Genomic DNA, 1098145 nt, shown 5'->3' with positions numbered 1-1098145 from the left:
ACCTGGCATGTGCAGAATTTGCACAGAGCAAAAAATAACAAACATGTTATATTTACCTGCCATGTGCAGTGGTTTTTGCACAGAGCAGCCCAGATCCCCCTCTTCTCAGATCCCTCTTTGGCTCTCCTGGCCCCTCCCTCCTGTTAAGTGCCCCCACAGCAAGAATCTTGTTATGGGGCAACCAAGCCGAGCCACTGCTCCCTGTGTCCATTCAGACACAGAGCAATGGCATGGCCCCGACCCCTCTATCTCCTCATTGGCTCACTGACTTTGATTGAACGCAGCAGGAGCCAATAGCGCCATGCTGCCGCCTCAGCCAATAAGGAGGGAGTGTCCCGGGCAGCTGTGACCCTCCTGCAACATTGCTGGATTGAGATGGGACTCAGGTAAGTATTAGGGGGGCTGCTGCACAGACGGCTTTTCATCTTAATGCATATAAAAAAAACCTTCTGCCTTTACAACGACTTTAACAATCCATAGTCCTGCATTCAGCAAATGTGCAAACCCTATGTCCTTTTCCTCACCATTTCCACAGTGACAGAGCTTCTCACTATCACAACTATCAAACTAAAACAAATAAATGTATTTCTTTTTAGGTTTAGATAAGCCTCATGCAATGACAAAGTTATTGCAAGATCAGTAGGTCTTTAGCCAAAACTTGCTCAAAAAAGGTTACAAAGGTGCAGCTGACGAAATAGTTAAATTTGCCTTCTGCTCTGGTTCCCAGGAACTCTGGACCATATACTGTATTACCTTCCAATGGTCTTTTTTTTTTTTTTATTTGCACAGTGAGTAACAATGAATGAGAAAAAATACTTGTATGCAAACAGGGGCATGGCTTGATGTGGTCTGTTCATCAATGAGGCTTATAACCTGTTATAACCTAACACACGGACAGAGACCTGCTTTTTTATGCAAAAGATGATTGTGTTCTATTTTCCTTGTTCACACTTGAACGTAGCCCTCAGGTGAGCTGCGGTGCAGAAATCTGCAACATGTCTACATTTTTCCACCTGGCACTGAAGCTCACCTGCAGATCCTTTTCTCCTTGCAGTGCTACACACCACAATTGAGCTGCAGTGCATAAAAATGAATAACATTTCACACAGTGATAATTCAAAAAAATTACGAAAAAACAGTAAAAAGCTTTGAAAGCACAATGTACCACTAACCAAAACACTGACCAGAACTGACACTTCCTGCATGGTAAAACGCCACATTTTAATATGCAGAAATCGTGAACCAGCCTTTAACCACTTGCCGACCGCTTACTATATATATACAGCGGCAAGGTGGTGCGTACAGGCAAAACAACGCATGGGGAGGGTGCTTTGGGGTGCCCGACGCTGTTTTTAACAATGCATATTTTAAGCACTGATTACTGTAATAATGTCACTGGTACCCCAAAAGTGTCAAAAATGTCAGTTAGGGGTCCGATCTGTCCGCCGCAATGTCGCAGTCCCGCAAAAAATCGCAGATCACCGCCATTAAAAAAAAAAACAATAAAAATTACATAAATCTTTCCTGTAGTTAGTAGACGTGATAACTTTTGCGCAAACCAATCAAAATACGCTTATTGCGATTTTTTTTTTTTTTAACAAAAATATGTGGCAGAAAACAAATTGGCCTAAAATGTTAAAAAATTTTGATTTTTAAATTTTTTTTTTTTTGAGAATGTCATATAGCAGAATGTAAAAAATATTGTTTTTTTTTTTCAAAATTGTCGCTCTTTTTTTTTGTTTATAGCGCAAAAAAAAATCGCACAGGTGATCAAATACCACCAAAAAAAAGCTCTATTTGTGGAAAAAAGGTAGTCAATTTTATTTGGGTACAGCGTAGCACGACCGCGCAATTGTCTGTTAAAGTAACGCAGTGCCGAATTGCAAAATAGGGCCTGGTCATTAGGGAGGAAATCCTTCCGGTCTTAAAGTGGTTAATATGTGAAATTACCCATGCCTACAGACTCCTAATATGTCAATCCAGCACCTGGACAAGTAGCACCGCCCCCCGACTATGCATGCGTCCGGACCCCTAATCTGCATGCAGGAGCATGGAGTTCAATGGGGCTTTTTTTTTTTGCATCACCTGATTAGAGCCAGAGGCTCTAACAGGGCGATGCAAAGGGTGGACCCGGGGCGCAGAGCAGTGCGTCCCGAGCCCACCCATTGTGTGACAATAGCGAATGAAAATTCGCTGTTGACACACGGATCCTCCTCCTGGCCAATCAGGGAGCGGGTATGATAAGCGCTTCCTGATTGGCCGCAAGGCAAACCCCATGCCATTGGCCGAGGAGGAGGCAGGAGCATGAGGACTCGTGGAGACGACGGGGGATTGAAGAGAAGCCGCAGCCGTGACACTGAGGAGAAGGCGCCGCCGCAGCTGCTCCAGGGCACACTGCATTGAAGGGGGCATGTACGCTGGTCACTGCATTGAAAGGGGGCATGTACGCTGGTTACTGCATTGAAAGAGGGCATGTACGCTGGTCACTGCATTGAAAGGGGCATGTACGCTGGTCACTGCATTGAAAGGGGGCATGTACGCTGGTCACTGCATTGAAAGGGGGCATGTGCGCTGGTCACTGCATTGAAAGGGGGCATGTATGCTGGTCACTGCATTGAAAGGGGGCATGTATGCTGGTCACTGCATTGAAAGGGGGCATGTACGATGGTCACTGCATTGAAAGGGGGCATGTACGCTGGTCACTGCATTGAAAGGGGCATGTACGCTGGTCACTGCATTGAAAGGGGGCATGTACCCTGGTCACTGCATTGAAAGGGGCATGTATGCTGGTCACTGCATTGAAAGGGGGCATGTACGCTGGTCACTGCATTGAAAGGGGGCATGTACGCTGGTCACTGCATTAAAAGGGGCATGTACGCTGGTCACTGCATTGAAAGGGGGCATGTACGCTGGTCACTGCATTGAAAGGAGGCATGTACGCTGGTCACTGCATTGAAAGGAGGCATGTACGCTGGTCACTGCATTGAAGGGGGCACGCTGGTCACTGTTTTGAAGGGGGCATGCTAGTCACTGTTTTGAAGGGGGCACACTGGTCACTGTGCATTGAAAGGGGGCACACTGGTCACTGTGCATTGACACGGCCGATCACAGATCGTGGTGAATGGCCAATCACAGCGGCCATTCACCACGTGATCAAGCCGTCCAATGAGAGATGATCTCATATGTAAACATATGAGATCATCTCTCATCGCCGGCGCTCCTTCCTCACACAGACACTGCAGTGTGAGGAAGGAGGGGGAGCCGACAGCTGCTGGGGACACAGACAAATGTAATCAGGGCACTGATCACCAGTGCCCTGATTACTAAAGGTAAAAACATACACACAGTGCCCCCCCATCAGTGCCCACAGTGCCCGCCATCAGTGCCCCCATCAATGCCCACAATCAGTGCCCATAGTGCTGCCAGTCAGTGCCCATCAGTGCCTGCTCATCTAGGCACTGATGAGCACTGACTGGCAGCACTATGGGCACTGAGTGTGGGCACTGATGGTGCTGCCCATCAGTGCTCATCAGTGCCGCCCATCAGTGCTCATCAGTGCCACCCGTCAGTGTCCATCAGTGCCATCCGCCAGTGCCCATCAGTGCCGCCTATCAGTGCCCATCAGTGCCGCCCGTCAGTGCCACCTCTCAGCGCCCAGCAGTGCCACCTCTCAGTGCCCAGCAGTGCCGTCTATCAGTGCCGCTTATCAGTGCCGCCTATCAATGCCGCCTATCAGTGCTCATCAGTGCGGCATATTAGTACCTCCTCATCAGTGCCCATAAGTGCCACCTCATCAGTGCCCATAAGTGCCACCTCATCAGTGCCCATAAGTGCAGCCTATCAGTGCCCATAAGTGCAGCCTATCAGCGCCCATCAGTGAGGGAGAAAAAGTTATTTTCAAAATTTACTCGCAGAAAATAAGAAAAACTTTTTTTTCTTTTTTTAATTTTTCTGTCTTTTTTCTTTATTTTTGTAAAAAATAAAAAACCCACAGATGATTAAATACCACCAAAAGAAAGCTCTGTTTGTGTGAAAAAAATGATAAAAATTTCATATGGGTACAGTGTAGCATGACCGCGCAATTGTCATTCAAAGTGTGAGAGCGCTGAAAGCTGAAAATTGGCCTGGATGGGAAGTTTGTTTAAGTGCACAGAAGGCAAGTGGTTAAAAAAAAAAAAACATTTTTCATACATAGAGATGACTCCTGCCTGTAACATGATTTAGCACTTATGTAACTGGAATTAAGCTGAAGCAGCTAGGTAACAGGTCAGCTATTATTCTATGAAGATAACACGGTACAGTTTTTTGCCAATGACTCTTGCCTATAACATGGCTCAGCAGTTAAGTGGCTGGAATCAAGCTGAACCAGCTAGGTAACAGGTCATCTATTATTCTATGAAGATAACAACATTGCTTCCACATCCTAGAGTCTGATTAATCAAACTAGCAGACATAGGCAGAGAGCGGTAACCTGAGGCTTTGTGAAGGGTGACAGGGTTCAACAGGCCTGTAAACTCAAGCAGGAGAAATTGTAAAAAGGCCATTTACTGCCAGCTTCCTTTCAGTTGCAACATGCTTTTCTATCTGTTCATCACAACACTGCTAGTTTTCAAAGAAGGATGAGTTTTAAGCAAATAAGAGAGAGACTTTCAACAAGTATTGCTAAGATGTGGCTGTCTGGGAATTAAAATAAATCCACCCAAAGAATTTTATACAGCCAGGAACTGGAGAAAGATTAATTTAAATATAAAGATTTTCCAACATGCACACCTTAAAAGGGACAGCCATTATTTAAAGGACAACTACAATTTTTCTATTAAATTCTCCAGCCCCCCTAAGCCCCATAAACAAATCTATCCTAGAAACCCCAACATCACCACCACCCCAGTGCTTGTTTATCTTTCTGTGGCATTACAGCCTCCAATGGTGTACACACTGGATGGAGAATCTTTCTCCAGGACTGGCCACCTTTGCTCAATAATTTCCCATAGACTTGAATAGTGCTGTACTGCTAGCCCTACAAGTCCCTACTGTAGCAGTACATCTTCTTTAAGGAGTTAGTACACAGAAGTAGATTTCTGCACCCAGGATGTAAACACAATGGGGGGCCACCGCCATAACTACCAACTATCCTTCTGTTGCACCTTCCTAGCTAGGTGCTAGAAGAGAGTATAGTTTTTGGGTCTTTCTGCCTGCCAGGAAGATTGTCAGGCAAATTTAAGTGCTCTCTGCCTACCAGGGAGCAGGATCGATTGATAGGGTCTGCTCATGGTGCTCAGGTGCAGCTCAGCTTGTCTGAATGTTTCACACTGGCCCAATAGGGAGGCAAATTGGATAGTTAGAGGAAACCTGACAAGTGAGGGCACAGGCATTGTTATAGGCTTTTGGCAGAGGAAAGTGCCTCAATGCATGCTGGATGCCTGTATAAATGCCGGGGCCACATGTGCTCGGGGTCTTTGGCTGGACAGCAGGTCCCGGAGGGAGGGGGTGACTGCCCCTCCTCAGTAGAAACTGCCATGCAGCCTTGGGTGGTCGACCTGAGGGCCTGAAGTTAGAAAGGAGCTGAACCCAGATGTCCTGCAGAGCTGACTGGAAGGGAGACACTAGAGAGGATCTGAGTCTGCCTATAGTGAGTACAGATCTGTGTCATCGGGCCTGTCTTGGGAGGGCCATCCCTTCAAGTAGAAGAGTCAGTGGACGTCAGTCAAGGGGGTGCTAGGGAGTGTCCTGAAGATAAAGTAGTTGCATTAAGTCTACTGCTGGAGAGAATAAGAAGACTTCCATACAAGTGGCAGTATAGTGAAAGCAGTTTGTCTGCTTCCACAAATAATCTGGTGAGGGCAAGTGAGAGTTGTCCTTATCTACTGTGAATAGTTCAGTTGGAGTATCCCACTATTCCCTTCTCCCATCAAAGTTCCACAATAAATTCAAAACCAAATACCCTAGACTGTTTATTGAGCAATGAGCAAACGGGAGTATAGAGGGGTATGTGAAAAACCCCCAGCAACTGTCTGCAGGTAATCAGAGGGAGGCCTAAGTAGTCAACGTGCAGCAAGCCCTACGGGGACAGTGCTACACTTCCAATGATTGTTCCTTTTTTAAAAGAAAGTTTCTCTGTCCCTCTTTCTTCCTTCATCTAACCTCTTGGTTATTCAATTTGTTTATTTAAAAGCTGGTATAAATAAAAAGTATCTGTGTAAAAAGCATTTATTTCTTTAACTAATCATTTTTGTTATTCAATTTTTATATGGTCCGTACCATGGAGGAATGGTTTTTACCTACATACTTTAAGCTATAAAGTGTCCTCTTTAATTATCTGAGAAATGTAAGATATAGGACCACTGGTGCTATGTAAAGGGAACTGTGCACCAGGTTGGGGGTTAGATTTGTTTAGGGGGGCTAGGGTCTAGGAAAAGGTTGATGGTTTTTTATAGAGAAAATGTAGCGGTATTTAATGTACACATGTTTGAATTCAATCAAAGACATCTACATGAGTTATGTAGATAAATGTCATAAAATATACTGAAACTGCACAGTAAAATGCTATATAAAGCAAGCAAAGCAGACCGTGTAAATATAAAAACACTCTTTAAAACTGTTGCATATAATCTTAAATAGGTTTATTTGGGGGGGGGGGGCATAAAGGGTAAGTAACTGTAAAACTGCACTTACCCTTTAAATTCACTTTTTTTTTTAACCAATACTTTTCCTAAATATTAGTGTTTTAAAATACATAGGTTGGGAGTTTTAGTGAAATATAAAACCAAAGTAAAGAAAAGACTCTTTACTGTGCTTCTGCTGTTGGAGGTGGTAAGAAGAAAAGGGTGAAAAAAACAGTTATAAAATCTCCATTAGTCCAGTTACTCAACTCAGGTCAGTCTTTCAGTTCATAGGTAGGCTCAGTTCCTGGCACAGCAGCACCTCTGTCATATGTGGTAGGGAACAACACCCAGCTGTACATAAAATAAAAGGAGGAAAAACACCAGGCCCACTTCTAGTGTAGTAAAGCCCAAATTACAAGGGTAAAATTATAAGGGGAAATGCACAAACATACAAACCACATAATATCGCAATAGCACATTATGATTTTAATTATGTAATTATACTTTTTGATTCCTTTCACATATCAGTTCCTGATACAATCACCGGTCACAGCCCATTTTGTCACTCTAGCACACGGCTGCGTCCAGCGGTCCAGAAGGTCATTTATTTCCCTACTACTGCAGGGCTCTGTCAGTGTTCCACTGGGAAATATAAAACTTATGAAAATATATATATTTTTTAAACTAAATGTGCATTTATTTACAGAGATCTATACATCATACAAATGCAGATGGCAAAGGTATTTCGTTCCAAAGGTGGTGCTGAGGCTTGTTGATTTATGGTGTTTGATTGTGAACTTTCAATTGATAAATGTTATGATGCTCTTATTAATACATCACTATGACAGACATAGGAGTGCTTAATTTTTCAGTGGCAGAGCATGCTGGTAATTATTTATTCCAGGTTCTTATATAGCGCTGTCAATTTACGCAGCGCTTTACATATACATTGTACATTCACATCAGTCCCTGCCCTCAAGGAGCTTACAATCTAAGGTCCCTAACTCACATTCATACATACATAGTAGGGCCAATTTTATGCAGGATCCAATTAACCTACCAGCATGTCTTTGGAGTGTGGGAGGAAACCAGGGTCCCGGAGGAAACCCACACAGGCACAGGGAGAACATGCAAACTCCAGGCAGGTAGTGTCGTGGTTGGGATTTGAACCAGTGACCCTCTTGCTGCTAGGTGAAAGTGCTAACCACTACACCACTGTGCTGCCCGCTGCTGCTATCTATTTAGAACTAACTGAATTAAATTGCTAAAGCACTGATTATCATGAACAAGATATAGTTTTCATAATTTTTCATTCTGTGTTTCATCACAGTGCTACTGATCCAATGCAGCCCCTTTGTGTCCACTTGCGTAGAATTCTGCTGCATGGCCTTTCTCAGAGTTGGTTTTCTGGTGGTGACAACAGTGGACCATGTCAGCATAAAGCATGTTACAATGGCCATTTGTAGTTTTTGAAAGTCCATGTGACGGAGTGACAATGCAGGAGCACAATTGAGAGACAGGGAAAGAGCGTTGTCACCCAATAACAGGAAGTGATTGAACAAAGACCTTTATGGCAATTCACTAAGTATTAGTTTAATGAAAGCTGGCTATACTTACATGTATTCACTATTTGTGCATTGTTTCAGATTTTTTTCTTCTTCTACCTTCAATTTGTCGGTTGTATGAAAAGCATGCCACAGGTTTTACAAATTGTTGTAAAATCTTGCTATTTTAAAAAAAGACAGTTTGACAACAGGAATAAAAATAAAAAAAATCATAAACCTTTACAAATTGTGAATTGATATCTCCAATTGTGAAGTGTCTACACGAGGGAACCTAAAGTGCTTTCAAAGAATTTCTACAAGAGAGCACCTAAAGTACTTTCCTCGGACACTTGATATTATCACTGATCTTAGCCTCCTCTTCAACCAATTGAGAGTTCACCTTATCTCACAGCCACCGTATATGAGTAGACCAGCGTGGCCTTCTAGTATAGTAAAGGAGGTGGAGGCCAATATACCCTCTACTTTATTTAGAGCACTGCTTATACTGGCATAGCCTCAGTCTTTAAAATTAGATCAGGAAAGTTTAATCCGGTAAGACTTTGCCTCTGTAGTGAGACAGGTTGGGAGATGAACATTATTATGACAATCTTCCTCGTTCATCTTGGAGGAGGTGCATGTGCACTTTCAGTTACCACAAGTCTTCAGTTAGTGCTTAACTACTGTCACACACTTAAGCAATTTAAATTAAACATATGATATTAAATTTGCTATTAAAAATAATATTCCATTGAGCAGCCAATAGGTAGGGGCAGGAAGTGGTAAGGGATGGGGACAACCTAGATTTTCAAAGAAAAGTCACAATGTGATTAATCTTTCTTCCTATATCTTTGGATTTATTGACCATTTTGACATATTGTTTTCACTGACGGTCTATTCATCACATATTTATTTTAAAATGGCTCAGTTTGATGCAGTTTAATCAAAGTCATATTTTCCAAGTACTGTTTCGTAATACAGCTTACAGCCTGCAATTTCTTATGGTGCTCATTTTTATTTTCAAACTCAGTAGAAGATGAATGGAGAGAATTAGTCTTCTTTCACAGATGTTGGCTTCACGAACATAATACAGTCTGGATCTCCAGGGCTATTATAATGTTAGAGGAATCAGGGCAAAAGCCTTATTTATGGCCTTCATATCATGTTGTTTCCTTATGAAAGCAGATCATATTCATTTGGAATATGAGTCTAGAGAATCTGGGTTTGCTCTAGAATTTTGAGATTTTATTTATTTTTGGCACCTAATATGATTTCACACTGATCATGAAACTTATTTGGGATAGAAGGCTCCCTCTAGTCCATTTTCTACATAGGATATCAGGTATTTAACCTCTTTACGACCGCCCGCCGCAGATGTACTGCGGCAGGCAGCCGCTCCCAGGCAAATCTCCATACATGTAAGGTGCTCGTTCTCAGGAGGCTAGAGGGCGAGCGCGCACCACCGGTGGCACGCTCCCGCCCCTGCTCATCAGCAGGGAAGCCAATGCACGGGTCGGGTGGCTCCGATTGCCGCCTGACACCTGCGATCATTCCCTGCTGAGAGAGAAGAACGGTCAGCTATTTTAAACACAGCTGACCGTTCTTCTCCCTGAAATGATCATAGAGCCCATGTGATCCTTTTATATAAGATCACATGTTTCTATGGCAATTTCAGAAGCCACACCCCCACAGTTAGAATCACTCCCCTAGGCTCACATTTAACCCCTTGATCACCCATAATGTTAACCCCTTCCCTGCCAATGTCATTATTACAGTAACAGTGCATATTTTTAGCACTGATTACTGTAGTAATGTCACTGGTCCCCCCAAAAGTGTCAAAAATGTCAGTCAGGGATCTGTTCCCCACAATGTCACAGTCCTGCAAAAAATCGCAGATTGTCCCCATACCAATAAAAATGACATACAGTAAATCTTTCCCCTAGTTAGTAGACGCGATAACTTTTGTGCAAACCAATCAAAATACGCTTATTTTTTTTTTTTTTTTACCAAAAATATGTAGCAGAAAACAAATTGGCCTAAAATGTTAAAACATTTTGATTTTTACTTTTATTTTTTTTTTTTTTGAGAATGTCATATAGCAGAATGTGAAAAATATTGTTTTTTTTTTCCATAATTGTTGCTCTTTTTTTGTTTATAGTGCAAAAAATAAAAATTGCACAGGTGAACAAATACCACCAAAAGAAAGCTCTATTTGTGGGAAAAAAAGGACATTAGTTTTATTTGGGTATATTGTTGCAGGACCGCGCAATTGTCCTTCAAAATAACGCAGTGCCGAATCGCAAAATAGGGCCTGGTCAGGAAGGGGGCAAATCCTTTCGGTCTTAAAGTGGTTAAAATATAAAATCTTGCTTTCCTGGCTTGGTTACTATGATAAACTTGACTGCAATGCAGGTGCACTGAGAAGGTGCATTGGGAGGCCATTCAGAAGGAATCTGTAATGAACAGCACCCCATGTCAAAGATGTTCATCATGTGCATGTTATCACAGTTTGTGTAAATAGGCTATGAGGGGAAACTGTCTGAGGGTAGTATGGGTTTTAAGTTAAAATAATTGTTTTTTTTTGCCTACATCTGCAAATATATGTTAAGAAACACTGTCTGCCACCTCTGGAAATTGTGGTCCCTAACTCTAGTCTCACATCTTGCAACATATATAGCAATAACTATACATTCTGGATGAACCCTCTGCATACTGCTATATATAACCTTTCTAACAAACTTTGCAAAAAAAAATGTTCACACATATTACAATACATGTTTAACCACTTCCTTACCGAGTCATGTAAAATGACGTCGGCAAGGTGGTTGTCTAGATCCGGGCCGCCGTCATATGACGTCGGCCCGTTCTAGCTGCTACTGCGCGCCCCCGGCGGCGCGCAGCGGCGCGATCAGGGATGAGGCTCGTCCCTCGGACATAGCCCATCACTGATCAAGGTAAACAGCCAATAGAAATTGGCTAGTAGTAATAGTAAAAGATAAGCTGCGCTGTATGTTGAACCATCAACTGAAATAGTCCATAAAAAAGTCCAATGCCAAATAAAGGTTTTGAAAACTTGTGCAGGTACCCCTTACCAAATAGTTGATATAGAAAAGCCAGGTGATGAATATTCAATTATCCTCACAAACGGGACACACTATTCACCCAATGACATTGGGGCTTCTCAGCAGAGGGCGTTAAGGTAAAAGAAATTGGACATCATAGTGTAAATCCAGATTAAAAGGAGTTAAACACCAAAAATTGATATTCAGGCCCTGTTCAGGTACCGCTTACCAGAAATAAGTTGATGTAAGGCCAAACAGTATAAGGAGACTCCAGGTATGCCTCAGATAATGAGGATCGAGGGACCTTAATGATGTCAGTATGGAACTCCAGCAACGTGTAGATTGAGTGATGAAAAATAAAACAAGGCAAACGCCATAGCGTAAAACCAAAAAAACAGGACAAAAAACACCCAAGTGATGTGCACACAACAGGTCTCGTGAGGGAAGAGTCAGTGCATATGGGGGACCAATCACCAAATAAACTCCATAGGTACCCCTTACCAAACACTAAAGGGTTGGGAGCAAAACAAAGGAGTATGTGGGGTGTCAAACCAATGAAGATGGCTGCTTACCGGATGGATAGGAAAACAGAAAAAAGAGGGACACCAAACATGCAGACCAAAAGACCAGTGGTGTGTATGGGTACTCTTACCAGCTTCAATGGTTAAACAGGCAGGGATGTGAAACTCAGCTCAGATTCCCAGGAGAAAAACGACCAGCTCAACAGATGATTGAATGGGTAAGGGAATCCAGTAATTGACACTCAAAACGGGACTTCTCCAAGGGGCTCAGGGCTCAGAGGTAGATGAGAGGGCAGCCAAAGAACACAGAGGAGAGAGCCATAGTGTAAAACCCCAATAACATTTATTGTAGAAAAAGAATAAAACTTACAAGCGTCGGAAGAAATAAGCATGTACAGGGAGATGTGCGAGCCGCCGGCCGGACGGCTCCGCTCGCCCGTCCTTCAAAGGTGGATCACGTGGGGATGACGTCAGCACGCCGCGTCCTGACGCGTTTCATCAAAGATGATATTATCAAAATAGAAATTGGCTGTTTACCACGTGATCGGCTGTGTCAATCACAGCCGATCACATGAGCGGCTCCAGCACGAGCCGCTCGTTCTCTCTGCAATGCGCGCCCCCGGGGGCGCGCAGAGCAGCGATCGGGGACGAGGCTCGTCCCTCGGACAGAGTCGATCCCCGATCTAGGTAAAGAGCCAATGAAATTGGCTCTTTACCACGTGACCGGCTGTGTCCAATCACAGCCGGTCACAAATGTCAACAGAGAACACGGTAACTAGCTGTCACCGTGTTCTCCTCCTCACACACTGATCCTGTGTGAGGAGGAGATTGTGGTAACAGCTAGTTACCAACTACAGTGCACCCCAACCACACTGATTGCCCCCCCCCCCCAATAAAGAGCACCTGTCACTAGCCCATCAAAGTACCTGAGTACCTGTCATCAGGTACTCAGATGACAGGTACTCGGGTACTCTGATGGGCTGGTGACAGGTATTCGGGTACTCTGATGACAGGTACTCGGGTACTCTGATGACGGATACTCTGATGACAGGTACTCGGGTACTCTGACGGGTACTCGGGTACTCTGATGACGGGTACTCGGGTACTCTGATGACGGGTACTCGGGTACTCTGATGACAGGTACTCGGGTACTCTGATGACGGGTACTCGGGTACTCTGATGACAGGTACTCGAGTACTCTGATGACGGGTACTCGGGTACTCTGATGACGGGTACTCGGGTACTCTGACAGGTACTCGGGTACTCTGATGACAGGTACTCGGGTACTCTGATGACGGGTACTCGGGTACTCTGATGACAGGTACTCGGGTACTCTGATGACGGGTACTCGGGTACTCTGATGACAGGTACTCGGGTACTCTGATGACAGGTACTCGGGTACTTTGAGTACCTGTCAACGGAGTACCCGTCATCAGAGTACCTGAGTACCTGTCACCTACCCATCAGAGTACCCGAGTACCTTCCACCTGCTCATCAGAGTACCTGACGCCTGAAGTACCCAAGTACTTGCCGCCTGCTCATCAGTACCCATCACTACTCATCAGTACTCATCAGTACCTATCACGTATCAGTACTGATCATCAGTACCCATCAGTACAGTATCACCTATCACCTATCAGTCAGTGAGTACTACTCATCAGTACCTATCACCTGCCTGTCACCTGCCCATCAGAGTACCCGAGTACCTGTCACCTGCCTATCGGAGTACCCGAGTACCTGCCACCTGCTCATCAGTACCAGAGTACCTGTCACCTGCCCAACAAAGTACCCGAGTACCTGTCACCCTTCATACAGCCACCATGTCCAAGTCCAAAAAGGTTTATATACGTCGTCCGTTTAAACCTAAATACCGGTGTTATGGTAGCAGATAGCTGCCATAACCCTGGTATTTTTTTAAACGGTGGACGGTTGGCTTTCCGATAAGGGTGGTCCCAGCGGCGGATTCGCCGTGGGATCACCCTTCCGGGATGGCGGAAGAGGCGCCCCCCCCCTCCCGACGCGTTCCGGTCCTTTTCCCCGCTTACCGGACCCGCCGGCAGCGGGGAAAACGATCCGGTCCCGAATCCTCACAGACAGGATGTCGAGTGAGGGCAAGCTTGCCCTCACTTGACTCTATGGTCTTGGAGGACCGGAGCTACGGAAAATGTTGTTGCCTAGCAACCAGTTTATAGGTCCTTTTTTTTTTTTTTTTTTCATTTTATATTATAATTATTATTTTTTTTTTTTTTTTTCTATCTTTTAGTGTACTTGTGAGATCTGAGGACTTTTTGACCCCAGATCTCACAAAAAAGAGGTCCTGTCGTGCCTATTTCTATTACGAGGAATATTTACATTTCTTTTAATAGAAATAAAAATGATCAATTTTTTTTTTTTTTTTAAACGGTGTAAAAATAAAAAATAATAAATAAAATAAATAGTAAAAAAAAAAAAAAAAAAAAAATTAAAGCGCCCTGTCCCCGTTAGCTCGCGCGCAGAAGCGAATGCATACAGAAACCCCGCCCACATATGTAAACGGTGTTCAAACCACACATGTGAGGTATCGCCGCGATCGTTAGAGCAAGGGGAATAATTTGAGCCCTAGACCTCCTCTGTAACTCAAAGATGGCAACCTGTAGAAATTTTTAAATTGTCGCCTATGGGGATTTTTAAGTACCAAAGTTTGTCACCATTCCGTGAGCGTGCGCAATTTTGAAACATGACATGTTGGGTATCTATTTACTCGGCGTAACATTATCTTTCACATTATGGAAAAAAATTGGGCTAACTTTACTGGTTTCTTATTTTTTAATTAAAAAAAGTGAATTTTTTCCAAAAAAACTGCGTTTGGAAGACCGCTACGCAAATACGGTGTGATAAAAAATAGTGCAATAATCTCCATTTTATTCTCTAGGGTCTCTGCTAAAAAAAAATATATAATGTTTGGGGGTTCTAAGCAGTTTTCTAGCAAAACAACTGATTTTAGCTTGTAAACACCAAATGTCAAAAATAGGCCTAGGCAAGTGGCTAGGATGCATGATGATGCTCCTTGGATGTTCGGCCCCTCTATATGGCTAGGCTGTGAAAAAGTCTCACACATGTGGTATTGCCATACTCAGGAGGAGTGGCAGAATGTATTTTGGGGTGTCATTTTTGCTGTGTACATGCTATGTGTTAGGAATATCCTATAAATTGACAACTTTGTGTAAAAAAAAAAAGTTTTCATTTTTTTCCCACATTTTCCAAAAACCTGTGGAAAAAAATGATATGTTCAAACGACCCATAATGCCTCATAGAATATACGTTGGAGTGTTTGCTTTCCAAAATGGGGTCATTTTGTGGACTTTTCCATTGTATTGGTGCTCTAGGGCCTTGAAAAGTGTGATAGGTAGTAAGAAAGTTTTATGTGTATTTATGCTCCTAGAACGCCTGAATGTGCTTCTTGGACGTGGAGTCTCTTTTTGTGGCCAGGCTGTGTAAAAGTCTCACACATGTGGTATCGCCATACTCGGAAGGAGTAGCAGAATGTATTTTTGGGTGTAATTTTTGCTGTGTACATGCTATGTGTTAGAAATAGCTTATAAATTGACAACTTTGTGGGAAAAAAAAGAAAAAAAAATTTTTTCTTCATTTTCCCAAGAATTGTGGGAAAAAATTACAACTTCAAAAAACTCACCATGCCTCTTACTAAATACCTTGGACTGTCTACTTTACAAAAAGGGGTCATTTGGTCGGTATTTGTACTGTCCTGACATTTCAGGGCCTCAAGAAAGGAGATAGGCAGTCAGTACATCTGGTGTGATCAATTTTCAGTAATTGGTACCATAGCTTCTAGACTCAATAACTTTCACACAGACTAAATAATATACACTAATTTGGGTTAATTTTACCAGAGACATGTAGCAGTATACATTTTGGCCCAAATGTATGAAGAAAAATTTATTTTTTGCAAAATTTCATAATTGAAACTAAAAAAAAGTGTTTTTTTTTTCAAAATTTTTGCTCTTTTTTTGCATATATCACGAAAAAAAAAAACCCCAGTTGTGATCAAATACCACCAAAAGAAAGCTCTATTTGTGTGAAAAAAATGATAAAAATTTTGTTTGGTTATAGTGTAGCATGACTGAGCAATTGTCATTCAAAGTGTGAGAGTGCTGAAAGCTGAAAATTGGTCTGGGCAGGAAGGGTGTCTAACTGCTCTGTATGGAAGCGGTTAAGATGGCCAACTACATCAAAGTAATTCCTGTATGGCCAGTCCCTAACCCACTCTGCAAAATGCAAAAGCTACAGTAGACACAATGCCAACATGGGGCAAGCAGACACAAATTAGGGGATATCCACTAGGTTCATGTCTGGACACTGACCTGCAATGCAACAGAAATAAGCTATACCTGTGCTCAGATCCCAATAGCTTGTACATGGATATAATCCATCAGGTGCGAGTTTGACCACTAACACTAATGCTAACACTAGACATTCTGGATGAACCTTTGCACACTGCTACATACCTTCCTAGCAAACTATATGCTATATATAACAATACAGAAATTAAGGCCTCATTCACACTGGCATACTCATCTGTAAACCCGTGCAAAGGCCTGCCTTCACCTGTGTGGGATGCACATGTAGTATGTGCAGTCGCATGCAGGTAGCATCCTGTTCAGATCAATGAAAGGTGTGTGGTTGCATGGACCTGCATGGATCTCAAAGCTCATTTCTAACTATACATCTGCGTGGGGCCGATGCACAGATCATAGCACAGACATGCTTCATTCTGATCCGTGCATCAGCCCTGCACAGATGTATGGATTGGTACACCATGTAGATGAGGCTTATGAGCAGGTATACCTTGGAGGTAGCCCCTATCCTCTAGAAAGATAAAGGAACGTACCAGAAGTCCAAAACCAACCAAATGGCATCTTTAGACTTTCAATATACAGTGTATATGCACAAACTCCAACAAAGTGTAGCACCCTCCTAGGTAGGTACTAGGTAAAAGCATCTTATGCTCCTTCTGCTTATCAGGGGAGCCTGATCTATTAGGTTGCCTGTTGCATGTTTCCAAATGTGATTCACTGGGTCTGAGGGAGTGTCCCCAATGCATCCAATAGGGGAGTCTGTTGGACAGTGGAGGAAACACAGCCAGTGACACATTGGCTTTTGTGGGAGTCTCAGTGGGTGGGCATTCTTGCAGTGCATCCTGGGATTGCTCATAAAAGCCAGGGGGACATGTGACAGGGCGTCTTTGGCGGGAAGCAGTGTCCCAGGAGGAGGCTGACGGCTGGTCTCTCCTCCTGTTGCATGAGGAAAGTGGTCTTAGGCAGTAGGCCTAGTGAACCAGGTGTGGAGCTGAGCTGCAGAGGATCCAGTGGAGCTGCTGGCAGAATCCTCTGGGAAAAACAGTGTCTGTGAGTACCAGGGGACTTGTCAAAGGGTCTGCCCAGGAAGGGGGACCACACTGGTGAAGTCAGAGAATCAAGGGGTCAGCTCACACAGAGTGTCAGATTAAAGGGGGTGCCGTATAAAACCCTGAAGAGTATGGACAAAGGAGGTGCTGAGTAGGACCCTGAAGAGCGATTCACAGTACAGTACAGTTCATCTAATTCTTCTTCACTTAGTGGCAAGGTGTAGCAGCGGCCTTGCTGCACTCAGCTTTATTCAGAAGTCCCAGCAATTGTGCATAATTTATTCAGTTGGAGTATCCCACTAATCCCTTCTCCCATCCTAGTTCTCCAATAAAACAACAAAAACCCAAACCCCTGGACTGTTTTCTGACTGAGCCAAGCACTTAGAATATGCTATATTGTCAAGTTGTTGCTATGGGTAACCCAGGGGAATCCGTAACCAGCAGCTCCCATGGGAGTAGTGCTACAAAAGCAAAGTAAAATGGCAACTGAAACTGTTGAGATAACATTTTAGGAAAACTGTCTTTTATAGGCACAGTAAGACATAATCAGTTTATCAACACTACAAAGTAGGGTTGCACAGATAACGGTATCAATGCCGATACCAACTATTTGAATGAGTACTCGTACTTGTGCAAAATTAATGGGGTCAAATCGCCTTGCAAAGAATCGCATGTGATTTAAACAGGAACGCGGTGCAATTCTTGTCTGAATCACATGTGGTTTCCCCCACTGCTCCTGTGTGAACCCATGTTTGTCAAAGTGACTTCAGCCTGGGTTCACTCAGGAGCGGTGCGGGAAACTGCATGTGATTCGGACAGGAATCGCACAACATTCCTGTTCAAATCCCATGCGATTCTTTGCAGTGCGATTTGAGCCCATTCAATTTATATTGGCTCAGATTGCAGCACAAAGGTATGGGTAATCAGTATCAGCGAGGACTTGAGCACAAGTATCGGTACTCTACTTGTCGATAAAAATAAAATATGGTATAGTTGCAACCCTACTACAAAGCAGGAAGCAAAACTTGCTTATAATATAAGAGAGTGACCAGCGCTATGGAGTACTACACATAGAGGATATAAATTATCCTAAAAATAGGTGTAAGCTGCAACCCTTGGGGTGCAAGGGTGAGAATAAAGTGATAATGCGCGAAAATTGGTACCGGCGCTACCTGGACGTGTGACTGAAAAAACAAACCTCGTGATGCACAGTACAAAATGAAAAGGTGAATGTGTATAACGGTGTGACCTAAATTAATTGTGGGTGTGATCTTGTGGATAAAAAATTACCATAAATATTGCTAGCAAAATAATATTATTTTATTAGAACAGTGCAAGTATAAACAAAGAAAAGACTGTGCGTGTAAGTGAAACACTCCAAGTGAATCCTGAGGGATAATGACTCCTCCCAACAGGAGTGGAAACCTGAGTGATCACAGACAATGTCTAAGTCGACTTGTAAGTGTCAAAGAACTGGGTCTATATAAACCAGAACCTCAGTTGTTGTTATCCGATGCTGGTGAACACCACAAAATTGTGTATAAAATAAATAAAGAAAGGTACATGTGCTCATCCAAATATACCACTAGGTGGCGTACTGGTAATACGACCTGTGTGTGGTCCCCACTGCTTGTGTGGTTATGGGGTTCGGACTCCGCTTCTGGAGGGCTGTGAGCTGATGGTCTTGCTCTAAAAGCTCCAACAGAGATGAAACCCCATGATATACAAAATGCCAATGCAGTAGTGTAGAAAGACGATATGCACTCACTCGTTAGCTGATCAGCATCAGAGAAAAGCTTGCGCCGCTCCAGTAGACGTCCTTCTGACGAAACGCGTAAGGCGGAGTCTGAACGTCATACGTCACTTCTGGGTATGGAGCCGAGGGAACGCGGAAGCTTCCCGGCGCAAGCTTTTCTCTGATCTTGATCAGCTAACGAGTGAGTGCATATCGTCTTTCTACACTACCGCATAGGTATTTTTTATATCATGGGGTTTCATCTCTGTTGGAGCTTTTAGAGCAAGACCATCAGCTCACAGCCCTCCAGAAGCGGAGTCCGAACCCCAGAACCACACAAGCAGTGGGGATCACACCCAGGTCCTATTACCAGTACGCCACCTAGTGGTATATTTGGATGAGCCCATGCACCTTTCTTTATTTATTTTATACACAATTTTGTGGTGTTCACCAGCATCGGATAACAACAACTGAGGTTCTGGTTTATATAGACCCAGTTCTTTGACACTTACAAGTCGACTTAGACATTGTCTGTGATCACTCAGGTTTCCACTCCTGTTGGGAGGAGCCATTATCCCTCAGGATTCACTTGGAGTGTTTCACTCACACGCACAGTCTTTTCTTTGTTTATACTTGCACTGTTCTAATAAAATAATATTATTTTGCTAGCAATATTTATGGTAATTTTTTATCCACAAGATCACACCCACAATTAATTTGGATCACACCGTTATACACATTCACCTTTTCATTTTGTACTGTGCATCACAAGGTTTGTTTTTTCAGTCATACGTACAGGTAGCGCCGGTACCAATCTTCACGCATTATCACAACTTGCTTATGTTGTGCAGTAGCAAAAAAATATCCCCCCATATACAGTACATATTTCTTACAAACTGTACATAGAAACATTTTAATCTTTAACCCTAGTGATTTTTTTTTTTTTTTTTAGTACAATCACACATAGTAAAAAGACCTCTTCTTAAATGTATCATTGAAACAAAGTGTAGCAGCCCTTTAAAGCTTGCCAAGAGTTAATGATTTCCTGGCATCTATTACCAGCATATCTGGAATTCTTTGTAAAATAAATTCCTCTCAAGCTGCTTTTTTTTTCTTTTTTTTTTTTACCTGCAACTGGCTTTTCTCTAAGTATTACTATTTAATACTAACAATAGAGTGTAAACAGTTCCACAAACGTGCTAAAATTTTCTGCTGGTAAAATTCTTTAATGTGTTTATAAACCCAATCAGTGAGGTATCCTACTAGCTCTAACATTTTAAAAGTATTTTACAATTTTTAAACCTGCAGCTTTTATTAGAATAAAGTGGGGTACACACTATAAGAAAATTGGGCAAAAGATCGCCCAATTTTCCTCCTTGTTTACAGCAAATCTGAACCGATAAAATAAAATTCATATGAAAATTTTTGTAAGACAAAGATTTTTTTTGTTAGTTTATTGTTTCTGATCATGCGCAATCTTTTGTCCCTGATTTTCTCATACGAAAATGGTACACATTAAGCGAAAATAGTTAGTTCTTTTCCTATACGAGAAAAAAATTGGAGCTTGTCCCTTTGGAAATCTTCATTCAGGTCGGAATCGGCTGTAGAAAGTTGTGTACACACTATGCGAAAATCGTAGGAAAGTTCCTTAGGCGAAAATTCTCATTCTCAGTGTTTAGCCTCTGTAAGGTTTTTTTTCTGTCTGTTCCCCCATTGGTGAGGTTTCCTTTAACTTCCTGTGTGATCAACAGGAAAGGAAATATGAGGAATCTTTGCAATAGAGACACAGATAGTAGCAACAGCACATTATTTTGAATTGCGGGGAAGAGTTAAAATATTTTTAATTGCTGTTGTATCTTGACTAGGGAGATTCCCGTCTTCCTCCATGGTCACTGTGACGGGAGTCACTTTGGGCGGGGGGCTTATGGAACCTTAGAGATTACCTTAGATAGGCTGGTAAACTCCTTGTCCAGCTTCCCCAGGGCCTCCTATTTGTAAGTCACCCTGTGTCTATTAGAGTCACAGGGTGACCAAGAACCCCAGTTGGGTCTGCACAAATCAGACTCGCTGTACAACCACACTGGACTCAGCATTTCGTGTTACCCCGGTTATCCTGGGTTCTTTATGTGTTATTCGTGTTGAAAGAATGAAGGGCCTCTTTCATATGGGACAATAATATTTCTGAACAATAGCCCTCAAGAAATATATGAAGATAAACAATTTGACTTTTCAGATTGCTAGAATATTGTAGGAGCGTCTCATAGACCCTTGCTAGATAGTGAGGTGTAGTGAGGTTTGTTATTGTTAAGTGCCTGTATCCCATTGTTCTATTGTTTCTGTCTGCCTTAAGATCAACCTATTATGGGATGTATATGTGTATGTGTATTAGCTGCTCAGGGGGAGGGGGGTTGTCCCAGAGTGTACAGTAAACCCCCGCTCCATCGCGGTTCAGTTTTTGGGGTCCCGGTATATTGCTTTTTTTTTTTGTAATGTTATTTTACTATATAAATCATTAAAAATGAAATATTTTTGTGTTTTCCATAGCTCTTGCTATGTCTCTCAGTATCTCTTATGTGTTTAAATGAGTTTCTATTGTTTTAAAAGTGTGTTTAAAGACCTTAAAATGCTTTTACACGTACAGTGACAGTAAAAAAAAAAAAAAAAACATGCCTACAATGCATTTTAATAGGGTTTTTCTATTTCGCAGATTTTCACTTTTCATGGCTGGGTCCGGAACGTAACCCCCGCAATGGAGGGGGGTTTACTGTATATATCTTTGTGCCTGTGTTTGAATAAACAGTTCTTATTCTGGTTTGCTCCAAAGCTGGTATTGTCTAGTTAATGGGGTTACTATAGCCAGATTCACGGATCTCGTGTTCCAGAGCTTAGGAAGCAGCTTCTTGGCAGGGATACCCAGTCAGGGTATCCAGGGTCCATCAGTCATGACAGTCAGTCAGTTGAGTGCAAAATAAAAAAGTTACTTTTTGGGTTTTGATACGCTTTAGGGTCTTTAAAAAAATAGTGGCTTAATAGGAGGAGGTATTTTTAAAAACACAGCAAGAATCACACAAACCTTATGTACCTCTACCCCCAGAGGATGGTCCTCTGTTCTTTGTCTCGACTTTTTACAAAAACCTCAGCCCCTCTAACACAACACGTTGAGTGTAGAAACATACAATATCACAGAAAATGACTGAAAGTAATACTTAGTACACAGTAGTAGCACTGTTTTAAAGAAAATGAGCACCAAACCAGGTAGTAAGCGTAAACCTAACATATTGGTAACAAAACAAGCATAAAATGGATTGACAATGGTAATACACTAACTAGCAAACAAAGTGATTAGCAGTAATGACTAGGCATAAGTTGACATTTGTTGTTCAAATCAGCATAAATAGTTGCAAAGCCACCTGAAGTGCAGAAAGATTAGTGGTAAAGTTTATTCTACCAAGTGCTGGAACTATACTGTCAGAGCGTATTTATGGCAGCTATGCTAGTTCTAGACCGACTGGGTATGCATTGTCCAAAAGAAAAAAGGAGTATGGTAAAGGAGGAGACAAGGGAACAAAGGGGACTTGTTGAATAATTATTATGGCAGGGGCAGTCCTTTGAATGTTCTTTTGCTGGCAATCATTGGGATCCTGTCACATACCTGGTCTTGAGTTGACGATGATGAGAGGGCTTCCTTTGCGGAAGAGTGCACAACACCCCTGGAGATGGTGACAGGAGATGCTGAACCCAAAGAACCATGGATTACCAGCTGTATGGTAGTGAAATGGATCTGCAGTAGTGATGCCTCTTCAGGTGGAAGATAGGCACTGTAAGGCGCAGGCAGAATGAGGCAGGAGACGTGGTCATGAACAGAAGTCAAGGTCAGAGAACAGTGGTAAAACAGGAGCGCAGGCCAGTTCTTTGGAACAAGCCGAGGTCAGAGCCAGGAGAAAAGCAAGAGTATGTCCAGAAGCAAGCCAGGTCGGTAACAGGAAAACCAGAAGTAACAAGCGCACGGGAACATGGATATCAAGGAGCAGGAAATGAGTCAGCAAAGTCTGTGAGCAACTGTCATCCTTATAAAGGCCAGAGAGCACCAAGATCTATCGCACGTGGCCTGCATCAGTGCGCACAAGAGTGTACAGTGAACGAACATTTGTGCGCTGCATACGAATGTGATTATGCTGGGTATTAACAAGCGTGCCAAGCCTTTAAACCAATCTTCTCTGGCTTATCCCCTGACAGGCCCTTTAAAAGCATTGGTGCATCTAACCACTGTCCCAATAACCTGCATGCAGTATAGGCACAGTATAGTCTTAGCACAGGCGCAAGGTAGATGTGGTTCAGATGCAGTAAAGTTTAGGCGGTATAGAGCCGGTATAGGTGCAGTCTAGGTTTGGAATAATAGCATTATAGAGTGCACTATGGGTGCATTATGGATTGGGTACCCTTGGTGTCCTGGTCGCAGTAGCTCAGTCCCTGCTAGCAGTATCATCAATGGGCGAATAGCCCTCTCACCATTCCTTGGGATTCTGCTGTGATGTGAGCGATGCTGCGCTGCCCTTGGGTGTCCTCACCTCCAGTCCTAGACTCAGATTTCTGCTGGTATGGTCTCCCTCTGAATTGTGCTCTCTTGAACTCCCTCAGCGCCTACAGGAAGAACTTTCTTGGGCAGTTTAATAAAAATCATCTCTTTGCATAATGCCTAGTAGGATATGTAGTTTAAGGAGTCAATTGGTCCCATTATATGGCTGTCATCTCATGCTACAATTCCCAGGATTCTCAGTGCTCTGCATTGAAGTCAATGGGCTTGCTTTTCTTTAGCACTCCCCCTACTGGGCAGAAGAGAAGACAAAAAGGCAATGTCTCCTTCTCCATATTGATGTAGCCAAGCACCTGGCTACACCTACATACAGGAATAGGGTAGAGTCAACGTTCTAATTTTAATAAATTACTTTTACAGCACAGTTGCCATATGAAGAATTTTGTATCTAGATGGCATAGTGGAGGTAGCTAGTGAACAAAGCAGGTTTGTGCACTCATGCTGTCAAAGGTTATATACTTCGGAATTTATTTCTCTGTTTTAGCAGCTACTGATCTGATAATGTGTGACAATGATGGCATTGTGCGTGGGATAGACTTTAAAACAAATCAACAAAAAAAACAGTAAATAATATAATCCCTCTTTACCCCCCCCCCCTGTTTTAAAGCGGTTGTAAAGCATGGCTGGTTAAAAATAAAAAAATAAAAAACACCTGAAAGGCAGTTATATAATGTGCTAGTATGCATCACATACTTACCTTAGAACAAAACCCTCCCACAGCGTGCTGTCACCACTGAAAGGGCTGACATCTTACCCTGGTCTTTCTTCTGGGTTTGCACACTCCAGCTGTGTGATTAGCTGAAGCCGTGATAACATCACTCGGTCCGACACAAAGCTCTGAAGTTCCGGGAAGGTAGCCAGACCTTCAGAGCGCATGCACCAGTGATGAGGGTAAAATTTTCCTAAACGGTACATGTTTAGGAAATATTCATTTTAGCTACAGGTAAGCCTTTTTATAGGCTTACCTGTAGGTAAAAATCACAAAGTGGGCTTTAATACCACTTTACGATAACAAGCAAGCTATTACTTTTTCTTTTTTATAAAAATTTTAGTTTTTACTATACTTAATATGAACATAGATAGTCATTTCATCAGGCAAATTAATAAGCAAATCAGGATGGTCAGGACGTGTGGCAAAGACAAGAGCAAGCATCTACGATGCATGTTTTACAGCGTTGAACTTACCCAGTACATTCATTTATTTAAACAAGTTGGATGGTTTTGACAGTAGGGGCACATTCACCTTCTGCTGGTGGACTTGTTATCAACCCAGGAGAACAGAGCTACAAAAAAGGCCATTTTATGATAACAGTTTAGATCAGTGGTGGTTAACTTGAAAATTATAGAGGGTCCCAAGTGTGACCCCCAGAGGACTGCACAATAGCATGTTTTCATGTGTTGACGTGTATTGTGTCGAGTTAGGCAGCTCATTCAAAATGAATAGGCTGATATGCTCCAGAATTTCAGTCCTGCTGCAATGTACTACAAAGCATAAGACATACCATCTGTATATAATCGACAACTGTTAATTTTTTGGTGACAATAAAGTTATTTTTCAAACTGTGCTTAATAAATAAGCCCCGGTTGGATATTTATTGGTTACAAGCCAAGTGGGAATAAAAAATAGCTTTTTTACTCTGTGGTTCTGTCTCCAAGGTTCTTTTTTGTTTCTGGTAACCCAATGTACACTGAAGATAAAGTGGGAGCAAAATAAGCACTGTAGTTGGTGGCAGTGATAGTAACTTTCAGGTAAAGTCAATGACGACAAAAACAACCCCCAAAATTGGTGTAAATGGCTGCACTAATAACCTCAATATTAACACTGGTATCAGTTGCTGCAATAATAACCCCAATATTATTATCAGTGACGCAATATTAACCAGCAGCATTGGTGTCAATGGCAGCAATATTAATCTTTAATGTCAGTGGCAAAAAAAATAAAACCCATTAATGGTTTAGTGGACACAATAATAGCCTTCATCAATGATGTCAGTGCCTGCAGTAAAAACCCCCAGCACTGGTGTCAGTGACAGAGCTATACACCCTCTTCAGTGCTGGTCAGTGGCAGTGGCCATTACCCACCCTTGCATTGCAGATCTGAGGGAAGTGTTGTATTTCCCCAACCATGCCTTGTATTGTTGATCTGTGGTGATGCTATCAACCACTCCCCCCTTGTATTGCTGGTAATTGAAAGTGCTTTTAATCCTTCCTCCACCTTGCATTGCTGGTCAGTGGCTGTGCTGTTATCATTAACCCCCCCGTACTGTTTGGTGGAGATCACTTTGTCTGACAATACTATAGGTGTCCTTTCAGTGCTAGGTGCTTGAACGCAGAGCATTCCAGAACCCAGCAGTCCACAGGCCACACTTCAAGTTGCCCACAGGTGCTCAGTGGGTGGCAAATCCAGTTCATGATATGGCATAGAGGGAAGCAACAGTGTTGTACACCAGGGGTTTAGATTATGTCATCAAGAAACTTACACATCCAGTTCTGTTAATATAGTATAATAATAATATTAATTATAAAATACTTTACTTCCATTTAGATTTTATATTTCAACCCTGCAGTATACTGGCAAAAACCCACCCTCCCTTTTTAGCTTTAACCAAGAACATATATGTGTAGCACTGTCCCCGTAGGGCTTGCTGTATAATGACTTCTCAGGCCTCCTCTGATTACCAGCCACTTATCCTCTGATTACCAGACACTTCACCCATCCCTTCTTACACCTGTTGGCTTCACACAATAAACAGTCCAGGGGTATTGGTTTTTTAGTGCTTATCCTGGAACTTGGATGGGAGAAGGGAATAGTGGGATACTCCAACAGTAACTATTCACAATGGATAAGGAAAACTCTCACTTGGCCTCACCAGATGCTTGTGGAAGCAGCTGCACTGCTTAATCCATACTGCCACGTGTATGGAAAGGGTTAAGTCTCCTTGCTCTTTTCTTTCCAGCAATATACTTGATGAATCTACATTATCTTCAGGACACCCACTAGCATCCACTTTGCTGACACCCATCTACTAACTCTTCTAACTGCAGGGGTGGCCCCCCTCAGGTCAGGCTCCTTGATACAGATCTATACTCATTGTACTGCTGAATCAGATCTTCCAGTGTCTCCCCTTTCAGTCAGCTTCACTGGACCTCTGGGTTCAGTTCCTCATTATCAATCTCTAGGCCCTCAAGTTGACTACCTGAGACCACATAGCACCTCTACAGAGGAGGAGGCTGCTGCTCCCTCCTTCTGGCACTCCGCTATCTAGCCGAAAGACCTTGAGCAGATGTGCTCCTGGCATTTATACAGTATCCCAGCATGCACCGAGGCACTTTTCTTTTGCCAAATCACCAGGGCTGTATCAAATGCCTGTGCACTCATTTGTCAGGTTTCCTCCCACTGTCCAATATGCCCCCCTATTGGAGCAGTGTGAAACACTCTGCAGACAGAAGTTGCATCCTGAGCACAATGAGCAGACCTCACTAACAGATCCTGCTCCCTGGTAGGCAGAGAACAATATAGATTTACCTGCAATCCTTCTGGTAAGCAGACAGAACTCAAAATTATACTTTCTCTCTAGCACCTACCTAGGAGGGTGCTTCATCTGTATGCTATCAAAATTCAAAAAATAAACCATACAAGTCAAACTAATGGTTATCCTTCACTTAATGTATATTAGTCAAATAGAGAAAGATCTTTAAGTGGAACAGTATAGAGTAAAAATAATCTGACCTTGTTACAGAGTTATGTGCACATTGTTGCTGTAACATTTCACAATCCACAAATTCTAGAATAAGCTATCATTCTCATAGCTACCATCAGGAGATTTTCCACAGGAAAAACAAATCATTGGTTATCAAGGTTATTGCAGATTTAAGATCACATATGGCAGCACAAATAGAAGGAAGAATGTACAGGTGTGCGGTGTCAAGGATAAGGAATAAAGAGGATGAGAAAACTCTGAAAGTGCAGGTTTTTCTTTAGAAGAAAATAGAAGTCGCAAGAATTACAGCATACTGTGACATAAGGAAAGGGGAAGTCGTCGAGGGGCGATATATTTCTGGCATTTTGTTGGTGACTGGGAGAAGCCCTTTACCTGTGAGTTAGGAAACTTAAACTGTTTAGTTAGTGCCTGGTTGGCAAGGGTTTATTTTCTGTTTTGTTTTTTTATTTTCATGCAACCTTATTAATAAAACTGGCTACAAAGTCAGCTTTTAAGAAAAGTGGTGTCTTTTTTTTTGTTTCACTTACCTTGTTTTTAATGAAAATTAACTTACCTTCCTTCCTCTTCCTCCTTATGCGGCCGCGGCCCCCGACTTCACTTCCTCCTTTGTATTTCATCCTGGGAGAAGAGCGTCATCAATCCCAGGATGCAATGGGAATGACTGGTCGCTACTCTGATTGCCGATCGCAATCTACGGCGCATGCGCGAGATTGTGATAGGCATTCTGGGTAGCTGAAACCAAGAAGAACGACACAGTGGAGGGACACAGCGGCTTCAGACGCCCACACCAGAGATGGCCGCGCTCTGCAATCAATTTTAAAGATTTTATCTTAATTAAATTACTGTCCTGGACTGTAATGTGGGGTTAGTGTAATTTGGGATAGCTTAGGATTAGGGAGGTATTTTTAGGTAACCGGAACTCTACTTTAAGGTGCAGTTCAACAGAAGTGAACAGAGGCAGCTGCAAAGCGTCAACGCCTGCCAAATTCTGCAGGCAGTGTTTTTTTGCCTCGCAGCAACATGAAGCAACGCTGCAGCGTGAACAACTCTTTTTGCTCCCTATTGTGACAATTTTGTTTGGCATTTATTGGTGTTCAGGAAGTGTTAAAAATTGAACACAACCACCTATTTTTTAAGCATGTGGGAAAGAGCGCTTAGGGTTTATGTGCATTATAGGTCCTAAACTTGAGTTTTTGGCTTTTTTTTTTTTTTGTCAAAGCTCTGGTTAGGGGAGCTTCAACCTCCCTCAATCTTCCACTCCTGAATGCAGAAGAATCATGTTCAGGATGTGAACGTTTTGACCGCCAGCTACTGGAAAAGGTGAACCGCGGCAAAATCAAAGTGTGATTTTGCCACATTTTGAATTTTCCCGCTGCCAGTGATCAAAGTAGGCTATGTGTACGTGAAGCTCTATGAAAGAGATTATCGGACAAATGATCTTCCGTTTTTTTTTTTTTTTGCATTCTAGTCTCCATGTCGAAAATGAAGAGGTTACTTATGTTAAGAAAATTCTTATTAAACAGAATAAAAATTAGAGACTGACGTATTGTATTTGTATTATATTTTCGGACAAAAACTGTGCTAATTAAGCAAAAATCTTACAATCTGGTATGAGCAAAATTTTTATGTTTTCTGATCTAATGTACTTAGCTTAAAAGACAGCTTGGGCAGTTAGTGTTTTTAGAAGATCAGCAAAGATTACACACTTCTTTCAGTACACGTTCCCTTTCATGTGCTGCATTGCCATGCAAATTTTTAGATGTCTCAATAGATTTCTCTTTAAACACATGGCAAACAGATCCAAAATACATGGACTAAGATTTATGACGTGTTTGATAAAGCATGGTGCAAAATGACATTGTTGAGAACCAAACTTTGTTCTTCACGTCAAATGCACATGCTTTGGGTCAGCCTAAGTTATATGGTAGGATGCAAAGCCCAACATTTTGATATATAAAGAAATATAAATAAATGTATATATGGCTCCTGGATATAGGGGGATGTAGTGTATATATTTCTCTGCTGGAGGGGGGAGAGGTAATATACACTATATTACCAAAACTATTGGGATGAATTCCTTTAAACACACATTAACTTTAATGGCATCCCAGTCTTAGCCAGTAGAGTTCAATATTGAGTTGGCCCACCTTTAGCGGCTATAACAGCTTCAACTCTTCGTGGAGAGCTATCCACAAGGATTAGGAGTGTGTCTATGGGAAAGTTTGACCATTCTTCCAGAAGCAAATTTTTGAGGTCAGGCACTGAAGTTGGAGAGAAGGCCTGACTCACAGTCTGCGCTCTAATTCCTCCTAAAGGTGTTCTATCGGGTTGAGGTTAGAACTCTGAGAAGGCCAATCAAGTTCCTCCACCCCAAACTCGCTCATCCATGTCTTTATGGACCTTGTTTTGTGCACTGATCCAAATCAATTGGTGGTGGAAGGGTTAAACTGTTATAGCTGCAAAGGGTGGGGCAACTCAATATTGAACCCTACAGACTCATGGCTGGAATACACGGGCCGAATATCGCCCGATCATTCAACCACCGACTTATGAAAAAGTGTTCCTTGGTCGAAAACGTTGCCAACATACACTTTGACCGCCGACCATCGAAACAGTGCATGCATGATGATGTTCTACAGATTTTAAATGAATGACCTTAACACCAACGTATAGAATATTGTTCGTTCGTAAACGAGACGACAGAATTTTTCGTTTTTTTCAAATGGGATTTTTCATTCACAATATAGATATCGGTCACTGATGGCTGCGCATTAACGAGTAGAATATCGGCTGATCCTTCGCTGAACGGAAATTTTCGGCCGAATTTCTTATTGTGTATTCTGGCCATAAGACTGGGATGCCATTAACCACTTGCCGACTGCCTAACGACGATTTACGCCGATAGTCAGCCCCTCAAAGGCAAAGTGACGTAGGTCTACGTCGCTAGCCTGTGAGGCTCTAGGGAGTGAGCGCGCGCCGCGGGAGGCGCGCTCCCACTCCCGCTTGCTCACGGACCCCCCCGCGCGTGTGCCCGGCAGCCCCGATGTCCGCCGGGCACTCACGATTGTCCGTTAAAGCGGGAGAAAGGCAGGCGATAGCCACAGCCAATCACAGTTAGAAACACGCTCCTAGGGACACACTTAACCCCTCCCTCTCAAATAAAGGTAACTCCTTCCCTGCCAGTGTCATTTTTACAGTAATAGTGCATATGTATAGCACTGATTACTGTAGTAATGTCACTGGTAACCCCAAAAGTGTCAAAAATGTCAGTCAAGGGTCCGATCTGTCCGCCGCAATGTCGCAGTCCAGCAAAAAAAATCGCAGATCGCCGCCATTACTCGTTAAAAAAAAAAACAACAAAAATGACAAAAATCGTTCCCTTAGTTGGTAAACGCAATAACTTTTGCGCAAACCAATTAAATACGCTTTTTGCGATTTTTTTTTACCAAACATACAGTTGTGTTCAAAATTATTTAACCCCCACTGAAATTGATTGTTTTGGCCAGTTTGACATTGATTTTGATCATTCAGTCATCCTGCTTACAATTAAATCAAAGAGGCACGTGTAGGTCAGACAAATATAACATAACATTTATAATGAAATAACCACAAATGTCTTTTCTGTGCTCACGTCATTATCAGTTTTATTTAACCCCCAAGTGACATTCAATCTTAGTACTTAGTACAACATCCTTTTACAGTTATAACAGCTTTTAAACGTGAAGCATAGCTTGACACAAGTGTCTTGCAGCGATCTACGGGTATCTTCGCCCATTCGTCATGGGCAAAAGCCTCCAGTTCAGTCACATTCTTAGGCTTGTGCACTGCAACTGCTTTCTTTAAGTCCCACCAGAGGTTCTCAATCGGATTTAAGTCTGGTGACTGTGATGGCCACTCCAAAATGTTCCAGCCTTTAATCTGCAACCATGCTCTAGTGGACTTGGAGGTATGCTTGGGATCATTGTCCTGTTGAAAGGTCCAACGTCTCCCAAGCCTCAGCTTTGTGACGGACTGCATCACATTGTCATCCAATATCTCCTAGTACTGAAGAGAATTCATGGTACCTTGCACACGCTGAAGCTTCCCTGTACCTGCAGAAGCAAAACAGCCCCAAAGCATAATTGACCCCCCGCCATGCTTCACAGTAGGCAAGGTGTTCTTTTCTTCATAGGCCTTGTTCTTCCTCCTCTAAACATAGCGTTGATCCATGGGCCCAAACAGTTCTAATTTTGTTTCATCAGTCCACAGAACACTATCCCAAAACTTCTGTGGTTTGTCCACATGACTTTTGGCATACTGCAGTCGACTCTTCTTATTCTTTGGAGACAGCAAGGGGGTGCGCCTGGGAGTTCTGGCATGGAGGCCTTCATTACGCAGTGTGCGCCGTATTGTCTGAGCAGAAACTTCAGTGCCCACATCTGACAAATCTTTTCTCAGTTCCTCAGCAGTAACACGGGGACTTTTCTCCACTATACGCTTCAGGTAGCGCACAGCAGTCGAAGTCAGCATCTTCTTTCTGCCATGACCAGGTAGCGTTTCAACAGTGCCCTTTGCCTTGAATTTGCAAATGATGCTTCCTATGGTGTCTCTTGGTATGTTTAACATCTTTGCAATCTTCTTATAGCCATTGCCCTTCCTGTGAAGAGTAATCACCTCTTCTCTTGTCTTCCTGGACCATTCTCTTGACTTCACCATGTTTGTAACCACACCAGTAAATGTCTAGAAGGAGCTGAGTATCACAGTCATTTTAAAGCTGCCTAATTGGTGCTTATTAGGCTTTATTGCTGCTCCCTGATATCCACAGGTGTTTTCAATACCTGATTGAAAACACTTCAATGAACCTCTGTTCTTCAGAGTGGTAGTCTTTAAGGGGTTGAATAATTGTTTCAATGAAGAATTCACAAAAGAAACATTTACTACTGTATTACAAAACCAATTGATGTCATTTTAGTTGCATATGGTTCTTTAAGAAGTCCTTGTAGGATTTCATTCTGAATACAATTACAAATGTACACTAAATTCCCTAAAACCCTTTACAGCATTGGGGGTTGAATAATTTTGAACACAACTGTAGGTAGCATAAAACAAATTGGCCTAAAATGTTAAAAAATTTAGATTTTTACATTTTTTGGGGGAATTTCATATAAATAAAATGTGAAAAATATTGTTATTTTTGCAAAATTGACGCTCTTTTTTTGTTTATAGCGCATGATCAAAAAATCGCACAGGTGATCAAATACCAACAAAGGAAAGCTCTGTTTGTGGGGAAAAAAGGACGTTAAATTCATTTAGGTACAGTGTTGCACGACTGCGCAATTGTCCGTTAAAGTCACGCAGTGCTGAATCGCAAAATAGGCCCTGGTCAGGAAGGCGGTAAAATCTTCCGGGGCTTAAGTGGTTAAAGTTCATGCGCGTGTAAAGGAAAGTGTCCCAATACTTTTGGTAATATAGTGTATATCGATGTTGGATATGGGGGTGGGGGTAGTAGTAAATATATGGCTGCTGGAGGGGGAGAGGTATGGCTTTTAGAAAGAGAAATGTCGTGTATGCTGTATATGGCTGATGAATTGGGAGAGGTTATGTATGGTTGCTAGAGTAGATCATACACTATACAGTATACAATTGCGGGATAGGGGTTAAAGTTATATATAAATTGCTGCTGGAGGGGAAAGAGGTAATGTATGCAAAGTAGCTGAAGGTAAGTGTTTCGGTATCTATGGGTACTGAATGGGGTGGTGGAGTATACTTGGCCGGTAGAGAAAGGAGGTTAAATAAGTGACTGCTGGGGAAGTATAAATGTCTGCTAAAACAATGATGCTTCATTTCATTACTGCTATACTGTGAATTGCACATGAGTTGTCATACAGTATTTCTAAACCTCAGATCAATGATTCTCAGCACTGGGACCCTTGTCCCAATAGTTTTTGGGGAAGAGGCAGAAGCATTCTGTGCCAGTCTATGCTAAGGATAGTCCAATCATTTCAATTTGTTTCAATTTTAATGTTGGGATTTATTGGCAGCAGACTGACTAAAGCTGACATAAGACAGATCAAAACTTGGATGGTTAAGCAGGGACCAAAAAAATTTCAATCCATTTATGTCAGTTCCCACACAAGATAAATCAATCTAACAATCAATTTCTGTTGAACTGGAATGTTGGAACTTTCGTCGATCAACAGCTGATCAGTGTATTCCGACAGCAGAGGAGACTCACTGTCAGAATACAAAGGCACAGCGGGGAAAATTCTTCCATCCATCTAGCTTGTGTGGATGGAGGAATCCACTTGCTTTTTTCCATCAGCCTACTGGCTTATGAAAAACAAAAACAAATCATCCATGGCCAGCCTTAAGCAAACCATAGATGACTAAGTTTTCTTTCCTTCCACCACGGGTGGTGGAAGAAGACAGCACCATTGTCAATCTGGGGGGGCAGGGGAGTGTTAAATGTACTAGCAAATATAAATACACTGAAAATGGAAGCCAAACTCCAGCTCACATTTTATAATCAGTTACAGCCATTTTTTGTTTTTTTTTTTAGGGTAAAGGTTTTACATTAATAATTGCTGATCATTGAAAGCACCCCTGCCAGTGTAAAACAATTAGTCTCATCCCTGCAAACTGATACATCTGGAAGATAGCATTTTCTTTTGAGAAACAACGGACTTACTGACTGTGTCATCAGATAAAATAGAAAAAGAAAGCCTAAAAAGAAAATGAATGCAGCCATCACATCTAAGAATTGGTAAGCTGCAATGTATTAAAATGTTTGCTTTTGGGTTTAGGCTCCTTGAAGCCAGGGATTGATGTCAATGTACAGTATGTAAATTGTTCATGCGTTATAAATACCTGAAATTAATAAATGGAGTTAGAGAGTTTGACGGTAAGGGGTAATTTTCAGGGTTATAATTAAGGTTCAAGACGGGTTAGGCACTAAAGTTTTATTTTAGAGATTTGTAAGAGGCAGCCTAAAAGTTAAATTAAGGCCAAGTATACAGGGGTGTAAGGAAACACATATTGCACATGTGGAACTGAAAGCCCAACACTGAAGGCTAACAGGTGTATTGACCATAGTTTGAAAAACCTAAAGCCCCGTACACACGAGTAGAAATTCGGCCGGGAAATTTTGTCCGACGACCGATCTGCTGGTTTTCGGCTTGTTAGTATGGTGCTTCCGACAGCCGACTCCGACTTTTCGGCCGAAAAAATCCTGGTGTGCAGGCTATAAAATTTTTGTCGACCGTCAAAACACGTCCGATTTTCGTCTCATTAGTACAGATTTCGATGGGGAAAAATCTTATGAGCAAGACTAGGCATGCTCAGAGATGAAATAACACAAAGAAAGCAATCCAACACATGACATCACTTCTGAAGTAGAATTCTGTCGTGCGGGAAAATTTGTGTGCAGTATAGAGCACATTCCAACCAACAGACACCACTCTGGACAAAAGACGGATGACCGGTCGGCGGAAATTTGTTGCGTGTGTACGAGGCTTAAGAGTATTACTAAACCCAGATCCTGCATTCACTATATCTGGTCTCCCACAGTATACAGAACATGGAAATGCAAAGGTTTTAGTAAATATTAACTGCTAAATAATTTTTTCATCAGCAGTTAGAGGAGTCTGGTGACTTCTATCAGTGTCTGGGTAAAGCTTGTAGGAGGAGTTTTTGCTCTCCTGTGATTGTCTACAGCAGCCTTTTTCAACCAGGGTGCCTCCTGAGTTCTTCAGGGTTGCCTTGGCAAAATGCCTAAAAATTGCAACAAACTGCCACAGGTTTTTACTTTGCAGCATTACAACCCTGGGCACCGTGCAGGTCAAGCCACTGGCACCCTGACAACCAATTACATCACTGGTTGATAAGGAGAATGACGGGGGCTTGCATAGCATCCTTGTTTACTCCTTCCCTCTCCATCAGCACTGGGGTCACATTGGCAAGTAGAAGAAGAGAAACTGAAGGAGAAGAGAAACGCTAGAATACTATTCAGTACCAGTTTGCATGGCACATGTTTTGGATGTTGCTGCTACTGTATATGTAAAACTATTAGTTTTTATTTACATTGCAGAATGGAGTGCCTCGAGATTTGTGCAGAATTTTAAAGGGTGCCGCAACTGAAAAAGGTTGAAAAACACCGGTCTACAGGACCCCTGAGCCTCTATCTGGCCCTTTGCTGATTACATGCATTCTCCCAAGAAAAAAAAAAACTCTCTAGCAATACACACCAAACTGAGCATGTGCGGGGGTGTGGCTAGGATCTGAGACTGAGTGGACGTGTGGCGCCTGAGCTCCGCTCCTTCTCGCTTCACTTATCAACTCACTCCTTCACCCTTGGTTTCAGTAAGACTTGTGGCTCCCCGCAGGCTCCTCCGCTGTCCCCGGGAAGGATCCGCTCCTCTGGGAGGCAGACGCGCCACCCTCGTTACTCTCCTCCCGCGGCGGCCATCTTGGACACGAGGTTCCCTGCACTCATGTCGGTAAGCACACAGACTATCCCTGCCTCGCAAGAGGTGGTGGTTCCTTCCCCCTCGGACATCCTAGAAGCTATAAAAGCCTGCAAGGACACTTTTACTGCAAAAATACACTATCTGGCTACTGATAATTGTCTTATTCGCCACGATATTGACAAGTTTAGATACTGGGTGTCTGAGGTCGGAGGACCCCATTTCCCAGCTCGAGGATACTACCAGAGCTGACTCCAGGGTGTTAAATGCCCTACAGAACCAAGTTAGGGCACTGCAGAAGGCAGTGGACACTGAGAACCGGCTCAGATGCAATAACATCCGCATTTTGGGCTTGCTGGAGGGGGCTGAGGGCCCTAGGCCTGCTGAGTTTGTGGAGTCTTTTCTTACCACCCTGCTAGAGTTGCATGCCATGCCACCTACCTTTGTGGTGGAGAGGGACTACAGAGTCTGGGCTAAATGGCTAACGGAACCCTCTACGGCGGGGATGGAATAACTGGGTCCCCACCTAGATGGATCTATCTTAATACCTTGCTATCTATCCCATGTTGCTATCTGGCCTTAGTCAGCTGCTACTTGACCACTTGCCCCCTCCTAGAGCATGAGCTGTGCCGATTCTTATGCCTATTCTTATGTTTCAATGATACCAGACTTCTTCTTATTGTGTAAGTTACATTTTTTCGTTGATACTTATTTGAAATTTCTCTATGTTTCCTCCATCTGTACCAATGCTCAGATGTTATGTCTATGTTTTTGTGTCCTTTGTTTCTCTTTAAAAAAACAATAAAAAGAAATTCTAAAAAAAAAGAAAATGAGCATGTGCAGCTTGCCCCCTAGCTTCTGTTCTATCAGGAGATGGTATGGGGACAGTGGAATAAGAGGAGGATCAGAGAGGACCAGATCAAACAGCCTTTTTACACAATGCAGAGGAGAAACCCCTTAGGTTCCACAGTGAGTATAACAAGCATGCCTTATTGCATATACAGACTGATTTTACTGTTGCGGGTTTAGTAACACTTTAAGGAGGGAAGCAGGGGGAAAAAGAAGCCAAGAGAGCCAAATTGAGAAGAAAAGAGGAATAATGATTGGTCCAAGATGAATTATTAAAGGACTAAAATACTACATGGGTAGGTTATGGATGCAAGGAACAGCAGGTTACCAGAAACATAGTGACTTGTATCAGGTGAGTGGCTGGTGCACTACAGAATCCTTTGGATGAAAGCAGGAGCCCGGGGCAGGTAGTCTGTGTCCTCTGAAAATAGTTTAAGGTTTTTTTTATAATAGTGACTGGACTGTAACTTTTATATATCCACGTAACAAGTTAATACTTGCTGGAATTACCAACTAAATATTAATCGGTGAATAAAATTATATCTAAAGCCAATTTTGTTTGTTTTCTTTGTATTGGATATATATACTCTGATGTATGGACTTCTGTAAAATTACCAGATGTAGGTATCAGTTTTCCTACTGCTAAAAGGTAATGCACTTTGAAGACAGGTAGGAGCAGCTGTAGGTGAGATAACCATGTCATAGGAAGCCTAAATTTTGTGGCCTATTAGGGGGATGGTGATTTTCTGCACTGTCAAAACAGTTTGTCCATTGTCCATGTTAAGGTGTTGTTGGATGGATGGAATTGTTTTACATTCAGTAAAATGTATTTAGAAACCACTATGTGGGACTGAGTCTTCTTTTCTTTCTTTAAATGAACAGTTTACCTATATATTGCCTATAGAGTTTTAAAGGTATGCTAATTGGCTCTGTAAGGAATGTTTAGCTGGCCTGTACAAGTGAGGACACTGTGTTGGAGCTTGATTTGGCCCTTTGTATCACCTGAAATACCTGGCTGACATTCCTGGTTCTGCCCTCCCCCCCTGTAAACTGACCACAGTTTATCATGGCTGTTGAGCTGTGACACCGTGGTCAGTTTACGTGCCTCCATCATCCGCTCTGTCCTCTGTCATCCTCTTTCCACTCCTCCCCTCTCTCCCCCCTCCCTCCCTCCCTGTTCGCTCCCTGATCCTCCCCTCCTGCTGTAAAAATAACGGTTTGCTTTCTTTAGTTCCCTCTGTTAGATGACATGATGCTCCCCAATGTATGTGATTTTTAAAAATATGCTGCCTAATACCTTGTTTCACGTGACCGCCAGCTGGTCTCCTCCTCTCTTCGTCCCGGCTGACGTCAGCAGGGGATACTCAGCCCCTCCCCTGCAGCTGTCAGATCGGGAGAGGAGACCAGCAGGCAGTCATGTGAGCGCCAAGCGGTGCTCAGAAATAAGGAATTAGGCAGCATATTTTTATAAATCAGATACACTGGGGAGCATAGTGTTATCTAACAGAGGGCACTATAAAAAGATAAAAAGTGGCTTTATAAACACATTAAAGCAGATTGACCACTAGGGGCTGCAGCTTCCTACTGACCGGAGTGTAGCATCGCCCCCCTTGTACTAGCGTGAATAGAGATGTTTCTCAATACCCTTGTCTATACTGTACTGTGAATAAGTGAGCTGTGAAAAGTGGGTTTTGGGTCTCCATCCCCAACCCTTCCTACGTCTAGAAATTTCGAATAGCCCCTGCAAATTCTGAAGCTTAGACAAAACTGCTGGAAGTTGAGGTTACAAGCTTAACAGGAATATATAGGGTTGTCACCTCATCACTTTAAAACTAAACACATATTACACAGGTTCTGAGACTAATTTAATGCTGCTAAGGCACTAAGTGAATTTAATTACCACCTTAATCAGCCACAGAACCTGTGTAAATAACATGCGTTCTGGGATGAGGTGGCAATCCTAGGAATATAGGGGTCATTTTCTATTGGGGAAACTTTCATTGCAAGTGACGATTGACTAAGAAAAAATTCCCCTTACTTTGGGATGATTTCCTCTCTGTTCCTGTTGTCAGGCCCATCTTACAGAATGGGCAGTGACCCAGGCCCAGCAAAGCATTATTCCTGATTTCTGTGTGCATCCCGCCACCAAACTTGTGGTGCCAAGCGCCTGTAGGCCCTGCGCTGCTGTCAGGTCACCTGGCAACTGCAGGAATGCCTGTCCGCCTCCATGGGAACATGCACACACAGGACAGTCAAGTCTGACTCCCGTCCGTGTGTGTGTTCACCGGACCCAGCCGACGAACGTGGAAGCTGTCATTAGCCTGGCACTGTTGTACCAATAAATAACGCCTTATCGATAATTTGCATTTTTCTTCTTGTGGGTGATTGTGAAGGCAGGGCCCCAGTGCACTGCATTGCCCGGGGGCCTATTATGCTCTTAAGATGACACTGCCTGTTATGGCTACAGGACAGGAGGAGGGAAACCTCACCCATATATATTATAAATAAATTATGTAATAGACTTTAACTATCATATATCTAAGTATTTAAAGCTTTAATAGTCTATAAAAATGTGCAACCTCTATAAATCTGTAAGGTGCATTCTGAACAAGTAAAGTTTGTTGTACATGTTCTCGGCATTAAATGATTTTACCCTTGGGTCCAGCAGCCAAGATCACACTCTTCTTTTAAATGTAAAATTACGTGTATTAAAACCCGCGCTAAATATATAATAATAAATAATAAATAGTGTCACCTGCAGCCGCTGCTCACAAGGTAAAAAACCAAGGAAACATATAAGATGTATAAAACAGCGCTACTAGGCATATAAATAATCAAATAAGATTAGTAAAATATAAAGTGCATTAGTGACAACCTCTAAGATCAGTCATAATATAAAAATAACAATATACCAAATATAAAATTATTTTAACATAAATAAAATTGCTGTACTTAAATCATTAAAGTCCAAATTTAAGGTGCAATAAAATTGTATCAATTGTGCAAAATTATTGTGCAAACAGTGCTAAATAAAGTGCAGTCCAAAAAAAGGAATCTTCACTTGAAATACGTATTCGTGCTGAATAAAAGTGCTTGTAGTGCTCCACACAAGTGCCAAAGTGCCTCCACACAGATCCCTTTTGGGGATGCACTCACCAAATTCAGGATATAATAGAGCCTTAAATCTGCAGTAGTTATTGCAGTAGTTATTTCAGGACGCTGCTGAGGACGTACTATTACGAAACGCGTACGGGGTGTCGCGTCACTTCCGGTTCCTATGCTGAGTCGTGGACCACATCGCGTTCCACACGCTGATTTCCACCGCTCATTTTGTACTTCATCCATGTGAGTACCCTTGATCTTATTTCGTGTATAATAAAACCCCCATTTGGCAATATTACACTATGTGCCTTTTCTTTGCACTTTGAACACCTGTTCCATCGATACCCCATCCAGACATCTGGAGCACATAGCCCTTAGCCCTGGGACACCACCAGACCCCAACTCCCCCAGGAATCCTCCCGTCTGGGTATCCCCACAGACGTCCAATCCAGGACCTGTAAAGGAGAATAGGATCCATCCATCTGATTACTACATATACCCGCTCTATACCCCTGTGTGGGGTGGGTATTTCTGGTGAGTGTGCCATCTATCAGAGGGGTCACCAAGCACCTCACTACCCACCACGGGGTCACTTATTGTGTTATATCCACACAAAGATTGTCACTTATTTATTCATCTGTCATCACTTGGACATTTCCAGTCACTTTATCACCAGTTTATTTTGCATATTTTACACTGGACTTCTTTTTCTACCACTATTTATATATTTATTTATATACGTCACCAGTTTAGGTTGGCATACACTTATTCCAACCTTGTATTTTCACGGATATTGGCACTTTGAGCTTATTGGCATTTTGCCCATTGGTCTATATGCACGTGTCACTTTGAATTTATGATTACTTGTATTATTATTTATATCGTATATCACTTGTGATCACTTATGCACTTTTCTTATTATCACAATTATAGTTGATGGTGATATATATATATATATTAATTGTTTATGCACTAGGCACTTTATATTTTATTTTTTACCTGTGCTTCCCATTGTTACACCATTCGTATTTCTACCTCTCTCCTTTATCTTGGCATTTATCAGTTTTAACTATTTATTGCCACTTTTAACATATAGGTTTTTACATATGCTTCATTATTAGACAGCGCCACTCCCCCCACCCCTTTCTCATACCTTTTATAGTCTTTTGACTATAATTTAGGGAGGCTGCAGTCTTACATTTTCCCATTTATTTACATCCGTATATTCCATAAGCGCGGAGTTTATTACCCACACCATGCATGTAAAAGTGGATGGAACCTACAACTGGATAGCGGATTTCACTGACTGCAATATCAGCCTATATCTTAGACACAACTATGCACGGGTTATACTTATCAACTGTTTATACCACTTAAAGTGTTTATCTGTAGCCAAAACTTTTGATTTCGGATAGTGTAGGGAAGGTTAAAAAACCCTGACATTTTTTGTTTCTTTTTTGCCGTCTGGATTTACATTCATTTCCTGTTTTGGATATACAACAGAAAGTATGTGGAACTAAGTGAGGGGAGATCCTAGTTAGAGAGTTGTCATCTGACCAGGTGTTTGCATTGCAGGATTTCCTCTTTTCTGCTCTGACGACAACTGAAAAAATTCTGAATTTCCCATCACATTCTATTGTCAATGGTGACCACGAAAAATAGAGAGGCTCCTTACCATGTCCAAAAAAAAAAGTTTTGGCTTTAAGCTTTAAATCGCTCTTCATATTTTAGCAGGACTGTGCTGATTATCTTCTCTCTGCATGGAATTGGATAATGGGTAAAATAGGAAGACCCCCTAAATTCCTCAGGTGATAGTTTTTAGCATGTTGCTCTAGCCTCTCACATTGCATAGCAGTTAGCAGTTTTGATGGAATCAGCTGCTCAGGAAGAGTTGATAGGGGCTCCCCTTCTCTAGCTCGTCAGACTGTCTTTAATAGGAGGGATTCAGACAGGTAATTCCTCTGTATCCGACCTTGAAACTTGTATTTGACCATATGGCAAATTAATGATCATTTAGGTTAAACATTCCCCAAGTAAAGACTCTGCAGTAACAAAACACAATAAGCTATGACCTAATTAGTAAGTACTGCAAAGTGTAATTATATTAAATGCAGCAAACAATATTAAATATTAGTAGCAACACCTCTTTAAAACCCTCACAAACTATGTCTGATGTAAGAATGACACACATCACTACAGAATAATTGAAGCAATAGCGGAACCATTCCACGGTGTACATTAGCATGATAATGAATGTTCTCACTTCAAGATTATAATTATGTTTTTTTTTTCCTTCTCTTTCTCTCACAGTCTAATTAATTATGAATAGAACTGGAAGGAGCAGTACAGACATTGTATTTCTATTTATGGCTGAGCAAAGCTAGATAATCTCTAATGGACCTAGGATAGGAATTATATATGGCAAGAGCTCTTTTTGAACTGGCAGCCTAAGCAGTAAAGACTGTTGGGGTGATTATTTTTTATTATATTACATATATTGTATATGAAGTATATTTACTTAATTAAAGCAGGTAGTTTTGCATTAACATTGTGAATTACACATGTATTAGTAATTAAGCAGTTTAGGTTTATCCATGTATTGTTCAGTTCTTGACAATCATAAGGAACGGGAACAAAGTGTAGCACAATTCTAATTAATTGCACAAAGAACCTTGTGGAGTATAAGACGTATTAATGGTCTTGGTTAACTATGCTGTCTTATTAATTAAGTCACATTTCATTTTCAAGACATTAGAGAAAAGCCATAATCAGTGGCCCAAGTAAAGAAGAATTGACAGGGAAAAGATTCCAGCAAAATCTGTTATTTATTCATGCTAGTATTTATTTGCTTATTATGCTGGGAAATGCTTTTTCACGAGAGTTAAAGGTCAAATCCAGCTCCTCGAGATTGGCTGATGTTATTTCGTAATCATGTGTACTGGGGAGGGTGGGGATGTACTAATATATTTCTCACGTGTAGCAGTTTAATGCTCAGTAGCTTGTAATATAAACGCCCAAAAAATTACTCAAATGTTTGGCTAGACTATCAATGGCCATAAAAACACACAAGGAGATTTATCACATTTGCTGCAATGTAAAAGAAAGACCGGAATTGTGTTTTATAAGAAAGATTTAGTATTGAGATTGCAGCTGGATAAATTAATTTCCTCTCCTGCTTTTTAGAAGTGGGACTGCACCAATTTAAAGGATACCTAAACCCACAAACAAAAATATAATATGTTTCAGTATGGTGGTCCTTAGATGTGATGGCTGAGGGCTCATTCACACCAGCCGCTGCATTCCAACTCAGCGACTGGTGTGCGGTGGGGCTGAGATCAGCGCAGTGATGATGTGCTGAGCTTGGCAGATTTCCTTTTTTTTTTTTAAACTAACTTTATTGAGATGTCACACAGACGTCTCATGAAGTTCAATTGCCAGCCATGGAGTGCGAGGCAGTGGATTGCCCCGCACTGTGCTGCACAAAAAAAAAAAAAAGAAAATACTGAATTCAGTACTTTATTTTCAGCACATCTACCGCAACCCATTTTGCCTTGTCCATGTGATGGGACTGCGCTGGAAAAGCTGCGCAATTAAGTCCCACTGCATGTGGTGTGATTTCTTGCCATAAACGCAACGGCCTTGTCACTTCCTGTTAGCTTAACAATAAGCATAAACAATTATATTTCTTCTGTAAACTGGCAATCCCAAATGTAACATGAACAATAACAGAAATGACTAAGTCCAGACTGGGATGGCAACTGAAGAATGAATGTAGTAAGGTAAATATAAAGGAAATAGGCAGAAAATAAAAAATAAATAATGCAGATACACATTCAAACATGTCCTGGTCACTTCTTAAAAGTGAAACTGTTTTATGTAAACACCATGATAACACAAAAATATTAGATATGTTTATATAGGATTCCAAGCATTGAGACCAAAAGCACACTCAAAACCTTCACTAATTATGCTTTGGCATCATAAAAAACCCAGGATACGCCTGGAACACCTTCAGATGCCTAAGGATGAGGGGGGACCGGCCTTACCAAACCAATGGTTATATTACAATGCAGCACAATTGCAAAATATGGTCCGAGTCATGACGCAGCAATGGAGACAGCAGACCCCTCTTCACTCCTTAGACTCGATGATGTTAAACATTCAGCAAACAATTAATACACAGGACATCCGGGCAGCCTTAGAGGTGCTACTATTGAGAAAATCTAACAAGCTCTTTCCCATGTATGCCCTAATGCAAACAATTGGGAATAGGTCCATAAGGATAAATACCACCTATAGTCCTATTTGGGGAAATGCATCTTACCCAGAATTGGCTAAACTACAGCACGGCTGGAGGTGGAGAGAGTTTAAAGTCATCTACTTATACCAAATATTTGCACATGGAGCATTAAAAATGTTCTCCGATCTACAAAACCAATTTGCTCTACCCAGCTCAATGCTCTTTCATTATATACAATAGCAGCATGTCTTTAAAAACCAGGGCTCTGGATTCCCGTGGTCCCACTCCTCTACACCTGTCTTCAATCTGATTTAAACTATGTCCACCAATAAGGAGGTTATCTCTAAATGCTATGCCATGCTACTCATCACATTTCTTGATAGCTATCCCCTTAAAGTAGAGACCCAATGGACCAGGGACGTACAGTATCTCACAGAAGTGAGTACACCCCTCACATTTTTGAAAATATTTTATTATATCTTTTCATGTGACAACACTGAAGAAATGACACTTTGCTACAATGTAAAGTAGTGAGTGTACAGCTTGTATAACGGTGTAAATTTGCTGTACCCTCAAAATAACTCAACACACAGCCATTAATGTCTAAACTGCTGGCAACAAAAGTGAGTACACCCCTAAGTCAAAACGTCCAAATTGGGCCCAAAGTGTCAATATTTTGTGTGGCCACCATTATTTTCCAGCAGTGCCTTAACCCTCTTGGGCATGGAGTTCTCCAGAGCTTCACAGGTTGCCACTGGAGTCCTCTTCCACTCCTCCATGACGACATTACAGAGCTGGTGGATGTTAGAGACCTTGCACTCCTCCACCTTACATTTGAAGATGCCCCACAGATGCTCAATAGGGTTTAGGTCTGGAGACATGCTTGGCCAGTCCATCACCTTTACCCTCAAATTGGGATTTAAACGACTTTGAAAGTGGCATTGCTGTTGGTGCCAGATGGGCTGGTCTGAGTATTTCAAAAACTGATGATCTACTGGGGTTTTCACGCACAACCAACTCTAGGGTTTACAGAGAATAGCCTGAAAAAGAGAAAGTATCCAGTGACAAAAATGTGTGTCCAGTTGTGTGGACAAAAATGCCTTATTGATGTCAGAGCTCCGAGGAGAATGGGCAGATAGTAGAAAGGCAACTGTAACTCAAATAACCACTCGCTACAACCGAGGTATACAGAATACCATCTCTGAATGCACAACACATCGAATCTTGAAGTAGATAAGCTACACCAGAAGTAGACCACACCGGGTGCCACTCCTGTCAGCTAAGAACAGGAAACTAAGGCTAATACTAGCACAAGCTCACCAACATGCGACAATAGAAGATTGGAAAAATGTTGCCTGGTCTGATGAGTCTAGATTTCAACTGGTACATTAAGATGGTAGGGGTCAGAATTTGGTGTAAACATGAAAGCATGAATGCATCCTGCCTTGTATCAACAGTTCAGGCTGGTGGTGGTGATGTAATGATGTGGGGGATATTTTCTTGGCACAATTTGGGCCCCTTATTACCAACTGAGCATCATTGAAATGCCATGGCCTACCTGAGTTGTATTGCTCACCATGTCTATCCCCTTATGACTACAGTGTGTACCCATCTTCTGATGGCTACTTACAGCAGGATAATGCACCATGTCACAAAGCTCAAATCATCTTAAACTGGTTTCTTGAATATGCCAGTTAGTTCTCTGTACTCCAATGGCCTCCACAGCCCTCAGATTTCAATCCAATAGAGCACCTTTGGGATGTGGCAGAATGAGAGATTTGTATCATGGATGTGCAGCCAACAAATCTGCATCAACTGCATGATGCTATCATGTCAATATGGACCAAAAACTCTGGGGAATGTTTCCAACACCTTTTTGAATCTACTACAAATAATTAAGGCTGTTCTGAAGGCAAAATGGGGTCCTCCCCAGTACTAGCAAAGGTGTACCTAATAAAGTGGCGGTGAGGGTATGTTATGGTTAGATGGAAAGGTATGGAGGTTATCTGTCCCTCAAAGGGGCGGCTGTAGATTACCCCTGGTCTCCCTTGCTAGTACAGCGGTCGGCCAGCCAGAGACAGTTCCATGCACACTGACAACACAGGCTCATTCTAGGGGATGTCTTTCGTGAATTTATTGCAGAGAATTTGAACAGGAGAGGGATAATTGTGCAGAATACTATGAAACTATATCAGAAATCAACAGGAGGTTAAACATCTTAGCACACACCTTTATACTTGCAGGCACACATGAAAGTTCCAAAGCAAGGTCTTACTCACCATGTCCCAGCAGCTGTCTACTTCCACATGACACTCTTCAGTGAAGGAGAAAAAAGATCCTTCTCCAGATCTGGTCTTTAGAACAGTGCCCTCCAGCAAAAATCCCATTAGCAATTTTCTCCAAGTCCCCAGCCCAGCCCCTGCTAAGACTCAGAATGCAGCAACTTTTGTCTCACATTACCTATCTCCCAGGGGCAGTAGCCCCAGGAAAAAAGGTACCCTCCTAGCAGAGGAAGAAGACTCTTTCCAGGCCTCCCAAACATGTATCCCCTCTCCAGCCACTATCTGGGGCACCTTCTCCCCAGGGATTGGCTGGGGTCCAATAAATATTCACAAATCATTGGTGAATTCTCCCACTCTGTTTTCAAGGTTTCTTCCATAGGCAGGCAGGAGCAACCAACCACTGAATTTACAAAATCCCAACCAGACCAAAAAAAAAAAAAACAGATCACCACTTTACAGTAGAGTAAAGACAAAAACTAAATTTAGCCTAATTTTCTGGGGACAGTGCTACACCAGATATTGCATTAGACACGTTTGCCTTGGACATTCTCTGTCAAACACTTCTCCACCTCCATTCCAAAACCCACTCTTTTTATTTGACTAAAGCTGGCCATACATTTACAGTTTTTTTTAATTCAGCGTACAGCCTGAACAGAAAAAATCTAACAATTCCCCCATCCAAGCTATGGGTTTGCATATTCTATGGGGCCAAATTTGAGCTGGAAACTTACCAAATTAGTAAAGGACTCTTTTAAAAAAATTGCAGCATGTTGAGTTGCATTGATGTGAAGGGGCACCATTGAAAACAATGTGACTTTCATTGTCATGCGATTATGTGTGACTCAAGTCGCATCTAACGCAAATGGAGCCTAAAAAAATCTGAACAAAAAAGTACATACAGTCAATGTGAAGTATCCCCTGTGCTACTGGCTGCAGTGTACAGCTTCTTTGACTAGGGGAGGGGGGCAGAAAGGGAGGGCATAGTTGCCACTTTTGACAAATGCCTATGACAGGACTATGGGCTTGTAATAACCCCCCCCTCCCCCCACAGCACTGGGGGAATATGGATGCAGAGGTAGGGGAATCCTGCAGCAAAGAGCTCAAGGGACATTTTGAATTGACTGTAAGTGCTATCCCTTGTGGTGGTTTCTTATGTTTTCAATAAACCAGGATTTACCATTTTGCTAAACCTTTATGTATCTGTACTGCTTCGACTAAAAAAAGTAGGTAGATCCCCAAAACCTTCTTTTTAAAATGTAATTGTTAGTGCAAAAAGGATCAAGGATAGTACCCAACTGTGTTTAAAGCAGCTGTAAATTGTGCTACTGTCCTCTGTAAATGAAACACAATATTTATGGCGTTCCTCAAACTTCCATTTTCATGTGGAAAATTGTGATTCTTTCTTTCTGCATTAAGTCACCTTTTTATTAGCGTCCCAGAGCTGAGTCGGCATGAACCAGAGCAAAAACAAGCAAGGAAGCAAAGGTTGCTCATTTCTACACTGATTTTTGTAAAAATTGTAAAATGTCATATGAATCATGCAATAGAAGGATCAGACATTTTTTTTTTTTTTTGAAGGTGTTGGTTGGTGGACGAAATGTAAATGAAAACGTTAGTTGTGTTTTGCATTTTCAGCAGTTCTCCTTTTTAAATATTATCCAGCCTTTTAATTAAAGCTGAGCCCATCTTCAATTACTAAAACAGACAAGAGATCAGAACATTAACAGGTTACTCTGTGTCAGTAAAACTGCTCCTTTTATGTTTCTCAATCTGTTTTATCAGATAGGAGTACAGTACTTTGTGAGACATCTGTTTTTTTTTTTTACATCATGCTGTTCAAAGCATATCTTTTTCTAAGATAGAAAAGTAATGTGTAATGCCTAAACCAATGACATGAAAGGTCACCAGCGAAATGTGTCATCTTGGAGCAGAAGGCCACAAACTGCACATTGATTGATTCTAACAGCTAGACTAGAAATTAGACATAAATAATGCTGGGTATTTATTATAGCATGAGTAACCTCATCGTTGCCTAAAGTACTTACTTGCTTGTATAACATGAAGGTAATTTTTGTAATATGGTATACAGCATTCTGTAATTTATATAACATATACAGTATAACTACTGTTTATTTTTTTTTAAATATTTATTTATTTCAGGTACTTATATAGCACTGTCAATTTACGCAGCGCTTTACATATACATTGCACATTCACATCAGTCCCTGCCCTCCAGGAGCTTACAATCTAAGGTGTTCCTTAATAAAAACAACAAAATATTGTATACGCAATTTTAAAAAAAGGAATTCATTACTAATTTGCTTCCCAACAAGAAAGTGGTGTGGTTTTAATCCCTGTCAGGGAATATGAACATCCTAGTCTTAACTAAAAATCAAGCCTTAATTACAAATGTTAAGTAAACCATAATTACAGTGTAAGCACCTTCAGCCACTTTTAAGTGCACCCAGAGATCCTTGAAACCAGTAGCGTTCAAATCTACAAGATTCAATACTTTCTGCTAATGAGGAACACGGGCATGACTGCTCCTACTCAGTGCCGGATTTATAAGGAGCAAAAGGGACAATTGCCCGGGGCCCCCTGAGAGGGCCCCAGACTTCCGGTATAATGAAATTTTCCTTTGAGACTTTAAGTGATTGTCTCATTTTCTTTTCTTTTAAAATAACACACATTTTATACTTACCTGCTCTGTGCAGTGGTTTTGCACAGGGCAGCCCGGATCCAACTCTTCTCAGGTCCCTATTCGGTGCTCCTTGCTCCTCCCTCCTGTTGAGTGCGCCCACAGTAAGCAGCTTGCCATGGAGGCAACCGCAGCTCCGTGTATCCATTCAGACACGGAGCTGCCATGCGGCCCCACCCCCTCTCTTTCCTGATTGACAGCAGCGGCAGCCAATGGCGCAGCTGCTGTGTCTCAGCCATTCAGGAGAGAGTGAGTCCTGGACAGCAGAGGCATTAGTGGACTTCGCTGGATCTACATGAGACTCATGTAAGTATTAGGGGGGCTGAGGGAGGACGGTGCTGCACAGAGAAGGATTTTTATCTTAATGCATAGAATGCATTAAGATAGAAAACAATTTGGGCACGAATCTGCATGATTACCCCCTAAGCATAATTACTCCCTCCTCCCAGTACAAATCCGCCTCCCTGATGAAATACCTCCTCCCGATACAAATCTCTGCCCCCTACATCACCCAAATCCCCCAAAAAATCACCCCTCCTAGCACAAATTCCACTCCTCCACTGTCTTCCCTTAACACAAATTCCCTCCCCCTCTACCATATCACCTCCTCTATCACACCCTCTTTCCCCCAAATTGACCCTTCTAGCACAAATCCTCTTCTCCCATCCCCCTCCCAACACAGATCACCCCTGAATCACCACTCCTGGCTTACACACCCAAATTTACCCTTCTAGAACAATTCTTACTCTCTGCTGCCCCCAAAGTTCCTCCTCCCAACACAATTCCCCTCTCCCCTCAATCACCTTGGGGTACCCCCCCCCCCTCACATGATACCACAGTGCCCAGGGAAGCCGCCTCCCCTGCCCAACTCTTGTCTCAGCCCTGCATGAAAGACTAAGTGCTCTGTACCTACTGGCGGTTTAGAACTGTTTAGAACAGTGTCCTCTAGATGATACAGTTTGAGTTAAAGTTTTTGCAGATGCTAAGTGCAGGAAGAAATACTTTTTGTAAATATTGTAAAAAGAAAGAAAAAATCTTCTACCTGCAAATTAATGTCATAATGTGCTAGTATACATTGTATACTAGCACATTATGAAAGACTTAGGCAGGGTTCACACTGATTTGAATTGGATGGGGATTTTCAATTCGCATGACAGTAGAGTGTGACTGGCTCTCAATGAAGCTGGTTCCCACACCCCTGGGATGGCCGCGATCCATATTGCAGAAAGGTCCGGTGCATCTTCTGGTCCATTTCAGGTGCAAATTCAACCAAAAATTTGGACCTGATTCACACCTGAAATGGTGAACAGGCACGTACCCGACCCTCTGCTGTGAACCGCGGCCACAGCTAGTGTAAACCCAGTCCTACCTGAAAATGAAGCCCTCCACTGACAGGTCTTCCTGATGAGGCTGCACTGATAGGTTGCACTGGTAGGCGGTACTGATGGGCAGCACAGATAGGTGGCACTGATGGGCTGTTATAGGCAGCACTGATAGGTGGCACTGATAGGTGGCACTGATGAGGAGGTACTGATGGGCACTGATTGGCAACACTGATGGGCGCTGATAGGTGGCACTGAGCACTGATTGGCAGCACTGTTGGGACTGCACTAATAATCAGGACACTGATAATCAATGCTCTGATTATCAGTGGCAATGTCCCTTTAACACAACCCGGTTATTGTCTCTCTTCCTTTCTCCTCACGCTGTCAGTGTGAGGAAAGAAAAGCTGATAACCAATTTGTGTTAACATCCTGTGATCAGCTGTCATTGGACACAGCTGATCACTTGGTAAAGGGCCGCTGTGATATCCAGAGGACTTAGCGATCACAGAGGGCGCCGCTCGGGTGCCCCCTGCAGCGCGCCAGTGACGTGCTCTGTGACCGCCGAGTCCTCCAGCGCGATGAAGGGAGAACGTCCATGTACGCCCTCCTGGCAAAGTTAGCCGGCACTGTAGCCATCTTTCAGCTTTAGCATGGGCAGGAAGTGGTTACCACTCTTTTCTAGTTAAGTAAAACCATCCTCAGTTTTAGGAAGTCTGCACAGGTGTTGATTCCTCAATTTTTCATGGCTATGTACGTATATTGAGGAATTTAGACCTCCTATCCTGTTCTTCGATAGTCAACTTCTAAATGTTCTGTGTCTAACAATGCTGAGGTAACTCCCTGGCACTCAATAGAAATGAACAATTTGGCTTGGAGAAGCCACAAACTGTCTTCAAAATTACAGAGCAAGTCCAATTATTTGTGACTAACTGCTACTAGTCAATTTCCAATTGCTGTTTGACTATATTAGTAGTTTAACATTCTATATTATTTGCAAAAAGCACACTTGTTTAAATTCTTTACCAAAATTTGTATTTTCAGTTGAGAAATCTTTCCACTAAAAATCAAGCCAAGCCAAACTGAATACAATATTACTGGCTAAAGGATATGGTCACAAACCTGATCAATTCAAACTGAGTATATTATGATGAACTGTATAAACAAAGGGTGCCCTAGGTGAAAAATGCAAGGCAAAATTATCAGTAGATCTAGAAATACAGGCAGATTTTATATACAGATTTTGATATTGCTGTAAAATCTAAACCTGGCATCACTCCTTCCACAATCTCCTCTTCCAGTAGGTTGTCCAATGATATGAAAGGTCTTGGTGACATATAGAGAGACTTGGGAGGTTAGAAGAAGTGTGCCCAACCTCAACTTTTATAAAAAAAAGATGAGATTTGTATATAATTTCAGTTGCAGTTTGAATTTGTATATGAATTCAGTTGCATTTGTATTGTCAAGGTTTGTGACAACTTTACCTTTAAAGAAGAAGTCCAGCTAAAATCTTTGTTCTAGTTTTTGACAGAATTTGGAAGGCTTGGTAAAACTGACATCTCAGATGTTTATTGCCTTCCAGAGAGAATTGCCCTCTCTCCCAGCCCTGGAGACACAACAATAAGTGAGCAAAAAACAACCTACCTTTAGAATTTGTTAGCAGAAAAGCAGCCCGCGTTGGAAAATGTCCTGTGTACTCCAGTGAAGTTCTCTTTAACGTTACTATATTAAAATTATATAGTGGATGGAAAGTTAGATACAGAAAGCCTAATCAATGTTCTTCTATATATATATATATATATATATATATATATATATATATATATATATATATATTATATGAACCTTAAATCCTGAGGAATGTGACCATTTTGCAAAAAAAACTTTTTTCATGTCTAATTTGAGTCAGTCTCAACACTAAATAGAAACCTTTCATATGCATTCAACATCTGTTGGTTAAACAACAGGACTATTCATAGGTCTCAGTAATATTTACACCTGGTGATTGACTAGATAAGTAAGCGGATCCTGTTAGTGTTGTACTGATGAAAATGTATTTTAAACAGTAATGAAAAACCTCTTTGGCTTCCAATTTTTTCCTTTTAGAGATAACATGTTTTTGAGAAAATACTTTTACATTCAACATCAAACATAAAAGAAAATTAAAATTATTTGTTAAAGTCGTTCTAAAGTAGTTTGAAAAAAGGTTTGCAGTTTTTTAACTTTTAATCCCTTCTTTTGAGCCAGTGATGTGCCTGTGAGGAGCATCACTGCTCTCTCTCCTCACAGGCACAGAAGCAGCAGCAGGAGCTCAGAGGATTTTCAAAAAGGATTGAAGGATTTTCAAAGAGGATTGAGCCTCAGTCTCGGACAGCTGATTAAATAGCCCTAAAAGCTGGCTTGAGCGGGCTTTTGGGGCAGGAAAAAAGAGCGGGAATGACTCCCATTCGTATTTAAAAATAGAGGTAAGTCTGTTACCTCTCTAGTAAAACAATATAGTGCAAGCTGGCCCAACCTACATGAGAGTGGCAACTCTGCTCTGAATTTAGAAGCAGTGTGTAGGGCTAGCCCCAGAGGAGCCACTGAATTGTTTTGTGATTTCTATGCACACCTGAAGATGACATACTTTGCTCACCCAGCACTTACTGACACACCTTGAGGTATTTTAACCACTTCAATACAGGGCACTTTCCTCCCTTCCTGCCCAGGCCAATTTTCCCCTTTTAGCGCTGTTGCATTTTGAATGACAATTGCGCGGTCATGCAACACTGTACCTACACCAAATTTATGTCATTTTCCCCCTACAAATAGAGCTTTCTTTTGGTGGTATTTGATCACCTCCTGGGTTTTTTCCTTTTTGCTAAACAAATAAAAAAAGACCGAAAAGTTTGAAAAAAAAAAAAGTTTTTTTGTTTATGTTATACAATTTTGTAAATAAATAAGTTTTTTCTTGCACTGATGAGCGCTGATGAGACTGCACTGACAGGCACTGATGAGGAGGCACTGATGGGGTGGCACTGATGGGGTGGCACTGATAGGCGGCACTGATAGGCGGCACTGATAGGCGGCACTGATAGGCACTGATAGGTAGCACAGATATGCAGCATTGGTGGGCACTGATAGGCGGCACTGATAGGCGGCATTGATGGGCACTGATAGGTGGCACTGACGGGCACTGGTGGGCACTGATAGGTGGCACTGGTGGGCACTGATGGGCGGCACTGATCGGCACTGACGGGCGGCACTGATGGGCACTAATGGGCACTGATAGGCGGCACTGGAGGGCAATAATGGGCACTGGTGGGCGACACTGAAAGATGGCAATGATGGGCACTTGTGGGCAGCACTGATAGGGAGGGCACTGGCGGGTAGCACTGATGGGGAGGGCAATGGGGGGCTCCCTGAGCCCTGATTGCTATCCCTTGTGGCCATAGTGGGCACATGGTAAAGAGCTACGTCAGTAGTCTCTTTACCGAGATCGGAGATGCAGGGTGTCAGGCTGACACCTCGCATCACCGATCGCCGCTCTGCGCCCCCGGGGGGCGCCCAGAGCTGTATTATCCTGCCGACGTCATATGATGTCCGGTCAGGATAATACAACCACATTTCCGCCGTCAATCTGTTATAGGGCGGGCTGGAAGTGGTTAAAGAATTTATTAGGCCAAGCAATTGTGCTTATGCAAACGCTCAGTAAGACATACGGTTACTCTCAGATGTGGTTAAACACCTGCAGTGTTCTGACTAACAGTAATTAACAGAATCAAACTGAATTTATATAGCAATATATAAAGACAGTCCTAATTTACTATAAACAGTCCCCGTTTTCTCATACTAGCCAGGTAACGTTGAATTAAAAAATATTTTATATATGTCAGAATATTTATACTGCTCTGAATATAACAGTGTCTATTTATGTCAATAAGCAAAGATCTGTGAGGTAGGAGAATCTCAACTTATTGCCACAAATAAATATATAGCGAATTCGTTTTTAATTGATTAATTTCTTTTTAAAAGCATATACCAATCTTAGTGAGTACAGTCTACAGTATGGAATATATATAAAATATTTATTCACAAGACATGTATTCACAATAAATGATAAAACAGGAAGTGACACAAAAAGATAACTCTACATAAAATACTAACTTCAAACAATAAATGCAATGTGATGTTTAGCTCAATAATGAAAGTGAAAATGAAACAAAATGAAAGCAAGATTACCTTTTCTCCAGGTATAGCATAAACCATATGTAAGTGTTCTAAATAATCAGACCACAATTGTCTGCGAATGGTGTAGCCGATAGTCACTCCACTACAGATGGAGCGAGAATAAGCCACGCAAAACGGAAGACTAAAATCGCAAATAATGCGCTAAATCTGATATTAATAAAAATGTATAAAAACAAAAATCAGCTTTTTAGAGAAAAATCTACTATGGTTTATACGGCTGGGATTGTAATCTTATTACCCTTAAATATGCAATATAAAACATATAAGGAAGGAAATAAACAATTGTTAAATAATCAAATAAACAGCAAGATTATATTTACCACACTTAAGATGGCTGCTAGCTTCAAATGGTCATTACCAGAGTCCATAAGATGGATGCCTTCTTAAAATGGTGGCTTCCCTCCAAGTTTCAGATAAATGATGGAGCAAGATGGAGTATGTTCAGATGAGTATATAAATGGATGTAGTAGTGTGTATGTTGCAAGTGTAAGGGGTGTTGTCAGTATGTGTCCTATTACATCTGGGTTCTTCTTTTTATATGGTATTGAACAAAGGACTATTAAAATTACCATAAGTTAAACCCAGAGGGAGGAACATTATCCCCATTGGTTGGGATATTCTACCCATTAACTGGTGAGGTCATAGTCACGCCTCTTTAATAATTGACCCAATACTTTGGATAATAAAGTTAAATGATAATTCCTTTATATTCAAGATTAACCATAAAAGCAACATAAAAACGTGTCCATACTCTCAGTACATACATAAATGTCCATGTAATCTCCATCATGCACCCTGGCAAGTAATGCCATTTCAATAATTATATTTTTAATACAATATATATATTTATATTGGAAAATAATAAATTATCCCAAGACTGCATTTATTAGTATTATCTCCACAGGAGGCAACATTGTACTGCTCATTAGATTCAGTATTTAAAATAATTAGCCCACACAATAAGACCACTATTCAAAGATAACCTTTGACCTCTTGGCTAGTGAAGATCCATGAATTATTTGAATTCTGCCATCACTGTCAGACATAGTGTCTGGCTTTTAAGATTTATATTACCTTAAAAATTAAACACAAACTTACATAAAGTGAGGTAATTTGTATTCACTCTTTATCTAAGTAAAATTACTATGTGCAAGAATATAAACCCAACATATGGTAGACAGATAATTTCTAAATATGTATATGCCTAACATAATATAATGACATAATTATTGCTAATATCTGCTCACACATAATAATGTATCTTTACAAATATATAGTTCAAATGAACCTAATGAATACACTATTGTCCATTGTTAAAAATACAGATAAGATTACAAGCTAGGCTAGCCATAGTGACTAGTATGGTGTTTCGCTAATTGACTCTTATCTGATGAGATGTCCATGTACCACTTATTTTATGACTATATAGATACACAGATCTCTGTTGAAATTCTAGACTCTTTTGTAACAGACATTTTGCAAAAGAACATATATGAACTTTCATTCACCTCCAATCAAAATGGAAGCTGCACTGTTCAAAATCCCTATACATAAGATGGAATACACATGGCCTTTTAAATCAATTTTTTTCTATTATTTAATCCCCAATAACCCTGACATATATACGTATATATATAACTTCCCGCTGAGCGCCCTGGGTGTTCGCGTGTTCAGCAAACACACGAACACCCGATGTTCGAGTCGACTATACGTTTGACACAAACATAAAGCACATCACTAGTGTGAATCCAGCCTAAAGTAGCGCAAAGTCGGTGTCGCTCCAATTTGAACAGTTCCATTGCTGACATAGGGTGCAATCTGTCAAATCCCATGACAAGTCGCTCCGGTGGGAACAGGCTAAAGTGAAAAACTGTACACCAATGTCAGTATGTGGAATACTTCTACTTGGTGATCACATTTACCCTAAGGCCTGGTTCACACCTATGCATTTTTTACACATTTTCAGTTTTGCGGAAACACACTACAGTCCATTTAACATGGTTCCCTATGGGTCACGTTCACATCTGTGCATTTTATGCAAAGGGCCAGGGGCCAGCAGGTTGTTTTTTTGGTTCCATGGACTTCAATGGATCAAAAACATGAAAAATGCAAAATGCACCTGGAATATGCATCAACTGTTGCTGCCATTTACATTCTGAACTTTACTGCAAACCGATGGACTATCATTGTATGGACTTTTTTAATTGACGTCTTGGCTGTAATAGTGAATATCCTCTGCGCCAGATACATTGTGTTTTCTTATCAATTGCAACCTACATAGGTGTGAACCAGGCCTTTGACCTCATCTGCGCAGGTCCTGAGGCATCAGACTGTTTACTTTATTTGTGGAATTTGATTGAAATGTAACAAGTGACATTTCATTATGGTCTATTTCTCAGAGGCATTGTAATGCAGTATTTTGCGTCACAACCCACTGCAGTGAAAAAAGTACCACATCCATCAAATAGTATACTGACATGCCTGCCAGTGGAAGCACTTTGGTAAAGAGATCACAGGGGATCTTTAGATATGCAGCCTCAGTGTGTCTTTATCCATGGGGCCACATATATGCATTGCTGGGTTTGTGCAGAGAGCACACTGCACAGAGTGCTAATGTTCGGGAACTTGGAGGCCCGGTGTCCTGCCGAAAACTCCAACCTACCCAAATCTCCAACCACGTTATTTCCGGTAAGTGTACACTGGGAATAATTGGAGATTTCGAGCAATTGGTGTTTTCACACAACACCAGCAGCCTATACACCCGAGTACATAGTATAATTAGTGCAGATTCTCACACCGCCCGCTAGTAACCAAAAACATGGCCGCCTCCAAGGTGGCGACAACTACCGGGCGGAGTAAGAATCTGCACTAATTATACCATGTACTCGGATGTATAGGCTGCCGGTGTTGTGTGAAAACACCAAGTGCTTGAAATCCCCAATTATTCCCAGTGTACAGTCACCGGAAATAACGTGGTTGGAGATTTTGGGAGGTTGGAGTTTTTGGTAGTACACCGAGTCCCCATCACCTGATCACTGTGATAGCCTCTGATTGGTTATCACAGTGATCAGTCTCTGTATAGTCCGCCCATGTGTTGCTTTCTCCTCCTGAATGGAGAAAAAGGTACATTGTATCTTTTTCTCCTTGCTAGAGGAGAACAGTGTAAACAAAGAAGTGTGTGTAAAAAATAATTAACCACATCCATACCGGGCCTTTTCTAGCACTACTCTCCTACATGTAAAAATGATCTTTTTTTTTCTAGAAAATTACTCCCCCCAAACATTATATATAGCAGTAACCCTAGGGAATAAAATGGTGGTATTTGCATCTTTTTATGTCACCGCTATTTGGGCAGTATTTTTTCAAATGGGATAATGTGAAAGATGATGTTACGCTGAGTAAAAAGATACCTAACATGTCATGCTTTAAAATTACACATACTCGTGAAATGCCGCCAAACTTCAGTACTTAAAAATCTCCATAGGCGGTGCTTTAAACATTTTTACAGGGTACCTGTTTAGAGTTAGAGGAGGTCTTGGGCTAGAATTATTGCACTAGCTCTAAAACGTTTGTGGCGATACCTCACGTGTGGTTTGAACGCCATTTACATATGCGGGTGCGACGTACATGTGTGTTCACTTCTGCGTGTTAGCACATGGGGATTAGGGTATTTTTTTTTTTTTATCGTGTATTTCACTTTTATTTTTTATTTTAACACTTTCCCTTTAAATTTTTTATTTATCACGTTTATTCCTATTACAAGGAATGTAAACATCCCTTGTAATAGGAATTTTTTAAACGCGATAATGTGAAAGATGATGTTACACTAAGTAAATAGATACCTAACGTCACGCTTTAAAATTGCGCACACTCGTAGAATGGTGCAAAACTTCGGTACTTAAAAAACTCCATAGGAGGGGCTTTAAAAAAGTTTACAGGTTACCTGTTTAGAGTTACAGAGGGGGTCTTAGGCTAGAATTATTGCTCTCGCTCTAATGTTCGCAGCGATACCACACATGTGTGGTTTTAACGCTATTTACATATGCGGGGGCAACGTACATATGTGTTTCTTCTGCGTGTGAGCACACTGGGATGGGGGGTGCTTTAAATTTTTTTTTTTTTTTTTTTATTGTGTATTTTACTTTTATTTTTATTTTTTTTTACACTTTCCCTTTACATTTTTTTGGTTTATCACTTTTATTCCTATTACAAGGAATATAAACATTCCTTGTAATAGGAATAGGGCATGACAGGTCCTTTTTATAGATAGATGTAGTGTCTATAAGTCCCCACATCTCTCCTCTAGGCTGAAAAGCCTGAGCTAAAAAAAAGAAAAGGATCTCAGGCTCTCCAGCCTAATACAGGGCAGTGTTTACAACTGCTGGGGCCAGACGTGACATCATAACGTTGCGCCTGGCTTCCGAGAGTCATAGGGATGACCGGGGACCATCTGGTCCTCGGTCAGCTCTATGGTAAACTTCCGCTGGTGGCTGTTTCATTCCATGTCTCGCCGATCGCACAGGCGAGGCAGTAGAAGCACCAGAGGGCAGCAGGAGGGGGAGGACTTTGCACGGAATTGTCGCCAGAAAAGGATGATATCTGAATGATGATCTGAATAAAGAAAAAATAGCTAGACCGGGATTTGGCAGTTAAGGAGCAAAGGTCATGGTCACAGTCAGGAGCCAAGTCCTGGGAAAAAAGTGTGGGAACTCACCCAAGACCCCCACCTCAAAAATAAAAAAAGTGTGTGTGTGTGTGTGTGTGTGTGTGTGTGTGTGTGTATGTATGTATATATATATATATATATATATATATATATATATATATAATATGTACTTCTTTTTTTAACAAATAAAGTGCAACATTTATTGTAAGTGCCAGTTTACAAGGACACCTCCAAAATTCACATGCTTTAAACAAGTAATATAGAACAGACGTAACAACAAAATAATTCAACCCGTATGCTGTACTAACCAGTGGCGGCTGGTGCTCAAAATTTTTGGGGGGGCGCAAAAAGAAAAATGTAATAGGTATTGCTTCGCGTCAAAAAACGCAGTAAAAAATTGCGTGACTTTGAAGTCATGGTACAGGCATGGCATACGTGATGGTACAGGCATGGCATAGGTGATGGTACAGGCATGGCACAGGTGATGGTACAGGCATGGCACAGGTGATGGTACAGGCATGGCACAGATATGGTATAGGCATGGCACAGATATGGTATAGGCATGGCACAGGTCATGGTACAGGAGATGGTATATGCCCCCTTTCAATGCAGTGACCAGCGTACATGCCCCCTTTCAATGCAGAGACCAGTGTACATGCCCCCTTCAATACAGAGTTCAGCGTGCGTGCCCCCTTCAATGCAATGAACATTGTGCTGTGCCCCCTTCAATGCAATAAACACTGTGCTATGCCCCCTTCAATGCAATAAACACTGTGCTGTGCCCCCACAATGCAGAGTTCAGCGTGCATGCCCCCTTCAATGCAACTGTGCTGTGCCCCCTTCAATGCAATGAACAATGTGCTGTGCCCCCTTCAATGCAATAAACACTGTGCTGTGCCCCCTTCAATGCAATAAACACTGTGCTATGCCCCCTTCAATGCAATGAACACTGTGCTGTGCCCCAACAATGCAGAGTTCAGCGTGCATGCCCCCTTCAATGCAACACTGTGCTGTGCCCCCTTCAATGCAATAAACACTGTGCTGTGCCCCCTTCAATGCAATAAACACTGCGCTGTGCCCCCACAATGCAATGAACACTGTGCTGTGCCCCCTTCAATGCAATAAACACTGTGCTGTGCCCCCTTCAATGCAATAAACACTGTGCTGTGCCCCCTTCAATGCAATAAACACTGTGCCCCCTTCAATGCAATGAACTCTGTGCTGTGCCCCAACAATGCAGAGTTCAGCGTGCATGCCCCCTTCAATGCAACACTGTGCTGTGCCCCCTTCAATGCAATAAACACTGTGCTGTGCCCCCTTCAATGCAATAAACACTGTGCTGTGCCCCCACAATGCAATGAACACTGTGCTGTGCCCCCTTCAATGCAATAAACACTGTGCTGTGCCCCCTTCAATGCAATAAACACTGTGCTGTGCCCCCTTCAATGCAATAAACACTGTGCCCCCTTCAATGCAATGAACTCTGTGCTGTGCCCCAACAATGCAGAGTTCAGCGTGCATGCCCCCTTCAATGCAACTGTGCTGTGCCCCCTTCAATGCAATGAACACTGTGCTGTGCCCCCACAATGCAGAGTTCAGCGTGCATGCCCCCTTCAATGCAACTGTTCCGTGCCCCCATCAATGCAGAGTTCAGCGTGCGAGCCCCTTTCAATGCAGAGCGCCACAGCATTGTCCCCAATGATTGCAGAGCGCCACAGCATTGTCCCCCAATGATTGCAGAGCGCCACAGCATTGTCCCCCAATGATTGCAGAGAGCGCCACAGCATTGTCCCCAATGATTGCAGAGAGCGCCACAGCATTGTCCCCAATGATTGCAGAGCGCCACAGCATTGTCCCCCAATGATTGCAGAGTGCCACAGCATTGTCCCCCAATGATTGCAGAGCGCCACAGCATTGTCCCCCAATGATTGCAGAGTGCCACAGCATTGTCCCCCAATGATTGCAGAGTGCCACAGCATTGTCCCCCAATGATTGCAGAGTGCCACAGCATTGTCCCCCAATGATTGCAGAGCGCCACAGCATTGTCCCCCAATGATTGCAGAGCACCACAGCATTGTCCCCCAATGATTGCAGAGCGCCACAGCATTGTACCCCAATGATTGCAGAGCGCCACAGCATTGTCCCCCAATGATTGCAGAGCGCCACAGCATTGTCCCCCAATGATTGCAGAGCGCCACAGCATTGTACCCCAATGATTGCAGAGCGCCACAGCATTGTCCCCCAATGATTGCAGAGCGCCACAGCATTGTACCCCAATGATTGCAGAGCGCCACAGCATTGTCCCCCAATGATTGCAGAGTGCCACAGCATTGTCCCCCAATGATTGCAGAGTGCCAGCATTGTCCCCCAATGATTGCAGAGACCAGCGTGCGTGCTCCGTTCAAACTTACCTGGCGGCGGCGCGGCTCAGCTTCTTCCTCCTCTTCTGCGGCGGGTCCTTCTCCCTCGTCGTCTCGGCGGCGGGAACCGGCGGGCGGCCTCTCCTCTTCTCTGAGCGGCGGTGACGGTGAGTGATTCACGCACGCACCGGCACCGCCCCCATTGCAACGTCAGCGATATCCTGGATGATGATTGGTCCAGGCTGTAAGCAAAAACAAAGAAGAAAGCCGCTCAGGTGCAAGTTCAGCACTCGGTGCAGGTCAGATCCGCCATCCAGGCATGTAGACATCCAAAAGAGAGAGACCGCACTCAAAGATGTTAGATAAAAATCCTTAGGACTCCTTTATTCTCCATAAATCCAATATGGATTTATGGAGAATAAAGGAGTCCTAAGGATTTTTATCTAACATCTTTGAGTGTGGTCTCTCTCTTTTGGATGGTCCAGGCTGTAGACTGGACCAATCACAGCCAGGATATCAGAAAGTGGGGGTGTCCAACCGCAAAGACTTGCGCCCAGGATACCCCCCTACCTCCCCAGAAGGCAGCCAATCGGCGCCTCTTCTGGGAGGTAACCCCACCCCCCCCCAGCCACCAGTTCCTTGGGTTCAGGCCGGCGAACCCAATTTTTTTTTTTTAACAACTTTATTTGTTCGTTTCGTTTTTTTTTTTCTTTTTTTTTTAGGGGTAGGGGGGGCGGCGCCCTAGCGCCCCCTATGCACGGGCCGCCACTGGTACTAACAAAAAAAAAAAACACAATGTGTGATAATGGTTCCCTCGCAGGGAATTTCTAAAACAAACAGTGAATAAAAAAAAATTTTAAAAAAACGTAACACAGTCCCTTAGAAAATATCCCACAAACAGGAATAACGTTTCCCTTGCTGTTCAAGATGATCAACTTTTTGAAATTTAGTATCATCTGCATTGCGATGTGCGGTCAGCCATTTTGAGACATATGGTAAAGGATCCCATAAATGCATAGGAAAGCCAATGAGACTGATAAACAAGAGAAGACAGGCGTTCAATGCCAAGCCCACTTCTAATGGGTGACATAACCAAATTCTTTGTACTGAAGATTTTCCGTAACCCCTGCACCCCCATTATCAATGAAATCTCTGAAACCTTCACATAAAGAGAAGAGGGAAGCGCCTCTTGAGTGTGGCAAAAAGCACAATTTATTACAAGACAATGTAGTAACTTACATCTAAGTAAGCTGGTAAGTGCATGGCTCTCCGAGGGCGGCTGCTGGAGATTGCATCCAAGTATCCAGGTGTCCAGGCGTAGGCTTAATGTCCAGGAACTGGTGGAGACTTAGCTCAATCGTTCCGGAAGTGCCGTGCAGCGGTGGAGACTTGTGCGGCGGCCGGGAGTCAGCGGAGGCGTCTGACGTCACAGGTAGGTGTGGGCAGCCTGGGCTTCACAACTAGTTTCAGAGCATGCGCGAGAGTCCTGTCCTGGACCTGCGCTCTCCTTTTTCAAGTGTCCAGACAATGGTGCTGAGCAGTGTATATACCCCCCGAGGGGGGCGTGTTCAATAACAATCAATCAATCAATTAGTGCAGGTGGGAGCAATGAGAGTCTTACAGCAATGCAAGGAGTCAGATGGAGGACTCCCAGATGGGTAAATTAAAAGTTAAGAAATGTAAGCTTAAAATTATATAAAAGTATATAAAAGCTGTATGGGTGAAAATAATCCAATGGAAATAAAAGGAATATATTTGCTAATAGGTTAATACATTATCTCTAAGGCTCCGCCTCCACTGCCGCGGCTACGAATTCGTGCTACTTCTAGCACGACTTCGTAGCAAAAGTAAACTTGTAAAAGTATGGCTTGTAGTATGAAGAGGGCTTGATCCGGATTAATCATATTGTCGTTGGTTAGGAAGTATTCGGTGGCTCTTAGTCCTACGTCGTGGGGGATGGACGTATATAGAGAATTTACGTCTAAAGAGAGCCATAAATACTGCTCTTCCCAGGTGTATGGGCCCAACATCTCCATAAGGTGGGCTGAGTCTCGGATGTATGATGGGAGGGCTTGGGCAAGGGGTTGGAGGAAGGTGTCTACATATTGGGAAAGGCCGCTGGTGACGCTATCTATGGAGGCGACTATGGGACAGCCAGGGGGGACGGTGGGGTGTTTGTGTATTTTTGGTAAATGGTAAAAGTAGGGTGTTTTATAGTAGTTTCTATTCAGGAACGATGTTTCTTTTTGATCAATAATGTTAAGTTGATTGGCAGTGTTTATGAGTTGTTGAACCTCAGTTTGGAAATTTGGTAGTGGGTCCTTGGATAATGTTTTGTATGTATTTTTGTCGGAAAGTAATCTGAGGGCCTCTGTAGTGTAGTCTGTTTTATTTTGAATGACTATGCCCTAGTCGGCGGGTTTTATGATGATATCAGAATTCTGAATGAAATTTTGAAGAGACAGTCGCTCGCCACGGCTTAGATTTTGTGGTAAAGATTTGGGAGCCTGGGCAGAGTCATCACACATCTTTTGTAGATCAGAGTATACTACTCTGTAAAAGGTTTCAATGTACAGGCCCTTGGAGCGAGTGGGATAGAAAGTGGATTTGGGACATAGGGAAGTGTGTTGCACTTCCAATATATTTGGCCATTCCATAAAGTTTAGGGCCGGTTTCCACTAGTGCGACTTGATGTGCGACTTGACACATGTCAAGTCGCACAGCAAGTCAAAAGCCATTGATTTCAATTCGGCCCGTTTCCACTGCCGCGACTTCAGTTGCGGCGACTTCAAGGGTAGTTCGTGCACTACTTTTGAGCCGGCTTCAGTGCGACTTCCCTCTATAATGAAAGCCGCAGTTTACTTTTGCTATGAAGTCGTGCTAGAAGTAGCACGACTTCGTAGCCACGGCAGTGGAGGCGGAGCCTTAGAGATAATGTATTAACCTATTAACAAATATATTCCTTTTATTTCCATTGGATTATTTTCACCCATACAGCTTTTATATACTTTTATATAATTTTAAGCTTACATTTCTTAACTTTTAATTTACCCATCTGGGAGTCCTCCATCTGACTCCTTGCATTGCTGTAAGACTCTCATTGCTCCCACCTGCACTGATTGATTGATTGATTGATTGTTATTGAACACGCCCCCCTCGAGGGGTATATACACTGCTCAGCACCATTGTCTGGACACTTAAAAAAGGAGAGCGCAGGTCCAGGACAGGACTCTCGCGCATGCTCTGAAACTAGTTGTGAAGCCCAGACTGCCCACACCTACCTGTGACGTCAGACGCCTCCGCTGACTCCCGGCCGCCGCACAAGTCTCCACCGCTGCACGGCACTTCCGGAACAATTGAGCTAAGTCTCCACCAGTTGCTGGACATTAAGCCTACGCCTGGACACCTAGATACTTGGATGCAATCTCCAGCAGCCGCCCTCGGAGAGCCATGCACTTACCAGCTTACTTAGATGTAAGTTACTACATTGTCTTGTAATAAATTGTGTTTTTTACCACACTCAAGAGGCGCTTCCCTCTTCTCTTTATCTTCTGCTCAGAGTCGACTTCACTCTCCCGGACAGCAGCCCTGAGTGCCTTGTGACCCATCCATCCATCCATCCTTGGATCCACCCCGTATCTGCTTATCCTTTATTGGATTCCAGGCCATTTATTTCCCTTTTATCCTCAGAGACTTGCACAATGGACGTATAATCCCCACCTTGTGCTAATTTTCAGTACAGCCCCTAACCACACGCTGAATATTGTCCTGGCCATTAATTTAAGACATACCACTCCTTACTGTATTGTTATTGTATATTCCTCTGCATTATCTATGAGCGCCATACCACCTATATATCTCTATCTGAAACCCTCACAGATCGGGGATGCAATGTTAAGATGGAATCCCTTGCACAGCTGCTCCAGCTTCATCTCCCCTTCAAACCAAGGAATGTACATCTCGATTGGCCAGTGTTCGGAATTCAGGATGTCAGTTTCAGAGACAAGAATTTCAAATTCACCTGAGTGTGATGAAGCTGCAAGTCTGTTGCTCATAGTTAAAGCATAAAGCCTGGAGCGTAAATTGTCCACCAAACATTGATAAAATTTAGGGAGATTTATCCTCACTTGGCCTTTTGTACTCTCTGGATAGATGGTCACACCTTTGAAATTCCCTTTATCGAGAGATTCCATTACTTCTTTCAGATGTTTGCCAGGCATGTCTTTCATTTTTTTCAATTGCACGAACTGACGGATTAATCAGCTGGTAGACTCAAGGAAGTGTGATGTCATCTCTTTGAAGGGCTTCAGATAACAGTCCCATTTCCTGAACAGCATCTGCAACTCCAGCAAGGTTTAACAAATAATTTTCTGATGCCAGGACCTTATTAAGGCCACTAAATAGAGATTTCTGCTTACTGTTATGAGCTGAATATAAGCTTGCTTTCATGCAATGACTGTGCAGTGCAGGATATGACTCCCAAACTGCTCGTATAGCTCTCTGGCTTAAAGGAACCCACCTAACTGAAAAAACGTTTCCAATTTTAAGACTTTGTACTTTTAATTCTTTTGCACATTCAGAGAGGTTTTTTGGTGACTGATGATACACAGCATACAACTTCTCAAAAAATGATGTTACATGATGAAGACCAGAAATCGATTCAATTGTATCTGAAATGCACAAATCAAGTCTATGACACAAGCAGTGCCATTTCACAAGCTGTGGATCTTTTTCACTAAGTCATTCCAGAACACCTGACTTTCTTCCAAGCATTACACTTGCACCATTGCTACAAACCCCAATCAAGTTTTTAGCAAGAAAGTCATTACTGAACCCATGTTTAGAAAGACAAGCAGGAAGAGTGACTTCAATAGACTGTGCATCTGCTTTAGGCAAATCAAGCAAATCGAGAAAGAAAGTGACTGGGTCTTTTACGTTAACAGAGTCACGAATATAAACAATTACACTGAATGTGAAGAAACTATAGTAGAGTCATCAATATATACAGACATTTTTGGAGCCTGCTCAATAATTGCCTTGCAAAGCTTTTTTCTTATTTCACTGGCAATCTAATCTATTATTTGTGCAGCTGTATACTCACTATGGAGACTACATCCTAAGTCTGCACCATTTGCAACTTGCAAGCTGATAAGATTTCGGAAGTCTGCGAAAGGGCGATTTTGTTTTGCACAATAGTAGTCAGTGCGAAATACTTTAGTGGTGGACGCAAACTTATGCTTCTGCTGTTCTGCAATGTTGGATTGCAAAATCTCCTTTCTAGATACAGCTTGAATATCTCCTACCTTTATATGTGCTTCTGAAATCTTATATATATATATATATATATATATATATATGGATTTCTTTACGCAGTGAGGTCAACATATCCCTTTTTGTTCTGCCATATGGAGTAATCATACCCATGCTCAGTGGCGTCCGCAGAACTTTTTTCAGGAGGGGGGCAACATTGTAAGGTTATCCATGCTCCACCCCATTTCAACAATGTCATGAAGGGTAGGGGCACAGTCATTATACTTTTTTTCAGTATTTATTTTTAAAGCATTTGTTAAAAAAAAAAAAAAGATCCTGTTCCCTTAAAGCATGTTATACAGCACAGTGCTTTGCTGTGTAATTTGGCCCCTTCTATCGCCTAAAATACCTGGCTGATCCTGCCTGGCTATGTCCTCCCCACTGTAAACTGACCACGGTATACCATGGTGGCTGAGCCCTGACACTGTGGTCAGTTTATGTGCCTCCTTCATCTGCAGCCCTCCCATCCTCTCTCCCCTCTCCCTCCCTGCCTGTCTTCTCCTGTGTCAGTGCTCTCCCTCCCTTCCTGCTGCTGTAATTTTATTTAAAGTTTCATTTCCCGGCTACAGTCTGTTTAATAATCCTGTGTGCCCCTGTGTCTGTTTTATAAAAATAAGCCATTCCTTACAAGTTTTCAGAGCGCAACTCGCCACTCTCTCCTCCTCTTCCATTCCCCTCCCGACTGACATCAGTGAGGAATCCTCGGCCCCGCCCGCTGCAGGCAGCTGTCAGACGGGGAGAGAAGAGAGCCGACGGGTCACATGCGCAGTGCTCGGGCCTCTGAAAACTGGTAAAGAGTGGCTTATTTTTTTTTAGAACAAAGAAATCTGTTCCCCTTGTGGTGGGACTTTTCAGGCACTCAAATTAATTTACACGTATAATGTACAAAAATATATTTTATTTTATTGAGAACATAATAATGAATTCATATCTTTTTTTAAAACACATTCACAGACACACAGGCACAGAGGATTATTAAACAGACCAGACAGGATGGTATAAAGTGGCTTAACAACCACTTGAAAGGGGGAAGTTGAGATTCCAGGGGGGGCATCTGCCCCCCCTTGCCCCTACCTGCGGATGCCCATGCCCGTGCTCCATTCTTTTGAAATAGATACACCCTATGAAACACACACCAAGGTGTTTACCCTCATGACCAGGGCTTTTTCTCTCAGAAAATAGGTGCGGGAACTCAACCATGACGCCCCCCCCCCCCCCCCACACACACACACACACACACACACACACCCTCCAAACTGCATCAACTACTGTGCTGTTCAAATTTTACTAAGAGTGGAAGGGTCTTAAAGGAGCAATAAATACCAGGAATGCATTACGCACAGAGTGCAGAGTTCAGGGGTGCGCTATATACAGAGTGAAAAGTTAAGCCTTCTTCCACAGCTGCTAACCTCTGCATCCCCCATCCACATCTCACCTTCACCCCTGTTCAGGTTTGACCTCTACATGCAACCCCCCCACTACTGCCTCCACCCCCCCCCCCCCCCCCACCTTAAAAGCTCCAACAACTTCCACATGCCTTACTATTATTGCTGTATTAAGCTGCAGCCGCCTCTAGTACCTCCCTGCACACTGTAGGTGGCTCCACCTTTTCTACTTGCTGGGAAATCATCCAGTGGGGGTGTCGGCATCTGCACTGCACCCTGGGCACCTACATCTCCCTTGTCCCCATCCTGCACTAAGTGGGAGCCGCTCAGAAGATCAGATCTGTGGGAGACAAGCTGTCCCTTGTAAACACAAAAGCCGGGCTTCTGTGTGTACAATTAATAGGGCTGAGCAGAAAGCAGAGGACCTGAGCCAGAGGTGGTGGAAATGAGTTCCACTAACTTCCAGCTGAAAAAAGCCCTGCTCACGATACATATTAAATCCTAAAAGGCCATTTTCTACAAACAAGGGTACTTTTTTTAAAATTTTAGCCACTGATTCTGGTCCCAACATTCTGGTAGAAGAGTTCTCTCATGACATCAGCAGCTGTATCTTTAGTAACTGAGTCAACTACAGCTGAGTTACTGACTGGAGTAGTTTCTGCAGAGGACCCTGGGTCATCCTGCTGAAGCGGAGGCTCACACTGAAATGTGAAACTTGCAGACTCAGTATGTGATTTTTTTTACTGGAAGCCCTTGAGAAGAAATCTATAATGCTGCCCTTTCGTTTGCTCATTTCTGTACAAATAAAAACAAGAAAACAAGAAATAAATAATTTACTGAAAAAGGGTGGAAAAGGAGGAACACACATTGGGTTCTGTAGTAAAACTAAAACATGGCAAAAACCTTTGAAGCCAAAATGGTAATCAAACAATGTCTTAATAATGTAGTATTTTTTCCATTACTCAGATATATAGGTTTTGTGTTCTGCATGCATCTTGAACACCACTTTTTGCATATCACTCTGTTTATTTTTGTGAATATCTCATTTTAGTTTATGGCATTTGCATTAAATATTTTAATTAAAATTAATACATTTAAAGCGTAACTCCACTTTTGTTGAGAAAAAAACACTCCCCTCTGGGTGATCTCTGTACATTGCAGGGATTTCAACAAACTTTGTTGCAGATTTATAACTTTTGTTTTTCTGAAGAAATCATTGTTTGTTCCGCTGTGACAGCTGCAGGGCTCTAATGAGGAAAGCTGTTGGGTCTCCTTTAGACGTGTTCCTAATGGACATTTTTGTTGCAGGGGATGCCAGAAATCTGACTTGTATCTTAGGCAGACTTCTGGAAAAATTGGTGAGCCAATCACACAAGCAGGAAATTATGTTTCTGGGGTGTGATCAGTACACATTCCGTGTACAGAACAGCTCCAGGTAGCCATATTGCATTTTCAGAAAATTACAACAGCTGCAGATCGAAAAGGAAAGGTAATTTTTAATAACATTCAATTACAATATGATTTGTGTCGCAATTGTATATGCTATATTGTTTTTTCTTTATTTGTTGATTTTTTCCACACGAATGTGGAGTTACCCTTTAACCACTTAAGCCCCTGAGGATTTGGCTGTTCAAAGACCAGGGCCTATTTTGCGATTCGGCACTGCGTGATTTTAACGGACAATTGCACGGTCGTGCGACACTGTACTCAAATGAAATTGATGTCCCTTTTTTCCTCAGAAACAGAGCTTTCTCTTGGTGGTATTTGTTCCCCTGTGCGATTTTTACTTTTTGCGCTATAAACAAAAAAAGAGCGCCAATTTTAAAAAAATAACAATATTTTTCACAATTTTTGTATGAAATTCCCCCCAAAAAATGTAAAAATCTAAATTTTTTAACATTTTAGGCCAATTTGTTTTCTGCTACATATTTTTGGTGAAAAAAAATTGCAATAAGCGTATTTTGATTGGTTTGCGCAAAAGTTATTGCGTTTACTAACTAAGGGAAAGATTTATGTCATTTTTATTGTTTTTTTTTTAACTAGTAATGGCGGTGATCTGCGATTTTTTTTTTTTTGCGGGACTGCGACATTGCGGCAGACAGATCGGACCCTTGACTGACATTTTTGACACTTTTGGGGGTACCAGTGACATTACTACAGTAATCAGGGCTATACATATGCACTGTTACTGTAAAAATGACACTGGCCGGGAAAGGGTTAACTTTATTAGACATCCAGGGGTTAAGTGTGTCCCTAGGGGAGTGCTTCTAACTGTAAAGGGCGTGGCTTTTAATGTAACCACAGAGACATACAGGGGCGGACTGGGCCGGGGGGCAAGGTGGCAATTTTCCCCCGGGCCGATCTTATCCCCCCAGAAAAGGCCGCTGCAGCATCAGCTCTGTTTCTTCTGTAACTAAAGTTTCACTATTGACTTGGATGGTTGGTGACCGGCCAGTGCAGTGCCGCTCCGGAGACCCGTTCAGACTGGTTGCTAGATCGCCAGCCGCCTGGCGTCTAGCAACCAGTGATGTCACAGTCCAGAAGAGGAAAGAGGCAGAGGAGAGGACCCAGCATGCAAAGCGGTGGAGGATCTTCCTCGTCCTCCCTCGCGCCGATGACTGGCTCCACCCACCTCCTCTCTCCATCTTCCACTGTGTGGCCGCTGTGGAAGAGAAGGGGAACTATCTGCAGGAATCCAAGAGTGAAGATGAAGACAGCAGAGCCAATATCCGAACCACCTCTCCAGAGTGGCAGAGTCAACCTGCTGCCTGAGGTGAGGTGTTCGTGAGCAGCAGAACAGTGAGTGACTATCAGTGTCATGTGGAGCATTGCATTTTTCCCTGTACTTAGCTAGCCCCTTGCACTATATACCTATATATTGATGTCTAGCTGCTCCTGGCACTATATACCTGTCCAATACCTGTATAATACAAGTATGAGACAGGTATATAGTACCAAGAGCATCTAGACATCAATATACAGGCTGTATACAGCCCAGTAACATTATTGGGTCCCTGAGGTCACATAGGGCTTCCCCTTGTGTCATGGGAGCATGAGCTGGCAGCAGAGGTCACATGATTGGATCTCAGGAAGGATTCATGCTGGGACTTGTAGTCCTTTGCTTTTGGGGATGAAACCCCCAAAAGTGAAGGACTACAGGTCCCAGCATGAGCCCCTCAAACCTCAGCATGTGTCACACACCCCTGATCCCCCAACTAGTGAAGGACTACAGGACCCATTCTCCCAGCTTAACCACTTCCAGACCACCCACCACATATATACTGTTGCAGGGTGGCTCGGCTGCTCAAAATCACGTACTGGTACATGATTTTGTGCACAGGTCCTAGGGGAAGCGACACAGCAGGAGCCAATCAGCAGGTTCAGCAGGACCACCCGCGATCATGCAGGAGAATGACAGAATGGCGGTCTGCCTTTGTAAACAAAGCAGACAGCTGTTCTGTCACAGAGGAAGATAAAGATCTTGTGTTTCAGCTAGGCTGAAACACAGATCTCTCTATTCCTCTAGTACATTCACTCCCCCTACAGTAAGAAAGCACACCCTAGGAGCACACCTAACCCCTTGATCACCCCTAGTGGTAACCCCTTCCCTGCCAGTGTAATTTATACAGTAAGGGCTCTTTCACACGGGCGGTCCGATCAGATCCGCCTGTCAGTTTTTTAGGCGGATCTGATCGGATGCCCCATTCAGCCCTATGGAGCATGTCCGCTGACACCCGCTGCCATCCGCATCCGATCCTGTCCGTGAAATGCGGACGGATGGAAACCCTATTTTTCCATCGGATCGGATGGGATCGGATGAGAGCGGACAGGCGGTCCGCTCTCATCCGATTCCCCATAGAGAGCAGCGGGGGCTGTGACATCTCCCTCTCCGCACTGCAAGCGGAGATGGAGCTGTCATCCGCCGGCTCAGCGGGGATCGCGGATCGATCCCGCTGAGCAGCACGGATCCGCCTACAGTACTGATCACTGTATTGGTGTCACTGGTCCTCAAAAATTGTTGCTACCCATGTCAGATTTGTCCGCCACAATGTCGCAGTCCAGCTGCAAATCGCTGATCGCCGCCATTACTAGTAAAAACAATTTAAAAAATCCATAAATGTATCCCATAGTTTGTAGACGTGATACATTTAGCACAAACCAATCAATATACACTTATAAGGATTTTTTTTACCAAAATATGTAGCGGAATACATATTAGCATAAATCGATGAAAAAATTGTATTTTTAAATTTTTTATTGGATATTGTTGGCCTTTTTTTGTCTATAGCCCAAAAATCAAAACCGCAGAGGTGATCAAATACCACCAAAAGAAAGCTCTATTTGTGGGAAAAAAAGGACATCAATATTATTTGGGTACAGTGTTGCACGACCGCACAGTTTTCCGTTTAAGTAACACAGTGCCGAATCGCAAAAAATGGCCTGGTCATTAAGGGGGCAAATCCTTTTGGTCCAGAACTGGTTAAGTGAATTGTGTACAATTACTTTCATTTGTTAATTTTATTTTTGTTAAACCTCCTTTGTTGCTTTTAAAATTAAATTATGATACCATGTTGTATCATATTTGTCTTGCTATAAAACATCAATATCCATTTTGAAACCAGGAATGCATGGATGGTGAGCGGATTTGGTGGTTCAATGGGCTACTTGACTGGACTTGCCCCCCAGGCCTAAGGCTGCCAGCCCTCCCCTGGAGACATACGATCCTACATAGCAGGATTGTATGATCTCTGTTCTTACATCAGGGAGAATGACAGGCGGCTTTGTTTACATTAGCCGCCTGCCTTTCTCCCTCTCCAGCGGGAGATCGCGAGTGACTGGCGGACATTGGAGCCACCGGTCACTCGCGCTGGGATGGCAGTGGACGAGCGGGGGCAGGAGCCCCTATTGGCTAGCGGGCGAGTGACATACCTATACGTTACTTTGCCCAGGGGGGGCTGACCGCCGCAGTATATGTACTGTACTTGCGGCGGTCGGCAAGTGGTTAAGTTCCCCCAAAAAATGTTGATGCTTTCTTTCCCTTGGCTGTACCTGCTGCTTGAGAGCCTCACTAATGAGTTGGCCTGGGGTCTGTGTGTAATGCAGTAGGCTGCCTGTTCCTTTCACTTCACAGAGCAGCTCCGCGCGGCTCCCGCTGCACTTGGACCCATGGCGTCACTTCCCCAGCAGCGAGCTGCACTAAGCTGCTGTGAATCATTCCGGGGGAAGCTAAAGGAGGACTACTGGCAGCTGCATCTTTATCCTTTGCAGAGGCTCTGCTTCGAGCCTCTGCTCAGCCTCAATCAGTCTGCAGCACTTACTATTGTGAGCTGTGTCAGCAGCTGGTGGTGTAGCGTCTGTCACACAGTGGCAACTCTAGGAACAATATATGGGGGGGCCACATAAGATACCACAGTCAAAACTGGGGGGGGGCACTCAAATTTTTCACCACTATATCATACCACTGGAAAAAACTAAATAAGTATATATAAATAAGGTTACAAAATACAAGAGCAATGCAGTCTGCAAAGATACCTTTTTATTGTACTAACTGAACACTTAAAAGACAATCTTTCAAGAGTTTTCCTTGTTTCCTCAGGTATTTCTTCAGACCCTAGAAAGAAGAAAACTCTCAAAAGCTTTTCTTTATAGCTTAAAGCAATTACAGCAAACAGTTTACGCAGTAATAGCCCCCAGTATTGGTGCCAGTTTATGCAGTAATAGCCCTTAGTATTGGTGCCAGTTTACACAGAAATAAAGCCTAGTATTGGTGCCAGTTTACACAGTAATATAGCCTAGTATTGGTACCAGTTTATGCAGTAATAACCCCTATTATTGGTGCCAGTTTACACAGTAATAACCCCTAGTATTGGTGCCAGTTTATGCAGTAAATACCACTAGTATTGGTGCCGGTTTACGCAGTAATAAAGTCTAGTATTGGTGCCAGTTTACGCAGTAATAAAGCCTAGGATTGGTGCCAGTTTACGCAGTAATAAAGCCTAGGATTGGTGCCAGTTTATGCAGTAATAGCCCCTAATATTGGTGCCAGTTTACCCAGTAATAAAGCCTAATATTGGTGCCAGTTTACACAGTAATAAACCCTAGTATTGGTGCTAGTTTAGGCAGTAAATACTCCTAGTATTGGTGCCAGTTTATGTAGTAATAAGGCCTAGGACTGGTGCCAGTTTATTTGGTAATAAAGCCTAGCACTGGTGCCAGTTTACGCAGTAATGAAGCCTAGTATTGGTGCCAAATTATGCAGTAATAAAGCCTAGTATTGGTGCCAGTTTATGCAGTAATAAAGCCTAGTATTGATTCCATGCTCTCAGCGCGCTGGAGGTAGGGAAGAATAGTGAGACCTATCAACCACAGTGATGAAAGTGTTAAGGCCAGCCGCGACAGTGGCAGGGGTCTTAACACTTTTATCAACTTCATGGGAGATCTTTGTGATTTCTTCGTTGGTCTCCTGCTACAGTACTGAACACCTCTCCATCCGATACTCCTTCCCTCCGCCACACACCACAGCGAAACTAAGGGGGAAGGCTGCTACAGCACACCTCTCCATCCAGGACTCATGGCTTTATAGCAGGAGTGCCCAAACTTTTGAGGAGTGACTGTGAGGGCCACTTTAGCAACTTGGTAACCGGTCGCAGGCCACAATGAGCAGAGCAGGCAGGTGACAGGTCGGTGTTCACTCAGCATATGCAAAGCAGTCATGGACACAGCCCGCTCTTCTCTATGGGTTCTCCAATCCGCTCTGACAGATGGAGAGGGATTCCCTTCTGTTTTTGTTAGTGGATCGGATTGGAGATAGGAGGGTGAATACAGACACAAGTCTGTTTACATCTGACACTCTATATAGAGATGGAGGGTCCGATTGGGTCCACCTGAAAAACAAACAAGCAGACTCGATCGGACCAATCGTGTAAAAGGGGCATAAAGCTGCTTTCACACGGATGCACCGTGGTTTACCTGATACTCAACATACCTCAATCTTCACTTATTCCTCAGGATTCCTGCAGGTATCGCTGGCTGCTGCTGTCCACCAGGCGGTTATGGCTGATGGCTGCTTTTGGCTGTCCCTGGGGGGTACTGCTGGTGGGTACTGCTGGTAGGTACTGCTGGTTGGTACTACTGGCAGGTACTGCTGGCTGGTACTGCTGGTGGGTACTGCTGGCTGGTACTGCTGGTGGACACTGCTGGCTGGTACTCCTGGCTGGTACTCCTGGTGGGTACTGCTGGCTGGTAATGCTGGCTGGTACTTCTGGTGGGTACTGCTGGCTGGTACTGCTGGTGGGTACTGCTGGCGGGTGCTGCTGGCTGGTATGCTTGGTGGGTACTGCTGATAGGCACTGCTGGCTGGTACTGTTGGGTACTGCTGGCTGGTACTGTTGGTGGGCACTGCCGGCTGGTACTACTGGTGGATACTGCTGGCTGGTACTGTTGGTGGGCCCGGTACTGCTGGTGGGAACTGCTGGTAGGTACTGCTGGTGGGTGCTGTTGGCTGGTACTGTTGGTGGGTGCTGCTGGCTTGTACTTGTGGTGGGTACTGCTGGTGGGTACTGCTGGTGGGTACTGTCGGTGGGTACTGCTGGCGGGTACTGTTGGTGGGTACTGCTGGCTGGTACTGCTGGCAGGTACTGTTGGCTGGTACTGTTAGAGGGTCCTGCTGGCTGGTACTGTTGGGGGGTACTGCAGGATTGTTCCCAACCCACCGTCCATCCCAGAGCATCAGTGTAAATCTGTGACAGGAGCGGTGCTGGAGGAAGCATGTGGCTGCAATAGAGAGCAGAGCCGATGCTTCCTGTATTGCTCCTGTCACAGGTGGAGGCGGAGTACATTTGGTATCACTCCACCTGTGACTGGAACCGGAACTATACAGGTAACATTGGCTCTGCTTCCTCTAGTGCCGGCTGAGCGGCTCTGTTTTTCACACACACAGATGCTACAGACAGCTCGCGTACAAAGGCCAGTTACAGTCAGTCCTGCAGGACATGGGTGTTAACGGGGTCAGGGTTCCTGCTGTGGAAAAAGTACAGGAACGCCATTCCCATGTGTCCCTTCAGGACTCGAGCCTTGGACACAGTCAAAAATCAAGTTAAGTGTATTTTAGGTAGGATTAAAAAAAACATTTTTTTAATCCAATAACAGTGTCAGTAAGTGTCAGTGTCTTTTTGTGTTTTAGGTAGGATTAAAAAAAGCAAAATGTTTCTATTGTTTCTGGGCCCTTCTATAGCAGGAGGGCGGTCCAAACATTTTTTCAAAGAGGGCCAGATTTGATGAAGTGAACATGCGTGAGGGCCGACCATTTTGGACGGCAACCCACTGCAGGGGAGCATGAGGAGTGCCTGCTTCTCGTATGGTTGTCCTGACAACTTTTCAATGTTCTGTTTACTACATTGGCATCATTCATGACTATTATTGCTGCCATCGGTAATCATCATGGGTGGGTTCATATAGCGCTTATAAGTGTTTAACCCTTGTGTGACTGATACTTTTGAACATCCCTCCTGGAGTGTTTTGTTCCAACACAGCTACTACTTGACCCCCCAGGTGTTATGCCAATTATCATGGAGATGGCGCTGACCCTGTCATACTAGCGCCAGATTTGTGTTTTTTAGTGCTCCCTGTGACGGGAGTCACTTTGGGCATGGGGGTTGTGGACCCCAAATTCCTTTAGAGAGGTTGGGGGGCACCATGCCCAGCCTTGTGGGGCTCTCTTATGTTTAAATCACCCTGCATCTGTTATGGATGCAGGGTGACCAGGAGGGTGGTGAACACTGAAAAATGGTTTGGAAAACTACAAATGGTGTTCACCATCACTGGAATTTAAGGACAGATGGGTGATGGGTTGAACTGCTTCATATTTGTCAGCAAGGTCATTTGTTCCCTTTGCCATGAGGTCTCTGAGCAGGAAGTCCAACTCCTAATATGGTCATTCCAGGAAGTTCAATGGGGAGACGGGCTGGCTAACAATGTTGCTTTTTGTCTGAGGTGGCTTTCCATTCACCTATTGTCAGGTGTGCTAATGACCTCACCTGTTGTCTGCTAAGGGATGTATTGACACGCAGAGTAATGTGTATTGAGGGCTCGTTAGGGAACCATTGTTCTGTGTCTGACTATTGTGTACATTGATTGCCCCCTGGGGCTTCTGTCTCCTTGCACATGGCAGTCCTTCTAGTCAAGCTATCTGACCAATCACTGCTGATTCATTTTCGAGCCCTCATTTGCATGGCTGGAGAGGACCTTATGGGGAAATGCAGGTACTGTGAAATTGACCAATGGGAAAGCGGTTGTTGGGGGAAGGATGTTCCAAATTCTGTATAAAAGTGTGCTGTGTTCTTCCAATACATGGTCTTCCTGTTTGAACTTACATACAGCTTGCTTGGTGTTTGTTCTAATGGATTCCGGACGGCACATAGCTGTAGTTCGGATCCCGGATCCTTGGTTGACCGAACCATCAGACGTTGCGATCTGCAAGCTGACTCACTAGAAATAGAGGAGTGTCGGGAGAGCGGAAGCGAGCGAGCAAGGGTCTCGTCACACTCCCTAATCAGGCTAAGTCTGAGGCCATATTAAGGAAGGGCTATAAAGCTGGCAGGGGCGGGCGGTGGGTGTTAACAATAGTGTATTCACAAGTAACAGGAAAAATGGAATTGGATGCAGTGGGCTGGGATGGACCATCATTTTGAATATGTCATTTAAAAAAGTAGCATATATGAGGATTCATAAGATTAATGGTAAAATAACTAATACGGCATACGTGCAGTCCTGTGGCGTTGAAAGATCCAGAGATCCCAGGGGTCAGGGATTCACGGGGGTCACAACAATAGATTTTTTACACATTTCCTGTGGGGCCGTATTAAAGCGGACTTTGGACATGCCTTTTCTATAGGTACAAATAACAAATAACATACACATATTTGGTATTGCTGCAATCATTAGAAACAGAAACCTTTATTTTGGTGGTAGGTTTTGGTAATAGCAAAAAATATTTTTACTATTTTGTGCCAGCTTTCCTTTGATAATAAAAAAAATCAGGAGATGTGCTTTACCATTTACCATAAATTGATAGCCCTGAAAAAAAAAACCAATGTATAATTCACCTGGATACACTAAGAAGTTGTGATGATACTGTATGTGTATGTGTGTTAAGACTTGTTTTACCCTCCGTCATAAAGGGGTTAAAAAGGTTGACAAGAATTTTTAGAATGACATTAACATGCTAAATGTTAAGGTCATTCTAAAAGTTATTTTCAATCTTTTTAAATAATAAGCTTTTTATCAAATAATACCTGTCATGATGATACTTGCTCAGGCACTGGAGTGACAACTGTCTTCCAGTACTGCTCAATGTCATATGCCATGCAGGCATGGTACACTGTTGTCACTATCAGATATCTGGTACAGAATAATGAAGGCCAGTCAACGCTGGAGCAAATGCATGTAGACAGAAAGTGTCTGAGAGCGACTGCAGAAGACGGCAATGCTGAGGTGCAAAATAGAATGAAAAAGGAAACACAATTTTTATAATAATAAAAAAAAAAGTAATTTATTTATGAATATTATTTATGGTCTATTAGAATTTACTACTACTACTACTATTACTACTGCTATTATTAATAACTATTACTACTATTATTATTATTATTACTATTACTACTATTATTATTATTATTATTATTATTATTAATAAAATGGCTCAGTAAAGTAAAACCTTACACAGTTTCCTCTTAACGTGTTTGTAGCCAGAGAAAAAGGGAGGTATTGTCAGACTCAGAGGTGGGGGACTTGAGTCACATGACTTGACTTAAGACTTGGTATTCAAGACTTAAGTCACCAGTTTGAGGACTTGAGATTTGCTTGACTAGATTTGCTTGACTAAAATTAATAAAAGACTCGACTTGACTTTGACTTGGTATTCATGACTTGAGACTTTGACTTGAGACTTATGACTCGAAATGACTTTACTTTTTTAAGTTATTAAATATTTGCATTTTCTCAAGATGTGTTAAAGCAAAATTAATGTGCCTGTTATGTTTCTGACACCACAGTAACTTAAAAAACCTCAGTGTGTTCTGATTTTTAGGACACTGGCTGTTTAACAATGGAAATACTTAACATGTTTTTAGTGACTGTGATGTTGAAATATGACCGGACGAAGGATTTTGAGCTGTTTTGGCATTCAAAGTGTTTCTTTAATATGCCAAGAAAAAAATCACTAAGCAGTTTTGTTAATGTTGAAAATAAAACAAAACCTTTCCTGACCACTGACTGATTTAAATTTAATTTAAATTTAACTGATTTAGCTGATTTAAAGGTGAAATTTGGGGTAGATCAGTATTTTGACTTGATTTGTGACTTGACCAAAATAAATGACTTGACTTGACTTGCTTGACTTCTACCAGGGACTCGACTTGACTTGCTTGCTTTTTGCCACAGTAACTTGGGACTTGCTTGAGACTTGAAGGTTAAAACTTGAGACTTGCTTGTGACTTGCACATGTGTGACTTACTCCCATGTCTGGTCGGACTATACAGGCCAGATAAGGAGCATACAGAACAATATATATAAAATTCCAAATGTATTATGCACATATAAAATCATAGATGCTATATGCATCTACCATATAAAACATGTCCCCAATTACATGAAAATTGCATACACTGTGGTTACATGACAAGCACTACAAAAAGATTCCTCATAATCCAATGCGTTTTGCTTAACATTGCTTCATCAGTTCTTGGGGAGCCAGAGAGTACTTATCTACAACAAAAAAGGTTCATTATTTATATGTCTATATCAAACACAAAGTACACATATCAATCAAAAGGAACCTTCAGATCACATATATGCAAAACTCACCTCAAAGAAATAACTACATAGATGCATAGTTCTCCCCCAGCGAGCGCTGAGGTGCACAGGGAAAGGTTGACCAGAGAGATCCTATATATATTAAGAAGATATGTTTGTTTATATTATATCTATTTACCTATTTACACCCCCCTCTTATAAGCATACTCATCAATAATTCTTAGTTTATTTGAAGGCTATATATGACCAGATCCCCCTTATTAATTTTAGACAGTCTGAGAATGAGTCAGGGTGTTCTGGATATTGTGCCTGTTATACGCGATGTTGGCCCAGGGGGTCCCTTTAATCAGAAAATATGTATTAAATTGACACAAAATTCAGTTATACTTTGAGTGTGTATCCCTATAGACTTTTTATACTGTACATACCGTGTTTCCCCAAAAATAAGACCTACCCTGAAAATAAGCCATACTGTTTTTTTCGGGGAGGGCTGCAATATAAGCCATACCCTGAAAATAAGCCCTAGTTTAAAGTAGATATAAAATCCTAGAATCCACTCTATTACTATTTTATATAATATTCAATGTGTGATTCTGTATTATAATTGTGTGAAATACCTTCGGTACCTGAGTACCTGTGAGTATCTGTGAGTACCTGAGTATCTGTGAGTACCTGAGTATCTGTGAGTACCTGAGTATCTGTGAGTATCTGTGAGTACCTGAGTATCTGTGATTACCTGTGAGTACCTGTGAGTATCTGTGAGTACCTGTGAGTATCTGTGAGTACCTGTGAGTATCTGTGAGTACCTGAGTATCTGTGAGTACCTGTTGCTACCTGAGTGTCTGGGAGTACCTATCACTACCTGAGTGTTTTGCGTCTGACCGGGCGGTGCGACTGAGCGTTGTGCGTCTGACCGGGCGGTGCGACTGAGCGTTGTGCATCTGACCGGGCGGTGCGACTGAGCGTTGTGCGTCTGACCGGGCTGTGCGACTCAGTGTTGTGCGTCTGACCGGGCTGTGCGACTCAGTGTTTTGCGTCTGACCGGGCTGTGCGACTGAGCGTTGTGCGTCTGACCGGGCTGTGCGACTGAGCGTTGTGCGTCTGACCGGGCTGTGCGACTGAGCGTTGTGCGTCTGACCGGGCTGTGCGACTGAGCGTTGTGCGTCTGACCGGGCTGTGCGACTCAGTGTTGTGCGTCTGACCGGGCGGTGCGACTCAGTGTTTTGCGTCTGACCGGGCTGTGCGACTGAGCGTTGTGCGTCTGACCGGGCTGTGCGACTGAGCGTTGTGCGTCTGACCGGGCTGTGCGACTGAGCGTTGTGTGTCTGACCGGGCTGTGCGACTGAGCGTTGTGCGTCTGACCGGGCTGTGCGACTGAGCGTTGTGCGTCTGACCGGGCTGTGCGACTGAGCGTTTTGCGTCTGACCGGGCTGTGCGACTGAGCGTTTTGCGTCTGACCGGGCTGTGCGACTGAGTGTTGTGCGTCTGACCGGGCTGTGCGACTGAGTGTTGTGCGTCTGACCGGGCTGTGCGACTGAGTGTTGTGCGTCTGACCGGGCGGTGCGACTGAGTGTTGTGCGTCTGACCGGGCGGTGCGACTCAGTGTTGTGCGTCTGACCGGGCGGTGCGACTGAGTGTTGTGCGTCTGACCGGGCTGTGCGACTCAGTGTTGTGCGTCTGACCGGGCTGTGCGACTCAGTGTTGTGCGTCTGACCGGGCGGTGCGACTCAGTGTTGTGCGTCTGACCGGGCGGTGCGACTCAGTGTTGTGCGTCTGACCGGGCGGTGCGACTCAGTGTTGTGCGTCTGACCGGGCGGTGCGACTCAGTGTTGTGCGTCTGACCGGGCGGTGCGACTCAGTGTTGTGCGTCTGACCGGGCGGTGCGACTCAGTGTTGTGCGTCTGACCGGGCTGTGCGACTCAGTGTTGTGCGTCTGACCGGGCTGTGCGACTTAGTGTTGTGCGTCTGACCGCGCTGTGCGACTTAGTGTTGTGCGTCTGACCGCGCTGTGCGACTTAGTGTTGTGCGTCTGACCGGGCTGTGCGACTTAGTGTTGTGCGTCTGACCGGGCTGTGCGACTCAGCGTTGTGCGTCTGACCGGGCTGTGAGATTGTGAGTGTTGGGTGACTGACCGGTGTCAAGTGAGTGGAGCGGAATACCAGAGGGTGAGAAGGTAGCGTTAGGAAGCCAGGAAATAGCCACATAGGATAGACTTAAATCGCTGAATCCCCATTAGATTAGATAGTAGGTACAATGCCCGGCGGTGTGGAGATGCGACTCGGTGTACATCTTGTGATATGTATGCGTTCCTCGGTCATGCGATCGAGGGCGAATACAAATGCGCAAAATGTGAGCACGTTGCTTCCCTGGAAGCTCAGGTCCTGAATCTAGGGAAGCAGCTGGCAACACTGAGACGAATGTCCATACCGGAGGAGAGCCAGGATTGTACCAATCAGGTGCAGACAGGGGCCTGCACAGAGGTGGGCGGAGTATCGGAGGTGCAGGCATCAGAGCAGAGCAGAGGGGTGACAGTTAGGAGGGGTAGAAGGGGACAAGTCAAGGAGGCTGATCCTGGGCTGGAGCACCCCAATAGATACGCCTCGTTGTGTGATGTTGGGGAAACCAGTCAGGGACCAGCATTGCTGGAGCAGAGCGACGCCCCTAGCTGCCAGGGGACGAACTCCTCCAGTGAGGCCGGGAGAAAGGGAAAGGAAAGACAGGTGCTGGTGGTAGGGGACTCAATTATTAGAAGGACAGATAGTGTAATCTGTGACAAAGACCGTGTGCGCCGAACAGTCTGTTGTTTGCCGGGCGCTCGGTTCGGCACATCGCGGATCGGGTGAACAGATTATTGGGTGGGGCTGGGGAAGACCCAGCTGTCATGGTACACGTGGGTACCAATGACATAGGCAGAGGAAGACGGAGAGTCCTAAACAATTTCAGGGACTTAGGCGCTAAGTTGAGGACTAGGACCTCCAAGGTAGTATTTTCCGAAATACTACCCGTACCTCGAGCCACACCAGAGAGGCAGCGGGAGATTAGGGAAGTTAACGAGTGGCTGAGGAGCTGGTGTAGTAAGGAGGGTTTCGGGTTCCTGGAGAACTGGGCCGACTTCTCAGTCGGTCACCGGCTCTTTGGTAGGGACGGATTGCACCTAAATGGGGTGGGTGCAGCCGTACTGGGTGAGAGGATGGCCAAAAAGTTAGAGGGGCTTTTAAACTAGGGAATGGGGGGGAGGGTACAGATGTAGAATTAGCCAGTGGAAAGCAAGTTTCAGAGGGCAGAAATGGGGGCATTAGCGGTAGGGTGTTCGGAGCCCCTATACCCAGGGTGGGTACGGGGAAAAATCAAGAGAGCAGCCTAAAAACATCAAAATTACGAGGCTTATATACCAATGCCAGAAGCCTGGCCAACAAGATGGGAGAGCTGGAGCTGCTGATGTTTGAGGAGGACTTAGATTTTGTGGGGATAACTGAGACTTGGTTTGACAGCTCTCATGACTGGATGGCGACCATTCAGGGGTATTCCCTTTATCGCAGAGATAGAGAGGGTAAAAAAGGGGGAGGGGTATGTTTGTATATTAAGAACAGTATACAGGTAAATATGAGGGATGATATTAATAATGGAGCTATGGACGAGGCAGAATCCCTATGGGTAGAGCTTCAAAGGAAAGGCACGGTGGGGAAGGTAATATTGGGCGTATGCTATAGGCCCCCAAACCAGAGGGAGGAGGGTGAGGTGGACCTCATGTTACAGATAGGATTGGCAGCAAGGATGGGAAATGTCATTATAATGGGGGACTTTAATTATCCTGATATAGACTGGGCAGAAGGAACCGCGCATTCAGCCAAGGCTCGACAGTTCCTAAATGTTTTGCAGGACAATTTCATGGGTCAGATGGTGAATGCACCGACAAGAAACAATGCGGTACTTGACCTACTGATTACCAACAATACAGACCTGCTCACGGATATAGAAATACGGGACAACTTAGGGAACAGTGACCATAGGTCAATTGGTTTCAGTATTAATTACAGTAATAGGAAACACAAGGGTAATATAAGGACACTGAATTTCAAAAGAGCCAATTTCCCTAAACTGCGCTCGCTGCTAGAAAATATCAAATGGGATAGAACCCTGGGAACAAAGAACACGGAGGAAAAATGGGAGTGCTTCAAGAGCATACTTAACAAGGGGGTGGGCCAGTGCATTCCACAGGGAAATAAATTTAAAAGAGCAAAACTAAACCCTGGGTGGCTAAACTCCAACATAAAAATGTATAATAGAGCTAAAGAAAAGGCCTTCAAAAAATACAAGACTGAGGGGTCATTGGCAGCATTTAAGCATTACAAAGAGTGTAATAAGAAATGTAAAGATGAAATCAGGGCGGCTAAAATGGAACACGAGAGACATATAGTGGAGGAGAGTAAAAAGAACCCCAAGAAATTCTTTAAGTATATAAACAGTAAGAAAGCGAGGCCAGAACACATTGGCCCCATAAAAGATGATAAAGGAAAAATGGCCACTGAGGACAGAGAAAAGGCGGAAGTGTTAAATAATTTCTTCTCTTCAGTCTTCACAAAGGAATCGGGGGGCTACACGAACCCCGCTTGTAAGGCCGAACTAAATAATACACCTCAGGAAGTGCCGCCATGGCTAACAGAGGATAGACTTAGAGCTAAATTAGAGAAACTTAACATAAATAAATCCCCGGGACCGGATGGCTTGCACCCAAGGGTTCTAAATGAGCTCAGTCAGGTGATTGCCAGACCATTATTCTTGATCTTTAAGGATAGTTTACAGACAGGTATGGTGCCAGCTGATTGGAAAAAAGCCAACGTGGTACCAATATTTAAAAAGGGGCTGAGATATATCCCGGGTAACTATAGGCCGGTCAGCCTAACATCAGTAGTCTGCAAAATTTTGGAGGGGATGATAAGGGACCACATACAAGACTTTAGTAATGAAAACGGTATTATAAGTAGTAATCAGCATGGATTCATGAAAAATCGTTCATGCCAAACCAATCTATTAACCTTCTAAGATGAAGTGAGCTGCCACTTAGATAAAGGTAAGCCTGTGGATGTGGTGTATCTGGACTTTGCAAAGGCCTTTGACACCGTTCCCCACAAACGCTTACTGTACAAACTAAGGAAGGTAGGTATGGACCATAAGGTGAGTACCTGGATAGAGAACTGGCTCCAGGGGAGAGTACAGAGGGTGGTGATTAATGGGGAGTACTCGGATTGGGCGGGTGTGGAAAGTGGGGTCCCCCAGGGTTCTGTCCTGGGACCAATCCTGTTTAATTTATTCATAAATGATCTAGAGGAGGGGATATCTAGTACAATCTCAGTATTTGCAGATGATACTAAATTAGGCATGCCAATATCTTCTATGCAGGATGTGGAAATCTTGCAAGCACACCTGAACAAAATAACGGGGTGGGCAACTACATGGCAGATGAGATTTAATGTAGAAAAATGTAAAGTAATGCACTTGGGGGCCAGAAACCAGAAAGCAAGCTACTCACTAGGGGGGGAACCTCTGGGTGAGTCTAGGATGGAAAGGGACCTGGGGGTACTGGTAGACAACAGGCTTGGAAGTGGCATGCAATGCCAAGCCGCTGCAAGCAAAGCCAACAGAATACTGGGTTGTATAAAAAAGGGGATTCACTCCAGAAATAAAGAGATTATTCTTCCACTCTACAAGACTCTGGTCCGGCCACATCTGGAGTATGCTGTCCAGTTCTGGGCACCGGTCCTCAGGAAGGATGTGCTGGAACTGGAGAAAGTCCAGAGAAGGGCAACAAAAATAATTAGGGGAATGGAGGACATCGGCTATGAGGAAAGACTACAAGCACTGAACCTATTCTCTCTGGAGAAGAGACGCTTGAGGGGGGATATGATATCAATGTACAAATACTGTACTGGCGACCCTAGCATAAGGAACAAACTATTTAGAGTAAGGGAATACAATAAGACACGTGGCCACTCACTAAAACTAGAGGAAAGGCGGTTTAACCTTAAAGTGCGTAAGGGGTTCTTCACTGTAAGAGCGGTAAGGATGTGGAATTCTCTTCCGCAAGCAGTCGTATCAGCGGGGAGCATTGATAGTTTCAAAAAACTATTGGATGGACACCTTAAAGACCACAACATACAGGGGTATACAATGTACGGTTAAAAGCAAACACACACACATAGGTTGAACTGGATGGACTTGTGTCTTTTTTCAGCCTCACTAACTATGTAACTATGTAACTATGTAACTCGGCGCTCAGCTGATCCCTCGCTGCTCTTCTCCTCTTCTCATAGATGTCAGCAAGGACCCCTCTGCAGCGTTCAGAGCGGGTCACAGAAGTGCCGAGTATTATAATATAATTGTGTGAAATACCTTTGTTACGGCGCCGCTTGGCGCTTCTGTGACCCGCTGAACTGCAGAGGGGAGGGACTGAGATCACCTGCTGGGAGAAGAGAAGAAGAGCAGCGGAAGATCAGCTGAGCGCCGAGCGGCGCTGTAACAAAGGTATTTCACACAATTGTAATATAATACTCTGTGCTTCCGTGACCCGCTCTGAACACTGCAGAGGGGAGGGGCTGAAATACCCCACTGACAGCTATGAGAAGAGGAGAGCAGCGCTGTACCAAAGATATTTCACACAATTATAATAATGAAACACACTGGACATTATTATTAAAACGGTAGTAGAGTGGATTCTAGGATTTTACAACCACTTTTACTAGGTTCACATAGGGGATTCCCTGACAGGCAGGGAGGGAGAGGGGGAGAGAAGACAGCATATTACACAGTAAGACCTACCCCTAAAATAAGCCCTAGTTTAAAGTAGATGTAAAAACATGGAATCCACTCTATTACTGTTTTATATCATGTCCAATGTTTCTGTATTATAATTTTGTGAAATACCTTCCGTACATCGCTGCTCGGTGCTCAGCTGATCCCCCGCTGCTTTTCTCCTCTTCTGATAGCTGTCAGCGGGGGATCTCAGCCCCTCCCCTCTGCAGTGTTCAGAGCGGGTCACAGGAGTGCCGAGTATTATATTATAATTGTGTGAAATACCTTTGTTACAGCGCTGCTCTGCGCTTCTGTGACCCGCTTAAGAACTGCAGGGGGGAGGGGCTGAGATACCCCGCTGAGAGCTGGGAGAAGTGAAGAGGAGCAGCGGGAGACCAGCTGAGCACCGAGTGGCACGGTAACAAAGGTATTTCACACAATTATAATATAATACTCTGCGCTTCTGTGACCCGTTCTGAACACTGCAGAGAGGAGGGGCTGAGATACCCCGCTGACAGCTATGAGAAGAGAAGGAGAACAGCGCTGGGTATTTCACAATTATAATACAGAAACTCACTGAACATTATATAAAACAGTAATAGAGTGGATACTAGGATTTTACAACCACTTTTACTAGCTTCACATAGGGGATTCCTGACAGGCAGGGAGGGAGAGAAGACAGCACATTACACGATAAGACCTATCCCGAAAATAAGCTCTACTGTGTCTTTTGGTGCCAAAATTAATATAAGACCCGGTCTTATTTTCGGGAAACACGGTATATAACAACCCATTACATACCCCCGCATTAGTATGTAGCCTGGTAGATACTCAATCATTCAGATTCCCTTTACTGTATGGTAGTCCTGTCATCTATTTATACATCATTCCTTTTATGTCACATTTTTAGATCTATAGTCCCAGAACTACAACAAACAAAAAGGGGGGAGGGGGAATATCCTTTAGCTGAATTTCTCACATTTCCTTAACAGATAAGGGGCGGATATAGCAATATAGACAAAAAGGTAGGGTTTCCGGACGTTATTACCTGTATCTCTCTAGTCACATTAATCTCTCAGGTCAGCTGTTTTTTTTTCTGTTTCTTTACAACAGGGATGATAGCCTAGTGATTGCCTTATTTACTCTTAAACTCTGTGTTTGTAGCCAGGTACTTGGCTAATGGAGAGTAATAAAAACATTGGTTGCAGCTGCTCTATGTAGCTGCTGCCCTGCGGTGCTGAGCTGGCTAACAGTTATTTGAGCAAGAGGAAAGAGCTGAGCATGAAGAGTTCAATAGACTGAGACCCTGTTCACACCTGAGCGTTTTTCAGCTCGTAAAACGCTCATCTCTGAAGTCTCAAAACACCCAAAAAGCAAAATTCCATTCATTTCAATGACCTCTGTTCACATATGTGTTCAATGACCTCTGTTCACATAGTGTTTTGTCCACTGAAGCAAAAAGCTTGAAGCTGAAAAAAGTACATGAGCTTTCAAGCGTTTTTGTTAGATGTCAATACCTGCTTCCAAACACCTGCAAAAAACGTCTGAAAATGATACGCTCAAGTGTGAATGGAGCCTGTGTCAGGCAGCACTGCACTGTGGGAACTGTGGTCCAGAGGAGATAGACTCTACTGTAATCATGAGCTTTTGAACTCCATTTTCCAGAGGAAGATTGCCAGGAGGAGGGTGACGAGCTGTATTTTCTTAAGCTGTACAGGACACAGCTTGCTCTTGCCATGAGGGAAATTGGGGCGTGCACATTGCTGTCCGGTGTGCATCTTCACTGCTGCATATTGGCGGGCTGAGTGAGATGATGTGGAGTGCTGAGTTTGGGGGTACTGACAGCCAGAGTCTCCTGGGTGCACATCAGAGAGTGGACTAATAACTGTGTGTGACTGGATGGTGAGATGCAACATCGCTGGGACTAGTGAGCTGCTCCTGTGCGTATTTATTATCTGCTGCTAGAGAGACTGTGCCCTTAGGGAACTGACCATACTGCCATCTACTAGTCTTATTGCTGCCTGCAGGCTTGACTGGGACTATTCTCATGTTACCAGAGGTACAATTGGGCCCCAGCGCTAGCGGGCTAAAATGTTAGGACTAAAGACTGCCCCTTTACAGCTGCTACAAAGAGACCTTTTCTTAATGACTATGCCAAGAGGTACCTCAGGAGACTTTACACCATATCCTAGCCATCCTCCTATAGTGCACTCTAGACTAATTACTGTATACTATTATTAATCATATTGCAGTTGATGCTTATATGCACTGTTTATTGCTGACTCATGGGTTAATTCCAGTCTAGTGGTACAGAACTCGCTTCTAAATTATTTTGGAATAGTAATTATGCTGTCTTATTATACTATTATACTTATTACTCTACCTTCTTTATACTCATTTATGCTGAAATCACAGTATACTCTAACCCATACCAATGCATGGCCTTCATTTACCACTAAACAGTGTTGTGTCTGTTTCCTTACACAAATTCACAGTTGAGTTAAAGATATCCACACCTGTGTTCCTATAGGTGCGTACAGTAGCTTTCACTGAGCCAGGGACTGAGGTTGTTCTTGGAGTCGAGGTGCAGAACAGAGAACCTAAATTACTAAGCGTCTCCTTATGGGGTAGTGCTACATCCTATTCTTCCATTGCTCCTGTTCTGATGCTCATGTGCCATTGCAGGCACTTTTGGCTCCAGACATGGGTAAGCATGGGCCCCCTGACCAGTCTGGGACTACGCAGCTCCATATGCAACAAACTGCGATGGTGTTTTTCCTGGCACCTTTTTATCAGAATCAGCAATAATTGTTCCAGCAGTTTGAGCTACAGTAGATCGTCTACTGTATCGGACTACACAGGCTTGACTGCGGGGCCATGACTGTGGGGCCAGTTTACGAATTTTCCTTCCTTGGACTACTGCAGACTGGGAACTTCCCACAAGAGCTGCAGTTTTCAAGTTATTCTGGCCCAGTTATCTAGCCATTACTATTTGACCAATGTCAGTACATTTTCAGCAAGTACAAAAATATACCCGTTGATACTGCTATAATCCAAAAAAGAGAAAAGGGCTATTCAGCACCCCACTCCTGCGCTCAGAACCCGGTCCTCAGGCTGCCTCAATCCCGGAACTCGTACTCATACTTGGCATCCGTTATGGCTAGGCTTTGCTGCCCCTTACGACCGGGGCGGTCGACCAGACACTGTAGATACAAAACAAAGAAAGGGCGCACCAGCCAAGCGCATTATCCTCAGCGAGTTTATTGATAATATTAAGATAAAAATCAGCTGCTCACAAACATTCGTGAAAATCAAGCACATCAATTCCATAGAGCCGCCTCATTGCAGGAGTCCGATATCTCATGAAAGCAGAGGGCTGACGCGTTTCGAGGCCGTGCCTTTTTCTCAGAGGAATTGATGTGCTTGATTTTCACGAATGTTTGTGAGTAGCTGATTTTTATCTTAATATTACTGATACTGCTATAAACCTGTTGTTCTTGCAACTTGCTGTGTACTGAACAGAAAATTTGAGTTATCCTCTGTAATCTACAAAACAACTGACCTTTTTACAGTGAGGAAAAAAAGTATTTGATCCCCTGCTGATTCTGCACGATTGCCCACTGACAACGAAATGATCAGTCTATAATTTTAATGGTAGGTTTATTTTAACAGTGAGAGACAGAACAACAAAAATATCCAGAAAAACGCATTTCAAAAAAGTTATAAATTGATTTGCATTTTAACGACTTGTCGCTAATGTTATACTGTGGCAGGTCGGCTCTGTACATCGTTTTGTGAAGCAGATAGTGGGGGCAGGCGATGTCCGCCCGGGCACCCGCGATCACTCCCCATGGAGACCTAACAGCGGTCTGCTGATGTAAACACAGCTAACTGCTGTTCTGTCAATGATGAACACAGGGATCCTGTGTTCCTCCTATTTAGGAACACAGGTCTCAGTGGTCATCCAATAAGTATATCCACCACACAGTTAGAAGGCACCCCCTAGGCACACATTTAACCCTTTGATTGCCCCTGGTGTTAACCCCTTCCCTGCCAGTGTCATTACTACAGTAACAGTGCATTTTTTTTAGCACTGATTACTGTAGAAATATCACTGGTCTCCCCAAAAGTGTCAAAAGTGTCAGTTAGGTGTCCGATCTGTCAGCCGCAATGTCGCAGTCCCGCTAAGAATCGCTGATCGCTGCCATTACTAGTAAAAAAAAAAAAAATGAAATTAATCTATCCCTTAGTTTGTAGGCGCAATAACTTTTGTGCAAACCAATCAATGCTTATTGGGATTTTTTTTACCAAAAATATATAGCCGAATACATATTGAAAACATTTTTTTTTTTATTGGGAATGCTTTATAGCAGAAAGTAAAAATATTGTTTTTTTTTTTCAGAATTGTCGCTCTTTTTTTGTTTATAGTGCAAAAAATAACCACAGAGGTGATCAAATACCACCAAAAGAAAGCTCCATTTGTGGGGAAAAGGGACATCAATTTTATTCGGGTACAGCATCGCCCAACCACGCAATTGTCAGTTAAAGTAACGCAGTGCCGTATTGCAAAAAAAAGCCTGGTCATTAAGGGGGTAAAACCTTCCGGTCCTTAAGTGGTTAATGAGTGAAATAAGTATTTGACCCCTTCGCAAAACATGACTTAGTATTTGGTGCCAAAACCCTTGTTGGCAATCACAGGAGTAAGACGTTTCTTGTGATTGGCCACCAAATTTGCACACATCTCAGGAGGGATTTTGTCCCACTCCTCTTTGCAGATCCTCTCCAAGTCATTAAGGTTTCGAGACTGACGTTTGGTAACTCAAACCTTCAGCTCCCTCACCATATTTTATATGGGATTAAGGTCAGGAGACTGGCTAGGCCACTCCAGGACGTTAATGTGCTTCTTCTTGAGCCACTCCTTTGTTGCCTTGGCCGTGTGTTTTGGGTCATTGTCATGCTGGAATACCCAAAAACAGCCCATTTTCAATGCCCTGGCTGAAGGAAGTAGGTTCTCACCCAAGATTTGACAGGACATGGCCCTGTCCATTGTCCCTTTGAGTTGTCCTGTCCCCTTAGCAGAAAAACACCCCCAAAGCATAATGTTTCCACCTCCATGTTTGACGGTGGGGGTGGTGTTCTTGGGGTCATAGGCAGCATTCCTCCTTCTCCAAACACAGCGGGTTGAGTTGGTGCCAAAGAGCTCGGTTTTGGTCTCCTCTGACCACAACACTTTCCAGTTCATCTCTGAATCATTCAGCTGTTTATTAACAAAACTCAGATGGGCCTGTATATGTGCTTTCTTGAGCAGGGGGACCTTGCGGGCGCTGCAGGATCTCAGTCCTTCACGACGTAATGTGTTACCAATTGTTTTCTTGGTGACTAAGGTCCCAGCTGCTACCTTACCTGTCTCATGATCATTGAAACTCCGCAAGGTGAGATATTGCATGGAGCCCCAGACCTAGGGAGATTGACAGTTTTTGTGTGTTTCTTCCATTTGTGAATAATCGCACCAACTGTTGTCACCCTCTCACCTAGCTGCTTGGCGATGGTCTTGTAGCCCATTCCAGCCTTTTGAAGGTCTACAATCTTGTCCCTGACATCTTTGGACAGCTCTTTGGTCATGGCCATGGTGGAGAGATTGGAATCTGATTGATTGCTTCTGTGGACAGATGTCTTTTATACTGGTAACAAGCTGAGATTAGGAGCACTCCCGTTAAGAGGGCGCTCCTAATGTCAGCTTGTTACCTGTATAGAAGACACCAAAGAGCCAGAAATGTTGCTAATTGATAGGGGATTAAATACTTATTTCACTCAATAAAATGCAAATCAATTTATAACTTTTTTGAAATTAGTGTTTCTGGATTTCTTTGTTGTTATTCTGTCTCTCACAGTGAATATAAAGCAAAAATAACCTGAAAAAAGATAACTAATGCAGTAACCTGGCTTATCTGGTTCACTTCGCCCCCTACAGGAGTAGGACACCAGGCAGAAAATAATTCTGGCTACACCCATGAGCAGTCCCAGGGGGTATACTCCCTCTCTCTGCTATAGTCACTCTTTTTTTCTGCCTAGTCAGGAGAAGGGACCTATATCCTTGCTGGGAATATTTGGTCCTGGCAAAAAGTTTTTAGATAGAAATTTTTTTTTCTCCTGGATTTCTTCCTGTGAGATCTACAATCAACTGTTGGACTGGGTGATGGGCTAGATAATCTAGATCCAGTGGTCCCCCCGGTCTGGCCAGCAAGCGCGCACAGACCTCAGCTCCACGCTAGGTTGGCCGCAACACAGCCCCACTGGACAGGGGCTGGCCTGCGAGGTAAACACCTCGCAAGGTCGTCTCGTCCCGAGTCGGTGTTCCTCCTGGCCGACAGCCCCCCATTTTAATAGAGAGGGGTTCTGTCTGGAGCAGTGCCCGCCTGGTCCCTGGTATGGTGAGTAGCTGTCCCCCCTCTCCCCCTGGAGGGTTTTGAGTTGGACGTGGGCCCCTCCTTGGGATGGTCAGACCCCCGGGTTCTCCTCCTTCCTGTCGCAGGCACTCCCCACCAAGTCCCTCATCCTGCCCCCCTTCACGCTGTGGCTATTTGAGTGGTCTGGCCACTTTCCTGGGATGGGGATAGGGGGCAGCGTGCTAAATGGTGATGGGTGGCCAGGGGGGGCGCCGCTAGTGACCGGATGATAGATTGTGTACAGGCTCCTGCCAGGGCTCCCTGTTCTGCCTGGATCTGTCCTTGAGGCCTGGTCTCCCTCCTGGGCCCCTGTAAGCCTCGTGGTGCTGCACAGGGCCGCCATTTTGTTTTTGCCTGTGTGTTTCTTTATACGGCTATTTTCTTGTGGTTTGCCATTGGAAATAGCGGTCATGACAGCAGAGCCCTGTGGGCGGCGATTTTGGCGGTGGGAGCCCCTCCTCATCCCCTGGTGCTGACTCCTGGATAATTTGACTTCCTGATCGCCGCACGTGTAGTGCCGATTCTCCTGGTGGCCTGCAGGTGCCTGTTTCTGTGGATGGTGAGTCTGGTGGGGTCCTTAGCAGTGTGCTCCACTTTTTGTGGGGTCCCACTGATGACTCATGGAGTCTTTGGAGCACATTTCCCCACCTGATCCCCTCTCTAAGGCTGCGGGGCCCTCCGGGTCCCAACCATCCATCCATGCACTGACGGTGGCCCTGGAGTCCCTTATGTCCCGGGTGGAGGTGGCTTGTGGGTGACGGGCTAGCAAAAAGTGCCCCACCACCTTCCTCTGCCTCATCTGTCTCATCAGATCCTGAATCTGATTCGGCCGACACGGACGTGGGTCACCCTGGTGGGTCTGCAACCACATGTCTGTAATCCTCTGATAGTGAGGATGATTCCTCCATGTCTGCGACTGCGCATGAAAAGGCACTGGTAGATGCACTGATTGTATCCTTGCATGAGACCCTGAAGATGGAGGATGCAGCTGAAGCTGCGACGGAGGCGCAGGTGCCCTTTGGCACTCACAAGCCATCCAAAACGGCAAAGGTGTTTTCTTTCCCTGCCTATTTTGACAGAATTGTCGCTAAAGAGTGGGGACGACCAAAGCATTCCCGTGGGGTCCCTAAGTGCTTTACTAGGCGTTACCCCTATTATGAGTCCCTTTTTAAGAAGTGGACTGTGCCACTGGTGGTGGACCCTCCAGTTTCCAGATTAAACTAGGCAACCATGATTTCGGTTGAAGAGTCCCCGGCCTTTAAGGATCCAGCTGACCGGAAGGTGGAGGCTGTGACCCGCACTATGTACACTCTGGCTTGTTCGGCAATTAGGCTGGTATTCACCATTGCCCTTGTGTCACAAACTCTGACTGAGTGGGCTAAGCTCTTACACCATAACCTGGAGGGGGAACAGCTTCCCGCTGCCTTTGCTGAGCTGGCGGACCAGCTAGTCCAAGGGCTGCAGTTTATCTGTGATGCCTCTGGATGCTTGTAGGAAAAGAATTAGCCGCACATCCAGGGATTCCAATAGGTTTCAAATACCTTTATTTCCAAAAAGTTGCAAGTGATGACACCAAAGACACCAGCATGAAGTCTCGTAGATGCGTTTCACACATACATCTTGTGCTTAATCATTAATAGTAATGATTAAGCACAAGATGTATGTGTGATGTGCGGCTAATTCTTTTCCTACAAGTGTTCTCACGGAGGCGGGCCGGGGCCAGCACTCTACTGGATATCCTATCTCCTGGCAATCACCACACACCAGTGGCGGCCCGTGCATAGGGGGCGCCAGGGCGCTGCCCCCCTACCCCTAAAAAAAAGAAAGAAAAAAAAATGACAAAGCGAACAAATAAAGTTTTACAAAAAAAAAATTGGGTTCGCCGGCCTCTGTAATGGAAGTGGTGGCTAGGGGGGGGGTGGGGTTACGTCCCAGAAGAGGCGCCGATCGGCAGCCTTCTGGGGGCGTAACCCGAGCGCAAGTCTTTGCGATTGGACACCCCCACTTTCTGATATCCTGGCTGTGATTGGTCCAGTCTCCAGCCTGGACCAATCATCATCCAGGACATCCGATCCCTGACGTCACAATGGGGGCGGTGCCGGTGCGTGAGTCAGTCACTCACCGTCACCGCCGCTCGGAGGACGAGGGAGAAGCCGCTCACCTTCCCGCCGCCGCCGCCGCAGAGAGGACGGACTGGATCGAGGAGGGAAGAACCCGCCGCCGCCGCCAGGTAAGTGCATTAAATTGAAGGGAGCACGCACGCTGGTCTCTGCATTGATTGGGGGACAATGCTGTCGGCACTCTGCATTTATTGGGGTACAATGCTGTAGGCACTTTGCATTTATTGGGGTACAATGCTGTGGGCACTCTGCAATCATTGGGGTACAATGCTGTGGGAACTCTGCATTTATTGAGGTACAATGCTGTGGGCACTCTGAATTTATTGGGGTACAATGCTGTGGGCACTCTGCATTTATTGGGGTACAATGCTGTGGCACTCTGCAATCATTGGGGTACAATGCTGTGGCACTCTGCATTTATTGGGGTACAATGCTGTGGGCACTCTGCATTTATTGGGGTACAATGCTGTGGGCACTCTGCATTTATTGGGGTACAATGCTGTGGCACTCTGCAATCATTGGGGTACAATGCTGTGGGCACTCTGCATTTATTGGGGTACAATGCTGTGGCACTCTGCATTTATTGTGGTACAATGCTGTTGGCACTCTGCAATCATTGGGGTACAATGCTGTGGCACTCTGCAATCATTGGGGTACAATTCTGTGGCACTCTGCAATCATTGGGGTACAATGCTGTGGCACTCTGCAATCATTGGGGTACAATTCTGTGGCACTCTGCAATCATTGGGGTACAATGCTGTGGGCACTGTGCAATCATTGGGGTACAATTCTGTGGCACTCTGCAATCATTGGGGTACAATTCTGTGGCACTCTGCAATCATTGGGGTACAATGCTGTGGGCACTCTGCAATCATTGGGGCACAATTCTGTGGCACTCTGCATTTATTGGGGTACAATGCTGTGGCACTCTGCAATCATTGGGGTACAATGCTGTGGGCACTCTGCATTTATTGGGGTACAATGCTGTGGGCACTCTGCAATCATTGGGGTACAATGCTGTGGCACTCTGCAATCATTGGGGTACAATTCTGTGGCACTCTGCAATCATTGGGGTACAATGCTGTGGCACTCTGCAATCATTGGGGTGCAATTCTGTGGCACTCTGCAATCATTGGGGTACAATGCTGTGGGCACTCTGCAATCATTGGGGTACAATTCTGTGGCACTCTGCAATCATTGGGGTACAATTCTGTGGCACTCTGCAATCATTGGGGTACAATGCTGTGGGCACTCTGCAATCATTGGGGTACAATTCTGTGGCACTCTGCAATCATTGGGGTACAATTCTGTGGCACTCTGCAATCATTGGGGTACAATGCTGTGGGCACTCTTTATTTATTGGGGTACAATGCTGTGGGCACTCTGCAATCATTGGGGTACAATGCTGTGGCACTCTGCAATCATTGGGGTACAATGCTGTGGCACTCTGCAATCATTGGGGTACAATTCTGTGGCACTCTGCAATCATTGCGGTACAATGCTGTGGGCACTCTGCAATCAATGGGGTACAATTCTGTGGCACTCTGCAATCATTGGGGTACAATTCTGTGGCACTCTGCAATCATTGGGGTACAATGCTGTGGCACTCTGCAATCATTGGGGTACAATTCTGTGGCACTCTGCAATCATTGGGGTACAATGCTGTGGGCACTCTGCAATCATTGGGGTACAATGCTGTGGGCACTCTGCATTCTGAAAGGGGCATGCACGCTGAACTCTGCATTGTGGGGGCACAGCACAGTGTTCATTGCATTGAAGGGGGCACAGCACAGTGTTCATTGCATTGAAGGGGGCACAGCACAGTGTTTATTGCATTGAAGGGGGCACAGCACAGTGTTTATTGCATTGAAGGGGGCACAGCACAGTGTTCATTGCATTAAAGGGGGCACAGCACAGTGTTCATTGCATTGAAGGGGGCACAGCACAGTGTTTATTGCATTGAAGGGGGCACAGCACAGTGTTCATTGCATTGAAGGGGGCACAGCACAGTGTTCATTGCATTGAAGGGGGCACAGCACAGTGTTTATTGCATTGAAGGGGGCACAGCACAGTGTTTATTGCATTGAAGGGGGCACAGCACAGTGTTGCATTGAAGGGGGCACAGCACAGTGTTTATTGCATTGAAGGGGGCACAGCACAGTGTTTATTGCATTGAAGGGGGCACAGCACAGTGTTCATTGCATTGAAGGGGGCACAGCTTCAAAGTCACGCAATTTTTTTACTGCGTTTTTTGGCGCGAAGCAATACCTATTACATTTTTCTTTTTCCGCCCCCCCAAAAATTTTGAGCACCAGCCGCCACTGCCACACACTATACACCTGGAGCAGTGTCTTTCCTTTCTTCAGTATCCTGGCCTCTTTGGATGCGGTTCCCCTGATGGCTCGCCTCTCTGTTTTGGCATGATCCTTTGGTGTGTTTTTTGGCTCAAGTGCTAGTCTGTGGATCAGACTTCAAAAAAATCCTTGACTGATCTTCATTTTCAAGGAGATTGCCTGTTTGGAGCTACCCTGAATGACATAATTAAAGGTCTCATGGGGGGGGGGGGGAGAGTACTTTTCTTCCGCAGGCTGCTAAAGGCAAGGAAACTCGTAGATGTGGGCCTTACTTCTCAGCTCACAAGACGTTTTTTCATCCCTCAGGGTCAACTGACAAGGGCTCGAAGTCTTTCAGGGTCTCTTCTAGAGGATCCAAATGATCCTGGTCTGGCAAGCCAAGATCGGGGTTCTCCAGACCTGGGGACAAGGCTCCTTCTGCTTGAAGGTGCACTCTCACCCGTATCAGGGGTGGGGGGATGTCTTTGCTGGTTTCCGGACCCGTGGACTTCCTGGGTGCAAGACAAGTGGGTCCACAAAGTCATTTTGGCCGGTACAAGATCGAGTTTCGCTCTTGTCCCCCATCAATTTGCGCCTGTCCCCAGACCGCTTACAGGGCCTGTTTGGGGCAGTACAAGATCTGTTCCTTCAAGGGGTGATTGTACTGGTTCCGACCTCGGAATGTTTTCAGGGTTTTTACCTAAACCTGTTTACAGTTCCCAGGAAGGAAGGCAAAGTGCGTCCAATCCTGGACCTCAAGGCGGTAAACTACTTTGTTCAGGTACAGAAGTTCAGACTGGAGTCCATTCGAACGGTGGCGGCATCCCTGCGTCAGGGGGTTTTCCTCATCTCTATCGATATCAAGGATGCCTACCTTCACATTCAAATATATGCCAGTCACCCACGTTTTCTCCACTTTGCTGTGGGAGAGGAGCATTATCAATTTTTAGCGTTACCCTTTGGTCTCGCATCTGCTCCTCTGGTCTTCACAAAAGTGTTAGCCCCGATGCTAGTTTTGCTATGCCAATGGGTGATTGTGGTACTCGGCTACTTGGACGATCTCCTTCTGTGAGTGGAGTCTCCCTCTGCTGTTGTGGAAAACCTGGAGATCACAATACGAACTCTGCGAGAGTTTGGCTGGATTCTGAATTTTCAGAAGTCTGCTCTGATTCTGTCCACAAAGCTGGACTATCTGAGCCTGACTCTGGACTCGGCCTTAGCCAGATTGCTCCTTCCTCTAGACAAACTCCAGAAACTACAGGCTGCAATTTGCCTCCTGCTGTCCAACAAATGGTCATCCCTCCGGACTTGCATGCGAGTGCTGGGCCTGATGGAGTCTACTTTTGAGGGGGTTCTGTTTTCACAGTTCCATACGAGGTCCCTGCAAAGGGAAAAATCTGACCAAATGGGACAAAACTCCATAGTCTTTGGACAATCAGATCCGGCGGGTCGGAGTTGGGGCACGAAGGAGTCCCTGATTTGGTGGCTTTGTTTTCTGGCGTTTCGGCTGGGAAATTCCTTCCTCCCCTTGTATTGGACAGTGGTCACCACGGATGCCAGCCTGTCCAGCTGGGGAGGCATCCTCAGCAAGCATTCTGTTCAGGGGATCTGGATGCTGGAAAAGTCCAGACTCCCAATCGATGTCTTGGAACTCTGGGTGATTAGACTGTGTCTGGATCATTGGATGGATCATCTTCAGGGTTGCCCAGTGCGCATTCAATCGGACAATGCCACATCTGTGACTTATGTTAATCACATTCTAAGGTGGGCAGAATGGTTTGTTTCAGCCCTCTCCGCCGTACACATTCCCAGGGTGCAAAATTGGCATGTGGATTATCTCAGTCGGCAGGCGTTGGACCACTGGGAGTGATACCTTCATCTGGAGGTGTTTCATCTGCTGTGTCTCTGTTGGAGCACCCCTGATGTGGATCTGTTGGTGCCTCGGCTCAACAGAAAAGTGCAGAGGTGTGTGGCTGGGTCAAGGGATCCTCTGGTGGACGCCACAGACACGCTGGTGGCCTCGTGGGGTTAGTTTCGTCTGATGTACGCCTTCCCTCTTCTCAAGATTCTGCCAAGACTTCTATGCAGGATAGAGGCAGAAGGGATTACGGTCATCTTAGCGGCTCCGGACTGGCCTCGCAAAACTTGGTACGCCGATCTGGTGCAGCTGGCCACCGACATTCCTTAGCAGCTTCCGCTCAGGGAGGATTTGCTGTCCCAAGGACTGATCTTCCATCCAGCTTTACAGTCACTGGCTTTGACAGCTTGGCTGTTGAACACCAGGTGCTGAAGGATAGGGGTTTATCTGATTCAGTGATTCCTACACTGTTGAAAGCTAGGAAATCTACCTCTAGGAAGATCTACCATCGTACGTGGAAGACGTACATTGTGTGGTGTGAGTCTCTTGGGGTTCTTCCGCACTCCTTCTCGGTGGCTCAGATCTTGACCTTCCTTTAACAGGGGGGATGAACAGAAATTGGCCTTGAGTACCATCAAGGGCCAGGGGTCGGCTTTTGGTGGTCTTCTTCCAAAGACCTTTGGCCACAAACTCCCTGGTGCGTACCTTTCTTCATGGTGTCTGACATTTGGTCCTCCAATGTGGGCTCCATTGCCACCTTGGGACCTTAATTTGGTGCTTCCAGCTCTACATAAGCCTCCCTTTGCTTACACTGTCCCAGAAGGTGGCATTTTTAGTGTCTTTCACCTCTGAACTGGCGGGGTTATCCCGACATTCAACACACCTGGGATACAGGGATAAGGTGGTTCTTCGCCCCTGTTCGTCGTTCCTTCCAAAGGTTGTCTCTGATTTTCATTTGAAATGAATTTTTTTCTTGTTCCCACCCCTCATGTTTAACACTGCTTTGGGATGTCCCAATGGTTATGAATATCAGGAGCTGTGTCCGTCAATGAACGAAAGAGAAAATGGGATTTTTGACTTACCGTAAATTCCATTTCTCTGAGGTTCATTTACAGACACAGCACCCACCCCTCTGTGGAGTTAAAATTCTCCTGCCACTGCATGTAACAAAACTGAGTGGCTATAGCAGAGAGAGGGAGTATACACCCTGGGACTTCCCATGGGTGTAGCCAGAATTATTTTTTGCCTAGTGTCCTACTCCTGTAGGGGGCAGTATAACCCAATGGTTATGAATATCAGGAGCTGTGTCCCTTAATAAACATCAGAGAAATGGTTTTACGGCAAGTTAAAAATCCCATTTTTTAAATCTTGAAGCCAAAATCTTATTGTATACTTTATAACACAAATGTTATGTTGTTGACTTCACAGCCAAATCTTAGAATAAAGTCTTGCAGAGTACAGATAAGCTATTCATTTGTGCTGTATTCAAGCCAAAATATGCACAAGACAACTAATCTTGTGAAAGGTTGCAGAAAAAAATCATAGCATGAATAGGATTAAATGGTTACAAGAACTGCTGAATTACTAAATACTGCAATTTTAAACCAACCACAATTAGTAATTTCAGCGAAATCTTTTGTTACAGCAATGCAAGGTTTCTTTCATGTAAAACTGTATTCAGGTTATGACAAGCAAACTATGCCTGACACTATACTGTAGTCTCTGTAATTTCCCTGTCCCTACCTTGCCACCCACCTCTTTGATCTGCTGCTAAAGCTACCCTGAATTCTATGCAAATACTGACTTCATGATAGTCGGTATTTGCATAGGCAAATTAATGTATATCGAAAACTGGGATCTTTGGGATCCCTATATTTGGAATTTGTAAAGAAGAAAATTATTTATTAAAAATATTTGGAATAATATTAATTTGGCAAGATACATTACATATTCTACAAACTATAGCTGCATTTAATTTGCATTTCTGTGTTACATTCTCCGTTGAACATAAAATACAGAATCAGGTTTTTTCTTTTTACAAACAAATGACCAAATGAAGTCTTTTATGTGCTAAAAGATCAAAGTAGAAATTGTTTTGCCCCCAAAGTATTTAAAAAATTTTGAGTAAACTTGTACATTCCAGAACTTGAAAGTTTTGCCTTATTTTGATTACCCCTGAACATAGGAAGGTTGAAAGTGAGATATAAGATATTTTCATTTAGCACTAGCAATATAATTGAGATGTGTGTTCTATTCTATTTTATATCATTTTATATCTTTTATGTAGATAAATGAAATAGATTAAAGTGATTGTAAGGTCTTGTGGTTCTTTTTTCTTTAAAAAATAAAAAACGTGAAATACTTACCTCCTCTGTGTAGTTGGTTTTGTACAGAGTAGCCCAGATTCTCCTCTTCTCGTGTCCCTCTTCGCTGCTTCTGGCTCCTCCCTTCTGATGAGTGCCCCCACAGCAAGCAGCTTGCTCTCGGGGAACCTGAGCCGAGCTGGAGCTCTGTATGTCTATTCAGGCACGGAGCTGCCATTCGGCCCCGTCCCCCTCTCTCCTGATTGGCTAACTGAGTTTGACAGCAGCGGGTGCCAATGGTGCCGCTGCTGTGTCTCAGCCAATCAGGAGGGAGAGGACATGGCTGGAGTGAGATGGGGCTCAGGTAAGTATTAGGGGGGCTGGGGAGGCTGCTTCACACAGAATGATTTTTTTCTTAATGCATAGAATGCATTAAAATAAAAAAAAACCTTCTGACTTTACAACCACTTTAAAGTAATACTAAACACACACTGTTTAATTTACATTGCTCCTTTTATTTCTGTACCTTTTTTCCTAATCGAGATACAGCTGTCACATGACCCAGCTCTTTCTCAGCCTGTTTGCATGGAAAAATAAGCAGGAGGAGCTTCTTGTCCCCTGCTACTGTCAAACATGTTAAAAGAAAAAAAAAAAAAACAGCCTTTAGAATAAAGAGTAAAAATAAATAAATAATATAAATAAATGGTTTTAAATTGTCATACAAATATATATTTGCGAACAAATCTTTATTATTTTTGGCAATAAAATGGTGTGAGTGGTTTTCTGCCAGTCACACAGCTCCAGCCTGTGCCTTAGAATAAGAGGGAGATTAAGCCTCCATCAATCTACATGTAATGTCCCGCTCCCATTGTGTTTAGCTTGTCAGTAGACATGGAGGAGGAGGGAGGGAGTGGGCTGTCATTTACCACTGTGTATACTCCCACATGTGTGACTCTATAGTGGGAAAAGTAGTTCCAAAACATCTGAGGTGCCAAGGTTCGCCATCACTGCTATAGTCACATGGGCTGCTCAGATGTGATAGGGAGGAAATACTCAGTAGAGAAACTTACTGAAAGCTGTGTGAGAGCTGCCAACACTGCTCTGCAAAATCCTTAGCTGAATTGAGGACATGAACAGAAGTACATGAATAACCAGTTCTGGACCGGAAGGATTTACCCCCTTAATGACCCGGCCATTTTTTTGTGATTCGGCACTGTGTTAGTTTAACGGAAAACTGCGCGGTTGAGAGACACTGTACGGAAAAAAAATGAATGTCCTTTTTTTTCCCCACAAATAGAGCTTTCTTTTGGTGGTATTTGATCACCTGTGCGATTTTTTTATTGTTTGCGCTATAAACAAAACAAACAGCGACAATTCTAAAAAAAAAAAAAAAAAAAAACAATATTTTTCACATTCTGCTATATAACATTTCCAAAAGAAAAAAATTAAAAATCATAGTTTTTCATCCTTTCAGGCCAATTTGTATTCTGCTACATATTTTTGGTAAAAAAAAAAAATCACAATATGCCTATTTTAATTGGTTTGTGCAAATGTTATCGTGTCTTCAAACTAGGGGAAAGATTTATGTCTTTTTTTTTTTTTTTTTTTTTTTAATAGCAATGGCAGTGAGCTGCGATTTTTACCAGGACTGAGACATTTCCACTGACAGATCGGACACCTAACTGACATTTTTGACACTTGGGGGGACCAGTGACAATACTACAGTAATCAGTGCTAAAAATATGCACTGTTACTGTAATAATGATATTGACAGGGAAGCGGTTAACGTAGGGGTGATCAAAGGGTTAAGTGTGAGCCTAGGGGAGTGTTTACTAACTGTATGGGGGATGGGCTTGTGAAATGACCACAGAGACCTGTGATCCTATATAGAAGGATCACAGGCGCTCTGTGATCATTGTAGTAACAGAAAAAAGCCGCTCAGGTGAGGCAAAGCACTCTGGTGCAGGTCGGATCCGCCATCCAGTCATCAAGTAATCAAAGAGAGAGTTTGACCGCACTCAGGAGTAGATGAAATGGAAGTGTTTTATTCCCCATTGGTTATGAGTAAGCAATCTGTAGAATCGTGAAACGCGTCAACCTGTCCCATGTCTGTGTGATGCACTGTATGTATTCAAGTTTTATGGGGAATAAAACACTTCCATTTCATCTACTCCTGAGTGCGGTCATGCTCTGTGATCATGTCAGAGAGAAGAACGGTCAACTGTGTGCACAACAGCTGACCGCCCTTCTCTCTCAGCGGGGGAACGATTGCGGGTGCCCGGCGGCAATCGCGGCCGCTGGTCCCAATGTAGAGCTACGTTGTTTCGCTCAGCTGAGCCAGCCTGCCGCAGTAAAACTGCGGCGGGCGGTCGGCAAGTGGTTAATTGTATAGCAAAATTGAAAAATTAGACAATATTCCACATAAATCCCAATGGTAAGTTTATTGTGTGTAGTTGGCTGTCTAGAGATCTATGATTAAGCCCTAGGAGGAGCGAAACATGTCAGAGGGATGTGGCCTAAGGGTGGGGACTGTGTCAACTGCCAGCTGCACACAATAAACTTACTAGTGGGAACTCTGTGGAGTGCGGCCTCATTTTCTGACTTTGCTATACATACCAAGTGTAACTGAACCGCAACCCACACTGTACTTTTGGACTTCCGTCAGTATACAGCTTCCTCCCAGTCGTGAACATAGATATCAGATTTTCCAGCGGCCCCCATACAAAGTTAGCCGACAACTTAGCTTGTAATGGAAGCTTCTCCTTTATTGAACAGTTTCACACTCAATTTATACACACATGAGCACATCCCCCTCCTGATCAAATTACTCCATCAGGTCAGGGGTTGCCTGATTACATTATCATATACAGATGAAATTGTATACAGAAACATAATTAACATATTTAAAGAACAACCAACACAAACAGTACACTATTTGCACTCAGCAACTAACAGATGACAATGATGCAATCAACTTGAGCCAATTAACTAGCAGACGGTCGTCCTTGAGCTTCTGAAATACAATACACATTATCATATTCTCAGTGTCCATTAAGTATCTGTCTTTCACTTCAAGTGACGGTAAGTACTGTCACTCCAAGCAGGACAAGCTCCTGAGGCCAACACCCGGAGCAGTGGGCGTCCTGAGATGCGGTTTTAGGGGGGGTTGGCGCAGAGCAGTCTTTCTTTTGACATCATTGAATGTATTTTAAATGCATGCAATGTAAGTACTTGAATTTGAGTTGGTATCAAACGCTAGCAGTCCCTGAACAGCAGAGCTCAGAATGTCAGCGGGAGAAGCAACAAAAACAGCCAGCCAATCAAATGGGCTGCAGTGCAAGGAGCTTGCTCATAGCAGGAGAGGGCAGAGACATGGAGAGATTGGTTCATCAGTGGGGTGCTTTTACTGTCCAGTCACAGAATGCTGGTTGGCGTGAGGAGAAGACCTGTAGGTGAAAGTGAAAGTGAAACTGCAGCAGGGAATGATCAGAACCCCTTCCCTGCTAGACAGGCATCTGCTGTGTGGCAAAGTTGTAAATCTCAGGGCTAGATAGACAGAAATACAAATCCTTTGGCAGGTAAAACAGCTACTTAGTACAATATTTCATCTGCATATTTAGCTGTTTGTCTGGAGTTCAACTTTAAATTGGAACTGAAATCTCTAAAGTCACCTTATCTTCCCCAGCACTCAACAAATAGAAATGCAGACCTTGGATCAGATGAGCGTTTGCAAAAGCAAGCTTGTAACAGCCCAGCAGGTCTTTTCTTAAATCGTCTTTCTCTGATCCGGCTGAGCACAGAACAGTGTCTGCACTGGTGAGCTGTATAGACTTCTGTGGGTTGCTGGTACATTAGTCCCTGAGCTACTGGCAGGAAGCCCACAGAAGTCTATACAGCACACTGGTACAGGCAGTTATCAGGCGGCTCAGACAGAGCAGGCGGGATAACAATCATTATTTGCATTCTATGGATTTTTATACTCTATGGGATCAAATAGCAGAACAGTAACCTTGCCAGCCAAGAATACATGGAGTGTCAATGTTAGCAGGACAGAGCTAGGTTCTACAACCTTTAATGACCTTTGTAAGCTTACAGAATAAGAAATGATTAAAGTGCATAAATGTTTATTGAAATATGGTGCTACAAGGTTATTGCTTCCAATTCTGATTCAACACATATCTACCATTAGCAGTGCACACATTTTCTGTGTCAAGATCTTTATATTGTTAATAACAAATGCGATAGGAGTGCATGTTTAGATTAAAAAGCTGTTGTCACAATCATGCAATAAATCGTTTTGTTAACTTTATTGCCACATAAAGCATAAATAAAAAGTGTGGGCCCATTACTATGAAGGTCAGTGTTATTATATAATAGTCTGGAAAGGCCTGACCAGCTCTTGATACTGTTAAGACAATTTCAGAATTTATGTATTAGAGATTTGGGCTGCTAGGGCACTCCAAAACTTTCAAATGCATGCTCTGGCACAACCAATGCTCGTATTCAGTCCAGGAGACAGTTTAGATTTTAGTGTGCAGAACTAATGAGTTTATTTTAAAGTGTATCCAAACGCTTAAAATTAAAGTGGAATTAAGACTAAAAATAATATTTGTAAAAAAAAAAGCTTTAAAGTAGGCTTTTTAAGACAGAAACTATTGGTCATATTTTTTTTATATCTATTGGGGCCAGCTGATTGCATGGGCAATTTTCTGGAAAAGCCAGAAAAATTGATTGAATGTGTGTGGGGGGAGGTATGGATCAAAACCATATGCCATTGGAGGGTATCATCCTTGTTTTAAACATATATTGGAGAAAAAAGAATACGTAGAGCTTTAAATACCCCTTTAAAGCACAAACCAATACAATGAATATATAAAAAATACAAAATATTTTATTAATTGTTATCAATAAAATCTAATAAAACAGTCATGTGAAACAAGCTTGCATATTTTTTCTTCCAAGTACACCCATTGACAAAAGGCGCTGTGTAGGATTGAGATATAGGATATTGGTCTACGCGTTTCGTGAAGAATACCACTTCTTCGGGACCACCTAGCTCTTGAAAGATTATAGAGATTGTTTATAAAAGGTAGAAAAATATATCAATACCATTCATAACCTAATATAATGATATATTTTCACAAGAAATTATTATGAAAAATTCACTAAAGTGAATGAACAAAGAAAAAAAAAAAAACATAATAAATTAATGCAAAAACACTATCCCTCAGGACAGAGCTGGAGAAAGAGAGAAAAAAAATGTTTGTTTTACAAATAAATATTTAATTATTTGTACCATGGCTGTTGAAAATGTACAAATAATAAAATATATATTTGTATGATCAATAATTTTCTTCTCTCTTTCTCCAGCTCTGTCCTGAGGGATAGTGTTTTTGCATTATTTATTATGTGTTTTGGGGTTTTTTTTATTCACTTTTTTAGTAAATTTTTATTATGATTTCTTGTGAATAAATATGATAATGTTATGAACTTTATTGATATATTTTTATACCTTTAGAAACAATCTCTGGGTTTCGAAATTCTGTTCGATATTTAAAGTGTTTATAATAAGCTAAAATGCAAAGACTTCAGCTGAAGATGGAATACTGACCTTCTTAAAATGATCTTTGAATAGGATGCAATAATATGCATCCCTTAAGGACTAAGAAGAGCTGTAACAGTCTTAATTTACTAGATGGACAATTGAATTTAGGAATTCCACTGGGATTTTTTTTAATTCTAAGTGTTTGCTTAGATCCATGATATTTGTAAATTAGTCTACAAGAGCCATTTGGTGTCCTGACAAAGAAAAAAAATCTTGTCCTCTTTCCTCCTCAGTAACCTTGAGAATAATTTTGCTATGAAAGAGAAAGAACTGAGGACATTATGGGTTGCTGAAACACTGGATAGAACTGATCAGGGGTTAGCTTGAATTTGAATGGTGCTCCACACTAGAGCTCTCCACTAGCAGTGGCTGAAGACCCATATGTGTATGTATCTGCCCACTTCCTTTGCAGTGTGCTAACCAAGGCAATGCATTTTGGAGATCTGTCTCCTTTTCATAAAGCTTTATGCCAGGCATGGCAATTTTACATAGTTACACTGGTCTAGCTTGAACCAATGTAAGTTTGCATGTGCATACCTATGGAATCCCCGTGGAAGCTAAAAATCACTGTAGCAGGCCCCATTACTACAGTGATCTAGACTAGCTTCTGGGTCCTATGCAAGGGCATCATTTAGAGAAAACTTTGCATTTTCTCTATGAATGCACAGCATTCTCTGATTGGATGAGAGGGAGGCAGGATTGGCGACATCACAATCTATATCTCCTTCAACCAGAAAACACTTTGCATTCACTAATAAAAAGGAAAGTGTTCTCTGACGCCCAAGCTGGGTGGGAAACTTCCTGATGGGTAATTGGCTCTGTCCAAATTGGCTATAGTTTGCACTTATGTGAGATAGGGACCTTACATTTTAAACTTCTATGAGGGTAGGGCCTGATGTGAATGTACAGTATATAAAGTTGATGGTGCCGTGACTGTACTGTGCTGTAACATAGCATGGTGACATTTCAGGGACTTGGCATTTGGTGAGCTTTTGTCACAAGGATGAGGGAGGGGTCCCTAACTGAATTAAGCATTGGTTACATCAGATGCCCAGGTTAAGCCTCCATTTAAACCTTACTGAATCAAGGATTGCCTACCTCAGATGCTTAGATTGAGCCTTCATTCTGCCCAAATTGAGTCAAGGATCGCCTACATTAGATGCTCAGACTGAGCCTCCATTCCCCCCTGAGCAAAGAATTGCCTACATTAGATGCCCAGGTTGAGTCTCCTTTCCCTCATAACTGAGTCAAGTATTGCCTACACCAGATGCCCAAGTTCAGCCTCCATTCTGCCGGAATTGAGTCAGGTATTGCCTACATTAGATGCTCAGGTTGAGCCTCCATTCCCACCTGAGCAAAGAATTGCCTACAATAGATGCCCAGATTGAGCCTCCACCATTCCCACATAACTGAGCCAAGGATTGCCTACACCAGATGCCCAGGTTCAGCCTCCACTCTGCCCAAATTGAGTCAGTGATTGCCTACATTAGATGCCCAGGTTGAACCCAATTCACATAAATAAACTGAGCATTTTTCAGGCAATTTGTAGTGGTTTTGCATGTGTACACACAAATTGTTAAAGAATTTTGCCAGCTTTTTTAGCATGTGTATGCAACCTCGGGCATTTTTGTTTTGAGGGAGGAGAGGAAGGCGAGAACAGAAGAGAACAATTTAGAAACAAAATCGCCTGTGTCATGCATTTACTGGAGCGTTTACTATGTGAACAAAGATGCACAACATAGCTCTGAAAAAAAAAGCTCCTGTACCTTTTTGTGCTGTGATAGAATAGAATAAAAAAAAGAATGGAATTCTTGATGTTGAGCATTGTCACATATAGGAAAATGCTTGAAAATGTGTAACAAAATGGTCAGGTGTGAATGGGGGACGAGGGTTGCGTTATATCAGTGATTCTTTTGCTGGCTATTTGTTGCCATCAACAAGGTTGCTAAAAGAACCCTCACCTACTTCTATGGTGTCACTCTGTCGAAACTCCTTCATTCACGAGCAAGATTGCTGGGTCAGTGAGGGAACAATAGCCATTAGTGAAAGTGGTGTCTATACCACTGTAATTGATGTTTCCACAGCAGTGGAATTGCCAGTGTGACATCAGTAGTCCATTGGTTGTAAAGTAATCTTCCTAATTCCTTTTTTCCCTGCTGTGTTCCAATTTTCTGTTAGAGGGTGGCTACATTTGTTTTCCATGGTCTATTGTATAGAAGAACATAGTCACACTTTCTTGTTGGCTCTCAAGGTGGACTAGGGACTATGGAATTTGTAATGTGCATAGAGCAGTGCATATGACCACAAATTAACATGCGCTGCTTGTTCCAAACAATCAGAGGCATAGTTGCCAACAGCAGTGGCAGCTGGTGCATTATAATTTGGGGGGGGGGCTTCAAATTCACCACCCCCTCCCCAGCAGGACAGGCAGGCAGCTGGCCAGCCGGCAGGCAAACGCACCACCCCCCAGTGGGTTGGATGGAGGGCAGACAAATTCAGCCCCCCCACCTCCCCCAGTGGGCCGGACAGCCAGCATTCTTATCTCCTCCAGCCGTCCGTCACCTCCCTCTTTTAATGGCCAGTAAAATTGGTTCTCTTTTCAGCTAATCAGGAAAGGGGTCTCACAACCCGCTTCCCGATTGGCTGGGAGGAGAATCAGTGTGATAATAGCGAATATTCATTTGCTATTGTCATACAACTGGGTGGGCTCAGGGCACATTGCTCTGTGCCCTGAGCCCACCCTTTTTTGAAGCCTATTAGAGCCTCTGGCTCTAATCAGGTGCTTAAAAAAAAAACCCTCATTGGAATCCATGCATCCAGCGCCCTGCCTGTAGGTTAGGTGGCCGTATGCATGGATGGGGGAGCGGCGCCCTTGCGCCCCCAATGGACAGGCCGCCAATGGCCAACAGTCCCAAAATTAGCTTGTCCCGAGCAGAATCTTGAAAATTAGGCTTTGTCGTGGACAGCTGAGAGTTGCCAGTAAAGAGAGTGGGAAAAGGAGAAATTCAGGAGCTAACATAGGACATTACAAAAATGCAGAAAAAACACAGTAAGAAATTATTTAATTAAAAATTAATTACAGGGCCATTAAGTCGTGGATATGTATGGATTATTTGAAGAATAAGCGTAATGTTTAGTGTCACTTTCTAATTGTCTGTGTTCACACTTGTGTGCTCTACATTCTATACTCATAAAAAGTACATGAGCTTTTTTTTTTTTAGCATATTCAGACGTTTTTGGCCCTATAGACTTCAAAGTGAGTGCCTGTAAATGCACATTTTTGTGCCTGAAGAATTCTCCTCTTCTGTTAGAACTGTTGTCCTCCCCTTGCACAGTCCACGAAACAAACACCTGAAAGTAGTATTAAACCCTCAGCGTGTTTTTAGCTTAACACATTGAGCACAATAAAAGACATGGGTGAGCAAATTCGGGGTGGAGGTACTTGACAGGCCTGCACAGCGTCCTGACCTCAACCCGATAGAACACCTTTGGGATGAATTAGAATGGAGACTGAGCCAGGCCTTCTCATCCAAGCTCAGTGCCTGACCTCACAAGTGCGCTTCTGGAACAATGGTCAAACATTCCCATAGGGACACTCCTAACCCTTGTCGAAATCCTTCCCAGAAGAGTTGAAGCTGGTATAGCTGCAAAAGGTGGGCAAACTCAATATTGAACCCTAGAGACCAAGACTGGGATGCCATTAAAGGTCATCTGCGTGCAGGTGTCCCAATACTTTAACAATATAGTGTAACATCATATCAAGAGTCCGTGAAGACTTAAGTTACCTTAGGTAAGACTCCCAAGCTAGCTGTCTGCACGGGACCTGACCCTCCTGCCTTTTAACAAGGATTTTTATACAATGAACATAAAAGATGAGAGAAAAAAATGGGGGGGTTGGGGGTAGGGAAAAAAAGTGGGGGGTGTACCAGGGTAGAGGGAGCCTGGATCAACAGTCGATAATTGGATCAATAGTTATCGGCCATGCCAAAGTGCTCTAGCCGGGACCCCGTTGGTCTTGTAGCTCCTTATATGCGGTAGAATAGAAAAGAATGACCATGGATACCACGTATCACAAACTTTTTCTGCCTATGGTTGAAAGAAGCTGTAGGCATTCCATGCGTTCAATGTCATTCATTCTAGACATCCATAGAGATACGGGAGCAGTGATGGGTTGTTTCCAGAAGGCAGGAATGCAACCCCTATCAATGTACCGTGAGCGAGAATTTGTATTGTGAAAGCCGTTCACTATTGAGGTGAAGTAAGTAACTCATTATTATTTATTTATTATTATACAGGATTTATATAGCGCCAACAGTTTGCGCAGCGCTTTACAATGTGAGGGAAGACAATACAGTTACAATACAATTCAAAACAGGAGGAACTATAGGGCCCTGCTCGTTAGAGCTTACAATCTAGAAGGGCGAGTCCCCAGATCCACTGACGTGAGTTTGAGTACCAGCTGACCTACTTGGTCCCAAAACATATGGATTTTTGGACAGTGCCAGAAGATATGTAAGTAAGAGTCTTTTTCTCGCCTACATCTCCAGCAAAGTTTATACATATGCGGGAAGATGGCATAGAAGAGCTTACCCAGCACTTTCGGTTTACAACTTCCAATGCTGCTGGCTCCTGCCCTCTCATTACAGCTTCCCTGAACTTCCCTGTTTTTCATATGAAAGAGTAACATTGGACAGTGCAGTATTGAGCCTATGTGTTATCTTGGAGAAGGGACGAGCAAGAGAGTGCCTTGCGGCCTTAGGCTATAGAACTGTGTGTTTCTAATACCCACTTGCCAACCACCCTATAGCACTTTTAGGGCTACAGGGCGGCCGTTGTGCGCAGGATCAAAAATACAGTATATACGTGATCTTGCACTTCAGGGTAGGGGGCACGAATACGTGCCGCCGACGGCTTGCTTCCGCTGTGAATATACATAGCGGCAGCTGATCAGTGGGTATGGCGAACTCGATGTCCGCTGGCATTCGCCGATTATCCTGCAGAACGGCAGTCATGTAAACAAGGCAGATTGCTGTTCTGACAGGAGGGAAGGCATGGATCCTGTGTTCCTGCAAAGCAGGGACATAAATCTTTGTCTTCCCCTAGTAAAAGCACCTCGCACACTGTAATAAAACACTGGCTAGGCACACAGTTAACCCTTTGATTGCCCCTAATAAACCCTTTCCCAGCCAGTGTCATTAGTACAGTGACAGTGTATATTTTTAGCACTGATCACTTTATTAGTGTCACCGGTTTCCAAAAAAGTGTCAATTAGTGTCCAATTTAATATATCCCATAGTTTGTAGATGCAAAATGAATCAATATACGCTTACTGTGATTTTTTTTGTTTTACCAAAAAACATAATACATATTGGCCAAAATTGATGTATAAATTAGATTTTTTTACACTTTTTTTATTGGGTATGTTCGATAGCATAAAGTAAAAATTGTTTTTTGTTTTTTTCAAAATTGTCAATCTTTTTTTGTTCATAGCGCAAAAGCATAAAAACCGCAGAGGTGATCAAATACCACAAAAAGGAAGCTCTATTTGTAGGTAAAAAAGGATATGTTCTTTATTTGGGTACAGCGTTATACGGCTGCGCAATTGTCAGTTAAAGTAACGCAGTGCCATTTTTAAAAAAATGGCCTGGTCATGAAGGGGGTAAACCTTTCAGGGCTGAAGAGGTTAAAGTAATTGTAAAGGCTCGTGTTTTTTTTTGTGCAAAATAACACACGTTATACTTACCTGCTGTGTGCAAGGGATTTGCACAGAGCAGCCCAGATCCTCCTCCTTTTCTGGGGTGCTCCAGCATCGCACCTGTCTCCTCCTCTTCATCGGGTGCCCCCAAGGAGAGCCCCTTACCCATGCGTGCGTGCTTACGAATCCCGCTGCTGTGTCGATTGACACAGACAGCGGGACTCGGCCGCTCCCGTGTCACTGGATTTAAATGACAGCAGCGGGAGCCAATGAGGACTCAAGAGTCAAGACAGTGGCTGGAGCCACTGGGCTCATGCTTGTCACTGGAACGATCAGGTTCAGGTAAGAATACCGGGAAGGGGGGGGTCTGGGGGGCAGCTGCAGCATCACATTTTTTTCACTTTAGTGTATAGAATGCATTAGGGTAAAAAACCCTGAGACTTTACAACTCCTTTAAAGCGTAACTCCTCTTTTGTTGAGAAAAAAACATTCCCCCTCTGGGTGATCTCTGTACATTGCAAGGATTTTAACAAACTTTGTTGCAGATTCCTACCTTTTGGTATTCTGAAGAAATCACTGTTTGTTCCTCTGTGCCCCTGTGCTGAGTGGGTCAAATGGGAGTGGTTTAATAATTATCTATCAGCTGTGGCAGCTGCAGGGCTCCAACGAGGAAAGCTGCTGGGCCTGCATCCTTTTAGACGTGTTCCTATTGGGAGTATCTCACCAAAAATGAAGTTTTTGTTGCAGGGGATGTCAGAAATCTTAGTGCAGACTTCTGGGAAAATTGGTGAGCCAATCACACAAGCAGGAAATTATGTTTCTGGGGTGTGATCAGTAGACATTCTGTGTACAGAATAGCTCCAGGTAGCCATATTGCATTGCATTTTCAGAACATTACAACAGCTGCAGATTGAAAAGGAAAGGTCATTTTTAATAACACTCAATTACATTACGATTTGTGTCGCAATTGTATACGCTATATTATTTTTTCTTTATTTGCTATCTTTTTTCTTTATATTTTCCCACGAAAGTGGAGTAAGAGCCGGTTCACACTGGGGCGACCTGTCAGGCGACCTGGTCGCCTGACAGGTCGCCGTAGGTCGCCTGCCATAGAGAAGCTGTGGACCCGTTCTAATAGGAGCGACACAAGTCGCTCCGACTTAGAAAAAAGGTCCGGAGCTTCTTTGGGGCGACCTGGAGCGACCTGCATTGACTTCAATTATATGAAGTCCGTGCCGGCCGCTCCGAGGTCGCGGTGCGAGCTGCGCGCCGCGACTTCACAGGTCGCCCGGCAAAGTCGCCTCGCCCCAGTGTGAATGGGGTCTTACCGTTTAGGCAAAAAAAAAAACTGCACAGCTTGTTTTTATCTTTAGATGCTACTTTTTTTGGTAAAGGTGAACTAATCCTCTAATATCTCTGGAAGCTTGATACATGTGCAAAAATGCTTCTAAAATCAAGAAGGCTTTTTAAAAAAAATTCTTCAAAAATCAGCAGGAATACGTTCTGCAAAGGTGTGAATGCTGGCGAAAGAAGATTATTTTGTAGACCTAGGAGGTTATGTCAGTATTGTAGGAGGTTATGTCAGTACTACATGTTTACATTATGACAGTATCACTCCAGTGGTGGCGGCAAGCAAAGCACTGAATTAATTCAGCTATTAAAAAAAAATGACTAACCGTTGTAACAAACTGTAACAAAAGTAAATGATCAGAGGTAATATTGACATTGCTGTGTGAGTGTGAAAGGCTTCAGTGACAAGGCTGAGGCTGGACTTTAGGAAAGTCACATGGGGAAGTTCAGAAGTAGAACTTGGCCCTTCACCAAAATCCCTCCCCCTCATTACCTCTAGAACAGGGCTCCACTTCATTTAACTCTTAACTGCGGCCAAGCTAGACGCTTTTTTAAAAGATCAATTTTACTCTTTTTATCCACCCCATTTAACACATCCAGGATAAATACATGTCAGCGTTGCAGTTTTAAAACAAATTAATATATTGCCTGCAGACGAATGTGCAAAGTTATGCAGTGCAGCAAACTCATTCTCTTTTTTTAGAGGGATCTATGAGAAATATAAATTTTAAGTAGAATGAAAGCTAAAAGCATTATGTTGCCAATGGAAAACTCCCTAAGGTTAGGTTCACATCTATGTATTTTATTCGGGTGTTTGCAGATCCACAGAAACGCACTAACCTTAGGGCTCTTTCATGCAGTCCGCCTCCGTAGGCGGATCTGTGCTGCTCAGCGGGGATCGATCCGCCGATCCCCGCTGAGCCGGCGGATGACAGCTCCGTCTCTGCTTGCAGTGCGGAGAGGGAGGTGTCACAGTTCCCGCTGCCCTCTATGGGGGATCGGAGGAGAGCGGACCGCCTGTCCACTCTCATCCGATCCGATCCCTGAACAGATGGAAAAATAGGGTTTCCAGCCGTCCAGATTTCACGGACAGGATCGGATACGGATGGCAGCGGGTGTCAGCGGAGGTGTCTCGGCTGACATCCGCTGCCCCATAGAGCTGCATGGAGGATCCGATAAGATCCGCCTTAAAAACTGACAGGCGGATCTGATCGGATCGCCCGTGTGAAAGAGCCCTTACTTTCTATGGGTACTGTTCACATCTATGCAGTTTCCTGCGATGCCTTTTTTGGTGAATTTTTGGTGCATTTTCCTGCAGGAAAACAGACACCTCCTAGCAGCATCAACAGTTGCCAGAAAATACAAGACATATTTAAAAACGCATCAAAAACATGAATGAAAAAACAAAAACCATGCCGGAAAATGCACTGCAAAAATACATCACCTGCAAATGCTCGTTTGGCTGTACATCTCCTATGGATCACAGGAGGAGTGCAGTTCCTCCTGCACTCCTGTGACCTGGGAGACGCTGAGAGCGTGAGCTGGCCGCTCCCCACCCCTCTACAGCCCAGCGTTCCAATGAGCGGGTAGAAGGCAGAGCGGAGAGCTGCTGACAGTCAGCTCTCTGCTCGGGGAGCTGTCAGAACCGAGCGATTGGCGGTGTTCGATCGCTCGGTTCTCAGTGTAGAGGGAGCTGGGGGACCGATGATGCATCCACCTAGGTAAGTATAAATGGGCAATAACCCCAGACCCCATACTTCTCTTTTAAAGTATTACTAAACCCAGGACCCTGCATTTACTATATCTGGTCTCCCACAGTACACAGAACATGGAAATGCAATCATTTTAGTAGAGATGGGCTCTGGCATGTTTGAGTTCACACGTGCCCGATTCCGTCAGGAAGCCAACACTGCAGTCCACTAATCACAGGCAGTGAGACATTTCCTGATCAGAAGCTGCACAGACCGGGAGATGTCTCAGTGCATGTGATTAGTGGACTGCAGTGTCGGCTTCCTAGTGGGATCGGGCACGTGCAAACTCGAACACGCCCAAGCCCATCTCTATATTTTAGTAAATATAAACTGATAAATACCTTTTTTCATCAGAAGTTAGAGCAGTCTTGTGACTTCTATCAGTGTGCAGCCAAGCACTGGCTAAAGTTTGTAGAAGGAGTTTTCTGACTGCCCTATGAGGCTTTAAGACCCCTGACCCTCTGTCTGGACAGTGCTGATTGGCCCTGTGCTGATCACATGCACTCTTTCAAGAAAAAAACCTCTCTAGCAATACACACCAAACTGAGCATGTGCAGCCTGACTCTTTAGACTCCGTGTTATCAGGAAATTATTAGGGGACAGTGGAGGATCAAACCGCCTTTTTACACAGGATTAACCCCTTAGGTTCCATAGTGAGTATAACAAGCATGCTTTATTGCATATACAGACTGATTTTACTGTTGTGGGTTTAGTAGCACTTTAAGTAGTTCTGAACTCAAAAAGTAACAAATTGCTATATATAGGGAACATTTAGAAATGTTAATTGTGTCTGAGCAGCAATATACCTTTTGTCTTGAATTCCTCTTATAAATAGTAGCTCACTTCCTAGCATGTGAGGATGCCTAGGCACTCCTGTGTCTACAGCTTCATACCTGCCCGCAGTGTGAGACCTAAGGCATTGTTGCCTCTGTCTGCTAGTTTTAGGAGATCTGGAGTGAGATTTGGTAATGTCAAGGACTTGCTGCCTGCTGTTCTCCTTGCTGGAGGATCTGAAATGAGAAAGCAAAGTCCTGCCTCTACCAAGATGGCCGTCTCCACATAGAGACACAGAGCAGAACAAGGCATGGTGAGTTATAATGAGGGAAAAATAATTAGGTAGATAATTACAGTGCAGAGCTTTAACTAAATAAATACATAAGAAATATTCATAACAAATACATACATAAAGCATCCCAATAGTGTGTATACTGTATTTGACCTCTCTGACCACTGACCAGCGACATCCTGATCCAGGGAGGGTCTGTGTTGTACCAAATACCTTCCACTTCTTAATAATAGACTTCACTGTGCTTCTAGGCATTGATAACGCCTTTGACAATTTTTTTGTATCCATCTCCTGACTTGTGCCTGTCCACAACTTTATCCCGGAGATCTTTTGACAGTGCCTTGCCACCCATAGTTGATTGTTTGATTCAGTTGCACTACCAGGGACGGAAATGCTCCAGGAAAGCTCTTTTCATGCTGAGCTAATCAAAATGACCACAGCTGATCGCAGTTGATAGTCAAATGGCTTTGTATGCCATTGAGAAGGTGATTAGCTGCACCTGATTAAGTTTACAAGTCTTTTTTTTTTTAAGAGGGAGGTGATCCTTATTCCAACTCAGCAATTCTGCTTTATATAGGTGCTCAAATATACTTCATAGTCCCCCCAAAAAGTTTTTATATAAAGAAAATACTTATATGCAGCTGTTTCCATTGCTGCTCCATTGATTGAGGTGACACCCTAGGACAGGGAGTGTGTTACTGGCCGTGGGTACCAGGTAAAAAGAAAAAGAAAAGAGAGAAAACTTTACATCTAAGGATTGGTAAACTTTCATACATAAGTTTTGAGTTTTTGGGTTTAATTGTGTTGGGTTTTCCCTCTTAATGACCAGGCCATTTTTTGTGATACGGCACTGCATTATTTTAACTGACAATTGCGCGGTTGTGCGACGCTGTACCCAAATACAATTGATGTCTTTTTTTTCCCCACAAATAGAGCTTTCTTTTGGTGGTATTTGATGTTTATTTTTTGCGCTTTAAACCAAAAAAGAGCAACAATTTTGAAAAAAAAAAAAAAATAATATTTTTTTACTTTCTGCTACATAAACATTCCCAAAAAAATAAAAAATTTTCATCATTTTAGGCCAATTTGTATTCTGCTACATATTTTTGGTAAAAAAAAAATAAAAAATAGGGGTATATTCACTGTTTTGCGCAAAAGTTATTGCGTCTACAAACTAGTAATGGCGGCGATCAGCGATTTTAAGCAGGACTGCGACATTGCGGCGGACAGATCAGACACCTAACTGACATTTTTGACACTTTTGGGGGGGGACCAGTGACATTACTACAGTAATCAGTGCTAAAAAATATGCACTGTTACTGTACTAATGGCACTGCAGGGAAGGGGTTAACACCAGGGGCGATCAAAGGGTTGAATGTGTTAATAGGGGGTGTTTTCTAACTGTGGAGGGATGTATTTACTGAATGAACACAGAGCAACCACTGCTGCTGGACCCGCTGATGGCTCCCCTGTGGTGAATGGGCACGTGCGCGCCCCAATTAGCGGTCCCCCGAAGCGACGTACAGTTACGTAGTTTCGCAGGACAAAGCTGACCTGCCGCAGTATATATATTGCTGGCGGTCGGCAAGTGGTTAAATTAGCCAAGGTTATTTTTCCACACAGATTGGAAAAGTAAGGAACCTTTACACCTCATGCATACTTGGTGATTAGCCCCGGGGCATGAGGCTCCTGCATTTAGGTGCGGGTGGAAGGTACCATGCAGCCCCACTGCCATTAGACTATAGAACTCTATGAGAGGCTGACAATCGCTGTACCTGGATGGTACACGGAGCGATACTTGTGTTTAATGCAGTATGTGTCCAGAGATTGTATCCTTCTTTGAAATTAAATGCCAATGCTGGTCCTCTGGGTTCATCTCATCTCTCCTCATAGCTGACCAGCCTGGTAAGTCCAGTTTCTTGCAAAATTGTTCCAAGTCTTCTGGGGAATTTTAATCTAGCTGATCGACCCTATTTTTGTCCTATCAGACATGCCGGAAACTCCAAAAATATTGTATATTATGTGTTCTCATTTGCTCCAGTAATGGCTTAAGGAGTCTTCTTCTTGCCAAGTGTCCAGAGATGAATGCCTAGAATGCAGACTGCTTTGGTTCCAGACATTCATCCCTGTAGCTATCACTCTCTCATAGAGTTTGACAGGCTGCCGATGTGCCATCCACTGACACCTAAACGCCAGAGCTTGATGTGCCAGGGCTAATCATCCAGTATGAATGAGGCCTTCAGCAGGGAATGTATGTTGTAAGTGTTTTTGTGCATTTACCCCCAAAGGCAGTTAAGCAGCTAGTTTGTTTTTGTGCATTTTTGACATGTTTTAATGCATGACTACAAGTCTACTAGAAACACGTACTCCAAACAGGCTGCATAAACAGAAGGAGAGTGAAGGCCCCACCATGCTAGATACTGAAGATCTAATATAAATAAAGAGGTGGCAGTGACCCGGCCTCCAGCTCACTGAAGTAAAAAGAAGAGCATGAGTTTGGAGTAAAGCCTCGTACACACGCAACGATTATCGGCCGACCGATCGGCAGTCTTTTGTCCAGTGTTGTTGTGTTGGTTGAAATGTGCTCTAGACTGCACACGAATTTTGTCGGCCAACAACAACCAACTTCAGAAGTGATGTCATGTGCTGGTTTACTTTCCGTGTATTTTTTCTTCTCTGAGCATGCCCAGTCTTGCTCATCAGATTTTTGTCTGCTGAAATCTGTACTGACTGACGAAAAATCGGCCGTTGTGGTGACGGCCAACAGAAATTTTATAGCATGCACACCAGATTTTATTCGGCTGAAAAGTCGCAGTCGGTTGTCGGAAGCATCATACTAAAAAGCCGAAAATCGGCCGATCAGACGTTGGCCGAAAATTCAAGGCCAACAATCTTTGCGTGTGTACGGGGCATTAGACTAAAGATGAGTTTGGAGGGCACCCAAGCTCATCTCTCCATGTGAGGTACGGCCCTTGCGCTAGGTTGGAGTAGAATATTCCCATTGCACATATTTCCTGGAATGGTTTGAATCAAGTGGGTGCTATGGCAACCGCCATGACCACCACAACACCATGAATCCTCAAAATAACCTCCAATAAATTATTAAAGTAAACTCATCACAGCAATTTACTGGTGTGATGTGATCGCTTTAATACATGTAGTGTGCTGGAGATATATGCGTTCACTTAGGCTACGTTTAGACATGCGGCTAACACTGCCACACCGCTAAAACGGATTGCTTTTCAGAGACGTTTGACAGGTGATGAGGAGGCAATGTATCTCCTCACTGCCTGATTTAACCCTGTGAATGCTGCACCCATATCCATTACATGGGGTTGCAGGGTGGTTGTGGTGCAGCCCCATTTAACTGAATGGGTCATGTTTGGCAGTAGTACTGGCCAGCAAATGTGACAGATATAATTTTTGCTAGGGCATGTGTACATTTCTGTCTGTCTGCCTTAAGGCTACATTCACTCCTGATCGTATCATTTTCAGGCGTTTTTCAGGCGTTTTTTGCAAGTCTTTGGAGGCAGACATTGACATCTAACAAAAACACTTGTAATCTGCCAAAAAAGAAGCTCATGTACTTTTTGAGCTTCAGGCATTTGCTTCAGGCGACAAAACGCTCATATGTGAACAGAGGCCATTGAAATGAATGGGATTTTGCTTGTTGGACGTTTTGAGACTTCAGAAATGAGAGTTTTACAAGTTGAAAAAGCTCAGGTGTGAACAGGGCCTTACAGCTTACACAAGCCCATTGGATTGCAAGCTCCTTGAGGACAGGAACTGATATGAAGTACTGCATGAATTGTCTGCATTACATAAATACTTGTAATCAATAAATACACTTTTAGATGTCATTCACACTGGCACTCCTGCAATTAGTTATCCTCCCAGATAACGTTTTTCCTTATTTTAAATATCTCTACTTTTCGCTGTGTTTACATTAGTTTCCATACATTCAGCGCCATTAAGGCCCTTTTCACACAGGTGATCTGATCAGGTCCGCTTGTCAGTTTTTCAGGTGAATCTCTTCTATGGAGCGGAAGATGTCAGCAGACACATGTCCGCTGACACCTGCCGCCATCAGATCCGATCCTGTCCAACAAAAACAGGATAAGGGACCTATTCCCCATCCGTCTGGTAGATCAGATTGGATGGAAACGGACATCCGATTGCCCTATAGACAAGTGCTGGCTGTGTCTGTGTACACTCTGCATAGCGGAGCAGACACGGACCTGTCATCTGCCTGCTCAGCAGGGATCAGCAGAGAGCTCCCCTGCTGAGCGAGCGGATATGGCTTCATGGAGGTGCCTGGGTGAAAGGGGCCTTAAGGCCCGTACACACGATAAGAAAATCTGTATGGAAAATTAGTCCGACGACCGATCTGTCGATTTTCGGATTGTTAGTATGGTGCTTTCGACAGCCGACTCCGACTTTTCGGCTGACAAAATCCTGATGTGGAGGGTATATAATTTTTGTCGTCCGTCAAAACAACGTCCGATTTTAGTCTCATTAGTACAGATTTAGACGGAAAAAAATCTTAAGAGCAAGACTAGGCATGCTCAGAGACGAAAGAACACATACAAAGCAATCCAACACATGACATCACTTCTGAAGTAGAATTCTGTCGTACAGGAAAATTCGTATGAAAATAACCTCTTCACTTTCCACATCAGACTAGCATGCCACAAAAAACGGACGACAGATCGTTCGATAATCTGATCGTGTGTACGGGGCTTTAGGGTCCTTTCACACGGGATTTCCGTCCGACGGACTCCGTTTTGCTCAACGGGGATCGATCCACTGATCCCCGCTGAACAGGCGGATGACAGGTCCATCTCTGCTCACTGTGCAGAGACCGAGCTGTCAGATCCCTGCTCTCCTCTATAGATCGGATGAAAACAGACCGCCTGTCCATTTTCATCCGATCCTCCAGAAAAGAGCGCCGTTCACAACCCCGCTTGCACACTTTTCGGATGGAAAATAGGGTTTCCATGCGTCTGGATTTCACGGACAGGATTGGATCAGATAGTGGGTGTCAGCGGAGATGTCACCGCTGACATCTGCTGCTCCATAGAGGTACATAGAGCATCCGATCAGGTCCACCTGAAAAAATTGACAGACGGACCTGATCGGAAAGCCCGTGTGAAATGGGCCTTAGAGTGTCTAAACTGGATCCTGGACAAACTGAATTCTGTTTTCTCTAAACACAGCTAAAATGACCACACCTAAATGCAGGTAAACGCACAGTGTGAGTGACGCCATTGAGAAATCATTCAATGCATTTATATACAGTATGTCTAAAAATGTCCTATGGCCTCATGCACACAGGCTTATCTTTCTGGACACCGAATGTCTTAATGACTTTGCAGCAATGCACCGATTTCCAAAAGTAGTTCCTGAACTACTTGGCGACTTCAGGGGTGACTTTGATAGACATCTGTGCATGAACCCGCACAGATGTCTTTCAAGTTGCCTCCGAAGTCCGACTGAAATGTGGCTTTGAAATTGTAGTTCAGATGAAGTCGCATGAATTCAAAGCCATGCTTAATGTGAATGAGGGGTTAGCACCGGTTCACACTGATGTGGTGCAAATTTAAAATGACAACAGTGTGAATTCGCAGTGCGATTTTTTTTTTTTTTTTACATCGCAATGCGAATTCTGCATAGCAAGTGAGGTTTCCATGAGAATTTGTGAGGGAAGTGGTTACATCTGCGATTTTATTTTCTCTAAAGTCTAGGCAAAAGATTAAAAAAAATTGCAGTGATGTGAACACTGGACTGCGAATTCAATCCGGTTCCATAGAAGTCTATGGAGCTGAAATGGGCACTGCACCACACCGCACTAAACCCGCACAAGATCCTTTTTTGAACCGGATCAAAGTTGCACTGCATATACACTATATTACCAAAAGTACTGGGACACCTGCCTTTACACGCACATAAACTTTTTTTATGGCATCCCAGTCCGTGGGATTCATTGAGTTGGCCCACCCTTTGCAGCTATAACAGCTTTAACTCTCACAGTCTCCGCTCTAATTCATCCCAAAGGTGTTCTATGAGGTTGGGGTCAGGCCAGACGAGTTTCTCCACCCCAAACTCACTCATCCATGTCTTTATGGACCTTGCTTTGTGCACTGGTGTGCAGTCATGTTGGAACAGGAAGGGGCCATCCCCAAACTGTTCCCACAAAGTTGGGAGCATGAAATTGTCCAAAATGTCTTGGTATGCTCATGACTTCACTGGAACTCAGGGGCCAAGCATAACCCCTGAAAAACAACCCCACACCATAGTTCCCCCTCCACTAAATTATAAGGCCCAGTGCATAAACCAAGATCCATAAAGACATGGATGAGCAAGTTTGGGGTGGAGGAACTTGACTGGCCTGCACATAGTCCTCACCTCAACCTGATAGAACACCTTTGGGATGAATTAGAGCAGAGACTGTGAGCCAGGCCTTCTCGTCCAACATCAATGCCTGACCTCACAAATGCTCTTCTGGAAGAATGGTCAAACATTCTCATAGACACACTCCTAAACCTTGTGGACAGTCTTCCCAGAAGAGTTGAAGCTGTTATGGCTGCAAAGGGTGGGCCAACTCCCATATTGAACCCTACGGACTAAAGAGCCATACACACTATAAGATTTTCTGAAGACTTTTTCCTTTAGATTTACCAAAACCATATAATATGAGGCCAAACCTAAACACTTTCAATTTGTATGCAATCTGGCAGGCCCTTGCAATACATAGAAAAGGTAAATCTGAAGGAAAAAGTCTTCAGAAAATCTTATAGTGTGTATGGCCCATAAGACTGGGATGCCATTAAAGTTCATGTGTGTGTAAAGACAAGCATCCCAATACTTTTAGGTATATAGTGTGTGTGAATGGCCTTCTTTGGAAATAATGCTTTTTTTACATGACATGTCAATCTATGCTTTTCGGATTCCATCTGATCTGCATAGAATGTGCATCAGTGTGAACCGGGAGTTATTGTCAAAGCTTCATTGAACAAGTAGAAGTTAGAAGCTGATTGGTTACTATGCACAGCTGCCAATTTAATAAATCTCCTAATTGTGATGCATTGTAACAAGGCATCGCACTGCCCCTGCACAATGTAAACCAGTGCGTATGTGTTTTTACATGCAGTTGTTGGGGTGAATGAGCTCTGTGCTGGTTCATACATATGCGATGTCAGACATTGCATGTGATTTCCACCACACTGCTGCGCAAATAACATTCGATGTCTGTGCGATGCGAATTTGCATCGCATTTGGATCAGAATCGCACAGGACCCTTTTTTTGGTCCGCACCAGAATCCGATCACATGGGTGTTCACACCTATGCGATTCGATTCCTGTCCGAATTGTCACTTCGCACTGCGATATGTGAACTAATCTGGGGGTGTCGTTAACTTTGTATTGAGACCCCCAGCAGTTCGCATATGGCAGTGTGAACTGCCTGCGAGTCAGGTGTGATGTGGGAACTGGCAATGGATTCTCAGGGCTCCCACGTGGCACCAATGTGAACTGACACTCATATACACATCATGGTGGGAGTAAGACCTGAAGTGTATGGTGTGGAATGGAGATGAGATTGTACAATGAAAGCTTGCAGGCAGAAGAGGAGCTGTGTGTGAGTTGTGTATAATCTGTGTGTGAGCTGTGTGTAAGCTAGGTGTGAGCTGCGTGTAAGCTAGGTGTGAGCTGCCTGTAAGCTAGGTGTGAGCTGCGTGTGAGTTGTGTGTGAGCTGTGTGTAAGCTGTGTGTATGCTGTGTGAGTTGTGTGTAAGCTATGTGTGAGCTGAGTGTGAGTTGTGTGTAGGCTGTGTGTAAGTTGTGTGTAAGCTGAGTGTGAGTTGTGTGTAACTGTAAGCTCTGTGTAGGCTGTGTGTGAGTTGTGTGTAAGCTATGTGTGAGTTGTGTGTAGGCTGTGTGTAAGTTGTGTGTAAGCTATGTGTGAGCTGAGTGTGAGTTGTGTGTAACTGTAAGCTCTGTGTAGGCTGTGTGTGAGTTGTGTGTAAGCTGTGTGTGAGTTGTGTGTAAGCTATGTGTGAGTTGTGTGTAAGCTGTGTGTGAGTTGTGTGTAAGCTGTGTGTGAGTTGTGTGTAAGCTCTGTGTAGGCTGTGTTTGAGTTGTGTGTAAGCTGTGTGTAGGCTGTGTGTGAGTTGTGTGTAGGCTGTGTGTGAGTTGTGTGTAGGCTGTGAGTTGTGTGTAGGCTGTGTGTGAGTTGTGTGTAAGCTGTGTGTAGGCTGTGTGTGAGTTGTGTGTAAGCTGTGTGTAGGCTGTGTGTGAGTTGTGTGTAAGCTGTGTGTGAGTTGTGTGTAAGCTGTGTGTAGGCTGTGTGTGAGTTGTGTGTAAGCTCTGTGTAGGCTGTGTGTGAGTTGTGTGTAAGCTGTGTGTGAGTTGTGTGTAAGCTGTGTGTAGGCTGTGTGTGAGTTGTGTGTAAGCTGTGTGTAGGCTGTGTGTGAGTTGTGTGTAAGCTGTGTGTAGGCTGTGTGTGAGTTGTGTGTAAGCTGTGTGTAGGCTGTGTGTGAGTTGTGTGTAAGCTGTGTGTAGGCTGTGTGTGAGTTGTGTGTAAGCTGTGTGTAGGCTGTGTGTGAGTTGTGTGTAAGCTCTGTGTAGGCTGTGTTTGAGTTGTGTGTAAGCTCTGTGTAGGCTGTGTGTAAGCTCTGTGTAGGCTGTGTGTGAGTTGTGTGTAGGCTGTGTGTGAGTTGTGTGTAAGCTCTGTGTAGGCTGTGTGTAAGCTGTGTGTGAGTTGTGTGTAAGCTGTGTGTGAGTTGTGTGTAAGCTGTGTGTAGGCTGTGTGTGAGTTGTGTGTAAGCTGTGTGTGAGTTGTGTGTAGGCTGTGTGTGAGTTGTGTGTAAGCTGTGTGTAGGCTGTGTGTGAGTTGTGTGTAAGTTGTGTGTGAGTTGTGTGTGAGTTGTGTGTGAGTTGTGTGTAGGCTGTGTGTGAGTTGTGTGTAAGCTGTGTGTAGGCTGTGTGTGAGTTGTGTGTAAGCTGTGTGTAGGCTGTGTGTGAGCTGTGTGTGAGTTGTGTGTAGGCTGTGTGTGAGTTGTGTGTAGGCTGTGTGTGAGTTGTGTGTAAGCTGTGTGTGAGTTGTGTGTAAGCTCTGTGTAGGCTGTGTTTGAGTTGTGTGTAAGCTCTGTGTAGGCTGTGTGTGAGTTGTGTGTAGGCTGTGTGTGAGTTGTGTGTAGGCTGTGTGTGAGTTGTGTGTAAGCTCTGTGTAGGCTGTGTGTGAGTTGTGTGTAAGCTGTGTGTAAGCTGTGTGTGAGTTGTGTGTAAGCTGTGTGTAGGCTGTGTGTGAGTTGTGTGTAAGCTGTGTGTGAGTTGTGTGTAGGCTGTGTGTGAGTTGTGTGTAGGCTGTGTGTAGGCTGTGTGTGAGTTGTGTGTAGGCTGTGTGTGAGTTGTGTGTAGGCTGTGTGTGAGTTGTGTGTAAGCTGTGTGTAGGCTGTGTGTGAGTTGTGTGTAAGCTGTGTGTAGGCTGTGTGTGAGTTGTGTGTAAGCTGTGTGTAGGCTGTGTGTGAGTTGTGTGTAGGCTGTGTGTGAGTTGTGTGTGAGTTGTGTGTAGGCTGTGTGTGAGTTGTGTGTAGGCTGTGTGTGAGTTGTGTGTAGGCTGTGTGTGAGTTGTGTGTAAGCTGTGTGTAGGCTGTGTGTGAGTTGTGTGTAAGCTGTGTGTAGGCTGTGTGTGAGTTGTGTGTAGGCTGTGTGTGAGTTGTGTGTGAGTTGTGTGTAGGCTGTGTGTGAGTTGTGTGTAGGCTGTGTGTGAGTTGTGTGTGAGTTGTGTGTAGGCTGTGTGTGAGTTATGTGTAGGCTGTGTGTGAGTTGTGTGTGAGTTGTGTGTAGGCTGTGTGTGAGTTGTGTGTAAGCTAGGTGTGAGTTGTGTGTAAGCTAGATGTGAGTTGTGTGTGAGTTGTGTGTAGGCTGTGTGTGAGTTGTGTGTAAGCTAGGTGTGAGTTGTGTGTAAGCTAGATGTGAGTTGTGTGTATGCTGTGTGGGCTGTGTGTAAGCTAGATGTGAGCTGAGTGTGAGTTGTGTGTGGGCTCTGTGTAGGCTGTGTGTGAGTTGTGTGTGAGCTCTGTGTAGGCTGTGTGTGAGTTGTGTGTAAGCTGTGTGTGAGTTGTGTGTAAGCTGTGTGTAGGCTGTGTGTGAGTTGTGTGTAAGCTGTGTGTGAGTTGTGTGTAGGCTGTGTGTGAGTTGTGTGTAGGCTGTGTGTAGGCTGTGTGTGAGTTGTGTGTAAGCTTTGTGTAGGCTGTGTGTGAGTTGTGTGTAGGCTGTGTGTGAGTTGTGTGTAGGCTGTGTGTGAGTTGTGTGTAAGCTGTGTGTAGGCTGTGTGTGAGTTGTGTGTAAGCTGTGTGTAGGCTGTGTGTGAGTTGTGTGTAAGCTGTGTGTAAGCTGTGTGTAGGCTGTGTGTGAGTTGTGTGTAGGCTGTGTGTAAGCTGTGTGTAGGCTGTGTGTGAGTTGTGTGTAGGCTGTGTGTGAGTTGTGTGTGAGTTGTGTGTAGGCTGTGTGTGAGTTGTGTGTAGGCTGTGTGTGAGTTGTGTGTGAGTTGTGTGTAGGCTGTGTGTGAGTTATGTGTAGGCTGTGTGTGAGTTGTGTGTGAGTTGTGTGTAGGCTGTGTGTGAGTTATGTGTAGGCTGTGTGTGAGTTGTGTGTAAGCTAGATGTGAGTTGTGTGTGAGTTGTGTGTAGGCTGTGTGTGAGTTGTGTGTAAGCTGTGTGTAGGCTGTGTGTGAGTTGTGTGTAAGCTGTGTGTAGGCTGTGTGTGAGTTGTGTGTAGGCTGTGTGTGAGTTGTGTGTAGGCTGTGTGTAAGTTGTGTGTGAGTTGTGTGTAGGCTGTGTGTGAGTTATGTGTAGGCTGTGTGTGAGTTGTGTGTGAGTTGTGTGTAGGCTGTGTGTGAGTTGTGTGTAAGCTAGATGTGAGTTGTGTGTATGCTGTGTGGGCTGTGTGTAAGCTAGATGTGAGCTGAGTGTGAGTTGTGTGTGGGCTCTGTGTAGGCTGTGTGTGAGTTGTGTGTAAGCTGTGTGTGAGCTCTGTGTAGGCTGTGTGTGAGTTGTGTGTGAGTTGTGTGTAAGCTGTGTGTGAGCTCTGTGTAGGCTGTGTGTAGGCTGTGTGTGAGTTGTGTGTAAGCTGTGTGTGAGTTGTGTGTAAACCATGAGAAGAGGAAGAAGAAAAGGAAGCAGGTCCCTTTAAGGAAAGGCCAGGGAGAATTGTGAAAGCTATTTGTTTGGTGTAAGCCTTGGTTGGATAGGTGCCATCAATCTCTTGCAGAATCACAGACACAGAAGGAGCCAAGCAAAGCACAATCACAAACTTGCTGCTCTGGAAAGCCGTGCAGAGCAGAGGGGAGCCGCTCCACAGTCACAGACATCTTGTAGACGGAGCCCGGGGAGGAGAGGGATCGCTGGATTTATAGAGCCGGGATCGGGCTGGATCTACAGTGTGTGTGCCCGGAGATCACTGCGATCACACGGGGCTGACCTCAGCCATGATGGATCTGGAGGTAAGACTGCAGCTGACACCGGGATCCTATGGCTGCCGGATCATCGCCGGATTCATGTTTTGTTTTTCTGCTTTGCATCAGGAAATGTGATGATGATGATGTGTGCGGCACTCCGGGCGATCATGGCACAGCGATCGGGGGAGGGGTGCCGGGCACACATCGGAGGACGGATCGGTGACAAGTCACCATTGGTGGAGTTGTGGTCGGATTTGGGGCCGCTCCATTTGCCGGGAAAGTCTAGGCTGCTGCGCACATTACAACTTCTCCCCATGAGTGGCCTGCAGGCTCCAACCCTCCGATCATCATTGTTATTATTCCTGTAGAGGGGCTGAGATCACTCAGGAGGAGAGGGTGTGATGAGCACAGAGCAATGCGGCTCCGGGGGACACACAGCTGCCAAGAAACAGCAACTTTGTCAGCTGGGTGACACAGCTTCCTTCCACACACAGCTATGACACCAGGCCTAGTGTACACACAGCCTGCACTAACTTCACTACTACAACTCCCAGCATGCCACTGCCTACACTACTGGGCCACTCATGTGCTGACACAGCACTTTATAGCTCACTCTCCTTTCACATCTCTCTTAGAAGGCTTCTATTTGGAGGGACTTTCTCTCATATTCCTTCTCAGTTGTCCCTCATACCTTCTCTGGTCTTGTTGACCCTCATTCCTTCTCGGTTGTCACTAGTTCCTTATTGGTTGGCCTTCATTTCTTCTCAGTTCTGGATTGCCCCTCGCTCCTTTTTCTGTTGGCCTTCTTTTCTTCTCAGTTCTGGGTTGTCCCTCGCTCCTTCTGGGTTGTCCCTCGCTCCTTCTGGGTTGTCCCTCGCTCCTTCTGGGTAGTCCCTTGCTCTTTCTGGGTTGTCCCTCGCTCTTTCTGGGTAGTCCCTCGCTCTTTCTGGGTAGTCCCTCGCTCCTTCTGGGTAGTCCCTCGCTCCTTCTGGGTAGTCCCTCGCTCCTTCTGGGTAGTCCCTCGCTCCTTCTGGGTAGTCCCTCGCTCCTTCTGGGTAGTCCCTCGCTCCTTCTGGGTTGTCCCTCGCTCCTTCTGGGTTGTCCCTCATTCTGTCTCTGTTGCCCTTTGTTCCTTCTCTGATTCTCAGTTGCCCCTCATTCATTCTTGGTTGCCCCTGTCTCCTTCTTCTCGGTTGCCCCTGTCTCCTTCTTCTCGGTTGCCCCTGTCTCCTTCTTCTCGGTTGCCCCTGTCTCCTTCTTCTCGGTTGCTCCTGTCTCCTTCTTCTCGGTTGCTCCGGTCTCCTTCTTCTTCTTGGCTGCCCCAGTCTCCTTCTTCTTCTTGGCTGCCCCAGTCTCCTTCTTCTTCTTGGCTGCCCCGGTCTCCTTCTTCTTCTCGGCTGCCCCGGTCTCCTTCTTCTTCTCGGCTGCCCCGGTCTCCTTCTTCTTCTCGGCTGCCCCGGTCTCCTTCTTCTTCTCGGCTGCCCCGGTCTCCTTCTTCTTCTCGGCTGCCCCGGTCTCCTTCTTCTTCTCGGCTGCCCCGGTCTCCTTCTTCTTCTCGGCTGCCCCGGTCTCCTTCTTCTTCTCGGCTGCCCCGGTCTCCTTCTTCTTCTCGGCTGCCCCGGTCTCCTTCTTCTTCTCGGCTGCCCCGGTCTCCTTCTTCTTCTCGGCTGCCCCGGTCTCCTTCTTCTTCTCCGTTGCCCCCGGTCTCCTTCTTCTTCTTGGTTGCCCCCGGCCTCCTTCTTCTTCTCGGTTGCCCCCGGCCTCCTTCTTCTTCTCGGTTGCCCCTCGGCCTCCTTCTTCTTCTTCTCGGTTGCCCCTCGGCCTCCTTCTTCTTCTTCTCGGTTGCCCCTCGGCCTCCTTCTTCTTCTTCTCGGTTGCCCCTCGGCCTCCTTCTTCTTCTTCTCGGTTGCCCCTCGGCCTCCTTCTTCTTCTTCTCGGTTGCCCCTCGGCCTCCTTCTTCTTCTTCTCGGTTGCCCCTCGGCCTCCTTCTTCTTCTTCTCGGTTGCCCCTCGGCCTCCTTCTTCTTCTTCTCGGTTGCCCCTCGGCCTCCTTCTTCTTCTTCTCGGTTGCCCCTCGGCCTCCTTCTTCTTCTTCTCGGTTGCCCCTCGGCCTCCTTCTTCTTCTTCTCGGTTGCCCCCGTCGCCATCTCAGTTGCACCTCCCATTAGGTGTCACTCACACTTTTGATTAGGGCTGTCAGTGGATTCCTGTGGCTGGTTAGCCTGTAGAAAACAATAGCAGGAAATGAGGCTTTCTACTTCTGTCACATGGATCTTCACATCCAGCAGTTACCTGTGGCTAGGGACAGATAACCAGTCCCGGATAAAACTAGGCCGAGCGGCCGCAACTGTTTGCACACAAGTGTGCCGCAAGCCGCAGGAATCTGCTGACCACCAAACTCTCTAAATTATAGCATTGTTTTTTTTGGTATTCTTTTGACAAGCGATTCATAAGAAAGTAATGATAAAACAGTACTTGTGGGTTTAACCAACCATTTTTTGCATATTTGTTGTGTAACTGGTGGATGGGCTGGGGAATGTCCTTTGCCTATATACATTGTGCTTTATGCTGCCCCATCTCTGGAAGTTAGGTGTGATTGAAGGACCCTGGAACACCGATATATACTAATGACTGGTTCTGGCATTCCAATGGTTTCTCTTTTATGTGTGGTTCTTTAATAAAAATGTGAATTACAGTCTAAATGTGGAAAAGTGGGATTTTATAATTTAGTTGGTCAGTGGTGAAAAACAATTTTTGGGATAGTGAAGGCTTCATTCCTTAAACCTGTTATTACACGGTATGTGTTTAATTATATTTATAGGACATTTCTAAATGAATATAATGAGGTTTAATTGACATAATTCACGCTGTGCACTTACCTCTGCTCACTGCTTTTCTATATTTTCTTTGCAATAAAAGATATGGATATTTAATTTACACCTATTGCAATACAAGCTGGCCAACTGCGTCAAGTAATCCCTCTTTAGCCAGCGTTACTGCAAACGCTAATGTGGGCACCATGCCAACCTGGGGCAAACAGACACCCAATGGGGGAGAGCTACAAGGTTTAGGTGCATCCAGATCAGCCATGTTTAGAGCACATGTCATTTTGTGCTTCCAGGAACAGATTAGCGCCTCTAAATGCATGTAAAGTAAATGGCTAAGAAGTCGATCTTGGAAAGCATAACGTTTGTTTATTCGTCAAAGATTTTTTTTTTTTTTTTGTTAAAATAACCGAATCGAAGGAGGCTGGTGTGAAAATAGCCTTAAGCTGCCCATACAGTTCGGTCAGTTCCTGTTAAAGTGGATGAAATCTGTTTGGTAAGTTGGCCTGTCAGCCCCACTCAACTCATCAAGTTGACTTTTGTTGAAGTTGCTGGGTGGAAAATCTCAGCCGTACAACAGCTGCATCCAATCAGATACAAGCACTGTTCTGGTAATCTGACGGCGCGGTGTCAGTTATCAGAATACAATAACCGGCACTGAAGATTCATCCATCCATGCTGTTTAGTATGAATGGGGGAATCGTGTATTGCCAACTTAAGATTTAGGACTGTCGTTGGGACTAGGGAACAGTTGGCAACTACTGAACTACTTCCAGCATTATTGGAGGGGCTGCATTTCTAATACGTACAATGGGGACATGTCATGATGCTGTGTATTATATTTTTATGCAAAGGTCATTTTCCACAATTGTGCATAAACAAAGTGTATGTAATATACACTCACCGGTCACTTTATTAGATACACCTGTTCGATTGCTTAGTAACACAAATTGCTAATCAGCCATTCACATTGCAGCAACTCAATGCATTTAGGCATCTAGATGTGGTGAAAATTACTTGCTGAAGTTCAAACCGAGCATCAGAATGGGGAAGAAAGAGGATTTAAATGACTTTAAAACGTGGCATGGTTGTTGGTGCCAGACGGGCTGGTCTGAGTATTTCACGCACAACCATCTCTAGGGTTTACAGAGAATGGTCAGAAAAAGAGAAAATATCCAGTGAGCGGCAGTTGTGTGGATGAAAATGCCTTGTTGATGTCTGAGGTCACAGGAGATCAAGAGTATTGGGATGATAGAAAGGCAACAGTAGGTCAAATAACCTCCTTGTTACAACTAAGGTATGCAGAATACAATCTCTGAACGCACAACACATCGAATCTTGAAGCAGATGGGCTAAAGCAGCAGAAGACCACACCGCATGCCACTCCTGTCTGCTAAGGACAGGAAATTGAGGCTTCAATTTGCACTGGCTCACCAAAATAGGACAATAGATGATTGGAAAAAACGTTGCCTGGTCTGATGAGTCTCGAATTCAGCTGCAACATTCAGATGGTAGGGTCAGAATTTGGTGTATACAACATGAAAACATGGATGCATCCTGCCTTGTATCAACGGTTCAAGCTGATGGCGGTGGTATAATGGTGTGGGGGATTGTTGTAGCACACTTTGGGTCCCTTAGTACTAATTGAGCATCTTGTAACCGCCATGGCCTACCTGAGTATTGTTGCTGACCATGTCCATCCCTTTATGACTACAGTGTGCCCATCTTCTGATAGAAACTTCCAGCAGGATAATGAATGCACCATGTCACTAAGCTCAAATCATCTCACCACTGGTTTCTTGAACATGACAATGAGATCACTGTACTCCAATGGCCTCTACAGTTACCAAATGTCAATCCAATAGAGTACCTTTGGGATGTGTTGGAATGGAAGAGTTGCATCATGGATGTGTAGCCGCCAAATCTGCAGCAACTGCGTGATGCTATCATGTCAATTTGGAGCAAAATCTGAGGAATGTTTCCAACACCTTGTTGAATATATGCCAGGAAGAATTAAGGTAGTTCGGAAGCTAAAAGGGGGTCCAACCCGGTACTAACACGGTGTACCTAATAATAAAGTGGCCGGTGAGTGTATATTCATTTGTTATGAATGCATGTAAAATATTCCTTTTTTTAATGATTTTGCTTTATGTGACCCTTAAAGGATAAGTCCAGGCAAAACCTAACTAATGCTAAACCTGCTCTGTGCCACATTCTAAGACGATTCTATCTAACCCTGTAAAAAAAAAAATCGCTATACTTCCTTTTTCTGGTCCGGTCTCCAGCGACGGAAGCTGTGTGCAGGAGAGAACCGACAATGGTTGTGAAATGAAGGGGAAGTGACGTCACCCGTAGACTTACTATGGCAGGGCTTGACAAATTTGCTTGAAATCTAGGAGCCAGCTAAAAATGTTAGGAACCGTTTTTTTTTTCCGCGCATGCCGAACGGCTGGCTTCTGTCGGACTGGCTGCCATACACATGGGCCAATGGCGGACAGTGTTTAATAAACATTCTGATGTTTTCCGGCATTTGACACGTGTGTACTTGGTTTACTACTTCTGAGAGATATTAAAGGAACACTCCAACCACCATGACTACTTTAGTGATTTGAAGTGGTCATGGTAGTAGGAGTCAGAAACACTGCACATGCTGGGATGAATACAATTATGTGCTGGGGGCTAGTTGCCTCCCCTAGAAGACGTGGCATACTGCTGGTGGAGAGTATGGGGAGTGGCGCTGGAGGTAGCATGCAGAGCCGATGCTTCTTGTATCTCTCCTCTCACAGGAGGAGTGCATTAGATATAATTTTGCCTATGACGGGACAGAGCCGGAACTATACAGGAAGCATCGGCTCCATTCTGTCACAGCTGGCACACAGCCAGAACATCACGCGGCACCTGCGGGAGACACCGGGATCTTGCAGGAAACTTGGGATGTCTGGCGACAAGACACCTGCCCCAGTGTAGCCCAGGTGCCAGGCCACAAATTCTAGTCGCATATGTGACTTGGTACCTGGGGTTTGTCGAGTCCTGTACTATGGGGCTTCCGTTGTCGGGTGCCTCCCCTGCACCCGCCTCCACGCTGAAGCCGCCGCTGACAGCTCAACATGGGACCAGACCAGATTGGCTACGGAATAGGAAAGTACAGTGATTTTTGCTTTACAGGGCTAGATAGATTAGGTTTAGAATGTGGCACAGCAGGTTTAGCATTAGTTAGGTTTTGCCTGAACTTATCCTTTAAAATATATGGCATAAAGTATTTAGGGAATAGTTGTCCTATTGGTAGAAAGTATACTCGGGGTACACGATTGTCTTCAATGAATTTGGAAAATAGTTGTGTTCATAATTCATAGTAAAAGGACTCTATACTGTAATCCACATTGCTCAGTGAAAGCCCAAACACAACTGGTTATTAGGATTATTTTGTGTAAGGAATTTCAGTTGGTTCACATTGTAACCTAAATGTACCCTCAATGTAAAATAAAGGCATATTCGAGTCTGACCCACGTATATCAAAACTCTTGGTTGTCTCCAGGCTTGTATTTTACCATAGCCAGACGTTCTGAATGCCTACAGCATTGATATCAAGTCAGCAGTCTTGTGATTGTGTACAAGGGTCAACATTTATGTGTGCTTTTTAAAACCTTTTTGGCTAGGCGGAAAAATTGTTCTGTTTATATGCGTTACTGAACTTGCATTCACTAGTGTAGGGAATATCAAGTGGTAAAGCCTCCCCCTTGTAGTGTGTGAAAATGACTGGAAGAATCCTTTGTGATGGCGAGCTGTCCGCACTGATGTAACTTCAAGTTGTTTGCTGAACATTGAAATTCCTGACAGATGACTACATGGATGTATGGGGCTGGAAAGTAGCCACTAGTAGTATCTTTAAGGCTCGGTTCACACTACGGCGCTCCGACTTAGGGGGGCGACCTGTGAAGTTGCGTGCAGCGCGACTTCGGCACGACTTGCACGGACTTCATAAAATGAATGTCTATGCAAGTCGCTCCAGGTCGCCCCGAAGTAGTACAGGACCCTTTTTCTAAGTCGGAGCAACTTGTGTCGCTCCTATTAGAACCGTTCTGTACTACACTATGGGAGCGACGGTGTGTGACTTGTTAGGCTGACCAAGTCGCCTGACAAGTCCTACCAGTGTGAATGGAGACTAAGGGCCCGTTTTACATCTATGTGTGCATTAACACACAGTTTTGGTGATTGCTGTGATGTGTTGCCAGTTAATTTTCATTGGGCCCATGTGTGTCTACAGACCAAAAAAATGGACCTTCCTCATTTTCATTTGTGACCTAAAGGGCATCTCCTGATCAGGGTGAAGACTTTAACCACTTACCGCAAAGTAACGTATATTTACGTCGGCAGACTTTGCGTGGTTATACCGGGGTGATGCCTCTATCACGGTGAGGCAGGCTCCCGATAATGCAGCTCGGGAGCCGTTCGATCGTTACCCCGGCGAGCAGGACCGCCCCTCCCGCGGCTTTGCCCGGGTCTCCCGTCCCACCGGGAGACCCGACCACCCAGCCGGCACATTCGCCGGCTAGATGGAGTCCCGATCTAAGCCGGATGCGGCTTAGATTGGGCCTCAGATGACGTATACCGGAGGCGGCGTCCATGACGTCACGTCCGGGTTACTCTGCTGCTAAAGGCGGCAGATTCAAAAAAACGAGTGTATTCAAAAATGCCGTTTTCGGCATTTTGAATACATGGAAGTGTAGTGGAGGGGTCTAGGGTCTTTTTAGACCCTCCATAAAGAGTACCTGTCACTGCATATTGCTGTCACAAGGGATGTTTACATTGCTTGTGACGGCAATAAAAGTGATCAGATTTTTTTTTTTTTTTTTAAAAACCTGTGATGAAGTTAAAAAATAAATAAAATAAATAGGAAAAAAACATTTTTAGCCGCCCCTGTCGCCGTTAGCTCACGCACGAAAGAAAACATATATGGAAGTCGAGCCGCAAATGAAATCCCTGTTCAAACCACACATGTGAGGTATCGCCATGATTGCCAGAGCGTAAGCAATAATTAAAAAAGAGCTACTCTCCAATTCTAAACTGGTAACCGTTAAAAGATTTTAAAGCGTCGCCTATTGAGATTTCTATTGACCGTAATTTTGTTGCCATTCCACGGGTGTGCGCAATTTTAAACCATAACATGTTGGGTATCTATGTAATCGGCGTGACATCATCTTTCACAATCTAAAAAAATGGGCAAACTTTAATGTTTAGTTTTTTTTTTTTTAAATGCAGTGAAATGTGATTTTTAAAAAAAAAATTGGCGTTTTAAAGACCGCTGCGCAAATACCACGTGACAAAAAAATATTGCAATGACCGCCATTTTATTCTCCAGAGTCTTTGCTAAAAATATATATATAATATTTGGGGGTTCGAAGTCGTTTTCTAGGAAAAAATACTGGTTTTAACTTGTAAACAAAAAGTGTCCGAAATAGGCCTGGGGCTTAAGTGGTTAAGGTTTTATGAACACTATACCTTACATTAAAGTGGTTGTTAACCTCAGACATGAAATACAAACAAACCATTTGCTTCTATAGTGTGTACTTGTCTCAATTAAGAGACCTAAGTGTGACTTTTGTCTACTGCTTCATTCATATGCTATCTGCATGAATCATCTCTGACAAGTTTTCCTGCCAATGTAAACAAGGTGGACCGCCGTTCTGTCAGAGAGGAAGTTGGAGATCTTGTGTTTCTGCTAAGCAGAAACACGGATCTCTGTCTTCCTCCAGTTAAGCCACCCCCCCCAACACAGTTGGAAAGCACTCCCTAGGAGTGCACTTACCCCTTCGATCGCCTCTGATGTTAACCCCCTTCCCTGCCATTAGTACAGTGCATTTTTTTTTTTTTAACACTGATCACTGTATTAGTGTCACTGGTCCCCAAAAAAGTGTCAGATGTCAGGTTTCCAATTTGTCCGCCGAAAAGTCGCAGTCCTGCTAAAAATCGCAGATCGCCACCATTACTAGTAAAAAAAATTAAAAAAAATATCCCACAGTTTATAAAAACAATACATTTTGCACATAAAAATAAAAAGACAAATTTTATTTGGGTACAGTGTTGCACGTTCACGCAGTTGTCAGCTAAAATAAAGTGCAAAAATGACCTGGTCATAAAGGGGGTAAAGCCTTCTGGGGCTGAAGTGGTTAATAAAGAATCATGGATTTTTTTTTTTTTTTTTTTGCAGGTTAAGGTGTGCTGTTGGCTAATACAAAAAGAATGGGCTGCCTTTATGGAGATTACATTAACGCACAAGAACGTGTTGCGTTGATTGTACTGTAGTTGTATGTTGAGTGCCATTCTAAATCCTCATTAATGCAATGCACAGGTCTGAGTGGGCCTTCCAACACTTCTAATTTGGTTTATAAAACCAAAGGTTGTGCGTATACCCTGCAAACCTCACCAAGTCTGGGTTTTCGCCCCGGCTTACACATATGCGATGAGTGCACTGCTCTGCAAATCACATGTGATGTCTGTGTGTTGCGCATTCAGCCGTACAGACTGTATGGCTGAAGTCGCATCGCATTCGGACCAAAGTCGCACAGGACCCTTTTTTTTGGTCCGCACCGGAATCTGATCGCATGGGTGTTCACATCTATGCGATCCAATTCCTGTCCAAACTGACAGTTCGCACTGCGATAGGCAAACTGATCTGGGGGTGTCATTACCTTTTTATATTGACACCCCCAGAGATTCACATATGGCAGTGTGAACTACCTGCGAGTTTAGTGCGATGTGGGAACCCGCAGTTGGTTCACAGGGTTCCCACATTGCTTATGTGTGAACCGGCCCTTCTACATATAGTAACTCCTACACTAAAAATAACAAAATAAGGGAAATGTTACCATCACAAAAAATCTGACTCTTTCCTTTTGTAAACCCACTTTAGATTATAAGTTCTAATGATCAGGGCCCTCTTGCATTGAATTGTGTGTGTATGTATGTACGTGTGTATGTATGTATGTATGTAATATATATATATATATATATAAGCAGGCCTCGACAATCCCCGGGCGCCAGGTCGCATTTGCGACTAGAATTAGCGACCTGGCGCCTGGGGTGCCCAGCAGGAGGTGTCCTGTCCCTTTTGCGCCCCCACCTTCTTTCCCGAGTGCACGGACTTCCACGCCGTCCATAAATTGAGGCCCCGTCTTTTCGGCCTTCTTCTGTGAGATGAGAGGCTAGTGGAACTGGCGCCCTCTTGTGGTGGCCGGGAGGAATGCATGTTCTCAATGCCTTCCCTCTCATCTGCTCTTTGGAAGGAGATGGGAAGTTTTTGCAGTCTTCATCTCTCTGTCCAGTTACCTTTTGCTTAAAGGTAAGTGGACAGGGAGTGTGGTTATTATTATTAATTTATTTTTTACATTTAATAAAAATAAAAAATATTTTTTTTTTTTTTTTTTAAATAAGAATTGAAAAAAAAATGAAAGATTTTTTTTTTTTTTTTTAATAATTAAAAAAAAAAAAAACATCTTTCATTTTTTTTTTCAATTCTTATTAGAAAAAAAAAAAAAAATCTTTTTTTTTTTTTTTTTTTTTTTTTTTCTCATCGCCGTGCCACAGCCGAAGGCCCCTTTCACACGGGCTGTCTGATCAGGTCCGCCTGTCAGTTTTTCAGGCAGACCTGATCGGACCCTTCATTCTCCTCTATGGAGCGGTAATCTGCCGCCATCTGATCCTGTCCTCCAAAAACAGATGGATGGTGGTTCTATTTTCTATCCATCCCGTGGATCGGATCAGATAGCATCGGATGGAAAGAGACAGACAGTCTGTTTCCATCCAATTGCGCTATAGAGGAGAGTGGGGTTCTAGTCGTATTTTATGTGTAAATTTAGTATCCATTTTATTAAATAAAGCTTGGTTGTTAGTTTAAAAAAAAAAAAAATAACTGGCTCCTAACTTTTTTAGCTGGCTCCTAGATTTCAGGCAAATTTGTCAAGCCCTGATATATAGTGTATTCTAAAGACTGGAATCTGGTTGCCAGGGGTAACACACACTTTCTTTTAAGCAAGGCCTATAGTGCGCTAATAGTTAACAGGCCAAGCGCATGTTTGAATGCCACCGCATGTGGTGTTGTATTTCACTGATGGAAAAACTATATAGTTTTATTGAAATTACCATCTGTGTGAAACAAAAATGGAAATTTTCATAATAGATTTTCTTTAACCGCCGAAAGCCATGTCCTCCGTGATGCTGTCCCTGTTCGGGAACACAAGTGCTTTTGTTAATTAACGGGTTAGATTTTTGATTACACGAGAGACACTCTGTACTATTTTCTGTTTAATGGAATAAAGGCTTACCTTGCTGGGAATTCATCCAGTGTACGGATGAATCCGAACTCTTAGAGCAGCAAGGACAACTGCCAGAGATGCTATCTGAGTAACCTGCATTTTAAAGATGAGCTGTCAGCATTTTTGTGGAAAAGTCATTTGACTTTTTTTTTTACAGATCCTGCTTAAGGCTGCAACTGCCTTTGGTGTAAAAATCTGCCCACAGTGTCATGACAATAGAGAAAAATGTCAAGTTGCTCCATGACACATGGTGACATATTGAAATCAGGTCGAACGGACCTTGTGCAGGAAGGCCTTGCTGAGTTGTTGCATACGCAGAGGGTGTATTTGAAAACTAGCAGGACTAGAGTCGCATCTGGGTCTGTTCTATTTGGAGGTATCACTATAAATAACCTTAAGGTTTACTAAACCCACATCATAAAAAATAAAACTATCAATAAATGATTTATTACATACTGTTCATACTCGGTCATTATGAGATTCACTTTCTGTATTCTACAATAAACCTGTATGATCCTGCTGCTCTCTATCGCCACCTTCTGTTCATGTCCCCAATTCAGTTGTAGTGGCAACTCTGCACATGCTCAGCTTTCAGTGAGTTTCTATGCTGAGCATGTCCTCCCTATCACATCTGAGCAGCCCATAGGACTATAGAGTCACAAACAAAATGGCCCCTGCCCCCAACTATGACTGGCCTTCATAGCAAAGAGTCATGCAGTGGTAAATGACAGCCCACTCCCTCCTCCTCCATGCCTACTAACCAGCTAAACACAATGGGGGTGGGATAATACATGAAGATTGATGGAGGCTTCACCTTCTTCTTCTAAAACACAGGCTGGAGGGGCGTGACTGGTAGAAAGCTGCCCACACCATGTTATTTCCACAAAATAATGAAGATTAAAATATATATTTGTATGACAATTGTAAAACCTGTTTATTGATTTTATTTATTTTTACTCTGTAGTCTAAGGGCTGTTTTTTTTTTTTTTTTTTTTTTATCAAAATAATTACAGTGCCTTTATCCACATATAGAAATAGGAGGGACAATGTAAATAAAACAGTGCATGTTTAGTATCTTAGTAAAGGCAAGGTTTTGGTGGTGTGTTTTTTTTTTTAATTGGAACTCAATTATCTGATGAACACCTTGAGAATTCATTGAGAATTGCTACTGTATCTATCGGACCAGATATTGATGCATTTGTTTACCAAAAATATGTCAAATATCGCACTAGTTTTATATTGCCCTCCTCCCTTTTTTTTTTTTTTTTTAACTTTTTTATAAAAAACCTTTTAAAAAAAAAAAAAAATGAAGTTTTATTCCTCCAAATAGGTACATTATCTCTATCTGTGATCTGCCTGACTTTGTCTGCTCATCAGCTATCCTTCTGGTTTGTGTCTTTTATGTGTTGCCCAAGCTACTTCCTCTTCTTCCAATGTTGCCCTGGAAGGTCAAAATTTTGGACACCCCTGCCTTAAACCAAGCTATTACTTACCCTACTTCTTTTATCCAAATATTGATTGGTTTATGCCACCAATGTCTCCAATTGGTCTAGAGCAGCCTTTTACCCCATGGGATCCCTTAAAATAATTTTTGGGTCTCTGAACTTTTGCTTGACAGGTTACAATACTTTAGTGTTGTAGATATTAAAAATAAGGAATGTGCATACTTGGAATATCTGACACTCAAAGACAAATCATTTTTTTGGCCCCCTTGCATTGGTGGTCAGTGGGAGCAAGAATGAATCCTTAGTGCTGTCACTGGTGCTATCCGGGAACCTTCGAATCCCCAGGTTCCCACATCACCCCTCGACTCGCAAGCAGTTCACACTGCTGTATGCGAACTGCTGGGAGTGTCAATGCAAAGTTAATGACACCCCCAGATTAGTTCGCATATCGAAGTGTGAACTGTCAATTCGGAGAGGAATCTGGTCGCATAGGTGTGAATACCCATGCAATTTGGTTCTGGTGCGTACTGAAAAAAGGGTGCTACACAACTTTGGTCCGAATGCGATGCAAATTCAGCTATACAATCTGTATGGCTGAATTCGCATTGCACAGACATTGCATGTGATTTGCAGAGCAGTGTGGTATGAATCACAAGCGATGTCTGACATTGTATATGTGTGAACCGGCACTTACATTGATGGTAATTTGGAAGAATGCTACTCTTAGAAACCGTTTAAAGATGATGTGTCAATTGTGAGAGAAAAGATGAGGAGCTCCACTAGTCCAAGGCCACCTGCCCTACCCATTGATGTTTGCCCCAGAACTATGCAGACACGATTAGGCAGGGGGTCAATCCATTGCTTTTTACTCAAGGGACCCCTAGAAATCTCTGGAGCAACCCTGGTTGGGAAAGGCTGGTCCATGATATTTAAAGAGAAACTGCAGTCTCCGATCATAACTTGAGATAACAACAAAATCAAACCCCTTACAAGTCGCTGCATCTACTTTGGCACAGTGGTAGGTTCTATGTGTTTGTGTAACTTTTACTCCTCCTGACTTCTGGTGGCTGCCATTATTGGTGTGGGCATGTGAAGCCGGCGCTGATATACTTCTTTGTTCTTGCGTAGCCTACTAACCGCATGCACCTCCTGTTCTCATGCCTACGCAGTGAAGACACTGTGCAGCTTGCATTGTTTATAACAGATTACCATAGCAATGGCAGCGTCGGCGGAAGTTTGCACCTTATTATGGTAACCTGATGCAGGGGACTCCCGGCTGTGAATCATTTATTCCATAATGGTGCCTGACTCCACCTGTAATTGTGTCATTTCTGCTTTGGCAGAGGATGCCCGTTGACTCCTGGGATAGATGACACTTATCCTAGTCAACTGAAATCCTGGATGACGTAGATCGCCGCGGCAGAGGGGACTGGAAGTAGCGGCAATTTAAAAACCAGAAGGTACTTATTAATAAGTACATTAAAAGGCAATAAACAGTAAATGAGGAGGTATCTGCAATTTTATTGGGGCAAAGTTGTTCAAGAGGGTGAAACTCTGCTGTACAGTATATCGAGGAAGCACAGTACCTTACCTTTTCTTCACTACTTACTTATGGGATAGTGGGCAGGATTTCTTATGGGGCAGTAGGCAGGATTTCTTAACCTTATCTTAAAATATTAAATAAGACACCTTCAGACTTCAACTTTGGAATTAAAGAGGCCGCGGCCGTTTATTATTTCACAAATAAAGATCGATAAATCTTTTTAAACTTGAATAAAACAGCAGTATAGAAAAACAACCCGGTCCCAACGACCCAGGTTGCCATTAACAAATAAATATATCAAAACATCCAAACACAAATACAAAATAACGTCCCCCTTCGCTGTGACCGAAGGTGACCCTAAAATAACAAACTGACCGCGACAAACAAAAACAGGGGGGGGGTGGGGGGGGAACCGCTGGGCTGACTTCTTCCTTCTCCTGTTGACTGGCGACGTGACGATTCATCTGTGAGGAGGCCCGTTAAATAGGACCACTTGAACTCTTCTGACCAATCAGATTCAACTCTTCTAGGCGGGAAAAAACCCGGCTCAAACTGGTAAGGGACTTATTCTCCCTGGATACTGGGTAAACTAACTATCCCCTATAGCCAATCAGCTTTCTTCTCATCTGACAGGCTCTAATCTGCTTAAACACTAACTCAGCCTATTCCTTACTCTAAACTATCCTCACCTGCCACTTCCCCATAAATAAAAGAGGCCATTCGTCCCCTTTTCTTTTTATGGGGCAGTAGGCAGGATTTCTTAACCTTATCTTAAAATATTAAATAAGACACCTTCAGACTTCAACTTTGGAATTAAAGAGGCCGCGGCCGTTTATTATTTCACAAATAAAGATCGATAAATCTTTTTAAACTTGAATAAAACAGCAGTATAGAAAAACAACCCGGTCCCAACGACCCAGGTTGCCATTAACAAATAAATATATCAAAACATCCAACAGGCAGGCGGCTCACACCCGCCTGGCACACCCCCAACACGCGGCCTCTTCAATACTAGTACTCAGGTTGGCATTAAAAGTATCAAGGCCAATATCTGATAAGTGGGTGTCATCAAACCTGTACAGCCCACTAGTACCACCCTCCAACTCCCTATGCCTGAAAGATAAAATCCCGACGACCCGCAGCAGCTTTTCCAGAGCCCTGTTGACGCGCTTACGAATTTTTTCAAATGGTCTCAAGTAACAGTGCTTGAACCAGGCAAGTCTCGGGATGACCTCCGAAAAAACCACTGTCATAAAAGGAAACGACAACTTTAACAATTGTAGGTCATCCCGGATTGCAAAAATCAGATCCAAAGTCCTAGCTCTACCTACATCATTCCCCCCAAGGTGTACTACCAGTATATCCGGGGGGGGAAGAAACTGCAGAAGTCTAAAAATTTCGGGACGAAATTCCGACCACAGCATTCCTCTCTTGCTAAACCACTGAATCCTATAAAAATTGGGATCTAAGCCAAGGTTTTCACCGTATGAACGTCTTCTGGCTCGTGCACGAGCCCAGTGCACGAAAGAGTGTCCGATGATCCATATTGTTAGGCATCGTCCTGAAAATTTTAACAAACAGTGTCAGGGCGGATATAAGATTGAAAAACATCCGACTTCCATCTACCCAACTTTTTAACAAATTGATCATCAAGACCCAATCTCGCAGCTTCAGTAGCGGCACCGATACGAAAGGAATGGGAAGTCAACCTTTCCTTATCCAGCCCCAACTGAACGAGACACTTCTTAAAAACAGCATTAAATTGATAGCCAGTTAATGGCCTACCATCCTGATGATTGAACAAGAATACGGAACCGTCCGCTCTAATAGCCAAAAATTTTTGCAGTAAACGCACCGGACATATTGACGAGTTTCGGAACCTGTGCAATTCGACACGCTTCCCAACACCCAACTGATCCGTCTTAGAGAAACGTATCAAAATGCTACAGGCCATGTCAGATAAAATTGCGTCCGAGACAAAAAGACCGGAGCTAAACGTCCTATTAGTCGGCACTAGCTCAGAAATTCTTAGTGCCGCAAAAAACATTAACGAAAAAGCCGCCTGAAAAAGGACCGACTCATAATAAGAAAAGCAAACGGACGACGTAATTGAACACAAATTCACCAAAAGTGAGACAGTGACAGGCTTCCTGGAATCGGGCAAAAAAGTCGCCTTTCGATATCCCTTCATGGCTTGACGCACCGTAAAAAATGAAACACATGAAGGGAAATTCCGTAACTTAACAAAAAACGATACTCCGGCCAAAATTTTGTTCACGTGAGACCACGCATACCCTCTATGGAACAATAAATTTAGAAATGACAGCACCAAATGTTCCGAAAAACTATCCGGGGATACACCCGATGACTGAAGATGCGACACCCATAGAGACCATGCAGATTGGTATCCTGCCATGGTCGACGGAGCCAAAGAGCGCAATACATTCCTTGCCACCAAATCTAAACTATGTACCACAGGTGGCTCGGGTAATGACAGCTCAGCTCGTCCGCTTCCGGAAACAGCGTAAAAAAGCGTTCCATCTGTAAGCGAGACAAAGCATCCGCCAAACCATTATCTCTGCCCGGGACGAAAGTCGCCTTAATCCAAATATTAAAGGACAAACATTTAGACACAAGATAACGCAATAACGCAATAACAGGAGGGGATTTTGAAGATAAACAATTGATAGCAAACATCACCCCCCTGTTATCCGTCCTAACCATCAATCTCCTGTTCCGAAAGTGATGGCCCCAGACTTCCAGGGCCACCACAATTGGAAAGAGCTCCAGAAGAACACTGTTACGTGTGAAACCCAACTGAACCCATCGCGGACACCAGCGGTCGGCGCACCAGTGTGTGCGCCAAATGGCGGCGAAGCCAACCGAACCCGCTGAATCCGTAAAAAGGCAAAAATCCTTGTCCAGGATGAATTCCTCCTGCCAAACACTTTTGCCATTGAAATCCGACAAAAACTGGAACCACACTAACATATCTTCCCTGACCTCCTGAGTTAACCTCACATGAGAATTGGGCGACTTGAGACCCGCAATCGTCGCATACAGCTTCCTGGAAAATAGCTTACCCAGGGGAATGACCCTGGAAGCAAATGCCAGCAAACCAAGCAAGGACTGCATCTCCTTAAGACGAACCTTACGTCTCCGGATCAGAGACAATAGACAATGTTTGAGTTTGGACACTTTCTCTCGCGGGAGCCTAAACTCCATTACCTCTGAGTCGATGGTGATACCTAAAAATTGAATGCAGGTAGACGGCAACGCCGTTTTCTCATGAGCCAACGGGATCCCAAAAAGCTCGCACAACTGTACAAAACCATCCAGTAAGCGCAAGCAGTCCGTAGATCCCGCCCGCCCCAAGAACAAAAAATCGTCCAAATAGTGAACGATGTCGGTCGAATCACAAAATGTTGAAACGACCCATTCCAAAAAGGTTGCGAAACATTCGAAATAAAAACATGACAATGAACATCCCATAGGGAGACATCTGTCAAAATAAAAATTGCCCGAAAAGAAAAACCCCAGGGAATTAAATGCGTCCGGGTGTACCGGCAGCAGACGAAAAGCCGATTTAATGTCAGCCTTGGCCATCAAAACCCCCCTCCCTAGGCCCCTTAATTTCACTAGGGCATCGTCAAATGAGGAATACTGGACCGTAGCTAAATCCTCGCTTATCTCATCATTTAAAGAATCCCCGAAAGGAAACGACAAATGATGAATAAGCCTGTAAGTATTAGGCTCCTTCTTTTGGACAATGCCCAAAGGGGAGATCCTAAAATTCCTAAAGGGGGGGACCGAGAAAGGGCCAGCGAATCTACCCAATTCAATTTCCTTACTCACCTTTTCCTCCACGACTGATTCCAAACCCTCAACAGACCTAAGATTGTCCACCAACCTACAACCCTGACCGGAAAACTTGGGCAGGGGAAAACCATCTGTAAAACCCTCAGTGAGGAGGTTGGCTTTCGCCCTGTCGGGGTAACGCTGAAGCCACGGGAGCATGGCGGTGAGGCTCACTGGGGTTACCGCCTTTGTGCAGCACACCCGTGGCCTGACCCCCTTGCCTCTTAAAGCACTTTGCGATGGGGTGGGCCCCAGAGCAAAAAGCGCATTCGTGCCTGTACTTGCATGAACCCGGCCACTTGCAGACGGATTCATTGAAGTTAAAGCACACTCCTTTTCTAAACTGCAAACCCGAGGAGGAGGCTTGGGGCTGCTGGCTCGGAAAGGGCTGCCTGGGAAAAATTGACCTTTGTGGGAGAAAAAGGTCCAGCCAAAGGCTGACATCCTTTACTCCCCACTTCATAGCGGGCTGCACCGCCAGCTTTTGGCGAAACGCCACGTCGTACTGAAACCAGGAGGTTCCGCCGAAATTTTTGTACGCTTCCAGTATAATATCGGCATGCTGAAACAACCCGACGCTTTTAGCAGGGAAACGTTCGCACATAACCGACGAAAAAATAAAAAAGCCCTGCAACCAGTTGTTGAAAGACTTGGAAATAGGGCGCCTCCTCTCATCATCGTCCTTCTTATCTGCCCTAGCAACAAAATCTTTAGCGGAAGGTAATAGTGACAACATATCCATAAAATGTCCCTGCCAGATCCTCTCCTTAACGGACTCAGATAAGTGGAAACCTAACGGGGACACCTCACAGGTGAGAGTTTCCCTAAGGGAAGTCTCCGGCAGATTCTGCGCTTTAGCTAGGAGGTAAGAAGCTGACATATCGGAATGTAAACTCTGGGGCCTATGAGGTTCAACCTCCAAATTGCCCATTGGGGGAATCCATACATCCCTAGGTGAAGGAGCAGGCTGGGGAGCCACCATGTCGCCCGATATAGTAGTAGTGGGGGCAGACATGGCAGCTGGGGATGGCAGCACAGTAGCAGGGGTACTCGACCCAGCACCTGTGCTGGTTTCTAATAAGGACTTAAAGTCCTTCAGGAAAGCCTGTAATAATCCTGACATGGCAGGCAGGGGTGCGCTGTCCTGAGCAACAGCGCCCCTGGTGGTGTGTTCCGGTTCCGTGTGTAATGTTCGGGGGGGCCTAGTGACCAGGGAGGGTGCTACCACATTCTCCACGAAGATCTCCTCACCTGATCTTGCCGGCGCGATCCCCTCCGAGCTCCTCGTCCTGCCGACCGATCTTGCCACCGCCGACTGGGCCCTCGCTCCGTCACCCGGAGCAGGTCTTCCCGCTTGGCCGCTCCTCGGCGATGCTCCGCTGCCCCTCCCGGCTCTTCGGACCTCCACCGGAGGGGAGAAACGATGGCGCGGATTGCGCCGCCTCTTCACCGGCCCGATCCCCTGGCCGGCTCTTCCGGGTGTGACGCGCCTGCTCACACCGCTTCCCGTGACGTCTTCTCCGCCCGTCGTCGCCGAGGATGACGCTCTTCCGTCCGGGACCGTTACGTCAGCCGATCCCCGTCCGACTTCACTTCCGGCGGCCGCTCTCGATGCCGGTCCCGCTCCATCTTCTCCTGCCGCTCTACCGGAGTCCGCGACGAGCGGCAGCTCGAGACACCGCCGGACCCAATCTTCGCCTCCAGCCTCACCCGCCCGCTCGATCAGTCTTCTCATGAGGCTCATCGCTCCTGAGGTAAGTTGAAACGCCTGTCTTCTCTTCTTCTGTCTTCAGCCAGGACCGCTCCGGAAGCTTCCGTTCTTCCACCCGATGACGCTGGGCTGGTACCGCAACAAAAGGGGAAGCCGCTGTCACCCGACGATGACCCTCCTAGACCGCCGCTGCACCGACCGCTCCTTCCGTCTGGGAACCGCTGGGCTGACTTCTTCCTTCTCCTGTTGACTGGCGACGTGACGATTCATCTGTGAGGAGGCCCGTTAAATAGGACCACTTGAACTCTTCTGACCAATCAGATTCAACTCTTCTAGGCGGGAAAAAACCCGGCTCAAACTGGTAAGGGACTTATTCTCCCTGGATACTGGGTAAACTAACTATCCCCTATAGCCAATCAGCTTTCTTCTCATCTGACAGGCTCTAATCTGCTTAAACACTAACTCAGCCTATTCCTTACTCTAAACTATCCTCACCTGCCACTTCCCCATAAATAAAAGAGGCCATTCGTCCCCTTTTCTTTTTATTCTACTTAACTAAAATGAAAAGGCAGACATCTGTAAATTTGGAAAATAATTGGCCGCGGCCGTTTATTATTGGTTTTAAAACTTTATTAAATAGATAATAAAAACATACAACACTCTTAGAGTCCATTCAGACTAGCGCGACTTGTCAGGCGACTTGGTCGCCTGACAAGTCGCGGTCAGTCACTCGCCATTGAGTAGTACAGGACCCGTTCTAATAGGAGCGACACAAGTCGCTCCGATTTAGAAAAAGGGTCCTGTACTACTTTGGGGCGACCTGGAGGTGACTTGCATTGACTTCAATTATATGAATTCCCTGCAAGTCGCGCCGAAGAGGTTCACAGGTCGCCCCACAAAGTCGTGTCGCGCCAGTCTGAATGGGCTGTTAACAACCCAGCCACCACGGCTCAGGCTGCATAAATAAATATTTCAGATAAAATCATCACTTCCAACAAATACAGTAAAAACCGCCCCACTCTGCTTACGCAAAGGTGACCCACCACATAAAAACAGCCGCGACAAGGGAGGGAGGGATGGGGAACACCACCGGTATGCCTTCTGAGGTGAATGAGCCCCGCTGAGGCGATCTCCTTATATAGAGCTCTAGAAACTTCTACAGCTGACACTTGCCCCTATAGGTGCCCTGTCCCCTGCAGAGATGTGTGACCTCCCACTCCTGCTGATTACCTCAGGATAGCCCTCTTCTTCCCGCCCTTTTTTCCATGAGGAAAAAAAGTAGGGAAATACTGAATGGCCTAAACCTGACCTCCTTCCCGCCACTCTCCCATGAGGAAAAGGGGATCTATACAGCCTTCCCTTTTCCTCTCATTCTGCTCCTTTCTACTCTCTCCTTCAATTCCTATGTGGCTGTCACCCACCCTACCTATTTCTCAGCAGTTTAGATACACAGCAAGTATTTATATTCTAAACTGAAATTACAGTTATTACATGACATGTAGAGATGCACCGAAAATAGCGTTATCGCCATTTTGCCGATCAGAGGAAAAGGTGGCAATAATAGCGTGGAAACCGCATGAGATTTTGCTGCAATTGTTTTTTGCCACGACATTACTGTGCTTATTTGTTTTTCATGGGTCATGGTGAGGACGTGCGGAACACCCCAAACCTCATATTTTACATGCGCTGTTTATTCTGGTTTATGTGAGTGCAACTATTATGTTTTAACAATAAAAATTCGAGTTTTAAAACTGTATTGCACTAGTGGATTCCCCTTTGTTTTTTCCCTATATGTACATGCGAGAGGAGATATCATTTGAGGACCCCCTACACTTTTATTTTGTCCATGTACTTGTAGCCCTGACCATGCAAATGGGGGGCATCTTGTTGGGGTGAGTTACCAGCTGATGGGAGAGGGATCACACAGGGGGTGGATTTAAGTGGTGTCCAACATTCAGCACGGAGCTCCTTTTTTCACACCTGTCACTACTTTAGCACATTTGATTAATGAACTGTGATTTATTTTGTGCACAATTCCACCTTATGTGTTTATTTTTTATGATTATTTGTTGCAATATTGTATTTTTTGCACATATTTATTTGAACACATTTCTTTTGAAGTGTTTTTGCGCAGCTTGTGGGAGTTTATTTTTCACGCTTTTTTTTTTTTTATAAAGATAAGGTAGTGGCTTCTAAGTGATGTATTAGCATCGTTTATGAGGCCAAAACATTTCAAAGCACGCGCTCAATGCTCCTGATCGGTCTGACAGAGTGTTGTGCGCATGCTCCGAAACTCATTACGGCTCCCATGCTGACGTCCCTACCGCCTTGTGCAGTCCACGACAAGGCGTATGTTCCACTGCTGCCTTAGATGACCGGTCCTATCCTGGTCTTTGTACCATATTCCTCCTATCGCTGCTGGTCAGCCAGAGGATTCAGAGCCACAGGAGCAAGAACCTAGGCCTTCATGTGATGGTCAGATGAGCCTGTCTTTTTTTAAGTGTAATTTTATCTTGTTGGCTTAATAAATTATCCTAATACTGCACTTAGAAGAACCTTCTCCACTACCTTATGATATTAATTTAAAAAGTCCAAAATAATGCTATATATCAGTATCTCACAAAAGTGAGTACACCCCTCCCTCACATTTTTGTAAATATTTTATTATATCTTTTCATGTGACAACACTGAAGAAATTACACTTTGCTACAATGTCGTTGTACTGTCCACTCAAAATAGTTCCACATATCCATTAATGTCTAAACTGCTGGCAACAAAAGTGAGTACACCCCTAAGTGGAAATGTCCAAATTGGGCCCAAAGTGTCAATATTTTGTGTGGCCACCGTTATGTTCCAGCACTGCCTTAACCCTCTTGGGCATGGAGTTTCTCAGAGCTTCACAGGTTGCCACTGGAGTACTCTTACACTCCTCCATGACGACATCGTGAAGCTGGTAGATGTTAGAGACCTTGCGCTCCTCCATGTTCCGTTTGAGAATGCCCCACATATGCCTAATAGGGTTTAGCCATGCTTGGCCAGTGCATCACCTTTACCCTCAGCTTCTTTAGCAAGGCAGTGGTCATCTTGGTATGTATGTATATATATATATGTATGTATGTGTGTGTGTGTGTGTGTGTGTGTGTGTGTGTGTGTGTGTGTGTGTATATATATATATATATATATATATATATATATATATATATATAATATATATATTTTTTTTTTTGTGCCAAGTGCATCCTGCATTTTTGGTTTCGGCTCCAAAATTGGGTGCATCTCTAATGGCATGACATCGGGAATAAGCCACATTGCATGCAAATGGGCCATCTTTTTATATGGCTGCCAAGGCACCCAGGGTTTAATTTCTAGAATAAGAATATTTTATAAATTGGTCTAGTTATATGATTTTTTTTTAATATAATTCTGCAATAAAGAACACTTGTGTTGCCCGTGGCATCCACATTTTCCTTACAGTGAAGGAGCTCATGATAAAGGCCATTATGGACCTAACCTACTGGATCTATTTAGCATTCCAGCTGAGCTTGGGAACTCTTGTGAAAGTTCTCTAGGTTTGTTTGGTTTTGACAGAGGCTATAAAAAACATCAAAAGCAAATGACTTTTCTCTTTCTAGACATGTTAAACTGAAATCTGAACTCTACTGCAGCCATAGACTGAAAGTCATGCAGAAGTGTGTAAGGCAGAATGCTTCCTCCGGCAGGCCTGGGGTTAAATATTTCCCAAGCTTCCATTGGAATGTATATCTAGTTGTGTCAGCCTCTCTTGACATCTGATACTAAGCACTTTGCATATCAATCTTCTTACACTAGCACTTGTGCTTATTGAGATTATCTACCCCCGCCTTCTGAAATATATCAGGGCCCTTTTCATTATGCCGGTACATAATTCAGATTTGACTAGATAAAATCCACTTGACACATGGGTCTTGCCTATCTTCCCACTTTTCAGACAAGGTGTAAATATATTGACAGTATTTTATGTACTTTGGAATAGAATGCTCTGCGAATTGCATACCATTGTCAATCACGTTATTTGTTGTGCATTCAGCCTCTTAAAATATTGCATTGCTGACACATTACTTTCCAGCTACCAGCCTTAGTGCAAGCTTAGAAATATTGGGATTCACATTCAGACCTTTCTGTTTTGTGATGCATTAGGCAGTGTAAATAGGGGTTCACGTTTGTCCAAATAAATGACAAAATTTAAATGTTTATTACAGTAATATCATACATGCCGAGCCATAAAGTTATGCAATTACTTGGAAGCTATAATGAGCTCTCAGTACGTTCTGTTGTTACAAAGATCTGCTTTCAGTATATTGCTCAGCTTGGAGGATATTTATGTAGCCCTGAATTAATAGACCATTGATATGAACATGTGATCTTTTTATCCTTCTAATGAATTGTTTTATGTGGCTACGTTCCTGGAAGATGTGCTAATGTCATGCAAATACTACAAAATCCATTAACATAGGTGGTTTGCAAGCTGAATCAAATCTAGTTAATACATGGTTTACTTTACTAGAATGTTCTGTAATGCTTTTTAAAGGAAATTCTATGTGCATTTCATACACTTTTATGTTCGAACATCATAGTTACATAGTTAGGTTGAAAAAAGACACAATTCCATCTGGCTCAACCAATAAAAAAAAACAGTAAAGAAAACCCAACCATACAATCCCATATACACAATCCTATACCCGCAGTTGATCCAGAGGAAGGTGGAAAAACCCAGCAAAGCATGATCCATTTTGCTACAGAAGGGGAAATAAATTCCTTCCTGATCCCCTGAGAGGCAATTGGATATTTAACAAATTTACCTATAAAAGATTTGTACCCACTTATATTAACTACTTGGCATCTGCGCTATAGCCGAATGACCGCTACAGCGCGGACCTGAATTGCCGGGAGGGAGTACAATGACTTCCTCTCGGCAACGAGTGGCCTGCGTGCTCCCTGCGGAGCGCGCCCGGCTTACTCTGTGATCAGCAAGTCCATGACACTCGCCTGATCACAGATCAGAGATTGGGGGCGATCCCGCCCCCCTTACCACGTGATCAGCTGTCAGTCAATGACAGCTGATCATGTAAAATAAACAGCAGCTGGCGATCAGCTGTTTTTTTTTTTTTTTTCTCCTCACACGGTCAGTGTGAGGGAAAAAAATAACGATCGCCGGCTGCTGTCAGAGGAACATCGGTCCCGAAGAAGAAAGGTATAATTTGTGCTCCCAGTGGCACCCACCAGCGTCACCTACCAGTGCCATCTGCCAGTGCCCACTAGTGCCACCTACCAGTGCCCACCAGCGCCACCTACCAGTATCCCCTATCAGTACTCATGAGTGCCACCTATCAGTGCCCTATCATAAGTGTCCCCTACCAGTGCCTATTAGTGCCCATCAGTGCCACCTATTAGTGCCCATGAGTGCCGCCTATTAGTGTCCTTCAGCGCCACCTACCAGTGCCCATCAGTGCCACCCTATCAGTGCTGCCTTATCAGTGCCCATCAGTGTCACATATCAGTGCCTATTAGTGCAGCCTACCAGTGCCTATCAGGGCCGATCAGTACCGCCTCATCAGCGCACATCAATGAAGGAGAAAAAAATTACCCGTTTGCAAAATTTTATGATAAACTATAAAACCTGTTTGGTTTTTTTGGTTTTTTTTTTTTCAAAATTGTCGGTCTTTTTTTGTTCAGCAAAAAATAAAAACCCCCAGTAGTGATTAAATACCACCAAAAGAAAGTGTCCTCACCCAAGCCGGTTCAAGAATCAGCTCTCGGGTGCAGTTGCTGCCTCAAGAATCAGCTCTCGGGTGCAGTTGCTGCCATCTTCACAGCCGGTTTTCTACTGCACATGCGTGAAACATGGTGCACTTTCTCAATAGGCCATCTGCAGTGAGGGCTAAACTCGGCAAGAAGCCTGTCAAAACCAGGTACCTGCCTCCCCCCCCCCCCCCCCCACAAGGTGCCAAATGTGGCATCGGAGGGGGGGGGGCAGACAAGTGGAGCTTCCCCTTTTGGGTGGGGCTCAGCTTTAAGTTGGAAGGAAGCTGCACTATTCTGACATGTCTGTCCCCTTTTTTTTTTTTTTTTTTTTTTTTTTTTTATTATTTTTTTGTAGCCTGTGTCCATATCTGGCTGTATTATATCTGTCGATGGTATTTAGCTGAACTTATCGTACTCCTCAGCGCTGTCACAGATGATTATCTGCTGTCCAAGGTCTACTGATATGTTGAAGCCATTTAATAAAAAATGAAGTGGTGCTGTTGCACACAGTGACTGATAAGTATTCATATTTTCTTCTCCGAGGAAATTTTAAACTGATTTGGACAAGTCCACTTTTTTCTATTCTTAGTTTTCACATTTTTGTATAAATGGCTTTCATAATTGCAGTTGTCTTCCAGCACTGTTGGAAATGGATAAAGTTTTATTGAAAATCATAAACCTGGTATCGGCATCCCAGTAAGGTCATGGGGGCAGTGGTGTATTTAGGTTTTGTGCTGCCCTAGGCCTTACTAAACTTGGGCACCCTCTAATTTAAATACGACCCACCCCTTCCTGTCTGCGGTCTGTCCGAATGTCCCCACCGGTGGATATTATCACAGCGCAGGTAGCAGTGTGACCGCTTTTATGGGGGTGCCAGACTGCTTTGCCTCCTGGAACCTGCCCTCCAGCCCAATTTGCCCCATAAGACTGGCACTATACTAATAGTGTAGCGAAAGCCAGCGGGGGACCCTTTCCGTGCGGGAGCCGGGAGTAGGCTGTTTATTTTTCGTGCGGGGTGCAGCTTTTTTGCTGCCCCCCTTTAAAGTGCCGCCCTAGGCCTGGGCCTTGTTGGCCTAGGCCAAGATACAGCACTGCATGGGGGGAACCATGCTTGTGTCCAATTATAAAATTGTTTAACCACAGAATTGTGAGCATGTTTATTTTTAGCCACTGGTCACATTCAAACAGACATTTTTGTAGATTAGGCTAGAAGTTGAAACCCATCATCTTAGTGGTTACTGTGGACAATGTGTTTCCACTTTCTGTACTTTATTATTCATATAATGTTTACACAAAAACATTGTAGAGATTATTGTAATGGATGTGTATGCCTTGGACTCTTCTAGTTTGTGGCCTTTTATAGCTTTTTCTAATTGTATCTCCTGCTTCACGTTTTTGGCAACAAATAGAAAAGAGACAGGTGAGAGGAATTGTATGGTCCTTCTGTGTTGCAATAGATCTCCACCAGGGGTGATACATTTTAAAATGATACATAAGAAGCCTTTTAGGATTTTTTTCTAGGAGCCAGCTTCGTTGACAACTAGAGGAAACCTCAAAAGTTAGGTGCCAGTTGTACATTTTTAAGGAGAATTGGCCACCTGGCTCCTGGAATTTGTCCAGCCCTGATCTCCATTGATATCTGTCTCAGACAGAGATAGAAAAAATAGTGAGGAAAGCACTGCATGATGCACTTTTTTCTCTGGTGCCTCTGCTGTTTTACTCAGCATGACATCACTGTTGATGCATAGAAACCAACACTGTACATTTTTCTATAACTGTGTTTTTCCACCCGGGGTGCCACAAAAAGTCCTCAGGGGAGGCGCGGCAAAATTACTTAAAAGCCCCGTAGAGTGCGATCTGAAAGTGTTCCTCTGTTAACAACTGTGTCCAGAGTGGAAGAAGAGCGCACAGCCCGCACTTATTCTCGGCTCTCTCCTCCTCTGTTTCTGTCACTACATCTGTCAGCAACCCAGAATGCTGTGTGGGCCTCTCGCCCATATCCTACCAATCGATGACGTCCCTTACTAAGGACAGATCAGGTGGCCTATACAGCTTTCTGGTTTGCTGACGGAAGTAGTGCGAGGAGAGATCCAGGAGGAGGTGCGGACTGTGCTCTCTCCCTCCTCTCTGTTCATAAGAGTTAACAGAGAATTCTTGATTACCTCCACCTATCTCCTCTCCACACTGCTTCTGTCAGGCAGCAGAAATCGTGGATGGGGTCAGTAACCATCTGTATACAGACAGAAGTGTTGAGAGCTGGAGAACACAGCCTACGCCTCCTCCCAGCTCTCTGCTGCTGTCACTACTTTTTGTAGTGATGAAAGGGATGTGGTGAGATGGAAAGTTTTGGTGCTGGGGTGGATTTGGGAGGGGGGAGGGTTTTTGCTGGGGAAGGGGGGGGGGGGTTTGTAAAGAGGAGGGGATTTGGGGGGGGGGTTGTGCTGGAAAGGGGATTTACAACTTTTAGGAGGGCTCAAATGGCTGGTTTTGTTGGACTCTTGGTGACTAATAGAGGGTTAAATAGAATGAATTGGCTTCATTAGTCCAAAAGCATGCATCAGCAGCAAGTTGTGAGAGAGCCAACTGCTGATTCATGCTTTTGAATTAAAGGAATCTGTGCATTTCAGAGTTTATTTTAACCCTCTATTAACCATCAGAAATCCAATAAAAACAGAAGTTTGAGCCCTGAGAAAGAGGGAATCATTAGACCCTGACATACATTGGCTTGTTGCCTTTTGGATTTCTGTTATGAAATAAATACTTGAACTTCTTATACATTTGGTGCAGCAACATAAACCCAACAGAGTATGTATAATAAAAATAGGAAGGATCTACATTTTAGATGCATAATAAAGAGAATTTGGATGAGACAATTGCATGCCTACAGTTTGGAAACGAGAATAACCTTAAGAGTCGGCTCACACTAAGGCGACACGACTCTGTACTACTTCGGGGGCGACTTGTGCATTGCCATGCACCACGACTTCGGAGCGACTTGCATGGACTTCACATAATGGAAGTCTATGCAAGTCGCTCCGAAGTCGCCCCGAAGTAGTACAGGACCCTTTTTCTAAGTCGGAGCGACTTGTGTCGCTCCTATTAGAACGGGTCCTGTAGCGGTCAAGGGAGCGCGACTTGTCAGGCTGACAGTCGCCTGATAAGTCGCGCTAGTGTGGACCGGGTCTTGAGCTGAACTCCAACTTTTGATACTTTACATAGTTTGTTTGGGCCAAGCAAGCCCAAACAAACTTTGTCCCTCACTAACCCGTGAGACTGCTGGATGTGCTGTATATAATGTATGTAGCTGAGGCTACAAAGAGCATACTGCACTGTGTTCTGGTTGCAAGCCGAGACCTTCCTGTCTCATACCCAGAACACAATAGAGTCTATCTGATTGGTGCTCAGCCATTCAGAAAAAGCAATATACTCTAGCAATGAATACAAAGCTTCTTCCTCTGATTGGTGGAGTCAGAGGTTGTGACCTCATCAGCCCCCCTCTCTGACTTAGCCAATCAGAGGAAGCTTTGTATTCATTACTAGAATACATTGCTTTTTCTGAATGGCTGAGCGCCGATCAGATAGACTCTACTGTGTTCCAGGTATGAGACAGGAAGTCTCAGCTCCAACCCAGAACACTGTGCCTCAGCTACATACAAATTTTATACAGCACACCCTGCGACCTCACAGGGTAGTAAGTGACACAGTTTGTTTGGGCCAGCTTGGCCCAAACAAACTATGTAAAGTGTATTAAAAGCTGGCATTCAGCTTTAATTGTCATAGGCATTTGTAAAGCCAAATCAGTTAACCAAAGAACATTTAGGGCAGGGGTTTCCAAAATTTTTAATGATAGGGCCAGTTTATTGTCCTTCCGACATTAGAGAGGGCAGACTGTGGCCAGCGGCAGTGGAGATTTTCCTGGCATCAGTGGGCATAAAGCTCACTGTATTTGGTATTCGAGGGAATTGGGATTCTAATGCTCCAACATTGGTATCGTTGGGAGGAATAGTGGTCTTAATATTGGTGTCAGTGGGAGAAATCGTGCTTCATTGTTGGTGTCAGTTGGACGAATAGGGTCTCATATCAGTGAGAGGAATAGTGCCTCAAGGGCCGGATAAAGACAAGCAAAGGGCTACATCCTGCCCTAGGGTCTCAATTTGGAGACCACGGATTTAGAGGATCGATTAGGGCATAGAATCTGGAAAAAATAGGTATAGGCGTGTGTGTATACATATACAATGTATAGAATCACATAATTTATTGTAAATATCACAGGAATTCCCTGGGATTTCAAAAAGTGGTGACCAACACATTAGTTAGATATTGGTTTCCATGTGCTTAACATGCATATGGCAGATGCAAAGCCTTCAAGCCTCCCAGTCGATGCCTACCTTGGGGAACTGCTTTGGGTGGACCTGAATTCTGTGACGTCACCACGTACCAACCTGCAGGCTAAGTCCATGGCTGTGTGTTTTTATTTGCCTTCTAACGTTTGTCTTCCTTGGGATGATCCGTGGAGCCATTGAAGGTATTTAAAAGATATACCGCACTTGAGTGGAATAATCTTACCAGGAAGGAGCATTCTCACTGGAACTTTGGGAGTTGAATACCCCAGCTGGCTGAAATCCTACAAAGATCCAGCCTTTCTGGTGTGTGTGTGTGTGTGTTTGTGTGTTTTTGTGATTGAGAGCACCATATGAAGCACTGATGTCTGGTGAATCACTTTTCACTCTCATAAGAGCACTTTAAATCAGACCTTTTGTTTTAATTAGAGTTTTTTCTTTTCCTCATTTTCTCTATTTATGGACTTAGTACAGACTTCTTGAGTATTTAAATGTTAAGTGCTGTATAAGGACATATATCTAATTGTCATTTAGATTGCACACTTATTGGATGTTTTTATATAATGCTTTAGGTTGAGTATTTAGACTTTTATAAGTGGCAACATCTTCACATATATGAATATTGAATTTTAAGGTGAGCGCAAAATATAACTTTTTATAACCATCCAAAGCCTTCACTGCATGTATAAATCGTTTTTATGAGATCAGTGCGCTTTTGAAAAAGGTTACAGGCTTTAAAATTGTTAAAGGTTTTTAGCAAACCCATAATCATAGGCTATTTTATTAAGGCCTGGCCTGTATATGCTGCCATTTCTGGCTTGCTTACTTTGCCTCCTGCTGACTTCTCTGCATACACTTGTTAGTCTGCATCTAAGGCTCCATTCACACCTGAGCGTATCATTTTTGGGGCGTTTTTCAAGCGTTGTTGCAGGTGTTTGGAGGCAGGCATTGACCTCTAACAAAAACGCTTGTAATCTGCCAAAAAGAAGCTCATGTACTTTTTTGAGCTTCAGGATTTTTTGCTTCAGGCGACAAAACGTTCATATTTGCAGGCATTAAAATGAATGGTATTTTGCTTGTTGGGTGTTTTGAGACTTCAGAGATGAGCATTTTTACGAGCTGAAAAATGCTCAGGTGTGAACAAGGCCCAAGAGGGAGAAATGTGGGTTCAGTGTTTCTGATGGATGCTTTACACAATGATTTACTTGCATCCCTTTCACTTGCATAATAAGGGTAAGTGATACAGACCTGATAATCAAAGAACTAGTATCCCTTTGTTTGAATCTGGGGACTGGAGTAAGGTGTGTCAGTGTCACCAGGGCCATGGTCAAACAGACATAGTACATGCAGGACATTCTTCGCAAAAATATTTTTAGGTGATTTAAAATGTGACGCATAGAAATTTTGTTAAAAATCATTTTAACATCTGTAACATTTTCAGAAGCACACGTTCTCCTCCTTTAAAGCGTAACTCCACTTTTGATGAGAAAAAAACATTCCCCTCTGGGTGATCCATGTACGTTGCAAAGGATTATAACAACCTTTGTTGCAGATTCCTAGCTTTTTAGTTATTCTGAAGAAATCCCCATTTGTTAGTCTATGCCTCTGTGCTGAGTGTATCAAATGGGAGTGATTTCATAAATATCAATCAGCTGCGCACCTGCAGGGCACTAATGGGGATCTGCTGGACCTGCATCCCTTTTTAGACGTTTTCCTGTTGGGAGTATCTCACCAAAAATTACATTTTTGTTGCAGGGGATGCTTAAAGCGGAGTTCCGGGCACAAAATCAATGTTTTTTTTTTTTTTGTGCGCGTCCGCTAGTTCTGGATAACCTGAAAAGGAATTGGATAGTTAGGTTTTTTTTTTTTTAAAAAACTCACCTTGTAATTGTAGATCGTAAATACTCACCTCAGGGTACTTCCTCCCTCGGAGCCGCGGCTCACCCCGTCACTTCCTGCCTCGCGATGATTCCTGGGAGCTGAACGTCATAGCTCCCAGGAATCAATGCGACGGCACCGGCCCCGCACGTCATTTCCGGGCGACGCCGCATTCCCCTGCTAAACAGCTTCTGGGCCAGCTTCTGGGCTAGCCATTGTGGAATGTGCTAGCCCTGACTGTCCCGGGGGTATGCTTATTGAAAAATGACATCTGTGCCCGGAACTCCGCTTTAAAATCTGACTTGTATCTTAGGCAGACTTCTGGGAAAATCGGTGAGCCAATCACACACGCAGGAAATGATGTTTCTGGGGTGTGGTCAGTACACATTCATGAAGTTAACCTTTAACCACTTGCCGACCGCCGCCCGACTATATGCGGCGGTCAGCCCCTCCCAGGCAAAGTGACGTACCGGTATGTCACTAGCCTGGGAGCGAATAGGGGGTGAGCGCACGCCGCCGGAGGCGCGCTCCTGCCCCCGCTCGTACCCTAAGAAGCTGGTGCGTGTGACCGGCGGACCCGATGTCACTCGCGATCGTCGGGTGGAGAGGGAGAAAGGCAGGAGGCTAATGTAAACAAAGCCGCCTGTCATTCTTCCCTGTGTAAAAGCACAGATCACTTGGTCCTGCTATGTAGGACCATTGATCTGTGCTGTTACACACACAGCCACATCCAATCACCGTAAGAAACACGCCCCTAGGGACACACTTAACCCCTCCCTCTACAATAAAGTTAACCCCTTCCCGCCCAGTGTCATTTTTACAGTAACAGTGCATATGTATAGCACTGATTACTGTAGTAATGTCACTGGTACCCCCAAAAGTGTCAAAAATGTCAGTCAAGGGTCCGATCTGTCCGCCGCAATGTTGCATTCCCGCAAAAAAATCGCAGATCGCCGCCATTACTCGTTAAAAAAAAAAAAAACAATAAAAATGACAAAAATCTTTCCCTTAAGGCCCGCACACACGTGCAGATTTTTCGGCTTGTTAGTATGATGCTTCCGACAGCAGACAGCGCACTTTCGGCCGAACAGAATCTGTCGTGCAAGCATTAAAATTTTTGTATGCCGACACCAGAACGGCCGATTGTTCGCCAGTCAGTACAGAATTAAGGCCGACAGACAGCAGATTTGCAAGACTGGGCATGCTCAGAAAAGAAAAAACACAGGGAAAGTTAACCATCACATGACATCACTTCTGCAGTCGGCGGACAAAATTCGTGTGCAGTCTTTTGCACTTTTCAGCGGACACGACAGCCCGGGGACAAAAGACGGCCGATCGGTCGGCCGACGATCGGTACGTGTGTACGGGGCTTTAGTTAGTAAACGCAAGAACTTTTGCGCAAACCAATCAAAATACGCTTTTTGCGATTTTTTTTTTTTTTTTTTTTTTTTTTTTTTTTTTTTTTTTACTATTTTCCATATAAAAAAAATGTGAAAAATATTATTATTTTTGCAAAATTGTCGCTATTTTTTTGTTTATAGCGCATGATCAAAAAATCGCACAGGTGATCAAATACCACCAAAAGAAAGCTCTGTTTGTGGGAAAAAAAGGACGTCAATTTCATTTGGGTACAGCGTCCCACGACCGCGCAATTGTCCGTTAAATTCGCACAGTGCCGAATCGCAAAATAGGCCCTGGTCAGGAAGGGGGTAAAATCTTCCGGGGCTTAAGTGGTTAAGAGCATTCCCTGTTGAAAAATTGGGCTGATTAAAAAAAAAAAAAAATACATTCTTCCGAAATACCTTGAAAATACTGTCTGGAAGACGAACAAAAATTTAGCATGATTTTATGTAAACGTTCCATTTAAAATATGCATACCTTACCTAATTGGAATAAGTTTGCCTATCCAGTTCTATTTGTAATGATATATTATTTAGGTAAGCAGACAACTGAGAACATCTGCACATTTCTTTCAGCATAGTAGAGGTTATGTTCTTAGTAGTCTCTGTGGAACCTTTGCCCCATTTATTGCTTGGCCTCCTTGCATTCTGTTTAATGCTGCTTACGCAATGTATGTAACTTCACCTTCCCTCCTGCAGAGTTTCACATTTACCAATCCTAGCTTGTAATCAGAAGAGAAATATATTAAAAAAGAATAGCGCACACATGCAAAAGAAATGATTATCAAATATGAAGACAATCCATAAATAAAAATGGGTTTGCTCCCCCAATTTTTTGCTTGTTTAATCAGAAGAGAAAGTCAGGGTGAGCACAGTGATATGTCTCACATATCGGTGCCAAGGCAGACTAAATGGTACTGCATCAGGTCTGGACAAATCTTACCCACAATGAGGAGCTAGCTTTTAAAAAATGTAGGAAGCCAGCACTATGCAACCTATATATGACTATATAGATAGGTAGTTAGGCAACAAATTAAAGGAAAACCTATGTTTGTCAATTTTGAACAGAATTGACTTTAACCAATAAATGGTAAATGTACATTTTGCACGAAAAGGACCCCACTGCATATAGAAGTTGTGATACTCCACGCTGCTTTTGTTGCAGACCATACACCACAAAACAAAGCCCCACAGTGAATATCCATCAGGATGCTCGAAATGGAAAGCTCCCAGAGTTACCACACTGAGAACTTAGAAGCTCTTCTTTATTCCGGAACACCTTATCGGAATATGAAGCTTTAAAAGCATTACTCATTGGTCAGCATAGTTCCATAACTGTCCTGACCAATAAACTCTTGCCATTGTAGGCATTATTACTAGCTGCCACAATGGCAGCACGGGGCATCATGGTCTGAAGGGGTGGCCAGGATATTTGGCGTTTTTTGTTTGCCTTTTCATTTTTGTGAAAAGCTGACCTTTTAGAGCCGGTTCACATATGAGCGACCCGACTTTCGGTGGCGACCTGTGAAGTCGCGGTGCGCAGCTCGCACTGCGACCTTGGAGCGGCCAGCACGAACTTCATATCATTGAAGTCAATGCAGGTCGCTCCGGGTCGCCCCAAAGAAGCTCCGGACCCTTTTTCTAAGTCGGAGCGACTTGTGTCGCTCTTATTAGAACGGGTCTACTACTTCTCTATGGCAGGCGACCTACGGCGAGCTGTCAGGTCTTAAAATTTGCAATAAAAATACAAAATCTTTTGTCACTAGAATTAAATATACAGCAATATATAGACAAAAGTATAAAGTACGTAGAGCTGGCAGAGGACTTTCCATCTCCAGTGATATCATAGAACCGTATACAGAACTAGGAGTCCTAGTAGAGTATAGTGGGGGAGCAGAAGAGCATATAGCATTCTATAATATCCATCAAATAGTCTATAGAGCTGGGAGCGGGCATGACACGCCACCAATGATGTTGTTGAACAGTACAAAGATCTGGAGGGGAAAGGGTGTCTTGCTGCTATTGGCATCACATGGTATTACAGAATTTGGTAAAGGTGGCATGCTACCGGTGACATCCTAGAACAATGTATATAGTTGGGGAAGGTGTGTCGCACTGCCACTGCCGTCATATGTTGGTGTACCAAAATGGTGAGGCATGTCCTGTCTCCAGTGATGTCAATGGCTGGAGTTGTGAGTTGTGGGCCATCCGGAGTGCCAGGGGTTCCATGCAGCACTCCCCAGGGGCCCTATGGCAATTGGTACAGCTCACCCCCATCAGCTGCCCACCTCCCACTCCACACTAACCCATAACAAAGCCAAATGGTGTCCCTGGGCCTGACCATAGAGTTCGCTACCCACGGAACCCACCTCTCCTCAACAACTGCCTCTGCGCACAGTGACACTGTCCAGCCAGTAGAGGGGAGAGAGCCAATGACAGTAACTGGCATTTGTATAACATTTTAGAGATTTGTAAATTGGCAACTAGAGGCCGGGTAAATGAGTTGCTTCAGTGATTCTTCATCTTTGCTTATCAACTCTTGAGATAAGCTTTTAGCAACACAAGGGGTGCATAGATTTCAGTTGGTCAACCAACTCAGGTTTGTATTGTTGGAAGCAGCAATAAAGAACAACCATTGCGCAGCACTGCAAAGCAGAAACCAGCACCTGTCTACGTGTATTGAAAACCTTTTACCCAAAATGGTTAGCTGTGGCCACGTGCACTGCTCTTTGAACTCTACAATGTCCATAGTCCCTAGTCCATCCCAAGAATGAGCAAGAGAGGGTGGCTACACTCCTACATACAGTGGGACCATGGAGAACAAACGTAGCCGTCCTCTAACAGGAAGCAGGGATTTCCTCTCACTTCCTGTTTTGGCTATCGGACAGGAAGTGGCGGCAAATCTCCGCAATGGGACACCGATGGTAAAAATAAACCTTACAGGGTTTATAATCCTCTTTTACTCCATCCAAGATGAAAAAAACACAATACTGCCTATAATTCTAATTTAAAAATAGATCTTTAAATAGATTTTTTTTTCGAAACCAGGATTTAGTGCAACTTTAACCACTTGCCGACTGCCGCACGACTATTTACGTCGGCAGTCAGCCCCTTCCAGGCAGAGCGACGTAGGGATACGTCGCTAGCCTGTGAGGGTCTAGGGAGTGAGCGTGCGCCGCCGGAGGCGCGCTCCCGCGCGGTCACGGAATCCCCCCCCTCGCGCGACCAGCGGACCCGATGTCCGCCGGTCACTCGCGATCGTCGGGTGGAGAGGGAGAAAGGCAGGCGCCTAATGTAAACAAGCCGCCTGTCATTCTCCCCTGTGTAAGAATGGAGATCATACGGTTCTACTATGTAGGACCGTTGATCACTGTTCATACACCTCAAGCCACATCCAATCACAGTTAGAATCACGCCCCTAGGACACACATAACCCCTCCCTCTCAAAAAAAAGTTAACCCCTTCACTACCAGTGTCATTTTACAGTAACAGTGCATATGTATAGCACTGATTACTGTAGAAATGTCACTGGTACCCCCAAAAGTGTTAAAAATGTAAGTCAAGGGTCCGATCTGTCTGCCGCAATGTCGCAGTACCGCAAAACAAATCGCAGATCGCCGCCATTACGCGTTAAAAAAAAAAAACAACAAAAATGACAAAAATCTTTCCCTTAGTTAGTAAATGCAATAACTTTTGCGCAAACCAATCAAAATACGCTTTTTGCGATTTTTTTTTTTTTTTTTTTTTTTTTTTTTTTTTTTTTTTTTTTTTTTTTTTTTTTTTTTTACCAAACATATGTAGCAGAAAACAAATTGGCCTAGAATGTTAAAAAATTTTGATTTTTACATTTTTTTTTTTTTGGGAATTTCATATAAAAAGATGTGAAAAATATTGTTATTTTTGCAAAATTGACGCTCTTTTTTTTGTTTATAGCGCAAAAAGTAAAAATCGCACAGGTGATCAAATACCACCAAAAGAAAGCTCTGTTTGTGGGGGGAAAAAAGGACATCAAATTCGTTTAGGTACAGCGTCGCACAACCGCGCAATTGTCCGTTAAAGTCACGCAGTGCCGAATCGCAAAATAGGCCCTGTTCAGGAATGGGGTAAAATCTTCCGGAGCTTAAGTGGTTAAGAATGTTGGATAGAAAATGAAAGTAATGGACATGAATTTCAGGTAGTTATTGCTGCAGCTGAGGAAAAAATCTGCATTGGCATTTCTGCATTTAATAAAATACCAGAAAATTGAAGATGAAGCCGGTAACATAAAGATGCCAAATCAAAATCCAAGGTAAAATGTGCAATAGTAACTGAAAAGATGTACCATCTGCAAATACATACATTATACTTTTCCTATGAAAGTGAAAATGTATAAATATACCTAAGGCAGATGAGAATATAAATCATTAACAAGATGTAGACCTAGGTTTTCTGAGGAGGTCTTTAACCTCTCATCATTTTACATTGCATGACATCTTCATTGTGGTAGACACCAGGGTGTATGAATTTAAATCTTCTACAATTCGGCCATCATTTGCAGCCTATGGTTTGTTTGATTTTTTTTTTTAACCACTTAAGCCCCGGAGGATTTTCCTGCTAAAAGACCAGGGGGTATTTTGCGATTTGGCACTGCGTGACTTTAACGGACAATTGCGCGGTCGTGCGACGCTGTACCTAAACGAATTTGGCGTCCTTTTTTTCCCACAAACAGAGCTTTCTTTTGGTGGTATTTTATCACCTGTGCGATTTTTTGATCACGCGCTATAAACAAAAAAAGAGCGACAATTTTGCAAAAATAGCAATATTTTTCAAATTTTTTTATATGAAATTCCCCCAAAAAAATGTAAAAATCAAAATTTTTTAACATTTTCGGCCAATTTGTTTTATCCTACCTATGTTTGGTAAAAAAAAATCACAAAAAGCGTATTTTTATTGGTTTGCGCAAAAGTTATCGCGTTTACTAACAAAGGGAAAGATTTTTGTAATTTTTGTTGTTTTTTTTTTAACGCGTAATGGCGGCGATCTGCGATTTTTTTTTTTTTTTTTTTTTTTTTTTTTTTTTTTTTTTTTTTTTTTGCGGTACTGCGACATTGTGGCGGACAGATCGGACCCTGGACTGACATTTTTGACACTTTTGGGGTTACCAGTGACATTTCTACAGTAATCAGTGCTATACATATGCACTGTTACTGTAAAAATACACTGGTAGTGAAGGGGTTAACTTTATTTGGGAGGGAGGGGCTGTGTGTGTCCCTAGGGGCGTGCTTTCTACTGTGATTGGCTGTGGCTTGAGCTGTAAGGACACTGATCAACGGATCTACATAGTAGATCCGTGTGATCAGTGTCTTTACAGCGAGGAGAATGACAGGTGGCTTGTTTACACAAGCTGCCTGCCTTTCTCCCTCTCCCCCGACGATCGCCGAGTGACCGGCGGACATCGGGTCCGCTGGTCACACGTGCGGGGGGGGTCCGTGACGGCGCGGGAGCGCGCCTCCGCGGGCGCGCGCTCGCTCCCCAGACCCTCCCAGGCTAGTGACGTTAATTAACGTCACTCTGCCTGGCAGGGGCTGACCGCCGCAGTAAATCTACTTGCGGCGGTCGGCAAGCGGTGCTAATCTTTCTTCAATAATGGTGTCATGACTAATGGTGTGGTGAGATTATGCTGGTCATACATGATCTTCTACCATAAAGATTAGGGAGTTGTTTAGGATGGCTCTCATTTGTATAATTAGCAGGCTATTAAAATTTTGATCTGTAGCATTAATCAAAAAAATCCAGCATGGAAGAAAATACTACTCTTATGAGACCCTGTGAATGCTGAAATTTTGTCTCTTGATTATAAAAAAAGATATTTAAAATGGTAGTAAACTTTAGCCATCCACCAGTCGAAACACAAAGAAATACACTGATGAAGGTTTTTAATTAAGGAATACACATGGTGGAGTGTCTAAAACTATGGGATGTTATATATATATATATATATATATATATATATATATATATATATATATATATATATATATATATATATATATATAAATTTAGATAAAATTCTGTTTTTTTTATTGTGAATTTTTTTTAAACTAGATGTACAAAATAAAGATAAGGTAAAATAACATTGGTAGGTAAAATACATTTGCCAAGAAATAGTGACCTTGGCATGACTTCTGACTTTGAAAAAAAATTGTACCTGCAAAATAAGCGAGGAATACTTACTAGAGGTGCACCAAAATTTCGGCAGCCAAAATATTTCGGTTGAAAATGGTGTTATTGGCATTTTGGCAATAAGGGAAAAAGGTGGCAAAAATGCATGCAATTCTGCAGCGATTTTTTTTTTTTTTTTTTTTTTTTTGTGCTTATAGTGTGTTTTATTCTTAGGTCATGTGACTCAAAAACCTAATGGGCGCGTTATTGATGCGTTCTAGCTTCATTTTTAATGCATTTCAATGGGAAAGTGCTTGGGTTTTTTTTTTTTTTTTTTTTTACTTATCTACTTTTTACCAAAAATGCAGCAAGCCGACCTTGTATAACCACAAAAGAAGCGCAACGGACCAGTGTGAAGACGTGTAGAATTTAAAGGGAATACATTTTTCTTGAGCTTTTCTTGCGCTAAAGGTTCCAATAATGGCTGATTATAAATGCATATTCATTTAAACTCATGATATTAAGTAAAAAGTCGAATATAATACAATTCTATATATAAAAAATATATATATATATATATATATATATATATATATATATATATATATATTATAATATCAAAGAAAAAAAAATAACAGGTGTTTTCGGCCAAGTGCATCCTGCATTTTTGGTTTCGGCACCAAAATTTCCATTGGTGCACCTCTAATACTACCTTTCCCACTGTCTGAGCTGCCAGAACACCTCTACCAGTGAGTAGCTGGTTGTTAAGGACGTGGCAGGTCCCAACTCCCTAACTAGTGACTCGTGCTGACAAGCAGGGATGCCCTGTTGATAGCAACATGTAAATAAAAGAGCCAACAGTACAAAAAAAATTACATACGTCTGGTATGGAATTTAGGGGGGACCTCCAAGACAAAAGAAAAAGTGAGATCCCCTCTCTAAATTTATGCCAGCCCCTTATCTGAGCATGTAGACCAGCAGGCCAGGAAAAGGGGTACAAATGTGCACCCCCTAGCAAAGCTCCTTGTCCTTATGTTGATGAGAACAAGGTCCTCTTCCCTACAATCCTGGCCTGGTGGTTGTGAGGGTGTAGGAGGGGACTTATTGGAATTTGGAAGCCCCATTTAACCCCAGATCCAGTTCCCCACCATGTAAATGAGTATGGGTTACATAGTACCCCTTATTCACCCCCTAAAATGACAGGTGTAAATAAAAAAGTTTTTGACAAGTCCCTTTTTAAAAAAACAAAAACAAAAAAAAAACACCTTTAAAAATGATGTAGATTCATTATTGGTCACAATGAATGCCGCCTGCAGTGGGATTTGGGGGGCCCAAGTGAGCAATGAGCTGATCTAGAAAAAGCAGAGGGATCTTCCTGGCTGTGCAGTGTGCTAGAGCTGTGTAAACCATAAAACTGGCAAGACCCAATTACAGATCACTTGGCAGGAGAATTACTAACCACATTTTTCAGGTGAATGTTTATCTGGTGGTCTAGAGTTCTTCCTCTTATGTTGTGGGGGTCATTATTGGGAGTTGGCATATTTGAAATAAATCTTAGCAATATCATGTCACTATGGTCAAGGTACCTTGATGCTGGGAATATTGAGCTAAAACGTGTTAATTGATTTCAACATCAGATGTTTGAAACAAAAAAAAAAAAGAGAAAAAAGCAAGGATCAGAGGTTAGCTCCCCAAAGGGAGATGTGTTAGGACTTTTGAAAGGCGGATGTTAGCGCTGTCACTTCTTGTACCCTTACAGGGAGTCACTGAAGCAGAAACTGACACTGTCTGTAGAGGAGACTATAAAAATGATCTGGCTAAAAGCTAGGAGGATTTCCCCAGTGACTGAGCAAGGACATTCAATTCTGAGGTTGCTACATTTTTAACCTGTTCATTACTGAACATTTCTTGTGGCCCTAGTCAATTACCTTAAAGCAGAATTAAACCCCAATACAAACATTTATTATATTGCAGCCCACCAATTCTTAGATGTGATGGCTGTATTCGTTTTCTTTTTTAGCCTTTCTTTAATTTTCAATAGGTGATCCAACCAGTAAGTCTGTTTGTTTTTCAAAAGAACAAGCATTCTTTTACCACTGATGGGGGTGCTTCCATAAATAGGGAAGTCAAAGTAGTGTAAATCCACACCACGTCTTTCTGAGGGCCCATTTATACTCGTGCGTTGTGGCAATGTGCAGTAAAACACACATTTCTGCACACCACTTGCTCTATGTGCAGCTCGCTGTGATGCCTTTGAATGTGAATGGCACTCTACATTGTACAGTAGAGTCCAATGCACCACAGCATGCTGCCATGTAAATACTGTGCGTTGTGGTGTGCTGTTTAATTGAAAAAAGGATTTTTTCTTTTTTTGTCTGCTGTGGTGCATTGGACTTCACCGCCCTCCCTCTTCACCTCAATCAGGGGGCACTTTGCATTAAGGTTTTCCCTGAATAGCGGAAATGCCTTGCGAGTGACCTCCCCACTACAGTGCAGTCGTCTAGTTCTGGGAGGGTGTCACCCCACCCTCTACGTGCCTCCTGTGACACGCGTCAGGTGATCGGGGTAAAGAGCCTATCACAGTGGCCCGTTATCATGTGATCAGCTGTGTCCAATCACAGCTGATCACATGTAGATAGACTTGCCAGTTTGCATTCCTTTCCTCCCACGCTGTGTCTATAGGAGGAAAGGAGATCCGTTAACCGGCAAGCCTGTCAGTACATTGTTTACACTGATAAGGGCACTGACCATCAGTGCAGCCCATCAGTGCCACCCATCAGTACCTCCTCATCAGTGCCACCTAATTGACCATTGGTGCCTCCTCATTAGGCTCCATGCACACGGGACGTTAGAAAAAACGTCCTGCAAAGCTATTTCTGACGCCGGGAAAAAGCAGCTGTTAAACGTGCTTTCAGTAGCTTTTTCCATTTGCGTTATTGCACGTTTGGCCACGTTGCTTTTAGCAGCGTTTTTCTGCCTCCATTCAAAATCAATGGTTCCCTATGGGAGCCTATTGATTTGAATGGAAGTCGGATCCGACTTGCGGCGCGACCTGCACTGTGAGAATCTTGAGGGGGAACTCCACGCCAAAAATGGGGAAAAAAACTGCGTGGGGGTCCCCCCCAGGTTCCAAACCAGGCCCTTCGGGTCCAGTATGGAATTTGAGGGTAGCCCCCGCCGAAAAAATGGCGTGGGGTCCCCCCCAAAATCCATACCAGACCCTTATCTGAGCATGCAGCCCGGCAAGCCAGGAAAGGGGAGGGGACGAGTGAGCGGCCCCACCCCCCCCTGGACCACACCAGGCCACATGCCCTCAACATGGGGGGGTGTTGGTGCTTTGGGGCAGGGGGAGCTCTGCACCCCCCACCTCAAAGCACCTTGCCCCCATGTTGATGAGGACAAGGGCCTCATCCCCACAACCCTGGCCGGTGGTTGTGGGGGTCTGCGGGCAGGGGGCTCATCGGAATCTGGAAGCCCCCTTTAACAAGGGGGCCCCCCAGATCCCGGACCCCCTCCCTATGTGAATGGGTATGGGGTACACTGTACCCCTACTCATTCACCACATAAAAGGCAGTATATGGAAATAACGACAGGAGACGTTTTGGAAAGTTTATTAAAAATCTTCATCCGGCTCTTCTTGTGTTCTCCTCTCCGGGGTCTTCTGCTCTTTTGCTGTCTGAGATCAGGAGTTTCCCCCCCCCCCCCCCCCGCAGTCAGTAAGCACCAACAGGCATACATTCACCCCTTTGTTCACCCCCAGTGTCAACCCCTTCCTTGTCAGTGTCATACAGTAACAGTGCATATTATTTAGCACTGATTTCTGTATTCGTGTCACTGGTCCCCAAAAGGTGTCAAAAATGTCAGGGGTCCGATCTGTCCACTGCAATGTCGCAGTCCCGCTAAAAATCACTGATCGCCGCCTTTACTAATTAAAAAAGAAAAAAAAATAAGTCCAAAAATCTATAGCGTTTGTAAACGCTATAACTTTGCTCAAACCAATTAAAGTATGCTATTTGGAATTTTTTTTTTACCAAAAATATGTAGCAGAATAAAAATTGACCTAAACTGATAAAAAAAAAACAATTTATTTTGATTTTTTTTTTTTTTTTTTTATTGGGAATGTTTTATAGCAGAAAGGAAAAAAAATGTTTGTTTTTTTTTTTTTTTTTCAAATTGTCGCTCTTTTTTTTGTTTATAGCGCAAAATCTAAAAACCACAAGAGGTGATCAAATACCACCAAAAGACATCTCTATTTCTGGGGAAAAAAGGACATCAATTGTATTTGGGTACAGCGTCGCACGACTGCGCAATTGTTAAAGTAACAGTGCCGAATCGCAAATAATGGCCTGGTCATTAACGGGGTAAAACCTTCCGGATCTGAAGTGGTTAAATACTACCAAAAGAAAGCTCTATCTGTCTCAAAAAAAAAAGAAACCTTTCATATTGGTACAGTGTTGCATAACTGCGCAATTGTCATGCAAAGTGCGACAGCACTGAAAGCTGAAAATTGGCCTGGGCAGGAAGGTGGCCAGCATTGAAGTGGTTAATGCACATACTACAATGGAATGCTTAGGCATGAATCAGCCCTGAAATGTTTGTGACATTTAGGCTACTTTTTTGTGTTGTCCCCTTTAACCACTTGCCGACCGCCGCACGACTATTTACTGCGGCGGTCAACCCCTCACAGGCGCGCTCCAGCACGGTCACGGACTCCCCCCGCGCGTGTGCCCGCCGGGCACTCGCGATCGTCCGTGACACCGGAAGAAAGGCAGGCGGCTGATGTAAACAAAGCCGCCTGTCATTCTTCCCTGTGTAAGAATGGAGATCAGACGGTTCTACTATGTAGGACCGTTGATCTTTGTTCTTACACTAGTAGCCATGTCCAATCACCGTTAGAAGCACGCCCCTAGGACACACTTAACCCCTCCCTCTCCAATACAGTTAACCCCTTCACTGCCAGTGTCATTTTTACAGTAACAGTGCATATGTATAGCACTGATTACTGCAGTAATGTCACTGGTAACCCCAAAAGTGTCAAAAATGTCAGTCAAGGGTCCGATCTGTCCGCCGCAATGTCGCAGTCCCGAAAAAAAAATTGCAGATCACCGCCATTACTCGTTAAAAAAAAAAAAACCACCAAAAATGACAAAAATCTTTCCCTTTTGTTAGTAAACGCAATAACTTTTGCGCAAACCAATCAAAATACGCTTTTTGCAATTTTTTTTTTTTGTTAACCAAACATATGTAGCATAAAACAAATTTGGCTGAAAATGTTAAAAAATTTAGATTTTTATATTTTTTTGGGGGGAATTTCATATAAAAAATGTGAAAAATATTGTCATTTTTGCAAAATTGATGCTCTTTTTTTTGTTTATAGTGCATGATCAAAAAATCGCACAGGTGATCAAATACCACTAAAATAAAGCTCTGTTTGTGGGAAAAAAAGGACGCCAATTTCGTTTAGGTACAGTGTCGCACGACCGCGCAATTGTCCGTTAAAATCACGCAGTGCCGAATCGCAAAATAGGCCCTGGTCAGGAAGGGGGTAAAATCTTCCGGGGCTTAAGGGCTCTTTCACACGGCCCGCCTCCGTAGGCGGATCCGTGCTGCTCAGCGGGGATTGATCCGCGATCCCCGCTGAGCCGGCGGATGACAGCTCCGTCTCCGCTTGCAGTGTGGAGAGGGAGGTGTCACAGCCCCTGCTGCTCTCTATGGTGAATCGGATGAGAGCGGATCGCCTGTTTCCATCCCAAATCTAGGGTTTCCATCCGTCCGGATTTCACGGACAGGACTGGATGCGGATGGCAGCGGGTGTCAGCGGACATGTCACCGCTGACATCCGCTGCTCCATAGGGCTGAATGGGGCATCCGATCAGATCCGCCTAAAAAAACTGACAGGCGGATCTGATCGGACCGCCCGTGTGAAAGAGCCTTCACTCTGGTTAACGACAGATCTTTGTGGTCACACGCTTCCACACACCTCAAACAACAAAACCTAGTAATTATACTTTTAAATAATGTGTATTAATATCAATAATTTCACAGTGACGATTTTAATAACGGATGTAATATACAGTAAACCCCGCTCCATCGTGGTTCCGTTTTTGCGCTCCATCGCGGTTCCGTTTTTGCGGTCCCGGTATATTGCGTTTTTTTTTTTTTTTTTTTTTTGTAATGTTATTTTACTATATAATCATTAAAAATGAAATATTTTTGTGTTTTCCATAGCTCTTGCTATGTCTCTCAGTATCTTTTATGTGTTTAAATGAGTTTCTATTGTTTTAAAAGTGTGTTTTAAAGACCTTAAAATGCTTTTACATGTACAGTGACAGTAAAATAAACATGCCTACAATGCATTTTAATAGGGTTTTTCTATTTCGCGGATTTTCACTTTTCGCGGCTGGGTCCGGAACGTAAGTACAGGGGGGTTTACTGTACTGACAAAACAATGGCAATCTGCCACGTCTCCCGAAATCTAGATGTCCTTGCCCTTGGCCTGTGTTGCATCTCCGAAAAATCCAGCCCTTTTTCTTTCTCCTCTTAGAAATTTTGCTTTTCCTCCATATCTAGGCCAACTCCTAGCTTTGTTCATAGCCAGATATTATCACAATTTCAGACCTATTGCGACATATTGTGGAAATATGTAAGAAGATCTAATCAGGTGGACACAAACCTTTCCAGCTTTGTCTCATGTTGTGTACAGATGGGAAGTGGTGGTGTTTGACAAGCTACCTTCTTGGCAAATGATCTCATTGTGCATGCTGGCAATACTTCTGTTCCATCAAGGCTTCAACCTGTTGTATGACACAGCTTGAATCTGAGAAAAGAATTTCAGAGAGTACTGACAGCTGTTCTGCACTGGATGAGTCACAGCACACCCACGGTTTGGCGAAAGTACTGAAATGTTGTTGCCAGGATCATCCAGTTCATATTTGTGAAACCTGTTCAATAAAAATCTTTTGATTTAGAAAATCATTTTAGCTATACACCTCCATATCTTCATGTTTTAGTCAAAACAAGTGTATATAGTTTTTAGCAGAAGAATGAGATTCCAGAGATAGGCTTGATTGGAAACCGTGAGAGGAATAGTCACATTTTGGCCAATTTGTGCTGAATTCGCCAAAGATCCAGCCATGGGTGACCTTGTTGGCACCATCCAGATCAACAAAAGTCGATTTAAAGCGGAGTTCCAGCCTTTTCACTCACCTGTCCAACGGTCCAGCAATGCGGCCGCCCGAAGCCTCGATCCTCTTCCCTCTGGTCTCGGCGGCCCTGGCATCACTGCTGTGGGCACCCGGCTGTGACAGTTTGCGGCTTCACAGCTGGGTACCCACTGCGCATGCGCGAGTCGCACTGCACGTCTTGATTGGCTGGCAATCTTCTGGGACCTCTGACATGTCCCAGAAGATTGCAGGGAGGGAGGGGGAGAGGAGAACTTCCGTTCAGGGCACCGCGGCGCTCCGAGCGGAAGTGGGAGCGGGTACCTGTCAAAACTAGGTACCCGCTCCCCCCCAAAAAAATGACATGCCGAATGTGGCAAATGTAGGCCTGAAAAGGCTGCACGGAATGATTTTGCACTGGGCAGATCCCAGGTTGAGGCTGTTGGAATCACCAGGTCTGGCGACCACTGACAACACTGAAAGGAGTTGCAGAAATGAAAGACAAGATTGTGGCGTAGTAATGGAGGATGGCAGGGCTTAATGCAAAAAGGATCATCTAAAACCAGGCAGAAGTCTGGGTGGGCAGCAAACCATAATCCTGGTCAGAGGCAAGCTGAGTCCTAAACGGTTATCAGATACTGTAACCAGAAATCCTGAGTGGGATCACAGAACAGGAGCCTAGAAAACAGTCTCAGCCTGAGATACTTGCTCAGGCAGAAGCTGAGCACCTCCTTTTATAGAGCTAGAGGTAAATATCAACCAATGGGCATGATAAACCTAAAACCACTAGATGGGATGGGTGCCCTCTTGGGGAACACTCAAGGGCAGCTATAAAGTTCAGACATTAGATGGCGCACTTCCAGAGAACACTTGAGATTAACACCTGTGAATTGTAGACGAGGCTGCAGCAGGATTTGAAGGAGACAGAACATGATGGGGCAATCGGCGAGGCCTGGCATTTGCCCCATAATCGTTGCATTTGAATGAAAGTACTGAGATAAGCCACAAAACCTTTTGGCCGTGGTGTCCATGCAGGATAACGGAGCCTGCAAAACATGGGTGTTGAACTTGGCTTTATAATTTTATATCTAATGTTTGATGCCCCGAGTGCAGTTCTACAGACTCCTACACTTTACAGCCTTTTTAGATGAAAGCCAAACCTAATGTGAATTACTGCAGGGAAATAATACTAACTTAGCTTCCCTTCACACAGAGCGTGAAGTGCTAGTTAAAGCTAAATATTACTGGTGAGCAAGGGGGACGTTACTCAATTACCAGGTCGAACTCAGTCACCATGGTGACCAGAATTTGTCTGAACTTGTACTACAGATCTAATGAAGTAGTGTTAAAATCAAAGAGGGTGCTGTCAAGGACTACCAGATCAGCTGGAATAGATGAATGCTGTTTTATCATAACTTACTTAAAATGTTATTAACAACAGTAAAATCAGTGTGTATATGCAGTAACGCATGCTTATTATACTCACTGTTGAACCTAAGGGGTTAATCCTCTGCATTGTGTATAAGGCTGTGTGATTCTGTCTTCTCTGATCCTCCCCTTCTTCAACTGACTCCAACCCATCTCCTGATAAAACAGAGAATTCGGAGTCAGGCTCCACATGCTCAGTTTGGTGTGCATTGCGAGAGAGGTTTTTTTTTTTTTTTTTCTTGGGAGAGTGCATGTGATCAGGGCCAATCAGCACTGACCAGACAGAGGATCAGGGGAGAATGAAAACTCCTCCTACAAGCTTTATGCAGAAACTCATAGAAGTAATAAGACTGCTATATCTTGCCGATGAGAAAAGGTATTTGGAAATTTATATTTACTAAAATAATTGTATTTCCATGTTCTGTGTACTGTGGGATACCAGATATAGTGAATGCAGGTTCCTGGGTTTAGTAATACTTTATCATTGGTTTATCAAGTAGTTCAGTTTGTTAGTTGGTAGAGTTAGGATCTATTTATTAAAGAGCAGTAAAACCTTGGTGCGAGAGTAACTTGGTCTGAGATTGTTTTGCAAGACAAGCAAATGTTTTTCATAAATTTTGACTTGATAATTGAGCGATTTTTTGATATATAAGTAGCGTAACAACTGAGTATAAAAGAGAAGAGAGGCGCCTCAAAGTGTAGCAATATGGTTACATTTAATGAAGGTACAACATTTAGGCCCCTTTCACACATACGGTCCGTTCAGTTCATCAGTTCAGTCACGTCAAAATGTATCAGTTTTCCATCCATTTTTCGTCAGTTGTCCGTTTTTCATCCGTTTTCATCCATTGTCATCCGTTTTTCATCCGTTTTCATCCGTTTTTCATCCGGGCATTCACCCGTTCAAAAAAAACGGACATTGACGGATGAAAACGGATGGTAACTGATGATCATCCGTTGTCATCCGTTTTTACATAGAGATACATTGATGTCCGTTTTTCATCCGTCAACGGATGGATGAAAAACGGACAAACGGACAGCATGTGTGAAAGGGGCCTTAGCAACTCACATAGTTTGATTAAAACAGACACATCTAAGTATGCAGGCATCTGGGGTAAAGCTGTCCACATAGACCATCCTCCACACCGCCTTCGACGTCAGTCCACTTTAAAAAATAATAAATGCACATATTTTTGCAGGAAAAAAATGTGCATTTATTATAATTTTTTTACACAGGGGTTTGCAAAGCATTGCACCCATGATCAGTGAATCACTGATGTAATGTCAGGCTCCTGCTGAGTTTTCTTTCAGCTCTCTGTCCACACCAGGGTACTGATTTTCAATTGGAGAGCTGGAGGTAGAATCAATGGACTTCGAGTGCGGTGATCACATGTAGTCCACTGAGAGCAACAAGTCTGTCTGCTATAGAGGCAGATGGGACTAGTAGTTTATTCAGTCACAGGGTTTTTGCACATGGTACTGATGTGTGAACTACTTCTGGCAGTAAGTTCCTGAGTAAAATCGCTGTATAGTATATGCTTGTTCCTGCTTGCGAATTTCAAAGTGTGATTTACACTGATTTTCCTCATGTCACACATAGGGCAGCTCGTTCACTTCACTTCAATGGGCTGCCCTATGTGCATTTGTTGCCCAAAAGAAGCTCCTGCAGGATGGCTTAAGTCTGGTACACACAACCCACCTGACAGAATGAAATAAAAACTCAGGAGCTCGCTGTACTAATTATGCATGGTTAGTACAGTGATTCCCCCCCCCCCCCCCCCCGCCAGAGCACAAGTATTGATCGGGTGCTGGTTTTCCAGCATGCCCATTTGGTAGCCAAATGGCTGGCCTCTGTTGAACAGGCTGATGTGTACACGGGCTGAATGTTGGCTGGTTTCTTTTGAACCGGTCGATAATAGGCCCGTGTGTTCCAGGCTTTAGAAAGAGGTGTTTGAAATCAAGAGTATTGAGGTAATCTATTCACAATGCACTATTTACATTTCAATGTTGCCTGGACTTGGACTTAAAGCAGCAGAAAACTATGAAGAGAAAAAAAAAAGCTTTCCCCCTGCAAGGCAATAACATAATGTGTTAGTATGCACTTCATACTAGCGCATTATCAAAGACTTACCTTTTATAACAAAGCCCTTCAGTGGCACACTGTCACTCCTGCAGAGGCTTCCATTTTCACCCGGTCTTCCTTCTGGGTTCACATTAGGGATGCAACGATCCGACTTTTTTGGACCAGATACCGATATCCGGCATTGTGAAATCACCGATACCGGAACCAATCCGGAGCTACACACAAAGCAAGCGGCTGCAGTACAGCGCAAAGCCACTGCTTCATGTGTACGGCTCCTCCATTCACAGGCGGAGTGCATCGGATATCACTCCGCCTGTGAGCCGGACCTATACAGGAAGTAGCGGCTCCCATCCTATACTACTACTGCACCTAGTAAGGGATGGCTGAGCCGTTACCAAACAAAAAACCAGATCGGCCAGTGGATCGGTCAATGTTACCGATCCCGCGATCCATCTAAAATGGCCATATCGGCGCCGATATCCGATCCGAATATCGGATCGGTGCATCCCTAGTTAACATACCCTGGCCATTTTAGTGGCCGAGCCGCGATGACGTCACTCCTGCACGTGCACATGGGAATCTCTGCCATGGCACACAGCTCTGAAGGAGCCCATGCACCAGTGACATCACTGCTGCTTGCTTGAATATCCCCTAAACGATGAACATTTTAGCAAATATTAATTTCACCTACAAGTAAGATTTATTATCTTACCTGTAGGTAAAAATAAAAGCAGCGGGTTTACTACAACTTTAAAAAATAAAAACTTAAGCTTATTTTTAATTAGGCATAAAGAAATATATTTCCTATTTATGGAAGGCATAAATGGTAAAATAAATTGGAGAGTAACCTACAATCTGGATTGTAGAGTTGATTTCATTGCTCTTGACTTGTGGAATCCGATTTCTTGGAGGTGCTAAGGGATTTCCAATGTTCAATCCCTCGAGAGAGCTGCATCTCACGGTTGCTGACTGCGTTTCATTGACGTTGCCCTCACATGCAATTTGGTTGAATTGGTTTACGTGAATGTGTTGTCTCAGTAAGTTTAACACCAGAGGTTTTTTTTCAATCAGTCAAGTCATGCGTTCTATTTATTTCATTCACACGCAATGAGGGTTCAGCAGGAAATGTGATCAAAGATTTCAAATATTAGGTGAGTTGGGATGAATCGTGAAGTTCTTACTTTTTCCCAGCACTTGAAAACCCTTATGTATTTCAGGATAAGAAAAATCACAGAAGCCACATAGTTATCCAAAGTGCTAGGAGTATAGCACTGCAGGTACATTTCGGCTTGAGCAAGACTAGCATTTGGAAGCTAAACCGTATCGATTCAGACTAACATTAGAGGTAATTTGTTTCTATAGTGCACAAGTCAGAAAAAATCCTGGAGAACCACTTTAATCTACAAGAAGCAAAACTCAGTGTTCTCAATAGTATCATTAAAGTGTTACTAAACCCAGGACCCTGCATTTACTATATCTGGTCTCCCACAGTACACAGAACATGGAAATGCAATAGTTTTTGTAAATATAAACTGCTAAATAGCTTTTCTCATCAGCAGTATATAGCAGTCTTGTGACTTCTATCCGTGTCTGGTTAAAACTTGTAGGAGGAGTTTTCATATTGCACTGGCTGACCAATCAGGATGCAGGAACCCTGCCCCTTTGTCTGGACAGTGCTGATTGGCCCTATGCTGATCACATGCACTCTCCCAAGAAAAAAAAAGCTCTCTAGCCATACACACCAAACTGAGCATGTGCAGCCTGACTCCAGTAACTCTGTCTTATCTGGACATGTTGCGGAGACATTGGAAAAAGAGGAGGATCAGAGAAGACAGGATCAAACATATTTTTACGCTATGCAAAGGATTAACCCCTTAGGTATCACCGTGAGTAGAACAAGCATGCTTTACTGCATATACAGACTGATTTTACTGTTGTGGGTTTAGTAACACTTTAAACACTTAACCACCACCCCGGAAGATTTTAACCCCCTTCCTGACCAGGGCTTTTTTTGCGATTCGGCACTGCGTGACTTTAACGGACAATTGCGCGGTCGTGCGACGCTGTACCTTAGCGAATTTGATGTCCTTTTTTTTCCCACAAACAGAGCTTTCTTTTGGTGGTATTTGATCACCTGTGCGATTTTTACTTTTTGCGCTATAAACAAAAAAAGAGCGTCACTTTTGCAAAAATAACAATATTTTTCACATTTTTTTTTATATGAAATTCCCCCCAAAAAAATGTAAAAATATAAATTTCTCTTACGTCCTCCGACAGTCGCCGCCTCTTCATATTCGTCACATATGGGGTATTAGACTTTGCTCCGAAGGAGTAGCTAGGCAACAGAATATGTTAACAATAAAGCTTTTAACATATCCCACCCTCAAGGGGTGGTCCCCTCAGTCAATACCCTCCTACTTCCTGCAACCATATCTCAGTTTTAATGTCTAGCTTGTCAGGAGTGGCTGGCTCTCTCTGTGCTGGGACTTTCTGTCCCAGACTCTTTCTTCTTTTTAAAATTTTGTTTGAGTTTTCTCTCTACCTTTACTTAGCTGTTATTTTTGTCAGCATTAGTTAGTTCTTCGGACGAAGAGGATCATGCAGACTGGGTCTCGGGCTGATCCCCCTGATCGCAGGTCGTGGGTCAGTGGCTTCCCAGTCTGCCTTCGAGCGTTCAGCCAGGTAACGCTCCTGGCACAGTGAACGACCCATCCCTGTTCGGTGCAGGGATGATTGGTGAGGTGGCTACCTCACTGGACGCTGTGCGGTTTCTTAACCCCCATTTTGTGCGTCTTGAATGCGACTCTCCCTGCCTCATGTGCAGCGGCTTGTTCGCCTGTGCGGGTCCCCCACGCCATGTGAGGTAAGTGTATTTATGTGGGGACCTGTCTGTCTGGGGGGGTGTCAGTCTGGGACTGTGTAACCTGCCTTTAATCACACTGCTTGTCTCCCTATCTCTCGGCTGCATGCTGTGGGCTGCAAGGGGGGGGGGGGGGGAGATGTGTGACAGTCTGTGTCAGGCTGATCAGTGTGTGAAGCTGTGTGCTGTGGGGCATGTTTTTTGGCATGTTTGGGCACTGTACAGCGATCGCTGCGGCGATCTGACATGTATTCTGATACTGGAATGTAATGTGTGTTTTTTACTGCACTGTGGAGCGGCGGTTTCGGCGCCAAACGGCGCCATTTTGCCTGCTCCCGCTCCGGCCACATGTTTTACATGCATGGCGGCCATTTTCTTGTAGCCTCCATGGGCTTACATAGAGCGCCCTGGCAGCATCACTTCCTCTTCCCTGGAACACCGATCGAGGCAGCAGCAGCGGCGAGGGTCTCCTCAGGTTTTACCCTTCTGTTCTTGCTATCCATTGCCTGTGTTCAGTTTGCATATTCCCTGTGGGGGTCTTCTTGTGCTGAGTGTGGTGCGGTGGGCTGCGCTTGCCGCGCTTGCTTAAAAGGGGCAGTTAACCCTTTGTTGTCTGGCATTACAGGGGCAATGGACTCTCAGGAGGGAAAATTTCCTACAGCCTTGGTGGAAAGCCAGGGGACCGCTGTCTCCCCCCCAGAGGGGGATTTGGCCACTATTGTGGCTGGCCTTGCTGCTCAGGTGCAGATGCTGGTGGCTGCTCAATCTACTAAAAGGCCCAGAGTTGCTCTTTCCTCTGATTCTGAGGGTGAGGGTGATAGGGCTGTTATGGCAGGGGCCTCCTTATCGGGGTCCCGCTCCTCTCTTGATCTAATAGGGTCTGAGGTGGAGGCTGATGTTGAGGGGGTTGATAATTCTCCCCCTGGCTCGCCTGAAGAGCTTGCAATCATGGATGAGTTGATTGCTTCCATAAAGCAAACGCTGCGTTTGCAGGATGAGGTGTGTCCCCCAGCCGCCTTGGCGGCTTATGGGACGCAGAGAAAACGCAGGACGCCGCAGGTTTTTCCCTGCAATGATGATTTTCAGCGCGCTGTTAAGGAACAATGGCGCAATCTACGCAAACCTTTTGCTGTACCAAGTAGATTCAAGCTGCGTTATCCTTTTTCACCTTCCACTGATGAAAGGTGGTGTGTGCCACCCCCAGTGGATCACGCAATTGCGGTTTTAAACAAAGCCACTGCGATTCCTGCAGAGGATTCCCCGGTGTTCCGTGACGCCACGGATAGGAGACTGGAGTCTCTTACCCGTCATACTTATTCTGTTACGGGTTCTATGCTTAAGGCTCTGTTTGCTTCTCTCATGGCGGCCCAGGCGATCGCAAGTTGGACGCAGATGCTTAGGCGCGTTCTAGTGGCCGATTCGGCCTCTCCAGCGACCCTGGATATGGTGGATCAAATCCACCAGGGTGTCATGTATCTGTGTGATGCGGACCTGGACCTGGTTCCGTTGGCTGCACGCGTGCACAGTGTGGCGGTGTTGTCTCGCCGCCTGATTTGGTTGAAATGTTGGTCGGTGGACCAGTCTTCACGTAAGACCTTAGCCAATCTACCTTATGATGGGTCTCGCCTTTTTGGGGAGTCCCTGGATGTGTTGATTAAGGGGATCACCGGGGGTAAGAGCACTCATTTCCCCAAAGCTAAGGGGGCTTCTGGGAAGAAGCATGCTAATTTTCGGCCCCCTCAGGGGTCCTTTCGTGCCTTTCGGCCGCACTACAAGGGCAAGCCGTTCAAAGGTCAAGGCTCTCAGAAGAAGCCCTGGTCTGGTAAACAGAAGTCTGGCCAATCCGGATCTGCAGCCCATAACAGTGCGGCCTGAAGGGGCGCCCTCACCCAGTTTTGGGGTGGGGGGACGCTTGCTCGGTTTTCTTCAGCCCTGGTTGGCCCGTGTGCGGGACAGATGGGTTCAGGAAATCGTTCGATCTGGTTACAAGATCGAGTTTCTCTCTCGGCCGGAGAGCAGATTTTTTCCCTCAAATCTTCAACTGTCTCCAGAGCATTTGCGGGACCTGCACCTGGCGGTGCGGGACCTGAGGGCTCAGGGAGTGGTGGTTCCGGTGCCTCATCGGGACAGATTTCGGGGGTTTTATTCCAATCTGTTCACCGTGCCCAGGAAGGAGGGCAAGGTTCGTCCAATTCTGGACTTGAAGGCTCTGAACCGCTCTGTGCGGGTTCGCAAGTTCCGCATGGAATCCCTGCGGTCGGTGGTGGCTGCCCTGGTTCCGGGGGAATTCATGGCCTCCATCAATTTGAAGGATGCGTACCTTCACATCCCCATTTTCGAAGGTCACCAGAGGTACCTTCGATTCGCCATTGCGGAGGATCACTACCAGTTCGTGGCGTTGCCTTTTGGTCTCGCCTCGGCTCCACGGGTCTTCACCAAGGTGCTTGCACCGGTTCTGGCATTGTTGAGGGCCCAGGGCGTTTCTGTCCTGGGGTATCTAGACGACATCCTGGTTCGGTCTGCGACCAGCCAGGGTCTGGAGGAGGACCTGTCTGTCACGATGCAAACTCTACAGGAGTTTGGTTGGACGATAAATTTTCCAAAGTCGACGCTGAGTCCGTCGGTTCGTCTTCCCTACCTGGGAATGATTCTGGACTCGGTACAAGCGAAGGTCTTCCTGCCGGAAGACAAACTCAGAACTCTTCAGGAGGAAGTCAGGTCCCTCAGGGACGTTCCGCACTCGTCTTTAAGGACGTGCATGAGATGTCTGGGATTGATGGTCTCGGCCTTCGAGGCGATTCCCTTCGTCCAGTTTCACACGCGGGGTCTCCAAGCGGAGATCCTGTCCAAGTGGGACGGGCGACCTCAATCTCTGGATCTTCGGATCTCGTTGAGTCATCGCACCAGAAGAGACCTTCTGTGGTGGCTCCAGTCCCCGATGGTGTCCGGGGGCAAGTCGTTTCGTCCTATCTCGTGGACGGTGATCACCACGGATGCCAGCCTGTCGGGCTGGGGTGGTGTTCTGGGCGTTCTGTCTGTCCAGGGGACTTGGTCGGAGGGAGAGTCTTCCCTTCCAATCAACATTCTGGAATTGCGTGCGATAAATCTCTGTCTTCATCGCTGGACGGACCGGCTGCAGGGCTGCCCAGTTCGTGTGCAGACGGACAATGCCACGGCGGTGGCCTACGTCAACCACCAAGGGGGCACCAGGAGTGCCCGGGCGGCTCGAGAAGTGGCCGACATTCTGTCTTGGGCCGAGACTCATGTCCCGGCGATAACGGCAGTTCACATTCCGGGGGTGGAGAACTGGCAGGCGGACTATCTGAGTCGCCAGACCCTGGATCAGGGGGAATGGTCTCTTCACCCGGCTGTCTTCCAGATGTTGTGCGCGAAGTGGGGTCTTCCAGATGTGGACCTGTTCGCGTCTCGTCTCAACAACAAGGTGAGAAGGTTCGTGGCAAGGACGCGCGACCCTCGGGCAGACGCGTCAGACGCGTTAGTGGCCCCGTGGCATCGGTACAGGCTGATGTACGCGTTCCCACCGATTCAGTTGCTGTCCAGGTTCCTTCGCAGGTTACTCTCGGAACGCAGCACGGTGATTCTTGTGGCACCGGACTAGCCTCGCCGGTCCTGGTACGCAGACCTCGTGAATCTGGCGGTCGACGCCCCTTGGCGTCTACCTCTTCGAGACGATCTACTGTCTCAGGGACCGATTTACCATCCTGCTTTACAGTCGCTGGCTTTGACGGCCTGGCTGTTGAGACAGAGGTCCTGAAGGAGAAGGGTCTCTCTCCAGAGGTCGTTCATACTTTGATCAACGCTAGGAAGTCTTCCTCTGGGAAGGTTTATTACCGTACTTGGAAGGCCTATTTTGCCTGGTGTGAGTCCAGGGGGTTTTCACCCCGCACGTACTCGGTTTCCCGTGTGCTGTCTTTTCTTCAGACGGGTGTTGATCAGCGTTTGGCGCTGGCTACGATACAGGGTCAGGTGTCTGCGCTGGCCGTTCTGTTTCAACGTCCCGTGGCTTCCAACTCCTTGGTTGGCACTTTTATTCAGGGTGTGCGGCATCTGGTTCCTCCTAGGAGGGATCCTTTGCCCCCTTGGGACTTGAATCTCGTTCTATCTGTGTTACAACGTGCTCCTTTTGAACAGATCAGGGAGATCTCGTTGTCTATGTTGTCCAAAAAGGTCGCCTTTTTGGTGGCGATCACTTCGGCTCGCAGAGTGTCGGAGCTGGCAGCTTTGTCCTGCAAGTCTCCGTACCTGGTTATTCATTTGGATAAGGTGGTCTTGCGACCTAATCCTTCTTTTCTGCCGAAACGAGTTTCGGAATTCCATCTTAATGAGGATATTGTCTTACCTTCGCTGTGCGCGAAGCCCAAACATCCAAAGGAGGTGAGATTGCATTCTCTGGATGTTGTTCGGGCGATAAGGGTTTACCTTAAATCGACTGAGTCTTTTCGTAAGACTGACTCCTTGTTTGTTCTTCCAGAGGGTCCTCGGAAGGGCATGGCGGCTTCGGCCTCTACCATCGCCAAATGGATCAGGCAGACCATTGAACAGGCCTATGCTTTGCAGGGTAAGGCTCCCCCTGTCCCTGTGAAGGCGCACTCTACTAGATCTTTGAGTACGTCTTGGGCCTGTCGTCATGGGGCTTCTGTAGCCCAGGTGTGTAAGGCGGCGACCTGGTCGACCGTGCACACTTTCACAAAATTCTACAAAGTAGATGTTCAGGCATCGGCGGATGCTTCCTTTGGCCGCAAGGTTCTTAGTGCGGCTGTTCCATAGGGCCCCTTGTTGGGAACTCCTGGCTGTTGGGATAGTTTTTGTATCCCCTGGTTTTTTGTCTTTTCCTGGGTTGTTGCTCCTGTTGAGCACTTGTTTTTTTACTGTTGCCCAGCTGGTTTCCTTCCTTTGGTAAGGTTCCTTTCTTTGATGCGGAGACTGCGTTGCCTTTTCGGCGCGGATGCGTTTCCCACCCCTCATGTTTGCACTGCTTTGGGACGTCCCCATATGTGACGAATATGAAGAGGCGGCGACTGTCGGAGGACGTAAGAGAAAACGGAATTTTTGTAAAATCTTACCTGTAAAATTCCTTTCTCTGAGTCCTCCGACAGTCGCCGCCCCCGCCCCTCTTTTGGGGTTTGGTTGTATACTCTACTGCTATTCCACTAAAACTGAGATATGGTTGCAGGAAGTAGGAGGGTATTGACTGAGGGGACCACCCCTTGAGGGTGGGATATGTTAAAAGCTTTATTGTTAACATATTCTGTTGCCTAGCTACTCCTTCGGAGCAAAGTCTAATACCCCATATGTGACGAATATGAAGAGGCGGCGACTGTCAGAGGACTCAGAGAAAGGAATTTTACAGGTAAGATTTTACAAAAATTCCGTTTTTTTCACATTTTTGGCCAATTTGTTTTATGCTACATATGTTTGGTAAAAAAAAAATCGCAAAAAGCGTATTTTGATTGGTTTGCGCAAAAGTTATTGCGTTTACTAACTAAGGGAAAGATTTTTGTCATTTTTGTTGTTTTTTTTTAACGCGTAATGGCGGCGATCTGCGATTTTTTTTTTTTTTTTTTTTTTGCCATACTGCGACATTGGGGCAGACAGATCGGACCCTTGACTGACATTTTTGACACTTTTGGGGTTACCAGTGACATTACTGCAGTAATCAGTGCTATACATATGCACTGTTACTGCAAAATGACACTGGCAGGGAAGGGTTTAACTTTATTGGGGAAGGAGGGGTTAAGTGTGTCCCTAGGGGCGTGCTTCTAACTGTGATTTGACATGGCTACTGGTGTAGGAACAGAGATCAACGGTCCTACTTAGTAAAACTGTATGATCACCATTCCTACACAGGGGAGAATGACAGGCGGCTTGTTTACATCAGCCGCCTGCCTTTCTCCCTTCACGGCGGATGATCGCGAGTGACCGGCGGACATCGGGTCCGCCGGTCACATGCACGGACTTGCTAGGGAACGAGCCGGGGCAGGAGCAGGCCTCCGCGGGCATGCACTCGCCCGCTATTGGCTCACAAGCAAGTGACAGGCTAGTGACGTATATATACGTCACTTTGCCTGGCCGGGGCTGTCCGCCGCCGTATATAGTGGTGCGGCGGTCGGCAACCGGTTAAGGCCTCATGCACATAGATTTACAGGGGTCGTACAGTGTGCAGGGCCTGTGTAATTTACCTAGGACCAGCTGCTGCCACAGACAACCACACACTGTCATAAATTTGAAGATGTGGCTGTATGTGGACATATGCTCCAGATCAAGATCGTGTGCTTTTATCCATTCTCCAGTGCATATCTGCATACAGCCACATCTTCTAATTCATCTTATTGGTGGCAGTATACGGCAGCAGCGGGTCCCAGGAAAATGATTACGCAGGCTCTGCATGACCGCTGCACGGCCAAAAGCTGGAATGTCAGAGATTGAAACGCAGTTTATATTATCTGAAGTGCTGAGATTCCACTATTTTCTGACCTGTTTTATGATGAGGCGGTGGAGAAGAATTACACGTTGGTGCGTATGTGATATGTGGGAGTGCAGAGCACAGCGTCATCAGTGCTCAGGACTAATTCTGGAGTCCTGCCAGGGGTGTAAGGGAGTTCATACGGTGCATTTGTTTCCTTTGTGTCAGTGTTTTGCTTAGGATTTAGCATAGATATGAAAGATAACAGAAGTTCCTTCCGCACAATGCACCTTTCTTGTTCTCCTTACAGCTTGTCAGCAGCAAGCGAAAGGTGAGATGATCCATAGTTCAGCTCACAGAGAATCCCTTTCTTCCGGTCTCATGAAGAGCAGTCCTTCATCAAAATACCTTTTGATACTGAAATACCTGTTCACACTGTCCTAGCCTAAACAGCCCCTAACAACCACTTACAAAGCCATCCAAAACTCGGCCTCCAACTACAAAACCAATCTAGTCTCAATATACAAGCCAAATTGTTCTCTTCATTCCTCCCAAGACCTCCTGCTCTCCAGCTCCCTTGTCACCACCTCCCACGACTTCTTTCAAGCCTCTTCCATGCTGTGGAACTCCTTACCCCAATCTGTCCGACTATCTTCTACTCTGTCCACTTATAAGGCAATCCCTAGAAACCTTTCAGAGAAGCCTATCCTGCCCCCACCTGTATACTTGTATTTTCTCCATCAGCTCATCCACAACAGTTCTTATCTGTTGTATTACTTGACCCTTCCTCTTAGATTGTAAGCTCTAATGAGCAAGGTCTTCTGATTCCTCCTGTAACTGTAAAGTCTACCCTCATGTTGTAAAGTGCTGTGCAAAATGTTGGTGCTGTATTAATCGAGTATAATAAAAATTTTAAAGCAGACCTTCACCCTCGTGGTCCATCTTCCACCATCTCATCCAAGGCCTTCTTTCTGAAAATTGAAAAAGTAAAAAAAAATATATATAATTTATTATTATTTTTTTTTTTTATTTGTAGTTTACCCTTATATGTGGAATTCCAAAAGTTCATTCAGTTTTCAAATAATTAGATTTGAAAACCAAATGAACTTTCTTAAAACATTCTTTTCCTAAGAAATTTTTCGTCCAAAACTTCTATCGATCAATGGCCAGTTTTAGAGGGAACGTGTTGGAATAGATATAATGGAGCTTGCTGACTTGATCCTAACCACTTCCGGCCTGCGCTATAGCCGAAGTACGGCTACAGTGTGGACTCGAATTTCCGTGAGGCCGTCTTTAAACAGCCTCCCAGTAACAGGCTCCCCGCGCGCATCGGGGAAAATCTGTGTCGGCCGTGTCCCTTGGACACAGCCAATCACAGATCGTGGTGAATGGCCAATCACAGCGGCCATTTACCACGTGATCGGACCGTGCAATGAGAGATGATCTCATATGTAAACCTATGAGATCATCTCTCATCTCCAGCTCTCTTCCTCACACGGAGACTGCAGTGTGAGGAAGAGGAGAGCAGATCACATTACAGAAGAGGGGAAAAAAAATGCCACAACTGCCCACAGTGCCCCCCATCAGTGCCCACAGTCAGTGCCCATAGTGCTGCCAGTCAGTGCCCATCAGTGCCTGCTCATCTAGGCACTGATGGGCACTGACTAGCAGCACTATGGGCACTGAGTGTGGGCACTGATGGTGCTGCCCATTAGTGCCACCCGTCAGTATCCATCAGTGCCGCCCGTCAGTGCCGCCTCTCAGTGCCCAGCAGTGCCACCTATGAGTGCCCAGCAGTGCCACCTATGAGTGCTCATCAGTGCCGCCTATCAGTACCTCCTCATCAGTGCCCATCAGTGCAGCCTATCAGTGCCGCCTCATCAGCGCACATCAGTGAAGGAGAAAAATGTATTTATTTTCAAAATTTACTCACCGAAAATAAGAAAAACTTTTTTTTTTTTTCAAAATTTTCTTTCAAAATTTTCTGTCCTTTTTTTCTTTTTTGTAAGAAATAAAAAAGCCAGAGGTGATTAAATACCACCAAAATAAAGCTCTATTTTGTGTGAAAAAAATGATAAAAATTTCATATGGGTACAGTGTAGCATGACCACGCAATTGTCATTCAAAGTGTGAGAGCGCTGAAAGCTGAAAATTGGCCTGGGCAGGAAGGGGGTATAAGTGCCCTGTAGGCAAGTGGTTAAAGTGGGTGTAAAGCCTAAATTTTTTTTTAACTTATTGCATTTCCTGCATTAAAGTATAAAGGCAAACCATTTTTTTTTTTTAGTTTTGGATTGAGAGGGTAGGGATTAGAACACCTGTCAGTTTTTATTGTGGTCTGTGCCCCCGTTATGGCGATTCAGCATTCTTTGTCTTGTTTACCCTTCTCATTGAAAGTAAAAAAAAATCCCATATTTTGGGTTGTCCCCAGAAAAGTAATAGAGGGGAAATATTTTAATTGAGATACTAGTTCTGGTCACCTGGAGGTCCTCAAGAGATTCCCTTAATTTGCAGAGATTTCCTCTCGTTTCCTGTTTGGCTATGGCACAGGAAGCGAAGGTAAATTATCCAATGGGACAAAGATGGCAAAAAAAAATCTTACAGGGATCCCTTACTCTATCCAAAATGAAAAAGGAAAACATGTTGCCTATAGCTTTACAAATAAGATAACAAAAATGTATCTGTAGTCATTTTTGCCCCTTTATCCACCCCCTTTATACTTCCCTGCCCTGAGCCCTCACTCGATTACACTGAGATATTGCTCCACAGCAGAAGTACATTTCAGGGCTTTTCCTGTCTACTGTTATTTAACCACTTCAGCCCCGGAATTTTTTACCCCCTTAATGACCAGGCCATTTTTTGCGATTCGTCACTGCGTTACTTTAACAATTGCGCGGTCGTGCGATGCTGTACCCAAATACAATTGATGTCCTTTTTTTCCCACAAATAGAGCTTTCTTTTCGTGGTATTTGATCACCTCTGCAGTTTTTAGATTTTGCGCTATAAACAAACAGCGACCGTTTTGAAAAAAAAAAAACACCATTCTTTACTTTCTGCCATAAAACTTTCCCAATAAAAAAAAATTAAAAAATCAATTTTTTTTTTTTACCAGTTTAGGCCAATTTGTATTCTGCTACATATCTTTGTTAAAAAAAAATCTCAAAAAGTGTATTTTAATTGGTTTGCGCAAAAGGTAAACTATGGGATAGATTGGCTTGGGGCATCATCTGTCTCTTGACTTCTTTCTCTCAGACTCGAGCCTTTGGCTTGGGGCATCTCTGACCCTTGGGTGAGACCCTGTCTCTCAGATTCTTTGCCTTTCCTGTCCTAGATAGCAGGGTGCAGATGTGCACCTCTTGTCTCCCTTACCATCACTGACCCCTTCGGGAGGATGCCATACCATCTGTAGTGGCTTTCTCCTCTCCCCACTTTCCCCCTTGGCTGTGACAAAGGAGCAGGGCCGAGCCATGCTGTCTGTCTATAGCACTGGATGGGGACCACGGAAGAGGAGGATCAGGGCTGCTCTGTGCAATACCATTGCACAAAGCAGGTAAGTATGAACTTGGTTATTTTAAAATAAATTATTAAAATAAATTGTACATAATATTCACGTTAACCCAAGGGCTGTATTCTTTACCCTTGCCCCACAGCTTAGTGAGTGAATCACCTAGTAAAAATATGTAGGTGCGGTGTCCTGACAATGCAATGGCTACGTGTGTTTTCTAGGCAATGATTCTACAAATAGTGAAATGAGACCTATCATGGAGTTCCTCTAAACTGACATATCCATTAGTTACAGTGTAGGGAAGATGCAGAAGGAGCTTGGAAAGTATAATTATTTTTTTGTTTTTACATGCATTTACATATAGATCTGTTTAAATGCGTTGAGGTCTTTCACACAGACTTTTCCCTAGCATCATACGTTTGCATACGTTTACAGGGTATCTAATCAATCTGTGGATTCTCAGTATTCCCTTTTTTCTAAACTCTATTAAACCGGGTGCACCTCCATGCCCAGTGTGCATTATATCATTTAAAATGATCAAAAATTCCCTCAAAATGTTTCTGTGTGTGTGTCATTGCCCGTGTGAATGAGGCCTTAAAGAAGAACTCCAAAAATAAGATTAGTTTAAACGCTGACCTTGGACCAGCGTTGCTCAAACCAATTATCCAAACGCGACATGTGTTAATGGTGAAGCTGTCATTTATTAGCCTATAGTACAATACAGTAACTTGCGTCCTTTTGCAGCATGTGCTCCTTGCCCTCTGTATGGGACAGCAGGCAGGAGTTTATTCACCCTTACTATACTTAAATAAAAATTGGCCGCTGCCGTTTTTATTATTGGTTTTAAAACTTTATTAATTAAAATAAGCAAACACAACACACTCTTAACGGCCACAGAATCCTTTTTTTTTTTTTTCTTTAATGTCCCCCAAACAGTGACCCTTCGACCTTTATACATCCGCTAATCCTGTTTTAGAGAGTGAAATAATAGTTAGGCAAGCATAAAATCTTACTTTTATAAAATTTCTCCTGAGCGCCGCCATCTTTGTGCGGGTTAGCCGAGTCTGCTGTGCGTAAATGTCTGCCCTGCTTCTGGATTCTTGTGGGAGGAGGCCGGTGAATCCAGCACGAAATCTCGCGCATGCCCAGTACTATGCGATCGGCATAGTATTTGTTTCCATAGGGACGGACTGTGCTGCGCCTAACATCGCATCATTTCCTGTTTGGAAATAATGCGATGAGAGGAGCGGCCGGTGTAACGTGAGAATTACCTACCCTGTGAGAAAAAACTACCCTCGTCACTTCCGGCCAGGAACAGCTGCGCATGCTCACAGCCCCGGATACCTAATGGAACAGCTGAGGAGCTGACTAGTGCGCATGCACACTAGTATGAAAAGATCACGGTGTACCGTGAAAAAAACCTACCCACGCGGCGGTTACATAAAACAGCTGGGCTGCAATACGAGTCATCTCCGCTCCTGTCCCTGTCACTTCCCTGATCTGGGCTAGTAAATATAAAAGCGGCTCTCTGCTCCGTGATTTATCTTTTCATACACCCGCCGCCGCTTTTATATTTACTTGCCGAGATCAGGGAAGTGACAGGGACAGGAGCGGAGATGACTCGTATTGCAGCACAGCTGTTTTAATGTAACCGCTGCATTACATACAGTGCCGTGAACCGGAAGTGACGAGGGGTAGGTTTTTCTCACGGTAGGTAATTCTCACGGAACACCGGCCGCCTACGTCACTGCCCATTGCATCCTGGGAGCGACGAGTAAGAGCTCCCAGGACGCATTGCGGGACAGGAAGTGACGGCGCGGGCCACGGCCGAGGAAGGAGGAAGTGGATGTAAAGGTGAGTATATTATCCTCTGTAATAGGGTAAGTAAAAAAAAAAAAAGCCGGGAATATCCAATTCTTGCTCAGGTAACGCTAAGGAAGCGGATGCCATAAAATCTAGACGCATGATTTTGTGGCCGGAACTCCGCTTTAACAACCCAGCCACTACGGCTCAGGCTGCATAAATAAATATTTTCAGATAATTATTAAATTGGAAGTTATGAATTTTAAGAAAACCGTCCCCCTTTGTTTAACCACAAAGGTGACCCACCACATAACAGCCGTGACAATGGGAGGGAGGGATGGGGAACATCACAGGTATGCCTTCTGAGGCGAATGAGTCCCGCTGAGACAAACCCCTCTTTTTATAGAGCCCCTGAGCAGTTCTAGAAGCTTCTCCAGCTGTCACGTGCCCCTGCAGGTGAGACTTGTCACCTGCAGCGCCACTTAACCTCCTACTCCAGCTGACTACCTCAGGATAATAGCCTTCCCTTCTCGCCCTTTTTCCCTGAGGAAAAAAGGAGGGAAACTTCCTGACCTATCTTTGACCTCCTCTCCTTCCACTCTCTCATGAGGAAAAGAGGGCATAGTCTGCCTTCCCTTTTCCTATCATACTAATGAGCCCCACTTGCTCCACACCTCCACCACTCAGGAGAAGTCTTTTTTTTTTTTTTTTTAAATAATACAAGGCTATATTAGGACGAGGCGGAGATCTTGATGTCATCTGGTAAAGCTGGATACACACTATCCAACTTTTGTGGTTAGATTTCCTTCAGATTTACCTTTTCTATGTAGTGCAAGGGCCTGCCAGATTGCATACAAATTGAAAGTGTTTAGGTTTGACCTCATATTATATGGTTTTGGTGAGTCTAAAGGAAAAAGTCTTCAGAAAAGCTTATAGTGTGTATGGCCCATTATTCTTTTCCTCGTTATTATTCCTATTTAGCATCTGTAAAACACGATGAGGCGGAATTTGTCAAAACTGGAGCAGCCAGAATGTGGAGCGGTTATCCATGGCAACTAACCAGCTTCTATCTTTCATTTTCGAAACCTAACTGAACAAGCTGAAGAAAGAAACTGATTGGTTCCTATGCACTGCTGCTCTAGATTATGTCTGCTCCAGGTTTCATGAATGGCCCCAGTGTGATTTACAGCTTTCTGTAGTCAGATCAGTGGAAGATGAATTCTGATTGGTTGCTGTTAGTGCTGTAATTTTTTGTATATCGCGCTTTTGTTTTCTTGAATTTTATAAACCTGTGAGGATAGTGTGTTTTATACTCCGAACCTAGCAGACTTGGCAAAAGTCCAAAGAGGCATAAGGGCATGTGAGGACTCGAATACCACAAATGTTTCTAAACTACTCAAACCTGTTTGGAGGATTGGAGGAACAACCTTGGTAAACCTCGGCCTTATGCAATAACTGAGGCCTGTGGAAATGTATGATCTTTGTAATAATGGTGGAAAATTTGTGCAAGCTACTGCTGTATGTTTTAAAGCTAATAAATACGTGGTAAACATGTCAGGCAAACAGTCTTTGGACATGAAAGATGTTCGCTGACCATGAAGGGAACCTTTCTGTTTTTCAACCATGGATGTATACTTAGGGCATATTTTTTATTTTTATTTTTTGGTGAAACTGATATTCCCGAACATTTTTTGCATGTGAATATTTCTGTTGAGAGTGATTGAGTCATCATCCATGAATGTTTGGTGGAAGTCATATTCACTACTTTATAAATATGCTCCACATTCTTAACTTAACCACTTTACCACCGGAGGATTTTGCTGTCTGATGTCCAGGCCACTTTTTGCGATTCGGCACTGTGCAACTTTAACTGACAATTGCGCGGTCATGCAACGCCGTACCCAAACGAAATTTACGTCCTTTTTTTTCCCACAAACAGAGCTTTCTTTTGGTGGTATTTGATCACCTGTGCGATTTTACTTTTTGCGCTATAAACAAAAAAAGAGCGTCAATTTTGAAAAAATAACAATATTTTTCACATTTTTTTTTTATATGAAATTCCCCCCCCAAAAAATGTAAAAGTCTAAATTTTTTTAAAATTTTTGGCCAATTTGTTTTCTGCTACCTATGTTTGGAAAAAAAAATCACAAAAGGCGTATTTTGATTGGTTTGCGCAAAAGTTATTGCGTTTACTAAGGGAAAAATTTCTGTATTATTTTTTTTTTTTTTTTTTTTTTTAACGAGTAATGGTGGCGATCTGCGATTTTTTTTTTTTTTTTTTTTTTTTTTTTTTTTGCGGGATTGCGGCGGACAGATCGGACCCTTGACTGACATTTTTGACACTTTTGGGGGTACCAGTGACATTACTACAGTAATCAGTGCTATACATATGCACTGTTACTGTAAAAATGACACTGGCAGGGAAGGGGTTAATTTTATTGGAGAGGGAGGGGTTAATGTATGCCTGGTGCTTACTGACATGTGTGGGGGGAGGTGACTGAGTGACACAGGGACAGATCACATGTTCAGCTATGCTGAACCCTGCAATCTGACCCTGCCTGTCACTTAGGAGATCCGCCCGCTCTGTTTACACAAGCGGGCGGATCTCCAGACTCGATTCCCCGACGATCGGGGAAGAGCGGCGGCGATCGCCGCTGCTCCTCCCCTGGCCCGACTCCCGCTGTGACTGAATACAGCAGGAGCGAGCATCCGGCGGCGCGCGCGTGCCGCCCACGAGGGGAGGAGTCCAGCGACGTAGGTCTACGTCGCTGGACGATAACGAGCCACATTGCCGCAGTAGCAGTAATGTGAGCAGTCGTTATGTGGTTAATAGTCCAATCCATACGTTTTTTTTTCCCAGAAACTGTAGCTTAAAGTGGAACTTCACCCAAAAGGGGAAGTTCCATTTTCCTCCCCCACCGCCAACCATATTTGGAATGTGTGTTGGTTTTTTTTTCTAGGGGGGTGGTGGGGACCAGGTGCCTGATTTTCACAGGTACCCTCTCCCACTCTTCACCGGCTTAGGCGATCCAATGTGAAGTTGGCCTCTCCCTGCAGCCTCTTGTCACAGGTCCTAGGAGACTGTGGGGCTATTCATGGGATGCAGCCCAGCTCGCGAATGTACAATGGGCACCCAGCTGTGAAGCAGCAAGGCGTCACAGCCGGCTGCCCACAGTTACAATGCCAGCATCAGGGACCCAAAGCTATATCGAGATCCTAGAAGCTGGTACAATGGCATGTTTATGGTGGCATAAGTCATCTAGCTAATATTTGCAACATGCTTTCTTTTTTTTATGATGCCATGCAGGGGACATCCTGTTTTTTAGATTGTCATCAGGTAGCATTGTCTATGTTGAACAGGCCAAATTTTGCAACACCGTGTCTATTAAAGGCTGTAGTGGCTGCAGCTAAAGGAAGCGGCACTCCTTCTATTTGTTGGGAGCTGACATTTAGGTTGAGGGTCCTTCTGTCATGGTACAATCAGGGGAGGGCATAGCTAGAACTTAAAATGTTCAAGCATGAATGAGCGCTTTCTGAAAAAACCTGAATGTTCAGAAGATGAAATCTAAAATAAATGAATGCCTTTTAATGAAGATAATATGCGTTTGTTCAAATTATACCCAAAAAGGCAGAAGAAGCAATTAAGAGATAGCACACTAATGTTTCCATGTATGCCTGTTAAGGCCATTGTTCTGAATTACGCAGTCAAATCTCTAGGATGGGTTGCTGCAATTGCATAATTTTGTGATATTTATTTTATATGCTGCAATGCTTCACATGTTACATATGCGTTTGCTTTTTTTTTTTATAATCACTTAGGTCCCCTTTATGGAGAGATATGGGGTCTATAAGACCCCAGATCTCTCCTCCTACCTTTTTTTTAAAAAAAAAATTTTAAAAAATTAAAATAGATCTTTTGTTTAAAAAAAAAAAATTGTTTACTTCTGCCCTAGACTGGAAGTGACATTTTGACATTGTTTCGGTCCTCTTAGATCATAGAGGTGATCGGAGACGACCTGGTCTCTGTTCACTTCTGTAACCAGCTGCACAAACCTTCAGATGGTTTCCGGTGGGGGGAGGGCAGATGATCCCTCCCTGCTGCTTCTGAAAGCGGTCCAGCTGCTTTTTTTTTTTTTTTTTTTTTAAGGCCCCTTTCACACGGGCTTTTAAATCGGGTCCACCTGTCAGTGTTTCAGGCAGACCTGATCTGACCCTCCAGTCTCCCCTATGGAACGGTGGATGTCATCGGTGATGTGTCCGGTGACACCCGCCGCTATCCGATCCTGCCTGCAAAATCCAGATGGATGGTGGTCCTATTTTCCATCTGTCTGGCGGATCAGATGAAAATGGACAGGGTTTTTTTTTAATCCAATTCCCCCATAAGGAAGAGCGGGACTTTGTCCATTCTGCACAGTGAGCGGACACCGACCTGTCATCTGCCCGCTCAGCAAGGATCAGTGGAGTGATTCCCGCTAAACAAGCCGATTCTGTGCAACGGAGGCACCTGTTTTAAGGGGGCATTAACCAGAGTTTAGTTTCACTGAACCAGAATGCTGTAAGCTTGTAGATTGTGAACATACTGGCGCCTTAGCAATACTCCTATATGCCTTTTAGAGAGTGAGATTGAAGACTACAACTCTCATGGTTGGCGCAGTCATCAGTTTGTCCTTGCATTGCCTTGCATGGCAGAGCTGAGGATGTTCTATGGTGGCTATGAAGTCACAGCTCTTTGCCTGTATACATAAGCCCAAGTGAGCTTTATTGTATTGACAGAAGAAAATCCAACCCCATTTCACCTGAGAGCAAGTCAAGCAGTGACTATTTTAAGTACGGTATGTCACTGCTGAGCCTTTTCATGGCAGAATGCATCATCGTTTACTGGCAGACCGCTTTAAGTGGATTCTCCTCTGTCTGCTCTCTGTATTTCCAGAAGCTTGCTCTGTGATCTTTCTGATTGGGGTTATACCATGAAAGCCTCACATTGTCCCTGCAGGAGAGCAATTTCTAAACATTACAGTGCAGTCAGCCATAAGCAATTTCTATTACAGCAGGATTCAGGCCAGCACTTGCATGTCATCAGATGTAAGAAAGTCGTTTCTTTAAAGTGGCTTTTTGCCAACTCACTTTAAACATTAACGGTCATATTTCTTGTTTAAGAATTTGTCTTCCCTCTTATGCTATTAAATAGGGAGGAAAGAGGATGGGCTGTGAAAATGGAAAAATCCGGCTGGTTCACTCCACAATTTCTGAGTTCCAGATACGTTTTTTTGCGTATGCATTAATGCGTTCGATGTTTTTTTCATTGCTTTCCATTGCTTTTTTTTATTTTTATTAATTTTTTTATTTATTTTGACACTTGAAAAATTTAAAGACAATCGACTTCCAGTGTGCTTTAGGTGTATACATGTGTTCCGATGCGCTCGCATGCGATTTGCTGTGTTCTAAATGCATTCAGTACAGAAAAAATGCAGCATGTTTTACTTTTGTTGACTGCACTGGTATGAACTAGGGCCATTGGAATACATGGGAATACATTGTGCATGCATTTTTGAGGCATATTAATGCACTGTACAGCATCTGGTGTGAACCAACTCTTAAGTCCGGGTTTACATTTATGATGCAAATGGGTGCATTTCTCATGCAGAGTTTTCCTGGAGTTCAGTGACATTTTTTTTATTTTGCGATTTGAGCTAAAGACAGTGTGGTTGTAATGCAAATTTAATGGGTTTTCGGATGGGATTGGGCAAAGCTGCAATTTCTGCAAGGGGGGAAATTTATAAAAATCCACACACATCTGAACACAAGATGCGATTTCAGTGCAGTTTCCATTGATGTCTATGGAGAGGAAAACCGCACCGCAATGCACTAAACTCAGACCCTTTTTGTTGCTGCATCCCATTCGCATAGCAATCGCAACCCATAGATGTGAAAAACCGTCATTTCACACAATGTGTTTTTGGATGAAATGCGAATCAAGGCTTTTTGTAATGCATCAAATTCGCAACAGATTCGCATCAGTGTAAACCGGCACTAAAAAGGGATCGATAGAACTAAAGAACTAGAGGCATAACCCCGGTACCGTTGTTTAGAGCCGATGGTCACTTTCCTGTAATAACAACCGATGTGGCTAAGCAGCCGCCTGGTTGTTATTACAAGAAGCAAGAGGGAACTCCATGTACCCCCCACCGCCTTCCATGGCTTGCCTGCGTCTCCCTTCCCACCGGGAGAATTGGCTGGCTAAAGACCCTAACAAAAGCCGGATTCAGCTTTGATCGGGTCTCCAATGTAGAAAACCGGAAGGGATGTGTTTCTATACAAGTGCTGACATTTTAGTTGTTGTGATTTTTTTTTTTTCAAGCCCCTCCCGCCGACTGGACGCAAATATGCAGTCTCGACTTAAGGGGTTGAACCTGGGTGATGCCTGCAGCTAGAGGCATAACCCCGGTACCATTGTTTAGAGCCGATGGTCGCTTTCCTGTAATAAAGGAAAAAGAAGGGGGAAGGTGTATGGCGCTGCCAAAAAGTGCTGATGTTTCTGTATGTCCAAAAATAGGTGTTAAAGGTGTATACAATATAAATCACCACTATAAATAAAGTGTCCAGTGCATCGTATGTGTATTCCTAATAAATATGTGCAATACTGTAGGATAATTCAACTCTGTAAATGATAAATATTTGTGCTAAACTGTGAGAAAAGGTGGATACAAATTAGGTGAGAATTGGTAGGTATACAGTATGATAAGAAAAAATATATAAAATGTATGAAATATACAAAATATAAAATAAAATATAATATAAAAGGTTGGATCCACTTAAAGCCTTATAATCATAAAATACAGAACATCAAGTATGGCATAAATAAGGTGCACAGTAGGTATATGAATATTATGGTAACAATAGTGCAGGAATAAATAAGTCCGTAACACCTAAAAAAGGGGCAAATAGTCCCACAATGCTAAAAAAACTTTTCCTAAAAAACAGGGCAAAAAGGTGACTTGAGTGCAGGTGTTCTGATGATAGGTATTAAAGGTGCTCAGGTATATGGTGACCATTCAGTGCTCCCCGCACCCCTTGGACCGCACTCACCAGAACTATATACCCCTGCAGGGGTATCAGGCCTTGAATCTATGATCCTGGGTTTCCTCCACTGACCATCAAGGTGGTTGGGTGGTCCAATTATCTGCCCGAATCTTGTAAACCCGGTTCCTTGGAATTGGGGTCCAAAGGTGTACCGATATATGGGGGAAGAAGGCTCACATAGAGTAGTACCGCTTTTAAAATACTTTATTAAATATCAGAAATTAGGTACTCACAAACGAATAGAGGGTAGTGGCATGAAAAAATAGCAATAGTAGCGCACTTCCGGGATGCCGTGCGTTCCACAGGGCGGATGTGCGTTCCACTTAGGCGGATGTGACGCGATGACGCTCTACGTACGTTTCGTCGTGATGACGTCTTCATTTCATTTCATTTCGCTTTCCTGTAATAACAACAAGCAGCGGCCTGGTTGTTATTACAAGAAGCGGGAGGGGACTCCATGTACCCCCTACCCCCCCACCGCCTTCCATGGCTCGTCTGCGTCTCCCTTCCCACCGGGAGAACCGGCTGGCCAAAGACCCTAACAAAAGCTGGATTCGGCTTTGATTGGGTCTCCGTTGTAGAAAACCGGAAGGGATGTCATGACATCCCTTCTGGTTACGGGAGCCTTAAAGGCGCCAGATATATAAAACATTACAGCATTCAAAAAAGCCAAACTTGGCGTTTTGAATGCTTTTAAGTGCAGAGGAGGGATTTGGGGTCCTTTTTAGACCCCCAGATCCCTTCATAAAGAGTACCTGTCACTGCCAATTACTGTCACAAGGGATCAAAAAAATGTTTTAAAGGAACAGTGTGTAAAAAAAAAAAAAAAAAAAAAAAAAAAAAAAAAGAAAAAAAAGAAAATTAAAGCACCTTGTCCCTCCCTGCTTGCACGCGAGCATAGAGACATGGATGGATGGGGGAGATTGCTTTGAATAATACAAATACATGAAATGGCATTTTTGGTTTGTGGTGCTCAGATGCAGTGCATTTCCACTTTAAGTACTGGTTACAACTATGAATAATTGTAATGATCTATAGATTCTGAACTGATCCAATCAGCATGGGACCCAGAAGCTAGTGGAGATCATTGTAGTAGTGTTGCCTACTACTGAGATCTCCAGTTTCCATGGGGATCCTGTATGACATCTACATATTTACATTGTACTAAGCTGGGTCAAAGAAAAATTCCCAGACCTAAATTTCAGCTTTAAAGTGTATGTTACCCCAACATTTCATATTTGTGATACTGTATCTCCTGTACCATGTACTTGTTGGTAAAAAGCATCCTATTCTTTTTGCGTTGCTTCCTTTTGTGTGAAATACCTGTTGATCCTGCCAGTCTCTCTGCTTACCTTTTTCCAATTGACTATGTCAGGGCATGAGGGCACATCCATCCCAGCATGGTCAGTTTTCTACTTTGCATTCTACTTGAGCGCACAGCCTACAGCTGGATACACATGATACAATTGTCTTTAGATTTTTTCCTTTAGATTTTCCAAAACCATATAATATGAGGTCAAATCTAAACACTTTTAATTTGTATGCAGTCAGGCAGGCCCTTGCACTACATAGTTGAAGGTAAATCTAAAGGAAATCTAACAACAAAAGTTGTATAGTGTGTATTAGGGATCGACCTATTATCGGCAACACCGATATATCGGGGGCCGATATGCACTTTCCCTGATATATCGGAAGCGGCCCCTGAGGTTACCGATATTGCCAATATATAGGGAAAGTGCTTGTACCGTGGTGATGCCTGCAGCTAGAGGCATCACCCCGGTACCGGCGTCATTAGCCGACGCTTGGCTGACTTGTAATGACAACCGATGCGGCTGAGAAGCTGCTCAGCTGTCTTTACAAGCAGCGGGAGGGAACGTTACCCCCCCCTCCCACCGCCTTCCGCAGCTCGCCCGGGTCTCCCGTCCCACCGGGAGACCCGGGCATCCTACCTCCGCCGCCGCCACCGCCGAAGAGAAGACCGAGGTCTCCATGTGAAAAACCTGGAAGTGATGTCATGATATCACTTCCGGGTACTTGGTGCCGAATTTAGAAAACTGACCGCATTCAAAACAGCCAAACTTGGGTTTTTTTTTAATGCTTTTCAATGCTGAAGAGGGGTTTGGGGTCTTTTAGACCCCCCGAGTCCCTCCACAAGAGTACCTTTTTAGAAAAAAAAAAAAATAAAAAATTTTTGTTTTACATGTCCGAAAATATCAGCAGATATCGGCCGATATCCGATGACCAAAATATTGGTATCGGCATTAAAAAAACGGTATCGGTCGATCACTAGTGTGTATCCAGCTTACCTGTACGCCAGTGCTGACACACTCCACTGCCCAGCTCTTTATGGTCAGTGTACTGTTGTTTCTCTATGCTGACATACCCCCCTTATGTATCTGAAAGAAGGTCATGTGATCACTTATGCAAAAAAAAAAAGGTATGTTTTTCTATATCTAGACACAGACATTTTGCCTTGCATTTCTATTTTAAACGGTAAGGAGGTGAGGGTTCACTACACTTGTTTGGCTAAGATTCCCCTGTGGATCACAGTAATGCAGATGCAGATGCAGAGAGGAGTTGATCCATTTGCTGCTTCTCTTTTCACTGTACAATCACAGGATAGTGTTTGTGAGGAGGGCACAGTGAAAAATCAGACCTCCTACCTTACACTGAATACACACACACATAATCTCCTAATACAAGAAGGAACAGAGTGAGCCAGTTCTTCTTCTAATGGAGAAGCACATCTACATTCACAAACATAACAACGTAGGTCTTGTGGACATAGGATGTTTAGTTTCCTTAGTGTCTCTCCTAGACTCCTTTCCTTTTGGCTGCAGCGATTTGGCAGAAAAAACGATTGACTCTTGTAAACTCGTGTAACGTGTTTGGGTGCGTTTTATGATTATCAAGTGCTTGGGCATTATTTTAACTGGCCAAAATATTTAATTTTAGGTTTAGGTGTGTGATGCTTTTTATTTTTTTCTGCCAAAACTCTGCTGCTCCTGGACTCACTGGCTGTGGCCTTTTCTGTCTCTAAATGCCCCTGCTTATAAACTCCTCTACACGGCTATGTGTTCATGGACATGGGCTAACATGCAGGGAAATTTAGAGGCAGGAAAAAAATGGCTAACACACTCCTAGGAGCAGCAGAAAAGTCCAGTGTGCTTAAGGCCTTGCCGTTCATTAATAGCTAGAGTTCTAGAGTCTAGGAAGGATTCCGGATTGGGCTGGGCTGTGCAGTAACTGTTTCTCATCCAGATGAAACTGGCTCTATGGAAGTTGTATGCACCGCATAGGACACAAGGTCAGTGACTGGCACCCTCTGTTCAGAGGGAGTGTCTAAGACAGTCATTAGGTCTTGTAGAAGACTGGGCATCTGCAGACAGGAAGTGTGCTTGCCAGTGCTGGGACGAGGTCATCCAGGGCAAGGATGCCAAACTGCACCCCCCCTTCCCTTAGGGTTAGGGCAGGGGTGTCAAACTCAATTTTATCGAGGTCTGCATCAGCCTTCTGGTTTCCCTCAAAGGACCGGTTGTATCTGTAAGACTAGATGTTCAGAGCCCCCCACTGCCCCTTACATCAGATATCAGAGTCCCCTCCACCATCAGAAGCCGAGCCCCCCACCCTGTCATATTATATTCATCCCCCTTTCATTGTATTACTGCTAGGAAGAAGCTGGTGGCGGAGCTGGGAAGCAGAAAGTGCAGGGTCTGGAGGAGGACCAGAGGAGGGCTGGAGTCATCTGCTGGAGTCTGCTGAATGTTGAGACCAGGGGGGTGCTGTGGCTGAAAAGAGAGCCCCAGAATCTGTAGGATCTCTCATGCGACTGCTCAGGCGGTGGGGTGGGGACATAGACGAGCCTCTCCGAAGCTTCATGGAGATGCACTGGATCTGGTGGAGAAGTTCTGTTCTCCTCTCTGCTGCTGATTGCAGAGACTAGGTGGGGGCATAGATGAGGGGGTGCTGCAGCTGCAGGAGAGGTGCAAGAGCCACATGAAATGGCCTGGCGCGCCGCATTCGACCCCTGGGCCTTGTGTTTGACACATGTGGGTTAGGGTCAAGGAGCCCCCCCATCTCTGCAATAAACCATTGTGCCCAGGGCAACCGTCCCTCCTGCCCACCCCTTGTCCTGGCCCTTGTGCCTGCTTCAGTGCTCTTCAATTAAAATTCAGAGGCAGTGGGGTAGAGAACATTTACTGCGCAACACCGCTTTCCAGCAAACACGAGAGACCGAAACATGTAAAGCTGGAGTTCTTGTTTAAAATAAAGTAGTCATGGCTGCCACAGTTACCCTTCATATCACCTATAGATTTTCCTGGTTGTCTGAAGGTGTTTTGGATGCCTTTTAGGCTCCGTTTCCACTATTGCGACTTGTTGTGTGACTTGACACATGTCAAGTCGCATGACAAGTCAAAACCCATTTTCTCTTACGTCCTCCGACAGTCGCCGCCTCTTCATATTCGTCACATATGGGGTATTAGACTTTGCTCCGAAGGAGTAGCTAGGCAACAGAATATGTTAACATTAAAGCTTTTAACATATCCCACCCTCAAGGGGTGGTCCCCTCAGTCAATACCCTCCTACTTCCTGCAACCATATCTCAGTTTTAATGTCTAGCTTGTCAGGAGTGGCTGGCTCTCTCTGTGCTGGGGCTTTTTGCCCCAGACTCTTTCTTCTTTTTAAAATTTTGTTTGAGTTTTCTCTCTACCTTTACTTAGCTGTTATTTTTGTCAGCGTTAGTTAGTTCTTCTGATGAAGAGGATCATGCGGACTGGGTCTCGGGCTGATCCCCCTGGTCGCAGGTCGTGGGTCAGTGGCTTCCCAGTCTGCCATCGAGCGTTCAGCCAGGTAACGCTCCTGGTACAGTGAACGACCCATCCCTGTTCGGTGCAGGGATGATTGGTGAGGTGGCTACCTCACTGGACGCTGTGCGGTTTCTTAACCCCCATTTTGTGCGTCTTGAATGCGACTCTCCCTGCCTCATGTGCAGCGGCTTGTTCGCCTGTGCGGGTCCCCCACGCCATGTGAGGTAAGTGTATTTATGTGGGGACCTGTCTGTCTGGGGGGGTGTCAGTCTGGGACTGTGTAACCTGCCTCTATTCACACTGCTTGTCTCCCTATCTCTCGGCTGCATGCTGTGGGCTGCAAGGGGGGGGGGGGGGGGAGCTGTGTGACACTGTGTGTGTCAGCCTGGTCAGTGTGTGAAGCTGTGTGCTGTGGGGCATGTTTTTTTTAAAAGTGTTTGGGCATACACAGCGATCGCTGCGGCGATCTGACATGTATTCTGATACTGGAATGTAATGTGTGTTTTAATGCACTGTGGAGCGGCGGTTTCGGCGCCAAACGGCGCCATTTTGCCTACACTCGCTCCGGCCGCATGTTTTACATGCATGGCGGCCATTTTCTTGTAGCCTCCATAGGCTTACATAGAGCGCCCTGGCAGCATCACTTCCTCTTTCCAGGAACACCGATCGAGGCAGCAGCAGCGGCGAGGGTCTCCTCAGGTTTTATCCTTCTGTTCTTGCTATCCATTGCCTGTGTTCAGTTTGCATATTCCCTGTGGGGGTCTCATTGTGCTTGAGTGTGGTGCGGTGGGCTGCGCTTGCCGCGCTTGCTTAAAAGGGGCAGTTAACCCTTTGTTGTCTGGCATTACAGGGGCAATGGATTCTCAGGAGGGAAAATTTCCTACAGCCTTGGTGGAAAGCCAGGGGACCGCTGTTTCCCCCCCAGGGGGGGATTTAGCCACTATTGTGGCTGGCCTTGCTGCTCAGGTGCAGATGCTGGTGGCTGCTCAATCTACTAAAAGGCCCAGAGTTGCTCTTTCCTCTGATTCTGAGGGTGAAGGTGATGGGGCTGTTATGGCGGGGGCCTCCTTATCGGGGTCCCGCTCCTCCCTGGATCTTGTGGGGTCCGAGGTGGAGGCTGAAGTTGAAGGGGTTGATAATTCTCCCCCTGGCTCGCCTGAAGAGCTTGCAATCATGGATGAGTTGATTGCTTCCATAAAGCAAACGCTGCGTTTGCAGGACGAAGTGTGTCCCCCCGCCGCCTTGGCGGCTTATGGGACACAGAGAAAACGCAGGACGCCGCAGGTTTTTCCCTGCAATGATGATTTTCAGCGCGCTGTTAAAGAACAATGGCGCAATCTGCGCAAACCTTTTGCGGTACCAAGTAGATTCAAGCTGCGTTATCCTTTTTCGCCTTCCACTGATGAAAGGTGGTGTGTGCCTCCCCCAGTGGATCACGCAATTGCGGTTTTGAACAAAGCCACTGCGATTCCTGCAGAGGATTCCCCTGTGTTCCGTGATGCCACGGATAGGAGACTGGAGTCTCTTGCCCGTCATACTTATTCTGTTACGGGTTCTATGCTTAAGGCTCTGTTTGCTTCTCTCATGGCGGCCCAGGCGATCGCAAGTTGGACGCAGATGCTTAGGCGCGTCTTAGTGGCCGACTCGGCCTCGCCGGCGACCCTGGATATGGTGGATCAAATCCACCAGGGTGTCATGTATCTGTGTGATGCGGACCTGGACCTGGTTCCGTTGGCTGCACGTGTGCACAGCGTGGCGGTGTTGTCTCGCCGCCTGGTTTGGTTAAAATGTTGGTCGGTGGACCAGTCTTCACGTAAGACCTTGGCCAATCTACCTTATGATGGGTCTCGCCTTTTTGGGGAGTCCCTGGATGTGTTGATTAAGGGGATCACCGGGGGTAAGAGCACTCTCTTGCCCCATTTCCCCAAGGCTAAGGGAGCTTCTGGGAAGAAGCATGCTAATTTTCGGCCCCCTCAGGGGTCCTTTCGTGCATTTCGGCCGCACTACAAGGGCAAGCCGTTCAAAGGTCAAGGCTCTCAGAAGAAGCCCTGGTCTGGTAAACAGAAATCCGGCCAATCCGGATCTGCAGCCCATAACAGTTCGGCCTGAAGGGGCGCCCTCACCCAGTTTTGGGGTGGGGGGACGCTTGCTCGGTTTTCTTCAGCCCTGGTTGGCCCGTGTGCGGGACAGATGGGTTCAGGAAATCGTTCGATCTGGTTACAAGATCGAGTTTCTCTCTCGGCCGGAGAGCAGATTTTTTCCCTCAAATCTTCAACTGTCTCCAGAGCGTTTGCGGGACCTGCACCTGGCGGTGCGGGACCTGAGGGCTCAGGGAGTGGTGGTTCCGGTGCCTCATCGGGACAGATTTCGGGGGTTTTATTCCAATCTGTTCACCGTGCCCAGGAAGGAGGGCAAGGTTCGTCCAATTCTGGACTTGAAGGCTCTAAACCGCTCTGTGCGGGTTCGCAAGTTCCGCATGGAATCCCTGCGGTCGGTGGTGGCTGCCCTGGTTCCGGGGGAATTCATGGCCTCCATCGATTTGAAGGATGCGTATCTTTACATCCCCATTTTCGAGGGTCACCAGAGGTACCTTCGATTTGCCATTGCGGAGGATCATTACCAGTTCGTGGCGTTGCCTTTTGGTCTCGCCTCGGCTCCGCGGGTCTTCACCAAGGTGCTTGCACCGGTGCTGGCGTTATTGAGGGCCCAGGGCATTTCTGTCCTGGGGTATCTGGACGACATTCTGGTTCGGTCTGCGACCAGCCAGGGTCTGGAGAAGGACCTGTCTGTCACGATGCAAACTCTGCAGGAGTTTGGTTGGACGATAAATTTTCCAAAGTCGACACTGAGTCCGTCGGTTCGTCTTCCCTACCTGGGAATGATTCTGGACTCGGTGCAGGCGAAGGTCTTCCTGCCGGAAGACAAACTCAGAACTCTCCAGGAGGAAGTCAGGTCCCTCAGGGACGTTCCGCACTCGTCTCTGCGGACGTGCATGAGATGTCTGGGATTGATGGTCTCGGCCTTCGAGGCGATTCCCTTCGCCCAGTTTCACACGCGGGGTCTCCAAGCGGAGATCCTGTCCAGGTGGGACGGGCGACCTCAATCTCTAGATCTTCAAATCTCGTTGAGTCATCGCACCAGGAGAAACCTTCTGTGGTGGCTCCAGTCCCCGTTGGTGTCCGGGGGCAAGTCGTTTCGTCCTGTCTCGTGGACGGTGATCACCACGGATGCCAGCCTGTCGGGCTGGGGTGGTGTTCTGGGCGTTCTGTCCGCCCAGGGGACTTGGTCGGAGGGGGAGTCTTCCCTTCCGATCAACATTCTGGAATTGCGTGCGATAAGTCTTTGTCTTCATCGCTGGACGGACCGGCTGCAGGGCTGCCCGGTTCGGGTGCAGACGGACAATGCCACGGCGGTGGCCTACATCAACCACCAAGGGGGCACCAGGAGTGCCCGAGCGGCTCGAGAAGTGGCCGACATTCTGTCTTGGGCCGAGACTCATGTCCCGGCGATAACGGCGGTTCACATTCCGGCGGTGGAGAACTGGCAGGCGGACTATCTGAGTCGCCAGACCCTGGATCAGGGGGAATGGTCTCTCCACCCGGCTGTCTTCCAGATGTTGTGCGCGAAGTGGGGTCTTCCAGATGTGGACCTGTTCGCGTCTCGTCTCAACAACAAGGTGAGAAGGTTCGTGGCAAGGACGCGCGACCCTCGGGCAGACGCGTCGGACGCGTTAGTGGCCCCGTGGCATCAGTACAGGCTGATGTACGCGTTCCCACCGATTCAGTTGCTGTCCAGGTTCCTTCGCAGGTTACACTCGGAACGCAGCACGGTGATTCTTGTGGCACCGGACTGGCCTCGCCGGTCCTGGTACGCAGACCTCGTGAATCTGGCGGTCGACGCCCCGTGGCGTCTGCCTCTTCGAGACGATCTACTGTCTCAAGGACCGATTTACCATCCTGCTTTACAGTCGCTGGCTTTGACTTCCTGGCTGTTGAGAACGAGGTCCTGAAGGAGAGGGGTCTCTCTCCAGAGGTCGTTCATACTTTGATCAACGCGAGGAAGTCTTCCTCGGGGAAGGTTTATTACCGTACTTGGAAGGCCTATTTTGCCTGGTGTGAGTCCAGGGGGTTTTCACCCCGCACGTACTCTGTTTCCCGTGTGCTGTCTTTCCTTCAAACAGGTGTTGATCAGCGTTTGGCGCTGGCTACGATAAAGGGTCAGGTGTCTGCGCTGGCCGTTCTGTTTCAACGTCCCGTGGCTTCCAACTCCTTAGTTGGCACTTTTGTTCAGGGTGTGCGGCATCTGGTTCCTCCTAGGAGGGATCCTCTGCCCCCTTGGGACTTGAATCTCGTTCTGTCTGTGTTGCAACGTACTCCTTTTGAACAGATCAGGGAGATCTTGTTGTCTATGTTGTCCAAAAAGGTCGCCTTTTTGGTTGCGATCACTTCGGCTCGCAGAGTGTCGGAGCTGGCGGCTTTGTCCTGCAAGTCTCCGTACCTGGTTATTCATTTGGATAAGGTGGTCTTGCGACCTAATCCTTCTTTTCTTCCGAAACGAGTTTCGGAATTCCATCTTAATGAGGATATTGTCTTGCCTTCGCTGTGCGCGAAGCCTAAACATCCAAAGGAGGTGAGATTGCATTCTCTGGATGTTGTTCGGGCGATAAGGGTTTACCTTAAATCGACTGAGTCTTTTCGAAAGACGAACTCCTTGTTTGTTCTTCCAGAGGGTCCTCGGAAGGGCATGGCGGCTTCGGCCTCTACCATCGCCAAATGGATCAGGCAGACCATTGAACAGGCCTATGCTTTGCAGGGGAAGGTTCCTCCTGTACCTGTGAAGGCGCACTCTACTAGATCTTTGAGTACGTCTTGGGCCTGTCATCATGGGGCTTCTGTAGCCCAGGTGTGTAAGGCGGCGACTTGGTCGACCGTGCACACTTTCACAAAATTCTACAAAGTAGATGTTCAGGCATCGGCGGATGCTTCCTTTGGCCGCAAGGTTCTTAGTGCGGCTGTTCCCTAGGGTCCCTTGTTGGGGACTCCTGGCTGTTGGGATAAGTTTTGTATCCCCTGGTTTTTTTGTCTTTTCCTGGGTTGTTGCTCCTGTTGAGCACTTGTTTTTTGCTGTTGCCCAGCTGGTTTCCTTCCTTTGGTAAGGTTCCTTTCTTTGATGCGGAGACTGCGTTGCCTTTTCGGCGCAGATGCGTTTCCCACCCCTCATGTTTGCACTGCTTTGGGACGTCCCCATATGTGACGAATATGAAGAGGCGGCGACTGTCGGAGGACGTAAGAGAAAACTGAATTTTTGTAAAACCTTACCTGTAAAATTCCTTTCTCTGAGTCCTCCGACAGTCGCCGCCCCCGCCCCTCTTTTGGGGTTTGGTTGTATACTCTACTGCTATTCCACTAAAACTGAGATATGGTTGCAGGAAGTAGGAGGGTATTGACTGAGGGGACCACCCCTTGAGGGTGGGATATGTTAAAAGCTTTAATGTTAACATATTCTGTTGCCTAGCTACTCCTTCGGAGCAAAGTCTAATACCCCATATGTGACGAATATGAAGAGGCGGCGACTGTCGGAGGACTCAGAGAAAGGAATTTTACAGGTAAGATTTTACAAAAATTCCGTTATTTACAATTAGGACCGTTCTAACTGCTGCGACTTGAAAAAAGGTTTTTGCACTACTTTTGGGCGACTTCAGTGCGACTTGTTCCTCATAGAAGGTAGTCGCACTGAAGTCCCAGAAGTAGCCTCAAACAAGTCGCGCGGCTTTGTAGCCGCAATAGGGGAAACGTAGCCTTAGACAATAGTTGATGTCTGATCCTGGTAAGAAGGCGACTGAAGTCTATAGGCAGCTTATGAAATCTGTAGACTTTCTTGCTTGACCTATCTCCTGCTCAGTAGCTGTTCCCACTAGCTAGAGCTGGGACCAGCGTTCTCTGCAGAACACACCGATATGTATGCTCGTGTAATGTAAGTATTCATGTCTGTCTGTTTGTCAGTGGGCCAAGACATGGTTGAGTGGTCAGATCATTTCCTAGTGTTTGACCTGTGTGTGACGTGTATAGCCAGAGTTAGACCCAGGACTTTCCCACCCTCCTAGCTGAGGTGATGACAGCACTAGGAATTGTTCCCCTACATTCAGAGGTATAGTACACATTTCCTGCTCTTCCACTGTGTACTCCCTTATGACATATCCCTTCGTATGCCAGAGAAAGAGAAAGTGCACATGCTTTCTATTGCAGTCTGTTTTGTTTAGAATTTCATCTTGTGTATATTTTCAGAGTCAGCAACCGGTAAGAATCCAGGTCTCCTTTTGAGATTCCTTTCTCGATGGTAACTTTGAGTTCCAAAGAAGCAATTATTGTAGGCATTAAGAGATCTACTTTATATAGTAATACTCGACGTGTGTCTTAAAGTAGAACTAAAGGCAAAACTTTATTTTGGTACAGAGGATTATTTTCCCTGGCAGTTTTTGTGACACATTGGGGAGATTTCCCTTCACTTCCTGTTCCTGTGCCAAAGCAGGAAGTGAGAGAAAATCCCCCAAAAGGAAGGAATCCCTGGTCGCCCCCAGAACTGGTATGCCCATGGAAAGATTTTCCCTCTATTCCTGTTTTGGTGACAACCCAAAATTTGGTGATCATGGTAAACTGGATAAATGGAGAGTGTAAATCTACCTAACGTAGACACAGACAGCAATAAGGCCTGTTTCACACAGTCTTCAGCTTGTATAAGAGCAGTGTGAACAGCAAGCTTTCACAAGGATTTGAAGAGCTTTTAGCAAGCTTTGTTGAAATGTTTAAACTCCAGTTTGTACATGTTGAACGCAGATCCTAATAGAAGTGCTGGCTGTCACAAGCTGCTAGCAGGCTTCAGCAGGCTTTCAACAAGCGTCAAGTGGTGCTGGAGCCTGCTAGAAGCTTGTTTAAAGTGACAGCCAGCACCTCCATTAGGATCTGTGTTCAGCATTTACAAACTGGAGCTGAATGGTGCAATGGACTGTATCTTGGTGCCATCATGCCCAAAGCAGGGCTATGGGACCCTTAATTGGTCTTGGTGATGTTGGGATCTTAAACCACTGAAGCTTACAGGAGAAGATGCTGCAGGAACAGTCTACCAATGCAGAGGGGAGCAGGATCACATAAGTAAATATACTTACCAAGTCCCCTAGGCGTAACCCTTCCAATTCGGGAACATTCCTGTTCACACTAAGCTCAGTCACTACATACGCTACGTCCTATGCTCAAAAAAAGTATGAGTGCTTTTTTTTTTTTTTTTTTCAAAATATATTCAGGTATTTTTGGCCCTGTAGACTTTGGTATAATTGCCTGTAAACACACAATACATGCAGTTTTCACCTGAAGAACTCCTCTCCTTCTAAATATATTTTCTCCTTCCCCTGCCCAGACCAGCAAACAAGTTTCTGCATGTGCAATGCTTACAGGCTTCAAGTAAAAAAAAATGATAAATGCACATTTTTTTTTAACCTGCAGAAAGATGTGCATTTATTATTATTATTATTATTATTATTATTATTATTATATTTTATTTTTTTTTTCTTTCCCTTCAAAGTGGAATGAAATCCTCCTATCCTTTTCAGACAATTAAGCTGCCATCTCGGCCTCTGTTTGATCTTCAACTGCCATGATGCTGCACATGTGATCAGTTATGACTCCAGCCATTGGATGGTTTAACAGTTTGGTTGAGAGCACAAGCAATGTGACCGTTCCATTCCAGACATGTGCCGTTGTAACGTGAGAATTACCTACCCCATGAGAAAAACCTACCCTCGTCACTTCCGGCCAGAAACAGCTGAGCAGCGCAGCAGTGCGCATGCTCACAGCCCCGGATACCTAATGGAAGAACTGAGGAGCTTACTAGTGCGCATGCGCACTAGTATGAAACGATCACGGTGTACCGTGAAAAAAACCTACCGACGCGGCGGTTACATAAAACAGCTGTGCTGCAATACGAGTCATCTCCGCTCCTGTCCCTGTCACTTCCCTGCTCTCGGCAAGTAAATATAAAAGCGGCTCTCGGCTCCGTGATTTATCTTTTCATACAGCCGCCGCCGCCGCTTTAATATTTACTATCCGAGATCAGGGAAGTGATAGGGGTAGGAGCGGAGATGGCTCGTATTTCGGCACAGCTGTTTTAATGTAACCGCTGCATTACATACAGTGCCGAGAACCGGACGTGACGAGGGGTAGGTTTTTCTCACAGGTAGTTAATTCTCACGAAACACCGGCAATGTAACGTTTTTTTTGAAACTGTTAAATGGATGGCTTTAGTTCCACTTTTTTAAATTTTAAAAATTTGGTGGCTATAACTATTTGGGCCTACATTTTTTTTTTTTTTTTTTTGGGCTAGGCCAGTTTTTTACAAACTTCACTTTCTGGAAAGTGAGTTCTCAATTCAGGGGTTTCCCTCTAAAAAACATTGCCCTGTCTACTGATGTAACCGCTTCTAGATCACATGTGTCAAACACCAGGCCCGTGGGCCAAATCCGGCCCTCCAGGCCATTTCATGTGACTCTCACACCTCTCCTGCAGCTCATGTGCATGTAAAGACAGGTGTCCCAATACATTTTCATATGGCCCTCGCACCTCTCCTGCAGCTCATGTGCATGTAAAGGCATATGGCCCTCGCACCTCTCCTGCAGCTCATGTGCATGTAAAGGCATATGGCCCTCGCACCTCTCCTGCAGCTCATGTGCATGTAAAGGCATATGGCCCTCGCACCTCTCCTGCAGCTCATGTGCATGTAAAGGCAGGTGTCCCAATACATTTCATATGGCCCTCGCACCTCTCCTGCAGCTTATGTGCATGTAAAGGCATATGGCCCTCGCACCTCTCCTGCAGCTCATGTGCATGTAAAGGCAGGTGTCCCAATACATTTTGATATGGCCCTCGCACCTCTCCTGCAGCTCATGTGCATGTAAAGGCAGGTGTCCCAATACATTTCATATGGCCCTCGCACCTCTCCTGCAGCTCATGTGCATGTAAAGGCATATGGCCCTCGCACCTCTCCTGCAGCTCATGTGCATGTAAAGGCATATGGCCCTCGCACCTCTCCTGCAGCTCATGTGCATGTAAAGGCATATGGCCCTCGCACCTCTCCTGCAGCTCATGTGCATGTAAAGGCAGGTGTCCCAATACATTTCATATGGCCCTCGCACCTCTCCTGCAGCTTATGTGCATGTAAAGGCATATGGCCCTCGCACCTCTCCTGCAGCTCATGTGCATGTAAAGGCATATGGCCCTCGCACCTCTCCTGCAGCTCATGTGCATGTAAAGGCAGGTGTCCCAATACATTTCATATGGCCCTCGCACCTCTTCTGCAGCTGCAGGAGAGCTCCAGCCCTCCTCTGGTCCTCCTCCAGACCTTGTACTTTCTGCTTTCCAGCAATGCCTCAAGCTTCTTCCCAGCAGCAGCACAAGGTAAGGGGGGTGCACTGTGATGTAAGGGAGGGTGGGGAACTCAACTTCTGAAGGTGGGTAGGCTCTTGACATGTTATGTAAGGGTAGGGGATGCTCTGAACATCCAGTCTTACAGATACAACTGGCCCTTTTGAGGGCAATCATAATGCTGATGCGGCCTGCGATTAAATTGCGTTTGACACCCCTGTTCTATATTATTATTATACAGGATTTGTATAGCGCCAACAATTTGCACAGTGCTCTACAACATGAGGGCAAACAGTAGCTGTACAATACAATTTAATACAGGAGGAATCAGAGAGAGCCCTGCTCATTGGAGCTTACAATCTAGGAGATTTGGAATTTCTGCTTCCTAGGTCAGCTTCCTGCTCACCCAGTAAAGGCGATAATGTGGATTTATTTGAGGAGGACAAAGGGCTGACATAGGAAGTTGCATTATTTTATTATGCTCCATTCACATCCTGGCATTCTGGATCCCGGGCAGAATTGCTGCGATTCTGCCTGCGATTCCTGAATAGCCGCAAATCGCAGGACGTGCTTGCGAACCCGTTGCTTTCAATGGCACCCCAATCGCGGCGCAATTTTGCCACAACTGTCCCCCGACAAATCACGGTTAAATCACAGAAACAGAATCATGGGACACCGGTCGCCCAAAAGAAGTTCCGGTATGGCTGTGAAATGTGGGAAATGTGTGGCTGCACAGAATTCCATATCCTTTGGCAGATAAAACTGTAAACATATATTCATTTCAATCACGTATTTAGGTGTTCATCGCTTGTGTTAGCATGCTGTAATAATTATAGATGCCAACTAAGCTTTGGTCCTGTGTTGAAATAGGACAATGTTTCTTGAGGCAGTGAAACTGGTTTATTAGGTTTGTATTGTGGATATTCCAAGCAGGAAATGGGTCACTTTTAATTATACATAAGTATCACTTGGTTGGCACAGTGCCCGCTGGATGGTTTTTATCAGAAATGTACACACGTCAGTCCGTTTTACAATGGCTCTGTCTAGACAGGCTATTGTAAATTGGATCGCCAAGGCAGGAGGAGGTGTAAACCCTGGACAAAAAATTCCCTTTTCCTAAAATAGGTCCCTGAAGATTTGAAAAACAGGTGTCTTCAGAGGCCAGTGGATCATTTTATAGGAAGATAAAAAAATGCATCTGCTGTACAGTAATCACCAGGCGTGCGACTTGACATTTTTAACCCTTTCGTGACTGAGGCTAATTTTGTAGTGTGTAGATTCAACCACTAATGGCTTTTTAACTGCGTTGTATATTGCAAGTATTAAACCATTTGCTGAAGATAGGTGGTTTGTATTTCCTTAGGTAGCACGCTTATAAAATGATATTCTTAATAGGAAATATTAGGAAAAAAAGCCTTAAAAAAAATATTCTTCAAAATGAGTAATGTTTGCTGCTTAGATACAAGCTCTAAACACAACCTCCTGTTTGTCTGGAATGTAGGGAGGCCACACATACATTGTCACTTACAGTTATTACTTGGCTTCAGGATAAGTACGCACAATTCAATTTGTAAATAGTTGCAGTTAGGCTTAGCATTAGCATAAATAGAGAAATTGGTTAATCCAAAATGACAAAGTGCCGGTTCACATTGGTGCAATGCGGGAACCCTGCGAATCCACTGCGGGTTCCCGCATCGCACCCAACTCGCAGGCAGTTCACACTGCCATATGCGAACTGCTGGGACTGTCAATACAAAGTTAACGACACCCCGAGATTAGTTCGCATATTGCAGTGCGAACTGTCAATTCAGACAGGAATCGGATTGCATAGGTGTGAACACCCATGCAATCCGATTCTGGTGTGGACCAAAAAGAGTCCTGCATGACTTTGGCCTGAATGCGATGCAAATTCAGCCATACAATCTGTATGACTGAATTTGCATCGCACAGACATTGCATGTGATTTGCAGAGCAGTGTGGTGTGAATCACATACAATGTCTGACATCGCTATAGTGTGAACTGGCACTAAGTGCCGATTCACACTGATGCAATGTCAGACATTGCATGTGATTCACACCGCATTGCTGTGCAGATCACATGTGTGATGCAAATTCAGCCATATAAACTGTATAGCTGAATCTGCATCTCATTCCGACCAAACTCGTGCTGGACCCTTTTTTCTTTTTTTTTGTCTGCACCAGAATCTTGATTCCTGTCCAAATTCACAGTTCGCACTGCAAACCCATCTGGGGGTGTCATTAACTTTGTATTGACACCCACAGCGGTTCGCAGAGGGCAGTGTGAGCCGCCGGCGTTTTTAGGTGTGATGCGGGAACCCGCACTGGGTTCGCAGGGTTTCCTACATCACACCAGTGTGCATCGGCCCTTAAGGTCCATTCACACCAGTATACAGGGGTAAAGCCAAGTACACATGGGCCAAATGTTGGACAACCTTAGCCAGATCAATAAAAACTGTCTGCAATTCGCCCGTGCGTATGGCAGCCGGTCTGACAAAAGCTGGCTACTGCCGGATGTGCATGCTGGAAAATCAGCGGCCAATCAGCACTCTCAGCCAATGGTTAAGAGTGCTGACCAGAGTGTTCTGGCGGGGGACTCCCCCAGAACACAATAGCTCACCCGGGGAGATCCCTGTACTAACATTGGATAGTTAGTACAGCGGCTCCAACCGCTGGGTTGAATGGAAAGAAAAACGAATGGTGTGTACTAGGCTTTAGGTGTATTACCACAGTGCAAAATAATATTATGTGGATGGCACATCAACGCATCTGTCTGACACACATATCTTACAGTAATGCCCCATACACACGTGCAGATTATCTGAAGACTTTTGTCTGTAGACTTACCAAAACCATATAATATGAGGTCAAACCTAAACACTTTCAATTTGTATGCAATCCGGCAGGCCCTTGCACTACATAGAAAAGGTAAGTCTTCAGATAATCTGCACGTGTGTATGGGGCATAACTCAAAATGTTCCATAAAGCTATACGAAGTGTTGCGGTGTACTTAGAGAACTTGCAGCCTGATGGTGTGCATTGGCAGCCTGTTTTTAAGAATGGGCTGCCCTAGCGCAATGCACAACATAACCCACATGCATCATTTTGGTGTGAAAGTCATTATGCGAATGCAAGAAATAAATGCAAGAGGGTTGATTTTACTAAAGCTGGAGAGTGCAAAATCTGGTGCAGCTGTGCATGGTAGCCAATCAGCTTCTAACTTTAGCTTGTTCAATGATTGGTTTCTATGCAGAGCTGCACCAGATTCTGCACTCTCCAGTTTTAGTAAACCAACCCCACTATTTTCTCCAGCTTTGATCTTTGATTTTTCTCTGCTGCACTAAAGTTACATTTAGGGCTCATGCAGAAAAGCGCAGAGGAGCTTGGAATGACGGGTATCTGCGTCCAAGCTTGCTCTTCCATTTGGATGCGAGGGCCACTAACTATACAAAACTAAAAGAAAAAGTTCTGGTTATACATTCTCTATAATTTTTTGTATAATTTTTTGTATTTTTTTTATATCTGTCTGAAGTCCTAAATTACTCTGTACCAAGCCTTTCCCACTCCTGACATGTATACCACGTGTTACCTTGCTTTCCAGACAAACCTGCTCTGCTCTGTTCCCTATTTACATATCTCTTGAGGCTGTTACTTTGTATATAGTTTAGTTACATCTTCTTGCATGTGTTTTCAGTAGTTTGCATATTAGGTTGTTGCTGCTGTATATGTCTTGTAGTAAAGTGGTTGTAAACCTCAGACATGAAAAATGAACACAGCATATCCTTCCATAGTTTGTACTTGTTTCAGTCCAAAGCACCAAATGTAATTTTTTTTTTGTCACTTTCCTCTGCTATGTGCATAAGTCATTTCTGACACGTTGTGTGGGAAAGGGGCCTCCAGCACATAGCTTGTAGTTGACAGCCTCAGCTGTGCATATGTCCCTATGAGATTGTGTAGAGGAGGGTGTGTCACTTCCATCCACTCAGGTCTCAGATTACACTTAGCTTCCCTCTCTTAATTATGCAGTGTGTGACATCAGAAGCCTGCACCCTGCCTCTTTAAATGAATGGCACAACTTGTTTCCAATTTGTATAACCAGAGGCCTGTCACTTCGCTGTGTATATGTATAGGTTTACAACCACTTTAAGCAATAGTATAGTTTCTCTTTGATTTTAGATTGTAAGCTTATATGAGCAGAGCCCTCCTGCTCGAGTTGTATTGAAACTGTACTATCTTCCTTTATATTGTAAAGTTCTGCGCAAACTGTCAATGCCTTATAAATCCAATAGTTTTTTTTTGTGTCATGTTCACACCAGAATGCAGCGTTTGCATTTCAGAGCTTTGCAATGATATGCAACATGCTTGTATAATATTGCACCTCTCTATATGGCTCTGCATGTCACTGCACAGTGTGCCGCCCTGCTGTACAGTGACATACATGAATTGCCACTTTGTGTACTTTACATAGAGTTAAAAAAGGGAGCTGTGTCATGAGCTAAAATATGAATCACAGCGCCCCCTGCTGCATTTAACTACAGCCAAAGTCGCTGCTGCCTGAACACTAATCCGCTTTGGTGTAGTGTATGGGCTAGTGTGAACTGTCCCTAAAGGACCTCTATAGTCCCAACATACACTTTCATTAAAAAACCGCAGCATTGTCTTAGAAATACAAATCAAGCTTACTCTAAAATCTCTCTTTAATGTTTTGTGTTCTGCCTGTCTGCTGGCGATCTTTCTACAACTTCCTGGATTCCCTGCATGCTTTGCAGCTTCTCCTCTATTTAACTTCCAATTCCAAGGACTACATAGCCCATGGTACTTTCTGCTTGTAAACTGTGATGCTTGTACTGACTCCGCCTCCCAAAACTCCTCCTCCTCCTCAGCACCTCCTCTGTAGATCAGAAAGCTGGCTCTGTGAAATGTGTGACACAGCAGTGACTACTCTAAACTTACTGAAAACGTGTCACAGAATACAAGGAAGTAACTGTATGGGGATCTTCACAAAGTAAGTTTACAAACTTCGAGATCATTCAGATTAATAGGAGTGGGAAAATGATATATTCCTTTCCATATTGGATTTAATTTTGACTATATATGATATGCTTTAAGGGCTAAATGCTTATTAGTATAAATCATATTATTAATATTATCAAACACATTTCATAAGCGATGTATCAGACTCCTAGTATATGTCTAACCAACACATTTAGTATAGCGTAGGCAAAGGTGAAGGCGCAAACAAAATCGCGGTTCGCATGACGCCCCAAAGAAGCTCTTGTACCTTTTTTGGGCGTCATGCGACCCGCGATTTTGTTTGCGCGATGTTACCGCGATTCGGCAGGCGGAAATCGCGGTAACATCGCACAGTGTTTGGGATGCCATTGCAAATCAACGGCAACGCACAGGCGTCCCGCGATTTGCAATGATTTCCGGATCACGGGCAGAATCACCGCTAACATGTGAACGTAGCCTTAAACGTCAAAACGCTCAGATGTGAACAGGGGCCATTGAAATGACTAGGATTTGTCTTGTTGGGCGTTTTTTGAGCTGATCCTAAAGCAGAAAAACGCCCCAAAAACGCCCTAAAACGCCTACATGTAGGAAGGGATGCAAATAATCCATTAGGTTATATACAACAAATATTTATCGAACATAGGCTAAATTTATATTACTATTTAAATTTTCCAACTTATCCACCTTTTCCTTCACTATAATATCTTTACATAGTACCACTCACTGTACTTCTTAATTTTAGCATCCCATTTTATTTATTTATATATAAAATCAAACAAAACAAGACAAAAAAAAAGAAAAAAGGGGGGGGGGGGGGTAATGACCAGAGATGGAGGATATAGATTTCTACGTCAACCCTACTCTACTTTGTAAGCATGATCAGCCTGTCAGGAATTGTTTCCCTTCCTCCGAGATAGTAAAAAGGTTCCATATACCCCAAATTTTATTGTATTGTTCTTGTTTATGTTGTGAGGATAAAATGAAATCCTCCATTTTACTAATATTCTCCACTTTCCGTATCCAATCGGACACTAAAGGACCCGACATTCTATCCAAAATTTAAAAAAAAAAAAAAAGGCCAGACATAGACTTTTTGTAACTTTTAGTACCGGTTCACACATGTGCGATATGAGACATGACATGTGATTCGCACTGCACTGCTCTGCAAATCATTTTTTGTTTTGGATTTAATACCGCTTTAATCAGCTGTCATTGCTCAGATGTACATTGGCTGCAATAATACCTTTCTAACTAAATTATTAAGGGGCCCACCTGCATAAATCAATTCTTTGATGAGTAGCTTAGCATGGAGCAGTAATGGTAACATTGCTCCGAGCTGGAGATCCCTTTTTAGAAGCATGCTGATCATATGTTGAATATTAGATGACTGCGATATAATTAGAATATTAGTACTTTATCATTGTTACAGTGCAGGAGGTGAAAAGACCTTGGTCTACTAAGGGAAAAGTAATGTGCTTGTTGACATGCAGACAGTGTAACAGAGTGTGAATGGTATCTGGGAACAGGGACAGGGAGATTTGCTGTAATGTTTACAGAGAGGATTCATTGGTATGCTGTGAGAATGAGATCATCCAGGGGACATTGCAAAGTGACTGTCAGAGCCAACCTACTCTACTACTTTATTGGTTCAAAGAGGTAAAATGTTCCTTTTTGACATTTTTGTTTTTGCGATTTATTAAAAGACCACTCTAGGCCAATGCAGTGGCAGGATATTGCTCAAAAAAATGAGTTGCTGAAATTGCGTATTGTGCTGCGGTAGGCAATTCGGTGGTACGCAAACCTCGTACCGAACCTTGAAATGGATCTATATTCCAATGTTATCCTAAAGTAAACTGGTAACCAGGCTATGGACATCTATATATCTACATTTTCCTAACCACTTCTGGACCGGAAGGATTTGCTCCCTTAATGACCAGGCCATGTTTTGCGATTTGGCACTGCGGTACTTTAACCACTTAAGCCCCGGAGGATTTGGCTGCTAAACGACCAGGGGGTATTTCGCGATTCGGCACTCCGTGACTTTAACGGACAATTGCGCGGTCGTGCGACGCTGTACCTAAACGAATTTGGCTTCCTTTTTTTCCCACAAACAGAGCTTTCTTTTGGCGGTATTTGATCACCTGTGCGATTTTTTTGATCACGCGCTATAAACAAAAAAAGAGCGTCAATTTTGCAAAAATAATATTTTTCACATTTTTTTATATGAAATTCCCCAAAAAAAATTTAAAAATCAAAATTTTTAACATTTTCGGCCAATTTGTTTTATGCTACATATGTTTGGTAAAAAAATTGCAAAAAGCGTATTTTTATTGGTTTGCGCTAAAGTTATCGCGTTTACTAACAAAGGAAAAGATTTTTGTCATTTTTGTTGTTTTTTTTTTTTTTAACGCGTAATGGCGGCGATCTGCGTTTTTTTTTTTGTGGTACTGCGACATTGCGGCGGACAGATCGGACCCTTGACTGACATTTTTGACACTTTTGGGGTTACCAGTGACGTTTCTACAGTAATCAGTGCTATACATATGCACTGTTACTGTAAAAATACACTGGTAGTGAAGGGGTTAAATTTATTTGAGAGGGAGGGGCTGTGTGTGTCCCTAGGGGCGTGATTCTTACTGTGGTTGGCTGTGGCTTGAGCTGTAAGGACACTGATCAACTGTTCTACATTGTAGAACCGTGTGATCAGTGTTTTTACACCGAGGAGAATGACAGGTGGCTTGTTTACACAAGCCGCCTGACTTTCTCCCTCTCCCCCGACGATCGCCGAGTGACCGGCGGACATCGGGTCCGCCGGTCACACGCGTGGGGGGGTCCGTGACAGCGCGGGAGCGCGCTTGCTCCCCAGAGCCTCACAGGCTAGCGACGTAGACCTACGTAGCTCTGCCTGTGAGGGGCTGACTGCCGCAGTAAATATACTGTGAGCAGTCGGCAAGCGGTTAACGGACAATTGTGCGGTCGTGCGATGCTGTCTTAATAAAATTGATGTCTTTTTTTTCCACAAATAGAGCTTTCTTTTGGTGGTATTTGATCACCTGTGTGATTTTTTTTTTTTTTTTTTTTTTTTGCGCTATAAACAAAAAAAAGCTACCATTCTGAAAAAAAAAACCCAATATTTTTCACATTCTGCTATATAACATTCCCCCCCAAAAATTAAAAAATCAAATTTTTTTTAACATTTTAGGCCAATTTGTATGCTGCTACATCATTTTGGTAAAAAAAAAAAAAAAACGCAATAAGCGTATTTTGATTGGTTTGTGCAAAAGTTATCGCGTCTACTAACTACGGGAAAAATTTATGTCATTTTTATTTATTTATTTATTTTTTTTTACTAGTAATGGCGGCGAGCTGCGTTTCTTCTTTTTTTTTTTTTGTGGGACTGCCACATTTCGGCAGACAGATTGGATCCCTAACTGACATTTTTGACACTTTTGGGGGGACCAGTGACATTACTACAGTAATCAGTGCTAAAAATATGCACTGTTACTGTACTAATGACACTGGCAGGGAAGGGGTTAACACTGTGGGTGATCAAGGGGTTAAATGTGAGCCTAGGGGGTGTTTTCTAACTGTGTAGGGGATCGACTCACTGGATGAACACAGAGACCTGTGTTCCTAATAGAAGGAACGCAGGATCCCTGTGTCCATCACTGACAGAACAGCTGTCTGCCTGGTTTACAAAGGCAGACTGCCGTTCTCTCTCCACAGGGGGTGATTGCGGGTGGCCAGCGGACATTGTACTTGTCTGGGTATATGTGAGGGTTTACATCCACTTTTAAAGTTCCTCAAATTTCTGTGTTTATTTAAAGTCAGCAGCTACAAAAACTGTAGCTGCTGACTTTTAATAATCACCCACCCACCTGTCCCACGATCCAGCGGTGCACTCACCCCAGCTGTTTTCACCCTATGTCCTCTCTTGGCAGCGCTGGCATCTTGACTATGGGCACCCGGCTGTAACAGCTTGCGGCTTCACAGCCGGGTGCTCACTGCGCACTCTCATGTGTCCGTGTATGTATATGTGTGTGTGTGTGTGTGTGTGTGTGTGTGTGTGTGTATGTATGTGTATATATATGTGTGTGTGTGTGTGTGTGTGTATATATATATATATATATATATATATATATATATATATATATATATATATATATATATATATATATATATATATATATACACATTTTTTTTTTTCCTTCAAGAATCCTGAATTTCTCTTTTAACCACTTGTCAACTGCCGGCTGCAGATATACTGCGGCAGGCTGGCTCGGCTGCACGAACTGATGTATAGGCAGTGGGGAAGCCGATCCACGGGGCTGGCGGCAATCGCGATCGCTCCCGGTGGAGAGAGAATGACGGTCTGCTGTTGTAAACACAGCAGACTGTTATTCTCTCTGGAATGAACACAGAGCACCTGTGATCCTTCTATTTAGTATCACAGGTCTCTGTGTTAATTCCTCAAGTCCCTCCCCCATACAGTTAGAAAACACCCTCTAGGCTCACACTTAACCCTTTGATCGCCCCTGGGTTAACCACTTCCCTGCCAGTGTCATTATTACAGTAACGGTGCATATTTTTAGCACTGACTTTTGCGCAAACCAATCAAAATACGCTTATTGGGATTTTTTTTTTTAACCAAAAATATGTAGCAGAATACAAATTGGCCTAAAATGATGAAAAAATGTTGGTTTTTAATTATTATTTTTTTTTGGACTGTTGTTTTTTTGTTTTTTGTTTTTGTTTTTTTTTTTTTTTTTTTTTTTTTTTGCAGAATTGTTGCTCTTCTTTTGTTTATAGTGCAAAAAATAAAAATCGCAGAGGTGATCAAATACTGCCTAAAAGAAAGCTCTATTTGTGGGAAAAAAAGGACATCAATTTTATTTGGGTACAGCGTCACAGGACCGCACAATTGTCCGTTAAAGTAAAGCAGTGCCGAATCGCAAAAAATGGCCTGGCGATTAAGGGGCAAAACCTTCCGGGGCTGAAGTGATTAAGCCCCCGTTCACACTAAGGTGACCTGTGAGGCGACCTGGTCGCCTCACAGGTCGCCGTAGGTCGCCTCCCATAGGGAAGCTGCGGACCTGTTCTAATAGGAGCGACACAAGTCGCTCCGACTTAGAAAAAGGGTCCGGAGCTTCTTTGGGGCGACCAGGAGGCGACCGCCATAGACTTCAAGGTTATGAAGTCCGTGGCGGCCGCTCCGAGGTCACGGCGCGCTGCTCGCACCGCGACCTCGGAGGTTGCGGTGCGACGTAGCGTCGCCCCTATGTGAACGGGGGCTTACTCTTTACACATTTTCTTCTTTCATGACTATATTTTGTATCAAGTGTGAGTTAATGCATATTTTTACATGGTAAAACTGGCTTTAAGGGCCAGTTCACAATAAAAGGAGTTGCAGGAAACCTGCGTCCCGTGTACATTTTCCTTTCTGCATTAACCACTTGCCTACTAGGCCTATTTTTGACATTTGGTGTTTACAAGCTAAAATCAGTTGTTTTTGCTAGAAAACTACTTGGAACCCCCAAACATTATATATATTTTTTAGCAGAGACCCTAGAGAATAAAATGGGAGATTATTGCAATATTTTTTATCACACCGTATTTGCGCAGCGGTCTTCCAAACGCAATTTTTTTGGAAAAAATTCACTTTTTTTAATTAAAAAAATAAGAATCCTGTAAAGTTAGCCCAATTTATTTCCATAATGTGAAAGATAATGTTACGCCGAGTAAATAGATACCCAACATGTCACGCTTCAAAATTGCTCACGGAATGGCGACAAACTCTGGTACTTAAAAATCCCCACTTTAAACATTTCTACAGGTAGCCATCTTAGAGTTACAGAGGAGGTCTATGGCTCAAATTATTGCTCTTGCTCTATGGTGATACCTCACATGTGTGGTTTGAACACCGTTTACATATGTGGGCGGGGTTTCCGTATGCGTTCGCTTCTGCGCGCGAGCTAACGGATACAGGGCGCTTTAATTTTTTTTTTTACTATTTATTTTATTATTTTTTATTTTTACACCGATTTAAAAAAAAAAAAAATTATCATTTTTATTTCTATTACAAGGAATGTAAACATTCCTTGTAATAGAAATAGGCACGACAGGACCTCTTTTTTGTGACATCAGGGTCAAAAAGTCCTCCGATCTCACAAGTACACTAATAAAGATAAAAATGTAAAAAAAAAAAGGGACCTTTTAAGCCGATTGCTAGGCAACAACGTTTGCCGACGCTCTGGTCCTCCAAGAGCATAGAGTCGAGTGAGGGCAAGCTTGCCCTCACTCGACATCCTGTCTGTGAGGATCCAGGACCCGATCGTTTTCCCCGCTGCCGGCGGGTCCGGTAAGCAGGGAAAAGGACCGGGGAGGGGGCACCACTTCCGCCATCTTGGAGGGTGATCTCGCGGCGAATCCGCCGCTGGGACCACCCTTATCGGAAACCCGATCGCCTGCAGTTTAAAAAAATACCAGGGTTAATGCAGCTATCTGCTGCCATAACACCGGTATTTAGGTTTAAATTCAGGACGTATATATACAGTGGCCAGTAGGGAGGTGGTTAAAGGGCACAGCAGTTGCGATCTGCAGCTGGGTGTCAATATTAAGTTGATACCCCAAAAGCAATGCGTTTGCCCACACTGGATCACATGGTACAGATTTTAAATGCGATGCGGTTGCGTTGATGCATGCTCTACATTTGGTGCAGTGTGATTTTGGCCTATTCAAAATGAATGGTTTGAAATCGCACCGCACAGGAATGCACAGGGCATTCCTAGGTGGTTCCCATTGAAAACCGGCCTTAAAAGAAATTCTCTAAAGCTGGTCTCAAAAAGCCTCTAACCTGCTCAGATAGGACATAGAATTTACAGTACAGAGCACAACTTATTTTTATTTTTTATTTATTTATATATATATATACACACTTTTTTTTTTCTCAGGAAAGGTTCTTTTTTTATTTCTAATGTTATTTGCCAGATAAGAAAAAAAAAAAAAAAAGGGGTATAAGTTCTTCAAGAGAAGTTAACCATAGTATAAAAGAGAAACCAGTTTTGAAAAGGAAGTGTTAAATCTATTTTTCTCAATTTACTCTTGAAGAGGAAGTATTAAGAGCTCGCTTCCTCCTTTTTATACAGTTAGCTGGCACCAAAATGTGAAAGGCTGTGACAGAACGAGGACTGTCTTGTGAACTGCAGATGTCACACAACGGAAAACTGTATTAAAGAGAATCCGCCACTTTGCTGATTCAGACTTCTGTAAACCCCCCCCCCCCCCACCCCACCCACTGATATTCATTTTGCACCACTTATCCATAACTCTAGGAATTGTCAAAAATACTTGGTGCTTCTGGGAACCACCCAGGATGCAGTGCCAGTCACCAGGCCCAAACACTGTTGCACATGGAAGGGTTGCAAGTCACCATGTCAAGGCTTCGAAACTGATGGAGAGGAAGCTTACATAGGTTTGAACCTTTGGCTCCAGGAGACAAACTGAATGGCGGGGAATGATCAGCTCTTGAAAACGTCCAGAGTTGGGCGAAACTCATCAAGCAGTCAAATTGTTTACAACATAATGCTAGTACAGCAAATCACATGATCATCTAAGAGGTGGAGTCTTGCAAAACAAATCCACAGCAGGATTGTCCTGAGTGTGTCATCTTGTGCTAGATAAAGGGGTCAACAGTGTTGGTTTGTAGACCCATTGTTGTTCCATGACAGTACTAACAGGAGGAAACAGATTGTTGGTAGATAATAAATGATTATTTCTGAAATATTTGGGGTTTTAAACAAAATCAGTAAGTGCGTATGCAATGTATTATTATTTTTAAAGGACAATCCAATTATGTACCTCACAACAAGTGGCAAACTCATGCTCTGGTCTTAGTCTGACTTGGGTTCAGCCAGTCACTGTGTTGGCTAACAATGGCATACGGCACATACGTGGCAGTTTCCTAGTGGGACCAAATGGGTAAACTGTCTCCAAACATGCCCAACAGGGGTGCAACTAGGTCCTATGGAGAAACCACTAGACAAATGCAGTAGGCTACAGTCTGATGTGAGCTATGTAGAAAGGCATATTTTATGGGAAAGGACGATGTGAGGGAAGGGAGCCGTTAGGTCTAATTTTATATAAAGACAGAGTTAAATGTTAAAGTGACATTAAAGATGTCCATATTTTCAAAATCTATTCTATAGTCATCCACTACTTAGCCCTGGTTCACACTACTGTGATTTCAGATGCGACTTAAGTCACACAGAATCACATGACAAGGGAAATCACATTAATTTCAATGATGGCCATTTAACTCAATGCAGCACAGCATGGCTCAATTTTGGAAAAAGGTTCTGCACCACTTTGGTGTGATTCCAGCGTGATTTTGTCCCTAAAGACTTCAATGGAAATGCATCCACATGTGACTTGGCATGTTTTGGATGAGATTTTAGCACCCATTCACACTGGCGCGACACGACTTGCTGGGGCGACCTGTGCGTGCACCGCGACCTCTGCGCGACTTGCACCGACATCATATCATTGAAGTTAATTCAAGTTGCCTCCAGGTCGCCCCAAAGTAGTACAGGACCCTTTTTCTAAGTCGGAGCGACTTGTGTCGCTCCTATTAGAACGGGTCCTGTGCTAATCAATGGCGAGCGACCCACCGCGACTTGTCAGTCGACCATGTCACCTGACAAGTCGCGCTAGTGTGAATGGGGTCTTAGTGCATTTTCCCCACCACAGCAGATATGTTTATTTTTGGCCAAAACCAAAAACAGGCATGAAAAGCGCATCAAAAGCACATCAAAAATGCAACTAAGTCGCACTGCATTATCGCACTGAAAATCTGATCTGATCTGATCTGAAAAAAAAACTATGTTAAATAAAAAAGAAGATGAGATGAGAAAAATATACAGGCTGGGCAGTTGGAGCTCAGTGATCAGAGAGACAGAGAGAGAGAGAAACAAAGTTACAATTTACAAATAAACTCCTGAGCAGAGATAAGTGCTGGGAGGGGGGCCACACAGGGAGGGGGATTAGTGACAACTGTCTTTCTCAACAGATAAAAGCTGATAGCAGGGAGAGGGACAGATCAGATTCAGGTGCTGGAGGAAGATTTCTGTATCACTAATCCCCCTCTCTGTGTGGGCCCCCCCTGTGAGCTCGGGCCCCCTACAAGACGGCTGGTGGTCCCCCCCCTATCAGCGGCCCTGATGCACATTACAAATCCCATAGTGAATAGTCCATAGGCCATCTCGGGAGTGAGCAAGAGAGGGTGGCTATGTTCCCACATATTGTAGGAAAGGGTGTCAAACTCCATTTCATCACAGGCTGCATAAGAATTATGGTTGCCCTCAAAGGGCTGGTTGCATTTGTAAGACTGTCCAGAGCACCACCACCATCAGGAGACAGGAGTCCCCCATTATGCCTTACATCACAGTGCACCCCCCTTATCTTTTGGCTCCTGCTGGGAAGAAGTAGCATGGCAGAGCTGGGAAGCAGAAAGTGCAGGGTCTGGAGGAAGACCTAAAGTGGGCCGGAGTCTGCTGAATGCTGAGACCAGGGGGGGCATAGATGGAGGGGTACTGCACGGAAAAGAGCAGGATCTGGTGAAGGAGTTCTGTCCTCCTCTCTTCTGCTGACACAAGGTGGGGATGCAGATGAGGGGGTTGTCGCAGCTGCAGGAGAGGGGTGAGGGCCACCTAAAAAAGGCCTTGTTGGCGAGAGTCTGACACATGTGCTGTAGGACCATGTAGAATAAATGTTGCCACCCTCCAACAGACCGATCACAGCAGCAAAAAAAGAGGCTGAGAGCCAGAAGGGGCTCTTTTACGCTTATAATGCATACCTGAATATATATATATTTTTAAACCAGAGTTTGATATCCCTTTAAGAAGTTTATGTAAGGAAATTTGACTTGATATCTGCCTCCTGTAATCCCCTGAGCAATAGAGGACCAGAACAGAAAGCCAGCTGGGCTCTGCAGTACTCATGTGCTCAGAGTGAATTTGCTGACAAGTGCAAAGCGTGGAATGAGGAAAGAAGAAGACGGATTGTTTTGCTGCTCCAGGCTGGGGACATGTTTGACCAGTCTATGCTACCTCTGCTGTCTGAGTCAAGGGCCTGGATCACAAGACTGACTGCGCAGAATCCCACAAATGGGCAATTCCAAATCCTGTATATTTATACATAGTGCGGTTTCTAATCCAGTACTGCTTAGTAGAATCATTCTTCAAGGTTGGTGCCATGTGATATGTGCTTTTTCCTCCTCTCTCTTTTATGGTTTGATAAACACTGAAAGAGATGCATTCATGGGTATATAATGCATTATTAAGAAGAGTTGAAATACATTTTTGTAGACCATTTTGCCTTTTAAAGATGTTTGCTTTAGTGATTTGTGACTGAGATATGAAATGATTTGGTGGGTGTAGCTGCAAGACAGACAGGAGATTAGTGCTGACTCATCTCTGGGTGAAATGTCCCCTTCGGTCTTTGTAATTCAGCAGCTAAGAAGTAGAAAGACTCTTTCATGAATGCAGAGATGTGTGGGATTAGATTTATTGGACAAATCAGGGTAAAGTCCACATTTATGTTTCACTTTCATCTGTGGCTTACATGGGAGTGATTACAAGGCCACGTAGTCCCCAAATCTAGCATATCACATAGGAGTCCACCTGAAATATTGAGTATTTAACCCGATACCTTAAAGCGGAGTTGTCCCCCCCCCCCCCCTCTCCAAAAATAAAAAAGCTAGCAGCTACCACATACTTGTATTATTAGGACACTTGCCTATCCTGGAATCCAGCGATGTCGGCACCCCAGCTAATGTTTTCGTCGGGTGCTGCCATTGCCAGTAAGGGAACCCAGCAGTGAAGCCTTTCGGGCTTCAGACGGTTCCCTACTGTGCATTCACAAAGTGCGCTGTGCTTTCTTATTGGCCCTGGATTATTCCTATTGGCTCTGGAAGGAAGAGGAGGGGGGCTGCACTAGTGATGTACCGCGCCGCAGCAAGGGTCCGACAAAAGTTTGGGAAAGGTACCCGCTCCCCTCAAACAGTGCCAAATGTGGCACTGGGGGGGAGGGGATCAGATAAGTGGAGGTTCAATTATTGGGTGGAACTCTGCTTTAAGTTTATTTAAAGTGGTTGGAAACCTCCCATATATGCCCAGTGAAGTGAAACGCCTCAGATAATACACAGATAAAGTAAAACTTATGTAGGAGGATTTGTTTTATCTGCAGTCTTCTCTTGTCTACACCCCTTCAAAAGTGCAGATTTGTGATAAAAATCCTTCCTTCTACATCTGTGCAGAGCAGAGAGGAGGGGGTGGAGAGCTGCAGTTACATTGTGTGTCAGCTGATTGGAGGAAAGGAACCCCCCCTCCACATAGGCAGAGGAAGGAAGGAAGGAACTGTGTTCTGAATAGACAAGCTGTGTGCTGAGCTCCCTCCCCTTTACAAATGTATCTCATGTGTTGGAAACATTTCTCCGAAGTGACTCATGCCAAGAGAGGAACGAAGCACCAGAGAGAAACCACACTAAAGCTGGATACACAATCATACAACTTTTGTTGGTAGATTTCCTTTAGATTTACCTTCAACAATGTAGTGTAAGGGCCTGCCAGATTGCATACAAATTGAAAGTGTTTAGATTTGACCTCATATTATATGGTTTTGGTAAATCTAAAGGAAAAAAATCTAAAGACAATTGTATAGTGTTAATGGCCCATTAGACTGCTTTCACACCTCCGTGTTTTGAATTGCAGACAGATTTGTCGCCATCCTGCTAGTGATTTCAAAGGGCCAAGGTGTGAATGACAAATTGCAGAACACACATTTCAGATGCCATTCATTTGAATGACACCTAAAATCGCTGCAGAACCGCACTGAGATGGCCACATATTTGCGTGGATTGTAATTATTTGCACTGTGCAAGAGCACGTGCCCTGCGCCCCCCCCCCAGCACAGTGACTGGCGTCTAACTGAAAGCTCCCGATCACTGCATGCAATCAGGTGTTTTCAGATCACATGACAGCCAATCATGGTGCTTACATGATCTTAAGCCACGCCTTGCCTCCTGGCATCTTAATCTTCGAGTCGGGAGGCACGGCGTGAAGAGGTTAACCACTTGCCGACCGCCGCAAGTACATATACTGCGGCGGTCAGCCCCGGCCAGGCAAAGTGACGGATATATACGTCTCTAGCCTGTCACCGGCTTGTGAGCCAATAGCGGGCGAGCGCGCGCCCGCTGAGGCGCGCGCCCTCCCCGGCTCGTTCCCTAAGGAGTCAGTGTGTGTGACCGGCGGACCCAATGTCCGCCGGTCACTCGGCGATCGTCGGTGGAGAGGGAGAAAGGCAGGCGGCTAATGTAAACAAGCCGCCTGTCATTCTCCCCTGTGTAAAAATGTAGATCAGACGGTTCTACTATGTAGGACCGTTGATCTCTGTTTTTACACTAGTAGCCATGTCCCATCACAGTAAGAAACACGCCCCTAGGACACACTTAACCCCTCCCTCTCCAATACAGTTAACCCCTTCCCTGCCAGTGTCATTTTTACAGTAACAGTGCATATGTATAGCACTGATTACTTCAGTAATGTCACTGGTAACCCCAAAAGTGTCAAAAATGTCAGTCAAGGGTCCGATCTGTCCGCCGCAATGTCGCAGTCCCGCAAAAAAAATCGCAGATCGCCGCCATTACTCCAAAACACCAAAAATGACAAAAATCTTTCCCTTTGTTAGTAAACGCGATAACTTTTGCGCAAACCAATCAAAATACGCTTTTTGCGATTTTTTTTTTTAACCAAACATATGTAGCATAAAACAAATTGGCCGAAAATGTTAAAAAGTTTTGATTTTTACATTTTTTTTGGGGGGAATTTCATATAAAAAAATGTGAAAAATATTGTTATTTTTGCAAAATTGACGCTCTTTTTTTGTTTATAGCGCATGATCAAAAAAATCACACAGGTGATCAAATACCACCAAAAGAAAGCTCTGTTTGTGGGAAAAAAAGGACGTCAAATTCGTTTAGGTACAGCGTCGCACGACCGCGCAATTGTCCGTTTAAAGTCACGCAGTAAAAAATCGCAAAAAACCCCCTGGTCAGGAAGGGGGTAAAATCTTCCGAGGCTTAAGTGGTTAATACGGGTTTAGGAGCATCAAGTGTTTGGACATGCATTGATTCCATTAACCAGAATATATTTATTTTGCCCATTGGAATGAACGCTGAAACGCTAAACACATCTAGCCTTTTTGAGCACGTTTGCATGTGTTTTGGCACGTTCAGCAGTTTTCTTTTTCTGCTCAAAAAGCTCCTCTCCTGAATGCTCAAGTGATGTTTTTTTTTTCCCAGCCTGCAGACACTATTCTTCTAATAGGCCTCTAACGCCTATGTAAGCATGGACACATTGGCTTACCTAGAGATACTTTAACAGGCTAAAAAAAAAGAGCCAACACTTTTAAAACTTTTAAAAAATTTTTTAAGCCCGGTGTGCATGAGGCCTTAGACCTGGCAAAGTGCATGAATACAAAACTCTTGGAGGAAAGTGACAGAATTTGGGTCCCAGGAATCAGCTGGTATACCATGCAAGTATATTCTATTCTGCCTCTGTCTGTTGTCATTATTTCCTTTTGAATTTGATGGAGTTTGGAGTGTATAAAGAAGGTGTGTTTATACTGGAAAGTAGTGTCATCCCTTTTCCTGTCTGCTAGGAGAAGAATTTTCTTGTTTTCATTCAGACGCTGTCATAATGTTCCAGACACTTTTTAAAGCCTGGCTAGCCTGCCACTTCAAGTCTCAGTAATTGCTGTCTCTGCATCTTTCAGAGGGGTCTCTGCTCTAAGCTAGCTAGGCACAGAGGAGTTTGACGAGATGAAAGGCAGGAGATGTTTGTAAATAGGACCGGGCCGGCTGGTTATTTAGGCAGTGTGACAGTTTGGCAGCCTTAATAAGGGGTTTTTCTGCTGTTCTACTGGTATTTTTCCTTTTGGGAAACTACGATTGACTGAATTAAATCCGGGTTTGTTTTTCTTACAGGTAGTAAAATTTTCTGCTGTGTTTGTTTTAACTTCTTAATCTTTTTTGATAAATCAGAAATTGCTATCGGATTTTCCAGCAGTCTCGATTGATGTGCCAAACACACATTGTTAGTTTCATTTCTAATTATGATCTGATTTCAGAATGGCAGCAAAAGTTCTGCCCAATCACTTCTCCATACAAACTAATAAAAATTTCTGGGCTGCGCTGTCCTAAGTCTGGCACAAGGCAATGTGCCTTCTGTCCTATGACCTAAAAAAACATTGCACTTTTTGTGCAGAGAGACGTACTGCAATACGTTGCAACACATAATAACAATTACACACAGCTGGGAAAAAAGAGAAAACGCTGTGATGTGTTTGAACGATGCATCGCAGGACGCAGCAACATGGATGCGCAATGCACCCCAGCGCTCTTATGTTATGTATGCTCACTGGTGTGATTGAGCCCTAATGCCCCGTACACACTATAAGAAAATTGGGCGAACGTTTTTGTCTGAGAACGATCATACGATTTTCTGATAGTGTGCGCACAACTTTCGACAGCTGATTCCGACCCTCCGAACGGAAATTTCAGAAGGGACAAACTCCAAAATGTTTCTCGTATGGTAATGGGATGAACGATTTTCACTTAACCTGTACTGTTTTCGGACGAGAAATATCCGATACGTAAGACTGATCAGAAATAACAAAAAAAAACCTTTGTCATATGAGAATTATTGTACATTATTTCTATCATCGATTCTGTCTTGCTGTGAAACATCGAGGAAAACCGGCTGATCCTTCGCCCTATTTTTTCAGTGTGTATGGGGCGTTAGTGGCTCGAACACACACGCAAGTTTTTTGAATTGATGGTCAAAATAAAAACAGACATTACGGGACATTCAGATTACTAAGTATAAGTGTATAAGCGTAGTAAAGCTGACATCAGTTGGATCAGAAAGTTTTTTTTTTTTTTTTTTTTTTTTTTTGATTTTATGGTCAGAATAAAAAAGACATTACAGGACACTCATATTACTATGTACAGTATAAGCGTAGTAAAGCGGACCTCAGTTGCGTCAACATTTTATTTTTTAATTTATAGTCCGAAAAAAAGACATTACAGGGCACTCGTATTACTATGTATAAGCATAGGAAAGCTGACATTAGTGTGATCAGTTTGCACCAGATCGAACAAAACAAACCTACTAACGTTTAAAAAGCAGTATAGTATTGTGATGCTTTGGCCCTATCATGACTTTGTGGGGCTACAAAGCTTCATATTAAAGAGGAAAAACCATCATCACGGCCTAAATTAAATTCTGTCCATTTAGTGAGGCTGCATTCACATGTCAGCGTATTGATCGCGGGCAGAATCGCCGCGATTCCGCCCACGATCCGGAAATCATTGCAAATAGCGGGACGCATGTGCGTTGCCCGTGATTTGCAATAGCACCCCAAATGCTGTGCGATGTTGCCGCGATTTCCGCCTGCCGAATCGCGGTAACATCGCGCAAAAAAAAAAAACCACGGGACGCATTACGCCCAAAAAAGTACAAGACCTTCTTTGGAGCGTAATGCGTCCCGCGATTTTTTTTGCGTGATGTTACCGCGATTCGGCAGGCGGTGACATGTGAATGTAGCCTAAGACCCCGTTTACACTGGGGCGACTTGTCAGGCGACCTGGTCGCCTGACAAGTCGCCGTGGGTCGCCTGCCATAGAGTAGCACAGGACCCGTTCTAATAGAAGCGACACTAGAAAAAGGGTCCTGAGCGTCTTTGGGGCGACCTGGAGCGACCTGCATTGACTTCAATGATATGAAGTCCGTGCCGGCCGCTCCGAGGTCGCAGTGCGAGCTGTGCACCGCGACCAGGGCAGCCATCAGGGGGGGACAGCCCATACACATGTAAGGGGCCCAGGCGTTCCGAGGGGCCCGGCCGCCCAGGCCCCAACCAAGGAGACCAAGTAGTTGCAGCTGCAGTAACTAGCAATTGCTAAAGCATAGCGGCTGCAGAGTAAACCGATGCAGCTGAAGGGATGCCTCTTTGCTGGATTGCGTTGTCTCTTTGCTGAAAATATGAGGCTGTCTCTTTGCTGGATTGGGATGTCTCTTTGCTGAATATATGAGGCTGTCTCTTTGTTGGATTGGGATATCTCTTTGCTGAATATATGGGGATGTCTCTTTGATAGATTGGATTCATTTTCATTTATTAAGTTGTAAGAGTGTTAAAATAGAAGTGGGTGCACTGAAGGACTCGGTGGGATGGCCAGTGGGCCGATTCAGTGGGACGGCCAAAGGGCGGGCCCTGCGGAATGTTAGTGGTCAGGCCCGGTGGGGCCCAGGCCTTAAGCTGTGTAAGGGGCCCCAAAATTTCTGATGGCTGCCCTGACCGCGACTTCACAGGTCGCCCCGGCAAGTCGGGTCGCGGCTATGTGAACCGGCACTAACTGTCCTTGTGTAAAAAATAAATAAATAAATAAATTAAAACCCTTGTCAATCCATGGAGTCCAAAGTTGTCTACCTTGTCTTACCATGAACCACTCTGCTTTCATGCTTCCTTTATAGGACTTCCCACAGACGAGACTTTTGACGGTCTCCACTTGCTCAGTGGGGATCGCTTTGTTGAGAGGACCAGTCCGTCTCCACTCACTATGCTGAGATGGACTTGTCAGAGTATCGCTCTCCTCTATGGGAGATCAGATGAAAACACACCACCTGTTCGTTTTCATCCAATCCCATCTGATCCGACCCCCCTGCATGGGACGGATGGCGAACGTATCGTAAGGTATTTTCAGCGGATCTTGTCGGATCGGATGTCAGACTGGTGTCAGCGGACACATCTGCTGACATCCACCTCCATATCGAGGTCAATGGGTGGCCCAATCAGGTCTGCCTGAAAAACGGGCAGGTGGACCCTATTGGCCTGATTGTGTGAAAGGGGCCTTTAAAGTGGTATTAAAGGTTTGTGTGTTTGTTATTTAAAAAAAAAAAAAAAGTCATACTTGCCTACTTCTGTGCATTGGTTTTACACAGAGCAGCCCTGATCCTCTTTTTTCTCCTCCCTCTTGACTAGTGCCCCCAATAGCAAGCTGATTGCTATGGGGGCATTGCTGCATGCTCCCTCCTGAGTCCTGTTCTTTGCGTCCATAAGACACCTAGAGCTGCAGCTCAGCCCTGCCTCCTGCTCTCTCCTTTTTGATTCACTGCCTGTGAATGACAGCAGGGGGAACCAATGTCTCAGCCAATGAGTTGAGGGAGTCCTGGGACAGCCAAGGCTCTCATGCACATCCCTGGACCGAGGGGGGCTCAGGTAAGTATTAGGGGGAGGGCTGTGAGGGGAGCAGCAGTGCTAGTAGAACCATTGAGAAAGGCATTTCCTTTCATAGGGTGACAATGTTCTTCAGTTTGCAGTGAAATCATTACAATGTTGCCACTCTTGCTGCTGTATTTGCCTAGATGCTGGCACCATTGATGGCACATCAGTAAATAGCCATTCATAGCTCAACGCACAGCCTTTTATATTGACACTACATTATTCAATTTGCAGGAGCTTAGAGGAATTCCCTTTTGGATTAAGAAATTATTCTGAATAATGTAAAAACCCTTAGTTCCCCCCCCCCCCCACCCCCTACAACACTGTCAATGAAGTTGCAGAGGAAATCCAGTTTTCCTTTTGCATTTTGCCATGAGAAAAAGTATAACAAAAATCAAAAGGGTAAATTACTTCTAATTGCTTTCAAGACATTAAATGTGCGCAAATGGCCATTTACAAAATGTACAGAACAAGAACGTGAGAATATGTTTCTGCCCATGTACGCAAAAAATGCGTGCATGCGCGAACGCATATGCGCGAAAATATGCCAAATACATACAAAAAAAAAAAACAGTTGAAAATGTAGGTGCTCTAACAGGAGTATCGTGTGCAAGAGGCCTAATACAGAAAGTGTGCTACATATGTGCACAATCAATAGTGGTACCTTGGTCCTATAATATCGAATATGTATTAGAACAGCAGTCACTAAATGGCGGCCCGCGGTCCATTGGCGGACCGCACAATACTTCCACCCGGACCGCTACCTGTATTCAGCCCCCTCCTCACTGCGGCTCCCAGCTCACTTGCAGCCGGTGTCCTGTCGGGCCGCGAGTAGGGGCGTGGCGTGACGTGACGTCTCAGGACCCACTTCCCGATTGGCCAGGAGGAGGATCCGTGTGACCATAGCTAATATTCATTCGCTATTGTCACACAACTGGGGGGGCTTGGGGCGCAGTGCTCTGTGCCCTGAACCCACCATTTTTTGAAGCCTATTGGAGCCTCTGGCTTTAAAAAAAAAAACCCCATTGGTATCCATGGATGGGGCGCCCCAATGGACAGGCCACTACTGATTGGCACCTTTTGTGATTGCAAAAAAGTGAAATGTTAAAAAAAAAGTGTTAACAATTTATTTACATGTAATAAAATGACAAAAATAAAAACATCCCCATTGCCCTGTGCACACACGCGCACGTGCACACACACAGGAATGCACACGTAGAGTGCACACATGTTGTCTATCTCCCAGCATGCTAGATTGAGAGCAGTAATTCTAGGTCCCTCAATTACGATTAACGCTAAACTGGTGAGCTGTAAAGGTATTTAAAGAGTTATGGATTTCTAATTTTGGGTAACATTATTTTTTGCCATTCCATAGATTTACTGTACACTACCTCTATCCTCATTTCTTTGGTTGGGTATTAAATTGTGTTTATGTGCTTGAAAATTATTATTTTTTTTTTTTTCGGAAAACATAAATTTGGTATACAGATGCTTAAATGTCATGCAATTACCATCTTTTTATTCTACAGGGTCTTTGCTTTTGGAATGTAGACTTTAAAATGTTACTAAACCCAGGAGCCTGCATTCACTACATCTGGTCTCCCACAGTACACAGGACATGGAAATGCATTTATTTTAGTAAATATAAACTGCTAAATGCCTTTTCTTATCAGCAGTATATAGCAGTCTTGTGACTTTTATCTGTGTCTAGTTAAAGCTTCTAGGAGGAGATTTCATTCTACTCTGACTGTCCTATGAGGCTGCAGGACCCCTGACCCTCTGTCTGGACAATGCTGATTGGCCCTGTACTGGTCACATGCACTCTCCCTAGAAAAAAAAAACTCTAGCAATACACACCAAACTGAGCATGTGCACAGTGACTCCAAAGGCTCTTTCTTATCAGGGGATGCATTGAGGACAGTGGAAGAAAGGGGGGATCAGAGAAGACAGTGGAAGAAAGGGGGAGATCAGAGAAGACAGTGGAAGAAAGGGGGGGGATCAGAGAAGACAGGGCCAAACAGCCTTTTTCTACAATGTGCAGGAATAACCCCTTAGGTTCCACAGTGACCATAACAAGCATGCTTTACTGCATATACAGATGTATTTTACTATTGTGGGCTTAGTAACACTTTAAGTAATTTTGACGTGTGTGAAAAATGGGGGGGAAAAATGCCCTAGAGGGGAAGTGTGGTAAAAATGTCTGTTTATCTCTTTGAAAGGTAAAAGAAAAGGTCTTTAGTTAGTAAACTGATGCTCCTTGCTTATGGAGCATTTTGCTCATACTGTGAATATGTAGGCAGAACATAACCTAACCGGAGACCGCAGAGAATATCATGGTTGTACAGTCATAACTCGTGTAGAGTATTGTTTTGCTGAGTGCTGTATATTAGCAGTCATCCTAGTCTAATATACACCTTCATTGGGAAGCCATCCAATACTCTATGATTGGACACAGCCACCAGCTCTAGAGGATTGATTAGATCTTTTCTCTGACTTGCCCCAATCATCACTCAGTATTATTGATAAACAGCAGTCAAGTTTTTTTTATTATTATACTATCACAGTCCCGAATAACACCTTTCTCTGTGGATGGGCATGCACTTTGATGTTTTTTTCTAACAGAATCTTCCCAAAAAGATCAGCTTCAGAACTATCTTTCCATGTACGCATTAAGCTTAAAAAAAACAAAAAAAAAAACGCTGGATAAAAAGCATTAGTAATAGCTTTTTGTAGCAGCAATTTGGGAGCATTAGCCTCCTTTTATACGGGCGGTGCGCCCGACGGAGTCTGTTCTGCTCAGCGGGGGATCGATCCGCCGAAAAATGCTGATAACCACTTCTAGGAGCTTAAAAAAAATGCTAGTGTGCATGCTAGTGCGCGTCGACAATTTGGGAATTTTCGGCTAACGTCCGATCTGCCGATTTTCGACTTGTTAGTATGATGCTTCCGACAACCAACTCCGACTTTTCGGCCGAAAAAAATCTGGTGTGCAGACTATAAAATTTTTGTTGGCCGTCAACACAACGGCCGATTTCGTGCAGTCAGTACAGATTTTGACAGGGAAAAATCTGATGAGCAAGTCTGGGCATGCTCAAAGAAAAAACACAAAACAAACCAACACATGACATCACTTCTGAAGTAGAATGGCCGAGAAAATTTGTGTGCAGTCTAGGCACATTCCAACCAACAAAACACAACTTGGACAAAAGTCGGACGATCGGTCGGCCGATAATCGTTGCGTGTGTACGAGGCTTTAAGCCTGGTACACACAATCAGATTATCAGACGAATTTTCATCAGTTTTATGTTGCATCTCATCTCATAGTCTCATATAGAAAGTGAAAATATTACTTTCATATGAAAATTCTCTAACGACCGAATTCAACTTCAGAAATGATGTCATGTTTTGAATTGATGTGTATGGATTCTATCATTTCTGAGCATGCGTAGTCTTGCTCTTACGATTTTTTCGAACTAAAACTGTACTTATTAAACAAAAATCAGATGTTGTTGTGTGCACATACGATAAAAATGTTAGTCTGCACATTCAGCTTTTGTCATAGGAAAATTTGTAACGGGCTGTCCAAAGCAGTATACTAATGCCTCGTACACACGTATCGATTATTGGCCGGGAATTTTCGGCCAACGTCCGATCAGCCGATTTTCGGCTTGTTAGTATGATGCTTCCGACAACCGACTCCGACTTTTCGGCCAAATAAAATCTGGTGTGCAGGCTATAAAATTTTTGTTGGCCGTCAACACAACGGCTGATTTTCCGTCAGTCAGTACAGATTTTGGCAGACAAAAATCTGATGAGCAAGACTGGGCATGCTCAGAGAAGAAAAAACACACGGAAAGTAAACCAGCACATGACATCACTTCTGAAGTAGATTTTTGTTGGCCGAGAAAATTTGTGTGCAGTCTAGGCACATTCCAACCGACAAAACACAACTCTGGACAAAAGTCGGACGATCGGTCGGCCGATAATCATTGCGTGTGTACGTGGCATTACGATCCGAAAATAGGCAGATCGTTCATCGGACTAAATTTTACTTCTGATTTTCTTATCGTGTGTATGGCCTTAATAGTGTATATTTGTAGCCTCTAGAAGCATCCTGGCTACAACAGACTGATAAAATAAGGTGGATCTAGCACGCATAACCATTAAATTGGAAGTAAACTGTTTGCGCTATCCGTCCATTGAGCAGTGTGCCGTGACTGTCATATCCACTCCCTGGGGCACTGCGCTCCAATACCGCAAGACTACATTCTGCACCTCGGGAAATAGAAGGAGGCTTGGCTGAGAAATGATCACGCATGCATGGGATTAAAGCAAGGGCTACATAAAAGGGCCAAACTTTCTACTACAGACACAGAAAACACTTACAGCGGATTTCCACCCTTAAAGTAGAACTTCTTCTATAAGTACTCCTGACCCCCTTGCCTGCCACATTTGGCATATCATTTTCTTGGGGGGAGGAACAGGTACCGAGTTTTGACAGGTACCCACTTCCGCTTGGGCCACCTAGGTGGCTTGAGCGAAAGTTCTCCTCTTCCCCTCCCTGCAATCTTCTGGGACACATCAGAGGTTCACAAGCTCAGGAGACAAACCGGTTTATACAAAGTCCTGCAAATGGCTTAACAACCGCTTTAAGATAAAAAGCCTTCTGTGTGCAACAGCCCCCTAATACTTACCTGAGCCCAATCTCTATCCAGCGATGTTGCACGAGAAACTCAGCTACCTGGGACTCTCCCTCCTCGTTGGCTGAGACAGCAGTGCGGCGCCATTGGCTCCCACTGCTGTCAAAGTCAGTGAGCCAATGAAGAGAGAAAGGGGGTGGGGCCAGGCCACGGCTCCGTGTCTGAATGGACACAGGGAGCAGCAGTTTGGCTTGGTTGCCACCATAGCAAGCTGCTTGCTGTGGGGGCACTTGGCAGGAGGGAGGGGCCAGGAGTGCCGAATAGGGAACCCGAGAAGATCCAGGCTGCTGTATGAAAGGGGCCTAAATGCTATACACATGTAGCTCTTCAATGTACGTTCATTTCAGTGGCCAGAATAAGGCTCTATTCACACTTGTGTGACTTGTCATGCAACTTGGACATCAGAGTTGCATTACAAGTCGTTCCCCATGTTTTCCAATGATGGCCATTCATATATGCATGACTTAAAGTTGCAGCGACTTCAGAGTAGTTCATGCACTACTTTGGTCTGACTTTCATGCAACTTAAGGTCTATAGACATCAATGTTAAGGCCTCATGCACACAGGGCATTTGAAAAACGAGCTGCAAAGCCAGTTCTGACGCCAGGAAAAAGCAGCAAAATTGTGCTTTTAGAAGAGTTTTTTGTATTGGTGTTAATGCACGTTTTAGCCACGTTTAGCAGCCTCAATCCGCCCTCTTCTATTTTCCAACCTCAAATCCAACTACTACAGCTTAGAATGTCTGACGCGGCCTAACGCTGTATGCATATGCAGCCTTTAGCAGCGTCAGGCATTTTTACAGCCGAACGCTGCTGCTCCAGAACGCGCTGGCCCAGGGTTTTTTTTTTTTTTTACAGCTTGAAAAGGCCTATGCCACATACAGCTCCTAAAAGCCTGTGTGTGCACGAGGCCATAGAATAACCCGGAGGGGTGTTTTTACAGCCTAACGCTTCTACACCAGAACGTGCTGGTCCTGGGTTTTTTTTTTTTTTACATCTTGAAAATGCCTATGCCGCTTACAGCTCCTAATAGCCTGTGTGTGCACGAGGCCATAGAATAACATGGAGGCGCCTTTTTAAGCTGCAAAAAAAAAAATGCCTAATGCTCCTAAAAGCAGCTGTAAAAATGCCCTGTGTGCATGAGGCCTAATCCTCAGAATGCATGAAAGTCGTACCTCATTGTTGTTATACAATGCAACTTGCGTGCAACAGTTGTCCATTATCACTGGTCAAAGCCAAAGTCGTATGCAAGCTGCACCCATCCAAAGTTACACTCCAAAGTCTGCGCAACTTTTGAGTCATACAAGTAAGAATGGAGCCCTAATTCATATTCTGGCCAGTGGAATAAATGAACTCCCAAATGCTGGACACGCCTAAACGAGCATATAAAATGGTGCATTAGGTGAGTTCTTTTCTTTTCAGCTGCTTTTTTCCTGCCAGGAGCAAAGGTGTGTAGAGGAGCTGGCTAAGCACCCAGTGTGCATGAGGCCTAAATGAGTAAAAGGAACAGATCATCTGGGTATTCTATGGGAAGAAGGAAACCACAACCTGGAGTCACCGGGACGGTCTATTGTGGAGACCAGGGGCTAGAATGAAATGCTTCCATAATAATTTTATATATATATATATATATATATATATATATATGTAATCTCTCAGATATATTATATCTCACAGTATTGTTTACTCCCTTGTGGGTGATCGGTGCTGTGTGTAGCAGTGCAGTGGCTGGCGGATGTGGTCCCACACAGGGGAATACTACCTGCATTGTGGTGTCTGTGTTTTTTTTGGGTTGTGTTTCCTGAGATGTTTCTTTTTTTTTTTTTTTTTTCTCGTGTCTGGTTTTACAACACGTTGCAATTTTCATCATCATGTTAAAAGTAAGCTTGTTCTAATGTCTGCTTAGTTCAGTGAAGAAACCTACTTTGTGTTTTATATTCTAATCAAAAGATGATTTTTTATAGTCCGGCTGTTATTTTCAATAAAAGAATCTTCTGCTAGCAGTTAAGTAATGTGAGGTCCAAATGATTTGATGCTGCCTGTGCAGTGTCAGTGCTGATGTATTTAAGTGCCGGTTCACACTAGTGCGATGACCGATTTATCGCATGGGATTCGCACCGCATTGCTGTGCAGATCACATGCGATGTCTGTGCGATGCAAATTCAGCCATACAGAATGTATGGCTGAATTTGCATTGCATTCAGATCAAAATGGTGCAGGATCCTTTTTTTGTTCTGCACTGGAACACCCATGCGATCCGATTCCTGCACCATTCCACAGTTTGCACTGCGATGTGCGAACCGATCTGGAGTCCTAAACTTTCTATTGACACCCATAGCGGTTTGCATAGGACAGTGTGAACTGTCTGCAAGTTCTATGCAATGCGGGAACCGACACTGGAATTGTGCTTGTTCCCGCATCGCACTAGTGTGAACCAGCACTATGGGTCCATTTATACACGAACGTTGCTGCAACACATGCGGCAAATCGAACTTCAACAATGCATGGCAATGCACCTGCTCTATGTGTGATGTATTGTATTGTGGTTACATAGTTACATAGTTGGTGAGGTTGAATAAAGACAAAAGTCCATCCAGTTCAACCTGTGTAGATGTGTGTGGCTGTAATCATCTTGCATACCCCTGAATGTTCTGATCCTTGAGATGTACGTCTAAAGCCCCGTACACACGCACAGATCGTCGTCATACAAACGTCGGCGGACGAAAGATCTGCCGATTGTACGCGTGTTAGTATGGTGCCTCCGACAGCTGTCTGCACACAATCCGCGGACAAGAGTCTTTCTTGCAAACATGAAAATTTTTGTCTGCGGACACCAGAACGGACGATTGTTCGCCTGTCAGTACAGAAATCAGCCGACAGACCGCAGATTTGCAAGACTGGGCATGCTCAGAAAATAAAAAACACAGGGAAAGTTAACCATTACATGACATCACTTCTGCAGTCAGCTGAAGTCTGCGGACAAAATTCTTGTGCTGTCCTTGTGCTGTCTTTGCACTTTTCAACAGACACCGACATCCCGGGGAGAAAAGACGAACATTTGTATGACGACGATCTGTGCATGTGTACGGGGCTTAAGAGTCTTTTGAAAGCCACCATACTACCCGCAGAAACCACCTCATGTGGTAGAGAATTCCACAATCTTGTAGCCCTAACAGTAAAGAACCCCCCACGTTGCCTGAGGTTAAAACGCTTCTCCTCTAATCGCATTGTATGCCCCCGAGTTCTCATGCAATCCCTTCGACTGAACAGCTTTTTTTCTAAGCCTAGATCCCCATTTAGATATTTAAAAATTGCTATCATGTCCCCCCTCAGGCGTCTCTTCTCCAGGGAGAATAAATCAAGCGATTGCAGACGCTCCTCATAATCAAGGTTCTCCAATCCCCTAATTAGTTTAGTTGCCCTTCTCTGGACTCTCTCCAGCTCCAACACATCCCTTCTGAGGACTGGTGACTAGAACTGGACCGAATACTCCAGATGCGGTCGGACCAGAGTTTTATAAAGTGGAAGGATTATAGTCTTATCTCTGGAATACATCCCTTTCTTTATGCATGCTAATATTCTGCTAGCCTTGGCAGCTGCCGCTTGACATTGCATGCTGTTGCCTAATCTATCATCAACCAAGACTCCCAGATCTTTTTCCATTTTTGATTCTCCCAAGGGTTCCCCTCCTAACGTGTATTGTTCTTTTATGTTTCTAGTCCCCAAGTGTAAAACCTTACATTTCTCCACGTTCAACCTCATTTGCCATGTCTTTGCCCACTCCGTTATTTTGTCCAGGTCATTCTGTAGGATATCTGCTTCATGCTGTGCTGTTATTGCCCTGCCTAATTTTGTGTCATCTGCAAAAACTGATATTGAACTACTGATCCCGTCCTCAATGCTGTTTATGAATAAATTGAACAAGGTTGGTCCTAGGACTGAGCCCTGGGGCACCCCGCTTACTACCTCAGACCAGTCTGAGTACGCGCTGTTTATTACTACCCTTTGGACACGCCCTTTTAGCCAGTTCCGTATCCAAGAGCAAACCCTGCTGTCGATACCTGCAGACCTTATTTTATAAATTAAGCGCTTATGTGGAACTGTATCAAACGCCTTAGCAAAATCTAGGTACACCACATCCACTGGTCTGCCCCTATCTAGCTCACAGCTCACCTCCTCGTAGAATGTTAAGAGATTGGTTTGACAAGAACGCCCATTTGTAAACCCATGCTGGTTACTACTGATGATGCTGTTGTCCTTAGCAAACTCTACGATATAGTCCCTTATCATCCCCTCCAGAAGTTTACATACTACTGATGTCAGACTGACAGGCCTGTAATTTCCCGGTATATGCCTCTGACCCTTTTTGAATATCGGAATCACGTTAGCTTTCCTCCACTCCCCTGGTACATCTCCTGTCCTAATACTGTCCGCAAAGATCAGGAACAGTGGTCTGGATATAACCTTACTGAGTTCCTTGAGTACTCTCGGATGTACTCCATCCGGGCCTGGTGATTTGTTTGTGTTGAGTTTATCCAGCCTTTCCCTGATTTCACCCTCTGTTAGCCATAGTGGCAAGTCCTGTGTATTACTACTAACCATACAGTCATGGTCAGTGTACCCCTCCGATTCCTGTGTAAAGACTGATGAGAAAAAAGCATTCAGCACGGTTGCTTTTTCAGTGTCCTCTGTAACCATCCCCCCATCATCGCTAATTATGTGTGCAATATGCTCTGCCCTAGTTTTTTTGCTGTTGATATACTTAAAGAATTTCTTTGGGTTTTTTTTGCTATCCTCCGCTATTTGTCTCTCAAAGTCTATTTTAGCCATCTTGATTTTGTGTTTACACTTCCTATTTGCCTCCTTGTATTGGTCGAAAGCCAATACTGTGCCCTCTGATTTATATTTCCTGAAGGCCAATTTTTTTCCCCTAATAAGTTTAACGCTCCGGTTTAGCCAGCCAGGTTTGGCTTTGTCCCTTCTAAATTTTCAATTTATTGGTTCAATTTATATATGTATGTATGCATTGAGCTGTGGCCTGTTGACTATTGCTGACATTTCGTAGATGTGTGATGGGGCCATAGCCTCTATTCATATGTTTTATTGTGTCCTTCTCAAGGAGTGTTTTATTATTTCATCACTCTTAATGAGTGTGTAGCGCCGCTTGATGTTTTAGTTCTCTGAACTTATACATCCTATTGCGTATAACTAAAACGAAATAAAAATTTGATGCCAAATATGAATGATGCTGAGTGTCCGGATCACCGCCATGCCAGCGGCCGGATCACTGCCATGCCAGCGGCCGGATCACCGCCATGCCAGCGGCCGGATCACCGCCATGCCAGCATCCTGATCACCGCCATGCCAGCTTCCTGATCACCGCCATGCCAGCTTCCTGATCACCGCCATGCCAGCGTCCGGATCACTGAAATGCCAGCGTCCTGATCACCACCATGCCAGCATCCTGATCACCGCCATGCCAGCGTCCTGATAACCGCTATACCCTATACCAGTGTCCTGATAAGCGTCATATGCCATACCAACATTCTGATCATCACCATATGCCATACTAGCAACCTGATTACTGCCATACCATAGTTTGTAGACTCTATAACTTTCACACAGACTAAATAATATATACGTTTGGGGTTATTTTTACAAAAAAAAAATAAGTAGCAGAAAACATTTTAACCTAATTTTTATGAAGTAATATTATTTGCAAAATATTGTAACAAAAACTGATAAAAAGGCATGTTTTTTCATAATTTTTGGTAGGTTTTTATTTATATAGGAAAAAATAAAAAAACTCAATTGTGATTAAATCTCACCAAAAGAAAGCTCTATCTGTCTCAAAAAATGATAAAAATGCCCTTTGGGTACAGTGTTGCATAACTGAGTAATTGTCACTCGAGGGGTGACCGCACTGAAAGCTGAAAATTGGCCCGGGCAGGAAGGGGGTGAAAGTGTCCGGTATTGAAGTGGTTAATGTCTGTCAGTACCCGTACCCCTTCCATATTGGATTCGGTGTTATGTGACAAGCTCCTCTGTGTGAGGAAGATGGAAGGTTTTAAAGATATTCTAGATGTTTGAGAATGATTTGTAGCGGCTTTGTTGGATAGCGTGATAGCAGTTTGTCAGAGCAGCCAATTGCTGAGGTGACTCCATTGTTTTGACTTATGCTCATCTGTCACAATCCATTTCCATAGAGGTGTTCACAAAGTTCTCTACAAAACACACAGATGTATGTATTTGCAATTTTGTCCATAAGATGCCTCGGAGATTTCGTCTTCAGTAGATATAGAAGCCCAGTTACTGTTATATGTGTTAGGCTCTTGTCAAATCAAATAGATTAATGTCCGTTGGTAAATTAAGCCTGGGAGAGCTCTTGTTTTATTTGGAAGTCAGTGAGTGAGGACCTAGCACCATGATTTGATCTTTCCTGCGCTCTCATCATTTGTTCAGCATGATATTCTTTGACAAATTGCAGTCTCCACATGGTTAATAAATGGATTCACATGGTGGCATGTTACTTTGTTTTACATACATTTCTTTATATCAGGTACTTGTATAGCGCCATCCATTTACACAGAGCTTTACATATACAGTGGGTACGGAAAGTATTCAGACCCCCTTAAATTTTTCACTCTTTGTTATATTGCAGCCATTTGCTAAAATCATTTAAGTTCATTCTTCTTCCTCATGAATGTACACATAGCACCCCATACTGACAGAAAAACACAGAATTGTTGACATTGTTGCAGATTTATTAAAAAAGAAAAACTGAAATATCACATGGTCCTAAGTATTCAGACCCTTTGCTCAGTATTTAGTAGAAGCCCCCTTTTGATCTAATACAGCCAGGAGTCTTTTTGAGAAAGATGCAACAAGTCTTTCACACCTGGATTTGGGGATCCTCTGCCATTCCTCCTTGCAGATCCTCTCCAGTTCTGTCAGGTTGGATGGTAAACGTTGGTGGACAGCCATTTTTAGGTCTCTCCAGAGATGCTCAATTGGTTTAAGTCAGGGCTCTGGCTGGGCCATTCAAGAACAGTCACGGAGTTGTTGTGAAGCCACTCCTTCGTTATTTTAGCTGTGTGCTTAGGGTCATTGTCTTGTTGGAAGGTAAACCTTCGGCCCAGTCTGAGGTCCAGAGCACTCTGGAGAAGGTTTTTGTCCAGGATATCCCTGTACTTGGCCGCATTCATCTTTCCCTCGATTGCAACCAGTCGTCCTGTCCCTGCAGCTGAAAAACACCCCCACAGCATGATGCTGCCACCACCATGCTTCACTGTTGGGACTGTATTGGACAGGTGATGAGCAGTGCCTGGTTTTCTCCACACATACCGCTTAGAATTAAGGCCAAAAAGTTCTATTTTGGTCTCATCAGACCAGAGAATCTTATTTCTCACCATCTTGGAGTCCTTCAGGTGTTTTTTTTTAGCAAACTCCATGCGGGCTTTCATGTGTCTAACACTGAGGAGAGGCTTCCGTCTGGCCACTCTGCCATAAAGCCCCGACTGGTGGAGGGCTGCAGTGATGGTTGACTTTCTACAACTTTCTCCCATCTCCTGACTGCATCTCTGGAGCTCAGCCACAGTGATCTTTGGGTTCTTCTTTACCTCTCTCACCAAGGCTCTTCTCCCCCGATAGCTCAGTTTGGCCGGACGGCCAGCTCTAGGAAGGGTTCTGGTCGTCCCAAACGTCTTCCATTTGAGGATTATGGAGGCCACTGTGCTCTTAGGAACCTTAAGTGCAGCAGAAATCCTTTTGTAACCTTGGCCAGATCTGTGCCTTGCCACAATTCTGTCTCTGAGCTCTTCAGGCAGTTCCTTTGACCTCATGATTCTCATTTGCTCTGACATGCATTGTGATCTGGAAGGTCTTGTATAGACAGGTGTGTGGCTTTCCTAATCAAGTCCAATCAGTATAATCAAACACAGCTGGACTCAAATGAAGGTGTAGAACCATCTCAAGGATGATCAGAAGAAATGGAAAGCACCTGAGTTAAATATTTGAGTGTCACAGCAAAGGGTCTGAATACTTAGGACCATGTGATATTTCAGTTTTTCTTTTTTGAGTTTTTTTTCTGTTTTTCATGAGGAAGAAGAATGAACCTAAATGATTTTAGCAAATGGCTGCAATATAACAAAGAGTGAAAAATTTAAGGGGGTCTGAATACTTTCCGTACCCACTGTATTTTGCACATTCACATCGGTCCCTGCCCTTCTGGAGCTTACGATCTAAGGTCCCTAACTCTTCTTCATACCATACTAAGGCCAATTTTCAGAGGATCCAATCACCACTTCCCTACTGGGCACTTTTATCCCCTTCCTGCCCAGGCCAATTTTATGCTATCAGCGCTGTCACACTTTGAAAGACATTTTCTTGGTCATGCAACACTGTACCCAAATGAAATTTTTATCACTTTTTTTCACATAAATTCTTTCTTTTGGTGTTATTTAATCACTACTGGGTTTTTTATATTTAGCTAAACGAACCCAAAAGGTCCAAAAATTTAGGGAGGAAAAAATACAAAATATTTTTCATAGTTTGGTATAAATTTTTGCAGGCAGGTCATTTTTCCTCCTTTATTGTGCGCTGATGGGCACTGATTGGCGGCACCGATTAGGCAGCACTGATAATGAGGCACTGGTGTGCACTGATTGGCAGCACTGGTGTGCACTGATTAGCAGCACTGATGAGGTGGCACTGATATGCAACACTGCTAATGAGGCACTGGTGTGCACTGATTGGCAGCACTGGTGTGCACTGATTGGCAGCACTGGTGGGCACTATTGGGACTGATGTCCCTGTAATAGAAGCCGTTTATCGTCTTTTCTCCATTTTCCTCACGCTGTCGGTGTGAGGAGAGAAAAGCCGATAACCGGTTTGCGTTTACATCCTGTGATCAGCTGTCATTGGCTGGCAGCTGATCATGTGATAAAGGGTTGATTGGCCTTGACTGTGATTGGCCTTTTACCCCGATCTGTGATCAGCCGAGTCTGAAGGACTCAATCACAGTGCGCAACGCCCGCTTGATGCAGGGGTGTGTGGGCAGCGTGATCACGGTAGGACATCCATGGATGCCCTCCCGGCATTAGAAGCCTGCGCTGTAGCCGTCTTTTAGCTATAGCATGGGGGTAAGTGGTTAACCTACTAGCATGTCTTTGGAGTGTGGGAGGAAACATAAATACCCCAAGGAAACCTGCAAACTCCAGGCTGGTAGTGCCATGGTTGGGATTGGAACCAGCGACCTTTGTTACATCAGTAGGTATGTCTGCATCTGAAATGAAATGGAATTCTGATATCCAGAACAGCTTGTCGGCTTCTCCTTTATTGAACTGACGTAACAGGATGAGAGACAAAGGCTAATGAACGGTTCCTTCACACTTCTGTGTACATTAACCCATGCGATTTAGTACATGGAATCTTGTTGTATTAAGGCAGGCCATGTATTTTGGATGATTTTGTAGTAATCTCCACCTGCAGCATTTTTATCAATGCAGTGCATCACCGCAATGTATGGTATGATGCACTGTAGCGCAGGTGCGTTTGCAGCCACTATATGTATGCATAGGGGGCCATTCTGAACATGCATTGCCGTAAAATACACAAACTTTAAGCCAGCCAAAAGTAGAAGTAAAGACTTTTTTTTTTTTTTTTTTTTTTGGAGGGTATAACTTATAACGCTATTTTTTTTTTTTTTTTTTTTTTACATCTGTGTCCCATTGTGGAGATTTTCCTTTACTTCCTGTCCCATAGCCAAAACAGGAAGTGAGATTAGATGATCCCCCCTCCCATTACTTTTCTGGGGAGAACCGAAAATTTGGGGGTTTCTTTTACTTTCAATGATAATGGTAAATAGGACATATAGGATGAATCTCCATAACTGGGGCACAGACAGCAATAAAAACCAAATAGATGTTCTAATTCATCTCCACTCTATCAGAAACTAAAAAAAAAGTTTTGCCTTTTAGTAATACTTTTAAAGCAGAACTTAACCTTCCTATCATTTAGAGCCAAGACAACTGCCATCTTGGCTTCTGTTGGATCTGAGGTTGCCGTGATGCTGCACATGTGATTAGTTATGACACCATGCATTTGAGGACTTGACAGTTCAGTTCAAAGCACAAGCAACTGTTCATTCATGCTGCTTACCTGTGGTGCTGTAGTACTCTTCACCCCTATAGCAAATCCAGCGTAGTCCCACTGAAATTCACTGTTTGTGTGCCGATCCTGGGACATGTGGTGTAAGTATCCCAGGAGGCTGCAGGCTCAGGTACACATCATTATGGCCTAGGCCAGTGATGGTGAACCTTGGCAGCCTAGATGCTTTGGAACTACATTTCCCACGATGCTCATGAACTCTGCATTGAGCGTCATGGGAAATGCAGTTCCAAAAACATCTGGGGTGCCAAGGTTTGCCATCACTGGCCTAGGCTAACGCTAAAAAAACACTAAAAATGAGGAAAATTTAAAATCTAGAAGCAAAAAGTTCTCCCTATTCTGCTTGGGGGAGGGAGTGAGGGAGGGGCTTCCTTTTAGGAGTTAAAGTATTTTTTACCCCAACAGTTCATATTCCTGACCTGTACTTGTATGATAAAATATTCTGTTCTCTTTGTATTGTTTCCTTTATGTGAAATCCCTGGTGTCCCTGCTGATCCCCCTTCCTTTTCTATTAAAAACGGACCACACTAAGCAGGAGAGCACACCATGGTCAGTTATCTAGCTATGCTGCGAAGTCGGTGTACTCTCCTCCCAATGATTAGACTTGTTCTGACACACCTCCCCTGCACAGCCTTTCACTGGGAAGCTCTGTGTACTGCTGCTTCTCCTCCCCCAGCTCTTATTTAGCTGAGAACAGAAGGAAAGTGATCACTTATAAAAAAACGTATTTATAATGGTATTTTTTTTTTTATATCTCTAAAAAAACAATATTGTGGTTTCTATTTTAGGCTCGGTTCACACTATTGCGATGCGGGAAGGCTGCGAATTCGCAGCCTGTTCCCGCATCGCACACGCACCCCCGGCAGTTCACACTGCCATATGCGATCCGCTGGGGGTGTCAATGTAATCTTAACGACACCCCCAGTTTGATCGCATATCGCAGTGCGATCGTGCAGTTCGCACAGGATCGGATCGCACAAGTGTGAACCGCTGTGCGATCCGATCCTGATGCGGCAGCAAAAATGCCTCCTGTGCGTCTTTGCTGCGGGTGCGGTGCGAATTTAGCCATACAAACTGTATGGCTAAACTCGCACCGCACAGCTGATCGCATGTCATGTCGGAGCAGTGCGCTCCGACATTACATGCGAACCCGGCACACGCAGAAGTGTGAACCGGGTCTTAAACTGAATCGGTTGTTTTACAAGGTGATCGTTTACAATTACTTAAAACTGAGTTCCACCCCCCCCCCCCCCACATACTGTAGCTGCTGACTTTTAATATTGGGACACTTACCTGTCCTGGAACCCAGCGATGGCTGCACCCCAGCTGATGTTTTCATTGGCTGTTGGGTGCTGCCGCCACCATTGCTGGTAAGGAAACCCTGCAGTGAAGCCTTGCGGGATCACAGCCGGTTCCCTACTGCGCATGTGTGAAGCTGGCCTGGCGGCGGGCAGGAGGAGGAGGGAGGCCAAACTGGTGACTGCGGCGAGGTCCAACGGAAGTGGGGACAGGGTACCTGTCAAACACAGGTACCCGCTCCTCCCCCGAAAGGTGCCAAATGTGGGGGGACGGCATCAGATAAGTGGAGGTTCCACTTTCGGGTGGAACTCCGCTTTGAATGCAGTAAGCCATACTATCCAGTCTGAATTCAGCCCAATAGAAGATGGATTCTGCATGTTTGCTTTGAGTTACCGCCCTCATAAAAGCTTTATTCAAAAGAATTTAGTCCTTTTCAATTACTTTCCCAGCGCAGTGTGGCTCATTATCTCATATTTAATTTTTTATTGTAACATTCTCCAGTGATGTAAGTCGGAAGCGATCCAGCCATTCATGTTGGTGATAGATGAAGCCTGACAGATGCGATAATCAGTCTGCAAACTGTGGCCAGCGAAGACATCAGTGACTTTCTGTCAAGGTAGCGCAGTCCTTCTCCGGGAGCATCTTGATTCTGCATTTATGCAATCAAACAGCCAGTCCAGGCAGCGCATGTAGAGAAAGTAGGTTACACATAGGAGAAGTCATAATTAGAGGTGATTGGGGAGACAGAGCTATTAAAAGTCCTAAGTAGTTTTTCAACTCCTAGAGGCATCTGGAAAGCTGCCACTGTTGCCATGGAAACAAAGGAATAATTAGTTGCTGCCAAGGCTGGGGAAAAACACTCATATACTTCTGGCTACAGTACAGTCTTATGTAATGTGCAGTGTATGTGGCTCAGACAGTCAGGAAGCTCTCTGATATAATTACACACCCCTTGCTTCAATAACTAAATAACCCTTTCAGGGCTGCTCACAAATACATCAGACATTACTTTTGGACTTGCAGAAATGAAGAAAGATTGCCGTGCCTGCGCATTTTATAGCTATCAATAAACCTTTTTAGATTTTTATTTATTTTTTTACATTTTATACAGCTTACATCAGTATCAGAATGAAATGGAACATGCAAACTGTACTGTAATTAACTGCTTCCCGTCTGCCCAATAGCAGTTTTTCTGCTACAGGGCGGCAGCTGTGTGCTGGATCACGTGTATATATACATTATCCCTCATTTCTGGGCAGGGGGCGCACATGCGGGCCGTCCGCGGCTCACTACCGTTGTGCTATCCTTCAGCCGTACCAATCGGCGGGTGCCTGGTACTCGATGTCCTCTGGCACCCGCCAATCGGACACAGAACTGCGATCTGCCTATGTAAACAAGACAGACCGTCATTCTGACCGGGGGAAGGGATGGAGTTTGTGTCCCTGCAAACCAGGGAATAAAATCCATCTCTTCCCCTAGTAAAAGCACCTCACACAGTTCACGTAATTACTGGCTAGGCACACAGTTAACCCTTTGATCACCCCTGATGTTAACCTCTTCCCAGCCAGTGTCATTAGTACAGCAACAGTGTATATTTTTTTTAGCAGAGAGCACTGTATTAGCGTCACTGGTCCCCAAAAGTGTCAGAATGTCTGCTGCAATATCGCAGTCCCGCTATAAGTCACTGATCGCCGCTATTACTAGTAAAATGCTTATTGGAATGTTTTTTTATTAAAAATATGTAGCAGAATACATATTGGCCTAAATTTATGAAGATGAAGATTATTTATTTTTTTTAAGTTTTTTTTTTTTTATTTTTTTTTTTATTATTGCATGTTTTCTAGCAGAAAGTATAAAACTAATTGTATCTTCTTTTTTTTTTTTTTTTCTAAATTGTTGGTTTTTTGTTAATATTGCAAAAAATAAAAATTTAGAAGTGATCAAATACCACCAAAATAAAGCTCTATTTGTGGGGAAAAAAGGACATCAATGTTATTTGTGTACAGTGTCACACGACTGTGTAATTGTCAGTGCCATATCGCAAAAAATGGCCTGGTCCTGAAGGGGGGTAAATCTTCTGGAAGTCAAGTGGTTAAGCAGTGGATGCATTGAACCGATTTCATCAAACACATTAAACACAGTGGAATCACATGTGCAAACTGTTTTGCCTGCCAAAAAAATTGTGATTTCTATTCATCCAATTTTCCAGCAAGGTACCCCTGCCAGACACTGTATCCAGGTCCTCAGCATTTACTTTCTCAACTGCAGTCCAAGCAGTAGAGCTTGATGAATAGGCTCTGATTGGAGAGTAAAAGTTGCAATTTTTAAGATTCACAGCACAATAAAGCTGGATTATAGTTCTGCTCCTTGCTCTCTTTTGGCTTAATATGGCATAATATGTTCAGATTACTGGAGGCTACTTGATGAAATGGTTTAAATATCTTTTCCCCATATTTTTAATAAATATAATATGTTCAGATTACTGGAGGCTACTTGATGAAATGGTTTAAATATATTTTTCCCATATTTTAATGAATCTGTGAATGGATGAAATGAGCATCTTTAACGTAACGTAAATGAGCATCTTTAACGTAAAGTTTTAAGTAAAGTTTAAGGCTAAATTCACCTTTTAGAATGTGTTACACGATACACCAGTATTCAGGGTGTAACATTGTCCTAACTCCTCCCCCCCTTTCCTTCAGCACCCCTGTGACAGCGGGCAGGGGTCCTTCTCCCTGCACTGCTTGTCACATTTCCGAAAAGGCTCTGCCCACACAGCTGTGTCATTCATTCACTGAATGTGGAAGCTACAAGTCCTGTCTGACATTGCGGCAGACAGACTTGTAGTTTAAATGCTCATAATTCATTCACTATATGTTCTAAGCTTCCATTTAAAAAAAAAAAAGAATAAATGCATATTTTTGACCTTAAAAAATGTGCCATGTATTACTTTTTAATTAAAGGCGAACTTTAAAAGTCAACCTATGCAAAAAAAGCTGCTCCCATCCGTGCATGTGATTTGAAAACCCAAAAATCTTCCTGACTGAGCATGGGGGTAATTCTAAGCACTTCCCCCACTGGACTGACCACTTTTTAAGTAGCATGAAATAAAAAGAACTCCTATCCTTTCTGTACAGATCAGAAATATTTTGCCACTTTACACTGTCAGGCAACTGAGGGACATTGACCGGCACAGTGGTGCTCTGCTATCCTCACCCTAAAGCCAGCCGTAGACCGTTTAAAATCTCTGCCAGTAGGGCTGCACTGATATAGTACGAGTACCGATTCTTGTGCTCAAGTACTCACCAATACGAATTACCGATCTATACCTTTGCAGTGTGATTTGGGCCCATACAAAATGAATGAACGCAGGCGGAAGTCACTGTGACGAGACTGGGTTCACAGAGGAGCAGTGGAGGAAACCGCATGTGATTCAGACAGCAATCGCACCGCATTCCTGTTCTAATCACATGTGATTCTTTGCAGTGCACTTTGAGCCCATTCATTTTGTATGGGTCCAAATCGCAACGCAGCGGTATTGGTTTCAGGTATCGGGAGCATTAGTACGAGTACTCATGCAAATCAGCAGGGACTGGCCGAGATTCGAACCATGTATGGACAGGCTGATTGTACCCAAGTTTATTGATCGATCAACTTGAGTACAACCAGCATGTCGGGTTTTTCATGCGATTGCGGTCAGCAGCTATAGCTGCAAGCAATAATTACTGTGTTCTCCTGGCAGGGACGGCTCCTCGCATCACCCGGCCTGGAGAACACAATAGCTCCATGGGAGGAACTGACTACGTTGATGGGGGAATCTAGTAATTTCTTTCTTGCAACCTTTGGTTGCAAGTAAGAGACAATCTCACCGTCTATGGCTGGCTTAACTGGTCTTTCAGTACATCTAACTTATTGAAGATGGCATTCCAAACATGAAATGAAATAAATCATGTTCGTGGTATCACAATTCAGAAACGGACATATAGGGAAGGTTCAATAAGTAACAACTAATTGAATCATTTAGCCACTTGCCTTCTGTGCACTTAAACCCCCTTCCCATCCAGACCAATTTTTAGCTTTCAGCGCTCTCACACTTTGAATGACAATTGCTTGGTCATGCAACACTGAACCCATATGAATTTTTTGTCCTTTTTTTCACACAAATAGAGCTTTCTTTTGGTGGTATTTAATCATCTCTGGGTTTTTTATTTTTTACAAAAAAAAGAAAAAAGACAGAAAATTTTGAAAAAAAAAAAGAAGTTTTTCTTATTTTCTGCAAATAAATTTTGAAAATAAATAAATTTTTCTCCTTCACTAATGTGCGCTGATGAGGCGGCACTGATAGGCTGTACTGATGGGCACTGATGAGGTGGCACTTATGGGCACTGATGAGGTGGCACTTAGGGGCACTGATGAGGTGGCACTGATGAGGAGGTACTAATATGCCGCACTGATAGGCGGCATTGATGAGCACTGATAGGCTGCACTGAGAGGTGGCACTGATGAGCACTGAGAGGTGGCACTACTGGGCATTGAGAGGTGGCACTGCTGGGCACAGAGGTGGCACTGACGGACGGCACTGATAGACGGCACTGCTGGGCACTGCTGGGCGGCACTGATGAGCACTGCTGGGCGGCACTGATGAGCACTGCTGGGCGGCACTGATGAGCACTGAGAGGTGGCACTGATGGGCACTGAGAGGTGGCACTGCTGGGCACTGAGAGGCGACACTGACAGGCGGGACTGATGGACACTGATAGATGGGCACTGATGAGCACTGATGGGCGGCACTGATGAGCACTGATGGGCGGCACCGATGAGCACTGATGGGCAGCACCATCAGTGCCCACACAGTGCCCATAGTGCTGCCAGTCAGTGCTCATCAGTGCCTAGATGAGCAGGCACTGATGGGCACTGACTGGCAGCACTATGGGCACTGATGGCGGGCACTGTGGGCACTGATAGTGGGCACTTAGTGTGTTTTATTTACCTTGTGTAATCAGGGCACTGGTGATCAGTGCCCTGATTACATTCCTCTGTGTCCCCGACGGCTGATCGACTCTGCTCCTTCCTCACACTGCAGTCTCTGTGTGAGGAAGGAGCGCTGGCTAAGAGAGATGATCTCATATGTTTACATATGAGATCATCTCTCATTGCATGGGCCGATCACGTGGTAAATGGCCGCTGTGATTGGCCATTTACCACGATCTGTGATTGGCTGTGTCCAAGGGACACGGCCGACACAGATTTTCCCCGATGCACGCTCGCGGGAGCGCGCGGGGAGCCTGTCTCTGGGAGGCAGTTTAAAGACGGCCTCCCGGAAATTCGAGTCCACGCTGTAGCCATACTTTCGGCTATAGCGCGGATGTGAAGAAGTTAAGAGCCGGTCCACACTAGCGCGACTTGTCAGCCTCACAAGTCGCGCTCCCTCGCGGTCCATTGACCGCTACAGGACCCGTTCTAATAGGAGCGACACAAGTTGCTCTGACTTAGAAAAAGGGTCCTGTACTACTTCGGGGCGACCTTGGAGCGACTTGCATAGACTTCCATTATGTGAAGTCCCTGCAAGTCGCTCCAAAGTCGTGGTGCATGGTAATGCACAAGTCGCCCCCGAAGTAGTAAGGAGTCGTGTCGCCTTAGTGTGAACCAACTCTTCGTTTTTTTGTTTACCTTAAAATAACGACATGTATTTACACTGCATCTAAATGAACCTTTCAAATTAAACCAATTTCCTGATTTTGTCGGAATACTAAAAATACTTGGAGAGAGAAGTGAACCTAATGTAGGGGCTTTCCTACTAGAAAACCTACGCTTACTATAGTCTCATGATGTTGTCAGTTGTTGTAAATATATTTACATCAGTCACCATGTAAACTTGGAAACTTCTTTTCATAATACTTTCCACATCTTTATATTCCATTAAGAAAGTAGGTTTATTGGTCGTATCCACATATTTTAGACTTTTTTCTCTCAATTGGTTTTTGTATATACTGTTAATATGTTTAGTTATTCTTTTCCTGAACTGAAGTTTTGTCTTCCCGACATTAAAACATCCACAATTACAGGAAAGAAGATCTACAATCCCTGTGGACTTGCAGTTAACAAAATGCTTAACTTTAAACTGTTCACCATTGGGTAGGGTAATGATTTTTCTGTTGTCCATAAATTTGCACCGATTGCAATCCCCGCAAGCAAAAGTTCCTGTATATTTACAGGTATCCTTTCTGTTAAGTCGAAATTCGCTCTGAACGAGCTTGTCCCTGAGTGAGGGCGTTCATCTAAAAGTGACAAGAGGTTGTGAGGGTATGAATTGTGATATGGACGAATCCATTTCAAGGAGATGCCAGTACCTGTGCAAGATGTATATGTATTGTACATGTTGCGCAGTGTACTGGGTTATAATCCTAACTTTGTTGTCTGTTTTTATATGTCTTTTTTTAAAAAAGTAATTGGCAGCACGATTTGGACATGGCCTTTTTTTATAGGCTTTTTTCAATAATTTCATCGAGTAGCCTCGTTCCAAAAGCCTATTTTTGATGTTGTTTGCCTCAACTTGAAATCATTTGTCTGTGGAACAATTTCGTCGAGCTCGGATGTATTGTCCATATGGGATGGATGAAATAAGTGGCTTAGGGTGGAAACTAGATGCCTGAAGTATTGTTCCCAGCTGTTGGGTTTCTATATAACTGGGTGAGTAATTGTCCATCATTTGTTTTGTGGACGATAATGTCCAGGAGCGTGATGGAAGTAGTGTCATGTGACATAGTAAATTTTAGATTTTAGGAATTATCCATGTTGATGAAATCAAAAAAGGCGGTCAACAGAGGAAGAGGGCCATCCCACAGCATGAACATGTCATCGATGTACCTATGCCACGCTAAGGCGTGGCATGTGTGCTTCGAAACATCCTTATCTGCAAATAGGGCTTGCTCCCACTCCCCCAGGTACAGGTTTGTGTAAGTGGGGGCGCAACAGGTCCCCACAGAAACACCCTTTACCTGGAGGTAGTGGGAGCCTAAAAAAGAGAAAAGAACAAAGTCTAACAAATCCAAAATGAAGTGATTTAAACAATCGATCATATCTGCTTTTCTGCGACAATACGTGTTGTACAGGAACAATCCCTCTGTCATGGGGGATTGAGCTATATAAGGCCTCCACGTCGATGGTCACCTAAATGGTCTGAGCATTGACATGGAGGCCCTCCAAGATGTGGAGAAAACGTAGTGTATTTTTTTTTCCGCCATCTGTGTCCTTGAAAAGTGAACTGCAACTGTCTATCTCTATTGATCCTGTGTTTAGCAATGAACCATTGTTTTGCATTTAATAAAAATGACTCATTTATAAATCATTGGACTTCGGTTTTAAATGGACCTCCACTTTGAGGCCTCTGAGTAGTGACCTAGAGCTGTCCAATGGAATGTCAGTTGAGTCAAAGCTTTGTGCATGGAGAATGACTGACTATATTTTGCAATGGGATCTTGTTCTGATTTATTTTTGTCATTGATCCATTCGGCGTTCAGCCCATGTTATATGTGGGCAGACCTACGTTTTTGGAAAAAAACTACTGGTTTGCCTTTCATTCTCCTAATGTATATTAACCACTTGCCGACTGCCTAACGCCGATCTACGTCGGCAGTCAGCCCCTCACAGGCAAAGTGACGTAGGGCTACGTCACTAGCTTGTGAGGGTCTAGGGAGCGAGTGCGCGCCCCTGGAGGCGCGCTCCCGCGTGGTCACGGACCCCCCCGCGCGTGTGACCGGCGGACCCGATGTCCGCCGGTCACTCGGCGATCGGCGGGGGAGAGGGAGAAAGTCAGGCGGCTTGTGTAAACAAGCCACCTGTCATTCTCCTCGGTGTAAAAACACTGATCACACGGATCTACTATGTAGATCCGTTGATCAGTGTCCTTACAGCTCAAGCCACAGCCAATCACAGTAGAAAGCACGCCCCTAGGGACACACACAGCCCCTCCCTCCCAAATAAAGTTAACCCCTTCACTACCAGTGTATTTTTACAGTAACAGTGCATATGTATAGCACTGATTACTGTAGAAATGTCACTGGTAACCCCAAAAATGTCAGTCAAGGGTCCGATCTGTCCGCCCCAATGTCGCAGTACCGCAAAAAAAATCCCAGATCGCCGCCATTACGCGTTAAAAAAAAAAAAACAACAAAAATGACAAAAATCTTTCCCTTTGTTAGTAAACGCGATAACCTTTGCGCAAACCAATCAAAATATGCTTTTTGCGATTTTTTTTTTTTTTTTTTTTTTTTTTTTTTTTTTACCAAACATAGGTAGCATAAAACAAATTGGCCGAAAATGTTTAAAAATTTTGATTTTTACATTTTTTTGGGGGGAATTTCATATAAAAAAAATGTGAAAAATATTGCTATTTTTGCAAAATTGACGCTCTTTTTTTGTTTATAGCGCGTGATCAAAAAATCACACAGGTGATCAAATACCACCAAAAGAAAGCTCTGTTTGTGAGAAAAAAAGGACGCCAAATTTGTTTAGGTACAGCGTCGCACGACCTCGCAATTGTCCGTTAAAGTCACGCAGTGCCGAATCGCAAAATACCCCCTGGTCGGAATAGGGGTAAAATCTTCCGGGGCTTAAGTGGTTAATACTTTCTTGGACAACAACAATTATATATATATATATATATATATATATATATATAATATAATTTATTTTTTTATGAATTATTATACACCTCTTTATAAGGGATTGCCTTTTTTTTTTTCATAATAAAAATCTACTCCTGCCCTTGGGCTATCTGAAGGGGGGCAAGAATACACTGCCCAGGCAGAGTAGGTGAATGAAAAATGGTTTTGAATAACATATACACCTAACGTGTCCTACTTCTCCTTTCACAAAGCATACCTCAGTGGTAGGTTTGACCTAGGAACTATTCCATATTTTTACCAATACACATTTTTATTGTAGACATTTGGTTTCTGCCCTGTTTCCACTTTTCATTTTTGTGTGTTTTACATACATTTCTGCATTGTACATTTTTGCTAACTGGTAAGGATGCTTTTCCCATAGTGATCTCACGAGGGATTGTGTTTCCTGGTTTTCTGTGTATGGAGTTGAGAAAGCATGGTTGCCACAGTCTTAGGCCCCTTTTATACGGGCGGACCGATCGGGTCCGCCTATCAGTTTCTCAGGTGGACCCAATCAGACTCTCTGTTATCCTCTTAGGAGTGGCAGATGTAAACAGACGTGTGTGTTTACATCTGCCAACATCCAACCTGATTTGCTAAAAACAGACGGATTGGGATCTGTTCCCAATCTGTCTAGCAGATGAAATTGGATGGGAGTCAGAGGGAAATGGACACGTGGTTCCGTTTACATCCGACTGCCCATAGATGAGAGCTGGCTGTGTCTGTGCTTGCTCTAAATAAATGGAGTGGACACAGACCAGCCATCCGCCTGCTCAGAAAGGATCAGTGGACAGATTCCTCGCTGAGCATGCAGAGCAGAGTCTTCCCCGTGTGGAAGGGACCTTAAGCTGGCCATAGATGGATCGTTTTTTTTTTTTTTTTCTTGATCAGTCAACCGACAGATCAAAATAAAAAAATAAAATAAACCAATTCCTCCATCCACCCCCCTGTTGCCCTATGGTACTCTGGCAGTGGGATGCCTCCACTGCCAGAGTACACTGATCAGCTCTGCGGCCAATTAGCTGCAAGCATTGATTGATTGAAAGTATACCGGCAGTCCTTTTCCTCCCAAACGGGAATGACCATAGATGGATTTAAATTCTGCCTGTCCCTGTTGAACCGGCCAAATTTCATTCGATGTACGGCCAGCTTTGAAGGTGGCTGAGAACATGGCAAGTATCACATCAGGTGAATTTTAGCTGAGCTAACCTATGATGGGCTCAGGCATGTTTTTAGTACAATCTCAGTATTTGCGGATGATACTAAACTAAGCATGCCAATATCTTCGATACAGGATGTGGAAACCTTACAAGCGGACCTGAACAAAATAATGGGGTGGGCAACTTCATGGCAGATGAGGTTTAATGTTGAGAAATGTAAAGTAATGCACTTGGGCGTTAGAAACACGAAAGCAAGCTACTCACTAGGGGGGAAATCTCTGGGTGAATATAAGATTGAAAAGGATCTGGGGGTTCTGGTGGACAACAGGCTTGGCAGTGGCATACAATGCCAAGCCGCTGCAAGCAAAGCCAACAGAATACTGGCATGTATAAAAAAGGGGATTCACTCCAGAAATAAAGAAATTAGTCTCCCACTCTACAAGACTCTGGTCCGGCCACATCTGGAGTATGCTGTCCAGTTCTGGGCACCGGTCCTCAGGAAGGATGTGCTGGAACTGGAGAGATTCCAGAGAAGGGCAACATAAATAAACAGGGGAATGGAGGGCATCGGCTATGAGGAAAGACTACAAGCACTGAACTTATTCTCTCTGGAGAAGAGACGATTAAGGGGGGGATATGATATCCATGTACAAATACTGTACTGGCGACCCTAGCATAAGGAACAAACTTTTTAGAGAAAGGGAATACAGTAAGACACGTGGCCACTCACTAAAACTAGAGGAAAAACGGTTTAACCTTAAAATACGTAAGGGGTTCTTCACTGTCAGAGCAGTAAGGATGTGGAATTATCTTCCACAAGCACTGGTATCAGCAGGGAGCATCGATAGTTTCAAAAAAGGGCACCTTAAAGACCACAACATACAGGGGTATACAATGTATGGTTAACAGCAAACACACACACACACACACACACATCATAGGTTGAACTGGATGGACTGATGTATTTTGTCAACCTCACAAACTATGTAACTATGTTCGGATTGTACATGCCAGGAAGCCTTCACTGCTCAGGCATGTTCGGATCATACATGCCAGAAAGCCGTCACTGCTCAGGTGTGTTCGGATCGTACATGCCAGGAAGCCGTCACTGCTCAGGCGTGTTCAGATCGTACATGCCAGGAAGCCGTCACTGCTCAGGTGTGTTCGGATCGTACATGCCAGGAAGCCGTCACTGCTCAGGTGTGTTTGGATCGTACATGCCAGGAAGCCGTCACTGCTCAGGTGTGTTTGGATCGTACATGCCAGGAAGCCGTCACTGCTCAGGTGTGTTTGGATCGTACATGCCAGGAATCCGTCGCTGCTCAGGCGTGTTCGGATTGTACATGACAGGAAGCCGTTGCTGCTCAGGTTCGTTCCGATCGTACATGCCAGGAAGCAGTCACTGCTCAGGTGTGTTCGGATCGTACATGCCAGGAAGCAGTCACTGCTCAGGTGTGTTCGGATCGTACATGCCAGGAAGCAGTCACTGCTCAGGTGTGTTCGGATCGTACATGTCAGGAAGCAGTCACTGCTCAGGTGTGTTCCGATCGTACATGCCAGGAAGCAGTCACTGCTCAGCTGTGTTCGGATCGTACATGTCAGGAAGCAGTCACTACTCAGCTGTGTTCGGATCGTACATGTCAGGAAGCAGTCACTGCTCAGGTGTGTTCGGATCGTACATGTCAGGAAGCTGTCACTGCCCACTGCCAATCCTAGGCAGCGTGTGTATGCGCAGCTGTGGGCCGGGAAATGCCTCACTGCCTGTGATTGGCGGTGTGCAGTGTGCAAACACACCTGAGCCCATCATTACTTGTAACAATGGAATGACAAGGTGCCATGTGTTCGCCCACAACAAGTTAAAAATGCATACAAGAATGCACATTACGTGCATTTTCATGCGCTTCCATAGACTTCAGTGGGCCAGAAAATACATAAAAATACATGTAAAACAATTTTTAACAACGCAGTGTGCAAATGTAAATGGCCTTGTTGGACTTTGGTATTTTTGCGACGTGTCTTTATTATGCGTTACACAATGCACATAAAAATGCAAAGGTGTGAACCAGGTCTAATAGGGACACTGCTAATGGTATAAAGGCCGTCGGTCATATGCGTCGTTACCTATAACTATTGTGTGTCAGAGTGCCATAGCCAAGAACAACCTCTGTTAGAAGACTTCCTCCTGTCGGGTAGGATAGAATAGAATATTTGAGCCTAAAATCATTTACATATGTCGGAATGCAGCCTGTTGCTGCTGTAAGTAGAGCCTGGGGTTGTGAAGGGAAAAAAAGGAATAGCATAAATAATATTCTGTTCTTTTATCACATTTCTCTGTAGCAAATCATAGTACTTCAGGCTTCACTTTATTTAGCTTTGAAAGCACATATGACTTTGTAGTTATCATGCAAGTGTCTGACACGCGGCTATAAATATACATTCTATTCTGGGTAGCCGTTTTTTTTCTTCTTCTCCTTCAGGTAAAACGGGTAATTGGATGGCCATATGGAAGAGATGCTTCTAATGGAAAGCTTACTTCACCAGGGAAAGTACAGTATCTCTGCTTAGAGTCAGGAATAAAAATAAAAAGCAATCAATAGCTGTAAAATGCCTTGGATGGAAAGCACTTGGCATACAGCTATAGACCAGCAAGATCTCGCATTGTGCGGACACATTAACATAGAGTTCTTGGGTGCTCGGTATTTTTAGACCAGAGAAATGTTAACATGGGGAGTCTAAAGAATTCACAAAAAGTTCTTTGATAAGTGTTCTTGCAAACACTTTACTGGCTTTAGTGCAGTCTGCCAGTTTAATGCACTATGGTAGTCTGCTTTCCTCGGTCTCCTTCTGGGCTTTGCTCTTGATTTAGTTAATGTGTAACAATTAGTCACAATTATATTTGCACATTTTTCTCTTGTGTGTATAGTTTACAATAGCAATATCATATTTACTCTAAACTGATAATATCTTGCATAGGCAATCCATGTGTTTTTAATCTCTCTTACTAATCGTAGCTGGCTCTTTTAAAGCTGAACGCCATGCAGATATAAATGACATAAATGAATTTTGCTTTGTACATCGTTAAATTTATTTGCCAGCAGTGTATGCTCCTGAATTTGACTTGGTATCGCAGCCTCTTACTGCCCCTGTAAATTATACATAGTGGCAATAATTAACACCACCTTTTTGCCTCATTAAATAACAACCCGCAGTGTCGAGACCTACCAGTCCTCCTCTACCATACTGGTCATCAGCATCCTCTTTCACTTAGGTTTTCTCCTACATTTACCCACTACCCACCCACAGCCTATCTAATACCAAGTCCATCTGTGCCAACCCCGGCATAGCTAGCCAGGGGGCCCATAGCTTGTTGAATTTGCCCAGATTTCCCCTATGTTGATGGATATACTTCTCCAGCCTTTCCCCCACCTGAGTGATCCATTCCTTGACCGTCGGAGGGTTTGGAGAGATCCAGTGTCTCAAGATCAACTTCCGGGCTTGAAACAGTGGCCTGTTTAGTGATCTCAGGAATCTGTACCTTCCCCAAAATACCCAACAAACAGAGTTTAGGATCCTGCTGCAATGTAATTCCAAACATCCTCGACAATGTACAAAGTACCTCCCTCCAATATATATGAAGCTTCACACCTCCACAATAGATGTATCAAATCTCCATGGTTCCTCAGACAGCTAGTGCACAGGGCATTGTCACGTCTACCCATTCTATGCAATTGTGCAGGAGTATAGTGAGCTCTGTGAAGTATATACAGCTGAGACTTTGTGCCACATTCAAAGAACTCGCCTGTACCGCCTGCAAAGCTTCCTCCCACTGCTCTTCCTCAAAAGATCCAACATCCCGCTCCCAGGCGGCAATCATATGCAAAGGGTGTCGATCTAGAAAGGAACCCAGTAACAATGAGTAGCAGTGTGATATAAACCCTTAAAGAGAGTCCACTTCTTAAATAAAATGAAAGACAGGGGTGGGGGGAACTGCACCCATATATCCACCCCTCTCTGGGCTCTAACTGCGTGCCTAAGCTGCAAATAGTAAAATTTCATATATATTGGTAGGTGATAGGATTCCCTCAGGTCATCAAAGGACCTGAGGGTGCCTTTGCAAATGATTTGTTTCAGGAGGGTAACACCATGCGACTGCCACCTAGCTCAATGGGGCACCTTGGCCAGTTCAGACAGAGTACCTGGGATTGTTCCAAATTGGGCTGAAACTAGTAAACCAAAGCGGATCTTCAGGCAGGGGAAGGGGCAAGACCTGTGCTAAAGCGTGTCTTCAGGCAGGGGAAGGGGCAAGACCTGTGCTAAAGCTTGTCTTCAGGCAGGGGAATGGGCAAGACCTGTGCTAAAGCGGATCTCCAGGCAGGGGAAGGGGCAAGACCTGTACTAAAGCGTGTCTTCAGGCAGGGGAAGGGGCAAGACCTGTATTAAAGCATATCTTCACTGCATCTGAGCACCACAAACCAAAAACGCTATTTAATTTTTTTTTTTTTTTATTATTCACAGCAAACTCCATCTATCCATGTCTTCATGCTTTATTTTGCTGAGAAATCACTTTAAAAATCACCCCCAGCATTTCTGGCTGTGGCCATCTTGAGTAAGGGCAGATGATTCATGTAGCATGCCCTTAGCTCAAGTATGCATACAGTAGAGTGTGCTTAGCTAAGAATACCCATGTTCCTCTCCTCCCCTCCTGAAGACTCCTGGGACATATGACCTAATTTGCCTAGGCAGGAAACCAGGAAGTACCTGAAGAAATGTAAAACAACAAGTTTAAAACAAGTAAATATGATACTTTCCTATCTATTTACTAATGCTAGCAGTACAAGTATTAAAAATAATGTTGATTTAGGAGAGTGAAGTCCCACTTTAATGAATGGTGGCAGAGAAAAACCCATATAAAAATATAAAACACACTGAAAATGCACATGTCCTAAATAAGGATGAAGAAAAGAGGGGAAAACGCACTGGAATGCATAAAAAATGCACCAGAATGCATCAAAAACCTGTGCAGAAATACATCCAGAATGCAGAACTTGTGGCCACAAAGCTTTGAAGGAGAACTAAACCCTCCTATCCTTTACCGCCAAGGAAGCAGCCATCTTGGTCTCTATTTGATCTGCAGCTGCCGTGGTGCTGCACATGTGATCAGTTATGACAGCAGCCATTTATTAGCTTGACAGTTCAGTTGGGAGTCCAAGTGCTGTGACAGTTATCATTCATGGCATGCTTTGAATGTAACGCTCTTGCAAAAATGTTAAAGCATTTGTTACCCCAACATTTTATAGTCTTGATATTTGCCTACTGTACCATGTACCTGTATGAGAAATTATCCTGTTCTCTTTGTATTGCTTTCTTTGTGTGAAATCCCTGGTGTTCCTGCCAGTCCCTCTGCTTTCCTATTAAAAACTAAGCAGGAGAACACACCGTTGTGAGTTCTCTAGTTATTCTGGTAGCTTAGTGTGCCCTCCTCCAATGATCAGACTTGTCCTTAACTTTGTGTCTTATCACCGTACATGCAGGTAGTTTTCCAACAAATTGAACCACATTCAACCATTTTTCATGATTGTACTGATGAAATACTCTTAAAATGTAACCCTCTCTTGACATGCCCCATAATCTAGATCAGTGTTCTTTATTTGGGGATTTGGCAACATGTAAAGCACACGCTCACAAGCAATTAAAATCTCAACTGAAGTTAAATTCTTAATTATCATTGTGTCAGAGGAAGGATCGGACAACTGCAGAGTTACAAATGAAATAGTAAAGCGTTTGAGGTGGTTACTTTATTAAAGTAGAAGTACCTTTCCATTTAAAAGCCATTACATTTTTTTTGAGAGAGAGTTAAAAACTTTTTTTTTTTTTTTGTCGTGATTAATCACTGAATCCACAGTGATCCTTATCAAACCTTTGTAAGGTGCTCATAAACAACCTCCATAAAAGTGAATGATGCACCTTTTTTAAACTTGTGTTATTTAAGCCACTTCTGTTCTTCTAGACTAGAAAGTGATTATATACATGCCTGCCATGGTTGGAGATGCATATTATCACGCAGGGAGACTTAGTACAAAGTTAAAAATCTCTCTGTCAATGAAAAACCTCAAATGACGTCCACACTAGGCATGTGCTACCATCACCATTGATTGGTTGAGGGTGCTGATGCTGTCATAATTTATATACACATGGGCAGATAATGCCTGTTCATTGTTTCTAAGGAATATATCTGCCTGTGTACTGACTCCTTTTACCCCAGGGGCTTTAGTGACTATTGAGAGACTATTGCGGGTTGATTTACTAAAACTGGAGAGTGCAAAATCTCGTGTAGCTGTGCATTGTAGCCAATCAGCTTCTAACTTCAGCTTGTTCAACTAAGCTTTGACAAAAAAAAATGGAAACTGGTTTCCTTGCAGAGCTGTGTGTGTGTGTGTGTGTGTGTGTGTGTGTGTGTATATATATATATATATATATACATACAGTATATAAGAGATTATGTGTGTGTTTATATATATATATATATATATGAGACTATGTATGTGTGTTTAATATATATATATATATATATATATATATATAAATGTTTGTGTGTGTATGTATGTATGTATGTATGTATATATATATATATATATATATATATATATATATATATATATATATATATATATATATATATATATATATATATATATATATATGGATTTCGACAAGATCTGCAATGAAGAGTGGACTAAAAACCCTCCTGAGATGTGTGCAAACCTGGTAACCAGCTGCAAGAAACATCTTATCCCTGTTCTTTCCAACAGGGGTTTCTGCACCAAGTACGAAGCATTTTTTGCTTGCGGATCAAATACAGTACTTATTTTACTCGCTGAACTGCAACTCAATTTATAACATTTAGATTGTGTATTTTTCTGAACGATTAGTTAATATTCTGTCTCTATCATTTAAAATACACTTATGATAAAAATTATAGACCCTTTATTTCTTTGCAAGTGGGTAAACTACAAAATCTGCAGGGGATGAAATAATTTTCCCCACTGTATACTGCTGATGAGAAAAGTTTATTTAGCAGTTTATATTTACTAAAATAATAGCATTTCCATGTTCCGTGTATTGTGGGATACCAGATATAGTGAATGCAGGTTCCTGGGTAACACTTTAGGGACCCTTCTTTAGTTGTGCACTTCACTGTTGCTTGACAAGCTAAATAAAGGCAAGCGAAAAAAAATACTAGGAATTCCTATACTGAATACTGTCATTACAGGTATTCACTTCATACAGTCACAATACAGTGGGCCTTTAACTGTGATCTTTTGCAGGGATTTCTTTTAAACCTTTAAAACAAGAGGGTTCCTTTACAGCTTACAATTGGAGCTGCAACTTTTTGCAAAAGCACAGATCATGTGACTTTTTTATAGCGAGATCAGTGAGTAATTATGTATGTACAAGGGTCATTTGGCAACAGAAGTCTAGCAGGAAACATTTATTTCAGCAGTCACTGCAGTTGGCTGTTACTCTATGCTAACCGAAGAAAATATTCATTCAGTAAAGCAGTCCAGAGATCAGTGATGATTTGCAAAATGGGACAACCCAGTCAGTCCGCTCTCCTTTACTAAAGTCAGAGCAAAGGCTGATTCCTGATTGATTGCTACAGGTTCCAACACATTACTTTTTGTCTAACTGTATAAGCTTCTATGTGGATGAACTGAAACTTCGACACTCCTGGTCTTGTAATTTTAGAGCCGGTTCACACTGAAGTGGCACGACTCTGTACTACTTCGGGGGCGACTTGTGAAGTCCTGTGCACCGCGACTTTGGCGCAACTTGCACGGACTTCATAAAATGAATGTCTATGCAAGTCGCTCCGAGGTCGCCCCGAAGTAGTACAGGACCCTTTTTCTAAGTCGGAGCGACTTGTGTCGCTCCTATTAGAACGGGTCCTGTAGCAGTCAATGGACCGCAAGGGACCGCGACTTGTCAGGCTGACAAGTCGCGGCAGTGTGAATGGACTCTTAAAGTAGTTGTACACCTTTAGACATAAACAAAAAACACATCCCACCCCCCTTTCACTGATCTCTGGGGTTAAAAAAAAAACATTTTTAAATACCATTTTTTATTTACCCAAAGCGGGGGTCACATGAGCACCCAGTACTGGGTACTTCTCTCTAGACAAAAAACGCTAAAGAACCCCAACAAAGAAGTTCTATATACGGAGGAAGGTGAGCCGGCTCAATGCAGTATATCCAAGCAACTTTATTATAACCAAGAAGTGAAAAACACACATTGAAGCTACAACAGACTACGTATATAGGGTAAAAATGACAAAGTTGCCTTTTAAAATGCACCTGAACCGAATCAAAATACAGTGAATTAGGTTAGACAGAAAAATATGCACATGTAAAGGTCTGGCTCCGGCAGGTAGCAGGTAACCTGAGTGATGTCAGCTGCTCATGAACATGCAAACTCCTTGCACACCTCTGGAATTGTTGGATTCCTGGTCCATCACTGCATTTTGTGGTTTGCTACATCACTACAGGACACAGTAATGACAGGAGCCAGGATGTGGAACCCCAGACCTTGCGAGAAGACGCTCTGGTTCAGTGCAAGATTATTTTCTCACAAGATGTGGTGGAATTTTGGTGGAAGGCTCATGATACCACCCGTGTCCTCGCTGTGGGAAAAAGCTGGGTTATAAGATACGTATATATATTTTTTTTTTTTATCATTAAGTGCAATTGAAAAATAAATATTGCAGAATTTTTAACATAGGAGAGTACATGGTCAATGGTCACTCTAAAGTTGAACTCCAGCTATCCTTAAAAATTACTTTGCAGAGGGACTCCCCGACACTTCCAAGGTTACATGCTCATTTTGACTAGATGGTGATAAATAAGTAAATAAGGTGACATACTTCCTGAATTTCTCCCCTATCCACTCTCCAACCGGAATTTTTAAGATCCTTTGACATCCTCCTGTAAAATGCTGGATTACTAGTCTTGCATTTTACGTGATGACGTTGGAGAAGGGCAGCCCCTGGACTGTGGGAGAGGTCTTACAGTGGGGTTAAAGCCAACGGGAGTAGGAAATAAGGTAATCAATTTGCCTATTTCATCACCCCATAGACTAAATGAGTAGTTGACTCTGATCTGATCTATATGTATGAGGCTCTGAAATACTTCACATTGGCCTAAACACCCCCAACAAATGTCTTCCAATCCCCATAAAACAATGGCTTGAACTATCTTTTTTTTTTTTTTTTTTTTTACCTTACCACAAAATCAAGCCTCAGGACCTTCACTTCAGTTTCTTGTGCTTTGCTTCATTTTATGGTATAAAAAATTGTAATTTAAAGTCTTTAGATTTTAATTGCATGTAAAGTGTTAAAATAGAATGCTGATGGTTGTGTGGTGTTAATTATTATTGATTAATATAATATAAATGTTACAGTTAGCAGGACAAATAATGAGTACAATAATGCTTCAGGGTTTCTATTGATTAACTTTTTCAGCACATTATAATTTGACTTTTTTCTACTCCAGGACTCTAAACCTTTATAATCAAACCTTGTTTGTATTTTTAGGTCAAATAAGTTTTTTTTTTTTTTTTTTAACGTTTTAGAGGATAGGATACAAACGTTGAGTATGTGATATCAAGGTATACAGTAAAACGGGTAGATAGCACAAACTTTGGTCACATGGAGGATTCTCCGAAAGAGAATGGAAAGCCAAATACAAAAACAATCTGAACAGTTAAACCGGTTAATCGTGGGTTTCTAGGGCTCGTAAGGAGGCCTTGGAAAATGAAATATTAATATCCACATAAGTTATTCACTTAGTAAATGAAAACTACTTACTTGAAAAAGCATTATCTGTTAATAACCTAACATATAGTAAATTCCAAAAATCTTGGGACGCTTGGCCTTATCTCACCTCGGATAATAGACTGTCCTGAGTTTTTCTGATCCAGAGGGTTGGGGCGGGACCTCCTCTGTCCTGGAGACATAGATCCCTGCGGGTTCCGGACGGAGGAGTCCTGTCACGACTTCGGATCAATATGTACTGTCGCTATATTTTGTCGCACAAATAATCTCTATATTCTAGACTGGAAATTGTTTACACTGTTTAATCTGTTTATACTACTGTTTTATTGCTCATTTTCATCTACTGTTGTCCTCCACGTTGGAGTATTGTTAACTCTGTAAAAATCAATAAAAACTTATTGAATGAAAAAAAAATATCCACATAATACAAAAGAACTTGGCATCGACTTTAGAAGCCCTTGTTTGTATTTTATCAAGAAATTCCCCATAGTACTCCAGATAGGGCCTCATTCACACACCCATAGTTATGTACAGTTACTAAAATGATGTACAGTAAACTAGGGCTGAAACAACTAATCGACAAAATCGATAATAATCGATAATGACAATCGTTGTCAACGATTGTCATTATCGATTAGTTGCTCCGTCGATTAGTTGTGCTGCTTTGTGAAGTTTCCCCGCCTGTCAGCGAGCTGATGTCAGTGAGGGAGTGAATCATATCGAGGTGAGGCAGGAAAGAGGACAGAAGCAGGAGAACGCGAGTGCCGAGATTAGAGCTACAGTGTCCTGTGACTGTCCATGCAATGCAAAAAATATAATAAAAGCTTCTCCAGATAAAAGTTAATATTCCTTATAAAGTGCAATATTCTAATAGAAAAATAAGTGATTAAAAACGTCCATATAGCACATAAAGGGGGTCTTTCTATGCTGCCTATTTCATATCTATGGCTGACATGGACATTTTTATTCACTTATTTTTCTATTATAATATTGCACCTTATAAGGAATATTAACTCTTTTATCTAGATAAGCATTTATTATATTATTTACAGTATATAGGAGCTTAATTAAGAAAAAAAAAAGTTTTGGTATAAGGCTCGGTTCACATTTGTGCGATGCGGGAAGGCTGCGAATATGCAGCGTGTTCCCGCATCGCATCCGCACAAGAGGCAGTTCACACTGCCATATGCGATACGCAGGGGGTGTCAATTAAATGTTAACGACACCCCCAGTTTGATTGCATATAGCAGTGCGATCTGACAGTTTGCACAGAATCCGATCGCACAACTGTGAACCACTGTGCGATCCGATCCTGAGGCGGCTCAAAAAATGCGGATGCGCTGCGAATTCAGCCATACAAAGTGTATGGCTGAACTCGCATCCGCACATGAGATCGCATGTAATTTAGGAGCAGTGCGCTCCGAATTACATGCGATCTCGCAAAGCGCACTAGTGTGAACCGGCACTAAGTGCTGGTTCACACTACTGCGAGTGCGCTGATTCGCACTGCACCCGCACAAAAGTCGCACATGACCCTTTTTTTCAGCCGCATCAGGATCGGATCGCACAGTGGTTCACACTTGTGCGATCCGATCCTGTGCGAACTGTCAGATCGCACTGCGATATGCGATCAAACTGGGGGTGTCGTTAACATTTAATTGACACCCCTGCATATCGCATATGGCAGTGTGAACTGCCTCTTGTGCAGATGCGATGCGGGAACAGGCTGCGAATACGCAGCCTTCCAGCATCGCACAAGTGTGAACCGGCACTTACACTCTGTTTGCTCATTATTATTATTTTAAATAAATGAAAAAAAAAGGCATATTGAGTTTTTTTATTATTTTATCCGATTAATCGAAAAAAATAATCGGCAACTAATCGATTATTAAAATAATCGTTAGTTGCAGCCCTACAGTAAACCCCTGCTCCATCGCGGTTCAGTTTTTGCGGTCCCGGTATATTGCTTTTTTTTTTGTAATGTTATTTTACTATATAAATCATTAAAAATGAAATATTTTTGTGTTTTCCATAGCTCTTGCTATGTCTCTCAGTATCTTTTATGTGTTTAAATGAGTTTCTATTGTTTTAAAAGTGTGTTTAACCACTTTACCACCGGAGGATTTTGCTGTCTTACGTCCAGGCCACTTTTTGCGATTCGGCGCTGTGCGACTTTAACTGACAATTGCGCGGTCGTGCGATGCTGTACCCAAGCAAAATTTACGTCCTTTTTTTCCCCACAAACAGAGCTTTCTTTTGGTGGGATTTGATCACCTGTGCGATTTTTACTTTATGCGCTATAAACAAAAAAAGAGCATTTATTTTGAAGAAATAACAATATTTTTAACATTTTTTTATATGAAATTCCCCCAAAAAATATGTAAAAATCGAATTTTTTTAAAAATTTTCGGCCAATTTGTTTTCTGCTACCTATATGTTTGGTAAAAAAAAATCCCAATAAGTGTATTTTGATTGGTTTGCGCAAAAGTTATTGCGTTTACTAAGGGAAAGATTTCTGTAATTTTTGGTGTTTTTTTTTTTTAACGAGTAATGGCGGCGATCTGCGTTTTTTTTTTTTTTTTGCGGGACTGCGACATTGCGGCGGACAGATCGGACCCTTGACTGACATTTTTGACACTTTTGGGGGTACCAGTGACATTACTACAGTAATCAGTGCTATATATATGCACTGTTACTGTAAAAATGACACTGGCAGGGAAGGGGTTAATTTTATTGGAGAGGGAGGGGTTAATGTATGCCTGGTGCTTACTGACGTGTGGGGGGGGGAGGTGGCTGAGTGAGTCAGGGACAGATCGGATGTTCAGCTATGCTGAACACTGTGATCTGTCACTCCCTGTCACTTAGGAGATCCGCCCGCTCTGTTTACACAGGCGGGTGGATCTCCAAACTAGATTTCCCAGACGATCGGGGAAGAGCAGCGGCGATCGCCGCCGCTCCTCCCCTGGCCCGACTCCCGCTGTGAATGAAAACAGCGAGAGCGCGCCTCCTACAGGGGGAGGAGTCCAGCAACGTAGGTCTACGTCGCTGGACGATAACGAGCAACTGTGCCGCAGTAGAGGCACAGTGAGCGGACTTAAAGTGGTTAAAGACCTTAAAATGCTTTTACACGTACAGTGACAGTAAAAAAAAAAAAACAGGCCTACAATGCATTTTAATAGGGTTTTTCTATTTCGCGGATTTTCACTTTTCGCGGCTGGGTCTGGAACGTAACCCCCGCAATGGAGGGGGGTTTACTGTAATGCTAAATTAAGATGCAGTTGACATGGTTAAAGAGGACCTTGTATCTCCTTCTAACATGGTAATACCTGTGTCTGTGTTGTGAAGAGCTCAATCTGGCCCACTTTGTGAAGACCAAAAACTATTGGCACTTTTCCACTGCAAGTACCGGCTAGTACCGGCTCGGCTCTACTCGGCCCTGCTTGGCCCGGTTTGCTTTTCCACTGCGGTACCGCATGGTATAGTGTTGGAACGGTTCGGTACGGTACGGTATAGGTTTGCTTTTCCATTAAAGTAGTACTAAAGTTAAGTGGGTGGGATAACAACGGGGTGGGTGTGATTCTCTGACCAATCAGTGGCTAGTAGTGACTGCATGCAAAGGATTGTGGGATATGATACCAGTTTGGTACCTGTTGGAACCACAATCGAGTAGGTACTGTTTTTTCAGAGCCGTACCGTACCGTTCGGTTCCATGCAGTGGAAAAGCAAACCTATACCGTACCGTACCGAACCGTTCCGACCCTATACCATGCGGTACCGCAGTGGAAAAGCACAAAAGCATGCCGAACCGGTACGGTTCCATGCAGTGGAAAAGCGCCATATGGGTCCAATTTTTGTTTCCTTTCTTCTCCATTCGTTTTTTAAATCTGCTTCATTGCTTAGTTTACCGCTAAAATCCATTTTGCCTAGATTTGGACTAAAAGTGAAATTGTGTTTTACACAAAAAAACATATTGCACTGGTAAACTTTGACTTTTAAATGGTTTTATCTCCCCAGGTTTATTTGTTGGATAGAAATAGTTTTATATTTTGTTTTTTACATTTAATAAAAATTGCAATGTTTTAGAGGTGGGAAACAGACCAGGAATAGATTTCTTATTTGGTCTTTTATCTGCTTCTTTGAAATTGTTGGTGTTTTCAGAACAGAAAGTACATACAGTATATTCTATCTATGGGCATTATTTTAGGACAGGTCTTTCTTTGGAAAATAACGGTTTTCTCATTTGCATTCAAGGCAAATAAAAAGTTTTGCCTAATCCTATCCCCCTGAAATCCCCAGCAGCATATGTTTAAGTTTCCTACTCACCCCTGCCATGTCATTAGGGGCCGAGAAGCAAAGGAAATCCTTTTTTCTGGGTATGTGATAGTACTAGGCCAGTCACTGGGGTAGTCCACAGCTCTGTGTAAGCTAAATCTCCAGCATTTTTTTTAACTCACGCAGGACTTTCTTTGTGCTTCTGGTGGGGGGGGGGGGGGGGGCTCATCAAATAGGTACTTGTACTGTTGGGAAGGTCTACATTGCAATAAACCTGGTGGCTAAATAATAACTGAGTAATAAGCTTAGAGCCTTTTCACAATGAGGCGCTGCTAAATTGCCAGTATAACGGTGAGCACTTTTCAGGTACATTTGAAGAGCTTTTCAGATGCTCCTTTTCATTTTAAAGGAGGGGGGTATTCCAAACATGCTCCAAAGATGCTGCTTGCAGGAATTTTTTTGCACCCCCCTGCCAGCACAGGTGCGCCCCAGTGTGAAAACATTCATTTACTTTAAAAGGGATAGGTTTTTGTGAGCTTTCCTGGTGCTTTTTTTTTTTTTTTTTTTTTTAGCACCAAAGCACTTGAAAAGCTCCTTAGTGTGAAAGGGATCTTAATTCTACCATAAACCTTAAAAGCCCTTTCACACTGAGGCACTTCTAAACTGCCCATACTAAACGCTTTTTCTGGCATTTGCGGTGCACTTTTTAGAGGACACGTGACTCCAAAACTTCTCCAAAATCCATTATGAGGCGCTTTTAAAGCGCTTTTAGGGAGTTTTCTGGCATTTCCATTGTTTCAATGGAGAGGGGCATTTTGAGTCATTTTTTTTTCTCCAAACATGCTCCAAAGATGCCAGCGCACCCCCCCAGTGTAAAGGCTTTCATTGATTTTAATAGGAAGCAGTTTTCATGAGCTTTTCAGGTGCTTTTTTTTTTTTTTTTTTTGCCAAAGCACTTGAAAAAATCCTCAGGGTGAAAGGGCTCTTATATCTGGCCTGGGGAGACCAAAGGAGTCACAAATCTATGGGGCTGTAATAGGCAGGCACAGCCAGGACAGAGGGGACAGCACTGGATGTAAACATTCCCCGTATCGCTCAGCCGTTCCGCATCTGTGGAATGGGAGGGTGGAATTGGTCAGGTGCAAAAAGGATAACTGCACTTTATTTTAAAGTGTGCTTATCCTTTAGATATAGATTCCAGTCTGCAATTCAATCCTATGTTCCATATATTCTTCTATGGGGATGAAAAACTGGAAGAGTTTCAAACATGGTGAGATTTGCTGTTTTATGGTGTGAATGCAGACCTGCAGATGCTCAGAATTCTTTCTTGAGTGACTCTTCCACAGCTACTTTCCCAATGGTCCGTACACGTGATCCGAAATTTGGGATGAGTAATACTGCTTTCGAAATGATCGTACGATAATTGGATCGTTAGTACAGAGCTTTCGAGAGCCGAAAACGACAGTTCATCTGATATTATCCAGTTGGACAAGCAAGGACATTTTTTCGTTTAATCAGTACAGTTGTCGTCCGAAAATACAACACAAATGCACTACAACACATTATATCACTTCCAATTCTTTATTTTGTCTTTAATAACCTCTCCATTTTCGATATGTGACTAGCATTAAAAAAAAAAAACGTAAAATCTGTCATCCGATTTTTGAATCGTGTATATAGGCCATTAGACTACTTAGTAGACCATACTATACATACCTCCTTAATTTTCCTTAATTCATTTAAGGCATAAAGGTCCAAGATAAATGTACCGTATTTTCCGGCGTATAAGACGACTGGGCGTATAAGACTACCCCCCTATTACATGATCTACCAGTAATACTTATACTTAGGTTACCTTGGAGATATTCTACTCGGCGTATAAGACGACCCCCCATTTTTGGGGGATTTTTTTGAGGTTTAAAAGTAGTCTTATACACCAGAAAATACAGTATATATTACATTTTTAAATGTTTTTATTGCCATCACTGAGCTTGGTAAGATAAAAAACAAAGTGAGATAAATTGAGTTACATTTTTTAAAGAAGTTTATTCCTACTCCTCTGCTAGTGTTTTACAAAACGTAGTTGTGTAATACAGGAACCAGAGCAAGGAGCCATCTTTATGCTGATTTTCAGTTGAGGTTAGTTTAATCCTTACAGTGGTGAAGCCACAAGAAGTGAAAACCCTCTGGAGATATACGCTAAAAAAAAAAAGGTCTCATCCTATATACTACGGAGAGCATTGTTTTTCTCTCCTGCTGAAGTACATTTTAGAACGTTTTGGGAATTTTCGAGAGTACATGCTCGTGTTTGTACAGAGAGAATATTCTTTTGGACTACTCCTAGTGAGACCACAAAATTTCACTTCTGAAATTGTACACAGAAATCGGTAGGTATTGTAGCTAAGCTTCTGTATCTCAGTTATTCAGTGTTTTATTGTTTTTACTAAAGAGGGCCAGTTGTTGCCAAACTAGCAAAAAATTTAACCAGCAAGGTTACATACTCCTCTTCCCAGGTTATTTTTCAGTTTTCGGTGCTGTGATAGTTTGACAAATACTTGGTCATGCAGTAGTGCAAGGAATTTTCTATAAATTTTCAAGGCAGAGCTTTCCTTTGGTTGTTTAATAGTCTCTGGATTTTTATTTTTTTGTTATTTTTTTATTTTTTTACAATTTAAAGGTAAAAAGCCAAGCTATTTAAGGAAAAAAAAATATATATATATATATTCTTATTTTATAAAACTTTTAAAGTAAAATATTAAACAATACAGACACCCCTCAAAGTTTCCCCTTTTTGGAAAGTAGACAGCCCACGGTGATTTAATTTTTGCATGCTACTATTGAGGTGGTTATGAAAATGGCTACTTCAAACAAGACTTCTTATTTTACTTCACTTTAAATAAAGGAGATTTAAATGTGAAGTCAGCCTGACCTGAACTCTGGTACAAGAAGGCACTTATTAGCCCTGCATGAGTAATTTTCCATGAAGGGTTAAATAGGCATTCTGACAAAAGAACTGTAATTTTACCATGGGCCGCAGTGTGTGATTATATATTAACCCTAGTTGATTTCTTAAAAGACTAATTTTCACCTTTTGCATTTGTTCACTTTAACCACTTCACCTCCGGAAGATTTTAACCCCTTCATGACCACAGCATTTTTTTTTCTACAGGACTCCACTGCTTTAACTGACAATTGCAACACTGTATGCAAATGAAAATTTTATCTTTTTTTTTTTTCCCCACAAAAATAAGCTTTATAAGGTTTTTATTAAAAAAAATTTGTGATATAAACCGAAAAAAATCGAATTTCTTTATGAATTTAGGCCAACATGTATTCTGCTACATGTCTTTGGTAGAAAAAAAAAAAATTCCAATCAGTGTATACTCTTTGGTTTGCGTGAAAAATATTGCGTCTGGTATAGATATTGGGATTTCTATTTATTTTTTTTCATACTAGTAATGGTGGTGACACTGACATCTAGGGATGTAACGATATCAAAATCTCACGGTACGATACAATTTCGATATTGACCTCACGGTACGATATTTATTGCGATTATTGTGGAAAAGCTCACGGTATTGTTAAATAGCTCACGATAGTGTTTTGTATATAAATAAGCAATGATAACAAAAACTTTCTGAATGAAGTAAAATGTCTGTGCACTTTTCATATGAAAAAAATGCATGGACCCGCTGTTTTATTGCTTTGGCTCCAGTTTCATTCAGCCATTTGCCCAAAAGATTTCAAAATGTTAATATCGGAAAACTAGGCAGGTCAACGAGTGCCCATTTCTACTTGTTTCCATGCCATCACTCACCCTGAAAGAACTTTTCCTTTTGGGTTTCACCTGCCAGTGTTAGGCAGGCAGCTTGTGAATGTCTGATCACATATGGCAGCCGTTTACGGCTTCATGAGAAAGTGGACAAACCAGTAAAGGGAAACCATTTAAGTCTTTGTACATCTCTCTATAATCTGCTACAAAACAACATCGCAATATGCCGAGCGATGAAAATAAATTCCAAGCCACAGGCATAAGATTATTCAACGAATCCTTGACATACTACGGGGAGATAGCTATATACTGTACAAACTTCTGTTCAGAATGCCTGTGGGCACCATCAAGAGCGCCCCCTGTCACATACCCTTGCAACAACATCTAAGTAGCTCAGTGATCAAAGGATCGATTCCATAGGGGCAGGTAGGACCTCCATTTGGTGCCAGCATCCAGATCAGCCTTGTGACAGCCTAAAGGCTAGGAGTTTTAGTCATTCAGCAGTACACATAATAAACTCACCGGCGGTCCGGTGTCACTGCTGCTGACTGTCTTGCCATGCTGTCGCGCTGTGGTGCCTGCCTGGAAGGAAGCTGCTCCGCCGAGCCCGACTCCGCCGCTCTCGAGCGCTGGCTCCGCCTCTGCCCCACAAGCCCGCCCACCCACACTGCTCCAAACCAACTGGCAGCCGCTCGCCTTGGCTCGGCCAGTAGCAGTGCAGCATAGAGGTGAGCGACTGCCGACGAGACAGACCAGTCAGAATACTCAGAGACGAGCGGCCGCTCTGCTGCCTGCAACCGTGCACCCACCACGACGATATCGGGCCATGGTAACAACCGCGATACCGGTAATATCGTTACATCCCTACTGACATCAATAGTGACACTAATACAGTGATCAGTGCGAATACTATACACTGTCAGTTTACTAATGACACTGGCTGGGAAGGATTACCATCTAGGGGTAATCAAGGGTTTCATTTGTGCATTCCAGTGTTATGTGGTGCTTTTACTAAGCAGTCTTGCTTTTTTTTTCTCCCCTGCTTTGAAAAACGCAAGATCACCTGTCAGTGTTCAGACACACAGCTCCCTTCCCTGAATGACGAAGTCGATCAGCGGGTTCCAGCGATCAATCATTGGCTGGCACCCGCTGAACGGCTTGTGCTGTAATAATTCACAGCACTTTCTGGGAGCGCTTATCACCTATCCGATACGTGATTCAGTGCAGACCGGCTGCCCTGCCACAGTAGATCTGTGTGGAGTGGTCAGCCAATGGTTAAATACTCGGTCATTCATTTTTTTTATTGTACGGTGAGTGCTATGGTCGGTTCACATTGACAATTTGCATAGAGTCTCTCTGATTGGCTCTGTGCATTTTGCCTGTGATCTGCAGTGTCTGACAGCTCGATCACAGGCGCCCAATTCTGCTCTGTTAACAAGGACATTATGGGACATTATGGGAAACATCCTGTTAAAAATAAATTACACCCAAACTGGCCTTTTACAGCTGAGCCCCTGAAATTACATTAAGTAATATTCTGGAATATTAAACTCTAGTTAAATTTAGAAGTAGAGGATTCAGCTGTAATATTTACCATATTCCTTGCTTTGACAGGCGTTTCCCATGCCATGTGGTGTCAGGTCCCCTGAAGCCTCATCTGTAAAGGGCTCTGGCCTGGAGTCACATGTTTATGTGAACGTACAATACAGGACCAATTGTCTTGCATTGTATATGAGGGCCCGTCCACAACCTGGAGTATCAAAGTGAAGAAGTGAGTATTCGAAGCCTGCTGAATCGAGAAACAAAGGTATTATAGAGGACCTCCAGCCAACCCCCCACATTTTTTTTTTTTTTTTTTATGACCCCACTTCCCTGAAGGTTGTATCTGCACATTTCTGATACTCACCCATTCTGTGGATCAAGCATTGTCCCTCTGAGATTCTCTCATGCCCGGCCAAAGCTCCTTCCCGAGCCGCCACATTCTCTCTGACGCCATGGAGAGGCCAGCCGACTCTTCTGTGTTTATGGAGCGGCCCACCGACTCTTCCGTGTTCATGGGGAGGCCTGCTGACTCTTCTGTGTTCATGGAGCGGCCCGCCAGCTCTTCCGTGTTCATGGGGAGGCCCGCTGGCTCTTCTGTGCTCAGGGACATGTCGATAGGCCCGTGACGCGCATATCCTAGGAGGCATAGCGGGCAGTGTGTAAGTCAATCACCTAAGGCAAATAATGCTCATTGAGAGGCAGGCAAGATTTTTTCCAGAAAAAAGGTAGAAAGCCCGATACTTCTACCAGGATGGGAGGGGTGGAATAGAAGGAAGAGCGTGAAGGTCCACTTTACCTTATTTTTCTAACAGCCTTTTAACAACACTTCTAGGTTGCAACCACACATGATCTACAAGGGTGTTTTACAGGATCTTGTGGCAAGCTTCTACTAGCAAGATTCTGTGTAGATACAAGTAAAAGAAATACAGCCAGGTGCATGAGCCTTGTGAGGCCACTTCAGCACAATTGAAGTGTTATCTCCGCATGATAAATTAGGGCCAAGGTGTTAACTGGTTATAGTTAGGGTTTTCAACAGCTCCTTTTTTAAATAATTCCTTGCTTTTCCATTAGACCAGAGTTCTCCTTTAAAGCCAGTTACTCATTAGCTGCCACTGCATATACACGCTGTTTGCACAGTCCATAACACAGGGTTTTCAAAACTAAGTTCCGTAATTTTGTCTGTACTGTTTAGTTGCCGTGGATTCATTCTCAATCTGCTGGGTTTGTCCATTTCTCTATCTTGAGGTTTGCAGTTGTGAAGTGATTAGAAAAGAGGAAGGAGGTGAAGTTGGTAAAGGTTAACAATAGCTTGGCTAGCTAGTGCTTCTTTGGCACAGAGCCCCAGCAGAAAGCCCAATGTCCGAGGAAAACATAAAGGGAAGTTGTGGACACGTTCACCGCAAAGCTGCTAACATTTCATAAACTACAGACAAGAACACGCAATATAGGGTGAAGAGCATGGTGCTTAAAGCCTAACCCCAGCCCAAATGTTTATCTTAATATAGAGTGGGGAAGAGGTAAAAACTTCTATTTCTATGTGACTCCATTTAATGTTCTGACATTGTTATTGCTATTTTTTTTATAGTTAGGACATATTCTAAAATTTTTAACCACTTGCCGACCGCCTAACGTACTTGTACTGTGGCAAGTCGGCTCCCCTGCGGGAAATCAGGTACCTGTACGTCATTTAAGGCAGGGGCTCCAGGGGGCGCGCGCGCTCCGCCGATTAACGCGATCAGGCGTTGGTTGGCTAGAGGGGGAGCCAATCAGTGGGGGTCCGGTGGATCTGATGTCTGCCGGCCACCCGCGATAGTTTCCAAGAGACACAGTACTATGCATACATACTGCCTATGTAAATAAGGCAGATCGCCGTTCTGACAGGGAGGAAAACAGATATCTTGTATTCCTGCTAAGCGTCATTAGGACAGTAACAGTGCATATTTTTTAGCACTGATCACTGTAATAATGTCACTGTCTCCCAAAAAAGTTTCAGACGTGTCAGTTAGGTGTCCGATTTGTCCGCCGCAATGTCTCAGTCCCACTATAAGTCACTGATCATTGCCATAACTAGTAAAAAAAAAAATGAAAAAATAATAAAAAATTCCATAAATATATCCCAGACGCTATAACTTTTTTGCGCAAGCCAATCAATATACACTTATTTGGATTTTCTTTACCAAAAATATGTAGCAGAATACATCTTGGCTTAAATTTATGAATAAATTAGATGTTTTACATTTTTTTTTTATTGGATATGTTTTATAGCAGAAAGTAAAACATTTTTTTTTTTTTTTTCCCCAAAATTGACGCTTTTTTTTGTTCATAGCGCAAATAAAAGCCACAGAGGTGATCAAATACCATCAAAATAAAGCTCTTTTTCTGGGAAAAAAAGACATTAATTTTATTTGGGTACAGCTTTGTATGACCGTGCAATTGTCAGTTAAATTAACGCAGTCCTGTATCGCAAAAAAATGGCCTGGTCATTAAGGGGGTAAAACCTTCTGGGGCTGAAGTGGTTAATGTACCAACATTTTACCGGAATCCTTGTTGTGTTGTCCATTTTACACGTTCAATATTTCCCCTAACAAAGCCATCTCCTTCACTCCTCCTCACCTGCCTGACATAAGTTTTAGGAAACCTGTACTAAAATAATATAGAGACTGTCCTTTCTGGCATTCTAAAGTCACTGGATGTATGGTTGATTCGCTGATCCAGTTATGCTAAAACTTTCTGAGATGCAGACGGAGCTCAGAAAGTGCTTTACGGAATGTGGGGGTCCTTCTCCTCCTCACCGGCTCCTGTCAGATTTAAATTAGGCACAGCTGTGTGTGGCTGCGCTCGCACCACCACCATCATTCATTCACAGAGTGTTGTAGATGAGAAAAATAAAAACTACCCGAAAAGTCCCATCAGCCACAAGTTATAGAGGGAATGTAGTTCTCAATGGAAAATAAGTGCAGTGATGTCACCACGCTTGTAGTCCTTTGATAGTTCTTTGGTCCTCCTGAGCTGGAGGAAGAACCTACAGGAGGCAAAGCATTACACCCACGATTCACTGATCCATGGTTGCAATGCTTTGCAGGCTTAAATGCAAAAAAAATAGGTACACATTTTTGTTTTTTGCAGTATGGGTGCATTTTATTATTTTTTTGCAAAAGGAAGAATTCCATTTTAAATCTATACACTGCCAGGGAACTAGTATCTTTAAAAGAAGTTCAAGAATAGCTGACCAAATTATTGGTGAGGGGACACCCTGGACACCTTTGCTTCCATTGTGCTAGGTGCTGGGTGTCCAGTGTGCCTTAAAGGTGGGGTGGGTTCCCTACAGGCTGCCTATCCATTATAATGCATGTGCTTCCACTGTGGAGGCTCTCAAAATTTAGAGTTAGGACTACAGAAAATACCGGGGTGCCTTGAAGGGGCTCTGTAGCTTACGGATGTATTTGCTAATGTGTGCAGACTAGACCCCTGGTAATGCATACTGTTAGACAATACAATTTAGTTGGTTGCAGGCTGGTCGGTAAGTTCAGCAGGGAATTTCTCTTGTTTTGCAAGAATGGCAGACCCATATTTCTTTTAGTATACATTTACTTTTGTTTAGGAGACCAGTTTATAGCAGGAATATGATGGTTTTATTACTAGGAGTGAGGGGTGTTAGATTTAGGACATAGGTATATAGAAATGATGTTCTAGTCAAAAGGCCTTGTTCACAGCTGAGAATCAAGTCACCGGTTTCCCTGGAAAATACGGTTTCTTTAACCACTTAAAAACTGGCTAATTCTGACATTTCTTGCATACATGTAAAAACCTGAATTTTTATGCTGGATAACTACTTGCTGGAGAATAAAATGGTGGGTGTTGAATTTTTTGTTGAATTTTTTGTTATGCCATACAATTTTTGCGCAGCGTTTTATCAAACGCCAATTTTCTGAAAAGTAGTGTAACACCCAATTTTTTGGTAAAATATAAAAATTGTTACTCCAAGTAAATAGATACTTAACATGTTTAGCTTTAAAATTCCATACGCCGATGGAATAGTGACAAACTGCGGTAAAAATCTCCATAGGTGTTACTTTGAAAGCCTTTTGCAGGTTACAAGCTACACAAAAGGTCTGGCGCTAGAATTCTCTCTCCTCTCTCCTCTCTCTTCTCCTCTCTCCTCCTCTCTTCTCTCTTCTCTCTTCTCCTCTTCTCCTCTCTTCTCTCTCCTCTCTCTCTTCTCTCCTCTCTCCTCTTTCTCTCTCCATTGGCTTGAACTTTTTTTTTTTTTTTATATAATTGAATTTATCTAAATAACAATTGTGTACACTGTACATTTTTTTTTAACTCCACTTTATTGCTCACAAGGGATGAACAACATGCCTTGTGATAGCATGGGCTGTGACAGGTCCTCTATTAGACCCCAGATCTCCCCTCCAAACCATCTGATGAACCAAGATCGGTTTGAGCAGATGCTTTACAAGCTACTAATGGCTTGTGAACAAACAAACCGGAAACAGAACTCATGAAATCCTTGTCCCTTATGGTTTATGATGTCAAATAGAGGGAGGAACAATGGAAGTTCCTCTCACTCTGTCTGGTCGCATCCGTACTGGTCTCTACTGGTCTCTAAAGGCAGCAGAAGGCTGCAGGCCGAGGGGTGGCTTTAATCATGGCTGCAGCCACAATCCAGATTTCACCATCACCTCCCGGAGGATGTATACTGTATATACGTACAATACATTGGTCAGGAAGTGGTTAAAGTAAATCTAAACCAAAGATCAAAAATCGAATATGCAGCAAGACTGTAAAGCTGAAATATAAGTTTTCCTTTTTTAGGCCTTATTTACTTTACCTCACTCATTATGAATGAACAGCGTTGTCATCCTAGAACTGGATTAAAGAACACTCCCTTATTTTCATCTCCATAACCCATAGATGAAAACAAACTACTTTGACTGCTGCACTTGCTGTTCTTACCTGACAAGATTTCTGGCAGGATCAACATTTTTTGCACTTATCAAACAGATGGAACAACAATTTCTATGGTATATGTAAAAGACCATAAGGCAGGAAATAAGATAAGTTAATTGTTAGGGTTTACATGCACTTTAAAGGAAACTGGGATTAAATATGTTAGCTGCCATTGGTTCAACAAAATGGTGGCCGTCTGCACACACTGACTCCCTGTTGTATAATTGTGAATGAGATGGGTAAAAGATGGCTTTAGCTCCTGTTCTCCACCTGTAGAGAACTCCTCAGATGCGTAGAGCAGGAGAGCCTGGCAACCGTGGGTGGAGGGGAGCACTGCACTTCCGGCTCTATGAAAGGAATTGCCTGCACCACTTTCACTTTCAAGCCAGGAGGTGGCTGAAGAAAACACATTGATGGATATTCCGGCAGCCATCAGCTTGTGGGTAAAGGTTCACGCTTTGGATGTACGTAGTAGGTCCAAAAAGCTGAACTAGTTAAGATGGGTATACTCTAGGGATGGGCTCAGACGTGTTCCAACTCATCTAAGTCATCCTGCCAGGAAGCTGTCAGTGCACACCACCATTCATAGACAGTGAGGCATTTCAACCAGCGGGTTAAACGAAAAAAAAACCTCTCAAATCCCGGCATCACCATAAGCGAGGTTGATGCAGGGATACCTCCCACTGTTGTCTTTCCCCCACCCCCACACCATGCTGTGCCGTGTCAGAATACACTGATCAGCCTTGCAGCCATTGGATGCAAGTCCTGATTGAATGCTGGTTTTCCAGCAGCACCGTTCAACAGAAGCTGGTACTTCGTGATAGCTTGGTACTTGTATATCCTACTTTACACAGACCTGTACTGCAGAGTAATGCCTCGTACACACGCAACAATTGTTGGCCGTGAATTTTCGGCCAACGTCCGATCGGCCGTTTTGTGGCTTGTTAGTATGATGCTTCCGACTGCGACTTTTCGGCCGAACAAAATCTGGTGTGAATGCTATAAAATTTTTGTTGGACGTCAACAGAACGGCCCATTTTCCGTCAGTCAGTACACATTTCGGCCGAAAAAAGTCAGATGAGCAAGACTGGGCATGCGCAGAGAAGAAAAAGCACACGGAAAGTAAACCAGAACATGACATCACTTCTGAAGTTGGTTGTTGTTGGCCGAGAAAATTTGTGTGCAGTCTAGAGCACATTTCAATCAACACAACAACACTGGACAAAAGACGGCCGATCGGTCGACCGGCCGATAATCGTTGCGTGTGTACGAGGCTTAAGAGAGGATGGTGACCATTTTTTAATGAGTTTTAATTAGTGAGTGCACTAGGTCTAACGAATATGGCTGCAGAGTCATATTTAGACATGAAAATTGAGGTAAGGTTATGTAAATTGATTTTTAGTACAACATCTTCCTGATTGCTTATTCATTTCTGTGACTTCTATTGGGCTTTTTTGGATCAGCATAACAGGCAGTCAGCAGGTCATTAATGTAGCCTACACAGCACAGATTTCCTTTTTTAAAGAACAATTTTTCAACAAATTAAGATTCTTAAAAAAAAAAAAAAAGAAATTCTCATCTTCTTTTGAAATCTCATTATTCATCAAGCCGTTTTAGAGAAAGATCCTCTTTTATAACCACTGGGTTGGTGTTACAGGAATTCTTCCTTTTTTACCATTGTTTGACATTTTATGAGGAAAATGTGTGATCAGCGTGTGATTACTGTAAATTTCATCTCGGGGCACATTATGCCTTTATAGAAGCAGGAAAGTAAGAAAGTTTGGCACCTTCTCAAGAATGCAGAAAATATGAACACAGAGCTTCGGACTCTGGCAGCAGTGATGGTACAAGGAAAGACTGTCCAGATCCGACAAAATTTTTGTATTCAGTGTTGGGCTGCCGCCTACCGAATGGGCAGTCTGGACATATTATCTTTGATGCCTTGTCTCTAAAGTTTTCAGCCGGTTGGTTATAGGAACTTTGCACTTATCAGAAGCTATTTCAGGGTTGATTTACTAAAGGCATGTATACTGTTATACAAGGATATTCTCACCAAAGCTTAAAGAGGTTGTAAACCTGAAAAAAAATGTTTCTTTTTTTTGCAAGCTGTAAGAGAAACACATAATGAGCTAGTATGCACTGCATACTAGCTCATTATGAAATACTTACCTTAGAACGAGCCCCCGCCGTGCCATCCGCTTACCTATATGACGGGAGACATGTCCAGTCGCCCGTCTTCCGGGATCGCGGCATCCGGCCATCTGATTGGCTGGAGCCGCGGTGACGTCACTCCCGCGCGCGGGAGCCGACGGTCACGGCACGGGTCTCTGAAGGAACGGCACCAGCAGCTGTTCCTTCAGAGCGCATGCGCCAGTGACGTCACTGGCTGCATGTAAGGTAAATATCTCCTAAATGGTACATGTTCAGGAGATATTTACAGTACCTATAGGTAAGCCTTATCATAGGCTTACCTATAGGTAAAAGTGTCAGAGGAGGGTTTACTTCCTCTTTAAGGAATGAGTAGAAATTTGACTTTGCAAAGAATATCTGATCACATGCAGAAAAAAAAACAACAATTTTGCTTGCACATGATTGGATGTTGGAAGTCAGCAGAGCTTCACCTCATTCACTAAGCCCTGGAGAAAATTCCTTTTCAGGCCTGGTTCACACCTATGCATTTTTTAGTGCATTTTCAGTTTTGTGGAAACACACTACAGTCTGTTTAACATGGTTTCCAATGGGTCACGTTCACATATGTGCATTTTATGGAAAGGGCCAGAGACTTTTTTTTCTGGTTTTTGGTTCCATAGACTTCAATGGATCAAAAACAAGTATTTAAAAATGCAAAATGCACCTGGAATATGCAAACTGCATAGGTGTGAATCAGGCCTCAAGGTGAATAAACAATATTGCATATGTAAACAAAGCCAAGGGGTGGGGTTTTCCCATGTCATATTTAAAGATGGCGATATTTGCTGTCAAAAGCATACTTAACGCACAGGAACACACATAGCAGAGATGATGTATACTACACCAGTATGTGAGTTGAAGTACAGCGTGTTCATAGCTGATGATGTCCCTTAAAATATTGAGAAAATCTGTACCTTATGGATTGATGCTTTTGGTAGGTAATATAATTTTGTTACTTTCCACTCAATAGCTAAAACTGGCCATACAGTAGTAGATTTTCAGATGAATGTTCGTGTGAACATTCGTACAAAAATTTGCATCAGGGCATTTGATGACTCAACTAATGTCATTTGAAAGTACTTCAAATAAGACCTGTTTTTGTAACATTTTGGAGTGAAAGGACTTGCCCATCCGAAAATTACAATAACTGTTAGAAATCTATTCTTTCGAGAAAACAATTTCTATCTGGCTCCTTCAAATTTTAGAGTCACTGTGGTTAAAAGCTTATCTCAATTTGACCAAACTAGCCAGTAGAATATGAAATTGAAGAAATGTTCTTAAAAAAAAAAAAAAAAAAGTTAAAACAAAATTCTACCTGTGTATGGCCAGCTGAAGTCTAACTTATGATTAAGCATACTTTCGACAAGGGTGACTGAGACGAGAATCATTTTGTATGGGAGAGTGTTTACAGAGCAGGAAGATAAAATTGCCGTAATTAATGGAAAATCAAGCGCAGTGCTGAAGAGGTCGTGTATAATTATACTATGAGTTCAGGTGTGTAATTCTGTCAGCGATAGCACAACAGCTTCAGATGACAATAGCGAAAGATGAATTATGGCAGGAAATGTCTTCTTTGCCAATCAGTCGATCCTACTGATGGTGATGAGCTTGCAGGAAAAACTGAGCCTTTAAATTCATTTTTTTTATTAATACCAAACAGGTTTATACTTAACGGCTTTGTGTAATGGAATTGCAGAGCAGCCCTGAACTGCAGAGCAACCCTGAACCTCCTCTTCTAGGGTCCCCCGCCAGTACTTGTGGCACCTCCATTTCTCAGTGTGCCACCATAGGAAGCTGCTTCTTATTGCGGCACACCTGCAGGCTCGACCCCATGCCACGCTGCCTGCGTCTATAGACCCAGACAGCACAGCTCGGCCCTGAGGCCCTCTTATCACAGAATATAACTGGCAGGAGCCAATTGCCTCAGTTGCCCTAGTAAAGCCTGTGAGACTGGGAAGTGAAAGGAGAAAGCCACTGCAGACAGGCACAGTGCGAGAACGAGCAAGGACTTGAGGTAGAGGGGGGGGGGTATACCAAGAGGGGGGTATACCAATGACAGAGCACTATTCTTCCCACTAACATCAATGATGGGGCACTATTCCTCTAACTGATTCCAATGAATGGACAATATTCCTCCCACTGACAACAACAATTGGGCCCTTTTCCTCCCACTGACAATATGGATGGGGCCCTATTCCTCCCACTGACAATGATGGGGCCCTATTCATCCCACTGACGACAATGATGGGGCCCTATTCATCCCACTGACGACAACGATGGGGCCCTATTCATCCCACTGACGACAACGATGGGGCCCTATTCATCCCACTGACGACAACGATGGGGCCCTATTCCTCCCACTGACGACAACGATGGGGCCCTATTCCTCCCACTGACGACAACGATGGGGCCCTATTCCTCCCACTGACGACAACGATGGGGCCCTATTCCTCCCACTGACGACAACGATGGGGCCCTATTCCTCCCACTGACGACAACGATGGGGCCCTATTCCTCCCACTGACGACAACGATGGGGCCCTATTCCTCCCACTGACGACAACGATGGGGCCCTATTCCTCCCACTGACGACAACGATGGGGCCCTATTCCTCCCACTGACGACAACGATGGGGCCCTATTCCTCCCACTGACGACAACGATAAGGGCCTTTTCCTCCCACTGACGACAACGATGGGGCCCTATTCCTCCCACTGACGACAACGATGGGGCCCTATTCCTCCCACTGACGACAACGATGGGGCCCTATTCCTCCCACTGACGACAACGATGGGGCCCTATTCCTCCCACTGACGACAACGATGGGGCCCTATTCCTCCCACTGACGACAACGATGGGGCCCTATTCCTCCCACTGACGACAACGATGGGGCCCTATTCCTCCCACTGACGACAACGATGGGGCCCTATTCCTCCCACTGACGACAACGATGGGGCCCTATTCCTCCCACTGACGACAATGATGGGGCCCTATTCCTCCCACTGACGACAATGATGGGGCCCTATTCCTCCCACTGACGACAATGATGTGGCCCTATTCCTCCCACTGACAACAACGATGGGACCCTATTCCTCTTCCTGCTGTCGACCGCATCATGTCATTTTTTACTCCCACTGATCACCAAGCCTGAGCCATTTTTACTCCCCCTAACTCTTTCTAAATGCAGAACTGTAATACCATGCATAGATTTCCAAAAATCTAATTTGGATAGTGTGCATCTGCACAAGTACATTGCCAAACTAATTTCTGCAGACATCCTATTCTTCAGTCTGCTGTCACAATTGGTTCTCATCTTCCTAGATGCAGCAACCATATTGGGATTCGTAAGAATACTTATTACATAATCCCATATAGTTAATAGTTAAGATGTAGGCCTTTGATATTGGTTCCCAAGTACAGAGCTAATGGGCTGAGGGTAGTGTGACTACAACTCTGACACTTCAGAGGAAAAGGGCAACGGTCCACATGCGTAGCATTTGGGGCATGGGAAGACCACACAAACAGGTCAACCTTTGGCATAATAAATATGTTTTACATAGTAAGGAAATACTTTTGAGTTTTTAAAGAAATCATCTGATCAGATCTGACTTATTGCCCCATATTCATTTTTTATTTATTTTTTTATTTTGGATACAGTAAGGAATAGTAAAACCCATTTTTGTGTCCCATTCAAGGGATTCCATTGCCTGTCCTGTAGACACAACAAGAAGTAGAAGGAAATCTCATCAAAGAGGTCTCTGAACAAGTGTCCCCATTGTAAGATTCCCCACTTAATCTTGCGCTGGTGTCAGTTCAAAATTTTTTGTTTTTCTCTCACTTTCAGTCCCAATGAGAAGACCAGAAGAGAGTGTGATTCTCCCTAGCGGACAACAAGAAAACCTGCCAGGGATTCTAACCCCTCTCCACTCTATATACAACTAAAAAAAATATGCCTTTAGATACACTTTAAACATTTCGAAGTACTTCCATGTTGATTATATTCAGGGGCATATATAGTGTATATAGAGGCACACATTTGAGGCATTTTTGTAGGACCCATTCACGTGGGCTTTGTATGCTCTGTATAATTTTAAGAATTACGTATTTTATTCCTGATTGGACAAGGTGGAGATTGGGTCGTCACTGCCCCACCTCTCCGTCTTGTACAGTTAGAGAGTGCTTTGGATTCATTCAGAAATTATAAAGCATTCTCTGAATGGCTCCCGTGCTAAGTGATTGACCTGAGTTCCCATTGCAGCAGAGCCGCTGCTCAGCATGGAACTTGGAAGCAAGGGGAGATCACTGGAGCCAAAGTGTCTACTACAGCGAGTTCCAGCTTCCAGGGGGATCGGCCAGGTATGGTATCTGTATAGTTACATTGCTGGACTAATGCAACTATGTATAAAATATCCATACCTGGAACTCCATATTTAAAGGCATAGTTCACCTTTACTACAAAACTTTCTATACAGATAAGGGATGTCTATAGCTAAAAAAACAAGCTGTGCAGCTTTGCCAAATACGGAATAACACCCTTTCTATAGGCAGAGTCCATTTAAGTACCTCCTGAAGCATGACTTGGGAAAACTCCCAAGACGTTGCCAAGGACGTTGCGGAGAGGCCAAGCTGTTACTGTTAACCTTCACCATCACAGGAGTGCCAAGGACTTTTCTAAGAGCGCTATTTCTCTTCTGATACAGTAGCTCTAAGCTCAGTGTTTGAGAACTCACTCCTGTGATAGTGAAGTTGAAGAGTAACAGCTGGGTCCTTCTTAGCAGTGTCCTGAGAGTTTTCCAGTCAGGCTTCATGAGGAAAGTACACTCATAACAAGGGCATTATTCAACTTTAATCAGAGCTGTACAGTTTGTTTTATTTACGGACGTCTTTTGTCTGCATAGGCAATTTTTTGGTAAAGGTGAAATAACCCTTTAAGGCAGTGGTTATCAACTTATGAGCTAATGGGGGCCTCAAATGCACCTCTTGACAGCACCAAAGGGCGGCACATAATATTCAATATACAGTGGGGAAAATAATTATTTGATCCATTGCCGATTTTGTAAGTACAGTACTTACAAAGAAGGTGCAACTAAAGGCAGTGGCCAGCCGCAACCAGGCTGGAACGCAAGCCGGAATGGAGAGCGTGTCCAACCGGCGCCATGGCCGTGAACTCGTCACACAGTCGGTGGTGAGGTGGGCGGCAACATGTTTTGGAGACTCCTAGCTCCTTTGTCAGACCGAATAGGGGGAACAGGGATGGCATAACTGTATCTATAGAGTGCAGATGGAAGAATTACAAAATCTCCATGGGATCAAATACTTATTTTCCCCACTGTATGTAATGACTGACGGAAATATTTTTGACTGGGGATGCTACAGAAAACAATATGAAACTGGGAACATTTTACATGAGGCTATTAGAGGTCAATGCTATTTCCCTAATCAAGTGATGGCGAACCTTGGCACTCCAGATGTTTTGGAACTACATTTCCCATTATGCATATGCATTCTGCAGTGTAGTTGAGCTTTATTGGAAATGTAGTTCCAAAACATCTGGGGTGCCAAGGTTCACCATCACTGCCCTAATCAATGTTCTCACTACAAACTGCTGAGGTCTCAGGGCCACACCTCGTATACCAAAGGGCTGAATGCGGCCCTTGGGATGAAGGTTGGGCACCAGGGCTTTAAGGATCGGTAAGCTGATAGATATATATCTATCTATGTATATACAGGGAGTGCAGAATTATTAGGCAAATTAGTATTTTTGAGGATTAATTTTATTATTGAACAACAACCATGTTCTCAATGAACCCAAAAAACTCATTAATATCAAAGCTGACTATTTTTGGAAGTAGTTTTTAGTTTGTTTTTAGTTTTAGCTATTTTAGGGGGATATCTGTGTGTGCAGGTGACTATTACTGTGCATAATTATTAGGCAACTTAACAAAAATCAAATATACAGTATACCCATTTCAATTATTTTTTTTACCAGTGAAACCAATATAACATCTCAACATTCACAAATATACATTTCTGACATTCAAAAACAAAACAAAAACAAATTAGTGACCAATATATCCACCTTTCTTTGCAAGGACACTCAAAAGCCTGCCATCCATGGATTCTGTCAGTGTTTTGATCTGTTCACCATCAACATTGCGTGCAGCAGCAACCACAGCCTCCCAGACACTGTTCAGAGAGGTGTACTGTTTTCCCTCCTTGCAAATCTCACATTTGATGATGGACCACAGGTTCTCAATGGGGTTCAGATCAGGTGAACAAGGAGGCCATGTCCTTAGCTTTTCTTCTTTTATACCCTTTCTTGCCAGCCACGCTGTGGAGTACTTGGACGCGTGTGATGGAGCATTGTCCTGCATGAAAATCATGTTTTTCTTGAAGGATGCAGACTTCTTCCTGTACCACTGCTTGAAGAAGGTGTCTTCCAGAAACTGGCAGTAGGACTGGGAGCTGAGCTTGACTCCATCCTCAACCCGAAAAGGCCCCACAAGCTCATCTTTGATGATACCAGCCCAAACCAGTACTCCACCTCCACCTTGCTGGCGTCTGAGTCGGACTGGAGCTCTCTGCCCTTTACCAATCCAGCCACGGGCCCATCCATCTGGCCCATCAAGACTCACTCTCATTTCATCAGTCCATAAAACCTTTGAAAAATCAGTCATGAGATATTTCTTGGCCCAGTCTTGACGTTTCAGCTTGTGTGTCTTGTTCAGTGGTGGTCGTCTTTCAGCCTTTCTTACCTTGGCCATGTCTCTGAGTATTGCACACCTTGTGCTTTTGGGCACTCCAGTGATGTTGCAGCTCTGAAATATGGCCAAACTGGTGGCAAGTGGCATCTTGGCAGCTGCACGCTTGACTTTTCTCAGTTCATGGGCTGTTATTTTGCGCCTTGGTGTTTCCACACGCTTCTTGCGACCCTGTTGACTATTTTGAATGAAATGCTTGATTGTTCGATGATCACGCTTCAGAAGCTTTGCAATTTTAAGAGTGCTGCATCCCTCTGCAAGATATCTCACTATTTTTGACTTTTCCGAGCCTGTCAAGTCCTTCTTTTGACCCATTTTGCCCAAGGAAAGGAAGTTGCCTAATAATTATGCACACCTGATATAGGGTGTTGATGTCATTAGACCACACCCCTTCTCATTACAGAGATGCACATCACCTAATATGCTTAATTGGTAGTAGGCTTTCGAGCCTATACAGCTTGGAGTAAGACAACATGCATAAAGAGGATGATGTGGTCAAAATACTCATTTGCCTAATAATTCTGCACTCCCTGTATTTATTACATTATTTTGTTTTTTGCTTTAAAGAGGAAGTGAACCCTCCTCTGACACTTTTACCTATGGGTAAGCCTATGATAAGGCTTACCTATAGGTACTGTAAATATCTCCTAAACATGTACCATTTAGGAGATATTTACCTTACATGCAGCCAGTGACGTCACTGGCGCATGCGCTCTGAAGGAACGGCCGCTCGTGCCGTTCCTTCAGAGCCCCGTGCCGTGACCGTCGGCTCCCGCGCGTGCGCGGGAGTGACGTCACCGCGGCTCCGGCCAATCAGATGGCTGGATGCCGCGATCCCGGAAGACGGGCAACTGAACATGTCGCCCGTCATACAGGTAAGCGGACGGCACGGCGGGGGCTCGTTCTAAGGTAAGTATTTCATAATGAGCTAGTATGCGATGCATACTAGCTCATTATGTGTTTCTCTTGCAGATTGCAAAAAGAAAAAAAAATGTTTTTGGGGTTTACAACCTCTTTAAATTTGCTGTGTGAGGTTTTTTAAACATGTGGTTTTCTTGTTACCAATCGCCAATTTCTCACATATTTATTCAGAAGACAGAAATGAAGGCAGACATGAAGCAAACCACCTGGCTGAAATAGTACAGAATCCGTATAGCAGGACGGTAAATGGTTGCAGAAGAATGGAAAATAAAGTGATAAAACTTGAGCCTTTTCTTGTTAGTGGCTGCCTCAATCTGTCAGCAGTAGATAACAAAACAATTTATCACCAGCTCCTGATCTGTGGCCTAGCGTCAGAACAGCCCCCTCCCCCAGCTCAGTTTCATACGCCAACTACTAACATTCAGGGCACATGTGAACAGGCCGCAGAGAGGAAGTTGTGACAAGTGTACAGTGCTGCAGTGTGACTGCTTTGCTGCAGAAGAAGCTTAGTGGAGCACAGGTTACATGACAATAAGGAAGTCTGCTCGCTCCATCTAATTGTTTAAGTCTGGAGGGCCGGCCCGGGTGTACACTTCACACGTCTACACGAGGCATGTGTTTTGCTGGCCTCCCATGTAGTACGTTATATGTTCGACTCTGCTGTATGGACTGCTTCACTCTGTGTCATAGCACAGCTTCAAGATACATGGGGACTAGTGCAAGTAAATCATTTCTTTGTATTCTCTATTTCTTTATATATATTGCCTTTGTGTTTTCCGATCATGGGAATGTATAGAATGTACTGTGATGAGTCAGTGATGTGCGTGTATGTGTGTGCTCTTCCTTTTCTTCGTGAGTAATTCCATAATTACATTTTACATTTAAAAGCCTCTGTGCCCCAGCAAAGTGCACATTAAGATGCTTTGATGAGAAAGATGAATAGCTGCCAAGATTGAGAAAAGAGTCTTGACTGTGTTAAGAGTTCATATATATTTTAAAGACGAGCGTTGTAGCAGAAAAGTGATAAGTGGATTAGTCTTGTCTTTGTGTGTGCCTTGGTCCTGATGTGGGTCATGGGCCATCAAACTGGGCATCTGAGGTTACTGGCCCACTTCTTGTAGTCTTCCTTGGCCTTAAGGCCTGATTTACACCTATGCAGGTGCGTTTTGCGTTTTTCAATACACATTTTTGATCCATTGAAGTCTATGGAACTAAAAACACAACCTGCTGGTCCCTGGCCCTTTCCATAAAATGCACGGATGTGAACGTGACCCATAGGAAACCATGTTAAATGGACTGTAGGGTGTTTCTGCAAAACTGAAAACGCACTAAAAAATGCATAGGTGTGAACCAGGCCTAACGAGGAGGCATAACCTTTGCACTGAATTAGTACTTTTTTAAATTTTAAAGTGGACTAAGTATCAAATATACATTTGGGGGGGGGGGGGGGGCATGCCAGCAGCATGCTATCACTGTTGCAGAGGCTTCCATCTTTACCCAGTCTTCCTTCTGGGTTTGCAGACTTCAGCTGTATGACTGGCTGAGCCGCGATGATATCACTCTCGGCTGCGACACACAGCTCTGAAGGAATGGCATGGGTATGCCGTTCCTTTAGAGTGCATGTACCGGTGACGTCACCGGCTTCTGGTGCCTAGATTATCTGCTAAACAGTATACATTTAGGGGATATTTATTTTACCTACAGGTTAGCTTTATTAAAAGTAAAAGGTAAAAATAAAAGCGGAGGGTTTACTACCATTGCTTGCTTTTTTTTTTTTTTAACAATTGGTTTACTACCATTTTAAGTGCATGTACGCTAAGTAATGCACCAAACTGACCATATGCACATAGATTCCTTTCGTTCAGCCTCCACCCCTTACGAGACTCCAACAGATTGCCCCATTCATGCTAAACATGGATGGATTAATCTATCCCTGCCATCTGGGTATTCTGACAGCCGCAGGTCAGAACACAGTAAACAGTGACTACAGGTGATTGGCTGCACTCACTGTTTGTCTGCCCAGCATCTTTTGGCACTTTTCCACTGCAAGTACCGGCTCGGCTCTACTCGGCCCTGCTTGGCCCGGTTTGCTTTTCTACTGCTGGTACCGCATGGTACGGTGTTGGAACTGTTCGGTACGGTATGGTTTGCTTTTCCACTAAAGTAGTACTAAAGTTAAGTGGGTGGGATAACAACGGGGTGGGTGGGATTCTCTGACCAATCAATGGCTAGTAGTGACTGCATGCAAAGAATTGTGGGCTATGGTACCGGGTATGGTACCTCTTGGAACCACGATTGAGTAGGTACTGTTTTTGAGAGCCGTACGGTTCGGTTCCATGCAGTGGAAAAGCGCCGCCGTACCGTACTGTTCCTACACTATACCATGCAGTACCAGCAGTGGAAAAGCACAAAAGAGAGCCGAACCGTTCGGTTCCATGCAGTGGAAAAGCGCCATTTGATCTTCAAATCAAAGTTTGTCAAACCGGATAGTTCTGACAGTACAGGATCAAATTTCAGCTGATTCAGCAGGTAACAGCCAAAATTCAGCTTGTGAATGGCCAGCCTAAATGTAACACATGAAGGATTGTAATTTGGCAGAGATCTCTCCAGATGGTTTGCCCCAACTTTGTTCAGGCATTATCCAGGGACACTATCTACTTCCTGGACTGAGGTGCTTACTCAAAAATGACCCAATCACATAATTCTGCTGCCTGTGTAGTTCTTGGCAGTGTAGAGATATGACTGACACAGATCAGCTCCTGTTGTAGTCTCTCACCTTGAGACATAATATAAAGGTAAGCTGGCCATAGATGAGTCTGTGATGGAGGAACAGATTCCTTGATCCATGCAAGCGAGGCGGATGGAGGGAACGCTGACAGTGGAACTCTCCAGTGTCAGAATACACTGATCAGCGTTTACAGTTGATTGCCAGCTGCCACCGCTCAACAAATATTTTCCAACATTCCTGTTCTATTGATCAACTTTTGTCAGCCAGGGATGGCCACACGTGTATTCTTCCTGATCTTGCTGGTTTTTGACCCACCTATTGCCAGCTTTACAGTGTTGCAGTTTGATCACTGAGGGAAAGAATGCTTCCTCTTGCCTGCAGCGGCTAATGGCGCTTCAAGCTGGCTTTGAAATGATAAAAGACAAAGCTTGTTTGAAAACATTTAATGTTGCTGTATATTGTAACATGACAGCCATTTATTCACATAGTATTATAAAGTTACTGACAAATTTTAGGTATAGATATTTTTATTGATACAGAAATACTAATACGATAAATATAAGATTGCGCTAAACTAAAACCACTGTGATAGTAATGAAACAATCGTGCAAAATACAATAAAGTGCATATTCAACATAAAATCATGTTGTAATAAAGTGTCCATGAATAGTCCATATAATTATAAGAGCGGATAAATGAATATGGATAAACGCTTGATAAACTTGTTGTATAGCACCATACACCTCCACCAAATCACCACAGGTAGTGTATGCGCTTACCAGAGATCGTGGACCCCTTGTTATAGGGGGTCAAACAGGCATATCAGATCAAATACCCGACATCAGAAACAGGCACCGTCTCCTCACATTCACTGGAGATCCCAATGTGTTTACCTAGGCAATGGGCTTCCAAACAGCATTTCCAAGGGAAAACAAAAATGGACTCGATAGTGAAGTAAGCTTGAACTTGGAGTTTATTAAGAAGATTAGGTGCACTTACATTTAGTAGGTCAAAAACGAGCATAAAGTCACATATTGCGGTCTCCGGTTCTCAAAAACGCCTTCCGCGTTCCACGAGTTTGTAAACCGGAAGCCGGAAGTTGACCAGAGGTTGGGTCGGCGTAGTCACTGGTCCTAGTGTCCCGACGCGTTTCGTAAGCACGCCGGCTTACGTCATCAGGGGCATAGATATTTTTACACAGCTTTCCAGCTTGGACCAATGTCACTATGCATATATCACAGCTGTGGGATCCCTTTGGACCAGAGGCTGAAAATCACTGTAGTAGACACCACTACCCTGGTGAGCTCCATGGGCTTCTGCATCCTCTGCTGAGCGTCTGCCCTGCTGCATTGTGAGCACAGGGGGCATCGTTCAGACATCGCTTTGGATTTCCTCAATGCATGCAAAGCATTCTCTGATTGGATGAGGAAGACAGCATGACATCACCGCCGCCCCCCCCCCCCGTCACATCCAAACATAAAATAATTTGCATTCATTGGAAAAATACAAAGTAATATCTGAATGACATGACAGCAGTGACGAGCAGACGACTTCCTGTGTTCCCAACGCAGCAGGGAGGCCACTCAGCAGGGAACCCAAAAGCAAGTGGAAATCTCTGGAGTAGCGGTGCCTACTATGATTTCCAGCTTCTAGATTGATACCACAGGTATGGTATGTGCATAGTTGCATTGGTCCAAGCTGAAGCAATGTAACTATGTAAAAGGATCTACAGTATATCTGGAATTGTTCTTTGATTTAACGGCTTAATTGTTGACCAATTTCTGCCTAATTAGCTGACATTCTAGTTAAGGATGGCCCCCAGCTGACCAAAGACGATTTTAAAAATGAATTGAGCCAGGTAGAAAGTTATTAGCCAAGCAGTGACTGTTTCAAAACAGATGTAGTCCCTGTTCGGCAGTGCTGCCACTATTCAAGCAGCGGTGGGTGCCAGGCTACTGAATGGGATGCATTGTTGGCTAGTATGGTTTGCTTTTTTGGACAGTCATCATTGCCAAGTTCCTACTAGCTCCTGGAAGATTATTTACTGCCATTATAGACCAGGTAGTTAACATCCGTCTTTTGCACAATTCCATACATAATGAATACCTGGAACCACCAGCAGTAAATACTGGCTTAATAAAAGAAGAAAAGTCTGCCTAGTTTGATGGGTGATCCTTCGTTTATCTTGCCTTCTGTGAGGCCTTGTTGGAACCCTGAAACATTATGTGGTGATTCTAGGTCAAAAACTACATAGGAGAACCCTGCCTTACTAACCTATCTATTACCCATCATGCTTCACAACAACCTTTGAAATGCTGACGGTTTGGTGATCAGTGCTAAAAATCCTGACTCAGCTTATGAGTCAGGCAGCTGTCAGAGAGTGCAGTAGGTGAGCCTAAATAAAAGAAGACTTTTGTCAAATTATATGGATGTTTTACTGTATCATTGTCTAGCTTGTAGACACAAGTTCTCTTTATGTATAGCAGAGTTGATATGTATATAGGTGAAATATAGGAGGATTACGAGTAGCAATAATTCGATTTTACCTATCATTTTGATAGTACAGAGTGAAAAATAAAAGCAAACTTCTGATTGGCCTTCAATTTTTTTGGTCTTCTTTTTTTTCTTTTATTAATCAACCTTTTAATATTTTTATTGAATCTGCCCATTTTAAGTTATAGAATTGTATAGAAATTTTACTTTATTATAGTCCCTATATTCAGCCATATTTTTTTCTTTTTGCCAGTGTTGTGAAATACTGATTTACTTTACTAATTTACAGCCCATTTAGACTGGCGCGACAGGATTTTGTGGGGCGACCTGTGAAGTCGCGGTGCACAGCGTGCGCGACTTGCACGGACTTCATATAATTGAAGTCAATGCAAGTCGCCTCCAGGTCGCTCCTAAGTAGTAGTACAGGACCCTTTTTCTAAGTCGGAGCAACTTGTGTCGCTCCTATTAGAACGGGTCCTGTGCTATTCAATGGCGAGCGACCGACCGCAACTTGTAAGTCGCCTGACAAGTCACACTAGTGTGAATGGACCCTTAAACCTATGAATAATGTCTCATTGAATTCATAATTACTTTCAAGTAAAGCTGGGTGAGGACATTCAACTATATACATATTTGTAGTTTGCAGCCTCTGTGGAGTAATTAATCTTCAAAATTTGTAGCGCAAGTTTCTCAGCTTTACCTTTACTTTATCTTTGTGGCTCAGCTTCTCCCTGCCAATAGAACAGGTACACCAGAAGAGGGGAGAGATCAAAGTGCTGAAACCAGAATTGAACAACTTCACTTCTTCTATTGTGAATTTGAAAATAATCCCTCTGTCCAAACTAATCTTGCCCATAAAAAGCCTGTACCCTTAAAGAAGCAAGTGAATAATAAATCTCTCTTGCTGCTGCTGAATGCTGCTCTGGTTCATAACGTTTTTGACTGAGATCTGCTACAGAAATGGACACTTTCGACTGTGAAGTGGAGCAGCAATTGGAGGCACCAGTGGCAGGAGAGGGGAGTATTCAGTTACTTCTGTACTACTTTTTGTGTGCAATTTTAGTTTCAGAACAGGATTGCTTCAAGGATGAATTTCGCCACAGTGGCTGTAACTGCAGAGGTTAAGGGCCCTTTCATGCGGACATGTATTGGTTGATACCCACCAACATCTAATCTTGTCTGATCAGCTAAAAGCAGATTGATGGAGATCCGTTCCCCATCTGTCTGGCAGATCATTTGGGATGGCATTTGGGTGCAGACTGACAGGTGGTCTGTTTACATCTGTCTGACCGCCCATAGAGGAGAGCGGGCTCTGCCTGTGTCTGCTCTGCATAAGAGGACACAGGCACAGAACATGGACCAGCTATCTCATCTGTTTCAGCGGACAGATTCTTAGCTGAGCAGGCGTACTCCATCGGAGCCCACCTCGTGTGTAAGGGGCCTTTATTGTACTGTATGTTATGAATCTACAAATATTTGAATGCCCATCGTCTGGCCACAGTTCTACTTTAAAACAAACCCTTATTTAGGTTCTTTATGGTACTTTGTGTTTTAATACTGTATTGTTTTACACAGTAAAGCTGAACAGACCGATATGAAAAAACGTTATCTAATTTAGTATGGTATTAATTATGAAGTCTTCATATTTTTAAGATGCTGCTGGTGTAGATACCTGAATTGAACTTGACTTCATCCCATTTAAATCCCCTGTACAGTAGCTTTCTGACTGGAAGAGGGAGAGAGGCAGCCCCAGCATCCAATCACCTGTGCTGTCTGCAAATGTACTCTCATACTGAAACTTCTCTCCCTCCTTGTTTCTGCTGTCAATCAAGGTACTGGCTGATGACGGGGTCTCCCAAACTGCAACACCAAAAGTGGTATCGCTCTTCTGGCTGTACTGTGTGCCACACAATTGAATGGATAAAAGTTCAAATCTCTCTAGCATGTAAAACTCCTGTGTATTTAAATGTATGCCCTAAGGTTAGCTTTATTGTTATTAACAGTTCATATTTTGTATCCTCAGATACCCAGTGATGTGACCAAAGGCTGAATAATCCCAGGATACTCTCTGGCATCCAATTTCTACATTAGGAATAAAGTACAAGCCTGCCACTCAATATGTCTGGATCCGCACAGCCAGCGACCCCAAGCAGGAGGGCTCCAGAGGCCCGTTACACTCCACATGCTATTCCTTACCCAATACAGTTACCCCGTACCCACACGGTAAGAACTTTTTAAATAGAAGGTTGTCTGCATTTAAAATGACGCTGCCTGTTCTGTACTTAAATTGGCCCTGTGAGGTTGCACAAAATGCAGAGGAAAGTTCCTTGCAATGTAAGAGGTTTTGAACAACTCTATCGGGCAGCCCCTGACACTTACCTTCCTTCCATTCCAGCACAGAAGCTACAGTAGGAGGAATATTGGAAACTTGTGTCCCCTGCAGTGCTGTGGTTCAGTCCTCCAACCACAGGTTACTTACAGGACTCGGTAGTAACATAGGAGTCAGAGGATAAAACCATGGTACAGGGCAGGGGGCACAAGCATCTGACACTTATACGTAAGAAAGTGACATATGGAGGCTGCAGTTCAGGAATGGAGGAGACATGGACCATAGGAGAAGTGACAATAAATTCTCTTCTATTGCAGGAACCTTTCACTCATTTTATTTAATTATTTTTTATTTTTTTAACTCGGGCTCATTTTAAAAATTGTTCCTAAAAGTAGCTTCAAGAGTGCTAAAGTGCACACATTTGTAAACTTCTTGTTCTGTCTTTTGGAGACTTTGTGACCCTGTGAACAAGTGTCTGGTAGGTTTATGAGTAAGGTGACATCTATCAAAACTATGCTTTTTACAGCTGAAGGGGGGAACCCCTGTAAACACTGTAGATCCAGTGATGATTTTACAAACTTGTATGACTCTTTTGCCAGCCAGAGTTTATTTTGAAAATGGACTGAGTTATAGCATTTGCATGCAGGTCCTGTGCAGAGGACTGCGCCACGATCCAGCGTTCAGCCCAGCAGATAAACTATTTTGCTCCAGGGTGTTCTGATCTTGCAGCAGCATTTTCTGTCAGATCACATTTTAAAAAAACATAACTGGGATGCTTCAAGTTGGTAGCTACAGCTCTAATGCCATCTCTAACATCATAGGGGTTTTCTGTGAGCAGGCCAGAGCTAGGCGACAAAAGTGAATTTATTTAGCAAGTGATTTGTTTTAATTAAAGTAGAACTATAGGCAACACTTTTTTTTTTTTTTTCATTTTGGATAGCGTAAGGACGAGTTTGAGAACCCCTGTAAGGTTTATTGTTGCCATCTTTGTCGTATTGGGGAGATTTACCTTCACTTCGTGTCCCATAGCCAAACAAGAAAAGAGCAGAAATCCCTGTAAATAATAGAATTACTTGGAGACCCCAAGGTCACCAGAGCTGGTGTCCCCACTGGAAGATTTCCCCTCTATTACTTTTCTGTGGACAACCCAAAATGTGGGTTTTTCTTTTAGGTTCACTTTTAATGATAATGGTAAACGGGGCAAATAAAAAGGGTAAATCTCCCTAACTGGGACACAGAGAGCAATAAAAACAGACATGTTCTAATCCAACGCCACTATATCCAAAACCAAAAAAAAAAAAGTTTTGGCGTTATACTTTAATCCAATATGCAAATTTGTCTGAGGCATTATTATGCCAGTCTATAATTGAGGTGAGTCGTTCTTGTTTATAATATTCATTGAGTTCTGGGAGACCCAATCCTCCATTCAATTTTTTATTTTATTTTAGTTGATCTACACAAACAAAAGCTATTTTTAAATTCCATACACTGTAAATATTTTAAAAATAGTTTACGGTCTTTTACAATATTGTAGGAAATTAAAAAGGGATATTCTCTGTATTAGGCTCCATTCACACCTGGGTGTTTTTGAGCGTTTTTCAGCTCCAAAAACGCTAAAAAAAAAAAAACGTTCCAAAACGCCCAACAAGTAAAACCCCATTCATTTAAATGGCCCCTGTTCACATCTGAGCATTTTGCAAAACGCCTGTAGCTGAAAAAAGTACATGAGCTTCTTTTTGGGCTAATTACCAGCGTTTTTGATAGATGTCAATGCCTTCCTCCAAAAACGCCTGAAAACCGCGGTAAAAATCACGGTAAAATCGCGGTAAAATCTGCGAAAACGCTACGCTCAAGTGTTAATGCAGCCTTCGGGTCAATTTCTAGGCAGTATCAACATTTAGAGAAATATAATTGTACCCATCCAAAAGGTATTTGAAATGTACAATTTTTTTACAGTATTTTCTATATCATGCAATAATGGCAGAAGATTGTTTTAATGTTTAGGTTAAGGCTGGTCACAGATGATGGGCAGGCTTCTCCCCAAGATTTGGATACAACTACCTGTCTTCTAAAATGCTGGAACCCATTGGTGACTTTAGTAGACCTAAAGACAAAACTATTTTTATTCATTTTGAATACAGTAAGGGAGGTTTATAACCCCTGTTAGTTTTTGTTGTTGTCCTATTGGGGAGATTTCCCTTTACTTCCTGTATCCTGTATTACTTCCTGTATCAAAGCCATAACAGGTAGTGAAAGGAAACCCCTCCACAGTGAGGCTTACCAGAACTAATGTATTGTACTTTTACTTTCACTTTCAGGAGTAATAAATAGGACAAAGAGAGGGTGAATCTCCCTAATGGGGGCACAGACGGCAATATAAACTGAAAGGTGTTCTAACCTATCTCCACTCTCCACAAAAAAACAAAAAAGGAACAATTAACCAGGTGGAACAGATTATTTTAGATAGTTGTTACCTCGCCCTTCAGTAGCCCCAAATGGCCTAGTCCTGACCAAAACTTTGGGGTGTTATATCCACTAGCGATGGGCCAAACGACCCCCCTGTTTGGGTCATGGAAGAGCTTTCAAACGTCGCAAATGTTCGCAACCGAATAATGAACCCCATTAAAGTCTTTGGGACCTGAACTGGGAAAATCCAAAATGCCCATTTTGAAGGCTTTTATGCAAGCAATTGGGCATACAATGGTTAATAGGGGTCCAGGTACTGCCCTGGGAGAAATGTATCACAGAAAAAAGTTTGTAAAAAACATAATTTTTAAATGAGAAGTGATTTACTGATGCTTAAAGTGAAACCATAAAAATGAGAAATGACGACGCTAAAAATGAAAAATTCCTTTAAATATAATGCCTGGGGGCCCCCTTAGTCTGCCTGTAATGTGGCACATCTGTACAGTGTATAGAACCTGCTGCAGCAATAATTACATTTTTTAAGCCAAAAAAAATGACATTTTCCATTTAAGCTTTCTTTATTTATTTTATAAACAACGGCTTGGGGAGCCAGTCTTTATGATGAGACCACAATTTAGGGCACTTGGAACAATATTAGAGATTTTTTGGATAAATTGTGATATCTCTTTCGCAGACATTGGATAGAAATAACTGGTGCGGAAAAATTGGGCTTTGGGTGTTGGTGGTGCCTTCACACCGTAACCCTATAGAAGTACTCTGGATGAAAGCAAGAATTGGCCTTGCTGTTAAAATTGGTTCTTGGGTGTTGGGGGTTGATTGTTCCCATGAAACCTACACTAACACACTGAAATATACTGCGTTAAACGTGCAGTAACGCACTGAAATATACTGCAGGATCTCTGTCCTGACAAATTAAACTGACACTAAAGTAAAAATGAATGGTCCCACTAAACTCACACTGCATTCTCACTAGATTCACACTAAACTGATACTCTACGCTGACAATAGAATCACAATAGCACATTACAGCACATTAACTCTCTAGTAGCACTGAACGCAGCCCTGTTTGATCTCTCTCCACGCCGGTATCACACTACAAATGGCCGCTATGGGGAGAATATTTTTATATGTGGGGCGGGACTAAGAGCAGTAAGCCATGATTGGGCACAGTCGTCATTACTTTCTCCAATCGTGGCTCTGACAATCGTGGCTTTTCTGATTGGGAAAGCTTTCATTACTTCAACCAATCAGGGCTTCCAATGCACTGTGCGGCAGCGCAGTGCATTGTGGTCGTTTGGTGGGTTGAACGACCTGACAATTTAAGTGTTCGTTGAGCAGGTAAACAGCCAATGTTTGGCCCAAACTCATGCTCGGGCCAAACCATTCACCTAGTTGTAATGGCTACCCTAAGATGGGGAAAATATTGCATTTTGGTATTATTATATGAATGAAGAGTTTTCTGTCAGTCTATCTTTTTTTAATGAAGTGTGCACAGCTCTTGATTTTGATAAGTTGATCTTGAGTCCCGGTGTAACGTTAGAATTCCATACCTCGTTAGATTTCCATATCCTTGTCACTTCCTGTGTGAAACAGCTGAGCAGCGCAGCAGTGCGCATGCTCAGAGCCCCGGATACGTAATTGAACATCAAAGAATTTGACAAGTGCGCATGCTCGGAGGGCATGAAATAATCACGGCACTGTGTGTAATGTTATACTTGCGGCGGGTACATTAAAACAGTTCGGCTGCAACATCAATCATCTCCTCTCCTATCGCTGTCACTTCCCTGATCTCGCCTAATAAATATAAAAGCGGAGGCGGGTGTATGAGATGTAAATGACGGCGATCGCGGCTCCGTGATCCGCTTTTATATTTATTACCCGAGAGCAGGGAAGTGACAGGGGAAGGAGCGGAGATGAGCCATGTTGCAGAGGAGCTGTTTTAATGTAACCGCCGCAAATGTAACTACCGTGAGAAATCCATACCCTCCGTAGGTGCACCGGAAGTGACGAGGGTATGGTTTTCTCACGGGTATGGTTTTTTCACGGAACACCGGTTTACACTGGTGTGATGCGGGAAACCCTGGGAATCAGTGGCGGTTCCTGCATCGCACCAGAGTTGCACAGTGGTTCACACTGATATCTGCAAATCGCTGGGGGTGTCATTGTAAAAATAATGACACCCCCAGATTGGTTCGCAGATCACAGTGCGAACTGTGAAATAGTGCAGGAATTGGATCACGTAGGTGTGAACCAAAAAAAGGGTCCTGCACCATTTTGGTGCAAAATACAATGTCAGCCATACATTTTATATGGCTGACATTGCATCGCACAGACATCGCGTGTGATGTGCACAGCAATGTGGTGTGAATCATATGCGATGTCTGGCATCACACTAGTGTGAATCGGCACTGTAACTTAATACGCAGGTAAGAAAAAGTTATTTAGTAATATTTGGTCTGGAGATTACTGTTCCGGTAAATAAGAGGAGGAAGCTAACTACATACTGTCTTCCATATGGTAAAGTGCTGCACAAACTGTTGATGCTATATAAATCCTGTAAATTAATCACAATTTAAAACTTTTGTATATACATTTTGTATGTGCATGGCTATCAAAGTTTATTTATACACAAAACTTTTAGATAGTGTGAATAAAAATTTGATTTCCTGTCAGATTTTACTGCCTTTAGAGACCTTACTTCCTCTTTGGTAAAAGGGTTGTCCCCAGGACAGGAAGTGAGGCAAAATCTCTCTGACAGCAACACAGACGGAAGTAAAAATGCTTTTATATGAAAAAAATGCTTTTATTTTAAGTTAAGTAGGGGAATTCTAGAACCTCTGTCAGTTTCTTATTGTTGTCTCTTTCCCTGTTGTAGATTTGGCCTCATTTCCTGCCTGGTAAAACCTCCCCGAAACTGCAAGCGAGGGGGAACGCTCCCTTAACAGAGCCTTGGATGGCGGTGAAACTTGATAGAGGTTCTAACCTTACCGCATCCTATCCAAAACTAAAGCTGGGTATAAACTTGCCCATCCCTGCATCCGCACAAGTGATGTGAATGTAGGGATCATCCCCATGCTACTGTGTATTCTGACAGCGAGGACTAACCACTGAGCTGGAGGTTTTTTTTTTAGTTCTTTGAAACTTGTTCTCTTGTGCCACTTTTAAGTTCCGTAGTCACAAAGTGTGTGTCCTTTACATGGATGATTTGATAAAGAAGTTCACAGTCATTAGAATACACTGACCCCTGCTTTGTGTCAGCTCATGATCTCATGTCTGGGGGCAAGCCGGAACCTCTGGCATATATTTTTTAGGGGAAAACCTTGTTCAAGCATTTTAGGACCTTTCCGGCTCAGGACTATTCTCCGAAAGTGACACCAGGCAGCATGTGCTTGTATCGTTGTTTTCCTCTCTCCCGAATTTGGTTTGCAGGGCCCAACTATAGTACACACTGGATAGATTTGCTGCCCTGAGGGAGGTTGGATCATGCTTGCACACCAGACTGCACTCTAATGTCTGTAGCCCCTTTGCCCTTGCACTTGGGAATTACCGTATCTTCTGAAATGTATTCGAAGATCAGAGGTCCTTTTAAAATTCTCTGCAGTTTCTTTTGTCTGTTTCAGAGAAGGCCTGTTTGATGTTGTTTGTTTAAGATAAACCACATTTCCTATTCTAAGAGATAAAGACAAAGCTTCAAAGTCAGTCTCTTTTGGTTTTGTAACTGAACTTCCCTTAAAGTGACACTATCATCATAAATAAAGTACATAGAACATTTTCTTTTTATAGAGCAAACATTTTTTATATCACACAGAGGATCTTTATATGCCACTTTGTTCTGTTGTAAAATTAAGAAAAGGATATACTTTTTTTTTTTTTTTTTTTCTCTCTATTTTTCTCTCCTCCTCCTCGTCTTTCCCCTCTTCCTTGCTCTTTCCTTTATCCCCTTTCCTACTCTCGCTTTTCCTTTTTCATTCTTAAACGAAAAACAAGTGGTGGAAGCGATAGACCTAATATTGCCAAACTGTTGATTTTTGCAAGTATGTTTTCTTCCATGCTCATGTTTGACGTTTCATTTGACTTGCTTGTATATTGTTTTAGATGTCTCACTTTCCCTGCTTCAATAAAAATGTATATTTGAAAAAATAAAAAGGATATACTAGTAAAGTGTATCTTTATAGTTTCAGGGGAGCGGCTGAATAGTTAGCACTTCTGCCTTGCTGCATGGATCCAATTCCAACCATGACACTACTTTGCATAGAGTTTGCATGTGTTTGTATAGGTTTGCTCTGGGTACTCTGGTTTACTTCTACACTCCAGAGTTGGTAGGATAATTATCCTCTGTCTACACTAACCCTAGTATGTTTATGTATGTGAGATAGGGACCTTTTTTTTTCAACCAACAGGTTGAAGGAAGCAAAAATGAACCCACGCAATTGATGTGGATGGGGGAAATCACTACTCCTGAGCAGAATATAATGATCAGTACTGCCGGCTATATCCAGGTGCACTGATCATTCATGAAAAAAAACCAACAGGCTGGTTGTATACAAATTGATCAATCGATCAACTTGTGTACAACCAGCTTGCCCATACATAAATCAAAATTTGGCAGTTTACCCACGTTGGATTAATGCACAGATCTGGAAGAAATACACAAAGCACTCCAAGATTCGAGTAAAACTACGCATGATTAATGTTTTTAGACAACGTGTACTTATCCTGGAGTTCCGCTTTGACCTTCACTACAAAAAGGAAACCTGACTTTTTTTTTTGTGGTTACAGGAAGCAATTGCTTTACGTTGAGCAATTTTATTTTAGAAGAGATGTATGTTTACTGAGTAACGTATGGGTTGTCCCAGGCCTCTCTCAGTACCTGCATGTTTTGTGCCTTTATGGGTATACAAAAAAAACTTTCTTACATGAATGCTCATGGGGGTTGCTGCACAGGCCAGTGATCCACTGCTTAGATAGATCCTAACAGAGGGAAGTGGGGCTTTCTACATTCGCACATTTTCTTTTTATGGGTTTCCTGTTCTGTGCATTCCGCAACAGACGGTTTAGAGACCACATCTCTCATCTATATGATAGGGTTTCTGAAACTGCTATCCTTTTTTTTTTTTTTTGTTGTTGCTGAGATGGACATTTTTTTTAGATGGTTGCCAAAAGTGTGTGTAGTTTGATATCCGTTTAAGAGGGCTTTTTTCGAATGCGTTAAAATCTTTCTGCTTACTCATGAAAGGGAATCGGTGGGGGATAGGTGTCAAGCTTATGACCTGATTCCTCCAGGGGTTACTAGGGGTTCCTTGAGGAATGAGCAATTTCTGCCTCTCAGATAAGTTCCCATTGACACTATTGATCTTTTTAGCCATCCGTAAAGGGGGTAATTCTTCCCAATGACCACATGTGTAAGAAACAATCTTCTCACTGATGATATTAATGAGACCGGAAAGTTATATCAAGGGTTCCTCTGTATTGAAAGGGTTGAAAAAGACTGCCCTGGAGCATGCCCTCATCTTTTCCTGACTTGATTTTTGTAACTTTCTTTTCATTGGTCTTCAAATGAGCAAACTGGTACCACCCCATTCCATCTTAAATTTGCTGTTTAACCCATTTTCATTTCCTCTTGCTTCTCCAATGCTACTTTTCTTTGACCCTTTAACTGACTTCCAGTTGCACAGAAAATACAGTTTTACTATGCAGGCTTCTCCAACCTGACCTGTTTTTACACTATACACTCCCACCTGCAATTTTGTTTGCATGATTGTCCCATGGAAACTCATGTTGCACATAGTGCAGCCCATACACTTCAATAGGCTGCCCTATGCATGATTGTTGTTTCAAAGAAGCCTAAGGACCAAATTTTTACCCCAGAGCCAGGAATGATTTTACACTTGCATTTTGCTGCATGACAAAATTGCACCATGTATTGGCACCCAAACATGCGACCCACGTTTTTACCACGATTTGGAATGGCAGCGGTTCTGCCTACGTTTCCAAATTGTCCATATGTGAACAGTTCCTAAAAGCTCACATATGTAGACAAACATTTATTCCTTTATAAAATATTATTTTTAGCTATGAAATTAGCACTGCTTCCCCCTCAACCATCAGATAAGGTGCATTTAAATTAGGGAGGAAAACTGGACTTGATAAATTAGTAATGTAGGTTTGCAAGTATTTTAGAAATGGGAAAATCATGGTGTTACTGTACACATTTCATATACAGTAAGATACCTTTTGCTTATGTCCCACTACAGTAATCTATTATCACAAGGTTAATGGAAAAACTTAACATCTTTGTGTTAATAATTGACTTTGAATCGCCTAACAGGGGTTGTTGTCATGTGTTATTGAACCCTATTCCTCAGACTGTGAAGCATTATCCATAGTACCCCCAAAGAGACACTCTTGGTTACTAAACAACTGCTTTTACCTAGCCCCCTTTCCTAATTTTTTTTTTATTCAATTCTAAATATAATTTATAATATAATTTATATTTACAAACCAGTGGTCTCCAATCTGTGGCCCTTTGCCTGCCTATATCCGGCTCTTAAGACACCCTTCCTCCCATTTGATACGAGACACTATTCTGCCAATTAATCTCAACAATGGGAAACCCATTTCTCACACTGACACCATCAATGGGGCACTATTGCTCCGAATGATGCCAACGATAGGGTACTATTCTTCCCCTTCATACCAAATGTGGCGATGTTTACTCCTACTGATACAGGGAAAATTTGCACTCCCGCTAGGCACAGTCCGGCCCCCCTAAAGTCTGAAGGACAACAGGAGACCCCTGAATTAAACAATACAACATGGAGACTGCATGTCATCCAAAAAAACTACATATAGTCGGTGATATACAAGCTTACTTGAGCATTTTTCACCTTGTTTGCCTCTGCCTGACTACATTCAACATGCAGAATCCCATTCTTGAGAATTGTCCCTGTTCACATTTGTAAGCTCAGTTGCTTTACACCCTATGCTCCAAAAACGACTTGAGCTTTCTTTTGAGCACAATTAGGCATTTTTGGCCCCACAAACTACGATGGGGGGTGCCTGTGCATGTGTGATATGCACAATTTTGCACCTGAAGGACTCCTCTTGTCCTTTAGAATTGCTCTCCTCCCCTTGCCCAGGAAACAAACATATGAAGCTTGATACATGTGCAAAAATCCTTTGAAAACACTTAAAGTGATGGACAAAATGTTATAACAGTAATATGTTCACATGATGTCAGAGAAAGTGGTGTAATTTGCATGTTGGTAGATTGATTTTCTGTTATTTTCCCAGTCTGTGTTATTTATTCTATGTAGTATTTTAATAGGATGCTATGGTTTATTACAGTACACTATTTATTTAATCTTATGTGGTATAAATTGCTGGTATTGGTCATTTTTTTTGTTGTGCCTTGTTATTGTGATTTTTGTGTTGTCTTGTTGAATGTAATTGTTTTTTAGATATTTTTTCCTTTTGGATTAATAAAGTAATCTGAATCTGATCTTCTATACAAATACCATCCCACCCTCCCTGGTTGAAACCCTGCAAACTTTGTTTGCTAGCAAGGGAGCAACAACAGAGCAAAATTTTTCTGGTATGGTGTAGGAGCAGGTAAATATTATTTTTGCTATCTAAACAATCCTGTCATTGATGAGTTTCCATTGGTGAAAGGACTGTGTGACATGGGCATTCATGCTAGCCAATAGAAAATTTAAATAATTTGTGCATTTTTGTTTTTAAAATTTTCTATGTAGCAAATGGTAAATATGCAGGATAGCCCATAGCAACGTGCATTTTCTTTTCCATACATGCCAGATAAAATAGGATTTTTGACGAGGCATAGCCTGGTGACCATATACTGTAAAGTACTGGCATTAAAAAGAGGCAGTCAGGGAGTATATAACATGCATATGAATATTACATTCTGTATATATATACCAATCATTAAATAGTCTGGCTGAAAAAAGACACAAGTCCATCTAGTTCAACCAATAGAAGGAAAAAAATATAATACACACACACACACACTTATATATATATATATATATATATATATATATATATATATATATATATATATATATATACTGAACACAATTCTAAACGCAACACTTTTGTTTTTGCCCCATTTTTCATGAGCTGAACACCAAGATCTAGGACTTTTTCTAGTAAGGGCCACTCTAAAATGTGCATTGGAGGGGGGGGGGGGGTTCTCCTCTTCAATGGCTGTATGAAGTTGCTGGATATTGGCAGGACCTGGAACGCGCTGTCGTATACGCCAATCCAGAGCATCCCAAACATGCTCAGTGGGTGACATGTCCGGTCAGTATGTTGGCCATGCAAGAACTGGGATGTTTTCAGCTGCCAGGAATTGTGTACAGATCCCTGAAACATGGGGCCGTGCATTATCATGCTGCAACATGAGGTGATGGTCGTGGATGAATGGCACAAAAATGGGCCTCAGGATCTTGTCACGTTATCTCTGAGCATTCAAAAGGCCATCAATAAAATGCACCTGTGTTCGTTGTCCATAACAAAGCCCATACCATAACCCCACCGCCACCATCGGCCACTCGATCCACAACGTTGACATCAGCAAACCTCTCACCCACACAACGCCATGGCAGACCCGCTGTCCGCCATCTGCCCTGTACAGTGAAAACCGGGATTCATCCATGAAGAGAACACCTCTCCAAAGTGCCAGGGAGCATTTTACCACTCGAGTCGATTACGACGATGAACTGCAGTCAGGTAAATAAGCATGCAGATGAGCTTCCCTGAGACTGTTTCTGACAGTTTGTGCATTAATTCTTTGGTTATGCAAACCAATTGTTGCAGCAGCTGTCTGGGTGGCTGGTCATAGACTATCTTGGAGGTGAAGATGCTGGATGTGGAGGTCCTGGGCTGGTGTGGTTACACGTGGTCTGCGGTTGTTGGATGTACTGCCAAATTCTCTGAAACGCCTTTGGAGACTGCCAATTGCATGCTCCCTTAAAACTTGCGTCATCTGTGGCATTGTGCTGTGTGATAAAACTGCACATTTTAGAGTGGCCTTTTATTGTGGCCAGCCTAAGGCACACCTGTGCAATACTCATGCTCTCTAATCAGCATCTTGACATGCTACACCTGTGAGGTGGATTTATTATCTCAGCAAAGGAGAAGTGAACATTAATACAGATTTAGATAGATTTGTAAACAATATTTGAGAAAAATAGGCCTTTTGTGTACATAGGAAAAGGTCTGAGATCTTTGAGTTCAGCTCATGAAAAATGGGGCAAAAACAGATGTGTTGCGTTTTATAATTTTGTTCAGTGTATATAGATGAATGACACTTTTTGCTACAATGTAAAGTAGTGAGTGTACAGCTTGTATAACAGTGTAAGTTTGCTGTCCCCTCAAAATAACACAAAACACAGCCATTAATGTATAAACCGCTGGCAACAAAAGTGAGTCCACCCCCTAAGTAAAAATGTCCAAATTGGGCCCAATTAGCCATTTTCCCTCCCCGATGTCATGTAATTCATTAGTGGTACAAGGTCCTAGGTGTGAATGGGGAACAGGTATGTTAAATTTGGTGTTACCGCTCTCACTCTCTCGTACTGGTCACTGGAAGTTCACCATGGCACCTCATGGCAAAGAACTCTCTGAGGATCTGAAAAAAGAGTTGTTGCTCTACATAAAGATGGGTTAGGCTATAAGAAGATTGCCAAGACCCTGAAACTGTGCTACAGCAAGGTGCCAAGACCATACAGCGGTTTAACAGGACAGGTTCCACTCAGAACAGGCCTCGCCATGGTCGACCAAAGCTGTTGAGTGCACGTGCTCAGCGTCCTATCCAGAGGTTGTCTTTGGGAAATAGATGTATAGGAGTGCTGCCAGCATTGCTGCAGTGGTTGAAGGGGTGGGGGGGGGGTCAGCCTGTCATTGCTCAGACCATATGCCGCACACTGCATCAAATTGGTCTGCATGGTTGTTGTCCCCGAAGGAAGCCTCTCCAATGATGATGCACAAGGAAGCCTGCAAACCGTTTGCTGAAGACAAGCAGACCAAGGACATGGATTACTGGAACCATGTTCTGTGGTCTGATGAGACCAGGATCAACTTATTTGGTTGAGATGGTGTCGAGCGTGTGCGGCAGCAACTAGGTGAGGAGTACAACGGCAAGTGTTTCTTGCCTACAGTCAAGCATGGGGGTGGGAGTGTCATAGTCTGGGTCTGCATGAGTGCTGCCGACACTGGGGAGCTACAGTTCATTGAGGGAACCATGAATGCCAACATGTACTGTGACATACTGAAGCAGAGCATGATCCCCTCCCTTTGGAGACTGGGCTGCAGGGCAGTATTCCAACATAACGACCCCAAACACACCTCCAAGACGACCACTGCCTTGCTGAAGAAGCTGAAGGTACAGGTGATGGACTGGCCAAGCATGTCTCCAGACCTAAACCTTGTTGAGCATCTGTGGGGGATCCTCAAACAGAAGGTGGGGGGATCCTTTAATGGAACGTGGAGGAGCGCAAAGTCTCGAACATCCACCAGCTCTGTGGTAATGTCATGGAGTTGTGCAAGAGGACTCCAGTGGCAACCTGTGATGCTCTGGTGAACTCCATGCCCAAGAGGGTAAGGCAGTGCTAGAAAATAATGGTGGCCACACAAAATATTGACACTTTGGGCCCAATTTGGACATTTTAACTTAAGGGGTGTACTCCCTTTTGTTGCCAGCATTAATGCTAGACATTAATGGTTGTGTGTTGAGTTATTTTGAGGGGACAGCAAATTTACACTGGTAAATAAACTGTACACACACTACTTACATTGTAGCAAAGTCTAATTTCTTCAGTGTTGTCACATGAAAAGATATAATAAAATATTTACAAAAATGTGAGGGGGTGTACTCACTTTTTGTGAGACACTGTGTGTGCGTATACTATATGGGCTGAAAGGTTTAATTTGAGGGTATGTACATCCAAATCGGAGGAAGGGTTTAGGAATTACAGTAAACCCCACTCCATTGCGGGGGTTACGTTCCGGACCCAGCCGCGAAAAGTGAAATTCCGCAAAATAGAAAAACCCTATTAAAATGCATTGTAGGCATGTTTTTTTACTGTCACTGTACGTGTAGAAGCATTTTAAGGTCTTTAAACACACTTTTAAAACAATAGAAACTAATTTAAACACATAAAAGATACTAAGAGACATAGCAAGAGCTATGGAAAACACAAAAATATTTCATTTTTAATGATTTATATAGTAAAATAACATTACAAAAAAAAACGCGAATTACCGGGACCGCAAAAACTGAACCGCAATGTAGCGGGGGATTACTGTACAGCTCTTAGGAATAGCCAACCCCCTTTTTTCAAGGGACCAAAAATATTTGGGCAGTTGAATCAAAAGCTGTTTCATGGCAAGGTGTGGGCTACTCCTTTTTGTTATTTTTTCATCAATTAAGAAGATGAAAGGTCTGAAGTTGATTCTAAGTGTGGTATTTGCATTTTGGAATCTATTGCTATGAACCTACATCATGCATTCAAATGAGCTGTCCATGCAAGTGAAACAGGCCATTGTAAAGCTTCAAAAACTAAACAAACCCATCAGAGAGATAGCAGCAACATTAGGAGTGGCCAAATCAATAGTTTTGTACATTCTAAGTAAACGAGGAAAAAAGAACGCACTGGTGAGCTCAGCAACATAAAATGGCCTGGACATCCATGGAACACAACAGTGGTGGATGATCGCAGGATCCACTCTATGGTAAAGAAAACCCCATTCACATTCAGACAAGTGCTGGACACTCACCAGGAAGTGGGCTTATCATTTTTAAAGTCTACAATCAAGAGAAGACTTCACGAGAGCAAATGCAGAGGGTTCACCACAAGGTGCAAACCATTCATAAGACTGACGAATAGGAAAGCCAGATTAGACTTTGCCAAAAAACATCTAAAAAAGCCAGACCAGTTCTGGAAAAGCATTCTTTGGACGGATGAAACTAAGAATAATCTGCACCAGAATGACGGGAAGAAAAAAGTGTGGAGAAGGCTTGGAACAGCTCCTGATCCAAAGCACACAACGTCATCTGTAAAACGTTTTGTAGGCACTGTGATGGCATGAGCATGCATGGCTTCCTGTGGCACCGGGTCATTGGTGTTTATTGATGATTTGAAAGAAGACCGAAGCAGCCGGATTAGTTCTACAGTGTTAAGAAATATACTGTCAGCCCAGATTCCGCCAAATGCAGCAAAGTTGATTGGACGGCGCTTCACAGTACAGATGGACAATGATCCAAAACACACTGCAAAAGCAGCCCAGGAGCATTTGAAGAAAAATAATTGGAATATTCTGCAATGGCCGAGTCAATCACCTGATCTCCACCCCACTGACTATGCATTTCAGTTGCTGAAGGCAAAACTAAAGGCAGAAAGACCCACAAACCAAGAACAACTGAAGACCGCTGCAATTAGAGCCTGGCAAAGCCTCAAAAAGGAGGAAACCCAGTCTTTGGTAATGTCCATGGGTTCCAGCATTCAGGCAGTCATTGCCAGTAAAGGATTCTCAACAAAATATTAAAAAATCAACATTTTATTTATGATTATATTAATTTGTCTAATTACATTTGAGCCCCTTAAAATGGGGGGGACTGTGTAGAAAAAAAATGGTTGCAGTTCCTAAAATTTGTACTTATTATTTATATATATATATATATATATATATATATATATATATATATATTTAATATATAATATTAATATATATTTATGTTCAACCCCTTGAATTAAAGCTGAAAGTCTGCACTTCAAATTAATTTGGATTGTTTCATTTTCATTTTTTTCTAGTGGCATACAGAGCCAAAGTATGAAAACTGTGCCTTTGTCCAAATATATATGGACCTACCTGTACAATTCTATACCCACAGTTGATCTGCATTCATTTTTTCTCTTTAGGATTTTTTCAATCCGTTTTCACCTGGTGATCTGGCCAGTAACACACCTCCTATACAGGGGCACATTTGGACAGCAGCATTGTTAGTTTGGGGGGAGGGGGTTGGTAGATGGGACTAGCAGATTTAGATACAATAACAAATTGAATCCAAAATCCAGGTCACACTTTTTCTTTTTCTTTTCCTTTTGGGATAAAAGGTCTTGCATAAATAAATAAAAGCTGACAATTGTATGCACCCTTGTAAGTGCTAAGTACTTTGTCTCATCCCTTTCTGATACAATCTGCAAGCGAGCTTGTTATGTTTAAAACTACCAGACTTACTGGCTGGATCATCAGATGAAAATAAGGCCGGCCATAGACAGGAGTGATTTTCTGATGGGGGAATCAGCCCATGGTTGCAAAAAAAAAAAAATAGCTTGATTCGCCCATCGATAGTCAGTGTTGATGGTGGAAACCCTCCCACAGAGCTGTTGTGTTCCCCCGGCGGGGGACACGGGGGAAGCCATCCCGGCTGGGAGAACACAGTGATTATGTAAAATCTGACAGGCTGGTTGTACCCAAGTTGATCAATCGATCAACTTTGGTGTATTCAGCCTGCCCAAACAAGGTTTGAACTGTCTGGCCAGCTTAAAGGAAAGAAAGCCTAAAAACAAAAAACAAATGCAGCCATCACATCTAAGAATTAGTACGTTGAAATATAATAAATGTTTGATTTTGGGTTTAATATCGCTTTAAGTAGGGAAAAAAAAACCCCTAACCACCAAGTCTGCTACGAATATTGAAGGGAATTTAAAAAACTTTATTTCAGATTCCCAACTGCTTCTCATATGGCATAATTACAAACAGCCTCTTCTACGTACTGGTGAAGACTCATTCATACTGGAGGCATTGTCATATACTTTCCACATTTTTCAGCTCAAGCTAAATGTGCAGACAAGAGAAAACCTATTGTTTTCAATAGGACCTTTTCACACCAATGTGTTATGTTGCAGGCATTGAAAAAAGTCCTGCATGTATAAGCCATCTCCACATACTTTGACAGGAGCATGATAGGTTAGATAAAGATGTAAGAAAATCACTATAATATTGCAGGTTATTTTAAATGTTAGGATCCTGTTATGTCTGCTGTAATAGTATATATAGTACAGCGCTTCTGTTCATGTTGCAGTTGCTAGATAAGGGCTCTGTTCCTTATCAGGATATCGTTTTTCTTGATATATGGAGATATATGAAAATATTTGAAGTTTTCCTTGTATTTTGTAAATTCTAAAAAAATGTGTCCTGTTCTGTTCAGGTACTGCTCCGGTCCTTGCATTTGAATAATCTAGGCTAGAATGAGTCTACAGTGGCTCTTGTGATGCCTTCGGGGGTTGGTTTTTATCAGAGCACACAAGTGTGTTCAACAATTGACTGGAGCATGTGTTTGTAAATTAAAGGTAGGCCCCCAATGAGCTATAATCCAAATCCCTCTACTTCTGCTCTAATTTTAATGCAGAGTGCACAAACCTGATTTACAGTTTACTGCTAGAATGCATACCTCCCAACTGTGCCTCCTTTGGAGGGACTTTCCCTATTTTGGATCTAGGGCCGTTTCACACTCTTGCGAGTGCGGCGATCGCATTTGATATCGGAGCACACTGCTCCTTCATTACCTGCGATCGGATGTGCGGTGCAAATTCAGCCATACACTTTGTATGGCTGAAATTCGCACTTCACCCGCACAAAAGACGCACAGGACCCTTTTTTCCAGCCGCATCAGGATCGGATCGCACAGTGGTTCACACTTGTGCGATCCGATCCTGTGCGAATTGCAAGATCGCACTGCGTTATGCGATCAAACTGGGGGTGTCGTTAACATTTAATTGACACCCCCTGCGTATCGCATATGGCAGTGTGAACTGCCAGATGTGCGTTTGCGATGCGGGAACAGGCTGCGAATTTGCAGCCTTCCCGCATCGCACAAGTGTGAACCGGGACAATCCCTGTCTCTCTTTCATCCTCTGTTGTCCCTCTTTGGCCATATGAAATGAAAAAAAAATGTATTGACTATCAAATGTGTTTTACTGCACTAAACCTTTTATCTAGCCTTTAAATTCTTTTCGTTTATATTAAAAAAAAAAAAAAAAAAAAGAAAATAGAAGAAAAGTAGTGATAAAATTGGAGATAAATCAATCATTTCTGCCCGTTAATCCTCACGATCTGCATGGCTTGTTCGTGTCATTTGCCTTCATACTTTGGGCTATAATGTGCCTCACAAAGTTGGGAAGTATGAGAATGCATTCCTTTGAGTATTGAGATGTAAATTAATTTTAAATGTGCTTGCACAATTATGGTTGTTCAGGTGTATAGTATATACATAGATGTACTGCAATGAAGGAGTGCATTTCTTTTATATAGCAGGCCCTTCCCAAACACTACTGGTCATCAGCACTCAGATGGCAAGGTCTCAAGGTCAAACCACCAACAATTTTTGTCTGCTAAAGTGTAGACTTCCTCGGGACAGAATTACAGCTATTATAGAATTATTTATACACACTATGTACCTGGTTCAGGACCACTATCATGAGCCATAAAGGTACACCCCAATGCTGCAACTAAAAGAATGAAAAATTGTTTAAAATTAGCTAAGAGGGAAGGAGTATGCTGACACATTGGTCTATTCCAGAAACAACTAAACATTAAAATCTGTGTTCAACCCTGCTGGAGACATAGCGCCTTGTTTTTAAATCCACATTGGGGCTGATTTACTAAAACTGGAGCGTGAAAAATTGGGTGCAGCTGGTAGCCAATCAGCTTCTAACTTTAGCTTGTTCAAATGAGCTTTAACAAAAAAAATCTTAAAACTGATAGATTTCTAAGCAAAGCTGCACCAGATTTTGCATGCTCCAGTTTTAGTAAATCAACCCCATTGTCTTTCTTTGCAGCTCTACATCAAAATCCCCATAAACGATTTTGATGCTGAATTCCTTTCACCAGCAGACTTGCACCTGAGATAGAGTTGTGGACATCTTTAAAGTGCTGAGCAAGTTGACTTGTAGATTTGGATGTCAATATATCACAAATGTATTTTGCCTATTTTCATATCTCACGTTCTCTTTTCCCGCTGTAATATTTCTGACAGAGATTGCGCACATGGCAGATCACCCTTGTTAATCTACAATTGTTAAAGGATAATATCTGGCTTGTTTCCATGCCATAATTATCCCCAAAGTAGGCTTTAACACCACATATTTGTAAATATTAGTGCCGCAAAAGTACATACCGTTATTTTCCCTCTTTGCTAACCAAACCTTAGTTGGGGTAAATTCGGTATGAGCCAATGGTCAACATTTTTTTTGCTCTTTGAGCAACCGTATGAGGGCAAGGACCCACAGTTGCTGCCATCTGGGGATTATCTGGAATCCTTTATTTTAATATATTCCAGTGTCCCCATACTGGGTCACCAACCTAGAATGTTTGCTTATGTAATTTGCCTTGCTATTTTATCTTCTTTTCCATCAGCTGCACCCTATCCCTATTAAGGGCTTTTAATTTGCTTCTTCTTAAAACCCCATAGGGATGGCCTTTTTGTGTTAATGTTTTTGCTTGTGGGCGAATCCTGACCTGCTGAGCTGAGAGGAAGCGTGGTTTTTCCTTGGAAACAGGCCTTTCAATGGTGCATTCCAAGCGCTTTGAAAGCCACCTCTGGTGTGAGCGGAAGGAAGGCTACCTAGGCATCAGTGATCTATCAGCTATTTTACCCTTTATCCTAGGCGGAACATCCAAGTGTCATTAGCCCATTCCATGAGAGTGGAGGGCATTAAGTGGGGGTGAGTGGCTTGGCAAAGGGGTGTGGAACAGAGAGGCAGTGGACCTTTTTGGTGTTTTCTTCATTCTAAAGTCACTGGAATCTCACCGGATCATCTACACTTATCACTATTTATCTTCAGTTTGGTGTTAGATCGTTCATGAACTTTTCATATTGGACTGTTTCAAGAGTTTTAAACCTAAACATTTTTTTTTTTTTGGTGTCAGTGTTTTTTTGATTTGGATTGCTTATGCACCTATCACTTATACACGTGTCACTATGTTGGATGTTATATGTGCGCAGCTAACCGCTTATACTATTTTCGACTGTTGTTTTGAGGTTGTATTTATTTAAGTTGCAGCACTTTGATTTATTCACTTTATCATCCATATTTATTTGCTCATATATTGATTTCACTATATATTGATTTAGGAGATATCATTTTTTGAGTAACATTTTTGAGCGCGAGAGCTCCAACTATTCATTTATCAATGTTTTTGCTTTAGCTTGAAACTTGGCACTATGAATGCAGTTTATCTGTAATCGGAGATACCACACAGTAGGCATTCCTCAAATTAGCACTTGGGAGTGGTGGCTGGTGGCATGGAAGAGCACATTATCCACAGTGGGCTTTCTGAATGTACTTGTTAAAAGCCTTCTGTCTTCAGTCTTAAAGGTTAGGTTCAGAAAGGTAATAAACCTTTGTCAACAGAAAATGTTGGATACATGTACTCTAGTCCACAGAAGAGAACTGGGCATGGCTATTAACTTACTATTTGTTATGGAGACATTCCTGTACTATTGTTACTGGGACGAAGGTTGGGAAAAAGTTTACAGGTGTCATTGGAACAGGAGTATAGGCATTATCTTCCAATAGGGGCATACGTTTTGGTGACCTCTATCAAATGTGGGACATCCCTTCACTTTGGGGAGATTTATAATTGCTTACTAATATGTTTCCTGGGGCAGAAACCCGTTAGATGATCTAACCCTTCCCACTCTATCCAAAACCATTTGGCAGGATTTCTACTTTAGATTTTACTGGTATGTGACTGTCTATAAATAGCATGTGTATTTATATCTATACATATCTTCCTGGGCATTTAAGGATATAAGATGGCAGGCTTCCAGGGTGCATCTAATAAATGTTGTTGCATTGTGTACTTTTAGATCCCTTGTGACATCTGAGGATGTGGGAATCTTTCCTAAATGATACATTCAGGCTACACAATGCATTAAGACGCCAAATCACGCTCATACTGAAGGGGCAAAGCCTCCTCTAGCGGAGCCAATCCATTTGTAGTGATTAATGAAGATATCCCGTAATATTGGGCTGCAGGGTGCAGCTGTAATGTATCAATGATATATTTATGGCTACTAATGTGGGAACACTGTGGGATTATCATTTTAGTGTCCTTGTTTCTTAACACATGCTTTTTATTCTTTCCCCTGGGGGAGGAAAGAGCGGTGAGCCTCAAAAGAAATCCATGGTAAATCAGTTTTAAACCATACAGACCAAGACCACATACCCATCCTGTAGGACCGCTCTCTTTAAGTGAAAATTACTCTAAAAATACGTTAAGACAGCTTAATTTATGGCAGTTTCCCAGGGATGCCTGGAGAATGACAGCATCATCTGTAAAATCTGTAGAAGTGAATTACTCTGCGGACTGTGAGTAGTCCGTATTAGATATGGTATCTTCTCATTTATCGCTTCTATGACCTCACTTTCCCATCTCTGTGTGTACCTGTGTGGGTATGTATGCAGTGATCTCATGCTCTCGGCACTGAAAGAGATGCAGAGGTTATTTGTCATAGTTGGAGCGATGCTGCAGATGGAAAGTTATTTAGAAATGAAGAAATCCTTGAATATGGCCTGTGGCTTTGAATGCATCAGCAGAGAACTCTGCTATTTGATCCAGCCAGTGTGTCAGACTGTGTGATTATGCTATCTAGATGATGATGCTATTCTCAGGTTATTTTGGGTCATTGCGTTCAGGATGAGAGGAAAGAAGAATGGTCCTGCTTAAATAGCTCCTTACAATGGAAATATTTGAAGAATGCTACGTGCTTCTAATTAGTACCTGAGCAATTATTGTGCAAAGGCTAGTAGCTAATGACTTTCATGCCAAGCCGGAGGTAACACATGGCTATAGATGCTATTATTTATATATTAGTTTATGCTGCATTGCTAATGGTAATATCCTGATTGTTAGACCGAGGTGTTTGCAGTGCTTTGTCATAGTGCTGATTATCTTTTTAGCTGTGATAGGTTTAACCTGATTGCTCTAAAGAAAACTGTACTCTATCAGGTTTATTCAGCACAACAGTGCAAAAGCTAAGATGGCGTTCAAACAGGGCAGTACCTCATAGCAACCAATAGCCAACCATTTATATATTGGTGGAGTAAATTGATTACTATCTTGTATAGTTCAAGCATTCTAAATTACAACTATATTACACTTTTACTCAAAGAGGACACACTGAGACATAAAAACAAGAATTTAAGTATTTGTGAACCCTTACCTTGTAGGGTCCATGCACAATGGGCTTAAAAAATGCTGCTTCTACAGGAGTTTTGCGTTTTTTTTTTTTAAATCTTCTCCTGCCTTTACAAGCAGCGTAAAATTATCCTATGTGTCCATGCACATTAGGGCGTTTAGAGCAGGGCTCGACAATTCCCAAGCATCGGGTAGCCATTACTACTCGAAGTTGCGTCCTGGCGCCTGGGCTTTTGTCAGCTGCCGCATCCACCTTCCACTTGCTGACGACGCTATAGACTGAAAGGTCTCCCAGTTCTGGGAGGGCATTTATTACTCATCAGTGCAGCCTATCAGTGCCCATAAGTGAAGAAGTTATTTATTTGCAAAATTTTATAACTGAAATTAACAATTTTTTTCCCCCAACATTTTCAGTGTTTTTTTCTTTTATTTGTTTAGCAAAAAATAAAAAAACCCAGTGTGATTATTACCACTTAAAGGAAGCTCTATTTGTGTAAAAAATTATTATAAAAAAATTCATATGGGTACGTCGTTGCATGACCGTGCAATTGTCATCCAAAGTGTGACAGCACTGAAAACTTAAAATTGGCCTGGGCAGGAAGGGAATGAAAGTGCCAAATAGGCAAGTGGTTAAAAAACCAGGCTCCTAGATTTAAAGCAAATTTGTCAAGCCCTGGTTTAGAGGCATATTTCAAGTGGGAGAAAGTTTAGAGGCAAAAAACCCTTCACAAGTGCATTTTTAGGAGGAGTTTTCAGGCAGAAAAAATGCTAAACTATAATGTTTTCCACGTTTTAAAGGGCCTGACCAGTTGCCATACACATGGGCCGAATGTCGGACGCTTTTTATTGAACCGGCCTAATATCGCCTGACATTCGGCCCATGTGTATTTGTCATTGAGATGAAGACCATGCACAGTAGAACAATGACATGAATGCAATTGCTGGATTCAACTAACAGCCTTTTACTAGATGTAAATAAGCAGTGTGTTTGTATCCATAATGGTTCATGTAGACTGACGTTGTTTTTCTGTATTTGAAGCACACGTCAAGTTCAGGTCTGCAGATTTTCATTTGCTTTATAGTGTTTGAAAAGGCATGTTTTTTTTGTAGTTTTGGCTAGATAAGGGAAAGGTTAGACCCTTTGTTAGGTATTTATTGCTGTTTGTGTCCCTACTGGAAAGATTCATGTCATGGACATGCAATAGTGTCTGGCACGTTACCTTCTCCTCTGTCTGCATTAGAGGCCAGACTCTCCTTCTGGCTGCTTTTTATCATCTCTCCTCCCTGTTTGGCTCCACCTCAGGCCATTCCAGGAAGTCTATATTAACCAGTGCACTGCAGGTCTACTTTGCTGTTCAGTGTTTGTTAGCTTGTGTTCCTGTCTGCTGTGTGCTTCACCCACCTTTCTGTGTACCGACTTTGGCTCATCTCTGACTACTCCTGTTTGCCTGTGACCCTGACCTTTGGCCTGTCCCTTGGTTACCCTCGTCTGCCTGTTGCCCCAACCTCGGCTTACCCATCACTATTCCTTGTGTCCTGAGTGTCTGCTTCCCCTCTCTCCCTACGGAGCGTGACCCGGGGGACCCCAGGGGCCGCGACCTGGGCCCAGTTGCAGCAAAGTCCATCCTCACCACTAGAGGCTCTGGTGAACACCTGCTGGGTCTTAGAATCAGCGCCCTGGAGAATCTTGGGCTCACGTTTCTGTCCATCCGCAGCAGTCCGCTATTGGGTTCACTACCTTGCGGTGCACCCCTGCCTCCAACAGGGTGCAGTTGTCACCTGGCCACAGGTGACCTGACACTTCAGCCCTCTGTTTGTTCTGGTGACTATTGTAACCGAGAAAGAAAAAGATGGGAAATCCAAAATTTGAAAGTTATCATGACAGCATATAAGGGGAAATCTTCAAATGACGTCAAATGTTCTGATGACAACTGTCTAAGATGGGACTTTATCTGAATTTGGGAAGTTTCCTCTCACTTCCCTTTTGCATCTCTAAAACAAAGTGAAGGGAAATCTTCCCAGCTGTACACAGATGGCAAAAAATAATCTGACGGAGGTTTGAACACTTTCCTGTTACATCTAAAACTAAAAAGTGTTGAGTATACATATAGTTTGTAGTAAAAAAATAAGCTGCGCTGTATGTTGAACCATCAACTGAAATAGTCCATAAAAAAGTCCAATAACAAAATGAAGTTGTGAAGACTTGTGCAGGTACCCCTTACCAAATAGTTGATATAGAGAAGCCAAGTGATGAGTATTCAATTATCCTCGCGGATGTGACACACTATTCACCCAATGACGTTGGGTGAATAGTGTCCACCTTTGAAGGACGGGCGAGCGGAGCCGTCCGGCCGGCGGCTCGCACATCTCTCTGTACATGCTGTTTTTCTTCCGACATTTGTAAGTTTCATTCCTTTTTTTATTAAACTTAATTGGGGTTTTACACTATGGCTCTCTCCTCTGTGTTCTCCGGCTGTTCTCTGATCCACCTCTGAGCCCTGAGCCCTTTGGAGAAGCCCCGAGTTGAGTGTCAATCACTGGATTCCCATATCCATTCATCCATCTGTTGAGCTGGTCGATTCCACCTGGGAGCTTGAGCTGAGCTTTACATCCCTGCCTGTTTAACCATTGAAGTTGGTAAGAGTATCCATACACACCACTGGTCATTCGGTCTGCATGTTTGGTGTCCCTCTTTTCTCTGTTACTTATCCATCTGGTAAGCAGCCATCTTCATTGGATTGACACCCCATACACTCCTTCGCTTGCTCTTTATTCATTTAGCATCCGGTAAGGGGTAGCTACGGAGTTTATTTGGTGTTTGGTGTCTTATTCCCCCTTATGCACTGACTCTCCCCCCACGAGACCTGTTGTGTGCACATCACTTGGGTGTTTTTTGTTTGTTTTTTTGGTTTTACGCTATGGCGTTTGCCTTGCTTTATTTTTCATAAATTCGACCTACACGTTGCTGGAGTTCCATACTGACATCACGAGGTCCCTCGATTCCCAACATCTGAGGCGTATCTGGAGTCTCCTCTTACTGTTCGGCCTTATATTATTTTATTTCTGGTAAGCGGTACCTGAACAGGGCTTGAATATTATTTCTTGGTGTTTAACCTCATTTAAGTTGGTTTTACACTATGGTGTCCATTTTCTTTTACTTTAATGCCCCCTGCTGAGAAGTCCCAACGTCATTGGGTGAATAGTGTGTCACATCCGCGAGGATAATTGAATACTCATCGCTTGGCTTCTCTATATCAACTATTTTAGGGGTACCTGCACAAGTCTTCACAACTTCATTTTGTTATTGGACTTTTTTATGGACTATTTCAGTTGATGGTTCAACATACAGCGCAGCTTATTTTTTACTATTTATTTTGGAGTGTCTGTCGCACTTGAAGTTGCTGCTTATTATTGGTTTGAATTAGCGCAGTTGTTTTCTTTAATTTCCCTATACATATAGTTTGGTTGTGTAATGTGGACAACCTGTGTGAGAGAGTATTTTTTTGATTGACCTTCTTGTGCCCCCTTACTACACTGCTTGGCATTATTGAGATCCATTACCATTGCTGACAAAGCAGGTGAAATGTAGCCATTGGCATGTGCACTTGAAGACATGTTACATAGCTTTACAGTCGAATAATTTTAAATAATATAGGGTCACCAAGCTATGCAGTGGAATACCATTCTTGCATGATGTCTCCAACTTACAAGCTGACCTCAATGCACTGTGTAATTGGGCAACTATGTGGCGAATGAGGTTTATTTTGATAAATGTAAAGTTATGCACTTGGGAACTAAGACTATGCATGAATCTTACATACAAAGGGGAGTACAACTGGGAGAATTCATGCTGGAGAAGGATCTGGGTGTAGTGCTATATCATACGCTTAATAGCAGGCAATGCTAAGCTGTGGTTTCCAAAGGGAGCAAAATCCTTTCTTGTATTGAGCGGTATGGACAGCAAAGAGACATCATTTTATCCCTGTGCAAATCATTAGTAAGACCTCATCTGGAATATGTGGTTCAGTTTTGGGCACCAATTCACAAAACAGGATATTAGGGAACTGGAGACAGTGCAGAGAAGAGCAACCAAACTGATAAGAGGCATGGAGGAGCTCAGATATGAGGAAAGATTAGAGGAACTGAATTCATTAGCTCTTGAGAAGAGGAGATTAGGGGGGGAAATGATCAACATGTACAAATACATAAGGGGTCCATATAGTGAACTTGGTATGGAGTTATTTACTTTAACGTCATCAAACTGGACAAGAGGGCACTTTTTGCGTTTAGAGGAAAAGAGATGTATTCTCCAAATACGGAAAGGTTTATTCAGTAAGAGCTGTGAAAATGTGGACTAGACTCCCTAAAGAGCTGGTTCTGTACATATATATGTAAAATAACAGGATACTAACATTTATAGGTCAAGTTGATCCAGGAAATAACTGATTGCAAAATTGGATCATGCTTTGCTGTTTTTTTTTTTTGCCTTCCTCTGATCAACTGTGGGTATAGTTTTCTGTATATAGCATTGTATCTATTTTTCCCCTCTTTTATAGGTTGAACTAGATGGACTAACTATGTACCTATGTAAAAGGCAGCAATCCTCAATAATGGCTGTCTACCCGAGCCAAACAAATGTGCACTGAAGTTCATTTTTTTATAGGATTTCCCAAGTCCCCCAGTTATGATCTTCTGGCTTTTGCAGCCCTCTTACAAATTCTTCCCTTGTACCCAATGAGGAAGGAAGGCGCTATTTATGTATATAGTCATCACCTAACACCATACATGACTCTCTAACTACAGCAAGAAATTGTTTCAGATTCAGAATACTTTATTAATTCCAAAGGGAAATTATTAAGATACAATTCATTGAGTTACATTCAATAAAGTCAACACAAAATCACAATAACGAACAAAATCAAGACACAATAACAATAGAATTACCAGTAACCGCAAACTAATACCAAATTTATTTTTATTTATTACAGGTTCTTATATAACGCTGTCAATTTACACAGCGCTTTACATATTTATTATTCATTCACATCAGTCCCTGCCCACTAGGAGCTTACAACCTAAGGTCCTAAACTCACATTAACACATACACATACTGGGGCCAATTTAGACAGGAGCCAATTAACCTACCAACATGTTTTTGGAGTGTGGGAGGAAACCAGAGTACCCGGAGGAAACCCATTCAGGATAAAAATAAATTAACACTGCACTGTAATAAAACATACCATCCTAATAAAACTTTTTATAGAAACACCACTTTTTCTAACCTCTTAGCTCCAATTTCTATAGCAAGATTTTGGTTATTTTGGCCACCTATAGTTTGTTTTAGGACTTTAGGGACTTTCCTATAGACAACTGCATCTCAAAAATTAGAATATCAATACAAAGTTAATTTATTTCAGTAATTCAATTCAATAAGTGAAACTCCTATATTTTATATGGATGTGTTACACACAGAGTGATATATTTCAAGCATTTCTTTTTTTTATTTTTATTTTGATGATTATGGCTTACAGCTAGTGAAAGCCCAATATTCAGTATCTCAAAAAATTTGAATATTACAGAAGACCAATGAAAAAAAAAATATATATATTTTTATTACAGAAATGTTGGCTTACTGAAAAGTATGTCCATGTACAGTATAGTATGCACTCAATACTTGGTCGGGACTCCTTTTGCATGAATTACTGCATCAATGCGGCATGGCATGGAGGCAATCAGCCTGTGGCACTGCTGAAGTGTTATGGAAGCCCAGGTTGCTTTGTTAGCACCCTTCTAAGAAGCTTGTCTGCATTGTTGGGTGTGGTGTTTCTCTTCTTCCTCTTGACAATACCCCACAGATTCTCTATGGGGTTTAGGTCCAGCGAGTTTTCTCGCCAGTCGGGCACAGTGCACAGTGATACCATGATCATTAAACCAGGTATTGGTACTTTTGGCAATGTGAGCAAGTGCCAAGTCCTGCTGGAAAATGGAATCAGCATCTCCATAAAGCCGGTCAAGCAGAGGGAAGCATGAAGTGCTCTTGAATTTCCTGATAGAGCGTTGCTCTGATTTTTGGACTTGATAAAACACAGTGGACCAACACCAGCAGGTGACACGGCTCCCCAAATCATCACAGACTGTGAAATATTTTGCATTTCATTTGGAAATCAAGGTCCCAGAGTCTGGAGGAAGAGTGGAGAGGCACAGAATCGAAGTTGCATGAGGTCCAGTGTGAAGTCTCCACAGTCGGTGATGATTTTTGGAGAGCCATGTGTTGGTGGTGGTCCATGCTGGTGTTGGTCCATTGTGTTTTTTTATCAAGTCCAAAGTCAGCGCAGCCCTCTACTTGGAAATTCTAGAGCACTTCATGCTTCCCTCTGCTGATCAACTTTGTGGAGATGCTGATTTCATTTTCCAGCAGGACGTGGCACCTGCCTACACTGCCAAAAGTATTTTTTTGAGATGCACCTGTATTTCTAGTGATGCCATTGTTTGTCATTGACATACACATATTTAGCGGATATGCATATGGTTCAGATATTATTAGATATGTTGGCTATCACTATATCTTGCATTGTTAGGACTGACTCGCATGTGATTGAAGGGGACATCCCACAGGGTCCTTCTACCATCTATTCCAGGGATCCTCAAACTGCGGCCCTCCAGCTGTTGCGGAACTACACATCCCATGAGGCATTGTAAAACTGACATTCACAGACATGACTAGGCATGATGGGAATTGTAGTTCCTGAACAACTGGAGGGCCATAGTTTGAAGGCCCCTGATCTAATCCTTGCTGTTGGCTTTTCCTATGACAGAACCTGTGAATCGCTAGTTCTCTCTTACATTTATTTCATCACCTTGAAGATCAAACCAGATATATTTTTTAATGTTATGTGCTGTTTTATATAGTGCAACATGTATTCTGTTTTCATTGGCCCTTTAAATAGATCTTTTTTCCACTCTGTGCTTGCATGACCCCAGAAGTGACATCAGCCGTGTGACTCTTAGTTTCATCCTCCCCGCATGCTCACACACTTTGAAGAGGGTCCCACATCAATATCTACATGGCATAACTGTGCTTTCATGGAGCTTACATTTCCCTAGAGGACATAAACTGTAGACAGAGCATGCTGCAGTCATAAAATACTGAGAGCATTCAGGCTGTTAGCTGAACATCTAGAATCTGTTAATAAAAAGAATAAAGGGCAGCATGGAGCTGCACCGACTTCCCCCGGCAATATGTCAGTGTGTGAATTTGTCCTCAATTCAAAGTCTAGGGCACAGAGACTGTACTAATGGTAACATTTGGATGTAAATTTACAGGGAAAGCTTTAAAATATACTAAAGATCCCTGGTATATTTTTAAATGAATAAATGATTGGCTGCAGCTTGTAGTATATGAACAGCTCTTATTGTCATACTTGATATTTACCTTTTTTATGCAAGTTTGCTTTTTATTATAATATTGCCATTTTTTTCTAGGCATATCCATGGATGCATAATAATATTGTTTTACAGAATTTTATAGTGCCACTTAAACATCATACATTTGCTGTATTTTATTTATTTGATTGAATTGTAATATAGTGGAAGTGCAAACTCACAGTTGGCTTATTTCATGTGGGATTTTTTGTGGTTTTGCATTTATTTGATTTTTTTTCAGTCTTTTTTTTTTTTTCTTCTTCTTCTTCCTTTGAAACTTAAAATAATGAAGCTAAATGAGGGGATTTTTTTTCACAACAGGTGAAATCTGTCTCTTTCATATTACAGGGAAAGGTCCCATACGCACAATGAATTTTCAGTTCCCTGAAACAGATCTAACATAAAAAATGAATCTACAAGTGTTCATAGCAATGTATCACTTTTGGCACTTTTCCACTGCAAGTACCGGCTCGGCTCTACTCAGCCCTGCTTGGCCCAGTTTGCTTTTCCACTGCTGGTACCGCATGGTACGATGTTGGAACGGTTCGGTACGGTACGGTATGGTTTGTTTTTCCACTAAAGTAGTACTAAAGTTAAGTGGGTGGGATAACAATGGGGTGGGTGGGATTCTCTGACCAATCAGTGGCTAGTAGTGACTGCATGCAAAGGATTGTGGGATATGGTACTGGGTATGGTACTTCTTGGAACCACAATCGAGGTGGTACTGTTTTTGAGAGCCGTACCGTTCTGTTCCATGCAGTGGAAAAGCGCCGCCGTACCGTACTGAACCGTTCCTACACCATACCATGCGGTACCAGCAGTGGAAAAGCACAAAAGCGAGCCGAACCGTTCGGTTCCATGCAGTGGAAAAGTGCCATTTGAGACTCTGGTCTCCTCTCACCCTGCTGGTAAAAAAATAAAAAATGTAATTGCACAGGGTACCTGTTTTATTGTCAATACAATGAAAACTATCTTCATTTAGTATAACATTGAATTAAATGATATACTAAATAACATATACAGCCGTGGCTATTAGTTTTGAGAATTACACAAATAATTGTTTTCACAAAGTCTGCTGTCTCAGTTTTTATGATGGCAATTAGCATATACTCCAGAATGTTTTATAAGGAGTGATCAGATGAATTGCAATTAATTGCAAAGCCCCTCTTTGCCATGAAAACAAACGTAATCCCATAAAAAAAACTTCCACTGCATTTGTGAAGAAGGCTTTCAGGGCGCCCAAGAAAGTCCATCAAGTGCCAGGAAGTTTCCTACAGTTGATTCAGCTGCGGGATCGGGGCACCGCCAGTGCAGAGCTTGCTTGGGAATGGCAGCAGGCAGGTGTGAGCGCATTTGCACCCATAGCGAGGAGAAGACTTTTGGAGGATAGCCTGGTGTCAAGAAGGGCAGCAAAGAAGCCACTTCTTTCTAGGAAAAACATCAGGGACCGACTGATATTCTGCAAAATTACAGAGATTGGACTGCTGAGGACTGGGGTAAAGTCTTTTTCTCTGATGAATCCCCTTTCTGATTTTTTTTGGGGCATTTCCTCAAATCATACAGAGCTGTTCTCTCAGCTGTCAAAAAAAAAATGTTTATCAACATTGCTAAGGGCTCTTTCACACGGGCGTTCCGTATGTCCGTATATCACCCCATCCGTTTGCGGGTGATATACGGACATAATGCATGTCAATGGGATTGCGGATGTCAGCGGATGACTATCCGCTGAAATCCGATTTGCATCCTTTCAGTTCTGTTCCGTTTTTTGGAACAGAACCCTATTTTTCTTCCGTTAAAAAAACGGAACGGATGCAAAATCGAATGTCAGCGGTGTCATTCGCTGACATCCGCAATCCCATAGACATACATTATGTCAGTATATCATCCGCAAACGGAGCGGATGACACAAGTGTCATCTGTGTCCGTGAAAAAAAAAAAAGTGCCACAGCGGAAGAAGAAATCGAAGCAGCCGTGTGAAAGAGCCCTAAGGCTGGGAGATAACTGGCGGTTGTTACAATATTTTATGTCAACTGTATTTGCACAGCTGTCTTTTAAACACAATTTTTTGGAGAAAAAATACACTTCAATTAATTTTTCTAAAAAAGCTAAACAGTAAAGTTAGCCCAATTTGTTTGTATAATGTTAAAGACGATGTTACACCAAGAATGGTGAGAGAATCGTGATCTTTATTTCAAGCAAAAACAATGTGATTCTCATTTTATCCGGAATCGTGCAGCTCTACTTGATCCCATTGAGAACTTGTGGACCATCCTCAAGAGGCGGGTGAACAAATAAAACCCCATAAAATTCTGACAAATTCCAAACCTTGATTATGCAAGAATGGGCTGCCATCAGTCAGGATGTGGCCCAGGAGTTGATTGACACCATGCCAGGGTGTGAATTTCAGAGGCCTTGAAAAAGAAGGGTCAACACTGCAGGTATTGACTCTTTGCGTAAACTTAATGTAATTGTCGATAAAAGCCTTTGACACTTATAAAAAGTGCTTGACATTATACACCAGTATACCATAGTAACATTTGACAAAAAGATCTAAAAACACTGAAGCAGCAGACTTTGTGAAAATTAATATTTGTGTCATTCCCAAAACTTTTCGCCATGGCTGTAGAGTTACGTCACTCTCATATGTTTACAATTCTAAAAGCATCAACTGCCTAGTGTTGTCCAACCTAGAAAAGGCTTGGGTTGGAGTGTCTGCTAGGGACAGCTCTGGAGAAAAGGTGAGTATTGCAACGAATATTGCTTTTTTTTATTTCCAAAAGGGCTGAGCTATTTATTTTTTAATTTGCTCTAGAACATCACATGATTTAAAGGGAATCTATATGCTTATATATCCTTATTCTCCAAAAATAATCTATATACATGCACTACTTAATGGCTCTGTAATCAATTTTTTCAGGAAATTGTTTCTTAAGGTGTTTCTCTGCCTTGCAGCATGCTTGCAATGTCTAATCCTCTCTTTCCTCCATCTGTTTGGAATGAGCAGTGCATGGTAATAGCAGTCATGTACATTGCTCTATACACACTACTCCTCCCACAGTCCATAATTTATCTTGAGAGAGAGCAAGAGAGGCTGGCCACGTTCTTCTTCCTGTGAGACCACGGAGAACAAGCTTAGCCACCCTTTATGTAGAGCAACAATTCTTTCATTCAGATCTTCAGAGATCTTTGCCATGAGATGCAATGTTGAATTTCTAGTGACCAGTATGAGAGAGTGAGAGCGATCACACCAAATTTAACACACCTGCTCCACATTCACAACTTAGACCTTGTAACACTAACAAGTCACATGACACTGGGGAAGGAAAATGGCTAATTGGGCCCAATATGGACATTTTCACTTAGGGGTATACTCACTTTTGTTGCCAGCGGTTTGAGTTGTGACGTAGGGTCCGCCGGTCACACGCGCGTGGGGGGTCCACGAACGAGCGGGGGCGGGAGCACGCCTCCGGCGGCGCACGCTCGCCTCCGGCGGCGCACGCTCGCCCCCTAGAGCCTCACAGGCTAGCGACGTAGTACTACGTTGCTTTGCCTGTGAGGGGCTGACTGCCGCAGTAAATATACTGACGGCAGTCGGCAAGTGGTTAAATACATATGCACTTATTTGCCCCTATATCCAGTGCTGTCTTCACCTGTGCTAGTTCTTTTCCGGTCTTCGGCTCCCGGGTAGCACTATGATTTCGCAATGGACCCATGGCCTCCTGGGACCTGTGACACATTCGCAGGAGGTTGCGGACATAGAAGGGGGGCCCAACTTCCACTCCACCTGTCTAGGCTTTCTGGGTGCAAGTGGACTGGGTAATTGTCAGTGATGGGTAACTGTTTAAAAGTGAAATTCTGTTTTAAACTAAGTTATTATGTCACTTTAAATTTAAGTTTTGCATAATGTGTTTTATTCAAGGTACGATGTTTTATGACCTTGTTCGACCTTATTTTTATTGTGTTTCATATTTCCAGGGGGCTTATCACCCAACAATGCAGCATTTTATTAAACATGGCTTTTATTTTCTGTATATAGCGAAGCGTTTTCTTGCCAGTTAATCTCAGCTATGATTTTCTTAGAGCTTACATCCTTAGTAACAATTATCAGGCATTGTGTATGTATGCTTGTAGAAAGCATTTAACACTTACACCCTGTAATAACAGAGTAATGAGTTCAAGTTAGATGACTGCCAGAACAGGTTAAGGCAGTGTGCGTCAGTAATGTCTTTTGATTGGAGAGATTGACAAGCTTTTAACTATATCCTTGCGAAAGGTAATTGTGTTGCATGGACTCACTAAATGCAGTTTAGCTAATAAATGATGTTAAGTATTGCTCTATAATGTCTGTAAAGACTAACTAATGCATGCAGATCATCTCATGTAGGCCTCCAATGTCTTTTCCTACATAAGACCGGCTAGTAAGGATGTTTTACCCGATTATACCACACTTTAGGTACAAAGGTTTTCTTTGTGTGTTTCTCACACCCTACTTTTCTATTCTTTGTTGCTTCTCTAACTACTAAACAATTGAATAAGTTGTTTGAGTAAAATTTACTAAAACTGAAACAGACATAATCTGGAGCAGCTTTGCATAGCAACCAATCAACTTCTAGCTTTCGTTTTCAAAGGTTAACTGAACAATCTGAAGCTAGAAGCTTACTGGTTACTATGCACAGCTGCTCCAGATTCCACCTCAGGTTTAGTAAATTCTCTCCACAGTATTTTTCTCCCATTAGCTGAACTAATCTTAATTACCATATATACCCAAGTATAAGCCGACCCGAATATAAGCCAAGGCACCTAATTTAACCACAAAAAACTGGGAAAACGTATTGACTCGAGTATAAGTCTAGGGTGGGAAATGCAGCAGATACTGGACCCAACTGGACCACCACGAGACCAAAACAGGGGCTACGTGCATGGTACTGGAGATTCAGGGCTGTGGGCATGGCACTGGAGATGGTTTAGGCATGGCACTGGAGATGGTTTAGGCATGGCACTGGAGATGGTTTAGGCATGGCACAGGAGATGGAGTGCTGCGGGCATGGTAGAGGAGAATCTCCTCTACCATGCCCGCAGCACTGCATCTCCTAAGGAGATGCAGGCGCTGCGGAGGAGTCTCACTTACCTTTCGGTGAGGCGCCTTGAATTTAAAAATGGCGCCGACCGGCACCAACACGTCACCGCGCATGCGCCGTCTGCCAGGGAATACCCAAACTTGTACGGGCTTTCCCGAGCGGCGGCACATGCGCACTGACTGGGGAAAAGGTAGGTTAGACCTTGACTCGAGTATAAGCCGAGAGGGGCTTTTTCAGCATAAAAAAGTCGGCTTATACTCAAGTATATATGGTATATGTAGATATATATATGTAAAACTTCTCACTAGCCGAAGACATGACAAAGTGCTTGCTGTGACCCTTTTTATATTTACTTTGTTACTGGGTCCTCACTTCATGTATGTGGTCCCGTTCAAAATCCATACCAGACCCAAGGTAGGTAGGAATCATGTTGATACCTAGTTTCACTACACTAGTGTGAACCTATCCTTAAGGCAATGTACAACCTATTGTCTGAAAATACAAATATGGTACCTTTGTGACTTTGAAACTGGAACCAGAATCTTGGCTGGTATGTGTGACTTCTCCTTCCTTTTCAGTATCACAACTGAGGAGCACAACACATAGCAGTCTCATTGTGAAATAACAATTCCCCCCACTGTTCTGTATTTAATCATTTGAAAACCAAGCCATTTCTGACATTCCTCATATACATATTACATGCATTTGTTTTGCAGAATTACTAAGAACCCATGAAAAGTACACATTTTTTGAAACTCAGTTTACTGTCCTGCAGACTGAGGGTGATTGTGGCCAGTGGGAGTAGAAAATGCCCCAACATCAATGGGAGTAAAGAATGACCCAACGTTGCTACCAGTTAGAGGAATGGTGCCCCGTCATTGGTATCAGTGGGAGGAATAGTGCCCCATCATTGGTATCAGTGGGAGGAATAGTTCCCCATCATTGGTATCAGTGAGAGGAATAGTGCACCATTATTGGTATCAGTGGGAGGAATAGTGCCCCGTTATTGGTATCAGTGGGAGGACTAGTGCCCCATTATTGGTATCAGTGGGAGGACTAGTGCCCCGTTATTGTTATCAGTGGGAGGACTAGTGCCCCATTATTGTTATCAGTGGGAGGACTAGTTCCCCATTATTGGTATCAGTGGGAGGACTAGTGCCCCATTATTGGTATCAGTGGGAGGACTAGTGCCCCATTATTGGTATCAGTGGGAGGACTAGTGCCCCATTATTGGTATCAGTGGGAGGACTAGTGCCCCATCGTTGGTGTCAGTGGGAGAAATAGTGCCTCATTGTTGGGGTCAGTGCAAGGAATAGTGCCCTACTGTTGGTGTGAGTGGAAGGAATAGTACGTCAAGGGCCAGATAAAGGCAAGCAATTCACTTTCATGAATTTTAGTGCATACAAGCACAATATTATTATAATTATTATTATTATTATTAATAAGGATTTCTATAGTGCCAGCAATTTACGCAGCACTTTACAATATTCGAGGGAGACCATACATATACAATACAATAAAATACAAGAGGATTTAGAGGGCCCTGCTCAGAAGAGCTTACAATCTAATGGGGTGGGGCAGGTGTTACAAGAGGTAAGAGTAGGGAATGAGCTGATCAGTGGCGTACCTAGAGCATTTGGCACCCGGGGCGGATCCTATATCTGGCACCCCCCCCCCCCGACTTTAAAATGTAAAAACACCCACAAAAAAATTTAATGTTTTCAAGAATATTTTTTGCACAAATTTCACAGCCCCCCTATCACAGTGCCCCTTGCAGTCTGCCCTCCGTCTCTCTAATCACAGTTCCCCCTTTTGCACTCTCTGCCTCCCCTGCACAGTCCTACCTTCAGCATAGATAGATAGCTAATATTAGCAATGTGTTTAAGTTTGAGTAAGAGATTGGAGACTTGCTAAAGGAGATATTCAGAGACTACAGACATGATACAGGAGATGGTCAGAGACTACAGACATGATACAGGAGATGGTCAGAGACTGCAGACATGATACAGGAGATGGTCAGAGACTGCAGACATGATACAGGAGATGGTCAGAGACCACAGACATGATACAGGAGATGGTCAGAGACTGCAGACATGATACAGGAGATGGTCAGAGACTGCAGACATGATACAGTAGATGGTCAGAGAATGCAGACATGATACAGGAGATGGTCAAAGACTACAGTCATGATACAGGAGAAGGTCAGAGACTGCAGATGTGATACAGGAGATGGTCAGAGACTGCAGACATGATACAGTAGATGGTCAGAGACTGCAGACAGGATACAGGAGATGGTCAGAGACTGCAGACATGATAAAGGAGATGGTCAGAGACTGCAGACATGATACAGTAGATGGTCAGAGACTGCAGACAGGATACAGTAGATGGTCAGAGACTGCAGACAGGATACAGGAGATGCTCAGAGACTGCAGACATGATACAGTAGATGGTCAGAGACTGAGGACATGATACAGTAGATGGTCAGAGACTGAGGACATGATACAGTAGATGGTCAGAGACTGCAGACGTGATACAGGAGATGGTCAGAGACTGCAGATGTGATACAGAAGATGGCCAGAGACTACAGACATGATACAGGAGATGGTCAGAGACTGCAGACATGATACAGGAGATGGTCAGAGACTGAGGACATGATACAGTAGATGGTCAGAGACTACAGACATGATACAGGAGATGATCAGAGACTGAAGACATGATACAGGAGATGGTCAGAGACTGCAGACATGATACAGGAGATGGTCAGAGACTGCGGACATGATACAGGAGATGGTCAGAGACTGCGGACATGATACAGGAGAAGGTCAGAGACTGCAGACATGATACAGGAGATGGTCAGAGACTGAGGACATGATACAGTAGATGATCAGAGACTGCGGACATGATACAGGAGATGGTCAGAGACTGCAGACATGATACAGGAGATGGTCAGAGACTGCAGACATGATACAGGAGATGGTCAGAGACTACGGACGTGACACAGAAGATGCTCAGAGACTGAGGACATGATAGAAGATAGAAGAGCACTAGGGGGGGCGGAAAACACAGACGAAGCAGAGAGCACTGGAGGTGCTGAAGGGCACGGTGGGGGGGGGGGGGACTGGAGAGAATTAAGAGAGGGTTTGGAAAGCATTGTAGGGGGGTTGGAAGGTGCAGGGGGTGGATTGCACTGGGGGGGACAGGGAGCACTTGGGGGGGGTGGGCAAGGGAAATCAGGGGGGTGGAGAACACTGGGGGGGACAGGGAGTACTTGGGGGGCAAGCAGGGAAAACCAGGAGGGTGGAGAGCATGGGGGGGACAGGGAGCACTTGGGGGGCGGGAGAAAGCACTGTGGGGCGCTGAAGCGCATGGGGGGGGGGCTAAAGAACAGGGGGGGTCTAGTGCACTGGGGGGAGAGGGGCTAAAAGCACTGAGGGAGGGATTAGGAGCACTGGAGGAGGTTAAGAACTTTGGGGGGCCAGCAAAGGAAGTTGTATAGGAGGGGGATGGGGCAGCTGCATATAGATGAATTGATCTTTCCCTATTCTTCCTGCAGGAGGGAGAGAAGGAAAATCAGTTATTCAGCAGCTGCAGGAAGAATAGAGAAAGATGAATTCCTCTATATGCAGCAGCCCCATCCCCCTCCTATCCAGCACACACTTTTGCAATGGGCACTCACCTTCTTCCCGCTGAGGCTCCGCCCCCTTATTCCCGCCGAGGCTCCGCCTCCTTATTCCCGCCGCGGCTCCGCCCCCTTTTTTCCGCCGTGGCTCCGCCCCCCACTAGCAGCACGGACTGAAGGAGCTGCCAGGCACTGCAGCTGCCTTCACACTGCGGGATCTGTCTGACTCTGAACACACCGGGCAGGACACCGGCTGACACCCCCCCAGTGAGTGGCACCCGGGGCGGGCCGCACCCCCGCCCCCCCCATTGGTACGCCACTGGAGCTGATGGCAGATTAGTTGGTGTATACCAGTAGTCTTTACAGGTTACTAGTTTAGAGATAAACAGGACTAGAATTTTTGCTCTCGCTGGCACTAAAATTATTGCTCTTGCTCGCAATTTCAAGTAATATCCTTCTTTTTAGAGAAGTTTGAGTCACAATTACATGTTATGTTAATCAATTCTTAGATTCCTAAACCTTACATCAATGACTTTAAGGTCATTGTAAAAGACATAAGGGCACTCTCTGCTCCTGGAGGAAAAGAAGTTCAACTTTCAAATAACGAAAGGCTCCTTTTGCAGTGAGAGCTGTAGAAATATGGAATATCTCCTCCCTTTCTCTCTTTCTTGCCTCTTTTTCCCTTTATCTCCCCCTTTGCCTCCCACCCTTCACTCTACTCCCGACCCCCCCTTTTTTTTTTACCCCCCCATTCCTGTGACTCTGTTCTTACCGATACTCTCTTTGCCCCTCCTCGAGTTCCCAGCCTACTTCCCTGCAGCTTGGTACTACCCCTAGAGACTTACAAGGTTTATTTCACCTTTAAGTGGCACCAGCACCGTGTAGACTCATTTCTGTTATGTTCATTGGTTTTACTATTTCTCCGGTTTGTCACAATCTTCTTCTGTTTTATATGTATTATCAATGTTATACTTTTGCCCTGTTATAAAAATTTGTTAAAACAGAAAATATGAAACAGACTTCCACAAGACCTAGTTTTAGCAAACGCCGTAGATTGCTTCAAAAAAAGGTTGGATGTGTTTCTAACATTGTCTTGGTATATAATATAATAATATTAATAAGTAACAACGTAGATTGTAATTCCAGGTAGCATTTGATTGCCATTGGGGATTAGAAAAGTCTTTTCCAGTTAAAACAAATTGGACAAGTGCCAGAATTAAACATTTTCTGCTTTGACTACAGGCTTGGGTTCTGGTATTAATGCGTTTTATTTATTTTTTTTGGTTAAAATGGAGTGGACTTGTGTTTTTCAACCTGATTCTTTTGTTTAGTTGAGCAACAATGAAACAGCATATGCACATGAATAGTTCAGTGGTTTCAACTCACTGGTGAACTAAAACACATTACTTTTCAAACAAATAAGTTTCTAAAAGGTTAAACCTCATGACAGCCCAGACTGTGAAACTAACCTTTCGTAAGGTGAGCATGTGTTCCCTTACCATTCTTGGTTTTGGTTTTTTGTGTGTGAGGACTATAGGTTTGGGGAAAACTAGTGTGATAAAGAGGGGGTGATGCAAGGGGAAGAGAATTGTCGGGTGGGTGAGGAAAATCAGGGAAAGAAATGAGGAAGGTGGTGAAAGGAAGATGTGTTGAGGGGAGGACGATGGTTAGAGATTCAGAGGAGAAAGCGGTCAGGTCATTAGAGGGAGTATGAAGAAGAGATGGGGAGATGGGCCATACTCTGCTCCCACCACTGCACCCAGTGGTTTCTTTTTGACTGTATTCTTCAGAGTCAAGTGCCTTCTGGCATTCTTTTGATGTGGTATACTGTATCTATGTGTACCATGTGGACCAGAGTTAGTCACATTTGTCATGTAAAGGAAAGTTTCCTAATCTTGGTCTCATTCTTTTTGCAGAACCACATGTCTGCAAGTGGTGAGCTTCTTTATTTCCTAATTACCAATATGCATGCCCTAGCAGTGTATTCCTGAACTTTGTTTATCTCATGGTTACTGTGAAACTGTGTGAATGCATCAATGCAGAGCTTGGATTCATTGAATGAGTTTACCAAAAATGGAAATATTGCTGAATATATAGCCTCATGCTACATAACTAAGCTCCATTTCATGCTGAAGAAACTAAATTATTAATATATCTTAAAATAGATAACTATCTTTAGATACATTTTTACTCCAAAAGCATTTTCTTAAAATAAATTTGATAAAAATAAAAAAAATCAGATTCAAATAAAAAAAAAATTTTGATTAAAAAAAAAAGCAAAATTCATTGATTTTTTTTTTTATCCATCCTGAACCCAGTGTTTGCTTGGATGCAAAGAACCCCCCCCCCCCCCGGGAGGGAACGGGACTTTTAAGGCCGAAAATAACACCACAAATATAAATTAAAACATAATTTTAATGGATAAACATAAAATCAATGTAATAGTAGAGATAAATACATATATCACAATATAAAGTTGTAAAATCTTGTCATGGTGGGACAAGGAAAATGGTGGAGCATAGATTTCCAATGGGTATCCGACACCCTACACTTTGCAATTTATTTGGGATGTTGGCCATATAACACCTCGCTCTACCTAGATGAGTGCCCCTTCTATGCTTGGATGCAAAGGCTTAGTGCAGGTCATTTTGCAGTGATGATCTTGTGAGTTATCCTTATGCTCTGGCAAAAAAGCGCTACAGATCTGCTTTACTGGCTCACACTAAAATGAAAAACAGTTTCTCTTCACTATAAAATAAATAACATCCGAAATGTCTGCGGGAAAACATCCAGGAATGACTAGCTGAAAGCAGACCGTGCAGTTCCCCTTAATGATGCCTTAACATGTCATTTATTTGTAATGCGCTTGTTCGGTGACACTGACAGTGCCTCAGTTGACATGTCTGTGCAAGATAAAGATGGATAGAAGATGGGAGAGGCTTCCTTCCAATGCATGACTCATTGGACATGACTTCTAAAACGCTGCAGGCTTGGAACACATTTACTGGCTCCTCGGGTGATAGATAATTCCTGTGAGATCGGATCCGTGCCCTTGCTTGTACCTCGTCCTCTCACAGGCATATAAATCCCTGTACAAAGTAATGAAGCCCAGAAATGTGGCGCAGTACTGAAGGGCTTTGCCCCATGACACCTGCACTTGCAGTGAAGATTTTGCATTAGACGGATTTCCACCACGATTAGACAGCATGTTCCCCTCTACATTTTTTACTTTCCATTTGTCTTTTGCTCTGGCAAATAGTGCGAATTGCCAATTTTTCTTGGCAGCTGTGGGGGAAGACAAAACACATTTTCCACAAACTTACTGTACAAATATATTAGCCGAATACTGATAGTCTGGACTTGGACATTTCTATTTCCTAACGTTATGGGCCAAGTCTTTGTGAATTTCTTTTCTTTTTGTTAAATCTGGCACATTCTGCAACCAGGAAGGCAAAGACAATGGGAATGCCTTCATGTCTAATATTCTGGAGCGAACAATGTGAGCTGGAATAATTTATGGCAGTTTGCATCCAAATGTTGGCCAACGCGTGACATATAACTGCCTAAAAAGATTTTTCTGTATTCTCTGCAGATTTCTTGCAGTGTCTGGGACCATTATTTCGTTTGGGTTCAGTTTTTTGGTGAGAAGTAGCTGTTGTTCATGTTTATTGCAGGGCTAGAATACATTTGAACCCCTAATCAATTTAAAGTGTATGTCTGGGCAAAGTAGAAAAGATGTGCATTACATCTCGACAATACATACATATGTTTTGTCTCTTCAGAATGCTGCAAGTAAGAAAACCCTACCAGAAATCCAGTAAGCTCTACACTTCTGTTACGTGCTGACAACGCTGCTTCCATTGCATCAGATTCTCAAGCAGTGTGGTCAGCTCTGACTAGTTCTCCCCTGCTTGACTACACACTCCCTTCCTTATCGAGATGGGGTCCAGCTAATGAGAACAGGGCAGGGCTCAGAACACTGCTTTTTGTTTTAAAAGTGAAATGGTACTCCCGCACGATCACTGTGTGATGGTACATGTAACCAACTGCTGCAGGCACCGATCAGCCAATCTGCAGCCCAAAGTAACATAATATGAAACGGTGGTACTGCGCTGTGTGCATATGCTAAAAATTCCCTTACTGTGAATACTACAGACACAAAATATAACCACAATTGATATACCAAATTCGATGCATACACAGATATGGAGATAAAAGCTAAAACAAATAAAAATCAGAAAAAGGGAACTAAAAAAAAAAAAAAGCGTCAATGTATCAATCATCAAAGTGAGTCCATATAAAAACGTGAAAGAAATACAGTCCAATGCGCATCCAAAAGGTGCATGTACATCCCTTCACCCAAAGTAGAAAGTGACTGGTGTCTAGAAGATCCAAGAAGGTGACACCTCTATGTGTACTGGCCTCTCACCTTACAGCTCTAAGGTTACAGCAAAAATAGATAACTTTAAGTTCTTCTCACTGTTTCCCGGGGTAATCCTGTTGTGAACCCAGCTGATGGTAAACTGTGATAAAGGGATGGGAATCCCGTCTGAAAAGATCTGACGGGCTCTCCAGATATATCCTCCATAGGGTAATAGATATAAAAAAAGAAAAGCTCCCAATAGTGTAAAACTATTTCACAATTTTATTGGAATCAAAAGCAGCTGAAACACTCACATTTCAAATGGTAGCATAGAGTACATCATCCACGAGCCGCAAGCTCGTCCTCTGCAAACTTTTCCGGTATGCCTATCACTCGGACCTAACACGTAGCGTCACACCCACGTGACTTCATCAGGATACATATACAGTATCTCACAAAAGTGAGTACACCCCTCACATTTTTGTATATATTTTATTTTACCTTATATGTGATAACACTGAAGAAATGACACTTTGCTACAATGTAAAGTAGTGAGTGTACAGCTTGTATAACAGTGTAAATTTGCTGTCCCCTCAAAACAACTCCACACAGCCATTATTCTCTAAGCCGCTGGCAACAAAAGTGTGGATGTGGGCCGCCTCAAATCCTTCTGTCTCTTCATGTAATCCCAGACAGACTTGATGATGATGTTGAGATCAGGGCTCTGTGAGGGCCAAACCATCACTTCCAGGACTCCTTGTTCTTCTTTACACTGAAGATAGTTCCTAAAATGACACTGGCTGCATATTTGGGGTTGTTAGCCTACTGCAGTATACATTTTGGGCCAATGACACGCCTCCTTGATGGTATGGCATGATTGATATATATCGTGTGTATGTGTGTGCATATACATATATATATATATATATATATATATATCTTGCACAACCATTTCCAGTTTTTCACAAGGGAATTCTTTGTTTGCTTCCGGTTTTGCCACCACTTGCCTATACTCTATATTGCAATTCTCCTGCCCTCCACCACTTCTCGTAAGAACACCTTTCTGTTTTCCCCCCTACTCCTGCAGATTATACATAGAGAGTTGCTCCCCAAGTGCAATCTGAAAATCTTGTCTGTCAGTTTGACAGCTGGGTCCCGCTCTGTCCACAAGGAGGGTTGACCGCAACAGGGCTGCTTAGACACAGAAGGACTAGCTGTCAACATTGTCTCAATAACGTTGTGTCTGGTGCAATTCATGCTTGCTGTGTAGGTGCACAATTTGTCATTCTTGCCTATATGAGGGAAAAAGGATAAACAGATGTAAATAATATAGTTTTTTTTTTAATAGCGTGTCTTCATATATTTAATCTTTTTACAAATATATATTGAAACTGCAATGCTGTTTTTATTCTACAGGATGCCAATCTGCTAGAGTATCAGCACCATCCAAGAGAGTACAACCCTCATCTAGGTCCTAGTTCTGTTCTTATGCCACAGAGAAGGCGGCCATCACTACTATCCAAATTCCAACCAGGGAATGAAAGGTAGGATCACACCATTGTTGTCCTTTGTACAGGCTTTCACCTTAATGTTCAAAATCCTCTTTCTAGTATCCATAGAGCAGAGAGCAATGTAACAGCATCTATGCATGTTTTGACGGCTCAAAATGAATCGACTCAGAAATCTGCTGGTCATTAGGGCTAAAGCATCACATACAGTGGAAGAAATGTCGTAAAAAGCCTAGAATTCCAGTTGTATTGACTAACTGCCTGACAGTGTAAACATATGCAAATATGAGATCAGATGACAATAATTTGATGGATTGTTGTTTGGACAAGTCTGGAATTTTAGACAGTTCATCATCAGACTTGAACAATTTATGGTAATATTTGACAATCGCTTGTATCCAATCTCTTTCTGAAATGTCCACATGTGGGAATATTCAGGATAGGTAAAGAAATTTGAAAAGATCATTTAACCTTATACCTGTATATAACTACTAAAATAAATACCCAACAGTCACTCTCCAGAGTGTGACTGTTTATTGGCATAACACCAGCTAACATATTCACAGATCTTATCTTCCTGGGTACCTTCCTTGCACGTCATTGAAGTTTGCACCTATTTAATAAGGCTCTTTGTTTCACCCTACTGTAAATATATGCTTCAAGTAATTGATATTTATAGTGTATTAATAGCAATTGGTTTAAAATACCAACATATCTGCAGGGCTCTTTTCATGACTCTCTATTCCCAGAATAAGCTGAATGACAGCGCTCTACTAAATTAACAAGCTCAGATGATGTCTAAGGGGGATCTCATTGACTGCTGGTATATTTTCAATGCAGTACTGGTGGGGCAAGATGCTATGTCAACTGACTGTATTTTAAAAAATATACAATGGGAAAGTACTTTTTAAAGTCATACTAAACACGCACTGTCTAATTTTACATTGTCCCTTCAATTTCTGTATGTGGATGATGTCACTGTAATTATTTTAATTTGAGAAAAAAAAAATCGAAGTACCTTTTTGCTAATTGATATCTGGCTGTCACATGACCTAGCTTTTTGCCAGCCTGTCTGCAGGGAAACGTAAGCAGGAAGAGATTCTAGTCCTCTGGTGCTAGTCACATGTTCAAAATAAAAATTAAAAAACAGCATTTGGAATACAGAGTAAAAACATAACAATAAACTGTTTTAAATTGGCATACAAATATATATTTGAAATAAAATATTTATTATTTTGGTGGAAATAACATGGTGTGGGTGGATTTCTGCCAGTCACAGGCTGTGTCACGTCCCTCCAACATATTTCTTAGAATAGGAGGGAGGTGAAGCCTCCATAAATCTACATAGAATATCCTGCCCCCATGTGTTTAGTTGGTTAGTGTACATGGAGGAGGGAGGGCGTGGGCTGTCATTTACCAAATGTGTGACTCTATAGTCACATGGGCTGTTCAAATGTGATAGGGAGGAAATGCCCAGAATAGAAACTCACTGAAAACTGAGCATGTGCAGAGTTGCCACCACAGCTGCAAAATCCCCAGCTAAATTGGGGACATGGACAGAAGGTGGAGATAGAGAGCAGCAGGATCAACCAGGTGTTTTGCAGAATACAGAAAATGAATCTCATAGTGACTAAGGGACTATGAACAGCATGTAATACATAATTTATTGATAGTTTTAAAAGATGTAGTTTTAGTCACACTTTAAAGTTCTGTTTAATAATTAAGGGCCCCTCCCCCGCATAGATCCATTACTTTAAAGAATGAGAATAATAATAATAAAAAAAAATAGATACAAACACATTGGTGGAAAAAGGAGTTGGTTAGAATTCTTACTTTTTTCCTGTTTTCTGTAGTGCAGTAGGTGACATTGGAACCTGTGGGTGATCTCCAGGGGAATGCCGAGTAGCCCAAATCATACAAGATAATGCTGTCATACAGTGCACTAGCATGTTCTCAAGAGATTTGGGCTTTTTTGGCATTGCTCAGGATATCACCTGATCAGTGCCATCTTAAGAGCATTGAAGGCCCCCGGGCAATGCAGTGCACTGGGGCCCTGCCTACACAATCACCCACGGGAATAAAAATGTAAATTATCACACACACAGACGGGAGTCAGACTCGACTGTCCTGTGTGTGCCTGTTCTTGTGGAGGCAGACAGGCATTCCTGCAGTTGTGGGCTCCCCCTCCATGGCCCAAGTTGCCTGACAGCAGCGGAGGGTCGACAGGTGCTTGCCACCTGCTAAGTTTGGCAGCAGGATGCACACAAGAGTCGAGACCAATGCTTGGCTGGGGCTGAGTCCCTGGGCAGGTGGGGCCCCCCCGGCAAGTGGGGCCCCCGGGCAACTGCCCAGCGTGCCCATTCGGTAAGACAGCCCTGCACCTGATGGTTGCTGACATCACTCTCGCTTAGATGGCAAGGGCAGAAGTAGGGGACTAAGGTAAGTATATTAATTACCTTTTTTTCCTTGACGGTGTTTTTTTTAAAAAAAGAAAAAACATTTTTGGCATTTTATGATGGTTGAAGAGGACCGAACTAAATAAGAAAATCTACAATTTTAGTTCAGGATTTGCACAATCTATCTATGTAAATGAAGGAAGACCTGTCTGTGTTTTCCAGTCAGTTTCAGTTTCCTTTTATGTTTCTAGTCCTTTCAGAACATTGGCAGTATAGACTGGATGTTCCAAATGCCGAGTAGACCTCTCCGTTTTCAGAATGTCATCTAGAAGGCCTAGTAGATAGATTTTGCTTGACACTGAGAAATAATTAATAGTAATCCCTGCCTCTACTGTAGATAGCCTATTAAACCACCAGAGCCTTGAACAATAAAGCTGTGTTTTAATTTTAGTTCATAAATTATTTTAGTTCATAAATCACTTGCAGTCTTCATATACATGCAATCGCCAAAAAATGTTCTCTGTCCCGTGCCTTTTTATCAGTTCAAAAGTCATGCAAATACTCAGATTGTAGGCACTTTATCTCCTTTGACGTCACTGACCCAGCTAATAAGAAGGTATTGAAATTCTGCATTCTGTGGTGTCAAACCACAGCAAAATGAAGTCATAAACCTTAGTCAGTGCTACCAGGATTACAGGGTTTTTTTTTTAACAGGTAAAATAAAACAAATGTTTCGGATAGAGAAGGGAAGGGACAGACCCTTATTGTTTTTTGTGTTCCTGCTGCTGTGATTTACTCTGTTTCCTGGTGTCTATTGTCACCAGGGCAGAGGGTGGTGCAAAATCCAAAATGTTTCAGTTGTCACTGGAACCAAAGTAGAACCAACACCTTTCAGTAGGGGCATCTAACAACTGTCTATAGTGAGTTTCCTCCTCCGATTTGAGACATTTTTTCTTTGTGTTGTAACAGAATTTGAAGTAAAATCTCCCAAATATGACAATCCGTTCTTTCTTTAACTAAAAACAAAACCTTGGCTTTAAAGTGATTGTAGTCTTGTTTTTTTTTTTTTTTCCCCTATAAAAATATTAAACATGTTATACTTACCTGCTCTGTGAAGTTGATTTAGCACAGAGCAGCCTAGATCCTCCTCTTCTCCATTCCCTCTTTGGCTCTCCTCACCCCTACCTTTTGTTGAGTCCCCCCACAGCAAGCAGTTTGCTATGCGGGCACCCGAGCTGAGTCACAGCTGCCTGTGTCCATTCAGACACAGCGGGACTCTGTCCCCTCTCTCCCCTGATTGGCTAGCTGACTGTGATTGACAGCAGTGGGAGCCAATCAGTTTGGTCTGACTCTGGGATTTATGTCGAAGGACAAGTTTCGTAAAATGTCTGAAGAAATATGGAGACCAGAACAGTAGCGTAAGTCAACAGGAGATCTCCAGCTTACTCACCCCAGAGGCGACCCGGAGTGATGGAAGGAGAGAGTCCCTAGATGGGAGTAAGTATATACAGGCCTAAGATCCTTCGTTATCTGGTAAGAGGGCCACCTACCCCTCTTAGGAGGTGGGGGGAAGATATATACCTGTCTTTCTGACACTAGGAGTCTGTTCTTGAGGTGGCTGTCTTTACGTCCTAACTATTTATCTGCTGGTAAGAAGCAAACCGGAACAGGTGGTGGGACATCAGGCGTTTATACTTGACACATGGTGGTCGTCTGAAGCATCACTCTTATTTTATCTGCACCTATTATTTGGACTGTCACTGGCTTTTGTTACTGCACAAGTTTTTGGACTGTAGATATCAACACCTGTAAATTTTTGCACTTTTGGGTTGCCTTGGATATTTCCTGATGTGTGGGAAACTTCTGTAAGGCATACCTATACTACATTTTTAATGTATGTGGTATTTATGTAGTTTTTGGCACTTTGTTAATTTGCCTTTTGATTTGGTTTGATACTGCTCACCACTATACAAAAGTGAGTCACACCTCACTATTCAGTGCACCAGACTTTATTTTTCATTTTATTAGTATTGTCTGTAAATGGATTACATAACCTGGAAGGCAGATGATCCAAAGGATTTAGCCAATACACACAATGCAGAAATTGAGGATTTTTTAATGATTAAAAGTTTATCTAGCACCAAACTTTTTTTTTGGCTATAGTAAGGAACATTAACAGCTCATGTCAGGTTTTTTTTTTTTCTATCTTTGGGGAAATCAGCTGATCAATCTATTTATCTGTCTGTTTACCAATTTATCTATGTGCATTTATGTGCAGAAATTGGGGTTTTATGGTAATTCATTGCTAGTGATTTTTCCGTACCCCAAATGATATTATGTTTGTGCAACCTGTGTAAAGAGAAAAGGCAGTTTTAGGATGTTTTGTAAGGTTTTCTCTCATACTAGTTTCATAAAATTGCCAAATTACTCGCAGACTCTGCCTAGATTCTGCTCTCCTGCTTTCAGCTCTGCCACTAAGGAGGGCAGCATTGAACAGGGGGGATAGAGAGGGGTGGTCTGACATTATGAATAAGCAGGATGAAAACCCTGGCCGCCTAGTCAACCCAATGGGTTTTAGGGAGATGTGTCCCGTACATCATTAGCACAGGCTGGCTGTTGTAATGTCCTCACAGTGGTTACAGACATTGCAAAATGTGATAAGCGGTATTTGCAAAGATGTTTGCCTAGACGTAATGGGGCAACAACTGTTGTAGTTTCAGTTCCACTTTACTTTTGGAGCAGTGCCAGTCATATTAGCCTATGTCAGAGCTACCGTAATGTAAATGTCACAAGAGCCACTCTTTTACACCTCTAGGCTAACTTATCTGCTGAGAGCTCTGAGTAGAACCTCGGCTTCGTTCTGAAAGGCCAGGCATTAGGAATCGGTATTCATGATCGGTTTATCGGAAGTGCAGGTTGGCTGAAAACAGTTTTTATTTTTATGTGCTTATAGGCCTTTGCGTTTCAGTAATCTAGTAACGTGTGTTAAATTGTTAGAACATCCATGTGTTAAAATTGGAGCAAAAAAAATAAAGTGTACATGTTAACAGCCTCAGCATCCTAAAATAGTCAATTCAAAAGAATCAGGGATATAAACAACTGAAATTATGGACAAATTAAGCCTGCAAAATTTGAGTTCTACTCCACCAGCTCTACATAATGAGCCAATGTAATAGTCAATAAAGCCATCAGACTATGTTCACACTGCTCCGACACGAAAGTAGTACGACTTCCAGTCAGACTTTGCCCTGCCACTTCAGTTCAACTTTGATCCAACTTATTGTGACTCTTTACACTCTATGGCAGGGATCCTCAAACTACGGCCCTCCAGCTGTTGCAGAACTACACATCCCATGAGACTTTGTAAAACTCTGACATTCACAGACATGACTAGGCATGATGGGAATTGTAGTTCCTAAACAACTGGAGGGCCATAGTTTGAAGACCCCTGCTCTATGGCATTGAAGTCGTATCAAGGTCGGACCGACTTGCGTCGGACAAGTTAGGACAGCTCTCCTAGGGAACCATTGATTTATACATGTCCTGTGACATGTGCTCTCAAAGTCGGAGTGTATGTCGCACCAGTGTGACTCTGGTCTTTGTTTAAAAGAGCACCAGTAAAGTTTAGGAGCTGGGAGATAGTTGGACCAAGCTCTATTTCGACAAGACAAAAGATTAAATTCCCATTGATTTTGGCTGCCTGTATTTTAAAGCTGTTAATTATTTCAGTAAGCTTTTTACTCTAGGCTAAAGCCTGGTACACACCACTAGTTTACATGAAACAAAGCTTTGAACCCCGGTGGGAGTCGCTGTGCTAACTATAGCAAGTTAGTACAGCTATCTCCCCCACTGAGCTGTTGTGTTCTGACAGACGGCCCCCCCCCCCCCCCCCTGCCAGAACACTCCGATCAGCTCTCTCTGCCATTGGCTGATAGCGCTGATTGGGAGTCGGTCAGCTACTGGTTTTCCAGCATGATCATCCCAACAGAAACCGGGCAAAGCGGCATACACATGGGCCAAATGTCTGACTTTTTCTTTTTGGGACAGGCCGATGTCTACCGACATTCGGCCCGTGTGTACGGGGCTTTAGCCCTCTCTTGTTCCAGTTTTCTAAAATGGTCCTCTCACTGTTTTCATTGTTTTATAACCTCCTTAAAAATATTTTGTCTATTATACTGTATCTACCTTGAGTCAAGTGTTCCAATCTCTTTTTTGTCCTGGAGCAACACAGTGTTTTGCCTGTTCCAATCTCTACCGTCGGCTATTGATGTATTTAGTTTCTTTTACACAGTAAGGCTCCATTCACACTGGGCTTTTAGCCCCCGTGCATGAGGCTCCAGGGTTTAGGTTTAGGCAGAGGTGCACTTGCGTTTAGGTCCGAATGTGCACGGGGGCAAATGCCCAGAATGAATGCAGTCTGCATTCCAGGCATTTTTTCTATGGGTGCAAACCACCCTAAAAGTACTGCTAGGTTATTTCTGCCTTTTCATTCTTAAAAAATCATTAAACTTGTGACTTGTCAGCTAAACCTTAGATTTATTTTGTGCCAGATAAGTCCCCCATATTATGTCTGGAACTGTATTTTATTTTACGCAATATCTCCACAGAGGTTTAGTGCACTGTGAACTCCTCTTTATCTTTTGCTGTTTTGTCATACATCCTGTAACCCACGTATTTTAGGAGTGTAATACACTGATGTGTTCATTTCATAAGCAAATTCTTCTGAGACTGAATCCTCCTCCACTGGAACAAAAAAAAATGTATTGAAGATCTCTACACTAATGCAGAATTCCTGTATGCATATCGAGGCTTTTAGTTTTCATGCAGTCTAGTCCCCCTTGAACTTATTTGTATGTATAGAAAGTAGTGGTTCTTGCAATCTGCTTATTCTGTACTTTTACTCACCCTATTTGAGCCCCCCCCCCACCTTTTTCCAACAGTCATGTGAGCTCTTCATGGTCCTGTCACTGTGCATGACCAGAACTGTGGGTTGGTCAGGCATCCCAGAAGCTACCTGGGACTGACTGACGTCATTGACTGCAAGACTGCAATTACCTTGCCATATAATATACCTTCCTCCTTTTTTAACTTTATTGAAGCATCACAAAAATAATTTTACTCAAATCTATGTAGTCCATGCAGTACGTTGGCATGTGGTGACATGTGTGGTGTTGCATAAAAATGTAGACATACTGGATTTCTATACAATGCACATCACTGTTCATCTATGGTGTGATATTCAGGGTCTGGTGTTCCAAGGAGAACCAAAGAGTTCAGCCTCAAAGGGGTTGGTTGTAGACCCCTGGGATGACTTGGATTGTCCACCGGAAAAGAAATGAGGGAGGTGGGAGAATGGGAGAGTGAATGACTGAAATATACCAATTGCCTCAAATTGGCAGGGAAGTAAATTACAGCAGTATGGCCTCATGGGGTAAATACACACAATCCTCTGTGACTGGCAGAATGAGATGCTCTTAATGCCTCAGGGGTCCCAATCCTGGATCCTTTATGGGGTTATTATGTGGGTGCTGAATCAGGTGAGTTGGAGAATGCTTTTAAGAAAAAAAAAAAAAGCCAGCCGGTGGGTAGAGGAGCCCGTTGTCGCATGTTTAAGGAAGGACCGCGTCATCTGTTTTATCGTGCAGCAGATATCTCATGTCTTTAAATTGCAACTTCTTCAGTTCAAGGTGATACACTGATGTTCCGTTATCCCCTATGCACTGTGTTGTCACAGTGAATCATTGGAATACTCCAAGTACATTAATTACCCTGACAGCACAGCACATTGGGGATAATGATAAACCAGACTGCCCTAAACCTTTCTTAAACACACAAGAATGGGCACCTCTGCTGATTGGACAACTGGCGGGCTTTTTTAGATTTTATCCAACTCACCGGTACGGTGTAAACAGGCATTTTTTTTTTCTAGTTGACCTTGTGTTGAGCCTTTATTCATCAATGCTGACTTCCCTAAATTTTACTTGGGGCTCTACAACGGTAAGGCAAAACCTTACATCATAGGCAATATTTGTTATAGAACATCTTGGCATTGTAAGTATCACAAGTACCTAACATAAATAAGTTCTTAAACAATATACTTGGTTTCATGAAGTGGTTAAAAACCCTCACATATACCCAGTACAGTGACTAGCATCAGGTAATACACAGAGATGAAACAAATCCTCCTATGTAAGTTGTACAGGTTTGTCTGCAGCTATGTGTCCTCTACATCCATTCAAAGTCCAGAATTTACACAGGATTTCTCAGCTCTAAAAAGCAGAGGGCAGGGATCTGAAGTCTCACAGCGCAGATCTCAGTAATGACAGCTCAGAGTCTTGATTGTAGGGAAGGGGCACACCTCCCTCCTTACAGGCCACTATAGCTGCTAGCAGTAATCACTGTGTTCTCTGGGCAGGGACAGCTCCCCACGCTCCCCCCCCCCCCCCTGACGGCAGAACACAATAGCTCCAAGGGAGGGATTGCCTTATCACTGACTGTGGTTGCAGGAAACAAAATCACATCATCTATTGCCTGCCTAAGGATATCATTGCCAGGCTGTGTGCTGGAGCTCTCCTCCCCTGTCACCTTTTTATCTTTTGGTGTCAGAAAAAGCTGTCAGAAGTGACTCATGCTGATAGCAAAGGAATACGGCAGCAGAGGGAAAGTGCTTTAGAAAAGAGGCCTTATAGAAGTATATGCTTTGTTCATATTTTATGTCTAAGATTTAAACCACTTTAGAGTGGCATGGGCTTGAATGACACCTTTGTTTGGGGCCTACTGCGATTTCTTGAGAGAGACTTAGTGGGGTTTCCTGTGAACAGCTGCAGGCGGGAAGCCCCATTTATAGCAATGAATCACTGCATGTAATCGGACATGCAGTGATTATCTGTTGATGATTGGCCCTGGCCACAGACTGTTTCCACAGGTAATCGCATATGACCTATTACATTCGAATGGCTGCGGGGGCTTTCAATTTATTATTACTTGAATAGGATCCCTCGTTGCTTTAAATGGGAAAATCACTCTGTTTAAGCAGCTATACATGTTTTGAATCGATAACCTAATGCCAGGACAAAGTCATCCGGCGCCCAGGGTAAGGATGCCAAACTGCGCCCCCTTCCCTTAGGGTTAGGGTCAAGGTGCCCTCCCATCCCTGCAATAAACCATTGCGCCCAGGGCAACCACCTCTCCTGCACACCCCTTGTCCCGGCCCTGTGATAACCAAACCATTAAGCCACTGCCACTGGTCCCCTTTGATCGGCCTTGTATGGATAATAACTTGGGTTGTACCCTAAGCTCATGTATGTGTTGTAAAATATAACATGCCTGCAGGTTATTTTGTGTTTTCCAAATCTCTTTTTAGAACACAATAGTATATTTTCTTTCCTTTGGGGCTTATATGGAGCTCTGTATGGGACTTGAAGTTACTTTAGCCTTTTTCCTCTTAGTCGCAGTGCGAACTGTCAGTTCGGACAGGGATCAGATCACAAAGGTGTGAACACCCATGCCATCCGATTTCTGGTGCGGACCAATAAAAAGGGTCCTGCACGGCTTTGGTCCGAATGCAATACAAATTCAGCCATACAATGTGTATGGCGGAATTCACATTGCACAAACATTAAATGTGATTTTCAGAGCAGTGCGGTGCGTATCACATGCGATGTCTTACCTCGCTATAGTGTGAACCGGCACTCAAGAAGGTGACACCTGGGAATATGTTGGCTCGTACTCTGCATGAATGATCATGGTCATATCTTTTTCTTGCTGTGATTATGTGCATAGATCTTGAGGAAGCCTAGTAATTCTTATGTGGCACTTAGAAGCAGCTCAACATGTATTAAAAAGGCAGTGGTACCCACAGCCTGAACAATGCATCTATCATCCATCCTGCATTTGAAATAAGGAAAAACTATAGGTATGTTTCGGGAGTGTTGATGTGCTTATTATATATGTATCGCGGATCACCATTCTTTATATGTATATTTAAAACCGTATTTCTACCTGATATAATAGGATCATACTCCTTTATTGTGGTATTTGTAATGATAATTAACATTCAAAACTTGGGTAGATTTCAGTCTATAGTGTTTCTTGTAAAAATCAGTGCTAAATTGCATAAAGCCAGTCTATTAAATACCAGGATGTGTTGCTCTGTACTGTATTTTCCGAATGATCAGGGCTCCCTCTGGTTCTCATGAAAAAATCTCATATGCAAAGAGCTTAGTTGCCTGGAATCAGAGCGGAGTCTTCTGATCCCAAGTCAAATGTTTGTGCTGAGAAATGAGGAAAAGTATGAGCCTGCTGCAAGTAACGATTTCACTGGGTTGGGGATTGAGGAGAATTCCTTGCAGCAGATACAATATTAGAAGGAGCATCTATTACAAAGCAAAGAAATTAATGAACAGCTCACAAGCCCCATATGATGAGTGAATATTCCCTTTTTTGGCCAGACAGAATGCGGGACTCAGCATCAGTGGAACTGACCTGAAGACCAGGCTGGGAACCATTAAATCCATAATGGCATAGCTGTCTTTTTCTGTTATCTGTATATTATACACATGCTGAAAAATGAGGGCCACTTTTTTTTTTTCTTTGCAACTGTTGGTTTGTCCACAGCATGGTTTCTCAGCTAGGGTTCCTCCTGAAGTTGCTAGGAGTTCCTTGAGGAATGGCCAAGCCGGCAGATGACAGCTCCGTCTCCGCTTGCAGTGTAGAGAGGGAGGTGTCACAGCTCCCGCTGCTCTCTATGGGGGATCGGATGAGAGCGGACCGCCTGTCCGCTCTCATCCGATCCCATCCGATCCCCAGGACGGATAGAAAATAGTGTTTCCATCCGTCCAGATTTCACGGACAGGATCGGATGCGGATGGCAGCGGACATGTCACCGCTGACATCCGCTGCTCCATAGGGCTGAATGGGGCATCCGATCAGATCTGCCTAAAAAACTGACAGGCGGATCTGATCGGACCGCCCGTGTGAAAGAGCCCTAAGGGAGTAATTCTTCCCAATGATGACAAGAGTAAGGAGCTGTCACAAGGCTTACCTTTGTCGGAGTCTGTAACGCAGAGATGTACGCTCACCCTTGCAGATATCCACAGTCCAGGGTGACCAGGTAAGAAAGCCACCTGGTGCTGTGAATTTGTGCACGGGGGCTTGGCAGGGAAGGTGCTCCAATAAGCAGGACCGGCAGGAATACAATGGGAAGGGAAGTCCAGGAATAACAGGAGTCAGTGGATGACACAAGTCCGGATAAGGTCGCAGGAACAACAGGGAGCAAAGGTAAGGATGGAAGCCTGGAACACACGCTTAGGAAACAGGAACAAAGTCTGTAAAACTGGAACAACGATCAGGAACAAGGATCAGCAACACAAGCACAAGGAAGGATCAGCAATGAACTGACAATGCTCTAAGGCTACATTCACACCTGAGCGTAGCGTTTTTCGCGCGTTTTTTACCGCGATTTTACCGCGATTTTTGCGGCGTTTTTTACCGCGATTTTTACCGCGATTTTTGTGCAGGCGTTTTTAGATTGAATAGAGATCAATGGAAAACGCCTGTAATCTGCCCAAAAAGAAGCTCATGTACTTTTTTGAGCGTTGGGCGTTTTGTATACAGCGTCAAAACGCTCAGATGTGAACAGGGGCCATTGAAATGAATAGGATTTGTCTTGTTGGGCGTTTTGAGAGCTGATCCTAGAGCAGAAAAACGCCCCAAAAACGCCCCAAAACGCCTAGATGTGAACGGAGCCTAAGCAAGAGACAGTGTTTTATAGCTTGCTTAATTGAGCAATTAGCTTCAGGTGGACAATGATAGAGAAGAACACAGTCAGGTGAAGTCCAGCCCCCTAGTGCTGCAGGCAATACTAGATTAACAAGACAGGATCCATATGAGCTGAAGTGTGGCTCAGTGGTAGGATAACAGGACAGAATGTCAAAGTACACAGGTTCAAATCCCATGTCAGGTACTTAACGGTGACCACGCCTGACCGTCTGAAAGCCACGGCGAGAACTGTGACAGGAGCATTCTTCCCACTGACTGTCACACTAATGTGTCATGAATTGTAGATTTTTAATTTTTAGCAGGGGTTCACCGAGACCAGAAATTTATTTCAAGGGTTCCTCTGTGTTGAAAAGGTTGAGAAAGGCTGCTCTACAGCCTTCAACTGACATGTGCATGTTGATAATAAATGATGGGCCTTGATTACCTGTTTCCTATATTGTTTTGTGACTGGACAGGCTTGTGAGCATTTAAGCTATTTTTGAGGTCACTAATTCAATGACCATGCCTTTACGGTACTTACAACTGGCAGCGTTCTAATAATATATACCAGCCGTTGCTGCCTCTTACCAAAAGATGTTGGAATAATGACCTATAATTGTGTTGCTTAAAGAACAACCCTCTTCTTTTGTGGCTATCATAGTTAGTGAATTCTGCTATGTTTTTGCCAATGTACACATTTTGTATCTAGCACATACTCGCTGATTCTTACCATAACCAATTTTGGACTTGGTAATACAATATACTGCAATAGATTTTTGCAGAATAGCAAAATTCTCTAAATAGTGTCTTGCTGCTGAAAATTACATCTTGTTGTTTTTTGGTCATTGTTATCTAATCCTCCAAGTCTGACAGTAAAGACCAAAGATGAGAACAAAAAAATAAAAAAATTGTGTACTCGCAATGTCTGACTCATGCTGGAGATGGGATGCCACATCCAGTGACATCCTACATGTATTCTGATCATTCCCCTCCTTACAATCCTTTTTGGCTGCGGTATGTTGGGTTGTTAAAAAGTTAATTCGTTCTAAGGCCCGGATCACACTGGTGCAACATGCGCTCCGACTGAGAGCACATGTCACGGCACAGGTTGCACTCAATTAGGCGCAATAGAACCGTTCTAATAGAATCGACTGGAGTCGCTCAAATTTAGCAAGGTTCCTGTACTACTTTTGCTCCGACTTCGGCACGACTTGCATTGACTTCTGATAAAGAAGTTGTATGCAAGTTGTGCCGATGTCGGCTTCAAAGTCGCGGCAGTGTGAACTGGGCCTAATACTGGACAACTCAGCAGTTACTTACTTCAACAAAACATACCCAGTAAGACAAATAAGAGATCTATTCCTCGCCACTTCAACGCAGCCAGAAGTTGTTTCTGGAATTATGGAAACAACCTCATGTCCCCTCAATTGCCCCATGGATAGCAAAGGTCAGTGATATTAAGCATATGGAGGACTTTGTTGACTCCAAAAAAAAGAACTCGCTACCGACTCAGGCATGCTTGGTTTTATTGGAATACCTTTTCTGCTACTTCTGAATATAAAGCACTGACTGTCCAAATTTAAATTAAAAAACAAAACAAAAAAAAAAAAAACAGATATGAGTTGGGTTCTGGAGGAAAGGTCAGAGGAGGAGGAATCCCCTCAATCCTCACTTCCCTCTTCCTTCCCCCCTCTTTACGGTTTCTGTCCCCCATAGATCTCTGGTTCTCTATTGTTCCTCTTGTTCTGGAATCCAGCCCCTTTTCCTCAAATATTTTGAAAGCCACTATTTCATTAGTGGTCACACTTGTTCGAATGTTTCAAACTGTTAAAGATGTTGTAAAGCACACGTGTCAAACACAAGGCCCGTGGCGGCGAATGCGGCCCTCCAGGCCATTTCATGTGGCCCTCGCAGCTTCTTCCCGGCAGCAGCACAAAGTAAGGGGATGCACTGTGATGTAAGGGAGGGTGGAGGACTTTTGACATTTGATGTAAGGGGAGGGGGTGGGTTGCTCTAGACATCTGCTTATAAGTATTATGAGAATACTACGATTCTATGCCAGTTGAAAAGGAGGGTCGCACACCACTGGTATCATCCACAAGAAACTTTATTGGAGACTTCAGACAGAACACCATGGGAGAACCATGTTCTCGCTGAGCAGTCTCCAGTAAAGTTTCTTGTGGATGATACCAGCGGTGTGCGACCCTCCTTTTCAGACTTGCAGTAGACACATTTATAAACTCTTACAGATACAACCGGCCCTTTGAGGGCAACCATAATGCTGATGCGGTCCGCGATGAAATTGAGTTTGACAGCCCTGTTGTAAAGGCTTAAGGTTTTTTACCTTAATGCATTCGCTGTATAAGGGTAGAAACCCTTCTATGACCACCCCCCCCCCCCCCCCCCAAATACTTACCTGAGCCTGATCTCAGTCAGTCACTGTGTCCATGAGCAGCAACGCTGTTCTCGCTCTCTCTCCTCACTGGACATGGAGGCAGCAGTGGGAGCCATTGGCTCCTCCTGCTGTTAATCAAATCCAGTGAGGAAGGAGCAGGGAGCGAGGCCAAACCATGCTGTCTGTGTCTATAGATGAACACAGCCTGGCTCAGGATGAAGACCACATGTGTGCCCCCATAGGAAGCTTCCTATGGGGGCACTCAGAGAAAAGGACAAGCAAGGAACACTCCCCAGAAGAGGAGTATTGGGGCCGATCTGTGTTGCACAGAGTAGATAAATGTAACCGGTTTATTGTTTAAAAAAATAACATTTACAATCACTTTAAACTGTTAACCTTTTATTTAATAGAACCGTTTTAAAGTACCTGAATTAATGTTGTCATGTATTAGATACCTGCACAAGACTTATTGATTTTCTTGGGATTTATGTCTGTGAGAACACTATCCCCACTGTATGAGCTTTTGCTTTAAAAATAAAGAGTGCAAAAAATTATATTCCCAAGATGTTGTAAACTATTTGTTAAATTCATACCTGGGAACTTGCAGTTTACAACTTTAAGTGCTGCTCTCTTAGTGCCACTTCCCTGAACTTCTGGTCTTTACAGGAAAGAATTAACATTGGAAAGTGCAGTCTTAAAGCAGAAGGGGAGTGCTATGTTTTTTTTATAAATGCACACCGCATAAGAAGACACAACTCTAGTCCCTGCATACAAGGGTGGCTCTATAGCAGTGGTCCTCAACTCCGGTCCTCAGGGCCCACTAACAGGCCAGATTTTAAGTATTACCTTGGGGAGAGGCAGACTAGAGTACTGCAATCTCTGAGCAGCAAATTATATCACCTGGGATGTATTTCAGTTATCTTGCAAACCTGGCCTGTTAGTTGGCCCTGAGGACCAGGGTTTAGAACCACTGCTCTATAGGACACTGGAAGAGAAAGGAGCCACCCTGAATTGGGAAACCTGGGGGGCAGACAGGGATTAAAAGATAAAAAATCTGCATTATCCAGTAAGGCTGCATTCACACCTGAGCATTTTGAATCGAGGGCAGATTTGCCATGATTCACCCTCCAATTTCAAAACGACCAGGTGTGAATGACAAATTGCAGAAGGCACATTTGAGATGCCATTCATTTAAATGGCACCTAAAATCGTGGTGCGGTTCTGCTGCTATAAATTGCGCGACAATCGTGGCAGAACCTCACTGCGATTTTAGGGTAAATTTAAATGGATGGCATCTCAAATGTGCGTTCTGTGATTTGTCATTTACGCATGGGCGTTGTGAAATCGTGAGCAGAATCGTGGCAAATCTGCCTGTGACTCCATACGACAAGGGTGTGAATGCAGCCTTAGTGATTAAATCAGCTGCTGAAAGTGCTTAAAAAATGGAGGGTTTAATAATACTTCTTATGCTGACAATGAAAATAATGTGATAGTACGGGCATAGACACCAATCATTTTCAACTTGTATGGTCCTGTTAGCTGCTTCTACATTGTTTAGAAAGTAGTTGTTAGATATAGTAAGTGAGTTTAAAGCATAACTCTACTTTTGTTGGTAAAAAAACATTCCCCTCTTGGTGATCTATGTACATTGTGGATTTTAACAAACTTTGTTGCAGATTCCTACCTTTTGTTGTTCTGAAGAAATTCCTGTGTGCCCCTGTGCTAAGTGAGTCTATTGGGAGTGGCTTCATAATTATCGATCACTTGCTGCACCTTCAGGGCTCTAGTGAGGAAAACTGCTGGGTCTGCATCCCTTTAGCCGTGATTTCCTATTGGAAGTATCTCATTAAAAATTACATTTCTCTATCGTTCATTGACAGACGCAGCTTCATATCTTCTTGACCATTGGGTTATGCTGCCTCCTACAGGAGTAGGACACTAGGCAGGAAAAAGCTTTCACCACGCCTATGGGGCTGTCCCTGCAGGCATAACCCCACACACTCTGCTACAGCCCTCAGTTTGTTTCTGCCTAGTTTAAGAGTAGGACCTAGTTCCCTGCAGGGACTTCAGTCTTAGCTGTTATTTTTGGGAACCTTTTTTTGTAATTTTAATCTTTAAGTAGAGTTCTTGGAGAACTGCAAGCAACAGCCGGCTAGGTTTTGGACTGGATTTTCTAGATCCTTAAGGTCTTCCAGCCTGGCCAGTGAGTGTGGCCTCGCCACGACAGAGCCCCGCTGGGCGGGGACAAGCCCGCGAGTGGACCATCTCGCTGGGACGCAAACTACCTGGAATGCCCTGAGTCTCAGCGTACCCCTTGGCTGGCAGCATCCCCATCCCGGGTGAGAGGTATTCTGTTCAGAGTGGCGCCCACCTAATTCCGTGGTATGGTGAGTAAGTGTTCCCCCAATTCTCTGGCAGTCTCAGGGAGAACGTGGGCCCCCTCCATGGAATAGTCGGACCCTCGGGTACCCTTCGGTTCCCCTGGCCTCTCGGGTATACCAGGCCCCCCCTCAGCTGCCCCCCCCCACTCCCATGACAGGTTCCTACTTTTAGGGGGCAGATATATTGCGGCCGCTGCGGCGATTCTGCGGGGGGGGTCATTTTGGGTGTCCTCGAGACCGCATGACGCAACGTGGAGGCTGCCATTTTGCTGTAGACTTGCCTTGCATTAATGTCAAAATCCCTTATTGTAATGTATGGGCAGCCATTTTCTAAATCTTCCCCATAGGAATGCATAGGGCGGCCATTAGCTTGTGGTCCACGGTGCTGGACAGCGTAGGCTGGCATCAGACACTCTAGGCATGACCTAGGTACTTTCACTTCCTGTGTCAGATCGTTCTTTCTGCTGTACAGATCGTTCCTGCAAGCCTCCTGATCGGTCTTGTAATGTTTTTTGGGGTCTCTTGTGGGTTTCCTCAAACACACTGCTAAAAGACTGTGTTAGGCTAGGACTTGCTGTACCACCAGTGCAGCGTTGCAATCGTGTTTTTGCGACTTTTTAAAGTGCCACTACATCTTTTTAAATTTAGTGTAAATGGAGTCCGAGGACAAAATTTCACCTACAGACCCCCTCAGTGTGGCTGCGGAACCCTCTGGGTCGCAGCCCCCGTCAGCTTTTACAGCAGTTTTGTAATGCCTGATGTCAAAAGCAGATTTAGCGTTAAAAAGTGACGCTAGCCATAAGCGCCCTTTGCCTTCGCCTCCCTCTGTTGTATTTTCAGATTCAGAGGCAGATGTGGCCGCCACAGACGCACCCCACCCTGGTGGCTCTGTGTCATCGCATTCTGATGCAAAGAGGACATGTCCTCGTGAGCCGCTGCACGGGAAAGCGCATTGGTGGAAGCACTTATAGTTTCAGTGCAAGAAACTTTAAAAATGGCGGATGAGACTACAGTGTCAGGAACGCAGGTGACTTTTGACACCCGCAAATACCAGAAGTCGGGCAAAGTGTTCCCCTGTCCGGAACTTTTTGACAATATTGTCAATGAACAGTGGGGGCGCACCAAGCACATGTTAGTGGTGCCCAAGCATTTTAAACGACATTATCCCTTCGCGGATAAGGTCTCCACTTGGTGGACTGTGCCACCAATGGTGGATCATCCAGTTTCCAGACAGAATAATCTACTGTGGTCCCGGGTGGAGGAATCCCCGGCCTTTACGGACCCCAGTGATAGAGAGATTGAGTCTCTGTCCTGCCATTTACCATGTGTTAGCGGGCTCAATATTGAAACCAATTTTTGTGACCACCCTGGTGTCACAGACCGTCACTGAATGGGTGAAGTTACTAAAAGGTGTCTTGGAACGGGACAGCTCTAACCGGGCTGATTGAGCTCCTGGATCAAATGGCTCAAGCCCTTCTGTGTATATGTAATACGTCGCTGGATGCGGCTCTACTGGTAGCCAGAGTGTCCGCGGTGGGAATTTCTATTAGGTGCATGGTGTGGCTAAAAAGCTGGTCTGCAGATCAGGCTTCCAAAAAGGCTCTTTCTGACCTACCCTTTATGGGCGACAGGTTGTTTGATTCCTCCCTGGATAAGTTAATCAAAGGCCTTAAGTGGGGAGGGGGGGAGTACTCTTCTCCCTCAAAAGGGCAAGACACCATGTGCTAGACGGGGGGCCTTCTTTTACTGCTCATAAGAGGCTTTTTTACACCTCCGTGTCGCAAAAAAAAGGAAAGCCATTCAGGTCTTCTGGAAGGGCCTGACTCTGGACTCCGCAACTGGCGAGGGTCTTTCTTCCCCCGGACAAATTGCAAAAATTGCAGGGAGCGATCCGGTTGTTAGCAAACAATCTGTCCTCTCTGCAGACTTGCATGCGGGCCTTGGGTCTGATGGTATCAACCTTCGAGGCAGGTCTGTTTGCTCAGTTCCGAACGAGATCCTTATAAAAGGAGATTCTCGTAAAATGGAACAAGGATCCAAAATCCTTGGATACTTTGATTCGGTTGAGTCGCATCACAAAGTCTGCTCTTCTGTGGTGGCTTCACTCGTCAGCACTTCTCCAAGGCAAGTCCTTCCTGCTGTTGTATTGGACGGTGATAACCACGGAAACCAGCCTGTCAGGCTGGGGAAACTCTGTGCCCAGAGATCCTGGACAGTGGAAGAGTCTAAGCTGCCGATAAATATCTTGGCGCTCAGAGTGATAAAGATTTGCCTGAGTCATTGGATGGCTCGTCTGCACGGCTTCCCGCTCCAGATTCAATCGGACAATGCCACGGCCGTGGCATACTTCAATCATCAAGGGGGCACCAAGAGTGGTGTCTCTTGTCTCGGGAGGTGGCCGAGATTCTGGATTGGGTGGAGAAAATTGTCCCAGCTCTTTCTACTGTGCACATCCCAGGGATGGAGAACTGGCAGGCAGATTACGTGAGTCGTCAGGTGTTGGATCAGGGGGGAGTGGTCCCTGCACCCGGAGGTGTTTCGCCTCCTGTGTGTCCGGTGGGGGACACCCAATGTCGACCTGTTTGCTTCTCAACTCAACAAGAAGGTTCAGAGGTTTGTAGCCAGGTCGAGGGATCCTCTGGCTGACACTACAGATGCACTGGTGGCTCCTTGGGGTCAGTATCGGCTGATCTATTAGTTCCCTTCGCTAAAACTCCTGCCAAAGCTGCTGCACAGAATAGAGGTGGAAGGGATTACAGTCATTCTAGTGGCCCCAGACTGGCCTCGCTAGTCTTGGTACGCAGGCCTGGTAAGTTTGGTTGCCAATGCTCCTTGGAGATTTCCTCTCAGGGAAGATCTGCTGTCTCAAGGGCCGATCTTCCATCCTGCTTTACAGTCGCTGGCTTTAACAGCGTGGCTGTTGAAAGCCAGGTATTGAAGGATAGAAGTCTTTCTAACTCTGTGATTCCTACACTATTGAAGGCCAGGAAAACTACTTCCAGGAAGATCTATTATTGTGCGTGGAAATTGTACATTTCCTGGTGTGAATAGTTGAAAGTGCACCCTCGCTTGTTTTCGGTAGCTAGGGTTTTGACTTTTGATGGTTGAACACCATTTGGCTTTGGGCATTATCAAAGTCCAAGTGTCGACTTTGGATGTGTTTTTCCAATGTCCTTTAGCAACGCATGACCTGATTCACACTTTTATTCAGGGGGTGCGTCATATGGCACCTCCGAGGCAATCCCCCGTTACCTCCGTGGGATCTGAATTTGTTATCGGTTCTTCAAAAACCTCCTTTTGAGAACATTAGGGAGATTCCCCTGCTTACAATATCTCAGAAGGCTGCCTTTTTGGTGGCTATCACTTCTGCCCGCAAGTTGTCTGAATTGGCGGCGTTGTCTTGCCGTTCACCTTATCTGGTGGTCCACAGAGATAAAGTGGTACTTAAACCTAAGTCGTTTCTTCCTAAGGTGGTTTCTGATTTCCATTCGAATTAAGACATTGTGCTGCCTTCACTCTGTCCTAAGCCCAAGCATCCCAAGGAAATTGCTTTGCATTGTTTGGATGTGGTTCGGGCAATTGGAGTTTACCTGGCGGCTACTGAATCTTTCAGGAAATCAGACTCTTTTTGTCCTTACCGAAGGACCTCGAAAAGGATTGGCTGCGTCTGCTGCGACCAAATCCAGATGGATCAGGCAGACGGTGGTTCAGGCTTATTCACTGAAGGGTCATGTTCCTCCTTTCCCGCTAAAGGCGCATTCTACTAGAGCGCTGAGTGCCTCTTGGGCTTTTTGCCATCAGGCGTCAGTGATGCAAGTTTGCAAGGCGGCAACTTGGTCGTCTGTGCACACGTTCACAAAATTCTACAAGATAGATGCGTTGGCATCTTCGGATGCCTCTTTTGCCCGCAAGGTTTTGCAGGCTGCTGTTTAAAAGAGAACTTTTTTTTCTTTTTGAGGGTGTATGTTTTTTCTAGGTGAACTTCAGTTGTTCCTGGTTGAGTTCCCTGTTACCCGGTTGGCTATGTTTTAGCCTTGGGAAATTGCGTTCTTCTTTGCATTGTTTTTTATCCTACTCCTCATGCAAATACTGCTTTGAGACATCCTAATGGTCAAGAAGATATGAAGCTGCATCTGTCAATGAACGACTGAGAAAAGGATTTTATGGTAAGTAAAAAATCCAGTTTTTTGTTGCAGGGGATGCCAAGAATCTGACTTGAATCTTAGTGTAGACCTTTGAGAAAATCAGTGATCCAGTCACACAAGCAGGAAATAATGCTTCTAGGGGGCGTTTTGTACACAGAACACCTCCAGGTAGCCATATTGAATTGCATTTTACAAGAAATTACTGCAGATTGAAAAGGAAAGCTCATTTTTAATAACATTCAATTACAATATGACTTGTGTCGCATTTTTATACGCTATATTATTTTTTCTTTATTTGCTATTTTTTTCCCACTTGAAAGTGGAGTTGCCCTTTAACAACTCCACAGGTAAAAATGACCTCTCTCTTTCCACTTGGACTGGAGCTATTGTTTGACTGCACAGACAGTCTCTTCTATATTCTTAGAGCAAATATGCAACATGGCCTGGTTTCTGGTGTATAGTGTATGTAGTAATAAAAATACTTTGCAGTTGGTATTAGGTAATGTAATAAGAATGTCAAACGGTTTACTTTGGATATCAAGAGGAAGTCGTTGTTTGAGGTCTTTGCCATTAGGAATTTATTGTGCCATGTTTCATCATATTCTTGATTACAGAGAAAAGATCATAGCTGCAGGTGTATCTTGTGGCAGACAAAGGGCCATAGTCTGCGGTATTCTACTGAAAAGAAAAGTAGGCTGCAGAAGGGCCACACAAGGATAACTTTGTTTTTGTGTAAATGCTTGCCATTGCCTAATTTAATTTGAGATGTGTGGCTCATACCAAGATTCGGTTGGATTAGATTGCATTCCTCTCCTTGCTTAGTCTGCTTTGGCAAGACTGAGCATGAACTGGGTGTGAATTTCTGCAGAACTGAGATGCCTCCAGCCTCTTATACTTAGTGCTCAGTAACGTTTGTTTCCATTGCCTAAACTTTACTTGTATTCAATGCTCACTCTGAGAATTCATAGTTCTACTTAATTGAAAACATGCTCTCGGGCAAAGTTGTTGTGGTTTGTATCCTATGTTGCCCTTTAGCAGAAACACATTGTGATTCCATATCTGACTCAGCTTTTTTCCAAGGAATGGAAGAGCTAACCATAAAAGCCATGTAGAGAGCTATATAGGCCAAATTAATTGCATGCCGCTGCCAGAACGTGTCCCATAAACCCTCTATGCCTCATATTTTCAGTACATAGGCATTCTGTGTTGGTGGTAAAGCAGTTTCAATGGGTGCCCTATAAAGAGAAAAAGAAAATTATATTCCTCTTTCGTTCATCGACTGACACGGCTCTCCATAAATCATAACTACTGGGTTATATCGCCTCCTCCAGGAGTAGAAATAAGCAGAACAAAAAACACCTGGCTACACCCATGGGCTGTTCTTAGATTGTTATATAACCCCCCCTCTCTGCTCTAGGTAATCAGTTTTAGTCGGTCTAGTCAGAAGTAAGGACCTAGGGTCCCCGGCTGGGATCTCTGGTCCTAGCAATTTTTTTCTCCTTCCTTGCATCTTTTTTGTTTTTTCTCTCGGGAGATCTACAATCACCTTCCGGTCTGGGAGACAGGCTGGATAATCTAGATCCAGTGGTCCCCCCAGCCCAGCCAGTGAACGCGTGCAGACCGCAGCTACACACTAGGTCGGCCGCGACATGGACACACGGACAGAGGCTGCCCCGTGAGTTAAACATCTCACAGGGTTGCTTACGACTGGGCTAGGGTCTGAGTCGCAGCGGTCCCTTGGCCGACAGCACCCCTACTTCGGTGGCGAGGATTCTCTCTGGAGTGTTACCCGCACCATGGAAGGGAAAGTACAGTACCTCCTCTCCCCTTTTTGGTGTTTTTTTTGGGGTGGACGCAGGTAACATCGAGGGATGGTCAGACCTGCCTGCAGATTCCCTCCTCCCATCCCTAAAAATCCCTCCGTGAGCTGGGCTTCCCCCACTGCCATTCCCCTCTGTCTGGACCTAGAATCTGGTGGGGGTTCCAGGGCAGAGGATGCAGCAGAGACCCCTGGGGTCTCCCCTGCTATGCCCACTCTGTAACAGTCATGGGATAGTATGTCCTGATGTGGTAGTCTGGAGGGGTCCCAGTATAGGAGAATCCTAGGTGTATGCCCCACTGTTTGCAGTGTGGGTATAGTTCAGGGGGGTCCTAGTGCAGAGACCAGTGCAGAGTGCGCAGCAGAGTGTCCCGTAACGTGTCCTACCTTCAGGAGGGGGTACCCTTGCAGAGGGTGTAGCATTGCAGAGGACACAGGGAAGATCCTGGCAACATGCTGTAGCTGGTAGCCCAATGATTTCACGGGGGCCATTTTACCTTAGTCTGGCTGGTCTCCGATCGGCAGCCATGTTTATGTAGCCTGATGTCACAGGGCCATTTTCCCTGAGCCTGGCTGGTCTCCAGCTGGTGGCCATGTTTGTGTAGCCCGATGATGTCATGGGGCCATTTTCCCTTAGTCTGGGAGACGCAGGAGACGATGGAAGCCTTGTGGGGATGCCGAAGCTCCTCCTCTTCCTCCTCAGTTTCCTCTTCCTGTACCCAAGACATACAGTATCTCACTAAAGTGAGTACATCTCTCACATTTTTGTAAATATTTTATTCTATCTTTTCATGTGACAACACTGAAGAAATTACACTTTGCTACAATGTAAATAAATAAATAACTCAACACACAGCCATTTAGCGTCTAACCTGCTGGCAATAAAAGTGAGTACGTCCCTAAGTGAAAATGTCCAAATTGACCCCAATTAGCCATTTTCCCTCCCCGGTGTCATGTGGCTCGTTAGTGTTACAAGGTATCAGGTGTGAATGGGGAGCAAGTGTGTTAAATTTGGTGTTATCGCTCTCACTCTTTCATACTGGTCACTGGTAGTTCAACATGGCACCAGATGGCAAAAAACTCTGAGGATCTGAAAAAAAGAATTGTTGCTCTACATAAAGATGGCCTAGGCAATAAGAAGATTGCCAAGATCCTGAAACTGAGCTGCAGCATGGTGGCCAGGACCACATAGCGGTTTAACAGGACAGGTTCCATTCAGAACAGGCCTAGCTGTGGTCGACCAAAGAAGTTGAGTGAAAGTGCTCAGTGTCATATCCAGAGGTTGTCTTTGGAAAAAAGACGTATGAGTGCTGCCAGCATTGCTGCAGAGGTTGAAGGGGTGGGAGGTCAGCCTGTCAGTGCTCAGACCATATGCCGCACGCTGCATCAAATTGGTCTGCATGGCTGTCGTCCCAGAAGGAAGCCTCTTCTTAAGATGATGCACAAGAAAGCCAGCAAACAGTTTGATAAAGACAAGCATACTAAGGACATGGATTACTGGAACCATGTCCTGTGGTCTGATGAGACCAAGATAAACTTATTTGGTTCAGATGGTGTCAAGCGTGTGTGGTGGCAACCAGGTGAGGATTACAAAGACAAGTATGTCTTGCCTACAGTCAAGCATGGTGGTGGGAGTGTCATGGTCTGGGGCTGCATGAGTGCTGCCGGCACTGGGGAGCTACAGTTCATTGAGGGAACCATGAATGCCACCATGTACTGTGACATACTGAAGCAGAGCATGATCCCATCCCTTCGAAGACTGGGCCGCAGGGCAGTATACCAACATAACGACCTCAAACACACCTCCAAGACTACCACTGCCTTGCCAAAGAAGTGGAGGGTAAAGGTGATGGACTGGCCAAGTATGTCTCCAGACCTAAACCCTATTGAACAACTGTGGGCATCCTCAAACGGAAGGTGGAGGAGCGCAAGGTCTCTAACATCAACCAGCTCTGTAATGTCCTCATGGAGGAGTGGAAGAGGACTCCAGTGACAACCTGTGAAGTTCTGGTGAACTCCATGCCCAAGAGGGTTAAGGCAGTGCTGGAAAATAATGGTGGTCACACAAAATATTGACACTTTGGGCTCAATTGACATTTTCACTTAGAGGTGTACTCACTTTTGTTGCCAGTGGTTAAGACATTAATAGCTGTGTGTTGGGTTATTTTGAGGGGAAAGCAAATTTACACTGTTATACAAGCTGTACACTCACTATTTTACATTGTAGCAAAGTGTAATTTCTTCAGTGTTGGCATATGAAAAGATATAATAAAATATTTACAAAAATGTGAGGGGCATACACACTTTTGTGAGATACTATATGAACAGGGATGGCGTCCATGGTGATGCTGGGTCCGAATTCTCTGTGCTCTTCTGATTGGTAGGGTGAGTCCTTGGGGGTCCCTGTTATCTCTGCTGATAGGTACCCTGAGCCTTGGGGGGGGGGGGGGGGATCTTTTAGTGGTGTCAAAAGATCATTTTTGTACTGCAAGGTCTTCCTTTCCTTATGGAGCCTCAGGGTCACATCTCTCCCACTTACCCCGTCATGGAGGTGGCAGGTCCCTCGGAACTCCAGCTTCCCATGGTTGCACTGGCGGTGGTCCTGCATTCCTTAGTGTCCTGGGTGGAAGTGGCGTGTGGGCAAAGGTCCAGGAGGAGGCGTCCCCTGCCTTTCCCTGCTTATTCGGTCTCATCTGATTCTGAGACTGATGCCACCTTCCGTCCAGGGGGGCTTAATATCATACCCCTATATCCATCCCATAGTGAGGATAATTCCTCCATGATCGCAGCAGCCAATAAAAAAGCACTGTTGGATGCACTTATCATTCTAGTGCGTGAGACTTTAAAAATGGAGGATGCGGCAGTGTCGTTTGGTACGCATAAGTCACCTCACACTCCAAAGGTGTTTCCTTATGTGCCTTATTTTGACAGGCTTTCCTGTAAGGAATGGGAATAACCAAAATTACCCTTGGTGGTCCCCAAACGTTTTGCTGTATGTTACCCTTTTGAGGAGTCAAAACTACCATGATCCCAGTAGAGGAATCCCCATCCTTTAAGGACCCGGCTGACAGGAAAGCGGAGGCTGTGACACGCAGCATGTTTTATATGGCTGGTTCGACATCGCAGCCAGTCTTTGCCTCAGCCCTGGTGTCTCAGACCCTAACTGAATGGGCCAAGCTTTTGTGCCAAGTCCTGGGGGGTCAGCAGGTCCCCACTGCTTATGTTGATTTAGCAGACCAGTTGGTCCATGGGCTGCAGTTTATTTGTGATGCAGGTTTGGATACAGCTCCTTTGCTGTTCAAACTTTCTGTTTCAGCGGTGGGGATTAGGCGCATACTGGGGCTTAAGAAGTGGACCGCAGACCAAGCCTCTAGGAGAACTCTCATTGATCTGCCCTTTCAAGGCAATTGCCTGTTTGGGCTACCCTGTATGACATCATTAAGGGTATCATGGGGGGAGGGGGGGGAGGAGAGAGTACCTTCCTGCCAAAGTCTAGGAAAGGGAAGGAGCCTTGTCACAGATGGGGGCCCTACTTCTCAGCACATAGAAAATGATTTTGTGCTGGGACGGAGAATAGGGGAAACTGATCTTTCAAATCTTTCCCGGGAGGTTCTAAGCAACCTTGGTCAGGTAAGCCTAGAGTTCGCTTCTCCGGGCCTGCAGACAAGACCCCTTCAGCATGAGCCTCCTTCATGAGCGTCAAGGGGATCCGCAAAATTATTCTTTTGGGGGTACCCATAAAGTGGGACAAAGCTTGTCCTTTTCAGGTTTTTTAGGTCCTGAGTCTCCTTGTGCGGATTTAATACCTGCAAGGTGATGTCTGAACTACCGAAGGTCCCCCCTTTCCCTGTCCAGGAAAATGATTTACCTAGGTCTGATTCTAATTCTGACCAGGGTGGTCCTTCCTCTGGACAAACCTCAGGAACCACAGGCCGTGATTCACCGGCTGCTGTCACACAGATACTTCTCTCTCCCATTTTGCATACAGGTTCTGGTCGTGTCCACCTTCAAGACAGTTCTGTTTGCACAGTCCTACATGCAGCTCCTTTAGCAGGTTCGGCTCCACAGGAGGATACCGAGGTTCTTGGCGAGATCACGGGTTCCTCTGGCAGATGCCGCAGGCGTCCAAGGGCCATGGTAAGGGCAGTATCCTCCTCGGCTTAGGCTTAGGTAGATATACAATTGTACTATGTAAGCCATTTATATAACTAACAACTGAACTGAATTGATGCTGATATCAGCCTCCAGCAATATCCTGTGTATCAGACTGGTAGAAACAGTAAGCACATGGAGCCAGGAATGGCTTTGTTACTTTGTAAAAGCATGCTTAAAGGGGAGATGAGGTCTCAATAGTGTAATGCTACTTCTTTTCAGGTTGTACTCCTTGGGCCTCATGCACATTGGACATTATCAATGTTTTTGAGACATAAGCTTTTCTGGGAGTATAATTTGCTAAAAAACGCCTTCTACAGCTACAGCTTTCATCTGACGTTTTGATAAACGCTGAATAGCCACATTTTTCAGTGTTTTTCTTTTTTTATCAGAGTTAGTGCGTTTTTACAGCTGAAAAATTACTCTTAAAACCTACTAGTTCTGTGTTATTTTTTTCCAGCCAGAAAATGCCCCTGCCAAAAGCTGCTGATAACAGCCTATGTGTGCATGGACACATAGGATAACATAGTGGGGAGTTTACTGGCTGCAGAAAAAAACGTCTGATGCCAAAAACAGGGGCTGTAAAAACGTCCAGTGTGCATGAGGCCTTAAGGCCCCATGCACACGGGGCGTTCAAAAAAATGTACGTCAAAGCTAGTTATGACGCCGGGAAACACGCGTTAAACAGCGTTTGTCTAATTATGTTAATGAGCGTTAAGCCGCGTTAAGGCGTGTCAGCGCTAAACAGCGTTTTTTTAAAAAAACAGTCCTCCTCCATTTTCCACACCCAAAATAACCACAATGCAATGTGTCGATGCCATTTTGGTGGGAGAGAGAGAGAGGAGAGAGCATTTTCAGATCCGCTGAGAGTGTTTCTTGTATTTTCGGAGTATTTTTTGCATTTCTGAGTCATGGATCCTGTTATGCAGAAGGTTGATGAGGCGATCCTGCTCATCATCTTGAGAAGGATGCGTAGAAGGAGACAGTTGGAGGAGGAGAATGAGAGGAGCAGACGGCGAAGGTTCTGGGTGCATCCTGTCATGTCGCAGCGTCTGTCCGTGGGGTACTTTACCACCATGTACACCCAACTCCGCATGTATCCGGACAAGTGGTACAACTTCTCACGTATGTCCGTTCCGCTTTTCGATGACCTGCTGGAGAAGCTCAGGCCAAGGCTATCCAGGATGGACACGAACATGCGAAGCAGTGTGTCACCGGAGGAAAGGCTGCTTGTGACACTTCGGTAAGTGAAATAATTTGTGGGTGTTTTGTCTAGGGTTAGTACTTGGGTTAAGAGGGTTAGGTGGTGAGGTCCTAGTTAAAACATATTTTCAATGTATTTTTGAAAGATAGATATATTCTTTTATGTAATATGTAATAATTTTTTCTTTAAATTTTTATTTTTGGTTTCTTGCTACTGGCCAAAGCTTTGTCTCCTTGCACCACTATTTTCTGCTAGGTGTCTCCACGGTGGCCAAAATTGTTAAGGAGACATGTGCGGCAATATGGGAGGAGTTGAAGGAGGTGGTCATGCCGGAGCCGACTGAAGAGATGTGGGAAGCAGTTGTCGACGAGTTTTGGGAGAAAACTCAGTTCCCCAACTGTATCGGTGCCCTTGATGGAAAACACATCAGGATGAAGAAGCCCCCCCCCCATTCCGGCTCTGCATACTTTAACTACAAGAAATATTTTTCTGTGGTACTCCTGGCATTGTCTGATGCCCATCTTCAATTCCTTGCTGTTGATGTAGGAGTATATGGCAGCCAGGGTGATGCCCGCATCTTCCGAGAATCGGCCTTTGGACGTCGGCTACACGAAGGACGACTCAACATACCAACAAGCAGGCCACTACCGTGTACAGAGGAACCAAGCTTGCCATTGGTCATGGTGGCCGACGAAGCATTTGGACTGGCAGAAAATCTGATGAGGCCATACAGTGGCTATGGACTGAGTCATACCAAACGTATATTCAATTATCGGCTGAGCCGTGCTCGTCGTGTTGTGGAGTGTGCGTTTGGTGTGTGCTCAGCAAAATGGAGGGTTTTGCTGTCATGTATGCAACTGGATGTTGACAATGCCATTAAGGTTGTCCTGGCCTGCTGTGTTTTGCACAATTTCCTAAGGAGAAGCGACAGGAGCACCGTTGAACCAGAGCCACGTAACCCCATGCACCGCGTGCAGTTTATGGACTTGCGAACAACAGCACGAGTCATGACCATCAGAGATAAGTTTGCGGATTTCTTTGTCTCGCCTGATGGGGAAGTGGCATGGCAGGATAATTTTGTCTAAAATCATTCATCTTGTAAACTTTGTGATATCTTCACATACAGCTTTTATTAAACATTTATGTCAGTTCTTTTGATGTCTATCATTCTTCCATTGTTCCAGTTCAATGTTGCATGTGGCAAGTGTGTGCCAGCCCTGGTCTGTGCATACACTTGCCACATGCAGAAGGAGGTGGGGGGTTTCCTTCTGCATGTGGCAAGTGTGTGCCAGCCCTGGTCTGTGCATACACTTGCCACATGCAGAAGAAGGAGGGGGGTTTCCTTCTGCCTGTGGCAAGTGTGTGCCAGCCCTGGTCTGTGCATACACTTGCCACATGCAGAAGAAGGAGGGGGGTTTTCACAGATGCTGGTAGGTGTATCCTGACTGATCGTCATGACTTGACCGCGGTGATTTCGCACGTGGGTAGCTGATGTCAGGATGCGAGTGGGTGGCTTGGGGCTGTCGTTCTTGCGCAACCTCATGGTGGTAAGGGTGTCCAGGTAAGTTTTGTGGTGGGTAATGGGTAGGTGGTTGGAAGAAATCAATGGAGGAGTGGGGTGGGAAATAGGAGAGCGGGGACAAGACAGGTGTTGGGTGGCGTTGCGGAGGGGACAAGGTAGGTAGGTGGCGTTGCGGAGAGGGGCGGTATTGCAAGTGGGGTGTTAGCGTTGCTGAGGTCCCAGAGGGCATTGGGGGATCAAGAAAAGTGTTGAATGGATCGTTTGATGGTGGCGGGCCACCACTTAGTTTAGCATGCCGATATTGTGTAAGAATGGCGAGCATGCGATCCATACAAAGCTTTTCTTCGGGTCCCCCAATGTCCTCCAGGATGTGTATGCAGTACGGCAGAAGGCGGCGCGTGCGTTGCCAGGATCCAGGAACACATCCACACTGCGCCTCTCCTGCCGCACTTCCTGCAGCAACGCTAATACCCCGTCCTCGTTTTGAAGGACAATACCGCCACCCCTCTGACGCTGATTGCGGCCACGGCCACGCACAGCGCCACGGCCAGGCACACACACCTCGTTGCCACGGACAGGTACCTCGCCACGGACACGCCCCACACCACTATCGGCAATTTCTTCCACTGGAAATTCCAGGTCCCTGGATTCCTGTTAAGAAAGAAAAAGGTTCAGTTTGTCACATACATACAATGAAGACAGACTAGACAGACACTAACCTGTATTGTGGATTCATCGAGGACATGAGATCCACTGGATTGGATGGATATGGTCATGTCACTATTTTCAGTGGCAGCACTGGGGGGTCTGTCTTCTGACGGATCTTCCACCTCCTGTCTAGCATCCTGTGTCAGGTCCGCAATATTAGATGTTGTCCTGAAAAATATATAAAAAAAAATGGCTGTGCAACTTACTCTCTACTGCTGTCTATCATAGCTTGACGCAGGAATGCCGTATGATTGTGGTAGACATGTCGTCTTTTGTGGGAGGCAGCTGCACCACTGGTGTTGGCTTTTTCCTCCTCAGTCAGATCCCTCCTGACCCGATCACGGAGGGACTTCCACCTCTTTTGGAATATTTTGCCTAAGAAAAGTGAAGTAAGGTTAATATGCATTCTTTGTAATTATACAGCACACAAGTCATGCATTTCAGAAAAACTTACTTCTTTCCTTCTTTTCTGCGGTACTTAATCGGTCCCAGCCTGGTGTAAGTGCCTCTGAGATGTCCATCCATGTTTTGGATTTCTTTATCCTGTCGCTGTAGAAAGGATGGGAGACATCCCACAGCTCAAGATGAGCCTCAACGGCAGAGATCAGGTCTGTCTGACCTATATCAGCAGCCATTGTCCCTCTCTCCTGTATGTCCACAGAGACACACCCACCCACACGGCTGAGCAAAGGACACTTGGGAAATGTAAAAATGCATTTCCTGTGTTTTTACTCCATTACAGTGACCAATCACATTTCTAAAAATTTCTACAGCTTAATAACGCCGGACGCGGTAGAACGCCGATAAAAATGTTAAGTAGCGTTAAATAGCGTCAAGCGCTTTTAACGCTCTAACGCTGGGCCTCAGAACGCGCAGGCCGTGGGTTCTTGTTGCAGCTGAAAAACGCTTAGGCCACTTACAGCTTGAAAACGTCTTTGTGTGCATGAGGCCATAGAATAACATGGAGGGGCGTTTTTAGGCTGCAAGAAAAAAACGCCTGACGCTACTTACAGCGGCGTTAAAAACGCCCCGTGTGCATGGGGCCTTAAGCAGTACACAACTCCTCTCACCTCACCCCATGTTTTTTTTTCTCTTTTATCTGTGTTCTTGGGTTCTTTTCAAAATGCATAGTCACCTATACTGCAAATCCAACACTGTCCTGCTATGAGCCTCTGTGCAGCTTCTAGGTAGCAGGTCCCGCACTGTCACCCTAGTCCCATTCAGGTGCAGGCAGCCAGCTCCGATGCCGTGCAGAGTAAACAAGCTGCCTGTCATTCTCCCCGGTGTATGAAGGATGATCATACGGTTCTACTATGTAGAACCGTCGATCACTCTTCATACATCTGAAGCCATAGCCAATCACAGTAGAAAGCATGCCCCTAGGGACACACACAGCCCCTCCCTCTCAAATAAAGTTAACCCCTTCACTACCAGTGTATTGTTACAGTAACAGTGCATATGTATAGCACTGATTACTGTAGAAATGTCACTGGTAACCCCAAAAGTGTAAAAAATGTCAGTCAAGTGTCCGATCTGTCCGCCGCAATGTCGCAGTACCGCAAAAAAAATCGCAGATCGCTGCCATTACGCGTTAAAAAAAAACCCAACAAAAATGACAAAAATCTTTCCCTTTGTTAGTAAACGCGATAACTTTTGCGCAAACCAATCAAAATACGCTTTTTGCGATTTTTTTTTTTTTTTACCAAACATAGGTAGCATAAAACAAATTGGCCGAAAATGTTAAAAAATTTTGATTTTTACATTTTTTTGGGGGGGGAATTTCATATAAAAAAAATGTGAAAAATATTGCTATTTTTGCAAAATTGACGCTCTTTTTTTGTTTATAGCGCGTGATCAAAAAATCGCACAGGTGATCAAATACCACCAAAAGAAAGCTCTGTTTGTGGGAAAAAAAGGACGCCAAATTCGTTTAGGTACAGCATCGCACGACCGCGCAATTGTCCGTTAAAGTCACGCAGTGCCGAATCGCAAAACACCCCCTGGTCAGGAAGGGGGTAAAATCTTCCGGGGCTTAAGTGGTAAAAAATAAATGAGGCTAAACATTTTTGTATCAACATAAAAAAAAATTGTTTAAAAAGTGTTTTCCCTTTTTTAACCACTTAAGCCCCCCGGAGGATTTGGCTGCTAAAAGACCAGGGGGTATTTTGCGATTCGGCACTGCGTGAATTTAACGGACAATTGCACGGTCGTGCGATGCTGTACCTAAACGAATTTGACGTCCTTTTTTTCCCACAAATAGAGCTTTCTTTTGGTGGTATTTGATCACCTGTGCGATTTTTTGATCACGCGCTATAAACAAAAAAAGAGCGTCAGTTTTGCAAAAATAACAGTATTTTTCACATTTTTTTATATGAAATTCCCCCCAAAAAAAAGTAAAAATCAAAATTTTTTAACATTTTCGGCCAATTTGTTTTATGCTACATATGTAAAAGAAAATCCCAAAAAGCGTATTTTGATTGGTTTGCGCAAAAGTTATCGCGTTTACTAACAAAGGGAAAGATTTTTGTCATTTTTGTTGTTTTTTTTTTTAACGCGTAATGGCGGCGATCTGCGATCTTTTTTTTGCGGTACTGCGACATTGGGGTGGACAGATCGGACCCTTGACTGACATTTTTGACACTTTTGGGGTTACCAGTGACATTTCTACAGTAATCAGTGCTATATATATGCACTGTTACTGTAAAATTACACTGGCAGTGAAGGGGTTAACTTTATTTGAGCGGGAGGGGCTGTGTGTGTCCCTAGGGGCGTGATTCTAACTGTGATAGGCTGTGGCTTGAGCTGTAGGAACACTGCATAGTAGAACCGTATGATCAGTGTTTCTACACAGGGGAGAATGACAGGATCTCCCTCTCCCCCGACGATCGCAGAGTGACCGGCGGACATCGGGTCCGCCGGTCACACTCGCGGGGGGGCTCGCTCCCCAGAGCCTCACAGGCTAGTGACGTATATATATGTCACTTTGCCTGTGAGGGGCTGACCGCCACAGTATATCTACTTGCGGCGGTCGGCAAGCGGTTAAGTGATCACATTCCCTCTGTTCTCAGCTGCATAAGAGCTGGGAAGAGGAGAAGCAGCAACACACTGAGCTTCCCAGTGTAAGGCTGTGCATCGGGGGCATGTAAGGACAAATCTGATCATTGGAGGAGAGTAAGCAAAGTTCCCAGCATTGCTAGAGAACTGATCATGATGCGCTGTCCTGCGTAGTGTGATCAGTTTTTAATAGGAAAGCATAGGAACTAGCAGGAACACCAGTAATTTTACATAAAGGAAGCAATACAAAGAGAACAGGATACTTTCTCCTACAAGTACATGGTACAGCAGGCACATATCAGGAATATGAAGTGTTGGGGTAATAAACGCTTTAACTACAGTCTGCATAAAGGCCTAGCAACTGTCTGTGCTTCTCTGGCCGGGGGAGGATGCTGTAATTCACCTTTTAATTGATATATAATAATTTCATTATCTTTTACTAAATTCACCAATATCGATAAATTTCAGAGTACAGCTTCTATTTGTATGATTCTTTGCAGTAAAACCATTTGATCATACTTTGGCAGTTGTCAGTAAGGTTGTATGGCTCAGAAAAAGTGACGTTTCTGGACCATGGAACACGTTGAATTGCATTTCTGTAGGCTCAAGTTCAGATAATTAAAAATATGACCATACTGGCAACTGAGATAAAGAGGATGGCAGCTGCACAAGATGATTAGCAGGCTGGAAATAATGGCATAGACAAAATCTCAAAAACATAAACGAACTGAGCAGGTGGTAGAGATGTTAGGATACGAGAAAAATCCTAGACTTTGATTGGTACTTACTAGATGATGACATTGGATGACTGCTTACACTAGTCCAGCCTTTTTTTTTCAACTAGGGTGCCTTCTGGGCTCTTCAGGGGTGCCTTGGCAAAATGCAAAAACATTGTATCCAATTGTCAAAAATTGTCAGCATGCTGGCAGATGGATCTTGTCTCTTTTTTTTTTTTTTGTTCCACAAAGGTTTTAATTTCTGCAGCATTACAACCTTGGGCACAATGTGATCCAGCTGTTGGGATTCTAACTAACGATGATGTTATAAATTGATAAGGAAGACATTGAGCACCTGAGGATGTCCTTGGTTGCCCTTCTCCATCTGCACTGGGGTCACATTAGCTGAATGAGGGAGGGAGAGGAGAAACACTGGAGTACTAGTCAGTACTAGTGTGCAAAGGTGTATAAAATAAATAATCTCTAATTTTGAGTATCCTATGTGTGTGAATGCCGCTGCATCATGTAAAACTATTCATTTCTTTTACATTTTAGAATGGGGTGCCTCGAGATTTTTGTGTATAATTTTAAAGGTTGTCTTGACTGAAAAAAGGTTGAAAAACACTGCTCTAGTACAGAAAAACAAGCCTTTCCCTGTGCAAGGATGCTGTCCGTTCCGTGCAGGTGGTGCTTTGCATTTTTACAATGCAGATACTTGTTTACTTTTCTTCTTTTTTAACTTTATTGAAATGTCACAAAGAGAAATATCAGTCATTTTCATGCACCGCATCCCAGTGGGGGTTAGAAATGCACAGATAGACTTCTGGAGAACTGATGTGAAGCGTGAAATTTCAGTCAAGCTGAATTTTTTCACACCTCTCTGCTCCTTTGTAGCGTGAACAGGGAACATAGAGAACTATTGTTTTCTGTGTACCCTTGCTGAGATACAGTCAGGTCCATAAATATAGGGACATCGACACAATTCTAATCTTTTTGGCTCAATGGATTTGAAATGAAACAAACAAGATGTGCTTTAACTGCAGACTTTCAGCTTTAATTTGAGGGTATTTACATTCAAATCAGGTGAAAGGTGTAGGAATTACAACAGTTTGTATATGTGCCTCCCACTTTTTAAGGAACCAAAAGTAATGGGACAATTGGCTGCTCAGCTGTTTCATGGCCAGGTGTGTGTTATTCTCTCATTATCCCATTTACAAGGAGCAGATAAAAGGTCCAGAGTTCATTTCAAGTGTGCTATTTGCATTTGGAATCTGTTGCTGTCAACTCTCAATATGAGATCCAAAGAGCTGTCACTATCAGTGAAGCAAGCCATCATTAGGCTGAAAAAACAAAACAAACCTATCAGAGAGATCGCAAAAACATCAGGTGTGGCCAAATCAACTGTTTGGAACATCCTTAAAAAGAAAGAACGCATCAGTGAGCTCAGCAACACCAAAAGACCCGAAAGACCACAGAAAACTGTGGTGGATGACCGAAGAATTCTTTCCCTGGTGAAGAAAACACCCTTCACAACAGTTGGCCAGATCAAGAACACTCTCCAGGAGGTAGGTGTATGTGTGTCAAAGTCAACAATCAAGAGAAGACTTCACCAGAGTGAATACAGAGGGTTCACCACAGGATGTAAACCATTGGTAAGCCCTTAAAACAGGAAGGCCAGATTAGAGTTTGCAAAACAACATCTAAAAAAGCCTTCACAGTTCTGGAACAACATCCTATGGACAGATGAGACCAAGATCAACTTGTACCAGAGTGATGGGAAGAGAAGAGTATGGAGAAGGAAAGGAACTGTTCATGATCCAAAGCATACCACCTCATCAGTGAAGCATGGTGGTGGTAGTGTCATGGCCTGGGTGTGTATGGCTGCCAATGGAACTGGTTCTCTTGTATTTATTGATGATGTGACTGCTTACAAAAGCAGCAGGATGAATTCTGAAGTGTTTCAGGCAATATTATCTGCTCATATTCAGCCAAATGCTTCAGAACTCATTGGACGGCGCTTCACAGTGCAGATGGACAATGACCCGAATCATACTGCGAAAGCAACCAAAGAGTAAGGGAAAGAAGTGGAATGTTATGCAATGGCCAAGTCAATCACCTGACCTTTATCCGATTGAGCATGCATTTCACTTGCTGAAGACAAAACTGAAGGGAAAATGCCCCAAGAACAAGCAGGAACTGAAGACAGTTGCAGGAGAGGCCTGGCAGAGCATCACCAGGGATGAAACCCAGCGTCTGGTGATGTCTATGCGTTCCAGACTTCAGGCTGTAATTGACTGCAAAGGATTTGCAACCAAGTATTAAAAAGTGAAAGTTTGATTTATGATTGTTAATCTGTCCCATTACTTTTGGTCCCTTAAAAGGTGGGAGGCACAAATACAAACTGTTGTAATTCCTACACCGTTCACCTGATTTGGATGTAAATACCCCCAAATTAAAGTTGAAAGTCTGCAGTTAAAGCACATCTTGTTTGTTTCATTTCAAATCCATTGTGGTGCTGTATAGAGCCAAAAAGATTAAAATTGTGTCGATGTCCCAATATTTATGAACCTGACTGTATGTTTTTCAAATGCAGAAAAATGTAGGTCTTGGCACACGTGTGATGGAGTTGACTTAAGTGTGCAGTAAAGACCTTTATTGAAATGTGTTAAACAGGTTTCACTAATAACTCTTGGCTCCTTCATTAAGAAAAATGTTGCCAATATGTTTCATAAAATGCATGTGTATATATATATATATATAATCTAAAAATTGGGAAACCGGGTCAAGGCTTGATAAAATATGGTTAAAAAAAGACTTCCAAAACGGATGTAAACATGGACTAAACTTCAAAATGAAAGGAAAGCAAAGTAAAAATAAAAAGGGGGAAAATATGAGCCACTCAGCAGGTAAGTTGTGTCTGCTGCCTTAGTGTAGACACAAAGGGGGAGATTTACTAAAGCTGGCGCACAGAGAATATGGTGCACTGAGTTGTGCATAGTAACCAATCAGCCTCTAGGTTTTATTGGCAAAGCTTTATTGAACAAGCTGAAGTTAGAAGCTGATTAGTTTTATTAAATCTTCCCCAAAATGTTCATGGTTGGCTTAGGCCCCTTTCACACTTATGCGACTTGCCCTGCGATTTGGGACTGCAAAGTCGCATAAGTCATGAGTACCGTTCATATTTGTGCGACTTCAAGTTGCAACAAATTCAAAGAAGTCCCTGCACTACTTTGGTCTGACTTTGATGCGTTTTGAGGTGCAATGAGATATGCATTGCTTCAAGTCCAGAAAAAATTGTGGTAAAATCACAGCAAAAACACACGACTTTTAGGTCGCACAAGTGTGAAAGGGGCCTAATGCTTAATAGCACTTTGCTGTTTCTGGATTTATTTTTATAACCGAAGACTTAATTATATGTGCAGAGTACCACAAACCATAAGCCTGCAGGTGCCACCAGGAATAGAACAGTAACTACTGTCTAGAATGCCCAGGTAATAATAGGCCTCACCATCATTCCTCAGCCTATTGCTGCATTGAGTGTAAAATTCTAATAGTGGCTGCTGACTGACAACGTGGAGATACAACGTACCTCCCTTTTTAATAACTAAATTGGTAGTGGGCACAGTACTTCGCCATCTAGTTCAGAACGGGAATCAAATTCAGCATATCCAGCTTGCAATCATGTTCTCTTCGCACTGTTAGGCCCCTTTCACACATGCGGACCGTTCAGATCCGCTTGTCAGTTTTTCAGGCAGATCTGAATGGATGCCCCATGCATCTCTATAGGGCAGCGGATGTCAGCGGAGACATGTCCGCTGACATCCGATCCGATCCTGTCCGTCAAATCCGGACGGATGGTAACCCTATTTTCCATCCGTCTGGTGGATTGGGTCGGATGAGAACGGACAGGCGGTCTGTTCTCATCCGATTCCCCCATAGGGGACAGCGGGGATCTAACACCTCCGTCTCCGCACACAGAGCTGAGACAGAGCTGCCATCCGCCTGCTCAGCGGGGATCAGCGGAGACGGAGGTGTCTCCTCTGCCCCCGCCCCCTCTGGAAGAAGACAGTGATTGTTGCTAGTGGCTATAACCGCCACTATAGACGATCGCATGTAAAACCTGGCATGCTGGTTGTACCCAAGTTGATCAATCAATCAACTTGGTACATTCAGCCTTCCCAGACATGGTTTACATCTTGGCCGGTTACTGCTAAACAGCTGAGATTCGAACCATGCAAGACAAAACCAGAAAAACTCACAAACCAATTTGCTTACCCACTGAATTAACTTGTCTAACAGTATGCGTTAAAAACAGGGGTTTAGGAACTCAACCTCCAGTAATTCTAGCTTTGATATACTGAATGTATTTTCATCATGCCAATAAATCTTATTTTAATGTTCACCAGAACTCCTACAAGTCACAATTTTACTTTGATGGTTACACCTTACGTTCCTGGCTTAAAAAAATCAGCTCTTGAATACTAATTACATTACTGTGCCTATAAGAGATATGTCTTATATCCATAGCTATACTCGTAATAATCTAAATTTGGAGATGCCTGTGATGCCACTGTGGTAGTAAATATGGGCATATTTAAATTCGTGTGTTTGGTTTTTCTTGACATCCTGTGTGGCATGCTTTGTCTGTATTTTTGTCTGTGTACAATTTTTAAAAATCATTTTAACTAAAATCTGATTTAAAAAGTAAAAAACAATATATCTTGTTTTTCGTAGAGTTTGGGTATTTTTTCGAGTTTTGATGCATTTTCTTCTTAACATTATGAACAGATTTCTAATTGTATTTCCAATCGTATGTATTTTTTCTATCAAGTTTATAAATAAAGGTTTTTTTATTTTTTTGTTTTAAATCCCACCATAGTGTCCCTTTGTAAGCAGAATTCAGCCATTTGGGTACCACTTTAGCACAGCATGATAAGTGAGTTGATATTTGGGTCCTTGACTCTGGAAGAGCAGATAAAATAGATGAGTTGTTTTTATGCATTTTTCCTTTGGCTTCAGCTTCTGTGACTTTCCACACTATGCAATTCATGTCCCCGCAGAGTCTCTGGTTATGAATAAGTCATACTCCCATACCTCCTTTAGCTCTGTTAAAATATTTAGGTCTGTAAATGAGCACATGCCTTAAATGCTTAAATAGGATGTGACTTGCAAGAAGACTCAGATGTTTGCTATGGGATATCAAGCCTGTGTCCTTCTTGAGAACTTCCCTCTGGTGACATTACAGAGAGGTCACTGAATGCAGGCACATGTATACATCTAAATAAACAAGATGGTGGGGGACAAGAGAAATGCCTGTTTGTATTTATTATAGAGAGCTTTTAAAGCAGTTATTTGATTTGCATGTTGATTCTTCATATTTATACTCCTAGTGTTTCACTTTGTTAAACCTTAAGACTTGATGTCTGATTTAATGTAGCATGTTAACCACTTGCCGACTGCCTAACGCAGATCTACGTCGGCAGTCAGCCCCTCACAGGCAAAGCGACGTAGGTCTACGTCGCTAGCCTGTGAGGGTCTAGGGAGCGAGCGCCCGCCCCCGGAGGCGCGCTCACGCACCCCCCCGCGCGTGTGACCAGCGGACCCGATGTCCGCCGGTCACTCGGCGATCGGCGGGGGAGAGGGAGAAAGTCAGGTGGCTTGTGTAAACAAGCTGCCTGTCATTCTCCCCGGTGTATGAAGGATGATCATACGGTTCTACTATGTAGAACCGTCGATCACTCTTCATACACCTGAAGCCACAGCCAATCACAGTAGAAAGCACGCCCCTAGGGACACACATAGCCCCTCCCTCTCAAATAAAGTTAACCCCTTCACTACCAGTGTATTTTTACAGTAACAGTGCATATGTATAGCACTGATTACTGTAGAAATGTCACTGGTAACCCCAAAAGTGTCAAAAATGTCAGTCAAGGGTCCGATCTGTCCGCCGAAATGTCGCAGTACCGCAAAAAAAATCGCAGATCGCCGACATTACGCGTTAAAAAAACCAACAAAAATGACAAAAATCTTTCCCTTTGTTAGTAAACGCGATAACTTTTGCGCAAACCAATCAAAATACGCTTTTTGTGATTTTTTTTACCAAACATATGTAGCATAAAACAAATTGGCCGAAAATGTTAAAAAATTTAGATTTTTACATTTTTTTGGGGGGGAATTTCATATAAAAAATGTGAAAAATATTGCTATTTTTGCAAAATTTACGCTTTTTTTGTTTATAGCGCGTGATCGAAAAATCGCACAGGTGATCAAATACCACCAAAAGAAAGCTCTGTTTGTGGGAAAAAAAGGACGCCAAATTCGTTTTGGTACAGCGTCGCACGACCGCGCAATTGTCCGTTAGTCACGCAGTGCCGAATCGCAAAATACCCCCTGGTCAGGAAGGGGGTAAAATCTTCCGGGGCTTAAGTGGTTAAAGAGCAGAATTTTAAAGTATACATTTTGTGAACTATCCGCAAAACCCATACCCCGCCTATGTTAGTGGCAGCGTCCCATAGATTTTGGTAATGCCTCTTGGTGTGGAATTGTTTTCTTACTTCTAATATTAAATTCGATTAATTAAAACCTAATCACTTCTGGTTCTGGCATTTAGCAAAAAGGAACTGCAGATTTGGCTGGAATGATAGAAAATAATTACCAGACTTGACCACATAGAGTGAAGATAGAATGCGTTTAATACATTTAAATTTATATTTTCATGGTGTGTAATGTTCTGTTACCTTATGAAGGATTTGTTATTTTATTAATTTCCTTACATTAGATTTCTCTACATTGTGACTGGTGTACATTCATTTTGTGTCCTTTTATTTTATCTGAAACGTTACACATTTATAGCGGTAACTTTTTAGTAAACATGTATTATTGCAGCCGTCATTCAGGCCCCGTTCACACTGGGGCGATCCGACTTCCCGGGGCGACCTCATAGGTCGCGGCGCGCTGCTCGCACCGCGACCTCGGAGCGGCCGGCACGGACTTCATAACATTGAAGTCAATGCAGGTCGCTCCAGATCGCCCCAAAGAAGCTCCGGACACTTTTTCTAAGTCGGAGCGACTTGTGTCGCTCCTATTAGAACGGGTCCACAGCTTCTCTATGCCAGGCGACCTGTCAGGTGACCAGGTCGCCTGACAGGTCGCCCCAGTGTGAACGGGGGCTAAGGCTACGTTCACATCTTGGCGTTGCTATTTACAGGGGTTTTCAGGCGTTTTTATGGGCGTTTTTTCAGGCGTTTTATAGGCGTTTTTGTGCAGGCGTTTTTAGGTTGACAAGGGACCAATGGAAAAAAAATAAAAAGGCCTGTAATCTGCCCATAAAGAAGCTCATGTACGTTTTTGAGCATTGGGCGTTTTGCTTAAAACGTCAAAACGCTCAGATGTGAACAGGGGCCATTGAAATGAATAGGATTTGTCTTGGGCATTTTTTGAGCTGATCCTAGAGCAGAAAAACGCCCCAAAAACTCCCCAAAATGCCTACTTGTGAACTTAGCCTAATAAAAATAAAAAGCAAATTATTAAGGCTCATGCACACAGGATGTTTAAAAAATGGCAGCACTGCTGCCAGGAAAAAGAAGCTGTAAAAAGGTGCTTTTAGCCGCGTCTTTGACTAGCGTTCATGGGCGTTTATGCACGTTTTTTGGTGTTAGCATTTTTGGGCATTTTTACAGGAAAAACGCTGCCTACGATGTAAAAATGCCAAAAGCTGCTAAAAACGGCTCAAAGCTTGTTACAGCGTTTAGCTGCATTTTTTGGCCTTTTGCGTTTTTACAGCTCAACAGCCTCTGCTCCTGAACGCACAGGCTGTCGTTTTTCCTATTGCCCCTAAACGCTAATGCCTCCAAAGGTTTGTGTGCATTGACACATAGGCTAACATAGAGGGGAGTTTAGAGGTAGTAAAAAAAAAAAAAGTCAGATGCCCCTAACAGCAGCTGTAAAAACATCCTGTGTGCATGAGCCCTAAAAAAAAAAAAAAGCCAGTGGGCTTTATCTTCTTCATCTTTTTAATATTAATAATATAATATTTATTTATTATTATTATACAGGATTTATATAGTGCCAACAGGTTACTCAGCGCTTTACAATATAAAAGGGAGATACAATACAAAAAACATACAAGAGGATTAAGAGGGCACTGCTCAACAGAGCTTACAATCTAATAGGGTGGGGCAAGTGGTACAGAATGTTGTAACTTTGGGGAATAAGCTGATGGAAGTGATCAAAGATTAGTTGGAGGCATGATAGGCTTCCCTGAAGACATGTGTTTTCAGGGATTGCCTGAATGCAGCTAGAGTAAATGATAGCTGGACAGATTGAGGTAGAGTGTTCCAGAGGATGGGAGAGGCCTTGTAGAAGTCATGGAGATGAGCATGGGAGAAGGAGACAAGGGAGCTTGAGAGCGAGAGGTCTTGGGAGTAGCAGAGAGGACAGTTTGGGAGATATTTGGAGACAAGATTGGTGATGTAGCTTGGGCCAGAGTTGTGAATGGCTTTGAATGTGGTTGTTAGTATTTTGGATTTAATTTTCTGGGTGATCAAAGCCAGTGTAGAGATTGGCTAAGAGGGGTATCAGGCAATGAGCGGTTGATAAGGTAGATGTGTCTGGTAGCAGCATTCATGATAGATTGAAGATGTGATAGACTATGGAGAGGTAGGCCTATGAGAAGGGAGTTGCAATAGTTAAGACAAGAGATAACAAGGGAGTAAATGAGTAGCTTGGTGGTTACGGAGGTGAAGTCTACAAACTTTTGACAACTATTGGATTTGGGGCTGAAAGGACAGGTTAGAGTCTAGGATTACACCTAGTACCCTGGCAGAGGGAAGGGATTTATGGTTACATTGATGGAAAAGTCATAGAGGGGGGCATGGGGGGGGGGTGGGGGGAATACAGGTCCTTCTCAAAAAATTAGCATATTGTGATAAAGTTCATTATTTTCTGTAATGTACTGATAAACATTAGACTTTCGTATATTTAAGATTCATTACACAACTGAAGTAGTGCAAGCCTTTTATTGTTTTAAAATTGATGATTTTGGCATACAGCTCATGAAAACCCAAAATTCCTATCTCAAAAAATTAGCATATCATGAAAAGGTTCTCTAAACGACCTATTAACCTAATCATCTGAATCAACTAATTAACTTTAAACACCTGCAAAAGATTCCTGAGGCTTTTAAAAACTCCCAGCCTGGTTCATTACTCAAAACCGCAATCATGGGTAAGACTGCCGACCTGACTGCTGTCCAGAAGGCCATCATTGACACCCTCAAGCAAGAGGGTAAGACGCAGAAATAAATTTCTGAACGAATAGGCTGTTCCCAGAGTGCTGTATCAAGGCACCTCAGTGGGAAGTCTGTGGGAAGGAAAAAGTGTGGCAGAAAACGCTGCACAACGAGAAGAGGTGACCGGACCCTGAGGAAGATTGTGGAGAAGGACCGATTCCAGACCTTGGGGGACCTGCGGAAGCAGTGGACTGAGTCTGGAGTAGAAACATCTAGAGCCACCTTGTACAGGCGTGTGCAGGAAATGGGCTACAGGTGCCGCATTCCCCAGGTCAAGCCACTTTTGAACCAGAAACCGCGGCAGAAGCGCCTGACCTGGTCTACAGAGAAGCAGCACTGGACTGTTGCTCAGTGGTCCAAAGTACTTTTTTCGGATGAAAACAAATTTTACATGTCATTCGGAAATCAAGGTGCCAGAGTCTGGAGGAAGACTGGGGAGAGGGAAATGCCAAAATGCCTGAAGTCCAGTGTCAAGTACCCACAGTCAGTGATGGTCTGGGGTGCTATGTCAGCTGCTGGTGTTGGTCCACTGTGTTTTATCAAGGGCAGGGTCAATGCAGCTAGCTATCAGGAGATTTTGGAGCACTTCATGCTTCCATCTGCTGAAAAGGTTTATGGAGATGAAGATTTCATTTTTTAGCACGACCTGGCACCTGCTCACAGTGCCAAAACCACTGGTAAATGGTTTACTGACCATGGTTTTTACTGTGCTCAATTGGCCTGCCAACTCTCCTGACCTGAACCCCATAGAGAATCTGTGGGATGTTGTGAAGAGAAAGTTGAGAGACGCAAGACCCAACACTCTGGATGAGCTCAAGGCCGCTATCGAAGCATCCTGGGCCTCCATAACACCTCAGCAGTGCCACAGGCTGATTGCCTCCAGGCCACGCCGCATTGAAGCAGTCATTTCTGCAAAAGGATTCCCGACCAAGTATTGAGTGCATAACTGAACATAATTATTTGAAGGTTGACTTTTTTGTATTAAAAACACTTTTTTTTTAATTGGTCGGATGAAATATGCTAATTTTTTGAGATAGGAATTTTGGTTTTTCATGAGCTGTATGCCAAAATCATCAATATTAAAACAATAAAAGGCTTGCACTACTTCAGTTGTGTGTAATGAATCTAAAATATATGAAAGTCTAATGTTTATCAGTACATTACAGAAAATAATGAACTTTATCACGATATGCAACTTTTTTGAGAAGGACCTGTATTATCAGCTCGGCGTTGGAGAGATTTAATTTAAGAAAGTGGTGCGACACCCATGCTGATATGTCCGTTAGTAAGTTAGTAATGCGAGCAGAGACTAAAGGAGTGAGGTGAGGAGTAGACAGCTAGATTTGGGTGTCATTGGTGTAGAGATGGTATTGGAAGCTGTGGTATATTATCAAGGGACCAAGGGAGGAGGTGTAGATAGAGAAGAGAAGAATCTTCAATCTGCTGCTTGAAAAAGTAGAGTTTAGGGTGGTGCCAGAGCACTATTTAAGAAACAAAATGTAAGATGTTTGAAATTGTAGGTTTTTTGCACTCTCAGTGTTAAAAAAACATCTACAGTGAGCACGTCCCTATATTCACATAACTGGCCTTAATAGTATTTTTCATTTTTAACATATCCGAATACAGTATTTGAGTAAGGTTTAAATTGCTAAACAATTGCACCAATTTTGTTATGGATTATTAAAGAGAAGTGATAATAAATGACAGATTAGATTGATTAGAGATGAGTACATTTAGAGCATATCTGTCATCCTATTCACACACTGGTGGCATTTAAATGTTGTATTGCACTTACAGTATCTCACAAAAGTGAGTACACCCCTCACATTTTTGTAAATATTTTATTATATCTTTTCATGTGACAACACTGAAGAAATTACACTTTGCTATAATGTAAAATAGTGAGTGTACAGCTTGTATAACAGTGTAAATGTGCTGTCCCCTCAAAATAACTCAACACACAGCCATTAATGTCTAAACTGCTGGCAACAAAATTGAGTACACCCCTAAATTAAAATGTCCACGTTGGGCCAAATTAGCCATTTTCCCTACCTGGTTTCATGTGACTCGTTAATTTTACAAGGTCTCAGGTGTGAATGGGGAGCAGGTGTGTGAAGTTTGGTGGTATCTCTCTCTCTCTCATACTGGTCCCTGGAAGTTCAACATGGCACCTAATGGCAGGATCTGAAAAATAGAATTGTTGCTCTACATAAAGTTGGCCTAGGCTATAAGAAGATTGCCAAGACCCTGAAACTGAGCTGCAGCACGGTGGCCAAGACCATACAGCAGTTTAACAGTACAGGTTACACTTGAAACAGGCCTCGCCATGGTCGACCACAGAAGTTGAGTGCATGTGCTCAGCATCATATCCAGAGGTTGTCTTTGGGAAATAGACATATGAGTACTGCCAGCATTGCTGCAGAGGTTGAAGGGGTGGTTAGTCTTTCAGTGCTCAGACCATACACCGCACACTGCATAAAATTGGTCTGCACGGCTGTCGTCCCAGAAGGAAGCCCCTTCGAAGGATGATGCACAAGAAAGCCCGCAAACAGTTTGCTGAAGACAAGCAGACTAAGGACATTGATTACTGGAACCATGTCCTGTGGTCTGATGAGACCAAGATAAACTTATTTGGTTCAGATGGTGTCAAGCATGTGTGGCAGCAACCAGGTGAGGAGAGCAGACAGGTGTGTCCTGCCTACAGTCAAGCATGGTGGTGGTGTCATGGTCTGGGGCTGCATGAGTGCTGCTGGCACTGGGGAGCTACAGTTCATTGAAGGAACCTTGAATGTCAACATGTACTGTGACATACTGAAGCAGAGCATGATCCCCTCCCTTCGGAGACTGGGCCGCAGGGCAGTATTCCAACATAATGACCCCCAACACACCTCCAAGACGACCGCTGCCTTGCTAAAGAAGCTGAGGGTAAAGGTGATGGACTGGCCAAGCATGTCTCCAGACCTAAACCCTATTGAGCATCTGTGGGGCATCTTCAAAGGTAAATTGGAGAAGCGCAAGGTCTCTAACATCCACCAGCTCAGTGATGTAATCATGGAGGAGTGGAAGAGGACTCCAGTGGCAACCTGTTAAGCTCTGGTGAACTCTATGCCCAAGAGGGTTAAGGCAGTGCTGGAAAATAATGGTGGCCACACAAAAGATTGACACTTGGGCCCAATTTGGACATTTTCACTTAGGGGTGTACTCACTTTTGTTACCAGCGGTTTAGACAATAATGGCTGTGTGTTGAGTTATTTTGAGCCGACAGCAAATTATCACCGTTATACAAGCTGTGCATTCACTACTTTACATTGTAGAAAAGTGTGATTTCCTTAGTATTGTCACATGAAAAGATATAATAAAATATTTATAAAAATGTGAGGGGTGTACTCACTTTTGTGAGGTACTGTATTTAAAGAGAGACATGCTTTCCAGGTCATATGTTCAGTATGTTTCTTGTGTCGCAATGTTCAGATTCCTTACTATCATAAATGCCTGTCTTGTTGAGTGCTTCAGTTTGAAATTCAATTTAACCTTTTATATGTTGGTCTTTCTCCAGGTCACAGGAACTGCATGGGAGAGGAGACCCCCATTCATACATGTCTGACATGAGCAAGGCATCTGATATTGAAATGACTGAGACAAAAAGGCCTAGACTGGATCTTCTGCAGGAACCTCTAATCAGACACTCACAACTTATCAGCCAGAGCCAACATTCAGCCAATGAGGAGCTGAGCAAGGTAGTTAAGCTAGAACGATTAAATCATGTTTTAAAAGGTGTGTAAACATTCAAATTCCTACTGTCCAAGAGACTGATTGAAAAACCTGACAACTAACATTTTCTCCTGGTGGATCAGCCAGGGGTGAATGGTGCAGTCTCATGGCACACACACAGTGTGTTTGCTTCCCGATTCAGCTGCAAGTGGGTTAATTGTTTCTTTTGAGTATGCCTAGACGTGAGGTATAATCCTGCTGAAATATCCCCTTTGGAAGACTTCCCCTTACTTCTTGACCCGTCAAAACTCTATGGTTGAGTCTCCCCAGCATGGAAACCTACTGCAATAAAAACTTGACAGAGGAGCTAACTCTTCTCCAGTCTATCCAAATCTATAATAAAATTTGCATCCTGGGTCTTTCAGGATCCAATCTTTAGGCTTGATGCCATGTGAGCTAATTTTCATTTTGTTGTCATGACTTTCTCCCCTCCATTGATCTTTGATTCATATTGTAAGTTCTTTCCGTACTGGGCACACCTAGGTTTGTTTTATCTCACTTTTATTGACGTAGGTGAGTCCAAGTGACCATTGTTTATACAGGGTTACAAGAATGGTGCCATTTATGATTTTCTCTGTTATCATTCTATTCCGTTCAGGGGAAACACAATCTGTTTCCATTTATAAAGTGTTATTCTTTTCTCCACTGAGGATGGTACGGAGATAGTTGGAATGCTGTTCAGGTTGTGCTTTGGGATAAGGACTTGAGGAAAACCAGCTGGCCTTCCTTTCTGTGTTTCATTTGGATAGTGGCCACAAGGGAGAAAGGGCAACACATTTTTTTTTTTTTTTTTTCATTAACCCAGGTACTGCTGATACAGCTTGGTTTTTTTTTTTAGTACCTGAATGAATATATGCAAAAGCACATATCGCACTGTATGCCTGAGATGAGTCCAGAAAGGGTGTTGTTGGCTACGTCTGATACACCAATTTTTAAGTTTGTGGCTTTAGGCTGGATTACTTGCCATTTTGTTGCTTTCCTAACTCAGTAGGTGTAATTGTTGTAGACTGTCCCTAAAACATTAAGTGTGGGGAGTTGTACTCTAGCTGATTCATTTCCATTGTAAAGTAGGTGAAAATTGTTTCCATTAAAAAAAAAAAAAAAAAATCATAACCGTTCTGTGGTTGAATTCCATACTTTTTGCATTGTAACCTTACATCCTTTTAACTGTATGGTTCAGATTCTACATCAGTATGACCACAAAAACTCTCCATAGATGAGATTGTTTCTGATATATACAGTATGTATTTACATGAAATCTAAAGAAAAGTGTGAATAATAGAAAAGTGTGTAGGTTATGAGCAAATGTGTTCTTACAGAAATACAGTGGGTATTCTGCCATTTAGGATTTTAGAAAAACTATTGTAAGGAAATTGTTAGTGTTGAACATACAAATCTGAATATTTATTTCACAATGCATTTAAAATTATTTCCAGCTTTATTTTGGTGGGCAGTGCACCACTTCTACTGTATAGTATTTATCTGTAAGGCCCAGCTGGTCATGTTGGAGAATGAGTGTGAATGGAAACCAGTGAGTTTCTGCGCAGCCACTCGCATACTGCAAATAGAGTAAAAGAACCTAGGCTAGCCATACACAATTCCGTTTTCATCAATGGAATCTCCAATTTAAACTAAACAGCATGAATGGAGGCATCTTCACTGCTGGCTATTGTATTCTGTCAGCTGCCGACATACGCAGTCAACAGAATACCCGTATATAATATAAGGTCCGCGCTGTGATAAAGGAGGCTGCTAGCAGAAAGATTGATATGCAGAAACCCCTATGGAACCATACGGAACTATAAAAATAATCACCTGCAGTGCAACAGAGTGCAACAATTGGTCACATACCTATATAAAGTATAATATATAATCAACATAAATATAAATGCGTCAATCCTAAATTGCAATATAATGTTACAATAAAAATAAAGTATATACAATGAGACACATGAGATAGTGTGTGTGTATATGTGTATATATATATTTATATATATATATATATAATCTCATAAAAGCCATTCATGTCTAAACCGCTGGCAACAAAAAGGAGTACACCCCTAAGTTAAAATGTCCAAAGTGTCAATATTTTGTGTGGCCACCAATTTTTTCCAGCACTGCCCTAACCCTCTTGGGCATGGAGTACACCAGAGCTTCACAGGTTGCCACTGGAGTCCTCTTCAACTCCTCCATGATGACATCATGGAGCTGGTGGATGTTAGAAACCTTGCGCGCCTCCATCTTCCGTTTGCGGATGCCCCGCATCTCTTTCTGGCACATCGCTCTGTTGGAAATTCTGAAGGATCATTTGATATACCTCCCAAATTACACAAGCTATGTGCCAGAAAGAGACATCAGAATCGTCTATGTCGTCACTTTCCCACGAATCGCTCAGTTCTTCAAGTAACTCAGTTTCGCTGTCGCTGTTTTCCAGTTCGTCTAAAAGCACTTTTGCCCAAAAAGAATGCTTTTTGGACGCCATGGTCGTTCGAAATTTTCCAGGCACAAAGCACTGGAAAAGCACAGGCAGGGCACTGGAAAAGTCACGAGGTGCAAACCTGTGCTGAAATGGCATGATACAGTGTGATCTGTTAGGAAAACCGCTTTGTATCACTTCTTTTGTGTATTTACACTTTTGAATTTGCTGCCGGTTCCACCCCCCCCCCCCCTTCGTCGCAATGTTCGCAGGTAAAGCCCCGTACACACGCACCGATTGTTGGCCGACCGATCGGCCGTTTTTTGTCCAGTGTTGTGTTGGTTGAAATGTGCTCTAGACTGCACACAAATTTTGTCGGCCAACAACAACCAACTGCAGAAGTGATGTCATGTGCTGGTTAACTTTCCGTGTGTTTTTTCTTCTCTGAGCATGCCCAGTCTTGCTCATCTGATTTTTGTCTGCCAAAATCTGTACTGACTGAGGAACAATCGGCCGTTCTGTTGACGGCCAACAAAAATTTTATAGCATGCACACCAGATTTTTTTTGGCCGAAAAGTCGCAGTCGGTTGTCGGAAGCATCATACTAACAAGCCGACAATCGGCCGATCGGACGTTGGCCGAAAATTCACGGCCAACAATCGTTGCGTGTGTACGAGGCTTTAGGGAACCGGAAGGCAAGTGCCAGCAATCGGCCGTGCACAGAGCGGGGAGAGAGTGTGAGGACGGTGGGGGGTCACAGGGAAGGTGAGTAACATTGCGGGGTAATCCCTAGTGTGGCTCGGGGTTACCGCTATTGGTACTGAACCCCGAGCCACACTCGGGAATACTGCCAGGGGGGTTAAAGTTCATGTACATGTAAAGGCAGGCGTCCCAACACTTTTGATAATATAGTGTTTATCAATGCAAAAACCGCTGTAACTCGCATAAAAAGCCTATGCTGACCGATATCCTCCAGTAGTGTCACGTGAGCACTAAAGTCTCTAAAAAAGTCTAAAAAACATGTTTCAGCCGATAGGTCCCCTGAAGTGTGGCGCTGCAGGTGATTAGCTTTATGACAAAATACCTGTGACCGCATCTAATTGGCTATATTCAATCTTCAGCCGACAATTTTTCACCTGTCTTGAATTTTCAGTTGAAGTTTGTCAAACTGGGTGGTGCCAGCAGGGCCACTTAGAGCTTCAATATGGTCTGATTTAGCAGGCATCAATCTAAATTCAAGCTGTGTATGGCTAACATTACTCCCAAAGGAACAGGTAACCTGCGATGAACCTTACTGTTATCAAATGCCACATATACGCAATGCTGCTTTTCCTGGAGCTATATCAGGCTTAGCAAGTGTATCTTATGTTGTAACACACTGTGTAAACTCTTGGCGCTTTATAAATCCTGTATAATATTAATATGTGCTGGGAATTTGGGTGTGTAAAGAGGAAACAGGTTCAGAGTGAAGGCCCTTAGGGCTATGCTTTAGCTGCTTTTTATTACTTTTTCTGCTCTAAATAGAGCTCAAAAGACACTTGTATATGAGGATCATCTGTGTGTTGAAGGGTTAATTTACAGAATAAAACCATAAAAAAATGCCTGTTTTAAATTTGATCTAAATGTTTCACCTGTTTAGACAGTAATCGCTCAGCTATATTAAACTCTGCTTTAAAATAGAGCTTGGGAAATAAAATCTTTGCTGCGGTGGCACAGCTAGGAACTAGATTGGTGTCTTGTGGTCTACTTGGAGTTTGTCCAGCATTGTCCCTGCTTGATGCATTTCAGTACAGCTCTGTTATGGGAACACTAATCTGTTGCTGGGATTAACATCTCAGAGTTTCCAGTGGGCCGGGCCTCCCCCGTTATTCATGAAACTGGCTGGGACTTGTATTGACCTTGGCAGAGATCCCAGTTGGCTAGGAGGTAAAATGGCACTAGCATAATCCTTCGATGCAAAGCGTGGGAGGGGGAGGCTGAGCACTGACCCTCTCTAAAGCTGAAGCACTGTCAGGATGTGTAGGAGTGGATTCAGTGTTCAAGCAGTCCATCAACAAAACCTGGAAATAACGCCTGGCGAGCCATGTCTATCTCAATTTTTGGATAATGAGAAGCACTGGAAAACAAATAGATGCTTTTACTGGCAGCTGGCTGGCTGTTTTCTTCCAGGAATATCAGCCGTCAGATGCAGTACTGTTAGCAGTTTTTAACCTGCCTTTAATTTGCTCATCATTTGTCTGTTTCGCTGCCACAAGAAGCTGGCAGACATGCAACCCCATCAGATATTCATGAATACATTCCAGCATGCTGTATTGACCAGCAGTAATGCTTGTTTATTATACAGAAATCAAGGAATAGAATTAATTGTTGCTGCTGGATATATCTGCTCATTTGCTGAAATAAGGATATATAACGTACATTATTTTTTAGGATATTTCTAAATATTCCCTGTTCATGCATAGTTTCCGCAAATAACAGGGTAATTTACTGCATTCGTTTTGTTTTTTGCATTAATTTTTTTATTACATTTTTGAAATTTTCTAGTTTGCACTTTACATTTCAAAATGCATACAAATTTCAAATAATTTGCAAGCGCATTTTTAATGCATTGCTTTATGCTGCTTCACTGGAGATTGGGCACTTCTTGTATTAAAATATTTGTAAAATGTATGTATTGTGCATGTTCCACGTGTTTTAGCTGGCTTTCCAATGATCTCTGACCGATATGTTTTTGTTAAAAATAAGGCCCCTTTCACGTGGGCTTTCCGATCAGGTCTGCCTGTCAGTTTTTCAGGTGGATCTGATCTGTTATTCCATTCACTCCTATAGGGCAGTGGATGTCAGCGGTGAAATGTCCGCTGCTATCTGATCCAATCCTGTCCGTGAAATCCGCACGGATGGTGACCTTATTTTCCATCCGTCTGGCAGATCGGATGGGATCGAATGAAAACTGACAGGTGGTCTGTTTTCATTCAACCTCCCCATAGAGGAGAGCGGGGCTTTGACAGGTCCATCTTAGCACAGTGAGCGGGGGAACGGACCTGTCATCCGCCAGCTCAGCGGGGGATTTATACCCCACTAAAGAAAGCCGAGTCCGCCGGGCGGAACGTCCGTGTGAAAGGGGCCTTACTGTTAACGGTGCACTTGATGGGGAAAATGCCAGGTGTTATTGATTGGTCTTAGAATAGTTGCATGGCTTTTATATGTATGCAGGTGGTACATTAGCTAAAAAAAAATTCTAAACTCTCAGTAGAAATAAAGGGGTTGGACAAAATTATGGAAACAAGCACAAAATCATTCCCTAAAATATGGTTTTGGACCGCCTTTCGCATCCAAGACTACCTGAATTCTCCTGGGAATTGACAAATACAAGTCTTGGATGGTGGATAATGGAATCTGATACAACTATCTATGCAAAAATCCGGGTCACAATGCTGCACAACATCCTTTTTTCTTTCTGTTAGTTGACAATGTCGACCACAACTGTTTTCCCGGAAACGGTTTATGCCACCATAACCTTAATGATGTAACTTGTGACACCGTAAATAAATTGGCAACTTCAGTCCCAGAGGCAGCAGCTAAATGAGCACCAACAATTTGCCCTCTTTGAAACTCCGTATTACTAACAGCGCACGCAGTAAATCACAAAAGTGAGGCTTTCCCGCCTGTTAGCCAGGTGTCTCATCACACAGCAGGAGCAATAGAATGTTACATCACTTATACTTTCAAAGCAAAACTGGTAGTCCTTTTATATTTTTGCCCAACCCCCGTAGGCAGGCAAGTTCCATCCATTTTCCTGTTTATTAAGTCAGCAGCTACAAAAATTGTAGCTGCTGACTTTTAATAAACACACACTCACCTGCCCCATGATCCAGCGATGTGGCAAGCGGGAGCCTCGGTTCTCTCCCAACATCTCCCCGCGGCGCCGGCATCACTTGTGTGGGCACCCTGCTTTGACAGCTTGCAATTGTCAGGGGGTCAGGAGGCCTTAAAGCAGATATTCTACTTTTGGGTGGAACTCTTCTTTAAAGTGGTTGTAAACCCTCACATATATGACGTGAACAGCCTCAGATGATATACAGGGATGAAGGAAATCCTCCTTCATAGGTTTTACTTATTTATCTGCAGTCTTCTCCACTCTACAACTTTTCAAAAGTGCAGATTGTGGTAAAAATCTTTCTTCATCTGTCAGCAGCACAGAGAAGAGGGTGGAGAGACTGCAGTTATGATGTGTGAAAGCTTATTGGAGAAAAGGAACACACCCCTCTCCACACATTTGAAGTGTTGTGAATAGACAAGCTCCGTTCTGAGCACTATTATTACTATTTACTGTGCTGAACCTGAAATTTAATTCCACCTGAGATACTATCTGCAAACCTGTGTTCACTTTGTGTGAGTTTTCGAAATTCTTAAAACATACAGGCATCTTAATTGGCTTTTTACCTCAGATGGCCCTAGAGATGCGATTTGTGTGACTGGTAGTCTCGATGGGAGCAGGCGTTGATCGAGAATAGTTCAGTATTCTCTGTACAATTTTGCACTAATTACTATCTTTGCATCGCCTCGCTCAGTCATGTGAGTAAATAACACACTTGCTGCACTGTACCCATGTATAGTTCCTTTTTCCCCTTTCTCAGTGCTCTAATTTGCACTCCATTTTTTTATTTTTTTTACCTATATTCTTCAAGGTGAAAAAACAAAAACAAAAAACCTTGTAGAACCACTCTTAAGCTGAAGTCCAGAAAAAAGTAAAATATTTCCCTTGCAGCAGGGCTGCACAACTCCCACCCAGTGTCAGAAAAAGGTCTAGTCTTTAAGAGGTTAAACTTCCTTTCTCCCTGGCAGAGGGAAGGAAAAGATACAATGTAATCATTTTGTTTATAGTTACTGGGAGACTTAATGCTGATAGGCGTTTGTTTGTGGGAGGCTTTTTTTTTTCCACAGCTGTTCTCTCTGCAGCTATGCAAAGAATCGAGCATATGTCAGGTTTAGATCGTTAGGGGGGGGTGAATCGAGATCGCGATTTTCATACGATTAATCGTGCAGCTCTACTGTATTGTCAGTTACTAATCAGATTCAAGCCCACAAGCCCACAAAGGAAACTGACAGTTTTGGCCCAGGGGAATGAATGCCTCTGGTTTCCAGAGAATTGTTAAAATGTGTACACAGGAAAATATGGCAAACTAGGGCTGTTGCACATAGAAACCAATTCCATCCCAGTTTAATTTTTCAACAGAATACATCTACTTTTTTAGGTTGACAAAAAACTCCACTTATCCTTTAGTTTTTCTTGATTAATGGCTATGTGGCAAGTGTGCAAATAGTAACAATCCTCCAGGAAATCAGCCACTAGCCCTCTTAGAGCTGGTTCTCATAGGCGCGACCCGACTTGCCGGGGCGACACCGCGACCTTGGAGCGGCATGCACGGACTTCATATCATTGAAGTCAATGCAGGTCGCTCCAGGTCGCCCCAAAGTAGCTCAGGACCCTTTTTCTAAGTCGGAGCGACTTGTGTCGCTCCTATTAGAACGGGTCCTGTGCTAATCTATGGCAGGCGACCTGCGGCGACTTGGCAGGCGACCAGGTCGCCTGACAAGTCGCCCCAGTGTGAACCGGATCTTAGACCTCTTATTTGTGTACTCTCAAATAAATAATTGGTGATGGCACTGAAGATTGGCAACTGATATAGCATCATTACTCTTCTATGCTATGTCTCACTATAGACTGTTCCATCATATGAAGTCAGCAGCTGTTATATTGCTTACAACAAACACTGAAATTGAGCTCTTGGTTGCAACCGTTATATCATTATTAAACAAACTGAATAGCATTGGCCCAAGGACAGAACCCTGGGGCACACCACTCACAACTTTAGACCATTCAGAGAATGAGTCATTCATCACTACTCTCTCGATCAGCTCATGGAACCAGTTTACAATCCATGTACTTATTTTCATCAACTCCAGCAGACTTTTCTTTATAGATTACCACTTGCCTACTGGGCACTTTCACCCCCTTCCTGTCCAGGCCAATTTTCAGCTTTTTGTGTTGTCGCACTTTGAATGACAATTTCACGGTCATACAACACTGTACCCATATTACATTTTTATCATTTTCTTGAGACAGATTGAGCTTTCTTTTGGTTGTATTTATTCACCACTGGCTTTTTTTTTTTTTTTGCTAAACAGATTAAAAAAAGACCAAAAAGATTTTCTTAGTTTCTGTTATAAAATGTTTTAAATAACTTTTCTCCTTAGCTGATGTGCACTGATAGGCTCCACTGATAGGCACTGATGGGGAAATCCGTATGGGCGCTGATGAGGAGGCACTTATGGGCACTGATGAGGCTGTACTGATAAGGGGCTTTAATGGGCACTGATAGGTGGCAGTGATGGGCGCCGCTAATAAGCTGCAGTGACAAGCACTGATGGGCACTAACAGGCAGCATTGATGGGCACTGCTGGGGATGCACTGATAATCAGGACACCAATGATTATCAGTGTAGATGCCCCCTGTGTGGTTTGCCACTTACCGGCTCTCCTCACATACTGTCAGTGTGAGGAGAGGACTGACGGTAATCGGCAGATCTTGTTTACACTGTGATCAGCTATGATTCAACACAGCTGATCACATGGTAAAGAGCCGCTGTGATTGACTCTTTACCCCGATCTCTGAGCAGCTGTGTCTGAAAGACACAACGATCACAGAGCACCCCAGGGGTGCACAGGGAAGCAGGGTCCTGCAAGGACATCAATAGACGCCCTCCAGGAAATGTGCGACAGCGCTGTAGATGTCATTCCGCTATAGTGCGGTTGGGAAGAGGTTGAACATTTATGAGGTACTGTATCGCATACCTTTAGGAAAATCTAGATAAGCTATGTCCACTGGACTTCTGCCATCCAATTTCTCACTTATTTCCTCATAGAACAATACCAGGTTGTTCTGACAAAATGGTCTTTCATAAATCTTTGCTGGTTGTCACTTATGATACCTTTATCACAGACCAGTTTTTATATACTGTAGAGTTTTTTTTACCATCCCCTTAAATACCTTACATACTATTGATATCAGGCTGACTGGTTTGCAGTTTTCAAGTATATATCTCAATCCTTTTTTTTAAATTGGTACCACATTTGCTGCACACTAATCAGTTGGTATTGTTCCAGTCAGTAAGGTGTCTAAAAGGTGTCCTAAAAATTAGAAATAGTGGCTTGGTTATAACTGAGCTAAGTTCCCTAAGGACGTGTGGGTGTAAGCCATCTGGACCTTGTGATTTGTTCACAATAAGTTTCTCTAGTCTTTTTTGCACCTGGTTTTCAATTAACAGTGGTATCTTATGTGAAACATCACCAATATTACTGCTGAAACTATCAAACCTATCTTTTTCATCTATAAAAGCGAATGGAGAAAAAATAATTTAATATATCTGCCTTTTCAGTCAATTGTGACTAGTTTCTTGGGGTCTATCTGTTCTTTCATAACCTTTTGACTACTGATATATTTGAAAAAAAATGTGGGATTTGTCATACTTGGCGTAGCAATGTGTTTCTCATATATTCAGTTTTGGCCGCTCTGACTACTCCCCTGCATTTCTTATTGCATTCCTTGTAAATTTTGAATGCCAAGGGTGTCCTTTTCTACTTTTTAACATCTTGATTTTTCCTTTTTATTTGTTGTTTTGTTTTATGTTAGAGTTTAGCCACATAGGATTTCATTTTTTTTTTATGCTTGTTACCCAATGAAACACTAATGCACCTGTTAAATTCATCTTTAAAGAACTCCTACTTGTCTTGTATGCTTTTTATTGCAAGTATCAGCCAAATGAGCTTTAGCTCTACTTCTCCTATAAAGTGTTACTAAACCCAGAACCCTGCATTCACTATATCTGGTCTCCTACAGCAGCCTTTTTTATCCAGTGTACCCAGGCACCCTGGGGTGCCTTGAGGTTTCTTCAGGGGTGCCTTGGCAAAATAGCTAAAAATTGCCCAAAAATTGTTTTAAAAAAAAAAAAGTTTTCTATGTGCTTAATTTCAACCTTCTAACTGCTGGCGTCCTAACGACCATTGGTATAATCAATTGATAAGGAGGATGTCAGTTGCCTGCATAGCATCCTTGTTTCACCCTCCCCTGCCCCTCACATTAGCTGAATGATAGAGAAAAATTGAGGGAGAAGAGAAACACTGGAATACTAGTCAGTACCGGTTTACAAAAGTGTATTTGCTTTGGAAGATTAAATTACCTCTTAACGTTGGGTGTCCTACTTAGACTTGTGGATGTTGCTGCATTATGTAAGACTATTAGAATCGTTTTTACATTTTAGAATGGGGCGCCTTGAGACTGTCCATAATTTTTAAAGGGTGCCTTGACTGAAAAAAGTTGAGAAACACTGTCCTACAGTACACAGAATATGGAAATGCAATTATTTTAGTAAATATAAACTGCTAAATACCTTTTCTCATCAGCAGTATATTTCAGTCATGTGACTTATCAGTCTCTGGCCGATCACTGATTGAAGCTTATTGAAGGAGTTTTTATTCTCCTCTGACTGTCCTGAGAGGCTGCATGACCCCTGACCCTCTGCCTGGTGCCATTTACATGCACCCTCGCAAAAAAAGAGAAAACTCTCTAGCAATACACACCAAACTAAGTATGTGCAGAATACCCCAAGGCACCCCCAAGGAGATGGATTGGGGACTGTGGAAAAATAGGGGGATACGAGAGGCCAGAATCAAACAGCATTTTTACACAATGCACAAGATTAACTCTTTGAGTTCCACAGTGAGTATAACAAGCATGCTTTACTGCATATACAGACTGATTTTACTGTTGTGGGTTTAGTAACGCTTTAACCACTTGCCGACCGCCGCACTACTCCCTAGACCCTCACAGGCTAGTACTACGTCGCTAGCCTGTGAGGGTCTAGGGAGCGAGCGCCCCCGGAGGCGCGCTCCATCGTGGTCACGGACCCCCCCCCCCCGCGCGTGTGACCGGCGGACCCGATGTCCGCCGGTCACTCGGCGATCGTCGGTGCAGAGGGAGAAAGGCAGGCGGCTAATGTAAACAAGCCGCCTGTCATTCTCCCCTGTGTATGAATGGTGATCATACGGTTCTACTATGTAGGACCGTTGATCACTGTTCATACACCTCAAGCCACAGCCAATCACAGTTAGAATCACGCCCCTAGGGACACACATAACCCCTCCCTCTAAAAAAAAAAGTTAACCCCTTCACTGCCAGTGTAATTTTATAGTAACAGTACATATGTATAGTACTGATTACTGTAGAAATGTCACTGGTAACCCAAAAAGTGTCAAAAATGTCTGTCAAGGGTCCGATCTGTCCGCTGCAATGTTGCAGTACCGCAAAAAAAATCGCAGATCGCCGCCATTACGCGTTAAAAAAAAAAAAACAACAAAAATGACAAAAATTTTTCCCTTTGTTAGTAAACGCGATAACTTTTGCGCAAACCAATCAAAATACGCTTTTTGCTAATTTTTTTTTTACCAAACATATGTAGCATAAAACAAATTGCCCGAAAATTTTAAAAAAATTTGATTTTTACTTTTTTTTGGGGGAATTTCATATAAAAAAATGTGAAAAATATTGTTATTTTTGCAAAATTGACGCTCTTTTTTTGTTTATAGCACATGATCAAAAAATCGCACAGGTGATCAAATACCACCAAAAGAAAGCTCTGTTTGTGGGAAAAAAACGACGTCAAATTTGTTGGGGTACAGCGTCGCACGACCGCGCAATTGTCCGTTAAAATCACGCAGTGCCGAATCGCAAAATAGGCCCTGGTCAGGAAGGGGGTAAAATCTTCCGGGGCTTAAGTGGTTAATTGAACAAGCTGAAGTTAGAAGCTGATTGGCTACTGTGTACAGCTTTACCAGATTTTGCACTCTCCAGTTTACCTAAATCAATACCTTTGTCTTTCCCAGGGATTTGATCACGCTAAAACACGTTAATATGCATTTCGTTGCTGTGTGTCAAACATTTTGGATACTTTGCATTTATGAGAAGATTTATTTGAAATTACCTGGTCCTCTGCTGTTGTCAATGGTCCCTCTATCTGACTCCTATGTCACTACTGTGTCCTGTAATGATATAGGGGTTCTGCAAGAGGAACCAGTGAGTGCAGTGGGGGTCAGAAGAGCAACACTACTGGACGATTTGGTTTCTGGAGAAATGTAGGCAATGTATTTACAATCTTCTTTGTAGGTACAATTTTTATTGGCAGTTTTATCTAAAGTAGAAGTTCAGACAACTGTATTCTTACCTACACTGCCGCTCCAGTCTGGTCACGTGATCGCTGCAGTTCAGTGACATCACCCCATAGGCTTACTATGGGGCATCTGTTGTCGGCTGCCCTTCCTGTACACTGAAGCCAACACTGGAACCTGATCATGTGACCAGACCAGGGTGGCTCCAGACTAGGTAGGTATAAGCATCTTTTCTTTACAGGGGTAAGATAGAATAGTCTTAGGATGGGGGACGGGAGTAGATTTAGCATTAGTTAGAATTCGTCTGAGCTTTCAGATTAACAGATTTACTTTATATGTTCTTTGTCGGGTCTTGACCCTCATGTAAACCTCTCCGCACAGCAGAAAGTCTTGTTTTAACATATGGGCACTTACTGTACAGACACATACATACAGTTCCATCTCTTAGGTGCAAGCATTTGACTAACAAATTATGGCACTTTTACACCTAAAGTTTCTCCGTATGACTTGCCGGTATTATCTAGGTACAGTCGAAGGTAAAATAGTTATTGTCTGTCTGTACTAATTTGGTTTTGTTTAGTCACTTCGTTTACAGCAATACATGCAGTGGAGTCACTCCTCCAATTCTAGCAAATCCAGTGGTTGGCGGTGTATTTATGGAGTATATTTTACAGCAAATTAGACTTTAAAAAAAAAAAAAAAGCATGTCTTGTAACTATAAACTATATAGGATAGTATTGTTTTTAGAATAGGACACTGATTCTTTTTCTTTTAATTTTTTGCAAGTTCTTGTTGCATATTACATGCCTAGTGTGTAGTGTAACACGTGTTTGCCTATGGTTCTCAAATTGCTATATAATAAACTCTTATATATTGTACAACGTACAGTATCTGATCATTTATTATATGCCCTCTTCCCGGTGCCCCTTTCTTTACATACCATGTAGTCCACATCTCTGGGTATATTATCTGTACATGAACAAGAGTATGACCATGTGTTCAATAAAAGGTTCTCATTACACCGAAGTGGAATGTTTCCTCTTTATAGGCGTCATAACAGGAAATGTTTGTATGAGTGTGCTGGGTCTTCATATTTATACAATTACTTTTACACATGTCCCATGCTTCATAGGGCAGGCATGGGAAAGACAATAGTGCTGTTTTCTTTTGTCAATAAATGGTTCCTATTCTCATAAAACTGAACTAAATGTCTACAGATGTCTCCAAAAAGTCTAATGTTTTGTGAACAATGAAACCCTCACTACTTAATTTCTTGCTGCATGTAGAAACGATAGGCATATGTTTCAGGGGTATGCCTACTGTCCGCTAAGTGTTCTTGTTTCTTCACCTGAAATGTAGATATATTGCTACAAAACCATTTGCACCACCAGGAGACAGTAGGTAGCAGCAGTAGCTGCGACTGCAGAATTTTTGTCCAAAATGCATTAGCAGATTTTATCACCTGTATGCTGAAATTGTAAATAAAAGGCTGTTTTGGGCTTCGGATGCATTTCTGCCTTCTGTCTACTGGTTATGGAGCACTGGTGGAGCTGGGTGAGAGATGGTTTAAGTGGAGTAACATTGCATTATTATTCCTGCTTTCTACATCATCCTTGGCCCCTCTAAAAAGAGATAGGGCTTGACTGGACAAAGAGGGGAACAGGAGCTCTGCACGTGCATATCTCACTCTAGCACAGGCTTTCTCAACCTCTTAACCCTGGAGGAACCCTTGAACTCTTTTTTTTCTGATCTCTGCAAACCTCAAGCATAATTTTTTAATCTACAGCTCTCCTAACGTTAGCGTGATTAGTGGATTGTAGATATAATAATAAATTGAGGATTAACTATTAAATCATACCCCTGTGCAGTTGTTCTTAGGTGAAAACTCCAACTTTCCACTGGTCTTCACTGAAAAACCAACTTTGTATTTGCATTCAGCGCAAACCACACTGCATGGATATTCAGTGCATGTACATGTTTTTCCTTTTTCAAAACATGTTGCACGTGTGCAAGTACTAAAAGCAACCATCAATCAGAAATTACCAAAAACAACAAGAACACCAGCAATTACCAAAGCAACTATGAAGAATCAATTACCAAAACCAGTCTTAAAGCTCAAATTACCAAAAGCAACCATCAACCGGCAATTACCAAAACCAACTATAAAGCAGCAATTACCAAAACTATCAACTATCAAACTTAATAGTTCAGCATAGACTTATCCAACTGCAAAGCGTTTTTTATATTGCCTTGGCTTGCCCTACCCTGAAATTTGCATGTATCCCAAGAGTCCCAGACTGATGGCTACCATAGACATGGTCACTGAAAGGCTTTTCACATTTGGTATGACTAGAGAAATTGTTGTGCACAAGAAGAGCAGAGAGGGGATATTAAGGGACAGTGGTAGGTTAAAATGAACTTGTGCCTTGGATAGTTCTGAAGACATGGATCTTTATCCTGCACATTACTTGTATTGACAGTAGATCACTACTGGAATTATTGTAGCAGGAAATCAGAGTACAACCCTTGTAAGCACTGGGTTTTTCTACTTACCTTGAGTAGTAGACAAGAGTCCTTCCATCCTACTCTTCTGGCTTTTAAAGAGCACTACTCCCTTTCTGTGCTGCTCTCTCACATTAGGAAATCTACTTGTACTATTGGGCTGGCATCAATCCGCCCGAATTGAAGCCACCGTTGAACATATATAAATTGCCTGTGGATTTGTTGGGGAATTCCCACGAACCCTAGAGTTCTTAGAACTGCAGTTGTGATGCCCTGTTTTAATAATGAGCTGCTATAAAAGGGTAGTAACAGCAGTTAAAGTGCCCTTACCCCCTCAACCATTTTATCATTTTACTAAAGCAAAATTACATTTTAATTTCTTTGTATTGTATGCTAATTTTTTTCTTCAGGAAAGTTTTTATTGTGTAGACCTGCTGAAAATGTTGCTATTCTGTATATAAAAGTATATAATGGACAATTCACAAATCACTACCTTTTCTGTAAGGTGACTATTGGGAAGATCAGAATAAGGACTCATTCCTAGTGGAAATAAAATAAGGAATTGCGACATACAATAATGATTTGATAGAAATTTAAATATTCATCTGGTAAAACAAAGTTTATAAATGCAAAGGATTTCACAGAAATGTGAGTTTTATTATTTGTTAAATGTTTTTCTGTGAAAATTATCATGAGATAATTTAACATTGGAATGTAATAAACTCATGTGTCATTGTAAATTGATGCTAATATCATTCATTTGCACTAACATGTTTTCCCTATGGACTTCAACAAGCAGTTGGCTGACATACCTTATAAAAATGAGGAGTAACTGTCAGGCTTACATTTTCTTTTAGAGAATCACTTTGTACTATGCAAAGAAATTAAATTACTCCATCAGACATTCTCTATCCTGGTCTCATGAATTTAATTTACAAGGCAGCCCTTATACCCTGTGATAGTCTTGCTGGGGTGCATGTACTACTGGCTGGGATCTTTTGTGCTACATTGTAATAATAGAAGTACTACTTCCCATTGTCATGTCATTCTAATTAAATCTAGGCCCTCAGGCTGCCCATAGGACTTTTAGGCCTTATGCACACAAGTAAAATAATTTCTGCTGTTAGAGGTGTATGGCATGTTTTTTTTTTTCTTTTAATGCCTCCTAGAAGCAGTTTTAGGTTGTCTAATGTGCATATGCACAATGTGTCATTTTTAGAACAACGTTCAGGATCATACAAAAGAAATGCTTCAAACCTGTGTTCTGAGAGGAGTTTTTTTAGCTCAATTTACGCCAGTATATGTCTAAATGTGAATTTATGCATGTACATTGATTCTAGTGGCTAGGTGGCTAGAATAAAGGAATATTCTACCAAATAGAGTTTATACTCCTAAAAATCTAAACGCAATACACGTCTGTATGCACATAAGGCTGCATTCACGTGGCCGTAAAAATTTTACTGATGTTATTACACGTCTTTTCCAGGAGAATAGTTCCTTCGTAATTATCAGTAAAATACTTGTGTATAGATACATTTAAACATGTAAAGTCACATATGCGTACATATTCATTTTTTGCCCCCTCTGTTTAGACTTAATTTACACGCTTACAAATGCACACACTTTCATTTATATGCTAATCTTCTATAAACCGCTGGCAACAAAAGTGAGTACACGCCTGAGTCAAAAAGGATCTAAATTGGGCCCAATTACCAATTTTTCCCTCCCCCCGGTGTCATGTGACTCCTTAGTGTTACAAGGTCTTAGGTGTGAATGGGGAGGAGGTGTGTTAAATTTGGTGTTATCGCTATCACTCGCTCATACTTGTCACTGGAAGTTCAACATGGCACCTTATTGCAAAGAACTCTGAGGATCTGAAAAAAAATTGTTGCTCTACATAAAGATGGCCTAGGCTATAAGAAGATTGCCAAGACCCTGAAACTGAGCTGCAGCACGGTGGCCAGGACCATACAGAGGTTTAACAGGACAGGTTCCACTCAGAACAGACCTCGCCATGGTCGACCAAAGAAGTTGAGTGCACGTGCTCCACGTCATATTCAGAGGTTGTCTTTGGGAAATAGACGTATGAGTGCTGCCAGCATTGTTGCAGAGGTTGAAGAGGTAGGGGGTCAGCCTGTCAGTGCTCAGACCATACACCACACACTACATCAAATTGGTCTGCATGGCTGTCGTTCCAGAAGGAAGCCTTTTCTAAAAATGATGCACAAGAAAGCCCGCAAACGGTTTGCTGAAGACAAGCAGACTAAGGACATGGATTAATGGATACATATCCTGTGGTCTGATGAGACCAAGATAAACCTATTTGGTTCAGATGGTGTCAAGCGTGTGTCGCGGTAACCAGGTGAGGAGTACAAAGACAAGTGTGTCTTGCCTACAGTCAAGCATGGTGGTGGGAATGTGATGGTCTGGAGCTGCATGAGTACTGCCGGCACTGGGAAGCTACAGTTCGTTGAGGGAACCATGAATGGCAACATGTACTGTGACATACTGAAGCAAACCATGATCCCCTCCCTTTGGAGACAGGGCCGCAGGGCAGTATTCCAACATAACGACTCCAAACACATCTCCAAGACGGCCACTGCCTTGCTAAAGAAGCTGAGGGTAAAGGTGATGGACTGGCCAAGCATGTCTCCAGACCTAAATCCTATTGGGCATCTGTGGGGCATCCTCAAACGGAAGGTGGAGGAGCACAAGGTTTCTAACATCCACCAGCTCTGTGATGTCGTCATGGAGAAGTGGAACAAGACTCAAGTGGCAACCTGTGAAGCTCTGGTGAACTCCATGCCCAAGAGGGTTTAGGCAGCGCTGGAAAAAAAATGATGGCCACAGAAAATATTACAATATTATTGACACTTGGAGCCCAATTTGGAATTTTTTCACTTAGGGGTGCACTCACTTTTGTTGCCAGTGGTTTAGACATTAATGGCTGTGTTGAGTTATTTTGAGGGGACAGCAAATGTACACTGTTGTACAAGCTGTACACTCACTACTTTACATTGTAGCAAAGTGTAATTTCTTCAGTGTTGTCACATGAAAAGACATAATAAAATATTTTCAAAAATTTGAGGGGTGTACTCCCTTTTGTGAGATACTGTACATATTCGCCAGCACATCAAGGATCTTGCACAGCAGTCCGAAGAAACTATTATTGCAAAAGGTTCACATTGTGATGAGTGCAACGTTTCGGAGTCACGCAGGACCTCTTCACAAGCCTGACGAAGGGTTCCTGCGTGACTCTGAAACTTTGCCCCTATCCTGATGTGATTCTTTTGCAATAAAAACTTTCTTCGGACTGCTGTGCAAGATCCTTGATGTGCTGGCGAATATGTATGTATCTGTGATAGATCCAGTGTCCAGCTGGTGATCGCTGCAGGACCCACAACTGATGTGCCTATATCCAGGAAGGTGTGCGATAGGAATATGAACTTTTCTGATCGTGTGATCGCCTTTCTGCTGACTTCTGGCAGCATGTTCATGAACCCTTAGATGTACTGGAAAAAAGCATACGTTTAGCATCTGCCAGGTAGAGTATTCGAAGGACAAAGATACCTCTAATGTACCCCTCCTGAATTAAAGCAATAATAAACCCCAAAACAAAAAAAAAAAATGTAAATTGCAGCTCACTGGTTATTAAATGTAGTGGTAGCATTCGTTTTATAATTTTTTTTATGCTTTTTTTTTTTTTTCTTTAGTTTTACTTGATGATCCTTCCAGTAAGTCTGTTATTTTTTAACTTCCTTTTACAGACCAATCTGTCCAGACAAAGTGGCAGTTAGAGACGGCCATTTACCACTGACCGGGGTGCTTACAATGATCCACTTTTATTATGTAAAACCTTGAAATAAACTGCTGTAACTACTGAAAAAGTGTTTTCTGGAGTTCTGCTTTAATTTGTTAGTCAAGTCCATCTTATTTTGCTAATTTAACACAAAGCTCTCCGCAGACTGACAATGCTGCTGTCCAAAGGTGCCTGCTTTAATACTCCACCCAGAATACAGACAACCCAATACAGGAAGTGTGTTACTGGCTGGATCACCAGGTGAAAATAGAGAGGGAAAAGCCTAAAAACAAAAACGAATACAGCCACCACATCTGAGAATTTGTAAGCTGCAATATATTACATTACATTAATTTACACTATCATTTCCCTATCCTAACTTTGTATGTCGCAGAGCTGTGTGCAGCGGTGAGGGCTCCGTACCAAAAAGGAATTCTGTTGGGGTGGAGTAGGAGAACTTTTTTCTAAAAGGCATAGTTGTCCTTTAATGGTTATAGGTTATGTGGCCTTGTGTACATGATAATTTGAGATCCGTTAAGGTCAATTTCAGATTGGTTTGTGTTTTGCTTTTATCCTGCTGGTCTCCTGAAAGATAACATAATTTGGATTTCGTATCAAAGTAAGAGCTCTTGCTTAGGTTTCATTGTGCTTGGCTATAGGTGGAAACAGTAGCAATGTTGATGTACACTATCAGTGTCTTCTTTATCCTGCACATTACTTGTATTGACAGTAGATCACTCCTGGAATTATTGTGGCAGGAAATCCGAGCACCACCCTTGTAAATACCATGTTTTTCTACTTACGTTGAGTAGTAGACAGAGTCCTTCTATCCCATACTTCTGACTTCTAAAGAGCACTCCTCTCATCCTGTGCTGCTCTTTAGTGACAAGAGATAACATTTTGATTTTGTATCAACGTACGAGCTCCTGCTTAGGTTTCATTGTGCTTGGCTATAGCTGAAAGCAGTAACAATGTAAAGCCCCGTTCACACTAAGGCGACCTGTGAGGCGACCTGGTCGCCTCACAGGTCGCTGCAGGTCGCCTCCCATAGGGAAGCTGCGGACCCATTCTAATAGGAGCGACACAAGTCGCCATAGACTTCAATGTTATGAAGTCCGTGGCGGCCGCTCCGAGGTCGCGGCGCGCTGCTCGCACCGCGATCTCGGAGGTCGCCCCGGGAAGTAGCGTCGCGGTAGTGTGAACTGGCGCTTAATGTACAGCTATCAGTGTCTTCTTGCAGAGACTTGGAGAAACGGTGTTACAGAAACAGCATCCAAGTTGCCAGATGTATGAAATATAGAAATTAAGTATTTCTTTTCTATGAGCATTTCATGCTGAGTGGTGTCTTCTTCCCATGTGCAGCGTCCAAGTAGACAGGTTAGAAAATACTTGTAGAATGTCTTATTTTCTACCATAACACACAGTATTTACAATTAAGCCCTGGTTCACACCAATGCGATTTGACAGTTCAAAATCACAAGACAGGTCGCACCCTATTTGCGGCAATGGAACTGTTCAAATCGAAGCGACTTTGACAAAGGTTCCTGCACTACATTTATGATATTTCATTGCGACTTGCATTGACTTCTGTTAATTGAAGTTGCAAGCTGCAATGAAATTGCACATCAAAATTGCACTGATTGGCGGCTTTGAAATCTCGCTGAAGTAGGGCGATTTCAAGGCCTCACTGATGTGAACCAAGGCTAATATGAGCTGAAATATATTTTATGTGTATTTCCCTTTTATTTTATTGAAATATATTCCATTGAGACATTTAGAAGATGATACCAATAAAACTCTTTTTAATCATCGAAGGTTAGCACAGTGTACAACTTGTTATATTAAATAGAAACTCTGCATTAACTCAAAGGTATAGTTAGATCCCAAGGTAAAGGAGTAGTAAAGTTAGAAGGTTTTTTATGTTAATGCATTCTATGCATTAAGATATAAAGCCTTCTGTGTGAAGCAAGCCCCCCCCCCCCCCCAGCACCCGGTAATACTTACCTGAGTCCCATCTCTTGTCTAGCGGTGTCCAGGAGTCTTTCGGCCGTCTGGGACTCTCCCTCCTGATTGGTCAGGGACACAGCCGTGGCGCCAGTGGCTGTCAATCAAAGTCAGCCAATCAGGAGAGAGGGGGAAGGGCCAAACTGCAGCTCCGTGTCTGAATGAACACAGGGAGCTGCAGCTCGGCTTGGGTGCCCCCATAGCAAGCTACTTACTGTGGGGCACTCAACAGGAGGGAGGGGCCAAGGGCAGCAAAGAGGGACCCAAGAAGAGGAGGATCCAGGCTGGCCTTTGCAAAACCAACAGCACAGTGGAAGTAAGTATAACATGTTTGTTGTTTAAAGAAAAAAAAAAAGAGACTTTACAATCACTTTAACAAATTCAGTTCTTTGAGGGTGGTCCTATCAGTGGGCAGTCAATGCCCTCCACTATCTAATGTCCTGGAATAAGAATACAGCCTGGGAATTTAGATTCGGCACTGCATTACTTTAACGGACAATTGCACGGTCGTGCAACACTGTACCTAAGTAAAATTGATGTCCTTTTTGTCCCACAAATAGAGCTTTCTTTTGGTGGTATTTGATCACCTCTGCAATTTTTATTTTTTGCGCTATAAACAAAAAAATAGCGACATTTCTGAAAAAAAAAAACAACAATATTTTTAACATTCTGCTATAGAACATTCCCAAAAAAAAATAAATAAAAATACATTTTTCATGCTTTTAGGCCAATTTGTATTCTACTACATTTTTTTGGTAAAAAAAAAAAATCGCAATAAGCTTATTTTGATTGGTTTGTGCAAAAGTTATCGCGTTTACAAACTAGGGGTAAGACTTATGTCATTTTTATTTATTTTTTACTAGTAATGGCGGCGATCTGCGATTTTTAGCAGGGCTGCAACATTGCAGCAGGCAGATCGGACACCTAACTGACATTGTTGACACTTTTGGGGGGACCAGTGACATTACTACAGTAATCAGTGCTAAAAATATACACTGTTACTGTAATGACATTGGCAGGGAAGGGGTTAACCTAGGGGTGCTCAAAGGGTTAAGTGTGAGCCTAGGGGAGTGTTTACTAACTGGGGGGGGATATGGTTTGTGAAATGATCATAGAGACCTGTGATTCTATATAGCAGGATCACAGGCGCTCTGTGATCATTTCAGAGAGAAGAATGGTCAGCTGTATTTACAACAGCTGACTGTTGTTCTCTCTCAGCGGGGAGCGATTGCTGGTGGCTGTTGGCAGTTGTGGCTGCTGGCCCCGTGGACCGGCATGCCCGCTGCCTAGTGGGGGGGCGGGAGTGTGTCTCTACGTCGGTAGGGCTGTGTCGGTTCGCACAGGAGAGGCTGCCTTCCACTGTAAATGTGCGACGGGCAGTCTTAAAGCAGTTAAGCAAGGATAAGGATGATAGCTGCAGACCCTGCACCCATGAAAACAAGTCAGCAATGGCCTATCCCAGTGGTTTCTAAAATGCGGACCAGGGGCCAGATATGGCCCTTTTTTTGCTTGTATCCGGCCCTTAGGGCACTATTTACATCCACTGATTCCAACAATAGAGCATAATTCCCCCCCTGACATGAATGAAGGGGCACAATTCCTCCAAATGACACCAAAGATGGGTCACAATTCTCACAATGACACCTACAATGGAGCCTAATGACATTAATGATGGGGCACAATTCCTCCCAATGACACCAAGGATGGCCACAATTCCTCCCACTGACACCAATAATGGAGCACTATTCCTCCCACTGACACCAAAGAATGGGGCATTGTATATTCTCACTGACGTGGGACCTTTCCTACTCCCACTGGCCACAGTCCGGCCCCCCTTAAGTCTGAAGGACAGTAAACTGGCCTGTAACGGAACCGCCGACTCACTCTGTATTTGTGGTCTTCCGTCAGTAGATTTTCCCAGGGGCCCTCATACAAAGCTAGCCAACAACTTAGCTCGTACAAGTTTTGGAACCTTTTCCTTTATTGAACAGTTTTACACTCAATTTATACACACATGAGCACATCCCCCTCCTGATCAAATTAATACACACGGGTCAGGGGTTGCCTGATAACATTATCCTATGCAAATTAAATTGTATACAGAAACAGAATTAACCTGAACTAATTATCTGGCCATCCGGACAGAGCAATGAGAGGTCATTAACATTTAATAATTGGGACAGGCAGACTTAACACAATCCACACCCCAGCTCAATAGATTGACAATAGGACAAGACTACCAATGACAATCTGTCTGTCTACATGGAATACACATCTAGGTGTCACAGACTCCATGGCAACAGGCCACAGTCTCACAGTGCAAAGTGGGATCAAATCTCCACATTTCTTGAGAGACACTGTTGAGAAATATCACTCTCCCATCTGAAGCCTTCCAAACCATTCTTTAAGCGTCCCCCAAGTATCTGTCCCTCACTCCCAGTGACGGTGAACACAGTCACATGGCCCTTTGTTTAAAAAGTTTGGAGACCATGGCGTATCCCAAACTTCTGTCATCACAGGTCTCCATTCACAATTGGTTTACATAAGAACAGAAATAGTCATTCTTGTTTTATAACTGTTGAAGCTTCCCTACTGTATAAAAATGTTTATTTGCCTCTTTATTTAGCTTTACTTTGTGTGGGTCTCTTAGTCTGAGCTGAGTGGCCCCATTAGACCTGAGCTAAGAGACCTCACAATGTTTGGAAGTTGCTTCCTTGTGTGTGTTGTCAGTAAGGTCAAGGAGCAGACGGGGGGGGGGGGGGGGGACTGTAGGACATTGGGTGCCTCTCACCTCTGACTCTCGGGTTTGAGAGCCAAGATCATATTGTTTAAAACTAAGGATCTTCTGTAAGTAAACTTTGCTCTTATTATAATTTAGAGTATTTTTATATTTTATCATGAGTCGAGTTAGGATAGTAAAAAGGTTAAAGCTTTACAGGTCAATATTTTTATTAATAATACTTCAATATCAACTGTCTGTTAAGGGGTAAAGCTTAAACTGAAAGGAGTCACTGTTAGCAGTGTGTTTGGTTGTGCAGCAGTAAATGTCTCCATATAATTTATTAAGCTGCACTGTGGAATCTCTGTGCAACAGAGGAAGGAATGCTGGGGGAAATTCCAGATACGGTAGAGAGCAATAATAACAACTGTCTTTATTTATTAGAATAATTAGCATAGCTGACGTGATTTCCCTGAATGTGCTGTGCAATCCTTTTTGAAATTCGGCACAGATTCAATTAGGCAGATTTTTTTTTTTTTTGTTACATATTTTCTCTTCTTCTCTAGCTAAACAGATGAATTATTCATATTTAAAATATATTTGTAAACGCTTTTCTTGCACCCATAAATAGAAACCTCCCACTTGGCACTTATGTGGAATAGTTTGCTTCTCTCTTTGATATTTTCTGCATGTTGATTATCCATTGTTTCCAATGGGGGTACAAGTATGAGCGGTAGAAGCCTACTAATGGATATTTGGTGTGGGTTTGGGGTGTGGAGACATTTGCTAGTCAGGTCTGCTTAACAAAATGTCTGTAAAACACAAAAGGGTCTATTTATAAATGTTTGCACGCAAGATTCATACATCTTTAACCCAAGATTTATGCATTTTTCTAATTGGAGTCGATTGGATTCAAATTCTCTCTGAAGAGGCCCTGCTATGGTAAGGCGCATCAGTACACATGTGGTGCTACTTGGACTGGGGTCCAGTTTTGCTGCCTTTGTCTGCTGCTGTATTTGGGTCGGGTCTTCTTCGCTGTGCAGGAGAATGTGAACCACAACTTACATTTTACGCAGTCTGCTGTTCTGGGCAGCTGAATGTGTTATGGAACTTTATGGCCATTGTACTTCATCGGATGAGACTATCCAAGTTCATATCCAAACTCGTGTATTACATTACAGCTTGATATTGACTACAGCACCTGAGCCTTTTGTGCAACATTTGTCATTCATGTTAAGGCTTGTAAATTGTTGAAGTACAATTTAATTTTAATGCATAATGCACCATGTGTAGTGGGCAAGCTATTGCTATTAGGTAGGAAGAACTTATAGACATGGCCTTTGTACATACCGTTCCATACAATAATAGTATGTCTTTTTTTTTCATCTGCAGTATCTACATTTGTTTGAATGGATATACAAGTCTTATATACTAACCATCACATTTAGGCTGAGCGCACATATACTGGTCTGAGCAATTTACTTGGCAATTTCATGGTGAATTACTTATCTGCTATTCTTGTTGTTCATGTTGCATGGTCACAATCTGCCATCTGACTAAATTCTTCACATAGGTTGACATCGTGTCCAACAGTGCTTTATGTAATATACCCTTTAGTGGGGCTCAACTTTGTTTGCAGATTCAAACAACCTAGCAAAGATTTTTGTGAGAACATTGTAGTGCAACTAAATATACAATTTACATGTTACTCTGTTTTGAACAGAATTTGCTTTAGACCTAAACCTTTTGAGTGAATTAAGTGAATTACGTAGGTCTATACATGATACTATTTTCTATTATACTGTTTTACTAGTGAATAGTGCTCTCCTATTGCAGTGTGTTGTATTGTAGTTACATTACTTGCCTGATATTTAAACTAGATTGTATTTTATTTTATTTCAGGTACTTGTATAGCGCTGTCAATTTACGCAGCACTTTACAAATACATTGTACATCAGTCCCTGCTCTCAAGGAGCTTACAATCTAAGGTATTTGGCAAACATATCCATAACAAGGCCCTTGTTCATTGCAGAATATGTGTTGAGAATATATATATATATACACACCGTATCTCACAAAGATGAGTACACCCCTCACATTTTTGTAAATATTTTACTATATCTTTTCATGTGACAACACTGAAGAAATTACATTTTGATAAAATGTAAAGTAGTGAGTGTACAGCTTGTATAACAGTGTACATTTTCTGTCCCCTCAAAATAACTCTACACACAGCGACCAATGTCTAAACCGCAGGCAACAAAAGTGAGTACACCCCTAAGTAAAAATGTCCAAACTGGGCCCAGTGTCATATCCAGAGGTTGTCCTAGGGAAATAGACGTATGAGTGCTGCCAGCATTGCTGCAGAGGTTGAAGGGGTGGGGGTCAGTCTGTCAGTGCTCAGACCATACGCCGCACACTGCATCAAATTGGTCTGCATGGTTGTTGTCCCAGAAGGAAGCCTCTTCTAAAGATGATGCACAAGAAAGCGCGCAAACGGTTTGATGAAGACAAGCAGACTAAGGACATGGATTACTGGAACCATGTCCTGTGGTCTGATGAGACCAAGATAAACTTATTTGGTTCAGATGGTGTTAAGTGTATGTGGCGACAACCAGGTGAGGAGTACAAAGACAAGTGTGTCTTGCCTACAGTCAAGCATGGTGGTGGGAGTGTCATGGTCTGGGGCTGCATGAGTGCTGCCGGTACTGGGGAGCTATAGTTCATTGAGGGAACCATGAATGCCAACATGTACTGTGACATACTGAAGTAGAGCATGATCTCCCTTCAGAGATTGGGCTGCAACATAACGACCCCAAACGCACCTCCAAGATGATCACTGCCTTGCTAAAAAAGCTGAGGTTAAAGTTGATAGACTGCCCAAGCATGTTCCAGACCTAAACGCTATTGAGCATCTGTGGGTCATCCTCAAAAGGAAGGTGGAGGAGCGCAAGGTCTCTAACATACACCAGCTTGTCATGGAGGAGTGTAAGAGGACTCCAGTGGCAACCTGTGAAGCTCTGGTGAACTCCATGCCCAATAGGGTTAGGGCAGTGCTGGAAAATAATGGTAGCCACACAAAATATTGACACTTTGGGCCCAGTTTGGACATTTTGACTTAGGGGTGTACTCGCTTTGGTTGCCAGCGGTTTAGACATTAATGGCTGTGTGAGGAGTTATTTTGAGGGGACAGCAAATTTACACTGTTATACAGATGCACACTCACTACTTTACATTGTAGCAAAGTGTAATTTCTTCAGTGTTGTCACATGAAAAGATATAATAAAATATTTACAAAAATATGAGGGGTGTACTCACTTTTGTGAGATACTGTGTGTATGTGTGTATATGCGTATATTTATATATTGTAATACTTGGGGGTGTTTAACTTGAGTGCAGAGCCTACCAGTGAGCTTAGTCCACGCAGTTGTGCCGTTTTAAGGGCTTGTTGGCCCACTTTTATTAAAGGAAAATATAAAGAAACATAAGTCCAATAACATAACAGTTGCCCATGCAGGGGTTTCAGCTTTCCACAGCAATAATGTAAATGAAAAATCCAAAGCCACCTGGCTCTCTAGAAGCACCGCTGCTCAGGCTTTAAGCCTCGACCCTCTTGGCCATCTAACAGAGTTCCTGTACAAACACTGTACCTCCGTTAGCACACTTTCTCCAGCTTCCTTCCTGTTCCAGCCCAAAGGCTCACCATCTACTCGTACCGTGCAGACATGCTTCCTTCTCCCTTGCACGCCAGGACTCCTCGGGAGGGTGGAGCCCAGAACACTGGTCCTGTCTGTCTTAAAAGGACCAGATCCACCTGCACAATCAGTGTGCTGGCTGTTCCTAAGACCTGGTCCCAGGATTGGAGATTTCCTCCCACCCAGATCGCTTGGAAATCTCCAGACTCCAGGTCCCCAACTGGACTTTATCCACCATAGGGGAAACTGAAAACCCAGTCTTCTCCCAGTAAAACAGTCCTCCTGGAGCCTCTCAACCTGCCTGGTTGATAATCCTGGGAGAAATACCTGCTCACCACTAGTTGCACTGCCACTATATATATATATATATATATATATATATATATATATATATATATATATATAGCACAATCAAACTTTATTTTAAAGGGTTTGTAAAGTCAGAAGGATTTTTATTCTTTTGCATTTTATGCAATGCATTTTATGCATTGGGATAAAAAAAACCTTCTGTGTACAGCAGCCCTCCTCAGCCTCTATAATGCTTATAAGAGCCTGCCCTCGATCCAGCAATGTCCACGACTGTCTCAGCCATCCGGGACTCCTCTCCTCATTGGCTAAGACACAGCAGCGGTGTCATTGTCTCCCCCTGCTGTCAATCAAGGTCAGTAGGTCAGTTAGCCAATTAGGAGAAAGGGGGGCGGGGCCGTACTGCAACTCCATGTCTGAATGGACACACAGAGCTGTGACTCGGCTCAGGTGCCCCCATAGCTTGCTGTGAGGGCACTCAAAGGGAGGGAGGTGTCAGGAGAGCCGAAGAGGGACCCAAGAAGAGGATCCAGGCTGCTATGTGCAAAATCAACTGCACAGTGGAGGCAAGTATAACATGTTTGTTATTTTTATTGAAAAAAAAAACAAGCCTTTACAATCACTTAAGTGCCGGTTCACATTTGTGCGATGCGGGAACGCTGCGAATATACAGCATGTTCACGCATCGCATCCGCACCTCTGGCAGTTCACACTGCCATATGGGATAAGCTGGGGGTGTCAATTAAAAGTTGACTCCCCGACATCAGATCGCATATCGCAGTGTGATCTGAAAGTTTGCACAGAATCGGATCGCACAGTGGCCTCCATCATCCGTACATGGAAAAGGAACCACCAGGACTCTTTCTAGAGCGAGTTGCCTGGCCAAACTGAGCAATCGGGAGAGAAGTGCCTTAGTCAGGAAGGTGACAAAGAACTGGATGGTCACTCTGACAGAGCTCAAGCATTTTTCTGTGGAGAGAGGGGAACCTTCCAGAAGAACAACGATCTCTGCAGCACTCCACCAATCAGGCCTGTATGGTAGAGTGGCCAGACGGAAGCCACTCCTCAGTAAAATGCATATGACAGCCCACCTGCAATCTGCCAAAAGGAACCTAAAGGCCTCTTCGACCATGAAAAACAATATTCTCTGGTCTGATGAAACAAAAATTGAACTCTGTGGCCTGAAAGGCAAGCGTCATGTCTGGAGGAAACCAGGCACCGCTTATCACCTGGCCAATACCATCCCTACAGTGAAGCAGCATCATGCTGTGGAGATGTTTTTCAGTGGTAGGAACGTGGAGACTAGTCAGGGTCAAGGGAAAGATGAATGCAGCATTGTACAAAGACATTCTTAAAGAAAACCTGCTCCAGAGCACTCTGGACCTCAGACCGGGGCGAAGGTTCATCTTCCACCAGGACAACGACCCTAAGCACACAGCCAAGATGACAAAGGAGTGGCTATGGGACAACTCTGTGAATGTCCTTGAGTGGGCCAGCCAGAGCCCCTACTTGAACCTGATTGAACAGCTCTGGCGAGCTTGGAAAAAGGCTGTGCACCGATGCTCCCCATCCAACCTAATAGAGCTTGAGAGGTCCTACAAAGAAGAATGGGAGCAACTGCCCAAAAATAGGGGGGCCACGATTGTAGCATCACACTCAAAAAGACTTGAGGCTGTAATTGATGCCAAAGGTGCTTTAACAAAGTATTGAGCAAAGGCTGCGAATACTTATGTACATGGGATTTTTTTCCTTTTTTATTTTTAATGAATTTGCAAAGATTTCTAACAAATTTCTTTCACGTTGTCATTATGGGGTATTGTTTGTAGATTTTTCAGGAAAATATTGAATTTAATCCAGTAAGACTGTACAAAATGTGGAAAAGGTGAAGCGCTCTGAATAATTTCCGGATGCACTGTAGTCTGGTGTTTTTAGTGTACAAGAGTGTAAACCTACAATGTACAGCAATAATACATGAGAGTTTATCATGCACAACAGAGATTGACTATATCCATTAATCCATTATCACTTTAGTCTGCACATTTTAAAAATAGCCCTTCTAAAAATGGCAAGCTTGAAATGTAAAATGGTCTCAGCAAGATCCTTGAAAGCAGAATTCAGACAGTTTTATAAGATATTTAAACATCTTTAGAATAAAAGGCTTGTGTTGAGCCTTCAGAGAGAACAGGGAGTGCATAATGCAGCTTTCAGTAATGGAATGCTGGCAGAGGATGGTAGAAAGAGAGGTCATCTGGGGACACTTAACACCCTCTGTTGCATATCACTATCTGTCACTCTCAAGTCTTTCAATTTGCCTTTGCTCTGCTGGAATGAAATAATAAGATGGTTTTGGCTGGATCTCTGCAGCATAAAAGATATAACTGGAGACTCCACAGCATTACAAGGACACAGAAGTAATACAGGCGTACTGTCAGTTGCTTTGGTAATCTTAATTACTGTGGAAGTTAAAAAGGAAAAAAGAAAAGGTAAATTCTGCAGAATAAACAATGAGAAAGGGAAGGTTTGTATCTTGTTGGCTGCCCTAGAGGCCATATATGTTTGAGATGGATTATACTTGGCACTTAGAGCCGCAGACGGATAAAAGCATTTCATTGACAGAGGAATGCACTGACTGCTGCCTCTTCTGCTAACAAACATATTAATGATTCAGAACGCTGATGAGGCACTTTCTCCCACACAGAGAAATAATGGCCTCCTGGTCATTTTAATTGCTTTTCCTTAAAACCGAGACAAATTTTCTGTTTATTTTAACTCGGGGTATAAGGCCTGATGGGTTAGTAGATTGCTTAAAATATCAGAACTCCAGTCAAATGTAAAATGGGGTGCTTTTTACCTTTCATGTGAATAGTGAAAATGTGCCAGCTGTTTTCTTATTATGGAATGCTTGAATGCCTATAGTTTCCATTCATAATAAAACTATTATCCCCTGCACATAAGATGAAATTGCTGATCAGTTATAAAATGTCAGTAGGCAGGTCCTCCTTGTCTATCACTGACTTTCCTCTGACTGCTTCTGTGCTTCATGAAGAGCAGGATGAAGGTGGTACTTTGTCTGGTTCTATGTAGGAAGCCCACTTGCCGACCGCCGCAAGTACATATACTGCGGCGGTCAGCCCCGGCCAGGCAAAGTGACGTACCGGTACGTCACTAGCCTGTCACCGGCTTGTGAGCCAATAGCGGGCGGACGAGCGCGCGCCTGCTGAGGCACGCACCCGCCCCGGCTCATTCACTGACAAGTCAGTGCGTGTGACCGGCGGACCCGATGTCCGCCGGTCACTCGTGATCGTTCGCCGGGAAGGGAGGAAGGCAGGCGGCTAATGTAAACAAGCCGTCTGTCATTCTCCCCTGTGTAGGACCGATGAGCTCTGTTTTTACAATAGTAGCCATGTCCCATCACAGTTAGAAACACGCCCCTAGGACACACTTAACCCCTCCCTCTCCAATACAGTTAACCCCTTCCCTGCCAGTGTCATTTTTACAGTAACAGTGCATATGTATAGCACTGATTACTGCAGTAATGTCACTGGTAACCCCAAAAGTGTCAAAAATGTCAGTCAAGAGTCCGATCTGTCCGCCGCAATGTCGCAGTCCCGCAAAAAAAATCGCTGATCGCCGCCATTACTCGTTAAAAAAAAAAAAAAAAACACCAAAAATGACAAAAATCTTTCCCTTTGTTAGTAAACGCGATAACTTTTGCGCAAACCAATCAAAATACGCTTTTTGCGATTTTTGTTTTACCAAACATAGGTAGCATAAAACAAATTGGCCGAAAATGTTAAAAAATTTTGATTTTTAAATTTTTTTGGGGGGAATTTCATATAAAAAAATTTGAAAAATATTGTTATTTTTGCAAAATTGTCGCTCTTTTTTTGTTTATAGCGCATGATCAAAAAGTCGCACAGGTGATCAAATACCACCAAAAGAAAGCTCTGTTTGTGGGGAAAAAAGGACGTCAAATTCGTTAAGGTACAGCGTTGCACGACCGCGCAATTGTCCGTTAAATTCACGCAGTAAAAAATCGCAAAAAAACCCCTGGTCAGGAAGGGGATAAAATCTTCCGGGGCTTAAGTGGTTAAGGATTCCATCTCTGTCCTTACTGACACAGTGCCCATGTATCTTGCATTAGAGCAGCCTGCATCTGCCTAGACAAGCTTCACCAACCTTTTCCATTGCACCAAATCTACCTACAGTTTCCTGTGGACACACAACATTACCAACATATTGTACTTCCATTTGGCCTGTCCACAGCACCTTGGGTCCTCACTATGGTGCTAGCACTTGTCCTAGCTCACTTTCAGGAAATCCCCATTGTGGAAAATCTGGATGATCCCCTGCAAAAAGAACCGTTGGTGCAGACTTTCTAGAAATCAGCACTGGATTTGATTGCTTAGAATATTTGGGCTTCATCTTTGGGTATGGCCTTGTTCAGGGTCTTCTTTCCCACGGACAAACTCCATTCTCTTTTCTTCCACATTCAGACCCTATGGTCCAGGAGCCACCCAACTATTCACTTTTGCATGAGGGTTCTGGGACTAATGGTTGCCTCCTAAGGGAGTACCGTACAGTATGAACAGATTCACGCCAAACCATGGCAGTTAATATTCTGGCACAGTGTTACAAGCATTCTCTAGTTTGCCCCATGCACCTGAGCAGCAAACCAAGGCTGGCCCTGGTATGGAGGATTTCCATTCGAGTTCTGGAATCCGAAAATCCTTTTTCCTGATTGCTTGGAAGGTGCTCATGATGGATGCCTGCCTGCTGGACTGAGGAGTCCTGGATACTCTTGGTGCAAGGAACTTGGCCATCTGAGGATATTTAGCTTCTGACCAATATTCTGAAACTTAGGTCTATTCAGTTGTTCATACATCAGCAGACCTCTTAGCTTTGAGATCACCCGACCAGAATTCAGTCAGACAGCACAACAGCAGTGGCATAAATCAACATTACGGTCCTAACCACCATACACATCCCAGTGGTTCAACCACTTGCCGTACCTGTATGGCGGTTTGCGTAAGCGCTCCTGGGGGCATGAGCAATTGCTCCCTGTGGAGAGAGAACTACGGTCTTCTGTTGTAAACACAGCAGACCGTTGTTCTCTCTGGAATGAACACAGAGCGCCTGTGATCCTCCTATTTAGGATCACAGGTCTCTGTGTTGATTCCACAAGCCAACTCCCCTCACAGTTAGAAAACACCTCCTACGCATACACTTAACCCTTTGATCGCCCCTTCCATGCCAGTGTTGTTATTAACAGTAACAGTGCATATTTTTAGCACTGATTACTGTAGTATTGTCAGGGGTCCGATCTGTCCGCCTCAATGTCGCAGTCCCGCTAAAAATAGTAGATCGCCGCCATTACTAGTAAAAAAATGAAAATGACATAAGTCTTTCCCCTAGTTTGTAGACGCGATAACTTTTGCGCAAGCCAATCAAAATACGCTTATTGTGATTTTTCTACCAAAAACATGTAGCAGAATAAAATTGACCTAAAATGATGAAAAAATTTGATTTTTACATTTTTTTTTTTATTGGGAATGTTACATGGCAGAATGTAAAAAAGAAGGCCTGGTCATCAAGGGGGTAAAGCCTTGCGGTCCAGAAGTGGTTAAAATTGACAAGCAGACTTTTCTCAGCCTCCTCCCAGCCTCCAATGGGATGTTGCCGGATTTTAACTAGGCTCTTCAGAAACTGCCCTTTGAACTTATCACTTATATTCCCCGGTGTATCCTCATTTACAAGATTGTCTTTCTCAATGTTTTCACCATTGTGAGGAACATCCCTGAGGTAGCTGCCTTATGCTGTAAAGAGCCCTTCCTAGTGATGCACAGGAATAAGGTGGTCTTGAGCCCCAAGACCTCCTATTTTTACCCAGGTAGTTTCTGCTTTCCACCTTAACCAGGACATTGTTCTCCCAAGGGAATTTCTCTCCACTGTCTGTGTGGTATGAACTGTACAAGTCTAAAGCCCCGTGCACACGAATAGATTATTGAACGATCTGTCGTCTGTTTTTTGTGGCATGCTAGTCTGATGTGGAAAGTGAAGAGATTATTTTCATACGAATTTTCCCGTACAAGAGAATTCTACTGATGTCATGTGTTGGATTGTTTTGTATGTGTTCTTTCGTCTCTGAGCATGCCTAATCTTGTTCTTAAGATTTTTTTCCGTCGAAATCTGTACTAATGAGACGAAAATTGGACGTTGTTTTGACGGACGACAAAAATTTTATAGTCTGCACATCAGGATTATGTCAGCCGAAAAGTCGGAGTTGGCTGTCGAAAGCACCATACTAACAATCCGAAAATCGACAGATCGGTCGTCAGCCGAATTTTCCCTACAGATTTTCTTATCGTGTGTACGGGCCATAACTCTCTGCTACACTTTTTTTTTGGGCTCAGAGGGTTGAAAAAAATGGGCAGTTGGGCTGTGCTTTTACCACGCATGACCACCAACTCTTACACTGCAAAGGTAGCCGAATTGGGTTATCCGCTTTCAATGGTGGCAAAGCTTTGCATTGTGGAAAGGCAAAAATTATTCCACTGTAGTATTCAATAGGCAATACCACCACCTAAAATGACCCATTCAAGTGAATGAGTCCACAACTCAACCACAAGCCAAATGTTAGGCTTGTGGTTGCAGTGTGGTATTCCCATTCAAAAAGTTTGTTTGGCTGTCATAAAAGGCATTCAAGAGGTGCAAGTATCCCCTTCTGGATGCCTGTCAACCAAATCTGTGCTGCTCTGTGAAAAACAATTACTTGCAGATCGCTTTTCACAGACCAATAAAGGTGTGGACAAGTTCTTAGACAGTCATATTCTCATGGTCATTACATGGACATCCTACCTCTTTCACAATTTCCTGGTGGATTGGACAAGTTACTGTTAAAACCTATAGTCTGAAGGATAAAGTTTTGCCCTTCCCAGCAATGGCACACTCAACCAGATGCTGAGGCCTATTTCAAGGACCTGTTAGCATTTGTTTGCTTTGTTGCCTGCCCCTCAAACTGCTTTTAGAGATCTCATCGTCAAAGTTTGAGGTTCTGTGTCGTATAATGTACAATTAAAAGAGAAGTGCAGGATGTAAAAAAACAAACACCTATGCTTACCTATGTGGCTGCACCATCAGTCTACTGCAGTAGTATCCCACCGGCTCTAAGACTGAGAACTGATTAATCACATGACCGCATTTCGCTCAGTTCTCAGTCTTTACTGAGCACTGTCAGTCACTGTCTCTCTGCTGTGCCCCTCCAGCACTCACTGGAGCGCTGAGCTGTGGAGGAGGCAGCTGGTTAAGGTTCTCGGCAGCAGGTGCAGGGCCTGAGCCAGCTGATGCTCGGGCATCTGGGTGGATCCTGATATTATTGCCGGGATATATCCAGAGGCTGGAGAGACGCTGTGATGTCCACTGACAGCTGAATTTAGCCTGCTGTTGACTGAATCTCAGTCACAGGAGTTAAAAATGAAGGCAAGGCACTTCTATGACCCAGGTGAGAAGTATGGCCAAAAAAGCTTTGGCCATACTTCTCTTTTAAGAAACTTAGGATTTTAGTTTTACTTGAAAAATCCTTTACTTGGATTACAGTACTGAAAACTGGTCTCCCTTCTGTTTCTTATGTTCCACTCCTATTATTGTTTGTTAAACTGAAAAAAACAAAGGGTTGCTGAGAGTGGGAGGAGTCATACAGGTCTGCCATTTTGCCAGTGTCCAGTCTCCTGAAGGCAGCTGCATAACCCATAGTTTATGACGCATATCCTATGATCCTATGTTAATGCAGTAAAAGAAGTGATTACAGGTAGAGCAAAACATCAAACAGTAGTGGTCCATGCACTAGAGCCTACTACATGGACTACTGCTGTTCCCAGAGAGGAACATTGCCTGGGACAAGGGGCTTTGTTTGGGACTTGAGCTAGGTGTCTGCAGCATCCCACTAACTAGGTGTGTCAGAGGGGACAGAGCCATTCACAGAGTCAAAGCAGAACAGAGAACCCGTCATATCAAATGGCTCCTCCGGGGATGTGAGATTGCCAGGGCAGTGAATACAAAGAAGAGGAGAGGCAGCTTTTCTGTGGACCTGGATATATTGAGGCACTTTTAGCTGTGGATCTGGATATCTAGATACAGCCAGGAAGGGCTGTGAATGTGGGTTACCCCTATATGGGGAGAGATTTCTGGTGAGTGGAAGAGTGGGAGCACCGTGTGGAGACATCGGGCGCACCGCATGTTTTTTTCTGAAACATCAGATCAAACGTTTGTTCAATAGCACTAGAAAAAGGACTGGTTAAATGCTCACATGTTTTGGAGCACTATTTACAGCGCTTGTCACCTTTTTATTTTCTGCATTTGGTTGAATTAACAAAGGATCATTGATCTTACTATATGCAGCACTGGTCAGTTTACAAATGTTATTTGCACAAAAATATAAAATTATGTATTTGATTGAAGACACTGTTTAATTACTATATCAATTCTAGATATTGCATAATAATATTATTGTATATACAAAGTTTTTTGAAGTACATTCACTTATTTGCACACAAATTTCCATAGAGTACATATTGGTACAAGCAGCGCCATATCCACTTTAAAATACTATACCTATCTCTGACCTTACTTCCGTAGCGGTTACATTGGAGGCAGCAGCTACACACACAGACACACACACTAATCTCTGTCCATATCGTGGATTCACCCATCTAATTGCACACTTCTTGCTTTAGCAATGTTGTAACAAAATGTTATTAGGCTTCGTTGCTCCTGATGATGAAAAAAAAGTTTATACTAGTGATCGACCGATATGTTTTTTTTTTACCGCTGATACTGATATTTTGGTCATCGGATATTGGTATCGGCCGATATCTGCTGATATTTTTGGGCTTTTTTCTTTTCTTTTTTTGTCTACAGGTACTGTGGTGGAGGGATCTGGGGGTCTAAAAGACCCCAAACTCCTCCTCTGCACTTAAAGCATTCAAAACGCCAAGTTTGGCTGTTTTAAATACTGTAAGATTTTGAATTTTGCGCCGCCAGTACCCGGAAGTGATGTCATGTCATGACATCGCTTCCGGGTGCGCGGTGGCGCCAAATTCAAAGAAATGGAGATGGGAGACCCGGGCGAGTCGCTATAGGCGCTGGCCGTCCCCTCCCACTCCTTGGAATGACAGCCGAGCGGTTCCTCAGCCGCATCGGTTGTCATTATAAGACAGCCGACCGTCGGCTATGGACACCGGTACTGGGGTGATGCCTCTAGCTGCAGGCATCACTCCGGTACAGCACTTTCCCTGAAATATCGGCAATATCGGTAAATCAAAAGTCGATTCCGATATATCGGAGAAAAAGTGCAGATAGGCCCCCGATATATCGGTGTTGCAGATAATCGTTCGATCTCTATAGAGTTTATACATAAAATGAGAAACCCTAACCTGCCATATAAATGTCAGAGAATGGTTGGACTGGCTTGCATCTGCTAATTTTTATAAGTCCCTGAAATGAAAGTCGGCAGTGAAATATATGCAGTGATAGAGGGCCATACTGAGGACTTCCCCTAATACCTTTTGTTTTCAGGCAACATACAAGTTCCAAAACTACAACTTTGTAATGTATATATTGGGAGAACAGTGAATCCATAAGGACATGAACGGCATACCAAAGAACCATTTATACTCAGCCCCGATGCTGTGCATACTGTATCTGTCCCCTAGCGTAACATTGTAATATGTATACTGGATGCAATAAAGGGTACCACAAAAGGCTTGTGAGTTGAATATAAGACACCCTTTTTACTTGCTTACAAATACTTTAGGATACCATTGACATGTATTTTTGTCACCCACATTTTTTATTTTTTTATTTTTTTTGAAGCGTGGATGCGAAGGGGAAAGTCCAGGTATAGAAGCATAGCAGTAAAAGACATTTTTGCAAAACACTACACTGCAAAACTGAGGGCTGCTGAGTTGTAGACTTGTGCTTTACAACCACAAAGAGTTCGTAAACAAGCCATTTTGAAATCAAATGAGTTGTCCCTTAAGTCTGCTTTCCATATGTAGGCTATGTCTCTTTCCATCATTTTACAGCCTCAAAAGGTTCTCTTGTTCATTTCTCGACCCCCTTCTGTCTCGGGGTGAGCTACCTTGAAGTGGTCACTACTGTAGGCTAGTGGATGGACACAAGTTAAACATCAGAGCCTTAGGGAGTAGCCATAGAAGATTAGCAAACTGAGTTTGCCTGCGAAAATCCTGCTGGGTGTCAATTTTGAGAGCGAGAATAGGCGTTAAAATAGGCAAAGTGGTGTGCTTATGAAAAGCGCCTCTTTAAGTTATTAACTTAAAACTTTAAATCATTAGAAATGGTCACTTTAAATGTGATTATTCTAGTTAATTGTACCCAGTAATGCCCATTGCTTTCTTCCTGTGTTATCCATAATACAAAAAGGGTTTTTGTGGTTTACGTTTCAAAGTAGCTTATGAAATTAAATTCAGCTATTTTACTTAAAAAATAAATTGCTTTCAATTTTCAGAATGTAGCCTCACTGTGGAATTAGATCTGCAAGTTATTAATAAATGCTCATTATATTCTCAGGTACAGAGTGTTCAGCTGAGCACTTATTTTGAAAGGTCTGAAATAGAATTTTAATCCTCCAGGAGCAGCTTGCACAAGAATAAAATCTGAATCCCGATGCTTGTATGGATCTAGGTCAAATTTATCTAGTGATTCAACAGCCTGAAGCAATTTCACCGCTAAACAAGTAACAAATGCTGAATTCCCTCCCTGTGGATTTACAGCTACCCCACTACTGTATTAGACGTAAATGTATTAGTTTTCCTAGAAATAACTGCAAGTCTGGGATAAAAAGTAGCCTCCTAGGACCCACGGAGGAAGGCAAATATACAAGAGGATGTGTACATAAATGCACCAGAAGTACACCAATAGTTTTTTTTGTTGTTGCAGTGGGTAAGGTAATGAAATAAGCCTTCTGTTTATGCAGGTTTTGTATGGATACTTGGTGGTTTAAGGACAATGTACCCTTATACCTTTTTGGTGATCACTGGCAAGGGAAAATCCCCTGAGATTCTGGGTCCAGCAACCTCAAAACCTAGGCTGAATTATCTGCTTATGGGTGCATAACCACTTTTGTAAAGCAGTGTCGATCGTGGGCAGGTAGATGCCAGAACTAACATCTTCAGGTTAGATTTTCACTAGGGTTTGTTTCTGAAATGATGGAGACCTCTATCTAAATCTGAGTTATTGGTTTTGATATTTTAAAATGCTGCTAATGAATAATAAAATAAATTGTGTAGAGCCGTTAATACGCCATAGAGGCACATCAACTGCAAAGCTTTTTGGTAACTAGAAACACACTATCAGGCACTATATCACATATTCTACATTTTTCTAAATTAAATTCCATTTTATTTTAATGGTTTTAAAGAAATATAGTTTTGGTTTAAAAAGTCAATTGACTGTGATGGGTGGGGGGGGGGGTTATTTTTACTTTGTTTGGTCTTCAACTCGTGTTAGTTTTATTTTCAGCATAATTGATTAACAATTATACATTTTTCTAAGGTGTGCAACCGCTGTTTTCACACAAAATAGCTATTTATGGCAGAACTAATTTTTGAAACTGAAAACATTCTGAAAATTCAAGTAAAAAAACACACAGGCATTAATACTTGCAAAATGATGTTTCTTTTGTTTCTTAAGTTTCCCAACTGCTTTGCAAGTATGGTAGCAGGATCGAGGATCCTCCATAACCTCTTGGCTTGAACTTTTCTAGCTGCACAGCTCAGAGATCAAAGACTTTTCACACCTCCCTGTTAGCATGGCATTGTGCTCTTATATTTGCATAAGGGTCAGAAAACATAACCACTCCAGGTCATTGTGGCTCCACCTAGTTCTGCTCTATGTTGCAGAGAATTGCATGCTTATTGTGGCTTAATAAAACGTTTTAAAATGAAGTGACCTCATTGGGCGCCTTTTAGTTTGTTAAAGTTTCTAATAGTTGTTAAAGGCAATATAATATACAGTATACTGCAGTTGAAATGTAGCATCTGTCCCTGGAATGAAAAAAATCATTGGTATGGAAGTGTAGATGTGAGTAGAGATGTGATAATATCCATTTTCAATTTGGTGTTTTGTGGTGTGTTTGAGCACAAATATTGGGGCTCCTTCACGTTTTTGGCCTGTCAATGTGCATTGAGGGGTTATTAAAAATGAAAAAATATGCTCAATGCAACACGGGATGATGTGGCAAGAAGTAAATGTCACTGTATACATAGGCACCTGAAGCACCTGTTATAATTTATAGCATTTGAATGACCACGTGTGCTTGCATTTTTGGTTTCATAATATGCAGATCACTAATAATTTTATTAAACTATATATATATATATATATATATATATATATATATATATATATATATATATATATATAAAATATATAATTTTTCTTTTACATATTTTTGAAAGTTTACACTTTTTAAAACCTTTACTTTAAAATAATTTTTACATATCCGTTTAAAACATTTTATTTTGAAAGACAAAAAAAAAACTGTTTCAAGCCAGAGGCTCAACAGTGGGTCACAAACATGGCAAAAAAAGAATCAGGATGATCAGTCTGGAGGTTGCACCTTTACCCTATGGTCATACCTATGTATTTTTTTAAGTGCATTTTACAGTTTGTACAAACACACTACATACAGTCCATTTAACATTGTTTCCTATGGTTCACATCCTTGCGTTTTTCAGCTGGCGAGTTTTTGGAAGGGGCCAAGGACTTTTTTTCCTGCAGCACATTGCGTTTTGCGTGTAATAGGTTTCAATGGAGCCTTACCAGAAACACAAGTGTTGCATTTTTGATGCGTTTTTGTTTTTTTCCCACTTTCACACACTGTGTATAGCTGGTTGCTAAGGAGCGGGCTGGGAAGGCAGCCCCCGTGTCCTTAACCGCTGACAGCTGAATGAAAAAAAAAAAAGAGAAAAGATTGCTGGCCAAAAAAAAAATCGGTAAAAAAATGGCATGGGGTCCACCCCCAGATCCATACATGACCTTTATCTGCACATGCAGCCCGGCAGGTCAAGAAAAGGAAGGCCCCCCTCCTGAACAGTAACGGGCCACATACCCTCAACATGGGGGGGGGGGGCTTTGGGGCAGGGGGGCTCTGCTGGTCCTTAAAATGAAGGGCCAACACTACAAAAATGTATTCCTTTGCGTAAACTTATAAAATGCTTTTAATTATAATTCAGTATACTATAGTAACATCTGCCAAAAAGGTCTAAAAACACTGAAGCAGCAGACTTTGTGAAAATAATATTTGTGTCCTTCTCAAAACTTTTGGACACGGCTGTACTATAATTGACACCTGACTCTTGATAATAATTGACACTAGACTTTTGCTTGTACATGATTGGATGATGGAAGTCAGAACATTTAATAAGCCTTGGGGAAAATTGCTTTGCAAAGTGTAACTTCTCTTTCAAAATGAACAGAGTCTATTGGCCTTTAGTAAATAAACCCAGTTGAGTCATTGACTAGGAACACATTACAAGTACACATTGTTTGTACACATGTTTTTCAGGGTCTGTGATCCAGTTTTTTAAAGTTTGAGACAGCTGGGCATCTAGCATTTTCAGAAGTAGGTCAACAATAATGTGCGTTCAACAACTGTCTCAAAGTATGTGCAGCAAGCAAAGATATTTAGGACAACTATGCACTCCCAACCTTGTGCCCTGTTCAAGAAGCCAAGTCCATAGAAACAACGTATGTGTGGAGAGATTTAAGTGGCCTGCACAGAGCCTTGCCCTTAACCCCACTGAACAACTTTGGGATGAACTGGGACACTGATTGCAAGCCAGATCTTCTCAACCAACATCAGTACCTAACCTCACAAAAAATCTTTGGACTAAATGGGCACTAAATGGACATGCTCCATAAACTTGTGAAAAGCCTACCCAGTAGGGTAAAGGCTTTTATGGCTACAAAGGTTGGGCCAACTCCATATTAATGTACATAGTTGTATGGGATGACCAGCAAATTCCTATAGGTGTGATGGTTAGGTTTCCAAAAACATTTTAACCATATAGTGCAGTGTTTGTCAACCTTTTTCCAGTCGCAGCGCCTTGAAAAGTATTCTCATTGTCAAGGTATCCCAGTCTAAGGCTTAGTTTAGATTACTGCATGTCGGGAAATGTGCGCAAAAGGGGTGCCATTAATTCTTTGCGTCTTCCATGTGGCATAATTTTAAAGAAAGGGTCCGGGACAACTTTCCCTGCATTATTGCAGGTAGGGCAGCCCATTGAAATGATGCAGCTGCCCTACATGCAGCCGTACAGATGTGAACTAAGAACTCCTTTACACATAAGGTTAGATGATGGAAAAACCACATGGTTGGCCTGTGTTTTTATCACCCCCAACTGCTCCCCCTTTAGCTGCAGAGGCAACAGCCAGAGTCATTCACATGCTGTTGCCATAGCAGGATGTAAACCCCCAGGTTAATGGGCCACGCTGCAACTGCCCTGCAATTGTGTACATTGCATGCGATTGTGGCATAAAGATGCTGTATATAGGGGGTTAAAACAGGCATTGAGGAGATGACTCACTTTTCAGAGGAGCTGTAGTCCTTGCTGCTAGTATGAATGAGCCTTAAAAAAGCAGTCCCTAGGGGCTTAGAATTAAGGGTAAAGAATAAAAGACACATAAACACACATATACACGAATGTTTGTATATACAGTATCTCACAGAAGTGAGTACACCCCTCAGATTTTTGTAAATACTTTATTATAGCTTTTCATGTGACAACACTAAAGAAATTACACTTTGCTACCATGTAAAGTAGTGAGTGTACAGCTTGTATAACAGTGTAAATTTGCTGTCCTCTCAAAATAACTCAGCACACAGCCAATAATGTCTAAACCGCTGGCAACAAAAGTAAGTACACCCCTAAGTGAAAATGCCCAAACTGGGCCCAATTAGCCATTTCCCCTCCCTGGCGTCCTGTAACTCATTAGTGTTAGAAGGTCTCAGGTGTGTTAAATTTGGTGTTATCGCTCTCACTCTCTCATACTGATCACTGAAAGTTCAACACGGCAACTCCTGGCAAAGAACTCCTGCACCTCTCAGAATTTTTGCTCTATATAAAGATGGCCTAGGCTATAAGAAGATTGCCAAGACCCTGAAATTGAGCTGCAGCACAGTGGCCAGGACCACACAGCAATTTAACAGGATAGGTTCCACTCAGAACAGGCTTTGCCATGGTCGACCAAAGAAGTTGAGTGTACGCGCTCAGCGTCCAATCCAGAGGTTTTCCTTGGATAATAGACATGCTGCCAGCATTGCTGCAGAGCTTGAAGGGGTGGGGGGTTAGCCTGTCAGTGCTCAGACCATACGCTACACACTGCATCAAATTGGTCTGCATGGCTATTGTCCCAGAATGAAACCTCTTCTCTTCTAAAGATGGTGCACAAGAAAGCCCACAAGCAGACTAGGGACATGGATTATTGGAACCATGTCCTGTGGCCTGATGAGACCAAGATAAACTTATTTGGTTCAGATGGTGTCAAGCGTGTGTGGCAGAAACCAGGTGAGGAGTACAAAGACAAGTGTGTCTTGCCTACAGTCAAGCATGGTGGTGGGAGTGTCTTACTCTGGGGCTGCATGAGTGCTGCCCCAGATGGGGAACTACAGTTAATTGAGGGAACCATGAATGCCAATATATACTGTGAAATACTGAAGCAGAGCATGATCCCCTCCCTTCAGAGACTGGGCTGCAGGGCAGTATTCCAACATAACGACCCCAAACACACCTCCAAGACAACCACTGCCTTGCTAAAGAAGCTGATTATAAAGGTGATAGACTGGCCAAGTGTGTCTCCAGATCTAAACCCTATTGAGCATCTGTTGGGAAATCCTCAAACGAAAGGTGGAGGAGTGCTAGGTCTCTAATATCCACCAGCTCCATGATGTCGTCATAGATGAGTGGAAGAGGACTCCAGTGGCAACCTGCGACGCTTTGGTGAACTCCATGCCCAAGAGGGTTAAGGCAGTGCTGGAAAAAAATGGTGGCCACACAAAATATTGAAACTTTGGGCCCTGTTTGGACATTTTGACTTAGGGGTGTACTCACTTTTGTTGCCAGCGGTTTAGACCTTAATGGCTGTGTGTTGAGTCATTTTGAGGGGACAGCAAATTTACACTGTTATACAAGCTGTACACTCACTACTTTACATTGTAGCAAAGTCATTTCTTCAGAGTTGTCACGTGAAAAGATATAATAAAATATTTATTTACAAAAATGTGAGGGGTGTACTCACTTTTGTAAGATACCGTGTGTGTGTATGTATGTATGTATGTGTGTGTATGTATATATATATATATATATATATATATATATATATTACACATACATACATGCACAGCCTGTAAAAAAAAACTGCAGTTCTGTACCTGCATCTGCACTGTGGACTCTCCTTCCACTGCTCTGCACATCACTGTCGTGATCGAGCTCCCGCTGTGCCGATGTACAGTACGGCGGAGAAGTCGGAGCTCGATCTGGTCTGATAGCCTTTCTCATTCAGAATGCCATGGCACCCCTTACAAATTCAGGTGCCCTGGTTGAAAAAGGCTGACATAGTGTATAGTGAGTACAGGTTTCCTTTAACAAGTTTGGAGATGTACCATTATGTATAGTATACATAGGGTCATTTTTTAGCTGTTTAAATATTCATACTTCTAGTCTGAAAGAAGATTTTAGGATTGCACTTAATTGGTGTATTTTGATACAATGACTTTCGCTGCTAGTTATGATGTAGACAATATTTCCCTTCATCTTTGGTGGTCTGGGTAACATAGTCTTTTTTTTTTTTAAATCCTGCACAGATCTTTTTCTTCCTAAAAGATGTTTAAGTCACAGACTTTTAACAGCTCCCTGCCACCAGGCTGCATAATGGGAATTTAAGTACTGTAGTTAAGCTTTCTTTGGGTAAATTTAACTGCAGCAAGAAAAAGCAAGTAATGGTATTTCCAGATCATATCATAGCACTCAGCTGCCTATCGACTCCAAGGGATAATTGCATTTTCCATCCAAATTTAAATGTTGTCCCATATGGAGGTCCTATAACAGAGCCTTGCTGTGCGCTGTAATTATTATACTCTGCCGTGCTTGTGTAGAGAGTAGGTAAAAAATGAATATAATTAGAACTCATTGCTGCAGAAAAAATGTCTTCATTAATAGGGCACATAATGTCTGCAAAATAAAAAGGATTGCAAGGGTAAAGTCATTCCCACAATCTTTATGCAACATGTTCGAAATGTTATTTATATTGGCACTTGTTAGATGAAATAGCACTGGCTTAGGGCAAAAAACAAAATATTCATAAAAAGGAATGCAGAACAGCGCTACCAAATAAGACAAATTGAGGAACAGGAAATGAAATGAACAGTAAATTGAGTTACAGGAAATGAGCTTGTTTAAATTCCTCTACTGAGCAGCATTATAGCTATTTTTATTCTGTAAATATGGAAGCTGCCATTGTTGGTACATTCCTGAAAATGTTAGTTGACTGGCTTTTGTAGTGTTATCCATTTAGTTTCTGAGTAATTAACATGGAATTAATATGCAGATTTTATTTATTTATTACAGGTAACTATATAGCGCTGTTAATTTTACGCAGTGCTTTACAGGCATCCCCATCTGCTTAATGTTACTTGTTAGGGACTCATATTCTAGAAGCAAGGCAGTCAGCATAACAGCCAGGCAACAGTCATTTTAAAAAGGAGGGTTCAGAAGTGGCAGACTTTATATTCTTCTCATGATGGGTTTTATTCAAATGGAATGTGTAGTAGTTTTGTACAAATGTTTTTCTCCATTTATTATGGTTGAAGTTATAAACAAAATAAACAGTTTCCTTTCTTACAATTTGAAGTACTGAATAATATTTAGCATTCTCTTTATAAGTCATCTGGAAAAACTTCAGACTCCTATTCATGTGTTGCTCTCTTGATTGCTTCTTAGATGCTTCTTTGATATAATTCCCCATTGATTTACAGAACTCAATAGCTCAAACTGAAAAGGAAAAGCATTTTAGGGATTCAGGCAGACCATCCAAGCTACAAGCAGGCAATGTTTCTTGTACCTTCTCTTCGCTTAGCCCATAGTGCTCAGTAAATCCCTTGTTAGTGTGTGTGTGTGTGTATATAAAATATATAAATATATATTTTTTTAATTACTATATATATATATATATATATATATATATATATATATATATATATATATTATATTTATTTTTGTCAAAAGATTACTTTCAGTTATAAGGTTTATTTAGAAAAGGTTGTCTTCCTCGGGAACCCATTCCTTGTCAAAATTAACTTCTTCGCTAAGTGTTAACCTTTCACACCCCAGGAGTGCCGCCTTTTTTGGATTATATGTATTTCATGCTTTGCTGAGCACCCGGACCCATTTTCTCCCAGATATGTGTGCAATGGCAACAACTAAATATACAGTATATATAATATATTTATATGTTTATATTTTACTTTAGTTAGTTGTTTTTACATTTAGAATTCTTTTAACTGTTATCTAATTACACGTGCAGCTAGGTATATTTAAAAACTGAAAACAAATTCAAATAACATTTCCTTGTACCATTGGGGTGTTCGGTACAGAATACCCCCAAAAAACAATTTCTGTGCTTGGCTTTCTTTTTTTTTTTTCAAGCATGGACAGAGCTTGCAATCAGAATTTAGTGTTCCAGGTGTATCCAAAAGGCTAATCCTGCAATCCACACAATTGGGCTGATAAAAGTGCTGGCAGAGTTTACAATAATAACACAATTATTGCAATGTATATAGTTTATCCAGGGGGAATTATTTCACAACAAAACTTTACATTTTAGTGTTCCAACTCCCTTTTGTGATCCTCATAATCTTATTAAAAATAAAGAAGTAGCCATGGGAACAGGTGTTTTCTGCTACTCGGATGGCTTTCTTGTCCAGTAATCCAATTGAAAGCTCCTGCACCTCTCAACCTATTATAACAGCAGATATAATGTAATAGGGACTAAGCTCAACTGTTCATGAAATATAATATTGACTTTTCTAAACAGAGATATTGGACTTTTAAGGGCTATAATAAACAGATTAAAGTGGGCGTCTGTTACTTCCTAAAGTATCTGACTTTCCTCTCAACAAAAAGCGTAATATTTTGAAGATTACTTATGCATATGTGACCTCTTAGTTCATGCTGCTGTACTCGTTCTGGATCTAAAACTTGCCTTATTTCACAGAAATGCTTTTTGCTATGCTGAAGGTCAAAATAATAATCTATAAATGAAAAAAAACAATGTGTTTGTTTTTCTGTAGCATCACTCTACTATAACCTTATATTTGCAAATGCTATGGCAGTTCATCAAAGGTATCAGACCTTGAAATGAGTCTGTGCTTTGCTCATGCAGGGCAAAGTGCTGATCTCCGCAGATGCAGGAGCAAAAAAACAAAACCTGTGTAAGAGACAAGTCACTGGAGTTGTAGCTTACAAAGGGCTAGAGACTCCCTGTATGATGAAGCTGTCACATAGCATGAGTTACATACTCCTCCATGTACCGAAATAACAGGTATTTTCTTTAGTCTCGCCCCTCCAGCCTGTGTCTTAGAATAACAGGGAAGTGAATCCTCCATCAATCAAGATGTAATATCCCGCCCCCGTTGTGTTTAGCTGGTTAGTGGGCATGGAGGAGGTGGAAAGGGAGTGGGCTGTCATTTACCACTGTGTATACGCCCATATGTATGACTCTATAGTCACATGGGCTGCTCAGATATGATAGGGGGGAAATTATCAAGGTAAATATACAGTGAAAACTGAGCATACACAGAACTGCCAACACGGCTCTGCAAAAACTCCAGCTGCATCGGGGGGCATGAACAGTAGAAGGAGATTAGAGAGCAGCAGAATCAACAAGGTTTTTTTGCATAATCCAGAAAATGAATCCCACTGGGTATGAACAGAATGTAATACAGCATTTATTGATAGTTTTTTATGCTGTGGGTTAAGTGACATTTTAACTGGTTGGGGCACAATTTTTCAGGTGCCACCAGACAGTGGCAGAACAAACATCAGAGTCCTCTAGTGTAGGGATGACAATAGACCTCCTTTGCCAGGAATAAGTAAGAAGTCCTTTGACAGAGCCTTTTATTCTCCAAGTCCTAGTGCAGGTGCACTGCCAGTAGCCCTGCCAGCAGGCCTGTAGATGGTTCATCTGGGGCATCATACAATGCCCTGTTCCCTGGAGGGCAACGTGGGTCTATATTGCTACTTTTCTGGGCAAGGCACTACCCCATGCTTCACTTGTCCCAGTCTTGCAGGTGATCCCTTTCTGCACACTGCATGTATGGTCACACTAATAAAGAAGGTCTGTGCAGTTGTTAGTAGCTTATAAAAACAAATGGTTAGGAAGTGTAATTACGGAGCAGGCATTGACTGAATAATCTGCCAGAAGAGCAAACAAACATCATTATTTCATTATTCCAAACTCTGCTTATTTTCCATTCCCCTGGAAGCCACAAGCTGTAGGTTAATAAGGAAACGTAACCCTTTGTTGCCAGGAAAACATGTAAGGATAAAGGAGAAGCTGTTTGGCAGGAACCACTATCAAACATCATTCTCCAGTACAGGAAAAGTGCTTAGTGTCCGATTTCAGCAGAGTGATTTAGCACTGTAATCGGAATATACTTCCAGCATGTTGAAAGGAACTTTGACCTATGTTTAAAAAGTCCTGTGCTGATTTTAACATTTCCTGTCGATGCCTGGTTTTCTTGCTAATCTGTTGCCTGAAGGGTTAAATATTCTCTGGACACCACTTCCTATTTTATCTTGGCTGGGTAAAGCTATGATGTCATTGTCACTCGTGTAGGCCCAGTCATACCAATGTCATTGTGAGTGTGCAGCTGGTGAGCAGCAACAAGTATAGAGATGGGGGGATGCCAAGCTATACAAGGCAGGTCTCTGAAGGCCAGAGTTGGGTTTCATTAGAGGGGGAGTGCTCTCTGTTGGCTTCCTGCCACAGAGACTTAGGTTTCCCTCACATGGGATGCATTTTAATAGTCTGTTCTGGAAAAACAGAAGGATCCTCACCCTTTCATCGCCAGATCAACATGCTGTACTGGTTCCAAGCGTACAACAACGGGGTCATTGTGCATTTTTCCTGCTGCTATTAAGTATATTGTCACAATAGGCTTTTGTCATATTCATGGCTTTAACATTCCACTGTTTTGCCAAGGAACAGTTGAATGTGGCTACAAGCTTGTCGTTTAGATGAAATTAGTTTGTTGTAAGCATATTGCATCCTGTCTTGTAGAATATGCTGCCATTTTAGAGTTCATTGAGATTAAAAGGGGAAAGTTCATAAGTGCAAACAGAAAGTTTTATTAAGCCCTGCTTAGTGTGAGTGTTCCAGCTGGACCAGGACCACCAGGGTGAGGCTTTTTATTAGTGGCTGGGCTATGTCCAGCAGCCTCAGCCAACTGAAAAGAGGGGGTGGACCTCTTCATATTCTTCATTTCTTAACTGGCTTATTACCAAGTTAGGAATTTTTTATTAATGTATTAATAAAAATCAACAATTCAAATCTCAACCTAAAAGCAAATCTGTGTTAGGAAAAATATTGTAGCTGTCATTACTGACCTCACCTTCTGTAAATGATGGTTTGTTGTAACCTGAACGCCAGAGTACTTGCCAGAGGTGGAGCGATATTTGCCTTAAAAACATCCACTGAAGATTGTAATCTAGGATATATCCTTAGAATTGACTTGACCTACACACTCTTTGGCAATCCTCCCTTTGGTCCTGTCTGGTTACATTTTTTCCTCCCTGGTTTAGACCTGGTGTTCATGTGCTTCCCTTTTTGTGTATGGATCTCTGTGTGGACTCCATATCCCTTTTTGCGGTTTCACTGATACTTCCTCCTGACCACTCTCCTAATATGCAGCACTTGATCTTTTGCACAGTCTATTTTGTATGTCGGACACATTAAAATTCCTGAAGAAGCCAGTTGTTGGTGAAACATGTAGAGCGGGTGTCATTGCATACATATACTAACCGTATAACTATTGCACAGTGTTTTTTTTTTTTTTTTTATTATATGTAAAAACAAATTGAAAAGGATTAAAAGAGGTGCATGGAAGCCAGCCAGCCCACAGTCTGTTGTACTCGCCCTCCAGTCTGCTACCAACCAAGTAGACCTGTCTCAATATTAATAAAGAACAGGGGTTTAGTTGACACGCATTTGCAAACGCAAGTGAAAGCTGCAGAGCCACGACACAGCACCCTGTTTTATCTGCAGTCCCTAACACTTTTAAATTTAAGTGTCTCCACTCTGGGAGCACATGGCTGCTAATGGGTGGATAGGAGGCAGGTGGGAGGGAGCAGCCCAAACTTCCCCCAACCCACTTCCATCCACGACTGATATGGTATCTCAATGCTCTAATAGCAATGTTCTTAAGATGGTACAAACTGAAAACGACCAGCTGAGAGGCATACACCTCCAATCCATTGGAGGATGCAGTATAAAACACAGATTGGGACTTTATATAAGGCAATTTGCCTGTATAGCTCAGTGCCTTCATCCCTAATTTCATAAAATATTTGGGACTTTACATGAGACAAGCAGGTCATGCTATGGTCTCCATTCCTATATATGAAAAAACTGGGGTCAAATTAGACTGCATCCACCAAAAACGCACGAAAATCGCATGGTGGGACTTTAAATGAAGCACCAGCCTGTAGGCGAGGTGCCTCCATCCCTGGTTACATAGACAATGTGGGCTATGTGGGACCCCTTTTTGCCATTGCCAAAAGGTTTGCTGTGTCTCCCAGCACAGTCTCAAGAGCATGGAGGCGAATCCAGGAGACACAGTTACTGTAAAAGAGCTGGACAGGGCCATAGAAGGTCCTTAACCCATCAGCAGGACAAGTATCTGCTCCTTTGTGCAAGCAGGAACAGGATGAGCACTGCCAGAGCCCTACAAATTGACCTTCAGCAAGTCACTGGTGTGAACGATCAGCCAAACCAACAGAAACAGACTTCATGAGGGCCCAACGTCCTTTAGTGGGCCCTGTGCTCACTGCCCGGCACCATGGAGCTCAAGTGGCATTTGGCACTGAACACCAGAATTGGCAGGTCCGCCACTGGCGCCCTGTACTTTTCACAGATGAGAGCATGTTCACCCTAAGCACATTTGACTGACGTGAAAGGGTCTGGAGAAGCTGTGGAGAACGTTACGCTGCCTGTAACATCGCTGTGCATGACCAGTTTAGAGGTGGGTCAGTGATGGTCTGGGGAGGCATATCCATGGAGGGACGCATAGACCTCTACAGGCTGGGCAATGACACCCTGACTGCCATTAGGTATCTGGATTGACATCCTTGGACCCATTGTCAGACCCTACACTGGTGCAGTGGGTCCTGGGTTCCTCCTGATAATGCCTGGCCTTATGTGGTGACAATATGCAGCCAGTTCCTGGGGGATGAAGGAATTGAAACCATTGAATGGCCCCCACGCTCACCTGCCCTAAATCTAATGGAACAGCTCTGGGAGATTATTTCGGCCCAACTAAAACCGCCAGGTTGCACCTCAGTCTGTTTAGGAGCTCAGTGATGCCCTGGTCCAGATCTGGGAGGAAATACCCCAGGACACCATCCGTCGACTCATTAGGAGCATGCCCCGATGTGGTCAGCCATGCATACAAGAACGTGGGAGCCATACAAACTACTACTATTTTTAGTTTTTGCAATGAAATTTCAGCAAAATGGACTAGCCTGCTGCATCATTTTTTACTTTGATTTTCAGGGTGTCTTTGAATTCAGCTCTCTATAGGTTGATCATTTTAATTTCCATCAAACGATGTGGCATCCTTTTGTTCCTAACACATTACCCAGTCCATATCAGTATAAATATCCAGCATGATATTTTCCATATTGAGATCTGATGTGTTTTCAAAGTGTTCCTTTAATTTTTTTGAGCAGTATATATTTGCTTTAAACAAGTAGGGGATATTGGGATTAAGAAATCTAAAAACTGATCAGTTATTTGAACATAAAAATATGACTCCTCTCATTCTCTGACTGTCTACAGTACATTATCATATTTTGATGCATCTTGCACATTTCATTTTGCATGCTGATTTCCTGATTGTATACCATATATTCAGATTTTTTATTGGTGATCAGTTTGTCAGCAGTGGTAATTTTGACATCAAAATTCGATTCGTTTTAGTCATGGTCTTTTGACTAAAATGCCATTTTAGTTTTAGTTGTATTTTAGTCATCTGAATTGCTTTAGTTTTAGTTGTATTAGAGCTGCACAATTCTGGATAAAACTAGAATCACAATTCTTTTTGCTTAGAACAAAGATCACAATTTTCAGGTGCAACATCATCTTTCACAATATACAAAAGAATTGGGCTAACTTTACGGTTTAGTTTTTTTAATTCATTGTGTATTTTTTCCCAAAAAATTGCGTTTCACTGCTGCGCAAATACAGTGTGATATAAAATATTTCAACCACCGCCATTTTATTCTCTAGGGTCTCTGATAAAAAAAAATTATATAAGGTTTGGTGGTTCTAAATACATTTCTAGCAAAAAAGTACTGATTTTAATTTGTAAGCAAAAAGTGTCAGAAAAAGGCTAAGTCTTTAAGTGGTTAAACTGCCCTCATTTATAGACAGAAGTTCATCCCTTTGATCTCAAAAAGAACAGAAGATAACAATGTTTTTTTTTTTTTTTTTTTTTATATCTCCCTCTCAGCAAATGTTGTTAATAAACACTGCAGCTGCCTTTTTTTTTTTGACAGCTGTGAGCAGGGAACGGCTCTGCACTTCACGATTTTTTTTAAATAATTAATCGTGCAGCATCCTGGAATTTTGGCTCCTGATATCCATCCATCCCATGGGGATAGTGGGATAAAGTACAGACAGACCCCCATTTTGGGGTCAGAGTAGCTGAGCCCACTGTTGAACATCCTGTTTGTATAGTAACCCATCTTGGAATCTTGGCTCTTGATATGCATCCCCATCAGACCCCCATCTTTGGGTCAGAGTAGCTGTTAAGAGTTGGGTGTGCACTTTGGGTGTAAGGATTTTGCTATCCACACTGAAATATGGATTTTTGTTGATACACATGTATAATTGAACTGGATGGATGTTACTTGATCTTTTATGAATGATTTTTAACACATTCTTTACAATTTTTGTTCTATATAAATTTCTTACTTAATTGAATTCATGCACTTTATATTGATAGTGCAACACGGTTTTCATTAATATTAATATGTATAAGGTTTATGTGGACATTTTGTGAGTGCAGCTGTCACTAAGACATTTTTTTTTTTTTTACTATTTGGTGAAATTTTTTGCGCAACTAATTTTTTGGTTTAGTTTTCACAATAATGCCATTATAGTTTAAGTTGTATATTACTCTTTTCACTAAAATGCCATATTAGTTTTAGTAGTTTTTTTAGTCTTTTGACTAAAATGCCATTTTAGTTTTAGTCGTATTTTAGTCACCTGAATTGTTTTAGTCATATTTTAGTTGAGTAAAATAGTGTTAATTTAGTCAACAAATTTATTTTAGTAGACGAAATGACCACAGTTTGACAGGAAATCTTCCGAATAACTGAATGTTAGTTTCAAGATATTACACAGTTCTTGCAATGGACAACAAGAACTAGCAGACTTTTCATACTTTTGGCCTCAAGTAAATGGTTCATAGGTTACATAGACTGATAAACATGCAACCTGAAAAGCTTTAACAGTAAAGCACAATTACTGTGCAGCAGAACTAAACAGGAAAATTCAGCCTGCAAACAAATCAGGCTTTCTCCATTACATACACTCATATCTATTCAAAGAAACACGTTGATAACATTTATTATGTCAAGCTGATTGTATTCAGTTAGATTGCTTTATAACAGACAGATTTGTTTCACCAAAGTTTTTCTTTCTCTCATAAAAGTCATTTGTAGATCATTTTGAACACTCTACAATGTTGAAGAAAAGTGGTCACACGTGTAAGACTATGTTTTACCATCTCCAGGATCGCTGCCTATCTGGGAAACTGGAGCCTGTGTCTCCCTCAAGTCCGCCACATGCGGAAGGAGATGTGGATTTGCTGCCCACTCGCCTTTCAAAGGAAGAACTGATCCAGAACATGGACAGGGTAGACCGTGAAATCACCATGGTGGAGCAACAGATCACCAAGCTCAAGAAGAAACAAGTAAGTTTATTTCCATATTCCAGTTGTGTCGATGTCAATGACCTTTTGTGATAGGAAAACAGATGTGTATCATTTATATAAACTGTCTTCATGTAATCTCTTTTAAATAGTTCTGTAGTAGGAGGGCCTACTCAAATAATTCATTCAGTTAATATTTAATCATGTAGACTAGGGATCGGCAAACTTGGAGGGGTGGAGATTACCTAAATACCATGGAAGAGTATAAACTTAATTAGGGTGCAGCACACTTTTTAAAGGAGATAACCTAGCAAGGCCCCAAAAATGTAATGAAGGCAAAATGCAGTGGTCAGTAACAGGTAATTCAGAGGTTGGTAGTAAAGCATTTGTGGCAGTGAGGAGTAAGGAACACATAATGCAGGGGTCACGTGTGAGTAATGCGGACTGCAGGGGTAAGGAGTAAATAACCCAGAGTGCAGGGGTCAGGATTATGTAATGCAGAGTGCAGAGAACTTCTGTGTAGGACCTGGAGCAGACCTGTGTGTACTGTGACATTCCACATTGTGTCAGATTGCCAATAACCCCCTGTACACAGCAATCCCCCTGTGCACAGGAAACCAAGGGTAGGTTGTGCTGCTGCCCCACTGGCTTCCTTCTGAAGCTGCAATGACTGCCAGAAGATACATTGCCTTGTTAGGTGCCTGCTATCCCTAGTACAGCATATAAGTGCCTTTCAATTATCCTAATCTTTTGCCTATGCAAAGTGCAATAGTTGCTACACCTTTGAGACTGACATATTTGAGAAAAGATAGGTGGGTCTGTAGTTAGGCCTGCGTGCTGCTGGGCGAGTGAGCAGGGAGTTACCATGGACACTCTCAGAAGCTGATGGAATAACTAGAATCCAGGGATATACTAGATGCATGGTAGATCCAGCACAGGTACAGATAAGACTAATAAGTAGATGACGAGACTAGTAGCCAGCCAGGCACAGTTTGTCCTTCTCCAGACGTTCATATAGGGTAAGCAGGTTCCAGGTGTGTGGGTAAAAAGGTGGTCTGGGCACACAGAAGCCATCAAGGCTTCCCAGTGAATCCTCCCCAAGATATCCACCTGTATATAGTTCGGCACTGCCCAGCAACCCTCAGAGGTTTTGCACAGAGCAGTCCCGATCCTCCTCCCTATCGGGACCCTTGCCGGCGCTCCTGGTCCCTGCCGAGTGCCCCCAGAGCAAGCAGCTTGCAATCTGGGCACCCGAACAAGCTTGATCCCGAGCTGCAGATCTGTGTTTCCATTCACACACAGAGCAGCAGCTCGGCCCTGTGCCCTCCTCTCTCTCCTGATTGGCTCAGTGGTAGTGATTGACCACAGCGGGAGCCAATGGCTCACTCACGAACTCTGAGGAACCTGACAGAGCTTCAGAAGTTTTACAATGAGGAATGGTAAAAAATTACATTGACCATATGTGCAAAGCCGATAAAGAACTATCCACAGACTCAGTTACTGCCAACAGTGCATCTATTATATATTTAAAGTGACCCTGGACTGTAATAGGAAACTATAATTCTAGAAATCTTAATTGTTCCTAAGCAGTACCCAAAAATTATCTGTTCCCTTTCTGGTATGTGGTGTTGCCTAGGCACTCGTGTACAGAATTAAGGCTGTATATCTGCAATGTGAGATCTCAGCCGCTTCTGCTTGTGCTTGCATTGCATTCTTCTTTCTGTTTCATTCATTCTATGAATCTGTGCTTTCTGCACATCTCCTGCTGCTTCTTAAATATTATCTCACCAGTCATCATATTACCAGTCATCTGGGAGACAGCTTTGACATGAGGAAGCAAAGCTCTGTCTTTATCAGAGATACAGTGCAGAGCAAGGTGTGGTAAGTCAGTAATCGAGAAAAGATCAGCTACAGGGGGACCACAGGCCATACTGATGACTGGACCTTTGCCCTCTGCTTGCCGTTTTTGGGCACAGCTTTCAGAGTTCAGTTCAGGAAAGATCGTTTTTCACTTTGACATTAAAGGGACACCTAAGCTCTGTTCTCCTTTATTGACTTTTGACAAAATCATCCCTATACATTAAAGCACCCTCAGTAAATTAACATACAGAGCTTCATTTTGTAAAAGAATGCTTACTTTTAAGCATAGTGCATTGTCTTCGCTTCTCCATCTTGCAGGTGTCAGTATGAACAGAACGCTAGAGTGCTCATCCGTAAGCTTCAAGGGCTGCTCATCTAAAGCTCCATAGTTGACGATGGTATAATGGGAGGAAAATGAAATAAGCCAAAGCTTTTTTTTTTTTTTTTTTTTTTTTTTTTTTTTTTTTTTTAGGCCCTACTTCATCTATGTATCACAGGACTGCAGTTCCTTTTGCACTCTTGTACCTGGTTTTCAGCTGACAGCAGGCTAAAGTCTGCTGTGGGCTGACCTCACTCAGCCGGTCCAGGCTCTGGATTGATCCTGACTTGACAGTCAGCATCCACCCAGATACCTGGACCAGCAGCTGGCTCAGCCTCTCAGCAAGCCGCTAGGGAGTCTGAGCCAGCCGCTCCCGCCCCTCCACAGCCCAGCACTCCAGTGAGCGCTGGAGGGGCATAACAGAGAGCCTGTGACTGACAGTCCCCTTTCTCAGCTCAGAGCGGAGAGAACTGAGCAATTAGTGGTCTTTGATTACTCAGTTCTTAGTGCATAGGCGGTGAGGGACAGATGCAGCATCCTCCTAGCTGAGTGCGTGTGTATGTGTGTGTATATATGTACTGTATATTCATATATATATACAAGTGTGTGTATGTATGTGTGTGTATATGTATGTATGTGTATATATATATATATATATATTGTTTTTTTTTTGGGGGGGGACTCAGTGAACACAATAACTGTAACTTTTTTTTCTTCTAGTACAACAAAACATGAAACTCAAAGGGATGAATACTTTTTACAGGGAATATACAATATATATTTATTTTCAATGCAATATAAATACAAAAAGATGTTTAAAAACAATTTAAATAAATGTAGTGTTTTTGTAGTTAAAAATATAATATTTTGAAGGTGAAATAGAAAAAGTATACATTTAATCATATATATATATATATATATATATATATATATATATATATATATATATATATATATATATATATATATATATATATATATATATAAACCCTATTTTTAATAAAACCAAAGTTACATGCTAAATGTAAAGTTGTTTACGTAGAAAAATATGTAAAACAATTACATATATAATTTAAAATAAAAAAAATGCAATGCAACAAAATTACCAAACCTAATAAAAAAAAAAAAAGTACATTTTATTTGAAAAAAAAAATAGTAATGAAAAAAGGTCAACAGAAAAATATCAACTTAGGGGAGAAGGGGAAGAAGGTGTTAATTAGGGCTGATTAGGGTTACCCAAGTTAATAAGTGATTAAATAGCAACAATTCTTTCCTATGTGCAGTAGTCCTTGCCACCCCTCTGAAAAGTGATCAAAAAGACAATATGAAGTATGACCTACTCACCACTTGTTCGAACCTTAAAAAAAAAAACTGAACCACTGTGCTGCAACCACATGCATTGCTTATATGAGTCATGTTCGGCAGCGGTAGCGCCTGCTGCATGCAGCACGCAATTTAATACTTGCCACTGCTGCATGCCCTTCCTTAAGTAGGGGCAGCTCAACCACCTGCTTTTGCATCCCCTACCCGACCCATTCATGTGAACAAACCCTTAGGTTGCTTGATGTCCTATGCCTATGCCTCATACCTTTTGATCTACCTGTGAGGGAAACTGAATAAATTCAAATTAACACTTCGTTGTTGCATTGCATGTCTCAGAAACACTTGTAGCTACTATCTGGATTTGACAGCAGTTGCTCCTGACATATAGATCAACTCAGTGTAAATGGTCCATAGCTAACAGTATTTCATACATTGATACATCCCCTGTGCAGGTTCAAGTGTGCTAATTAAGCTGTAGAGGGTGGCTAGATATCTCCCTGTCCATTATTTTCAGGCATATGTCGGTTTTTGGCCACCAGATACTCCTGTGTGGCTGTAGTCGGTTAGAATCCAGCAGTCATTTTTCAGTACAGGTTAAAAACCTAAATTTGGTTGGTTTCTGCATAGAAAAAATACTTTCATTGTTTACACTTTTTTATTTGAGTCCCATAATTTGAGTATTTACTTGTGTGTATGCTTCAACAACATCCAGCTCTCAAAAACTGAAAGATTATACATACAACGTACATGTAAACTGATGTGTGAACATGCAAAGTACAAATGTTAAATGACAGCTGACAAATGTGACACTGGTGAGCATAGTGAATGCATTAGAACTGCCTTCATTGACCTGAGACAGAAGAGAGCAGCTGTGTACTGTTCTCAGAGAGTCACTCATACATAATGAGCTTACTGTGTTTAGAACCAGTTCTCAAAATCTGCAAGACTTTACTCCCAGTGGGCATTCTAGGTCAGTCTAGGAAACTACAGTAAAGTGCCTCTATTTTCTTCTACAGCAACAGTTAGAAGAGGAAGCAGCCAAACCATTAGAGCCAGAGAAGCCCATTTCACCTCCACCAACTGAATCAAAGCATCGCAGTCTGGTCCAAATTATATATGATGAGAACAGGGTGAGTTTGCTGCTATCCTTACTTTTTTTGGTGCTCCTATGAAAACATGTGCATATTTTTGTGTTAAGATACTTTCTTTCCTTATGTCTCTCAGCAGATCATCAACGCTCTTAAGAGTACATCTTTTTTATTTTATTTTTTATTATTATTTAATATGGTCTTGTATGTCTTCCTCTTTTGGCAGCTTTTTCCAAATTAATTTTTTTGCTCATACTGCAAAAAAACAAAAAACTATTGTGTGTTGTTTGAGATTTACCATCTTGTTGTTGTTCCTGTGACCATAATGGAAAATTTAAAATTTTACAGTTGCCAGTGGAATGGGAATAGAGGGGAAATCTTTAAATGATAAAAACCATCTAAGACTGGGTACACAAGGGGCAAAAATCATCCAACAACAGTCGGTTCAGCAGGAACTGGCTGATGTTTGGCCCATGTGTACAGCCCCTTGTCCGACAGAAGTCGGTCGTGAGCATGCTTGTTAGAGCTCTCTCAAATGAGCATTCTGGAAAACCAGCATCCAGTCAGCTAAGCACAGCTGTACTAATGACACTGACTGGGATGGGGTTAACATCTAAGGGCAATCAAGTGGTTATCTGTGTACTTAACAGTGTATAATGTGTGCCGATTTTACTTTATTGTCTGGCTGCTTTTTTTATCTGAACAGCCAGATTTCTGTTCACAGTAAACAGAAATCTGTGCTTTTGTAAACACAGAACTCTGTGTATGATTGGCCACAGCCAATCAGCTGACTTTAGCCAAAATCATTGGCTGAAATTAGCTGCCAAACTCTTGCTGTGCGCAATCCAGGTACGGGTCAGCAAGAGGTGCGTGTATTTGTGCCTCAAACCCGGAAGCAAGTCGGCGACGTACAGGTACATTGTCAGGCCTGCCTGCGCAACCCACCTGCAGTAAATCTACTGTGGATGGGTGCGAAGTAGTTAGGGGAAGGAATGCCTGGAGGGAGCCCAGTCTTCCTTAAAAGCACAAGGATACAGTGGGGATCAAAAGTTTGGGCACCCCAGGTAAAAATTTGTATTAATGTGCATAAAGAAGCCAAGGAAAGATGGAAAAATCTCCAAGAGGCATCAAATTACAGATTAGACATTCTTGTATAATATGTCAACAAAAGTTTGATTTTATTTCCATCATTGACCCTTTCAAAATTACAGAAAACAAAAAAATGGCGTCTGCAAAAGTTTGGGCACCCTGCAGAATTTATAGCATGCACTGCCCCCTTTGCAAGGCTGAAACCTGCCAGTGTCATGGATTGTTCTCAATCATCGTCTGGGAAGACCAGGTGATGTCAATTTCAAAGGTTTTAAATGCCCAGACTCATCTGACCTTGCCCCAACAATCAGCACCATGGGATCTTCTAAGCAGTTGACTAGAAAACTGAAACTGAAAATAGTTGACGCTCACAAAGCTGGCGAAGGCTATAAGAAGATAGCAAAGCGTTTTCAGATGTCAATATCCTCTGTTCGGAATGTAATTAAGAAGTGGCAGTCATCAGGAACAGTGGAAGTTAAAGCAAGATCTGGAAGATCAAGAACAATATCAGACAGAACAGCTCGCAGGATTGTAAAAAAAACAATTCAAAACCCACGTTTGACTACACAATCCCTCCAGAAAGATCTGGCAGACACTGGAGTGGTGGTACACTATTCCACTTTAAAGAGATACTTGTACAAATATGGTCTTCATGGAAGAGCCATCAGAAGAAAACCTCTTCTACGCGTCCTCACCACAAAAATCAGCGTTTGAACTTTGCAAATGAACATATAGACAAGCCTGATGCATTTTGGAAACAAGTTCTGTGGACCGATGAGGTTAAAATTGAACTTTTTGGCCGGAATGAGCAAAGGTACGTTTGGAGAAGAAGGGGCACAGAATTTAATGAAAAGAACCTCTGTCCAACTGTTAAGCATGGGGGTGGATCAATTATGCTTTGGGGTTGTATTGCAGCCATTGGCACAGGGAACATCTCACGAGTAGAAGGAAAAATGGATTCAATAAAATTTCAGCAAATTTTGGATGGTAACTTGATGCCATCTGTGAAAAAGCTGAAGTTAAAGAGAGGATGGCTTCTACAAATGGATAATGATCCTAAACACACCTCGAAATCCACGGGGGATTACATCAAGAGGCGTAAACTGAAGGTTTTGCCATGGCCTTCACAATCTCCTGACCTCAACATAATTGAAAATCTATGGATAGACCTTAAAAGAGCAGTGCGTCACAGACAGCCCAGAAATCTCAAAGAACTGGAAGACTTTTGTAAGGAAGAATGGGCAAAGATACCTCAAACAAGAATTGAAAGACTCTTGGCTGGCTACAAAAAAGCGTTTACAAGCCGTGGTACTTGCAAAAGATATTAACTCTGCAGGGTGCCCAAACTTTTGCAGACGTTGTTTTTTTTTTTGTTTTCTGTTATTTTGAAAGTGTAAATGATGGAAATAAAATCTAACTTTTGTTGAAATATTATAAGAATGTCTAATCTGTAATTTGATGCCTTTTGGAGATTTTTCCATCTTTCCTTGGCTTCTTTATGCACATTAATGCAAATTTTTACCTGGGGTGCCCAAACTTTCGATCCCCACTGTACATTAGACGCCCAGCAAAAGCACGACAGCTGAAGTCATCCATTGTGTCCCCACGCCGAATCCAACAAACAAGCTATATAATCACTTAACTCTCATACAATCTTTAATATGATAATGTAATTTTAAAAGAAATTTCCAATCCTTTTAAACATGCAGATCTAATTGAAATAATACCTGCTGATCCTGCCATGTGGTTCCTTGTTTGGTCATTTCCTATTCTGGAGTGAAAATGCTTTGTTCCTGTCTTGCAATTGCTCTTCTGTGTTGTCATACTGTCACATGCCCTTTCAGTGGAGAACACAGGTGGCCATCTCAGATTGTATTGCACTGGCAAGGTCCAGCATTGTCACCATCAAAAAAGCTGCCCCAACAATGGGATGCAGCTGCTACTGAAGCTCAAGTATGTAGATAGGAAGTAAATCTAAAAGGCCGGAAAACATAAAAATCACTGAGATACAAAAAAAGAATAAAAAAATGTGAAAACATTATTTTCTAAAAAAGAAAATCATAGCAAAAGTTTGATACGCTGTGCTTACGCAAACAAATGTTCTCCAGTTAGGGTTTACATCTTCTTTAATAAGCCTTGTGAAGTCCCTCTACAGCAGAGCTCAGAGAGAAGGAATGATGAAGTGCTTATTTAGAACAGAGAAATATACAGCGGGTAAAATAAGTATTGAACACGCCACCATTTTTCTAGGTAAATATATTTCTAAAGGTGCTATTGACATGACATTTTCACCCAATGTCGATAACCCATGCAATCCATACGAACAGTACAAAGACACCAAAACAAATAAGTCCAGAAACTAAGTTATGTGCAATAAAATGGAATGACACAGGGTAAATGTATTGAACACATGAAGAAAGGGAGGTGCAAAAAGGCATGGAAAGCCAAGACACCAGCTGAAATGTAGTAATTAGAAAGCAATCTTGCCCCTTTGCCAGTGCAAATTAATATCGGCTGGTTCCATCTCAACTGATGGCCTGTAAAAAGGTGTCTCATTACCAAGGTGTCACACAAGAAACATCTCATGATGAGTAAAAGCAAAGAGCACTCTCAAACCTTCATAGGCTTATTGTTGCAAAACATACTGATAGCATTGGTTACCGAAGGATTTCTAAATTTCTGGATGTTCCAGTGGGCACTGTTGGGGCCATAATCCAGAAGAGGAAAAAACATAATTTCACCCTAAAATAGCCACGACCAGATGCTCCTTGCAAGGTTTCTGACAGAGGAGTGAAAAGACTTATCAGAAGAGTTGTCCAAGAGTCAAGGACCACTCTTAGAGAGCTTCAGAAAGACCTGGATTTAGCAGGTACAATTGTTTCAAAGAAAACAAGAAGTAATGCACTCAACCTCCATGGCCTGTATGCATGCTCACCATGCAAGACTCCATTGCTGAAGAAAAAGCATGTTTAAGCTCATTTAAAGTTTGCTGCACAACATTTAGACAAGCCTGTGAAATACTGGGCAAATGTAGCCTGGTCAGATTAGACCAAAATTTAACTCTTGGATGCCATAATGCGCACTATATTTAGAGGTGAAATGGCAATGCACATCACCCCAGAAACACCATTCCAACCGTGGAGTTTGGAGGTGGGAACATCCTGATGTGGTCCTGTTAATCAGCATATGGTACTGACTTCAGGACATTGAATGAAGGATGAATGAAAAAATGTACCTAGACATTCCTGATCAAAAATCTGTTGCCATCTACCAGGATGATGAAGATGAAACGAGGGTGGACATTTCAGCAAGACAATGATCCCAAACACAAAGCCAAGGAAACTCTCAATTGGTTTCAAAGAAAGCGAAATTTAAAGCTGCTAGAATGGCCCACCCAATCACCTGACTTGAATCTAATAGAAAATCTATGGAAAGAACTAAAGATCAGAGTTCATAGCAGAGGCCCACAGAACCTTCAAGGTTGGAAGAATGGGCCAAAAATCACACCTGAGCAATGCATGGGACTAGTTTCTCCATGCAGGAGGCATCTTGAAGCTGTCATTACCAACAAATGATTTTGTACAAAGTATTAAAAAAAATGTACAGTTAGCGTGTTCAATACTTTTTCCCTGTGTCATTCCATTTTATTACACATAACTTTATTTCTGATTTTCTTCTATTTTGGTTTTGTTGTATGTATGGATTGCATGGGTTGTTACCAACGTGTGGTGAAAATTTCATATCACTAGCAACCTTTAAAAGTATATTTACCTAGAAAAATGGTGACATGTTCAGTACTTATTGTTACCCGCTGTATAAGGTGACGGTAAAACAAAAATGTTACCTTTTTAAATATTAGGTTCGCTTTCACACAGTGCACTTAATCTTTTTGCCCCTTTATTGACCTGACAGATTCCATCTTTCCCTTCCGTAAATGTAATTGTACCGAGATCTGACTGCTGCAGCCTCTGGGCTTTGTTTACATCCAGCATGGTAAGTTCTCTGTCACTTGGTGCGTATGAGCAGTAAGCCCCCAAAGAAGTCTTTGGATGTAAACATTACTTGGAGGCCACAAGTGTCAGAACTTGGTACGTATACATTTGCAGAGGGCAAGGGTGGAATCTGTTAGGTCAGTGGAGGGAGGCAAAAAGAATAAGTGCACTTTGTCTAAAAGGCATTTTTTCTTGAGAGAAATAGAGGCATTGAATGGTTACATTTTTATTTAATTCAGGAAATAACAGATTTTCACGAATTGTGAATTCAAACATTTTATAAAATAAGGAACACATATAAAATAATTTGTGAATTGTTTCAATTACTTGTGATTTGTCAGTTGGCACTATTCAATGTTATATATATATATATATATATATATATATATATATATATATATATATATTTGGAAAGCCTATTGAAGAATTGGAAATACAGATGTGCAAAGAGCACTGAAAGAGCATAATGTGCCCAATGTTTGAGCAGGTGTTTGGCATAAATGTGGTGACTGATTAGTGTGATAAATACGTCCCATAGCCCCTGTAATTGCATCTGCTACATTATTGCCATTTGTCAAAGCTTGCTATGATATACAACACACTATCTTTACAAAACTTCAGCTTAGAAAACGATCACCCTTGTAAAACTTAGATTTGCTTGTTTTATCAGTGTAAAATAAGGGAAGCATACGCAAAGGTTTTGTATCCTTATAGTAGGAACAATCGGAATCTTGGTAGATCCCCCTTCTAAACTATGATGTACATTTACTGGAAAATGTATGACTTGCATAATGTGTCATTCTTATCAGCAGGTACGATGGAGAATCAAGAAATTTGCCTTCTGGCTATATTGCTATGATTTTACAGTTTGATTGCATGTCGTAGGTGCAATCTTTGAAAACTACAATTACACAACCAATAATAGATTGCTAAACCTGGGTGTCCTTCTCTCAGGTGCAGAAAATAAACATGCCTTTTATTTGTAAATTCTTTATTTAGAAAATACATCTGGACAGGTAGTGCTGCGTGCTTATAGCAAGAATGTTCTTCTATTACAGAAATGGATGGGCTTGTGTCTTTTTTAAACCAGATTAACTATGTAACTAAGTAAGAAGCAGACTATATGTGACATAGACAACTAGTGGCCAAGAGCAATAGGCCAGGATTTTAGGTACTTTATCAAGTGACCGTACAGACCCCATGTTTGGTTGTAAAGGTAGCCCCAGATATATGGCTCAGTATGTATCTGGGCTCAGTAGTCACCTTTTTTTTTTGCATTAAGTAATAAAGGAAGAAAAAGGGGACAGGGCTGGAAAGAGAAAGGGGGGCATTTTGTTTTGGGGAGGTTGCCAAAGGAGGATTAGCGAAAAGGGCGAGGTTAAAGGGGGTGCAAGTGGATAAAGCTGAGAGAAATATTTCTCTATCGTCCATTGACAGACGCAGCCTCATCTTCATCAGTGGAATGGGGTTATGCTGCCCCCTGCAGGAGTAGTCTAAGCAGGAAAAAATTTACATGTACATGCCCACAGGGCTGTCCCCACAGTCATAACCTACACACTCTCAGCTCAGCAAACCAGTTTGTTTCTGCCTAGAGAAGGAGTATTAAGTCTGGCAAGGTTTTCCCGTGTCCCAAGACTTTTCATGATATTGTGAATGACTAATGATGGCACGTTAAGCATGTGCTAGTGGTGCAAACACGCTTTAAACCCCAGTATCCTTTTGCTGATGTGGTCTTCAACTGTTGGACGGTGCCACCTAAGGTGGACCACCCTGTTTCGAGGTTGAACAAATCTACTGTTGTGCCAGTGGAAGATTCCCCGGTTTTCACTGAACCGGTGGACAGGCGGGTGGAATCCCTTTCCCATCATCTTCATGTGTTGGCAGGTTCCATTTTGAAACCGTTCTTTGTGTCTGTTTTAGTATCACAGACGGTTACGGCATGGATTAGGGTTCTGAAAGGGAACTTGGACCCTGACGTTCCCCCAGAACTGATGGATCTTTTGGACCAGATGGCCCAGGTCCTGGTGTTCCTGTGTGATATGTCTCTGGATGCGGCTCCCCTGGTGGCCAGAGATTCAGCTGTGGGGATTGCCCTGCGGTGCATGGTTTGCCTGAAGAGCTGGTCGGCTGACCAAGCTTGCAAGAAAGCCCTTACAGGTCTCCCTTTTCTGGGAGAGTGTTTGTTTGGCGACTCACTGGATGAGTTGATCAAGGGTCTGACTGGCGGGAAGAGTACTCTTCTTCCTCAATCCTCCAAAGGTAAAACAACCCGTGCTAAGTAGGGTCCTTCCTTTACTGCTCATAGAGGTTTCTTTCGTGCCCCCGGGGCGCAAGAAAAAGGTAAGCTGTTCAGAGCTTCTGGAGGGGCTAAGAAGCACTGGGGCAAGTCCAAAGCCAGTCAGTCTGCTGCTGCGGACAAGTTCTTGTCAGTATGAAGGGGCGCCCTCACCCAAATCTGGGGTGGGGGGACGTCTGCGCTTCTTTCAGGAACCCTGGACTTCTTTCGTTCAAGACAAATTGGTTCGCAAACTGATTTTTTCCGGGTACAAAAGCAAATTTTGGTCCCCGCCGGGGGACAGGTTTTTCCAGTCAAATCTTCACCTGTCTCCAGAGCATTTGAAAGATCTTCGGGAAGCTGTGCGGGATCTCCTGGCTCAAGGCATGATCATGCCGGTTCCTCCGCAGGAACGCTCTCAAGATTTCTATTCAAACCTGTTCACAGTGCCCAGAAAAGAGGGCAAGGTGCGTCCAATCCTGGACCTCAAGGCTCTGAACCACTTTGTGCGGGTGCAGAAGTTTTGAATGGAGTCCATTTAGTCGTGGTGGCATCCTTAATTCAGGGGCATTTTCTGGCCTCCATCGATATCAAAGATGAGTATCTCCACGTCCCCATATTCGAGGGACATCAGCGATTCCTCCAGTGGCAGAGGTGCATTTTCAATTTGTGGCGTTACCCTTTGGTCTCGCCTCCGCTCCAAGAGTTTTTGGCAAGTTGCTGGCCTTGTTATGTCAGCGAGGAATCTCAATTTTGGGATATCTGGACGATCTCCTGTTGCTAGCAGACTCTCATTCGGATCTGTTGACCAACATCTCTATTACAGTTCAGACCCTTCAAGAATTCGGGTGGACAATCAATTTCAAGAAATCTGCCCTGACGCCATCTGTACGGGTCACTTATCTGGGGCTGATTCTCGACTCTGCTCTGGCGAGGATCTTTCTCCCCTTGGATAAGCTTCAGAAGTTGCAAAGGGCGATCAGGTTGCTGATGGAAACCGATCAGTCCTCCTTGCGGGCTTGCATGAGGGCCTTGGGCCTGATGGTATCAACCTTTGAAGCAGTCCTGTTTGCTCAGTCTCACTCGAGACCTCTGCAGAAAGAGATTCTGGCAAAATGGAACAGGGATCCTCGTTCATTGGACCAGAAGATTTGTTTGAGCCATCTCACGAAGTCGGCTCTATCCTGGTGGATCCAGTCACCTTTTCTGTGTCAGGGCAAGTCCTTCTTGCCGCTGTTCTGGACGGTGGTTACCACAGACGCCAGCCTGTCAGGCTAGGGTGGAGTGCTGGGGAAGCTCTGTGCCCAAGGGACTTGGGCGACAGAAGAGTCCTCCTTGCCGATTAATATTCTGGAGCTGAGGGTGATAAAACTGTGCCTGCTCCGAGTTGGCTATGCGGCTTTCCGGTTCGGATACAGTCGGACAATGCCACGGCTGTGGCTTACATCAATCATCAAGGGGGCACCAAGAGTGTCCTGGCAGCCAAGGAAGTGGCCAAGATTCTGGTTTGAGCGGAAGTCAATGTTCCGGCTCTTTCCAAAGTCCACATTCTGGCTCTTGAGAATTGGCAAGTGGATTACCTGAGTCGTCAAGTGTTGGATCAAGGGGAATAATCCCTTCATCTGGAGGTGCCCGGTGGGGGACTCCGGAGGTGGATCTGTTTGCGTCTCGCCTCAACAGAAAAGTTTGGCGGTTTGTGGCCAGGTCTCGGGATCCTTTGGCTGATCCCACAGACTCTCTGGTGGCTCCTTGGAGCCAGTAATGCCTGATTTATGCCTTCCCTCTGCTCGTCGTCCTGCCAAGGTTTCTTCGCCGGGTGGCGGTGGAAGGCATTACAGTCGTTCTGGTGGCTACAAACTGGCCTCGGCGGTTTTGGTACGCAGACCTGGTAAAAATGGTCGTGGATCCTCCATGGCGACTTCCTCTATGGGAAGATCTGCTGTCTCAAGGACCGATCTCCCATCCTGCTTTACGGTCGCTGGCTTTAACGGCTTGGCTGTTGAAAGCAAGGTGTTGAGGGATAGGGGCTTTTCTGACTCAGTGATTCCTACCTTTTGAAGGCCAGGAGGTCAACATCTAGGAAGATCTATCATCGTACGTGGAGGTCACCTAATCACACACTGAACGGCAATTCAGAAGGCTTTACATAAATTGTAATTTCCATGTGTAACCTTTTTTATGTTACCTTAGAATACAACGATCGTCTGCAGGAATCTTGGCATTTTTATGGTATGATCGCAGTCCACCAAGCATTGCAAACATTGGTATGATATGCTAGTTTACATATGACTGGCAAATAGAGTGGCTTCCTGTTTTTTATCATTTCTAAACCACAAATAGCTTGCATTCCTTTCTATAGTTGTTTTCATCAATATGCATGAATGTCCCAATTCTGTGTTGTGATTTTGGTACAAAGAAGATATATTGACTGGAAGATCTGTAGAAATCAACTGAATATTATGCAAACTCACAGGCAGTTTTTTTTTTTGTAGCTAAAAACTAACAACTCATACATCCTCTGGGATTCTTATGTTCCATGATTATACAATCTCAAGAAGCATCACAACTGCTACTCTACTGAAGAATACCCTTCATAGAAAAAAAAAAGTGCAAATGTATTTTTCTGCTATATAATACATAGAGCGGTGTTTGAGGGAGCTTATATATATATATATATATATATATATATATATATATATATTATACTTTCAACCAGTTCTTACGTTGAAGTGATTAAAAAAGTGATTAAAGTCCCAACAGAATTTCATCTGCGGTTTTCCTAAAATTCTCCCCAATGATTTGGAGCCTGAACTTATTTAGGGAGATTGTGTTTCTGTGTTATGGGGATCTATTAGTTCATGGAATAAAGGGTGTTGTCGTGGCTGTTGAACGCAGAGCTGCTGCTTAATCTTTTTGCAAGCTTCCTCCTTTTATTCTGCAGAAAGGTTCATCTGAGGACAGCGGAGATTGCTTTGTCTCTGCTACATCTTGCTCACTGTCTCCTTGAATTTCCAATTATTCTGAGCCTGATAGGAAAAACAATATTTAGAGGTGTTACATCTGCATTGACAAAAAATTAAAGGGCATGTCAACACACTTCGAAACACAAGAACTTACTGTTGTGCAGTGTGACTTTGTAGACTTTGCAGTTCCCCCAGGCATCTCCAAAAAAAAAAAAAGACATTCTCATGGTGGATATGTACCAACACAAGGAAACAGTCTAACTAGCTAATTTATAAACAAAGCCATCCAATGAATCAGCCTTTGGAAAGGGAGAATGCCAATAAATGAATTCTAATTGTCAAGTACCCCACTGGCAACATTGCTGCACCCACCAAATATTTTGAATATGCAAAAATATTATACATACAGTATCTATCTTGTTCCAGAATAGCTTTAAAAGAGGGGCGTTCAAGTCAAAACTGAACTTTTTGAGTTTACATAATAGAACACTTTTCAAGGAGTGGAAGCTGCATTTTTTTTTCAACATACTCCCCTGCTACATTTATACACTCATTCCACATTTAATGCCTAGAAAGCTTCAGCATAGAAAGATTTGTCAGTATGCCTGAACTATCCTGGGACAGCATGCTTCACTTCATCATCAGTGCTGAATTGCTGACCTCCAAGGAGCTCTTTTAGGGATCCAAAAAGATGAAAATCACTTGGAACGAGGTCCGGGCTGTAAGGGGGATATGGCAATGCCTCCCAGCTGCCACTGCTTTGATGCTCCTTTTGATTCCGGAGTGAAATGATGTGCCCATGTAACGATGCAATCAAGAAAATCCTTGGCTTCCCTGTCAAAACGCTCCTTCAACGCAGCTCCTTCAACGCAGTGCAGACTTCAACTCTTCTGTGTCGGTCAAAAGCGGAAAGCTGTCTTGGTACCCAGCGTGCCCTAATTTTTTGAAAATGCAAATGTTTGGGAATAAGGGGGGGCACTGATGGGAGACCCTGATGTAAGAAGGAACTGTAATGTAAGAGGGAACTCTGATGGGGACCCTTCTAATAGGGGGACTCTGATGAGAAAGATGCAGTTTGTAATATTTTTTTCAACCTTTATTAATGGCTACAGCCCATTTGGACTTTCTTTGCTTTGTTTAACTGAAGTTCTCTGTACTGAATTATATATTGCTGATTAAAAATACATTCAATACATTTTATTCATTCATTTACGGAACTGATTTTTTTTGTTTTGGCCCGCAAATATTGTAAAATATATGATGTGGGCCTTGTACTGAAACGTTTGGAGATCCCTGAAAAAGACATATGTTGCAATTTTAATCACTCTTCTCTATATTTTCTCATGTATAGATACTAGGGAGTATATTTAGCCTCCATGCACACTGGCTTAAAAATCATTGCTACTACAGGAGTTATATGTTTTGCCTGTAGAAGCAGCTTAGTGTTATCCTATGTGTCCATGCACATTAGGATGATTATAGACATATTTAAAAGTGTTAATAAACCCAGAACCTGCATTCACTATATCTGGTCTCCCACAGTATGCAGAACATCGAAATGCAATTATTTTAGTGATGTAAACTGAAACCTTTTCTCATCAACAGTATATAGCAGCCTTGTGACTTCTGTCAGTTCATAGTGAAGCTTGTAGGAGTAGTTTTCAAATTATCCCCTGATCCTCTGTCTGGACATGTCTGGACTGTGCTGATTGGCCCTGTGCTGATCTAGCAATACACATCAAACTGAGTATGTGCAGCCTGTCCCCTGGCTCTGTAAATATCAGGTTATTTTTTGGAGACAGTGAAAGAAGAAGAGGATCAGAGAGACATGATCAAACAGCCTTTAAATGCAATGCAAAAGATTTTAACCCCTTAGGTTCCATAATGAGCATAACAGGCATGCTTTACTGCATATACACACTGATTTTGCTGTTATGGGTTTAGTAACACTTTAAGCCGTTTAGAGGCAGGAAAAAAAAAACCTTCTGGTTTGCATTTCTAATTGGAGCTTTCTGCCAGAAAAAACGCAAAACACTCAACTCGTCTAAACTATGTACAAAAAAACACTATATGTGCATTTTTTTTTCTGTCAAGGGAACTGTCGTTTTTTTAAGCCCAGTGTGCATGGATCCTTATAGAGTAGATGATGTGATATTTTCAAAAACTTTAGGGCTTGTTTACACCAGAACGTAGCGAGGTAAATCCACGTTCTGCGCACATTTTACCGCACTATGTGTGGAAGCTGCTTTGGGTGTCAATGTATTCCTAACGACACCCCAAATGCAGATCGCAAACAGAGTGTTTGCCTGCAGCAGATTGCATGGTACCATGCAAAGTGGTGCAGTGGGTTTTTGAAAAGTGTGCATGCGCTACTTTTGGTGCAATCCAGTGCGATTTCAGCCCATTCAAATGAAATTGCACCACACTAAATCGCACAGGAACATGGACCACATTCCTGTGCGATTCAAGTGTGAACCGGCCCTCACTGCAGGTGTATCTTACTGGTGTATGTGTTTTTACATTTCACTGCTGGTGAATTAACCTGTGTATGTCACAATCACTTTATAAATATGCCTCTATCTGCTTGGACAGTACCCTTTGTGCTGTACAATAAAGCTATTGCATTGTGAGGGTTATCACACATCTGGATTACAGGGATTTCCACAGAATAAAGTGTCATGCAGTCATGAATCTGCAAAGCAGGCTTACTACAGTTGGATTTACAAAGGGAAGGAATTGCTATCTATGATACTAAAGATCCTGTAACACATTTACCGCGAGTGGCTGATAAGCGACTGCTCTGCCTCATCAGATTTGGGGAGCTTCTTGCAATGAGTCACTGAGTACAGAAAAAAGGGATATGAATAACCGATCTGGAGCTTTAACATTTTAAAAGCCAAGTCAGCAAATGCACAACCCCTACATTTCCTCACATCTCCCTTGGATTCCTATTTATGCTTTTAGTGTGCCTTTTTTTTTTTCCAGTTAAAACAAAGCGTTCTGTTTTAACTTGAACTGTTCCAGTATGCAAGCAAATGGATTGGTCCCAGTATATAAGCCACATCACACTTTCTGAATGGGGAAAAGCTCATTTTGTCATGTTGACCTTTATACAGGTGGATGATTGGTTGGTAGCGAGTTTACATGTGGTACATTGATGACAGCATTGTAGCATCACGCTTGGAGCCTATCTATCAGAATGCTAGCGAGTGTACATGTGGTACATTCATGACAGCATTGTAGTATCACGCTTGGAGCCTATCTATCAGAATGCTATGGAGGATGCAGTGATAAAATAAGCACATGCTGTTCCTCCTTATGGTCTTAGGAAATTGTCTTTTGTAAATCAAAGCCTTGTTTTTAAAGACTGGACTTCCTCCAGCTGTTCCCCCTCACTGTGAATTGTTTAAAGCAGCAATGATAAAAAAAAAAAAAAAAAAAAAAAAAAAAAAAAACTTAGTGTACAGGTTTGACATAGCTACTGAGGTATATACAAAGAGCACTTAATCCTTCATTGCTATTATTAATTACAACAGTCTGCATTTGACACACATGGTAGAGTTTCCTTCACCGTGTTACTTTGCAATCAAATCCTGCCACTGGGCTAATGGAGATGACCTTTAAATGTAGCCAGGTCCCCCAGGACAGGAGATGAGCAGAGGGCTGGTGTTATCATGCTTGAAGCGGAAAGAAAGTGTTAAGAGCATTTTGGAATTTGCAGTGCGTTCTCCTCCATGCCGAGCGATGCGCTGGGACATTTTTATTAATCTTCCACCTAATAACCGCTATCCTGCAGGGCCTACTGAGATGGAATGGTATTTGCAAGCAATACACAGCTGCTGAATCCTAGGAGCAGGTGACCAGACTATTAAGATGTATTTCCTATCAATGCTTTGCTTTCCCAGTAGCAGGCTTGGATAGTGTGGTATTAGTGCTAAAAGTGTTTTCCCAGACAGAACCAGCATGCCAGCTCTACACTATGTTACAAGGCAAACCAGTAATCATGTAATCTATATTAAAATAACCCTTTCGATAAAAAATAATGTAGCAGGGGACCATTTATCCCAGAAATTTACCAATAATACATTGTATTATTATTTATAATGCATAATTGGTATGGTACACATATACAAATAAAAATAATAAGCATTTCTGGGTGTTCTGGTTGATCACAAGCTTAATAATAGCATGCAATGCCAAGCTGCGGTTTCCAAAGCAAGCAAAGTCCTTGTATTAACAGAGGCATGAACTCCAGAGAGCGAGATATCATTTTGCCCCTGTACAAATCATTAGTAAGACCTCTAATGCAGTGGTTCTCAATTCCGGTCCTCGGGACCCACCAACAGGCCAGGTTTGCAAGATAACTAAATTACACCACAGGTGATCTCATTTGCTGCTCAGTGATTGCAGTATTCTAGTCTGCATCTCCCCAGGGTAATACTTAAAATCTGGACTGTTAGTGGGTCCCGAGGACCGGAGTTGAGAACCACTGCTCTAATGGAATATGCAGTTCAGTTTTGGCACCAGTTCTTAAAAAGGATATCAGGGACCTGGAGAAAGTGCAGAGAAGGGCAACCAAACTGATAAGAGGCATGGAGGAGCTCAGCTTGGAGAAAGGATTAGAGGAACTGAATTTATTCTCTCTTGAGAAGAGGAGATTAAGGGGGGATATGATCAACATTTATAATAAATACATAAGGGGTCCATATAGTGAACTTGGTGTTGAGTTGTTCACTTTAAGGTCAACACAGAGGACAAGGGGGCACTCTTTACAGCTAGAGGAAACCCGATTTCTTCTCCAAATAAGGAAAGGTTTCTTCACCATAAGAGCTGTGAAAATGTGGAAAAGACTCTCTCCAGATGTGGTTCTGGCTAGCTCACTAGATTGCTTTAAAAGGTCTTGATTCTTTCCTGGGTGTACTTAATATACAGTAAGTGGGTACTAACAATTTTTTTTTAGGTAAAGTTGATTTGCTGGGTTTTTTCGCCTTCCTCTGGATCAACTGCGGGTATAGGATTGTGTATATGGGATTGTATGGTTGGGTTTTCAATACTGGTTTGTTTTTTGTTTTTTTGGTTGAACCAGATGGACTTTGTTTTTTTTTTCAACCTGACTAACCATGTAACTATGTAACTTGAAGGAAACTCACAGACACACCTTCCACAGTTGCCTCCATCTCCCTTCAGAAACCTCATTGTTTACAGGACCATAAAGTCGGCTGCAGAGTCCCCTAACCCTTCACTTCCCACAGTACCCATTACCCACAGTGACATCCAACTTCATCCAGAACCTTTCAGAATTTTGTTACATATTGTGTACTCCCATACTTTTATTTTGTGAGTGAGGCATGAAACGTATTATTGGGCCCTGGTCTTAAGGTTGAAAACCATTGCTATATACAGTATGACAAAAAAGTGAGTACACCCCTCACATTTTTGTAAATATTTTATTATATGTTTTCATGTGACAACGCTGAAGAAATTACACTTAGCTGCAATTATTATTATTATACTGGATTTATATAGCGCCAATAGTTTGTGCAGCGCTTTACAATGTGAGGGAAGACAATACAGTTACAATACAATTCAATACAGGAGGAACTAGAGGGCCCTGCTCGCTAGAGCTTACAATCTAGCTGCAATGTAAAGTAGTGAGTGTACAGCTTGTATAACGGTGTAAATTTGCTGTCCCCTTAAAATAACTCAACACACGCCTTTATTGTATAAACCGCTGGCATCAAAAGTGAGTACACCCCTAAGTGAATATGTCCAAATTTGGCCCAAAAGTGTCAATATTTTGTGTAGCCAGCATTATTTTCCAGCACTGCCTTAACCTTCTTGGGCATGGAGTTAACCAGAGCTTCACAGGTTGCCACTGGAGTCCTCTTCCAGTCCTCCATGATGACATCACAGAGCTGGTGAAAATTAGAGACCTTGCGCTCCTCCAACTTCCGTTTGAGGATGCCCCACAGATGCTCATTAGGGTTTAGGTCTGGAAACATGGTTGGCCAGTCCATCAGCTTTACCCTCCGCTTCTTTAGCAATGCAGTGGTTATTTTGGAGTCATGTTTGGGGTCATTATCATGTTGGAGGGAGGGGAACATGCTCTGCTTCAGTATGTCACAGTACATGTTGGCATTCATGGTTCCCTCAATGAACTGTAGCTCCCCAGTGCCAGCAGCACTCATGCCACCCCAGACCATGACACTCCCACCACCATGCTTGACTGTAGGCAAGACACACTTGTCTTTGTACTCCCCACCTGGTTGCCGCCACACATGCTTGACACCATCTGAACCACATACGTTTATCTTGGTCTCATCAGACCACAGGACATGGTTCCAGTTATCCATGTCCTTAGTCTGCTTGTCTTCAGCAAACTGTTGCTGGCTTTCTTGTGCATCATCTTTAGAAGAGGCTTCCTTCTAGGACAACAGCCATGCAGACCAATTTGATGCAGTGTGCGGCGTATGGTCTGAGCACTTACAAGCTGACCCCCCCACCACTTCAACCTCTGCAGCAATGCTGGCAGCACTCATACGTCTTTTTTCCAAAGACAACCTCTAGATATGACACTGAGCACGTGCTTATTTGGTCGACCATGGTGAGGCCTGTTCTGAGTGATGGTCTTGGCCACCGTGCTGCAGCTCAGTTTCAGGGTCTTGGCAAACTTCTTATAGCCTAGGCCATCTTTATGTAGAGCAACAATTCTTTTTTTCAGATCCTCAGATAGTTCTTTGCCATGAGGTGCCATGTTGAACTTCCAGTGACCAGTATGAGACACACCTGCTCCCCATTCACGCCTGAGACCTTGTAACACTAACGAGTCCCATGACACCAGGAAGGGAAAATGGCTAATTGGGCCCAATTTGGACATTTTCACTTAGGGGTATACTCACTTTTGTTGCTAGCAGTTTAGACCTTAATGTCTGTGTGTTGAGTTGTTTTGAGGAGACAGAAAATTTACACTGTTATACAAGCTGTACACTCACTACTTAACATTATAGCAAAGTGTCATTTCTTAAGTTTGGTCACATGAAAAGTTATATTAAAACATTTTCAAAAACTGTATAATAAAACTGAGATACTGTATAATACTGCTGAGAACCAGGTACAGGACAAGGGGGGAAGGATGCAAAAGGAGCGGCTGCTCCTGGGACTGTGAAATCATGTAAAGGAGAGGGGTGCTTCAGAACTTGCTTCAGGATTACTGGGATTGAGCTCCCTATAGTAGTAGTGACCAAAGCAGAGAGGAGGTAAGAGCCAGGAGGAGGTGCTGGCTCTGTAAACTCCCTCCTTCAACCCCTCCCTCTTGTCAGAGCAGTGCAGCTTGATTCAGGAGTTTCTCCATAGACTGCTTTTGTTCCAGCAGCAGAAAAAAAACAGATTGTTGTTGGGTAATCAAACCCTGCACATTCCTGATTTGGCAGGACTCCTGTGTCAACTCTAAGCAAGAGGGAGGAGCTGGAGGGGGAGAGCACAGCCGCCACCTCCTCCAGGTTCTCTGAAGGAATACACTGGTGCGGGGGTGGTTGCAGGAGGAGGGATCAGCAGGGAGGGGGCAGTTTGTCATCATCACCCTGGCTGCTGGATGAGCTTATCCCACAACTTCTGAGAACACAGACGGCACCGTCACATAAACTTCTTCAAGTTATAAAAGGAGGTTTTCTACTCCTCGTGACACTTTTTTTTTTTTCCCATTAATTAGAATAAATAGGGCTTCTTGAAGGCAAGTGCAGAGTACATTTATAAATCACACAGCAGTGCTTTATAAATGTACTGGATGTTTTTTGTATTAGAAAAGCAGTTAGGCCATACCGCTGCTTTGGAAATTGGTATTCAGTATTCATAACTGTTCTCTGTGCCAAGAGAACAAATAGACGAAGATTTCTTTTGCTTTACATGAGATTTCTTTTTTACCTTCTTTTCTGTAAAATAGATAATTGGGTGTGGTCTGCTGTATTCTAAATGGATTTTCTGTGTTTTCTATGTGTTTTTGGGAAAAAGTTTTCTTTCTAATACATTTTAGGTTTTGTTTTTTTATACATTTCATAATTTTTTTCTAGATTTAACACTTAACTAATATTGCTCATAGGTTACAGTAGAGAAAACATATTTTTAAAGAGGAGCTCCAGGCGCCTTCACAAAAAAGTAAAAGTCAGCAGCTACAAATGTTGTAGCTGCTGACTTTTAATATTCGGGCACCTACTTGTCCAAGTATCCAGCATTGTCTTCACCCGAGCCCATTATTCAATTCGCTATCAGGTGCTGGCGCCGCCATCTTGACTAAGGGAAACCAGCAGTGAAGCCTTGTGGCTTCACAGCTGGTTTTCTACTGGCTGCGCTTTGTGAATGGGCCGCAGTCTTCTGGGACCTGTGAAGTGTCCCAGAAGGCTGCGGGGGAAGGACGGGTGGTCGAATTTCTGTGGCAAACTGAGCTAGAAGTGGGAGTGGCAGTGGGTACCTGTCAAAACGGCTCCCACTCCCCGCCAAAAAGTGCCAAATGTGGCAGCGGAGGATGGTAGGGGGCAGACAAGTGGCGCTTCCCCCTTTTTGTTGGAACTCCAATTAAAACTAACTTTTCTATTTTACCATAATCTGGCTTTCAGAGTGCCAAAAGTAATAGATTTTCAAAGGGACACTAAACTCTGGTTTAAAAAAGAAAATTCTATTCAAGTGTATAAAACGTACCTACAGTTGTGCTCAGCCTCCGCCAAATCTCCATTTTTTTTTTTTTTGTTGCTGACATCAAATTTACTGTTAGAGGGTGGCTATGTTCATTCTCCATGGTCTCTCTGCATGTAGGAACATAGTCACCCCCTCTTGCTTGCTCTCAAGATGGACTGGGAATATAGACTGTGGTATTTGTAGTGTGCATGGAGCAATGCACAAGACGGCTACTAACAGGCACTGGATGGAAATGGACGAGAGGGGAAAAAGGAGAGGTTCAGGAATTCAGAGGATATTACAAGTAGGCAGAAAATATAGTAAGAAGTTATTTTATGAATAGATTAGAGGGCCAATAAGTAGTGGATGTGAATGGATTATTTTTAGAATTTAAGGATGTGGTTTAGTGAGTGTCACTTTAAAAAAAAAAAAAAAAAAAAAAAAGACCATACCGTTTTTTTCCTATTATTATACCAAATTTATATAGCTCCAATAGTTCATGCAGCACTTTACGATTTGATGGCAGACAGGACAGTTGCAGTACAATTAAATATAGGAGGAATCAGAGGGCCCTGCTCGTTAGAGCTTACAATCAAATGGCATGACAGGATTTCAGTGTAATGCATCTAAATTTTATACTTTTTTTATTTTTGGTTTTTATTTTTGTTTTTAATGAGGATATCAGTTAATAAAATAGTAAATATTTTTGTAAAAAAGAAAAGCGTTTTTTTGTGTTGCAATATGACAGATGACCACTAGGTGGTTTCCTTACTCTACTACCGAAATATAGTTGGCTCATTTTTTTTTTTTTTTGGTCCTGTTGTTAAGACTTAAAATTATCAAATGTGCTCTTATTTTTGTAGTTGGGACAGGCCATTTATTGCCATAATGTTTTGTTAAAATTTTTAATTTCTGTTTTGTGTATGTCTTGTATAGTAAAAAGTTACATTAAATGAGATGAATATTATACATATTTTACAGATCACTATGATCACTATAATCACAGAGATAGGAGCCCATTCAGACCTCTCTGTGTGTGTTAACACACAAGGCAATGTGCTTTTTTGTGTTTTTTTTTTTTTAAAGGGCCCTAAACAGGCCACAACACACAAATAAAAGGTACCTGCAATACTTTTGGGCAGCACACCACAACGCATGTACATCTGTTGCTGTGTGTAGATATGTTGGTATATGTATATGAATGAATGGAAATGTGATGTAGTGGCGGTGGGAAGACGATCCATACCCTGTTTTATGTGCGTTTGCAGCTTGTTGGAAATTACTAGACAACTTTAATGCAGTGCACATTAACTTAGACAAATTTTCCGCAATGCACGAATGTTAACAGGCACTAAAGGCAGCATTTGGGAATAGAGAAATGCAGGAGGGAATTGCAGTTCTAGAGTGTCATGCATGGTTTCCTTTTTAACCACTTCAGCCCCGGAAGGTTTTACCCCCTTAATGACCAGGCCATTTTTTGCGATTCGGCACTGCTTTACTTTAACGGATAATTGCGCAGTGCGCGGTCATGCAACGCTGTACCTAAATACAATTTATGTCCTTCATTCCCCACAAATAGAGCTTTCTTTTGGTGGTATTTCATAACCTCTGTGGTTTTTAGATTTTGCTCTATAAATTAAGAGTGACAATTTTGAAAAAAATGCCATATTTTTTACTTTCTGCTATAAAACATTCCCAATAAAACATTTTTAAAAATTAAATTTTTTATCAGTTTAGGTCAATTTGTATTCTGCTACATATTTTTGGTAAACAAAATCCCAAAAAGAGTATTTTAATTGGTTTGCGCAAAAGTTATAGCGTTTACAAACTACGAGATAGATTTTGGACTTTTTATTTTTTATTAGTAATGGCGGTGATCTGCGATTTTTAGCGGGACTGCGACATTGCATCAGACAGATCGGACCCCTAACTGGCATTTTTTACACTTTTTGGGACCAGTGGCACTAATACAGTAATCAGTGCTAAATATTATGCACTTTTAATGTATAAATGACACTGGCAGGGAAGGGGTTAATACTGGGGGTGATCAAAGGAGTTAAATGTATGCCTGTATGCTTACAGGCACAGACAGATTACAGTTTCAGCTTAGCTTAAACTGCTGATTTGTCCCTGCCTGTCTGAGAGAAGATCCGCCTGCTTTGTTTACATAAGCATGCGGGTCTTCTCTCTGTTTCCTAGACAATCTGTGTCTAAACACAGCAGGGCGCGGCTCTGGCGGCGTGCGCGCCGCTGAAACCACATGCACTCCAGTCACGTAGTACTACGTGACTGGACGCAGCCGAGCCGCCCTGCCGCAGTAATATTACGGTTGGCAAGTGGTTAAGCTTCTTACGATATTTTATATATTCTACTCACACATGGCCTTCTTTCCTGCTGTGAACTTATGTGGTAAACCAACACCATCACTGTATACTGCAGTGTAAAGAGCTCTCCATAAGAGATATTACTTGCATTGTCATCTTATGTTATATTACAGCATCAGTATCATAAAGACCTAAGATCTGATGAGACCTGTTTGTGTTTCAGAAAAAAGCAGAGGCCGCTCACCGGATACTGGAAGGACTGGGACCTCATGTAGAACTGGTATGTTACATTAATGGTTCACCATCTCTAGAAAATGATTTAAACACTTACAGTGCCTTGAAAAAGTATTCATACCCCTTAAAATTTTCCACATTTTGTCATGATACAACCAAAAAATAAAATGCATTTTATTGGGATTTTATGTGATAGACCAACACAAAGTGGCACATAATTGAGAAGTGGAAGGAAAATGATAAATGGTTTTCAAAATGTTTTACAAATATGTGAAAAGTGTGGCATGCATTTGTATTCAGCCCCCCTGAGTCAATACTTTGTAGAACCATCTTTTGCTGCAAATGCAGCTGCAAGTCATTTTAGGTATGTCTCTACCAGCTTTGCACATCTAGAGATTGACATTTTTGCCCATTCTTCTTTGCAAAATAGCTCAAGCTCTGTCAGATTGGATGGAGAGTGTTTTTGTGAACAGAAATTTTCAAGTCATGTCAAACCTCTGTTAGATAGGATGGAGAGTGTGTGAGCAGCAATTTTTAAGCCTTACTACAGATTCACAATTGGATTGCGGTCTGGACTTTGACTGGGCCATTCTAACACATGACTATGCTTTGATCTAAACCATTCCATTGTAGCTCTGGCTGTATTTTTAGGGTCGTTGTCCTGCTGGAAGGTGAACCTCTGCCCCAGTCAAGTCTTTTGCAGACTAATAGGTTTTCTTCTAAGATTACCCTGTATTTGGCTCCATCCATCTTTCAATCAACTCTGACCAGCTCCCCTGTCCTTGCTAAAGAAAAGCTTCCCACAACATTTTGCCACCACCATGTTTCATAGTGGGGATGGTGTGTTCAGGGTCATGTGTAGTGTTAGTTTTCCACCACATTGTTTTTGCTTTTAGTCCAAAAAGCTAAATTTTGGTCTCATCTGACCAGAGCACTTTCTTTCACGTTTGTTGTGTCCCTCATATGGCTTCTCGCAAACTGCAAACAAGACTTCTTATGGCTTTCTTTCAACAATGGCTTTCTTCTTGCCACTCTTCCATAAAGGCCAGATTTGTAGAGTACATGACTAATCGTTGCCCTGCGGACAGATTCTCCCACCTGAGCTGTGGATCTCTGCAGCTCCTCCAGAGTTACCATGGGTCTCTTGGCTGCTCTACTTAATGCTCTCCTTGCCTGACCTGTCAGTTTAGGTGGACAGCCATGTCTTGGTAGGTTTGCAGTTGTGCCATACTTTTTCCATTTTAGGATGATGGATTGAACAGTGCTCCGTGAGATGTTCTAAGTTTGGGATATTTTTTATAACCCAACCCTGCTTTTAACTTTTCTACACTTTATCACTGACCTATCAGGTGTGTTCTTTAAAAAGAGATGACACCGCTCAGTCAAATCAAAATCCACAATCCAGGGTAGGTGCTGAATCTCGGCTCGCCACTTGTGTGCGACCATTTTCTTCTAAAACATGTGTTCCTTGGCCTTCATTAGGCTGTTTGTTCACTAAGGTTCTCTAACAAACCTTCTGAGGGCTTTACAGAACAGCGGTATTTATACTGAGAATACCCTACACACAGGTGGACTCTGTTTACTAATTAGGTGACTTCTGAAGGCAATTGGTTCCACTAGATTTTAGTTAGGGGTATCAGAGTAAAGGGGGCTGAATACAAATGCACGCCACACTTTACAGATATTTATTTGTATAAAAGTTTGAAAACCATTTATCATTTTCCTTCCACTTCACAATTATGTGCCACTTTGTGTTAGTCTATCACATAAAATCCCAATAAAATACATTTACGTTTTTGGTTGTAACATGACAACATGTGGAAAATTTCAAGGGGTATGAATACTTTTTCAAGGCACTGTATATGAGCAAAGGTTCTGCCTTCCATGAACACAGTCCTGAGATTTGGAACTTTTAGCGTGAGGTGTGTGCAGCACACCGCTGCTTCATGTAGATAATTGTTTATCGATTTTCATTGCAGCCATTGTACAACCAGCCGTCAGACACCAAGCAGTACCATGAAAATATTAAAATGTAAGTGTGCTTCGAATTCAGATTTGTATAGTTTTTAATAACAGAATAAAAACTTAATTGATTGACAATTCATTTTAACATTAGCAAAATAAAAGATATGGAAACAGCCTTACTTTATTGTGAAAAAAAAAAAAAGGAAACCGCTTTATGCATAGGGGGAAAACAAAATATAGAAAAAATAAGAAGTTCATGAGACTCATCCATATTTTTACAGAATTGTGCTTAAAGTATATGTGAATCCTTACCCTGTAAAACAAGCCTTTCAGTTTAAATAGAAATGAAAGGCAAAATACTCGTGCATACTGTGAGCGGAGAACAGGTAGCAGGTACAAAGCTCCCTGGGATAAGCAGTCTCTCAGGTACAGATACCAAATCCAAGAAGGTAGTGACAAAACATTACAGTTTTTAATTGTGATATTTACAAGTCTATATACTGGGGCTGTACAGTGTCTCAGAAAACACACAGAAAAAATAACAAAACAAAAACCTAGCCGTGTCTCGGTAATAACTATACAGGCCCTAACTAACAGTCTGAGCAAGCCTACAGCTTGTCAGCTTCCACATATACAGCTTGTTAGTTTTTACCAAGCTCTTGCTCTCACAGACAGGAGTTCTCTGATTCCCAGCCTGAGAGCACTGGTTGTCTGTCTCAGGTGAATATAAATTAGCCTGGGGGAGAGGACCTGGATTGTGGATCAGAGATCCCTAAATGTGTATGAGAGGAGCCTGGGAGATGAATAAACCCTGAACATTACTTTTCCCAGCTCTCTCTGGGATGCTCTGCTACAATACATATACCTTTTTTTTTAAAATATATTTATTGATAAGTGGTCACATAACCTCCAGTCTCAGTTGCATAAGGAGCTTAGAGAGATGTGGAGGATAAACAGCAGCACACTGGTCTTCCCAGTGACTAACTGTCTAAGAAGGGGCTTGTCAGGGCAGGTCTGATTGTTGCAGGAGAGCAGGCTGAGTTCCCAGCACAGCTAGAAAACTGACCACACTGTGCTCTCATGCCTAATGTGGGTAATTTTTAATAGGAAAGCAGAGGGACTGATAGGAACACCAGTGATTTAACACAAAGGAAGCAATGCAAATAGACCAGGATACGTTTTCAAACAAGTACATGGTCCAGCTGGCACATATTAGGAATATGAAACGGTGGGGTAACATATTCTTTAATGCAAATGATTTCTTAGTGCTTTGTAAAGTACTGGCTGTTCTTTTTCAGGGATTCTAGGCACTAGCTCCTGAGATGTCTAGCTGGAGTGTATACATACCTAACAATAAGCATATTTCTATCAGAGAATGTTTTTATGGGCACTGACACCTGAGATGTGTCTACCTAGATTATAATTATACCTAACAATACACATATATTTCTATCAGTGATTTTTTTTTATGGGCACTGGCTCCTGAGATGTGTCTAGCTGGAGTATATTAATGCTTAAAAAACATATATTTCTATTGGTGAATTGTTTTTTATTTGCCTTCCTCTTTTCCTGCTACTTTTTCCTGTGGTTTTTTAATATGTCTGTGATTATTACAGAAGGGCTAGATGATTGTTAAAATCTTGAAACATAAGGGTCATATGTTGGTCAGTGTCCTACAGCCTGTGTTTTTTTTTTCATCTTGTTCTAGAAATCAGACAATGCGCAAGAAGCTTATACTATATTTTAAAAGGAGGAATCATGCACGCAAGCAGTGGGTAAGTGTTATGTGATGTGCAGACTTGCTGCCAAAACGTGCCAAAATTTGTTAAAAAATTGTGTTGGAAAAAACAAGCCTTTTTTGATAATCTTGCTTCTTAAAGCACAACAATTACAATATCAATGAAGGCAGTTCTGAGAGGTAAGGCATATGTCACCAAAAAAAAGTATATCAACTTTAACTGCTTATACCTTAAAAAAAATAAAAAAATGCCATCTTCATTTGGCTATAGAGAAGACAATACCGCCTACAGCAGGGATGCTCACACTACGGCCCTCCAGCTGTTGCGGAACTACACATCCCATGAAGCATTGTAAAAGTCTGAGATTCACAGACATGACTAGGCATGATGGGAATTGTAGTTCCTGAACAACTGGAGGACCATGGTTTGAAGACCCCTGGCCTACAGCTTTCTCTGCACAGTGCCATATTCTATGGGATGGTAGGCCGGAATAGTTGTAATAGTAATAATAAAAAAATATCAACAATTTATTATAAAACCATAAATAATAACACCAGACATTGAGTTGGATAAATAGGGCCACGGACGTTTATTACTGGTATCAATTTTTAGTAAAAAAAACACATCAAACATCATAACAAAATTTAAACAACCCAGTCGCTACAACTCGGGTTGTATAAACAACATATTTTGTTTAACTTATCACCCAACATATATAACCAAAGATATCATGCACTGCTTCCCCTCTGCCAAAGCAGAGGTGACCCTACCATGTAATAATTTGGCCACGACAAACCAAGGGGAGGGAGGGGAACACCACAGTCTATGATTCTAAAGTGATTGAGCTCTGATAGCTGGGATACCTGCTTAAATACCCCCAGAACCGATTCTGGAACAAACCGGTGGGCATTCAGGCTGGAGAAAAGAGCGGGAAGGGGGCTTATTCCAAACTAAAAATTGGGTTAAGCCTAAACTCCCTAGATACTCAGCCTGATCTCCCCAGGTACCAGCCTAAAGAGCGGGAAATTTGAGTGGGAAGGGGGCTAATTTGAAATAAGAGCTAAAAGGTCAGCCTGACCCCTTACCTCAGAGTGACAGAGCTAAATCGCTGACATAAATTAATCTTTACTGGATTAAATTTATATTAATCTTTCTCCTACCACCATCCCATAAGAAAAAAAGGGGGCAAAAGCTCCCCTTTTCCCTCATTCTATTTTTGTATGGTAATCAAGTGCCTTATTCTAGCTTAGTTTCTCTTTACTGGCATCTTGTTTCTGTCTAGCCTTGGAGACCGTACACTAGGGATTAAAAACATTTTGGAGCACACCTCTTATTTCTTCTGGTTCATGTACTTTTTGTATGGGTAAAACTATTTTAATAGATCTTCTATATCCCCAGAACTGTGAAAAATACTGCCAGTATATAAACCAATTACAGAAATAAAATGTACAGTTTCACACAGTGCATCCCAATCAAGTCCCATCCAAAAGATATATAAGGTTTGAGGTAATTGATAATTGCCCACAATTCTGCTGAGACTCTGCAAGCCATGTAAGTGAATGTAAGTTAATCTGGGTCGGGTAAACCTGTGAACAGTAGCAGAAGAATTGCGAAGTATTATGTTATTAATCACACATCAAGTTATATTGGAGGTCGCTGTGACTTAAACAGTTTGCAAAGTCCAAACCAGATTGTGAATGAAGCTCATGGGATTTTGGCTCATGCAGTGGCAAATATCAAAATCATTTTTATGTTGGGTTACCAGTTGCTACTGACATGGAATACAGATGGACACTTGGCTTATTGGGTTTCAGAAATGTGAAGTATAATGAACATTATAATGGGTTTTATAACAGCCACAGAGTCTTTCTAACTACGAATGCATGGCATAGCCTTCTTCGAACAGAGCATACCCACACTTTCTATGAGGAAGGCGTAAAGCCGAAACACGTCAGCATTTGTCATGTTGTCACCGCTATCCATGTTGGAATAAAGTATTTTACTTGGAAGAAGACTTTTCGTGTGCCGGCTTTATTCATATAATACCCACACTTTCTCCATGAATAAAAAACAGAAAAAACAAGGTGTTCATTTAAAATTGGTTCATTTAAAATTGTGGTTGGACAAACTGTGCACCCAGAGTTGCTGGTTTAGCACATCAGTACAGCCTGTAATATTAAGTTGTTTATTGAATTTATAGGTTTTCCTGTTTAAAAATGGACGAGATTTACATGTCATTACTTCCATCACAAAGGAAAAAAAATATTTATTCCTCATTAAAATTAAATGTAGTGGTTTTGCATATATTGCTTTTGCTTTTTAATTTTCAGGAGTAAAATATAGAGTTAAAAAATATATTTTCAGGCAGAGCTATAGGCACTTGTTTTTCAAGTTACCCTTATCTGCTTTGTTAAAAAAGACTAGCTGCTTACAGAGCTTAACCACTTGCCGACTGCCGCACGACTATTTACGTCGGCAGTCAGCCCCTCACAGGCAGAGCGACGTAGGGCTACAGGTGTAGAAAAAAAAATCGCACAGGTGGTCAAATACCACCAAAAGAAAGCTCTGTTTGTGGGGAAAAAAGGACATCAAATTTGTTTGGGTACAGCGTTGCACGACCACGCAATTGTCCGTTAAAGTCACGCAGTGCCGAATCGCAAAATAGGCCCTGGTCAGGAAGGGGGTAAAATCTTCCGGGGCTTAAGTGGTTAAAGAGTAATTCCACTTTTGTTGAGAAAAAAAACATTCCCCTCTGAGCAATCAATGTACATTGAAAGGATTTTAACCAACTTTGTTTCAGATTTCTACCTTTTTGTTATTCTGAAGATACAGTGCATTGCGAAAGTATTCGGCCCCCTTGAACTTTTCGACCTTTTGCCACATTTCAGGCTTCAAACATAAAGATTAAAACTGTAATTTTTTGTCAAGAATCAACAAAAAAGTAGTTTTCCTTGAAGGCAAAACTGTACAAATTACTTGATGCCCCTGTGTCCAACTGTGCATCCAGAACTACTGGTTTCTAGCATAGCTACAGCCTAAAATATAGGACCATGTATCCAAGTGGCATTTCAGGTTTCCTATAACTGTATTTCAGGTTTGTTTTGAGTAAGGCTTGAGGAACAATGAGGCAGAATATGCAGTCAGGCTATTTATATTTGGCAGAATTGCAGCAGAGGATTTTTGATACCCTTTTTTCACCCCACCATAATTTGAGAACCAGTTTTAGGTTCAGTAGTATAGGATTGTGTCAAGGCATTTTATGGCTTATTTTTGGGCAAGATAGTTGTTTAGAGTTGTGATTACTGCTCTGTGTGTCCCATCTGGGGCGATTTCCCTTACTTTTATCCCAGAGATACAACAGTAAGTGGAAGGAAATCAAACTAAAAAGGGCAGAAATCCCATGTTTGTCCCATTTGGGAGACTCCCCCCTACCTCCTGTTTTAGTGACATCTTTAACATTTTAGAAATTCCTCCACTTCTGTCCCAGAGACAGTGCCAGGAGTACCAGTTCGAGCTTTTGATTTACTTGTTTCTGATTTAGGATCTCTTTGCACAAGATGAAACTATAAGTTCCTATAGGAATTCTAACTAACCAAGCTCTGATGAGGGGGGGGGGGGGGGGGGGTTGTTGGCCTCTGAAATTCATTGGGGGCTGTTTACTGTAAACCTAATGTCAAGATTAAAGATTTATCAACTTTTAAATTGATTGTCTGGCGTTCCATCTTTTTTTTTTTTTTTTCTCTTTCTGTTCAACCAGGACAGCAGATGACAGTAGGGGATTGATATACTTAAATTGTAGAGTGCAAAATCTGGTGTGGCTCTGCATAGAAACCAATTAGATTCCATTCTTTTTTTGTCAAAGCTTTATTGAAAAATCTGAAGTTAGAAGGTGATTGGCTACCATGCACCGCAGTGCCGGATTTTGCACTCTCCAGTTTTAGTAAATCAACTCCTAAGTTTCCCAGACAGAGAAAAAAAAACAGCAATAAAAACCTGACAGGGTTCTAACTCTTCTCACAACGTGTTCAGCATTTTGGCTGGAATAGCCCTTTAAATAACCTCCATAGTGTAAAACATTAAAATGTGTGTGGAACAGTGTGGGTTAAAAGGAAAAAAGCTTAATACCATCAGGTTAAGGTGCCGATTGCACAGAGCTTTTGGTGCCAAAGGACAGCTTAATGTTTCAAGGTATGAAGGAACAGACGCTGATCCAGCAAAATACAAGGTAGAATTAATTAAAAGTACAGAAGCGTAACTTCTCCTTTCTGACTGATCACCACAGCTTACCGAGGAATAAAAGCTTTTTTTTTTTTTTTTCTCTCTCTCCAGCCAGCTGCACTCAGAAAAGCAAGAAAAGAATAAAGATGTAATTTTGCTGTGCAATTAGGGGAACACATTTTGCAAAAAACATCTTTCATAGCAGAAAGTACACGCAGATGAGCCAAATACATGTAGGCTTTTATGTTCTGAAGCATAACATCGTCATTTTAAAAACAGTTACAAATGGCTTATCCAGGAAGCTGAACAGTTAGGGCTTTGGTAGAAAAGGCAAGATACGTCAACATATCAAGATGCACGTCAAATACTGTCTGAACTGCAAGCGTAAAATCTAAATTCTGTCTTAAAGTGAAACTTTCTTTGGTTTGTGAATGCCCCCTTGCCCAATCCTTTTGGCCTCTGGGATTGGCGAGAAATACCCGGCACTTTTGGGTATGGGTTAGCATATGACTCTTTCTCCTTTGTGACAGGGCTGGGTGCCTTCTAACTGGCTTAGTGATGTCACATGGGACCAAGAAAGGAGTCTATAGCCCTGTGTAAGCTGGGTCGATTTGGAGCTTACACAAGACCTTTTTTCCTTATTCCCGACAACTGAATGGAGCAGCCTGTGAATGAGGAAAGGTTAGTTTATGGTGGTGGGTAGTCAGGCCCTCAGCCCCCTTTGCAGACTTGGCTCATTCATGCTAAACTCTTCCCAACCAGGCCCCTACATGTACTCTGAACTAATTTATTCCTTTATATGAGGGGGATCTGTGCGTTTCACTCTACCAGTCCATAATAGCATGCACAGGAGGAAATTGACATCTAAATTCTCCTCATTATGAACTAGGATCTGGTTGCTATGAATTACTGCACCTCACAATTACATACTTTTATTTAAAAAAAGACCGTAATGGAGACACTGTTAAATACTACTAAGAAGGAGTAGCATAGTGCTTTATGGACAACTCCATTCCATAATATGCTAGATCTGCATTAAAGAATACCTACAAGAATAGAAATATGGGTGCATGCATTGTGATCTTGTTTTTGAAAGGTGCTGGTTCCAGTGGTTATCATATTGATCCTCACTTTTGATATCTAATTAAAAAATGACCTGAAAAGAGTTTAGACATTAGTCTTTATTGTCTGCACTCTTTTTGCTCGTCAGAAAAATACACCTGTAGTAAAAGCATTATCAGGATAACATCCCCTAAACTTGCAATTCCGACCACAATGATAGATCTTTAAAAAAATATGTGAAATCTGCTGGCTAGAACAATGTACATTTTCAAGCAACCTGCATGCAAGAATTGCTTACGACTTGTTATAAACGATTCTTAGCATCATTTGTCCCCGAAACAGTGGCAGTCCTTCACACAGATGCTTTTGCTGCTGAGCCAGGATTAAGAAGCATATGGAGTCTTTAGGAAACAAGTTCTAAAATGTCCATACAATCTTAATGTGCTGGACTTGGAAGTGCGTGTTACGAAGGTCATATCTGAAGGTACTTCCTATTTAAGGAGGGGTAGAATAGAAGAAACCCTTATGGTATTCCTTTAGGGAGATGCCAGAGGGTAATTACCTTTGGAAAGTACCAGATAATTCCACTATGCAATTCATTAGCATGCTGTCAGAAACAGTTCAGCAATATGAAGAACTGAGGGAGTGGTGTGGATCATCAATTCACAGCTTGAATTTTATTGCTCCAGTCTTGATATCATAACATTTGCTCTATTATTCTGGCTACATTGACAGAACATTTGTAAAACAATCTCCAAGTGAGTTTACAAGAAAAATAAACCTGTAATAGTATAGGAGTTCTCAGCATTTGTTAAGGCGGTAGAAACTGGCAGGAAAAGAGCAAAGCAGATCTTGACTGAACAAGTGCCCTGTACTCGGCACAATACTGTGCTCTGAGGGATGGTTTATGCTGGAAAGAATCCTGCACAAACTTTAGGAATTATGGATTCCTTTTTTCTTTTATTATATGGATTTTCCTTTCTTTAAAATACAATATACAGTTTACAAAATAAAATACAGTAGATCATTGGAGGCATTGCACACATACTATACAAAATATGACCATGATGGTTAAGCAGTCTTTGGAGATTAAAAAAAAAATAAAGCATTTATGTGCTTTGCTAATGCAGAGCAAAGCAACAGTTTATCTTTTCTTCACTTCCCAATGCTCTGTTCTGCCTCTGTGAGTGAGAAAAAAGTCCTTCCAGGTAGCTGTAGGAGGAGCTTAAACAGTGCTGAGGACTCTCTCTGCCGCTGTGTGACAGCATTGAGCCAATCACCAAGCTTCAGAAATGGTACATGGGAGGTAGGTGGATGAGGCACATCCTCCACTATACCTGGCTGTACCCACTATTTTCTGAGCCTACAGGGAGAGCGCAGAGCTGCGGGAAAGACAAGAAAGGGTATGTATGTGCTGCAGGGAACGGATCCTTAAACCAAACCCATGCTTTCCCCATTCAAAGCAAAGCAACAGGATTGCTTTATTTTACCTGTACATAACAGCATATACCTTTCCTTCCTTCACTTCCTCACTGCTCTTTTCAGCACCAGAAGCTAAAGGAATTACCTTCTACATCAAGGTATGGAGGAGCATACAGTATGATTCACACCATGTGACAATGTTGAAACTAGTGCAAGCTGCAACTTGCAATCGATAGTTCACAGTAGGCTTTATTTTTACTCACAGTGAAAGCGAAAGGAAGTTAAGAGGTGGAGGCATGAATTAAAGTGAATACATATGCATGCAAATACACACTCATGTGAAAAACTTAGGTTCAAATTTCATGGATTTGAACAGGCAAACATAAAATGGTTAAATAGTGCCTAGAGATAAATGTGATATGCTTGACATGGCGTTTTTATTCTCATTATCGAAGTTAACAAAATTGCAGATTTGTCATACGGAAAAAGCAAGTGCACTCTTACATTTATCACCATTTCCATTTCATGAAAATGAGACTTATGTCTACATTTATACCTTAGGGAGCATGTAGGTGGAGTCTGTCTTAATTGTACCCCAGATATCTAGGGTCTGCTGTTCTCTTTGGCATGAGTGGTGTTGTCATGCCAAGATCAAAAGGGCTTTCGAAGACCCTAAGGTCACACTGGTTTCACACTGATGGATCGATCAGGTCCACCTGTCAGTTTTTCAGGTGGACCCGATCAGACCATCCATTGCTCTCTATGGAGCGGTGGATATCAACAGACATGCGTCCATTGACGCCCTCCAACATCCAATCCAATCTTGTTCTCTAAAAACATACATATGGGGTTTCGTTCCCCATCTGTCTGGCACATAGGATGACAATCAGGTGGAAACGGACAGGCGGTCCTTTTCCATCCAACAGCCCATAGAGGATAGCGGGCATGCAGAGTTGACATCGACCTGTCATCTGCTGAGCAGTCAATGTAATAGGGGCCTAAGAAATATATTTGTGGATCCATCTGCATCTGGCAAAGGAATATAAAAATATTGCCAAAATATTTTAGATTGATTTGTTAAGGAATACAATCTACAAGTAGTGTAAAATGATGAAGGCATGGGATATAGAGATAGGTAGTACAAGTATCAAGGAGTACTATCATCCTAATAACAGAGATTTAGAGAGAGGTTTAGGAGCACCCCTAGTTGGGGGCATATGAGAGGTGCTCCTAAACCTCTCTCTTGATCCCTACAAGTAGTGTAGTCTTCAACTAATAATTTATCCAGGACTGGCTAATTCAGCCCAAGAGATGACCTTTTAATGCTAAAAGAAGTCTCCTTGAAACCCAGAAACTTTCCTGGGGATCTGCATTTAACTCTTACAACAGTTGGTGTCAAAGTTCATGCATCTATAAAAACAGAACATTACAGCAGGATTAGTATACGATTGAACATGTGGGCAAAGACCAAGCCTGGAACAATGTGCTGTGGTCTGATGAACCAGATAGCGTTGTTTGGCCATTAATGCAGTAGATTTGTTTGGCACAAACTGATACAGCATATCAGAAGAATCTCTTGCCAACTGTGAAGCAGGATGGTGAAAATATTATGGTTTGGGGTTGCTTTGCTGCTTAAGAGCTTGGGCAGATTATAGTTGTCAAGTCAATAGTATACATTTGTTCCTAATATTAAAGTGTGTTGTAAGTGAGAGCATGGGGCCATGTGGCTGCCATCTGAAAGTTAAAGTTAAACCAGAGATTGATCTTTTAACACAGTAATGATCTGAAGACTACTAGAAAGTCCACCAAGAAATGTTGCAAAAGGAAGAAATAGAAGGTTATTGACTGGCCTAGTTAAAACTCCGAGTTGAGTCCTATTGAAATCATTTAGGGGCATTTTAAAAGTGCAGTTCATGCAAGGAAAACCACAAATACTATGCAAAAGAAAGAGTCAAAAGCAAAAAACGGTGAGCAGTTGTACAAAGCACTTACAATAAGCTCTTTCTGCCAAAGGGGGGACAATGCCAGCTTCGGAGACCTAAGGTGTATATATTTTTTTCATGGTACATCAGTGCATCTATTATATTTTTGGTACATGATTGAAAAGGCAAATTTTTTTGGTTTTGTTCAAGTATTTCAATTTTATCTGTAGGCACTGTTAGAATGAAGAACTCATTTTTGCCAGTCCAATTTGTTAAAGTTAATTTCTATGTGGTGTATCTCCGTGTGTGTGTGTAGAACCTATGGACCTTATGGTCTTCTCTATGACTAATCCCTCCAACACTGTCTAATCATTAATTTAATGAATCACATATATCGATATTTACCATATTCTATCTCATTTCAATGGATAAAGAGAATTGTACAATTATAAACAACTGGGAGCAATATTTACTGGCAATATCCTTCACTATACTTTCCTCTGCTCATATATCTTGTGCAGCAGTTAGAGGAGTATTCAGGTATATGTTAGGTATGTCTTGCTTCAGTTGCTCTTTCAGTCCATTGCAAATTCCAAAGGGTCTTGAGTGGAGACTCGGATTTATCTATCCTAAAATACCACATTTCTTCTGCTTGAACACTTTTGTGGCTACTCTTGTGTTTTGGAACATTGTCATATTGTATAACTCCTTATTTTCTGCCTAACGTTCTCCAATGGAATTTTCTTCTACAATGGCACTTCAACAAATTGTCATTGATGAATCAATATACAATAGGGCAAATAAAAACAATCCCCAAATTAATTGTTGCACCTAAAATATCAAATACAATATTAGTCGCTGGTTACCATCTTTTCAGGATCTAACAAATTTTGCATTTTTTGTTATTCAATCCATTCATAGCCTTAACCACCCCCCCACCCCCGGTCATTAATCTAATTTAGATGAAGATTAGAACGCGTTTAGGCCTCATGCACATGGGAAGTCTGTAAAAGCTTTTCTGAATGCCAGAACTCCTGGCAGTAAAATGCGTATTGCACACGTGTTTAGATGGGTATAGCGTTTCAACTTAAATACATTCTACTGGCCAGCAGGTTTGGCCCAAGACATTGTGATGCCTGGGTTGAAGGATGAAATGCTGCCCCCCCCCCCAAAAAAAAAAAAAAACAAGCCCACCAAAAGGCCCCCACATCCTTTTTATTTTTTTATATATAAAATGTAGAAAATATATATACTGTTATCTTATTCCATAACTCATGACCGGACCAGTCCACCAAACACCCACTGTTCATCTGTCCTCAGTCCTCCTGTCACTCCTGTGTCTGCCACAGCCACCGCCCTCGAAGATACAGCCTGCCCTACGTGAGATGGAGTGCTCTGATGTCTGACATCATTGCGCTCAACGCGATCACGTGAGGGATGTTCCCCAGAGAAGACGCTAAGCCTCCTCATACTTGTCCGTTTTTACTACGGACAGCAGTATGAGATGGGGAAATGCCGTCCATAACACGCCGCAAACTGATGAGACAAAAAAATGCTGGGAAAAAATCTTAGGAGTCAATTTGCTGCACCTCTCCAAATGCTGCCTGGGTCCGATAGACCCAGCGGGACCCATGGTATGGGTGACCCTGCTGGCCAGAATATTAATTTGTTCTGGTTACTAGAATGCATGAACATTCATACACTTTACAGGTCTTTAGCATTTATGCATGCTCGGTTTTTTTTTTGCATGCAAGCTTACATAGAGGTGCTTTTAACAGGCTGAAAAAAAAACGCAATTCCTGTATAAGTGGCATTTGTTAGGCTCTGTGTGCATGAGGCATTAAGAATCATTCATGCTAAAAAGCAGAGCCTTTCTAAGGGTTCACAAACTTATTCTTTTGACTGTAGATACTGTACTTCCTACCAGTATTGTTTCAGTGGAATTCACTTTCTTGTACATTTTTGGCAAGCATTTAAATCTTGTTTACATTAGACTTCCTGGAAGTAAATCATTATCCATTTGCCAACTTCCCCAGTATACTTTGTGATAATAGAATACTGAAAGCTGGATTTCCTAGCCAAATGGTGATGACTCTAGTTGTTTAGCAATTCTGTTAACAATTATATGACACACAAGATGTGCACGGAAAAGAAACCGCTCCACTTCCTAAATGGCCAAGGTCTTTAATATTTCCTGACCAGGCCTTTTCTGGCACTTTTTCTTTGTAACAACAATCAGTATGTTTTGCTAGAGAATTACTTGGAACCCCCAAACATTTTATATATATTTTTTTAAAGCAGAGGCCCTAAAGAATAAATTGATGGATTTTGCATTTTTTTTTTATGTCTCACAGTATTTGATTTTTCAAAGGCAATTTTTTTGGGAAAAATTCACTTTTTTAAATTTTAATGCAAAAAGGCACAATTAACCAATTTGTTTTTGTAAAATATAAATGATGATGTTACGCCAAGTAAATGGATACCAAACATGTCAGGTTTTAAAATGGCGCGCAAATTTTACAAACCATAGAAGATTTTAAAGCCTTTACAGGTTACCTCTTTTGATTTATAAAGGATGTCTAGTGCTAGAAATACTGCCCCCGATTTGACATTCACAGTGATGCCTCACATGTGTGGGACATGTGCGGGGGGGGGGGCGTTTCGCCTGACTTAATTTTAATTTTTTTTTAATAATTTATTTCATTTTTTACACCGTTGCTTTAATTTTTTTTTAACACTTTTTTTTTTTTGCTGTCACAAGGAATATAAACATCCTTGTAACAGCAGTAGGCATGTGACAGGCATTCAAAACACCAAGATTGGGGTTACCATAGTTGAGAGCCGATCAAAGCGGACCTCGGCTTTGTTATTTCCTTTTTTATTTCTCTATTGTATTATTTTTATTTCTCCCTCTCGCCCTTTTCTTTTGGCACGTTTCTTATCCCCTATGTTTCTAAATGTGCTCTCTCTCTTAGCTGCAGCACTAGTTTCCCAGCCCACAAAGTTGGTGTATTGGTATAGGAAAACAGCTTTATGGGGGGCCTCTGTTATGTAGCCTTGCAATGGACTGGGGCGTATGGCATTTTTAGTACTGACTGTGATCACTTGTGATGTGAACCGGACCTTCTTTGGTCACATTATACTGTGATATATAGTGGGGAAAATAATTATTTGATCCCCTGCAAATTTTGCAAGGTTGCCCACTTGCAAAGAAATGAAGGGCCTATCATTTTTATCCTAGGTGTGTTTTAAATCATAGAGACAGAATATCAACCAAAAATCCAGAAAAAAACATGATACATACTGTATGCTTTAAATTGAGTTGCAGTTCAGTGAGTAAAATAAGTATTCGATCCCCTACCAACTAACAATAATTCTGACTCCCACAGACTGGCCACAGTTAAAAATGATAGACCCCCTCATTTATTTACAAGTGAGCAAACCTACAAAATCTGCAGGGGATTCAATAATAATTTTCCCCACTGTATGCCTGTTATGTATTCCTTATTCTGTAAAGGCTATCATCTGCTGACTGTACATTATTGTTTTGTACTACTTCTTCTTTTTTTTTTTTTTTTTCGGGTCAGCGAAGGCCGCAGTCGTCGTGATTGATGATGGATTTTTTTTAATTTTCATTTTTTTAAATCAAGGAATTGTCAAAAACTGTCATTTTTTATATTACACTATTTCTTGATGAATGAGTAGGGTTGCTATGTCCCCCATACTCATTCACATGGGGGGGGGGGCAGAATCTGGGGTCTCCTTTTGTTAAAGGGGGCTTCCAGATTCCGATAAGCCCTCTCCGCCCGCAGGCCACCTGTAACCACTGACAGGGGAAGAGGCCCTTGTCTCCATCAATATGCGCACCCCACATCTTGAGGACATGTGGCCTGGAATAGTTCAGGAGGGTGGGGGGCTCGCTCACCCCCCCCCCCCTCCTTCCCTGACCTGTCAGTCTGCATACTCGGATAAGATGGAAGAGAACCCTATTTTTCTTCCGTTTAAAAAAACGGAACGGATGCAAAAACGGATGTCAGCGGTGTCATCCGCTGACATCCGCAATCCTATAGACATACATTATGTCCGTTTATCATCCGCAAACGGATGGGATGATAAACGGACATACGGAACGGACACTCCAAAGTGTCATCCTTGTTCGTTTAAAAAAAACAAGTGCCTGAGCGGATGAAAAAACAGACCGTGCCGTGTGAAAGGACCCTTAGGGTCTGGTATGGTTTTTGGGGGGGACCCCACGCTATTTTATTTTTTTCTAATTTTGGCATACCAAATCCAAAGTGCCTAGTATGCAATGGGGTTGAGGGGGGGCGGGAGGAAACCCCCATGCCGTTTTTTTCACAAGTAACACCCAAATCACATCTATACCTATATGGGTTTACATAAAGCTCTATGGACCTCAAGTCGCATGAAAGTCTGATCAAAGTCGTGCAGGAACTACTTTGAAGTTGCTGCAACTTGAAGTTGCACAGATGTTAATGGTTAGCATTGGGAAATATGGGGAGCGACTTGTCATGCAACTTTGGGGTCCAAAATCGCATGAAAAGTCGTACTAGTGTAAATTGACTTTTATATAGTAATCATTGCAGCATATGGGATTCTGTTTTCCTCATCCTTGCTTGTTCTCAACTGCACTAGGAATAAGCTAGGACCACTCCCCGTAGTGACTTGCCAAAATCATGTTACAAGTTCAGCCATATACAGTGTAATATGGTGAGTTAAGTGACATTAATTACATATTTATTACAGTAAGTTGGTTGCTATGTTCTGCAAAGCTAATTACATTTTAATTCTAAACTGTGCTAATTACCAATAGTTCTGCTAACAATTGACCAGTTGTAATGCCTTGCACCTGTGAATCATCACATTCAGCACGGAGTGTAAAAGGAAAGATTTATATACAGATCACCATAGGAGAATTCTGACCTCTTCAAAGTGATGATAGCTGAGCAGTTTGTGGAGGCAATTGAAGCTGTATGTTGCTTCAAAGATACATTTGCCTTAAATAAATAAATGCACATTTTTATTCAGGTAAAAATGTACATTTATTTTATTTTTATTTATTTATTTATTTTTTGCAGGTAAAAAATGTGCATTTGTTACTTTTTGTGTTAGGAACCTGCAGAGGATTGCACCTGCAATCAGCAAATAACAGGTGCAGTGTCAGGCTCTTATAGACTCCCAGTACAGCTGTCTGCCTGAGGATCCTCCACTTTTACAATGGGGGATTGGGGGAGGGGGGGGGGACGGGGACGTTGAGGCTGCTGCATTAGTAACATGTCACACCCTGAATAGTGGTGTAATATGTTACTTAATGTGAACTTAGACTTTAGGGTGGACTGAAAGAATATCTATAAGGGCCAGACAATGTTTAAAATCTCCAGTCCAGTAGAATGTTTATAGATGACTCAGCATTTTAATCCACATGTAATTACCCAGTCCTGCCCAAATCAGTGGATTGATTTATAATTGCTAGAGCTAACAGTAGCGAAAAGTGAAGCTGTTTTCTCACAGTAGCTGATTAGGTTCCATCTTATACGATCTAGAAAGGTTAAACAAGGCATCTGGTTTATTGCAATTGCCAACTGCTCCAGCTTTTCTATAATAATCTTTACCCCAGTTTTTATAGAATATTGCAATTAACTCTAGAGCTACTAAGACAGTGGTGGTCAATTTATGAGCTCAAGGGGGCCTCAAATGTGGCCCCTGACATCACCAAACAGCCACACATAATGTTCAATATACAGAATGCAATGCTGGAAAGCAGTGTCAGAAACTTCAGACCTAAGGCTTGTACACATAGCCTATTCTGACCGCCGGCCGCACACAAATGCAAAATGTGACAAAATCGCATTTCTTTCACGTTCAGAGGAGGGAGGTTGAACCTCCCCTAACTGCAGCAGCTCCAAAATGATCCCTAAAACCCTATGTGTACATGGACACATAGGCTTTTATGGAGTTGATTTAAGAAACTTTGGCAACAAAACGCCAAAGCTCATAAACTCAAGTTTAGGAGCTGTAGTGTACATGAAGCCTTATAGAGGAAATGAGGGTCAGAGGGTGTGGCTGGCTGGGGATATGCTGCAGAAGACCATACGAAACTGGGAGCATATTACGTGAAGTCTGAAGGCTTTTTGTCTTAAGGCATTCTATGCCTTAAGATAAAAAAACCTTCTGTGTGCATCAGCCCCTGTAATACTTACCTGAGTCCATCCCGATCCAGCGATGTTGGAATAGAGTCTCAGCTGCCTGGGACTCTCCCTCCTAATTGGCTAAGACAGCAGAGGGGCACCATTGGCTACTGCTGCTGTCAATCAAGTTCAGTGAGCCAGTGAGGAGAGAGGGCAGGGCTGAACCGTGGCCCTGTTTCTGAATGGAGACACCGAGCGGCGGCTTGGCTTGGGTGCCCCCATAGCAAGCTGCTTGCTGTTAGGACACTCGGCAGTAGGGAGGGGACAGGATCGCCGGCGATGGACCCGAGAAGAAGATGATCTGGACTGCTCTGTGCAAAACCATCAGAGCCAGTTCACATAGGCGCGACCCGACTTTGCCGGGCGACCTGTGAAGTCGCGGTGCGCAGCTCGCACCGCGACCTCGGAGCGGCATGCACGGACTTCATATCATTGAAGTCAATGCAGGTCGCTCCAGGTCGCCCCAAAGTAGTACAGGACCCTTTTTCTAAGTCGGAGCGACTTGTGTCACTCCTATTAGAACGGGTCCTGTGCTAATCTATGGCAGGCGACTTGTCAGGCGACCAGGTCGCCTGACAAGTCGCCCCAGTGTGAACCGGCTCTTACAGAGCAGGTAAGTATAACATGTTTGTTATTTTTAAATTAAAAAATAGACTTCAGTATCACTTTGAGGCTAGTAGAGAGCCATGCTATTACCCTAATCAATGTTTCCTCTACAGACTGCTGAGGTCCAAGGACCGCACATCATATACCAAAGGGCTGCAGGTTGACCACCAGGCCTCTGATTTAACCAGATTTTGCCAGGCACCTAATTTATAGAACACAAAATGAATGTTCTGATGAAATCAGCACTTGAAATACGTCCGTATTAAGAGTTTTTAGCAATAGCCAGTTAAAAGAAATGTAAACCTGAAATAAATTGCAGATCCTAGCAATTGAAAGGAATCCTGTTCATAATGCGCACTTACCCACATTTCCTTCCAAAATAGTAGTTGTCTGTTTGTCATGTTGATCCAGTAAATAGACTACTTTCCAAGGCACTGACCTGAAACAAATATACCGATTACGAGTTCTAAAGTTCTAATCTGAATGTCCATTTCACTGCATTTCTTTCAGTAAAGGTTTCCTTGAAATTCTCCCATGTGTGAGATTAGATTCCCTTCCATTGCTTTCAGCATAAGGCAGTGGGGTTTCACCAAAACTCCTAAAAGCTAGGTTACAAAAGCAGATCACTTTTTAAGTTTTCTAAGATTGCATATACATTTAAAGAGGAAAAGCTATCATGCAGTGTCAAAGAGGACTATCCTGCTCAAGGTTATTCAAGTTTATGATGGAAAGTTTTCTTGATGCTGCTAAATAGCAGTACTGTGCGGTGTGTGTAATTAAAGTCCTCTGTGCTAGGGTACATGGAGCTCAGATTCTTTGTGATTGCCAAGCTTGTGTTGTGATCTTAATTTTAGATGAAGCATTATGTAACTTGATGTATTTTTCATATTTTGTACATTTTGGGAGGGCGCTTAGTTTTTTTGCTGGAACTGATTATCTACAGTTATAGTCCTTCTAACTGAACATTGATTATTGTATAGACTGCCGCTTACTCTGGGGACCTGTTTTCTGGAAGGAAGAATCTTAGCATAGCTCTCCTAATGGTCATCAGAACAAAATTAGAACATTATATTGACAGGCTTATATAGTTCTGGAAAAGACCAACAAAGCTACTCTTGGGGCATAAAAAGAGAAACTGTCAGGCATTTTGTGAGAAAATGTAAAAACCATTATCAGAAGTCTTTTTTTATAGGCTTTCCAGTCAATTTACTTTGTTTTATTTTTTTTCTGGCTCTTCAGCTGCTATTGAAAAAAATTGTGTCCTTATTTCTCAGCCATTGATGTATAGCAGATAATATCCATGAGTCTTTTTCTGTCCTGCATTAAAACACAGTAAGGCCTCTTTCACATAGGTCAACAAACAAATTTTTTAGCTGCCTTTTTATCTCTTATATACCGCCTGCCAACACGCTGGATAATTAAAAAGATGGTACAGTATACACCTCACATTAAAATCTCTCTGCTTTGTGCTAAGAATATTATGGCATGTTGTGTTCTCTAGGGTTTGCCACAAACTGCTGCCTTTATTGAATTCACTTGCAATTTTTCAAAAACATGCGACTTTATTCAAGTGGAATGCGTCTTGAATGCAGGTAATGCTATAGCTGCATTAGTCATTTGCCATACCTCTAAGGCCATGTAAAAGAGGTCTAAGAACTAATTTACACCACAATACCTAAAGTGAAATGCTTTGCTTTAGGTCTGATACACAGGAGCGTACCTGGCCATACAGCTGTTTGAAGGGCTATCTTCACCCTCACGGGATGCATAGGTATTCCATGCCTCCACATGCAGACAGTCCCATTCATATCTATTGGGGAGCAGCGACTGCATGGGCACAGCCGCTGGTTCCAATTTGATAGCAATGCGGGTACGTGTCCCTGTACACAGCTGTCAGATTGGGACCAGGGACTGTGCTTGTGCATCTACTGCATCCCAATAGACATGCATGACATACCTGTACATCCCTTGCAGGTGAAGATGGTCCTTCGCATTGATGTACAGATGGGTACCCTTCGTGAATGAGGCCTTAGCTTGCATTACATGCATTTTCAAAAATCTAACATTGCAGTTTTTTAACTGCGTTGAGTGGTCTAAAGGTGCTATTGACATGAAATGTTAACAACATGTCAGTAACGACCTATGCAATCCATACATACAAAGAAACTAAAACAAATACATTCAGAAATTAAGTTATGTGTAATAATAAAATGGGATGACACAAGAAAAAAGTATTGAACACATGAAGAGAGGGGGGTGCAAAAAGGCATGGAAAGCCAAGACACCAGCTGAAAGCTATTAGTAATTAGAAAGCAATCCTGCCCCTTGTCAGTGCAAATTAATATCCACTGATTCAGTCACAGCTGATGGCCTATAAAAAGGTGTCTAATTACCAAGGTGTCACATAAACATCTCATGATGGGTATGATGATGATGATGGGTAAAAGCAAAGAGCTCTCTCAAGACCTTTGCAACCTTATTGTTGCAAAACATACTGATGCCATTGTTACATAGACATAGTAGTTGAGGTTGAATAAAGACAATAGTCCATCCAGTTCAACCTGTGTAAGTGTGTATGGTTACAGATTGTTACAGATAGATTTCTAAACCTCTCAATGTTCCAGTGAGCACTGTTGGGGCCATAATCCTCGCACGATTTCAGACAGCGTGAAAATAATCAGAAGAATTGTCCAAGAGCCAAGAACCACTTGTGGAGAGCTTCAGAAAGACCTGGAATTAGTAGGTACAATTGTTTCAAAGAAAACAACAAGTAATGCCCTCAACCACCATGGCCTGTATGCATGCTCACCATGCAAGACTTCATTGCTGAGGAAAAAGCATGTTGAAGCTTGTTTAAAGTTTGCTGCACGAAATTTAGTCAAGCCTATGAAATACTGGGAGAATATAGTCTGGTCAGATGAGACCAAAATTAAACTCTTTGGATGCCATAGTACACACCATGTTTGAAGGTCAAATAGCACTGCACATCACCCCCAAAACACCATACCAACAGTGAAGTTTGGAGGTGGAAACATCATGGTGTGGGGCTGTTTTTCAGAATACAGTACTGGCAAACTTCATACCATTGCAAGGAAGGATGGATGTGAAAATGTACCAAGACATTCTTGATAAAATATCTGTTGCCATCTGCCAGGATGATGAAGATGAAAGGAGGGCGGACATTTCAGCAAGACTATGATCCCAAACACAAAGCCAATAAATCTCTCAATTGGTTTAAAAGAAAATAAATCTGCTAGAATGGCCCAGCCAATTACCTGACTTGAATCCAATACAAAAATCTATGGAAGAACTAAAGATCAGAGTTCATAGAAGAGGCCAACGGAAACTTCAAGATTTGAAGACTGTTTGGGTGGAAGAATGGGCCAAAATCACACCTGAGCAATGCATGTGACTAGTTTCTCCATACAGGAGGCATCTTGAAGCTGTCATTACCAACAAAGGATTTTGTACAAAGTATTAAAAAATTTCAGTTCGTTCCTTTCCCTGTGTCATTCCATTTTATTACACAGAACTTATACAGTATATACTGCATGTACTAAATTATTTTCCCTATATGGTTTTCAGTGTATAAGATTGATACTATAGATTAGTACAGCAATATTGGCAATCCTCTGTGTCCCCAGAGTGTGGGTGTACAGTATATTAGTATGTTTGCCTTTAACTTATGTCATGCAAAATGTATTCGGTTGAATCTGTCGAATACGAAGCCCCACCTCTTTTCACTGGTCAACACAGGGATCATCAGGACATTTATATAAAGCATGTACATATATATGCCTTAATGGGGATTTTAGAATGAGACAGATTAAAATTGACCACCCAGTTTTTAACAACGGCTTAAAGTGATATTAAACCCAAAAGCAAACCTTTATTATATTGCTGCTTAACCACTTGCCGACCGCCGCAAGTACATATACTGCGGCGGTCAGCCCCTCACAGGCAAAGTGACGTGAGGCTCTGGGGAGCGAGCGCGTGCCGCCGGAGGCGCGCTCCCGCTCAGTCACGGAACCCCCCCCCCACCCCCCCGCGTGTGCCTGGCGGACCCGATCATCCATGACAGCGGGAGAAAGGCAGGCGGCTGATGTAAACAAGCCGCCTGTCATTCTCCCCTGTGTAAGAACAGTGATCATACGGTTCTACTATGTAGGACCGTTGATCACTGTGCCTACACCTCAAGCCACAGCCAATCACAGTAAGAATCACGCCCCTAGGGACACACACCACCCCTCCCTCTCAAAAAAAAAGTTAACCCCTTCACTACCAGTGTCATTTTACAGTAACAGTGCATATGTATAGCACTGATTACTGTAGTAATGTCACTGGAAACCCCAAAAGTGTCAAAAATGTCAGTCAAGGGTCCGATCTGTCCGCCGCAATGTCGCAGTCCCGCAAAATAAATCGCAGATCGCCGCCATTACGCGTTAAAAAAAAAAAAACAACAAAAATGACAATCTTTCCCTTAGTTAGTAAACGCAATAACTTTTGCGCAAACCAATCAAAATACGCTTTTTGCAATTTTTTTTTACCAAACATAGGTAGCATAAAACAAATTGGTCTAAAATGTTAAAATATTTTGATTTTTACATTTTTTTGGGGGAATTTCATATAAAAAATGTGAAAAATATTGTTATTTTTGCAAAATTGACGCTTTTTTTGTTTATAGCGCATGATCAAAAAATCACACAGGTGATCAAATACAACCAAAAGAAAGCTCTGTTTGTGGGAAAAAAAGGACGTCAAATTCGTTTAGGTACAGCGTCGCACGACCGCGCAATTGTCCATTAAAGTCATGCAGTGCCGAATCGCAAAATAGGCCCTGGTCAGGAAGGGGGTAAAATCTTCCGGGGCTTAAGTGGTTCATGTCCTGAAATTGGGCATTTATTGTTTGTGTGTATATGTTAGGCATGATGGCAACTGGTAGGCTCTCCATTCTCTATTGATTATTAACACAAATTCAGATCTGCAGGGTCTTCAAGATTGTTTTGCAGCAGTTCTAAATGTTGCATGTTTAAGTCAGTGTAAAATTTTTGGCTGCGTGTGATTTAGGCTTGCGTCAAAACAGACCATATTGAGAAAAAAAAAGCAGGTTCTGTAAAATGTGTGTTTTAGGCTGGGCAGCCTGGTTGCATTAGGCCCCTTTCACACGGGCTTTCTGATCAGGTCTGCCTGTCAGTTTTTCAGGCGGATCTGATCGGATGCTCCATGTACCCCTATGGGGCAGTGGATGTCAGCGGAGACATGTCTGCTGACACCCGCTGCTATCCGATCCGATCCTGTTTGTGAAACCCTATTTTCCATCCGTCTGGAGGATTGGTTCGGATGAAAACGGACAAGCGGTCCGTTTTCATCTGATCTCCCATAGAGGAGAGCGAGGCTCTGACAAGTCCATCTCTGCACACTGAGCGGAGACGGACCTGTCATCCACCTGCTCAGCAGGGATCGGTGGATCGATCCACACTGAGCAAAACTGAGTCTGCCGGGTGGAAAGCCCGCGTAAAAGTACCCTTAAGGACACCGAGAAAAGGATATATGCAATGATTGTTACAAGCGCGTAAAATCTAAACCTAGGAACAAAAATGTAAGATATTTCACCTTTACAGATCTAGTAACTGCATTCATTTTCTTTTTCAGTTTATGTAGGTTTCCTGCAAATACAGAAACCTACAGTAGCTGTTAATCCTCCTAGAAACTTAATTTGCACTGAACAAAAATCTTAAACAATTCTCCAGTTTTATTCAGTGTACTTTCCCTATGTTATAGACTTGAGAAGAAAGGGAGGAATTTGTCTAAATCCGTTATGCAGCTCACTGTGACAACTGTGACTGCTCCTCGTACAATGAAAGGACATTGCCACCCTAGGACAGGAAGCATGAATCTGGCAGGATCTGGTGGCCAATTAGAAATAAAAGGGAAAAAGCCTTAAAAAAAAAAAAAAAGAAAACTAGTGCAGACACAACTTAGGAGTAGTAGGTTGCATTATATAAAATGTTTGTAGACCTTTTTTGCATTTACCGTTAGCATTTTCTAAAGAATTTGTTTACATTTCTTTTAGGAACAGAAGCTTTGCCAGCGTTATGACCAGCTGATGGAAGCTTGGGAGAAGAAGGTGGAACGAATCGAAAATAACCCACGAAGAAGAGCAAAGGAGAGTAAAGTAAGGGAGTACTATGAGAAACAGTTTCCAGAGATTCGCAAGCAGAGGGAGCTTCAAGAACGCATGCAAAGGTTGGTATGCTGTGTTTACTTCCTTTCTGTGACTGCATTGACTCTGAAGTAAGCCATCACATCCGGAGTTCCCAATAAAGGCTAACTCCATTTTTAGGACCATGATACATTTTACACCTATATTTAGGGTGTAATATGGTGCCAAGTGGACCCCCACTGCCAAAACAGCCCCCCTCTAATTGTATGGGGTTCTTCTTCCCCGCAGGGGTGGTTCTTCCCCGCAGAAGTTGCCAGATTTGAAATCGACATGGCTATGCATGGCTCCACCTGCACATCTGCATCATTCATTCACAGAGATCTGTGAATAAATAAAATACAACTACATGTCCCATCTGCCCCACTAATCACCACACTTGTAGTCCACTGGCACTTCCCGAGCTCTCTATCTGAAATTCAGTACCTTGGTTCGGATATAGAGCTGGAGGAAGAGTCTGCAGGAACCTGGATTTGCACTCCCAATACACTAATTGCAGTTGCAATGCTTTTTTTTTTGCTGTGAATATGCGGGCATTTGTTTATTTAGCAAAAGGTGGACTTGGCCTTTGAACCCAATTGTCCGAACAGTAAAAAGGTAGTAGGGGTTTGCTTGCTACAGCATGTTGCACATTGCTCTTCCTCCTAAAGCGTTAGTAAAGTTAGCTTTGTGATTTTTACTTACAGGTAAGCTTTATTATATAGTTTACCTGTAGGTAAAATGAATATCTCCTAAATGTGCACCGTTTAGGAGATATTTGCTCTTTTAGCAGCTGTGACTTTACGGGTTTGCGCAGGAGTGACATCATTTTGGGTCAGCCATTTAAGCAGCCAGAGCCTGCGAACCCTAGAAGGAAGAACCGGGTGAAGATGGAAGCTCTGTCAGCAGTGACAGCACACTGCTGGAGGGCTTCGTTCTAAGGTAAGTATTTCATAATGTGCTAATATGTGATGCTTTGTGTTACAATGAATGTCCACTATTTGTTCCCTTTTGGTCTAATTAATATAGCAATGAAAGTGTTTATAAACTAGTTATGTGCAAAAAATACCTGTTACTGCTGACAAAAAAACTAGTGAGCTCATATTGCGACAAAAAAACTAGTGAGCTCATATTGCACTATCATCAATTAGCATTGTTTCCCATAGCTTTGTGTACTACAGAACACCTCCTGTTCTGTTATGGAGAAGAGGGGAGGGGTACTAAAGCACTTCCTGACAAATCTGCTCATCTAAGGGGACATTATGGTAAGCATTGTTACCCTAGGACAGGAAGTGTGTTACTGGCAGGATAACCAAGTAGAAAAAAAACATTTTTAAAAAGGCTTGGAAAAAAAAATGCTACCACACAGAAAAGTATGAGGTATGTAGAAAAAAAAACCCCTTACACTCACCTAGGTGGATGCAGCATCGTTCTGACGGTGCATCTGTCCCCTGCCAACTCTGCAGTGAGACTGGAGCGATCAAACGCTGCTGATTGCTCAGTTCTCTGTTTAGTCACCTGCTCTCCACTCTGCCCCTCCAGCGCTTCCTGGAGCGGTGGGCTGGAGGTAAGGGAGAAGCTGGCTCAGTCTCCAAGCGGCGCAGCTGAGAGGCTGAGCCAGCTGTCGGCCCAAGCATGTGGGTGGATCTCGACTGTAAAGTCAGGATATTTTCCCAGGTTGGACCAGCTGGGTGACATTTTCCAACAGCAGGCTTTAGCCCGCTGCCAGCTGAAAACTGGTCACAGAAGTGCAGAATTAACTGCACTCCTGTGGTCCATATTTAACGTAGGGCCAAAAAAAGCTTTGACCATACTTCTCCTTTAAAGACTGGTAAGCTGCAATATATTTGATTTTTTAACCACTTGTCTTCTGTGCACTTAAACACCCTTCCCATCCAGGCCAATTTTCAGCTTTCAGCGCTGTCACACTTTGAATGACAATTGCGCGGTCATGCTACACTGTACCCATTTGAAATTTTAATCATTTTTTTCACACAAATAGAGCTTTCTTTTGGTGGTATTTAATCATCTCTGGGTTTTTTATTTTTTACAAAAAAAAAGAATAAAGACAAAAAATTTTGAAAAAAAAAAGTTTTTCTTATTTTCTGCGAGTAAATTTTGAAAATAAATTTTTCTCCTTCACTGATGTGCGCTGATGAGGCGGCACTGATAGGCTGCACTGATGGGCACTGATGAGGTGGCACTTATGGGCACTGATGAGGTGGCACTTATGGGCACTGATGAGGAGGTACTAATATGCCGCACTGATGAGCACTGATAGGCGGCACTGATAGGCGGCACTGATAGGCAGCACTGATGAGCACTGATAGGCGGCACTGCTGGGCACTGAGAGGTGGCACTGCTGGGCACTGAGAGGTGGCACTGCTGGGCACTGAGAGGTGGCACTGCTGGGCACTGAGAGGCGGCACTGATGGGCACTGATAGGCGGCACTGATGGGCACTGGCAGATGGCACTGGACACTGACGGGGGCACTGATGAGCGGCACTGATGGGCAGCACCATCAGTGCCCACACTCAGTGCCCATAGTGCTGCCAGTCAGTGCTCATCAGTGCCTAGATGAGCAGGCACTGATGGGCACTGACTAGCAGCACTATGGGCACTGATTGTGGGCATTGATGGGGGGCACTGATGGCGGGCACTGTGGGCACTGATGGGGGGGCACTGTGTGTGTGTTTTTACCTTGTGTAATCAGGGCACTGGTGATCGGTGCCCTGATTACATTCTCCTGTGTCCCCGGCGCTGTGAGGTTCCCCCTCCTTCCTCACACTGCAGGCTCCGTGTGAGGAAGGAGCGCCGGCGATGAGAGATGATCTCATATGTTTACATATGAGATCATCGCTCATTGGACGGCCAGATCACGTGGTGAATGGCCGCTGTCATTGGCCATTCACCACGATCTGTGATCGGCCGTGTCCAAGGGAGCGGGAGCGCGCTGGGGGCGTGTCACTGGGAGGCCATTTAAAAACTGCCCCCCGAAAATTCGAGTCCGCGCTGCAGCCGTATATAGGCTGTAGCGCGGACGGGGGGTGGTTAAAGCACATCTAAACCCAAGGAAAAAAATGTTTATGTGCAGAATAATATGATCATATTTATATAATATAGATGATGTGCAGGCAGCACAGTGGCTTAGTGGTTTGCACTTCTGGGGTACTTTGATTAAATCTCATCCAGGACACACTCTGCGTGGAATTGGCATGTTCTGTTACTTTTTAATTGTCAGCTCTAAATAAATAACTGTAATAAACAAATAAGTACCTGTTCACAACCAATCACATTGGGATTGATTTACTAAAACTAGAAAGTGCAAAATCTGGCGCAGGAGTGCATGGTAGCCAATCAGCTTCCAACCTCTGCTTGTTCAATTACCGATTTACCCCCCTTCATGACCAGGCCATTTTTTTGTGATATGGCACTGCGTTATTTTAACTGACAATTGTACACAAATAAAAATGTATGTCCTTTTTTTTCCCACAAATAGAGCTTTCTTTTAGTGGTATATGATCACCTCTGCGGTTTTTATTTTTTGCGCTATAAACAAAAAAAGACTGCCAATTTTGAAAAAAAAAAACCCATATATATATATATATATATATATATATATTTTTTTTTTTTTTACTTTCAGCTGTAAAACCCATCCAATAAAAAAAATTTAGACAATAATGTATTCTGCTACATATTTTTGATAAAAAAAATCCCAATAACCGTATATTGATTGGTTTGCGCAAAAGTTATAGCATCCAAAAACTATGGGATATATTTATGGAATTTTTATTTATTTATTTATTTATTTTTTACTAGTAATCGCAGCGATTTATAGCGGGACTGCGATATTGTAGCGGACAAATTGCAACAAAGCAGGATTTTAAAAACCGCACATTGCTTAGTAAAAACAGCACACACAATAACACATGTTGGCCATGCATTTTACCCCTTGATTGCCCTAGATGTTAAAACCTGCCCTTTCCTGCCAGTGTCATTAGTACAGTGACGGTGCATATTTTTTTTAAAATAATAACTGTATTGGTGTCACTGGTTCCCAAAAAAGTGTCAGAAGTGCCAGTTTTGGCGCTGCAGTAATAAATTAGTAGAATACCATTGTGTAGGGAAAATTAGTTTTAGGAGGGCTGAGCAGAAATACTTGTGAAAGTTTTAAGAGCTAGGACTTTATTACAGTTGCAAAATATATGGAATAGTATAATAGTAATATGTTTTGTACTAAGATCTATGTATCCCTGTGGAATGCGTTTAGTGTACAGCTGGTGCTAAAACAAGCGATGATGTGTCGAAGTGTAATATGGTCATAATTACATTTACGTATAATCTGGTCAGACAAAACGGCATCATTCTGGTTAATGGTTCTCTTCATCTTAATGTTTGCATTCGAGGGACTTCTGGCTTATTGCCCAAAACTGTTTGCTGTTTGAAAATGTCACACAGAGGAAATAACATGAATTTATAAGTATTGTTATAGCGATGGAGAGCCCTGGGTATCAGGCATACTATGAATGCCTTCAGTGACCATGTTAAGTTGCTCATCCATACAACCTGCTCATGCATCACTACAGGTGGTTGAACATTTCAATTTCTTTTCTCAGCAGGGTAGGACAGAGGGGAAGTGGCCTGTCCTTATCTGCCGCACGCAGCGAGCATGAAGTGTCAGAAATTATTGACGGACTGTCAGAGCAGGAGGTAAGTCTTCTTTCTTGCATATGTCAATTGCTACAATACCAACTACCAAAATCTGCCTGCAAAGCAAAAAAACAGTACCCCAGATATTACATATGTGCGGATCCCAAATAAAATGACATCGAATTTGTGGTAGAATGTAAAAGTATTAGACATAGACCTTAGTTTTCTATATTCTGTTTAGACCTTTTTTTTTTTTTTTAACTGGGGAATCTGTGTTGTGGGGAAAGTAGTAAAGTAGTGAGTGCACATTCATTATACTAGGTAGGAACATAGGTGTGCGCAGCCTATTGCATTAGGGTGTACACCCCAAAGCCCAAACACATATCTATGTGTATATACTGATGGTGTCTGTAGGGTAGAGATCGGTGTCTGTAGTTCTATTGTTATTTTTTATTCTTTTTTACAATTGGTGAAATATCAGGGGTCTAAACAGGGGGAATCTGCACCACAAGGGGTGATTGCCAGGTGTGCCTGGGCACACCCTACACTCTGTGCGCACGCCTATGGGTAGGAATATGTGAAAGCTAAACTTGAGCCAAATATCTAAATACACAGATAAAATACATGCTGTATATAAGTGCAGTGTTTTACCTGCCAAAGGATCTGTATTTTTGTTTATCCAGTTTTGAGATTAGTACAGCTCTGCCATACAGCACAGCCAGGGACTTCAGTTTTCTCTGCTGCAGTTAAAGAGGAAGTACCAAAAAAAAATAAAACCCTGTAAGACAAAGGCATAACGTGCTAGTATAAAAAGGGGGTGTATGTGGGCGCTTCCGTGGGATGAGGAGCTGGATGGATAGTGTGGGTGTACCTACACCCAGGCAGCACTTAGGAGAAGAAGCAGCTCTGTGGGAAGGTTCAAAGAAACAAGGCACCTCTAAGTGCAGTATCTCACATTATTTGGGGGATAAAAGGTTAAAAACACAGAAAGTAAAGCCATAAAGAGTGAAATGAGGAGCTGAAATGAATTTGTAGTGATGTCCAGGATCAGAGGAGCCGATGCTCGGGTGAACGGATGTCCAAGATGCTGCTTCCTGTGTGGGCATAAACTAAGCGGGTGCGAACTTCCAGGCAACCACGCTGGGACGCAAGCAGCCAGCATCTAGTGCGGGTGGATGGTAGGTTACATGTTTCGGAGCATGCGCAGCTCCTTCATCAGACCCCATCGCATACTAGCCCATTATGAATTATTTACCTTAGAACAATGCCCCTGCAGTGTCGCCCGCTCAGCGACAGGATGGCCGACATGTTCGGCCGTCCTACTTCCTGTTTCGCGTCCTCTGGCCATCTGATTGACTGGAGGGGCGATTATATCACTCCCGCGTACATGTACGAGGGAGCTGCTTTTCACGGCACAGGGCTCTGAAGGAACGGCACGGGTGACGTCAACGGCTGCATTAAAAGTAAATATCTCCTAAACAGTGCAAGTTTAGGAGATATTTACAGTACCTATAGGTAAGCCTTATTAAAGGCATACCTATAGGTGCAAGTTATAAGAGTTGGTTTACAACCTCTTTAAGTTAACACTTACAAGCCTTGTCTCTACCCCAGCCTGCGACTGGACAGTGAAAGAAGAAGCAGCACACTGATTACCTCATCTGTCTGTCACTCTGTTATTCCACCTATCAGTGTATTCTTTATTAGCATGTGAGCACTGCAGCATACCTAACTGGCTCTCTTTGCTGCTTCTTCCTCTCCTAGTCCTTAGCTCTGCTGTTTTTGGGATAGCAAGAGGCTGATACCAGATCAGTTTCAGTTAATGACACTGCTTGCATTAAAAAATAATGTAATGAGGGATTTAATAATGCATAACTGCATAAGCATGTGTCTTTTATATTTGCCTGAAGTTCAGCTTGAAATCCGTTTTTGCTTTGACCATCACACTTGTTTCTTATACTATATTTTTGTGAGAATATTCTATATACTGATTTATTGGTTCTAGCGGCTATCTGTATGTCGCACACTGTCAGCATCCTTTGCTGCACAGTTTTTGAGATGAATTGATTTATAGGATAAACTACCTAGAGAATGTGTTGTGTTTGCAGAAACATTATGGGTTGAAGATGAATGATAGATTTGCTTTGAAATAGGAGAGACCGTAAACCATAATCACTGTGCTGTGTTGCTAACAAATAGGCATGCAAGCTCCCAATGCACAAACGGCATATCAAAATTATACATTGAAATGTTTTTTAAATAGTATTATTAATATTTACATAATGCTAATTATGATTATATATATATATATATATATCTCATAAAGGGAAAAAAAGAAAAAGCCTAAAAATGACCGGTGTCTGACCAAGATTGATAATGTGAGAGAGTCTGGTGCAGATCCCATAGAATAAAGTGCTGAATAGGGGGATTAGTGTTTTTCTTTAAAGTAGAATTATAGGCAAAACTCCCCCCCCCATTTTGGATTGAGTGAGTCCCGGTTCACATCAGTGCGATGACAGATATCGCATGTGATTCGGAGCGCACTGCTCTGAAAATCACACCCAATGTCTGTGCGATGCAAATTCAGCCATACAGATTGTATGGCTGAATTCACATCGGATTTGGACACAACACACGCAGGACCCTTTTTTGGGTCCGCAGCAGAATCGGATCACATGGTGGTTCACACCTATGCAATCCGATTCACGTCCAAACTAACAGTTCGCACTGCGATATGCGAACTGATCTGGGAGTGTCATTAACTTTGTATTGACACCCCCAGCAAATCCCATATGGCAACTGCCCAACATTATACATATTCTTTTTAGCACAGACCCTAGAGAATAAAATGGTGATCATTGCAATATTTTATGTCACACGGTAATTGTGCAGCGGTCTTTCCAATGCAAATTTTTTGGAAGAAATACTCTTTCATGAATTAAAAAAAAACAGTGAACTTTGTATAATGTGAAAGATGATGTTACATCGAGTACATAGATACTTAACATGTCATGCTTTAAAATTGCCCACAATCGTGGAATGGCGACAAATTACGGTACCTAAAAATCTTCATAGGTGACGCTTTAAAATATGTTAACAGTTACCTGTTTAGAATTACAGAGGAGGTCTAGCACTTGAATCTTTGCTCTAATATTTGTGGCGATACCTCACATGTGTGTTGCAAACAGCGTTTACATATGTGTGCTCGACTTCCGTATGCGTTTGCTTCTGCACCCGAGCCCAGAGGGATGGGGGCGCTTAAAAAAAACAATGTCTTTATTTTATTTTTACACTGTCTCTTTATTTTATTTTTACACTGTCTCTTTATTTATTTAATTTTTTTTTTCACTTTTATTATTATTACAAGGAATTTTACCATCCCTTGTATTAGAAAAATAATTATTGCTCTCGCTGTAACGATCGCGGCGATACCTCACGTGTGGTTTGAACACAGTTTACATATGTAGGTGCCACTTACGTATGTGTTCCCTTCTGAGTGCAAGCACAGAGGGACAGAGCGCTTTAAAATTTTTGTAGCAGGATTTCCAGAAATTGGGCCTGATGTGGGTCTGCCATTGTTACCGGAAACGCCAGCAGCCCCTTTAAGCTGAATACCCAAGTGTGAGATTGGATTCAAAGACCAGTCTGGCATCTTTGGTTTGTTTTTGTTTATTTTATATTGGGGATAGGAGAAGGGAATGAGTGGGATACTCCTCTGACTCAACTAGGTACAAATGGGACACTTTGTGAAAAAATGCCTTTCAGCCGGCTGGATGACGACCGTTTGCTGGTGCTTGAAAAACACTGACTTGCTGAACTGTACTTGAACTTGACTTCTGACACTCTGGTTAGCTCAAAGGTTCCGAACACTGCTCCCTCCAGTCCTTCCTGACTGAGGTAGCCTCTGTATACTGCTTCTGCTGCTGCAACTCTCAACACTGCACGCTGTACACTTTAACACTTCAGGGCCCAACCGCTGGCGCCCCCTCTGTACTTCAGGGTCCTCTCACTAGGCACCCTCTCTACACTTCAGGGTTAACACACTGGCACCCTCTTTGCTTCTCTTCAGGGTCAACACTGGCACCCCCTTTACTTTTACTCCTGCACCGGCTAGCTAGCTCCTGGATCCCCATGACCTTCACCGGAGTGGTCCTCTCTCTCTCTAGGCAGACCCCCAGGGGGCAGTTTGCAGTACTCACAAACTGGGAATGCTTTCCTGAAACTGGACCCCTCTCTCTTCGCTGAACCTCGGCACACCGGATCCTCTCTGCAGCTCAGCTTAGCCCTCTGTCCCCTCCGACAAGCCTCCTGGGACACCCGATTCCTCTGACAGGAGGAGAGACAGCCGTACTCTCCCTCCTGTTACTCTGCTTCCTGCCAAAGACCCTGCATCATGTGCTCCCCTCAAACTTCTACCCACTCCCAGATTGCTGTGTGGCAGAATCTGCCTTTCTGGGGTAGATACAGGCCTGGGTGCACCATCGGCTGGGTTTCATCCACTGCCCAATGAAAAGCCTCTCATGGAGCACAGTGGGGAGACTCCCCAATCCCAACAGCCACACCTGGGAGACATGACAGCCCAGCTGAAAATCATGGCCCTGCTGTTAGACAGACAAGGCCCACTATGCTTTACCTAGCACCTACCTTGTAGGGTGCTACATTTTTTTTTTTTCTTATTTATTTTATTTTATTTTTTTTATGGTTAAACTGTCCCTTTGGAAAAAAAAAAAAATTGATCACTTTTATTGCTGTCACAAGGAATGTAAACATCCCTTGTGACCCTAATAGGCAGTGACAGGTACTCTTTATGGAGGGATCTGGGGTCTAAAAGACTTAAAAGCATTCCAAACGCCAAGTTTAGCTGTTTTGAATACTGTCATTGTTTTTTTCAAATCTGGCACCTTTAAGGCTCCAGTACCCAGAAGTGATGTTTTGACATTGCTCTTGGGTTTTTATGTCTGAGACCCAATCAAACCAAATTCGTCTTTGTTCAGGCCTTCGGCCAACTAGCGGATGTGCTGGCGGTTTGCTTGGGTCTCCTGGTGGGATGGGAGACCCGGGCGAGTCATCCTTGTAATAACAACTGAGCAGCTGCTCAGCTGCATCGGTTGTCATTACAAGAAAGCTGACCGTTGGCTCTAAATAACAGTACCGGGGCGATGCCTCTAGCTGCAGGCATCACCCCGGTACAACTCCCTGAAGCCGAGGCCGAATATTTGCGTTCCTTCGGCGTTAAGAGGTTAAAATATCATGAAATATATTTGTTAAATTCAAGCAGTGCAGGTGTCTGAATTTAACTTAGTATTAGCTGACTAGAAACATTCTGGGACAGGTCCAATAATGCTGGTCATCAGACTGAGGATATCTAGTGACAGGAAAAAAAAAAAAGGACTGCATGGTAAATTAGTGGATTGAATATATTCAATATTGCACCAAAAGCCAGTTTTGTTATTTTATTTTTTAATGGGTTCTTATTGTTGAATATTAAGGGGGAATATAATCAACATGTATAAATACATAAGGGGTCCAAATGGTGAACTTGGTGTTGAGTTATTCACTTTAAGGTCATCACAGAGGACAATGGGGCACTCTTACGTCTAGACAAGGGGTGTCAAACTTAATTTCATCGAGGGTCGCATCAGCAATATGATTGGCCTAAAAGGGCGAGTTGTATCTGCAAGACTATATAAATATACTCCTTGTGCTGCAGCTGGGAAGAAGCGGAGGCAGAGCTGGAAATCAGGGTCTGGAGGAGTACCAAACGAGGGCCTGGAGTCAGCCGAATGCTGAGACCAGGGAAGGCAGAGACAGGGGGGTGCTGTGGCTCCACAGAGAGAGCAGGATCTGTAGGAGGAGTTCTGTCTTGCTCTTTGCTGCCTACTGCTGAGGGGGGTGGCGGGGGCAGACAGAGACGAGCCTCTCCACCACTGCATAGAGAAGTGCTGGATCTGGTGGAGAAGTTCTGTCCTCTTCTCTGCTGTCAACTGCTGAGAGAAGGTGATGGCCGAGATGAGGGGGTGCTGCAGCTGCCAGAGAGGGGCGAGGGTCACCTGAAATAGTCAGGAGGGCCGGATTTGGCCCACGGGCCTTGTGAATGACATATGTGTTCTAGAAGAAAAGAGATTTCATCTCAAAATACGGAAAGGTTTCTTCACAGTAAGAGCTGTGAAAATGTGGAATAGCCTCCCTCAAGAGGTGGTTCTGGCCAGCTCAGGAAATTGCTTTCATAAAGGCCTAGGTTCTCCCTTAAAGCGGTAGTATAGTGCTTTTTGACACTTTTACCTACAGGTAAGCCTATAATAAGGCTTACCTGTAGGTACAAATAATATCTCCTAAACCGGCACGGTTTAGGAGATATTTACAGTGCATGCAGCCGCTCGCGCGAGCGGCGCATGCGCTCTGAAGGTCCGGGGGGACCTTCAATTAAGTTGCCGGGAGCTTGCCGGAAAAATCACTCCCGCGCGCATGCGCGGGAGTGACGTCATCGCGGCTCCGGCCAATCATCGCGCTGGAGCCGTCTCTTCCGGCCAATCAGCGCGCCGGAGCCGCCGAACCCGGAAGAGACGACGAGGGATCATGGCAGCGCCCGCAGCGATGTCCGGGGGTCCGTGTCGGGGCTTCGTTTTAAGGTAAGTTACACATAATGGGCTAGTATGCGATGCAAACTAGCTCATTATGCCTTTGTCTTGCAGGTTTTTTTTTTTTATTGTTTTTTTTATAGGGTTTACAACGGCTTATGCATAATACAACTGGGTACTAACATTTATAGGTAAAGTTGATCCAGGCAATATGTGATTCCCTCTCCGGAAATTGGATTTTGCTTTGCTTGGGGTTTTTTGTCTTCCTCTGGACCAACTGTGAGTATAGGATTGTGTATATGGGATTGTATGATTTTTTTTCCTATTTTATTGGTTGAACTAGATGGACTTTTTTGTCTTTTTTTCAACCTGACTTACTATGTAACTATATTTTGTTGGCTGGAGTTCTGCTTTAAATTACAAAGTCTGTTTAAAATTTGTTCAATGCATTGAACGTGTAAGGGCTCCAGAGATCTCCTTCACCAGTTCAAAGGGCAGGGGGTAGAAAATAGGTGCAGATAAGTTGCATATAAATCCTTGCGCAATCGCAATGGGAATTGGGAGTGCTGAAGAGCATGGTGTGCCTTTTAGCACTGGTCCCAGAGGTTTCATATTGTTGCCTTTTTTTTCTTTTGACCTCTTTAAGGGTCCATGCACACTTGTTTTAAAAAAAAAAAAACACTCCTCCCAGAGGAGTTTTGTAGAAGCAGCTAGTGTTATGCACATTAGGGCATTTAGAGGCATGTTTTAACCTCAGCGTTTAGAGGCAGGAAGAAAACCCTTCTGTCTTGTGTTTTGGAGAGGAGTTTTCTGATAGAAAAAAACACTAAACGCTCCTAAACGGCTGTACAAAAACTCTTAATAAAAGCGTTTTTTTTTCCTTCTGCCAAAACAGGCGGTTTTTTTAAGCCTAGTGTGCAATGACCCTAAAAATAACCTTGAATGCTTATGTGTATGTATGCTGGGGGTCACGTCAACAGCAGTCATAAATTAGTCAATATGTTAGGATCATCATTGTGACCGGATCACCACCTATAATTATTTTGAACCACGACTCACCTAAAATGAATCCTAGTTAAAATGATCAGTTATAGTTATCACTTAATGATGCCGATGGGTGTTCAATGAATGAAGCAAGCATTCATACTTTGAAAAGCTGAGCACTGTTACTAGATGAACTACTACATTGTTCATAGGACACAGGGACACATGGCTAGATGACTTTTGGACAAATGAAAGCCTTTTTTTGCATTGTAAACCATTGCCACATGTCACCATTGCATTTCACATGTCACACGGGTGACACCAAGCATATCACCCTTGAAACATCCTGGACTAACCTTTTCAGGTAAATTACTGATAACATCAGTACAGAATTTCCTTCTCCATGTCGCTAACCTCTACATAGTTTTAGGTAATGGATATCTAGTGTTACCAGGGCACTTACTATTTTAAGACTGAGAGCTAGATTTATTTATTGCAGGTACTTGTATAGCGCTATTCAATTTACACAGCACTTTATATACATATTATTCATTCAAATCAGTCCCTGCCCTCAAGGAGCTTACAATCTAAGGTCCCTAACCCACTTCCATACAAACACATACTATGGCCAATTTAGACAGGAGCCAATTAACCTATCACCATCTCTTTGGAGTGTTGGAGGAAACGGGAGTACCCGGAGGAAACCCATACAGGCACATGGAGAACATGCAAACTCCAGGCAGGTAGTGCCGTGGTTGGGATTCAAACTGAATACCCAATTTGAAAGTGTTAACCAGTTGACCTATAAAGATGATGTTATCAGATGTGATCTCAACATACAGCCCATCAGCCACCCCCAAACACTTGACGACCAGCTCATAGCAAAAATATGTCATTACTTTGACATTACATACAGGTATTATGGCAGCAGCCAGCTGCCATAACACCAGGACCGTTTTTTACTATGGGCGGTTCTGTGTAGGAGCCATTGGTAAAGCGATCCAATATGGCCGTTTGCTGGGCAGGAAGTCGAGTGAGGGCAATTTGGTCCCACTCATCTCTTTGCACTTGGAGGACGGGAGGGACCTCTGATGCCACTTCTGATTCTCAGGCCAATACAAATGATGTTTTTTTTTTTTTTTTTTTTTAAAGTTAAAGTGCAAAAACTTTTTTTTTTCTTTTGTGTATAAAGGTAAATGAGAGATCTGGGGTCTTTCTGACCCCAGATCTCTCAATAAAGAGGACTTGTCATGCCTTTTTCTTGTAATAGGAATAAAAGTGATTAACAAAAATAAAAAAATTAAGGGAAACGCAGAAGCGAACGCATATATAAGTCACACCCGCATATGTAAACGGTGGTCAAACCACACATGTGAGGTATCGTTGCGATCGTTCGAGTGAGAGCAATAATTGCAGTGTAAACCTTTTTAACGCGTCGCCTATGGAGACTTTAAGGAACCATAGTTTGTTCCAATTCCAAGAGCATGTGCAATTTTAAAGTGTGACACGTTCGGTATCTATTTACTCTGCATAACATCATCTTTCAGATTATTAAAAAAAAAAAAAAAATTGGGGTAACTATTGTATTTTGTTTTTGTTTTCTATTTTACTAAAGTGTATTTAAAAAAAACAAAAATTGCGTCTAAAAGACCGCTGTGCAAGTACAGTGTGACATAAAATAGTGCAACAATCGGCATTTTTTTCTATAGGGTCTCTGCTAAAAATATATATGTAATGTTTGGAGGTTCGAAGTAATTTTCTAGCAAAAAATACTAATTTAAACTTGTAAACAAACATTTCCAGAATAGTCTTGGTCAGCAAGTGGTTAATGGTCTTTTCCCCGTGTTAATTGCAACTGTGTATGTTGCTGAAGAATGCCATTGCTTGTCTGCACTTTGCCTTTTCCTAAAAATACAGTTTTTTCTTACAGAACCTGGAGAAACAGATGCGTCAACTAGCAGTCATTCCACCAATGCTGTTTGATGCCGAGCAGCAGCGTATTAAGTTTATCAATATGAATGGTCTAATGGATGACCCCATGAAGGTGTATAAGGAACGACAGGTCATGAACATGTGGAGTGAACAAGAGAAAGAAACCTTCAGGGAGAAGTAAGTTCAAACCCTCATATATTTAAATCTCGAGCTTCACATACAAAGTAAATCTAAAGTAGCCCAGCTCACGTTTATTCATGCATTGTAGCAATGCTAAATAATAATATACATTCAGTAATAATACAACTGTGCCTCTATGAAGTGTTGGAGCCAAGTACAAGAATAAACGAGTAAGTGAATTTCTGTCCTGTGTTCAGATGAGGCTGATAAGGCTAGTAGCTTGCAGGGGCTCTCAGCCTGCAGATCCACTTGGGGCATTCCATGGATATTAGATGACAGTTTCCCCGGTTGCCCAAAACAACCAGATCAGTTATAGTCTAATGTCTATAGAGGGCACCCTCATACAGTCCTGCAAGCTATACTTTCAGGCTGGGTTCATATTTAGAGCGTATTCGGCTAACCGCTGGGGTCCATTGTGTCCCTGTTCTCCGTTTCAGACCCAAATTTTTGCCTTAATTCGGACCTGAAAATGAGCCAAAGACGCACAGGACCCCTGTGCATTCCGCTCTGCAGCAGCTACGGAGATGTGTAAACTGGCTCCATTGAGAGACGGTCGCAATCTCCTGTCATGCGAATTGGATCCGGGGAAACACGCATCCAGTGAACCCAGCCTTAGAGTGATAAAACAGTTGGACAGTCATAGAAAAGGTTGTCCGACTACTAGTTTTCCCCACTGGCAATTTTCTTGTATACAAATTGTATAATTTGTGGCCCGCTTAGGACGAACGAAGGACAGTGTAATCTGCAGGGAGTGAAACTGTAGTTTCTAAAGCTGGATACACACTATACAATTTTCTTTTGATTTTTTTCTTTCAGATTTACCAAAATTATATAATATGAGGTCAAGCCTAAACACTTTCAATTTGTATGCAATCAGGCTGGCCCTTGCACTACATAATTGAAGGTAAATCTAAAGGGAATCAAACAGCAAAAGTTGTATAATGTGTATCTAGCTTTAAGGCCCTCTGTTACTTATTCAGGAATGCTTGTGCAGTATCTTTTCCTGCAGACATCGTCAGATGGTTACATTGTGCATGCATGTCCGAATGTTCTCTATATGTCTATATAAAGCTTTACACACAGAAAGGAGCCCTTCCCTTATTTTCCAGATTGGCCAGAATGCCAGTCCAGTTCTGAAGTGGGTACTCTGAGGCTGCATTCACACCTGAGCGTATCGTTTTCAGGTGTTTTTTGGGCATATATGTAGGCATTTTTTCAAACGTTTCTCTGGCGTTTGGGCGTTTTATGAGCGTTATTTGGGGTGTTTTTTACAGGCGTTTTGATTTATGTTTAAAAATGGGTGTGTTAAAAGGGGTGGAGACCACCTGTGTGTTTGAAAAACGCCCTTGAAACACAGATAACGCGTTTTAATGCATCCTATGGGACCAGAACAGCTCATGATCAGCCCAAAAAAGAAGCTCCTGTACTTTTTTGAGCTACGGGCATTTTGCTTCAGGGGACAAAATGCTCAGATGTGAACAGGGGCCATTGAAATTAATGGGATTTTGATTGTTGTGCGTTTTGGATTTTCACAGATGAGCGTTTTATGGGCTGAAAAATGCTCAGGTGTGAACAGGGCCTGAGATCATCTGCATGTATTTGTACACATCATTTTCGAAAATACATCATGTTTAAAAATACATCTAAATCTTGGTGGTTTATTTTCCAACACATAGGGCCTTTTTCTATTTGGGCTCAAAAATGCCTCTCCCCTGTAATTATCTGGTCTTGATCTTGTTTTGTTAAACAGTTTCTTCTGGTGACTGTTTATTCACCTTCTATATGAATCACTTGTCTGAAAAGGTAGAAAAATCAGATGGACATTTTCAGCATGTAGACATATCGGAGTAGCAGGTTATTTTACTCAAAAAAACTCCTTTTAACTATAAGTATAAGAAAACCCTGATATAAACCACCTGGGTACTAAATTATTTTTAGTACATAGAAAAGCGGCACGCTGAAGTGTAAATAAGATCAATGCAACAACATGCGAACTATGTGCTAGACTCACATTGGAGTAAAATGCCACGATCATTGACATTAAGTCCAGCAATAAATCCACTCGAGGACTCTGAATCACCCAGCCATAGGAGGAGGATGTCATCTAGGTAGCGACCCCAAAATACCAATTCGGGGTGCCTGCCAGCATAGATGACATCCTCCTCCCATTTGGCCATAAATAAATTGGCCATACTGGGTGCAAATTTTACACCCATCGCAACACCTCTGTTCTGTATATAGTAATCTCTCCTGAACCAAAAGTAATTATGAGACATGGCAAACTTTAATAAGTCCATTACAAAGTCTGCCTGTCTAGAGGGCAAAAGACTTTGGCTAAACAAATAATGGCCGACTGCTTCCACTCCATGGGCATGCGATACAATAGTAAACAGGTTAGAAACATCTGCAGTGGCCAGAATGTTTCCCTGCTTCCATTCTACCTGTCTTAACAGGTTGATAACATGTGTGGTATCTTTCAGGTACGAGGGAGTACAAGGTACCAAGGGTTGCAAAAATTAATTTATATATTTCCCTATACGGGAAGTAACAGAATTTATCCCACTGATTATCGGATGACCGGGTGGATGAATTGGGTCCTTGTGCACCTTAGGCAAATAATAAATACCAGGCAACCTAGGTGCACAAGGAACCAGAAATTGCTTCTCTTTTTTATTTAAAATCCCCTCTAAATAACCTTGATCAATAACAGCCTGAAGATCTTTTTTATAACTCATTGTGGGGTTATTCTGGAGAAGTACAGATGTCTCTCAATCCGACAACAGCCTAGACTTCTCTTGATAGGTTTCTTTTTTCAGGACCACTATTCCTCCCCTCTTGTCTGTAGGTCCAGCAACCAGCTCTTTACGTTGTTTAAGACTATTCAGACCTGTATTAAAGAATCTATCATTGTAAGATGTAGTGAGTTTAAGAGATTCAATATTTTTAAACATCAAATCTCGAAAAACTGCCACAGAAGGGGCCTTAGGGGGATTAAATAGTGAGGCATTGGACAAATTAGTATGTATGATCCCATCCTCAATCATAGGACTATTTTTGATAGGATTCATAATAACATACCTCTTCACATTAATTTTTCTAACAAAATAACTGAACTTATTCAATTTTTTCAGGGGCATGTTTTAACCCTTTGCCAAGTACCAATTCCTCCTCTTTCATGAGTTCAACCCCACTTAGATTAAAAATCCCTGAGTTATTTAAAACTTTCTTTGTCTTTTTCCCTCTCCTCCTTCCTCCTCCTTCTTTTGTCCTTTTGTAGTTGTGAGGGGACTGAAAAAAACGAGAATGATAATCCCCCCTTTCTATACCCGGAGGTGCTTGATTGGGAGTATACTGATCCATAATTGGCGTGCGAAGGGGATGTTGGGTCATAATTCTTTCATCTTCATATGGATAACAGTCATTATCAGTCAATGGCTGGTATCTATTATGATGGATACTCTGGTTTGGAGTACCACGTGGGTTTCTCCCCGGATTGCCCTGGAAGTTGGAATTAATTGGCCCATTATAGGGTTCCCTTCTATACATTTGGAGGCCCTGGTTTGACCAATAATCATATGTTCCTCCCTGACGGTAAACATTTGGTCCTGATGGGTGTCCGTAATAGCCACCATAACTTCCTTTATAAAAATTACCCGGACCATGGGAGTTTCCACCATGATACAAATGATGATGGGAATGAGGGTGTTTCTTTTTCACAAAAGGCCTTTTGAATTGGGGATTATAGCAGACCGGTTGGCTTATTTGGGATTGTGTGTTATTACCACTGATAATGGGAAGTTCTCCTGAGTAAATTGAATTTGGTTTGATATTACCTTTAGTATTCCTTGTATCTCTTTGTGCCATTTCTTTGACTTGCCATTTAAAGACCGTTTGGGATGTGTAATCCTGCACATCCCTGTTATGTTTTCTTTTTCTTATTTTTTTTTCAACGTCCTCTTTTCAATCATTTTTTGAGAGTTTCAGATCGATTTTTATATTCTTCTAAATCTTTAAAAGTGTTAATTGCTCCTGAATAGAAGCAATTTCAGTGTCCAATCTTAATAATTTAGACCTTTTCCTACTTATTAAAAATTGTAAAAATTAAAGACCTGCATCATTGAAATATCTATACCAATCGTCCCATCCCTGCTCATCGGATTGGGGACTAATATCCCATCTGAGACTGCGAGGAACTATCTTATCCCCAATGTATTGTTCCAAAAAAGCTATGTCCCAGTTGGTATGAATCTCGGAAACATTACGTTTTTGAGTCTCATACATAGCCCTCCCAGGTTATTTTGAAAGAATTTACCCCATGCGTATTGTAATTATAGTTGTGAGCTGGATTCTATTACGTTTTCCTTTAATATAAAGGCTTTTGTCTTCTTATGGCAGTAGGGGGCATGGAAAATCTTTGCTGGGGTGTGTATGGGCTATTACGTTTCACACTTTGAAACTGATCTTATTGACATAGTAGCCTCTAATCAGCCAAACTGCCCTTCCTTCAGTTATATTGCTTCAATCATCATCATGTGCATTGTATGGTATCGACATTGTGTTTTCCACAGAATATTAATGCCATATTCTAATTTTGCACTTTATGAAGTACAATCTTACACAAGACTAATTTTCTCTGGTGTTTCTGAAAATGAACCTGACTTGGCTGTAAGTAAGTATTGTTTTGTTTTGTTGTTGCTTTTATTATTGATTCTCAGTAGTGTTGCCTCCTAATTTCTTGATAGAGGTTTCATGTTAATACAGTGTGCACATTTTTTATAAGACATGAACTGTGCAAAAATTGCAAAGGACTTAGAAAGTATTGCTTAAAACTGACCTTTTCCTCATTACTGGCATACCATGTCTTTTTCCTCCCTGTGTCTGTTTGGAAGCAGCCATATTGGTAAAGGAGCAGGGCTTTGCTCTTTTATGTCAAGCTTTACCCACTGAATACCAGTGGGGGAATGATTGAGAAGCAGCAAGATAGGTGAAGGAAGCACAGATCCATAGCATGAATGAAGCAGAAGTTTATAGATCTTGCATTGTAGGTCCTCATACAGCTGCTTTTTTAGCAAGGAGAACCGTAAGCAACACAGATTCAGCCTAACTATTGGTCCTAGTGACCAGTTTTTCTGTTATTACAAAAAGTGATGATAAAGCCAATAATTTTGAGTTGTGATACAACCTGGAGATGAATGTAAGCCTTTAATGGGATGCAGTGACAACTGTCTAAGAGCTGATCTTCTCCATCTTTGTAGAAATTCACTCTCACATCCGGTTGTATCTCTGTGAAATGAATAAAAGGGAAATGTTACTACAGGGAATTAGAAATGTTCAACTTCCAAAATCCAATGGTTTTGCAATGTGCCTGCTCACACCTGAGCATAGTGTCGTTTGAAGCTTGTAGCTCGAAAAAGTACTTGAGCTTCTTTTGACCTACAAGGCTCAAGTTTTTTTGGCCCCGAAACACTCCAATGGAAGTGCTTGGTAAAGCATGCAAACATGCATGAAAAAGGGAGAAACCACACATATTGCATGTTTCTTTTCCATGAGACCTAGCTTTTAATTTGCTAAAAATAATAGTAAAAAAAATGCTTAAGCCTCAGCCATCTGCAAAAACACCTGTACAAATGCTCAAAAATAATATAGGCTGCAATATGACTAAAGACGCTCAGCCCAAGTGTGGATACAGCCTTCGTTTAGTTGTGTTTACTGCTATATTATTAAGTTGTATTACTGAGTCTAAAGAGATAGGCATAGTTTCATATGGAAAGTGTGAGTTTCTTTTTGATTTGAAATTAGTATTGAAGGAAGCTGGCCGTAGTCAGTTCAATTCTTGAATCTTGGCTGGTTCAGCAGGAAGCAACCGAGATTCAAACCGTGTATGGGTAGGTTGAATGCGTCCAATTGATCAATCGATTTGTACATACAATTATTGCTAGCAGGTGGTATAACCATTCGATAATTGCGGTCTTCTCCCAGCAGTGACAGCTCGGTGGGAGGGATTTCCCTGTCAACACGGTTTGTGGTTGCAGGAAAGAAAGTAATTCCTTGTTTTTCCTGCCTAAAGCTTGGTACGCACTAGCAATTTTTTAAGTTCAACCCAGCAGGCTGAACGTAAAAAAAAACTGAAGAACTTGGGAGGAGTCACTGTACTAACTATCCAATGTTAGTACAGCGATCTCATTTGTTCTGACAAGATGATGTCTCCCCCCCCCCCCCCCCCCCTCCACCAGAATGCACCTGCCAGTGATCTCAGCCATTGGGTGAGAGCGCTGATTGGGTGACAATAGACAAGCTTCTGTTGGACCTGACTGAATGTCGGTCGGTTTCAGTTTAACTGGCCGATGATGCCCAGTGTTTAGGTCCCTTTACACTTTTAAAGATTAGTTTTTTTGTTTCTATACAAAAATATAGTACAACTTCTGTTTTGTTATCATTCACAATGTGCATCTAAACAGAGCCTGGTTGGGATTATTTTGTTAGAAAACATAAAACAGTTGTGATATTGCAAACCTTTTTAAAATGTATCTAAACCCAACAACAAATATTATTGTTTTTATTATTATTATTATTATTATACAGGATTTATATAGCGCCAACAGTTTGCGCAGCGTTTAACAAAATGAAGGCAGACATTACAGTTACAATACACTTGGTACAAAAGGAATCAGAAGGCCCTGCTCGTTAGAGTTTACAATCTAAGAGCTGTAATATATATTTATAATTTACTAGTTCTTAGATGTGATGGCAACATTAGGTTTCTTTTCAGGCCTTGTTTCCTACTTCATAGTTTGTTATGAAGTATGATCTCTATATAAATATTAATAAAAATACTATAATAATAATAATAATAATATATAAATACTAAGTAATAATGATATTGTTGTTACTGAAAACACATTTTTAAAATGTGTGCTGCTGTATACTTGTATACTTCAAATTAGCTTAACTGCAACATGTTCAAAAAGTTTCTTAGTTATTTTTTTTATTACATTTGTGGATTATCATCCTTGTAGAATGTAACCATGGGGGCTAGAAAGTATTGTAATTGTTAAAAATCATTTTTCCAAGACTGACCACATGCAATCAATCTTCTCTTGTTCTAGTAAATCATTTTCCTCTTGAGGATGCAACAAAATCACTGCAACATTCTTCATAAATTAGTCTGCTTACTCAGACTCATCGGAATAGAATTGTTAAGAAATATCCATGACTCTGTGAATGTTTATAAAAGGCTAAATATAACCGTGTATACTTTTCATCAAAAACTTTTACTTTCTTTAAAATAGGTGTGTTATATGGGTCATCGAGAATATTCATTTCTGAATATATTTGTTCTGGTTTCTTTTTATGTATGTTACCGACGTGGTAAAAATTTCATGCCAATAGCACCGTTAGAAATATATTATGGTGACGTGTACAATACTTGTTTTACCCATTGTGTGTGTGTGTGTGTGTGTGTATGTGTGTGTGTGTATAAACATATATATATATATATATATTTATTATTATTTTTTTAACTAAATTATGCAGACACCTGCTGGTGAGAGCAACATAAATAATATAGAAAATTAATATAAACAATGTATATACAATAAATATTAGATTAGATATCTGTATGTGTGTGGACATAAGTGGTAACAAATATGTGTAGATGTGGTTACTTTACATTTTTAAGTAGTTAAATAAGAGTGAAAGTAAACTGTGCACTTAACCGGACTGTATTCACAGTCATTCGGATAAAATGTATTCTGAAGACAAGTCTGAAGACAACATAATCATGTCCAGGGATGACAAACTGGGTTTCAATGGTATGTTTACTGGGGAGTGACATAGCCTTGGGACATTCCAAAAACCATATGTTGTGGACAGAGTAGAGTTGTATAATGTGAACACAGCAAAGGTATTTTGGAATATGTTGAGTAAAGTGCATTAGGGAATGATTGTAACTTAAAAAAAGTTTTTAATGTATTATATGGCTTGGGAGTTATCAGGAGTAGCCTAGGCAGGAAAATTTGAATACACACACCCAGGGGGCTGTCTCTCCCAGACATAAACCCCCCCACCCCCCCACTGCACAGCCCAGCACATCAGTTTGTTTTCTGCCTAGAGAAGGAGTAGACCTAGGTTTCCTGCTGGGACTCCGGTCTCAGTTTTTTTATTCTTTTCAAAATATTTAATTTTCTTTCTCTTTACTTACTTGCTAGCTAGTGTTCAGGAAAGAATTTCCTGGTGATCTACAAGCAACAATGCCGGCTGGAGCTTCGTACTGGATAATCTAGATCCTTATGGTCCCCCTAGTCTGGCCTACGAGCATGAGCAGGTTATAGTTCTTACCTAGGCCTAGCCACCACAGTGCCCCCTTGTCCGGAGGGGGATGAGCCTGCTTCACCAGGACGCAATGACCTGGAATGCCCTCAGTGGCGGCGTACCCCTTGGCTGGCAGCACCCCCACTTCGGGTGAGAGACAGTCTGCCCTGCGTGGAGCCCACCTGGTCCATGGTATGGTAAGTAACTGTGCCCCCTTTGCCCCTACTGGCCTTGGGGGGGATGTGGGCCCTCCCCTGGGGATAATGGGAGTTTGCCTCCCAAGAGATCCTCCTGGTCTGCCCGGTCTGTGCGTCCTTCCCTCTCCCTGTCCCTCTGGGGGCTGTGTGTCTGGAGTGCTCTGGCGCTTGGGGGGGGGGGGGGTGATGTAACATGGTACCTTTGGCTTGCTGGTCCCTGTTGTGGTTCCTGAAGCCTTTATATGTCGGTCCCTAGCCGCATGGTGGTGGATACCGCGATCGGCGTTCTTAAAGCTATATTACTCCGTTTTTTTTTTTGCAAATTGCGCAATGGAGTCCCAAACTGGAATTTCACCCTCAGACCCACTCTGTGTGACTTCCGGACAGTCTGGATCGCAGTCGTTGGCCGCGATTTCAGCTGCCCTGGAAAACCTAGTGACTAAAGTTGATTTAGTCATGATAAAGGTTGATAGCCGTAAACGGCCATTGCCTTCTCCATCTGTGGAGGTGCCCTCTCATTCAGAGGCTGATGTGGTTGACCTGGATGCTCCCCTTCCTGAGGGGTCGCTTTGGTGGAAGCCCTGATTATTTCAGTGCGGGATACTTTAAAATTGGCTGATGAGCCCACGCCGGCAGGGATGCAGGTGGCTTTTGGCTCCCAGAAGTCTCCAACAGCTGACAGGGTTTTCCCTTGCCCTGACACTTTTCACGATATTGTGAATGACCAACGGCGGCTCGTTAAGTATGTGTTGGTGGTGCCAAAATGCTTTAAACGCTGGTATCTTTTTCTGAAAAGGTTTGCAACCGCTGGACGATGCCACCTAAAGTGGAACATTCTGTTTCCAGATTAAACAAATCTACTCTTGTGCCTATGGAGGATTCCCCAGTTTTTACAGATCCAGAGAACAGACGGGTGCAATCCCTTTCCCGCCATCTTCACATGCTGGCGGGTTCAATTTTGAAACAGTTTTTTGTGTCTGTGCTAGTCTCAGACGGTGACAGAATAGATTAGGGGTTTGCGGGAGTCTTTGGAACCTGAGACTGTTCCTTCGAAACAGCTGAAATTGTTGGACCAGGTGATCCAGGCTCTGGTATTCCTGTGTGATGTGTCTATGGATGCGGATCCCCTGGTGACCAGGGTCTTGGCCGTGGGCATTATTTTAAGACGCATGGTCTGGTTGAGGAGCTGGTCGGCTGACCGAGCTTCTAAAAAAGCCTTAGCTGATCTCCCCTTTCTGGGAGACAGGTTGTTTGGCGACTCATTGAATGAGTTAAACAAGGGCCTGACTGGCGGGAAGAGTACTCTTCTTCCTCAATCTTCCAAGGGTAAGACGCCCCGTCCTAAGTAGGGTCCCTCCTTTTCTGCTCATAAATGTTTTTTTTTTGTGCATCCGGGGCACAAGAAAAAGGTAAGCCATTCAGAACTTCTGGAGGTGCTAAGAAACCCAAGGCCAGTCAGTCCGGTGCTGTAGACAAGCCCTCTTCAGCATTAAAGGGCACCCCCACCCATCTTAGGGGTGGGGGGACGTCTGCGCTTCTTTCAGGAACCCTGGACTTCCTTCATTCAGGACGATTGGGTTCGCGAACTGGTTTGTTCCGGGTACAAGATCGAATTCTGGTCCCAGCCAGGGAACAGGTTTTTTCAGTCAAATCTTCACCTGTTTCCAGAGTGTTTGAAGGATCTGCGGGAGGCTGTGCGAGATTTCCTGGCTCAAGGGGTGATTGTGCCAGTTCCCCAACAGGAACGCTCTAAAGGTTTCCATTCAAACCTGTTCATTGTGCGCAGAAAGGAGGGCAAAGTGCGTCCAACCCTGGACCCTTAAGGCTCTGAACCGCCTTGTGCGGGTGTAGAAATTTCGAATGGAGTCCATTCAGTCGGTGGTGGCATCTTTAAATCAGAGGGATTTTCTGGCTTCCATCGATCTCAAAGATGCGTATATCCACGTCCCCATATTCGAGGGACATCAGCGATTCCTCTGCTTGGCGGTGCCAGAGGCGCACTTTCAATTCGTGGCATTACCCTTTGGTCTCGCCTCAACTCCCAGAGTTTTTTCAAGGTCCTGTGTTGGCCTTGCTGCGTCGAGGAGGTATCTCTATTGTGGGGTATCTGAACGATCTCCAGTTGTGAGTAGTTTCCCATTCTGATCTGCTGGAAAACATCTCCATCACAATTCGGACCCTTCAGGACTTCGTGTGGACGATCAATGTCTCCAAATCTGCCCTGACTCCATCTGTGCGGGTCACCTATCTGGGGCTGATCATCAACTCTGCTCTGGCGAGGGTCTTTCTTCCCATGGACAAGCTTCAGAAATTGCAAAGGGTGGTCCAATTGCTGATGGAGGCCGATCAGTCCTCCTTGCATGCGGGCCCTAGATCTGATGGTCTTGACCTTGGAAGCAGTCCCGTTTGCTCAGTCTCACACGAGACAGCTGCAGAAAGAGATTCTGTTAAAAGGGAACAGAGATCTTCGGTCATTGGACCAGAAGATTTGGTTGAGCCATCTCACAAAGTCGGCCCTCTTAGTGGATCCAGTCACCTGTCCTGTGCCATGGCAAGTCCTTCCTGCCAGTGTTTTGGATGGTGGTCACCACGAACGCCAGCCTATCACACTGGGGTGGAGTGCTGGGGAAGCTCTGTGCTCAGGGGACTTGGGCGTTGGAAGAGTCTTCCTTGCCGATCAATATTCTGGAGCTGAGAGTGATCAAGCTCTGCCTACTTCACTGGACAAGTCGGCTACATGGCTCTCTGGTTCGGTTCCAGTTGGACAATGCCACAGCCGTGCCTTACATCAATCATCAAGGGGGCACCAGGAGTGCCCTGGCGGCCAAGGAGGTGGCAGAGATTCTGGTATGGGCGGAACACAATGTTCCGGCTCTTTCTGCAGTCCACATCACGGTTGTGGAAAATTGGCAAGCGGATTACATGAGTCGTCGGGTGTTGGATTAGGGGGAGTGGTCACTGCATCCAGAGGTGTTTTATCACCTCACCTGTGTGTCCGGTAGGGGACCCCGGACGTAGATCTGTTTGCGTCTCGCCTCAACAGGAAAGTTCAGAGGTTTGTGGCCAGGTCTTGGGATCCTCTGGCCGACGCAACAGACACTCTGGTGGCTCCTCGGAGTCAGTATCACCTGATCTATGCCTTTCCTCTGCTCGTTCTCCTGCCAAGGTTTCTTCGCAGGTGGCGATGGAAGGCATTCCGGTCGGTCTGGTGGCTCCAGACAGGCCTCGGCGGTCTTGGTACACAGAGTTGGTAAAAATGGTTGTGGATCCTCCATGGCGTCTTCCTTTGCGGGAAGATCTACTATCTCAAGGACCGATCTTCCATCCTGCTTTACGGTCGCTGGCTTTCACGGCTTGGCTGTTGAAAGCAAGGTGTTGAGGGATAGAGGTCTTTCTGATTCGGTGATTCCTACCCTTTTGAAGGCCAGGAAATCAACATCTAGGAAGATCTATCATCGTACATGGAACTCGTACATTTCTTGGTGTGAATCACTGCAGCTGCAACCTCGCTTGTTTTCTATAGTTAGGGTTTTGGCCTTTTTACAAAAAAGGGTTGAGCAGCGCTTGGCGTTGGGCACTATCAATGGCCAGGTTTCGGCCTTGGCTATTTACTTCCCACGTCCGTTTGATACGCGCCTTCTTTCAGGGGATGCGTCATCTGGTCCCTCCGAGGAGATCCCGTTACCGACGTGGGATCTTAGTCTGGTTTTGTTTGTTCTTCAAAAGCCTCCTTAACCACTTAAGCCCCTGAAGATTTTACCCCCTTCCTGACCAGGGGTTTTTTTGCGATTTTTTTACTGCGTGACTTTAATGGACAATTGCTTGGTCGTGCAACGCTGTACCTAAACAAATTTTACGTCCTTTTTTTTCCCACAAACAGAGCTTTCTTTTGGTGGTATTTGATCACCTGTGCGATTTTTTGATCATGCGCTATAAACAAAAATTTTTTGCAAAAATAACAATATTTTTCACATTTTTTTTATATGAAATTCCCCCAAAAAAATGTAAAAATCAAAATTTTTTAACATTTTCGGCCAATTTGTTTTATGCTACATATGTTTGGTAAAAAAAAATCGCAAAAAGCGTATTTTGATTGGTTTGCGCTAAAGTTATCGCGTTTACTATCAAATGGAAAGATTTTTGTCATTTTTGGTGTTTTTTTTTTTTAACGAGTAATGGTGGCGATCTGCGATTTTTTTTTTTTTTTTTTTGCGGTACTGCAACATTGCGGTGGACAGATCGGACCCTTGACTGACATTTTTGACACTTTTGGGGTTACCAGTGACATTACTGCAGTAATCAGTGCTATACATATGCACTGTTACTGCAAAAATGACACTGGCAGGGAAGGGGTTAACTGTATTGGAGAGGGAGGGGTTAAGTGTGTCCTAGGGGCGTGTTTCTAACTGTAGTGGGACAGGTCGACTATTGTAAAAACAGAGATCAACGGTTCTACATAGTAGAACCGTCTGATCTCCATTTTTACACAGGGGAGAATGACAGGTGGTTTGTTTACATAAGCCGCCTGCCTTTCTCCTGCTCTACCGACGATCGTAGTGTGACCGGCGGACATCGGGTCCGCCGGTCACACGCGCGGACTCTCCAGTGATCGAGCCGGGGCGGGCGCGCGCCTCAGCGGGCGCTCGTTCGCCCGCTATTGCCTCACAAACCTGTCACAGGCTAGTGACGTATATATACGTCACTTTGCCTGGCCGGGGCTGACCGCCGCAGTATATCTACTTGCGACGGTCGGCAAGCGGTTAAGAGAATATTAGGGAGATTTCACTGCTAGTGGCTATCACTTCTGCCCACAGAGTTGGCGGCATTGTCCTGTCGTTCGCCTTATTTGGTGGTCCACAGGGATAAATTGGTCCTCCGACATAATCCATCCTTTTTTCCTAGGGTGGTGTCGGATTTTCACCTGAATGAAGACATTGTGTTGCCTTCCTTATGTCCTAAGCCTAAACATCACAAGGAAGTTGCTTTGCACTCTCTGGATGTGGTTCGGGCAGAGAGGGTTTATCTGACCGTTACTAAGTCCTTCAGGAAGTCGGACTCACTTTGTCCTTCCGGAAGGTCTTTGCAAAGGTTTGGCTGCATCTGCTGCGACCATTTAAAAATGGATCAGGCAGACGGTTGTTCAGACTTACTCGATCAAGGGTCAGGTTCCTCCTTTCCCTGTGAAGGTGCATTCTACTAGAGCACTGAGTGGCACTTGGGCTTTTCGCTATCAGGCCTCTGTTGTATACGTTTGTAAGGCAGCGACTTGGTCGTCTGTGCATACCTTTACCAAATTTTACAAGGTGGATTTGTTGGCTTCTTAGGATGCCTCCTTTGGCTGAAAGGTTTTGCAGGCTGTTGTTTCATAAGATAATGTTTGTTTGTACTTCTCCTAGGGGTCTTTAATCTGGGTGAGCTCCTGTTGTTTGGTTGAGCTCCATGTTGCCCGGTTGGCTACGTTTAGCCTTTTGGAGTTGAAGTTACTGTCTGGTTGCATTTTCCCACCCCTCATGCCTATACAGCTTTGGGACATTCCACTCAGCTCATGGAGATGAGGCTGTGTCTGTCGATGGACGATAGGGAAAATAAGATTTTTGTAAGATCTTACCGTAAAATCTTTTTCTCTGATGTCCATCGATAGATGCAGCACCTGCCCCTCTGTTTGGGGTTAGGTGTGTTGTCTTCATTGCTTTTAAACTAAACTGATGTGCTGGGTTGTGCAGTGGGGGTTTATGCCTGGAGGGACAGCCCCATGGGTGTGTGTATTCAAATTCTCCTACCTAGACTACTCCTGATGGGAGGAGCATAAACCCACTCAGCTCATGGAGATGAGGCTGCGTCTGTCGATGGACATCAGAGAAAAAGATTTTACGGTAAGATCTTACAAAAATTTTATTTTTATAGGTGTGTGCAGCCTACTGCATTAGGGTGTGCACCCTAAAGTTCAAACATGCATGTGCGTGTCTACATATATATGACCCCAGCACATTGATCTCCCTGCCGGTTCAGTGAAGGCTAAGTGCGAAAAAACTTCTCTTATGGCATAGTCAGTAAGAGGGAGATCTTTCCCATCTACCTGCTGGCACACAGAGCGATAATGCTAATGCGCATGGGGTGATTAGAGTGTGCCCAGGCATATCCGGCACAGCCTGTGCGTACGCCTATGCTGTATTTGCTTATATTCTGATATGAATACTCCAGGGCAGGGGAGATATAATGTCCCCAATCCCTCTATTTCCAGAGACCTTATAGTTTTACTGTCATAATTAAAAAAAAGTGTTATGTATGCATGTGATGAAAGACAGTCTTTGTTTGTTACAAATTCACCTTAAAGCTTAAATCCAACAATGACAAATGCAGTATCGTAGGACAAGGCAAACACTATGTTTAGAAATAGGGGCATTGTAGATGTAGCATATATGTTGTGTTTACAGCAAGGATTTTCAACCTATCCCATTAACAAGTTTTAGGCCACTGCTGGTATAAACTTCAATCTTATTCATGAGAACAGTAAGCAGTGTCAGGGCAGGGTCCTGCTACTCAAGGCAAAGATGCCAAAGTGTTAAAAGGGGGAAAAAAAACAGGCTGTAAATACTAACGCACTCTGGGTTTCTGAATTCTGGGGTACTCTATGTGTAATGGCAGCATCCAGACAGGGTAGAAAGTGAAGAGATATTTCCCTATAGGAACCCATATGACATTGAAAACCTGATGGAGGCTCCAATTGTCCCTGCTGTGTTGTGATGAAATGTCCAAGCAAATGCCATGTATTAATGAATTGCACTATCTTGACATACACAGTTTAGATACCTCTTTCCAGGACGTTTAACATATTAGAGCAAAATATTACAGTTGGCATTACGAATGACAGGCATATGCGACTAATAAAATACAGCCACAAATGTTTCCTAAAATGTATTCTGCTAAATATTTTTGATAAAAAAATAAATAACAAATAAAAAGTAGGTGTATATTCTTTAGTCTGTGTGAAAGTTTTAGGGTCTGCAAATGTTGGTGTGTATATACAGTATAATTTTTGAAAATTAATAAGCCCTGAAGTTCTGACTGCCGGTTTCAATTCTTGAGGCGCTAAAATGCCAGGACAGTACACATACCCCAAAAATGGCCTTATTGTAAGGCCTAGGTTGTTCTTGTTTGCCACAGTTCATTGGAAAATGATGAAAGTAAATAAAATGTGTTGTTTTTTTAAGTTATTTCTCACACACAGCATATGCATCCTTACAATTAGACCCCTAAACACATTCTACTACTCTTCCCAAGTATGGGAATAATATATGTGTGAGACTTTTTCACAGCCTAGACTTATGGAGGGGCCCAAAATCCAAGGGACACCTTCTGGCTTTCTTGGGACAATAAACTAGGCATCTAATTTCCTGATTTTCCTATCACGTTTTTGGAGGCGTATAAACATTTACAAAATGATCACATTTTGGAAAGCACATACTCCAATGTATTTTCTAAGAGGCATAGTGAGTCTTTTAAAAAATGTAATTTTTTTGGCGTAAGCTTTTGGAAAATGTTGAAAGAAAATGAAAATGTATTTTTTACTCAAAGTTGTCAATAAGATATTTCTAACACACAGCATGGGCACACTTAGAATTACAGCCATGGCCAAAAGTGTTGAGAATTAAACAATGATACATTTTTACAAAGTCTGCTGCCTCAGTTTTTATGATGGCAATTGGCATATACTCAAGAATGTTATGAAGAGTGATCAGAACAGGCTGGAAATCACTCTGTTGTGCTGATTGAGTTAGAATAACAGACTGGAAGCTTTAAAAGGAGGGTGGGGCTTGAAATTATTGTTCTTCCTCTGTTAACCATGGTTACCTGCAATAAACACATGCAGTCCTCGTTGCTTGGCACAAAAAGGAATTCACAGGCAAGGATATTGCGGCTACTAATATTGCACCTAAATCAACCTTTTATTGGATCATCAAGAATGTCAAGGAGACAGGTTCAGTTGTTGTAAAGAAGGCTTCAGGGTGCCCAAGAAAGTCCAGTAAGTCTCCCACAGTTGATTCAACTGTGGGATCAGGGCACCACCAGTGCAGAGCTTGCTCTGGAATGGCAACAGGCATGTGTGAGTGCATTTGCACGCACAGTGAGACAAAGACTTTTTGAGGATGGCCTGCTGACAGAATGGGCAGCAAATAATCAATTTTTCTCCAGGAAAAATATCAAGGACAGACTGATATTCTGCAAAGGGATTGAGCTGCTGAAGACTGGGTGTGAAGTCATTTTCTCTGATGAATCCTTTCCAATTGTTTGGGGCATCCGGGAAAGAAACCTTGTCTAGAGAGGAAACGGTAAATGCTACTATAAGTCCGGTGTCATGCTAACAGTAAAGCAACCTGAGAACATTCATGTGTGGGGTTGCTTTTCAGCAAAAGGAGTGGGCTCACTCACAATTTTACCTAAGAACACAGCCATGAATAAAGAATGATAAAAAAACATCCTCAGATAGCAACTTCTCCCAACCATCCAAAAACAGTTTGGTGAGGAACAATGCCTTTTCCAGCATGATGGAGCACCTTGCCATAAGGCAAAAATGATAACGAAGTACCTTGGGGAACAAAACATGGAAATTTTGTGTCCATGGCCAGGAAACTCCCCAAACCTTAATCCCATTGAGAACTTGTGGTCAATCCTCAAGAGGTGTGGGAACAAAAAAAAAACCCCACAAATTCTGACAAACTCCAAGCATTGATTTTGCAAGAATGAGCTGCCATCAGTCAGCATGTGGCCTAGAAGTTGATTGACAGCATGCCAAGGCGAATTGCAGAGGTCTTGAAAAAGACGGGTCAACACTGCAAATATTGACTCTTTGCATAAACTTAATGTAATTGTCAATAAAAGCCTTTGACACTTATGAAATGCTGGTAATTATACTTCAGTATACCATAGTTACATCTGCCAAAAACATCTGAAGCAGCAGACTTTGTGAAAATTAATATTTCTCTAGCGCTCATTGACAGACGTAGTCCTCGGTGATACAGCACCTTCGGGTTATGTTGCCTCCACAGGAGCAGGACTAGACAGGAAATTAAAAAGCTTTGGCCACACCCTAGGGGCAGTCCCAGAGGGTATATCCTCTCTCTCTCTGCCTCAGCAAATCAGTTATTTTCTGTCTAGTTAGGAGTAAGGACCTAGATACCGTGCTGGGATCTTCGGTCCTGGCAAGATTTTTTTCTTAAAAGATTTTTTAGACAGCTTTTTTTCTCCAGTGTTCCTGTGAGATCTTCAAGCAAGAAAGCTGAACTGGGCGACGGGCTGGATGTTGAGATCCGGTGGTCACCCCAGTTCAGCCTACGAGCGCGTGCATGCCATAGCTCCGCGCTGGGTCGGCCGCGACAAAGTCCCATTAAGGGACTGACCCCGCGAGTTAAACGTCTCGCTGAAACGCCAAAGACCATGAGTCACGGCGTACATATCGGTCGACAGCCCTCCCGCCCCGGTGGAGAGGGGTACTCTCAGGAGTTGGTGCCCGCCTGGTTCCGGTATGGTGAGTAGTATGTTCCCCCTTTTCCCCTGACGGGTCTTGTGGTGAACGCGGGCCCCTCTCTGTATGGTAAGATAGAGTCCCTCTCTATCCTATAACATGACACAGATCCTCCTACTTTGAGTGTGATTTTATGTGCAAAAAGCCAGGAGGCTTGGTTTGGGAGCTAACAATCTAATTGTATACATGTTAAAAAGATTGTAATCAGTGGCATTCTGGGAATCTTACTATGATAAGAATAAGCTACCTACCAGTCAGAAGCCACGGACATGTAGACTGCCTTCCTAAATCAGATCTCCAGCTATAAGCAGGCCTCCCGAACGGCCATGCGGTCCGCCAGGGCCGGTACCGCCAACCACGCCAAATCCCCATGCAGAGAGAGTGTTGTGTGCCCTGCAGCACACCGCTATTCAGTACAGGCCGCCGCCATTTTTTTTGCTGGATCGCACGAGCCGCCATCTTGGCGTAGCCTCGTGTCTCCAGCATGGGGGCGGCCATGTTTGAGGTGATCCAAACACCTCGTGGAGCTAGGGGAGGCGCCGGAAGGCGTGCAGAGGGGCGGAGCAACCTCCTTTCTTCCTGGGCAGCCAGCCAAAAGACTTCCTGTTTGTCAAGACAGCGCTGTAACCTGTTGCAGTTAAACTCTGAGCATCAAGTGGTGAGCCTGGGGGTCTATCTCTCTCTCTCTCGATCGATAGGGATCCCTAGCAGGTAACACTAAGGGGCTTTTTTGTGGCGCTGGGGGTCTGGAAAAAAAAAAAAAAAAAAGTTTTTTATTTTTGAATTATATTATCCAGGAAGTGACTGGAATTATCATGGACCCTGCCACACACATTCCCCCACCTGTTTCCCTTGAGGGGGCCACGGGACCCACCGGTGCACAGAGTGTAGAGTCATTTACAGCAATTTTGGAGTCTATGGTGGCTCGGGTGGAGGCGGCCTGTCAGGGACGGGGGTCAAGGAAGCGACCCCCGCCTACCCCTATACTATCTGACACCTCTGACTCAGATTCAGAGATGGTCACTGCAGTTGCAGGTCCCTCTGCAAGGGCTGTTATCTCAGGTAAAGCTCCCTCAGACAGTGAGGAGGACGTTTCTTCTCCCGCTATAATTCAGGAAGAAGCATTGGTGGACGCACTAGTTGTGGCAGTGCAGGAAACCTTAAAACTTGAGGTTTTACCGGCAGAGGCAACTGAAACAGAGATTCCTTTTGGTACTAATAAGCCCATCAAAACGGTGAAGGTGTTTCCTGTACCCAAGTGTTTCGGTAATAAGATTAAAGGAGAATGGGAGCATTCTAAACGTACCTTTACTATTTCCAAGCGTATTGCTAGACGCTATCCGTTTGAGGAATCCATCATTAAGAAATGGACGGTACCACCAGTGGTGGATCCACCTATTTCCAGGCTGAATAAAGCCACGGTTATCCCAGTGGAGGACACTTCGTCCTTTAAGGATCCGGTGGATCGAAAGATGGAAGCAGAGTCCCGCACCATCTTCTCTCTGATAGGGTCAGCATTTAGACCAGTAATTGTTATTGGTCTAGTTTCCCAGACACTTACGGAATGGGCGAGAATGGTACGCCAAGACCTTAGGGGAAAAGATATTCCCCAGGAGACATCTGATTTGATGGAACAGATTATACAAGGGCTACAGTTTATCTGTGACGCAGCCTTGGACACTACTCCCCTATTAGGGCATGCATCTATGTCAGCGGTCATCCTCAGACGTGTGCTGTGGTTAAAATGCTGGTCAGCTGACCTAGGTTCCAAAAAGACCTTGACAAATCTCCCCTTTCAGGGGAATCGTCTATTTGGGGCCAACCTAGATGAAATCATTAAGGATGCCACTGGGGGCAAGAGCACTTTTTTGCCACAGGCTGCTAAAGCTAAGGGACCTCGCAACAAGCGAGGACCTTTCTTTACCGCCCATAAAGGGCGCCCGGCTGGAACAAGCGGGAAAGGCAAGACTCCTCCAGGAGGGTTCAAGAAGGGCTGGTCGGACAAGCAGAGGACCAACCCAGCCAAACCCGAAGCAAAGGAGTACACAGCCTGAAGGTGCGCCCCCACCCGGTTTCAGGGTGGGGGGACGTTTTCACCGGTATTCAGGACATTAGATCGAGCATCAACCACTACTACCGGTGCGATTCTTCTCTTCCAACATTTAAGCACTACAGGAAGCGGTAGTTACCGTTCCCTGAATAGATCTTTTCCTTTACCTTTTCCTAAGATTAGTCCCTATACCTCACGGGAATCGGATCTGGTTGACCAGATAGGCCAAGAAGCCTCTAGTCGGGTGACTTCGGTCCCTGAGGTTCAACCAGAAAAGATCACCCTTCCTGATAACAATCAGGTATCTGATAAATGTGTGGGAACAGAAAACGACCAGACTTTCTCGGATGGTCGGGGCCAGATAGCTCTAGGGACGCCTGGTTCAGATCCAGTCAGCGCCAGTGGGCCTAGAAATTCTAGGCTGGCCTCGTCTAGCCGGCCTGGCCGACTTGGACATGCTAGTCGCAGACGTTCCATGGGAACTTCGTCTCAGGGAATGTCTGTGGTCTCAAGGACCAATTTACCATTGTGCTTTACAGTCGCTGGTTTTAATGGCCTGGCCATTGACACCCAAGTACTGAAGGACAGAGGGTTGTCAGCTTCAGTCATTCCTACCCTTATTAAAGCAAGGAAAGCGACTTCCAGCAAGGTCTATTATCACACATGGAAGACTTATATTGCGTGGTGCGAATCTTTAGGATTTCCTCCACGTACCTATTCGGTGACTCGAATATTGGCTTTTTTGCAAAAAGGGGTTGAGCAGAAACTAGCCTTGAGCACCATCAAGGGTCAAGTTTCAGCATTAGCAATCTTCTTTCAGAAACCTTTAGCTACCAAGTCCTTGGTGCGGAATTTCATCCAGGGGGTGCGGCACCTGGCTCCACCAGTCCGCGCGCCCTTACCGCCCTGGGATCTTAATTTGGTTTTGTCGGTTCTACAGAAACCTCCCTTTGAAAACATCAGGGAGATTCCCTTGCTTACTTTATCCCAGAAGGTGGCCTTCTTGGTAGCTATCACTTCTGCTCGCAGGGTGTCAGAACTGGCTGCATTATCATGCCAGTCCCCATACCTAGTGATTCATAGGGATAAGGTAGTACTTCATCCTAAGCCATCCTTTCTTCCTAAGGTGGTTTCAGATTTTCATCTGAATGAAGATATTGTACTACCTTCCTTGTGTCCTCAGCCCAAGCATCATCGGGAACATGCGTTGCATTCCTTAGATGTGGTTCGGGCAATCAGGGTATACCTGAAAGCTACGGAATCATTCCGTAAGACGGATTCACTTTTTGTGATCACGGATGGCCCCAGAAAGGGTTTGCCTGCATCTGCCGCGACCATTGCCAAATGGATTAGACAAACGGTGGTACAGGCTTATTCTATTAAGGGTCAGAGTCCTCCGTTCCCTGTTAGGGCGCACTCCACTCGAGCGCTCAGTACTTCCTGGGCCTTTCGCCATCAGGCGTCAGTGGTCCAGGTATGTAAGGCGGCCACCTGGTCGTCGGTACATACCTTTACAAAATTCTATAAAATTGATGTGACGGCATCGGCGGATGCCTCATTTGGCCGCAAGGTTTTGCAGGCCGCAATTTGAGGAGACCGGTGGTCTACCTCGAGGGTTTTTTTCTGTTTGAAAAAAAAAAAAAAATTTTTTTTCTCTTTTTTGTTGAGTCTCATCATTAAGGATGAGCATTGTAAACTTCTAGTTGGCACCGGTTGGGCCTTCTAGATTGGGATTTGATTTCATTTTCCCACCCCTCATTTGTGATACTGCTCTGGGACGTCCCGAAGGTGCTGTATCACCGAGGACTACGTCTGTCAATGAGCGCTAGAGAAAAATGGATTTTTGTAAAATCTTACCGTAAAATCCTTTTCTCTTAGCTCATTGACAGACGTAGTCCCCGCCCCTCTGTTTTTTGAGTTGGGTTGGGTTAAAATCTCTAAAGACTGCTTTTTCACATAACTGATTTGCTGAGGCAGAGAGAGAGAGGATATACCCTCTGGGACTGCCCCTAGGGTGTGGCCAAAGCTTTTTAATTTCCTGTCTAGTCTTGCTCCTGTGGAGGCAACATAACCCGAAGGTGCTGTATCACTGAGGACTACGTCTGTCAATGAGCTAAGAGAAAAGGATTTTACGGTAAGATTTTACAAAAATCCATTTTTGTGTAATTCTCAAACATTTGCCTATGGCTGGACACCCCAATACACATTCTGCTACTCCTCCTGGCTGGTGATACCACATGTGTAAGACTTTTTCACAGCCTAATTACATAGAGAGGCCCAAAATTTAAGGAGAACCTCAAAGGCTATTTAAAGGCATACATTTTGCATCTAATTTCCTGCGTACTTTTCACATTTCTGGAGTGCCAGGACAGTAGAAATACCCATAAAATGACCACTTTTGGAGAGTAAATACCCCAAGGTTATTTTTAAGAGGCATGGTGAGTCTTTTAGAGACTTCATTTTTTGCCACAAGTTTTGAAAAACAAGAAAATGATTATAATTTTTTTTAAACAAAATTCTCTATTTTATAGGAAATTTTTTCACACACAGCATGGACATACTTTGAATTACACCCAAAACACATTCTGCTACTCCTGAGTATGGGGATATAACTTGTGTGAGACTTTTTTCAATGTTTAGACCGATTATGTACCGGACATTGCATCTCGTGTATCACAAAGCTCAACCAATAGAATCAAAACAATGTACTGTAATGGTTGCCTCTGTACGAGTAGTCAAGGATTATACAATCCTAATTCCAAAAAAGTTTGGCTGTGTAAAATCTGCATAAAAACTGAATGCAATGATGATTTGCAACTCTCATAAACCCTTATTTTTCTTTTGTTCATTGACGGACACAGCTCCTTGACCATTGGGTTATGCTGCCCCCTACAGGAGGACACTAGGCAAAAAAAAAATTCTGGCTACACCCACGGGCAGCCCCAGGGAATATACTCCCTCTTCCTGCTATAGTCACTCAGTTTTTTTCTGCCTAGTCAGTAGTAAGGACCTAGTTCCTTTGCTGGGATCTTTGGTCCTGGCAAAAATTTTTAGATAGAAATTTTTTCCTGTGAGATCTACTATCAACTGCCAAACTGGGCGATGGGCTGGATAAAGCAGATCCAGTGGTCACCCCAGTGTGGCCAGCGAGGGGGCACAGGCCTCAGCTCCGCGCTAGGTCGGCCGCGACATAGCCCTATGGGCGGGGGGCTGGCCCTGCGAGTTAAACGTCTCGTGAGGTCACATACGACCTGGCCTCAGCCTGAGTCGCAGCATTCCTCCTTGCCGACAGCCCTCCATTTTGATGGAGAGGAGGATCTGTCTGGAGCTTTGCCCACCTGGTTCCTGATATGTTGAGTAGCTGTCCACCCTCTACCCATAGAGGGTTGACCCCTCCTTGGGATGGTCGGACCCCCGGGTTTCCCTCCTTCCCGCAGGCATCCCCTTTGCCAAGTCCCTAATCCTGCCCACCCTCCACATACGTTCGGGATGTATTTTTTTTGGGTGATCTGGCCACTTTCCCAGGGTGGGGCAGGGCACTAACTGGCGATTGGGGCCGGGGGGGGGGGGTACACCCACTGGTGTATTTAGGTTTTGTGCTGCCCTAGACCTGACAAACTCGTGCACCCCCTAATTTAAATTGGACCTACCCCTTCCCATTTAAGACCCCCCCGCTGTCATCTGCAAACCACTCCCCTGCCCCTTCCCCTTCTCCTTTAGGCTTCACCAACACAGCGGCTGGTGGGAATGGACCCTAAGCTGTGTTGAGGCTTTTGCTTGCTTCAAGTAGGTTGGTAAATGCAGGTCAGGAGGTCAAGTGCACCTGTCAATGAATTCTGAATGATCACTGCAACATCTCAAACTGATGTCAGAACAAATGCCAGTGCTAAGTGTTAACAAAATCACATCCAGTGGTGGAAGTGCTCATATTCACCTACTAAATTACCCCTAAATGACATCACATCGGGCCAGCAGATATGGTTGGGTTAAATCCATATTTGTGAATTATTGAACATACAATGCTGAGCTGACAACACAGGTACTGCTCTTGGCTGTCAGTGCCACTTTTCCCAAGCGGAACCCTGGGGATGGGGACCTACCCAACTAAAGTTCCATTTGAAGGTGGTCATGTGACATTTACAAACCAGGTTATTAGTCAAAGCATTCAGACTCAGTAAGGCCAAAAATGACCCCAAAATATGTCAACACACAGACTGAAAGATCTTTTACCTGTGTATGTTTAATTACAATACATTTTGCTAAATAAAACAGGATTAACTGGCATTAAGATGTCCCTATAGAGAAAAACCTAAGACAAATCTGCAGGTTTCAAAAAGCATGAGCAGAAAAAGTATATGTTCAAGCTTTACTTCTCATCCAGAAGACTACAAAAGCCCGGTATGCTGCAGAGGAGGGTAGGCGGAGCATTAAGCTGCTAAGACCTGCTGCCAGTGCCACACTTACTAGTATTGGCCACCAGTTGTATTAAGTGCAACCACTGATCTTTCCAAACGTCAGGCCAGTCATTGGCCGCCGGCCAGTATTATCATACTGGCAGCAGTTCGGCAGCTATAAGGGGGAGCCAGACTGATTTGCCTCCTAGGCCCTGCCACCCAGCCCAGTCCAGCCCGTAAGACTGGTGCTACACTAAAAGTGTAGCGCAAGCAGTGGGGACTCTTTTCATGCAGGAGCTGGGAGAAGGCTGTTTTTTTTCATGTGGGGACTGCTTTTTTGCTGTCATTGGGTTACGATATCAGGATCCATTCTAGATGCTAATGTTATACTACTATATTCTGGAAATACATGTGACCGACATTTTGCTGTAATGTCACTTGATTACTATTCGCTGATTTTTTTTCAGTACCTAGTGATTGATACCTGGAGAAATGGTCATGCTAATAGGTAGAGCCCGATTGCTAAACCTGATATTTTGTGCAGCCAATTTGGGCCTCTGATCACTTTGGTAAATGCATCCTCATTTTGATGACTACCTGAAAAAGTTAAATTATACGTTTTTGTACTGTAATGTGCTTAAAATTGTAATAAAAATTATTGGAAACAAAAAAACTAGGAAATCTACTTCTAGGAAGATCTACCATTGTACGTGGAAGACGTACATTGCATGGTGTGAGTCTCTTGGGGTTCATCCTCGCTCCTTCTCGGGGGCTTGGATCTTAACTTTTTTTTAACGGGGGGGGGGGGGGGGGTTGAACAGAAATTGGCCTTGGAACACCATCAAGGGCCAGGTATCGGCCTTGGCATTCTTTTTCCAAAGACTTTTGGCCACACACTCCCTGGTGCATACTTTTCTTCAGGGTGTGCAACGTTTGGTTCCTCCAGTGCAGGCTCTGTTGCTGCCTTGGGATCTTACTTTAGTGCTTTCAGCTTTACAGAATCCCCCTTTGAAAATATTCTAGAGATTCACCTGCGTACACTGTCCCAGAAGGTGGCCTTTTTTGTGGCTATCGCGCGCAGTGTCGGAACCGGCGGCGTTATCCTGTCCAACTTATCTGGTGATTTACAAGAATAAGGTGGTGCTTCGCCCCTGTCCATCATTCCTTTCTAAAGTGGTCTTTGTCTTTCCTTTGAATGAAGACATTGTGTTGCCTTCCCTGTGTCCCAGGCCTAAACATCCAAAGGAAATTGCCTTGCATGCCTTGGATGTGGTCCGGGCAATTAGGGTGTACCAGACAGCTATAAAGTCCTTCAATAAGTCAGACTCTCTATTTGTGCTCATGGATGGACCTCGCAAAGCGTTGTCCGATTCCTCTGCGACCATTTTCCAGATGGTGAGTGCGGGAGAAATTGGAGGGGTGCACTGGTTTTTCTCACCCAGCACTTGGATCACTTGGAATATCACCAATTGATTGATATATCTGCTTCACTTCATAGCACCTTTAAAGACTGTTTGTCACCCTTTGGCGGATTATCACATTTTTTAATTTTATAGCACTGTATGGACTGCTTATCTTTTTTTTTTTTTTTGGACTATTATATTGCTTTAATTGTGTGATCACCATTATCATCTTAATCTCTTTTATTGGCACACAGTTTTTTTTGCACATCAATTTATTTATTTATTGTACTTATTTTCTGAGCACATTTTTAATCAGATTACTTTAGATTATAATTTTTAAATTTGTGAAACACCATTATTACTCTCTCACTGGCATACAGGTTTCTGTTTATTAACTTATTTAACCATTTATTGCACACATCACTTTGAGCACATATTTGGGGAGAGTGCTCTCTAAACTTGTTTTAAACCTTTTTATACACTTATACCCTATACCATGGATTGCACGTCATTATTCAAGCCAGCACAATAGCACTTTACTTTGTGACAATTAAATTAACTTTTTTCTATACCACTTGCACATAATCAGGCAGCGCCATCTCACCTCACCTTTCCCACATTCATTGATATAGTCTTTGGACTATATTTTGAGGTTGGCTGCAGCCCATTCTTTTGTCCATAAGCACGGAATTTCTTTCACCCTTCAGAAAATGGAAAATATATCAAATGTTTAAACTGAGTGAATGTACCATTTTAAGAAAAAAAAATAGGGTAATTTTGAAATTGATGGCAACAGCACATCTCAAAAAAGTTGGGACAGAGCCATGTTTACTATGGTGTAGCATCCTCTCTTCTTTTGGCAACATTCTGTAAATGTCTGGGAACTGAAGAGACCAGTTGCTGGATTTTTGGGAGAGGACTGTTGTCCCATTCTTGGCTCTGATATAGGATTCAAACTGCTCAGCAGTCTTTTTTGTCATATTTTTCGTTTCAAGATGTGCCAAATGTTTTCTGTTGGAGAAGGGTCTTGACTGCAGGAAGGCTAGTTAAATACCCAGACTCTTCTATTATGAGGCCATGTTGTTGTTTTTTATGTAAATTTTACACAGCATCCCAACTTTTTTTGGAATTGGGGTTGTAGTTTAGTACAGCGTCACATATGGCAGTCCCCATTCCTAAAAGCCAAACAAGCCTAGCCTACTGATACATGGCTGCCCACAGGAATGCCATGTTCACTGGCCTGGAGGCAGAACAAATGGTGGACAAAAGAGTTTCTGTGGTTCCAGTAGTGCAGTTGATCACTAAGGGATGGCAGAGACTGGTGTCTCTCAGGAATGTATTCAGCAGGATGTGCAGATGGTTCAGTTCAGATCGCAGGCAGACATGGTCGATAAACAGGCAAAAGATCAATCTAGACAGAAGGCAGAAATGCGGTCAATAACCAGGCCAGGGTTAGTACAGGCAACATTGCCCTGGTGTGGCGATGATCAGGAATGCTGTTGCTGGCTCTGGTGACACTCTGCTGATGTGGGGGAGTTTAGGGACACTGTTGTGGCTTTGGTGACAGTGGCACTAGTCTGGCTAGCGAACATTGCTGCTGGCTGTACTGCTCTAGTGACATTGTCACAGGCTTGACAGAGATCAGGAACACTTGTGCTGGCTACACTGGTCTGACAACACTGTGAGTAGTGTAATGGTGATCAGGGACAAAGTGACTGGCTGGTCAAACTGTCTTGTGTTTAGGGCCTAGCACCCGCATGGATGACAGAAAAAGGAGGGGAGTATGGGGGGTTCCGGGTGGATCCGAGTTCACAGTGTTTGAGGCTCAGGCGGCATCCTGTAAGGCCCTGCCCTCATCCGAAAGGATGAACATATTCCAACATCCCCAAGTCGCCCTGTATTGTTCTCTCCTGCCCTGCGAGGTCATCACCAGGTCCTCGAAATCATTCATTTGCTTAACTCTGGACAGCCAAAGCAGTATCGAAGGAGGGGTCGTAGATTTCCAACACAATCCAACACAATCCAATGCACCCCTTAGCTGCGTTGAGGAGGTGGCGCAGGACCGATTTCTTATAACGCTGCGGGGGGATGGTCGTACAGTGCAGCAAAAAGAAAGCAGGGTCGTCCTGGAGGACAACATCAGTCACATTTTGGGATATTTTCCGTACGTCAGACCAGAAACTCTGCAGCCGGGGACAGCTCCAAAACACATGGAGCATGGTACCTCGGTCTCCAAGGCAACGCCAGCATCTGTCCGATGCCTCGGGAAAGAAGCCGGCTATCCGAGCTGGGGTGTAATACCAATGCATCATCAATTTGTAGTTGGTCTCCTGGAGACGCGTGCAGATCGAGGAGCGCAAAGAGAACCGAATAATATTTGTGCGCTGGGTCGCTGGGAAAGTCCTCTGTAGTTCCCCCTCCCACTTCAAGAGTCCCGGGAGAACAAAGTCAACTGGGGGTTCCGAAAGTATGAAATAGAGCTGGGATAGGGCATGAGGTAGGGGGGTGTCCCCCGAAATAAGAATCTTGAGGGGCGTCATATAGTTTGGTATTCTATTTTAATACTTGTTCTTGGAGTTCTCTGAGGATTATACTAAAGTTTACATGTTGACGTACATTCCCAAAGGCAGCCCATTCAAACAGTGCTAATAATGCACTAAAATGTCCTAAAAAAAAAAAAAAAAAAAAAAACAACCAGTGCACCACAACACACGGTGGTGCATTACCATGCTTTGTGTTGCGCTGCAACATGTGCGTTGGAGCTGCGGCTCTTGGTGCATTCTTTGTAATCCATACTTTAACGCAATGCACCAAAACAGAAACGTGTGAACCCAGCCTGAAGGAACATTCCAGAATGTGTGGAGTGAACGTGCACTTTTTCTATGGAGTACAGTGCGTTCGTTGTGACTTTCACAATGCCTGCACATTTGATAGGGCCTAGTTCTGTTAATGTGATTTCTGGTCCCCTGAAACCTGGACTAAAAAGAACCATATGTGTCATACTTAAATAATTGCCTTTGTTGACCGGGGCCAGTACTCTATGTAGTTTAAACAAGTAACATAGCTTAGCTAATGATACTGCTGCTCAGCGGTGTAAAGGAGCTCTGTCCAGTGTACAATTAATCATATTACAAAAACAGACTAAAAATGAGAATCACCTAGACACGATCTTTGTTGCTGATTTCAAGATTTTTCTTCTCATGAGCTACAGCCACCTTGAAAAGTGTTTTAATGGCTTAACATATCTTAATATGTCTACAGCCAAGAATCAGACATAACCAGATGAGTACGACCTCCAATCCTATGCATGTGTATTAACCCTGGGCATGTCAGTAACCAGCATATTGGCCAGATTATGTGTTTTGGGGTTTTCTTAGGAGTTTGGATGTTTTCTGACAGGTACCCTTCCCAAGCAGGAGTTTGCTCCCCCACCCCTGCCCACAACCTTCTGGGACATGTCACAGCTCAGGACCTTCATTTGGATGAGTTTCTTCTATCTTGTCATTTTAATTTTCAATAATTTTTATTGAGTTTTTAGAAAAAGTACAACAGTGTATAACGAGCCAAAATGGCCCAACCATAGATATTGAAAACAACATGGAGCACATGGTACATAAAACATTAAATGTGCACAAGTAAGTATTGTGGATAGCAGGAGTCTAAAAACCAAACAATAATAACAATGGTAGTCAAACCAGTGTGAAGCAGGCACTGATCGATCACCTCAGCGCCTAAAGGAGCGGGCCGTCCAGGACCCCCCCCCCCGGGCGCCCCCTACGGGAACATACTGCGCCCCCAGGGGGAAGCGGACCCCGACCCCCACCCACAGTCCAATGGACCTGACTACGAAATACGACATCCCGCCATTAATACACTGCGAGAGAAAAGAAGGAGTAGAGAAAGAGAGAAGGGAAGACAGGGAAAGCGTCAGCGGCTGGGTAAGAGGGGAAGAAGTCGACATCCAGGTCCAGCACCCTCCCAGGGGATGAGTCCCCGGAGCGTGCGGTCCGGTAGTAGTAGGGAGCCGGAAAAACCCCCCTAAGAGGGGCCGGCCAAGTAGCGGATCCACGGGTCCCAGGTCTTGTCAAATAATTTCATCTTATCATTCAATAAGGCTACCATTCTTTCATTTATCATAATCCAAGACAGCTTGGCTTTAAGGTGCGCCAGGATCGTGCAATTGTAATTTTAGCCGCTATAAACACGAAAGCTATAAGGCGTTTTTTTATGCTTAGCAATCCCCGCTATCGGTTTACCCAGGAGAGCTTGCAGGGGGTCCTTGGTCAAGTTGACTTGCGTCAGTGAATAAATGAAATTATAAACACGAATCCAGAATCGGCGCACCTTAGAGCAGGTCCACCAAGTATGGAGTACCGTGCCTGCCAGACCACATCCCCGAAAACAGTTGGGAGACGCAGTGCGAACCGCTGCAGCCAGCCTGACCGGGACCATGTACCATCTCAAGAAAACCTTGTAGTTAGCTTCTATTAGGGAGGTGTTAAGAATGGATTTAGAATTATACTGTGCTAGAGCGTTCCAATCAGCCCGGTCCAGGTTCTCGTCTAGGTCTTCCTCCCAACGCTGCATGTAGGACAGTTTAGTGTCCTCACTCTGCAATATATTATAAATCGTGGATATGTAACTCTTTTGTTTATCCAACGTTCGGCAGAGGTTCTCCATCTGAGTGGAGGTGGTGATATCACTGGTACGTTTAAGGGAGGCAACAAAATGGGATATCTGGGCATAACGATAGCACTCTCCCTCAGGGAGGGAATGGTTTTCTCGTAGTTGAGCTTTAGTGAGTAGGCCCCGATGGTCGCATAGATCTGCCAGCCTGAGGAACCCCTTGTTTGTCCACCACTCAAACGCTGAAGGGGATAGGCCCGGTGGGAACAAGGGGTTGCCCAGCAGGGGCGCCAATGGGGCATGGGGGGATCGGAAGGCATGCCTGCCCGACAACCTATCCCAAAGACCCAGGGAGAGAGACGGGGTGGGACAGAGTATGCCCGGCCTGTCTCTGGCCCGTAGCCACATCGCATGATGAATGGGGACCCGCAGATGGGCCGCCTCCATTTGCATCCAGATGGGGAGAGGGTCCCGGGAGTGGAAGCGAATCAGGTGAGCCAATTGGGCCGCATAGTAGTACTTGCCCAAGTCCGGGACCCCCAGACCCCCTCTCAGCTTCGGGGTGAAAAGAGTGCGCCTATTGACTCTGGGCCTCTTGTCCCCCCAAATGAACCGGAGAACTGTCCCCTGGAAGTCCCTAAGATCAGGCATGTTAAGCATCACAGGTAAGGTACAAAATAAATACAACAGTCGAGGCAGAATATTCATCTTAACCGAATTCAACCTTCCGAACCATGACGGGGGGTTGGCTGTCCAAGCAGCCAGGTCCTCCCTCATTTTCTTGTACAATGGTGGGTAATTGTGTGCGTAAAGGGTGGCTATAGACGTATTGAGGTGTATCCCTAGGTAAGGTAGCGATCGTTCCTGCCAAGCAAACGCGAAGTTGGCTTTAAGAGTAGATAAAGTGGCCCCATCTAACGTTAGGTTTAGAGCCTGCGACTTGGAGGGGTTAACCTTAAGTCCAGAAATGGACGCAAACTTCTCCAGGTCTCGGAGCAGGTTGGGAATCGAGACAAGGGGGGACGAAATGTACAGTAGGATATCGTCTGCAAATAGAGCACACTTATGTTCAATACCCCCGCATTGTATACCCCGGACATCCGGGTTGAGGCGTAACTTAATGGCCAACGGTTCCAAGGCTAAAATAAATAACAACGGAGACAGGGGACACCCCTGACGGGTACCCCTACGGACGTCCAAAAAGGAAGATCCATAACCCTTAATCGATAGTCTCGCTATGGGGTCGTCGTATAGCGTGCGAATGAGGGTGAGAAAGTTACTCCCGAAACCGAAGCGCTCTAATGTCTGTAGAAGGTAGTCCCAGGACAGGGAATCGAACGCCTTGTGAAGGTCTAGGGACAGTAGCATGCCCCTCCTGCTACCCAAGCCATCCCAATTGGATTGAAGGGCCGATATGACATCAATCGCGCGTCTCGTCAGGTCAGGCGCTTGCCTACCGGGTACGAAGCCAGCTTGGTCCGGATGTATATAATCCGCCAAAAAGGTGTTAAGTCTGTTAGCTAACACTTTCGCCATGATTTTAAGATCTACGTTTATAAGTGAGATTATCTTGTAATTTTTTAGTATTTCACATTGTATTCTAACTTGATTTGCCATCCTTTGTATTGCTTTTTTTTTGTAAAATGCATTGCAAAATGTTATCATTTTGGGCCCCTTGAAGTCGCACAGATATGAACGGTACTCATTGGAAATCATGGGGTATGACTTGTGATGTGACGTGACTTTGCAGTCCTAAGTCGCAGGACAAGTCGCACAAGTGTGAAAGGGGCCTTAATAAGTGATTGCTATCACTGATTACACTGTAACAATCCCAGCCCGACAGAGTTTGAAATGCACATTTCAAAGCTGAACTATATTCTAGGTCTGATTTGTGAAAACGTGGGCTGAAGTGGTATTACCATCCAAAGCAATTAATAGGTTTAATTTCCTTTAATTCTCTGGGAAAGAAAAATAAGAAGTACATCTGGTTGGTTTTATTCAATGTTATCTATATTCAAATGGTTTAATTTTAAAGCCATACAAAGGTTACTAGACTAAGTAGCAAATAAGCAATATGATTTCTATTAGCTAGTGATCAGTTTTTACAGTCCAGGAGTAAGCCATTATAATTTAATAAAATGAAACATGCACTGCAGTTAAAGTGATACTAAAGTCGTTTTTTTTTTAAATGACAAACTTGTTATACTTACCTGCTCTGTGCAGTGGCTTTGATCAGAGCAGCCCCAATCCTCCCCTTCTTGGGTCTCTTGCTGGCGTTCCTGGCCCCTCCCTCCTGTCGAGTGCCCCCACAGCAAGCAACTTGCTGTGGGGGCACCTGAGCCAAGCTGTAGCTCTGTGTGTCCATTAAGACACGGAGCTATGGTCTGGCCCCGCCCCCTCTCTTTCCTCATTGGTTAACTGACTTTTAATAAAAGCAGTGGGAGCCAATTGCTCTGCTGCCGTGTCTCAGCCAATCAGGAGGAAGAGTGCTGAGGCACTTGTGCACATCGCTGGATTGACATGGGGCTCAGCTAATTATAAGGGGGGCTGCTGCACACAGAAGATTTTTTTTATCTTAATGCAAAGCATGCATTAAGATAAACCTGCTTTTACAACTATTTAAGCATTCATTTGCAATGGGTCTTGTTATCAATAGATTCTTATCTGACATGCACATTGACTATTTACTGTACATAGTTTGCCAGTGCATCATGTTAATTCTTTTTTTTTTTTTTTATTCTATTTATTTTTAAAATTGGGAGATTTAACAAAACAGAGCCTCTGGGCATTCCCCGGCTTCAACTAACATCGAGATAAAGCACATATCGCATATCTACAATTAACAGAAAAAGAAGAAAACAATAAAACAAAGATAAAGATAAAACTGGTTTGCTCGTTTCCACCAAGAGGAAGGAGTTATTAACCTTGTCCATGCAGGCAGGCACACTCAACCTACTATCTTCAGGTTGAAAAACTTAGTACATGACCATGCCCATAAAACAACATCAAGACAGGTATAAGGTATATAAAGGAAGATTCTGATTTAGAGAACTTAGAGCTCCAGACAATTTATGAAAGAGGGTCCACACAAAGAGATACACATCTTAGGTTTTATTTGTATGAAGGGATTTCATCCAGATATTCCACACCTTACCAAAATTGGTTGGGAAACCCCGTGAGGAATTTGCGGCCTTTTATAAGGGACTTCTAAAAATGAATGGTGGTGCCTCTTTCAACTTCCATTTAAGCACTATGGCTTTCCTTGCATTAAACAGCAGTAAGCCTATAAGGGTCTTGGTAGCTGGAAAGACAGGGAACCCACTAGGCCAAGCAAGCACACTTCCAAAGTCAGTGTGATTGTGATAGTAATTAAGGATGAGATTAAATGAGTAACTTTACTCCAAAACCCTCGCACCTTGGGACATGACCAAAACTCATGTTTGAAGTCGGCCAGGATTTCGATACATTTCCAACAATGGGGATAAGAACCAGGGTAGATTTTGTTTAGGTGTTGCTCTGTGAACTAGTTTAAAATGGATTAGGTGATCTTTGGCTTATACCAGTTGTTGGAAGGGGTATTCCCATATGTCTTCCTAATCCTCTGCATCTATATCAGGGACATCTGCCCACCATTTGGAGTGGAGGCCTTTCAGACCAAAGTGGACCGATGGTGAGAGTGCTTTATATATATATTAGATAAGAATTTGTCTAGGGGATCTTCCATCAATAGAGTTTCTAAATTTTCCTAAATGAGGGTTGGACCCTGAGTATCGAATTGAGTGGAAAAGGCATGTCTGAGTTGTAAGTAAAGGAAGAGATGGGAATTAGAGGGTTTATCTATGTTTTAAGCCATCAAAGATCATTAAAGTATTTCCTACACAAATGTGGTCTAATGTTTTAATCCCCTTCCCTGCCCACACCACAGGATCTGGGATGGAATAGAATTCAGAGAGGAGTGGATTAAGCCTAAGGGGGGTGGTAGAGGACCATCTGTTGGGATCATCAGAGCGGTGACACACCAACAAATTGCCATGCTTGGACTACTGCCTTCATAGAGAGTGTCAGAGAAAATGGAGCTCGAGTACCTCTACACAATAGGTTCCTCTACGACTCCTATAACCCGAGATGTGCTTCCTCCAGGACCACCAAGGCATTAGAATCGTCAGAAATCCAGTTATGAGTGTGCATGAGAAGTGCTGCATAGAAATATTGTTGGGGTTGGGGCACGCCAGGCCACCCTGCATCCACGGCCTACGAAGAGTTGATTTGCTAAACTTACAGATGTCAGAGTTTCATAAAAAGGGAGTAATTATGGATTCAAAAATTTCCTAAAAAGTTTTTTTGGTGTCCAGGTTGGGAAATGGCAAATGACGTATAACAATACAGGCAGTATTTTCTTTTTTTAAAACATTTATTTTACCAATAAGTGATAAGGGCAAATTATCCCAAGCCTTCAGTCTGGGTTTGATCATGGCTAGCTGAGGGTAGAGATTTAACCTACTAAAGTCCGATACATTCGTTGTGATAGTGATACCCAGGTATCGTAGTCCAAGCAAATGGAAGGGAGGGAGTCCAAGCCAATGGAAGGGATATGTCGAGCTTGGGAATCAATAAGGATTTGGGATTTTTCCCAGTTGACTAAGCATCTGATGTGGGCTCTGTGGCAAAGGCCAAGGCGGCTACAGCTTCACACTTTTCCAAATGTGCCGTCTGAGCGACGTAGTCATTCCAGGTAGCTTTGATTGCTGAGATGTATTCTCCATGCATTGTTGCCTTAACCTCCCTGGCGGTATGATTATGTCAGGAATTACATACCAAAAGCGGTACAATTCTTTTCATGGAAATTTGGCGTTATGTATTATAGGCCTACAATTCTTAGTAATTACTGACTTAAACCTGACCAAAACAAGAGTCTAGTAGACATCCCAGATGTGATAAATTTGAAACACAAACACGTGAATTATAATCGAATCAATAATATTATTTTATTATTTAATATATAATATATATAATAAAATTATATTATTGATTAGATTATAATTCATGCATTATATATTATATATATATATATATATATATATATATATTGTAACAGGAAGTCAGCTAAATCTGGGAATGTAGTCACAGGAAGGAGATACATTTCCACCTGACTTAGAAAGTCCATTAATTAATTTAGGGTGTTGGCTACAGAGCTAGCCAGCAGGAAGTTGAAAGGCCTTCACCTGTTCAGAATGAGGGAGTTAAGGCTCTATAATTTGTTCAGAGAAATTCCTATTGTTTGCTGCCTCCAGAAGCTGTGTCCTGAAGCCATGTGGGCTGGGAGCAGGAGGACAGTCAGCGTGTGCCTCCCGATAGGATGTGTGGGCCTGGGAGAAGACCCCCCGGGCACACATCACTCCGGGGGGTCTTCTCCCAGGCCCACACATCCTGTCGGGAGGCACACGCTGACTGTCCTCCTGCTCCCAGCCCACATGGCTTCAGGACACAGCTTCTGGAGGCAGCAAACAATAGGAATTTCTCTGAACAAATTATAGAGCCTTAACTCCCTCATTCTGAACAGGTGAAGGCCTTTCAACTTCCTGCTGGCTAGCTCTGTAGCCAACACCCTAAATTAATTAATGGACTTTCTAAGTCAGGTGGAAATGTATCTCCTTCCTGTGACTACATTCCCAGATTTAGCTGACTTCCTGTTACATACCCCCCCCTCTTGTTTCAACCCTAGGGTTGGGACACAGATTTCCAGGCACGCATGTGTCAAGCACTGCTGACTCACTGATAAGCCTCCTATTATCCTCAAGCTTCCGGATGAAACTGTTTTGTCATCTTCATTGACGGATTTCTCATAAATGCCACACAGTTTGTCTCTCATCTCATATACACATTCTTCAACTGCATTTTTGGCATCATTTTGCTCCTTCTCGTTTCTGTCATCTTCATTGACCGCTTTCTCATAAATGTCAGACAGCTTGTCCCTCATAACCGTCTGTCCAATCCACCATGGAGGTCCGTGATCCATAGGCAACTCAATTGGGCTAGTCTTAATGTCTTCAACATTCTTAAGACGCCTCTCTCTGCAATCCATAAATGTTTTCCACAAAACTTTGAGAACCTTTGCTTCACTAAGCTTTGTTCCAAGTAGGGACTCTTGACATCCCTCTGTGACTTGAGTTGCCTCTCCATACAGCTGTACACAATCATTGACTTTTTGTTGTAAAAGGGAATGATCTTCCTTCTTGAGCTTTGCTTGCTCTAAGATGCTGTGCAGAGGATTTTCCAATTGAGACAACAGGCTGTCACACATTTCTTCAAAGTGACCCCTGTTCGTTTTCCCAGAGAGGTAGCCGACAAGTGCTTGCAAACAAACAGTGTGGTTTATTAAATGGTGTTTTCTTCACCAGGCTGTATGCAGCAAAACATCCAAAATAAAATAAAACAGAAAATAAATCCTTGCCTCTGTGGGCGGCTACCTTCTCACAACTGGAACCTGCCTAAGTGTCTGTCTCCAACCTACCGTCGGGCAGACTTCCTTGTCCTACAGCGGACACTCAATAGTCCTTTTATAATAGCTTCACAGGGCAACACAGTCCTTTTGTTTCTTTCACATCAACAGTTCGTCTTCTCACCTTTGAGACGTATTCACCCTTGGTTACCGTCCCGGGCACACATCACTCCGGGGGGTCTTCTCCCAGGCCCACACATCCTGTCGGGAGGCACACGCTGACTGTCCTCCTGCTCCCAGCCCACATGGCTTCAGGACACAGCTTCTGGAGGCAGCAAACAATAGGAATTTCTCTGAACAAATTATAGAGCCTTAACTCCCTCATTCTGAACAGGTGAAGGCCTTTCAACTTCCTGCTGGCTAGCTCTGTAGCCAACACCCTAAATTAATTAATGGACTTTCTAAGTCAGGTGGAAATGTATCTCCTTCCTGTGACTACATTCCCAGATTTAGCTGACTTCCTGTTACAATATATATATACCGGTGTGTGTGTGTGTGTGTATATATATATATATATATATATATATATATATATATATATATATATATATATATATATATATATATATATATATGCATATATATATATATATATAATATATAAAATGTGTTTTGTGCAACGTTTTTTTTTTTTTTTTTGAATTTCCCTCCCTAGTTCTACTCCCATGCAGCATTGCTGCTGCAGGGAACGGAACTAGGAAGTGATCAGAGCGACGGAGGAGCGGCGGGACTCTCGGCTGGCGGTCACAGCAATGAGAGATCATCGCTGGATCGCCAGGATAAGGTAAGAGAACACCGCTGCTCTCTCTGCAATCCACCCCGAGCGTGACTCGGGGTTACCGCTCCTGATATGAAAAACCAACCCCGAGTCACGCTCGGGATTACTGCTAAGGAGGTTAAACGCTTCCTGCACCATTACCTGGGGGCAGAGTCTGCATTGATGGACCAGTAGGAGTCAATCTGAGGGGAAAGTAGCTCATTTACTTTCTCGGTTTGTACCCAACCAGGTGCCAATCTCCATGCACCTTGATTTCTCTGCTCACTAATGGTACAACATACCTCCAAAGGTGAGTGATCTGCTATATCTGCTGGAAGATAGGAGGCGTCAGATATCTTTAATAAAACAGGAGAACTACTAAATGCAAGATCAATGTGAGAGCTTGATCTAAGTGGGTCCGATAAATGGGAAAAGGCTTTAGTATCTGCATGCTTTTATCTCCAAGTTCTGTAAGAGCAAAAGTATGTGCCCATTGCAGCAGATCCTGATTAGCTGTTCTTTGTGGGTTTGAGGTGTCGAGAACTGGGTCAAGAAAAAAATTAAAGTCCCCACCAAACAGGACATGTGTAGTTTCGTAGGGAGCCAATTTCCCATAAATTGTGTATCAACTGGTGGGGGCAGGTATATATTCAAAAAAAGCCCATAGGACCACATGTATCTCTAAAAGTAGTATAACATAATGGTCTTGGTCTGTGATAAATCCTTCCACCTTGCATGGAAGAGACTTGTTAACTAATATCAGAGTAAATCAAAGATGAATCAGCGCAAAGTGTTCCTGCTGGATGAACCACAATCAATCTAGTCAAAAATGACTAAAAAGTATTGGAGACTAACAGAATGTACTTGCTCCACACATACAAGTGTTAAATGATAAATGCTTTGAAAAAGTCACATGTGTTTGTGACGCAACAAGTCAGGGATAGCCGTGGTGACGTCACTTCCGGTCTACGGCCGAGACCGGAAGTATAGGAAAAGACTGCAAACAGCGGGACGCTGTACTACCACCAATGCTGATTTTATACTACTCAATTGTAAGTGCAATTCTTTTGATTTAATTAAAGCTGTGTTTACATACTACACTATGAGGGTCCCCTTTATCCTTTCTGTCTGAGAATACGTACATTCCAGGAAACATCTGATTACCCCCATTGCCTGGAGGCCACTAGGAAATACATCCAGTAAAGCTTTCCCTATACATCGGAGGCTGATTGGAGGCTATTAGAAAGAAAGACATCGCCTCATTCCAGTACATCCACTTTAGATTGGAGGAGTTCTGACCGATCCGAGATTGGAGTAAGAGGGTCTACAGGGTGACCACATACACCTGAAAACGCTCATTTGAGTGTGAATGGAGGTGAGTGGCCATTACACACTTGTGTAGATTCTTTAGCTCACGAAAGTCACCTGCACTGGGGCGTCATCTGAAGCACTTTCCCTTCACTTCACCTTATGTATTTTATATGGACATTTATTTAATAATTTGTGTCATCACTACCCCTTGGTTTCTTTGGGGCACAGGAGTCACTCACGGATGATTTAATCACCCTTGCTTTTCTTATAAAGCAACACTTTTGCATTGGACATTTTTTTATATATATAATTTTCTCTTTTGCTTCATTTTATTTCCACATCAGCTGTGAATATTTATTTTATACTCTGAATTTCTTGTATATTTCTTTTTTCACCTCATCTCTTGTAGAGGTTCACTTTTCAGAGGGCGTGTGTTTTCACGTTCTTGTATTTAGTTCACTTATTAGATTTTCACTATTTTACACACTACCCAGCGGTTCACCCTTCAGAGGGCACATATTGAATTTTTTCACTACCTGTTATTTTCACTTGTTTTCATTTTATTGTGGATACATTTATCATTTAACACTTGTATGTGTGGAGCAAGTACATTCTGTTAGTCTCCAATACTTTTTAGTCATTTTTGACTAGATTGATTGTGGTTCATCCAGCAGGAATACTTTGCGCTGATTCATCTTTGATTTACTCTGATTCTGTATGTGGTGACACTAAGGAATTAGCAGCAAGGTCCGGGTGCTCCACTATACCGCTGTCTACTCCTAGTTCCCTCCTCTATTTCTAGTGGTAGCGCATAGATTCACCATCCTTTATTTGTTAACTAATATCGCCACTCCCAGGGCATATGAGGAATAGGTGGCGTGAAATGCCTGTTTTACCCAGGATCTAAGCATCGCCAAAACCTTATTGCCTGTAAGATGAGTTTTCTGAAAGGACAGTATGTGTTATTTATTGGAGTTCAGGTATTTGAATAAAAAACGTTTAGATTTATTGTTGAGACCCCATATGTTCCATGAGATCAACGTGTGTTAGTTATAATGACAGAGACCACCTTCTGGGGTCTACCGCCATCATTGGCAACCATAAGTATTTCGAGGGATCATAAGCAGTGAAAGAGTTATGCAAAAATAGATCACAATGTGTAAAACAAGCAAGAAGTAACCAGATAATGTGGAGTGTCCCAGCAGGTAAGTTACTACAAGCTAAACCAGACATAAGAATTACCCTAATGACTAGCAAATTCCCAACTTAACTGGCTAAGTCAGTTTAGTATAGAAAACAAGAGAAGGGCGCACCGACCTAGTGCAATATCATAAGACATTTATTGGAAGATTAAAATAATTTCCATACATTATACTCCCAAAACGTATGCTGAAAATATGCATGTAAAAACTAATTTTGCAATAAGAAGACCTCCAGGACAAAGATGCTTTTCAGTAAAGCAGGAGGACTGAAAGCCATCCGTGCTGATCCGGCTGACGCGTTTCAAGGGAGAACCCTCTTGATCAGAGCCATGATCTCAAATGACTTGCTAGAAATATATATAGCATAACGGAGTAGACAGGACCTCCCACATAGGTTGGCCCTGGGTCTAGGTCAGTGCGCCCTTCTCTTGTTTTCTATGTTTTCAGGCCATATGGATACCCATCGTCCTGAGAGGGCGGCAAGAGCCTAGATGTCAGCAATACAGCCGTCACTTTAACGCAGCACTTGAGCGCAGGAGATTTTACTTATTTTTGTGCTAAGTCAGTTTATTACCCGAACTAGAGTCTAGGTTTGTTTCCTCTTCCGTGTATTTCGATGCTAGGGGAAGGACTCCACCACAGGCGTCATCCATCCGCTGAGAAGAAACAATAAAGCAAACACAAAAAACAATAAAAAAAAAGAAGTACTCAAAATAGCCACTATTACAGGGGTAACAAGTCACGTGTCCATATGGTGTCTAAACAGGATAGCTCCCAATGATAGGACGATAGAAATCTGAAAAAAGTAGGAATGTGTGCAATTAGGAACATCGGTGTCATGGGCCAGGAGAGGCAATGTCAGCCTGCTTTTAATCTAAACAGGATAAAGGACCATGCCCTTTTAGATTAGCGGCCAGAGGACCACTCTGACATGTAGGGTGCTATTAGTGAGGCAGGATGAGGAGTACTTGAGACAGCAACTCTGACGAGGCCCCTCTGCCAGAGAACCTTAGGAGCAAACAGGTTGAATGTACCAATAGTCACAGCTATGTATGGAGAAGTGTGTAGTAAAAGGGAAAAAGAACAAAGATCTAAGCTAAGCAGGAACAGGGGCATCTTACAGCACCGTGGACAACCAACCATCTGCTTCCATTGGGGTGTCAAAAAAGTGGACGATGCCCCCGTATTGGACTTGCAGGTGGCTCAGACACAGCATACTGTATTTCATGTTCTCACGAAGGCGGCGTCAGACATCTGTGATCGTTTTCCTCTTTCGCTGTAGTTTCGCCGAGAAGTCAGGAAACAAGGATAGAACTATTACCATGGCGCAGCTCAGGATGTTTGCATGCCTCCGATAAGATCCGGACACAGCCCCGATAGTTCAGGAATCTGACCAGGAAGAGATGCACTGTCTTCCCAGGTAAAGGACGTCCAGTTGGGACCCTGCGGTGGGCTCTCTCTACAAAGTAGGTGGGAGAGACATCCGTCAGATGGAGCAAGTCTTTAAAGAAGGACTCCGCACACTCTGCTGGGTTTTCTCCCTCTGACCCCTCCTGAAGACCGAGGACTCGTACTTTAATACGGCAAAGCCTATTTTTCACATGGGCAGACTTGGCAACCAGGGCTTTATCCATGCACTGTAGGTCGTCTATAAAGTTTGCGTGTTGGGCTGTGACTGTGACATCCTCAGTTGTAAACAGTTGTGATTCTGTTAGGCAGCCTCTGATTTTATCCAGATCATTTCTAGTGAGATTACACTCCTCTGTGAGCTGGCCCATCCTGACCAGCAGGGATGTCTTGCTGCGTTCTATAGCTGCAAGTATCGTGGTCATGCTATCTTGCTGGGCCGGAACTGGAGCAGCTGTGGCAGCATGTTGGATCCCTACACTTTCCATGTCTAGGTCTGCTAGCCACCTGCAGCTTAGCAGCCAAAATGGTTTCCGGCCTCGTGGCAGAAGCTGAGGGTGGCTGCTTACTTGGGCTCTTAGAAGGAATTGCTGGAGCCACAGAGAGCCATAAGCTAGACACTACAATAAAGATAAGTGCAGCCTCTATCGGTATTGCAGGGGATCTGAGGATCACAATTAGGATAGCGGGAGCTCAGCTCTAGCATGTCTGCCGCTCTGTACATCCGTACACACCTCTCATATTAATTCTTTAATGCCTTTTGGTCCCAAACCAGTCTCTCTACACCATTTTAACTCTAGAAAAACTGCCAGAACATGACTACACGCTTGTTGAGAGAGGTTACAATAGCTCTCCTAACCAGCAGGTGTTAGAGCCAGGAAAATGAACCTTTTAGTGGACATTTCTAAACCTAAGAATCAGGTTAGGGGTTTGGGGGAGGCAAGAGGAGATACACCGGCTACTTTTGTAACTACCTACTCTAGAGAGAGAGCTTTTAGGTAGGGAGGCATGTTGGATTTTCAAACTGAAAACGAGCACCACAAGGGTTAAATTTGAGCTGGGCTTTAGATCTACATTTACGTTGAATTATCCTGTCCTCTTCTCGTGGCTTTCTATATGAGAGTTGATCGTTCTAAAGTTTTTTGTCTTTGTACTCCCCTCTGTTATGAAATAACATGCAGTCATTAGGTCATACATTATATTGATATATACCATGTTTTTAATTGCATGTTTTGTGTGTGTCCAATTATATTTGCCTGTTAACAAAGTTGGTTCTCATATGGGCTCTGCATATACCATATCAGCTGTCTTGATGCTACTACTATTTGTTTAATGAGACAGTGGTTAGGCGGAGCCTCTTTTCTTTGTTACTATTTATTCTGTGGATTCATGTTGTATTAGTTATGACTAAAGCTGTGTAGGCTGAAATGCGTCAGCTCACTTTATTCTGACCTGTACACTTTGGTTTCTGCAATAAACAAGATTTTAAGAGCAGCAACAGTTGTGTAGATCACTTTTATGAATACATACCTTTTTAACTCTACATTCCCTTTGTGGCATCTTTGGAAAACCAATTTATAAAATTATACTTGGCTTGTTAAATACTTCTCTAAAATAGTTAAAATTCAGGTAATAATCCAAACACCACATGTGATTTTTGTCTGGCTACCTCTTCTTAGAAAGCACTGAATCAGAAGAAGCATGTAGATTAGGAAAGCAGAATGAAGTTGCAAATCCTGCTCGGCATACTTGTTCCAGATCACTGACTCAGAAAAAACATGTCATTAGATCAGACAGCCAGAAAACTAGTATTTTCAAAAGAGGAGGTCAACATCTGCAATCCATTCTTTCTCAGGACAAACTTTTTTTTTTTTTTTTATCTAAGGCTCCATTGCATATATCAAATCTGTTTGCATACTGATAGTGCAAATTATCCATTTGTAGCTTGGTGACATGATGTCGGCACTGTACTGGAGTATGAGAAGGACATTCTGCTGTTTGATACTAATGTGACATGTAGGGTGGTGAGAATTAAGAATTTATTATGCTGTTAAGTCTAAGCTGTTCTGTTTCTCTCATTACAGATTTATCCAGCAACCAAAGAACTTTGTGTTCATTGCTTCATTCTTGGAAAGAAAGGTACTAATATTAATTTTTTTTTTTCCAAATATTAATTTTTTATACTTGTCTAAGAAACATTTTTGTTACATGCTGTATGTTTTTCTTAGGACGGCCATACATGATCCTTTTTATTTTCCGTTCAACCAGTGGGTTTCACATTTGATGTGGATGGGGGGGGGGAATCACTCTACCGAGCTATTGTATAGCTATAGCTATACAGCTATAGCTATTGTATAGCTATAGCCAGCAGCACTAATCGTTCGGGAAAAATCATGCCAATCCCCCTGGGTTAGCTGGTTGTACACAAGTCAATCCAATAGATCAAATTGAGTACAACTAGCTAGCCCAGGGGGACTGGCAGGATCACCAGGTATTTCACACAAAGGAAGCAATACGAAGAAAACAGAATCCTTTTAACATGACTAGTACATGGTACAGCAGGCACGTGTCAGGAATATGAATGAACATATTTTTACGTTAAATCAACCTTTTTTTATTGTAGACTTAAATGGTAGTTTTTGGATCAAAGATCATTAGCAATGATCAAGTCTAGTTTTACAGTTTTATTAAATGTCAACTTTATTCCTTTGATTTTCTTTTATATTAGGACTGATTAATGACTACTCCAGAACAAAAGAGTATGTGTAAAATTGGAATTAGTGCCCATGGCAACCAGCAGATTTTTTTATTTTTTTTGTTTGATTTTTCAGGACAATAAAAGTGAATTAATTGATATAGGTGACAACTACAGTTTTGCTGATTTATTTTCTTCTTTGTATTAAACTAGGTTCATTGTTTTTAGGCAGTACTATTTACAGAAAAAAAACAAATTGCACTCCATATATAAAATCAGGCACAAATTCATGAGTTGGAGCATAGTCAAAGTCAACTTTTCTGAAAGTTGAGCTTTACATATTACTTAAAGTGTTGTTAAATCTAAAAACAAACCAGGATCCCCAGGTAAAAATAAAGCAAAAAAGCCTTAAAAAGGAAAACTAATGCAGCCACAACATCTAGGGACTGATCAGCTGAAATTTATATTTTTATTTTTGGGTTTCCTTCCCCTTTCAGGTATATATGTTTGTGTCTACTGATTATTTTAAAATGCTGGTTACATTCTGGTTATGCATTTTCGTTATTCTTACAGTCTTACTTTTGAGCCTACAGTTATATGTTCTGCAGTAATTCAGAATATATGTACCAGTATTGTGGAACTGTATGTCTGCTATTTCTGAAAAAAAGTTTAATGGTTATTATCATAGAATATAATAATTTAAAGAAAAGACATCTGTTATATCAATGTCTAAATAAAAGCAGACATATTTTTAGTTTTATTTTTCTTTTTTTTTTCCAAGTTTATTGAAGAGTAGTGAAAGTAACAAACATGAAATTACACGGTTCACATTATATGTAGTAGTTTTCTGTGCTGTAATGCAAGGATACATTGTAAGCAAGTTAAAGTGGTTGTAAAGGCTGAACGTTTTTTAACCTTAATGCATTCTATGCATGCAGGTAAAAAAAAACATCTGTCTGCAGCATCCCCCCCTAATTCCTACCTGAGCCCCATCTTGATCCAGTGATGTGAACTATACCAGCGGCTCTCCCAGGTCCCTCCCTAATTGGTTGAGACACAAAATCAAGAGCCATTGGCTCCTGCTGCTGTCAATCACAGCCAGTAAGGAGGGGGCAGGGCTGAGCCACACTCTGTGTCTTATGGGCACACAGAGGTGGCCTGGGATCGAGCACGCAGGAGTGCCCCCATAGCAAGCTATGCTTGCTATGGAGGCACTTGGTAAGGGGGAGAGGCCACCAGTGAAATAGCTGAGAAGACGAGGATCGGGATGGCTCTGTCCAAATCATTGCACAGAGTAAGTAAGTATGTCATGTTTATAATATTCCTTTAATATCACTTTAACAGCTTAACTTAGGTATATATATTCATATTTTAGTGGTAAATTAAAATGGTTTAGTGTTGGCACTAATGTACTAACATATATTATTTTTGTGGGCATTCTCTCTGTTTCACAGACTGTGTCGGATTGTGTTCTTTTCTACTACCTGACCAAAAAGAATGAGAACTACAAAAGTCTTGTACGAAGGAATTACCGACGCAGAGGAAAGAATCAGGTAAGGCATTATTTTTTTTCCCTTCTTGAAGTAAAACCTGATTCTCCCATAAATATCCGAACAGAGACTGTTTTCAAAAGTAATTAGTGGGCTATTTTGGAGGCCACATTTTAACTGCTTTACCACTGGCTGTTGTGACTAAACTTCCAGGAAGCACTCCTATTGTGATGGATAGACCTACCCATACGTCCTTGCTCATGTGCCCTTGTGTGCCAGCCTAGGTTTCTCTGTTAAAAAAAAATATATATAATTACCCTTGAAATGTATCAGAATATACAATGTACTTCAGCATTGCCACACTCAGGGATGTGAATAAAAGATAACGGAATTGTTCTTGTTACATAACCTTCACCAGAAAGCGATTCAATAAATTAATCCCGTCATTAAATCCTCCAGCTACAGCAATGAATGAGCAATTGAAAATGGAGCTGGGAGTAGGGTCTTAAAGGGCCACAGACTACCAATTATTATTATACACAATTTTTATAGCACCAACAGCATTAGGGCAAACTGTATAGTTACAATACAATTCAATACAGGAGGAATCAGAAGGCCCTGCTCATTAGAGCTTACAATCTAAAATAATGAGGGATTGTTTTTTGGGGGGGGGAAGGGTGTTTAAAGTTCTGCTGACCATTGTGTGATGTGTATTAGAGGTGGCTTAACATGTTTTGTGTTTGACATCCACCTATTGCATGCAGTGCAATGTCACCCTTCGTGAAATTTCTTTGACTAATAACAGAAGACTTGTACTTGGCTTCAGTAGATGGCTTTAAAAGTCTAACCGCACCTTAACCACCTAAATATCAGTATGATTCTTTCCAAAAAATTGTGGCAAAAAAAGGACCCTAGGATGTCCACTTTCCAAAAATAGGTTATTTTGGTAGTGTTTGTAGTATCCTGACATTTTATTTGATAGGTTTTATAGTAGAACGTAAGGAAAGAAGTTGTTTTTTCAACATTTTTAAGTATTTTGGTTATAGTAAAAATAAAACAAATTGGTTAAAAAAACACCAAAAGACTGCTTTATCTGTCCCAAAAAAAGGATATAAAAACTTTTGGTAGATTGTTACCTGATCGAATAATTGTAAGTCAAATTATCACAGCACTAAAAAATACCCTGGAAAGGAAGGGAGTATAATATGCCAGTCTTGAAGTGGTTAAAAGGTGATATATAGAAATTCTTAAATCCTCATATTCGTTATACTTTTGTGGGTAATAATGTAATGTGTACTCTCTTCCCAGTGGTGCTGTTTTTTTTTTCTGGGCAAATACTTTCACCTGTTGCTGAAATATACAATCAGGTCCATAAATATTGGAAAATCGACACAATTCTAATCTTTTTGGCTCTATAATGGATTTGAAATGAAACAATTTGAGGGTATTTACATCCAAAGCAGGTGAAAGATGTAGGAATTACAACAGTTTGTATATGTGCCTCCCACTTTTTAAGGGACCAGAAGTAATGGGACAATTGGCTGCTCAGCTGTTCCATGGCCAGGTGTGTGTTATTCCCTCATTATCCCATTTACATGGAGCAGATAAAAGGTCCAGAGTTCATTTCAAGTGTGCTATTTGCATTGGGAATCTGTTGCTGTCAACTGTCAATATGAGATCCATAGAACTGTCACTATCAGTGAAGCAAGCCATCATTAGGCTGAAAAAAACAAAACAAACCCATCAGAGAGATAGCAAAAACATTAGGTGTGGCCAAATCGGTGAGCTCAGCAACACCAAAAGACCCGGAAGACCACAGAAAACAACTGTTGTGGGTGACCGAAGAATTATTTCCCTGGTGAAGAAAACACCCTTCACAACAGTTGGCCAGATCAAGAACACTCTCCAGGAGGTAGGTGTATGTGTGTCAAAGTCAACAATCAAGAGAAGAATTCACCAGAGTGTATACAGAGGGTTCACCACAAGATGTAAACCATTGGTGAGCCTCAAAAACAGGAAGGCCAGATTAGAGTTTGCCAAACAACCTCTAAAAAAGCCTTCACAGTTCTGGAACAACATCCTATGGACAGATGAGACCGAGATAAATTGTACCAGAGTGATGGGAAGAGAAGAGTATGGAGAAGGAAAGGAACTGCTCATGATCCAAAGCATACCACCTCATCAGTGAAGCATGGTGGTGGTAGTGTCATGGCGTGGGCATGTATGGCTGCCAATAGAACTGGTTTTCTTGTATTTATTGATGATGTGACTGCTGACAAAAGCAGCAGGATGAATTCTGAAGTGTTTTGGGCAATATTATCTGCTCATATTCAGCCAAATGCTTCAGAACTCATTGGACGGCTCTTCACAGTGCAGATGGACAATGTCCCGAAGCATACTGCGAAAGCAACCAGAGTTTAAGTGAAATGTTATGCAATGGCCAAGTCAATCACCTGACCTGAATCCGATTGAGCATGCATTTCACTTGTTGAAGACAAAACTGAAGGGAAAATGCCCCAAGAACAAGCAGGAACTGAAGACAGTTGCAATAGGGGCCTGGCAGAGCATCACCAGGGATGAAACCCAGTGTCTGGTGATGTCTATGCGTTCCAGACTTCAGGCTGTAATTGACTGCAAAGGATTTGCAACCAAGTATTAAAAAGTGAAAGTTTGATTTATGATTGTTAATCTGTCCCATTACTTTTGGTCCCTTAAAAAGTGGGAGGCACATATACAAACTGTTCTAATTCCTACACTGTTCACCTGATTTGGATGTAAATACCCTCAAATTAAAGCTGAAAGTCTGCAGTTAAAGCACATCTTGTTTGTTTCATTTCAAATCCATTGTGGTGGTGTATAGAGCCAAAAAGATTAGAATTGCGTTGATGTCCTAATATTTATGGACCTGACTGTATTACTGTATGAGATAACCTTAAAATACAGTGATTAAGTGTGAGAATCATGTAATATTCTGGTTGGACTTCAGTCTAGCAAGCACTTCAGACAAAAACAGCATGGGGCTAAAAGGATGTTTATCAAAGTGTGTGTGAATTTTTAATGCTAGATTGGGGTAATGAGCTAAGTTGCTTTGCCTAAAACTAAGACAAATACTGCTTTTTCAATATATATTATTAGGTATGCTTTCTCTGATAATAAAAAATGAAGAATTACACTGGACAAATTTTTTTTTTTTAGGTTTTGCTTCCTGAAAACTTTAGATTATGATAGACCCTTTCAAATTGAAAACATACTGATCAGAATCACTGTGTCACATCTTGAGAAATGTAAAATTAACTTTTAATGACTATAAAGTCTCTGACACGCTGCATGAGTTTAACAAGGCTAAGAGTGTTTTCCTGCTGATTTTTATTTGTACTCCGTGTCCAGTGCATCCCACTGCAGGGTCCAAAAATAGTCAGCCAGCATTCATGGATTCCATTTGCTCTAAAACTTTTTTTTCCATGATGGCAAAGTCTTGGTGAAACCTTTCATTATGTTTCTCACTGACTGCTTCTAGATTTTGGGAAAGAAGTACAAGTGTGAATGCAGAAACCTAATCTTCAGAGGCATGTTGCATTTCATGGTGTTGCATGCTTTAAAAAGTTTGTCAACCAGCTGAATGTAGTTTGGTGCTCTGTATTTACCAAGGAAATTCTCAACGACATCTTAGAATGCTTTCCAGGTGATCTCTTTTTCTGGCCCCACTAAAGCCGGCCATATATGGTTAGAATCTTGGCTTGTTTAGCAGGAACCACTTAAGATTCAAGCCATGTGTGTGTGGGCAGGCTGAATATACCAAGTTGATTGATCGATCACCTTGGGTACAACCAGCCTGCTGGATTCACCTGCGAGTATCACTAGCAGCTGCTATAGTCGTTAGCAATAATGACTGTCTCTCCCGGCGGAGACAGCTTCTCAACCGCCCCCGCCCATGGTTGCAGGTAAGAAATTTTCACCGTCTATGGCCTGCCTAACAGATCTAACCTCTTGTCATTGATGACCTATCTGATCCTTGGACCAACAAAAATGCCCTCCTTAACCTTGGCATCAGTTATTCCTGAAACCGTTTGTCTCAAATAATGAAATCCTTCACCTTCCTTGTTCATTGCTTTCACATTTGATATTAGTCCAGGTTTTATGAGAAGTGGATGCAAAAATATCTTTGTTGGGTCAACAAGTGGTTCTCATGCCATATTTTTCTGTCGTGGACACAAATTCTTTTGGCGTGCCCATTTCTTTTTAATGTAATGGGCACTCTTATTCAGCTGCCATTGTGCCATTCACATATGTAACAACAGTACTTGGTATATCCGAGTTACATTCCAAGCAGTAGAGCCACTATTTTTAGATTTCTAGAGATATTCCAGTTGTACTTGGTGTACTGGATGTGCTTCAACAACAATTACATGTTTTTGAATGTTTCTTTCATTTGTGCAGTCTAGCCAACAGTTACTACAAATCGCAAAAAACTGAATATTTCTATAAAATGGTACAATAGGTTAAATTACAGGCTGTTTTCATGATTAGCAGGCAAAAGTCTATAAGATACTGCAAAAAGTGTTCAAGAAGCAACATTTTTGTTGTCCGGTGTTATCCTTTAACGTATCAGAAATATTCTGTATGCACATTCTGTACTTTAGCTTTACCACACTCAGAGATGTGAATACATGATAACTGAATCGCTCTTATTGCATAACCTTTGCCAGTAACTTCATTTGAATTAAAAATAAAAAGGGAAGTAAAAAAAAAAAAGAAAAATCCACATACATGAAAAGCTATGAAGGGGCACATTTTTTTTTCCTTTTACAATTTTCCATGCACATAGATCTAGCTACGCTAGATTGTTTTTTTTGCACAAACATCCTAAGCTGACCATATGTAAAGCTTGTTGAAATACCTCACTACTAGTGGGTTCTAATCCTTCATTCTTCTATGTAGAAGGATCAAGGGTAGCACAGAATTTTACTGTCCTTCAGACTTTAGGGGGGCTGACTTGTGTAGTTTGGGAGTAGGAAATGTAGTGGGATTACACAGTGCATCGTTGGCATTAAAAAAAGGAATAGTGCCTCATAATTGGAGATGTGGGTTAGTGCTGCGCTACCTCTTGCGTAGTATAGATAGTATAGCAGAAAACAGCCTAAAAAGATGTCTCTTCTGGTCAAGTAGGAAATGTGTGGATAAATCAAGTATACACCATCTTATAGATATAAAAACAAGGTAGGCTAATGTAATACCAGTAAACAATAAATAAATAGTGCGAGTGCAATCATAAAGTGCTTGAGGATTGTGCGAATGCTGATAAGCAAAAGGTGCCTAGTGCTAATATAGCCCAAAAAATGCCTAGTGCAAGGAGATGGAATATAGATGCATTAATAAATAATATACATAAAGTGTATATAGGTGCTGGTATATACGTATGAACAGTGATAGTGCTAACAATCACAAATAAATCAAACAGCCCGTTATGGCTAATCATAAATAATATATAAATGGTCCCAAGTGATAGTGGCTAACACGCCTTAATACAATGAAAACAATATATTACTGGTATGTAGTTACTAATTTAAATTAAAGTGCATGGTGAAGTAATCCAGGAAATAGAAAACAACACATTGGTCTCTTTGCTTGTGGTCTTGTGAAAATAAGCCCAAATGCTGGGTGCTGGTGATGTTAATCAATCCAAGGTAAACATGCAGGTAGATATTACCAAATCTCTCCAAAGAAAGTGCAGGTGATGGACAGTGGGGGGGGGGGGGGGGGCTGACTGTGTGGTTGGCCTCTCACCTGTCACTTTCTTGTACAAAGCCTTAGAGTGGATAATGGCTGCAGGGTTCCAGGCATGGATCTCTCTCCTGGCAATGGTTTGTCCTCTTGTGAGGGGGAGGGGTTCTCTCCGGGGGTCCTGTGAATGGGGCCCTCCTAGGATTCTATAGATGGGCGCCCTGGCGGGGTACTCCTCTATTCCTGGCGATTCTCTCAGCAATGGGGTACAAATGTGAAGCCTCTCATAGTGTAGTATTTTTAAACATTTATTGAGTAAAGCAGCAGTAACTCACATTTAAAATTCGCAGTCAGCAGCGCAGTATGGTAAAGGTAGCGTGCGTCTCTTCCTAATACGTCACTACCGGGTCTCCATGTCACGGAGGACAGTAACAGTGCACATTTTTAGCACTGATTACTGTAGTAATGTCACTGGTCCCCCCAAAAGTGTAAAAAATGTCAGGTGTCTGATCTGTCTGCTGCAATGTCGCAGTTCCGCTAAAAATCGCTGATCGCCGCCATTACTAGTAAAAAAAAAAAAATTAAAAAATAAAAATGACATAAATCTTTCCCCTAGTTTGTAGACCTGATAACTTTTGGGCAAACCAATTAATATCCCCTTATTGGGATTTTTTTACCAAAAATATGTAGCAGAATACATATTGGCCTAAAATGATGAAAATATTTGATTTTTAAATTTTTTTTTTATTGGGAATGTTATATAGCAGAATGTAAAATATATATATATATATATATATATATATATATATATATATATATATATATATATTTCAGAATTGTTGCTTTTTTTTTGTTTATAGCGCAAAAAATAAAAATCGCAGAAGTGATCAAATACCACTAAAAGAAAGTTCTGTTTGTGGGAAAAAAAGGACATCAATTTTATTATTTTATTTCGCCACAGTGTCGCCCGACTGCACAATTGTCAGTTAAAATAACGCAGTGCTGTATCGCAAAAAATGGCCTGGTCTTTAAGGGGGTAAATCCTTCCGCTCCAGAAGTGGTTAAGAGAAAACGTTACATTACAATAGTGAATTCATTGGCATATGTCAGAGATTTAGGTATTATGCTGTATCTCATTTATCAACTCTGGACTGTTGCACAAGGATGGTGGAAACAACAATGTGTATTGTATAAGGCTGTAAGACAGCATATGAGATATAACAGGCAAAACTCAGTATAAGTGATGGTATATCCCATCTTTATTCACACTTTGTAATAATAGATGGCCTTTAAACAGTAAAGGGCCAATAGTATAGGGCTGATAATTGAATGTCCATATACAAGAAGAGTGGACCTACAATGGCAAAGATATTTAATTAAGCATCAAATAAACCTGGCAGTAGGAAAATTATGGTATAAAACTATAGATTTAAAAAGCATAGTTTACCAATGTATTAACCCAATGTCTTCTATGATCACTAGGACGGGAACAGTCAAACCCACTATCGCATGTCACAGTCAAAAAACAATCCTTTGATATACCCAATCACAAATAAATAGCCATCTGCAATAATAAAATGGAAAGGGATGTAGAATATCCATAATCAAATCCAAGAGGACATGGAAAAAACAGCTATATGTGTCACATACCGAATGCCCTTTACTCATAGTCCACAGTCTCAATCCATCCACCCCCAATGACAATAAACAACTGCAACCTTATCAGTTATATAGCCGGATATTTGCGCCAAAACCTGTGACGTAATCATCCTGCGTGGGCACAGTCTGGATGCTGATTCTACCATACTATCTAAATTACACAAGCCTCTGCCACCAATGGCAGACTAACGCCGCCAATGGCAAGAGACACCGGCAATCAATCGTCCAATGGAGGCTAAACTGGGATCTCAAATGGAGGCCACCGTTTTTTTACATCTACTATCAATGCAAAAACGGATGAAAAACTGACCATTTGTCAGTTTATATCTGTTTTGGTCCGATCTGTTTTTTTTTTTAACGGAAGAAAAATAGAGCTTTGGGTCCCTTTCACATGGGCTTTCCAATCAGGTACGCCTGTCAGTTTTTCAGGCGGATCTGATCAGATGCTCCAATCATTCCTATGGAGCGCTGGATGTCAGCGGTGACATGTCCCGCTGCTCTCCGATCCGATCCTGTCCGTGAAATCCAGACGGATGGAAACCCTATTTTCCATTATTGTCTGGAGGAAAGGATTGGATAGGATCTGATGAAACGGACAGGTGGTCTGCTTTCATCCGATCTCCTATAGAGAAGAGCAGGGATCTGACAGGACTGTCTTAGCCCGCTTGCTAAGCAAGGATCAGCGGATCGATCCCCCGCTGAGCAAAACTGAGTCCAACAGGCGGAAAGCCCGTGTGAATGGACCCTTGATGAGTTTAAAAAAACGGATGATGACGGATGCGGATGTAAACTGTTGTAAATGGATGATCATCAATTTACATCTGTTTTTTCATAGAGATGCATTGATGTCCATTTTTTCATCCGTCAACGGATGGATGAAAAACAGACATGGGACATCATGTGTGCAAGGGGCCTTCAGCACATACATCCGTTCATCCGTTTTTCATCCATCCATTTTTCATCCATGAAAAATGGACATCAATGCATTGCTAGTGAAAACAGATGTGATTATGATCATTAATTGACATCAGTTTACATCTGCATCCACTGTCATGTGTTTTTTCGCATGGATGAAAGCCCTATTTTTCATTCGTTAAAAAAACGGATAAAATACAGATGTGAAAATTGTTCACTGAAAAAAAAAGGACACAAAAAACGTGATTGAACTGATGAAATTGATGGTCCGTATGTGTAAAAGGGGCCTTTTATACAGGCTTTCTGAGTTTTTCAGGTGGACCTGATCGGAGGCTTCATGCACCCCTATGGGGCAGCGGATGTCAGCGGTGACATCTCCGCTGACACCCGCTGCTATCCGATCTGATCCTGTCCATGAAATCCAGACGGATGGAAACCCTATTTTCCATCTGTCTGGAGGATCGGATAGGATTGGATCAGATGGAAATGGACAAGGCGGTCTGTTTTCATCTGATCTCCCATAGAGGAAAGCGGGGATCTGAGTGAGAGGAGTCAGAGCTGTCATCTGCCTGCTCAGCGGGGATCAATGGATTGGACCCCACTGAGCAAAACAGAGTCCTCTGGGCGGAAAGCCCATATGAAAGAACCCACAGGGTAGACCCCTTTCACATAGAGCTTTCAAATCAGGTCAGTTTTTCAGGCAGACCTGATCGGATGACCATGCACCCCTATGGATCAGTGGATGTCAGCAGTGACATGTCCGGTGACACCTGCTGCTATCTGATCCTGTTCGTGAAATCCAGACAGGTGGTAACGCTATTTTCCATCTGTCTGGAGGATCGGATCAGATGAGATTGGATGAAAACGGACAGGAGGTCCATTTTTATCCGATCTCTCATAGAGATCGGGGATCTGACAGGTCCATCTCAGCAACTGTCATCCGCCTGCACAGCGGGGATCGGCAGATCGATCACTGCTGAGCAAAACCGAGTAAGCTGGGCAGAACACCCATGTGAAAGGACCCTTTGGTGTTCTGAAACTGTGTGATCGGCAATCATATACACCAGTGATGTCTAGAGATGAACTAACATTTTCATAGATGTGATGTTGTATGTGTTTTTACATGCTCTTACTATTATCTGTAGATCTATAGACAACCAACTCTTGAAAATGAGCAGTGAACAAGAAATTTGTGACCAGTCAGTCTAAAAATGCCTGTGGAAAATGATCTGTAGTCCAAATACTGCTGGAATGGTGTAAATGCTTGCCAACTGTCAGGGTTTCTGAACTGTGAATCGTGTAGCTGTTCAGGTGTCAACAAAGATGTCTCTGTAGCGAAAAAAGAATGGATACTTTTTAATAAAATACTGTGATCTTTTTGAGAATAGTTATATAGTCTATAACCTTACTCTAGCCATTTACCGACAGAGCTTTCATCTGATAAAAAAAAAAAAAAAACCTGGAGGAGATCTACACATAGTTAAATGTAATTATTGTAATAAACGTGCACAAATGTATATAAAAATTCTCTGCTTCAACACACCTGAAGGGCTGTCACTTGAAATGCAACACAAATATACCCATCAGTTACATAATCTTAACCACTTGACCTCTGGAAGGTTTTACCCCCTTTATGACCCGGGCATTTTTTGCTATTCAGCACTGCTCTACTTTACCTGGCAATTGCGCGATCATACAATACTGTACGCAAGTGAAACTTTTATACTTTTTTTTTTTCACGTGAATATAGATTTTTGGTGGTATTTGATCACCACTGGGTGATATAAATTAAAAAAGACTGAATGTTTTTGGAAAAAAAAAACAATATTTTCTACTTTCTGTCATAAAACCAAATTTCATCATAAATTTAGGCCAAAATGGATTCTGCTACATGTCTTTGGTGTAAAAAAAAAAAAAAAATCCCAATAAGTGTATATCAATTGGAAGGTTATAGCGTCTACAAACTATGGTATAAATATTTTAAAATTGATCAATCCTGAATTACTGGTGGCCTATCTCATTTCTTGAGGCCCAGAATGCCAGGAAAGTACAAATTACCCCTTTTTGCAAAGTAGACAGTCTGAGGCATTTAGTAAGAGGCATAGCAAGTTTTAATTGTCATAATTTTTGTCACAATTATTTTGAAAATGAAGAAATTGAATAACATTTTTTTTTTTTTTTTTACATACATCACCAGTGCACTACAGTGTCATCATATGACTGGTGTGGTGGTGATCAGGGACACTGACTGGTGACAGTATGTTAAAATAAAAAAAATACATTATTTATACATTTTTTACATTTCTTTTTTTTAATTTTTACTATTTTATTTGACAAACCTTCATCAGAATAGTCCAATGTCACCATAGTAACATTGTACGACTCTGGGGGGGTTATTGGTATGTTTTTTTTTTCTTACTTTGTTTTTTGTTTCTTTACCCTCTAATGATCTTAGTAACTGCAGAGTTTTCAACTGTCATGAATAGGTTACATTTATGACAAGTGGGATCAGTGATCTGCTACACCTATCACATGGTACAGGGTGCTGTGATTGGTCCAGGTACCATGTGATAGCTGTGGGCCAATCACTGCATTGGAAACAGCTGTTTTAAATGAATGAATTTGTAATAGCTTTGTTGACATTGTGATCATGTGATTGCATAGCGGGTACTGGCAACCGCAGCCCACTGTTGATCAGGTACATCACTTAGCCTATAGTTGCTGCCTCTCCGCAGTACATATACTGCGGGCGGTCAGCAACTGGTCAATTCTTATTCCTGAGCATATCCATCCTTATAAACAGCTCCTCATTTCAGTTAGTGTAGCTTGTGTTCTATGCCTCCATTGATGTTGCTGGGTTGGAGTGTCAAACTGGCCATCGGTGCTGTTTGGTTCTCTAATATGCCTCTTCTGCCTCAAGGGAAAACAAATAACTTGAACACGGGCGGTGCGCCCGACTGACTCAGTTTTGCTCATCGGAGATCGATCCGCCGATCCCCGCTGAGCAGGCGGGTGACAGCTCCATCTCCGCTTACCTTGCAGAGATGGAGCGGTCAGGGCTCCTCTTTCCTCAATGGGAGATCGGATGAAAATGGAACGTCTGTCTGTTTCCATCCGATCCCATCCGATCTGTTCCTCCAGACGGATGGAAAATAGGGTTTCCATCCGTCCGGATTTCATGGACAGGATTGTATTGGATAGCAGCGGGTGTCAGCGTAGATATGTCTGCTGACATCCGCTGCTCTATAGGAGTGCATGGAGCATCTGATTAGGTCTGCCTGAAAAACTGACAGGTGGACCGGATATTATTTGATAGTTTTTGAGCATTTTTAGAAGTGGATTACAAGCGTCTTACAGCTTCAGGTGTTTTTGTTTAGCTAATAGAAAGCACTGGGTGGAGTGGGGGGGATTAGGGGTTGAGAGCTGCTATTTGAGCAGAAAACTTGCAACAATACGCTCTTTAAATGCTCAAGTCACACATTTTTAGTCCTTCCCATTACAGTCTATGGGGCCCAAATTTTTTTTTGCAATCTGTAAGAGAAACACATAATGAGCTAGTATGCATCGCATACTAGCTCATTATGAAATACCTTAGAACGAACCCCCGCCATGCCGCCCGCTCACCTGTATGATGGGCGACATGTCCAGTCGCCCGTCTTGCGGGATCGCGGCATCCGGCCATCTGATTGGCCGGAGCCGCGGTGACGTCACTCCCGCGCACGCGCGCGGGAGCCGACAGTCACGGCACGGGGCTCTGAAGAAACGGCATGAGCGGCCGTTCCTTCAGAGCGCATGCGCCAGTGACGTCACTGGCAGCATGTAAGGTTAATATCTCCTAAACGGTACATGTTTAGGAGATATTTACAGTACCTATAGGTAAGCCTTATCATAGGCTTACCTATAGGTAAAAGTGTCAGAGGAGGGTTCACTTCCTCTTTAAGATGACAGAAATCTCAGATATGAACAGGGACCCTTGAAATGAATAGGATTTGGCTTGTTGAGATACAAGTTTCAAGCAGAAAATCGCTCAGGTGTGACTTAAGGCCCCCTTAGTCTGCCTGTTTTAGACCCAAGGTTCAATAATCATAGTAATACAAATGTGAAATAGCACCTTAAAAACTTTACTAATCATATTAAATGAAACTCTACTCAAAAAGTGAAGATTTACTTTGTTACAAGGAACATATAGAACTTTTACCTTTTGGTATTGCATTCCTCCTGAATAGCAGTGGACTTCTGGTGCCTTAAATCTCACAATTGTAAATGAGATTGGTGATGTCACTACTGTTGTGCTGCTAGAGAGAAAGCCGCAGTCCAAGGATCTCCTGGTTTCATTCCCACTATAGATCCGCCTCTGTTGGTGCTTCCTAAAACAGTATTCATCCCAAAACAAACATTTATTATACTGCAGCTCACCAGTTATTAGATGTGGTGGCTGAATTTGTTTTCTTTGTTAGGCTTGCTTTCTTTTATTTGTTATCTGGGGATCTGGGCAGTAAGTCCCGGTTCACACTAAGGCGACCTGTGAGGCGACCTGGTCGCCTCACAGGTCGCCGCAGGTCGCCTCCCATAGGGAAGCTGCTGACCCGTTCTAATAGGAGCGACACAAGTCGCTCCGACCTAGAAAAAGGGTCCGGAGCTTCTTTTGGGCGACCGCCATAGACTTCAATGTTATGAAGTCCGTGGCGGCCGATCCGAGGTCGCGGCGCGCTGCTTCGCACCGCGACCTCGGAGGTCGCCACCCGAAGTCTGATCGCGTGCATGTGAACGGGGGTTAAGTCTGTTGTTTTTCCAACAGAACAAGCTAGCCTGCAAATGTAGCAGTTAAGAGTCTTAAAACATCCATTTACCACTGACAGGGCTGCTTACAACTATCAACTTTATTTATGCAAAGCCTTTATCTCAAAAGAAAAAAACAGTTTGCTGTAACTGCAGTGTGCTGGAGTTTTACTTTAATTTGTTAGTTTATTTAAATCTGCTAGTCCATCTAATATTACCCCCAGAGGCTGAAAATGCTGCTGTCCAAAGGTGCTTCATGATCTAGAGTAGGGGGACTCTAATACAGGAGGTACTGAATGTTACTAGCCAGATCACTAGGTGAAAACAGAAGGTAAAAAAGAAAAAAACAAATGTAGCCACAACATGCAAGCACTGGTAAGCTTCAAAAAACAACCTTTTTTTGGGGTGGGGTTCAATACCGCTTTAAATGTTCCAACAGTCATCAGATCACTAGCCATTAGTGGGGCATCACTGACATGAAAACAAGACAGCCATGTCCACTCAGACACACATGTATAAGTCAGTAAGGGGGAGAAAATGGGGCCAATACTAATGACTAGAGATTGGCTCAGGCGTGTTCGGCATCCTAGTCCCAACCCACCTGCCCGATACCGCCAAGAAGCCGAAACTGCACACCAGTAATCACAGGCAGTGAGTCATTTCCCGGGCCGCAGCTGCACAGACCAGGAAATGTCTCACTGTCTGTGATTAGCGGTGTGCGGTGTCAGCTTCCTGGCGGGGTTGGGACTAGGGTCCCGAACACGCCTGACCCAATCTCTACAAATGGCTAGGCCTTTGCCCTCTGCTTCCATTTTTTATTTACAGCTGTCACAGTTCAGGCCCTGTTTAAAGCGGAACTTCATAAAAAAGGTGGGCTTTAACGTCCACGGGCTGCACATATATGCATCTCTGGACAGCTGTTGTGTATGTGTTGAAAGCGCACTCTCAGCACAGAGACCAAGCTGTCACAGAAAGCTCTCAGTCCGGGCTACATATCGGTAGTTGGCAGGACCGGCTTCTGATCATGTGACCACAGTGGAAAGTCCTGGTTACTGTTACTACTAGGACAATCCGAGGGGGGTAAAACTCCTCAGAGGAGACACACAGTTAGAAAATAAAGTTTTGACTTTTTACAAACCTTTTAAGGGTCCTTTCCGATGGCGATCCTCTAGATCAGGGGTCTTCAAACTACGGCCCTCCAGTTGTTCAGGAACTACAAATCCCATCATGCCTAGTCTTGTCTGCGAATGTCAGAGTTTTACAATGCCTCATGGGATGTGTAGTTCTGCAACAGCTGGAGGGCCGCAGTTTGAGGATCGCTGCTCTAGATCCCTGCTAAATTACAGCTGATCGGAATGAATGCCACTTTTGTGACATCCGTGTCTGTTCATTTTTTTCCCCTCTAGTTTGTGATCAAAGGCAAACAGACCCATGTTAGGTCAGTGGGCATATAAATAGATGTGTGCCCATTTACATCCCTTTACCTCATATCCATTTATGACCTCTATTCCGTTTACATCCCTTTACCTCTGAACAGTTAAAGTAAAACTTTGGTTAAACCTATTTAATCTTAAACCTGCTCCTACCCCCTTTCTAGCTCCTATACTAACTAGCCTGTAGAGGAAAGATGTCTATACTTACATATTTTAAGGGCTCTATGGTCTGATCATGTGATCGGTTCCCAGTGCCACCTTCAGGGGAGAGAAAAGATCACCAACAATGGCTGCAATGCCTGTGCAGTGATGTCACCCATAGGCTTACTATGGGGCATCCATTGTTGGCTGTCTCTCCTCTCCCCTGAAGCCAGCACTGGGAACATATCACGTGACCGGACTGGAGCGCCCTGAGAATAGATAAGTATAGATCTCTTTCGTTTGCAGGCTAGTTAGTATAAGATTTAGAATGGGGGTGGGAACAGGTTTATGATTAGCTAGGTTTAGCCCAAAGTTCTACATTAACATCCTTTTTACCTCTGATCAGTTAGCATGCTTTTACCTCTGATATGTTCACATCTCTTTACCTCTGATCAGTTTACAATCCTTTACCTCTGATCCATTTACAACCCTTTACCTCTGATCCATTTACATCCCTTTACCTCTGATCCATTTACAACCCTTTACCTCTGATCCATTTACAACCCTTTACCTCTGATCCGTTTACATCCCTTTACTTCCGATCCGTTTACAACCCTTTACTTCAGATCCGTTTACAACCCTTTACCTCTGATCTGTTTACATCGGTCGGCATGTTTCCGCGAATCGCCGTACCTGTATGGCGGTTCGTGATGGCAATCCTGGGGGCGTGCGCGAACGCCCACTCTCCAGCTGGGAAGCAGATCCGTCGTGCACCCGCGATCACCCCCTGTGAAGAGAGAATGGTGGTCTGCTGTTGTAAACACAGCAGACCGTTGTTCTCTCAGGAATCAATGCAGAGCTCCTGTGTTCCTCCTATTTAGGAACACAGGTCTCTGTGTTGATTTCACAAGCCCGCCCACCCCCCCTCCACAGTTAGAGAACACCCCCTAGGCTCACATTTAACCCTTTGGTCGCCCCTGGGTTAACCCCTTCTCTGCCAGTGTCATTATTACAGTAACAGTGCATATTTTAGCACTGATTACTGTAGTAATGTCACTGGTCCCCACAAAAGTGTCAAAAATGTCAGTTAGGGGTCGAATCTGTCCGCCACAATGTCGCAGTCCCGCAAAAAATTGCTGATCATCGCTATTTCTAGTAATAAATAAATAAAAATTACATAAATCTTTCCCCTAGTTTGTAGATACAATAACTTTTGCGCCAACCAATCAAAACACATTTATTGGGATTTCTTTTTACCAAAAATATGTAGCAGAATACAAATTAGGTTAAAACGATGAAAAATTCAGATTTTAAAATTTTTTGGGTGAATGTTGTATAGTAGAAAGTAAAAATAGTTTTTTTTTTCCAGAATTGTCGCTCTTCTTTTGTTTATATAGCGCAAAAGTTTAAAATCGCAGAGGTGATTAAATACCACCAAAAGAAAGCTCTATTTTTGGGGAAAAAAAGGACATAAGTTTATTTGGGTACAGCTTTGCATGACCGCACAATTGTCCGTTACCACAGAGCCGAATCGTAAAAAAAAGCCTGGTCATTAAGGGGGAAAATCTTCCGGTCCAGAAGTAGTTAAAGAACACTCCAACCACCATAACCACTTCAGTGATTTGAAGTGGTCATGGTAGTAGGAGTCGGAAACACTGCACATGCTGGGATATTTACAATTATGTGCTGGGGCTAGTTGCACCCCTAGCACATATGACTTACTGCTGGTGGTTACTGCTGGCGGATACTGCTGGCGAGTACTGCTGGTGGGTACTGCTTACAGGTACTGCTGGCTGGTACGGTACTGCTGGCGAGAAATGCTGGCTCCTGAGGCACATGACAGACAACAGAGAGTGTGCGGAGTGGTGCAGTAGGAAGCATGCAGAGCCGATACTTCCTGTATCTTTCCTCTCACAGGTGGAGTGCATTTGATATCACTCTGCCTGTGACAGGATGAGCCGGAACTATACAGAAGGCATCAGCTCCGTTCTGTCACAGTTGACAGACACCGTTCTGTCTCCAGACATCCCAAGTCTCCTGTAAGGTGCGGGAGTCTCCCGCATGAGGGTGCGGCACTTGTTGGTGTCAGGGAGCCACAGCCCGCATGCAGGAGACTCCCGAACCGTGCAGAAGCCTTGGGATGTCTGGCGACAAGACACCTGCCGCAGTGTAAGGCAGGCGCCAGGCCGCTGATTCTAGTCGCAAATGCGACCTGGCGCCTGGAGTTTGTCGAGTAGTCAGTAGCACTTTTTTGCTCTGAGGAAGAGGGTCCTCCCTCGAAACGTGTCAGCCTAGTCAGACATTTGCGGACACCAGCACATGATCCAGCACAGGGGCTCCCTGGTACTTTGGAGACGACCGGTTCGATTGTGTTACATGTGTGCAATAATCATTTGTTTGTGAGTACAATGTATGTTGCTTTCGGATTTTAATAAACCTTTTTAGTGGTAATGCGTGAGGTCGGTCCGCCCCTTTCTTGTTGTTGTTTTTGGGGTTTGTTGAGCCCTGGTTTACAACCCTTTACCTCTGATCCATTTAAATCCCTTTACTTCTGATCTGTTTACATCTCTTTACCTCCAACCCATTTACATCCCTTCACCTCTGATCCTTTTACAACCCTTTACCTCCAACTCTTTTACATCCCATTACTTCCGATCCATGTACAACCCTTTACCTCCGATCTGTTTACATCCCTTTATGTCTGATCCATTTACAACCCTTTACCTCTGATTCATTTACAACCGGTTTACCTCTGATCCATTTACAACCCTTTACCTCTGATCCATTTAGAACCCTTTACCTCTGATCCGTTTACATCTCTTTACCTCTGATCCGTTTACATCCCTTTACCTCTGATCCGTTTACATCCCTTTACCTCTGATCCGTTTACATCCTTTTACCTCCGATCCGTTTACATCCCTTTACCTCTGATCTGTTTACAACCTGTTACCTCTGATCTCTTTACAACCCGTTACCTCTGATCTGTTTACAACCTGTTACTTCCGATCTGTTTACAACCCGTTACTTCCGATCCATTTAAAACCCGTTTTAAATTATCTGTTTACAACCCGTTTACTTCCGATCCGTTTACAACCCTTTACCTCCGATCCGTTTACAACCCTTTTCCGATCCGTTTACAACCCTTTACTTCCGATCCGTTTACAACCCTTTACTTCCGATCCGTTTACAACCCTTTACCTCTGATCCATTTACAACCCTTTACCTCCAATCCGTTTACAACCCTTTACTTCCGATCCGTTTACAACCCTTTACTTCCAATCTGTTTACAGCCCTTTACCTCTGATCTGTTTACAGCCCTTTACCTCTGATCTGTTTACAGCCCTTTACCTCTGATCTGTTTACAGCCCGTTACCTCTGATCTGTTTACAACCTGTTACTTCCGATCTGTTTACAACCCGTTACTTCCGATCTGTTTACAACCCGTTTACTTCCGATCTGTTTACAACCCGTTTACTTCCGATCCGTTTACATCCCTTTACCTCCGATCCGTTTACAACCCTTTACTTCCGATCCGTTTACAACCCTTTACTTCCGATCCGTTTACAACCCTTTACTTCCGAGCCCTTTACCTCTGATCTGTTTACAGCCCGCGTTACCTCTGATCTGTTTACAACCTGTTACTTCCGATCTGTTTACAACCCGTTACTTCCGATCTGTTTACAACCCGTTTACCTCCGATCCGTTTACATCTCTTTACCTCCGATCCGTTTACATCCCTTTACCTCCGATCCGTTTACAACCCTTTACTTCCGATCCGTTTACAACCCTTTACTTCCGATCCGTTTAAAACCTTTTACCTCTGATCCGCTTACCACCCTTTATCACCAATCTGTTCACATCCCTTTACCTCTGATCAGTTAATGTCCTTTTACCTCTGATATGTTTACACCCTTTTACCTTCACGCTAGGTAATCAGATGTAGATGGACGCACGTCCGTTTACATCCACCTGCCCTTAGACAAACATTGAGCTTCCTAAAAAAAACTGGCAGACAGATCTGATCGGACCGCTTGTGGGAAATGACCCAAACTATTAGAATGTGTAGCAGGTCATAAGAGGACAGATTAATCAATGAATACAGTCAATATCTGCATATGAGATCGCCCTGTGATTTGGGGGCTCCCACAGCACTGTGGAAGATAAACATTGTAGATGCCTGCTATTATGTCAAACAGGTGACTTAGTACATTTCCTGACACTTAGGGACATTTCTTCTTCTAAAAGTAACATTTTCTCTTTGGCATGATCAGACGGTGAATGTATGTATAGAATATGTGTAGTAGAAGCAGATTGGCAGAACTGAGAGAGTGCATTTAATAATGTTTTTGTATGTGTAGCACACGTAGTCAGATGAATCACAAAGGCAGCTCGAGCTATTCCAGTATATTGCAAAATCACAGCAGGAATGTTGCGGTTAGTTGAGGGCTTAACTATGCAAATGGCCAGGAAGTGTGGAGACTGAGATGTGCTGGGCTGCTCCCAGCTCTGGAGAGTGTGGGGGGAGGCAGACAACTGGGATCTACTATGGCAGCGTACAGCTGAGGACGCCGGATCTCAGAGGCAGTAAGTGTCTGGGGGGGGACTTGATCATTTCTTTGTCACTGAATGAACTCAAAACAAAGTCTCTAGGTCTCTTTAGTCCAATGAAACTCCATTTCTGTACTGATGATGTGCCACTTTATCTGACATTACAATCTAATGATTGTGCTTCTGTTATTTCCTTCTTACTGTCTATTCTGGGTAGCTTGTGCATGCTTTATTGTAGCCTAATGCCAGGGTGGCCCCAGTCTCCAATGTACAGGTTGTGTCTCTGCTAATTATAACCAGCATAGATGTTGGGGGAGGAGGGCAGCTGGAAGTGACAGACAAGGAGGAGGGGGTCGCTTGTAAACACATCCACGTGGGAGGGTCTCTAGTGGAGAAGCTGTACTTTGCCTGTGGGTACTTTTCCTTTCACGTCATGCCAGCCTGTGTGCTGCCCCCTCCTCTCTGGGAAATACAGGGAGGGGCATTAAAGGGGCAGAAAGTGAAAGCCATATAAGTCGGTGTGCCAGGCCAGCCAGCCGCTCAGTTCCCCGCACTGTGAGCACAACTAGAGCAAAGGTGAGCAGCTGCTTTGTGTTATAGGCTGGGAGTGTGCCAGCATCCATCAGATGGTCCGATCAGTGCCATACACCCATGGGTGATCTGGTGTCGTCTCTGGATCTACCAGCGCACACTGTTTGGCCAAGGAGAATCCTGTACGATTGTACAGATCTGTACCCTGCTGTTTCTAATTAAAATGTTTCCAAATCATCAGATCATATATATCTTTTTTCAAGTTTTTACAGTTACATGTGATCCTATGTGTAGCAGTTACAAATGCCTTAATGTTATACGTACATTATCCAATCTGATTGTACAATCTTCATTACATCTATCAAGAAGTAGTGCCTGATTTGGATATAAATGAATTGGATAGTTTAGGAAGGACCGTATATTATAATAGATCTAACGTAGTAAAAACAATTATATTGTGGAATTCTAATGTTAAACTGTACAATCTGATTTAGATATAACTTCAACTACAAGGGTCTACCTGATGTGATAGTATTTGAAATTGTTTGGGTAGGTCCTCATGCTACGTAGTTTTAGGAGATTGTACAATCAGATTGTATTGTGTATGGCCAGTTTTTGATTTCTGGGAAGTAAAATCGAAGTTTGTTGACTTGCTCGGTCTGATTGTAGTGTGTGTGGGCAGCTAATGATGGTTGTAGACATTCACATCCCCTGTCACCGCATGTCATATTCATCCCTGCGTATACAGATTCATTTTACACTTAACAGGGGAAGTACTTAATGGTGGCTGTAATGAGCCGTAATGATGACTTGATGTGCTTACATGTGGCTGTGTAAACCTTGTCAGACATTTATAGACATGATATCATGTGTTGATGATGTTTCATCAATGAGCACCTCAGTTGCAGCCTCTCAATGACACGAGTTCTCCAGGAAACACACCCAAGTGCGTTCTTCTGGCATTTCACACTTGGCAGCGAATTGTGATATGTTTCTGGAATCGCAGACGGAGATAAAACGTGATTCAGACCTTTTGGAAAGTGAACTATTATTTCTTTTTTATACAGGCTAGAATAGGGGGATTAAATGTCTCGAAGTCAAAGTTTTCTAATATACGAAAAAGCTGATCCCGTTAAATGTAAAAAATAAACCCTTTTGTTCAGTTCTATATATTTATTTATAAAGGAAACCTCTACTTAAGAAATGCCTCCACTGCTGAGGGCATATCTGTGCCTGGTCAATGATATAGAAATTATTGCAGCTTTTGGATAAACCTAAAGCCAGTCAATATTCACTATATTACCAAAAGTAATGGGACGCCTGCCTTTACACGCACATGAACTATTAATGGCATCTCAATATTAGGGATGCCATTAAAGTTCATTAGGGATTAGGAACGTTTGATCATTCTTCCAGAAGCGCATTTGTGGGGTCAGGCACTGATGTGGACAAGAAGGCCTGGCTCTCAGTCTCCGCTCTAATTCATTGGGTTGAGGTCCACCGAATGATTTGAACCAGTGCACAAAGCAAGTCCTGACCTCAACCCGATAGAAAACCTTTAGGATGAATTCAAGGAGAGACTTCGAGCCAGGCCTTCTCGTCCACATCCGTGCCTGACCTCACAAGTGCACTTCTGGAAGAATGGTCAAACATTCCCATAGACACACTCCTAAACCTTGTGGACAGCCTTCCCAGAAGAGTTGAAGGTGTTATAGCTGCAAAGGGTGGGCCAACTCAATATTGAACCCTACATGCTAAGACTGGGATGTCATTAAAGTTCATGTGCGTGTAATGGCAGGCGTCCCAATACTTTTGACAATATAATGCATGTAGTTCCTATAAAGAACACATTTTCCAAGTGTACTGTATTTACGGTATCTCACAAAAGTGAGTAGACCCCCCACATTTTTGTAAATATTTTATTATATCTTTTCATGTGACAACACTGAAGAAATTACATTTTGCTACAATGTAAAGTAGTGAGTGTACAGCTTGTATAGCAGTGTAAGTTTCCTGTCCCCTCAAAATAACTCAACACACGGCCATTAATGTCTAAACCGTTGGCAACAAAAGTGAGTACACCCCTAAGTCAAAATGTCCAAGTTGGGCCCAAAGTGTCAAAACTTTGTGTGGCCACCATTATTTTCCAGCAAAGTCTTAACCCTCTTGGGCATGGAGTTCACTGGAACCTCACAGGTTGCCACTGGAGTCCTCGTCCACTCCTCCATGATGACGTCACAGAGCTTTTGGATGTTAGAGACCTTGCACTCTGCCACCTTGCGTTTGAGGATGCCCCACAAATGCTTAATAGGGTTTAGGTCTGGAGACCTGTTTGGCCAGTCCATCACCTTTACCCTCAGCTTCCTTATGGTCTTGGATATTTATTTGGGGTCCTTATGTTGGAATACTACCCTGGGGCCCAGTCTCCAAATGGAGGAGATCATTCTCTGCTTCAGTATATCACAGTACATGTTGGCATTCATGGTTCCCTAAATGAACTGTAGCTCCTCAGTACTGACAGCACTCATGCAGCCCCAGACCATGACACTCCCACCACCATTCTTGATCGTAGGCAAGACACACTTGTCTTTGTATTCCTCACCTGGTCGCTGCCACACACGCTTGACCAAATAAGTTTATCTTGGTCTCATCAGACCACAGGACATGGTTCCAGTAATCCATGTCCTTAGTCTGCTTGTCTTCAGCAAACTATTTGTGGGCCTTCTTGTGCATTATCTTTAGAAGAGGCTTCCTTCTGGGACGACAGCCATGCAGACCAATTTGATGCAGTGTGGGGCGTATGGTCTGAGCACTGACAGGCTGACCCCCCCCCCTTCAACCTCTGCAGCAATAATAGCAGCACTCATATATCTATTTCCCAAAGACAACCTCTGGATATGACACTGAGCATGTGCATTCAGGAAAACAGGTCACGGGAGTGCAGTACGAACTGCACTCCTGTTATCCCCAGGAGAAGTACAGCCAAAATAGCTTTGGCTAAACTTCTCCTTTAGATGTTACTTACTGGATGGATCTCATGAGTAAACTCATTACTTTCTGTATCCATTTCATGTGCGGGTAAAGTCAGGCGTCCCAATACTTTTAGTAATATGGTGTATATTTTTAGCATATGAATGCTGACAAGTCTCATGCACCATGCACACTAGGAGTTTAGCTCCAGTGCATGAGGCTCCAGCATTCAGGTGCCAGCAGAGGGCATAGGTGCACCATCCAGCCCTGATGCCAGCAGCCTGTCATACTTTTAGAGGTTATCAGCTGCTGCCTCTGGTAGGAACACTTAAGGGTACTAACATTTGCAGAGTATGCGCCTAGGGACGAATGCCCAGAATGCAGACGACTTGTGTTGCAGGCATTTGTCACTGAGCACATACTGTCCTAAAGCCCCGTCCAGCAGCTGTCAACCTTTCATAGAGTTTGACCGGCTGCCAGCAGTGGGGCTTGACTGTGCACACATGAACACCAAAGCCTCATGTGCCAGTGCTAAACACCCAGTGTGCATGGGGCCTTAGCCTTCATATTTTCTCAATATAGGTCTCCTTTAATTCATTTCTAAATAGAATTACAGGTACAATGCAGTCATATTGGAAACATAACCTTCTTTTCTAAATAGTTTATTTTATGTTATCCAGGCATTGCTGTACTGCATCAGCCCCCCCCCCCCCAACTGTCTGTTATATGGGAATCCTGGAGCGCACCTGTGCTGATGATGCTAAGGCAGCCTTATTTCTGCTTCACATGTACAGAAAACCAGATGTAAAATGTCAGCAAAAATAATGTTTTGTATGGCCACATATCCGATTCAATTCAACCTTCATTTTTTCAGTTTTGGATAGAGTAGAGGAGGGTTAGCACCTCTGTCAGGTCTTGGCCGGCGTGCTGATTATTTCTTGTAATTGATCTAGAACACAATGTTATCACAAGGGGAGCACCCCCACATTGGGCTGATGGATACGGTGCTGGATGGATTCAAGGGTGTTTAGGATTATCATTTGTGGATGTGTTCCTTGCTTTAGAGATGTCATCCCCTCATTGGAACAGAAAATGATTGGAAAACTTAAAGTATAACTAAAGGCAAAACTTTTTTTTTTTTAGTTTTGGATAGAGCGCAAAGAGATTAGAACACCTGTCAGTTTGTATTGCTATCTGTGGCCCCCATATAGGAGATTCATCCTCTCCATTTGTCCGGTTTACCATTATCGATAAAAGTGAAAGTCACAAATTTTGAATTGTCCCCAGAAAAGTAATAAAGGGAAACTCTTCCAATGGGGACACAAGTTCCGTGATCTGGGGGGGGGTCCCCAAGGAATTCTCCTAATTTGCAGGGATTTCCTCTTATTTCCTGTTTTGCTATGGGACAGGAAGTGAAGGGAAATCTCCGCAATGGGACACAGATGGTGAAAAAAAAATCTGACAGAGGTTATAACCCTTACTTTATCCAAAGTGAATAAAAAAGTTGTGCCTATAGTTCTACTTTAACATTTTAGATGTCATTAAGGGCAAAAAACGCTGATCTACACCTCTTTGTAGAAATTCCAGCAGACATGACACTGAAAAGGAACGGGGGGAAACCCCCCGAGACTCAAACCAAGTAATGTATGCCTTCTAAACTTGATGATAAATCTTACTAGAAATAGATTTCCTAACGCTTAACAGAGAAGGAATTACCAAATCTGACAACCCTCTGTCCTTCAGTACCTGGCTTTCAATAGCCAAGCCACCTTCAATGGGAAGCCACCAAAACATGGCCACCGACTACTCAAACATGGTGGCCGAGCTCCTATGCAGCCATTCATAGGAAAATGGCAGCACCACGCGGCAGGTACGCGACTCCTGGGACCCCAAGTGTCCCTCCAGGTACTTAAATCCAGCAAGGGGGATCCAGACGGCCCCCCCCCCCCCCAGGACATTTTACCACATAGAAATGGCTAACTGAGCTGCCGCAGCATGCTCCCTCCACCCCCCTGCCACAGCACCACCTCAGACCCCACACCAAGGATAGCCCAGCCACCCCAGAAGGGGGGGGGGGGTGTGGTAACAGCAGCGGAAGCCCGCCTGTGAAGAGGGGGTACCATTAGGGTAGGAAGGACACATGAGGAGCCTACCACCCTGGGAGGGGAGAGGGGGGACACTACTCACCACACCTTGGAACTGGGCCGGCACCACTCTGAGCAGATCACCTCCCCATATTGGAATGGGGGGATGCTGCGGACCAGAGGTACGCTGCAACTCAGGCCACGAGCGTCCTCGCTGGACGTTTAACTCGCCGGCCAGCCCCCGTCACGTGGGGCTATGTCGCGGCCGACCTAGCGTGGAGCTGCGGTCTGCACTCGCTCACTGGCAAGACTGGAGAGACCTTAAGGATCTAGGATATCCACTGTGTCACCCAGTCTGGCAGTTGATTGTAGTTCTCACTGGAACAGACTTGATAGTAGAAGGAAAACCACAAAAGAAAAAAAGTTCAGTTTAAAAAGGAAAACAATGCTAGGACCAAAGATCCCATCAGGAAGCTAGGTCCTTACTCCTGACTAGACAGAAAAAAACTGAAATCCTATAGCAGGAAATGGGAGTATACCCCCTAGGACTGCCCTATAGGCATAGTCCATTTTTTTCCGCCTAGTGTCTTAAGGCCCGTACACACGATAAGAAAATCTGTATGGAAAATTCGTCCGACGACCGATCTGTCGATTTTCGGATTGTTAGTATGGTGCTTTCGACTGCCGACTCCGACTTTTCGGCTGACAAAATCCTGATGTGCAGGCTATATAATTTTTGTCGTCTGTCAAAACAACGTCCGATTTTCGTCTCATTAGTACAGATTTGGACGGAAAAAAACTTAAGAGCAAAACTAGGCATGCTCAGAGACGAAAGAACACATACACAGCAATCCAACACATGACATCACTTCTGAAGTAGAATTCTGTCGTACGGGAAAATTTGAAATAAAATAACCTCTTCACTTTCCACATCAGACTAGCATGCCACAAAAAATGGACGACAGATCGTTCGATAATCTGATCGTGTGTACGGGGCTTTACTCCTGTAGGGTCAGCATAACCCAACGGTCAAGAAGATATGGAGCTGTGTCCTTCAATGAACAAAAGAGAAATGTATTTTTATTCCTCAGGGTAACGATTTAATAGTTTCATTTGGACTTCAGTTTCGTGCTTCAAATGAAATTGTATTCCGTGAAAATAAAAACGGTTGTGTTTTTCTACATGGTATTAAATACATCGCTTATGGAGTGAATGTACTTAATTATATTGCATCCTGAGAGAGCAGAACTGGATATTCCAGTTCTGAATTTTAAGCTTACTGAGTGTCAATTAAGATCATTATTACAAGCAGCCTAATTGACAGATGGGTGACACATTCTGTGATGATCTGCCTCTCTGACTCCTACGCTCATTCATAGAGTTCCTCTGTCAGTGATCACATTTCCAGCTTATTACATCATGGATCACAGCATCTTTACTCATCTCACACTCATCGTTTTAGCATGCTGTGGATGAAGAGTGTATGCCAATGGCTTAAAAAGGACGTTCTGCTTATTTGAATTAGTTGTACTAGCATCTCAAGTAACTGTGATGAATGCTTTTTCTGTGAAGAATGGTAAGGCCCGTACAGCAAATTTAATGGACTCCGTTAAGCACAGGGGGCTTGTTTACTGGCCACATTACAAGGCCAGAACCTCAGTTCTTATTTCTTGAATACTCCCACTACCAGTTCTCCATACCATAAGTTCTGACACTTCCAACTCTTTGTGTCCACATAGAAGTTTTAGGTGTTCCAGATCCTCTAGTTGTAGTCTTCTTAATACAATATAAAAACAAAATGCAACAGAGTGAGTGAAAACCCTTCATAATGGCCACAGTAAGTGTGCAGACCCAGGAACTCAATGCAGATAATCTTGCCAGTCCCCAGGCGGTATAGGAAACTGTAAAAGTTTTTTTTAAAAGTACTTCGGTTTTAATTCCTGTCTCTTTTACAGGGACTTTAATTAAAGGGTAATTTAAAAAAATGTGGTCATCAACACTGGACTAGAAGGAAAATCTTTCAGTGCAGACAGCTGTCTAAGACTTCTTTCACACGGTCCGCCTCCGTAGGCGGATCCGTGCTGCTCAGCGGGGGATCTATACACAGATCCCCGCTGAGCAGGCAGGTGACAGCTCCCTCTCCGCTCTGTGTGCGGAGAGGGAGGTGTCAGAGCCCCATGCATCTCTATGGGAGAATCGGATTAGAGGGGACCGCCTGTCCTCTCTCATCTTATCCGATCCCCTGGACGGATGGAAAATAGGGTTTCCATCCATCCGAATTTCAAGGACAGGATCGGATGCGGATGGCAGCGGGTGTCAGCGGACATGTCTCCGCTGACATCCGCTGCCCCATAGGGATGCTTGGGGGATCCGGTTACATCCGCCTAAAAAACTGACAGGCGGATCTGATCGGATCGCTCGTGTGAAAGGACCCTAAGAGGGGATTTCCCTTGCTTTCAAGAGGTTTCTTCTCCTTTCCTATAATGTCTAGAAGACAGGAAGTGAATGGAAATCTCCCCAATAGGACACAGGTGTTTGAAAACCTGACAGGGATTGCAACTATTTCCTACACTATCTTAAACAGATAAAAAAAGTTTTGGCCTTAGATGTAATTTAAGTCTTCCTTATATACCATAAGCTGGTAAAAGTATCATTTTTTTCCATTGCTGATCTGTTTTTAAAGGTGCTGGCTCTGAAGATGTCATTCATATACTTACCTTTGCAGATACCGAACTAGAACAAGGATGTGTATATCCTGTATTGGGATAGGCACATTATTGTTCAGTCAGGGGCTGATTGAGGATGTACTGTAGGCAAGAAGGACAGCCCTGTATCCTGCACCTACAAAAAACAAGCTCCTTTGTATAATTCTGAACTTTGTAGGATGGGGATAAGTGCACTATTATATGCTTCTATCAATCATGAATTTCCCACCCCAGTGCAGCAGTTTTCTCAACATAACCAAATACCTGAAAATGAGAAAGGTGGGTTACATTGCTTAGCTTACCCAGGGCAAATATGGTGATTCTTTTTTCCCAGTACTCTCAACTTGGCACAGGCTTCTCTGGTTAGAATTATCAGCCTTCAATGAAGTCCACCAAATGCACTGGGACACACTTTAGAGAATAACAGTCATCACGGGCAAGATATGGCCAATATTACTTATGGTGCCTTCAGGGGCATGCTTTACATTTAGGCTGGAACTGCTATAGAAGAGGATCACACCCACTGCAGATAGAGCCACTCCAATCCATTGGCAGTATACAGTTGTGCTCATAAGTTTACATACCCTGGCAGAATTTAGGATTTTTTGGCCATTTTTCAGAGAATATAAATAATACCAGAAAAATGTTTTTCACTCATGGTTAGAGCCCATTCACATTAGCGCGACTTGTCAGATGACTTGTCAGCCTGACAAGTCGCGGTATGTCACGGTCCATTGAGTAGTACAGGACCCGTTCTAATAGGAGCGACACAAGTCGCTCCGACTTAAAAAAAGGGTCCTGTACTACTTTGGGGCGACCTCGGAGCGACTTGCATAGACTTCCATTATGTGAAGTCTCTGCAAGTCGCACCGAAGTCGCAGTGCACGCGACTTCACAGGTCGTCCCCCGAAGTCGTGTCGCCTCAATGTGAATAGACTCTTAGTGTTTGTCTGAAGCCATTTATTAATCAACTGTGTTTATTCTTTTTAAATCATAATATCAACAGAAACTACCCAAACAACCCTGATCAAGAGTTAGCATACCCCAGTTCTTAATACTGTGTATTGCCCCCTTTAACATCAATGACAGCTTGAAGTTTTATGTGGTATATGTGAATGAGGCTCTTTATCTACTCCATATGGTAAAGCTGCCCATTCTTCCTGGCAAAAAGCCTCCAGTTCCTGTAAATTCTTGGGCTGTCTTGTATGAACTGCACATTTGAGATCTCCCCAGAGTGGCTCAATGATATTGAGGTCAGGAGACTGAGATGGCCGCTCCAGAACCTTCACTTTATTCTGCTTTAGCCAATGACAGGTCAACTTGGCCTTGTGTTTAGGATCGTTTTCATGTTGGAATGTCCAAGTACGGTATGTCCCATGCGCAACTTCCAGGCTGATGAATGCAAATTTTCCTCCAGTATTTTTTGATAACATACTGCATTCATCTTGCCATCAATTCTGACCAAATTTCCTGTGCCTTTGTAGCTCACACATTCCCAAAACATCAGCGATCCACCTCCGTGTTTCATCATAGGCCTTGTTGACTCCTCTCCAAATGTAGCGTTTATGGTTGTGGCCATAAAGCTCAATTTTGGTCTCATCACTCCAAATGACTTTGTGCCAGAATGTATGAGGCTTGTCTCTGTGCTGTTTGGCATATTTGAAGCGGGATACTTTGTGGCATTTGCGTAGTAATGGCTTTCTTCTGGTGACTCGACCATGCAGCCCATCTTTCTTCAAGTGCCTCCTTATTGTGCATCTTGAAACAGCCACACCACATGTTTTCAGAGAGTCCTGTATTTCACCTGAAGTTATTTGGGGGTTTTTCTTTGCATCCCGAACAATTTTCCTGAAAGTTGTGGCTCAAATTTTAGTTGGTCTACCTGACCGTGGTTTGGTTTCAACAGAACCCCTCGTTTTCCACTTCTTGATTAGAGTTTGAACACTGCGGATTGGCATTCTCAATTCCTTGGATATCTTTTTATATCCCTTTCCTAATTTATACAGGTCAACTACCTTTTTCCGCAGATCCTTTGACAATTCTTTTGCTTTCCCCATGACTCAGAATGCAGAAATGTCAGTGCAGCACTGGATGAAAGATGCAAGGGTCTGTCAGGAGTCCGGAAACTCATTGACCTTTTATACACACACACTAATTACATGCAAACAGATCACGGATGAGGATGGTTACCTTTAATAGCCATTCAAACCCCTTTGTGTCAAATTGTGTGCATGTTATCAGGCCAAAATCACCAGGGTATGTAAACTTTTTATCAGGGTCATTTGGGTAGTTTCTGTTGTCATTATGATTTAAAAAGAGTAAACACAGTTGATTGATAATAAATGGCTTCAGCCAAACACGAACCATGAGTGAAAGAAACGTTTTTGTGTTATCATTCATATTCTCTGAAAAATGGCCAAGAAATCCTAAATTCTGCCAGGGTATGCAAACTTATGAACACAACTGTATATGGTTATATTTATAGTATTGCTATTTAGGGAAAGGTAGCTGAGTTATTACACACATTTATATAGCAACAATTTTTTGTAAAAAGTTTGCAAAATGTTGTACATTTAACAACGTTTAACAAAATAAAAAGTTCTGGCTCCCATGATGCAGTAGGAAGTTCCCATATTTTGTTCTAAGTTATGCAGATGTGGTGTGGGGTATTTGTAAGGTACAAATAAAAGTGAGATGGCAGTCTTACAATCTGGCCATTGGGGAGGATATGACCCTGAAGCAACAACTGTTGACACAAAGAGTTAAAATGCATGTAAACCCTAAAGCCCGCCATAGAACAATTTTCTTTCCTGCAACCACGGGTTGGTTGCAACACAGTTAATGTGGGAATGCCTTCTGCAGAGGCATTGTGCTCTCCCAGTGGGAGGGCAGGGGGAGCTGTCCCCACCGGGAGAACACAGTGAATACTGTTTGTGACTATAATAGCCACTAGCAATTATCACATGTAAAATCCAACAGGCTGGTTGTACCTAAGTTGATTGATAGATCAATTTGGATACAATCAGCCTGCTAAAACATGGTCAGAATTTAGGCCAGTCCCTGCTGAACCGGCCGAGATTCGAACCGTCTATGGTCGGCTCAATAATACAATTCTCTTAAGTACTTCATTTGGATCTGGTTAATATGTCATTTTAAGTGTTTTGTTATCTGTTCGAGAAGCGCAAAAAATCTACCTTCTGATCTGATAACGTCTTTGTTTTCTTCTGTAACTGGATGAAAATGCTTTTTGTTTTGCTTTCAAATCTAATAGCAGAAAGTCACTTTGTGCACAGGTTAAGCTTGGTTATATACTGTAAAAATTTTCAGCTGGGGCATCCTTCAATTATAATAATTTTAACCGGTTGCCGACCGCCGCAAGTACATATACTGCGGCGGTCAGCCCCGGCCAGGCAAAGTGACGTACCGGTACGTCACTAGCCTGTCACTTCCCCGGCTCATTCCCTGGGAAGTCCGTGCGTGTGACCGGCAGACCCGATGTCCGCCGGTCACTCGCGATCGTCTGCCGTGAAGGGAGAAAGGCAGGCGGCTGATGTAAACAAGCCGCCTGTCATTCTCCCCTGTGTAGGAATGGTGATCATACGGTTCTACTATGTAGGACCGTTGATCACTGTTCCTACACTAGTAGCCATATCCAATCACAGTAAGAAGCACACCCCTAGGGACACACTTAACCCCTCCTTCCCCAATAAAGTTAACCCCTTCCCTGCCAGTGTCATTTTGCAGTAAGAGTGCATATGTATAGCAGTGATTACTGCAGTAATGTCACTGGTAACCCCAAAAGTGTCAAAAATGTCAGTCAAGGGTCCGATCTGTCCGCCGCTATGTCGCAGTACCGAAAAAAAAATCGCAGATCGCCGCCAATACGCGTTAAAAAAAAAACACCAAAAATGACAGATATCTTTCCCTTAGTTAGTAAACGCAATAACTTTTGCGCAAACCAATCAAAATACGCTTTTTGTGATTTTTTTTACCAAATATATGTAGCAGAAAACAAATTGGCCAAAAATGTTAAAAAAATTTAGATTTTTACATTTTTTTTTGGGGAATTTCATATAAAAAAATGTGAAAAATATTGTTATTTTTGCAAAATTGACGCTCTTTTTGTTTATAGCGCAAAAAGTAAAAATCGCACAGGTGATCAAATACCACCAAAAGAAAGCTCTGTTTGTGGGAAAAAAAGTACGTCAAATTCGTTTAGGTACAGCGTCGCACGACCGCGCAATTGTCCGTTAAAATCACGCAGTGCCAAATTGCAAAAAAGCCCTGGTCAGGAAGGGGGTAAAATCTTCTGGGGCTTAAGTGGTTAAATGGCCCCTCAGTTCACCTCCACCATGAACCTGTGTCCCCCCCCCCCCCCCTCCATCAGAATATACTGATCAGCGCTGCAGCAGCTGATTGATTGATGGTTTTCCAGCAGGATCACGCGACTGAAGTTGGTCCAATCTTGGCTTCTGTTGAACAGTCGCACAGATCGATACTCCGCAAAGTCAGTGGAACTGGACAAATTTTGATCCGTGTGTACCCAGCTTTACGCTTTAACTCTATTATCTACAAATATATTCATGGTTAACAAATTTTCCAAGGCTGTGCTTCAGTCTTTGTTCCAATATTTCCTACACAGGCTTCTTTCTAAGCCTAGTGAGGGCTCCTGCAGAGACTAATCTTATGCGTGATACAATAAGCTTTTTCATTTTGGATTACAGCTTCCAGTATGTGTATTACTGAAAAGCCTGGTGCTTGGATGTTATCGCCATACTTTTATTTATTAGGAGAATTTAGGGATGACTTATTGCCAGCTTGGCTTGTGAGCTATGTGATATTTTTTTAACCAAATATTTGCAGATAGTGTCTAGTAAAAATTCCGAGCAGTGATTATCAAGCATGGACGATCCCAGACATGCCAGTGGCTAAAATTAAATCTGCTGTCTTTTACACTTTGTATGGTACAGTTGTTCTTTAAATGGCGTTATTAATGCACAGCTAGGTATCACGTTCTTTGTCCTACATACTCTCTAGGTATATGACTGTGTCTCTAGTTAAGCTGGCCGAGTGCATTATATATTAACCACAAAGTACATATAAATATTTTTTTTTTGTCTTCCAGACTTTTCTTGTTTGTATACCACATCCTAACCTGTGTTGGTTTATATGGCTTAGGCAGCTTAATGATTTCTACAGCTGTTCTGATGAACACTGGAAATGCATGGCGTCTGCTCCAGAAAAATTCCACAATGATGTCATGCTGTCTTTAGTGGGGTTATGTGATTCTTCCTGATGACAGATTATCAGCAAGCATTCTAGAAACATAGACCAGATGAATTAAAGCCTTAATTTTCGATGCTATTTAATTCTTTGAAATCCAAAAGTTGGTATTAGAATTTAATTCACCCATTTTACAAAATTTAAATCAATGGTAGCAAATGTGACTATATGTTGGCTGTTTTCATGATCCAGTCTATGCTGTTTTGTACATTGTATGAGAAGATGACTATGGTGGGATAAGTTGTATGTTAACCCAAATAATGAACTGCTTTTAATTGCTCCCTTTTGCCCACCGCCCCATGCAGATTTGCTGTGCATAATCACGTAGATCTATGTGATTATGTGCACGTGGTTTCGGCAACACTTCCCAGCGGGAGCCAGACTGCGGGAGAAGCGGGCTCGATCGCCGCCGGCCTCCTGTGATCTTTAGGTGGAATGACAATGCCTATGTAAACAATGCAGGCGGCTCTTCTGTCAGAGAGGCAGGGAAAGATGGTGTGATTCAGCTAAGCTGAATCCCCGATCTCTCTCTACCTCTGTCTAACCCATCCCCCCACACAGTTAGTAAGCACAAAAGGGAACACATTTAACTCCATTGAGAGGGTTGGGACTTTGAATGAGAGTCCGACAGGGAAGATAAAATACATTTATTGGTACATAACAAATGAATGACAAACATGATAAATAGATATGTATTGCACAAGTAATGACAAGCTGGTAAGACATCTCCAAATTCATAGTCAACTTCAATTGACAGACAACAGTGCTGATTCCAGAAAATGGTACAATATTAGATATGTTCACATCATATAGGGTTCAGATTCCAAGTAATTGAGTAATTGGATGTATAGTAAACACCATAACCTCAACGCGTTTCGTGGGCGCAAATTGCCACTTCATCAGGAGTAGATGTTTGTAAAAATCTAGAAAAAATATATAAATAAGGAAAAAGACCATGTTGATGAATGCCAATTTTGAATGAGGGGTAGAGAGGGGGGAACAGGGGGGAAAAAAAATATTTGGATACAGCTTTGCACGCAATTGTCAGTTAAAGCAACGCAGTGCTGAATTGCAAAAAATGGCCTGATCGTTAAGGAGGTAAAACCTTCCGGAGCTGAAGTGGTTTTAAAGTAGATCTAAACTCAAGAACAAAACGCCATTCCTTAGATGGTGGCTGCATTCGTTTTCTTTCTTTTTGTTCAGGCTTTTTCCCTGTAGTTTCACCTAATGATCTTGACAGTAACTCACTTCCTATCCTAGAGTGACAGTGCTCACACACCATGCTGTATGTATCTATGGTCAATCTAGAACAGCACACCAAAACACCTTCCGCGGCACACTGGTTGAGAAAGGCTGATCTAAGGCCTTGTTGCTTCATTTTATCTTGTAAGGTGAAAGCACTGATGTTATTTGCTAACATTTACTGCTCTTTCTTTAGCAGCAGATGCCCCGCAATAATCAGGAAGAGAAAGATGAAAAAGAAAAGGAACCCGAAAAAGAAGAATTTAAGCAAGATGTGGAGAATGACAAAGAAGAACTTGCAAAGTAGGTCTACTTTTGTGTTCGGGTCATATAGCTGTATACTGTATTATGCTGAATTTGATGTATTTTATCAAACTAAAACTAAGATTGAGATTAGTTCAATGTAAATAATACAATTAGCCTTTTAACTAGCATAATTCAGTCATCCAATCTGTATCACGTCTGTTTGTATGACCTAAGTTATAACTTTACAGCAGCAGTGTACAGGGAGTTTACATATATTATTTCCAAGGGTCACACTATGACAGTAGAAACGTATGATATTAAATCCAATCCAGCATTCTGAGTACATACCAAACCATGGATGATAGTTCAGATTATTCACTTCTGTAGTTTAGCCCACACCTTCAGAGGACAGTAGCAGCAGCAAATCATGACATTTTTACCTATTACAGAGAGTGCATGCAATCTAATATTTTTACCAGTCATATGTCATTTATTTTGCCAGTTTGGAACTAAGAGAATGAAAATAAACCTCTACTGTCATTAATGACTTCCCTCTAAGAATACTATCTCTCTAGCTATCTATGACTTCAATCCTTTCTGAGTCATTGATCTGGAGCAGACATAACAATTAGACAGCCAAAGTGAAGTCAAAACTCTGGGTCTTCACTTTTGAACTGGTTTAATCCCTAAGAACAGGGGTCTTCAAACTACGGCCCTCCAGTTGTTCAGGAACTACAATTCCCATCATGCCTAGTCATGTCTGTGTCTGTGAATGTCAGAGTTTTACAATGCCTCATGGGATGTGTAGTTCTGCAACAGCTGGAGGGCCGTAGTTTGAGGATCCCTGCCTTAGACGGTATTAAAGCTAGTGGATTCTCATGGCAACCAGGCAACTAGCATTTCCAAAAACAAAAGTTAGTAAAGGCAGCTGCTTTGTTCTCTCCACACAGCTTTCCTTTAACCCAGTGTTTTCAACCTTTTTTTCAGTCAAGGCACCCTTTAAAATACCACACAATCTCGAAGTTTAAAAATTTACATAACACAGCAACAACCACACGTGTAGGCCATCCAATGTTTGAGGAGATTATTCTTCCAAAGCAAACACATCTTTGTTTACTGATTAGTATTCCAATATTTCTCTTCTCCCTCAGTTTCTCCCCCCCCCCCCCCCACTCAATTAATGTGACCCCAGAGCTGATGGAGAGGGGCCAGGGAAAGGTGAAAAAGGATGCTGTGCAAGTGCCCAACATCCTTCTTATCAACAGATGATGTCATTGGTTCTTAGGACAATGGCAGCTGGAGAGTTGTAATGGTGCACAATAAAGCTTGTGGCTTTATGTAACTAATAGGCAGACTTGACCCCTGGCTTGTATACAATTTTTGGGCAATTTCTAGGTATTTTGCCAAGGGCATCCGTGAAGACACCTGAAGGCACCCCAGGGTGCCTGGGCACTCTGGTTGAAAAAATGCTGCTTAAACCTACAAGCATCTTTTTTGGGAGGAAATCAAAATATGCAGAGAAATCCCATGTAAACAATCAGAAGCTCCCATAAAAACTCCATACTTAAATGTCCTTTTTTGGGATTTTCACCTAGACCCCAGTGCTGTGAGGCTGGAAAGTTAGCCACTGTCAAGATAAATGAATAAATTGGATACTTCCCTGATCTCATTTACAGTTGTGTACAAAATTATTCAACCCCCACTGAAATTGATTGTTTTGGCCAGTTTGACATTGATTTTGATCATTCAGTCATCCTGCTTACAATTAAATCAAAGAGGCACATGTAGGTCAGACAAATATAACATAACATTTATAATGAAATAACCACAAATGTCTTTTCTGTGCTCACATCATTATCAGTTTTATTCAACCCCCAAGTGACATCCAATCTTAGTACTTAGTACAACATCCTTTTACAGTTATAACAGCTTTTAAACGTGAAGCATAGCTTGACACAAGTGTCTTGCAGCGATCTACGGGTATCTTCGCCCATTCGCCATGGGCAAAAGCCTCCAGTTCAGTCACATTCTTAGGCTTGTGCACTGCAACTGCTTTCTTTAATTCCCACCAGAGGTTCTCAATCGGATTTAAGTCTGGTGACTGTGATGGCCACTCCAAAATGTTCCAGCCTTTAATCTGCAACCATGCTCTAGTGGACTTGGAGGTATGCTTGGGATCATTGTCCTGTTGAAAGGTCCAACGTCTCCCAAGCCTCAGGTTTGTGACGGACTGCATCACATTGTCATCCAATATCTCCTGGTACTGAAGAGAATTCATGGTACCTTGTACACGCTGAAGCTTCCCTGTACCTGCAGAAGCAAAACAGCCCCAAAGCATGATTGACCCCCCGCCATGCTTCACAGTAGGCAAGGTGTTCTTTTCTTCATAGGCCTTGATCTTCCTCCTCCAAAAATAGCGTTGATCCATGGGCCCAAACAGTTCTAATTTTGTTTCATCAGTCTACAGAACACTATCCCAAAACTTCTGTGGTTTGTCCACATGACTTTTGGCATACTGCAGTCGACTCTTCTTCTTTTTTGGAGACCGCAAGGGGGTGCGCCTGGGAGTTCTGGCATGGAGGCCTTCATTACGCAGTGTGCGCCGTATTGTCTGAGCAGAAACTTCAGTACCCACATCTGACAAATCTTTTCTCAGTTCCTCAGCAGTCACACGGGGACTTTTCTCCACTCTACGCTTCAGGTAGCGCACAGCAGTCGAAGTCAGCATCTTCTTTCTGTCACAACCAGGTAGCGTTTCAACAGTGCCCTTTGCCTTGAATTTGCGAATGATGCTTCCTATGGTGTCTCTTGGTATGTTTAACATCTTTGCAATCTTCTTATCTTCTTATAGCCATTGCCCTTCCTGTGAAGAGTAATCACCTCTTCTCTTGTCTTCCTGGACCATTCTCTTGACTTCACCATGTTTGTAACCACACCAGTAAATGTCTAGAAGGAGCTGAGTATCAGTCATTTTAAAGCTGCCTAATTGGTGCTTATTAGGCTTTATTGCTGCTCCCTGACATCCACAGGTGTTTTCAATACCTGATTGAAAACACTTCAATGAACCTCTGTTCTTCAGAGTGGTAGTCTTTAAGGGGTTGAATAATTGTGTCAATGAAGAATTCACAAAAGAAACATTTACTACTGTATTACAAAACCAATGGATGTCATTTTAGTTGCATATGGTTCTTTAAGAAGTCCTTGTAGGATTTCATTCTGAATACAATTACAAATGTACACTAAATTCCCTATAACCCTTTACAGCATTGGGGGTTGAATAATTTTGAACACGACTGTAGGACCAAGGATGTTGTTGCTGGATCTTGCTGGTGTTGATTTGCAGAAGTTATTCTCGAACAGAAATAACAGAAAAGAATGTGTTTAAAGAAAAAATAGGCTAGGTGTAAAGTACCTCATCCATGTGAAACATGTACTACAAAACTGGAACATATTGGACTTTACTGGTACCAAGAGAAGAACGGCCACATCTAATAATAATTAAAAAAACAATGTTTATTACAAAAATACACAAATTATTAAAAAAAAACATAATACACGCCATATATAACCAACATGTCTTTGCTAAGAATTCTAAGAGGTCGACGCGTTTCACATAGTCGCTTCCTCAGGACCTCAATATCTTTGCAACAAGTTGTAGGGAGAGAATCATGCAGACAGGATTTATGTGTGTAAAAGGCTGTGAAGTGACATATGAAGCAAAACCGGCACTACCCTATATTTCAAAAAAGATAAGGAAGGGTGAACACCCAATTATCAAGGCAGCTGTATATATAAATAAATATACCACATTGTTGATCACACTTAATTATCAATGGATGGCGTGCAAGAGGTAACAAGCAGAAAGAAGAAATCTGACACTTTGATGTCCATACATATAACAAAGCAGTAAACCTATAATATCAAAGATTGTAATTAAACACCATATAACAACAAGCAGCAAGCAATTTATGGCATGGAGCTATATGCCAAAGAAAGGGGCAAGTTTTACCAGTATTATCACAGTGTCGTCTATAGGGGACCAACCAGACCCCTTACAATGTGCCACAGATGGAGACAATACTCCCTGTATATCCGGACAAGATTTCAAAGCCACCTAGAACAGTAAAATATAATATATAGCAACAATGATCAAATCAAAATAAGACTAGAAAGACCAGCAAGAGATAGCCCATACAAGTGCCCTTACCCCATGGTTCACTGCCTCAGCCTGTCCACCTTCAATGAGAAAACAGATGCAACCTTCTATATTATATAGTCAAGATTTGGCACCAAAAAATGTGACGTCCTCACCCTGCGCAGTAATATACCATGTCTAAGATTATTAAAAGATGTCCATACAACAACCATGTAGGCCTACTGTTATTATCTCCGCCCCCCGCAGTCTGCATGCACGGACGCACACCAGTTCCATTAGTGGTGAGAGACACCGCCTGCCCAATCAAAAATTGTGCTAGGACTTCCAATGACCGCACATGTGCGGCACAGCATAAACCATGCACCCGCAGTAGAGCCGACACTCGATCACAGACAACCGAACAACTCAGCCAATACAAAGGAGGACCATGCAATCTCAACATTACCCCCATGTGGGGGCGCAGCCCGGTTATGGATACATATAATAATAGTGTCAAAAGGACAGGGATCAGTGACAGCCATTAAATTGGGTAAAAAAATCTAGCTACCAACATATGAAGGGTTCCCATGCTTCCACCACCACAACTCCACCACCTTGGGGAAATTGGGGAATGTATATAAATTCCCCAATACCCAGATTACTACCATACAGCGGAACCTTACCAAGGTAGGGTAATATAAGATATGTAAAGACATATTTATGTGTCAGCAAACTGACTTACCCCCCATCCCTGTGCGTAGCCCCAGATGATACCCAGCCATATGAAAAGACACAGCACGCTCCAATTCCCAACAGCTGCTAGCAATATGCAGCACTGTATATTGACATCTTGGACGTCTTATATTGTACAATATAAAATAAGAAAAAACCCAGGAGAATGCATGTTGACCTTTCAGCAGATCTTATTCTTGGGGCCTTAAAGTTACATAGTAGGTAAGGTTGAATAAAGACAATAGTCCATCCAGTTCAACCTTTGTAGGTATGTGTGTGTCAGTGTCGATAATCATTTTCCATATCCCTGTATGTTGTGTTCATGAATATGCACGTCCAAGAGTCTTTTAAAAATAATAATACTCCCCGCTGACACCACCAATTGTGGAAGAGTGTTACACATCCTTATCATCCTGACAGTGAAAAACCCCCTACGCAGCTTAAAGTTAAACCACTTCTCCTTCAATCTCATTGTGTGGCCCCGTGTTCTCCTACACTCCCTGAGACTGAATAGTTTTTTCCTATGCTGGGTATTTGTAAATTGCTATCATGTCTCTTCTCAAGCGTCTCTTCTCCAGGGAGAATAAATGTAGTGCTTGTAGTTGTTCCTTGTAATTGAGGTCCTCCAGTCCCCTTATTAATTTTGTTGCCCTTCTATGGATTCGCTCCAGCACATCCTTTCTCAGGACTGGTGACCAGAACTGGACGGAATAGTCCAGATATGGCGAAACCAGAGTTTTATAAAGTGGTAGGATTATAGTTTTATCTCTGGAGTATATCCCCTTTTATATGCATGCTAGTATTTTGCCGGCTTGACATTGCACTGGACCCCCAGGTCTTTCTCTATCCTTGATTGACCCAGAGGTTCTCCCCATAGTGAGTAGTTTGCATTTGTTTTTTTTTTTGTTTTTTTGTTTTTTAATGAGAAACAGCAAAAAGCATTACAAAACATCAACTTTAGTCCAATACAATCATCTATTACAAAGCAAAACAATCGGAATCGGAATCATTGTATCTTTAACAAATAATAAATGCGGTAAATGTATTGAAACAGGAAATAACACTAAGACTATGAAAAGAAAAGCACACAAGTTTCTGTCTTTATAATGAGACCATGAGAATACAGGTCAGGATTGAGAGCCAATAATAGATTCCGCTGTTGTAGTTGCATTTGTTTTTAGCTCCCAAATGCATTAGTTTACATTTTTCCACATTAAATCTAATTTGCTATATAGTTGCACACCCCATTATTTTATTCAGGTCTTTCGGTAAAATTTCTGTATCCCGATGTGAAGTTATTGCCTGCTTATTTTTGTGTCGTCTGCAAAAACTGAGATTGAGCTATTTATACCATTTTCTGTATCCTTTATAAATAAATTAAACAGAATTGGTCCCAAGATAGAGCCTTGGGTTATCCCACTTACCACTCTAGACCATTCTGAGTACACGTTATTTATCATAAACACGCCCCTGTAACCATTTTTTTTTATCCAAGAACAAACCATATAGTCCATGCCTACAGACCTTGGCTTGTAGATTAAGCATTTATGGGGAACTGTATCAAATGATTTTGAAAAATCCTGATACACCACATCCACTGGCCTACCCCTGTCTAGATGGCAGCTCACTTCCTCGTAGAATGTTAACAGATTGGTCTGGCAGGAATGACCCTTCATAAACCCATGCTGTTTACTATGAAGGATACTGTTCATCAGCAAATTCTTAGATATAGTCCCTTATCCTCCTCTTCTACTGTTTCCTCCTATTTACCTACTATTGATTTTGGGCTGACTGGCCTTTAGTTTCCAGAAATATGTCTCTGCCCTTATTTGAATATTGGTACAACATTGGCTTTTCTCCAATCAGCTGGTACAATTCCTGTCCGTATGCTGTCCACAAATATTAGGAATAATTGTCTAGCTATAACCTGACTGAGTTCTTTGAGGACTCCTGGGTGTAAGCCATCTGGTCCTGGTGATTTATTTGTTTTACGTTTAATCACAAGTGATGAACAGATAATTTCTTGGCTAAGGTTGGATTTACATGGCCTGATGATTTTCTGTGGCAAAAAGGCAACACAACTTTTACGGCATTTGCTCTGCATCCCTTCTTTCACAAGAAAATCGCCTCAGATCCTTGTGGCATTCGAGTTTGAGGATGAGAAAATGAATCACTCTTGTTCTTGAAGAAACATTTGCTCATCTATAGCCACCTTAGGGATATATATCCATCTAATAATCAAAAAAACTTTAAGGAAGTGTATAATTCTTCTGTACGCCAGCCAAAAGATATTTTTTATGTGACTACTGTAATTCTGAACATAAATTTAAGTTTATACTTTTATAAAACTGCTTGAGCTCAATAAACAAATATAAAAATAATGAATCATATTTAATGGATTTCTTAGGGAAAAAACTGAGGACACTTCTGGGGAAGAGAATGATGACAAAGAAACGGTGACATCAAAAGGGAGAAAAACAGCCAACAGCCAGGGCCGCCGCAAAGGACGTATCACTCGATCCATGGCGAATGAAGCCAATGAAGAGGCTGCCACACCTCAAAAAAATGATGATTTAGGTAGGTGAAGATTCAGAAATTTCTATTTGCAAACCGAGATCCATCAATGGTATGCTTTACTTTCATTTGTTAAAAGCTGAAGTAAATCTTCAACTTTGCAAAAGCTTTTCTTTTTTTTTTTTTCAGTTTATGAAAATATTTTGTGAATTTTTCTAATTGCTTCCACTTAAAACAGCCTTTAAAAAAGATGAGTATATTATAAATAAAAGGTTTAGAGCCGGTTCACACTGAGGCGATCTGACTTTGGGGGGGCGACCTGTGAAGTCGCGTGCATCGCGAATTTGACGCGACTTGCAGGGACTTCACATAATGGAAGTCTATGCAAGTCGCTCCCAGGTCACCCCAAAGTAGTACAGGACCCTTTTTCTAAGTCGGAGCGACTTGTGTCGCTCCTATTAGAACGGGTCCTGTACTACTCAATGGACCGCGACTTGTCAGGCTGACAAGTCACCTGACAAGTCGCGCTAGTCTGAATGGGCTCTTATTAAATTATTGGACTGCTAGACCTTGCCGCCAGGAGCACTTGACCCCCATCTCTACTGCCATTATATTGGGCCTCACAAATACAACTGTCCTCTACAAATAATCTGAGTATTTTGGGAAGCCAATTCATGTTAGAAACTTACTTTTTGGTACTTGAGGCCAAATAGCACACAAAGAATCTCTTTCTCATTAAAGCATGACTAAAGGAAAAACTTTATTTTCACTTTTAGACAGAGTGGGAAGGGATTGTAAAGCTTGACAGTATTTATTGCTATCTGTGCCCCCATTAAGGAAATTCACCCTCTCTTTTTGTCCGGTTTACCATTATCATTGAAAGTGACAGTAAAAGAAAATCCCAAATGTTGGGTTGTCCCCAGAAAAGTTATAGAGGGGAAATCTTCCAATGGGGACACTAGTTCTGGCAACCTGGGGGTCCCTAAGGAATTCCCTTAGTTTTCATGAATTTCCTCTCACTTCCTGTTGGTTATGGAATAGGAAGTGAAGGAGAATGGAACACAGATGGCAAAGAAAATCTGACAGAGGTTATAACCCTCCCTTGGTTTATCCAAAACGACAAAAGATTGGCTATAGCTCTATTTTAAGCAACATGGCTCCTTGAACTACTACATTCCCCCAAAGATGAGCAGTACTAGGGTTGTCAAAGAGTTGAAAGTATCAGGTAGCATAGAGCGAAAAGTGAAAAGCGTAAATCTTAGTGTGGCATTTTGCAACTTTTCACCCTAGAAGAGTGGTTTCCTGGGTCTCTGAGGACCCACATCCAAACTAGTGCCGGACTCTAAAACTTTATCTTCCAATTATTTAAATTAGTTGTTTCCCCAAAACTATGTCCCAAGCATTCATAACCCCAGTTCAAAATAACCAAGACCTGGTCGTGTAGGCAAGTCTAAGTAAAAATCGGAGCAGTACAGCGGTAAAATATAAAATAAAGCACCAGGAAAGTAACATATGATTGAGATCCCTTATTTAAAAAGATTTAAATGTTTATTCAAATTACAGATTTGCTATGTTTGTAATTTTATATTCTAATAAAATGTCACATACGTGATGGTAACTGTATTGTGTGTCATAATGCCCTACCTTCTGGTTAAAGGTCATTTATGTTGCGATCAGTCTCCTTGTATAACTGAGAATGTCTGAGGTGCTGTGTTCACTGTAATAACAAAAACATACTGCAAGTTGTACCGAGAACCCTGTACTTTAGAACTGCTTTGTTTACCCTACAAATAAGAAGTCGACAGTACAAACTGTGCCAACAGAGTTGGAATTTAATACTTGGCTGTGCTTCATATCAAATGAACAGTGACATGCAGGTGCTTCCATCTTTTGTTCTGATTTTGGAATGTGTCCTCTCTCTCTTTTATAATGACATACGTTTGAGCAAAGTTTAATGTAATCTAGCAAGCATCGCTATTGCTCCCTTGAACTTGCAACTTTTTTGCCATTGAGTTAATAGAAAAGGCTGGCAGAAGGCATTGCATAATCTTTAGAAACAAGTTTTCAGGTTCCTCCAACTGTACACAGGCACTGCTGGGAGGACCAGATGACTTGATTTAGGCCGGAATCACCTATGTGTGGCCTGCAGTTTCCAGCCTGGGGTCCGGTGCGTTTCTGTTCACCGGTTCAGGTGCGATTTTTGCCTGAATTCACACCTGAACTGGACCCAAAAACCCACAGGACCCTTTTGGAAACCGCACAGCGGCTGCCTCGGACATGTGTGAATCAGCTTCATTGAGAGCTGGTCATGCGAATTGGCGGTGGGGAAAACTGCATCCAATTGGCACATATGCGAAGCCAGCCTTAGGATCAGTGCTGTAACTTTAACTTCAAAATTGTATAAAGATTGTGCTTTGTCTGTCTTAAATAGAATAGTGTATTTTTGATTACCGTGCATTTTGCATTATTATGTTTATATCATTCTCATAGCTTTACATTGTAGCTGTTACATAATATGAAGTATTTCATATTAGGATTTTTAGATGCTGCATTTACGCAGTATGACAATAGAACAAATGCTGAGATGACAGGGTAAGACCTGAAGGCTACGTTCACATGTTAGCGTAGTGGACCGGATCCGGAAATCATTGCAAATTACGGGACACCTGTGCTTTGCCGTTGATTTGCAATGGCACCCCAGACGCTGTGCGATTGTTGCTGCGATTTCCGCCTGCCGAATCGCGGTAACATCGCGCAAACAAAATTGCGGGTCGCATGACGCCCCAAAGAAGCTCTTGTACCTTTTTTGGGCGTCATGCAACCAGCGATTTTGTTTGCACAATTTAGGTCGGAAATCGGGGCAACATCGCACAGCGTTTGGGGTGCCATTGCAAATCAACGGCAACGCACAGGCGTCCCGCGATTTGCAATGATTTCCGGATCGCGGGCAGAATCGTGGTGATTCTGCCCGCGATCCACTACGCTAACATGTGAACGTAACCGTAAAGAGTCTGTTGTTGTTGTTAGGCAACCAAATTTGCGCCGAGCGACAGAAGGACACTAAAGCACGGTTACAGTACTTTGAAAGGAGAGCCATCATACAGAATGTAAAAGTATGCCTACCTTCGTGTACCTGCATATTGCAAGCTATTCACAAACAAGCTCTATTTTGGAACATAAATCACAATTTTAGTTTAAATCTAGCTTAAAGTGGTTTCAAAGCCTAAACATTATTTACCTTAATGCATTTTCTGCATTAGGGTAAAGATGTTTAGGTATTAGTGTCGCCCCCCCTTCTTATACTTACCTGAGTCCTGCTGCTGTCAGTCAAAATCCTGTGACAAAGGAGCCGAGCTGCACTGTCTGTATGGACGCAGGCAGCGTGGCTTGGGATCAAGCCCACAGGTGTGCCACCATAGGAAGCAGCTTCCTATGGTGGCACACCGAGAAGAGGAGGAGTCAGGAGCATCAGTGGAGGATTGGGGCCCCTCTGTTTAATAGAATTGGTAAGTATATTGTGTTTGTTGTTTAATTAAAAAAAATAAATAAAAAATTACCAGATCCCTGTTAGTTTTCCCAATTGACTGTCTACCCCTACACAGACTTTAGATCACCACACCACCCTTTTCCAAATGCCAGGGCCATACATGGTAGGAGTGGCATTTCATTTTTTTGCGTAAGACATCTGCCTAGCGTTGCTGACCTGTGTTGTTTTCTGGCAATACAGAGCCCAATCTTGCAAATGGTTTACTCGATGAGAGGACTGTCAAATATTTGTTAAAAAGTGTATGTTTGCATTGTTTAGCCTTTTAAATTCACAGTTGCATTGTATACTGGGATTGATTTACTCGATTCTGCCTGAGATCCCGAATCATTGCAAATCGCGGGAAGCCGTGGGATTCCTGTGACTTGCAATGGCACCCCAAACACTGTGCAATTTTGCTGCGATTGTAGAAGAAGTAGTTCTTTTACATTTTTTGGGCGACAGGTGTCCCACGAGTCTGTTTGCACGATTTTACCGCGATTCGTTGGATGACAATCGCGGCAAAATTGTGCCATGTTTGGGGTGCCATTGCAAGTCACGGGAATCGCACGGGTGTCTCACGATTTGCAATGATTCAGGATCACGGCCAGAGTCACCGCAAATTTTGCCCGCGATCTGGGACGTAAATACGAGAATGGATCCTAAAGGCAAATAAACTGTGCTGTTGCTCAGAGCTTAGTAAATAAGGTAAAGCTTCACTTTGCAAAGAATACTCAATCACATGCAAGGAAAATAAAAAACAGCATTTTTGCTTGTTCATACTTGGATGTTAGAAACCAGCAGAGCTTCCCCTCATTTCAGAGCTTTACCTCCGATCTGGAGCAAATGCTCTTGAAGTGCAGTTGCAGTGCACACTATAAGTTCCTTTAGTAAATCAAGCTCCTTTTGTTTGATTTAATTCCAAGGAGGATAAGATTGTCACCCGAACGAAATGCTAATCCAGTAGGCTAATACATGGGTCGAATTTCAAACAAATTCTCTTTCCAAAATCAGAAAATTTGTGTGTTTTGTGATCCTAAGGTGCCACCATTAATTTCGAAACTCGACCACCCAAGCTTTCATTTTCATCTCCTGTTGCTACAGAAAATAATTTTCGTAACTGGTAATCTGCTTTTCTTTCAGGGGATTTTCTTTTCTTGCGCACGTGCGCATTTCTTTTCGATTATATTTCTCGCACGATTCTCCCATCACTGATTAGAAAATTGTTTGTTTTGAAAAAAAATTTCAAGATGCCCAATCACTCATAATCAATGACCGCATGGAAATCGGCCGTTGCTGCAGCCCTCTAATAGTGCGAAATTCGAACAAAAATTCTTTAAGATTTTCGAAAGAAAACGATTTAGAAATTCGACCCATATCTGGCTGGCCTAATGCCCCGTACACACTAAAAATAAGGCAAACATTTTCATCTGAGAAACAATCGTACGATTTTCTGATAGTGTGTACAGAACTTTGACAGCCCATTCCGATCCTCCAAACAAAAATGAGGGACTAACTCCAAAATTTTTTCTCGTACGGGAACAGAACAAACGATTTTCATTTAATGTGTACTGTTTTCGTACAATTTTTGTGCAAGAAATATCAGATACGAAAATCTGTGCATGATCAGAAACAACAAATAACAAAAAAAAATCTTTGCCATACAAACATTTTCGTACATTATTTCTATCCTCGGTTCTGACTTGCTGTGAAACATTGAGGGAAACTTGCTGATCATTCGCCTGATTTTCTCATAGTGTATACAGGGCATAAGTCTGGTTTCTTACCGCTTAGGCCCCTTTCACACTGGCTTTCTGCCCAGCAGACTAACTTCTGCTCAGCAGGGGATCGATCTGCAGATCCCCACTGACCAGGCGGATGACAGGTGCATCTCCGCTCTCTGTGCTGAGACGGACCTGTCAGAGCCCTGCTGTCCTCTATGGGAGATCGCCTGTCAGTTTTCATCTGATCCCATCCAATCCGATCCTCCAGATGGATGGAAAATAGGGTTACCATCACAGACAGCATCGGATAGCAGGGGGGGGGTCAGCGGACATGTCACCTCTGACATCTGCTGCCCCATAGGACTGCATGGAGCGTCCGATCAGGTCCGCCTGAAAAACTGACAAGTGGACCCGATCGATAAGCCCGTGTGAAAGGGGCCTTAGTAAATCTGTCCATTAGTTCATTGCCTTCAGCTGTGCTCCTGTCCACCTTACGAACATGTAATGGTTTTTAATTTACCAGAATTATCCACCTCTTTCAGCTGGTTTTGGTGGTAGTTTACACTGGCAGTATGTGCTAGAGTGTCTTGTATTTCCCCCGGTCAGCCACAGGAGGGACCATGCTATCCATTTTTTGTTAAAGACAATACTGATTATCACATGCTCAGATGTATTTGTGAAGTTTCATACATTCCTTTCTTCTGTAATCCTACGTTACAGAAGTTAAAAGTAGGGGCACGTGAAATGGCTTCCTAAGTGTTGAGGATTAAGCTTGTTTTTCTTGCATTTAGGTTCTTTCTGGCTTTTTTTTAATTGATTTTAAACCATTTCACCAGTTAGTTTGAGCTGCCATTACACCATATCGAATATGTACCACATGATCCTGCATAGGTAAAGAAACAAGTCACTTTAAGTGTAGTCTTTTGTGTGTCCCAGATTTTTATTAGTAAGATTTTTTTAAGAGTTCAAAGAGGTCAGTCACTTGTTATGGTGCCAAAAACTCTGCTTCAGATACTACCAATACAGAGTTCTCAGCACTGAAACCTAAGGGCTCTTTCACACGGTCCGCCTCCATATGCTGATCCGTGCTGCTCAGCGGGGATCGATCCGCGATCCCCGCTGAGCCGGCGGATGACAGCTCCGCTGCTCTCTATGGGGAATCGGATGAGAGCGGACCACCTGTCCGCTCTCATCCGATCCGATCCCCAGGACGGATGGAAAATAGGGTTTCCATCCGTCCGGATTTCATGGATAGGATCGGATGCGGATGGCAGCGGGTGTCAGCAGACATGTCACCGCTGACATTCGCTGCTCCATAGGGCTGAATGGGGCATCCGATCAGATCCGCCTAAAAAACTGACAGGCGGATCTGATCGGACCGCCCGTGTGAAAAAGCCCTAACACGTACTGCAGCTTATGTCCTCACATATACTATATTACCAAAAGTAGTGGGACGCCTGCCTTTACATGCAGCTTCAACTCTTCTGGGAAGGCTATCCACAAGGTTTAGGAGTGTGTCTATGGGAATGTTTGACCATTCTTCCAGAATTGCATATGTGAGGTCAGCCACTGATGTTGGAGAGAAGGCCTGGCTCGCAGTCTCCGCTATAATTCATCCCAAAGGTGTTCTATCGGGTTGAGGTCAGGACTCAGTGCAGGCCAGTCAAGTTCCTCCACTCCAAACTCGCTCATCCATGTCTCTATGGACTTTGCTAGCTGCAAAGGGTGGGCCAACTCAATATTGAACCCTACGGACTAAGACTGGGATGCCATTAAAATTCATGTGGGTGTAAAGGCAGGTGTCCCAATACTTTTGGTAAACTAGTGTAAGTTAGTCCCACGTTAGCCATAGAAAATAATTCTTGTGTAGATTAGTTACATTAACCCTCCTGGTGGTATTCCCGAGTGTTTTTTCAGTACCAAAAGCGGTAACCCTGAGCCACACTTGGGAATACCCCATAATATTACTCACCTTCCCTGCGATCCCCCGGCGTCCTCAAACTCTCTCCACGCTGTGTGCACGGCTGATTGCTGACTTGCCTTCCGGTTCCCTTCCCTGCGTTCGTTGCGATTCAGGGGGGTGGAACTGGCGGCAAATTCAAAAGTGTAAATACACAAATGACATGATACAAAGCTGTGATCCTAACGGATTACACTGTATCATGCCATTTCAGCACAGGATTGCACCTGATGACTTTTCCAGTGCCCTGCCTGTGCTTTTCCATTGCTTTGTGCCTGGAAAATTTTGAACGACCATGGCGTCCAAAAAGCATTCTTTTTGCGCAAAAGGGCTTTTAGACGAACTGGAAAACAGCGACAGCGAAACTGAGTTACTTGAAGAACTGAGCGATAGCGATTCGTGGGAAAATTTGTCATCAGGTACGGAAAGTGACGACAGCAACAGTTCTGATGTCTCTTTCTGGCACATAGCTTGTGGAATTTGGGAAGTATATCAAATGAGTCTTCAGAGTTTCCAACGGATTGAAGTGCCAGAAAGAGACATCAGAATTGTCGCTGTCGTCACTTTCCGTACCTGATGACGAATTTTCCCACGAATCGCTATTGCTCAGTTCCTCAAGTAACTCAGTTTCACTGTCGCTGTTTTCCAGTTCGTCTAAAAGCGATTTTGCACAAAAAGAATGCTTTTTTTGGACGCCATGGTCGTTCTCTATTTTCCAGGCACAAAGCACTGGAAAAGTCACCAGGTGAAATCCTGTGGTGAAATGGCATGATACAGTGTAATCCGTTTAGGATCTCAACTTTGTATCATGTCATTTAGTGTATTTACATTTTTTAAATTGCCGCCGGTTCCAACTCCCTGCGTCACAGGGAAGGGAACCGGAAGTCAGGTGCCGGCATTGGCCAAGCACACAGCGGGGGAGGACAGCGGGGAATCGCAGGGGAAGGTGAGTTTTAAAATGTAAAACAAAAGATTTCCATGCAAAAGAATGTACCGCTTTTAGCACAGAAATCTGGACATAATCAGACCGCCAGGGAGGTTAAACACACTAGTTGCACACTTATTTAACTTTGTAGTCCACACAATGCACTCCAAGACCTTATAGACACATGGGGGACCCTGCCTACGCTAAGCACAAGGTGCACACTGTCAGGGATATGCTTAACACATGGCATTATCTGTCAGGGACAGTCTGAATGTTTTGGGCCCAAAAAACATCATTTGTCCCAACCCGTCACATTTTGTTTGCATGTATGTATGAGTAAACATATGAGAGGGCACAGATACACTTTAGAGATTTTTTTGAATTAATATTTAATTGGACTAAAGATTGGCTCTCCAATCTCAGGGGAAGAATCAACTGACGGAGTTGGGTTTTCTTTGCCAAATGCTGTTGTTTTCCGCTAGTATACGTCGACACCGGAGATGTCATCCTAATCTTCTTCACAGGCATAAACATGCATGAAGGAACAGGCTTAAAGCTGAATTTAAGGCTAAATAAGTGTATAAATACAAAAGCCATCAGCATTCTTACTTGTCCTTTGTGTAAGTCTTCCTGTTCTTTGCAGGATCCAAGCATCAAATTATTTATTCACTTTGCCTGTCTGCAGGAATTTCCTGTAATTAAATAAATATATATATACAGTTCGTATTTGCAAGATGCTCGTTTTCACATATTTTATCCTTTTAGAGGCCCTGCAAGTATATAAAGTACCTGTTGATTTATCAGAAATGCACTCATCTCCTAAGCAGTGTTAATTTTGTCGACTAAAATGTTTTTGTCAACTAAATTAACACAATTTTAGTTGACTAAATTACGACTAATACTAAAATAGAATTTTATTCAGAAGACTATAATTAAAACTAAATTGAAAATTGACATCAAAATTAACACTCCTCTGCTGGCCATTTCTAAATCGGCAACACAATTCCATCCAGAGCCTGTAATAATAGCACATTAAAGTTTAAACCTGTATTGCTCCACTGCATAAGCATAATTAAGGGGCATCTACTACGCTGCTGAAAGAGAAAAGAAAAAAGGCTTTTCTTATATTTTTTCTTAATATTTAGTGTTGGTAATATATAATATGTGCAATGACATTACAGCCAAAGAGTTTACAGTTTTTTTTTTTAATTTTATTTTAAAGTTGCACTTCTGTTTGTCAAAAAGCAATATTTTTGCTTGGTTTTATTTATAAAAATGTTCTATATCACAATGGCTAAATCTGTGTCTGTAGTGCGTGTTCAAACCTTAATACCATAAATATTAACATATTATTACATTTTTACTCCAGGAGTATAGAATTCGTTTGGAAATTCTACAGAAATCTTTAAATAATGCATTACAATTAACCTATCTTTACATATTACAATTAACCTAAACCTATTCGCTTTGTAGTCGACTAAAATATGACTAAAACTATATCAATTCAGACGACTAAAATACGACTAAAACTAAAATGGCATTTTAGTCAAAAGACTATAACTAAAACTAAATTGGAATTTGCTGCCAAAATTAACGCTGCTCCTAAGCCCTTTCGAAGGTTGACAGCACACAGCATTTCTGTGGTTAAGCTCTCCCAGTTCGAAACGACTTAATATTATATTAAAGGTTATTTAAAAAAAAATAAATAACAATAATTAACATGTACATGGTTTTGCACAGAGCAGCACCAATCCTCTTATTCTGGGGTCCCCCACTCCTGGCTACTACTCTTTAGTGAGTGTGCCCCCATAGGAAGCCTATTCCTATAGGGGGCCCAAGTGGGCTTGCTCCCAAGCCGCCCTTTCTGTGTCTATTGACACCGTCTAATGACACAGACTGGGTTGCACAGCCTTGCCCCCATCCCCCCCCCCCCACACACACTACTCATCACAGAATTTGATTAACAGCATTGGGAGCCAATGGTAAGTGGAGGGGTGGGGGGATATTTCTGTTACACAAAAGGTTTTTACAGGTTCTTCTTTAATGCAGAGAATGCATTAAAGAAGAGCTCCAGACCCCTCCCCCACACACAAAAATATTAAATGTCAGCAGCTACAAATACTGTAGCTGCTGACTTTTAATATTAGGACCCTTACCTGTCTTGGAATTCAGCGATGTGGGCTCCCCAGCCAATGTTTCTATCGGCTCTTGGGTGCTGCCACCACCATTGGCTGTAAGGGAAACTGGCAGTAAAGCCTTGCAGCTTAACAGCCAGTCCCTACTGGGAAGTGTGCTGCGCTTTGTGAATGGCCCGGAGGCAGGAAAAGGAGGAGAGGGGCCGAACTTCTGGTTGATCTCGCGGTTGATCATCCAGAAGTGGTAATGGGTACCAGTCAAAACCAGGTACCACTTCTGGGTGACCTCGCGGTGAGATCATCTGGAAGTGGTAAACGAGTACCAGTCAAAACCAGGTACCTGTTCCCCCCCCCCCTCCCCTTGAAAGGTGCCCAATGTGGCACTAAAGGGTAGGAAGGAGGCAGATAAGCGGAGCTTCCACTTTTGGGTGAAACTCTGCTTTAAGGTGAAAAAACCTTTAGGCTTTAGAACCACTTTAACTGCTCATATTCTCAGATCTCGACAACACGAGTGCTAATAATTTTATAGTCCTTGATAGAAACTCAGCGGGCTAAATAGCCTTTCTGATAACACCGGTAGAAGACCGAGGAAAGCTCTAATTTTCTACCAAAATCAGCAGTCGTTTTTTTGCACTTAATAAACAGAAGAAAGCGCTTCCTTTTGTATATGCAACAGGCCTAAAAGGAAGAAACTAGAAGACCTTTATCGAGCAAATTACCAACACAATTGCAAATCCGGCTGTGTCTCCTTCAGCAAAGTCTCTGTGACAGGTTTACAGACCTGTGTGGCCGTGTTCCTGGACAACCAAGTGCAATAGTTTTCTAAATTCAAAGACGGATTTATTACTGACGATGAAACAGAATTCCACTCTAAACAGATGCATAATTAAGAAGTGGTCTAAATCAGAGATAATGCAATCACAAGTGCTACTTGAGAGCAGCCAAAGGTGCCATGTATGACTTGGGTTGTAACCTTGTAACAAATCTGTGGCACAATGCATTTCTCTGTTCCTTTTTAGCATTGCTTTGCCTTTCAAAAGTGGTAATAAATGTCCCCCAAAGAGAAGTTTGTTTTTTATACACTTTTGTGCCAGCTTTAAAGAAAGATATTCTGGCATTCAGATCATGCCAATATGTATGTGAATAACTTGGACGCCTAGGCAACTAGTACAGCACTTATGGTTGAGAAGTAAGCATGACTTTTTTTTCTGTGTCGGCCTGCTACTATCATTTACATTTGTTCTACAATGACCTCATTCTTCAAACTAGCAAATGTGTGCCTGTTCATGAATTTTGTTATGTTTCTCTTAACCACTTAAGCCCCGGAAGATTTTACCCCCTTCCTGACCAGGGGCTATTTTGCGATTCGGCGCTGCGTGACTTTAACAGACAATTGTGCGGTCGTGCAACGCTGTACCTAAATGAATTTGACGTCCTTTTTTTTCCCACAAACAGAGCTTTCTTTTGGTGGTATTTGATCACCTGTGCGATTTTTTGATCATGCTCTATAAACAAAAAAAGAGCGTAAATTTTGCAAAAATAACAATATTTTTCACATTTTTTATATGAAATTCCCCCAAAAAAATGTAAAAATCAAATTTTTTTAACATTTTCGGCCAATTTGTTTTATGCTACATATGTTTGGTAAAAAAAACCGCAAAAAGCGTATTTTGATTGGTTTGCGCAAAAGTTATCGCGTTTACTAACAAAGGGAAAGATTTTTGTCATTTTTGTTGTTTTTTTTTAACGCGTAATGGCGGCGATCTGCGATTTTTTTTTTTGCGGTACTGCGACACTGCGGTGGACAGATAGGACCCTTGACTGACATTTTTGACACTTTTGGGGTTACCAGTGACATTTCTACAGTAATCAGTGCTATACATATGCACTGTTACTGTAAAATTACACTGGCAGTGAAGGGGTTAACTTTTTTTGAGAGGGAGGGGTGGTGTGTGTCCCTAGGGGCATGATTCTAACTGTGATTGGCTGTGGCTTGAGGAGCAGGAACAGTGATCAACGGTCCTACATAGTAGAACCGTATGATCACTGTTTCTACACAGGGGAGAATGACAGGCGGCTTGTTTACATCAGCCACCTGCCTTTCTCCCTCTGCACTGACGATCGCCGAGTGACCGGCGGACGTCGGGTCCGCCGGTCACACGCGTGGGGGGGTCCGTGACCGCGTGGGAGCGTGCCTCCGGGGGCGTGCGCTCGCTCCCTAGACCCTCACAGGCTAGCGACGTAGTACTACCGCCGCAGTAAATAGTCGTGCGCCGGTCGGCAAGCGGTTAAAGAAGAACTCCGGGCAAACTTTTCACCGGTTAAAGTGATTGTAAACCTTGTAAAACCACTTGTTCAGTTTAAAATAGAAATGAAAGGCAAAGCATTTTTAAATAGAAAAAAAAAAAAATTATAAATCTCTTTTTTCCCTTTTTTTAAAAGTGATCACATTCCCTCTCTTCTCAGCCACATAAGAGCTGGGGGGGGGAGCAGCAGCAGTATACCGATCTTCCCAATGCAGTGGGAGGACAAGTCTGATCATTGGAGGAGAGTACACTGAGTTTCCAACATAGCTAGAGAACTGACCAGGGTGTGCTCTCCTGCTTAGTGTGGTCAATTTTAAAAGGAAATCAAGGGGATTGGCAGGAACACCAGGGATTTCACACAGAGGAAGGAATAAAAAAAGAACAGGGCACTTTCTCATACAAGTACATAGTACACCAGGCACATATCAGGAATGTTAAGTGTTGAGGTAACAAACGCTTTAACTGCTTATTTTGTCCAGAGGCACAAGGAAAAGCTTCTGGAAAACAGCGATTACCCACATCCAGCCGTGGACTGTTCCTGCCTTTCTCATGTCCAGAGCCAGTCTAAGGGCGTGATGACGTCAGGAACGGTCTATTCACAAGACCAATAGCATGCTGGGGGCAGGAGCGGCATGGACCGACCTTGCACTCGGAGGAACAGCAGATTAGGTTAGTATATCTCCACTCACCTCCCCCCTACACAAAAACGAGCAGTTTACCCATGCAGTGTGGGCAAATAAAAAGTTTGCCTGGAGTTTTGTTAATGTTTTTCGATTTTCCTCTCTTCTAACAGAACACACTCATATGCGTTACTGCCCAATATTTTAGCAGGACTCATTACTTGGTCATTTGTACCTTCTCATTAAATCTGACCCTGGGCAAAGAAAAGCATACATTAATGTGGAGCTGAGGGGTAAAGAAAACAGATAAAAGGAGCTAAATAAGGCAGAATGTAAGGGTTGGAGGAAGGTAAAGAGGAGGCAGAATGGCAACTTGTGTAGTAGAAGGAATAGAGAAGACAGAGTGGAAACTGGTCATAGCAGGGGGTGGATGGAAAAGAAACAGCCGACCATGGAAAATTGAGACAGCAAGAGCAAGCAGCTGAGCATGGAAGTAAAAAAAATGGAATAGAGCTTGAGCTGATCAAGTGCCAAGGAAAGTAACGGGAGGCAGAAAGAAGATGATCATGGTCTGCTGTTTAAAAAAGGTGGGTAAGCATGTTGTGAAAAATGACCATTGGCAGAACAGTTTAGGTGGGTCTAAAGCATAGTTGGGATCCATAGGTAAAGATGATTGTGAGTGCAAGGAGAAATCTACAGTAGAAAAGGAGAGGGAAGGCTGCTGAGGGGTGAAAGGGAGAGAGGCTTGGCAGAGGATTATGTCCCACTCAGAGCATACATAGAACCCTAATTCAGCCACAGGTAAGTGTCCACAGACAACATACCATAGAAAGGATGGCATTGTAAAATATGTGGAATTTAGTGGACAGTGATGTGGTTAAGTTGGAGAATTTTGCGACAGAAGGTAGAGCTGACACTGGGGTACTTGGGAACAATGTATTTCAAGGGCATAGACAATGATGTCTCTTTTAGGGCATAGGTACTGATTCTGGACAGTGTTGCAGTATTCAGCTCCAAAAGGGGTTGAAAAAATAAGCACACATGTTTTTCTGTTCAATTTATTCCTGGCAGTTATATCCTCCAGCACTGAATGCCAAAGTTCTGCTCTGAGCAGTTCAACAGGGCTCAGAATCACATGTGCTGGGAACAGCTGGTCAGGGCTGATTTCTCAGATCTCAACTCCATTTATGTACCAAGCATGTGCGTTTTATGGCAGAATCTCCAGTCCAACAACCTTGTCCCCCCCCCCCCCTTTCCCCATTTTTTGAGAAACTTTTTTGGGGGGAACAACAGTCTCTGTCCTCCCTTCCTTTCTCCAATGAAAACAGAATGTTTCAATCCCCATTCATGCCCAGAAAAGATGGGATTTATAATGGGACAGGACAAAAAATATATTTGGAGGGCTATTACAATGTATCTGCTGGAAACTGTAAAATTGGATTCCAAAGTCTTTCACCCAGCCATTTCTACTTTCCTTATTCTGTATACATGCTTTGTTAAAAAAATTCAATATATAAACTCATTGGATTGCATAAATATATATAAACGCATGTACTTTACTTGCGTGAATTACAGTAGAAAAAGTAGCCATATTCAGGCTCCATTCACACCTGGGCGTTTTTGAGCGTTTTTCAGCTCCAAAAACGCTCAAAAATGTTCCAAAACGCCCAACAAGTAAAACCCCATTCATTTAAATGGCCCCTGTTCACATCTGAGCGTTTTAACGCCTGAAGCAAAATGCCTGTAGCTGAAAAAAGGACATGAGCTTCTTTTTGGGCTGATTACCAGCGTTTTTGATAGATGTCAATGCCTGCCTCCAAAAATGCCTGAAAAAACGCCTAAAAATCGCGGTAAAAATCGCTGTAAAAACGCGCAAAAACGCTACGCTCAAGTGTAAATGCAGCCTCTGTGTCTTTGCATTGCTTGATATATTTTTTCTTGTCTTCAAAATACACTGCTCAAAAATATAAAAAAAAAACACTTTTTAATTAGAGTATAGCATCGAGTCAATTAAACTCCTCGGATATTGATCTGGTCATTTAGGTAACAGAGGGGGTTGTTAATCAGTTTCCGCTGCTTTGGTGTTAATGAAATTAGCATCATGTGCGCAAGATGGACAACCATGATAGGACCTCTAAAAAAGGAATGGTTTTACAAGTGGAGGCCACTGACATGTTTATCCCTACTCCCCTTTTCTGACTGTTATTCACTATTTTTGCATTTGGCTAGGGTCAGTGTCACTACTGGTAACATGAGGTGATACCTGGACTCTATAGAAGTTGCACAGGCAATCCAACTCCTCCAGGATGGCACATCAATACGTGCCTTTGCCAAAAGGTTTGATGTGTCTCCCACCACAATCTCAAGAGCATGCAGGAGATTCCAGGAGAGAGGCAGTTACTCTAGGGGAGCTGAACAGAGCCATAGAAGGTCTTTAACCCATCAGCAGGACCGGCATCTGCTTCTTTGTGCAAGAAGGAACAAGATGAGCACTGCCAGAGTCCTACAAAATGACCTCCAGCAGGCCGCTTTGACCAAACAATCAGAAACAGACTTCATGATGGTAACCTGAGGGCCAACTTCTTCTAGTGTGCCCTCTGCTCACTGCCCGACACCGTGGTGCTCGATTGGAATTTACCATTGGAACACTAGAATTTGCAGATCCGCTACTGGTGCCCTGTGCTTTTCACAGATGAGCAGGTTCTTTCTGAGCACATGTGAAAGGGTCTGGAGAAGCCATAGAGAATGTTATGCTGCCTGTAATGTTGTTCAGAATGACCAGTTTGGTGGTGGGTCAAGGATGGTCTGGGGAGGCATATCCATGGAGAGATGCACAGACCTCTAAAGGCTAGACAATTGCACCCTGACTGTCATTGGGTATCGGCATGAAATCCTTGGACCTAATGTCAGACCCTATGCTGGTGCAGTGGGTCCTGGGTTTATCCTGGTGCATGACAATGCCTGGACTGCTGTATCATTTTTCCACTTGGATTTTCGGGGGGGCCTTAGATTTCAGCCCTTTTTAGGTTGATCATTTTCATTTCCATCATACGATGTGGCATCCCCTTTCGTTCCTATCACATTACCCAGTCCATAGTTATCCAGCATGAGATTTTCCCCATTGAGATCTGATCTGTTTTAATTTTTTTGAGCAATGTATAAAAGTATGTCTAAACCAAAAAAAAAAAAAAAAATGTAATATATTGCAGCTTACCTGTCCTTTTTATATGGTGGCTGTATTATTATTATTATTTTTGTTTCAGGCTTCTTTTATTTTCGTCTGGTGATCCTGCCAGTTACACACTTCATGTCCTAGGTTGACAGTGCTCACTCACTGTACTGTATTTATGGCATTGTCGTTCATGGACTAGAAATGTGTTAGAAATTTTGAACTATGCCTCCTTTTCTCCTTGGTTAAAGAGGAAGTAAACTTCTATCTATTGTTTGTACTTCTAGGTAATCCTATAATAAGGCTTACCTATAGGTACTGTAAATGTCTCCTAAACGTACACCATTTTGGAGATATTTACTGTATATGCAGCTGATGACGTCATCCACCCGTGATGTCAGGCGGCTCTCGCCAGTCAGTAGCCAGTCCGCGGACCCAGAAGGAAGACGGGTGAAGATTGATGTGGCCTACAGCAGTGGCTTCGTTTTGCAGGTAAGTTTCACATAATGTGCTAGTATGCGATGCATACTAGCATGTTATGCGTTTACTTTGCAGGTCAAAAAAAAAAACATCTATTTACTTCCTCTTTAAAGCGGAAGAAGTAGTCAGATAATTAAGTCCTGCTAGATCACTTCAGGCTGGCCCTTTTTGCAGGTATAGCTATGTAAAATATTAAAAATAAGTGCCTATAATGTTTAAAATCCGATAATACATTGTCTCACCCTGCTCTGCACATGCTCAGTCGCCAATCTTAAAGCGGAATTAAACCTTCCTATCCTTTACAGCCAAGGAAGCTACTTCTGTTTAAACTGCAACTGCCATGGCGCTGCACATGTGATCAGTTAGGACACCAGCCATTTGATGGTTTGACAGTTTGGTTAAGGACACAAGCAAATCAAACTGTTCTTTGAAACCAGTAAATCGATGGGTTTAGTTTTGCTTTATGATTTACAGCTTTTGGCTTCAGCAAAATGGCAGCCTCCAGCAAGAAGAAACAGGAGCAATGCTGTAGGCAATTTACAGGGCACTATTTTGGTAGCATAATTATTAATGTAGAATCATATGTTCCTTGCTAAAGAACATTATTTTTTATCTAATTATGGGTAAAGTTCTGCTTTAATACCATGTGGGGAAGGTTTCGGTAGTCCATAGAAAGAGTTGTTGAGAGATGATAACTTTGTTTGAGATTTCAGTGTCGACGTACTACAGAAAGCTAGGGGCTCACTGGATTTCTAGCAGGATCCACTGGTTATTTATTAATTTTCACTTGTCAAAGGACTTTAGAGCCCATTCAGACTAGCGCGCTTGTCAGGCGACTTTTCAGCCTGACAAGTCGCGGTCGGTCGCGGTCCATTGAGTAGTACAGGACCCGTTCTAATAGGAGCGACACAAGTCGCTCCGACTTAGAAAAAGGCTCCTGTACTACTTTGGGGCGACCTGGGAGCGACTTGCATAGACTTCCATTATGTGAAGTCCCTGCAAGTCATGCCGAAGTTGCGGTGCAAGCGACTTCACAGGTCGCCCCCCAAAGTCGGATCGCCTCAGTGTGAACCGGCTCTTAGTGGTATGTTTAGCAAACTAAGAGAAGGCACATATGAGAAGATCATTGTTAAGCTCCGTACACACAGAGTGGGCAACGTCGGCCATGTGTGTGGAGGCTGGACCAGCAGCCGACCGGCTCCCAGTCAGCGCTGGGAATGTTCTGGCGGGGGGGGGAGAATGTCAGAACACAACAGCTCATTGGGGGGGAGATCGCTGTACTAACGTTGGATCATTAGTAATGCAGCTCCGCCCGGAGCTGACATTTTTTTTCTTTGAACCCAAAAAACTCAGTGTGTACCAGGCTTTAGGTTTTACATACACTTAAAAAAAATTGACTACAAGATGATTTACTGGCACCTGGAATTCCCCTTGAATTGCTCTAATGCAGAGTTCTTACCAGCCCAGTCTGAATTGCTTGCTCAAGAACAGAGACTTCTCCTTTTGTCTGTAACAGTAAAGACTGATAAGATAATTTTCATTTACTGTAAAATCTTACAGCAGAAATGGCTTGGTTCCAGCGAAGCGATACATAATCAAACACTTGGTACAATGTAACAGAGGCTATTTCTCTAATAGCTGTCACGGAAGCCTAATCCATCATCATTAATTGTGATGAAAGCACTTAGACAAAATGTTCAGATGCAGCCACAATCTGAATATTAAAAGTTTGCAATCTGTGTAATTGGTGAGCTCAGTTTTACTCCGATACACTTTGCAGGCATTTTAGGAGGAAGAACCTTTCCGCTCATCAATGAGTTAAGTAGAATTCTTCTTGTAGGCTGGTAGAGAGCCGTTTGCCTAATTGCAGATGGTTTGCTTGGTATCCGTGTGACCTTTGTTCCTCTGTGCTGCATGTGCGTGCTGCAGAAGTGGAGACATTCACATTGTGAACAGACCGTTACATTTTAACCAATGATCCCTGTTTGTTACATGTGGCTATCTCACCTTTTGGAAAAAAAAGCTGCTTTTCTTTAATAATATGAAGTGACGTCTGTAGCATTCATGTTTATAAAGCATAAGGTTTAATGCCAGCCTTTGCTGTTTTATTCATGGCACGTAGTTGCTGTACTGTGAAGTGGATTTTTCCAAATAAAAGTAATAGAATTAATGGTTAGAGGGCATGATCATTCTTTATTTTAAAACTAGAAACCTATTACAACCAGTGAATTTGAGGAAGAATTGCAGAAATGGGGACTATAATCAACCTAAAATGTTATGTTTGAAGCAGAATGGCAAGCAAAAAAAACACGACAGGAAGTAAATTTAAGTTTGTACTGTTAAGCAGGCCACAATTAAAGCATATACTGTATAATCCCAAAATCAAACATTTTAAATATTGAATCTAACTAGCCCTTAGATTTGGTGGCTACATTATTTGGTGATCTTTTCCAGTAACACTTTAGGTGACAATGCTCACTGGCTGCACTGTATCTATTGGGGAGCAGCATTGTCACCTTAGGCTTCTCTACTAATTTGGACTACAAGCACCTCCTACTCCCCTTATCTCCATTACACGAGGTTAGGTGATCTGCAGTTTACAGAATATAGCTGGGAAGCCTTTTACCATTGTTTGAAATTTCAGTTCAGTTCACAGAGAGTTACAAGGACACTGGTTTTCTGACGGAAAGGTATGAAAAAATATAAATAAGCCACATATTAGGACTGTCAATTGCAATATATTATATTGGGATTGGATATGTTTGTACACACTCTGTTCAGTCTTTTAAAATTACAAACAACTGTGTAGTGTATGGGGTTTTCCCAAATAATTCATATAGTATATATTCAAACACTGGAACATAGTTGGTAAACCTAAAGGAGACTACAATCGGTTTGTAATGAGTATACCCTCCTCATAGACTCCTCATAGCACTGAGCAATGTAATGGAGCCTGATTTTCTCATCCTGCTTGCCCCATCTCAAGTGTTGGATCAGTTGCGTAGTAAGAGGTGAGGTCTAAACCCTATGCTAAAACACGGTTGTTGCAGCGTCACCTTGAAATGCCAATTAGGAAGGGGGGATTTCTCTGAAGGGGCGTCTGTGCTGAAGACAGTCTGCACTAATTGGTTAGTCATGTGGGGGGGGGGTACTATGGGTTATATTGGGGGGGTCTGTACTGGGGTTAGTCTGGAACCGGATTCTGGACTGGGAAGGAAGCTGTGCTGGGGGTTAGGCTGAAGAGAGGGGGTCTAGCCTGGGAGGGGGATTTCTATTGGGAAGAGAGGGTCATTTTTTGTTGTATTCTTTACAGTGACTTATGCATTATTCATGTGTAAACGTAAACTTAAACCCGCGCTAAAAATTATATTATATAAAATAGTGCTACCTGAAGCTGCTGCCCACTTAGGTAAAAGACCAAGATAGAATGAAATATTATAAAACAGCGCTAACAGGAAAAATAAATAAATACAATCCTTCAATGATAAACAATATAAAGTGCACTTGGTGATAAAAGTAATATATATAAAAGATATGTAAAAATGCAATAATCAAAAATACTTTGGTGCTAAAGTGAATTAGTGCAAAGTAAAGTGCAGTCCAAAATTATGAGTTTATTAAAATATTTGTATAAAGTGCTGGACAGAAAGTGCTTGATGTGCTCCACGCAGTGATATAAGTGCTCCAAACTGCCCCTTTTGGGGATCCACTCACCAGATGCTAAAGAGTAATCAAGCCTCAAGAAGCAGTAACTCTCCAAAACAATCCTGGGAATGGATGGATCTGTATCCCACCAGACGAGCCTCCAAACTTTGCTAATGGTCCTAAAGAGGGGGAGCCAGGCATAGTGAAGCCCGTAACGACTTTTATTACATTATATAGGCAAAAAGAACTACTCACAAATGTAGATAGAAATGACAGAGTTTAGATTAACCACATAGGAACGTATCATGCGTCCACTTCCGGGATCGCTGGCCAGCTTGCGTTCCACGAGATGGAGGAAGGCGAAACGCGTCGATGCACTTCCTGTTGACGGCATACCACGCGGCGTCACTTCCTCCTCTGTACGTTACCACTTCTGACCACTGTAATCTGTGTGTTATGCACACCTGTGCCCTGTATTTTTTGTATTGTGCTCCCCTGCTCTGCATTCTCTGCATTATGCACACCTGTGCCCTACATTACTTGCATTGTGCTCCCCTGTGCCCTGCATTCTCTGCATTGCACACTCTTGTGCCCTTCATTCACTGTGTTATATACCACTGTACCTCTGGGTTGTGCACTCCTGCTCACATCCTCTGGGTTATGCTTTCCTGATCCCTGCATTCTTTGTATTACGTATTCCTGAGCCCTGTATTTTTTGTGTTACACACCCCTGGCCCCTTCACTCTGTGCCTTATGCACTCCTCAGCCCTAAACTAGACACAAGGCTGTGCACATCATACTCTTGACTACTGCACTCTGTAAGCAGGGCTTTATGTGAAGTATTCCTGACTACTGTACTCTGAGTACATTATGTACTACTGAAGGTAGGCTGTGTGTGAAAAAGCAAATCTAATGAAACTTTCATTTTTTATAAAAAAATTAGTATGCAGAGATTTATATATGTCTGTTAAACTCTTGTTTTTGGCACTGTAAATAAACTATATTTTGTGGGTAAAGTCCATTGAAGAGATGCAAGTCTCACAAAGGGCCCAGTACTTCAACAACAAGAAATCACTCCAAGGGTGTTTCAGTGCTTATGCTTTTCATAAGACATTTATTTTTTGGGTAGATTACCCTTTTGAGTTATTTATTACATAATTTGAGAACAGCGCACCATTTTTGTCACTATTTTTATTTAATCCACATTTCCAGGATTTGGGTTGCAGCAGTTCATAGTGCATAGAAGGCCAGCGCGAATTAACACTTTTTTTGGTTCAAGTGCTAGGCACTATTGGAAAATAAAAATACATTGCATTATTTTAACCTACCACCAAAGAACAACCCAAAATACATTCTCCTGCTCCTGAAAATCTCAGCGATACTACATATGTGCATGTTGTTGTTGTTTGTACCCGTAGTACAGCCCAGAAACAATAGTGCGCATTTTTTTTTTGTTGTTTTTTTTAATCCTACCTAAAACACACTGACACTGATACTAATAAAAAAAATCTCATAAACCCATATTTCTCTAGCGCTCATTGACAGACGTAGTCCTCGGTGATACACCACCTTCGGGTTATGTTGCCTCCACAGGAGCAGGACTAGACAGGAAATTAAAAAGCTCTGGCCACACCCTAGGGGCAGTCCCAGAGGGTATATCCTCTCTCTCTCTGCCTCAGCAAATCAGTTATTTTCTGTCTAGTTAGGAGTAAGGACCTAGATACCTTGCTGGGATCTTAGGTCCTGGCAAGAATTTTTTCTTAAAGGATTTTTTAGACAGCTTTTTTTCTCCAGTGTTCCTGTGAGATCTTCAAGCAAGAAAGCTGAACTGGGCGACGGGCTGGATGTTGAGATCCGGTGGTCACTCCAGTTCAGCCTACGAGCGCGTGCAGGCCATAGCTCCGCGCTGGGTCGGCCGCGACAAAGTCCCATTAAAGGACTGACCCCGCGAGTTAAACGTCTCGCTGAAACGCCAAAGACCATGAGTCACGGCGTCCGTATCGGTCGACAGCCCTCCCGCCCCGGTGGAGAGGGGTACTGTCAGGAGTTGGTGCCCGCCTGGTTCCGGTATGGTGAGTAGTATGTTCCCCCTTTTCCCCTGACGGGTCTTGTGGTGAACGCGGGCCCCTCTCTGTATGGTAAGATAGAGTCCCTCTCTATCCTATAACATGACACAGATCCTCCTACTTTGAGTGTGATTTTATGTGCAAAAAGCCAGGAGGCTTGGTTTGGGAGCTAACAATCTAATTGTATACATGTTAAAAAGATGTAATCTGTGGCATTCTGGGAATCTTACGGTGATAAGAATAAGCTACCTACCAGTCAGAAGCCACGGACATGTAGACTGCCTTCCTAATCAGATCTCCAGCTATTAGCAGGCCTCCCGAATGGCCATGCGGTCCGCCAGGGCCGGTACCGCCAACCACGCCAAATCCCCATGCAGAGAGAGTGTTGTGTGCCCTGCAGCACACCGCTATTCAGTACAGGCCGCCGCCATTTTTTTTGCTGGATCGCACGAGCCGCCATTTTGGCGTAGCCTCGTGTCTCCAGCATGGGGGCGGCCATGTTTGAGGTGATCCAAACACCTCGTGGAGCTTGGGGAGGCGCCGGAAGGCGTGCAGAGGGGCGGAGCCGCCTCCTTTCTTCCTGGGCAGCCAGCCAAAAGACTTCCTGTTTGTCAAGACAGCGCTGTAACCTGTTGCAGTTAAACTCTGAGCATCAAGTGGTGAGCCTGGGGGTCTATCTCTCTCTCTCTCGATCGATAGGGATCCCTAGCAGGTAACACTAAGGGGCTTTTTGTGGCGCTGGGGGTCTGAAAAAAAAAAAAAAAAAGGTTTTTTATTTTTTGAATTATATTATCCAGGAAGTGACTGGAATTATCATGGATCCTGCCACACATATTCCCCCACCTGTTTCCCTCGAGGGGGCCACGGGACCCGCCGGTGCACAGAGTGTAGAGTCATTTACAGCAATTTTGGAGTCTATGGTGGCTCGGGTGGAGGCGGCCTGTCAGGGACGGGGGTCAAGGAAGCGACCCCCGCCTACCCCTATACTATCTGACACCTCTGACTCAGATTCAGAGATGGTCACTGCAGTTGCAGGTTCCTCTGCAAGGGCTGTTATCCCAGGTAAAGCCCCCTCAGACAGTGAGGAGGACGCTTCTTCTCCTGCTATAATTCAGGAAGAAGCATTGGTGGACGCACTAGTTGTGGCAGTGCAGGAAACCTTAAAACCTGAGGCTTTACCGGCAGAGGCAACTGAAACAGAGATTCCTTTTTGGTACTAATAAGCCCATCAAAACGGTGAAGGTTTTTCCTGTACCCAAATGTTTCGGTAATCAGATTAAAGGAGAATGGGAGCATTCTAAACGTACCTTTACTATTTCCAAGCGTATTGCTAGACGCTATCCGTTTGAGGAATCCATCATTAAGAAATGGACGGTACCACCAGTGGTGGATCCACCTATTTCCAGGCTGAATAAAGCCACGGTTATCCCAGTGGAGGACACTTCGTCCTTTAAGGATCCGGTGGATCGAAAGATGGAAGCAGAGTCCCGCACCATCTTCTCTCTGATAGGGTCAGCATTTAGACCAGTAATTGTTATTGGTCTAGTTTCCCAGACACTTACGGAATGGGCGAAAATGGTACGCCAAGACCTTAGGGGAAAGGATATTCCCCAGGAGACATCTGATTTGATGGAACAGATCATACAAGGGCTACAGTTTATCTGTGACGCAGCCTTGGACACTACTCCCTTATTAGGGCATGCATCTATGTCAGCGGTGATCCTCAGACGTGTGCTGTGGTTAAAATGCTGGTCAGCTGACCTAGGTTCCAAGAAGACCTTGACAAATCTCCCTTTTCAGGGGAATCGTCTATTTGGGGCCAACCTAGATGAAATCATTAAGGATGCCACTGGGGGCAAGAGCACTTTTTTGCCACAGGCTGCAAAAGCTAAGGGACCTCGCAACAAGCGAGGACCTTTCTTTACCGCCCATAAAGGGCGCCCGGCTGGTACTAGCGGGAAAGGCAAGACTCCTCCAGGAGGGTTCAAGAAGGGCTGGTCGGACAAGCAGAGGACCAACCCAGCCAAACCCGAAGCAAAGGAGTACACAGCCTGAAGGTGCGCCCCCACCCGGTTTCAGGGTGGGGGGACGTTTTCACCGGTATTCAGGACATTAGATCGAGCATCAACCACTACTACCGGTGCGATTCTTCCCTTCCAACATTTAAGTACTACAGGAAGCGGTAGTTACCGTTCCCTGAATAGATCTTTTCCTTTACCTTTTCCTAAAATTAGTCCCTATACCTCACAGGAATCGGATCTGGTTGACCAGATAGGCCAAGTAGCCTCTAGTCGGGTGACTTTGGTCCCTGAGGTTCAACCAGAAAAGATCACCCTTCCTGATAACAATCAGGTATCTGATAAATGTGTGGGAACAGAAAACGACCAGACTTTCTCGGATGGTCGGGGCCAGATACCTCTAGGGACGCCTGGTTCAGATTCTATCAGTGCCAGTGGTCCTAGAAATTCTAGACTGGCCTCCTCAAGCCGGCCTGGCCGACTTGGACATGCTAGTCGCAGACGTTCCGTGGGAACTTCGTCTCAGGGAGTGTCTGTGGTCTCAAGGACCAATTTACCATCATGCTTTACAGTCGCTGGGTTTAATGGCCTGGCCATTGAGACCCAAGTACTGAAGGACAGAGGTTTGTCTACTTCAGTCATTCCTACCCTTATTAAAGCAAGGAAAGAGACTTCCAGCAAGGTCTATTATCACACATGGAAGACTTATATTGCGTGGTGCGAATCTTTAGGATTTCCTCCACGTACCTATTCGGTGACTCGAATATTGGCCTTTTTGCAACAAGGGGTTGAGCAGAAGCTAGCCTTGAGCACCATCAAGGGTCAAGTTTCAGCATTAGCAATCTTCTTTCAGAAACCTTTAGCTACCAAGTCCTTGGTGCGGAATTTTATCCAGGGGGTGCGGCACCTGGCTCCTCCAGTCCGCGCGCCCTTACCGCCCTGGGATCTTAATTTGGTTTTGTCGGTTCTACAGAAACCTCCCTTTGAAAACATCAGGGAGATTCCCTTGCTTACTTTATCCCAGAAGGTGGCCTTCTTGGTGGCTATTACTTCTGCTCGCAGGGTGTCAGAACTGGCTGCATTATCATGCCAGTCCCCATACCTAGTGATTCATAGGGATAAGGTAGTACTTCATCCTAAGCCATCTTTTCTTCCTAAGGTGGTTTCAGATTTTCATCTGAATGAAGATATTGTACTACCTTCCTTGTGTCCTCAGCCCAAGCATCATCGGGAACATGCGTTGCATTCCTTAGATGTGGTTCGGGCAATCAGGGTATACCTGAAAGCTACGGAATCATTCCGTAAGACGGATTCACTTTTTGTGATCACGGATGGCCCCAGAAAGGGTTTGCCTGCATCTGCCGCGACCATTGTCAAATGGATTAGACAAACGGTGGTACAGGCTTATTCTATTAAGGGTCAGAGTCCTCCGTTCCCTGTTAGGGCGCACTCCACTCGAGCGCTCAGTACTTCCTGGGCCTTTCGCCATCAGGCGTCAGTGGTCCAGGTATGTAAGGCGGCCACCTGGTCGTCGGTACATACCTTTACAAAATTCTATAAAATTGATGTGACGGCATCGGCGGATGCCTCATTTGGCCGCAAGGTTTTGCAGGCCGCAATTTGAGGAGACCGGTGGTCTACCTCGAGGGTTTTTTTCTGTTTGAAAAAAAAAAAAAAAAAAAAAATTTTTTCTCTTTTTGTTGAGTCTCATCATTAAGGATGAGCATTGTAAACTTCTAGTTGGCACCGGTTGGGCCTTCTAGATTGGGATTTGATTTCATTTTCCCACCCCTCAGTTGTGATACTGCTCTGGGACGTCCCGAAGGTGGTGTATCACCGAGGACTACGTCTGTCAATGAGCGCTAGAGAAAAATGGATTTTTGTAAGATCTTACCGTAAAATCCTTTTCTCTTAGCTCATTGACAGACGTAGTCCCCGCCCCTCTGTTTTTTGAGTTGGGTTGGGTTAAATCTCTAAAGACTGCTTTTTCACATAACTGATTTGCTGAGGCAGAGAGAGAGAGGATATACCCTCTGGGACTGCCCCTAGGGTGTGGCCAGAGCTTTTTAATTTCCTGTCTAGTCCTGCTCCTGTGGAGGCAACATAACCCGAAGGTGGTGTATCACCGAGGACTACGTCTGTCAATGAGCTAAGAGAAAAGGATTTTACGGTAAGATCTTACAAAAATCCATTTTTCATTCACAATATAAAATAAAAACAAAATATATCAAATGTTTAAAGTGACAGAATTTACCATTTTAAGAAAAAAAAAAACAGTGTAGCATCCCCTCTTCTTTTAACAACACTCTGCTCAACAAATATTTTCAGTTGGTGAAAGGTCTGGACTGCAGGCAGACCAGTTAAGCACCTGGACTTTTCTACTATGAAGCCATGCGGTTTTCATAGATGCAGCATGCAGTTTAGCATTGCCCTGCTGGAATATGCAAAGCCTTCTTCTAAAACCTGCACATATCTTTCAACATCGATGGTGCCTTTCCAGGTGTGCAAGCTGCCCATTTTATAAGCACTAATGCACCCCATATCATCAGAGATACAGGCTTTTAAATTGAGCGCTGATAACAAGCCGGAAGTTCCCTGTCCTCTGAAGTTCGAAGGATGCAGCACTCATGGTTGCCACAAAGAATGTCAAATTTCAAATTGTCTGACAACACAACGGTTTTCCACTTTGCAACATACAATTTTAAAAAGGCCTTGGCCCAGAGAAGTGTTTCTGGATCATGTTCAGATATGGCTTCTCTTTTGCATGATAGAGCTTTACCTTGCATTTTTGGATGGCACAACTGTATTTACAGACAGCGAGTTTTGGAAGTATTCCTGAGCCCATGCAGTGTCTTGTCTTTTTTTTAAATGCAGTGCCCAAAGAGCATGGGCATCCAATATTGCATTTCATCCTTGTCCCTTGTGCACAGAGTTTTCTCCAGATTCTCAGAATCTTTTGTTGATATTGTGCACTATAGATTATGCTATATTTAAAATCTTTGTACATTGAGGAACATTTTTCTGAAGTTGTTCGACACACTTTCACAGATTAGTGAACCTCTGCCCATCTTTATTTCTGAGACAATCTGACTCTCTAAGATGCCCTTTTTTTTACCCAATTTTGTTACGGACCTGTTGCCAACTAACCTAATTGGTTGCATAATGTTCTTCCAGCTCTTCCTTGTTGGCACCACTTACTTTTCCAGCTTTTTGTTGCCCTATCCCAACTCTTTTGAGACATTTTGCTGCCATAAATTTCAAAATTACCCTATTTTTTTCTAAAAAGGGTACGTTTTCTCAGTTTAAACATTTGATATGTTTTCTATTTTCTGTTGTGAAAAAAATGCAGGCTTATGAGATTTGCAAATTATTGCATTCTGTTTTTATCTAGATTTTACACACTGCCCTAAATTTTTTGCAATTGGGCTTGTAAATGTCTGTAGATTGAGACGGTTATTGGGGATTTCTGTGCTGCTATGCTCTCCAGCCTTTCATTCTCTGCATTTTTTGGATGCCACTGAGAAGCAGTGAATGCTATGATGACATTTTCTGGCATTCATAATCCCACAAGATCTCAATTTCTTCTATGGCAAGAATGAGCCTGCAGCTAATGTGCCTCAGCATGCATTGACCTATCCCTTAGGCATCATTGCTGCTAAGAGATGGTGCCACCTTTGCTGAAACAGTAAGCATGTAAATTTGTTTTCCAAGAGTTCTACTTTAAAGGCTTGATCTTAATCTCTCTGGCTGTAGTTCAATTTTAATTTGGTTTCTCAGAGCCTTCTATAGATCAATATTTCACTTGCCCCTGGCAGGACACCATGCTGCTTGTAAATCATTCTTAAGCTGGGCATAGATGGGTAGAATTTCGAACAAATATTCTACGAAAAGAATGTTATAGAAAGTTTGTTCCTTTCTCTATTCAATAGTGGGTCAAATCGACGTTCGTTTGCAACCACAGTAATGAGAAAATTCGAAGGAGCAAGGGGTAAAATTTTTCTCAAATTACTGAATTTCTAACATAGGTATGCGGTTTTCACTTGGTCATTTCATTCAAAAATCAAATGTTGAAAGCAAACAAAATCTTTTGCATGACATTCGAAAGTTATAAGACTTTTACTAAGAATTTTCATTTGAAATTCTATCTATGGCCAGCTTTAAAGTGAACCTTAAATCCACTGCGCCTGACCCCCCACCCCCCTGACACTTTTGCTATTGGCCGACCTGGGTTCCTGTAACTCCCGCATGAGCGAATCCGCGTATTTTCAAAAGAAAAGAAGCTATTATTGCAAAAGAGAAATATACTGGGGGATTTATAAAGAGTGCCTATGAAAATGTTGGCGCTTGACCTAAATGCATGTACCTGTTGATCAGTGCAGCTGAGAGTTTCAACCTACACAACTAGTTTTTAGTCTGAAGACATGTTTGTGGGCATGTTAGAGAACAGAGCTTACTGTTATTAAAGACCCCTTTACAAATGAATGCTCCTACTACTGATTGCTGAAACCCGAGGAGCGCAGTTTAAACACTAAAGGGGTGCATGTTGCCTCATGTTTTGCAAAGCGTAAGGCCTCTTTCACATGGAGCGGACCGTATGGCGATCCGCTCCGGCACTTTTTTTTTTTACAGACACGGATGACACTTGTGTCATCCGGTCCGTATGTCCGCATATCATCCCATCCGTTTGCGGATGATATACGGACATAATGTAGGTCTATGGGATTTCGGATGTCAGCGGATGACACCGCTGACATCCGATTTTGCGTCCTTTCCGTTTTTTTAAACAGAAGAAAAATAGGGTTCTGTTCAGTTCCAAAAAACGGAACAGAACTGAAAGGACGCAAATCGGATGTCAGCAGATGGTCATCCGCTGACATCCGCAATCCCATTGACATGCATTATGTCCGTATATCACCCGCAAACGGATGGGGTGATATACGGACATACAGCCCGTGTGAAAGAGGCCTAACTCCAATTTCGTCAGAAAAAAAAAGCATATAGAGAAAAAAAATAATAGAGCATATGCAATTGCTACACAAGTCATATTGTAATTGAATGCTATAAAAATTACCTTTCCTTTTCAATCTGCAGCTTTGTAATTTTCTGTGTAATGCAATATAGCCACTCGGAAGTGCTCTGTACACAGAATGCGTACAGACGCCCCCCAGGAACATAATTTCCTGCTTGTGTGATTGGCTCACTGATTTTCCCAGAAGTCTGCACTAAGATATAAGTCAGATTTCCGACATCCCCTGCAACACAAATGTCCTTGCAGGTGCAGCAGCTTTGTGATGGTTCTGAAACCACTCCCAGGACGTTGCTAATTGATGCCTAGTCATTACTGCTCACCTCCACCATCACGAGTGCGCTTTTTCTCTGAATCAAACCCCCCCTCACATGCTCTCTCCCCCCATATGCAGTAGTTCTAAGCTCAGTGTTTGAGAGCTCATTCCTGTGATGGTGGAGGTGAGCAGTATTGACTAGGCCTCACTTACCAATGTCCTGGGAGTATTCCACTCAGTCTTCAGAAGGTATTCAAACACATATAGCAAGGGCATTATTCAACTTAATTCAGAGCTGCACAGTTTTTTCTATCTACAGATGCCCTTCATCTGCATAGGCAGTCTTTTGGAAAAGGTAAAGCTATCCTTTAACCACTTCCATACCACTGGACATCATATCATCCTATCTGAATGATACCTGAAGTTTTTTTTGGCTTGCCCGTGTGATCGGCCAGCCGGAGAATGAATTGCCTGGCATCGGTCGTTTACCATAGAGCTGACCAAGAACCAGATGCTCCCTGGTCATCTCCATTACCTTCAGAGGCCGGGCGCAACGTTATGACGTGACTACCGACACCAACAGATGTACACACAGCGGTTTTATTTTGTCTGGGAAGCGGAGATCGTTTTTTTTTTTTTATCTCAGGCTTTCCAGCTTAGAGGAGAGAGATCTGAGGACTTATAGATCTCAGATCTCGCTGTAAAGAGGGCCTGTCATGCCTATTTCTATTACAAGGGATGTTTACATTCCTTGTAATAGGAATAAAAGTGATAAACAATAAAAATATGAAAGGGAAAGTGTAGAAATAAAAAAAATTAAATAAAATAAACAAAAATCTGAAAGCGCCCTGCTCCTCGTGCTCGCACGCAGAACCGAACGCATACATAGGTCACGTCTGCATATGTAAATGACGTTCAAACTACATATGTGAGGTATTGCCACGAACATTAGAGCGAAAGCAATAATTCTAGTGCAAGACCTCCTCTGTAACTCTAAACTGGTAACCTGTGAACATTTTTTCATGCGTAGCCTATAGATATTTTTAAGTACCAAAGTTTGACGCCATTCCATATCGATTTACTCAGTGTAACATCATCTTTCACATTATACAAAAAAATCACGTTTGAAAAATTGCTGTTTAAATACTGTGTGACAAAAAATTGCAACAACCACAATTTTATTCCATAGGGTCTCTGCTTAAAAAAAAAAAAAATATATATATATATATATATATATATATATATATAATGTTTGGTGGTTCTGAGTAATTTTCTAACAAAAAATTATGAATGTAGAAGAGGAATGCCGGAATTGGCCCAATATGGAAGCAGTTAAAAACAAAATGCATTCAGGGAAGTAGTGGTTACAGAGCTGCATTATTTTTTGCCTTGTATTTCTGCCTAGAATTCAACTTTAATGCTTACCCTTACCATTAACCAATCCTTTCCTTCTCCAAAATCTCTGTGGCAAAACACAGTGGGTGAGCATGGACGGTACAAACTGGGGTTGTAGCTTTTGGCAGAAATCTATACCTGCATTTTGACAAATTTGTACTGGAATGTAAACCAAATAGAAATTATATATATATATAATTTTAGGCTTATTTGCATCGCATTGTATGCAGAACATTGCATACAAAGTTTATTACAAACAAATACAAAAATCTGAATAGAACTGGTAATTTTGAGTTACTGAAGTTGAGTTGCTGAAATTCATGTTTGTAAATTTCAAGACAATTCGGCCCACATTTGTAAATTAGAAATGAGCAGTAGTTGTAAAAATCATCATAACAATTAGAAATAGCCTGTCTTAGTATTGTTGTTTCCTTCTTTCTTGTGTCATTATCAGAGCAGAGCTGAACATTAGCGCAGCGTAGTCAGATGCAGTGGTATAATTAGACCACTGGTGGGCACTCTTAGTATTTGTGAAGCGATAACTGATAATCGTTCCTTTTAAGTGAAGAAAAGGGAGAATTGCATGCTGTAACTGTTAGTCATATCTGGAAGTAAATTGTGGAGTAAACCAGTAATGTAGCACTTGTTTGTGGACATTCATAAGTCTTGCCATGCTCATTGTGACACTTTTTGCTTCTAAATGTACATTTACAGATAATACATAACTGTATTATCAGGGTATTTAAAGAGTCCCCACTCATTGCCCCTCGTTGAACTGATTTGGTCTGGGCCTGGTACAGGAGGGCCAGGTCTACCTCCCTGCATGTAAGGCACATAAACCGGAACTCCAACCACTTTTTTATTCTAATTTTAGGCTGGGGAAGGGTAAAAACCTCTGTACCATTTGGGGGATACATTCTTTTTTTTTTTTTATCCTGGTGACTGCTGATGAAAGCTGGAGGAAATGGAATATTTGAAGTCATTACCAAACAGAGGGAGTGAAGGGAATACTCCCAGAGGGGACACTTGTTCTGGTGATAACACCAGAGGTGCTGATACAGGGTGGAAGGCAAAGCTGGCAAAGATTTCTGATGAACCAGGTGACATTTGCTCAGTGGGTGGCCATGCTGGTCCTCTCCTGGGCAGAAAACTGTTGGCCATACAGTGGCTGCATTCAGTCAGATGCAGCTGCTGTTGCAGTACTTTCACAGCTGGTGGGTCCTATTGTCAAAATACAGTGGCCGCAGAAGGAGATTTGTTAATCTGCACTGTATAGCTTTTATTATTCCTTAGATGTGGTGACTGCATTCATTTCCTTTTTCCCCTGGTGATCCTGCCAATTAACACACTTTGTGCTCACTCACTGTTTGAGATATCAGATCAGTGCACAGGAAGGAACAAGTACACTGGAATTCTGGCAAGATCATCGGGCATTTCTCTGTACTTGCAAAAATAAAATGAATGCAGTCACCACATCCAAGGGCTGGTATGGTGCAATATAGTAAATTTCTGGCTACCTTTTAACTTGCGTATCTGAACTGTTAGTCCTCCTCCACAAGGGTGGGATGGGGGACAGGGAAGTGGTTGAGCTGCGGTTTTACCACCCACATAAAGCCTCCCTGTGCTGTGCAGATTTAACACATAGCATGTTGAGTTCTCAGGTAGCATCGAATGGCAAACCTGGCGATTCAGGTTACTGGTGCTATGCCGCTACCATAAGCCAATGCACAATAATCCCATTAAAAATGACTCAGGCATTCAAGATGCGGCAGGATTGCCTCTTGAACGCCTGACATCAATTGCTTAGTCACACTTAGGAAAGCTTGGATCGCTTTTCCATTACATGATACCCCTCTGCCCTTCAGAAAATTCACTTTTAAAACATCTTTTAACTGCTGCGAAGGCATGTATTCCCGTATAAAAAAGTAACACCCTGTCAACCAGATCTCATTGGCTAGTGGGGATACCTAAAATCCAACAAATGGAGATCCTTACTATGGTGCTGGAAGAGCAAGATGAGAAATATTGGAAAGTCTGGACCTACTGTTTCATTTAGAAAGAACAGACCCTCTCAGCAGTAGCCTTTCTGTTCTCTTGATTCACATAGCTCATTATGTAAGCCATTGGGAGGTGGGGGCAACTGGGTCAACCCCCTTTCCTTGCCCCCTTCTAAGCCCTAGAGCAGGGGTCTTCAAACTTTGGCCCTCCAGTTGTTCAGGAACTACAATTCCCATCATGCCTTGTCATGTCTGTGAATGTCAGAGTTTTCCAATGCCTCATGGGATGTGTAGTTCCGCAACAGCTGGAGGGCCGTAGTTTGAGGATCCCTGCTCTAGAGTTTGGCTATGTTTAAACTAGTAGAAATGTGAGAAATGATGTTGCTCACTGAAGATCACACCATGGATTTAATATAACGTGATATAAGTTGATGTTATTGATGTACAGAAGTACATTGGGGAACGTGCTTTGTTACCCACGTGAATATCTCGCTTTTTATTGTGTGCTCTGTCATGGTTGTGAATCTGTTCTGTAGAATAGTAATGTTGTTTCTGTTAAAATAAAGAGTTTTAAAAAAAAAGATAAAAAGTGATCCATCATAGCTTTTTTATAGAATGAGAAATGTGAACTTCACTTTAGAGTGTTATTTAAAGTGGTTGTAAAGACTGAACGTTTTTTATCTTTTATGCATGAAGGTAAAAAACCTTCCGTGTGCTGCTCCCCCCACAGCACCTCCTAATCACCTGAGCCCCCTCTCAATTCAGCGATGTGCACGGGAGCCTCGGCTGTGTGTCGGGTCTCTCTCTGCTCATTGATTAAGACAGCAGCAGGAGCCATTGGCTCCCGCTGCTGTCAATCACAGTCAGTGAGCCAATAAGGAGAGAGTAGGAGGAGGGGCTGAGCCACAGTTCTGTGTGTCTTATTGACACACAGAGAAGGGCTTAGGAGTGAGCACGCACCAGTGCCCCCTATAGCAATCGGCTTGATATTGGGGGAACTGGTCAAGGGGGAGGAGCACCGGCGGGGGACCTGAGAAGAGGAGGATCGTGACTGCAATTGGCTTGCTATTGGGGGCACTGGTCAAGGGGGAGGAGCACTGGCGGGGGACCTGAGAAGAGGAGGATCGGGACTGCAATCGGCTTGCTACTGGGGGCACTGGTCAAGGGGGAGGAGCACCGGTGGGGGGGACCTGGGAAGAAGAGGATCGGGACTTCAGTCGGCTTGCTACTGGGGGCACTGATCAAGGGGGAGGAGCACTGGTGGGGGGGCCTGGGAAGAGGAGGATCAGGACTGCAATCGGCTTGCTATTGGGGGTACTGATCAAGGGGAGGAGCACCAGTGGGGGGGGGGGCCTGAGAAGAGGAGGATGGGGACTGCAATTGGCATGCTATTGGGGGGCACTGGTCAAGGGGGAGGAGCACGAGTGGGGGGGGGGCTGAGAAGAGGAGGATTGGGACTGCAATTGGCTTGCTATTGGGGGCACTGGTCAAGGGGAAGGAGCACCGGCGAGGGACCTGAGAAGAGGAGGATCGAGACTGCAATCGGCTTGCTATTGGGGGCACTGATCAAGGGGGAGGAGCACCAGTGGGGGGGGCTGAGAAGAGGAGGATCGGGGCTGCAGTTGGCTTGCTATTGGGGGCACTGGTCAAGCGGAAGGAGCACTGGCGGGGGGGGGACCTGAGAAGAGGAGGATTGGGGCTGCTCTGTGCAAAAGCATTGCACAGAGCAGGTAAGTATAACATGTTTATTATTTAAAAAAAAAAAAGACAGACTTTTAATGTGACTTTAAATGAAGGAAAGAACCAAGTGCACATCATATGCTGGGACCTGTACGCTTATCAGCTAGCTGCTTTGCATCTGGACATTGCTGGAGACTTAATGCTGGAGAGGAAACTGAAGGTATTGAAATTGATCTGCTGTATTCTCTTTCCTTCTGCACACTATTTACACAATGCTGCTTCTCAATGGTCGGGTTAAAGGTTTGCTTGAGCCATTTGGGATCATCTATACACAGGATGTTTTAATCTTTTTTTTTTTTTTGGTAAGGGAAAGGCGGATGTTACTTTTTAAGTGTTACTTTCTTGTTTCCTTACAAATTCTAGTATGACAGACTGACAGCGTATTATTTAACTTGTGCTGCTGATGGATTTTTACTTGTCTGCTTTCTATTGGTAACAGACACGAAGCATTTACTGCATTTTTTAATGGAAAGTTTAGTTCCTTACTAATTAATGAATACATAAGAATGCCATCTGTTGCAGAGACTTTACTACCTTTGCTGCAGTGTTGTTCTGTGTCTGCGTTGTGTGGGTGTCGGGCTTCTTCTTTATCACACGGTATGGCAGACATAAGTTGCTGGTGTGCTATCCCTTACCATTTTGTGGCTGTGGGGAGTCTCATGAAAGAAAATTACTTGTGATGTGCCCAAGAGAGGTGCCAACTGAAATCCGAGGCAGTGAACTGGAAAGGATGTTCCTGCGTGTTCCCCAAAGGGCCGGGGCTAATAGTTGTCAAGGGCTTGCAGCAGCAGACGCTCTGCATGAAGAGCTCAGCTATTTTTAATTGTCTCCGCAACTTTCCCCTTGTCTTGTCCTGTGTTTGTCCTTTATGTGAACTGTTCATGTTTTATCATGGACCAATCAGTGCGGTATACTTAAGTGCCCGCAGCCCATTGCTCTCTCTTTCATGGGCCATTTGAAGTGGAATGGTAGCGAATGTTTTCAGCCTGAGAAACTGAATTTCTCGAAAAAATGTACACTGGCAGGAGCATCTTGCAGCTGAAGCCCCTGGATGGCATTGTGTTGTTACCACTTGACCTGAAACAGCGGCCCTCTGTTTTGCTCTGAGTCATGCTCCAAATCAGCCACTAGCATGGCTACAAACGTAGATGTCTGTCCCAGCTAACTCCACAGCATGCCTGTCTGCTATTTTCTTGGTAAGGTTTTTATTAGTATGTGTTATGGTTTTTTTTTATTTTTTATTTCTTTTTTATTAAGCTTTAATTGTTTTTCGTTTCACAGCTGCGATGGAGATGAACGAAAGTTCACGCTGGACAGAAGAGGAAATGGAAACTGCAAAGAAAGGTGGGTAGGATTCTGGTGGCGTTATGAGTGGGTTGCTATGTGCTGTCACAAACCATCCGCTTTTTCCTCCCCCCTACGTTTATGCTATTTGTAGCGTCCATATGAGGCACAGAATGATTCAGATACAAGACCTTCTATGCTACCCTAATGTTTGGTGTTACATAGGAGAGCTTTTTACATTTAAAGGGAAAGTCCTGTGTATTTTCATATACAGTGTTCACATGTATTGGGAAGCATTAACCTCCCTGGCGGTCTGATTATGTCAGAATTTCGGTGCTAAAAGCGGTACATTGTTTTGCATGGAAATATGTTGTTTTATATTTTAGACCTTTAATTCTTAGGAACAACTCACTTAAATCTGTCCAAACAAGAGTCTAGTAGATAGGTATGATAAAGTTTGAAACACAAAATCATAAATTATATAATAATAATAAATTTCATCAAATTCTTTATTGTTTTCGAAGTGGAGATATTTCATTATGAAGGAGAATCTGTACTCGGGGGCGCTGCCTGATCCGTATCGCAGGTCCGCACGTCGCAGAATCGTCACTGTTGTCACTTTTAGTACCTGATGAGGAATTTTCCCACGAATCGCTATCACTCAGTTCTTCAAATAATTCTGATACACCGTCGCTGTTTTCCAGTTCGTCCAAAAGCGTTTTTGAGCTAAAAGAACGCTTTTTGGACGCCATGGACGTTATCAATTTTACAGGTACAAAGTACCACAAAAAACACAGGCTGGGCACTGGAAAAGCCTCTAGGTGAAATGGCATGTTACAAAATTTTAAATTCTAGAGATTACCCTGTATCATGTAATTTATTTATTTTTTAATCTCTGGCCGGTTCCACCCCCTGCGACGCAGCGCTCGCAGGGAAGGGAACCGGAAAAATGTGTCGGCATCGCCCGAGCACACAGCGAGAGGACAGCGGGAGGAAGGCTGGGGAGGACAGAGGGGGATCGCAGGGAAAGGTGATCATCATTCTGGGGTAATCCCGAGTGTGGCTCGGGTTTACCGGTTTTTGGCACTGAATATTAACCCCAAGCCACACTCCGGAATACCGCTAGGAAGGTTAAAGCGCTTGTTACCCCAAAATGTCATATTCCTGATATGTGCCTGCTGTATCATGTACTTGTATGAGAAAGTAGCCTGTTCTCTTTGTATTGCTTCCTTTATGTGAAATCCCTGGGGTTCCTGCCAGTTCCTCTGCTTTCCTATTTAACTGAGCACACTAAGCCGGAGAGCACACTGTGGTCAGTTCTCTATCTATGCTGGGAAGTGTACTTTACTCCAGTAATTAGACTTGTCCTGGCATGCCCCCTTGCACAGCCATTCACTGGGAAGCTCAGCGTAATGCTTCTCAACCCCCCCAGCTTTTATGCAGCTGAGAACAGAGGGAATGTTATCACTTTTAAAAAGTGGAAAAAGGTATTTTTTTTAATGTATTTTTAGATTGATTCCTTGTTTTACAAGGTGAGAGTTTACAATCACTTTAATCAAACACATTTTTGACACAAATAAATGCATATGAGGCTGCCTCTCATTTAGCAAAGTATATGCAATAGATTTTCTGAGTATCTGCAATGCCTGTGTCTGGAATACGGGCAGTTTATTACCCCCAATAGTAGGTCCTATATTCTTTAGGCTGGGTTCACACTAGTGCAAATTTGAATGTGGGTTTTCCCGCATCCAATTCGCATGACAGGAGAGTGTACCCTGCGCTCAATGGAGCCAGATCACACATCTCTGTGGCGGCTGTGGAGTGGATTGCACAGGGGTCCTGTGCGTCTTTGGCTCTATTTTAGGTCTAAATTCTGACAAAAATTTGGGCTTGATTTATCCCTGCAACAGAGAACATGGACGCACTGGACCCCTGCTGTGAGCCACATCCGATTTAAGTTTGAACCCAGCCTTAAGGAAATGGGACTCTGCACAGTATTGCAGCAATCTCATTTTGCCTCACCTCCCACTTGTAGGGGTCCTACACCATCCTTCATTTCTCCCTGTGGACAAGAACCTGCAGACTTTCTTCTGGTGACTTCTGCAAGGCTTAAGCCAGCTATAGATTGAGCGATTTCCTTTCCTGTAACAACACTGACTGTGTTAATGAGGAAATCCCTTTGTAAAGCTATTGTGTTCTCCTGGAGCCATCCCTGCTGGGAGAACACAGTGATTACTGCTAGGGGCTATATTACGCACCAGCAATTATCGCATGTAAAGTCCGACAGTCTGGTTGTACCTCAGCTGATTGATCTATCAACTAGGGTATTGTCAGCCTGCCCATACATGATTCGAATCTCGGCTGGTCCCTGCTAAACCGGCTGAGAATTGACCCATTTATGGCTGTCTTTAAAGTACATTTATGATGTCTTATCAGATGATCTAAAATCTCTCCCATACCTAAAAGAATTTTGGAAACTGGTCCATATGGAAAGGTTTTGATACGTGCAAGTTAGACACTACATCAGTACTGCCATCAAACACAGTCCAGGTAGCCCAATACACCTGACCTAGTTTTAAAACTGCTGTCTGAAGGATCCCCCTTCTATGGGCCTTGTTTCCACCTTATATTCTGCCCTTACGCCTTGGTGAGCTGGTTGAATCTCCATATCATGAAGAAATAGGAGACCTAGGAGAGTCTCTAGTAATAGCTGACTGCAATAAAATTTGGACTGCCATGGAGAAATTCTCACCTAACATTTTTGCTCAAGAAAATTCTTACAAGGTGCTTTCCTGCTGATACATTATTCCCAACTGCATTGCTAAATTAGTTCCCAGTGCTTCTTGTTTGCTTCCAGGGTTGTGGGGAGTGTGGCACTTTCTTGTGCTAAATGCTGGTTGTCCAGTGTGCCCATGTGCCTTTAAGGAGAGGTGGGCTCGCTCCAGGCTCAGCTGCCCTCTATCCATTATATTGCATGTGCTTCAACTGCTGAGGCTCTCAACAATTAGAGTTAGGGCTGCAGATAATATTGGGGTGCCCTAAAGAGGCTAAGCAGCTTATTCATGTACTTGCAAATATGTGCAAACTAAACCCCTGTTTTTAACGCATACTGTTAGCCAGGATAATTCTGTTGGTTAGGGACTGGTCAGTAAGTAGAGCTGGGAATTTTCTTTGGTTTTGTTTGACATGTTTCCATGTGCTCTTTGCTGCAATGGCCAGTTAAAGGTGGCAGCAGCGGCCATTTGTTTGTAGTGTGGCACGGTAACACATATAGGGTGAAACTGTCCTAAAGCCTCTTTGTTCTTCACTCACATATACAATCAGATTAGATTGCTCTTCAACTATAATTAAATCCATAACCCTTGGGAAGCCTTGTTACAAAGGCCTGTCTCTTACCTCTCTAGATGCCAAAGGAAATTGGTAGACTTAATTTTTCTTGCCACCAGGCAAATGCCAGCCAAAGCTTGGAATCGCTCTACCCTCAACTTTATGGAGTTGAAGCAGAAGGGGATGGGCACTATGGTACTTGAGATGCTTACTTCATTTCTTTTATATTCACCCTAATTTTATCAAAATGTAGAATCATTGGCAGCAAACTGAAACAGATTTGCAAAGACCTGCATAAGTGCTGAAGATGGGACAGATTTTTACTCCAAACTAATGCACAATTAAGAATTGCCAAGAGCAGGCTTTATTTTGTTGTGGTGCTACTTTAAATCAGCAGAGGGAGGAATTTATGAATAAAGCTGTTATGAAGGTATAGTCAATCTGTCACATAATCTGTCTCACTGCCCCTGTTTAGCTTTGACTTGCTGCGTGACAAAATTGATAAATGCTGACTATTGCAGTGTTTATGTTAAAGTTTTTGATGCCACTTACATGTTTTAGGCTGCATTCACAGCTGAGCGTATTGTTTTCAGGCATTTTTTCTGGCTTTTTTTTTTTTACAGGCGTTTTTTCAGGCGTTTTCTCGGGCTTCTTCCAGGCATTTTTTGCAGGTGTTTTGAGGCAGGCATTGACAGGCTTGTAATCTGCCAAAAATGAAGCTCATGTACTTTTTTGAGCTTCAGGCGTTTTGCTTCAGGAGACAAAAGCTCAGATGTGAACAAGGGCCATTGAAATGAATGGGATTTTGCTTGTTGGGCATTTTGAGACTTCAGAGATGAGCGTTTTCCAAGCTGAAATACGCTCAGGTGTGAACAGGGCCTTAAGGTTGCATTTCCATATTGTTATTGAATTACATATAAAGATTTGTGGATTACCACTAAAAGGGACTATTTTTGTCTCCCTGCTCAACAACTGTTGAGACAAGATATCAGCTGCAGGCATTATTTTCAATGAGTCAGTAAACCTGTATACATGCCCTGTGGGATTCCACAGTTATTTGATTGTTTATCATTGGGGAGAGTCAGGCAGTTTAAATCTGTTGGCAATTTCTCACTACTAAATCCTTAAAACATGTAGATTTAGTTTTGCTAATATACAACACTGAAATTTAGACACAGTTTTGGGTACAGTTGAACCGATTCATGAAATTTGACCTGGGCATGTATATCTGTAGTGTTTACTTATTTCTCTCCAAAGCCCTAAGTCCCAGGTCTTTCTGTTGCTCTGTTCTTCTGTTATCAGCATAACTTCTGACAAGTTCTCCAAGACAGGACAGGAGATAAAGCAGCTGAAAATTTGTGTTTGGGTGGGTGCTATAAATAGATTAGCAGAACGCTGGTCTATTTATAGCACAGCTGTGCATATTCCTTCCTTTTCCTATGTGGAGTGGGGGTGTGTGCCTTTCCTCCAATCAGCTGTCACACAGTGTATGCCAGGACTATACACAGGAAGAAAAAAAATCTACCTTCTAAACAGTATACAGGCATACCCTGCTTTAAGTACACTCACTTTACATACACTCACGAGTACGGACACAGCCTGGTCAGCTTGGCATGGCACTACTCCCGGTTTTTAACATTGGCGTCTATGGGAAATCTTGGTCAGCTTGACATGGCACTGCTCCCAAACCATAAGTGACAGGGATACCAAACTTAGGGAGCACTGAGAGGGGACCCAGGACTACAACATATCCTATTTGTGGCCAGCCAGCTTGCCTAGGTAATCTACCATGTCCTAGTCCTGGATCCCCTTAACATGCTCCCCAAGCTTGGTGTCTTTGTCACTTTATGGTTTGGGAGCAGTGCCATGTCAAGCTGACCAAGATTTCCTATGGAGCTAGTATAATTACATGCATTGAGAGATGAAAAAAGGTATTGCTTCACTTTAAGTACATTTTCGTTTTACATACATGCTCTGGTCCCATTGTGTACTTAAAAGTGGGGTATGCCTGTATAAAGCTGAAGACAACAGATATACAAATAAAACTTATATAGGGAGATGTGTTTCATCTCTGTGTATCATCTGAGACTATTTACTTTACTGGGTATAGGAAAGGGTTTACACCCACTTTAAAGTGTAAACCAGCCTTTCAGACAGATTTTCAACTTATAAGCACAAATTAATTGTTCTTGATTGTATTTATTGACTTTATTTCGCCAAGGTCTTTTTTGACTGCTGGATTACCCACTCTGGCCAATAAGAAATGTACACGTAATGTCACTGCCTGCTAATGACTAGTGTACAATTGGTACATGATCACGTGTTAGAAGTGTCTGTCTCAAATACCCTTCCTCAGAGAATTTTCCAGCCTGCTGTGAATTTATTTAGAATAGACTGGCATTTCAGCCACAAAAACAAAGCGTCACAAGAGCATTGCAAGCTCAGTTCAGTGAAATAGGACCAATGGAATAGAACCATCTCTCTTAAACAGTAATCACTCCAGGCATTGAGAAGTCAGGGTACTGTGACAATTGTCTATATGCCAAACTGATTGTTTACTGTGCATAGTGGTTACTGTTTAGATGCAAGAGTTGGCTCTTTCCCATTTGTTGTTGCGTATAATATGGTGCATGTCTGTTACACTGGTTTCAGTGTTTGCCTGATAAAGGGCTGCTTTAAGCTCTGAAACGTTGCTCTTTTTGTATGTGACCATTAAATAACGCTGAATGGAGCTTGTGATCTGCTGGTAATGCATTGACTGTTTAGCCTTTACAACCACTCTAAGTGAATGCTGTAGTGAAGGTTTTTTTTTTTTATACCTTAATGTGATTATAAAGGAAAAGATTTTATAAAAAAAAAAAAAAAAATTATATATATAATAATTGTGTATATATAATAAATATATATATATATATATATATATATATATATATATACATAATTATTTATGTGTGTGTGTATATGTACAGCAGATATGTCTATATATATATATATATATATATATATATATATAGACATATCTGCAGTGCACAGTAGTTTTGCATAGAGCAGCCCCGATCCTTCTCTTCTTGAGTCCCCCAACGACGATGTGAACCCTTCCTCCGTGCCGAGTGTCCTCATAGCAAGCTGCTTGTGTGAGGGCACTTGTGTGTGCTCCCTCCCTAGCCATCTCTCTGCGTCCATAAGATACAAAGACATCAGGAGAGAGAGACCCGGTAGAGCTTCGGGTCTCGTGCACATCCTTGGATCGAGATCGGGCTTAGGTAACTATTAGGATGGGCTGAGGGGGAGCTGCACACTGAAGGTTTTTTTACCTTTAGCCCTTTCAACCACTTTAATGCATTTTCTGCATTAAGGTAAAAAAAAAACCTCTATCGTCAGCCCCCCCCCCCCCCTGTAAATACTTACCTAAGCCTGATCTCGATCCGGCACTGTGCCAAAGAGCAGCGACTCTGTCCCTCCTCACTGGACTCAGGCCCATTGGCTCCTGTTGCTTTTGATCAAATCCAGTGATGAGCGAGCAGAGGACAGGGCCAAGCCGCACTGTGTCTGGCAATAGACACACAGAGCGCATCTAAGGATCAAGCACAGACGTGTACACAGGGCCAGCTTACCGAATGGGCACACTGGGCAGTTGCCCGGGGGGCCCCACCAGCCCAGCAACCCAGCCCCAGCCCCAGCCAAGCATTAATCTCGACCCCCATGTGCATCCCGCTGCCGAACTTGGCAGGTGGCAAGCGCCTGTCGGCCCTGAGCTGCTATCAGGCCACTTGGGCCATGGAGGGGGAGCCCACAACTGCAGGAATGCTTGTCCACCTCCATGGGAACAGGCGCACACAGGACAGTCGAGTCTGACTCCCGTCTGTGTGTGTGTTCACCACACCCAGCTGCCGAACTTGGAAGCTGTCATTAGCCTGGCACTGCTGTACCAATAAATATTGCATTATCGATAATTTGCATTTTTATTTTTGTGGGTGATTCCGTAGGCAGGGCCCCAGTGCACTGCATTGCCCGGGGGCCTATAATGCTCTTAAGATGGCACTGCGTGTACCACCATAGAAAGCAGCTTCCGTTGGTGGTACACAGAGAAGAGGAGGAGCCCAGAGTGCCAGCAGGAGACCCCAGAGGGGGAGTATTGGGGCTGCTCTGTGAAAAACCATTGCACAGAGCAGGTAATGACATGTTTGTTATTTTAAAAAAATATATAACTTTACAATCACTCTAAAGCCCAGCTCCAGGAATTGCACAATTGTAGTGTCCCCCGCACTGCAAAGGTTAACTTCTTATTCAGTCCAGTGGGGCAAGAATAAGTAGTAATTCTTGTCTTCCCTGATCCAGAAGGGTCCCTCCAGCATTGCAATCGGTCCCGTGAAGCCTCCTCTCTAAGGTGTTTCCAGCTGTGGTCACACGGATGCCTTTTCAATGTATTATACAGCGTTAATAACTAAATTCTATGTGTTCACTTTAAAAGACTGCCTGCAGCCTGGAGCGCTGGAGGGAGGAAGGAGAGCACTGGAGCCAGCCAGAAAAGGGATGGAAAAAGTCAACTAATGTAGTCTCTTCAGCTCCCTCTGGACCAAACTTCAGGAATTAGACAAAGTTTACCCTTGCAGTAGGGCTCCCTTCACTGCTAGGGTGGATTTTGGCTAATTCCTTAGGTCTGGTTTGAACTTTCTCCATTGCACCATCTGGAATGCACCACGTTCTCTGCAATTTCTTGCATTTCAGCCAGTCAGTTTGTTGAGTTGTTGAATCTTATGAAAAAATTAGGTCTCTTATGGTTATCTGAAGTGAAGTTTTTCATCTTTTATCTATGTGTCGAAGTACTTTTGTTCAGGTAATGCAATAAGATTGTAGGCTTGTACCATCCATTCAAAACTAATGGCTTTTTCCACATTAGAGTGTCGTTTAGAGATCAAGGCTGGACTGTTTTTTCTACATACAGTATGCCAGAGTACAAAGCCTTGCAGTGCCAGTAGCAAGATTTCTTTATGTGTAAGACGTGGGTTTTACAAAAGATATCTTTGGTCTTGTTTGGAACAGGAAGTAATTTATTGGATCTTGAAATAAATATAGCACTTGTATGTTGTCAGATTCACATTCAGGAAATCCATGCAAGCCTTTAAAGTGCTTTTTAACAGTGAAAAGAATGTACATGCGATAAAGTAAGCATATGTGAGTTTCAGTTAGTACAATTATTCAATGTTAAGTGGTGCCAATGTGACCACCTAGCAAGGGATGATGGCACTGTTTGCAATCTATGAGAACTTTGAAAATATTGGCAGACAATTAGATGTTTCTGTCCAGTTTTATTTTAACATACACTAGAAATTGATTAAATTTAGACAATATCACTTTGATTCTTAACTTTCTAGCCTTACGATTTTCATTCTTCTTGTTGATTTATTTTTTTTTTTACTGAATTTCAAACATTTTCTTCTCCATTTGACGTTACATCTCTGTATAGCTTAATCCTGTGAATACTCAAAAAAAAAAAAGGGGGGGGGGGTAAGGAGGAGTAGGGCGGAGTCCCAGAAGAAACCTTTAGTGCAGTGATATTCAAAGTGTTATCAGAAAACAAGATTTTATAATTAACAAGGATGCCCTACTTACATGTGTACATTTAAAATGCAGGATTCCCAAACACACCCACTGTAGGCTTCTTGCTATCTCCTTCATGACGAAAATGTTGTGTGCCAGTATGTCAATATGTCAGTACCAAGCTTGGAGAATCTGCTTTATTACTGTAACCAAACCCACTTGGGAAGTGGCTGCTAAGTCGATTCTTACTGAAAGAGAGGAAGTTAAAATTCAGGATGCAGACCCACTCAAAGCAAATGTGAGGAGCTATTTTGAACCTGGCTGCAGTAAACTAAATTAAGAGAATGTCCAGCAATACTTTTTGGAAAGGAGTAGCGAGGGATAAGAACCAATGTCAGCTTTTTGCTGCTTTCCAGGTCTCTGTTAGAGAGATTTCCCCATCACTTCCTGCCCTGGTTTCAACGGTCAAGAAGTGAGGAAAAATGTCCGGCAGGGACAAAGACTGAAATAAAGCTTATGGGCTCTAGCCTAAAGCCTCGTACACACGCATCGATAGTTGGCCGTGAATTTTCGGCCAACGTCCGATCGGCCGATTTTCGGCTTGTTAGTATGATGCTTCCGACAACCAACTACGACTTTTCGGCCGAATAAAATCTGGTGTGCAGGCTATAAAATTTTTGTTGGCCGTCAACAGAACGGCCGATTTTCCGTCAGTCAGTACAGATTTCGGCATACAAAAATCAGATGAGCAAGACTGGGCATGCTCAGAGAAGAAAAAACACACGGAAAGTAAACCAGCACATGACATCACTTCTGAAGTTGGTTTTTGTTGGCCGAGAAAATTAGTGTGCAGTCTAGAGCACATTTCAGCCAACACAACAACACTGGACAAAAGTCGGACGATCGGTCGGCCGATAATCGTTGCGTGTGTACGAGGCATTACTCTACTGTACTACTAAAAAAAAAAAAAGTTGTGTTTTCATTGTGCTTAACTGTGGTTTCTTATCTGGGGCAATATTTTTAATGGAACCCCAGATATCAGTAGAAGCCCAACACGGGTTATAATTCTTCCCCACTCTAAAAATTTTAAACTATTGAAGAACGATGTCATGAACGATGTCATGATCTTTGCCATTCAGAGGAAGCTTTGTATCTTTGAATGCATTCTGTTTTGCTGGAACACAGTGCTGTAAACTGTGTTTAGCTGAGGCTATATACAGCATAGGCTGTTCACACAACGGGCACATCTAAGGCCCCTTTCACACAGGCGGACCGTTCAGATCCGCCTGTCCGTTTTTTTGGCGGATCTGAACGGTCCCCCCATGCATTCCTATGGGGCATCGGATGTCAGCGGAGACATGTCTGCTGACATCCGACCCGATCCGATCCGTCAAATCTGGACGGATGGAAACCCTATTTTCCATCCGTCCAGCGGATCGGATGGGATCGGGTGAGAACGGACTGACGGTCTGTTGACATCCGATTTCCCCCATAGAGATGCATGGGGAACTGTCAGCTGTGTCTCCGCACACAGCACGGAAACACAGCTGTCCTCCTGCTGCTCAGCGGGGGATCGGCGGCTCGATCCCCCGCTGAGAAAAACGGACTCCGTCCAACGGACGGAGTGTGTGAAAGGAGCCTAATAGTGAAGGTAATAGTTTGCTTGGACCACCTTGGTTCAAGCAGACTAAACTTCACTAAAAAGTGAATTCCAGCTTACACCTAAGTAGCCTTAAAGTGCCCCTCCCCTAACACCTAATTAACTTGTATAAGAAAGATGTATATACTTATTTTCAGGCCCCTCCAGTTCAGTTGTGTAATCTCCCCTGTGTTGTCTAGTAAAGCCTGGAGTGGTGGCGTCACGCATAGGCTTTAATGACCCATCTGTGGTCGGCACTTCCTCCTCTTCCCTGCAGCCACTGCTAACTAACACGGGGGCCAGATCACATGACCAGTCCAAAGCGGCCTGAAAATAAAGTAAATATATACATCTTTCTTACTCGGCTTAGTTAGCATAGGTGTTAGGAGGGGGAGGGGGAGGGGACAGTTTTAAGGCTAGGTGGATTTAAGCTGGATTTCCACTTTAAGGGTTCTACCCTTTTGCCCAGAATGACCATTCATCTGTCCAAAGGTGTCTCCTTTTCCCCTCCATCCAGAATTGAGACACCTTAAAACAGAAAGTGTGTTACTGACTGGAAAAAAAGCTGACACATAAAACAAATGCAATCACCATATTTATGGATTAGGGCTTATTCAGACAGCAGATTAGTGTCATTTTGCATTTCTGTGCACCCGCTCCTGCAGCATGTCCATGCCGGCACTGCATGTGCATCAACATCTTTGGGCTATCTGCACGCAGCTCCAAGGTGAATGCACACATATCTGCTAGTGGCTCTGCACAGAGGATGTCACTAAACTGCTGTCACAATGAGCCCTTAGTAAGCTGCAATATATAAAATATGATTTTCTCTATCGTCCATTGACAGACGCAGCTCCATATCTTCTTAGACCAAAGGGTTATGCTCCTCCCATCAGGAATAGGACACTAGGCAGGAAAAAGCTTTACCACACCTATGGCGCTGTCCCTGCAGGCATAATTCCACACACTCTGCTACAGCTTCCAGTTTGTTTCTGCCTAGTTTAGGAGTAGGACCTAGTTCCCTGCTGGAACTTTGGTCTTTGCTATATAAAAGGGAAATTTTTGTTATATGTAATTTTAATTTACTAGTTTAGAGTTCCTAGAGAACTACAACAACAGCTGACTGGGTTTCGGACTGGATTATCTAGATCATGGGTGTCCAACCTTTTGGCCTCTCTACGTTGAGTGTAGAGAAATATTCTCGGGCCGCATCTAAAATATATACTATAGTTAAGGCATGTAATATAATGCCGCCGCGCCCCCCCCCCCCCCCCGCACTAATTTAACACAACTAGAGGATGATCAAATTAAATGGAATCAGTATACAAAGGTTTACTTCTTCTGAGAGACAATAAAGGAACACTCTAACCACCATGACCACTTCAGTGATTTGAAGTGGTCATGGGGGTAGGAGTCAGAAACACTGCACATGCTTGCCCCCCCCCCCCTCCCCTCAGCCTCTGCCTACCGTTAGTTGGAAGCTGCTGTGGCCATGCCCCCGACCTGACTTCCTTCCTCCCCAGCAAAAAAAGATTGTCAGGGGGCAGTGGGCCGCATTGCCTGCGGTTCTGGGCCGCAGGTTGGACATGCCTGATCTAGATCCTTAAGGTCTCCCAGCCTGGCCGGCGAGTGTGAGCAGGCTATAGTACAGCACTTTGCCTTGCCACAACAGAACCCCAATGGATGGGTAAGAGCCTGTGAGTGGACCGTCTCGCTAGGACGTGACGTACCCCCTGGCTGGCAGCACCCCCACCCCAGGTGTGGGGTGGTCTGTTCGGACTGGCGCCCACCTTTTATGGTGAGTAATGATGTCCCCTAATCCTCTGGTGGTCTCAGGTTGGACATGGGCCCTCTCCTAGGAATGGTCAGACCCTCGGGTGATCCCTTGGTTCCCCTCGCCTCTCGGACATACCAGCCCCCCCTAGTTATTCCTTCCCCTCCCTTTAGTAGGTTCTTACCTTGGGGGGCGGTAATATTACGGTCGCTGCGGCATTCCTGCGGGGGGAGGGGGTGGCTATTCTGGTGGGGTCTTTTGTTAAGGACCTTTCGATGCCACTTGTCTGGGACCCCCCATCGGGGGTCCGGAAGACCGCATGGCACGCCGCGGGGGCTGCCATTTTGCCGAAGATTCGTGCTCATTATTTTTCAATGACAACGTATGGGCAGCCATTTTCTATTAGTTCCCCATAGGAATGCATGGGGCGGCCATTTTCTTGTAGTCCAGGTTGCTGGACAGGCAGCAGGCATGGCACATTTAATCTAGCAATGACCCCTTTTCTTCTATTCTATTTCCTGTGTCAGATCATTTTTACTTTCTGTTTCATAGAATGTTTCAGCAAGCCTTCTGAGCAGTTGGGTAATGTTTTTGGAGTCCCCTGTAGGTTTTCCTTACTCACTCTGCTAACAGATTGTACTGGATTGGGATTGTGATACCACGGTGCGGCGGTGGGATCGCAATTTTGCAATCTTTTTAAAGTAACACCGCATTATTTTAAATCAGTGAAAATTGGAGACCTACGACAATGTTTCACCTACAGACCCCCTCAGTGCAGCTGCAGGACCCTCTTGAGTCCCAGTCTCTGTCTGCTTTTACAGCAGTCTTGAAAAGCCTGGTGTCAAAGGTAGATTTTGTGTTCAAAAGTATTGATAGTCTTAAACCCCCACTGCCTTCACCTCCATCGGTGGTGTCCTCAGATTCTGAGGCAGATATGGCCGCCACAGACACTCCCCATCCTGATGGATCAGTGTCCTCGCATTCTGATGGTGAAGAGGACCTATCTTCTTTAGTCGCTGCGCGGGAGCGCGCATTGGTGGAAGCACTCATAGTTTCCGTGCGAGAAACTTTAACAATGGCAGATAAATCTACAGTGTCAGGTACGCAGGTGTTTTTTTGGCTCCTGCAAAGCCCAGAAGTCAGGCAAGGTGTTTCTTTGTCCTGAGCTGTTTGACAATATTGTTAATGAACAATGGCGGTGCATCAAGCACCTGCTAGTTTAAAGCCCAAGGGCTTTAAACGCTGTTATCCCTTTGCGGAGGCGGTTTTCACTAGATGGACCGTGCCACCAAAGGTGGATCACCCAGTTTCCAGATTAAATAAGTCTACTGTGGTTCCGGTGGAGGAATCCCCGACTTTTACTGACCCAATGGATAGGCGGGTGAAGTCTGTCCCGCCACTTGCACGTGTTGGCGGGTTCCATACTAAAACCAAACTTTGTGTACATTCTGGTGTCACAGACGGTCACTGAATGGGTGAAGTTACTTAAGGGGAACCTGGAATCTGGACAGCTCCCCCCAGCGCTGATTGAACTCCTGGACAAGATGGTTCAAGCCCTAGTGTTCTTGTGTGATGCGTCGTTGGATATGGCTCCCCTAGTGGCCAGGGTGTCTGCAGTCGGGATTGCCATTAGACGCATGGTGTGATTAAAAAGCTGGTCGGCGGACCAGACTTCCAAGAAGGCCTTGACTGATCTTCCCTTTACGGGAGAGAGGTTGTTTGGATCTTCTCTGGATGAACTGATCAAAGCACTTACGGGTGGAAAGAGTACTCTTCTTCCTCAATCCTCTTAGGCATATGTGTCAAACACAAGGCCCGCGGGCCGAATCAGGCCCTCCAGGCCATTTTATGTGGCCCTCGCACCCCTCCTGCAGCTGCAGGAGAGTTCCAGCCCTCCTTTGGTCCTCCTCTAGACCCTGCACTTTCTGCTTCCCAGCAATGCCCCAACTTCTTCCCAGCAGCTGTGCAAAGTAAAAGGGGTGTACTATGATGTAAAGGAGGGTGGGGAGCTTTTGACTTCTCATGGTGGGGGGTCTTTTGACATCTGATGTAGGAGGGGGTGGGGTGCTCTGGACATCTAGTCTTACAGATTAAACCGGCCCTTCGAGGGCAATCATAATGATGATGCGGCCCGCGAAAAAATTAAGTTTGACACCCCTGCTCTAAGGGCAGAGCGCCCCATCATAGGCGGGGGCCTTCCTTCACTGCTCATAGGTGGCTTTTTCGTACCTCCGGGTACAAAAGGTGGCTTTTTCGTACCTCTTCTGAAGGTTTCACAAAGCCATGGTCAGGTAAATTAAAGACCGGCCAATCCGGTTCTGCAGATAAATCCTCGTCTGCATGAAGGGGCGCCCTCACGCGCTTCTGGGGTGGGGGGACGTCTTTGCTTCTTTCCGGAACCATGGACTTCCCTGATTCAGGACAAATGGGTTCGCAAAAACTGATCCTTTCAGGGTACAAGATCGAATTCCGGTCTAAACCTTTGGACAGGTTCTTCCCGTCCAATCTTCATTTATTTCCAGACCGGTTAAGGGATCTACGAGAGGCAGTACAGGATCTGCTTGCACAAATAGTGATTGTGCCGGTTCCCTCTCAGGAACTCTTTCAAAAGTTTTATTCAAACCTGTTTATTGTGCCAAAGAAAGAGGACAAGGTGCGTCCAATCCTGGATCTCAAGGCTCTGAACCGCTGTGTGCGGGTACAGAAGTTTGGGATGAAATCCATCCGCACGGTAGTGGTGTCCCTACACCAGGGAGACTTCTTGGCCTCCATAGACATCAAGGACGCATATCTACACATCCCTATCTACCCTGGGCATCAGTGGTTTCTTCGCCTGGCCCCAGGTACTGGCCCCGGTGTTGGCATTGCTGCGCTAATGGGGGATTGTGGTACTGGGGTATCTGGACGATCTTTTATTGAGAGTGGATTCTCATTCAGCCCTGTTGGGCAATCTGTCGATCACTATCAGAACCCGGCAAGAGTTCGGGTGGAATATCAATTTCAAGAAATCCGTCCTAATACCATCATTGAGACTGGATTATCTGGGCCTGACTTTGGATTCCGCTGCGGCGAGGGTTTTTCTGCCCCTGGACAAGTTGCAGAATTTGCAGGGGGCGATTTGGTTGCTGTTGGCAAACAATCTGTTCTCTCTGCGGATCTGCATGCGGGCTTTGGGTCTGATGGTATCAACCTTCGAGGCGGTTCCTTTTGCTCAGTTCCACATGAGACCTTTATAAAGGGAGATTCTTGTCAAATTGAACAAGGATCCGAAGTCCTTGGACAATTTGATGCAGTTGAGCCACAAAGCAAAGTCTGCTCTGTTGTGGCTTTTTTTTTTTATTTATTTTTTTTTAATGGATTGGGACTTTTATGAAATCCTCACTTTATTGAGATCATATCTGCATTTATACATTTGTATACTGTATGCTGAAAACTTGTTCTTGCGCTAGACCTAGAAAACTTGCAGAGAACTTTACAATGCCTATAGCAATCTGTTTAGGCCTCTTGCACACTGCAGCTTAAAAAAGCTCAGTACAGCTTTTTTTTTTTTTTTTTTTTACAGAGCTAAAATACAGCCCATTCATTGTAATGTGCCTATGCACACAGGCACATAAACGAGCACTGTGCATTCTTCAGTAAAAACAAAATAGAAAAATCTTCATTTGTGGGCAGTCATTTATGCCTCGTGCGCAAATGTGCGCAAATACACGCGAATGCGCACATGTGCGCGAATGGCCATTTACATAATGCACAAAACAAGAACATGAGAATATGTTTCTGTGAAAATGCACGATCGCATATGCGTGAAAATACGCAAAAATGCATAAAAAAAAAAAAACAGATAAAAAAGTAGATGCTCAAACAGGAGTATTGTGTGCAAGAGGCCTTACTCTGATTTTTGGACATTCTCTAGCCTGATGATGAGCCAAAATGCCCTGTTTAAATGTTTCTGGTATCCTGTGCAAATGACTGGCTTATGAATATTCTCAGAGCCAGCTCCAAACAGAATCGTGTCTTGTGCTGCGCGATGTTCTAGAGAACAGATGACTTGTGATATGTGATGAGTAATACAGCACCTCCAAGAAATCTGCAGTCTGCTGAAGGGATCATAGCCTTGGCAAGATCTCTCTTAGACAAACACCAGGACGAGTAGAATAAACAGTGACAGCTCACAGAAAAGTGCTGCTGGCTTCTATCTGGTTCCAAAGAGAACTCTGCTAGGTAGAAAGCTAACCCTTGTGCCAGTTTCTCAAGCTTTTATAATGGAACTGAAGCAATACAGTGATTGTTAAGAGCCCCTGATTTTTTTAAGGTGTTGAAAGTCTTTTAATATTTCCAGCAAATTTGGTATTGGAAAGTTTTAATGGGCCACATTTGTTCTAACATCTCTATGGATGAGATCATTCAATCCTTTGAACGTAAGGGGTTTGCTTAGTGCTCTAATGAGGGTTTTGGAGTGTAAGGAGACAGGAAGGCTGATTTGGTTAATTTCAGAGTCCATTCAGTTTACCGTTAATCCTTGTTTTATGAAGTCCATTTCAGCCAGATTAACCAGGAATCTTATACTTGTTCTGTGTGCACTGCAGTCTTTTGGCGTGTAAATGTGTGCACCCTCCTATGCACCATCATTGTTAAGGGCAAAGAGAGAGGGTATTTGAGGTCTTTCAGGGAAACTATATAAATGTAGCTAGTATGGCAGTCAAGTGCAAAATATCAGTGGCAGGGAAAGGTAGAGTTAGGCCACTATAACACGGGCAGATCGATCGGGTCCGCCTGTCAGTTTTTTAGGAGGGCCCTTTTGACCATACGTTGCCTTCTATGGAGCAGCTGATGTAAACTGACATGTGTCCATTTCCACCCACCAACATCTGATCCTATCCACTAAAAATAGACGGATGGGGGATCCATTCCCCACCTGTCTGGTGGATCGGATGGCAGTCAGATGTAAATGGACATGCGGTCCATTTCCATCCGAATGCCCATAGAGGAAAGCGGGCTGTGTCCATGTCCTCTCTGCATAAGCAGAGCAGACACAGACCTGTTACCTGCCTGCTCAGTGGGGATCAGCAGACAGACCCCCCCCCTCTGAGCAAGCGGATCCGCTGGCGAAATCCTCCTGTGCGAAAGAGCCCTTATTCTAGCAGTGTATTTAGTTCCTAAATCAGTTTAAAGCGGAGTTCCAGCCGTTTCCGTGTTTATTTAAAGTCAGCAGCTACACCTTTAATAAACACACACTCACCTGTCCCACAGTCCAGCGATGCGGGCGGGGGGAGCCTCGGTTCTCTCCGTTTTCTCCCTGCGGCTCTGGCATCTCTGGTGTGGGCACCCGGCTGTGACAGAGGTGCTCTGCGCGTGCTGAATGGACAGTCAATCTTCTGGGACCTCTGACGTGTCCCAGAAGATTGCAGGGTGGGAGGGGCAGAGGAGAACTTCCGCCCAGCTGCCTAGGTGGCCAGAGCGGAAGTGGGAGCGGGTACCTGTCAAATCTAGGTACCCGCTCCACCCCAAAAAAATGACATGCCAATTGTGGCATGTCAGGGGGTCAGTACCACTTAAAGCGGAAGTTCCACTTTTGAGTGGAACTCTGCTTTAAATATCAGATTTTCATGTTAGACGAGAAGGAACTTAAAGCACAATTCCACTTTTGCAGTCTATTCGGAATAGCCCTGATTTTATTTGTTACATGTTCCAAATCACGCAGCATAACTTTTAAAAAGATTTAAATATTCCCGCTAACCTTTTTTTGAGTGTTCTTTTCTGCAGCCTGAAAAATCCTGCTTAGCTCTCTTTGTTTATTGGGGGGCTATGAAGCTGTGTTTGCTTGCCTCTCCACCCCATCCAATTAAAGAACAGTTTGCACTCATTCTGAAAAATGCAATGTGTTCTCTAAACAGCGTCTGTGTGAGCCCCATAACAAAGAATCTGGAAGACAATGAGGACAGTACTCCAGTGATTCTCCATTTCCACCTGTTCTGACCAGGTATGGAATATGTTTACCTACACTGGCCTAGATTGAACCAATGTTACTGTGCAAAAAAAATACCTGGAGTTCAGCTTTAATGGGCCTTTAGCCTTTCTCTTGAGACAGACTCACCCTCGATTTATTCTCCCTGGAGAAGAGACGTCTGAGGGGGGACATGATAGCAATTTATAAATATCTTAATGGGGATCCCAGCTTAGAAAAAAAGCTGTTCATTCGAAGGGATTGCATGAGGACTCGAGGGCATACAATGCGATTAGAGGAGAAGCGTTTTAACCTCAGGCAACGTGGGGGGTTCTTTACTGTTAGGGCTACAAGATTGTGGAATTCTCTACCACAAGAGGTGGTTTCTGCGGGTAGTATGGTGGCTTTCAAAAGACTCTTAGACTTACATCTCAAGGATCAGAACATTCAGGGGTATGTGAGATGATTACAGCCACACACACCTACACAGGTTGAACTGGATGGACTATTGTCTTTATTCAACCTCACCTACTATGTAACTATGTAACTTACCCAGCTTATTCAGAAATGCCTGCAATCAGCCATGACATCTTTTCTCAAATTTGACTGTAAAACTGGAAAACGCCCTTTAACCGTTTTACAACAAACCTGGTGTCTTCTTTTTGAAAAGCTTCCTGGGTCTAACAGATGAGATCCTACAAAAGACTGAGTAATTTAATCCTTTACAAATCCCTGAATGACATTCTGCAAATCCAACATAGCCACTTCTAACATAGCCATAGGTAGGGGTGTATCATATCAAGTTCAAGTCTATTCTTTAGCCCATACATTTGATTAAACAAATAAAGGCTTTTTCTGCTCTGCGTAGAACATCTTTTTCTTACCTATGCCACTTGCTAGAAGAATCTTAGGATGACTCAAATTTGTTTCTTTGGCATAGCACATATCACTCGCTGCTTGCCTTGACCTGACCAATGTTGTACAGCAATAAATCTTTTGTGAACACAAATGTAAGATGGGACTGAACAGAGCGTGTTGCAGCCGGTGGGTAGGATGTGTTGGTGTATGTGCCAGATTCTGCTGCTCATGTAACATTTTAAACACCAGTATTGTTTGAAAGAATAGCCTGTGTTAATGATGGCTGCACCTGGATCCTAATAGAATTACTAAGTGTACCAGTTTAATGTGTTTTATATTTTTAAATGCAAAAGGCATCTTCAGGAGGTTGCTTTTGTGTGATAAGAAATTTTTTAAAACCTGCACTAGGGTCTCACTTTCATATTTTATTTTATTGATGTAAATTTGGGTGGTGTTGCACTCTTTCAAAGCCGCATCTAAAAGGGTGTGAAATAGAAAACCAGCACCAATTATTGTATATATAAAATATAAATACATGTATTTTATTTTGCTAATAAAAACATATCAAAGATATACTTTAGTCCGACATAAACATTTGGCACAAAAACAGACATAAAGCTATATCCTATTAAGTGTGTCTGTCCCCATGTTCATGTCATCTTGTTCATCTGGTGGCCTCATTAAAAAAATCCATATGGCTGCCAATATAGTTGATATTTAATAACCCAAAATCTGAGCCTATAGAAATGCAGGTCTTTGACCATAAATAATGCAGCTTCTTATAAGTAAACAGTGCAGTGCATACATAAATAATGCAGCTTCTTATAAGTAAACAGTGCAGTGCATACATAAATAATGCAGCTTCTTATAAGTAAACAGTGCAGTGCATACATAAATAATGCAGCTGCCTTCAGGTGATTGGACACTGGCAAACAAAACTGTAAGGACAGCCCTAATATATCCCCTCCCACTCCCAGGAGGCCACATTTTTTACTAGTGTCCTTAGGCTTTTTTTTATCTTCAAAAGAGGCAAAACTACTTTTTAAATTTCCGGGTACTTAGTATGTAATTTCAACTGCTACATCACCATCAAGGTTACCTTTTTGCAGCATTCCACATCGGTTAACTCCTTAGCATTGGTGGACCAGACCCTGCCAGGTAGAAGATGTAGGTGGCCTGTAACAGTGCTTCAGACACTGGATCCTGCATTAGGAGCTCACCTAGGTACGTAGTTTAACACGATTAGTTAAGGGCAGATTGCTATGTGGAAGGGGTATTGAATTACAATTCACCGAGGTCCGGTCAGTAAAATTTTCTTCTAGCAGAGGTCCGAATATCATGTTGGTACCTTTGCGCATTTTCACGTGAGCCAAGCGGCATGTTGCTGCAGCACCATGCGGCTTGGTGCAGCACAATTTAAAAAAAAAAAAGGTAAAGGACTTCTTTCTGTGTTTCTTGCAGGTAGTGCAACCCATGATGTGTACACCTAGTGCACATGCACAGATCTTAACCCATTCTTACATGAGCGTCCTCAGTCTACACTGCACATCACAGTCCCTTCCCCCTTCACATCAAGATGCGCTCTTGAGTGACCTCAGATCCCCTCCATGTTCTGCCATACACAGATGGATCAGAGCGAGACATGCTGCGCTGTCTGGATGGACGGGCATTGCAAGATAGTGATTGGCTGCTAAGACTGCCCTTCATCCTAGCAGCCAATAACCTGCTTCTTAACCTCGGCCAGCTCTGACCTTCATCCAGAACTGTCCCGCCTCTTTCTGTCGGCTCTTTGAGGATTACAGAGCGATGGCAGAGGGAAGAAAAGGCTTCTAAATGGTGGGACAGCGGCAGTGGCGTTCTGAAAGGGAGAGTGAGGCGGTCTGCATTTGGCCCATGATCCGCCATTTAGTGATGCCTACTATATGGGTACATAGCGGCAGTTTATTCAACAATGAAGCCCTGTCTCTCTCACTTCTTACCCACTCAGTTCTCACCTACCTTACCTTACAGAAGCCTGTGTCCGCCTGGCCAAAGTTCATCACCGTAGGTTCTCTAAAATTACCTGCCAAAACCTTCCTTGTACACTTACTCTTGCAGCCTGTGTTATATGGTGACTGGCCTCATCCTGAAAATGTTTTCCTACCTCAAAAGCATTTTGCTCAGCAGTACCCTATTTCTGCCTTAACAAAACTTTACTGGTCCTTGTTGACGATTTCATTGTTTTCAGGGAAGACAAAAGATTAGAAGTCCTCCTTAGGATACGGCCCTCCTTAGGATACGGTCGCATAAAGTGGTCGTAACCCTAAAAATAGAAGATAAAATTGGATCCTGTTCCTTTAAATTAATAACAGCACAGTGCTTGTGCTATGTAATTTGTCCCCTTGTATCACATAAAATACCTGTCTTATCCTGTCTGGTTCTGCCCTCCCCTGTAAACTGACCATAGTTTATCATGCCTGCTGACACTGTAGTCAGTTTACGTGCCTCCATCATCCGATGTCTCTCCTCTGTCCTCTTCTCCCTCCCCTCCCCCTCCCTGCCTGTCAGCTCCGACCTGCTCCCCAGCCTTCCCCTCCTTCTGCTAGAATAACTATCTCCTTGCTACAATCTCCTCTGTTATAATAAATGATGTGCCCTTTGTATGTGTTTTTTTTTTTTTTAAATAAGCCGCTGTATACCTTATTTTATAGGGCCGCTCGTTGCTCACGTGACCGCCCACCTCTCTCCGCCTCTTCTCCTCCTGGCTGACATTAGCGGGGGATTCTCAGCCCCTCCCACTGTAGCTTTCAGATCGACAGGGGAGAGAGGCAGGTGGGCAGTCACGTGAGCGTGGAGCCGCGCTATGAAATAAGGTATGCAGTGGCTTATTTAAGAAAAAAAAACACATACACGGGGCACATCATTTAACATAACTGGGGAGATTGTAGCAAGAAGACTTCCATACAAGAAGTGCCTTGTGAGAATGCTCTTTGATAAGGAATACCTCTTTAGTGGCTCCCTTGACACCTACATCAAGGAGGTTAAAGAGGAAAAGAATACCCTAGTACATTAGAAAAAGAAGCCCAAAGATTCTGCAGGTAAGCCTTTGGCGCTTCAGGCAAAGAAGAGTTCCTTTAGTTTCTCTCAGGCCTTTGGTTCCAAGACCGAGTCTAGAATGCTGTTCCGCTGTAAAACCTGGACCTTCAAACTTGCCAAATCTGGGAACAAGCGCTCCTCTCAATGTGGGAGTGCCCCCGCCCTGGCAGAGTGGTGGGATGCCTGTTGACTTTCATGGCCGTCCAATTAATTTTGGGCGCTTTGTCCAGAATATTGTGTGTCGGGGCTACAAACTAGAGTTTTAGTTTTGCCTTTAACGTGTTCCATGCTATCAAATTTGCCAGCCTTCCATTTGTAATGTCTGCATGTAATCTGCAAGGACTTCCATTGCATCTCTTCAAAAAGGGGGAATTTCTGGTCCCTGTGAACATCAAGGATGCCTACTTGCACATTACCATTTTCCTACCACATCAACGGTACTTGCATTTTACCTTACCAATTTGTTGTCCTCTTTGGCCTGCCCACAGCACCTCCAGGTTATTATTATTTTTTTTTTTTTTGCTAGCTTTGTTCTATAGAGGGGAATTGTCTTTACTATGTTTAGTACAGGAAGTGGTACGTTGCTGGGAACAGCAATAAAACCTGACAAGGTTTCTAACGCTTTCCAATCTATGCAAAATGTAAAGTCTTAGCTAGAGTCCTTATTTACCGAAAACACCCAAAATAATCTCAGGATCATCTTCTAATCTGCATCTCACACAGAGTCTTATTTTGCTGTTTAAGCCCAATCAGTATTTAAAGCTAAACTAAACCCTCCAGTACTTTACAGCCAAGGAAGCTGCCATCTTTGCTTCTGTTTCATCTGCAGTTGCCATGATGCTGCACATGTGATCAGCTTTGACACCAGCTACTATTTGATGGCTTGCCGGTTCAGTTGAGAGCCTACATAAGCTCACTAGTAACTGTAACTGTTATCATTCAAGATATGCCTTTTGTATAATATTTGGCAAACTGGTAATCAGTGGGTTTAGTTACGCTTTGACTGTGGGTAACGCATGGAACCCGATTCTTTACTCTCCAAGTTCCAGACAAAAAGTAGCCAAATTAATGCTAATACTAACCTTATCAATGATCTTGGGAATCTTGGGAGATTTTCAATTTTTTTTTTTTCAGTTAGTCAGTAAACAAAGAGGTGTATACAGTGTAACCACAAGGCTTCCTATTGAAGAGCAGTGTGGGAATTCCCTCTGACCACAGGGGGAGGGCACTGGGGAGCCTGCACTCTCCTGGACAGGATTTTTACAGCAGAAGAGACACGATGAACGAGAAGACCCCATATGGGTTGTTTTAATGTTAAATTTACAATATGAGTGGATTAGGTAAACCCTTATTATTTAAGGTGGTTGTAAAGGCTGAAGGTTTTTACCTTCATGCATTCCAAAAAATATTCAGTGTGCAGCTCCTTCCTCAGCTCACCCTAATACTTGCCTAAGCCTGATCTCGATCCAGAAGTGTGCACAAGATCCAAGGCTCTCCCGGGTCTATATTGCCTGATTGGCTGAAATGCAGAAGCAGGAGCCATTGGCTCCCGCTGCTCTCATTTACAGCCAATGAGACGGGCGCAGGACTGAGCTCTCTGTTTCTTATGGACGCAGCGAGAACGCACAAGCAGCTTGCTATGGGGGCACTCAGCAAGGGGGAGAGGCCCAGAACACCGGTGGGGGACACGAGAAGAGGAGGATGCGGGCTGCTCTGTGCAAAACCACTACACAGAGCAGGTAAATTATGACATACTTGTATTTTTTGATAACATTTTTTCCTTTACAATCACTTTAATAGGGTTAATTTTAGAAGCATTTGTAGAATATTGTGACCTAATGGAGGGGGGTCCAAAATAATATTTGTAGAGGTATAAAGAGTATAATTACTGCTGGGATTGCTTAGTATTCGTCTTTTGTATGTGTTTACAATTGACAGTTTTTTTTGTCTGCTTATATAATCTAAGAAAAAGAGGTATATTGTAGGTGTGTGTCATCGCGTCAGTGAAGGGTGCTGAATACACTTGAATAACCCCTTCAGTACAAAAGAAACAGCTTTGTTATGTATGTTATATTGCATTCAGAGTGAGAGGGAAGAGGGCAAAGATTGTGAGGTGGGAGGAAGAATGGCAAAAAAGTGAGAGAGTAGGAAGTCTGGTGCCAAGATTGCCGCACCCTTTGACAACCTGGGTCTGTGCCACACATTTCTGCTATTAGCGCTCTGTCTAGAGGTCACATTCAGACAAGATGAGCCCGCAGGTCAGGCAGGAGAGCGATTAGCACTCGTTTTGTGACTCCTCCACATAGCAACAGTATCAGTCTCCCAGCTGGCAGGAGCTGCGCATCTGCAGTGCTGTTATCTACTCGTTTAGTGGTTATATTCAGATTTTCTTTGGCAGCAACGGATATTGATAATAAAAATTGCATCGGCCCTCATCCTGGCAAGCTGCTGCAAGAGACAGGTAAGAGCAAGCAGCGTGAACTGAATGAAGCATGTTCGAAAGTTGGGCGAGTTTCAGTTTCCTAGTCCAGGAGATTTTTAGCACAGATAGGGAAGAAAAGCACAGAAGAACATTAGATGGCTTTTTAAGAATAAGTGCTGTGTATACTGGAGGTTGTCCGAGGTAATAATGTAGAGTGTCCCATGGAGATGGACATGGATTGGTTTAAATGCTTAGTGTTTGGATGGAAAAGAATGAGATGAACAAGCTTTGGTCTGTTGTCCCAGAGATGAAAATTATGATGAGAGAGAGACTTGTGTGTGCAGACAGAGCGGTGAAGGAGGAGGGAGAGCAGAATCAGCCGAGAGAAAAGCAGATTAAAAGCCCCAGAGGACAGAACATGTGTCCCTGACAACTTCTGGCCATCCATCAGTAGGTTTCAATGACAGTGACCTGGTTTCACATCCAACTCCATAGCGGATGCTTACTTCGGCTCGCATCAGTGAGAAGCTCAGATTAAAAATAAAAAGTAGATCTTGCTTTGACTTGGGCCAACACACTGCGGAGAGGTTACTTCAGAAACATTAAAGCTTTATAGATGGTCCCTGCAAAATGGACTGTGTAATGATGGCTGGAATTTTTTTTTGTTTTTTAATCGTAGTTCTAAGGCATGGAGTATAGTTTGAATCCTGTGGATCATATCTGATAAGTCAGTCCTGTAATTAGGGAATGTAATCCTGTCATTACTCGTGATGTTTTGAGGTTTGTCTTGGCTATGGAAAGGGTTAATTGTAAACTTTCCAAGTGTCTTTTTGCGAGCCTTCTATGCTAGAGAAGAGTTGGCAAAAGTAAGTTTCACAGTTTCTTCTATTATGGTGGCTTTATATTTCTATATGATCCAATGTCTGTAGCTGTTTTACAAATTCCTGTGTGGAATATCTGTGGCCTTTCTACTGAAATATTTAAATACTTTTTTTTTTTGCATTCTGTTAATGTTTTATAAATTGTTTTAAAAAATCTTATTTATCCATATGTAATGTACTGAATATACAGAGACAGATATTAAGAAAACCTCATGAATGCAGCACTCAATAGAGAAGCTGTAATAAAATTAAAGTGTGTGTGTGTGTGTGTATATGTATATATATGTATATATATATATATATATATATATATATATATATATATATATATACTCAGTGTAATAAAAATCTAAATAACTTTTTTCATTTTTTATATATATATATATATATATATATATATATATATATATACTCAGTGTAATAAAAATCTAAATAACTTTTTTCGTTTATATATATATACATATATATATAAAATGAAAAAAGTTATTTAGATTTTTATTACACTGAGTTTTATTTATTTCACAATTAGTATTCAGAATTGTCTGATATATCTCAGTTACTGCCCACATCCAGCCCTGCGGTTGAAACTGATGGCTGGAGAATTAAAGGTTGGATGTGTTTGACTTTGTTGAGCGGTACAGACAGTATTTATTAAAGACTTGATGATAAATGAAGCAGTGTGTCATCCTGTTTCAAGAGTTGGTAAGTTAAGAATTAATGGCATTTTTCTAAAAATATGTTTACTCCGATTGCGTTTCTTTGGCAACCAGTAGATAGTGGATAATCTTTCAGAGAAAGTCTGGTTGAAGAGCATTTGCTATCTGCCTGTAAAATCATGCTGTAGCACTCTTAACGGGTCTTTGTGCTATTATCTTGATCGTATTTGTGTTTGAAATTGGTAAACCTACAGTTCCAGAATTCTGCATAAATGTGAAGCATTAGTGCAGGACTAGGGGTTGCAGCAACCATAGATGTGACTGGGCCCCTGTTTCAAGGGGGGCAAATTAGAACAAACCTGCAAAAACACATTTACAGAAGAGCACACAAATAAAGAGGTGCTGTCCGTTGAGTAGAGCACAGTGACTTTTGCTAGTGTATCCCCTGTTCTGTAGCATGTGTCCTTACAGATTACTTTACCTAGTGTTGGGAATGAATGAAGCAGTTTCCCTGTGCACCTCATTTGTCGATCGTCTGACAGCACCTTACCTCAGGGTTAAGTATTGGAAAGCTATCAGGCACCACAAGGAACCATAAGCAGCATGAGGGCCCATATGTTTGTAGCTATGCCACTGATGTAAATAGTTTGTTACCTCTGTGATGATCTGACAAGCACAATAACTTTTGGTGGTGTAGCAGGATTTCCAGGCATTGGGCCTGATGTGGGTCTGCCATTGCTTCTGGTGACACCTTCAGCCCATTTAAGCTGAATGCACAAGTGTGAAATTGGAGACAATGACCATTCCGGCATCTTTGGTTTGCTTTGTTTACTTGATAATGGGGATGGGAGAAGGGAATGAGTGGGATACTCCTCTGGCTCAACTAGGTACAATTGAGACACTTTGCAGAAAAATGCCTGGTAATGCTGTCTTGACGCCAGCTGAATGCCGACCAACGCTTGCTGGCGCTTGAAAAATACTGACTTGCTGAACTTGTGCTTGAACTTGACTTTTAACACTCTGGTTAGCTCAAAAGTCCTGGACTAGACTGAGACTTGACTCTTGACACTCTGGTTAGCTCAAAAGTCCTGTAAACAGCTCCCTCCAGGCCTTCACTGACTGAGGTAGCTCCTTGTAACTGCTTGTGCTGCTGCAACTCTCAACACTGCACGCTGTACACTTTAACTCTTCAGGCCCCTTTACACTTCAAGGTCCTCTCACTAGGCACCCCCTCTGAACTTCAGGGTCCTCTCCCTAGGCACCCCCTCTGCACTTCAGGGTCAACACTGGCACCCCAAAAAACAATAAGGTGAAACACCTTTCTCCCGCGCTTGGAATTCGAGTCTCCCGACCACACACCTCCCGGGACTCACACTTGGCTTCTCAAATGGCTAAGGTCTTGCTGCCCATAACGGACTGGGGTAGTCCACCGGTACTAGAGACAAGAAAACAAAGGGCGCACCGACCTAGCGCATTATCCTCAATAAAGGGCTTTATTAATGTAACATTAAAAATGGCTACTCACAGACATAGATGTAAATATAACATATCGAGCTCATTTGCCCAAATGTCCGAATAAGTCCAAATAATCGTCCATAACCGATGAGATGACGGCTGACGCGCTTCGAGGCTTAGCCTCTTCCTCAGAGGGCTCTGAGGAAGAGGCTAAGCCTCGAAACGCGTCAGCCGTCATCTCATCGGTTATGGACGATTATTTGGACTTATTCAGACATTTGGGCAAATGAGCTCGATATGCTATATTTACATCTATGTCTGTGAGTAGCCATTTTTAATGTTACATTAATAAAGCCCTTTATTGAGGATAATGCGCTAGGTCGGTGCGCCCTTTCTTTGTTTTCTTGTCAACACTGGCACCCCCTTTTCCCGCTAGCTTGGCTCCTGGATCCCTTGGACCTTCACTGGAGTGGTCCCCTCTGCTAGGCAGACCCCCCAGGGGCAGTTTACAGTACTCACAAACTGGGAATGCTTTCCTGAAACTGGACCCCTTCTGCTCTGCTGGTCCTCGGCACACCGGATCCTCTCTGCAGCTCAGCTCAGCTCAGCTCACTCTGTCCCCTCAGGCAAGCCGCCTGGGACACCCGATTCCTCTGACAGGAGGAGAGACAGCTGTACTCTGCCTCCTGGGACTCTGCTTCCCGCCAAAGACGATGCGCCATGCGCTCCCCTCAAACTTATACCCACTCCCAGAATCCTGTGCGGCAGAATCTGCCTTTCTGGGGAAGATACAGGCCTCAATGTGCCACTGATTGGGTTTCCTCCACTGCCCAATGAGAACCCTTCTCATGGAGCCAGTGGGGAGACTCCCCAGTCTCAACAGCAACACCTGGGAGACATGACAGCCCAGCTGAAAATCATGGCCCTGCTGTTAGGCAGCCAAAGCCCACTATACTTTGCCTAGCACCTACCTTGTAGGGTGCTACATCGGTTTTACACAAAAAATAGAAACTTTAGTGGTTGGTCATCTATTACTCTGTGAAGAAAAAACCTGGGTAAATGGATGAGAATATTTTATTAACCACTTCCCGCCTACACAACGTCATATGACGTTGCAGACTTTGAGTGGGAATTTCTGAATGATACCTGCAGCTACAGGCATCATTCAGGTATCATCTTTTACAGCAGGCGCTTCTCTGCACCTTAACAACAATCAATCCACTTGATTGTTTTTACAGGCGGCGAAAGGGGACACCACCACCCTCTGGTGCTTTTACTTACTTTACTTGCGAGCCAGAGAAGGAATCCGTAGGTGCAGGAAGTTCACCATAGAGAATACAGCGGGCCAGATGGTCCCCAGGCAATCTCCATGACCTTTCGAAGGCCAGGCGCAATGTTAGGACTTCACAGCTGGCCTCTGCAGTTACAATCACTGCCATTGCGTTGGCTGGAAAGCTGAAATTGTTTTTTTTTTTCTTTTTTTATCTCAGGCTTTCCAGCCTAGAGGTGAGATCTGGGGACTTATAAACCCCAGATCTTGCTGTAAAGAGGACGTGTCATGTCCTATTCTTATTCCTTGTAATAGGAGTAAAAGTAAACGAAAAAAAATGTAAAAGGAAAGTGTCAAAATAGAAAATAAATGTAAAATAAACAAAAAAAAGCAAACGCATACGTAGGTCACGCCCACATATGTAAAAGGCATTCAAACCACACGTGAGGTATTGCCACAAAGGTTAGAGTGAGAGCAATAATAACAGTGCTGGACCTCCTCTGTAACTCTAAACAGGTAACCTGTAAACATTTTTAAAATGTCTCCTGGGGATTTTTAAGTACTGAAGTTTGGCGTCATTCCACGAGTGTGCGCAATTTTAAAGCGTGTTAAATCAGGCAAACTTGAGTGTTTTTTTTTTTTTATTTTAATACACAGTCCCCCCCCCCCCCCCAAAAAAAAATGTGTTTGGAAAATTGCTGCGCAAATACCTAGGGATGAAAAAACTAATCAATTAATTGACAATTAATTGATTATGAAAATAGTTGTCAACTATTTTCATAATCGATTAGTTGGTCAGCCGATTAGTTGGCCTGCATACAGAATGCATTATTTGTTTATATATCAGGAAATACAGTGCAGCACACATACAGTTTAGTACACCATCCATACATGTCACTATACACAGTGCAGCACACATACACCTCAGTACACCGTCCATACATGTCAGTATTCACTGTGCAGCACACATACACCTCAGTACATCCTCCATACATGTCAGTATACACAGTGCAGCACACATACACCTCAGTACACCGTCCATACATGTCAGTATTCACTGTGCAGCACACATACAGCTCAGTACACCCTCCATACATGTCAGTATACACAGTGCAGCACACATACACCTCAGTACACCGTCCATACATGTCAGTATTCACTGTGCAGCACACATACACCTCAGTACACCGTCCATACATGTCAGTATTCACTGTGCAGCACACATACACCTCAGTACATCCTCCATACATGTCAGTATACACAGTGCAGCACACATACACCTCAGTACACCGTCCATACATGTCAGTATTCACTGTGCAGCACACCTACAGCTCAGTACATCCTCCATACATGTCAGTATACACAGTGCAGCACACATACAGCTCAGTGTACACCCTCCATACATGTCAGTATACACAGTGCAAAACACATACAGCTCAGTACACCCACCACACATCGGTATACATAGTGCATCACATATACAGCTTAGTACACCCTCCATACATGTCAGTATACACAGTGCAGCACACATATAGGTTAGTACACCCTCCATACATGTCGGTAAGCTTGTGAATGTGTGAGGAGCAATGCATCATGGGACATGTAGTCCTATACCTTGCTATAGGGGAACTTGATATTATACTTTGCAGCTTGCTATAGGGGCACTCTTAAAGCGGTTGTAAACCCGAAAATTAAAAAAAAAAAACAAACCTGCAAGACAAAGGCATAATGAGCTAGTATGCATCGCATACTAGCTCATTATGTATTACCTTAGAACGAAGCCCCGACACGGACCCCCGGACATCGCTGCGGGCGCTGCCATGATCCCTCGGCGTCTCTTCCGAGTTCGGCGGCTCCGGCGCTGTGATTGGCCGGAGCCGCGATGACGTCACTCCCGCGCATGCGCGCGGGAGTGATTTTCCGGCAAGCTCCCAGCAAGGAAAACTGAAGGTCCCCCCGGTCCTTCAGAGCGCATTCGCCGCTCGCGTGAGCGGCTGCATGCACTGCAAATTTCTCCTAAACCGTGCCGGTTTAGGAGATATTAATTGTACCTACAGGTAAGCCTTATTATAGGCTTACCTGTAGGTAAAAGTGTCAAAAAGCGGGATACTACCGCTTTAAGACAGGAGGAGCAAGTAGTGCCGGCAGGGCACCCCAGAACAGGAAGTATGAGTACTGATACTTTTTCTCAAGTACTCCCCGATATCAATTACTGATACCCATTTTTATTGTCATGACAGTTTTTTTTTTTTTTTCAAACTAATGAAAAATTATTACTGTTTCTTTACATTACTTTTATGTAGAACAGTTCTTCTGTGGCTTTGAAATTGCGCTACTTCAGTGTGATTTCAAAGCCGCAGATGAGTGCAATTTGGACCTCTAAATTGTGGCTTGAGACTTCATTTAACAGAATTCCATGCAAGTGAATGAAATCCCAAAAAAGGTATTGTTTTTAGTATTCGAGCATTTGAATGGGTGCAAATGCTTAGCATCTGCACCAATACCGGTATCGGTGCAACACTAGTGTGTGTGTATGTGTATATGTATATGTATATATATATATATATCTTCTGTCTGTTATTAGAGTAGATTAGATATTTTGTTACCTCACCATATAGCTACAAATTCTGAAAGAATTCCTCTGCACACTGCTACGGTCTTTCCAGCAAACTATGCAATGAAAAACAGATATTTAATCCACATATAGTCCATCCAGAATTTGTAGAGTTAGTATGTGGTCACACCTCTTTAGCACCTGATAGATTATATACATGTACAAGCTACTGGGATTTGAGCGAAGGTATATCTTTTCTTATCACATAGCTGGGTATTTGTATTTACCACTGCATAGAGATATTCAAGAATAAATTGTCTTTTTTAAACTTTACTTAACTAAATTATACACCACACTTTATATACACCACACTTCGAAATCGAAACAATAATCGGACAACTAATCGGTTATGAAAATAATCATTAGTTGCAGCCCTACATATACCGTGCGAGATAAAAAGTTGCAACAACTGCCATTTTATTCCCTAGGGTCTCTGTTAAAAAAACATATATCATGTGTTGAGGTTCTGAGTAATTTTCTAGCAAAAGAATGATGATTTTTACTTGTAGGCGAGAAGTGTCAGAATTGGCCTGTGTTGCATGTAGTTAAAAACAAAAAAGAAAAGTTTCTGTTATACATACACATAAAGGAAACTAGTTGGATGACTTTTTATACTCTTCTTACTTTGAGTTACTGGACCCCAGGAAAGAACCCTGTGTAGGCCCAGAACTTTGGCTGTTGGAACATATTGGTGACTGTCATGATTTTACAATTTAGCATTGAAATGTGAAAGAAGAAGTTCTAGAGACTTACTTAAGGATTTAGTACTGGACCTAGACGACTGCCCCTGGATTGGAGAAGATATGCCAAAGGGCTTATATTTGACAGCTGATGGAACACTGAGAACTGAGGCCAATATGAGGTGTGAAGAACTTCCCTGACCTTGGATATACTTTTGTTTCGAATGACCCAAAAAAGCAACTGGAGCTGAGGGAATGCATTAGCCTGAGAGAACTACCAAGGATAAGTGATAGCATATACCGTCATGGCCTCTTCCCAGGGACTAAACAAAGAACCAGAAAACCTAAGCATTGGTTGTCAAAACAAACAGATCTACCTGAGCAGGGTCTGATAACCAAGTGATAATTTAGACTAATTCAGATTATGTCTGCCAAGAAAGTTGGCAAAAAAATTGAAACGTTAACAGCGGAAGGAGATTGATGATATTTCTGCCCAGGGCAAGGTTTCCAAAGATAGATGAAGAAAGGAGGGACTTGTGCTTTCTTGATTCACATAACCCAGTATTATGCTGTTGTCTAATCAGGAAGTTATCTAGATAAGAAATTATTTTGATTGACTCAAAGTTGCAATGACCTCTATCATCAACTTTATGAAATGTGAGGAATGATGACAAATGAACCAACCACATACTTTGTGTAGTATGGTAGCTCTGTGTTAAATTGTTGTTATTTTAGAAAAACAAAATGAAGATTGGATGTGGTGCTTCCCCCCAAGACACAGCAAGCTTACTAACAGGGTGCCTGGGGGGTGAGGGACAATACCCTCTATCTCATGATTGGAACTTAATATAACTCCAAACACCCACTACTGTTTATTGGTATGCTTGTATCTTTGTTCTGTTGTCTGTATCCAGTCAAGTTATCTTTTAACTACTGCAACTTATTGTACGGTGGATATTGATTTATGATAAACCAAAAAACAATTATTAAACAATTATGTGAGGAATGATGTAGAAGACTAGACAAACAGTAGGGCCTGAAACTGAAAATGTATAGTCCCCTCTCCCTGCATGACTGTACATCAGAAAAGCTTCTGTTGAGTTGGATAGGTCAGTATTTGAAGGTAGCCTGCTGTCCAGGGAACCTATTATTTCCAAGATAGTCAAAGTACAGGTTTGCTTTAGGTGCTTTCCAAATGGTTTTTAAATAGAATATGTTTTTGGAACTGAACCGTTGTCCTTATTTCCCCCAATTCATCAGATGCCCAAACATAAAACCTCATTCAAATTCATCATCCTTTACTCCCACACCCTCTGTCCAAAGGAATACTAGGAGCCATAGAAACAAGTACAAAAATGGTAATTTATCATGAGAATGGAGTGGGACTGGAAAAAAAAGCCATATTTCAAATGCTCATGTAGACAACTACCACAAATGTTTCTGTAGCTGCCCACTTCTGTAGACATTCTTGTCAAAAAACTCAACTCCATAAAGGGCCTTCCAGCTTGACAAAGAAATAAGTGAAATACCACCAAAAACAGTCAAGTGATGATCAAATTGATTTTCTCTCTCACATGTATCCCGAATAAATTTTTTATTACTTGTCCCTCCACATCTATTGTAGTGCCCTTGTGGCCTGCAATATGTGGGGAGGACTATCTGTTCTTTCACTGTTCAGTTAAACAAACACATTGGGAATATAAAAATAATTCTTAAGGGACATAGTGTCCTAAAAAATTGCGCAGCTCATCATAATGAGAATGCTATGGATACTCTTTTTAAAAAACTAGAAACCAGATGCATCCATGACCTATGTGTGTTTTCCCCACATGGTTAAACATTGGGTAGGATGTCAATGCATTTTTGAATATCCGTTAATTGAAGGGTTCCGTATGTGATCTTAGATTTATTATTATTTATTTTTTAACATATCTCATTATTTTAATTATTTTCTTTTTTATGGCGTCTTGTAAAGTAGTGGCAGTTCGGACAGGAAAGTTTGTACCCATTTTTCATGTATTCAATTTTTTTTTTTTTATATAAAACAATTTATTGTGCAATTAATAACATTTTTACTTTTCTGCAGGTAGATTGTACTGTTTTTTTTTAACCTCAAGATGGAGTTACAGGTCCCTCTTGTAAAGTGTATTCGGAAAGGGGCTAATGATCGCTTCCTTTGAAAAAGGGTCTTGGTTATTCTCGATATGTCCACTGAGGGTGCATATTTATTATCTTGGTGACGATGTGCAGCGTCCATGCCCCCGATGATGTCCTTTGACGTAACGCGTAGGGCAGAGCTGTACCTTGTGATGTCACTACGCTTGTGTAGAATCGCGTCCCGGAAGGGAGATTTCTATACAGTGCTATTTGCTTTCTTATAATGTGAGTTTTTTTTAACTTGTTCTTAATAAATGTTACCATCGGATTTACACACTATTTGGAGCATCGGCTCTTTCTTCTCTTACTTCATGGTATATATATATATGTGTTCAGGAAAGGTCCTTATGAGGACAACTGGATAATATCCATTGCATTTAGTCTCATCAGGCTCAATTTGACTTCTCTATAACAGGGGAACATGGCTTTCTGGCAAGCATCTTTGTGTTTGTACAGTGCTGTATTGCTAATCCGAAAGTGGAAGATTATTTCCTTTTATTTCTTTGTCACATTGAAAGGCACTTTATTGAGGTGAGTTATGTGATTAGCGCAGCACTTCTGTATATGTTAGAAAGTAAACCATACATGAGCAGAGCAGGAGCTACAGCTGTAATCAGGAGTCTCCTGATGACGATGCACATAGATATCAAAAGGCATCCCAGTGATTATACTTCCGCTTTATGGAACGCAGGTGGAACGCAAACCAGCGTTCCTGGTTTCAGTTTCTTTTGGCTTGTACTTCTCTATGTCAATGTAAGTGCAATACCATTCCTAATGAGTTTACCATAAAATGACTACACTATATGCGTTTTTCCCCACTTTCTTGATGGTTGAAATGTGGGGCAATACTAAGCACCCTTAAAGGGACAGAGGCCTTGCATAGATTTTCAAGAAGTTCCCAATGGCTACTTCTTAAAGGGATTAAGGAACACCATTTGCTACACATACGTCACACCGATTCAAACGCATTCTTTGATTTTTTACTTTACAAGTCAACAACATCTGGTAAATACGGTGTATGTGTTTTTCTTAAATACACAGAGAAAAGAAACCCACTTTGACTGGACACAATGCATGTTTATCATTTTGACTGGTAGTTTATGCACAAGAGCACTTTATTTATGTTTATATGATAATGCTGGCTTCATCCTTAAAGGATTTTTATCTATATTAATGGACAATTAGATGTCACATTGATGGCAGCTCCACTTTGGTTAAAAAAAAAAAGTAAAAATTTTTTGCCACTAAGTAGTACAAAGTGCAGGTTTTTTAAAAAATATTCTCCCCAGATAACAATAAATATAATAATGGTTCCATCAACAGTATAATGCAGTACCGGTACCAGTTTTTTGCAGTACCAAAAAACAAAGTGTAAACATTGCAAAATGTTAACACACATGGAACTGGCCATACCTAAATACATTGGAAATTCACGGACAATTGGACTCTATAAAGAATAGCGGCTAAAATGGCAGGAAGCCCATAGGTACCGAATAGCAAAATACAGCATGTTGTAAACCCATAATGTGGTTTGGTTCTGCTGTCTGTTATAACTTTACAGGTTTAGAGTGCACCTCCTAAGCAACAATTCAGTCTCAGGGCTCATTCACACCAGGTGCACTGAGTTCCATTATTCTGTATTAATCAACATAGGGTCAACACAAAGCAGTCCCGATCCTCATCTTCTCAGGTCCCCTGCCGGTGCTCCTGGTCCCTCCCCTCTGCTGAGTGCACCCTCCATAGCAAGATTCTTCCTACAGGGGCACTGGCACATGTTCGCTCCCGATCTGGGTCTTTGTGCCCATCGACACACAGCGTGCGGCTCAGCCCCGCCCCCCTCTCCTTATTGGAGGCAATTAACAACAGCAGGATTAGAGAGAGAGAGAGACGCTGCTCTTGAGCACTTGATCAAGATCAAGCTCAGGTAAGTATTTAGGAGGGGCTGCATGCACTAAGGTTAAAAAAAAAAACCTTCTGCCTTTGGAACCGATTTAAAGTCCAACTCCAGGAAACTTTAAAATTATTCCTTGTAGCGGGACTGCGCCTGTACTGCAAGGGTCAACTGCTTGTTTTTTCTAGGGGAGAAGAGAAAGTATTTTACTTACCTGATCCTTTGCTTCCCTGGCCAATGGCACTGCTTCGTCTATGCTACAGTGGTGGACTGTCCCTTGGTATCATCATGTTAAGTGCAATAGACCTTGCATTGGTCATGATGGCTTCAGGACCTTACACTGGTGCAGCATGGGAGTTAAGACCCTATGGGGACTGGTCTAACAGTGTGGAGGATCGGGTAAGTAACTCTTCTTTTCTGTGTCCCCTAGATCTATATGAGAAAATAACCCTTGAAATGTGTGCACAGTCCCACTCCAGTAGAGAATGTTAGTTTCCCAGAGTTGGATTTTACAAAAAGAGAAAATTAAACACTGCAATGCATTGTAAGAACCAATACAGCACGGAGTAAGTGCACATGGGTGTGAACAGGCTCTTAATGGACAAGGATTTCATAGAGCTTGGCAGGGGAAGTCAAGGAAAATCAGGCTTCAGAAACCATGTAAAATGAAATCCGCAAGCGACACAAGAGGCTTTTATGCCTTATAAAGATACTATTAAACTTGTTTTCTGTGCTCTTGTACATGACTCCTACCTTCCTAAAGTTTAAAATAGAGTACATGTTCACTTTAAAGCACTGTTCTAATTATTATATGCAAATGACAAAATGGCTATCTGACACCTTGATTTTGTCCACCTCTGTGCTATAGTTTGTACGCGCGGTCCCTGGGTTGCAAATCGATAGGGAGGACTGTAGGTTTGTTCTTAAAGTGGAGTTCCACCCTATTTTTATACTTACCTCCATCTTCTCGCTCCGGGTCACCTGAAAAAGAAATGGATAATCGCATATTTTTTTTTTTTTTACTTACCTCGTAGCGAAGAAAAAATACTTACCTTACTTCCTTCTTCCTCCTTCCTCGGCCGCGGCCCGTCACTTCCTGGATCTGCAATGATTCCTGGGAGCTGAACGTCATAGCTCCCAGGAATCCTTGCGCCTGCACCGGCCCCGACGTCAGTTCCGGGTCGCGCGCGTCATCCCCTTCTAAACAGCTTCTGGGCATGCCCAGAAGCTGTAGAGGGATGACGCGCGCGACCCGGAAGTGACGTCGGGGCCGGCGCAGAGCATCGTGGGACCAAAGAAGGCGGAAGAAGACGCCGAAGGGGATCTCGCTGGCTTCAAGCTGCCCACATCTGAGATGGCAGCGCTGGACAAGACGTTTGCAAGGTAAGTATTTGTCCTAACAGGTAAATGCAACCCGGGACAGATCAGAGGCTAGCCATTGTGGAATGTACTAGCCCTGACTGTCCCGGGGGTATTAAAAAAAAAATCCAGGGTGGAACTCCGCTTTAAGTCTAATGTGTATGTAAGTTGAAACAGTACATTTTTTAAGTGTAAATCCAGACAAAAAATTACACAAGTGAATTTTCCTTCTTAGGGGTAGATTTCCTCTCACTTCCTGTTGTCTCAGGGACGAGAAGTGAGATTAAATCCTTCTGAAGGGGATTCAGAGAACAGTAAAAACCTCACAGTGGCTATAACCCCACACCATACAGTACTGTACTAGCCAAAACTAATAAATAAATGCGTGAGAGGGGGGTGGGGGGAGTGGCGCTGTCTAATAATGAAGCATATGTAAAATCCTATATGCTAAAGGTGGCAATAAATAGTTAAAACTGATAATAAATGCCAAGATGAAGGAGAGAGATATAGAACTGTAAAAATATAGAAATATGAAGGGTGTAACAATAAGAAGCACAGATAAAAAATAAAATATAAAGTGCCTGGTGCATAAAAATAAATAAATGCAACTTGGACAGATTTTTGCTTTGACATATTATTTATGTTTACTTGTGCATGTAAATGCTTAAACATTTTTAAATACTGTACAGTACCATACAACCTTAAACAATCTTTGGCAGAGGATGGGACTGGTATTATAGACTCCGAATCTGATTCTGCTGCTGTAGTCAGTTTCTTGAAGTAGACATCAAGGGAGGTTTGCACAGCGCTTTTCTTTATCTCATCATAAATAGCCCTGTAGCATCTCAGGTCTTCGGTAACTGTACAGTAAACTTTGGTAAACCTCTCTGTATCAGGATCCTGCTCCTCTAACTTTGCCATTCCTGCTCCAATGAGATGAAAAGTTAATCAGCTAACTGTTTTGTAGAAAATTTTATAAATTTTTTAGTTTCTAGGTCCTGGTTTTCTTCCCTAAATGCTATCATCTGCTGCTCTAATTCCATAAGGTCTTCATTGGTTAGTTCTTTGCTACGGGAGTCGAGTACCCTAATGATATAATTTTCACTGATGTTCAACTGCAGTTGATTACCAATAGCAACCACAGCTTGCCTGAGTTTGCGATCTCTTCATCTGTAAACCTCCTAAAGCTGCAGGCATCAACCCGGTACCGTTTTTTTAGAGTCTGCCATTATCCCAGCGAGCGGAAGGGGATGCCCCCCCCCCCCGCCACTCTGCCCAGGTCATGTCCGCCGGCTGGTTAGAGTCCCGAACGAAGCCAGGTTCAGCTTCGATTAGGTCTCGGATCAAGTAAGCCGGAAGTGACGTCACGACGGTACTCGGCTGCTACTGAAATTGACAGCATTTTTTAAGGAAAAGTGTTAAAAATAAAAAATAAAATAAATAGGCGAAAAAAGAAAAATTTAAAGCGCCCGTCCCTGTGAGCTCGCACACCAAAAAAAAATGCATACTTAAGTCGCGCTCGCAAATTTAAACAGTGTTAAAATCACACATGCGAGGTATTGCCACGATCATCAGAGCAAGATCAATAATTCTAGCAAAAGTCCTCCTCTGTAACTCTAAACTTGTAACTGTTAAAAAGCGTCTTCTATGGAGATTTTTTAAGTACCATAGTTTCTTGCCATTCTATGAGTGTGCGTGATTTTAAATTGTAACATGTTGGGTATCTATTTACTCAGCGTGAGAACATCTTTTACAGTATACAAAAAAATTGGGTTAACTTTACTGTTTAGTTAATTCAGTTAAGTGTATTTTTTGCCAAAAAATTGCGTTTGAAAGACCGCTGCACTAATACCGCATGACAAAAAATATTTCAACAACCACCATTTTTTTCTCCAGGGTCTTTGCTAAAAAAAATATATAGATAATGTTTGGGGGTTCTAAGTAACTTTCTAGCAAAAAATACTGATTTTAACTTGTAAACAAGATGTGTCAGAAATTGGCTTGGTCCTATGGTGGTTAACCACTTTACCACCGGAGGATTTTGCTGTCCTACGTCCAGGCCACTTTTTGCGATTCGGCACTGTGCGACTTTAACTGACAATTGCGCGGTCATGCAACACCGTACCCAAACAAAATTTACGTCCTTTTTTCCCCACAAACAGAGCTTTCTTTTGGTGGTATTTGATCACCTGTGCGATTATTTTGAAAAAATAACAATATTTTTCTACTTTGACAGTTAAAAAATATCCAATATATTAAATTTTTGTCATATATTTAGGCCAAAATGTATTTCTTTTGGTGGTATTTGATCACCTGTGGGATTTTTACTTTTTGCGCTATAAACAAAAAAAAGCGCCAATTTTGAAAAAATAACTATTTTCACATTTTTTTTTTTATATGAAATTCCCCCCCAAAAAATGTAAAAATCAAAATGTTTTAACATTTTAGGCCAATTTGTTTTCTGCTACATATTTTTGGTAAAAAAAAATCGCAATAAGCTGGTTTTGATTGGTTTGCGCAAAAGTTATCGCAGCTACTAACTACGGGAAATTTATGTCATTTTTATTGTTTTTATTTTTTAACTAGTAATGGCGGCGATCTGCGATTTTTTTTTTTTTTTTTTTTTTTTTGCGGGACTGTGACATTGCGGCGGACAGATCGGACCCTTGACTGACATTTTTGACACTTTTGGGGGTACCAGTGACATTACTACAGTAATCAGTGCTATAAATATGCACTGTTACTGTAAAAATGACACTGGCAGGGAAGGGGTCAACTTTATTACAGAGGGAGTGGTTAATGTATGCCTGGTGCTTACTAACGTGTGTGGGGGGAGGGGACTGTGTGACACAGGCACAGATCGCAGGTTCAGCAATGCTGAATCCTGCAATCTGTCACTGTTTGTCACTTAGGAGATTACTTACTTAGTGTAAACAAAGCGGGCGGATCCCAACACTCGATCCCCGACGATCGGGGAAGAGCGGCGGTGATCACCGCCGCTCCTCACCTGGCCCGACTCCCGCTGTGACTAAATACAGTGGGAGCAAGCCCCCGGCGGCGCGTGCGCGCCACCCACAAGGGGAGGAGTCCAGCGACGTAGGTCTACGTCGCTGGACGATGACGAGCCGCTTTGCTGCAGTACGGTCAACGTGACCGGTCGGCAAGTGGTTAATGTTATGCTAATTAGCTCTTTCTTTAAAATGATCCCAACCAACCCCTACTTGCAACAAATTCTTCATTGCAATGGTCTTCACTTGCTGAACGAGCAGACTGATAGGCATATTACGCTGATTTTGGTCTTCTATACAAATTATCAGCAGCCTTTCTATCTCGACAATTAAACCATTGCATTGCTTGGTAATAATTTTAGCATGCATTGGGCTATGGCCTTTCACATGATCCATTATTCTAACTTTATCTTTTAAAATTGTTGTGATGACCAATTGTAGCCAAATGCTCTGCCAATGGATAATGGAGTTTCACTTTTCTCTGTTGTATCACCAGCAATTGCATCAGATTTGTTTTTCGGAGGCATTATTGCAGAGTGAAGATGAAAACGATGGAGTGGAGTGCACTCTAGAAGTGAACAACAAGAAGAAAAAATAAAGTGTAGCAGCCTGCCAATTTATTACCAAATTATTCTAATAAAACAGGAACTCTACTGTATCAAACACTCACTGAGTTGGCAAGATATAAGGCTTATAAGTTGGATATGCCCGCTTGTTGTGCGTCCTCAGCCCGCAGCAACAGTGGTCCCTGACCCTCAGAGCCATCCAGCAGTATGGGATCTAGCACAAAAAAACAAGGCTAAAGGAGACCCAGAAGGATAGTTAAATTTAGGACCAAGCAGCAAAAATTCCAAAAAAAAAGGCTGTATTGGCCAACTACTGTATAAACAGTAAAAAAAAAAAAAAAAAACAGATGGTATTAAAACACACACGATTGAATGGGAGTTCCACATAGGCAGATGATAAGAGCGCATGCTGAAACACAGATAGATATAATGTACAGGAATACAGTCCTGCTATTATAGACGTTACAGGTATAAATACATGGCATATTCCCCTATAGTAGTGGCCACAGAGTATAGTACTGTAATCTCACCAGCTCCATAGGTCCCAGGTGCTTTTGGCTGTGCAGTGATGTGGGATGTTCTGGACCAGCAGTGATGTGGGTTTATTTGGGGCGCTTGTGGCCATGCAGTACTGCAGTGTGGGATGGGTTCGGCGCTGCTCGGCGGTATCTGGGACCAGCATGTAGCGCAAGCAGCCAGCAGTAACGTCACTCCTCCTCCATTCGCAACTTGGGGACTGCCTGTACTTTCACATTTTCATGGGTTTTGCTTTTGAGATAAAGGGCCCTTCTATTTATAAATGGGTTTCCTCAAAGGTGATTAGTATATACATTCTGTAAAGTGCTGCATATTTGTTAGTGATGTATACATGTATAAAAAAAAGCAAGCACTTGGAATCTGTCCAGCTTTTAGTTGATTGAAGGAACTATTCTGGTAGATAAACTGGATTTTTGAAGATAGCTTGCCTTTATCGTTATCTAAATTTAGACTAAATGCATGCTTTTATTTTGGTACAAATTACCTCCCCTTCAATTCAAACAGTGCAGCTAGGTGTACCAATGATGGTGTTCTGTTCCTGATAGCACTGTTCTATGTATATTGCATAATAAAGGATAACAAATGGTGGGTGATGGGCATTGAAAAAAAAGGGTGGTACCACATCTTGGTGTAAATTGAAAATCAAGAAAATGGATATATGGACTTTATCAGTACCCATAGACTACAGATAGAATAGATTAAAATGACATTTATTCGGCAGAAAAGTAGAAAAACTGAAATAAAACGAGACATAAAACACATTAAAAAATTCCCCTTCTCATCCATGTGTATATAGGTCCCCCTACTCCTAGCTTCTGCATGTCTCTCACATTGTAGTGTCCTACAGATGCTATCCAATCCCATACCAATCCCATAAACTTCAAATATGATTTACGAGAGGTAGATGCAAACAAACCAGCAAGGACAAAAAATGCAGGTATACAGTAGTGGGGAGAGCGTGAGAGTGCATGAAGGGAAAGTGGTCCACTAGGAAAAATAAACAACAGTATAAAGAGAAGAGTATCTACTTATTGGTGGTTCAAAAAAACCCACCAGTATAAACAGGTAAAGTGGTATTGAACTCAAAAGCAAACATTTATTGTATTTCAGCTTGCTATATCTTAGAAAGAGCAAGTTCTCTTGCAGATGTAGCAGTTACATGGGTGGCAAACATCATTAAATAATGGCAGGGGTGCTTACAATGATCATTTATTTATTAATGTAAATCTTTTATACCAAAAGAAACAAAAAAACTGTTGCTGTAACTATTTACACAGTGTTAGCGAGTGTGTGGCTACAATTTGGTAATGTAATGAAATTTGCTAGTACATCTAACACTTCCCTCCCCCCAAGACTTACAATTCTGCTATCCAATGGTGCCCCTTGTGCTCCTTCATCTAGAGTGGAGGCACACTAATACAGGAGGTTTGTTACTGGCCAGATCATCAGATGAAAACAGAGGGGGATAAAGCCAAAAAAAAAAAAAAAGCTTAATGTATCCACCACATCTAATGATTGGTAAGCTGCAATATTATACATTTTTAGTTTTGGGTTTAATCTGCTTTAGTCTGCTTTAATGGAGATATCCTATCTAAGCACTAATGAAGGGGAACACATACCAGAATTGGAATATTTTAGACGATTGCATCTTCCAATCATGTGCAACCAATGAGGCTGATAATTCTGTTTTAGATTTTAAAAAATCATTATTTAAAGCTAAAAGCAAGTAATTTACACATACACTTATTGCCTGGATATATAATGGTACCTATCAGACTGTTCTATTAGGATATAAAAGCGAAATTCCCACTGAAAGTCCATCTAGGAAAGTCCACCCAAGCCTGACCCACAGCCGTCCTGAATATATGTAGAAAGAATTAATGATAATGGTCATAATCCAATATAGTAGATTGCGTACATCATAATACAAAGATGTCCTCTATTACTGTAAATCCAGCTCCTGAAAAGGATCAATAATTGACTTATAAAGGTGATTATGTAGTATTTTATAAATATCAACAGAATATTACCAATAAGATGGATATGCTGTCCAAAGGGGGGTTCCTAGAAAAAGCTGTAAAAATTGCAATGTGGCCAAGTAAATATAAAATATATATGTATTTGTTTAGGTGTGTATTCCAAACATTTCTATGGGCAGAAGATTGTATAGTCTGTGACTGTATCATGAAAAGTTTGTGCAAAATGTGGGCTAGAACTTTTTTGTTAGAGCCCCCCTCAGCTTGTGCTGCACATATCATTCATGGTAGGCCAGAGATATAATAACTCAAGGTGCTACACAGGGAGTATGCCAGCATCCAAAAGTTTTCCTTTTTATTTCTATTTAACCACTTGATGACCAGCGACGTACTGGTATGTTGCTGGATTTTGAGTGGTTATACCAGGGTCTACAGGCATCATCCCAATATTGTTTTTTTTTTTTTCAGCCAGTGGCGGGCTTTCTTGTAAAAGCAATCCTAGCTGCTGATCTAGGGCAATAATCCTAGCACGAGACCTCCTCTGTAAATCTAAAGTGGTAACCTGTAAAGTCTTTTAAAGCATTGATTATGGATAGTAAAATGTACATCGTTTGTCGACGTTGCATGGGACATACACAATTTTAAAGCATGACATTATTGGTATCTATTTACTTGGTGTAACATCAACTTTTATATTTTACCAAACAATTTGGATATTATATTGTGTTTTTGTGCATTCAAATTCAAAAAAGTGTATTTTTTTTTCATTTGAAAAACACACACTATTTTATTCTCTAGGGCCTCTGCTTTAACAAAATATATAATGTTTGGGGTTCTAAACATTTTTTTAGCACAAAATACAGATTTTTACATGTTAACAAAACGTTTTAGAAAAGACCTGGTCTTCAAGTGTTTAAATCTGCAGCATTCACGAAGGTCCATGTTCAGTCTCCCAATGCTCCCAATGCTGTCTACCAATTGTGCTTCTATATTGTCACCTTGTCTCTATGGCTTTTAATGCAGATTACTAATGGCTCTGTCAACATGCATTATTCAGGCATAGATCACTTGTTGTCAGCTTCAGGAAACCTTTCTAGCTATTTCTAGAGTACATGCAAACAGGAAGTTTCAGCAGCACGTAGAATGCAACAAAGGATAAAACAAGAAAAGTATTTTCTGAAAAAAATATGAGAGTTCCCATACACAGTTAACAGAGGGCAGAGTTTAAGAGCCGGTTCACACTACCGCGACCAGAAAGTCGCCCCATGAATGAGCGACTTTTTAGCACGACTTTAGCGTGACTTTGAAGAGACTTTAATGAGACGTAAATGATAGGCGACTTTGTCTGTGGGGAATGCTTGGGTAATCTTTTTCTTCTTCCTGGAAAGTCTGATCAGTTGCTTGAAAATAGATAAGGATCTGACTTAGAGGCGACTCCCATTGAAGTCTATGTGCACAAGTCGGATAGAGGTCGCCTTGAAGTGGTACAGGAACCTTTTCTGAAGTCGGAGCAATTTTAGTAGTGCATATTAAGACGGCTCTCATTCATTTACATTGAATTTGTAATGACAAGCGACTTGAGGTCGCACAAGTCGGAGTAGTGGGAACCGGGTCTAAACGTCAAAAGCCAGTACAGACTTAAAGGGTATCTAAACCCCCAAAACAAAGGTGTTCTATACTGCAGCTTACCAACTCTTCGATGCAGGGGCTTCCATAATTTTAATTTTTCAGGCTGAAAAAATTTACAGCAAGTATAGAAAATACCTGTTGAGATTGCTATAAATACAATGCTCGTATCACTTCCTCTGTAATGAACTGGAAGCAAAACCAGTGATATATTTGTTTTGCAAACTACTAATACCCCCCACCTCCCTCTATAATGGACATGAACAGATGAAGACATACCTGAAGTCCAGCCTGGGCGGCTACCATAACTCCCTTCATAGATGAGAGTGGAGCCACCCAGAGACAAGGTAGTGTGGTAATGATTCATAAGCTTGCTAGGAGAAAATAAAGGAAAAACAGAAAAAAGAAAACTGGTGCATGCATGTCATCTAAGCATGCGTAAGCTGCAAAGTATTAAATGTGTGCTTTTGGGGTAAAATCTGCTGTAAAAAAGAAATCTGGGTAATGAATGCTAATTGTAGGTATCTATGTACTTAATTGCCCTGCCTAACAGTTTTACAGTGTTAGAGATGATATTCCATTTTTATGGCGCTCCTCCGTAAACAAACAATATGCAGCTCTACAGAAGTTACTTTATCCTCTCCTTATCAAGGTGACCTCAGTAAAAATGTTTTCATTATCGCAAAGTGTGTGTAGCTTTTTTTTTTTTTTTTTTTGGCCCGCATAGCTGGATAGAGGGTCAAATAAGGATAGGAAGTGGAGAGATTACACGAAAATCTAGGAAAGATTGTCAAGCTCACTGTTGCGTTCATTGCTTTTTAATCTCTGAATCAAACTGACATTTCCTATGTTGGTATGCATCGCAAGTAAATGCAGAGTAGCCATTGGTAAAAAAAAAAAAAAAAAAAAGAATGAGAAATCTTATAGCTGGGGTTTCGGATCTCTTCTGTTCTTACGAGCTCACAACCTTCCTGGCTGAAACGTGAAGATGCTCCCCTTTGTGTCTTGTGTACTTGTAAATAAGGCATGCGGTCTAGTGTTGAGAGATGGCGGAGTTTGATTTCCACAAGTCCTGTGTGTGTCAAGAGTAGCATGAGGTAGCTTTGGCTGCAGGTAAGGCAATACAGTGTAACTCTGACTGTAGGATGTTATGAGATAGTAGCAGCTGGGGTTTAGTGGTTTTGTTGGGAAGTGTTCCAGTAAAGGCTGTGCCAAGAAATGCAGCAGCTTAATTAAACTTGATTGTGAAGAGTACACGCAATTGAATGTAATATAACTTTAAAACCAAATAAAAAAGTTCTTATAACTAAAAGAATAACGTTGTCTTGAGATGTTTTATTTGAGATTTAATCGATAGTAAGATACTGGGGCTTATTTTTAAATATTTGTTGGGAAATGATATAGGCAACATTCTCTGTTGCAACTGCCACATTCGCTTACTTTGTGTGTCTACCGTGCACTCTACGAACCTGAAAGACAGCAAGTGTAGTCGTTTCCTTTAGCATCTATAGTGAGACCATGGAATGTGCAGTCTGCAGCTCTCCATGGTACCGAAAAGGTGTTTTACATTGAATCATGACTTAAAGGGTTAAAGTCGTTTTTTGGTTAGTCAAGTCCAAGGGTTTAATCGGGAAAACGAATAGGATCTGGGTAAGCAGTTACATTATTTATATATGTGTGTGTGTGTATATATATATATATATATATATATATATATATATATACAGTGGGTACGGTAAGTATTCAGACCCCCTTAAATTTTTCACTCTTTGTTATATTGCAGCCATTTGCTAAAATCATTTAAGTTCATTCTTCTTCCTCATGAATGTACACATAGCACCCCATACTGACAGAAAAACACAGAATTGTTGACATTGTTGCAGATTTATTAAAAAAGAAAAACTGAAATATCACATGGTCCTAAGTATTCAGACCCTTTGCTCAGTATTTAGTAGAAGCCCCCTTTTGATCTAATACAGCCAGGAGTCTTTTTGGGAAAGATGCAACAAGTCTTTCACACCTGGATTTGGGGATCCTCTGCCATTCCTCCTTGCAGATCCTCTCCAGTTCTGTCAGGTTGGATGGTAAACGTTGGTGGACAGCCATTTTTAGCTCTCTCCAGAGATGCTCAATTGGGTTTAAGTCAGGGCTCTGGCTGGGCCATTCAAGAACAGTCACGGAGTTGTTGTGAAGCCACTCCTTCGTTATTTTAGCTGTGTGCTTAGGGTCATTGTCTTGTTGGAAAGTAAACCTTCGGCCCAGTCTGAGGTCCAGAGCACTCTGGAGAAGGTTTTTGTCCAGGATATCCCTGTACTTGGCCACATTCATCTTTCCCTCGATTGCAACCAGTCGTCCTGTCCCTGCAGCTGAAAAACACCCCCACAGCATGATGCTGCCACCACCATGCTTCACTGTTGGGACTGTATTGGACAGGTGATGAGCAGTGCCTGGTTTTCTCCACACATACCGCTTAGAATTAAGGCCAAAAAGTTCTATTTTGGTCTCATCAGACCAGAGAATCTTATTTCTCACCATCTTGGAATCCTTCAGGTGTTTTTTTTAGCAAACTCCATGCAGGCTTTCATGTGTCTTACACTGAGGAGAGGCTTCCGTCGGGCCACTCTGCCATAAAGCCCCGACTGGTGGAGGGCTGCAGTGATGGTTGACTTTCTACAGCTTTCTCCCATCTCCTGACTGCATCTCTGGAGCTCAGCCACAGTGATCTTTGGGTTCTTCTTTACCTCTCTCACCAAGGCTCTTCTCCCCCGATAGCTCAGTTTGGCCAGACGGCCAGCTCTAGGAAGGGTTCTGGTCATCCCAAACGTCTTCCATTTGAGGATTATGGAGGCCACTGTGCTTTTAGGAACCTTAAGTGCAGCAGAAATCTTTTTGTAACCTTGGCCAGATCTGTGCCTTGCCACAATTCGGTCTCTGAGCTCTTCAGGCAGTTCCTTTGACCTCATGATTCTTATTTGCTCTGACATGCATTGTGATCTGGAAGGTCTTATATAGACAGGTGTGTGGCTTTCCTAATCAAGTCCAATCAGTATAATCAAACACAGCTGGACTCAAATGAAGGTGTAGAACCATCTCAAGGATGATCAGAAGAAATGGAAAGCACCTGAGTTAAATTTATGAGTGTCACAGCAAAGGGTCTGAATACTTAGGACCATGTGATATTTCAGTTTTTCTTTTTTAATAAATCTGCAACAATGTCAACAATTCTGTGTTTTTCTGTCAGTATGGGGTGCTATGTGTACATTCATGAGGAAGAAGAATGAACTTAAATGATTTTAGCAAATGGCTGCCATATAACAAAGAGTGAAAAATTTAAGGGGGTCTGAATACTTTCCGTACCCACTGTGTGTATATATATATATATATATATATATATATATATAGGCGTCTACCAGGTTGACTTTCTTTAAGGGTGTACTGTGTATAGAAAAATGAGTTGTGTATGCACATGAAACGCTCAAGGCTAGCCTGATTATAAGAGTATACTCTTTGGGAACACCACTACTTTTTTTTTTTTCTTTATAGTATTGTTGGATGGTGGAGGCAGAAGTAGCTAGTTTGGACGGAACTAGAGAAAAAGGGGCTCTTCGCCACAATCACATTCTCTCATGCATATTTTACCCACAGCAGATGCGTGTAAATGTTATTTATTTTATACATAATTTTTTTTAAAGAAGAATTCTTATGTCATATTTCAGTAATGTGTTCTGTTCGCCAACTGACAAAGTACAAGTAGTAAAAAAATTAAACAAAAAACTGCGCTTGGGTCTATTAAAAAAAAAAAAACAGCTGCTGCACATATGCTGGATAAAACATAAAAACAGTATAAAATCGAAAAGCAGCGCTATATAAAAAGTTCAGGTATAGGTAGGGTCCAGCTGATTGGTGTCCTTGAAGTGCCACCACCACCAGAGAGAGAGAGCAACCCCAATCACACTGCCGCTTACCGTCCCACTAATAAAAGAAGGCTCAAAGGTTCCACCAAACTGCTCCTCCAGAAATCCTCAGCAATTCAAGGATCAAGCCAATTAGGTGCCACTCCATACAGATGGTACAAGGCAGACTGGTCACTCATATATACCAGAAAAAAGCAAAAAAGAAAACCATAGTGCAACACCTAATGGACCACCATTTAATTTCCTTATGCCAAATAAATGCTTACAGGTAATAAGAGTAAAAAGAGCTTATCTGCCAGAAATGTTTGACCGCCAACGAGATGACCGCTGCTTCACTCCGTAGTGATGTCCCACATCACAGGTCCTTGGGCAGGACCTGTGATGTGGGAGCGCTGATCGGATGAAAATCGGCAGATGTTTTACAGTCATGCCCCTTCAACAGAAGTCATGCGTTCAGCTGGCTTCTGTGGGACAGACTGCTGTACACAAGAGCAAAATATCGCCCAGTTTTTGTTGAAACTGTTGATACCAGCTGATATTTGGCCCATGTGTATGGGGCTTTATTTAACAAAGAATAGTTTACCTCTGGCTTTTTCATAACTAAGTTGCTCCGCAAGTCTCGTCTGAAGTCTCAGCCTACCAAGGGCATCCAGAGAAGGCGCCCTGGCATACTGATCCTCCAGAGAAGAGAGGTCATTAAGCACCTGAACACTGGAGGCCTGCGACTGTCTTTTTAATTTGCAATGCATATCCATTTTTTAAGCATTTTCATGCATTTTAAAGCACGTTTTTTGTGTGAACAGGCCCTTAGTTGTCCATGTTTTCTTTGTTCTTTTTCTTTCTTTCAAAAAATAAAAAAAAGGAAAACTGCAAGTGACTGCTGTTCTTTTACAATTAAAATGTAGCTGGTGAAAAATAAAAATGTTTGTTTTTTATGTCACCCAATATGTATGTATCAAAATATATTGCTGGAGATCACATGCAGTTTGTGGCAAAGATAGGTTTATCATTAATATATGCATGCCTCAAATCAAGAGCTTTCAAGGAAGATAACATTGCTGCTTTGCTACTTAAGCTGCAGTCTTGTTACTCTCCGCAGCCCCCATACTGTACTATCTTGACTTAAGTTTAATAATTATGTATATTTTTACAAATATCTGTGTGTAATACATGTAGATAGTATTTAAATACTGCTATAATACTGTGAAAATATATTCAGGCCCTGTTCTGTTTCTCCAGTCTTTTCCCTAAGCCTGATGGCTGATCCTAACCATTTGATCAGGATCTATGTATTAATAATTCAGGTACACCACTTACAGTGTGAATTAATCTTCTTATCCTAATAGACTTTTTGGCTTTACCTGCTAAGCTGTTATTTCACTAACTTGATTTGAAATAGACGACGATGGAGTGCTCTGCAGATTTTAGGAATAGGCCACTTAGTTACCTTGACCATTTTAGCCTCCTTTTTTAATTCAGAGGTTTAAAGCAAGTTTCTTATATCTCAGGGACAATGTCAACATTTAGGTTATGAAGTCTGCATACCTGCTATGCCAATTACAGATGGGACCTGCTTTCTTTTGGATTAACTTCTTATTTTAGAGAATGCAACTATAGTATTGTGAACTTTCCAAGCTGGGCAGGAGCACCCAAAACTCTAAGCTGGTCAGAAACAGAGCTCAGAACATTGACAAGGAGATCCTTACAGCAGTCCCCTGAAGATACAAGGAACCAGGGGGTGACTCAGCCCACCAGAACCTATTACTAAAATATTCATTTTGGTGAAAGTACTCCTTTTTTAGTGTTTCTTAACCCTTTTTCAGACATTGTGCCCTTTTAAAGTATTTTCAGTCTCAAAGCTCCCCAGTATAAGGGCTTACTTACACATGAGGTTAAGAGACAAAAAACCATGTAGTTGAGACACATTTTTACAACCCCCACCTGCTGCGGCTGCAATCCTTTGTGCCCGGGGAAGGAATTATACCACGTTCGGTGGGCACTAACGCCTATTGAACGCGTACTTAATGAGTGCTGTGCTTCAACCATGTAAATTATGCGTGGTTGCGGAGTGGTGGTGCTACATTTAGGGAATTAAAACAGGCAGTAAAGTACTGTTATCTTAGAAAAGCAGTTATGATCATATGGGATTAGGGGTTAGGATTAAAAGTAATGTACAGACACACACACACACACACATATATATATATATATATATATATATATATATATATATACACACACACACACACAGTACATACATACACACGCACATACATATAGCCTTTTCTTATTAGAAAGAAGACTTTTTAATAAAGGCTGATTTACTGCACCTGCACCCATACTGCCGGGTGAACTGTATATATATAATGGGCTGAGACTGGCGGAGCTGCAAACTGTACATTGACAGTGTGAGCTCGATTTACAGCCTTTCTCAACCAGCATACCGTGGCACCCCGATGACCTTAGATGGCACCCAAGTTGAGAAAGGCTGCTTTAATAGGTTGTATAGGTAATATTCGAATACAATTTAACTGTATGAGCTGTACAAGTTCATAGGTATCTATCTACACACTGTAGAATACATATTCTTATTAGAGTAAGGTTTCTTTTAGATCTGTTATTTGTTAACAGGGTTAAAGTGCAGGGGAACTATTGGATTTATAGCCATATTGTGCACATTTTTGATCAGTTGGAGCTGGACGGCACACCTAGCAGTATGAACATTTTGGGCAGCATGCACTCGGGAACAAATGCCCGGAATGCAAGAAGATTGCATCCTGGGCATTCGACCTGAGGTGTATACTGCCATAAACATACATACCGCTAGGTGCACTGTCCAGGCGCAACAGCTGTTAACCTCCCATAGAGTTCAACAGGGCTAGACAACACACCTGGGCCCTTCATCCACAGCTAAATGCCAGAGTCCAATGCCTAGTGTGCATGGGGCCTAAGTAGGGGTTTTCCTAAAAGAGGAGTGTGTTCCCTAATCATCAAAACCTAGCTGATTTTTTTTAAACACATACATTGTACCCTTTGATATAACACATGTATGCTAGTAAAACCTTATTTAATCAGATTAAGAAATATGTTTATAATACTTACTGCCTGGGAATTGTGATAATGAGGGGTTAACCTCACTCCATAAGTAGGTCTTGCATTTACCATGAACTTGTCTGGCTAATGACTGATTTAGCTTGTTCACAAGCGTGAGCATTCTCTGTTGTATCAATAGGCTTGTGTCCAAGGTCTGGGATTTACAATGACATAGTAATCCTTCATTTCACTCAGCTTCGTCCTCTGCAATGATTAACTTCACCAATCCTTTTACCTTCTCCTCCTCAGGATTGTTTGAATATGGGCGCAATTGGTCTGCCATTGCCAGAATGGTCGGCTCCAAAACCGTATCTCAGTGCAAGAACTTCTACTTTAACTACAAGAAGAGGCAGAACTTAGATGGCATCCTACAGCAGCACAAACTGAAGATGGTAAGGAGCATCAGCTTGTATTTTATGTTAAATGTATTTTAAACAAAATGGTTGGTTTAAATTTTAGTGCATGTTGGATTCAAGTCTACAATTATGATTTGCTTGCTTATGTACTTGAGAGGGAAACAAGGAATTGTGACTGTGGTTTTTTTTTTCCATGAGTTGTAATCCTGTTTAGTCAGCCTTGTAATCTAAAATAGTATATAAGCTTTAACATGGTTTATGTAATTTCAAAAGTTTTAAATTTTGCAGCTTTTGTTAAAATAATACCTAATGACCCTAATATGAATATCCTTCTGGCGCCTCCCATTGTGGGGTGACACGAGTCTCCTAATTGTGCTACTTCATTGTCATATAAGGTATGTCTAAAAAGCTGGGTGAATGGTCCAATATCCTAATGGCAACATGACCCAGGTGCACTCGCATGCACATGGCTATCCAGAGACACATTTTGAAGCCCCACCTAGTGTAGAGTACATGTGACTATCAAGATAAACACGCTGCAGGCAGTTGAATGTAGTCAGTGTTAGAGGTAGGGTCACAGCGCGATGGTGCAACGAGTGAACATCAAGTTTTTCTACAAATTGGGGAAAGCTGTGAGGGAAAGGCATGAAATGTTGGTGCAAGTGTACAGGATGGAAGCTGTGAGTAGAAAATGTGTTTACAAAGGTTAAAACGCTTTCGCAACGGGAAGGAGACAACTGAGGATTAGCCACGTTCGGGCTGGCCGTGGACAAGCAGAACCCCAGACTTGATCGAGCAAGTGTGACGATTTCTGGCACAGATCGGCGACTGACTCTACGAGTGATTGATGGTAGAGGAATTGCGCACCGTCCGTAAAGATTTGAGTAAGTGGAAAATCTGTTCCCAGTTTGTGCCACACAAGCTCACCGATGAACAGAAAGCAAAACGGATGAAAACCTCTGGAGATTTCATTACTATGTGTGACCAGGATCCATCCTTTCTGCAAACCATCATCAAAGGGGATGAGACCTGGTCCTACCAGTTCGATCTGGAATGCAAGTGGCAATCAATGGAATGGCGTTCATCGTCTTCCCTGTGACGCAAAAAAGAGCTGCTTGCAAAAGTGCAAGGTCAAGACAATGTTGATCGCCTTCTTCGACAATGATGCCATCATCCAAGAACTTGTGTCAGCGGTTCTGTGATTGATTCCTAAAGAGGCCTTTGCTGACAGTTTCCAGAAGCTTTATAAATGTTGCCAAAAGTGTGTTGTGAAGAATGGCAACTATTTTAAGACCAACAAAGGTAATTTGTATCTTCTATTTAGTTTTTCTGATACCATTCACCGAACTTTAGACACACCTCCTATATTCACCTTTACTGGAGACTAAGGCTAGATTTAGGTATGTGTCTAAATCTCCATTTCCTCTGAAGCCCAATCCTCATTTGGATCATGCTTCAGAGGCTACTGACGGGCAGTGAGGAAGCCATGAAACGCCTCCTCACCACCTGTTTTATACCCATTTTTGGCAATAATGTGCCGCACCCACATGCGTTGCAGGCTCCCCCTACGCCTGCCGATCACTATGTCTCAATGAACTTTGCCGTGGGCGCCAAGCATTGCTGCGTGTACACATACCGGTCCACTGCTTATTGCAGCTTAATCACTTCTGGACCGGAAGGTTTTACCCCTTTAATGACCCGTGCATTTTTTTACGATACGGCACTGCATTACTTTAACTGACAATCGTGCAGTCGTGTGATGCTGTACCCAGATAAAATCAATGTCCTTTTTTTCAGAGCTTTCTTTTGGTGGTATATGAATTCTGGAAAAAAAAAACAATAGTTTTTACATCCTGCTACAAAACACAGCCAATTAAAAAATCAAATTTTTTCATCATTTTGAACCAATATGTATTCTGCTACATATTTTTGGTAAATATTGATCCGTTTGCGTAAAAGTTATCATGTCTACAAATTAGGGGATAGATTTATGGCATTTCTATTTTTATTTTATTTTATTTACTAGTAATGGCGGCGATCAGCAATTTTTAGCGGGACTTTGACATTGCGGCAGACAGATCGGACACCTAACTGACACTTTTGAGGGGACCAGTGACATTACTACATTAATCAGTACTAAAAATATGCACTGTTACTGTACTAATGACACTGGCAGGGAAAGGGTTAACACCAGGGGCGATTAAAGTGTTAAGTGTGTCCCTAGGGGATGCTTTCTAAATGTGTGGGGGATGGACTCACTAGATCAGTAATGGGGAACTTGGCACCCGAGATGATTTAGAACCACATTTCCCATGATGCTCCTGCACTGGGGTGCCAAGGTTCAACATCACTGCACTAGATGAACATAGAGATCTGTGTTCCTGAATAGCAGGAACACAGGATCCCTGTGTTCATTTGTGACAGAACGGCGGTCTGTCTTGTTTACATAGGCAGAGCGATCGTGGGTGGCTGGCGGACATCGCGTCCACCAGACCCGCTGATTGGCTCCCCCTCTGGCCAATCAGCCACCCCACTGACTATTATACGAAACGACATACAGGCACGTTTTTTCGCGTAATAGAGCTGAGCTGCTGCAGTATATGTGCGGCAGCTGGTCGGCAAGTGGTTAAGGTAGGTCAGTTGGCGGGCAACAAAAACGCGTCTCAACTGCAAGTCCAAATGAAGCCTAAGGCCTCTTTTACATAGGTTTCAGCTTCAGGCTTTAAAAGCAGTGTGAACAGCAAGTTTTTAAAAAGCATTTGCAGAGCTTTCAGCAAGCCTCGTTGATGCTTTTAACCTGCCCTTCTGCTCCAGTTTGTAAATATTGAACACAGATCTTAATGGGAGTGCAGATTGCCACTTTATACAAGCTGCGAGCAGGCTTCAGCACTAATTGAAGCTTATTGAAAGCCTGCTGAAACCTGCCAGCAGCTTGTTTAAATTGGCAATCAGCTTGCTGAAAGTTTTATAAAGGTTTGCTGTTCACACTGCTCTTATACAGGCTGAAGCCCGTGTGAAACAGGCCTTAATGTGGCTGTGGCAATAAATATTGCGTGTGTTTGGTCCATCTTTTGTCACCGTCAGGATGGTGATCCAGAGCAAACATGTGCAACTGACAGTGGCTGAAGTGGCTGGAGAAGATCAAGAATGCTGAGAAGCAAAAAATGAATTTAAAGTCAGTAAAAAGGTGTTTTATGAAAATTAACCCAAGGTTTGTTTATGGTACATGGTTCTTTAGCAAACGAAATGTCAACCAGTTAAGATTTAGATTTAGTTTAACAGGCTTTGAGGTGGTTTTTAATTAGTTATTATTTTGGGATGTTTCCCAAGATTGATAACATTTAAAAGTATAGTTTAATGATAAAAAAACCTCCCAAAACCAAACTTTTATTTTATCTTGTGGGATGGAATTTATTTAAGTAGTAATACTTTCACAGCAATGTGTTTAAAAAGGTGGGTGGAGGCAGGCAGCTGGCAATAATGTTCTAGGTTGTCTATATTAAAGTTAAAGTGGAATATTATGTTTTAAACAGAGAGTTTTGTAATCTCTGAGCATTGCTGCTAACTGACAAGTGATACTGCGGCAGTGTCATTCTCCTGCTGCTCCCAGGTGCTATCTTTGTTGAGAAATCACAAAATATTATGCTAATAGAATTTGCAAACCCTTATATATGCTTTAATATGTTAGAATAATTAAAAACTCATTGTCAATGTTTTAAATCTGTAGGGGAAAACAAGATTTTATTCAGAAAAAATGGCAGTTCAGAGTCATCTGTCCTTAATCTCATATAGCCAGTGGAATGTGCGAGTACCTGCAAAAAGCTGCCACACCTGTCATTGATTTGTACAGGCTGCTGGCTGTGGCTGATTTGGAAATGCCTTTGCATATCCACCACAGAGAAATGCTGATTTTTGGAGGAGTAAGGTTGGCCATACATTGGCCATACAATTTTAATTGCACTACATGTGAAGTATCACCGTGAACGTTAGAGCAATAATTCCAGTGCCAGAGCTCACGTAAAAGCTTTTAAAGCAACGCCTGTGGATCATTTTTAGGTACCATAGTTTGTCGCCATTTCATGGCGTGCAAAATTTTAAATCTTGACATGTTTGGTATCCATTTACTTGGTGCAACATCATCTTTTATATTTTACCTAAAAATTGGGTATTGTATTGTATTGTATTTGTGTGCATTTAAATCTATTTTTCCTGAAAATTTGCGTTTGATAAGCGGTTTTGCAAATATAATGCGACATAAAAATTGCAACAGCCACCATTTTATTCTCCAGGGCCTCTGCTTTCAGAAAATATATAATGTTTTGGGGTTCTAAGTAACTTTCTAGCAAACAAATACTGATTTTTAACCACTTGCCGACCGCCGCATGACTATTTACTGCGGCATTCAGCCGCTTACAGGCAAAGTGACGTAGGGGTATGTCGCTCGCCCACGAGCCTGTAGGGGGCAAGCGCGCTCCACCAGCGGCGCGCTCCCGCCCCCAGCTCGTTCCCTGGGGAGCCAGTGCGTGTGACTGGCGGCTCCGATGGCCGCCAGCCACTCGTGATCTCCCGCAGGAGAGGGAGAAAGACCGACAGCTGATGTAAACACAGCCGTCTGTCATTCTCCCTGAAGTAAGCACAGAGGCTATGCGATCCTGCTATAAAGGATCACATGTCTCTGTGGTTACTTCACTAGCCAAGCCCCCTGACAGTTAGAATCACGCCCCTAGGGACACACTTAACCCCTTGATTACCAATAAAGTTAACCCCTTCCCTGCCAGTGTCATTTTTACAGTAACGGTGCATATTTATAGCACTGATTACTGTAGTAATGTCACTGGTACCCCCAAAAGTGTCAAAAATGTCAGTTAGGGGTCCGATCTGTCCGCCACAAAGTCGCAGTCCCACCAAAAAAATCGCAGATCGCCGCCATTACTAGTTAAAAAAAAAAACAATAAAAATGACATAAATCTTTTCCGTAGTTAGTAAACGCAATAACTTTTGCGCAAACCAATCAAATTGCGATTTTTTTTTTTTACCAAAAATATGTAGCAGAAAACAAATTGGCCTAAAATGTTAAAACATTTTGATTTTTACATTTTTTTTTGAGAATTTCATATAAAAAAAATGTGAAAAATATTGTTATTTTTTCAAAATTGTCGCTCTTTTCATGTTTATAGCGCAAAAAATAAAAATCGCAGAGGTGATCAAATACCACCAAAAGAAAGCTCTGTTTGTGGGAAAAAAAAGGACGTCAATTTCGTTTGGGTGCAGCGTCGCATGACCGCGCAATTGTCCGTTAAAGTCACGCAGTGCCGAATCACAAAATAGGGCCTGGTCTTTGAGCAGCCAAATTCTCCGGGGCTTAAGTGGTTACCAGATGTGAAATATTTCAAAATTGGCCAGGAAGGCAAATGGTTATCCTAAATCTGCATCTCCAGTTTTTCTTAAACACCCATGTTTAAAGCAGTAGTAAACCGCAGCATTTAAAAAAAAAAAAAAAAAAAAAATCCCCGGCAAGGCAATGGCATAATGTGTTAGTTTGCATCCCATATTAGCACATTATAAAATACTTACCTTAGAGCAAAGCCCTCCAGGGCTTCCATCCTCACCCGGATCCGTCTGGCCGGATCGGATGGCTGTCGGGTGAAAATGGACAGCATTAGCATTAGATTGCCCATAGAGAGAGCAAGCTGTGTCTGTGTCTGCTTTGCATAAGCGGAGTGAACACAGATCTGTCATCTGGCCTCTCCCCCCACCTTAGCAGGGGATAAACGGATGGATCCCCTGCTGAGAAAAAAACGTATCCAGCCTGTGTGAAAGGGGCCATAGACATGTATACTTCCCATGACAACAGTTTCTAGATTTGTGTGACGCTTAAATATAGTTTTTTTCAAGCACACAACTGACTTCCTGTTTATTGATCCCATGGAGGAAACCATTAAGTATTAATCTATCTCCTTTTTTCCCAGTTTTTTACACTTCCAGTATTTCAAAACTTTTGTTCTTAAAGCCTAACTTCAGCCTTTCCTTTCTAAATCTCCCGTTGATCATTGTCACAGAAATTGATTGGAAATCAAAATAATTTTCAGTCCTCACTGGAACAGGAATCGTGGGCATATATTTCCGTTTGGGGACAAATGACAGATGTCTTAAGTCTCTCACTTTAGAAAGATTTACTTTTTCATCCTGTTGTGTCTATGGGAAAGGAAGTAAAAGGTAGTCTCCCTAATGGGGCACAGGAATAAAAAAAAAAACCCTGTCTAAGAAAAAACACTTTGGCTTTTGACATACTTAATTTTTGTAAGCAACTTATCTATCCAGATTACTTTAAAATGTAGGTTTCTATTGCATCTAGTAAGATGGTCCTAGCATTTTTGGTCTGGTTTTATCAGTTCCAGGAAGTCCATGAAACATGAATCTATTTATTTATTTATTTTTATTTTTTTAATTCAACCAGGGTTGCATTTTTGACAGATCAGATAAAAGGTTCCTCCATTTGTGGCTATAGTAAGTGGGCCCATATTATAGGCAGCCATGCTGCAATAATCTGACCAGCTTCAAGCCCTCCTGATTGCTGACACTGCTGTTCACAAATGGCCAGTAATTTGGGGAAAAAAGGGAGTGAGCAACAAAACATAGGTACCATTTTGCACAGGTTTTCTAACCTGGCCATTTAATGACCCCTTTAAATGTAGTTTGCCAGCAAGCATATGCTGGGCCACATGGGCATGAAATTATTACCGGATTTAGATGACTATCATCCTATGTCCATGGGCAAATTAAAGTAAACCTGTGCTGAGAGAGACATGTAGACTGGCATTGCTAAGCTCCTTCTGAAAATGATAGTTCATTACCTGCCATACTGATGTACTGGCTTCAGTATTTGGGTCACCAACCTAGAATAAACATGCAGATCAGGAATTTTGGCTGTATGCTTGTTGTAGGTCAGTCATAATTACTACCAGGCAACTAGCATTTTTCAGTAAGAATCCATCAATTAAAGTGTATGCATTTCTCTGTGCAAGTTCTTTCATTAGGACAGTGTTCAAGGTTAACCTTAATATGTAGTGTACAGACATAGTGCATTTTCTCTATATGTTATAAACAAGGTTTGCAAAACTTTATAACACACTGATTAGATTTGTTGCATTAAGCTGACATATAACATTTAAAATGGTACATACAGTATCTATCCCAATACATGCTTCCACTATAAATGAATAATTTGGTAATGGTTACCTATTTACATATATGTTAATGTGATTAAAATTGCATGATATCAATGTAGTAAAACATTGGTAGTGGGTTGGATACAGGCTATGTAAATCTACCCCTTTCTGTTTCTGTTTGAGGCTTGTAAATTGAAAATTTTCAATAAAACATATTTGGGGAAAAAAACGATATGAGGAGGTCTAGGGGCCTGTGTATGCAGAATTTTGTTCTTTTATAACTGCTTCTCTCCCCCCAATTCCAGGGAAATGCTCAAGCAGCTTAGTGTATGCAGGTCAGTAGGAAGTCCTCTGCAGGTCAGATGTGCCTGTCAAAAAATTCAGAATGCAGAATGTTCCCGAAATCAAGCTGCATTTACCCATCGAGACAAGCCCATTGAATATTTTTGGGGACCACTGGCAGCAGAAAGGTTAAATTGTATATCATATACAATGTCTTTCTGCAATAACAATTGCTCATTGAAGAGAGATGCTGAAAGAGAGGAGGTGAAGGAGACCTTTTCCATAGTAACCATTATACTTCATAGTCATGTGGCTGTGCTCAAAGACTGTTTGTCTTCAAGCTAGAAAATAGCAATTAAATCTCAGGTTCAGTGTATATTTCCAACTCTTTTGAGTTTTAATTTGGTTAAAAACAAAGTAAATAAATGAAAAGTGGTTTTCCGATAAGTTGAAAACGCATGATATTCATTATCTTGGAACATTGAGAAGATTTGTGCTGTGCATCTTTATGCTGTTCTCCGGGCCCCAAATGGAAGTATTTTAAATGCTTTTAAGAGCAATCAGTCTGTAAAGTATCATCTGTATAAATGGAAAACATTCACAGCACTTTTTGTCTAGGCATTAGAGACCAGTACAGTCCTAGCCAATTGTTAGATAACCCAACACTATTACCAGTCTACATGAAGGGCTCTCAGGGCAAAATCCATGTATATTGGATCTAAAGTTAGGTAAATTAATACATTTTTTCTCAATTAAAAGTATAAGTAAAGCCCCGTACACACGCACAGATTGTTGGCCGTAAATTGTTGGCCAACGTCCGATCTGCCGATTGTAGGCTTGTTAGTATGATGCTTCCGACAACCAACTGCGAATTTTCGGCCGAAAAAAATCTGGTGTGCATGCTATAAAATTTTTGTTGGCCAACAAAGAACGGCCGATTGTTCCTCAGTCAGTACAGATTTCGGCAGACAAAAATCAGATGAGCAAGACTGGGCATGCTCAGAGAAGAAAAAACACACTGAAAGTCAACCAGAACATGACATCACTTCTGAAGTTGGTTTTTGTTGGCCAACAAAAGTCCAGTGCAAGTCTAGAGCACATTTCAACCAACAAACAACACTGGACTCGACCATCGGTTCGACCCGAACATTGACTGTTCGAAATTCGGCCGTGTTGTAGGCAGCTCTTTCAGCAGAAAAAGTTTTCTTGAATATCACCACAATTTTTTAATCGTACAAATGCTACAAGATGGCATGCATTGGTGATATCCGTGGACTCATTAACGTGGATAGTAAAGCTGTTTTTTTTTTTTTTACGGATATCACACAAGACCTCTTAAACGTCATGTGGCATGTCATCAATACGCCGACTTATTGTACTGTCTGAGAGTGGAACCTTTTCCATTTCCTGTACTGCAGCTGCTCCTAGCATGTGATTTACAATTATTTTACATCCTGGCATTATTGTATTCTCAATAACTGTGTGACTTTTTTTCTTTTCTGTGCAATAATTTCTGCCACTAAATAGCTTGCTTCCTGTGCCTTTTTACTAATGGAGGTTCAACAAAAATTGTACTTTGCATGCTTTGAGATTCCAATAGCCGTTTGAACTAGTTGGCACCTTTAGATACCAAAATGGCCATGGTAGTAAAGTGTCTTTTCAGTATTAAGAAGTTGTTTGTCATAGATAAATAGAATGGGACAATGTGGATCACCTGTCCATGAAAAACCCATAGTTGGGTAACTTTTACTGTAAAGCCGGATTTTTTGGGGTTAGGCACTGTGCTGGTGCATGCAAAGGCAGATTTTTTGTGGTTAAGCACTGTGCTGGTGCATGCAAAGGCAGATTTTTTGGGGTTAAGCACTGTGCTGGTGCATGCAAAGGACTCAGAATGTGGTAATGCTTCCTCACTAACCTTATCAGAAATTTCTGTAGTAGAAGATGAAGGTATACTATCCTTTTATACCTCACTCCTTCTCCTCACAAAACGCCACATTGGACCTTGAGCCAATGGTATACTTCTGTAAATCAACCACACTATAACTAATATCTGCACATTATATAGCAAAAGTCTTTCTGCAATGCAATTATTACACAAATCTGGTTCTCAATGCTAAACCTACACTGCATTGCCGCTCAGTGCTAAGTATACTCTGCAATGCAAAATATCAACACAGTTGAAAAAATAAACTTCTGTGCACCATTCTCTGCAAGGGCACAAAGACAATTTTTTTTCTGTGTGCACAGACACAGTGCAATGTGGAGGTCTTTAGGGGAAAAGGGCACAGTACAATGTAGAGGTCACCAGGGCGCAAAGAAAACTTTGTGTGCCCTGTTGACAGCATAGCACTGGTATCATGTATGTACACATTGTTCTGCATAGAAATCACACAGTGTAACATAGTACTTACAAGAGTTTGTTGCTGTTTTGTCAACTGTGTGCACTTCTGCCTTGGAGGTACCGCTTCCTGTAGGTCGGTTTTAGCCAAGTCCTGAAGCTGCAATGTTGTCCCCTAAATTGTAACACAATCAGCCCTGCAGAAAGTGGTAAATTGGTCAGGTTAGTAAAGGGACGGAGAGTAGAGCACAGGGGGTCAGTCCAGTGCAGAAGAGGTTGACGTCAACATAGTACTTACTAGAGTTGTTGCTGTTCTGTCCACAGCGTGCACTCCTGCTTTGGAACTACTGCTTCCTGTAAGTAGGCTTCAGCCAAAACATCTTCAAACCAAAAGCACTGGAAATTTAGATCCTGAAGCTGCAGTGTCACCCCCCGGCTTTGTAACACAATCTGCCCAGCAGAAATTGATAAATTGGTCATGTTCATAAGAGGACAGAAGGCAGAGTTGCTTTCACCCACATGCAGAGCAGCACAGGGAAGCTGCTGTAACATGCCTTAATATCCCCTTGATTCCAGCTAGCCCTCCTCTTGTCCATCCCAGGTGTTATCAGATCTGTGCCTCCTAAAGCTCTGATGCCCAATAGCTGCCATGTGCCCCTGCCATGTTCCCCCCCCAATCTCGAACTTCCAGCCATCTGCTTTCGGCGGCTCTCTGTCCCTCCTGCACTCTGCAATGCTGCAGCTATAAGACTCTTCTAGCTGTGGTAATGCAGAGTGCAGGGGCATTAGAGAGCCGCCAGAGCACATTGCACAGTGCAGGGGGGAGGCAGAGAGCCGCTTCTGGCAGAGCACTCATCTTCCGATTGAGCCATGTGTTCCTGCCCGGTCAGCGCTGCCATATGCATACAGAATACACCTCCTTCTTCCCGCTTCCACTCTCTGCACTCCTCCCCTGCTCCTCTCCTGACCTTATAGGAGCCGGAACTAAAGAGGTACCATCAGGTATTCATGCACGAGTGTCAGCGTGCATTAGGCAGCACAGCATTGAAAATGCAATCCGCGGTATACATCCGCCATAATGTAGATTTCCTGTGGAACCCCTGGGGACTTCTGTGGAGCCCCGGTTGAGAAACACTGTCTTAATGCATGGAATGCATTAAGATATAAAACCTTCTTCCTTTAGAACCACTTTGTTAACGATACCACAAACGAAGGTCACAAACATTGCGTTTGCCTGCACCGGGTCGCGTGTACTTCTGTATCGCGATAGATCAGGTTGCTGTGCTTTTTTAAAGAAGGGCATGCAATACTTTTGCTACCATCCAGTGCAATTCAGCCCATTCAAAATTAATGAGCTCAAATCGCACCACATGTGAATTGAACCGCATGTGGATTGCACAGGAACGTAGAGCGCGTTCCTTTGAGATTTCTTGTGTGAACCAGCCTTTAATCTGTTATTTAACTTCTTTTACAGGCCAACTGTCAAGAGAAGGCAGCAGTTGGATGCTTGAGATAAACCATTTAACACTGACAGGGGTGTTGACAATGGGCAGCTTTTATTCATTTATATAAAACCTTTATCCCAAACTGTTGCTGTAACTTGCTTGAGTAGCTTGAGTTTAACTTAATCCATCTATTTACCAGCTTAAACAAAAGTTACATTTTCGGCACATGTCGGGAATGTAACTGTCACATTGGTTGTGCTCTCAGCCAAATTGTCAAACCATCAAATGGCTCGTGTCATGACTGATCACATGTACAGCATCATGGCAGTTGAATATCAAAACAAGATGGCAGCTTCCTTTGCTGAAAATCGATAGGAGGGTTTAGTTACTTTAACCACTTGCCTACTGTGCACTTAAACCCCCTTCCCATCCAGGCCAATTTTCAGCTTTCAGCGCTGTCACACTTTGAATGACAATTGCGCGGTCATGCTACACTGTACCCATATGAAATTTTTATCATTTTTTTCACACAAATAGAGCTTTCTTTTGATGGTATTTAATCATCTCTGGGTTTTTCATTTTTTACAAAAAAAAGAAAAAAGACAGAAAATTTTGAAAAAAAAAAGTTTTTCTTATTTTCTGCGAGTAAATTTTGAAAATAAATACATTTTTCTCTTTCACTAATGTGCACTGATGAGGCGGCACTGATGGGCACTGATAGGCTGCACTGATGGGCACTGATGAGGTGGCACTTATGGGCACTGATGAGGAGGTACTAATATGCCGCACTGATGAGCACTGATAGGCGGCACTGATGAGCACTGATAGGCGGCACTGATGAGCACTGAGAGGTTGCAGTGAGAGGTGGCACTGCTGGGCACTGAGAGGCGGCACTGACGGGCGGCACTGATGGGCACTGGTGGATGGCACTGATGGGCACTGGCAGATGGCACTGATGGACACGGACGGGTGGCACTGATGAGCACTGATGGGCGGCACTGATGAGCACTGATGGGCAGCACCATCAGTGCCCACACTCAGTGCCCATAGTGCTGCCAGTCAGTGCTCATCAGTGCCTAGATGAGCAGGCACTGATGGGCACTGACTGGCAGCACTATGGGCACTGATGGTGGGCACTGATGGTGGGCACTGATGGCGGGCACTGTGGGCACTGAGTGTATGTTTTTTTTACCTTATGTAATCAGGGCACTGGTGATCGGTGCCCTGATTACATTCTTCTGTGTCCCCGGCGCTGGGCAGCTCTCCCTCCTTCCTCACACTGCAGTCTCCGTGTGAGGAAGGAGCGCTGGCGATGAGAGATGATCTCATATGTTTACATATGAGATCATCTCTCATTGGACGGTCCGATCACGTGGTGAATGGCCGCTGTGATGGGCCATTCACCACGATCTGTGATCACGGCCGACACAGATTTTCCCCGATGCTCGCTCGCGGGAGCGTGCGGGGAGACTGTTTCTGGGAGGCCGTTTAAAAACGGCCTCCCGAAAATGTGAGTCCGCGCTGCAGCCGTACATAGGCGGATGGGAGGAAGTTAAGTTTGTTAATCAAATCCATCTAGATATGCTAGTGGATATATATATAACACTAAACCCCCCCAGAATTTACAATGTGTTGATTGGAGCCACCCTACAACAGGAAGTGTTTTACTGGCAGAATCACTAGGTGAAAATAAAAGTTAAAAAAGCGTTAAACAAAACTAACGCAGCCTCCACTGTTAAGGATTAGTAAGCTGCATTATATTACAATTTTGACTAGGTGAAAAAAAAAGGTGAAAATCATGTAGGCTTTGCGCACTCAGGGCATTTGCCCAGCTCCTCTGAATACCTTTCCTCCTGGCAGGAGAAAAACCATTTGAAAAACATGCCCAAGTAAAAGCATTTAGGTGCTTCAAGCTTTTGGGCATTCATTCCGTTGGCCAGAATATGAACGCTCAAGCACTAAACCCACCTAGCGTTCGGGTGTGCCAGGCATTTTTCTGCTCAAATGCTCCTCTCCTGACTGCACAAGTGATGTTTTATTTCTGTCTCTAAACGCTCCTCTTATAATACACCTGTAAATGCCTATGTGTGCATGGACACATTATTATTTATTATTATTATTTCAGGTACTTGTATAGCGCTGTCAATTTACGCAGCGCTTTTACATATACATTACACATTCACATCATTAGCTAACAAGGAGGGACATTTAGAAGCAGAAACAAAAATGCCAAATGCAATGCCAAGAGGCAATTTTTACGCCTGGTGTGTATGAGGCCTTAGAGATTGGTTAGCTGCAATATGTTCTATTTTAATTTTTTGGTTTAATCCTGCTAAAGGAAATGTTTTATGAACACTTTCTTTGGGATGGATATTAAAAAGAATTTGACTTTAAAATGAATCGCCAAAGTACTATAATCTTTTATGTAATTAAAACGCCCGTGTCATGAGAGATTAACAGAGGCTGCCTCCTTATGAAAATTCTGTGCCTCTTTTCAGTACTTTTGAGCCATAAGCCTGGAATTCCTATGCTGTAAAGGTGTCAGAAGCGTGTCAGAACTACTTATTTCTTTACTTGTTTCGGGTCAGTGACAGTTTTGAAGTCAAAGCATCAACGTGACAGCCAGAGCACTAGCATGGGGGGCCTATGTTAATATGACCATGTCCCTTTAAGCAAGTGTGGCCCTCTGTAGATATAATCTACCCCTTTTATCATTTATGTATACTTTTGAAAGAGTGATTATATTGGCCAGTCAGCATATGTAGAGATAATTTAAACCTTTGCCCTACAAACCTTTAGAAGTGTGCATTTCCGTAACAGTCTAATGAAAAATTTGGCAAGCTTATGGCCGGGACTACCACACTCCTCACTATCGGCACCAACTTTGATAATGTGTTTTTTTTTTTTTTTCTAACACTTAAAGCTCTGACATCATGTAGAAGCAATAGTACTTCACTTAAACCTCATTTATACTTTGACTTGTTCTGAGTTCTGTAAAATTTACAGAAATGGGAGAATTTTATGATGTTTGCTGACTAGAATTTTACAACGGTTTTTATGATGTGTGGTGATATGCATTGCATTTGTTCAGTTCATGATGGTCTGTGAACTGTGTAGGTGTGGTTGTTATCCACTCACTCAGGTAGCTTTTTTCATATATATTTTTTTTATATTTCTTTTGCTTTCCCTCTATAGTAAAGTATTTATTGGAAGTCATCTTCTGTGACACCTGCAGTTTTGTTTAGGACATAAATAGCCCTTTTCGGCTGCTGCTACTATCAGCTTGTCAGTTGTTTGTATGCTTTATAATGGATATGTGTGTTCCAGGAGAAGGAGCGCAACAACAGGCGCAAAAAGAAGAAAGCTGTACAAATGGAAGAGGAGGTCCCCTATACCCCGGCTGTTGAAGATGAAGAAATGGAGGCATCTGGGATTAGTGGCAATGAAGAGGAAATGGCAGAAGAAGGAGACAGTAAGGCTTTGTTTTCTTGTGTGGTTTAAATATGTCCAGATAAACTTTTTTTTTTTTTTTGTTTAAAAGTATTTTTTTAGTCTTTGTTACAATAAAAGTATATCTATACATGAAAACAAGCATTTTAGATGTTGCAGCATAGTAAGCTTTAGATGTGGTGGCCGCATTCATTTTGTTTTTGTAGGCAAAGTACATTTTCTGCAGGTGCAGAAAATATCTGTTGATTCTGATATTTATCCAGTATGCTTGTAACTTCCTATGAACTAAAGCAAAGTCTCAATGATATCAGCTCTCACTAGTTCTTTTCTCTGAACTAGAAAAAAAACCCTCCCCATATATTATGCAGATGAAGAGAAGGATAGGTGTCTGAAGCCCAAATCAGGAGAACAGCCAAGGGTGACAACTCTGCCCCTCCATAGATACAATAAAGAGAGTGAGTGTTGTCATCTTTGGACAGGAAGTGTGTTGCTGGTTGGTTTACCAGCTGAAGGTTAGGGAAAAGAGCCTGAAAAAGCCTAGAAAACGAATGCAGCATAATCTGTAAGGACTGGTAAGCTGCAATATATTATATTTTGTTCTTGGGTTTAGATATGCATTAGACTTGGTTGATTGGATGAAAGAAGGGTCTCCTGGGGTAATAAAAGTTGTACTTCTAAATGTAGGATAAATTGGGGACTCTCTGGTAACCTATAGTATGCTGTGTCTGCATTTGGCTGTTCCTGTCACACCATAACGTTGTTAACCCAGCTGTGATTGGACAGGACCAGCGTCATCACTTTCTATGCTACACCTCCTAAACATTTAAGTGTTCTTCAGTTGGGTCTGTCACTCAAAAAGGGTTAGCAGATGATGAACAATGGGGAAAGAATCATGAGTGCCTGCCACCCAAGCTGGTTCCCTTTGTACCTACCTGGGGTGGGGTTGTCTTTTTTTGGCTGAGGGTATTTCCATCTAGTGTTCACAACATAATAAATGGCCAGCTTGGATACATACTTAAGCAATACACTGGGATGATCTGATTTATTTAATGTAAAATTAGGGTTATATGATATACAACGTTGTAGGTGTTAGATTTTTAGCATACACTGTGAGGGATAAATGCATTTGATGGATATATTTCCAAATGATTTGCAGTTTGATGAGCATTGACTGTGTAAATTCATGTTTGTTTTTTACCAACAGCAGCAGTTAACAACAGTTCGGACACAGAGAGTGTTCCTTCACCAAGACAAGAAGCCAAAGAGAGCAAAGACAACGAGGCCAAGCCAACAGTAGAGCCTGCGGAAGAAGGGGACAATGAGGTACCGGTAAATTCTGGTAACTCTACTTCTCCACAATCTCAGGAACTTGCTGAAAGGACTAGTAATGGGGAGGAGACCAAAGAAGAATCGGAGCCCAGTACAGTGAAAAAAGAGGAAGAATGTGAGAGAAACATCTATGAGGAACTAGGGAAATGTGAAATTAAACAGGAAGAACTGGAGGACTGCAAAGAGGGTGTGGCTGAGAAGCTAGAAGAGCCACCGAAGGAAGCCACAGAGGCACTACAAAAAGTAGAAAAGAAACACAGCAAACATGGCGGAAAGACAAATGCAGACAGTGACTCTAGCGCCACCTGCAGTGCAGATGAAGCTGAAGAACAGGATTCTTCTGACAAAAACAGGTATAACAGAAAAAACTGGGATTGCAGAGATGTGCAACAGTGAGTGTGTTCTCCCTATGTGGCTTGTGTTAATGTTAACCTTTTGTGCGGTTGCAGAGAACAGGAGCTGAGAGTTTGGCAACTTGCTTACGTAAAGTTCACGCGTTGATCTGTTGCTTTTGTCAACACAAATTCTTCGGAGAGGCCAGTAAATCTATAGGGAATCTTTAGACTGATCATTCACCATAAAGTCTTGCTGCAGTGCCTTGCAACTAGGCATCCCTGTTTGGCCCTCTGCCTTTATTAGTGTGAATTAAGTCTATGCAAAATCGCATTTGTCCTAATACTTAACGTAAACCTGTCATAAGAGAAACCAATACCTGGCTGTTATGCTGACACTCTTGCTTCAACAGTTTCTGAGCAATAGATCAGGAACAGGGTTGAGCTCAGGCGTGTTCGGACGCAGTACAAAACCTTGTTTCTCTTACGTCCTCCGACAGTCGCCGCCTCTTCATATTCGTCACATATGGGGTATTAGACTTTGCTCCGAAGGAGTAGCTAGGCAACAGAATATGTTAACAATAAAGCTTTAACATATCCCACCCTCAAGGGGTGGTCCCCTCAGTCAATACCCTCCTACTTCCTGCAACCATATCTCAGTTTTAATGTCTAGCTTGTCAGGAGTGGCTGGCTCTCTCTGTGCTGGGACTTTTTGTCCCAGACTCTTTCTTCTTTTTAATATTTTGTTTGAGTTTTTTCTCTACCTTTACTTAGCTGTTATTTTTGTCAGCATTAGTTAGTTCTTCGGACGAAGAGGATCATGCGGGCTGGGTCTCGGGCTGATCCCCCTGATCGCAGGTCGTGGGTCAGTGGCTTCCCAGTCTGCCATCGAGCGTTCAGCCAGGTAACGCTCCTGGCACAGTGAACGACCCATCCCTGTTCGGTGCAGGGATGATTGGTGAGGTGGCTACCTCACCGGACGCTGTGCGGTTTCTTAACCGCCATTGTGTGCGTCTTGAATTGCGACTCTCCCTGCCTCATGTGCAGCGGCTTGTTCGCCTGTGCGGGTTCCCCACGCCATGTGAGGTAAGTGTATTTATGTGGGGACCTGTCTGTCTGGGGGGGGTCTCAGTCTGGGACTGTGTAACCTGCCTTTAATCACACTGCTTGTCTCCCTATCTCTCGGCTGCATGCTGTGGGCTGCAAGGGGGGGGGGGAGCTGTATGACACTGTGTGTGTCAGGCTGATCAGTGTGTGAAGCTGTGTGCTGTGGGGCATGTTTTTTTATGGCATGTTTGGGCATATACAGCGATCGCTGCGGCGATCTAACATGTATCCATATATTGGGATGAAAATGTGTGTGTTTTTATGCACTGTGGAGCGGCTTTTTCGGCGCCAAACGACGCCATTTTACCGGCGCCCGCTCCGGCCGCATGGTTTACATGCTCGGCGGCCATTTTCTTGTAGCCTCCATAGGCTTCCATAGAGCGCCCTGGCAGCATCACTTCCTCTTTCCTGGAACACCGATCGAGGCGGCAGCAGCAGCGGGGTCTCCTCAGGTTTTATCCTTCTATTCTTGCAATCCATTGCCTGTATTCAGTCTGTATATTCCCTGTGGGGGTCTCATTGTGCCTGAGTGTGGTGCGGTGGGCTGCGCTTGCCGCGCTTGCTAAAAGGGGGCAGTTAACCCTTGGTTGTCTGGCATTACAGGGGCAATGGATTCTCAGGAGGGCAAGTTTCCCACAGTATTGGTGAAAAGCCAGGGGACCGCTGTTTCCCCCCCAGGGGGGGATTTAGCCACTATTGTGGCTGGCCTTGCTGCCCAGGTGCAAATGCTGGTGGCTGCTCAATCTACTAAACGGCCCAGAGTTGCTCTGTCCTCCGATTCTGAGGGTGAAGGTGATGGGGCTGTTCTGGCAGGGACCCCCCTATCGGGGTCCCGCTCCTCTCTTGATCTAGTGGGGTCTGAGGTAGAGGCTGAAGTTGAGGGGGTTGATAATTCTCCCCCTGGCTCGCCTGAAGAGCTTGCAATCATGGATGAGTTGATTGCTTCCATTAAGCAGACGCTACGTTTGCAGGACGAAGTGTGTCCCCCCGCTGCCTTGGCGGCTTATGGGACGCAGAGAAAACGCAGGACGCCGCAGGTTTTTCCCTGCAATGCTGATTTTCAGCGCGCTGTTAAGGTTCAATGGCGCGATCTGCGCAAGCCTTTTGCGGTTCCAAGTAAATTCAAGCTGCGTTATCCTTTCTCGCCTGCCACTGATGAACGGTGGTGTGTGCCTCCACCAGTGGATCATGCAATTGCGGTTTTGAACAAAGCCACTGCAATTCCTGCAGAGGGTTCCCCTGTTTTCCTTGATGCCACGGATAGGAGACTGGAGTCTCTTGCCCGTCATACTTATTCTGTTACGGGTTCTATGCTTAAGGCTCTGTTTGCTTCTCTCATGGCGGCCCAGGCGATCGCAAGTTGGACGCAGATGCTTAGGCGCGTCCTAGTGGCCGATTCGGCCTCGGCGGCGACCCTGGATATGGTGGATCAGATCCACCAGGGTGTCATGTATCTGTGTGATGCGTACCTGGACCTGATTCCGTTGGCTGCACGTGTACACAGCGTGGCGGTGTTGTCTCGCCGCCTGGTTTGGTTGAAATGTTGGTCGGTGGACCAATCTTCACGTAAGATCTTAGCCAATCTGCCTTATGATGGGTCTCGCCTTTTTGGGGAGTCCCTGGATGTGTTGATTAAGGGGATCACCGGGGGTAAGAGCACTCTCTTGCCCCATTTCCCCAAGGCTAAGGGGGCTTCTGGGAAGAAGCATGCAAATTTTCGGCCCCCTCAGGGGTCCTTTCGTGCCTTTCGGCCGCACTACAAGGGCAAACCGTTCAAAGGCCAAGGTTCTCAGAAGAAGCCCTGGTCTGGGAAACAGAAGTCCGGCCAATCCGGACCTGCGGCCCATAACAGTTCGGCCTGAAGGGGCGCCCTCACCCAGTTTTGGGGTGGGGGGACGCTTGCTCGGTTTTCTTCAGCCCTGGTTGGCCCGTGTGCGGGACAGATGGGTTCTGGAAATCGTTCGATCTGGTTACAAGATCGAGTTTCTCTCTCGGCCGGAGAGCAGATTTTTTCCCTCAAATCTACAACTGTCTCCAGAGCGCCTGCGGGATCTGCACCTGGCGGTGCGGGACCTGAGGGCTCAGGGAGTGGTGGTTCCGGTGCCTCATCGGGACAGATTTCGGGGGTTTTATTCCAATCTGTTCACCGTGCCCAGGAAGGAGGGCAAGGTTCGTCCGATTCTGGACTTGAAAGCTCTGAACCGCTCTGTGCGGGTTCGCAAGTTCCGCATGGAATCCCTGCGCTCGGTGGTGGCTGCCCTGGTTCCGGGGGAATTCATGGCCTCCATCGATTTGAAGGATGCGTACCTTCACATCCCCATATTCGAGGGTCATCAGAGATACCTTCGATTTGCCATTGCGGAGGATCACTACCAGTTCGTGGCGTTGCCCTTTGGGCTCGCTTCGGCTCCGCGGGTCTTCACCAAGGTGCTTGCACCGGTTCTGGCATTATTGAGGGCCCAGGGCATTTCTGTCCTGGGGTATCTGGACGACATTCTGATTCGGTCTGCGACCAGTCAGGGTCTGGAGAAGGACCTGTCTGTCACGATGCAAACTCTGCAGGAGTTCGGTTGGACGATAAATGTTCCAAAGTCAACACTGAGTCCGTCGGTTCGTCTCCCCTATCTGGGAATGATACTGGACTCGGTGCAGGCGAAGGTCTTCCTGCCAGAAGACAAACTCAGGACTCTTCAGGAGGAAGTCAGGTCCCTCAGGGACGTTCCACACTCGTCTCTGCGGACGTGTATGAGATGTCTGGGATTGATGGTCTCGGCCTTCGAGGCGATTCCTTTCGCGCAGTTTCACACGCGGGGTCTCCAAGCGGAGATCCTGTCCAAGTGGGACGGGCGACCTCGATCTCTGGATCTTCAGATCTCGTTGAGTCATCGCACCAGGAAAAACCTTCTGTGGTGGCTCCAGTCCCCGTTGGTGTCCGGGGGCAAGTCGTTTCGTCCGATCTCGTGGACGATAATCACCACGGATGCCAGCCTGTCGGGCTGGGGTGGTGTTCTGGGCGTTCTGTCCGCCCAGGGGACCTGGTCGGAGGGGGAGTCTTCCCTCCCGATCAACATTCTGGAATTGCGTGCGATAAGGCTCTGTCTTCATCGCTGGACGGACCGGCTGCAGGGCTGCCCGGTTCGGGTGCAGACGGACAATGCCACGGCGGTGGCCTACATCAACCACCAAGGGGGCACCAGGAGTGCCCGAGCGGCTCGAGAAGTGGCCGACATTCTGTCTTGGGCCGAGACTCATGTCCCGGCGATAACGGCGGTTCACATTCCGGGAGTGGAGAACTGGCAGGCGGACTATCTGAGTCGCCAGACCCTGGATCAGGGGGAATGGTCTCTCCATCCGGCTGTCTTCCAGATGTTGTGCGCGAAGTGGGGTCTTCCAGATGTGGACCTGTTCGCGTCTCGCCTCAACTGCAAGGTGAAGAGGTTCGTGGCAAGGACGCGCGACCCTCGGGCAGACGCGTCGGACGCGTTAGTGGCCCCGTGGCATCAGTACAGGCTGATGTACGCGTTTCCACCGATTCAGTTGCTGTCCAGGTTCCTTCGCAGGTTACATTCGGAACGCAGCACGGTGATTCTTGTGGCACCGGACTGGCCTCGCCGGTCCTGGTACGCAGACCTCGTGAATCTGGCGGTCGACGCCCCTTGGCGTCTGCCTCTTCGAGACGATCTACTGTCTCAAGGACCGATTTACCATCCTGCTTTACAGTCGCTGGCTTTGACGGCCTGGCTGTTGAGACCGAGGTCCTGAAGGAGAAGGGTCTCTCTCCAGAGGTCGTTCATACTTTGATCAACGCGAGGAAGTCTTCCTCGGGAAAGGTTTATTACCGTACTTGGAAGGCCTATTTTGCCTGGTGTGAGTCCAGGGGGTTTTCACCCCGCACGTACTCGGTTTCCCGTGTGCTGTCTTTCCTTCAGACGGGTGTCGATCAGCGTTTGGCGCTGGCTACGATAAAGGGTCAGGTGTCTGCGCTGGCCGTTCTGTTTCAACGTCCCGTGGCTTCCAACTCCTTGGTTGGCACTTTTATTCAGGGTGTGCGGCATCTGGTTCCTCCTAGGAGGGATCCTTTGCCCCCTTGGGACTTGAATCTCGTTCTATCTGTGTTACAACGTGCTCCTTTTGAACAGATCAGGGAGATCTCGTTGTCTATGTTGTCCAAAAAGGTCGCCTTTTTGGTGGCGATCACTTCGGCTCGCAGAGTGTCGGAACTGGCGGCTTTGTCCTGCAAGTCTCCGTACCTGGTTGTTCATTTGGATAAGGTGGTCTTGCGACCTAATCCTTCTTTTCTGCCGAAACGTGTTTCGGAATTCCATCTTAACGAGGATATTGTTTTGCCTTCGTTGTGCACGAAGCCTAAACATCCAAAGGAGGTGAGATTGCACTCTCTGGATGTTGTTCGGGCGATAAGGGTTTACCTTAAATCGACTGAGTCTTTTCGTAGGACGGACTCCTTGTTTGTTCTTCCAGAGGGTCCTCGGAAGGGCATGGCGGCTTCGGCCTCTACCATCGCCAAATGGATCAGGCAGACCATTGAACAGGCCTATGCCTTGCAGGGGAAGGTTCCCCCTGTGCCTGTGAAGGCGCACTCTACTAGATCACTGAGTACGTCTTGGGCCTGCCGTCATGGGGCTTCTGTAGCCCAGGTGTGTAAGGCGGCGACTTGGTCGACCGTGCACACTTTCACAAAATTCTACAAAGTAGATGTTCAGGCATCGGCGGATGCTTCCTTTGGCCGCAAGGTTCTTAGTGCGGCTGTTCCATAGGGTCCCTTGTTGGGGACTCCTGACTGTTGGGATAGTTTTTTGTATCCCCTGGTTTTTTTGTCTTTTCCTGGGTTGTTGCTCCTGTTGAGCACTTATTTTTGCTGTTGCCCAGCTGGTTTCCTTCCTTTGGTAAGGTTCCTTTCTTTGATGTGGAGACTGCGTTGCCTTTCGGCGCGGATGCGTTTCCCACCCCTCATGTTTGCACTGCTTTGGGACGTCCCCATATGTGACGAATATGAAGAGGCGGCGACTGTCGGAGGACGTAAGAGAAAACGGAATTTTTGTAAAATCTTACCTGTAAAATTCCTTTCTCTGAGTCCTCCGACAGTCGCCGCCCCCGCCCCTCTTTTGGGGTTTGAATGTATACTCTACTGCTATTCCACTAAAACTGAGATATGGTTGCAGGAAGTAGGAGGGTATTGACTGAGGGGACCACCCCTTGAGGGTGGGATATGTTAAAAGCTTTATTGTTAACATATTCTGTTGCCTAGCTACTCCTTCGGAGCAAAGTCTAATACCCCATATGTGACGAATATGAAGAGGCGGCGACTGTCGGAGGACTCAGAGAAAGGAATTTTACAGGTAAGATTTTACAAAAATTCCGTTTTCTTAATTTTTTTTTTTATTGGATATGTTTTATAGCAGAAAGTAAAAAATGCAATGTGTGAACGGGACTGTAAAGCCCCGTATACACGATCCGAAAATCGGACGACAGATTGTCCATTTATTTATTTTTTGCATTCTAGTCGCATATCGAAACTTAGAGTTTACTAACGTTACGAAAATTCTCGTATGACAGAATAAAAAAACAGTAGTGTTATAATGTATTTGTATTGTATTTTCGAACAACAAGTGTACTGATTTAACGAAAATCGTATGATCAGGCATCGTACGAAAAAAAGTTTGTGCTTTTCCAATTGGATATCAGATAAAATGTTGTGATCAGCTCTTGGAAGCTTTGTACTAACAATCCAACTGCCATACGATCGCTTTGAAAGCTGTATTTTTAGTCTGATTTTCCGATCGTATGTTTGGCCCTTAAGTTAACCATTTTATTTAGCGACAGGTGCTTTGAAAGCGACAGGTGCTTTGACAGAGCGCTTTAAAATGCGTGTCCTGTACCATGATTTGAACCAAGTGTAAACGAGCCCTTCAGGTGCCATGTTAATTTTAAATTAAGGAAAAGCCTACTTGTGTGGCAGGTTAGTCTCTTCCAAAACTTTGGTACTAGAATTATTGTTTTATATTTAAAGTATATGCCCATTTTGCACAAAATGTATTTATAGTAACGGTTTATTGCTGTAGTTTGCATTTTTCAAAAATGTCGGCCAGTATTGGTTCCAGCTGTAAAAGACACTGTTTTTTTTTTTACCAATATAATATTAACCCTTGTCAGAGCTGCACAGGTCAGCAATCTGCCAGATCATATTAGACTTTGTCTTAATTGAGGGCAATCAATATTTGTACAGATTTTGATTTTGTGGAACATAGGACATTTCAGTCTGCATCTGACTGTATGTGCAATCATTGAATTACTTCCTACTGTCCCTCGCATGATACAATAGTTCAACATAGGCATCGTAAATAGGGATAGGTGAGGCTTATACAGGCATCAAGCTTGATGAAGACTGTGCCAGGCCAGCTCTTCAGAATCCAGCTATTCTCCATTCTAATTCCTATGTTATTTTGCAGGAAAAGAGGTGCACCTGTGTACTGCTGCAGCCTCTTTGGATTACAGCACTTTTTGTTTTCTGTGAAGCAGCCCAATTAGCTGACCTCATGAGAACAACATTTCACCTGCACCGTCTGTATGCCTGAAGTGAATTGCTTCCTTGAAAGGGCTCTTCAGTTAAGTGTCTACTGGAAAGACTTTTTCCCAGTAATGACTGCTGCCTTATGTTCCGTACAATTCACCTTTGTTTGAAGGATCTATATTTGTAGACAGCCATATATTTATAAGTTTTTGCTGGTTGTTGATAGGAAAAGATGATCTCCAGGCACACTACTTAAAAGCTTAATAAAGGTTTAGCTGACTATAGAGACAATTATTGTATCGAGGAATGATGTTCTGGGCTTGTTTGTGAAGACTTCTCAGTTCTTCTATTAAATATAAAATGTTCTGCAGCCTGCATAGGCATCAGTGGCTCAAGTAGCTCCTTTCTGTTATAACTACTCAAATTATGGTGAAATTTGCTAAAGGGAACCAATAGTCCCTCCACTAAAATATTGTGAGGTACAGAAGGTGATTGCTTGTAATTGCTTCCACTATAAATAAAAAAACAAGAGGTTATTCTAAAGTAATAGGCGGAGAAATGCAGGTAGTTATTTTATGCTCTGTAATGCACGCCATACATGGGTTGAATTTTGAACTAATTTTCTTTCGAAAATCAGAAATTTCGTGCATTTTGTGATGGTTTCACCATTGATTTTGAAATTCGACCAACCAAGACTTGAAATTCACCTCATGTTGCTACAGAGAATAATTTTCGTGGCCGGGGATCTTCTTTTCTTTCCAGGAATTTTCTTTTGTTACGCTCCTGCACATTTCTTTCTCTAATCATTGATTTGAAAATTGTTTGTTTTTATTTTCCAATCCTTTATTAAGGTTATAAACCATACAGATATAAAACCGTACAATATAGTATAGAAAACTACCGGAACATGACAACATTCTTGACCTACAGCATTGGTCGTTAAGGAACCAGTATAACGCTATTTTGGGCTATAACTATAGTTCTGGAGAACAGAAGATGCATCCTCCGAAGTGAAACTATATGATCAGAGGGACCCCCATCTTAAGACGAGGGGTGATCTCAGCCATGGATTGGTCATGGTAGCTGGTCATATGTTTGAATACACAGCCCTCAAATTGTGGTCCTAGATCACTCCCCAAACTATCAAAGAGTTTAATAAGTAGGAAAAAGGGGAAAGGGAGAAGAAAAGGAAAGGGGGATAAAACAGGGCACTAAGAGGTCAGCCTCATATCTGACAAGGTTGACCCCGTCAGGTATGTGATCCAGGGGTCCCAGGTTTTTTTAGATCAGGGAAGCTTGTCTTGCGGGATGGCAGAGAGAGTTTGTTTAACATTATCCAGGACAACTTATTCTTTAAGAGGCCAAAATAAAGCACCGGAGATTTCCAGGATCTTCTGATCGTTATTCTGGCTGCTGTAAAAATGAAAGAATATTGGAACTCCCCCAACAGGGTGTCTGAGGAGTGCCTGTTGTAGAGACTTAATCAGATTGGTCTCCCTGAGAGAATAGATACATTCGTAGATTCGGATCCAGAATCTACGCTGTTCCCTCTTGCCCGCATACTCAAACACAGGGGGAGGCTCCCGGCACCCACTGAGCAATTCTAGCAGAGACACTGTACCATTGCATTAGTACTTTGTAATTGGCCTCTATTAGGGAGGTGTTTATAATTGATTTTGCAGGACCTTGTGCCAGTCTATGCTACTCTGCAGTGTCCAAGACCTCCCCTATATCCTAAAAGTCAAAAAACGTGCTGCGCCAGAAGTGCACAAAAATAATTAGTGATTACATGAATCAACAAGTGTTAACAACAAAATATGGTGTCCATCATATGTGCTCTGATGAAACATAAATGTTCATATAAAGTGCTCCAAAGTAATGATTAGTATATCCAGGTGATGACAGGACAGCCTCAATCCCTTGTGAATCAAGCAGGAACCACCAGTGTGTGAACTCCCTCCACCAGTAAGATTGGCCTCTCACCTTGATACCAGACCCAAACGGGCCAGCATGAGCATATCAGGGGATAAACAGACTATCACAGGTAACCTCTCCAGCCTTCACCTCCGGGGGTCGACAGGACATAAAATAAAGATAAAGCAAAGATCTAGTGCTCTCTGAATGTAAATAATGAGCTTTTATTGAGCATAAAGGGGTAACTCACATTTGTTGGGCACTCAGCCGTGCCTGCTGTTATGGCATTCAGTGATAGAGAGTAGCACCCGAGCGATCGGCGTCAGGCACGCAGGCTCCGCCTCCCTATACGCGTTACGCCTGGAGCGTGGGCTCCGTTTGGCTTCTTCGGTAGGCTCCAGGCGTAACGCGTATAGGGAGGCGGAGCCTGCGTGCCTGACGCCGATCGCTCGGGTGCTACTCTCTATCACTGAATGCCATAACAGCAGGCACGGCTGAGTGCCCAACAAATGTGAGTTACCCCTTTATGCTCAATAAAAGCTCATTATTTACATTCAGAGAGCACTAGATCTTTGCTTTATCTTTATTTTATGTCCTGGTGACCCCCGGAGGTGAAGGCTGGAGAGGTTACCTGTGATAGTCTGTTTATCCCCTGATATGCTCATGCTGGCCCGTTTGGGTCTGGTATCAAGGTGAGAGGCCAATCTTACTGGTGGAGGGAGTTCACACACTGGTGGTTCCTGCTTGATTCACAAGGGATTGAGGCTGTCCTGTCATCACCTGGATATACTAATCATTACTTTGGAGCACTTTATATGAACATTTATGTTTCATCAGAGCACATATGATGGACACCATATTTTGTTGATAACACTTGTTGATTCATGTAATCACTAATTATTTTTGTGCACTTCTGGCGCAGCACGTTTTTTGATTTTTATGTTTTTGTTGTGAGGTGTGGACACAATTTGTGTATGCAGCCGGATTTATATATTGATTTATTCTAGCACATTTATACACATTTGAATTTCACTTAGTCTTGCGCTGATAGTTTTTTCACTATACTCCCCTATATCCTGTTCCCATTTTTCCATTTAAGGTAGTTTGTCATCTGTGGAGGTCAGAATGCTGTAAACCTTAGATGTATACGCTGAACAGGTGTCATGGCATTTACATAGGTATTCCATTGGAGTTGTTGTAGATAGGTCGGAAACCTTTTTAAGTGAAGAGATAAAGTGGGCTATCTGATTATTTCAATAGTTTTCTGCTGGTGTTAAAGCGTGTTGTTCCTTAAGGGTTTCCAGAGATAGGAGTCCCCTGTGGTCATAAAAATCAGCAATACGCAAAAGCCCCTTATTTGTCCACCATGCAAAACCAGAAGAAATGAGGCCCAGGATTAATGCGGGATTTGCCAATAGTTGCGCAAGCGGAGCTTAGGTTTATCTAAAATTGTGTTTTGGGGATAGCCTGTCCCATAATCCTACAGAAAAGGAAAGTGTTGGGCATAGGATAGGGGGTTGAACTTAGGCTGGTAAACATAACCGGTGGTTAGCTGGTTTTATAGGCAAGAAAGAGGATTCCAGCTGCATCCAGATTTGATGGCATTACTTAGTGTGAAAATTAATCAATGGGGACAGTTGGGCAGCCTGAAAATATTTAAGCAGATCTGGAGCTCCTAAACCTCCCCTTACTCTAGAAGCATAAAGTGTCTTTATTTTTTTCCCTTGGGCCCTTTGTCACCCCAAATATACATTCACCGTTTTAGTTGAAATTTCTTTACATCTGACATTTCTTAAAGACATTGGGAGTGTACAAAAGAGATACAACAATCTTGGCAAAACATTAATTTTGAGTGAGTGTGAAAATCGTTCGTTTCCAACATGCCCAATCACTCGAATTCGATGGCCGCACGAAAATCACCCATTGCTGTGGCCCACTAATGGGGCGAATATTAAATTAAAATTATTAATTACGATTTTCAAAAGAAAAATCTTTTGGAATTTGACCCATGTATGGCCGGCTTTAGTCTTTGACATGGCCGGAAAAAAAATTGATTTTCTGGAACAAGGCTTCAGCAAAAACAGACCATAATAACCAGTCAGGTGACAGTGAGGAACCAAAAGCAACCAAAACACTCTCCAAAAATACAGTAAAGTACAACATTTTATTCTTTAGGGGAGCAAGCTGCGAAATCCTAGTTTAAAAGAAGTATATGTACATCTTTCTTGTATTGCAATCACCTTATGAATGGAGCAGTTCTTTTAATTCCATTGCCACAAAAAAGTAATGCAAGAGACATAGGTTAGTCAAGGTCATATGTTACCTAAAGTGAGCCATTTCATTGTATCAGTAGATGCAGTAGCAGATTTTGGGAGCATAATTTGGTTATCTGCATCCTGGGATTGTCCTCCTTAATGGCAAATTATAGATTATTTAAACAGGGAATCAAGGGCTCACTGAATTTCTGGCAGGCTAAACTTTTATGTTTCTGTGTATATATTTATATAATGTAGCGTTATCAAAAAATGACAAATGTAACATAAATCCAAGAATAAAAAACAATGTGACAGTGTATAAATAGCACAATATTTATAATATTCACGCCCCTGGTGACGTCAAGTGTACAACTAAATGCGTTGGGTGGGACCAGACGTGACGTCACCGCGCTCTTTGGGCGCTTGTTACTATGTATATGGCTATAGCTGCAGCAGTTCTGGATTGATTACATGCTCGTTTTTAAACCATGGATATGTGAGCGCACTCTTTTACATTTAATAAAAAGACCTTTTATACAGAATTATGCTATGAATCTTTATGTTCCAAACATGTTTACATCGAGAACTAGACCTTGAATAGGAGTACGCCAGGACTGTCAGTACCCCTATGGATGTGTTTAGGAAGAAGTTTTCTCCCTAAAGCTCATTTGGTTTCTCCATTAGTTTTGAAGCCAACACATTCTGGTAAGCTGCTGTCTTCATTATTGCTGGTGTGGCACATGAAGGATCTGGGTAAGCTCGCTCTCCTATGCATGCATCCACCTTTTTTTTCCCCGTGGAATACGTTCCTTTGGGACACTGGAATTTATTCCTAAATTCTACTGATCCTTTTTTTTTCTACTTTACTTTTGACATTTATGGACCTTCACTGATGAAGGCTCCTTGAACCTCCTTTAGGGAAAGGGAGCCTTGACTGCTGGAAGCATGGCGTCACTGTGGGTGTGAACCTAAAAGAGAAGTTAAGTAGCTCCCTTGGGATTGGCTACAAAGACCTGAGATGACTGGGTGGAGTCTGAACTCTAAGAAAAGGCTACGCTGGGGCACATCCAACTGCTCTGAAGAGATTCAGCTGTTACGAGAGTTGACCACCCCCCGCCCGTTGTGATGTTTTGTCACAGCTTTATTGGCAGTTTTGACCTTGCCAGCAATTGATGTTGCTTTATGGGCTATGCCCTCGATTTAAATTCTGGGAACTATCTAATGTCTGTCTGGCACTGATGGTAAGGACAGGCCTCTTAGACTATGTAAGTTTATGTTTTATGGGTGCTCACGGTACAACTGTGACTGGCATTGTTGTCGGTTGCTCACAGTATAACCGTGACTGGCACTGTTGTTTGGTACATTTGGAAAGTTGTTACTTTTGCAAAGTTCAATAAAGCTGTGGCCTTGCACTGTTTCCAACTTAAGCAGCTTCTGCGTCTTTTTGGGGGGCAAGGTATTGGTTTATTAGCTGCTCATAAATGAGCCTATGCTTCTCGGTAGTCATGACTTATATTTTTAGATTGTGTTATTCATATACACTGTCACATTGTTTTTTATTCTTTGAATTTGTTACATTTGTCATTTTTTGATCATGCTGCAGTATGTGTATATATATATATATATATATATATATATATATATATATATGATTGTTTGGGTTTTTCGTCTATTTGCCGGTGCTTGCAGCTGTGTAATCTCATTTGGTTTTTTGGACACACATCTAGCGCGGATATTTTTAATTTTTATTTTACATGTTTCTGTTCAGCTTTTATAAAAGAGACGTACCACAGGAACTGTGCATATACTGCAAAAATGTACTGAATAAGTTTTTTTTTTCCTCCCAGACATATACTTTAATCTTTCATGATCGCACAATTCTTTATTTGAGAGTGATTGATTGCTACCTCAAGCTGCTTGTGTAGCTTACACCACAAGAAGCTATTTACTCCATCTGTTTAGGGGTTGATTTTTACAGTAGTGATTAATCAAATCTAAAAAGCATTTGTGTCGTTCTGGCAGATTTTCCAAGCCAAGTGCAGCAGGGAAAGAACAGGCAAAAAAAATGATAATTATTATAAAAATCTTAAGTGTGCTCAACCCAGCAAAAAAAAGCCAGATTTTAACAATAGCTTGCTTTTGAGCTAGTGTTGGTTTAATAGGCAAGCCTTTATATGCTGTATTCTTTGTACAGGCTTCTCTGCTGTCATCCTGTGTTATTTGCTAGGAGTCTATGGTGTAGAAACGGTTACCTCTTTAATAAGTAGTGATTAACCTGCGTGTGAATAAAATGGCTGACCTTTGTGTTTTGTGTACACAGGCTGCTGTCTCCCCGGCCCAGTTTGCTAAACACAGGCAATGACATGCGTGTGAACTCCTCGCCTCAGAAACCATTGGACCTGAAACAACTAAAGCAGAGAGCGGCTGCTATTCCATCCATAGTAAGTGTCTGCAGGGGAAAGGCTCCGCTCACGTGACTTTGTTTACTGTTCTTCGTACTCATTGCAAATATAGACATTTGTGTGTAGCTGCAGTCTTATTGAAGGACTTAGTCAGTGCAGCTTTGAATCAAAAACCTAGAGAATACTAAATGAAACTGTTATTTCTGAGGAAGTGCTTAGTTATTTTAGGATTTTTGAAGCTCATTTTTAAAGGCTGCTTTGCCTTTGTAAAAAATAAATAAATAAATGCACATATTTTTCTAGGAAAAAATAAATACGCATTTATTATTTTTTGCACTGGAGCCTGCAGAGCACTGATCGTGGGTTCAAGGTCAGTCTCCTGCACACGCTGCCTAGAGCTGTCTGAAAACCGTTCCTGAGCTGTAGGCAGTGTGAATGAACTACGAGTGCAATGAACACTGCACTCGCAGTTCATTGATAATACAACTCCATCTGCTGCTGTGGCAGACAGGACTTGTAGTTTATTCTTTCACAGATTCCTGTTTATTCTTTCACGGCTCCCCACACAGCTGTGCTGTTTTCAAAATGTGACAGCGGGTGCTGGAAGACGATTCCCTGCCTGCTGTCACAGAGAGGGGGAGCTCTGTGGATGAAGCAGGTACATGGGAGCATGTTACACCCTAAATACAGGAGTAACATGTAAAATGTTACTAAAGCTGAACTTAACCTTTAAAGAGGTTTTTACAAATTTGTTCTTACATGACTATTCCTGGTTTAGAATGGCACAACCCACATTTAAAAAGCAGTAGACCAGAATATTCACCTAATTAAAGTATGGTGAATAGTGAGTTTTTAAAAATTGTTCCATACTGTACTTCCTATTATAAAAAAAAAAAAAAAACGGTGAACATGTACTTTATCCCTATGAAAGAGCTTCTGATCACAATCACAGCAAGGTTTGTAAAAGTTCCAACAGCTGTTAGTGTATGTTTATTCCGAAATTTGAAATGTCTAAAATCTTGATTCACTAAAGTATATGTATTGCTAATGTTTTTTATGTTTTTGTACTGTTTTTATTTATTTAACTTAGGCATTCTTTTCCTGCATTTGGCTTGTTTGAAAAGCACCCTAAATGCAGTTCAGCGGATGCCTATTTTTTTTAATTTAAAGTTTTATTTCATCCTTCACCAAAGCATACAGTATGGTTAACAAAAAGACCATTTCCAATGCAAAAAGAAAAACCTATGGCAACTGAAGTCTAGAGGGAGTTACATGTATAAAAACCAAAAGGTAGTCAAAGTAATGTACAATGATTATTTATGAAAATTGAGGCAGAAGCACACTCAGCAGAGAATAGGTTTCCTAACCCCATGTATTCCATACGTAGGTAAAGATCCAAAAGGCTTACTTTCCAAAAAATGTGTAGCGGATCTGGAGTGGAGAGACTGGAGTCCGCAGAGAGGACTAAGAGCAGCTCCCGTGAGGACATGAGTGTGCTACTGAGCTGGGGCCTGTGTGATCAGGGTGGTTAGATGTGCAGCGTAGTACTGGATGTATTGGAAATCGTGCCAGTATTACCAGGTTTTATGAAACTGCTCATCTTTACGTTTCAGGGCCACCGTCAGGTGCAGATCATTGATCTTGTTTACAACTGCTATCCACCGACCAAATATTGGTGGGTCTATACTTCTCCATTTTTGCAGGACACATATCTTGGCAGCATTGAGTAAGTGAATCTGGATGGATCTCCTGTATCTGTGTCCCCAGAGTGGAGTGATGTGTAATAAGAATATCTCTGGGTGAGCTTCCAAAGATATATTCATGGGTTTAAAGACCAGGCATTGAATATCTTCCCAAAAGGAATGTATATGAGGGCATAACCAAAAGATATGAAGCAGGGTACCAGTGGCCTGTTGGCATCACCAACGTAAAGGCGAGGCTGAGGGGAATATTTTATGAAGAAGAGTAGGCATCCTATACCAGCATGTCAGCAGTTTATATCCCACCCATGATATCTGCTGGAGAAGGAGGACCAGAAGGAGAAGAGAACACTATCCCTCTGGCTATTTGTCCAGGTCCTGTCCCCACTTCTTTAGAATAGGGGGAATATAATCCTTAGGAGGTTTGTTTATCAGAGAACAAATCGACAGCATATGGCGTTGTGAGTTATTCAAACAGGGTTGCTCGAACTGCAACACTGGACTCTGGACTACTGTGCGCAATTGGATGGTAGTTGGAAAATGTTGCATTTGCATGGCTCGCCAATAGTCTAGTGGGGGAGAAAGCATATCTTGGATCTCGGGGATGGACAACCAATGATCCTAATGCAGAAAGTGTTTAATTCTGGACTCATTATTAAAAAGAAAGGCCTTGAATCTTACATTCATCAAACCAGGAGCAGAATCCTGAGATCCAATTGAGACATATAAAGCAGATTCCTATTTACCTAAATAGTACAGCTTGGATGACAGTATTTTACCCACTTTGCTTTTATTCGAACACAGCATGTCCTGTTGGAAATGTGTATACATTACAGGCAAAGCAACTTAAATGCAGCATTTTATATTTGAATGTATGTGTTTGAAAATAAGAGTGTTAATTTCCTTAACATTAGGCCTGAGTGTTGCTCATGCTCATAATTCTGTGTAAAAATAGTTTAGCCCTGATCATTACTAGAGGTAACCGTTTTACATAATATGTTAGGAAGATCCGCGCTTAGGATATATTAGAATCTGGATAAACACCGGCTGCAGCCCACCTATATAACTATATTCCTGAGATATATAGTGAGAAATTAAAAACTTAAAGGAGGTGTATGGCGCTGCCAATGTGCTCTTATTAATAAATAAATGCCTTCAAAAGTGCCACAATGCAATAAATATACACTATGGGGGAGATTTACTAAAGCTGGTGCACTTAGAATACAGTGCAGCTGTGCATGGTACCCAATCAGCTTCTAACTTTAGTTTGTTCAGTTAAGTTTTCACAATAAACCCTGGAAGCTGATTGGTTTCTATGCAGAAATGCACCAGATTTTGCACTCTTCAGTTTTAGTAAATCTCACCCAATGTATCTTCTGGTTGTTAATAAATAAAGTGATGTAAAATTTAATAAAGGTGACTGTATTAATATTATTATATATTATTAATAAATAAAGTGATATAAAGTTTAATAAAGGTGACTGTATTGAAAAAAAAAAAATATATATATATATATATATATATATATATATATATATATATATATGTGGTGAATGGTATTCAAAAGATCCAAATGACCTAAACCTAATAAGCACAAAGTGTACAAGCCGTAGCTTGTTGAGGTGATAAAATAATGACGTGTATATAGTGATAATACTTGAAAGGTGATAATATAAATTCCTCTAAGGGTCCTATTTCTGAGTATGGCTGATAGGCACAATATTAAAATATATGATGCAAGATCTGCACGGCCTTAAATATAACTCCATAAGATCAGCACGGCCTTAAATATAACAATTCATAGATGTCATCAAGGATAACTAATATTATGTGTCACAGATAAGTGATAAAAGGTACAGAAATCAGGAGTGGCGTGTTAAAAAGATAGATTAATTGATAAAAATACGTGATAAAAAATTGCGTGATAAAAAACGTGATAGAAATTAAGTATTATGTGAACAGCTATATCAGTCCCTAGGTATAGCTGAATAAAATGATATAAATATAAACCAGCAAAACACTATAAACCAGCAGGGCACTATATATAAAAAACCATCCTACAAATGATCCAAGAGATATGAAAAAAATGTGCAGACATCAGACAACCACAGAAGAACGTAGCAGCAATAATCAGGATCTCAAATAAATATGTAAAAGAAGTAGTCCATAAATAGTTCACTTGATTTCTAAAAATCAATATTCCCACAATTATGAATAGTCCATAAGAAATCAGTGCACATATTTCCAAAAAAGTGACTTCAGTGTAGGTGCTTCTATGTATCTTTTTAAGGTTTTCTTGCATCCTATATTTTGATTTATGTCATTTGGATCTTTTGAATACCATTCACCATATAGATAGATATATATATATATATATATATATATATATATATATATATATATATATATATATATATATTTTTTTTTTTTTTTTTTTTTTTCTTCAATACAGTCACCTTTATTAAACTTTATATCACTTTATTTATTAATAATATATAATAATATTAATACAGTCACCTTTATTAAATTTTACATCACTTTGTTTATTAACAACCAGAAGATACATAGTGTATATTTATTGCATTGTGGCACTTTTGAAGGCATTTATTTATTAATAAGAGCACATTGGCAGCGCTATACACCTCCTTTAAGTTTTTTTTGTTTTACATAATACACTGTGTTTAGTGGTATTGACATCAAGGATGCCAGGATCTTTGAGCATGGCAACTGGTGGAGGATTAATTAACACTTTGTTCACTTTGTTGTTAATCTGGAAGAACTTGACCATTTCTGGGTTTGCGGCAATTGGGTTCTGCCCACCGGTGGCAGGAAAGTAAACAAATTGAGTACTGTCTGTACTTTGTAAGTGATACAATTGGCTCTCCAACAATGCACTGGTATTTCAAGTCTGCCAGATCCAACAACAAGCCCTCCTTGAAATGAAAGTAGAGCCCCCACTTTCCAGAGTAGGGGGAAGCCTGTTAGGCTTCATGGATGTAAATGGTCAGTACCAGAGGTGGTATTCCAAGGTTACAAGCTTGAATTTTGTTAACTGCTCCGTTTTCTTAACTTTTATCCCCCTGTAACTCCTTATCTCCTTGCCACTCTCCCATCCAGCTTTTTCTGGACTCTTGGACAAAGGGGTCATTGTCCCGGATCCTGCGGTGGAACATTTACTCCAGTCTGTTTACTGTTCCAGAACCCACGAGGAGCCATCTGACTTCACTTCTGCTTGAGGGGCTGATGGTAGCCTCCTCTGAGGAAATTTCCTTTGCCCAGTTCCATTCCAGAAACCTGTGATGCAATATTCTGTCATTATGGGACAAATGTGTCCCATCTCTAGACAAACCAATTCATTGGACTCAAGGCACAGGGCTTTCTTTGACTCGGGGGCTTCAGGGTCCGAATCTGATGTCAGATACATTATTCCTTACAGTATTCTGAAAAAACGCAATGGTAGATGTCTGTCCACTATGGGCACGAAGGGCACTTGGTCATACTGTATGTGGAATATTTAAAAGTTGTATCAGCGCACCAGAAAAATTGTCCCCAGCAGCTGGAAACCCAATGCCCCTGGGCTAATAGAAAATATATAAATCAAGAACAGCACTCAAAGAACCTGTCCCAGTGTTTAAAATAGTCCACATGGTCTTTATATGCTCCCGCCAGATGAAATAGCCCTTGGTCACACTATTTCCTCTGTGATCTGATTGTTCTTCAATTAAAATGTGGATGCTATTTGATGATTCGTGGTGTGCTGGTGAATATGTGCTTTTGAGCTGTTCAAGTTTAGCTCTCGGTTACAACTTCCCTCCATGGTTCTGACTCCCTTTTCACCTTTCCAAATGGTCTCCAAAGGGACAACCTGCCTCTCACCTCCACTCTTACCAGGTGGCTTAGGAATCTCCTCATTCAATCCCTTAGGCCGAACCTTCATCCTAAATGTCATGATGTACCACCCTGCCTTCCTTTTTTACAAATGGACATTTTTTTTTTACAAACGACTTTATTTTTGCACTTTTAGCATATTTTCTACTGAAAATATAGATTTGAAAAACAGTTGGGTAAATATTGTGCAACTTAAAGAAGCATGGCCGAAGCTTTTTTTTTGGTAATACTTCTCATGTGGGTTACAGGAGATGCCTTATTTGTGCTCTCCTGTGACTCAGAAGCAGCTGAAAGCGGGCCAAAGTCTGCTGTTAACTGACGTCACAGAAGTACTCCAGGCTGACGATGCTTTTTTTATGTGCCTTGATTGGTTATTTTATTCCTTCAAGAATCGGGGTACTTTGTGCCTTTTTGACCATAGGCTCTTCTTTCTTTTTTGGATTGCTACAAGTGATTCCACATAGTAGCAGTTCTTCTCCCTCTGTCTCCACTAAGGCAGATTTCTATGACAAGTCAGTACTCAACACTGCTTTGCCAAAGAATTGGCAACGATCACCAGAAGGGTCAGTGAGCTCAGCTCCTAGCACTTTCTTTGTGACCTTTCTCCTTTTAGAAGCTTGATCACAGCAATATATATGTGCAATTAATGCATATGGGCACATGATAATGGAAATGCTTTAATACATGATTCTGCTTGGAGTACCAGCTGATATGTTAATCTAAGCAAGAATTCAATTGTGCAGTCCCAAGTATTATGCAATTGAAGAGACAAGGACTCACTGCTCAAGGTGGTGTAATTGCCTGATGACTCACACCGGTGCATGCCCTGGCTCGCCTCCGTGAAAACTTGATAAAGGAAAAGGAATTGGCAGCACTCCAGGTTGAGTCAAAATCCAGATTTATTGACTGGACATCCAAATTATGACAATCGTGACAAGGTAGACGCGTTTCACACACTGACTGTGTGCTTAATCAAGTATTATGCATACATGCCTTATTCAAGTAAAAGTAGAGTGTAGATTTGTACCCTAATGCACTATTGGGCCACATGTCTAGTTGACGCTAACACCATAATGAAAAGCATACATTTTTTCCCCTCAACATACGCTGAGGGAAGCCACTTTCATGTGAACAAGCACTAAAGTGTAGAAATATGAGCCAGGCTTTTAAGTTTTAGGACCATATGTATATGTGTGTGGGGCTCCGTATTATATGAATGTGCATGTCAGCGCAATTGGATGACGCACAGCAAGGCCTCTCGTGCAAGAGCTGTTCTGCTTGTCAGATTCTAGTTATCATTCTCTGCACTCACCTTTTTCAAGCAGTCAAACAACCTGTCTTTTCCTTTTTAATATCTACCCACTTATTTGCTCAGCCATGTAAATGTTGTAGAAAGGGCTCTATATTTATATATTTTAGAATTCTATGTTCTACGTTTTCAAAAAATTACGCAAGGGTGTTTTTTTTTTTAAAGAGTTACAATGAGTGTTTGCTGCAAGCAGTATAGTACAGGGGCTTTACAGAGTAAATGGATAGGAACTCATTTGGTGAATTTGTCAGAATAATCAGATTTCTGGAGCTTTACAAAGTCAAAGATGGCAGTCCTATTTGGTATGTGCGGTTAGAAAAAAAATCGTAACTTATAATCCTGAAGAATAATTACTTTTACATACATTGACACTTAATCAAAATCACATACCTGTGTTAGTAAGTTTATAGTCTTGGGATAGTAGTTTTGCCCATTGGGAGGTGGAAGATTGGCAGACAATGCGGAGGTGTGCTTGTGCCCCAGTGTAATTACTAAAGCACACAATCTGCACAGAAATGGCTGGGATCATTTTCATCTCTGAGGCGCAAACAGTGCTCTATAATAAAGTATGGGGTTTGTGGGAACCATTTTGGTTTCATTGTGGAATACACTTGCGATTAACTGTTTATGGATCCATGCATCATAAAAAGGAGTGATATTTTGAAAACTCCCTTTAGGTATTCCCCAGTTTCATAACCTCATCTTTCCATTTCCTCCTTTACCGCCTTATAAAGTAGATACAAAAATTACCAAGGTGTGCCATTCGATTTCCTTTCTTCTGAGATTTATTACTTTGAGACCGTAGTGGCATCCTCCATTTTAATTGCCTGCAATACCCATTAGCTTCCTGTTGTGACAGTAGTTTAGGAAGTGAAGGGAATTCTCCCTAAAAAAAAAAAAAAAAAAATCTGACAGGGGTTATAACTCCCCCTTACTGTGTTCAGAATGAAAAGAAAAGTTGTGGCTTTAGTTCTACTTTAAAGCAGAACTAAACTCCCTTTACTCCAGTGCTGCATCATCCCAGTGGTCCTTGCCAGCCGGTCTGTCTCCAGGTACCAATTTTCATCTGTTTTCATTGGCCGGGTCAAGATCACGTTATACCCACACATGCTTGGGAGTTCTTTCATCTCTGGATTGCTGAAATTGTACACTGACAATTTTTTGGCAAGGGGTACAGACTTTGTTAATGGTTATATTTAATGATTTCACTGTTCATTTTAAATCAATATACTGATTTTTGCATTGGACTGGGATTCCCTAATGGTTCCTATTTTTCAGATATCCGAATGCATCCCAGACATTGTTCCTCAAAATGCTTCTGTGAAACCTCATCATGCTTTGGCCCTTTACCAGGAGCAGATCACCAAGGTACACGAGTCTGCCCTGGATGGACAAACCCCAGCTAAACAACCTCCATCTAATCTGCCACCTGACAAAGAACAAGAGACAATCAGTAGCCCACAAGGGAAAGCTGCCGATAAAGAAGGTAGGTATCTCAAAAACCATATGACACCCAGTACCTTTCATTTTTACTGGCATGAGTATGCAATCTATTGGTTTGTTTGTGTGCGTCCAGGAAATGAACATTCTTTCTTCATAACAATCCTTACATTATTGTCCTTTATAAACATTACAAGTGGAGCGCAATAGTTTTTTATTTTTACAGTTTTAAAGCGTATGGGTGTAGCGTTCCATGATTTTTTACCTAGATTTAAATTTATGTCTCTGATTTGTAACTGATCAGTAAGATAAAATATTCAGTGTTTGCCGAAGAAAAACATTGGTCAGCACTGGTGCTCACTTACTGGTATGCTTTCTCTGGGGTACTTCTGATTTCACAGGGGTATATTTAGGGTTTTATTATCAATATACTTTAAACAGTGGTGTATTTTGGTTTTGTGCGGCCCTAGGCTAAAATTGGTTGCCCCCCTCACCCTCCTATGTAAATTTGACCCACCCCTTCCTGTTTAACGGATGTGACTCCCTCAAAAAATTGAAGGACTGCAAGTCTTAGCAAGAACCCCTGAGATCTCAAGAGAGGGGGGGGGTGAGAAGGGGTGGGAGAGAGATAGAGGGGAGGGTGAGGGGGGGGGTGAGATAGAACCAGGGGATGGGAAAAAAATAGAGAGAAGGTGTGAGAGATGGGGGATAGGAGAGAGAGAGAGAGAGAAGAGGGGCAGAGAGAGGAGGGAAGGGGATGAGAGAGAGAGGAGGGGCAGAGAGAGGAGGGGAGGGGATGAGAGAGAGAGGAGGGGCAGAGAGAGGAGGGGAGGGGATGTGAGAGAGAGAGAGGAGGGGATGAGAGAGAGGGGGTGGAGAAGAGGATGAAAGAGGGGGAGGAGGGGGTGAGAGAGAGAGAGAGAGAGAGAGAGGAGGGGATGAGCGAGAGAGAGAGAGGAGGGGATGAGCGAGAGGAGGGGATGAGAGAGAGAGAGAGAGAGGAGGGGATGAGAGGGAGAGGAGGGGATGAGAGGGAGAGGAGGGGATGAGAGAGAGAGAGAGGAGGGGATGAGAGAGAGAGAGAGGAGGGGATGAGAGAGAGAGAGAGGAGGGGATGAGCGAGAGAGAGAGAGGGGAGGGGATTAGAGAAAGGGGGTGGAAAAGAGGATGAGAGGGGGGGAGGAGGGGATAAGGGGGAGGAGGGTGTGAGAGAGAGGAGGGTGTGAGAGAGAGGAGGGGGTGAGTGAGAGGAGGGGATGAGAGAGAGAGAGGAGGGGATGAGAGAGAGAGAGAGGAGGGGATGAGAGAGAGAGAGGAGGGGATGAGAGAGTGGGAGAGGAAGGGTGGGAGACCCCCTAGCCCTGCCTGCAGTCCCTCCTGTGCCACCTGTCTGTGGGTAGGTGTGTGTGATACACCAACCTCCTGCCTGTCCGTCCTCGTCCTCTGGGCCCTCGGTCAGCCTGTCTTCCTGTTAATGTCCCAGCTGGGAGCAGAGAAGAGGTTTGAGAAGGAATGCAGGCTCTGGGAGGCGCCAGGAATCATGGCAGGCATGGTGGAGAGGGCATCAAATACCAGTGAGTCTGAGCATCATAGATAATCACCAATCAAGATAAATAGAAAAATAAGCATTCCTTTATTGATAAGTATATAAAATATAAACATTAAAATTGATGGAACATGATTCATAACCTGACATCACACATTTCATAATGATAGCACAAGTACATATAGTAGTAGCAACCGGTCGGGATGGGGCTGACGCGTTTCGGTATGAAAGCTTTCTCAAAGACCACTTAGAGATCATCTAAGGGCCCATTCACACCCATGCATTGCTGTAAAGCGGGCATCATTAATGTAAGGTATCACACATCTGATTCATTTCAGTTAGGCTAGCAAAACTCTGCAACACACTACAAGGGAAAGGCCCCTTTCACACATACGGTCCGTTTTTCATCCATCTGTTGACGGATGAAAAACGGACATCAATGCATCTCTATGTAAAAACGGATGATCATCCGTTAACATCCGTTTTCATCCGCTTCCGTCAATGTCCGTTTTTTTGGAAGGGATGAATGCCCTATTTTTCATCCGTCAAAAAACGGATCAGACGAAAAACCGATGTAAACGGACAAACGGTCCGTTTTTCATCCGTTTTTGCATTTGTAGTGGATGTTAAAATAATCAGATGAGAAACGGATGAAAACGGATGAAAAACGGATACATTTTGACGTGACTGAACTGAACGGACCGTATGTGTGAAAGGGGCCTGAGCCTGTTTCTAAAAGAGATGGCATGCTGAGTTTGCACAGAGTGCGGGGAGAAGGAAAGCACAGTGTGGAGATCACCTCGTCTTACGTGTGATTTGATACCCAACGCATTAAAAGCATTGGGACATGAAGAACTTATGGACATTGTTGTGAAGAGATTTATGTAATTTTGGACTCGCTTAAGAGTTCTATTTTCGTATATATTCCTATTATAATTTTGATGCTATAAGGATATATTCAAAGGTCAAAAGGCACATTAAAGGTCTTAATTGATGGGAGATTACCATTATACTTCAATTTTTTTTATTTATTTCTATGGGTAATGCACATGGTGCTGGCTGCTGTAGTTATTTTTATATAAGTAAGGGAAGCGCAGAAGGCTTTGCTAGATCAATGTGTTTTGGTGTGTTACAATGCAAGTCAGTTATGGCATGTTGTGTTAGATGCTTTGGAGTGCTATGTGAGATTTGTTAATGCCTTTTATTTTCAATTTCAGATAAAGTATACATGAATTTACAATTGGAGGGTCAAAGATTAAGTGCAGAGCAAACATCTTTGTCAACTTGGCCCCCTACTGCACTATACCAAGTGCCTGCCAGAGAGGTATTAAAGCCCCTTCCACAGCCTGAAGCTGCATCCCCATATAATCCCCAAGGTAAGAATAAAAGCTTTCTATTAAAGTAGCTTAAAGTGGAGTTCCGGCCTATTTTGCAACTTTAGTGATTCCTGGAGTGCTCGCTATACTGATCAACAATTGGGCATTTTCAATTTTTTTCGGGGGTCCCTTACCTTATTTTCAGGGCATTTTTGATTGTACTTCCTCCTTCTCCCCTCTCTGTGGGCACGGCCACCGACATCCCTTCCGCCTTTGCATTGCATCCTGGGAGCTGTTTGTCATCACTCCCAGGAGGCTGGAATCAGGAAGAACTCCCAGAACACTCCCTGGAATCAGGAAGAAGGACACAGCAGATTACACTGCGGCTTCAGATGCCCACATCCAAGATGGCCACGCCAAGACAGCGTTTTTAAAAGTACGATTTTGACTAAAATCCAATACTGTACACCTTGTAAGTATGAGAATAGCGGTTCTGTGAAGGGCGATGGATTAGTATTATAGGGGTTTTTGTTGTTAAAAAAGGTATTTGAGGACAGAACTCCACTTTAAACAGATAAAATGTAGTCACTAAAGTACCGTGCTTTATACACAATAGCAATGTTTTTCTCATCTGTTGAGGGGCACAGGAATTCTGAAACCTTTACTGACTCCTACAGGAGTGACACCTACTGGAGTTATACTGACACCTACAAGACATAGTGCAAACAACAAACTAAAAAAAAGAGACACAGGCTAGCTCTGGGTATAACACATCATACTGCCATCCTGCTCAGTTTTTTTTATAATGTACTAGGAAGATGGATTTCTTTTCTTCCTCTGCACTGATTCAGGACTCAAGTATAACTACAGACAAAACTTTTTTTTAGTTTTTAGAAACAGTAGAGAAGGATTAGAACCCTTGTCATGTTTAATTGCTGTCTGTGCCCACGTTAGGAGATTCATTCTCTTTATTTGTCCTGTTTGCCATTATCATTATAAGTGAAAGTAAAGAAAATCCCAAATTTTGGGTTGTCTCCAGAAAAGTAATGGAGAGGAAATCTTCCAATGGGGACACTAGTTCTGTTGACCTGGGGGTCTCCAATGAATTCATTTATATTTGCAGGGGTTTCCTCTCACTTCCTGTTTGGTTATGGGACAGGAAGTAAAGGGAAATCTCCAAAATGGGACACAGGTGGCGAAAACAAAATCTGACAAGGGTTATAACCATCCCATACTCTATCCAAAACGGAAAAAAAAAAAGATTTTGCCTATAGTTCTATTTTAACTTGTAATTTCTTGTAGCAGCTTTTCTTCTTCAATCAAAAATCTTTACCCTGTACCTGCAGGTGGTCTTCCCTTCTTCACAGCTCTTCTAAACCATTATTTTCAACCTTGGCTTCTAGACTGTTTCTCACCTTGAACTCGGCTAGACTGGACATTGCCTGCAAGTGACTCTAGGGCACTGGGCTCCATTTGAGTGTTTTCCAGGCTGGTTTTCGTTATGTTAGCTGTAGACTGCTTTCCAGTTCCAGAACCATTGGCATTGCCATTAGCTTGCCCTGTCTCTGAATATTAGCTCTCATGAGTAGGCTGTTTAGGCTGGCCACTAGAAGCCCCCCTCATTTTTATTAGTCTCTGGGTTCCAAACCTTATTTCTCATTTCCTTCTGGATTGCAGCAGAAGTTGATAATGCTATGGGACAGAGCTCTGTTGTCACTACGATAAGTAAAGTGTTCCGCACTCCACACTTCCTTTTCCATCAGACAGTCAAATCACCATCTGTTTCTCAGAAGTGTCCTTTGTACTATACTACCCCCTCTATTTCCATGCCAAATTTTTGTATCATAGGTGCTTCCTAGTGGTTATGGGGTAAAAATAACACACTTTAACCAGGTAATTATAAGCATTGTGCCAATAGCATTTTTTTTAGGAACTTCTTTTCTCATATTCAGAATTTGGGGCCTAATGGTACCCAAAGGCATAGAAAGTTAATCAGATATGCAAGTACAATATGAGCACCCTGTGGCATACATGCTTTTTTTTGTGGAGAAGAGAGGTGGAGGAGGAGGAAGAGATGGGTGCATAGCTTGGGGACTTTGGCATTGATTTACTAAACCTGGAGAGTGATGCTCTGCATAGAAACCAATTCGCGTCCAGGTTGTATTTCCAAAGCTTAACTGAACAAGCTGAAGTTAAAAGCCGATTGATTTCTTTGCACAGCTGCACCAGATTTTGCACTCTCCAGTTTTATTAAATTAACCTCTATCTGTTAGAAAACAGCAGTGTTCAAATACCAATTTGCGGTTTTCATTTATTGCCTATAGTTGTGTTTTTTAAAGTTGAACTTTCAGGTATGATCCTCACTGGTCCAAATTGGACCAATGTAAATATGCATATCTCATACCTGAAGGGCTATTGGTGAAGCTGGCAATCACTGTAGTAGTTGGCACTGTGATCTTCTGGGTTCTGTGCTGAGCTGCTTCCCCTCTCTGCACACCTGACCGTAGGACCTCACTTTCTCTGCACCAGCCTCTCTAATGGGACAAGATTGAGATTATATTATCAGCCTTCTTTACTAGCTCAATCAGGACCCCGAAGATCACTACTATCAATTTAATAGTGCCAAATACTACAGTGATTGTCGGCTTCCGCAGAGGCCCCTCAGGTATGCGTTATGCATACTTACATTGTGTTAAGCTGGATCATTGTAAGTATGAATGAAAGATCATATCAGGATTTAAAGTAGTAATAAACCCTTACCGCATTGAGAACAGCAAAACAAACATTGCCCAGTAAACTATTGGTTACTCCACCACTTGCCATTTAAAACCTGATAAAATGCTGGGTCCTACTCTCTGGTTTCTGCTTCCCTGACTTTCCAGTCTTCACAGGAAAGAATTTAACAGGGAACAGTATCCAGTCAGTGTATAATGCCTCGTACACACGTTCAGATAATCGGACAACTTATCGTTCGCATTTTGTTGCATGATACTAATATCGAATTCAACAATGCATATAAACGTAAGATTTTTTTCGTACGATTCCGGAAAAGCTTCCTGGTTGCTTAGCTACGTATCAGATGGTGCAAAACAAAAACAATGGCAGCCAGGCTTTTTCCGTGCTATTTTAGTGTTTCTGATCATGCGCAGTCTTTGTCGATCAATTTTTAGCGGATGCACACTGTACTGATTAAACGATTGTCGTTCGCTAGGCTATCGTACGACAGAAGTTTTCGTGTTAGTCCCTTCGGATTTTGTGGGATGAACTGTCGTGATTGGCTGTCGAAAGCTGTGTACTAGTGATCAGATTATCGTGCGATCAAGTCGAAAGCGATTCTTTTCTTCCGATTATCTGAATGTGTGTACGAGGCATTAGGTTGGGGAGGAAAGGTTGAGTGCCTTTGCATTCCTGGGCTATGGGGCTGTGTGTTTCTGTTGTTACTCACAGTGTAGGGAGACACAACTGTAGTTCTTGCATGCAAGAGTGGCTCCATAGCAGTGGCAGCTGGTCATATGGGGCGCCGCCCCCCCCTATTCATGCGTCCGGCCCCCTTATCTACATGCGGGGCGATGGACGCATGGAGTTCAATGGGGCTTTTTTTTTTTTTTAGCCAAAGCGATTAGAGCCAGAGGCTCTCACAGGCTTAAAAAAAAAAGGGTGGGCTCTGGGTGCAGAGCAGTGCGCCCCGAGCCCACCCAGTTGTGTGACAAAAGCGAATGAAAATGCCACCCCCCGGCTCAATGAGCACCAGCCGCCACTGCTCCATAGGATACTACAAGAGAAAAGTACCACCAAGAGAAATAAAAACTTTCAGCAGCGTACAAACCTGAGGGTTTACTATCGCTTTTATTGGTTAATAAAGTTTTTCCTTTGAAAGCAGGTGTTATTAAAGATTTTTCTTAATCCATGGTTTTTTTTTTTTCAAACAGGTCAGTCAGTGCCACTAAACCTGCATGAAGGTTCACGGACATTGGCACCACGTATTAACAGCATATCAAACCCACCTCCTCTTATTTCCTCCAGCAAACACCCAGCTGCTATTGAAAGACCCATGGGCTCTATATCTCAGGTATGTAAATTGGAGCTCAAAACAAACAAAAAGAAGCACAGGATTGTAGAGCAGTTCCTTGGTGACACATCTGCTGTAGTACTTCAGGAAAACCACTAAATACATAGTTCAAATACATGTGCTCATTTACATGTAAAAAATAAATTGTAGTGTGTGTTGCCCCTTCTTATGATTCACCTTTGCCATACTTCTTAGCCGCACATTTATTTCAGCAATGCCGCTTCCTGTGTCACCTCTCCACATTCAGCATGCTCATTGGACAATGAATCTGAGTCACCAGCTCTGTCCAGTGTGCAAGAAGTTGGCTGTAAGGATAAACCAGAAAATAATTAAGTAAAATTCCTGGTGAAGGCGCATAATTCAACAGAATGATTGACCAAAACTGCAAATCCTTTCACAGGGACAATAGCATATGTGTATGTGTACTTCGCTGTCAGAAATGCATGTATAGGAGGAGGAGATGGGGCACTGTTGGTACTGCATCAAATGGGGAGGAACAGTATTAAGAACAGATTTTTCAAACAAGTCCAATTTTCCCTTTGAGAATAATCAGATGATGATGTTTTTTAGCAACCACTGATGTGCCTGTTTTATTTGCTTGGGTGGCAGTAAAGGGCATTACAGGATGGCAACTCACCAGGCTCGGATTGGCTAGTCGGGAGCACCGGGAGAATTCCCGGTGGGCTGGTCGGTTTTCTCGCCATGAGGGCCGTTGTCATGGCCAGGGGTGTCACGGGGGGGGGGGGGGGGGGGGCTTACCGCACCAGGGTGTCCATTGGGGGGAGGGTGACACCACTCTGCCTAAGGCGAGAGCCCAAGCTCCCGATCCGCTTCTTTTTATCTATAAGGGCAGGCCAGCATCGCATTGCCGCTGGCCGCATAGTGTGATGACATAACGGAGAACTGGTGAAGGACTTCTCCTGTCCTGAGCCTCCCCTCTCTGCCCTTTGCGCTCCCTGGCCTGACCTGACCTCACATTGTTGTGGGCGGAGGCAGAGCCAGTCACGATGATGGCAACACTAGGGTGAGGTGAGATGAAAATAGTGCAATTAAAGTTAAGGTGCCCAGACAGATATAAGGTGCTTCTTTTTGATTTGTGCTGCCTGTTAAATAGTCCGTAACTTCAGTATGTTTATTTATCAGATGCACTGCTGGTCTCAGCAATCAATTTATTCACCCTTGGTGTCAGTGTGAATTTACTATTCCTCCTGCTCTGTGTGCAAGGGCCACTCCCCAGGCAGATTCAGGCCAGCAAGGACCCCCTGCGTTTTGAGTACAGATGTCCTTCTAGTCTAGTGGGTCTCTCTGCGTTATTCCCAGCTCCTCTTTTGGGTATGTTCCTTTATGTCTGGATGCGATTTTTTATATTACTCTCCCCAGTGCATGAAAGATGAAACAGGGGAGAGACCCACTAGAAGGACATCTGTATAGTACTCAAAACGCCTTGCTGGCGTAAATCTGTCTGGGGAGTGGCCCTTGCACACAGAGGAGGAGGAATAGCAAATTCAACACTAAGGGCGAATAAACTGATTGCTGAGACAAGCACTGCATCTGATACATTTAAATTCGATTTTTTTCTTCATTTCAATGTTTGGATATTTATGAATACTAATTCTTAAAGAAAATTGATTCTGATACTGTCCTGTTATTTACTGTTCTAATAAATCTTCACTGTGAAGAAAAACTTAGGCTACTGTATTTGCATTGAATTGGAAATGATAATATTTTCTGAAAAATACAATGGATTACAAGGCTGTAGTGAACAGTGCGCCATTACAAACTTATATTCTGAGGTTTTAATTACATTATTTTAATATAGTCAGTCATGAACTAAAGTGGGCCGGTCTAAGGCATGAAAACTGAAAATGAGTGCCACTCCGGCCCTGCAGCTCACCACCTAGAAATATATGGATAAACTGATAATGCACTTAAAAAGGTAGCCAGTGTTTTTTGTGTCGCTTGTGATACAAAATAGTGTTAAATTGGTTATAAAGCGAAAGTTTTTTTTATCTTAATACATTCTATGCATTAAGATAGTAGAGGAACTACCAGGGTCGCAACAGTCACACTTGCAACCGGGCCCTGGCGTTCTGCCACTGTCAGGGGGCCCCAGTGGGGTTGCTAGTCGCAGGGCTCTGAGCTGAGAGCGTCTCTCTCATATAGTTTAGAGCCAGGAATTGACAGTTCCCGCTCCTTCCTCCCTCGTACGGATGCATGAGGAGACAGCCGACCTGATCCTTCTTCCCCTGCCCCTCCCCATCCCTCCTGCGTGCACCGCGGAAAGTGTGAGTTTATTCGCTTCACACTTTATGAAGTGCACACAAGAGGAGAGAGGTGGGGAGAAGGATTAGATTGGCTGTCTCCTCACCCATCTATACAAGAGAGAAGGAAGGTAGGAGGGGAACCTGTCAATGCCTGCTCTGAGCTACATGAGAGAGACGCTCTCAGCTCAGAGCCCTGATGTAAAGGCAGGTGGCATTGATAGGCAGGGCTGATAGGAGGCACTAATGGGCACTGATAACTGGGATTGATGAGCACTGATAGGCTTCACTGATGGGCACTGATAGGCAGCCATGATTAGCACTGATAGGCTACACTGATAGGTGGCACTGATGGACATTGATGAGCACTGATAGGTGGCATTGACGAGCACTGATAAGTGGCACTGATGGGCAGCACTGATAGGTGGCACTGATGGACACTGATAGGCGGCATTCATGAGCACTGATAGGAGGAACTGATAGGCGGCACTAATGGGCATTGGTGAGTACTGATAGGCGGCATTGATCACTGAAAAGCGGCACTGATGGGCATTAAAGAGCATGGATAGGGGACATTGAGCACTGATAAGTGGCACTGATTGGCATTGAGCACTGATGGGCACTAATAGGCTGCACGGCTGGGCACTGATAAGTGGCATTGATGAGAACTGATAAGTGGCACTAATGGGCATTGCACACTGATGGGCAGCACTGATGGACATGGATAGGCAGCATTGATGAGCACTGATAGGTGGCACTGATGGACACTGATAGGCGGCCTTGGTAAGCACAACAGGCGGCATTGATGAGCATAAATAGGTGGCATTTATAAGCACTTATAAGTGGCATTGATGAGCACTGATAGGCTGCGCTGATTATCAGTGTAAACAATGCACTGACATTCTTGCCGTTTAATGGCTCACCTTTCCTCAGACAGACACAGCGTAGGAGGAAAGGGCTGCTGATAAACGGCAAGTCTGTTTACATGAGATCACATGGTAAAGGGCTGCTGTGATTGACCCATTATCGTGATCTGTAATTATCCAAAGGACACAGCAGTCACAGAGGGCACTGGATGCACACCCCAGTGGACACGTAGGAGGCAGGGTTCTGGGAAGATGTCCATAGCCACCTCCCACCCTGGGGCTCGGATGGAAAGGGGGATGTCAGGGGTGCATATCACGATTTCTTGCATCGGGGCCCTAAAGGTTCTAGTTACGCCTTGGCATCAAGATAACAAAACCTTCTGTGTGCAGAAGACCCCTCAGCCCCGTAATACTCACCTGAGCCCATCTCAATCCAGTGATGTTGCACGAGAGTCTCGGCTGCCAGGGACTATCCCTCCTCATTTAATGAGAAAGCAAGGGGGCGCCATTGGCTCTTGCTGCTGTTAATCAAAGTTATTCAGCCAATGAGGAGAGACAGAAGGGGTGGTCAAACCATGGCTCCATGTCTGAATGGAGACACGAGCAGCTGCTCTGGTCGGGTGCCCCCATAGCAAGCTGCTTACTGTGGGGGCACTCAGGCAGGAGGGAGGGCCAGGAGCGCCGGCGAGGGACCCGAGAAGAGGAGGATCTGGGCTGCTCTGTGCAAAACCACTGCACAGAACAGGTAAGTATAATTTTTAAATGAAAAAAACCGAGACTTTAGTATCACTTTAAGAAGCCACATAATGTATATTAAAACATCCATCCATACATTAGGACTTAAATGTAATATATTGCAGATTATTAGTCCTTAGAAATAATGGCTGCATTTGTTTTGTTTTTTTTTTTCAGTCATTTTTTCTCTTTATTTTCACCCATTAATGTTGTCAATAGCACAGTTTGTACGCTCTCTCTTTCAATGTATCTATAGAGGAAGTTATGGTTGCAACACAGACTGAAATACTAATCAAGATCTACCTTTGTTCATCTGCATTATATAGGGGGATTGGGAGTAGGATATAGAAAAAAGATGAGATTATTTTCTCTTTCAGTGCAGCTCACAAGTAACAAGGACACTGAATATTTAGCCAGATTAACAGGTATTTTCTATACGTGCTAAGTATGTACAAAGCATGAAAACATAATGCGGCCACTACATCTAAGGCCTGGTAAGCTGCAACATTATACATTTTTGTTTTTGGATTTAAATGCCATTTAGGGTGAATTCACATGGGAATGCAAAGCTGCCGGAGTACTTTACCGCTCGGCAGCTCTCTGTTCCTGGCTGCAGTAGAAGGCAGTGTGCTGCACGATTTAGAACATCACAAGGCTCTCTTTTTTCTGTTTTATTTTGTACAAATTTTATGTACAAACTTTATTCCCTTTGGGGAAAGGGAATACAATAAGACACCATAGCCACTCACTAAAACTAGAGGAAAAACGGTTTAACCTTAAAATACGTAGAGGGTTCTTTACTGTCAGAGCAGTGGGGATGTGGAATTCTCTTCCACAAGCAGTGGTATCAGCAGGGAGCATCGATTAGTTTCAAAAAACTATTAGACGGGCACCTTAAAGACCACAACATACAGGGGTATACAATGTACGGTTAACATCAAACACACATCATAGGTTGAACTGGATGGACTGATGTCTTTTTTCGACCTCACTAACTATGTAACTATGTAAAGTAAATGTTCATCAGTGTTGTACATTGCTATGTGATTTGGCACTGTGTGCTTCAATGTCTGTATCTTATTGCAGCATGCTGCAGCACAGTTCTAGGTTGCATTGCAGTGTGAATGGGACACTTGAGGAACAATTGTTTCCAGTGTGTCCTTGCAGTGACAGACGCTTTCCAATGCAGTAAAATGTCTGTCACCACAGTATGTGTCAATTCAGCCTTACAGATACTAGTAAGAAAGATTGAAAACAAACAAAAAATTTAGAGCCCATTCACACTGCCACGACTTGTCAGGCGACTTGTCAGCCTGACAAGTCGCGGTCAGTCGCGGTCCATTGAGTAGTACAGTCGCTCCGACTTAGAAAAAGGGTCCTATACTACTTTGGGGCGACCTCGGAGCGACTTGCATAGACTTCCATTATGTGAAGTCCCTGCAAGTCGCTCCGAAGTCGCGGTGCACGCGACTTCACAGGTCGCCCCCCGAAGTCGTGTCGCCTCAGTGTGAACCGGCTCTTAATGTATTCTATTTCATTTGTTTTGGGCTTTCATTTTGGGAAGTGTGTCATCTATCGCAATATCTTTTTATATTGTGTTTACTGTTAACAATGTTTCTATTTTCAGGGTGTTCCCATCCCACTTCATGCTCCATACAGCTCGGAACATGCAAAGGTCCCTGTGGGATCCATCACAATGGGTTTACCAATCAATGTGGACCCAAAAAAACTGGGTGAGGAGCGTAAGTTGAGATCTGTTCTGTCCTGTTATGTTTATATGCTCACTTAGAATGATTATAAATTGTCCTTTGTGTTATAGCCAGATATATGTTGTCAATTTTCCTGTTAGCAAAATCCCTTTTTAAATGCCAAGTGTGTTACTGAAATATTCCACTTACAGCACTCAATTGTGTTCATAGTAAACCTACCAGATACAAGCAGAAAAAAAAAATAACTGTCCGGTATAAACACAACATTGCAGAGCAGACCGGGTCACTGACCTCCTTCTGTGCATGATTGAACCACGCTGAACTCCAGTTCTCTTTATAAAGCAAAGTTCACTTATGATGACAGTTTGTCTGCAAACCCCTTTCATCATCCTCCACACGTCTTGTTGCCTTTAGCACACATTGACTGGAATGTTTCAACTATAACTAAGTGTGAACAACTGTAGCTCTGGCTCAGTACGGATATCATAACTGCTCAGAAAGGTCACGAGTCATGCAGCTCTCCAGTCCTGATATTCTGTCTCTCATGCTCCTAAGAGCACTGGTTTGTTGCTTTTATTTTAGTAAAAGTTTGCCGTACCTTTAAAGTGGTTGTAAACCCTTACATTTATACAATGACGTAAACAGCCCCAGATGATACATAGAGATGAAAGAAATCCTCCTGCATACATTTTACTTGTTTATCTGCAGTCTTTACCTCTCTACCCCCCTTGAAAAGGGCAGAAAAGAAGCACAGAGAAGGGGGCGTAGAGGCGGTTACAGTGTGTGAGAGCTGATTGGAGGAAAGGCACCACCCCATCTACACAGCAAAAGAACGGTGTTCTGAATAGACAAGCTGTCTGCTGAGATCTACACACACACACAAATTAATCTCATATGTCGGGAAAACTTTTCAGAAGTTACTCCTGCTGATAGAGGAACGAAGCACCAGAGAGAAACGGCAATTAGCTCCCCGTTCACACTGGTACGACTTGTCATGTGATTTGACAGGTCAAATCACATGATAAGTCACATCCTGTTGTCGGCAATGGAACTGTTCAAATCGGTGCGATACCGACTTTGCGGTGCCGCACCAATTTGGGGAAAAAAGGGTTCCTGTGGTATTTTTTTTTTTGCAATTTCAAGTGCGACTTGCATAAACATCTGTGCATGGAGTCACACAGATGTCAGCCAGGTCGCACCTGAAGTCGCACTGACCTGCAGCTTTGAGATCGTGCGACTTCAAGTGAAGTTGCACGAATTTAAGGTCCAATTAAGTGTGAACAGGGGCTTAGAGCTTTGGAAAGAGATAAGTAAACACTACAGATATACACTATATTAACAAAAGTATGGGGACACCTGCCTTTATACGCACATGCATGTCTTTATGGACTTTGCTTTATGCACTGGTCCAAATCATTTGGTGGATGGGGGATTATGGTGTGGGGTTGTTTTTCAGGGGTCGGACTTGGCCGCTTAGTTCAAGTGAATGGAACTCTTAAGGCATCAGCATACCAAGACATTTTGTACAATTTAATGCTTCCAACTTTGTGGGTACAGTTTGGAGATGGCCCCTTCCTGTTCCAACATAACTGTACACCAGTGCACAAACAAGGTTCATAAAGACATGGATGAACGAGTTTAGGGTGGAGGAACCTGACTGGCCTGCAAAGAGGACCTCAACCCAATAGAACACCTTTGGGATGAATTTGACTGGATTGACTGCGAGTCAGGCCTTCTCATCCACATCAGTGCCTGACCTTACAAATGCGCTTCTGGATGAATAGTAAGACACTCCTATAGACCCACTCCTAAACCTTGTGGACAGCCTTCCCAGAAGAGTTGAAGCTGTTATAGCTGCAAAGGGTGGGCCAAGTCAATATTAAACCTTATGGACTAAGACTGGGTACCATTAAAGTTCATGTGCGTGTAAAGGCAGGTGTCCCAATACTTTTGGTAATATAGTGTATGTGTTTTGCTCAGATTCAATGACTGAGGTTTACAACTACTTTAAAGTACCCTTATGCCTATGGCTGCTTTATACATTTTGTGCCAGTAAGTAGATGCTAAACAAATAATCACTTAGTTCTTTTAGTGGGTATGGACTACCAAAGATCTTCTATGAAGCTTGAGCTTTTGAAGATTATATGTATTGCCAGTCTTCCTGGTGTGTATGACCGACACATAATTTGTTCAACAATGTCATGGTTCCTTCTCTGATAAGCCGCTACCATTGTTCCACTCCCAGCTCAGCTCACTCCCCTTTCTACAGAATTTATGCTTTACTTTACCAAGCCAATCTTGCAGGGTATTGCTTTTCTCCTCTCTTCCTTTTGTCTGGGATCAGTCTAAGGCCTCATGCACACTGGACGTTTTCTAAACTCTCCTAGATGCCTTCCTCCTGGCAACAGCATCTTGGCAAAAAAAAGCCTTAGATCCCTTTCACACAGGGGAGTCCATCGGGGGATGGCTGCTCTGTCTCTGGACTGTGTGACAGACAGAGCTGTCAGGTCCCGCTGTTCTCTATGGGGGAATCAGATGGTAACGGACCGTCTGTCCGTTCTCATCCGATCCTATCTGCTGGACGGATGGAAAATAGGGTTTCCATCCATCCAGATTTGATGGATCGGATCGAATGTCAGCGGACATGTCTCCGCTGACATCCAAGGCCCCATAGAGATGCATGGGGCATCCGTTCAGATCCGCCTGAAAAACGGACAGGCGGATCTGAACGGTCCGTCTGTGTGAAAGGGGCCTTACGCTTGAAAAGTGTGTAAAGTGTTTAGCTGCATTTACTCGCGTCAAGCGTTTGGGCGTAATTCATTTTATTGGCCAGAATAAATAATTTATTATTTTAATTTACACTTCCAGTGGTTTTATTCTTACCTCTAAAGTCTTCTGCCACTAAACTCAGCTAAAAGCCTATGTGTCCTCATTTCAGTCATCTTTTGGACCACTGTCAACCTGGTTGACTCACTCCCTGTTCGTCTTTCCTCATTAGCTTAGCTCCCTTCCATTGCCTCGCCCTCCATCTCTGAGTCCCATGTTGTTTGACACACTTCAGCTTTGGGATTCTGCTAAATTATCTGCAAGTCTAACTTCACCCCATCTACCTCTGCTCCTCCTGGAATGGATAGCCCAGGGCAGTTTTGCTGGTGGAAAGAACGTTCCCTTGTCACGCCCACAAGGATCCTGATGTTGACACCAGTGGCGGCTGGTGCTCAAAATTTTGGGGGGGGGGGGCGCAAAAATAAAAATTTGCGGCAAAAAACGCGGTAAAAAATGCCCCCATCATCAATGCAGTGACCAGCTTGCCTTGCCCCCATGCCCCATCAATGCAGTGACCAGCTTGTCTGCCGTGCCCCCCCCCCCCCATCAATGCAGTGACCACTGACCAGCTTGCCGTGCCCCCATCATCAGTGACCTGACCAGCTTGCCGTGCCCCCATGCCCCACCCAATGCAGTGAGCTGCCGTGCCCCCCCCCCATCAATGCAGAGACCAGCGTGCGTGCGTGCGTGCCCCCTTAGCAGTGTGCCGGGCCCCCCCCCCCCGAGGCATCACTTCACTTACCTCTCACAGGCGGTCACCACGTGCTGCTGCTGCTGAGTCGGCCCGGAGTCTTCTGAGACGCAGATGAGAAGAACACAGTCGAGGCGAACAACGAGTTCCTCTTCTTCCTCACGCGCCGCCCCTTGCTCTCCTCTGGTCTGTCTGTGCATAGTGTATGTAGTGTGCGTAGTGTATGTAGTGTGCGTAGTGTATGTAGTGTGCGTAGTGTATGTAGTGTGCATAGCGTATGTAGTGTGCGTAGTGTGCATAGTTTATGTATTGTGCACAGCGTATGTAGTGTATGTAGTGTGCATAGTGTATGTAGTGAGCATAGTGTGCATAGTGCATGTAGTGTGTGTATAGTGTATGTAATGTGTGTAGTGTGTGTAATGTGTGTAATGTAGTGTGTGTATAGTGTATTTAATGTGTTTAGTGTATGTAATGTAGTAGGTGGTAGGAGCAGAGGTTTGTGCAGGGGTTGTGCCTGGGAACACCCTAATCACTATGTGCAGTGCCAACTCCACCTACTGATCAGCCCTCCCCCTCCCCCGTGAATGTTTCAGGATGGAGATCGGGGAAAGGGCTAGTTAATAAGTAATTTACCGGCCCCTTCCTTTTCTAAATGAACACACTCACTCACTGTGTTTATTCACAAATCGAAGCATAGTAAATGTGTTTACTATGCTTCTATGTGTTTGAGCTTTGAGGTGCAACAGGCTGCACACATCTATGGGTAGGAGGCGTGTTCAGCGCATCACACAGCTCCTTTTTTTTTTTTTTTTTTTTTATACAAGCTTTATTTGAAGTGTACGAATGTACACTTCATTCATGGTGCTGTACTGCTGTATAGTGCCATGTGGTTCTGTACAGAGCACTGCCATAAAATTCAGCATGTCCTCAATTTAGCACAGTTCTGTACTGCAATGCAATGTGAACAGGGAACACAGAAAACAATTGTTTCTGGGTGTCCTTGCAGTAAAATCCTTGTCACCACACTATGTGTGAATTTGCCCTAAAAAGCTGCCTGTTGGTCCCTATAGAATGGCTCCTATGGCTGATGATCTAAATTCAGGAGCATTTGGGACCAGTAAATGAACCATTAGAGGTGAATGCAAGGTACTCTGAGCAGCAACAGTCACCCATCTGACATCAGCCTGACAGACGGAAGGGGCTTCTTCTCAGGGATGTGGCTGTGTGTGTAACAGCACAGATCAACGGTCCTACATAGCAGGACCGTTAGATCAGTGCTTTTACACAGGGAAGAATGACAGGCAGCTTTGTTTACATTAGCCGCCTGCCTTTCTCCCTTCAGAGCGGACGATCGCGAGTGACCGGCGGACCGGGTCCGCCGGTCACACGCACGGAGGTGTCTGTGAACGAGCCGGGGCGAGAGCGCGCCTCCGGCGGCACACGCTCTCCCACTATTGGCTCCCAGGCTAGTGACGTACCGGTACGTCACTTTGCCTGGCCGGGGCTGACCGCCGCAGTTTATGTACTTGCGGCGGTCGGCAACCGGTTAAGTGATGTGACGTCTCTTGGTAAATGGACCCCTGAGACTTACCTCCCCTTCTGATCGGATGAAAAACGGATGTAAACGGACAAGCGGTCCTTTTTCATCCGTTTTTGCATTGGTAGTGGATGTAAAAAAAATCAGACGATCCCCCGCTGAGCAAGAGAATGACAGCTGTTCTCCGCGCTGTGAACGGCGGTCGGTTCTCATCCAATCCCATCCGATTCGATCCGCTGGACTGATGGAAAATAGGGTTTCCATCCGTCCAGATTTGATGGATCGGATGTCAGCGGACATGTCTCCGCTGACATCCGATGCCCCATAGGGATGCACGGGGGGACCGTTCAGATCCGCCAAAAAAACGGACAGGCAAATCTGAACAGTCCGCCTGTGTAAAAGGGGCCTTAGACCAGAATTTTTTTATTTTCTTTGTTATCAGATTTCATGTTTTTGGTATATGACAAATAGTTCTGTATTATGTGCTAACTGCCAGTAAAACTTTTGTAAACGAGAAAACTGCAGCCTTTTTATAGCATTTTGGGATCTTCAAACCATTATAGAGTAAGACAGCCAATAGACATGAGATGGCAGTCTGTGGCTCGACTAGTTTTCTGGCAGATGCAAAATCTCATATCTGTAAAAGCAGGCAGATTGCCACCAGTCAATAATTCTCCTGGGTAGACATTATTTTATCAGGTTGTAAAACTTGTCCCAATCATAATTGGCAGTCTGTGCTGCTTTCCTCCACATCCCCCTGGCTTTTAATTCACATAACATTGCTAAGACAACAAAGCAAGCTTTGCAAGTTTACAGAGAAGCCTGCAGTGCTGGGGATCATGAGTGATCAAAGTCTGCTAGCCCAATCCAATGATCCTCTTATGTCTATGTGCTTTATGCTGGAAATCAGATGGTTAAACATGTTGTTCCTGGGTCATCAGACTTCCAGAGGGTGACTTCCTTTTATGAGTTCCTTATCACACTGCTACTGCAATAAAGGTTTAATAGATCATTTTTAAATGCAGTGAACTTTGCACAGGAGTGTTTTGGAGGAAATGAATGGTGGTTGTGTAAAAGTCACAGACAGAGGTATGAGTGCAGTGAATGAGCGGGATATGTGCATACACGCAGGAAGTGGGGGTGGCACATATTTATTTGTATCGGGAACATTTTCTGCCTCTTAGTGCTAGGCTCACATTACATCCTTCTCTGCCATAGCCTGCATTTACTTTCTCAGTTGTCCTAATTGCCAGAGGGGGAGAAAACTGCAAGAAGTTATTGCTTACATTGTGCTGGGATGCTGTTTTGTTAACTCTTTAAGGGGGAATGTGTCACAGGCACTGTCATCGTAAGGTATATCTGTCATAGAGATACAATCTATAAACCATGAACAGATTTTAGGATGAACAGTTTCTTTTTGGAAATCTATTGCCCTAAGGTGTGATTTTTCTGCCTTTTCTCACTTCCAATTGTTCTTTATGCATATTCTATACCTGAGTGCTTTCTGCAGTGCGCTGTAAATAAATTAGAGCAAGTCACATGAATGGGATTCCTTAATCTGCAGAAGGGGTATTGGAGAAAGCTGTGCCCCCTACTGCAGGTGGTGAAGCAACTGACAACCAGCAAACCTGCATTGGCTTAGGGCTAGAGATGAGAATGTGTCCAAAGAAATGGGGTAAATATTTATGTGCTAATGGATCTCTTGTTAATTTATTCATTGTTATTTTTCAGTGCCTTTTCTGGCCGTAAAACAGGAGCAACTCTCCCCCAGAAGCCAGCCCAGCCAACCCGAGAACCTGGTTATGCAGACACCTCAAGAAAGCTCAATATTTAGGGGTAGGAATTACTCTTATGTTCATTTACAGAACCGCATGACTTAAGACATCTCTCTGCATTATCCTGTAAGTTACAACATTTATAATCGATTTGTCATTGTGTGAGTGAGTGAGCTGACCATAGATGGATAAAAAATGAGCTGATTCCCCCATCCACTTCACAAATTCAGGGTGGATGGAGAAATCCTCCCCACTGTGCCATTGTATTCTGACTATGGGAACTCTTCCACTGTCAGAATACACTGATCAAAGCTGCAGCCCATTGGCTGTAGTGCTGATTGAAGAAAAATGTTTCAACATTCCCGTTTGAGAGAAGCCAATCATTAGATTGACTTCTCTCTTGTAGGATGGGTCAATTTTCAATCGATCTATGGCTAGCTCTATAATACACTTTCAACTGCTTGCTTATGCCTCGTACACACGCATCGATTATTGGCCGGGAATTTTCGGCCAACGTCCGATCGGCCGATTTTCGGCTTGTTAGTATGATGCTTTCGACAACCGACTCTGACTTTTCGGCCGAAAAAAATCTGGTGTGCAGGCTATAAAATTTTTGTTGGCCGTCAACACAACGGCTGATTTTCCGTCAGTCAGTACAGATTTGAAATCTGATGAGCAAGACTGGGCATGCTCAGAGAAGAAAAAACACACAGAAAGTAAACCAGCACATGACATCACTTCTGAAGTAGATTTTTGTTGGCCGAGAAAGTTCGTGTGCAGTCTAGGCACATTCCAACCCAAAAAACACCACTCTGGACAAAAGTCGGACGATCGGTCGGCCGATAATCGTTGCGTGTGTATGAGGCATTACATGTAGTCCACAGCACTGACACTAATCTCCACCTGTGTGGCCTGGTTATCTTCCTCACTGACATTGTTCTTTCATATCACAGGTTCAAATAAGTTGGCTGCATGCATTTCAGTGAGTTTATAAATACCCTGGTTGCATTTAATTATTTTATACAACTCTAATGTCATTTCAGGAGGTATAATGGTTAGAAATCTTCATCAAATTAAGTAATCAATATAAGAATTAACCACCTTATTATCGCTGCACGTTGATAAATGGTGGGTAGGTGGATGTACATTTCTGGAGCACCATTTGAAAATGGCGCTATTTTTACTACTTGTGTGTGTGCAATGCAGATCACTGGCAAAATGTACAGAGCCAGTCTAAACGGCTCTGTGCTTTGAAATGGACACACAGTGATAACAAATGTAAAAATTACAGGCAGCAAGAAATATGGTTAGATTGTTTTGTTTTTTGAACCCTCTTTCTTTGTAGATCTCCTTTCCAGCCTCTGTAGTGACCTGTATAGAACACATTAACCTGTCTTATCATGCACATTATTTATTTATTTACTTGTAATTATGTACTTGTATATCGCTGTCAATTTACGCAGGGCTTTACATCTATATAGTACATTCACATCAGTTCCTGCCCTTATGGAGCTCACAATCTAAGGTCCCTAACTCACAGTCGTGCATATCATATACATACAAGACAATTTAGACCGGAGCCAATTAACCTACCAACATGTCTTTAGGAGCATGGGAGGAAACTGGCATACCTGGAGTTAACTCAGCACAGATAGAACATGCCAACTCTAGGCAGGTAGTGCTGTGGTTGGGATTCGACCTGCTGCCAGGTGGAAGTGCTAACCACGTAGCCACTGTGCTGCCCATTAACCCCTCACCTCCACCCTCCCCCTCTCTAAAAGAAAGCTCTATTTGCCTAACAAAATGGTTTACTATAAAATTCATGTGGGTACATTGTTGCATGACCAAGTAATTGCAGTAAAAGTATTACAGCACTGAAAAATGAAAAGTGGTCTGAAAATAGTAGTGCTAAGGGCCAGTTCACACCACATGCAGTCCAGTGCAATTTATTTATTTTTTTCTCTGCATCAAAAATGCATAGATAGTAGGTTATATTTTCAATGGCATAGTTCATACCAGTGTGGTCAGTTCCAGTTCCAGAAAAAAAAGTAGAACATGCTGTATTTTTGTATGCACGGAACTGTTGTGGAATGTAGTAAAACGCACATGTCCTTATTCAAGGTTAAGAAAAAAAGAAGGGGAAAAAAGCATCAAAAACACACCAAAAAACGCACCGGAATGCATCAAAAACGTACATGCAGAAAAGCATCCAGACTGCGTTTCTATGGTGTGAAATGGCTCTCAAACTCAATTAGTCTCATCTAAAATAATAATATTACATGCATTTTCTGTAACATAAGACATGAGATGTACTCTTTATTATAATACAGTTTATATTTTCTCTTGAAAGAACCACAAATGTTAAATATTTCTCTACACCTGTGTTTATAACATATATGCCAGTACATTGTGCTGCCTTTCTCTTTTAGGCTCCATTCACACCTGGGCGTTTTTGAGCGTTTTTCAGCTCCAAAAACGCTAAAAAAAAAAAACACATTCCAAAACGGCCAACAAGTAAAACCCCATTCATTTAAATGACCCCTGTTCACATCTGAGCGTTTTAACGCCTGAAGCAAAACGCCTGTAGCTGAAAATAGTACATGAGCTTCTTTTTGGGCGGATTACCAGCGTTTTTGATAGAGGTCAATGCCTGCCTCCAAAAACGCCTGAAAATTGCGGTAAAAATCGCGGTAAAAAACGCTTGAGTGTGAATGCAGCCTTAGACTGGGTGTGCACTGTTGTGCTGCTGCAATGCCTATTTAAACAGGGCTCGACAAACCTCAGGCGCCAGGTCGCCATTGCGACCAGGAGTTTCGAACTGGCACCTGGAAACGTTGATTGCAATACACATGTTACATATCGCCGTGCACGCCGAAATGTGAGCAATAATTCTAGCACAAAACCTCCTTGGTAGCACTAAACTGATGAATTATGGGGGTCTTTTAAAGCCTATGGAAAAAATGGTGTACTGACATGTTAAAGGTTTGACATGTTGGTTATCTATTTACTCAACCTCCGATTTTATATTTTACTCAAAAATTGGGTAATGGATTGCGTTTTTTTGCCCCCTAAAATATACTTTTAAAGTGGTTGTAAAGGCAGAAGATTTTTTTTATCTTCACGCATTCTATGCATTAAGATAAAAAGCCTTCTGTGTGCAGCAGCCCCCTAATACTTACCTGAGATCCATCTAGATTCAGCAATGTCGCAGGAGTGTCTCGGCTGCCTGGAACTCTCAGCCTGATTGGCTGAGACAGCAGCATGGCACCATTGGCTCCCACTGCTGTCAATCACAGTCAGCTAATGAAGAGAGAAAGGGGACAGGGCAGGCCGCAGCTCCATGTCTGAATGGATGTAGGGAGCTGTGGTTTGGCTCGGGTGCCCCCATAACAAGCTTCTTGCTGTGGGGGCACTAAACAGGAGGGAGGGGCCAAGAGAACCAAAGAGGGAGCCGAGAACAGGAGGGAGGCCAAGGGAACCAAAGAGGGACCCGAGAAGAGGAGGATCTGGGCTGCTCTGTGTAAAACCAATTCACAGGGCAGGTAAATGTACCATGTTTGTTATTTTTAACTTTAAAAAAAAGAGACTTTAGTATCACTTTAATGTGTTTTTTTTTTTCTTCTTTTTTTTACTGAAACTTTGTGTTTCATAGACCTTTTGAGGTAATATCGTTTGACAAAAAATTGGAACTACCACTATTTAATTCTCTAGGGTGTTTGCTTTCAGAAAAGATCTAATGTTTGGGGGTTTTATGTAATCTTCAGGCCTAAAATGATTTTTAAACGTGTAAAAAAAAAAAAAAGAATAAAAAAGCAAAACGACTGGCAGCGAACGGTGCAAAAGATAAATTCACCTTCGGGAACATGTTACGTGTTCTAGCCATAAGATTTGTTAGTTTAAAAAATTGCTTCAAACTTTAACTGGCTCATAGATTCAAAGCAAGTTTGTCAAACCCTGCATTTAAATGAATAGGCTATCCTGATGTAATGCATGGTGTAATGCATATTTATTCACCGCAACAGTGTGAATAAAGCCCTAGGCAAGACTTGGGTGGCTTGATATGATTATTCCACCTACAGGATGCCTTTCGTATGTTAAAGAGAGATTTAAGAAAATTCTGAAGGTATAAAGTGCAGGCACCATCTTAAACTTTACTGTTATGGCCAAAGTCCAGTCCTCTCTAAAAGTCAAAGTTCCAACAATATTGTGTAAAATGTCGAAACTTGGCACTACCCCTCCCCTTTCACACATTCCTATTGCCACATTAGTATGATGGACTACCTCACTGGCCAATAAAAAATGTGCAGGAGGGCAAGCCTGGGCACTGTGAGAAAGTGTCCAATGTTTGCTTGTCAGAGCCTGAGAATTGCCCATAACTGCAGTTGTTGGGGCCTGCTTTCATTTTTTACATGTATCAGTTTTATGTATTTTAATTTGATTCACTAAAAATGTGTGATTTATTTAAAAAAAAAAAAATACCCTTTTTTACACCTCATACTAAAACGGATACTATGATTCCCCTAAGCTCTTGACGTTCATTGGCGATGCATACAAACACTATAAAAAAAATGTATTATTTCATTGGTCCTAAAAAGGTATTGGTGTTTCCAATACAGGTACAGCTCAAGGAGGAAGTCTCACTAAAGGTTTACCAGGAAGTCGACCTCCACCAGATCCTCAAATAACATACAGAGGGTCCATTACACATGTGAGTCTACCCTGTGGGCTGATGATTATTGAAATTGTGCATTAGGGTTATCACAAATAATGCAGGACAATGCTCTGTTTCATTTTGTTTTTCTCTTACCTCCATTTCCACACATCTTTAGGGCACTCCGGCAGAAGTACTTTACAAAGGAACCATTTCCAAGATCATGGGAGAAAATAGCCCATGCAGGGTGGACAGAATGCGTGAGGAGCAAGTGTCCAAGGGTAAAGTCATTTATGAAGGCATGAAAGGCCACATCCTGTCACTCGATGGCAAGTCCCAGGATCTTTTTTTTACCTTTTTTAAAGAAACTATACAACACAAATGAATAGGCTGAAGAATATTTATACTTGAAATGTGTAAGAGTGTGCAGAAGATAAGCCAATAACTAATTACATAATCAGGGCTTTTTTCAGCAGGAACGCGAGGGAACGCAGTTCCGGCACCTCCAGCACTGAATGTATTTCATGGCAAGGAGTGCTGGGGTGTGCTGGAGGGTCTAATGATGCTGCCTGCTGGGGACTATTGTCGCTGGTAGAGATCTATTTTTGTGTGGGGGTATCTATTGTTGCTGGCAGGGGGTCTTATAATGCTGGTGGGTCAATTGTTGCTATGAGGGATCTACCGTTGACGGAGTCTATTACTGCTGGAGGATCTGATGTTGCTGCTGGGGGGTCTATTGTTGCTAGGGTGGTAATTTGTTGCTGGGGGAATATATTGTTGCTGGGGGGGGGGTCTATTGTTGCTTGGGTGGGGGTCTATCAAATTCCATACAAATTACCTAGTAGCACAAATTTTTATTTATTATCTAAAAGTGACGGTACAGGGCGGTGGATAGGGAGTGGAACCAAGGGATGGTGCTCAGAGGTGGTTAGGGGGCAGAAATTACTCAGAAGGGAGGAGTACCTGCTCCTATTCTCTGAGAAAAAAAGCCCTGTACATAATACATTTTTTTCTTTGCAATACCCAATTAAAAATGTGTCTTTTTAGAGGACCTTTTGTTTTATGGGCAGACTATGATGTATCTTGTGTGTACATTGAAAGGCTGCAGTTATAATAGGCACAATTAATTTCAGTGAAGGTAAAATAAAAGAAAGCTGCACCTTTTTAAAGGGTAACTCAACTTTCATGGGAAAAAAATAGCAAACAAAAAAATATAGCGTATACAATTACTACACAAGTCATATTGCAATTGAATGTTATTAAAAATGACCTTTCCTTTTCAGTCTGCATCTCTGTAATTTTCTGTAAAGTGCAATGCAATATGGCTAATTCTGTACACAGAATGTGTTCAGAACGCCCCCCCCCCAGTAACATCATTTCCTGATTTTGTGATTGGCTCATTCATTTTTCCAGAAGTCTCCCCTGCAGAAAAAAATTCATTTTTGGTAACATACTCCCAATAGAAAATCACATTTAAAGGGATGTAGACCCTACAAATTTCTTCATTAGAGCCCTACAGCTGCAGCAGCTGGTTGATAATTATGAAACCACTCCCAATAGACTAACTGAGCACAGGGGCACAGAGGAACAAACCGGGATTTCTTCTGGAAATCAAAAGGTAGGAATCTGCATCAATGTTTGTTAAAATCCTTGCAGAGGAACATCACCCAGAGGGGAATGTTTTTTTTTTTCTTCAAAAAAAGTGGAGTTGCGCTTTGAAGTACATATTAACCCTAAATGAATGCCATTTAGTTTGCTACAGCCCTGTGCATTGTTTATTTATTACAGGTACTTATGTAGTATTGTTAATTTACACAGCGCTTTACATACACTATATTACCAAAGGTATTGGGACGCCTGCCTTTACACACACACAAACTTTAATGGCATCCCAGTCTTAGTCCATAGGGTTCAATATTGAGTTGGCCCACCCTTTGCAGCTATAACAACTTCATTTCTTCTACAAGGTTTAGGAGTGTGTCTATGGGAATGTTTAACCATTCTTCCAGAAGCACATTTGTGAGGTCAGGCAATGATGTTGGACGAAAAGGCCTGGCTCGCAGTCTCCGCTCTAATTCATCCCAAAGGTGTTAAGGTCAGGACCCTGTGCAGACCAGTCAAGTTCCTCCACCCCAAACTCGCTGTATTTATGGACCTTGCTTTGTGCACTGGTCCAAATCATTTGGTGGAGGGGGGATTATGGTATGGGGTTGTTTTTCAGGGGTCGGACTTGGCCCCTTAGTTCCAGTGTAGGGAACTCTGAAGGCATCAGTATACAAAAAGACAATTTCATGCTCCCAACTTTGTGGGAACAGTTTGGGAATGGCCCATTCCTATTCCAAAATGACTGTGCACCAGTGTACAAAGCAAGGTCCATAAAGACATGGATGAGTGAGTTTGGGGTGGAAAAACTTGACTGGCCTGTACAGAGTCCTGATCTCAACCCAACAGAACACTTTTGGGATGAATTAGAGTGGCGCCTGCAAGCCAAACATCATTGCCTGACCTCACAAATGCACTTCTGGAAGAATGGTCAAATATTCCCATAGTCACACTCCTAAACCTTGTGGACAGCCTTCTTAGAAGAGTTGAAGCTGTTATAGCTGCAAAAATTATTATATCGAACCCTACAAACTAAGACTGGGATGCCATTAAAGTTCATGCAGGTGTCCCAATACTTTTGGTAATAGAGTGTATATATTGCACATTTACATCAGTCCCTGCCTACAAGGAACTTGCAATCTAAAGTCTCAAATTCACATTCATACATATACTAGGTCCAATTTAGACAGAAGCCTACCAGAATGTCTTATCCTTTGTTGGATCTCAATGCTGCTGCTCTCCTGCATCCTGCAACATCTATCATCTTCTATGCATGTACTCCAGTGATGGAATAGAAAGGTAGAGAATAGGCTATGTTAGTCCCAGGAAAGCTACTCGGTGAAAAGTAGCCAGGGATTAGTGCCTTGCTGGGTTTTGTCTAAAGGAATTCTATAGCTAAAAAAAAAAAAATGACAGTTGCCTGGCTGTCACTAATTCCAGTAGCATTAGTCACCATCCTGGAGAAGCTGAAGATCATAGACCTCAGAATATCTCCAATAGTAAAAAAGCTGGGAGGTTTCAACCTTTCCTTTCCAAAGTAAATAATAGTTACTCAAAGCTTATTTCACAATTCAATAAACGTGATGAATTTTGTGACAAACATAAACATGGAGTTGTTTTATTATGTCCAGCATACTCAAAGTAGCTTGAGTGATTAAAAAGAATATGTTTAAGCACTTTATTTTACAGAAATGCATTTTTTTAATTGTCAACTAGTAACAAATGAGTTCAGATTGTATAGAAACTGCAGGCAAGAAAATATATGTACTCCCAGTCAGTTTTGTAATCTAGAAACTAGGACAGCTGCTAATTGGCTGATTACTGCTTTTATTCTTAATTACAAGTGTTCTTCACTTAGCTTCCTTAATCAGATTCTACACCAGGGGTCTCCAAACTTTCTAAACAAAGGGCCAGTTTACTGTCCTTCAGACTTTAGGAGGGCCGGACTATGGCCACTGAGAGTAGAAAAGATCTCGATGTCAGTGGGAAAAAACGATGCCCCATCTTTAATGTCATTGGAAGGAATTGTGCCCTATTGTTGGTGTCACTGGAAGGAATTATGCCCCAATAATGGTGTCATTGGGAGGAATTGTGCCCCTTCATTGGAAAGGAATTATGTCCCATTGTTGGTATCAGTAGATAAAATAGTGCCCCAAGGGCCGGATAAAAGCAAGCAAAGGGCCACATCTGGCCCCCGGGCCGCAGTTTGGAGACCACTGTTCTACACATTAACCTGTTTATCTGCTATTTGGTAGTCTTCCTCCTGTTTAAAGCAAGGCAGGGATTTTTATTTCCTTTTGAATTTTCTCTCCGGGGTGTCTCATGTTGTGTTATTTTTTTTCTTTGTGATTTTTTTTTTTTCTTTATTTTGATGCTAAGATGTGATTCTCGGTAATTGATCTATATGGTGGTATGTACTGTTTGGTTCAAAGAAAAGACATCGCTCAGTAATTAGACTCAACAGCTGATGCAACTTTAATTAATATTTTGTGTAATTAACACTGTACCCTTGCTTTTTAGGTGGATCAACTTCTCAAAACTCCAAAGAGGACCATCGAAGTATTGGGTCCACTCAAGAGTCAGGTGCTCCAAAACGCACTTACGATATGATGGAAGCACAGATTCCAAGAGGTTTACATGTCCGAGAGTTGCCAGCCGGTCCTACAGAAGGTAGGTGTGACTGTCTCGCATTCCTCTGTCATGTTTATTGAGGAATATATATGTCTCTGTTAAGATTCTTATTAATCCAGATAATGGTATACCCAGTAGTAGTCGCAAGTGGGCAGCAGCATATTGAACATCGAACTTCCGTGTGGCTCTTGAACAAAGTCATGTTCAGCTGCACCTCCTCTGCAATGTTAGAGACATTTAGCTACTCATCAAATCAAGCTTCCTCGATTATAACTGTGAAAGCTACTTAATGTATAAGTTCACCTTTTGGGAACAAATAAGAATTGCACATATTTTTGCAGGAAAAAAAAATGTGCACTTATTATTTTCTTCCCTAAAGCCCCGTACACACTTACCGATCGTCGGCCGACCGATCGGCCGTCTTTTGTCCCCGGGCTGTCCTGTCCGCTGAAAAGTGCAAAAGACTGCACACGAATTTTGTCCGCCGACTGCAGAAGTGATGCCAATCGGCCGTTCTGGTGTCAGCATACAAAAATTTTAATGCTTGCACGACAGATTCTGTTCGGCCGAAAGTGCGCTGTCGGCTGTCGGAAGCATCATACTAACAAGCCAAAAATCGGCCGATCGTTCGGCGGCCGAACAGTTTCGGCCGACAATCGGTACGTGTGTACGGGCCTTTAGGAGTCTGGAAAGCACTGCACCCGTGATCAGTGGTGCAATGGCAGACTTCTGCATAGAAGGGCTTGTAAATGAACTATGAGAGCCACTCATCAGTGACCTCACAGTTCATTTAGAACTACAAGCCATCAGAGCAAATACTGACGGTACTTGTAGTTCAAGTCGTTCACAGGAAGCTGTAAATTAATGACGCGGCAGTGTGGGCGGATGCCCCTGTGGCAGTGGGCTCCCAGATTCCTGTTCAGTCACTGGGGGAGGTCTGCAGCTAATAGTACATGTTACATGTTCCACCCTAAATATTAATGGAACATGTACATGTTCCAAAAGGAGAACTTATCCTTTAAATGAATAGCTAAATCTCCTTCTTGCCCATTGAGGGATACTTGTTTTAAAACTTCGGGTTTTACTGCTGCCTGTAAGAGGATTGAATACTGGGAAAAAAAAAAAAAACTGTAGGCTGGTCCTGTAAAGCCACCTACGCTTCAGCAAGCCTCAGTTTTTTGCTCGTGTACCTATGAGAAAAAATGTTTCTCTGTCCCGAGAGAAGCAAATCATTTTCTCTTCTTTTGGATAATTTTCTCAAGATTTGTTTACAAGATCTGTTGATACTTCCTAGGCCTTTTTTTCAGTTTCTTCGGTTTGCAATGCTTTTACCTGGTCTTTGGTTCACGTTAGTTAAGCTTTACCAGGTGGATATTCTCATCTTCGCAGATGCCGGTTTGGTCGTTTTTCAGCCGTCCCTATAAACTATAGGGCCCTAACTGTTGTTTTTTTTTTTTTTTTTTTTTTTTTTTTTTTGCCTGTTAGACATTTAGTTGCAGTGTTCCCCACCACTCAGGTTGGACAGCTTTTAAATGTCCCATTGGTTACAGTATTCATCCTTTGTCCTGTAATGTACGATTAAGGTAACAGAATTTTTGACCCACCTGTAAAGTCCCTTTTTTTGGAGTACTGGACACAGATCCATCCTCTCTGTTTCTTATGATCAACTCCCATTACTGCTTTTTTAAAAACTGAGGTTTTCTAGGAAGAAGGATGGGGTTGGACCTTTAGGTTGATTGGCCTGCGTAACTCAGAATTCCACAATACTTTAACCTCTATCCTGTAATGCACTCCAAGAAATTGTTTTTATGAGTAGGACAAAATCCTATTTTTTGCAAGCACTTTCTTCTTCAATCTAAACTGTTCTATATAATGTTGCTTGCGCTTTGTCTCCTCCATTGAATCTATCCAGAATGGTTGTGGTTAGCCTGGCTTTTAGAGTACCATGTCCAGACCCAACTGGACGTTGAAGGGGAATGCCTGGAAGTGATCTTCAGGCACTGGTTTGGCAAGGGGCACTTTCCAGTCTACTTTCTGGTAAAGCTTAGCTACATACTGCTGTCTGGGTCCAAAGCTGCTGACATTCCCTCAGTGCTTGTCTTTAGAGGTCTCTCTTAGTGGGTAAGGCCGGTCAGGTGAGCACAGGGAGTTTTCTCATTTGCATAGGCCACTTTAATTTCCAATTCTTGTTAGTTTTTGCCACTGGAGGGGTGCATGCTGACATTTGCTGGGAGAGTGTCACATAAGCATACTCCGCACTTTCTTCCTTGTCATCCACTATTGAGGAAGCATTTCCCCACTGCTGCTCCTGGAAGTCACGTGGAAGAGGTTGCAAGCCCTTTCTAGAACTCTGTTCTTGCTGATGGGTACTTCCATTCCCCTTATCTTGTTGTGTCATTAATTGTCAAACCATATTTGGTCAAAATCCCTTTAAGAAATATAACCACTACTATGGTTGATCCCTTCCTTAATACACATGTGTAGCAGATGGCTGTCAGCTGTGTGATGGTTCCCTGGTTGCCTCAGTGAACTGTCAGCCTTATGCGGCATGACATCCTTTCTGGTTTTGCAAATTTACAAGGTGGTTTTGAGGCCCAGGATTTCCTTCTTCACTGATTTTTTTTTTCCCATGCTGGATGGACCCAAAAGGCTGCACCAGCTTTCCAATTCCACAACCTCTAGGTGGCTCAGGATGACCATTGTCCTAGCTTATGTTGCATCAAGAATCAAGTTTCACCCTTGTCAAGGCACACTCTACTAGGTCTGTAAGTGCTTCTTGCAAGGACACCACCTGATATTTTATTCAAACATGCTCTATGATCTACCAGGTTGTCTAATATGATGCTAGCTTTGGGTGTAAGGTCATTCAAGAGACTTTTTGAGCTGCAGTTAGTCCCCAATTCTGTTGTTTTTTTCTTGGGCCTGTTAGCATTTCTTTGCTATTTTGCCCACCTTCTCAGTTGGACTGCTTTTTGACATCCTGCAGGTCTAACACACTCGCAATGCACTTGGCATGGCTTGCTACAAAAACTAAGGCATGCTGGTTGTAGGAGAGGTTATCCTCTGCCAGTGTCCAATCCTCCCATTCGGCAGCAATATAAGGCAAAGGTTTAAGACTTCCTGTCGCCCTTAATGGACACCACGTAAAGGATTTTATGGCAAGCACAACAATCCTATTTTCTTCAACATTACAAAACAAATCCAGTTAAATGTGACCAACTAATACTAGGTAGGAATATATGTCACATAGCATAGCATAGCATACACATTCCACCTCACCCAACACATCCATACAAAGTATTCTGTGCCAGATGCTGTATAAGGTCTGGCAATGGATTTCTCACTGTACATTGCACAGAAGGAGCCAACAAACATATGCCAACTTAGCTCAGTGTAAAGAATGTAATGGATGTAAATTTTTTTAAATTTTACTATGAGAATTTTGGCATTAATTCAGTATTGTCTTTTTGTGTATATGTGCAGGTTTAATGGGAAGAGCCATTCCTGGAGACAGACATAGTCCACACACCATGAAGGAACCACCACAACATATAAGGGGCTCCATAACACAAGGTAAATAAATTCTGGACATGTTTCTTTTGGATGTTATGTTTCTCTAATTTCTAATGATTTCTAATTAATATTTCTCTAGCGCTCATCGACAGACGTAGTCCTCGGTGATACACCACCTTCGGGTTATGTTACCTCCGCAGGAGCAGGACTAGACAGGAAATTAAAAAGCTCTGGCCACACCCTAGGGGCAGTCCCAGAGGGTATATCCTCTCTCTCTCTGCCTCAGCAAATCAGTTATTTTCTGTCTAGTTAGGAGTAAGGACCTAGATACCTTGCTGGGATCTTAGGTCCTGGCAAGAATTTTTTTCTAAAAGGATTTTTAGACAGCTTTTTTTCTCCAGTGTTCCTGTGAGATCTTCAAGCAAGAAAGCTGAACTGGGCGACGGGCTGGATGTTGAGATCCGGTGGTCACCCCAGTTCAGCCTACGAGCGCGTGCAGGCCATAGCTCCGCGCTGGGTCGGCCGCGACAAAGTCCCATTAAAAGGACTGAACCCGCGAGTTAAACGTCTCGCTGAAACGCCAAAGACCATGAGTCACGGCGTCCGTATCGGTCGACAGCCCTCCCGCCCCGGTGGAGAGGGGTACTGTCAGGAGTTGGTGCCCGCCTGGTTCCGGTATGGTGAGTAGTATGTTCCCCCTTTTTCCCTGACGGGTTTTGTGGTGAACGCGGGCCCCTCTCTGTATGGTAAGAAAGAGTCCTTTCTATCCTATAACATGTCACAAATCCTCCTACTTTGAGTGTGATTTTATGTGTGCAAAAAGCCAGGAGGCTTGGTTTGGGAGCTAACAATCTATTGTATACATGTTTTAAAGATGTAATCTGTGGCATTCTGGGAATCTTATGGGTTAAGTATAAGCTACCTACCAGTCAGAAGCCACGGACATGTAGACTGCCTTCCAAATCAGATCTCCAGCTATTAGCAGGCCTCCCGAACGGCCATGCGGTCCGCCAGGGCCGGTACCGCCAACCACGCCATATCTCCATGCAGAGAGAGTGTTGTGTGCCCTGCAGCACACCGCTAGTCAGCACAGGCCGCCGCCATTTTTTTTGCTGGATCGCACGAGCCGCCATTTTGGCGTAGCCTCGTGTCTCCAGCATGGGGGCGGCCATGTTTGAGGTGATCCTACACCTCGTGGAGCTTGGGGGAGGCGCCGGAAGGCGTGCAGAGGGGCGGAGCCGCCTCCCTTCTTCCTGGGCAGCCAGCCAAAAGACTTCCTGTTTGTCAGGACAGCGCTGTAACCTGTTGCAGTTTAACTCTGAGCATCAAGTGGTGAGCCTGGGGGTCTATCTCTCTCTCTCTCGATCGATAGGGATCCCTAGCAGGTAACACTAAGGGGCTTTTTTGTGGCGCTGGGGGTCAGAAGAAAAAAAAAAAAAAAAAAGTTTTTTCTTTTGAATTATATTATCCAGGAAGTAACTGGAGTTATTATGGACCCTGCCACACATATTCCCCCACCTGTTTCCCTCGAGGGGGCCTCGGGACCCGCCGGTGCACAGAGTATAGAATCATTTACAGCAATATTGGAGTCTATGGTGGCTCGGGTGGAGGCGGCCTGTCAGGGACGGGGGTCAAGGAAGCGACCCCCGCCTACCCCTATACTATCTGACACCTCTGACTCTGATTCAGAGATGGTCACTGCAGTTGCAGGTTCCTCTGCAAGGGCTGTTATCCCAGGTAAAGCCCCCTCAGACAGTGAGGAGGACGCTTCTTCTCCTGCTATAATTCAGGAAGAAGCATTGGTGGACGCACTAGTTGTGGCAGTGCAAGAAACCTTAAAACTTGAGGCTTTACCGGCAGAGGCAACTGAAACAGAGATTCCTTTCGGTACTAATAAGCCCATTAAGATGGCGAAGGCTTTTCCGGTACCTAAATGTTTTGGTAATCAGATTAAAGGAGAATGGGAGCATTCTAAGCGTACCTTTACTATTTCCAAGCGTATTGCTAGACGCTATCCGTTTGAGGAATCCATCATTAAGAAATGGACGGTACCACCAGTCGTGGATCCGCCTATTTCCAGGCTGAATAAAGCCACGGTTATTCCAGTGGAGGACACTTCGTCCTTTAAGGATCCGGTGGATCGAAAGATAGAAGCAGAGTCCCGCACTATCTTTTCTCTGATAGGGTCAGCATTTAGACCAGTAATTGTTATTGGTCTAGTTTCCCAGACACTTACGGAATGGGCGAAAATGGTACGCCAAGATCTTAGGGGAAAAGATATTCCCCAGGAGACATCTGATTTGATGGAACAGATCATACAAGGGCTACGGTTTATCTGTGACGCAGCCTTGGACACTACTCCCTTATTAGGGCATGCATCTAAGTTAGCAGTGATCCTCAGACGTGTGCTGTGGTTAAAATGCTGGTCAGCTGACCTAGGTTCCAAAAAGACCTTGACCAATCTCCCTTTTCAGGGGAATCGTCTATTTGGGGCCAACCTAGATGAAATCATTAAGGATGCCACTGGGGGCAAGAGCACTTTCTTGCCACAGGCTGCAAAAACTAAGGGACCTCGCAACAAGCGAGGACCTTTCTTTACCGCCCATAAAGGGCGCCCGGCTGGTACTAGCGGGAAAGGCAAGACTCCTCCAGGAGGATTCAAGAAGGGCTGGTCGGACAAGCAGAGGACCAACCCAGCCAAACCCGAAGCAAAGGAGTACACAGCCTGAAGGTGCGCCCCCACCCGGTTTCAGGGTGGGGGGACGTTTTCACCGGTATTCAGGACATCAGATCGAGCATCAACTACTACTACCGGTGCGATTCTTCCCTTCCAACATTTAAGTACTACAGGAAGCGGTAGTTACCGTTCCCTGAATAGATCTTTTCCTTTACCCTTTCCTAAGATTAGTCCCGATACCTCACAGGAATCGGATCTGGTTGACCAGATAGGCCAAGCAGCCTCTAGTCGGGTGACTTCGGTCCCTGAGGTTCAACCAGAAAAGATCACCTTTCCTGATAACTATCAGGTATCTGATAAATGTGTGGAAACAGAAAACGACCAGACTTTCTCGGATGGTCGGGGCCAGATAGCTCTAGGGACGCCTGGTTCAGATCCAATCAGCGCTAGTGGTCCTAGAGATTCTAGGCTGGCCTCCTCAAGCCGGCCTGGCCGACTTGGACATGCTAGTCGCAGACGTTCCGTGGGAACTTCGTCTCAGGGAGTGTCTGTGGTCTCTAGGACCAAGTTACCTTCGTGCTTTACAGTCGCTGGTTTTAATGGCCTGGCCATTGAGACCCAAGTACTGAAGGACAGAGGTTTGTCTACTTCTGTCATTCCTACCCTTATTAAAGCAAGGAAAGCGACTTCCAGCAAAGTCTATTATCACACATGGAAGACTTATATTGCGTGGTGCGAATCTTTAGGATTTCCTCCACGTACCTATTCGGTGTCTCGAATATTGGCCTTTTTGCAACAAGGGGTTGAGCAGAAGCTAGCCTTGAGCACCATCAAGGGTCAAGTTTCAGCATTAGCAATCTTCTTTCAGAAGCCGTTAGCTACCAAATCCTTGGTGCGGAATTTCATCCAGGGGGTGCGGCACCTGGCTCCTCCAGTCCGCGCGCCCTTACCGCCCTGGGATCTTAATTTGGTTTTGTCGGTTCTACAGAAACCTCCTTTTGAAAACATCAGGGAGATTCCCTTGCTTACTTTATCCCAGAAGGTGGCCTTCTTGGTGGCTATTACTTCTGCTCGCAGGGTGTCAGAACTGGCTGCATTATCATGCCAGTCCCCATACCTAGTGATTCATAGGGATAAGGTAGTACTTCATCCTAAGCCATCTTTTCTTCCTAAGGTGGTTTCAGATTTTCATCTGAATGAAGATATTGTACTACCTTCCTTGTGTCCTCAGCCCAAGCATCATCGGGAACATGCGTTGCATTCCTTAGATGTGGTTCGGGCAATCAGGGTATACCTGAAAGCTACGGAATCATTCCGTAAGACGGATTCACTTTTTGTGATCACGGATGGCCCCAGAAAGGGTTTGCCTGCATCTGCCGCAACCATTGCCAAATGGATTAGACAGACGGTGGTACAGGCTTATTCTATTAAGGGTCAGAGTCCTCCGTTCCCTGTTAGGGCGCACTCCACTCGAGCGCTCAGTACTTCCTGGGCCTTTCGCCATCAGGCGTCAGTGGTCCAGGTATGTAAGGCGGCCACCTGGTCGTCGGTACATACCTTTACAAAATTCTATAAAATTGATGTGACGGCATCGGCGGATGCCTCATTTGGCCGCAAGGTTTTGCAGGCCGCAATTTGAGGAGACCGGTGGTCTACCTCGAGGGTTTTTTTTTTTTTTATGTTTGAAAATTTTTTTGTTGAGTCTCATCATTAAGGATGAGCATTGTAAACTTCTAGTTGGCACCGGTTGGGCCTTCTAGATTGGGATTTGATTTCCATTTTCCCACCCCTCAGTTGTGATACTGCTCTGGGACGTCCCGAAGGTGGTGTATCACCGAGGACTACGTCTGTCGATGAGCGCTAGAGAAAAATGGATTTTTGTAAAATCCTTTTCTCTTAGCTCATCGACAGACGTAGTCCCCGCCCCTCTATTTTGGAGTTGGGTTGGGTTAAATTCTCTAAGCACTGCTTTTTCACATAACTGATTTGCTGAGGCAGAGAGAGAGAGGATATACCCTCTGGGACTGCCCCTAGGGTGTGGCCAGAGCTTTTTAATTTCCTGTCTAGTCCTGCTCCTGCGGAGGTAACATAACCCGAAGGTGGTGTATCACCGAGGACTACGTCTGTCGATGAGCTAAGAGAAAAGGATTTTACGGTAAGATTTTACAAAAATCCATTTTTATTCAAGAAGCAGCTTGTGCAACAAGTGAACTGCTACTGCTGTTCAGTAAACCTGGAAATCCACTCAGTTTACTTTAATCTGATATCTGTGTTATCCACTGCAGCCGCAATGCTGGGAGCTGTTCAAATCTGAGCTGGTTGGGTCTGATTCCAGAAATCTCTAATGCATCTTGATGTATCAAGGTGTCATTAATATAAAGTTACATGCAGCCACATTCAAAAAAATGTTTATGCTTTTATCTCGACAAAAAGTGGAACCACATTTTAACTACAGTGCTTGTTGTGTGAGATAATTCCCGACAGGCTCTGGATTGTATTATTTGTACTTGTTACCTTAGCAGCTGCTAGTTATTGACACTAGTTTACTTTACTTTGTAGCCCTTTTTGTATTCATTTTTAACCATGTGTAGTCATGGTTTAAAATTGAGCACACTCGTCGAATGGCGACAAACTACGGTACTTCAAAATCTCCATAGGGGACTCTTTAAACATTTCTACAGGTTATCTGTTTAGAGTTACAGAGGAGGTCTTGCGCTAGAATTATTGCGCTCATGCTAACGATTGTGGCGATACCTCCTATGTGTGGTTTAAAGACTGTTTACATTTGTGGGCTTGGCTTACGTATGCGTTCGCTTCTGCTTGGGAGTACGGAGGAATGGTGCGCTTTCAAGTTTTTGTTTTTTTCTTATTTATTTTTTTATTTTTGATCACTATTATTACTGTTACAAGGAATGTAAACACCCCTTGTGACAGTAAAAGACCCCAAATCCCTCCTTTGCACTTAAAAGCATTCAAAACACCAAGTTTGGCTGTTTTGAATACTGTCATTTTTTTAAACTTGGCACCTTTAAGTCTTCAGTAAACATGACATCGCCTCTGGGTTACTAGACCCGATTAAAGCCAATTCTGGCGTTCGGGTCTCCGGCCAGCTGGGGAATGTGGTGGCTGGTTGCTCAGGCCTCCCAGTAGGATGGGAGAGCCCAGGCGAGCCGCAGAAGGCAGTGGATCCTGCTGGACTGCAGCCATTTTTGATATAAAACAACCCCCCTTATTGACACTACATTCTTAGTCAGACCATGCATGGTTCAAATCTGGGCCGGTTCAGCAGGAACTGTGTATGGGCAGGCCTGAATGTACCAAACTGATCGATCAACTTGGGTACAACAGGCATCCTGGGTTTTACTTGCAATTATCGCTAGCAGCTTCTATAGCCGCTAGCAATAATCAGAGTCTTCTTCCGGCAGGGACAGCCTCCCCCGCACCCTTGTCGGGAGAAGACAATGACCCAACAGGGGGAATAAAGCAAATTTTCTGCATCCCTTGGTTCCAGGAAACTGTAAACAAATGCCATTGCCTAGTGTTCTGTGCGGAAACGAAAGAGTAAATAAAACTGAAGCAGGAACATTACACTCTTTAGGTACATGATGTATTTCTTCTTAGGACAGGCAGTGTGCTAGGACAATTCCTGCTGCTTAATGCTTTGGTACAGTGTAGGATGGTCACAGAGATTACCCAGAGTTTCAGTTCATCTGAGGTCAGTTTTGCATATGCAAATGATACACGCACAAAAGAAGGACATAGCCCTGGCTGGTGTGTATTTGCTTATTTGGTTATGTCATCAGCTGATAGCACTTAGTGCTATTAGGATTGCACATTTTTGTATGGCGGTATCCCTATTCAAAGATTGGACTAATATTTTTCTTTTTTTTTTTCCTCTAGCAGTTAACTGTCAGAGCTTACCCCAAGATTGATTTTTTGGATAAACTAGAAATTTCATATTACTGCACATTTCTCAAGGACCTTTTATTAGTTTTGTCCCATTGCCAGCACAAAAAAAAAAATAGCTTTAGCGGAGAAGTTTACCTTTGGAAACATGTTATATGTGTTACCTGTTTTAGGGTGGAATGTGTGACCGGTTCCCACTCCTGCAGCCGTTCCCCGATACGAGCCCTCTCTGTGACAGCAGAAGGGGGATCTTCTCCCCGTACCTGCTGTCACTAGTTGAAAAAAGCACGGCCATGAGTGGCTCTGCCCACACGGCCGCATCGTTCATTTACAGAATTCTGTGAATGGGAGAACTATAAGTGCTGCCAGCCTGTCGGCTTGTAGTTCTCATTGAACTACCAGGGTTCGGTTGAGCGATCTAGGTAGCTCATTGATTTTTCCTGTCTTTGTAAAATTGCCTGGCTGTATGATGTACGGGCAGACAGCTTACATTGACAGTCCAGTCTGTAGGAGTCCTGCATGGCACCCACGATCCGCAGGTGCAATGCTTTCCAGGCTACTACAAAAAAAATGCACATTTTTTTTTTTACTGGCAAAAAATGTGGATTTATTATATTTTTTAAAAAAAAAGTGAACTTATCCTTTAAAGCTATGTTGGGAAAGATAGTTGAGGCTAAGCTTTTCTAGATCCTGGTGCATAATATACCCCACAATATATCCGTGTTCTATTAAAATAATACCACACAAACCTTCCATAAATACCCGAATTATAGACACATCATTTTGGTCCAACATGAACGGTTTCTAATTTCTGAAGGCACCAGTAAGTTCATCTTTCTTATATATTTCACAAAGCAAACTATGTGTAAACCCGAACCATAAACTACAGTAAAACCTTGGTTTGTGAGTAACGTGGTATGCAAGCGTTTTGCAAGACGAGCAACATTTTATTATTTTTTTTAATTTTAACTTTATATATGAGCGATGTCTTGCTATACAAGAAGTGTTGAGTGGTATGATCACAGTTTTAATGTAAAAAACGTGGAATGACACTCACAATGCTAAAAACAATATCCAACGTTCGAGTCTGGTGCTCATCCGTGCAAAGCTGCTAGTATATACAGTATGTGGCCAGAGGTCTGGTGGCTCCCAGTGCTTCATGGAGAACTCAGAGATACCCCCAGCTGGGTGGGGCAGGCGTAGCATGTGTTCGGAGCATCCAGAAGTGACGTCAACAGTGCCACCAGCGCCCCCGGACCTCTTACTATGTACTGTATACACCAGTGGCTTTACACGGATGAGCACCAGACTCCTTAACACTAGATATTGTTTTAACATTGTGAATGTCATTCCACTTTTTTTACATTTAGGCTCCTTTCACACACAGAGTCTGTCAGGCGGACTCTGTTTTTCTTAGGGGGGGATCGATCCGCCGATCCCCAGCTGAGCAGACGGATGACAGCTGTCAGGTCCCCATTCTTCTCTATGGGGGAATCGGATGGGAACGGACCGTCTGTCCATTCTCATCCGATCCGATCCGCTAGACGAATGGAAAATAGGGTTTCCTTCTGTCCGGTTTTGACAGAATAGATGTCAGCGGACCTGTCTAGAGATGCATGGGGCGTCCATTCAGATCCGCCAAAAAAACTGAGAGGCAGATCTGAATGGACTCCCTGTGTGAAAGAGGCCTAACTGTTAAATCATTTTTATATGAATAAATGGTTGTGGAACTATAATCTGAGTTTCCATTATTTCTTATAGGGAAATTTGCTTTGATATACGAGTGCTTTGGATTACAAACACATTTCCGGAACAAAGTATGCTTGCAATCCAAGGTTTTACTGTACTTTTATTTGGCCCCTTTTTGTCTGTAGATATACCAGTAAAAGTGTATCTGTTCAATAAGTGCAAAATACCGTACCTGTTGATTCTGGTGCTGTACGCTTTATCACTTACATTGTTTGCAACTAGCTCCGTGGACTTAAAAAACGGCTTCCTCCCCCATGTTATGAAAGGAAGGGAAAGGTGTTCTACTACCGTAGGATGACAATGCTAGTCATGAGGTGTAGTAGCTGAATTGTTTTTTTTTCCCCCATAATTTATACTTGGTGATGGCAGTAACACACTTCTGGTTCAAATGTAACAACACTCCCTCTTTGTATCGTATCTATGGTGGAGCATTGTTGTCACCCAACAACAGGAACTGTGATAAGACTACAGAACACCACCCTTTTCCTTATCTCCATAACTTGGAGGAGGGATGTTCTGTAGTTTACAGAGGATAATAGGGAAAGGTGATCATATTGCTTGAGATTTCAGTTCAGTGCACAGGATGTTGCACTACATTACTTTTTTGTTGTTGGGTTTAGATATAAATAATATTATAAATGGATTTTTGGTTTTTAAATCAGAATTATTGCAGATATTGTTTCAGATTGGTCTGGTTGTAATGATGATTTATAAAAGGCTGCTTTGTCAGTAGGTAACATCGTGGGGTTAGCATCCTATCTGGGCCCTAGTTTTGTTAATTTCCCCATTACTTGCAAAAATAATCAGCTCATGTTCCATAGAAGGCTTAAAGAGGTATAAAACCCAAAAGCAAACATTTTAGTATATTGCAGCTTACCATTTCTTAGATGTGATGGCTGCATTTGTTTTCTTTTTTAAGCTTTCTCCTATTTTCATCTAGTGATCTGCCCAGTAAGTCTGTTATTTTATTTAAAAGAACAAGCTCTCCAGCAGAATGTATCCATTACAGGGATGAGACAAACCATTCAAGATTAATAGAGGTGCTCACAACAATCCGGCTTTATTTATGTAAAAGGAAAAAAAAAAGTATTTGCTGTGACTGCTTATAAAGTGTTAGTTGCAGTTTGGCTTCAATTTGTCAGTCTATTTAAATCTGCTAGTACGTCTAACACCCCCTTCCGCCCAGACTGACAATACTGCTGTCCAAAGGTACCCCTGAGCGCCTTCATCCAGAGTGGGGGTACTCTAATACAGGAGGTGTGTTACTGGCCAGATCACCAGGTGAAAACCAAAAGAAAAAGTAAAACTAATGCAGCCACGACATCTAATGATTGGTAAGCTGTAACATTACATTTTTGGTTTTGTGTTCAATACTTTTTTTGGTCTGGAAGGGTCATTTGGTGTTAATTTCCCATGGTGTTTTGATTTTTTATTAGGATACTTGGCTTTGTGTTCACTTTAGTTTATTTGATTTTTCATGTTGCAATCTGGCTATATTCTTCAGGAATCCCCCGCTCTTTTGCTGATGCTCCAGATGACTACCTCAGAAGAGAAGCCAAGCAGCTGAAAAGAGAAAGCACTCCACCACGAAGCCTATCTGATGCCTACAAAGTTAGAGCACATGAAGGGCTTTCAGGCCCGCTGAAGTTGAAAACCCATGAGGACATGGTGGCCACAGTGAAGGAAGCTGGAAGGTCTGTCCATGAGATCCCCAGAGAAGAAATGAGACACAGCTCAGAGATTCAAATGAATTCCCGGTCTCATAAAGATGGCTCTATTACACAGGTATGCTTTTACTAGTAAATATCAATGGTGCTGGCCTGGTTGCCTGTAATCTTTATTGGCAAAATGAGGAGTTTTACAATTACAAAATAATGTAAATATTTTCATGTGTTCAGAGAGTGTATATCAAAGTGGACACTGGTGAGGGGACAATGTATGCTGTAGGAATATGGTAACTAGTGAATGAACAATGTCTCTGCTAGGGGTAAGGACACTGTATATTTACCATCAAAGTTGCAGTGCTAAACTCGTCTAGTTCAGATCGTAGAAGTGGTACCTGACCTTTCATGCTCATATAGCAGAATCCTCCAGAAGCAAATTCAGAAGCCTCAATTTCTCTATTGTTCATCGACAGACGCAGCTTTTTCTATTCATAGACTCATAGGGTTATACTCCTCCTTCTAGGGATAGACACTAGGTGGGAAAAAAAAACTTGTCCACGCCTATGGGGGCTGTCCCAGCAGGCATAACCCCTCAGGCTCTGCTATTCTCAAACAGTTTTGTTCTGCCTAGTGTTAGGAATAGGACCTAGCTCCCTGTTGGGACTTCAGTCTTAGCTGTAACAGGGAAAGTTTGTGATTTTTTTTTTTTTTTTTTAGTTTTACTTGTTAGTTCCTGAGGACCAAGATCCAGCGGCACTACAAGCAACAGCAGGCTGGTATTCGCACTGGATAATCTAGATCCTTAAGGTCTCCCAGCCTGGCCATCGAGCGTGAGCAGGTTATAGTCCAGAACTAGGCCTCGCCACGACAGTGCCCCGATGGAGAACGCAAATGACCTGAATCGCCCTGAGTCACAGCCTCCCCTTGGCTAACAGCACCCCCGTCCCTGGTGGGAGGTGATCTGTTTCAGAGTGGCCCACCTTGTACCATTGTACAAAACCCCTGGAGGTCGAGTGGTGGGTGTGGGCCCCTTCCTGGAATGGTCGAACTTTAGGGGCTCCCTCGGTTCCCTGGCACCCTTTAGGATATACCCCTTGGCACTTTCCCTCCCCTAGCAGGTTTTTACCTTGGGGAGGGGGGGTAATAATGCAGCCGCTTCTGTGCTTATTTGAGGGGTGTGAATGTCCTGAGTGGATCCCTGATTAGGGACCCCTTTGATGCCTTCTATTTTGGGATCCTCCCTGGGGGTCCCGAAGTCTGTGTGGCGCGTCGTGGGGGGCCTCATTTTGCTGTGGTTCATGATCTCTGTGTTCCCATTAGTTTGTGTGGGCAGCCATTTTATGTATCTCCCCATTGAGAATGTATTGCGGCCATTTTCTTGAGGTCCGTGGGCTGGACAGACATGCAGCAGGCTTTTTCCTCTTCCTGTGCAGCTCAGTGTTACTTTTGTTTTCTACACTGATCAGACTGGAAGTTTTTCTCTCGGCTCTGGTAACGTTTTTTGGGTGCTCCCTGTAGGTTTTTTCCTCCCTCCTGCTCTGCTATTATACTAAATATAATATACTAATCAGGGTAGAGGGTCCGAAGTATTTGCGGTGGGACCACGTTTTAAAGGGACATACACAAAATAAAAAGATTTTTTTGCAAAATGGAGTCCCAGGATAAAATTTCACCTGCAGACCCCCTGGAAACAACTGCGGGACCCTCCGGTTCACAGTTGCAGCCAGAAATAGCAGTTTTCTTTTTTTTTTTGCAAAGACTGATGTCAAAAGTGGAATTTGTCTGTTCTGGTTTTGCCAGCCACAAACGTCCTCCACCCTCACCTCCATCGGTGAGAGTGGGTCCTCGGAATCTGAGATAGATATGGTCGCCGCAGAGGCAGACCACCTTGAGGGGTCAGTGTTTTTGCATTCTGACGGTGAAGAGGACCTGCCGAGCGAGAACATGCATTGGTGGAAGCCCTGATAGTTTCCGTGCGGGAAACTTTAGAAATGGCTGATGAACCCTTAGCGATGGGTACGCAGGTGTCTTTTGGCTCCCGCAAATCCCATAAGTCGAGCAAGGTGTTCCCTTCTCCAGAACTTTTTCACACTATTGTGGATAAACAATGGCGACGCATTTGAGCACGTTGGTGGTGCCTAAGCGTTTTGCAAGCCATTACCTCTTTGCGGAGGCAGTGTCTGCTAGGTGGACTGTACCACAAAAAGTGGATTTTTCGGTGGCCAGGTTTAATAAAGCGACTCTTGTACCGATGGAAGAGTCTCCAACTTTTGCGGATCCCGTGGGTAGACGGGTGGAATCCTTGTCCCACCATTTACATGTGGTAGCAGGTCACATGTTAAAGTCTACCTTTGTGAACGTTCTGGTAGCGCAGGCTGCTACTGAATGGGTGAAGTTCCTAAAAATAACTTGGAAGCTGAACGGCTCCCCCCCTGCGGAGCGGGAACTGATGGACCAGTTGGCACATTCCCTGGTGTTCATGTGTGATACTTCCCTGGATGTAGCACTGTTAGTGGCCAGGGCGTTGGCAGTGGGGATTGGTATTAGGTGCATGGTGTGGCTAAAGAGCCGGTCTGCTGACCAGGCTTCCAAAAAGGCCTTGACTGATCTTCCTTTCACAGGGGAGAGGCTGTTTGGATCCTCTCTTGATGAGTTGATCAAAGGCCTCACTGGGGGTAGGAGTACTCTTTGAGTTTCGAAATCCTCTAAGGACAAGGCACCACGTGTTAGAGGGGGGGGGGGTCTTCTTTTGCTGCTCGTAGGTGGCCAGTTCGTACCTTCGGGTTGCAAGCGACGGTACTGCAGTTCAGGTCTTCTGGAAGTTCCGAGAAGTTGTTGCTGTTGGCAGTCTGTCTCTCTTTTCTGCGAAATTACAGAGGCTCAGGGCAATATGATTTGGCATGAGCCACTGGGCAACTCCTCTGCAAGATTGTCCTGTCCAGATTCAATCGGCCTATGCCAGGGCTGTGGCTTATTGTGATCACCAAGGGGGCAACAAGTCTGTCTTGGCGGCCGGGAGTGGTTCCCTCACCCGGAGGCTTTTTCATCTCCTGTGTGTTTGTTCGCTTCTTGCCTCACCTAGGCGGTTCGGGATCCTCTGACCAACAGCAAAGATGCACTGGTGGCACCTTGGGGTCAGTACTGACTGAGTTATGCCTTCCATACTTTGAATCTTCTGCCGAGACTTTTACGCAGGATAGGGGGGAAGGAATTCTGGTCATTCTGGTGGCCCCAGACTTGCCTCGCTGGTCTTGGTATGCAGATCTGGTAAGGTTGGTCGCCGATGCTCCTTGGAGACTTCCTCTCTGGGAAGATCTGCTGTCTCAATGCCTAATCTTTCATCCTGCTTTAGAGTAATTGGCCTTAACAGCATGGCTGTTGAAAGCCAGGTGTTGAGGAATAGAGGTCTTTCTGACTATGTGATTCCTACGCTGTTCTTCAAATGCCTCCTTTTGAAAATCTTCGGAGGCTTTCACTGCTGTCCTTGTCTCATAAGGCTGCCTTCTTGGTGGCTATCACTTCTGCCCACAGATTGTCTGACTGGTGACGTTGTCTTTCTGATCACCTTATCTGGTGGTACTTCAACCTCATCAGTCGTTCCTTCCTAAGGTGTTTTCTGATTTTCATCTGAATGAAGACATTGTATTGCCTTCACTTTGTCCTAAACCTCAGCATCTGACGGAGCATGCTTCGCATTCTTTGGCTTGGGTTCAGGCGATCAGGTCAATTTACAGACCACTGAGTCCTTTCAAAAATCGGACGCTCCTTTTGTCTTTTTTGATGGACCTCCATAAGGGTATGGCTGCGTCTACTGCGACCATTTCCAGATGGATCAGGCAGACGGTGGTACAAGCCTATTCACTGGAGGGTCAGGTTCCTCCTTTCCCAGTGAAGGCTCACTCTACGAGAGCGCTGATTGTCTCTTGGGCTTTTCGCCATCAGACGTCGGTGTTACAAGTTTGCAAGGTGGCAACTTGGTCGTCTGTGCAAATGTTCACTAATTTCTACAAGGTAGATGTGTGGGAACCTGCAGATGCTGCTTTTGGCTGCAAAGTTTTGCAGGCTGCAGTTTAAAAGAGAATTCCTTTTGTTTCTCTTTGAGGGTTCCATTGTTTCCGGGTGAGCTCCAGTTGTTCCTGGTTGAGCTTTGTTTTACCTGGTTGGCTACTTTAGCCATTCTGGAATTCAGTTTTTTGCTTCTGTGTTGTTCCCACCTCTCATGATATACTGCTTTTGGACATCCCTAGGAGTCTATGAATAAGAAGAGCTGTGTCTGTCCATGAACGATAAAGAAAACTTGATTTTTGTAAACCATAAAATCCTTACAAAATTTGAGCTTTGTGGTTCGATTTCCTTTCCTCTGACTTGTGTAAGCAATTAACACAGTGATTATAGATGTTTACTCTAGATATATATTGACCTTTCCACTTTATATTGAGACTGGTCGACCAGGAAACGTCTAGATTGTACGAAGTCTGTTGATAGTGTTGAATTTTTTTTCTTTATTCTTGGGAGAGAAGAGGAATATTACATCTCCCCATTCTCCTATTGTATCTTTCCTGGTATCTTACTATATCCCCATCTTATGTACCCTTTCTCTGATGCCCTTTTCCCTACCCCCTATCCTGACTCTACTTTCCTCTACATTACCCTTGGTAGTTACTACACTTATTTATGTGCTCTCCACATTTTTCTGTAAATCGGTTGTTGGAGCAATCTTCCCATCTAAATTGTAGGACTCTAAAGATGTGTTGCAGATAACCCTGAAAATTCATACGGGGAATGTTTGTATTGTGCTCTCTCTGAAAATTATTATTATACATGATTTATATAGCGCCATCAGTTTGTGCAGGGATTTACAACGTTATGTGAAAATAAAGATTTTGCAAAAAAACAAAAAAAAAAACAAATGCTACCCCATGAAGCCTGCATGGCAAAACCTATTCCATTAAGCACAATACACCATCTGCAGTGTCAATGGTCTCATCTTACTTCTATGTTTGAAGTCAAGAGTGGAGATTGTTTGGGCCATTTTCCAGCTTTCCAAGTAAGGGCCCATTCACAATGCTGTGTGCTGCAAAGCATTCATTGTTGTGTGTTGTGATGCTTAAACCTCTCATTCAAAATGAACAGGCTGAGGCGGACAGCAACACACATAAAAATAAGGTGGGCTGCATTTGATTGGAAAGCTCAAGATACCATGCGTTGTAATGCATTGCAAGGCACATTTATTTTGGTGGTTCTTTGCGGTGCACACCATCAGATGTAGTGTGTTTATTGCCTTGGATTCGAACACAGTGCAGTATCCGTGACATCATTGGGGTGAACAGGCCTTCACTTCCCTGACATTTTGTGTTTTTTTTTTTTTAATATTTGAAAACATAAGAACATACGTAATCTTACATACTGTATATAGTGTAAGGCTCCATTCACACCTGGGCGTTTTTAAATGTTTTTCAGCTCCAAAAACGCTAAAAAAAAAACGTTCCAAGACGCTCCAACAAGTAAAACCCCATTCATTTAAATGGCCCCTGTTCACATCTGAGCGTTTTGCAAAATGCCTGTAGCTGAAAAAAGTACATGAGCTTCTTTTTGGGCTAATTACCAGCATTTTTAATAGATGTCAATGCCTGCCTCCAAAAACGCCTGAAAAAATTGCAGTAAAATCGCGGTAAAAATCGCTGTAAAAACGCGGTAAAAAGGCTACGCTCAAGTGTGAATGCAGCCTTTGGCCTTATGTTAAACGTTAAATACAGCATGAGAAAAGATACAAATTTATATATGAAAGTTTTTTTTTATTCATTTTTTTTTATTTTTGTTGTTTTATACATCACTATGTCATACAGTGTATTGTATATTATTACTAATAATCTGTTTTACTAATAATCTGTCATGTACGCATAGAGTAATGGCAGCATTATTTTCCTCATGAAGTGTGATTTTGCTGTTGAGGCAGTTTAATGACAGTGAATAACAGGAAATAAATTCAGCTGCTGAAAGTGCAGAAATACAGACACCATATACTTTACTGGGGAACGGAATGAATGATTGAAAAGAAGAATAAAATAGGCAATTCATGATGAAAATAAACTGGTTTTGAAACCGAAAATAAACCACAGAATCCAGACAGAATTTCAAAGTTACATTTAGCATACAATCTAAGTCCCCAGATTTCAAATCACCCCCCTCGAATCGGCCCATTTCAAACACAGTACAGTGACCGGTGTTTTACTGCACTGTAAGGACAGTCACTGCTAGGATACACAGAAAGCAATTGTTTTTTATGTTTCCTATACCCACTGAAATGCAGCTGGAGCTGTGACAAAATGTAGACATGCAGTATTTTATCACAGCGCAGTTCCACTGCATTACAAGGCAAAATGCCACGTTGCCTGTGTGCCTAGTTTTCCCCACTGCGTTACGGTGGTGCCCGGTAAGTGTGTGCTGAATCAAAATACTGAATGCATGAATGCATGCTGTAGTTGTGCAGCGTAGTGAGAGGTAATCCACCCCCTCACACCCTCACAGCGGCCAGTTGAACTGTATGAAATGTTTGTGTGACATTTTTTATACAGTTGGAAAAAGAAAAGTGAACTATGCGATACACTGAGATTTGTGCATCAGCGCTGCGGTGATCTCACCGAACAGCACCGCACACCAGCCGCTGTGTTGTAATGCAGACGCTGATGTGTGAATGGACCCTTATTGATAATCTCTGCAGCTTTGTTTGCTGCCCTAGGTGTACGTTTGATTTCTGAGCAGTGCCCTACTGAGGTTTCTACTGAGACAGGTAGAGAGATTTGTTGGATCTTGAGTGCAGAAAATCATGTAAATAAAATGATGGCATTTAGCTTGGTGTAGGCTGAGATTTCAGCTTAAACCCTCTACCAAAACCTTGAAATTTTGGAAGCAATTAGCTTTTGTAGGATCAAAAACAAGTGCTTTTTCACTTTGTATGAATGCTTTTTGCATCTTTATTATATACCAGCCTAATAATTCTACAAATCTGTAAAGCTGCTTATTGACTTTTGCCTCGTGGTCAAGGTGCCCATATTTTGGACCTTTTATCTAGAGATCTCTCCCTATAATCGCCCTTTTTGGAGACAGTTTAGTAAAGCAGTAAAAAGAGGAAACTTCTGTAACCTATAGCAGCAGTTTTCAGGTTAATTCTGTTTGCTTTGCTGTGTTTTAATAGAGTATGTTTTTCTCTAAACAAAGTGTATGACAAATGATGTCTTATGAAACAGCATTGTGGCTAATGGGGGTGAAAGATCAGTCTACACTATAACACACTTGGCATTGAAGAGTGGAAGTCCTCTGGCAGACATGTTGTAAGGCCGTGGGCACCTTTCCATAAGAATGTGTTTTCAGAGCCAGCCCATGGAAGCAGAGCGCACAGCCAGATACTTAGATAACATACAATAGCTTGCAGAATAACACTTTTGTGTATATTCCTGTCATCATAGAATCACTTAGCAGACAAATATCAACCCTACTAATGCTGTATTTTAGTCATTGTTTACTTTACTCAGAACTATCTGATTTTTTTTGGGTGTTTTTTATTAAATCACACTCTAATACGCATTGGTTTACATTCAAGAACGGTTCAGTTATATAAACCTAAATGTTAATTTGCTGTCCAATAAAAACAGACCATGCATAAAAACAGACCATGCATAAAACTAAAGTAGCCGCCACATCTAAAGACTAGTAGGCTGAAATATTTTATATTATGTTATATAATATGTTTGTTTTGGGCTTAATTATTCTTTATGGCTTGGTTCACGCTGTTGCGAATATGGGATTGCTTGTTAAACATACACGTTCCCACACCCGCAGATACACAGCGATGCCAATAATTCTTAATGACCCCCATGCAACGGAAAACACGGTGCGTTTTTGGTTGCGTGAAACTTCATGATGCGATTCCATGCAAGGGTCAGCGACTTTTTGCCTGTGGAAATGGCAGGAACAGCAGCCCATTCAAATAAATTGCTGGAAGACCACATTTGCCCACCCCTGCACTAAGCAAACAAAAACTTATTTCCACTTTAAACACTTAAGGGGGCATTTATTAAAACTGGAGCAGCCAGAATTTGAAACCGATGTGTGATTACCAATCCGCCTATGTTTTCAGCTTGTTTTGCTAAGCTTTTGAAAATGAAAGGTAGAGGCTGACTGGTTGCCATACCCATCTGCTCCAGATTCTGGCTCCTTCAGTTTAGTATTTTTTTTTTTTTTTATGTTCAGTGTGATGGCTCCTTTTGTTTTGATAAATTCCCCTCTTAATAATAATGAAAACTCTGCCACAGGCAAAACAAAAAAAAGGAAACAGATGATTGTGATTATGGCTGCTGCAGTCTTCATAATTTGTCTAACTTCCACACTGGTTAACCCTATAAATGTGTATATAGACTGCGCTGCCAAAAATGTGAATCAAGATTACTAAACCATTTACCACATATAAAAATGCAATAAAAAAAAATGGGGGTGTGGTCTGGACATGGCGGAGTAAAGACGCATGTTATCAGAGCTCCAACCATCTCTCCAGCAACCCAGGTTTTAATGCAGCTTTTCTCCCCAGCATGAGCACTGCAAAGAAGAGGAAGGTGAAAGGTACTCACAGAGCAACTCCCTGGTCTGAAATTCCACCCTTTTTCCCCAGCTCACGTGCCTCCAAATCTCTGGCCCGCACAAGGGAGACACGTGGTGCATCTCGCCTAGAGCCTCAAAAGATTGAGCTTCCTGGGGCCATGGACTACCCTGCCTCCTGTATTGGGGGACCCTGAGCTCAGGGTCCTCCTTCATGCACTGCCGACACGGACAGACATGGAAGCGCTGGTTCTCCACTTGAAGGAAGCTCTCGGCAGTTACCTACAATCAGTCCAGGTGGACGTACAACTGTTTTCAGACAGCATCTCCACAGGTGAAAAATCCTTGGCCTCCCTGGAGAACCATGTCTCCCAACTGGAACAGGCACAAACCTTACTGGCCTCCCATGTCACCTCCCTACAGCTCCACCTGGCAGAGCTTGAGGACAGGAGCCACCACAACAACCTGCAGCTCCGGTGCATCCCAGAGACCACAGGACAGGAATCCCTACAACCCACAGCTCTGATGATTTGTTAGCGGCTTGCTACCCCTGTCACTCCCCAGGACCTGGAATTTGACAAGGTGCCCTTAGCCACCGTTCAGCTGATCCGAACAGACCCAGGGAGGTTGTATGCCGCCTGCATCGCTACTCACACAAGGAACTCATCCTTCGCAAAGCATGGGAGGTAGAGGAGATTGACTTTGATGGGGCCTCCGTGAAAATTACCAGACTTATCCAGGGCTAGCCTGCAACGTAGTGCACTCCTGCATTCACTCCTAGACAAGCTTAGGCAGCTGGGATGTACAAATAGGTGGGGATTCCCCATCTCAGCTGAATGTGAGGAAAGGTCCACCTTCCTTTGCCCTGTTTCACCCTGCTGGTCTGCCAGCTTTGTTCACCTTATTAGAAATCGATGCCTTCCCGGTCCCGAATTGGCTGCAACCCCTTCTGAAAGCTTTGTGAAGAACTGCTTCCTCCTCTACGGTTCCTGGGCTCAGAGGACGCAGTGGATCCCGCAATTCCTCCCAACCTGGAGACTGAGCTATAATCTCCCTGAGGGTCCTCCTCATAGGATGCTGTAGATCATCTTTTTCATCCTGGTTCCTTTTGTGCTAGCTGTGCCATGATCTTGGAACTGGCAGTCCCTAACCTGGTTATGCAAATTTTTGCATTGCATATTGAGGGCTTTGTTCCTTGATTTTTATTTTTTTCTCCATTGCTTGGTTGACCTAATCCTTGTTTGCACCCAGAGACTGGCACTACTCCTTAGTAACACCCTAGGACTTACCTACAAGACCTTGGAGGAGTTTGCACCTTTTTCTACCACTGGAGTAACAATATCTTATTCCTGGATCCCCCTTCACTTCCGAAAGCACGTACATTTGCAGGTACTGTCCTCCCGGGAGAATACCTTACTAGCATGCTCGCTCATGGATCATTGTTTCCGCAGACCCTATGTACACTTTTCATGGGTTAAATGTTTTATATGCACTATTCATGTGTTATATGTTTAATGCTTTAGGTTTACCGTTTAATGGCTTGTGCCTGAAGCCTAGCGATATTATTTGCTCATATGCTATAGTCTGCGTATACTATGAGGATGGAGGGCTGTTGTCTTAGAATGTATGATCCTGAAGGGTCCCCTCCTTGGGACCCAGGCAGTGTGCCTCGGTCCCCATGGATGGTTTTCCCTCTTCGGGGTACTGCCATTGCCCCTCCTCCTCCCTCACCCGCACAATCGCTCATTAATAACTGTGCACTTGGCGCAAGCTTAGCCCAACTATGTGATTGTGGTAGGGGGGTGAAAGACTAATGGTTGATGTTCCTAGGTGGTGGGATGGGGTTCTCTTTCATAGGGGGCCTGGGGGGGAGGGGGGAATGTGGTGCAGACTTGAGGCATTAAGACTGGCCAGCCTGTGGTTGTGGTACCACAGAGTACGTCCTTTTGAGGCGGCGGAGGCCTTACCTTACTATATATGATTTACCCCAGGTAAGGCGGTGGTCATGCAAAGTGCCGTGTGCCGCAGATTGCCCTGACTGCACTTTAACTAGTTGGGTGGTTTGCTACTGGGGTCTCCTTAATTTGAATTATCATTTGTTCCCTTTATGGGTCGCAGTCTATTGTTATAAAAGTAGTTGTTTTTTTTTGCCCTCTTTCAGTTTTGCCTATGAGTTTTTTTATTGCTGCATTATATTATTTGACTATACCATAACTGGAGGGTTATGGCTCGGAGCTCTGCTCTCCAGCTGTTTCCAACCACTTCATCACATAGGCCTGCACACTCGTGAACCTGAGTGTTCAGAAGTGAGTGCCTTCTTTAGGGTCCTTTCTTAGGCCCCTGGATACTCTTTTTCTCTGGTCTTTCCCCTCTTTCTCTCTCTCTTTCTCTCTCTCTCTCCTTTTGTCTTCCTTCTCCCTTTCCCCTCAAAATCCCCCCCCCCCCCCAATTATTTTTAGTTTTTTTTTCCCCAGAGGTGATGAATGCAGTGTGTGTTACCTTTCTAAATGCCAATGGGCTTAATGTTCCTGAGAAGCAGAGGATGCTTCTTAACAATCTGAAACACTCTCGTACAGATGTAGCGTTTGTGAAAGAAACTCATTTTAAGGCTGGTGGACTTCCCTTCCCTCAGAACGGTTTCTTCCTTTGTGTATATCATGGCTCCAATCAGGAAGCAAAATCTAAGGGCGTTTCCATTCTTATTTCTAGTCGTATCCCCTGGTCTCTCACTGACAGACGCACTGATACAAATGGCTGTTACCTTTTTTTTTTTTTTTTATAAAGGCCATATTGGCGACATTAAAGTGACGTTCGCTACCATATATGCACCAAATCTTGATCAAAAAGAGTTTCTTTGTAAAACCCTCACATAGCTGGTGAAGTTTGCGGAAGGTAAATTGATCCTCGGGAATTTTAATGTTCTTCTAGATCCAAGTGTGAACACTTCTTCTGGCACTTCCTCTTTTCCTCTCGGCTCCAGGAAATGTGTTCTGCAAATGCTACATGACTTACAGCTGGTTGATGTCTGGCACATCTTGCACATAGGGGAAATTACACTTTCTTTTCCACTTCCCACCAACTATATTCTCGCATTGACCTCTTTTTGATCCCCCATCAAATACTTCCGTTTTAGATATCTCATTAGGACACATAACTCGGTATGATCATGCTCCAGTCACGCTCTGTCTTTCCCTTGTCCAATTCGACTTACTTCCTGGATTGGCATTGGCGCTTGAATGAAAGTCTTTTAGAGACCACCAAGGTTTTAACCATTGTGGTTAAAGAACTTAGAGTATTTCCAGACAAACAACACCCCAGGGAGTGACCAGGTTATAGTGTGGGAAGCCCACGCGGTCATCCCGAGGATCCTGATCAAGCATGGATGCCGTGTTAAGAAAGCCCAAGAAGCACAACTAACAAAATTGCTTGCTTACATCCAGGCCCTTGAATTGCAACATAAGAGGACACCCGCCTCCTCTTTGGGAATGACCTTGCTCATCTCCGTCGAAAGGTATCAGACCTTCCCTGCTACAAAACTAAAGTGGCTTTGCAATCCTGCAGGAAGCTTTCATATGAATCGGGCAATAAATGTGGTAAATTGCTAGCCAGGACCCTCAGGAACCAACGTATGGCTTCATACGTACCCCATATAAAGGGTAGTGGCAGACAAAACCTTTCCCTGCCTAAAGATATTGCTCAGGCATTTGGGGAATTCTATTCCTCCTCATACAACCTCTCTTCCCTCTCCTTCTCTTGAAGAGTACCTTTCCTCGGCACACCTTTCTCGCCTTCTTTCCCCGGTCCTTCGCGGCCTTGTAGTCCCCATTATCATTGAGGAACTACACACATTAGTGAAGGCCGCTAAACCTGGGAAAGCACCCGGTCTAGACGGATTTACCATTCAGTATAACAAGACTCTGCTGCCCTTGCTAGGTCTGCATATACTTAAAGTGTTTAATGCCCTGGGACAGTCTACTTCGTTCCCTCCAGCCTCACTTCCGGCACATGTTTTAGTCATTCCAAAAGAAGGTAAAGACCCATCTGTCTGTGGTATTTACCGGCCGATCTCCCTACTTAATGTGGACCTGAAACTTTTTACCAAACTACTTGCCTCCTGTCTCCAATCCCAGCTACTCCAGCTGGTTCACTTGGACCAAGTGTAATGTTCTGGTACCTTTGGGTACCCTAATTACTCTTTCATAAGTGTATGCGCCCCACCATTCTCTTTTGGTAAGGTGCGCATACACCTTTAAGACTGATGCTGTCACCACTGAGCGCCGGACTGGATGGCTATTTAGATCGCCGGCTCTCACTCACATGTGTTCGTTCAAACTGCTTTGTGCCTTGATGCTAACCTGTCTTGAAGCTCTCATGCTTGCAAGCATACCTCGCTGTCGGAACCACGCTGCGCTGATCCCTGTATCCCGCTACCGGATCATCCGCTCTTGCCGAACCTCTCCTCTGCTACATTGCTATTAGTGATAAGTACCCCACAGGGGAAACCTCTATAACCTTCATACTAAAGCTTACACTATCTAGCTCTGCATACTAAGGACTATTACTACATCTGCATTATCTAAGATTGCTAGCTCTTGAGCCTACTACCACCTGTTCTTGCACTGGGTTGATCTCTCTTGTATGTCCACCTGCTACTCTGTCATCTGCTACCATACATGATTGCTAAACCTATCTGCATCCCATCTGCTACTATCTTACTTTCAAGAACATTTCCTTTCAAGTGTCTGTCATCTACCATCTCTACCCAACCTGTCTCTTCAGCCTATCATCACTGTGTTACTATATACATAAGTCACTCTAGGAAACATCTTATTGAGTGTGTGTATTTACTTGCTGAATTGAGATCATCCACACATGATGAGTCATTGGGAGTTGGGATTGGTGTCTCAGCGCTTCTCTACATGACTACTGAAGTGGAATATTTCTGCAGCTGAAAATCCACATCATACATAAAACGCAGGAGCGTTACACCAAGTGGGCTTTATTCCCTCTCACGATGCGAGAGACAGTACCATTAAAGTGCTCAACCTGGTCCACTATGCCAAATGAACTGGCACTCCCTGCATTTTATTGAGTACTGATGCAGAAAAGGCCTTTGATAGGGTAAACTGGGCCTTCATGTTCGCGGTCTTGAAACACATGGGTTTTGGTGATCAGATGCTCCAGTGGATTTCTAGTGTGTAGTCTACCCCGCAAGCCTCAGTCAAGGCAAACAGGGTGTTCTCGGAACCCTTTCCTATATCAAATGGTACCCGTCAGGGTTGTCCCTCTCACCCTTGCTATTTGCCCTCTTGTTGGAGTCCTTTCTGATTAGAATTTGACTAAATCCCGATATTTGGGGATCATAAAGTCGCAGCTTACGCATACGATCTGCTCTTCTCCCTTTCTAACCCATATATTTCTCTGCCCATTCTCTTGAAGGAAAGTTATGGAGCTTTATCCAATCTGAAAAGAAATTCGACTAAATCCGAAGCCATGGGAAGTGCCCTGCCCTCTCCTTTGCGCCGCACTTTACAACTTAACTTCAACTTTAAATGGGTGTTTTCCGCATTACTGTACTTGGGCACTCACATTCCTCCAAACCTAGCCAATCCCTATGGGCTGAACTTCCCACCCTTGCTTAGTTCCGTCCGCACTCTTTTAGACAAGTGGCACAGAGGCTTGCACTCCTGGTTTGACTGATGTAACATCATCAAAATGAGTATCTCACCGAAGTTCCTGTATCTTTTTCAGGCACTACTCATCTCCATTCCCGTGACCTTCTTTCTTCAAATCCGTGCCCTTTTTTCCAAGTTTATATGGGCTCACAAACAACCCAGGCTCTGTAGACGCCTTCTGACGTTGCCTAATTGTCACAGCGAAGTGGCTGTCCCAGGTGTATTTAAATACTACCAAGCTGCCCACCTTGGCAGAGTGATCAACTGGTGCAGACATGGAGATCTTAAACAGCTATTGAGCAACAGATCAGCCCTGTTCCTCTGTGTAGGGCGCCGTGATGCGATGCAGGCTTTCCGACTTCTCTTAAGACACATCCCATTATAGGCCCTACACTTCTAATTGACTTCATGGTTTGAAGGACTCCTGAGCTTTCTTCCACCCAATCGCTGCTGTTCCCCATTTTGGATAACCCTGGCTTCCCTCCAGACACAGCGCCTGGAACGTTTTGTAATCTTCTTGAGGAGGGCTTTTTTCAGGCCTCTCATTTTTTTGGCCTCTGATACCTGCCCCTCAGTCTCCACATTGATGCAGTCTGGTGGTCAATATGGGTTACATTTCTGGCAGGCGCTACAGCTACGCACTACGTTCGAACCCTAGGACCCCCCAGGGAACTTTTGATGTCAGTGGACTGTGTTTGAATTGTATTGCTACGACAGGAACCCTCTTCCCCGTACCCTCTCTAAGATGTATGCCTTGCTAATTGCCCCTCCAGGCAACCTTCACATCTGTCCAGCATCAGAACATCATCCACCTTTCCCAGAAATCATCCATATGTACGTGTATTCAGGAATCAAATTACAAATTACTAACACGTTGCTATCTCATCCCGTCGGCTCTTTGTAGGCTCCTTCTGGAAGCCTCAGGCCATTGCTGGTGATGCCACGAGGAACAGGGAAGCGTATTTCACATTTTCTTGTCTTTTCCGAAAATTAAACAGTATTGGTCCGAGGTGCAGAAGATCTCTCAAAAATTCACCAACTTCCTAATAATGGAGGATCCTGCCTTCTTCCTGCTCCACTGCTCACAAATTCCGCTTCAGACATACAAGAAATTGTTGCTCCGTCATTTGGTTAATGCTGCCAAAGCCTGTATTACCCTGTGTTGGAAGGACCCTAATCCTCCCTCCATTGCTATGTAGCATAATGAGGTCAGGGGTATCCATGTCATGGAAGACCTTGTGCTTACCGCCCTAGACAGAAAAGAACAATATACCAAAACATGGTCATATGGGGACATGTTTATATTCTCAGATGAGGGGAAGTCAATCCTGGAGAGCTGCTCTGATGATTGAGGTCCTCCTGCCCTTCTTGCCAATGCACGCACGTGTTCCATCACCCTGGTTGTTTCATTTAAAAATTTCGTTTCTCAAATAGGCACATACAGTCAGGTTTTTGAGAACTGAAATTGCAATTGATTATTAGACACACAAAGTACTGTACATATCTGTTAACCAACAGTCATCTCTTATTTGCAAAAAAATTATAATAATTTAATTTACCAATAATATCTAAAGCTGAGTAATTATTAAAAAGCTGATTGTTTTTTTTTTTTTTTTTTTTCAATCTACAGGGTACACCTTTGAAGTATGACAGTGGTACTTCAGTGAGTGCTAAAAAACATGATGTACGGTCTATTATTGGTAGTACGGGTCGGCCTTATCATCCATTACACCCAATGGAAGTATTACAGGACCACAGAACCATAGATCGGGTATACGATGAGATGATGATGAAAAGTCGACCTGGTTCTGGATCGATAACCAGGGGGGCCCCTGTAATTGTGCCAGATCCTGGGAAACCCAGGCACAGCCCATTGGCTTATGAAGAGCATCAGTTAACCCATGGAGCATCATACAGCAGTCATCCCTTGAACAGAGGATCTCCTGTTACCACAAGAGAGTCTGCACAACGACAGCATGAAGGTATAAGCATAAATGTACAGTATCTCACAAAAGTAAGTACACCCCTCACATTTTTGTAAAAAAAATTATTATATCTTTTCATATGACAACACTGAAGAAATGACACTTTGCTACAATGTAAAGCAGTGAGTGTACAGCTTGTATAACCGTGTAAACTTGATGTCCCCTTAAAATTACTCAACACACAGACATTAATGTCTAAACCAATGGCAACAAAAGTGAGTACACCCCTAAGTGAAAATGTCCTAACTGGGTCCAATTAGCCATTTTCCCTCCCCAGTGTCATGTAACTCCTTAGTGTTACAAGGTCTCAGGTGTGAATGGGGAGCAGGTGTGTTAAGTTTGGGGTTATCGCTCTCACTCTCTCATACTGGTCACTGGAAGTTCAACATGGCACCTCATGGCAAAAAACTCTCTGAGAATCTGAAAAAAAAGAATTGTTGCTCTATTTAAAGATGGCCTAGGTTATAAGAAGATTGCCAAGACCCTGAAACTGAGCTGCAGCACGGTAGCCAAGACCATACAGCGGTTGACAGGTTCCACTCAGAACAGGTCTCGCCATGGTCGACCAAAGAAGTTGAGTGCAGCGTCATATCCAGCGGTTGACTTTTTAGAAATGGATGTATGACTGCTGCCAGTATTGCTGCAGAGGTTTAAGGGGTGGGGGCTCAGCCTGTCAGTGCTAAGACCATACACCGCACACTGCATCACATTGGTCTGCATGGCTGTCGTCCCAGAAGGAAGCCTCTTCTAAAGATGATGCACAAGAAAGCTCGCAAACAGTTTGCTGAAGACAAGCAGACTAAGGACATGGATTTTTGGAACCATGTTTTGTGGTCTGATGAGACCAAGATGAACGTATTTGGTTCAGAAGGTGTTAAGTGTGTGTGGCGGCAAACCAGGTGAGGAGTACAAAGACAAGTGTGTCTTGCCTACAGTCAAGCATGGTGGTTGGAGTGTCATGGACTGGGGCTGCAGTTCATCGAGGGAACCATGAATGCCAACATGTACTGTGACAAGCAGAGCATGATCCCCTCTCTTCAGAGACTGGGCCGCAGGGCACTATTCTAACAAAACGGCCCCAAACACACCTCCAAGAGGACCACTGCCTTGCTAAAGTAGCTGAGGGTAAAGGTGATGGACTGGTCAAGCATGTCTCCAGAACTAAACCCTTTTCAGCATCTGTGGGGCATCCTCAAACGGAAGGTGGAGGAGCACAATGTCTCTAACATCCACCAGCTCCGTGATGTCGTCATGGAGGAGTGGAAGAAGACTCCAGTGGCAACCTGTGAAGCTCTGGTGAACTCCATGTCCAAGAGGTTTAAGGCAGTGCTGGAAAATAATGGTGGCCACACAAAATATTGACACTTTGGGCCCAATTTGGACATTTTCACTTAGGGATGTACTCACTTTTTTTGCCAGAGGTTTAGACGTTAATGGCTGTGTGTTGAGTTATTTTGAGTGGACAGCAAATATACACTGTTATACAAGCTATACATTAACTACTTTACATTGTAGCAAAGTGTAATTTCTTCAGTGTTGTCACATGAAAAGATATGGTAAAATATTTACAAAAATGTGAGGGGTGTACTCACTTTTGTGAGATACTGCATCTCTAGCCGTTCTGACCATGAGTGAGCCATTTTTTCTTTCTGTGTCATGCTCTTTTTCTTTGTACTGTATATCAAATAGAAGCATAAACATTATATTCTATATCTAGCTAGCCAATAGTGCTGTTAATCTAAAGAGAAAGTATTGTGTTATAAATATACAGTATATTAACATTGTATGTTCCAAATAAAAGTGCAAGCTGTAGTGGAATGACATTACATAACATTCCACCATCTATTAGCTATGCTGAGCCATCTGGGAGGTATATATAATGAATAAGTAGCTCTGGCTTTTCATAAAAAGTAACAAAGATCAAGAATGGTTAGAGCAAAAAGGTCACACAAAACTTCCACTTTACTCTCAGGGCAAGCCCATGTGGATAAAAATCTCAACAAATCCACATATTGTAATAGTGTTTCATTTTTTCTTAATCGTTCACTGAGGTATACAGCTTTGTACCAAAAATGCCCAGTTTTGTGTCTTAAGAAGGTAGCATGTCTCCCTCCAGCACTGTAGCTTCAAAACTTTTCCAACTGACTTTTTTTTTTGCCAATCGACTGCTTAATTTATGCTGGATGTTTGAAATTCCAAGGTTTATTTAATCAGCCAGTGAGTGCAGGTCTTCCTACTTTTCTAAGTATTTATATGAAACAGCCCTGCACTGGCATCCCTGCAGTGGCATATCTGGATCTTCTTTACAGAACAGGGCCTTGCAGTATGTCATGGCAGATTACCAGATTTTCTCTATGTACAACAATTGCCTTTTCCAAGTTCAGAGCAATGCAAGCTGCAACAGTCTTAAATGCTCTGAAGACTCGCTTGGTACAGCTGAGTGTAGCTTTCTTCTGCTGGGGTGCTTGTTCCTGGGAGGCTTTAAAAGTTTGACAGCCTTACTGGTTTTTGCATTTAGAGCCCTGATTTTACCATTATTCACTGCAGTGGTTAACTGATCCATTAGTCTAAAGATAGAGGAATAAGCTGTAATACATACCACAGGTCTCACTCTGAAAGACTTCCAGCTTCTGGCTCTTCTCTTCTCTTGGACTCTCCAGGTTATGGGTGGGCCCTCGCTGTCCTCAAGTACAGTATAACATTTTTGGTCCTGTTTTTTGTAATGACATTGGAGTGTGACTGCTGGTCAGAGCATCAAGAGCAAGTTAAGTATTACAGCATATTTCTTTATCTCCAGACTGGCAGGAATGATGGGCACCTTACTGGTGCTGGGAAGTTGATAACCATAGGAAACTAAGCTCCCAACATTGAACTGGCAATTCAACTGTACCTCCAGAGAGGAGGTGGACATGATGTGTTGAGCAGTATGTTCTGGCATATCCTCAATTTATCTGTGGACATCTGAAAGGGTTTTGAATTAATCGGAGCTTGAATATTGGAAAATGGTCTTTCCACCTGGAGATATTTGACAGATCTGCCACAGGGATACAGGGAGACGGGGACATAAATGTATTTCAGACAGAAAGTAGACAATGATGAAAGCTTTTTTAACACTTTGGGACATTGATGTATGTTTTTTCCTCTGTTCAAGCTCCTACAGATGCTTTGTCAGAGAAATAGATGTCTCGTTATGTCTTTCATAGCATCTAGACTTTTGTTGTTTTAGACTCTAAACTGGTATCCTGCTTCTAAGTAATTGGCTTCAACAACATGCCTTATACCTTGTAAGGTATACTACTGCACCTGAGAGGTGCATGTTGGTGGTATTTGAGTCTTGTGATCAATCCTGCCTGTTTTTTCCCTGGGAAAAATCCTTTCTGTCCTCCAGCTGTGTTCAGCCCTTAGCATTTTTAAGGGCCATTTTTCAGCTTTGGCTGTCCTCTTCCAGTGGCATCACTTATTTGTTCGTACTTTTATTAGGGGAAGACCCATGTTGCTCTTCCTTTTGAGATCACCGTGGGATTAATATCTGCTTCTTTCAATTCTACAGAAACCTCCGTTGGAACCTCTTTGGGTGATATCTTCCAACTTTATCCCAAAAGCGTCCTTCCTGTTGGAAATTACATCAGCAGGGAGGGTCTTGGAACAGGTAGCCTGATCCTGTTAGGAGCCCTTATATTGTGCTCCAATGTTGTTCTGAGTTGTCGGCCTTTATTTTTGCCGGCATTGTTTTTCCTTTTACATAAATAAGGACAATTTTATTACTATTGCTTTGTCTTGCTGTTGGCCATCCTAGAGAGATTTGTCTACATTTCCATGATGTAGTTAGGGCAGTTACAATTTTTTGGAACTTCACAGTCCCTTTTATGAGATCAGACTCTCTATTTGTAATTCCAGATGGTCCCGTAAAAGGAGTCCTGGCTTCCGACACTGCAGCCTCCTAGATGGATTAGGCAAACCATAGTAAAGGCCTATGCAATTAAGCAAAACGTCCTTCTTTGCCAGTTACTGCTCATGCTACTAGAGTAGTAAGTACGTGGTGTGTTTCCCCATCAGGTTCTTAGTTCAGTATGGCAGCAACCTGTTCTTCAGTGCATGCTTTAAAAGGTGAATGTGGCTGTATTGGCAGATGCTAGCTTCGACCGTGACCCCCTTTAGATTGTGTTCAGGTACATGTTTTCAGCCTTTTTTGTGTTGGAGTGTCCTTGCCTTTCCCTCTTTTTAAAGGCTAATTTTGAATGTCCCATTATACTGAATTTTTTCTGCCATGTCTCTCAGTAAATGATAGTTAAAATATATATAAATATATTTTGTACTTTGTTCACTGAGGAGCAGATATCGCAGCCGCCTTGTTCTTTTTTTATTTTTTTATTTTTTTTTCTGTCTGCTGCTTGCTACAACTATAAACATGCTTGTAAGTGGTGGGGTTACAGCCCATTGTGGGGCTGGCCGTTGAACTTTGTTTAGTGTCTGGATCCCCATGTAGGTGGCAGCATGACCCATTATATTTAATCGACAAAGCTGTGTGCCTTAATGAACGTCAGAGAAAGGAATTTTATGAGTACAAAAAATAAAAATTCCACTTTTTTTTTTTCTTCCCTACCCAAAAGACCTTGGCCAGAGATTCAAGTGGTTATGACAGAAAAGTGTATGCATTATAAATAATTTAACACACCACTAATCCTAAGGTTTTGGTTGGCTGGGTAAAAGATATGAGCAAAAGTATGGAAAAGCAGTCTTAAATGCTGTGCTTAAGTCGAGTTCCTATGGAAAAATAAGCTATCATTGCTTTATTGCATTAACATTGAGGGTATCCCTTGGCACCTTAGGATGGAGAATTTTTCATAGAAGGGATGCTGTTTTTTTTTCAATGGCACTTGGGTTGTGTTTGCATGCAGTGCTTGCAAGTTGTTATATAATTGTGCCAAACCATTTCTTCCTTATTTTTTATACTGCATTCATTTTATGAGAGGAAATTTAGGTTGAGCATTATAAATGTCTGTTTCATGTAGCTGTTTTTTCACCCTCAGGCAGCATAAGTTCTGGAAAGCCTATGACTCAGGAAAGGAAGAGCACCCCAAATCCTAGAGAAATGTCAAGCTCCAAATCTCCCCACACCACGGTCCCGGAACATCTTCATGCCATGTCCACCTATGAGCACTTACTGCGAGTCAACCCAGCTGAGTTGTATCGTGGTCATATTCCCCTACCCTTTGACCCCGCTGCTATTTCCAGAGGAATCCCATTGGAAGCAGGTATAATGTCGGACAGTTCCTACTGAAAGCATAGTTAGGTCCTGTGTCAATAGACTTTTGTTCGCTTCAAACAGGTGTTGAATTTTCATATAACTCTATAGGAAGGTGGAGGTCAACTTCAGCTCAGATGCACTTGTCAGTGAATTCTAAATGATTTCGAAAACATGTCAAAGTGATGTCAACGACACAGGCCCAAAGCCCATTGACACAGACCCTTCTTTATATTGCTCCTTTTAGCACAGAAAAAAATAAATTGCCAATAATCTTTGTCTTTATGTTTTTATAAAGACGTGTGTGTTAGAATCCCATTTCATTCAGTTTTTTTTTTTTCACCAAAGGCAATTGTAACTGAACATTATGCATTTTTTGTTATTAAAGTAATGGGCTTATCGTTCTTTAGGTTTTGTTGTAGTAAAAATGTAAGCTGTGATTGTGTAATGTGATTCTTTTAATATATTCTATTTTAATCTTTTCTACAGCTGCCTATTACTTACCCAGACACCTGGCTCCCAATCCAGCTTATCCCCACCTATTTTCACCGTATCTAATTAGAGGATACCCAGATACTGCTGCCATGGAAAATCGCCAGACCATCATCAATGACTATATCACCTCTCAGCACATGCACCACAACCCTACAACTGCTATGGCACAGAGGGCAGAAATGCTGCGTGGGTTGCCAACAAGGGACCCTGGAATGGCTCTCAACTACACAGCAGGTCCTCGAAGTATGCACAGAATGTCATTAAGCTTTGTGTCCACTGCAACGTTAATTTGAGATATATAAAGCTGATTATACCTTGTGGCAGGTATAATTGCTGTATTGTTAGCATGGAAACCATGATGTGTGCTGATGGGCAGACTCAGTTGTTCCCATAAATATAATGATGATCAGTGGGTACCACACTCCTCTCAGGAGAACCTGGCATGCTTAAAGATGTTTTGCCGTTCTTTCTGGTGTTATAGGGATCTCTGTAATATGCTTTAGAATGTGTAAATAGCATGCCAAGATGCACCCTAAAATAAAAGTATGTCAAATTTACAATGCTACATTGTAAATAGGGCCTGAATGCTGGTGATAACCATTTAGATTTCATATTAAATCTTTATTAGTACCTATTATTAAAAGAGAACATCAGTATGTTCCTGTACCTCTTTGTTGCTAGACTAGCTCTGCGACATTTTAAAACAACTCTTGAATTTATTCAGTAGTTTAAAAGTGTTCATTTTTTTTGTATATGTGTATGCATGTGTGTGATGTGAGCTATGGATATATATAATATATATTCAATACTGTTGTTGGTAAGTCCTTAAAAATTTGCAGGGTAAATATCTATACAGCCTCTTTTTTTAGTCACCTGACATGCAGTAGAATCCAAACATTAAAGGGGGTGGAGCAATGTCTACCCACCAATTAATATTGGAGATATTCTGCCTATGATCAGCTTTAAAAAGGGCATAGACTAGTTAATGGTGCTGTTTTCGTAAATAAACACGAACACAAAGCTGATCTTAAAAAAAAGGCATAAAAACTCATGTCGCGTCTGTGGTGCCATTCATTGTAAATGGCATTTCAAACGCGGCAAGCCTAACAGGTTTTTTTTTTTTTTTTTTGCACCAGAAAAAATGTTTGGGAAAGCTTGTAGCTTAAAGACGTGCAAAGTTTCAACAAATGCATTAACTTTTTTTTTGCGTTTGCCAAAAGTAGGGAAGCCCATTGAAATGAATAGGCTGCCCCATGCATACACGGAACTCAATAAATGGTGTGACTACTGCTCCTTCTCTTGATGAATATCAGCTAACTGAAATAAATTTGCTTCCGGTGTAGCTGATATCCTATCTAAACAATTGTTAAGCCAACTGTTGTGACTAATCTACAAATCTTTGCTTCTAATACAGTAATACAAATATGAAAAAACATGCATGTTAAGTCTGGCCATAGATGGCTCTAATCAGCCGAAACATCAGCTGTGGGTGGCCCTGTAAGCACCATCCTGTCTAGCAAAAGTCAATTTAAAAATTGACTGAGCCAGGTGGATGATTATTGGCTGAACAGTGACCGCATTTTATCAGATACATCTGCCTGAATACAATAGCCAACGGTTGAGATTTCTCTAGCCACGCTAGAGCATGGATGGGGGAATCAAACGGTTTCTCGCTGTTTTAGTCCCTAGGCTGACAAGAGAAGATCAAACTGTGTGTGTCTACTTTAAGGTAAACACTACAATTGTAACTTAAAGTATAGGCTCATTGAACACAAACTAACAAACTATGCTTCCTTTTTATTGGTTTCTCTTCCTGTAAACTGGTGTGATGTGTATTTTTGTGCATGTGTGCAAAATACCAGTTGGGGGCAAAGAGGAGTTTTATTTCCCTGAAATAGATACAGTTGATTAGAATAGATATAACTGGATTTAATTACATTAAGTGTTGGAATTAGATTAGATACTATTAGCAGTTCCATTCAGTTATATTATAACTATGGTCCTTGTTATTAAACTTTTTTAATGACAAATGTTTGAAGTAATGTACCATTTTAGTAACTTTAGATGTATGTAATCCCCTTTAAAACTACTTTTACCAATGGAAACTTTTTTTTCTTGCTAGGAAATACCTTTTTTTCTTCTTTATTCATCCTCTCCTCACTTCCAGGTCCAGCCGCCGATCGGCGATTACGTCATTCGGCGATTCGCAAGGGCTGCTGGGATGTATCTCATGGGATGAAATCTCGCATTATTACACAGGTGTCCTGAGCTGTACTGTATGTATTGGATTGAGTCCGTACTATGCCCCGCCTCCGCCCCACCTGCTCTCAGTGAGCTCTACGGATATAATGCTTTCAGTCCTCGCTCACTGAGAGGAGGCGGGGCGGAGCACGGACTCAATCCAATACATCCGAGTACAGCTCACTGAGAGAGGAGGTGGGGTAAAGGCGGGGCGGAGGTGGGGCGAAGCACAGCCTCAATCCAATACATACGAGTACAGCTCAGGACTCCTGTGTAATAATGCGAGATTTCATCCCATGAGATACATCCCAGCAGCCCTTGCGAATCGCCGAATAACGTAATCGCCGATCGGCGGCCGGACCCGGAAGTGAGGAGAGGATGAATAAAGAAGAAAAAAAAGTATTTCCTAGCAAAAAAAAAAAAGTTTCCATTGGTAAAAGTCGTTTTAAAGGGGATTACATACATCTATGTAATCCAAGTTATTAAAATGGGTGGAACTCCACTTTAATGTCTGTTGTTTCCTTTTATTACTTGCAGGAATTATAGATTTGTCTCAAGTGCCACTGCCTGTCCTAATACCTCAGTCTGCCTCCTCATCTGGCACCATAGATCGTGTCACATACATCTCTGGAAGCCCACAAACATTTAGCCGTCTCAGTAGCTCTCCTCTATCTCCAGGTAACTACAAGAACATTTGTCTAGATGAAACGTGCTGTCACACGCAAAAGTCACAGCAACAGTGGTTTGTTAAGGCATAGTTACATAGTTGGTAAGGTTGAATAAAGACACCAGTCCCTTCAGTTAAACGTGTGTGTGTGTCATTTCCATTCTCAATATCCCTGTACGCTGTGTTCGCTAAGAAATACTTCTAAATGTTTTTTTTTTCATTTATCTACAATCCCTGCTGACACCACCAGCTGTGAAAGGGAGTTCCACGTCCTTACCGCTCTAACAGTAAAGAACCCCTTATGCAGTTTACAAATTAAACTGCTGCCTTCAACTTCATGAAAAAATATTTTTCTAAAATCATCTACAATCCTTTTTTCTCTGTTCTGGTTCGTAAGGAAGTATTTATTAATATATTTTTTTGCTATTAGAATATGGGTGAGTAAAATAACTTGCAGACCCCTATCTAGATATCAATAATAAGTGCCACTTGTTTATGTCATTTATACCGGATGTCATTCTTTTGTTATAAGGAAGGTCAGTGGAAAAGGAAGGGTTTTCAGATTGCAAATGAAGAATGGTTGCTATATAGTTAAAAAAAAAAAAAGTGTAAATTAGCCTTTTGAAATGACTTCAGCCACTAAAATCATAAGATCTAGGTTCTCAAACAATATTTTCTTCTCATCTATCAAGGAACATGGGAAGTCTTTAACCTATGGATTATCTTGCTGCCTAGAGTAGGATTGAACACTGGCCAACAAAAAAAATTCTAGGCCTGCCCATGATAACCCTCCCACTACCAGCATGCCTGTCTTTTGCTTGATGGACATATTTTCTTCAGCCCTGATTGCTGCTGATGTGTCACCTGTTTTATTGCATCTTTCAAGTGCAGTCATCCTCAGCTTGGCTTTCAGAGTACCATGTCTGGATCCCACTGGACTGGATGTGCAGGGAGAGCTTAGATGTTGACTATGCAGTGGCGTACCAATGGGGGGGGCGGGGGGGCGGGCCGCCCCGGGTGCCACGCTCTGGGGGGTGTCAGCCGGTGTCCTGCCCGGTGTGTTCAGACAGATCCCCAGTGTGAAGGCAGCTGCAGTGGCAGCTCCTTCAGTCCGTGCTGCTAGCGGGGGGCGGGGGGGGGGGGACTGCGGAGCCGCGGCGGGAATACGGGGGCGGAGCCTCGGCGGGAATACGGGGGCGGAGCCGCGGCGGGAATAAGGAGGCGGGGCCTTGGCGGGAAGAAGGGGGCGGAGCCTCGGCGGGAAGAAGGTGAGTGCCCATTGCCCAGGTGTGTGTGCTGGATAGGAGGGGGATGGGGCTGCTGCATATAGAGGAGTTCATCTTTCTCTATTCTTCCTGCAGCTGCCTGCTGAATAACTGATTCTCCTCCTCTCCCTCCTGCAGGAAGAATAGGGAAAGATCAATTCATCTATATGCAACTGCCCCATCCCCCTCCTATACAACTTCTTTTGCTGGCCCCCCTCCAGTGCTCCTAATCTCCCCCTCGGTGCTCTTAGCCCCCCCCAGTGCACTAGACCCCCCCCTGTTCTTTAGCCCCCCCCCATGCTCTTCAGCTCCCCACAGTGCTTTCTCCCGCCCCCCAAGTGCTCCCTGTCCCCCCCAGTGCTCTCCACCCCCCTGATTTTACCCTGCTTGCCCCCCAAGTACTCCCTGTACCCCCCAGTGCTCTCCACCCTCCTGATTTTCCCTGCCCACCCCCCCAAGTGCTCCCTGTCCCCCCCCAGTGCTCTCCACCCCCCTGGTTTTCCCTGCTCGCCCCCCAAGTGTTCCCTGTCCCCCCCAGTGCTCTCCACCCCCTGCACCTTCCAACCCCCCTACAATGCTTTCCAAACCCCCTCTTAATTCTCTCCAGCCCCCCCCCCCCACCGTGCCCTTCAGCTCCTCCAGTGCTCCCTGCTTCGTCTGTGCTCTCCGTCCCCCCTAGTGCTCTTCTATCTTCTATCATGTCCTCAGTCTCTGAGCATCTCCTGTATCATGTCTGTAGTCTCTGACCATCTACTGTATCATGTCTGCAGTCTCTGACCATCTACTGTATCATGTGCTCAGTCTCTGGCCATCTACTGTATCCTGTCTGCAGTCTCTGACCATCTCCTGTATCATGTCCGCAGTCTCTGACCATCTCTTGTATCATGTCCGCAGTCTCTGACCATCTCTTGTATCATGTCCTCAGTCTCTGACCATCTACTGTATCATGTCCTCAGTCTCTGACCATCTCCTGTATCATGTCTGCAGTCTCTGACCCTCTCCTGTATCATGTCTGCAGTCTCTGACCATCTCCTGTATCATGTCTGTAGTCTCTGACTATCTACTGTATCATGTCTTCAGTCTCTGACCATCTCTTGTATCATGTCCTCAGTCTCTGACCATCTCCTGTATCATGTCTGCAGTCTCTGGCCATCTTCTGTATCATGTCTGCAGTCTCTGACCATCTCCTGTATTACGGCTGCAGTCTCTGACCATCTACTGTTTTATGTCCTCAGTCTCTGACCATCTACTGTATCATGTCCTCAGTCTCTGACCATCTACTGTATCATGTCTGCAGTCTCTGAGCATCTCCTGTATCATGTCTGCAGTCTCTGACCATCTACTGAATCATGTCTGCAGTCTCTGACCATCTCTTGTATCATGTCCGCAGTCTCTGACCATCTACTGTATCATGTCTGCAGTCTCTGACCATCTACTGTATCATGTCTGCAGTCTCTGACCATCTACTGTATCATGTCTGCAGTCTCTGACCATCACTTGTATCACGTCTGCAGTCTCTGACCATCTCTTGTATCATGTCCGCAGTCTCTGACCATCTACTGTATCATGTCCGCAGTCTCTGACCATCTACTGTATCATGTCTGCAGTCTCTGACCATCTACTGTATCATGTCTGCAGTCTCTGACCATCTCTTGTATCATGTCCGCAGTCTCTGACCATCTACTGTATCATGTCCGCAGTCTCTGACCATCTACTGTATCATGTCTGCAGTCTCTGACCATCTACTGTATCATGTCTGCAGTCTCTGACCATCACTTGTATCACGTCTGCAGTCTCTGACCATCTACTGTATCATGTCCTGAGTCTCTGACCAACTACTGTATCATGTCTGCAGTCTCTGACCATCTCTTGTATCACGTCTGCAGTCTCTGACCATCTACTGTATCATGTCCTCAGTCTCTGACCATCTACTGTATCATGTCCTCAGTCTCTGACCATCTACTGTATCATGTCCTGAGTCTCTGACCAACTACTGTATCATGTCTGCAGTCTCTGACCATCTCTTGTATCACGTCTGCAGTCTCTGACCATCTACTGTATCATGTCCTCAGTCTCTGACCATCTCCTGTATCATGTCCTCAGTCTCTGACCATCTCTTGTATCATGTCTTTAGTCTCTGACCATCTCCTGTATCATGTCCTCAGTCTCTGACCATCTCTTGTATCATGTCTGCAGGCTCTGACCATCTCCTGTATCATGTCTTCAGTCTCTGACCATCTCCTGTATCATGTCTTCAGTCTCTGACCATCTCCTGTATCATGCCCTTAGTCTCTGACCATCTCCTGTATCATGTCTATAGTCTCTGAATATCTCCTTTAGCAAGTCTCCAATCTCTTACTCAAACTTAAACACATTGATAATAATATTAGCTATCTATTTATGCTGAAGGTAGGACTGTGCAGGGGAGGCAGAGAGTGCAAAAGGGGGAACTGTGATTAGAGAGACGGAGGGCAGACTGCAAGGGGCACTGTGATGGGGGGGGCTGTGAAATTTGTGCAAAAAATATTCTTGAACACATTACAATTTTTTGTGGGTGTTTTTACATTTTAAAGTTGGGGGGGGGGGGTGCCAGATATAGGATCCGCCCCGGGTGCCAAATGCTCTAGGTACGCCACTGTGACTATGGGCACTGGACTCTGAATTGGGAGCTTTTCATACCACATTCTGGTAAATGGGAGCTGCAAATGATTTTCCAGGTTCAGAGCAATTGCTCTGAAAACTCATTTAGATAGCAGATTGGTCAGGCCGAGCACCAGGAGCTACCTCAATTATTGGGTCTCTGGGCATTTTTAATCCCTGTTGCTGCTAGTTGTGCCACAGAAGAGGATGAGCGGTCCATGTTCTCTTTTCGAGACAGCTTCTCTGTTGGTCAAGAGGCATGTGAAACTTCAGTCTTCGATCCATTCCTGTTGCCTGTCGACTTTGATTATCTCCAGCCATCAGACCCTCACCTGCTTCCAGCTGTCCAGGGTTCACAAGTACCTGAAGCCTTGCCCTGCTTCTCTGAGCCTATTTGTTCCTTTACAGCCATGCAGTCAGTTGTGTCTGATTCTAGACACAGGTGGACAACCCTGTCATACTGGTTACCCTAGCTCACAGTCCACTAATGGCCCTGGGGCTGCTTGCTGTGCCATTTCTGGTGGTGCCAATGTATGCCGCCTGGAATCTTGTTACCCTCTGATCAGAGATTCAGCTTGGGCGTCAGACATTGACTGCTCACTTATGAAATGTGTGGAGTAGATGGCTGTAATGTAAGTTTCAGCTGTAATGATTTTTTAGAAGACTCCGGTCTTATTTCTCACTTGCTGGTCTGCAGAACCCCTGCGTAATATGTCTTTGATCCGCAAAGCCTTGAGGGACACCGTCTCTTTGGACCAGTTCTTCACAACAGCATCAATGATGCTATTGGTGACACCCATCTTCTCAGTGGAAGAAACCTGAGGAACAGACTGCAACGTATTCTTCTAACCATATCTGTTAATAAACCTCCCATTTTTTAACTTATTTTTTCGCCCCCCTACATCAAGACTCCCAAGGCTTGCTTCCTGTCCACCTACAAGGTCTGGCATTCACAATCTGCCAAGGCCCAAGTATGCTTCAACTTTTCAGTGGGGCAAGTTTGTTAATATTTACCAATGCTTGCATTCAGGAGGTGGTATCTCAGGGCTACAAACTGGATTTTCACTCTGCAACTTTCTTAGTTGCTCACCTGCAACTTTCCTGTGTCACCGTACAGATTAACAGATCTCTGTCAAGCCCTCTCGGTTCTGGTTGTGCAAAACGTCACTGCTCCAGTTTCTGTGGCAGAACAGGTTTAATGATTTCAATCCAACCCTTTTCATTGTGTCCAAGCCCATAGAAGGCACTTGCCCCATTCTGGATGCCAAAACTTTGAATGTTTTTATTTAAGTCCAAAAATTCTGCATTGAATCTGCCAAATTTGCTATTGTTTCCTTATACCAGGAGGAACCTACTGGCTTCTTTTAACTTCAGATATGCTTACCTACATATCCCCATCTTTTCAGCACATCAGCGATTTCTCTGTTTTGCTGTGGGGTCCCTACTTTATCAGTTTGTTGCCCTGCATCTCAGCCTCTTGTCTCCACCTTGGGTATTCACCAAGGTGCTGGTCGCCATTCTAGCCCTGCAGCTTTCTAGTGGCATCCCTTGGGATGCTCCGACTACCTCCTTTTGATGGAACAGTTGGAACATGTTTAACAACATGAAGCTGACCTCCCAGACATTACAGTTATTTAGATGGATCCTGAACCTTCAGAAATCATTGTATTTGTTTTTCAAACTCTCCAATCCAGGAGCCATTCGACTCTCAACTTTTGCATAATAGCCCTAGGTCTAATGGTAGACCCTTGTGGGGCAGTCCCATTTGTCCCCTTTAAACTTTGGAATTCTACAATGCAAAATTCTGTTGTCGTGGTACAAGATGATCCAGTCTCTGAATGGATCAATTTGTCTATCACTGAGGACCAGGTTATGCTTAGCCTGGTGGCTTATGAATCCAGCTCTGGGGTCAGGGAAGTCTTGTCTTCCCATCTTTTGGTGGATCCTCATTCATGACAGATGCCAATCTCTTGGGTTGAAAGGAGTCCTGGGCACCACACACATCAGTGTGCCAAGTGGTTGGAGGTGTCTAGTCTCCCAATCAAAATTCTGGAACTTTGGATGAATTGGCTGTCTCTACAGTGCAGGACCATCGTACTGGAAGGGTATTCCTATCTGGATTCAGTCGGACATCACCACTGCAGTGATGTACAAGTAGGAACCAGAAGCCTCGCAATGGCAAAAGGGGTATTCAGCTGTGTACAATTCAGGCATAGACCATCTCTGAATCTGTTATTCCTACAATGCTTAATGTCCAGAAATCTACTTCTCAAAAATCTATCATCAGACATAGAAGGCATACTTAATTTGGTGTGACTATTTAAACCTCCACCCCAGAATTGTTTTCGTGGGATACATTCTTTCCTTCCTACAGTTAAAGTGGTTGTAAACCTCAGACATGAAATTAAACAATGCATATCCCTCTATAGCGTTTACTTGACTTAAATTGGAGCACTAGGTGTCATTTCTGTCTGCTGCCTGGTTCATCTGCTATCAGTATCAATCACTTGTGACAAGTTTTCCTGACACCAAGAGGAAAAAGGTGACAGGGAAGGGAGCTCCAGCTGATTGACAGCCTCAGCTCTCTTCCTGTGTGCGGTGTAAAGGGGGTGTGTTCCATCCCTCCAATCAGCTCTCAGAACTCTCCTCACTGAGCTCTGCAGAGTGTAACTTCAGCTCTGCGCCCCTTTTTTGTGAACGCTCACTAAACTTTATATACATCTGGACTTTGAACAGATGTGGAGAAGAGAAGACTGCAGATAAACAGGTACAACTTATCTAGGAGGATTTGTTTCATTTCTGTGTATCACCTGAGGCCAGTCACTCCACTGGGTATATGTAAGGGTTTACAACCACTTAGAGTCTGAAACAAGTGTCAGGCTTCTCATTCTGTTTAAACTGTTGGCCTCTCACTCTCTCCGATAAGTCTTTTTTCAGGAGGTTTTGCATTTTAGTCCCTACTTATCCATTCCCCTGTGACTCTGTGGGATCCTAATCTGGTAATTGCTCTTCAGAACCCATTAGAGATTTTTCTTTCACTATCTTCACCCTTGAGGTGGTGTTCCTTGTAGCCGTCTCCTCAGCAAGGCGAGTGTCTGAACTGGCAGTCCTATCCGCAAAAAACCTTTCTGGTTCTACAGACAAGGACAAGGTGACGCTGAGGCCCAGGACTACTTGTCTAAGGTAGTTTCTGCCATTTACGTCAACCAGACATTGTTTTTCCATCTCCCGGTTTGGCTTAAGTTCACCAAAAGGAATTTTTTCTTTATTTGCTGGATGTGGTTCGGGTGCTAAGAGCCTCTCAGCTACTGCTTCTTTTAGAGAGAATGACTCTTCCTCATCAGTTTACCAGCTTTTGGGTGCACAAAAGGTTAATGACTTCCTGTGTCACTCAATGGACAAGAAAAAAAAATGTTTTTTATAAAATCCTTTTATTTTAAGTCCGTTGAGGACACAGATCCCACCCCTCTGTGCTTGTATCCATGCCCTTGATATTGCTTTGCTACAAAACTGAGGCATGCTGGTAATAGGAGGGGTTATCCTGGACTGGCCTTTTTTGTGTGCCAGTGTCTTATCCTCCTGTAGGCAGCAGTGTAGCCCAAAGATTCGAGACTTCCCATTTCTCCCAACGGATTTCAAGAAAATAGTTTTATGGTGAAAATTCTAGTTTACTGTGTTTGTTTGTGGTTCTTTTACAAGAATTACATTTCTGTTACAGCAACAACCACACATATGACCAAGCAGACCTCAACAAACTCTGACCGTGAAAGAGAAAGAGAAAAATCAGTTCTTACAACGACAATAGAACATGCGCCAATATGGAGGCCAGGTAAGTGCTTTTTTGTGTTTTCATTTGTTCTTTTCTTTATTGTGGCAATAGCTGCATTATTGAGTTTTGCATACTTCATATCAAGGAATACTGCAGATTAGCCTACATATGTATGTACTCTGTTCCTTTTCAGGGACAGAACAAAGCAGTGGACGGTTGTCGACACAGAGTCACAGCCACCAGCACTCCCCAGCATCCCCACGGACACATGAAAATGTCCAGCAACGTCCCAGCGTTCTTCATAACACGGGTATGAAAAATCTTATGACCGGCGGAGAAAACATGGCTCAATCTGTATTACGGTAAGAAGCCTTATTTGCATATGCATGGGAATGTAGGTGTTTTAAAGTAAACTTTTTCTTTACTTTGCAATGCAATAGAGAGGTAGGTCAGTGAATTGTAAGGCTGATGGATGTTTGATCAGAGCGTTGAGTCCAATGCTCGCTGTGCAGCTACTCGGCAAAAGTTAGCTAAAAAGGAATCAGTGGAGCAAAAAGTTTTATATGTTATACTGCGAAAATCAGGAAAATTTTATTTTCTTACTCTACTGTAAATGTACATCTCCAGTTCAATATTCTGCTTGAATGTGTTAGAGAATTCTGGGACTGAGTCCTTTTTCTCAGTCTCCAAAGTCTTTTAGATGTCAGGCCAATGGTAGTTTCTGAGTATGTATCCCAGCACACTGGAAGACCAAGGTACAGGCCACAGATTCTGAAACTCTGATTTTCAGGCACAGGTGAATGTGACTCTCACACAAAATTTGTTTGTCTTTGTGTGACAAGTTAGAGTGCAGAGGCAACGCAGTGAAAAATATTCTAGAAATATCAAATAAATGGCTTGCTTTATTCCCTTTAGGACATCCTCCAGCTCTTCACCCATTCGGTCCTCTGCACAGTTATCCTCTTCGTCTATGCGCTCCACTAGCGAAAGAGAAAGTTACCAGTCTGCAGAAAATGCTATGCTTCAGAAAGAGATGGCAAGGACACGAGAAGGAAAAATAGATCGCTCGAGAACTGAAAACTTTTACAATTCAAAGCTGCCACCAGCAGCCATTGAGCAGACATCACCAATTAAGAACATGGAGTCCAGGCCTCACCCATCGGCTGTGACCAATTCAGCTCATCAGTATAACAACGGACAGGGGAAAAGCCAACCTCTTCAGCCCCTGGACCAGACAGCAGTGCCAGCCAGTGAGCAGCACAATAGAGACAAGACCCAAAATAAACCCTTTTCCATGCAGGAACAGGAGCTTCGATCACTCGGTAAGACCACCATGACCGCGGCCAACTTCATAGACGCCATTATCATGCGTCAAATTTCTTGTGATAACGGGAAGCGAGAAAGACCCTCGCTAAATACCAACGCCAGTAGTGATGGTAAGACACATGGGAGCAGGTAGTTCCAAGCTTGTAGCCTATTTATATTCTTTATTTATATACATATATATATATATATAAATATATATATAAATATACTTTATACATTTAGAATTCTTATATACATATATGTTATATATATATATATCTATATATATAAATATATTTATATATCATTTTTTTTTTTTTGTTTTGCTCTTGGTTTTTAATGCACGTACAAGTGATTGGCTTTTTCAGCTTCCCAGTTTGTTTATTTCTTTTTTTTTTTTCCCCGCACAAATCATCTGTCTCTAAATATTAATTTACTTTTTTCTTTTTTTTTTATGTGTGAGGAATAATTTTGTTCTTTTTTGCGTTCAGTTTGTGCTTGGCTGGCCTTGTTCAGTTTAAATTGTGGTGTTTTAATTCCAAATATTTGAAGCAATAGCTTTGGGGATACATTCCTTGCTGCATTGTGTTGTGCCCCCCTGAGAGAATAGGGGTTACTTTTTTAAATAACTTTTATAATGTATTCAGTGGTTTTAATTCTGGAGCCATCCCTACACTATACCTCATGCAATGTTACAATTTTATGTCATTTATTGTGATAGTACAGTTATGAATTTGAAAAATTCATAGAATTCCAGAGGCAGCTCTCAAGAAATTGTTCATTATGGCAAACTGTTGGTAATTTTCAGGATTTTATAACAGCGTCTATTGTGACGTATGGGCCAGCTTTACCAATTAAGGTGTGTTGACAGGCTTTTTTTTTTGCATCAGAACTTGCTTTTAATCCCACTCAAGTCAATGGGAATGTAAAAACAGGTTGTTGTTTAGACGGCTGTCAAATGTAGGTTAGAAGAGGTCAGCTTCAGGTTAAATGTACCTGCTAATGGATGCTGAGTGATCTCAGAAGCGTCTAAAACTGACCTCAACTGCAAGCAGAATATACCTAGAAGGTAGCTGCATTTGCCCATCAACCAAAACCTGTCAACACAGGTCCTTATTGAATAATCCATTTGTGAATAAATGTTGATGGAAGCTAGCAGGTCTCAGTAGATTCGGCATAAGTTATCTTTTAACACTAAGGGTTTGGTCTGCAAGCAGAAAATCCTATTTCAGGAGAGGATAGGGTAAAATGGATTTATATTAAGGAAGGTATTAAGAGGTAATGTAAGAGTTAATGTTAGGGATACAGGTACGGTTATTGTGAGGACCAGGATTACAATGGTCCTGCATTGTAAAGGAGGCAAGGGCCTATCTACAGTCCAGAGCACTGGAGGAAGGAGGAACAGGAAAGAGCAGCTGCCAGATGGTTTAGGCAAGAAAAACTGCTATTTCTCTATCGTTCATTGAAGGACGCAGTCTCTGTTCTTCAAAAGTAGGACACTTGGCAGAAAAAAAGTTATGGCTACGCCTATGGGCAGTCCCAGGAGGTATACTCCCCCTCTCTGCTATAGGATGTCAGTTTTAATCTGCCTAGTCAGGAGTAAGGACCTAGTTCTTTGCTGGGATCTGTGGTCCTGGCAAAAAGTTTCTTTCTAGTTAGTTTTTTTTTTCTCCGGATTTTTTTCCTGTGAGATCTACAAGCAACTAAGCTGGATCTATGCGACGGGCTGAATATATACAGTAGATCCAGTGGTCACTACAGCTGGCCAGTGAGTGTGCGCAGACTCCAGCTCTGCGCTAGGTCGGCCGCAACATAGTCTCACTGGACGGGGACTGGGCCTGCGAGTTAAACGTCTCGTCAGGTCGCACACGACCAGATTTAGGCCTGAGTCGCAGCGTTCCTATAGGCCGACAGCCCCCCCCACTTCGGTGGAGAGGGGTTCTGTCAGGAGTTGGTGCCAGTCTTTTCTGGTTATGGTGAGTAATTGGGGTGGACGCGGGCCCCTCCCACGGAACGGTTGGACCCCAGGGATTCCCCTTTGTCCTGTCATGCACCCCCCCCTTACCTGTCCCCCCTCACCTGTCTCCCCTCCCCCCTCCTCCCCTCTCCTACTGGGGATATGGGGTGCTTGCAGCTAACCCTGGGGGCTGGGACTGGGCGTCATGCCTGCCACTACCAGGGCCCCCCCATCCTGTCGATCCCATCCAGGAGGCTCGGGGGCCCCCTATTTCTTGTAGCCCATGTACTGCATAGGATCGGCAGCCATGTTTAAGTAGCCCGTAGGCCATTTTGCAGTGGATCCCCATTGAAAATCAATAGCGGCCATGTTTTTGGAGTCCCTAGAAGCGTTTTTTTGGCAGTGGAGCCCCTCCCTATTCCCTAGTGCTGACACGTTTTTTTTTCTCCTGATCAAGATCGCTGCAGACACGTGTGCTGTACAGACATCCTGGGCCTTCCTGGTGCATCTCTGGTGCGGGTGGTGAGTCTGGGGGGTCTCTCTCTCTCTCTCTCTCTCTCTGCTGAGGATCTTTAGTGCTTTGTGCCTGACCTCTTGGGGGCGCTTTAGCGTGGTGGGACGTTTCTAAAAAAACTCTGAATCTTATTCAGCCACCGCAGACCTGCCGGGTCTACTGTCTCGCGCCCTGTCTCCTCTGATAGTGAGGATGACACCTCTCCCTCCTCCACCGTGCAAGTAAAGGCGCTGGTGGACGCAATAGTTGTATCTGTGCGTGAGACCCTAAAAATGGAGGACGCGATTGAGGCGCAGGTTACGTTTGGCACTCACAAGCCACCCAGAGGGACAAAGGTTTTCCTCTTTCCCACATATTTTGACAACATGGTCAAAAAAGAGTGGGACCGCCCAAAGCATCCCCCAGGGGTGCATAAGCGGATTGCTAGACGCTACCCCTTTGAGGAGTCCCTTAAAAAAAAGTGAACTGTGCCACCTACGGTGGACCCTCCAGTCTCCAGGCCGAATAAAGCTACCATGATTCCAGTGGAGGATTCCCCCGTCCTTTAAGGATCCGGCGGAGTCTGTGGCCCGCAATATGTACTCCCTGGCGGGGTCTTCACTCAGACCGGTGTTTACTATTACCCTTGTGTCATAAACTCTGACTGAATGGGCTACTACTGAAGTTACTACGCTGTGACCTGGATTCAGGGGCTGTCATTTCTTTGCCATGCCTCGCTGGATGTGGCTCCACTTTTGGCACGACTGTCGGTGTTGGCAGTGGTCGTTCGGCATATACTTTGGCTAACATGCTGGTCTGGGGATCATTCTTCCAAGAAGGCCTTGTCTGATCTACCTTTTCAAGGTGATCGCCTGTTTGGAGCTACCCTTGATTACATTATCAAAGGTCTTACATGGGGTAAGAGTACCTTTCTCCCACAGGCTAACAAGGGTAAGGACCCTTGTCGTAGACGGGGTCCCTCCTTTTCAGCACACAAAAGGTTTTTTTGTCCCTCAGGGTCAAGTGATAAGGGATCAAAGGCCTTCAAGGCCCCCTCGGGTGGCTCCAAGTGACCCTGGTCTGGCAAACAGAAGTCGGTTTTCTCCAGACCTACAGATAAGACCCCTTCGGCCTGAAGGTGCACCCTCACCCGTATCTGGGGTGGGGGGACGTCTTTGCCGGTTCCCGGACCTGTGGCTATCCCGGATACAAGACAAGTGGGTACACGAGGTCATATGGTCAGGTTACATGATCGAGTTTCCTCCGGTAAGGTTCTTCCCCAATGTGCGACGGTCCCCGGATCACTTACAGGCTCTATTTGGGGCGGTGCAGGACCTGTTACAACAAGGGGTAATAGTTCCGGATTCGGAACATTTTCAGGGTTTTTACTCAAATCTGTTTACAGTCCCCAAGAAAGAAGGCAAGGTGCGTCCAATTCTGGACCTAAAAGCGCTTTGTGCGAGTTCAAAAATTCAAGATGGAATCCGTTCACACGGTGGTGGCTTCCCTACATCAGGAGGATTTCCTGGCCTCCATAGACATCAAACATGCCTACCTCCACATCCCAATATGTGCAGGATATCAACAGTTTCTTTGTTTTGCCGTGGGAGAGGATCACTATCAGTTTGTGGCGTTACCCCTTGGTCTCGCCTCTGCTCCTGGGTCTTTACAAAGGTCTTGGCTCCGGTCCTGGCATTGTTACGCCAGAGGGGAATATCAGTCCTGGGTTACCTGGACGATCTGCTTCTCCGTGCAGGGTGGTGGTGACAAAGTTGGAGGTCACCATGAGAACTCTGGAGGAGTTTGGGTGGATTCTGAACCTTCAGAAATTGTCCCTGGTCCCTTCCATGAGACTGGATTATCTGGGCCTGACTTTGGACTCATCCTCAGCCAGGGTGTTTCTTCCCCCAGGCAAACTCCAAAAATTCCAGACTGCGATTCAGCTATTACTGTCCAGCAAATGGTCGTCCTGTCCTTTCAGACTTGTATGAAAGTTCTGGGACTGATGGTGTCGTACTTCGAGGCAAACTTTCGCTCCCTGGACAACCAGATCCAGCTGAGCCAGGTGACCAGGGGGTCCCTGATATGGTGGCTGGCGCTCAAAGAAGAAAAATCCTTCCTACCCCTATATTGGACAGTTGTCACCACAGATGCCGGTCTGTCCGGGTGGGGAGGTGTTCTCGGCAAGCTTTCCGCTCAAGGAGTCTTTTCCCTGGAAGAATCCAGGTTACCGATCAATGTTCTGGAGCTGAGAGCGATCAGGCTTTGCCTAGTCCACTGGACGGAGTACCTTCAGGACTGTAGAGTGTACATTCAATTGGACAATGCCACGGCCATAGCTTATATCAATCAGCAAGAGGGCACCAGAAGTTCTCTTGCAGATTTGGAGGTGGCAGGTATCCTTCGATGGATGGAACGCTTTTTTCCGGCTGTCTCCGCTATTCACATTCCAGGAGTGGAAAATTGGCAGGCGGATTACCTCAGTCAACAGACTTTGGATCAAGGGGAATGGTCTCTCCATCCGGAGGTGTTCCAGCAGTTGTGCCTTTGTTGGGGCACTCCAGAAGTAGATCTGTTGGCGCCTCGGTTCAACGGGAAAGTGCAGAGGTTTGTGGCCCGCTCTCTGGACCCTCTGGCAGACGCCACAGATGCGCTGATGGCTCAGTGGGGTCAATATCAGCTGATGTATGCCTTTCCCCCTCTCAAGTTGCTGCCAAAACTTTCTGCGCAAGATCGAGGCAGAAGGGATTCCAGTCATCCTTGTGGCTCCGGACTGGCCTCGCCAAGCTTGGTACGCCGACCTGGTCAGGCTGGTCGCAGACGTTCCTTGGAGACCTCCTCTCAGGGAGATCTACTGTCTCAAGGGCCAATCTTCCATCCTGCTTTACAGTCGCTGGCTTTGACGGCTTGGCTGTTGAAAGCCAGGTGCTGAAGGACAGGGGATTGTCTGCTTCAGTGATCCCCACTCTGCTTAAAGCGAGAAAAGCAATTTCTAGAAAGATCTATCATCTTACGTGGAAGTCGTATATGAGTCTCTTGGGGTTCCCCCTCGCTCTTACTCGGTGGCTCGGACCTTGGCCTTCCTTTAACGTGGAGTTGATTAAAAATTGGCCTTGATTACCATTAAGGGTCGGGTCTCGGCCTTGGCTATTTTCTTCCAATGGCCGTTTCCACCCATTCCCTGGTGTGTAACTTTATCCAGAGTGAGCGTCACTTGGCACCTCCGGTGCGACTGCCGTTGCCACCTTGGGACCTTAATTTGGTCGGTTCTTCAGAAACCTCCTTTTGAAAATACTTGGGAGATTCCCCTGCTTACCTTATCCCAGAAGGTGGCCTTTTTGGTGGCTATTACTTCTGCAAGCAGGGTGTCAGAACTGGCAGCTTTGTCCTGTCGTTCTCCCTATCTGGTGGTTCACAGGGATAAAGTGGTGCTTCGTCCGGATCTGTCCTTCTTTCCAAAGGTGGTTTCCAGTTTCTACTTAAATGAGGATATTGTGCACGCTTATTGTGCAGGCTTATTCAATTAAGAGTCAGGTTCCACCTTTCCCTGTTAGGGCGCATTCTACTCGGGTGCTTAGTGCTTCCTGGGTCTTTCGCCATCAATCAAGGTGGCTACCTGGTTGTCTGTTCATACCTTCACAAAGTTTAAAGGTGGATGTGCTGGCATCTGCAGATGCCTCCTTTGGCCACAAAGTTTTGCAGGCTGCCGTTTAATGGTGTTTTTTTAGTCTCCCTTGAGGGTGTTTAATGTTTTTTTTTCAGGTGGGTCTCATCTTGCTGTTCTGATGAGTCCTATGTTGCCTGGTTGGCTATAGTTCAGCCTTGGGGGCAGTATTTTCTGCTGTTTCCACCCCTCAGTGTCCGTCAAAGAACGATAGAGAAAATTGGATTTTTGTCTTACCGTAAAATCCTTTTCTCTGAAGTTCATTGACGGACGCAGTACCCTCCCCTTTATTTTGAGTTGGGTTGGTATTGTTTTATCTGACACTGCCTTGTTACAAAACTGACATCCTATAGCAGAAAGGGGGAGTATACCTCCTGGGACTGCCTATAGGCGTAGCCAGAAGTTTTTTTCTGCCTAGCGTCCTACTCCTGTAGGGGGCAGTATAATCCTACTGTTATGAAGAACAGAGACTGCGTCCATCAACGAACTTCAGAGAAAAATCCAATTTTTAACTTAACCTAGACAAAAATGGACATTTATATTTTACAGTGCACAATGAGCTTTAAGGATACAGGGGAGCATTCAAGTTGGGATTACTGGAAGACCACAAAAAAGAACAATCCAACACACCAACAAATTCAAGTAAACAGCCTCCAGTAAATCAACGCTGTTAACTTGTATTCACTGGTTTGCTGGCTTTTTCTTTGATGCTTGGATCTGCAATTTTTCAATTTCTGTGCATACACACTCCAGTTCTTTGGCCCTGTGTGTATGGATTCAGTTTATTAAAGGGTTACACCAGAGGGCTAGTGTGAAGTTTTTTTATATCCATTTTTTGGGTTTAGATGCTCTTTTAAGATGCAGGCCATAAAAACATGTTGGGTCGTTTTGTTAGGTATTATGGAATGGCCAACAACGAAGCCAAAGATGTTTTGAAAGCTTACATCTTTTATAACTTAAAGTAGAACTATAGGCAAAACTTTTTTTCATTTTGGATAGAGCAAGGGAGGGGTATAGCCCCTGTTGATTTCTTTTTTTGCTATCTGTGTCCCATTGCGAAGATTTCCCTTCATTTCCTGTCCCATTGCCAAACAGGAAGTGAGAGAAAATCCATGCAAATTAAGGGAATTCCTTGGGGACCCTCTGGTCACCAAAACCATTGTAAGATCCTCCCTCTCTTAGTTTTCTATATTATAGCACAGATCTGGACGAAATTGACAAAGGACACTATGGGCTACTTCACACATACTGCGGTGACAGGTGTTTTACTGCATTATAAAACGCTGGACACTACAAGAACACACAGAAAAAAAACAGTTTACTGTGTGTCCCATTCATACTGCAACACAGCCCAGAGCTGTGCTGCAGTGTGCTGTGATAAATTGCAGACATGCTACATTTTATTGCAGCGAGCTGTACAGAATCGCATGGCACTGTACAGCAGCGCAGTGCATCGCACTGCTATACAGTGACATGGATAAAGTGTACTTTAACTTTTGTACATTTCAAATAAAGTTTGTATTAAAAAGAAAGGATGCTGCGTGTGATGCGCTGAATCGATCGTGCACCATACTGCCCCCCACTGCAGTTGGGAGCAGACAGCTGCTGAAGAGGTAAATCACTCCAGCAGCTCTCTGTTCCTATGTAAATACAGCCTAAGATTCAAGTAAAAGTATGCATAGCTTTTGTATTTGAACAATAAAAATGTAGCCCGGAGTTCAGCTTTAAAGTAGAATTCCAGCTTACATCTAACTAGCCTTAAAAAGCCTCCTAGCACCTATGCTAACTAACCTGTGTATTGGTGAATACTTAAGCTATTTTGAGGCTGCTCCGGTCCAGTCATGTGATCTCCCCCCACCCCCCATCTTGTGTCAACCAGTGGAGGCTGCACAGGAGAGGAGAATGCACCGACAGCGGCTAGTAAAGCTCTAAATGGTGACATCGCCCATAGATGCCAATGGTCCATCCATTGTCGCTGCATTTTCCTCTCCCCTGCAACTGTGCTTACTGACACGGGGGGCAGATCATGTGACTGGACTGGAGTGGCCTGAATATTTGACTGGAGTGGCCTGAATATAGGTAAGTATTTACATAAATTACAGGTTAGATAGCATAGGTATTAGGAGGGGGGGAAGGGACAGTTTTAAGGCTAAATAGGTGAAAGCTGGAATTCCACTTTGAAGTAGGTCGGCCTAAAACTAAAATCTGTAAATCTACTGGCATCAACAATCTAAGGCTATCCTATCTAGCCCTGTAAAGAAGAAATCACTATACATACCTTTTCTGAAGTTGATCTTGTCCGGTCTCCAGCGGTGGAAGCACTGTGAAGGACACGGCCAACAATGCCAGGGAAGTGACGTCACCCATAGAGTTACTATGGAGCTTCCATTGTCAGATGTGTCCTCTGCACCCGCCTCCATAGAGAAGCTACTGATGACAGCTCAGTGTGGGACCGTACTGGAGCGAAGAGGTATGTATAGTGGTTCCTTCTTTACAGGGCTAGCTAGATTAGGCTTAAATTGTGGATGTAAGTAGATTTACAGATTTTAGTTTTAGGGCTAACCTCTACTTTAAGGTAGCCAGTATTGAGTACTAATTAAAATCCATACTTCTTTATCAATGGCTAACACAGTTTTGCATAGCTACATGTTCGTTTGATTTTTTTTTTTTTTTCAATATGGGTCAGTCAACATAAATTGTTCAGCGACAAATGCTACCTGTAAAAAAGTTTAACGCTTATATTTATGCTACGTCCTACAGATCCAGGCCAGTATCCAGTTTTTTTTGCAGAAAAAAAATGATGCATGCTGCTGCTACAGCCTTAAATTTCCTGTATATGGCCCAGATGATAGCCCCCAATTCCTGTGTGTGTCATTATCATAAGACAAAGTTCAGCCAAAGTGCAGTGACTCCTGTGTCCTGATGATCCCAGGAGAGGCTGCAGCATTTGGTGATTCCAACGCCTCCAGAGGATTAGCTGCTCTCCTATTTATGCAAATTGTGGGTCTAACTGCTGGCAGATTGCAGTCACCCTGGGGGTGGCTTGGCTTGGTGGCGTGTCCTCACTGTGACATTTTTCAGCAATATTCAACATCTTCTAATCATGCCAAGCAGTACCCTACATTGCCTGCTCTGGTTCTAAGATTGTTTGGTTGTGGAAGTGAATAGCTGTGCAAAATGTACACACTGTGTGGACCTTCAAAATTTCCTAGATTGCAGCCTAAGTGCATGTATAAATTCAATTCTACTGTTGAAGTAATGTAGTCTTAGCTGCAGTGCATATGGTTCTGATGTCTGCTAACAGGCTACTATGAAATATGTATATTTTTTTATACACTAAAAGCATACCTTTGGAGATTAAATTTCTCTACCATCCAAGTACCTTGAATACAGTGCTAATTTTTATAGCTAATCAATCTTTAATTGTGTTTAGTGCTTCTGATAGCAATCTGTTTTTAGAATAAAAGTAGGATGTACATATCTGCATCTAATCAAGCAACTAAGTCATTATGATGTCCTAAAAAGGCTGTGTGGGTTTAAACAAAAGGCAGACCCTGAAAAAGTTAGAATACCTCTTCAGGCTCCATTCACACATGAGCATTTTGAAATCGCAAGCAGAATCACACGCTTTGGTCTGCAATCTCAAAACCGCCGCTAAATGCGGGATGCATTTGCAATGCCATTATTTCTTTCTTTCGTGTGATTTTGCCGCAATTGTAATGCGACAAAGCACGAAAAGCGCTGAAAAAAAAAGCAATGCGGCTCTGTGTCAAAATTTGGTACATGAGCTTCTTTGGCGTGTTTTTGGAGCGGAGGGAGGCCCATTCAAATAAATGGTGCTGCTCCAAATGCGCAATACACAAACTCGCAAAGAAAACTGAAAGAAAAACTGCAGCGCAGCAGGTGTCGCTGCAGTACACTCAGGTGTGAATGGAGCCTCATGCTTTTCTAGTTTTACTTTGCTACTGGGGCCTGGTTTTACTTTCTCAGCCAACCTGCGCTCTGTCCAATAAAACCCCCTTAGGCCCCATGCAAACTTGCAAATGGGGGTGTTTGCGACTAGCTGGTGAGACCCCACAGGAGTTCCCTGTGATTTAGCCATGGCTGGGAAGTCTGCATGAGCAATTACATGCGATAATCTGTCAATAGCTGCAGAAACTGTCAGCGTCTCTTTGCTTTCAGTGGGGCTTCCTGCCCACAGCTACAGTAATTGCAAGGAACCCCAACTTGGACTCCTGGGAACCCCCAATGGGATTTCTGCAGCTAATTGCAAATATCCAAAGTTAAAAAAAAAAAATTTGGTTTCAATATACTTTATTAGCCATCAAAGTGTTCTCAATGGACAAAGAATGAAAGTTAGACAAAAAAAATTAAATTGTGGCATATAAATTAAGGAGAGTTAGCAACCATTATAAAGAATTACATTTTACTGATGACTTACCGGCAAATGGAGTGGGATTAATGAGGAGGGTGAGGTTTACAGCAAAGGAACAGTGGCGAATGAGAACAGCCGTAACTTAAAGGGATTGTAAAGGCAGAAGGTTTTTTTTTTTATTTTAAATTGTTTTAATTTTTTTTATTTTAAATTGTATACTGCTGGGAAAAAAAAAAACAAACCCTGCAAGACAAAGGCAAAATGAGCTAGTATGCATCGCATACTAGCTCATTATGAAATACCTTAAAACGAAGCCCTGACACGGACACCGCTGTGGGAGCTGACATGCTCCCTCGGCGTCTCTTCTGGGTTCGGCGGCTCCGGCGCTGTGAGTGGCCGGAGCCGCGATGACGTCACTTTCCGGCAAGTGCCCGGCAAGGAACTCTGAAGGTCCGCCGGACCTTCAGAGCGCATGCGCCGCTAGCGTCAGCGGCTGCATGCAGGGCAAATATCTCCCAAACCGTGCAGGTTTTGGAGATATTAATTGTACCTACAGGTAAGCCTTATTATAGGCTTACCTGTATGTAAAAGTAAAAAAAAAATGACTATACTACCGCTTTAATGTATTCTATGCATTAGGATAAAAAACCTTCTGTGTGCAGCAGCCCCCCTCAGCCCCCCCCCCCCCCCACAATACTTACCTGAGCCCATCTTTATCCAGCGATGTTGTAGGAGTTTCTCAGCTGCAGGGGACTCCCCTCCTTATTGGCTGAGACAGCAGTGTGGCGCGATTGGCTCCCGCTGCTGTCAATCAAAGTCAATCAGCCAATCAGGAGAGAGAGGGGGCAGGGCCAGGGCATGGCTCCCTGTCTGAATAGACATAGGGAGCTGTGACTCGGTTCAGCTACCCCCACAGCAAGCTGTCTCAGATGATCTGCGCATGCGCAGTACTGACACCACTCTGGCAATCATCTGGCGTGACATCAACTCTGCTCATGCACAGATTGTCGGCGGCATTATCCGATGATCAGCAAATGCAGTAATCAACAGAACACCAGCATGTTAACACCGGCCGGTGTGTGCTGTGCTCTCATCACAGAGTCATCTGCCCAGCCTCCCTCATCCCTCACAGGGACAGCACATGACTGGCAGCCCCAGACAAATCTTCCTCTAAGAGGCTGAGCCCCAAGCTGGAGTGTGACAGAGCGGGGTACATGAGAGGAAGACTGCGGGAGGAACCGCTATGCAGGACATATCTGACTGCCTCCAGTGTTCTGTCCATTACTGCATTTGCTGATCGTCGGATAATGCCTCTGACGATCTGCGCATGAGCAGAGTTGATGTCACGCCAGCAGATTGCCAGAGTGACATCAGTACTGCACATGTGCAGATCGTCGAAAGCATTATCCGACAATCTGCACTATTCGACAGAACAGGGGCACTTAATAGGAGGTAGGGGCCAGGACCACACAATAGGGACTGAGAAGAGGAGGATTCGGGCTGCTCTGTGCAAAAACCAACTGCACAGAGCAGGTAAGTATAACATGTTTGTTATTTAAAGAAAAAACGAGACTTTACAATCACTTTTATGTAATTGAAGCCTAGTTTTTTTTTACTGTATTAATTGATATAACCTTTTATTAACCTCGTTATGTTTAGAATTTTTAAGCTATTCTTTTTAGTGAATGTTTACATAGGCAGTAGGAGTTTTTGTCACTTCTGAGTTGCTCATAGTGTTCCTTGAGCCAGGTTTGACTTTCGAAACATAGATATTAAAGCAGTATTAAACCCAAAAGCAAACATTTATTATATTGCAGCTTACCAATTCTTAGATGTGATGGCTGCATTACCTTTCTTTCTTCTATTTTCACCTGGTGATTCCGCCAGTAAGTCTTACATTTTTAAAAACATTATCTCGCAGTTACAGGGAATGAGACAACCCATTCATCCAAGACCGGGTTGCTTACAATGATCAGTTTTATTGATGTAAAACCTTTATCCCAAAAGGAAAAAAACTGTTAACTGTAACTGCTTATAAAATTTGGCTTCAATCTCAGCGTATTTATATCTGCTAGTACTTCTAACATTCCCCTCCCCCTAGACTAACAATGCTGTTGTCCAAATGTGGACCTTCATCCAGTGTGAGGGTACTCTAGTACAGGAGGTAGGAAAAAGCCCAAGAAAAGAAATCAAGTGCAGCCACGACATCTAATGAATGGTGAGCTACAATATATTACATTTTTGGTTTGGGTTTAACACCGCTTTAACCACGCATATTGAACAGAGGGCATTGGATACAAACTATTTCTTGTAGTATTCAGCAGATCCTGTAGTGTTCATTCCACAGCTGTGATCCATTTCCATTGTGGGGAAGGATCACAGCTGTGGAATGAACACTACAGATGAGACCCCCCATGTACAGCTTTGTTTACACTAAATGGAGCTCAAATGTTGTGCCGAATGATTGGTCTGTTAACATTACATGAACATAGACTGGATCAAGCAAGGTTCTTTATACAATCATTTTAAAAAATATGTCTGGTAGGTAGAAACAGTTTATGGATACCATTGCAGATGTCCACCATGCATACAACGTAAAAAATATAGAATCATTAGGCCATTAAACATGTCTTCTCAATATTCCAAAACACTTCAAGAGACTCCATTACCTTTTTCAGTATTACTAAGGCCCACTTAAGCTAAACTCCAGAAAACTAGAAAGCTCACAGTATGGCTGGCTGTACCTGTACTGCTAGGGTTAACTGCTTGTTTAGTCTATGGGACTTGAAAAGAACTTGAACTTATCTGATCCTCTGCTCCCCCAACAAATGACGCTCCCCTTTGTTCTGGCAGTGGACTGTCTCAGTGTCTTCTCAGTGCACACTATGGTTTGTACATCGTTCTTGAGACCTTAGACCAGGAGTCTTCAAACTATGGACCGCCAGTTGTTCAGGAACTACAATTCCCATCATGCCTAGTCATGTCTGTGAATCTCAGACTTTTAGCCCCCATTCACACTAGCGCGACTCGTCAGGCGACTTGTCGCGGTGGGTCGCTCGCCATTGATTAGCACAGGACCCGTTCTAATAGGAGCGACACTTTTCCGACTTAGAAAAAGGGTCCTGTACTACTTTGGGGCGACCTGGAGGTGACTTGCATTGACTTCAATGATATGAAGTCCGTGCAAGTCACGCCGAGGTCGCGGTGCACACAGGTCGCCCCATCAAGTCGTGTCGCCCCTGTCTGAACGGGGTCTTACAATGCCTCATGGGATTGTTAGTTCCGCAACAGCTGGAGGGCCGTAGTTTAAGGATCCCTGCCTTAAACAGTCAGAGCACAAGGGACGCAAGAGGCTGTTGTGGGCCAATCTAGCAGAATTAAGGTGCAGAGGATCAGGTAAGCAAAACTGCTTTCCATGGTTCCCCTAGGTGTAAACGAGCAGTATGGGTGCAGGCCCACTGCAAGGGTAGGATTTTTAGTTTTTTTTTTAGAAGTTCAGCTTTAAAGAGCATTAACAGAATGAGGTTCCCCATAGCATCGTGCATACTGGATTCTGACGGCAGTATTCTCTTTTGTTCTGGTGCCTAATAAGCATAGTGATATTTAAACCCAAAGCCTAATACCTAAAACAAGAAAAAAAGTATCACTTATTTTACATTTTTATTTGATTTTAAAAAGCCCCTCTTGAGTAGTGAAAAAAAGCAGGGACGAGACTTTTGCTCATATCCCTTGTGCTACAATTGTCCACTCTTCCAATCTCAGAAAGTAAAGACATACGGTATGTGTATACTAACTGTTCATTCTGCATACACCAGCTCATGACAAGTGCAAGAGATGTCACTGCTGACATTAATATTTTTCACAATTAATGACACTGCTACAGATCTGTCCTGCTTTTTTACAACTATTAGTATCAGAGAGTTACATGTGTACCTGTTAGCATTCTCCGTGAACCATGACCTAAAGAAAAGGTCTAGTCATACATAAGCCTTCTATATGCAGGCCTGTGCATTGGAGGCCCTTTGCCAGGAGCTCTTATGGTTTCTCTTATTCGTATTAAAGTTTAATCGAATTCTCTTTATGGATTCCAATGTTCAGAGGAATCTTGGCCATCAAAGTGAAAACATTTTGCACGGCTGCATTGTAGTGACAGTATTTAAAGGCAATATGGATTGTATTGAAATACTTAACCTGTGTGCATCTGATTAGGATATCCAGCTGGGTACAGCCCTGACAGGCATGATGCAGTTAGCCCACTGAATTCTCCTCGCATGCCTCATGAGAAGCAAGGCCGGGTTTCTGTGCAAGACCCTGACAACGCACGCTTGGAGCTTGAATCCCGACACAAACAAGGTGATTGAAACTATTGAATGTACACATACATTTAAAATATATAGTTCTGCTGGTGAAGTGGAGCTCTGGCCAAAACAATGTATTTTTTGGAGGTTTTGAATAGAGAATGTAGAAAGATCAGAACCCCTGACAGATTGGTAACCCCTTCATAGGGGTTCTTTATTTTCATCAAAGATGAAATCGGTTATTACCATTTTGTTAGGTTTTACAAAAGGAAAAAAAAAAGGAATAAGAACTGGTTCACATATCTACGATGACAGACATCACATGTGATTCGGAGCGCTCTGCTCAGCAAATCACATGCAATGTCTGTGAGATGCAAATTCAGCCATACAGATTGTATGGCTGAATTTGCATTGCATTCGGAAACACCACGCACAGGACCCTTTTTTGGGTCCGCACCAGAATCCGATTGCATTGGGTGTTCACATCTGTGCGATCCGATTTATGTCTGAACTGACAGTTCGTACTGCGATATGCAAACTGATCTGGGGATGTATTGAAACCCCTAGCGATTCGCATATGGCAGTGTGAACTGCCTGAGAGTTGAATGTGATGCGGGATTCGCAGGGTTGCCGCATCTCATATGTGTGAACCAGGATTAAAAGATTCTGTAGTGTACACACCCCTCCATCCTACCAGAAAGGGGTTCTTTACAATAACAGTGGGTCAAACTCTGAAATTACCTACAGGAGGTTGGAATGACATATTCAGTAAGGTGTTTTTTTTTTTTTTAATAAACTGTAGGATGATCTTTCAGCTCCTCAAATCTGATTACTACTAGGATAATATAGTAATTATTGATTTTGAGAAATAATCCTAGACAGCCTTGCAAGACCAGGAAGGATTTAAATATTCTGACATATTGTGTTGTTTGTTTTTTTTTTTCGGTTGGTTAAACTGGATGGACCAGATTAACTATGAAACCATGTAACTATCAGTGTAATTGTAAATATCTTATGCATCTTTTTTTTTTCCAAACAGTGTCTATGAAGCATGTATCAGAAGGACATCTGCGGCAGAAGACTGATGGCCAGCAGTCCCCTTGTCACACGTCACAGTCGGGATCTCATATGAAAAATCAACGTGTAGTCACCCTGGCTCAGCATATTAGTGTATGTGTTACCTTCTCATTGTTATCATGAGGAAAGTAAAGCAGGTCTACACCCGAGGTGCTCATAGGAAATGTAAACCATTCTGGCCATTTGTGCTGCAGTGAAAGTTCACAAAATCCCCTGTAGTTTGCAACTTTAAATGAAGCACCTGCTAAGCAGAGTGAGGTATTGCATGTTGACAGCCACCGCTGGCTTATTAAAGTGGTATTAAATCCAAGCTGTATTATTATGCAGCTTACTAGTTCTTAAACATGATGGCTGCATACATTTTTTATTATTTAAGCTTTCTTTCCTTTATTTTCACCTAGTTATCTGGCCAGTAAGTCTGTTGTTTTTCAACAGAAATAGCAGACCTGCAGATGTAGCAGTTACAGGGTTGAGGCCAAACTTACCACTAACGGGTGCTTACAATGATCAGCTTTTATTTATTTATTTATTAAAACCTTTATCCCAAAAGGAAACAAAATGTAGCTGTGTAACTGCATATAAAGTGGGAGCTGGAGTTTAGTTTCAATTTGTTACTGTATCTAAATCTGCTAGTACACATAACACCCCCCTCCCCCAAGATTAACAATGCTGCTGTCCACAGGTGCCACTGTGCTCCTTCATCCAGGAGTGGGGGTTCACTTTAACCACTTCTGGACTGGAAGGATTTGCCCCCTTAATGACCAGGCCATTTTTTTGTGATTCAGCACTGCATTATTTAAATGGACAATTGCACAGTCATGCGACACTGTATCTAAATGATATATTTTTTTCCCCCACAAATAGAGCTTTCTTTTGGTGGTATTTGATCACCTGTGCGATTTTTTTATTTTTTGCGCTATAAACAAAAAAAGAGCAACAATTCTGGAAAAAAAAAAAAAAAACAATATGTTTCACAATCTGCTGTATGACATTCCCCAAAAAGGAAAAAACTAAATTTTTCATCCTTTTAGGCCAATTTGTATTCTGCTACATATTTTTGGTAAAAAAAAAAAAAAAACCCCAATACGCGTATTTTGATTGTTTTGTGCAAAAGTTATCACGTTTACAAACTTGGGGAAAGATTTTTCATTTTTTTTTTTTTACTAGTAATGGTGGCAATCAGCGATTTTTAGTGGGATTGCGACATTGTGGCGGACAGATTGGACCCCTAACTGACATTTTTGACACTTTTGGGAGGACCAGTGACATTACTACAGTACAAGAGAAGGGGTAACACAGTTGTGATCAAAGGGTTAAGTGTGAGCCTAGGGGAGTGTTTTTTAACTGGGGGGGCGACTTGTGAAATGACCACAGAGACACCTGTGATTCTATATAGAAGGATCACAGGCGCTCTGTAATCATTTCAGAAAGAACAACGGTCAGCTATGTTCACAACAGCTGACCATCGTTCTCTCTCATCAGGGAGAGATCGCAGATGCCCGGCGGCAATTGCGGCCGCCGGCCTCGTGGATCGGCATCCCCGCTGCCTAGTGGGGGCGGGAGCCTCCAGCACCGCTCCCGCGAACTGACATACCCATACGTCGATTCGCGCAGCCGAGCCAGCCTGCCGCAGTATATATGCGGTGGGCAGTTGGCAAGCTGTTAATACAGGTGTGTTACTGACCAGATCACCAGGTAAAAACAGAGGGAAAAAAAAAGTGAATGAATATACTCCCCACATTGAATGATTGGTAATCTGCAATATATTAAATTTTTGGTTTTGGCTTTAGCATTTATAAATGTTAACCAAAATATAAGGTGCCGAGGGACCTATTCATTAGATCTCGAATTGGACCTACTCATTGACCTCATCTTGTAGTGGTCCAGTAATGCAGACTATTTTACCGCTTACAGTTTCTGTGATGGTCTGTCCTTACAAAGCAGCCTTTGAAATACAACACAAGTCCCAGTGGCAAATTGAGAATGACTTAGGCTGGCCATACACTATACAATTTTCTTATTCAATTTCCTTTAGATTTACCTTAAACTATGTAGTGCAAGGGCCTGCCTGATTGCATACAAATTGAAAGTTTGTAGGTTTGACCCTATATTACATGGTTTTGGTAAATCTAAAGGAAAGTTGCACAAGAAAATTGTATAGTGTATGGCCAGCCTTAGATACAAATAAAAATAAGGCGCTGTTATACAATTATAATAAAGTAATCAATTGCATCCTCCCCCCATTAGCATCTGCGTGCTAAATGAAAACAATTGTTGTACATAAGTTATAGTGCTCCGCACAACCTATTTAACATGTGCAATGAATATGCTAATATGACACCGTAAACCGCAATTATTAACCAACACAAGTGCCAGTGACCTCTATGACAAAGTCCTTGACATATATTCTGTGTATAAGTGTAATTAATAAACATATAAAAAAAATAGTAACAACACAAAAATCTATATCAGTGAGTCCACCATAAAATATGAATAAAAAAATTCACTGTATAAAGTGACAGTCCGCTAAAAATAGATGGTTACTATAACCATATATCCATATTCGTGCACTGTAGGTGCTTTCCGCCAAAGAAACCAAAGTGCTCCACCACGTGCAAAAGTACAATGCACTCACCAGAGCCCCCAGGTCCCATCTTATAAAAGATGTATCTTATTGTACCATTAATAAACTCTTCCGAGATGGTAGGTAATCCTCATGTAGGAGCTTCCTCTCCTCAGATTCTTGTTATCAATAGGTGTAAAAAAGAAATAACAAGATAATAGTGCATTATAAGCTAAACACTTTTTCTTTTTTTTTTTTTTTGTCATTCAGGAGGTTATTACGCAGGATTACACAAGGCACCATCCACAGCAGCTGCACCAACAAGTCTCAGCACCGTTGTATTATACCAGCTGCCCTGTGCTGGATCTAAGGCAGAACCCCACCGACAATGTCCTTCAACAACAAGAAGCAGCTCAGACTGCAAGGGCATCTCCAGGAAGCAGTGGAGATAAAAGGTGAGTGGATTCCATGGAGAGGAAAGCTGTAGGATACAAACAGTTAGCAGGAAAAAGTCTGTGTTTAGAACAGTCTGCTACTAAAATGGAGGTTTAATGTTTAGTCTAGCTGTAATGGTGTCACCTTTCTTTGCTGATGCACAAATCCGTGTTTACCAGCTGTATTGCTGTCTGGGGGTATTGTAATGAATACCCTGTTAAAGCTATAATAAATTCTTAAACGAAAAAAAAAAAATTAATTAAAAAAATTCTCCCTGCAAGGTAATTATGAAAGACTTACCTTGAAACAAAGCCTCCATCTGCACCTGGTCTTTCTTCTTCTGGGTTCATGGACTGCAACCGTTTGAATGGTCAAACGGTGATGACATCTCTTCCGTGCATGTGCGTGGGAGTCGCGACCATGGCACAGAGCTCTGAAGGAATGACACGGGTATGCCGTTCCTTCAGAGCGCGTGCGCCGGTGAGGTCACTGGCCGCCAACCAAGCAAAAAGCTCCTAAACCGTGCACGTTTGGAAGATTTTCATTTAACCTACAGGTAGAGCGGGTATAGAAAAGAATTACCCCGTTTAAAATCGCATTTTGTTGCTTTGCAGCCTTAAAAAAATTTGAAAACAGAATCACAGTGTTAGAAAAAGGATTACCCCCTTGTGTCAGTATTTTCTTGAACCACCTTTTGTGTTAATTACAGTCTTTAGTCTGTTGGGATATGTCTCTACTAACTTTGCACATCTACAGTAGACTGCGATATTTGCCCACTCTTCTTTTCAGAACTGCTCAAGTTCAGTTAAATGTAATGGTGACCATTTGTGGACTGCAGTCTTCAAGTCATTCTACAGATTTTCAATGGGGTTTAAGTCTGGGCTCTGACTAGTCCATGCAAGGATATTCCCCTACTTCTCCTTCAACCACTTTGTGGTTATTTTTGCTGTGTGCTTTGGGTCATTGTCATGTTGGAAGGCAAATCTTCCCATTAACAACTTTCTGGCAGTTTCCTCAAGAATTTGTTGGTATTTTGCCCCATCCATTATCCTTCTATCCTGATAAGTGCCCCAGTCCCTGCTGCAGAGAAACACCCTCATAACAGGATATTTGGATGATGAGCAGCTGTATTGGATTTCCGCCAGACATTTCATTTGGTGTTGAGGCTAAATAATTAAATTTTAGTCTCATCTGACCATAACAAGATTTTCAATTTGGCCTCAGAATCTTCAAGGTGCATTTTGGCAAAGTTCAGTTGTGACTGCATGTGGCCTTTCTTGAGGAGTGGCTTTTTTTCTTGCAACCCTCCCATACCAGCCACATTTGTGGAGAATTTGTGATATTGTTGTCATATGCACACAATGACCACTCTTTGTCATAAATTCTTGCAAATGCTTTACAGTTGCTGTAGGCCTCTTGGTAACCTCTCTGACCAGTTTCCTCCTGGCTCTTTCATCCAGTTTGGAGCAACATCCTGATCCAGGGATGGTCTGTGTTGTACCAAATACCTTCCACTTCTTCGTAATAGATTTCACTGTGCTTCTAGGCATTGATAAGGCCTTTGAAATGTTTTTGTATCCATCTCCTGACTTGTGCCTGTCCACAACTTGATCCCCGAGATAGGATGCACCAATTTATATAAAAAAAAAAAAAAAAAAGGCTATTAGCATTTTGCCGATAAAAAAAATGTTGCCAATAATGGCCGCTGAAAAATGCCGCAATTTTAACCGCAATTTCCATAGGTCATGTGACTCAAGAACCCTGTGTTGCATTTTTGATGCGTTTTTGCTGCATTTTCAACTTATTTCAATGAGGAGGTACATTACACCGCAACCGATCAGTGTAAAGACATACATAGAATTTTAATGCATTTTTTAAAAACTTTTCTTGTGCTTTCAAAAAAACTATATATATATGTATGTGTGTGTGTGTGTGTATATGTGTGTGTGTGTGTGTATATATATATATATAATCGGGGCTCGACACATCTCAGGCGCCAGAAATTGCTTGGGCTTTTGTCAGCCCATTCACAGAGGGTACCCAGCCACGCACAGCACAATCCCAGATCACAGAACAGGACCGAACTGGCCATAGGCGGGGCTACATGTCCGAGCATTCAGACAGAGAGCCGCTCAGGTTGGGCACTGGGATGTTTGCATTGGTGCCATCCACCGACAAGTCCAACAAGCTGCCATCAGCCCTATTGATCGTGCTCCTGCTCCCAGGCACCTGTACTGGGCAGAAGACGAGAGTCCAGCCAAACACAGCCCCAAATTCAATGTTGGCACGATAAGCCGCATTGGAAGGCAGACCCCAACATCAATGGGGATGACCCAATCGCCCCCCTCTGCACATCCAGAAGACCGGGGTCACCATCCACCGTGCGCAACACCCACGCGATCGCAAGACTGGCCAGAAGAAGTGAACCCACGCACCGGCCCGGCAAGAAGCAGCCTTCCCCCCACCAACCAGAGCTGCACAAGGACCAGACGGAGCTGACCAACTTCACGCCACAGTGGACAAGGAGATCCGTCGCAGAACCCCCCGGTAAGCAACCCTCCCAGCCAGGGGTATCACACCGGCACTGCTCTGACTGCTGGGGAGCATACCACATCAGAGCCTTTATGCTCACCATTTTGGCAGGAAGCTTTTCCAGCTACTGAAAATACCCAACACCCCCAGATTGTCCTCCTTTCAGTCCATGTGTCACCCAAGCATGGCCAGTTCTTGGAATCACCCTCATTAATGGGGCTACACAGAACCCCTTCACATCCCCTCCATCCATGGTATAACCCATATGTGGACCTATTTATCTCTGCAAGATGGGAGCTAAACTATATAGGGGGGGATAATAAGTCTATTGAGGATGAGGGCTGTGGTATGTAGGGGGTCATACTTCTATACAAGATATTTGAGGGGCCATAAGTCTATACAGAATGGGGGAGATGTGCTCAAGAGGGGGTCATAAGTCTCTGCAGAATGGAGGCTGTGGTATGTGGGGGGTGCTGTGATTTATATAGGTTGTCATCTATACAGAATAAGGGACTATGATATGTAGGAGGGTTAGAATAAGTGTGTGCAGGATGGGTGTGCTGTGGTATATAGGGGGTCATGTCTATACAGGATGGAGGTTGACGTACACAGGGGGGGGTCAAATATCTATACAGAATGGGAGATGTAATATATAGCGGGTCACGTGTGCAGTGCGCTATCTACCCTATTGTCATGGCATTGAGCTGGTCACCGTGGAAACTGGAGAGGATGTATTCATGGTATTTGAATCAGAGAAGGTGCGCTCTTGTATTGGCAGAGGGGAGTATTCTGTGTCGTGCATCTATAAAAGGTACACATTGGGGCTATATAAGAGAAGGGGTTTTGTTGAAAATAATGTTTTGTTGGTTTAAAAAAAAAAAAAAACTGACTCCTAACTAACTTTTTTAGCTGGTGCCTAGATTCAAAGCAAATTTGTCAAGCACTGATTATATATATATATATATATATATATATATATACCCACACACAAGTATACTGTCCATTTCAGTTTTCGTCCAAGTGCATCCTGAATTTTTGGTTTCATTTTCGGTCCAGAATTTCCATTACGGTTCTACCACTACCCAGAGATCTTGTAACAGTGCCTTGCCATTGATAGTTGATTGTTTGCTTCAGCTGCACTACCAGGGACTGAAATGCTCCAGGAAAGCTCTTTTCATGCTGAGCTAATCAAAATGACAACAGCTAATCACAGTTGAAAGTAAAAATGGCTTTGTGTGCCATTGAGAAGGCGATTAGCTACACCTAAATGAGTTTACAAGTCCTTTTTGGGAGGGGAGGATCCTTTTCCCAACTCATTGATTCTTTTTTTTTTTTCTTACATGTTGGGGTTATATCTTTCACTTGAATGTTATAAGTTGCACTGAGTAAATACAGCTGGATAAAACAAAAACTGTATCTACCTTCGTTTCCTGCTGCAAAGCAACAAAATGTGATTGTTTTAAAGGGGGGTAATTCCTTTTTATACCTACTGTAAGCTTTATTATAAGCTTACCTGTAGCTTAAAACCAAAATGCGGAGTATACTACCGCTTTAGGTGTAGTTTGAATGTTTTCAACTTTTAAATATGAAGTAGAAAATCTGAGGTACGTCCTCCTGCTGCTTTCAGGGTGGGATTTTGCTGCTAATCAGCTGTTTGAATTGGTTCAAGGCTACCACTTCTTGAAGTTACTCCACTCAACACAGTCTCGTGAACCCTATTGTCACACTGTGCAGGGCACTATTCAAACAGGGGATCAGGAGAATCCAAGTGAGCAGGCAATATACCAACAGGTTTTCCACTTTTTATTTGTAAGTGGAAAAGCTCTTTAAAACTCCTTTGAACAGTAGATGAACTTCAGCTTCGTTGATCCTTAGATCACCAGATCAAAACAAAGTTTCTGCACTGAGTGGATCAGAAGATGGTATCGACCCCATTTCTCCACCAGAGGGCATGGGACAGCCAGAGTATACTAGAAGTTCTGCATATCCAACTTTATATAGAGAGGGAGAGCAAACAGAACCAAGGTAACGCACTCCTCAAGCATGCCAGCCTTTTTTCCATCAGCATCCAGGCGCACTCTGCCCTCCAAATGCTTTTCCAGCTGCTTTTTGCTAAAAAAAATATTTTCTGCTAACTGCATACTGTTGAGCAGCAACTACTAATATGGGAGAAGTGGGTGGGTCTAATGTTGATGTACATCATCACATGTAATCAAATAGATGACTTGCTTTTAGTGAAATAAACAAAACACTAAATTTATATAATAATTCAACAATCTTGTCTTGCCTCAAACAAATATAATGCTTTATTTCAAAATTAAATAAACTTCTTTCTTTATTCCACGAGTTCCTAAAAGCAAAATTTCTATATATGTGACTTTCCTATGATTAGAATTCAAAATGTATGTCTGCATACTGACCTGACCATTTTCAGTGCATGCTGAGGGTATTCTGAATATAGAAATGTATGATAGTTTAACAGAACAATGGGTAGACTTAGGATGGAGATCTCACTTTTTTTTTTAACCCTATCTTACCATTTTCTGTGGTCTTCCTTTTTTACAATTGCAATTCAGTCCTGGTGGACTTTTCTGTACTCTCTCCTAACTTCTAAAAGGCTAGAAAAGTGCCACAAAATATTAATCTTTTTTTTTTTTTTTTTTATTCACTGAAGTAACGATAATATGAGTAAAACACTTGTAGACATTAGATGACAGAATGGCAGTGTTCTATTCTTACTTGGTTGGGTGACAGTCTAATGTCTATGAGCGTATTGCAATCACTATTATTTTCCCCCTGATAAGCCAGCACAAGTGATAATGTTCGTGCTTAGAGAAGTGCTGGCTGTTACAGATGCTGGACTGTGCCTGTATATCTAATCTTTTCAATATCCAGATTCCTGGTAATCCAGATTACAGATTAAGGTTCTAGTCCTGCCAAAAATGGATATTTCAGTCATGGGTGCACAGTGATAATCTTACCCAGTGGTCACCAATGTTTGGACCACTAAACTCACAATTGTGAATCTCGCGGATCACTAACATGAATTCTAAATGCCTTTTACACACAATGCTCCAGCTCTCTGCCTCCCTCCCCCTGGATCACACTGCTGCCTTATACACACAACACTCCAGCACTCTAAACCCCCCCCCCCCTCCCACCGCACTCTGTATGTATTACACTATTGCCTTACACAGACTTATCATTGGATCTCACCTCCTTATCCAGCCTCGTGCTCCCTCCCACAGTCTGTGATCTGCGCTGCCATTGGAAGTCCCCTCCTTCACCTCCCGCTCTCTGCACTTCTCCTGGTGCCTCCCTCTGAGTTCACAGGAGCTGGAACTACAGAGGAGGCATCCAGTATCAACTGTCAGCGCGCATTGAGAACAACAATGGAAACAGTGGGCGGCATACATCCGCCACAATGTTGATTTGCGGCAGAACCCCTACTGACCCCCAAACTTTTCTTGTGGACCATCAGTGATCCACGTACCACTGGTTGGCGACCACTGGTTTAAACTACCCCATGGTTTCTTCTCTGTTGGCAATGCCTTTGATGAGATCCCCCCATTTGATTAAATTAGGGAGAGTGAGATCTTCAAACTAGGATCCAGAAATTTCAAGAATATAATGGCTGTATGAAGCCTCCAAAAATAGCAAATTCTTATCTAATTTCCTGTTATTTCTGGAAAAAAAATATTTAAGGGAAATTACAGCAATGAAAATAAAAATGATATTAATATAAAAAATGGTTTACTGTTTATTGATGACAGAAGTCCTGCTAATAGGTATAACTACTTAAAGAGCTTGAGAGTTATAGGAAAATGTCCTATGCATCATCCTAGGCATCATCTTCCCTCCATATTGATAGAACAACAGGATATATATAGGATTATACCAGTGGTGAAGGAAAATGGTAATACCATTGATGGCAAGCAGTATAAGAAGTTGGGAGGATGTGGCCAAAGCATCATAATAATGTAGTGCAGCCTAATATTCCCTGTATATTTCAGTTCACGTCTGACATTTTAATAACTGCTTATTAGATAGTACCATTGTTTGGATTGCTGGGATTTGTAGTCCCACAAAGGCCTGCCACCTTGTAGAAGTATCAGGCTTTCCCTATTTTAGTAAATGAAAACCATCCACAAAGGACCCATGTGATTCCTTAGGTGGTACAGTGGCACAATGAACTCCCAGACTTTAGCTTTGTTTATTTATCTATTCTATTGTGTCATAGTTTCACCACTGATTTTATTACATACTAAATGCAGTCATTAGTATTTTTTTTTTTTTCATTCATATTCCATTTCCAGTCTAATTCCTGTATAAATTACTTTGACCTTTAAAAGGGCTATGGGTTTGATTAAAAAATATATATTGTGCCTTTAAGGGAGAATCTGGCAAGAATCCGACACCACAGTTATTGGAAACCACTTGGAGTTTCACTTGGAATTTCAATCCTATGCCTATGTTTTCCGTATGGTAAAATTAAATAAAGACGACTCCCTCATTATGGCTGTTGAAGGGGGCTGGAGCTGGGAACTCGGTTGCAAATTTCCCATAAAAAAAAAAAAAAAAAAAAGCAATTCTACCCAAAATTGAAATATCTGCTTTAAGGTAGACTGCCTATTCAAGTAGCCTGTAACTGCTAGAGACTTGTCCTTAGGTTTTGTAAAGGTCTATAATCTTACTTCTCTTTCTCCACAGAATGGGTTCGAAATCCCCAGGGAACAGCGCACATCCCCCGGCGTTCTTCAGTAAGCTGACTGAGAGCACCTCTCCTATGGTTAAATCCAAGAAACAAGAAATCATTAAAAAGCTTAGTACAGCCAACAGGAATGAGCCAGAGTATAGTAAGAGTTTCCACATTTGTTTTTTCACATGGAAGAAGTTTAGCTTTTTTTGGGGAGGGGGTGGTTTGAAAACTTGTTTGGGACAAGGTCAGAAGAGTTTGCTCCTTTACAAATCGACTGTCTTTTGAGATTTTACCCAGTAGCTTGTCAGGGCACAGCATGTCACAGAGAAGGTTCTGTTATCTCTAAGGTGTATTTTAACTGCTAAAATGTATTTTGTTCAGTTTACCTGGTAGCTGAACTGCAGGCAATGCTTTGCCATCACTGTGGGACAATATATTACCACCACATCATCTTATTCAGCACTGTGAAGTGTCTACAGCACCAGCAAATCTGATGTTGATAGGCAGAGCTCTGCTGTTTGATCTATGGAACTAAAGGTTCATCTGATATGCTTGCTAGGCTCAATTCCTGTGGGACTGTTTTCTGGCAGGGAACGAAAAAAATCATTCAGATGAAATGAAAATGATTAAACAAAGCAAGTTCTAAACTGGATTCACTGATAATGTGATTTTCTGTAGTTAAAAGATGGAAAAAAAGTTTCTTGGATAAACAGAAGGCATGATTTTTTTTTTCTCCGCTCTGGATAATTGTTGGGTTTTATTTACTGAACCCCAGTGTTGGATTTTTACTTGATGTTTTACAAATGATACAAAGGTTTTATAGTTTACTGTAATTTAGATTTGTGTTTTCTTAATTGATTTTTCAGACATTGGGCAACCGGGAACAGAAATATTTAACATGCCAGCAATTACGGGATCAGGTAGCACTTTTTTTTTTTAAATATTTTCTAGCTGCAGTTACTTACCAATCATACTTTCAGAAATGTTTAGATCCGATTGTGGAATTTGTGTCCAATTCAACTGTTAAAGCAGCTCTTCAGTCATTTTTTCATCTTTCCATCTATTAAATCTTCTGCACTTGTTTTAACTTTGGATAGTAAAATCTTCCGTTCATTGATAGACACAGCTCCTGATTCTTCTTAACCATTGGTTATATTGCCCCCTACAGAAGTAGGACACTAGGCAGGATAAAGCTTGACTACGCCTATGTGCAGTCCCAAGCACTCAATTTTTTTTCTGCCTAGTCTGCAGCAAGGACGTAGTTCCTTGTTGGGATCTCTGGTCCTGGCGTTTTTTTTTTTAATTGATTTTTTCCTCTTTGTTATTTTGTTCCTGTGAGAATCTACATTTAATTGCTGGGCTGGGCATCGGACTGGATAATCTAGATCCAGAGGGTCCTCCAGTCTGGCCAGCGAGCACGTGCAGACCGCAGCTCCATGATAGGCCAGCAGCGACATAGCCCCACTGGACAGGGGCTGGCCTGCAAGTTAAACGTCTCGCAAGTTTGCATACGACCTGGCCTCGGCCTGAGTCGCAGTGTTTCTCCTGGTTGACAGCACCCACATTACGATGGAGTGGTGGTCTGTCCAGAGCAGTGTCCACCCTGTTCCTGGTATGGTAAGTAGCTGTCCCCCCTCTACCCCTGGAGGGTTTTGGGGTGGATGTGGACCCCTCCCTGGGACGGTGGGACCCCCAGGTTCCCCTCCTTCCCCACAGCCCCTCTAAGATTTTGGTCACTGTGGGTCTTTCGCCCCCCTATAGCCGAGGTTAAGAGCTGGCTGTTGCCAAATGATCTCAAGGGGGGTTGGTTGGATTTGCTGCTGACCGGGTTTTTCCTGGTGTGCAACGGGGAGATTGAGCAGGGTTCCCTGTCACCCTGGTGGTTGGTGACTAGGGCAGGGATGTCCTCTGGGCTCCCTGCGGTGGTTACGCACCTCAATCGTCTGGAATCAGCCAGAAATTAAGGCGGAAACTACGTGAGGCGGCCCCTTTGAGAGTGGCTGAAGCCACTGCCTCCTGTTTGGGCATCCGCCCTCCCTTCCGCTGCCCATGGGTGTTCGGCTCCACAAAAATTTAGGCCGCGGCCTACTAGGCCATGCAGCCGAGTCAGGCGCCTCCGTTGGGGGGCGGCCCCAGTGCGTTTAGATGAATTCCTCACTCTTCGTTTGGGCATCTGCCGGGCTTGGATCCGTGCACTTGCAGCTGGGCCTCCACATAAATTTAGGCCGTGGCCTGCTAGGCCATGTGGTCAGCCTGGCGCCTCCCTTGGAAGGGATGGTGTTCTGGGGGCACTTCATTTTTTAATGACAGCCTTGCCTGCCACCATTATTGTGTGGGGCACCTGCCCCTTTTAGCGCTGTGGGACCATCCGGGTACCCTACCTGCGCATTCACGTCACAGCGGGTGGCCCCCTTTTAAGGGGCTATTTCCTATTATGCCCTCTATGGAGGGCTTGAAGGGCGAACCCCTTTTTCTCTGTCGCTCATTGACAGACATAGTCTTCTTGATTCACAAGAACTGGGTTATGTTGTCTCCGCAGGAGTAGGACTAGGCAGAAAGAAAAAACGTTCTGGCTCCACCCTAGGGGCAGTCCCAGAGGGTATATCCTCCCTCTCTCTGCTACAAGGCATCAGTTTTTTTCTGTCTAGTCAGGAGTAAGGACCTAAGTTCCTTGCTGGGATCTCTGGTCCTGGCAAGATTTTTTTTTTAGAAAAAATATTTTTTAGGTAGTTTTTACTCCAGTGTTTTTTCCTGTGAGATCTTGAAGCAAGTACGCCGGACTGGGCTACACTAGTGGTCACCCCAGCCGGCCTACGAGCGCGCGCAGACCATTGCATTGCGCTTGGTCGGCCGCGACACATTCAAGTAAGTATGCGGGGCCGGGCGACGGGCTGGATGTTGAGATCCAGTGGTCACCCCGGTTTCTGCCTACGAGCGCGTGCATACCAGAGCTCCGCGCTGGGTCGGCCGCGACGGAGTCCCATTGGAGGGACTGGCCTTGCGAGTTAAAAGTCTCGCTTGGACGCCAGGAACCAGAGAGTCGAGGCGTCCGGAGTGGTCCACAACCCCCCACCCCGGTGGAGAGGGTATTGTGAAGAGAGGGTGCCTGTCGGTTCGGTATGGTGAGTAAACGTTCCCTTTTTTCCTCGTTATGAGGCAGTATGAATTATGGGCCCCTCCATACATGGTCAGTATCTGTCTGACACTAAAAGTCCCCCTTGTAAATACAGCATGTGTTTGGTGGGAAGTGGACTTGGTTTAAGAGCTAACACTCTACCCAGCAGACTGTAGTATTACAGCAGACATAGGAGGTATAATCCTACCTTAATTGTAGTGTACCTCCTGCAGATCGATAAACCGCCATTTAGCAGAGATGCAGGTGGATGTGCTGGGAAGAACGATTTCGGCAGTCCGCCGCCATTTTGCCGTAGACCGGGTGCATGTATGTCCTCAGGTCACGCCGACCGCCATGTTTTTGGGAGTCTATTGTCTCCTGTATGGGGGCGGCCATGTTTGATGAGCCCAGCTACCTCGTGGAGAGCTGGGAACGCCGGAAGGTTTACACAGGGGGCGGAGCCACGTCCTTCTACCCGGGAAAACTAACACAGCTCTTTCCAGTCTGTAAAAGACAGACGCTGACTGCAGTTGGTTGGAAACTTCTCTGCATCGGGTGGTGAGCCTTGAGGGTCCCTCTCTCTCTCTGTGGCTTAGTGCGTCATGGGCCTTTCGCCATCAGGCGTCAGTGGTCCAGGTGTGCAAGGCGGCTACCTGGTCGTCGGTGCATACCTTTACAAAACATTATAAAGTTGATGTAATGGCATCGTCTGATGCCTCGTTTGGCCGCAAGGTTTTGCAGGCTGCCATTTGAGGAGACCAGTGGTCTACCTCGAGGGTTTTTTTCCATTGGAATTTTTATTTTGAGTCTCATTCTTTGTTTATAATGAGCCTTTAAAACTTCTAGTTTGGCACCGGTTGGGCCTTCTAGATTGGATTTTGATTTCTGTCAATCCCACCCCTCATTTGTGGCACTGCTTCTGGATGTCCCAGTTCTTGTGAATCAAGAAGACTACGTCTGTCAATGAGAAAATCGGATTTTTGTAAGATCTTACCGTAAAATCCTTTTCTCTTAGCTCATTGACAGACGTAGTACCCGCCCCTCTATCATTGAGTTGGGTTGGGTTAAATTCTCTGTTGCTGCTTTGTGACAGAACTGATGCCTTGTAGCAGAGAGAGGGAGGATATACCCTCTGGGACTGCCCCTAGGGTGGAGCCAGAACGTTTTTTCTTTCTGCCTAGTCCTACTCCTGCGGAGACAACATAACCCAGTTCTTGTGAATCAAGAAGACTACGTCTGTCAATGAGCTAAGAGAAAAGGATTTTACGGTAAGATCTTACAAAAATCCGATTTTTTTTTGCGGGGTCCAGTAGGTGGTTCATTCGTGGAACCTTGGTCGGTGTCCCCTTTGCGGGATCGCAGTTGGCGGCCTTTCCTGATTATGTTTTCCAGGTGAGCTTAGTATATATCGACCCTAATGGGTCTGCGTCCATGCACCCTTAGTGCTCAGATAGTGAGTATGATTCCTCTGCTCCTCTAGCCGTGCAATAAAAGGTGCTGGTGGATGCACTTTTTGTGTCAGTGCGTGATGCTTTAAAAATGGAGGTTGTGGCTTATGCTGTGTTGAAGGCGCCGGTCTCTTTTGGCACCCACAGGCCCTCCAAAGCGGCAAGAGTGTTCTCTTTTCCACTTGCTTTGACAAGATTAGTGGGGTTGTCCAAAACTCAGTGGTTACTAAGCAATTTTTGCTTGCAGTGTCCTTATGAGTATTAACTGCGTTAAAGGTGGACAGTCCCACCTGTAGTGGACTTGTCGGTTTCCGGGTTATATAAAGCTACCTTCATTCTGGTTGAGGAGTCCCCAGCCTTTAAATATCCAGCTGATAGGAGGGCGGAGGCTCTGGCCCGCCATATGTTCGCTATGGCTAGTTCGGCACTTAGACCGGTATTTACTATTGCCCTGGTGTCCTTATAGGGGATTGCCTGTTTGGAGCTTCCTTGGATGACATCGTTAAGGGTCTCACAGGGGGGAAGAGTACTTTTCTTCCACAGGCTACTAAGGGCAAGGAGACCCATCATAGACATGGGCCATTCTCCTCGGGTCATAAGAGGTTTTCTCGTCCCTCAGGGTCTCAAGACAAGGGATCAAAAAAGCCAGGGCCTCCATCAGAGGTTCCAAGAGGACCTGGTCTGGCAAGCCACGACCAGGCTTTTCCAGACCTGCGGACAAGGCTGCCGCTACATGAAGGGGCACCTGCAACCGTATCTGGGGGGGGGGGTGTCTTCGCTGGTTTCCGGATCCAAGGATCTCCCTGGTAAAGGGCACGTGGGGCCACAAAGTTATTCGGTCAGGCTACGAGATCAAGTTCAGTCTTATCCTCTGGAAAGGTTCTTCCCTTCCAACCTGCACTTGTCCCCAGATCACCCACGGGGTTTCTTTGGGGTAGTGCAAGACTTGTTACTTCAAAATGTGATGGTTTCCGATTCGGAACGTTTTCAAGGGTTTTTACTCATTTTATAGTCCCCAGGAAGGAAGACAAGGTACATCGAATTCCGGACCTCAAGGCGCTAAACTGCTTGTGCGAGTACAGAAGTTCCGCAAGGAGTCCATTCACATGGTAGTGGCGTCCCTATGTAAGGGGGATTTCTTCTTGCTTCTATCGACACCAGGGCGCCTACCTGCACATTCTAATATGTGCCAGTCACCAACGCTTCCTCAGTTTTTCCGTGGATGAGGAGCATTATCGGTTTGTGGCCTGGACCTTTGGTCTCGCCTCAGGTCTTCACAAAAGTGTTGGCCCCGTTGCTGGCATTGTCTGGGTTAGCGGGGGATCGTGGTACTGGGCTACCTGGACGATCTTCTTCTGTGAGCAGAGTCTCCGACTGCCCTGATGGACAACTGGAGATTGCTCTGTGAACTCTGAGGGAGTTTGGTTGGGTTCTGAACCTTCAGGAGTCTGCTTTGGTTCTGTCCACAAAAACTTGACTATCCGGTTCTGACTCTGGACTCTGCCTCAGCCAGAGTGTTTCTTCCTCTAGAAAAACTCCAGACATTCCAGGTGGCAATTCAGTCTCTGTTGTTCAGCAGACGGTCTTCCCTCCGGGCTTGCATGCGGGTGCTGGGCCTTATGGTGTCCATCCTCGAGGTGGTCTGTTTGCAGAGTTCCTATACAAGATCTCTGCTAAAGAGATCCTGGTGAAATGGAACAAGGATCCTGGCTTTGACAGCTTGGCTTTTGAACGCCAGGTGCTGAAGGGTGGAGGTTTGTCTGAGTCAGTGATTCCTACGCTGTTGAAATCTAGGAAATCTACTTCTAATACGATCTACCATCGTACATGGAAGACGTACTTTGTGGGGTGTGAGTCTCTTGGGATTCATCCTCGCTCCTTCTTGGTGGATCAAATCTTAACCTTCCTTCCACCTGGGGGTTTAACAGAAATTGGTACCATCAAGGGCCAGGTATCGGTTTTGGCGGCCTTTTTCCAAGGTATTTTTGCCTTATACTCCTTGGTGCGTTCCCGTTGCCGCCCTGGGATCAGAATGTGGTGCTTTCAGCTTACAGAAACCTCCATTTAAAAATATTCGGAAGGTTTCCCTGCTCGCGCTACCCCAGAAGGTGGCCTTTTTTGGTAACTATTACCTCTGCCCACAGGGTGTCACATTATCCAATCGTTAACCTTATGGTGATTCACAAATTAAGGTGGTGCTTCGCCCCTGTCTGTCATTCCTTCCTAAGGTGGTCTCTGACTGTCATTTGAATGAAGACATTGTGTTGCCTTCCCTGTGTCCCAGGCTAAACATCCAAAGGAAATTGCCTTGCATGCCTTGGATGTGGTCCGGGCAAATAGATAGTCTGACTTCCTTCTAAGACTCTGTAGCTGCCAGGTATACCCTATTTGTTCTCACAGACAGACCTCACAAAGGGTTGTCTGCTTCTTCTGCGACCATTTCCAGATGGATCAGACAGATGGTGGTTCAGGCCTATTACATCAGGGGTCAGGTTCCTTCTTACCCTGTCAAGGAGCACTCTATTAGGGCGCTTGGTGTCTCCTGGGCTTTCCGTCATCAAGCGTCGGTGACGCAGGTTTGCAAGGTGGCCACCTGGTCATCGGTGCACACTTTTACAAAATTTCTGTAAAGTGGATGTGTTGGCATCTGCTGATGCTTCTTTTGGCCGCAAGGTTTGCTGGCTGATGTTTAGAGGACTTGGTCCTCTTTGAGGTTGTTTTGTTTTTTTCAGGTGAGCTCCAGTTGTTTATGGTTGAGCTCCATGTTTCCTGGTTGGCTATGGTTAGCCTTGGGAATTTTTTTCTACTTTTTTCCCACTCCTCATGTTAAACACTGCTTTGGGATGTCCCAATGGTTAAGAAAAATCAGGAGCTGTGTCCGTCAATTAATGAAAGTAAAATCCATTTCTCTGATGTTCATTGACGAACACAGCACCCACCCTTCTGTGGAGTTGGCTTTCTTCGGACACTGCTTGTAACAAAACTCAATGCCTATAGTTGAGAGTGGATGTATACCCCCTGGGACTGCCCATAGGCATAGTCAAGCTTTTTCCTGCCTAGTGTCCTATATAAAAAATGGTTAAGAAGAATCAGGTGCTGTGTCCATCAATAAACATCAGAGAAATTGATTTTACAGTAAGTCAAAAATCCCATTTCTTCTGCCAGTAAATACCTTTATTCTTTCTTGTCTGGTAATTAGCCTAGGCTAATGACATCATGCAAAGCTCTCTCTCTTACTTTCGTGAAAGTTTTCCAGCAAGGGAGGGAGGGATGAGCCATAGGAGGGCCAATGAGTACTGCAGGGCTGGAGGAGGCTGGATGAGTGCAGAGATCCACGAGTATTCATCAAGAAAGGAGAAATGCGCAGGCAAGCATTGATGTGAGTGTGTTTGTCTGTATACAGTGGATATATAAAGTCTACACACCCCTGTTAAAATGTCAGGTTTCTGTGATGTAAAAAAATGAGACAAAGATAAATAATTTTAGAACTCAATTGAAAAACAAACTGAAATATTTTAATTGGGGGATGGGGGAAGTCAAAATTAAAAAACTAAAATAATCTGGTTGCATAACTGCACACACTCTTATTACTTGGGGTGTAGCTGTGTTCAGAATTAAGCAATAACATTCAAACTCAAGTTAAATAAGAGTCAGTACAAACCTGCCATAATTTAAAACGTCTGATTAACCCCAAATAAACTTCAGCTGTTCTAGTAGGTCTTTCCTGACTTTTTCTTAGTCACATCCTACAGCAAAAGCTATGGTTCGCAGAGAGCTTACAAAGCGCCAGAGGGATCTCATTGCTAAAAGGTAACAGTCAGGAGAAGGGTACAAAAGAATTTCCAAGGCATTAGAAATACCATGGAACACAGTGAAGACAGTCATCAAGTGGATAAAATATGACACAACAGTGACATTACCAAGAACTGGACGTCCCTCCAAAATTTATGAAAAGACGAGAAGAAAACTGGTCAGGGAGGCTGCCAAGAGGCCTACAGCAACACTTAAAGAGCTGCAGGAATATCTGGCAAGTACTGGCTGTGTGGTACATGTGACAAGAATCTCCAGTATTCTTCATATGTCTGGGCTATGGGGTAGAGTGGCAAGACAGAAACCTTTTCTTTCGAAGAAAAATATCCAAGCCCGGCTAAATATGGCAAAAACACATCTGAAGTCTCCCAAAAGCATGTGGGTAAATGTGGTATGGTTTGATGAAACCAAGCTTGAACTTTATGGTTATAATTCCGAAAGATATGTTTGACGCAAACAACACTGCACATCACTAAAAGAACACCATACCCACAGTGAAGCATGGTGGTGGCAGCATCATGCTTTGGGGCTGTTTTTCTTCAGCTGGAACAGGGACCTTAGTCAAGGTAGAGGTAGTATGAACAGTTCCAAATACCAATCAATATTGGCTCAAATTCCTCAGGGTCCTGCCATAAAGCTGAACATGAAGAGGAACATCATCTTTCAGCATGACAACAGCCCAATGCATACATCCAAATCAACAAAGGAATGGCTTCACCAGAAGAAGATTAACATTTTGGAATGGCCAAGCCAGAGCCCAGACCTGAATCTGATTGAAAATCTGTAGGGTGATCTGAAGTAGGGCTGAAACTAACGATTATTTTCATAACCGATTAGTTGGCCGATTATTGTATCGATTAATCAGATAATAACCCTAAAAAAAGTGTGGTTTATAATTTAGTTATATAAAGTTTTTTTAAAAAAAAGCAATTTATTCAAAAATAGCTATATGCAGTGGTAAATCTAAATAACCAACTATATGGTTATGGAGCCAAATCTCTAATCCCCTCTGAGAATAACAGACAGAAGAGATATACTGTATATACTGGTAGAGGTTGAATCTGGAAAATATCATCATACTCGTAGTGGTTGTATCTGGATCATATCATCATACTCCGAGACCAAATTTTTTATTTAACCACTGCTGGACCGGAAGGATTTTCCCCCTTAATGACCTGGCCATTTTTGCGTTTCGGCACTGCGTTACTTTAACTGACAATTGCACCGCCCTGAGATGCTGTACCCAAATAAAATTGATGTCCTTTTTTTCCCCACAAATAGAGCTTTCTTTTGGTGGTATTTGGTCACCGCTGCGATTTAATTATTTTTTGAACTATAAACAAAAATAGAGCTACAATTCTGAAAATAAAACAATTACTTTCTGCCATATAACATTCTCAATAAAAAAAAAATGTCATCATTTTAGGCCAATTTTTATTCTTCTACATATTTTTGGTTAAAAAAATCCCAATAAGTGTATATTGATTGATTGGTTTGTTATTACGTCAACAAACTAGGGGAAAGATTTATGTCATTTTTATTTTTTTACCAGTAATGGTGGCGATCTGCGATTTTTAGCGGAATTGCGACATTGCGGCGGACAGATCGGACACCGAACTGACATTTTTGACACTTTTGGGGGGACCAGTTATATTACTACAGTAAGCATTGCTAAAACTATGCACTGTTACTGTAATAATGACAATGGCAGGGAAGGGGTTAACACCAGGGCGATCAAAGGGTTAAATGTGTCCCTAGGGGGTGCTTTCTAACTGTGTGGGGGTTGTATTTACTTAATGAACACAGAGACCTGTGTTCCTAAATAAGAGGAGCACAGGATCCCTGTGTTCATAACTGACAGAACAACGGTCTGCCGTGTTTGAAACGGCAGACCGCCGTTCTTTCTCCACAGGGAGTGATCACGCGTGCCCGGCGGCAATTGCGGCGCCGGACCTGCAAATTGCCTTCCCCTGTGGCGAATGGTTGACAACTATTTTCATAATCGATAAGTTGTTTTGGCCCTAGTCTGAAAAGGGCTGTGCACAGGAGATGCCCTCGCAATTTAACAGATTTGGGCAAATATTGACAAGTCAAGATGTGCCATGCTAATAGACTTAACAAAGTATCAGTTTAAGGGTGTGCACACTTATGCAACCATATTATTTTAGTTTTTTGTTTTTACTTCCCTCCACCTTTAAAGATTTCAGTTTGTTATTCAACTGAATTGTACGGTTTATAGGTCACATTAAAGGTGAAAAAAGTTCTCTATGTATTTACCTTTGTCTCCTTTTTTTTACATCACAGAAACCTGACATTTTACCAGTGGTGTGTAGACTTTTTATATCCATTTTATATGTGTGTGTGTGTGTGTGTGTGGATGGATAAATGGATGGATGGAGCAACCTTGTTAGGTAGGTACTAGGTAAAGCATGTATTGCTTCTGCTGCGTATCAGGGGAGCCTGATCTATTAGGTTGCCTGTCACATGTTTCCAGGTGGGATTCACTGGGTCTGAGGGAGTGTCCCCACTGCATCCAATGAGAGATCTTGATGGACAGTGGAGGAAACATTGCCAGTGACACATCATGTTTTATGGCAGTCCCAGTGGGAGGGCATTCCTGCAATGCATCCTGGCATTGATCATAAATACTGAGGGGACATGTGACAGGGCATCTTTGGCGAGAAGCAGAGTCCCAGGAGGAGGTGGACAGCTGTCTCTCCTCCTGCAGTGTGTGAGGAAGGTGGTCTTATGCGGTCGGCCTAGTGAACCAGGTGGGGAGCTGAGCTGCTGAGGATCCGGTGTAACTGACGGTGGAGCTGCTGGCAGAGTCTTTTGAGAAAAAGAGTGTCCATGAGTACTGAGGGACCTGCCAAAGGGTCTGGCCCAGGAAGGGGGACCACTCCAGTGAAATCAGGGGATCAAGGAGCTAGCTCATACGGAGAGTATTACAGTAAAGGGGGTGCCATGTAGAAAGGCCTGAAGAAAAGGAACAAAAGGGGGTGCCAGGAAGGGCCCTGAAGAGTGTTCTGCAGTTCAGTACAGCTTATCTAAAGCGGTTCATTTATTACTACTTCATCGTTATTGACAAGGTGAAGCAGCGGGCTTGCCGCACTCAAGTACAGTTAAACGTCCCAGCAAATTGTGCATAGTTTATTCAAGCTGGAGTATCCCACTCATTCCCTTCTCCTATCCAAGTTTTCAATAAAACCACAAAAACCAAAACCCCTAAACTGTTTCTTGCCTGAGCCTGGCACTTTGAAGTCGCTGAACTATTGTACTGTTGCTATGGGTAACCCAGGGGAACCCGTCACCAGCAGCTCCCAAGGGAGTAGTGCTACATATATATATATGTGTGTGTGTGTGTGTAAATCCAGGAGGTGAACAGTTAGCAGTTTCAACTGCCCACAGTTCAAATGATTGCAGCCAGACTTAGTGGAAGGAGATTCCTGCAGCATATTTGGCAAGCACAGAATCACAGTACATATAAAATAATATGCAAAGTGGTAGGAGGGAAGCTTCAGAATGTCAAAGATGTTTTTATTACAAATTATGTGAGCAGACTGCAGTTTCTCTTGAAGCCAGCCATAGATGGAGTGAATTTCTTTCCTGCAACCTCGATTCCACCATCAACACAGACAGGGAAATCCCTGTTGCCGAGCCATTGGTTTACTCTCTGCAGGGGAAGCCGTCCCCGCCAGAACACAGTGATTATTGTTATAGACTAGAACAGCTGCTCGCGATAATCGCATATAAAATTCAGATCCACTTTGGTACATTTAGTCTGCCCATACATGTTTCAAATCTTCTAATTCAGTAGGAACCGACCGAGGTTTGAACCGCAGTGGCCGGCTTTAGTTGAATCTGGGTACAATTTATACTGTGCAGAATTTAACACTACTCATGTTTGTGTTATCACTTACACCAAGATTCAAGTTTAGCCATTTGGTTACCAAGATCTGGATTTTTCTAGAGGAGGAGAGTGGATACATATCAGTATACATCATCAGTACATCAGTATACACATCATACATCGTACCCTCAGCACTGGGTCTAAGCAACCAAAAACTCCATACATTTTTTTTTTTAAATGCAATTGTTTTAAACTAGAGACAGTAAAGTCTATCTTGGCTTTATATAAAAAAAAAAAAAAAAAAGTATAATTATTTGTTGCCAGTATCAAAGATAAAAGCTGAGACGTGTTTGGTTGCAGTAAGCATGGAATAAATCTGCCATATTGCCATAAAACTGTATTCCCTTGATATCCTTCCAAATTCCCATAATAATATGTTCCCAATAAGATTAAGATGGGAAATTTTAAATTTAAAAAACAGAATGGTTCATATGAGCTTTCTTGGCCAATAAAAAATGACAACAAACAAATTCATACATAAGTAATCATCATAGACCATGTACTCCAAAAACAGGAGTGCGTCACTATCCTCCCACTCAATAACATAATTGATGGAAAAAAGTCCCAATACCATAATATGAAATCCAGTGTCAAAGTGTTTTTTGCCACTACTTATGAAATGTACTGCTCCACTTGTGAAATCTTCCACCATTCACCGTGCAAAGGACATTTCTAGAAGCTTATCGGAACACAATGACCTTCCATGAATCTGCCAGTGGCTCTGCCCTTCCGCAATGACTAGGATATCCATGGACTCCAGTTCCAGATGTAATAGGGTATGTAACATACCTGGTAGGTGGAGCCTGAATGTGCGGAGGAAGGCCTCTCTTACACCTCTGACTCAGAGCCCCTGATAGAGTAAACAGGTGGAGCAAGAGTGCAGAGTCTCACGAGTGCCGGTGGACGTGCGGGCTGCGGGACTGCTGGCAGAGTAGTATTCTAGAAGGAGGCAGGTGTCCTAGAAGTAGTTGGACCAATGCAGCAACTTGGAAGCCTTGAGGGATACTGGAAGATAAACAGAGTCAGACAAGCCGGGTCATACATAAAGAGGAGAGATCAGGTACAGGAGGAGGGACTGGAGAATGGTCAAGGAACAGGCACCTCTTCTTTGGGATATTCGAGGGACAGGAGCTTGCCTGCGGTTGCCAACTTGTCCTCTGGCAGAACCTTCCTGACAGGGTATTACGTGATTAAAAACAAACAATGCGTGATGACCTCTCCGCTTAAGGCCACACCCCTACGCATTTTGTCATATATATTTTGGCATGCCAATTTAGAGCATCCAGGCTTTCCTGGTGTTGGTAAACACAGTGCTTATACAATGCCTTGAAAAAGTATTGAAACCCCTTGAAATTTTCCACATTTTGTCATGTTACAACCAAAAAAGTAAATGCAATTTAATTGGAATTGTATGTGATAGACCAACACAAAGTGGCATATAATTGTGAAGTGGAAGGAAAATAATAAATGTTTTTTACAAATTTTGACAAATAAAGATCTGAAAAGTGTGGCGTACATTTGTATTCCACCCTCCTGAGTCAATATTTTGTAGAACCACCTTTCGTTGCAATTACAGCTGCAAGTCTTTTTGGGTATGTCTCTACCAGCTTTGCACATCTAGAGAGTGAAATTTCTGCCCATTCTTCTTTGCGAAATCGCTCAAGCTCTATCACATTGGATGGAGAGTATCAGTGAACATCAATTTTCAAGTCTTGCCACAGATTTTCAATTGGATTTAGGTCTGGACTTGGACTGGGCCATTCTAACCCATGAATATGCTTTGATCTAAAACATTTAATTGTAGCTCTGGCTGCATGTTTACCCTGTATTTGGCTCCATCCATCTTCCCATCAACTCTGACCAGCTTCCCTATCTCTGCTGAACAAAAGCATCCCCACAACATGATGTTGCCACCACCATGTTTCACGGTGGGGATATTGTGTTCAGGGTGATGTGCAGTGTTAGTTTTCTGCTACACGTAGCATATTGCTTTTAGGCCAAAAAGTTAAATTTTGGTCTCATCTGACCAGAGCACCTTCTTCCACATGTTTGCTGTGTCCCCCACATGGCTTCTCGCAAACTGCAAAGGGGACTTCTTATGGTTTTCTTTCAACAATGGATTTCTTCTTGCTACACTCTAATAAAGGCCAGATTTGTGGAGTGCAGGACTAATAGTTGTCCTGTGGACAGTTTCCTTCCTCTGAGCTGTGAATGGCCATTTCTTGGTAGGTTTGCAGTTGTGCCATGCTCTTTTCATTTTTGGATGATGGATTGAACAGTGCTCCATAAGATGTTCAAAGCTCGGGATATTTTTTTTATAATCTAACCCTGCTTTAAACCTCTCCACAACTTTATCCCTGACCTGTCTGATGTGTTCCTTGGCCTTCATGGTGCTGTTTGTTCAATAGGGTTCTCTATCAAACCTCTTAGGGCTTCACAGAACAGCTGTATTTATACTGAGAATAAATTACACACAGGCGGACTCTTATTTACTAATTAGGTGACTTCTGAAGGCAGTTGGTTCCACTAGATTTTAGTTAAGGGTATCAGAGTAAAGGGGGCTGAATACAAATGCACGCCACACTTTTCAGATATGTATTTGTTGAAAATTTGGAAAACCATTCATCCTTCCACTTCACAATGTGCCACTTTGTGTCGGTCTATCACATAAAATCCAAATAATATACATTTACGTTTTTGGTTGGAACATGACAAAATGTGGAAAATTTCAAGTGGTATGAATTTTTGAAGGCACTGCGGTTCTCAAAAAGCACTTTAAATTGTTCAGAGCCCCAAATCAATTACTAGTAAATTAATGACAAACACATCCTAAAAGGCCCATATAATTGAACAAGCAACTAACCCTAACCTTAGTGCACATCTTACAAGAAAATTGTTTAATCATGCTCCATTGCCGCACATGTCTTACCAGAAGGGAGTACATTTTAATTCATTTCACACCAAGCAAAGGTAATGTAGTTGTTTTTCTGTTCGCAAAAACTGAAAAATGTTACATAAAGACAAACCATGCCAACTGTGCCATGAGAACATTTTATGTGTAGGGCACAGATTTTCAAGTCATTGGACAGGAACGCTTTAAATAATAGTTTACTTTTTATTTTTCTTGTTTTCCCTCTAGGGCCAGTCAGTTGCAGGACGCAGTCTGTGCAGGAGAGCTCCGGCAGCAACATAGGGTTGGAGGCCATAATTAGGAAGGCCCTAATGGGTAAATATGATGAGCAGTGGGAAGACCGCTCAGCACTCAATACCAATGCTTTTAACCCTTTGAATGCCAACGCAAGCCTGCCCTCTGCTATCTCCATAACCGCTGCTGATGGACGGAATGACGACATGCGGTCTTTGCCAGGTCTGCTGCTGCTTTTCATTTCTCACTTTTGGGCTTTCCTAATGTCTATTAACTTTCTTGTTCTTCTGCCTCCTTGAGGTTCTCTCTCTATCCACACTTGCCTGTCTCTTGTAACAGTATAAAGCATTGCCTGCCTTATTTTCTCTGGTACTTTTTGTGTTCCAGTCTTTGCTATTTATTATGGGGCAAGAGCAAATAATGGAAAGGGGTTTATATTTCAATGCCTGAGCACTAGCTGCATTTATTGACTACTGTCAATTCTCCTCGCCTAATGTTTTATTATACCTTGTATTAACTCTTTGAGCTCTTGGGAGTAACAACATAGTGATATATGTAAAAAAAAAAAAAATAGTGTAGTGCCTTAAACAAAATAATGTAATAATAAATAGTATCAAAATATAAAGTCCAATGATCACAAAATAGAGTTCCACAGAGTCTATAATCAGTGAAAAAAGAAACTGTGTATAACCACACCAGTGTTCATGTAGATATTCCTCACAAGGTGCTCCAGTGTGCAGCCACCTACATTGAGTGAATTCAAAATTCACCAGTGCAAATGGCTACCACTACAGCAGCATGTGCACCCAAGCAAAAACAGAGATTTCACAGAACCACTGCGGCATTTAAACTTCAATGACATTTCCTCATATGATTCCAACTGAGGATAAATGAAGCTCACCAGGAGCCAGAAGAATATTCCAATAGTGTAGTACATTTATTAGCAAACCTATATCAGCCAAAATGCAACCAGGGACAGTAAATCTCGTAAACTCACATAGAAAGCTGCTGCCGACCCAGGATCGCGCAGCGGTGTGATGTCCGTACCAGAGTCTCCCTTCATGGCAGAGTCAGGCCTCTGAGTGGATTCCGACATTGTCGGGTTCCTTCCAGAGCCTGGACCAGCTCTGTGACGTCAGCCAACACCGGGGTTTAGCCCACTGTCAGCTGATTCTGGATCACATAGGAAGCTGCTGCCGACCCAGGATCACGCAGCGGTGTGATGTCCAGACCAGAGTCTCCCTTCATTGCAGAGTCAAGCCTGTGAGTGGATTACGACATTTTTGGGTTCCTTCCAGAACCTGGACCAGCCCTGTGACGTCAGCCAACACCAGGGTTTAGCCCACTGTCAGCTGATTCTGGGTCACAGGAGTGCAAAAGTAAGTGCACTCCCATGATCCACAAGAGAATTATAGCCAAAAAAGGTTTAGCCATACTTCTATTTTAATGTATTAATGAGAAACTTGCAGTATTGTTAGCAAAAATATACAGCTTACTGACTTGACACCATAGTTCAGGGATCCCTAAGTATGCTGAGACTTGTCAGGTGTAGGGGTGTTCAGCAAAATTTGAATATTCTGTCCTATCGCATTTGTTTTTTCCATGAAAAACATGTGCTTGGTGATGTCTGCATGCATTCTTCTACATAGGCGAAACATATACACATGCGTATCTAAGGGTCATTTGTCTAATGGTCTGAAAATCCTGTGATGTCCATGGCAGCCTTTAGAACTTTTTTACTCTGCTTTCAAAATCCTATAGGGTGTCCCCTGTTATGCGTTGATTTAGTGCCATACCAAGAAAAGTGGATTCTGTTACTCGGGGCCAATTCACACCGGCCCTCCATCCAGAGCTCTGCGTTGCCCACTGCCCAAGGGCAGTGTGGTGCACTATTCAGTGCACCACACTCCCCCCTTTGTTTTTTTTTTCTCGATTTGGAACAAGCACAAAAACGTACACTTCATATATTGCCATGTCGAGCAGTGCAATGCGCTGCCTGACATTCAAGTATGATTAGGGCTGGTGCGCTTTGATAACATGCAGCATGTCTGCATTTTATCGCAAGCAGGACAAGAAAGGAGCAATAAGGAGGAAATTGACTTCTAATAGAATCCTTAGAGAGTCTAGAATTAGTTATTTTTCTTATGGCTATTAATATGATATATATAAGTAATGACTCTTGCATACTTGTTCGGAATCCTTTATTTCCATGGGTTTAGGGGCGTTTAACAGTACTTTGAGGTCGTTTTTTTTTATTTTTTTATTTCAGGTAGTGGAGGAAAACCCAAATTATCAAGGCCAAACAGCCGGAAAACAAAGTCGCCTGCTCCGGGGCAGTCCTCTGGAGAACGTCCGCCTTCTGCATCATCAGTACACTCAGAAGGTGACTGTAACAGGAAAACCCCTTTAACCAACAGAGTTTGGGAGGAGAGGCCATCTTCAACAGGTGAGCTCCGCCATTCCTATATTCTGTTCCTTTTTCTATTTTTAGTCAGTATTTACAGTGCACCTGGAAAGTATTCACAACGTTTTAGTTTTTCCATATTTTGTTATGTTACACCTTTTTTCTAAAATGAATCAGAATAACTATTTTCCTCAAAATCCTACAAACAATACCCCATAAAGGCAACGTGAACAAAGAAATGAGTTTGAAACCTTTGCAAATTTATTAAAAATGAAAAAAATCACATGTACACAAGTATTCACAGCCTTTGCCATGGCCTCCAAAATTGAGCTCAGGTGCATCCTGTTTCCATTGATCATCCTTCAGATGTTTCTACAACTTTATTGGAGTCCACCTGTGGTAATTCAGTTGATTGGACATGATTTGTAAAGGCACACACCTGTCTATATAAGGTCCCACAGTTAAAAGTGCACTTAAGAGCACAAACCAAGCCACGAAGTCCCTGGAATTGTCTGTAGACCTCCAAGGTAGGATTGTATCAAGGTGCAGATCTGGGGAAGGGTACAGAAAAATTTCTGCTGCATTGAAGGTCCCGAAGAGCCCAGTGGCCTCCCATCATCCATAAATGGAAGAAGTTTGGAACCACCAGGACTCTTCCTAGAGAGCGGGCCACACCTGTGCAATCAGGGGAGAAGGACCTTAGTCAGAAGATAACTAAGATCCCCGATGGTCACTCTGACAGAGCTCCAGCGTTTCTCTGTAGAGAGAGGAGAACCTTCCAGAAGAACAACCATCTCTGCAGCACTCTACCAATCAGGCCTGTATGGTAGAATGGCCAGACGGAAGCCATTCCTCAGTAAAAGGCACATGACAGCCCACCTTGAGCTTGCCAAAAGGCACCTGAAGGACTCTCAGACCATTAGAAACAAAATTCCCTGGTCTGATGAAACAAAGATTGAACTCTTTAGGGTAAATTTACGAGGAGTTAAGTAATGGTTAATATTATGCAGTAACAATTGTGCAAATGTTCAAGTCACTAATTTGGAGTTAAATTTCGAATGCGGTATTTGTTAGATTTAGCATTAAATACTGCATTAGTTAATGCGGTAATTTACAATATTGAGCTGGTTGCTAAGGAGCAGGCCAGAAGCCGGCTGCTGCGTCCTTAATAACTAATGACTCATCAGCTGTATGTAAAAAACAAAGCTGACAAATAAAAATTTTACCAGGCCACATGCCCTTAATATGGGGGGGGGGGGGTGGGTGCTTTGGAGCAAGGGGGGCTCTGCCCCCTCACTCCAAAGCACTTTGTCCCCATGCGACCCTGCCCCTTGTGACATCACCAACCTAGCATGCATCGGTCCGTGATGTCACAAGGGGGTGGGAACCACCAGGTGACCCCGCCCCTTGCCTATATTAGAAATGTCAGATGGCGGAGCCTGCAGTAGACAGCCAGCCTTCATCAACGGCAGGATGTCTTTGTTAGTTATTCTTTTTCGGGTCTGGTGGGCGGCGTGATTGGTGGATTTACATCAGGCACACAACTTTTAATTTATTTTTTTATAAATCAATTGTCAAAAACTGTGTGCGTGTTTTTTGTTGCCTTGTGACAATATTTTGGTGAATGGGTAGTGGTACTATGAACCTGATACTCATTTACATAGGGGGGAGCCGACATCTGGGGGTCCCACTGCCCGTAGACCCCCACAACCACCAGCTACAGTTGTCAGCTACCAGACAAGGTGCTTTGGGGTGGGGGGGGCAGAACCCAACCCCCCCCCCCCCCTTATGTTGAGGGCATGTGGCCTGGCATGGTTCAGAGGGGGGTTGCTCGCTCCTTTTCTGACCTGCCAGGCTGCATGCCCAGACAAGGGTCTGGTATGGATCTTGGGGGGTGGTAACATGCGTCTTTTCTTTTTTCTTTTTTTTTTTTACATTTTGGCGTTTCCCTTAATTTTGGCATTCTCCTTAAAACAAAACAAAAAACCAGACCTGAAGGGGGGGGGGGGGGTTTCTTCATACTTTTTAACCGTCTTTTTTTTTTTTTTCTTTTTTTGCAATCAGCTATAAGCGAGGAAACCCTGGTGGTAATTCTTGCTTGCTTTTTTACTCTCTGGTAGGTTTGTGAATTGGACTAAAATTATACAAATGAGTAACCTAATGTCCTTATCGCATAGGGTAAACCTTAGTGAATTGACCCCTTTGGCCTCAATGGCAAGTGTCATGTCTGGAGAAAACCAGGCGCTGCTCATCACCTGGCCAATGCCATGTTTACAGTGAAGCATGGTGGTGGCAGCATCATGCTGTGGGGATGTTTTTCAGCAGAAGGAACTGGAAGACTAGTCAGGATCGAGGGTAAGATGAATGCAGCAATGTGCTGAAACATTGTTGATAAAAACCTGCTCCAGAGCACTCTGGTCCTCAGACTGGGGCGAAGATTCATCTTCCAACAGGACAATGACCCTAAGCACACAGCCAAGGTAACAAAGGAGTGGCTATGGGACAACTCTTGTGAATGTCCGAGTGGCCCAGCCAGAGCCCAGACTTGAACATCTCTGGAGAGATCTGAAAATGGCTGTGCACTGACGCTCCCCATCCAACCTGATGGCGCTGGAGAGGTCCTGCAAAGAAGACTGGGAGAAACTGCCAAAAAATAGGTGTGCCATGCTTGTAGCATCATATTTAAAAAGACTTAGAGGTTGTAAACCTTACCTATAGACTTTTGCTTATAGGTAAGCCTATATTAAAGCTTACCTATGGGTACTGTAACCTGCACCGTTTAGGAGATATTTACTTTTCATGCAGCCGATGACGTCATCGGCGCATGCGCTCTGAAGGAACAGCCACCCGTGCCGTTCCTTCAGAGTCCTGTGACCTGAACAGCGGCTCCCACGCACATGCAATCAAATTGGCCATAGGACGTGAACCAGGAAGAAGGACAGTCAAAAATGTCTGCTGTGTTACAATGAGCGGGCGGCACTGCGGGGGCTTCATTCTAAGGTAAGTATTTCATAACGAGCTAGTATGCGATGCATACTAGCTCATAATGCCTTTTGTCTTTCAGGTTTTTCTTTTTTTTTTTCTGAGGTTTACAACCTCTTTAAGGCTGTAATTGGTGCCAAATGTGCTTCAACAAAGTATTGACCAAAGGCTGTGAATACTTGTGTACATGTAATTTTTTTTTGTTTTTTATTTTTAATAAAATTGCAAAAACAAACTTCTTTCACGTCGTCATTATGGGATATTGTTTGTAGAATTTTCAGGAAAATAGTGAATTTAATAAATTTTGGAATAAGGCTGTAAGATAACAAAATGTGGAAAAAGTGAAGCGCTCTGAATACTTTCCGGATGCACTGTAGCTTTGAACTGAACCCTCTTACTGGTAATAACATCAGATGACAATTCAAACCATGTGATTCTTATTAGATTTTGAATCATCTAGCTAACGTGCCTGTGCATAAGTAATATTAGCTAAATGCTTTGTTTTTACATCTGAGTCATTACAACACATTGGTAGCCGTTATTATTGCCCAGTCAGACAATATTTTAGCTGGACTCTTTTTTTAAAGGGTAACTTCATTGAACATAAAATGTACAAAATAACATAAACGAGGAAAATAAAGCAAACAATGCTCAAATATCATCGTATGTAGTATACATTACATCCATTCATTGTAAATGAATCAATAAGGAAGTAATAAACATACATCCTACATTTGATCACAGATGAAAAGAAAAAAAAAAGAGGTGGGATCAAGGTATCAAAACATTAGTATATTGAAATACATTTAGTCAGAGGAGATTGAAAGGGAGAGTTACAATTACAATTGGTCCTCGTGTTTGGTTAATGACTTATGTATTAGCTGGTATAGTGCGGTCCGAGCTCACCCATGGATTCCAAATTCGTTAATTTGTATAATGGGAGAGCTTGATTAATAAGAATAAGCCAATGGGGGGGGGGGAGATTTTGTGGACTTCCATTGCATAATAATGGATTTTTTAGCATAAAACTAAACGTATAAGGAGTTGTGTATTTTTAGAAAGAGATTCATCATCAATATATCCAAAAAGACACCTTAAAGGATTACAGATATTGGGTATTTGGGTAACAGAGCTTATAAAAGCTGTGGCCTCTGACCAGAACGTTCTTATTGGTTGACATTCCCACATCATATGATAGAATGTGTCCTCTGCTAAAGAACATCTAGAGCACATGGGGGAGGGCATTCTGTGCAGGCGGAAAAGAAAACATGGAATATAGTAAGCTCTATATAAAAACTGAGTCTATAACTTTATCTCTAGCTGAAATAACCGCAGAGACCTGTATCGGGAGAATTTCCTGCTGGATTCCTCTGTGAGATTCAGTATATCTGAGCGCCATTTAAGTTCCATGGGATTAAATCTGTCAGTTGTGGAATGTAACCGAGATGTATAATATGTAAATATTAGTTTGAAATGAGAAGGGACAGTCGCTCTAAGGGGGAGACTTGTATAGAAATGTCACGGAGACCAAATTGCCCCGCAGCGGTATGTCGTAGTTGGAGATATCAAAAGTAAGCTGTGGGAGGGAGAATAAAGTCTCTACGAAATTCCGCAAAGGAGCGGAAGGCATTTTCGACAAACAAGTTGGAGAATAGTTTCACTCCCTTTTTGAACCAAATTGCTCCATCCTTCGATAGAACTCCTGCAGACACTGGATATTCCATATTGGAGCATTAGGGGAGAATACAGCATCCGCACCTGCTGAGAGCAGTCTGGAGAGCTTAAAGATCTGCAGTGTCATGGATAAGATACTTGTGGTATCCCTGCCCCTTGTGAATTGACGATGAAGCAAATTCTGTAGGGACTCATCTGAAGTAACAATGGCAGCTTCTAACGCTGTGGCAGCATTGTTGATTTCTGGGTAAAACCACCAAAGAGGGTGGGCCAGGTGGGTGGGAAACAGTATAATAGGTTTGCGTATTAGGAAGTGCCAGGCCTCCTTCCAGAATAGTCAATAGCAGCGTATCTTAAGCAATCCTAACCTCTTTCCCTCCTCAGATAAAAGAGGTAAGTATGAAGTCAATCTCTTGGGATATACGTTTAGGGATATATATCGGAGAATTACTCGGTATGTAGAGGAAACGTGGCAGGAATATAATTTTAAAAATAATTATCCTGCCTAGTGGGGTCAGAGGTAGAGTGGACCAAGTCTTTAAGGTGCTTTGAAGTCTATTAACGAGCGGGCTATTCTTTAGATATATAGAGATAGGCTGTTGAACTATAATACCTAAATAACGGAAGGTCGTACCAACTTTTAATGGACACATTGGTGGTAGAGAGATTGAGGCATCTTGGTCTAACTGAAATAGGAGGAATTTTTCCCAGTTGACTCAGGATCCTGAGTAGTGACCAAGACCCCAGATGACACTTAGTAAATGAGGGAGGGAGGATTGAGGGTCAGCTAAATGTATTAGCATGTCATCCGTGTAGAGGGACACCTTTTCCTCCAGGCCACAAATAACTGTATCATAGATGACAATAAGAAGAATGCAGAATTAAATCCAATAAATGGACAGACAAGGAAATAAATAAATTGAGAGAACAAAGAAAAGTGCCAAAAAACAAAAACAGCCCTAACCCTCCCGGCCCCCAAACCCAAACGCTTGGGAGCTTCATTCCCAAAAAGAAGAATGCATAGCAGAGGGAACACGGTTCTGTCCTGCGAACACGGTCCGTATAAAGGAAAAAGAAAAAGCAGGGGGGACTTGACCGTGTTGAAACTAAAGTCAGAAGACTGAAGAACAATAACATAAAAGTTCAGTCTGTGCCCTTTTATGGACAAGGAACTAGGATGCCAATCCCTGAATTAGTGATAATGTCTATGTAGGAAAGGGTCAACCGGAAACTGTACATCCCCAATCAGCTCAGAGATCATAAGGGGAAAGGGTTTCAGCAAAATCATAGCCTAAAGTGATGTGTCAGCCATATACTGTATATCTGAGCACATACACTACAGGATAGGCTGGCCACAGCAAAAATGGCAGAGCTTAATATTTGTAGGATCAAAACATTGTCCTCTTTCTGTGGCATTGCTCCCAGAAGACAAAGGGTATAATAAGCTCCATGTAGAGGGATAGTCACAAAACCTCAGATCGGGAAGACGAACTTAGCGGGGTGGAGAACAGCGGTTGGAGCAAGGTAATTCTTGCGATCCTAAGGTGTCCACCCAGTGCGTTGCATCTTTTTTATCGGTAAAAAAGTGAGCTTTCCCTTGGTAGATGATGCGCAGCCACGCCGGGTAGAGCAAATACTATAGGGTAGCTGTAGATCACGTAGCCTCCTATTGATTGAAAGAATGGTCACTCTTTGTTTTTGTGTAGTCTCAGAGAAGTCGGGAAATATAGTGATTGTGTTGCTGTTAAATGAGACTCAGCCTTTTTCTCTGGCAGCTCTCAGAATTGCCTTCTTATCTCGAAAATGTAGCAATTTGATGAGTATAGGGCATGGAGGCATGCCTGATGGCAGCAGGCACAGGAGAATCCTGTTAGCCCTCTCTATAGCGAATAGTGGGGAAAATGTTGAAGCCCCAAGCGTAGAGGTTAACCAGCATTCCATAAAAGATACAGAATTTTTACCTTCAGAGCCTTTCAGAAACCCCAAAAAGTGGAGAATGTTGCGCCTTAGGCAATCCTCCAAATCGGTCATATTATCTATAGTGGCGTCTTGGCTCTTTTCCAGATCAGAAACAGAGGATTGTAAAGGACGTGGGACATCTTATAAATCACCAACACGCTGTTCAGCGTTAGTGACCCTATGTCTGAAATTATGAACGTCCTACTTTAGGGATGTTCAGTCCACCTGGACTGAATCACTTTGCTTAATCAGAGACGCCTGGCAGTGCTGATTAGCCTCCATAATTTGTAATAAAGTCGGCTCAGCAGGGGTCACTGAGGGGGTTATACTGCTGGGGGATATGAGTACAGTGTCCTCAGCAGGAGAATATAGTGGCAGATCAGCTAGCCCAGATGGGGGGATTTCCAGGGACTCATCCAGTGTAGATGCAGCCCAAAAATCAGAGTGGGTTAAAAAAAAGAGAAGAACTAGTTGTGGATTGCTGGGAGGAGAAAGGAGGCTTGGAAAGGTAATAATGTATAGGCGAGTAGGAACTGGTCAACTATTTTCATGTGCTGGTCAGAAAGGTGGGAGTATAATGGCGCTTTTCCACTGCATGGAACCGTACCGGTTCGGCACGCTTTTGTGCTTTTCCACTGCGGTACCGCATGGTATAGGGTCGGAACGGTTCGGTACGGTACGGTATAGGTTTGCTTTTCCACTGCATGGAACCGAACGGTACGGTACGGCTCTGAAAAAACAGTACCTACTCGATTGTGGTTCCAACAGGTACCAAACTGGTACCATATCCCACAATCCTTTGCATGCAGTCACTACTAGCCACTGATTGGTCAGAGAATCACACCCACCCCATTGTTATCCCACCCACTTAACTTTAGTACTACTTTAGTGGAAAAGCAAACCTATACCATACCGTACCGAACCGTTCCGACACTATACCATGCGGTACCGCAGTGGAAAAGCAAACCGGGCCAAGCAGGGCCGAGTAGAGCCGAGCCGGTACTAGCCGGTACTTGCAGTGGAAAAGTGCCATAAATGCAGCTGTCGGAGGGTCCAAATTAAGGTACAGCATAACACACAGGGGATCGAAAGCATATAGTGCTGAATGCAGTGGACTTCATTGCAGGTTAGAATTGATGTGGGTTGGAAGGAGAACAAATAGTTAAGAACAGTGGGAAAAAAGCTGCCGTTAAATAGTGGGAAGAGTGACATAAAAGAGAATCTACTTAAACAGTATCAGAAGAAGAACTACATTTAAAACAGTGGAAGATCTTTGAGAGAACCTACTGCAAGCAGTATCGGGAGAGCTGTGATAGGGGATAGTGCTGACATAGGAGAGAGCAGGGTAACATGATGTACTGAAGTAAACACTAGTAAGTGAATAATTTATGTACAGTGCCTTGAAAAAGTATTTATATCTCTTGAAATTTTCCACATTTTTGTCACGTTTCAACCAAAAACGTAAATGTATTTTATTGGGATTTTATGTGATATACTAACACAAAGTGGCACATGATTGTGAAGTGGAAGGAAAATGATAAATGGTTTTCAAATTTTTTTATATATAAATATCTGAAAAGTGTGGCTTGCATTTGTATTTAGCCCCCTTTTACTCTAATATCCCTAACTAAAATCTAGTGGAACCAATTGTCTTCAGAAGTCACCTAATTAGTAAATAGAATCCACCTGTGTGTTATTTAATTTCAGTATAAATAAAGCTGTTCTGTGAAGCCCTCAGTGGTTTGTTAGAGAATCTTAGTGAAGCATCATGAAGGCCAAGGAACACACCAGACAGGTCATGGATAAAGTTGTGGAGAAGTTTAAAGCAGGGTTAGGATATAAAAAGATATCTCATGGAGCACTGTTTAATCCATCATCCTAAAATGGAAAGAGTATGGCACAGCTGCAAACCTACCAAGACATGGCCGTCCACCTAAACTGACAGGCAGGGCAAGGAGAGCATTAATCAGAGAAGCAGCCAAGAGGCCCATGGTAACTCTGGAGGAACTGCAGAGATCCAAAGCTCAGGTGGGAGAATCTGTCCATGGGACAAGAGTGTCAAGAAGAAAGCCATTGTTGAAAGAAAGCCATAAGAAGTCCCGTTTGCGAGAAGCCATGTGGGGGACACCGCAAACACGTGGAAGAAGGTTCTCTGGTCAGATGAGACCAAAAGTGACGTTTGTGGCCTAAAAGCAAAATGCTATTTGTGGTGGAAAACTAACACTGCACATCACCCTGAACACATGGGGATGCTTTTCTTCAGCAGGGACAGGGAGATTGGTCAGAGTTGATGGGAAGAGGGAGCCAAATACAGGACAATTTTAGAAGAAAACCTGTTCAAGTCTGCAAAAGACTTGAGACTGGGGCAGAGGTTCACCTTCCAGCAAGACAATGACCCTAAACATACAGCCAGAGTTACAATGGCATGGTTTAGATCAAAGCATATTCATGTGTTAGAATAGCCTAGGCAATGTTCAGACGTAAATTAATTTGTGGCAAGACTTGAAAATTGCTCTTCTCAGACGCTCTCCATCCAATCTGACAGAGCTTGGGCTATTTTGCACAGAAGAATGAGCAAAAATGTCAATCTCTAGATGTGCAAAGCTGGTAGAGTCATACCCAAAAAAGACTCGCAGCTGTAATTGCAGTTGTAGCACCCTTCAGGTAGGTGCTAGGTAAATGCATAGTGGGCCTTGTCTACCTAACAGCAGGGCCATGTTTCTTTTTGTTAGGTAGGTTGTCATGGTTTCCAAGTGTGTCTCCTGAGAGGGGAGTCTCCCCACTGGCTCTATTAGAGGCTTCTGATAGGGCAGTGGAGGAAACCCAATCAGGGGACACATCCAAGCCTGTAACTACCCCAGAAGGCAGAGTATGCTGCAAAAGGATTCTGGGAGTGGGTATAAGTTTGGGAGAAGCGTGTGACACGGTGTCTTTGGCAGGAGCAGAGTACCAGGAGAGAGAGAACGGCTGTCTCTCCCCCTGTCTGAGGAAGTGGATGTCTCGGGGTGTCCCCTGAGAATCCAGAGAGTGCTGAGTTGAGCTGAGGGGGATCCGGTGTGCCGAGAGCCTGTGGAGAGAGAGAGGGGTCCAGTCCCAGGAAAGCCTACACAGGTCGTGAGTACTGAGGATTGCCCCTGGGGGTCTGCCTGAAGAGTTAGAGGAGACCACTCCGAAGGAGGTTCTGGGATCCAGTGTCAGCTAGTTGTAAAGGGGGTTCCTAGGTTGAGGACCCTGAAGTAACAGAGGGGGTACATAGTCAGTGGACCCTGAAGAGCTAAACGTGTAAAGGGGGTGCCTGCGGTTTGGGCCCTGAATTGTACAGAGTACCAGTTGAGAGTTGCAGCTATACAGTAATTCACAGCATGCCACCTCCAGCCAGTGCCAGGCTGGAGAGAGTGGTCAGAGACTTTGCATTGCAGCAGTGTCAGTAGTTCTATGCTCCACAGCCCTGAGTCTTCTGGACCTAGAGTTGAGGATTCAGCACTTCTGTCAAGTTACAGTGTGTTCTAAGCATCAGTGAGCGCTGGCTAGCGTCGACTGGCGTCAAGGCAGCGTTAACAGACATTTTCTGGATAAAGTCTCAAATTGTATCTAGTTAAGCCTAAATGAGTATCCCACTCATTCCCTTCTCCCATCCCCTTTATCTACAATAAAACCACAAAACAAAGATTCCGGAATTGTCAATGTCTCAGTTCTCACACCCAGGGTCACAGCTCACATGGGCTGGGGAGGTAACCGGTAACAATGGCAGACCCACATCAGGCCCAATGCCTGGAAAACCTGCTACACAGTGAAAGGTGGTTCTACAAAGTATTGACTCAGGGGTGCTGAATACAAATGCACTCCACGCTTATCAGATATTTGTTTGTAAAAATTTTTGAAAACCGTTTATCATTTTCCTTCCACTTCACAATTATGTGCCGCTTTGTGTTAGTCGATCACATAAAATCCCAATAAAATTAATTTACGTTTTTGGTTGTAACATGACAAAATGTGCAAAATTTCAAGGGGTATGAATACTTCTTCAAGGCTCTGTAATTTAGTCATTAGTAAAGAAAGAATGTTTCTGCTTGGGGTGTGAACACAGCTGAGTGAACAAAGTGGGATTGATTTGCTAAAACTAGAGAGTGCAAAATCTGGAGTAGCTGTGCATGGTAGCAAGTCAGTTTTGTAACTTCAATTTGTTCAATTAGACTTTGACAAAAAAACAGAGGATTGGTTTCTAGTTTTAGTTAATCAACCCTAGTGTGTGAGTTGTCAGAATTGTAGTGCAAAGCTCTGAAAGGGATTAGATCTGAGCAATAGAGTATATTCTGCTACATTTAGGCTCTATGCACAGTGGGAGCATAAAGAACAGAAAAACACTGGATAAAAAAACGCTCATACAGTATTTAGCTTTCGTGTGCCAGTGTTTAGTAGGTTCTTAAGGGGTTGGCGGTCACCATGTCCTTACCAACCAATGACTCATCAACTGTCAGTGGGATCCCCTGCTGACATCTAAACAAAAGAATGCCGGCATAAAAAAAAAAAAAAACTGTGGGGGTCCATACCAGCCTCTTATCCAAGCATGCGGCCTGGCAGGCCAGGAAAGGGGGGGGGAGCTTTCAGATCCATACCAGGCCAATGCTTTGGAGTAGGAGGGCTCCCCCTACCAACGCACCTTGATGAGGTTGATGTTGATGAGGACAAGGGCACAACCATGGCCAATGGAACCCCCCCCCCCCACCATTTTTTCATTTTTGGCATGGGGTTTCCCCTAACCAGTACTAAATCCGGAAGGGCTTGTTATATTTAGGGGGGGACCCCCCAAGCAGTTTTTCTTTAATACCAGCATTCTTTTGTTTACATTCAGCTGTCAGGGAATCCCATTGAGAGCTGATAAGTCATGTGTTTGTAAGGATATGGCTCCTTAAAAAGAACGCTGTTTACTGGAATGGAAAAAACCCTCCCAAAAAAATGCTGGGCAGCAGCGTTTTGGAGCCTGAAGGAGCGTTCAGTGTTTTTTTCTGCTGGAAAATTCCTCTCAAAGACGCGAACCAGAGGGGTTTTTTTTCTGCTCCTAAGCTTTGAGCTTAAAAAATGCCTCTAGACTACAAAGTGTGCATGGACACATAGGATAACCGTTGCTTTTAGAGGCATGAAACAAAAAGGCTAAACACCTCTAGGAGCATCGTTTTTTTTTTTAAGCTCGTATGCATAGAACCTTAGTCCTAGTGGCAGAATCCATAAGGGTCCATACACACTGGGCTTAAAAAAAAACTTCTAAAGAAGTTTTGTATTTTCCCTGTAGAAGCAGCTCAATGTTATCCTATGTGTCCATGCACATTACGACTTTGAGGCAGAAAAAAAAATCCTTTTGGTTTGTGGTTTTTAGAGGAGTTTTCTGGCAGAAAAAATTCTAAACACTGCTAAACAAAAATGCCCTTTTATGAGCTTTTTTTTTAAGCCCGTTGTGCATAGACCCTAATGTTAAAGACAAAACTGTTTATTTGGGAACATAGTGATAAGGTTGGTTAAAGAATCTTGTTTAACGGCTTCCGGTCTGCAATAAGCAAATGTACTGTGGCAGGGCGGTCCTTCAGTGTGAAATCACGTACGTGTATGTCTTTTCTTTGGGTCTGGGGTGCGCATCCGGCAACCCGCTTCCGCTGTGATTGGACCGGATGGTCTTCCCTGGCACCCAGCAATCGTGTCAGAGAGAGGCAGATCACCGTTCAGTCAGAGGGGAAGATGAATATCTTGTGTTTCTGCTAAGCAGAAACACTGATCTGTCTTCCCCCAGTCAAAGCGCCCCCACACAGTTAAAAAGCACTCCCAGGGAACACATTTAACCCTTTGATCGCCCCTGATGTTAACCCCTTCACAGCCAGTGTCAGTACAGTGACGGCGCATTTTTTTAGCACCTATCACTGTATTAGTGTCACTGGTTCCCAAAAAGTGTCAGATTTGTCTACTGCAATGTCGCAGTCCTGCTAAAAATCGCTAATCGCCACCATTACTAGAAAAAAAATTCCAAAAATGCATCCCATAGTATGTAGACACTATAACTTTTGCGCAAACCAATCAATATACACTTATTGGGATTTTTCTTACCAAAAATATGTAGCAGAATACATATTGGCCTAAATTGATGAAGAGATTCGATTTTTAATTGTTTTTTTTTTTTTTTAATTGGATAGGTTTTATAGCAAAAAGTAAAAAAATATAGTTTTTTTTTTTCAAAATTGTCGGTCTTTTTTTGTTTATAGTGCAAAAAATAAAAAATCATAGAGGTGATCAAATACCACCAAAAGAAAGCTCTATTTGTGGGAAAAAAAACATAAATGTTATTTGGGTATTGTGTCGCACGACCGCACAATTAAAGTAACGCAGTGCCGTATTTAGCAAAAAATTACCTGGTCATGAAGGGGGTAAATCACTGTTGTTTTTCACCTCATAAAGTGGTGCTGGAGATGTCTACAGGGAGCCTCTTCTGCTACTACTCTGTAATCCAAGCATTTAAAACTAGAGAACAAATAGATCATGCCTACATGTTGGACTTCTTCTATCATGTCTCTGAACATCTTAGCTTTATGGCATTGCTCTAGGTCCTGTTTGGCTGTTTAAACAGTGTAAAATGTAGTGTATGTGGTTTCCCTACCAAAACCAACAATGTAGTTATATTGATTTCCAAAATAGAAGACAACTAGATGATGAAATATAACTTTGCTCTTTTAAATTGTGTGACCACACCCTTAGCCTGAATTCACCCCTGAGCGACGCATTGCATTTGTTGCACTAGCCACGCGACCACTTAGGGCAGCCAATTCACTTGAATAGACTCTATATTTGACAAATGCTCCAAAATAGCTCATGTACCCTTTATTGGCACTGAGCATCGCACGTTTTTCTGCTCCACATAACTTGGGAATAATGGCATTGCATTGTCAAATTGCATTTTGCCGCAATTTGCATGCATTTTATTTCAAGAAAAATGAGCAGAAAGTTGCGGTTCTGCCAGCATTCCCAGAATGCTAAGATGTGGATGCAGCCTTATTTGTGATTAGTTCATGTTGTTCTCCGCGGGTGTCTAAATCTCAACATTTTTTTTCCACTGTTGCAGCCAGAACCAAAATTTCTGATTTTGTCTAGTGTTAAAGCCTAGTGGGGCAGTGGTGTCTCCTCCTCCACCACCATCATGCTGTGATGTAGAAGGAAGTCACATACTCTCCCATACCCAGAAGCAAGGGGTATTTTGCGCCTGCTGAGACACTGGGGGAGATGCAGGGGTTCTCTGGGAAGGTGATCATCAATGGGTGGGGCTTTTCCCAGCCACTGTCACATTACCGTAAATGGGCAAAGTGACTTGATCTCTTTACCATATGTGGGGGGGGGGGGGATGCTCAGTGTATATCAGGGTGCAGAAGAGGAGTGTGTATTAAAAAACATTAATCATTTTACATTTTTCCCATTTTTACAGAATAGTAATTGATATAGTTGAGTTCCACATAAATGACCCTTTTTATACCACCATTTTTAAACATGGATGATGGGATCTGCAATAAACGAAATACCTTTAGTATATAAACGTATAAACAGCATTACAATAAAATAGGTAAATCACAGATTAGTATCTGGAAGTGTCTCAATAAATCTGTCAAATTTGGATTTGCCATGTATGTATTTAATTCAATGTTAGTCTTGTAAATAATTCCATAAATTATCGTGCTCCAGAGAAGCGATCTAATCTGATACTGACTTTATTGTCTACTGCAGGGTCAACACCATTTCCATTCAACCCATTAACAATCAGGCTCCCTAACAGCCTTGTGGCTCCACCGTCTTCAACCACCATTCCACAGAGCAACTCATTAACCCCGCAGAGAGCTCGGGATGAAGAGCCGAAACCACTGCTTTGCTCCCAGTATGAAACTCTCTCTGACAGCGAGTGAAAGTGTTTTTGTGGTAAACATATCAATATGGAATGTCTGAAAATGATACAATCCCCACAGCCAATCTGAATGCTCAGAAGCAGCCAGTGAAATCCTGCGACTGGAAAGAAACGTCCATAGTATGAAAAGCCTTAAAAAGACTCCATAATCTTCAGTTGAGGGTCCATGGGTTTTGTTCAGTTTGTGGCATGCCGCTGCTCATGAAGGAGTAGAAAGTCCCAGACCTTGCAGAAGATTGGATTATTCAGCTCTTTACTCAGGGGATATTTCCACCTGGTGCTTTGCTACATTGCATTGGTTTGTTATCAAAGCTAACTTGTAAGCGTGATGACGTATGTCTGTGTACATTGTATATGTATGTGTGTTCATATGCACTTAAGATATATACACATTCCAGTTTATTGCACACCGACCTAGCAGTGCAGAGCAGCTGCATGCATGGCCATAGCAGAACTGTTACTAGATTGGTTAGGATCCTACCAAAGGCTCCCTGGCCATATCTTTCTCCCTGATACATCAGGTTATGTGCTGATAGCACTTAACATGCCATCCCCCCTTTCCCAACCTATGGAATGTTCTGCTGAAGGAGTATTAGTGAAATAAAGAAAAAGACTTTTGTGCAATCACTGCATGTTTTTTCCATGGTTGCAAATTTGCAGATGTAACTTCACTGTATATACTGTGGCACCAACCCATACTCATACATGTGGGTTGTTTGGTGTCACTTGTTCCTAATGATGCTGACCTTTCCCTTCATGGCTTATTTTTTTATGCTGCCTTGGGCAAACAAAGAGTAAAAATGATAAAAACATTAAAGTTTAAAACTTTTTTTGCCTTTCAGTAAGTAAGATCTATTGTGATTGTGTTACTGAGTGTCAGGCCTGCAAAGTTAGCTTAGGGGATTGGCCTCTCCCAATGCAGTTGCTCAGCCTGGTAGAGCATCCAGTGACGTATCCATTATCTGTGAGTAAACAGGGTATGCTGTTTAGCATGCGTCCAAAATAGTATGGTTAATCCCTTTGGTTGTAAAATGAGAAGCAAAACAAAGGCCCAAGTCTTTTCACCCACCTTGAAGAGATGAGGCTTGTGTGGTAACATCAAGTGGGCTATATTATAAAGCTGTAGATACTGAGAAATGGAGGCATTGGTCCTTGCCAGCCAATTATTCTTGCTATCATTTTTGAACTGCAGGTTTAAAAATGAAGGCAGGCATCTAATTGGCTGCTATGAGCAATACCATCCATTTTCCCTTCTTCCAGTTTTATACAGTTACCCTAATAGTCTTTACGCAAAATGTTATATTGTTCTAGAAAGTTTGCACAGCGAAGTATTGTCTTTAAAAACAATAAAATGTGCTTTCCACCATACCGCAATGAGCACAGATCTTACAATGGCGTGTGGCCCTATCATTTAGAAAGACTGCAGCCATTCACCCCATTTTATTTGGGCTGTATGTATGTATATATACTTGCTTTGTTGACCTTGGGTCATAATTACACATCTACACTTACAACATTGCTTCTAGGTTTAACATTAAACTGTTTTAGCACTTGCTGCAATCTTTGTATTTATGCAGTAGGAAGCTGGTACATCACTTGAAACTGAATTTCCAGACCTTAGTTTTGGGTGTTTTATTTTCTGTAAAGCAAAACATGTCATGTATAATACATTGTTGTTTCTTTTTTTTATACAGGGAATGATATAGTAAATATATATTGTGGAAAAAAAGAAAAATAAATTAAAACATTACCCCTTATATGTGCTGTGGGGGCTGACATTTACTACTTGTGTGATCTTAATATATTTTCATTTTGGTGTATTCTCTTCAAAGTTGGAAAAAAAAATGACATACCAATATGTACTGTATATAAAAATATGAAGGGGCATGTAAAAAATGTATATCCATGACAAATTATGCAGGTGACCATTTTGTGGACTTAAATATTTATCAGGGTACATTACATGCTAAAAACGTTAAAATGGTATTGCCTTAATCGTACAGTACAGGACGCAGGAAACTTTTTCACACACTATGGTTATAGGCTCATGCCTTCAGGTGATTGGACACTGGCAAAGCTTTTAGGGACTTACCCCATTGGGGCTTCTCCTCTACAACCCTACCCCACTCCGTGAACCCTCTGTTTTTTGCTAATGTCTGAGGGTGATGGAATTCTTGTCCTTTTTATTATTTTTCGCCTTTATTTTATCTTTGAATTTTTCAAATTCTTTGATTAACCCTCAATGTCTTCTAATGCTGACATAGTCAGTGTATCTGGATCAACACAACCTCGATAAAACCTTGGAAGTCGTATACAGACCTCACACTGTGAGAGGACCTATAATGTTGCTTCGGGCAGTGGATCCTGTGCGGGGCTCTCACCTTGGCACTTGGTACAACACATTGAGTCAGCTGCAGGGTGCTATAGAGGTCCAGGGCTGCGGTCCTTCACTATGAAATCCAGTCCATGAAGACCCCTACAGGGGTATGCTCACCATGAGGGGCTAAGCCCGAACTTTATATACAGTTCAGCATCGTGGACAGGTAGGACAGGGTCACCCTATATCTCCGATTGTTGCTGTGTAAAAAAGGACTGTTTGAAATGTACTCACTTCACAGTATGAACATTTTCAAACCTGGCACTAAAATTCAGCCACTCAGAGCACAGTATTGGATAGATGACCAGTTGTTACATCACACCATTGTTCACACACTTTAACCATTTTAAGCCAGACCTAAAGGATTCCTGGTTCTGTCTACAAAAATAAGCCATTTGTTGTATCTGGAGGCTAGAATGTCCACATCCAGAGTCTCCAATTTTGGCCATATCAGACTGAACACCATTCCCCTTGGTCCAAGTGGAAGCAGCTGAGATAATCCAGAAAAAAACAGAAATTATCTGTGCTACCACTAAAAAGAGACTAATGAAATAGAAGCCAGGAAAAATTTGTTGATTACAAATGCAAAAGTTGAAGAGTCCAGGTATGCAGCGCTAATCAAATATATCAAACCACATTCACAATCACATATAATGAATAATGTCCTTATGACAAATGTTTGAAGGACAGATGAAAGCCCCACACCAGCTTCAGTGCAAAAAGAAGTGCACACAACACAACGGTGTTTCCAGCAAGTCTCCTTACCAGAGCAGTTGGACCCTTAGATTAAAAAGAGGTCAGGTAAGCATGTGACATGCATATATCCACGACTCGGCACTGAACATCAAATGGAATGGCTCCCATCAACCATCGTAGAGCTGTACTTGCGGATTCAAACGAGCAGCTACATGATCATGTGTAAATGCTCGGGCAGTCTTCTTCCCTGATCACAGAACTAATTCCATGCCAGATCTCCCTATGCTTGGTGGCTGGTGTGATCAGACAGCACAGCCAGGACTACATCGCCCATGATGCTTCACTCTGACAAAGAGTAGTGATGTCCAGTTCATGAATGAATCGTTGTTTTGAATCCATTCTTTTCAGTGAACTGGATAAATCGATTCACCTGACTGAACTGATTCATTTGAAACAGTTCACTATTTACTCAATAGAAGACAGGTCTGGTAATCTGATCCTAGATTGAGAGAGTTCAGCCCCTCCCTGCAGCCAATTAGCCAGCTCACAGCACTAGCGATGGAAAGTTTGGATCTTTTATGTGAATCGGTTCATTTCGAACTACTCCTTGAAATAAACTGATTCATGAATCGATTCTTCGTTTCAGTTGCTGATTCTGCTGACAAGCAAGTGAACCGAAGCTCTGGATCTGACTCAACCTTATTAAATTATGTGAATCAGAAGACTGATTCACAGAAGATTGGCAGATCCTTGTTTAGTAAAACAAAAAATTAAAAAGTGATAAAGATAATAAATTATAAAATAAAAACTAAAACGATCGCTATCTCCTCTCATCCAGACTCTGTGTCCCCTCTGTCTTTAAAGCAAAACACAGGCCGCGCTTGCAATCCCTGTTACTTTCAATGGCATCCCAATCGCGGCACTATATTGCCCGACGAATTGTTGTATTATCATGCAAACAAAATCACAGGACGCCTGTCGCCCAAAAGAAGTTCCGGAACTTCTTTTGGGCGACAGGCGTCCCGCAATTGTGTTTGCGCAATTTTACCGCAATTCGTCGGGGATGTACAGCTCTATGATGGTTGATGGGAGCCATTCCACTTGATGATCAGAGTCATGGATATATGTATGTCACATGCTTACATGACCACTCTATATTCTAAGGGTCCAACTGCTCTGATGAGAAGACTTTTTGGAAACACTGTGGTATTGTGTGCACTTATTGCACTGAAGCTGGTGTGGGGCTTTCATTTGTCCTTCAAATATTTGTCATATGGACTTTATTCATTATATGTGCTTGTGAATGCTGTTTGATATATTTGATTGGCGCTGCATACCTGGACTATTCCAGCTGAGATAATTCGCCTGTCTGGGATGTGGACCAGGGAAATTGCTGGGCAGTGAATTTCTATCAATGAGAGAATCTTATTTCTGTCCTTCAGAGCTCCTCATGTCGCCTTAAGGGTTCAGATATGCTACTGTGGTGTCATTGCCTGACTGAATTAGTGCTGGAGGGACAAGTTTGACAGCTCTGGATATTCAAAATGTTGATGATGAGTTTTTGTTTTTTCTCTTGACCATGTTCTTTGAACCATCAAGGATTGAAAAACTCTTCCCCATCCTGACAGTTATGCGTCTGTTGTAAGAAATTTCCAAATGAAGGGAGGGAAAGAATGTTCCACTGTCAGAAGCAGAGTGGTGATCGAGTAGGACAGGGACATTCTTTTCTGTATTGAAAGGAGCATGGGTGGATGTAGGGAAAAAGCCCACTTTCTCTTTCTTTCATTGATGGACACAGCTCCTGATATTCTTAATTATTGGGTTATACTGCCCCCTACAGGAGTAGGACACTAGGCAGAAAAAAAAGTCTGGCTATGCCTATGGGCTCTTTGCTATAGGTGCTCAGTTTTCTTTTTCTGCCTAGTCAAGAAGAAGGACCTAATTCCTTGCTGGGATCTCTGGTCCTGGCAATTTTTTTCTTTTTAGATAGAATTTTTTTCTTCTGGATTTTTCCTGTGAGATCTACAATCAACTGCCAGACTGGACAACGAGCTGGATAATCTAGATTCAGTGGTTACCCCAGTCTGGCCAGCGTGGGCAGACCTCCACTCCGCGCTAGGTTGGCCGCGACATAGCCCCACTGGACGGGGCTGGCCTGCGAGTTAAACGCTTTGCGAGGTCGCATACGACTGGGTCTCGGCCTGAGTCGCAACGTTCCTCCTGGCCGACAGCCCCCTATTTCGATGTCTGGAGCGGTGCCCATCTGGTTCCGGGTATGGCGAGTAGCTGTCCCCCCCCTCTCCCTCTGGAGGGTTTTGGGGTGGATGTGGGCCCCTCCTTGGGATGGTTGGACCCCGTGTTTCCCTCCTTCCCATCAGGCACCCCCCTGTCATCTGTCCCCCATCCTACCCCCCCCCTTCACTTATGCTTGGGCTGTTTGGGTGGTCTGGTCCACCTCCTGGGGTGGGTGCAGGGTGGTATACTGGCGATGGGGGCTGGGGAGGTGCACCGCTGGTGACCGATCGGCTGTGCAGGGGGAGGGGCTCCTGCCAGGGCCCCCCCCCCGTCCTGCCTGAGTCAGTTCCTGGAAGTCTTGTGGTGCTGACATTTTGTTGTAGCCTATGTTTCTGTGCACGGCGGCCATGTTTGTGTAGTCCGATGGCAATATGTACACTGTGGCTAGTTCAGCACTAAGACCGGTATTTACCATTGCCCTGGTGTCGCAAACTCTAAACGAGTGGGCTAAGCTTTTACGCCGTGACCTGGAGGGAGAACAGCTCCCCCTTGCCTTTGCTGAGCTGGCGGACCAGCTGGTCCAGGGGCTGCAGTTTATCTGTGATGCCTCTTTGGATGCGGCTCCCCTAGTGGTGCAGCATTCGTGTCGGCAGTGGTCCTTCAGTGTGTCTTTTGGCTCAAATGCTAGTCTGCAGACCAGACTTCTAAAAAGGCCTTGTCTTATCTTCCTTTTCAAGGAGATCACCTGTTTGGAGCTTCCCTGGAGGACATCATAAAAAATCTCACGGGGGGGGGAAGAGTACCTTCCTTCTGCAGGCTACTAAGGGCAAGGAACCTTGTCGTAGACGTGGGCCTTCCTTATCAGCTCATAAGAAGTTTTTTCATCCCTCAGGGTCAACTGACAAGGGCTGTAAGCCTTTCAGGGCCTCCTCTGGAGGATCCAAACGAACATGGGCTAGCAAACTGAAAGCAGGCTTCTCCAGACCCGTGGACAAGGCTCCTTCAGCATGATGGTGCGCCCTCACCCGTATCAAGGGTGGAGGGATGTCTTCGCTGGTTTCCGGACCCGTGGACTGCCCTGGTGCAAGACCACAAAGTCGAGTTTTGCTTTTGTCTCCCGGAAAGGTTCTTTCCTTCCAACTTGCGCCTGTCCCCTGACTGCTTACAGGGTTTGTTTGGGGTGGTACAAGATCTGTTGCTTCATGGGGTGATTGACCTAGTTCCGACTTCTAAACGTTTTCAGGATTTTTATTCAAACCTGTTTACAGTTCCCAGAAAGGAAGGCAAAGTGCATACAATCCTGAATCTCAAGGCGCTGAACTGCTTTGTGCGGGTACAGAAGTTCAGAATGGAGTCCATTTGCACGGTGGTGGCATCCCTGCGTCGGGGATTTCCTTGCTTCTATCTATGTGAAGGATGCCTACCTTCACATTCCAATATGTGCCACTCACCAGAACTTTCTCAGCTTTGCCGTAGGAGAGGAGCATTATCAATTTGTGGCATTACCCTTTGGTTTCGCCTCCGCTCCTCAGGTTTTCACAAAAGTGGTAGCCCCAGTGCTAGCTTTGTTACACCAACGGGGGATCACGGTGATGGGCTTCTTGGATGATCTCCTTCTGCGGGCGGTGTCTCCTACTGATCTGATGGAAAACCTGGAGATCACAATACGAACTCTGTTAGTGTTCACCTGGATTCTGAATTTTCAGAAATCTGCGCTGGTTCCGTCCACAAAGCTGGGTCTGACTTTGGACTCGGCTTTAGCCAGAGTGCTCCTTTCTCTGCACAAACTCCAGAAATTGCAGGCTGCAATTCATCTCCTGCTGTCCAGCAGATGGTCATCCCTCCGGACTTGTATGCAGGTGCTGGGCCGAATGGTGTCTACCTTCGAGGCGGTGCGGGTTGCACAGTTTCATACGAGGTCCCTGCAAAGGCAGATTCTGGCCAAATGGGACAAGACTCCGCAGTCTCTGGACAATCGGAACCGGCTGAGTCGGGGAATGAAGGAGACCCTGATATGGTGGCTTTGTTCTCCGCGCTTCGGCTGGGCAAACCCTTCCTCCCCTTGTATTGGTCACCACGGATGCCAGCCTGCCCGGCTGGGGAGGCGTCCTCGGCAAGCATTCTGCTCAGGGGATCTGGACACTGGAAGAGTCCAGACTACCGATCAATGTCTTGAAACTCTGAGCGATCAGACTGTGCCTGGACCATTGGACAGATCGTCTTCAGGGATGCAAAGTGTGCATTCAATCGGACAATGCCACAGCCATGTCAATCACCAGGGGGGAACAAAAAGTGTCCTGGTGGCTCTGGAGGTAGCCGGCATTCTAAGGTGGGCAGAACGGTTCATTCCAGTCCTCTCCACCGTACACATTCCCGGGGTGAAAAACTGGCAAGGGGATTACCTCAGTTGGCAGGCGTTGGACCAAGGGGAGTGGTCCCTTCATCCAGAGGTGTTTCATCAGTTGGGTCTCTGGTGGGGTATCTCCGAGGTGGATCTGTTGGTGTCTCCGCTCAACTGAAAGGTGCAAAGGTTTGTGGCTCAGTCACGCGATCCTCTGGCAGATGCCACAGACGCACTGGTGGCCCGTGGGGTCAGTATTGTCTGATATACGCCTTCCCTCCTCTCAAGCTTCTGCCAAGACTTCTATGCAAGATCGAGGCAGAAGGGATTCCGGTCATCTTAGTGGCTCCAGACTGGCCTTGCCGGGCTTGGTATGCTGATCTGGTGCGGCTGGTCGCTGACGTTCCTTGGAAGCTTCCTCTCAGGGAGGATCTGCTTTCCCAAGGACCGATATTCCAATCTGCTATGCAGTCGCTGGCTTTGACGGCTTGGCTGTTGAATGCTAGGTGCTGAAGGATAGAGGTTTAGCTGAGTCAGTGATTCCTACACTGTTAAAGGCTAGGAGATCTACTTCTAGGAGGATCTACCATTGTACGTGGAAGACGTACATTGCATGGGGTAAGTCTCTTGGGGTTCATCAACGCTCCTTCTTGGTGGCTTGGATCTTGACCTTACTTCAACGTGGGGGGGGGGGGGTGATTTGAACAGAAATAGGCCTTGAGTACCATCGTGGGCCAAGTGTCGGATTTGGCGGTCTTCTTCCAATGACCTTTGGCCACACACTCCCTGGTGTGTACCTTTCTTCAGGGTGTCCGACATTTGGTTCTTCCAGTGCGGTCTCCGTTGCCATCTTGGGACCTCAATTTGGCGCTTTCGGCCCTCTAGAAGCCTTCCTTTGAGAATCTTCGGGAGATTCCGCTGCTTATGCTGTCCCAGAAGGTGGTCTTTTTGGTGGCTATCACCTCTGTGTGCAGGGTGTCCGAACTGCCAGCATTATCCTGTCGTTCACCTTACCTGGTGATTCACAGGGATAAGGTGGTTCTTCGCCCCTGTCCATCTTTCCTTCCAAAGGTTGTTTCTGATTTTCATTTGAATGAAGACATTGTGTTGCCTTCCCTGTGTCCCAGGCCTAAACATCCGAAGGAAATTGCCTTGCATGCCTTGGATGTGGTCCGGGCAATTAGTGAGTCTGACTTCCTGAAAGACTCCGTAGCTGTCAGGTACACCCTATTTGTGCTCCCGGATGGGCCTCGTAAAGGGTTGTCCGCTTCCTCTGCGACCATTTCCAGATGGATCAGACAGTGATTCAGGTCTAAAGGGTCAGGTTCCTCCTTTCCCTGTTAAGGCGCACACTACTAGGGCGTTTATACATCCTGGGCCTTCTGTCATCAGACGTCAGTGACGCAGGTTTGCATGGCGGCCACCTGGTCATCGGTGCACACTTTCACAAAGTTTTATAAAGTGGATGTGTTGGCATCTGCGGATGCTTCTTTTGGCTGCAAGGTTTTGCAGGTTGTTGGTGAGAGGACCTGATCCTCTTCAAGGGTGTATTGTTTTCAGGTTGGCTCCAGTTGTTTTGGTTTAGCTCCTGTTGCCTGGTTGGCTACTGTTTAGCCTTGCGAATTTTTTTTTTGCTGTTCCCACCCCTCATGTTTAACACTGCTTTGGGACGTCCCAATGTTTTAAGAATATCAGGAGCTGTGTCAGTCAATGAACGAAAGAGAAATTGGGTTTTTTGAATTATCGTAAAATCCATTTCTCTGATATTCATTGACGGACACAGCACCCACCCCTCTGTGGAGTTGTATTCTTCTGACACTGCTTGTAACAAAACTGAGTACCTAGAACAGAGAGAGTATATCCCCTGGGGCTGCTCATAGACGTAACCAGACTTTTTTTCTGCCTAGTGTCCTACTCCTGTAGTGGGTAGTATAACCCAATGGTTAAGAATAGCAGGAGCTGTGTCCGTCAATGAACATCAGAGAAATGGATTTTACGGTAAGTCAAAAATCCAGTTTTTCCCATGTTGGCAGAATGTTCAGTTGGGAGTTTTTAAGTGGAATTTGGCAATAGGTACTTGAAGGAGGCAACCATTAGACCCAGAATTCCCATGTGACGATGATGCATTGGCCAAGGGCCTTACCAAAAAGACATCTTTCTTGAAAAGGCATGCCTCCCCCCCCCCCCCCCGCCCCCCCACCGATCCACAAAATACAGCAAGAGAGGAAGTGATTCTACAGGCACTGAACTGGCCTGGAAAAACCTGGTACAGAAACATACTTCTAGCAGACAACCCCTGGCCGCTACTCAGCAGGCCTGATCTACTCTCTCAGGGCTCATCATTTTTTTCACCATGCTTCCTAGTCTCTGGCTTTTTTGGCATGGCTGTTGAAAGCTGGTCTTAAAGGATAGGTTTCAGAATCTGTGATTCCTACCTTGCTGAGAGTAAGAAAAGCTACCTCCAAGGAAAATGTTCTATCGTGATTGGAAATCTTACTTGTGTGAGTGCAGTCAGTTCAGCCCTGAAGATTACTCTGTAACTTGCATTGTATCCTTCCTGCAAACATGTCTTGCCTAGGATCCAGCTATTAGCACCTCAAAAGGGCAGTTATCGTGTCCCTATCTATCCTTTTTCAAAGACCTTTGATTTTGCATTCCCGTGTAAAACCCTTTTTCAAGGTTTTTCTCATGACAGGTCCCTTTACAGCATCCTGTGCTTCCCTGGGACCTCCATTTGATTGTCTCTGCCTTGCAGAAACTACCCTTTTGAACCCATCAGGGATACTCCCTAAGAGATTCTTGCTGCAAAGTAGCCATTTTTGTGGCCATCACGTTTCCACGTCAGAAACTCTCTGAACTGTTGTCCCTTTCCTGTAAAGAGCCTTTCCTCATACTTCACAATATAATTGTAATAGTTGTAATATGCCCAAGACCATCCTTTCTTCCAAATGCAGTTTTGGCATTCTATCTAAATGAGAACATTGTTCTGACATTCTTGTGCTGTGCTCTTAAACATCTAAAGGAAGTCTCTCTATATTGATTCGACATTAGAGTGTACCTAAAAGCTATTGCTTTTCGTTAGACAAATTGCCTGTTTGTTCTTTCCTCAGGACCTCGCAAGGGGGTCATCATCTATCCTGAATCTGTGCTGGCAAAGAATTGCAAGCAGGCCGTGTATCATCCATTCTGGGTCTGTGCTGCTTTCTCTTACCTGGAGGTCCTCATCCATTCTGGGTCTGTAGAAATGGAAGGATTGGGAAGCAAGGATTTCGGGCACACTGATTATATAAAATCACTTTTTAGTTGAAAAATCAATTAAAATCATAAAATAGTACAGGCAGATACGTTTTTTCTGCTTTGAAAACAAAACCCAAAACAGTGGTCTACATTATATAATGCATTAGTTCATAGGATAGTGAACCTTGGTTTACATAACAATTAGGTGTACAGAGAAGTTTACAATTGAATATAGATCAGAAGTAGTATACTTTGCATCAGGAGATTCCTGCCGACGGATACCCGAAAAGTCAAGGTGCCGGTCAACAGGGTCAACTGAAGTTGTAGTTGGTTTACACCATACATTACTTTGCTTTGAGAGCAAAAAAGTTGCCTGGGTCCTGTACTGTACTCCAAGATATGGAATTTAAAGGTAAGGCAAAATTCCTCTGTTTAACTGAAGTGCTAATGTCATGGTTGTTATTTCAGACTATAAAGTGACCTTCATTACTATGCATTTGTTGGCGATTCACTTTAACCACTTGCTGACTAGTAGTTTAACTTTTATCTGTTGGGTTTACAGGCGTGCATACCCCCTGCTGCTCGTGGTGTGGTTTGTCAGCAGTATCACAGCCAGTGGTTTTGCCGTGAACCTGCTGATGGCTGTGGCCAAACACAGCACAGAGATCAGTGTGTTTGTAAACACAAGAACACAGAGCTGGCTGGTTCTTTCTCCTTGATCTCACTTAGGGTCCTTTCACACGACCGCTCCGCTGCTTAAGTCCGCTGCGGGACTTTTTTTTTTTTTCATTTGTGTCATCCGCTCCGTGTGCCCGCATATCATCCCATCCGTTTGCGGATGATATGCGGACATAATGTAAGTATATGGCACTGCGGATGTCAGCGGATGACACCGCTGACATCCGATTTTGCTTCCTTTCCATTTTTTACACGGAAGAAAAAATGGGGTTCTGTTCCATTCGAAAAAACGGAACAGAACTGAAAGGAGGAAAATCGGATGTCAGCGGATGGTATTCCGCTGACATCCGCAGTGCCATTCACTTTCATTATGTCCGCAAATCATCCGAAAACGGATGGGATGATTTTTGGACACACGGAGCGGCCAGGACCCTTACCGAGAAGAAAAGCCAGCCAGTCTGTGTGTAAAATCAGCAAACATGCACTTGTTAGGCACACAGTTACCCCTTGAATGCCCTGTTTATCACCCCTGTTACCCAGCCAGTGTCATTAGTACAGTGACCGTGTACAGTAGTATTAGTGTAACTAGCAGCCTCAGATAGTGTCAGTTAAATTCAGTGTCACTCCCAGCCATTGTCAGCACCAGTCCCTAAATTGCCCCCCATACTATCACAGTCATACTAGATATGTGATAAGTAGTCAGAAAGTCAGAGCTGCTTAAGGCCCCTTTCACACTTGTGCGACTTGTCCTGCGACTTGGGACTGCAAAGGAGCATGACAAGTCGCACTCCATAATTTCCAATGAGTACCGTTCATATCTGTGCGACTTTAAAGTAGTTCCTGCACTACTTTGGACCGACTTTGATGCTTTTTGAGGTATATAGATCTCCAGATTACACAGGTATTGCTTCAGGTCCAGTCAAAATCACGTGACTTTTAGGTCGCACAAGTGTGAAAGGGACCTGAAAGTTGTGTAAATTCCAGTATATATACCATAGTTTGTAGACGCTATAACTTTCACACAAACCAATTATTATACACTTATTGGGATTTTATTTCTACCAAAGGCCTGTAGCAGAATACTTGTTGGCCGATATTTATGAAGAAATTAGATTTTATTGAATATGTAGAAAATATTGAGGTTTATTTTTTTCAAAATGTTTGGTCTTTTTTATATATAATAAAAAAAATCCAGTGGTGATCAAAAACCACCAGCTCTATTTTTGTGAAAAAATTATATGAATTTAATTTGGGTACAGTGTTGCATGACCAAGCAATTGCCAGTTAAAGTAGCACAGTGCTGAATAGTAAAAAAGGGGCTGGGTATAAAGATGGGTAAAACTTTGCGGAGGTCAAGTGTTTAAAAAGATAGAAAGATAGTAGGAAAGTGTTGGCTACTGTATAGAAAAAGGTCTTAAATGAACCGTTACTTTTCTTCTATACAGGGACAAAGAAGCAGATCAACATCCCTCAAATACTTTAAAATCCATACTTTATAGGAGCAACTATAGAAGAAACAGTAGTGTTATGCATTTTGGGAAAATACTTGTCTGTTTAACTCATTCATGACAGAGGGTAAAACAAATCAAATCACTGAACACAGTTTTGCAACTTTGACACAGGACCGGATCTACTGTCTGGTGCAGTTAAAAAAATGTCATGGGGGTAGAGGATGAGAGGTCAGCAGGGCGGCGTATATGAGGCAATAGGGCAGTGTACAGGGGGTCAGCATGGCAGAGGGTAGGGTTAGCAGTTTGTAGGGCAAAGGACAGAGGCCATTAGTTTGTAGAGCAGTGTACAGTGTTTGTTTTCTTATTTGCACGACATGAGGGTGTGGGTCCTCATGCCCAGCCTTAAGTCTTGGGAGGGGGTGGATATGGCCTTTTGGCTGAGTCCGCCCTCTCTCATGGGGTCTCCCTTCGGGGGAGCTCCACTTAGTACTTGGGGTGGGCTGTTTCGGCAGTCCCCCTGAAGAACGGGGTCAGTTTGGTTTCGGCCGACTGACCACAAGTACCTTAAATCCCTGTCAGGAGTCTTGCGCCCCGGGGGATTGAGGTTTCGGGTCCTACCTCTTCGGAGGGAAGACCATACGTTTTTGCACACCCTGTGCTTTTTTGTGTTCTCACTTTGTGTGTGTGCACTTTTTTGTGCACCGGGTGGAGTCTTTTGAGTGTGTTCCACACGCTACGGGCTTTAAAAAGAGTGTACAGTGGTTTATCAAGGCAGAGGATGAGAGATCAGCAGGGGAGTGTACAAGAGTCAGTAGGGCAGTGTACAGTGGGTCAGTAAGGCAGAGGTTAGGAGAGTGGGGAACAGGGGTTATGGGGGTATAAGACATGGGCAGTGGAAAGGGGGTCAGCAGGGCAGTGTACATGGTTTGGCAGGGTAGAGGAAAGGGGTCAGTAGGGCAGTGGTCAGCAGAGAGGAGGACAGAGTTACTGCTGGCAAAGCACTCAACAGAGTTCCTCCTCCCATCCCAGCACTGCACACAGCCTGGGCACTGTGACAAAATGCAAACACACCAGCACAAATACTACATCCCTACCAAAATCTCCCTTAATCCCCCCACCCCCTTAGAACAAATCCACCCCTCCCCCAATCGCTTATCCTAATCACCCCCCCCCCCCCAAAAAAAAAAAAATCCCCCTCTGAGGACAAGTTCTTCTAAATCCTCCTCCAAGCACAGGTCCCTCCACTTAGCTCAGCCCCCCAATCTCCCTTCTAGACCAAATTCCCCCAAATTCATCCTCCTAGCACAACTCCCTCCAAATCCCCTCCCCTTAGTACAAAAATTCCCTCCAAAATCCCCTCCTCGCTCAGATCCCCCCAACCCCCTTTTACCTTTTCCAGCAAAAATTGCTCCCTTCAAAACCAAACACAAATGATTGTTCTCCTGCTCCCCTGTCATTGTGTACAATTCTCTTTTTCCCTCCCAACTTACAGGCGGCAAACTGCACTGCTTTAGAGCCGGAAAGAGGTGCAGACTGTGCTGGGCTCTCCTCCTCTTGTCAGAACAGCGCTCCTCCATACAGCAGATGACACAGGATCACCCTTACATCAGACTGTAGACAGTTTCATTTCCTGCCCTCTTTCTCTTCCAAGGACTGCTCATCACCTAAAGGAAGAAATGTGGGTAGGGGCGGTTAATGAAAGTCTGTACAGTCCAATGTAAAATCAATCCTGTGTCAACTGCTGTATGGAAGAGCGCTGTTCTGACTGGAGAAGAGCCCAGCCTGCACCTTCTCCCATCATCTCTGTTCTCTTGTCACTTCTCCTTTCTGGACTTCACTGATACAGGCTGGCCTCCTCTTGCACTGATACAGGCTGGCCTCCTCTTGCACTGATACAGGCTGGCCTCCTCTTGCACTGATACAGGCTGGCCTCCTCTTGCACTGATACAGGCTGGCCTCCTCTTGTCCCGACTCTAAGTGTGGGGATGGGGGGGAAGTAGGGTTGCCACCTCATCCCTTTAAAACAGAACACATATTAATTACACAGGTTCTGTGGCTGATTAAGGTGGTAATCAAACTCACTTGGAGCCTTCTCTGCATTAAATTAGCCTCAGAACCTGTGTAATTAATTTGTGTTCTGTTTTAAAGGGATGAGGTGGCAACTGTAGGGGGAAGTGGCCAGGTAAAACATCCACTGGAGGGCCAGTCAGCCCACTCCTGCACCACTATAGATCTGGCCATGCTTTGACATATATTAGTAAAACCGTTGTCAGGAATCCAAGGGGTTAACAGGTAGCGGCGAGACTTCAGTCAACTTAAAACTGATTTATTCAGCAAAAGCAACACAAAAATGACAAACTTTGTCTTCATGGGCATCTCAAAACAACACAAGAAACTCTTCTTATTAGTATAACAGTCTTAAAACATGTTCGCATCCAAGCAAAACATACAAAGCATATTCTCAGTTCAGGCAAGCTCACCCAGCAGGTTTAAGTCAGAGGCAACAGGCTTCCATCAAGCTCTCCTCAACACTAAGGCTCCTTTCACACAGTAGTCCTTTCACAAACGGACTCCGCTTTTCTCAGCGGGGGATCGATCCGCCGATCCCCCGCTGAGCAGGAGAATGACAGCTGTTCTCCGCACTTTGTGCGGAGACACAGCTGTCACAGCCCTATAGATCTCTATGGGGGAATCGGATGAGAACGGACCGTCGGTCCGTTCTCATCCGATCCGCTGGACGTTAAATAGGGTTTCCATCCATCCAGATTTGACGGATCGGATCGGGTGTCAGCGGACATGTCTCCGCTGCCATCCGATGCCCCATAGAGATGCATGGGGGGACCACTCAGATCCGCCAAAAAAACGGACAGGCGGATCTGAACGGTCTGCCTGTGTGAAAGGGGCCTTATAGAAAAACAGCCTTTTCCCCACAGCCTCTCTGACCAGCTGCCTAATGAGCAGGCTTTAAAGGGAAGTACTTGCCCTCCTTTCATTAACCCTCTCTTAATCTAACCCAGGCTGACACTCTACATATCCCCTGTCCCAAGCCAGGGGTCTGGACAGTAAACACCCAACTAATCATAGGCCTGGGAAAAAGGCATTCCTTTTCCAATGCATGCTCCCAGGTCTATGTCCCGCCTTTAGACTCCTGCTTGGAGGACCAACCACCAGCATCTGATCCTCTGTTTTTGCTTACCTCCACATAAAGATATCAGGTTTGTTGGACAACTTCTGTTTCTTATGAATCCATGCTGTCTGTTACTTAAAATATTTTTTCTCTAGCAAGAACTCATCTATGTGGTCTTTTATTAAACTCTCCAGTATCTTTCCGATTATGGAAGCTGAACTAACAGGTTTATAGTTACTTGGCAAAGACTTTGGTCTCTTTTTAAATATAGGCACCATGTTGGCCTAACACTAATCCAGTGGTACTATTCCAGTCATTAAAGTCCCTAAAATCTATAAACAATGGTTTTGAAATGACAGAGCTCAATTATTTTAGAATCCGTGGGTGAATGCCATCTGATTCAGGTACTTTATTCACCTTTATCCTGTCTAAATATTTCTGGACCATATCAATTTTTAAATCGTAGTGGTTCATTTGAGGCTATAACCAGAAATATTGTACCATCACGGTAAAATATGTAAGCAGCTTTGTTAGGCCATAGTTTAGGAGGGAGAGACAAGGCAGAGTTTTACCGCTTGCCGGCAGTTTTACTGCTACAGGGCAGCTGCCGTGTTCAGGATCATGTGTGTATGTATGTGTGTGTGTATATATATAAATATATATATATCTATATATATATATATTCACACGTGATCCTGCACTTCTGGGTAGTGGGTGCAAATGCACACCACCGGCGGCTTGCTTTTGCTGTGATTATTTACAGCGAGAGCTGATGGGCTGGTACCACGACTATGTAAACAAGGCAGATTGCCGTCCTGTCAGTAGAGAAGACATTGATCTTGTGTCTGAAAAAGCAAGGACCTGAATCCATGTCTTCCCCTAGTAAAAGCACCTCCCACACTGTAAAAAAACACAGGCTCATACACAGTTAATCCTTTGATCGCTCCTGATGTTAACCCCTTCCCAGCCAGTATCATTTTTGCACTGATCACTGTATTAGTGTCACCCCGCGGTAACTGCTTCTGGAGCGGAAGGTTTTCCCCCTTCATGACCAGGCCATTTTTTGCAATACAGCACTGAGGTCATGCGATGCTGTACCCAAATAAAATTGATGTTCTTTTTTTCCCCACAAATAGAGCTTTCTTTTGGTGGTATTTGATCACCTCTGCGATTTTTTATTTTTTGCGCTATAAACAAAAAGTGATCATTCTGAAAAAATATATATATTTTTTTTACTTTCTGGTATATAACATTCCCAATAAATAAAAAAATGAAAATCTAATTTTTTCCCTATTTTAGCCAAGTTGTATTCAACACACACAAACAAATATGCTACATATTTTTGGTAAAAAAAATCCCAATAAGCGTTGATTGACGCGATAACTTTTGCGCAAACCAAACTAGGGGAAAGATTTAGGTCATTTTTATTCATTTATCTATTTAAATAAATAAAAATGATACATATACGAGATTTTTAGCGGGACAGCGACATTGCAGCGAACAGATTGGACACCTGATATTTTTGACACTTTTGGGGGAACAAGTGACATTACTACAGTAATCAGTGCTAAAAATATGCACTATCACTGTACTAATGACACTGGCAACGAAGGCGTTAACACCAGGGGCAATCAAAGGGTTAATTGTGTCCCTAGGGGGTTCTTTGTAACTGGGGGGTGGGCTTGCTGCATGAACACAGAGACATGTTTTGCTAAATAAGAGGAACACAGGATCCCTGTGTTCATTACTGACAGAACAGCAGTCTGCTGTGTTTACAATGGCAGACCACCGCTCTGTCTCCACAGGGAGCAATCACAGGTGCCTAGCGGCAATAGCAGCCGTCGGAGCCGCTGACCAGCTCCCCCTGTAGCCAATCGGCGCGCGTGCCCCCACTTGCGGTCCCGCAAAACGACATGGAGTTACGTCGTTTCGCGGGACAGAGCCGACTTGCCGTAGTATATGTACTGCTGGCGGTCAGCAAGTGGTTAAAGTAACACACTGCTGTATCTAAAAAAAAAGGGCCTGATCATGAAGGGGGTAAATCTTCCAGAGCTGAAGTGGTTAAAACTAAATAAAAATTAGATTGTGTTATTTCAGAGAAAATAGTCAGACATATTGTACACTTGCTGCACATTATGTAAGCTGTTTTATTAGACTGCAATGTGAGAGTGAAAGACAAGGCAGGTTTTATCATAAAATAAAAATGAAATGTATTATTTTAGAGACAAAATCCATAAATATTGTCACTGCACACTGTCACAGTTGCCTACTGCGATCCAGCACTGGTGCCTCCTCCCTGTCGCACCACCTCGGACACGCCTTGGAGTGTCAAGATCCATGCCGACACACTGGATCTGCTACCTAAACTCAAACAGGACACTCAGCCTCTGCTCGAGCAAGGAGTGAGGACCTGTTCATGCAGCACAGCGTGTTTAAATGCTCAGGTTTAGCATGTGGGGTAGGGGCAGCGAGGCCGCAGTGTGATGTACTGTACATTTCACTGTAGTTTACTTTTTTCTCTTTTTTAGACTTTAAAGTGCCACAAAGTGACACTTCATTCATGTTTCCGTACAACCGTGCACTGCGGTGTGTCGATATGCAATGCCTTCTTGTACGCTTCAGTAAAATGTTGCATGTCTGCATTTTACCACAGCTTGCCGTATGTTACCTCCTGTTGCAATGTGAAAAGATCACATAGAAAAAAGTGGCTTTCAATGTGCCTTAGCCGTGATCTGCATTGATCCAGTGCAGAAAAACGCAGCTCATCACACATTGTAAACAAGCTGTGAGAGTGTTCCACTGACCTTCCAAAGCCTCCGTGTACATAAGCCTCAGCTCCCACAACTTTCCACCTGCACTGTGCTCACAGTCTCATGCACCGATGTACATGCAGACTCTGCTACAGCCCTTGTATCAGAGCACTCGAACAGGCTGCAAACTAGGACACACAAAGAATGATTTACCCTGAAGCAAACATTAGATACTTTGCAGCTAGAGCACCAAAATAGCTAGGAGAGGCCCCAGGAGCTGGTAATATAACAGGACAGCAGAGTTGGCAGGAACTGGTAATATTGGCAGTGGCTGGCCAGGAGAGGTTGGAGGAGCTAGTAATGGTGGTAGGCTAGCCAAGGTGGCAGGAGCTGATGATACTGGCATTGTCAGTCAAGGGCAAGTAGCAGGTGCTCAAAATGATAGCAGCAATAGGCCAGGAGAGGTGGCAGGAGCTGGTAAAGATGGTAAGCCAGCAGCGTTGACAGGAACTGGTAATGTTGGCAGGCCAGAAGATGTAGCAGGAGATGGTAAGAGCTGGCAATGGTGGCAGGCCAGGAGAAGTGACAGGAGCTGGTAATAATGGCAGTCCAGAAGGGGTAGCAGGAGCTGCATAGTTACATAGATGGTAAATATTCATAAAAACAAGTACCCTTTTCCGAAAAAAAGGTTGTACTCCCCGCGCCTAGGAGTTGATGTTGTTACATATAAATATAAATTACCTTTAAATATGTGAAAAATGTGTAAAATTATAAAAATATATAAAATAGCAGCAGCAGTAGTATAAAAGTGGTAAAATTGAAAAGAATAGTCCTATATCTACAGCGCTTGCTAAAATATTATAAAGAAACATAAAACATAAATCTGTGCAATGATATATATAAATAAATAAATCTGTAAACCCGCAAATATAAGTGCAAATGTGCAAATAGCTTGTGCAAATCAATTTCCCATATCTACAAGTCCATATGTAGATTAATTAATAAAAAAGTTTTCTTGTGTACCAAAGTATATAAAAAATCTGAAGTATATAAATTATAAACAAAACATCCGTGCAAATCCCTTTTCTTAGGTAAATGTGCGAGTGCTCTCTCAAAATACAATATGGTGACTGGTAAAGTGCAGGTGCTTGAAGCCTTCTTCCCGTGCAGTAATTTATACGATGGTTAACTTACCAAATGTAGTGGGTCTCACATATCTTATAATATTGAGACCAATCGCGCTTAATGGTAAGTTCCCTTTAAGATCCTCCTATGCCGCTGGCTTTCTCCTCAGCGTTCCATAAGGCAGCTCAGGTAGTAACAAATGGAAAGAAGAGAAACTCCAGATAGTGTAATATTGTAGGTTTAAGATTTATTCCCAAAAAATTCCAAGGTTTGACAATGATTTCAGCAAGTTCCAGCAAGGACCTAGTGTGCTGATGTCCGTGACATTCAGTACAACCATGCAGAGTGGCGAGCGGAGGTAAATCCGGCTTGCGTTCTAATGGTAAGTCACGTGAGTTACATTGTGAGGACGTGGACCGCACATTTGCGCATATTTGCGGTTTTACAGATTTATTTATATATACAGTATATCATTGCACAGATTTATGTTTTATGTTTCTTTATAATATTTTAGCAAGCACATAGATGGTAAGGTTAAATAGAAACACCAGTTCAATCTGTGTGAGTATGTTTATGTCAAAACTTTTTTCCCATATCCCTGTATATTGCATTTGTTAAGATGCCCATCTAAGAGTTTTTTAAGGCCCCTTTCACACTTATGCAACTTGTCATGCAACTTTGGACATCAGAGCTGCACAATATGTCGTTCCCCATGTTTTCCAATGATACCCATTTATATATGCGCAACATAAAGATGCAGCAACTTCAAAGTAGTTCATGCATGAAAGTCAGTCCAAAGTAGGGCAACTTGAGGGCTATAGACTTCAAGTTGCATGAATGTCATACCTGAATTGTATACAATGCAACTTGTGTGCAACAGTTGTTTATTAAAACTTGTCAAAGCCAAAGTCGTATCCAAGTTACACTCCAAAGTTTGCGTTACTTTGGAGTCATACAAGTGTGAAAGGGGCCTTAATGTTTGACCTTTCCCCCTGACACCATCGATTGTGGAAGGGAGTTCCACATCCTTACCGCTCTGACAGTAAAGAACCCCTTATGCAGTTTAGGGTTAAACTGCTTCTTCTCCAATTTCATCAAGCGGCCGCATGTCTTCATAAGATCCCTGAAACGACTTCAGATGTCAGAAGGAGCTGCTCTTCATTTCACCAATCTGAGGATCAAAGGTACATTCTACATCAGATGAGATCCTGCCACTATCTGGAAATGCAGTCAAGAAGTTCTTACTATGCACCTGTTCTAAGTGGCACATTTTTTTTTTGTTTCATCTGGGATGGTACTATGAGATCTGCAATTTTCCCCTTGTATCAGGAAACCAAAAGAGTGGCTACCCAGTATTGATCCACCTTCTTCATGGACTGAATCCTAGGGTCTTGCACATGCATTATGTAAAAATGCCTAGTAATGTAGTGCTATACCGCACTCATTGAAGCACTATATAGCACAACTATGGGCTCTTTCACACGGGTGTTCCTTTTTTTTTGCCCGATCAGGTCCTTTTTTTTTTTTTGTAACTTTTTTGACACTTGTGTCATCCGGTCCGTATGTCCGTTTTTCATCCCATCCGTTTGCGGATGAAAAACTGACATAATGCATGTCTATGTAAAAACGGATGTCTGCGGATGACACCACTGACATCCGTTTTTGCTTCAGTTCCGTTTTTTGAAAGGAAGAAAAAATAGGGTTCTCCTCCGTTCAAAAAAACTGAACTGAACTGACAAAAAACGGATGTCAGAGGATGATCATCCTCTGACATCCGTATTTACATAGAGATACATTATGTTCGTTTTTCATCCGTAAACGGATGGGATGAAAAACGGACATACGGAACGCCCGTGTGAAAGAGCCCTATCTCTTTCTAGTCACACACGGTCAGCTCTCCCTCTCCACTCCGACGTGCACTGACAAAAGCCTTGTGAGATTTCTGCCTTTTAGCAAGAAAATCCCCATTATTTGCACTCCTAAGCTTACTGACCACAGTTGAAATGCCAGGAAGTGCATTATTTGTAAATGGTTGTGATATTTTCACAGTATTACCAGGTGGATAAATAATGGCACATGTTTTTCAGATATGCAAACAAAAGGACTCTCATGTTCATGTTCAAGGACTCTCCATTGTAGCTTAATCACTCCTATCCTCCACAGCTGTAAAGGGGAGACTCCTGCAGGACACCAACATAAATAAATCAGAAAAACTCTCAAAGTGGTTTTTTTTTTTTATAGTCCACCAAACTGTAGGTACTCAGATAGCAATCTTGAGCTTTAGGTTAGGAGAAATGTGTCACAGGGTGGCTGTGGCCTAACCTGCACCACTTTAAACCGTTTGTCACAAACGTAAGTATTGTGAGCCGCTTTCTGCAGTCTAAGGACAAGCACAATATAGTTTAAGCTACTACCCTGTTCCAGATTGTGGTCCAGGTCTCTGTATCAGCTTTCACTGGGTTGTGCAGAAGCCTTCGGTTTGTGGGGAAAAGGACAGCTGCACCCCTTCTGCTCTGCAGCAAGTGTCTGCACTGATTCCAATTGTAAGTACTCCTCAGGTGATTCCCTCATCCTCATGGTGGACATCAGACAGAAGGGAAATGGGACAGGCCAGTACACACTGTGCACAGGGCCAGGATGAAGTTATGCAGGGTTCCTCTCAAACCTCTATAACTAGATCTTTGGACCTCAGTCTCCACACCTCAAAGTCTCCTTATCTCCTTGGGTGCTTCCTATTTAACTAGAGAGGAATTTCTGCCTCTATGGCAGACCTGCTAGGGAACATTTAAGCTCTCCTAAAGGCTGTGGAGTGCCCAAGACATTGAATGTACCTATGATCCTCAGATTGCTGAAGTGGCTCCTCAGAGGCTTCCTCTGACATTTCCTGCTGAGTCACTCTCTGATTCATCCATCACAGCAGCGTTGCTTCCTGATGAGAAAGGAGGAAGAAGCTGAAGAAGTGGAAGATGAGTCTACAAAGTCTGAAAACTTCACCCAGGAGGATGGGCAGTTTCCCTCATTACCTCCCAAGCTGAAAGAAACCACTAAGGTTTTGGTGAACAGAAGGCAGATTCATGCCCTTCTGCTGGAGATAAAGTCACTAGTATGGGATCTCTTTCTAAGTCCCAGAAGCCTTCTAGGCATGTTTCAGTTCACCCACTATTTTGAGGATTGTTCTGTGCAAGGACTGGGCATGGCCATCCTCCCAAGCAGTTTGTGCAGCAGTACCCAGTGAGGGAGGCCTACCATATGAATGGAAATTGCTGTGGTGGATCTGGCTATTTCCTGCTTCAACAAATATCTTATGGTTCAGGTGGAGGATTTCCCAGCCTTCTAAAACCCAGTGGACAAAAGGTTTGAAGCCCTCCTTAAGGCCTATTTTGCTTTGTTGACCTCAGTCATGCAACCGTTGGTGATCTTTGGCTTTTTGCCAAAATCTGGCAGCCTGGGACAAGTGCATGGAATGCAGCTCTAGATAGATCCTGGTGGATCCCTCGGTACTCCAAAAGCTGGAGCTCCTCTAAGTAGCCTCACGCTACTGCGTAGATGATTGGCAGACTCCCTAGGGTTGATTTCCTTAAACTGGAGAGTGCAAAATCTGGTGCAGGTCTGCATAGAAACCAATCTGCTTCCAGGTTTTCTTTTTGTTAACGCCTTACTGAACAAGCTGATTGGTTTTTATGCAGAGCTGCACCAGATTTTACACTGTCTAGTTTTAGTAAATCCCCCCCCCCCCCAAGTCAAAACGATTAATGTCAATACAGACGCGCAGGATCTTCTTGGTGCATAATTGTTCTATGGAGACCGTTTTTAAGAAATTCGATTTAAATGTCCAGCGCTTCAGGAATAGATCAAAGGTAAATATCTTCCTGCCACATCACTTCCCCCCCCCCTCCTCCTTCTGACCCACATATGTAAAATTTGGTCCAATAAAGCTTTACACCACCACCATCTCTTTGTCTTTTTATTGCTTCCAATAATCCTCTCACTTCAATATTTCCACATCTTCCGCAAGAATCCCCATCTCATAACAAGTGTATCCCTCAAAAATAAACTTATATAGTGTAGTAATTTAATGAAACCTTATAAAAAATTATATTTTGTTCTCACGTGTGCGTGATAAAATACAGGTGAATATTACTTGACCTTCTCCCCACTTGCTTATCTTTTTACCAAACATCCACTTTAAAATGCATATCACTCCACTTAAAATCTACATCCTCAGTCCCAGAATCCCCTTTAATTAGTGTCCCACAAAAAAGAACACTAAATAGTGTAATATGACCACATCTAATAACACTTAATAAACTGTGCTCCATAAGGTGCAAAACTGTAAATCTACCAATACATCAGTCCTTGCCACAATGCACTGCCCTTGTGTGTACTAAACACCATACCAAACAGCCCCTAAGACACAGGGTTGGGTGAGATTGCATCCAGTGAGAATCGCATCCAGTAAACTTCTCTGATGTGTCTCCTTCGGTCCCCTTATTACACAATCTCCCAACGGATGAAAGATATATAGGACATAAAAGGATAAAAGAAGCTCATAGTGCAAAATTCCCCACTAAAACCCTTTATTTACCATAAATACTGCTCACATGGATAAACAGATGCAAACTTTTAATACTCAAGATGGCGGAATGGGCACTTCTGATACCGGTACCGGTGTCAGTGTCTAACACATTTCATCTGTAGACTTTGTCCAGAAGTGACAAAATACTCATTGCTTCTGGCTTCTTAGTACATAGAGATGATTGGGGATGTTCCAATCCTTGGTCATCTCTATGGTAAACCAGCAGCACAACAAGCTTCAGTCCTGGGCTCCCCGGTGGGACGGGAGAGCCCGGAAAGGCGACAGGAGGTAGTGGCCTCCTCCCACTGCATGTAAAAGCAATCCAGCGGTTATTTAGCTGCTAGAATTGCTTTTAAATGTCAGAGCATCGCCAGCCAAAATAAAAGATACAGGGATGATGCCTGTAGCTGTAGGCAAAATTCCGGTATCACCACTTATATGACGTCCTATGGGCTGGAAGTGGTTGAGTCCAGGGTGTTTTAAAACAGCCTAAGGATGTGAAGTGGTTATAGGAGACCTTCACCATAAACTAACTCTCATATTGCCCTGCTTTCTCCCCTCCTTTCTCCTTTTGTACAGGCAAGAATGATGTTTGTGCCTAATGCTACCCCCCAGGGGTCCAGACTGTGGGGGCATTAAATAGATGTGGGCATGATCTATCCTAAGACTTACCTCAAACACTCCAGAGGGCGATCTCCACACCACAACAAAAAGGGGCGTGATAATGTAATTTATGAAGAAAGCTCAGGTGCCCACTTGCGAGTGCCTACTTCCTGTCCCTTCCATACCTCCACTTCCCAAGTTCCCAACTCAGTTCCGCTGCATGTTCTGGATGCGCAAGTCAGGCAAGTCTAATGCCAAGTTCTCCTTACAATGAAGAGGCACTCCCATTCTTTCAAGTGGGAGGAAAGTTACTGTGTTTTTCAGCCACTTGAGCTCATGGCATTTCAGATCTATGGGTCTGGGAAGTAGTTTCCCAGATGTACAGACTAGAGTTCCAGTACTTAGTCTCCCCACTTTATACCCTCAAACCTGCCTGCCTCTCTGACAAGGTTGTGGTTCCTTCAGACTGCCTTGCAGTAACTTCAATCTTTGTGAGTAATTGTCCCAGTTCCCCTTGAGGAATGGCTTTATTCAAACCTGTTTACGGTTCCAAAGCTCAATGGTGGCATTCACCCCATCCTAGATACCTTATTGCAGGCCCTAAGGTTCTGCGTGAAATAGGTCCAGTCTGTAATTGCATTGCTGCAAAAGGACATTTTTAGCAAAAAATTACATCAAAGATGCTAATTTACATATTCATATTTTTCCCCAGAATCAGCGGTTCCTGTAATCTGTGGTAGACAAGTAGCGCTTCTAGTTTGTGGCTCTTCCTTTGGACTGTTCATAGCCCCTCAGGTCTTCAACATGGTGCTTGCCCTGATCTCTGTGCTGCTGCAGTTGCAGGGAATCCACATTCACAGCAGGAAACAACAACCTTCTCTTCAAGGATCAATGTGCTGTGCAGTGGACAATTCAGACACTTTAGAAGTTCAGGTAGATTCTCAACCTACAGTAGTCTGTGTTGGATCCAACCCACCACTTGGAGTACCTGGGTCAAGTCCTAGACACAGCCCAAGCTGGGTGTTTCTTCCCTGCAAATGAGTGTGAATTCTTAGCTCATGTCTGGACCCTGCGCTCCAAAAGGCTTCCAGCAGTCCAATTTTGCATGAGGTTACTGGACTTCATGGTGGCCTAATTTTGCACAGTTTCACTTCAAGCCTCTGCAATTCAATGTTTTGATTGTGTGGGACAAGCTCCCACAGTCTCAGGACAGGCCCATGCACCTATGTCCCAAGACCAGGATATTTCTGTCCTGATGGTTGATCAGCCCTACGTGGTAATTAGGGAAGTCCTTTCTCCTGTTAACCTGGATGGTTCACATGGCAGATGCAAGCCTGTAGGGCTGGGGAGGTATCCTAAGGAAATGGTCCAAGAGAAGCGTCGATGTGAGGGAATGGTCTCTTCAGCCCAAGGTGTTCTGAGACATCTGTCATAGCTGGGGGATGCCAGATGTAAATATGTTGGCATTCTTCAACAACAAGGTGGTAGGTTCCTAACCAGGATCAAAGATCCACAGGCCTTGCATTGGATGCACTAGTGGCCCAATGGGATCAGCTTCCCTCATCACTTCCAGCTGATATATGCCTTCCATCCCCTAGATCGGGGTCTCTGTGATTTATTTATTCCCTTTGCTGCTTACGGCTATGAAATCGACCTCTTGCAAGGTCTATCATGGGGCACTTGTGCGTGATCGATGCTGAGCTTTGCTCTGTGTGTCCATTAGACACACAGAATGGATCTTGGCCCTGTCCCCTGCTCAGTCCCACTGGCTGTGAAATGTGATTGACAGCAGCAGGATCCAATGGCTCCTGCTGCTGTCTCCCAGCCATTTAGGAGGCAGAGACCTGGGAGAGCAGCTGCTCCCATGCACATTGCTGGATCACGATCTGGTAAGTATTAGGGGGGCTGTGGGGAGAGCTGAATACTAAAGGTTTTTTACCTTCATATATAAACATGGAAAAACTACTGTTTAAATCACAATAAATATAGAGCATATTTTCCCTCCACTACAATTAAAGTACTTGAGTAAATTAGATAGCATCCCATGCTATGTTTCTTAGAGAAAAACAAATCGAACACAGAGAGAGTTTAATTTAGAAACTTTTGCAGTGTATGGCATGGATTATAGTTGACTTTCCCTTCAAGTTTTGTCAGGTGTACATGAAGCATACTTTGTATTGTGACTCCAAACCTTTTCTTGTAGCTCTTTTAACACCAACCTAGTCACCTGGCTAGTTTATGAGATCCTCCCAAACTGTTAGGATATGACATTAAGAAGAAAACACATAAATAAGTTTCTCAAAAACCTTTTAAGATCAGCAACATACTCTTTAAGATCCAAGTGGAGGCCTTCAGCTGCTGCGAAAAATATAATCAAGTGCATGACACACTGCTAAATACAATCTCATAGGGTAAAAATCCAGTATTTCCCTTCGGGTACATTCTAACTTTTCCACTATTTTGTTAGGGGGGGAGTACGAAAAACCTGCTAATTTTTCTAATGCAATCAAAACTTCTTGTAAGACCTCACCCATAAAATGGGTTCCTCTGCTGTTCCCTATAGTTTCTGGGACTCTGCACTTAATAACTGCTTCTGATAACGCTTTTCTACAATGGACTTTGCAGGAACATTTGCCACTGGCCAAGCTTCTGGCCATCCAGAAAACATGTCCACACAGACAAGTGCATAACTCATAGGATCCTGACTTGGGCATCTGGATATATCAATTTGTAATCTCTGAAAGGGATACTCCACTTTTTGTAACACCTTTTGATAACAGGTTAAATAAAAAGCAGCATATTTTAAAACAACTGTAGTGAACCCTGTTGCTATCCAATGCTCATTTACTAAGGAAGCCATAACTGCTTTTGGCTGATGGCATGGTTCATGTGTCAAGCTGGACATCCTGGAAAAGTGACTGGAAAGTGGAAGATTGGTGTAATAACCAGAGTAAGAAGAATCGAAGAAGCCTGTTTATCAGTTGTGCATACCTACCTGGAAGAGTCCGTGGCGTAAGGAGCCCTTGTGGAAATCTTAAAGGGATCATACTTATCTATGAACAGCGTTTCATGACTCACTTAAAAGAAATAAGAAGTAATGAAGAGTTAGTGAGCTTTTTTTATGTAAGGGCACAGAGGTGGAAGAAGCACTGCGTAGAATACAACACATGATATATACAATACACTTGAGTAGGTGTATCTCTCGCTCCACTAACTAAGTATAGTACCAGTCTCTATAAACTATAAAGAATATCTCCTAAAAAAAAAAAAAGTATATCTCCTATATAAATCTTTGTGAAATAAATGCAGCAGCTAGGGTCAAGTGGGTATGTTAAAGATATGGTTTAGCCTTTATTGCTGTTGGCTACCACCAGCGCTTGCCTGTGTAATATATTACAAACCAAAAATGCTATGTGCATGTACATCTATCCTCAACCAATTACAATAAATAAGTGCATAAATTCATAACTAATAAAAAGTGCTAATATAATCAATACTGTGTTGTGTGGGTAGGTTGAATTTATATTAGCCTCTGTTGCTGTTGGCTACCACCAGCGCTTGCCTCAATTTATTGTGTGTTGCAAACCAAAAAGTGCTTTGTGCATATAGCATGTATTCTCAATCAATTACAGTAATTAAATAAGTGCATAAATATATAATTAAATAATATTTCTATAATCAATAATGTGCTATGTGAAATAAACCCAACAACCTCTGTTGTAACAAGTGATGTATCACATTAGATGCAGTCTATAATCATCCATTGGCATTTCAGTGCACAAAAAAAAAAAAAACAAGTTCTTGTGCAATGGTATAAAGTGTTCCGTGATAGTTCAAAGTGCAGGTGCTATTTTTATCTTTCCCACCAGCAGTGTTGTAGCTAGGCCTCACCAAAAGCAAATTCAAAAGTAAATGTGAATGAGCCACTCACCAGAAGGTGTTGGTCTTGGCTGATGTATAGCATCAAGACCAAATGCGCTTTGGTGGTCACCCCGACCAGGAACGGTATTCAATGTATTTTTGGTGGTCACCCCGACCAGGAACAGTAATCTGTGTATAGCCTCTCCAGCACTCCTCATGTTTAGCAGAGATGGGAAGCAAAAAAAAAAAAACTCTGGATAGTGCAATACCCTAAAAAAAATTTAAAAACTTTTATTGCCGTCCATGGGCTAAAACATCCACAATTGTAGTATAAAAAAAAAAAAAAAAACAGTCCTGTGACTAATCACACAACGGAGTAAGAGTGGATGGCGGCGTGTCTTCCAGCGTGCATTTCATTCACTCCTCGTGACGTCACCACGTGCGTTCTAATTTACGTGTTTTGTCATGCAAACTGACGTCTTCAGAGATGGGAAGGCACGCCATCCATCACTAGCTTTATTTAATTTACCCCGCCCTCCACTCCATCCCCACATTTACACGGGAAGATTTCCAGATGTCATTACATCTTCATCCGTCTAGCAGCACAAAAAACACCGTAATCACCTTCCTTCCAATTTGGGTGCAGTAAGTGGTTGGATGCGGCTTGCACAATGGATACTCAATGAACAAATAAATAAATAATGAATCATTCCCACATAAGGATACCAACCTGCGCATCCACCACATTATACGTTATACTAAACCTCCTAATTGAGCCATATAATCAATCCCTATGCCCCTGTCAATTGGATTGTTATATCTGGCACTGGTAAAACTATATATATATATATATATATATATGTACTGAAGATGTAATAACCCATGTTTCCCTTTGTCTATCATAACATACCAAAGATCTTACTTAGTAACATAAACATATTACAGACATATTTCTATAACACATATCCCTTATATTGAATGACTTTTCTCTTCTATTATATATGTTTCCAAATTATTATGGATAATTAATGTCTATATCTATATTCATACCTTTGGGGTGCATAGTACAGAGTTCATATATCCAACTGGGCTCATTCAGGGATACTGCTATCCGCATATTTTTTTATCTCTCCAATTGGGCTCTATTTTACCTATTGCACAGAAATTTCAAAGTCTGGGGTCCCTATTATGTACTAGCCGAAAGTGATTAGAAACACTGAAAAAAAAAAAAAAAAAAAAAGAAACACTGTGGTTTCTAAATCCCTTTTTTATATTATCAATGTGCTCCTCTATTCTCACCCTCAATTGTCTCGTACATATGCAGGCCGCACAAACAAGACAGCAAATAAGTGACATGAGTGCTCTGGCATGCAATTAGCTGTTTTATGGAATATTCATTTTTAGTGACTTGGGAGTGAAAATTTGTAGTTTTTCGCCTTCTGTTCCTAATGGTTTTACAAGGTTTACACCTCCCACAAGTAAAAAAAGCCTTTATAATCCAAAAATGTGGTACATTTTTTGGGGGGATCTGGTATATTTTTTACCAGTCTCTCTCTCAGATTTGGGCCTCTGCGGTATATGAATTTGGGTTGTTCCAATATTAACCCTTTTAGTTGCTCATCCCTAAGAAGAATATGCCAATGTTGCCATATGACATGTTCAACTTCCTTATACCTAGTGTTGAATAGTGTAGAATACAACATGGATTGAATCATGTTATTCTGCTTAACATGAACTGTTTTTCAACTTTTTTGTGGGCTTGAATCATTGTCACTTTAGCTCTACTTGTGCGCACTATTTTCATGCATATTGGTGCATTATCTTATTGATGGACAAATTGTATATTTTTTAAGGATTTGGATATCACATTAGTATTACAACTAAACCTTTAAGGTAACAAAGGGTGTAACATAGGCAAGCTAGTTTCTTATCAGACTCTAAAGAATGGTAAAAGGGCACAAGTATATGTGCCCTCGCACATGGGACAGGGGATGTTAAAAAAAAAATAAAAAATTTGTGTCAAGTTTTTATTAATTTTGAGGACGCGGTCCCTTTAAGAAAATGAGCCCTTCACAGTTCTGGCGGGCTTTACAGCGGCGTGCGCCCCCTCTAGAATATTCTGGCCCTAGGCTATATATAGGGGGTCCCTGAGATAAGCCCCTCAGTTGTGAAGTGACTGCCGGGCAAGCTCCCCTCCCTCCCACCCGTCACTGGCACTTTATGTGGTGATGTCACCCTTGAATCAAGGGGGGACTTTGGTGGTTTGAAAATATGTTTTTATTTCGCTTGAGTTCTGGGACTAAGCGATACAGATGTATGTTTTATAATTTTGTTTGATTTGGAAAGTTTATTTGATTTAATTTTAAATAAAGAATTATTTAATTTATTTAAAACCAATAAAGTGCCGCGGCCATTACTTATGCCAAAATTAACTTGTTGGGTTTTTATTTATAGTAATAGTTTAGTTATTATAGGAAAATGCATCCTCCTGTCCCATATAAATACCTAATCTAGAAATGACTAGTGCAGTCTGCAGAATATGAGTGCAGCGTGCTATACATAAGCAAAACATACAAAATGTAGTACAGTTTTATGCAGAATTACAATTATTTTATTACACTGTGTTCCCAGACCTCATTTGGACTCGTTTTGGACATCCCATGATCCTGAATACTGCCCTGTGACCTGTAATGTATGATTAGGAAAATAGGATTTTTGTCTTCCCTGTATAATCCTTTTATTGGAGTACATTATGGGACATGAGTCCCTTCCCTCTGGTTTTTGGTCCTCTCCTATTATTGATTGCTACAAAACTGAGGCTTGCTGTGAGTGGGATGAGCTTTATTGGACTGTCCTTACAGCATTGTTTTGCCAGTGTTCAATCTCTTGACGGCAGCAGCATAACCCTACATACCTGAATACTGTCCTGTACCCTGTAATGTACTCTAAGAAAAGGAAGAACAGAATTTTACAATTAATACAGAAATTCTATTTTATTGATTTTAAACTGTTATATTATTGCCACTAAAAAGTTACCAATTTTTATTTTTGATAAAGAAAAGTACACAGCAGATTCACACTGCCTTCAATCAGCTGTGACAAGAAAAGTGCACATTGGTCTTGAAGCTGTCTGAACTGTCTCAATTCTTTATTTTACAAAAAAAAAATAAAAAAAGTTCAGTACAGAGTTCACACATGACATAGGCAATGGTGTGATCAGATAGGCAATGGGGTGATCAGATTGAAGATCCAATGTGTAGTAACAAAGTTGTATCTGTAACTATCAGGTAAACATCTGTACAATCCATCGACGAAGAGTTATGTCCATCCTACACCTAATTTGTCAAAAACAGTATGACCACTAAATAGGAGCCTGTTATCCTAGCAGGGGTCTTCAAGATATGGACCTCCGGTTGTTCGGGAACTACAATTCCCATCATGCCTAGTCATGTCTGTGAATGTCAGATTTTTACAACGCCTTATGGGACGTGTAGTTCCGCAACAGCTGGAGGGCCATTGTTTGGAGATCCCTGCATGTACACCATAGCATGATGTAGCCTCTGCCCTTTTTTTATTATAATTTGCAAAGAAGGGAAAATGAAAAGAGGAGAAGAGAAAAGAAAAGCAAAAAATAAAAAATAAAGGTGTCCAGGCAGCCACTGGTGGCTGTCAGTCACCTCAACAGTACAGACATCTTCATTCCCAAGTAATGGCAGGCTTAATACAGTATGTCTCTCCACCAGCTTTTATACTTATATTTTGCTCACAAGCTGACACAGTTGGGGTCCTTTGGTGTATGCTTTGTCGAAAGATGAGATATAAGTTATCTTGCCTATACAAAGCAGTTGTGTTTGCTCCATGTACTCTAGATGGCAACATTGTTCTGCTTAATTCTGTGTCTGTAGACAGCATTGAGTCAACTCTTGAGTCAACAGTGTGACGAATCATTTTAAATTAGAGTTACTTTTCATTCTAGTTGACAAATGGTATTCTTCACCAGCTTTATACATTTTTTTTTTGGCTGTAGCACAGACCCTTGTAACTAGCTCTAGAGAGGTTATACAAATTCTCCAGTGTATGTAATGCAGACACTGCTATTGTCTCGGGAACTAGCCAAGGTTTAACTTGTGCAGTGCTATCTCCAGGGGCTGACTGGCAACTTTTGGCCCAGGGGGCAAGTACTACCCAGAGGCCCATGGTTCAGCAACTCAGCCCCCCTCCTGCCCTGCCTCCTCCCGACCCCCCCCCCCCACTACCATTTTCGAAATACGTGTGAATTAAAACACAAGTAAAAAAAAATAAATTAAACAACGAATCACGTTTTAGGACTGTTTAAAATAAATAATTAAAGAACTCTTTAATCTGATATACAGAAACAAACATACATGAAAAATACATGAATTGCTTGAAAAGTTTTTTTTTTTTTTAACTAAAAAAGCAAGCATAATTAAACAAAAAAGGTTTTTAAACTATGTAAGAAATGTATGTAAATTCTTGCTATCATATACATCATTTATTCAGTATGTCAGATCATCAAAAGGCTACCCAAATGGAGTGGTACTTGGACAAGATCATGTCCAGATAAGATGGATGGGACCACGAGGTATGGTGTGACCACATGAGGCACAAAAAGACCAAGCTTTAGTTTATGAATACATGAAATTGGGATATTGGGTTATGCCTCAAAGCGTATAGGCAAGATTAAAACTAAAGCCAAATTCTTTCATACTTACATGTGTAATTTATTAGACAAACACAAGAGGGCGCCTAATTACTGAGTCCAAGGTAGACGATAACAATCAGCAACTATACTACAGATGGAAGGAGATGTGGTATTTGCCTGAATGAGAAAAAGGCAAATAACCATTTATATATCTTGGGTTGGTATAGATTAATATTAATTTTACTTAGTCTCCTGTCAAACGATCAGGACTAAAAATGTAAGCTCCAGGTAGTTAGTTGCTAGTAGATTGGCATGGTGAATGGGTGCTGTTGACCAAAGAGTCCACAAATCTAAATCTATTCAGCAATTACATGTATAAAAAAATTAAATGGAGGCAGGACACTGGTTTATCAAACTGACCAAATACTGAACAATGAAAGTAAATAAATATTACTTTAGGCATCCAATATTCTAAATAAATATGAGGATAATGGATTCCTAGGCAATAATTTTATACTAAGCATGTCAATGCAAATATATCCAAGTATACCTTTGGACTCAGCCCAAGTTCGGATCACAGCACCCTCCTGGCTCGAACAGCAAAGCCACTGGAGCTGACGACTTTATGTGTCTGCCAGCTAGAGTCTGACGTCACCAGCCGGGTGCGGACGCTAAGGGTGCCACTGTGCATGGTCTGGAACCCAGAAACGTAGCTCAGAATACAAAGACCATCAGACTGAGCGGAAGAACAGGCTGGAAATGACTAGCAACCAGGATAACAGCGCCACGACAGGAGGAGGTGCGTCAGTGCCAGTCCACATATAATGACATGCGAGCGGTAAAGATGAATAAATATAGGTGCTGGAACCCGATGGAACATACACAGTGCCACGGTTGATCAGTATGTCGATCAACATGTGCATGCCTTGGCAAGATCGCAAGATCCGAAGGATGGGATGATGAATAAAATGGGATGGAAATAAATGTGGGCTGCATGAGACAACTAATAATGGATGGAATGTCCGCTGTCCAATCAGCCGCTGATTTGCTCTTTACCCCAATCTGTGATCAGCAGTGTCCAGAGGTCACTGATTACAGAGTGCGCCATGCAGCGGGCGCAATCACGGGAGGCCGTCATATTACGGCCTCCCAGAACTAGTCACCCGCTCTGTAGCCATCATTCATCTGTAGCGTGGTCGGCAAGTAGTTAAACAAACAATACATTTTTTTGGTTAACCACTTGCCGACTGGGCACTTTCACCCCCTTCCTACCCAGACCAGCTTTCAGCGCTGTCACACTTTGAATGACAATTGTGCAGTCATGCAACATTGCACCCATATAAAATTTATGTCAATTTTTCACACAAATATGGGTGGTAATTGATCACCTCCTGTTTTTTTTTTTAAGGATATAAATTAAAAAACACCAAAAATGTTGAAACAAAAAAAAAAGAATTCCACTTTCTGTTATAAAACATATTAAATTAAAACATTTAAAAAAAAATCGAATTTCTTCATGAATTTAGGCCAAAATGTATAAAAAAATTCCCAATAAGTGTATATTAGTTATAGAGTCTACAAACCATGGGATATATACTGGAATTGTTTTTTTATACTAGTAATGGCAGCAATCAGCAACTTATAGTGGGACTGTTGGATAGTATGGCAGGCAATCTGACACTTTTGACGATTTTTTGGGGACCAGTGACACTAATACAGTGATCAGGCTAAAAATATGCACTGGCACTGTAATAATGACACTGGCTGGGAAGGGGTTAACATCTACGGGAGATCAAAGGGTTAAATGTGTCCCTAGGGGGTGCTTTCTAACTGTGGTGGAGTGGGCTTGCTGCATGAACACAGAGACCTGTGTTCCTAAGTGAGAGGAACACAGGATTCCTGTGTTCATAACTGACAGAACAGCGGTCTACCGTATTTACCACAGCAGACCGCTGTTCTGTCTCCATGGGAAGCAATTGTGGGTGCCCATCGGCAATCTGTGTGCCCAACTATGTGTAATATATGTATTATGTGCTGCTTTTACTAAGCAATCTTGTTTTCTCCATGCTTTGTGGGGGAATAAAAAAACAGCAAGATTGCTTGTCAGTGTAGACTCTTCTGTGAATCACTGAGCCAATAAGTGGATCACAGCAATCAATCATTGGTTGGGACCCACTGATCACAGCACAGCCAGGGCGGCAGGCATGGGCCCCACCCAGAAGCACTGATCACATCAGATATGTGATCCAGTGTATAGTGGCCACTCTGCAGCAGGATATCTGTGTGGGGCAGTCAAGAAGCGGTAAAGTGGACACAGTCTACAGTCCTCGTACCCACAAAATACTCTGTAATTATTGTACTAGCCAGGGCAGGGCAATGCTAGGTGGTGGTGGGCGGGGGGGGGGGGGAGATAGGAGTAGAGCCGGTGGTGGCAGAGTGATGGATCGCGGAAAACAGTCTAAGGTTTTACATCATCACAAGAGTAGAAGGAGGACAATGTGGCCCTCCAGGGCCCCTGGGGGACTTGTACCACCATGGCCTCCAGGAACTAAAGTGCAAGCAGTGCAGACACATCTCTGTATGAACCCCTCAGAGCTGAGGACCCGACCCCCAAACTAGTCCCAGGATGAACCAGCATGAACCCCTGAGATATAGCTCAGGGGTTTATGCTTGGAGCTCAGGGGTTTATGCTTGAACAGGTTGTCCTTCACTAGTTGGAGAGGTGTCATGTTCTCAGCTCTGAAGGGTTCATACAGGGACTTGTAGTCCTTCACTTTTTGGGTGATGGGGGGGAATCACATTCTTAAATCTCAGGGGCTCATGTTGGGACTTGTCCTCCACTAGTTGGGGGTGGGTGACACATCCTCCCCTCTGAGGGGTTCATGCTGGGACTTTTAATCCTTCACTTTAGGGAGGACAATGAGTCCCAACATGACCCCCTGAGATTTAAGAATGTGATACTCCCCCAAAAGTGAAGGACTACAAGTCAAAGCATGAACCCCTGAGATCTAAGAATGTGACCCCTTAGATCTCATGGGTTCATGCTGTGACCTGTAGCCTTTCACTAGATGGGGAGCCTGGTGGGACACCTCTTCAGCTCTGATGGACTCATGCTGAAGTCCTTCACTAGTTGGGGGGGGGGGGTCGGGGCGTGACACATCCTCAGCTCTGAGGGGTTCATGCTGAGACCTGTAGTCCTTCACTTTTGGGGGGTCACATCCCCAAAAGTGAAGAACTACAAGTCCCAGCATGAACCCCTAAAATTCATCCTTGTGACCACCTCCTTCTCCCATCCCTCTGCAGGTGTCATTTGCTGTGCTCCCTTATGTCACGCGCACGTTTTTATCCATCCATGATCCGCCCGCCTCTCACCTCTACAGACCTACTGACTGTAATCCTTGTCGTGTCGTCACTGGTTGCTAGACGCTAAGTGACAGGCGATCCTACAACCAGTGCAGGCAGGGCAACAGAGCGAGGCCAGTGGTACAACAAGACGGTCTTGGTCGGCCCCGGCCTAAACACATACTGAAGCAGAAGCACTCAGCACTGTGTGTGTAGATTGGAGCTGCTGCTGTGGCGGCCTTTTCTGGGGGCATCAGATCGTTCTGGGGGCAATTGGCACCTTGCCCCCCTGCCCAGTCTGCCCCTGGCTATCCCCAAAGGAGCAACTGAAAATCGCCCAATTTCTTTTTCTCAGTACTGTAGATTGCCCCACAGCCAGGCACACACTCACAGTCACTCTTTGGCTCAATAGCCAGTCCAGGGATGTTCTTACTGGTATTTTTATTTTTGGCTGAGATACGGAGATAGGGTTGAGGAAATTGAGTGGGATCATCCAAAAAACTATGTACAAGATGAGATCAGTAAACCTCCTTCTGTAGAGCTGAAGCAGAAGTCCTTGTCGCAAAAGAAATCCTAGCACCTATATTGGAAGGTGCTACACTTTTTATGCCTAAAATTATCCTTTTGCTAGATTAAAATGTTTTTCATAAGGCCGGCCAGTAAAGAAAAGGCTAATACGCATTTGTCTATTAATTGGCCCATATGTCAATATCATGTTCTATAGTAATGCTGGAGGATGATGCCACAGAGTATAGAGGGAAACCAGGCATTTGACACATGCAGATGCTGAAGATTTGTCAGCCACCATAGATTTTCAACGGAGCAAAGATGAGTGGTGAAGGCCATTAAAAAGGTTAGTATTAATGTTTTCCTTTACAGGTAGATCTTTTTTAAAAATTATCTTAGTAACAGAGTTGCATTTGATTAAAAATAGACGTCTGGGTTTCAGAAAAAAATAAATGATACTCCTCTAGGTGGATGCAGCATCGATGCTCTATCTGTCTGCAATCGCTTTTAAAACTGAGAACTGAGCAATCAAAGACCACTGATTGCTCAATTCTTAGCCTTCACTCCGCAGAGAGCTGTGACTGGCAGTCACTGGCTTTCTACTCTGCCCCTTCAGCGCTCACTGGAGCGCCAGGCTGTGGAAGGGACAGGAGGAGCTGGCTCAGGCTCTTAGCAGTTCACTGAGAGGCTGATCCAGCTGCCAGGGCAGGCATCTCAGTGGATCCTGACCAGTGGCGGTTCTACATTAAATTGCTCCCCGGGCGAGACTCCCTCCCGGCGCCCCCCCCCCCCCCAAAAAAAAAATAACATGACAAAACTTCACATCTTGTACACACCACACATTTTATTGTAGTAATAAGTACACCAGTCACTTCCACCACACATTTCTCAGGCAGGGCAGGGCCCAACTCCAAAAATCTCCTGTACAGACAGTACAGTCACCTCACCAGTCGCTGGTTTAGTCAACCTCAAGTTCAACCTTCCAAACATAATCATTGATTTATCATTTGACACATACATTTCTCAGGCAAGAAGACAGGCAGCGCCACAGTGGTGCCTGTTGGCCATCGCACTAAAACGCAACATTAGCATCCTTATCAGACGGCCACCAGAAGAAAGGAAAATAAATCAGCAGATAGTGAATGGTATATTTTTTTTTAATAAAAAATATTGTACCAAAGACTCTGCTAGAATATACACAGCCTAAATTGGCCCGAGTATGTGTGTACAAATTTGCTATGCACATGCCTTATTACATTCTGGAGGCTAGCCCAAAGCCTTAGCAATTTGAAGGGTGCAGTAAAGACCAGATGACCTACATTGTAAAAATTTACCAAGAAAAGTTTACAGAAAAAGGCTTTCAAGTGTATCTGACATGGTCCAGAGGGCTGGACCCTAGAGCCACTGAGAGTCAAATATGACCAAATGGATATATCCCTTTAAATGTAAATCAATTATTTCCAAGTAGTTCCTTGTGCTTCCAAATATTTATTCAGGTCCTTTTTATGTACAAATTCCACAATGTCATGAAAAATTCAACAGCATTAAACAGCAGAAGGATCCTGCAGCCTGAGAGTCGGTGTAGTACAGCAGGAGGTGTGTGATGGAGGAGGTATCACACCCCCCTGTAACAGTAGACTCCCCGAGAGGCTCACCCAGAGACTAGTAACACACAAGGTCACATCCCCGAGGCCGCACTGTGTTCAGTAACCCGCCTGACAGGAGACCGAACTGGGAAAAATGATATATTGATTACTGTCCATTACCTCATGCTACATGAAGGAAACTTATCAATGAAAAGCATGCAAGGACAGTAAGTCACCAGAAAGTACAATCATTCCTTCCAGGCACTGGAAAGTGGCACCAACTACCTCATTTCTTTTAGGATAGCAACTTACCTGCAACTGCAAGTATAGTGACGACTACTACAGACAGTACACTGTACAGTCAGTCAGTGTGTACACTGCCCTCCTCGCCTTCCGCGCCGCCGCTGCTGTGCTGTGTGTGTACAGGACGAGTCCTCGGCTCCTCCTCCGACCTCGCCTTGCACCCGCCGCCGCCGCTGCTGTGCTGTGTGTCACACTCTGTGTAGTGTACTCTCGGCTGAGTCGGCTCCTCCGCTCCCCTGAGTCGGCTCCTCCGCTTCTGACTGAGCACGGCTGCTGTTGCAATACGATCGATGCTGCACAATCCCCGCTCCACTGGAGCGGCTCCAGGCAAACTCCAGCCGCCGGCCCGGCTCCTTCAGCAGCAGGGGCGGCAGCGGCGCCGGCGCCCGCAGCAAAGATCAGATAATTTCCTTTTTCTCCACCACCGCGAGGGCCGCCCCCCCACGTGATGCCGCCCCGGGCGGCTGCCCCGTTCGCCCGTGCCCGAAACCGCCACTGATCCTGACTGTAAAGTTGGGATATTTCCCGGACCTGGACCAGCGGAGTGACATTAGCTGATGGCTATAAATGGGTCGCAGGACTGCATAACTAACTGCACTCCTGTGACCTACAGGAGAAGTATGGCCAAGATAGCTTTAGGCCATACTTCTCCTTTAAGAGTCCAGATAGATGCTGTGACTAAGGTTTTGGCTGCAACATGTTAGGTACTTATCCATAATGCCATATCATCCGGGAGGTGTGTAATTGGCCCCACATTTATTCTGTAGCAGGACAACAGCCCCAAACATACAGCCAATACAATTAAGAACTATCTTTATCATAAAGAAGAACATGAAGACCTGGAAGTGATGGTTTGGCCCCCAACAGAGCCCTGTTCTCAACATCATCGAGTCTGTCTGGGATTTATAGAAGAGACGTAAGGATTTGAGGCAGCCTACATCCACAGAAGATCTATGGTTAGTTCTCCAAGATGTTTGGAACAACTTTCCTGCCAAGTTCCTTCAAGAACTGTGTACCTAGAAGAATTGATGCTGTTTTGAAGGTTGGTGGTCAAACCAAATATTGATTTGATTTGGATTTCTCATCTGTTCATTTACCTACTACAAACTACCATTTTGTAAATTGATTAAAATAAACTATTAACACTTGTATTTCTGAAAGCAATCCCAATTTACAGCATTTTTTTCCCACAACTTTTGCACGGCACTATAAATATAATAAAACAGGAAAAGCATCCTGTAAAAAAGAATACCCCTTTGAGCATATTCAAACAAGCGCTTTTTGTTTCCTTTTTTTATGTTTGTTTAATTTTCTGTCCTAGCGCTGAGTTGTTTGCAGACTGCCCATATTAGTAAATGCACATGCATCATCTGTACGGACTTACCCAAGCCAAGCCAAGCCTGCACTGGAGTTAGTGCACCCACCCCTGTATACTTGTCAAACTCAGCTGCATGAGTGAGTCCATACAACCAATGGGTGCTTGCAAACTCAGCTGCATGAGTGAGTCCATACAACCAATGGGTGCTTGCCAAACTCAGCTGCATGAGTGAGTCCATACAACCAATGGGTGCTTGCCAAACTCAGCTGCATGAGTGAGTCCATACAACCAATGAGTGCTTGCCAAACTCAGCTGCGTGAGTGAGTCCATACAGCCAATGCATACTTGTCAAACTCAACTGCGTGGGTCAGTCTGTACAGCCAATGCATGTCCATTCACTAGTATGGGCTGCCTGCATGCAGCACAGTGCTAGGGCAGAAAATTACCAAAAGGGCTCATCATGTTGTATGGGGCTTAATGTTCATGTGAATGAGCCCTATTAAGAACGAACACTTCAAGATTGACTGCAACTTTGCGGTGGACAGATCGGACCCTTGACTGACATTTTTGACACTTTTGGGGGTACCAGTGACATTACTACAGTAATCAGTGCTAAACATATGCACTGTTACTGTAAAAATGACACTGGCAGGGAAGGGGTTAACTTTATTAGACATCCAGGGGTTAAGTGTGTCCCTAGGGGCGTGCTTCTAACTGTAAAGGGGCGTGGCTTTTGATGTAACCACAGAGACATACGATCCTACATAGCGGGATCGTATGATCTCTGCAGTTAGATCAGGGAGAAAGGCAGGCGGCTTTGTTTACATTAGCCGCCTGCCTTTCTCCCTCTCCAGTGGGAGATCGCGAGTGACCGGCGGACACCGGAGCCGCCGGTCACTCGCGCTGGGATGGCAGTGAACGAGTGGGGGCGGGAGCACGCCTCCGGCAGCGCGCGCTCTCCCCAGGCGGCGCGCGCTCTCCCCAGGCGGCGCGCGCTCGCCCCCTATTGGCTCGCGAGCGAGTGACGTACCTATACGTCACTTTGCCCAGGGGGGCTGACCACCGCAGTATATGTACTTGCGGCGGTCGGCAAGTGGTTAAACTTTACTACAGCAACACCTCTGCTAAACATACATATACAGAATATATATATATATATATAAATACTTATTCTCTCCAAATGTAACCGTAAATATCTCCATCATCCAGTACTGCTGTACATGCATGTAACCTCTGCTATCATGACCTTTTATCCACTGCTAGCTTCAGCACCCATCTCTAAGGACGCTGGCCTGACCATAGGGGAAGGGTGCTAGGAGCAGTCTGCAGAGTGAGCTTTCTAATGAAGAACAGTAGTGAGTGTTTTATCCTGCCTGAATTATTTGTGGGATCTGAGCATGGAATAACCAAGAAGAATCTATAAAATGTGCAAATGAACCCATTCCAAGAACTCTGTGGGAATTCCAGGAAAAACAGAAGAAGCTAAAGACTTGTACCGACAAAAGCAGAAAAGAAAATATTCAAACCATGTGTCCGTCTTCTGAAGTGCCCCTGATAGACAGGAGGAAAGGTGTAACGTTTATATGGGCATACAGTGATAGAAAAGGGGAAGCGGGATGAAATGGAGAACCTGGATTGGAAGTGGAAGCTGTTCTCAGTCCTCTGCCTTCCTGCAGTCAAGGGCTGGTGACACACGCCACAGTCTACACATCATAAAATGTGTCCTGACAGATTAATGGTCCTACAAGACATCCAGTAGCTGAGAAGCTATGGGGGTATTTGACAAGCTGTCACTTATATTTCATAGTTAAACAGAACCAGGCTGGTAAGATTTGAGGGTAAGCTATGGTGCCTTTCCATAATGTCAGAAAATGTTTATTCCTACTTTCCGGAAAGGTTACCTAAAGAACAATAACGCATTTGAGTGAAGGTTCATCCTGTTCACATCAGTCATAAACTTGGCTCCAGAAATAAAGGATTCTATAGCAGATGTTTGATTCTTCATATGAAGGTTTATCGGGTTATTTGAAGTCCTAAAATTTGGGGACACACCCAGCAAACCTAGCTCCTGCAAGTCTGAATGGAAAAGTTCTTAATTAGCTAGGCTAGGTAAAGCCCAACCCTGGGCTAAGTACAGATAGGGGCAATTTGGAACCTCTGTCAGATTTTTACTGCTGTTCCTCTGTTGGAAGATTTAAGCACTTCAGCTCCGGAAGGTTTTACCCCCTTTCATGACCAGACCATTTTTTGCGATATGGCACTGCGTTATTTTAACTGACAATCGCGTAGTCATGTGACGCTGTACCCAAATAAAATTGTTTTTTTTCCCCCACAAATAGAGCTTTCAGTTATTTGGTGGTAGTTGATCACCTCTGCAGTTTTAATTTTTTGCGCTATAAACAAAAAAAGACTGACAATTTTGAAAAAAAAAAAAAACTTTATTTTTTACTTTCTGCTATAAAACACATCCAAAAAAAAAATAAAAAAAATCTAATTTCTTCATCAACTTAGGCCAATATGTATTCTGCTACATATTTTTGGTAAAAAAAAAATCCCAATAAGTGGATATTGATTGGTTTGCCCAAAAGTTAGAGCGACTACAAACTATGGGATATTTAATGGAATTTTTATTTATTTATTTTTTACTAGTAATGGCGGCAATCAGTGACTTATAGCAGGACTGTGACATTGCAGTGGACAAATCGGACACTAAGTGACACTCTTGACATTTTTTTGGGGACCAGTGACACCAGTGCAGTGATCAGTGCTAAAAAATATGCACTGTCACTGTACTAATGACACTGTCAGGAAAGGGGTTAACATCAGGGATAAACAAAAGGTTAAATGTGTTCCTAGGGAGTCTTTTCTAACTGTATGGGAGGTGCTTTATCTATGGGAAGAGAGAGATTCATGTTCCTGCTTAGCGGAAACACAGAATCTCTATCTTCTCTTGTCACAGAACAGCGAACTGCCCTGTTTACATGGGCAGACCTCCATTCTGCCTCTCTTGGGAACAATCCGTCTGACCCGCTGATTGGCTCCTGCTGTGTCCAATAACAGCGAGAGCGGGTCGCCGGGGAAGCGCATGCATGCCCCAGACCCGGAAGTGCAGAATCACGTACATGTATGTGATTCTGTGCCGCCTCGCAGTAAATATACCTGGGGCAGTTGGCAAGGTGTTAAAGGGTAACTCCTTTTCATGGGGAAAAAAAATAACAAGTAAAGAAAAAAATATATATAGCGTTTACAATTGTGATACAAGTCATATTGTAATTGAATATTTTATAAAATGACCTTTCCTTTTCAATCTGCAACTCTGTAATTTTCTGAAAATGCAATGCAATATGGTTACCTGGACCAGAATGTGTACAGAACAACCCCAGAAACATAATTTCCTGCTTGTGTGATTGGCTCACCGATTTTTCCAGAAGTCTGCCTAAGATACAAGTCAGATTTCAAGCATACACTGCAGCAAAAATGTCATTTTTGGTGAGATACTCCCAATAGGAACACATCTAAAGGGATGCAGGCTCAGCAGATTTCATCATTAGTGCTCTGCTGGTGCACAGCTGATTGATAATTATGAAACCACTCTCATTAGACTCACTTACTCAAATGAACACAGAAAACAAACAGTGATTTCTTCAGAATAACAAAAGTTAGAAATCTGCAACAAAGCTTGTTAAAATCATTATAATGTACATAGATCACCCAGAGGGCGGTGTTTTTTTCTCAACAAAAGTGGAGTTATGCTTTAATACTTCTCCAAGTGAAAAGGTGTCACAAAAACAGGAAGTGATGGAATATTTATTTACTGCGGACAGAGACAGCAGCACAAGTGAATTTTTTTTACAATAGGGAGGGGTTAAAAACACTTGTCAGGTTTTTATTACTCCTGTTCTTGCATCCCCCCCCCCCCCAATTCACTGCCACATTTGCCACTTTTTGGGGAGGAGGGGTTTCCCTTACGTATGATACTGGCGCCTGCACCCGTAGCCGATTCTTCAACGACATCCCTGGATCCCTGGACAGTCAAGTGACCTTATATTAAAAGTCAGCAGCTACAGTATTTGTAGCTGCTGCCTTTTCATTTTTTCTTTTTTTTTGGTGAGACTGGAGCTCCAATCTCCTTTGCCTCTAAAGCCCAATCCATGTTCAGGTCATGCTCCAGAGGCTACTGACTGGTACAGTGGTTCGCGCAGCCAAGCCAGCCTGCCAAAATATTTTTTTGCGGCGGGCGGTTGGCAAGTGGTTAAAGAAAAGTTACACTTAGGATATAAGTCTGTGGGTGGAGTGCAGCGTGGTGCGGAGACAATCAATCACACAGGCAGTTGCAAGGAAAACTTGCATTGAAGTAATGCAATAACACAACAGTTCACAATAATCCAGGTACACTCACAGATTCAATAGCATGACAAGAGTAGAATGACTGGCAGAATGCGGCTACCCTTTTTCATCACATTAGAAACCTTTCCCTTACACTAGTATTGTGCCTAACAAGGAAGGTACCTGTCCCCACCCTGTCCACTCACAAAATGTGTGCCAAGCGGGCCTTAAATAGGCTCTGCCTGACCCAAGTTGGCTGCTTGAGTCACATAAGGTGGCAGCATCCAATAGGATAGCTCCCCTAGTGACCCAGGAGACCATAGAGGAATCATATTCCTCCTGTCTTCCTCTTCAGCAACAGAGCCACTGCCGTGTGCACCACCTGCTGGGGAGAAATAGACTGCACCTGCCTGCAAGCTCACTTTAGTGGGACATGATCGCATGAAATGCAGTAAGAAGAGAAAAAACTATTTTGGCCTATTGATCTGCATTTGAAACACAGCTAATGGGTTTCTGGTATGCATATCTGTATGCATCTGGCATGCATGTACCCCTAAAATGTAGGTAATAGATATAAATAGTTCAGCTGGGTGAATACAGGATACATTTGTATATTTTTTCTTTTTTTAGTACAAGCAAATGTGTTTAGCAAATAGGCTAAACAACTCTGTACATAACATAGACACCAGTCTGACGGCATTTTCATTACTACATGCCGATGTAGTGATCTGGACACTTGAGAACTGAGTTGCTATAGGTCTCACGCACAGCAGCTACACAGAGGCACCACATGACATACAGAGCATACATAACGAAGCCCATTAAAAGCAATTCAAGTTGCCACTGTCACCTTGAAATCACATACACATCTAGATCGCCAATCATACTGCTGTATATACATCAGCATTGCAAAAGGTTACATTCGTACACTGTATGGTGAAATCATTGTTTAGACTGTATGGATGAATAGCAAGCCTAAAAGGTATGAGGATGGTGATTACATTACCTATGTCTGTGCGTATGTGCCACCTTATATGTAGCAGTGGGTAGCTGCATGCAACCGCCTCCACCCATTCATGCCTATAGGCAACTGTACGCAGCACCGGAACCACCCTGACACAAAATTAAGAAACATGCAACATGTTTACAGTGTAAGGGGGATACGTTCATGTGTATGAAGCTTTATACAATGTGAGCTTTGGATGCTTCAGCAGAAAGATTTCCTGCCATTATTCTGTTCTTGTCCACCTGGAAAGTTTTGAAAGTCCACTTATCTGTGTTTCAGCTCTTTCTGTTGCATATTTATTAACATAAAATACGTTAATCCGAATAAATCAAACAGGAAGATGGGGTTCCTCTTTCCCTATTGGCCATAGCTTGAATTCAGGCTCAGTAACTCAAGATGAGAGAGCTCACTAATCTGAGAGTAAAAGGCTGTTGGACACCGCAGCAGGTATTTGGCACACATTTGTAGCTGCTTCCAAAACCTTCCTATCATGGCCAAAGCTCTTAGAAGTCACCAATGCTTGCCTGACCCTTCCTATCTTCTGCACATTCCTATTGGAGAGAAAGGATGAACGTAAGGTTCAGTCCAATCACAAGTTTGAAACAAACCTTTGCAGTTCAGGTATTTGGACGAATGATTAAACATTTACCTGTTCAGCAGTAGACGATCGTCATGTATTTTATGGGTACTACTACAGTTATTTTACATGTTAGCTTCCCACTGTCAATGGTTGCTAAGGACACTGGTGGGTGGAGGCACTGCAGAGTCCTTAACAATCAGTGATGTTACCGGTCCTATTCACTTACATGGCCTTCGGGTCTAGTATTGATTTGAAGGGGGAATCCCCACACAAAAATAAAAATTAACAAGACCCTTAACCGAGCATATATTGTCAATGACATCACTGGAGATCCTAGGAGACCTTTTGTTCTTTAAATGATCTGTTTTTTAGTTATGCCCATACGCAGTACTCATGTTTATCAGCAGCACACAGCCATTATTGTCAATGACATTCTGTACATTGCACCTGGGCTGCCTGAGTGGAGGAACTACACTGGCAGTTATACTGAATGAGCTCGGCTGTACTGTGTACAAAAGTCCTTAAAATGACTGCACACATTTTGTTTTTTTCAGCATGTAAGATCTAGAGACAGTACATCAGTTACCACTTTTTTGCTTCAGAAAGGATTTTTACTACTGTTCAGTTGTTCAGGTCCCTAATGCAGCTCACTTTGGGACTTATGCATATTCTAGTTAGCTTAGCTAGATAAGGACACATTAAATACTATCACATTTGTTGAGGTTCCAATGCCAACACAGTGATTCCAATTTTGAATGTTGAACTTGTTGCTCTATTTGCTTTAAACATTTGTAGTCCCCCTGCCCTGGGCTGGCTAAAATTTGTAAAATGACTTTGCTGTAGCCAAATGAGCTGCAATCTATTTTTCAGGACTGTTCAGGTTTTCCCTAAATCTGGTGCCTGATTGCCTCTGTCTGCTGCTAGAAGAATATTCCAGTAATAGAGTGGGAGGATCTATCATTGGGTTATGAATGTTTGTTGGACCTTAGCCAATCCTTGGTAGCCTGACCCAGGTGTGGTTGGGGAGAGGATAAATATTTGGTAGGATCTGATCAATTTCTGTCTTCCCTGGGGTTCCCCCCCGGGAGGGGGCATGTGTGTCTGTTCCAGAGAAGCTTTTGCTATTAGGGCTTAGGAGGTGCTTTGTACCTGAAGGAAACTTGGCTGTAGAAGCTCAGCTAGAAAGGTGGAACCTTTTCTCTGTAGCTCTAAATGTGGTCAAGTGCATCTTGAGGGTGAGACCCCAGAAGGTGCTACTTAGGGATTGTAACTGCTCATGTAGCACTACCCCTATGGGAGCCGCTGGTAATTACTGGATCTTAGCTAAGTACAGAGATCACCCACCACCACAAGCATCAGTCCATTCAACCAGCTCCAATAACACTATTTAGGAGATGTCTTTTTAGTACTTTTTGTGTAGCACTATCCCTATATGGCTTGCTGTGTGATGACTTCTCGGGCCTCCTCTGATTACCTGCAGACAGTCACTTAGGGACAGCTCACACATGCATCCTAACTCCTAGTTGCTCCTTACCTAATAAATAATTCAGGGGTTTTGGTTTTTAATATTTATTGTGGAACTTGGATGGGAGAAGGGAATAGTGGGATACTCCAACTTGAACTATTTATAGTTGCTAAGGACAACTCTCACTTGGTCTTACCAGGTTACTTGTGCAGTCACATTGTTTTAACCATACTACCACTTGTATGGAAGGGGTTAAGTCCTCTTGCTCTCTCTCTCTCTCCAGCAACAGACTTGATGCACTATATTATCTGTGTCCTTATGCTAGGACACACTCTAGCATCCCCTTTACTGACACCCATCCACTGACTCTTCTAGCTGAAGGGATGGTCCTCTCAGAACAGGCCCCTTGACACAGATCTGTACTCATTATATGCATAATCAAATCCTTTCCAGTGTCTCCCTTCCAGTCAGCTCTACAGGATCTCTGGGTTTGACCACCTGAGGCTGCATGGCAACCTCTACAGAGGAGGGGCAGCCGCCCCCTCCCTCAAGAACCCCACTCTCCAGCTGAAAGACCCCAAGCACATGTGCCCTTGGCGTTTACACAGTACCCCAGCATGCACCAAGGCACTTCCCTCTGCCAATCACCAGGGCTATACTAAATACCTGTGCACACATTTGTTAGGTTTCCTCCCACTGTCCAATATGCCTCCCTTTCGGACCAGTGTGAAACACTTCAGACAAACTGAACTTCACCTGAACACCATGGGCAAAACTCACTAGCAGATCCTGCTCTCTGGTAGGCAGAGAACAATATAGATTTACCTGGCACTCTTTCTGATAAGCAGAAAAAATCCAAAACTTTACTCTCTCTCTTGCACCCACCTAGGAGGGTGCTACACCAACCCCCCGCCAAACTGAGCCATGTCCTCACTGGCTCTGGGCTTCCACCCCTACAAAAATACCTGTACAAAAATTTACATGGAGTATCCCACAAACTTGGAAAAGGGGGAAAAGGGAAATAACATATGTACAGGGCCATGGGGCATAACCCATATGTGGCCAGTAGATACAATAAATTATGTAAAGAAAATATAGATAAATAAGAAGAAAAGATCCAAAACTATACTTTCTCTCTAGCACCTACCTAGGAGGCTGCTACATTTGCTTGAAGAAACATTAACAGGAGAGGGGTTTAGTTTCATAGGATACTACAAAAGGATCCATACTAATAATGGGCGGACAAACTTCTCACTAATCTTCTTACAGCATTCTTTTCTGAAAGTAACATAGAATGGCTAGTATACCTAGGACTCTATCAGAGCATCCCTAGTCCTTGTAGCAACCGTTGGCACTTAGATCCCTTCTAGCACAAGCACACCCAAAATCCACAGCAAAGTTTTTACTAACAATGTCTTTAGAGCTATCCTCCACCCAGCCTCCAGAGTTAGATCCTCAGTGGGGGGAGATAAAAATAACCTTCTCCAGACCCAGGATCTCAGAACAGCACCCTCCAGCAAGTAATACTTTAGCTGTCTTCCCTGGGCCCCCATTCTAGCTCCTGCTGAGACCCAGATTGTAATCTCTTGTTTCAGAAGCTCTCTTTTCAGAAAGTCTTCTTCCAGGGATTAGCTGAGGAATCATAAATATTCATACTGGTCATCTGCATCCCTGCCCTGTTATCTTTAAGCTTCTTCCAGGTGGGGGAAATCAAACACTCAGCTTATGAAACAGTAAACAGACAGAAACAATCAATCACTGACTGCTCAGCTCACTACATTAACGCCAAAAAAAAAAAATTTACCTAGCACCCTAATTAGGAGGGCTCTTCTATTAGCATTATTTTTGAGGCTACTACAGGGCCTAATACTGCTGGGATAAGATATTCAGGAAGCTGTCCTCCAAGATTAGTAAGTGTCCTGGGTATCCTGCACCATTAACCTCCTTCCTGCATTTCCTTCAAGATCTGCAATAAATGTAAAAGGACCTCTAGGCTGAGCCTGAATTTATCGATGTGCTGCTGGAAATAAAAACAGGCAGAACTCTGAACAGGTAAAGGGGACCCAGTTTATTTCCAGTGGCCCCACTAAGGGTCATTACTACATTTCTTATTTTCAGGGAGCAGCCGCTTCTGCACAAAGGTACTTATTATTTACCATTGGCTGTATTACTGTGGCACAGGATTTCAATGGAGTTGTCAGATTCAATAAGGAGCTGTATAAGCATGCTTATCAAAGCCAACACCTATAGGTACACTACATTAAAAGTGGAACTAAACCCTCCAAACATTTATAGCCAATGAAGCTGCCATCTTACCTTATGCTTGAACTGCTGTTGCCATGGTGCTGCATATGTGATCAGTTATGACACCAGCCTTTTGATGGCAGAGAGTACAAGAAACTGTTTTCTTTCATGAATATAAAAAGTAGTGCAGCACTTATATAAAGCATAAAATAAACTTCATAAACAATACTACATAAAGTGCATACGAAAAATGGCCTTCTAAGTGCAAGAAGGCCATCTTGTGGACAAAAGAAAAACTGACAGAGATCGTGGTTGTGCGGAAAAGCAAAGGAAGAGAAAGTGGAAATTAGACCATTCTATCGCACATACAATACTTTCACCAATATTCAAAAGGTGACGGTGGCAAGTGACACGCTGCATCTGGTAGCTGGCGACAGTGGCAAGTGACACCCTTCCACTGATTTTAAATTATGACTCCGTATGGTGAGCACCTCCTATACAGGACGTTTGGTTATACTTTATCCATGTTTAGGAGTATAACATGGAGTCCCTGTGAAGGTGGATTGTTACAATACCTATTAGTCTTCTGGTGAGTGCATGGTGTTAGGGGATTTGCATGAGTGGATGCACCACGCACTTATCTTTTTCTTATATTGCACTAGAACGCTTTATTGTTGGTATCCTTGAGTGGATGCCTCATTTGGGATTCTTATTTGGACTGTTTAACCACTTCCTTACCAGGCCATTGCAAAATGACGCCGGCAGGAACACTTTGTCAATCCGGGCTAATGCCATATGATGTCCACCCGGATCCGCTGCTATCCCGTCACACGGGGGGCGCGCAGTGCGGCATGTCCGTCGGGACACAGCCCATCCTTGATCGGTGTAAAGAGCCATTAAAAAAAATGTTTTTTTACCATGTGACCGGCTGTGTCAAATCACAGCCGGCCACATGCACTTCCCTTGTGCACGCCGCTCACAGAGTGGCGATCAGGGGTGGAGAGTGTCACTCTGACACAGTCCATCCCTGATCAGGGTAAAGAGCCAATGAAATTGGCTCTTTACCACGTGACCAGCTGTGTCCAATCACAGGTGGTCACAGAATGTCAACAGAGACAATGGCAACTAGCTGTTACTTTGTTCTCCTCCTCACACACTGATCCTGTGTGAGGAGGAGATTGCGGTAACAGCTAGTTACCGATCATAGTGCACCCTAAAACACACTGATTGCCCCCCCCCCCCAATAAAGAGGACCTGTCACTAGCCCATCAAAGTACCTGTCACCAGCCCACCAATTTAAACCAGAAGGCTAAACCAGCCAACTTCCAAGAAACGCAAGATGCAGACACCCCAGCTTCAAAGTTGCGGCCAATGAAGTACAACAAGTACAACAGAAGTTATGTGTCATCCTGTACAGACACACCATTGCTTGCTACCCTGACCAAGTTACACCATTCATCCCACACTGTGGAATTTCTCTGACTGCCGAATCAGCTCAGCCAGTCCCGACAAGGAACTTTGACCTACGTCGCTCCTGATGCCAGTTTCCAGAACCTGTCCCACTGAAAGTGAGATAGAGCATCGGCCAGTGAATTAGTGCAGCCAGGCACATGAATAGCATACATAAATGAATTCAGACCCAAACAAGACAACTGAAGCAGCAAGCACACCACCGGAGGCGAGGACTGTTATTGATAGCCATGGCCACACCCAAGTTGTTGCAGTTGAACCTTACCTTCTTATCTCGGAAGTGGGCGCCTCACAATTTAACTGACAAGACAACGGCGAACAATTCCAAGAGAACCAGGTTCCTAGTAAACCCGGCTCCAACCCACTTGGCACGCCAAAGGCCGGCACTCCACTGACCCTGAAAATATACACTGTATCCCACAGAACCAGCAACGTCTGTGAACAGCTTCAGGTCAAATCTGCACATTGCCTCCTCCATCCACAACGATCTGCCGTTCTAGGTCTCCAAAAACCGTTGCCACACCACAAGGTCCGCCTTGTGCTCGCGGGTCAGCTGAATATGGTGACCAGGTGCCTGCATGGCAGCCATCGCTGCCACCATGCACTGATTAAACACCCTGCTCACAGGCATATGCTCATAGGCATAATCCTGCATGCAAAATTGAGCTTGACAAGGAGCGACTTAAGGAAATCTTCGAAACCAGTAAAGCAAAAGCCTTCAAACCTGCCAACCTTTCCTCCAGAAGGCGACACTCCAAAGCCACCGCGTCAATTACAATAACCAGGGAGCTAAGACCCCACCCATTAAAGAAAGAATCATATTTTTCAAACAGGGCACAAGAAATGGGTAAACAGCAGTCCAAAAAATAAGATCACTGCCACTGACAACCCGGCAAATAAAAAGTGTTAGAAAGGACTGGCAGCAAACCAAAAGCCACCTCGATGGTCGCCTCAATGTCAGTTTTTGCCAAGAGGGCTCCCTGACCAAAACACCAAACCCCCTGAACCGCCACATCAAATGAGGTGTAGGAGACCAAACACAACTCCTCGTTGATGCCGTCATTCACCGAACCCCCCCTTTGGTTAGGACAAATTATGGATCAAGTGAAACTTGTACGGCTCCCATTTCAGAACAACGCCCTATGGGGAAACCACCAAATGGTCCAGTGGGGTGGAGTCAAAGAGACCCGCCATATGCCCCAACTCAACCTCCCACAGAAATTTGGAAGAAACCATGTGCGGGTGTAAAAAAGCCTATTTCAAATTATCTGCTGGCAAAGGAATAACCCGCAGGTAACACAGAGTAACAAAACCCTCCAAAAACCCTTGCTCCAACAAACGAACTGCCCCACAATCCAGATACTTACTTAGAAACTGAAGCATCCTTTCCACCATCACCAGCATCCTCCCTCTTTCCCATACACTTACCTAGACAACCTCTCCCTTTGTTACCACACCTGGTAAAGGTACGCAAACCCCCCGCAGCCCGAAACACTCATGTTTGAAGCGGCAGGCTGAACCGAATCGACAGGAGCGCTCATTGAACTGGCAGCAACCTCCTTGCACTTACTGGCTGGTTGTTCCAAGGCAGAAGAAACCCCCCCTTTCGAAATAACTGATTCCCAAAGCACGCTGAAGTCATTAACTTCATCCAACCAGGCTAGCCCACTGTATACCCTATGTGCCTCCCCAATGGCATCCAAGTAGCAAAAGAGCACTGAGCAATGTCAAGGCTCTTTCTCGCCAATAATGCTAGCCATAGTGGCAAACGCCTGAAGCCAATTAGCGAATGTCCGCAGGATCAAACTGTACCGCCTCTTCTCCTCCTCCTTCTTATTTACGCTCAACTTACCCCAATCCAGATTAAACTTTTCCAGTGGCAGCAGTGAAAAAATCTCCACATAGTCACCCCTTCCAGATTCTTTCCTTAACCCCTGGCTGCAAGTGCGCTCTGAGGGGCCCTCAAAGCAAATGTACACCCCACATTTGGCCGCGTCTGCATAGCAGAATCCTATCAGAATCCTTAGCCTCATCCTTACCTTTTTCCACAGCTTGGACACTGTCTTCCGCCACCACAGGCGCAGACACTGGTGCGATCCTCCCCACAGAAGAAGGTGCCCCAGCACTGCCAGACGCCACCACACTGCTACCCAATGCAGGAGTTGATGCCCCAAGCCATGACTCATTCCCAACAGGAGATCCGGTAGAAATCCATACTGCAGCTGAGGTCACCAAACACTGCCGAAAGCTCCAGATAGAGGACGCCAGATGTAGGAGTGGAGGCAACGGGCAACGCAGGCCTCCCCTCCTGCAGGTTCCGCTGTGAATGGGGATTCCTCCTAGGCCGCACCCACAACTGGTGGACCGCTGCTTGGGTGGCAGGCCCAGAGGGTCCCTGTAAGGGCTCCCTGATTGTAGCTGAACCAGGGGGCACATCTCAGGACTCAAGTGTTTTGAAGACTGTGACCTCTGAGTTTAGGGACAGAAGCCTGTGTAGCAGGGCCTGGCTGCCCAGTCCCCCCCCCCCCCCCCAGCAGCTCACTCACCTTCGCCTTTTGCCAGGCAGTGCCATTGGCAGTGCCTACAGCATGCAGCCGAGCCAGCAGATCATCCAGGTCACTCATACTGAGTGCTGTCCACCTTACAGGGAAAAGAGGAAGAGGAAAAGGAGCTGTGAAGATTCCCTGATGTCTATCATTTTCCTACTGAAACTTCTCGGGACCATTTTACCTACAACCCCCTACAGACCCCTCCCGTCTCATCCACTTCACCAGTACCTTTCTTTTTTCATCCTTCAAACTTTCCAAACTATCCACCCCTGTCTTCCACTCTCCTTTTAACCCAGTCATGCTGTCACCCCATCTACTTCTTCTGAATTTTTCCTCCAAGCCTGACTTTTCATAGAGCCTGCCTTCTGAACTACAGAGGTGCTGAAGGGAGGAGTTTCAGGAGGTGAAGTTAGTACAGGAATCACTGCTTGGTACCATGGGATATGCAGTCCTTAGAAATTGAAAGTAAACAGCAAAGGAGAAGTTGCAAAGCATGCAGGGAATCCAGGAAGTTGTGGTAAGAGATAACCAGCAGACAGGCAGAACTCACAACATGAAAGGAGATTTTTTGTGTAAGCCTTTATTGGATTGTCAAAAATACCTATTGTTTTTATTGTTTTTACAATGCTGATATTATAAAATGAATGTGTATGCTGTGACCATAGAACTCCTTTAGGCTCGCCCCTGTGGGTTCTCTTCATGGACAATGGAACTTTGACACAAAGAAAGCATTTTACAGTTTTTTTTCAAGTGCAGCTTTGAAGGGAGAAGAATATTTGGGCTCTATTTTGTGTTTTTTAATTTCCTTTTGTTTATTCTGATTCTGTATTCTGTGTACTTGCTTTTTGCACATATATCAACACTTGCTCACATACCACAGATTTTGGAGCTGTCAATCAACACACTCTTGTGAGCTTATGCAGTTTATCAAACATACAGTATAAAATGCTAAATAATCCGGAATAATATGTGATTCTCAGGCATGAATGGGGGGTATTTTAGTGAAAACAAACCTAACTCATAAATGGTTTGTATTTTCCATTAGGAGTGCCACCTAATCTACATCCATTCTATAGGTTGATTATGTAGGAAAGCAACACCATTAAGGTCATTACTAAGAAGTCTATATGTTGCTATGTACTCATGAAAACCACATCTGTACATGCAATTCCCAGTTGATCATTAGGGATTTCTATTTCCCTTGTGTGGTCGCCATGCTTACGCAGGTTCCCAGATTGCAGTGTAGTCCGTTCCAGAAATTAGAGCTGAGTTATAAAAAAAGAGAGAAAATAAAGCTCAACCACACTAATGCCAACATTCAGCCCGTACATGTCAGAAATATCTTACCATTTCTCCTGACATACATGGAAATATAGGGTTGGGTTTTATTGCTGTGGTTAACCTTCAAATTAAAAGCACCACGTGTGAGCCATGTATCTGCAGTGCTGGAACTGAGACATTGCTCCACTTTCAAGGATCCAGGGCTCACAGCAAAGACTAACAATTATCCACAAAGTTATTATTGTATAAATAAAGTAATACTTAAGCCATGTCATTGTTACCTAACACACCTTTCTATAGATTCATATGTAGCACAGGTCAAGGGAAACCCTAAAACCAGAAGGGGGGGGGGGGGGTCAACAATGAGGGGACTAGATTACAGTTGAAGGGAAACCCTAAAATCAGAAGGGCATCAAAAATGAGGGGGCTAGATTACAGGTCAAGGGAAACCCTAAAATCAGAAGGGGGTCAACAATGAGGGGACTAGATTACAGGTCAAGGGAAATCCTAAAACCAGAAGGGGGTCAACAATGAGGGGACTAGATTACAGGTGAAGGGAAACCCTAAAATCAGAAGGGGGTCAACAATGAGGGGACTAGATTACAGGTGAAGGGAAACCCTAAAATCAGAAGGGGGTCAACAATGAGGGGACTAGATTACAGGTCATGGGAAACCCTAAAATCAGAAGGGGGTCAAAAATGAGGGGACTAGATTACAGGTGAAGGGAAACCCTAAAATCAGAAAGGGGTCAACAATGAGGGGACTAGATTACAGGTCAAGGGAAATCCTAAAACCAGAAGGGGGTCAACAATGAGGGGACTAGATTACAGGTGAAGGGAAACCCTAAAATCAGAAGGGGGTCAACAATGAGGGGACTAGATTACAGGTGAAGGGAAACCCTAAAATCAGAAGGGGGTCAACAATGAGGGGACTAGATTACAGGTCATGGGAAACCCTAAAATCAGAAGGGGGTCAACAAGGAGGAGACTAGATTACTGGTCAAGGGAAATCCTAAAACCAGAAGGGGGGGGGGGGTAACAATGAGGGGACTAGATTACAAGTCAAGGGAAGCCCTAAAACCAGAAGGAAACTGGACAAAAGGCAAAGTATGAAACGTGAAGAAGAGGCATACTGAGGAAATATTTACATGAACAACTGAAATTGCGAAAAAAAAAAAAAGAAAATATGGGGGTTTAATATCGCTTTACATTCTATTAAACCCTCACTTTTTGAATGTATTATCAGCAGCTGATATAATCACATACTGAGTATACTGTACAGCTTCCTTATCTACAGTATATATCCTTGTCTATGTTCCAGTTTAAAGCAGAATTTAACATAATTAGGTCTCTTGCACATGGGTGTAAAAAAGCCATGTTTTTTACTGATTTGAAATTAGATTCACTGTTGTCTATGGAACCATGCACACAGATCAGTAAAGATCAGTAATACAGCGATGAGTAAAAAGCCGTAAAACAAAAATAGAAAATTTTACATTTGAGTGCAGTAATTTACATGCATACGCGTGTTTACATATCTATAAGCATGTTTACGCAAGTATAAATGAGTATATTACAACACTGGCAATAAAGAAGAATTTTACTCATCTATATACTTACGGACCTTTGTTTACACAAGGTCTTTACATAACATTTTACTTAAGGGGTGGACACACTATAAAAAAAAATAGGGCGAACGAGCGTCCAAATTTCCTTGTTGTTTCACCGAAAATCGAAACCAATGAAAGAAATTTCGTATGAAAATTCTCGTACGACAAAGGCTTTTTCTTTGTTGTTGTTAATTGTTTCTGATCATGCACAGTGTTTCATTTCTGATTTTTCTTGTATGAAAAGCGTTACGAAAATGGTATATATTAAGCGAAAATCCTTTGTTCTGTTTGTTCTGTTCCTATACTAGAAACACTTTGGAGCTTGCCCCTTCAGAAATTTTCGTATAGAAGGTGGAATCGGCTGTAGAAAGTTGTGTACACACTTTAAGAAAATCAAATGAAAGTTCTTTGAATGAAAATTCTCGCCCAATTTTCTTATAGTGTGTATGAGCCTTTAGGGTCTTTTTGTCAACAAGATGCATAAACATACAGTAAGTCAATTATTATGCCTGTGTGCAACTGGCATAAGGTCCCTTGCACAAGGGGAGGGCTCTGTTGGAGTCCACCTGCTCAGCGGGGAATCTGTCTGCTGATCCCCACTGAGCAGGCAGATGTCTGGTCCGTGTCTGCTTTGCTAATGCAGAATAGACACAGACCGCTGTCCTCTATGGGCAGTCAGATATAACCGACGGCCTGTACATTTACACCTGACTACCATCCGATCTGATCTGCTAGGTTGATCCCCATTCATCTGTTTTTAGCGTATAGGTTCAGATCAGATGTTGGTGGCTGTAAATGGACACTTGCCTGTTTACACCCACCACTTTATAGAAGGTCCGATCTGGTCTGCCTGAAAAATGAACAGGCAGACCCGATCGGTCCACTAGTGTGAAAGGGGCCTAAGAGATTTTCTTATTTTGTCTCTCCCCACTCCCTCTTACAAAAATGCTAAAAAAGTAGTAAAATGTTTACTGTTGTGTTAACCACTTGCCGACCGCCACACGACTATTTACTGCGGCAGTCAGCCCCGTGCAGGCAAACCGACATAGGGCTACGTCGCTCATTCCCGCTGCTCTGGGGCATGCTCGCGCGTGCCCCTGCCGCCGCTGATGGCTAGATTGGGTTCAGAACCGATCAGTCATCAGGTCCAGGCCAATGATTTTTGGGCTGGACCTGTCGATCAGTCCTGCCCAATCAGATACTGATCTGTGCCTGTGTAATGTAAACACAGGCACAGAAAAGACCTGCTCTCCCCTCCCATGATCCTTTTTGGATTCATTGAGAGGAGAGAGCGCATCTAAACTGTGAGTCCTGCACCAAGCACACACACACACACTTAGATAGGCACACTTAACCCCCGATCGCCCCCCCCCCCCCCCAGTTAACCCCTACACCCCCTGTCACAACACACACTGTATACTAGAAAAAAGGGGGGGGAACAGCGCTCAAAATAATACACAAGTGCTAGTGAATCATAATCAAACCATATTAAAGGTTAAATATATACCATAAGTGACAGTGCAAATATATGATATATAATACAATCCAAAAATAAAGTGACAGTGCAAAAATTATTTATATGGTAAATGAAAATCCATATAAAACATATAATTATAGTCCTTATAAAAGTGCAGGTGCAATATATGCAGCAAACAGTTCAGTGATTTAAGGTGCTTTGTGCTCAAAGGAATGCATCCTCATCCCAGGATAGGAGGAAAGGGAGATAATCTGTCACCAGATGCTCCACACACTTACCGGATGGCCCCTTGGGGTCTGGCACTGGTAAGTGATATACTGTATGGAGGATCCCAGTAGGGTGGAATACTGTCCCCCGCTCGTATGGTTTCTCAGGACTCCAACCCCTCCAAAAGGACTGGTGGACCTTTCCCCAAACCTCTCCTCAAGCCACACACCGATGGATCATATGAAACAGAAGGTATTGTACGTATTGCCAGTTTTTATTTAAAGAAAAAAAGGCACTTACATCGAGGTCAAATAAGGAACAGCTTTTCACAGCGCCGCGGCCGGTGTGCGTTCCAAGGAACCGTAAGTGACGTAGGGCGTAGTACACTGTATACTGTATATAGCATTTTCCTTTATACCCGTATAAGTGTGACTTGTGACCAGGTTTAGCGCTTGCGGCCCTTCCTTTTTCACTTAGGATACCCGCCAACCCCCCAATAAAGATTTAACCCCCTGATCCCCCTGATCACCCCCGGTTAACCCCTTCCCCCCCTGTCACATTGCACACTAATAAACCGGTAATATAGTGTTTTACTGTATTTTGTATTAGTGTGATTGTGACTTGAGTTAGCGCTAGCAAGTTCGTTTCTGTCCCAAGGAGGTTTAGGGTCCCCACCACCTCCCCCCAATAAAGATTTAACCCCCTGATCCCCCCCCCCCTGATCACCCCTAAACCCCCTGTCACAACACACACTGTATACAGTATATAGCATTTTCTATAGACACGTATAAGTGTGACTTGTGACCAGGTTTAGCGCTTGCGTTCGTTCCTTTTATCCTAAGGATACCCGCCACCCTCTCCCAATAAAGATTTAACCCCCTGAGCCCCCCCTGATCCCATCCAGTTAACCCCTTCCCCCCTGTCACATTGCACACTAATACACACGTAATATAGTTTTACAGAAGTCATGAAATGCTCGTAGCTTCCGGTATCTTAGGCCATAGAGATGATTGGAGCCATTCTCATCTCCAATAAGCTCTATGGTTAGATAATTAAACCACCGGCTGCACTCTCGGGTTAACCGGTGGGACAGGAGAGCCAGAGAACAACCAAAGAAGGCTGCGGAAGGCGGCGGGAGGGGGGGTGTTCCCTCCCACTGCATGTGAAAGCAGTCTAGCGGCCAATTATCCACTAGGATTGTTTTTACATGTAAGCAGACTGCTGGCTGTAATAAATGATACCGAGGTGATGCCTAAATCTGCAGGCATCATCCTGGTATAACCACTCAAAGTCCAGCAACGTACCAGTACATTGCTGGTCCTTGTTTGGCATATAGTGTTTTGTTTTGTTTTTTTAATGCAGCCTGTGGGCTGAACGAAAAAAAGAGAACCTAACAGAAATCACCACAGGATTATTGTGTAGTATTACACACCATTAACCGCCCAACAACCAAACCCACCGATTTAATGGTGGGTATACATGACAATATTCCACGTATACCTAAAGGTATTTTAGCTGCAGTGGTGAAATCAACCTACCACAGCGGCTGCCATCAGAGGTATCCATATATGCTGAGCGCAAACGCTGTTTGTGTCAGAATATATAAAATCATTGTGGCAGCCGACGGGTATCTGCAATAGAAACAGGTTAAGAAAAGAATGAAAAACAAAGTACAGTAAAAGTACAGTAGGAAGAGGAGAAGAACATAAAAATAACTGACACGACAACAGTTTTTGGCATTTTTATTTTATATTTTTTTGTATTTTTTTTAACACTTTTTTTTTGTGAACTGCAATTTTCAAGCTTGGGTCTCTCAAAATATCGATAGCCATCGAACATCTTTCGAGACCCTGTGTTTGTGTGCCCTACACTGTGTCGTGCTGTACCCTACACTAAAGCTCCACTAGCGTATGGTAGCGCTCGAAACATTCCCCGATGCAGAGACCAGGTTGGTCAGGACATTTGGGACAATAATAGCGGGTGTCATGCCTAAATCTGCGCCTGCTACAGACACGACATCTTCTTTGGGGGGCGTCTTTGGGTAGGGGTACTTGGGAGGACATGTGAAAAATGCCTCTCATGCAGCTGGCTCACTGCATATGGAAGGGGAAGTTGGACAGGAACACCTCCTGGGTACAGGTAGGCATTGATGATTGCTTCCTGGAATTCTAGGAAGGATCCGGTTTGTCCTGACGCCCTGTATAGGGCAAAGGCGTTCAGCATAGCCAATTGGAATAAATAAACAGACACTTTTTTGTATCAGCGTCTGGCTTTACGGGCAACTAAATAGGGCCCCAAAAGCTAGTCTTTAAGGTCCACCCCTCCCATATTAAGGTAATATTCGTGGACACAGAGGGGTTTCTCCATAATGCCAGTTGCCGTAGTAATTTGGACCGTCGTGTCTGCGTGAAGGGAGGACAGAACGAAACATTCCGTGCATTCCTCCACTTCACTGCAAGCAATTTGTCCGTTTTCAAGCAGGTTCTCTCCCTCCGACTAAGACGGGAATTTACAAGCCGTTGGGGGAAGCCCCGGCGATTAGGTCGCACGGTGCCACATGCGCCAATTTGTAATTCGAGCAGGTGACTAAATAGTGGCACGCTTGTGTAAAAATTGTCCACGTACAAATGGTACCCCTTTCCGGAGAAGGGTGACACCAAGTCCCAAACTATCTTGCCGCTGCTCCCTAAGTAGTCTGGGCAGTTGGGGGGCTCCACAGTGCTATCTCTTCCCTCATAAACCCTGGAAACTAACTGTATAGCCTGTGGCCCTGTCACAGAGCTTATACAGCTTGACCCTGTATCTGGCACGCTTGCTGGGGAGGTACTGTTTCATAGCAAGGCGGCCAGTAAACTTAATCAGGGACTCGTCAACGCAGACAACTTGTTCGGGGGTAAACAAGGCTGCAAACCCTAAACTATGGGGACACTAGTATAGTTCTGATCAGATCAGATATTGATCTGTTCAAACACTATACTAGTAATGGAAGTGTGTGTGTGTGTGTATGTGTGTGTGTGTGTATGTGGTAATCAAGGGGTTATTTCTAACTATGCGCAGAGGATCTGCGCTAAACCTACTTGGGACAGAAAATAATTTGCGAGCGCTAACTCAAATCACAATCACACTAATACAAAAATACAGTAAACCACTATATTACCTGTGTATAGTGTGCAATGTGACAGGGGGGAAGGGGTTAACTGGGGGTGATCAGGGGGGGGGATCAGGGGGTTAAATCTTTATTGGGGGGTGGTGGGACCCTAAACCTAAAAGGAACGGCCGCAAGCGCTAAACCTGGTCACAAGTCACACTTATACGGGTATATAGAAAATGCTATATGCTGTATACAGTGTGTGTTGTTACAGGGGGTGTAGGGGTGATCAGGGGGGATCAGGGGGTTAAATCTTTATTGGGGGGGTGGCGGGCACCCTAAACCTCCTTGGGACAGAAACTAACTCGCTAGCGCTAACTCAAGTCACAATCACACTAATGCAAAATACAGTAAAACACTATATTACGTGTGTATTAGTGTGCAATGTGACAGGGGGGAAGGGGTTAACTGGGGGTGATCAGGGGGGATTCAGGGGGGATCAGAGGGTTAAATCTTTATGGGGGGTGGCGGGTATTCTAAGTATAAAAGGAACAGCTGCAAGCGCTAAACCTGGTCACAAGTCACACTTATACGGGTATATAGGAAAATGCTATATACTGTATACAGTACCGTATTTTCCGGCGTATAAGACGACTGGGCGTATTAGACGACCCCCCTAATTTTCATCTACCGGTAATACTTATACTTAGGTTACCTTGGAGATATTATACTCGGCGTATAAGACGACCCCCAATTTTTGGGGGATTTTTTTGAGGTTCAAAAGTAGTCTTATACGCCAGAAAATACAGTATATACAGTATGTGTTGTGACAGGGGGTGCAGTTGTTAACGGGGGGTGCGATCGGGGGTTAAGTGTGCCTATCTAAGTGTGTGTGGGTGTGCTTGGTGCAGTACTCACAGTTTAGATTTGCTCTCTCCTCTCGATAAATCCAAAAAGGATCATGGGAGGGGAGAGCAGGTCTTTTCTGTGCCTATGTTTACATTACACAGGCACAGAACAGAATCTGATTGGGCCGGACCGATCAACAGGTCCAGGCCAAAAATCATTGGCCTGGACCTGATGACTGATCAGTTCTGAACCCAATCAGGTCATCAGCTGGGCCGGGGGCGCGCGGGACCGCTCCCCAGAGCGGCGGGTACAAGCGACGTAGCGATACGTCGCTTTGCCTGCACAGGGCTGACCGCCACAGTATATGTACTGACAGCGGTCGGCAAGTGGTTAAGAAGGCATATGTACAGGCCCGTCTGAAGTTTGCCAATGAACATCTAAATGATTTAGAGAAGGATTGGGAGAAAGTGCTGTGGTCAGATGAGACCAAAATTGAAATTTTTGGCATTAACTTGACTTGCCATGTACTAAGTACTAAGTCATGTTTTGTTTGGGGATCAAATACTTATTTTACTCATTGAACTGCAATTCAATTTATAACATTTGTATCATGTGTTTTTCATGACTTTTGCTATATATTTTGTCTCTATCATTTAAAATACACCTATAATAACAATTATAGACCCTTCATTTCTTTGTAAGTGGGCAAACTTACAAAATCTGCAGCGGATCAAATAATTATTTTCTCCACTATAATTGATTTGTATCTAAAAAATCTACAAACTATGCTATATACAAACTAAGGTATAACTATGGCGTCTACAAACTACTGGAATTTATGCAGCTGTAGACACCATACTGTAATGGCGGTGATCAGCAACTTATAGTGTGATTGTGATAGGGTGGCGAGCAATCTGGCACTAACAGACACTGGCTGGGAGGACTAACTGACACTGAAATTGCTAGTGACAATAATACAGTGATAATACTGTACACTGAAACTGTACTACTGACACTGGCTAGGAAGGGGTTAACATCTAGGGGCAATCAAGGGGTTAACTGTGTGGCTAACCGGTCTATTGTGTGTGATGTATGCTGCTTTTACTTACTAATCTGGATGGTTTTTCTCCCTGCTTTTCAGGGAGAAGTAACAGCCAGATCGCTATTCACTGTACACAGAGGTCTGTGGGTTTGTCAGTGAACTGACACGGCTGACAAAAGTCATGCTGTGTCCAATCACAGCACAGATCAGCAGGGGGCGCCCTCACCTCAAACCTGGAAGCAAACCGGCAACATACATGCATGTTGCCGGGCTGGCACTTGCCGCCTGCTCATAGTATATTTACTGTGACCGGCCGGCAGAAAGTTAAAGTGGTACATGTTGGGTAATGATATAAATATTTGAAGTGACCTGGGCAAGGCCATTTCTCCTTGCCTCCTGGACTGTTGCCAGTACAAGGAGGCAGTTTTTGAGGTCTGTACCTCCCAGACATGTTATCTGAGTAGCCCCTGGGTTTGTGGTCTTTGTACCAAAACTAAGCCTATGTTTATATATGCACTATCATTCTATATTAACATTATTTTATTGTTGTTGAATTATTTGCGACATTCTATTAGTAAAAACTTCATTGTGTTTTTTAATTGTAAAAAGATCATTTTTTATATGGTATTATCACAATATTTGTTTTTAAAAAAATATTTTTGGCTCTCTTTTTAATTAGATGCTTTATATTATGAATCCCCCCATGCGTTTTTTTTTTTTTTCTGTCAAATGAACCTTGGCTCCTGGAAATACATTGACCTTTTTCTACCAATAATAAAATTAAAACCTTTACTGGATTCTATGACTGTTGGGGTGGCACCATAACTGCTTTATACAAATTTTCTTAGGACCCCCTGCTCTTGCTGGGTGTATTCTGGTGTATGTAAACAGCCCTTTTCAAAAGAGAGCCAACATAAAAGGCAAAAATGGCTATTCCAAATGTGAGGTATGAAAAATATGAGACACTGCACCTCTTGTGAGTGTATTCTGCTTTTTATATTTCTAATAACATTTTACTGGAACAAAAAATGAATGGAATCTACTAAATAAGAGCACAGATCAATCCACTGGGGATACAGACTGTCTTTGCCTTCCAGTCCCTGTGACCCATTTCACCCATTTGATATCTCAGTGTCAATAGGATAACAATTAAGGGGAAAGCTTCTTAACTACTTGCCTTCTGTGCACTTAAACACCCTTCCCATCCAGGCCAATTTTCAGCTTTCAGCGCTCTAACACTCTGAATGACAATTGCGCGGTCATGCTACACTGTACCCATATGAAATTTTTATCATTTTTTTCACACAAATAGAGCTTTCTTTTGGTGGTATTTAATCATCTCTGGGTTTTTTATTTTTTACAAAAAAAAAGAAAAAAGACAGAAAATTTTGAAAAAAAAAAAAAAGTTTTTCTTATTTTCTGCGAGTAAATTTTGAAAATAAATTTTTCTCCCTCACTGATGTGCGCTGATGAGGCGGCACTGATGGGCACTGATAGGCTGCACTTATGGGCACTGATAGGCTGCACTTATGGGCACTGATGAGGTGGCACTTATGGGCACTGATTAGGTGGCACTTATGGGCACTGATGAGGAGGTACTAATATGCCGCACTGATGAGCACTGATAGGTGGCACTGATAGGTGGCACTGATAGGCGGCACTGATAGGCACTGAGAGGTGGCACTGCTGGGTACTGAGAGGTGGCACTGCTGGGCACTGAGAGGTGGCACTGACGGGTGGCACTGATGGGCACTGATAGGCGGCACTGATGGACACTAACGGGTGGCACTGATGGACACTGACGGGTGGCACTGATGAGCACTGATGGGCGGCACTGATGAGCACTGATGGGCAGCACCATCAGTGCCCACACTCAGTGCCCATAGTGCTGCCAGTCAGTGCTCATCAGTGCCTAGATGAGCAGGCACTGATGGGCACTGACTGGCAGCACTATGGGCACTGATTGTGGGCATTGATGGGGGCACTGATGGCGGGGCAATGTGTGTGTTTTTTTTACCTTCAGTAATCAGGGCACTGGTGATCGGTGCCCTGATTACATGTCTCTGTGTCCCCAGCGGCTGTCGGCTCCCCCTCCTTCCTCACACTGCAGGCTCCGTGTGAGGAAGGAGCGCCGGCGATGAGAGATGATCTCATATGTTTACATATGAGATCATCTCTCATTGGACAGCTTGATCACGTGGTGAATGGCCGCTGTGATTGGCCATTCACCACGATCTGTGATCGGCCGTGTCCCTTGGACACGGCCGACACAGATTCTCCCCGCTGCGCGCTCGCAGGAGCGCGCGGGGGGGCGTGTCACTGGAGGCCGTTTAAAAACGGCCTCCCGAAAATTAGAGTCCGCGCTGCAGCCGTATATAGGCTGTAGCGCGGATGTGAGGAGGTTAAGGGAGTCACAGGCAACATTAACCACTTGCTGACTGCCGCACGATTATTTACGTCGGCAGTCAGCCCCTCACAGGCAGAGCGACGTAGTACTACGTCGCTCTGCCTGTGAGGGTCTAGGGAGCGAGCGCGCGCCCCCGGAGGCGCGCTCCAGCGCGGTCACGGACCCCCCCGCGCATGTGACCGGTGGACCTGATGTCCGCCGGTCACTCGGCGATTGTCGGTGCAGAGGGAGAAAGGTAGGCGGCTGATGTAAACAAGCCGCCTGTCATTCTCCCCTGTGTAGGAATAGTGATCATACGGTTCTACTATGTAGGACCGTTGATCACTGTTCCTACACCTCAAGCCACAGCCAATCACAGTTAGAATCACGCCCCTAGGGACACACATAACCCCTCCCTCTCAAAAAAAGTTAACCCCTTCACTGCCAGTGTAATTTTACAGTAACAGTGCATATGTATAGCACTGATTACTGTAGAAATGTCACTGGTAACCCCAAAAGTGTCAAAAATGTCAGTCAAGGGTCCGATCTGTCCTCCGCAATGTCGCAGTACCGCAAAAAAAATTGCAGATCGCCGCCATTACGCTTTAAAAAAAAACAACAAAAATGACAAAAATCTTTCCCTTTGTTAGTAAACGCAATAACTTTTGCGCAAACCAATCAAAATACGCTTTTTGCGATTTTTTTTACCAAACATATGTAGCATAAAACAAATTGGCCGAAAATGTTAAAAATTTTTGATTTTTACCTTTTTTTGGGTTGAATTTCATATAAAAAATGTGAGAAATATTTTTATTTTTGCAAAATTTACGCTCTTTTTTTGTTTATAGCTCATGATCAAAAAATCGCACAGGTGATCAAATACCACCAAAAGAAAGCTCTGTTTGTGGGAAAAAAAGGACATCAATTTCATTTGGGTACAGTGTCGCACGTCCGTGCAATTGTCCGTTAAAGTCACGCAGTGCCGAATCGCAAAATAGGCCCTGGTCAGGAAGGGGGTAAAATCTTCCGGGGCTTAAGTGGCTAAAGTGGAGTTCCGGCCTATTTTGCAACTTTAGTGATTCCTGGAGTGCTCGCTATGCTGATCAACAATTGGGCATTTTCAATTTTTTTTCGGGGGTCCCTTACCTTATTTTCAGGGCATTTTTGATTGTACTTCCTCCTTCTGTGGGCACGGTCACCGACATCACTTCCTCCTTTGCATTGCATCCTGGGAGCTGTTTGTCATCACTCCCAGGAGGCTAGAATCAGGAAGAACTCCCAGAACACTCCCTGGAATCAGGAAGAAGGACACAGCAGATTACACTGCGGCTTCAGATGCCCACATCCAAGATGGCCACGCCCAGACAGCGTTTTTAAAAGTACGATTTTGACTGAAATCCAATACCGTATACCTTGTAGGTATGAGAATAGCGGTTCTGTAAAGGGCGATGGATTGGTATTATAGGGGTATTTTTAGTTAAAAAAGGTATTTGAGGCCGGAACTCCGCTTTAACAATTAACATAGGACTGAACTCTTTTCTATTTAAAATAAAGTTTTTTTTTAAAAAAAAGGGTTTGGCAGTCATTTGGCTTCATAAGGTTAAAAAAAAAAAAAAAGTTCATACAAATAAGCCAATTTCACTCCTGCCCTGAAATATCAGTTTAAATCTCAGACGACTAATAGTTACTAATACTTTTGCAGATGTATGGAAATAATTTCCTGCTTCACATGGATAAAGTGGCAGTATTGATATCTATCAAGACTACTTGGCTTAGCAATATAAATATCAGCAATAGTAACTTAATCCAGTTTGGCACAAGGGGGCTCTTCAATTATTCACCTCTTCAAATGACCTTTCAAATAATTAAGAAGGAATGTAAATATAGCCTGCAATGTAATGTGCATGCAGTTTTCCGTACAAGCCTCTAAAGGGGTTTTATCAGGTAACAGTCCCCATAAACACACAGACCAACTTCTCATTTACTTTATGACATGTGACATTGCAAATGGGCCTCAGATATTAAAATGTCTAAATAGAAAGGATGAGGGGTGTGCCGCTAAGCTGGGTTTGAGGTTTAACCCTGTATGTTCAAACTTTGTAATCCCTGTGAATTTATGCAGGAATTCACCAAACTATATTCTTTGTAACCATAATACACTAAAGCCTCGTACACACGCATCGATAGTTGGCCGTGAATTTTCGGCCAACGTCCGATCGGCCGATTTTCGGCTTGTTAGTATGATGCTTTCGACAACCGACTGCGACTTTTCGGCCGAATAAAATCTGGTGTGCAGGCTAGAATTTTTGTTGGCCGTCAACATAACGGCCGATTTTCCGTCAGTCAGTACAGATTTCGGGAGACAAAAATGTGATGAGCAAGACTGGGCATGCTCAGAGAAGAAAAAGCACACGGAAAGTAGACCAGCACATGACATCACTTCTGAAGTTGGTTTTTGTTGGCCGAGAAAATTCGTGTGCAGTCTAGAGCACATTTCAACCAACACAACAACACTGGACAAAAACAGCAGATCGGTCGGCCGATAATCTTTGTGTGTGTACGAGGCGTAACTGACCTTTGAGCTTAGATCAATTATCTCAGAGGGTGGACAAGGTCCTCTTAGCACAGCCCAAAAGCAGCAAGAATAAAACATTTCCTGATCCAATTAAATATCACAGAGAAGTCCATATGACCCAAATTCTAGATTGGTGTAAACATGCCTCAGAAACTCTGCATCCAACTAGAACAAGCGATAACAGATATTCCTCTTGGTGGTCTTCCTTGGCTCGCTAACAAGCTTCTCAAGTCACTACACAGTCACCTGGTGATTGGTGCACTAAAGACAGATTATCTGTTCTGGTTGAACAAACATCATAGTTACATAGTTACATAGTTAGTGAGGCTGAAAAAAGACACAAGTCCATCCAGTTCAACCTATGATGTGTGTGTGTGTTTGCTTTTAACCGTACATTGTATACCCCTGTATGTTGTGGTCTTTAAGGTGTCCATCCAATAGTTTTTTGAAACTATCAATGCTCCCCGCTGATACGACTGCTTGCGGAAGAGAATTCCACATCCTTACCACTCTTACAGTGAAGAACCCCTTACGCACTTTAAGGTTAAACCGCCTTTCCTCTAGTTTTAGTGAGTGGCCACGTGTCTTATTGTATTCCCTTACTCTGAATAGTTTGTTCCTTATGCTAGGGTCGCCAGTACAGTATTTGTACATTGATATCATATCCCCCCTCAATCGTCTCTTCTCCAGAGAGAATAGGTTCAGTGCTTGTAGTCTTTCCTCATAGCTGATGTCCTCCATTCCCCTAATTATTTTTGTTGCCCTTCTCTGGACTTTCTCCAGTTCCAGCACATCCTTCCTGAGGACCGGTGCCCAGAACTGGACAGCATACTCCAGATGTGGCCGGACCAGAGTCTTGTAGAGTGGAAGAATAATCTCTTTATTTCTGGAGTGAATCCCCTTTTTTATACAACCCAGTATTCTGTTGGCTTTGCTTGCAGCTGCTTGGCATTGCATGCCACTTCCAAGCCTGTTGTCTACCAGTACCCCCAGGTCCCTTTCCATCCTAGACTCACCCAGAGGTTCCCCCCCTAGTGAGTAGCTTGCTTTCTGGTTTCTGGCCCCCAAGTGCATTACTTTACATTTTTCTACATTAAATCTCATCTGCCATGTAGTTGCCCACCCCGTTATTTTGTTCAGGTCTGCTTGCAAGATTTCCACATCCTGCATAGAAGATATTGGCATGCCTAATTTAGTATCATCTGCAAATACTGAGATTGTACTAGATATCCCCTCCTCTAGATCATTTATGAATAAATTAAACAGGATTGGTCCCAGGACAGAACCCTGGGGGACCCCACTTTCCACACCCGCCCAATCAGAGTACTCCCCATTAATCACCACCCTCTGGACTCTCCCCTGGAGCCAGTTCTCTATCCAGGTACTCACCTTATGGTCCATACCTACCTTCCTTAGTTTGTACAGTAAGCGTTTGTGGGGAACGGTGTCAAAGGCCTTTGCAAAGTCCAGATACACCACATCCACAGGCTTACCTTTATCTAAGTGGCAGCTCACTTTATCGTAGAAGGTTAATAGATTGGTTTGGCATGAACGATTTTTCATGAATCCATGCTGATTACTACTTATAATACCGTTTTCATTACTAAAGACTTGTATGTGGTCCCTTATCATCCCCTCCAAAATTTTGCAGACTACTGATGTTAGGCTGACCGGCCTATAGTTACCCGGGATATATCTCGGCCCCTTTTTAAATATTGGTACCACGTTGGCTTTTTTCCAATCAGCTGGCACCATACCCGTCTGTAAACTATCCTTAAAGATCAAGAATAATGGTCTGGCAATCATCACGCATGACTCCAGAGATAAGTCACCTACAATTCCAAGGGCTCCCCCTATTGTATCACATGTATCACATGTTTCAACATTCAGATCAGTATAGACCCCCATACTTCCCCAATTTCTAATTTGGGGTTAGCAGATACAAATGAGCAAAAATATATGATTCTGCAGATTACCCATAAGGCTTCTATCTCTGGTAAGATTTAAGAAATGGGCTTCAAGATATTCTCATGATGGTATAAGGCCCTCAAAACCTTTGCAGAACCCCCCCCCCCCTTTTCTGGAGATTTCAAAAAAGTTGATTTTGATTTTTTGGCAAAGGAAGGGAGAGAAAGGAGGAGACATGTCAGGTTTCAGAAATGGTGGCAGCAGCAACAGCGAGAAACAATAGGGAAAAGTGTTGATCTTTTCTTACATAAACATATTTAAAATAAATGTATTGATTTTTTAGTAACATCTACAGTGGGTGTTTGGTAGTCCTCTGTTATCTAGCAAGGACTGATGGGGAATTGTAACGAGTTTCCTTATAAATGTGGTGGACCCACCAAACAATATTTATACTAGGAGGATCAAGAAGAGGGCAGTTTAGTATAAGGTGACCAGATTTTTAAAATTAAATCCGTGGACATATCATTTTTTTTACTGGTAATGGTGGCAATTAGCGACTTATAGCTTAACTTAAGGGACTGTGATATTGCAGCAGACAAATCGGACACTAAATGACACTTTTTTTAGGGACCAGTGACACTAATACAGTGATTAGTGATAAATATATGCACTGTCACTGTACTAAAGACACTGGTTGGGAAGGGATTAATGCAGGGTTGAGAATTGTGCTATATACAGAGTACAGGGTTGAGGATTGTGCTACGTACAGAGTGCAGGGTTCAGGTTTGTGCTATCTACAGACTGCAGGGTTCAGGATTGTTCTATATACAGACTGCAGGGTTTAGGATTGGGCTATGTACAGAGTGCAGGGTTCAGGATTGTGCTATGTACAGAGTGCAGGGTTCAAGATTGTGCTACATACAGAGTGCAGGGTTCAGGATTGTGTTATGTACAGAGTGCAGGTTCAGGATTACGCTATGTACAGAGTGCAGGGTTCAGGATTGCACTACATACAGAGTGCAGGGTGAAGGATTGTGCTATGTACAGAGCGCAGGTGTGCATATCTTACAGTTCACCCCCCCCCCCAACAGAGCTCTCCCCGCCCCGTAAGTTACCCCCAATACAGATTTCTTCTCTCCTCCCTGCCCAGTGCAGAGTGCCTATCTCCTCCTTTTCCAGTAAAGACCTCCCTTCCATGTCTAGGACACAGCGCTCTTCTGCCCCACAGAAAAGAATGGACTGTAACTTACAGCAGGTCAGGCTGCCGGCATGGGCTTTTTGTGATGCGGCGGGCTCAAGGATTGAGCTGTGTGTCCCCTCCCTCCTCTGTTGAATATGCAGAGAGAGCAGGGAGGATTTTGAGTGTGCCACTGTGATCGCTGTCACTTATAAAACTCAGAAGCCAGGCTTCTGTGTTTTATAAGTAACTATAGTGAGCGGCAATGCAAGGGGCCAGTGCTGAAGGTTCCAGTTAAAAAAAAAAAAACTTTATTAGTGCATTAAAAAACTTGAAGCTGCTGGCTGGCCAGCCCCCCACATCGGCGTCCCTGAGTCCAGCCACCACCTCCTCAGCTGCTCTCACCGGCAGTCCCCCGCTCTCTGTGACACACGTGCAGCCTCTCATGGGGCCCCTACTGACTCCGGGCCCTCGGACCACGGCCGAAGTGCCCGACTGGTCAGTCCACCCCTGCTTAGATCTCGTTTATACTCTTTAGGGTACCCAGGAATGTCAGAACAACATGTGTTAAGAAGTTTGCCATTTATTGTATCAGATTACTACTGGAACTTGTCATTTTTCTGCTCATCTCAATTGGCAAACAAATGTGGTGCCCAAAGAAGAACATCTGCATTCCATGATGAGTATTTCCAGAGCTCTTAAGCACTATAACTTCCCTCTAGTTCATGATTTTACCATAGAAAGAATGGTTTCTGAACTCAGACACATAAGGGTTGATTTACTAAAATTTGCGAGTGCAAAATCTGGTGCTCTCCTCTGCATAGAAACCAATCAGCTTCCAGTTTTTTTTTTTTTTTTTCAAAGCTTAATTGAAAAAGCTGAAGTTAGAGCTGGTTGGCTACCATCCACAGCTGCACCATATTGTGCACTATCCATTATTAGTACATCAACCCCATATAGTCACTCCATTATACCACGTGCATTAAAGTGGCCACTTAAAAAAATACACGAAAACTTTACATTTTCAGAAAACCTCTACCTTTTCATCATTAAAGAGCAACAGCACCTTTGGTTACATTTATAATGTAGTAACTTTTATTCCTCTCTTTCCACCTATCTCTCCCTCCATCCCCAGTTCTCTCTTTCTATCTCTCTCCCTCTCTCTCTCTCCCCCTCTCCCTCTCTCTCTATATGTGTATATATATATATATATATATATATATATATATATATATATATATATACAGGGCTCAAAATTTCAAGTCATGAGCTACTAGCCAGGCCTTAAGAGTTACTCGCCACTTGTTGCCCCACCGAAACCCTACCCTGCTCCGCCCCTAAACACGCCCAGAGTGACCACAGCTTGCCCCCTTTCAATGCAGAGTGCCCACAGCGTGCCCCCTTAAATGCAGAGTGCCAACAGCGTGGCCCCTTAAATGCAGAGTGCCCACAGCGTGCCCCCTTTCAATGCAGAGTGACCACAGCGTGCCCCCTTTCAATGCAGAGAGCCCACAGCGTGCCCCCTTTAAATGCAGAGTGCCCACAGCGTGCCCCCTTTCAATGCAGAGTGCCCACAGCTTGCCCCCTTAGATGCAGAGTGCCCACAGCGTGCCCCCTTTCAATGCAGAGTGCCCACAGCATGCCCCCTTAAATGCAGAGTGCCCACAGCGTGGCCCCTTAAATGCAGAGTGCCCACAGCGTGCCCCCTTTCAATGCAGAGTGACCACAGCGTGCCCCCTTTCAATGCAGAGAGCCCACAGCGTGCCCCCTTTAAATGCAGAGTGCCCACAGCGTGCCCCCTTTCAATGCAGAGTGCCCACAGCTTGCCCCCTTAAATGCAGAGTGCCCACAGCGTGCCCCCTTAAATGCAGAGTGCCCACAGCATGCCTCCTTAAATGGAGAGTGCCCACAGCGTGGCCCCTTAAATGCAGAGTGCCCACAGCGTGCCCCCTTTCAATGCAGAGTGACCACAGCGTGCCCCCTTTCAATGCAGAGTGCCCACAGCGTGCCCCCTTTCAATGCAGAGTGCCCACAGCTTGCCCCCTTAAATGCAGAGTGCCCACAGCGTGCCCCCTTAAATGCAGAGTGCCCACAGCATGCCTCCTTAAATGGAGAGTGCCCACAGCCTGTCCCCTTTCAATGCAGAGTGCCCACAGTGTGCCCCCTTAAATGCAGAGTGTCCACAGCATGCCCCCTTAAATGTAGAGTGCCCACAGCATGCCCCCTTAAATGTAGAGTACCCACAGCAAACCCCCTTTAATGTAGAGTGCCCACAGCGTGCCCCCTTAAATGCAGAGTTAGCATAGCATGCAGAGAGACCAGCGTTCACTTACCTGATGCAGCGGCGGCTTCTACTAATCCTCCACGTCTCCCTCCTCCTCCTCCTTGGCCAATGGCAATTGTTCGCCTTTCGGCCAATCATGAAACGGGTCTAGCTTCCTGATTGACTAGGAGGAGGATCAGGAGGAGGATCAGTGTGACAATAGCGAATATTCATTCGTTGTCACACAATGGGTGGGCTCAGGGCGCACTGCTCTGCGCCCCGGGTTCACCCTTTTCTGAAGAACAATGCACTCACTACAATGCAGGCTGCGTTGTGAATGGCGGCGGCGGTAGGCACTACATTCCCCATACAGCACAGCCCTTACTCGCCATCCTCATCATTCCACTCACAAAATGTGAGCAGGCGAGTGGAATTTTTGAGGGCTGTATATATATATATTTATCCATCTCTCCATCTCTTTCTCTATCTCCATCTCTTTCTTTCTCCATTTCTATCTTCATCTCTTTCTTTCTCTGTCTCTAGCTCTCTCTCTATCTCCATCTCTTTCCCTCCACCCCTTTCTATCTCCATCTCTCTATCTCATTCTCTCTCTCCATTTTTCTATCTACATCTCTTTCTCTGTATTAGTAGCAGAGCACAGAGTTTTAGTGTCCTGCCCATTCACTTCTGCTCTATAACTTGTGGCTGGAAAGTTGGACAGAAACCACATTTTCTAAGCTTGTATTTTTCTACACTAATAAATTCTAGACTACAGTGTGCTCTTTCTATTTGTGCATCTGCTAGAAATCACATTGGGTGACTGTGTTAACTCTAGAGAGGACAGCTCGTCTCAGTGTTTCTATGGTTAAATAGAGGCATTAACATATTGGAGTTTATTTACTAAAGCTGGACAGCAAAATCCGTCTCACTTCTGCATAGAAACCAGCTTCTCACCTCAGCTTGTTCAATTAAGCTTTGGCAATAAAACCTAGAAGCTGATTGGTTTCCAATCTCTCCAACTTTAGTAAATAAACTCCATTGCATATTTGTGTCTGCTCAGACCAGACTTGACATACTATACACAAAGATCCCAAAGTCATATAGTTGATGGTTCTGCTTGCTTCGGCCTCAAAAGGCAAATAGATCATGTAGGTGAAAAGATATGCTCTTCCTTTAAATTCTTCAAATAATTTGTGTTCCAAAAAAAGGATTTAGCAGGTTTTCCAGGCATTGGGCCTGATGTAGGTCTGCCATTGTTACCGGTTACCTCTCTAGCCCATGTGAGCTGCGACCCTGGATGTGAGAACTGAGAAATTGACAACTCCGGCATCTTGGTTTTGTGGTTTTAGTGTATTTAAGGGGATGGGAGAAGGAAATGAGTGTGATACTCCTTTTAGGCTCAACTAAATACACTTGGGACTTTATCCAGAAAATGTCTGTTAATGCTGCCTTGATGCCAGCCGACGCTAGCCAGTGCTCACTGACGCTTGGTAACACACTGTAACTTGAAAGAAGTGCTAGATCCCCGACTTTGAGTCCAGAAGATCCAGGACTGAAGACTAAAGAGCTTTTGACACTGTTTGCACTGCAGAGTCACTGACTACTCCCTCCAGCCTTGCGCTGGCTTGAGGTAGACTGTGGTGAAATCCTGTATGGCTGCAACTCCCAACTGATACTCTGTACAATTCAGGGCCCAAACTGCAGGCGCCCCCTTTAACCGTTAACTCTTTAGGGTCCACTGACTATGTACCCCCTTTACAGCTAGCTGATACTGGATCCTAGAACATCTTCTGGAGTGGTCTCCTCTAACACTTCAGGCAGACCCCCAGGGCCAATCCTCAGTACTCATGACATGTGTAGGCTTTCCTGGGACTGGACCCCTCTCACTCTCCGCTGGTTCTCGGCACACCGGATCCCCTCAGCTCAACTCAGCACTCTCTGGATTCTCAGGCGACACCCCTAGACATCCGCTTTCTCAGATAGGAGGAGAGACAGCCGTTCTCTCCCTCCTGGCACTCTGCTCCCGCCAAAGACGCCATGTCACGCACTTCCCTCAAACTTATACCTACTCCCAGAATCCTTTGCGGCATAATCTGCCTTCTATGGTAGCTACAAGCCTAAATGTGTCCCCTGATTGGGTTTGCTCCACTGCCCTATTAGAAGCCTCTCACAGGAACCAGTGGGGAGACTCCCCCTTCAGCAGGCACACCTGGAAGCCATGTCACCTTGACCAAAAGAAAACATGGCCCTGCTGTTAGGCAGACAAGGCCCACTATACATTTACCTAGCACCTACCTGTAGGGTGCTACAAGGAAAATATCCTAAACTGCAGATATTTTCCAGTATGCTGAGATACCTCTGCGTCAAAGCTAAAAATGTTGTGCATCTAGGTCAAGTTAGGGAGATTTCCCTAAGTATAAATAAAGGCCTTTTTTTACTTGGATAGTGAGGTTAGAACCACTGTCAGGTTATTATAATTGTTTGTATCCCTGTTCAGGAAATTTACTCTCTCCAATTGTCCTCATCACCAATGTTACCAGGAATGAAAGTGAGGATAAATCTAAACTGCTACCAGAACAGGAATAGAGAGGAACTTTTATCTGTGACAGCTGTCCAAGAAGGGGTTTCCCTCACATTGGAAAGATATCCTTTACAGCAGGGTTCTCAATCTTAGGGAGACCAGGGCCTAGTAAAATCTTTAAAAGCCTTTCATGCCACAACATGGCAGTAATTGATGGGAAGACCATGATCAACCTGTTGCTGGCCCTTTTTCTAAACTTTCCCTACTCTATCCATAGCAAACAAAAAACGTTTGGCTATAAATACACCTTTAATCCATAAATACACCTTTAATCCATAACTTGTATTCATAAGAAGCTATAGGGTTAGTGCATTTGAACTAAAGAGAAGAAACATAGCACACATTAGGAGTTGTATCCCATTGCAAACTATTAAAATTCTTGTTTAAAGTTTCCCCAAAATAGTAAAATCTGATTGTTCCTATTAGTCACAACTCTAGTTCTATGCTTGCTTTCAGCTCTCCTTTTTAATGTAATAAAAAGTCCTTGGAGCATAAGGCTGGGTTCACACTAGTGCGACTTGGATGTGGGTTTCCCCGCGTCCAATTCGTATGCCAGGAGACTATGACCGGCTCTCAATAGAGCCGGTTCACACAGCTCCAGAACGGCTTTGGAGCAGTTTGAATAAAAATCCTATGCGTCTTCTGGTCCTTTTCAGGTCCGAATCCAGACAGAATCCAGACATTTGTCCCTGCAATGGAGAACAGGGAAGCACCAGGATCCTACTGTGAGTCACTCCGCACAGCAGTGTGAACCCAGCCTAAAAGATGAGTGATTACTGGGGTATCACTGAGCTTGGCAGACAGCAAAAAAAAGTTTTCAGGATGAGGGCAGTGTGGGACTCCAGCAATGAATTATAATAGCATAGCTCCTAACTGTCCCTGATTTCGAGGAACTGTACCTGATTTGGAACATCCTCCCTCTGTCCCTCATTTTGGTCTGATCTATGTCGTTGTATATAAAATGGCTGCTCTGTGTAAATGCCTTTGCACAGTGCAGGTATGTATGATATTTTAAGTACGATAGATCAATGTGGCGCAACACCTGAGCAGATAATTGATAAATAGTCCAAAGCCCTATATAGATATGTGCTACCATACACATCTAATAATCTCAAAAATGAATACATAGATGAACAATAAAATTTCAAACATTAAATTAGAAGAAAAATAAAAGTAAGATATAAAAAATATATGTTAAAGTATTCGTAAGGCTCCAAAACACCCCGTGTCATTACTCTTCAGGCAAAGTGCTAATAAATTATCATGTGAAAGGCCTGCTCATCTCCATACAATAATTTAACACGCTCCTCACCTTATAGCCCAGGCAGATCTCTCCAATACTCCTTAGTCAGCAAAAGGCTTCTATCCTCTTGGCTCACCAGGGCTTACCACGAACTTAGCTCATATGTTAAACAAGGTAAAGAGGAACAGACATAGTGTACTCTGTATAAATGTTTATTAAAACCCTGAATTAAAATACACTTAGAAAAGGATAAAATATACGTGCTTATCACAGCAATATCATCTGACTCACCACCTCTAGCGGCCCGACTCTGGCGTGACATCAAAAGTTCAGCTCCTTCCTCTTAGATGCGTTGTGCCCTTGGATTTGGCTTCCTCATTGGGCCTCTTTGCATGAATGTTTAATGTTTATAATTATATTATTCATCTATATAATAATTTTGGAGATTATTAGATGTGTATGGTAGCACACATTTTTTGGGACTTTGGACTATTTATTATTTTATGTGCTCAGGTGTTGCGCTACGCTGATCTACTTAAAATGTATTATTGAGTGTTGCGGAATCACTTTTTCCGTGTCTGGCTGTGCATCACTTATTTTGTTTGATTGAATTGTTTATTTCACTTTATTTTGAGTATATTAATTGCGCTGATTCTAATCACTATATTTATAGGTAAGTATGACATGTTTGTTATTTTTTTAAAATAAAAAAGTTTGCCTTTAGAATCACTTTAACATCAACACATTAGATTATGATTAGATTTAGGTGCTGGTGCTACATGTGCGGTTATAAATACTGGAGTAGTTTCCTGACACTCATTAGAACTGAAGTTAGTAGGATAAGTTATGAAACTTCTTAAGGCCCCATTCACACTAGTGCGACTTGTCCCGCGATTTTGGACTGCAAAATTGCATGACAAGTCGTTTTCCATTATTTTCAATGAGCCCCATTCATATCAGTGCGTTTTAAAGTCGCACCGACTTCAAAGTAGTTCCTGCACTACTTTGCCACGATTTTAATGCATTTTGAGGCATATAGCCTTGCCATTGCTTTCAAAATCGCGGCAAAAATCGCGCCGCGAAATCGCGGCAAAATCGCGGTAAAATTGCGTTGCAATAGTGTGAAAAGGGCCTAAATATTACAGAACAGGTCCAGCTGAATGTGACTACTACTAGCTGTACTATTAACCACTTAGGTAACCCCTAGATAACCCCTTCTTCCAAAAATGTTTTGTTGTGTTTTTGTCCATTTTGTTGGTACATATTTGTAGTATATTTAGAAAAGAAAATTCATATAATTTGTAAATAATTTTGCAATGCTTTGTACCAGAAACATAACCTAAGTTACTCTATTTCTAATACCTTAGCCCCATTATTAGTTAATATAAACACAAAAATAGTACATGGTGTCCCTTTCCATTGTCAGTGGTGGGTTGTTGTAATTTACTTAAAATGATTTGGATGCCCAGCTTTTATATATACTTCACAATTGCCTAGTTGGGATTCCAAGCAGTGGCTTCAGAGGATAGATACCATCTTTAGAGAATTAGTTTGAAATAAGGGTCAGGATACGCTTATGTACATTACAACTACCTAAAGATATGGGGGATTAGCTATATCACATCCCTGGAGTTACTATCTTGCTGCCCAATGCAGCATTTGAGGAATTGCAATTCCTTCATAGGTGTGAACTTTAGCAGAGCTGGTTAAACATTCTTTTTTTCCAAAAAAAACATTCTTATACTAAAAATTCTGTCTTGAAGACATCTTTTATGTTGGACCCTATGGTTTGTATTTTGAGGTAAATGAATGAGGATACTGTACCATTTTTTGTACAGATATCAGTGCTAAGATACCTTTTTCAAGCTCGTAAACTGATCGCACAGCAGTGATTAGTGCCCTTTCTGTCAACCTATTCAGATTGGTTAAAAGCAGTTAATGATATGATAGTGAAGGAAAAATGTATCTACAGTTGTGTTCAAAATTATTCAACTCCCAATGCTGTAAAGGGTTTTAGGGAATTTAGTGTACATTTGTAATTGTATTCAGAATGAAATCCTACAAGGACTTCTTAAAGAACCATATGCAACTAAAATGACATCAATTGGTTTTGTAATACAGTAGTAAATGTTTCTTTTGTGAATTCTTCATTGACACAATTATTCAACCCCTTAAAGACTACCACTCTGAAGAACAGAGGTTCATTGAAGTGTTTTCAATCAGGTATTGAAAACACCTGTGGATGTCAGGGAGCAGCAATAAAGCCTAATAAGCACCAATTAGGCAGCTTTAAAATGACTGTGATACTCAGCTCCTTCTAGACATTTACTGGTGTGGTTACAAACATGGTGAAGTCAAGAGAATGGTCCAGGAAGACAAGAGAAGAGGTGATTACTCTTCACAGGAAGGGCAATGGCTATAAGAAGATTGCAAAGATGTTAAACATACCAAGAGACACCATAGGAAGCATCATTTGCAAATTCAAGGCAAAGGGCACTGTTGAAACGCTACCTGGTCGTGGCAAAAAGAAGATGCTGACTTCAACTGCTGTGCGCTACCTGAAGCGTAGAGTGGAGAAAAGTCCCCGTGTGACTGCTGAGGAACTGAGAAAAGATTTGTCAGATGTGGGTAGTGAAGTTTCTGCTCAGACAATAAGGCGCACACTGCGTAATGAAGGCCTCCATGCCAGAACTCCCAGGCGCACCCCCTTGCTGTCTCCAAAGAATAAGAAGAGTCGACTGCAGTATGCCAAAAGTCATGTGGACAAACCACAGAAGTTTTCTGTGGACTGATGAAACAAAATTAGAACTGTTTGGGCCCATGGATCAACGCTATGTTTGGAGGAGGAAGAACAAGGCCTATGAAGAAAAGAACACCTTGCCTACTGTGAAGCATGGCGGTGGGTCAATCATGCTTTGGGGCTGTTTTGCTTCTGCAGGTACAGGGAAGCTTCAGCGTGTGCAAGGTACCATGAATTCTCTTCAGTACCAGGAGATATTGTATGACCATGTGATGCAGTCCGTCACAAACCTGAGGCTTGGGAGACATTGGACCTTTCAACAGGACAATGATCCCAAGCATACCTCCAAGTCCACTAGAGCATGGTTGCAGATTAAAGGCTGAAACATTTTGGAGTGGCCATCACAGTCACCAGACTTAAATCCGATTGAGAACCTCTGGTGGGACTTAAAGAAAGCAGTTGCAGTGCACAAGCCTAAGAATGTGACTGAACTGGAGGCTTTTGCCCATGACGAATGGGCGAAGATACCCATAGATTGCTGCAAGACACTTGTGTCAAGCTATGCTTCACATTTAAAAGCTGTTATAACTGTAAAAGGATGTTGTACTAAGTACTAAGATTGAATGTCACCTGGGGGTTGAATAAAACTGATAATGATGTGAGCACAGAAAAGACATTTGTGGTTATTTCATTATAAATGTTATGTTATATATGTCTGACCTACATGTGCCTCTTTGATTTAATTGTAAGCAGGATGACTGAATGATCAAAATCAATGTCAAACTGGCCAAAACAATCAATTTCAGTGGGGGTTGAATAATTTTGAACACAACTGTATACCAAGCAGAGATGTTTAAGGAAATTTGAGAAATTATGGGAACCTTGGTTGAGAACCCCTGGATTAGAGTCTAAAACTGTGGTGTTAAATAGGCTACACGATCTAAGTTGTATAATTTTTCTTAATATTTTTGTAAATTATTGTTGATTGCATGATTTTAGGTGATAGACTCTGTTTGTAGTCCTGGGTGGAAAGATATTGGCGTTCTAATGGGTGGGAAATCTAATGGGTGGGAAAAAGATACTTGGAAGCATATGAAGGATAAAAATGTATACTGTTGTTAAATATAAGAGACAGGAATTGTAAGTTGTAATAATAATAGGTTATTGCATTACAATTATATTGCAATCATTTGTAGGGAAATGTTTGATACTATATAATAATTTGATACATTACGTGTTATCCATTTTGTATAAACAAGTGTTTGTTATCCGATTAAAAAAAAGTTACTCCATAAAAGAATGAATCAATGTATTTGCAATTTTGATGTTATATGCTACTTTAGTTCCCAAATGGAAGAACACATTTTAATTATCATAATAATAATGAAAATCTTTGTTCTGCCATACTAATTATGACTTAATCACACTGGTTTAATCCTGTCACAGCCAATATCCGGTTTGGTTTTCCATTAGCCAAAAAGTGGGAACACAGTTGGGAGTGAGGTATATAGTAAAAATGTTGCTTCTTTGATGTTTTTCAAGTGGGAGATAGATGGAACTTTTACGGTTCATCTCTTTAAGAAATACACTTGGGTATGCCTATAATTCAATGTTTAAGGATAGGCAGTTCCCTGGAGGAAAAACACATTTATTTTTGGCAGTAGCCAGCCACTAACATTTATGTGCCCTCAAATTATACTGATTAAATTATGATTTTGTTTGACTGTGTAATCATCTGTCCAGTCCTTCAAGTTTCCTTGCCACATCCTAGCAGGTGTGTTTCAGGAGTCAACTAGTTAGTGTTTTCAGATGATAAAACATATGATAAAAGATTGTTTTACCAGCAAGGAATACTGACAAGTAAATTCCCTTTTATTGCCATGAATACGCCCTGCAGATTAAACTTGTATTTTTTTTATGCCTTTATGCCGGCTATAAACCTATGCAGGCTTTTCATAAATATACAATCTCAGGCTGATAATATTGATGATAGAGCATTATTGTCTCTCAATGCCCACAAAGCCTTTAACAGTATTTAGTGGACATGTCTCTTACACAACTTTCAAAAATTTGGATTCGAGGAGGACTTTTTTTGTTGGTCCAGCTGCCATTAGAGAGGCAGGACAGGTGTCTCCATACTTTAGCTTCTAGAGGGGTACCAGACAGGGGTGCCCACTGTTCCCCCTCCTTTTTGCTCTGGCCATAGAGCTGCTAGCGACTCTTATTCACTCCAACCCTAATTTTCAAGGCGTCCATTATGGGGGAACTTCATGAAAAACTGATGCTATATGCAGATGACACCATGGTCCTTCTGGGAGACACGTCACCATCCCTAAGGGAAGCTATGAGAGTCGTGCAAACATTTGGCCATTACTCTGGGTTAGTTATAAACTGGACTAAGTCCTCACTCATGCTGCAAGATAGGATCCCCAGCTAGTGACTTTACTTGACATCCCGGTATCTATTGCGTTCAGGTACTTGGGAATTCAGGTTACACCAAACCCCCTGGACTATATTAGGCTAAATCTAACCCCTTTGCTTAACTGATGCCGGGATCAGATTAAAGTGTGGTCTAGATTGAAACAATCTCCAGTAGACAGGATGAACCTTATAAAACTGGTCCTATTGCCACAAATTTTGTACGTGCTTCACAACTCTCCAATAGTTACCCCATTGAAGCTGTTCCGTATAAATAATCAAAATTTTTTGTCCCTTATATGGCACAATACAACTGATAGAGTAAGACTGGAACAATTACAGCATCCTAAGAAAGCAGGTGGCATGGCACAACCAAACCCCTGGCTATACTATTTAGCCTCCCAATTACAGCATATAGCTGGAGCCATAATCCCAGAGATTGCTCCAGAGTTGAATCTTGTCGATTCTACTACCAAGCTCCTCAGAGTTACTGTTGGGAAGAAGGTTGCTGAGGGCCTAGAAGCCCTGCATTTTGATAAATCAGATGAATTATACCCCACCTATAACTTGATGCAAAAAATCTAGGACAAGATCAGAACACTGCAGCAGGTCAAAGGGTTTACTAGGTTTACCTCTATCTGGGATAACAATCATTAAAATGAGTTGGAGAAACTGCAATATGGCCCGAAATGGCAACTGTATGGGATTACTCATTTGAGACAAATATTTAGTGATGGCAAGTTGTGTACCTTTTCTGCTTTCAGGGTGGAGTTTAGGCTTCTCTCATCTATGCTATTCTATTATCTACAACTCCTGCAAACAATTAGGGCCCAAAATGATGAGTCAAGGATACAGAGCCCCACCCCTTTTTTTAATTACATACATGAGGTGACTTCTTACAAGGGGTTTATCTCTTGCAACAATTCTATGCTGCTTAATATTTTTCTCACTGATAATACCAGTAAGGTGATTTCCCAATAGGAGAGGGATGTTAGGACTTTTGAGGAGGAGCGATGGGAGAAGGCTTTATCAGCAGCTACACAATGCTCTCTGAATGTGGCCTAACGGCTGTCTCAGTTATATTTACTCTTACATGTCCATTACATGTTACACCAGCTAGACTAGTAAGAATGGGTGGGCGTGACGATCCCGTTAATAAACTTAATTTGCTTGGGAGGCCACTAGGGGGTGAGTGCACGCCGCCGGAGGCGTGCTCCCGCCCCCGATCATCAGCGGGGAAGCCAGTGCGGATGTCAGGCGGCTCCGATTGCCGCCTGACACCGGTGATCTCCACCCGCTGACAGAGAAGGACAGACGGCTGATGTAAACACAGCCATCTGTCTTTCTCCCTGAAGTGATCACAGAGACCATGCGATCCTGCTAGGATCACATGTCTCTATGATCATTTCAAAAGCCCAACCCCCCCACAGTTAGAATTACTCCCCTAGGGTCACATTTAACCCCTTGATCACCAATAGCATTAACCCCTTCCCTGCCAATGACATTATTACAGCAACAGTGCATATTTTTAGCACTGATTACTGTAGTAATGTCACTGGTACCCCCAAAAGTGTTAAAAATGTCAGTCAGGGGTCTGATCTGTCCGCCGCAATGTTGCAGTCCCGCAAAAAATCGCAGATCGCCGCCATTACTAGTAGTTAGTAGACGCAATAACTTTTGCGCAAACCAATCAAAATACGCTTATTGCGATTTTTTTTTACCAAAAATATGTAGCAGAACACAAATTGGCCTAAAATGTTAATTTTTTTGGGGAATGTTTTATAGCAGAAATTGAAAAATATTATTTTTTTTATCAAAATTGTCGCTCTATTTTTGTTTATAGCGCAAAAAAAATTGCAGATTGAATCAAATACCACCAAAAGAAAGCTCTGTTTGTGGGAAAAAAAGGGCATCAATTTTATTTGGGTACAGCGTCGCACTTCCGCACAATTGTCCATTAAATTAATGCAGTCTAGAATCGGAAAATAGGGCCTGGTCATTAAGCAGCAAAATCTTCCGGTCCAGAAGTGGTTAAAGGGTATGTGAAGCCAAAACTATTTATTTATTTTTTTAAATTTTAGTTTTGGATACAGTAAAAAATGGTTAAGGCTTTGTGGCCTGTATCTCATTAGAAAAACCTCTCTTAACTTACTGTGGTCACGACAAGTGAGGGAGAATCTCCTCTTAGTTGTCATTGAAACAGGTGACACCACTAGAAATTTTCAAACTGAGACAGTGAAACTCCCCAGTTGGGACACAGACAACTATACAATAAAAACTGGACAGGGGTTCTAATCTTTTTTCCGAACAAAAAAATTTTTTGGGGGGCTTTACATTTACTTTTAGCAACTGTTTACTAGCGATTTCGCGAACCTAAAGTTTGCCGCTAGTGAACGGCGAACGCGAACCTCTGCAAATGTTCGCGAATGGGCGAACCGGATGAACCGCCATAGACTTCAATAGGCAGGCGAATTTTAAAACCCACAGGGACTCTTTCTGGCTACAATAGTGATGGAAAAGTTGTTTCAAGGGGACTAACACCTGGACTGTGGCATGCCGGAGGGGGATCCATGGCAAAACTCCCATGGAAAATTACGTAGTTGACGCAGAGTCGGGTTTTAATCCATAAAGGGCATAAATCACCTAACATTCCTAAATTGTTTGGAATAACGTGCTTTAAAACATCCAGTGTGTGTATACGATCAGGTATGATGTTGTATCAATCAGGTAGTGTAAGGGTTACGCCCGCTTCACAGTGACAGACCTAACTCTGACAGACCAAACTCCCTGTTTAACAGTCAGTCAGTCCATTTGCACAACCGCAAACTCCCCATTTGCACAAGGTTGGATACCAAGCTAGCCATGTCCCGTTCCTTGTCCTCACTGACGTCATTGAAGGTCTCTTCCTCCACCCAGCCACGTACAACACCAAGGGTCCCCGAAAGGTGACAAAAAGCCCCCTGGGACGCCTGCTGTGGTTGGTCTTCCACTTCCTCAAAGCCACCTTCCTCTTCTGACTTCTCTCCTTCAGACTCCTCTCTCTGCGTTGCCACAGGTCCAGCAATCGACAACGACAAGGCTGCTTCTGGTGGGGATGGGGACCACAACTCTTCCTCTTCATGCTCATCTACGGCCTGATCCAGCACTCTTCGCAGGGCACGCTCCAGAAAAAACGCATATGGGATGAGGTCGATGATGTTGCCTTGGGTTTGACTGACCAGGTTTGTCACCTCCGCAAAAGGACGCATGAGCCTACAGCCATTGTGCATGAGCATTCAGTAACGCGGCCAAAAAATACCCAGCTCCGCAGAGGCTGTCCTCTTTTTTTAAATTAAAAAAATCTGTTCTTATCAGTTTAATCCCTGTTACGTTACGTCCCCTATCAGGGGCCGGTGTATGGAATAGATTTTAGGAACCGGGAGATGGAAAAAGATGGTTGGTCTGTCCTCTTACGTCCAATTTTGGGCACTGCGCGTGTGCCGTGCAATGTACTGTGCAATCCTATATGAGTGGTGTGTTAGTAGTACTATTCTTATCAGTTTAATCCCTGTTACGTCCCCTATCAGGGGGCGTATATCGAATAGATTTTAGACAACCGCAAAGAGTTGTCAATAGTTGACACACTCATGACATAAATTTTATTCCTCTATGCGTCAATCTTGCTGTAGTGATGACTGTGCTCATGCGCACGTTTGGGAGATTGCAGGCGATGGCGGTTTTTCAAAGCCTATGGTCGTGCTGAGGTAGTTCAGTGACAATTAAGTGACCCAGAAAACAATGATTCTGCAGTGTGGGCCCATTGTTGGCCTAGTAGGCTTTAATGATCACCCAAGATGATCATAAAGAAAATTCATGTATTTTCTATGAAAAATTATCCAGCGGATCGCTTTTGGTCTGTTCACAATGAAGCAACGACCTTATCATCTGGGGTGTGCCAACATTGCCAACACACTCCTAGAGGTGATCGCTTCATTGTGATACGCAAGCCCCTTCACCACAACAAGGTAACGATCACGAAGGGGAATTGACACATGTATGTGCCTTTTTTTTTGTGTTTTGTTTTTTGCAGCCACAGTGTAGCACCAGAGGACAGAAAAATTAGGCATGTACACATGCCTGAAAAAGTAGGTATTGTTGCAGCCGCTGCTGTAGCAGCGGCCGGAACAATTGAGGTTTTCCAGGCAGAAAGTGCACTAAAACATTGCGGCTTGAACCGTAGTTGGGGGCGGAGAAGTCATGTAAGTCATCCGGCATGCAGAGAATGATTAAATACAGCAGCGTGTGGACATTTTTAGCCCAAGGCATCTCATCAGGCCTTTTTTAGTCAAATGCATCCCCCACTGTCAGTCCCTTTGGGATCCATGCCTCATTCATCTTAATAAAGGTGAGGTAATCTAGACTTTTTTGACCTAGGCGACTTCTCTTCTCAGTGACAATACCTCCTGCAGAAGGTCCTTTCTGACAGGACACTTGAAGCAGGGCAGGCCAGAAGTTCTATGGCAAATTGGGATAGCTCAGGCCACGGGTCAAGCCTGCACACCCAGTAGTCAAGGGGTTCATCGCTCCTCAGAGTGTCGATATCTGCAGTTAAGGCAAGGTAGTCTGCTACCTGTCGGTCGAGTCGTTCTCTGAGGGGGAACCCCAAAGGGCTGTGGCGATGCGTAGGACTTAAAAAGCTCCGCATGTCCTCCATCAACAACACATCTGTAAAGCGTCCTGTCCTTGCCGGCGTGGTCGTGGTAGGAGGAGGATTACTTTCACCTCTTCCCCTGTTAGATTCCCGTTGTGCTGTGACATCACCCTTATACGCTGTGTAAAGCATACTTTTTAACTTGTATTGTAACTGCTGCATCCTTTGCGACTGACGGTAGTTCGGTAACATAGCAGACACTTTCTGCTTATACCGGGGGTCTAGTAGCGTGGCCACCCAGTACAGGTCGTTCTCCTTCAGCCTTTTTATACGAGGGTCCCTCAACAGGCATGACAGCATGAAAGACCCCATTTGCACAAGGTTGGATGCCGAGCTACTCATGTCCAATTCCTCGTCCTCACTGATCTCATTGAAGGTCTGTTCTTCCCCCCAGCCACCTACAACACCACGGGTACCAGATAGGTGACAACGAGCACCCTGGGATGCCTGCTGTGGTTGGTGTTCCTCCTCCTCAAAGCCACATTCCTCCTCTGACTCCTCTTCCTCAGACTCCTCTTCCAGCGTTGTCGCAGGTCCAGCAAGCAATGATAAGGCTGTTTCTGGTGGTGATGGTGACCACAACTCTTCCTCTTCACGCTCATCTACGGCCTGATCCAGCACTCTTCGCAGGGCACGCTCCAGGAAGAAAACATATGGGATGATGTCGCTGATGGTGCCTTCGGTGCGACTGACTAGGTTTGTCACCTCCTCAAAAGGACGCATGAGCCTACAGGCATTGCGCATGAGCGTCCAGTAACGTGGCAAAAAAATACCCAGCTCCGCAGAGGCTGTCCTAGCACCCTGGTCATACAAATACTCGTTGACGGCTTTTTCTTGTTGGAGCAGGCGGTCGAACATTAGGAGTGTTGAATTCCAACGTGTCTACGAGGAGTAGAGGAGGTGGCAGCAGGCCTGCCTGCAAGTCCTGGCGGTGTCACCAACTCCTCTGCAGAGCCACGCATTCCATGCTTGGCAGCCGCCAGCAGGTTTACCCAATGCGCAGTGTAAGTGATATACCTGCCCTGACCGTGCTTTGCAGACCAGGTATCAGTGGTCAGATGGACCCTTGCCCCAACACTGTGTGCCAGACATGACATGGCTTCATTTTCCACAATAGAGTACAGGTTGGGGATTGCCTTTTGTGAAAAAAAATTTCGGCCGGGTACCTTCCACTGCGGTGTCCCAATAGCGACAAATTTTTTGAAGGCCTCAGACTCCACCAGCTTCAGACGCCGGGCAAGGGGGTGACTCTGTGACATTGGCTTCTTACGCTCAAACATTTCCTTGACAGACACCTGACTGTGGGCAAATGAGCAGGAACTGCTGAAGGTGAGAGGCGGAGTGGCGGGTTGTTGATAGGGGGCAAGGAGGACAGCAGTTGTTGACGTGGCTGAAGTTGCTGGACCAGGAGGAGGATGGTGGCTTTGACTTTGTGTGCTGCTTGTACTCATGTGTTGATCCCATAGGCGTTTGTGATGTGAGATCATGTGCCTTAGCAAAGCAGTTGTACCTAGGTGGGTGTTGGACTTCCCACGACTCAGTTTCTTTTGGCACAGGTTGCAAATGGCATCGCTGTTATAAGAGGCAGACACACAAAAAAAATGCCACACTGCTGAGCTTTGCAATGACGGCATTCTGGTGGTGGCAATAGCTTGCGTTGATTGGCGTGCTGCCTGGCTGACCCCGGGTGCCGATACATGCTGTCTGACTGTGCCACTAGCTCCTTGCGATGACCTCCCCCTGCTTCCAACTTGTCTCCTCCTCCTCTCTGTCTCCCCATCTGAACTTTCCCCCTCTTCTTCTTCTTCTCTTCGAGCAGGCACCAAGGTGACATCCACGGACACATAGTCATCATCAGCCGCTTTACTTGACAACTCAGCAAAGGCAGCAGCAGCAGGTACAACATCATCATCATCATCGCAATGTACGTCCATGTGTATAATGCTGCCTGACTGAGACATATCCCCGTTATCTACATCCTCTGGCACTAATGGTTGCGCATCACTTATTTCTTCCAACTGATGTGTAAATAACTCCTCTGAAAGATCAAGTGAAGCGGCTGTGGTGCTAGCGTTGGTGGTGGTGCCAGCGGGCGGGCGAGTGGTAAATTGAGAGGTGCCCGAAGCAGAGCTGGAGGAGTATGGTGCATCACGGTTGCGAGCGGAAGTTGTAGAAAATTGGGTGTCCTGTGTAAGCCAGTCAACTATGTCCTCAGAATTTTTTGAGTTCAGGGTATGTGGCTTCTGAACACTGGGTATTATTCTAGGGCCAAAGGAAATCACAGCACCACGACCACGACGGCCCCTGCGGGGTGGCCTGCCTCTGCCCGTCATTTTTTTTTAGATTTGTGGTACTATGCGTGCAAGGTGCTGTGCCACCCTATATGAGTGTTGGGCAGTGGGTACAGTACAGTCTGTGGACCTGACACTCACTGGCAGGCCAGGCAACTGCAATTATAAAAAATATATATTTTTTTAATTTGCAAGGTGCTGTGCCACTGTATATATGAGAGGTGGGCACTGCAGTGGGCACAGTACACTCTGTGGACCTGACACTCACTGGCAGGCCAGGCAACTGCAATTATAAAAAATATGTTTTTTTTAATTTGCAAGGTGCTGTGCCACCATATATATGAGTAGTGGGCACTGCAGTGGGCACAGTACACTCTGTGGACCTGACACTCACTGGCAGGCCAGGCAACTGCAATTATAAAAAATATATTTTTTTTATAATTTGCAAGGTGCTGTGCCACCATATAAATCAGTGGTGGGCACTGCAGTGGGCACAGTACACTCTGTGGACCTGACACTCACTGGCAGCCGGCAGGCAACTGCAATTATGACAGAGGAAAAAAAAAATAATTTTTAAACTGCAAGGTACTGTGCCACCCAATATGAGTGTGGTGTGCACACAGTACAGTCTGTGGTGGGTCTGTGGCCTCTCACACACGGCGGGCAGGCAACTGCACAATAGATATATATATCAAAAAAAAAATTGATATACCAGCCCTAAAAAGGGCTTTTTGGGGTGCTGTCAGGATGCTGTCCTTACAGCAGGAGTGGACTGAGAACACTGACTAACAAGACCGAGAACACTGACTAATAACTGTCCCTATTAACAGCAACAGCAGCAGCAGCAGCACTCTCCCTGCTCTCACTAACACACTGTTTCAGAATGATCTAAGATGGATGCTGCCCTTGCTTTTTATAGGAGGTGGGAGGGTGTGGGAGGGAGGGTATGCTGATTGGCTGGAATGTGTCTGCTGACTGTGAGGTACAGGGTCAAAGTTTGCCTCAATGATGAAGTATAGGGGGCGGACTGAACATCGCATATGTTCGCCCGCAGCGGACAGTTCGGGACATCTCTACTCATTACAGTCAGAGCTTCTTTGTGTATTTATATGTGTAAGAAGCAGATCATAGTAATATAATGATGACTGTGCTGATGTAATCCTGCAAATGGCATCTAAGTCCTGAAATTGGTTTCCTACAAGTCTCTATATGATGTTTTACAATCAAATTTGTAATAGGCCTTAGCTGCTTATGTCTTAAAGTAAAGTTTTATAGTCCAGTTCCACCAAACAATGAAAACTAAGCATTTACTGGAATATAGAAAGCAGTGCGCCAGATTCTCAGTGCAAGCAGGTGGTCTAACAGTGGAAATATTGGTGAGGATGAAAAAATAATTACACTATACATTTATGATAGGGGAGAGCCAAAATCTTATGTGGAAGTTCTTGTAGTAACAGACAAGCAGTGTAGGTTCTAAGCCAGAGGCGTAACTAGAACCTTCAGGGCCCCGGTGCAAGAAACCATGAAGGGCCCCCCCGAACCCCTGGCCGGGGCCCTTCGCTTCAAGCCCCGGGCTCTTCCCACTGATCCTGGGGCCCTTTACTCCGCTTGCGGGGCCCTTTATTGCGGTCCCACAGCGCGTCCCTTTCACAAGTTTTGCAGTGGGCCCCCCTTCCTGCCATCTTGGGGCCTCCCCACGGTGGTGGAATGCCAGGGCCCGGTTGCAAGTGTGACCTTTGCGATCCTGAAAGTTCACCCACTGGTGTCAGTAGTTTTTATTTTTTGGTATTTTAATTGTATTATTTTTTATCATTTTATTTAATTTTTTTACAATGTCACTGACTATGACTCTGCCCATTTAGAGAAGCAAGGAGCTGGTAAATTACATATTTACCGACCCCTTCCTGGTTCTCTATTGTTACACATCCCCTGCAGCAGCCGGCAGGAAAGGGGAGGGATCACAGTGGGGGGGGGGGGACCAGGGGAGCACACAGGGGCCCAGACAGCAGAACACAAGTGAACTGGATAGGAGGAGTGGCGGGGGTAGCATACAGAGGATCCAATCTCCTCCATTTTCTTTCTGCAGCTACAGGAGGAAAAAGGAGGACAGTGATTTCTCTACATGCTGCCCCCGCCTCCCCTCCTATCCAATGCTGGGCCCCCTGGAGCATTGGGCCCGGTAGCAATCGCAACCCCTGCAACCCCTGTAGTTACGCCCCTGTTCTAAGCTTCTAAACCACAATGGCTGCTCACTAAGGTAATTACAGTGAATCAATAATTTAGGAATTTCTAGAACAATACCATTTTTCTTTAATGCAACTTCATGATGCAAAAATAGAACAGTAAAATAACGTTTATTTATAGCAGTAGACTGTACCAAGGTTCGGGCATTTCTATATATTTAGGTGTATCCAAAACAATTCAAGGATTGCCTGTAGTGTAAGGAAAAATAGGACTTGGGCATACAAGAAGTAGAAACAGAATACATACAAGAAATGAACAGAATCTGCTTTGAACACATTGTTTGCTAACCACTTTAGCCCCGGAAGATTTTGCTGCTCAATGATCAGGCCACTTTTTTCAACTTGGCACTGCGCTACTTTAACTGACAATTGCGCGGTAATGCAATGCTGTACCCAAACAAAATTTACGTCCTTTTTTCCCCACAAAGAGAGCTTTCTTTTGGTAGCATTTGATCACCTCTGCACTTTTTTGCGATATTAATAAAAAAATAACAAAAATTTTGTGACAAATTGACATTTTCTACTTTGACTGTTAAAAAATATCCAATATATTCAATTTTTGACATATATTTAGGCCAAAATGTATTTAGTTACATGTCTTTGACAAAAAAAATTCTCAATGAGCATATTTTTATCCACTTTAAGACCGGAAGATTTTTCCCCATTCCTGACCAGGCCATATTTTGCGATTCGCACTGCGTTATTTTAACGGATAATTGCGCGGTCGTACGACGCTGTACCCAAATTAAATTTATGCCTTTTTTTTCTACAAATAAAACTTTATTTTGGTGGTATTTGATCACCTGTGCGATTTTTAATTTTTGAAAAAAAGAGCAACAATTTTGAAAAAAAAAAAACAATATTTTTCACATTATGATATATAACATTCCCCCCCCAAAAAAAAGTAAAAATCTAAATTTTTTTAACATTTTAGGTCAATTTGTTTTCTGCTACATATATTTGGTAAAAAAAAATCACAATAAGCGTATTTTGATTGGTTTACTAACTACGGGAAAGATTTATGTAATTTTTATAGTTTTTTTTTTTTTTACTAGTAATGGCGGCGATCTGTAAATTTTTGCGGGACTGTGACATTGCAGCGGACAGATAGGACCCCTAACTGTCATTTATGACACTTTTGGGGGGACCAGTGACATTACTCTAGTAATCAGTGCTATAAATATGCACTGTTACTGTAATAATGACAGTGGCAGGGAAGGGATTAACACTGTTAGTGATCAAGGGGTTAAATGTATGCCTCATGCTTACTGACGTGTGCGTGGGGGGGAGGGGGTTCTGTGACAGAGACAGAGATCGCAGGTTCAGCTAAGCTGAATCCTGTGATCTCTCCCTGTCTGTCACAGAGAAGATCCGCCTGCTTTGTTTACACAAGCGGGCGGAGTTTCTCACACTTTCCCCGACGATCGGGGAAGAGAGACGGTGATCGCCGCCTCTCCTACTCCAGCCCGACTCCTGCTGTGTCTAAACACAGCGGAAGCGAGCCTCCGGCGGCACGGGCACGCTGCCGAGACCACTGGGAGTCCAGCGACGTAGGTCTACGTCGCTGGACCCGGGGAGCCACAGTGCCACAGTAGCAGCACAGTGAGTGGTCTTAAAGTGGCTAAAAAGATCTGAGGTGGATCTGAAACAAATGCATACATGCTACTTTATTCTGGGTCTTAGCTTGGACATAACAATAATAAGATTATAAAAGAAAGTAATGTGAATAAAAACAAATAAAAATAAATTATTTGCATTTTAGTAGCTATTTTATAAAACTGGAGAAAATAAAATATTGGATTCTTGTTTTGTAGAATATTTCTGTCAGTTACTTTGGGTTGCCTCTGTCCTTTTTCATTGAGTACCCCTGTGCATCAGGCCCAATTCACAAAGCTTTAACACAAGGAAAAGGATCTTTATTTTAGCCATGTTACTATCATTTTCATCGGATTCAATAAAAATACCTGTCTTTTTTTTTTTTTTTTAAAGATTCTTATCCTGATGTGTTAGCTTTGTGAATTAAGGCTTTTGGTGTGTTACTTGAATATATGAAAAGTGTACTATCATCGGTGATGTGAAAAAAAACTTTATGCAACTTTCAGGGAGATGACATGGATTTTTCTTTGAGTTTTCACCATTGCGTTACAGGAAAAGTTCAGAACAGAAACATTTTGAGATTCTAGGCCTATCTGACATGATGCTGGCGTCTTAAGTGAAAATCTGAGTGGAAGGAAATCTGAAATACATTTTGAAATGTGTATTTGATTAAACATCCTGTCATCTAATAGTAAAAAGTCATTATGCTTTACAGGCAATACTTCTGTTGCTTTCTCATAAATGCTGAACTTTCACAGAACAGCTGTGTTGCACTCCTCCCTCGGTGTTCAAAATATACATGATGATTGTTAATGTACTCCTGCATTGGCCTTTAAATTAAACGTCTGTTTTAGAGAAACTAAAATGGTTTTGGTATTTTTTTTTAAGGTTCATATAGTGCTTCAGTTTAATGCTTTATTAGAATCAATCTAATCTATTCTAATAAAACTTACCAAGTCATCTGACTTTTTAGGGACAAACTATTTGCAGTACTGAATGAAAGTAGAGACCTACAATTAATCCTGGGGTTCTATAGAAGGTGCCACTGCATATCCTTAGCATAACCACTTTTCCCCTCCAGAACACTGATAAAGAATACCATGTATGGGGAGACTAGGTACAGACTTGTATAAAGTACTCAAAATTTCTACTTGAGTAAAAGTACAAGTGCTAGATCAAAAAATTACTTGAGTAGAAGTGGAAGTGCTCGCAGAAAAAGTTACTTAAGTAGAAGTACTAAAGTATTCAACATTTTTTTTACTTAAGTATTGCAAGTAGTTTTTTCAAAAAATTTGCTACTTAAGTACTAAAAGTAAAAAGTACCAGTAGTTTTGAAAAAAAATTTCTACTCAAGTACTGAAAGTAGAAGTACAAGTACTGTGTTATGTAGTTATTAAAGAAAGAAGTCAAAAGTATGAACATCATATTGTTTTTATTATTTCAAATGATTTATTCAAATGATTAACCTGTGTTTGTTAGTAGTTTCTTGATGCACTTTAAGCGCTGTAGCACCATTTATTTGTTTGTTTCATATTTTCTTTTTATTGGAAAGATTTGGTATAGCAGCTTTTATTATACACAGCCTTTATTTTCGTATGCGCTGATTTACACATGACATTATACACATTTTTTTGAGCTTTATGCAACCTGCCATCTACTGTTCTGGCAGTGGTAATTTTTTTTAAAGTAACGAGTAACTATGCAGCACAAAAAAAAAATACTTGAGTAGAAGTATCGAAATCATCGAAAAAATGTAGTGAAGTAAAAGTAGAAGTAGGAGAAAAAAATTCTACTCTAGGAAAGTACAGATACCGCATTTCGGTACTTAAGTACAGTACTTAAGTAGTTCTACTTCGTTACTATACATCTCTGACTAGGTATATATATCCTACTCATTACCATAATGCAGCATTCGGTACCTGAATATTTAATTGCCAAGACCAAGCAATGTCACTCGGGGGGTTTACAAACACTGACTGTACAAAAGTTGATACTTTTATATAAACCTTGGTGATTCTGGCAGCATGTTTTGGAGTTGAACTGTTAAATTGAAGATATGCTGTGACATGTGATGGTGCCTTCTATGCAAACCCCATGTATGGTCAGCATTATCTTGTAGTCCAAAAAGTTTTTCATTATAGGCAAAGTTCACCATTTCCATAAAATAGTCTATGCAGTAAAGGGGCCCCGATGTGTGTAAAAAAAACTGTGCATATTTGTGTAACACCCTACAGGTAGGTGCTAGGTAAATGTATAGTGGGCTTTGTCTGCCTAACAGCAGGGCCATGATTTCTTTTCGGTAGGGTGTCATGGTTTCCAGGTGTGTCTGCTGAAGGGGGAGTCTCCCCACTGGCTCTGTGTGAGGCTTCTCATAGGACAATGGAGGAAACCCTATCAGGGATAAATTCAGGCTTGTAACTATCCCAGAAGGCAGATTCTGCCGCAAAGGATTCTGGGAGAGGGTATAAGTTTGAGGGAGAGCATGACTCATTGTCTTTGGCGGGAAGCAGAGCCCCAGGAGGGAGAGGACGGCTGTCTCTCCTCCTGTCAGAGGAAGCGGATATCTCGGGGTGCTGCCTGAGAATCCAGAGAGTGCTGAGTTGAGCTGAGGGGGATTCGGGGTGCCGAGAACCAGCGGAGAGCGAGAGCGGTCCAGTCCCAGGAAAGCCTACACAGGTCTTGAGTACTGAGGATTGCCCCTGGGGGTCTGCCTAGTGTCAGGGGGGATCACTCAGGAGACGGTTCCAGGATCCAAGTGTCAGCTAGCTTTAAAGGGGGTACCTAGTCAGAGGACCCTGAAGTGATAGAGGGGGTACCTAGGTTGAGGACCCTGAAGTGGTAAAGGGGGCGCCTGCAGTTAGGGCCCTGAAGAGTTAGTGCACTGTGTGAGTGCATCAGTTGAGAGTTGCAGCCATACAGGAATACACAGCAAGCTACCTCAAGCCAGGGCAAGGCTGGAGAGAGTAGTCAGTGACTTTGCAGTGCAAGCAGTGTCAGATGTTCAATGTTCCACAGTCCTGGATCTTCTGGACTTAAGTCAGAGTTCCAGCACAGCTTTCAGAGATACAGTGTGTTCAAAGCATCAGTAAGCATTGGCTAGCGTCAGCTGGCGTCAAGACAGCGCTAACTGGCATTTTTGTTATAAAAGTACCAGAATTGTACATAGTCGAGCCAAAGGAGTATCCCCCTCATTCCCTTCTCCCATCCCCTAAAATACAATAAAACAACCAAACAAAGATGCCGGAGTTGTCAATGTGTCAGTTCCCACACCCAGGGCCGCACCTCACATGGGCTGGAGAGGTAACTGGTAACAATGGCAGACCCACCTCAGGCCACAGGCCTGGAAACCTTGCTACATTTGTAAAATGTTCATTAATATAAAGTCATACCTGTAGGTAATTTTAGCCTACACCCAGAAGCTCCGAAAAACTCCCAGTGAGCAATCCCTATATCCTGCATTGCTGCTAGGACATGAAAACTTTTGGATGCATATTCCAAGCAAAAAAGGATTGCTATCTGGGAATTATTTTTGGTCAAGCTTTCACATGCATTACAGGTATGGCCAAAAATGAAAGAACATCTTACAAAGCTGCACAGTTTTTTAATACCTACTGGGGCCTCTTGACTGCATAGGCCATTTTCTGAAAAGGTGTATTTAGCCTTTAAGGACTGTGACATCAGTTTACTAAGCTGTAAAAGTTTTTATTGCCATTCTGTATAAAGGGCTCAAAGAAACCTAATAAATTACATCACTCAGAAGCTAAGAATATTTCAGGGACTGAAAACTTGATTACTAGTTGAATTTTACATACACTATTCTGTAAACAAAAAAACAACAAAAAAGAGGAATAGTGAAAACAGTGAATGCTGTAAAGAAGCTAACCTATGGGATAAAACCTTGCTGAATAAAAAACATAGTTTCCACTTGGTAGTGCATGTTTGAATTGGTTTTTATGTGAAAGGAGGGATCTTGTGGTTTCCTCACAGGCATTTTTTTTTTGTTGCTTGCAAAGAAAGCATTGCAGTAAGTGAAATACTATGTCATAGCAATTCCAGCACTTTTGTTACTCAGATGTCGAGTGATTCATGGTTTTTAGCAGCATTTTGACCTGACTCCAAAACCTTCAGCTTCAGTAGCTAACTCATTTTATCCGACATACGTTATGATGACCATGTCACACCAGGGAATTGTAGCCAGATATTTATTACTAAAAGGGATGGCATACTGTACATATTTTGTATAGCTGCAGCGCAATCATATGGTGGACCTAGTTTTCAGTTCAGTCAATATAAATAGGAAGAGGGGGGGGGGATAACCTTTGCAATGCTGTTAGTATTGTTGCAAGGAACCTTAAAGTAGTTCTAAAGGCTGAAGTTTTTTTTTATTTAAATGTTCAATGTGCAGCTCCCCTACCACCCCCCCCCACACGATCTCGATCCAGCGATTTCCACGGGAGCAGCAGCTCTCCTCCCGCGTCTTTCCCTCTTCCTTGGATGAGATTCAGCAGCAGGAACCATTAGCTCCTGCTACTATCAATCACAGCCAATGAGGAGGGAGCTGGGGGCAGGGCTGAGCTGAGCTCTCTGTGTACTATGAATACAGAGCAGGGTTCATGCATGAGTGCCCCCAAAGCAAGTGTCTTGTTATGGGGGAACTCAGCAGGGGGAAGGGGCCCAGAGCACCGAGAAGAGGATGATTAGGGCAGCTCTGTGCAAAACCATTGCACAGAGCAGGTAAGAATAACATGTTTGTTATTTATTTATTTTAAATTTTCTTTACAAACACTTTCGGTTTCATGTCTTTGCCACAGAGAGTAGAGTGGACTATCTGATTATAGGATCTTAGTACTCACTCAGTCAGGACCAAAGGCATCAAGATAATTTTAGATGCAAACATTTCGTTTTTATTAAAGAGTATCTTGCAGTAAAGGGATTTCTTTAGGAAAAATATGTCTGGGCTGTAACTTTTTACTAGATAAAACATGTAGCTTCGGGCTCCAAGATTATACAGTACATTGCCTGTCTGCACGCAGAAATGTATCCACCTGCCTTTCTCCCGCTAAATCCTGATGCTAATAAATTCAGGCAAACTTAATCATAGTTACTCTTGCAACACAACAATATGTATAAAAAGCAGAATAAGACAGTGTCAATCGGCAGCTTAATAATTTGTCCTTCTCTTGGACTGTTGGAGGCAAAAACAAGCTTTTCTGGACACTAAAGGTGCTGGTTACCTGTTGTAACATCTCCCTTCAAGATGGCTCAATCCTTTATATGCAACAGAGGAAAGTATCAAAGTCTCAGGTGTGCCAAGTGCAGAGGTGTATTCCAGCTGAGTATGGGCAGATATCTCATCTATGGTCTATGTCTTCCAAATGCAAAAAAAAAAAGACCCTTTTCGATCTGATACATGTATGTGTGTGGAAATCAGGTGTGATAAGCAAAAGGAAACCAAGTCATTAAAAACTGCATCAAATTTTAAATAAAGCGCCCAAATCACAGTTAGAAACAGCTTTAATATGCTTTGATTCTTCCAAAATGCAGAACAAAAGATACTAATTATTTGCAATGTATCCTAATATCAAAAATAGAAATGCATTTTAATCACATTTACCCCACATCCTATAAGAACATATTTGTATTTTACAATATTTTTTTTTTTCACTCAAGAATAAGGAAAATAGCAAACTGTAACTTTATACATTGTGCCTAATCTCACACACTTACAGTGGGATGTTTATCCAAGAACCAACCAAAGTGCCATACATTCTCATTTAGGGCACTGTCTACTTGCCTGGCATTACTCCGTGTTATGCTTACATAGGCTTTTAAGCCATATGGGTTATCCCTTCTATGTACCTTGCAATCACTGACCAGACAATTGAAATGAAACATTCTGTATACATTGATGATATAAATGTTAAAAATCAGGACTAGAATATCGTGTACACTGGTTTCTCTTGTTTCCAGGTGAAAAGCGATTAGAGACCTCAACATACCATCAACATCTAATTTAATCTTTAAAGTGAGATGTGAGACAATAATTGTTTACATTCTGTTACATTAATGCTCCACTACATAACCACTTACATTCGAAAAAATACTTATTTTATAAGTATATACTCCCTTTGAACCTAAATAACATGATATGATATTCCACTATAGGATTTACCAAAAACATGCAATAAAAGGAGTTTCATAAATTTGTGGCCTGCTTGAGCCTGTTTTCGGCCTCAGTGATGCATATTAGGACATTTGTTATTATAAAGGCATTGACACTGGCCTGATAAAGCTAATGGAGAATTTATAAAACCCAAAAATTAAATCTTAGCGCTAATAGGCATTTTCAAGGAGCTTTAAAAAGATAGATAAGCTTAAGAAAAATAGGCATCAGCTGCATTTAAAGTGGTGTTCTGGCCTCACCCTCCAAAAATTAAAAGTCAGCAGCTACACATACTGTAAGTGCTGACTTTTAATATTAGGACACTTGCCTGTCCTGGAATCTAGTGATGTCTGCACCGCAGTTGATGTTTCCATCAGCCGCCGCCATTGCCGGTAAGAGAACCCTTGCGGTTTCACGGCCGGGTCCCTACTGCACATGTGCGAAGTGTGCTGTGCTTAGTTACTGGCCTGGAAGTAGGAGGGGGCCGAACTTCTGACATACCTTGCTGCAGCGAGGTCCGACAAAAGTGGGGACAGGGTACCTGTCAAAAACAGGTGCCCGCTCCCCCCTCCCCCCCTGAAAGGTGCCAAATGTGGCACCAGAGGGGGGAAGGAGACAGATAAGCGGAAGTTCCACTTTTGAGTGAAACTCTGCTTTAAGGCACGTTGGTACCCTTGCACCTAGGAATTTTTCAGCTGTACACTTAGAAATACTTTAGTAACTTAAGTGGATTGAGTGTAGGCATAAAATCTGTACCAGAAGAAATTATTGATATGAAAGTATCTATTCAGGTTGGAATAGGATGTAACTGCAAGGAGCTGTCATGACATCATCCAGCAACCATTCTTCCTTTAGGCATAACATACTTATCTTTCTTAAAAATGTTGGTGGTTGTTATATAGCCAAACCACCCATTGCACAGATCCCTCTGTATAAGAGCTGACCACCCGACCTGCTTCTCTGTTAGACAATTAAAGGCCCCAAAATAGAACAAAGAATAGCCATACTTTCTGTTTGTGGCATATCTGTTCTTGTGTTATCCATGCTTTCCCACTGCTGATTCTGTAATTAGCAACAATTCTAACTCTCCAGGTAGGTTAACACATTTACAATTTATGTAACATTATTAGCAGATGATTGATAACTTGTAATTTTAGCTAAATATTTTTATGCTAGCCATACACAGTAAGATCCTTTTCTATTTGCAGTTTTTCATCTTGACAGACAAGCTTTTAAAATTTGTTTAGTCGAAGTCAAATTATTTTAGCTGCATTATTTTCCTGGAATGAAGTTTAACCCTGATACAAGAATACTCTTTCCTTCTCACTGCATCAACTGATAGAGCCCAAGGTATCTCAGTTGCACCTCTAAGGCAAACATTTCTTATATTTGCCTTTGCAGTGAATAATTTCTGTTTATTAGATTTTTTTTTCTATTAGTAATTTGCTTGAACAATAGATTTTTTTGTGCTATAAATTGTAATTGTTTCGATAAATTTGCTTTTGTCATTCATACTATACTTAAAGAACACCTGTCATGAAAATGACACTGTAAACAACTGGTGGTGCCTGTATATTCATTTCGAGGTTGAATCTGCAAAATGTCTATGTTTCTTGATAGCGCCAAAGGCTGGCCTATCAATTCCCTCCTCTATATTGACCAATGGGCCTGTGCTCCCCAGTGGGGAGGAGTGAGAGGAAGCAGGTCAGCATTCAACATTAACATAAAAGGGAAACAAGGATTGCCTACAAAATTCAAAAGGAGCCTCCAGGTATATAGCAAATACAGTTCCAACCAAAGCTAGATACCCAGCCTTTAGTAGTTCATTGTACAACGAGTTGGAATTCAGAACTCATGCTACCATGAAGTGTTGAAGCATTTAAATTAGGGTGCTTTTCTACCTCGGGGTTGTGCAGACTTACAAAGATACATATAGACACAACTAGGTGCCAGTACTTAATTCATGTGCTTACTTTTCAGTGTCATTTTCTAAAGGTATACTTCTAGCCAATAATTTAAAGTGATGCTTGAATCTTCATTGCATGGGATAAAGCACTGGATAGTGCCTAGCCTGCTTTAGCTAACATGGGAAAAAGTTACAACAACAAATTTATTGAAACTCTTCCCCTTAAATGAAAGTATGTACAAAAAAAGCATAAAATAAACAGGGCATTGTAGCAAACAGATACAATATTCACATAAAAGCACTGGAAATCCCAGTGTAGTGTAGAAGTCTTTCAATCATAAACAGTCAAGTTTTAATAATGTTTGTTTTGGGGAATCCAAACCACTTAAGCTGTAGATCCGCCATCTCATATTTGTAAGCCCAAGTGCATTGGTAAGCATGTGTGTTCTTCGATGAGGTGGGCATAGTCTTTGATCAGGTTTATAGGGTGTCAGTATATATAATACATGGACTTGTTTCCTCGCACAGTTCCAGTTGCACACTTGATGCAAACCATTTCTTGGCCCCCCCACAATTGTAATTCAGTGTCGTTCTGTAAATATTCTTGGCATGCTTGGGAAATATAATGGTTGTGCTTTGAAACCTTAAAGGTTTGTTGCGAGGTTCAAAGAGCAGCTGAGATTTGTAATTCTTCCACGTGCAGTTTGGAGTGGAGATGATGGTCTCACTGTAGGAAGTGATGGTAGGAACTGGGGCATAGAACACATGGTCTCGATAATGCTTCTCTGAATCATATTTGATCTCAGAATTGCACCTGCAAGAGAAGTTAAAGAATTATTAAATCTGATTAATATACCAGGAAAGATGGTATCCACAAATTCAATAAATAAAATAGTTCTTAGGTATTTACCAAATACAATAAAAGCTAATTTATCTGTGAACTGCTGTATACTTTGTATCATATGGACTGCACAGTGGCAAGCAATTCTATCCTGCAGTAGTGAAGTCATCAGTTTGAATTCTAGCCAGGACACTAGCCGCATGACATTTGCATGTTTTGTGCTTGCGTGGGTTTTAGTCCGGGTACTCCGGTTTCCTCCCATGCTACAAAGACATGCTGGTAGGTTAATTGGCACCTGTCTAAATTGGCAATAGTATGTCTGCGAGATAGGGACCTTACATCGTAAGCTCCTTGACAGCAGTGACTGAAGTGAAACAATAACATGTAACTGATGGTACTGTATAAACACCTTAAATATATATAATGGCTGATATTTCATGTAAATACTACAATATAATATTCATTAACTTTTCTGATAATATTCATTTTCCTATACCAGCTACACTGTCCAATAGGTTGAGATTATTTTCTAAATAGGTTTGCTAACATTTTTAACACAATTCATTGGCTTCATAAACAATTTTGCAACTGCTGCTTTTCAAAATTTGTACCGTAGCACTCATAAATATGTGGATTTTGTAGAATACTTAGGGTTCGCTGTCTATTTACCAGCTCCGTTAGTCCTTTCCATGCTTTTTCCAGCTACAGACTAAGCTTCTGCTGGTGGAAATATTTTAACGCCTAAGTAATTTTTTATTAAACGTAAATGGAGCGTGACTGTTTGGGCCCTTGAGGGAGCAGCACCATAATTGACCAATTAAATCATTTTGTTACTTGCAAATAAAGAACTTTGGCATCATTAGTAGACCTCTTCCTAACCTGACTGGATTTGAACAATATTGTCACATCAACACCTTCAACATTGAATCAGTTACATTTGAATAACTCCTCAATATCCACACCCTGCACATCACCACCACCTTATATAGATAAATAATAGAAATAATGTAATATTTCCCTGAAATCTGAGGTTGGAACCAATTTGAGGCACAACTCCAATGCAGATGGATGCAGTTTTAAATCACTAACACCTTTGGTAGCGTCTTTTATCACTTGACCAATCTCTGGACAAAACTCAAACTGGTGTTTCTATAGTACTAGGTTCTCAACGCACCTGGTGGGAGTGCTCTAAAACAAAGATTTAAAATGGCTTTTCCTTTTACACATACAAAAGAAACCATATCAAGCACTTGGGGGTAAGATTTCCTAAAGGTACGAAGAGGCTAATATCAACTAAACTAGGTATTCAGGCCCTGATGAGCCCTAAAGCTCCTGGAAATCATTGGATTGTCCTCTTTGTTATATTTAAACGTTTGTAATTAAAGCAATACACTTCTGTACATGTTAAAGAGCTGCCTAGCAGGAGTCCTTGCGCTCCATCTTCTCATCTTCAGACTATGGAACTAAATCTATTTAAACTTTAGGGCCACCCACCTTCATGTTTTGCAAGGAATAAAGCCTGACAGGGTCTCAATCTATTCCCAACTGTCTCCAACAAGAAAAAAAAAAGTTTTGGCTGGAGTGAACTATTACATTTTTGTTTAGGGGTAAGCTGCGCATTCCCATTATGATCTGTGTAAAACCAAATGATAAGATTAAAATTAAGCATCAATCTGTCAGGCTAAATTAAGGTGCTAAAAGATGACATCAGATTGGCTGCTTTCTTTATAGCATGTCCCTTTTTTTTACAACTAGCTAACTAAACTAGTAATGCATTTCAAATATAGCTTTATAGTAACAAGTTACCTAGTTTGAAAAAAGACACGTGCATCAGAATCAGTATTTTAATACATTTATCCGTTTTGGTTGAGAGAAAGGTAATATATTCTTCTCTTTGGACTGTCCTTAATCATATTGTTTTTTGCTTTTATTTGTCCATTCAACCATGAAGGGGTTTTTTTCCTTGTCGGAAATGTAGTATTTGTCAGATTAATTCATTCAGAGGTAGATGTATCCTTTCCTTCTGATTATCACAGACAGGGACCTCTTATGATATTAATACATTTATCACTTGTTCATCTAAATATGTTATCTATATGATTGAGTGCCCATATGGCAAACAATATGTAGGTGGAACATATAGGTAACATTAAACGTGGTTTTAAAGATCATAATTTATCCAGGCACTACGCAATACACCACAACAAAATCCAACGGGTACCCTTTTTATCGCCTTGGAAAAATATACACCACATTGGATGGGCAGTCAAGTCACTAGAGCAGTTCCCTTGGAACCCTTTGACATGATATAGCAAAACTTTGGTACCCCAACAAAAAAAATGTGTGCTGTAGAGTAGCGCAGTGCAAACCTTTCAATGAGTGGAGTGTAATGTTCTCTTTTGCTGGCAAATTCTTTTTATATCTGGTTTAATTGTTGACAATTGTATTCGCATGTCTGCAGTTACGTCAAGTCGACTTTGATACTTTGTTTTTGTTGCAGAGTAAAGCGAGAATCCAGTTTCACATATGTATGTGCTGGCGATTTGCAACAGAACTTTGATTGCCCGCTTGGACAATTCTGGGTATTCTTTGCGTAAATCACCCCAAAAAGCAATAAGAGAAAATTCTTGAAATTTTTGGCTAAGCTGACTGTCACAAGTTATATCGATCAGATTCTCAAAATCTACATCAGAAAAATTGATTGGCTTGTCTTTTATTAATGGATTTCGAACCAAGTCATTATTGTTTTCATTCAAGGATGGAAAATACTGATTAATAGATGTGATTAAATGGCGAAGATGATCTACAACTTTATTGCGAATTTCATCTTCAATTTCTGATTCTTCAAGAAAATTCTTAAGTGTTGGCAAAGAGTTCAAATTATTTTGCTCAACTGATGAGGTCCGAAACTCCAGCTTACAAGACAGTGAAAATATTTAATCTCCTGCATTACAAATATTAGTGTTTTCTTGCAGTAATAAACATACGTCATTTAATTTTGTGAATATGTCTACAAGATATGCTACTTTGGATAACCACAGAGTGTTTGTTAATCGATCAGATAATCAAAATTTATGATCCTGGAAATATGCAAACAACTCTTGACGCAATTCAAACATTCTAACAAGGACTTTGCCTCGTGATAGCTAACAGACTCTGAAAAGCAGAGCAGAGTGGTGACTACCCATATCTTCACATATAATTTTAAATAGTCGTGACTGTAATGGTCAACTTTTTTTAAAATTAATAATTTGGACCGATTTGTCTAGTCCAATTTTACGTGAGATTCCACTTTCCCAACCATTGTTTTGGCACCATCACTGCACACATCTACACATTTGTCCCAATTTATATTGTGCGTGTTCATGAACTTCTGGATACAGGTAAATATGTTCTCACCAGTGGTACGAGTTTTCAAAATTTCACACAGAAGCAAGCCTTCTTCAATCTGTTTGTCAAAATTATATCTAACAAAAACCAACAAAATTGAAAGTCCTGCAACATCTGTGGACTCTTCTAATTGCAGTGAGTACCCATCACATTGATGCAGTCGGGAAATTAGTTCAGTATGGATGCCATCAGTAAGATCATGAATACGGCGCAAAGTTGTGTTGTTGAGAAGTTTTTTACTCAACTTCTCACTTAAAATACATGACACTATTTCTTTTGCACATGGTTTTATTAGTGATTCCCCAATTGTGTGTGCTTCTCCTGCAAGTGCTAAGAGGCCCCTGTGGCTTTTTTCATTACCATTTTGAAATTTTTTGCTAATAAATTGTGTACTCTTCTAATACTCCTTTAGCTTTCGCTTAAAAAAGTCTGTCTTTATCTTTGTACTCTTCATGGTTTTGCTCAAAATGACAACGTAATTTAGCAGGTGCTAATGAACTGTTTGGCAATATTTTATTGCAAAGTACACATTGTGCTTCAGGACAATCTTCATTTCTAGCACTTGTGAATCCAAATGACAAGTATCTATTATCATATTTTCTTTCTTTTGTTTGAGAAGAAGATTGGATAGCATTGTGTGCTTTTCCTTTTTTCTTTTTTTTTTTTTGACTTGTCACTTCTCTCTGCTATTTGAGGAACAGTAGATACAACTATTTCAGGCATGTTTTCTGGATTTTTAGTTGTATCTTCTTTCTTATTTTTTATAAGTACCGAACAAGTAGTAGTAATTTTTCTCCGAAGAGTTCCCTGCTTTAAACAGCTTTCCAAATTCATAGTTGTTTATTGGTAGAAAAAAAAAAAACACTTTGAAAAATACAGATCTCACAACCTGACTGATAATGATGAAGATTTTGATAACACTCTTAGAAAGAACTGAACTTAAGCAGGATTTTTGAGTTAGACGTGGAGCAAAAAGATTTGAACACTTTGAAAAATACAGTTAACATTTTTTTGCCCTTCACAGAGTCATTTAATGCCCCTGACAGAGTCTTTCAATGCCCTTGACAGAGCCTTTTATTATCCCTTATAGAGACTTTTAATGTTCCACACAGCGAATTGCAATGCCCCTGACAGAGCCTTTTAATGTCCCTTACAGAGCCTTTGAATGTCCCTAGCAGAGAATTTCAATGCCCCTAACAGAGTCTTTCAATGTCCCTCGAAGAGTCTTTTAATGTCCCTCCCTAGCAGAGAATTGCAATGCCCTTGACAAAGCCTTTTAATGTCACTTACAGAGCCTTTTAATGTCCCTAACAGAGAATTTCAATGCCCCTGACAGAGTCTTTCAATGCCCCTGACAGAGTATTTTAATGTCCCTAACAGCTAATTGCAATGCCCCTGACAGAGTCTTTTAATGCCCCTGACAGAGCCTTTTAATATCCCTTAGGAAGCCTTTTAATGTCCCTAGCAGAGAATTTCAATGTCCCTGACAAAGTCTTTCAATGTCCCTCAAACAGTCTTTCAATGCCCCTGACAGAGACTTTCAATGCCCCTGACAAAGCCTTTTAATGTCCCTAACAGAGAATTGCAATGCCCCTGACAGAGCCTTTTAATGTCCCTTACAGAGCTTTTTAATGTCCCTAGCAGAGAATTGCAATGCCCCTGACAGAGCCTTTTAATGTTCCTTACAGGGCTTTTTAATGTCCCTAGCAGAGAATTTTAATGCCCCTGACAGAGTCTTTTAATGTCCCTAACAGAGAATTGCAATGTCCCTGACAGAGCCTTTTAATTTCCCTTACAGAGCAGAGCCTTTTAATGCCCCTCAAAGAGTCTTTTAATGCCCCTGACAGAGTCTTTTAATGCCCCTCAAAGAGTCTTTTAATGCCCCTGACAGAGTCTTTCAAATGCTCCTGACAGAGCCTTTCAATGTCCCTAACAGAGAATTTCAATGTCCCTGACAGAGCCTTTTAATGTCCCTAACAGAAAATGTCAATGTCCCTAACAGAGAATTTCAATGTCCTTAACAGAGAATTTCAATGTCCCTAACAGGGAGTTTCAATGTCCCTGACAGAGTCTTTCAATGTCCCTAACAGAGAATATCAATATCCCTAACAGAGAATTTCAATGTCCCTAACAGAGAATTTCAATGTCTTCGACAGAGCCTTTCAATGTAACTAACAAATTTTTAATGTCCCTAACAGAGAGTTTCAATGTCCCTAACAGAGAATTTCAATGTCCCTGACAGAGAATATCAATATCCCTAACAGAGAATTTCAATGTCCCTAACAGAGAATTTCAATGTACCCGACAGAGCCTTACAATGTCCCTAACAGAGAATTTTTGATGTCCCTAACAGAGAATTTTAGTGTCCCTAACATAGAATATCAATGTCCCTAAGAGAGAATTTCTATATCCCTATTTAACAGAGCTTTCTTTCTGACAATAACGGAGCTTTAACAATGAACTCCACTCTCTATAACTCCTCTACTACGAGTGATAGAAAATGGCTGATGGCAGGGCTGGCTGGCTGACGGCTGGGCAGGCTGGCTGATGGATGGGCGGGCTCTCTCATGGATGAGCTAAGTAAGTGGCTGGCTGATGGCAGGGCTGGTGGCAGGGCGGGCGCTAAGGCGGGCTGGCTGATGGCAGGGCTGATGGCAAGGCGGGATTAAGATCATGCTCCCGCGATCTCTGCTGTTTCCCGACCTTCTGGGAACAGCAGGTAGTGGTGGCCATCTTGGATGTGGCAGAATGCCGCATAACCCTAATTTTGTTCTTGCGGAACCCTAGGGGAACACCAACTGGGAAACGCTGCACTAGACGACATCATCTATGTTGAAATGCGTAGGATGGGACCTACGGCGGTGACGTCACCACGCAAGCTTGATCCAATTGGATGGTAGGTATCTCTGGTATGAGCCAGCAGGAACCCAATTTGGCAATACACATGTTTGCAAAGCTATTTTAATTTGCTATTCTGTGAATGTGCTACCTTCTCTATTTTATTAAAGTTTATACTCATAATACTACACTATGAAAGTGCTTTTTTTATCTTACTCCTGAGCGTTTCTGAATATAGGTAGGATTGGCACAGACTGTGGAGTTGGAACAGTCAGAGGGAGACCTTAATCTCCTAGGTGTTTTTTGACCATCCATAGTAGAGTGGTCAATACCTTCCGGTAAGAAGCTGCAATACACTTTTCGGATGGGGAACACTGCACAGTATTATTTCATCCATTTATCATGGATTTTTCACTTAGGTGTTTTATACCACTAAGTGTGACTCTTACCACTGTGAGACTCTCCTTTTTTGTTTATAGTGGACTTTATTAGTGGACTTTTTAAATGCAACACTCTTATTTGGATTATAGTTTCTTTATACTTCATTTTTAACACCTATGTTTTTTAATTTCATAAGTTTATATTTTTCTTGTTATTCATTGTGTTTTTAGCGCTGCGCTCTTTTCTACTTATTTATATTTGGGTTTGTTGTATCTTGACTCATAGTGCAAGCAGCTTTATATGATCATTTAGTTTGAGCACAGTGTTTCTTTCCTTTATATAAAAAAGAACCTACTTGATTGGTTCAGAATAGCCCCTAACTCCTGATCACAGGGAGGTTGGACTATTAAATATTTAACTACCATGTTCAGAATTTTTGTGCTGGAATGAGTTCCATTCTAAGACTGGCCTCTTTTTTGATACATTAATAATATTATTACCTGATCTAAAAAATAAACACTTGCGTTGTTTCTAATTTTTGTCCCAGGTTACAGCATAGACATGTATAAAGACTCTCACAAATAAGTAAATTCCAAGAAGCAATTCAAATTGCACTAAAAGGGGAAGTTCAGTAAAGTACACAAAACTCGTAGCTTCGAAAGATTAACAGCTGAAAGATCCGAATTACCTGATTTTTTGTACTGGCTCCGGATTAACTTCAATACTCTCTCCAAACACAACTGGTTGCATCCTTGGCCGCACTTCTGGCATGGAGTTGTTGAGAAGGAGGTATGGGATCTGTAAGGGGGAACACATATTTTTATGCTCAGTTCTTATCAGCAAATAAATACAATTATAATAAATTTATTCAGTTACTTGTGTTGATTAACAAATGAAAACCAGGCCAATCAGTGAATCTGTGGCAAATCATATATAATGTAATGTATGTATCACAATTGCCTCGATTCCTACAGTTACATACTGTAGTACTGTTCAGAAAAAGTAGATATGCATGCAAATATTCAGGAAAATTTAAAAAAATAGCAAATCATCTACTTCCAATCCTCAATACTCTTGTTCCATCCTTTAAAGTACACTTTATACACTATACTAGTTGTCTTGCTGACAACTAGCACTTTTCGAGACACAGACCCAGAACAATCATAAATATCAGAAAAGTAATACGCATGTCAGGGTTTCAAATATGCATACTTGTTCTAGAGACTGGGAAAGAAGCGAAGCCATTGGTTTATTATTATATGCGGGGAACCAGCATTTCCATTGAGGGAGGTCAACAATTACATACTCCTAACCTCCTCGTTACAGGCTCCCTATAAGTTTGATTTTTATTAACTGAAATTAAACATTTCCATTAAGAAATTATAAAAATACTGATTGAAACAAAACATTGGTAATTATTAATACTTCAGGTTCCCATACATCTAAATGGGTTAAGTCTTTTCTAATTGAAGGCAAGCAGTGGCAGCCTAGTTTAATGACAGACACTGCTTTAAATATCTGTATGTATAAATTCCAAGCTAACTTCTTTCAGAGTGACAGGTTGGATTATAGTCTGCTTTTCTGCAGTCAAAATTACTGCCAAAAGATTTATAACATAACTAAACTAACATAATGGTTGACGCTTACTGTGGGGAAAATTACATTATCTATTTTAACTGCTCAAGCACAAAATACAGAGCATACGTCTCCAATAATGGTGGTTTAAGATGGCACTCTACACCCTTGTAATTTTTTTATTAGAACATTACTGATGTGCTAAGCTTTCCATTATAAAACACGAAGGAGAATGTAAAATATGGCTATATATCATAACTACCTCTCAAGGCTCTTAACAAATGAAAAATATATTTCTTTAAAATAAAAGAAAGAAAACGTGCCTGTATTGACCCGATTCGAGCAGTAATTGCTACAGTGCAGTCAGAAATTGAAGGTCATTAACTAACTGGCTTGTATGGGCAACAACTTCATGCCCCATTAGAAGGATGTTAATAACAAGAAGTGTAATATTTCTCTCAAACAAATAATAAATAAAATGTCCCATTATTATTATTATTACTATCCATTTTAATAAAGGAGAATTTCCACTTTACATTTTTTTATTTTTTTTTATTACCGTGTCCTTTTTTTCTTTTAAATATTCATCATATCTTTCCACAAGGATGCTTTAAATCAGAGGTGATTTTGCATAAAATGTGATAGACTTGTTTAGAGAGGTAGATATTCACTGATACCAAAATACCTTTGCTTGAATAATTCCACAAAACCAAGAAAACTGGAAATTCTTGACAATAAATTGCTTAAACTGGCCAAAGGCAGATCAAAACCCATCCAGTTCAGAAGGGATTGGCTGAATTTCAATTTGTGCGTGGCTGTCCCTGTTCGACAGAAGTCGATTCTTAGATCAACTTCTGTTAAAAAGACAAGCTGGGAAATGTTTTTTTCAATCAGCAGTTGCAGCAATTGATCAGTGTATTCTGACAGCAGAGAGTCCCACTGTCAGAATACAATGTACCAGCGAGGGGATTCCTCTATCCACCATCTATGGCCAGCATTACTGTACTAGTATGAAAAAGCAATATATGCAGACATATATGCAGTATTTACTGGATGTGATATGTACAGTATCTCACAAAAGTGAGTACACCCCTCACATTTTTGTAAATATTGTATTATACCTTTTCATGTGACAACACTGAAGAAATTACACTTTGCTACAATGTTAAGTAGTGAGTGTACAGCTTTTATAACAGTTTAAATGTGCTGTCCCCTCAAAATAACTTAACACACACCCATTAATGTCTAAACCGCTGGCAATAAAAGTGAGTACACCCCTAACTTAAAATGTCCAAATTGGGCCCAAAGTGTCAATATTTTGTGTGGCCGCCATTATTTTCCAGCAGTGTCTTAACCCTCTTGGGCATGGAGTCCACCAAAGCTTCACAGGCTGCCACTGGAGTCCTCTTCCACTCCTCCATGATGACATCACAGAGCTGGTGGATGTTAGAGACCTTGCGATCCTCCACCCCACAGATGGTCAATAGGGTTTAGATCTGGAGATCATGTTGGAATACAGCCCTGCAGCCCAGTCTCTGAAGGGAGCGGATCATGCTCTGCTTCAGTATATCACAGTACATGTTGGCATTCATTGTTCCCATAATGAACTGTAGCTCCCCAGTGCCGGCAGCACTCATGCAGCCCAAGACCATGACACTCCCGCCACCATGGTGGACTGTAGGAAAGACACACTTGACTTTGTACCCCTCACCTGGTTGCAGCCACATGTTTGACACCATCTGAACCAAATAAGTTTATCTTGGTCTCATCAGACCACATGACATGGTTCCAGTAATCCATGTCCTTAGTGTGTGGTGTATGGTCTGAGCACTGACAGGCTGACCCCCCCACCCCTTCAACCTTTGCAGCAATGCTGGCAGCACTCATATGTCTGTTTCCCAAAGACAACCTCTGGATATGACGCTGAGCATGTGCACTCAACTGCTTTGGTCGACCATGGCGAGGCCTGTTGTGTGTGCAACCTGTCCTGTTAAACAGCTGTATGGTCTTGGCTACCATGCTGCAGCTCCGTTTCAGGGTCTTGGCAATTTTCCTATAGCCTAGGCCATCTTTATATAGAGCAACAATTCTTTTTTTTCAGATCCTCAGAGAATTCCTTGTCATGAGGTGGCATGTTGAATTTCCAGTGACCAATATGAGAGAGTGAGAGCAATAAAACCAAATTGAAAACACCTGATCCCCATTCACACCTGAGACCTTGTAACACTAACGAGTCACATGACACTGGGGAGTGAAAATGGCTAATTCGGCCCAATTTGGACATTTTAACTTAGGGGTGTACTCACATTTGTTGCCAGTGGTTTGGACATTAATGGCTGTGTGTTGAGTTATTTTGAGGGGACAGCAAATTTACACTGTTATACAAGCTGTAAACTCATTACTTTACATTGTAGCAAAGTGTCATTTCTTCAGTGTTGTCACATGTAAAGCTATACCAAAATATTTACAAAAATGTGAGGGGTGTACTCACACTATATGGTGTGGGGTTGTTTTTCCAGGGGTTGGACTTGGCCCCTTAGTTCCAGTGAAGGGAACTCTTAAGGCGTCAGCATACCAAGACATTTTGGACAATTTCATGCTCCCAACTTTGTGAGAACAGTTTGGGGATGGCCCCTTCCTGTTCCATCATGACTGCACACCAGTGCACAAAGCAAGGTCCATAAAGACATGGATGAGCAAGTTTGGGGTGGAGGAACTTGACTGGCCTGCACAGAGTCCTGACCTCAACCTGATCGAACACCTCTGATGAATTAGAGTGAAGACTGCGAACCAGGACTTCTCGTCCAATATCAGTGCCTGACCTCACAAATGCACTTCTAGAAGAATGGCCAAACATTCCCATAGACACACTCCCAAACCTTGTGGACAGCCTTCCCAGAAGGGGAGAGAGAGAGGATGGGCCAACTCAATATTAAACCCTACAGACTAAGACTGGGATATATATATATATATATATGATTTTATATATATATATATATATATATATATATATATATATAGATAGATATATATATACATATATATATAGATAGATATATATCTGAATGATAAAGCAACGGTAAAGTTTGCCTATTACTGAAGGAGAGCTTTTTTTTTGTGATGAAGACAGGGTGGGCTTAATGCTAGACCATAGTTATTACTTGAAAGCTGGAACGTGGGTGCCATTTTAAAATGGCGCAGGGGCAAATAAAGTATTCCCAACACCGCTTTAAAATGGCACTCAGCCAGGGCTCAAATGGTTAGTGAACGCATAACTGGATTAAATGGTGTTTTTAAAGTATGTGTCTGAGTCACCACTTTAAATGTTATGCAATGTTAACTTTAAAATTCATGCATGTAGTGAAAAAATATGGGTAAAGTACAAATGCAATTATTTTATTAATTAGCTAGAGATTTGCCTGCAGGTAGAAAAGTGTACATTTTACCACATTTACACTATTAATACACCATGCTTTCCTGCAATTTTAATTATTAAGAAACAAAAATGTTCAGCTCCTTGTTTCTTGTGGTTGAAAAAAAGCTTCAAGTTCAGACAATTTCCATGTCTGCACAGTTCAGAAATTAGAACCAGGCTGACATGTTTTAGCATTTCAATGTTCTTGAACCAGCACACATCAATGGCCTCCAGCCTATCTTGCAAAACATCCAAACAAATGAATGCAGTGTTTCATGTTGACTTGGCTTACATGGAAGGAAATGCCGTTAGCTCTGTTTGTCAAAGAGAGATGTGCTGCAACAATATGAGTAACCAGGCCTTGGGCCATAATGACTGGAGGAATAACACACAGTTTGGTACATAAATGGTAACCCATAGAAATCAATCAGAATTTTTCAACTTCTGAGAATTTACAACAGGGGACATTCTTGGTTAATTGGTTGCTGGAAATGATTCTACTTTGCATTTTGCTCTTTTCTAAAAGAAAGGTGTTTAAAACTAAACTCCAGGCAGATATAAAAAAAAAAAAAAACACAAATTAACCCCTTAGAGCCCATTCAGACTAGTGCGACTTGTCAGGCGACTTGTCAGCCTGACAAGTTGCGCTCGGTCGCGGTCTATTGAGTAGTACAGGACCCGTTTCTAATCGCTCCGACTTAGAAAAAGGGTCCTGTACTACTTTGGGGCGACCTCGGAGCGACTTGCATAGACTTCCATTATGTGAAGTCCCTGCAAGTCTCTCCGAAGTCGTGGTGCACGGGACTGACAAGTCACCTCCCCAAGTCGTGCAGAGTCGTGTTGCCCCAGTGTGAACCGACTCTTAAAGCCCAAGGGTAAAACAAATCGTAATGCCTAAGCACAATTTTGACATATGTTAGGAAAACTGTACATATCATCACAACTACTTTGTGCATCCAGGTGGATTATACCTTGTTTTCTTCAGGACAGGGTTGGCTTTCATTTGGTTAATGGATATCCCCTGATTTATTTATTTTTTATAATTATCAAAGGAAAACTGTCCCAAATAGTAAACAAAATCAATGGTACAAACCATCAATAAAGTGGCTGCATACAAAGAAAGATTTGTCATCCATCTCAAAATTGACATAAGAAACACACCAAAGGCAAAGGAGGGGAAAGAAGGGGACTTTTAGCGATGCCCAGATACTATTGGGATCGCATACTAATTGGATCGCATCATGATATGTTGGGCAATTCATCATTAGATAGTTTTTGTTTATTGCTTTATTATGTGTAGTGTTTTTATGCTATCATATGTCATGCTTGTCACTTCTCTCCCAGGAGTTTTATTTTGGAATGATTTTAATATTTTTTCAAAAAAATTAGGATTTTTTACTACAGTATGGTTGAATCAATATCTGGACATTGCTAAAATTCCCCAATTTTCCCCTTCTTTGCCTTTGTGGTGTGTTTGTTATACTAAACAAAATATTATTTTTTTAAAATATAGCTATAAATTTCTTGTTACTACCATAACCTAGCACCAAAAAAACAACCTAAAATAAATTCTCCTGCTCCGGACAATCACAGCGATACCACATACTGTGTATGTTAGTTCTTTTATGTACCCGTAGTACAGCTCAAAAACAACAGTGCGCATTTTGCTTTTTTTTATCCTAACTAAAACACACTGACACCGCCACTAACTGACACTGATACTAATTCAAAAAATGCTTTAAAAAAAAAAAAATCCTCTTCAAAAATGACTGACCATGACCTTTGACCCTTACTTGATCCAAACACTAACCCTGGCACTGAACTAGATCAAATCTTGATCTAGCTATTTTTTTTATTTATTTTATCGTATTATTATTATTTTTTTTTTTTACACACACTTTTTTTTCTCTCGGCAAGGAAAGAGAGATACAATGTATCTCTCCCCTCCATTCACAGAAGACACAGCGGTGGGCTTCACAGTGACTGATTACTGTGAAAGCCAAACAGCGATCAGGTGACCCATAAAGGGAGATCCAGGTTCCATTCGCTAGTACGGGGCCTGGGGCTTACAGTAAGACCCTGGTCTCTGTGCTGGGAGCGCCCTCCTAGCACAAAGACAGATACGCATATATATGTGGCCCCACTTATTAAAAAGCCCGGTCCAATGGGGCCGCATATATGTGTTACGTCAGCGTAAAGTGGGTGATGTAACTCTGTAATCATTAATACATTGTTAAATCTATTTTAAATACAAGCAGTGTAAGTGCCTGAACTTGAACTGCTATCAGCCTCTTGCAGTCCCTTTATAGCAGATCTGGAGTTTAAGAGGAAGGAGCAGTACAAGCAACCAACCAGTTCATGTGCTGACAGAAGCAATCTGATAGAAGGAGAGAACAAAATGACAGAGAGATGAGCTCATCATTATGCTGCTTCCCCTTTAATGGCTCTGTCACAGGCTAGAGGCTAGTCCACTTACTTGTGCTCTCCTGTGACCCAGAACCAGCTGACAGTGGGCAGCAGCTGGCTCAGCCTCTCAGCGCCCTGCTCTACAGCCCGGAACTCCAGTGAGCACTGGAGGGGCAGAGCAGAGAGTGGCGGCACAGGCTGGAGGCTGGTCCACTTACTTGTGCTCTCCTGTGACCCAAAACCAGCTGACAGTGGGCAGCAGCTGGCTTAGCCTCTCAGTGCCCTGCTCTACAGCCCAGAGCTCCAGTGAGCACTGGAGTGGCAGAGCAGAGAGTGGCGACACAGGCTGGAGGCTGGTCCACTTACTTGTGCTCTCCTGTGACCCAGAACCAGCTGACAGTGGGCAGCAGCTGGCTTAGCCTCTCAGTGCCCTGCTCTACAGCCCAGAGCTCCAGTGAGCACTGGAGTGGCAGAGCAGAGAGTGGCGACACAGGCTGGAGGCTGGTCCACTTACTTGTGCTCTCCTGTGACCCAGAACCAGCTGACAGTGGGCAGCAGCTGGCTTAGCCTCTCAGTGCCCTGCTCTACAGCCCAGAGCTCCAGTGAGCACTGGAGTGGCAGAGCAGAGAGTGGCGACACAGGTTGGAGGCTGGTCCACTTACTTGTGCTCTCCTGTGACCCAGAACCAGCTGACAGTGGGCAGCAGGTGGCTCAGCCTCTCAGCGCTCTGCTCTACAGCCCAGAGCTCCAGTGAGCACTGGAGAGGCAGAGCAGAGAGTGGCGACTGACAGTTACTGCTCTCAGCTCTGAACAGACTGAGAACTATTTGATCAGCGGTCATGTAACCACTCGGTTTTTGGGCTTAGAGTTGACGATAGAAAGAGAAGTGAGTATGTGGTTTGTTTTTTTTGTTTTTATTCCTACACTTCTTTAATAGATGGCTAAACACCCTGAAGCAATACAGCAGCAAGAACCTGCAGACAAATCTTCAGACAGAACACAACATCAAGTCAGTATTCACATGAATTGCTACATTGTATTCCAGGCAATATCTGTATACTGTGTGAATATAGGCTGTAAAAAAAATATTTGCCTGTGTAGAATGTATTGCAGAACCTTTTGAGCCCATAAGTATGCTCATTAAAATTTACACTACCCAATCTGTTGAAGGAAAGAGGAGTTTTACTAAGCCAAAAGAAACTCTGCATGAAAACTTTCACTCCACATTTGCATACTGTTATTCTCAATTTAAAATCAGCAGGGTTTATGGCATGTGAAACTGCCAGTTATTTTTTTCTCTTTTATTTAAAGTGGGCAATAGGTCTGTTGGTGACAGCCAAGAAAGAAAATGTCTTGGCACTGAAAATTCACTTTCCAACCAGAATGGAACTGTAGCTCTTGTGAGGTGTCACATTTCTCCTGAAATCAGCAAATACACCTCGAAATTTTAACATTCGGTTCCTCCAGGCTTTTCTTTTATGACACGAATAATATGGAGAAGGGAGAGGGTGGATACGACAGCAGAAGGATTTCATTTATCAATGTATCTGAATCAATACATTCATGAATTGCCTATACTACCCAATCAAATGTATACTATCTTTTTCCAATGTACTGTAGATGTTCAAATGAAATGAAAAACTGCAGTGCTTTCTGTGTGCAATACAGGTTTTGGACACGTGCATTAATGCGGCCCCTGTCTGTCATTTCTTTGACCACTTCAGTTTGGAGTTTTGTGAAGGCAATTATTCAGTTAGGGTTTGCAAAGTCTTAAAGCGGAGCTCCACCCAAAAGGGGAAGCTCCTCTTGTCTGCCTCCCCCCCTCACTTTTGGCACCTTTTGTCACCTTTTGGGGGGGGGGGGAGCGGGCACCTGGTTTTGACAGATACCCGCTCCATCTTCCAGCTGAGTTCGAACTCATCCGGAAGTTTGCCCCCCCTCCTTCCCCCGAAGCCGGTCTATTCAGCGTGCTTTGAGCAAGGCTTCCCCACCGGTTTCCCTTAGTGGAGATGGCAGCAGCAGCACTCTATAGCAGATTGAAAAAATCGGCTCGGATGAGGACACCACTGGATTCCTAGACAGGTAAGTGTCCTAATATTAAAAGTCAGCAACATTTGTTGCTACTGACTTTTTGTTTTTTTCTAAAGGAGCCTGGAGCTCCTCTTTAACTTTGTCTTAAGAGACCATTATACTTTGGGAGTGCAGGTGAACAAGATGAACAGTGAGGCTTCGCCATTTCCACCCATTGCAGTTAGAGCAGGGCTTCCCAAACTTTTTTGGGCCGAGACCCTCTTCTGAATACAGTTATTTTTTCGGGACCCACTTGCTTGTAATTGAATATTGTAAAGTGCTACAGAATTTGTTGGCGCTATATAAATGCAAATATTAATAATAATAATAATGCATATTTTAAAGGGAGGGGGATGTTAAATTAGAAATATCAATCAATTTATTTTTGAATACACTTAATATTTAAATAAATATAAGGCTATATAGAACTCACCCTCCTTCCTCTCCCAGCGGTCCATAGTGAAGATGAAGCCCCTGTTTGCCCTCTCCAGGGCCATCACACCTCACCCAGAGTCTCCATGATGAGGAGCTCTATGCTGGTCTTGGTGTCCTGGCTCTTCTCCTTCAGATCCTCTACTGGGGTCACAGAAGCTGCCATGAACTCCTGACACCGCCAGGCCACCTGGTCCTCCTATGACACCAAGGCTGTTGTCTCTGTCCGCTATTGCTGTGAGAATCCTGCCGCCAGTCTAGCCACCACCGCTGCTGCCAGAAGGACTGAGGAGCTGGCTCTGCACCCCATGAACATATCCTACATAACAGCCAACATACATACACACTGATGCAAGTATCCTCCTCGCGGGAAATGCAGATCAGTCTCCATTAACTGCGTGGGCGGGGTCCTGAATCCATCGCCATTTGACTGCTCTGGCTCTCTGTAATTTGCGCGGACTTGAGTCGCACAGCACAATTTAAGCAGGCCCGCTCTCAGTGATTTCCGGCTCTTCGCGACCCACTCAAATGCAGCACGCGACCCACCAGTGGGTCCCGACCCACAGTTTGGGAACTCCTGAGTTAGAGAATTTTGGCATAATATGCGATTTCATGCTTTCGGACTGCTGCTAATGACAGCTTAAAATGGAAGTGTGGGTACGCAAATTTTTGCATAGGTTCATTGGTCCAGCTTGGTCCAATGTAAGTAGACTTGTGTCATACCAGGAAGATCCCTTTGGAAGCTGTAAATCAGTGTCCTATGTTCATTACGCAGCAGGGAAGCTGCTCACTCAGCATAGGTGCCATTCAGGGAACATTCTGCATTTTCTAAATGAATGCAAAAGCTTCCCTGATTGGACTAGGTGGAAAACACATCACTGTCCTGCCTCTCCACCTTATCCCGAAATAGACCTTCTCTCCCAAAATGGACCTTTCCTCTCTGCACTCCTAATTTGCATTACAATTTTTTTATTTTACGTCAGATAGCAGGATACATTAGAAGTATACACTGCCCTGCACATGCACCGCAGTCAGTATACAGTAGAAAAATAATTGCTTGGATAAAAGGCTTTTTGGGCAGAAAGAGACTTTTAGCTAAAATATTCTACCTAGAAGCATTTTTTAAATTTTGCGAGTCTAGTTCAGAGGAGCATGTACATATGTTTAGTCATCTCAAAGACTGGGATCCTATAAGGCTGTCATATATGTCACAACACCAGCCTGATGAAGTCAGTCAATGACGAAGAGCACTGGAGGGAGACTGTAATGTGACAAGATATGCCTGTTACTTTTTGCTAGCTTGTAAAAGATTTTAACTGATGTCTAAAGTGTATGTAAACCCTAAGGCCAGCCAGCAAATGTTTTTCCTTCAACCATGGACACCACAGATCGTGTTGACAGGGGAATCCCTCCCGCAGAGCTATTGTGTTCTCCCGGCGTAACAGCCGATAGCAATATTGGCATGTAAAATCCGGCAGGCTGGTTGTATCCAAGTTGATTGATTGATCAACTTGGGTAATTCAGCCTGCCCATACACGGTTCGAATCATTGTTATGCCGGCCATAGACGGTTCGAATCTCGGCCGGTTGAGCAGGAACAGTCTATGGCCCGCTTACAAATGAACTTATCTTATTTTCTCTCCTTTGGGCAGTTAAATATATCAATTAAAATGTTTTGTTAAATCCCTTTAATAAATGCAAAAACAATTTGTTGATATTGCCAGAAATTAAGGCTCCGTTCACATCTTGGCATCCCGAATTCTGCCTGCAATCCCAAATCATTGCAAATTGTGGGATGTCCATGCGATCCCCATCACTTCCAATGGCACCCCAATCGCGGCACAATTTTTGCACGATTGTCGCCCGAAGAATTAAGGAAAAATCGCACAAACAGAATCGCAGGATGCCTGTTGCCCAATACAAGTACAAGAACTTCTTTTGGGCAACAGGCATCCCGCGATTCTGGTTGAACAATTTTTCCACAATTCGTCGGGCGTCAATCGTGGCAAAATCGTTCCGCGATCAGGGGGACCATTGAAAGTGACGGGGATCGCACGGGCGTCTCGCGTTTTGCTAGAATGGGGGATTGCGGGCAGTATTGCTGTGATTCTGTCTGCGACCTGGGACACCAAGATGTGAACGGAGCTTCAGTGATTCCCTGTGAACTCTGCAGTTTTATCTCAAACAATGTTATCAAGTATGTTAGAACTACAAGGCACCTCCATTCTGTCTTACGAAAACCCAGAGATATTTTTTTCATTTCAAAGCAAACTTGGTTTTACAAAATACCTGAAAGTAAATGCAGACACATTGCAGTCTTAAATGTAAATATGGTTTGCTTTAACCTGTTTGAAAACTCTTATAAAAATAAAATAGTGTTTAAGCATGTACAGAATAGACCACTTTTCCCAAATAAGGAAAAAAAGTTCTTCCTAACTCTGAATGACAAACCCTGTTTTACAAATCACAGGAGGGATGTTACAAAAACTCTGTTTAATGGTAATATATTGCAAATGAGGAGAAAACTGGACAACATATTGTACAAGCATGCAGCAGGGATGGTGCAGGCAATTTTAAAGCAGTGCTAAAGTGTCTACTTTTTTTTAACACAACACAGCTTAGGGAGCCTATAAAACAGCCTGCGGTACAAATTGACTTTATTTGTGTTACAAAATGACTTACATTTTTCTTTCTTCACTGCCGCTGGCTCCAAGTCCAAGAGAACTGCTTCTCTGAACTTCCATGTGGAGGAGCGCACACCATGATTTCATTACAAGATCCCTTTACTAGGGACAGCGCAGGCCAAAGCTGGATACACACTATACTATTTTCTATAGATTTTTTCCTTTAGATTTACCAAAACCATATAATATGAGGTCAAACCTAAACACTTTCAATTTGTATGTAATCAGGGTGGCCCTTGCACTTCATAGTTGAAGGTAAATCTAAAGGAAATCAAACAACAAAAGTTGTATAGTGTATATCCAGCTTTAAGCTGCACTGTCATTTACTCACTGGGAGGAGGAGGGAGCAGGGGAGTGGCTTTGCACTAGTGATCGACCGATATCGTTTTTTATTGCCAATACCGATATTTTGGTCATAACGGCTGATATTTTCGTACAATAAAATCTTTTTTTTTTTTGACAGGTACTCTTGTGGAGGGATCTAGGGGTTTAAAAGACCCCAAACCCCTCCTCTGCACTTAAAAGCATTCAAAACGCTAAGTTTGGCTGTTTTGAATGCTGTAATTTTTTTGAATTTGGCGCCGAGTACCCAGAAGTGATCTAATGACATCACTTCCGGGTTTTTACATGGAGACCCGATTAGAGCTGAAAGCGGCTTTGATCAGGTCTTCTCTTCGGTGGCCGTGCAGGCTGGTTGCCCAGGTCTCCTGGTGGGATGGGAGATCTGGGCGAGCCACAGAAGGCGGCAGGAGGGGGGGTTGTCCCCTCCAGCTCCTTGTAATGACAGCCGAACGGATTCTTAGATTCTTAGCCGCATCGGTTGTCATTACAAGACAGCCCACTGTCAGCTATGGACACCGGTACCGGGTGATGCCTCTAGCTGCAGGCATCACTCCGGTACAAGCACTTTCCTGAAATATTGGCAACCTCAGGGGCCGATTTCGATATATCGGAGAAAGTGCATATCGGCCCCCGATATATCGGTCGATCCCTAATTTACACCCTATGAATACAACTGGGTGATGGAAAGCTACACGTGGGTGCCAACAGGAGTATGCATGCAAAGGTGCCACCTATGCAACTCTGTTGTAAGAAAGGATCAGTTGGATGAAAGGATTCATGGTAATTGCAGAGACTAGCAGCACTATTAGGCAATTTACTGTGAGGGTTTTGCAAAACTTTAAAGGAAATTTGTGGGCTCAGGCTCCTTGATAATTTGCCCACAAGCAACTGGAAACCTCACCTTTCCTTATCGCACCCAGACCCAACTCCTCCTATCCTCACTCCTTCCTATTAGCCAGTAAGGCTGTCTGATGACCTTTGGTAGCTACGGGGAAGTTGCATGCTGTGGAAAGGATTTGGTCACTATTTCCATAACAGAGTGCCCCAAATTGGAGGGTAAGGGGCACAATGAAAGCAGTATGAGGATGTGAACAGTCCTGAGAGATATTGCTATGACCTTGGGGCACTATATCAGGAAGATTGAGTTTGCTGTAAGGGAAACAGAACAGGTATTTTTTATGTGGCAGTTTCCTTAAAAATAAACAACTGCACTTTGTGATCTGTTTTCCCAGGTATTACATGGGTGCAGTGCAGTATCATTTAATCTGGGTGTATGTGTAGCAGATGCCTTTTGCACTAAGTCTTTGGAGGTATAGTAGACAGCTGACTATACACAATGCAGTGTTTAGATGGGCCTGGGTCTATGGTGACAGCTTTTAAAAGATAGGGGGAAAAGGGCGCAGGTAAGATTTTGCACAGCTGCTTTTGTTTATAGATGTATGTACACATCTACTTATTTCTCTATGATCACATATTTGTGAAAAGGGTTAAAAATAAAGTCTGTACCTAGAAAGAAAGAAAACCCAGTCTTAGTCAAAACAGCTTATGTGGTGTGATGAAAGCCATAACATACGGTATATCAGGCAGTGGAAGTAGGTGCCAATAGTGGCACTAGATGTTTGCTGCTTGCCCTATTTGCCTTAGAATACTAGATGTCTTGCAGCTTTAACCATCCTGTTTCTGCAAACATGGCTAAGTGAGCAATGTTTGAACAGTGACGTCAGTGCTGGATTAGAAAACAATTCCTCTAATATCAAATTAATATTTTGCGCTGTCTATTGCATGTGTACCAAGGATGAATAATTAGCATTTATATAAAACAGCAGGTTCATCACTATCAACACTGGAACATAAATTACACAGCATAAATGTAACATAGTCAAGTCTGTTTATGCCCAGAGCCAGTATATCTTTTATACGGCTCTGGGCAAATAATGTGCTATGACAATCCTGCTATCATCCAACAAGTGAAACCAATTAGTGGGCTGCCAATGCTATAAAGCTGGAGTCTTTAAAACTGCAGCCCGTGGGCCAAATCTGGCCCAGTGCAAGGTTTTATCCGGCCCTCTAAAGTAAAGTGGGACTCTGATGCATGGGGGTTCTAATGGGGACTCTGATGTATGGGGGTTCTGATGGGGACTCTGATGTATGGGGGTTCTGATGGGGACTCTGATGTATGGGGGTTCTGTTGGGCACTCTGATGTAAGGAGAACTCTGAAGGATATTCTGATGTAAGGGGGACTTTGAGGAACTGTAAGGGGGGCTTTGACGTAAGGGGGACTCTGATGTATGGAGGTTCTGATGGAGACTCTGATGTAAGGAGAACTCTGAAGGATATTCTGATGTTAGGGGGACTTTGAGGAACTGTAAGGGGGGCTTTGACGTAAGGGGGACTCTGATGTATGGAGGTTCTGATGGAGACTCTGATGTAAGGAGAATGCTGAAGGAAATTCTGATGTAAGGGGGACAAGGGGGACTCTGATGAGTGCTCTGATATACTGTAAGGGGGGCTTTGATGTAAGGGGGTTTCCGATGAGTACTCTAATATATTGTAAGGGGGGCTTTGATGTAAGGAGGGACTCTGATGGGGACCCTGGTGTAAGGAGAGATTTTAATATGGACCCTGATGTAAAGAGGGATTCTCATCTAAGGGGGGGGGGGGGCGTTTGATGGGGGCTCTGATGTATAAAGGACTCCAATGTGAGGGGGGACTATGATGAGCTAAAGCTTATTTGGAATGTCTTTGCTTTGTTTTACTGAAGGTTTTTCTATGTTGCTGTAAATCATATTATATTGATTAAAAAAAAAAAGTATGCATTAATTTAAATTTGATTTGTTCATATATGAAACTGATTTTTTTTTCATACCAGGAATATTTGTAAAATACAAGATGTGGCCACTGAAATTTTGGAGACCCGCTGCTTTAAAGCAATCTCTGCGGCTGTGCTAAAGCCAAAATGTCTACTCAGGTTACTTGGTAATCCACTGTAGCCAAATTTAAAGGGGACCCCCCCCTTCACTAAAAATAACATCAGCTAGCAGCTCTGCTCTTTATATGAAATCATCGTATATTCATTAGTTAAACAAACATTTTTACTTTTACTCTTTATCCCTTTTTTCCCACTTCCTAGTTGAGTGAGGCACTGGTGATGTAACAAGGGCCTCTCTCATGCATCCTGGGAAGGTTACATCACTAGTGCTTTCCTCCAGATTATGTGCACTGTCACATGTTCCAAGAGGTAGACTAATGGGCCATACACACTATAAGATTTTCTGAAGATTTTTTCCTTTAGACTTACCAAAACCATATAATATGAGGTCAAACCTAAACACTTTCAATTTGTATGCAATCTGGCAGGCCCTTGCACTACATAGAAAAGGTAAATCTGAAGGAAATCTAACCACAAAAGTTGGATGGTGTGTATCCAGCTTTAGAGTTCTAGGCAGAATTCCAGAAAGTAAAAGGAGATGGAATCATCTACCCTTAGTGAAACGGCCACCATGAGAAAAATGGGGAGGGAAAAGAAATATAAGGTATGCAACAAATAAAAAGCCTGCAATTATCTATATGTCTATGTAGACTGCCATTACAGAACTGGTGCATTACAGCCAGCACAATCGAATGCACAGTCGCTAAGTGGTTAGTACTTCTGGCTGGCAGCACTAGGGTTGTTGGTTGAAACCCCAACCATGACATTAGCTGCCTGGAGTTTGCATGTTTCATCTGTGCCTATGTGGGTGTCCTCTGGTTTCCTTCCAAACTCCAAAGACATATTGTCAAGTAAATTGGCTATTGTCTAAATTGGCCTTAGTATGTGTTCATACGAATATGAATTAGGGACCTTAGATTGTTTAGGAATGTACAATTTACACTATATTGTCAAAAGTATTGGGACACCTGCCTTTTACACGCACATGAACTTTATTGGCATCCCAGTCTTAACCACTTAAGCCCCGGAAGATTTTACCCCCATTCCGACCAGGGGGTATTTTGCGATTCGGCACTGCGTGACTTTAACGGACAATTGCGCGGTCGTGCGACGCTGTACCTAAACCAAATTGGGGTCCTTTTTTTCCCACAAACAGAGCTTTCTTTTGGTGGTATTTGATCACCTGTGCGATTTTTTGATCACGCGCTATAAACAAAAAAAGAGCGTCAATTTTGCAAAAATAGCAATATTTTTCACATTTTTTTATATGAAATTCCCCCCAAAAAAAAATGTAAAAATCAAAATTTTTTAACATTTTCAGCCAATTTGTTTTATGCTACCTATGTTTGGTAAAAAAAATCGCAAAAAGCGTATTTTGATTGGTTTGCGCAAAAGTTATCGCGTTTACTAACAAAGGGAAAGATTTTTGTCATTTTTGTTGTTTTTTTTTTAACGCGTAATGGCGGCGATCTGCGATTTTTTTGCGGTACTGCGACATTGCGGCGGACAGATCGGACCCTTGACTGACATTTTTGACACTTTTGGGGTTACCAGTGACATTTCTACAGTAATCAGTGCTATATATATGCACTGTTACTGTAAAAATACACTGGTAGTGAAGGGGTTAACTTTATTTGGGAGGGAGGGGCTGTGTGTGTCCCTAGGGGCGTGCTTTCTACTGTGATTGGCTGTGGCTTGAGCTGTAAGGACACTGATCAACGGATCTACATAGTAGTGTCTTTACAGAGAGGAGAATGACAGGCAGCTTGTTTACACAAGCTGCCTGACATTCTCCCTCTCCCCCGCCGATCGCCGAGTGGCCGGCGGACATCGGGTCCGCTGGTCACACGCGCGGGGGGTCCGTGACCAAGCGGGAGCGGGAGCGCGCCTCCGGGGGCGCGCGCTCGCTCCCTAGACCCTCACAAGCAAGCAACGTAGCCCTACGTTAGTTTGCCTGTGAGGGGCTGACCGCCGACGTAGATAGTCGTGCGGCGGTCGGCAAGTGGTTAAGCCTCGTACACACGCGTCGAAAATCGGCAGGGAATTTTCGTCCGACGACCGATCTGCCGATTTTCGGCTTGTTAGTATGATGCTTCCGACAACCGACTCCGACTTTTCGGCCGAAAAAAATCTGGTGTGCAGACTATAAAATTTTTGTCCGCTGTCAAAACACGGCCGATTTTCGTGCAGTCAGTACAGATTTCGACAGGGAAAAATCTGATGAGCAAGACTGGGCATGCTCAGAGAAGAAAGAACACAAAGAAAGCAAACCAACACATGACATCACTTCTGAAGTAATTTTTTGTTGGGCGAGAAAATTTGTGTGCAGTCTAGGCACATTCCAACCAACAAAACACCACTCTGGAAAAAGACGGACGATCGGTCGGCCGATAATCGTTGCGTGTGTACAGGGCTTTAGTCTGTAGGGTTCAATATTGAGTTGGCCCACCCTTTGCAGCTATAACAGTTCTGGGAAAGCTGTCCACAAGGTTTAGTAGTGTGACTATGGGAACGTTTGACCATTCTTCCAGAAGCTCATTTGTGAAGTCAGGCACTGATGTTGGAAAAAAGGCCTGGCTCACAGTCTGCACTCTAATTCATCCCAAAGGTGTTCTATCGGGTTGAGGTCAGGACTCTGTGCAGGCCAGTCAAGTTCCTCCACCCCAAACTCACTCATCCATGTCTTAACCACTTAAGCCCCGAAGGATTTGACTGCTAAAAGACCAGGGGGTTTTTTGCGATTTTTTACTGCGTGACTTTAACGGACAATTGCGCGGTCGTGCGACGCTGTACCTAAACGAATTTGACGTCCTTTTTTTCCCACAGAGCTTTCTTTTGGTGGTATTTGATTACCTGTGCGATTTTTTGATCATTCGCTATAAACAAAAAAAGAGCGTTCATTTTGCAAAAATAACAATATTTTTCACATTTTTTTTATATGAAATTCCCCCCAAAAAAATGTAAAAATCAAAATTTTTTAACATTTGCGGCCAATTTGTTTTATGCTACATATGTTTGGTAAAAAAAAATCGCAAAAAGCGTATTTTGATTGGTTTGCGCAAAAGTTATCGCGTTTACTAACAAAGGGAAAGATTTTTGTCATTTTTGGTGTTTTTTTTTTAACGCGTAATGGCGGCGATCTGCGATTTTTTTCGGTACTGCGACATTGCGGCGGACAGATCGGACCCTTGACTGACATTTTTGACACTTTTGGGGTTACCAGTGACATTACTGCAGTAATCAGTGCTATACATATGCACTGTTACTGCAAAAATGACACTGGCAGGGAAGGGGTTAACTTTATTGGACAGGGAGGGGTTAAGTGTGTCCTAGGGGCGTGATTCTAACTGTGCAGGGACATTGCTATTGGTGTAAAAACAAAGATCAACGGTCCTACATAGTAGAACCGTCTGATCTTCATTTTTACACCAGGGAGAATGACGGGCAGCTTGTTTACATAAGCCGCTCCGCCTTTCTCCCTTCACTGGAGTGATCGTAGTGTGACCGGCGGACATCGAGTCTGCCGGTCACACGCACTGACTTGTCTGTGAACGAGCCGCGGCGGGCGCGCGCCTCGGCGGGCGCGCGCCCGCCCGCAATTGGCTCGCAAGTCAGTGACAGGCGAGTGACGTATCCATACCGGTTAATGGACCTTGCTTTGTGCACTGGTGTGCAGTCATGTTGGAACAGGAAGGACCATTCCAAAGCTGTTCTCACAAAGATGGGAGCATGAAATTGTCCAAAATATCTTGGTATGCTGATGCCTTAAGAGTTCCCTACACTGGAGCTAAGGGGCCAAGCCCAACCCATAAAAAACAACCCTACACCATAATGAACTTGACCGGCCTGCACAGAGTCCTGACCTCAACCTGATAGAACCCCTTTGAGATTATTTAAAGCAGAGACTGTGAGCCAGGCCTTTTCATCCACATCAGTGTCAGACCTCACAAATGCGCTTCTAGAAGAATGGTCAAACAATCCCATAGCCACACTCCTAAACCTTGTGGACAGCCTTCCCAGAAGAGTTGAAGCTGTTTTAGCTGCAAAGGGTGGGCCAACTCAATACTGAACCCTACGGGCTAAGACTAGGATGCCATAAAAGTTTATGTATGTGTAAAGTGCTGCATAACATTTTTGGCGCTATATAAGTAACTGTAATAAATAAATAATGCAGTTTTAGGAAAAAATACAATCCTTTGTGAATAATAACTTGCTACTTTTGGTATACCCATATAGTGGAAACTGCTACGCACAATTTAATGTTATGTCCTCATTCCTCAGTTGACTAAGGAGTAAAGCTTAGTTTCCATGATGCACTGGGACTTTCCCTTGGGCCATGCATGAAGTGACCTGTCACTCAGCCTGTTGTAGTGACGGGGTTGGATATACACATTAAAGTTTTAGGATGCTTGTTGTGGAAATACATACAGGATGCTTCTCTTCTGCCAGGAAAGTATGTAAAAATATTTAGTGTATTCATTTAAGGTATTCAGCAGCCTTTTTTTTCTGAACAATAGCCAGTTTTTGTTAAATTATGCAGAGAATCTCTTTAAATGACCACAAATATTAACGTAACGCAGTGGTCAATATATCTGTATTTATAAAAGCTTTGATAAAGGTATTTTTTGACACCTGTTAATTATTTATATCAGCACAGATTCCTCTGTAATGTGGATGGAAGTGTATTTCTCACTTTCACATGCATGTTTTGCTTCCATAGCCTGATCTTGTGCTTTGCCCATAGGGACCAATCAGATACAGCTTTCATCAATCCAGTCCTGCATAACACTTTTAAACAGTCAGCAGGCGTTGAATCATAATACTAATTAACTGTCAAAGCACATGTGTTCTTATAGAAATATAGGGGCCACTATTGCTGACCCTCTTCTGAAAATTCTAGGTGCTTGGCTGTAATGTTAACCCAATGGCTTCAATGCACACTGAGCTGCTGACCTATAACAAGTAAGCAGATCGAAGGAGAAGTAGAAAACCCAGAAGTCCTTATCTGTAAGGCCTCTTTCACACAGAGCGGACCGTATTGCGATCCGCTCCGGCACTTTTTTTTTTTTTCATGGACACCGATGACATTTGTGTCATCCGGTCCATATGTCCTCATATCATCCCATCCATTTGCGGATGATATACAGACATAATGTATGTCTATGGGATTGCGGATGTCAGCCGATGACACCGCTGACATCTGATTTTGCGTCCTTTCCGTTTTTTAAACGGAAGAAAAAATAGGGTTCTGTTCCGTTCCAAAAAACGGAACAGAACTGAAAGGACGCAAATCGGATGTCAGCGGATGGTCATCCGCTGACATCCGCAATCCCATTACAAGCATTATGTCCGTAAATCACCCGCAAACGGATGGGGTGATATACGGACATACGGAACGCCCGTGTGAAAGAGGCCTATGTTTGTATGAAGCCCAAGGGTCAGCAACAAGGGAGAAAAGGGAATATTTGGCCCAGGGGCCCATTCATCTTGTGGTCATGAAGCATGAAGCCATCATACTATGGAATGGATACTATTGGTTAATGTAAATGTACTTTTTGTTTTAGTGAAAGCTGAACTCCAAGCAGCTAGTAAACATATTCAATTCATACTGTCATGTAATAATTAAAATCATGTAATATGTTTTACATAAAACTAAAGTAAGTGCCTGAATTTGTGTTGAAAACCTCCTGTAACCCCCCTAAGTGCGGGTTCACACTTCAGCGATGTCAGACATTGCATGTGATCCGCACCCCACTGCTCTGCAAATCACATGCGATGTCTGTGCGATGCAAATTCAGCCATACAGTATGGCTGAATTCGCATCGCATTCATGCCAAAGTCACCCAGGACCCATTTTTGGTCCGCACCAGAATCAGATTGCATGGGTGTTCACACCTATGCGATTCCTATCCGAATTGACAGTTCGCACTGCGATATGCAAACTAATCTGGGGGTGTCATTAACTTTGTATTGACACTCTCAGCAGTTCACATACGGCAGTGTGAACTGCCTGCGAGTCGGGTGCGATGCGGGAACCCGCAGTGGATTCGCAGGGTTCCCACATTGCACCAATGTGAACCGACACATACAGTAGCACTCAGACTGGGAGAGGGAGGAACAGCACTAGGCGTCAATCGGGCTGTACCGAAGTGCACATGTGCTGAAGAAAGAAAGGTGAAAAGAGGGATGTCCTTATCGGTGTGTTACTGCTCTTTTATTGTATGAGCAGAATGCAGGTGTGTACTAGTGAAGATCAAACTGTGTTATAGTGAAGGTCAACGATCTGGCAAAGTTGTGGCTGAACAACCTAATAAATCCTTTATCAGTTTTAAATATGTATTTCAGATGTTTATTTAGCTGGCTGCCAGATGTTTAGCTTTAGTGTCGGTTCACACTGAAGCGGCACGACTTTCGGGGCGACCTGTGAAGTCGCGTGCAGCGCGACTTCGGCACGACTTGCATGGACTTCATAAAATTAATGTCTATGCAAGTCGCCTCCAGGTCGCCCCGAAGTAGTACAGGACCCTTTTTCTAAGTCGGAGCGACTTGAGTCGCTCCTATTAGAACCAGTCCTGTACTACACTATGGGACGCGACCGTGTGTGACTTGTCAGGCTGACCAAGTCGCCTGACAAGTCGTACTAGTGTGAATGGACACTTAGACTAAACAAAATTAAAAATTTTACATTTTTTTAAATGACTGCTAATAACTTAGCTATAAATGTAAGTACCTCAACCTGCACAAAATATTATTTGGCATTTTCGGAACATGGCTGTTCAGCCAACTGTTCTGTGTTAACTGCCATGCTTTGTAAAAGAAGGCCAAAAAAAGATGTTTGGAGAAGAAGGGGTAGGCCACCTTTGGGAGGTGGAGATCCACCTGAACAACACGAAAGAGATCAAGGATCACTGGGGTTTTACGTTCCTTTTTTTTAAAAAAAAGATAAAAATAATAACTAGCATGTTATCGATTTCCTTTGTACCATATGAATGTTTAATATCTTCTGTTGTCTAAATTTCCTGAAAATGTTACAATTATATCTAACTGATATTATAATGTCAATCATTCATGGAACTATATCCATGAAAAATCTTGTCAATGTCACTGCTGATAATTTCTTCTTTGTTTTTCTTGACCAGAATAGTAGATTGTATGGTCTTGTGGATGAAAATGTCCTAGGCCAGTCCATTTAAGTTCTCTGATCCCTAAGATGTTGATCATCTTCACTATATCTGGGTTACCTTAATTCATACTCTGCATGTTTCAAGCTTCTATTGTGAGTCCATTTTTAAAGCTTTGGATATTCTTTTATCACCTGGCAACATCAGTGGCTAGACAACTAAAAGGTTTTAGTCTAGTCACATCATTCACACCAGCTATAATTTGAAAAAGCCCTAGCCCTTCCTTAGTAGTATATTCATTGGCTTCTGACCCAAGGGGCCCATCTTCTGGCACTATATCGTCTTTCATTCTATTGTATATACCCATATAGTTTGTTTTGTAAAGTACAAAAGAGGTTTACCATTGACTTCTTCTGTGCAGTTTGAGTATTAATGTCTTTGCTGTAGTCACCTCTGTGATCATCCACCACTAACACTGTCCTTTACTGCTGCTGTCCAATGGTGGGTTTTAGTCTGGCATCTCTGCTAAAACCAGTCTACCATGGCTGACCTTAACAGGAGTTGAAACTTATAGCAGCATAGTGTTTAGCTTTCCTGATGCATGCAAGTCCATTCACTTTGACAAGGCAGCTTACTATGAATGTTACATTCACATAAACTTGCTTGTAATTCATGTTCAATGAGGTGGATGTCACCTTCCAGCCAAAACTTGATAATCATATGAGGAATTTTCCTTTCAACTATAGTTCAAACTCCTTCCTTAGAATCAAAGCAAACCATCATTTATAGCACAGGGCACATTTTTGTATTAGCTTCTGGTATTCCCTTGTACAGTTTTACTGGTAGGAAGGAGTTCATCAATGTAAGCCAACCAGACACTAGCGCACCACATAGTGCTTTTAGTCTAATGTTGGATGCTATGCTCTCTTTTGTTACTCCTAATAACTATGATGCAGGGGCATTTCTACTTCCACCGACACAGGGGCATTTTCTACCTTCACTGATGCAAGAAATTTTGTACTCCTGCGGATCACCAATGCAGGGTCATTTTTACTCCTACTGATCACTGATGCAGGAGCATTTTTACTTGGAAACACTGTAATCCTTTGAAGTGTACTTTATTTGGCTACATAAGAGTGACAATAAAAGGATAGCACTGACGCGTTTTGGTAAAGAGCCTTAGTCCTACCATTTTTAATCACATTGACCACTGACTCATGGACATTTATTACTTCTGATCACTGTTGCAGAAGCATTTTGTAATCCCACTGATAAATGGTGTACATGGTTACATAGTTACATAGTAGGTGAGGTTGAATAAAGACAATAGTCCATCTAGTTCAACCTGTGTAGGTGTATGTGGCCGTAATCATCTCGCATACCCCACAATGTTCTGATCCTTGAGATGTACGTCTAAGAGTCTTTTGAAAGCCACCATACCTCCTGCAGAAACCACCTCTTGTGGTAGAGAATTCCACAATCTTGTAGCTCTAACAGTAAAGAACCCCCCCACGCTGCCTGAGGTCAAAACGCTTCTCCTCTAATCGCATTGTATGACCTCTAGTCCTCATGCAATCCTTCCGACTAAATAGCTTTGTTTCTATGCCGGGATCACCATTGAGATATTTATAAATTGCTATCATGTCCCCTCTCAGGCGTCTCTTCTCCAGGGAGAATAAATCAAGCGATTACAGACGCTCTTCATAATTAAGGTCCTCCAAACCCCTAATTAGTTTAGTTGCCCTTCTCTGGACTTTCTCCAGCTCCAACACATCCCTCCTGAGGACCGGCGACCAGAACTGGACAGAATACTCCAGATGTGGTCGGACCAGAGTTTTATAAAGTGGTAGGATTATAGTTTTATCTCTGGAATATATCCCTTTTTTTTTATGCATGCTAATTTTCTGCCGGCTTTGGCAGCTGCCGCTTGACATTGCATGCTATTGCTTAGTCTATCCTCTATCAGGACTCCCAGATCTTTCTCCATTTTTGATTTCCCCAAAGGTCCCCCCCTTAAAGTGTATTGTGCTTTTATGCTTTTAGTCCCCAAGTGCAAAACCTTACACTTCTCCACATTAAACCTCATTTGCCATGTCGTTGCCCACTCTGTTATTTTGTCCAGGTCATTCTGTAGGATATCTGCTTCATGCTGTGCAGTTATTGCCCTGCCCAATTTTGTGTCATCTGCAAAAACTGATATAGAGCTACTGATCCCATCCTCAATGCTATTTATGAATAAATTGAACAAGGTTGGTCCCAGGACTGAGCCTTGGGGGACCCCACTTACCACCTCAGACCAGTCTGAGTATGCGCTATTTATTACCACTCTTTGGACACGCCCTTTTAGCCATGTAGGGGCATTGTTTACTCCCACAGATCACTGAGGCCTAGGCATTTATTACTTGAACTGACCATTATTACAGGGGCATTTTCTAATCCCACTGTTTGTTTGTTCTCTCAAACGCCTATGATACCTGGGTGTTTTTTACACCTACTAAAAAAACCTCAAGACAAATCATCATTAACTACCCTGTCAAAAATATCTAATTAATCCAAACATTGTCATGACATTATACAATATATCTCATTTAATTTTCATGCTCAGCTTGTAAACACATCTTTGGCTCCAAGAGGTTTAGTATAGAAGCACTTGTCAAAAATTACCCATCCTTTTTGAAAAGTGATTGCCATAGAAAGATGATCCTTCTTATGCAAAATCTTGTGCTTACACTCCTTCCATCACACTGTATAGACAGGCTTAATAGCAATGGATTAAATTTACATGGAGAGAATAATCATTAGCTTCTCTGTGTTCTAGTTTCTATTTACCAAGTAGGAGTGAGACAGTGAGCAAAGTATAATAGACCTCACAGTGGAAATGAAAGTGACAGCCTGCCATGCACACTCCCGTAGTTAGTTACCGGGCTGCCTATCAGACCTGCGAATGCTTTCTGCAGACCTAATGGGCAATCCATTTATTAACTACAGCAGTTCACACAATGGGCTGAGCATGAAGGCAGGCTCTCCCTAAGCTGTCTAAGTTCTGATTCCTCCTGGTAGGGATGGGGCTGCACTGGTCTGACCGAAGGCCGGGACCCTAAAAAAGCCCATGGTGTATGTGCCCCTGGGGTGGCAGCCTAGGGGTGCCTTAATTGTCACAGGTGGGGGAGCTCATCTTAAGTGTTTTGGCACTTTGGTCACCGCACCTACACACTTTTTTCGCACCTGCCTCTAGGGCCGGGCCCTTTGGCTGGGACCAGAGGAATTTTTTACCCCTGGCAGAAGGGCCTGTCAAGGTATTGCACTTTGACACCATGCACTTTTCCACTTCCCCACTTCTCCTTCCCCACTCCCTTTTGTTTGTGTGTGTGGTTTTTTTTCTTTGCAGTTTGTCTCTGCACTATCTCACTTTTTCACAATTAGTAGGGTGTGGGCCCTCGGGCCTACCTTGAAAGTCTTGGGAGGGAGTGCATATGGCCTTCTGACTTAGTTTGCGCTCTCTCATGGGGTCTCCCTTCGGGGGAGCCCCACCTAGTACTTGGGGTGGGCAGTTTCGGCAGTCCTCCCAGAGAACGGGGTTTGTCTGGTTTCAGCCAGGCGAACCAGTGAGTACCTCATTCCCTGTCAGGAGTCTTGCACCCCGGGGGATCAAGGTAAGGGTCTGTCCTCTTCAGGGGTGCACCATTCGCACACCCTGTGCACTTTTTGTGTTTCCCACGTTTGCGTGTATGCACTTTTTTATGCACCGGGTATTAGTCTGAGTGTATTCACAAACCATGGGCTTAAAAAAAAAAAAAAATGGGCTGAGAATGATGCCGCAAATAGTGAGGCAGAAGCTTAGCATTGTCAGCCTGCAAGAAGTGATCTTACTGGCAGAATCTTTAGTTAAGAACCTTTGCATCAGTAAAAATATGGGCCTAAGAAAGCTGCACAGTATTCAGTGGGGCATGATGCCAAATATAGTAAAACAAAACTTAGGGATTACCTACACTTGAAAGCAGCCAGCAGAAAATTATAAATTGATATTTCTACCTTTATAGATAACCTGAATGTGTACTGTATATACAGGCATACCCCGTTTTAATTACACTCACTTTACGTACACTCGCGAGTAAGGGCACAGCCTTGTCAGCTTGGCATGGCATTACTCCCAGTTTTTAACATTGGCGTCTATGGGAAATCTTGGTCAGCTTGACATGGCACTACTCCCAAACCATAAGTGACAGGGATACCAAACTTGGGGAGCAATGTCAGGGGACCCAGGACTACAACATATCCTATTTGTGGCCAGCCAGCTTGCCTAGGAAATGAAAAAAGGTATTGCTTCACTTTAAGTACATTTTCGTTTTACATACATGCTCTGGTCACATTGTTTACTTAAAAGCGGGGTATGCCTGTACTGTATTCTACAATGGTAAATTACTTTCCTCATGCACACTGGACGTTTTTGCTATCTCTCCAAGACGCCATTCCTCCTGGCACTGGTGTTTTGGCAAACACTTGGCATTTGTAAATGTGTGTAACGTAGGTGAGTCAATCGCTTGGGCGTAACTTCATTTCATTGGCCAGAACAATAATGTATTCTTTCTATTGAAATGAAAGTGTTAAACACACCTAGCATTAACGTTGTGGCCTGGATAGATTAATCTCATGATACTCGCACAGCTGAATGATCAGAGGAGGGACACATTATAAAAAAAAAGGACATTCTGTCACCTGCACCATAAAAATAACAGCAGAAATGGCTTCTGTTAGAAATCACCGGGGCCCCGTACAACCTACCTTAAAGGCCCCCCCCCCCCCCCGGAAATATCTAATCGCTAAAATGCCATGGTCGCAATGGTATGCTTTGCAGCCATGGCAGAAATTATAGCCTCACTACTGCCACCTCCTGAAACCTGTTTTTTTGTTTTTAATTTTTTAAATTGCTGAATGGCAATTTTACATTGTGAGACCGCATTGCAACTGTGAGCCAAGTATTTGGCTTCAAGGTGCAGAGCGGCCCCGGAGTGTTCTGGTGGGGGGTCCTTCCCCCTATCAGAACACAATAGAACAGCAGGGGAGATCACTTAGTAACATCGTATTGTTAGTACAGTGGCTTCGTCCCGAGGTGTCCATTTGTTCTCGTTCAGCTGGGTTGAATCTAAAAAAACTAGCAGTGAATACTAGGCATTAGGCCGCATTCACATTTGACTTTTCTGGATGTGGGACAAAGTGCACAGGTAACGGGCGTTTTGCAGTGCATTTTGGAAATGCACTGCAAATGCGCATAGCGCTTGTGGTGCCTTTAATTGTTAATGGCACCCTAAATCCAATTAGCAGGCCCGCGTTTTGTCATGTCGCAAAGCTGCATGCCTAAAAAGGTTCTACGGCCTCTATGATGTGTTTGTCACACATATGGCAGCCCATTCAGTGAACGGGCTGCCTTATGTGTGAAAAACAAGCAAAAAATAAAACCGTGAGCAGGGACGTGTGTTTCCACTATGCAAAGTGTAAAGGGGGCCTTGGGGGTGGGATATAGAGATGGCTGGGCAGAGATGTCTGTCAGCTGGAGAGAGAGAGATGTGTCCACAGGCTCCTAGCTCCAGCACTGCAGTGCCAGCTACCTGCAGTTCTAGGCTAGCTCCATATTCACCTCTCCCCAAAATCCAGAAGTTTCTGTCCCTTCACTCCAGCAGCAACCCCCCCACCCCACTCACCCTCTTCAGCAGAGGCACTGCTGCATCCAAATCCTGGAGTACACAGAGCAGTGGGAGCCCGATCTGGAGAAAGGGGCAGAACGCTTCCTGCTCATTCATTACCGCTGCCAGGCAGGGCCGGATTAAGAGCATCATGGGCTTGGTGCTTAGGATTTTGAAGGGCCTTAAGGGCCGTGCCTTGGCATGCACCCAGAGGAGGAAGGGTGCAGCCATGCATGCCTAATTCAACATGGGATGCTGTCTCTGAAGCCCATAAACACATCCATGCATCGGCAACTGTCCCTCCTTGTCCGGCCTTCGTGCTGTGTGGGGAGGTTCTGAGGGAGCTGCCTGGGGAAGCGAGCACAGAAGCCAGACTTCTGTGTTTACAAGTGACAGAAGAGCGGTAACAGTGAATATGGCCAACCCGGGGCCTATATTAAGGTAGGGGCCTGGAGCTGCAGCTCCAATAGCCCCTACGTTAATCTGGCCCTGCTGCCAGGAGATAACACTGCCGACTATGGGCCAGGGGGTGACAGAGATGGAGTTTCAGGACCTGGCAGAGGCACAGGCAGAGACTCTGCAGCTGTCTCCTTCTGCTCCAAATCGGGACACTTTGCAAGTATATAGAACTGATCCGTCTGCAGAGCTGCTGGAAGGTGAAAGCCGGCAGCACTGAAGGGGATCCATAGGTGTCACGAGACAGTACAGCTGGCTCTCCTCCCCTGCAGGTGCCCGGGCCCCTCTTCTGAAGTTACAGAGCTCGGGCCGGTACAGGAGGGCTTGCTGTACTGTCCTATCAGTGGCCCTGCCCCTGACAGCAGATCAGGAAGCTAAAGCCTACTCCGGGCATTGAATGTTTCTGGAAAAAAGGTCAGAAGCAGCCATTCTGGGATTTTTTCAATTCAATGTAGCACATAATAATAAAAAGAAGAAATGCATTCAACACATTTAATTAGTTCTAAATTACGCCTTGTGTGGTTTTGTTTCTCAGAAGCGACCCACATAAAGACTGCCAATAATGCTGAAACAAGTGATGGAAATCTAATCCACTAGATTTAAATATCATTTGTCTGTGTTTGCTATCAAGATCACATGCTTCTCATATTTTCACCTTACAGCTTCTTCCTGTTTTTCCATTATCCGAAATGACAGTGCATAGAGAAGGCCAAAGTGGATGCTGGCAAAAGATCTACAATCAGTATGGTACAGCATGGCTTTAGAAATAATCACTATCTGATTCGTAACATTAAACTTCTATCTGGTCACAACATAACCAGAACATGTGCAAAGTCTATTCAAGCAAATGATCCCTGGTTGATTTGCAAAGGAAGGAAATTTGCAAAACACTTACTAATATAACTTTCTTCCATAAATAAATGAAAGAGGATCTTTTGTTTCTGCTTTTGATATCAGGAAAATTGGAGAGATTTTGCCTGGCCTTTTATTCAACTTCAGACCACCAAAATAATGTCACATGTGCACAGTATAAGCTGCAGTGCTGGTATATCTATTTTAATGTTAAAGGCAGGGACCAGTCGAAATTCAATCCATGTATGGGCAGGCTGGTTGTGCAAAAGTCGATCTGCCAAGTGACTTCTGTACAACCAGCCCGTCTGGTTTTTCCCAAATGATCATTACCGCCGGCTATACCCGGCAGCACTGATCAGTGTGTTCTGACGGAGGGGAAGTCTCCCCGCAATCAGAACACGATAGCATAGCGGGAGGGATTCCCCCATCCACATGGAAGGTGGGGATGGACGAATCTGGTCATTCATTTTTTTGTTCAACCTGCTGGTTGAATGAAAAAAAAAAGAATAATGTATGGCCAGCTTTAGGATTTAAAGATAGGACTTTGTGCTCTACATAGAAGTGGGTATCGTCTGTTCCTAAACACTGTATCATTTTTTAACACACATTTTCTGAGAGAATATACTTAAAGCACATCTCCGGGAAGCTTGAAAATGATATTTTGCAGTTGTACTGCAAGGTCTCCTTTAGATCCATTCTGGCAAAGAAAAGACGCTCAGGTGAGACAGAATTTCCTGGTGCGAGTCTGATCCGCTATCCAAAGAACTTCACAATCAAAAGAAAATGACCGCACTCAGGATCTTAATGGAAGCTTTAAAGTCTTTATTCCTCACAAGTAAAATGTAGACAGTACATCACAGGAACATGTAAAGGTTGACGCATTTCACAATACTGAAGATCGCTTACTCGTGAGTAAGCAAACTCACGAGTAAGCGATCTTCAGTATTGTGAAACGGGTCAACCTTTACATGTTCCTGTGATGTACTGTCTACATTTTACTTGTGGTGAGGAATAAAGACTTTGATGCTTTCATTAAGATCCTGAGTGCGGTCATTTTCTTTTGACTGTGATGTTCTCCTTTAGATCTTCTGCTCCTTCGCAGTGCTAGACAAGTCATGGTGCAAAGTCTTCTTCCCTATGTTCTAGCGGTCTAACACCCTGTTGTTATTAAATTAGATCTATGGATGTCTATAAAAATGCATTATTTAACTATCAAAAGTGGCAAACAAAACAAAAATTTTCATCCATTTAAGTTATAGTGAAATATTTGCACTTATGGGTTCAACCAATATTTTTGGTTTATTCATTTTTCATGGCCTGCATAAAGGGGACATGCCTTATGTATACATACTGTATTTTCTGGCGTATAAGACTACTTTTGAACCTCAAAAAAATCCCCCAAAAATGGGGGGTCGTCTTATACGCCGAGTATAATATCTCCAAGGTAACCTAAGTATAAGTATTACCGGTAGATGAAAATTAGGGGGGGTCGTCTTATACGCCCAGTCGTCTTATACGCCGAAAATACGGTACATTTTGCTAAAAGGTGTTCCTCTTTCTCATCTCAGAAAGTTGGGAGGCATGAGTTTATTTAGTTACTCAGATCCAATAAATGAAAAGCTGACACAGCAAAACCTGAAACAGCAGTATTATCTGGCACATCAAGTTATACATTTCTAATTCTGTTCCTTATAGGCTGCTTGCACAGCACAATAATGCGGCCTGAGGGTTCAGTCTGAAATCACTACCTGTCTGACTTCCATATATTAACTTTTTCCACCATATTTATTTTTGTTTTGCTTTATACAAATAAATTCCAACCATTTTTTTGTGATCGATAAAATACCAATAACACTTTAGAAGCCTTTATAAAAGATATATAATAATATGATTAACATGTATATGTGTTAACACTATAATAGGTTGAGAATGGCCAAAAAACGAATTCCACAATAGGGACCCATTTTGTATTTCTGTCATTCTCCAACTGCTTGTAGACCACAAGCATATAGGAGACCCCAAAAAAGATGTATCTCTTACTAGTTAAGAGAAGTAATGGCCAGGCATACTCCACTGGTTCCAAGCAGTTTTCCCTTTAATATTGCAGTGTTTTCTTACATTTCTGGAAAATATATAAAAACGGTGGCTTTTTCCACCCACAAAGCAAATATATTTTTGAGCCTGTAAAGAATTACACAAGGAGGCCCTTGATCCCAGTCTACCACTTAAAGCTTTTGCTGTATGCCTGCACATTCTGTGGTTATATGGGCTTTATGTATAATTTACAATAATCGATGATTAACATTTTTTCCAGTTATGTATAAATTAAATATTATAAGTATAAGCTTCCCACAATCCCTTACCTAGTAGACTTGGATGGAGAGGACAAGAACTTTGAGCAATTCAGACTCTAATGTTGTCAGTTTGCTAACAGGAGGAGAGAGCAGAGTCCGTAGAATAATGGCCTGTTCAGTCAGAAGACACTGCATCACAGTACAATCAGCTGTCAGTAAAATAATAAAAACAAAAATAAAAAAATGCAACAAAGAATGGAGGTAGATGGCCTCTAATTCTGGTATTCCTGTTCCTTAGAAACGTCACCATTCCTCAAGTATCCACTTTGCCTTACAGCCCTCCTCAGACTGGGGTGATCCAAAAATACTATATAATGAAACACAAAAGAGGGCGCATCAGCCTAGTGAATTAGCCAAAGCACAATTAATTAAAAAGGAATGCGTAAGCAATTTTACTCACAAACAAGTATTTAAGCTCATTACATATACCAGGATAGATTCCAAGCAATGGCACCTGAAAGTAAAGGCGCCGCCGTGTTTCAAAGGTATCACTTCACTTTCCTTTTAATAAATAGTGCTTTGGATAATACACAAGGCTGGTACGCCATCTTTTGTGTTTCATCAATCAGATGTCAGGAATCAATCTGTATTGGAGAAAACTGAAGTGGCTATGATAACAGGGGTGCTAGAATGACAAGAATGGATGAAAACAATTCAAATCTTTTGAAAAATAGGACATGTCACACATTACCTACGTAATCACGTAACTAGAACCTTCAGGGTTCCAGTGCAAGATACCATGAAGGGCCCCCCTGACCCCCAGTTGGGGCCCTTCCCTTCAAGCCCGGTGGCGGAGCGCCAGGGTCCAGTCACAAGTGTTATCTTTGTGACCCAGGTGGTTCCGCCACTGGCGTCAGTAGTTTTTTTATTTTTTTTTAATATTTTTTCCCCTTATTTTATTTATTTATTTACAATATTATTTTTTTAAATTATTTTTTACATTTTTTCCTAGGAGCCTAGTTGGGGGGCTTTGGTAAGATATCAGGGGTCTAACCGGACCTCTGATGTTTTACCTTTGAGACAGAGAAAGGGGATCGAGGACACAGCCCTCAATCTGTACAGAGATTCCCATTCATTCATAAACTAAACTGAGCCCCCCTTACATCAGAGTTCCCAGCATTCCCCTTTAATCAGGGGTCCCAGGTACTTCAGAACAGTGTTAATTTTGGCAGCAAATCTCGATTTAGTTTTAGTTATAGTCTTTTGACTAAAATGCCATTTTAGTTTTAGTCGTATTTTAGTCTTTGGACTGAAATGCGATTTTAGTTTTAGTCGTATTTTAGTCATCTGAATTGTTTTAGTTTTAGTCATATTTTAGTTGAATAAAATTGTGTTAATTTAGTCGACAAAAACATTTTAGTCGACGAAATTAACACTGCTTCATACATTTTAGTCAACTACAAATCAAATAAGTTTAGGTTAATTTTGTAATGCATTATTTAAACATTTCTCTAGCATTTCCAAATGAATTGTATACTCCTGGAGTAAAAATCGAATAATATGTTATTATAAGGTTTGAACACGCACTACAGACACAGATTTAGCCATTGTGATATATAACATCTTTATAAATAAAACCAAGTTTCATAACAGAAATATTGCTTTTTGACAAACCGAAGTGCAACTTTGAAATACAAAAAACCCAAATAACTATAAACTCCATTGGCTGTAATGTCATTGCACATATTACCTGAATATATTACCAACATAAAATATCAGGGAAAAATATAAGAAAAGCCTTTTTCCTAATTTTTTAGTTTTTAGCAGCTTAGTAGCTGCCCCTTACTTATGCTTATGTGGTGGTGCAATACATGTTTAAACTTTAATGTGCTATTATTACAGGCTCTGGATGGAATTGTGTTGCCGATTTAGAAATGGCCAGCAGAGGAGTGTTAATTTTGATGATGTCAATTTTCAGTTTAGTTTTAGTTATAGTCTTATGACTAAAATGCCATTTTAGTTTTAGTCGTATTTTAGTCATCTGAATTGTTTTAGTTTTAGTCATATTTTAGTTGACTAAAATTGTGTTAATTTAGTCGACGAAAACATTTTAATCAACAAAATTAACACTGCTTCAGAGTCTGCAGAGCCCCCCTTAAATCAGAGTCTGCAGAGCTCCCCTTGAATCAGAGTCTGCATAGCTCCCTCAAACCAGAGTCTGCTAAGCGCCTCTTACATCAGAGTCAACTGAGCCCCCTTTACATCAGATTCTGCCGAGCTCCCCTACATCAGAGTCCAAAGAATTTCCACTCACACAGTAAGGGGAATCTCTGTGAACTCTGGAATGTAAAGGGGAACCCAGATTTAAGGGGAGTTCAATGTAAAGGGGAATGCTGTGGACTCTGGTGTAAATGGGAACTCTGATGTAAGTCGGTCTCAGCTCACCAAAGCCTCCATTACATCAGAGTCCACAGAGCACCCCTTACATTAGAGTACTCACTGGGTGGCAGCAGAGGGGAGGGAGGGGAGAGAGTTTTCTTACAGATGGATGGATCGGCAGGCTGCACCTTTCCTCTTCTGCCTGCTGGGCCTCAAACTTCCAACCCAAACGTCCTCTTCTCTGAGACACAACACTGCAGAAGAGTGTGGGTGGGGCAAATACAGGAGGAGAGGGGAAGGAGAAGAAGAAGCTGATTATCTCTGTCTGCTCCCCCGTCTGTACGGGAGGGGGGGGGGAGAGGTAACTGTCAGCACTGGCTCTGGGCTGTGAGAGAGACACTCGCAGCTCAGAGCCATGCAGCCACTGAGGAGCTACAGTCCGGGCTCTTGGGGAGTGGCGGAACTCTGGGGCCCGGTCGCAAGTGCGACCTTTGCGACCCTGGTATTTCCACCACTGCATTGAACCCTGTACATAGCTGTTTGCATGAAGTTCCATTATACAGAACTACAGGTAACACAGAAAAGTTGATAATAAATGCGTGAAACAGGTTATGCTGGCACCAGGATCTTTTAGCATGAGAAGGGTATATCTTTTGTGCATAGGCTCTGTAAGAAATGGGTATTAACACAAGGAATTATGTTTAAAAAGTAATTATGGGAAAACGTTTACTGGGGTATAAGCTAAGTACCAATATGGTACCTTTAATGGTGAGCACCCCATTGGTGGCTGCTGCTTCTTTCCTAAAAAAATGTTAGTCACATTCTATCTTTAACAGTGATGCTACCACTCAAGTTCCGCTTGAAGACTTACTAGCTGGGATTGATAACCTCCAACCAATATATTACATTTGAAGTTGAGTTTAATATTGCTTTAACCCCAAAAACATAAATAAATAGATTGCAGCTTACTAGTTAGGTGAAGCGGTTGCTTTATTTCTCTTTTTAGTCTTTTTTTTTTTTTTTTTGCTTTTATCCTCACCTTGCTATGTGGTTAGTGAGTGTGTCATTTTTCAACTTCCATTAACAGACCAACTATCCAGAAAAAGTGTTAGTTAGAAAGTTGAGAAAACCATTTATCACCGACAGGGGTGCTTACAATGGTCTACTTTTATTTATTCATACAAAACCTTTATCCCAGAAAACTGCATATAAAGTATTAGCTGGAGTTTGGCTTTAATTTGTTAGTCAAGTCTATCTAAATCTAGAAATACATCTAACACAACCCTCTCCCCAGTCTGACAATTCTGGGAATGTCTCCATTGCTCCTCCATCCTAAATGCAGACACTCTGGGGTGTTTTACTGGTCAGATCACCGGTGCAAATAAAGGGAAAAAAGCATAAAAAACGTAAAACAAATGCAACCACAACATCTACGGATCAGTAAGCTATAATATGTTACGTTTTTTTATTTGGGTTTAACCTCCCTGGTAGTCTGATTATGTCAGAATTTCTATATGTTGTTTTATATTTTAGGCCTGTAATTCTTAGGAATAACCCACTTAAATCTGTCCAAACAAGAGTCTAGTAGACATCCCGTGTATGATAAATTTTGAAACAATTTTGAAACAAGAAATCATAAATTATAATAACCTCCCTAGTGGTATTCCCGAGTGTGGCTCGGGGTTAATATAGAGTACCAAAAGCGGTAACCCCGAGCCACATTCAGGATTACACAAAAATAAATTTCACCTTCCCCTGCGATCCCACGCCGTTCTCCCCTGCAGTCCTCCAGCCATCCTCCCGCTGTCCTGAATGAATAGTTTCATCATATTCTTCAGTATTTTCAAACTACTCATTCTGCACCAAAACTAAAAAAAAATTGGAAAGTTTATCAAATGATTCTTCAGAATTTGCAACGGAGCGATGTGCCAGAAAGAGACATCAGAATCGTCGCTGTCGTCACTTTCCGTATCGCTCAGTTCTTCATGTAACTTTGTTTCGCTGTTGCTGTTTTCCAGTTAGTCTAAAAGTGATTTTGCGCAAAAAGAACGCTTTTTGGACGCCACGGTCGTTCTTAATTTTCCAGGCACAAAGAACTGTAAAAGCACTGGCAGGGCACTGGAAAAGCCACCAGATGAAATCCTGTGGTGAAATGGCATGATACAGTGTAATCCGTTAGGATCACAACTTTGTATGATGTCATTTAGTGTATTTACATTTTTGAATTTGCCACCGACGCTCGCAGGTAGGGGAACTGGAAGACAGGTGCCGAGCACACAGCGGAAGGACAGCGGGAGGATGGCAGGAGGACGGAGGGGAGGACGGCGGGGTATCGCGGGGGAAGGTGAGTTTGATTCTGGGATAATCCCGAGTGTGGCTCGGGGTTACCGCTTTTGGTACACTATATTAACCCCGAGCCACACTTGGGAATACCGCTAGGGAGGTTAATACCGCTTTAAGGCCCTATTCACACCTAGTGTAGTGGGAACGCATGTTTTTGTTTGTTTGCACATTTTTCAAACGTTGCACATACAAGCCAATTCAAGTAAACATATTCTTGTTCTTGTCTGCGCATGTTCCTGGAACATGTAGATGTGAATGGGTCTAAGCGTCAGGGTTGGTGTCAGGGTTGCATGGAGGTATAGTGTGTACAGCAGCCTTTCTCAACCTCTACAACACAGAGGAACCTTTGAAATAACGTTTGGGCCACAGGGAATACTTTCTAAAAATGACTATATCTACAGCTCACGATACATCAGAGGGATGGTCAGTGGGAAGAATTAGCTTATACTTGTGGTCATCGGGATGAATTACCCCTATTACAGATAGCTACAAAGATCAATGGTGTCAATGGGAACTTATCTGAGAGGCAGAAATTGCCCATTGCTCAAGGAACTCCTAGCAACCTCTGGAGGAACCCTAGTTGAGAACACCTGGAGTAGAGGACCTAAAGGTAGGGTTGCACTTTTTTCCTGCCGATAAAACTAAAGCATCAATAAATATTTTGCTTTGAAAGGATGTTCAGTTCTGTCTGTTTTTAGTTTTTGGTACATTCTGTCTGTAATAAAATTACTGTTACATAAACTTTTAGTTTACCAAAGGAAAGACAGGCCATGTACAGAATTTGTTGTTTGTTTCTTTTTTCTGTTTTGTGCGATTTGACATGTCAAGTTGCATGCCAAATCTGAACCTATTGCTGGCAACGGCACCGCCTGAATCGGTGCAACGCCGACTTTGCGGCGCCGAATCGATTACCAAAAGTTGTTTCTGCACTACTTTTGGTGACTTTGGGGGCAATTTCTTGATATCTGCATGAATCCGCACAGATGTCTGTCAAATTGCCCCAGAAGATGATTTCAAACCTGCTCTCAGTGTGAACGAGGGCTAAGTAAATAACTCTTATGTCGTACTATAGGCGGAGAGAAGCCAGTCTTTCAGTTGATGACGAGGTCCTGTGTGTTGACAACCTTAGACAACCTCATAGACTGATTCATTTCGAACCACACCTGTGATTATGACACTTTTTTAGCCTGACTGATGAGGTTCCCATCAGGGTTATTTAGTAAGAGAAAGAGCAATGTACAACGTGGAATCCTGCTTACAAAACACTACTGTTAGCGCTAAAGAATTTTTCCCTTCAAATATCCAAAAGTAAAATGCATCTACACTGTGTCATCTGTTGGAAATCATATGATTTATTTTCAAGGTCATCCTCATAGTGGAAGAACAGAAGTCACACATACAAATAAAATGCCTCTTCATTTTTTTACCTGAAGTGGAACTTTAGTCAGAAAAAAAAGCCCTGCTAGTTCACTTCAGACTGGCCCCTTTTGCAGGTATAGCTATGTAAAACATTAAGGCCTCATGCACACAGGGTGTTTGAAAAAAATGAGCTGAAAGCCAATTCTGACGCCAGGAAAAAGCAGCTGTAAAAATGTGCTTTTAGAAGTGTTTTGTATTGGCGTTAATGCACGTTTTAGCCAAGCTTAGCAGCGTTAGTGTCTAGCGGTATTTCTTTGACCTCTTCTATTTTCCAACCTCAAATCCAACTACTACAGCTTAAAAACGTCTGACATGGCCTAATGCTGTATGCGGTGTTAGGCAGCCTTTAGCAGCATCAGGTGTTTTTACAGCCTAACGCTGCTACTCCAGATATTTTTTTTACAGCTTGAAAACGCCTATGCCACTTGCAGCGCCTAAAAGCCTGTGTGTGCACGAGGCCATAGAATAACATAGAGGGACCTTTTTAAGTTGCAAAAAAAAAAATGTCTAACGCTCCTAAAAGCAGCTGTAAAAACACTGTGTGCATGAGGCCTAAAAATAAGTGTCTATTCTGTATAAAATCCAGTAATGCAATTGTAATGTAATTACGAGGATGTTCTCTGCTTCTGAGCCCCATTCCCCTGTGTTGCTTAAGAAATTGATTTCCTATGAGTCTACTGTCAGCCTGCTATATACAAGTTACTAGAATTGAAGACTTTTTTTACTTACAGTAAGGTAAGGTTATGTCCCATAGCCACAACAGGAAGTGAGAGTAACTCCCTGTAAGGTGAGGGAATTCCTAAGTAGTCACCATAACTATTGTCCCCAATGGAAAATGTCCCCTCTATTTCTGTTCTGTTGACCACTCAGAATTTGGGATTTTCTTTCATTTTCACTTTTGGTGATAACATCACCTGGACAAATAAAGAGGTGAATTTTCCTAACAGAGGGATAGAAATAAAAACCTGAAAGGTATCCTAATCCTTCTCCACAATGACAATCTAAAACCAAAGAAAAAAGTCTTGATTTTAGTTATACCTAAAAATCCATCCCTGATTAGCATCCCATATGAAGAAAATGGGTTTTTTTTTTATTACTCCTCATTTTCTCTATGGGATGGCAGCAGGGGCTAGATAGGAATAAACATGGCTGAATTTTTATTAAGGGTTTCATAGGCGTTAGGTCAGCTGTTCAGGTTAAGAACCAGGCTGAACTTTTGACCTGGGTCATTCCTTTCAAATCTTCCCGCTCAAAAACTGCAGGTCTCTGGGCAGTTTTTGAGAAACTGTGGCTTTCCCGCCCGTTTAGTGCATATCTCTGGGCAGATTTGCGCGTGGAGCTCCGCTCCCGCTCGAATTTCCCGCTCTTGTTAACACATCCAGCCTAAGCCAGTTCTAAAAGGGGCTATTTAAGAGCGACCGCGGGACTCTGGGTCACTTCATCCCTCAAGATCCATCTGGCTGCTTTCTCCCTCCCACCCCTCCCCTTTATGCTAGTTTGTCGAAGCCAGTTATTATTCATTGGCATGGCTGTCGCCTTAGCTTAAGTGCTTTGGTGGACAAAGTTTTTTATTATTGTGTTTTATGTATGAGTAAGTGCCGGTTCACACTCTTGCGGCTGCGGCAATCGCATGTAATATCGGAGCGCACTGCTCCTTCATTACATGCGATCGGGTGTGCGGTGCGAATTCAGCCATACACTTTGTATGGCTAAATTCGCACTGCACCCGCACAAAAGTCGCACATGACCCTTTTTTTCAGCCGCATCAGGATCGGATCGCACAGTGGTTCACACTTGTGCGATCCGATCCTGTGCGAACTGTAAAGATCGCACTGTGATATGCGATCAAACTGGGGGTGTCGTTAACATTTCATTGACACCCCCAGCATATTGCATATGGCAGTGTGAACTGCCAAGGGTGCGTTTGCGATGCGGGAACAGGCTGCAAATTCGCAGCCTTCCCGTATCGCATAAGTGTGAACCGGCACTTAAGTTATATAATGATTGTAAAAGGTAATGTTATATTGTCAGCCTGAGCCGTAGTGGCTAGGTTGTTGACGTGTTTTTAATTGAATATGTTAATAAAGTTTCAATTCTTTTATTTATGTTGTTTTTAAGCCAATAATAAAACAGCCGCGGCCTTTTATGTCCAAACCAATACTGTGTGGTCTATATTTATTTATTTATTTAGTATTTATATAGTTACTTATTTAAACAAAGGTAAGACATCCTGTCTGCCATTCCCATATGATGTGCCCCACAACTGTCCAAATACCAAGAGCAGAAAGTGACTATTACACTAAGTGAAATTGAGCCTAACCTTGGACACTATCTTTCAGCGGGCAGAAGAGATGAGGCTCGCGCCTTAGCATTTGACTTTTATCTCCTACTTCTGTGAGAACTAGATATGGTAGGGTGTCAGTGGTGTACTACCCGCACCTCTGTCCTCTTGCATAATATATGCTGTACATGGTTGTCTTTTTAAGTTCTGTGGACAGGCAAACTTAAAGGATAACTCCATGATAAACCTGATTTAGCAATAGTTAAAGGTAGATTTCCTAATGTATGCTATTTAAAATGCTTACTGTATTCACTTACTATTATGCCTAAGGATAAACAAATGAGTGATTCTTCTGGCTCCTGGTGGTCATGTGAGTCACCAAATGCTCCTTCTTTCAGGAAGTTTGATTGGCAGAATGACTGAAACTAGGAAGCCTGACTCACCATTATTTCAGTTAAGTACACCAATAAATCAGTCACGCACAATTCAGGATAGCCATTACATTCTCATGGCATTAAAAGAGGAGGGGCTCATGGGCACTGGGTACAGCAGGAAAACTTAAAGTGTAACATCTCACACTTTTTTTTCTTGTTTTAGGCCTGTATTGCCATATGTTATGATTTTTAACAATTTTTTTTTTACCTCTGGAGTGCCTTAAAATGCCTTTTTATGGCAATAAGCCCCTGTCTTTCTGCTCCAGTGCTCCATGCTGTCATATTTAAGTAAAAGGCATACCTCTCATCACAAGCATTCCACAGACATTTAGGCCCTGTTCACACCTGAGCGTTTTTCAGCTCATAAAACGCTCATCTGTGAAAATCAAAAACGCCCAACAATCAAAATCCCATTCATTTCAATGGCCCCTGTTCACATCTGAGCGTTTTGTCCCCTGAAGCAAAACGCCTATAGCTGAAAAAAGTACAGGAGCTTCTTTTTGGGCTGATTACCAGCGTTTTTGTTAGATGTCAATGCCTGCCTTCAAAAAACGCCTGAAAAAACGCCCATAAAACGCGGTAAAAATCGTGGTAAAAATGCGTGAAAACGCAAAGCTCAGGTGTGAATGCAGCCTTAGAGCTGAGGATAAAGCTGGCAATGCACTACAAGATTTTCATTTCAGGACTGTATGTTCAAATTTCAAATCATTAGTGGGGTTGAATCAACATACATTTTCAACCACAGTGATGAGAAAATTTAAAGGCGCATGATGGAGCATATTGAAACAAATGTGTCTTTTGACGTGATGACGAAGTGGGGGGGGGGGGCCGAGTCCCATTGTCCACACTAATGAAAGCAGCAGCAGTCTCGGGTTTCCTATGGGGCACTGAACAAAGAGGAGGAACCAGGAGCGCCAGTGAGGGACCCAAGAAGAAGAGGTTCGGGCAATTCCATTGCACAGAGCAGATACGTTTAACATGTTTCTTATTTATTTATTTTTTTTTAATTACCTTTACAACTACTTTAAATTGTCCGTTACAAGGCTAAACCTCAAACATACAGTTTGGGAACTGCTAAGACCAGAAGGACCAGCTTAGAATTTTTCAGACACTGTGTGAACAATGGGTCAGAATTCCACTCAGTGGCACAACTGAACTTATACTTCATCCTGAAAGTATTCAGAGAGCTTCATTATGTTACAGTCTTATTCCAAAATGGATTAAATTCATTATTTAACTCAAAATTCTACAAACAATACCCCATGATGACAACGTGAAAAAAGTTTGTTGGAAATCTTTGCAAATTTATTAAAAATAAAAAAAGGATACAAATCCCATGTACATAAGTATTCACGGTCTTTGCTCAATACTTTGTTGAAGCACCTTTGGCATCAATTACAGCCTCAATTCTTTTTGAGTATGATGATACAAGCATGGCACACCTATTTTTGGGCAGTTTCTCCCATGCTTCTTTGCAGGACCTCTCAAGCTCCATCAGGGTGGAAGGGGAGCGACAGTGAACAGCCATTTTTAAATTTCTCCAGAGATATTCAATCAGGTTCAAATCTGGGCCATTCAAGGACATTTACAGAGTTGTCCCGTAGCCACTCTTTTGATATCTTGGCTGTGTGCTTAGGGTTGTTGTCCTGTTGGAAGATGAGCCTTTGCCCCAGTATGAGGTCCAGAGTGCTCTGGAGCAGGTTTTCATCAAAGATGTCTCTGTAGATTGCTGCATTCATCTTTCCTTTGATTCTGACTAGTCTCCCAGTTCCTGCTGCTAAAAAAACGTCCCCACAGCTTGACGCTTCCACCACCATTCTTCACTGTAGGGATGGTATTGGCCAGGTAATGAGTGGTGCCTGGTTTGCTCCAGACATGACACTTGCCATTCAGGCCAAAGTGTTCAATCTTTGTTTCATCAGAGCATAGAATCGTTTCTCATGGTCATGGGAGTCCTTCATGTGCCTTTTGGCAAACTCCAGTTGGGGTGTCATGTGCCCTTTACTGAGGAGTGCCTTCCGTCTGGCCACTCTATCATACAGGCCTGATTGGTGGAGTGCTGCAGAGATGGTTGTTCTTCTGGAAGGTTCTCCTCTCTCCACAGAGAAATGCTGGAGCTCTGTCAGACCACTCTAGAAAGAGTCCTGGTGGTTCCAAACTTCTCCATTTACGGATGATGGGGGCCATTGTGCTCACTGGGATCTTCAATGCTGCAGAAGTTTTTCTGTACTCTTCCCCAGATCTGTGCCTTGATACAATCATGTCTCAGGGGTCTACAAACAATTCCTTGGACTTCATAGCTAGGTTTGTGCTCTAACATGCACTGTCAACTGTGGGACCTTATATAGACAGGTGTGGGCCTTTCCAAATCATGTCCAATCAACTAAATTGACCACAGTTGGACTCCAATCAAGTTGTAGAAACATCTCAAGGATGATCAGTGGAAACAGGATGCACCTGAGCTCAATTCTGAGTGTCGTGGCAAAGGCTGTGAATACTTATGTACATGTGATTTTTTTAATTTTTTATTTTTATTAAATTTGCAAAGATTTTAAACAAACTTCTTTCACATTGTCCTTATGGGGTATTTTCTGTAGAAATGAGCATCGCAAATGGAATACCTATTCTCAAAATCTCACCTACTGGGTGTCAAGTTTTGCAGACAATGGGCTCCATGGTTGGCACATCCCAGAAGCATCAAACTCACATAACTGGGGCCACACTCCTATTTAACTGTTACTGCCCACTAGAATTGGTCTCCATTTGGACAAAACAGAGCCAGATGTAAATACCCATCTTTCCTTTCACTCTCGCACCTATGCAGTCATAATTTTGCTCTACTCAATATGTACTAAATGTGTTGCACCAGTTCTTTGGCGCTTTCTACACTCGCTACTATTCTCTCACCTGCCTTTGAGCCCCCTACTCCCACTCTTTCAGTTCAGGGCAGGATGGCTCCGCCCTCTGGGATAGTCGTAGAGACCCTAAGTCCCGGTTCACACTACCGCGACTTGTCAGGCGACTTGGTTGCCTGACAAGTCGCAGTCCATTCAGTGCTATGGGAACCGTTCTAATAGGAGCGACTCAAGTCGCTCTGACTTAGAAAAAGGTTCCTGTACTACTTTTGACTGAAGTCGGAGCGACTTGCATTGACTTCGATTATGTGAAGTCCGTGCAAGTCGCGCCGAAGTCGCGGTGCATGGCGACTTCACTAGTCGCCCCCGAAGTCATGTTGCCATAGTGTGAACCGACTCTAAAACTATCTTATTGTCTACAAGGCCTAACTTGTGGTATTCTCATTGTTTGAAACTACCAAGATGTTAACACGTTGTTACCTGTTTGCAGTCTCATACGTGGGAGGAAATCCCTCCCCCACACATGATATGATATTGTACTTTGTAACTTCCGCTTTTTCCTTTGACCTAAAAAAATTCATTTTAAATTAAAAAAATAAAAAAGTGAAGCGCTGTGAATACTTTCCGGAAGCACTGTAATTAATAAAAATCCAGTACAAAATGTAATGACAAAAAAGGACCAGTAATACAAAGGTCCTATAGCAGCGTTCATTTTACTTTAATCAAATTTGATAAAAAAAAAAAAATGAAAGACATAAAAAGAGATATTTCAGACATGAAATATGAACAAAGCATATCCTTCTATAGTGTACATTTGTCTCTAATAAGAGCACTAATGGGCCATACACACTATAATATTTTCTGAAGACTTCTTCCTTTAGACTTACCAAAACCATATAATATGAGGTCAAAACACTTTCTAAACACTTTCAATTTGTATGCCATCTGGCAGGCCCTTGCACTACATAGAAAAGGTAAATCTGAAGGAAATCTACCAACAAAAGTTGGATAGTGTGTATCCAGCTTAAGTGTCATTTCTGTCTGCTGCTTTGTTAAGCATTAATCACTTCAGACAAGTTTTCCTGACACCAAGAGAAATAAGGTGAAAATGGACAGAACTCCAGCTGCTTGAAAGCTTCAGCTCTGTTTCCTGTGTGCTGTGTGAAGGGGCGTGTGTCCCTTCCCTCCAATCAGCTCTCAGACCTCTCCTCACTGATCTCTGCAGAGTAACTTCAGCTCTCCACCCCCCTTTTTTCTGACAGCTCAGACAAGCTTTTTCAATTTTGGACTTTGAACAGATGTAGAGAAGACTGCAGAGAAACAGGTACAAGGTATGTAGCAGGATTTGTTTTTATCTCTATGTATCATCTGAGGTCAGTCACCTCACTGGGTATATGTAAGGGTTTTAAATCTGATTGGCTTGAATGGGATTAAAATACACCAGGTTGAACTTTTTTTTCAAAAGACAATCATCAACCTGACCCTGCTGTAGAAGTAGAACTATATTACACAGATAAACTGGGAACATAAACAGTTCCTATGTGTCCCATAATAGACGAGCAGTTTCTTTTTTATCTAGTGTATCAGGAACATCTGTAAATAATTACCCTGTCTGCATTAAACACTGCATGATGTCCGCTATGGCCACTATTACCTGTTTCAGATTTGTAGGTTTCAAAAAGAAGTCAAAAGGCATGAGTTGGCAATTTCAGTCTAACTTTCAGAAAGACAAGATTTGGACTTCAAAGCCAAGTGCAGCCAGCACTGAATATGTACAGATGTTGACAATGTCATTGAAATACAGTTTGACAGCATATGGTACTCAAGAGCCATGCTTGGCGCATACAGCCTGCTCTGTCCACAACAGCTGTAAAAACAAGAAAACCCTATTTCATCTTTGACATTAAGCTCAGGTTAGCCTTATATTATTCCTGGAATTTGATTGTTATTTTTTTTGTATTTCTATGCAGAAATCAAGCACATGCAACAAATACTGTAGATGAACAGAATTTACAATATGGGGTTGGTTTACTAAAGGCAAATAGACTGTGCACTTTGCAAAGTGCTGTTGCTCCAGAGCGGGGTAATTGAGGTAAAGCTTCAATTTGCAAAGAATACCCAATTACGTGCAAGGAAAATTTTAAAAAAAATTTATTTTTGCTTGCACATGATTGGATGCAGGAAGTCAGCAGGACTTCTGCTCATTTACTAAACTCTGGAGCAACTGCTCCTGCAAAGTGCTGCTGCACTTTCTATTTTCCTTTAGTAAATCAACCCCTATGTCCCACATCAGCCAAGATTATTAGAAATAAAGAAGGTGTCATATTAGATGATCTGTATGATGATATAATAAGCTCCCGAAGAAGTGGCAAATATCCCGTTGAGCTCAACCAATCCAGATGGTATTCTTCATATTGACAGCTATGACACCTTTAGGGTGACTCCATCTGTGATGTATGATTTGTAGAGCACAAGTGTAAAAGTAAAAACTAACAGTTGCACATTTTGTATTACATAGAAACATAGAATGTGTCGGCAGATAAGAACCATTTGGCCCATCTAGTCTGCCCAATATATCTGAATCCTATGAATAGTCCCAGGCCCTATCTTATATGAAGGATAGCCTTATGCCTATCCCATGCATGCTTAAACTCCTTCACTGTGTTTGCAGCTACCACTTCTGCAGGAAGGTTATTCCATGCATCCACTACTCTCTCAGTAAAGTAATACTTCCTCATATTACTTTTAAACCTTTGCCCCACTAATTTAAAACTGTGTCCTCTTGTGGTAGTTTTTCTTCTTTTAAATATGCTCTCCTCCTTTACCGAGTTGATTCCCTTTATGTATTTAAAAGTTTCTATCATATCCCCTCTGTCTCTTCTTTCTTCCAAGCTATACATGTTAAGGTCCTTTAACCTTTCCTGGTAAGTTTTTTCCTGCAATCCATGTACTAAAATAGTACCAAATAGAACTTTTTGGCCTTAATTCTAAGCGGTATTAGTGTTTTAATATGGAGATGTTCTCCTTTATTTTGTATATTTTTGGATAATATAATGATGTTTTAAAAAATAAATCCTTTTTCTTACCCAATCTGTTACGGTACAATTAAAGTCCATATATGCCTCACTTCTCTCCTCTCAAAGCCAAGATTATTACTTCTCTGACGTGCTTTTATTATAAGTGAACAGCAATGGTTGTTGTGAGCAACGCTTACCATTAGTTACAGTTTCTATGTGTTTCAAATGCCTGCCAGAAAATGATGCAGAGGATATAGTATGGGCCCCACTTGGATATTCTGTAAACCTTTTAGGCCCCTTTCACACTAGTGCGACTTGTCCCGCGATTTTGGACCGCAAAATCGCATGACAAGTCTTTTTTTCATTATTATTTTCTTATTATTTTCAATGAGCCCCATTCATATCAGCGCGACTTGAAGTCGCACCGACTTCAAAGTAGTCCCTGCACTACTTTGGCACGATTTTGAGGCCAAAGACATTCAAGCCCAGTCAAAATTGCGGTAAAAGTCGCGGCAAAAGTCGTGGCAAAATCGCGGTAAATCGCGCGACTTTGAAGTCGCACTAGTGTGAAAGGGGCATTAAAGCAGTAAACCCATTGATTTAACTGTTCAAAAACAGTTACATTCCGGACACGTGCTGGTAATGGTACTGTCACATTGGATGTGCTCTCAACAAAACTGTCAAGCCATCCAATGGCTGGTGTCATAACTGATTACATGTGCAGCATCATGGCAGTTGAAGAATAAACAGAGGCCAAAATGGCAGCTTCCTTGGCTGAAAACGATAGGAGGGTTTACTTCCACTTTAAATAATCCTTCAGGCCGGGTTCACACTGCTCCTGATGAGAGCCAGAGCCAGCTGTCAATCAGGTAGCTGGGTGGATCCCAGCAATATGGACAGGATTCTTCCAGAGCCTGAAACAGCTCTGGGAGGTCAACTGACAGTGAGCTTCAGGCAAGCCATAGGTGAATCGATTTTCTTTGACTGTACCCAAGTTGATCAATGGGCCGACTTGGGTACAATCATCCTGCCCATATATGGATTGAAATTTGGCTGGTCCCTGCTGAACCGGCTGAATTTTGATCCATGTATGGCCAGCTTTAGCCTGCTGTTGGCTGAATCTGGGTCACATGACTGCAAAAATAAGTGCACTTCCGCGACCCAGAAGAGAAGTATAACAATAAAATATTGGGCCATACTTCTCTATTAAACTGGCTGTAACCAACTTTATAGGGTTTCCAGCATTAAATCGACAATTGGTATTAAAATTAAAAACAAAAACGTAACATATTGCAGCTTACCGATCCTTAGATGTGGTGGCTGCATTCATTTTTTTTGTTTGTTTTTTGACCTGGTGATCCAGCCACTAAGAACTTTTCACCTTCCTTTGCCTTCTTTAAAAACTCAGTTAGAGGGTTGAGACAAAACATGTGACACTGGCAGGGGTCTTTACCATGGTAAAAATCCCAATAAGCATATAAAGATTGGTTTGGGCAAAAGTTATATACAGTATATAAACAATGGGATATTTTTTTATTAATTATTATTTTTTACTAGTATTGGCAGCAATCAGCAACTTAGAGCCGGACTGCGACAATCTGACCCTAACTGACACTTTTTGGGGACCAGTGACACTAAGCCCTCGTTCACATTGGAACGACTTGTCATGTGATTTGACAGGTCAAATCACATTACAAGTCACACCCTATTGTCAGCAATGGCATGTTCAAATCAGTGGATTGCACTACTTTTGACGATTTTGGGTTCGACTTGCATAGACATCTGTGCATAAAGCTGCACAGATGTCTTCAAAGTCGCACCTGAAATCGCAATGACATGCGGCTTTGAAATTGTCCAATTTCAGATAAAGGCTCGCGATTTCACAGCCACATTCAATGTAAATGAGGGTTAATACAGTGATCAGTGCTAAAAAAATATACACTGTCACTGTAATAATGACACTGGCTTGGAAGGGGTTGAACATCAGGGGCAATCAAAGGGTTAACTGTGTGCCTAGCCAGTGTTTTACTGTACTGTGGGAGGTGCTTTTACTAGATGAAGAGATGGAATTTATTCCCTGCTTTGCAGGGGCACAAATTCTATCCATTCCCTCCTGTTAGAGCGGCGATCTGCCTTGTTTACATGGGTAGACTGCAGTTATGTTTCTTTTCCTCGTGAACAGCAGGTGCCGGCAGACATCGAGTCCATGGTACCTGTGGATCAGCTCCCGCTGTGTGGATGTGGGAGTGAGCTGGCGGCGACACACATGTGCGCCCTCTACCCAGAAGTGTTATATCACATATATATATATATATATATATATATATATACACTGTATATATATATATATATATATATATATATGATCCAGCGTACAGGTGCCGCCCTGTAGCAGTAAAACTACTATAGGGCGGACGGCATGTGGTTAATTTGTTAGTCAAATCTATATACATCTGCTCGTGCATCTAACACTAGCCTCTCCCCAGACTGACAAGGCCACTGTCCAAAGGTGTCTCCATTGCTCTTACATTCAGATTGGAGACACTCTAAGATTGGAATTGTGGTATTGGCCAGATCACTAGGTGAAATAAATTCACCTAGTGATCTAGGAAAAAAAACTGAAGCAGCCACCACATTTAAGGATTGGGGTAAACTGCAATATATTACATTTTCTTTTGGGGGGGTGTTACTACTGCTTTCAGTCTTAAACTGGCCATACACTAGCCGAAATATCAGGCAAACTCATTTTCGAAAACCGAAAAATCGGCCATGAGAGCAGACGATCGTGCCATCATGTAATGACCGAATTCCGAATAATAAATCGTTCATTGGACATAAATGAATAAATTTTTCGTTCAGTTTGTCACATATGCCTAGTGCAAACAGGTCGGCCGAGAAACACATTAACCTTTCAATTTATCATTCGTTTAACGTTCGGCTGGCGGATTTTCAAAACTGTTCCTTCGATTTTTCGGTTAAAAACTATTTTCTATTTGTGCCCATTAACTGGACGAAAAAGGAACGATCGAACCAAATGACAGATTTTCAAACGATTATTCGGCTATTGTATGGCCAGCATTACTACACATTCCAGTCTTTTTCTGTCAAGGAGATGCCACTATTACAGAATATATAAAACTTGTTTTTTTTTTTATACCTGTTACTTACAAGGCTGCCAGCATACAGTCTCTCTCTCTCTCTCTCTCCCCTCTCCAAGTTTTGAGAGATACCTAGCACAGACAGTTCTCCAAGCAGTAGTTACAATGGCGGCATAATCAAGCCTATTCAGGCAACCCAACTGTTTTTTAGTGCTTTTCTCACATACCAACTGTCCTGCCCCTCCATTTTTCAACTTGGGGGCTAAAAAAACATGCAGTCTCAAGACAACACTCACTTTTTTTTTATTAAAAAAAAAAAACTGTATGATAATGAAGACAGTGAAATTATGGTGCCTTTCTGCAATATAGTTTTATAGCCTCATCATGCTATTTAAAGTAAGCATGGCAAATGTAGTATTTATATAGCTTCTTTCAAGAATGGGTTCCCATGTTCACTGTGCATAGCAGCACATGGTGCATGGGACAGGACACTCCCCAGTGGACAAACAGAGGACTTTTTCCAACATATACAAAAAACAGGACATTATGAGCACATTGCTTACATTATTATGTTGCTCATACTGTATATAATCATTTATATTTTCAGTAAGCTCATATTTGCAGTGTTTCTTCTAGCACAGGCTTCTTCTAGCACATTTTTATTATTGTATTATGTATAGAAATGTGTCGATTTGCCAAGTAGGGAGTTTCTATTGGCTCAGCGCTATTGCTTGCTGCAATTACCTACAGTGCAATTATCCCATTTACATATATAACTACAAAATATACATAGTAGTATTAAGCCCTCCTTAGTAAAAGTTAATTTTCTTTTCGATAAACTCTTTAAAGCGTAACTCCACTTATGTTAAGAAAAAAAACATTCCCCTCTGGGTGATCTCTGTACATTGCAGATTTTAACAAACTATGTTGCAGATTCCTACCTTTTGCTATTCTGAAGAAATCACTGTTTGTTCCTCTGTGCTGAGTTAGTCTAATGGGAGTGGGTTCATATTTATCTATCAGCTGGGGCAGCTGCAGGGCTCTAATGAGGAAAGCAGCTGGGTCTGCATCCCTTTAGATGTGTTCCTATTGGGAGTATCTCACCAAAAATGACATTTTTTTTGCAGGGGTTCCCTAAAATGTGACTTGTATCTTAGGCAGACTTCTGGGAAAACTGGTGAGCCAATCACAACAGCAGGAAATGATGTTTCTGGGGGTGTGGTCAGTACACATTCTGTGTACAGAACAGCTACAGGTAGCCATATTGCATTGCATTTTTAGAAAAATACAACAGCTACAGATTGAAAAGGAAAGGTAATTTTTCATAACATTCAATTACAATATATGATTGGTGTCGTAATTGCATACGCTATATTGTTTTTTCTTTATTTGCTATTTTTTTCCCCTAGGAAAGTGGAGTTACCCTTTAAGTTATACAATCTTTTTTTTTATCCCATTAAATTGGCTTATTTGACCCTGTTCATACCTGTACGTTGAAAAAATCCTGATTGCTGCATCTTTGATGCGCTTTAATGTAAACGTGTTTTACATATATTAAAGGCCTAAAAACGCATTTAAAACATGCTTTAAAAGCAATGCACCACACATATGTGAACCAGCTCCAAAGATATTTGTAACCTTTTAGAGTTGTGCACACAGCCTTCTCTCATTTGTAGCACTTTTCAAAATTTCCATGTGATCACCTAACCTGCTGATATTGGGTTTGGATGTCCCATAAACCTTTGGCTGCAGGTCAGGCAAACAGCTGTCAATCACAAGCTGGTGGGTGATGCCATCTTGTGCAGAAACTGCCTGTCTGCCCATGTCAGCACACAGTGCATCTTTTTGTATGCTTGTTGTCCCCATTGGGAGCATGCATATAGGCGGGCTATGCTGGGGCTTCAGGGAGACCCTTAAAGGCCTATGCAGCCACCCCATAAAAGGAAGTGTCCCATATCAGATCTTGAATTGCAAAGTAATGTAGCATTTCTTGCATCATGCAAGTGTTTCTTTCAGACTACAAATTATGTGTAATGGATTTGATAACACTTATATTGACAATATTATTTACATCAAATAGATCTCCCATACTATTACGGCATTAATGTGAATTTGCTTTCAGATATCTGGCTTTAAGTGCAGATATTTAGGCTTTAAGTGAATGGTATATGGGGCAATGTGCAAGAATGTGCAGGAACCCAAAGAAATCAATGAAAAGTTTTCATTATTGTGTTTAGACTAAACGTCATAGTGCCGGTACCTGATATATAAAAAAAAAACATGCTCACTGCATTATGGTTTACCTAAGCCATTGGAACAAGTGATATAAAAGAAAAAACTCTATTAACTTATATATTTATCAAAGCAAAGACATCCAGGAATAATTCTCCAGGTTAACAATGACTTATTACATGATACAATTATTCTAGTATAAAGAGAGATAATAAATAATTTTAAAGCAAAGACTGAAACGAATGCTTATTTTTTTTTTTTTTTTTTGGGGGGGGGGGGGGGCTGCAGACATGTTAAAGTGGTGCTTTCAAACAAAAAAATACAATAAGATGCAGTTATCTATAATAATAACATCAGCTTTGTATGCCAGTAGTAGCAGTATCTGAATCCTAATTAATCAGCTGAGGACAATTTTATCAAACTGATGAAACATATAGAAAATTAAATGATAATTTTTTTTATTTTTATTTATTCAATAAAGCAGGGTGAAGAACAACTATGAGGTGCATAACAACCAATCTGATTTTAGAGTGCAATCTCCAGTCAACTCAGACATGATTTTTGACTGGTTGCTAAAGGTTTCTGCATCAGTGTTTTTTTACAATAAACACATATATTAATGTAATGTAATGCATAGTACTTTTTACACTAAACACATATATTAATGTAATGTAATGTAATGCATAGTACAATGATTCCCAACTGAGTCAGGGTCAGCTACTGACCCACAGACTAACCCACTATTCCTTGTGTTGCTGGGTGTCGGTCACCAAACTAGCCACAAGAGGAAATAATATGTAAATATAAATCACAAACATTCTGTTTAGTATTTCTGTACATTGATAGCAGCGACTTTTATGCCACATAATAACAAGGAACCATAAGGGAAAGCCAAAAACGCTGCATTACAGATTCAGATCTAAGGATCACAGGTGGTACCAGAAATGATAACACCATGTGAATTGATGAGCCTATTGCAATCAACAAGTTTATCAAAATACAAAGAGATACTGGTTAATGGTTCAATGTTATTTGCACAAATCTACACAACACTGTTTTTAACTACACCCCCAGTTTACAGACAAATGCACATTGCCTGCATTTTATTTTAAAATGTATTATGCAGAAAATCTGCTTGCAGAGATCACAGTCTTAGTGGGATATAGAAATCCCCACATCTGATTTTGAACATGCATATAAGATGCTACACCGAAAATGTTGAATAGATAATGAATTTTATTCTGAGAGTAACTTGTAACACTCTACCCTGGGAACACTTTTTCTGCAACAACCTATGATTATTAGAGCATTATACTGTGTATGAGACCCCACCCTGTCCCTATTAACATGCTCTAATGCAATGAAGACACAATGGAATAACACCTAAAATGTCAAGAACATGTTAACACAAGACTCAATCTAATTCTGCGAAAAGAATAGAGGAATGCAGGTATGACCAAGTAATTAGGCAATAAATAAAGGCAGGAATAAAGTACTTACCACTTTGCCCTCCTTGACTTCCTTCCTGTAGGCATATCCAGGGTAATGTGTTGGGGTGGTGCTGCCCTCAGCTCTGCTCTCAGAGATGCCTGGGGAAATAGAGTAAAATGGAGGGCTGGGGCTCGGTGGAAGTCCAGAATCTGGACTGTCCAATAACCCTTCCCGATTCTTGTCCTTTAAGCTGTCTTCCATGCCTTGAAGATTCAGATGTCCTACCATGTCTGGCAGAGCCTTGGTCAACTCCCAGAAAAACCTGATCTGTTGGCTGTTTATTTCTTCCACACGTCCGACTTGCAGATCACACACAAATCTGGGAACCTCCTACTGTGCACATGTAGAACACCCTCGGATGAAGCCCTAGGTTTAGGAATACATTAACATTAATAAGGTAGCTACAATATTAGAAATGCTATTGTTTATATTCATTTCTACAAATCTCAGAATCCTGTGATTCTGTGCATAACAATAACATATAATTTTACTCAGTATGCATGGTTATACATAAATCACAGGAGGGGAGCTGTGATGCTTTGTACACTCGAGTAAGCATCCTCTGCCTGAATATTGTGTATAGAACTTCTTCATTAGAAACAGAAGTTTCCTAAAAGGTTCAATAAGTCGGGATTTTCTTACAGGTTCTGCAAACCTTTGTGTTCTGCAGAAATCCAGCCTTACATCTCAGCAACTGGATGTACATCCATCCATACATCTCCCCAATTGAAAACAGTGCACATCTAGTCATACATCTCCCCAACTAGAAAACAGTACACATCCAGCTATACATCCCAGCAACTGGATGGACATCCAGCCATACGTTTCCCCAACTGAAAACAGTGCTCATCCTGCCATACATCTCCCCAACTGGAAAACAGTGCACATCCAGCCATACATCTCCTCAACTGAAAACAGTGCACATCCAGCCATACATCTCCTCAACTGAAAACAGTGCACATCTAGTCATACATCTCCCCAACTGGAAAACAGTGCACATCCAGCCATACATCTCAGCAACTGGATGGACATCCAGCCATACATTTCCCCAACTAAAAACAGTGCTCATCCTGCCATATATCTCCCCAACTGGAAATCAGTACACATCCAGCCATACATCTCCTCAACTGAAAACAGTGCTCATCCATCCAGCCATACATCTCCCCAAATGAAAACAGTGCATATCCAGCCTTACATGTCCCCAACTGGAAAACAGTGCACATCCAGCTATACATCCCAGCAACTGGATGGACATCCAGCCATACATTTCCCCAACTGAAAACAGTACACATCCAGCCATATATCTCCCCAACTGGAAATCAGTTCACATCCAGCCATACATGTCCTCAACTGAAAACTGTGCTCATCTAGCCATACATCTCCCCAAATGAAAACAGTGCATATCCAGTCTTACATCTCCCCAACTGTAAAACAGTGCACATCCAGCCATACATCTTCCCAACTGGAAATCAGTGCACATCCAGCCATACATCTCCTCAACTGAAAACAGTGCTCATCCAGCCATACATCTCCCCAAATGAAAACAGTGCATATCCAGCCTTACATCTCCCCAGCTGGAAAACAGTGCACATCCAGCCATACATCTCCCCAACTGGGAAACAGTGCACATCAAGCCATACATATCCCCAAACTGAAAACAGTGCACATCAAGCCATACATCTCCCCAACTGAAAACAGTGGACATCCAGCCATACATATCCCCAACTGAAAACAGTGGACATCCAGCCATACATCTCCCCAACTGATAACAGTGGTCATCCAGCCATACACCTCCCCAGCTGAAAACAGTGGACATCCAGTCATACATCTCCCCAATTGAAAACAGTGGACATCCAGCCATACATCTCCTCAACTGAAAACAGTGCACATCCAGCCATACATCTCCCCAACTGAAAACAGTGGACATCCAGCCATACATCTCCCCAACTGAAAACAGTAAACATCCAGCCATACATCTCCACAATTGAAACCAGTGGACATCCAGCCATACATCTCCCCAACTGATAACAGTGGACATCCAGCCATACATCTCCACAATTGAAACCAGTGGACATCCAGCCATACATCTCCCCAACTGATAACAGTGGACATCCAGCCATACATCTCCCCAACTGAAAAGAGTGCACATCCAGTCATACATCTCCCCAACTGAAAACAGTGGACATCCAGCCATACATCTCCCCAATTGAAAACAGTGGACATCCAGCCATACATCTCCCCAACTGAAAACAGTGCACATCCAGCCATACATCTCCCCAACTGATAACAGTGGACATCCAGCCATACATCTCCCCAACTGAAAAGAGTGCACATCCAGCCATACATCTCCCCAACTGATAACAGTGGACATCCAGCCATACATCTCCCCAATTGAAAACAGTGCACATCCAGCCATACATCTCCCCAACTGAAAACAGTGGATATCCAGCCATACACCTCCCCAACTGAAAACAGTGGACATCCAGTCATATATCTCATCAATTTGAAAAGAGTTGACATTAACCCATACATCTCTGCAATTGGAAAACGTTGTCATTTGCCACCTTTGTGTAAACTGTATAAAAGTAATATTATTATGAACACTTCATTTTGTGCAGCGGTCTTCTGCACGGGAATTTGCGCTTTGTAAGAGTATTAGCAAGCTATTATTACCAATGTGAATACTTTAGCTTTCCTCAAAGGTAAAAATCTAATTTGGGAAAACAGTTCAAAGAACCCTCCATTTCCAGTCCAAGAAACTACCCTCCATTTACAATTAGTTAAGGGATGTGTGAGTAGTTGCTATGCGTTACTACACTTTGCTATAAAAAAAGCCTGGTAAGTGTTTTGAGTAACCTAGTGATTCTTTTCTCAGCATGAAAATAATCTGCTACCCTGTAATAGTATCCAAGAATAGTATCCAAGAGAGAGGTCAAATTCATTTCTCTGGGTTCTTCATTACAATAAAGTCGTATAACCCTGGCTGTCACAATTATGTGGAAGTCACTTGGGAGGAAGCAGCATATTGAAAGAGATTTTCTTTATCCATAGAAAAATAAGCAAAGCTACATGTTACTAGTCTTTGTTCTAGCTTTTGGAATGTGCAGTAAAGCAAGTTGCAGGAACCGAAAGAGCCCGGGGTGGGATACAATGGCACAAATAAACAAATGTAACATTGTACTGCTCTGCTGTTTTATCAATGCATTTTAACAAGATTTTACACAGAAGAGAGGATCATAAAAATCAAATAAAAATGAAATATATAACTATGCTAACATGGTAGTAGAGTATCTGGAGCTTCTAGTACAAGGGCTTTTGGTGCGCTTTCAGAAAGTGCACCAAAACTGCTGGATATAAATAAGCTATGGCAAAGCACAGCTAACCCACATCAACACTGCGGGTATACTGTGCTGTGATCAAAGTGCAGTAGCTCAGTGTAAAGTTGCCCTAACACCCCTGTCACCAAATGCTGTTCCATTCCAAATAAATCTCCAGTTGAAATATTCTTCAGCAACTGAAGTGTTGATCTCCAGGCCCCTTGAAGTGCTCAATGGATCCTCCCACTGACCACCACTTTACTATAGGATACAGTAAAGACTTGGAGGTTGGGTGGGAGGGACCACTAATGCCTCGTTTCCACTGAGCGGATCGGGGAGGTTCGGTACGGTACGCTAATTTGAGTGTTTCCATTATGAAAGTGGCCCATACAACTGAACCAAACGGCAACATTCCTGGTCCTCCTTCAGATGTAGGGCCATAGGAAATGGTATGGTATGGTTAGGGCGGAGCTACTGGCATCACACAATAGATTCCACTTTTTGGCGGACAGGAAACCATCAATGCTCACGTCAAACGAAAGCTCAAAACAAACACCTCATCTGGTGTAAACGCCGCATGGCTGCTGGTGGCCCGACTTGCAGTGGAGATGCTCACCTGAATAGACTGGACCATTCTAACCCTTCCAAACTGTACCGCCCCGAACCGTTCCGCTCAGTGGAAATGAGGCATAAGTGTTTCAGGAGACCAGAAGATTGACACTCCTGGAAGTGTCGGTTTCTAAAGAAAACTAAAGGTAGCGATTTACCTGGATTGGATCAGCACCCAGTGGCAGGAGAGGTAAGTTTTCACTTTCTTTATTATAGGAGTTACTTTTAGGAACAATTTTAATTTTGTAACAGAACCATTCTAAAGCCTGACTCCAATTGAAAACCTCATCACCCCCTTTTGACTTTAAAGCTTCTATTGAAATATATATTGCAAAGTCAAATCACGGTCAACAACTTGGGGAGAACTTTACATCCATTTTCTGTTACTCCCTGTTGGCATGGCTGATGCACCCCTGCCTCTTGGAGTACCCAGTATGAATATATTAAGGGAACCTGTACTTCGTTTTAAACTTTTACAAGTAAAATATGTGGCAAAGAGCTTACAATACAAGATGCATGCAATTATCTTGCTGAGTTTGTTTACTTTATTACTGAGCCATACTTCACGGCTAACTTGAAACTGTCATTCAAATGGCCACTGTTTCTTCCTTATACTGATGTGAGGTTTTTTTCCTCAAATGTCCAATAAGACTGCCTCAGTGGCCAGTAAAGGCATTCTAATTGGACATAGAGCTGGCAGTTGGCCTTGAAGTCTAGGAAAATAAAGTGTTGGTAACAAGTAAAAATTAAATCAGGAAATCGAAGGGCTTTTCTGGCTAAAAAAGTAAAAGCAAGACTTGATGGAAGCTAATTTACGATTTTTGGCCTAGGCACTGCTCATATTTAATACCTAATTGTGTAGAGGAAATTTCTGTTTCTAAATTCCCCGAACACGATAGATAAAAATTGCCCTCTTTTGGTTAAAGTCATGATGACCTTGAAATAGGAATGAAGTTTGAAGACATTTTTGACCGCTTTTGTTGGGATAAAACAATCCCCTCTGGGTGATCATTGCACACTGCAGGAATTTAACAAAGTCTGTTGCTGGTTCCTATCCTTTACTGGTTTTTGAATGGGAGGTTCAGCCTTCGTTATAGCAAAGCTCAGTGTTCTAATGAGGAAAGCTGCAATGTCAGTAGAAAAGCGTTTGGAAGTATCACACCAAAAATGTATCCAAGGCCATGGGTGGCCGGAGAAGTGTGTGTGTGTGTGGGGGGGTTTAAAAACGGGTCTGCATTTTTACTACCCCTGACTGCCCACTTACAATGTAACATGGTGGGCACTTGGGTGTGTCCACGCTGCCAAGGCCACAGTTCAATTCTTCACAGTGCTGCAATTTTAACGTGGCATGTTGAGTTTGGCAAGTGATACCACTTGCCAATCTCATCTATTAAAGTCAATAGGACAGCGCCACAACCGCGTGCCAAGCAATGTAGCACTGTATTTTATTGTGAGATCTCTCTTGGAATAAAAACATGCATTCTGGAGTCGTGAAAGAAGCCTTAGTACAGACTTCTGATAAAATCAGTGAACCAATCTTAGAAGCAGGAAATTTCATTTCCGGGGGCTTTTTGTACACCAGCCCTGTACAGGCTACATTACGTTACTTTGAATATTTTGACACTTTAGAAGATTACAGCAGGTGCAGACTAAAATGGAAAGGTGACTTTTAAGAACATTAAAGTGGTTCTAAAGGCTGAAGTTTTTTCACCTTCATGCATTTTAAACTTCTGTATCCAGCTCCTCCCCCCCAAAGCACTCCCTTATAAGAATACATGAGAGCAGGAACTCTCTCAGCCCTGTCCCTCCTCACAGGACAGATCCATAGCAGCAGGAGCCATTGGCTCCCACTGCTGTCAATCAAACTGTAACAAGGGATCAGGGGACAGGGACAGTGTCTGTTAATATGAAGGCAGGCAGCAGGGCTCAGGGTGAGCCCACATGAGTACCCCCCATAGGAAGTGGCTTCCTATGGGAGCAGTGGATAAAGAGGAGGAGCCAGGGGGACCTGAGAAGAAGAGGATCGGGGGTTGCTCTGTGCAAAACCATGGCACAGAGCATGTAAGTATAACATGTTTATTATGTTTGTAAAAAAACATGTGTACCTTTAGAAACACTTTAAGTAGGAGGATAGGCATCACAATACCTCACCAGTTAAATGTTTCTTCCCCTTAGCTCTTATCTGCCCTGTATAAACTCTATAATAAATCTCTTCTGGTATATTGCTTTTTTTTTATGCAGTCACATGACCGCAAAGCTCTAGTGCTCCTGCTCACTCCCCTATTTCTCTGTGGCTGGTGAGCGGTAACTCTTCTCTGGGCAGACAACACTTGGCAACCCCGGGAGCTTTGGAATCTGGTGTGATGAGGTTACAGCTCCTTGATACTGTGGATGGCTCTGTACAGAGAAGCATTGCAGCTTTGTGGTCATGTGACCACAGAAAAGCTAAAATAAAAAATAAAAAAACAATATTTAGGAAGAGTTTTATTACAAACTGTATACAGAATGGATCAGAGCTAAGGGGGAGCAAGATTTAACTGGTAAGTTATTGATGTCTGATGATGGCTCATTTAGCATTTTTTAGGCTAAATTATTATTTTTTTCCCCAAAGCTGAGTTTTTCTTTAAGTATAACAAAGTACTGTAATTTTAATGCTTTGGCTATTAAAAAAAGTAAAAAAATAAAAAAAACAGGAATGTTTCCCATTTTTGGAAACCCACTTATAGCAAAAACGAATATTCTAACAATTAAAAAAATATTAATAGCAAATGGGCATGTAATACATGTTACATTTCGTAGATGAAGACATACAGTGCGTGGAATATGTTGCTGCTTTACAAATAAAAGATCATAATATTATTTATAATAGTATAGGGATGTGTAGGGATATCTCTTGTCAGTTAAATACAAGTGTACCATCCTTACTGCATTACTACTAAATCTGGTTTCTGTTGGGCTTATTTTATAACAAGGTGCAGAAAGCAGTGGTGGACAGTAACCTACCAATCAGGAATCATCTTTCATCAGCCAGACCACTCTAAGCACCTTAAAGCGATTTCTGATTTGCTGCCATGAACTACTGCAACTATTCCAACCAAGTTGACAAAAAGAACTATAGACTTTACATTAATGATTATGGTATTGCTGTTGAAGGAGCTTTTTTTAGGCTGGAAATCTGGCACCAGAACAGACGAAGTTCTTCCATTTGTTGTAGGTGCATTACTAAGTAACTACTACTGTCGTTAGAAGCAGCCCGCAAAGCTGCAACTCTACCTACTGAGCTAGGAAGAGGTTAACTTTGTATAATATCTCTATGTCTGGTAACCTGAGCTTGTGAAATGTTAGGGAGGCACTTTACTGTAAACATAGGTAGACCAAATGGGAATTCCAGCCTGGGATCAATGCCCCCATTCTACTCTTTAACACAAACTGCCTTTACTTCAATTCAAACCATATGAAACAGAATATCACTGTATCCATTGCTTAACCCCTAAAATTCTAAATAAAAAGAAATTAGTTTCAGCAAATAGTCTAAGTTTGCCTGCGTTTCTGGCGTTTCTGATGATTACCAACAGCACACTGTGTCTATTGTATAAACATCATACTGCCTCTATTCTCTATCATCGCCTGATGTCCTTTACCTGTTACTGGACCTGGGGTCTGTAAAGAAAATGCTGCATCCTAGAGGAGAGGACCCCATAGTACATAGCTGGGGTCATTATTATCAATGCCTCCAATACCATTATAAGAAAGTAGGGGTAGTGACTACGAACACTTACAGAGTGGGATCAGGTATGCAGCGTATGTAAAAGAAATGGTATAGTAACTCAGATACAAAGTGATCTGCCAGGCTACAAGTAATGATATATACAAATGATTGAAAAAATAAAAACAAAAGCACCAATACTATTATACTGTTTTTTAAAAGAAATCAGTAAATACATATTTAACCTAAAAAACAAAAGCACCAAGCAGACTTTCAAGGTACCCAGACAGTATACAATTTAAACACATATACAATAATATGCAAATGATTAAAACATATTAAACCACAGCAATATACTGCTTCAATATATATTGAGAGCATAGCACACCCCCAGTGTATGTTTTAATCATTTGTATTTTATAAAATCAGATGTTTTTACATTATATACTGCCTAGGCACCTTGAGTCTGTTTTTTTGTTTTTTATTTTGTTTTCAAATAGTAGATTTTTTAGGATGTTTCCAATTATTAGATTTTTTAGGATGTGGTACCCTCTACCCATGAATCTCCTTCCCCTTCTGGTTGCATTTGTAGATATACTATATATATATATATATATATATATATATATATATATATATAGATAGATATATATAGATAGATATCTATATATCTATCTATATATACATATATACATATATAGATATCTATATATATCTATCTATCTATATATATATATATATATATATATATATATATATATATATATATATATATATATATATATACACATATATATATATATATATATATATATATATATATATATATATACACACACACATATTTATATATATATATATATATATACATATACAGATAGATGATAGATAGATAGATAGATAGATAGATAGATAGATAGATAGATAGATAGATAGATAGATAGATAGATAGATAGATAGATAGATAGATAGATAAATCTCAGAGGTGGCAGTCATACATATTATAAAATGTGATGCAGCCAATGCCCCCCATTGATAACTTACCTCCCCAGCTGTCCTGTGCACAGGGGTGACAATGTTATGCAGAGATGTGAAGCAGAAGTAAGCTGGAGTTGTGAGCTCCTTGCACCCAGCCTGTAGTCCCTGCACAGAGGGATGATGTAGGGTCACTTGTAGGGGTGCCTCCACAGTGGTAGATCCTTCTAGGGGACGTTGATGGGCTCTGCTAAGGGTTCTAGTAGAAGCTGAGCTCCCTGGAGCTGATTCACGGAGATCTGGAGGGAATCCAGCCCATCCAGCACACAGGGCTGCCTATTTTTTTTTTTTGTTCTCATTCAAAGCAGCAGAGGGAGGGACAGAGGTGGAGGGAGAGCACACAGCTGATCTGCAAATGTCAAACTGAGCTGTAGTAGGAGCAGACTGTCACCAGGGAAGGAAGGCGGGCATACAGGGCAGGATAGCTTCTGTCCCCTGTGTGATCTTTCGCAACACATCCTGAAAAGAAAACATTACATTTCTATTATAAATAGAAATGGAGGACAGCTTTCTGAATTCTACCTCCATACTGTCCAGATTTTATATATACTGGGTACAGTTATCATTGTTAAATTGTATTTTATTTTTATTTTTGTTCTAGAGCAGCTATACTCAGCATTTTTTTTACACAGGGACCTTTGTAATAACTTTCTGTCTCAGGAAACCCTTCTAATAATTACTGTAAGGATACATTAATCTGATGGTTGTGAGTGGGAAAAATTCTCCTTTTGTTGAGCAAGGGGAAGAATAATACTCCAACCACTGGTTGTCAGTGGGAAAATATTCAATGGTCAGTAAGAAAAATATTCCTTTCACTGGTGGTCGCTAAGAAGAATACCCCTTCTATTGGTGGCCAGTGGGAAGAATACCCCTTCCAATTGTGGTCAGTGAGAAGAATACTCCTTCCATTGGTGGTCAGTCGGAAGAATACCCGTTCCATTAGTGGCCAGTGGGAAGAATACTCCTTCCATTGGTGGTGAGTTGGAAGAATACCCCTTCCATTGGTGGCCAGTGGGAAGATAACCCCTTCCAATGGTGGTTACATAGTTACATAGTTACATAGTAGATGAGGTTGAATAAAGACAACAGTCCATCCAGTTCAACCTGTGTAGGTGTGTGTGGACGTAATCATCTCTCATACCCCTGAATGTTCTAATCCTTGAGATGTACGTCCAAGAGTCTTTTAAACGTAGCCATACTCCCCGCAGAAACTACCTCTTGTGGTAGAGAATTCCACAATCCTGTATCCCTAACAGTAAAGAACCTCCTGCGTTGCCTGAGGTAAAACGCTCGAGTCCTCATGCAATCCTTGCGACTGAATAGCTTTTTTTTCTATGCTGAGATCACCATTGAGGTATTTATAAATTGCCATCATGTCCCCTCTCAGGCGTCTCTTCTCCACGCGTTTGGAGGTCAAATGGCACATCATCCCAAAAACACCCCCCATACTAACAGTGAAGTTTGGAGGTGGGAACATCATGGTGTGGGGCTTTTTTCAGCATACGGTTCTGGAAAACTTCATGTCATTGAAGGAAGGATGAATGGAAAAATCTACCAAGACATTATTGATAAAAATCTGCTGCCATCTACCAGGATGATAAAGATGAAAAAAGGGCAGACATTTCAGCAAGACAATGATCCCAAACACAAAGCCAAGGAAACTCTCAATTGGTTTCAAAGAAAGAAAATAAAGCTGCTAGAATGGCCCAGCCAATCACCTGACTTGATTCTAATAGAAAATCTATGGAAAGAACTAAAGATTAGAGTTCATAGAAGAGGCCCATGGAACCTTCAAGATTTGAAGACTTTGTGGAAGAATGGGCCAAAATCACACCTGAGCAATGCATGTGACTAGTTTCTCCATTCAGGAGGCGTCTTGAAGCTGTCATTACCAACAAAGAATTGTGTACAAAAGTATTAAATACATTACAGTTCGCGTGTGCAAAACATTTTCCCTGTGTCATTCCATTTTATTACACATAACTTAGTTTCCGAACCCATCCGCCCCGGCCTCCCTGCATGCATGGACCGCACGGGCTGCTACCAACAGGCGTCGAAAAGTCCAGGTCAAAAGCACCTTTAGGAAATATATTTACCTAGAAAAAGTGTGACGTGTACAACACTTATTTTTACCTGATATAATACCTGTCTATCGAATACATAAAATTAAAAAAAAGCACACATACATAAAATATATTTAATTTATTTTTATTTTTTATATACAATACAAACACCACACGCACCCTTTGGGTGATTGGGAAGACTACCCTTTCATTTGATGGTCAGTGGAAAGAAAACTCCTTCTGTACGTAGTCAGTGGAGAAAATGATCCTTCTGTTGATGGTCGTGGGAAGAATACTTCTTCTGTTTGTAGTCTGTTGATGGACTTTGGGAAGAATACCCCTTCTATTGGTTGCCAGTGGGAAGAATACCCCTTCTAATGGTGGTCAGTGGGAAGAATACTCCTTCCATTGATGGTCAGTGGAAGGAATACCTCTTCCAATGGTGGTCAGTGGGAAGCATACCCCTTTCATTGGTAATCAGTAGGAAGATAACCCCTTCCAATGGTGGTCATTGGGAAGAATACCCCTTCAGTTAATGGTCAATGGAAAGAAAATTCCTTCTGTACGTAGTCAGTGGAGAAAATGCTCCTTCTGTTGATGGTCGGTGGGAAGAATACTTCTTCTGTTGGTAGTCTGTTGATGGCAATTGGGAAGAATACCCCTTCTATTGGTGGTCAGTGGGAAGAATACCCCTTCCAATGGTGTTCAGTGGGAAGAATACTCCTTCCATTGGTGGTCAGTGGGAGGAATACCCCTTCTGCTGGTGATTAGTGGGAAGAATATCCCTTACAATAGTGGTCAGTGGGATTAATACTCCTTCAGCTCATTGTCATTGGAAAGAAAACTCCTTCCATTGGTGGTCATTGAGAAGAACGTTCTTTCATTAGTGGTTAGTGGGAAAAACACTTCTTTCATTGGTTGTCAGTAGGAAGAATATTCCTTCCCTTGATGGTCAATGGGATTTATAGCCCTCTTAGGTCCTATTCATGCTGGCAATGTCAGACATGTGTTTATAGGACATTTCTAAAGGAAAATAAAGCATGTAACGATTTTAAGAGCACATGCACACTTGTGGCCAAGCCTGTATATGTCCAATCCTGATATTTTGATGTGCCTAGGGGGCACAGGTGTAGCACCGAGCCCCGCTGCTTGTAGCTTCTCTAAGTTTCTGAGAGACTGAAATACGCTGAGGCTCAGTGGCGGCTGGTGTATACAGGGCTCAGGGGCGCCGCCCCCCTAATCTGCATGCAGGGCGCCAGATGCATGGAGTGCAATGTTTTTTTTTCCAATCACCTGATTAGAGCCAGAGACTCGAATAGGGCGATGGAAAGGGTGGTCCCGGGGGGCAGAGCAGTGCGCCCAGAGTCCACCCATTTTGTGACAATAGCGAATGAAAATTCGCTATTGTCACACCGATCCTCCTCCTGGTCAATCAGGAAACCGGTCTAATATCGGCTTCCTGATTGGCCGCATTGGCAAACCCCATGCCATTGGCCGAGGAGGAGGCTGGAGCGGGAGGACCAGGGAAGACGCGCCGCCGGAGTGAGAAGAAGCCGCCTGCCAAAGCCGCCGCCGGAGTGAGAAGAAGCCGCCCACCGAAGCCGGAGTGAGAAGAAGCTGGCCCCCGGGAGTCCTGAACTGAAGACAACAGAAGCCGCCGTCGCCGCCGGGCTGCTCCAGGTAAGTGCACTGGTCTCGGGGGGGGGCTGTCACACTGCATTGAAAGGGGCACGCACGCTGAACTCTGCATTGATGGGGGCACGGCACGGCACAATGTTCATTGCATTGAAGGGGGCACGCACGCTGAACTCTGCATTGTGGAGCACAGCACAATGTTCATTGCATTGAAGGGGGCACGCATGCTGAACCCTGCATTGTGGGGGTACGGCACAATGTTCATTGCATTGAAGGGGGCACGCACGCTGAACTCTGCATTGAAGGGGGGAGCATGCTGAACTCTGCATTGAAGGGGGCACGGCACAATGTTCATTGCATTGAAGGGGGCACGCATGCTGATCTCTGCATTGAAGGGGGCATGTACGCTGGTCTCTGCATTGAAAGGGGGCATGTACGCTGGTCTCTGCATTGAAAGGGGGCATGTACGCTGGTCACTTCATTGAAGGGGGCATGTACGCTGGTCTCTGCATTGAAAGGGTGCATGTACGCTGGTCACTGCATTGAAGGGATGCATGTACGCTGGTCTCTGCATTGAAAGGGGGCATGTACGCTGGTCTCTGCATTGAAAGGGGGCATGTACGCTGGTCTCTGCATTGAAAGGGGGCATGTACGCTGGTCTCTGCATTGAAAGGGGGCATGTACGCTGGTCTCTGCATTGAAAGGGGCATGTACGCTGGTCTCTGCATTGAAGGGGGCATGTGCGCTGGTCTCTGCATTGAAAGGGGCATGTACGCTGGTCACTGCATTGAAAGGGGCATGTACGCTGGTCACTGCATTGAAAGGGGGCATGTACGCTGGTCTCTGCATTGAAAGGGGGCATATACCATCTCCTGTACCATGACCTGTGACATGCCTGTACCATGACCTGTGCCATGCCTATACCATCACCTGTGCCATGCCTATACCATCTATATTAAAAAAGAATAGCGCACACATGCAAAAGAAATTACTATCAAATATGGAGACAATCCATAAATAAAAATGGGGATTTAGTCCCACCATATGGCCATATCGTGCTCAAGCCCACCACTACGTCAAAGTACCCCATTATCAGTGGGTCCTACACTATCCATAAAAAATGGGGTAAATCCAGCCTCTCTAACCCTTGGAGACAACACTCCTTGCTGGGAGAGATGTGCTAATGCACTACAAGGGACTCCTCCTATATCTACTTGATAGTGGACACTGATAGAGTACTGGTGTGTTGGGGGTGGGGTGCTCAACCCCAGAAGTCTGGTCAGACCGACTACATAATAAACAAGCAAAAAATTGGGGGAGCAAACCCTGAACATGTATATCTAAAGCCGGTGCAGCTATGAACCAAGCAACATGTATATTAAAAAAGAATAGCGCACACATGCAAAAGAAATGACTATCAATATGCTTGTTTATGCGTATACCATCACCTGTGCCATGCCTGTACCATGACCTCAAAGTCACACAATTTTTTACCGCATTTTTTGCCGCGAAGCAATAGCTATTAAATTTTTCTTTTTGCGCCCCCCAAAAATTTTGAGCACCAGCCGCCACTGCTGAGGCTGGAAGGGGTTGGGCGCTATACTGTGTGGTACTCATGTTTCAAATCCTATACGTTTAGGGACATATGCCCAGAACACAGAATGCCAATGATTTGGACATATCTACCTTATTGTATACAGTTCTAAGCAAATTTTCATATTTCAATGAGCCTAGTTTCACATGCATTTAATAACCCTAGCTTTCAAATGCTTTTATGAAAAAATACAGCATGCTGCATTTTTTTCTCACTGCAACATACCAAAGCACATGTGAACGCACCACAAATACATACCAATGCTTTTTAGTTAAAAAAGCCCAAAAACACATTGCAAACGCATTGTGAAACTGCACACTGAATACAGGGATTCTGGTGTAAACAAGCCCTCATTCACACTATAGATTTACCTGAATTAAGGGGATTATACACAGGGCTGCAGAGACCTGTACAGCATGCAGAAGGGCTGAGAATATGCACCTAGAAAGCACAGGGGTTTCATACAGCCATGGCCAGCAGCCTGTTAAAAATCAATGACAGGCTGATCAATCTTTACAGAATTCTGTATAGATTCAATATGTAAAGGCATGTTATGGCAACACAGGAGAACCTAACCTGGATACGTTCCAGATAATTTCTCCTGCATATAAAAAACACAAATGCAGGATGGTACTGTGAAAGTAACCTTACAAATAGGTAATACGATTATTGGGGTCAGTGTTTACTTATTTGAGAGTCAGAAATAACTGACTGGTCAAGGAGCGCCTAGTAAATTCTGGAGGAACCCTGGCTGGGAAAGGCTGTTCTTCAACATTTTTTTGTTTCACAGAATTTTTGCATACCAACTTGAAGATATATGGTTAAGTAGGTTAAACAGATGTCTATGTAAATGAATATAATGCAGAATTCTTGTTTGTCAGGTATAGGTCGTTGGAACTATCTCATGGAGAGCATCTTATAATAACCAAGAAGCATAAGGGCGTTAGTTCAAATGGCTGTCATTAGACGGATGTCAGGCAAGATAAGGGTTTAAAATACAATAGGGTGGAGCCTTCAGGGTGATAACAGCATATACCACATTCTAAATGAGTATGTATTCTAAGTTCATATTTCTGCAGAAAAACATTAGGTCTTTATTTAAACAGCAGCTACTGTCTAAAAACTTGTAATGTACTTTTAAAGAACACAAGTAAAATTTGTCTTTTTAATCATTTGTTCAGCAACCATTAGATAGATGTAATGGTGTACTGTGAAAGAAATAAGTGAACCAGTGGTAGAGGTGCGCATCTTCACCGGCCTCACGATTCGATTTGATTACGATTATGATTATCATATCAACGATTCTATTCGATTCGTTATCACGATGTATGCCCATGGAAAAAATTCAAGCAGTCAGAAGAACTCCATCTTTTTATTTTATGTGTTCTTAAAAAAACAAAAAACAAAAAAAAACCACTCCCTACATGTAGCAAAGTCTAAACACAGCAGACAATTTAAAGAGGCTCCCCCAAAAATACTAGAGGAGATAGTGAGAGATTGCAGACAAACTACAAGAGAGGGTTAGAGACTGCAGACACGATACAAGAGATAGTCAGAGACTGCAGACATGATACAGGACACGGACAGAGACTGCAGACATAGTACAAGAGAGGGTTAGAGACTGCAGACACGATACAAAAGATGGTCAGAGACTGCAGACATAGTACAGGAGATAGTCAGAGACTGCAGACATGATACAGGACATGGACAGAGACTGCAGACATAGTACAGAAGATGGTCAGAGACTGCAGACATAGTACAGAAGATGGTCAGAGACAGCAGACACGATACAAGAGATGGTCAGAGACTGCAGACATAGTACAGGAGATGGTCAGAGACTGCAGACACAATACAGGACATGGACAGAGACTGCAGACATGATACAAGACATGGACAGAGACTGCAGACATAGTACAGAAGATGGTCAGAGACTGCAGACATGATACAAGAGATGGTCAAAGACTGCAGACGTAGTACAGGAGATGGTCAGAGACTGCAGACAGTACAGGAGATGGTCAGAGACTGCAGACATGGTACAGGAGACAGTCAGAGACTGCAGACATGGTACAGGAGACGGTCAGAGACGGCAGACATGATACAGGAGACGGTCAGAGACTGCAGACATGGTACAGGAGACGGTCAGAGACTGCAGACATGGTACAGGAGACAGTCAGAGACTGCAGACCTGACACCAGAGATGGTCAGAGACTGCAGACATGATACAAGAGATGGTCAGAGACTGCAGACATAGTACAGGAGACGGTCAGAGACTGCAGACCTGACACCAGAGATGGTCAGAGACTGCAGACATGATACAAGAGATGGTCAGAGACTGCAGACATAGTACAGGAGACGGTCAGAGACTGCAGAGATAGTACAGGAGACGGTCAGCAGGTAAGTATGATATATTTTTTAAATTACATAAAAAATAATAATACTCTTTCACTTGAACAATTCATTGGTGAGTCTTTTGGCAGCAACTTAGATAGAATGCAGGTCAACATCACTGAAAAAAATAAATAAAGGAAGGCATTCCATCTGCAAGTATACTACTTGCAGATAAGTGGATGTTTCCAGGTGGGAAAGTTTATAGGGAAGTCTCCAGGAAGAACTAGACAGAAAAATACCCCAATATGACAGGCACACAGTACACACAGGCTGGAGGTACAGCAGAGGTGGGGGATGTGCCACTTCTTTGCACTCACCCCCCACTTACATTAACCATGATAGACTGGTCTCTCACCTTCAGAGCACTCCTACAACCCCCCCCCTCCTCCCCTCACAGCTCATTTCCTGAAGCAGACTCTGTGTCTCATCCCAGGGATGTGATTATAGCTGCAGAGACATGTGTGTCAGGGCAGAGCAGCGCTGCACCCATCCATCAAGGGAGGTGACAGAGCTACAAATCCCGAGGAAGGGGGAGAGCATGGGTGGGAGCGGCACGCTGACGTGCTGCAGTGCCCGCCTCCTGAAGCTACACCATCCAATGAGGGGGGAACAGCGGCAGTTGCAGCCAGGCCACCTGTGCATGCAATTCCAGCAATGACACTTCTGTGGAGTGGGGGGGGAGGAGCCGGAACGACATCACACGCAATCACGATTAAACTATCATCAATGCAGAATCGTAAAAGGCTGCATCGTGATGCATTGATGTGCTAATCCTTTTCAACACCCCTAACCAGTGGCATCAAAAGCTGGTATTGCTCCCAATAGCAGAAATCACTTCTTGTAGGCATTTTGTATAACTACCCTCTAGTCTCCGTCATCAGCTCTGTGCATTCTATGCATTAAGGTAAAAAGTCTTCTGCAACTTCTCCCCCTGCAGCCCCCCCCCCCCCCCCAAATACTTACCTGAGCTTGATCTCAATACAGTGATGTGCACAAAAGCAGAGGTCCTCTCGGCTCTCACCCTTCTCATTGGCTGTTGTCAATCATTTCTTTTTCTCTATTTCTTCTTTTTTTTCCGTCGATGGTTGGATTTGCTAGTGGGCCTTGGGTCATTATGATTTAGAAAGACTCATTTCCAGTTCAGCTTTATTTTTTTACAGATGGCCTCACATTCTCAAGCTTACTTTGATACAATGCAGAACACATAGGTGACTTTGAGCTGCCTAGGCCCAGAAGCAGTCAAACAACCCCAAACCATGCTTCACAGTTGTTAAAGGTTTTCCTGAAATACTGTCTTTGGCTGGCAGCAAAAAAAGGTCTACTGATACTGTGACCAAACAATTCAGTCTTTAGGAAAATTGTTACAGGACATGGCATACTGTAATGTTGCTCTGATGTTTGTTTTGGACAACAGTGGTTTTTCATCACACATCTCTCATACAGCTTAATTTGGTGAAATCACTTTCTTATTGCAGATATGTGCACTTTGACCCCAACTGTTGCAAAAGTAACATAAACACTCTGAGAATATATGAAATGAAATATTGGGGTTCTTACAGACTTCTCTTAGTATCACAAGTTAGTTTTTAGGTTACATTTGCTGTTTAGGCCAATGCTGGACAAATAAGCAGTTTTTTAAATAAAATTCTCTTGTAAATTATTTTCCTTACAAAAGGTTTTTTTACCCTAATGCATTCTCTGCATTAAGGTAAAAAAACTTCTACATTCAGCACCACCACAGCCCTACCTAAAGACTTACCTAAACACAATCTTGATCTAGTGCTGCTCTCTCTCTCCTCAATGGACATGGAGCCATCAGTGGGAGCCATTGGCTCCTGCTGCTCTCAATCAAAACCAATGGGGAGGGACAGTAGTCAGAACACAGCTCAGCTTGGAATCAGGATGGCACATGTGCCACCATAGGAAGCTGCTGTTGGGAGGATTCTGCACTCACCTCAAGCAGGATGGGGCACCCACTGAGAACAGGCATTCTTCTCAGTGTGGGCACCCACTGGGGAGTGAGGGTGGACCGCATACTGAGCAGAGTGCTGAGTGAAGCCAAGAGAAGGTAGACAGTGACAAAAAGGATAGTTGCATGGGTGTTGTGGATGGTGCTATGTCTTTCATGCTGGGACTGGGTACAGGCAGAATATGACATTGTGACATTGTGTGGGATGCGGGGTTTTGTCAAAGACATGGATATTACCTACTTGCTGATTGAGACGGGTATGATCATTTAAAAACTCAAAGAACACACTGCAGCACTTGGTGCTTACTGAATCCTTGGGTTCACAGCTCCTTTATGCTGACACTTCTTACCCCCTTAACACCAACATAACGCCAATATGCGTTCTTCGGCTTCAAGGGGTTGCACCAGGGTGATGCCTGCAGCTAGAGGCATCACCCTGGTACTGTTTTTTGGAATGGACGGTCCGATTTCTTGTGATAACAACCAATTCGACTAAGCAGTCGCTTTATGAAGTGGGTTCTGTGTGGTGTGTTAAGCTTAATAACCCAGGTACTGCACTAATGGAGGCAGTTTTTTCTGTTTGTTGCCTATGACCTATGTGTGAGCTGTGAGGAGCCATCTTGGAGAGGGAATTCCATCATTGTTAAAGGAACCTGAACATCAGAGTTTGGCCCATCAGATTGATTTGTGTTTATGCTTTGTTGACCCTTAGGGGTCTATAATGGAGGTGAGCTTGCACTTTACCTGGTAAAAGGAGCACAAGTGGAAAGTTGTCGTTACATTGTGGTGACATCCCAATGAAGCACCTTATCAAATAGAGACTTTTTTTGATTGCACAAGCTATGAGAAGCTTTATTATTTATTGCATTGGCCTTTTTTGCATTATATGTTTGTTATAAAATTAATTTGCACTGGCGCTTTATATACACTGCCTGGCCAAAAAAAAATTTGCCACCTGGAATTAACTAAGAAACTAACTAAACTAAGCATGCAGTAACTATCCTATTGGCTAGTTACTGCATGTGCCCAAAGAATGAGGTCAGCTGACTACCTGAATATACGGAATGACCAGGTTATTCCATCAATGGATTTTTTCTTCCCTGATGGCAGGGGCATATTCCAAGATGACAATGCCAGGATTTATCGGGCTCAAATTGTGAAAGAGTGGTTCAGGAAGCATGAGACATAATTTTTACACATGGATTGGCCACCACAGAGTCCAGAACTTACCTCCATTGAGCCTTTGCGCAGTGGTCCGACTCTCCCATCATCAATACAAGATCTTTGTGAAAACTTAATGCAACACTGGACGGAAATAAATCTTGTGACATTGTAGAAGCTTATCGAAACAATGCCACAGAGAATGCGTGCCGTAATCAAAGCCAACTAAATATTAGAGTGTTACCTTTTTTTTGGTGGCAACTTTTTTTTTTTGGCCAGGCAGTGCATATGAAGCACTTACCTATTTTGTAGTTTTTTTGTCACTTTCTACTTAATATTTTTACGTTGATTTAGAGGCAGCATGATCATACTTTTTAATATTAATTTATTGTGTGGGAACACATTTTGTGATTGCAGCAGCCGCAACCTGTCATTTCCTAATATCTATCAATAGATGGCAGTGCGCTACTACCACATTTATATATTAGTAATACAGTATTGTCATTTGTAAAAAGAATCTTTTTTGCAGAAAAATGTAAAAGCCCCCTAGCACCCTACAGTACCTCCTTCAGAGTCCCTTAGCTCCCCTAACCTACAGCCACACAGGGCCAACTAGTTTTGTGTACCCAAAGAGCTCCCCTCCTCAGCCTCCCTGCTCACCATCTTACTTGACTCCGATGCAACAGCAATGACGCAGAAGAATTTTTTTTCTCCCATTGACACCAACACAGTGGCATTTTATTCTTGCGCTGACACCGCCAAAGCAATGACATTTTTTCCTCCCACTGGACATGTCTTCCTTCACCACTGTTAGCCCTACATTTTATACTGCTGTGATGCTGAACAGCCATTGGTATTCTACCCCCCCCTCCCCCATTCTTAGGTCTGCTGTTTTTAGAAAGTTTCCAGGTATGATCATTGTACACCCTGGCAATATGCAAGGAGTGGTTTTGATGTTTGGCCTACAGGTATGCATAGCTCTGTGATATAGAAGGGGGATTCCCTATAGGAAACAATTTTAATTACTGATTTGGGGTGGGCAGTCACAAAGAACCCCCACTGGCTATATGCAAGAATTTGTTTGTGATTTCACCACATTTTCATGATCATGGAAAATTCTATGACACCTGAATGACTGCCTGCTGTGACCTGTTAAAACAGGAGACGTCAGTAAAAATGTAATTCCATCTAAATGGAGAATGTGTTGGTGATAATCTTTGCTTTTTTTTTCATAATGTGTAAATAATTATAAAATTGCCCCCAGTCACCCAAATTATTGTTAAATGCACGGTAGGCCATGAACCCAGGCAGTTGCATTTTCTATTGATTTTATTTCATCCAGTAAGATAACAAGCTATAAACAATACTACTAGAAGATAAACTTGTAAGTGATGTGGGACAACTGGAGCATCAGACTTGTCATTGCTTTTGAACTTGGCAGTAAACACATTTTTATTGAATCTGCATCCTTCTGGCATGTCTGCTGGCAGCTTATCAGAGGTCTCCTTGTTTTCACCCTCTGGCTCTGCCATGTGACTTGTCACATCATTTTTTAGAATCAGGGAACAACTGTGGTAGCTAGACCACACAGGAGTTCCCTGCATAGCTCCGCATGCTCATTGTGAAGGTGGAAAGCACGCAGTGTCCCTAGGATAACATTTGCACGTGCAATGTCTGAACAGCCCAGCATTTGGCCTTCACAGGGGATGGGAAGCTGCTACAGGTGTGTACAGGTACGCGTGCACTTTATATCTGCACCGCTATTGTTTTTTGTTCCCTATTAGACAGTCTATTTGAAGTAAATAAGCCAGAGAAATAAAAAAAAAAAGGAAAAAAGAAAAAGGAAAGACAATTCATTATATAATTATACCTTCAGTGTTTTTTTTTTTTTTCTTAAGTAAAATGTTTGTTAAAATTTTAACCCTAGACCTTGCAGTTTACAGCTTTTAATGGTGACACCTGCTCTCTCTGTGCTGCTTCCCTAAACTTCAAATTTTCACAGGAAAGAGTTAACAATAAAGAGTGCAGTCTAGAGTTACCTAAGAGAAGGAATTGGGGGGGGGGGGGGCGGGGGCTATGGGGCTGTGTGTTTATATTGATGCACACAGTGTAGGGAGAAACTTCACAACAACTACAGTCCTTGTATGAAAGTTTGACTCTAAAGGATGCTGCAAAAGAAAGGAGCCACCCTGGAATGCTGTGCTGTGCTTTGTCAATGGTCCCACATCCTTCTGGGACCAGTGCTACTAGTGGTAGAGAGAAGGAACTTAAGGACTCAATAGCACAAAATGTGCTACTGTCCTATGACTATGTAAATATGACTCTAAGTACCAGTGATACCTAGTGGTGGCAGTAGGGTACTGCAGCAATTTTAGAACATAGGGGAGAAGCCAAATGAGAAGCTACAAATTGTCTCAGGCAACTACTTCCCAGGAAAGGTAAATTTACTAGACACACCCTAAATTCCAGGTGGCTACCCTGCACAGCTGAGGCTGTCAGTCACTTTCTGTGTGCTGGAATAGGGGGCAGGGCTGTCTCTCGAGATTCTGTAGTGTCAGGATAAACTGCCAGAAGTTACTAATGAACAGAGCTTTTATTAAGCTGGAACTTGGTGGAACTCAGTTCCACCACCTCTGACTTAGGCCCTCTGTTCCCTGCTCACAACTGTCACTTGTAAACACAGAAGCCCGGCTTCTGTGTTTACAAGAGATAGCTTGTCTCCCAATGGCACCCAAAGATCTAATCTCCTGAGTAGCTCCCACTGAGTGCAGGATGGGGGACAAGGGAGATGCAGGTGCCCGGGGAGCAGTGCAGATGCCGACACCCCCTCTGGATGATCTTCCTGTAAGGCAGAGCCACCTACAGTGTGTGGGGTGGTAGTATAACCGGCTGCAGGCTTCAGCCTAAGGGTCCATGTACACGGGACGCTGGAAATGGCCATTTAGGAGCAGTTGGGCGTTTTTTCAGAACCCCCTGAACGCAGCTCCATGTTATCTTACCTGTCCATGTACACATGGTCGTTTACAGTCATTTGCAGGCAGTTGCGTTCAGGGACTTTTTTTAGAACGCAATTATTTGCGTTCGAACGTGTGTTTCCCGGCGTTTCAAACGCAGAAACACGGCCAAACGTGACTAAACGTGACTGAACGTGATGAACCTACGTTCAGCCACGTTATAAGTTTTTTTTCTTCCATTCAAAATCAATGGTTCCCTATGAGAGCCTATTGATTTGAATGGAAGTCGCACCGCAAGTCGGATCCGACTTGCGGCGTGACCTGCACTGTGAGAATCTTGAGGGGGAACTCCATGCCAAAAATGGGAAAAATGGGAGGCCACGCCCCCTCATGTCACTGATTACGTCATCTGTGACCTGAGGGGGCGGGGCCTCTTGATGACGTCATCGGGGCCACGCCCCTAATGGCTATATAATAAGCTGCAGAGACCGGAGACCGGCATAATCACCGGAGACGTCATCGGAGGAGGACCAGAGGAAGAAGAAGAGCCGACAGCACCGGAGAGGAGAAGAAAAGAAGAGAGGACAGCAGAAGAGCGGACAGCAAAAGAGCAGAAGACCCCGGAGAGGAGAACACAAGAAGAGCGGACAGCAAAAGAGCAGAAGACCCCGGAGAGGAGAAGAGCTGGATGAAGATTTTTAATAAACTTTCCAAAACGTCTCCTGTCATTATTTCCATACACTGCCTTTTATGTGGTGAATGAGTAGGGGTACAGTGTACCCCATACCCATTCACATGGGGAGGGGGTCCGGGATCTGGGGGGCCCCCTTGTTAAAGGGGGCTTCCAGATTCCGATGAGCCCCCTGCCCGCAGACCCCCACAACCACCGGCCGGGGTTGTGGGGATGAGGCCCTTGTCCTCATCAACATGGGGGCAAGGTGCTTTGAGGTGGGGGGTGCAGAGCTCCCCCTGCCCCAAAGCACCAACACCCCCCCATGTTGAGGGCATGTGGCCTGGTGTGGTCCAGGGGGCGTGGGACCGCTCGCTCGTCCCCTCCCCTTTCCTGGCCTGCCGGGCTGCATGCTCGGATAAGGGTTTGGTATGGATTTTGGGGGGGACCCCACGCCGTTTTTTCGGCGTGGTGCTACCCTCAAATTCCATACCGGACCCTCAAGATTCTCACAGTGCAGGTCGCGCCGCAAGTCGGATCCGACTTGCGGTGCGACTTCCATTCAAATCAATAGGCTCCCATAGGGAACCATTGATTTTGAATGGAGGCAGAAAAATGCTGCTAAAAGCAACGAGGCCAAACGTGCAATAACGCAAATGGAAAAAGCTACTGAAAGCACGTTTAACAGCTGCTTTTTCCCGGCGTCAGAAATAGCTTTGCAGGACGTTTTTTCTAACGTCCCATGTACATGGAGCCTAATACACCAACACAAGTAAGACATGTCGAAGATGGTGGGCTTCTAAGGAGGTGGGGCGAAGATAGAGGCAGTGGAGAGAGGGGTTGCATGGAGAGGTCAGAGCTAAAGAAGGGTGCAAGTTACATAGTTACATAGTTACATAGTTAGTGAGGCTGAAAAAAGACACAAGTCCATCCAGTTCAACCCATCCAGTTCAACCCATCCAGTTCAACCAGTTCAACCAAGTGAGATGTTGATGGAGGATACAGAGGTTAGTGGCTTTGGAGGAAGGCTGAACTCTGCACTATGTACATAACGCACTCCCAGTGTTAGTGAAATTTGACAACACCCACTAATTAGCGAGGTTTAGAGGATATGTATGAGGGGGGGGGGGGGCTTTGGAGTGTCGTAATTGAGTTCTTGCACCTATTTTCTTAGAAAAAAAAGCCCTGTTAATGAATATAGCAAAGGGTATCCACCCTTAAAATGCTTTATGATAGCCCTACTGCTTCAGTCATGGTCAGAGGTCACCAATCCACCCCTCTGCAGATACACAGGGGTACCCCGCAGGGTTGCCCCCTTTCGCCGTTACTTTTTATTCTGGCACTTGAACCCTTAGCGATCAAGATCCGAAATCATAAGGATATTCAGGGTCTCCCTTGCGGGGGAGTGGACAACAAATGTCTGCTTTTTGCGGATGATATTTTATTGCTGTTGTCATCCCCGATAATTTCCATTCCTAATTTATATCGCACGCTTGGCCATTTTTCTCAGATCTCGGGACTCACGGTCAATCATGCAAAATCTTAGGCCTTGAACATATCGTTGGACCATTGCACAGTGGCAACCTTACGGCGCAACTTTTCTTTTCAATGGCAGACTCATACCTTTGGGAATCCACCTGACCTCCTCTTTGCGCACTTTATATTTCTGTAACTATCCGCCATTGCTTAGAAAACTTTCGGAGGATCTGCTTAAATGGCAGCTCAGACCCCCGTCATGGTTTGGCAGAATACACTCCCTTAAGATGATGACTCTCCCCAAGATTTTATATGTGTTTCGTACCCTTCCCATACAGCTTCGTAGACCTGATTTTGTTTCCTTCCAGAAAAAAATGCTTTCCTTTATCTAGGGAACTAAGAAACCTAGGATGAATAAAGGCACACTTCATTCCCCCCGGGGGCGAGGTGGCCTGGGGGTTCCGGACCTCTTCATATATTATTATGCCGCCCAGATTGCGCACTTTATTGGGTCCCACTCAAGGGCTACGCTTCCTTTGTGGTTACAAATGGAATCCAGTTCCTGCGGGGGGGTTGGTCAATTTTGCATTTACTGTGGCCGTCTTCGAACTCTCATAAGTTAAGTTATATGGGGGCCTGGGAAGGGTACCTACAAGAATCATTAGACCTGGAGGATTGGCACAAGTTGGCTACCGCTGCTTCCAGATTTCTGATCAACACCTCCTAACTACAAGGTTCTTTTGCGGTGGTATATAGTCCCCACAAGGTTGGCAACGTATGTCCCGGGGGCTTCTCCGTTATGTTTCAGAGGCTGCGGTCAGCAGGGCATGGCCTTCCATGTGTTGTGGACGTGCCCCAAGATGAGGCAATATTGGATACGAGTATATAACTTTATTTATTCCCTGACCCAGGTGAATCTGCGGAAGTCCCTGCGACATGCGCTGCTGGGAGAAATGGTAACTGATGCCCCCAAGGGGGCTATATTGCTTATCAGATTTATGTTTGTGGCAGCCAGGATCGTAATCGCGCGCTCTTAGAAATCGGCCACCATACCCTTTGAACTGCTCAGAGCTAAACTGTCCTGGTTGATGATTAATGAGCTTTATCTGCTATACCTAATGATAAAGTACGACTGTTTGAGAAGACCTGGAGCCCATGGTTGCGATATCTGGAGGGGGACCCCCGGACCGAACTGGGTTGACCTCCTCAGGGTTGTCCCGGCCTTTGGGGGTTAGGGTGTTTTCTCGCACCCGACCTGTGTTGGTACCGAGTATTAACTATACCTTACCCTGTGCTGGGGTATTTTTTTTTTCTTTCTCTCTCTTACTTCCTTTTTTTCCCTTCTCTCTCTTTACTGTCTCTTTCCCTGTGCTATCCAAATCTCTTTCTATGGATCGGCGGACCTCTTTGGTTGGCCTTGCCCCCTCTTTCATTTGTGGGGTCCTCTGGTTCAATTGGACCCCCCACTAACGGTGAATCTCCATGTTCTATGGAGAAGGGTCATAAGCAAGGGCTCTCTAGTGTGGCTTATGATTGTTTGTTATGACTGTATTTCACTTTATTTGGGTATAACCCTTCCTTGTATGCTTTCCTGCAAGCGATAGGTATTTGTCGCAATTTGACTCTCTCATTTTTCTTTCCCTGTTCATATTTATGTTGCCTGTCTGTTGGCTTTGTTGTAACATGTAAAACTTTAATAAACATATTGAAACAGAATATAGCAAAGAGTAGAGATTGGAGACAGAAATCACACTCAGTGCCTTGGATTGAGACTAGTGCACACAATAGAAGGATATGCTCCTTTCATAATTCATTTCAATTCAGCTGCTGAAACGACTTAAAAACTGAGAGTTTAATGCCCCGTACACACGTGCAGATCGTCAGCCGAACAATCGGACGTCTTTTGTCCCCGGGCTGTCGTGTTTGTTGAAAAGTGCAAAAGACTGCACAAGAATTTTGTCCGCCGACTACAGCCGACTGCAGAAGTGATGTCATGTGATGGTTAACTTTCCCTGTGTTTTTTCTTTTCTGAGCATGCCCAGTCTTGCAAATCTGCTGTCTGTCGGCCAAATTCTGTATTGACTGGCGAACAATCGGCCGCTCTGGTGTCAGCATACAAAAATTTTAATGCTTGCATGACAGATTCTTTTTGGCCGAAAGTGCGCTGTCGGCTGTCGGAAGCATCATACTAACAAGCCGAAAATCGGCCGATCGGTCGTCGGCCGAATCTTTTCGGCCGACAATCTGCACGTGTGTACGAGGCATAATATAACTTTAAGGTGGTATATTTTTATATGCATTTTCACTAGTTTTTCAGATTTTGTATATTTTTTCAATGCAAATCATTACTGGTGCTTATTCTTCCTTTTATAAACTGGTAAAAAAAGTGAGCACAATTATTAGGCAAAATGTAGCAAAACAAAAAACAACTGTTTTTCTAACCTTTATGAGTAGACCCTTTACTGATGCAGGTTTATTTTCCATCTGGGATAATCAGGTTTATTAAACTAGACAAATAAAGGATTGCAGAGCCTTGCAAACTAATATAAGAGTAGTCATTGTGGAATGTGGTACATCTGAATGCCATGCAAACTTTACTCACACTGTTTGAAGACGATCCTATTATGAGGGTGGGGCAAACTGACCTACAGCTAAATGTTTGGAATGTAAGCAAGATTTATGTAAATATTTATGCAAGTAAGTTATTAGATCTGCTTTCTGTAGAGTATTCCAATAAAAACAAGGTGGTGTTATTTTGCAGTCTAACCTTTAAAGCGGTTGTAAACCGCTGCACTTTTTTTTTTTTTTTCTTACCTGCAAGGCAAAGACATAATGTGCTAGTCTGCATCGCAGCTAGCACATTATGTTAACCAGTCGCTTTAAGATCGGAAGGATTTGCCCCCTTAATGACTAGGCCCTATTTTGCGATTCGGCACTGTGTTACTTTAACGGACAATTGCATGGTCGTGCGACGCTGTACCCAAATAAAACTGACGTCCTTTTTTCCCACAAATAGAGCTTTCTTTTGGTGGTATTTGATCACTTGTGCGAGTTTTTGTTTTTTGCGCTATAAACAAAAAAGAGCGACAATTTAAAAAAAAAATTTTTTATGACATTTTCAAAAAAAAATACTTTAAAAATCTAATTTTTTTTAGCAATTTAGGCCAATTTGTTTTCTGCTACATATTTTTAGTTTAAAAAAATCACAAAAGGGGGATTTTGATTGGTTTGCGCAAAAGTTATCGCGTCTACTAACTATGGGAAAGATTTATGTCATTTTTATAGTTTTTTTTTATTAGTAATGGCGGCAAGCTGCGATTTTTTGGGGGACTGCGACATTGCGGCAGACAGATCGGACCCCTGACTGATAGTTTTGACACTTTTGGGGGGACCAGTGACATTACTAATGTAATCAGTGCTAAAAATATGCACTGTTACTGTAATAATGACACTGGCAGGAAAGGGGTTAACATTATGGGTGATCAAGGGGTTAAATGTGAGCCTAGGGGAGTGATTCTAACTGTGGCAGGGCGTGGCTTCTGAAATGACCATAGAGACATGTGATCCTATATAGAAGGATCACATGGGCTCTATGATCATTGCAGGGAGAAGAACGGTCAGCTGTGTTTACAACAGCTGACCATTCTTCTCTCTCAGGGGGGAACGATTGCGTGTGTCAGGTGGCAATCGGAGCCACCTGACACACACATTGGCTTCCCTGCTGATGAGCGGGGGGGGGGGGGGGGGGAGGGGGTGCGCCCCCTAGCCTCCTGAGAGCGAGCGACGTATACCTACGTCGCTTTGCCCAGGAGCAGCTGCCTGCCGCAGTAAATCTGTGGTAGGCGGTTGGTAACTGGTTAAACTCACCTGAAAAGAAGCGTCCCAGTGATGCAATGCTATTGCTGAAGGAAGCGTCCATCTCTTCCCGGTCTTCCTTCGCGGCTCTGTGACTGGCCGGAGCCGAGATGTCATCACTCCTGTGCATGCACGCAGGAGCCGCCAGTCACGGCACACTGCCCTGAAGAAAGGACATGGGTGGCCGTTCCTTCAGAGCTCATGCTCCAGTGACATAACTGGCTTCTAGCTCAGGAAATATCTTCTAAACGGTGCATGTTTAGGAGATATTTACACTTCCTATAGGTAAGCCTTAATATAGGTTTACCTATAGGTAAAACCTAAAGATGGTAGTTTAAATGCAGCTTTACAGATTCAATGATTTTATATGGGAAGGTATCCATGCACGTACTGCATGCTTCTGATTTTCTACCAGGAATGAATGATCAGACCTCTCAGACTGATATCAGACAGGCCATTCTGCTGCTAGAGACAAATTACCAGTGGCAGGATGGCTAAAAAGGTTGCCTTTGTATCACTTCACTCTCTGTAGAGCCAGATGCAGTGAGATATCACTATGTCGCTTGCCCAAAGGCTGCTAAATCTTGATCTCAAGCGATGGGAGTGACATTCCATACCTTAGCAGAGGGAATGATTCCATGGCGACAAAAAGGATCCTTTTAGAGATCCTGCTGCTGGAAATTTCAACAAATAGCCAGTAGCAGAATAGCTGGTGGCAGAGCCATTCGTCTTCCAGCCTTAAAGTGGACCTTTCTACCCTTTCACTAAATATCACACCAGCAATTAGCTCTGCATGCTGATATGAAATTATCTTACATTTATACTTTCTTCTGCATCGGCCGCCTGTGCATGCTCTCAGCTGCTCGTGCATGCTGTTAAAGGCCCTTTACCATGTGATTGCCTTGGCCAATCACAGTGATCACAGTAAATGGTCGTAAACAATGGCTGTCATTCCTGGTGCCATTGTTTACTACTGTGATTTGTGTGATCGGTCACAGTAATCACTTGGTACAGGGCCAATCACAGTGAATGCAGCCAAACACTGTCAAAAACAATTGCTTATATAGCCATCATGGCAAAATAAAAAAATCCTGATCACCCACCCACTCCCAGAGCAGTACAGTGTCACTATGGTGACACTGCACTGCTCTTGTAACAGTATGTAAATATTTTTGTTTTTAACATACTGTCACCCGAGCAAGTGCAATGTCACTATGGTGATAATGTATTGCTGTGGCGATAATTATATATAATGACTGGCTGCTCTGATATGTTAGTGCCGCCAACCATTGTCTCTGATCACCACAGCAGTACAATTTCACCAGACCAGTGCTGCCAGTCAGTGTCACTAATCACCACCACACCAGTCAGTGTCCCTAACCACTGCTACCCACTACCAGTGTCCCTAATCACTGCTGCGCCAGTCCCAGTTTCCCTAATCAACGCGAAACCAGTCTTATTGACCCTAATTACTGACAAACACCAGTCATATTGTCCCTGATCACCATCACACCAGTCATATTGTCCCTAATCACCACCAAACCAGTTACAGTGTCCCTGATCACCTCCACACTAATTGCAGTGTTTCTTATCACAGCCACACCAGTTACAGTGTCCCTGATCACAACACACCAGTCCTAGTAACCCTGATCACTGCTACACCAGTTTTATTGTCCCTTATCACCACCACACTGCTTATATTGTCCCTGATCACTGCCACACCAGTTATAGTGTCCCTGATGACCACCACACAAGTCTTATATCTCCCTAATCACCACCATATAAGTTAGAGTGTCCATGAACACTGCCACACCAGTCCCAGTGTCCCTGATTACCACCACACAAGTCATATTATCCCTTATCTCCAACACACCAGTTACAGTGTGCCTAATCCTCACCACACCGGTTAGTGGTCCTGATTACCACCACACCAGTACAAGTGTTCTTGATTACTGCCACATCAGTAATATTGTCCCTAATCACCGCCACACCAGTTAATGTGTACCTGATCACCACCTCACCAGTCATATTGTCCCTGATCACAACCACACCAGTTCCAGTGTCCCTGTTCACCACCGCACCAGTCTTAGTGTTGCCATACCAATGTAAGCCAGCAACGGTGTCTCTGATTGTCGCTACACCAGTCCCAGTGTCACAAGACCAGTGTAAGTCAGCAGAAGTGTTCCTGATTGCTGCCACACTAGTCTCCAGTGTCATCAGACCAGTGTAAGTCAGCAACAGTGTTCCTGATCACTTCTACACAAGTCCCACTGTCAACAGACCAGTGCAGCCAGCAACAGAGTTCCTGATCCCCACCACACCAGTGCAGTATTACCTCTGCCTGATGTCTGCACTAGCATATTTATTGACCACGTTTCTTTCTGCTGGACCAATCGTTGCCTGTTTGCTCACCATGTCTCTGCCTGGGGCCTGATTTGACCCATCTGCACATCCCGCTGACTACGTTTCTGCAACACACCAGTCCCTAACATCCCCTGCAGACAACTACACTCCTGGAATCACAGAAACTCTTTTATTCTTCCTTTCTTCAGACTCTTGTACTTCCTGGTCAGTAAACATGGAATTTCTGGGGGGAGCTACATACTAGTATGCTAGGCTTGCTTGCTTATAAGAACAGAGACTCGTACAGAGGCAACCATTACAGTATGTTGGTTTTGACACAATCGGTTGAGTTGTGTGATATACAAGATACCATATCCAGTTGTTATTCAGTCTCACACATGTGGCATCCCTATGCTCAGGAAGAATAGCAGAATGTATTTTGGGGTGTAATTCTATGTATGCATATGCTACGCGTTAGAAATGTCCTAATAATTGACAACTTAATTGACAAAAATAAACATACATTTTGTATTTTTATTCCACATAAATAAAGTCTTCAAAAGACGCACCATGCCTCTTAAAAAATACCTTGGGGTGCTTGCTTTTCAAAATGTGGTGATTTTGTGGGTGTTTCCACTGTCCTGGTGTTCCAGGGTCTCCAAAAATGTATACGTATTCAGGAAATTAGATGTGTAATTTATGCCCCTAGAATGCCTGAAGGTGCTTCTTGGATTTGGGACCCCTCTATATGGATAGGCTGTGAAAAAGTGCCATGCATGTGGTATTCTCATACCCGGGGGGGGGGGGGAGGGCAGAATGTGTTTTGGGGTGTAATTCTAATTATGCCTATGATGTGTGTTAGAAATAGCTTACTAGTTGACAACTTTGTGTAAAAAAATATATTTTAATTTTCCTTCTACATTTTCTGGAAACTTGTGGCAAAATTACATTTTCAAAAGACCCACTATGCCTTTCAGAAAATACCTTGGAGTGTTTGCTTTCCAAAATGGGGTCATTTTGTTGGTGTTTCTACAGTCCCAGCACTTCAGGGAATCAAGAAATATGAAAGGTGGTCAAGAAATTATATACATAAACTATGTGTAAAATTATGCTTCTTGAAATCCCAAAGGTGGTCTTTGTATTTTGGACCATTTGTGCATTTAAAAAAAGTTTTGTGAAAAAGTCTCACACGTGGTATCCCCACACTCAGGGGGTAGGGGGAGTAGGAGAATGTGTTTTATGGTGTAATCCAAAGAATGCCTGTGCAGTATGTGAGAAAAAAAAGGGTAATTTGGGGGGTATTTGTACTGTATATATACAGTATCTCACAAAACTGAGTACACCGTCACATTTTTGTAAATATTTTATTATATCTTTTCATGTGACAACACTGAAGAAATGACACTTTGCTATAATGTAAAGCAGTGAGTGCACAGCTTGTATAACAGTGTAAATTTGCTGTCCCCTCAAAATAACTCAACACACAGCCATTCATGTCTAAACCGCTGGCAACATAAGTGAGTACATCTCTAAGTGATAATGTCCAAATTGGGCCCAAAGTGTCAATATTTTGTGTGGCCACCATTATTTTACAGCACTGCCTTAACCCTCTTGGGCATGGAGTTCACCAGAGCTTCACAGGTTTCCACTGGAGTCCTCTTACACACCTCCATGATGACATCACGGAGCTGGTGGATGTTAGAGACCTTGCGCTCCTCCACCTCCCGTTTGAGGATGCCCCACAGATGTTTAGTAGGGTTTAGGTCTGGAGACATGCTTGGCCAGTCCATCACCTTTACCCTCAGCTTCTTTAGCAAGGCAGTGGTTGTCTTGGAGGTGTGTTTGGGGTCGGTATCATGTTGGAATACTGCCTTGCGGCCCAGTCCCTGAAGAGAGGGGATCATGCTCTGCTTTAGTATGTCACAGCACATGTTGGAATTCATGGTTCTCTCAAAGAATTGTAGCTTCCCAGGACTCATGCAGCCCCAGACCATGACACTCCCACCACCACTTGGCTATAGGCAAGACACACATGTCTTTGTACTCCTCCCCTGGTTGCCGCCACACGCGATTGACACTATCTGAACCAAACAATTTTATCTTGGTCTCATCAGGCCACAGGACATGGTTCCAGTAATCCATGTTCTTAGTCTGCTTGTCTTCAGCAAACTGTTTGTTCTTGTTTCTTGTGCATTATCTTAAGAAGAGGCTTTCTTCTGGGTAGACAGCCATGCAGACCAATTTGATGCAGTGTGCGGCGTATGGTCTGAGCACTGACAGGCTGACCCCCCACCCCTTCAACCTCTGCAGCAATGCTAGCAGCACTCATATGTCTATTTCCCAAAGACAACCACTGGATATTACCCTGAGCACGCGCACTCAACTTCTTTGGTCAACCATGGCGAGGCCTGTTCTGAGTGGAACCTGTCCTTTTAAACCGTTGTATGGTCTTGGCCACCGCGCTGCAGCTTAGTTTCTTAGTTTCAATCTTCTTATAGCCTAGGCCATCTTTATGTAGAGCAACAATTCTTTTTTTTAGATCCTCAGAGAGTTATTTGCCATGAGGTGCCATGTTGAACTTCCAGTGACCAGTATGAGAGAGTGGGAGCGATAACACCAAAATTAAGGCACCTGCTCTCCACTAACACCTGGGACACTAACGAGTCACATAAGACCGGAGAGGGAAAATGGCTAGTTGGACCCTATTTGGACATTTTCACTTAGGGGTGTACTCACTTTGTTACCAGCGGTTTAGACATTAATGGCTCTGTGTTGAGTTATTTTGAGGGGACAGCAAATTTACACTGTTATGCAAACTGTACTCACTACTTTGCATTGTAGCAAAGCGTCATTTCTTCAGTGTTGTCACATGAAAAGATATATTAAAATATTTACAAAAATGTGAGGGTGTACTCACTTTTGTGAGATACTATATATATATATATATGTGTGTGTAGCACTACCTACTCCCAAGGGAGCTGCTGAGTGTGGGTCCCCACTGGGTTACCGCTAGCAACAACAGTACCTTTAAGCATGTTTTCAAGTGTGTGCACCTCAGACAAGAACCAGCCCGGTTTCTTTGGTTTTTAGGATTTATTTGAGAACGTGGATGGGAGAAGGGAGAAGTGGGATACTCCAACAATTGAACTATGCACAATTAGGCAGGGACACTGAAAAATGCTGCTTGGCGCTGATTAGCGCTTCACTGATGCTCGTTAACGCTTCACTGACACTGGTTAACACTGACTGATGCTGGCCTCGGCTAGGCCAGTTACTAGGATTTTACTGGAAAAGTCCTTTAAGCTCCCGAAGGTACTCTTTCCTGAGGTAGCTGACTTGCAGTGCAGACTGCTGAACACTTCAGGGCCCTTCCTGGCGCCACCTTTACTCCCCAAACTTCAGGGCTTTACTACTTGGCACCCCCTTTACTGTGCACTCCTAGTTAGCTGGCTCCTGGATCCCCTTTGACCTCTCTGGAGTGGTCCCCTTTCCTAGGCAGACCCCTGGGCAGATCTTGAGTACTCACGTCACGACACTGTTTTTCCTTAAGATCTCTGCCCAGCAGCTCCACTCGGTCAGCAACTCTGGATCCCTGAAGAGTTAAGTGTACAGTGTGCAGTGTACAGTGTTAAGAGTTGCAGAAGCACAAGCAGTTACAAGGAGCTACCTCAGTCAGTGAAGGGCTGGAGGGAGCTGTTCACTGGACTTTTGAGCTAAACAGAGTGTCAGGAGTCAAATGTCTTACAGTCCTGGATATTCTGAGTTAATCTGAGTATTAAAGTCGAAGTTTCAGCACTGTTCAGCAGAACAGTATCTTCAAGCGCCAGGGAGCGTTGGCCGGCATTCTGCTGGCGTCAAGACAGAACTAACGGGCATTTTTCTGTACAGTGTCCCAGTTGAACCTAGTTGAGCCAGAGGAGTATCCCACTCATTCCCTTCTCCCATCCCCATTACAAAATAAACAAAACAAACCAAAGATGCTGGAATGGTCATTGTCTCAGCTCTCACACTTGGGTTTTCAACTTAAATGTGTTGGAAGTGTTACCGGTAATAATGGCTGTCAGAACCATATCAGGCCCAATGCCTGATATGCTACATATATACAGTATATACTGTATATACCATAGTTTGTAGGCTCTAACTTTCACATAGACTAAATAATATACATTGATTTGGATTATATTTACCAAAGAAATGTAGCAAAATACATTTTGGCCTAAACTTATGAAGAAAAATGATCTATTTATAAAATCTTATTACAAAAACGTTTTTGTTTTTTTTCTTTTTTTTTTCAGAAATGTTGGAACTTTTTTGTTATATAGCACAAAAAACAAAAAAAACAAAAAAAAAAAAACATAGTGGTGAATAAGTACCATCAAAAAGAAGCTTAAACTGTCTCAAACATTTTATAAAATGAATTTGGGTACAGTGTTGCATGGCTGAGTAATTGTCATTCAAAATATGACAGCACTGAAAAACTGAAAAATTACCTGGACTGGATGGGGGTGAAACAGTTCAGACTTGAATTGGTTTAAGTGTTTGCAAACCTAGATTTAGAGTTTATACCTATTGGTACGCCTATAATAAGGCTTAAAGCGGAGTTCCACCCTGGAATACTTTTTTTTAATAAAAATACCCCCGGGACAGTCAGGGCTAGTACATTCCACAATGACTAGCCTCTGATCTGTACCGGGTTGCACTTACCTTTTAGGACAAATACTTACCTTGAAAAAGTATTGTCCAGCGCTGCCATCTCAGGTGTGGGCAGCTTGAAGCCAGCACGATCCTCTTCTGCATCCTCTTCCATCTTCTTCGGTCCCACGATGCACTGCACCGGCCCCGACGTCACTTCCGGTGAGCGCGCGTTATCCCTCCACAGCTTCTGGGCATGCCCAGAAGCTGTTTAGAAGGGAATGACACGCGCGCCCCGGAACTAACGTCGGGGCCGGTGCAGGCGCATTGATTCCTGGGAGCGATGACGTTCAGCTCCCAGGAATCATTGCAAATCCAGGAAGTGACGACGGGCCGTGGCCACCGAGGGGAGGAAGAAGGAAGTAAGGTAAGTATATTTTCTTCTCTACGAGGTAAGTAAAAAAAAAAAAAAAATGCGATTATCCATTTGTTTTTCAGGTGACCCGGAGCGAGAAGATGGAGGTAAGTATCATTTTAGGGTGGAACTCCACTTTAACTATAAGTACTGTAAGTATCTTCTAAAGTTGCACCATTTAGGAGATACTGACATTGCATGCAGCAGATGACGTCGCCCGTGCCTTTTCTTCAGAGCCCTGTGCCGTTAACCGGCATCTCTCACGAGCATGCATGGGAGTGACGTCACGCGGCTCCGGGCAGTAGCACAGCCAGAGTCCGCAGACCCAGAAGGAAGGTGCATGGATGCGGCCCACAGCGGGGACGACGCGGGCTTCTTTGCAGGTAAGTGCCACATAATGTGCTAGTATGCATTGCATACTAGCACATTATGCATTTACTTTGCAGGTAAACAAAAAGAAATAAAAAATCCTGACTTTACTTCCTCTTTAAACAAACATTTTTTGCTGTCCCTTACTATTATTGTTTTTCCTCTTCCTAGTTGAGGGAGGCACTGGTGATGTAACTCTGGCCTCCCAGATGCATCCTGTGAAGTTCCTGTCACATATTCCAGGAGGCAGACCCAGAGTTCTAGGCATAATTCCAAAAAGTAAAGGGGATGTATTCATCTGCCCTTAGTTAAAATGTCCACTGTAAAAAGAAGGGATAGGAAAAGAAAAATACAGTATGCTAAGAATCAAAGCCTACAATTATCTAAAAGTCTATCTGTAGATTGCCATTACCACAGTAAACATTTGTGCCTTTGTTGTAATTACTCAGATAAGAGTAGATTTCCTCTTGCGTAACATTTAATTAAAGGTAAAATATTTCATTCAGTTTAATTATAACTCATTTAATAATGTGTTATAATTAATAAACTTGAATCACAATATTATTTTGTGTACCATTACTCATTCGGAGGATGATGATTATGAGGGCCAGGTCATGTGGTAGGGATGGTTGTGTAGTGTTTTTGTATGGAGTAATTTAGCAGAGTTTATTAAAACAAATATCTGTGACACATTTGACCACTGTCCCAATTGTGATTGATATAAAGTGATTTATTTCATATGGACAATTGCATTTGATTTGTTTGAACTGTGAAACCTTTTGACTCCATGCATAGGATCTCCAGCACTAAGCGCAGATAAAAGATGTTTGCAAAGTGGTAATGGTGCGCTGTCTCCAATGGTGCACAGTGAGAAATGACTGTGCAATCTACTCAAACATATATACTACATCCAGTGATATTTGCCTCAATGGAATACATCACTACTAGTGTTGAGCGAACACGGACTGTATTATTCGTGTTCGTACCGAATAATTGGATTTTTGTTACCCGAACACGGACCCGAAAACTTTACTGTATGTTCGGGTTTAAAATCCGTGTTCGGTCATTTTATTTCCGGGTTTGTATGTATTGGCGCGCTTTTAATGGCGGGCTTTCAACAGCCAATCAACAAGCGTTTAACTGGTATGCCTTAAGCCATCCCAGCCATGCCTACAAATGTATTAGTAGCTGTTATTGGCTATCTGAAGCATGTGACCAAGTCTTTATAAGTTCGAGACCGAGCGCCGCTGCGTCATTCTGCTGTGTTAGTTCAGGGACAGAGCACACATCATACGTGCTGGCTGCTGATCAGGGACAGACAGGCAAAAATCATATTGTGTCCGAAAATAATTCAGGGACAGGTCGGAGTGCTGCAGGCAGGGCGAGATATTAGGGCATTTTAGGGAGAGGCTGGAGATAGGCAGGGTCAGTGTTCTACAATCGATTTTGCTGTGTGGGGGGGGGGGTTTGCAGTGCCGGCAGTGACCGATCTTATCGATCCTTTTAGGGCAAGGCTGGAGATAGGCAGGGTCAAAAAAGTTTTTTTTATCAGTCAGTTGTGTGCAGCGTTTTTCCTTCAGTGCTGCTGACTGTGATAATACACTGCTGTGTTCACATGTGCTATTATTGAGTGATTTAAAAAGTTATACACTTTTTTCTATTCCACTATTCAATATACACCCTTGGGTTAAAAAAATTAAATTGTGGCATAGTCTGTACTAATCTATTTAAAAATTACAAACTTAAAAGGGGAATTTTCTTTTTTTTTTCCCTCCATAGCCTGCAGCAGGGCTGACTGATATAAGACACTGCTGTTCACATTTGCTATTGATAAATCACCAATTTTATATCATATTTTCTATTCCGCTATTCAATCTACACCCTTGGGGTAAAAACAATTAAATTGCGGGATAGTCTGTATCGGTACGTGTGAGATACACCTTTCCAAATTTTGGGGCGCATCTCATACTGCCGAGGATTGCAGGGTGCTTCAGTGTGCCTCCTGCCTGTTCCGAACTCCTCCTACTCCTCACCCTGCCTTTGGGGGTACAAAAAATAGTAATTTGGGCCTAGTCTGGGTCTCTACGTGTGAGATACATACACCTTTTGATATCATATTTTCTATTCCGCTATTCAATCTACACCTTTGGGTTAAAAACAATTAAATTGCGGGATAGTCTGTATCGGTACGTGTGAGATACACCTTTCCAAATTTTGGGGCGCATCTCATACCGCCGAGGATTGCAGGGTGCTTCAGTGTGCCTCCTGCCTGTTCCGAACTCCTCCTACTCCTCATCCTGCCTTTGGGGGTACATAAAATAGTAATTTGGGCCTAGTCTGGGTCTGTACGTGTGAGATACATACACCTTTTGATATCATATTTTCTATTCCGCTATTCAATCTACACCTTTGGGTTAAAAACAATTAAATTGTGGGATAGTCTGTATCGGTACGTGTGAGATACACCTTTCCAAATTTTGGGGCGCATCTCATACTGCCGAGGATTTCAGGGTGCTTCAGTGTGCCTCCTGCCTGTTCCGAACTCCTCCTACTCCTCATCCTGCCTTTGGGGGTACAAAAAATAGTAATTTGGGCCTAGTCTGGGTCTCTATGTGTGAGATACATACACCTTTTGATATCATATTTTCTATTCCGCTATTCAATCTACACCTTTGGGTTAAAAACAATTAAATTGCGGGATAGTCTGTATCGGTACGTGTGAGATACACCTTTCCAAATTTTGGGGCGCATCTCATACCGCCGAGGATTGCAGGGTGCTTCAGTCTGCCTCCTGCCTGTTCCGAACTCCTCCTACTCCTCATCCTGCCTTTGGGGGTACAAAAAATAGTAATTTGGGCCTAGTCTGGGTCTGTACGTGTGAGATACATACACCTTTTGATATCATATTTTCTATTCCGCTATTCAATCTACACCTTTGGGTTAAAAACAATTACATTTCGGGATAGTCTGTATCGGTACGTGTGAGATACACCTTTCCAAATTTTGGGGCGCATCTCATACTGCTGAGGATTGCAGGGTGCTTCAGTGTGCCTCCTGCCTGTTCCGAGCTCCTCCTACTCCTCATCCTGCCTTTGGGGGTACAAAAAATAGTAATTTGGGCCTAGTCTGGGTCTCTACGTGTGAGATACATACACCTTTTGATATCATATTTTCTATTCCGCTATTCAATCTACACCTTTGGGTTAAAAACAATTAAATTGCGGGATAGTCTGTATCGGCACGTGTGAGATACACCTTTCCAAATTTTGGGGCGCATCTCATACCGCCGAGGATTGCAGGGTGCTTCAGTCTGCCTCCTGCCTGTTCCGAACTCCTCCTACTCCTCATCCTGCCTTTGGGGGTACAAAAAATAGTAATTTGGGCCTAGTCTGGGTCTCTACGTGTGAGATACATACACATTTTGATATCATATTTTCTATTCCGCTATTCAATCTACACCTTTGGGTTAAAAACAATTAAATTGCGGGATAGTCTGTATCGGTACGTGTGAGATACACCTTTCCAAATCTTGGGGCGCATCTCATACTGCCGAGGATTGCAGGGTGCTTCAGTGTGCCTCCTGCCTGTTCCGAACTCCTCCTACTCCTCATCCTGCCTTTGGGGGTACAAAAAATAGTAATTTGGGCCTAGTCTGGGTCTGTACGTGTGAGATACATACACCTTTTGATATCATATTTTCTATTCCGCTATTCAATCTACAACCTTTGGGTTAAAAACAATTAAATTGCGGGATAGTCTGTATCGGTACGTGTGAGATACACCTTTCCAAATTTTGGGGCGCATCTCATATCGCCGAGGATTGCAGGGTGCTTCAGTCAGCCTCCTGCCTGTTCCGAACTCCTCCTACTCCTCATCCTGCCTTTGGGGGTACAAAAAATAGTAATTTGGGCCTAGTCTGGGTCTCTACGTGTGAGATACATACACCTTTTGTTTTTATATTTTCTATTCCGCTATTCAATCTACACCCTTGGGGTAAAAACAATTAAATTGCGGTATAGTCTGTATCGGTACGCGTGAGATACACCTTTACAATTTTTGGGGCGCATCTCATACCGCCGAGGATTGCAGGGTGCTTCATTTTGCCTCCTGTTCGGACCTCCTCCTACTCCTCATCCTCATCCTGCCTTTAGGGTACAAAAAATTGTAATCGGGGCCTAGTCTGTGTTTGGACGTGTGAGATACACCACCGTTTTGTAAAATTTTTCCTATTCCGCTATTCAATATACACCCTGTTTGAGTGTAAAAAATTAAATTACGGCATAGTCTGTATCGGTACATGTGAGATACACCTTTTTAAATTTGTTTGGCACATCTCCTTCCACCGCCGAGGATTGCAGGGCGCTTTAGTTTGCCTCCTGTTCCAAACTCCTCCTACTCCTCTCCCTCATCTTGCCTTTAGGGTACAAAAAATTGTAATCGGGGCCTAGTCTGTGTTTGTACGTGTGAGATACACCGTTTTATAAAAAAATTCCTATTCCGCTATTCAATATACACCCTGTTTGAGTGTAAAAAATGAAATTACGGCATAGTCTGTATCGGTACATGTGAGATACACCTTTTTAAATTTGTTTGGCGCATCTCCTTCCACCGCCGAGGATTGCAGGGCGCTTCAGTTTTCCTCCTGTTCCCAACTCCTCCTACTCCTCTTCCTCATCCTGCCTTTAGGGTACAAAAAATTGTAATCGGGGCCTAGTCTGTGTTTGTACGTGTGAGATACACCGTATTATAAAATTTTTCCTATTCCGCTATTCAATATACACCCTTTTGGAGTGTAAAAAATTAAATTACGGCATAGTCTGTATCGGTACGTGTGAGATACACCTTTTAAATTTGTTTGGCGCATCTCCTTCCACCGCCAAGGATTGCAGGGCGCTTCAGTTTGCCTCCTGTTCCGAACTCCTTCTACTCCTCTTCCTCATCCTCCCTTTAGGGTACAAAAATTTTTAATCGGGGCCTAGTCTGTGTTTGTACGTGTGAGATACACCATTTTTTATCCTTTTTTCTATTCCGCTATTCAACATACACCCTTTTGGGGTAAAAAAAATTAAATTGCGGCATAGTTTGCATATTTGACTGTGAGATACACCTGTGCGATACTGTTGTTGTTTTGTTCCGCTATTCAATAAACACCTTTCTAGGGCAAGATCATAAATTACAGAAATATGAGACCGTCAAATAGGGGCCGTGGCCTGGGTCGTGGTGCTGCTGGTAGAGCTCCTGTTGCAAGGAGAGGACGTGGTCGATCTGTGCCAGCTACACGCAAAAGTGAAACACCTTCCTCAAGTGTGAGTAGGCGACAGAACCTGCAGCAGTATTTGGTAGGGCATCATGCGCCTCTAGAAGTGATGAGGCCAGAAGAAGTACAGGCAATAGTAGATTGGGTTGCTGACAGTGCCTCCACATTGTCTCCCACCCAGTCTACTGCAGAAAGGTCAGAGTTGGCACCTGCAGCCAATGTCCAACGGTCTTTCACCTCACCCCCTTGCAAATCAGTCAAGCAGTCTGAGCCCCAAGTCATGCAGCAGTCTCTTCTTCTTTTTGATGACTCTGTCAGCAGGGTTTCCCAGGGCCATCCACCTAGCCCTGCCCCAGAAGTGGAAGAGATTGAGTGCAGCGATGCCCAACCACTTATTTCTCAAGATGAGTACATGGAAGGACCATCGCAGCATGTCTCCGATGATGACGTAACGCAGGTGCCAACTGCTGCGGCATTCAGAATTGTGGAGACCGACAAGGAGGGCAGGGGTGAAGACTGGGTGGAAGATGATGTGGAGGACGATGAGGTCCTCGACCCCACATGGAATGAAGGTCATGCAGGTGACCTGAGTAGTTTGGAGGAAGAGGCGGTGGTCGCACAGAGCCACCAGCCCAGCAGAAGAGGGAGCAGGGTGCAGAAGCGGAGCGACCGTGCCCTAGACACTACGCCTGCTACTGCCCAAAGCAGCAAGGGAACGAGCGCACAAAAGCGAGCTCAAAGGAGTTCTCTAGCGTGGAAGTTCTTCAGAAAATGTGCTGATGACAGGACACGAGTGGTTTGCACCCTGTGCAATCAGAGCCTGAAGCGAAGCATAAACCTTCTCAACCTGAGCACAACCTGCATGATCAGGCATCTAAGTGCAAAGCACGAGCTGTAGTGGAGTAGACACCTTCAAAACCAAGAAAGGTCTCTGGCTCCTCCTGCTTCCACTTCTGCTGCAGTCTCGGCCTCTCCATCCACATCTGTAGTGATACCGGCACCTGCCACCCCGCAAACAGACGATCTGTCAGCAACACCACCACCTGGGTCACCAACCATCTCCACAATGTCCCGTGGAAGCGTTCAGCTTTCCATCTCCCAATCACTTCAGAGGAAGAGGAAGTACCCCCCTACCCACCCGCGATCCCTGGCCCTGAATGCCAGCATTTCAAAATTCTTGGCCTTTGAAATGCTGTTATTCCGTCTGGTGGAGACGCACAGTTTTACATAGTTACATAGTTAGTAAGGTTGAAAAAAGACATCAGTCCATCCAGTTCAACCTATGCATCCAGTTCAACCTATGAATGCGTGTGTGTGTTTGCTTTTAATCGTACATTGTATACCCCTGTATATTGTGGTCTTTAAGGTGTCCATCTACTAGTTTTTTGAAACTATCGATGCTCCCTGCTGATACGACTGCTTGTGGAAGAGAATTCCACATCCTTACTGCTCTTACAGTGAAGAACCCCTTACGCACTTTAAGGTTAAACCGCCTTTCCTCTAGTTTTAGTGAGTGGCCACGTGTCTTATTGTACCTCCTTTCTCTGAATAGTTTGTTCCTTATGCTCGGGTCACCAGTACAGTATTTGTACATTGATATCATATCCCCCCTCAATCGTCTTTTCTCCAGAGAGAAAAGGTTCAGTGCTTGTAGTCTTTCCTCATAGCTGATGTCCTCCATTCCCCTAATTATTTTTGTTGCCCTTCTCTGGACTTTCTCCAGTTCCAGCACATCCTTCCTGAGGACCGGTGCCCAGAACTGGACAGCATACTCCAGATGTGGCCGGACCAGAGTCTTGTAGAGTGGGAGAATAATCTCTTTATTTCTGGAGTGAATCCCCTTTTTTATACATCCCAGTATTCTGTTGGCTTTGCTTGCGGCGGCTTGGCATTGCATGCCACTGCCAAGCTTGTTGTCTACCAGTACCCCCAAGTCCTTTTCCATCCTAGACTCACCCAGAGGTTCCCCCCCTAGTGAGTAGCTTGCTTTCTGGTTTCTGGCACCCAGGTGCATTACTTTACATTTTTCAACATTAAACCTCATCTGCCATGTAGTTGCCCACCCCGTTATTTTGTTCAGGTCCGCTTGCAAGGTTTCCACATCCTGCATAGAAGATATTGGCATGCCTAATTTAGTATCATATGCAAATACTGAGATTGTACTAGATATCCCCTCCTCTAGATCATTTATGAATAAATTAAACAGGATTGGTCCCAGGACAGAACCCTGGGGGACCCCACTTTCCACACCCGCCCAATCCGAGTACTCCCCATTAATCACCACCCTCTGTACTCTCCCCTGGAGCCAGTTCTCTATCCAGGTACTCACCTTATGGTCCATACCTACCTTCCTTAGTTTGTACAGTAATCGTTTGTGGGGAACGGTGTCAAAGGCCTTTGCAAAGTCCAGATACACCACATCCACAGGCTTACCTTTATCTAGGTGGCTGCTCACTTCATCGTAGAAGGTTAATAGATTGGTTTGGCAAGAACGATTTTTCATGAATCCATGCTGATTACTACTTATAATACCAGTTTCATTACTAAAGTCTTGTATGTGGTCCCTTAACATCCCCTCCAAAATTTTGCAGACTACTGATGTTAGGCTGACCGGCCTATAGTTACCCGGGATATATCTCGGCCCCTTCTTAAATATTGGTACCACGTTGGCTTTTTTCCAATCAGCTGGCACCATACCCGTCTGTAAACTATCCTTAAAGATCAAGAATAATGGTCTGGCAATCACCTGGCTGAGCTCATTAAGAACCCTCGGGTGCAAGCCATCTGGTCCCGGGGATTTATTTATGTTAAGTTTCTCTAGTTTAGCTCTAAGTCTATCTTCTGTTAACCATGGCGGCACTTTCTGAGGTGTATTATTGGCCTTACAAGCTGGGTTCGTGTAGCCCCCCGATTCTTTTGTGAAGACTGAAGAGAAGAAATTATTTAACACTTCCGCCTTTTCTCTGTCCTCAGTGGCCATATTTCCCTTATCATCTTTTACGGGGCCAATGTGTTCTGGCCTCGCTTTCTTACTGTTTATATACTTAAAGAACTTCTTAGGGTTCTTTTTACTCTCCTCCGCTATATGTCTCTCGTGTTCTATTTTAGCCGCCCTGATTTCGTCTTTACATTTCTTATTACACTCTTTGTAATGCTTAAATGCTGCCAATGACCCCTCAGTCTTGTATTTTTTGAAGGCCTTTTCTTTAGCACTAATATACATTTTTATGTTGGAGTTTAGCCATCCAGGGTTTATTTTTGCTCTTTTAAATTTATTTCCCTTTGGAATGCACTGGCCAATCCCCCTGTTTAGTATGCTCTTGAAGCACTCCCATTTTTCCTCCGTGTTCTTTGTTTCCAGGGTTCTATCCCAATTGATATTTTCTAGCAGCGAGCGCAGCTTTGGGAAATTGGCTCTTTTGAAATTCAGTGTCCTTATATTACCCCTCAGCTTCCTATTACTGTAATTAATACTGAAACTTATTGACCTATGGTCACTGTTTCCTAAGTTGTCCCGTATTTCTATATCCGTGATCAGGTCTGTATCGTTGGTAATCAGTAGGTCAAGTACCGCATTGTTTCTTGTCGGTGCATTCACCATCTGACCCATAAAATTGTCCTGCAAAACATTTAGGAACTGCCTAGCCTTGGCTGAGTGCGCGGTTCCTTCTGCCCAGTCTATATCTGGATAATTAAAGTCCCCCATTATAATGACATTTCCCATCCTTGCTGCCAATCCTATCTGTAAAAGGAGGGCCGCCTCACCCTCCTCCCTCTGGTTGGGGGGTCTATAGTATACGCCCAATATTAACTTCCCCGCCGTGCCATCCCTTTGAAGCTCTACCCATAGGGATTCTGCCTCATCCATAGCTCCATTATTAATATCATCCCTCATATTTACCTGTATACTGTTCTTAATATACAGACATACCCCTCCCCCTTTTTTACCTTCTCTATCTCTGCGATAAAGGGAATACCCCTGAATGGTCGCCATCCAGTCATGGGAGCTGTCAAACCAAGTCTCAGTTATCCCCACAAAATCTAAGTCCTCCTCAAACATCAGCAGCTCCAGCTCTCCCATCTTGTTGGCCAGGCTTCTGGCATTGGTATATAAGCCTCGTAATTTTGATGTTTTTAGGCTGCTCTCTTGATTTTTCCCCGTACCCACCCTGGGTATAGGAGCTCCGAACACCCTACCGCTAATGCCCCCATTTCTGCCCTCTGAAACTTTCTTTCCACTGGCTAATTCTACATCTGTACCCTCCCCCCCATTCCCTAGTTTAAAAGCCCCTCTAACTTTTTGGCCATCCTCGCACCCCACTTGCTGCACCCACCCCATTTAGGTGCAATCCGTCCCTACCAAAGAGCCGGTGACCGACTGAGAAGACGGCCCAGTTCTCCAGGAACCCGAAACCCTCCTTACTACACCAGCTCCTCAGCCACTCGTTAACTTCCCTAATCTCCCGCTGCCTCTCTGGTGTGGCTCGAGGTACAGGTAGTATTTCGGAAAATACTACCTTGGAGGTCCTAGTCCTCAACTTAGCGCCTAAGTCCCTGAAATCATTTAGGACTCTCCGTCTTCCTCTACCTATGTCATTGGTACCCACGTGTACCATGGCAGCTGGGTCTTCCCCAGCCCCACCCAATAATCTGTCCATCCGATCCGCAATGTGCCGAACCCGAGCGCCCGGCAAACAACAGACTGTTCGGCGCACACGGTCTTTGTCACAGATTACACTATCTGCCCTTCTAATAATTGAGTCCCCTACCACCAGCACCTGTCTTTCCTTTCCCTTTCTCCCAGCCTCACTGGAGGAGTTCTTCCCCTGGCAGCTAGGGGCGTCGCTCTGCTCCAGCAATGCTGGTCCCTGACTGGTTTCCCCAACATCACACAACGGGGCGTATCTATTGGGGTGCTCCAGCCCAGGATCAGCCTCCTTGACTTGTTCCCTTCTACCCCTCCTAACTGTCACCCCTCTAAACTGCTCTGATGCCTGCACCTCCGATACTCCGCCCACCTCTGTGCAGACCCCTGCCTGCACCTGACTGGTACAATCCTGGCTCTCCTCCGGTATGGACATTCGTCTCAGTGTTGCCAGCTGCTTCCCTAGATTCAGGACCTGAGCTTCCAGGGAAGCAACGTGCTCACATTTTGCGCATTTGTATTCGCCCTCGATCACATGTCCGAGGAACGCATACATATTACAAGATGTACACCGAGTCGCATCTCCACACCCGCCGGGCATTGTACCTACTAATCTAATCTAATGGGGATTCAGTAATTTAAGTCTGTCCTATGTGGCTATTTCCTAGCTTCCTAACGCTACCTTCTCACCCTCTGGTGTTCCGCTACACTCACTTGACACTCAGTTGCACAACACTCACAATCTCACAGCCCGGTCAGTCTCACGACACTCCCAGTCGCACCACCCGGTCAGTCGCACAACACTCCTGTCGCACACACTCACAGTCTCACAGCCTGATTTAGTTGCACCACACTCACAATCGCACAGCCGGTCAGTCGCACAACACTCTCAGTTGCCCAACACTCAGTTGCACAGCCCAGTCAGTCGCACCACACTCACAGTCGCAAGGACACTCACAGTCGCACGGACGCTCACCAGTCGCACGGACGCTCACCAGTCGCAAGGACGCTCACCAGACGTAAGGACGCTCACCAGACGCAAGGACGCTCACCAGTCGCAAGGACGCTCACCAGTCGCAAGGGAGCTCACCAGTCGCAAAGACACTCACCAGTCGCAAAGACACTCACCAGTCGCAAGGACACTCACCAGTCGCAAGATGCTCACCAGTCGCAAGGACACTCACCAGTCGCAAGGACACTCACCAGTCGCAAGATGCTCACCAGTCGCAAGACACTCACCAGTCGCAAGACACTCACCAGTCGCAAGGACACTCACCAGTCGCAAGGACACTCACCAGTCGCAAGATGCTCACCAGTCGCAAGGACACTCACCAGTCGCAAGACACTCACCAGTCGCAAAAGCCTTATGTCAGTGGCTGTCCCACAGTACGTCGTGCCCAGCCGCCACTACTTTTCCAGGCAAGCCACCCCTTCCCTGCACAACCAAGTGGGGGAAAAAATCAGGTGTGCACTGCGCAACGCCATCTGTGCCAAGGTCCACCTAACTACCGATACGTGGACCAGTAAGCACGGTCAGGGGCGTTATATCTCCCTAACGGCACACTGGGTAAATGCAGTGGTGGATGGGCCTGAGGCGGATAGCAATTTGGCGCATGTCCTTCCACCACCGAGGATTGCAGGGCGCTTCAGTTTGTCTCCTGTTCCTAACTCCGCCTACTCCGCTTCGTCTTCCTCTACCGCCTCCTCATCCGGTCAGCGTAACACCTTCACCACCAACTTCAGCACGGCCAGGGGTAAACGACAGCAGGCAGTTTTAAAACTTGCCTGTTTGGGGGAAAAACCACACACCGCGCAGGAGTTGTGGAGGAGCATGGAACAGCAGACAAATGAGTGGTTGCTGCCAGCGAGCCTCAAGCCCGGCCTGGTGGTGTGCGATAACGGGCGAAATCTCATAGCAGCTCTGGGCCTAGCCGGTTTGACTTGCCTGGCGCATGTGCTGAATTTGGTGGTGCAGAGGTTCCTTAAAAATTACCCCGATATGTCAGAGCTGCTGCAGAAAGTGCGGGCCGTCTGTGCGCACTTTCGGCTTTCTCACCCTGCTGCTGCTCGCCTGTCAGCGCTGCAGCGTAACTTCGGCCTTCCCGCTTACCGCCTCATATGTGATGTGCCCACAAGGTGGAACTCCACCTTGCACATGCTGGAAAGACTGTGCGAGCAGTAGCAGGCCATAGTGGAGTTTCAGCTGCAGCACGCACGCGTGAGTCGCTCTGCGGAACAGCACCACTTCACCACCAATAACTGAGCCTCCATGCGAGACCTGTGTGCCTTGTTGCGCTGTTTTGAGTACTCCACCAACATGGCCAGTGCCGATGACGCTGTTGTCAGCTTAACTATCCCACTTCTATGCAGGCGATGATGGAAGAGGATGTGGCACAGGATGAGGAGGAGGAGGATGAAGAGGTAACATTTCCAAGGCTTTCAGGGCAGTCATTCGCAAGTGGCTCTGAGGGTGGGTTCCTGCACCCACAAACGCCAGGGACACAATTGTCCAGCAGGGGCACATTTCTGGAGGATGAGGAGGATGAGGAGGAGGAGATGGAGGAGGAGATGGAACCATGTTCACAGCAGGGTGGCACCCAGGCCAGCTCATGGCCATCACTGGTGCATGGCTGGGGGGATACAGAGGACACAGACGATACACCTCCCACAGAGGACAGCCTTTCGTTGCCTCTGGGCAGCCTGGCACACATGAGCGATTACATGCTGCAGTGTCTCCACAACGACCGCCGAGTTACCCACATTCTAACTTGTGCTTATTACTGGGTGGCCACGCTGCTAGATCCCCGTTACAAGGACAACGTACCGTCCTTAATTAACTCACTGGAGCGCGATCGCAAGATGCGCGAGTACAAGCGCACGCTGGTAGACGCGATGCATCTGGCATTCCCACCTGACAGCGGGGCCACAGTGGAAGCACAAGGCCAAGGCAGAGGAGGAGGAAGAAGAGGTCGCCAACGCAACCAGGGCACCGCCAGCACCTCATAAGGCAGGGTTAGCATGGCCGAAATGTGGAAAAGCTTTGTCAGCACGCCACAACAAACAGCAGCACCAGCAGCTCATATGGAACGTCTTAGCAGGAGGCAGCATTTCAGCAACATGGTGGAGCAGTATGTGTGCACACGCCTACATGTAGTGAATGACGGGTCTGCCCCCTTCAACTTCTGGGTCTCCAAATTGGGCACATGGCCTGAGCTTGCCCTTTACGCCTTGGAGGTGCTGGCGTGCCCTGCAGCCAGTGTATTATCTGAACGTGTATTTAGCACGGCTGGGGGCGTTATCACAGACAAGCGCAGCCGCCTGTCCAGAGACAATGTGGATAAGCTCACGTTCATTAAAATGAACCAGGCATGGATCCCACAGGATTTTTCCGTACCTTGTGCAGAATAGAGATGGATACCGACCTTACCCAGCCATTGTTCTATTTTTGCTCTTTCTCACTCTTTTGGGGTGTACCCTCATTTAAAATGACTGAAAAAAAGCAGTGTTGGCTACCTCGTCCTCCTCCACCGCCGCTTCCACCTACACCGCCCATAGGTGTGCGCAGCCTATTGCATTAGGGTGTGCACCCCAAAGTTTAAATAGACATGCATATGTTTGCCTACATGTATAATGCCCCGGTACATTACTCTCCCTGCTGGCAAAGTGAAATAGAAGTGTGTGGCACTTCTCTTATGGCAGAGCAGGTCCGAGGGAGATCTTTCCCATCTCCTCACTGGCAAACAGAGCGATAATGCTAATGTGCCCTAGGTGATAAGGGTGTGCCCAGGCACACCCGGCACACCCTGTGCGCACGCCTATGACACCGCCACATCCACCACCACCTCAACCTCCCTCCTACTCCATATGGGCCTCGTCCTTCACAGATGAAGAACATTGTTTTATTTTTCTGTTTTCTTTTTTTGTTTTAAGTTATTTCCCTATCCACATTTGTTTGCAGAGCACTTGCCATGCTCTTAACTACGTTTTGCTGCCATTTGCAGCACTCTAGCCCTTTCCATTGGTGTTTTAGAGCCATTTTAGTGCCTGAAAGTTCGGTTCCCCATTGACTTCGATGGGGTTCGGTGTCCGGATAAAGTTCGGAAAAAGTCCGGGACACGGACCCAGACTTTTTTTTTCAAGTTCGGCCGAACCCGCCGAACACGGACATCCAGGTGTCCGCTCAACTCTAGTCACTACCCTTTGGTGTTCAAAGTAAGGAAACATATAGTAACTTTGAACACAAAAGGGTAGTGCCGTATTCCATTGAGGCATATATCAGTGGAGGTAGCATATACACTATATTATCAAAGTATTGGGACAACTGCCTTTACACACACATAAACTTTGTTGGCATCCCAGTACATAGGGTTCAATATTGAGTTGGCCAACCATTTGCACCTATAACAGCTTCAACTCTTCTGGGAAGGCTGTCCACCAGGTGTAGGATTGTGTCCATGGGAATGTTTGACCATTCTTCCAGAAACACATTTGTCAAGGTCTGGCATTGATGTGGATTAGAAGGCCTGGCTTGCAGTCTCCACATTCATTGACCCCAAAGGTGTTCTATTGGGTTGAGGCCAGTCAAGTCAATCAAATTCCTCCAACCCAAACTTGCTCATTCATGTCTTTATAAACCTTGCTTTGTGCACTGGTCCAAACCATTTGGTGTAGAGGGGGGATATGGTGTGGGGTTGTTTTTTCAGAGGTTGGGCTGGCCCTTTAGTTCCAGTGAAGGGAACTCTTAAGGCATCAGCATACCAAGACATTTTGGACAATATCATGCTCCCAGCTTTGTGGTAACAGTTTGGGGTTGGCCCTTCCTGTCCAACATGACTGCGCACCAGTACACAAAGCAAGGTCCAAAAAGACATGGATGGGCGAGTTTGGGGTGGAGGAACTTGACTGGCCTCAACCCGAGAGAACACCTATAGGATGAATAACTGCGAGCCAGACCTTCTCATTCAACATCAGTGCCTGATTTCACAAATGTGCTTTTGGAAGAATGGTCAAACATTCCTATAGACACACTCCTAAAATTTGTGGACAGCCTTCCCAGAAGAGATGAAGCTGTTATAGCTGCAAAGGGTGGGCCAACTCAATATTGAGCCCTACAGACTAAGACTGGGATGCCATTAAAATTCATGTGAGTGTAAAGGCAGGTGTCCTAATACTTTTGGTAATATAGTGTATGTTTTATTAGATTGCATGGTTATTCCTCACTGTGCACCACTGGAGACAGAGCACCATTACCACTTTACAACTATTGCCAGATCCTAGTATTCAAAGAATACACTGGGGCAGCAGTCTCGTTATCAGTGTGGCCAAGGGCAACACCTCAGGAATCGTTACTAGATAAAAAGATATTATTCTGGTTTCACAGGTTTGACAAGAATATGTAAATTAAATTGCACATGGTTCGTTTAAATTATACAAACAAACCCCAGCATAAGCAAAGCCATTTTGCTGCCTATAACCCCAAAGTATGTATAGAGGGTAGCTGCAGCTAGTTTGCTGTTAACAAGATTCCACTGGAGTTCACATATAGATGTCATTGGTCACCATGCACCCACGCGGCCATCCTGCCCATGTCATTGTTTTCTGGGGTACTAGTCTATAATTGTTAATCAAGCATATAGTCTATAATTGTTAATCAAGCACAGGGCATAGTGTAGTTTTTGGCCTGTGCTATTAGTCTTTATAAACCTTCTAGGTTTGGCACATTCCAAGGGAAGTTGACAGAAAGTGGTGTACCTGGCAGAAGGGGGGGTTAACCTTAGATTGCAGAAAGGGTTCTTTACTGTTAGAACAGTAAACATGTGGAAATCCCTCCCTTAGGAGGTGGTACTAGCTGATAGTGTCAACTAGCTGATAATGAGCAGTCAATGGCCAGCTTAAGACTGGCAGGTTATTCTATTAAGTAGGCTAATACAGAGGCATAAAGTCCTATTCCAGGCAAAAAATGAGCCCTTGCAGTGGGGCTGCACCTGCACTGCAAGGGTTAGGTACTTGTTCATGTGTGGGGAACAATAAAAGGAGAAATACTTATCCAATCCTTTGCTCCTCCCAGCAGCTACATCAGTCAAACTTATAAACATAAATATGTGAACAATAGTAACATCAATGTCATTAATAAATAGAGTGACATATAAAACATAAAAGTCCATGAAATTCATAAAAGGTCCATATATGCAACAGTTCACATAAGTCCTTGAATGAAGAGATCCCAATACCAAACAAGTGATTTCAATGAAAAGAAATAAGGGAAAGGTGTTTCAAGGTGCTTGTTTAAGGTGCAGGTATTCCCCTTACCAGACGGGGGAAAAATAAGGTGCAATATATCTCCAAACAAAAAGATGCGTGCAGTGATATAGATAGCCCAGCTCTGCCCACCTCGTGGCCGGTTTCAGAGTAGATAAGACTCTTGCCAGATGACATAAAACTTAAGGTGTAGGGATAACTTCTGGATATCTTTCAGCTCAATGGTAATGACCGTCCCCCAAGCTTGCGGCTCCCTGTTGTCCCTTGGAAGTGAAACTTCATCCAGGTGCTCGCAGGTGATTTCCCAAAAATAATCAAGGAGATGGGGGACGGTCATTACCATTGAGCTGAAAGATATCCAGAAGTTATCCCTACACCTTAAGTTTTATGTCATCTGGCAAGAGTCTTATCTACTCTGAAACCGGCCACGAGGTGGGCAGAGCTGGGCTATCTATATCACTGCACGCATCTATTTGTTTGGAGATATATTGCACCTTATTTTTCCCCCGTCTGGTAAGGGGAATACCTGCACCTTAAACAAGCACCTTGAAACACCTTTCCCTTATTTGTTTTCATTGAAATCACTTGTTTGGTATTGGGATCTCTTAATTCAAGGACTTATGTGAACTGTTGCATATATGGACCTTTTATGAATTTCATGGACTTTTATGTTTTATATGTCACTCTATTTATTAATGACATTGGTGTTACTATTGTTCACATATTTATGTTTATAAGTTTCACAGAATTAGCGCACTACACATTAATCATTTGTACACTTAATTATCCTCACTGGGTAATCGGATTTTAGTTGCAGCTTTTTCATCAATTTATTTATCAGCGCTCCCTTAATACATACCACAGCTACATCAGTCCCTGCAGCATCATAACCCCCATGCTCCAGCAGTTTAGGGTCCTGATGTCATCAAAACAAGAGCATGGTCCATAGCCCTGATCGTAAGGATATTGAGGACAGTCCGCCACCGGATCGCATGAAAGCTTCGACCAGGGCTACTGTTAGAAACCATGGGGCCCTGTACAGCCTTCCCAAGACAATGTTTTTTTTAATGGTTTATTACAGTGTTTAATTTTTATTATTATTTTTTTTAACTTGCTATTTTTAAAAAGACAGGAAAGCCTGCAGCACAGTGAAAGGGGGGCACACGGGAGGGGGGGGGGGTGTCAGAAGCAGGCAGAACAGGTGTCGGAGAAGCAATTACAGGAATGATGCCCTGTGTCTCCCTGCAGTAGGTGAAAGCTGGCAGAAGGGGGATAAACTGTTTTTCAGCTGCTACAGAGAGGGCTTCTCTCTGTATTTGCCCCTCCGCACAACCGCACCAATTCCCATGCTGTTGACGCACCCCTGTGTGCCTGGGCCCCCTACAGGGGGACTGGTGGTCCCTCCCTATCAGCAGTCCTGGCTTTGCCTGCCTGATCAGGTGGGAAAAATTGTTTCTCCTCTCCCCTAGACAAAACAAGCAAATAACACTCAAAGTTTAGACACAGCTACACTGCAAAGGGTGATTTCTTATCTGCCTGGAGTTGAGCTGTAAAGAAGGAATCACCTTTGAAGCACATTGGGATTACCCATGGCTTTTTTTTCAGTCGGGAACGTGGGGAAGCGCAGTTCCGACACCTCCAATACTAAATGTATGTAGAAGCAAGGGGTGTTGGTGTGTGCTGAAAGGACTATTGATGCTGGCTGCTGGGGATCTATTGTTCCTGGAGGGGATCTTCTTTTGCATGGCGGAGGTCTTATATTGTAGCTGGTGGGGGATATTTGGTTCATGGTGGGCTTAGGTTGCTGGTGGGGTCAGTTGTTGCTGGAGGGATCTACTGTTGAGGGAGGGGTCTATTGTTGCTGGAGGCATCTATTTTTGCATGGTAGTCTATTGTTGCTGGGGAGGTCTATTGTTGCTGGTGGGAGAACTATTGTTGTTAGTTGGGCTGGGGGATCAATTGTTGCTCAAAGGGATCTACTGTTGAGGGAGTGGTCTATTGATGCTGACTGCTGGCAAATATGTTGTTGTTGCCGGGGTCTATTGTTGTTGGGGGTCTGTTGTTGCTGGGGGAATCTATTGCTGCTGGAAAGGGTCTATTGCTGCCGGCTCCAGGGGATCTACTTTAACTTTATTGCTTTTCTTGTTATTATTAACAAATTCCATACATATTTCTTCACACACCAAATGGTACTTGGTTCTGTATTCTCTTAAAGGGGCAGTACTGGGAGGTGGGTACGGGATGGAACCAAGGAATGTTGCTCAGAGGTGGGTTGGGGGTGGAGACAAGAAGTGACTCAGAAGGGAGGAGTTCCTGTACCTATTCTCTGAATAAAAAAGCCCTGGGAATACCATAACACTAAGCTGAAGTCCAGACAGTTATAACCTTTACACCAATTAATACATGTATTAATGAAAAGCAATACACACACATACCATTTTGGACAGCGTAAAGAATGAATAATGCACAACTCCAAATAATTTTTTTTCTTATATTCTTTTTTATTAATTGCCCAGGCCTTGTACAAACAAAAAATGTAGCTGCAAAACTCCCCCTATATCAGGCACTGCCCCCACAGTAAATCTTCTTCATCATTAGATAGTCCTGTGGTCCAAGTTGAATGCTTGCATGCTTTTTCTTTTTGTTCCTGGAAGGAATGAGGTGTAGATAGCAAATCTCTGCAATCACTTTCACTCAACGGGGATTGACAGCAGATATTAGGGCTGTCTAAACCAACATACACAGCTTTGCCTAAGAATGAACAAAAGAAGACAGTAAACTGTTTGCTGTGTATTACATGTGTTTTCAGTGCATATCACACTGCTCAGCATACTTTTAAAACAAATATAGATGCTACGCACCTCTCTCCTGTGCCCAGATGTGGGTCCCCCCAACCAGCCCATTCAAGAGGTGTTGTTCTAGAGAACTCACACTTGGCATCCCGGATGGCCATGGCCTTGCTGCCCTTTAAGACTGAGGGTGTCTGTAGGCACTAAAATCAAAAAACAAACAGAGGGCGCGCCGGCCTATCGCATTATCCTCAATAGTAGGATTTATTGAATAAAAATAGTTGTACTCACAAACACGTGTTTAAAAATGGCACATCATCCCTTTCTAGGATGGCTTGGGACTGGGAATTACATACCTCTGTCCAGTTCTCCTTTGCACTTCTCATGTTTGGGATACCACATGGTTTACTATTAGAGGTTGGCCGCGCCTCCTCCGGGACACAGTTTGCTCCCTTTAGGGGTGTCTCGAGGGTGGCGCCCTACCGTTGTGGGGGTTGCTCCAGTCACCTGCTGTTACCCTACTTTTTTCTTTTCCTTGTCTAGGTTTTCTGGATTGAGGTGTGGTTCCATTTGCTCTGAATCACTACTGGATACTATATATATAAGCATAGTTTGCTATGTACCCACCACACAATGCTGTTCTACCTGTATCAATTAGCCTTTTTATTGAATCAGTTTTCATTCCTGTACCATTTTTGCATTTGTCTGTACTTGTTATTCTTGAATAAAAATTTATTGAAATATAAAAATGGCACGTCAAATCCAAACAACTGGAACAATCTGTATTGCGTTGACAGAAGCAAAGTCCTCAATGGATGATGGCTAACGCGTTTTGAGGCTTAGCCTCTTCTTCAGAGCCAACAATCCACGACCGAACTTCTCATTTATATAGTAAAAATACCTAAACCACCTAAATGTGGTCTAAAACCACTTCTCCCCGCTGTGGTGTTAACCCCTGCAGCCCTACTCACGTTGACCTCGTCTCCATACAGGGGAGAAGTGCGGTATGCCTTCTACCCACGGTTCACTTCAATATGCACCACCCTTCTGGATACCTTTGGGTAAGTGGATTCAATATATGTACTTACCACATATTGTAGTGTTCACTACTACTAATATAGGAGTTTCCCTTTAGATGAATAGAGACAAGGTCAACATAGCCAGGGCTGCAGGGGGTTAACACCACACGGAGGTACACCCACCGGGGAGGAGTGGTTTTAGACCACACCCAGGTGATATAGGCATTTTACTATACAAATGAGAGGTTCGGTCCTGGCGTGTTGGCTCTGAAGAAGAGGCTAAGCCTTGAAATGCGTTAGCCATCATCCATCGAGGACTTTGCTTTTGTCACCGTGATACAGATTGTTCCAGCTGTTTGGATTTGATGTGCTGTTTTTAAACAACTGTTTGTGAATACAACTATTTTTATTTAATAAAGCCTACTACTGAGGATAATGTGCTAGGCCGGTGTGCCCTCTGTTTGTTTGTTGATTTCCGCATTCTTTTAGTCTGAGATCCTCTTCAATACTCCGTACTACATCTGTATAAGTGGAATATAGGCCTTGTTTACACTTGTGGTTGGAGGACCTCATTTTTACCACCCCCCGACTGCTCCCCCATAGATTGAGGTGTGGCAAAATTTACCCCCACTGCTGCTCTTAGTGGATAATACTGCCAATCGAATGCGACCCTTTTTAACTAAATGGGGCCACACCCAGACCATGCAGCAAACCCATGCAATGCAATGCACACAATTGTAGCTTTGTAGGGGTTAAAACAAATGATGAGGAGGTGGCATAACTTCTCTTCACTGCCTGGCAAACACTCTCTGAAGAGTGATTCAACATGGATCACTCTTCAGAGGGAAACACGTGTAAATAAGCCTTTAGAAACAACACTTTAATCACACATAGAGAGCAACACAGCTTACAGTTCACTGAGTCCTGGGATTTAGAGTGCATAGGGGGTGGACACTGCAGTAATTCTTTCTCCTGCAGATGAATCTGGATCTATGGAAGTTGTGTATACCACATAGGAGACAGCATTGACGCCTATGAGGTCCAGGGAGTGTGTCTAATACCCCGTACACACGTGCAGATTATCTGCAGACTTTTGTCTGCAGACTTACCTTTTCTATGTAGTGCAAGGGCCTGCCGGATTGCATACAAATTGAAAGTGTTTAGGTTTGACCTCATATTATATGGTTTTGGTAAGTCTACAGACAAAAGTCTTCAGATAATCTGCACGTGTGTATGGGGCATAAAGCTGGATACGCACTATACAACTTTTGTTGTTAGATTTCCTTTAGATTTACCTTCAACTATGTAGTGCAAGGGCCTGTCTGATTGCATACAAATTGAAAGTGTTTAGATTTGACCTCATATTATATGGTTTTGGTAAATCTAAAGGAAAAAATCTAAAGACAATTGTATAGTGTGTATGGCCCGTAAGATAGTCCGTGGGGCTTGTGGGTGGCTGGTTGTCTGCAGATAGGAAGTATGCCTACTTCAATGCCTTTGAAATTCCAGAGGCATGGAGTGGGGAAGGGAGAGGAAAGCAAAACTTACAAGTAGCACAGTTTTCCACCAAAGTTTACAGACAGAAGCAGATAGGACAGAAACAGGGGAGTCTAGAGTTCTGATTTAATTAGGTTACAGTTTTGAGTCTAAAGCCTGGTACACACAATTAAATTATCGGACAAATGATCATTCGTTTTTTTTTTTTCTTGTGTGCTAATCTCCATATCAAAAATGAAGAATGAAGTGCTAAAATTCTCATACAACAGAATAAAAATTTGGAAGTGATAGAATGTATTGTATTGTATTTCTGTTGTATTTTTGAATGAAAAATGTGCTGATTAAATGAAAATCGTACGATCTGGAAGAATATGAGAGTTTTCGTGTTTATCCCTTTGGATCATTTTGAACGAAAGCTGTATACTAACGATCAGATTATTGTATGATTGCTTCAAAAGCAGTATTTTTATTTACGATATTCTGATTGTGTATTCTGGCCTTAAGGAAGGGCAAGGCCGCCAGAAACGTTCCCTTTTTTAGCTATTTGTATTTTAATATTGTAGCACCCTACAGGGTAGGTGCTAGGTAAAAGTATAATGGGCCTTGGCTGCCTAACAGCAGGACCATGATTTTCAGCCGGGCTGTCATGTCTCCCAGGTGTGGCTGCTGAGAGGGGAGTCTCCCCACTGGCTCCATGAGAGGATTCTCGTTGGGAAGTCGAGGAAACCCGATCAGTGGCTCATTCAGGCCTGTATCTACCCCAGAAGGCAGATTCTGCCGCAGAGGATTCTGGGAGTGGGTATAGGTTTGAAGGGAACACATGACGCAGAGTCTTTGGCGGCAAGCAGATCCCCAGGAGGGAGGGTACGGCTGTCTCTCCTCCTGTCAGAAGGATCGGGTGTCTAGGGTGGCTGCCTGAGAGTCCAGAGAGAGAGGGAGCTGAGCTTAGCTGCAGAGAGGATCCGGTGTGCAGAGGACCAGTGGAGATAGAAGGGTTCAGTTTCAGGAAAGCATGCCAAGTTTGTGAGTACTGTGAATTGCCCCTGAGGGTCTGCCTGAAGTGTAGAGGGGACCACTCCAGTGAAGGTCTCAGGGATCCAGGAGCCAGCTAGTGTCAGAGGGAGGACCCTGAAGTGTCAGAGGGGGTACCTAGTGAGAGGACCCTGAAGTGTCAGAGGTGGTGCCTAGCGAGAGGACCCTGAAGTGTAGAAGGGGCGCCAGCGGTTGGGCCCTGAAGAGTTAAGTGTACCGCATGCAGTGTACAGTGTTAAGGGTTGCAGCAGCACAAACAGTTACAAGGAGCTTCCTCAGTCAGTGAAGGGCTGGAGGGAGCTGTTCATTGGACTTTTGAACTAAACAGAGTGTCAGGAGTCAAATGTCCTACAGTCCTGGATCTTCTGAGTTAACCAAGGAGTTAAAGTCGAAGTATCAGCACAGTTCAGCAGAACAGTATCTTCAAGCGCCAGGGAGCATTGGCCGGCATTCAGCTGGCCTCAAGACAGCGCTAACAGGCATTTTTCTGCAAAGTGTCCCAGTTTAACTAGTTGAGCCAGAGGAGTATCCCACTCATTCCCTTCTCCCATCCCCATTACAAAATAAACAAAGCAAACCAAAGATGCCGGAATGGTCATTGTCTCAGCTCTCACACTTGGGTTTTCAACTTAATGTGTTGGAAGTGTTACTGGTAACAATGGCAGACCCATATCCCAAATATTGCTACAATATCATTGCATATTTTAATTAAAAAATAATTACCTTCTCTTGGAACATTAACACTAACATGTTCAACACTCCCCCAGTCGGCCCTTTCCCCGTTCCCCTACCAACTTCCCTTCTCTCCCCAAGCTATACAACTTTCTCCCACCTCTTTTTTCTCTTTCTTTTTCATTTTCTATGTACATAAATCATGTCAGGCTACTTGATAGTGCAACTGTTGCATTCCTTGTGTTTCTAGCTTACAGTGGGGAAAATAATTATTTGATCCCCTGCAGATTTTGTAAGTTTGCCCACTTAAAACGAAATGAAGGGTCTGTAATTTTTATCAGAGGTGTATTTTTCAGTGATAGAAACAGAATATCAACCAATAATCCAGGAAAAAAAACACATAAAACAAATGCCATAAATTATGTTGCAGTTCAGTAAAATAAGTATTTGACCCCCAAGCAAAACATGAATTAGTTCTTGGTGGAGAAACCCTTGTTGCAAAGCACAGAGGTAAGAGGTTTCTTGTAGTTAGTTATCAGGTTTGCACACATCTCAGGAGGGATTTTGGCCCACTCTTCTTTAAAGATCTTCTCTAAATCCTAAAGGTTTCTTAGCTGTACATGGCAACTTGAAGTTTCAGCTCTCTCCATAAATTTTCTATAGGATTAAGGTCTGGAGACTGACTAGGCCACTCCATGACCTTAATGTGTTTATTTTTGAGCCACTCCTTTGTTGCCTTGGCGGTAAGTTTTGGGTCGTTGTCATGCTGAAAGACTCATCCATGACCCATCTTTAGTGTTCTGGCTGAGGGAAGAAAGTTATCGTCCAAGATTTTACAATACATGGCCCCATCCATTGGCCCCCTCAATGCGGCAAAGTCCATCCATACCTTTAGCAGAGAAAAAGCCCCAAAGCATTATATTTCCACCTCCATGCTTGACTGTGGGGATGATGTTCTTAGGGTCATAGTCAGCATTTTTCTTCCTTCAAACAAGGCGAGTCCCCCTCCTCAAGAAGACACCACAATATATAAATGATTCAGAGAAGGATTGGGAGAAAGTGCTGTGGTCAGATGAGACCAAGTTTAAACACTATGGCAATAAGTCGACTCGCCATGTTTGGGGGAACCTTAATCCTATGCAAAATCTATAAAGGGAGCTTAAACTTTGCGTTGCCAAGAGACATCAAAGTAACCTTAAGGACTAAGAGAAGATCTGTAAAGTAGAGTGGAACAAAATCCCTCCCGAGATGTGTGCAAACCTGGTAACCAACGTTTTACCACTGTGCTTGCCAACAAGGGTTTCTCCACCAAGTATTAAGTATGTAAGTACCGTATATAAGCCGAGATTTTCAGTATGTTTTTTCATGCTGAAAATGCCCCCCTCGGCTTATACTCGAGTCACTGTCTTTTTAAAAATGGCGCCGATGTGTCACCGCGCATGTGCCGCATGCCCGGAAATAGCCGAACATGTACAGGGTTTCCCGAGCATCGGCACCGCATTCGCAGTGACGTATTGGCGCCGGGCGGCGCGATTTTTAAATCAAAGGCGCCTCACCGAAAGGTAAGTGAGAATCATCCGCAGCCCCTGCATTTCCTCATGCAGTGCTGCGGGCATTGTACAGGACATGCTCCTGTACCATGCCCGCAGCACTGCATCTCCTGTGCCATGCCTGTACATACTGTGCCATGCCTGTACATACTGTGCCATTCCTATACCTACTGTGCCATACCTGTACATACTGTGCCATGCCTGTACATACTGTGCCATGCCTATACCTACTGTGCCATACCTGTACCTACTGTGCCATGCCTATACCATCACCTGGGCTATGTCTATACCATCTCCTATACCATGACCTGTGCCATGCCTGTACCATGACCTGTACCATGACCTGTGTCATGCCTGTACTATGACCTGTGCAATGCCTGTACCATGACCTGTGCCATGCCTATACCACCACCTGTGCCATGCCTGTACCATGCCCGTACCATGACCTGTGCCATGCCCGTACCATGACCTGTGCCATGACCTGTGCCATGCCCTTACCATGACCTGTGCCATGCCTATACCATGCCCACAGCCCCTGTTTTGTGTCTCGTGGTGGTCGAGTTGGGTCCAGTAGCTGCTGCATTTCTCACCCTAGGCTTATACTCGAGTGAATACGTTTTCCCACTTTTTTGTGGTAAAATTAGGGGCCTCGGCTTATATTCAGGTCAACTTATACTCGAGTATATATGGTAAGTATATATTAAGTGTAATATGTTTTGCCTGGGAATCAAATACTTATTTTACTCACTGAACTGCAACTTAATTTCTAGAATTTGTTTTATGTGTTTTTTTTCTGGATTTTTAGTTTATTTTCTGTCTCTATCATTTAAAATACACCTGTAATAAAAATTACAGACCCTTTATTTCTTTGTAAGTGGGAAAACTTGCAAAATCTGCAGGGGATCAAATAAATATTTTCCCTACTGTACCATTATTTTGGCTGATCAGTGTGCAACTTTCTGCTTTGGTTGTTAATCGCCTCAAACATTTATGTTTTCATCAGTATCTGCTTTATTTTGCCAATCCCAAAAATCTTTTGTACACTTTTTAAGTGCCGGTTCACACTGGGGTCGCCTCACAGGTCGCCGCAGGTCGCCTCCCATAGGGAAGCTGCGGACCCGTTCTAATAGGAGCGACACAAGTCGCTCCGACCTAGAAAAAGGGTCCGGAGCTTCTTTGGGGCGACCAGGAGGCGACCGCCATAGACTTCAATGTTATGAAGTCGCCCCTGCAAGTAGTGTCGCGGTAATGTGAACCGGCGCTAAAACTATTGAATAAGAAAAAAAAATATCTTTGCATTTTAAAAATATAAACTTTAAAAAAGAATAGTAGGAAAAATGTAAAAATGTTAGAATGTAATATTTCGAAGACATCATTTGCAATGTTTGCCCATCTGGTCTTCTCAAACAACATTTTTAAAGATTTAAGCTATTTTTTATTGAAAATAATTTTGTGAATTTTCACTTTCCTAACTCTGGGACTGAAGAAATTCTTGTGTATGACCTTCTGTATAACTGCTGGAAAATAAAAAGAGCCTCTCAGCTCAGCTGAAATACCCACTTGGGGGTCACAAAGAAAATCAACAAGCAAGTTAACACATACGCTGCAGTCACTTGAGTGATTTGTGTGTAGGACACAGAGGACAAAACGGATTCACAAATGTCAAACAGTCAACAACCCACACACAATACTGCAGATGAATGATGTACCTCTGACCCGCTGCACTAAAACTACAAGACAGCTCCATTCTGTGGGATCTTTCATTTCCTCCGCACTAAACAGCTGATCTAAAAATGCCAATGAATAAAAGGTCAACATTTCTATACATTCCAGTCATCACAGCACCTTATAAAATTTGAAAGCATTACAAAAAAGAAAAGAAGAGTATCAAATAGGGCAATTCGAAATTATTTTTTATTTTAATAATTTTTATTGATTTTCATATAAATAAAAATACAGAAATACAATAACACTGGTAGTTTCTGCTGCACAGTCAACAAATGGCACAGAAGTGGAAATTCTAAATTATTTTTTAATTGTCTACAATGCATATACAGTATTTTAGAGGTCAATCAAATCAACCCAAAAATAGGGTTTTAGTTTTACATGAGTTTAGGAAAGTTTAAATCTACCTGTCATTAATGGGTCAGTATACTTTAAGCTTTGTTTTAGATACATGTGATATATGCCTGATGGACTTTAGTGAGTCTCTAGATTCTTACAGTATATACCTTGGATATCCCAACAGCAAGATTTCCCTGTGATAATTTCTTAATATGTGTTGCCCACCTGGGAATTTTGGGTGCTCCTATCCACTTGTATCTGTTCAAGCTCTCTATGTTCTCAACGGTATAAAGAAAAAAAATCTATCTATCTATCTATCTATCTATCTATCTATCTATCTATCTATCTATCTAAAAATCTAGAAAACTGTGACCTCAGTAGTGAGATCACTAGAACATACTGTACTCACTTTTGTGAGGTACTGTATATGTGTATCAAAATCAATTATTATAAAAAAACAATATGTGACAAAAAAATTATTATTAATAAAAAGTCCACTGTGAATAGTAACAATTCACTATAGATCGTGACAGTCTCTTGTGACACCACTGCTGAGGTGTTATGGAAGCCCAGGTTGCTTTGATAGTGGCTTTCAACTCATCTGCATTGTTGGGTCTGGTGTCTCTCATCTTCCTCTTGACAATACACCACAGATTCTCTATGGGGTTTATGGCCAATCAAGCGCAGTGATACCATGATCAGTAAACCCGGTATTGGTACTTCTGGCAGTGTGAGCAGGTGCCAAGTCCTGCTGTAAAATGAAATCACCATCTCCATAAAGCTGGTCAGCAGAGAGTAGCATGAAGTGCTCTAGAATTTCCTGGTAGAGGGCTGCGCTGATTTTGAACTTGCTAAAACACAGTAGACCAACACCAGCAGATGACACGGCTCCCCAAATCGTCACTGACTATGGACAATCTTGCATTTCGTTTGGAAATCAAGGTCCCAGAGTCCTGAGGAAGATTGGAGAGGCACAGAATCCAAATTGCATGAGGTCCAGTGTGAAGTTTCCACAGTCAGTGATGATTTAAGGAGCCATGTCATCTGCTTATGTTGTCCACTGTATTTTATCCAAGTCCAAAGTCAGTGCAGCCCTCTGTCAGGAAATTCTAGAGCACTTCATGCTTCCCTCTGCTGACCAGCTTTATGGAGATGATGATTTCATTTTCCAGCAGGACTTGGCACCTGCCCACACTACCATAATTACCAATACCTGGTTTAATGATCATGGTATCACTGTGCTTGATTGGCCAGCAAACTCACTTGACCAAAACCCCATAGAGAATCTGTGTGGTATTGTCAAAAGGTAGATAATAGACATCAGACCCAAGAATGCAGATGAGCTGAAGGCCACAATCAAAGCAATCTGGGCTTCCATAACAGTGACACAGGCTGATCGCCTCCATGTCAAACCGCATTGATGCAGTAATTCATGCAAAAGGAGCCCTGACCAAGTTTTGTTATAGCGCATACTATACTGTACATGGACATACTTTTCAGTAAGCCGACATTTCTGTATTAAAAATCCTTTTGTTTGGTCTTATGGAATATTCTAATTTTCTGAGATACAGAATTTTGGGTTTTCACTTGCTGTAAGCCATAATCATCAAAATTAAAAGAAAGAAATGCTTGAAATATATCACTCTGTGTGTAGCACATCCATATAAAATAAATGAGTTTCACTTTTTGAATTAAATTACTGAAATAAATTAACTTATTAATGATATTCTAATTTAATGAGATGCACCTGTGTATATATGTGTATATATACGTGTGTGTGCATATTATATATATATATATATATATTGTAAGGGATTAGCTCGGTGGCGGGTGTGGATGACCCCTTGGGGGGTGCGTTTTCCCAGAGAGGTAGCCGACAAGTGCTTGCAAACAAACAGTGTGGTTTATTAAATGGTGTTTTCTTCACCAGGCTGTATGCAGCAAAACATCCAAAATAAAATAAAACAGAAAATAAATCCTTGCCTCTGTGGGCGGCTACCTTCTCACAACTGGAACCTGCCTAAGTGTCTGTCTCCAACCTACCGTCGGGCAGACTTCCTTGTCCTACAGCGGACACTCAATAGTCCTTTTATAATAGCTTCACAGGGCAACACAGTCCTTTTGTTTCTTTCACATCAACAGTTCGTCTTCTCACCTTTGAGACGTATTCACCCTTGGTTACCGTCCCGGGCACACATCACTCCGGGGGGTCTTCTCCCAGGCCCACACATCCTGTCGGGAGGCACACGCTGACTGTCCTCCTGCTCCCAGCCCACATGGCTTCAGGACACAGCTTCTGGAGGCAGCAAACAATAGGACTTTCTCTGAACAAATTATAGAGCCTTAACTCCCTCATTCTGAACAGGTGAAGGCCTTTCAACTTCCTGCTGGCTAGCTCTGTAGCCAACACCCTAAATTAATTAATGGACTTCTCAATCAGGTGGAAATGTATCTCCTTCCTGTGACTACATTCCCAGATTTAGCTGACTTCCTGTTACATACCCCCCCCTCTTGTTTCAACCCTAGGGTTGGGACACAGATTTCCAGGCACGCATGTGTCAAGCACTGCTGACTCACTGATAAGCCTCCTATTATCCTCAAGCTTCCGGATGAAACTGTTTTGTCATCTTCATTGACGGATTTCTCATAAATGCCACACAGTTTGTCTCTCATCTCATATACACATTCTTCAACTGCATTTTTGGCATCATTTCGCTCCTTCTCGTTTCTGTCATCTTCATTGACAGCTTTCTCATAAATGTCAGACAGCTTGTCCCTCATAACCGTCTGTCCAATCCACCATGGAGGACCGTGATCCATAGGCAACTCAATTGGGCTAGTCTTAATGTCTTCAACATTCTTAAGACTCCTCTCTCTGCAATCCATAAATGTTTTCCACAAAACTTTGAGAACCTTTGCTTCACTAAGCTTTGTTCCAAGTAGGGACTCTTGACATCCCTCTGTGACTTGAGTTGCCTCTCCATACATCTGTACACAATCATTGACTTTTTGTTGTAAAAGGGAATGATCTTCCTTCTTGAGCTTTGCTTGCTCTAAGATGCTGTGCAGAGGATTTTCCAATTGAGACAACAGGCTGTCACACATTTCTTCAAAGTGACCCCTGTTCCTTTTCCCAGAGATATCAATATCATTCACCAAACATTTCATATTCATAGGCAGATCTGAAGCATTTGCACTCATCAACTTCTTAAACTTTTCGCCCTCCTGAGCGAGTCGCAGTAAAGGCCTACTATTTGATTTGATATTCAGTTTATATTTCTTGCCAAACTCTTCACAGAAGAAGCCAACCAGAACATCATCAACTTTCCTTCCACCAACATAGGGGTCAAAGGCAACAACACAGTTGAACCCAGCGATCTGGGTGGTATCCATTATAGACCTCCTCTCTGCATCAGTGAAGAAGCATGGAACTGCAACACATTCTTTTACAGGTTTCTTCAATGCACTTTCTGCTGAACTATTTGACCGCTCAAGGTCACCTAGTTCTTTTTCTCTATCTGAATTCCACATGGAATGCATCTCAAGATCACGATCAAACTTCTGCCACCCGTCTTTCACCAGTTTCATTTTAGAAATATTCTCTGAAAGGCACTTGAAATTCATTTGCTTCACGTTTTCACCAACAGCCTTAGTTTTCTCCACTAGGTGGCGTTTGCTTTTTCCTCCCAGATTTATATCACTTGCTTTAGTTTTCTCCGCTTTAGTTTTCTCCACTAGGTTTTCAGCCTGAACTGAGAAATCATCACATTTCTTACACAACTCCTTTATTTGCTGAAGTTCTAATGATACATTTTCCAATGCTTGAAGTTTTTGAAGGAACGGTTTATTCCAAAGGGGTGATTCAAGCCACGTGTCATCACATTTCTGAGGCTCACTCAGGACAGACCCCAAAACACTGATCCTTTTAAAAACTGCATCAGGCACACTATCCCCTCTTTGGGACAGATCCTCTGTTGCCTGGAATTCCTCTTCCAGTTCCTGCAACGGAATCTTCATCTCTTCTACTTGCTGTTCTAAGGCTCGCTTAGACTTTTCTAGCTCCTGAACGCTTTTCACAACATCATCCTTGGAGCTGACCAATTCTTCCATTTCTGTACGCAGCTGTTTAACACTTTCTAGTTCAGCCTTACACTCTAGAGCTTCCTCCAAAGAGCGAGCCAAGAACAGGGCTTTGCTCTCGTTATCACGCGCCTCCGTTTTTGCACGGTCGCGTTCTTCTGCATATTTTGCAGACACAGTCTTCTCTTCACCAAGCATCTGATCAAACTTCTTTTTCACATCTTCAACACACTGTAATGAACCAACGCTTTCTTCCATGCGTTTTTTCATATCCGCTATCTGAGCTTGCAATGTTGCGACTTGCTCTGATAGGTTTTTCTTTGCTTCCGCCTCCTCTTTTAATTGTTCCAGGAAGCCATTTTTCTCATCTTCCATTTGTTTGAGCTTTGTGCTAAAACTCAGCCTTTGACACCTCTCTTCCTGTAAGAGTTCCTGCGTGTCTTGCAGCTGCGATTCCAAGATAGAAAAATCTTCCGCAATTTCTCTAGATTTGCTGTCTGCTTGAGAAAGCTGATTTGTAACATTGTCCAACTCAACCTGCAATCGGGTTGCCTTCTCTGACAGCTTAGCACACACTCGGTCACCTTCTGACACCTTGACTTGCGATTCCTGCAGCTGTGCCTCTACTTTTTTTCTCTTGTGTTCAGAATCTCCTTTTCCCTGCATAAGAGCTTTCACCTCACTGGCTAGCATCTGGGAATAAGAATGTAATTCTGCCACACAGGCTTCTTTCTCCTTTAACTGCTGCTGGACACGTTGGGCTTCATCTTTCCAACTTTCACAGTCCGCACGCCATTCATCTACCACATTGCTCAAAGTAGTGAGCTCATACACAGTACTCAGTAATTTAGCCTCTCTTTCACTTTTCTCTTTGTCGCTGAGAGACAATGTCGCTTTCAGAGCGACATTCTGTTCCTGCGACTCCTGCAGGTCTATTTTTGTAACTTCCAAACACTGAAGACTTTTTTCCAGCTGATTACGCAACTCCAACATATCAGCCATACTTTGCTTCTGCAAAGTCTGAATTTCACTTTCCTTTTCCATGAGGATGGTATCTTTCTCCATTATAGTCTCTCTGCGTTTTTGCAACTCGACCAAAAGAAGAGCAGTGGATTCTTCCCACTGTAACACATGAGACTTGAGTAGTTCATTCATTTCCTGCAAGTTTCTATGCTCCATTTTAAGCAATTCCAAGGCTTGTTCCTTTTCTTCCATTTTCCGTTGCAAGGCATCCAACTCAGCCCTGCACACATACTCGGTTTCCTCCAAACCGATGGCCTCCATTGGCTGCTGGCGTCTCTGTTTCCAGCCTGCCATGCTCTCTTGGTGATCCTTTTGTTGAGCTGCAAAGCTCCGTTGTTTCAGCATCTCCCCCATTTTGGGTTTACTTTTCATCTGAGAACCCTGCGTCTCCAAAGCAGTTTCATTTGCCCCAGTGTTGCTAGGAACAACAACTTTTCTCTTTAGCCGATTCCGTTCAGGCATGGATGGGGCTGGTTCAGACGGCAACATCCCCTCCATCCATAGAATCCGGTCTCTCATTTCATCTATCTTTGCATTTTTCAGGCGTTTGGACCGCCCCATCTTCAATAACTCCACAAACAAATTTTTCACAGTCCAGCAAACAATTTTCAGACCACTGTCTCTTCAACACATGTAGTTTTTCTCTCTCTTGCAGGATCTCTTTTCCTGCGCACACAGTTTGTGCAGTCACTTGCACCAGACACAACAAAGTTCATCAAAAAATTTTGAGACCCCTGTCTCTTTAAAACACTTTTTTTTTTTTTTTTCTGTCAGGATCTTCTCTCCTGCACACATAGATTGTGCAATCTCATGCACCAGACAAAGTTCATCAAACATATGCACTCCATTGCAGGGATCTCTGCTTATGCCCACTGCATACCTCCACCATATGTAAGGGATTAGCTCGGTGGCGGGTGTGGATGACCCCTTGGGGGGTGCGTTTTCCCAGAGAGGTAGCCGACAAGTGTTTGCAAACAAACAGTGTGGTTTATTAAATGGTGTTTTCTTCACCAGGCTGTATGCAGCAAAACATCCAAAATAAAATAAAACAGAAAATAAATCCTTGCCTCTGTGGGCGGCTACCTTCTCACAACTGGAACCTGCCTAAGTGTCTGTCTCCAACCTACCGTCGGGCAGACTTCCTTGTCCTACAGCGGACACTCAATAGTCCTTTTATAATAGCTTCACAGGGCAACACAGTCCTTTTGTTTCTTTCACATCAACAGTTCGTCTTCTCACCTTTGAGACGTATTCACCCTTGGTTACCGTCCCGGGCACACATCACTCCGGGGGGTCTTCTCCCAGGCCCACACATCCTGTCGGGAGGCACACGCTGACTGTCCTCCTGCTCCCAGCCCACATGGCTTCAGGACACAGCTTCTGGAGGCAGCAAACAATAGGACTTTCTCTGAACAAATTATAGAGCCTTAACTCCCTCATTCTGAACAGGTGAAGGCCTTTCAACTTCCTGCTGGCTAGCTCTGTAGCCAACACCCTAAATTAATTAATGGACTTCTCAATCAGGTGGAAATGTATCTCCTTCCTGTGACTACATTCCCAGATTTAGCTGACTTCCTGTTACAATATATATATATATATATATATATATATATATATATACAGTACAGACCAAAAGTTTGGACACACCTTCTCATTCAAAGAGTTTTCATTATTTTCATGACTATGAAAATTGTAGAGTCACACTTCAAGAGGTAGTCACCTGAAATGGTCTTGAAGGAGTTCCCAGAGATGCTTAGCACTTGTTGGCTCTTCACTCTGCGGTCCAGCTCACCCCAAACCATCTCGATTAGGTTCAGGTCCGGTGACTGTGGAGGCCAGGTCATCTGGCGCAGCACCCCATCACTCTCCTTCTTGGTCAAATAGCCCTTACACAGCCTAGAGGTGTGTTTGGGGTCATTGTCCTGTTGAAAAATAAATGATGGTCCAACTAAACGCAAACCGGATGGAATAGCATGCCACTGCAAGATGCTGTGGTAGCCATGCTGGTTCAGTATGCCTTAAATTTTTAATAAATCCCCAACAGTGTCACCAGCAAAGCACCCCCACACCATCACACCTCCTCCTC

General features: G+C 43.1%; 2 protein-coding genes across 2 annotated transcripts; one reads left to right on the top strand and one right to left on the bottom strand.

The window, feature by feature from the left end:
• The first annotated feature begins 128380 nt into the window (after positions 1-128380).
• NCOR2 (nuclear receptor corepressor 2) lies at positions 128381-866359 on the top strand. The gene is made up of 47 exons (XM_082255577.1): positions 128381-128696; positions 304275-304474; positions 348133-348260; positions 395321-395501; positions 449293-449472; positions 453949-454062; positions 475554-475610; positions 477544-477596; positions 479238-479304; positions 500778-500950; positions 505521-505614; positions 515044-515222; positions 558989-559043; positions 561054-561152; positions 595297-595403; positions 602621-602790; positions 638994-639056; positions 691509-691651; positions 706177-706321; positions 707504-707981; positions 722086-722206; positions 730343-730550; positions 733268-733426; positions 737296-737435; positions 742925-743039; positions 749792-749896; positions 754452-754543; positions 754665-754815; positions 758609-758758; positions 762203-762292; positions 772069-772349; positions 788126-788477; positions 793511-793735; positions 794215-794463; positions 796999-797139; positions 804752-804862; positions 804996-805164; positions 805718-806238; positions 820806-820949; positions 821934-822064; positions 824805-824989; positions 829377-829526; positions 832212-832357; positions 833067-833120; positions 847623-847850; positions 849898-850074; positions 864403-866359. Exons 2-47 carry the CDS (start codon positions 304370-304372, stop codon positions 864576-864578), a joined length of 7362 nt encoding a protein of 2453 aa, XP_082111703.1. The 5' UTR covers positions 128381-128696; positions 304275-304369; the 3' UTR covers positions 864579-866359.
• A 99723-nt stretch (positions 866360-966082) lies between these two features.
• RFLNA (refilin A) lies at positions 966083-1037006 on the bottom strand. Its single transcript, XM_082262202.1, has 4 exons — positions 1036659-1037006; positions 1027992-1028348; positions 974865-974974; positions 966083-967540 (listed from the first exon to the last, which is right to left on the bottom strand). Exons 2-4 carry the CDS (start codon positions 1028208-1028210, stop codon positions 967207-967209), a joined length of 663 nt encoding a protein of 220 aa, XP_082118328.1. The 5' UTR covers positions 1028211-1028348; positions 1036659-1037006; the 3' UTR covers positions 966083-967206.
• Positions 1037007-1098145: the final 61139 nt, after the last annotated feature.

This window comes from Pelophylax lessonae (assembly GCF_965119305.1).
Source record: "Pelophylax lessonae genome assembly, chromosome: 1".
Classification (NCBI taxonomy): Eukaryota; Metazoa; Chordata; class Amphibia; order Anura; family Ranidae; genus Pelophylax; species Pelophylax lessonae.
Note: the sequence above shows the minus strand (reverse complement) of the source record. Positions and strands in the feature narration are given on the sequence as shown.

What these genes read in the sequence shown, in the direction of transcription:
- NCOR2 (XM_082255577.1), top strand. Translation starts at nt 304,370, where the DNA reads ATGTCTGGATCCGCACAGCCAGCGACCCCAAGCAGGAGGGCTCCAGAG. An exon ending in AGTTACCCCGTACCCACACG is followed by an intron (nt 304,475 to 348,132) that starts GTAAGAACTTTT and finishes TTTATTCTACAG; the next exon opens with GATGCCAATCTGCTAGAGTA. An exon ending in AATGGCAGAAGAAGGAGACA is followed by an intron (nt 706,322 to 707,503) that starts GTAAGGCTTTGT and finishes TTTTACCAACAG; the next exon opens with CAGCAGTTAACAACAGTTCG.
- RFLNA (XM_082262202.1), bottom strand. Translation starts at nt 1,028,210, where the DNA reads ATGGTAGGACATCTGAATCTTCAAGGCATGGAAGACAGCTTAAAGGAC. An exon ending in AAGTCAAGGAGGGCAAAGTG is followed by an intron (nt 974,975 to 1,027,991) that starts GTAAGTACTTTA and finishes TCCCCCTTACAG; the next exon opens with ATCCCATACCTCCTTCTCAA. An exon ending in GAGCCAGTACAAAAAATCAG is followed by an intron (nt 967,541 to 974,864) that starts GTAATTCGGATC and finishes CTTCTCTTGCAG; the next exon opens with GTGCAATTCTGAGATCAAAT.